The 1153433-nt window shown below is 40.2% G+C and overlaps 2 protein-coding genes and 2 pseudogenes across 6 annotated transcripts; 1 reads left to right on the forward strand and 3 right to left on the reverse strand.

Annotated features, from left to right (window-relative positions):
* Positions 1-102244: 102244 nt before the first annotated feature.
* FGF13 (fibroblast growth factor 13) lies at positions 102245-797614 on the forward strand. 3 transcript variants are annotated; one of them, XM_079765344.1, is made up of 6 exons: positions 102245-102710; positions 510406-510573; positions 691175-691285; positions 698534-698637; positions 794778-794976; positions 796262-797614. In XM_079765344.1, exons 1-6 carry the CDS (start codon positions 102662-102664, stop codon positions 796396-796398), a joined length of 768 nt encoding a protein of 255 aa, XP_079621470.1. In that variant the 5' UTR covers positions 102245-102661; the 3' UTR covers positions 796399-797614. The 3 variants fall into 3 exon arrangements, with proteins under 3 accessions (XP_079621470.1, XP_079621472.1, XP_079621471.1); XM_079765346.1 differs by lacking the exon at positions 510406-510573; XM_079765345.1 differs by lacking the exons at positions 102245-102710; positions 510406-510573 and adding an exon at positions 688334-689285.
* LOC307096278 (choline/ethanolamine transporter FLVCR2-like) lies at positions 220253-223802 on the reverse strand. Its single transcript, XM_079765856.1, is given in 2 exon segments — positions 220253-222083; positions 222087-223802. Coding segments are annotated over 2 exon segments (1257 nt in total). The 5' UTR covers positions 222384-223802; the 3' UTR covers positions 220253-221123.
* Positions 797615-805601: 7987 nt separating the features above from the next.
* On the reverse strand, positions 805602-811302 carry LOC307096044 (nuclear prelamin A recognition factor-like; annotated as a pseudogene). The gene is made up of 2 exons: positions 811228-811302; positions 805602-806823 (listed from the first exon to the last, which is right to left on the reverse strand). The product of its transcript is annotated as a nuclear prelamin A recognition factor-like (transcript).
* Positions 811303-951515: 140213 nt separating this feature from the next.
* On the reverse strand, positions 951516-952502 carry LOC307096399 (putative MAGE domain-containing protein MAGEA13P; annotated as a pseudogene). The gene has a single exon. The product of its transcript is annotated as a putative MAGE domain-containing protein MAGEA13P (transcript).
* Positions 952503-1153433: the final 200931 nt, after the last annotated feature.

Genomic DNA, 1153433 nt, shown 5'->3' on the forward strand with positions numbered 1-1153433 from the left:
TAATAAGACTAGCAGGTTTTGTACTGGCACATTTTCCTTTCAGGAAAGTTGTATGGAAGACATCAACACTAACACCATGTGTCCTTATATGTGACCCAAAGTACTGGGTTTAACTGGGTAAGCAGAGTTGACAGCCTTACAATCCATTAATGGCAATCACCTACATTTAATCTAACTCTGTTTCTATTCACAGACTGATTATACCATCCTTGTTAACTTACTCTAAATGCTATCTGAGTATTAAATCTTTTCTGCATCTAGGATTTGTATCAACAGCTTAATGACATCTAGTTTTCGTTGTCTCACAATCATTTGTATTCTCTTGACCCTGCTTGAGCTTTAGAAAGAATTAAAGAGAAAGCCTTACTTTTAATATTTATAGATGGTTATTAATTCAAGATTTATTGAGTGCCTATACTATGCTTTTTAATCCCTTAACAAACACTATCTCATTTAACACAACAACCCTGCAAGGTTGATGGTATTCTTCCAAATTTCCAGATGAGGAATCATCTCATTAAAGAGATGAAGTCATTTGCCCAAGATCCACAGAGGATAGGTGGTGGAGCTGAGATTCACACACAGGTCTGCTGAGCTGCCAAGCTTCATAGACTCTTTCTAATAATATGCTCAACTACTTCCAGCTGCATTTCTAGCTCATATCCAGATCAGGAGGATCAGTCCTCCTTTATTAGATGTTTACTTTGTTTCTTCCAGTTGAAACATAAAGCGGAGCTGGCCTATCACACAAGGTTGCTTGCTGATTTCCTGTTTGGGGAAGAACAGAATGGCCCTCTTTTTATTTTATCTGCTTCTTTCTCTGGAAATTACCAATTTTGAAGAAATGTAACATCATTAAAATAGTTTTAGAGCTTCCTCCAGTAAGGGCTGAAACTAACAAATGGCCTTGTTGGGCAGAGCTTCCAGTCACAAATGGAGGCTTGTACTACAACAGAACCTTTGTTGATGTTTTAATTTAATCACCAACGAAGTTTTTAAATGGGGACTTCAAGCAGTTTTATCCTAGCCTCAAATCATCATGGATATTGAGTGCTGTCTCCACAGACAGGCATTAATGCCAAGCTCTGTGTATCTGTGAGCCCTGACCACCAAATCCCCCATCACAATTTTGGAGGTCAGAAGACAAGGGAATGGGATAATAGAAGTGTTATTATTCCTAACTCTCATTGTTTAAATGTCCCAAAAGATTTTTTTCTTAAGGCATTCTTCCTGACATGTGTACTCAGAAAACATATATGAAGAGTGGGACATATAGGAAATATGCGCTGAGAATTCAGTGGATTCCAGGATCCTAGTGGAGTGAGCCTGTACATTCCCTAGAGTGATCTTACATCCTAGCTGATGTTGGAAGCCGCCCATTGTCTTCACTAGCAGAGAGGTGTTGACAAGTAACCCAGAAGGCTGGAGACCTTGAGCTCTGAAAGGTCAGAGCTCTGCACCCACTGTTTATTTGAGACAATGGTAGCTGAAGCAACTTCCACCTCTTAGTTTTATGTAAATCCTTGCTGATTGGCTATTATTGAAATTGCCTGGCTAAGGGCTATGGGTGTATCCCAAAACCTGAATAAAAGGGATACCAAGGCCAGAGCAAAGCGGAGTCCTTCCTCTTGAGCTGGGCTCCCACCTGGCCCCCAATTCCCAAATTTATATTTTCTTGTCTAGTCTCTTTCATTTGTGTGCAGCCTCCTCCAGAGCCCGAACCCTGAACCTAAACCCTGAACCACGCGGGACGTGGGGGGAACACTCACAACTGGCACCCCAGATGGGACCTCTGGAGGGGATGATATTTCGCCTAGAGTGAAGAAAGGAAGAATACACCGAAAAGGTGGGGAAGAATTCACCGTATAGGTGAGGGAAATTCACTGCACCCAAAGCTCACGATCAGCTGCAGAAGTCGAGATCTGTAAGTAGGGTGGGAACGTCTTTTTCAGCCAGGCTAATGGGGAAGAATTAGGTTATAAAGTAAACTTTATTATAAACTTTGGTTTGCATGCTTAAGGAATTATATTTGTCAAAAAGTTGGTCAAAACTTGAAAAAAGCTCAACAGCAGGGAAAAAACTTGCCTCCAAACTGTTTCTCCATGGGGAACACAATATTGCATTTGCTAGAGCCTTTTAGAAAGACTGAGGAGGAGTCTCCTCCCCTGACTCCCTCTGCTCCTAGAGAGGAGCAGGAAGAAAAATTGGAGGAATGGCCTTTATGGCCCCCTCCACCTCCATGTCCTAATCCTGAAACATTTAATTCGCCATCAATAGAATCATCTATATAGAGAGCCATCAGAGAAGGAATGAAGGACATGTCGGTGGAAGAAAGGCTTGTTATACAAGTAGCTGACCCACAGCTCCCAAATCAGATAATAAGACACCATGAAAAAAATTGATTTTAAAATGATAAAAGCTTTGCGAGAAAGCATTGTTCAAAACGGTCTGACGGCTCCTTTTACAGGAGAAATTATGAATAATATTTCTGAAGCATTCTTAGCTCCTTATGATTGGTATTTTCTGGCTCATGCAACTCTGGATGGAGGAGATTATTTACTATGGAAGGGAGAATATTTGGAGAAATGTCGAGAGCAAGCCCACGCAAACGGAGGGCCGAATGCTCAAATAACCTATGAAATGCTGGCAGGACTGGGACAGTATATGGATGTACAAAATCAGCTACATTATGTGCAACAGGTGTATGAGCAAATTAGACTTTGTGGAAGGAGAGATTGGTGGGCTTTACCAGCAAAAGGGGACCCTCAGGAAGCTTTTAGTAAATGTATGCATTTACTGATTTTGTGGCTCATCTCACTTGAGCAGTGAGATGAAAGATTCAACATGAGACAGCAGGAGATATTTTAATTCAACAATTAGCTTATGAAAATGCCAATGCTGGTTGTAAGAAATGCCTGATGCCTCTGAAAAAAGATAGTACCATTACAGAAATGATTCGAGCATGTCAGAATGTGGGATCAGGCACTTTTCAAGCAAATTTACTCGTTGCTGCAATAACAGTGGGAAATAAGAGGTGTTATAAGTGTGGGAAACAGGACATTTCCAAAAGGATTGTAGGCAACCGAGAAGGACACAAGGTAGCACTCTAGGGAGAGGCGTGAACACTCCGCCTCTGGATTTAATCTCTCGGTGTCCTAGATGTCAGAAAGGGAACCATTGGGCCAGTCTGTGTAGATCGAAATTTCATAGAAACAGGCAGCTGCTAGATCAAGACATAGGGTATGGTCAACCGCCGGGAAATGGCCAGAGCGGCGCCTCCAGCCCTGTCATCAATAGGGGAAATCTGCCCTGCAAGGCCCACAGTGGATTCCCTCATCCGAGCAACTCCAGGAAGCGCAGGCCTGGATCTTAACAGCACTATAGCAGTCACTTTGACCCTCGATATTGCTCGGCAAGCTATTCCTACAGGAATTTGGGGACCTGTGCCACCGGGAACTTTAGGATTAATCTTAGGGAGAAGTGGAAACACTCTAAAAGGAGTAACTGTTATGCCTGGAGTCATTGATTCAGATTATGAGGGAGAAATTAAAGTTATACTAAAATGTAATAATGTTATGCAAATTACTCCAGGACACATAATTGCTCAAATACTACTTCTACCTTATGTTCAGCAGGGTGAGGCTATAAATAGGAAAAGAGGAATGCAAGGATTTGGAAGCTCGGACATCTATTGGATACATGAAATTAGCAAAACCCATCCTATGGTTAATTTAAGAATAGAGGGAAAACAATTTAGGGGTCTAGTGGACACTGGAGCAGATGTCAGTGTTATAAGCAAAGAATTCTGGCCTCCAAGTTGGTCCACGGCAGAAGCTATGGGCTCAGTTAGGGGGGTGGTAGTGCCTGATAACACACAACATAGTGCTGCAGTGTTAAGGTGTCAAGATGAGGAAGGACAGACAGGATGGTTTCAGGCCTACATCGTCTCTGGAATTGCAGTCAACTTATGGGGCCGGGATGTCTTGGAACAGTGGTTCTCAACCTTCCTAATGCCACAACCCTTTAATACAGTTCCTCATGTTGTGGTGACCCCCAACCATAAAATTATTTTCTTTGCTACTTCATAACTGTAATTTTGCTACTGTTATGAATTGTAATGTAAATATCTGTGTTTTCCGATGGTCTTAGGCAACCCCTGTGAAAGGGTCATTTGACCCTCAAAGGGGTCGCGACCCACAGGTTGAGAACCACTGTCTTAGAAGGTTTACAAGCATGTATTATTACCAGCAAAGGACAGCAGTTAATGACTCAGATGGGATATCAGACTGGTCAAGGCATGGAAAAAATGGTCAGGGAATTAAAGAGCCCATCCAGGCCAAAGGAAACCCAGGAAGATGAGGATTAAGATATCAAGTTTTTTAGGAGCGGTCACTGTTCAGTCTCTTCACCCTCATGCTGATCCTATACAATGTAAAGATGATAGACCTGTATGGGTGGATCAGTGGCCATTAACCAAAGAGAAATTAAGTCATATTCATGAATTAATACAAGAACAAATAGAAGCTGGTCACATAGAGCCTTCCAATAGTCCTTGGAATACACATATATTTACAATCCCTAAGAAGGCGACAAGAAAATGGCGATTGTTACATGATCTTAGAGCAGTTAATGCTACTATGCATACCATGGGAGCTTTACAACCTGGACTACCAGTGCCTTCAGAAATCCCTTTAGATTGGTCTCTTATAGTAGTAGATCTCAAAGATTGTTTTTTCACCATTCCCTTGGTGAAAAACAGAGATTTGCATTTTCAGTGCCATCTATTAATAATATAGAACCCATGAAAAGATATCAATGGAAGGTTTTACCTCAAGGAATGGCCAATAGCCCTACCTTGTGTCAAAAATATGTGACTCAAGCTGTTCAGCCTTTAAGGGACAAATACTCCCAATATTACACTATTCTTTACATGGATGACTTGCTCTTAGCAAGTCCAAAGGAAGAGCAGACTTTGGCCATGTTTTCACAATTAGAAAAGGAGCTCCCTAAATGGGGCTTAAGAATTGCTCCAGAAAAGGTACAGAAAGAAATGCCTTTCCAATATCTGGGAACCATAATTGATAACCAATGCATTAGGCCCCAGAAGGTGGAGATAAGAAAAGATTGTCTTAAAACTTTAAATGACTTTCAGAAATTATTAGGGGACATTAACTGGTTAAGACCTTATCTGAAGATCTCTACAGGAGAAATGACAAATTCATTTAATATACGTAGAGGTGACTCAAATCTTCCCTCACCCTGAACATTAACAGATGAAGCTAGGAATGAGTTGCTAAGAATTGAGCAGGCAATTTCCTCAGCCCAAGTAAAAAAGGTAAAGCCTGAATTACCTTTATTGGGACAAATTAACCCTACTGCAAATAGTCCCACTGGAGTCATCTTTCAAAATAAAAACTCTCCTGCCGACTGAAAAAATGGCGGCAGAATAGATAGACCTGTCCCGGGCCTTGTCCTGTAGCAGAAAGAAAGAACAGCTGAGGGTCACATGGGGAGTGTTTGTTGGCGAGTTAAGAGACAGCTATATTCCAGGAAAAGGTGGGGGACTCTGGACAAGGTTCCCCTGACCAGGCAGCCCCCACTGCTGCTGGGTTCCCTCCCAGAGCCACTGGCTCAGACGCAGAGACCGCGCCATCTTGAAGGGGAAAGTGGATGTTATCGGAAGCCTGAAAATCTACAACTGCAGCACCCACCAAACATCTGCAAACCCCAGAACACCAGTCCCCAATTGGCGCAAACACGCGAATTCGGAGGAGCTCTACACTCCACCACAGAAAGGTCAGATTTCTCCTGGGATAAGGTGAGGTCTCTGGCCCCAGCAGGACAGTGAAACGCGTGCACTGCAGGAGCTGGAGGACCGGGGGAAGTCTGTGCCTAGAAAAATCCTTGGCTGTTGGGGTTGGCGTGATCTGTGAATGTGGAAGGGGTTCCTCAGAGCTGCTAACAGAAGTGATCTCTAAAAAGCAACCCATTTTGATCTGACGCAAAAAGACAGCCTAAAAATTTTAAGTGTGCCGGCTGCTTAGACCCAAGGGGGAGAAAGGGACTGCGTAGACTTGCGCGCAGCCCATTGTTCATACTATTGCGCTTTTTCCTCTTCAAATCCTTGCTTCTGATTACTAAGCCCAATACATAGGATCACCCAGTTGGGGACACCCTGGGAGACTGCAGGGGAAAGTTGTTTTCCTGGAACCTAGGAATCGGAGCAGGGAGTGACCATCGGAGAGCCAGCTCTGGGGCAACCCACTCCCACAAAGAGGTATTGAGAACCACAGGGAAAGCAGGATCTAAGTACAGGCTAGAGAGGACCTATAGACCCGGAAGTCAATCAAGAAACACTGCCACCCAGGGGCTGAATCACACATTGACTATTGTGTAATCACAAATAAAGGAATACAAGAAATTAAGACACTGCCTGCTTAAAAATCAGGACTGGCTTACAACACTGAGGAGCAGTGGAATGCAGGAAACTGCAATACTGTCCTGACTGGGAAACAGGTATGCCAAACAGAACAACAGAGGAAGTGAATGACCTTCACTACTGTACATTTTATTTTTTTATTTTTATTTTTTTCATCTTTTACTTAAGAAACTAATTTTTTTCTTTTTTCCTCACTTGATTTTACCTTTTTAATTATTACATTTTTATTTTCAGTCAGTATTATTACTACTACTATTTTACCTTGTTTTTTAAAAAAGTGTCATTTTATTTTCTCTTTATTTTATTTTGGGATTAGTGTTCTACATTCTATTTTCATCTTTCCTTTAGCATCATTTTACTCTATCTCAACTCTACCTTTATGCCATCACTCTCCTCCTAACTTTCTCCTTTTGGTGTCCTGTTTCTCTTACCCTTTTCCTGCTTTAGATTTTCTCTATTCTTCCTTTTTACCCCCAGTTAAAATTTCACCCTACTTATATATCTAATTTCCAATCCCCTGCTCCAAATCCATATACACCTCTCTCTCCTCTGTCTTAGCTATCCAAAAAATTGTTTTTCTCTCTGTCCTTTTGTTGTTGTTTTCTTGAATGTTGATTATATCGATTTTTTATGCTTTTTTGTGAGATTGTTTTGTTTATTCTTTTGTTTTGTGTTTGTTTTTTTTGCTTTGTTTGTTCTTTGCTTCTGTTTTCCCTCACCTCACTTGATACTAGTTGTTGTTTGTAGTTTGTATTAATCTCCATGTACTTGTTGCTGGCATTTGCTGGGATTAGTGGCTGTTCTATTGGAGTTTTCTCCATATATATATATATATATATATATATATATATATATATATAAAACTCCAATAGAACAGCCACTTAGTTTGTTCCCCTTTTCTTTCTTATTCCCTTTCTTGATTCACTTACTTTTTTTTCCTTTTCCCAATTTCATTTTGGCACTCCTTTTTCCCCCCTCATCTTCTTTCTCTCCTATCCCCTAATTTGCCTTTATCTGGTGGTCACCTTTATTTGGTGTTATTAATATCGTGAATACATTTCTGTTCAGTGCCTTGTGTGTTATACATGGTTGTGTTGTATTTTGTGCCTTTAAATCAACGCAGGAGTGAGAGAACTACATAACCAAACATCCAGAGATGAGAGACCATGTGGAGACAAAGAAAAATCCCACATATAAAAGAAAAGCAGGCATCACCAGAAAATGAAGTAAACGAAATGGAGACAAGCAATCAGTCAGAGAAAAATTCAGAGAAATGGTCATAAGGTGGATGAAAAGAATGGAAGACAAATTCGACAATATAAGTAAGAACCAAGAGGAAATGAAGAATAAACAAGAGACAATGACATTGCTGATGTAAAGAACTAAATATAAAGCATCAAGAGTAGACAAGAAGAAACAGAGGACCACATCAGTGATCTAGAAGACAAGGTGGGAAAAAATACACAAGTAGAGCAGCTTCTAGAAAAAAAATTAAAAAGCAGGAGGAGTGCCTAAGGGAACTTTGGGACAGCAGGAAACAAAACAACATCCACATAATAGGGGTTCCAGAAGGAGAGGAAACTGAGCAAGGAATAGAAAACCTGTGTGAAGAAATAATGACAAAAAACTTCCCTGATATAGACAAGAAAAAAACCCACACAAATCCAAGAAGCTCACAGAGTCCCAAGCAAAATGAACCCCAAAAGACGGACGCCAAGGCACATTATAATTAAATTGGCAGATAGAGGAGAGTGTAGATGTGTGTGGTGTGTGTGTGTGTATGAGATACGGTCAGTTAGATTCTGCAGGTCTTCCAAGGGGCTCCCGAACAGGGCAGCCCTAGACGGCGGAGCCCCGCGCACAAAGCGGACACTTCTCGGCGGCTGGTGCGGACGCAGAAACCACGCCATCTTGAGAAACAGAGCTGCCTGAGACTCGGATCCTGGCTTCTGACACAAACCAGGACCCTGCAGCCACTGGGGACAGAGAACTGCTATCACAGCTTCAGACAAACAAACAACAAGAATCCAGACTTCCCGGCAGATTTCCGTGAGTCAAAGAGCCTATCCCCCTCCTCGCAGGCGCGCTGATAGCGCCATAGTAACTGATAGACCCGCCCCTCCCCCAAACTGCTGAGCGCCCACAGGGGCGCGGAAAGCACCATAGTAACTGATAGACGCGCCCCTCGCCCAAGCTGCTCACAGGCGCGCGCACAGACAGCGCCATAGTAACTGATAGACCCGCCCCTGGCCCAAGCTGCCGAGCTTCGCGCAGGGACGCGCTCCCTCTTAGGGAAATTGGCGCGCGCTCGCGCACGGGACAGAAGCAGCTCCCCGTCGGGGAAATCTGTCAGTGCGCACAGAGGGCTCCCCATCGGGGAATTTGGGGGAATTTGGCTCGCGGGTCACAGCTCCCCCTTCGGAGATTCTTAAGAGCGTGCACAGAGGGGCTTCCCTTTGGGGAATTTGGCGCGCAGGACGGACTCCGCACCCCTTCTGGGACTTTGGGAGAGTGCACTGAGCCGGCTCACCTTCAGGTTTTTAAGAATGTGCGCTCTAGCCGGTTTGGCTCAGTAGAGAGAGCACACACAGGACACAGCTCCACTTCAGAGAATTTGGCACGCCGGACACAGCTGCCTGGGATCCCTGACTCACAGCGCATTCACGCTAAGAGCCAGCGACCCCAATTGTTGGTGCGTGCACACACAGGGACACTGATTCTCAACGAGAAACCGCACAAGGCAACAGAGACTTTGACACTCGAGTCTTGGTGCAGACACAGGGAAACTCTGACTCCTGGCACATGCTAAGAATCTCATTCTCGGCACATACCAACAGTGTGGTGCAGACAGGGCCCCTGATTCTTAGTGTGCACACGAGACCACACGGAACACTGGGGACACTGATCCTGGGCAAGTCTGGTTCCCACCAACCAAAGACAGCCACACGTCAAAAGTGTCAGAGCACTTCAGTGAAACTAGGGTGGAGCGAAGTCCCCACAGCACACGGCCCAGGTCCACGCAAACAGAAGCTTGAGCTTTCTGGTAATAGCCAGAATGGGGAAACGAAATAACTCACAGAGGAAAGAAAATGTGGAGTCGCCAAAAAAGGAAATTAGTGAAAATGAAGCTTGCAACATGACCGAAAAGGAGTTCAGAGTAATGGTCATGGAATTTATACATCGGATGGATGAGAAAATCAACAACTTATGCAAGAATCAGGAAGAAATGAAAAGTGATATAGCTACAATCAAAAACACCATGGAAAGTTTCAACAGTAGACTACAAGAAGCAGAGGACCGAATTAGTGAGTTAGAAGATCAGGTACAGAAACAAGCTCAAGCTGAACAGCAAAAAATTAAAAAGCAGGAGGAAAGCCTAAGGGAGCTTCGGGACAACATGAAACGAAGTAACATGCGTATAATAGGGCTGCCAGAAGGACAAGAAGAGCAGCAGGGATTAGAAAATCTATTTGAAGAAATAATGACAGAAAACTTCCCGGATATGGGAAAGATAAAAGTTACGCAAGTAAAGAGAGTCCCAAGCAGGATCAACCCCAAAAGACCCACACCAAGACATGTCATAATTTCAATGGCAAATATAAATGATAAAGAGAGAATCCTAAAGGCGGCAAGAGAGAGACAGAGAGTTACCTACAAAGGAACACCCATCAGATTGTCAAATGATTACTCATCAGAAACACAACAAGCTAGAAGTGAATGGAAGGAGGTATACAAAGTGTTGCAAAGCAAAGGACTGAATCCAAGAATACTATATCCAGCAAGACTATCAATCAAAATTGAAGGGGAAATCAGGAGCTTTGCAGACAAAAAAAGCCTCAGGGAGTTTATCACCACCAAACCAGCAATGCAAGAATTGCTAAAGGGAATACTGTAAAAAGAAGAAATAAACAGGTAAGAAGGAATACAGACACAAAAATAGATATGACTGCAAACAAATACCTTTCAGTAATAACTTTAAATGTAAACGGACTAAATGCTCCAATCAAAAGACATCGAGTAGCTGAATGGATAAAAAAACACGACCCATATATATGTTGTCTACAAGAGACCCACCTCAGAACAAGAAACTCACAAAGATTGAAAGTGAAGGGATGGAAAAATATCTTTCAGGCAAATGGAAATGAAAAAAAAGCTGCGGTAGCAATACTTATATCTGACAAAATAGACCTCAAAGTAAATGCCATAACAAGAGATAAGGAAGGCCACTTCATAATACTAAAGGGAGAAATGCAACAAGAAGAAATAATTCTGGTAAACATATACGCTCCCAATATAGGAGCACCCAAATACATAAAAAAAAAACTCCTGGAGGATATCAAGGGAGAGATTAATAGCAACACAATCATAGTAGGAGACTTTAATACTCCACTAACACCACTGGACAAATCCTCTAAACAAAAAATCAGCAAAGAAACAGCAATCCTAAATGACTCACTAGACCAGATGGAATTAATTGACATCTTCAGAACATTTCACCCCAAAGCCACAGAATATACATTCTTCTCAAGCGCACATGGGTCATTTTCAAAGATAGACCATATGCTGGGTCACAGGCAAAGTCTCTTCAAATTCAAGAAGATAGAAATTATATCAAGCATCTTCTCAGATCACAGTGGCATAAAACTGGAAATCAACTACAATAAATACAATCCAAAGAAATCAAACACATGGAGACTAAACAGCATGCTATTAAACAAGGACTGGGTCACCAGAGAGATCAAGGAAGAAATAAAAAACATCATGGCAACAAATGACAATGAAAACACAACAATCCAAAATCTATGGGACACAGCGAAAGCAGTCTTGAGAGGGAAGTTCATAGCTCTACAGGCCTATTGCAAAAAACAAGAAACAATGGTAATAAATTACTTAACCCTACAACTCAAAGAGCTAGAAAAAGAGCAGCAAGAAAAGCCCAGTGTAACCAGAAGGAAGGAAATAACAAAGATCAGAGCGGAGATAAATGACATAGAGACCAAAGAAACAATACATAAGATCAACAAAACCAAGAGCTGGTTCTTTGAAAGGATAAACAAGATTGATGGACCTCTAGCCAGACTCACCAAGAAGCAAAGAGAGAGGACCCAAATAAACAAAATCAGAAATGAAAGAGGTGAAATAACAACAGACCCCGCTGAGATACAAAGGATTGTTACAAAATACTACGAACAACTCTATTCCAACAAACTGGACAATCTGGAGGAAATGGACATATTCCTAGAAAAATATAACCTTCCAAAAATCAATCAAGAAGAATCTAAACAGCTCAATAGGCCAATAACTATGGACGAAATTGAAGCAGTCATCAAAAAGCTTCCGGCAAACAAAAGCCGGGGGCCTGATGGCTTCACAGGAGAGTTTTACCAAACATTCAAGGAAGAACTAAAAGCTATCCTCCTCAGACTATTCCAAAAAATTCAAGTGGAAGGAACACTTCCAAGCTCCTTCTATGAAGCCAGCATCACCCTAATACCAAAACCAGATAAAGACAACACAATGAAAGAGAATTACAGACCAATATCCCTCATGAACATAGAAGCCAAAATCCTCAACAAAATACTAGCAAATGGGCTCCAGCAGTACATCAGAAAGATCATACACCATGACCAAGTAGGATTTATCCCAGGAATGCAAGGATGGTACAATATCCGCAAATCAATAAACGTGATACATCACATAAACAAATTGAGAGATAAAAATCACATAGTCATATCAATTGATGCAGAAAAAGCATTTGACAAAATCCAACATCCTTTCTTGATAAAAACTCTCAACAAGGTGGGAATAGATGGCTCATACCTCAACATAATAAAAGCTATATATGATAAACCCACAGCAAACATCATACTCAATGGACAAAAACTAAAAACATTTCCCCTAAGAACAGGAACAAGACAGGGATGCCCACTCTCACCACTCCTGTTTGACATAGTACTGGAAGTATTAGCCATTGCAATTAGACAAGAAGAAGAAATAAAAGGCATCCAAATTGGAAAAGAACAAGTAAAGCTGTCTTTATTTGCAGACGACATGATATTGTACATAAAAAATCCGAAAGACTCCGTCAGAAAACTAATAGACTTAATAAATGAATTCGGCAATGTAGCAGGATACAAAATTAACGCCAAGAAATCTACGGCCTTTCTATACACCAATAGTGAACTTACAGACAAAGAGACTAAAAAGGCAATCCCATTTACCATCGCACCAAAAAAATTAAGATACCTAGGAATAAACTTAACTAAGGAGGTAAAAGACCTATACGCGGAAAACTACAGGACACTGAAAAAAGAGATAGAGGAAGACGTAAACAGATGGAAGAACATACCATGTTCATGGATTGGTAGAATCAACATCATTAAAATGTCCATACTACCCAAAGCAATCTATAGATTCAATGCACTCCCCATTAAAATACCAATGGCATATTTCACAGACCTAGAAAGAACTCTCCAAAAATTCATCTGGAATAAAAAAAGACCCCGAATAGCCACAGCAATCCTGAGAAAGAAGAATAAAGTAGGAGGGATCTCAATACCAGATTTCAAGCTGTATTACAAAGCCACTGTTCTCAAAACAGCCTGGTACTGGCACAAGAACAGACATATAGATCAATGGAACAGAATAGAGAATCCAGATATTGACCCAAACCACTATACTCAATATTTGACAAAGGAGGCATGAACATACAATGGAATAAAGACAGTCTCTTCAATAAATGGTGTTGGGAAAATTGGACAGATACATGCAAAAAAATGAAGCTTGATCACCAACTTACGCCATACACAAAAATAAACTCAAAATGGATACAGGACTTAAACATAAGACGGGAAACCATAAAAATACTAGAGCAATCCACAGGCAGCAAAATCTCAGATATATGCCTAAAGAAATTCTTCACTGACACTGCCCCTAGGGCAATGGAAGCTAAAGAGAAAATTAACAAATGGGACTACATCAAAATAAAAAGCTTTTTCACAGCAAAAGAAACCATCAACAAAACAACAAGAAGGCCCACTGCATGGGAGAACATATTTGCAAATGGCATCACTGATAAAGGTTTAATCTCCAACATCTACAGGCAGCTTATACAACTTAATAAAAGGAAGATAAATGATCCAATAAAAATATGGGCAACAGACCTAAATAGAATCTTTTCAAAAGAAGACAGAAGGAAGGCCAAGAGACACATGAAAACATGCTCAACGTCACTAATTATCCGAGAGATGCAAATCAAAACAACAATGCGGTACCACCTCACACCTGTCAGAATGGCTATCATCAACAAATCAACAAACGACAAGTGTTGGCGAGGATGCGGAGAAAAAGGAACCCTCGTGCACTGCTGGTGGGATTGCAGACTCGTGCAGCCACTGTGGAGAACAGTATGGAGTTTCCTCAAAAAACTGAAAATGGAACTCCCATTTGACCCAGTAATCCCACTCCTGGGAATATATTCGAAGAAACTAGAAATACCAATTAGAAAGGATATATGCACCCCTATGTTCATAGCAGCACAATTCACCATAGCTAAGATTTGGAAACAGCCTAGGTGCCCGTCAGCAGATGACTGGATCAGAAAACTGTGGTACATCTACACAATGGAATACTATGCTGCCATAAAAAAGAAGGAATTCTCATCATTTGCAGCAACCTGGGAGGATTTGGAGAACATTATGTTAAGTGAAATAAGTCAGTCAATGAAAGAAAAATACCACATGATCTCACTCATTTATGGATAATAAAGAACATTATAAACTTGAACAAAAAGATAGATACAGAGACAGTAAAGCATCAAACAGACTGTCAAATTACAAGGGGAAGGTTAGGGAGAGGTGGGGGAGATAAGAGATCAATCAAAGGACTTGTATGCATGCATATAAGCATAACCAATGGATGCAAAACTCTGGGGGGTGGGGGCATATATGGGAGTGGGGTGTGGGGAGGGCAATGGTAAGATATGTACTCATATAATACCTTAATAAAAAAATAGAAAAAAATAAATAAATAAATTGCCAAACACCAATGACAAAGTAAGAATATTAAAAGCGGCCAGAGAGAGAAAGAAAGTTACATACAAAGGAACCCCCATCAGACTAGCAACTGATTTCTCAACAGAAACTCATCAGGCCAGAAGGGAATGGGATGAAATATACAAAGTCATGCAAAGGAAGGGCCTGAATCCAAGAATACTGTACCCAGCAAGGCTATCAATCAAAATTGAAGGTGAAATCAGGAGCTTCACATACAAAAAAGAACTAAGGGAATTTATTACCAACAAACCAGCAATGCAAGAAATGCTAAAGGGTTTGCTGTAAAAAAAAAAAAGAAAAAGAAAAAGAAATAGGAAGCGAAGAAGGAACACAGGGGTAAAGAATAAAAATGGGGACAAATAAGCACCTATCAATAATAACTTTAAATGTAAATGGTTTAAATGCCCCAATCAAAAGACATAGGGTAACGGATTGGATAAGAAAACAAGACCAATATATTTGCTGTCTACAAGAAACCCACCTAAGAAAAAAAGACATACACAGACTGAGGGTAAAGGGATGAAAAAAGGTATTTCAGATGAATGGAAATGAAAAAAAAAAAAAACACAAAAAAAACCTGCGGTAGCAATACTTATATCTGACAAATTAGATCTCAAAGTGAAGGACATAACAAAAGATAAGGAAGGCCACTTCATAATACTAAAGGGAGCATTCTAACAAGAAGAAATTACTCTGGTAAACATATACACACCCAATACAGGAGCACCTAAATACATAAAAAAAAAAAACTCCTGGAGAATATCAAGGGAGAGATTGCCAGCAACACAATCACAGTAGGAGACTTTAATGCCCCACTGTCAACGTTGGACAAATCCTCTAAACAAAAAATTAGCAAAGAAACATCAATCCGAAATGATTCACTAGACCAGATGGAATTAATTGACATCTTCAGAACATTTACCCCAAAGCCACAGAATATACATTCTTCTCAAGTGCACATGGGTCATTTTCAAAGATACACCATATTTTGGGTCATAGGCAAAGTCTCTTCAAATTTAAGAAGATAGAAATCATATCAAGCATCTTCTCAGATCACAGTGGCATAAAACTGGAAATCAACTGCAATAAAAACAATCCAAAAAAATCAAACACATGGAGACTAAACAGCATGCTATTAAATAATGACAGGGTTACCAGAGAGATCAAGGAAGAAATAAAAAACATCCTGGCAACAAATGTCAATGAAAACAAAACGATCCAAAATCTATGGGACACAGAGAAAGCAGTCTTGAGAGGGAAGTTCATAGATCTACAAGCCTACTGAAAAAAACAAGAAAAAATGGTAATAAATTACCTAACCCTACAACTCAAAGAGCTAGAAAGAGAGCAACAACAAAAGCCCAGTTTAAGTAGAAGGAAGGAAATAATAAAGATCAGAGCAGAGATAAATGACATAGAGACCAAAGAAAAAATACAAAAGATCAACAAAACCAAGAGCTGGTTCTTTGAAAGGATAAACAAGATAGATGAACCTCGAGCCAGGCTCACCAAGAAGCAAAGAGAGAGAACCCAAATAAACAAAATCAGAAATGAAAGAGGTGAAATAACAACAGACCCCACCGAAATACAAAGGATTGTTTAAAAATACTATGAACATCTCTATTCCAACAACCTGGACAACCTGGAGGAAATGGACATATTCCTAGAAAAATATCACTTTCCAAAACTCAATCAGGAAGAATCTAAACATCTCAATAGGCCTATAACTATGGAAGAAATTGAAGCAGTCATCAAAAAGCTTCCAGCAAACAAAAGCCCGGTGCCAGACGTCTTCAAAGAGTACTTTTCCCAAACATTGAATAGAGAACTAAAACCTACTCTCCTCAGACTACTCCAAAAAATTCAAGAGGAAGGAACACTTCCAAGCTACTTCTTTGAAGCCAGTATCAACCTAATACCAAAACCAGATAAAGACAATACAATGAAAGAGAATTACAGGCCAATATCCCTCATGAACATAGATGCCAAAATCCTCAATGAAATTCTAGCAAATCAGATCCAGAAGTCCATCAGAAAGATCATACACCATGACCAAGTGGGATTTATCACGGAGATGCAAGGTTGGTACATTATCCACAAATCAATAAACATGATCATCACATAAACAAATTGAGAGATTTAAACCACATAGTCATACCAATTGATGCAGAAAAAGGATTTGACAAAATCCAACACCCTTTCTTGATAAAAACTCTCAACAAGGTGGGAATAGAAGGATCTTACCTCAACATAATAAAAGCTATATATGATAAACCCATAGCTAACATCATACTCAATGTGCAAAAACTTAAACCATTTCCCCTAAGAACAGGAACAAGACAGGGATGCTCACTCTCACCACTCCTGTTGGACATAGCACTGGAAGTATTAGCCATTGCAATTAGACAAGAAAAAGAAATGAAATGTATCCAAATTGGAAAAGAAGAAGTGAAGCTGTCCTTATTTGCAGATGACATGATATTGTACATAAAACCCCGAAAGACTACATAAAAAAACTACTAGACTTAATACATGAATTTGGCAATGTAGCAGGATACAAAATTAATGCCAAGAAATCTATGGCCTTTCTATACACCAATAGTGAACTTACAGAAAGAGAGACTGAAAAAGCAATTCCATTTACCATCGCACCAAAAAAATTAAGATACCTAGGAATCAACTTAACTAAGGAGGTAAAAGACCTATATGCAGAAAACTACAGGACACTGAAAAAAGTGATAGAGGAAGATGTAAACAAATGGAAGAACGTATCATGTTCATGGACTGGTAGAATCAACATCATTAAAATATCCATACTACCCAAAGCAATCTATAGATTCAAAGCACTCCCCATTAAAATATCAACGACATATTTGACTGACCTGGAAAGAACTCTCCAAAAATTCATCTGGAATAAAAAAGACCCTGAAGAGCCACAGGAATCCTGAGAAAGAAGAATAACTTAGGTGGGATCTCAACACCAGATTTCAAGCTGTATTACAATGCCACTGTTCTCAAAACAGCCTGGTGCTGGCACAAGAACAGAAATATAGACCAATGGAATAGAATAGAGAATCCAGATATCAACCCAAACCACTATGCTCAATTAATATTTGACAAAGGATGCATGAACATACAATGGAGTCAAGACAGTCTTCAACAAATGGTGTTGGGAAAATTGCACAGACCCATGCAAAAAAAATGAAACTAGACCACCAACTTACACCATACACAAAAATAAATTTAAAATGCATACAGGACTGAAACATAAGATGGGAAACCATAAAAATACTACAGGTATCCACAGGCAGCAAAATCTCAGACATATGCCGAAAGAACTTCTTCACTGATACTGCTCCTAGGGCAATGGAAGCTAAAGAGAAAATAAACAAATGGGACTACATCAAAATAAAAATCTTTTGCACAGCAAAAGAAACCATCAACAAACAACAAGAAATCCACCTTAATGGGAGAACATATTTGCAAATGTTATCACTAATAAAGGTTTAATCTCCACCATCTACAGTCAACTTATACAACTTAATAAAAGGAAGATAAAAGATCCAATAAAAAAATGGGCAATGGACCTAAATAGAGTCTTTTTGAAAGAAGACAGAAGGAATGCCTAGAGACACATGAAAACATGCTCAAAGTCACTAATTATCCGAGAGATGCAAATCAAAACGACAATGCGGTACGATCTCACACCTGTCAGAATGGCTATCATCAACAAATCAACAAATGACTAGTGTTGGCGAGGATGCAGAGAAAAAGGAACCCTCCTTCACTGCTGGTGGGAATGCAGACTGGTGCAGCCACTGTGTAGAATAGTATGGAGTTCCCTCAAAAAAGTAAAAATGGAACTCCCTTTTGACCCAGTAATCCCACTCCTAGGAATATATTCTAAGAAACTAGAAACACCATTCAGAAAGGATATATGCACCCCTAAGTTCATAGCAGCACAATTTACAATAGCTAAGATTTGGAGAGAGCCTAGGTGCCTGTCACCAGATGACTGAATCAGAAAACTATGGTACATCTACACAATGGAATACTATGCTGCCATAAAAAAGAAGGAATTCTTACCATTTGCAGCAACCTGGGTGGAACTGGAGAGCATTATGCTACGTGAAATAAGCCAGTCAATGAAAGAAAAATACCACATGATCTCACTCATTTGTTGATAATAAAGAACTTTATAAACTGATGAACAAAAAGATAGATACAGAAGCAGTAAAGCATCAAACAGACTGTCAAATTACAGTGGGAAGTTTAGGGCGAGGTGGGGGAGATTAGAGATCAACCGAAGGACTTGTATGCATGCATATAAGCATAACCAATGGACTCAAAACACTGGGTGGTGAGGGCATGTATGGAGTGGGGTGGGGAGGGGGCAATGGTAAGATATGTTCGCATATAATACCTTAATAAAAAAGGGAGAAAAAAACAACTCTCCTGCCATTATTGAATGGGTCCACCTAGGCTTAGGGCATCAATCCTCTAAAACTGCGGTTACATATGTAGAACTATTGGCTCAGTTAATATTTCAAATTAGAAAGCGTTTTAAACAACTTAGAAGTGAAGAGCCCCAGTGTATCTACCTCCCCCTTACTGTGAAGCAATTAGAAATGTTATTTCAGACTTATATAGATTGGCAAATTGGGTTAAGTGGATATTCAGGGGAACTTAGTTGTCACTATTAAAAGATAAGTTACTACAATTTTTATGTAATACCTCCATCATTATACCAAGAAATACTAGGCAGGAACCTATTCCTGCACCTTTAACTGTTTTTTTACTGATGAATCATATAATGGGAAAGCTGCCTATCATACAATGAATCAGACTGAGTCATACTGACCAGTCATACTTCTGTACAAAGAATCAAACTAGAAGCTATTAAGGCTGCATTGCAGGATTTACAAGAGCCTCTTAATATTGTCTCTGATTTTTTTACGCTGCGAACCTAGTGAATAGAATTGAAACTGCCCGGTTGAAATGGCTCAGTGACCAAAGTTTATTTTTACTATTTAAACAAGTTCAGCAGATTGTACAACAGAGACAATATCCTTTTTATATCACTCACATCAGGGTTCATAGTGTATTACCTGGTCCTTTAACAAAAGGAAATGCACATGCTGATCAATTGGTTGCTTTATTAAAAGAAGCCTTAGAATCTCATCAGCTTTTACATTAGCCTGCCAAAATGTTGTCTAAACAATTCTCAGTCACTCGGCAATTGGCAAAACAGATTATGAAGGAATGTCCCACTTGCATGTTACATCTACATCAAGGGCCTAACACAGGAGTCAACCCTATAGGTTTGCTAAGAGACCATATCTGGCAAATGGATGTAACACATTATACTTCCTTTGGACGCCTTGGGGCATTACATGTCTCTGTAGACACCTTTTCAAAAGTAATATGGGCTACTGCATCTACAGAAGAAACAGCAAAACAGGTTATTAATCATTGCCTAGCTGCTTTTGCCATCATGGGAATTCCAAAAATTATTAAAACTGATAATGGGCCTGCTTACACAAGGTGTCATTTCCAGGAATTTTGTAAAAGGTGGAAAATTCAGCACATTTCAGGAATACCATATAATTCCCAAGGACAGGCCATTATTGAATTATAGCATCAGTGGCTAATATCCCAACTTGAAAAACAAAAAGGGGGGATTATGGAGAAATCACCTGCGGGTAGGCTGCACCAAGCCATAATTACTTTAAATTTTTTCACTTGTGATGCTGATGGCAAGACACCTATGGAGTTATACTGGTGTCAGCATAAAACAAAGGAAAATGGTCTAGTTAAATGGAAAGATCCCGAATCTGGTTTATGGAAGGGACCCGATCCATTATTAACCTTTGGCAGAGGGTATGCTTGTATATTTCCAGAGAATTTTTCCAAACCCATGTGGATTCCTGCTAGAAATATTAAACTGCAACATGTATCCAAGAGAGGAACTAGCCAGATTAATAAGGACCTTGCACCTAGAGCCACACCATGCAGCTGCAGACAATAAACTACCTCAGCCACAGAGAGCAGAGACTCCAAGCAATCCACTGAAGATGAGGAGCAGGAGAAGGACGAGCTGGACAACAAACAGCCTGGAGGTCACCTGGGGCATGGTGAAGAAGATGGTACAGAAAGCTGAGTGAATTTTTGAGGAGACCAGAACCCCAAGAACGCCTGAGAATGTCTTTCTTGCCATGCTAGCAGTAATCAGCTGTGAGTCTGCAGATGCGGAATGAAGAGTCTTAAGAGGACTTGAACCCTTCAGTCATCATTCACCATGCAAGATTTACTAAAGAAAAGAAACAGGGGAGATGTTGGAAACCGCCCATTGTCTTCACTAGCAGAGAGGTGTTGACAAGGAACCCAGAAGGCTGAAGACCTTGAGCTCTGAAAGGTCAGAGCTCTTCATCCACTGTTTAGTTGAGACAATGGTAGCTGAAGCAACTTCCACCTTTTAGTTTTATGTAAATCCTTGCTGATTGGCTATTATTGAAATTGCCTGGCTAAGGGCTATGGGTGTATCCCAAAACCTGAATAAAAGGGATACCAAGGCCAGAGCAAAGCAGAGTCCTTCCTCTTGAGCTGGGCTCCTGCCTGGCCCCCAATTCCCAAATTTATATTTTCTTGTCTAGTCTCTTTCATTTGTGTGCGGCCTCCTCCAGAACCCAAACCCTGAACCTGAACCCTGAACCACGCAGGACGTGTGGGGGGGAGGCACTCACAAGCTGACCCAAGATAAATCATCTAATAGTGGGTGAATCTCATATTACAACATCAGAGAGTTCCTGTAACTCTGGTACAAATTGATATTTTTATTCTTGTAAACAAAAATCTTGTACAAATGCTCTCTCATTAAAGAAGTCTTGTGGCAAATCCTTTTGCAAACTGAAGAAACCTTTTGTAATGCAAATAAGCTCCCTTTAATCTATCTGTATTGTTTCTGAGTTTTGTGTGAAGGATTTTCTTAGAGGACATATTAGCAATGTCCCAAATCACAAATATATTGCTTATTTATAAGTTTCTTATTTTGGAACATGGCCCACCTAGAAATTCATATTCTATTGTTTCTCTTTATTGTTTAATGAGTCTTACAAAATACTGACTTTGTTTTAGACTAGCTTGGCTTTGGAAAATTTGAAGGAGATTTTCAAAACTAGCAAGGACAAAATCAAGCAGATCTTGGAATAAAAGAGGAGCCAGGTGTCAAATATCAGGATAATGAAACTAAGATCTTTGTTTTTGCTTGCATTTTTGTTTTCTCCTTTGCAAAATGAAGTAGGTAGCCTTATGCATTCCAAATAAGGCAGAAAGACTTTACTCTTTTTTCAGTTCTTAATGTGGAGTTAGGGTACTCAAGTCATTAAAAAAAGAAAGCAGTCAAAACTTATAAGTTTTGCTTTTAAAAAAACACCTACAAACCTCTGATGGGTGTTGGGGCCTGTTTGTTTCTCAGTTGGCTAATGGGAATTTTGTGCTCCTGTAGTTCCATCTGGATAGCTGAGACATAAACAAGAAGCTGGAGAAGCCCATTGAGATTTAGGGTGTAGTCCTCTGAAAAAGAAAGTACCAATTTTTCTTTTTTTAAAGAAAGTACCAGTTTTTAAATGGGACTGGAAGGATAGTATGTTAGGGCCACAGCATTGGTCACTCCAATTGAATAAAGATCTATTTCATTGATCACCAGCAACAGCAGCATAAGAAGTTTATAATTAAAGAGATGTATTTTACTGAGGAGACATTACAAGTGGGATGGTGATCCCAGTGCTCTTGAACCCTTTCTTAAAGAACATAACTAGAAGTAACAAGACACAAAACAGCAAACTTCAAGAGAACCAGGGAGACCATGCAATGAGAAGCAAGACTTCTAGAAGCAAATTCTTATTTGTATTCAGAACTGGGCCCCAGAAAAGGGAATGGATACCAAGTACATTGTTGTGAGGACACAGTGTCAAATAGTAATTGGTTTTTAAATTTTTGAATTGAGCAAAAGAGTTGTTGCTAGGAAGTACCCCGCTGATTGAGAGAGTATATTCCTCAAGTTGAGGAGTGAAACCTGGAGCCCATAACAATGAGCAAAATTTCCTGAAGGAACCTCCAGCCTCTGTGCCACAGGTGAACATACACACATCACATTTGGTCTTATCTTCCTCACATGTAACTATGTGGTAATTTGAGATGCCAAACTGGGTAGATAATATTCAGTTACATTCCCAATAAATTCAAACACAACTAGAGAGTAAGAGGGAACAAATTTGTTCAAATTTTAAGTAGTCACTGATGACATCTTTGAAATTAAACTTGATGAGAATCCTCAAAGGAGATGATAATAGATGAATTTGTACAATATGAAGTCGATTCACCCTTAATTATGCTCTGCTTTCCTATGTAAGAAAACAACTAATTTTGAAACAAATTGAATTGTGATCCTGCATTTGGTTTATATAATTTTGAATTTCTTTGTTTTTAAAAACTGCCCATTTCTTAATGACATCTGTATCCTCCAATTTCCTACCTGAACAGTTTTTTCTGCCACCCTAGTAATCCAGCCTTGTGCTTTAATTTTTATCTATCCATACAGGGATGAGGAAGGTTGGGAGGCACCTGGAAAGGAAGGTGCCTCTAGAAATAAGGATTAAGATGGGCTACCTGGAGTCTAACAGCATTTTGCTTTGGATAATTTGCTCATTTATTTATTTATATAATTATGTGATTATACTGTTCCCAGAACCACATTTTATATCATAGGGTTGAAAATGGCTATCATTGCTGAGCCCTTCAAAAGTAATTGTAGGAATAAATTGTAGCTAATGCATAACTATTAGCTCTTGGTAAAAGACAAACAACATGAACCCAGAATGAGGACCAAATTAGTGATAAGTGGTAGTTATAATAAAAATAATGCTTTGAGCACCAATCAGTTGGGAGTTACCCAAGAGACCAAGGACCAGATTAACTGTACTAAGGAAAATCCTACTAGGTCACCAGAGTTCTCCTCAACACACGAGTGGGCCTGGGAAAGGGGTAAAGAGATATGGGAAGAACTTGGGATTGGAATTTGCAACTTAATGATAAGCACCTGAAGAATACCTCTTGGCTAAAGGGGCAACTGGGAGGACCAATGCTGAGTCTTCATCCTTATCAATGACCGCTTTGTCTCCAAATCTAATGGATACTTTTCAGTCCTCATCTTACTTGACATCTGTCCCAGCACTTAATTGCTCTCTCCTTGAAGCACTCACTTTTCTGGCTACCATTCTGGCTAGTTCTTTTCCATTTCTTCATTTTATCCTCTACTTGACCTTTCAATGTTATTAATCAAAGTTCTATAGTCAGTCCTCCTTTATGTTCACTTTACACTCGCCCTGGGTGAACTCCTTCACTCCTTGGCTTCAATGATCATCTCTATACTGAACTGACAAAATTCAGATTTGTATCTCCTTTCCTCTGAGCTTCAGACCTATATCCATCAACTGCTCATTGCCATGCATCCAAGGCACCTCAGTTCAACATATTTCAAAATCAGTTCACTGTCCTTCCTACTCTGCCTTCTGTATTTTCCATTCAGTGAACAGTTCCCACCATCCACTCAGCATGCAACCCTGAAAACGGAGTCATCACTCACACCTCCTCTCCCTCACGCTCCACAAACAATTCATCATCAAATTTTTCCAGTTACAACTTTGACATCTCTCTCAGATCAACCCACTTTCTCATTCCCTTTTTATCACTCATACTCCAAGATTTCCCACCATCTCTCACTGAACAATAGCATTCAAACAGGCTTCTACATGCACCCTCTGGTCTGCCTTCCCAGAACCCATTATCTACACAGCAACAAGGCCTTTCGAAAATGGAAGTCAAATCATGTCACTCTCTGGCATGAAATTCATCAATAGCCCCTAAAAGAAAGTCTAAACTCCTTATCATGGACAAAAAGCCCACCACCTCATTTTGTACCATTCTTCCCTTTGCCTATTACTCCTAGACCCACTAGCAATCTCCCAGGTCTTTTAAACTTGACATGTGTTTCTTCCCTAATGTTTCCACTGCCTCTAATAATTTCTCCCATCCAGAACATGGCCTCCTATTGCCTTTGCGTAAATAACTGCATTCTTCAGAGCTCAGATCAAACACTAATTCCTTGGGGGAAACTTCTGTGATCCTCCAAACTTAATCAAGCCCCCATTATTTGCTCTCTTAGCAACCTGTTCCTTTTCTTTCCATCACCTAGACATCAATCAAATGACTACAATAAGAAGTATATAATTACAATTATGCAGTCCCCTTCACTAGATTGTAAGGACCATATGGTCAAGGATAGTGTCTGCTTTTGAGCCACCAGCATATTTCTAACACTGAGAATAGGACTTGGCACAAAATATGTATTCAGTTCATAGAGGTTAAATAAATAAGTGAATAGCTCTAATAACCTTTTTATCATCATGTATTGCCAAAACAACTATCGTTTCTTTCTTTTAAAAAAGGTTTTTATTGATTTCAGAGAAGCAGGGAGAGGGAGAGAGAGAAAGAAACATCAATGATGAGAGAGAATCATTGATCTGCTGCCTCCTGCACATCCCCCCACTGGGGATCAAGCCTGCAACCTGGGCACTTGCACTGACCAGGAATTGAACCATGACTTCCTGGTTCATAGATCAATACTCAACCATTGAACCACACTGGCTGGGCTCAACTATTATTTCTGATCACTAAGGGAAGAGACTGCATGCATCTTGCTTATCACTGTAGTCTCAATGCCTAGCTCAGTGACTGGCAAAAAAGTTAGTCTGGTTCAAAGGTAATCTCTAGCCTCACCTCAGGGGCACTGAGAAAGGCAGCTGTAGGAGCTTGTTACTGAATGCCAAGCCTATGGAAGCACACTTAGTATTTTCAGAAGGAGAAGCCATGGTGTGTAAGAAAGACCTGCCCAGAAGTTGACTCCCAGAGCTAATTCTTCTGGAGCTCAGCTGTCCCAAAGATGTTTCCAGAGCAGGAACACTGAAATAGGCCCTCCATTTTCTAGAGCCCCAGAGAAAGAGACACCTTAGCAGTGTGAGTGTTAGTAGTGAGGGCCTAACCATTATGGGTAATGGGTGTGAGCAATAGGCAACTAGCCAAGCTTTGAAGCAGCAGAGATAAGGGACAGCAGAGAAGATGGCTGTGACAGGTGGGTAGATTTACAGAGAATTTAGGAAAGGCACTTAGAAGCTTCTATGTATTGAATGTTTAGCATGTGCCAAGCACTGTTCTAAGGGGTATACAGGCATTCTCTCATTTAATCGTTGGGAAACTATGAAGTAGATGTTTCTTTATAGATAAGAAAATTGAGGAAAAAAAGACATCAGGTAATTTTGTCAAGGTCATACAGCTAAGAAGGTGACAGATTTATCTTGAACCAGTGTGGAGACTTGCTCTCTGGACATGAAATAAAACAGACTTATACTAATGGGGCCAAGTTATCCCCTTGTGAAAACTGAGGAAGTTGGACAGAATTGCCATCAAGGGCCTTTCTTGGTGTTTCCATCTGGCAGTGACAACTTGTTTTCCTGGGAGAAGTTACTGAGATCCCTTTCTGAGCTCAGCTGTCGCCTTTCCTGGTCTAATTGTGCTGTGCTGTTAGTCTGTACTTAGTATGCCCACCTCAGTGTCTTTCAGGAAAACTTTGCTCCTCTTGTTCTGTGAGGAGAGGGGCTGACTGTTAAAGGCTGCTACAGCACCTTCACATTCAGGGCTCTTTAACATCCCAACACAAGCTGATTTAAACCCCATCTTCCCTTTGCAGGGCACCTTTCCTGCCACCTTCCCTAGTCTCCCAATGGGGCTAACCAGGAAGGTAGTTGAGGCACAGGGGAGCTGGCTCCCTGACAATTGGGTGTCCAGCTTCTCTTTCACACTCTCATGGTATGAATAACTACCATGCATTGGGTGTGTCCTCTGTGCTAGACTCTGTGCTACATGCTATACTTGTATTACCACATGTGATTCTTGCTACAACAAGATAAGGTAGACATAATCATGCCCATTTATGTATGAGCAAAGAAAAGCTCAGGGAGATTACATCAAGGAGCTCACATCTAGAAAATGGCCATAATGGAATTCCAAGGCCAGTCGTTTTTCCCCTACAGTGCTTTCTTGTTACTCACTCTCTGTGGCTTTTTGGCAAGTGACCTACCCTCTCTAGGTCTCAGTTTCCTCATCTGTGAAATGAATATGATAATAGTGCCCATTTCATGAGCTTGCTATAAGGCTCAAAACACAATAATGTGTACACCTAGCACGTAGTAAGTGCTCCATAGATTGTAGTCATAATAGTTGTGGTTGTAGTTGCTGTTGTTATTGTTATGATATTGTTATCACCCTAAGCTACCCCCACTGAGCTCTTCCAATCATCCCTCTTCCTTCCGCCCCCCAACACGCACACAGCCAGGGCTCCAGGGCATAAGAACAAAGTCTCTTTGAGGCTGGGGAAGATGGTGACATTTAAAAAAAATATATTTTATTGATTTTTTACAGAGAGGAAGGGAGAGGGATAGAGAGCTAGAAACATCGATGAGAGAGAAACATCAACCAGCTGCCTCCTACACACCCCCTACTGGGGATGTGCCCAAAACCAAGGTACATGCCCTTGACTGGAATTGAACCTGGGACCCTTCAGTCCACAGGCCGACGCTCTATCCACTGAGCCAAACCAGTTTCGGCAACATTTGGTCTCTCAATAGTCAACTTCCCCTTTTCCATCCTTTCTTCCCTGGGAGAGACAGCTTCTGAGTCATGGCTCTGCCCAGGTGACGATAATTATGAGGTGATCAACATAATAGGCAACTAAGATGTTTATGCCTAATAAAAAAGTTTAAATAAAACTAAACTAGGCTAGTTTAAATAAAACTAAATCAAATGAAAGAAGAGCTCTTCACAATTGTTGAAATCGTTGCTTCTTGCACCTGTGGAAGGGGATCTGCCGCACTCACATGTTCAAATCTAATATGTGGGCTCCTCATTCCTTAGAACTGATTACTTTAATGAATTTTAAAGGGAGAGCTTTAATTAAAACAGGTCTCTGTGGACATAAAGCATGCTATTTTGTGAGCTTTGTAAATATTACCTTTTAAACTAATTAGTTCAGTTACCAGAAATACTACTGTGTATAAACAGTTGGCTTCTTTTCCTTCCTATGCTTTGAAAACATAACTAGATATTGAAGAGAGGCTGGCTGCATTTCAAAGCATGGTATTTGGCTTTCAAAATAATAGCAACAAATTTGCAGGACATTTTCTCCTGTGGAACACAAAGAACTTTCCAGGCATCATCTCACCCTGTCTATAGATATATCCCTATAAAACTGGACTGAGGAAATCAACATTTATTATATGGGCACTGCCAGGCCTTTGTGACTCACCTCAAGACTTTCTTGGTACCCCCATTGCACCCTCTACTTTATTGAGAAGACTGAGGCCAGCCAAAGGAATGCCACAAATTTATTTTTGCTTTCCCCTCACCCAACCAGAACCACTTTCCTCTTGTTCAGAATAAGAATAATACATAATATGAGTACTATTTACAGTAATGCTGATGTTTGTGTGCCAGGCACTGGGCTAATCGTTGACGTATTATTTCATTTAACCCTCAAACAAGCCTGTGAGGTAGGTACTAGTATTGTCCCTAAAGGTTCTTCTATTTCACTCAGAATAACAGCCAAAACTTTTACAATGGCCTGCAAGTCTCTTCTACAAGTCCCTGTTAGCTCTCTGATCTTATTGCCTCCTATATCCCCCTTTGCCTGCTTGGATATCAGAGAGATGGGACAGGCTACAGCAGAAGACCCCACATTTAGAAATTAGCTTTCCAGTATTAAAACACACACACACACACACACACACACACACACACACACACACACACACATGCTCTATTGGGCATCTTCTCTACGCCAAGTTTCATGCCAATCACTTTTACCTAATCTATTTACCCTTCCCAGTAGCTCTGTGAGAAAGGTATCATCATTATACCAATCTTAATGATGAAAAAACCAAAGCTTATAGAGGCTGAGTTGTTCCCCTCCCCCCAAGGCTACAAGGCCACTAAGTGGCAGGCAAAGGGCTTAAAACGGAACTGTCTACTTCCAGAGCCTTCTCTATTTCCACTAAACCCACTGTATCCCGAAGTCTATAAGTAGGTGGTCTGCACACATATGGGAAGTTCTGCAACCTCTCTCGCTGTACATCCCCCATTGATCACATTTGTTTTCACTTCCTCTGTAGGCTGAGAGGCAATATGCATGGTTTATGTCACCTGTCATTCACCTCTAATTATGTGACTCAGCCATTGAGTACTTTAGTGTCAGAAAGCAGATCCTTTCTGTCAGTAGATGTTCTGTTTTCATTCAAGTAACCTCTAATTTGTGGGCTGAATATTCCGTTTGGGTAATTTGGAGGAGGTATTAGTCATGCTGTGGTCAGTTTCAGTATCCCAACTTGTTTTCTGTTTGTCTTTACTTATCTCCAAATTTATTACAATGACTTAGTGGTTTGTATTCCTGATTGAAAATTAAAGAATGGAGGGGCTGACCTTGGAGGATGTGGCAGAGATTCCCTAATACTCACCAATATTTGTGTTCTCTTCTTCTTAGCCACATAGCTCAACTATGATTCACAAGCTCCCCTGCATTAAGGTTGGTCATGTGACTATTCCATTAAAATATGAGTGAAAATGATGTGAACCTTGTGCAGACTTAGCCCATAACAACTCCATGTGATCCTTATTCGCTTTCCTATACATCAGATTGAGGGCAAGAACTCTGCAGATTAGAGGATCCTAGGTCTGGGAAGACAATGAGTGAGCTATGCAACTAGGAAAACTTGCATTGGACTGTGATATGAATGACAACGTTTTTTTCTGCTAAGCCACTAAAGTTTGATTTATGGGAGCTAGCTTTACTTATACTAACTAGTACAGAGGAAAACAATAGTTTCTGGGGGTCCATAATATAGATGGAAATGAAGGAGTTATAACAAGCCAGGAAAAGCAAAATCACTGATTAGGAGGAATCCGATATATAGTGAGTGAATAATCTCTTTTCTCCATTTTCATAAATCCTTTTTATTCTTCTCTTATCCCTCCTGCAAAAGAATCAACAAAACTTAGGACAAGACCATTTCCTGTCTATATATAACTGATTAAAAAGAGTATACACCAATGGGTGAGTGACTTCTGTGTATATGAAAATGGATTGATCAACCCCAATGTCTCTCTAATTCAGTGGTTCTCAACCTTTCTAATGTCGTGACCCTTTAATACAGTTCCTCATGTTGTGGTGACCCCCAACCACAACATTAGAAAGGTTGAGAACCAGTGCTCTAATTGGTGGAATATGTGTGTGTAAGGGGGTATTTTTAAAAAAATAAATCTTTATTGTTCAGTTTATTACAGGTGTTCCTCTTTTTTTCCCATAGCTCCCCTCCACCTGATTCCCCACTCCACCCCATGCCCTTACCCCCCGCCACTGTCTTCATCCATAGGTGTAATATTTCTGTCCAATCTCTTCCCGCACCCCTCACACCCCCTTCCCCCTGAGAATTGTCAGTCCACTCCATTTCTATGTCCCTGATTCTATTATATTCATCAGTCCATTCTGTTCATCAGATTTTTTATTCACTTGATTTTTAGATTCACTTGTTGATAGATATGTACTTGTTGCATTTTATTGTTCATAATTTTTATCTTTACCTTTTTCTTCTTCCTCTTCTTAAAGAATACCCTTCAGCATTTCATATAATCCTGGTTTGGTGGTGCTGAACTCCTTTAGCTTTTTCTTGTCTGTGAAGCTCTTTATCTAACTTTCAATTCTGAATGATAGCTTTGCTGGGTAGAGTAATCTTGGTTGTAGGTCCTTGCTGTTCATCACTTTGAATATTTCTTGCCACTCCCTTCTGGCCTGCATAGTTTCTGTTGAGAAATCAGCTGACAGTCATATGGGTACTCCCTTGTAGGTAACTAACTGTTTTTCTCTTGCTGCTTTCAAGATTCTCTCTTTGTCTTTTGCCCTTGGCATTTTAATTATGATGCATCCTGGTGTGGTCCTCTTTGGATTCCTCTTGTTTGGGGTTCTCTGTGCTTCCTGGACTTGTAAGTCTATTTCTTTCACCAGGTAGGACAAGTTTTCTGTCATTATTTCTTCTAATAGGTTTTCAATATCTTGCTCTCTCTTTTCTTCTGGCACCCCAATAATTCGGATGTTGGTACGCTTAAAGTTGTCCCAGAGGCTCCTTACACTATCTTCATATTTTTGGATTATTTTTTTGTTTTTGTTTTTCTGGTTGGGTGTTTTTTGTTTCCTCATATTTCAGATCTTTGGTTTGATTCTTGGGGTCCTTTGATCTATAGTTGAATTTCTGTATATTCTTTATTTCAGACAGTGTATGCTTAATTTCTGACTGGTCCTTTTCCATTTTTTTGGCATTCTCATTAAGGTCCTTGAAGGTCTCACTAAGCTCCTCGGAGGTTTCATCAAGTTTCTCGGCGGTTTTTAGAAGATTCTTGAGTAACCTTATAAATGTGGTTTTGAACTCTATGTCCAATAGTTTGCTTTCCTCCATTTCTTTCATTCATGACATGTTTCTTTATCTCCACATTTTGCTGCTTCCCTGTGTTGATGGAGTGGTTTTCTGTGGTAGGTGACCTATAGGGCCCAGTGGTTCAGCCTCCCCTATCACCTGAGGTGGACACTCTTGGTGCACCCCTTTGTGGGCTGAGTGCAAAGTCTTGGTGTAGTTAAGCCTTGATTGCTGTTGGTACACTGGGAGGAATTGACCTCCAGGCCAATTGGCTGTGAGGACCTGCTGTGTCTATAATGAAAGAACTGCTGTGCTGGAGACGTACTTATGGGGCAGGTCTTGCTTCAGTGGGGTTTTGGTGTTCACATAGTCTGCCTCTTGAATGTGTCACTTATGGATGTGAGTAGTTGAAATCTGTTGTCATCTCACACTGACCACTAGATACACTAGCTTCTGGATCTCCAATGAGGTGCAGGTCAGCTACTGTCTGAGGCCACCCAGCAGGAGCTACCGTGAGAATTAGTTTTCTCCTCTTTGCTTGGGGTTTGGAGGTTTTGGAGCTGTCTGACCAGAGCTGCAGTATGTTAGGTTAAGCTACGATAGGGCAGGCCATTTATATGCAAAAGCCACTGCATGGAGCTTGAGTGGGTTTGTAGATTGTGCGGGGCAGGGTCTCAGGGAGTCACTAGGCTAGGGTGTGGCAAACAGCGATGGCTGCCAGTCAGCCGTCTCTGCATCTCCGCATTTCCAAGTCCTTGCATCCCACGCCCCAGCTCAGTAAACAATGATTGCTGCGCGCACCTCTGCAATAAACCCTCACTTTCTGACCCGATGGCAGACAGTCCAGCTTCTCCCCATAGAAGTTTGGGTCCCCAGCGTCTCCCCAGAAACTGGAGTTCAGAGTAATCAGGAGCTTGTCTCCCTTTGGGTTGAAAAAAGCAGAGTACCCAGTAGCCCGCTGCCAGCCCGATTCGCACGCCTCCGTACCTCAGCTTTTCAGTGCTTGTGCACGTCTCAATGCTCTTTTCTCTTTCCTTCTAGTTGTAGAACTTCTACTTAGCCAGCTTTCCCATGGTTCTGGGTGATAGACGTTTTGTCTTTTAGTTGTAGTTTTGAAATTGTTGTGCGAGGCAGCAGTTTAGGTGTTTACCTATGCCGCCATCTTGGTTTCTCATAAGGGGGTATTTTTTGAGGAGAGGTCTAATATGTGGATGAGGGGTGTTTCTTCCCCACCACCAGTCTTCATGGGTCTATCTGGAAATCAACCTATCCTCTAGTCTTTCAACAGTGACTCTGACCCATTAGCATAAACATAAGCAAAATCATCCCATTGGGTGAAGGGAGTTATGCATGTCAATACCAGAAACCCTAATGGAGCTTTGAGCAAGAATGCAAAGAATCCTCTATGTTTTTAACAGGTGACACAAAGGCTTATTAGCTTTCACCCACCTGTGAAGTCATTACTCTTAGATTCAGAGGAGGTTTTATATAATTTGTACAGGTGCAGACATGGAGGCCTCAGGGTTGTGGTGGACATCAAATGTTCAACACCCCATAGCTCAGTCAGTGCCAGAGTGAGAACTTAATTAAGGCTGATTGCTTCAGATCCTTTCTAAGAAATCTTGGGTTTAATATTTTCATAAAGATGAGAAGTAATTTTAATGTAATAAATATTTTATAGTGTTCTGAGCTTAGAGGCATATCACCCCCAAACTCAAGGGAAGTTGTGAAAATATATAAATGAGTGAGTAATCTCTTTGTGTATATATTTATTTGAAAATATCAGAATTTTGTAAATTAAATGTTTCTTTTTGAAATATTAATTTAGAGATTTGCCTGAAATCATGCAGTTTTTGCCTCTGTTGTGTTATTTAAAAATTATTTCTTAATGAGCAACTAATAGCTGTGTATCTGTTTATCATTATTCAGTTATTACACATTTACAGAGCAATTAATGGGTAACTATGATAGGCATTGGTAAGAAGAGTGTGTGGATGCGTGGGCCAAAGACAGTGCCTTGCTCTGGGACACAGGCTCTTAAGCTCTTGGGACCCATTGCTTGTATTTCTGCACAGGAGCCTTCCAGAAAGCAAAGCAGTTTTGTCCACAAAGAGAAGTTCAGCCTTTCCTTGGTCAACACTGCTTTGTCCAAGATGTATATTTTCTGCTTTGTGGATTCATGCCCATAGTCTTCCCTGCTACATATCCTCTTATGCTTTAAATTGTCTTCCGTGGTTTTTATTAAGAAACTAGAGGCCCAGTGCACGAAATTCGTGCACGGAGGAGGGGGTGTCCCTCAGCCCAGCCTACACCCTCTCCAATATGGGACCCCTCAAGAGACATCCCTCTCACAATCCAGGACTGCTGGCTCCCAACTGCTCGCCTGCCTGCCTTCCTGATTGCCCCTAAATCGCTTCTGCCTGCCAGCCTGATCACCCCCTAACCACTCCCATGCCAGCCTGATTGATGTCTAACTGCTCCCCTGCCAGCCTGTTTGCCCCCAACTTCCCTCCTCTGCTGGCCTGGTCACCCCTAACTGCCATCCCCTGCAGGATTGATTGCCTCCAACTGCCCTCCCTTGAAGGCCTGGTGCCTCCCAACTGCCCTCCCCTGCTGGCCATCTTGTGGTGGCCATCTTGTGTCTACATGGGAGCAGAATCTTTGACCACATGGTGGCAGCCATATTGTGTGTTGGATTGATGGTCAATCTGCATATTACTCTTTTATTAGATAGGAGGATAGAGGCCTGGTGCACGGGTGGGGGCCAGCTGGTTTGCCTTGAAGGGTTTTCTGGATCAGGGTGGGGTTCCCTTGGGGCATGGAGAGGCCTGAGCAAGGGGCCTGTGGTGGTTTGCAGGCCAGCCAAGCCACTGGTGACCCAAGCAGAGGCCCTGGTATCTGGAATTTATTTACCTTCTACAATTGAAACTTTGTAGCCTGGAGTGGAGCCAAGCCTCCTGCTGGATCCGTGGCTGCCGCTTGGATTTGTTTACCTTCTATAATTGAAGCTTTGTATCCTTGAGTGGAGGCCTGGGCCTGCCAGAGTGTGTGGAAAGCTTAGCTTCTTCTGTTGCCGGGGAAACCCAATGGTAGCCATATTGGCTGGGGTTAATTTGCATACTTGCCCTGATTGGCTGGTGGGTGTGGCTTGGCTGGTGGGCGTGGCTTATGTAGCCGGGTGATGGTTAATTTGCATATTACCCTTTTATTAGAGAGGATAATCATTTTAATTATTCAAAAAAGAAATTTTTGGAAGATTTACAAAATATAGACAAACAAATGGAGAAAATAATTAGTTAACTCCACCAACAATAGGAAACCACTTTTGACATGTAGGGAATGTACCTCCAGTCTTTTCTCATATGCATATAGCATACATATATTTTCAATTTATATACATGGAATTATATTTAACACACTATTTTATAACTTGCCTTTTGGTCAATTTTGGAAAAAATTATAACTACAAATACAAACTTCGTTTTTATTTTTACTGGCTGTAAATCATTTCACTCTAAAGAACTATCATGTACTTAATCACATGTTAAATATTAACTTATTTCCAATATAATGAATAGTATTTCTGTATTCATCCTTATATATACACTGGTGAACTGGTGCACTAAATTCATGCACATTAAAAGGGAATTAATTAGAGGAAATATTTTAATGTTGCTATTTGCCTTTTCTCTATAATAGAAGTGTCAGAGATGAAAGAAAATTAGTAAAATGTATAAGAAAATCTTCCTCCTGTCAGAGTCTGGGGCGCACCATGGGAACCAGAGTCAAGTTCCCACCCAACCATGTGTGCCTCAAAATTGCGCGAGACCCAGACCTGGTAGGCCCCACCCCCATTGGGCTAGATCCAGACCCAGCCGGGCCCACCCCTGTCAAGCCCCAACAGGTGGGGGGCACAGCCTCAGGTCCCCAGGCCTGGGCCATGGCAGGGGGCATGCCTTGAGGTCCCCATCAAGCCCTGCTGGGCGGGGGGCGTGGCCTCAGGTCCCCTGGCCCAGTGTCAGGGAAGGGGGTGTGGCCTAAGGTCCCCCTGCCCAGGCTGGGGAGGGGGACGCCCTTGAGGTCCCCCGTCAAGCCCTGTGGGTAAGGGCATGGCCTGAGGTCCCCCGTCAAGCCCCACAGGTGGGGGGCACAGCCTGAGGTCCCCCTTCCTGGTTCCAGGGCAGGGGGTGTGGCCTGAGGTCCCCCAGCTGGGCACCAGAGTGGGGGGGCATGGCCTGAGATCCCCTGTCAAGCCCCACCGGGCAGGGGATGTGGCCCGAGGTTCCCCCATCAAGCCCTGCCAGGTGGAGGGCACAGCCTGAGGTCCCCTGTCAAGCCATACCAGGTGGAGGTCGCAGCCTCAGGTCCCTGCTGATTGCTTGTTAAGGCTCATTGCGGGAACTCAGCCTCTTTGTGGATGCAGCCATCTTGTGTTGCGGGATCTCCGCCTCTGCTGTGGGCACAGCCATTTTGTTACAGTATGACAGTCAATTTGCATATTCCCTCTTTATTAGATAGGATATTTGCATGTCTATCTTATTATTTCCAAAGAATACATTCTTAAAAACTGAATTTCTACTTATATATACTTTTTCAAGGTTCTTAATATCTATCTGTTTGGCATTTGATGCAGCTTCTCTTGAAAATATTGCCTCCAAAATTGCTCCATATTTGGCTATAGAAACCTCAGACCAAGTGTTGCTCTACCAACCAAGACTTCAGGTCACACACCAGATAGCTATGTCAAGGCTGAAGCTAATACCTCCATTTTCTGATCCAATTGACAAAAACATTTGGGTTGCCACTAAGGGTTAACAAAGGCTGTCAGTGATCTCACCAGCGGTGGTGACCTGGCTGGTGCCTCGAAGGAAGAGAACATTATCTGCAATGCAGCTCTGGCTTATCTTGACATTTTTATTCATGTTCAAATGGAAATCACATTACTTGAATTATAAACATGATTTAACAATTTTTAAAATATGTAGCTGTCTCCATTCTAACTGCCCATTAAGGTGGGAGAATTCCTTTAGAATGATTTGCAAAACAATATACAGATAAATAAGAAGCTGAGAGGGGAGGAGTGAGAGATGGCCTTGTCTAGTAGAGAAAATCAATAGACCACAGTTCTAACACTCATTCTGCCACTAACTCTCCTTGTAACCTTGAGAAATCTTTTTTGCCAAGGTGGGATTCAGTGTCCTATTGTGAGCAAAGAGGATGTTGGACATTTATCTCTATGATTTGTGCCAGTTTTAATGATCTAGTATTAAAAATCAACAAGTTGAGGTTTACCCCTTTTTCCAGGCTCTGAGGTTTATCAAGAAAGAGTGTTTGATATTAGTCCAATAAGAGACCATGGGTCCAGAGTTTGAAGAGAAGAAATAGGATATCAGCTGGTCACCCTTATTAAAATGCTTGAATCAGCTTGCCATGATTTTAATGTGCTGCCAAGCCTCCTGAATAGGATGAGCTCAATGTACCTTATAGAATTTAAGATGTTGCTTTTGTAGAATGTTTTCTTTTCTACCACTAGGAAATTTTAATGCTAAAAAGTAACAATGAAACAGTACTGTCTTATACACCAATTATAACATACATTCCAGTATCTGCAATGTTAAAATTGAAAAAATATATACCTTAGAATCAATGAAATATAGCATGAATATTTTTCCTCATGAAAAGTTAAAGTGCAATGACTAAGTAGAAACAATGATCTTGAGATCATCTAGCCTTCACACCCACAGACCCCTCTATGTTGTACAGAGGAAGAGAGCCCAGAGAAATAATGTGAGTAGCCTAAGTTCGCAGAGACAGTATGGGAATAGAACCAAAAATAAATAGGAAGGATTTACACAATGAGTAAGTTTACAACAGACTCCCTTTAACTAAAAAGTGTTACAAGGAAAAATAATGACACTATTTATTGATAAAAGGGATAATTTATCAAGAAGAGATAAATATATACATAGCTAATAATAGAGCCCCAAAACATATGAAGGAAAAATTGAGATAATTGAATAGATCTACGTAACAGTGGAAATCTCAATACTTCACTTTAAAAAATGAGTAGAAGTAGAGAGAAGATCAATAAAAAATATTGAATTTGAACAATACCAACTACATCTGACAGACACTGTACCCACCAACAATAGAATATACATTTTTCTGAAGTACACATTATCTAGAGAGACAGGCCATAGTGAAGGTCATAAAAGAAGTCTCAGCAAATTAAACAATATTGAAACTATATAAAATACTTTCTCTATCCTAAAAGAAATGAAACTAGAAATCAATACGATGGTAAACCTGGGAAATTAACAACTATGTGAAAATGGAACAACACACTCTTTTTATAAATTTATTTTTTATTGTTGACAATATTACAGATGTACCTCAATTTCCACCCTTTGCCCCTCTCCACCCAGCCCCCACCCCACCCCAGGCCTTTACCGCACTATCGTCTGTGTTCATGGACTATGCATATAAGCATATAAATTCTTTGGTTAATCTCTTCCTGCCCCTCCATCCCCCTTCCCCTCTGAGATGTCAGTCTGTTCCATGCACCCATGCCTCTGGACCTATTTTGTTCATCAGTTTATTTTGTTCATTAGATTCTACATACCAGGTGTACTGATTAATAATGCAGATTTTTTTCACTTGATGGAATTTCACATATGTTGATATATATGCGATTTGATATGTATGCTATTTTGTTGTATTGACAGCAAGCTTCAAAACTTCATATGCCAAATTTTCTGAAGGTGTTAACATCATAGATATTTTTATGCTTAAAAATGTCAAATTTTGTGCCAAAAAAGAGCATTTGCAGCAAGTTTTAATTCATTACTTTATTTTGAAGAAAAAGTTATCGTATACTTCGGGAAGCTTATAGTGAACATGCTCCATCTCAAGATACTTGTGAACGCTGGTTTAAATGCTTTAAAAGTGATGATTTTGATGTGAAAGACAAAGAACATCCAGGTCAACCGAAAAAGTTTAAAGACCAACAATTACAAGCATTATTGTATGAAGATGCATGTCAAACTCAAAAACAACTTGCAGAAAGATTAAACGTTGCTCAGCAAACAATTTCTGATCATTTACAAGCAATGGGAAAGATTTTAAAAAAAGGAAAATGGGTGCCACATCAACTGAACGTAAGATCAATGGAAAACCGAAAAGTCATCAGTAAAATGTTGCTTCAATGGCACGAAAGAGTCTTTTTTGCATCAAATTGTGACTGGCGATGAAAAGTGGATTTATTTTGAGAATTCCAAATGCACAAAATCATGGGTTGATCCAGGTCATCCATCAACATCGACTGCAAAGCCAAATCGCTTCGGAAAGAAGACAATGCTCTGTGTTTGGTAGGATCAGGAAGGTGTGGTGTATTATGAGCTTCTAAAACCAGGTGAAACTGTTAATACTGATTGCTACCGACAACAAATAATCAATTTGAACGATGCTTTGATCGTGAAACAACCAGAATGTTCCAGAAGACACGGCAAAGTAATTTTGCTTCATGATAATGCACCATCACACACTTCAAAACCAGTTAAAGGCACGTTAAAAGATCTTGCCTGGGAAGTATTAACCCAACCACTGTATTCACCAGACCTTGCTCCTTCAGATTACCACTTGTTCCAATTGATGGCACACGCACTTTCTGAGCAGCACTTCAAAACGTATGAAGAAGTGGAAAATTGGGTCTCTGAATGGTTTGCCTCAAAACAAGAAAAGTTCTATTGGGATGGTATCCACAATTACCTTAAAGATGGGGGAAATGTGTAGCTAGTGATGGAAATTACTTTGAATAAAGCACTCTGATGTTTCTCTTGAAATTGTGTTTTCTTTGATAACACATCCGCATTATTAACCGGTACACCTAGTATAAGTAAGATAATATGATATTTGTATTTCTCTGACTGGATTATTTTGCTTAATGTAATAATCTCAAGGTCCATCCATGGTGTCACAGCGGGTAAGAAATCCTTCTTTTTTATTGCTACATAGTATTCCATGGTGTAAATGTACCACAGCTTTTTTATCCACTCACCTACTAATGGGAACTTGGGCTTTTTCCAGAGCTTAGCCATTGTAAATAACACTGCTATGAACATAGGGGTGCATATATTCTTTCTGATTGGTGTTTCTGGGTTCTTGGGATATATTCCCAGAAGTGGGATTTATGTGTCAAAAGGGAGTTCCATTTTTTAATTTTTTTGAGGAAACTCCATACTCATTTCCATAGTGGCTGCACCAGTCTGGATCCCACCAGCAGTGTACTAGTGTTCCTTTTCTCCACATCCTTGCCAGCAGTTGTTTGTTGAATTATTGATGGTAGGCATTCTGACAAGTGTGAGGTGATACCTCATTGTCATTTTAATTTGCATATCTCTGATGATTAGTGAGGTTGAGCATTTTTCCATATGTCTCTTAGCCATTGTTATGTCCATGTTGGAGAAGTGTCTATTTAAGTCATCTGCCCATTTTTTAATTGGCTTGTTTTCCTTTTGTTGATTTGTATGATTACTTTATATATTTTGGATATTAACCCCTTATCGGATGTGTCATTGGTAAATATCATCTCCCATACAGTGGGTTCCCTTTTCATTTTAATGCTGATTTCTTTTGCTGTGTGAAGCTTTTTATTTTGATGTAGTCCCATTTGTTTATTTTTTCCTTTGTTTTTCTTGTGCTAGGTGTTTTATCAGTGAAATTTTTGATACGTTAGGCATCTGATATTTTGCTGCTTATGTTTTCTTTAAAGATTTTTATGGTTTCATAACTTACATTTAAATCTTTTATCCATTTTGAGTTTATTCTTGTGGTGTAAATTAGTGGTCTATTTTCATTTTTAACATGTAGCTGGCCAATTATCCCAACACAATTTATTGAAGAGACTGTCTTGGCTCCATTGTATGCTCTTGCCTCCTTTATTGAAGATTAATTGAGCATAATGGCTTGTGTCAATTTCTGGGTTCTCTGTTCTGTTCTATTAATACATCTGTCTGTTCTTGTGCCAGTACCAGGCTATTTTGATTATAGTGGCTTTATAGTATAGTCTTCAATGGATTTTAAATTGTTATTTAAAAATGTATATCCTGAAAAAAAAAGAAAAAGAAAAAGTACATCATGAACTTCACAGTGAAATCTGAGAAATCAAAGCAACTTGAGAAAAATGTTCTCATTAGATCTTTTAACCATTGGCAGGTAGGAATGATTTATATTATATTAAATGATATATTTTCAATTCACAGTAAAAGAATAGAAAATATGAGAAGTGACACACATATATACCTGCATTCTAAATTAATGTTAACATTTTGCTTTAGTTTTTTCATTTTTTCATTAAAAAGTTATAGAAAATTCCAGTTTTAAGATGGTAAAATAAAATAGTGATTTTCAAGCTCTGGCCAGCTTTTCTCAGTGGATAGAGCATCATCCCACAGACTGAAAGGTCCTGGGTTCGATTACCAGTTAAGGGCACATACCTCGGTTGCAGGCTGGATCCCTGGCCTGTTTGGGGTGCATGCAGGAAACAACCAATTGATGTGTCTCTTTCACATTGATGTTTCCCTCTCTTTGTCTCTCCCCTCCATTCTCTCTAAAAATCAATGGAAAAATATCCTCAGGTGAGGATTAACAACAACAAAAAATAGTGATTTTTGAGTTGGGGGGAATATACCCCTGGGAGTACATAGGCACTCTGTATCCATTTCCGTATCCTTTCCTAATGTATTCTCTCCTGAAATTGATTTGCCTGAGAAAAGATGTCAGGAGGACTTAATAGACTTGCCCACCGAGAGAGATCATTAAATATAATATCTTATGAAATATGACTAAGTGACTTGGGCATATAATTCAGAAGTAGTTCAGGGAATTTAGTGACATTGCTATACTAAACTACTTCTAGTATTTATGTGAATAAAGTTTCTTAGCCCTTATATATACCAAACAAACAAACAAACAAACAAAAAACCCATAAGAGGGATAGAATTGAACCTAGTCTCATTTTGCCAAAAAATAATATTAATGGAGAGATGCACAAATTAATTGAGAACTTATCCTCATCCAATGCATTAAGAGATGAGTAGAATTTTATTTTAGGTGTAGTTCTTTTTATCAAATGTATATTTATATCATTTCAAACTATTGTGTAATAGTGATATTTATAATTCAGTCCTGAAGAAAACATGTAGAGCCTTGGGTTCATAGACAATTTTAAAAATTTTATTTCAATTCATTTATATATTTTTATATAACTTAATTATAGTTACTCAAGTATAAAAATATTATAATGAAAATCTCAGGGTGGGACAGAATGAATGTATGAGGTCAAGAAAAGGAACAGGAATTATGTATACTTAAAGTAAATAATGCTAATAAATAATAATTTAACAGTTTTTATTTTATTCATAATATGTGGGAAATTATATTCCTTGTACCTAGTTATACATATGACAAAAATCAACTTTAAAATGTATAAAGAGGCATATTGTTCTTAAAAATTATTTTGGAGAATGAGAATAAAAATACTCAAATATCACTTAAGTAAAGACTTCACTGCCTCCTTCTCTCAGACATCATCTCAAATCAACCAGTGGGAAAACCTTAAACTTATGTAGTGATGCATGTCCATTATTTCTCAGTAAATCTGAGACAAAGAAAGAATGAAGAGGCATTATGCTCAGCCACCTCCTCCCTTTGTTTTCTTGGGCTGACCCATCAAATTCAGTATTTTTCCTAAGATGCCTTTCTAATGACTTTTTTGACTTCTGAAATTTGATCTCTAAAGTTTTCAAAATGATCTTCTAATCACATTGTTCAAATACAACAAAATTCTACTTGGTTTGGTACCAATTTACTGTTGAAACTGAAATCTAAGGATTGAAATGACTTCTTTTCTATCAAAGGAAGCAAAATATTTTTGGCTGTCAAACTCAGAGGCTATATCTTACAAGGGTATTTGAGGCTTCCCAGGGGAGATTATTGCCTGGAGCTCTGCTAAAGACTGAATGTCCCTCCAAAATTATTATGTTGAAACCAAACCTCCAATGTGATGGCATTTGGAGGTAGGGTCTTTAGAAGGTGATTAAGCTATGAGGTTAGGGCCTCATAAATGGCATTAGTGCCCTGATAAGGGGCTAAAGAGCCCTTCTACCATGTGAGGACACATGGAAATGAGGGCTGTCTCTGAACCAGGAAGTGAGCTATCACTAAACACTGAATCTTCCCATGCCTTGATTTTGGACTTCCCAGACTCCAGAACTGTGAGAAATAAATGTTTCTTGTTAAGCCACCCAGTGTATGGTATTCTTATTACAAAAGATAAGCTCTTTTGTCATGTCCATAGAAAAATTTCCTCGTGAATGTGGATTTTGATGCCTGCCTTTTTCTCTTTGGAGACCACCTTTCAAATAGAGGAAAGCCAAGAACCAAGTTATCTCATCTTTAGCTTGGGCCAAAGCAGATTTTCAATTTATTGTGCTTCTCAGTGAGATTTGCCAGAGAATCAGACCATATATGCTGATTACTCTTATAACAACTAGAAAAATGTAACAAAATAATTCACAAATCATGTAAATACCTGTACTTTAGGTCATGGTGCTTTACTGGTCTTGCTCAGATTTGTATTTGGGCTGGCATGCTGTGTGCTATCCAGGAAAGAATGCATTCCTACTCTTTCAAATCCAGTAACTGACTAGTATGTACTGATTTCCATAATCTTTTAATAGAGAGGGTAGAATAAGTGACTTTTAGAAAAAAATCAGGCAAAAGACTTTGTTGACAATTCAGGATCTGATTTCTGCTCAGGAACATTTTATAGACATGAAATTATAATAATAATTTCAAGATGTAAATTAGTGATTTTCCAATGAAGATAGTACATGTAAACAAAAATTATATTCTTCACTGGTATCTGAATTAAATATATGTATGATGTGAATACTTAAATATTTTAGATGCAAATGGAAATGTGATCATTTAAACTACTGTTTGATTAAAACTAATATTGGAATTAATGATGTGTCATATTAGCACACCAAATACAATAGGGGTAAAATAAAGGAAATTTGAATAGGTGATATTGCATATGAATGTCAAAATATTATTGTATCTCAAAGTATTTCAGGGAAATATGAAATGCAATAGAGATTCTAGAATGTTGAAAATATGAAGGTCAAATTGAACAATCTAAATCTCAATATAGTTACATGATAAGGTTGGAACTAAATTTATCAGGACAGCCAGCCACTGAAATGAAGATGGGAAGGATGAAGAGAAATTTAGGAAAGATGACACATGTATGTCATTCTGTAATATTTTTCTCATATGTATAAGAAATCTGTATACAAATATTTATTATTTTATTCTTTATAGTATCAGCTATACTTATTCATGTATAAAAATGATGAAAATCAGATAAATAGATGAAAAAGTTTAAAACACTCATAATGCTATCACTCAGAGTAATTGTCATTTAAATCTTGATGTTTATTTCAGCTCATTGTTATGCACACATATGTATACATTGATTTAAACAAAAATTTACTGCATATATTGTTTTAAAACTTTTTTAAAAGATAAGATTTAAAACACACTTTGATAGTATCTGATTTCAAGATGGCTGCAGAGTAGATGGAAGCTACAGTCATCTCTTCCTGGCACCAAAATGGATTTAGGGCTCCATTATAGAGCAATCAACCTGAATGACCACCTGAAGGACAGCTGAACAGGTATAGTATCTCTAAGTATTTATAGAAGAAGCTACCTAGAGACTGATAAGAAGGGTGGAGACTCAGAGAGGGCTGGATCTTGTGCCCATATGTGGCAACTGAGAAACTGGAGGGATATTTCAGGGGCAAAAGTCCCACATGAGGAGTGTGGGATCTCAATCCCACTCTTGGACCCCATACCCAGAGCATGAGGACCAAAAATAGGATCCTGCATCTGGCAGTGAAAATCAGTGGTCTCTCTCTCTGCTGGGAAGAGGTGGGAGTCTGCTAGGATGCCAGGTGCTCTCCTAAAGGGCCAATTAAAGGAGCTAGCTCTAGGGCACTCACCTGGGGTTCAAATAGAGGGAAGTTGACTCAGGGTATGTGGAAGTTATGAAGAGCACATCTGGGTGGTGTGGCCCCAAAGAGAGAATGGACCACAAATGTGCCAATAGCATACAAGACTCAACTACAACAGGAGAGGTCACATAACTTACACAAGAAACATTTCTAGAGCACCTTGCTTGGGTGATCTAGAAGATTACACCACTGAGACCTACAAGGCACCTACATCAGAAATCCCTCATTATAAGCTTGGGTATCATAGCAGATCAACCTAATACACAGAATTAAACACACAAAAAAAGAAGACACAATGGGGAGACAAAGAAATGTGTCTCAAATGAAACAAGAGAAGTCCCCAGAAAAAGAAATAAATGAAATGGAATCAGCAGATACCAGATGCATAGTTTAAAACAATGGTTATAAGGATGCTCAAGAACCTTAAAAGAGGATGTATACTCCTGTTGGAATTTAGAGATAGTAAGCATTAAAAAGGACATAGGGACCATAAAAAAGAACCAGTCAGAAATGAAAAATACCATTATCTGAAATGAAAAGTACACTAGATGGAATCAACAGCAGGCTAGTTGAAGCAGAGAATCTAATCAGAAATTTAGAGGACAAGATAACAGTAAGCACCCACACAGAGAAACAATAACAAAAAACAGAATTTAAAAAATGAGGAAAGTCTAAGGGACCTCTGTGACAGCATCAAGCATAGCAATATCTGCATCATAGTGGTACCAGAAGAAGAAGAGAATGAGCAAGTTATTGAGAACCTATTTTGAAGAAATAATGGCCAAAAACTTCCCTAACCTGCTGAAGGAAAAAGTCACAGAGGTTCATGAGCACAGAGAGTCCTTATCAAGACGAACCCAAAGAGGCCCACAGCAAGACACATCATAATTTAAATGAAAAAGGTTAAAGACTAAGAGAGAATCTTAAAAATAGCAAGAGAAAGACATATAGTAACCTACAAGAAAGCTACCATAAGGTTGTCAGCTGGTTTCTCAACAAAACACTTCAGGCCAGAAGGGATTGGCATGAAATATTTAGTTATGAAAAGAAGGGACCTTCAATCAACACTATTCTAAACTGGAAGGCTATCACTTAAAATCGAAGGTGAGCATAACCAATGGACACAGACAAGGGGGCGGGGGGTGAGGGCATGTGATGGGGGGTGGGAGCGGCTGGGGAGTGGTCAATGGGGGAAAGGAGACTTATGTAATACTTTAAACAATAAAGAATTTAAATTACAAAAAAAAGGAAAATTGAAGGTGAAATAAAGAGCTTCCCAGAAAACAAACAAACAAACAAACAAACCCCCCCCTTAAAAAATAAAAAAAAAAAGCTACATGAGTTCATTACCACCAAACCAGTGTTGAAAGAAATGTTAAAGGGCCTTTTTTAAAAAGAAAGAAGAAAAAATAGAGAGAGGAACATAGGTATAAATAATACAATGGCAATAGGTAAGTACCTATCAATAACAACTTTAAATGTGAATGTATTAAATGCTCCAATCAAAAGACATAGGGTAGCTGATTGAATAAGAAAACATGGCCTACATATAGGCTGTCTAGAAGAGACCCACCATAGAACAAAAGATACATGCAGACAAAGTGAAGAGATAGAAAAATATATTTTATGCAAACAAAAAAAGCTGGGATAACAATTCTTACATCAGACAAAATATACTTCAAAACAAAGGCCATAAAAAGAAACAAAGAAGGAGAGAAAAAAGATGGCGACCGGCAGGAAGGTAGGGAGAGAGAGAGAGAGTGTGAGTGAGGAACCATAGAGGAGAGTGTAGACGTGTGTGGTGTGTGTGTGTGTATGAGCTAGGGTCAGTTAGATTCTGCAGGTCTTCCAAGGGGCTGCCTAACTGGGCAGTCCTAGACGGTGGAGCCCCGCGCACAAAGCAGACACTTCTCGGCGGCTGGTGCGGACGCAGAAACCACGCCATCTTGAGAAACAGAGCTGCCTGAGACTCAGATCCTGGCTTCTGACACAAACCAGGACCCTGCAGCCACTGGGGACAGAGAACTGCTATCACAGCTTCAGACCAGCAAACAACAAGAATCCAGACTTCCCAGCAGATTTCCGTGAGTCAAAGAGCCTATCCCCCTCCCCGCAGATGCCCAGATAGTCCCATAGTAACTGATAGTCCCAGCCCTCCCCCAAGCTGCAGAGCTCTCACAGGCATGCGTGCTCGGACAGCACCGTAGCAACTGATAGACCCGCCCCTCGCCCAAGCTGCAGAGCACCCTCAGCCTTGCAATAGCACCAAAGTAACTGATAGATCCACCCCTCGCCCAAGCTGCAGAGCTTTGCGCAGGGACGCGCTCCTCCTTAGGAAATTTGGCGCTCTGGACAGAAGCAGCTCCCATGTGGGGAAATCTGTCAGTGCGCACAGAGGGCTCCCCTTCGGGGAGTTTGGGGGAATTTGGCTTGCGGGTCACAGCTCCCCTTCGGAGAATCTTAGAACATGCACAGAGGGGCTTCCCTTTGGGGAATTTGGCACGCAGGACGGACTCCACCCCCCTTCGGGGAATCTGGGAGAGTGCAAGGAGGCAGCTCACCTTCAGGAAATTGAGAGTGTGCGCCCTAGCCGGTTTGGCTCAGTAGAGAGAGCACACACAGAACGCAGCTCGACTTCAGGGAATTTGGCACGCCAGACACAGCTGCCTGGAATCCCTGACTCACAGCGCATTCACACTAAGAGCCAGCGACCCAATTGTTGGTGCATGCACACACAGGGACCCTGATTCTCAACGAGAAACTGCACAAGGCAACAGAGACTATTACACTCGATTCTTGGTGCAGACACAGGGAAACTCTGACTCATGGCACATGCTAAGGATCTCATTTTCGGCACATACCAACAGTGTGGTGCAGACAGGGCCCCTGAATCTTAGTGTGCACACGAGACCACACAGAACACTGGGGTCACTGACCCTGGGCAAGTCTGGTTCCCACCAACCAAAGGCAGCCACACGTCCTAGTGTCAGAGCACTTCAGTGAAACTCGGTTGGAGAGAAGTCCCCACAGCACACGGCCCAGGTCCATGCAAACGGAAGCTTGAGCTTTCTGGTGATAGCCAGAATGGGGAAACGAAATAACTCACAGAGGAAAGAAAATGTGGAGTCGCCAAGAAAGGAAATTAGTGAAACTGAAGCTTGCCACATGACCGAAAAGGAGTTCAGAGTAATGGTCGTGGAATTTATACATCGGATGGATGAGAAAATCAACAACTTATGCAAGAATCAGGAAGAAATGAAAAGTGATATAGCTACAATCAAAAACACCATGGAAAGTTTCAACAGTAGACTACAAGAAGCAGAGAACCGAATTAGTGAGTTAGAAGATCAGGTACAGAAACAAGCTCAATCTGAACAGCAATTGGAGAAAAAAATTAAAAAGCAGGAGGAAAGCCTAAGGGAGCTTCAGGACAACATGAAACGAAGTAACATGCGTATAATAGGGCTGCCAGAAGGACAAGAAGAGCAGCAGGGATTAGAAAATCTATTCGAAGAAATAATGACAGAAAACTTCCCGGATATGGGAAAGATAAAAGTTACGCAAGTACAGAGAGTCCCAAGCAGGATCAACCCCAAAAGACCCACACCAAGACATGTCATAATTTCAATGGCAAATATAAATGATAAAGAGAGAATCTTAAAGGCGGCAATAGAGAGACAGAGAGTTACCTACAAAGGAACACCCATCAGATTGTCAAATGATTACTCAACAGAAACACAACAAGCTAGAAGGGAATGGAAGGAGGTATACAAAGTGTTGCAAAGCAAAGGACTGAATCCAAGAATACTATATCCAGCAAGACTATCAATCAAAATTGAAGGGGAAATCAGGAGCTTTGCAGACAAAATAAGGCTCAGGGAGTTTATCACTACCAAACCAGCAATGCAAGAAATGCTAAAGGGAATACTGTAAAAAGAAGAAATAAACAGGTAAGAAGGAATACAGACACAACAATAGATATGACTACAAACAAATACCTTTCAGTAATAACTTTAAATGTAAATGGACGAAATGCTCCAATCAAAAGACATCGAGTGGCTGAATGGATAAAAAAACATGACCCATATATATGCTGTCTACAAGAGACCTACCTCAGAACAAGAGACTCACACAGATTGAAAGTGAAGAGATGGAAAAATATCTTTCAGGCAAATGGAAATGAAAGAAAAAGCTGGGGTAGCAATACTTATATCTGACAAAATAGACCTCAAAGTAAATGCCATAACAAGAGATAAGGAAGGCCACTTCATAATACTAAAGGGAGAAATCCAACAAGAAGAAATAATTCTGGTAAACATATACGCTCCCAATATAGGAGCACCCAAATACGTAAAAAAACTCCTGGAGGATATCAAGGGAGAGATTAATAGCAATACAATCATAGTAGGAGACTTTAATACCTCACTATCACCATGGAAAAATCCTCTAAACAAAAAATCAGCAAAGAAACAGCAATCCTAAATGACTCACTAGACCAGATGGAATTAATTGACATCTTCAGAACATTTCACCCCAAAGCCACAGAATATACATTTTTCTCAATTGCACATGGGTCATTTTCAAAGATAGACCATATGCTGGGTCACAGGCAAAGTCTCTTCAAATTCAAGAAGATAGAAATTATATCAAGCATCTTCTCAGATCACAGTGGCATAAAACTGGAAATCAACTGCAATAAATACAATCCAAAGAAATCAAACACATGGAGACTAAACAGCATGCTATTAAACAAGGACTGGGTCACCAGAGAGATCAAGGAAGAAATAAAAAACATCATGGCAACAAATGACAATGAAAACACAACAATTCAAAATCTATGGGACACAGTGAAAGCAGTCTTGAGAGGGAAGTTCATAGCTCTACAAGCCTATTGCAAAAAACAAGAAACAATGGTAATAAATTACCTAACCGTACAACTCAAAGAGCTAGAAAAAGAGGAGCAAGAAAAGCCCAGTGTAACCAGAAGGAAGGAAATAACAAAGATCAGAGCGGAGATAAATGACATAGAGACCAAAGAAACAATACAAAAAATCAACAAAACCAAGAGCTGGTTCTTTGAAAGGATAAACAAGATTGATGGACCTCTAGCCAGGCTCACCAAGAAGCAAAGAGAGAGGACCCAAATAAACAAAATCAGAAATGAAAGAGGTGAAATAACAACAGACCCCGCTGAGATACAAAGGATTGTTACAAAATACTACGAACAACTCTATTCCAACAAACTGGACAACCTGGAGGAAATGGACATATTCCTAGAAAGATATAACCTTCCAAAAATCAATCAGGAAGAATCTAAACAGCTCAATAGGCCAGTAACTATGGAAGAAATTGAAGCAGTCATCAAAAAGATTCCAGCAAACAAAAGCCCGGGGCCTGACGGTTTCACAGGAGATTTTTACCAAACATTCAAGGAAGAATTAAAACCTATCCTCCTCAGACTATTCCAAAAAATTCAAGAGGAAGGAACACTTCCAAGCTCCTTCTATGAAGCCAGCATCACCCTAATACCAAAACCAGATAAAGACAACACAATGAAAGAGAATTACAGACCAATATCCCTCATGAACATAGATGCCAAAATCCTCAACAAAATTCTAGCAAATCGGCTCCAGCAATACATCAGAAAGATCATACACCATGACCAAGTAGGATTTATCCCAGGAATGCAAGGATGGTACAATATTTGCAAATCAATAAACGTGATACATCACATAAACAAATTGAGAGATAAAAATCACATAGTCATATCAATTGATGCAGAAAAAGCATTTGACACAATCCAACACCCTTTCTTGATAAAAACTCTCAACAAGGTGGGAACAGAAGACTCATACCTCAACATAATAAAAGCTATATATGATAAACCCACAGCAAACATCATACTCAATGGACAAAAACTAAAAACATTTCCCCTAAGAACAGGAACAAGACAGGGATGCCCACTCTCACCACTCCTGTTTGACATAGTACTGGAAGTATTAGCCATTGCAATTAGACAAGAAGAAGAAATAAAAGGCATCCAAATTGGAAAAGAACAAGTAAAGCTGTCTTTATTTGCAGACGACATGATATTGTACATAAAAAATCGGAAAGACTCCGTCAAAAAACTAATAGACTTAATAAATGAATTCGGCAATGTAGCAGGATACAAAATTAACGACAAGAAATCTATGGCCTTTCTATACACCAATAGTGAACTTACAGACAAAGAGACTAAAAAGGCAATCCCATTTACCATCGCACCAAAAAAATTAAGATACCTAGGAATAAACTTAACTAAGGAGGTAAAAGACCTATACGCGGAAAACTACAGGACACTGAAAAAAGAGATAGAGGAAGACGTAAACAGATGGAAGAACATACAATGTTCATGGATTGGTAGAATCAACATCATTAAAATGTCCATACTACCCAAAGCAATCTATAGATTCAATGCACTCCCCATTAAAATATCAACGGCATATTTCACAGACCTTGAAAGAACTCTCCAAAAATTCATCTGGAATAAAAAAAGACCCCGAATAGCCACAGCAATCCTGAGAAAGAAGAATAAAGTAGGAGGGATCTCAATACCAGATTTCAAGCTGTATTACAAAGCCATTATTCTCAAAACAGCCTGGTACTGGCACCAGAACAGACATATAGATCAATGGAACAGAATAGAGAATCCAGATATTGACCCAAACCACTATGCTCAATTAATATTTGACAAAGGAGGCATGAACATACAATGGAATAAAGACATTCTCTTCAATAAATGGTGTTGGGAAAATTGGACAGATACATGCAAAAAAATGAAGCTAGATCACCAACTTACGCCATACACAAAAATCAACTCAAAGTGGATACAGGACTTAAACATAAGACGGGAAACCATAAAATTACTAGAGGAATCCACAGGCAGCAAAATCTCAGACATATGCCAAAAGAACTTCTTCACCGATACTGCCCCTAGGGCAATGGAAGCTAAAGAGAAAATAAACAAATGGGACTACATTAAAATAAAAAGCTTTTTTACAGCAAAAGAAACTATCAACAAAACAACAAGAAATCCCACTGCATGGGAGAACATATTTGCAAATGGTATCACTGATAAAGTTTTAATCTCCAACATCTACAGGCAGCTTATACAACTTAATAAAACGAAGATAAATGATCCAATAAAAAAAATGGGCAACGGACCTAAATAGAATCTTTTCCAAAGAAGACAGAAGGAAGGCCAAGAGACACATGAAAACATGCTCAACGTCACTAATTATCCGAGAGATGCAAATCAAAACAACAATGCGGTACCATCTCACACCTGTCAGAATGGCTATCATCAACAAATCAACAAACCACAAGTGTTGGCGAGGATGCAGAGAAAAGGGAACCCTTGTGCACTGCTGGTGGGAATGCAGACTGGTGCAGCCACTGTGGAGAACAGTATGGAGTTTCCTCAAAAAACTGAAATGGAACTCCCATTTGACCCAGTAATCCCACTCCTAGGAATATATCCTAAGAAACTGGGAACACCAATAAGAAAGGATATATGCACCCCTATGTTCATAGCAGCACAATTTACAATAGCTAAGATTTGGAAACAGCCTAGGTGCCCATCAGCAGATGACTGGATCAGAAAACTATGGTACATCTACACAATGGAATATTATGCTGCCATAAAAAAGAAGGAATTCTTACCATTTGCAGCAACCTGGATGGAATTGGAGAACATTATGTTAAGTGAAATAAGCCAGTCAATGAAAGAAAAATACCACATGATCTCACTCATTTATGGATAATAAAGAACATTAAAAACTTGAACAAAAAGGTAGATACAGAGGCAGTAAAGTATCAAACAGTCTGTCAATTTACAGCAGGAAGGTTAGGGAGAGGTGGGGAAGATAAGAGATCAATCAAAGGACTTGTATGCATGCATATAAGCATAACCAATGGACGCAAAACTCTGGGGGGTGAGGGCATATATGGGAGTGGGGTGGGGGGGACAACGGTAAGATATGTACACATATAATACCTTAAAAAAAATTGAAAAAAAAGGAAACAAAGAAGGACATTACATAATATTAGAGGGATCAACCAAATATATATATATATATATATATATATATATATATATATATATATATATACAGAAAATCTTGGTGAACATTAAAGGAGAGATTAGCAGCAGTACAGTCATAGTTGGAGATTTTTACACCCCATTGACATCAACGAATAGATCTTCCAGACAAAAATCAACAAGGCAACAGCAACCATAATTGACACACTGGACTGGATGGCTTTAATTGATATTTACAGAACATTTCCTGCCAAAGCAGCAGAATTTATATTCTTTTCAAGTGCACACAGAATATTCCCTAAGATAGACCACATACTAGGACACAAGATAAGCCTTAATTAACTCAAGAAGTTTGAAATAATATGAAGCATCCTCTCTGACCACAATGGTATGAAACTAGAAATCAATTACAATAAATAAAACTCAAAAACACACAAGCACATGGAGGCTAAATAACATGTTATTAAGCAATGAAAGGGTTAACAATGAGATCACAGAAGAAATCAAAAGTTACCTGGAGACAAATTAAAATGAACACACAAAACCCCAAAATTTATGGGACACAGTGAAGCAGTCCTAAGAAGAAAATTACAGCATTAAATTTACAGGCCTACTTCAAGAAATTTACAGCATTAAATTTACAGGCCTACTTCAAGAAACAAGAAAAATCTCAAATAAACAATCTAACCCTACACTTAAAATAACTGGGAAAAGAAAAAGAAACACAGCCCAGAGTAAGTAAAAAGAGGGTAATAATAAAGATCAGAGTGAAAATAAATGACATAGAGACTAAAAATCTTACAAAAGATCAATGAAACCAAGAGCTGTTTGTTTGAAAAGATAAACAAGATTGGCAAACATTTAGCCAAACTCATCAAGAAAAAAAGCGAGAGGACTCAAATAAATAAAACAGAAATAAAAAAGGCAAAGTAACAACTGACACGACAGAAATACAAAAGATTGTAAGAAAATATTATGAACAATAATATGCCAACAAATTGGACAACCTGGGCAAAATGTATAAATTCCTAAAAACATATAATCTTTGAAAACAGAATCAGGAAGAATCAGGAAATCTGAATAGACCAATTTCAACTAGTGAAATTGAAGCAGTATTTTTTAAAAAACCTCCCAGCAAACAAAAGTCCTGAACCAGATGGTTTCACAGGTCATTTTTAAGAAACATTCAAAGCACTAACACCTATCCTTCTCAAACTATTCCAAAAAATTCAAGAGAAGGAAAGTCTTCAAAGCTCATTTTATGAGGCCAGCATTATCATAATTTCAAAGCCAGATAAAGACACTGCAGAGAAATAAAATTACTATAGGCCAACATCCCTGATGAACATAGATGCAAAAAATCCTCAAAATGTTAAGAAACTGAATTCAGCAACACCTGAAAAGATCATGCACCATGATCAAGTGGAATTTATTCCAGGGATGCAAGTTTAGTTCAAGATTCACAAATCAATGAATGTGACAAATCACATAAACAAAATGAAGAATAAAATCAAATGATTATATCAATAGATGCAGAAAAGGCATTGGATAAAATTCAGCACCCATTTATGATAAAAACTCTCAGCAAAGTCGGAAGAAATGGATTATATCTCAACATAATAAAGGCTATATATGACAAACCCACAGCCAACATCATACTCAATGAGCAAAAAGTAAAAGTATTTTCATTCAGATCAGGAACAAGACAGGAATGTCCTCTTTAACTACTTTTATTCAACATAGTAATGGAAGTTCTAGCCACAGCAATCAGACACGAGGAAGATATAAAAGGCATCCAAATTGAAAAGGAGGAAGTGACACTGTCATTACTTGCAGATGACATGATACTGTATATAGAAAACCCTAAATATTTCACCAAAAACTACTAGAATTGATAAATGAAATTGGTAAGGTAGCAGGATACAAATTAATATTCAGAAATCAGTGGCATTTTATACACCAATAATGAACTATCAGAAAGAGAAATTAAAAAACAACAACAACCCCATTTACTATTGCAACAACAACAAGAAATAAGGTAACTAAGAATATATTTAACCAAGGAGGTAAAAGACCTGTATTCAAAAAATTATAGAACACTAAAGAAAGAAAATGAGGAAGATATAAATAAGTGGAAGCATATACTATATTCATGAATTGCAATAATTAACATCATTAAATGTTCATTCTACCCAATGAAATCTATTTTAACAGAATTCTTATTAAAATACAAATGGCATATTGCATGGATCTAAAAGAAATATTTCAAAAATTTATATGGAACTACAAAAGACCATGAATAGCTTCAGCAATCTTGAAAAGAACAAAGTTGGAGGTATCACACTACCTGACATCAAACTATACCACAAGGCCATAGTAATAAAAAACAGCATGGCATTGGCATAAGAATAGATATATAGGTGAACAGAACAGAATAGAGAGCACAGAAATAAATCTAAGTCTTTATGGTCAATTAATATTTGACGAAGGAGGCAAAAACATACAATGGGGTAAAGACAGACATTTCAATAAATGGTGTTGGGAAAATTGGATAGATACATGCATAAAAATGAAACTAGACCAACTTAAACATTCACAAAAATAAACTCAAAATGAATTAAAGACTTAAGTGTAAGTTATAAAACCATAAAACTCCTAGAAGGAAACAGGCAGTAAAATCTCAGACATTTCTCATAGTATAACTCCTCAAGCAAGGGAAACAGGATAAAATAAACAAATAGGACTACATCAAACTAAAATGCTTTTGCACAGCAAAAGAAACCATCAACAAAATGAAATAACAACATACTGAATGGGAGAACATACAGGGTGTCCCCCCCCAAAAAAAAATGTATACACGCTTTGAATGATTATAAAGTCAGTGTTTATTAACATACAGTTCAGTTTCAAAATTGAAAATAATTTACATAATGAATATTTTTTTGTCAATGCTGTTTTCAAACTGTTGGCTGTTCTGGTCTAGGCACTACTTATAACATGAAACACTGGAAACACAAACATCAAAAATCATTTCATTCGGTATTTGTGTGCCTTTAATTCATCGACTGTTGCTGGTTTTGTACCTTAAACTTGTTTTTTTATGTATCCCCATAAAAAATGTCTAGTGGTACTTTAGAATAAATTTTCTTTCTTTAAAGCTCAGTCTGGCTTCACCCATTATTTCAAATCAGTTAAACCTGAAAAGGAGTTTACATTAAGTGAGATATCAGCTGTTAGAGTGTATATACATTTTTGGGACACCCTATATTTGCCAGTGATACATCTGATAAGGGGATAATTTCCAAAATATATAAAGAACGTATACAACTCAACACCAAAAAAACAAGCAATCCAATTAAAAAATGTACAAAGGATCTTTATAGACACTTATCAAAGAGGAAATACAGATGACCAAGAGACATATGAAAAGGTGTTCAATGACACTGATCATCTGAGAGTTGTGAATTAAAACAACAATGAGGTTAAAGGAACCAAGATGGCGGCAAAGTTAAACAACTAATCTGCTGCCTCGAACAACAATTTCAAAAATACAACTGAAAGACAAAACGTCTACCACCCAGAACCATGGGAAAGCTGGCTGAGTGGTAGATTTACAACTAAGGAGAGAAAGGAGCACAAACACTGAAAAGCTGAGTGAGGTACGGAGGTGTGAATTGGGCTGGTGGCGGGCGACTGGGCATGTGGCTTTTCTTCAACCCGCAGGGAGACAAGCTCCTGCTCACTCTGAAATCCAGTTTTTGGGGACACGCGGGGGACCCAGACACCTACAGGGAGAAGCTGGACTTTCGGCCATCAGGTCAGAAAGTGAGAGTGACTTTTTGCAGAGGTGCGCCCAGCAATCATTGTTTACTGTGCTGGAGCGTGGGACGCGGGGACTTGGAAAAGCGGAAAGGCAGCCATCGCCGTTTGCCACGCCCCAGCCTAGTGACGCCCTGAGGCCCCGCCCCGCACATTCTACAAACCCGCCCAGGCTCCACACAGCGGCTTTTGCATATAAATGGCCTGTTCTGTGACAGCTTAACCAAATTAACTGCAGCTCCAGTCAGACTGCTCCAAAACCACTCAAGCAAAGGAGGAGAAAACTAGTCCTTGCTGTAGCTCCTGCTGGGGGACACACAGTACACAAGGGTACACCAAGAGTGTCCTCCTCAGGTAACTGGGAGGCTGACCCGTTGAAACAATAGGACACCTAGTACACAAAGCTACCCTACCAACTCAGGGAAGCAGCGAAAATGAGGAAGCAAGGAAACAGATCACAAACCAAAGAAATGGAGGAGAACAAGCGACTGGACATAGAGTTCGCAAGGAAACAGATCACAAACCAAAGAAATGGAGGAGAACAAGCGACTGGACATAGAATTCAAAACCACGGTTATAAGGTTTTTCAAGAATTTCATGGAAAAGGCTGATAAATTTAATGAGACCCTTGAGGATATGAAAAAGGACCAACTAGAAATTAAACATACACTGACTGAAATAAAAAATATTATACAGAGACCCAACAGCAGACTAGAGGATCACAAGAATCAACTCAAAGATTTGGAATACAAAGAGGCCAAGGACACTCCTCCAAAGAAGCAAGAAGAGAAGAGAATTCAGAAAGTTGAAGATAGTGTAAGAAGCCTTTGGGACAACTTAAAGCGAACCAACATCAGAATTATGGGGGTACCAGAAGAAGAGAGAGAGCAAGATGCTAAAAACCTATTTGAAGAAATAATGAAAACTTCCCCCACCTGGTGAAAGAAATAGACTTACAAGTCCAGGAAGCACACAGAACCCCAAACAAAAGGAATCCAAAGAGGACCACACCAAGACACATCATAATTAAAATGCCAAGGGCAAAAGACAAAGAGAGAATCTTACAAGCAGCAAGACAAAAACAGTTAGTTACCTACAAGGGAGCACCCATACGATTATCAGCTAATTTCTCAACAGAAACTATGCAGGCCAGACGGGAATGGCAAGAAATATTCAAAGTGATGAATAGCAGGAACCTGCAACCAAGACTACTCTACCCAACAAAGTTATCATTCAGAATTGAAGGGCAGATAAAGAGCTTCACAGATAAGAAAAAGCTAAAGGAGTTCATCACCACCAAACCAGTATTATATGAAATGCTGAAAGGTAGTCTTTAAAAAGAGGAAAAAGAAGAAGAAAGATAAAAATTATGAACAACAAATACATATCTATCAACAAGTGAATCTAAAAGTCAAGAGAATTAAAAATCTGAGGAACAGAATAAACTGGTGAACATAATAGAATCAGAGGCATAGAATGGGAGTGGATTGATAATTCTCAGGGGGAAAGGGGTGTCTGTGTGGGGAGTACGGGAAGAGACTGGACAAAAATCATACACCTATGGATAAGGACAGCGGGGTGGGGGAGGTAAGGGCAGAGGGGGAGTGGGAACCGGGTGGTGGAGAGATATGGGGGGAAAAAAGGAGAAACAATTGTAATCTGAACAATAAAGATTTATTTTTAAAAAAACAATGAGGTATCACCTCACACCTGTCAGAATGGCTACCATCAACAATTCAATAAATGACAAGTGCTGGTGAGGATGTGGAGAAAAAGTAACCCTGCTGGTGGGATGCAGACTGGTGCAGCCATTATGGAAAACAATATGAAGTTTCCTTAAAAAATTAAATATGGAACGGCCATTTGACCCAGTGATCCCACTTCTAAGAATATATCCTAATAGACCCAAAATACCAATCAGAAAGAATGTATATTCATAGCAGCACAATTTACAATAGCTAAGATCTGGAAACAGCTCAATTGCTCATCAGTAGATGAATGGATAAAAATGGTACATTTACACCATGGAATACTATGCAGCAGTAAAAAAGAAGGCTCTTAAACTTTGAGACAGCATGGAGGGACCTGGAGAGTATTATGCTAAGTGAAATAAGCCAGTCAGAGAAATGCAAATACCATATTATCCCACTTATATGTAGAATCTAATGGACAAAATAAACTGGTTTCAAGTTCTCTCTTTGGACCCCAACCCATCTTCATCCTCCCAGAACTGGGTGATATCTGAGCTGCAAGGATCACCAGATGCTCCTGCTGTCAATGAGCCATGGATCCAGCTGGACCCCAGGCTGTCCTCAATGGTAGTGCTGGGCCTGGCCTACCAAGAAATTATACCCAGCCTACCATACTCCATTTCAGTTCCATCTCCACAGCTTTCCAGACACTACCCAATGCCTCCAGGGTCAGTAATCCCTGGGGAGCTGGTGATAGCCTCAGGGGAGGAGCCCACCCATACCTCACTCAATACTCCTTCAAGGGCAACTCCCTGACCCCCCTATGGGTCACCCATGGGAAAATATGTCCTACTCTTACCCCTTTCCTAGGGCTGTGGAGAGTACTGTGGGGTTTTCCTTGTCCCTCCTAATACCCTATATTTATCTGTATAAATAATGAGATTCGAATGGGGAGAAAAGAGAAGATGGGATGGTCTCTGACTCTATACACAATTACTGGTAGCTTCACTTAGTTGCAGCTTTCTCTTATACTGCGCAAGTGCACAAGTGAAAGAGATTTTTTAAATAGAGAAAACAATAAATATTTCCTCATTTATTTTAGAAAAAGTATTTAGTTATAAATTACTTATGGCACCTCAAAATTGTCCTTGGCACACTTGTGTGCCATGCCACCTCAACTGAGAATTGTTTTTCTAGTTCCTTTACACTCTAGGTATGTGTAGTCCATGATGTAGTATGGGCATGGCCTGGGAGCTTACAAGAAATATAGAATCAGAATCAGACCTGGTGAGTCATAATCTGCCTTTTAGTTAAGGACTCCAGGTGATTCATTCTCAGGTTGAAGTTTGAGAACACTCTGGAGGAGTGATTTGCAAAGTGCCAAATCTAGACCAGCAGCATCAGCATAATCTGAGAACATGTGAATAATGGAAATCCTCAGGCTTCACCCCCAATTTAATATATCAGAACCTCTTGGGGCATGGCCCAGCAATGTTTTTTGACACCCTTCTAGTTGAGTTTGATAAATCTAAAGTTTGAGAATAATGCTCTAGAGGATGGTCAGAAATGCATGAGTTTTGTTCTTTCATTCCACTATAAGCAGCTCTTGGCAAGTATTGCTAATAAATCATGACATTCTTTCTGACTGAATCTGGACATGGCCTCAGAGTCTTTCTCAGAACAGTGTTCTAGTCAGTCACTACCAATTTTATGGAGATGACCTAATTGTCATCCCAGCATAAGTGGCCACAGGACTGCCTCTATAGTAACTTGTGTGCATATATATTAACACGGGAGAGGCATTCTTCTGGGCAGGGGCTATAAGAGCCTCTGTGTAACTTATGAAAATGCTAATAGCAAGGATGAGGATTATAGCCTTTATATTTTTAGTCTCATAAAGCACTATCAAGATAAATTATTGTTTTCAGTGTCAGTGTTAAAATTCACTCCTGCCATGCCTTTTCAGTATATGAAGTTCCTCTTCCAGTCCTTAGCCATTGAGCCCATCCTTTGTTCCCTTTGCATGTATTATAGGGTAAGAAAGCTGTGGCTATGAGCTTGCTGATACATAAACTCTGATTGTACCCTGCACTTCCCATTCACAATACTCAATGACCTTCTATTTTTTAAATTAAATTTATTGAGGTGACATTGGTTCATAAAATCGTACAGGGTTCCAGTGTCAACAAAACATCATTTTCCCACTGCATCGTGAGCCCGTCACCCAAAGCAAAATCTCTTTCCAGTCTCATTTATCCTCCCTTTGCTCACTTCCACCTACACCCACTTCCTTTCCCTCTGACTTTCACCACAATGTTGTCTGTGTCTATGTGTTACATGTGTATGTGTGTTTTAATCCTTTCACCTTCTTTTATCCAAGGCTTCTAATTTTTTTAGAATTAATATCTGTCTTGCCCATACCATGAGAGCAGAAATCACATTTATCTTGCTCACTACTTTTATTGGTTTCCTAGGGCTGCCATACAAATTATCAGATTGTATGACTTAAAACAATAGAAATGTATTCTCTCCCAGTTCTAGAGGCCATAAGTCTGAAATCAGTATCACTGGGCCAAAATCAAGGTGTTGGCAAGGCCATACTCCCTCTAGCGGCTGTAAGAGAGAATCCGTTCATTACATCTTTTCAGCTTCTGGTAGCTTCCAGAATTCTTTGGCTTATGGCTGCATCACTCCAACCTTTGCTTTCATTATCACATCTCTTTCTCTGACTCCGACCCCCTCCCCCGCCTTCCTCTTATAAATACCTTTTTAATTAGAATCAGGTTCAAGCATGATTGTATCATTCAAAATGAAACATCAGGAAAGCAGCGAGATAGAGTTGGTGTGTTGGGGAACATGCTCTGTGTGTTTGCATCCTTTCCACCCTTGATCTCAAGTGTAGTAGAATGCATTTCTGATAGCATCAACTCCAGACTCCCTTCAATTCCTAGCCCTGTCCCAGCCTTGGTAATAGCTGAGTTCACCTTGAAAAGCCCTTGGTGACCTGTTGAGATTCCATATTCTACTTTCTCAGTTCCTTGTGTATGTAGAGGGTGAATGGTTCTGTCCTGACCCTCTTTTTAGCCATTGCTAGGAGGCACACACTCAATGCTTAATTAGACACTCCAAGCCTGACTACAATGTGACCAGACTGTGTGCTTCATGCCAACTCATCCTTTTTCCCTCAGGTTATGCAATTTTTTTTCTTAAATTGTCAGGATTTGATTAGAGCTGTGCAGGCTGGTAGCACCCCCTGGGCATTGCTGACCCTGGCCTTGGACTTTTTAGTTTGGGCAACTACAAAAGTACTTTGATGATGAGGAAAACAATGGCAATTATTATGCTAATGAGGAGTACAGATAATTACTTAGCTTTCCATAAGACCCATCTTCTTTTAAAAGTGAGTCCCAGTCACACACATTATGTCTCTAGATCCTCACAACTCTGGGAGGCAGTAAAAGGTAGTGAAAATAACATAGCTGGCCAATCGCAAAGACCTGGGTTTGTGTCCCACTTCCATCATGCATGGACAAGTTATTTTATCCCTTTGAACCTCAGTTTCCTGTCTATAAAATAGAATAATAATAATATTTGTCTTGCAAGTTTACAGGAAAGACTCCATGTGAAAAAACACAAAGTGCCTGATGTAATAGACATTCTAGAATCTTCATTCCTAATCTTACAGATCAGGGGCATTCAGGGTCAGATATTTTAGCTTTAATACTAAATAAAATTACTAAATTTCTCTGTGCCTCAGGTGCCTCATCTTTAGGGGGGGGTATTAATAATGTATTTAACTTGTATGGTCATTAGAATTAGATGTATTTTGATCTTTTAAACATTCAGAAGAGTGCCTTGTCCTGGGTCAGCACTCAATAAATTAAGTTTCAGAATCAGGCAGAGAGGAGTTTGAATGCAGCTTCACTACATACTAGCTGTATGACCTAAGGTTAATTACTGAAGTACTATCAGCCTCATTTGCAAAATAAAGATGATTATAGCATCTTCCCCCTACAATAGTCATGAAGATTAAGTGAGGAAATGCATATATAGCCCCAGCACTGTGTCTGGCACCAATTTTTAACTGATACATGTGCATTCCCCTTTACTCAAAGATACTGACATCATGAAAAAGCCCAATATCCAGGCTTGAAAAAGTTGGGCTTTAGTCACAGAAATAAGACCTGTAGTAAATTAACTGGTCAACCCTAAAAAAATGTTCACGTTCTAATTACCAGAACCTGAGAATGTTATCTTATTTGCATAAAGGGGATTTTGCTGATATGATAAATTAAGCATCTCTAAATTATCCTGAATTATCTGATGGGTCCTAGATCTAGTGAGAAGTGTCCTCCTAAGAGAAAGAAGAAATTTGACACAAAAAGACACAGAGAAGGGGATATGAAGATAACACCAGACTGTACACCTGCAATTAATACAAAATAACTTTGAATATAAACTGTAATTGAAAAATAAAGTAAGGGGAGATAAAAAAGATAGTGGCAGGGATTGGAATGATACACATATGAGCCAATAAATGACAAGCATTGCCAGCAACCTCTAGAAGCTAGGACAGAGGCAGTGAATAGATTCTCCCTCAGGACCTTCAGAAGGAACCATTCCTGCCCACACTTTGATTTCAGAATTCTTGCCTCTAGAATGGTGAAAGAATACATTTCTGGTGATTTTTGCCACCCAATTTGTGGTACTTTGTTATAGGGACCATAGGATACTAATACAGACCCTAGAAATTAATCTAAGAGATTAGTTGGAGTGATGGAGGTATTTTCCCATAGAATGAACACAGCACCTCCAGCCCATGTCATTACCTTGTTAGAATTGGGGATCTGTATGTGGCTAGAGATATCTAGGAGCCCTGTTGTAATACATGTTGAAATCCTTTCAGATAGAAAAGATTTACAAAGGAAAGATAGGCCTCCTGCCCTAAGCAGGGATCACATCTTTATAGGTACTATAAAGGGCTCCAAATAGTTTAAGGGGTTGGCCATAAAAAGATACATGGGAAAATGAGGCCAGGCAGACTAACCAGTGTGATAGAAGAGACCCCCCCTCCCCCCCCAAAAAATTAGACTCCATGGAAACAAAAAAAGATAAATTTAGCCTCTTGGCTATGTTGTCATCTCATTGCTTTTGAAAATTAAATTCCACTTAGGGAAAGGAAAGGGAACTATGAGTTATTGATTGCCAAGACTCTGCAGGGGCTTTACACATAATTTTGCATTTTACTGTCACATCTACCCTGAGAGAAAGATAAGTACTATTGTTACTCTCAGATTACCAATTAGGTAACTGAGGCCCCAAATCTCATGACTAGTGAATGATGGAACTGGATTTTAAATTCACCTCTGAAAAGGTAAAATGTGTGTACAAGTATATATATATATATATATATATATACTAGAGGCCCGGTGCACGAAATTCGTGCACTGGGGAGGGTGTCCCTCAGCCCAGCTTGCACCCTCTCTAATATGGGACCCCTTGGGGGATGTCCAACTGCAGGTTTAGGCCCGATCCCTGTGGAATCGGGCCTAAACCTGCAGTTGGACATCCCTCTCACACGGATCGCCCCAGGCACCCCCAGGGAGCGGCCACGCCCCCATGCCACGCCCCCTGGGGTGCCGATCGCCCCAGGCACCCCCGGGGAGCGGTGGCACGGGCGCGGCCACGCCCCCCCGGGGTGCCGATCTCCCCAGGCAACCCCGGGGAGCAATGGCAGGGGCGTGGCCACGCCCCCCGGGGTGCCGATCGCCCCAGGCACCCCTGGGGAGCGGCCACGCCCCCTTGCCATGCCCCAGGGGGTGCCGATCGCCCCAGGCACCCCTGGGGAGCGGCCACGCCCCTATGCCACGCCCCCCAGGGTGCCGATTGCCCCAGGCACCCCCGGGGAGCGGCAGCATGGGTGCGGCCACGCCCTCCGGGGTGCCGATCACCCCAGGCACCCCCAGGGAGCGGGCACGGGCGCGGCCACGCCCCCCCCCAGGGTGCCGATGGCCCCAGGCACCCCTGGGGAGCAGCGGCACGGGTGCGGCCACACCCCCCCCCGGGGTGCCGATCGCCCAGGCACCCCCGGGGAGCGGCAGCAGGGGCGTGGCCACGCCCCCCGGGGTGCCGATCGCCCCAGGCACCCCCGGGGAGCGGCAGCATGGGCGCGGCTATGCCCCCCGGGGTGCCGATCACCCCAGGCATCCCGAGGGAGCGGGCACGGGCACGGCCACGCCCCCCACGGGGTGCCGATCGCCCCAGGCACCCCCGGGGAGCGGCAGCATGGGCGCGGCCACGCCCCCCGGGGTGACGATCACCCCAGGCACCCCCAGGGAGCTGGCATGGGGGCGGCCACGCCCCCCCGGGGTGCCGATCACCCCAGGCACCCACGGGGAGCGGGCACGGGCGTGGCCACGCCCCCCCAGGGTGCCGATCACCCCAGGCACCCCCGGGGAGCGGCCACGCCCCCATGCCACGGCCCCCCCCGGGGTGCCGATCGCCCCAGGCACCCCGGGGGAGCGGCCACGCCACCATACCACGCCCCCCCGGGGTGCCCATCGCCCCAGGCACCCCCGGGGAGCGGCCACGCCCCCATGCCACGCCCCCCGGCGTGCCGATCACCCCAGGCACCCCCGGGGAGCAGCTGCACGGGCGTGACCACGCCCCCCCCCGGTGCCTATCACCCCAGGCACCCCCCGGGAGTGGGCACGGGCGCGGCCACGCCCCCCCGGGGTGCCGATCGCCCCAGGCACCCACGGGGAGCGGGCACGGGCGTGGTCACGCCCCCCGGGGTGCCTATCACCCCAGGCACCCCCGGGGAGCGGCAGCACGGGCGCGGCCACGCCCCCCCCGGGGTGCCGATCGCCCCAGGCACCCACGGGGAGCGGGCACGGGCGCGGCCACGCCCCCCCAGGGTGCCGATCACCCCAGGCACCCCCGGGGAGCGGCCACGCCCCCATGCCACGGCCCCCGGGGGTGCCCATCGCCCCAGGCACCCCCGGGGAGCGGCCACGCCCCCATACCACGCCCCCCGGGGGTGCCCATCGCCCCAGGCACCCCCGGGGAGCGGCCACGCCCCCATGCCATGCCCCCCGGGGTGCCGATCACCCCAGGCACCCCCGGGGAGCAGCTGCACGGGCGTGGTCACGCCCCCCGGGGTGCCGATCACCCCAGGCACCCCCGGGGAGCAGCTGCACGGGCGTGGCCACGCCCCTCCGGGTGCCTATCACCCCAGGCACCCCCGGGGAGCGGCAGCACGGGCGCGGCCACACCCCCCGGGGTGCCGATCGCCCCAGGCACCCCCGGGGAGCGGGCACGGGCGCGGCCACGCCCCCCCGGGGTGCCGATCACCCTAGGCACCCCGGGGGAGCAGCTGCACGGGCGTGGTCACGCCCCCCAGGGGTGCCTATCACCCCAGGCACCCCCAGGGAGCGGTAACGGGCGCGGCCACGCCCCCCGGGGTGCCGATCACCCCAGGCACCCCCGGGGAGCAGCGGCTCGGGCGCGGCCACTGGGCACCGCCATCTTGATTTTATCAACGGTCGACAGGCCACCCAGAGTCCCGCCCTCAGCCTCAGCTGGCCCAATCATGGGCATAGCGGAGGTGCGGTCAATTTGCATGTTTCTCTATTATAAGGTAAGATATATATATATATATATATATATATATATATATATATGCCTTTATCTAGAGAGAGATACTTTTCATCAACTTTTCCAAGGTTATTATGACCCCAGAAGCTGAAGAACTCTTGCTGGGATCTCCTACTGTTATTTTCTAGTCTCCTCTGAGGTGTTATATCCTTTGGCAAGTCTTTCTTGACACTTGCCTTTAAAAATAATTAAGCAAACAGACTTGGCAAGGTGCCCCTCCTCCATGCTTTTATACCACTATTTTCCATATAAATTCATACTTCTTCCTCCTTTATCACATGTGAGCAAATCAATCGCATGCAGTGTGTTCTCTTCATCTCAGATAACTGGCATCAAACATAGGTCTTGGTGTACGGGAGGATCTTGGCAAATGTCAGATGGATGGGTAGATGGGTGGATGGATGGATGGAAGGGTAGGTGGATGGGTAGATGGATAGATAGGTGAGTTGATGAATGCATAGATGGATGGTTGGATAGATGAGTGGATGGATGGGTAAGTGGATAAATTAATGAATGGATGGTGACAGGAAAGATAGGACTCCCAGGAACCCTATAAAGGGTTCTAAATAGTTTAAGTGGTTGGCCATAAAAAGATACCTGGGAAAATGAGGCCAGGCAGACTAACCAGTGTGATAGAAGAGACTCCCCCCCCCCCAAAAAAAAAAAAGTAGACTCCATGGAAACAAGAAAAGATAAATTTAGCCTCTTGGCTATGTTTCCAAGGTCAATACCCAGACCTCTTTCATTGTTTAAAGTTTGTGATATATTAAGAAAAGAAATAATGCCAAAATAGGGTTACCACAATTCTTCTATGTTTAAAATATTATAAATATAGCCTAGCCGGAGTGGCTCAATGGTTGAGTGTCGACCCATGAACCAATAGGTCACTGGTTCGATTCCCAGTCAGGGCATATGTTTAGGTTGTGGGCTTGATCCCCAGTAGGGAGTATGCAGAAGGCATCTGGTTACTGATTCTCTCTCATCATGGATATTTCTATCCTTCTTTCCCTCTCCCTTTCTAAAAATCAATAAAAACATTTTAAAAAGTTAGAACTAAATTCAAATAGTGGAGAATTTCCTTTAAAAAAGAAAAAAAATATTATATATATATATATTAACAATTTTAACATTAATTTAAAATATCACTGTAATATAGCTTTATTTGAATTAATATGTTATCCTATCTAATAAAAGGGTAATATGCAAATTAACTGCCACTCCATCACAAAGATGGTGGTGCCCATAGCCACAAGATGGCAGCACCCAATTCCCTCAGCCCTGCTGGAGTCCCCCAGTCCTGGGGGGGGGGGCAGCGTGATAGAGGGCAGCGTGAACGGCCTGGTGGAATGCTTGGAATGCTTGCTTCGTTGCTGTGGCAATGAGGCAAGCATTCTGTCCCAGCTGTGGAGGGCCTCTGGGGGACAGGGGGGCTGGCCCGCAGCCTCCAAGGCTGAGCGCAGGCCTGGAGAGGAGATGGTGGGCCCACCTCTCACGGAAGCAGCACGGCTCCCTCCTGGCTCCCTCCTGGCTCCTGTGGGCACCGGCGGCTCGCTTCCACCTCCCGCAGAAGCCATGCAGCTCCCGTGGAAGCAGTGCAGCTCCCAGCTACGCACTGTGGTTCACGCTGGCTCCTGTAGAAGCAGAGGGCAGCCTACTGCGTGTGGTATCGTGTGATGGGCTACTAGTTATTTATAAAGGTCTTGGAACAGGTCCTGGTACATACCAAGTACTATGTGTTCATAGTTGTTGTTATCATTTAAAGATGATGTTAAAAAATTAACTTTAAGGTCCTCTGTGAATATATGGTTTAGGCCCAGGGGCTTCCTTCCCTCGTACATCCCACTCCACATTATCAGCCTTGGTTGGATGAATATTAGTACAACTCTTTTCTTTGAGGAGCCATCATTAATTAATCCCTTTGCCTCATCTCTAAAAGGCCTTATTGTAGATGTATATTGAAAGAAGTTGCTTTAGCTAATAAAGTAGAGATGCTCCTCAACTTACAATAGAGTTATATCCCAATAAAGCCATCATAAGTTGAAAATATCGAAAGTAAAAAGTACATTTAGTACAACTAACCTATTGAACATCGTAGCTCAGCCTAGTCTACCTTAAATGTACTCAGAATACTTACATTAGCCTAGAGCAGTAATGGACAACCTTTTGAGCTTGGTGTGTCAAACTTCTCCAAAAAACTGAGCATAACTCGGGTAGTGTGTCACTTAGAGGAAAAAAACATTATTTTGCAAATGTTTCATCCTCAGGAGCAGCAAATGTTTCATCCTCGGCATATGGCTGCCTCAGTGGCCGCGTGTCATCAGAAATGGCTACGCGTGTCAGTGCTGACAAGCGTGTCATAGGTTTGCGATCACTGGCCTAGAGTTAGGCAAAGTCATCTCACTGCTGCTGCCTAGCATTGAGAGAGTATTATACCACACATTGCTAGCCTGGAAAAAAATTTAAAAATTAAAAATAGGGTTTATATTAAATGGGTATCACTTCCATACCATCATAAAGTAAAAAAAAAAAAAAGTTAAGTTGAATCATCATAAATCAGGGGCCATCTGTATATTACATTTTGTTAAAATGAAAAAGGTTTATAAATAGCTGTGTAGCAATAGAAAGAGCACTGGTCTTTCAGCTCTAATATCTACCCTTGACTCTGTCCCTAAGATACTGTGTGACCTTGAGCCAACTTCTTCCCCTTCTGGGCTCAGTCTCCTTATCTGTAAAATGGAGGAGAGAATTCAATCAATTGACCTTTAAGGCTAAACTTGAGTTTTAGAAATACTACAAATCTCTCAGTCCACTGTTAGATTAGGATGATTAGAATGAGTAGACTAGTAATATCCCCAGATTCTAGGGTAAGGCAGGATATGACTATTTCCATTCTGTCACAAATTAAGAGGGATCAGGTGACCCCAAGGGGTGAAGACAGGCAGAGAGATAGAATGGCTTAACTCTGTTTTCAGGATTTCTGCCTATGGTTCAGTTGATGAGTTTAATAGGTGCTTTTGGAAAAACACTTTCTTTCCATGTCACCTTGGAATATAGAAGGGTAGAACAGAAGAATAAATGGTAATTTTTGAGGGTCTACCATGAACCAGGCAAGATGCTAAGTATTTACAAATACCTTATTACTAATCTACATTTTTAAAATTGATTTCAGAGAGGAAGGGAGAGGGAGAGAGAGATAGAAACATCAATGATGAGAGAGAATCATTGATTGGCTACCTCCTGCATGCCCCATACTGGGGATTGAGCTTACAATCGGGGCATGTGCCCTGACAGGGAATCAAACCATGATATCTTGGTTCATAGGTCAACACTCAACCACTGAGCCATGCCAGCGGAGCACTATTGACATTTTAAAGATAAAAAAACACACACACACAAAAAACAAAACAGAAACAAAAACAAAAACCCTAAAGCTCAGAGAGATGGAGTGACTTCCACAGGCTGAAAGTAGCTTTTTAGTTTCTCCTTTCCACTCTCTCTCACTCCCCATGTAATTGGAAGAGCTAGACTATGGATCATAGTACAGGAGCTCTTTTCTGATATGACTGGGTCCAGGACCTCAGTTGTACAGTATTAATCATGTTAGCTTTTATAATGGTTGAGATTTGTGAGGGAAGCTGAAACAGTGATTTTTCAGTGATTTTAAGGAAACAATCAACAGACAACAAAAAATAAAAAAGCACTTATTTGGACCAAAGTATATGTGTTTTGCTGCTCCTCACATATGACTAGGCTGAGGACTTCCTTTTTTGATTAGCCCAACAGAAGAGCATTTTTATTCATTCTTGTGAATAATTCTGTCACTACTCCAAGCACAAGGCAAAAATCTCTGAAGGCCATCCTAGTGGTTTCAAAAAGTTCCCTTTCTCTCTTCTGACAACACTCCCCATCCTCATCCAATGCAGTTTCATCTTCTCCCTGGGCTCCTTCCCATTGAAGGTTTTTGTGGGTATTATTGTTACTGGTCTGTGTGTCTGATGCTTCAAATGGCCTAAACTCAAAACATCAGAGTTTGGAGCAAGGAAATGTTTATTGATCAAGAAGGCACCAACCAAGAAAATGGGGTGCCTCAAATCCATATAAAGAAAGTACAGAATTCAGGCTTCTTTTACGTGAAGGGAAGGAGGAATGGGTAGGGCAAGAGGTGATTGACAACCGAAGACATATAGGTGCCAGTAAGGGTTTAAGGAAGAGTGTGCTTATTTATGTGAGCCTACAAGGTTCCTGCAAATCTTTGATAAACAGTACATACTTCCTTTATCTCCTCAAGCCACAAGCAGAATTCCTCTAATGATTAGCATATTTATATGCAAGTCTAAGCAGAAATTATTAGCCTGGAGGCCATGGGAACAAAGCAGGCTTGAACAAGATGGGGTCAGAGAGACCCAGCATTTACTCTGTTACATTATTTTCCAGTCTTGTCCTCCAGTGCACTAGACTTGTTGTTTCTTCTAACCTAGCATTCATTTCTCCATCTTCTGATGGTATTTATTTTTAAACTAGAGGCCTGGTGCACGAAATTCGTGCACAGAGGGGGGAGGTGTCGCTCAGCCCAGCCTGTACCCTCTCCAATCTGGGACCCCTCGAGGGATGTCTGACTGGGATCGGGCCCAAACGGGCAGTTGGACATCCCTCTCACAATCCAGGACTGCTGGCTCCCAACTGCTCGCCTGCCTGCCTTCCTGATTGCCCCTAACCGCTTCTGCCTGCCAGCCTGATCACCCCCTAACCACTCCCATGCCAGCCTGATTGATGCCTAACTGCTCCCCTGCCAGCCTGTTTGCCCCCAACTTCCCTCCTCTGCCAGCCCGATCACCCCTAACTGCCCTCCCCTACAGGGTTGATCGCCTCCAACTGCCCTCCCCTGCTGGCCATCTTGTGGTGGCCATCTTGTGGTGGCCATCTTGTGTCCACATGGGGGCAGGATCTTTGACCACATGGGGGCAGCCATATTGTGTGTTGGAGTGATGGTCAATCTGCATATTACTCTTTTATTAGATAGGATAGAGGCCTGGTGCAGGAGTGGGGGCCAGCTGGTTTTCCCTGAAGGGTGTCCCAGATCAGGGTGGGGGTTCCCTTGGGGCGTGGGGTGGCCTGAGCAAGGGGCCTGTGGTGGTTTGCAGGCCGGCCACACCCCCTGGCGACCCAAGCGGAGGCCCTGGTATCTGGAATTTATTTACCTTCTACAATTAAAACTTTGTAGCCTGGAGCGGAGCCAAGCCTCCTGCATGCTCCACGGCCAGCAGCCATTTCTGTTTGGGTTAATTCACCTTCTATAATTGAAACTTTGTAGCCTTAAGCGGAGGCCTGGGCCAGGCCAGGGTGTGCGGAAAGCTTTGCTTTCTCCATTGCCGCGGGCAACCCTGGCCTGGTCTCTCCAGCTCTGTGGCTGCTGCCATTCTGTTTGAATTTGTTTACCTTCTATAATTGAAACTTTGTAGCTTGAGTGGAGGCTTAGGCCTGCAAGGGCATGCGGAAAGCTTGGCTTCCTCTGTTGCCTTGGAAACCTTGCTCTTTGTGGCTGTAGCCATCTTGGTTGGGTTTATTTACATACTTGCCCTGATTGGCTGGTGGGCGTGGCTCGGGCTGGTGGGCATGGCTTGGGCATAGCGAAGGTGCAGTCAATTTTCATATTACCTTTTTATTAGGTAGGATGAGCTACCAGTTGGCCCCTATCTCAGTGCAATGTCCTACTGAAGAATTCCAAGCTCTTAGCCACAGGGACAGTCCAGTTCAATGGGACTCAATTTTGGAATTTTGATTTGAATTATTGGAAAATATGTATCTTTCCACTAGACTAGAACTGCCCTATACCCATTAACCAGCTACAATAATCATCACTCAAAGGCATTCTTATTTAATCTATGTCCCTACCCATTCCCTCCTATCAATCATGTTTTATTTAAAGCCAATTCCAAACATCTTATCACTTCATCTATAAATGCTTCAGTATGTCTCTAAATGGTAAGGTAAGTTTATCACTGTAATTTATCATATCTAAAAAATTAACAATTTTTTAACTATCCAATAGCCAGTCCATATTAAAATTCCCTCTATTGTTTCACAAATGTTTTCTTACATTTTTATGTTTGATTCAGGGTCCAAACAAGGTCAATGCAATGCATTTGGTTAGGTTTCTCAAATGTCTTTCAATCATTATGTTCTCCCTTCTTTTTCATTTCCTTGACATTTCTTTATTGAAGAAACTGGAGGTTATAAACTTGCTCCTTGCTGTTTTCCTGATGCCTAGTGTGGCACCTAGAAAAGAATCAACTCAATCAGTGTCTGTGAATGGATGAGGAAACAAAGGACCACATTTCTTCATGGCCTTTGCTTGTTGTCCATGCTTGGAATGGTCTGTCTTCATTGACCCCCTCAGTCTCCTGGTCTGCAAAGTGGAGCAGCTAATACCTGCCTTCTGTTCCAGTTCCTGGGAAGGTTGTGACAAATATTGAGCTTTTAAAAAGACATATTTTTAACTAAAAAGAAAGTATAAAACAGCTTTGAGCAATTAGTGATATAAATACTAGGGGAAGAGTCCTATTATTAAATGTCCTTTGATCATATAAGCTTCAGGCAGAGTGGTAAAGTTGAGAAGTAGAACCCCTTTTCTTTGTCCTTTGTGCTTCCTTGAGTGTGACAACTAGAACAGTCAGGGCTAGAACATTCAGGGCTAGGAGTATGCCCTGGAGTGGGTAGCTCCAAAGCTCCTTTTAGACAAGTCAGCCCTCTCTGGCTGGGGCAGGCCTGTGATATCCTATTCCATCCTAGCAAATATGGAATAGCCTGGAGACCCAGGAAGACTGAGACAACTGTTCCTGTTTTGAAAAGTGTCAGAAGGATGTAGCTGCAGGTGGGGGTGAATGTCTGCCCCTAAAAGCAAAGCCCAGCCAAGAAGTTGCTGGGCCCCCATGGAGGAGAGCTGAGATTTGGGCTGGACTCCTGACAGCACCTATGACCCCATCTTCTGGTCAAGTCACTGGTGACAATGGACAACTTGTATGGAAAGTCTGCAAGTATTTATGAGTCAATTAGTTTTCATTTCAAACAAAGAGTTCAGAGAAGCTTTGATGAGTGGCCAAGAACTACTACAAAGAAGTAAATAGCCAGTGAGGTCAAGTTTCAGCCTTCCCTGGCTTGGAGAGAATCCTATTCTGAAGCCAGCAGCCACGCAATATTACTCTGATCCAAGCAAGCAGCCAGGGAACAAAAGGGGGCCTTCCCTAGGGGCATTTTTGTACCTAACATGAACTCCAGTAGGGGCTTTGCAGGAGGCTGTATTTAGTATTTTCCTTCCTACCCAGCCCCTGTACCCTATATGCACTTTCCATAAAGTAGCACTTGTTGAGGCCAATACCTAGGGTCTTTAACACACTGGGCATGCACGCTATGGGAATTACAAAAATTACTGAGTGTGTGCTATGAGAATTACAAAAATGACAACAGAACATAGGAGTTTGAAAAATGATCAAATCAGTAGGAATTGTAAAAGAAAGTAATGAGGACCTAAAGTACATAGATGTGAAGTGGGAATCTTTAAAGTTTCAGTTTTTTTTTTTCTAAGCTTTCTGTATGCCCAAAAGAGGAGCTTATTTTGGAAGTGGAAGAAGTATGATTTTTTTTTACTCAACTCAAAAGTTGTTGAACTGATTTAGCTCAAACTATAAAAAGACAAAAATCAAATGCACCCTTGTACAAGATTTCTGTGTAGAATAGAGTGGAAACAGAGGGGTAATACCATGAAAACCTAGTACCTTGAAATCATATTCTTCCAGCTGATTTTTCAGATACCATTTGAGGGTAGGTTTGGGGCATGGGGTTCTGAGTCAAATAGGCAACTAACTCAAATTTAACCATCTTTTAAATCAGGGGTTACTATTTTTATGAATCTGAAATTATTTTTCTAAAAATTCTCATCTTATTTTTTACAAAGCTACCAGCATAGCCAGGATTTTTATATTTGTTTAATGAATGAATTAATTATGCATTGATCAAATAAAGAGGGATGTGGTCCAGAGCTGATAACACAAACTTTGGAGAAAAATAGGCCTAGATTCATACATCAACTCTTCCCCTTATTAGATACTTGAACTTAATACTGAGACTTACTGCTTCTTCTGCAGAATGTGAATAAATTTACCTCAGAAGGTTTTGATAAGTATTACATAAGATGAAAAATATTAAAAACTTAGAATAGTGCCTGATATATAATGAAATCCCCCTAAAGCAGTGATAGTAGTATTACTTGTAAAATTGGGGGTGACCCAAGGGCTTTTCTTTACACTCTTTTCTTCCAAATAGTCGAGATCAGTGCATTTATAGAAAAGTGAAATTTTGTGATGACCAGCAGTAAGAAATACATTTTATGTAGTGATTGAATACACATATACATAGAAGAAACAAAAGTCGGTGCATTTTACACTATTTATTGTATTCTATTCCAACCTATTCTATTTAATTGTATTGTATTCTAGTCTACTTTATTCATTTAATTTCCTTTCATTATTAAATGCTGACCACAGCCCAGTAAACAGATTTCACTACTGTCTAATAGGTCTTGTCCCACAGTTTGTAAAGACATTTAACTAGATGAATATAGGGGAGGCAGTTACCACTCTCAGAATCCCAGAGAACTGTCTTCTTCTGAATTAACAACTCTGGTCAAGGTTTGGAGTAAAAATAAATGTGCCCTGAATTTTTGTCCCCAGTAAAACTACCTCTTAGAACAATAAATGACAGCTGCAAAGTGACTAGACACCAGTTCTCCTTATACTTTCACCCCTGGCCTGGCTCCTGGATGATGACACTTTCTTTTCTAGACCTTTCTAGCAAGTCAGACCAAGATCCGGAGTTGGCTTGCATCAACTAGCATGTGTGTGTATGGTGGGAGGGGGAGGAGAAAGAGAGAGAGAGAGAGAGAGAGAGAGAGAGAGAGAGAGAGAGAGATTGTAGGAATTGGGGAAAGAGGGGAAGGACTGCCAACTTCTTAGTTTTATCCTCTAATGTCACCAACTTATCCAGTTTCTGACAGGTTGGAGGGGAATGCCCTTTCCCTCTGGAGATGGCTGAGACAGTGAAAAAGAGCCAAAGTACCAACAGTTAGCTCATTGCTCCACCTCCCTGGTTTGGTCCCTTCGCCTTGACAGAGCCTTGGTCCAGTAAGATGATATGACCACAGCTGGTCTACACTTAGAACAAGTTGGAAGCAAGAGAACTTGGGTAAGGAATTTGGTTTCACTAAAAATAGCTGCAATATAGACCCTGTGACTTACCACTCCTCAGAACAGTCTTATATGAACCACACAGGGTTCACTGACCCCTGCAATCACTTTGGACTATTTGCTTTTCCTGCCTGGAGCCCGTGAAACCAAGAGGGGCTTAGGGAGTTGGGGGTGCTTTGGTTCAGATCCAGACTCTTGTAAATCTCAGAAACACATGGTGATGATATGACCAAGAAGCTTCCTCCCTCCCCTCGGGAGCGCGTGACTGCTGGCCCATTTAAGATTTTCGTCTATGGTGAGATCTTGCTTGTTTCTCATCACCGGGCCTATTGAATCTCCAATTCTAAGGTAGGTGAAACCAAACTCATTGGGGGAAATGCTACTGGAATTGTGATCCTCTTAGCCCTGGCCCAGTTTTCCTCAGGGACTGGGTCAGGGAGGCAAATATTAGGGTAGATCATAGTTTACAAATGACAGTCTAAGTCCATGCTCCTTATAAGCTGATCAAGCCACAGCAGTGTTTGGGAATTATTGCCTTCCTTGTATCCTCCTATTACAAAGCCAAGGTATTAGCTAGCAAGAAAGCACCTCAAGTATTAAATGTAACCATTTCTCAACTTCTCTGCCTATAGATACTTTATTTTAGGAACCTTGTCCTTCCTGTCCTGCTCCTAACTCTGATAATTTGAATTTGGCTCATAGCACTGGTTATCTGTGTTTATCTTTTCTGATGTACAGCAACAGAGTAATGCAGAGCTGCCTAGCACAGGGATTCTTATAGGTTGGGCAGTCCCTGCAAAAGAGGGAATCCAATCCAGATGTACAAAAGACTTGCTTGGATTCTATTTTCTTCCTGAAATACTGATATCAGGACACATCTCTGTTTTTTAGCCTGTTTATAGCAATGGGCCTTCGGAGGATTTGGAATTGAATGGGAGCTGGAAAGCTCTGGGTTTGAGGTTAGGAGTCTTCTGAGAATAAAAGAAGCTGCCTTGGTTGTTAGAAGGTTAAACACCAACAATTTCTTGCTTAAAGTTAACTTTTGAGCCTTGCACTAAGCAAACTACTATGCCAACATTCTACCTTGCCAAACCAAGATGTTTTCATATAAATGAAGAGACATTTATTAACAGGTATGTTTACTTTAAATGAAAATGACAATCTTAAAATATTACATGGCTGGAGGAAACAAATCTTCAGACTCAGAATCATCTGTGTCTTTTTTAAAAAAATGAACTACTGACTGATGTTTAAACATTATAATCCCTCTTCACTTTGTTTCCTTTTACCCATCTTTAAAGTAGATGACTGTCCAAATAACAAATTTAAAATCTTAATCCTTCAAGAAACAGCTTGGAAGTTATATGGTCTACCTTTTATTTGAATTGGAGCATGAGGTGGAATAAGTGATCATCTGGTCTATACCTTGACTGTTGCCTCAACTTACCCTCTGATTTGAAAATGAATACATGGTGGATATTTCTATTTTGAAGCCATGGCTCTATCAGTATCACATCTTACTAGCACTTACTCCTTTCCAATATTACTTTAAGGTTCATTCATGTTGCTGCAAAACTAGATGAAACTAGCACATTTTCAATTATTTTCCTCATGTTGCATTTGTGCACCCATATGGCATCATTAATACTAGGCAATATTCTTACCACTCAAACATGTTGTCACATTTTATGGAAGTCATATGAGGTTTGCATTGAAATTGGGTATGTGTTTAGAGTCTAGAGAAAGAGATTTGGTAGAGATTGCCTCAAAATATCACACTTGCATAGTACTTTGAATAAATCACTCCACTAATAAAATCTCCATGAACAAACAACTTTTCAGGAATGCATTTGTTAGTAGAGCAATGATTTACTAACTCCATTCATGAACCAATGCCAGGCTTGCTGCCTAGGAATCACCTGGAAAGATTATTTTAAAATATAATTTCTGGGCTGTATCATTGGAAATTCAGATTCAAAAGGTCTGGGAATGGAGCCCCAGAACCTGGAATTTTGGAAGCAATCCTGATAATTCCTATACATGGCCAAATTGGGGAAGCACTGTGAAAGTCAAGGCCCTCATGTTTTTGTTTTGTCCATTTGTGTTAAATCTCTCAGTCAATTAAGTTCAAAATTTTTCACTTGGCATTCCCCAGATCCTCCATGATCTAGCCCTAACCCACCTTTCCAATCTTATTCCTTATTATTCCTCTTCACCATCCTTCAGCCCCAGTAAAATGGAATTGGCCATGTTTTTTATTTTGCTTTCATGCCTGAGCACCCAAATCTGCTTCATCTCATGAGTGTACTTTAGTGTGCATGACTTGGAGGGTATCTTTAAAAAACAAATCCTGGGACTCACTTTTGGGAATTCTGATTCAATACGTCTGGCATTTTTAAGTACATCAGAGGATCTGATGATGACCACACTTTCAGAAACACTGCATCTAGTTCAAATGCCATCAGTTTATAAAACCATTTCTCAAAGTGTTTGTGCTTCCCCACTCCAATTCCCATAGCATTTGGTTTTAGTTCTGGAATTTAACACTTTACTCTCTACTTTGTATTTTAATTATTTCATTCACTCAACAAACATCCATTAAGTACCTAATATAAAAGGTATATATTTTCCTTCATGGATCCAAGCTTCTTGGCAGATGGGTCTGTATCCATTTCTCTCTATAAACACCTTGGGCATGAGTGTGGAGTGTGTCAGTGGGCATGACAAAGTTTAAATCCCTCTGCAATAGATAAGGTTTTATTTTCCATAAAAGATGTGGAGGTGAGGCAAATCCGTTCTTTCTCCATACTCCAAATCTGAGATTTATGCACAAAAGTGGGATCTGAGAAGCCTTTTGTGGTTGGGCAATCTCAGAGCTCAGTGATGACTGGATTCCAGGTAGTCTCATGACTTAGGTAGGATGGAAAAAACACCTGGCATTTCTAAATACAGTTGTTCTGACATAAGGGAGGGATGAGCGTAGTGCCAGGGAGGGCAGAGAAAGTATAGAAGACATTGCGTGATGGGGATTTGCAGGGTTTTCCCTTGGGACAGGCTTCCCTTCTTTGTCTGACCTGGTATAGTAACTGCAATCACTCTGGAATTATCTGTGACTAAAATGCTATGACTCTTTAGTTATTATTATTATTTGTATTGTTAATCCTCACCTGAGGATATTTTTTCCATTGAATTTTTTAGAGAGAGAGAGTGGAAGGGTTGAAGGGAGGGGAAAAGAGAGAGAGAGAGAGATGTGAGAGAGACACATGGATTGGTTGCCTTTCACACACTGGGACTGAACCTGTAACACAGGTATGTGCCCTTGACTGGGAATCGCACCTTACCCTTCAGTGCACAGGCTGACACTCTAACCACTGAGACACATAAGCCAGGGCACTTTAATTATTTTTAATTTACTTATACCCATATAATATATAATTATATAAAATATATAATAACACTTATTACTAGCCTAGTATGTGTCCTCCCATATTTATATTCTTATAATTTTATAAAACGTGCATATGTACACATATATACATGCATATATCTTTTTATTATAGATTATTTTACAGAAATTATATCATGTTACACTTTTCTCTATGTTACCACAAAATTCTTGTCATTTACTAGCTGTATGACCTTCGGGCTTTAGTTTCCTCATCTAGAAAATGAGATTGATAATAATACCTATCTCATAGGGTTGCTGTGAGGATTCAATGAGTTAAAATACATACAACACTTAAAACAGTGTGTGTGTTTTCTGTGTTCATTGTTGCTATCATTCTCATTCAAAGAAACCTTCAGGTTGACTGAAGTTGCTTAGTTTCCATATAACTGCAGCTGAACAGAATTTTGTGATGTAGATGGAGAATGATTTATTCAACCATACAACTTTTAGCTGACATTCACTTTATATCCATTTTTTGTCACTAAAGCAACACTGCAATAAGCACCTTTGTATATATATTTACTTGTTTTTATTACCCTGGGACAGATTCTCAGGGATGCAATGGCTGGGTTGAAGAGTGTGTGTGTGTGTGTGTGTGTGTGAAAAAAAAATATATATATATATACTAGAGGCCCGGTGCATGAAATTCGTGCATGGGGGGCAGCGAGGAGGGTGTCCCTCAGCCTGGCCTGCACCCTCTCCAATCTGGGACCCCTTGTGGGACATCCCTCTCACAATCCAGAACGGCTGGCTCCTAACCGCTCGCCTGCCTGCCTGATTGCCCCTAACTGCTTCTGCCTACCAGCCTGTTGTCCCTAACTGCTCCCCTGCTGGCTTGATTGTCCCTAACCACCTCGGCCTCAGCCCGCACCTGGTACCCAGGATTCCCTCCTCCAGGTGACCACAGGCACCTGGATCCGGGCTTCCCTCCCTCTGGTCAGCCATAGGCGCCCAGGCTGGCTGCAGCCTCAGGGGACGGTGGGCAGGTGGCTTTGCCTGTGCTGCAGCCACAAGTGTTGGCACCCGGGACTGTGGGATGGGCGGCTTCTCCGTCTGCCAGGCTGTAGCCAGCTGCAGGTGCTGGCGCCTGGACTGCAGGCGGGGGGCTTCCCTCAGATGCAGTGGGGGTGACTTCTCCTGCTGGCTGTGGCCTGGGATCACAGGGCAGGCAGCTTCTTCATCTCCAGGGCTGCAGCCAGCCTCAGGCACTGGCACCTGGTTTCTTGTCTCCCTCAGGACGTGGGGTGGGTGGCTTCTCCAGCTGGCTGCAGCCTGGGATCACAGGGCAGGCGGCTTCTTTGTCTCCCAGGTCCCATCCAGCTTCAAGTGCTGGGGCCCTGTTTCTGTCTCCTCCAGGACGTGGGGCAGGCGGACATGAGGTTTCTGCTGCTGCCTGCGGCCTGGGATCACAGGGCAGGCGGCTTCTTCATTTCCCGGGCTGCAGCCAGCCTCAGGTACTGGGGCCAGGTTTCTCCATCTCCCCCAGGACGTGGGGCGGGTGGACTTGGGGCAGGTGGGCATGGGGCGGGCGGCTTCTCAGGCTGGCTGTAGCCTGGGATCACGGGGCAGGCGGCTTCTTCGTCTCCCAGGCCGCAACCAGCCTCAGGCGCTGGGGCCCGGTTTCTCAGTCTCCCCCAGGATGTGGGGCAGGTGGACGTGAGGCTTCTGAGGCTGGCTGCGGCCTGGGATCACGGGGCAGGTGGCTTCTTCGTCTCCCTGGCTGAAGCCAGCCTCAGGCGCTGGCACCTGACTTCTCTGACTCCCACAGGCTGTGAGCAGCTGGGGGGTGGGGCTGACGCCATGGTTTCGGTTTAATTTGCATACTCACTCTGATTGGCTGTTGGGCATAGCGGAGTGATGGTAATTTGCATGTTTCTCTTTTATTAGTGTAGATAGTTTTTTTAATTTTATTTTTTTGTTGTTGACAGTAATACAGATGTCCCCCAATTCCTCCCCTTTGCCCCCTCCACCCAGCCTCTGCCCCATCCCAAGCCTTCATTACCCTATTGTCTGTGCCCATGGGCTATGAATATAAGTTATTTGGTTAATTTCTTCCCACCTTCCCCCACCCCGCTGCTCTCTGAGATCTGTCAGTCTATTCCATGCATCCATGCCTCTGAACCTATTTTGTTCGTCAGTTTATTTTGTTTGTCAGTTTATTTTGTTCGTCAGTTTATTTTGTTCATTATATTCCACATATAAGTGAGATCATCTGATATTTTTCTTTCTCTGACTGGCTTATTTTACTTAGCATAATAATCTCTAGGCCCATCCTATATTGTTTTAATTTCATTAAATGTTGCCACATTACTTTCTAAAAAGCATGTGGCAAATGCACAATTCCACCAGCAATGTATTGGTGTATACTTCTTCTTACAATCTCATCAACAGTTGATCTAACTAACCGCTCTTTTAAAATTTTACCAGTCCTATCAGGTGAAAGTGTCATCTCATTGTTATTTTAACTTGAGTTTCTTTGGCTATTCAGGAGACTGAGCATCTTTTGAAAAAGTTGTTGGCCTTTTGGATTTGCTTTTCTATAAAGTGGTGGGTTTTTGTTTTTTAGTTTTTTATATCCTTCATCTATTTTTTGAATGGGATAGTTTTCCTTGTCAATTTGTAATAGGTCCTTGTACATTATATCTGTAAGCCCCTTATTTGTTCTGTGTGCAGCTAGGTTTTCAATTTCTTTTTTTATTGATTTTAATTATTGTACCTGTGCCAGAATTTTGAAAAATTGTATATAGTCAAATTTTTCTTCTAACTTCTGGGTTTTGAGGATTGGTTAAGAGGGTCACCCTACTCCTAGGTTGTGCATGTAGTTTCCTAGATTAAAGAAAAAAGACTTTTACTGTTTTTATGTTTGACTATGTCTTTATCTAAAAACTATATTGATGTTGGTGTAAAAAGAGGTTCAATTTTATATTCTCTGAATTTAATAGCCAGTTGCATCCATATTATTCATTAACAATCCAACTTTTTTCCCACTGAAATGAAGTACCACCTTTGCCATATGTTTAATAATTATATGGGATTTATGGTAATTCTGCATTCTCTATTTTATTATTCTGAACTAATTGCCTGTTATTTTCATGGTATTATCATGTTTTTACTTAATTATGGTGACTTTAGGGAATATTATGATATTTGGTTAAAATATTTCTCATTCTTATTTTTCAAGGCTATTTAAATTTTTTATTCTTCCATATAGGTATTAAGATTATGTATACAAACGAATCCCCTCTTTTTCCCTCAAAAGATCATGTTGAGAATTTAAATTGGAATTTAAAAAATAATACTGACTTGGTAAATTTGAAATTTTGTAACATGAAGTCCTATGATTATGCCATTCATTCATTTTTTTTTTCAGATTTTGTTTTAGTGTTTTGGTAAGCTATTACAATTTTCTTCATATTGGTTTAATACTTCTCTAGTTAAATATATATACATATATAATGTGTATATATATATATATAATGTATATATATAGTATAATGTATATATATAGTATAATGTGTGTATATATATATATATATTATTTTTTCTTTTCTTTATTTTGTGTTTTTTCAATCACCATTTATCTCCTCTATATCTTCTTCCACCTCCATCCACCCTTCCCCCCATATAGATTTTTTCATTGTTATGAATATAATTTTTACCATTTTTGTTTCTTGTGTTGATTGCTTGAATTGAAAAATACTGTTTCTTTTGTATAGTAACCTTGTATTTTGTTACCATACCAAATTCTCTAAATAAGTCTTACCGATTTTACTAGAGTGCGTTGTTTGTCTAGCTGTACAAATATGCCATTAACAAAGAAATAGATATCTGATGTTTGTATTAGTTCTGTCTTCTTTAATTTTTGGAGATCTTTTTAAAAATAAGCTAGATTCTCCAAGGCAATGTTGAATAATAGCAGGGGTAAGAGGCATTCTTGTCTAGTTTTGAATTTGATTTGAAAAGATCAGTATTTTGCCCTTCGGGATAATATTTGGCATCTGTTTTTGGTAAACTGTACTATTTTAAATAATCTATATATATAAAAGCCTAGGCAACCATTATGACCGAATGACCGGAATGACCAGAACAACCTGTTGAGCAGTCACTATGATGTGTACTGACCACCAGGGGGCAAACACTCAACACAGAAGCTGACCCTGGTGGTCAGTGTGCTCCCACAGCCATCCTCCTGTGGCCCCTCCCCTCAGCTGGCCAACCTCCCGTGGCCCTTCCCCCTGGCTGGCTGGCCCCCCATTGGCTCCAATCAGGGGGTTGGCCAGCCAAACTCTCGTGGTCCCTCCCCCCTGTTGGCTGGCCCCCCATAGGCCTCTATCATTGGCCAGGCTGAGGGACCCCATCTGTGCACGAATTCATGCACTGGGCCTCTAGTCTTCTTATAATCCTATTTAATTTAGATATGTATTAGGAATACAGTTGAATTTTATCAATTGACTTTTAAGTGTTTCTTGATTTGATTATTCATATGGTTCTCCTCTAATTTATAGATGTAATGAGTTATTTTGATAGATGTGCTGATATTGAACCTCTTTTGTATTTTCAAACATAATCCTATATGTCAGTTAGTAATTTATGTGAAACAAATCAGCCAATATCTCAGTGGCTTCAAAAACAACAATGATTTGTTATCCTTCATATTAGTTTGGGGTCTGGAGGATCTGGTCTAGGCTCTGCTGAGTGACTGCTTGTCACTATAGGTCTGTTGAGGCTGCTTTGCTTCAGGTTGTGGTGACTAGAATGCCTCTGCTCCAGATAACTCCTATCCTGTTGTTGGAGAGAGAAGGCTAGTCAGACTAGTTTCTAGGTGACTGCCAGAGTCACAAGACAGAAGGTGAAAATGCATAAGGAGGGCCTTGTCTTGGAAGTGGCACATTTCTATCTCATTTTACTCACCCAAACAAGATATTTAACTGATCCCAAAGTTAAGGGACAAGAAAATGTATACCATACAAATATTTATGGCAGGAACTCCAAAATCACATGGAAAAATTCCTAGATCCAGAGATAGGGAAAGAATTAGGGTCAATAGTATATTCTACCATGCCCTTATGTAGCCAAACTTTAACTTTTTTGAAGGATTGCTGGATTGTATTTGGAGGAATGTTTTATTCAAAATTTCAGCATCTATACTTAAAAAGAGAATATTTGTAGATATCTTTTTTGTAGCCTCCTTTGCAGGTTTGGATATTGAATTTGTGTTGGCTTCATAAAAAGGAATTAAGGGGGTTCCCAGTGACCTGCTTTGCAGAAGACCCCAGCAGCTTTTGCCATTAAAGAAATCAATGGCCAGCAAAGCCATCACACAGTTCCCTGCAGATTTCACCCCACAGGTATTTTTATTCAATGATACCAGCCTTCTGAATTCCTCTCACTTCCCTTCCACTTGCTGCTGCCTGAGCTCCATACTCAGACCCAGACCCAAAGCAATAACCAGCCCAGGCCTCTTTGGCTGCACAAGTACAAGACTAAAACCTAGACCCCCACAGCCACTCTCAGGACTAAACCCTCCAGTTGTGTACTTGCACAACACCAAGCTGACACCAATCACCAGCCTCAAATGCCATGTTCATACATGTTGCAAGATATTAACAGCTATGGAATACACATTGATAGCCAAGATCCCCACAGCTGCTTGTGAGCCTGCATCTCCTTGTCTCCTGTCACTGGCCTACACAACCGAGCTCACCTACAGCTAGCTCCTCCATGCCCTCAGCCTGACTGTCAACAGTTGCCTCCCCTGCCTTGTACATGCCCCTGGGGAGGTCATGCAGCAACAGGAGGGAACATTCCATCCAACAATAGCAGAATGCACATTCTTTCAGATGTACAAATAAAATTCTCCAGGATAGATTATAGATTATATTATAAAACAAGTGTCAACAAATTTAAAAAGGTTGAACTCATACCAAGTATCTTTTCTGACCACAATGGTATGAACCTGGAAATCAATGATAGGCAAATAACTGAAAAAAAATTACAAATATCTGGAAATTAAACAACACATTGCTGAACAACTAATAGGACCAAAGATGAAATTAAAAAAAATATCTTGAAACAAATGTAAGTGGAAAAACAGCATATCAAAACTTATGGGATGCAGTAAAAAGAGTGCTAAGAGGGAAATGTATAGCAATAAATATTTTATATGTATATATGCATAACCCATGGACAATAGCATGGTGAGGGCAAGGGACAGTGCGGGGTGGAGAGGATCAATGGGAAAAAATGGAAAATATGTAATACTTTCAACAATAAAGATGCATTTTTTAAAAATACCTCAAATAAACAATCTATCTTTACACCTCAAGAAACTAGAAAAACAAGAACAAACTAAACCCAAAGTGAGCAGAAGGTTGGAGATAACAAAGATCAAAGCAGAAATAAATGTAATGGATAATAGAAAACAATAGAAAAGACCAATGATAGCTGAGAGTTGGTTTTCTGAAAAGGGAAACAAAATAGACAAACCTTTAGCTAGACTTACTAAGAAAAAAGAGAGAACTAAAAAAATAAACAGCCCTAGCTGGTTTGGCTCAGTGGATAGAGCGTCGGCCTGTGGACTGAAAGGTTCTGGGTTCGATTCCAGTCAAGAGCACATGTCTGGGTTGCTGGCTTAATCCCCAGTAGGGGGCGTGCAGGAGGCAGCCAATCACTGATTCTCTCCATCATCGATGTTTCTCTCTCTCTCTCCCTCTCTCCCTCTCCCTTCCTCTCTGAAATCAATAAAAATACATTGTAAAAATAAAAAATACACATATAAAAGAAAGAGGAAGCATTACAACTGGTATCACAGAAATAAAAGGATCATTGAAGACCACTCTGAGCAATTATATGCCAATAAATTAGACAATCTAGAAGAAATGGATACATTTCTAGAAACATACTACACTCTACCAACTCTGAATCATGGAGAAATAAATAATCTGAACAGATTAGGAATAAGTAAGGTGATTGAATCAATAATCAAAAACCTCCCAGCTGAGGAAAGCTCTGGACCAGATGGCCTTACAGGTAAATTTTAGAAACCATTTAAAGAAAATTTAATGCTGAATCTTTTCAAACTCTTCCAAAACAAAAACAAAAACAAAAAACAAACAAACAAAAACAACAAGAGAATGAAACACTCCCAAAATCATTTTATGAGGCCAGAATACCCTGATATACCAAACCCAGATAAGGATACCACAAGAAACAATAACTACTTCTGATGAATATAGATACAAAAATTTTCAACAAAGTACTAGCAAACTGAGATCAACAGTGCATTAAAAATATCATATACAATGATCAAGTGGGATTTATCCCATGGATGGCTCAACTTCCAAATCTATAAATGTAATTCACCACATTCATAAAATGGAAGACAAAAGTCATATCATCTCGATAGATATAGAAAAGGCAGTTGACAAAATTTAATATCCTTTCATGATTTAAAAAAATTTCTCTCAATAAATGTGTATAGAAGAAATGTACCTCAACTTAATAAAGGTCACATATGATAAACCTATAGCTAACATCATACTCAAAGGTGAAAGGTTGAAAGGTTTTCCTCTAAGATTAGAAACAAGACAAGCGTGTCCACTCTCACCACTTCTATTCAACAGTACTAAAACTCCTAGCCAGAACAATTAGGCAAGAAAAACAAGTAAAAGGCATCCAAATGTGAAAGGAAAAAGTAAAATTGTCTGTTTTCTGATAATCTGATCTTGATATAGAAAATTCCACAGACTACCAAAAAACCCATTAGAATTTAATAAGTGAATTCATAAATTTTCAGGATACAAAATCTACATATAAATATCAATTACATTTCTGTACATAAACAACAAACTATCTGTAAAAGAATAAAACATTGATGAAAGAAACTGAAGAAGACAAAAATAAATAGTAAGACATCCTATATTCATGGATCAGAGGAATTAATATTATTGAAATATCCATGCTTCTTAAATCCATCCATAGATTCAGTACTATTCCTATTAACAGTCCAGTGGTATTTTTCACAGAAATAGGAAAAACAATCCTAAAATTTGTATGGAACCTCAAAAGTCTTTGAATAGCTAAAGCAATCTTGAAGAAAGGTGGAGGCCTCACATTATCTTATTTCATTCCATATTGCAAAGATATAGGATTTGAAACAGTATGGTACTGGCATAAAAACAGACACATAGACCAATGAAACATAATTGACAGGCTACAAACAGGCAAGAATACTCTATCAGGAAAGGATGGTATCTTTAATAAATGGTGCTGGAAAAACTGGATATCCACATGAAAAAGAATGAAATTGGACTTCTATCTTACACCACTCACAAAAATTAAACCAAAATGGTTTAGGGTTTTAACATAAGGCTCAAAACGATTTAACTCCTAGAGGAAGATATAGAGAAAAAACTCCTAGACATTGGTCTTGGCAATGGCTTTTTTGGATATGACACCAAAAGCATAGGAAACAAAAGCAAAAATCAGTAAGTGGGACTATATCAAACTAAAAAGCTTCTGTACAGAAAAAAAAAAAACAAAAACAAAGAAACAAACAAAACAAAAAAAAAACAACTAAAGGCAACCTATGGAATGGGAGAAAATATTTGCAAGCCATATATCTGATAAGTAGTTAATATCCAAAATATATAAAGAACTCATACAATTTAATAGAAAAAAATCCAAACATCTTGATTAAAAATTGGGCAAAGGACCTAAATAAGTATTTTTCCAAAGAAGATATATAAATGTCCATGAAAAGGTACTCAATATAGCTAAATCATCAGGAAAATGCAACTCAAACCTATAATGAGATATCGCCTCACATCTATTACTGTAGGTATAATAATAATAAAAAAAAGGCAAGAGACTACTAGTAAAACAATGCTGGTGAGGATGTGGAGAAAAGGGAACCCTGGTCCACTGCTGTGGGGAGTGTACATTGATATAGCCACTATAAAAAACACAGTATGGTGAGTCCTCAAAAATTAAAAAATAGAACTATCATATGACACAGCAATGCCACTTCTGGCTATATATCCAAAGGAAATAAATCAGTATCTTGAAGCAATATCTGCACTCACATGTTCACTGCAGAATTATTCACAATAGAGAAGACATGAAAGCAACATAAATGTCCATTGATAGGTAAATGAGTAAAGAAGATGTGAGATACATATGTATGTATGTATATGTATATATGTATATATACACTGAGTGGCCAGATTATTATGATCTCTGGATGCATAATAATCTGACCACTCACTGTATATCCAGATAATGAAAGGCTAATATGCAAATTGTCCACTCGACCAGGAGTTCGACCAGCAGGCAGGCAGGCCAACCACCTGTGTCCCCTCCCCCTGGCCAGGCTGGCCGGACCCCACCCATGCACGAATTCATGCACTGGGCCTCTAATATATACATATATATATATATATATATATATATATATATATATATATATATACACACACATATACACACACACACACACACACACATACATATATGTACTGAGTGGCCAGATTATTATGCATTCAGAGATCATAATAATCTGGCCACTCAGTGTACACACACAGTAGGATGTTTTTCAGCCATAAAAGAAGAAAATCCTGCCATTTTTTTGCACTGCAGATGGACCTTGATGTCATTATGCTAAGTGAAGTCAAACACAGAAAGACAAATCATGTCTGATGTCACTAGTATGTGGAATCTGAAAACATTGAACTCATAGAAACAGAGAGACGAATGGTGGTTGCCAGGGCCTAAGGGTGAGAGAAATGGAAATATGTTGGTCAAAGAGTGTAAACTTTCAGTTATAAAATTAATAAGTTCTAGGGATCTAATGTATAGCACAATGATATAGTTAACAAGTATTTTATACTTGAACTAGAGGCCCAGTGCATGATTGAATCATGCACGTGTAGGATCCCTTGCACGCTTTCGCTTTTTGCAGTGGAGCTGGGTGCCTGTCTGCTGGTGCACCAGGCCTTTCAGAAGCCTCTGGCTCAGCGGAGGCTTCTGAAAGGCCTGGTGCCGGCGCAGACAGGCACCCAGCTCCCTCACTTTTGATGGTCCGCGGCCACTGAGGGGGGCTACCCTGCTGTTGAGAGGCGCAGGGGGCTACCGCGGACACCTGGCTACCCTGCCATTGAGAGGAGCAGCTGGGTGTCCGCGGCAGGCCCCCTCAGCTGGGTGTCCGCGGATCTGGCCGTTGAGAGGCGCAGGGGGCAGGAGTCCCGCCCCCTGCGCCTCTCAACAGAAGGGTAGACCCCTCAGTGGCAGCGGATCCGTGCCTCTCAATGGCCGGATAGGCCACCCCAAGTCCCGCCCCCCAGCCTCCCGCTGCCCAATCATGGGCGTAGCGGAGTGATGGTAATTTACATGTTACTCTATTATTAGATAGGATATTGCTATGAGAATAGATGTTTAATATTCTCACTTTTACAACAACACCAAAATGGTCATTATGTGAGATGATGGGAATGTTAACTAACCTTAATTTGGTTATATTATGTATACATGTATCAAATCATCACATTGAACACTTAAAGTTACACAATGTCATGTGCCAACTATATCCCAATAAAACTGGGGGTGGGGAGAATTAAGGGACTTCCCTCCTCTTTTTATGGTATAGGATAGTTTAAATGACATTGAAAGTATTTGTTTTTAAGACTAGTTGAATTAAAACAGATGAACCAATCTTTTATGATGACTTTTTCAGTGGTAACTATTTAATTCACTTTTTCAATCTCTTTTCTGATAATTAACCTATCAAATACTTCTTGTTGGGTTAATTTTGGTTTCTAAAAATATTATTTTTCTCAATGTTTTCAAATTTGCTGTTATAGAGTTTAATATAATATCATTTTATAATTATCCTATCTAATAATAGACAAATATGCAAATTGACCGCACCTCCACCACACCCAAGCCAAGCCACGCCCACCAACCAATCAGGACGAATATGCAAATTATCCCAACAAAGATGGCGGCTAATTTGCATATCAAGACAGCGTAGAAAGAAGCCAAGAGCTGCAGAAGGGAGCAAAGCTGCAGAGAAGCAAGCAAGCGGGGAGGGGGGGAGGAGAAGGGAGGAGCGGAGGCGGGGCCAGGGGAGAAGGAAGTTGATCAGGTGGGGCCAGGGGATAAGGGGCGGGGCCGGGGTAGAAGGGAGGAGCGGAGGCAGGGCTGTGGGTGAAGGGAGGAGCGGAGGCGGGGCCGGGGGAGAAGGAAGGAGAGCAGGCTGGCGGAGAAGTTAGAAAAGCAGGGGGGCTGGCGGAGAACGTGGAGCGGGGGACAAGGGAGGAGAGCAGACAGGGCGGGGTAGAGTGCAGCAGGAAACCCTATTGCAGGATTTTTCCTGCAACGGGAACGCTAGTCCTATATAATAAAAGCCCAGCAACCATAACGGCATAATGACCAGAACGACTGCTTGACCAGTCGCTATGAGGTGCATTGACCACCTCTCAGTCCCTTCCCCCCAGCTCGCAGGCTCCGATTGCCAGAATCTCCCAGGATCTGCAAGTCTCTTACACTTTCCTTCATGATTTCCCTCTCCTGGTATTTTTCACTTGGTGCTCTGTGAATCTTCTTTCACTTTATCTTCAAGGTCACTATTTTGGGTTTTAGCAGTGATCATCCTCTCCTTCAATTCATCTACTAAACTGTTTTGTTGGGGAATCACATTTTGCAGTTCCAGAAAGTCTCCTTTCATGCTGCACTAGAGTTTCTGCATATGTTCTTATTTTGTTGTTATCACTGTTGTTGTTGTTCAAGTTATCATTTGTCTGTCATCCCAGCAGTTTATTCTACCTAATAAAAGAGTAATATGCAAATTGACCCTAACTCCGCTACACCCACAAGCCACGCCCACAAGCCACACACACCAGCCAGTCAGGAGCAGATATGCAAATAAACCCAGCCAAGATGGCTACAGCCACAGAGAGCCAGTTTTCCCAGGCAACAGAGGAAGCCAAGCTTTCTGCCTGCTCTTGCAGGCCTAAGCCTCCACTCAAGCTACAAAGTTTCGATTATAGAAGGTAAACAAATCCAAACAGAAATGGCGGCAGCCACGGAGCTGGAGCAATCAGGCCAGGGTTCCCCCCAGCAATGGAGGAAGCAAAGCTTTCCGCATACCCTGGCCGGCCCAGGCCTCTGCTTAAGGCTACAAAGTTTCAATTATAGAAGGTGAATTAACCCAAACAGAAATGGCTGCTGGCCGTGGAGCATGCAGGAGGCTTGGCTCCACTCCAGGCTACAAAATTTCAATTGTAGAAGGTAAATAAATTCCAGATACCAGGGCCTCCGCTTGGGTCGCCAGGGGGCATGGCCGGCCTGCAAACCACCACAGGCCCCTTGCCCAGGCCGCCCCATGCCCCAAGGGAACCCCCATCCTGATCCGGGACACCCTTCAGGGCAAACCGGCTGGCCCCCACTCCTGCACCAGGCCTCTATCCTATCTAAAAAAAGAGTAATATGCAGATTGACCATCACTCCAACACACAATATGGCTGCCCCCATGTGGTCAAAGATCCTGCCCCCATGTGGACACAAGATGGCCACCTCAAGATGGCCTGCAGGGGAGGGCAGTTGGGAGGCACCCGGCCTGCAAGGGAGGGTAGTTGGAGGCGATCAACCCTGCAGGGGAGGGCAGTTAGGGGTGACCAGGCCAGCAGAGGAGGGAAGTTGGGGGCAAACAGGCTGGCAGGGGAGCAGTTAGACATCAATCAGGCTGGCATGGGAGTGGTTAGGGGGTGATCAGGCTGGCAGGCAGAAGCGGTTAGGGGCAATCAGGAAGGCAGGCAGGAGAGTTGGGAGCCAGCAGTCCTGGATTGTGAGAGGGATGTCCGACTGCCCGTTTAGGCCTGATCCCACCAGTGAGAGGATACAGGCTGGGCTGAGGGACACCCCCCTCAGCCTGGCCTGAACCCTCTCACAATCTGCGACCCCTTGGGGGATGTTGGACTGCCGGATCCCCCGGGATCATGCTGAAACTGGCAGTCCAACATCCCCTGAGGGATGTAGTACTGCATGAAGAAGCAGGCAGCCAGGGAGGAGCCTGAGCCCAGGCCTGGCGCTGCACCACTCCCACTCATCCGGGCCCCACTGCATCTGCTGCCTCTGCTCAGTAAGCTCACTGATCTGTGCTCCTGCTGTGGGAGTGCACTGACCACCAGGGGCAGCTCCTGCATTGAGAGTCTGCCCCCTGGTGGTCAGTGCACGTGATAGTGACTGGTCAAACAGTTAACTGGTCAAACGGTTGACTGGTCGCTTAGGGTTTTACATATTACTAGAAGCCCGGCGCATACACCGGTGGGGTCCCTAGCCTGGCCTCCACCCTCTTGCAATCTGGGATCCCTTGGGGGATGTAGTAGTGCATGAAGTGGCAGGCGGCCAGGTAGGAGCCCGCATTGCTCTGCTCATCCTGGCCCCGCTGCGCCTGCCACCACTGCCGCCGCTTGGTAAGCTCGCTGAGTAGTGCTCCTGCTGTGGGAGTGCACTGACCACCAGGGGGCAGCTCCTGCATTGAGTGTCTGCCCCCTGGTAGTCAGTGCACGTCATAGCGACCAGTCGACCAGTTGTTCTGTCTTCCAGTCATTCTGACGTTCTGTCACTTTGGCTTTTATATATGTAGGTTAAAAATATGTTTTTATTGATTTCAGAGAGGAAGGGCGAGGGAGAGAGAGAAACATCAATGGGCTGCCTCCTGCACACCCCCTACTGGAGTTTGAGCCTACAACCCAGGCATGTGTCTTAACAGGGAATGGAACTGCGTCTTCCTGGTGCATGAGTTGAAGCTCAACCACTGGGCCACACTGGCTGGGCCCGTTTATTTCTTTAAGCATGAACTCCTTAATCAACATTCTGCTGGTTGCTGGACCCACACAGATGGTTATATAGTATTTCTTTGTCAGCCTATCAGGGTCAGCTCATTGTGACAGGAATATCTAAGAGCTTCCCCAAGTGTTAGTAGGCCCTCAAATGGTGGAAATGAAGTACCTGAAGGCAGCTGCCCTCTTCCCAAGTCTCCTCACCTACTCCATCTCTAAATGACCTTTTTTGCTGCTTTAATTCACTCTGCCTTGGCCTCTTGGAGAGCTAGGAGACTGGGTACATTGTCTGATATTGTTTTCCTAACTTCTTGGTCTCCTTGCTCTGTGCCTTTCTGGTGCTGGATCCAGGCTTTTCTCAGTACTCAAAACAAAGCTCGAGAACACTTCTTTATGATGAGATTCCCACAATATCTAGGACTTCACTTACATGCAGCTCTTCTCCATAGACCTTAATAGCTATTTAGCTGAAAATAAGCAAGCAGCCTAGAATTAGGAATGGGAAACAACTCATGCTTAGGTTATCATCTTCCCATAATCTTCTGTCATTTATGAAGAAGAAAAAAGGCCTTAATATGACTGTACCTGACTGGACCTTAATTACATGACTTCCCAGGGAATCTTTATCAGTCTGGGTATATCGTAAAAATAGAGTTTCTAAAATATTGCTATAAAAAGGGTTTTATATATAAACTAGACTCATACAAATTGGGAGGATCTAAGAGAGTGAAGGTACAGAAGGTCCATGCCAGAGGCCCAGACAAATGTCTAATGACTTCAACTGGAAGCATTGGAGGTGAGAAAGCCAGAACTCACAGGAATTTTGAGAAGTCATCAGGTCTCTCTGTAAAAGGTGAAAGAAAGTGGGAGCTTATAGAGATATCAGTGAAGCCACACTGTCTGTCACAGCCTTCTGGGAATTGTGACTTTTGCTTTACTCCCACCTTTCAAGACTTCAGTGCATTTCTCTCAATGAAAAACTCTACCTGAACCTACATAGGGAAGGGTCTTCTGAGTAACCTCATTCCTGGCCTTGGTCAGAAGTGGCAGGGGTATCTGAGATGACAACAGACATTCTATGACTGTAACGCAGCAGGAAGACTAAAGTGCAGCAGTATGGAATTATGGATATTACTAAAGTAGTCTCTGCAGAGAACTTCTACGTCTTGGGTCACAATAGCATTCATCTATTGACTGGCATGGTTTGATTTTGGTCTCAGCAATGCCTTCTCCACTAACACCAAAGCCAGAGCATCATTTATTAGTCATGCATTCTTCCAGAATAATCTGGCCCATGCTAACCCATGCCAAGACTGGTACCTAAGCCTTCTTGACTATGTCAGCATCTGGCAGTACAAAGTGCATAGGCTTTTGCCACAGAAAGGTCTGGGTTCACATCTTGCTATTGCTATTCACTAGCTCTGGGAACCTGAGAAGATAAATTTCTCCTTCTCAGCCCTTTTCTTTATTTATAGATGAAAGGTAACAATATCTAACTTTTTAAAAAGTTACAGGTTTTTTTTTTCAGTTATTTTGTATTGATTTCAGGTGGATAGAATGGTGGTTAGACAATCATATACTTTAAAAATGTTCCCCACAATATTTTCAGTACTCACCTGGCACCATACATACTTATCACAATATTGATTATATTCCCTATGCTATACTTTATATCGTGATTATTCTGTAACTACTAATCTGTACCTCTTACACCCAATTCTCTAACTCCTCTCCCCTCTGGCAACCATCAATCCACTCTGTGTCTATGAGCCTATTTCAGCTTTGTATGTTCATTTATTTTGTTCTTTAGATTCCACATATAACTGAAATCATATGGTGACAATATCTAACTTTTAGGACAGTTACAAGAATAAAATGACAGTTTATATAAAGCACCATATATTAATTGGCTCCCATGTTTTCTTTTAATCCTCACCTGAGGATATGTTTTTATTGATTTTGAGGAAGGGGGGAGGGATCGAACCCACAACCTCTCTTTGGTGTACTAGACAATGCTCCAACTAACTGAGTCAACTGGCCAGGGTACCTCCTGTGTGTGTGTGTGTTTTTGGTTTGTTTGCTTGTTTTTGTTGTTTGTTTTTTTGTCATTAGTTTTGTTGCCAGGACAATGCATCTATCATATACCTACAGAGAATAAATAGGATGCTGTTGTTGTTTTTTTTCTTCCATAGCAACTGGGGACCTTCAAAGAGGCTCCTCTTTTGCTGGCCTGAAGCAACTCTCCTATCACAGATATGAGATGCTCTTTCCAGAAGCAGACAACAGTAAATCCTGACCTTGTAGGCAGGATGATATAGTGAGGAGGGAGGCTTTATGTAACAGAGTGGAATAAATGTGGGTGGGGGAGTAATAGGAACAGTCATGCTAGACCCTAGAAGTGAGAGAGGGGATGAGAACACGAAAAGAGAAAAAGGAAGCTGCACTTGCAGATGTGGAATGGAGAAGAATAAAGAATTGTAGAAGCGGGAAACTGAGTAGGGGATGTTCCTAAGAGAAGACCACAATTAGTCTGGCAAGTACAGTGACACCAACAGTGTGATGGGTATAGTCACTCCGACCATGTGTCAGGTGCATATTCATTCTGTGCCAGGTAAATCACACCATTGGGTTACAAACAATTTCAAGTCAAGAAAAGTGCAGGTACAAAGTCTCATTATTAGAAACTCAGCTTGATATTTCTTGATTATCATCAAGTGACTCCTCTTTTCCTAAAATGCAACAGTCATATCAGTATCGGCAGGTGTAAATCCAGGCCCCAAAGAAGGGTTGAAGCAATTTCCCCAAAACAGGAGAGTCAGCGGCAAAAGTCAAAAATGAAGGTCACTTAAACAACCAGAAGAAGAGGAGGATTCTCAGAATCTCTTTTTACTAAAAGCCTGGACAATAAAACAGAATTGGAGAGAAAAAGTGAGAAGAGTCACTGAAAGTGAGAAGGGATATCTGAAAGCAGAGGGAATTTAAGAGTCAACAACTGTGAAAGAACGGGAGAGGGGGAAGGATTGGGCAGAGGATAAATTAAATTGTGAAGCAGGAACAACAAAGCTTTGACCAACCAGATGGGGGGTGCGGGGCTCTGGAGTGAGTAGTGTCTATCAGAGAGCCTGCCTTAATCCAAAGTGGCCAGACCTTGCTCACTCATTGGATGTGGGCTGCTTTAGGAAGGTGACCTCAGATGAGGTCATGGTTCTACAGCTGATACACACCCTGAAGGAGCTGACAGGTAGAGGCTGCCAACTGACCCCACTCCTCACAGTTGGCAGCAAGCCCTTCCTGGAATGGGAATATGAACAGCACCCATCCATATCTACCACATTGGAGGTCAGATGATGACAGGAAATGAACGAAAGCCCAGTAAGCCCTGATATCTCTGCTCTTGCTCTAAAGCTTGGCTTTATCTTTGGAGACATTTTAGAGGCACTAATTATTCCACAACATCTACAAAATAAGCAATGTCAAATAGTGGAAAAAGCAGGGACTTTGGAAGCAGAAGGTCTACTTGAGTTGTCTCAATCTGGGGTGTTCCTTTTTACTGCAGTCTTGGGTGATTTGTTTCACCTCTCAGGTTTCTTCATCTGGAAAATGGACATAATAATAGTCACTATGTCAAAGGGTTGCTTTGAGTGAAAAATGGCACAATCTGGATAATTATTTAATACAAAGCAAGAAACACAGTAAATTAAATAAATTGTGTTACAGTGATGATACTTGTTACTGTGCCTTTGATGTGCTGGGTGCTACATAAGCCATGGGGTGGCCATGGGGGGGCATTACTCTTAGAAGGGTTTAACCTAGTCCTTGTCATATAGGAGCATACAGTCTCATTGAGAAGTCCACTTTCATATAGGCAAATGAAAGTGTGCAAGCAACTTACTACTATAGCCAAGAATTTTTCAAGAAATAAAATATTTCTGCCTGAAGTTTTTGTTAGCATTGCTAGTTTAACCACGAGAATGGAGCCAAGAGCAGGATTTGAAAATCTTCTGGAAACTGACTGAGGCTATGGTCTTTTGTGTGTTACTTATTTGGAGAGACATTGACTAGGTCTTCTGTTTCTGACGTAGAGAATCAGGACCATGCTGTGAGAAAAAGTTCACATTTGATTACCCATTTCTCTTGACACAGGAGCTTCTGAATGATGTGGACTGATAGGAATTCTGGGTGAGGTGCTGATGCTTCCCAATGATGGTCCTTGTTTCAGAGCAAGGGTAGATCCTTGGAAAAGCTCTGGCTCATTGTTTTCTTCCCGAAAGGCATCCCAACATCACATTACAATGGTCCAAATGTTAAATTTAACAGGAGGCAGAAAATCATATATGTTTATTGTAGATTGGAAAGGTCTTAGTGTTAATATGTTTTTGGATAAATCATTTACATCTCTCTGACTTATCACGTTCCCAACTCTAAAGTCCCATTCTAGTCTATAGAAGATCAAGAAACTGAGACAGCTTAGTCCAAACGTGATTCTAGGATTCTTGTTTCAGTTATCTATTACTGTGTGTAACAAATCACCCAAAAACCGAGTAGCTTAAAAAATCATTTTTTTTCTCACAATTCTGTGAGTTGGGAATTTGGACATGGCATAGAAGGACTGGCTCTTCTCTGCTCCATGAAGTCTAGAGCCTCACAGCTTGAATGGTTGGGAGGTGACTGCAATGGCTTTTCTTGGGTCATATATCTGGAACCTTGGTTTTTACCATCAGCTGGGTTCCTCAGTTCTCCTTCACATTGTCTCTTCATCTAGCCAGCTTGGGCTTCTACATAATACACATCTTAGGTTGTCTACCTTGTTATATAGTGACTGACTGCCCCTAGAGTGAACATGTAGCTGCCAAGTATCTTAAAGTCTAGGCTTGGAACTGGCATAGTATCACTTTGGCCACATTCAATTGGCAAAAACAAGTCACAAGACAAGCCTGGATTCATGAGGCCATGACCTCTAGAAGGTGGAGTGGCATATGCATACCAGATTAGGAGAAATTGATGGTAACTATTCCATTTACTATTTCTGCATAGCATATTAGCCTTAAAATGTAGCAGCTAAAATAGTCCATTTAATTTTGCTCATAATTTTTAAAAAATATATTTTATTTATTTTTTACAGAGAGGAAGGGAGAGGGATAGAGAGTTAGAAACATCGATGAGAGAGAAACATCAATCAGCTGCCTCCTGCACATCCCCTGCTGGGGATGTGCCCACAACCAAGGTACATGCCCTTGACCAGAATCAAACCTGGGACCTTTCAGTCTGCAGGCCGACACTCTACCCACTGAGCCAAACTGGTCAGGGCTTGCTCATGATTTTATGGGTTGGGAATTTGACAACAGGTCCACCAAATAGTTCTCCACTGAGGAGGGGCAGTAGTCATTTAGTGGTTTGACTCTGTTGGACATCCAAAATGGGTCTCTTGCTTGGCTGGCAGTCAATAATGGCTGTTGTCTAGAAGTTCTGCTAGCACTGTCATCTGGAGAGCCTAGATGTGAACTCTCTAGCACAGTTTTGTGAGGGTAGGCACACTTCATGAATGGCAGTTGGCTTTCCGCAAACAAACGTCCCAAGAGGGTCATGAAGAAGCTGCATGGCCTTTTCCAACATAGCTTAAAACTTATAGAGCATCACTTTCACCACACTGTATAACAGTTACAAGCCCACCCAGAATCATGGGAAGAGGTCAGAGTGCCCACATCTCAAACTGCCACAATCACCATCTTTGGAGATTATCTTACTCTTATGTCACAGAAATCCAACAGCTCACCAGAGATTCTGATTGAAAGCAATCTTAAATCATGATGTAGAGCAACACTGTAGGGTTTGAATCAGAAATTAATCCCTTGCAGAGCTCTAGTATTTGGATCTCTAAGTTCACATTGCTGTGACATGAGCTTAAAAAGAAAATGACTTCCAACTTTTAGATATTGGTCCAGTGAGCCTTTCTTGATTTCAAGTACACTGGTTGAAAGTGTAGGTTATGTCAGACCCCTTCTTCTTTGTTTTATTTATTATTTATTGTTATTTTAATTTTTAAGGTATTTTATTGATTTTTTTAAGAACGAGAGGGAGGGATAGAGAGAGAGAGAGAAAAAAAAATAAAACCCTCAATGGGATGTTCAGTGACCGGGAATCAAATTGGCAACCTTTCAACTGAGCCAGGGCCAGGCTGCTTCTTTTTGGACCAGTTTTCTGCTGTGGCTTTTTTCCCAAGTGAAAAATCACATTTGGTCCAGTGAGAAGCAGTCTTGTCATTAAGACATCTAATTTGGTTGTGCCTGATGACAATGGCTCTACATTCAGCTAGTCCAAACCTGCTGGGAAAAAGTGTATCTGTGCTCTGTGTCCCCACTCACCCCAAACTTAACTTCCAGTGCAGACATTGAAACCTCATGGCATCTTGCCCAGAAAAACTGCTCAGAGCTGCTAGAGGATGAGCAAACATAGAATCCAGAAGCTGGTGTTTGGAGGCATTTTGGGGACTGGTATGAAATAGACACAGGGCTAAGAGGATGAAACTCTTGGAACCTTTTCCACTTTCATACCAGACTCAAGCCTCTGCCCTTACTCTATAGAGGCTTGGTCATCTGCCTTTTTTATTGTAGAATATTGATTTAATTACAGGACTAGGTTACTCAACCCCTGCATCCCAAGTTTTACCAGATGTTTGAGTTCTCTCCCACAGCAGAGGCAGAGACAAGATAGATGGTACCATTTTATGATAGTGACAAGGCAGAGAAAATTGAAGTAGTACAAATTGTTAGAGTGAAAAGTGAAGGCACTTTCAACCCAATGGGATGGGGCAGAAAGATCTGGGTAGGAAAGAGGAAGTGCTACAAACTAAGCCAGGGGGTTATTAATGCTTCAAGACTGAGTCCATTTGGTGGTGGGAAAAAGACCACCCTCTAAATGACCCCACACAAATGTCAGATCTTCTTTCTGACCATCCCAAATTACCAAGTTGCTTGGGGGCTGGACATTGTAGCATGCCTTTTTCTGAGCCAATGCCAATATTATTTTCAAATTAAACATCTCACAGAGCTTTGAAGAGGGGAAAGCCCCCTTGTCTTTCCCAAAGGAGGATGCCATGATCTTAGCAGGGTCTTCAGAAGCTTCATTTAGATAAGATTGCTTGTTCTGGCACTTGAATACTGATAATCCTTGGTCTGTGCCAGGAATACCCTTATTACATCATTGATTTGCCCCCATATGGCCACACATCACTATATTGTTCTTTCTTGAAGTATCTATTTTCTTTGTCTTCTGATTATTTTTTGCAGGTGGTAAGTGATTCACTCTTTATTTGACCTTTTGTGTTCATGGACAGACAGACTCCACTAATACTCCTAAGTAGACATCTCTTCAACTCGCCTCAATCACATTAAGTAACCTAGCTTTAGTCATATGTTTACCGTTAATTTCCTTCAAGGAACAGGGTGATATCTGGCTTCCAGTTGAAGTTACACTTTTTGGAGGTGCCATTAGTGATAGTGCTTGGGGTGGGGGACAGTTCTGATCTGTGCAGAGAACTTGCCTGGAAATTTTAATGTGGCAGGAAAGCTGAGACAGGATGGACATAAGTATGATGCTGAAGATCTTCCAAGACAAAGACTGACCCTTTTCCTAAAAGAGGTTCTTGGGGGAAGAGGGATGGAGAGAGAGAGAGAGAGAGAGAGAGAGAGAGAGAGAGAGAGAGAGAGAGAAGATTTTTAATGTTCTGAGTTAAAGGAGTTTGAAAAAGCCTACAAGTTTAGGATTGGCAGACAGGTCCAGTGAAGATGTGCTTTCCCTTCCTTTTAAGAGGCTGATAGGAGTGTTGAGAGACCACATGATTTAACAGAAGAGCACTGTCTAAAAAGAGACTCACCTGTTTTCTATCCTGGCTTTCCTAGTTTTTTATCCAGGCTCTACCACTTACCAGCTGTGTGACCTCCTGGCAAGTTGATTAACCTCTTAGAACCTCAATTTCCTCATTTGTAAAATGGAAATAACAATGTCTCAAAACTTCCTAGTCCAGTGGTCAGCAAACTCTTTAGTCAACAGAGCCAAATATCAACAGTACAACGATTGAAATTTCTTTTGAGAAATTTTTTAAACTTAAACTATATAGGTAGGTACATTGTTATTAACTTAATTAGGGTACGTGGTATTTTGTGGAAGAGCCACACTCAAGGGGCCAAAGAGCCACATGTGGCTCTCGAGCCACAGTTTGCCGACCTAGTCTGTTGTGAAGATGAAATAAGATAATGATGTAAAGTATTTAGCATGCTGCTTGGCACAGGGTAGGCACTAAATCCATTGTAACTGACTATTATTGGGTGTAAACTAAGAACTTTATTTTCTTCCCCTCTACCTTTCCTCTAAAACCATCCAACTCTCCATTCCCTTTGAATTCCAGTCATTTGAAGAGGAATTATTTTTTTCCCGGAGTACTGACATTAATTAATGGTCTAACATTGGATTGGATAATCACATTGTGTCATCAACCTCCAGATTATTAGATATCATTTACAAGAAAAACAGGCCTGGAGTTCCTCCCAGACTTAGGACTGAAGCTGAAAATTGAAATTAGAGGGCTGCCGACCTTTAGACCAAAGCTGGCTGCAAGGGCAGCTCACTCTTCTGGTCTTGAAAGCCACAGCAGGCTCTTGTAATTGGGTTACCGCCTGGGATTCAGTAGGACTAATCCATCTGTATAATTTCTCCGTCTGGTTTAATACCATTAACAAAACTGAATTAAGGAGCGGGTGGGGTTGGGTGGGACAAGGAGAAACGGATTTTCTTCATGGGAGTGGATGCAGAGTCTCCACTGTCAGTCTGGAGCCTATGGTCTGATTAATGGATGGCTCTGAGTCCTGTTAGAGGCCAGCACAGTCCCCTCAGATGAGCATCAGGCTTCAGAAAAGGCCACCGAACAAAGGGGTTTCCCAGGACGCCTCAGGGCTACCCTGTTCCTCCTTCAATTTCCTTGGTTCTTTCTCCTCAGTCTACCCCCTCTTGTACAATTTCTGAGCAGTTTTCCTTTTAGTTCGAATATTCTGGGACCTTACCTATGTTTTGACACTAACCTGTCCCAGGCGACATGTACTTATCCCCGCATTAGCCCCAGCCCCACCTCGCTCCATTTGCCTGGGGTTGGCCATCCTGGGGAGTGGGCACTCTTTACTCCCAGTTTGCCAACCAGAGCGTCCAGCCCTAAGAGGAGGGGCCTTTATGTGGGGGTAGGGGTAGGAGGTGGCAGCCACTCTTGTCAGTTTCACTCTGTGCCCTAGTGACACCCAGATCCTAGCGCGCCCTTCCCACAGAGAGCCCGGCTATCTCAACTTGGGCAGCTGGCCTTTGGAGGCCAGGAGTTGCTGACTCTGGGACTGAGATTCCACAGCTCACTGCAGGCGGTGGCCAACAAAGGAGTTCCCAAAGTGTAGGTGGCAACCAGCAAGGGCCAGGAGAGCGCTGTGAGGACCTGAGGCGCTGGGAGCAAAGTGGGTAACAGGGGCGGGGATGGGGGCGGGGGTAAGGGGGAGGCGCCAGGCTGGATCTCCTGGCCAACAGTACGAGTTCGCTCCCGCAGCGCCCATGGGCCCTGCATGCCTGGGAGGGGCCAGAGTACATCTAGCCAACAGGCTCGCGCAGTCTCCACTGGGCTAGCTGGGGTTTTGACAACCTCTGCTGACGTCCGCGCGCCCCCGCCGAGCTCTCCTTTTACTACAGCTGGCGGGCGGCTGAGTGCCGCCCCGCCCACGCCGGCCCACGCCCCCCGCCCCCGCCCCCGCCCCCCGCGTGCCCACACCTTGCCTTGGCTGTAGAAGACTCCTGGTGTTGAGTCGCGGCTCCGGACCCGAGAGTTCTTTGGAAGAGGAGCGCGAGCAAGGGAGCGGGCGAGCTCTGAGGGGGTGTGGGTGTAGGGAGAGAGAGAGCAGGTAAGGGCCATTGGTTCCTGTTCTGCCCGAGCAACTCGGGCCCCCCTTTTGGCAAAATAATAGGATCCTGAGAATTGATTCAACAGAAAGAAAGATGCAACCCTCCCCTCTAGGTTCTCCGCGGGGAGAAGCTGCGCGGCTATGCGGTGTAACAGGCTCACACGTTGCTCATCACACGTTCAAACATTTCCCTTTCTGAGAGGCTTGTTATTTTTAAATGAATATTTTTGTCTTTGTTTTGATTTTTTAAACCTTCCTTGGGATTCTATTTTGTTTGAGTTGGCGGCTCTCAGCGGCTTGGAAGCGGGGAGCGGGGGTGGGGGGAAAGCAACCCGCCGGCGCGCGGGGCAGCCCACCCAGGCAACTCCCCGCGAGGCCCGCGCCTGCCGGAGAGCGGCCCGCGTGGAGCCCGGGAGGCTGGCGGTAGAACCCGGGTTGCGAGTGCCTCTCTGGGCAGGCGGGCGGGCGGGCAGTTTGGAGGCCGCGAGCGAGAGCGCGGAAGGAGCGCCGCGCCGCTTTGTCTCTCCACTTCTTGAGCCAGGCGAGCGGCTCTTCCTGCGGCCCGCTGCTGGGGCTCCAGGCGGCAGTGGCAGCGGCGGTGGCCAGGGCATTGGTTCCTCCTTCACCCCTTTCCTTTCCTCCCACTCCCTCACAGGCTGTGGCGACGGCGGCGGCAACGGCGGGGGAAAGCAGATCCCTCCCCGAGCCACACCGAGGGGAGCTCGCGGTCGCGACTTGCCGCCTAAACACTCTCCCAAGTCCAGCCCGCTCGGCGAGGACTTCCATCTCCTGGGCGAACCGTGTCAAGCAAGCTGGGATCTATGAGTGGAAAGGTGACCAAGCCCAAAGAAGAGAAAGATGCTTCTAAGGGTAAGCCCGCCCGCCGAGTTCGCCTGCTTTCTTTCCCTTCCTTTCCCTTGCTCCCCTCGAGTCCAGTGCGCTCTGCCCTTCCGCGACTCCTGGCCTCTTTCCAGGAGTGTAAGCTGCCCATGACCTCTGTGAACCCGGGCAAGAAAGGGGAAACGAGGGCCGCTGTGTGTGTGTGTGTGTGTGTGTGTGTGTGTGTGTGTGTGTGTTGGGGGGACCTGGGTTTGCACCACTTTCCCTCCTTTCTCGTGGAACTGTCGCCCTGCGAATGCCTCTAGCCTCTTCTACTCCCCCTCTGGACGCACGGTGGTGGCGCTGCGGGCAGCCAAAGCTGCTGCAACCCGGAGAGCCAGGCACAGCGCTGCCTGCTACCCGCTGTCCGCTTGTATGTGCGAGTGAATGTGTGTGCATGTGTGTTGCGAGGGTGCAACATAGTGACATACTCAGGAATCTGCCCCACTGTCAGAACGCAAGCTTGGATCCACCTTCAGCTCCCCTCTCCCCGCCCCCAATGCAAACAAAGAGCCCGGCCAAGACGCAAAACCCTACCCCCCTACTCCCAAACACACCCCTTTCCTCCTCACAACCCCTACTCCCTAACTCTCTGGCCCTTCCCCAGAAGACAGGAGCTTGTAACCTTCCCCATGCCGCAAGCAAAAGTGAGCATTGCTGGTGCCCAGGCGCCGCCCGCTCTGCGCCTAAGCAGTGCAGCCTCACCAATCCCTGGGAGAACAAAGGCTGTTGTCCCCTTTGCCACTAATGCTCAGTGGGAGCGGGCCTCAGCTGAGGAGAGAGTCTCCTCCCTCTGCTCTCTGGGGTTCAGCCACCTGGCCTTGGGTGCCTGGCTGCTGGTCCCCGGTGTGTGCGCGCCCGTCTCCGCCTGGGGCCTCACATAGGAGGGCTGGGGAGGCGCAGAGGAGCAGGGCTCAAGCTGGGGAGAATTCAGGAAAAGGAAGGGGTGTCCCTGCTGGCCCCCATAGGTCGGTTCTAGCCATTGCCTTGCTGAGGACCCGGCTTAGTTCTGGCAGCAAACTGGAGACAGCATCACACAGAGGCAGGTGTGGTAGACCAGTTGGGGGGAAAGGCAGGTGCCTTAGGTGCAAGTGTCGACAGAGCAGACGCTGGAGTGGGCTGGATCGGCCCGAGCCTCAGCGACCCACGCGAGTTCATGCTACCAAAGTGGAGATGCAACTGGGCGGGAGGGGGGTAGCTTTCCTTCATGGGGCCCCCATTCCTCTCAGCCCTGGTGCCCCCTTCCCTCCCACTCTTTTTCCTGTTCCTTTTTCTCATCTCCTTCTTGCCTCTCCCCATCTCTCAGAGCTTTCTTTCCGGGAGGTTCTAGGGGCAGCCTCAGCCCTCCCCCTCGGAAAGTTGTCAGTCTTCAGCTCAGGGCCTTTATCCATGTTTCTTTCTAAAAGGAGCGGTTATCTTCCAACTAGGCAAAGCATTGTCTATAGGCTAGGGAAGTTTGTGATGGGTTTTAGATATGTGGTTCTAAGGATCAGTGTTGCTACCAACCCCTCGAACCCTCTCATACCCACTGGCTATTTGAGGCTCACAGGTTAATTGAAACAATCACTTGGAAAGTAAAACTGCTACACATTTCCAGAGCTTTCCTAATCGTAGTGTATCTTAATCATAACTTCAGGGTTTTTAAAATGTTTTGTTTTTCCACCGAGGGCCCAGAAAGGTAAATACAATAGAAGATCTAGGCAAGTGATTCCCCTTATGAATCTGGGAGTATTTGAAGTTTGTTTCTGGAACTCTGGTTCCCGATTTCCATCAGGTGGTTAACAAAGCTTTATTTAAAGCTGCCTTTGGGAGGATCTTAAAACTAAATTCATTCACATAAAGTGAATTGCTGTTGTAGGAATATAATTTGCAATTGTCCAGAAATGATTAAGCCTGTAAACATTTCAGCAAGTTTCTGTAGCTCAAATAATGAAAATTTTACTAGGCGTATGTCATAACATTTTCTTATGTTGACTCACCACATTTGAAACAGAGTATCACTTTGTAGGAATTATGTAATTAGCATTTGGAATTATGGTTACAATTAGAATAAAATTAAAGTATTTTTACAAGGTAACTTTTAAGAAGTTTACTTTCCTGAGGAGATGGGAATCTTTTGGCTGCCAAAAGCAGGAGTCCTTTTTCTACCTTTCAGTTGGTTTAATTTAGAGCATTTTCAAAATAATGAATGCCTAATGGTCATTGGTATTTCCCCCTTTAACATGTCATGTTAAAGGTCTTAGTGATTAAATTTTAAACATAACTTTTTATGTTAGAGATGAAAGATACCAGGTCTACTGATATTTTTAATCAGTAAAATTTATTGACCATATTCATGAAGAGGTTTGATTATTTATAAATTTCATATATATATAATAGGTAATTTAAAAATTTAAACTAGGAGACTCATGAGCACACTTCACAACATATAGGATTGAACTTTTAATAGATACTTAAAATATCCACATATCTAATTTTGAACAATGGTGTGACAAATGATTGAATCAAGTCAAATAATTTAGTAACAGTTTGAATAAATTTCATAAGCTGTTTTCAAGATCCTACTGCTTGTTTAAATTCAGCCTCCTACCCTGTCATTTGGGGTTCATGCCAACAGTCTATCATAACTACAGATGATTATCATACAGTACAGTGTTTCTAAAATTTTAAAAGCAAAGGTAGAAGGTAATCAGTAAATTAATTTATGCTGCTTAGTGAAATATGCCTTCAGAGCATATAAATTGCCAATTGTCTTTTTAAATGATGTTTTCTTTAACACCATGGAGGTTAAGGCTAATGATGGACAACAATATTTTGGATAACCTTTTCAATTATGTAGCCAGCCAAGATAGACTACCCTCTTTGGCAGGGTGGAAGGCATCTTGATTTTTGATACTGTTATAATAAGCCTTTGTACATCAAATCATCTTTTGTGTATCTATTTATGATTTGCATAAACTTCTTATATTGATTTTAGAGAGAAAAATCTACTTGATTTGTTATTCCACTTATTTATGCATTCTTGGTTGATTCTTGTATGTGCCCTGACCAAGGATCAGACCTGTAAACTTGGAATAACTGGAGGATGCTCTAACCAACTGGGCTACCAGGTCAGAGCCTAGAGATTGCATAAACATTGGAATTGGTAGATATGTATATACTTTGGGGTACTCAGCTTCTGCACAAGAGGACCTATTTCCATTTCAGGGAAGAACAAAGCATAAAATTTGTTTGTTCAAGCTGATATATTCACTTAGCTTTGACTCACACTTCTCTACCTATCATATTAGATCTTTTCAGCAGTTCTTTGTTGGAAAAGCACTCAGTTAAGGCTGGGCCTGGTTTACTGCAACTGTTTTCCTGTGGCATTCAGGAAATGTGTAATTGCTACAGATAAAACCAAATAATTTCTGGATTGAGTAAAATTGCTAGACAATTATAGATTTCAAAACTATTGTTTGGTTAGTATGTACCTACCTGTTCAGAGTTGGATGTGTTTTTTTGATAATCCTTTCCCTTGTGCTTAGCCAGAGAGGTATCATATTTATGCACCTTTCTAGGTGAGGAGGAATGTGGTTTCTCTAAGGTGGGACTGCTGATACCAGCATCATGCTGGCCTTATGCTTGCTGGCTGCTGGGAAGTGCAGGGCAATTCCTGGCATAGACCAAGAACTCAGGCACTTGCACAGCTGTTGCCACATGAATTTATGGGCACAGCTCATTTTCTGCTCACTTCCTGGCCTTTTCTAATGGCCTCTCTAACCATACCTAAGAAGGACAGGTCATGTGGTCAGCATATCACTACTTGAACATTGAATGCCATTCCAAAAAATCATCTTGGACTTGGGGGTTACTGTAATAGCACCAAGCAAGTGGCTCTCTCAGGCTTGGGGCTGGTAAAGCAGGTGTTTAGAGGTATTTTAACCATAAGAAATCATGACGTTGGTGACCTCTTATTAAAACCTAACAATCATAATTTACCCATTACTCATGCAGGAACTTGTTTTTTCACCTTGTGAATAAATCATCAAGGACCAGTGTTTTTATGGGATTTTATAAGCCCCATATTTTCTTCTGAGCTGAAGACGGTGATTGCAGTCTTAGTGAGAGGTGTGGCCAGGGGGATTTCTAATTAGAAATGTTAAGTGTGTTCTTGGGGATAGGTACATAAGATGTGTGCATAGTGCCCCAAAATCTTCTTCATTGTTATTTCTAGTGGTGTGCAGCTTCTTTATCCAGAGGCTGAAGTGAAAAGGGAGAGCAAGTTGGGACATAGGTTAGGGGTACTGTATCCTCTACCTTACTTAGTACTGCTTCCTCTAAGTCCCTTTCAAATCATGAAAAGGGATTAGGATGCATTCTCAAGATGGAGATATAGGTGAGGTTGGGGTGGGAATGGATGCTGTGTTGTGAATGGATGTTGTGTTGAGGCCTGAGTGAGAAGCAGTAAATGAGCTGTGGGGTGAAGGAAAGGGTTGAGGTTCATGCCTAAGGCAGGGAAATGTATGATGGCCTTGAGAACAGGATCAGAACTGGGTAGAGAATTGGAATCAGGGTTTGGGTGGTAAGCTGGAGGCCTGCTTTGTGAGGCAGTGACTAAGGAGATGAAACTGTTAACATTCCAGGTCTCTTTGCAGCTGTACTGTCTTATGTTCAAATCAATTCCTCATTCTGGGAATTACAATCAACACAGAACAACCAGAATGAGTTGCAGCTCTTCAAATATATACAGTAAAAAGGATTTCTAGTGCCTTTTATTATGAATTTTATATTTGGAGTTGAGAAATTTGAAAGAAATGGGAAATAAATGCCAAGTTTAAACAACTCAAAAAGAAAAAAAAAACACATGAATTAAAGTACAGCAGGTGGAGGGGATATTACATGACCATTACTTTGCTAAGTTTAATATAATATTTGAAATGTGAAGATTAGGCACATAATATGGTTTTAGCAATCAGTGAAGAATACAAACATCTGAATAAATCATTGTCTGCATCACTGATTTACGTTTCCCTAACCAGAAGACATGTCAGCACTGAGATTTTTTCAGCACAGACTAAGGACTAGCTTTCAGGCTCATTGTCCTGTGTAATGTGGTTCATTTTAGTCAGTCTTCATAACTCAATATTTAGCTCATCTATTTGTGATACATCAATTCTACAAACTCACTTGAATCATATTTCTTACATTTTTAAATGTGACTTTATATCACTTTGATGAATGCCATAACTTGTTAAAATTGATTTTAGAGAGAAAGGAAGGAAGTGAGAGAGAGAGAGAAAGGAAAACATGTATGTAAGAGAGAAGCATCTATCAGTTATCTCCCATATGCACCCTGACTGGGGATCAAACCCACAACCCAAGTATGTGCCTTGATGTGGAATCAAACCTGCAACTTTCAGTATACCGGATGATGCTCCAATTAACTGAGTCACACCAGCCAGGGCATGAATGCCATATCTTGAGGAAACATTTCTTAGGGGTGTGGATTTCTGGGTAAATGCACTAATTTCCCAAAGAAAGTGAAATAGTATACAGCAAGTAATCATCATGACCACCATTCCAGCCAGCAGGTCCAATTTCTCCTTCAATTGGATGGCCATTTATTTTTCTCTAAAGTGGTATTTTCCAGGGCATTGACCCTGAAAATGTGGGCTTTATATTAGGAAAGAGAAAAGTTTTTGATTCTTGGGGCACAATGGAAATGTGAAGGACTGTTTTATTAAGGATCTTGGTTTGTGAGAAACATAAAGCCTAGATTACAATTACTGTATGTTATTACTGTAGAACAGTCTGCATACCCTACTCTTGCCTCTGCCCTTTGAAATGACTTTCAGCATAGATTTTCAAATGGAAATGGTATTAGTGTTACTGGCTGATGACCTTTCCTACAGGCAAAGGGCAGAGGTTAATAGGTGTTCTTGCTGATTCATTTTAACTTCTGGCTTCTGCTGGTGTAAGGTTTGGGTTGACATTCTAGGGGGTGCTGTAGGGCTGGGCTGATCTAGGTCGCTTGCTTGTCCTGCCTGCTGTCAGTTTTCTGCAGAGACCTCAGATTTGGTTTGGACAATTACTCTTAGGACCAAAGGCATTTTCAGGTATATTTGTCTATCCTTTGTTCTTGATCCTGTCAGTAGGGCCTGGGATGAAAGAAAAAAAAGAAGATTTTGGTGAAAGGCAAGCCCGGTCAGAGGTCAAATTAGAAAGGAGTTAATTTAAAAAATAGTATAAACCCATTTCCTTTTTTTGCAATTGCAATTATACATAGTAACATGCCCAAATCTTAAGTGTGCATCTCGATTATGAACAAATGTTTATACCCATGTAATGAGCACTAAAATCAAGATACAGATATTTTCATCACCCTAGAAAATTCTCTCATTTCCCTTTCATGTCATTTCTCCTTCAAATAAACTACTATTTTTTATTTCTGTCATATATTAGCCTCTTAGTGAAATTAATATAAATGGAATCATGCAGTATGCACTGTTTGTTTTTGACACATAGCAACCTCTCATTTCATCTTATTTCCTCCCCTAGTTGACACCTCTTCTCCTTGTCTTCTGGTTTGTTTGAAGACCCTCACCTGCCCCATATTAGGACCCTCAACAGGGACTTATACTAGGCAGGTCCATAAGAATTTTTTTTTTGAATAATCTAGTCAGGTAGGAAATTCCTTTAAGCAGGAATATGTTTTATTAATTTGGTAACAATAACAATAATGATCACAGTTATTATAGTCATTGTTATAGTAGCTTCTAAATTTTTGGGCATTTACTATTTACTAGGCATTACTTTTACATATATCTTATTTAATGCTCATGATAGCCAAATGAAGTAGTGGTTAATATTTAGGGACTTTAGAGATGAAGAAGTTGAAGCTTAGATAGATTGTATAGTTTGTATGAGGTCACACAGCTGGTGGGTTGCAAATTACTAGCACAGTGCTTGGCATTGCAGTAGCCAATAAATAATTGTGTAATGTATGTACCACACACATATCAAAACTCATTTGGTCCTATGCTATGTTCATTTCCAGTTTGTTGTCCTACCAGAAGTTGTATGATAGAGAAAGGCTTTGTCAGTGACTCACTGTGAATTAATTTGACATGCCTGGGGATATTTACATTTCAACTAAGGATTGCCAGAGGCAGAGCTTTAAGACCAAGGAATTAATGTCAATGGTTGACTTTCTGATACCTAGATAGGTTGGGAAAGTAATTTCGGTTGGGTTCCTTAAAATAATAGTTTTTCTGAGCACTGACTACATGTCAGGTATTTCATATGAAATATCTTATGAAATCTTCATAACAATCTCCAGAGGACAGATATACATACTATTATTATTCTCATTTGACAGATGCAAAAACTGAATCTCAGAGGTTGAGTCCAGCCAGAAATCACTTGGGTAGCAAGCTGGTAGAGTGAGTGTTTGAGCCAGCTTTCACTGACTTCAAATCCATTTCTTAAGCACTTTGTTATACTGCCTCCTTAGGCAACACAGTTGGTTCTTTTCTTATCTAGGTTTGCACTAACACAAAATTACTTCCCGTTTACCAATGGGAACATGATTAGGAAGAGTGTACCTTTGAATGTATGATTGTTCCAGGGCTGTAGTCTTGGTACAGCTGAACAGGTCTCTCAGCATTTCTTGGGTGACTTTTGCATACCAGGTACTATGCTGGGCCCGAGTGTGCAGAGATGAAAGAAACCCAGTCCTACCTTATGGGTGCCCTTTCCTTCTTCTTTGGCATTGGACATTGACTTTCTTCTTTCCAATGTACATTGTCCCTCACTTGGTCATGACTGTGACTTTTAAGATTTAAGCATCTGTCAGTTTGAAGTTAATAGTTCTTTCTTCCAGAACTGTGTCTAGGAGCTTGTTTCACCTGGTCTCAAGATTACACTTCCTCTTATTTCACTGCTGGGTAAAATTCCCAATTGTTTATTTTTTTCCCATTACATGGCATATGTTTGAGTCTGCCTCTCATCAGAATCATGTCTCATTTCCCTTCTCTTTCTCTCTCAACCTACCCTGTTCTCCCTCTCTCCTTTTCTTGTCAACAGATGTCAGTAGTTTTCTTTAACCAAATGTGGTTCCTTAGGGTATGCTGGGATCATTGGAGGGTTCTCAATGTCTAGATTTTCTCCCTTAATGGCTGTACTAACTTCAGCAAAAGAACCTACCCCATCTATGGAAGAATCCTTTCATTACTTATTATATAACTCACTTTAAATGGAAAAAAGTGTGAGCTTTATATTTTACACTATTTATGCTGCCTTCAGTTAGATAATATTTCCCAAAATATATCTTGTTAACAGAGACACACACTTTGAACGAGGATATTAATTATAGTTCTCAAAGTTAGGAATCATGTAGTTTCTCTGTGCTGCAAAACCTATGTTTAACAGCCATAATTAACAGTGATGGGTCTCTTGAATGGTGACAGGTAAGTTTAATAACAAATGTGAAATCTATTTCTCAAAAAGCCCTCCAAATGATGTAAGTAGCTTTTCTACTCTTCTTGACCTGGGGGCTAGTAAATAGATTGAGTTCTTAAATATTTATATTGCTGTTAAAAGTAGAAGTAAACAGCCCAAAGAAGGCAGGATGAGTGTAGTTCTTGAATATGCCTGTAGATATTTTCAGAATCTTCTTTCAACCATGACTTTGAAGTATTGTGAATTTACCTGCTTATTTTGACTTTGATTCTCTGTGTGTATGCATGCCTCTCCCCTTGGGGGGTTTACTGAACATGAAGGCTTCCAAGAGCTCTTGGATTTGCAAGTGATTTTCAGAGCCCTGGGAACAATGTGAACCATTCCCCGGGAAACTGGGCCAGGCGCTCCTAGCTGCTCTCATTTCTGGGAGCATTTGTTTCCTGACCAGCTGAAAAACCCTGCGGTAAGGGTAACGCTGGCTGACTAGTCTGGTTAACCAGCCTCCTTCAGTTGCTGAGTGTCTGGTAGGCAGGTTTATTACAAATCTCTGTGCTCCTTAGCCTCCTGATGTGGCAGCTGCCTAAAAAAGAAACACGGAAAAGTTGTGTCACCAAAGGTGAAACTTGATGAAAAGCCGCTGGGCACTGGGTAGTGACAAAGCTCCCTTGCAGGCGTTGCGGTGGCTATGATGGCGGGCAGTGGAGGGCTTTAACCACTTGCCAGGGGTGCCACTGCCCGACCCTCTCGCCTGGGGACGCTGCAAAGTGAGCCTTGGCTGGAGTCAGTGGTGCAGGGCGAAGGAAGGGGGGGCGCTGTAGGGGCAGGGGGAGAGGTCCGCACTCACATCTAGACAGTGGCGCTAAGATGGTGGTAGCCAGAGGAAGTGCTCCCGCCCCCACCTTTCCATCCTGTCGTCCTTGCTCTGCATACACTTGACATACCTGCCGGAAGTCTAAAAGTCAGACAAGGAAGGCAGGTTCCATTCAAAGCCTAGAAGTCAGGGCTTGGCCAACACAAGAGCTTTTGGTTCTTCTGCCTTCTGGTCAACGCTAATTTGGTGTTAACAGTTCAAAATCATAGGCTACATCTTGAGCAGAAAGATCAAGCTATTTTGAATTTATTTGTGTGTTTTTATATTGCTTATGTTTCATTGTATTGATTTTTTTTTCAGATTACAAAATAATGCATGTTTACTGGGGACAATTATGAAAATTGTAAAAGCATAAAAAATGAAAGATCACCCAAGAGTTCCACTCCCAGGTTAACTTTTTGAGATTTTCCTTCCAGTCTTTTATTCTCTGACTTTTATAATACACTCATATACAAGAATAATAATCTTTTAAGTGTATGTGTGGGTTCATGCAGTACACACTGTGCTCTATTCTCTTAATGTGTTAGAATGTTTTTCTATGCCATTAAATAATCTTCCCTACCACCATTTTTAGTGTGTGCACTAGGGATGGACTAGGGGATGACAAGGAGAAAAGGTGATTTTTGTGCCTGTGGGTGTGAAAGGTTTTTGTATACCGTGATGACAGTCTGCTCACTGAGTTCTACAAACATAATTTGTATTTTACATATGTACATATACAGATGTGTGCATATATAAAATACGTATATACATGCATAAAACTGTAATTAGCAAAAGAAATGCATGTAATCTATATATGTATCTACATAAATATATATCCATCTACAAAAATAAATGCTTAGAATAAATCCTGAAAAAATAGACACCAAAAGGAATCTCTGAGTGGTTGGCTTATAGAAGATGTATAGTTTTTATTTGTATCTCCTATTTTTTCTACTGTGAATGTATATAATGATGTAATGAGAAGTACACTCCAAACTGTACCAAAATCCTTTAGGATGACAGCAACATTCCATCTGGATTTAATATTGCTAATGTAATTTGGAGTATAATTTCTACTTTACAATGAACTATCTTCTGTGTAAAAGTAGTTACATGGTTAAAAACATGGATTTTAGACATTTGGGTTCATATCTAAGTTCTACTTATTTGCTGTGAGATTTTGGGCAAATAATCTTTCTAAGCTTCTCTACAATGGAGATATTTATATTTATCTCACAAGCTTATTTTAAAGATGGAATGAGATAGTGTATGAGAAATATACTTAGAATTTGGTCAGTGGTGATACTGATATTACTAAAATTGTAGTGATTTTTATATTGATTATTCAAGTTAAAAGGTTCTCTTTAGAGGGCTTGTTGACTATAGACACCAATCTACAGCTCACATATCTGTCTGATAGTCATATTCCAATTTAATGGATTTTAGTTATACTAATTCATGTATTAATTCATCCATTAATTTACTCAATAAATATTTATATGCTAGCCACTGCACCAGACACTGAGGATACAGCAGTGTGCAGAAGAGATAACTATCCCTTGTCTTCATTGAACTGATATTTTGCAAATTTACTTAGAGGAACCAGATTTTTAGGACACAAAGCACTCTGTTGCATGTTAGTCATATGTCAAGCAGTGAGTGAGTGATCTGTTGCCTATCATGGCCAGTGGGGCCCTGCCCAGGCCAAACTACCAAGGAGGCAGCCTAGATGCAGTTGGACATGGATTATTGTTTATCTCTGGCCCAGGGACCACTATAGCTAAGTTTCCTGAACATGCTTGGGCATCAACACATACATCCCCCAGAATTATAATTTGATCATGTAATATGGGTGTGAGGCTTATGGACCCATATTTTAAATAAATATCCTCAAGTGAGTCTAATATTCAGACAATTTAGGTACTTACTGCTCCTGAGCAGTGTTTTTCAAGTTTGCCTGAAGTTAAGTATCATCTGTAAGGTTTGTTAAAAAAAAAAAAAGTTATCCCTCTCCCCCTGACCTGCTAAATCAGAAACTTAGGAAGAGAGTTTGCTAATCTGAATTGTAAACAAGTGTCTGGGTGAGTCTTATGATCAGGCAAGTTGGGGAAATACTGTCCTTGAGACATCAAAGGAACTTTAGAAGTTATGTATAAATGCATATTTTTCTGGTGAATGGTATCTGTAGGTTTCAACAGATTCTCAAATTGTTCAGTATCTCAAAAAAAATGTGAAGTAAGGTAGAGCCCTGAGTTCTCTGCCCACCATTGTTGTCAATGAACTGTGTGCTTTGGGTCCTGAGTTTTCTGGTGGTTTGAAGTAAATAATCTCCAGTGCCCCCAGCCCTCATCTTCCACATGCAAATATTCTGTTTGGTAACTTTCGTTCTCCTTCTTTGCTCTTCTTTTCTCTCTTATTGCCAGTCTTTTCTTCATTCTTCCTCTTGCTGCATTCTCTTCAGGAGAAAATTTGGAAGGAAGGGAATTTCAAAGCCTGAGCCCTTCCAAGGAGGGCAGGGCTTGGAGGGACCTTTGGGGATGCCATCCAGAGCTGAAAATCCAAGAACAGATATTAGAATGGCAGAGGTCAATACTTAAATACTGTGGCCCTTTCTGGTGGATTGAACCTCAATTGATCTTGATATTGTGGGATAAGGTGGTGGGAGTGGAGCATCTATGATATCACTTTGCCAGTTCAGAATAGGTAGGCAAGGGAATTTATCTTCTTGAACACCACTTTCCTGCCTGTATCTGGTAGTGGGGCGTGGGTAGGAATGTGAGGTTTGGAGCAGTTGTGGGTGAAACCCTACCTCTTCTCATTGTCCAGGAACCAAGCAGTGTCCCTGTAATTGGTTCATGACCAATCAAGTGTATTGACCTATTACTGCTAGTTGTTTTAAGTTATAAATGATTTTTATTTCTCCTCTGTAATTGGGGGTTTAGGCTATATAGAATGACCTGATTTGTATCACAAGAGCCTTTGAGACTTGACAGATTTCACCATTGAAAAGACACACAGCTTTCTCCATCCACCACACTGGACATAAAAGCAACCTTTGAATTAATGCAACAAAAAGCATGTCTTTAAAGAGCAGCATGCACAGAGGGGGAAGAAAGAGAAGTAAGACAGTTCATCCTCTTTTCTGAGGCTATTGTGACAAAAATGAATACCTTGAAAAATCTTGTATTGATTTTGAATGCAGAGGCATCTTCCTAAGATCTGAAAAACCTGGTAGAAGAATACACTTGTTCCCCTGCCTTTAAGCCAGAAGTTGAGTTGCTTAGTTTCTACAGCAGGAAAAAATGAGAGTAGTTGCTCTACTGAGAGTGAGATTTTGGCCAGGGTGCATCTCTCTTGACTGTATTGTAGGTAAGACATAGTTTATGAAAGATATATATATATATATATATATATATATATATATATATATATATATATATATATATCTTTCATAAACTATGTCTTACCTACAATATATATATATATATATATATATACTAGAGGCCTGGTGCACTAAATTCGTGCATGGGGGGTGTCTCTCAGCCCAGCCTGCACCCTCTCCAATATGGGACCCCTCGAGGGATGTCCGACTGCCCGTTTAGGCCCGATCCCGGGCCTAAACGGGCAGTCGGACATCCCTCTCACAATCCAGGACTGCTGGCTCCCAACTGCTCACCTGCCTCCCTTCCCGATTGCCCCTAACCGCTTCTGCCTGCCAGCCTGATCCCCCCTAACCACTCTCCTACCAGCCTGATTGATGCCTAACTGATCCCCTGCCAGCCTGATTGCCCCTAATTGCCCTCCCCTGCAGGCCTGGTCATCCCTAACTGCCCTCCCCTGCAGGCTTGATCACCCCAAACTGCCCTCCCTTGCAGGCCTGGTCCCTCCCAACTGCCCTCCCCTGCTGGCCATCTTGTGGTAGCCATCTTTGACCACATGGGGACAGCCATCTTGTGTGTTGGAGTGATGGCCAATTTGCATATTACCCTTTTATTAGATAGGATAGAGGCCTGGTGCACGGGTGGGGTCTGGCTGGTTTACCCTGAAGGGTGTCCCGGATCAGGGTGGAGGTTCCCTTGGGGCGTGGGGCAGCCTGGGCAAGGGGCCTGTGGTGGTTTGCAGGCTGGCCATACCCCCTGACAACCCAAGCGGAGGCCCAGGTACCTGGGATTTATTTATCTTCTATAATTGAAACTTTGTAGCCTTGAGTGGAGGCCAGGGTGGGCCAGAACGGGCGGGAAGCTTGGCTTCCTCCATTGCCAGGGAAACCCAAGCCTCCTGCTTGCTCCATGGCTGCAGCCATCTTGGTTGGGTTAATTTGCATACTCGCTCCTGATTGGCTGGTGGACATGGCTTGTGGGCATAGTGGAGGTACGGTCAATTTGCATGTTTCTCTTTTATTAGTGTAGATATATATATATATATATGACTAAAATATTGAATGGGGGTAATTATAATATTGAGGGACCTATTATTTTATGGAAAGGTTTTCTCTTAATAGCATGGTGTATCTGAACGTTGCTTTGGGAATCAAGGATTACTTGATTAAAAAGAAATAAATAAATGCCAAGCCTAGAGGCCTCTTGTGGAAGCATTTTGGGTTTCCTGCAAATTCTAATTATAAGCTATTGCTCAGAGTGGCTATTTGTGCTCCCCATGTCTGTTTTAAAAATGTTAATTTTATCTTTATTTTTATTGTGGTAAAATATATGGCATAGTATTTACCATTTTAGTGATTTTAACTGTCCAGTTCTGTGGCAATACATACACTCATATTGTTCTGCAACCATCACTATCATACTTCCCAGGTTCTTAATCAGAATTTACAATGGCTAGAAGGGACCATAATAATCATTTGTTCCAACCTTTCCATTGCAAAGAAGAGGGAATCAGGCCCTCAGAGAGGCAGTGAGTTGCCCAAGGTCTTAGAGAAAATTAGTGGCAAAGGTCTAGTCCAGTGCATTCCCAGGTGACAATATGGATAGACTCAGGCAGGTGGCCTCTTTTACTCTACTGATAGCAGAATCAAAGATTGATATAAATATTTAGGATGCTTCTCTGATTTTTTTCCTTTTTATCAAGTATGTTATTAGTCATTGTGATTTAGAACTAGAAAGCCTTTAGACACCATCTAATCCACATTCCTAATTTAAAATATTGTCTCTACTTGCTATTTCTAAATCTTAATTGCACTACAAAAAGATGCTAACATCCTAATTTTTAAAATTTGGCCAAATTTCCCCCCAGCCTTCCTTTCACTGACTCCATGACATTCTGTGATTGAAACCAGGTCCTTTGTTGGTGGCTGTTATTAATATACTTTCCTTGGGATGTTTACAATAACTGCTGTGACTAAATAAGATTGCTTGTATTGTTTTTCCCCATAAAAGCAAGAACATTTCTTTTAAAATGTGTTCATCTCCTCTCATACCATTGTATTTCCCATGACTAAAAGAACTGCTTGAAGCATTGCAGTTTTTCCTATTTAGGTATTAGATGAGGAAACTTCACTAGAAAAAGAATATTCCTATACAAGTTAAACATTTGAGGACTTTGTATACCATAACCACTTTTTCTTGGAGTAGAGGTTCATAAAAATGTATCATGTTATGTATTATGTATTATTATGTTAGGCGCCATGTATCATTATAGCATGATCCTTTAAAATTTTTTTATTCTTTTTCTAACTGTGGTAAAAAATAACATAATTTTCCATATTAATGATTTTTAAGTGTATGGTTCTAGAAGTACTAAGTATATTCATATTGTTGTGCAACCAATCTCCAAGAGTTTTTCATCTTGCAAAACTGAAACTCTGTTTCCACCATTCTACTTTCTGTTTCTATGAGTTTAATTACTTTAGATACCTCATATAAGTGGAATCATAGAGTATTTATGTTTTTGTGCCTGGCTTATTTCACTTAACCTAACGTCCTCAAGGTTTATCCATGTTATAGCATGAATCAGAACTTTCTTCCTTTTAAAGGCTGAATGATATTTTATTGCATGTTGTATTGGGCCTCTTCAGTGAAACATACCATACTTATCTATATCTATATGGATATATATATATATATATATATATATATATATATATATATATATGTTTTAAATAATCAATTTATTTTCTCAGTCTTTAGTCCTAGGTCATCAAATTAACTTGATGAATAAAGTGAAGGAAGAGCCCAAACCTTTAGGGATGGGATTTCTGAGGTGTTAATCCAGTGACTTGCAAGTTTGAGAACCTTGAGAAGAGTGAATAGGACTTTCTTGGTCCTCTTAGGTATATTAATTGTTTATGGTGTTTTTTTGTACAGTGTTTTTTTGGTTTTTTTTTAGAAATAATTTGGTTCCTTGGTGATAGCTTTTAAAACACATTATCTCTGAATTTGGAGTAGATTGTGCCTTCCTGTGCCCTTTGCAATTTATTTCTATTCCCCTATTGCTTTGTATGTCTCTCACACTACTAGTATACTGTAAACTTCCTGACTCTGTCATTCATTTCTGGATTCCCAGTACCTAGGACAGAGCCCATAAAACAAATGCAATGAATGCTTGTTTGAATAGAAATTTGGCTCAGTCTGTCATTTGGAAAATTTTAACTTCCTAGTTAGTCTTGGAACAGTTTGACATTTTTATTTGTTTTTCTCTGCTTCTTTTATGTGTGAGACATGACTTATGTTCAGGAGCACAAATTAGGTTTAAATATGTGGTAATTAAATCCCCCACCCCCTCAATCCTTTGTGGGAGGTAGAAGAAACATTTGCTGAATACTTGGCATCACATAGAGGAAATATCCAGGCCTGGGCTTTAGTTTTGCTTTCTGTAGGTCCCTGTGATCATTCTCTCTGTGCATTCTCCGCTCCCAGCCACTCCTGAAGGTGGTTTGCACAGGTATCATGTTTGGCTTTGGATTGTACAGCTAGAGCTGTGATTGAGATTTGTATTAGGGCACAGATTTCCCATTCTACATATTGGCTCCAAGGTTTGTTTTTAACACCCCTTGCCGTCTTCTGAAACCTCCCTAATATCTTTATATGTTACCAGAAATAGAAATCACCCAAAGTTAACTCTGCTTTTTAATAAAAGTCTTAGCAATGTTTGATATATTTTGTTTCCCATTGGTAAGCAGAAAGCATAGCGATACATTTATATTTTCAGGTGATGGACAACACTTTAGAAACACATGCCTGAGATTCTGGACACCATTCATTCAAAGAGCACTAGCCCTATGGCAGGCTCAGTGCCAGGCACTGGAGAAACACTGATGAGGAAGAGAGTCCCTGATATGGCTCCCATGAAGTTGATGGTGGATGAAATAGACAAGGAATCAGTACCCTGACCTGGGAGGATAGAGATCTAGGGAAGCTCATAGGAAAGGGAACTGACCTAGTTGGATGGTAGTAGTAGTAGGAACATTAACTGGACACCTGAAGGATGAACAAGAGTTGCCAGTTGATGAGACGGAAGAAAAGTGTCCTGGAATGTGGGAACAGTATATGCAAAGGCTTGGAGATGAGTGAGAACATAGCTTATGTAGAGAACTGAAGGAAGTTCAGTATTTCTAGAGTAGTGAGTCGCCTTTGTTACATAAACAGTCCTTGCAGATACTGGATTGTGCCACTCACATTTCAGTGACTATTATCATTAATTCCCCCCCCCTTTTATTTTTTTATTTTATAAAGAAAAGTATTTATTACTCACTTTAATTATACATATTTCTTTTTTTCCCATTTTTTTATTGAGGTATTATATGTGTACATATCTTACCATTCCCCCCCACCCCACACCCATTGTTTATGCTTATATGCATGCATACAAGTCCTTCGTTTGATTTCTTATCTCCCCCACCTCTCCCTAACTTTCCTCCTGTAATTTGAAAGTCTGTTTGTTGCTTTACTGTCTCTGTATCTATCTTTTTGTTCATCAGTTTATAATGTTCTTTATTATCCATAAATGAGTGAACTCATGTGGTATTTTTCTTTCATTGACTGGCTTATTTCACTTAGTATAATATTCTCCAATTCCATCCAGGTTGCTGCAAATGATGAGAATTCCTTCTTTTTTATGGCAGCATAATATTCCATTGTGTAGACGTACCACTGTTTTCTGATCCAGTCATCTGCTGACGGGCACCTAGGCTGTTTCCAAATCTTAGCTATTGTAAATTGTGCTGCTCTGAACATAGGGGTGCATATATCCTTTCTGATTGGTGTTTCTAGTTTCTTCGGATATATTCCCAGGAGTGGGATTACTGGGTCAAATGGGAGTTCCATTTTCAGTTTTTTGAGGAAACTCCATACTGTTCTCCACAGTGTCTGCACCAGTCTTCATTCCCACCAGCAGTGGACGAGGGTTCCTTTTTCTCCGCACCCTCGCCAATACTTCTCATTTGTTGATTTGTTGATGATAGCCATTCTGACAGGTGTGAGATGGTACCTCATTGTTGTTTTGATTTGCATCTCTTGAATAATAAGTGACTTTGAGCATGTTTTCATGTGTCTCTTGGCCTTCCTTCTGTCTTCTTTTGAAAATATTCTGTTTAGGTCCGTTGCCCATTTTTTAATTGGATCATTTATCTTCCTTTTATTAAGTTGCATAAGCTGCCTGTAGATGTTGGAGATTAAACCTTTATCAGTGATGGCATTTGCAAATATGTTCTCCCATGCAGTGGGCTTTCTTGCTGTTTTGTTGATGGTTTCTTTTGCTGTAAAAAAGCTTTTTATTTTGATGTAGTCCCATTTGTTGATTTTCTCTTTAGCTTCCATTGCCCTAGGGGCAGTGTCAGTGAAGAAGTTCTTTTGGCATATGTCTGAGATTTTGTTGCCTGTGGATTCCTCTAGTATTTTTATGGTTTCCCGTCTTATGTTTAAGTCCTGTATCCATTTTGAGTATATTTTTGTGTATGGTGTAAGTTGGTGATCTAGTTTCATTTTTTTTGCATGTGTGTGTCCAATTTTCCCAACACCATTTATTGAAGAGACTGTCTTGACTCCATTGTATGTTCATGCCTCCTTTGTCAAATATTAATTGAGCATAGTGGTTTGGGTTGATATCTGGATTCTCTATTCTGTTCCATTGATCTATATGTCTGTTCTTGTGCCAGTACCAGGCTGTTTTGAGAACAGTGGCTTTGTAATACAGCTTGAAATCTGGTATTGAGATCTCTCCTACTTTATTCTTCTTTCTCAGGATTGCTGTGGCTATTCGGGGTCTTTTTTTATTCCAGATGAATTTTTGGAGAGTTCTTTCTAGGTCTGTGAAATATGCTGTTGGTATTTTGATGGGGAGTGCATTGAATCTGTAGATTGCTTTGGGTAGTATGGACATTTTAATGATGTTGATTCTACCAATCCATGAACATGGTATGTTCTTCCATCTGTTTACGTCTTCCTCTATCTCTTTTTTCAGTGTCCTGTAGTTTTCTGCGTATAGGTCTTTTACCTTCTTAGTTAAGTTTATTCCTAGGTATCTTAATTTTTTTGGTGCGATGGTAAATGGGATTGCTTTTTTAGTCTCTCTGTGTGTAAGTTCACTACTGGTGTATAGACATGCCATAGATTTCTTTGCCTTAATTTTGTATCCCGCTACATTGCTGAATTCATTTATTAATTCTATTAGTTTTTTGATGGAATCTTTTGGGTTTTTTATGTACAATATCATGTCATCTGCAAATAAGGACAGCTTCACTTCTTCTTTTCCAATTTGGATGCCTTTTATTTCTTCTTCTTGCCTAATTGCGATAGCTAATACTTCCAGTACTATGTCAAAAAGGAGTGGTGAGAGTGGGCATCCCTATCTTGTTCCTGTTCTTAGGGGAAATGGTTTTAGTTTTTGCCCATTGAGTATGATGTTTGCTGTGGGTTTATCATATATAGCTTTTATTATGTTGAGGTATGAGCCTTCTATTCCCACCTTGTTGAGAGTTTTTATCAAGAAAGGGTGTTGGATTTTGTCAAATGCTTTTTCTGCATCTATTGATATGACTATGTGATTTTTGTCTCTCAGTTTGTTGATGTGATGTATCACATTTATTGATTTGCGGATATTGTACCATCCTTGCATTCCTGGGATAAATCCTACTTGGTCATGATGTATGATCTTTCTGATGTATTGCTGGAGCCGATTTGCTAGGATTTTGTTGAGGATTTTGGCATCTATGTTCATGAGGGATATTGGCCTGTAATTCTCTTTCATTGTGTTGTCTTTATCTGGTTTTGGTATTAGGGTGATGCTGGCTTCATAGAAGGAGTCTGGAAGTGTTCCTTCCTCTTGAATTTTTTGGAATAGTCTGAGGAGGATAGGTTTTAGTTCTTCCTTGAAAGTTTGGTAAAACTCTCCTGTGAAGCCGTCTGGCCCCGGGCTTTTGTTTGCCGGAAGCTTTTTGATGACTGCTTCAATTTCTTCCATAGTTACTGGCCTGTTGAGCTGTTTAGATTCTTCCTGATTGAGTTTTGGAAGGTTGTATTTGTCTAGGAATATGTCCATTTCCTCCAGGTTGTCCAGTTTGTTGGAATAGAGTTGTTCGTAGTATTTTGTAACAATCCTTTGTATTTCATCGGGGTCTGTTGTTATTTCACCTCTTTCATTTCTGATTTTGTTTATTTGGGTCCTCTCTCTTTGCTTCTTGGTGAGCCTGGCTAGAGGTTCATCAATCTTGTTTATCCTTTCAAAGAACCAGCTCTTGGTTTTGTTGATCTTTTGTATTGTTTCTTTAATCTCTATGTCGTTTATCTCCGCTCTGATCTTTATTATTTCTTTCTTTTTGCTTACACTGGGCTTTTCTTGTTGCTCTCTCTCTAACTCTTTGAGTTTTTGGGTTAGGTAATTTATTACCATTGTTTCTTGTTTTTTGCAGTAGGCTTGTAGAGCTATGAACTTCCCTCCCAGGACTGCTTTCGCTGTGTCCCATAGATTTTGGATTGTTGTGTTTTCATTGTCGTTTGTTGCCATGATGTTTTTTATTTCTTCCTTGATGTCTTTGGTAACCCAGTCATGGTTTAATAGCATGCTGTTTAGTCTCCATGTGTTTGATTTCTTTGGGTTGTTTTTATTGTAGTTGATTTCCAGTTTTATGCCACTGTGATCTGAGAAGATACTTGATATGATCTCTATCTTCTTGAATTTGGAGAGACTTTGCCTATGTCCTAACATATGGTCTATCTTTGAAAATGACCCATGTGCACTTGAGAAGAATGTATATTCTGTGGCTTTGGGGTGAAATGTTCTGAAGATGTCGATTAATTCCATCTGGTCTAGTGAGTCATTTAGGATTGATGTTTCTGTGCTGATTTTTTGTTTGGAGGATTTGTCCAATGGTGATAGTGGGGTATTGAAGTCTCTTACTATGATTGTATTGCTGTCAATCTCTCCTTTGATATCTTCCAGGAGTTTTTTAATGTATTTGGGTGCTCCTGTATTGGGTGCATATATGTTTACCAGAGTAATTTCTTCTTGTTGGATTTCTCCCTTTAGTATTATGAAGTGGCCTTCATTATCTCTTGTAATGTCCTTCACTTTGAGATCTAATTTGTCACACATAAGTATTGCTACCCCAGCTTTTTTTTACATTTCCATTCGCCTGGAAAACCTTTTTCCATCCCTTTACTCTCAGTCTGTATGTGTCCTTTTTTTGAGGTGGGTTTCCTGTAGACAGCAGATATATGGGTTTTGTTTTCTTATCCAATCTGTTACCCTGTGTCTTTTGATTGGGGCATTCAATTCATTTACATTTAAAGTTATTATTGATAGGCACTTATTTGTCGCCATTTTTATTCTATACCCCTGTGTTCCTTCTTTGCTTCCTATTTCTTTCTTTTTTAGTTTTTACAGCAGACCCTTTAGCATTTCTTTCATTGCTGGTTTGGTGGTGATAAACTCCCTTAACCCTTTTTTGTCTGTGAAGCCCCTGATTTCACCTTCAATTTTGATTGATAGCCTTGCTGGGTACAGTATTCTTGGATTGAGACCCTTCCTTTGCATGACTTTGTATATTTCATTCCATTCCCTTCTGGCCTGATGAGTTTCTGTTGAGAAATCAGTTGCTAGTCTGATGGGGGTTCCTTTGTATGTAACTGTCTGTGTCTCTCTGGCCGCTTTTAAGATTCTTACTTTGTCGTTGGTGTTTGCCAACTTAATTATAATGTGCCTTGGTGTCGGTCTTTGGGGTTCATTTTGCTTGGAACTCTGTGAGCTTCTTGGATTTGTGTGGGTTTTTTCTTCCCTATATCAGGGAAGTTTTCTGTTATTATTTCTTCAAACAGGTTTTCTATTCCTTGCTCCGTTTCCTTTCCTTCTGGTACCCCTATTATCCTGATGTTGTTTTGTTTTGTGTTGTCCCGAAGTTCCCTTAGGCTCTCCTCATGCTTTCTAATTTTTGTTTCTAGAAGCTGTTGTAATTGGGTATTTTTTCCCATCTTGTCTTCTAGCTCACTTATGCGGTCCTCTGCTTCTTCTAGTCTACTCTTGATGCTTTCTATTGAGTTCTTTACAGCATTGATGTCATTTTTCATTTCTTCTTGGTTCTTCTTCATTTCCTCTTGGTTCTTACTCATATTGTCGAATTTGTCTTCCATCCTTTTCAGCCACCTTATGACCATTTCTCTGAATTCTTTCTCTGATAGGTTGTTTGCCTCTAATTCGTTTACTTCCTTTTCTGGTGATGCCTGCTTCTCTTTCCTATGGGGGCTGTTTCTTTGTCTCCCCATGGTATCTCTTCTCCAGATGTCTGGTTATATAGTTCTCTCTCTCTGGCGTTGATTTAAAGGTACAAAATACAACACAACCAGGCACAACACACAAGGCCCTGAACAGAATTGTATTCACGATATTAATAACCTCCAATAAAGGTAACCACCAGAGAAAGACAAATTAGGGTATAGGAGTGGAAGAGGGAGTAAAAAGAAAGAACAAACAACAACAACAAAAAAGTGTGAATCTGAACTTGGGAAAAGAGCAGAAAAAAATAGGAAAAGAAAAAAAAAAGTAAGAGAGACAAGAACAATACTAAGAGAGAAAAGGGGAACAAACTATATATGTGGGGAGTAGACTCCACTAGAACAACCACTAATCCCAGCAAATTCCAGCAACATGAGCCTGGAGATTAATACAAACTGCAACTCCAACTAATATCAAGTGAGGCAAGGGAAAACAAAAGTAAAAAACAAACAAAAACAAAGCAAACAAAAGAACCAACCAACCAAACAAAAAGAATAATCAAAACAATCTCATAAAAAAGCATAAAAATTCAATCTAATCAACATTCAAGCAAACAACAACAAAAGGCCAGAAAGAAAAATAATTTTTGGTAGCGTAGAGAGAGGTATGTATGGATTTGGAGCAGGGGGTTGGGAATTAGATATATAAGTAGGGTGAAATTTTAGGAGAGGGTAAACTGAAAAAGTAGGGAAAATCTATAGCCAGAAAGGGTTAAGAAAAACAGGAGACCAAAAGGGGAAAGGTTAGGAGGAGAGTGATGGCAAAATGTTAGCGTTGAGATAGGGTAAGGGAAAGATGCAAATAGAATGTAGGACACTAATCCCAAAATACAAGAAAGGGAAAATCAAATGACATTTAAAGAAAAAGAAAAAAAAAATAAAGTAAAATAATAGTAATAATAATGCTGATTGAAAATAAAAATGTAATAAGTAAAAAGGTGAAAATCGAGTGAGGAAAAAGAAAAAAATTTAGTTTCTTAGGTAAAAGATGCAAAAAATGAAAATAAAAAAATTAGAATAAAAAAATTAAAAAAAAAATTGAAAAAAGAATTAAAAATTTAAAAATAGGAAGACTAAAATGTGCAGTAGCGGCTGTCATTCACTTCCTCTATTATTCTTGTTGTTTCCCAGTCTGGGCGGTATTTCAGTTCAGCTTCGTTCCTCTGCTCCTCAGTGTTGTAGGCCAGTCCTGCTTTTTGAGCAGGCTGTGTCTTAATTTCTGGTATTTATTTTTGATTACACCAGAGACAATTAGCGTTTCAGCCCCTGAGTGGCAGTGTTTCTGAATTGACTTCCAGGCCTCTCTAGCTTTTTTTTTTCCCCCCCCTCTATGGCACTCACTACCGGTTTGTGGAGGTGTGTGCCTCACAGCTGCCTCTCCGATGGTCACACCCAGCTCTGTTCCCAGGTTCCGAAAAAACAACTTCCCCTGCAGTCTTTCAGGGTTTTTCCACCTGGGTTTTCCTATGCGTTGGGCTTAGTAATCAGAGTCGGAAAGAGCCCAAGTGCGCGGACAGTGGGTCTGTGCGCCAGACTAAGAAGCCTGCACTCCTTTGAAAATTCTTAGTCTGATCCTCCTTGTCAGATTAAAATGAGTTGCTTTTAAGAGGTCACTTCAGTTAGCAGCTCAGAGGACCCCCTTCCACATTCACGGCTCATGGCAGCTCCAACTGCCGCCGATTTTTCTAGGCACAGACCTCCTGGTTCCTGCCGGTCCTGTGGTTCGCGTGCTTCCCTCCCACTGCGGGGATTAGAAACCACACCTTATTTCAGGCGAAATCTGACCTTTCTGTGGTGCAGTGAAGGGTTCCTTTGAATCCGAATGTTTGCGCCGATAGGGGACCGGTGTTCTGGTGCTCGCAGCTGTTCAGTGTTTGCAGTTGTCGCGGAAAGTCAGGTTTCCAATACAATCCTCCTTTCCTTGCAAGATGGCAAGGCGCCCGGTGAGCCCGCAGCTCCGGGAGGGGACCCAGCCCCTGTGGGTGCTGCACGGTCAGGGGAACCCTGGCCAGCACTCCCCCTCCTTATCCTGGAGTTTAGCTGTCCCTTGGCTTGCCAACATGAACTTCCCCTGCGAACCTCTGTCGCTCCTACTCTCCGCCCCAGGACCATACTCCAAACACGACTCTATTCCGTCGCCATTTTTTCCTCTCAATCCTTCCCCCCCCCCCTTTTAAAGCAGGAATATCTAAAGTATAATTTCTCTTAATGAGCATGTTCTTAGATTGGAAGTAATATATAATGAGACAAATTACTTAGCATTCAAGTAGGCTCAGTGTTAACTTATGTACATATTTATATGCCGACTGTGAACAAAACCATGGGATACTATCTTTTAAATGAATAAAATTCATTAAATTTTAAGTAGAAACCTGATTTTTTATGTTGTTGTTGTCAATGTTGTTTATTTTTTACTGCTAAAATCAGAGGCCTTGGAAGTTTGTCAGTTGTGTGCTCCATGACCAGAAATCCATATATGTGTTTGTAGTGTGATTTTATTTTAATTGATAACAGGAGTGAGAAATAACCTCTTACTAGTAGCTATTCAGAATATATATTGTTTAGCACTCAGATACTACCAGTCCAGAAAGCAACTTAATCAACTGTATTCATACAAAAGTACATGCTAATGATATGGCTAGTATTTGTAGGTCATGAATTTTTATTGTCAAAAAGATAAATATTTAACAGATAACATCATGCAGGACACAGTTTATTTCTGACTCTATGTCAACTGTATTTATACAAAAGTACATGCTTAGTGATATGGCTAGTATTTGTAGTTCGTGGATTTTTATTGTCAAAAAGATCAATATTTAACAGATAACATCACGCAGGGCACAGTTTATTTCTGACTCTATGTTATATCACTCACGTTGGCTCTCATCTTGGACTTTAGCATTGCCTAAAAATAAATGTGCTTTCACAAATATTGCCCATATATTGCCACATATAAACTTCAGGATAGTTTCATTCATATCATGTTTTCATTTGTTGAACATGTATTGGATGCCAACTCTGTGTCAGGCTTGATTGTAAATGCTGGTGATACAGAGGTGCAAGCTATAGATGGTCCCTGCCCTCATGGGGCTCACAGTCTAGAGGGGAAGACTATCAAATAAATAGTCAATTGGGATAAATGAAGTGTGAGCAATGCCGTAGTAGGAGAAGCCTACTGTGAAAGCCCAGAGGAGGGCAGGTAACTCAGCTTTTGAATGGTCAGGGAAGGCTTCCTGAGGAGAGCTGTTTAACTGGTATCAGAAAAGTGAGGTATGAACTGGCCTGGCAAAGAGGAAAGAAAAGATAATTTTAAACAGAGGGAACAGCACATCTTAAGAAAAAGAAATGGGAGGAATTGAGAGAAGGAAGGGAGAGAGTGAGAGAGAGGGATTGCAAATATAAGTATAAATGTGAATAATTGAATAATACTCAGTATGGCTAGGGGAGGAGAGGCATGAGATGCACCTCGAGAGGTAGTTAGGGAGCAGTACACAAAGGCATTGAGGGTTTTGTCTATGGGGATGAGGGTTTTGAATTTTATTTTAAATGCATTGGGAAGCCTTTGGACGGTTACATGGTGATCTGATGTACAGTTCTGGCAGGGGAAGCAGTGAAAATACTGATGGAACCAAGCTTAGACTAAGCAGGGTAGGAATGAAGATGGGCGATGTCAAAAGATTTGAAAGCACTATTCAGGGGTTGGAAGAATTACGTCTTAATGCTAACAATAACATAAGAGGTACATTGATATTTAATTAAGGGGGATAGAGGAGTCAAGAATGATGAGTCTCATATTTCTGGAATCCAGTTTCATCTCTAGTACTCATAAATGTTGTGATTGGGCATTATTACTTCTTTTGGCATCTTCTCTTCTTCATTTCCTAAGTTTCCCCAGTGTGATTGCAGACCCATTTTTGATGGTGATTGATAATGTCCATAATATCCTTTACTTCTAAGTTATATAACAGACCCTCAATAAATATTGGTCAAATAAATGAACTAACATTAGTCAATCACCCATCATTTCTTGTGCAGGTACATTTCCCAGTTAGGTACATATTAGCATATTGTCTCTCTCTTATTTGGAGCTTAGTGCTGGGAGTATTATTTTCAAATGAAGACTAAATAGTCAAAAGTGGAAATCAAACCTTAGAGTGAGTGTGTTATAATGATCCCCATATTGGACTGAGACTTGAAAACTCAGATTTTATTTCCAACTAGAGGCCCAGTTGCACAGCATTCATGCACTAATGTGGGGGGGTGCTCTCAGCCCGGCCTGTGCCCTTTCACAGTCCGGGAGCCCTTGGGGACGTCTGACTGATGGGAGCAGGTCTAAGCCATCAGTCGGACATCCTCAGCGCTGCCACAGAAGCAGCCCACTGCACTCACCAGCCATCAGCCTGGCTTGTGGCTGAGCAGTGCTCCCCCTGTGGGAGCGCACTGACCACCAGGGGGCAGCTCCTGCATTGAGCGACTGCCCCATGGTGATCAGTGCATGTCATAGCAACCCAGTTGTTCCTCCATTCAGTTGATTTGCATATTACCCTTTTATTATATAGGATTTTCCTGTTGTATTGCATTTATTTAATGCAAGAAAAAATCACTTAAGAGCTTTATGTTAATATTGGAGTCTGTACAGTAGATGATAATGCCAGATCCCAAGTGTTAAGGGGTGCTATTAACAAGATAATAGTGTTTAAGCATTTAGTGTTTACCAGTATAATAGACCATTCTCCTATGAATTTAAGGGTGGTTGTCATTAGATATGGGCTAGGGCAGAGAATAGAAACCACTGAAGAGCATTTTCAGAGAATCCATGTACCCCGAATCTCTGACATACTGACTGCAGTAGGGGCATGTGCTACTGCTATCTGGGGAACCTCTTTTCTTACCTCCAGCTCTGTGTGGTCTTGTGCAACATGGTCTTCTCTTGTTTGAGAAACACCAAATGTAAAAGCCAAAACCACAACTGTTGTGAACCCAACTGTAGTTAAGAGAAAATTTACAGGTACTGGCATTGCTGTTGATGAAGTCTAGAGTCTAAGGTCAACAATATGAAGTCATACTGCTTTGGAATCATTGCATCAAGGGATTGGTGTCTTCAGAATAGTAGAAAGGAAAACTGGTATTATATAATGGTTTGATAGCAATACTTTATTATGCACAAGTATACAAAATAATATGAATTTATAGCCAGCACAATTTTGCAGATTTCATGGAATTTGTGATTTTGCCATAATGAATAAATGTAAATCTTTAAAATGTTCTTATTTTTAGAAAGTAGGTATTGCTAGATTTGTCAGGCACGTGTCACAATATATTCAGCATATCCTTTCCAGTTAGATAGCCCAAGATTGGTCCCTGTGGGATTTATGAATTCTGTACCATTGATTTTAAACTAATGAGTTTGCTCCAGTGCAAAACAAAGATAATGCAGTTACTGACCAGGGCCAATTTTATTGGTGTATGAACTATAACTACTAAGTGGTTCACATTTGAGGCTATAATAGTGAGAGTTGTTCCAAAAATGATCCTGGAATATGGATTTCAGTGTTCTCTCTGAAGAAGACAGTCATGTTAAGTCAGAAATGCATCAGCAAACATGAAGAAATGAAAAAGGTTGTTCATTCTAAAATAAGACTAAAGTTTGTATGGGAAAATTTTATTTCAACTTTGAAAGCAAGGACTTTTCATATAACATTTGTTCAATAATACTTATTGAATATCTACCACGTGTCAGGCACTGATATTGACACAGGTGATGTAGCAGTGAATAAAACCAAGACCCTTGCCCTTTTTATAGTTGTGTGTGAATAAGTATATATAGAAGTGGGGACAAATAATGAGAAAAACATAGGTAAAAATACATGTTATCTGTTGACAAATACTGTAGAGAATAATCTAAAAATGTGTGGTGTTGGTGGCCGTGGTGGGGTGAATGTGTGTAGTTTTATGTATGGTGGTCAGGAATGGACTCACATTTGAGTAAAAACCTAAGAGACAGCCATGCAGATATTTGCGGGAAGAGGACTTCCAATTTTTGCAGGTTGCCTAGGGGAAACAAAGTGCCCAAGAATAAAAATATGTATTACCCAGCATTCAGATAGAGTTGTTTTTACTGAATAGGAGTGAAGTCCTTCTTTCTACATTATTTTATAAATTTGGCAAGGCAGAATTTCCAATGTATATATTTATTTGATTCTTAAAAATGTACAGTTTTTTTTCTATTGTAGTCTCTGAAATTTGTGTATATGCATCCACATAACATTTGCCTGTACTAAACTAGTCTGAACCATGTATACACCTGCTTTGGTGTTGAAAACTACTTGTTGATTTGCAAATGAAAGTATGCCATAATTTTCATTTATGCAAATGAAAGCATAAGCCATTTTTATATCTTGGAAGAATGAGTACCTCCATGGTTTGAAGGTTTGTTACCAAACTAAAGGAGTTTGTTAGCCTGTGTGGATCAAAGCCCCAAAAGACACGAACAGAAATTAGCAGCAAAGGAAGTAATGGTTTATTTAAGGAAATGGCATCAAGCCAGAAGACACAGGTGAACTAGTGATTCAAAGCCTGCCTTCCTGCCTGGGGCAGGGGGGCGGGGGTGAGCTAGAAGGGGTCAATGGGGGGAAAAGGGGTCATATGTAATACTTTCAACAATAAAGATTAAAAACACACACAAAAACCTGGCTTCCTGATGGCCCACATGAGGGCAGATTATATATGGAAACATTATTAATCATGGTGATTAAAGGAATTGGGGTCATGAACTCTAATGATTGGTTGGAGACAGGGAAGGGAGTAGTTGATTATTGTATTAGGTCTGATATCAGCCATGACATCATTCTGTCTAGTTTCCTGCACTTTCATGGGCCTGGAGCTGATACACAACTAAGGTCAAGATGTTATCTTTAAATTGACCAAAACTGTTTCCTTGATCAACAGATCTGAAGCTTTATTCTTGACAGTTTGACACTGACCAGAACCTGATATCCTATGGGCTTAATGATTAAGTGAGTGGACATTCAGTATGTCATGGTGCTATTAGAATGGAACTTGAATTAATGAAAAAAAATTATATTAAAAATGAAGTTTGTATGATGTTACAAGGTTCAGCTTGAGCTACTTTGGATCATTTGACTTCTGAAACTAGGAGAGAGTAACAGCTAGGTGGATCAGCCTCTCCTGAGGACCCAAAAGGTGCAGGTGAGAGCAGTGTTTAACCACTTCATCAAGTAGTAAGTGAGTCACAGTCTTGGAGAAGAGAGGTTCTCCTTTGTGGATTAATGTCGGGACTATTAGATGCATATTATTTATCTCACTTTCAACAGTGCTCTAACTCTTGGCACTTGCAAGTAGATAGGTGGGAAGACCCACTGGGACTGGAAGAGCAGAGTTCTGATCCTGCAGTGGGGAAACCTCAATCCCAGAATGAATAACTATTTCTTGGACAAGATCTAGGCATGTGATATTTGCTTTTTGGTACTACCTGTCTGATGATTGTGTACAAATAGACAGAGTGTTGCAGTGGATCTATGCTAGAACAAGGAGCTATTGTAATTGGGAAATGACTGCAGATTGACCTTCCTTTCATGTCTTCAGTTAAGTGCTCATTTATTATATAAATATTTGAAATGGATGGTGGTAGGAAGGAGGGAACTATGTTCTTGTGGAAGAGGACAGGAACTGGATACCTGTGGGTGAGCCTTTTTGTGTCACTGGGTCTCAATTTTGTGAATGAAGAAAATTACCTTGGAAGAAAATGGTCCTCTATTTAAATGTTGAAATATATTTATGTTGTGAGTTTAAGGAGCCTGCAATTACCTGTAAGTTTTATAGAGCCATCTGCTTTCAGTGATTGTAAATAAACTCTCAAAACATCTTTCAAAGACTCCATACAGAATGTATCAATTGACAGAAAATTTTAATAAATTAGTAATAAGACACATTTTATAAAATGATCTGTTTAAGGGCAATTTCATCAGTTAAAGAACTTGGAAGAGAAAAAATGTGAGCATAGGTTACATCACTTGCAATGAAACAAAACTCAGAGTTTGTGCTCTCTCACACACATACCAAGCTTGTTAGAGAATAAAATGAGATATGATATGTGAAAGCACTTGGTGTAGCACTATACTTGTAAGTATACTTTTATAAATGAACTAGAGGCCTGGTGCACGGCAGGGGGGGTCCCCCTCAGCCCAGCCTGCACCCTCTCCAATCTGGGACCCCTCAGGGGATGTCTGACTGGCTCTCACAATCTGGGACCACTGGCTCCTAACTGCTCACCTGCCTGCCTGCCTGATCACCCCTAACTGCCCGCCCCCGCTGGCCTGGTTGCCCCCAACTGCCCCCCCACTGGCATAGTCACTCGTAACTGCCCCCCCCCGCCAGCCTGGTTGCCCCTTACTGCCCCCCCTGCCAGCCTGGTCTCCCCCAACTGCCCCCCCTCCAGCCTGGTTGCCCCTCACTGCCCCCCTCTGCTAGCCTGGTAGCCCTTCATTGCCCCCCCCCCCCCCCGCCAGCATGGTCGCCCCACACAGCCTGCTGCTCAGTTGTTTGGTTGTCCTTCACTAACCCCCCTGCTGGCCTGGTCACCCCACACAGCCTGTTTGGTCATCCGTTTGGTTGTTTCAGTTGCAACAGTCGCTTAGGCTTTTATATCTATAGATAGACTAGAATGCCTGTAATGGTGAAAGATTGTTCAGCCATTAAAATGACACACAACCCTTTACTAGGAAATTCCCCAAATTTGCATTATTCACGTTTGAAATTATATATTTGGTTCTTAAGCTTTTATCACCAACATTATTTCATTTTGATATCTTCCCCACCCCACCCCACCCCACCCTACCCCAAGGAAACATGTATAATTTATTATTGATATCTAAAGATAATGTACTGTGAAAGGGACAGGCCTGAATCAGTTGGAGGACTTGCATTTCTGTTGCCTTGTTGTCATTCAATGATGGAAATATTATAGAATGTTTAATATTACTAGTATATGAAGGCAAACAATAGTGAATTTTGAAAGAAGCAACCTTATGACACTTTAATTTATCCTATCTAATAAAGAGGGAATATGCAAATTGACCATCACACCATCACAAAGATGGCGGTGCCCATAGCCACAAGTTGGCGGCGCCCAGTCCCTCAGCCCTGCAGGAGTCCCCTAGTCCTTTCAAGCCTGCCAGGGGTGGTGGCAGGCGTGCAGTGCAGCTGGACCCGCTCTCAGCCACCCAGCCACCCAGGGCCGGCCTGAGGCACAGGTAAGCCTTGGATGTGGTCTGCCTATCCAATGCCTGAGGTGAGGAAAGCCTCGGATGGTGGCTGCCCAGCTGCCCAGGGCTGCCTGAGACTCAGGTAACCAGGGCTGGCCAAGGCTTGTGCTGCTGGCAGTGGCAGCAGCAGAGGTGTGATGGGGGCGTCACCTTCCCCTGATTGCTGGGTCGCCTCCTGCCCCTGAGGGCTCCCAGACTGTGAGAGGGGGCAGGCCGGGCTGAGGGACTCCCCCTCCAGTGCATGAATTTTCATGTACCGGGCCTCTAGTTTAACATAAAAGAGTGATGGTCCTATTGAAGTTTAAAATGGAAAACTAGAAGTTTGCTCAGTAAGGACACTTGAAAATATTTAGGATATGCCTTTCAGTGTTCCCTTTGAGGTTTTACCCTTTGATATTCAAGCAAAGGTACACCTGAGACTGTCCACTAAAGTCCCCTTTGCTCTGTGGACTGTCAGCATCTCATGATGAAGAGATTATATGGTATAATGGTTGAACACACAGAGTTTGTGCCTTACCTTTCCCACCTGTATAATGGGAATAACAATAATGTGTATCGCATTGGATTGTTGTGTGGAATAAGTCAGTTAATGTGTGTAACACTTAGAGTAGTGACAGGCACATAGTAAGTACGTTATAAGTGTTTGTTTGCTACTATTATCACATATGTGTGTGCTCACAACTGAGATTATTCACCTAGAGCAGTGATGGCGAACCTATGACACGCGTGTCAGCACTGACACGCATAGCCATTTCTGATGACACGTGGCCACATGCCGAGGATGAAACATTTGCGACTAGAGTCTTGGAGTTAGTTTTTTCCTCAAAGTGACACACTACCCGAGTTATGCTCATTTTTTTGGCGAAGTTTGACACACCAAGCTCAAAAGGTTGCCCATCACTGACCTAGAGGGTCTTTGTCTAAGGCAAAAGTCTGAATAAAGTCTGTGTTCTGTTAGAGAGGGAAAAGGGAGTTGTAAAGGAATCCTGTTCAGTAAATAGCCAACAATATCTGCCACAAATGCTCTTCCCACCTCATTCACTTGGCAAAGCCCTTTAGGACCCTTCAAGGCCTAGTTTAAATATTCATTATCTCTACCTTCCCCACTCCACTCCCTAAACCTAGTGGATAATCTCCAGTATAATCTTTATCTGATAAATTCCTGGATGATATCATAGTGCATTATATTATCTGTTTAAGGGTATGCACCCCCTCATAAGCTGTGGGCTCCTTGAGGGAAGAGACTGGTGTAATTCAAGCACAGTGTCTTGGTACACTATAGGCACTCAATTTTGTTTGCTGAATGGCTGACTATAGCTGGGCAGGAGAATTTTCTTTCAAGGCTGTTCTTTCTTGTGGTCACTGTCTTCCTCATAAGAATAGACAAGAGCCAGCCCCAGATGGCCTCAATTTACTGCCTGGTCAGAGGCCTGCACGCTCTCTGCAGTGGGCAGCTGGAAAACTTAAGGAGTTAGTCATTATGACCAATGTGGGCTATAGCAAATATTAGGGCAGAAGGGGAGAAAAGAGGCAACTAGAATGATGGTACATCTCTATGTTCCTGGGGTGAGTGGTTGGGGTATTCCTCTCTATACCTCACTCCAGCTAGACTGAGTGCCTCGAGGGCAGAGCTGGTAGCTATATGCCTTGCACTTTTTCTTGTGAGGCCTTCCTAAAGGCCCCTGGCAGACCTCACTGCTGCTACTCCTGTGCATTCACTGAAATGTGAATATCTCTCTTAAAGAAGTCATTTTATTGCATAATAAACAATAATACATAAATCATGGCTTGTTTGCTCCTCATTAGACTATCAACCCCAAGAGGGCAAGGACTGTCTTTTTTGGCTCTGTAGAGCAGCCTGGGTTAAATGGTTGTTAAATGAGTAAATGAAATAGGTAATTGGTTTATCCTTTTATTACTACTTTAACAAGCTTCCCAAATCCTATTGAAAAACATATATGATTACTTGTTTCTCAGCCATCTTTTCTGTTTGTTCCAACTTTCAGAAAACTGTGGAACCATTCTCTCTCACTTGGCACCTGGCACACAGGAGGATTCAGTGAATGACTGTTGAATTGAATGGTACCTGAAAGCAGGACAGATGTAGGGTACTTCTACTTCCTGGATGTATTTGGTATCAGGAATACAGATCAGCAACCTATAGCACAGTAGTCACTGTGGGAGAAGGGTCAGTGTGCCAACCACTGAAGTTAGGAAGTGGTGGAGACAGTCACCAACTAATCAGGTGACTCTATTGCACACCACTTTCAACTGCATCTTAAGTTATATGTAAAGTCCATTGTAATACTGATGGCCCCATATGTTTGAGATTTACTTGAGAAGTTAAGGAAGTATATGGTATTTATTAAAGTGAGTTTTCTCGTCCAAAGAGAAACAGAACTAATAAAAAAATAACCCCCAATATTTCAGAAAACTCAATTTTTGAGGATTTTGGATAACAGAATTTTTGCAGTGGCCAACCAAGCTTAGATAAATTAGTGCATGGAAAACCCTTAAGGAACATAAGCTCTAGAAGATCATTTAACTGGGTGTATAGCATGGTGCCAGTCATTGTAAAGAATACAGCAGATTGATAACACCTACTGTTTTTATCCAAAGAGTTTGCATTCTCATTGATCTCAGAAGTTTATATCTGAAATGGTGGTGAGGCAGTTGGGAGGTTATAAGCTATATAGCTAAGCTGTTTATTTTGTGCATGTGGAAGATGTTCAGAGGGACCATACTAAGGGCAGGGTAAATCAATGAGGCTGTCTGGAAGAAGGGGGCTTTGGATGAGATAAGTAAGGTGAGTGGAAAGTGCAGTCCAAGTAGAGGGCTAGGGGGAAACAGGAATGGAAATGAAAATGACCGTAGGGCATTGCTGGTGGGTCCAGCCTGACAGGATCATTCATTCATTTATTAGGTGAAATTTATTTGATCAACTACTTTGAGCCAGGCCTTGTGCTGTATACATAAGACAGGGACCCTGCTGTTGGTACTATAGGAACACACAGGGAGCTCATTTCTTTACTCATCAGTCATTCATGCCTTCATCAAACATATAAGTGTCTCATTTGGGTCTCACTTAGTGCTAGATTCTGGGAATATGGAAATAAACCAGACCAGTCCATGAGACTTTCATATTATAGGTAGATGCAAATATTAAAACATCTATTCACCATTTTCAAAGTGCTTTTTCACATATGAGGCAGGTTTAGTCCTCATAGCAAGCCTGTGAGGTTGTTTCCATTATCCTCCTCATCTCAGATTAGAAAACTGAGGCACAGAGCAATTAATCAATTTGCCTCTGATCACACTGTTAAGAAGCAGCTGAACTGGAACATGATCCCAATTCTTCTGTATGTTTTTCTTTATGTACTGGAATAATAAGACTGCCTGCCTCAGAATTGTATGAGCAGAAGTGAAGGTTGAAAACTGATTGTTGGTGGAAAGAGATGCATCTTTTCCTAAATAAATTAAAAAATGATTTTTCTAAATGGGATAAGTCCACTCAGGGAAAGATATGAAAAGTCTGAAGACATGTAATGGGAAGGTAAAGAAAAGACAAGAATAAGAAGGGACCATGTCTGAGTATGTTGCTTCACTAGTCCATTGGGAGATCTTCAGTGTGGATTAACTATGATCTGTGGTACATTCTGTGCTGTTCTTCCTTGCCTCAGAGCTCAGCTGCAGTTGTGGAATCCTTCCAGACTGACTCCTGAAGATGAAGGCAGTCTTAATATTTGGAGAGAACTTTGATTAAAAATGAGAACTTAACAGACAAGAGCCTTCCATGTCAAAACTATTCCCCTTACACCACATTGGGATTGCTTTGGTCTATTTCTTTCCCAAATAACCAGGCCTAAGCTGCCCCCAGAGGAGTCAATTGGCATTTTGGAATATTAACCATAGAGTTAAATGTTCTGTAAAATAAAACTATTGTTTAAAAGGCACTTGTGGTATCTTATCAAGTGTATTTGTCAATTCTTGACCTTGCTGGCTTATAATTCATAAATATATTTTAAAAAAACTGTTAAGTAGTTGGGTGGTACATGATTTCTCCCTCCCTCTCTGCCTCCTTCCCTTTCTTCCTCCCTTCTTTCTTTTGCTGAGTCAATAATTTTAAGATAAGGAAGGAGATATCAAAAGGATCTAGAACACTGATGTGCAGTTTAATTCCTTATTCTTTCCTGCAATCAGAAGATAAAATAGGGAGATAACTGGAATGTGTTTTGGGCAAAGAATGCAAGGAAGAAATTAACTGTGATTACAGACTTCACACAAAAATTATGATTATAGACCTGATACCCAAATTGTGCAGATTGAGGCCACATGAAACATAGGGTATAATGTTTTTCTAGGCATAGTTCACTTGATCTTTCTTTAAAGTTCTTAGATAGCAATCTGACTGTTGAGAAATTCTCTCTCTGTTAATCACATTCTGGACCCTCCCCCTTAACTTTTTCATGGAGAGTTTCAAACTTTGCAATAGTGTATAAATTCCGTATGCAACATAGTGATGTGGAGAATGGGTTGATGGCTCTAAGTTTGTAATGAGATTGTTGGGGGTGTTAGCATGAAAATACCTGTGTATACTTGACAGCATTCTCTCTGGGGATGTTAGAGTTGAATGGATAGGAATATTGATTGATTTGGAAGTCACCTCTGGCAGTATGGTATAAATGATGTCTCTCATGTTTTTTTTAATTTTTATTTCCACTTCTTCTGTCATCATCTTAAACTCTGTGACCTCAGAGAACTACCCAGCATTCTACAGTTGAACGAACTGAGGCCTGGAGAGGGTAAAGGATTTGCCTAAGGGTTTTTTGTTTGTATAGCAAAATGTAGCTTCTGGAAATGCTTTCCATTAATCATAGTACTTGCTCTTTAAAACAATTCAATGAGGTAGGTTGTTTTGTTCCATTGTATAGATGAGATCCTTGAGAGCCAGAGAAGTAAAATTGCTTGTTCAGGGTCCAAGAGATAGTTGGCTGCATAGCTGGGATTAAGCCCAGATATTCTGATTTCTAATAGGACACCATAATGCCTCTGAATTTATTTTTTAGAACAGACATTCCTGTTGTATTGAGTTTGTCTAACTACCTCCTAAATAATTTTTTTAAAATATATATTTTATTGATTTCAGAGAGGAAGAGAGAGGGAGAGAGAGCTAGAAACATCAATAATGAGAGAGAATAATTGATCAGCTGCCTCCTTCACACCCCCTACATTTTTTTACACTACTCTCCAATGGTACATGCATATTGCTTCAGAATGGTAATTAACTTTTTAAATTGGTAGGTATTTTGCTTCTCTAACTTTCTTAGTCTGTTTGTGCTGCTGTAGCTTATAAACAGCAGATATTTATATCTCACAGTTCTGGAGGCTGGAAGTCCATGATCAGAGTGCCAGCATGGTTGTGTAAGGTCCTTCTTCCAGGTTGTAGACTTCTTGTTGTATTCTGACATGGTGGAATAGGTTAGAGAGTTCTTTGTGGCCACTTTATAAGGGCACGGATCCCATTCATGATAGCTCTTCTTTCATGACCTAATCATTTCATAAAGGCCACACCTAAAACTGTTACCTTGGACATTAATTTTTCAGCATGGGATTTTAAGGTACACAAACATTCAGGCCATAGTGTTAACTATATTATAATCTCTTTGAAGATTTGAGACAGGCAGGTTCTATACAGCTTTTGAATCCCCCTTAGTACCTAGCACATAATATACCATATTTTTCTATGTATAAGATGCCCCCATGTATAAGACACCCCCACTTTTCCAACCTAAAATTAAGAAGTCAATATTTTAAGCATAAAATAGAACACATTTTTATTTAGTAATTACCACAGGTAATGTTTACATACCAGTACTATGATATTATGCAGCATATCACTTTATTCAACCTCTTTTGCATCACTGCTCTCTTCTTAATCCCTATTAGTTCCAGACATATCAATTTCTTCAACTTCTATTGTATCATTTCTATCTTCTGAGTCACTGTCCATATATGTGAGATCATACTCTTAAACTGGTGGCATTTTGAGCCTACTTTGTTCATGTTCTCATGGCCAACCCTTCTCTCCTCATGAAATTGAAGCATCATTTTGCCTTTCCTGTAAAATCAACAATGTTCATTTCGCTTGCAAACATTCTTGCCTGACATTGAATAAGCTTGGTTGAGACACATAAGGCACTCTGGCGCTACTCCATAATCCAAGTCTTAAGCCTCTGCTCCAAATTTGCCCATTTTGCTGGTTTTCCTCTTAAGGCCTTCTTTTTTTGGCATCTTAAGGAGTTGTTCTTTCTGTTTTCTCCACTGTCTGGTCATACACTCTGTGGGAGAAAGTCCAAATTGCCTCTCTGCAGCTCTATTTCCATGATTTTTTGCATAGCTGATTATATTCAGTTTGAATTTTGCAGAGTAAGACAATCACTTACTGGCATTTATCTTTTTATTTTTTGACATCTTTATGGGCTCAGAACGCTCTGGTCCCTGTTGCATCTGCACACTCTCCACCTCCACCTCCAATTATGGCATCAGCTGACATCAGTAACAATAAGGCTCGTGATTGGAGGAAGCCTGTTTGACAAGGTATGGGCAGCTACCCACCCCTGTGGTTCCCTCCTCTGCTGACTTCCGTGTATAAGACACCCCTCGATTTTCAGTCTAACGATTTTAGAAAAAAAATAGCGTCTTATACACGAAAAAATATGGTACTCTTGATGAATTTTGTTGATTGACTGACAGTGGAGATAAACTGGGGGATGGCATATGTCTAATATAAATCTGAAAATTAACGTTAATTTTGGTTCTTGGCTCAGGATAAAAAAATCATAGGTAATACAATTTGCAAGTCTCCTGGCCTAATAAGGTGTTATGTAAAATTTGTACCTTGATTTGAGAAATTCTGTGTCTGCCAGCAGATTCTGACTGTTGGAACATGAATATATGGATTAATTAGTGGTTGCAGAGTTCTGGCATAGGGTTTGTGGAATACTATATAAATTATGCCCAGAGCTTTCTGGTGTCTGCCAATAGTGAGCAAGTTGATCTTTTTTCTCCCTATATGATTTCTATTTTTAGATCTTTATGCAGATGTTCACTGAGTAATGTTCTGCTCCTAAAATCAGGACCTTGAAAAGCATGGGTGGATCAAATACCTGTTTTTTGCAAAGAGCCAAAAAAGTGGAAGCCAGTACAGTCAAGGTAGAAAATGGAGAGGGGCAAGAAGAAGGATGAAATGGAAAATGTTAGAAATGCAATCAGGAATCTGGCATAAGCCTGATGTTTGAGTCAGGAAACAAGGCTCCTATGGGCCTGGCTGATTGTCATTTCCCCATATGACCTGCTGACCAAAAAGAGTTAATGTGTCCATTCACTAAGGCTGGCCTCCTAGTCTGCTGCAGATCTTGCCCAAGAACCAAGAAATTAATCACATAAAACTTGCTACTCAAATTCGATTTGGGTCCTCATATTAAGGAGAAAAAAATAACCATTTCAAAACAATTTCATATGCTTATGAAAGTGTATGGGATTTCTATGGACCTGTAGGGAATTTAATACAAACAAAATAGAAATATACAGTAATATCTGAATTTTATGTTAGAAGCATATTTTGATGAAGCTAGTTTTAAACAACTATATTTATTGAGGACTCATGGGGGGCAAATCACATTCTACATATGCATTTAAGTTTGGTGTTTTCTGTTTTTACAGGAGAGGGAGGGAGGAAGGGAGGGAGGGATAAAGGGAGGAAGGGAGAGAAGAGAGAGAGAGAGAGAGAGAGAGAGAGAGAGAGAGAGAGAGAGAGAGAACCAGTCACATTGAAATGACTTGAATGTTTATAAAGGAAAATAACAGAATAATGCATATTCTTCACTCTTTAAAAGTTTATGAATACTAGGAATTTCAAAGCAATATCATAATCACAATGTAGAGAAGATAATTTATTGTTTTCTTATATAAAGTCATTAGCATTCTAACTTTTTCATTCATTTGGAAATCACACATTGAAAAGAAAACAATTAGCACTGCTCTTTCAAATGACAGTGGTAAGTCATTGGGCCTACTCAAGAAGCTGTTGTGTAATGGGCATGCTATTTTGTTCTTAATGCCTTACATATTTTAGAAAAAGCATAAAATTTGGATATAAAATGGAATTTTTTTCTTTTTACAAAATAAATGTCATTATGAGAGGTGATAAGAAGATAAGCAAGTAGGCAAACAAGGCAGTAAGGCAGAGCATGGACTGGGACACTGTTCATAACCTATTTCTGCTGATGGGAGATTACAGTCTAAGAGTATATATATATAGTAGACTAGGAGCCCAGCGCGTGAAATCGTGAGGCCCCGCCCACCCACCCTCTGCCCTGCCTTGACACCTGAACCTCTCCACGCAGAACTTCAGCACTCCTGGCCTAGCCCCTGACCCCTCTGGCCTTCTCTGGCTGCTTCAAGCCCAGCCCTCAGTCCCTCAAGTCACCTTGGGCTGGTCCTGCTTTCTCTAGGCGCCTCCCCACTTCCGCCCCGTCTCTGGAAAAACGCCCCAAAAGCGCAGGCACAGGCAGCCTCCTGTGATCAGTTGTTGTGTTACAGCGTCCCGACCATTAGCATATTAGCTCTTTATTATTATGACTAGAGGCCCGGTGCACGAAATTTGTGCACGGGGGGGGGGGGGAGGGCAGGTGTGTGTCCTTCAGCCCAGCCTGCACCCTCTCCAATATGGGACCCCTCCAGGGATGTCCAACTGCCCGTTTTGGCCCGATCCCACTGGGATCGGGCCAAAACGGGCAGTCGGACATCCCGCTCACAATCCAGGACTACTGGCTCCCAACTGCTCACCTGCCTGCCTGCCTGATTAACCATAACCACTCCCCTGACAGCCTAATCAACACCTAACTGCTCCCCTGCTGGCCTGATTGCCCCTAACTTCCCTCCCCTGCTGTCCTGGTCACCCCTAACTGCCCTCCCCTGCCAACCTGGTTGCCCCTAACTGCCCTCCCCTGCAGGACTGGTTCCCCCCAACTGTCCTACTCTGCTGGCCTGGTCCCCCCTAACTGCCCTCTGCTGCAGGCCTGATTGCCCCCAACTGCCCTGCCTTGCAGGCCTGGTCCCTCCCAACTGCCCTCCTCTGCTGGCCTGATCACCACAACTGCCCTCCCCTGACGGCCATCTTGTAGTGACCATCTTGTATCCACATGGGGGCAGCCATCTTGTGTGTTGGAATGATGGTCAATTTGCATATTACTCTTTTATTAGATAGGATGGTTAGCTTAGAACCTCAGGTCAGAAGCTCTTCACATACATTCTCTTTTCCCCACTCACTGCACTTGTTTCTTTCACAAGCTTTTTAAATATTCTTTAGGTACTCTGTTGTGCAACCTAAGAGAAATTCAGCATCTAATAATAGTTGTCTTAGGGAGGAGAAAGGAGCACAATCTAGAGTTTGCATTTCACATGTTTCTAATAAGATCCTTCTTTAAAAATAGCTTTGAGAATGGATCCTTATTCTTTCATCAAGCTTGCACGGGCACCCTCTGTCAGCTCTGGAGGCACAAAGATGAATTTGACACACATGTTGCTTGCCAGGTTCTCACAATCTAGTAGGACCTGTGGGGGAGGAAAAATAATTTTCCTTCTACCCTTCAAAATTCTACTGGCTGGTCTAATAATCAAATTGACATTAGACAGACTAACAGGAGAAAATATCTAATTTTATCAAATAAATACATAAGAAGGTTGTGTAAGAACATGGGACCCAAGGACAAATCTGGCAGTTGAGATTTACATTGCATCTTCAGTTAAGGAGAAAGGGGGGTAGTGGTTTGGACTTCAAAGGAAAAGCAAGCAATTCCTCTTTCTTTAAGCATGTTTTTCTTTTTTTAAAATCTTTATTGTTGAGATTATTACAGATGTTCCTCTTTTTCCCCCCATTGCCCCCCTCCACCTGGTTCCTGCCCTGCCCCAGGCCTTCACCACCCTATTGCCTGTGTCCATAGGTAATGCATATATGCATATCACATCTTTGTTTAACCTCTTTCTGCCCCCTCCCCTAACTTCCTACCCTCTGAGAATTATCGGTCTGTTCCATTTCCATGCCTCTGATTCTATTTTATTCACCAGTTTATTCTGTCATTAGATTTCTTATTAATTTATTTTGATTTTAAGATTCAATTGTTGATAGGTATGTATTTGTTGTCACTTTGTTGTTCATATTGTTTATCTTTTCCTTTGTCTTCTTCTTCCTCTTCTTAAAGAATACCCTTCAACATTGCATATAATACTGGTTTAGCTTTTTCTTGTCTGTGAAGCTCTTTATCTGGCCAATTCTAAATGATAGCTTTGCTGGGTAGAGTAATCTTGGTTGTAGATCCTTGCTATTCATCACTTTGAATATTTCTTGCCACTCCCTTCTGGCCTGCATAGTTTCTGTTGAGAAATCCCTGACAATCCCATGGTCATTCCCTTGTAGGTAACTAATTGGTTTTCTCTTGCTGCTTTTAATATTCTCTCTTTGCCTTTAGCCCTTGGCATTTTAATTATGATGTGTTTTCATGTGGTTCTCTTTGGGTTCCTCTGTGCTTCTTGAACTTGTAAGTCTATTTATTTCACCAGGTGGAGCAAATTTTTTGTCATTATTTCTTCAAATGGGTTTTCAATATCTTGCTCTCTTTCTCTTCTTCTGGCACCCCAATAATGCAAATGTTGGTATGCTTGAAGTTGTCCTTTCACTATCTTCATATTTTGGACTCTTACTTCTTTTTGCTCTTCTGGGTGGGTGTTTTTTGCTTCATCATATTTCAAATCGTTGATTTGATTCTCAGAATCCTCTACTCTACTCTTGAATCCCTGCATATTATTCTTTATTTCAGTTAGTGTATGCTTAATTTCTGACTGGTCCTTTTCCATTTTTTTGGAGGTTTCTAGAAGATTCTTGAGTATCCTTAAGACTGTAGATTTGAACTCTATATCCAGTAGTTTGCTTTCTTCCATTACTTTTATTTGTGACATGTTTCTTTGTCTTCGCATTTTGGCTGTCTGTTTCTATGTATTAGGTAGAGCTGCCATGTCTCCTTGAGTTGGTAGAGTGGCCTTGTGTGGTACGAGTTCTGTAGGGCCCAGAGGATCAGCCTTCCCAGTCCCCTGAGCTGTGAGCTCCAGGTGCACCCCTTTGTGGGCTGTGAGCACAGTCTTGTTGTAGTTGAGACTTGATTGCTGTTGGTGTCACGAGGAGGAATTGACCTCCAGGCCAATTGGCTGTGAGGACCAGCTGTGACTGCAGTGGGAGAGCTGCTGTGCAGGAGACACGTCTGTGGCGCAACAGGACTTGTTTCAGTGGGGCTTTGGTGCTCACTGAGTCTGCTGCTTGAGTGTGTCACTTATGGATGTGAAGAGTTGTAATCTGGTATGGTCTGACACTGACCACTGGGAACACTGGCTCTTGGATCTCCAGGTAGGTGCAAAGTGAGCCACTGCCTGAGGCCACCCAGCAGGTGCTACAGAGAGATCTTCAGATTCCTCCTCTTTGCATCCCATTTGGAAGTGCCCAGATGAGGCCCAGCTATGAAACAAGGCAGGCTGGTGCTGGTGCTGGGTCTTGGGCCTTTTATTGATAGGTTGGGGCTCCCTGACCCAGCTGCAGTCTGTTTAAAAGAGTTTACCCTGAGCAAGGAAAAACCATTCATATGCAAAAGCTGCTGCACACAGCTTGTGTGGGATTGTAAATTGGATGAGGTGGCGTCTTAGGGAATCACCAGGGTGGTGCAAACAGAAATGACTGCCAGTCAGCCCTGTGACCAGGGAGATCCCAGCATAGGAACAATGATCACTGGGAATACCTCCATCTGGGAGAAAGCTTCCCCTGAGTTCCTGCCCTGATGCCAGATAATCCAGTTCCTACTCCTGTGTGTCTGTGTCCCCCAAAGCCACTCCCTGGTGCTGGAGCTCAGAGGAAGCAGGGCCTTGTAAGCTCAATTCGTGATGCCGGCCTTTTAAGAGGAACAGTTGGGTCTTCAGCAGCCTCTGTGTCACTGAGCCCCAATCTGAACTGGTTTTTATAGCCCATAGTTCTTATTGCCCGTAGGGACTTCTTTTCCCAGATCTGGGACACTGGGCTGGGGTCTGGTGTGAGGCTGGGACCTCTTCCTCCTCCTGGTGCCCTCTGCAGTGAAGATCTCCCTCCCAATTAAAAAAGTGGCTGGTGCCTGACCAGCCCGTTCCACTCTTCTGCACCTCCTACCAGTCTCAGTGTGCTTTCTTCTTTACTTCTCTAGTTGTAGGACTTCCATTCAACCAGCTTTCCAGTGGTTCTAGATGATGGTTGTTCTGAATTTTATTTGTAATTTTGATGTGGTTGTGGGAGGCGGCGAGTACAGGCATTTTACCTACACTGCCATCTTCAAATCTCTAAGCAGGTTTTTCTATTTGAATTCCTCTAGGCAGGGAAAGGGGAGGTAAAAGGCTCTCCTTGAGTCATTTGTTTCTTAAAAATTACCATATTAAAATAATATCTCCAAAAAGCCATATTTGGGGTAGCAAAACTATTCTCACTCAGTCCCATGAGGTAAGATACAAACACAACATCAAGGCCCTAAGGGAATTAAGGGAAGGAGGAAATTAATTTCTGCTGGGGAACTCCTGGAAGAAGGCAGTTGGAGCTGCTTCTTGATGGATAGGTGGGATCTGGACATACAGAAATGGAGCAAGGCAGAGGGAGCAGTCACTGGGTTGAGAAAGCATGTGGCATGGTGGTTAACAATGAGAAGTAGATTTTTCTTAGAGTATAGAGCTTGTGGAGGGAAATGATGGGAAGTCAGTTTAGTAATGTAAGTTGAGGCTAGATTAGTAAGAACAGCCTTGAATATCAGACTGCTTTATTTTGGAACTTATTCATAGGTAGAGCTAAGGCATATTCAGAGGATTAGCTAGGCATCCTTAGGAATAAATACTTACATCATATTGTGGCAAGAAACACATGGAAATTAGTGCAAAATGTTCAGAAGCACGGAGGAGGGAACCACTGAGAGTCCAAGTATGGAAGGTGGGGAATAGTCAAGAAAGGCTTCATATAAGTGATGGCTTTTAGCTGAGTTTTAAAAGATGGATATGAGTTCTCGGGAATGAGTTGGGCAATAGCCTTCCAGGCAGAAGGAATAGCACCTGCAAAGTCAGACAGGTCTGTGAGAGCATGTCATTCTGGGGAATGGAGATTACTTCGGTATAGAAAATGTTGATATATGGGAAATGGGTATCAAGAGATAAAACTAGGAAGAGGATCACAACAGAAGTGGAAGGCTGGATTAAGCAATTTGGAATTAAAAGGCCATGTGCAGGAAAGAGGCCTGATGGACTGTGGCTGTGATAAGGAGGGTGGTTAACCTAAATGGGAAAAGTTTGGCTTGCTGGGGACCAATATATGTAAATGGTGTTTGGGGTTTAGAGTCTGGGATAGATGTACAGTGTGGACTGAAAGGATTTAGGGGAATGGTTTTTATACTTTTAATTAATACTATAGTTTTAGCAATAGGACTCTTTGTTCCAAGGAAATTTTATACAGACTCTTCCATGAGGCAGGGAAATGGAAACTTGCTGATTTTTGTTTACACAACACTCACCCGGACTTAAAGATTTGGTATTTTGACAATTTCCATGTGTTTCTTGCCACAAGTATGAATGTTTCATGAAAACTAGTTCAGTACACAAATGGTCTTAAATGAAACACCATGCAGCTGTAACATGTGCTCTCACATTTATTCATTTGAGCATGAAATAGTACCCTAGTTTTCATTTTGAATACCAGAGTCTTGTGAAGTCTGATGTCATCTCTTTAAGTGTAATCATATGGTCTTTGAAAGGGTATATATTTGTAGTTTATATTCTGGTAAAGTTGCATTGTTATAGTTTGCAAATCACTAATCCATAGTATATACATATTAATGTTTGAGAGGACACCTATGCTTTTTTTAAAAAAGCAGTTTATGGCATGTACATTTTGACATTGTCCCTCATTTTTGCTAAGTGGAATTTGTCTTACTAGTACTTTGTGGGCTGATGAATGATGCCGTGTTTATCTTCTCGATCAGATGTGTGGCTGGTCAATGCAGGTATCATTTATGGGTTCTGTGATTTTCACCTGGGACTCTAGATTCATTGATAAGAATAGTTATCATTATCACCCATGAGCGATCAGGGACACTTGAGGTTTTGACACCTGGCTGTGTATTTGGTGTATTTTCAGTGTTGATGTAACTTATCTGAGGCACTGTTATTGCCACATCCCTCAGTGAGTTGTCCTCTTTCTTCAGGTGTTGCCAGTATTCATATCTCAGATTGGTAACAGAAAGTTGCTCAGAGTTGAGATGATTGTCATTGAATGAGCCTCTACTTTGCTATAATTAATGCAATGTTGATGTTGGTTTGGGGTGTGTGTGTGTGTGTGTGTGTGTGTGTGTGTGTGTGTGTGTATAAATATAATTGCTGACTTGACTTTTGCTTATCTTCATCTCTGTAATTAGAATATATTTTGTATTGATGTTTATATTAAACCTGCCATTTTCACATAAACATTTTACTATGTGAAAGTTTCTAATCCAAGTACAGGGTGTAGAGAGATTCTTTTACCCTTAAAGAGCTCACAATCCAGTAAGGGAGACAGACAGTATACTTTGGCAGGTTCTCAAATTGAAATTCAGAGGAAATATTACTTGTCAAGGCACAAGATCATGAAAGGGGATGAAAAATTTGGGAAGCACGTGCGGGGTTAAGAGACAGGGTAGACATCCATGCTTTGTTTCTGTTCTTAGGGAAATAGTTTTAGTTTTTCCCATTGAGTATGATATTGGCTGTAGGTTTGTTATGTATTGCTTTTATTATATTGAGGTATGATCCCTCTATTCTCACTTTGCTGAGAGTTTTTATCCAAAAGGGGTGTTGGATTTTGTCAAATGCTTTTTCTGTATCTATTGATATGATCATGTGATTTTTTGTCTTCCAATTTGTTGATATGATGTATCCCACTTATTGATTTGCGAATATTGTACTAGCCTTGCATCCCTGGAATAAATGCCACTTGGTCATGGTGTATGATCTTTTTAACATATTGCTGGATCCGATTTGTTAAAATTTGTTGAGGATTTTAGCATCTATGTTATATTGGCCTGTAATTCTCTTTCTTTGTAGTGTCTTTATCTGGTTTTGGAATTAGGATAATGCTGGCTTCATAAAAAGAGCTTGGAAGTGTTCCTCCCTCTTGGATTTTTTGGAATAGTCTGAGGACGATAGGTGTTAATTCTTCTTTGAATGTTTAGTAAAACTCCCCTGTGTAGCCATCTGGACCAGAGCTTTTGTTTGCTGGGAGTTTTTATTATTATTATTATTATTATTACTGCTTTAATTTCATCAGTAGTTATTGGCCTATTCAGGTTGTTTTTTTTTAATAGATTTTTATTGATTTCAGAGAGGAAGGGAGAGGGAGAGATAGAAACATCAATGATTATAGAGAAACATTGAGTGGCTGCCTCCTGCCTGCCCCCCACTGGGGGTCTTGCCCACAACCCAGGCATGTGCCCTTGACTAGAATTGAACCTGGGACCCTTCAGTCCGCAGGCCAACACTCTATCCACTGAGCCAAACTGGCTAAGGCTATTCAGGGTTTTTTTTATTCTTCCTGATTGTGTTTTGGAAGATTGTACTTTTCAAAGAATATGTCCATTTTGTCCAGGTTGTCCAGCTTGTTCGAATATAGTTGTTCATAGTATTTTTTTAACGAGCCTCTGTATTTCTGTGGGATCAGTTGTTACTTCACCTCTTTCATTTCTGATTTTTAAAAAATATATTTTATTGATCTTTTACAAAGAGGAAGAGAGAGGGATAGAGAGTTAGAAACATCAATCAGCTGCCTCTTGCACACCCCCTACTGGGGATGTGCCCACAACCAAGGTACATGCCCTTGACCGGAATTGAACCTGGGACCCTTCAGTCCACAGGCCAACGCTCTATCCACTGAGCCAAACCGGTTTTGGCCTGATTATTTTTTTTATTTGTGTCCTCTCTGTTTGTTTCTTGATGAGTTTGGCTAAAGTTTCATCAACATTGTTTATCATTTCAAAGAATCAGCTCTTGGTTTTATTGATTTTTTTTAGTCTCTGTGTTATTTATTTCCTCTCTGATTTTTATTATTTCCTTCCTTCTACTTATTCTGGGATTTTCTTATTGTTCTTTTTCTAATTCTTTAAGTTGTAGTGTTAGATATTTTATTAGAAGTTTTTCTTGTTTTTGTTTGTTTCTTTGTTTGTTTGTTTTTAGGTAGGCCTATAATGCTATGAACTTCCCTGTAAGGACTGCATTTACTGTGTCACATAGATTTTAGGCTGTTGTGTGTTCACTTTCATTTGTTTCCAGGAAGTTTTTTATTTCTTCCTTGATATCTTTGGTAACCCAATCATTGCTTAATAACATGCTATTTAGCTTACATGTGTTTGAATGTTTTATAGTACTTTAATTTTAGTTGATTTCTAAATTCATTCCATATAAGATTTCAATCTTCTCGAACTAGTAGAGACTTAGTTTGTATCTTAAATGTGGTTCACTTTCACCACTCTTATTCAACATAATACTGGAAGTCCTAGCTCCAGCAACCAGACAAGAAGAAAAATAAAAGACATGCAAATTGGAAAGGAGGAAGTAAAACTCTCATTCATAAATGACATGATATTGTACATAGAAAACCCTAAAAATTTCACCAAAAAACTACTAGGTTTAATAAACGAATTCGGCAATGTAGCAGGATATAAAATTAACACCCAGAAATCTATGGCATTTTTATATACCAAAAATGAACTCCCAGAAAGAGAAACCAAAAAAACAATCCCATTTACCATTGCAACAAAAAAAAATTAAGATATTTAGGAATAAACTTAACCAAGGAAACAAAAGATCTGTACTAAGAAAACTACGGGATTCTTGGAAAAAAAAAAAAGATATAGAGGAAGTTATAAGCAAGTGGAAGAATATTCCATGTTCATGGATTGGTAGAATCAACATCATTAAAATGTCTATACTAAAATCAATCTATAGATTCCATATAATCCATATTAAAATACCAATGGCATATTTCACAGCTCTAGAGCAAACACTCAATAAATTTATATGGAACCCAAAAGGATCCCGAATAGCCCTTGCGATCTTGAGAAAGAAGAACAAAATTGTAATGATCACAGTACCAAATATCAAGTTATATTACAAAGCCACTGTACTCAAAACAGCCTGGTACTGTCATGAGAACAGGCATATAGATCAATGGAACATAATAGAGAACCCAGAAATAGACCCAAGATATTACACTGAATTAATATTTGACAAAGGAACCAAGAGCATACAATGGGCCAAGTGGGTGGGGGGAGGCTGGGGGAGGTCAATGGGGAAAAAAAAGGAGGCATATGTACTACTATTTGTAATACTTTAAGCAATAAAATAAAATTTAAAAAAGAAAAAAAGAGCATACAATGGAGTAAAGATAGTCTCTTTAATAAATTGTGTTGGGAACATTGGGCAGGTACATGCAAAAAATAAAACTAGAAAACCAACTTGTACCATTCACAAGAATAAACTCAAAATGGATAAAAGACTTAAATGTAAGTTGTGAAAGCATAAAAATCTTATAATAAACCATAGGGAACAAAATCTCAGACATCTCTCATAGCAATATGTTTACCAATACATCTCCTAGGCTAAAGGAAACTAAGGAGAAAATAAATAAATGGGATTACATAAAAAAAAAAGCTTCTTTACAGCAAAAGAAACCATCAACAAAACAACAAGAAAACCCACTACATGGGAGAACCTATTTGCCAATGTTATCTCCGATAAGGGTTTAATCTCCAACATTTACAGATAACTCATACAACTTAACAAAAGGAAGATAAACAATCCAATCAAAAAATGGGCAAAGGACCTAAATAGACAATTTTCGAAATAGGACATACAGAAGGCCAAGAGACATATGAAAACATGCTCAAAGTCACTAATCATCTGAGAGATGCAAATCAAAATGACAATGAGGTACCATCTCACACCTGTCAGAATGGCTATCATCAACAAATCAACAAATGACAAGTGCTGGTGAGGATGCAGAGAAAAAGGAACCCTTGTGCACTGCTGGTGGGAATGCAGATTGGTGCAGCCACTGTGAAAAACAGTATGGAGTTTCCTCAAAAAGTTAAAAATGTAACTCCCATTTGACCCAGTAATCCCACTTCTAGGAATATATCCCAAGAAGTCAAATACACCAATCAGAAAATATATATGCACTCCTTTTTCATAGTAGCACAATTCACAATATCTAAGATTTGTAAACAGTCCAAGTGCCCATCAGCAGATGAATGGATTAAAAACTCGGGTACATCTTCACAATAGAATACTATGTGGCTGTAAAAAAGAAGGAACTCTTACCATTTTCAACAGCATGGAGGGTCCTGGAGCATATTATGCTAAGTGAAATAAGCCATTCAGAGAAATATAAGTATTACATGATCTCACTCATCTGCGGAATCTAATGAACAAAACTAAACTGATGAACAAAGTAGATCCAGAGACATAGAGGCATGGAACAGACTGAGGAATTTCAGAGGGAAGTCAGGGTTGGGCAGGAGGGGCAGGAGCAATTAACAGGGGAATTTATATGCATATATGCATAGCCCATGGACACAGACAATGGTGTGATGAATGCCTGGGAATGGCAGATGCGGGGTGGAGGGGGTCAATGGGAAAAATAAAACAAAGGGAACATCTGTAATACTTTCAATAATAAAGATAAATTTTTAAAAAGAGAGAGAAGGTGAAAATATAGGCATGGGCCAGGTCATAAAGGATCTCATATCTAGATGAGGAGCTTGGATTTGTTGCCTTAGGTAATGGGGAATTGGTGAAGAGATTTAGATGAAGTGCCACATTCCAATAGGGTTTTAGGAAGGGCTGTCTGGTGGCAACTTGGAGGAACTGTAGCTGAGTTCATGGTGGAAGGTGGGGCCCCATTGTGATCCAGTCTAACGCAAAGAGTCTGGAGCCAAGTCAGAAGTACCTGGATTTGAGTCTGTACTCTAGCACTTATTAGCTATGTGACTTTGGGTAAATGATATCACTTTTCTGAGTTACAGTTGCCCATCAATTAAATGGGGTTGATAATTCTTACCTTACGGGACTATTGTGAGGACTTAATAATGTCAAGTACGAAGTGTTTTTCTGAGCCTGATGAGATCGCTTCCAGGAATGTCCTCTGTTTGGCTCAAATAAACTCTAATATAAACTCATAAAAGAATAATGTCGGGGATGTACCAGCTACATCACACGCCTGTTATGTGGTAGATGCTCAGAAAATGCCACTTATCTTCCTATTCCCTTCTCATATTTGCACTACTGCCCTTCAAATATGCCTGGAATAGTCTATTTTGCTCTGAGACTTCCCAAAAGTGTCTCCTTGGGCCTTGTTTTCCTCAGATGGCTTCATGGTGTTTAGTTCATTTAGGTTTTGACTTCTCACTTCAATTTGCCATAAACAACAGCTTAAGCACCTGTTACTTTTTCCTCAATGTCATTTATTATGGCCCATAAAGCTCAAAGGTGTTGGCTTTTTGACTGAAGTGTACCTGTTTTGCCTTTGGTTTTAAGTAGGCTCCTCATGATGATGCACAGTCATATCTGCAGACAGAAAATATGTTTTATGGCTCCATTTACCCTGTGAAATGCTGAATTTAAACAGGAGTTGATGTCCCATTGAATCCAAACCATGCTCAGCCATTTTCCAAAAGTTATAGTGATTTACTTGCTATAAATACCCTCTATGTTTCATTTCATTTCTATATTGAGTACTAGAGGCCCGGTGCATGGATTCGTGCACCGGTGGGGTCCGTAGGCCTGGCCTATGGGGATTAGTGGACCTCTACACCGCCGCAGCATGGCCTTACCAGCCAGGTTGTCAGGATCCAGCCCACTCTCTGCGTTGATCCCACAAAGCACAAAGTAGTGCGAGAAGCTGCAGGCTTCCAGGGAGGAGCCCGAGCCTGGGCTGGGTAGGCGTCACTCCTGCTCATCCCAGCCCAGCTGTGCCAGCCAGGGGCGAGCAAGGGGAGTGTCTGTGGGAGAGGCTCAAGCTAATGCTGCAGCTGTTCTCACCAGCCATCAGCCCAGCATCTGGTGCCCTTCTGTCAGCTGAGCGGTGCTCCCACTGTGGGAGCACACTGACCACCAGGGGGCAGCTCCTGCATTGAGCGTCTGCCCCTGGTGGTCAGTGCACATCATAGCTACCTGCTGGTCATCCCGTCGGCCAGTCATCCAGTCGCTTAGGCTTTCATATATGTAGATAGATAGATAGATAGATAGATAGATAGATAGATAGATAGATAGATGATAGATAGATAGATAGACAGACAGATAGATAGATAGATAGATAGATACATGATAGATAGATAGAGATGTATAGATAATATCCAGGCCTTTGGGCCAAGTGAGGAGTTGAGAGTTGATTCAAACATGTCCTGTGCCTCCCCAGTGCTTGCTTTCTGTAGGGTAGAGAGACATATAAACTGCTATGGGATTGAAAGCAGAATTGAAATAGTGATAAATGAAAGAATAAGTAACCTAGCAAATGATTTTGTAATAGGAAAGCAGAGGAGGGGGACATTCATCAGGAAGGGATCAGAGAAAGACTTCCTAGAGGAAGGTGGTTTTTTACATGAACATTGAGAGAGATCTAAAGGTGGAGATGGCAATGCCATGTGAGCAAAGACATGGCATACATCAGAGGAAGAGCATGTTATCCATTGTGGCTGGAGGATGGTGTATTTGGAGATGAGGTTGAGGGTCACAGAGGACCTTGATTGCTAGGTTTGGCAGCACATTCCTAACATTGGGGAGACCTAGATACTATTTACAGATTATTTTATTTTATTTTTTTATTTCATGCTCATTGTAAGAAACCTGGAAAATATAGAAACATGCAAAAAAGACAGCATAATTCCCCCAAGAGAAAAACCAATTAAGGTTTTGGTGAATTTCTTGTCAGTGTTTAACCTATTTCAGTGGGGATATACATGTTTACAGCTCTACTTATGTTTTTTTCTCCTATCATATTGTGAACATTGTTTGGTGTGATTAAAGAAACACACACATCCTTAACGCATCATTTTTCATGACTGCATAGTGTTCAATCATATGTGTGTAATACATTTTATTGAATTATTCTTCTATTGTTGGCTGTCAAAGAATTTCATAATTATGTATATGAGGGCTATGATGAATGACCTTGTTAATCTTTGTATTGCCAGTGAAGGTTTTTGAGGAAGGGGAGGATCATAATCCCATTTCACTCTTTGGAGGATCATTCTGGGGGTACTATGAAAAATTGATGAAGAGAGATTTGAAGCAGGGAAAAAGGATGGATAGGATAATATTCCATTAGTGCAAATTAGAGAAGATGAGATATACACTAAGCCTGTGGCAATCAGAATGGAGAAGAAGTGATAAAATGAGAAGGACTCTAGGCAGGAAAAAATGAACAAGAATTAGGATTAATTGTTTGGTACAGTGTAGAAACATACCATCACAATTTTGTAGAAAAATGATCAAAAGTCTTGGGCCTCCCACTTTGCTATGCTAGTTGATGAATAAAAACCTCTGGGAGTGGGCCCTGATTTATGATAAGCTCCCTTGACTATTCTTGTGCATACACAATTGGAGAATCACTTACTTAGGCCTGTGGGATGTAGGGTTGAGGGCCTCAGTTTCTTGCTGACTGTTGGCCAGAGGTTATCCACAAGTCCATGCCAAATGACCTTTTCCAATATGACTGTTTGATTCTTTAAAACCAGCAAGTGAAAAAGTCTCTTAGCAAGATGTTTGCTAAATTCTAGTGTAATTTAATCATGTGCACATAATAATGTACATCTCATCACCTTTGCAGTGTCCTCTTGGTTAGAAACAAGTCACCTACTTGTAGATTTCACCTACACTCAAGTGGTGGGCATTGTATAAGGGTATGATACAAGGAGGCTGGGCACATAGGGGCCACCTTAGTCTCTGTCCCCCACAGACTGTGAGGGGAGTGGAGAGATGGTGAATTCAGTTATCCATGTGTTACCTTTAAGGTACTTGTCAGCAGAGGTGGATTTGTCATGTATCTAAAGTTTCAGTCTTAGATACCTGTACTTGAATGGCCCTTTACAAGGCCAGATACCTAATTTTATGTTCCTTAGTCTGTGTCCTATTTCTAGAAAGAGTTGCCTTGAATTGTATAAGCTTTAGGCCTTACACAATGTAAATCTTCCCTGCCGGTTGAGTTCTCAGGTAGACAGTTAGCTTCTTGGGCCTGGAGCTTAGCAGAAAGATCAGTTAGTGTGCAGTGCATGGGTAACCCATGGCAGTAATGGGAAATTTTTCAATTATTACCAAGCAAGTTGATCTCAGAAGCTCTGCTTTGGATTTCATTGCTCTTTTTAGAGAAGTCCCTCCTGCCCAAAGCTCAGCCTGACAAATAGCCCTAGCTGTGGCCTGCATCACCTTGGCCCAACAGCTGATATCAGCATTAGTAGGAGGAATCCCCAGATCATGATCCCAAGAACTTTCTGAAGAGTGGAGAGGACAAGTTCCAAAAGACTGCTTTTGTATCTGGTGCACCATTCTTTAAGAGCTCATCCTAACCTAAGAGGAGAAAATAGGACTCTCAGGCAGACATTTGCATGTTCTTCTCTACCCATCTGTTATCCACTAGGCATCTGCATCTCCAGGCCAAACATGCATCTGAAGAGTGCTGGGTCCAGGCTCCTGTGTTGTGTACAGTAAGAGCCCTTGAACATTTCTGTGTTTCCTTCTGTATCCAGGACCTTACAAATTCCTACCACAGAATGGTGAGTGAGGGAGTCCACAGTTAGCTGAAGTCTGCTGAAGATAACTCAGGGAGGACAATTTAGCAAGTCAAATAAGTTGTAACCCTACACTTCTCATCATCTGAGTGCTGGGGGATATTTTTGCCTAAGTTACTGAGTTGAGAAACTCCTATTAGTATGTTCTTTTTGGCCAGCACTGAACTGGCAGGGACCTCCATAGAGACACAGAGCTAGACTAGGCTTTAAAGTATCTCCAGCATTGGGTCCCAACCTGTGAGTCCTGGACCGTAAGGATGTAGAAGTGTCATCAATGCTTCAGGTGCTATATGTGCGTGCTGATGGTTTTCATGTATGTGCTTACTATTGTGATAGCAGGTTAAGGACATAGGCTCTGGAATTTGACTGCTTGGTTTGAAATTCTCCATCTAGAATGCACAAGCTATGTGATGTGTAATGATGCTGGATAAATTGCTTAACTTCTTTGAGCCTCAGTTTTGTTACCTGTAAAATGGGCATCATAATTTTATCGTAGAGGGTTGTCAGGCTTAAGTTAGTTCCCAAAAAAGTGCTTAGAACATTTCCTGGTACAAAGTAGGTGCTGTGTTAACCTTTATTATTATGGAATATGAATTCACAGAACTACTCAATGCATGCTAGCTGGTTCAGTGTTTTCTCAATCAAAAGATATTGAAAAGGCCCTGGCTGGGTAGCTCATTTGGTTAGAGCCTTGTGCTGACACATCAAATTTGTTAGTTCAATCCCCGGTTGGGGCACATACGGGAGTCAAGCAATAAATGTATAATTAAGTGGAACAACAAATCAACATTTCTCCCTCTCATTTCTTCTCTCTCTGAAATCAATAAATAAAAATTAAATTAAAAAATATTGAAAATACCAGCACTGTTATGAGCAAAGAGTTGAGGATGAAGCCCAGGGCTCTTGACTACAGTTGCCACATCATTTTTGCTACTGCAGACCCCACTTTTTGTCACTTTGCTTATTGAAAATAAATTGAATTTTTTGTTGTTCTTGTTTTTGCTCAGGGCCTATTGTCCCTTAGTAGCTACATTTTGATATTGATGACATTTGATATTAATTAACCAGCAGTAATTGTCTGGGCACTGTCTTCTCAGGTGATATGTCCAGAAGAACCCTTGTTCATAATTGTTTGCTTTAATGGTTATGTTATATATTCATCCAATACTTTCCTTAAACAATGGATATGTTATCCTGGATACCTCTCTGTTGCTGATTTGAGGTTGGTAAATACATTGTTTCATTGATGTTCTTAAAATGGTTGAGTTATTGCAAGCTTTGTGAGCAGCACAAAATGTTCTGAATAGAAAAATTGAATAGTATCTCAAAATAGGGATATTTTTGGCCTCCTCGTTTACTCCTGCACATGAGTTTGCTTGTGGTATAGACAGAACCCTGTTTTACTAGCAGTTGTCGTAGAAAGTCCTCTTACTACTAGGACCCAAGGGCATGCCATTTAGGGATAGTTAATTAATATTAGATCTTAAGTAAAATGAGAACTTTTTTGTTTGTTTTTTTTCTCAAGATGGTACTTGTGTTAGGTTCCTAGGATTGCTATAACAAATTGCCACAAATTTGGTGGCTTGAAACAACAGAAACTCATTGTCTTTACAGTTCTGGAAGTTATAAGTCTAAAATCAAGGTGACAGTGGGGCCATGCTCTCTCTGAAGGCCTCTTCTAGCCTCTGGAGTAGATGGCAAGCCTAGGTGTTCCAATCTTTACTTCCATCTTCCAATAGGCTTTTCGACCCTGTGTATCTATGTGTCTCCTCTTTCTCTGCGTCTAAATTTTCTTCTTATAAGGGTACCAGTCATTGAATCAGGCCCACCCTAATCCAGTATGACCTCATTTATCTTGATTATATCTGCAGAGACTACTTCCAAATAGAGTCATATTCATAGGTACTGAAGTGTCTTAGTCAGTTTAGGCTGCTATAACAGACTACCATAGGCTGGGTGGCATAAACAAACATTTAATTTTCATAGTTCTGGAGACTGGAATTCTGGGAACAGGGTGCCACCATGGTTGGGTTCTTCATAAGGACCCTCTTCCTGGTTTATAGATGGCCATATTCTCTCTGTATCCTTACATGGCAGAGAGAGTGAGCTGGTTCTCTTGATTTCCTTCTAGGGATAATAGTGCCATCATGGGAACTCCACCCTCATGACACTTTTCAAACCTAATTTCTTCCTAAAGGCCCCACCTCCAAATACCATCACATTAGGGATTAAGGCTTCAATGTATGATACTTTAAAATATATTTAGAGAGAGAGTGAAACATTTATCAGCCAACTCCTGCACGCCTCCAATTGGGGATTAAGTCCACAGCCTGGGCATGTGCCCTAACTGGAAATCAAACCAGCAACCCTTTGGCACATGGGACAATGACACCCAACCAACTGAAACACACTGACCAGGGCATCAATGTATGAATTTTAGGGGGACATAAACATTCAGTCCATATCCTGGGGTTTAGGACTTGAGCATATCTTTTTGGGGGATACAATTCAACCCACAATAGCTATTTCCCCTATTTCTTTTTAAAAATATTTTTATTGATTTCAGAAAGGAAAGGTAAGGAAGAGAGAGATAGAAACATCAATGATGAGAGAGAATCATTGATAGGCTGCCTCATGCATGCCCCACACTAGGGATAGAGCCCACAACCCAGGCATGTGCCCTGACCGGGAATCGAACCGCGACCTCCTGGTTCATAGGTTGATGCTCAACCATTGAGCCATGCCATCTGGGCTTTCCTATTTCTTATATTTTAAAGAAAGGAAAACTCCCCAGGCCTCCCCCAAACAACCCAGTGGTGGAATAACCTGATTTATAAATTAGGATGAAAAGTCATAGACTGTAAGATCAGGAGGAAGGAACTAGAAGATATGGCCCATTTTTATTTTGTCAACTGAGGCCTAGTGGAAAGATAATACTTGATCAAGGTCAGAAATCTGGTAAGGGGTAGAGCTGGTCATCACGTTTCTCAAGTTTCCTAACCCCCAGGTCAGTATTTTTTCCCCCAGTTTTCTCTTAATAAAGATATTGGCAGTTGTGCTTAAATAACCAACCTCATGTGACCACAGTACATTGAGGCAAATTCCTGTTAAACAGAAATCACCAGGAAAGTGGAAGCCAAGGTTGGGCCTACCAATATTGGAGTTTTTGGCTGTCTATGGGGGTGAATTGACAGCCCAAAGCCTTTCCAGACTCCAAATCTCTCTTCCATTTATTGCAGCTCAATCTGATCAATAGTTTATTGAGCTATTCACCTGAACTAGACCCTGGAGATCCATTGATCAGAAGAGCAGGTACTATTCCTGCCCTTACAGAGCTCACAGTCCAGTGAAGGTTAAAACAATACTAAACTCAATTGTCTTGCTCATTTTTTTCTGAGGGTTATGAGAAGAGTAGTACATGACAGGGGCACCTGGTTCGACCTGAGGTTGGGGGCTGGGAGTGAGACAAGTCAAGAGACTGAGACCCCAAAGTTGACTAGGAGTTATCCCGGAAAGGAAGAGTGGAGAAGGGTTGCAGGTGCAGTAGTGTACCTTACAAAGGGAAGGCATGCGTGAGGGCTTGGAGGTGAGAAGTACAGCACATTTTGGAAGAAGTGAAAGAAATTCACTTTGGCTGAAACATAAGGTGTGGGAGGAGGTCATTGTGAACATCTTTGCAAACTTTCAGGATTTAATTGTGTGTTTTTTTTTCCTGGAGGCAGTGGGAACGCATTTCAGGGTATCTATGCATAGAATAAACTTTTAGGCTAGACTCAGCTCCCAAATGAGATTGAGCAGTGCTTTATTTTGAATAAAGAAGGCTTCAGGGTATCTCCATTCTGGATAGAGCCACCTTTCCCATCTTTCCCCCTCGCAATACATTGGTTAAGAATTAGGTCCTGCCAACTGGTTTGGCTCAGTGGATAGAGCATTGGCCTACAGACTGAAGGGTGCTGGGTTCAATTCAAGTCAAGGGCACATGCCCCGGTTGCCGGCTCTACCCCAGCAGGGGACGTGCAGGAGGTAGCCAATCAATGATTCTCTCTCATGATTGATGTTTCTATCCTCTCTCTCTTTCTCCCTTCCTCTCTGAAATCAATAAAAAAATATATTTTTAAAAAGCATTAGCTCCAGCATCTGTCTCAGGCCCTGGACCTAGAGAGTTTTCTTCAGAGTATGGTTTGCAGGTTTTAGACTGTGATTAAAGGCGTGCATGCACACACATGCCCCTGTATGTGGGCTCACACTGGCCCACACAGGAGCACTTATAGCCAGTACATACTGACCGTGTTTTTTAACTCAATCACCCTGAAAATACTCCAGGGCCTTCTCCATCTTTTTGTAATAGTTCACTCTGAGCTTAGAATTTCTTTGGATCTGCTTTTACTTTCTTGCACTTAGTTGAGCTATGGTTTCCTCTTGTTGAGCATACCTCATGTGCTTTCCATCTTTAGAGAATTCCTCAAATTTGAGTACACAGAGTACCCTCCTGTTTCCTAACTCTGTTCATGGTGTTGCAATTAGTTCCTATTAAAGTGATGGAGATTAGTTTATCTCAGTGTCTTTCAAGCTTTTTAAATTTTTTTTTTAAAAAGTTTATTGTTTAAGGTATTACAAATAGCAGTAGATATGTCTCTCTTTTCCCCCCCACTGACCTCCCCCCGGCCTCCCCTATCCCCCGGCACTTGCCCTCATCCCCCCGCCCCCAGTGTCTTGTGTCTGCTGGTTGTGCTTATATGCATTCATACAAGTCTTTCAGTTGATCTCTTACCCCCCCAACCCCCACTACCTTCCCACTGTAGTTTGACAGTCTGTTTGATGCTTCTTCGCCTTTGTCTATTTTTGTTCTACAGTTTGTAATGTTCTTTATTATACATAAACTAGAGGCCCGGTGCACGAAATTCGTGCACGTGTGTGTGTGTGTGTGTGTGTGTGTGTGTGTGTGTGTGTGTCTCAGCCCAACCTGCACCCTCTCCAATCTGGGACCCCTTGAGGGATGTCCGACTGCCTGTTTAGGTCCGATCCATAGGATCGGGCCTAAACAGGCAGTCGGACATCCCTTTCACAATCTAGGACTGCTGGCTCCCAACTACTCGCCTGCCTGCCTTCCTGATTGCCCCTAACCACTTCCCTGCCAGCCCCTGATACCCCGGTCACCCCCAAATGCCCTCCCTTGCATATTCCCTCTTTATTAGATAGGGTTTTTTCTTTAGCATATTGGACAGTCCTAACTGTTTTGGCTCAGCGGATGGATGAAGCATTGGCCTGCAGAATCAAGGGTCCCAGGTTCGATTCTGGTCAAGGGCATGTACCTTGGTTGGGGGCACATACCCAGTGGGGTGTGTGCAGAGGGCAGCTGATCAATGTTTCTCTCTCATAGATGTTTCTAGCTTTCTATCCCTTTCCCTTCCTCTCTGTAAAAAATCAATAAAATATATATTATAAAAAAAAGAAACATTTAAGATTCCTCCATATCTGCCTGGCTGGTGTGACTCAATGGTTGGGACCCCAGGCTGCCACCGCTGGCAGGGGATGGGGCCCTGGCCAGGCTGAGACCCCAGCCCAGGCTGCTGCCTCAGTCCAGCCAAGCTGAGACCCCTGCCCAGGCTGCCATCTCAGCCTGGCTGTGGGTAGTCCGGTGGGGGTGTGCTTCTCCAGCCCAGGCTGCCTTCACTGGCCTGAAGATAGCTTGGTGGGGGTGCACCACCCTGCCGTTGCTGCTGGCTGGGTGATCATGCAGTTGGGTGCCCGGCCCTGCAGGAATGAGACCCCAGCCCAGGCAGCCGCCTCGGCCAGGGATCATGCGGCTTGGGTGCCAAGCCCTGGGGGTCTGAGACCCCAGCCCAAGCAGCTCGGCTTGGGGGCGTGGCCCTGGCGGCCTGAGACCCCAGGCCAAGCCTGTGCAGCTTGCCAGCCATCCCCCGCCTTGGGGGCGTGGCCCTAGCAGCCTGAGACCCCAGCCCAAACCAGCGGGGTTAGAGAGCCATCACGCTTGGGGGCCAGGCCCTGGCAGCCTGAGACACCCCCAGCCCAAGCTGGCTCGGCTTGGGGGCGAGGCCTGGTGGCCTGAGACCCCAGCCCAAACCGGCGGGGCTTGAGAGCCATTGCGCGGCTTGGGGGCGAGGCCTGGAGGCCTGAGTTCCCCCAGCCCAAGCCGGTGTGGCTTGCCAGCCATCATGCGGCTTGGGGGCGTGGCTAACGGCCTGAGACCCCAGCCCAAACCGGCCCGGCTTGAGAGCCATTGAGCTTGGGGGCAGGCCCTGGCAGCCTGAGGCACCCCCAGCCCAAGCTGGCTCGGCTTGGGGCCAAGGCCTGGCGGCCTGAGATCCCCCAGCCCAAGCCAGCTCGGCTTGCCAGGGATCACTTGCGAGTCTCCGCTCCCAGCTCCTCCTGCCAGCGCGATTGACACCCCAAGTCCCGCCCCCGCGCCTCCTGCTGGCCCAATCGTGGGCGTAGCGGAGTGATGTATTTGCATACTTGCCTTTTATTATGTAGGATGAGTGAGTTCATGTGGTATTTATCTTTCTCTGACTGGCTTATTTCACATAGCATAATGCTCTCCAGATCATCCATGCTGTTTCAAATGGTAAGAATTCCTTCTTTTTTACAGCATAATAATATTCCATTGTGTAGATGTACCACAGTTTTCTAATCCATTCATCTGCTGATGGGCATTTAGGCTGTCTCCAAATCTTAGCTATTGTAAATTGCGCTGATATGAACATAGGGGTGCATGTATCTTTTCTGATTGGTGTTTCTGTTTTCTTGGGATATATTCCTAGAAGTGGTATTACTGGGTCAAATGGCAGTTCCATTTTTAGTTTTTTCAAGAAAGGCCATACTGTTTTCAACAGTGGCTGCACCAGTCTGCATTCTCACCAGCAGTGAAGGAGGGTTCCTTTTTCTTGGCATCCTCGCCAGCACTTGTCATTTGTTGATTTGTTGATGATAGCCTTTCTGACAGGTGTGAGATGGTACTCATTGTTGTTTTGATTTGCATCTCTCAAATGATTAGTGACTTTGAGCATGTTTTCATATGTCTTGGCTTTCTGAATGTCCTCTTGCAAAAATTGTCTATTTAAGTCCTTTGCCCATTTTTGATTGGATTGTTTATCTTCCTTTTGTTAATTTGTCTGAGTTCCTTGTAAATGTTGAAGATTAAACCCTTATTGGAGATAAGATTGGTAAATATGTTCTCCCATGCAGTGGGCTTTCTAGTTGTTTTGTTGATGGTTTCTTTTGCTGTGCAGAAGCTTTTAATTTTGATGTAGTCCCATTTATTTATTTTATCTTTAGTTTCCATTGCCCTAGGAGATGTATCGGTAAAGATATTGCTAAGACAAATGTCTGCTATTTTGTTGCCTATGCTTCTTCTAAGATTTTTATGGTTTCCCATCTTATGTTTAAATCCTTTGTCCACTTTGAGTTTATTTTTATGTATGGTGTAAGTTGGTGGTCTAGTTTCATTTTTTTTTCAAGTATCTGTCCATTTTTCCCAACACCATTTATTGAAGAGACTGTCTTGTTTCCATTGTATGCTCTTGCCTCCTTTGTCAAATATTAATTGAACATACTGGCTTGTGTCGGTCTCTGGGTTCTCTGTTTTGTTCCACTGGTCTATATGTCTGTTCTTGTGCCAGTACCAGGCAGTTTTGAGAACAGTGGCTTTGTAGTATAGCTTGATATCTGGTATTGTGATTCTTCCAACATTGTTCTTCTTTCTCAAGATTGCTGCGGCTATTCAAGGTCTTTTTTTATTCCACATGAATTTTTGGAGAATTTGTTCTAGGTCTTTCAAGGATGCTGTCGGTGTTTTAATGGGGATTGTGTTGAATTTATAGATTGCATTGGGTAGTATGGACATTTTGATAATGTTGATTCTACCAATCCATGAACATGGTATAGTCTTCCATTTGTTCATGTCTTCCTCTACTTCTTTTTTTAGCATACTGGAATTTTCTGAGTACAGGTCTTTTGTTGCCTTTGTTAAGTTTATTCCTAGGTATCTTAATTTTTTTGTTGCAATAGTAAATGGGATTACTTTTTAAATTTCTCTTTCTGTGAGTTCATTATTGGTGTATAAAAAGCCATAGACTTCTGGGTGTTAATTTTGTATCCTCCTACATTGCCGAATTCATTTATGAATTCTAGTAGTTTTTTGATGGAGTCTTTGGGGGTTTCTGTGTACAATATCATGTCATCTGCGAATAAGGACATTTTTACTTCTTCTTTTCCAATTTGGATGCCTTTTATTTCTTCTTGTCTGATTGCAATGGCTAGTACTTCCAGTACTATATCGAAGAGAAAATAAGTGGTGAGAGTGGGCATACCTGTCTTGTTCCTGTTCTTAGGGGAAATGGTTTTAGTATTTGCCCATTGAGTATGATGTTGGTTGTAGGTTTGTCATATATGGCGTTTATTATGTTGAGGTATGATCCTTCTATTCCCACCTTGCTGAGAGTTTTTATCAAGAAAGGGTGTTGGATTTGTCAAATGCTTTTTCTTCATCAATGGATATGATTATATGGTTTTTATCTCTCAGTTTGTTTCTGTGGTGTATCACATTTATTGATTTGTGGATGTTGTACCATCCTTGCATCCCCGGAATAATTCCCACTTGGTCATGGTGTATGGTCTTTTTAATTTATTTTTTAAAAAATAAATCTTTATTGTTCAGATTATTGCAGTTGTTCCTTTTTTTTTCTCCCCATAGCTCCCCTCCACCCAGTTCCCACCCCACCCCATGCCCTTACCCACAAATGTCCTCGTCTATTGGTGTAAGGTTTTTGTCCAATCTCTTCCTGCACCTCCCACACCCCCTTCCCCCTGAGAATTGTCAGTCCACTTCCTTTCCATGCCCCTGATTCTATTATATTCACCAGTTTATTCTCTTCACCAGATGTTTTATTCACTTGATTTTTAATTCACTTGTTGATAGATATGTATTTGTTGCCACTTTGTTGTTCATAATTTTTATCTTTAGCTTTTTCTTCCTCTTCTTAAAGAATATCCTTCAGCATTTCATATTATACTGGTTTGGTGGTGATGAACTCCTTTAGGTTTCTCTTATCTGTGATGCTCTTTATCTGACCTTCAATTCTAAATGATAGCTTTGCTGGGTAGAGTAATCTTGGTTGTAGGTTCCTGCTAGTCATCACTTTGTATATTTCTTGCCACTCCCATATGGCCTGCATAGTTTCTGTTGAGAAATCCCTGACAATCCCATGGGCATTCCCTGTAGTTAACTAATTGGTTTTCTCTTGCTGCTTTTAAGATTCTCTCTTTGCCTTTAGCCCTTGGCATTTTAATTATGCTGTGTCTTGGTGTGGTCCTCTTTAGATTCCTCTTGTTTGGGGTTCTCTGCGTTTCCTGGACTTGTAAGTCTATTTCTTTCACCAGGTAGGGGAATTTTTCTGTCATTATTTCTTCAAATAGGTTTCCAATATCTTGCTCTCTCTCTTCTTCTGGCACGCCCATAATTCGGATGTTGGTATGCTTGAAGTTGTCCCAGAGGCTCCTTACACTATCTTCATATTTTTGGATTCTTTTTTCTTTTTGCTTTTCTGGTTGGGTGTTTTCTGCTTCTTCATATTTCAAGTCTTTGACTTGATTCTTGGGATCCTGTAGTCTGCTGTTGAATCTCTGTATATTATTCTTTATTTCAGTCAGTGTATGCTTAATTTATGATTGGTCCTTTTTGATATCCTTGAGGGCCTCACTAAATTTCTTGGAGATTTCTAGAAGATTCTTGAGTAACCTTATAACCGTGGTTTTGAACTCTATATCCAGTATTTTGCTTTCCTCCATTACTTTCATTTGTGACTTGTTTCTTGGTCTCCACATTTTTGGCTGCTTTCCTGTGTTTATTTCTAAGTCCTGCATAGCTGCTAAGTCTCCTTGAGTTGATAGAGTGGCCTTGTGTGCTAGGTGTCCTATAGGGCCCAGTGGTTCAGCCTTCCCAGTCACCTGAGGTGGACACTCTTGGTGCACCCCTTTGTGGGCTGTGTGCACAGTCTTATTGCAGTTAACCCTTGATTGCTGTTTGTATCACTGGGAGGAATTGACCTCCAGGCCAAGTGGCTATGATGACCAGCTGAGTGTACACTGGAAGTACTGTTGTGCAGGAGACACCCTTATGGGGCAGGACTTGCTTCAGTGGGGCTTTGGTGCTCACTGAGTCTGCCCTTTGAGTGTGTCTCTTATGGATGTGAAAAGTTGTAATCCGGTATGGTCTCACTCTGACCACTGGGTACACTGTCTCTTGGATCTCCAAGAAGATGCAACATCAGCCACTGCCTAGGGAAGTGATGGTGAACCTATGACACGCGTGTCAGCACTGACACACGTAGCCATTTCTGATGACACACAGCCGCTGAGGCGGCCGCATGCCGAAGATGAAACATTTGTGAAATAATGTTTTTTCCTCAAAGTGACACACTACCCGAGTTATGCTCAGTTTTTTGGCGAAGTTTGACATACCAAGCTCAAAAGGTTGCCTATCACTGGCCTAGGGCCACCTAGCAGGAGTTACAGAGACATCTACAGATTCCTTCCTTTTGTGTGGGGTTTGGAAGTGCTCAGACGATGCCCAGCTGTGAAGCAAGGCCACTGCTGTTGCCGGGCCTTGGGCCTTCTTTTGGAAGCTTTGGGGCTCTCTGACCCAGCTGCAGTTTGACAGGTTTTAGGTGAAAGGACAGGCCATTCATATGCAAAAGCTGATGCCCACAGCTTGGGTGGGGTTGTAAATTGGGTGGGGCAGGTCTCTGGGAATCACCAGGGATGATCAAACAGCAATGGCTACCAGTCAGCCCTGAACCTGAGAAGTCCCCGGTTCTCTGAGTCCCACACCACACGCAGGAACAATGATCGCTGTGAGCACTTCTAAGAGAAAGCCGCCCTGGCATTCCTGTCTCGAAGCCAGACAGTCCAGTTTCTCCCTGTATGTGCGTGGGTCCCCCAGAGTCTCACCTGGAACTGGAGTTCAGAGCAAGCGGGAGCTTGCATCTTCCTCCCGGTTAAAAGAGCAGCACATCCAGGTGCCAGCACTTTCCACGCCTCCGCACCTCTTACCAGTCTCAGTGTGCTTTCTTCACCTCTCTAGTTGTGGAACTTCCACTCAGCCAACATTCCTGTGGTTCTGGGTGGTAATTGTTCTGCAGTTTAGTTGTGGTTTTGATGTGGTTATGAGAGGCAGCAAGCAGAGGTGATTACCTAAGCCGCCATCTTGGTTCTCCCATGGTGTATGATCTTTCTAATGTAATGCTGGATTTGATTTGCTAGAATTTTGTTGAGGATTTTGGCATCTATGTTCATGAGGGATATTGGCCTGTAATTCTCTTTCTTTGTATTGTCTTTATCTGGTTTGGGGATTAGGGTAATGTGAGCTTTGTAGAAAGAGCTTGGAAGTGCTCCTTCCTCTTAATTTTTTTGAATAGTCTGAGGAAGATAGGTTTTATTTCTTCTTTGAATGTTTCATAAAACTCCCCTGTGAAGCCGTCTGGTCCAGGGTTTTGTTTGTTAGAAGTCTTTTTATTACTGCTTCAATTTCCTCCATAGCTATCAGTCTATTCCGAATTTTTAATTTCTCCTGGTTGAGTTTTATAAGGTCGTACTTTTTTGGGAATATGTCCATTTCTGCTAGGTTGACCAGTTTGTTGGAGCAGAGTTGCTCATAGTATTGTTTTAAGATTCTTCGTTTTTCTGTGGGGTCTGTTGTTATTTCACCTCTTTCATTTCTGATTTTGTTAATTTGGGTCCTCTCTCTTTGCTTCTTGGTGAGACTGGCTAGAGGTTCATCAATCTTGCTTATCCTTTTTTTTTTTTTTTGGAATTCAAATATTTTTTTTATTAAGCTATTATATGTGTACATATCTTACCATTGCCCCCCCACTCCCATATATGCCCTCACCCCCCCCCCAGAGTTTTGCGTCCATTGGTTATGCTTATATGCATGCATACAAGTCCTTCGGTTGATCTCTTATCTTCCCCACCTCTCCCTAACCTTCCTGCTGTAATTTGACAGACTGTTTGATGCTTTACTGCCTCTGTATCTATTTGTTCAACAGTTTATAATGTTCTTTATTATCCATAAATGAGTGAGATCATGTGGAATTTTTCTTTCATTGACTGGCTTATTTCACTCAGCATAATGTTCTCCAATTCCATCCAGGTTGCTGCAAATGGTAAGAATTCCTTCTTTTTATGGCAGCATAGTATTCCATTGTGTAGATGTACCATAGTTTTCTGAACCATTCATCAGCTGATGGGCACCTAGGCTGTTTCCATATCTTAGCTATTGTAAATTGTGCTGCTATGAACATAGGGGTGCATATATCCATTCTTATTGGTGTTCCCAGTTTCTTAGGATATATTCCTAGGAGTGGGATTACTGGGTCAAATGGGAGTTCCATTTTCAGTTTTTTGAGGAAACTCCATACTGTTCTCCACAGTGGCTGCACCAGTCTGAATTCCCACCAGCAGTGCACGAGGGTTCCTTTTTCTCTGCATCCTCGCCAACACTTGTCGTTTGTTGATTTGTTGATGATAGCCATTCTGACAGGTGTGAGATGGTACCGCATTGTTGTTTTGATTTGCATCTCTCGGATAATTAGTGACGTTGAGCATGTTTTCATGTGTCTCTTGGCCTTCCTTCTGTCTTCTTTGGAAAAGATTCTATTTAGGTCCATTGTCCATTTTTTTATTGGATCATTTATCTTCCTTTTATTAAGTTGTATAAGCTGCCTGTAGATGTTAGAGATTAAACCTTTATCTGTGATACCATTTGCAAATATGTTCTCCCATACAGTGGGCTTTCTTGTTGTTTTGTTGATAGTTTCTTTTGCTGTAAAAAAGCTTTTTATTTTGATGTAGTCCCATTTGTTTATTTTCTCTTTAGCTTCCATTGCCCTAGGGGCAGTGTCAGCCAAGAAGTTCTTTTGGCATATGTCTGAGATTTTGCTGCCTGTGGATTCCTCTAGTATTTTTATGGTTTCCCGTCTTATGTTTAAGTCCTGTATCCATTTTGAGTTTATTTTTGTGTATGGTGTAAGTTGGTGATCTAGTTTCATTTTTTTGCATGTATCTGTCCAATTTCCCCAATACCATTTATTGAAGAGACTGTCTTGATTCCATTGTATGTTCATGCCTCCTTTGTCAAATATTAATTGAGCATAGTGGTTTGGGTCAATATCTGGATTCTCTATTCTATTCCATTGATCTATATGTCTGTTCTTGTGTTGCTTATCATTTCAAAGAACCAGCTCTTGGTTTAATTGATATTTTGTATTTTTTTTGTGTTTTTTTTTTGGACTGTACGTCATTTATTTCTGCTCTGATCTTTATTATTTCCTTCCTTCTGATCACACTGGGCTTTTCTTGTTGCTCTCGTTCTATTTCTTCAAATTGCAGAATTAGATGATTTATTACCAGTCTTTCTTGTTTTTTGAGGTAGGCCTGTAATGCTATGAAATTCCCTCTCAGGACTGCTTTCACTGTGTCCCAAAGATTTTGGATTGTTGTGTATTCATTGTCATTTGTTTCCAGGATGTGTTTTATTTCTTCTTTGGTCTCTTTGGTAACCCACTCATTGTTTAATAGTGTGCTATTCAGCCTCCAAGTGTTTGCATTTTTGTGATTGGTTTTATTGTAGTTGATTTCTAATTTTATGCCATTGTGATCTGAAAAGATGCTTGATATGATTCCTCTCCTCTTGAATTTGGAGAGACTTTGTCCCAATATGTGGTCCATCTTTGAAAATATCTCATGTGCATTGGAGAAGAATGTATATTCTGTAGTTTTTGGGTGGAATGTTCTAAAGATGTCAATTAAGTCCATCTGATCTAGTGAGCCATTTAAGATTGATATTTCTTTGCTAATTTTTTTGTCTAGAGGATTTATCCAATGTTGTTAACAGGGTATTAAAGTCTCTTATTATGATTGTGTTGCTGTCAATCTCTCCCCTGATATCTTCCAGAAGTTGTTTCATGTATTTGGGTGCTCCTGCTTTGGGTGCATAAATGTTTACCAGAGTTATATCCTCTTGTTGTATCGATCCCTTTAGAATTATGAAGTGGCCATTCTTGGCTCTTGTTATGGTCTTCACTTTGAGGTCTATTTTGACATATATAAGTATTGCTTTTTTTTTCCATTTCTATTTGCCTGATAGATATTTTTCCATCCCTTCACTTTCAGTCTGTGTGAATCCTTTGTTCTGAGGTGGGTCTCCTGTAGACAGTATATATATATGGGTCATGTTTTCTTATCCATTCACTCACTCGATATTTTTTGATTGGAGCATTTAATCCATTTACGTTTAATGTTATTATTGATAGGTACTTGTTTGTAGCCATTTCTGTACTTTATGCCTGTGTTCCTTCCTCCCTTTATGTTTCTTCTTTTTACAGCATTCCCTTTAGCATTTCTTACTTTGCTGGCTTGGTAGTGATAAACTCCCTTAGCCTTTTTTTGTCTGCAAAGCTCCTGATTTCCCCTTCAATTTTGATTGATAGTCTTGCTGGATAGAGTATTCTTGGATTCAGTCCTTTCCTTTGCACCACTTTGTATACCTCCTCCCATTCCCTTCTAACTTGATGTGTTTCTGTTGAGAAATCATTTGATAATCTGATGGAGAATACTTTGTAGGTAACTCTCTGTCTCTCTCTTTTGCAACCTTTAAGATTCTCTCTTTTGTGATTAACATTTGCCATTGTAATTATGAAGTGTCTTGGTGTGGGTCTTTTGGGATTCATCTTGCTTGAGACTCTCTGTACTTGTGTAACTTTTTTATTCACCATATCCGGGAAGTTTTCTTTCATTCTTTCTTCAAATAGGTTTTCTAACCCTTGCTGCTCTTCTTGTCCTTTTGGAAGCCCTATTATATGTATGTTACTTTGTTTTGAGTTGTCCCAAAGCTTCCTTAGGCTCTCCTCCTGCTTTTTAATTTTTTTTCCAGTTGCTGTTCAGATTGAGCTTGTTTCTCTAACTTATTTTCTAACTCACTAATTCAGTCCTCTGTTTTTTCTAGTCTACTGTTGAAATCTTCTACGGTGTTTTTAATTGTAGCTATATCACTTTTGATTTCTTCCTGATTTTTGCATAAGTTGTTGATTTTCTCATCCATCCAGTGTATTAACTATAGAACCGTTACTTTGAATTCTTTTTCTGTCATGCTGCATGCTTCCTTTTCACTTATTTCCTTTCTTGGCAACTCCTCATTTTATTTCCTCTGGGGATTGTGTGGTTGTCTCCCCATTCTGACTATCACCAGAAAGTTGAAACGTCGCGTTACATGGGCCTGGGCAGTATGCAGTGGGAGCTTCGCACCCCCCAAGTGTCACTCAAGAGCTCCAACACCAAGATGTGTGGCTGCTGGGGTTTGGTGGGAGCCACGTTTGCCCAGGATCAGAGTCAACAGTGCTCAGTGTGGCCTCGTGCTCACAACTAGAATCAGGGACCCTGTCTGCACCACGCTGAAACGGAGACCCACCAGTTTGTGCTGAAAATCAGAGTCCTCTTGTGTGTGCCAGGAGTCAGAATTCCCATGTGCCCACATCAAGAATCGAGTATCAGGGTCTCTGTTGCTTGGTGCAGCCTCGCGCCAAGAATCAGAGTCTCTGTGTGTGCATGCGCCAAGAATTGGAGTCACTGGCTCTTAGTGTGAATGCACTGGGAATCAGGGATCCAAGGCACATGCGATGAGAAACATAGTCAAGTCATTGGTGCTCAGTGCTGCCTCTTGTGCAGAGAATCAGGGTTCTTGGTCTGCTTGGGGGACCAGGTTGCACAGTAGCACTGTGTTGGCAGGAGGTCCACTTCTGTGCTGCAGAAAACAGACTTTCGTGTGTGCTTGCCCAGAGTCAATGTCAGGTGGTACTGCCGCCCTGTGTGGGTGTGAGGTTTGGTTGCTAGATTGCGTTCGGGGGATAGATTCCCAGTGTCCCTGTGAGCCCAGGCTCAAATTCCTTTAGCGGAGCTGCGGCCCTGTGTGAGGGGCGAGTCTAACAGTTCCTATGGCACTGCAGAGAGCCTGCAGGGAGGGGGATGGGCTCTCTGACTCACAGAAATCTGCGGCTGGGATGTCTGGCTTCTGGGTGTCTGTGGGTCTGCAGCTGTGGTCACAGGTCTCTTTCCCCAGTGGCTGCAGGGTCCCAGTTTGTGTCTAAGACCAGACTGGGTGTTGCTGAGGCCAGGATCCTAGTTTCAAGCAGCTCTATTTTTCAAGATGGTGTGGTCTCTGTGCCCATGCTGGCTGCCCCCAGAGTGTTCGCAGTGGAAGCAGGGCTCTGCTGTCTAAGACTGCCCGGTTTGGCAGCCCCTTGGAAGACTTACAGTATTTAACTGTTCCTAGCTCATACACACACACACCACACACGTCCACACACTCCTCTACCTCTCCCTCACTCTCTCACACTCTCTCCCTCCCTACCTTCTTGCTGGTCGCCATCTTCAGAATCCTCTCTCAAGCTTTTTTTTTAAATTTCATTATTGCTCCCCTAAAGATCCTTTCTAGACATTTTTTGCTAGTTACTTGCTTATGAAATTTTAATAACAGAGATGTTTTGCATATTAGTTTGTGTGCTGTATGTATGTCTGCTTTAGGTGCAAAACTAAGAAGTATAGGCTCACTTACCCTTTATAATGTGCTGAATTAAGAATGCTGACATTTTAAAGGTAAAAGCAAAACTGAAAATTAAAAAAAAATATTAACAATAAACTTATGTGCTTATTTTTATTTGCTTTGTAATTTACTTAAAATTGCAATGTCTCAAATTACATATGCAAATTTTCAATATTGGAAATATGTAATGGTAATAACTATGTGATCAAATTTTTAAAAATTTACTCCAGTTATTTTCCAGTAAAACATCAAAAATATTATTATTTTTATTAATCCTCATCCAAGGATATTTTTTTCATTATTTTTAGAGAGAGTGGAAGGGGGGGAAGAGACACAGAGAGAGAAACATCAATGTGAGAGAGAGACATTGATTGGTTGCCTCCTGCACAGGGATTGAGCCTGCAACCAATGTACGTGCCTTTGACGGTAATCAAACTTGGGATCCTTTTGTCTGCAGGCCGACGCTCTATCCACTGAGCAAACTGGCCAAGGCAAAACATTGAAAAAAATTAAATTAACTTTTTAAAATATGTTTGTGAACTTAATTTTTAATTATTACTTGATGTGGGAAAATAACTTCTAATTTAGCTGCTGCTGCTAGATATTTATTTTCTTTGCATTTGACATAATTAAACATGAGTTGAATTATGTTTTAGAATTAAACAAAATATAAATTGAGGATAAAATATAAACTATATTCACAAACTATATTAGCCAACAGAAGCTAATAGGCACACCAGGCCATCACTTGCTATATAACATCTAGAATTAACAATCATTCAAGAGAATGCTTTCCAATCACAACTGTGTGTTGATCATAGTCTTGTGGCACTGATCTTGCATGTTTTGTGTATCATCATGAATTCATTGTTAGAGCTTCTCATGTGATATCCAAGAAAACCCTACAGGAGACATGAAATACTAAGCAATAAGATTTTGTTGGGTAAGGTGAACTTTGGAAGGCCACAAATCATTGTAAATGTTTTTTGGCCTCCCTCCCCGCAAAACAACTTTCACCCCCTTGACGTGTATATCACCTCTAAGAGAATTCATGGTTTATTTGATTGTGTCCTCTTAGAAGTCTAATATATAAGGCCAATGAAGTTGAATATTAAAAGGATATAGGGGAGAGCACCAGAAAAGTTTCAGACCATGAACCATTGCCCTGGAGAGCAGCCTGATTGAGGCACTGATACAAGGGGAATTAGCCTCATTTCATCCCAGTAATTATACAATGACCAACTGGTGTTCTATCTGCTATCTAGTCTGTGAGCTGTGTGCAGGAATTGACCATTTTATCTTTTTTTTTCCTTTATTTTTCTTTATTTTTAAATTTATCTTTATTGTTGAAAGTATTACAGATGTATCGCCCCCCACCAAATCTCAAAGGGAAAAGGGGATGGGAAGAGATCAACCAAAGAACTTATATGCATATATGCATAACCCATGGAAACATTATTAATTTTTTAAAACTAACCACTAAAAAAAAAACAAAAAACTCCTTTTGATCCATTAGCCCAGGTGTTCTCAAACTACGGCCCGTGGGCCACATGCGGGTGTTTTTGCTGTTTTGTTTTTTTACTTCAAAATAAAATATGTGCAGTGTGCATAGGAATTTGTTCATAGTTTTTTTTAAACTATAGTCCGGCCCTCCAACGGTCTAAGGGACAGTGAACTGGTCCCCCTGTTTGAGGACCCCTGCATTAGCCTATTACACACTGCTTATTTGCTGCAATGGAAGAGGGGATTTGGGGCAGTTACAGCACCTAATTTGTGATACATTGATTATTTTATCTTGTTCTGTTGCCAATATCTAGTACAGTGCCTGGCACAAAGCAAATATTTGTTCATGGAATAGAGAGAAGGCACTGCAGATGGCCTTGGCCTACTTCATGGTCTAGATGAGGGATGGATCAAATAGGAAAAATAGATGTGCTATTTAATGAGACTACCAAGCCACCATCTCAAAAAAATCCTTCTCGCTCTGACCGGTTTGGCTCAGTGGATAGAGCATCGGCCTGCAGACTGAAAGGTCCCAGGTTCGATTCCAGTCAAGGGCATGTACCTCGGTTGCGGGCACATCCCCAGTAAGAGGTGTGCAGGAGGCAGCTGATCAATGTTTCTCTCTCTCATCGATGTTTCTAACTCTCTATCCCTCTCCCTTCCTCTCTGTAAAAAATCAATACAATATATTTTTAAAAAATCCTTCTCTTCAATACCACCTCTCTTACCTCAGCCCAAGGGAGGAAGTTATTGTGGATAGCTGCGTTTGACCATTTGCCATTTAGATACCAAAATAGTTTTTATTAAATAAATCTTTATTGTTTATATTATTACAGTTGTTCCTCTTCCCCCCCCAATAGCTCCCCTTCACCCAGTTCCCACCCCACCCCACCCCATGCCCTTACCGCCCCCCCTACTGTCCTCGTCCATAGGTGTAAGATTTTTGTCCAATCTCTTCCTGCACCCCCCACCCTCCCTTACCCCCGAGAATTGTCAGTCCACTCCTTTTCTATGCCCCTGATTCTATTATATTCATCAGTTTATTCTGTTCGTCAGATTTTTTATTCACTTGATTTTTAGATTCACTTGTTGATAGATATGTATTTGTTGCCACTTTGTTGTTCATAATTTTTATCTTTAGCCTTTTCTTCTTCTTCCTCTTCTTAAAGAATACCCTTCAGCATTTCATATAATACTGGTTCAGTGGTGATGAACTCCTTTAGGATTTTCTTATCTGTGAAGCTCTTTATCTGACCTTCAATTCTAAATGATAGCTTTGCTGGGTAGAGTAATCTTGGTTGTAGGTTCTTGCTATTTATCACTTTGTATATTTCTTGCCACTCCCATCTGGCATAGTTTCTGTTGAAAAATCAGCTGACAGTCACATGGGTACTCCCTTGTAGGTAACTAACTGTTTTTCTCTTGCTGCTTTGAAGATTCTCTCTTTGTCTTTTGCCCTTGGCATTTTAATTATGATGTGTCTTTTGATTCTTCTTGTTTGGGGTTCTCTGTGCTTCCTGGACTTATAAGTCTATGTCTTTCACCAAGTAGGGGAAGTTTTCTGTCATTATTTCTTCAAATAGGTTTTCAATATATTTCTCTCTCTCTTCTTCTGACACCCCCATAATTCGGATATTGATATGCTTGAAGTTGTCCCAGAGGCTCCTTACACTATCTTCATATTTTTGGATTCTTTTTTCTTTTCTCAGTTCCGGTTGGGTGTTTTTTGCTTCTTTGTATTTCAAATCTTTGACTTGATTCTTGGAATCCTGTAGTCTGCTGTTGAATCCTACCTAATAAAATGGTAATATGTAAATTACCATCACTCTGCTACGCCCACGATTAGGCCAGAGGGAGGCACAGGGGGCGGGACTTGGGGTGGCCACGGTAGCCAATTGGGCAGGCAGGACGCTGAGCTCGCATCCCCAGTGGCGGCGTGAGCTCAGCGTCTGTGCCATTGCTGTGCTGCGGAACAGAAGGGGCCTCTGGGGCAACGAGCTCACATCCCACCGCAGACCATCAAAAGCGGGGGAGCTGGGTGCCTGTCTGCTCAGGCACCAGGCCTTTCAGAAGCCTCCGCCAACCCAGAGGTTTCTGAAAGGCCTGGTGCACCAGCGGACAGGCACCCAACTCCCCCGCGATTAAAAGCAAAATCGTGGGAGCTGGGTGCCTGTCCGCTCCAGCACCAGGCCTTTCGGAAGCCTCCTCCACGCTGGAGGCTTCTGAAAGGCCTGGTGCACCAGCTGACAGGCACCCAGCTCCACCGTGATCGAAAGCGAAAGCTTGTAGGGGACCCTACACATGCATGATTCAATCATGCACTGGGCCTCTAGTCTCTGTATATTATTCTTTATTTCAGTCAGTGTATGCTTAATTTATGATTGGTCCTTTTTTATATCCTTGAGGGTCTCACTAAATTTCTCAGAGGTTTCTAGAAGATTCTTGAGTAACCTTATGACCGTGGTTTTGAACTCTATATCCAGTATTTTGCTTTCCTCCATTACTTTCATTTGTGACTTGTTTCTTTGTCTCCACATTTTGGCTGCTTCCCTGTGTTGATAGAGTGGCCTTTGTGCTAGGTGTCCTATAGGGCCCAGTGGCTCAGCCTCTCCATTCACCTGAGGTGGACACTCTTGGTGCATCCCTTTGTGGGCTATGTGCACAGTCTTGTTATAGTTAACTCTTGATTGCTGTTTGTATCACTGGGAGGAATTGACCTCCAGGCCTAGTGGCTGTGAGGACCAGCTGTGTCTACAATGGAAGAACTGCTGTGCTGGAGACACCCTTATGGGGCAGAACTTGCTTCAGTGGGGCTTTGGTGCTGACTGAGTCTGCTGCTTGAGTGTGTTGCTTATGGATGTGAAGAATTGTAATCTGGTATGGTCTCACACTGACCAATGGGTACACTGGCTCTTGGATCTCCAAGGAGGTGCAAAGTCAGCCACTGCCTGAGGCCACCCAGCAGGAGCTAAAGAGAGATCTGCAGATTCCTCCTCTTTGTATGGGGTTTGGAAGTGCCCAGATGAGACCCAGCTGTGAAGCAAGACAGGCTGCTGCTTCTGGGCCTTGGGCCTTCTTTTGGAGGCTTTGGAGCTCTCTGACCCAGTTGCAGTTTTTTAGGTTTTGGGCTGCAAAAGGGCAGACCATTCATATGCAAAAGCCAATGCGCACAGCTTGGGTGGGGTTGTAAATTGGGTAGGATGTGGTCTCAGGGAATCACCTGGGCAGAGCAAACAGCAATGGCTGCCAGTCAGCCCTGCACCAAAGAGGTCCCCAGGTCTCTGTGTCCAGTGGCCCTGTGCAGGATCAGTGATCACTGCAAGCACCTCTGAGAGAAAGCCGCCCTCGTATTCTGGCTGGATGCCAGACAGTCTAGTTTCTCCCCTTATGAATCTGGGTCCCCAGAGTCTCTCCCGGATCTGGAGTTCAGAGCAATCGGGAGCTTGTATCTCCTTCCCGATTGAAAAAAACAACAGCACACCCAGTTTCCAGACCATTTCTCGCGCTCCTCCGCACCTCCTACGAGTCTCAATGCGCTTTTTTTCTTTCCTTCTAGTTGTAGAACTTCCACTCAGCCAGCTTTCCCATAGTTCTGGATGATATTTGTTTTGTCTTTTAGTTATAGTTTTGCTGTGGTTGTGAGAGGCAGCAAGTACAGGTGTTTACCTATGCCGCCATCTCGGTTGTCTTACCAAATTTGTTTTAATGTGAAAAGTTTGAGTCAATATCTTTCTAAAATATACTAGTCACTACTTTGCTTTTTTTTTTAACCAAATACTGCTGAATGCAATTTACCTTTTACTGGAGACTCAAAATCTTCCTAAGAAGAATCAATTCTTGAGGTATGAGGAGCATTTTATCCTGCACCACATGGTCTGAGACCACTGTAGAATTTTTGGGCTGATGTTTCTGAGTTGGGTCTTTTGTTTATTTTTTGGCCTCCTTTTCTGGCAGGCCAGTAATTGTAACTTTGAGTTGTTGTTGTTGACAGAGTTGGAGCATTTGCTATCCTCCCTCTCATTTGATGGTTCTCAGATATAGAGATAATGATCAGTAGCAAACATTGTAAAAACTTTGTATAAAATAGGAGAAAATAACTTCCAGTGTGAGGAATTGAGGAGCTATCCTATGAATAAAATTTCTAGAACTACGTGTGTGCATATGTGTTGTGTGTCTGTGTACACTTGTGCACCTCAAAGAGACCTGTTCTGCTCCTCTTCCTGTTACCATATAAGTTCTGGATAGATGAAATGTACAAATAAGTTTTGTGCTGGATAAGCAAGTGATTGGTGTAATATTTTCTCAGTAGAGTTTATGGGAAGTATACATAAGAGGAAGTTTAGCTTTGTCTCAATGGACTGTCCAAGATTCCTTTTGTGGGTACTCACTCTTGAATCAGAGGCTGTAGATTTCCAATGCATAGAAAAAGTGACCCATGGGAGATCTAGGTTGTTTTGTACATTATGGCATGTACCTGCTTAAGTAATCTTATCAAGTAGCACTATCCAACAGTGTTTTTAAAAAGTGCTAATTAACATTTGGTTGGGAAAATGTAATTACCTGAATGGGAATTTTGACCCAGATACTCAACTGCTATTCTGAGGATATTTTAAACTTAACCAGACTTTTTTTCACCAAAGATACTAACCAGATATGGTATTAGTGGTCATTATAAGTGTGAACACTTCAAATTTTCAGCATTGGTAAAGTTTGAGTCCTTGTGTATGGACCCTGTGTCAATTTAACAAAATGTTCTCTATGTACCATAGCATGTGGTCCCTCTTTTGATGTCAATTCAATGTTTCCAATTATTTTTTTGGAAATATTTAATATTATGTATTATAGTAGTATGTATTATGTTGATAGGTCTGGAAATGGAAAACCTTTTAAATGGTGAAAATTTATGATGTTAACCTTTTGCACTTGGATGTTGAGTGTGACTCGACATGGGTAGCATCGGTAGCAGCTCGAGAAAAAAGCAAGCGAGTGCAAAGGGTTAAGTATCACAATTTGAAGAAGGCAGTGTAAACATCCTGAAAGACTAGAAGAAGAGTAAAGAATAGAATAAAATCAGAGAGAGAAAAGGAACCCTCAAGGGAAATAATAGGGTTTTTGCAAATACATTGCCAGATCACCAAGATTGATAGCTGAAAAGGTCAAGGCCATTTTAATATCACAGGAGACTAAGTCCAGGTTGCCTTTGAGAAATAATGATGCTTTGAGTAACTACTTAAGATTTGGTATTGAGGACCAAAGGGAATCACACAAGACTCTGAGACTGGCCACCTCATTGGCTGACCAATCTCTGTGTTCTGGGCAGGGGGATCAGGATACTAGCTGGCCTGCCCCCATGCATCTCAAAACACGTCCCAAGCATCCAAACCTCTGCGGGCGTGTGTGTGTGTGTGTGTGTGTGCTTGTTATATATTGACCTGCTTGTTATACATTGACAGCAAAACTGACATTAGGTACAGGCTTATTAGAGCCAACAGCTCAAGTGTAGGTCCCCAAATGTGGGTTTTGTTGAACATTGCTGGCCTTTTAGTGTTCAAGATGGACATACCATATTTATTTGTTTCTATTTTCCAACAAATAATTCATGATGCTTTACCATAATATCTCATAGCTTCTTTTAACTATTGGCCACTGACATAGAAAGTCCAAATACATTACAACATTCTGGATTGTAGCTGATTTGGGAAGACATTTTTAGCGTAATTATATTCTGTCATTCTTTCCCTTTAATTCATTTTATAAAGCTGCTCTTTAGGATTTATTGTGTAAGCTATGTACACCAAACATGTTCTCTCACTGGGAAATTCCATCTCCCTCACTAAGAAATTTTAGCATTATAGTCCTTAAGTTTAAGGAGGTGATTCCTGGACAGCATTTAAAATTCTACTCTGAATAGGCAGGTGTGTGTTCTGTATGGAACTGCCCATGGGGGTGTGGGGTGAGGGGAAAAAAGGAAATATAAGGACCCAGCAGTTGTGGGAGGAATGCAGGAGCTGAGGAGGAAAACAGTTATCATCTACTGCTGTCCTTGATTTCTCTGCTGGTCTCTCTCATTTGATAAGTATGTGTGTAGAAAGTTTAGCAAAAGCCCAGGTACCCTGCTGTCAAGGGAGTATTCTGCAACTATTCTGATTTTTCAGAAGGAAGGGAGGATAATCTGGGTACCTACTATGTACCAGGCACTTTCACACATGCTCTGTGTACTCAGAATGCTAGAATGTGGCCTTATTTGGAAATAGAACCTTTGCAGATGTAATCAAGTTAAGATGAGCTAATACAGAATTAGGGTGGGCCCTAAATTCAATAACTGCTGTCCTTATAAAGAGAAAGAGACTTGGAGACACACAGAGACATACAGGACCATGTGAAGACTGAAGCAGAGATTGGCATTTTACAGCCCCAACCAAGGAACACCAAGGATTGTTGGCAACAACCAGAAGCTAGGAAAAGCTAGAAGAGCCTTTGGAGGGAGCATGACCCTGACTTTAGACTTCTGGCCTCCAGAACTGTGAGAGAATAAATTTCGGTTGTTTTAAGCCAACCAATTTGTGATATGTTGTTATGGTAACCCTAGAAACTAAGACACTCTGTAAATAAGAACTTAGGATAACTAGGACAGATGGATGCTCTCAGGTGCCTGTTATAGATTGAGAAGCAGAGTCTTATTGAGGAAATTCTGACTCACTTACAGCACAGGTATTTTGTGAATATCTGCGATTGGGCCTGACACTTGGAGGATTATATATGGCTAAGTGTGGCCTTCACTCCTTTGAGTATGTTTATGGAGTCCTCTGTATTTATTGTATGTGTGGTGCGAGGCAGGCAATAGAGATGGGTTTTCCCCATAGGCCCTATAACAGGAGGCTTCCTCTCCTGTTTATAGGGTCTATAGGGCTGCTTATAGATTGCTTTGCCCCCACCCCCCGCTTTTTTTGGTGTCTCTCTCTCTCTCTCTCTCTCTCTCTTTTTTTAATTCTTACCTAGGATATTGGTCCATTGATTTTTAGAGAGAGTGGAAGGGAGGGGGGTACACACACAGAGAAACATCTACTTGAGAAAGACACATGGATTGGTGACTAGGGCTGGGGATCGAGTCTGCAACCCAGGTACATGTCCTCAACTAGAATCAAACCCGTGACCCTTCAGTGCATGGGCCAACACTCTATCCAATAAGCAATACTGGCTAGGGCTAGGTGTCTCTTCTTGATTCAAAAAGATTAATAGGGATACACCAATCTGAGGAAATTCAGATGGCAATAAGCCCCCAGCTTCTCTCACCCGATTCTTTCCTGACCCATAAAAGTGAAGGAGACAGTAGCTTAGTATTCCCTGCAGAGGGTGTTGAGATCCATTTGATGTGGATTTTGAGGAATTTCTCCAGTGGGAAAAGGGAGGGAGGCAAAGTGGAGGCATTGTTGGCAAGGCATTTCAGGCTGATGAAGGAGCAGGAGGAGAGGTACAGAGAGATGCTGGGGTTGGGGCTCCCATGTTAATAACACAGAGATGGATTGTGGTTTGTGTGGCTTTATGGGGACAGGAGGAAGAAAGGGAGGTTGAGGCCATGATGAGAGTATTACTCCTCCACCTTTTTCTAGTTTTAATAGCTTTATTGAAACACAAGAGGCCTGGTACACGAATTTGTGCATGGGTGGGGTCCCTTGGCCTGGCCAGCACTCAGGGCTGATGTGGGGGAGTGGTGGCCGGCTCGGGGGAGTGGCTGCAGGAGGTTGGCTGTGGGAGCACACTGACCACCAGGGGGCATCTCCTGTGTTGAGCATCTGTCCCCTGGTGGTCAGTGTGCATCATAGCAACCGGTCGACCGGTTGGTTGTTCAACTGTTTGCTCATTCAGTCGCTTAGGTTTTTATATATATAGATCATTGACATACAACAAATAGCACATATTTCAAATGTACCAGTAGATATAGTTTGATAAGTTTTGATGTATGTATAGTGTGTAACCATCACCACAGTCAAGATCATTAATATATCCATCACTCCCAAGTTTTCTTGTACTCTTTTGTAATCCCTCTCTCCCACTCCTCCTTGACTCCAATGCCATACATTGTTCCTAGGAAGCCACTGATCAAGAAGTAGTTCTTAAAGTGTGGTCCGAGGACCCCCATACACTCCCAAGTTCCTTTGAAAAGGTCTGAGAAGTCCTACCTTTTCTAATTACATATCTGTATTGGGCTGGAGTATGTTTTCATGTATGTCAGGTAAAACAACCTCTCACAACAAAATGAAAGCAGAATGCTGACATGAAAATCCAGGTGTCCTCTAATAAGCTAGATATTAAAGATATTTGTAAAAATGCAAAACAGTGTTGGTCATACCTACATTTGTGGTTGTTTTGAAAAATATGCTTATAAAATGTGGTAATTTTTAATAAAAATATGGTATTCATGTTACCATATAATTATATACTTATATTAACATGTAATAGATTTATTGTTGCTAATTTTACATAAATTAATACCTGAATATTTAAAAATTTCTTCCAGTTTTGATTTCTAATATGAAAAATATTGACAGATGTGACCCATATAATAACTCTTTAGTTTCCACAATTTTTTTTCAAGAAATTGCCCCTTCCCCCCCCCCCCCCCCTGCCACCTCTCAATTATTTTTCAGATGCAGAGATAAAAAAAGTTTTGAGGATTGTTGCTTTGGAGAGCTTTGAATGCTATGCAGAGGTTTGTAGAATTTTTCTCCCCTAGGTAGTGGGGACTTGAAGATATTTCCAGCTGAGGTGTGATAGGACCTGACTTGGTTTTGAAAGGAGGCCACTGGCAACATTAGGATAGCTATAGACTAAGGGAGTCTAGGCATGGAAAAAGGAGGATCTGCCTGAGGGACATGGCTGTGGGGGAGTGGAGAGAAGCTATCTGCCTTGAGGGGTAGTTAGGACAGAGTTACAGTCCTAGGACTTTTCTCAAAAAGGATGTGGAAGTGAACTTCCCCCTTCTCCTCCCCTCCCCGGGGAAAGAAAGACTCTCAGGCAGCTGTTAAGAGGGAAGCAGCTTTTTGTCTCCAGGGTTTCTGGCTGCACTGTGGCAGCTGTTCCAAACTACTGGGGTTATTAACTCGAGCATGGGGCATCAGCCACTTAGATTACCAAATAAATATCCAAAGCATAAATGTGCTTACAGACTCCTGACCTCTTCTAGCCCGTTCCTTCTCCCAGCACATGCCCTCACCCCACTAACCTCTGTGTCCCTTGGTTGTCCTCATATGCATGTATATAAGTCCTTTGGTTGATATTTTACCCCACCAACCTCCCCTGCCTTCCCTCTGTGGTTTGATGGTCTGTTTGATGCTTTTATGTCTCTGTTCACAATCTTCATGGCATGTTTCTGAGTCAAGAAGTTTACCATTGACCTTTTAATCTCATTGGTTCCTTATATTGTTTATTCTACTTATCAGGCTGAGGGAATGCAGTGTGATTATCTTCTACAGTATGTTGTTACATTTTTATTTTGAATGGCCTTAGATGATCCTCCAAATTCCCAGACATTCTTCTTTTCATTAAAGGAAGTCTATCAGGACCTGTATTTGCCAATATCTCTTTAGCCTTTAGCTCATATTACCTTTGGATAATAATAGCCACTGTCACCACAAAGAAGTCACTAACATTTAATGAGTGCTTTATTCTGTCCTCCTCCCTCCATACATTAGTGCATTTAATCCTCATGAAACCTCTAAGGGAGGTATTATTATTTTCTAGTTCATTCCATAAATAAGGAAACCAAGACTCAGAGTAGTAACACTACTTGCCCAAGGTCACATGGCTTGAAAGTATCTAAGGAGTTGAACCAAGCCAGACTGGTGTCCAAGACCTCTGTATTAACCATTAACTATTCCTAAAAGACAAATACAAGTTCTCCCCTCAATCTCTTAAGAATTAGAGAGACTTACTATTTAGCAGCTGATTTTGAAGAACCAAGCACTTAAAATTTTCTTGGAGAGAGTACTTTGTTGTTCTCTGGAAGTTTACACCTTGTCTATTTTTGTCTGTGATGCCATTTATGATGTTTTTATGTGGTGGTATTTTTATTATTCTATTTCTGTTGGCTGTCATTTTTATCTGCAGAACCTAATGCTGATTATCTGTGATATTTTTTCAATAACAACTAAAATATTGACAACAAACATCTTAGTCATTGCTTGTAGCTTAGAAAAATATCAAAACACATTTATCATAACTCTGTTTTGGAAACTCTGCCCTCATATTCAGGTGACAGATGCACTTGTAAAGGACTGATATTTACAGCATCGATTTAGATTTCACAGAAGGTATGAGGTGGTCTATCTTTGCTTGGGGAATCTTCAGGCAGTGCTTGTCCTTTGAATGCTTGAGCCCTGCAAAGTCTTTTTCCAGCCCTCAGACTAATCAGTATGTTGATTCCAGGGTGCACCAAACCCATGATCTTACACTTATAGAAATTAATGTGATTTGAGCTGCATTATCAGGCACTTGCTTTTAGCAGTCATTTAAGGAATATTTACTGAGTACCTACTATGTGCCCCTTAGGCACCAGAGTACTGAATAAGATTGATATGGTCTCCATCTTCATGGTTTATTAGTGGAAACAGAATATTGAAGAGCTAAATATAAATAAGTTTATAAGAAGGCTTTGAAAGAGATGCATAATATTAAATTACTTGTCATAGTCTGTGGGATGGATGTAGAGTGGTTACTATATGAGAAGGGAGTGGTTACTATATGAGAAGGGAGGAAAGCAATGTAGGTGGATGTCTCAGCACATGTGAAGGCCCATCAGGGAAAGAAACAGTAAATACAGAAAAGTCCAGCAGGGCTCGAGCAGAGCTAGTGAGCAGAGGGCAACAGAGTTAATGCTGGATTTGAACCTTTTTGTACAGCAATGGGAAGTCGTTAAATAATTTTAAGCCTGGGGTAACATGATCTAATTTGCATTTTGAAAAGAATACTGCAGTTACTACTCATTCCACAAAGAATTATTGAGCATTTGCTACATTCCAGGCATTGTCTTGCGTTCTGGGAATAAGTCAGGGAATAAAACAGACAAAAAAAAAATCATTGCACTTGTGAAATTTACATTCTAGTATGAGCATGGAGGTAGGGTTAGTGGGGTGGGAGATAGTAAAGAAACCAACAAGTAAATAAAGAAGAGCAACAATGATTCAGGAGTGTGCAGCAGGGAAATGGTGCCAATTTATATAGAATGGTCAGGGAAGACCACACGCAGAAGGTGGGATTTCAGCAAAGGCTGGAAGGAAGTTATAAATAAAAGCTTGAGGGAGAGAGAGTGGTCCAGGCAGAAGAGCAGGTACAAAGGCTCCAAGGAGGACCATTTTGTCCTTATTGCAGAAAGAGCCCCTGGGTTGGGAGAAGGATTAGTGTGGCTAAATCCTGCTGCATTGCTTCTTAGGCTATCCTTTTTTACTTTCACATTAGCTTTCCAAAGGCAGTGAGTGCTGTGGTTAAGACCTTGGGTTTTACAGGTGAACAGAAGTGGGTTTCAATCCAAGCTTTACCACTTATTGGGTGTTTTGGGCTTGAGAAAATTACTTAATCATCCTAAGTCTCAGTTTGTCCATCTGCAGTGTGAGGCTAATAAGAATGTGCACCTTGCCCTAGCCAATGTGGCTCAGTTGATTGAAGCATTGTCCAGTACACTGAAAGGTCATGGGTTCAATTCCTATTCAGGGCACATAACAGGTTGTGGGTTTGATCCCTGATCTGGGTGGGAAAGGAGGGAAGCTGATACATGTTTCGCTTCCTCTCCCTTCCTCTCTCTTTGAAATCAGTAAGAACATATTCTTGGGTGAGAAATATAAATATATGGCTATGAGGCATAAATGAAATGATGCATGTAATGTGCTTGGTAAATAAATGTAGGCTGCTATTGTTATTATTGTTGATAATGATTCCAGTAGGTCCTTTCAACTTTGCATTGATAGAGGACAGTCCCTGGTCAGTCTTGGGAGAGAAGAGCAATGGGATATCTACTTTTAAACCCTTATCTGTGACCTGGTCTTCAAAGATGGTGACTGGACCTGCTCATCTCTGCCTTCCCAGGGCCCATGCTAGTGCACTGGCCAGAGCAGGCACTGAACACAAGGCAGAGCTTGAACTTGATGTGGATAGGTAAAGGTGGCTTCAGAGTGTTTTGAAAGTTTTTCCCTAAACACACACATAGTCCCCACTGAGTAGGCAGTTGTGGAAAAATGGCAAAGGCTTGAGGTCGGGAATAGGCTATAAGATCAAATCCTAGCCTTACCATCTTCCTTGCTGTGACTCTGGGCATGTTGTTTAACCGCTCTCAGCCAGTTTCTCTTAGTCAACAATTAGAATAATAACACTTACATTACAGTTGCTTGTGAAAAGTCGTGGCTCATATAGGTAAATTGCCTGTCTAAATGCCTGGCAGTATTCATTCCTTCTTCATGCATTGCCTGAATGCCTATTGCAACAGGCTCAGTACTGTGCAGAAAAAAGTTAACATGGCAGGTCTGGCTGCTATCTTTGAAAGGCCTCCTGCTTACAAGGTTTGTCCCTGGCTGGCATCCGGGAATTTGGATTTCAGGAGGGTTCCTACCATTCCCTAAATCAGTGATGGCGAGCCTATGACACGCGTGTCAGCACTGACACGCGTAGCCATTTCTGATGACACGCAGCCGCTGAGGCGGCCGCATGCCGAGGATAAAACATTTACGAAATAATGTTTTTTCCTCAAAGTGACACACTACCCGAGTTATGCTCAGTTTTTTGGCGAAGTTTGACACACCAAGCTCAAAAGGTTGCCCATCACTGATTTAGGCAATTATAAAACATGTACTAGATTATTATGCTAAGTAAAATAAACCAGTCAGAAAAAGACAAATATCACATGATTTCACTTATATGTGGAATCTAATGAACACAATAAACTGACGAACAAAACAGAACCAGAGGCATGGATGCATGGAACAGACTGAGAGATTTCACAAGGGAGAGGGGTGGGGAGGACTGGAAGAGATTAGCCAAAGAATATATATGCATAGCCCATGGACAACAAAGTTTAAAAGCATGGGTGGTGGGGGTGGGGGAGCAGGGGCTGGGTGGAGGGAGGCAGAATGGGCAGGGGGAATATGGGGGGGGCATCTGTAATAAGGTCAACAACAATAAAAAGAGAAGTTAGCCCTGGCTGGTGTGACTCAGTTGGGCATTGTCTAGTGTATTTGAAGGTTGAGGGCTGGATCCCCAGTAGGGGCAGTACAGGAGGCAGCTGATGGATGTTTAGCTTTCATATACATCAGTGATGGCGAACCTATGACACGCGTGTCAACACTGACACGCGTAGCCATTTTTGATGACACGCGGCCGCTGAGGCGGCGGCATGCCGAGGATGAAACATTTGCGAAATAATGCTTTTTCCTCAAAGTGACACACTACCCGAGTTATGCTCAGTTTTTTTGGCGAAGTTTGACACACCAAGCTCAAAAGGTTGCCCATCACTGCCCTAAATGATACGATGTCTCACTGTTCCTAAACTGTTTGTATTAACAATGTAGTTTATGCTGAATTCAGGGAGTTAGGGATTTTGATGTGTGCTTGGAAAAGAGTGTCTATGAAACCAGCCCCAAAGAAAAACCCTGGGCACTACGTCTAATGAGCTTCCCTAGTAGACACCATTTCACTTGTGTTGTCATTTGTGTTGTTAGGGGAATTAAGCGTGTTTTGTGTGCCTTCCCTAGAAAGCTTGCTTCTGGTTTCCTCTGGACTTGTACTCATGTACTTTTACTTTTGATTATTTTGCTTTGTAAATTTTATTGTAAATAAATCACAGCTGTGAGTGCAACAATTTGTTGATTCCTGTGAGTCTGAGCAAATCATTGAATCTGGGGGTGGTCTTGGAGACTTGGACACGTGGATTTAGATATAAATGTAAGGGACATTCTTTGCCCTCAGAAATTCACACTTTAGATAAAATGTTTAACATGTTAGTATTCAATTACAATACAGTGAGTTAATTAGGTTAGTGCTGTGGTCGGCAAACTGCGGCTCGTGAGCCACATGCGGCTCTTTGGCCCCTTGAGTGTGGCTCTTCCACAAAATACCACAGCCTGGGCGAGTCTATTTTGAAGAAGTGGCATTAGAAGAAGTTTAAGTTTAAAAAATTTGGCTCTCAAAAGAAATTTCAATCATTGTACTGTTGATATTTGGCTCTGTTGACTAATGAGTTTGCTGACCAATGGGTTAGTGTATGTGTGTGGAGAGGATGGGGTAGCCCTGAGGAGGGGCATTGACTCTATCCATGATGGGCATGGAGAGCTTTTTGCATTTAATCTTGAAGGGTAATTAGAAGTTAGCTATGTGAAGCTGGAGGAAATGATATTAGACACCTTTAAAGCCTAACAGGCTCTTCTAAATCATTTTATATTTGTCACTCTTTTCCTTAAAAATGTTTGTTTAATGGCTTTATGCTCACTCAATCATCAGATGTGGGTTGGAGACTGACTGTTCTAAACTACTTTGTACTGTAATGTGGAGACCCAAGAGTGAACAGGAATGGTTCCTACTTTCAAAGAGGGTCTGGAAGTTTATGAGCTGAGATGTTTGGGTTTTGAGGAAATTATGATGCAATGTGATACTGAGATGATGAGAGCCTGAGGGTGGGGAGTCAGGTAAAGCATTTCCTTAGAGGCAGGGTATAGTCAGGGCAGGTTTCTTATTTTCTTTAATTTTATTTTTCAATTACAGTTTACATTTCGTATTATTTGTATTAGTTTCAGGTGTACAGCATAACAGTTAGACAATCATACACAGTCAAACCTCAGTTCTCAAACATCTCCCATTTTGAACAATTTGGTTCTTGATCAAGTTGTTCCTGGACAAAAATGTTTCGGTTGTCAAATAAAACTTCGGTTCTCAACTTGACCACCCTTTCAAGCTGATACCTGTATCTCTCAGGCGACAATCAAAGGAGAGAATGCACAAATAAGTGTCAATTTACTGCTAAAACTCGGGTTGTTAACATCTCAGAAAATTGTGCTGTGAATGTTTTCAAGTTTTTTGCTTTTGTTGCTACTTATTATTATTAAATACATATACTGTAGTAAGTCATCATGAGAGGGAGAGGCCACTATAACTTCATGATTGTAAAACTCAAAGGAGATGTGACATTTTCTTATAATACAAAGTTTCTCTTCTCCCTCTGCCATCTAAATCTCAGTTTGACTTGCTTTGGCCCTAAGGTATAGCCATACTTTGAAATCTGTAGAACTGTTACAAGTGAATTCTTCTCACTACCTGCTCCCCATATCCTCTGAATTTGTTTTGCCCCATCTTCCCAGTGAAATTTTTTTTCTCATTTTCCTATAAGAACTGTCCCCAGCTTGAATTTACTAAGCCTCCTACTGCAGTATGTTTGTGCTTGCCTGGGGAACCTGCTTCCAAAGGCCAGACAACCCTGCCTTTGGAGAGCTGCTTTTTTATTTGCTAATAGTGTTTCCCAAAGTGTATTGCACAAAAATACTAGTGCTTAGTAGTGGCAGGTTCAGCTTCCATGGTCAAATATTGGAGAACCAATGTCCCTTTCTTAGAGATTCATAATCTACATTAGTATATAAAGATCCTGAGAAATTTTGCAATAGGGGAAACTTTGAGTAAGTTAGCCTTTCCCAGTGTATTTAACCATTGGAGCCCTTTTTTCACTTAATCACCATCAATAGTGGAAGGCTATATATTGGAAAGTGCTGGTCAATTGTCAGAAAAGAAGTATGTGGATTTTTTCCCCTAACCAATGGCATTTGTCTAGGAGGGGTGCATATTGCAACACTGGTATATTTTGATTCTACTATTACCAGTTTATTTTTTTAATTATTCTTCCCCCAATTTTTTTTAAAATTTCTTTATTGATTAAGGTATTACATATGTGTCCTTATTCTCCCATTACCCCCCAAACCCCCCATTCATGTTTCCACTTAACATAAGAATGACAATTCGTCTAAACAAAATATTTCAATGTGCTAATTCTAACCAAATGTAGTAATTGATGGTATTTAAACTGGTACCATAAATACCATCAATTACTACATTTGGTTAGAATTAGCACATTGAAATATTTTGTTTAGACTAACTGTCATTCTTATGTTAAGTGGAAACATTTGGAAATCCACTAACAGCATTTCATTTTCCTTTGGAAGAATTACCATAAGTAAGACTAGAATCTAAAAAAGAAAATGCACATTTTCAGAGTCCTCTTGCTCTTATGTTAATTAAAAATGACAGCATAGAGGAGAAGAGGAAAATGGTGGCAGAGTAGGTAGATGTGTTCCCAGCCTGGTCCTGGAGCAGAAAGAGAGAACAGCTAAGGGTCGCCCTGGGAGTGTTTGTTAGCAAGCTGAGGGACAGGTGAATGCCAGGAGAAGGTGGAGGACTGCTGGACGGGGTCCCCCTGACAGGGCAGCCCCCACGGCGGCTGGGTCCCTTCCCGGAGCTACAGGCATGGACATCGAAATCTCACCATCTTGAAAGGAAAGGTGGACTTTGTCCGAGGCTTGAAAATCAACAACTGTTGTGACTGCCTAACAACTGTTTGCCCCAGAGCACCGATCACAGGAGGCATGAATGCTTGGACTCAAAGGCGCTCTTCACTCCACCATGGTAAGGAGACAGAAAACTACATACCCAGACAGCTGGAGAAGAGAGACCATGGGGAGACAAAGAAACAGCCCGCATAAGAAAGAAAAGCAGGCATCACCAGAAAAGGAAGTAAACGAATTAGAGGCCAGCAACCTAACAGAGAAAGAATTCAGAGAAATGGTCATAAGGTGGCTGAAAAGAATGGAAGACAAATTCGACAATATGAGTAAGAACCAAGAGGAAATGAAGAAGAAACAAGAAGAAATGAAAAATGACATTGCTGCTGTAAAGAACTCAATAGAAAGCATCAAGAATAGAATAGAAGAAGTAGAGGACCGCATCAGTGAGCTAGAAGACAAAATGGAAAAAAATACCCAAGTAGAGCAGCTTCTAGAAAAGAAAATGAAAAAGCAGGAGGAGAGCCTAAGGGAAATTTGGGACAACACAAAACAAAACAACATCCGTGTAATTAGGGTTCCAGAAGGAAAGGAAACGGAGCAAGGAATAGAAAACCTGTTTGAAGAAATAATGATAGAAAACTTCCCCAATATAGGGAAGTAAAAACCCACACAAATTTAAGAAGCTCACAGAGTCCCAAGCAAAATGAACGCCAAAAGACCGACGCCAAGGCACATTATAATTAAATTGGCAAACACCAACGACAAAGTAAGAATCTTAAAAGCGGCCAGAGAGAGACAGAAAGTTACATACAAAGGAACCCCCATCAGACTAGCAACTGATTTCTCAACAGAAACTCATCAGGCCAGAAGGGAATGGAATGAAATATACAAAGTCTTGCAAGGGAATGATCTGAATCCAAGAATACTGTACCCAGCAAGGCTATCAATCAAAATTGAAGGTGAAATCAGAAGCTTCACAGACAAAAAAGGGCTAAGGGAATTCATCACCACCAAACCAGCAATGCAAGAAATGCTAAAGGGTCTGCTGAAAAAAAAAAGAACTAGAAAGCAAAGAAGAAACACAGGAGTATAGAATAAAAATGGTGACAAATAAGTACCTATCAATAATAACTTTAAATGTAAATGGATTAAATGCCCCAATCAAAAGACATAGGGTAACAGATTGGATAAGAAAACAAGATCCATATATCTGCAGTCTGCAAGAAACCCACCTCAGAAAAAAAGATGCACACAGGCTGAGGGTGAAAGGATGGAAAAAGGTTTTCCAGGCGAATGGAAATGAAAAAAAAAAAAAAAAAACCTGGGGTAGCAATACTTATATCTGACAAATTAGATCTCAAAGTGAAGGACATAACAAGAGATAAGGAAGGCCACTTCATAATACTAAAGGGAGCAATCCAACAGGAAGAAATAACTCTGGTAAACATATATGCACCCAATACAGGAGCACCCAAATACATAAAAAAAAAACTCCTGGAGGATATCAAGGGAGAGATTAACAGCAATACAATCATAGTAGGAGATTTTAATACACCATTATCACCACTGGACAAATCCTCCAAACAAAAAATCAGCAAACAAACATCGATCCTAAATGACTCACTAGACCAGATGAAATTAATTGACATCTTCAGAACATTTCACCCCAAAGCCACAGAATATACATTCTTCTCAAGTGCACATGGGTCATTTTCAAAGATAGACCATATGTTAAGACTTTAGAAAAGTCTCTCCAAATTCAAGAAGATAGAGATCATATCAAGCATCTTCTCAGATCACTGTGGCATAAAACTGGAAATCAACTACAATAAAAACAATCCAAAGAAATCAAACACATGGAGACTAAACAGCATGCTATTAAACAATGACTGGGTTACCAGGGACATCAAGGGAGAAATAAAAAACTTCATGGCAACAAATGACAATGAAAACACAACAATCCAAAATCTATGGGACACAGCGAAAGCAGTCTTGAGAGGGAAGTTCATAGCTCTGCAAACCTACTGCAAAAAACAAGAAACAATGGTAATAAATTACCTAACCCTACAACTCAAAGAGCTAGAAAGAGAACAACAAGAAAAGCCCAGTGTAAGCAGAAGGAAGGAAATATAAAGATCAGAGCAGAGATAAACGACATAGAAACCAAAGAAACAATACAAAAGATCAAGAATAAAAAGAGCTGGTTCTTTGAAAGGATAAACAAGATTGATGAACCTTTAGCCAGACTCACCAAGAAACAAAGAGAGAGGACCCAAATAAATAAATCAGAAATGAAAGAGGCGAAATAACAACAGACCCCACTGAAATACAAAGGATTCTTTCAAAATACTATGAACAACTCTATTCCAACAAACTGGACAACCTGGAGGAAATGGACATATTCCTAGAAAAATATAACCTTCCAAAACTCAATCAGGAAGAGTATAAACAGCTCAGTAGCCCAGTAACTATGGAAGAAATTGAAGCAGTCATCAAAAAGCTTCCAGCAAACAAAAGCCCGGGGCCAGACAGCTTCACAGGAGAGTTTTACCAAACATTCAAGGAACAACTAAAACCTATCCTCCTCAGACTATTCCAAAAAATTCAAGAGGAAGGCACACTTCCAAGCTCCTTCTATGAAGCCAGCATCACCGTAATACCAAAACCAGATAAAGACAACACAATGAAAGAGAATTACAGGACAATATCCCTCATGAACATAAATGCCAAAATCCTCAACAAAATTCTAGCAAATCGGCTCCAGCAGTACATCAGAAAGATCATACACCATGACCAAGTGGGATTTATCCCAGGGATGCAAGGATGGTACAATATCCGTAAATTAATAAACATGATAAATCACATCAACAAACTGAGAGACAAAAATCACATAGTCATATCAATTGATGCAGAAAAAGCATTTGACAAAATCCAACACTCTTTCTTGATAAAAACTCTCAAGGTGGGAATAGAAGGATCATACCTCAACATAATAAAAGCTATATATGATAAACCCACAGCAAACATCATACTCAATGGAAAAAAACTAAAACCATTTCCCCTAAGAACAGGAACAAGACAGGGATGCCCACTCTCACCACTCCTGTTTGACATAGTACTGGAAATATTAGCCATTGCGGTCAGACAAGAAGAAGAAATAAAAGGCATCCAAATTGGAAAAGAAGAAGTAAAGCTATCCGTATTTGCAGATGACATGATACCGTATATAAAAAAAAAACAAAAGACAGCATCAAAAAATTAATAGACTTAATAAATGAATTTGGCAATGTAGCAAAATACAAAATTAATCCAAGAAATCTATGGCCTTTCTATACACCAATAGTGAACTTACAGAAAGAGGGACTAAAAAAGGAATCCCATTTACCATCGCACCAAAAAAATTAAGATACCTAGGAATAAACTTAACTAATGAGGTAAAAGACCTATATGTGGAAAACTACAGGACACTAAAAAAAGAGATAGAGGAAGACGTAAACAGATGGAAGAACATACCATGTTCATGGATTTGTAGAATCAACATCATTAAAATGTCCATACTACCCAAAGCAATCTATAGATTCAAAGCACTCCCCATTAAAATACCACTGGCATATTTCACAGACCTAGAACAAACTCTCCAAAAATTCATCTGGAATAAAAAAAAGACCCTGAATAGCCACAGCAATCCTGAGAAAGAAGAATAAAGTAGGAGGGATCTCAATACCAGACCTCAAGCTGTATTACAAAGCCACCCTTCTCAAAACAGCATGGTACTGGCACAAGAACAGACATATAGATCAATGGAATAGAATAGAGAATCCAGATATCAACCCAAACCAATATGCTCAATTAATATTTGACAAAGGAGGCATGAACATACAATGGAGTCAAGACAGTCTCTTCAATAAATGGTGTTGGGAAAATTGGACAGATACATGCAAAAAAATTAAACTAGACCACCAACTTACACCATACACAAAAATAAACTCAAAATGGATACAGAACTTAAACATAAGACAGGAAACCATAAAAATACTAGAGGAATCCACAGGCAGCAAAATCTCAGACATATACCAAAAGAGCTTCTTCACTGATACTGCCCCTAGGGCAATGTAAGCTAAAGAGAAAATAAACAAATGGGACTACATCAAAATAAAAAGCTTTTTTACAGCAAAATAAACTATCAACAAAACAACAAGAAATCCCACTGTATGGGAGAACATATTTGCATTTATTATCACTGATAAAGGTTTAATCTCCAACATCTACAGGCAGCTTATACAACTTAATAAAAGGAAGATAAATGATCCAATAAAAAAAAATGGGCAACGGACCTAAATAGAATCTTTTCCAAAGAAGACATAAGAAAGGCCAAGGAACACATGAAAATATGCTCAAAGTCACTAATTATCCGAGAGATGCAAATCAAAACGACAATGCGGTACCATCTCACACCTGTCAGAATGGCTATCATCAACAAATCAACAAATGACAAGTGTTTGCGAGGATATGGAGAAAAAGGAACACTAGTGCACTGCTGGTGGGAATGTAGACTGGTGCAGCCACTGTGGAGAACAGTATGGAGTTTCCTGAAAAAACTGAAAATGGAACTCCCATTTGACCCAGTAATCCCACTCCTAGGAATATATCCTAAGAAACTGGAAACACCAATAAGAAAGGATATATGCACCCCATGTTCATAGCAGCACAGTTTACAATAGCAAAGATTTGGAAACAGCCTAGGTGCCCGTCAGCAGATGACTGAATCAGAAATCTATGGTACATCTACACAATGGAATACTACGCTGCCATAAATAAGAAGGAATTTCTACCATTTGCAGCAACCTGGATGGAATTGGAGAACATCATGCTAAGTGAAATAAGCCAGTCCATGAAAGAAAAATACCACATGATCTCACTCATCTATGGATAATATAGAAAATTATAAACTGTTGAACAAAAAGATAGTTACAGAGACAGTGAAGCATCAAACAGAAGGTCAAATTACAGTGGGAAGGTTAGGGAGAGGTGGGGGAGATAAGAGATCAACCGAAGGACTTGTATGCAAGCATATATGCATAACCAATGGACACAAAACTCTGGGGGGGGTGAGGGCATGTATGGGAGTGTGGGGGGCAATGGTAAGATATGTACACATATAATACCTTAATTTTAAAAAAAGTAAAAAAAAAAAATCCTAAAAAATAAATAAAGAAAGAACCAAGAATTAGAAAAAAAAAAAAAGAAATAAAAAAGGAACATGACTCTGAGGAACCTGAAGGGCTGCTATGGAGTTGATGCCTGTTATTAGTAGGAGAGTGTCTGTTTTTTCCACTGTGGCCTAACGTCTCCTCTTTTAGACACAATTGTAACAGGCTCGGTTGTGATTTCCCAGTACTCACCCATTTCAGTCCTTCCAGTGCAGGTTTCTTTGTCTGTTTTACTTAACTGGGGTGCCTTTGGGGAACCCCAGTGTGATGGTGAGGGCGGTAGGTACACTTGAAGAGATGAGATGCTCATCCAACCCAGCCATGAACTGCTGTGTGATATTGGCCACGTCACTTCACTCCTTGGGCACCTAGACTGCTGTCTGCAGCAATGGCAATAGGTATTTGTGGAATGAACAAATGTGAGGGTTATTTCAAATAACCTAACTTAATCCTGGAAGGGCGACATTCCTACTTGCTGTAGCCCTTCGTGCTCTAAGGAGTTTAAATGCAGACCTCTTAGAAACTTTATAACCAACTCCTCACACCTCACAGGGTGATAAAGGATGAGAAATATGCTGCCATATTTTCAAAAGTTTATTTCATTTGCAAAAACCTCAAAATTTACAACCCTAAAAACCACCGTTTTCACTGTTGGCTTGGAACATAACCAACCTGCCTGTTTAAACTCATATTTAACTTGCTATTTAAACTAGTGTGAAAACAGCAGGCAACTCAAGAAGGTCAGCCTTCCTCAGACCAACTGACCTTTTTGCTTTTTTGCAATTTTGCAAGAAGGGACCTGGGGTAGGAGCAAGTCACAAACTGTCTGATTTGAGCTTTTCCCTACTAATTAAATTCAAACCATTAAAATAAATAAATAAATAAATAAATAAATAAATAATGACAGCATAAATTTGAAACTAATCACATTATTTACTCTAAATGTAGTTATAAATTTTCTTTACAAATGCATGTGGATCAGTCATAAAAATTAATAACATGCTTAGACTTACCAGGTAGATGAATTGCCTTAGTCACACAGCAAATAAGTGGTAGAGCTAGGATTTGAACTCAGATCTATTTGGCTACTAATGTAAAAACTTCCCTTATGTTATACTTTCTAAAATTATATATAAAAAATTGTTCTCCCTAAATTGTATTAAAATATTGAGTTGATGCTGCTTTACTCAATTCCAAATTTACTTTTTGGAAAAAATATGATTTCAATCCCCAAATTGGGAGGAAAAAAACACAAAAAATTATAGGTCAACTTTACTTATGGATATTCATTATTTAAACAATTATAAATAGAAAATAAGTCCACTTAAAATTTATCTGATCAAGTGAGATTTAGTGCAAGAGCACAGAATAAGACGATAAAATGCAAATTATTGTGATAATTTATCATATTAATATGAAAACATTGTTAAAATAACATTTATCTTAGCAGATATTGAAAAAGCATCTAATAAATGGAACAGTTCTTCTTTGACATTGTGTTTGGCAACCTGAAAAAGTGTATGCTTTTACATATTTAATTATAAGATATAGCACTATCTTTCATAGAGAAGAGAGTTCCCATAAAAATAGGAAAAAATTACAAATGACAAAGATTGGACTACAGTTCTACCATTTTTTAATTATAGTAGAAATCCAAACCATAGTCATTGGTAACGAAAATGAAATGAGGTGAATGCCATCAGCAAAGAAAGCCTTACCTTGCTTCAACCTATAATAGGAAGGCCTACCTACCACTTATTGTATGTGAGACATTGTGATAGGTACTGGGGATATAACCCAGAAAAACTATGCATACTTACAACATACAAGGTCATCATATACTAGTTTGTGTAAATGAGGTTAACAACATCTTGAAATTCAAGGCAAATGAACACAAATAGCCATGTCTCTAGCTGCAAACAACTGAAGAATATAAGAAAGAATATAATTCATTTGCAATGGAGTCAATATATATAAATACTGAGGCATTAATTAAATTTGGGACATGATATTTATTTAAATAATCCTAAAGGAAGGAATCAAAGGCTTTAAATAAATGGAGAGATACCTTGCTCCAGTTGAAGAGATAATATATGGGAAAGATTCCAGTATTCCCTGAGTTAATATAGATTGTCAGTGCATGCTAATTAAAGACTTGGTGGGATACTTTATGAGATGTGATAAATTTCTGGAAAAATCCATCTAGGAAAATAAGCAGGCAGAAATCCTAAGGAGTTTTGAAATTAATCATTTGAACTTATACTTTCTGTCATATATTAGATCAATCCTAAACTAGTCTCTTTTTCTGTATCCATCTACTTCCTAGTACTGTGCCTGACTCATAGATGGTGCTCTATAAATATTAGTTGAAAGAAGACAGAAAGGGATTCTTATTGTGTGGCTTTGAAAATAAGCTAGGGATTGACTAGTCGCTTTCCCCAGGTGTCAGAGAGATGATGAGATGGGATATTAGGGACTAGGCCTTATCTTAAGCAAGCAAAGAAGAAGTGGTCATAATCAGAAAAGACGAGAATGTTCGAGGATCTGATAGTCTGCCTGCTGACATTTTTCTAGAGAAGAGGGACCTGCCTCCTAGCTTTCTGCCTGTGCTGTTTCTTAGCATGTGGAATGCTCAGTCAGTGCCCCTGTGACACTAGCATCAAGGGATACCACTCTATCCCTCAGTACTGACTGTCACAATGTCTCACATATAGTAGGCTCTCAACTATTTATTTTTATTTATTTTTAAATTTTTAAAATATCTTTATTGATTTCAGAGAGGAAGGGAGAGGAATATAGATAGAAACATCAATGATGAGAGAGAAACATCGATTGGCTGCCTCCTGCACGTCCCCTAATGGGGATCAAGCCTGCAACCCAGGCATGTGCCCTTGACCGGAATCGAACCTGGGACCCTTCAGTCCACAGGCTGATGCTCTATCCACTGAGCCAAACCAGCTAGGGCACAACTAGTTAATAAGTACATTATTTTTTATTAATTCTCACAATGACCCTCTAAGATGGGTGTCTTCTTATTTCATAAGTGCGGAAGGTGAAGTAGACTGACCTGATTGAGGTCATATAATTAGTGAGCATTGGAGCTGCAGTTTTTCTTCATGTCTTTGCCATTCCCAAGGCCAAGACCCAAGCAATTATGCCATCCAGCAGAAAGAGCCTCTCCACCACATGAGCTAGGCAGGGGCCAGGCCAGGAAGAACATGTATGCAAATAGTGGACACTCCAAGCAGGATGGCATAGATTTGGGGAGAACAATTAGCAGCAAAGCCTTGGATAAAGTTTAGAGTATGTTATCCAGAGAGTTAGGTGGGCACAGATGATTGGTGACATGCTGTGGCAGTTCATAGTGATTTTGGTCCTTGTGAGGACTGTTATGATGCATTCCAGGCCCTCTGAGATGGGGAAAAAATAAGGCAGGAGCCTGGACCTTGAGGAACTGGGGAACACAGCTTTGTATACAGAGGAACAAGGCAAGAAGCATGTTACTGGGTTTGGGGGGAGATGAGGCAATGTTTCACTCTAAAGAAAGAGGTGTAACTCTGGCAATGAGAGCTAGTGGCCAGGGCCAGGGCAGCACCAGCATTCTTGGTCTTCAGTGTGATCATGCTGCTGATGCTGAGCTTCTTAAACTCCTGCCCTAGGAAGATTGCATTCCCAGCTGAGACTAGGCTGGAACCCAGGTTAGGGTAGGGCATTGCCTGTGAGGCCATGCTGAGGAACTTCAGAGGTAGAAAGAGGTACACTTAGTCCAGATAGCCAGAAGTACCTGCAAAACAGGGTGAGGACCTAAGGTAACATCAAGCCCCAGACCAAAGTGAGAAGGGATCACAACACTGGCAACTTTTTTAACGTCATGGTACACAATTTAGGGTTCTTCTGATATGCTGAGGCTTGGTGAGGAAATAATTAAAGGCACACGCCTAACTCCTAAATTGGGGCGAGGAGGTGGCTGTAGCTGGCTTATTTGCTACTGAAAGGTGGTAAATGTTGCCAACTTCTGTTTGAGCATGGCATCCAAAGGATGTGCTAAAAAAATGAATTATGATGTATTTGACACGTTGCTCCCCTCAGCCCTCATAACTCTGGAGAGTGCTGGACTGGATTGCCTGTGGCGGCTGGCAGACTCAGCATGACATTTGTGACTGGCAATCTGTGTAAGTGCCATGACATGAAAAAGGTTGAGAAACATCACTAAAGCCCTATCTCTTGTTGGTCTTTTCTTTAGCACTACACAGTTGTATCTACTTCCATCTCTACAGCACCAGAATGGTGGCATTCAACATTTTTCTTACCCAGGACCCTTGAGAATCCTTGAGAGACGACATCCCTCCAATGGGTAAAGGTGCTCTGATTCTCAGGAGGGGAAGGCCATGTTCTGGATCTTCCTAGAGCTGGATATGGTTTGAGAAAGCCTCTCAGATGACTCTGAAATATCTCCCTGGGGGAGGGGGGCATGTTCCTAATCCCTGAGATTCACTGTTTCCCAGAGAGAGGAACACTGTCACTCCTATGTTTTCCTAATTTCCTCTGACCTAACAGCATTATCATCTCTAAATTCTAGGTGAGGAAACTGAGGCCTGAACTGCATAAGGTTTTCACAGTTAGAAAGTAAGAGGGCCATTAGTACCACCTGGGTCTTCTGACTCCAACTCCAGTGCTGCTTTCTGCGGCACTGTGCCTCATCCCTGATAATATTAGTACCTAAGAAGAAAAGGACAAGGTTAAAAATCAGGCCCATGGACATGCTGGCAGACCCATATGAAGTAGCACTCAAGATATGGTAGGTGTGGTGCCTCAGGTGAGGGCTAGGCTGGAGCTTGGTGTGGTGAGCTGGAATGAAGGAGGTAAGAAGACCCAATGGACTGATGTGGCTCAGCCCACAGACCCTTGGGTAAGCTGTGCTCAGAGCTGAAAATAGCCTTTAGGATTCTAGTCCTGGTGGGTGAACCTTTTCTGAAAACAACAGGGGCAAATTTTTCTATCCTGCTGATGTTTTTTCAGCCACACTTGTCTGTCGGAGAATAGCTTCCTCAAACAGTCATAATTCTCACTGAAGGGCCATGACTATGACTCCCACAAATGCCATAGTAATTGTTGAGTGGTTGGTGGTATACCTTGTGTCACATTACAATTATACTTTGTGTCGCATTATAAATCCACACCTGTTCATTCCAGCAGGATTTATTTAGTATGATTTTTGGGTCAAGCCCTGTGTACTGGGTGTTCAGAATCTGTATGTGAATGAGCCACAGTCCCAGAGAGGTGACTGTTTTGGGTTTCTGACAGATAATTCCAACTCAGTATGATTAGTGCTTCTTATGAATTGAGTTCAAAATGGAGGTGGGGTGCATGTAAGAGGAAGGTTCCAATTCCCTTGGAGTACTGGCATGGTGAAAAGGTCTGGGAATAATTCCTGGAGGAGATAACTCTTAAACTGAATTTTAAGTGGCAAATAGGAATTATTCATGTAGGAGTAAAAGGGGAGGGCGTTCTAGGGAAAGGATCTGCAAACTTTTTCTGTAAAGGGTCAGATAGTAAATATGTTAGGCTTTACGGGCTATACAGTCTGTGTCCCAACTACTGAACTTTGCCTTTTAGTGAAAAAGCTGCCATGGCTGATTGCCAAAGTATGCCCTGCCATATAAGGTGTTATACCTATTTGAGGTGTGAGAAAATAGAAGGCCATGAGGTAGAGTTGCTCAAGGCTAACCAATTGCTGTGAGTTCAACACCTCATATGAATACACAAGGGCCCAGACACAAGGTGATCCAGGCATTGATAGCTGGAGCCAGGGATACATGTGGGATATGACATGTGGATGAGTTGGAGGAGGTGGACAGGAGCTGGTGCTTGCACTTGGACCTATTGTTACCCTTTATCCTTGTCCTTTATACCTACTGTACTACCTCTTTCCAAGGCCTTGATTCTGCAGCAGCTGTTGGTCTGCTAGCCACACATCTTCATTCAAACCGGCTCCCCTAACATAGAACCTGACACTAAGCAAGTGCCCAGCCCACATTTGCTTCATGATTTTCCTAAGATTCAATTAAGGGCTATGGATCATTTAAAGTGCTAGTTTGTAATACAACTGGAATCAAATTATTTTGCTTTTTTTATTTGTTTTAATTGTAACTTACTGCTCATAAAAACAAAGACATTCAACTCTATGGAACCACATCATAAATATAGGAACTCTTCCAGGTTATATTGGAGTTTTACCAAAGGAAAAAAATAGTTTTCATTCTTAACCAATTATTTTTAAAATGAATGGCAGTTGAAACACTACAGGATCCATAATTTTTCAAGCTGAAAAAACAACTAAGCATCTTTTCTTTCACCAAAAAATTTCAGTAGTGTCAATGACAACCATTTTATATTTTTCTGGACCAGATTGAAGATATTTATGAAATAATCAGTACTAAATATAAATATTCCCCTAGAGAGGCTATTTCTAAGGAGACTTAAAAATGCCCCTGAGCCAAAACCGGTTTGGCTCAGTGGATAGAGCGTCGGCCTGCGGACTCAAGGGTCCCGGGTTCGATTCCGGTTAAGGGCATATACCTTGGTTGCGGGCACATCCCCAGTGGGGGGTGTGCAAGAGGCAGCTGATCATTGTTTCTCTCTCACCGATGTTTCTAACTCTCTATTCCTCTCTGTAAAAAAATCAATAAAGTATATATTTAAAAAAAAGCCCCTGAAGTTAGATGTGTAGCAATTTCTATTTCTGTGACTCCCCTGTCCACACTTCCGTAAAGGACTTCAGTTGGTTTGGTCTGCATTCAATGTCATGACCCCATTGCCTTCTTTATTTTGGAAAAAAAATTAAAAATATTTTTTCTGTCTTATGGATGAAAGTATATATATATATATATATATATATATATATATATATATATACACACACACACATATATATATATATACATATATACACTGAGTGGCCAGATTATTATGATCTCTGAATGCATAATAATCATTAGAGTCCCGTTGCATGAATTCGTGCATGAGTGGGGTCCGGCCAGTCTAGCCAGGAGGAGGGGACATGGGTGGTTGGCTAGCCTGCCTGCTGGTTGAACTCCTGGTCGAGGGGACAATTTGCATATTAGCCTTTTATTATATAGGATATACACGGAGTGGCTAGTGGCTAGATTATTATGCGTTCAGAGATCTTAATAATCTGGCCGCTCATTGTGTGTGTGTGTGTGTGTGTGTGTGTGTGTGTGTGTGTGTGTATGTATATATGAGATCTGAAAGATAATTCCATTTGGAGGCTGGACTGGCTGTGCTCATTGTCATCCCACTCTCAGCATCCCCCTTCACCCACCCCAAGCAGCCCTGGTGTACTCCCCTGTACCATTTGTCTTTTCTGACTTGATCATGGTAATAATAGCAAGTGCTTCATGAGCACCAACTCTGGACCTAGCTTCTTACAAACATGCTCTTGGTGGAGCCTCATGAAAACTTTGTGAGCATCTTGCTGTTATTCCCATTTTTCAGATGAGGAAACTGATACTTCAAGAGATGAGAAGAACTAGCCAGAATGACTCTGAGCAGAAACTTCAGATCTCTGATTAGACCCAATAAATTTAGTCTAACTCCCAGACTTGTGATGTTTTCATTTTGGTGGTCAGCACACTTGTGGAAAGAAGTACCTGTGCTTAGTTGTAAGTCCTGCATTGCAAGGCACATATGATATATGAGTATCCTGAATGGTGTAAGAACATAGAGAGTCTGGGAGTCAAGGCCTGTGAGGGCACTAAAGGGACTGTTTATCCTGGGGAATAAAAAGCTCAGAGAGAAGTAATAGCTAAAATCCTATGTGATGTGCTTTTATCTGTGAATAGATTTCTGTGTTCATTCATACATTGTTTTAATCGCCTCCTATTTAGCTCATTGGTAAGGAAGATTTGTGCCCTAGGTTTATGGGGATAGACCAATATACAACATCTGTCACTGAACAGATGAGATTGACAGCAGTTTATTAGTCACAAAAACTCATAGGCCAGGGAAGTAGGACACCATACTCTATGCAGGTTCACACATTTCCCTCTCAACCCCTTTGCTCCTGACTGGCCCCAGTGCTTCCCCATGTGTTGCATGCCTCCTGCTTCTAGAGGACTGTGAATAATATAATAAATATTTTTTCATGGCAGTTACTTCTGCATCTGCATATCTTACCACGCTTGATTAAAATAAATCCAGGGTACCTGTATTAAAATAAGCCTAGAGTGTGGTAACTGCCTTGCTCATGGTCACACAGGTAGTGATAGAGCCACTTCTGGAATTCAAAAATTCCAAAATATAGACATATGCTCTTTCTTTTACCCATATTGTTGCTTATTTTACAAACACTGCAGATATGTTGCTATCAAGAAAGCACCCTAAACATTTAAAATCCTGTTCAATATTTTCATGGAGGGTGAAAATTAGTAATTAATTCTGTGACAGGCTCTATGGATGAAAAATAGAAGGAAATTCAATAAATTATAGTGATGTAAGAATTGTAACATTAGAATCCTTGAGGGAAAAATAAAAACCACAATAAATGATTATATGCTTCTTCCCATTCTACATACTACTATAAAATGGCACTGTTGCTTGTAAAAAGTCATCCTTACTTGTCAGGAGAGTGCCACCTGAAAGTATTAGTGAGTAAGGTTATAATTGTACATTTGTGGTTTAAAAATGAGTAATACCTTGTCATTTTCCCCTGCCTCCTCTGCCTTCATTAGTCATATGTATTTAAGTAGTGAACCTGGTTGTCAGTTTGGGTCTGACTCTCGTCTGGGATGCTGGAGGCAGGGGCTTAGGTCTTCCGGTTGGCCCACAGCTCACAGCGTCTGCAGGCTGGGAGGCCCAGGCTGTTCAACCACCCTTTGGACACGTTCTGAAGTAGCTGAGGTCAGGGTCCAAGTAGACCTCCTGGAGTACACCTCCTGAAGTCCTGTAGCAAATCAGAAATGCTTGAAAACCAGAAATGCTTTTTTGGGGGGAAGGGTGGCAGAACTTGCTGGTTTTGGTTGGTGGTATATAGTAAAGGCTATAGCTGGGGAGATCCAATAGAGCTCATTTTGCAGTAGGGGCTACAGTGTGGTGGTTAAGAGCATTGACTCTGGAACTAGACTGCTTGGGTTCCAATCCCAGATCCTCTTCTTATTGGCTGTGTGACCTCAGGCAAGTTACTCAACAACTCTGAACCTCAGTTTCCTTATCAGTAAAAATGAAGAGAGATATAAGAAGCAGTGTAATATAGTGACTTGAAGACAGCAAGGGAGCCAGATTGCCTAAATTCAAATCCTAGCTGGATCATCTATTAGTTGTTGGGCCTTGGCAAATTTCCTAACTTCTTTGTGTCTCACTTACCTCATCTGTAAATTTGGAATGGCAGTGATAATATGGCAGGAATAATTGGGCTAACCTATGTCAAGCAATTAAAATGGTTCCTTGCTCAGCAAGTATGGCTCAGTGGTTGCGCATTGACCTATGAACCAGGAGGTCAAGGTTCGATTCCTGGTCAGGGCACATGCCTGGATTGCAGGCTGGATCTCCAGTAGGGGGCGTGCAGGAGGCAGCCAATAGATGTCTCTTTCTCATCATTGATGTCTCTATCTCTCCCTCTTCTTTCTTCTCTCAGAAATCAATATATATATATATATATTCCTGCCACATGGAAGGACTGTTGAAATGTCTGCTATTATTACTATTAGTAGCCAAAAGTAATGTGGACTACAAGAGTAGCGGACCCCATGTGCTTCATAGTTTGGAGGAGCAAGGAATCTTGGAGAACTGTGGGCCCAAGGAAGGTATCACAGAGCAGGTAGGCCCTGGAGATGCATAGTTTGGTGGAGAGCAGCTCTGCTGTGGGGCATATCAGAACTAGATTCGAATCCCTGCTCAGCCACTTGCTAGCTGCGTGACCTTCAGGAACCGATGTCACCTCTCCTTGCCTCTCTTTTTCTCTGACTGCAAAATGGGGATGATAACAGTGCATCCTTGGGAGAATTAAGTAAATAAATAGATTTAAAGTGCCTGGTACATGGTCAGTACTCAGTAAAGTAAGATGTTGCTTAGTAATTACTACTCATACTCATAGATGCAGTGAATGCCAGGTGTAACTCCCATTATTCTCAGGCTGAGAGCTAGCTGCCAGTGTGAAAGATAGGCAAGGACCTGGGTACTCCAAGAGGCAGAAGTTTAAATACTGGCTTAGGCTGAGAGGTGGGAATCTCCCCAGGGAGTCATGGTGACAATGATTTTCTTGGCAGGGTCCTATATTGGGAGATGTGGATTAAGCTAGGGAGTAAAGGGCACTAGATACCAGGTAAGAATTTGGTTTTTATTTCGCTAGGAATGGAGGCTATAAATCATTGAGTAGGGGGTCTATAGGGGTTTCAGGAAGATTCTCTTGTTTTGCCTAAATGTCAGAAGCTCTAAAAGTAGAGTGGGTCTGAAACTCCTTTTCTGTCTCTTTCTTTGTGGATTCTACCCATTTCCCAGTATACATCTGTAAAAGGACAATCTGCTGCTTGCCTTTGGCAAAGCACGATGCCTGCTACCTCCTCCAGGAAGCCTTCTCTGATTCTTCCAACTGCTATATGTACTCCTTTCCTCCTGTGGCCTCTAACAGCACTGTGCAGTCTCCAGAGTCTTATCCCAGATTAGTTAGTGGAAAATTGTTTATGCCCTCCCCATTCCATACAAGACTGGAGGGCCCATAGAGCACCTGGATAGATCGTACCTTGTTTTCCTCTAGATTCTCTTGATCCCCTATTCTCAGCCCCAGCTTAGTGCCTTGTACCAAGATGATATGAAGATAATCAGATGCACGAGGGAGCAGGCGAGGGTATGCTTCATTGAGCAAATGAGTGGGCAGTAATTGTGAGGAAAGGCGGGGCAGGAAGCTCATTTTCTGGGTCCTGAGCAGCAGGGGGGTACCACCTCAGACATCTGTGGGATGTAATGTATGTGGGGGTGGGTGGGAGGTGATTGTCTCCCTTCTGCTTATGGCCGTGCTTCTCATCTAAAAATGATAGGAATTAACTCAGACGGTCATATGCTTTTCTGAACAGTAATGGACTTCTTTGGAAAGGGAGGAAGCACTTGCTTTAGTTTCTGATAATACCTGGAGAATGGAGCAATGGTTTTCACACTTTTTAAAGTAGCAGGACCCTTTATTCAAATGAAAATTTAAACTTTGGCTAATAGAAGATATATAGAAAAATATATAGATGATAGATAGATGAGTGACCTTGGACATGCCACTCTTTCTGGAACTTGATCTCCTCTGTACCATAAGGGGTAGAGCTTAATCTGAATTTCTCAACAATTGACAATTTGGACTGGATAATGCTGTGTGGGACTGTGCTATACATTGGAGAATGTTAAGTGGCATTCCTAGCCTCTACCCACTAGATGCAAGTAGCATCCTTCCTACCCCACCCAAGGTGTAACAACCCAAAACGCCTTCAGACATTGCCAAATGTCCCCAGGGCTCCAAAACCACCCCAAGTGAGAACCAATGGGCTAAATGATCTCTGGCACTCTCCCCTTTTTTATGTTCTAAGTGCTTACTCCTAGCAGGTTCTTAGCACAGTGCCAGGAACATTTTAAGTTCTAAGTTAATGGTAGCAATTCTTATTGTTATATGCTTCCCTTTATTAGTCCTAGCTTAGCTATTCCTCGTCTAATAATGTGGCTTATATTTTTAATGCCCAATTTGGTAGCATATCTCATCTGGGGAAGCAAAATGGTCTGCTTGCTTTCTCATTAGCAGTCCCCAGGGAAGTCTAGCCATCAGTAATCAGGTGGTTGCCATGGCAGAAATGGGAACATGGTCACTTTGTACCATTCTCCCTCCTGCTGTATGCTCTTCAATTTAGCCTTTCCTGTCCTCATTAACACTACCCCTGGTGTGATTTTATTTCTTCCTGGTTAACTAGACAAACTGAAAAATGGAACTTTTTTTCTGTTCCCCCTCTTTTTTTACTAACTGGAAGCAACAAGATTCAACCTCCAGAATAACTTTCTGTATTACTTTGGGCTGCTTCTACTGAAAGACCATTAAAATCAGCTTTTAGGTTTATAGTGAGAAAGGGCATTTGCCATTTTTATATTAACATTCATATTCTGTTTAAAGATTTTAAAAAATGCCAAAATAGTATTCATGGGGAAGAATTCAACTACTAGAATAGAAAAATCTACAATATAATTATTATAGTCTCTCATATATTAATTACCAAAAATAAGCTGGTCTTTTGGGACAAATGAGAAATATTCATTTCTGTGTTCTCTTGATCTAGGAGGAAAAATACCAGAAGTGAGAAAACTATATTAAGGATATTAATCTTAATCCCATTAAATGAGCATCACACTATTTTGGAACTTGTACTTTTTAATGAAAATTATAAGACTCTATGAGTTTTGTTAATTTGCTATCGGTATTGTGAGGTTTTGTATGAACTGCTATGATATAAACATTTGGGAACAATTATCTTTAGTCCCCAGCAGAGGGGCTAACACCTAGTTGATTCCCAATAAACTTTTATTGAACTGTATTAACAGAAGTAATCCTGGAAATTGTGCATTTTTGTTCATTGAATTATAAAGGGCCACTCATTATTTTTTAAAACAGAAATGACATGGTGTACCCACTATATATCATACCATACTTAAGCTACTTTAATAATTTATATAAAATTTTTATTAAGCTCATAGTATGTGTCAGGCACACACTAGGAGATGGTTTGCTAAACAGACACAGTTTCTGTAGCCATAGAGCTGACATTCTAATGGGGACAATAACAACAATAACAACAAAACCACAAAGATATAACTTAAAATATGTTAAGAAATGCTCTGAAATAAATAAAAAATATTTGAACTGAGAACTTACATGTATCAGGAAAGTCATTCACCTCCAATAACAGAAACTTCTCAAAAACAATATCTTAAATATATTTCTGTCACATGAAAGAAATCTGGAGATGATCATTCCAGAGTAGAGGTAGTGTTTCTATGATGTTGTCACTGGACTAAAGGGGTCCATTTGCCTGCATGCATCAAAACCCAAAAAGACATGAGCAGGAGTTTGCAGCAAAGAAAGTAAGGGTTTATTTTTAGATAGTAGCTCAGGCCTGAAGTCATAGGTGAGGTAATACTCAGAGACGTAGCTCCCCAATGGCTTCCAGGGAATGGGTTGTATAGGGGAAAAATCATAAATTATGGTGACTAAGGGAATTAGGGTCATAGTCAGGGTCATGGTCTCTACTGATTGGTCAATGCTAGTTTAGGTGGTAGCTGATCAGTGCATCTGGTCCTAAGGTTAGTCATGGCATCACTTCATCTGTTTTCCCTTTTTCTGTGCCTGGAACTGAAACACAACTGATGCCTAGATATTATCTTTAGTTTGATTGAAACTCTGTCTCTGTGGTCAACAGACCTGATGTTTTGTTTCTAAGATTATTTGATGCTGACCAGGGCCTCATTGTCCTGAGGGCTTAATGATTAAGGGAGTAGACACACAAGGGAGAAGAGGCAGGTGAGTCAGGGTGCTGGGCAAGGCCAGTTTGAATGAAAAGGAAATAAAGGAGAAAAGGTCATATTAAATAAATGAAGTTTCTGTGCAGTTATAATGTCATCAGGACACAGGCACCTCTAGCTTTCTGATATTCCAAGCAGTATTCTGAATTTTTTAAAAAATATATTTTATTGATTTTTTACAGAGAGGAAGAGAGAGGGATAGAGAGCTAGAAACATCGATGAGAGAGAAACATCGATCAGCTGCCTCTTGTACACCCCCTACTGGGGATGTGCCCGCAACCAAGGTACATGCCCTTGACCGTAATCGAACCCGGGACCCTTGAGTCCGCAGGCCGACGCTCTATCCACTGAGCCAAACCGGTTTCGGCAGTATTCTGAATTTTTTAATAACAGCTTTGAAATATAATACACATACCATAACATTAATCCATTTAAAATGTGCAATTTGATTTTTTTTTTTGGTAGTAATTCACAGAATTTGGGCAAGTATCACCACAGCTTAATTTTAAAATACTCTTGTCACATTTAAAAAAATATCTTTACCCTAGGATATGTTTATTGATTTGACAGAGAGAGGGAGGGAGAGAGAGAGAGAAGTTGCTTCTAGTACGTATCCTGACCAGGATTCGAACTCACAGCCTTTTAATGTATAGAACGACACTCCAACCAACTGAGCCACCCAGCCAGAGCCTTAAGGTAACTTCCTGATCTAAGATACTTTCTGGCTTTCCAGTCAGAAAGGAGGAAGAAGGAGATAGAGGAGATGTATTTCCCCGCCTAGTCAATCCCTTTGAAGAGCAATTTGGAAGTCCCACCCAACAACTGTCATTTACATACCAGTTATAAAGGAGGCTGGGAATGCTGTTTTTGAGCTGGACACATGACCACACTGAATAAAATGTGCATTTTGTTAGTAAGGATAACAAGAGAATGGATGCTAGATAGTCAACTTGCAGAATATGGAGTTTGCTAAAAATAGCAAAAGTTTTAAAAAAGCAACCTTCCTTCCTTTCCAATGTAATGAACATTTACTTTAAGTAAAGCACTGTTCTAGGTATTGGTGATATATATTAAGAACAAAACAAAGATCCCTGTTGTCATGTAGGGTATTCTAGTGTGGGTAGACAGAGAATAAATAACATAAAAGTAAGTAGATTATTTAGGTCATACTTTACATAAGATTGATAAAACATCATGGGCACTAATGTTATGGTTTTTATTGTGTTCAGTTTCTCCCAAAATTGCCTTACTGACCTCTCACATCAGTGGTGTGAGGCAGGTTTCATTTTCCCCACTGAACATGTGAGAAAACAGCAGAAGATCAGAGAGTTTGGGTAAGTACCTCCAGGAAAGCTTCTTGTTTAAGTGTGTCTCTCACCCATGAAACAATGAGATCCTCATGGGCAGGGACTGATTGTACTGAGTTTGATAGCCCTGTCCCCTGACCTAGGAAGTGGCATTTAGTCTTACCCAATCAATGTCCAGTGGTTGAACAGAACTGGCTGGAGCTCACATTCCTAGCATTTCAGTGTCAGAGCCAAGCTCATGGCCTTTGGTGGTGTGAACAATTGCCCCCGATTCTCTATTTGTACATCCAGATTTTATTTTATTTTTTTCTGTTCTGCTTTGGAATGTTAATAAAATACCACTGTACATCTAGATTATGGATAATTGTGTTTTTGAAAACAGATCCAGTTCTCTTTCTCTCTTTTTCTTCTTGATTGAGTTTTTGTTTTGTTTTGTTTTGTTTCGTTTTGTTTTTACTGCAAGGTAAAACAATACAGACTCTCTACGGTAAATTATTCTATACAAAGGGCATTCTTTTGGTGTCCATGTATTTTCTCTCATTCCCTTTAGTAAGCCAGTTTCCAGTTATCTGGGCCCTATGGCCTTAGGTGGAGAACTAAGTTCTGTGCTTTTCTGTGAGCAGATCATGATTAAGTCACTTGGATTTACCATTTGAGGCTGTAAAGTGAGTGTTAAGAGAATCTTGAAGTCAGTTTTGCTTTGCCTAGAGACGTCAGAGAATCTGAGAATATTAGGCCCTGAAGGGCCCTTAGTCATCCCTGGTACAGTCTCCCTCATTTCCCAGGAAGAGGAATGGAGAATCAGAGCAGCAAAGGCACTTAGCCAAGGCAAGCAGATAGCAGCCCTGCCATCTGATTCCCACTCCAGTGTTTTTTCTGTTCTATCATGCTGCTACTTATGAAGCACATGAAAGGGATTCTTACCAAGTATAAGGAAATGTGAATGGACTCTTACTCAAGAGATGAGTCATTATAATTTAACCATGTATTTCAAATGATAAGCCAAATACAATCAACCCCAGCCTGGTTTGAATTAGCAACATCTGCTATGGAAAGGTTATATATATAACCTCATATCATAAAATGCTAGAGATCCCTCAGCTCGGCCTGCACCCTCTTGCAGTCCAGGAGCCTGTGGGGAGTGAGCCTAAGCCATCAGTCGGACATCCTTAGCACTGCTGCGGAGGTGGGAGAGGCTCCCACCACAGCTGCTGTACTTGCCAGCTGAGAGCCCAGCTCAGGACACTGACCACCAGGAGGCAGCTCTACGTTGAATGTCTGCCCCCTGATGGTCAGTGTGCATCATAGCAACTGGTCATTCCACCTTTCAATTTGCATATTAGCCTTTAATTATATAGGATATGATATATTTTTATTGATTTTAGAGAGAGTAAGGGAGAGGGATAGAGATATAGAAACATCAATGTTGAGAGAGAAACATCATCCTTGGCTGCATCCTACACACCCTCTACTGGGGATCAAGTTGCAATCTGGGCATGTGCCCTGACCAGGAATCAAACCGGGGACCTCTTGGTTCATGGGTCAACACTCAATCACTGAGACACATTTGTTCAGGCCTGAGATGTTGTATTTTTTAGTAGTTTTCCTAATTTTATGTAACTGCTACCATTGCAGAATGCATGAGGAGGTAAGTATACTTTTTTCTTGATTCCTGAGAAAGAATAGATTTTAATAAGGTAGCAGCATGATGTAGCCCATAGAGCATAGGCTTTGGAATCAGGTGGCCTGGCTTTTAATCAGGGCTTCACAACCCACTAGCTTTGTGAGTCTTTGGTAAGAACCTTCTAAGAGCTATTGGAGAATCTGTAGGCTGGGAGAAAAGGTGGTGAGGAGAAAGGTAATGGCTTGCACTGGAGTTCTAGAATGTGACTGAATTCCATTAGGTCTCTGTGGCTGAAATTAGACAGTGATTATGATAATTTGGAGCAGTGTCCATAAACACAGCCCTTGGATAAACTTGCCTCTAGTTGGTGTTAGATTTCCCCTTTCTTTCATGATGATTTATTACTACTCAAGAAGCCACTTTAATTTTTTTCTGCAATAGCATGTGGTCTAAATGAAAAGATAGATACACACATGTGTGTGCATGCATCTATGCATATGTACACACAACCGCTACATAATTAAGTGCAACAGTTCCTTGAATAAAATAATTTCGATATAACATTTAAAAAACCCACATAAAACGTTCCCAGCTGGAATCAATAGCTGTTGGGTTTGCACATTCTCCCCATGTAGGCTTTCTCTGGGTCCTTCGGTGTCCTCCTACACATCCCAAAAATGTGTACAATAGATGAAGTGACATGTCTACATTGTCCCAGTCTGAGTGAGTGTGAGTCTGTGTGAATAGCTCTATGATGGGAGGGAGTTTTGTCCAGGGTGGGTGTTGCTTTGTTCCTTGAGCTGCCTTGAGAGGCTATGGCACTCTTATACCTGGAACTAGAATAATCAGGTTTGAAAATAAAGATCTGACTGGTTTTTATTCATTTAAAAAATGTTTCTGTAGCTCACATTTATTTTAGTGTTTAATGTTAGAAGAGTTTTGGGGTTTTATTTAGAAGTTTGCCAATGTTTTTTGTGATTAGAAATATGCTGTAGGAACTTAGGTCAATTAGCATATGGTACAGTTCGTTTCATTATATGTTGTTTTCCTTAAAGTTGCAGTTTCCAAGAATCTATCAATGATGATATGGGAGGACTTATGTAATTAGTTCATGTTATATGTATTATGCATGCTACTAGTATGTGCAAGGCACTATTGTAGGCCCTGGGGATGCATTTTATGGAATGATAATGAAAGGGTGAAGTAGGGGAAGAGGAAAATAAGCAGAATGCATGAAAAGGAGGATTGTGATGATGATGACTGCCATTTATCTGGTGCCCACTATGGGCCAGCCATTGGCAGGTGCTATATATGCATTTCTCAGCAGATCTTCACAGTTGGCCTATAGGATTTGCATTATTATTACCTCTCACTTATAGTGAAGAAACTGAGGCACAGTAAGATTGAGAGCAACTTTCTGAGGATCACACAGCTAGCAATACCAATGCTTGGACTTGAACTCAGTTGTCAATGACTCCAGGGCCCAAGGTCTTAGCAATCTTTTATGGGCATTAAAAAGGCAGTATAGTGACTGCTAATGGGTTAAAGGCTTCTTTTGGGTGTGACAAGAATATTTTAAAATTAGACTGTGGTGATACTTGCTCAATTCTGAGAATTACTACAAAAATCAATTTGCATATTTTAAATGGATGAATGTTATGGTTTGTGTATTATATCTCAAAACTGTTATTATATAAAAAGGTAGATAACTAAGCGGTTTATGCTAATTATCAGCTTACTATATATTGTACACTGTGCTAAGATGTTTACAAATATTTTATTATTTAGTCTCATAATAGCCCTGTGAAGTAGATTTATCATAATCCTCATTTTAGAGATGATGAAATCAAGGCTCAAAGAGACTAAGACATATGCCTGAGATTATGCACCTAATAAGCATTGGAACCAGGACTCAATTCCATATCTATTTGATGCTAAATCTTGTATATTTTCTGTCTCCCTAAAACATGATAGAGATTATTTTTCTTTTTAGTATCAAACAAATATGACACCAGTTTTTATTGGTCTTAGAATTTACAATAATTTTTACTGCTAAACACTCATGGAATGAAACATTATAGCTCATATATATTATTACCTGTAAAAGAAGGTGGGGAGGGATTGTATATCTGAAATTTAATGATTAAATTTTAATATGTCAGGTATAAACTAGAGATTGAAAAATGCTTCATGTCTAAGGAATTGAGAGTGCAGAAAATGTATCAGCTGTTTGTTATGCTCATTTTTGGCAGTACTGAAGAATTTTATTTTAAATGTACTGTTCATTTTTGGGTGCTCTGTTTTGTTTCTCTTACGTAAACTTTTTCCATTTATTGCAGCTCATGTGTGTGTTTTTTTTCCTGGAAATAGATAGCATTCATAAAGTGTAACAGTTTCATTGGGGAAATTTTCTGTGGCACTGAGACAAAACTGTCTTGGCAGAAATACTGGAATCCTATAAAATAGAGTTAATAGTGCTATACTTTAATAAAAAATTTCTGTTTAGAAGCAATAAACTTGTTCATTGTTAGGCAGCCTCAGTTCTATCCATATCCTGCCAGCTAGAAACATCTTCCATATTTGGAGTATGACACCATAACTATATATCTCCAAATTTCTTTCCCTAATACTAAAAGAGAACGTGAAAAAAATTTATTGAGGAATAATTGACAAATATAATTGTATCTCTATAATGTGCAATGTAAGATTTGATATACATATACAATATAGAATGATTATCAAGATCAAGATAATTAACACCATCATCACCTCACATAGTGAACATAGGTAACTTTTTTGTGTGGTGAGAATGCTGAAGATCTACTCTTATCAACTTTCAGGTATATAATATCATATTATTAACTACTAGAGGCCCGTTGCATGATATTCATGCAAGAATAGGCCTTCCTTCCCCTGGCTTTGCTCCTGGACTCCTGGGAGCCAGCAAGTCCTCGCTCCCAGCTAGAGCACTGCTCCTGTAGCTCCCTCCGCTGCCCCCTTTCCCCCCTCATAGCTGCCCCCTTTCCACCCCTCCCAGCCGCTCCACGCCTGCATATGCAAATTAACCTGTCATCTTTGTCAGGTTAATTTGTATACTCACTCCTGATTGGCTGTGGGCGTAGCGGAGGTACGGTCAATTTACATGTTTGTCTATTATTAGGTAAGACTAGAGGCCCAGTGCATAAAATTCGTGCACTGGTGGGGGTGTGTGTTCCTCAGCCCAACCTGCACCTTCTCCAATCAGGGACCCCTCGAGGGATGTCCGACTGTCCGTTTAGGCCCGATCCCACCATGATCGGGCCTAAACGGGCAGTTGGACATCACTCTCACAAAGCAGGACTGCTGACTCCCAACCACTCGCCTGCCTGCCTGCCTGAATGCCCCTAACCACTTCTGCCTGCCAACCTGATCACCCCCTAACCACTCCCCTGCCAGCCTGATCAACGCCTAACTGCTAACCTGCTGGCCTGATTGCCCCTAACTGCCCTCCCCTGCTGGCCTGGTCACCCCTAACTGCCCTCCCTTGCCAGCCTGGTTACCCCCAACTGCCCTCCCCTGCAGGCCTGGTCACCCCTAACTGCCCTCCCCTGCAGGCCCGGTTGCCCCCAACTACCCTCCCCTGCTGGCCCAGTCACCCCTAACTTCCCTCCCATGCTGGCCTGGTCATCCTTAACTGCCCTCCCCTGCTGGCCTGGTCGCCCCTAACTACTCTCCCCTGCCGGCCTGGTCACCCCCAACTGCCCTTCCCTGCAGACCTGGTCCCACCCAAATGCCCTCCCCTGCAGGCCTGGTCCCCCCAACTGCCCTCCCCTGCAGGCCTAGTCGCCACCAACTTCCCTCCCCTGCTGGCCTAGTCACCCCTAACTGCCCTCCCCTGCTGGCCTTGTCACCCCTAACTGCCCTCCCCTGCCGGCCTGGTCACACCAACTTCCCTCCCTCCCCTGCAGGCCAGGTCGCCCCCAACTGCCCTCCCTTGCTGGCCTGATCATCCACAACTGCCCTCCCCTGCTGGCCATCCAGTGGTGGCCATCTTGTGACCAAATGGGGAAGGCCTTCTTGTGACCACATGGGGGTATCCATCTTGTGCAAGGGCATGATGGTCAATTTGCATATTACCTCTTTATTATCACCTGCTGTATGTTAGATCCTTAGAATTTATTCTTCTTATATCTCAAACTTTGTACCCTTTGACCTACATCAACCCATTTTCCTCCTTTCTTAGCCTTTGGCAATCACCATTCTAGTCTCTGTTTCTATGAAATAGGCTTTTTAAAAAAGAGGACTCTTGTGGGTTGTAATGGTACTGAGAATCCCCCAGCATTGCCTCTCTGGGATGGTAAAATTGTTCCCAGTTCTCTGGTGTCTAATAATAAGGTCATGGGGTTAATTTTGGAGCATCATTCTCCAGAGAAAACCTTTGTCAGACTAGCTGTGATTGTCTGTTCTGTCAAGAAGCCCCTTCTCATGGTCACCGGACTACTACTACCTCTGCTCTGCACCTTTGTTCTAGCTGTTCCCACTAGTTGGGATGTGTTTCCTCTCTCTCATTCTGCCTCCCGTCTTTTGAGATATTACTCATTTGTAGCAGTCAACATTCATCTGTATTTATCAAAAGCTATTCTTGCTGTTGGAAGAAGGCAGGTATTTTAGTTCTGTTTAATTAGGTACTTAGAAAATGGTTGGAATGGGTGGAAGTGGGACCTGTAGTCTGGGTCTCTAGGAATGACACCCACAATGCCAGTACTGAACTGGCACACCAAATGTAGCCACTTCTGTTTTCACATCCATGGAGGTGGGGAATCAAGAGGTTACTGCTGCAACACTGGCTTTCAGGAATCACAGCTAGGGCTGCAGTCTAGTGGGAGGAGGCCACCACCACAACCACTGAAATTGTCTCTGAACACCCACACAGACAATGACTAGAACACTGCTGTGGAGTATGCCATATATCCACAACTTTGCTTGTCAGGAGTGAAAAATAAAGCAGATGAAGATATAGGAAGATGACTTTTGTCTCATTCTATCTAGTCTTCCAATTACATGCGTATATAAAAATAAATAAAATGAATGTATACGTATAACTTTACTCCAAATATAAATACAAAATATATAAATATGTTCGTGTGTGTGTGTGTGTGTGTGTGTGTGTGTGTGTGTGTATCTAGCTTACTATGTTTCAGGCAGTGTTCTAAGCACTTTGCATGTATTCTCTCAGTATGGGGTAGGTACAATTGCCCCAACTTCTAGATGCATAAACTGAGGCACAAAGGGATTAAATAACTTGAATAGATTGTAAGCATCTTCACCTACAAGTCACATTTTTACCTATGCCCCCCACCATACTCCTAGAATAGTGTTTTTCCCAAATGCTCAATAAATGTTTACTGAATTAATTGAAAATAGATGTATGTCATTGGAAAATATCTTCCCTTCATTGGGTTTTAGTGTTCTCCTTTGAGATGTGAAGGGCTTGAGCACCCTTATCTTGAAATTCTTTTTAGTTTATATGCCTGAGGGTTCCTTGGGTTGAGTTGCATGGCAGCCACAAGAATAATTACCATTATAGTTCTCTGAGTGCCAGGCAGTATTAAAAGCACTTAATATGCATTGTTTCCTTTGAGCATCTCAACAGCCCCATGAGAAAGTTATGGTCTTTGTCCATTCCTACTTGACCACATGTGAGGAAATGGGTAGTCAGAAGGAAGTCATTGATCCATGGTCACACCACTAATGGGTGGCTGAGCTCAGATGCCAACTCGGGTCTACCTGACTCCAAAGCCTATGCTCTTAATAACTGAGAAAGCCTTACTTCTGTCAAAGAGAATGACATCTAAGGAACAGTTTTGTCTTCTGTTCCTCCTTCCCATGTATTCTTTTTTTTTTTTTAAATCCTCCTCATCCAAAAGCACATTAGGTTCCCTGGCCTGTATCTTATGGTTTTTACCCCTTTTCTTAGTATTGACGTAAATAATATTTTTCTTGGTATGGGACACATGTGGCATGTATTGACAGCTGATAAACTTTTTGTTGCTGGTATGGTTGTTAATAAACACTAGTGACCTGGTCCTATCTCCCTGAACAGGGACAAATACCATCAGAACCTAGTTTTGTTTGCTGTCAAGAGAATAAAAACTAAAGAACACCATATTAAACAATTTATTCTTTGCATTGATTACCTAACATGCTTATTTTTTATAAAACTCACTTATTTTTGTAATCCTACCTAATAATAGAGTAATATACAAATTGACTGTACCTTTGCTACACCCACAAGCCACGCCCACCAGGAAACAATCCTGCCAGAGGCTTTCCTGGATCGCAGGCAACTGGTGGTTGGCTCCTGAGATCTGTTGACGGGTTGCTGGGGTGCTGCCGAGCCCAAGGCCGAGCCCAAGGCTAGGAAAGCCTCCGCCGGGGGCTTTTCCAGCCTTGGGCACCAGCGGGGAGCTTGCGACGGATCGCAGGCAACTGGCGGTCAGCTCCTGCGATCCATTGCTCGGACGCTGGGGTGTGGCTGAGCCCAAGACCGGGAAAGCCTCTGCTGGAGGCTTTCCCGGCCTTGGGCACCAGCGGAGAACCTGCAATGGATCACAGGCAACTGGGGGTCCGCTCCTGCGAGGGCGTCTGCTCCTGTAGTGGATTGCAGGGAGCTGGAGTCCCCTGCCCAATGGGCGGTGTCTGCATTCACAGGGAGCTGGAGGTCCCCTTCCCAGGCCTAAAGCTTTGGCCAGAGGCTTCAGGCCTGGGCAGGGCACAGCCGGTGATTGGTGTGAACTATAGAGGAAACACCTTTTCTTACTGCACATTGGCTAAGCTTCCTGTATGCCACTGGTAATATTCTCAGTAACTTGGGTAATAAGAATCCAAAAAGGTGATCTAGGGTTTTTCCACCACACTTCTGGAGAAAAAAACAAAGGTCCGCTGCTGGAGGGCTAAGAAATGTCATATCCTGCCCTAGCCGGTTTGACTCAGTGGATAGAGCCTCGGCCTGCCCACAGCAGGGTCTGGGTTGATTCTGATCAAGGGCATGTACCTAGGTTGCAGGTTCCTCCCTGGACGGGGCCCAGATCAGGGCTCATGCAGGAGGCAACCAATCAAAGTGTTCCTCTCACTTTGATGTTTCTCTCTGTCTTTCCCTTTCTCTTCCACATTCTCTAAAAGTCAATAGAAACATATCCTTAGATGAGGATAAAAAAAAAAAGAAAGAAATGCATATCCTATGAAAGACACATCTTGAAAATGCCTAAAGAAAGTTGTCATTTTTTCTTGGTGAATGGACTGGGGTCGTGTTGATGAAAATACCTTGGTGGCTGTGGTGACTGGCAGTGGCTGCAGCAGCAGGGTGATGGGGCTGGTGCCTTCCCCTGACTAGCCTGGTTGCCTCCCACAAAGGGAGGCCAGACTGCAGCTTAGGCCCGCTTCCTGTGGGGATCGGGTGTAAGCCATCAGTAGGACATCCCCCTGAGGGCTCCCAGTATGTGAGAGGGGGCATGTTGGGCTAAGGGACCCCCCTCCCCTAGTGCTCAAATTTCGTGCACTGGGCCCCTAGTAAGATATATAAAAAACATTCTATATCATTTTAGGCTTAAAGATCCATGTTTATATGCATAGAATGAGATCTGAAAACACATACTAAAATATATTAACCATAGTTATATGTAGGTAGTACAGTTAGGACTTTTTAGATAATTCTATTTTCTTACATGTTTATTCTTATTTTTTTCCTATCGTGAATTTGTATGACTTTTGTAAGAACAGAACACCTTTGTGATCCTGTGAAGACCTTTGTGTTGGCAATGAGAGTTGTGTTGACTGAAGATATGTTCCCTGAGTTGCAATCATCTTTTTCTCTTAGAGGTGCTCTTCAGACACAATGGTGGGTGCTTTGTTGATATTGCTTTCCTCCTCCTCATCCTCCCCCTCTTCCTTCTGGAGTTTATCATCAGGAGTTTCCTTGTTTGCTTTCTGCCTTCTGATATCTGCCTTGATGAATGCAGTGACTGCTGCTCCAAGGGTGAGGAACACACACAGAAAGATGTTCCTGGGCATGGTTCCATAGTGTTCAATAATCTGGCCCTGGGAGATGGTGAAGATGATCCTGAATTCCTGGGCAGATATGTTGAGGAGGCTAGATGACATGCCTTCTGATTCTGGGTACATTAGCTTCACAGAAAACTCAAATCCCAGTGGGAGATAACCAGTCACAAAGAAGCCCATTGTGCCAGCAGTTATGAACACTACCCACAGGTGTCCCAGATTCAAGGTCATTGTGTACACCACCATGCTCAACAGAGTCATGATATAGACCACTAGGATTGTATCCTTATAGATTTTGGACATATCCAGCCAGATGCCTGAGATTACAGCCCCAAACATTCCTGCGATGATGATGGTCAGGCCAATTCTTCCAGCATTTGATTCTTCTCCTGGGTAGTGCAAGATCACCATGCGATTCAGCAGAGTGGACAAGACATAGAAAGCTCCAGCATTCAGACCATAGGTGATGACTAGCAGCACAAAGTTGAGGTTTTTGAAGAGCTGGACAATGGAACTTAAGTATGAAACATCAGGGGATTCCAAAGCATAGTTCAGGAATTGGACCCTGCTGGGGGGATATTTAGGCTTTTCTTTGAATATGATGATGACAAGGATGAAAAAAAGAGTGGAAAAACCTCCTATTATGCAGAACATTATGCTGATGTGATAGTCAAACTTGTCCTGGTCTTCAATATTGGGTACCCAAATGGGAGGTACCAAGAAACCAATTGCAATTCCAAACTGATTGCCTAAGACAGCTATGGAGCAGGCCTTTTAAACCTCATTGGCCCCAAACCAGATGAAAGAGATGCAGGATGGCATGCCCAGGATGAAGACCTGGGCCACAGAGCAGATGACCTGGCTCAGTGCAGTGACTGCGAAGAGATATGGCTTCAGGCTGCCCAACTTCACCCAGGCCCCCAAGCAGTTAAGAGTGGAGCTGGTGAGGGCAATGGTGCACAGGCCAAATTTTTCCAGCACCCATGCCACCAGCAGTAGTAGAAAGATGTAGGTTAGCATGTAGTACATGGACAGCCAGTCAATGGCAAAGGGACTGACCTGGTAAAAGTTCATGAAGACGTTACTGATGGAGCCATACTGGATCCACTGAAAGACATTGCACGTTGAGTAGCAACTAAACAACAGGACCACTGTTCAACTGTGCTTGCTCACCTTGATCATACTGAGGTCCTCAGGGCCTGAGCTACTGGAGTGGGCTGAGCTACTTGAGTGGACCAAACCACCAGGTTGGGCCAAGGAACTAGGGTGGGCTGAACTTCTGGTGTACACAGAGAGGCTGAGAAGGGAAGACATGCTGGGGTGTGCCTGGAGCTCATACTCCTGCTCAGAAGTGCCATTCCTCTCCTCCAGGTTGGGATCTTCATTCACCATGACCAAGGTCTCTCTTAGAGCCCTGGGCTAGTGCTGAGAACTCTGGCAGTCTAAAGTGACAGTACCCTTGGCTGGTCCCCTAAAGGTGACAGGGCACTTGTCCTAGTCTGTCCCAGAAGAAACGGAGACTTAAGCTTGCATAAAAGCCACAAGTTGGTCTCCCAATGCTCACCTCCAAACCTTGGCCCCAACTTTTCTATAGGGACCGTTGTCCCTGACTGCTAACCCTCAGGCCAGCTGCAGACCCTTCAGCTGGGTCCTGGCCCTGAAGATGCCTTCATTACTTCTAAGCATTCTGGCTAGGTACAACCTCTGGTCCAGGAAAGAGTTCTCTCCTTGCTTAGACACTTCACATGACAATTGGTTCCCAGGAGGCTTGGGCCTCGCTCCCTAGGGCCCATGTGACCACCCCGCCCCCATCCCACCAGGAATTCGGGGCCCTCCCCTCCTGTCCTCCTACCTAGCTCCCCTTCACCCCCCTTCTCTGGCCCTCCCAATAACCTTGGGTCCAGCAGCCCAATTGTTTTATCACAGTTTGCCTGGTGCATTCCTCCCCCAACGCCTCCGGCGTCATGGAAACCGCCTGGTTAACCCCCCTGAACTGTCCCTCAAATTCATTTGCCCCCCTCCCAGAGGATACATGAGATAATACCATCAGCCCTTCTGAGATAACTCTCCAAATAGAGTTTACTCCACTCGGTCTACATCTCCTGTGTTATAAATATTTATTTTAAACTCTCCTGAAGATTCACTGGAGATTCAGACTTAGCCCTGGCAGATGGCCTGAGAGGCCAGCTTTCATAACTGGATTCTTCTGATGATCTAAGCCTTTCTGATTAGTTTCCATCTGCATGGACTAGTTTATTTTGTTGCCTTGGCTTTTTGAGACTTTTTTGTATGTGATGTATTCATGACAACCAGTTGCTTTTGTTCGAAGGAAACCCACCTTTGAGGAACAAATGAAAATATGCTTTTCTCACCCCAAAAAACATAATTTTAGATGTGATAAAATAGCATCTACAAACATTACTAAGGGGCCAGGTGCCAAATATAATAGTGTTAGCATATGCCTTTGTTTATCATACTTAGTTGTATTTGCCAGTTTACTTGTCCACACACCCCTCCTCCTCACTCTACTGTGAACTCCTTAAGGGCAGGTCTGTGTTTAAATCACTTTTATACCTCAAGGTTCTAATACATATTAAAAATAGAATAACAATGAAAAATAACATGGTCTCTGCACAAAGGATAATTTACAAGCTTCTGAAGTTTTTGGAGATATCTTGAGGATTGAGTTCCTCATCTGTTCAGTAGGTGCAGTAGTGATTTCAGAGTGGTTGCTTGGAGAGTCTTGCTTTTCTCCCCCAGCTTCTTCTTAGTCTCCTTGTCCTTCAGGGTCATGCTTGCATCAGCAAATCCTGACTCTTTCACACTTGGCAATGAAGAGTTTAAAATCTGTTTATAAAGAATGTCAAAACTTCATTTTAACTCTATGTAGAAGCTTTCACATGTTATCATTTTATTTGGAGTCCTAATTAGATCTTAGAAGTTGCCATCTCTGCTCACATATTCTCTGAGTCTGAAGCCAATGAAATAAATCATTAAAATATTTAATTCAGCTACCAGAAACAATAATGAGGACAAATATCTTGGAGGCCCAAATCGATTATCTGTGCTGCCATTCCATCTGTGACAGCTGGTTCTCCACTTGTCCCTAAATGTTTGTAAGTGCAAGGGCCATAAGACCATAGTAAACGGAATTACAAAACTATGGCTTCTAAAAGTGAAGCCTGACCTTTCCTTTAGAAATTTATGGCATTGGAATTGAACAAATTCATGTTGAAGATATAGAGATAAATAGCACTGGACCTTGACCACCACCTCCGTGGTTGACAAGCTGGATGGCCTGGGTAAGTCTCCAAACTGCTCTGTGGTTCTGTGGAGTCATCTAACAAGTGAGGGTACTCAATCTTGAATGCCTCTGTTGAGTTACCAGACAGCTTAAGGACACCTCTGTGTATGGAATGTGCTCCATAAGTTGGAAGGTGCATGCAAGCAGGAGGAGTTCCTCTTAGGATGGCTACTGGGTCACAGATCTAGCATTAGAGGTCCAAGTTTGCTTCAGATCCAGTTTACAAACATACAAGACTAGCATTCCCATAGTTTGCTGACTCTGACTTACACAATTCTGGTCACTCACATTACTTCTGGAATCCTGCTAGTGTCCAGAGAAGTCAACAGTGCTTCCCCTCAATGTATACCAAGCATGCCATGTTTTTTTACACAATAGAAATGATCTTGAAGCATTGAATGAAAATCACATAGTCATACAACAACTCATATTTACTTGAGGGAAGTTAACTTTTGCAAGAGCCTGTGATGAATTATTTTGTAAAAGAAAAAGCCCTTTGGTAATGGAAATAATCATATTCTATCTTTTAAGTTTAAATACTTAGGTCATTTTTTTCTTAGTCATGCCAGCCTGCAATGTATTCTAAAGTATTGTAATGTAAAATAATCTGTTATACCATATTCTAAAAAGATGATGATGTAATTTAAGTGTTTAATAAATTAAAAGTTAATACTTATTAATTGTGATAGTAACTACACCTGTTTATTGAGGGCTTGTTATATGCCCCACACTGTGCTAACTACTTTATATGCTCTATTTTATTGGACCCTCACTATTTGATACATATAATGAAGGTGGGTTATAGTAGTTTATATTGTATAAATTTTGGAGCCTGAGTCATGGGGCTGGGAGAGAACATAGAGGGTCTCAGGTTCAGAGGAGGATCCTGTGTCCCAGAAATGGAAATAAATTCCTCTTGAGTCACTCAGCAAGTTATTGGAAAGGTTGGGATTAGAAAAGATGCTTTCCAGTTCCCAGCCCAGTGCATGTTTCCCCCATCACCCTATCTCTACTGCACACAACACCTCATGATATATGGATGCCATATCAGTGCAGTTGCAGGTTAAGGAATGAAAGAATCGCCAATAGGTTTTATATTTTAAAGTGCCCAGCAGCCCTGAGTCCAGCACCTTTTGTACCTGAGGCTTGTTTAAGTCTGGTGAGAGTTGATTAGATAAAGAATCCTACTGAAAAACAATGTTAATATTAATAATGGCCTTGGTAAAATATAGTAAAGAAGAATAGAATTTCAAATGGAAAAATGTTGAAGGAAATAGAAAATCATACAGGACACAGTAGTGGGCCCGATATAATTTAAAGAAGGTTTGGGCAAACTTTATCTGTAAAGGGCCAGATAGTAAATATTTGATGCTATGCAATTTATATGGTCTCTGTTGCAATTACTGGACTTTGCCATTGTAATATGAAAGAAGACATGGACTGTACAGAAACACATCATCATGTCTGTATTTCAATAAAACTTAATTTATAAAACAGGTGGCAGGCTGGAATTGGTTTATGAGCCATAGTTTGCTGACTTCTGACTTACACAATCCTGGTTCTATATCAAAGAGTGTGAGTTGGTGTGCTTATGACTGCTTTGGGGTGTGTATTTTCCTTTTGTCAGGCAGACAGGAAATGGATAAGTCCAAGTTAAGGTAGAGCAGTCCAATGTTGCCCAATGTCCCTAGTTACCTGTGAGTGTGCCAAAGTCCCCATTTCTTGGAGGGTATTCCTTACTGATAGACTGGCTATTAAGTTTCACTGTTCTTTTTGGAAACACAGCTTAAGAGGTATTTTGAGCAGTGAAGTCATATCAGCTAATATGTCTCTTAGTGGTAATGAGAAGAAACTCCAACCTTGGACTCCCTAAATACCAGGCCCTCCAAACGGCTCCTCTGAACTTAATGTCCCCATTGTTTTCCCTATTCAGTCAAAAGTATTTATGAATAATGATAATGATGGTCATGGTGGTTAATATTTATTGAGGTCCTTCTATGTACCAGGCAATTTAACTGACATTAATACATTTTCATCATTGGTCTCTACCAACAACTTTATAAGGCAGATACTATCATTTCCTGCATTTTGCACAATTTTGACAATTGAGGCTCAAAGAGGTTTATGACTTCATCGGGGTCAAAGAGCAATTAAGTTGCTGCAGCAGATCTAAAGCCCAGGCTGGGTGATGATAAAGTCTATGGTCTTTACCACTCTACTACACCTCCATCTCTGCTCCAGGTTTTTGAAGACACAGTGAGTCATCTTCCTCTGAATCTGGGTCTGAAAATGTTTTCTCACTTCTTCCTCTCCCATATTACTCCTGTCTGTGCTTGATTCCCAGTCTCTGGCCTGTAGCACTTTATACCCAGACTGCTGTAGTGGCTCCTGACTGGCTTCTATTTAAAACAGCTCTATTGAGCACCTTGTTACTTAAGAACATTTTTATCACTTCAAAAACAAGCCACAAAATCTTTTCATATAAATGGAATTGCAGAATATGTAAACATGTTTTCAAGGTTCATTATGTTTTCAAAGTTTGTCCATGTGGTAGCTTATGTCAATACTTCATTTTTTATGGCCCAATAATATTCCATTGTATGATAGACCATAGTTTTTTATTCTTTCATCTATTGATAGACATTTGGGTTGTTTTCACCTTTTGTATATTCTGAAGTAATTGGCCTCTTAAATGTATTCTGCACAGCACTTTCAGATCAATTTTCCTAAAGTGCAGCTCTTACCATGTCACTCCTCTGATTGAAAAGTAATTTCTATCACATGATCTCATTCATATGTGGAGTCTAATGAACAAAATGAACTGTTGAACAAAATAGATCCAGAGATATAGAATGGTGGAACAGAATTTTGAATCTCAGAGAGAAGATGGGGGTGGGTGGGTGGTGGGTAGGAAGAGATCAACCAAAGAACTTGTATATATCTATGCATAACCCATGGACACAGACAATAGGGTGGTAGAGGCCTGGGGTGAGGGAGGGCTATAAGGTGTCAATGGGAGAAAAAAGATGACATATGTAATATGTTCAACAATAAAGATTTTTTTTTAAAAAGAATGTCATCTCTGATTTCCCATTGCCTCTAGGACATTGTTTAAACTCCAAGTTTGGATGTTATTGTGGGAAAATACCTGAAAAGGAGTGAATGCTTATGCTGGGATAAGAATTTTGAGGGAACTGTTCCTTACTCAGCATGGAGCCTTCTCACATTGATGAACTCTTTCTCACAATGATGGGCCCTTCTCACATTACTGCAGCTTCCTGTGAACTCCCCCTTCCTTTTTATTATTCAGGGCTCTCCCATCTGTATTGCCTATGTGACACTCAGCATGTGCTGCTGCACATTGGTAGAAAGATACATCTCTATGTGTCTCATTTCCTTTTCTGATCTTGGAACCCCTTGAGGTCAGAGATCAAGTATGACTCATAACGATGGTCACAAGTGTAATAATAATACCTATCATTTGTTGGAGGCATTGTTATGTGCCAGGCCCTCAGTTAGGTCCTTTCAGTCCTTAACTAACAAACCAAGCCATCAAGGTAAGTGCTTTTATTTCAATTTCACAGATGAGGAAATAGGTTCTGAGTGTCTAAATAGCCTGTATTTGGTGACTCAGAAGGTAAACGATAGAGCTCAGGAACATCTGACTCCAAATTCATTCCTCCACAATGCTGTGGTGACAAGGACTCATTTTTCTCTTCCTGTCTCTCCTCTTCTTCCTCCTCCTCCTTCGTCATTAGATATCATCACTACCACTTGGCAGATGAGGAAATTAAGGTGCAGACAAGTTAGATGTCTCCTCCAGGGTCACATTCTTAGTGTATGATGACTCGGGGACTTTAAAATTAGAAACTTCTATCTGTAAGCATATTTTTATTTTCCCTGACTGTACTATGGCATTAGTATGTGATGGGGCCTCAGTGAGCTCTTTGATATTTGATAATTGCCATGTTATAAAACAGTAGGGAGGAGAAGATGCACATATATAAACAACAATAGAAACTATAAGATGCTCTATTGTGACAAGGATTATAAATGCTATGCAAATTTGAGAAAAGTTATGAGAGCTTCATAGATGAGGGAATCCTGATGCTAGACCTTGAAGGTGGGATGAGCTTAGTGGGGCAGAGAGGAAAAAGTGAAAGAGACAAAAAGAGGGAGATAGCAGAAGAGATTAAAACCTTCCCCTGGGACCATTCTCCCAGTCCAGTTTTCCACACTGACCCACATTCTCTAACAGTCTTGACCTGTTCTAATTACTATTGGGACAGCTGTTAAGAAACAAATAGTTGCATAATATGGACATGAGCATGTGGTTTTGGATTAACCTTATATTTCTCAAAGGGACAGTCAAGGACATTATACATTTGGATGATGTCTATCAGAATTGCTTTAAGTTCTATTTTAAATAAACTTGTTTTGGTGACTATATCAACACCATTTTAATGACTTTAATTTGTGGGAGATTTCACAAAAGCAGCCACCTATGCATGAAAGTGTGAATCTTGTACAGATGTAGTTACAGCATGCTGTGGCTGCAAGTCAGCACTCTCATAAGGCATTAGCCCTAAGCAAAGGCCATAGCCTACGTCGGTTCTCCTCTTTACTTGTTTGGTTCCGTGTTGTGAAATATGGAAGCAAACAGCACAAGCATAAACTCTTTATTTTTTATTGTTGAAAGTATTATAGATGTCTCCTGTTACCCCCTCCCTGCTTTGCCCCTCTCCACCCAGCCCCCACCCTACCCCAGGCCTAAACCACATTATTGTCTGTGTCTATGGGCTAATGCATATATGTTCTTTGGTTAATCTCTTCCAGTCCCACACTCCCACCCTTTCAATCTCTCTCGCCTCGGAGATCTGTGAGTCTCTTCCAAGCCTAAACTCTTGAATTAATCCAAGTTCAGGATAGCCCAATTTCTTAAGAAAACACAGTCCTATAGAATGCCTTGGCTGCATTTTCCCAGGAAGTCCCCCAAGAGACTACAAGGACTGAAGATAGCACAGACCATGTTAGATGCCTGGGTCTCTACTGAGGGAGCCTGGGTTGGGTTGGAAGCCTACCATTGCTTTAGGCTCTGCTTTGCATTTCTCTCAAAAGCCTTTCTCTTTCCTCAGAACAATCCAGTTGTAAATGCTACTTGAAATTCTAATGGTTTATCATTGTTTATACAATTAACTTGTATTTCCAGAGTACTGTTTTCTTCTCATCTTCTGAAATTGTTCTGTAGTAGTGTCCCAGAGTTGTTTTAGGAGGTGCATCTGGTAGTCTACTGAGATATTAAACTGATTTTTTTAATCTGCATTTATTTTCATTTACTACAGTTTTAAAGTGAGTATATTGGGGCCTGAATGTATTTCTCTTTTATTGCAGAATCCTCTCTAATAAAATGGTAATATGCAAATTAACCATCACTCTGCTACATAAACCACGCCCACCAGCCAAGCCACGCCCACCAGCCAATCAGGGCGAGTATGCAAATTAACCCCAATCCAAGATGGCTACAGCCACAGTGAGCAAGGTTTCCCAGGTAACAGAGCAAGCCAAGCTTTCCATAGCCGTTGCAGGCCTAAGCCTCCACTCAAGCTACAAAGTTTCAATTATAGAAGGTAAACAAATTCAAACAAATGGCAGCAGAATGGAGCTTGAGAGAGCAGGCCAGGGTTGCCGGCGGCAACAGGGGAAGCAAAGCTTTCCGCACACCCTGGCCGGGCTCACCCGCTTAAGGCTACAAAGTTTCAATTGTAGAAGGTGAATTAACTGCCACAGAGATGGCTGCCGCCCTGGAGGGAGCAGCAGGCTTGGCTCCGCTCCAGGCTACAAAGTTTCAATTGTAGAAGGAAAATAAATTTCAGATACCAGGGCCTCCCCTTGGGTTGCCAGGGGGCGTGGCCGGCCTGCAAACCACCACAGGCCCCTCACTCAGGCCGCCCCACACCCCAAGGGAACCCCCACCCTTATCTGTGACACCCTTCAGGGCAAACCAGCTGGCTCCCACCCGTGCACCAGGCCTCTATCCTATCTAATAAAAGAATAATATACAGATTGATCATCACTGCAACACACAATATAGCTGCCCCCATGTGGTTAAAGATCCTGCCCCCATGTGGACACAAGATGGCCACCACAAGATGGCCAGCAGGAGAGGGCAGTTGGGAGGCACCCGGCCTGCAAGGGAGGGCAGTTGAGAGGGACCAGGCTTGCAAGGGAGGGCAGTTGGAGGTGATCAACCCTGCAGGAGAGGGCAGTTAGGCGTGACCAGGCTGGCAGAAGAGGGAAGTTGGGGGCAAACAGGCTGGCAGGGGAGCAGTTAAGCATCAACCAGGCTGACAGCAGAGTGGTTAGGGACAATCAGGAAGGCAGGCAGGCAAGCAGTTGGGAGTCAGCAGTCCTGGATTGTGAGAGGGATGTCCGACTGCCCGTTTAGGCCTGATCCCACCAGGAGTCCCAGATTGGAGAGGGTACAGGCTGGGCTGAGGGACAACCCCCTGCCGTGCACGAATTTCATGCACCGGGCTTCTAGTTATTATATATTTATTCTGAAGATCTTATATTTCCTCAAATTGTATTTACTTCTCTTGAAAGGCAAAGTAACACCCAATCTCCACTGAATATTTTTTCAAAAATTTTAAACTTGTTTCTCACTTAAAAATATGTTATCGTGTTGGATTAAAAACCATAAATAATATAATGATTTCAAAACAAATGCTGTAGTTGGAATATAAGTAAAATAAATTGCACCTGTTGTTAGATATTTACAGCAGACTATTCAATAGCTTTTGGCTTAAAGGTTGATTACAAAGTACATTTATTGATTTCTAAGTAAACCACTCATCTCTGGAGGCATAGTGGACTATTGGCTTCTTGTCAGAATGGCTTTGAGGAGAATATGTCCTTTGGTTCTAATGCCAGCTTCTCAGTAGAGGTGAGAGTTGGTTCTCTGAGTCCAGTGCATTTAGGGTTTAGCAGCAAAGTTTTCCCTACGTTGATAGATTGTTTAATTTGAATGTGCATGAGTCATGTTTGAGGATTGGTCAAACTCAGAGCATGTTGGCCTTACAAAAGATGTTTCCTTTACCAAAACTGGCACCAAGTTACTTGAAAGCCACATGAAAGCTGCTATAACATTAGCATGAACAGAGCTTAGGAGTATACCTACAAGAAAGTTTCAGAGGAAAATTAAATATCGATTGTACAAAATAATTTCAATCTCAAAAATCCAAATTATTTTAGTCATCTGTTACCATGGCAGGACTAAAGGAGATGAATGTCACCCACTTCTTGTTATGAAAGAAAAAAGGCATGGAGTCTGAACGAGAGGAACAGACTTGGAAAAAACCTCTTAGCTTCTTAAGAAGAGTAATCCTAAAATGGTCCTCTTAAGTAAGGATGATAAATGTAAATTAATGGTTTGGACACCACTGATACTAATGTAATATACATTAAATATAATTGATTATGGTATTTGATATAATTACATGTCATATAAAAATAGATTGCTCCTCTTGCTTGATCTTTTCAATGTGTCTTATGAAGATGCTAGCTAAGCCATAGCAACTACTTTTCTTGGCTTGTGGTATTGTGGGAAAAGAGCAGAGGACGGATGGCAGTAAATCCATTTCTTCTACTTGGGCCAAGGAATGTGGGTCATGTATAAAGTTAGCAATGTCCATTTCCCTTTTGTCATACGAGTGATCACATCCCTACATTGAGGATTGGTGTCTGAGCTTTTTCTTTTCAAGAAAGTGGGGATTATCATGAAGTTTTTCACCTTTATTGGCTAGTGGATGAGTCCTATTGTTTGCAGGTACTCATGCCTTTTAAAGGGAAAAAACAAAACAAAACACTCTTCCTCTTCCTTGTATCACAGCTCCCCTGAAGGCTCCTTACCTGGGCCCTTGAAGTGCCAAGTTTCTACATGTTAGTCTGCCTTCCCTGAGTTGGCTATGTTTGGGGGTTTGTTCTTTTGATAAAATTCCTAGTGTTTATTGTCAGTGCTGCTCAGAGTTTCCCACTCTCATTCTTATCTGCCTGTTATCATCCCTCCTCCCTGTCTCTTCTTTTCTTTTGTTGCTTCCTCTCTCTTCTTTCATTTCTTAATTTCTCTCACTTGTAGGTGCGAGCATATCCTGATTGAGGTTGTTGTTTGGTAGCTTTTCCCCACTTCCATAATATCCTGCATGTGTGTCCTTAGTACATGGTCTATTGATCATAGTAAAGCTGTGTTTCAAGCTGAGGCCATCTGCTCTGCAAACCCTGCTCATACGCTGTCCCAATGAAGTTGTTTTGCCTCCCTGGTGGTTTTTTTAGTCTCTCTCTCTCTCTCTCTCTCTCTCTCTCTCTCTCTGTGTGTGTGTGTGTGTGAGTGTGTGTGCCCTCCTTACACTCAAGTCTGCCTCTCAGTTGCTGCCAGTAACTTCAGGTTATTGTTCCAGACTTTTTGGACTTAATTAATCCAGGAGTAAGTTGTCATTTTCATGACCAGAGTTGTCTTCTAACATAGCAGTTTTCACATATTTTTGGTTTATTTGTTTTGCTTTGTATTCGTCTAACAGTAATTCTTATACTCTCTGAAATCTTATGCCAAATCCAATATTTCTGACAGGCCAAATTGGAGCTACTTTGCTTGAACTTTTGGTGGGGAGTTCAGTGCTTGCTTTCTCCTGCTCCCCCCTTAAGGGCCCAATGAGGGATTCATGAAGATTACTGTGTTTCTTCATAGCAGGGTTTGATATACCCCTGGTCTTGTCCCCTCTTTTAATTCATAGGTGGGGGCAGGGGAGAGGACATGGTACAGAAAAGCTCAAGGATAGAAAGTTGAAGTATTGTGCGACTAGGAGCCTAGTCATTGGTCCTGAATGAACCAAAAGCACAAACCTCAAGTCTACATTTGTAACAGTATTCTGACAGCTGTCAGCCCTTCTTGGGGCTTAGGTGTAGTAGAATCATTGTTCTTTTGAGGCAGAAAAGAAACCCCTAACACTATTGCCTTCATCAAAAACCCCAGACAGAATCAGCCATACACAGCAGTTTGGCAGGTTATTATGTCTTTGATGAATATTAGTTAAGTGAGTAAGATTTGTTCTTATCTTATAATGAGGTGGTTGTTTTCAACTGTTATTCCAAGAAGAGAGGTTGGATCAGTCAGACCCAGCAAACATATACTAACTTGATTCACCTGGCTATGTCATTCGAAGGCCAGGGCTAAGATGGGTGTGCTTGTAGGCATTGAGTTGCCATAGGAAGCAAGGCAGGGAGCTAAGAGACCACCATGGTGGGGTGGGGAGGATAAAGAGAGCAGCTCTACTCTTTACTGTTAGGGGGTACAGAGGCAGGCTGTCAGGAAAGGGGCTCTGGGCCAAAGGTTGCTCATATTGGGGAGGCCTTATTGACAGAGTGGTGAGGGGTAGTTCTATCCTCTTTTTAGACTCCTTTTAGTTCTGGAGTTGTGTAGTGGGCTCCCTCTAACAACTCTTAGCTGGTCATCCTCACCATTATTTCCCTGTTTGAAGCCCTCCTCTTTCCAACCTAGACTATCAGGAAAGCACAGCAGTAATCTACATTTGTATCAGTATTCTGACAGCTGTCAGCCCTTCTTGGGGCTTAGGTGTAGTAGAATCATTGTTCTATTGAGACAGAAAAAAACCCTACACTATTCCCTTCATCAAAAACCCCAGACAGAATCAGCCATACACAGCAGTTTGGCCCGGAGCCCCTTTCCTGAGAGCCTGACTCTGTATCTCCTAACAGTAGAGAGTGGAGCTGCTCTCTTTATTCTCCCCAATGCTTTCTGCCTCCATACTTTCTGGTTGTTTAGTTTTTATTTTATTTATATTATTTATTTTATTTTTATTGAATTTATTGACAGAACAGGGACAACAGTATGGCCATAGCCAGGGGGAAAGGAGGTGGGAGGAAGTGATTGTTTTTTAATGTTTATGGTGAAATGTGTATACAGAAGAGTACATATAAGATATTTGTGAAGATTAAAATTAATTATGATGAAAAAATAAAATGAACCCCCATGGGTCTACCATGTAGCCTGGGAAATAGAATAATACTACCTGTACTTTAGAAGCCTGAATTAGACAACCTTGCTAAATACTCTTAATATAATTATAATAATTTATAAGATTTTTTAGCTCTATGTAGTCAATCATATCATCTGCAAATAATGACAGTCTTATATCTTTCTTTCTGGTCCTTAAGCTGACGTTTCCATTGCTTCACCTAACTGCACTGGTTAAGACCTGTTAGTGCAATGTTGAATCAAAGTGGACATTCTTTTTTGTTCCTGATTTTAAATGGAATACTTACAATATTTCACTGCTGAGTTATGATGCTTTCAGATTATTTGGTATGCATAGGTTTTATTAGGTTGGAAAAATAATCACCTATATTAGCTAATAAATTTTATTGTGAGTGGATATAAATTTTTATCAAATATATTTTCTGTATGTTTTGAGATTATAACCTAGCATACTTTTTTTTCTTTTGTTCTCCTTTAGTCCTCTAAAGCATTAGTATACTCATAGAATTTTTAATGTTAAAATAAACTTAAATTCTTGGAATTAACCTAACTTGGTCACAAATTATTTTCATATTTTGCTAGATTGCACTTGCTAATATATTGTTCAGCATTTTTACATTTATGTTCACAAGTTATACTAGTATATAGACCTTTCTCTAATATTCCTGTCTATTTTAAGTGCCAAGGTGGCAGTTTCATAATAAAATGAGTTAGGAAATATTCCTTTCTTCTTTTCTCCCAAAGTGTATGTATAAGATTGGAATTATCTGTTCCTTGAATGTTTAAAAATTTCTTTGGCCTTACATTTGTTTAATGGAATGTTTAAAAATTATTGATGTTTATATAGGACCATTATTGAGTCAATTTAAAAATTATATTTCTCAACTAACTTGGATATTTCATCAAAATTTCCAAATTTATGGGCATAAAGTTTCTCATAGCATTATTTGACATTTAAATACATTAATGCATCTATAGTTATGCCCTGTTTAATTCTTTTTTAAAAGTTCTTTATTGATTAAGGTATTACATATGTGTCCTTGTCCCCCCCATTTCCCCCTATTCCCCCAATCATGCCCTCACCCCACTGTTGTCTGTGTCCAGTGGTTAGGCTTATATGCATGCATACAAGTCCTTTGGTTGATCTCTCCCCCTTACCTCCACCCTCCCCTACCTTCCCTCTGAGGTTTATGGTCTGATCGATGCTTCTCTGTCTCTGGATCTGTTTTTGTTCATCAGTTTATGCTGTTCATTATATTCCATAAATGAGTGAGATAATGTGATATTTATCTTTCTCTGACTGGCTTATTTCACTTAGCATAATGCTCTCCAGTTACATCCATGCTGTTGCAAATGGTAAGAATTCCTTCTTTTTTACCGCAGCATAGTATTCCATTGTGTGGATGTACCACTGTTTTCTAATCCATTCATCTGCTGATGGGCACTTAGGCTGTTTCCAAATCTTAGCTATGGTGAATTTTGCCATTATGAACATAAGGGTGCATATATCATTTTTGATTGGTGTTTCTAGTTTCTTGGGATATATTCCTAGAGGTGGGATCACTGGGTCAAATGGGAGTTCCATTTTTAGTTTTTTTGAGGAAACTCCATAATGTTTTGAACAGTGGCTGCACCAGTCTGCATTTCCACCAGAAGTGCATGAGGGTTCCTTTTTATCAGCATCCTCGCCAGCACTTGACATTTGTTGATTTGTTAATGATAGCCATTCCGAAAGGTGTGAGATGGTACTGCATTGTTGTTTTGATATGCATCTCTCAGATAATTAATGACTTTGATCATGTTTTCATATGTCTCTTGGCCTTCCTTCAGTCTTCTTTTTAAAAGTATCTATTTAGGTCCTTTGCCCATTTTTTTATTGTGTTGTTTATCTTCCTTTTGTTAAGTTGTATGAGTTCCCTGTAAATGTTGGAGATTAAACCCTTATCAGTGATAACATTGGCAAATATGTTCTCTCATGCAGTGGGCTTTCGTGTTGTTTTGTTGATCGTTTCTTTTGCTGTGCAAAAGCTTTTTATTGTGATGTAGTCCAATTTGTTTATTTTCTCTTTAGTTTCCATTGCCTTAGGAGCAGTATTGGTGAAGAAATTGCTTCGGCATATGTCTGAGATTTTTCTGCCTGTGGTTTCCTCTAGTATATTTATGGTTTCCTGTCTTATGTTTAAGTCCTTTATCCATTTTGAGTTTATTTTTGTGTATGGTGTAAGTTGGTGGTCTAGTTTCATTTTTTTTGCATGTATCTGTCCAATTTTCCCAACACCATTTATTGAAGAGACGGTTTTGACTCCATTGTATTTTCATACCTCCTTCGTCATATATTAATTGAGCATAGTGGTTTGGGTCGATTTCTGGGTTCCCTATTATATTCCATTGGTTTATATGTCTGTCCTTGTGCCAGTACCAGGCTGTTTTAAGAACAGTGGCTTTGTAATACAGCTTGATATCTGGTATTGAGATCCCACCTACTTTGTTCTTCTTTCTCAGGATTGCTGTGGCTATTCGGGGTCTTTTTTTATTCCAGATGAATTTTTGGAGAGTTCGTTCTAGGTCTGTGAAATAGGCCAGTGGTATTTTAATGGGGAGTGCTTTGAATCTATAGATTGCTTTGGGTAGTATGGACATTTTAATGATTCTGATTCTACCAATCCATGAACATGGTATGTTCGTTCATCTGTTTATGTCTTCCTCTATCTCTTTTTTCAGTGTCCTGTAGTTTTCCGTGTATAGGTCTTTTACCTCCTTAGTTAAGTTTATTCCTAGGTATCTTAATTTTTTTGGTGCGATGGTAAATGGGATTGCCTTTTTAGTCTCTCTGTCTGTAAGTTCACTATTGGTGTATAGAAAGGCCGTAGATTTCTTGGCGTTAATTTTGTATCCTGCTACATTGCCGAATTCATTTATTAAGTCTATTAGTTTTCTGACGGAGTCTTTCGGATTTTTTATGTACAATATCATGTCGTCTGCAAATAAAGACAGCTTTACTTGTTCTTTTCCAATTTGGATGCCTTTTATTTCTTCTTCTTGTCTAATTGCAATGGCTAATACTTCCAGTACTATGTCAAACAGGAGTGGTGAGAGTGGGCAACCCTGTCTTGTTCCTGTTCTTAGGTGAAATGGTTTTAGTTTTTGCCCATTGAGTATGATGCTGGCTTTGGGTTTTTCATATATGGCTTTTATTATGTTGAGGTATGATCCTTCTATTCCCACCTTGCTGAGAGTTTTTATCAAAAAAGTATGTTGGATTTTGTCAAATGCTTTTTATGCATCAATTGATATGACTATGTGATTTTTATCTCTCAATTTGTTTATGTGATGTATCATGTTTATTGATTTCCAGATATTGTACCAAGCATGCATCCCTGTGATAAATCCTACTTGGTCATGGTGTATGATCTTTCTGATGTACTGCTGGATCTGATTTGCTAGAATTTTGTTGAGAATTTTCTCATCTATATTCATGAGGGATATTGGCCTGTATTTCTCTTTCATTGTGTTGTCTTTATCTGGTTTTGGTATTAGGCTGACACTGGCTTCATAGAAGGAGCTTGGAAGTGTTCCTTCCTCTTGAATTTTTTGGAATAGTCTGAGGAGGATTGGTTTTAGTTCTTCTTTCAATGTTTGGTAAAACTCCCCTTTGAAGCTGTCTGGCCCCGGGCTTTTGTTTGCTCAAAGCTTTTTGATGAGTGCTTCAATTTCTTCCGTAGTTATCGGCCTATTGAGATTTTTAGATTCTTCCTGATTGAGTTTTGGAAGGTTGGATTTTTCTAGGAATATGTCTATTTTTCTATGTCATCTAGTTTGTTGGAATAGAGTTGTTCATAGTATTTTTTAACAATCCTTTGTATTTCCATGGGGTCTGTTGTTATTTCGCCCCTTTCATTTCTGATTTTGTTTATTTGGGTCCTCTCTCTTTGCTTCCTGGTGAGCCTGGTTAGGGGTTCATCAATCTTGCTTATCCTTTCAAAGAACCAGCTCTTGGTTTCATTGAACTTTTGTATTGTTTTTTTGTTTTTTGTTTTTGTTTTTGTTTTGGTCTCTATGTTATTTATTTCTGCTCTGATCTTTATTATCTCCTTCCTTCTGCTCACTCTGTACTTTTCTTGTTGCTCTCTTTCTAATTCTTTCAGTTGTAGAGTTAGATGATTTATTACCATTTTTTCTTGTTTTTTGAGGTAGGCCTGTAGAGCTATAAAATTCCCTCTCAGGACTGCTTTCATTGTGTCCCATAAATTTTGGGTTGGTGTGTTTTCATTGTCATTAGTTTCCAGGATGTTTTTAATTTCTTGTTTGATCTCTTTGGTAACCCAATCATTGTTTAATAGCATGCTATTTAGCTTCCAAGTGTTTGAATTTTTTGGATTGTTTTCATTATAGTTTATCTACACCAATAAAAGAGAAAAATGCTAATTGACCATACCTTCGCTACGCCCACAGCCAATCAGAGCGAGTATGCAAATTAACCCAGCAAAGATGGCGGTTAATTTGCATATGCGGAGGGAAGGAGGAGTGAAGACTGAAGACAGCATAGAAGGAAGAGGGAGGGAAAGCAGAAAGCAAGGCAGCTTCAGGAGGGAAAATGCAGACAGGGAGGGCTGCAGGTGGCGGCGGCGGGCAGTGGTGTGTGGCAGAAAAGTGTGGGGCAGCAGCAGAAGGGAAAGCATGGGTCAGCGGTGGCAGGATGGAAAGCACAGGGGTGGGCGGCGGCTGTGGGAGGGAAAGCGTGGGGTGGGGGGCAGAGACGGCGGGAGGGAAGGGAAAGCACCAGGTGGTGGCGGGAGGGAAAGTGCGGGGCAGCTGTGGCAGTGGGAGGGAAAGCGCAGGGGGGGCGGCGGATGCAGGAGGGAAAGCGCGGAGGGTGGGGGTTGGCAGCAGCAGGAGGAAAAGCATGGGGTGGGGGGTGGGGGGCAGAGTCAGCAGGGAAAGCTCGGGGGGGCGGGAGAGGTGATGGTGGCAGGAGGGAAGCCCGCTGGAAGCCCTGTTCTTGCAGGAATCTTCCTGCAACGGGACTCTTGTTTCTAATATTATGCCATTGTGGTCTAAGAAGATGCTCGATATGATTTCAATCTTCTTGAATTTGAAGAGACTTGGCCTGTGACCCAATATATGGTCTATTTTTGAAAATGTCCTATGTGAACTTGATAAGAACGTATATTCTATGGCTTTGGGATGAAATATTCTGAAGATATCAATTAAGTCCATCTGATCTAGTGAGTCATTTAGGATTGCTGTTTCTATGCTGATTTTTTGTTTAGAGGATTTATCCAGTTGTGTCAGTGGGGTATTAAAGTCTCCTACTATGATTGTATTGCTATCGACCTCTCCCTTGATATCTTCCAGAAGTTTTTTTTTTTTTTTTTATGTATTTGGGTGCTCCTGTATTGGGTGCATATATGTTTATGAGAGTTATATCTTCTTGTTGAATTGCTCCCTTTAGTATTATGTAGTGGCCTTCCTTATGTCTTGTTATGGCCTTTACTTAGAGGTCTATTTTGTCAGATATAAGTATTGCAACCCCAGCTTTTTTCTCATTTCCATTTGCCTGAATTTGTTTTTCATCACATCACTCTCAGTCTGTATCAATCCTTTGTTCTGAGGTGGGTCTCTTGCAGACAGCAAATATATGGGTCATTTTTTCTTATCCATTCAACTCTCCTATGTCTTTATTTGGAGCATTTAATCCATTTACGTTTAATGTTATTATTGATAAGTACTTGATTGTCATCATTTTTTTTCTTAATGTTTGTGTTTCTTCTTGCCTTTCTGTTTCTTCTTTTTACCGCAATCACTTTGCATTTCTTGCATTGCTGGCTTGGTGGTAATAAACTCTTTTAGCCTTTTTTTGTCTGTGAAGCTCCTGATTACACCTTCAATATGAATGATAGCCTTGCTGGGTATAGTATTCTTGGATTCAGTCCCTTGCATTGCATGACTTTGTATATTTCATTCAATTCCCTTCTGGCTTGGTGTGTTTCTGTTGAGAAATCAGTTGATATTCTAATAGGAGATCCCTTGTAGGTAACTTTCTGTCTCTCTCTGACAGCCTTTAAGATTCTTACTTTGTTGTTGGTGTTTGCCAATTAATTATGACATGTCTTGTCAGTCTTGTGGGGTTCATCTTGTTTGGGACTCTATGTGCTTCTTGGACTTGCATAGTTTTTTCTTGCCAATATCAGGGAAGTATTATGTCATTATTTATTCAAACAGGTTTTCTATTCCTTGTTACTTTCCTCTCCTTCTGGTACCCCTATTATGCAAATGTTGTTTCATTTTGTGTTGTCCCAAATCTCCCTTAGCCTCTCCTCTTGCTTTTTAAATTTTCTTTCCATTTGCTGCTGTGTTTGTGTGTTTTTTTCTACCTTGTCTTCTAATTTGCTGATGCAGTCCTCAGCCTCTTCTAGTCTACTGTTTAAGCTTTCCATTGTGTTCTTTATTGCAGCTATGTCATTTTTCATTTCCTCTTGGTTGCTTTTCATGTTGGTGACATTGTCATTCAGCTCCTTATAATTCTCATTGAGTTGTGTGTATTTGTCATTGAGTTGTGTGTATTTGTCATCCAGCCATTTGAACATCCTTATAACCTAATTACTCTGAATTCTTTCTCAGGTATGTTGCTAGCCTCAATTTCATTTAACTCCCTTTCTGGTGATTCCTGTTTTTCTTTCCTTTGGGGATTGCTTTTTTGTCTTCCCATGTTTTGCTGTGACGTTTTAATTTTAGATCCGATTGCTTTGCTATCCAGGTTCTTTTGGGGATGGTGCTACTGGTGTGATCACTCAGGTCTCCTGCGCTTGGTAATCTAGCGTAGTTCCTTACTTGAGCTATTTGCATTTTCTTGATGTAGGCCTGCAAGCTGGAAATTTGCAACTGCGGTGTCTAGAAGTCAGCTGCCATGGAGGGGGGTGTCCCAGTTTTTGCTGTCTTGTGACCTTGGTTGAAATTGTGCATGCCCAACAGGGACTCACAGTGGCACCCAAGATCTGTCTGTTGGGGTGGTGGGGCTCAGGAGGCCTGTGCTATGAAAAGGCGTGACTGTAGTGTCCAGATTTCTGTAGTTGTGGGGTGGGCAGACTCAGCTTTTGCTGCTGCCCCCATGATTGGATACACATGTCCCCAGTGGCGGCTCACAGGGGCACCTGCCGTGCGTTTGCCAGCAGGGTTGACTAACACACTATGAAGGACCCTGGTGCTGAAGCCACGCAATTGCAGTGTCTGTGGGCAGGTATCCCAGAAGAGGGAATTCAGAGTTTCTACAGCCCAGCAGTGTGCCCCTGTTTGTATGAGTGCATGCTCAGCGGAGGCTCATAGTGGCGCCCAATGGCTGCCTGTAGAGCGGTGAGCTTGGGATGCTTGCACACTGGAAAAGCGTGCAACTGTAGTGTCCAGAGTTCTGTCACTGTGGGGTGGGAAGACTCAGTTTTTGCTGCTGCATCTGTGGTTGGATATGCACGTTCCCAGTGATGACTCACAGGGGTACCTGTGGTGTTTTTGCCAGCGTGGTTCACTGAAGCACTCTGAAGGGCCCTGGCACTGAAGCCACACAATCGAGGTGTCTATGGGCAGTTTCCAGGATGAGTGAATTCAGAATTTCTACTGCTGGGGGAGTGCATCCCTGTTTGTCCAAGATTGCACCCAGTGGGTCTCATAGCGGCTCCTAAGAGCGCCCTGTGGATCAATGGGCTCAGAGGGCCTGCTTGCTGGAAATGCGCAACTGTGGCAGTGTGTTTGCTGGTGCAGAGCTGTGACAGACTCTGAGGGGTCCTGGCACTGAAGTTGTGCAGCTGGGGTGTCTGTGGGCAGTTATTCAGGAAGAGGGAATTCAGAATTTCTACTGCAGGGCAGTGCATCCTTGTCTGTACAAAATCACACCCAGTGGGGGCTCACAGTGGCTCCCAAGAGCTGCCTGAGAAGTGGTGTGCACTGGAGGCGTGAGCGCTGTGGTGTCCGGAATTTTGCCGCTGGGGAGGGGGAAGTCGCACTTACTGCTGTGGGAGCGGTGCACCTTTGGAGGTGGAGGTCCCAGGGTCCGTGGATCTGCTGGTGGGGCAGCAGAATTTTGGCTGGAGTGGTTGCTGGGTCGCGGGCAGTGTCCAAGGCCTGTCTGGGTGGTGGTGCTGATGAGTTCCTAGAAGAGGCCGCTCTCCCCTTCAAGATGGCAGGGGCTCCGTGCTCAAGTCCTGCAGTCCGGGGAGTGCCCACAGCTGTGGTAGTCTCTCCTTGTCCAAGAGAGCCTGGTCTGCCAGCCTCTACTGCTCCTGCCAGATTTAACTGTACATCCTCTCCCTCACTTCAGTCCTGCCAGCCGCCATTTTCAGGACTGCCCTGTTTAATTCTTAATAGCATTTATTTGTGCCTCTGCTTCCAGTACTATCCCCTTTTATTTCAAAGTTCACATAATCACCAAAATGGTGTTATTAAAACATGGTACTAGTCATATAGTTACCTTTCACACTTAGAAATCATAGGATGACTTTCCTTCTTTTTTTAATTTTCATGGGTTATGTATATAAGTTCATTAATTAATCTCTTTCTTGTCTTCCCTCCACCCCTCCCTCTGAGATTAATGAGACTATCCCATGTCTCTATGTCTCTGGATCTATTTTGTTGACCACTTTATTTTGTTCCATTAGATTTCACATATGAGTGAGATCATGTGATACTTTTCTTTCTCTGACTGGCTTATTTTGCTTAGCATAATACCCTCATGTCCCTCCATTTTTAAAAGAGTTTTTGGTTTTTTACTCATAACTGATTTTCAGCCACATTAGGTTTTTCTTGATCTGTCTTTGACTTCCCTTAGACAGTACCTTCATTTATGCCCTTCCTAACATTTTGACCATCTTTTTGTATATCTTCATCATTTGAAATACTTGTTTCTCAAGCTCATCTCAAATTCTATTTGTTTCATGAAAGTTCATCTATTTTATCCAAAACCAATAGATATCTTCTTTTCCTGTGTTTCCATCACATAGTGCCCCAAACTTCTCCATAGCAAATATGATGTTCTGTTTTGTATTTAATGAGTTGGTTACATGTCTTCAAAGTCCTATAGGTTGTGACTCTCTTGAAGGCAAGACACTGTCTTACTATTGCCTGCATTCTAAGCACCTGGCAGGGGACAACCCAGAATATGTGAAATTTAATTGAACTGAATTAAACTGAGTGGAACTGCACAGGCATTTATCTCTTGGCAAAGTGTAAAATTGAAAAAGTGAATTGTAGGTCACATGTGCAATCTAGGGTAATGTGAAGATGTCTTTACCTCTAAAATTACTTCTTCATCAACTGGTTGAAGCCTTAAAGTCCACCACTTAAGTTTAATTTATTTTTATTAAAGCATAAATTTCTCCTTGTTAAAAATGCTATCTAGTCTGGGGAAGCATAGGAGACCTCATCACTCATTGACACGCCACCGACCACAATTTTTCATGGTACCTAACAAATGAGTGATTTTTCTAGATTCTTTCCTGAGAGCAGATACATTTATGGGCATGGACAAGGAACATCTCAGCGAGAGCAAGGATACAGAAAAGGATAGCTAGATATACTCCCATTTGCTATCTTTATTTAGTATCTATTATATTGCAAGCATTGTGTTAAATCATATATAATCTTCATACCAACTCAAAGAGGTAGGTAGTGTTATTGTCTCCAGTTTCACAGATGAAAGAACCTGAGATTCAGGGAGGTTAAGCAACTTAGTCAAGGCTACTCACCTAATAAATGGCAAAGCTGAGATTCAAAGTGAAGTCTGGTGGACTATATTCTTCTACAATTCAACTTATCTCTTCTTTATGACTCATCTACAAACCTCTGCTATTTATTGAGTCACTGTTAAGTGTGTATCTCTGCCTGGCTCCCACTATCTCACAGTCATTTTTAGGTATTTTAGTGGCAAAAGTGATCTCTTGTTTGCTGACTGATCTTAGAAACTGCTGGAATGAGTAAGAATATGTACAACTGCTTTGGCTGCTTCCTGTCCCTATAAGATCTCTCTTTACTCCCTGAGTGGGAGTTTCTGGGTTTCAGAAGGATCTGCTTTGTCATGTCATACCTTATCTACAGGCTGTTCCTGAAATCTTAACATATAACATCTGGCTTTTGGAGACAAAAGCTTCTTGATTAAAGGGGAGGGAGACAGCTGTTTCCAAGAAAGCTGGGAAAGAGCCCAGAGGGCCAACTGGAGATCAGGAGTGCTTGGGGACTATGTATATTTGGGGGCAATTGTGATTTACTGTCTACAGGCAGTCCTCTCACTAATCCACCAAGCACGTTAGGGCTGACACATCAATAAATAGTCTTACAGGTTATGCTGTCCAAACCCAATCACTGTATACATGAGGAACTGAAGGCAAGAGAAGGGGCAGTATATCACCCAGAGTCATACAGAGTGATATTCAATGCCTGCATTAAGACCCAGGGCTTTTAATGGAATGACCCAGATTGGGAAACTTTATTTGGTCCTCCATGCAGGCTATCCTTTCTTATCAGTTATTTTTGCAAGGCAGCATGCTCTTTATTTTCCTTTAGGCATTTAGTGCCTTGAAGACAGAAAGCACATTTTGTAATTGGTTTTGGACTCCCTACCATTACTCCCACATAGTTAGCTCTTGGTGGGGGATTGGTGGCTTGATTGAGTTAGCCTTCTATTTTTTATGACCTTTATTCAAGAGGACATCTAGTTTCTGTGTATAGCATTGCCCTTGGCAAGGTGTACTTCTCCACCAGATGCAACTCCTCTTACCGGGAAGTGGCCCCTCAGTGCATTGGACCTCAGCACTTCCACATCCAGTTCCTCCATTAGCATTAGTTCCTCATCCATTAGCCCCACTTTCTTAATGTCCATTTCATATTTTGTTTCTAACCCATGCAGGTATGTTATAAGTGATCTTTCATTGCATGCATATAGTCTCTGAAGTGCTTTTTTAACTTAACTTTCAGAGTTATATAGTAATTCTTCAGCACCATAAAGAAAGGTGTATGATTATGTCTACCATGTACATAAGATGCAGAATAATTTCATTATGAATCTTGGTTTTCTGGGTCTTGCCACATTAAGAAAGGAAGCCTCCCTTGAAATATTAATCTAACTACAAACAAACAAACAGGCACTATAGAGGGCATGTATAAAATACAACATTATTTCTGAATGGTTCATTATGCTGGCTACTTTTTCTGTTTGTTGAAATTCCGATATGAGGCTGAGGTGCTGGCATCCTCTACCAAGCAGAGTGACCTTGGTCTAGTCATTTCATCTTTCCGAGATTCAGTCTCTTCATTTATTGAGAAAGATTAAAATGTTGGGAGGATCTTATGAAGTAATGTTTGTCAAAGCACTTAGACATGGTGTATGCAGCTCCCTGTGCAGTAGCAGTATGATTGTTTATTATTAGAGGACTCAGAAAATAGTAAAATTCAGTTGTAGGAAATATTGGAAGAACAGAGACAATGTTGTGCTCTTGCATAGGTCTCTAAGCCGGTATCCTGAGTACTACCAAGCATGTGCATCTTGGCTCAGTGGACTGGAACCAATAATACCTTTGTAATTCTGAGGGAGTTCATTGGGATCACATCTTCTTTTAACATACAAAATAATAACTTACCAACTGAAGCAGGAATTCCAGAATCCTCTTCAATATCTTCACCAGTCCCCCTTCTCCCTGGCAGAGGTGGGAGATTATCTTTTCCTGTTAGACAGCTCTAGCTGTCAATTGCTTCTCCACTGTCCCTGGCTCTCTTAGCAATAGCAGATGGTTGAAAAGTATACACAAGTATCTCTGAAGACAATTGCAAAAAAAAGAAAAAAGAAGAAGAAGCTGTCTGAAATTTGTGAGCATATACAGGGCAGTAAGTTGGAATTCAGCAAGGGAAAACTCTGAAGGCAAGAAAGCACATGGATGTGTAAACTGTGGTATGATTGTGACAAAATTATCCCCAGCCCACTAGAGCTATACTTTCAACCTGGTGTATTGTAAGGAGCTGACAGGCATATTAATTTTACATCTCTTTTCATGGGGATGACTTTGCTGGTTTTGGTACATAGTTGTCCACAGGTGTTTGTAGCATGCCCCAATGCTCATTCCTGGAAGACTTTATTATTTTTCTCCCTACTGATCACTTCAAGCTCTCTAGATTTCTTGTGGTTGTTCCACTTTTAGTCTTGGTGATAGTTGTGAAACAGATTTTGTTATAGGAAGATTGGAGATGTATTTAGCTTTATTAAGGATTATTGCATTATCTTAAGGTCAGTAACTCATCTTTGGAAAGAAAACAAAATCCTCCAAATTAATTTTCAGCAGCCTTTGTCACTGAATGGTGGGAAGATTGCAAAAATTGCTCTGAGTAGGTCAAACCTATGCTTCTAGGAACATGGTAGATCTTCCTCTGCCCAATGCCTCCCAGCTACTTTTGTAGAGATTCAGTTGGTAAATACTGACATCTGAATGGACATACTTAATTGCCTGCCAAGTAGTTTATTTTGTTAGCTTTAATCCTGGGAGGTAGGTTGCTTGAGGAATGCTATAGCAAAAAGTCCCAGCTAGAACTGATCACCCAGGAAAAATGTGATCACAGAAAATTAAGGACTGCTATCTGGAACTGACTGGCTTCTGTCTGTACATCCCACCCCCAAACTCCTCTCTGAAAAAGGAAATTAGTGAAATATTTTGATGAGGGCATACAATTTGCAATTTGAAGATGTAAAAAGGTGCTAAATTATGCCAGTTTGGCGAAACATAGAACAGAGTAGAGGGACTGAATATTCAGAAGCTGTGTGGTCATGTCCCTTCAGGGAATGAGAATCTCTAAGGAGTAAGGTGTGTATGATCTGTGACTACTTACTGCTGCAGATCACTTAAATGCCACTCAGCAATTAAGTGTGGATCTAGTGGAAGAGAAGGAAAAGTACACTAAGCAGCCACCTGTTTACACTTCCCAAGCCACTGCCCCATTTCAGGGAGGCTGTCCTTACCTCTTGTCTCTGCTGGTGCAACAAACATCCTCCTACCTCTTCTTCACTTTCCTGCATCTCTCCTCTCTGGCCTCTTTTCCCTCCAGCATTTACTGTAATGCAGTGCCAGGCACATCCTTCCAAGATCCAGTCCTAACCAACTTCGCCTTGTACTCAGACTTCAGCAGCTAAGGAACAGTCTATCCTCCACAGCTTTCTGTCCATGGGCTTCCATACCAACTCAACAGCCCTCTGGTCTCTTTCACCTGTATTCATTTCCAGCCAAACTGTACCCCTCTGAATACACCCTGAAGTTTTCTGCCTCTGCTATATCTGTTGACTTAAATGTATTTCTCTTCTCATAATTTTACCTGTCATTTGTCAATATCATCTTTACTAAGCTTTTCTTGACTCCCTGTCTCCAACTGGAAAGCATTTTTCTTCCTCTGAACTCACATAGCCTGGCCATTGAATTTCCTTCTTGGCTTGAATTCATGTTGTTTGTGAATTATCTGTCTCCCTCAGTGGACAGTGAGTTCCTTAAGGGTTAGGGCCTGTTCTGGATTCATTGCCACATTGTCACAGAGTGTCCTAATAATCCTTGGTTAATGTTGGGGTGTCCCCACATGCCACTCTGAAAGGCTTGCAAAACCCTGAGGTTCTGTGTGAGGTGATGAAAATACTACTTCCCTTCTCAGGACTTCAGGTTTCTGCTCTACCAATCAGGGGGATTGGTCAAGGTCTTAGCTAGCTCAACTTCTCTATGACTCAACTTTACAAGAAATGTTTGTGTAGCTGGGTGTTCTAATTAAGGCTCAAATGGTTGCCTTTGCAGCATGGATTTGTGCTACCTTTTGATATCATTGGATAAGGATGGAGACCAAGGGATGGCCTCTGCTTTTTTTTTTTTTTTTTTTTTTGCCTTCTGGATCTCCAAATCTCCAATATTTCTAGTGCCTTTCAGATTTGTGACTCTGGAAACCAAGGCAGTAATATTATAAAGTCATGAAGAATCTGCATAACACAGTTGTAATGCAAATTTAACACTGGGTACAATGCCTACTACATAGTAAGCATATAATGAAGCTTTGCTAATTTCATGATCATTATTAATAGTCATTTTCCAATAAGACAGACCTGGGTGCAGATTTGGGCTTAGTCATTTAGTAGTAATGTAGCCACTTTCCTGATCTATAGGAACCTCTACTGGGTGGGGACTTATCGTGCAGGTGCATTGTTAGTCTTAAGTAAATTACTTCATGTCAAACTGCTTAGTATGGTCATGGTGCTTGAAGATATAGTTATTGTTATGATGATGATGACCAACATTATAGTGTAGGAGCTTAATACATTCATCCAAAAGCCAACATAAAGGGTTTCACTGGTGTGATGTGGGTAAACTTCTGTAGGCTGGGATCCAGATTCAATTCAGACCATTGTCTCCAAATGTATCCAAACTCCTCAGAATGCCAGAGGTTCCTAGCATGTTTTTAAAACCTGCCATTCTGAGTGACTCCAAATGGCTGAATGGAGGGGTTGAAAAACTCCAAATCAGTGACATATGACTTAACAAAATGCCCAGAAGATCTTTGCTGCCTCTGTCATGTCAATGCTTCTTTGATTCCAAATAGATCAGTGACAACCTCACTGTGCAACTATGGAGAGACACATTCAAGAAGTATTCAGTAATGGGCCTCCTAGGAAATTAATCTCTACAAAGTACTGGTAAGGTATAATTTTCTTGGCCATGGATGGAAAGATTTTTTTTGTCCTTCAAATAAATAATCTATCTGGGTTATGGTGTCAGGGCAGTGTGAGAGGTACAGACACGGAAACTGCTGTGTTAATGACAGTGTTTGTGAGACTCAGATGAAACCTACATCTTCAGCTTTCCCAGGGATAAAGTGGTAGGGCCAAGAAGGTGTGGAACATTACTGAGTTAATCCACAACCCATCACCTACTTATCTACCTGAAATAACTGTAATAAACAAGGATGAGTTTGTTAGATTATACTTTCAAAATACAAGTATATCAAAGGATTTTTGGATGCAGAAAGCAAATTCTAGAAAGTGGCACGAGGCAGAGAATTTGATCAAACAATAAATATCTATAATAATAAAACCGTAATATGCTAGTTAGGCTGGACAGCCGTGCCACCTTGGACGTCATTCCAGACATCCTTCCGGATGACCTTCTGGACGAAGCCGAGGTGGTGGGGGCCGCAGTGGGTGGGGGCTGAGGCAGAGGTGGTTAGGGGCAATCAGGCAGGCAGGTAGAGTGGTTAGGGGCGATCAGTCAGGCAGGTAGGCGAGCGGTTAGGAGCCAGCAGTCCCAGATTGCGAGAGGGACGTCTGACTGCGGGATTGGGCCTAAACCGGCAATCAGACATCCCCCGAGGGGTCCCAGATTGCGAGAGGGTTCAGGCCGGGTTGAGGGACCCTGCCGTGCATGAATTTCGTGCACCAGGCCTCTAGTAAGTTTTATAATGTCTAATCACTGTGGTGTTCACCTGAAACTAATGTAATATTGTATGTCAACTGTAATTGAAAAAAATTTAAATCCTTTTAAAAAACAAAAACAAAGAAACAAACAAGATATTATCAAAAATAAAAAAGAGCCCTTGGAAAATAAAAATGATAGTCAATATTAAAAAGTTAATAATTTGGAAGTAAAAAGGCAAAATGATGGAAAATAATAGGGAGCAAATAAGGATAAAAGGCTTAGGGAATAGACTGAATTCAATGTCCAAATAAGAATACAAAGAAGGAGAAAATTATGAAGAAATAATCTATAATAATGAAAGAGTAATATACTAATTAGACTGGACAGCCAAACCACCTTCCGTACGAAGCTGGGGCTGCAAGGGACGAGGCAAGCCACCACAGCTGCGAGGGCCGGGCCCCTTGCATGAATTTTGTGCATCGGGCCTCTAGTTTAAAAATAATATTAAAGAGGACCAAAAAATTAAATGAAGAAAAGAATAGTAGTGGATTATTGTGGAAAGAACATGGGACCATGGACACTTGAATTTTAAATTTGATTTTGTAAATTACTGTGTTTAAGTCTTCTCTAACATCAGTTATCTATTCTGTAAAAGGAGGTGGATGAGCTCTTTTTCAGTTCTAACACCCTATGACTATAATAATGATGATTAATAATATACATCTCCCTGAAACAAAGTGAAAAGGCTTCTTTTAAAAATTTGATCTAGATGTGCAGAGTATTTACATGTTGGACACACAAAACTAAAGAGGCAAATTTTCCACATATGTAATGAAGTTACCTGCACTTGGTGTTCATGGCTTAATTATTTTTATTTTATGGAGGTGAAATTCACACAACATACAATCTAACCATTTAAAAATGTACAAATAGTGGCATTTACAATATTCAGTGTTGTGCAATCATCAGCTCTATCTATTTCTAAAACATTTTCATCAAACCAAAAGGAAATCCCATACTCTTAAGCAGTCATCCTGTATTCCCCTCTCCCCAACAGGATGGCATAATTCCTGCAGCAGGGAAAGCAAGAAATATCCCTGCCTTTGTCTCTCTGACAATAGATTTAGAGGGCAGCAGGTAGGTGTCTGTGTGCTTTCTGGGAGGCTCAGGACTTCCAGAAACCAGCATATCAGCCTTGGAAATGAAGTTTCTACTATTTTGGGAGACTTATGGTTAGGGACCTTATTTGCCATTTTTGTTCATTTGTTTTGAACAAAAAATACAAGTTCATTGTTTTAAAAAATCATTAAAAAAACACACAAGAGTTTGGCTAAATACAAATAAAAAGTGAAATTCACCACAATTTCTATCATGCAGAAAGAATTACCTTTCAGTGTAAAGTTGTTGAAAATTTATCTGTACATTTTAATATATACACTATATATTTGAAAAGTGAGATCATATGATACACTCTCTATTATTTTATTTCCAAGGTAAAATATTTGTAAAAATTCATACCAGATAGATTTATAATGCATAAAATAAAACACCTATTTCTTAACCTTTCTTTTTTCCATTCAACAGTATAGTTTGGCCATATTTTTCTGTCAATAAATATACTTTCAGAGCATCATTTTAATTGTTGCCTAGTAGTCAACTTTATGTATATATTAAAATTTTCTCAGCTAGCCTCTGTTTTTGAACATTTAGGTGGTTTTCAGTTTTCAGCTATTATAATGATGCTACAGCCTGTGCCTAAATCTGTGCTTGCACCTGTGATTAGCTCCTTTAGATAAATGTGAATACTTGCTTTTTGCTCACTTAGTGATGAGGATGAGGATGCACTGTAATGAAAATGAGGCAAAATTTTATTTGCTTACATTGGAATCAGGTATTTTCAAACACACTTTGGGTGATTCTTTTTCTTTTGTGCAACATGCCCACAGACATTATTTCATTTAATACTACCAATAGCAAGTAGCTAATATTTCTGTACACATATGTACCAGACACTGTGCTATGCTGTGAACAAAGGTATCTTATTCATTCTCATTTGTTATATTTTATCATAACCATTTTAGAGATGGTGAGAATCAGGAAGCTCAGAGTGGTTATGCAAATTGTCTAAAGTGTGGTAAGTAGTAGATCCAAAATTTTACTTGGTCTTTTGAATTCTTATTATTCTTTCTGGTGTACCATGCGCCTCTTTGAAATATAAGATATTCCAAGGCTATATGTGAACAAGTGATTTAAATCCATACCAGTTAACTTGAAAAGATTTAAAAATAAGGAAACAACAAAGAGATTGTGTTTTCTCCTTTCCTAGTCCAGGCTCTCTTCATCTGGTGATACCTGCCTCTGGTTGATTTCATGATATGGTCCATAAGAACTGTAAGTGTGGTACCTTCCATGCTGGATCCTTTCCCAAATTTAGACTACAGTGGCCATGCCCAAGGGGTCAGATGTGATTTATGAAAGTTCAGAAGAGGTCAGGAACAAAGATTAGGAGAGGTCTTATTTACATTAAGAGTCATTGTGAAATAGGTTCTGGGGCCAAGTGCTCAAAATAATTCATCATTAAAGAGCCAAAAAAATTATTCAAGGATAAATTGGCTGAACTTCATTGGACTGTTTCATTCTGAGCTGAGGAACAAATTGTAGTTTGTGCTGCTAATTTCTCAGGAAAAAGAAGCTGTAAAATGAGACCTATACATGAGTAGGTCTTAAGGAGCATGTCTTCTTGGGAAGAAAGATAGGAGCTATGGGAAGGCAGCTAAGGCTCCATTAGGGGTCCAAAATAATTTTGGCACTGGGAGACTCTGCCTGTTTTCAAGGACATCTGCTAAAGCTCCAAACTGTGTCCTGGTTGGCCTAAGTGCTTGCTGACACCACTGACCCATATCAGCAAACTAGTAACTGCAAAGGTTATGTATTTACAGACGTCAGTACTGTGAGGGTCCTTGGAGATCACCTAAGATGCTGACTTCCTGCATTGACTGATGAGGCCCAAACAAAGAACAGGACTTGTCCATGGTGCCCAAACTGTTGACTTCCAGTTAGAGTTCAGTAGTCACATTTGCAGTCTTCAGTATGTTATATTCAACGCAGACATATAGAACTAAATTATTTTTCTTCTTCTTTTCTCCCTCCTCCACCTCTTCAACCTTCATCCCCCTCACATCCCCCATTTCCCTTTCTCTTCTTTCATTTTCACCTTCTCCATTTTCATATTCTTAACAACCACTTTGGTGTATTTATCATGCCTGTTATCTAATAACAAGCCCCTCTACATTCATTGTTTCATTTGGTTCTTCATCCATCCTGGCCACAGTGCTCTGAAACTGAGTATCCTACTCATAGACAGAGAGGGAAAGCTAGAGGTCCCTCCCCATTCAAACTGGCTGGCATTCTGAGCATTGTGCAGATGATATATACAAGCCATGTACTTACTCCCTAGAATATTTTCTGTAGGTGTTCATGGGTTGGACTTATCCTGACACAGCCTCGGGTTCAGTGGCAAGGAAGGGAGGAAGTTAAAATGCTTTCTTGTCATTGGATCTTGATCCTAAATAGAACTTTGCTTGGTAAGCATACTTCCCATATTCCCTTTCTGGTCCTGCTCTGTGGTAGGGCCTCACTCATGGGCACTCTTTAGTCAAGATCATATTCTATGCAGGCTTTACATGGCATTCATCACTCACATGGATTCACAAGGTATGCATCCCTGAAGAGCATCACTTTTAAAAATTTTCTTTATTGATTAAGGTATTACATATGTATCCTTATTTCCCCATTACCCCCACCTCCCATTCATGCCCCCACTCCCCTGTTGTCTGTGTCCACTGATTAGGCTTATATGCATGCATATAAATCCTTTGGTTGATCTCTCCCCCTTACCCCCACTGTCCCCTACCTTCCCTGAGGTTTGACGTTCTGATTGATGTTTCTCTGTCCTTGGATCTATTTTTGTTCATCAGTTTATGTTGTTCATTATATTCCACAAATGAGTGAGATCATGTGATATTTATCTTTCTCTGCCTGGCTTATTTCACTTAGCATAATGCTCTCCAAAAACCTAGACTCCTGAGATATTAGATTTCTATTGAAAATATGAGAGATGCAGGGAGAGAAAGAGCTATCTATAAGCATGTAAAAAGGGAATTTCACTGTGAGAAATCAGATTTTTCTTTCCTTCTCACATTTTTGGTTAATTACACATATATTCATTGAGTACCTAATAAGTGCCAGGTATTACTTTTTGCTGCAGGATACATTATCCTCAAGGATTTTATATTCTAATGGGGAGCTAGACAGTAAACAAATAGACCTATATTATAGTATCAGGAAATTGCTATAATGTCATAATACTATACAGAAAAACAGGTGTATTAGTGGTGGAGGGTTGCCCTTAGGAGGTGGGGGATACTTCCTCCACAGTTAACAAGAGAGAAGGCAGATTCTATAGGTACAGATGCTGTTGTAAATGTGGTTGTAGACAGATGTGAAATTGCTCCTAGTTGCATCTTTTTTCTTCTTCACTGAAATCAGATTCTAAGTCCTCAATGGAGAGTGAGGAGGAAGAAAGGAGTTAGAGGTATGAGAAGAGAGGAAACAATTTGAAACAATCTCAAGGAGAGCAGAAAAATGATTGCGTTAGGGGAAGAGAGCAGGATGGCAGACCACACGGAAAGCCCACACTTGAGGTTTGAATCATCAGTTTAAAAGAAAACATACAATATAGTTGTGTGTTTTCCCAACCATGTTAAGCTGCTTATGAGCAGACATGGAGTCATTAAATAGTTGGATTAACTCATGTTGGGGTTTTGTCAAGGGTGCATGATAGAGGGAGAAAGAGGGAATTTAGATTGTATACCTACCTCTTCTTGAATATTTTCCCTCAGCCTCCTTAATGTTTCCACATTAATTTTGTGTGTCCTCTCTCATTTTGTAAGTTGGCAGGTAACACTTGTATACAGGTAGGAAATATGTCCTCTCTAGCTACAGGTAGATGTGGGGGAGAGTATGAGAATATCATAGCTCAAGAAGAAGCACATGAGTGTAAGCAAGAGAGATTGACATTGAATTAGTAGAATATTTACTTTTAAAAAAATTCAGAACAGGTAGTTTGGGAGGAAAAATTTGCTATGATTCTGCTTTTCATGATCTTTATGAAATTGTTGACGGTATTACAGATGTTCTCCAATTTCCCCCCACCTTTTGAGTTAGTAGTGTTTCAATTTTGGTCATTTGTGAATAATGTCAACTAACATTTATTGAGTACTTGCCATGATGAAGGCATTTCACTGAGTGTTTTAGATGCACTGAGAGACTTTTATGCCTCATAACAGTCATAGGAATTAAGTACCATTTCCCATATCTTGAGATGAGAGTAGGTAATTTGTCCAGTATGACATAGCTAGCAAGCTTCAGAGCTAGGTTTTGAAGCCAGAAACTTGTGATTACATAGTACATACCCTAATCAGTCCTGCACTGCTCTTCAGTGCCCAAGAATTTTCATGTTAAAGTCTGTGTGCCCATCTATTTTTCTGTCCATTCACTGTAACTCTCCCAATGCCCACTCTGTTGTAAGTAATTGTGTTAGTTCTTGGGTTGGATGGGGTGAGGGTGTAGGTGGGTATCAGCCCCAGATCCTTCATTCTTTTTGTTCTCAATTAGGGATTCTCAAAAAAGCTAAAGGGGGAGTGGCCTTTCTTCTGGGAAACTTGCTCTGAAAACTTGAATTCTGGGCTCATATTATATATTCTGATAATTAAGCCTGTGAGATGCTACCTCTGCTTCCTTCATTTCTGAGACCTTGTCATCATCTGATTTTGCTGGTTCTGTAGGTATTAGGTTTCCATCTTGTTCTCCATGCTGTCATACTTCCCCCATTCCCTTTTATGAGCTCTTAACTCTTATAGGAGAATCTGAGACCTACTCTGGTCTCCCTCCTACCAGGTTTGGCATGAAAAATTGCCTTCCTATTATACTTAATGCTGGAATATAAAATAGAATATGCTTTCTGCTCACATACTGCTACCATCTTTTATATCCATCTAGATCTGAGAAGGCTATATCATCAACATAAAACCCATAGAAACAATGCATGCTGGGAACCGGTCTTCCATATCAGAGCTGTTCACCATGGATGGGTGAATTCTGTAGATTGCATCTGTATTAACCAGAAAATTAGCTATGCTTGACTTCAGCTACCATATTTTTCCTGTTGCTCTACCCTTCTATGAAATGTATTTGGTAATGTTGCAGAAGAAATACATAAGATTGGTTAGAGTTGGCACAATCTGTGTATACTTCTGTAGTTATTATTTAGTAGCTGCTTCAAAAGACTCAACAAGTACTTTAGCCCTTTGTTCCTCTATAAAATTTCATTCAAATTTTAGTGGGTATATTTATGTGTAAATTGGATCACCTTCCAATGATAGCTCCTTATTGTTACTGTTTTGATGTTCTGTTTGCCTGAGCAGATTGATTTGCCATTATGAAAAAACAAACAAACAAAAACAAAAAAAAGTTTGAACTAAAAAAGTCCTCTGAACTTTGTTCACTAATTTATAAAAGAAAATAGAGCAGAACTTGTAAACAGAAACCTGCAAATTAAATTTACTTTTCCAATTCAAATGTATTTGACCTGCATTCGTTATGAAACTAGGGCAGTAGTTGCTTTTTTATTCTGTAATAACATTAAGGTTTAGACTATTTTACAAAGTCTTTAAAAATTCAAAGGAGAAAAGAATCAGTAATGTTAACTGCAATAACATGTATTTTTTTATATTAGGTTAGTATACTTCAGAGATTGTCATTGTCCTTACAGTCAATTCTATCTATCAGGCCTGATGAGCAACAAGCAATTGTGCCATTTCTGGAAACAGCCAGGCCAATCCTACTATGTGATGACAGTTTGTTTAGGGCAAACCAATAGTGGCAGAAGTGTTAGAACACTTGCAAATATGATTGGCGACCATGAATAGGGTCAATTTCTGCTGCTTGATTCACTGGAATGTTTATTTGGTTATTTCTGGTTATTTCTCACAGCTCTATTTAGATTTTGGAGAACTAGGCTAATGGCCTGAGCTGTTTGCTTCCTTTCTTTATATCTCTCTCACATGCTTTTAATCATTCCTTATTTTACTGTCTCTTAAGTAGGCGTATGAATCAGAACCACCATGGAAACTAAAAAAAAGGAAATACACAAACTTAAGACATAGAGATGTTCAAATAGCTCAAGTAAATGGAAGATAGTAGGAAAGAGGAGGTCACCTAGATTTTACTCTGAATCCTGATTTCATCACTTGCTAGTCATGTGCCCTTGGGCAAATCATTTACCTTCTCCAAATGTTTTCATTTTCTTCATTTTCAAATGGATAAAATGTTAGCACTACATTTATACAGTTGTCATAATGGACAGTGGACAGTACATAGACAAAAATGTACTTAATATTTGAGAGCTTACTATTATTAGCTCTTAAGTGGTGATCACGCTTCTGCATTTAAGAAGTGTACAGGGGAGGGAAAAAGATGGCGACCGGCAGGAAGGTAGGGAGAGAGAGAGTGTGAGTGAGGAACCCATAGAGGAGAGTGTAGATGTGTGTGGTGTGTGTGTGTGTGTGTATGAGATAGGGTCAGTTAGATTCTGCAGGTCTTCCAAGGGGCTCCCGAACAGGGCAGCCCTGGACGGCGGAGCCCCGCGCACAAAGCGGACACTTCTCGGCGGCTGGTGCGGACGCAGAGACCACGCCATCTTGGGAAACAGAGCTGCCCGAGACTCGGATCCTGGCTTCTGACACAAACCAGGACCCTGCAGCCACTGGGGACAGAGAACTGCTATCACAGCTTCAGACAAACAAACAAGAATCCAGACTTCCCGGCAGATTTCCGTGAGTCAAAGAGCCTATCCCCCTCCTCGCAGGAGCTGATAGCGCCATTGTAACTGATAGACCCGCCCCTCCCCCAAGCTGCTGAGCGCCCACAGGCATGCGGAAAGCGCCATAGTAACTGATAGACGCGCCCCTCGCCCAAGCTGCTCACAGGCTCGCACACAGACAGCGCCATAGTAACTGATAGACCCGCCCCTGGCCCAAGCTGCCGAGCTTTGCGCAGGGACGCGCTCCCTCTTAGGGAATTTGGCGCGCGCTCGCGCACGGGACAGAAGCAGCTCCCCGTCGGGGAAATCTGTCAGTGCGCACAGAGGGCTCCCCTTCGGGGAATTTGGGGGAATTTGGCTCGCGGGGCACAGCTCCCCCTTCGGAGATTCTTAAAAGCGTGCACAGAGGGGCTTCCCTTTGGGGAATTTGGCGCGCAGGACGGACTCCGCCCCCCTTCTGGGACTTTGGGAGAGTGCACTGAGCCGGCTCACCTTCAGGTTTTTAAGAATGTGCGCTCTAGCCAGTTTGGCTCAGTAGAGAGAGCACACACAGGACGCAGCCCCACTTCAGGGAATTTGGCACGCCGGACACAGCTGCCTGGGATCCCTGACTCACAGCACATTCACACTAAGAGCCAGCGACCCCAATTGTTGGTGCGTGCACACACAGGGACCCTGATTCTCAACGAGAAACCGCACAAGGCAACAGAGACTTTGACACTCGAGTCTTGGTGCAGACACAGGGAAACTCTGACTCCTGGCACATGCTAAGGATCTCATTCTCGGCACATACCAACAGTGTGGTGCAGACAGGGCCCCTGATTCTAAATGTGCACACGAGACCACACGGAACACTGGGGACACTGATCCTGGGCAAGTTTGGTTCCCACCAACCAAAGACAGTCACACGTCCTAGTGTCAGAGCACTTCAGTGAAACTAGGGTGGAGCGAAGTCCCCACAGCACACGGCCCAGGTCCACGCAAACAGAAGCTTGAGCTTTCTGGTAATAGCCAGAATGGGGAAACGAAATAACTCACAGAGGAAAGAAAATGTGGAGTCGCCAAGAAAGGAAATTAGTGAAAATGAAGCTTGCAACATGACCGAAAAGGAGTTCAGAGTAATGGTCATGGAATTTATACATCGGATGGATGAGAAAATCAACAACTTATGCAAGAATCAGGAAGAAATGAAAAGTGATATAGCTACAATCAAAAACACCATAGAAAGTTTCAACAGTAGATTACAAGAAGCAGAGGACCGAATTAGTGAGTTAGAAGATCAGGTACAGAAACAAGCTCAAGCTGAACAGCAATTGGAGAAAAAAATTAAAAAGCAGGAGGAAAGCCTAAGGGAGCTTCGGGACAACATGAAACGAAGTAACATGCGTATAATAGGGCTGCCAGAAGGACAAGAAGAGCAGCAGGGATTAGAAAATCTATTTGAAGAAATAATGACAGAAAACTTCCCAGATATGGGAAAGATAAAAGTTACGCAAGTAAAGAGAGTCCCAAGCAGGATCAACCCCAAAAGACCCACACCAAGACATGTCATAATTTCAATGGCAAATATAAATGATAAAGAGAGAATCCTAAAGGCGGCAAGAGAGAGACAGAGAGTTACCTACAAAGGAACACCCATCAGATTGTCAAATGATTACTCATCAGAAACACAACAAGCTAGAAGTGAATGGAAGGAGGTATACAAAGTGTTGCAAAGCAAAGGACTGAATCCAAGAATACTATATCCAGCAAGACTATCAATCAAAATTGAAGGGGAAATCAGGAGCTTTGCAGACAAAAAAAGCCTCAGGGAGTTTATCACCACCAAACCAGCAATGCAAGAATTGCTAAAGGGAATACTGTAAAAAGAAGAAATAAACAGGTAAGAAGGAATACAGACACAAAAATAGATATGACTGCAAACAAATACCTTTCAGTAATAACTTTAAATGTAAACGGACTAAATGCTCCAATCAAAAGACATCGAGTAGCTGAATGGATAAAAAAACACGACCCATATATATGCTGTCTACAAGAGACCCACCTCAGAACAAGAGACTCACACAGATTGAAAGTGAAGGGATGGAAAAATATCTTTCAGGCAAATGGAAATGAAAAAAAAGCTGGGGTAGCAATACTTATATCTGACAAAATAGACCTCAAAGTAAATGCCATAACAAGAGATAAGGAAGGCCACTTCATAATACTAAAGGGAGAAATCCAACAAGAAGAAATAATTCTGGTAAACATATATGCTCCCAATATAGGAGCACCCAAATACATAAAAAAACTCCTGGAGGATATCAAGGGAGAGATTAATAGCAACACAATCATAGTAGGAGACTTTAATACCCCACTATCACCACTGGACAAATCCTCTAAACAAAAAATCAGCAAAGAAACAGCAATCCTAAATGACTCACTAGACCAGATGGAATTAATTGACATCTTCAGAACATTTCACCCCAAAGCCACAGAATATACATTCTTCTCAAGTGCACATGGGTCATTTTCAAAGATAGACCATATGCTGGGTCACAGGCAAAGTCTCTTCAAATTCAAGAAGATAGAAATTATATCAAGCATCTTCTCAGATCACAGTGGCATAAAACTGGAAATCAACTACAATAAAAACAATCCAAAGAAATCAAACACATGGAGACTAAACAGCATGTTATTAAACAAGGACTGGGTCACCAGAGAGATCAAGGAAGAAATAAAAAACATCATGGCAACAAATGACAATGAAAACACAACAATCCAAAATCTATGGGACACAGCGAAAGCAGTCTTGAGAGGGAAGTTCATAGCTCTACAGGCCTATTGCAAAAAACAAGAAACAATGGTAATAAATTACTTAACCCTACAACTCAAAGAGCTAGAAAAAGAGCAGCAAGAAAAGCCCAGTGTAACCAGAAGGAAGGAAATAACAAAGATCAGAGCGGAGATAAATGACATAGAGACCAAAGAAACAATACATAAGATCAACAAAACCAAGAGCTGGTTCTTTGAAAGGATAAACAAGATTGATGGACCTCTAGCCAGGCTCACCAAGAAGCAAAGAGAGAGGACCCAAATAAACAAAATCAGAAATGAAAGAGGTGAAATAACAACAGACCCCGCTGAGATACAAAGGATTGTTACAAAATACTACGAACAACTCTATTCCAACAAACTGGACAATCTGGAGGAAATGGACATATTCCTAGAAAAATATAACCTTCCAAAAATCAATCAAGAAGAATCTAAACAGCTCAATAGGCCAATAACTATGGACGAAATTGAAGCAGTCATCAAAAAGCTTCCAGCAAACAAAAGCCCGGGGCCTGATGGCTTCACAGGAGAGTTTCACCAAACATTCAAGGAAGAACTAAAACCTATCCTCCTCAGACTATTCCAAAAAATTCAAGTGGAAGGAACACTTCCAAGCTCCTTCTATGAAGCCAGCATCACCCTAATACCAAAACCAGATAAAGACAACACAATGAAAGAGAATTACAGACCAATATCCCTCATGAACATAGATGCCAAAATCCTCAACAAAATTCTAGCAAATCGGCTCCAGCAGTACATCAGAAAGATCATACACCATGAGCAAGTAGGATTTATCCCAGGAATGCAAGGATGGTACAATATCCGCAAATCAATAAACGTGATACATCACATAAACAAATTGAAAGATAAAAATCACATAGTCATATCAATTGATGCAGAAAAAGCATTTGACAAAATCCAACACCCTTTCTTGATAAAAGCTCTCAACGAGGTGGGAATAGATGGCTCATACCTCAACATAATAAAAGCTATATATGATAAACCCACAGCAAACATCACACTCAATGGACAAAAACTAAAGACATTTCCCCTAAGAACAGGAACAAGACAGGGATGCCCACTCTCACCACTCCTGTTTGACATAGTACTGGAAGTATTAGCCATTGCAATTAGACAAGAAGAAGAAATAAAAGGCATCCAGATTGGAAAAGAACAAGTAAAGCTGTCTTTATTTGCAGACGACATGATATTGTACATAAAAAATCCGAAAGACTCCGTCAAAAAACTCATAGACTTAATAAATGAATTCGGCAATGTAGCAGGATACAAAATTAACGCCAAGAAATCTATGGCCTTTCTATACACCAATAGTGAACTTACAGACAGAGAGACTAAAAAGGCAATCCCATTTACCATCGCACCAAAAAAATTAAGATACCTAGGAATAAACTTAACTAAGGAGGTGAAAGACCTATACACGGAAAACTACAGGACACTGAAAAAAGAGATAGAGGAAGACGTAAACAGATGGAAGAACATACCATGTTCATGGATTGGTAGAATCAACATCATTAAAATGTCCATACTACCCAAAGCAATCTATAGATTCAATGCACTCCCCATTAAAATACCAACGGCATATTTCACAGACCTTGAAAGAACTCTCCAAAAATTCATCTGGAATAAAAAAAGACCCCGAATAGCCACAGCAATCCTGAGAAAGAAGAATAAAGTAGGAGGGATCTCAATACCAGATTTCAAGCTGTATTACAAAGCCACTGTTCTCAAAACAGCCTGGTACTGGCACAAGAACAGACATATAGATCAATGGAACAGAATAGAGAATCCAGATATTGACCCAAACCACTATGCTCAATTAATATTTGACAAAGGAGGCATGAACATACAATGGAATAAAGACAGTCTCTTCAATAAATGGTGTTGGGAAAATTGGACAGATACATGCAAAAAAATGAAGCTTGATCACCAACTTACGCCATACACAAAAATAAACTCAAAATGGATACAGGACTTAAACATAAGACGGGAAACCATAAAAATACTAGAGCAATCCACAGGCAGCAAAATGTCAGACATATGCCAAAAGAAATTCTTCACTGACACTGCCCCTAGGGCAATGGAAGCTAAAGAGAAAATTAACAAATGGGACTACATCAAAATAAAAAGCTTTTTCACAGCAAAAGAAACCATCAACAAAACAACAAGAAGGCCCACTGCATGGGAGAACATATTTGCAAATGGCATCACTGATAAAGGTTTAATCTCCAACATCTACAGGCAGCTTATACAACTTAATAAAAGGAAGATAAATGATCCAATAAAAAAATGGGCAACAGACCTAAATAGAATCTTTTCAAAAGAAGACAGAAGGAAGGCCAAGAGACACATGAAAACATGCTCAACGTCACTAATTATCCGAGAGATGCAAATCAAAACAACAATGCGGTACCATCTCACACCTGTCAGAATGGCTATCATCAACAAATCAACAAACGACAAGTGTTGGCGAGGATGCGGAGAAAAAGGAACCCTCGTGCACTGCTGGTGGGATTGCAGACTGGTGCAGCCACTGTGGAGAACAGTATGGAGTTTCCTCAAAAAACTGAAAATGGAACTCCCATTTGACCCAGTAATCCCACTCCTGGGAATATATCCGAAGAAACTAGAAACACCAATTAGAAAGGATATATGCACCCCTATGTTCATAGCAGCGCAATTCACCATAGCTAAGATTTGGAAACAGCCTAGGTGCCCGTCAGCAGATGACTGGATCAGAAAACTGTGGTACATCTACACAATGGAATACTATGCTGCCATAAAAAAGAAGGAATTCTCATCATTTGCAGCAACCTGGGAGGAATTGGAGAACATTATGTTAAGTGAAATAAGTCAGTCAATGAAAGAAAAATACCACATGATCTCACTCATTTATGGATAATAAAGAACATTATAAACTTGAACAAAAAGATAGATACAGAGACAGTAAAGCATCAAACAGACTGTCAAATTACAAGGGGAAGGTTAGGGAGAGGTGGGGGAGATAAGAGATCAATCAAAGGACTTGTATGCATGCATATAAGCATAACCAATGGATGCAAAACTCTGGGGGGTGGGGGCATATATGGGAGTGGGGTGTGGGGAGGGCAATGGTAAGATATGTACACATATAATACCTTAATAAAAAAATTGAAAAAAAAAAAGTGTACAGGGTATCTAGAGAATCACTACTCCTAAAAACAGCTTCCTCCAAACTGTTCTCAGCAGCTGGTTCAGGTTGCATGCTATGATGCCACTTCATGAATGTATTTGTATATTGGGTGTTTATGCTGTGCCTAACACTGTGAAAGATATTGGGGATACAGAAAACATAACACATGATCCCTACCCCTAAGAATTGAGTCACCTAATACTTCATTCCTATTTGTGATGAAGTGGCACAATATTTCCAAATACCAGGACTGGCCATTCATATGGAAAAGCCTCTGCAAACAAGTTGGTGGGGCTGCAAATTGGATGGGGTAGGGTCTCAGGGAATCACCAGGGTGGAGTGAACAGTGTGGGCCATGCTTATGGAAACTCGGATATGGCTGCCAATCAGCTCTATGACAGGGGGGTTCCCAGCACAGGAACAATGAATCCTGTGAGCACCCCCATCTTGGAGAAAGTGCCCCCTGAGTTCCTGCCCTGATGCCAGACAATACATTTCCTTCCCATATGCCCCATGGATCACCCAAAGCCACTGCCCAGCTCTGGAGCTTAGAGGAAGCAGGACTGTGTAAGTTCCTGTGCACTGGCCCTTTAAGAGGAACTGCCTGGGACTCCAGTAGCCTCCTTGTCACTCAGCCACAATCCCCACTGGTTTTAGAGCCCAAAGCAATGGGCACTTCTCTTCCCAGCTCTAGAACTCAGGGCTGGAGGTTTTGTGTGTCGCTGGGACCAGTTGTTTCTCATGGGAGGCCTCTGCAGCTGAGATATCCCTCCCAATTAAAAAAAACACACAACACGCCACACATGTATGTGGGACAAGCCCTTTCTGTGCCTCTGCCACTCCTACCAGTCTGATGTACTTTCTTCTTTACTTTGTAGTTGTAGGACTTATATTCAGCCAGATTTCAGGCAGTTCTGATTGATGGTTGTTCTGCATTTTAGTAGTAATATGAATGTGGTTGTGATGAGTACCAGCATTTACATACTCTGCTACCTTGGTTCTTCTTCAGTTTTTTTGAGAAGTCTCTTTTAATGTCATGATTAAGCTGGGTTCTCTCAAGTTCTTTTTCCACTGAGTGGCTTAAAATTTTTAAAGGTGAGCTTGATTATTGGAATGATGAAATAATAATTTGTGGTTATCAATAGTGTGCTCCTCAGTAGTATTAGTTTACACGTTCTTCATCTCAAGTAATGCATCTCCATGACCTCTAATTGAACTGTATGTGTGAGATTGTTCAAAGAGTTTATATCTGAATCAAATTGAATACTACAAACAACAACAGAAAAACAATGTGTTTTACATTTTGTTCCTGAAATTTTCTATTAAAGTGTATGCTAAAGTTTCAGAGATGTTTCATGCTCTTTAAATATGGACCACCAAGGGGTCTGGTGAGTGGGCAGCTGCAGCCTACTAGAAAAAAATGCAATCAATGCTGAATCTATGTACTTGGGCTGAGGCTATGCCCTCAGTGTCAGTCAGCATCACACAATCCTGTCTTTTTGCAGAATGAATTGGTCCCAAGTTCAGGTGCAGTGAAACAGGGGGGAAAAAAACAGCCCTGGAGTTCCAAAAACCCTCCTCTTCAAGTCTAGACATTTCAGAGAGAACATTCTCCTCCTTGGTGTCATCAAGTAAACCTATCTGCGCCATGGGCTGTAGTGGGTGGTATAGTGCAATACCTCTTCTGATTCTTCTGGGCAAACCTTGGAGGTACAGTTTGTTACCTGTGCCAAGAGGCCTCACCGTCTTCAAGGCATTTAGTTCTCAGATAGAGCTGCAAAAAGATCAGGAAAAATGAGACTTTTCCTTTTCTCTAATTCCCATAAGAGAATTACATTCCAGCCTTAGTTTAGTGACTCTTCCACTTTTTCTGTATTATTTGTATGTGATCAAAACTCATTAGAAACATTATGATAGCATAGAGTTTATTTTTATTTATATTTCTACTTAATGTTTTTATTTCACTGGCCAAATGATGACAAGGAGAACACATGAGGACATTAACATAAATTTAAAATATATATATATAGCCCACTAATGTTGACTGCTTTAAAGCAAATTTATTTCTGTACCCACAGAAGATGGAGTAGCTTCTCCCTTCCCTTTAGTTTTTCTTTTTAGGTTCTGTTGAACATGAAAAGCAGACATTGTTTCAAGTAAACAGGTATCTAAATGAGTTTAAATTATGCTTCCATACCAGTGCATTTATTCCAGTGATTGCACTAATTGTGTTTGACCATGTGAAAATTATGCCACATTCAGAACACAAATTTCTATTTTTTTACACCTTTGGGTTTTCTATTCCAAAATTACTAATGGCCTAAAGAGTGCTTTGGTTTTAGGTGACCAGAGAAGCCATTTGTATGATGTTTTTGCTAGTGGAGAACTTTAAATGTAGGGAAGGCTATCTCCGCACATTGAGGCTCTAAATGGTCAGAATAGGGCATCAGTATGATCATTGAAAGACACGTTTTTCCATATGAGTAATGGTGGCTGATTATTATAGATTCAAGCTATATAAATGAATGTAATCAGAGAAATGTACACATACACATGCTACTTGCCATTGGTTTAGAATTGGTAATTTAATATACCGTTATCTATAGATTTAACATTATATTATCCATTTCAAACTAATTCTGAAACAGACTGGAATAGAAAGAATTGTGGCCAAATTGAAATCCTTTTCTTTATCCTTCACTAGAAGCCCGGTGCACGAAATTCGTGCACGGCGGGGGATTGTCCCTCAGCCCAGGCTGTACCCTCTCCAATCTGGGACTCCTGGAGGGCAGTCGGACATCCCTCTCACAATCCAGGACTGCTGGCTCCCAACTGCTTGCCTGCCTGCCTTCCTGATTACCCCTAACCGCTTCTGCCTGCCAGCCTGATCACCCCCTAACCACTCCGCTGCCAGCCTGGTTGATGCTTAACTGCTCTCCTGCCAGCCTGTTTGCCCCCCAACTTCCCTCCTCTGCCGGCCTGGTCACCCCTAACTGCCCTCTCCTGCAGGGTTGATCACCTCCAACTGCCCTCCCTTGCAGGCCTGGTGCCTCCCAACTGCCCTCCCTTGCAAGCCTGGTCCCTCTCAACTGCCCTCCCTTGCAGGCCGGGAGCCTCCCAACTGCCATCTCCTGCTGGCCATCTTGTGGTGGCCATCTTGTGTCCACATGGGGACAAGATCTTTAACCACATGGGGGCAGCTATATTGTGTGTTGCAGTGATGATCGATCTGCATATTACTCTTTTCTTAGATAGGATAGAGGCCTGGTGCACGGGTGGGGGCCAGCTGGTTTGCCCTGAAGGGTGTTCCGGATCAGGGTGGGATTCCCTTGGGGCATGGAGCGGCCTGAGCGAGGGGCCAGTGGTGGTTTGCAGGCCGGCCATGCCCCTTAGCAACCCAAGGGGAGGCCCTGGTATCTGGAATTTATTTTCCTTCTACAATTGAAACTTTGTAGCCTGGAGCGGAGCCAAGCCTGCTGCTCCCTCCAGGGCGGCAGCCATCTCTGTGGCAGTTAATTCACCTTCTACAATTGAAACTTTGTAGCCTTAAGCGGGTGAGCCCGGCCAGGGTGTGCGGAAAGCTTTGCTTCCCCTGTTGCCGCCGGCAACCCTGGCCTGTTCTCTCAAGCTCCATTCTGCCGCCATTTGTTTGAATTTGTTTACCTTCTATAATTGAAACTTTGTAGCTTGAGTGGAGGCTTAGGCCTGCAACGGCTATGGAAAGCTTGGCTTGCTCTGTTACCTGGGAAACGTTGCTCACTGTGGCTGTAGCCATCTTGTATTGGGGTTAATTTGCATACTCGCCCTGATTGGCTGGTGGGCGTGGCTTGGCTGGTGGGCGTGGTTTATGTAGCAGAGTGATGGTTAATTTGCATATTACCATTTTATTAGAGAGGATTCTTTCTGATTTCAGTTCTTTCTTCCACTTAATTATTTGAGTACCTAGTCCAATTCTGAGCTAGGTAAGGACTCAAACACGTTGACTCTGAAGGATAGATACGATTATGGGCATTTTGAAAAAAGGCTACACTGATACAGCCATCCTTAATGGGAAGGAACAATATCCTGAGGGTAGCTTTTTAACTATTAGGAGGTCTGCTTCTGCCTATGAAAAAGGCTGTCCTTAGATAAGGAACAGTTGCCAATGAGTGTCTAAGTAGAACTAGGGAAAATCCCACTGATCAACCAATGGCATTAAGCAATGTCTGTTGTGAAGTAGCCACTGAGATGGAAGGTAGGGGACAGGAACAGAGATTTGGAGAAAGGCAGATTGGGAAGGTAGAATCTGGGGAAGAAGGAGTAGGGAAAGGTTGAATGCTTGAGTCTACTACTTATCAAATCATGAATCTACTACTTATTCATTCAACAAATGGCACTAGTGATCCTCTTGAAGCTTACTATCTATACAAGAAAATAGATATTAATCAAATGACTCATGCATTCACTAAAGTGGTATTGAACTTACTATGTAACAAACATGGTAAGTACTATGCAGAAAAAAGTACAGTTTATGAGAGCTCTGACCTTGTCTGGCGCATCAGTGAACTTCACTGGTAGAACCTAAAGACCCAAAGAAGTGAAACTTTAGATATTAAGAATGATTATGAAGAATGAAGAGTTGTTCAGTCAAAGGTATGTAAAGGGAACATTCCTGAAAGTGGGAAGAATGGGGCTAAGAAAATAATATAGTATGTTCTAATGCATTACATGAAGGCAAGCATGTCTGGAACATAGAAAATATGGGAAAAAGTAAAAGCTGAGGCTAAGAAAATGGGAAGGGAATGGAGCCTTCTAGTCTTACCTGTCCATGGTAAAGTGTTTGAACATTTTCATAAAAATAATGGGAAGCGATTGTAATGTTTTATATAAGATGTTTTAATTAAATAACTGGTTATAAGGAGGTGGAGAATAGATTAAAGCAGGAGTCATACTGGAGGCAAGGAGACTGGACAAGGCATGGTATGGCTTAGAGTGTGATGGAAGCAGTAGAAGAGAAAAATGGATGGACTGTGTGACCTTTGGGGAGTTGCTTCACCTCTCTAAGCCTAATCAGGCTTATTATCTTTCATGTTTGGTCTACTGTATCTATTGATTTAAGAGTAGGCTTCACTACTCAGATCATCTGCTATGTTTAACCTCCCTTTAGATATCAAGTAGTCAACAGAAATGTTCTGTCCATATTTGATATGTGAGAGAAAGACAAAGCTAGCTTTGAAGTCTTTTGAATTGTGTTTATTTTAATTTCTTGAGGATGGTGGTCTAAATATATTTTTGTGATAGAAATTGGCTTTAAAATACTAGTAAATGAAGGAACATTGACTTGACACTACACCTGTTATTTCTCTCATCCTAAAGTACTAAAGAAAGGATCTAAAGTAAGTCTACTTGCATTCAGCAATAATTAAATACAACTATACTTAGGAAACTGATAACAGTAAATTAGAGAAATTTATTGCCAGCTACCCATGAAGAGGTGGTCCAGGGACTACCTTTTGATCTTACAGTTACAAAGACTTCCAAATGAAATAAAAAGAAAGTGCCTTTAAGGGTTATAGTGTCTTCCCCAAAACCTTTGAAACTTGGCAAACATTTCTTCCAGCTCATCATGCTAAGGCCTGTAAAATTGCACAATGTCCAAGTAGGCAGCAAATGACTCTGTGAGTAATGATTTTGATTTTAGACAAACCCTGGTAGGCAAACACTGAAACTAAATGCCTAAGCCTTTTAAAAGGTTCAGTTCCACTTGATTGATATTTGTTGTGGTGCAGGTTATCTGGGCAATGCCTTGTGCTAGACATCTTCAGGGAAGGCAAGGTTGGGGATCCAGCAAGCAAACAGTGTTTAAAATATGGAAGTTTTGAAAACCAAAATGGTGAAATGTAGAGAGCCCTGCACCTAATGATTACAAAATAAAAATATTTTCTAACAAGTAGGAAACATGTAAAAAAATCAACCTTTTACAAAACTTTGAGGTAAATCTCTAATATCAGAAAGCTAGTATCAGATAGATTAAGTTATTTGACAAAAATGCAATACCACATGACAGCCACAGCTATAAAATAGATTAAAAGAGAAAAAAAACCTATTGTCATCTCAATAGGTACAGAATTCATTCAATAAACATGTATGATTAATAACAAAAACCCACCTAACAACCTAGAAATATATCCTTCACTTGGTGAAAGCTGTTTATAGAAACTCTATGGCAAACATTATGCTTAACTAAAGGCCCAGTGCACAGATTCATGCACAGGTGGGGTCCCTCAGCCTGGCCTGTGCCCTCTCATAATCCAGGACCCCTTGGGGGATGTAATAGTGCGCCAAGTGGCAGGCGGCCAGGGAGGAGTCCAAGCCTGGGCTGGGCGCCACACTGCTCCCACTCATCCTGGCCCCACTATGCCTGCTGCTGCTGCCACTTGGTAGCACAGCTGCGGAGGCAGGAGAGGCTTGCGCCACCTCAACTGTGCTTGCCAGCCATGAGCCCGGCGTTTGGCTCACATCAGTCAGCGGAGTGGCACTCCTGTTGTGGGAGCACACTGACCACCTGGAGGCAACTCCTGAGTTGAGCGTCTTCCCCCTGGTGGTCAGTGCATGTCATAGCAACTGGTCAAACGGTCAACTGGTCAAATGGTCAACCAGTCGCTCAGGGTTTTATATATATAGACTAAAGGCCCAATGCACAAAATTGTGCAGGGGGTTCTCTCAGCCCGGCCTGCACCCTCTCGCAATCCGGGACCCCTCAGGGGATGTCCGACTGTTGGTTTAGGGCCGAAACTGGCAGTCAGACATCCCTCTTGCAATCCAGAACCGCTGGTTCCTAACTGCTCACCTGCCTGCCTGCCTGATTGCCCCTAACCAATCAGCCTGCCTACCTCATCACCCCTAACCACTAGCCTGCCTGCCTGATTGCCCCTAACTGCCTCTGCCTCAGCCCCCGCTACCGCAGCTTCATCTGGAAGGACATCCAGAAGGTCGTTTGGCTGTATGGTCTATTTAGCATATTACACTTTTATTATAGATGGTAAAATATTAGATGTCCATATGTCTCTTTCACGTCAGAAACAAGACTAATAAGAAAACCTATAATCATCATTTTTATTCAGTACTAGAGGCCCAGTGCATGAATTCATGAATGGGTGGGGTCCCTCGGAGTGGCCTGCGGGGATTGGGCCCCAGCCTGTGCCCCCAGGCTTACAGCCCCATAGCCTTGCCTGGCACCCCGCCGCGGCCTGGTGCCGCCCCCTCACCTGCTCCACCATCCTGCCTGTGAGATTATCGATCAGGGCCAGACTCCCCACTGCTGCCGCTGGTCACTGTCTGCGGGGCAATCAATCGGCGAGGCAATCTGGCCCCCGCTCACACCTGCCTTGGCCTGGCACTGCCTGCTCACCTGCTCCACCATCCCGCCATGGTCCTGCTCTTGTCAGGGCCCATTGGGGCCAGCAGTGCCTCCACTGCCACCCTCTGCTAGCGCCATGTCGCTGATGCCCACCATGTTCTGAACCCCCCCCTGGTGGTCAGTGCACATCATAGCGAGCAGTCAAATTCCCGGTCGAACAATTTGCATATTAGGCTTTTATTATATTGGATTGTAAGTGAGGGTCTAACTAGTTCATTGGGATAAGAAAAATATAAGGATTGAAAATATATTGTTTTCACAGATGGCAGAATTATCTACATGGGTAATGTAACAGAACATGTAGACAAACTAATAGAACTAATACAGAGTTCAACAAGTTTTCTGAGAATAGGATCAATGCATAAAAAATCAATAGTGCTCCTCTTCAACAGTAAGAATCAAGGATAAATTATTATAAAAGACGAATTCTAAAAGCTAACATGACACCCAAAATTGTACATTGGTATATTTTTCCCCCTTTCTTTCAGGTCTTAAGTTATTTTTGCAAGATTTGCCCCTATTCCCCCAGTATTCTTGGGACATTACATTTGTTTTCCCCTTTTTCCAAGCCCTTTAAAGAGAAATTAACCAATTTAAAACAAAGAACAAATGAGGAAACAGGATCATGGGAAGAACAGAGAGACTATTCCTTTGTAAAGCTTCCACTTCCAAGTCCGTAGTGACTTTGATTTAGCTACTACTATGGATATTGAAAACCAAAGTGATATCACCGATTCTTCTGGTACTAGCTTATTCAAAATTCAATTCACTCCTATCTCACCTAAATATAGTCAACACCCCATTAGAGTATGTGTGCCCTCACTTGACTGTATTTAAGCAAGAAGTTTATCAAGTTACATTCCTTTTTAAAATATATATATATTTTATTGATTTTTACAGAGAGGAAGAGAGAGGGATAGAGAGTTACAAACATTGATGAGAGAGAAACATCTATCAGCTGCCTCCCATACCTCCCCCCTGCCACTGGGGATGTGCCCGCAACCAAGGTACATGCCCTTGACTGGAATCAAACCTGGAACCTTTCAGTCCACAAGCCAATGCTCTATCCACTGAGTCAAACTGGCCAGAGCAAGTTACTTTCCTTTTAATCAACCCCATTGGTTTTAAAAAGTTATTTTGAAAAACATTAAGGAAAGAAGTATTTAAAAAGGAAAGGAAAAACCAAAAGGAAATATAAATAATTATGACTTTCACCAATAAATAAGAAACTATTTAAAAATGAAAGCCCTGGTTCCTGTAGTTTCATTCATAGAATAGAAGGAAACCATTCCTCTGGAAAAAAAAATTTAACCTTTGAGCAAATCATTGCAAGAAGATTTTAAAAGTGCATTGAAAAACCAAAGTATGATATCACCTCAAGGAATCCTTGAAACTTGTGAAGGTTGGTGAAGATTTAGTAAAAGAAGATTTAGGTGATTATAGATATGAATATTTAGATGGTTATGGATCCATTTCACCTATTATTGAGCCCATTACAGAGGATACACATTATGTTAAATATGCAGATGAATGTAATACCAAGTTGGTAGGAGATAATGCTTTCATAATAAGTGCTGAATTTCTAAAAAATAGGAACCTAGGTCTAAGATAAGAGGAAAATGGTAAAACAAACAAACAAACAAAAAACACACAAAACAAAACAAAACAAAAAACCCTGCTTTGTCTATAAAGAAAACAAAGACATTTTTGTCTTCAAAGATGAAAAAGGTTAATTGTTAAAGCAAGGACAGGATTACTAGAAGAGGAGAACGGTTAGGAAGGAATTTAAGTGCAGAACAAAGGAAACAATATCAAGAAAAAATACTTTATATATTTAAAAAAAACAGATGAAGTGTATTTGCATGTGTGTGTGTGTGTGTGCGTGTGTGTGTCTGTCTGTGTGAGTGTGTACATATATCCTCTAAACCAAAAATCTTCTAAGGAGAAAAAACATGACTTTAAATAAGTATATACATTAAATGCAAATAAAGAACCAACACATATTCTAAAGAATAAGAAGAAAAAACTTTGCATGTAGAACTAACGCAATGGAGTGAGTTCCATGTAGGAAAAATATAAGCTTTTATAGGAAAGTGTTTTTTTTTTTAATTTGTTTATTGATGAAGGTATCACATATTTGTCCTCGTCCCCCCATTCCCATCCCACTCCCTCCCCACACATGCCCCCACCCCCCTGTTGTCCTTAACCGCTGGTTAGGCTCATATGCCTGCACGCAAGTCCTTTGGTTGGTCTCCCCCTTTACCCCCACCCTTCCCTACCCTCCCCCTGAGGCCCGACAGTCTGATCCATGCCTCCTTGTTTCTGGGTCTGTTCTTGTTCATCAGTCTATAGAAACAATGTAATATAGACTACTAACTAAAAAGCAATCTCCAAACATCATTGGAATTGTCCTATTTTGTTTAGTGAAAGGTCAAATTTTATTCTAATTTGGTGAGCTCTGGATGTCAGCTACTTTCAAACACATAAGGTCTTCTTTCCATCACTATTTATGAAATTTGTGAATATATACTACAATTAGAGTTTACTTGCAAGATAAATTGCTAAATTTGAAAGGGAGAAAATCCCATTCACTTAGTAGCACAACCCATAATAAATATAATGATACACCTAACAAAAAATATGTCTTTTAAGGAAATATTATGAAATTTTGTTGAATAATATAATGACCTAATATAAATAATAAAATAAATAGAACATTTTAATGGTTTAGAAAAATCAGTATCATAAATAATTTAATTCTTCACAATTTAATTGTAGTTTGATACAATTCCAATAAAGCCCCACAGATTGTTTTCATGGAACTTGACAAATATCCTAAAGTTTGTATGGAAAAAGAAAGGGCAACAACTAGCTAAGATTTTTTTTTTTGAGAAGAAAAATAAGATGAAGAGACTAGCCTCTATCAGGCATTAAGAATTGTTTATTAAGCCATATTAATAAAAAGCATATATGGGTACAGGAATATACAAATATACCAATAGAACTAAATTGAAATTCTGGAAACAACTCATGAGAGAAAGTAAAATTCCCTTCCCCAGTCTATACAGAAATGTAAATTCAAGATAAATTAAAGACCTAAATGTTAAAAGCAAAAATTATTTGCTTATGAAAATTTTGAAGAGTATCTTAATGATACCAAAGTAGGAAAGGATTTCTTAAAAGTATAGAATGGAAACCATAAAAGGAAAACATTGATACATTTGACTTCATTAAAAATAAAAATTCTGATGAAATATACCACAAAGAAAATCCTATATAATAAAAGGGTAATATGCAAATAGACCGAACGGCACAATGACCAGAATGCCTGTGGCCCCTCACCCTGGCTGGCCCTGCCCATGGTCCCTCGCCCCAGCTGGCCCACTCCCAATGGCCCCCATCTGGAGCGGGCCAGCTGAACCCCACCAGTGCATGAATTTGTGCACCGGGCCTCTAGTTTAAAATAACAAGACACTGGCTCATATAAGTTATTTTAGTTCTTATAAATAAGGAAGTATTAATATCCAGAAGCTAAAAAGAACTGTGTCATTATGAAAAAGACAAACAGTTCAATTAGAAAAATGTGCAAAGGATATGACTGGGCAACTTATCGAAGGGAAAACCTGATTCATCTATAAACATCTGAAAAAAGGTACTCACCCTCACTAGTACTGAGGAGAATTTAAATTAAATTCAAAATAAGACAGTCGTTTACAACCATCAAATTGACAAACAGTAAAATGCATGATAATATCATGCAGTCATACCAAGGGAAGATGTAGGGAACTAGGAGTTCTGGTGGGAGTATAAATGTATACACCTGCTCTGGAGAGCACTGTGGCAATGTCTAGTAAAGTCAATGATGTGCATATCTTATTAAGATCCCAATGTTCCTCTTTTAGTATCTTACTATGGAGTAATCCTTGCACATGCAAGAAGACATAAATCAGAATGTTTATTGCCATATAAAAATTCATGCCCAGCAACATGGGAGTGTATTAATATTATAAGTAGTAACATATTTAAAGACTGGGATGCTATATGGCACATAAATATGTGAACTATCTCCATATGTATTAATACAGATGTATTTGGAAAATATTGTTGGGTGTACAAAGCAATTTGGAAAAAGATACGTGCAGTAAAAGAGAAAAATAAATAGTTGGCCCATGTCAAGAGTATCTTTTGGAGCTTAGTTTTTTGTTTTTTTTTCATGAGCAAAGAAATGTTAAATATGGATACATGTAAATAATCATTGTTTTCATAAAACAGCATTAATAGGAATGTCTAATTTTGAGAATAAAATAAGATTGAAATAAAATTTGAAATATGAAAATACAAAGGAACTTTTGGGTCATTGTGTAGTGGGCCACACATACCACATAAAGTTCCTCTGAGGGGACCATTGAAAAAGTTTAGTCCCATATCCTTGTGCCTTACAAACCTGAAGCAGTGAAGCAGGGAGACCCTCCTGTACATATTTACTTAGAAAATATTCTTCTCTTTACCCTTGAAGAAAAGCCTGGTGTAACACCATCTATTATTTTAGCAGTCACTCGGGTACATTGTGTGATGGCTCTCTGCCTAGGAGAGTTCAGGGGTCAAATGACTCAGAGTTGTATTTTCTTTAATAAATATGTTTTTATTGATTTTTAGAGAGAGATGAAAGGAGAGGCAGAGATAGAAACATCAATGAGAGAGAAACATTGATTAGCTGACTCTTGCACGCCCCCTACTGGGGATTGAGCCTGCAACTTGGGCATTGACCTGTTGCATAGGTGGATGCTCAATCAACTAAGCCACACTGGCAGGGCATGACTCAGTATTTTAGATTAAAAGGCCAAGTCTACAAGCTGAAACAGAGGAACATAAATTGTGGTGTTTTCTTTTTTATGAAAATTTTTTGAAAGAAACAGGGCCAGTGGTTCTCTTTTCTCTTTATAAAATTAAATCTTTATTGTTGAAAGTATTACATGTCCCCCTTTCCCCCCCATTTACCCCTTGTAGCCAGCCTCCGTGCCCCGCTCCAGGCCTTCATCAAACTATTGTCTGTGTCCATGGGTCATGCATATATGTATACAAGTTCTTTGGTTGCTCTCTTCACACCCACACCCCCACCCCCACTTTTCCTCTGAGGTTTGACAGTCTGCTCCTTGTTTCTATGTTTCTGGATCTATTTTGTTCAACAGTTTACTGTGTTTATTAGATTCCACATATGAGTGAGATCATGTGATACTTGTATTTTTCTGACTGGCTTATTTCATTTAGCATAATAGTCTCCAGGTTCCTCTATGCCCGTGGTCGGCAAACTGCGGCTCGCGAGCCACATGCGGCTCTTTGGCCCCTTGAGTTTGGCTCTTCCACAAAATACCACGGCCTGGGCGAGTCTATTTTGAAGAAGTGGCGTTAGAAGAAGTTTAAGTTTAAAAAATTTGGCTCTCAAAAGAAATTTCAATCGTTGTACTGTTGATATTTGGCTCTGTTGACTAATGAGTTTGCCGACCACTGCTCTATGCTGTCTCAAAGGGTAAGAGATCCTTCTTTTTTACTGCTGCATAGTATTCCATGGTGTAAATGTACCACAGCTTTTTTAATCCACTCTTCTACTGATGGGCATGTGGGCTGTTTTCTTCAATCAGTTAACTTTTAGATGGCTTTTGTTAAAAATTAAAAAGTTATTTCTCAAAAAGTCAGAAATTTCAGGCTTTTGGTCATATTAATAGTGAAAGTGCTGCTCAAATTTTTCTCTCTCTCCCCACATTCCTCCTATTATCCTATTTAAATCTCCAAGCATGAAAAATGAAGGCAGTTTTGAAGGCTGTTTGGTTGGTTAATCCCCTTGAACTCAGTGTAACTTTCAAAAAGAAAACAGGAGGCCACTTCAGATCAAATCAGGATTTCATCTCATGTGGCCACCCAGGCTTCTGTCACCATATTTAAGGTGGTAGGTTTCATGGGTCCTGATGTTTGATCTGAAATCATTTTGCACATATGAAAGAGCATGATTGAATTATGTATTCATTTGAAACTTGTTCTGTTCATCCTGGGAGCCTGCAATTATTATATACATTTATTGATGTGCAGCTTTATGCTAATTATAGAAGCTATTGTGATATAATTATTGATTTATGGTCTTCACCTCTTTATGGTACATTTTTCTCACTTGATTATGTTGAGAATCAGTGTATGTGAACACTTTTTCAATGGCACTGAATGAATTGTCAAATCAGCAAGTAATATAGGAAATTGGACCCAGTCCACTGTCTAGAAACATAATTTTAGGCATTTTAATGACTAGATCTATGGCTGTGGAAATTTAAAAGTCTCTATAAGAATCAAAATGATTTTTGATCTTAGATGCGGTTTTAGAATGCTCAATCACCTTGGTGAGGTTCTTTGGTAAACCCCATGAGTGTATGGGTTTGTCTCTCTTATTTACTGTGGTAAGGCTTAGCACAATCCAGGCACATGGTAGGACCTCAGCATTTTGAAATGAATGGGTAGGTGGAAAAATGAAAGGAAGAAAGGGAGAAAAGAGAGAGGGTGGGAGAAATCTGCTCTGAGAAAGGCTTCCATGAGGAAGGTATTTATTTTCTCAGGAACATTGTCTTTTATATTTAAAATGTCTGCCCTCTTACTTTGGATACCAAGGGTGCCAGCCACAGGACAGTTGCTATTTCTGATCTTTAAAATGTGTGAAGCCCATTGCAGGAACTAAGAGAAGACAACCATATCAAAGCTGCACTGCTTTTCTGCTTTTGACCTCAAACATAGCATTCAAGGTGATGCAAGTATTTGATTGTATAGAATTAATAATCCACCAGAAGGTAAAAATAGCTGAATTGTAAATAGCCTCTTTAAATTTTTTTTAGTAAACTACTTTAGATGAATCACATTAATACAGAAAAATACACAAATCCTACAGGTACAGCTCATTAAATGTTTATAAATTGAATAAACCATGGTAAATAACCCCATAATAATAGAGGTAACATTACCAGCACTCCAGAAGCCCCTTTTCTGCCCTCATCCAGAACTTATTCCTCACCACAAGGATAACCACTAGAATTCTGAACACCATAGATTGGCTTTTCCTATTTGAGTTGTTTTATATAAATGGTATTACATTATATGTAGCTTTTGTGACTGGTTTCTTTCACTTAGCATCATGTTTTCTTGGTTCATTATGTTGTAGCATCTATCAGTACTCATTTGTTCTTATTGCCAAATAATATTGCATTGTATGGATATAGTCCCAATAGAGATTTGAGTTGTGTCCACTTTTTGGCTATTATGAATAATGTTGATATAAACATTTATGTACAAGTTTTTGCATGGACATGTTTTCAATTCTCTTGGCAATGGAATTGCTGGGCTGTATGTTGTTTTGTTTAATTTTTTTACTGTCAAACTTTTTTCCAAATTGGCTACACCATTGTACATTTTTATCAGTAGCTTATAAGAGTTCTCTAGTTTTTCTGCCTCCTTGTCAATACTTGGTATGGTTTGTGTTTTTAATTTTAGCCATTCTGGTAGGAAAACCATGTTTTTTTCTATATAGATTTTTATATCTTCTTGTGAGACTCAGAAAGTAACTCTAAAGCTAACTTCTTTAAATTAATTAATCTTAGATCATTTCTTATCTAGAGCCTTAATTGGAGCAACTAGTATTTTTCTGTCTTTTCTGAAAATGTGGAGACAGCCTTCAAGATTTAGCTGAGATGCTACTTCTACTGAAAAACCTCCTTGACTCTTCTTTACCTAGTCTGCATGTGATGGCTTCCCTTTGAAGATTTCTTTCTTTTATGTGTTGTTCAGCATAGGTCTGACATGAAGTAGGTGCCCACATGCACCTTCGATGAGTGACTAGATTTTCCTGTGTAGTCCCTATTTTATACCAGATTATGTAAAACAAAAATCTGCACTCTAGTTCTGGAAGGGCTTAGAAGTAATCTACCCAATCCCATAATTTTATTTATGGGAAAGTTGAAACTCATAGAGGGGAATAGTATAGCCAGACAACCTGGGCCTAGTGGGCAGGCCCCATGATTCCTATTCCAGGGTTTTTTCTACCTACCCAGGCAATTTCTATCATGCATCTTTGCTTCCCTTCTGCTGCTAATTTACAGAGATTGAAGCTAATATTGCGGGAGGTAGGTGGGGGATCTGTATATTTAGGGTTTAAATAGAAGGTCAAAGAAACATCTCTCCTTTCATTGAAAGTTGCATGCTCCAGCACTGAGAGCCACCATCATCTAAGTCACAGAAAGTGACTTTTCAGCAAATACAGTTTTTAATGGTATACATAAAATATCTGGTTTTGTTTTGTACTCTGATAATGATTAAGAATTTTCAATAGCTCAGGGAGAATTAAGATGATTTACACCCACATTATTACTCATCACCACTTAGAGCAAAGAAAGAAATCTTTTAAAAAGATGTTTATTGCTTTCAAACCAAATGAGAATCTGAATTAAAATGATTCCCTGCACAATTGTTTGAGTTGAAAGTACATTTAGCCATTTTCAAAATCCCTTGTAATAACAACCATGCTCAATAATTTCATGGAGTTTGTATTTTTCAAAGGAGATGAGGGGAAATTCTGTAAACATGAACTTCCTAATTCTCATTGTGTAGTGACTGCCCTGGGTCAATTGTGTTACGCTTGCTCCTCAGATGAACACTAAATCTCTGACTGGCTGTCTAGGCTTAGATTGAACGTTTGGCCACTTGCTTCACTGTGAATTTACTTCAAATGGAAGAACCTTAGTTCTTCAGTAATTATCTGACCCTCAGTTCCTAGGTTGTAAAATATAATGATCACATATCCATTTCAGATAAATAATTTGTAAAGCAACTACTGCTTAGTAGGTCTTCCTTGTATGGCAGTGACTGTTGATTTCCACTGGAGAAGTCTCTGGACTACAAAAGAAGGTTTTGCTGATTCCCTCAAATCCACCCCCAAATATCCCAAACACACCATTCATTCATTCATTCATTCATTTATTGAGAATAGATTGATTGCTTCATAATCATGTAGTGGAGGAGGTGTGATGTAACAAAAAGTTTTCACATTCAAGCATGTCACATTCTAGTTATTATCTTTATTTTGCAATTTCAGTTTACATTCAGTATTATTCCACACCACCATCTTGATTGGAATTTCTAGTTTTTATTATTTTAACTTATGAGTTTTATAAATAATCATTACTCCAAGTGCTAACGTCTAGCATCCTAAAACAAGGCTCATAAAGAATATTTCAGTAGAAAACAACTATATCACATATCATATCCTATATAATAAAAGCCTAATATGCTAAGTGTCCAGTCATCTGGTCCTCCATTCAACCAATCAAAGCATAATAGCTAATGATATGCTAAGGCCGCTCAACCACTCGCTATGACATGCACAGACACTCCAACTGGTAGGTTAGCTTGCTGCTGGGGTCCTGCTGATCAGGCCTGAGTGAGATGGGCTGGACATGCTCTGGAGCCCTCCTGCGGTCCCTCCCCAGCCCCGATTGTGCACCGGTGGGGTCTCTTGCCCTGGCTTGAACACTCTTGCAATCCAGGACCCCTTGAGGGGTGTCAGAGAGCTGATTTTGGCCCGATCCTGCAGGCCAGGCTGAGGGACCCTACTGGTGCACGAAATCGTGCACTTGGCCTCTAGTAATGATATAATGGACAGACAAGGTAAATGACTCCTCTTATCTAAGTAAATATTAGAAAGAAAGCTTTAGGGACTTGTAAATTTGTGCTAACTCTTGGACCTTGGATATAATATTGTTAAATTAATGCCCTAAAACAGGCAAAAATATAGTTTTCTTTTTCTTTTTTTGTTTTTGTTTTTTCTTTTTTTTCCAGGAGGACTTTCAGAATATGGCTGAAATCAGTCATAAACTAACATGGAATTCTCAGAAACCAGTGCCCTTTCTTTCTTTCTCTTTCTTTCTTTCTTTCTTTCTTTCTTTCTTTCTTTCTTTCTTTCTTTCTTTCTTTCTTTCTTTCTTTCTTTTTCCTTTCTCCGTTTTTTGTCCTCACCTGAGGAATTTTTTTTCCATTGATATTAGAGACAGAGATGAAAGGCAGAGAGAGAAACTTCAATGTGATAGAAACATCAATTGGTTGCCTCATGTATGCACCTGTAGGGAGCGGTTATAGGGTTAAGCCTCTGACTGACCTGTGGCAGGGTCACAAACAAGTTCGTTTGGAAGGCAGACCCCTCCCAGCATAATTAAGCCTGATCCTGTAACTGATCCCTAGATCCTTCCTGGGTAGCTAGTGGGCTGTGGGAGGGGCAGCAAGTGCTGCCAAAACAAGTGAAACTTACAAGAACATTGTTAATTGCCTTGTTTGTCCCTGATTATAAATAAAGCCTCAGCTTTGCAGTTTGGATCTGTTCTGTGGCCTCAGCCAGGCACAGAAAGATCCACCCAGCCCCAGCTTTCAAATCTATCTCTGTGTCTCCTCTCTTTATTTCTAATATTTCTCAATCCCTGCCCGCCTCCACTTAGAACCGGTTCGTTCATCTCTCTTTCTGCGCGGAACGCAGAAAAGGGAGATCCCCGCCATGTCTGGCCCCCGCATGCACCCCAACCAGGAATCAAACCCATAACCTTTTGATATATCAGACGATGCTCCAATAAATTGACCCACCTGGTCAAGGCACTAACTCCTATTTTCTAGAGCAAATACAGAGCAGAAGAAACTGCAAGGAAGACTTCTAGGGTTGGAAAGATGCTCTTTGAGTTGGAGTTGGGAGGCTTGGTTCTTAGTTCCAGATCAGTCACTGCTTTATAGTGTGATCCAGAGCAAGCCACTTTTATAATAGAAAAAAAATATATATGGCTCAGCAATTCCACTACTACTATCTACTCAGGCATATTGAAAGCATACATCCATGCAAAAACTTGTACATAAATATTCATAGCAACATTATTTATAATAACCTATAACAGGCTTTAGTTTCCTCATCTGAAAACTAACAATCTAGTCAAAACTATAATCTGCATTCTATAGATTCATAGGGTTCCACAGAGGTTTCTCAGAGATCACTGAAGGAGGCACTCTGACACTTCAACCCCCATCTCTAATGCAAGTAGTTCCATTTTCTGCTGGTTTGTACATGGGGGCTCTTCTCCAGGTTTCATTTGAATAAAGGGATCCAAGGCCTAAGTAAAATTGTAAACCATGAGGCCAAGTGATCTTCAAGATTCTTCAGGTTTTAATGTTCTATGATATCTGAATAACCATAGTGGGCATCTTTGCCATTTTTCAGTTACTGATATGTTAGCCAGGCCTTAGGCTGGAATGATGATGGAAATAGGTATAACCACTCTGCTACCTAGGTGCTTCTTACACCTGGATTATTGGATTCAACAGAATGTCTGAATCATCAAAGAAAGGTTGCATTTGACTTAATTTTGTTTTACTATTGCACATTTCTATCTATGTATTGTATATTTAGTGGGGCTCTAAGTATATTTGGTGAGTATCCAATAAGTAAAATGCTTCATTAACCCATATATATCATTGCTGAGCAGTGCCAGATAGCAGGAAGTTTATTGAATCAGACAATGAACAATTTAAAGTGCTTTTCACATTTATGCACAGGATATCATGAAGAAGAGCATGTTCATGAGAGTTGGTCAGTTTTTTATATCCATATAGTAGAGGCTGATTTATTTGAGGCATAGAATTTTTCAGGCAATCTGAATTAACTATGTCTGGAAATGGTTCTTCTGAGCTATTACATTTCCAGGTGACTGAAAAAACATGCACAAAAGTAGAAATATAATTTTTTTTCAGGATATACACACCATCTCCAAGAATGTAAACTGGAAGTATATTACTCAATTACATTTTAAAATGTAATGGCCTCCCTCTGAGGAAGAGTGGTGCTATTAATGTCATTTTACATGGGGGGAGAGAACTTTGTGACACTAGGGATTCTTTTATGTGCATTTCTCCATTTATTTTCAGCCTGTTTATCTAGTTAACCATTCTTTTCTTTTGGCTTTGCCCCTCTCCTCTGTAGGCTCTAATACTTTTGATATTTTATGGCATTCACACAATCCAAAACATAAGATGCCTATTGATACAGAGCAAGATTCTGAGATAGGCACTGCTGGGGATAGTGATGATGAGCTTCTCTTTTAGCATGTTACTGCATTTTGAAAGTTAGTGTTTTGACGCATTATCACTCTAGGTGAGGTTCTTGTTTAAGTCTAGTGAAAGAAAGTCAGATATTGTATTCAAGATGGAAGCTGAGGCAGGCAGATTGGAAGGACATGGGTCCTGTATGTTCTTCTCTTATCACACTTTATCTCGTATCACATTGATTTGTTAACATATGTCTGTTCCTTACTAGAGTGATTGCCGCGAGAGCATGTTTTCTACTTATGTGGGATTCCCAGAGTCTAACACATTGCCTATAGAATTGGCTATGCATATCATATTCAATGAATGAGAGAAAGGGAGTCTGAGCTATTATTTGAGAGAGACTGTTCTAGAAAAGTAAAATGTGGTAAAGATATGTTGCTATGCATTGTTTGACACATTTGTTGACATCTAAGATGAGGAAGATTTTAATAGATTGGGCTTTGAACTATGACAGGTGAATATTTAGATCTCTCCCAAATGTTCATGCCAGTCTTATGTAAAAAATAGCCCAAATTGTTCTCCTGACTGCCCATTGTGCAAATATACTGATCCCAGAAATCAGAAGGCATGCAATGGGATTCTAAATCTTATTGCCTTTTGTGACATGTATAGCTGGATTATGAGACTCCATTCAACCAGTAAGATAGAAATAACATCTGCGTAGGCAGACAATAAATTCAGACCAGCTTTCCCTCTGAAGCCCAGCTGCCATTGTGACTCGGGCAAAGCTCCCTGCCTTAAAAAGCCAAGAACTACAGAGTAGAGGCACTCAACTAAGGGTGGAAACTTGAAAGGGCAGGGGCAGTACACAAACCGGTTTTCTTTTGACACTCCTGAACCAAACAGGTTCCCATTAATTAATTCATTTTCATGGATTCAGATTGGCAGTTGGGCAGAGAAGATGGGAGAGGTACAGGAAATGAGTGACAAACACTTTATTAAGTTAGGTTTATTACAGGAATGCAAGGTTGGTTCGACAATTGAAAATCTATCATTGTGATAGATTTAAAGCATAAAGGCCGTATCAACAGTAGATAGAGAAAAATAGAAAGTACTTGATAGAGTTTTAAAAATAAGGAAAGAATGCTCAATTTTAATTACAAGTTGGAATAGAAAGCTATCTCTTAAACATGATGAAGCATATTTACTATAGACCAATAGGAAACATCATAATAAATTGAGAAATACAAATGGCATTTTCATTGAAACTAAGAACAAGACAGGGATTCCCCAATAATCACTGTCATTCAACATTGTTTTGGAGGTAATCATTAATGTTAAATGTGAAGGAAAATAAATTTGTCTTATAAACAGAAAATATGGCAAAAGTATCATTATTTGAATACAATATCTATAAAAACAAAAAGATGCAACTATAAATTCTTTTATTTAATACTAGAGGCACAGTCCCTCAGCCCGGCTTTCACAGTCCTGGACCCCTCAGGGGATGTCTGCCTGTCCCTCTTGCAGTCTGGGGCTGTCACAGTCTGGGACCCCTTCCTCCTTACTGCCCACCTGCAGCAGAGGCAGGAGATGCTCCTGCCACAGCTGCTGCGCTCACCAGCTGTGAGCCCAGCTTCTGGCTGAGCAATGCTCCCCCTGTGGGAGTGCACTGATCACCAGGAGGCAGCTCCTGTGTTGAGCATCTGCCCTCTGGTGGTCAGTGTGCATCATAGCGACCACTATTCAGTCAATTTGCATATTATGCTTTTATTATATAGTATTTTTATTGATTTTTAGAGACAGAAAGAAAGGGAGAGGGTTAGAGAAAAACATCAATGTGAGCATGAAATATCGATTGGCTGCCTCTTGCATGCTTTCCTCCTGGGATGGAGCCTGAAAACTGGGCATGTACTCTGACTAGGAATTGAACTAGCAACCTTTCAGTGCACGGAATGACACCCAGCTAATCAAGCCACACCAGCCAGGGCTCAACTATAAATTCTTTTTTTTAAATAAATCTTTATTGTTCAGATTATTACAATTGTTTCTCTTTTTTTCCCCCCATATCTCCCCGCCACCTGGTTCCACCCCCACTCTGCCCTTACCTCCCCCCACATTGTCCTTATCCATAGGTGTATGATTTTTGTCCAGTCTCTTCCCGCACCCCCCACACAGACACCCCTTTCCCCCTGAGAATTATCAATACACTCCCATTCTATGCCTCTGATTCTATTATGTTCACCAGTTTTTTCTGTTCCTCAGATTTTTAATTCACTTGATTTTTAGGATCACTTGTTGATAGATATGTATTTGTTCATAATTTTTATCTTTACTTTTTTCTTCTTTTTCCTCTTTTTAAAGAATACCTTTTAGCATTTCATATAATACTGGTTTGGTGGTGATGAACTCCTTTAGCTTTTTCTTATCTGTGAAGCTCATTATCTGCCCTTCAATTCTGAATGTTAACTTTGCTGGGTAGAGTAGTCTTGGTTGTAGGTTCTTGCTATTCATCACTTTGAATATTTCTTGCCATTCCCGTCTGGCCTGCATAGTTTCTGTTGAGAAATCAGCTGACAGTCGTATGGGTGCTCCCTTGTAGGTAACTAACTGTTTTTCTCTTGCTGCTTGTAAGATTCTCTCTTTGTCTTTTGCCCTTGGCATTTTAATTATGATGTGTCTTGGTGTGGTCCTCTTTGGATTCCTCTTGTTTGGGGTTCTGTGCGCTTCCTGAACTTGTAAGTCTATTTCTTTCACCAGGTGGGGGAAGTTTTCATTCATTATTTCTTCAAATAGGTTTTCAATATCTTGCTCTCTCTCTTCTTCTGGCACCCCAAAAATTCAGATATTGGTATGCTTAAAGCCATCCCAGAGGCTCCTTACGCTATCCTCACACTTTTGGATTCTTCTTTCTTTCCGCCTCTCTGGTTGGGTGTTTTTTCTTCCTCATATTCCAGATCTTTGGTTTGACTCTTCGGGTACGGTGGTCTACAGTTGAGTGTCTGTATATTCTTTATCTCAGACAGTGTATGCATAATTTCTGACTGGTCCTTTTCCATTTTTATTTTTATTTTTGGTATTCTCATTAAGGTCCTTGAAGGTCTCTTCAAGTTTCTCAGCGGTTTTTAGAAGATTCTTGAGTAACCTTATAAATGTGGTTCTGAACACTGTGTCGTCCATTAGTTTGCTTTCCTCCATCTCTCCTACTTGTGACATACTTTGGTGTCTCCGCATTTTGGCTGCCTCCCTGTGTTGATGGAGTGGCTTTGTGTGGTCAGTGACCTATAGGGGCCAGTAGCTCAGCTTCCCCAGCACTCTAGGTGGTCACTCTTGGTACACCCCTTTGTGGGCTGAGTGGAAAGTCTTGTTGTAGTTAAAAGCCTTGATTGCTGTTGGTACGCTGGGAGGAATTGACCTCCAGGCCAATTGGCTGTGAGGACCTGCTGTGTCTATAACGGAAGAATTGCTGTGCTGGAGACACAGTAGGGCTTTTGTGCTCACTGAGTCTGCCTCTTGAATGTGTCCCTTATGAGAGTGGTTGAAATCTGGTGTCATCCACACTGACCACTAGATACCCTAGTGTCTGGATCTCCAATGGGGTGAAGGTCTGAGGCCTCCCAGCAGGAGCTACAGCAAAAGCTACAGTTTTCTCCTCTTTGCTTGGGCAGTTTTGGAGCAGTCTGACTGGAGCTGCAGTTAATTTGGTTGAGCTGCCACAGAACAGGCCATTTATATGTAAAAGTCGCTGTGTGGAGCCTGGGCGGGTTTTTAGAATGTGCGGGGTGGGGTCTCAGGGAGGGGTGGGATCTCAGAGCATCACTAGGCTGGGGCATGGCCAATGGCCATGGCTGCCTTCAGCTGTCTCTGCCTTTCTGCGTTTCCAAGTCCCCGTGACCCGTGCTCCAGTGCAGCAAACCCTGATTGCTGGGCGCACCTCTGCAGAAAAGTCACTCTCACTCTCCCACCGATGGCCGAGAGTCCAGCTTCTCCCCGTAGGCGTCTGGGTCCCCCGCATGTCCCCAGAAACTGGAGTTCAGAGTGATCGGGAGTTTGTCTCCCTTCGGTTTGAAGAAAAGCCACGCGCCCATCGACTATAAATTCTTTAGAGTGAATAAGAATTTAATAAGGTGTCTTGATGTAAAATAAACATAAAAATAAATTGATTTTATTTATAATATCACTAACCAGTTAGAAAAAGAACAAAATCTCATTCATAATAAGGTTTAACAAATAAAGTCACCCAGGAGTAAAATTAATTAGGAAGACACAATCTATGTTAAAAAATAACATTTTAATGTAATGACAGAAAACAAGACTTGTTCAAAGCCAGAGTCATATCATACCCCTGCATGGCAAGATTATTATCTTAAACACTGAGATTGTGATATGGAAGAATAAATATGCTAGCATCTCTTGCTAACAAAGAAATAAAATAAGTAAAGAAATCTTGGCAAAGAAGAAGAATGAGGGAAAAGTTTCCCAGTCAGATATTAAATTGACTATAAAGGAATGAGTGAGATATTGATCCAGCTATCAACAACAACAAAAATGAATAGATCAGAATTGAGAATATAGATCCAAGTATATATTGGATCCTGCTATATGATAAAGGAATTATTGAAATCGGTAGGGAAAGAGTGGCTTTTTCAATATATGGTGTTAAAAGAATATAAAAACAGAACCTCTTCTTTACAACATATACAAAGACAAATTCTAGATACATTGAAGGGGAAATGTAAAAAGAAAACTATCAAAGCATTAGAAAGCAGTGTAAGAGAATATGTGTATGACTTTAGGGGGATGTTCCTTAAGCAAGACATGGATCTATATTATTTAAAGAAAACACTTTGCAGATTTTTTACACAAAAGTGATCAATCAGAGTAAAATATTTGCATACATTTGACAGTATAAAAGTTGATATTGCTAATACACAAAATAGTCCTACAAATTTATATGACAAAGGAACCACCCAATGGATATATGAACAAATGATTTGAACAGGGAATTTAAAAGAGAAAGTACAAATTTGTTGAAGCATTTATTTGGAATATTAAAAAAAAAACCACTGAGGAGTCTGAATAGCCATATGTAGGGAAATAGTTGAATAAATTGTGGTAATTCCCTGTTTGGGATTAACACATGGCTAGAAAAAAAGTTGCTATAGATCTATCTAGCTGTCTACAAATTTGGAAGACTCTCCACTATATATGATTAAATAAAATGAGCAAGCTTTACAATTGAGTGAAAAGTATGATCACATTTTGTTAAAAAGCAAGCCTAAATATCGGCATATATTTTTTGTTTGTTTATATGGAAAGATAAACACAAAATGTTGATGGTGGTTACATCCAGGGCTGTTATTGGATGAGGGAGGGGAATGCTATTACTTTTACTTTAGTTACTTGTGTATTGTCTGAAAGGTTACAATGAGCCATAAAATTGAATATCAGTATAATTTTCCTTAAAGCTTAAAAAGCCATTGATATGCAAATAAAGCGCATTCAAGGGAAGAGCAAAAAGACCCACTTACAGAGAGAGTAAACTAACTGCCAGTATGCATCCAGTGTGTGCTAGGTACTATGCAAACATCTTTGAATTCATTTGCTCATTTAAGCCTCCAACTAACCTTAGTGGTAAGTAATGCATTATCTCCATTTTACAGGTGAGGAATTTGAGGCTCACGGAGCTTGACTAACTTTTCTGAGATCATGCAGCCCATAAGTATGAGAGCCAGCATTTGAATTCAGTTCTATGGTCTCTACAATCAGTGTTAAAACCTATACTGTTCAGAATCTGAGAAGATGTGTGAGATGGTGACATGGATTCTTAGTTCATTAAGAAAATAAACCCAGATATTGTTGGTATAGTTATGATGTGCTTTATAGTTAAAGGAAGACTTTGAGTAGTTAAGGAATTAATTCTATTGATTCTGTCCTAGCTACTAACTCACAGGGCAACCCTGGGCATGCCTTTTAGATCCCATGAGGTGGATACCTGAGCAGCTTGAATGACTGAACTAAGAGAATACTGAATGAAGTCTTTGTGTCTACATTTCCCTGTATCTAGAGAGCAGACAAGTTGTTTTATTTGTTGATGTATTCTCTGAACAAATGCTCAGCCTTCCTTGGTAGAGCCTGGAGGATGGGCTGTAGTGGAGGGGGGGTCTATAGGCCCATCTCTATCATTAACTCTCTGCCATTTAAACTTGCAATCATTAAATTGAATGAAGCCACAGTAGCCATGCTTGTCAGGTTTTTCAATTTTGTTGATGGGGCTGGGGTATCCCAATAAACAGCATTTCATTCTTTCATTTTCAAAAGTTGAGAAATAAAATTTAAAAGACAAACAAATGGAGACATAATGCTAACATTATTATGCATAAAGCTGATGGGAGAATTAGGCTTTAGCTCTGTAATGAGAACTGTCTGCTAACAGTTGCACTATACTCCATCGTCTAAGTGCCTTCAAGTTCATTGTTTATCCATTCATCTGCTGATGGATATTGGGTTGTTTCCACTTTTGGCTATTTTGAATAGTGCTGCTATGAATTTTTGTATTCAAGTATTTTTTGAATACTTGTTTTCATTTCTTTTGGTTAGATATCTAGGAGTACAATATCTTGGTATATAGTAATTTTGTTTAACTTCTTGAGAAACCATCAAACTGTTTTCTCTACTTGTTACCTTCTAATTATAGATTAGCTCTCCCAATTATAGCCCAATGAATGTGCTCCACCAGTCAGATAACCTCTTCCTCCTCCTTGTAGTAGGGTAAGTCATAGTTGGTTAAGCAGCCAGGACTATTACTCTAGCTGAAGTTCCTTCACATGTACTCATAGGACTGGGAAATGGAGCACCCTCCCTTCCCCAACAGATAACACACAAATGACATCCATGTATTAAACACAAACTTATTGAGGACCTATAAATGTACCAAAGAGTGTGACAAGCATTATGGATACAGAAGCAAGGAACATTTTCTGTCCTCTGTAGGTTCAGATTCCAAAATATGAACACAGATTTTAAAAAATGAAGTATTGCACTAATCAGGACCCATGATACATTTAAAAATCAAATTCTCAGAAATATAAATTTAATATTATACGGTGATGTCTTTCAATGATAAGTGAATTCAGACTCACATTTTTTCAGTTCATAAAATATTTAAAGGGCCATGTCCAAAAAAATTACACATAATTCAGTTGAGATGAGCACTGCATAAAATTGAATAAATTATAGTGGATCATCTGTCTTTTAAAAATAATATTTAAATTAAGAAACCAAAAGGAATCATAAGCTGTACTTTATTATTAAAATTAAATATTTTTACATAAATGGATGTTAATTGGTAGGCACTGTAAACTGCTGTCATTATATCTGTCAGTTTTGTTCTACAACTGAGAGAATTTACCATCATCATGTAATACATGACTCTGTCCCTAAACTCCTAAGTGCAGGCATTACCAATGAGCTGTTTATAGCTTTACCTACTGTACTAAGCCATTGCCAGGCACTGCCTGGATTATTATACTACTGAAGCACTCCTTTCTCAGTGTGACTACTGGTCCAAATGACTCATTTCTTATGGCTCTACCTCCACATACTCCAAACCCATGTTGCATGTTTGAGTACCATATTAAAATGGGCCACAGTGCTGTAGCTGGATTGGCTCAGTGGATAGAGCATCGGCCTGGGGACTGAAAGGTCCTGGGTTTGATTCCAGTCTAGGGCACATGCCCAGGTTGTGGGCTCAATCCCCAGTAGGGGGTGTGCAAGAGACAGCCAATCACTGATTCTCTCTCATCATTGATGTTTCTATCTCTCCCTCTCCCTCTCTGAAATCAATAAAAAAAAGAAAGAAATAGGCCACAGAGAAAACCCATCTCTTGCTAAGAATAACAGCAGTATTCTATAGATAAAGCACAGCTCAGGCTTTGCAAATGGAAATAGACACAGGTAACAATGTTTTATTTATTGATCTGTGTAAATTTCATTTAAACTTTTAGGTAATGTAGACATACAAATTCTTCTACTTAATGGCTAAATGCTCAGTATTGTCAAATACCATGAGGGAATAGTGTCAAATACCATGAGGTCAGCAGTTTTACTCAAGTGATTGAATGTTCAGGATATTTCCTGTCTATGCTGGGTTACTAAACACAGCAAACAATTTTTTAGTGTTTTTGACAAAGAATTGACATTATTTTTTTTTTCTAGAGAGTAAATGCCTTTGTGGTTTGTTATTTAAAATTTGGACAAATTCTACTATTCCACTTTGGATGTTGTTCATTCACCCACATTCAGTAAGTGTTGCATTGCTTTGTTCAAACGCTTAATTTTACATGAAATTAAATTCAAAGTTGGTGTGGTTAATGTAATTCAAAAAGACCATTAGGGGTATCTGGAGAAAGTTAGGAACCATGATTACAACTAGAACACAGAGTTAACGTTATCCAAGCAATTGAATTCTATTCAAGTTCTGGGGTTTATGTGGAAGAGAAAAGCTGAGATGAGGCCAAGCACAGTGCTGAAAATAGAAAGTGCTTAGTAAATGTCAGTTAAGTAAATTTATGCATGTAATTAATAAAAAAGGAAAGTTATCTAGAATAGAATTTTAGGTATCAGTGGGAGAAATCCATCCTTTAGAAGAGACTCAGATTAAAATGCTTGTTCTGGACTACTGTCTTTTGCTTCCCCTGCTTCAGCCTAGTGGTCCTGAACTATACCTGGGAATCACCCTCCAATCTCTTCATGCAATTTCTGCTAATTCCCAAGCCAACCTTTACCCAATTCCAGAGAGGCTTGAGGAAAGCTGTTCACCACCTCAGCTTTCTGCCACATGACGAACTAAGCTGGTTACTAGGTTCCAGATAGAGTCTCAATACCCAGGTTAGGCCACAGGCTCCTCCTTCTCCTTCAGCCAGCACCATCCTTCCACCCAATTCTCTGAAGGTAAAGTGCTCAGGCCTAAATTAGTAAACAAGCATGTGGGGTGCCCAGGGCTAGGTCAAAAGTTAAATTCTCCAGAAACCATGCTATCTTGAAGGGGAGACTAGCTGTGACTAAGAGCCCAGCCTCACAACCACCCACAGTGGCCTCAGACAACACCCAGGACTCTATAGCCACTCTGGCCAAAGACCTGCCACTGCAGCTGCAGACCCACAGACACTGGGACTCCAGCCTCCCTGGACACAAGCTCCTGTGAGTTCCAGAGTGTGCTCCCCTCCCCTGCTGACTTGCTGCTTTGGCCCAGAGCCCTGTGCTGGGCTCTCCTGTGACTCTCAGGGTGCACAATGCTCTCGCCAACCCGCTGCCACAGCACAGGCCCCGCAAGTTCAGGCTCTTGGGCTCTACCATGACTCTTGGGGTGACTCTCTGACCTGCCACCATGGACACAGGCCCCATGCATCCAGTGCCTGGGCACTCCTGTCTCTGGGCACACTTGGGGCACACAATGCTCCTACCGACCCGCCTCTATTGACAGAGGCCTTCTGCATCCTAGCACCTAGGCTTTCCAGTGACTCTCAGGGTACACAACTCTCCTGAAAAGCCCTCTGCTTCAGCCACTGGCCCCATACAACTAGGCACCCAGACCCTTCAATGATAGCAAAAATGGGGAGACAAAGAAACAACCCTCAAAGGAAAGAAAAGGAGGAATTGCCAGAAAAGGACTCGCTGGAAAAGAAATAAATGAAAATGAGGCATGCAATATGTCAGAAAAAATTTCAAGTAATGGTCATACAGTTGATTAATCAGATGTCTGAGAAAATCAACAACATATAAGAATAAAGAGGAAATTAAGAATAATGTGGCTACAATAAAAAAAAACGATGAAAGGTTTCAACAGTAGACTAGAATTGGAGAACTGAGTTGGTGAGTTAGAAGATAGGGCAGGGAAATGTCCAATCTGAACAGCAATTGGAGAAAATAATTAGAAAGCAAGAGGAGAGCCTAAGGGAGCTTTGGGACAATATGAAACAAAGTAACATATGTATAATAGGGGTGTAAGAAGGACAAGAAGAGGAGCAAGGATTAGAAAACCTATTTGAAGAAATGATAACAGAAAACTTCCCTGATTTGGGGGAAGATAGAGTCACGTAAGCACAGAGAGTCCCAAACAAGAAGAACCCAAAAAGACCTACACCAAGACACGTCATAATCACAATGGCAAATGTTAATGACAAAGAGAGAATCTTAAAGGCTGCAAGAGAGAAACAGAGAGTTACCTACAAAGGATCTCCCATTAGATTATCAAATGATTTATCAACAGAAACATATCAGGCCAGAAGGGAATGGAATGAAGTATACAAGGTGATGCAAAGCAAGGGATTGAATCCAAGAATATACTATCCAGCAAGGCTATCATTTAAAATAAGGGGAAATTGGGAGCTTTGCAGACAAAACAAACAAACAAACAAAAACACACAAAAAACCAAGGGAGTTTATCACTACAAAGCCAGAAATACAAGAAATGCTAAAGGGACTGCTGTAAAAAGAAGAAATAGAAAGGGAAGAAGGAACACTGGCATAAAGAATAAAAATGGCTATAAACAAGTACCTATCAATAATAATCTTAAATGTAAATGGACTAAATTCTCCAATCAAAAGACATAGAGTGGCTGAATGGATAAGAATACATGACCCATATAAATGCTGTCCACAAGAGACCCACTTCAGAACAAGGGATTCACATAGACTGAAAGTGAAAGGATGGAAAAATATTTTCCAGGAAAATGGAAATGAAAAAAAGGCTGGGGTAGAAATACTTATATCTGACAAAATAGACCTCAAAGTTAAGGCCATAACAAGAGATGAGGAAAGGCACTTCATAATACTAAAGGGATCAATATAAAAAGAGGATATAACTCTGGTAAACATATAGGCAGCCAATGCAGGGACACCCAAATACGTACAAAAACTTTTGGAAATTAAAAAACAACTTCTAGAGAGAAGTGCACAGCAATACAATCATAGTAGGGGACTTTAATACCCCATTGACATCACTAGATAAATCCTCTAAACAAACAAACAAAAAAATCAGCAATCCTAAACGACTCACTAGATAGATGGACTTAATAGACATCTCCAGAACATTTCACCCCAAAGCCACAAAATATACATTGTTCTCAATTGCACATGGGACATTTTCAAAGATAGACTACATATTGGCACACAGAAAGTCTCTCCAAATTCAAGAAAATCAAAATCATATCAAGCTTCTTCTCAGATCACAATGACATAATATTAGAAATAAACTACAATAAAAACAATCACAAAAATTCAAACACTTGGAGGCTAAATACTAGTACCATGTTATTAAACAATGTTTGGGTTACCAAAGAGATCAAAGAAGAAATAAAAAACATTCTGGAAACAAGTGACAATGAGAATAGAACAGTCCAAAATCTATTGGACACGGTGAAAGGAGTACTGAGATGGAAGTTCATAGCATTACATGCCTACCTCAAAAAAAAAAAAAAAAAAAAAAAAAAAAGAAAGAAAGAAAAGAAAAAATGGTGATAAATTATCTAACTCTACAACTTAAAGAATTAGGAAGAGAGCAACAAGAAAAGCCCAGAGTGAGCAGAAGGAAGGAAATATTAAAAATCAGAACATAAATAAATGACATATAGGCCAAAAAAATAATAATATAAAAGATCGATGAGACCAAGAGCTGGTTCTTTGAAAGGATAAACAAGATTGATGAACCTCTAGCCAAGCTCACCAAAAAGCAAAGAGAGGAGCCATATAAAAAGAATCAGATATGAAAGAGGCAAAATAACAACAGACCTCACAGAAATACAAAGGATTGTAAAAAAAAAATACTATATGCAACTCTATTCCAACAAACTGGTCAACCTAGAAGAAATGGACATTTTCCTAGAAAAATATGACCTTCCAAAACTCAATCAAGAAGAATAAAAAAAATCTGCATAGGCTGATATCTATGGAGGAAATTGAAGCAGTAATCAAAAAACTTATAGCAAACAAAATCCCTGGATCAAATGGCTTCACAGGGAGTTTTACCAAACATTCAAAGAAGATCTAAAACCTATCTTCCTCAGACTATTCCAAAAAATTCAAGAGGAAGGAACACTTCCAAGCTCTTTCTATGATACCAGCATTACCCTAATCCCAAAACCAGATAAAGACACTATAAAGAATGAGAATTACAGGCCAATATCTCTGATGAACATATATGCTAAAATCCTTGACAAAACCCTAGCAAATTGGATCCAGCAGTACATTAGAAAGATCATACACTATGACCAAGTAGGATTTATTCCAGGGATGCAAGCTTGGTACAATATCTGCAAATCAATAAATGTGATACATCACACAAATGAATTGAGAGACAAAAATCACATAATCATATCAATTGAAAAAAGCATTTGACCAAATCCAATACCTTTTCTTGATAAGAACTCTCAGCAAAGTGGGAATAGAGGGATCATACCTCGACATAATAAAAAGCTTATATGACAAACTTACAGCCAACATCATACTCAACTGGCAAAAAGTAAAACCATTTCCCCTAAGAACAGGAACAAGACAGGGATGCCCACTCTCACCACTTCTGTTCAACATAGGACTGGAAGTGCTAGCTATAGCGATCAGACAATAAGAAGAAATAAAAGGTATCCAAATTGGAAAAGAAGAAGTAAAACTGTCATTATTTGCAGATGACATGATATTGTATATAGAAAACCCAAAAGACTCCATAAAAAATGAGTAGATTTAATAAATTAATTCGGCAAAGTAGCAGGATATAAAATTAACACCCAGAAATCTGTGGCATTTTTATATACCAATAATAAACTCACAGAAAGAGAAACAAACAAACAAATAAAACAACCCCATTTACCATTGCACCAAAAAAATTAAGATACCTAGGAATAAATTTAACTAAAGAGGTAAAAGTCCTGTATTCAGAAAACTGTAGGATGTTGAAAAAAGAGATAGAGGAAGACATAAACAAATGGAAGAATACACCATGCTCATTGATTGGTAGAATCAATATCATTAAAATGTTTTTACTATCCAAAGTAATCTATTGATAGATTTAATGCAATCCCAATTAAAATACCAACAGCATATTTCAGACCTAGAACAAACTCTCCAAAAATTCATATGAAATAAAAAAAGACCCTGAAAAGCCACATCAATCTTGAGAAAGGAGAACAAAGTTGGATGGATCACAATACCAGATATCAAGCTATATTACAAAGACACTGTTCTCAAAACTGCCTGGTACTGGCACAGGAACAGACATGTAGACCAATGGAATCAAACAGAGAACTCAGAAATAGAACCAAGCCATTATGCTCAATTAATATTTGACAAAGGAGGCAAGAGCATACAATGGAGTCAAGACAGTCTCTTCAATAAATGGTGGTGGGAAAATTGGACAGATACATGCAAAATAATGAAACTAGACCACCAATTAACACCATACAGAAAATTAAACTCAAAATGGATAAAGGATTTAAATGTAAGATGGGAAACCATATAAATCTTAGAAGAATCCACAAGCAGCAAAATATCAGACATATGTTGTATCAATATCTTTACTGATACTGCTCCTAGGGCAATGGAAACTAAGGAGAAAATAAACAAATGGGACTACATCAAATTTAAAGCTTCTGCACAGCAAAAGAAACCATCAACAAAACAACAAGAAAGCCCACTGCATAAGAGAACATATTTGCCAATGTTATATCAGATAAGGGCCTAATCTCCAAAATTTATAGGGAATTCCTACATCTTAACAAAAAGAAGGTAAATAATATAATAAAAAATGAGCAAAGGACTTTAATAGATACTTTTTGAAAGTGGACATACAGAAGGCCAAGAGACATATGAAAACTTGCTCAAAGTCACTAATCATCTGAGAGATGCATATCAAAAGGATGAGATACCATCTCACACCTGTCAGAATGCCTATCATCAACAAATGACAAGTGCTGGTGAGAATGTGGAGACAAAGGGACCCTAGTGCACTGCTGGTGGGAATGCAGACTGGTCCAGCCACTGTGGAAAACAGTATGGTGTTTCCTCAAAAAGTTAAAAATGGAACTCCCATTTGACCCAGTGATCCCACTTCTAGGAATATATCCCAAGAAAGTCAGAAACACCAGTTAGAAAGGACATATCCACCCTTATGTTCATAACAGCACAATTTATAATAGCTAAGATTTGGAAACAGCCTAAGTGCCCATCAGTAGATGAATGAATTAAAAACCAGTGGTACATCTACACAATGGAATACTATGCTACTGTATAAAGGAAAGAACTCTTACCATTCGTGACAGCATGGATGGATATGGAGAGCATTATGCTAAGTGTAATAAACCAGTAAGAGAACGATAAATATCACATCATCTCACTCATTTGTAGAATATAATGAACAACATAACCTGATGAACAAAAATAGATACAGAGACAGAGAAGCATTGAACAGACCACAGGGGTGGGTGTGGGGGGGGATAAAAGATCAACCAAAGGACTTGTATGTATGCATATAAGCATATCCAGTGGACACAGACACTAGGTTGTGAGGGAATGTCCTGGTGGGGGAGGATGGGTGGCTGGGGAGGGGTCGTTGGGGGTAAAAGGAGACATATAAAATACTATATGTAATACTTTAAACAGTAAAGCATTAAAAATAAGTAAGTAAGTAAGTAAGTAAATAAAATTCTTGTTCTTACAAGTTCACCATACAGGAGCATCAGTGCTTTTATATGCACATTATATTTCTAGCTAATCCTCTCAAAAGTGATATCACATTCATTTAAATGTGTTATCATAGAAAATAGATCTGCCCATTATATTCCACATAATAGGAGGTTAATTTTTGTGTGTCATCATAAATATTATATTGGCCTACTCAAGTTCATTTGAGCTTCTGTTTTCTTAGACAAGTCTTGACTCTCCCCTCCCCCCACTCTGTTGTCTCCTAATATATTGGTTCTTAGTTTCCTTTGATGTTACCAGTCTACTCTACATTTTATTCCTAGATGCATAGCATTTCTGTAAACTCCCTTCCCCTCACAAAAGTGATACTTCAATGAAACTGAATTTATTATTCTGTGAGTCTCTTACTTGACCCCCATGGCTGGAGAGTGCTTCCAACTTCCTTGGCAGGTTTAGTAACTATACTGGTTAGATGGGACTACAATGTAGCCTTGGCATTGGAGTCATACCTGGACAAGGTACTCAACTTCTCTGTGCCTCATTTTCCTCACTGGTGAAAATAGAATAATGATGATACTTATCTTATAGGGCTATCATGAAGATTAAATGCAATGAAGTACTTGAAACACTTAGTGAAATACATGTACACAGTAAATGCTCAACTGATATTTCAAAAGATGATGGTGAACACTAGGGTTCTTCATAGAAAACTCTCCGAAGCCACCCTGTTAAACAAACTACTCTGGGAAAGTATTCCATTGATCTCATTTAATTGGTTGAAAATATAAAAAAATCAAACATTTTGAAAATCATTTGCCTATCCCTAGTCTTCTGACATATCTCACATTCTTTACCTTTCTTCAAGTTATAAAGGGCCACTCAGAAATTTAATCTGCAGGTTCTCTCTTTGCTTGTGATATCATCTAAAAAGGCCAGGAGACTTGAATATTCATTCATAAAATGCTGAGAGAGAGTCTGTTAAGTGACAGTTGCTGTTCTAGGGTGAACAAAACAATATCCCTCCTTCTATCCCAGTGAAGTTAAAATCAATTAGGATTTCCAGTCTTCTCTCTTCCAAACTACTTTAGTTTTGCCTCTTCCAATTGTTGGCTCATTACCTTTGATGGCGAGTATGGGAACAAATTAGTTGAAAATCTATGCTTTCCCTCTCCTCTGGTTATAACATGCTGTTGTTCCCAAGAATAAGCCTAGCCTTTCCTCTGTCATCCTGTCTGGGAAATTATAGAATAAGTAATTTCTAGATAACCCTTACCTTATGCTAGGCTTCAATGCTTCTGACACTGTTTTATGGCCTCTAGTACTTTCTGACACAAAGGAAAGGTCTTTGGAGTCAGACCTCACTGGACTCAAATCTCAAAATCACTGCTTTCTAACTGTGTGAGTTCCAGCAAGTTACTTCACCTCTATGACCCTTAGTTTCCTCATTGTTAATTAATGATAATGATCACCACTTTGTAGGGTTGTTGTAAGCATTAAAATGAGATAATGTTTATAAACACTTAGTACAGGCCTGGAATAAAGTGAGTGTTGAATAAACATTAGCTTTTTTAAGCAAGAGCCTTGGAGTAAAGAATGCCCATTTTCAAATCTTAGTTCCAAGCTTATTAACTGCTTAACTTTCATCAAATTACTTACTTTCACTAAGGATTTTCTTTATTTTCTGTAAAATGAAATTTTATATCTACTTATTTACATGATTGTTCTAAGGATTAGATGAGACAAACATGTAATGACATTGTACAGAACATGTCCTTTCACTCTTCTTTTTATATAGTCCTTTCAGTCTTATGTCTGTTGTTACTAACAAATATTTTTAAGGTCTTGTGATCAGCCCTGGAGGTACAGGGGAAAACAAGATAGACCTGACCTCTTGCTCTCTTGGAGTCATATGAATTAATTAAATAGGCACAGATGGCGAAAAATTTATGAGAGAAACAAGCATTGCTACTATAGAGAATAATAGTTGTTTAAATTGAAGCATCAGGAAAGGCATATTTTAAGAGATAAGATCTAAAACGAGCTCTAAATGAGGAGGAACTAGCAATGGAAAAAGCATTTCAGCCAGAGGGAAGAGCATCTAGAAAGGTCTTGATGGAAAGAGTTTGGACTGTTCAAAGAGCTAAAAAAAGTCTGAAGGTTTGATTATTTTGAAAGAATATACTCCATCCTTTATTTAGAAAAGTAAGGAAAATCTGTTTGCATTATCAAATATTCTAGAGAGGTCAAAGGAGTGAAGACAGGCAAGAAGGTTTTAATAAGGTAGCCATAGTAAGCCTTTCAAAAGTAATTTTGGTATTTTTATCACTTAGTTTCCTAGCAGGAAACAGGTGTACACCCAAAGGAGTAACTAGAGCAGTGATGGGCAACCTTTTGAGCTTGGTGTGTCAAACTTCGCCAAAAAACTGAGCATAACTCGGGTAGTGTGTCACTTTGAAGAAAAAACATTATTTCGCAAATGTTTCATCCTCGGCATACGGCCGCCTCAGCGGCTGCATTTCATCAGAAATGGCTACGCGTGTCAGTGCTGACACGCGTGTCATAGGTTAGCCATCACTGAAATAGAGGATAATTTAATGAAGGTACTATTTATAAAGCTGTGGTCAGGGATTGGGGTCAGTGGTTAAAGGATACAAACAAGTGGGGGGAAAGCATTCCAGGGCTAGCAAAGCCAGGGAGTTCTTATCATCCCCTCCCATGATACAGCTGGGGTAGGAGGCTCTTATGGAGCCTGGAGAGCTGTTTGGAGAAGGCCTGATGTCAGTCCAGTGCCCTTTGGTAAAAGAACACAGGTAGTACTTAACATTCAGCAAATGTTAAGTAGCCCAACACCAAGGAATATGGTGGTTGGGCCACATATCCTACCCTTCCTTCACTCTCTTGACAGCCTCATATGGGCCAAACCCAAATGGAAGCCATAGGGGAAGGAAATCAGGTTGATGTAGTCCATAGATATTAGCCTTCTAGAGCACAGAGCAGGATGAAGAGGGATGGGGTGTAGATCTGGAGAGACAAGTGAAGGCTAGCCAGTGCAGTATCTAATATATAACTGCAGTAGACTGAATAGTGACCTCTAAACATGTACAGCACCTAACCCTGGAAAATATGAATATGTTACTTTGCATGGTAAAAAAGAATTCACAGGTGTGATTAAGTTAAGGATTTTGAGATGGGGAGATTTTCCTGGATTATCTGGGTGGCCCCACTGCAATCAGAAGGGTCTTTATAAGGAAACTAGAGGCCCAGTGCACAAAATTCATGCACAGGTAGGGTCCCTAGGCCTGGCTGGCGATCGGGGCCAATCAGGGCCAATCAGGTTCCCTGCCTCCCTGCCTCCTCCTTCCCTCGCTCCCTTAGCGCCCTGCTGCCGCCAGCTACCACTGGCCGCCTGCTATGTTCTACATCGCCCCTTGGTGGTCAGCGCACATCATAGCAAGCAATCAAACTCCCTTTCTCCTGGTCGAACTCCTGAGGGGACACTTTGCATATTAACCTTTTATACATATAGATAAGGGAGGAAGGAGAGTCAGTGAAAGAGATGTGAAAACTGAAGCAGTGGTCAGAGTGATGTGCAGCCATGTGCAAAGGAATTTGGGTAGCCTCTAGAAACTGCAAAAGTTAAGAAAGTAAGTGGATTCTCCTCTAGAACTTCCAGAAGGAACACAGACCTGCTGACACCTTGCTTTCAGCCCCAGAAAACCTATTTTGGAATTTTGACCTCTAGAAGTATAAGAGAATAAATTTGTCTTGTTTTAAACACTAGTAAGTTTGTAGTCAATTTTTTATAGCAGGAGTGGGAAACTAATCCAATAAACCTCTATTTCTATAGTGTTTAATTTCTATAAGCAGGTTCATGAACATTACTTCCTTTAAAAAGCAAGTCCATGAGGAAGAGATTCTTTTCTTCATTGTATAGAGAGGGAAAATGAGGAACAGATTTTAAAAGGCTTACCCTCAGCAAGTAAAGGAGACAGCTCAGGATGGGACCCATCTCTCCTTACTCCAAGGTCAGTGTGCTTGTCACTTGACACCACATACTGTAGAGATGTGACCGAAGGAAGCCATGTTGCAGGAAGTTATAGGACAAGTAGATGGTGAAGATTAAAGTTGCAAAGCTGTCCAAAGATGGTAGAAGAGCTGTCTTTATTGGAGCTAAGAGAATCTGCCACTTGATCTGAGCCTACCTTCAAATTCAGGACTTCAACCCTCATGGTTAACCTGTGCTTGCTGCAAGGCAGTGGTTTCAAGCTGAGCACCCTACAGACTTAGGCCTTTGACAGGGACAAGATGATGGGGTTCCTGCAAAGAAAATATTTGGTTTCTAGGTCAAATTACACTTTTAAAAAAGGATGCTAGGGCTAGAAAGACATTTGAAAATACTGGAAGACATTCCTCAAATTGCCACAGTAGGAGATAAGAAGAAACAGAAGTCCTGGGGTGATGGCTAATCAAACTCCATGGGACTCAGAGAAAGGGGAATGAAGAGTAGACTTTGTAGAGACCCCCAGAGGCCTGGACTTCCAGGTTCCAAGTAGAGGCTGGCTTTGAGAAGCAGCAGAATGTCATGCATGACAGCATGTGGGCTGTTATTTGATTTTGCAAGTGGATTGTAAAATTGGAGTTCTATCACCTATGAGGCTTAAACACATTTGTGATACCAGGGTGTTTCTGTTGCATTGGTCAAGGTAAAAATCAATAGAATTCTCAAATATTCCCCTATTTCATAGGTCGTGTGCTATTATTCTATAGATCACTAGTGAATTTCTCTGTGATCCTTAAATATTTGCTTGACATAAAAATGACTTTTTATGTTTACATACTAGTCCCTTGGCAAACAAAGAACATTTTATATCATCTGAAATTACTGCACATGGCACCTGACTGCTAAGAAATGTGCTGGAGTTTCAGAAGGTTCTCCTTTGCATGCAGTGGGTACAAAACTATATTTTTCTATCTGCTCCTCTAGAAATGCTCTTTGTGAATGTAGTGAGCACATCATAGAGCACTATCCCTGTAATGCATCTTAAACCTCCTAAGGTCATCTGCTCTGAAATGTACTTTAGCACTAGGCATCAGGCTTCCAATAGAGAACCCTACCAGAACTATTCATCAGAGACCTGTCATTGTGTTCATGGTAGGGATGGTGTTAGGAGCATTATCAGTATATCCCATTCAATACACTTTAGAAGAACCTATGGGATGGAAGTTATCAGAGTCCTCATTGCCTAGAATAGCTCTGTTTCTCATGAGCAAAGAAAGTGTTTTCTAACTTAGGGGCATTTGGAATTCTGTTATTCAGTGGCCAGAACCACTGAATAACAGAATTATAGCTGCATATTAGAAATATTAACTAAGGCATGGCCCCACTTTCAAGATTTAATTTTTCTAGCATATAATTTTTCCAATGCTCTTATTCCTTTCTCTAGTGATTCTAATCAGCAGCCAAAGCTGAGGATCACTGTTACTACTGATTGAGTCCCTTTGATTTGGCCACTGGAATGCTCAAAATCCTGTGGGATGGGGCCTAAACTGGCAGTCGGATATCCCCTGAGGGGTCCTGGATTGTGAGAGGGTACAGGGGGCTGAGGGACGCCCCCCCCCAGCCCCGTGCACGAATTTTGTGCACCAGACTTTTAGTCTACCTATAAACTAGAAGGTCATGGTTTGATTCCTGGTCAGGGCCCATGCCTGGGTCAGGGTGAATGCCTGGGCACAATCCCCAGTATGGGGTGTGTAGGAAGGAGATAGCCATTGGATAATTCCCTCTCATCATTGATGTTTCTGTCTCTCTTCTTCTTCTTCTTTCCTCTCTGAAATCAATAAAAATATATTTTGAAAAAGACTAGCTGTTACCATTATTATAAGCTGTGACTATAAATATATTTCTATTTATTTATTTATTTATTGTCTAAAGTTTTACATATGTCTCCTTTTTCTCCAATTGACCCCCCCCCCCGCAGCCATTCCCACCCCGGCAAGCCCCCACCACCACAGTGTCTGTGTCCATTGGTTATGCTAATATGCATGCATGCATAAAAGTCCTTTGGTTTCTCTCTAAACCTCCTCTCCCCTGCCATTTGTCTTTGGATCTATTCTTGTTCATCAAATTATGTTGATTATTATATCCCACATATGAGTGAGATCATATGATATTTATCTTTCTCTGACTGGCTTATTTTGCTTAACATAATGCTCTCCAGTTCCATCCATGCTGCTGCAAATGGTAAGAATTCTTTCTTTTTTATAGTGGCATAGTATTCCATTGTGTAGATGTACCAGAGTTTTCTAATCCACTCATCTGCTGATGGACACTTAGGTTGTTTCCAAATCTTAGCTATTGTAAATTGTGCTGCTATGAACATAGGGGTGCATATATCCTTTCTGATGGGTGTTTCTGTTTTCTTGGGATATAGTCCTAGAAGTGGGATTACTGGGTCAAATGGGAGTTCCATTTTTAACTTTTTGAGGAAACTTCATACTGTCTTCCAACAGTGGCTGTACCAGTCTGCAATCCCATCAGCAGTGCAGGAGGGTTCCTTTTTCTCCACATCCAACCCAGCACTTGTAGGTTATTGATTTGTTGATGATAGCCATTCTGACAGGTGTGAGATGATATCTCATTGTTGTTTTGATTTGCATCTCTCCGATGATTAGTGACTTTGAGCATGTTTTCATATGTCTCTCTTGGCCTTCTGTATGTCCTCTTTCAAAAAGTGTTTATTTAGGTCCTTTGCCCATTTTTTAATTGGATCGTTTATCTTCCTTTTGTTAAGTTGTATGAGTTCTCTGTAAATTTTGGAGATTAAACCCTTATCTGAAATATCATTGGCAAATATGTTTTCCCATGCAGTGTGATTTCTTGTTGTTTTGTTGATGGTTTCTTTTGCTGGATCACCAACTTACACCATACACAAAAACAAACTCAAAATAGATAAAGGACTTAAGTGTTTGAAGGGAAACCATAAAAATCCTACAAGACTCCATAGGTAGCAAAATAGCAGACATATGTTGTAGCAATATCTTTACCGACACAGCTCTTAGGGCAATGGAGACTAAGGAGAAAATAAACAAATGGGACTACATCAAAATAAAAAGCTTATTCACAGTAAAAAAATATTTCTTACCTGTTTACTTTCTAAGAGCAAGTTGGCTGATCACTGAGCGTTGATTTCCTCATCTCTAAAATGGGGACAGTAATGTAAGCCTTGTGACCATCTGGTGGAAATTATCTCATACCTAAGTAGGTGATTGATAAAGGTTTGTTAAATTGAAATGCATATATATATATATATATATATATATATATATATATATATCCCATTAGAATAAGTGTGACCATTCTGGCTTTCTCCTTTCTCAGAGTTTGTGGATATATTTAAACATTTTATTATTATTATTATTATTATTATTATTAGCATTGGTTATTTACACAGTACCCCTCTGCAACAAAAATATATAGACAAAGAATGTAATGTAACTTACCTTTACAAATAAAAATTGATTTGTTTAATAAAGCAATACCTGATAGAAATTCTAATTTTGCTCTGCTTTGATGTAATCTAAATGCAAGCTGGGAGTTTCCCTACAGCGCAGTGGTGAAATAGAAGGCCCACAAATCTCTCCAAATTAGCCCCTGAATTTTTAGCAGCATTTATTTTTTAGTATAATCATATGCTCTGACTCTGGTATTTTAATTATTTCACCAGGCCAAAAAAAAAAAAAAAGGTGAGCTGACTAGCCTGATTCTTCCTGGGTACCACAATTTGAAAGAATAACAGAAAGTCCCTAGAAGTTCTCTGTTCTTTTGAAATGTGTGTGATCTGCCTCCAGAGACTGCAAGGTTATTAACTTAAAGCAGGAAGGTGATAGAGAAATGAGTAAAGAAACATCCTTCCATCTCAGTTGTCATGGTTCCTCTGTAATTCAGACCTCAATTGAGCAGGATGCAGTGAGCTGCAAAACACAAAGATGAGCTCCCTTCCACTTGCTGCTACTGATGTATCAAAACTCCTTAAGTTACTCACTAACGTGGCTGATGCTTTCCTTCCTGTGTGCTTCCCAATGTCCAAACTAAGTCCTCCTGTGTCTATGGAACTGAGGATTCTTTCTCCTTCTTTACTTATCAATTATCAGTCCCTAACAACTGTGTGCAACCTAGCTGGGAACAAATTATATGCTCATTTGATATGTAGGTACAGTATAGATGCTCCTCGACTTACAAAGGAGTTACATTCCAATAAAGCCATCATAAGCTGAGAATGTCATAAGCTTAAAATTCATTTATACACGTAATTTACTGTACATCATAGTTTAGTCTAGTTTACCTTAAATGTGCTCAGAACACAATAGGCACAAAATACTGACAACACTGTATACACTGCAGAGTATAGGTTGTTTATGGCATGGATGGCTGAGTGGGACTTGTGGCTCACTGCTGCTGCTCAGCATCATGAGAGAGAATGATATTACATATCACTAGCACAGGAAATTATCAAAATTGAAAATTTGAAGTATGGTTTCTACTGAATGTGTATTGCTTTCATAGCATTGTAAAGTCTGGACATAGAACTATAGAGCAGTATAGAAGTAAATGGGCTCTCAGAGACAATCCTAACAACTATATTTGGTGGTTTTCAAATTGTGTTCCCCAGACCCTACAGGTATACTCTGGAGAGGTATCAAGAGCTTCATAGGGAGTAAGTTGAAAAGAAAAGCTGAATGGAAAAGGCTGTCTCTGGTCAACCTATCATTCCTTCGACTAGAATTCTATATTTATCTACAACATAAATTTGGCTTCACCCTGAGATTTTTTTTTAAGAAATGATTCTTTGGCGAGTACAATTAGTGGAGAAAACATTTCCTCCAGCCCTGTTACATATCCATAGAGGAGTAGGAACCTGTTCATTGTGAATTATATTATTGTGTACCTGCTCTGGTTGCATAGATGCATATTTTCTTTCTCAAGGTAGAGTGTGAACTCTTGAGAATCAGGGTTTGTATTTGCTGACTGTGTTTATGAATAGACACTTTGTCAGCTCCCAGTGAGTGTAGCTCTGTGATCTTCATAGTTTGGTTCCTCATAAAAGTTTTGAGTCATCTTTTATTTGAGAATCTGATCAAAGTTGTAGACCTATTGCCATGAAAAATGCTTGTAAGTAGTACAATTTGTATATTCTTTTAAGGATTATGGTACTATTGAAACTCAGCCATTTACTCTGAGATTAAGATTCCCTTTTGAAAGGCTTTTCTTGATTGACCACACAAGTTATTGAGCATGTTATTTTTTTCTTTTTGGTTATTAGAACTGTGCAATATTGGAAAGTCTAGATTATTTGGCTACAGAATGGAATATATCATGAGAGACTGAATACTTGATAACTTCACATGTATACATGCTAGCTGGTCAGAGGGACAGGTTGGCAAAACACACACACACACACACACACACACACACACACACACACACACAAAAACAAAAACAAAAACAAACAAACAAAAAAAAAACACTTGACATCAGCCAGAACAGGCTTTAAATCCAATTGCTACCAATTCTTACATATCTTTCCTTGGACTTAACTCAGTTTCCTTATCTGTAAAATGAGAATAATGATATTGCCTATTTTAAATGGTTGTTGTGAGTAGTTAATGTATTTATCATGGTATAAAATAGTTGGTCAAAATGCCAATTTTCTAAAACTTATTGAGGAAAGGGCACCTACCTTGGGAAATTTAATTTTGATGCTCTGCAGTCTCTTTTAATTCTGAGATTCCTTGTTGGTTTATCCTTTCTGTGATATTTTATTGAATAATCCAGAAACTGTTACATTCTTGCCTTGATTTACCCTAATCCACAGATAGGTTTGTGACTAGAATCTTGGGCCATGATTGCTTATCATCTCAAAGGTCAGCTTTGAAATATATCCTAAAAATATATTCCGCTTCTTTGAAGAGATTATACATCTTTGTTGTAAAGTGTTTCTTTGAGGAGACTTTGTCCTAAACTTTTTATATATTCCATTCTGTAGCAAAATGATCAAGGGAAATATACACATATGAGTAGATAGTGTAAGCTTAGAGTTTGTGATCTAATTTGGCCTCAGGTTTTTAAGTAAGTCAACCATTTGATGTTCCAAGAACTTGATCTTCAAAATGGATATCTTTAGACATGCCTATAGTATCTATACTCCAAAGATAGCACCCAAATCAAGCCATGCTTTCTTGTATTAGGCCCTCCTTTTGAACCTGAGCTGGCTTTCAACCAAGGGAATGTGGTAGAAGTGACACTGCATGGCTGCATTATATTATTGTGTACCTGCTCTGACTCTGGTATTTTCTAGGCTAGATCATAGGAAGTTTTGCAACAGCAGTCTGAGTTTCTTGGAATGCTCCTTATGGGAGAAGCTAGGTACCAGGTAATAAGTTTAACTACCCTAGCTTGAGGAAGCTCAAATGTTAAGAGACAACGTGGAGAGAAAGAGTGATGTCTCACCATTCACCCCAGTTGCTCCAGCCATCCTAGCTGACATGTGAGTGAAATAGCCATCTTGGCCATCTAGCCTAGGTGAGTCTTTGCAGGACTCCAGCTGACATCTGACCGCAACTGCAGGAGAAACACCAAATAAGGACTCTTAGCTTAGTCCAGTTAATCCACAAAAGTGTGAAATTATATAGTGTACTAGTGGCCCGGGGCATGAATTCATGCACATTGAAAGGAAATTAATTAGAAGAAATATTTTAATATCGCTATTCACCCTTTCTCTATAATAGAAGTGTCAACCAAATTCACCATTGACAATGACAGATGGAAACACACGCATGCAATTGACCCCAGCGAGAGCTTTATATGTATCACGCATGCATGAGTCAACTTAGCCTTTTATATATATATATATATATATATATATATATATATATATATATGTAGCCCTGCTCACAAACCCATGGACCAGTAGGTCGCTGCTGCCCTCCTGTAGCTCTCCACCCACTACCCCATCCTCCTGTAGCTTCCCGCACCCCCCTCTCATAGCTTGCTGCCCTGCTCCCTCCTGTAGCTTGGCTCCGCTCCAGGCTACAAAGTTTCAATTGTAGAAGGAAAATAAATTCCAGATACCAGGGACTCCTCTTGGGTTGCCAGGGGGCGTGGCCGGCCTGCAAACCACCACAGGCCCCTCGCTCAGGCTGCCCCACACCCCAAGGGAACCCCCACCCTTATCTGTGACACCCTTCAGGGCAAACCAGCTGGCCCCCACCAGTGCACCAGGCCTCTATCCTATCTAATAAAAGAGTAATATACAGATTGATCATCACTGTAATACACAATATAGCTGCCCCCATGTGGTCAAAGATCCTGCCCCCATGTGGACACAAGATGGTCAGCAGGAGAGGGCAGTTGGGAGGCACCCGGCCTGCAAGGGAGGGCAGTTGGAGGTGATCAACCCTGCAGGAGAGGGCAGTTAGGGGTGACCAGGCTGGCAGAGGAGGGAAGTTGGGGGCAAACAGGCTGGCAGGGGAGCAGTTAAGCATCAACCAGGCTGGCAGCAGAGTGGTTAGGGGGTGATCAGGCTGGCAGGCAGAAGCGGTTAGGGGCAATCAGGAAGGCAGGCAGGCAAGCAGTTGGGAGCCAGCAGTCCTGGATTGTGAGAGGGATGTCCGACTGCCCGTTTAGGCCCGATCCCACCAGGAGTCCCAGATTGGAGAGGGTACAGGCTGGGCTGAGGGACAACCCCCTGCCGTGCACGAATTTCGTGCACCGGGCTTCTAGTATATATATAAAGGCTAATATATATATATATATATATATATATATATATATATATATATATATATATATATATATATATATATATATATATATAGATTGTTCTTTGTACCTATTAGTTTGGGGTAGTTTTTGTTTGTTTGTTTTTTCCAGCAACATATAACTGAAAAGGATGCCTGAATCACACATGGGAGTGGGCAGGCACATACAGACACAAACAAAGATGAATTGTATGCAGCTGCCAGCAGAGTATCTGGTAGGATTGTTGGAGGATATGTGACTTCCTACCAAGAGGGGCTAAGTTGGTTGCCATTGACTCAAGTCGATGGGCCTTAACCCTCAAATCAAAACAAAAACAAAATCACCTATGATTGGGTTAAAACCACTGGGGAAAGAATACAGCTTATATCTATCCCACTGAACTCCTTGGTACCTAAGTTTATACCTTCTTTCTCATTACAAGGTTTGGCAGAACTCACCACAAAGATCCACCAAGTTTTATAGAGGATTTTGCATGAGGTTTTCCCCCCAAATTGCTTGCCAGGCTGATTTCATGCAACTGTCAAAACTAGGTTTGGCAAAGTAGAGCCAGCAGGCAGACAGCCCATTTTTGTAAGTAAAGTTTTATTGGAACTTGCCCATTTGTTTACATATGGCATGTCACTGATTTCACACTACAGTGGCAGAGTTGAATCGTTTTTGACAAATGGTATGGTGCACAAGGCCAAAAATATTTACCATCTCAAATATACAGAAAAAAGTTTGCCAAGAAGTCATCTAAATCATTGAGGTAACTGTTTGATGATATTTTAGATTATGTGCATTATTATACTTAGACTGAATCTGAGAAGTTAACTTTATGATGGTGTTCTTGTAATTTCATTTTCTGGGGACCACTAAGCAGATAAATTCAGCTTCAGCTAACATATATTAAATACCTACTGTGTACCTAGTACCTAATGCTTGGATATATGTTTTCTTGTGTATTATTCATTACTGTATCTAATAATCCTGTGAGGTGTATATTTTGTCTCTACTTTATAGATAAGAAAATTCGAAACTCCAGGAGAAAATATGATTTTATTAATGTCATATAGTTGCTGACATGATTGAGCTAATGATGCAAACCCATTCCATAGGCTCCAAGTACTAAATTTTCAGAATTTAGTTTAATTTAATTTTATGTATGTATGTATGTATGCATTTAAGTGTTTGGCAGAAGAACCTTCTTTTACTCAAAAAATGCTACCCATGAGCCCATTGTACATAAAACAAATTAAAGCACAACTTCTTTGATGGAAGTGTCCTATGATTACACCTCTCCTCATTGCAACTTGTACCTCCTCTCTCTCTCTCTCTCTCTCTCTCTCTCTCTCTCTCTCTCTCTCTCTCTCTTACACACACACACACACACACACACACACACACTTCATAAATATAGTGTGGACCATCTCAGGACCTATAACAAAGGTGGGATAACATGAGGTTTGGGACATCATCATTTGGCTTTTGTTTTTCATAGAGCTCAGATGTCTGATTGCTATTTTGTCTCAATGCCAGTGATTCCCAAATCATTCCATAAAATTACAAAAAAGGCTGTTACCACTCCTAAGCTTCAGATTTTCCTATCCAAATCTAAAGTAATCTGAATACTATTGTTCTTTTTTAAATTGTATTTTTAATTTAGTACGTCCATACAATGGAGATTTATATATAAAGATTAAAAAATGTAAAGGTATTTAGTGATATGAGAAACTACTTACAGTGTACCATAATGCTGATAAAAAAAGAGTTCTAAATACACTGTGATCTTAGCTTTGCATGATGTCTCTTGGGTGGAGATTTGTACATTAACTCACTTACTGCTAGGTAAATAAAATTAGAGACCTGTGATTAAATGTTGACAGTCATGTCTGGGTCAAAAATTTCTGTGTGATTTTTATTGTTTGCCTTGGATCTTTGTGTATTGTCCTTTCTTTTAAAAGCACATGGAAACAGTTTGCCTAAAATAAGTATCTATATGTACTGTATTTTGACACTTTCTGATATTGTTTGAAAAATGTGAGATGAAATGGCTAGCCTAGAAGAACAGATGAATGTTTGTTCCTGAAGTCTTCCTCTCAGAGTCTCACATTGTCCTTTCATTCCTTGTCTGCCTGCATTTTTATGCCTCTTTATTTACAGTGACATTAAAGGGTACAAAAGGCCCATGGGTTTTTATATAGCATACTTAAAGATATATCTCCATTTATGGCCTATCACTATTGAGTGAAAACTTGACATGAAATAAAACTGTATTTTGAACAAAAGAAGTACAGATGTTAATTGATATTTTATGTTTTGAATGTCACCATCAGTGTGTTACTTTGGACAGAAGCTGAATCCATGCAGTAACTGTAAAGTATGAATGAGATTATATTTAGTTAGATAAATGATTTGAAAAATTGAAAGAGTTACAAATGAGTTTTAGGATATATGAAAGGTAAAGTATGATGTGTTTTATTGCTTTGGACAAAAACTTTCCCACATCATAAAAGTGTATTGACTGTATAAATAAGTTTTTAAACATTTATATTTTTAAGAATATGTGAGAAAAAACCTGTATTCTGTTGGAGAAAATGGTTATATATCAATGCCCCTGTTGAATTAAAAAAGATCAGTGTCACATTTTGTAAAACTCTCTGTATCAGTAAGATTGTAAGTGACAGTACATTTTATAATGTCTAAGGAAGTTTATATAAGAACAAATATTTTCCCAATACAATCAAATGCCACTTTGAATAAGGGGCATAGTAGAAGAGATGCAATGGATATGTATAATGTGTGCTAAATTTGTGATTGCCTTGAGCGCTATTAATGCTACACTGGGTAATTTCACTTGACAACCAAAAAGAGGAGCTAAAGAAATCTGGCAGTTTCACCTCCTGTGTCTATTTACAAACTCCTATGGTGACCTCATTAATCTTGGGGAGGAGAAGCACTCAAAGACTGGCTGCACAATGCCAAAATGACTGCTTGCAAAAATCAAGATCTAGTCCATTTGCCAATGTTTTTATTGCTGGTATTTGGCAGCTTTATAAAGGGGTATGCCAAGGTGCCTTGGGTCACAGATGAAGGAGGAGAATGTTGCCTCAACACTGGTTAGAGCAGCAGCAAATGTTTCTCAGGCCTGCTATGTCTTCTGGCCAGCCTCACAAGTTTAGGCTCCAGCTCACCCACCTCCTTGCTGCCACTGGTTCTTATCATGCTGCTGGCAGGAATGGTGGAGAGAAGAATGGAGGCTGGTGCTGGGCCTCTCACCAGAGACAATGGAATACTATGCCATCATTTGCATATGTCAAGGGATACTATTAACCTTTGGCTTTAATATGAGTACACCAGAGGATTTGTTGGACTAATAATGATTTACTTGCCTTGACTCACTTGGTATTTTTCCAGCTGACCAATTGTTTAATAGCCAAGGAGATTCAATGACTTTAGATTTAGATTCAGCAAACATTTATTATGCATTTGCTTTTTGCCAGGCACTGTACTGGTCAGTCTGGTACCTTTATATCATTTAATCATAATATTTTGAGGTTAATGTTACTATTCCCATTTTTAATTATTAAACTAAGGCTCTTTTTACTAATCCATGCTATCGCTTTCTATACGTTAGGAGGAAATAGATTAATATTTTCATAAATAAAATTGTATCATATATGTGGCATAAAATGATGAGGCCATCATGTTTTAAAATATATATACCATTGCTATTTCCAAATCTTAGCTATTGTAAATTGTGCTGCTATGAACATAGGGGTGCATATATACTTTCTGATTCGTGTTTCTGGTTTCTTGGGATAGAGTCCTAGAAGTGGGTCAAATGGGAGTTCCATTTTTAGTTTTTTGAGGAAACTCCATACTATTCTCTACAGTGGCTGCACCAGTCTGCATTCCTACCAGCAGTGCACGAGGGTTCCTTTTTCTCAGCATCCTTGCCAGCACTTGTCATTTGTTGATTTGTTGATGATAGCCATTCTGACAGGTGTGAGATGATATCTCATTGTTGTTTTGATTTGCATCTCTCAGATGATTAGTGACTTTGCACATGTTTTCATATGTCTCTTGGCCTTTCTTATGTCTCTTTTGAAAAGTATCTATTTAGATCCATTGCCCATTTTTTGATTGGGTTATCTTCCTTTTGTTAAGTTGTATGAGTTCCCAGCAGATGAGTGGATTAAAAAAACTGTGGTACATCTAAACAGTGGAATACTATGCTGTGTTATAAAAGAACGGATTTTTACCATTTGCAACAGCATGGATGGAACTGGAGAGCATTATGCTAAGTGAAATAAGCCAGTCAGAGAAAGATAAATATCACATGATCTCACTCATTTGTGGAATATAATGAACAACATAAACTGATGAATAAAAACAGATCCAGAGACAGAGAAGCAATGATCAGACCATCAAACCTCAGAGGGAAGGTAAGGGAGGGTGGGGGTAAAAGGGAGTGATCAACCAAAGGTCTTGTTTGCATGCATATAAGCCTAACCAATGGACACAGACACAGGGTTGTGAGGGCATGAGTGGGGGGCAATGGAGGGATAAGGACACATATGTAATACCTTAATCAATAAAGAAAAAAATAAATAAAACAAAACAAAAATAAAAAATATATATGCCATTGCTAAAAATCTTAATTAGGTATTGGACATTATACCAAAGACATTTCACTGGTAAGTTGTATGAAGGCAGGGAAGTTGGGAATCCTATATAATAAAAGAGTAATATGCAGATTGATCATCACTGCAACACACAATATAACTGCCCCCATGTGGTAAAGATCCTGCCCCCATGTGGACACAAGATGGCCATCACAAGATGGCCAGCAGGGGAGGGCAGTTGGGAGGCACCCGGCCTGCAAGGGAGGGCAATTGAGAAGGACCAGGCCTGCAAGGGAGGGCAGTTGGAGGTGATCAACCCTGCAGGAGAGGGCAGTTAGGGGTGACCAGGCTGGCAGAGGAGGGAAATTGGGGGCAAACAGGCTGGCAGCAGAGTGGTTAGAGGGTGATCAGGCTGGCAGGCAGAAGTGGTTAGGGGCAATCAGGAAGGCAGGCAGGCAAGCAGTTGGGAGCCAGCAGTCCTGGATTATGAGAGCAATGTCTGACTGCCCGTTTAGGCCCGATCCCACTGGGGTCCCATATTGGAGAGGGTACAGGCTGGGCTGAGGGACAACCCCCCGCCGTGCACGAATTTCATGCACCGGGCCTCTAGTGGGAATATAATAAGTAACATTGAGTCTACACATGTCAAGGACATTTCTGAATCCTGTGGCAAGCATTACAAGAGAGGCAATAGTCAGATGGGTTCAAGTAGAACAAGGAGAATGCATCGTCATGGATGCTAAATGAGGAGGAAGTTTTGAGATGGATCAAGGGCTGAACATTGTGTGATATAGAAGAGAGGTCCAGAATGATAAAGATTGAAAAGAGCCACAGTATTTTGCATTTTGGAGTTTAATGCTGATCTCTACCAAGAGTCCTTTTTATTAAGTGGAAAGAGCAAGGAGTAGTATTGTAGAATGAGTGTTGTATAAGGAGTGAAGGAGAAGAAGACTGTGAGGGATTAATCTAGTGCTCCCAATGATTTTGCTGGGGCAGGGAGAGGAGAAAGGTGTGGTTTCTAGGTAACAGGTCCTTAAGGGTGGGGTATTTTTTAAATCAGGCAGTGAATAGACTGACCAAATTACAGTTTGAAAGGAAAGGGTCTATATGGAGAGAATGATTTGAGGTATAGGAAAGGACTTGAGGGCCAATATCCAAGAGGTGAAAGGAGAAGATGTGGGTCATGAACTGGATGAGGGACATCTCAATCCTCATTCTTGAGTGGAGAAAATAAGTAAGGGTGTGATTTTTAAAGTTTTATGTTGGAGATGTAGGAAGTTAAGGAAATCATAGATGAAATCCTCAATTGTGTTCATGAAGCATGAGGACAAGCCAGATATTGAAAATGGAATGGGCAGGGTTGTGTGAGAGGCTTTTGAGCAAGGTAGTAAAGGCTTAACAAGATCATTGGACAGAATGAAGAATGGACTGATGAAAAGTATAAAGGGGAGTTGCTGAAACTCCAGCAAAGGTTGGGGATTGTGAATTTGTAATGATGCTAAACTGACTGGTTTGCATGACTTTCTCTTGCTGGGTAGAGCAAAAGGGTAGATTTCAGTATTTGACCAAGGCTTGGGATTTGGGGTTGTGGTAGAAGGGCAGTGGTGGAAAGATACAGAGGATATAGAGAGCTTAGGCTTCAGATCACACAGAGTAGGGATGGAAATGAAGACAGAAGTTTGGTAGATTGGAAGATAATATAGAGATCAATGGACTAAAGGACTCTCAGAGGGTGATGTTAGGACTTTGGGTGCAGAAGGATGTGGCAAACCATGATTGAAAATCATCCCAAATAGGTAATTAGGAGGCATAGGAAGGCATATAGCTGGGATGCAAACATTTCAAGAGACCAGAGGTTTTTACATAAGGATTCAGGCGTAATGACTTATGGTGTTGGTTATTAGAATAGGGCTATATCCCCAATATTTTAATATTGAGAGATGAAGTGTAGGTGGAAATTAACCAGGTTAGCGCCTGAGGTTAGTAGGGAAGTTTATGGCAGCCCTATAAGTTGTAGGTAAGTGAGTAATGAGTGAGAACTCTTGGAGTCCAAAGCTTGAGTGTAGATAAGGACCCCAAACTTCAGGGCATAGTATTATGTCAGTATTTATTACCAGATGGACAACTTGCTTGGATACAGCTTCATCTGTGGCAAGTGATATCTTGAGGACATTGAATTTCTTAATACTCTTTATTCTGGTTGTTTTTTATATCTTTTATTAATTTATTTGTTCCCCTGCCTATTTCAAGGAAGATTTAAGGCAGGTATTCAGTATTGTGAGATTCCTGGTATGAAGCAGCAATAAAATTGAGTGAGAATGTATGGATAGTTAATTTGGGAAAGCTTTTGAGGAGGTTGATCTAGCCTTTATCCCACCAAGTTTTTAGATATTCTGTGACCTTCAAATACCCTCATAGTAGTATAAACTGAATGTAATATTGAAATTGTTTACTTTGCAATCGTCTTTAAAAATGGCTCCCTAGGAAACTTCTGCTCAAAGTGATGTTTGGGGAAATATTTGTGCATTTAATTGCTTACTGTTTAGTTGCATGATGTATGTACCTGCTGGTCTTCTATGGGTTCACTGAACAGAAGAACCAGCCATCAGGGAAAAATGTGTTTTTCTTTTCATGTACCTATGCCAAAAATATTTTAAAAGAAGGAGAAACTTTTTAGAAACTCTTCAGAAGTGTCATAGCATTCCATGATTGGGGTGAAGGCAGGTAGAAGGTTTTACCTGATTTTAGGAAAGTAAGATGTAATCATTATAAAAAAAATATTAAAAACAAAAAATATAGACAAAGAAAATCACTTTCAATCTTACCAACTAGAGATAGTCATTGTTAACATTTTGATGCATATTATTTAATGATTTGTATGTCTATATTCTTTTAGAAAAAATGAGATTACATTTAACATTTTTAATTTTTTGCCTGATTGTCTTATGAACATGATCAAATATCATTAATACTCTTTCACAAAATGATGTTCAATTTAGTACTCCATTGATTTACTGTATTTATTTAACCAATCTCCTCATGCTAGTTATTGTTTGTTTGTTTTTTTCATCTTTTTGGAAATATAAATCATACTGGTATAAACATCCTTGAGAAGGAATTAATCTTGCACACATTCATGATTATTTACATAAATTTTTAGAAATATAAAGCTGGATCAAAGTGTTCTCCCCTCCTGCCTCCCCCCATCTCTTCTCACCCCTGCACCCCTTTCTTTTCTTTCTCTTTCCTCCTGCCTACCTGTTGGTCTTTCTTTCTACTTTTTTTTGTTATAATTTACACTTCAAATCAAATATGTCTTTGTAATTATGCTGCTGTGGATTTGTTATCAGATATGTTCCTGATAACACCAGGGGTTATCAAGTTTCAGCCCATGAGCCAAATTCAATCTGCACCTGGTTTAGTATGGCCTATAAGATAAAAATACTTTTTAAAAGAATGATATTCTGTGTTATGTGAAAATTTTATGAAATTTAAATTTCATTGTTCATTAATAAAACTTTAAGTACAGTCATGCCTATTGTTTATATGTTGCCCATGGTGTCTTTAATACTTCTATGGCTGAATTGAGTACTTGAAACAGAGATTACACAGCTTGCAATACCTAAATGTCTAGCTCTTTAGAGAAAAAGATTAATGATCTCTGATTTAGTCCAGAGAATTTCAGCTAATACATCAATTCTTTATTTTGACTTCAGAATATTCTGCTTTTATGCTCTAGTCTATCTATATTTTAAATCTGTGTCCCCATTTCTTCATCTGTAGAGGATAATAATGACAATCTCACATGGTTTTTATGAAGAGTGGATGATTCATTATGATGAAGTGTTTGGAATAGTGCCTGGTTTAGAACTGATAAGCACTGTCACTTGAGAGCATACAGCTACTAGCAGATAGTTCCATTGGGAGGGTTTGACATTTATTTCAAAGGCAGGAAGCCCTAGCTTCATATATGTTAGACACTTAATCTGCGTTCTAAAACCATTGCAGATGCTCCCTCATGTGGCTGGGGTGGGAATTATTATTCCTGATCAGGTAGCATCTTTGGGTTGGGGACTTGGTAGATATATTTTGGGTGTTCCTGGTAGTTGAATGTGATACAATATGTTTCACTTCTGCTACAAAGTCACCATTATCAGTACATGGATTGCAAATGCTCATACAATCAATAATTTTTAGAAAATGAAGAAAGTGAAGGAAATGATAAGAACTGGGTTAGGTAAAGAGAAGAGGAACTTGACAGCAGAGGGAGGCAGACAAAAGGGAAAACATTGGAATATGATGACTTTTTAAAAACTTTAACTGGATTTTGGAGTCATTTGAAAAATGGCTAGGTATTGTATGTCCAAAAGAGAATACAGGGAAAACATATACAGAAAACATAGGCTTTTTTAAAAGCTGGTTAAATAAAATAACAAATGTGTTTATTAAAAGGGCTTATAATATGCATGCTACATTTAATTAAAATATTAAATTTAATTGTTTTTATTTAAGAAAAGGAAAAAATAACATAGATAGGCTTTTACATACATTACTGGAAATAACTTCAGAAACCACAGATTGGTTTTTGCCCTTTTAAAATAACTTAAGTCCTCTCTGTGTTTCTTTACATATCTATCATTTTTTGCCTTCTCTCCCATCTTAGAAGAAAATAGTCCCTTCCTTCCTATCAAGACTAATTCATTACTCTTGCTTCCCCTTCTTCCTTTTGCTCCTATTTCATCCCTGTCTGGTTAATCGCCCATCTTCTTAATAATTATTCTTCTACTAGGGGCCCAGTGTACAAATTCATGCACCTTGAAAGGAACTGTGGGCCACGAGGCTGCAGTGGGCACAGGGGCGAGTCTTGGCCCATCCTCCCCACCCCCACCTGGTTTCTTCCACCATGGCCCCCAGTCCCCTGTCTGCCAGCAGCCATGCTCCCACAGGCTGATGGCTCTGGCCCCGCTCACACCCGCTGACGGCCAGGAGCTATTTGGGCTGGCGCCAGCAGTGGGTGCAAGCAGGGCCGGCACCATTAGCAGGTGCGAGTGGTGGCTGCTGCCCTGATTGCTCCTCAGAAGCAGGGGGAGGTGGAGAAACCATCAGGGGCAATCGGGGCCAGCAGCTGCCACTCACACCTGCTGATCACGCTGAGCAATCGGGACCCGTGCCGGGCACCAGCTGCGGGTGCGAGCGGGGCCAATGCTGGCAGTGGGTGCAAGCGGCGGCTCTGTCACTGGCAGCGGGTGCGAGCAGGGCCAATGCCAGCAGTAGGTGTGAGCGCTGGGTGAGACCACATCGTGCGGTAGCAAAGAATTTTCAGTAACCACCAGAGGCTCTCCCTGATGACAGCGACCAGCGCCCTGCCTTGGTCTGATACCCCTGGTCACCTGCTCCACTATCCTGCTGTGGCCGACACCCACCATGTTCCGTGCATGCCCCCTGGTGGTCAGCGCACGTCATAGCAACCAGTTGTTTGTCGTTCGGTTGTTCCGCTGTTTGGTCTATTTGCATATTAGGGTTTTATATATATATACTAGGGGCCCGGTGCACGAAATTCGTGCACTGGGGTGTGGTCCCTCAGCCCAGCCTGCCCCCTCTCACATACTGGAACCCCTCGGGGGTTGTCCTACTGGCGGCTTAGGCCTGCTCCCCATAAGGAGCGGGCCTAAGCTGCAGTCTGGCCTCCCTTTGTGAGAGACAACCAGGCTGATCAGGGAAAGGCACCAGCCCCATCACCCCGCTGCTGGAGCCACTGAAAGTCACCGCAGCCACCAAGGTGTTTTCATCAACACGGACTCCAGTCCCTTCACCAAGAAAAAATGACAACTTTCTTTAGGCATTTTTAAGATGTGTCTTTCATAGAATATGACATTTCTTTTTTTCTTTTTTTTTTTTTATCCTCACCTGAGTATATGTTTCCATTGACTTTTAGAGAATGTGAAAGAGAAAGGGAAAGACAGAGAGAAACATCAAAGTGAGAGGAATACTTAGATTGCTTGCCTCCTTCATGAGCCCTGACCTGGGCCCCAGCCAGGGAGGAGCCTGAAACTTAGGTACATGCCCTTGATCAGAATCTAACCTGGACTCTGCGGTTGGCAAACCTAGGCATTATCCACTGAGCCAAACCGTATAGGGCAGTTTATGACATTTCTTAGCCCTCCAGCAGCGGACCTTCATTTTTTTCTCCAGGAGTGTGGTGGAAAAGCCCTTGATCACCTTTTTGGATTCTTATACCCAAGTTACTAGGAATATTACCAGTGGCATACAGGGAGCTTAGCCAATGAGCGGTCAGAAAAGGTATTTCCTCTGTAGTTCACACCTATCTCCTGTGATCTCCGGCTCCGCCCCTGCCAAGGCCTAAAGCCTCCAGCCCTTGGCAGGGGACCCCCAGCTGGCTCGATCGCCAGGCTCCGCCCCTGGCCAAGGCCTCAAGCCTCTGTTTGAGGCTCGGGCCCTGGGCAGGGACCCCCAGCTGGCTCCAATCCCCTGCAGGGACCCCCAGCTGGCTCTGCTCGTGGGCTCCACCCCCAGCCAAGGCCTAAAGCCTCTGGCAGAGGCTTGGGCTCTGGGCAGGGACCCCCAGCTGGCTCTATTGCCTGGCTCCATCCAAGGCCAAGGCTTGGGCTCTGGGCAGGGACTCCCAGGTGGCTCCGATCGCCAGGCTCCGCCCCAAAGGCCAAGGCTGCAAGCCTCTGGCCAAGGCTTGGGCTCTGGGCAGGACCCCCAGCTGGCTCTGATCGCCCCGCTCCGCCCCCAGCCAATGCCACAAGCCTCTGTTTGAGGCTCCGGCCCTGGGCAGGGACCCCCAGCTGGCTCTGATCACCTGTGGGGGACCCCCCCGCTGGCTCCGATCTTCCCCTCTCATCTTTGGCTCCAATATCCCAGTTCCAACAACCGCCCCTCTCCGAGGCTGCAGCCATCTTCGTTAGGTGTATTTGCATATTTGCTTTCTGATTGGCTGGTGGGCATGGCTGGTGGGCGTGGCTTGTGAGTGTAGCAGAGTGATGATTTGCATATTACTGTTTTATTAGATAGGATACCAGTAGATGTCCCTTAATCTTCAAACATTCCAAGTAATATGTTCTACAGAAACTTTATTACAGGGTCCTCTTCGTTGTGTGTGGAAGAAAACAAAGCAGGGCATATAATATGGATGAAAGAGACTAGTTACTGATGTCTTCTAGCACAGTCCAGTTCTCAGTTATCCAGATCGATCGAATGTCAAGTTTATATAGCAGGTATTTTTAAAGTTTTCACCTATTAAGTGCTTACTCGATTCAAAATATTTTAAATCCTTTTACAATATTTTTTTGACTGATGAATTACTTAGATTACTATTTCAGTTTCCAAAAATATCTCTCTTTTCCTCTTTCCCTTTCTCCCCCTCCCCTTTCTTACCATTTGTTACTGGATCTTGAAATTTTGGAATTTATGTCTTTTAAAAAGCATTTCTTTGGAATTTTTTAGAGTTCCTTTATGGCCAGTAAGTAATCAGAGTTCCTTAATGTCTTACATGTGAAAGGAATGTGTATTCTCTAATCATTAGGTACAAGGGTTCATTGTAGTTCAATTAGATCAAGCTTGTTAATTATGTAGTTCAAATTTCCTATGCCTGTAGTAAGTTTTTGCCTGGTTGATTTGTTACTTTCTGAAAGACATTTATTAAAACTCTTCTGCTATAATTATGTATTTATTGATTTTTCCCTGTAAATATGCCATTTTGTGTCACTTACTTTTAGATGATACTGCTACATTACAGATATATTTACATGTAATCATCATATAATAAACCTTTTTATTTCTAATAAAATTAATAATATATATATATATTTTTTTTTATTATTGAATTTTTACAGAGAGGAAGGGAGAGGGATAGAGAGTTAGAAACATCGATGAGAGAGAGACATCGATCAGCTGTCTCCTGCACACTCCCCACTGGGGATGTGCCCGCAACCAAGGTACATGCCCTTGACCGGAATTGAACCTGGGACCCTTCAGTCCGCAGGCCGATGCTCTATCCACTGAGCCAAACCAGTTAGGGCAATATATTAAACCTTAAAGAAGAATTTAACTTTTAGAAGTATTATAATATTTAGGAGATGGAGGCCTAATATTTACCTCCTGAAGTATATCATAATTTTTTAAACTTATAAATGTAATATCTGGTCATTGTGGAAATTAGAATTATTGATTTATTTTAGCTATCCTTTAAATCACAATTCCATCACCCAGTCATTATTACTGCCAACATAGTTCTATGCATATTTTTTCTAGTTGAGATCATATATAAAATATAATATTATAGCTTGATTTGTTTTAACTTCACTGTAACATAGATATTTTCTCATGTTCTTACATGCTCTTTTTGGACATCATACTTCTGTACCCCTAACCACCAAAGGAATTAAAATGGAATTTGGGATACAATAAATAGACTTAAAATAGTAAAAAGAACAATCAAATTGTCAATTATAGTAATTAAAGAATATGACCTAAACCTCAATCACATTATTTATACCACACTTTAGAAATTTTGAATTAGAGAATTTCAATGATAGTTGCAGCCCTTGGGGAAAATTTCATAGCAAAGGTGGAATTTTGAGGTTACATAACATTGTCTTCCTTAATGCTAAGCCAACACCATTTAACAAAGGTACTAGGAAGGGCGTGAACCAAACCCCATAGTATAGAATGGGTGATGGAGGATAGATCAGATGTCAATAATGTAAAGAAAGACCCATTAGCTTCACTCTGGAGAGGGGAGTGATAAGATTCACTAAACAGGATGGAAGCAAGTTCTGGAGGACCTACACTGTCAAGACAGTTGCTACTCTCTGTGCAAAAGACAGATGTTTGCAACTATGTTGTTGCCACATTGAAAAGAGAAGAAGGAAGAAATTCTTATGTCTTCTTAGGTAATGCTGTCTCAACCACAAATCTTTGTTAAGAAAAGGGTAGAACAAAACCACTTTAAGAAAGGAAAGTGAAAACCATTAAGCTGATTCTACTAGTGAATTTGTAGTTCAAAGTAACTAAAACCATTATATTTTATTCTTTTTACAAAGCTTTGAATTTTTTTTTTTAATTATCCTGCTATGAAATAGAAAGGAACCATGCTTTAAGGAGGTTGAGTGATTTCATATGACCACGTTACTTGCCAGGCCTTAGGCACCTAGTTTGATGGTTTTTCCATTACTCCATACTGTTTCTCCAGGCTAAAAATGATAGTCTTTAATGATGTAATAATGCTTGCTAGTCATTTTATTCCACAACGTTTTGGCCAGTAAGGTGTTAACAAATTAAAAAATTCTGCAGTACTAAATATCAGAAGGGAAAAAGCCAAACATCCCTGGAGAAGGCCAGCCTGATAGTTGTTTTATAATTGACCTGGTTTGTCTAGACTGTATTCTTATAGAATTTTACACAGACATACAAGTGTGTACTTGTGCATGTGTGCACACACCCTATGTTTATCTAGGTGTAGATCTGTTTTCACTGGTTTTGCCTAGAATTTGAGGAACCCATTTTACCAATATGCTCAGCTTTATCTTCAACTTAGGAAAGTTATCTTGAGTTATACTAGTATTTGAAGTTACTGTTTGACTTCTAGTTATTCTGGTTTCTTTCTTAGGAATTCCTGTGATGCCTAAGTTAGTTCTGTCCTTCATATCTCTTTTTTTGTTATTGTTAATACTCACCCTAGGATATTTTCCCATTGATTTTTAGAGAGAGTTGGAGGGAAGGGGAGAGACCGAGAGAGAGAAACATTGATGTGAGAGAGACATTGATTGGTTGCCTCCAGCACACGCCCTGACCAGGGCTGGGGATCGAGCCTGCAACCTAGGTACATGCCCTTGACTGGAATTGAACCTGGGACCCTTTGGTCCGAGGGTCGATGCTCTATCCACTGAGCCAAACTAGCTAGGGCATGCCCTTCGTATCTCTTACCCTCTCTATCTCTTTGCCATATTTAAGGTGACCAGACGTCCCGCTTTTGGCGGGACAGTCCCGATTTTTGACCATTTGTCCCGCATCCCGCGGCGTTTTAAAAAAGTCCCGATTTTTGGAAAGAATGCACGACAAGCTAGGGAATGGCAGGAGAACGGAATATACAATTTTCAGCGGCCATGTGGCTATTTAGCCAGGATATGAGTTTTATATTATTTTTGTTAATTTTATAATGTTAAACTTTAATAATAACAAATAATTGTTGAGAACTGATTATCGAGAACTGCTTATCAAAGTTCGCATTGTTGATCAGTTGTTAGAATTCGACCACCATTGTTTGGACTTTATGAACAATGCCATTTTTTTGGGATTGGCAACAACGAAAACATTTTATAACTGTCTCTCAGACGATACACATCGCACTGTGTGCTAGTAAGCTAGTTAAACAAGTGATGTCATTACAAATCAGCTATTCAGATAATTTAGGTAAGTAATTTATTTATTTCATAAATACATAAATTTTCTTGAATTTAGCAGACAGTACTTGTATTATTTATATTTTATAGTGGTGGCAAAAAGTCTAGGGCCGGCCTTGAAAGTGACACTTACGACTTACATTATGGCAAATTCAGAGGAAAAATAATACAAGTTAGTATTGTTATTATTTAGAAAGAAATATGGGATTAAAATTAAAATAATTTTTAAAATATAGTTACTTTATAACAATCAAATTAATTTAATTTATAAACTAACAATAAAATATGTTCATGTAATTATGTACCTACTTACTGTGTTTTTAAGCAATATGTATATAATAATTTATAATATAATTTTAAATTATTTTTTTAGATTTTTAACATAATGAGTAAGAAAAGAGGATGCAAATTCAACGATGATCTAAGAAGTGAATTTCCTTTTATTAAAAAAACCAAAAGCGATTACAATATAGACCAAATTTTTAATCAAGAACCCTCCCCCCCGCCCCCCGGTCAATGGTGTCCTGCTTTACCAATGTTAAAATCTGGTCACCTTAGCCATGTTTCAATCTTTGACTGTTGTACTCTGGAGCTCTTCATAATGTGAATATTTTGTTTTTATTTTCTCTGGTGTTATTTTGGTTCTTTCCTTAATGTGTAACTCTTAACCAATCTTTCTCTCCACTTTTTACCCATTTCAGTAAATGGAACCTTCATCCACCCACTTGTTCACCCCAGGTGATTTCTGTCTCTGAATATCTATACACAAACCTTCACCAAGTCTTTTCTATCAAACATTCAAAGTATGTGTTGAATCATTCCATTTCACAAAGCAAATTAGTGGCTAAATTAGGGCTAGAATCCAGGTCTTCTTGAAAATTTACAATGAAAAGATAAAAATAGTATTCATTGACTTTAGATCCAAGCACACCCTGGTTTGTTTCCTGGCTTCACCACTGTCCACCTGTGTGATGCGGGGCAAATTATGAAATGTTTTGAGCTCTGATTTCTTTATAAGATGTTAAAATAGCTACATTTCAGAGTTACATATTTTTGACAATTATTGTATGATTTCATTTATATGAAGTGTCCAGAATAGGCAAATCTACAGAGACACAAACTATATAGTGTTTGCTCAGGGATGGGAGGATGTGTGTGGGGAAATGGGGAGTAGGATCAACTGCTAAAGAGTATGAAGTTTCTTTTTGGAGTGATGAAAAAGTTCCAAAATTGATCATAATGAGGCTTGGACAATTCATTGAATATAATAAAATCATTGAATTGTCTACTTTAAAGGGTGAGTTATATAGTATGTGAATTATATCTCAACAAAACTGTTTAAAATGTTTTTAAAATAGTAAATAAAGGATGGGGAAGTTCCTGTGGTGATGGGCAATGGAGTTCCTTGGGCCTCAAAGCTCAGTCCAATCTTTTGGTCTACTCAAAATTGGCCATCCAGCTAATGAATTTTATCCACTTGTGTTCACTGCAAATTTCTTTGGATTGGTAGTGCTGGTAATTCTAATGCTGAGTTACTTGAGACATATGATAGTGTTGAGGGAATACCTTTTAAGGAGTTTGATTTACTATTCATCTCCACTGAGAAAGATCTTTCAAAGTGGATTTGATGCATCTTTACTAGAGATATTTGATACAGTCTGGAAGATTTAAAAGTTGACGACACACCTTAGGCCTCTATTTGTAAGGGGTTCATCCACTGGTTTCCACAGAAAACATGGTCTGGGAGTTTGAAAAGAAATGACTCATCCTGGCCCTTGATTTATAAGGAGATTAATCTAATTGTCTGTAATTCAAACCACCCTGAATTAACATAGCCCAAAAGGAAGTCACCTGATACAGAATTACTGAAAACAACCCCTGTGATTGGGGGTTGGGTGGGGGGAACTGAGGTGTGAAAATGTTCAGTAGGTATGAGAGACCAGTTCAGCATCACCTTGTCCCATTTAAATGGTTACTTCTAAGGTTATATAATGATAGCAACTAACATGATAGACTATGAATGAATGCTACTTTCTTCTTCCCTACATCTGGGCCCATATTAGTGCCTTTATTCATACAACCAAAGGGCTATTTATTGTGTGTGTGTATGTATATGTATAGTACATATATAGTATGTGTTTATATGTACATCCTACCTAATAATAGACAAATATGCAAATTGACCGTACCTTCACTATGCCCACAATTGGCCAGGAGGTGCGGGGGGGCGGGACTTGGGGTGGCCGGGGTGGCCGATTGGGCCGGCGGGACGCTGAGCTGCGTCGCCAGCGTCTGCACCATGGCTGTGCTGTGGCACAGAAGGGGCCTCTGGGGCAACGAGCTCACGTCCCGCCACGTGGACCATCAAAAGCGGGGGAGCTGGGTGCCTGTCCGCTCAGGCAGCAGGCCTTTCAGAAGCCTCCTCCACGCTGGAGGCTTTTGAAAGGCCTGGTGCACCAGTGGACAGGCACCCAGCTCCCCGCGATCGAAAGCAAAAGTGTGGGAGCTGGGTGCCTGTCCACTCAGGCACCAGGCCTTTCAGAAGCCTCTGCCACACCTGAGGCTTCTGAAATGCCTGGTGCACCAGCGATCTAAAGCGAAAGCGTGGGAGGTGGGTGCCTGTCCACCCAGGCACCAGGCCTTTCAGAAGCCTCCGCCACGCCGGAGGCTTCTGAAAGGCCTGGTGCACCAGCGGACAGGCACCCAGCTCCCCCGTGATCAAAAGCGAAAGCATGTAGGGGACCCTACACGTGCATGATTTAATCATGCACTGGGCCTCTAGTATATACATAATATCATTTCTCTATATTTCTATCTCTATTTATTATCTATATTAAATGTATTTAATTTACATTAAGTCATTTCAAAGAATGCTGACTTATTTACCATAAAGGTCAATGTTTAGTATTTGATATAAAGGAAGGAAATGCATATTTTGAAAATATATATAATAAAATGTGACTTTGAAAGGAATCAGTACATTTACATCTTTCTTAAAAACACAAAAACTAAAATTAAGAAATGAGCATATTTGTATAGTGTGGGAGAATGTAACTGTCCCTTGAGTGGCACATTTCTTTTAGGATATCCATAAAAAAAGCAAACTGGGGACACGCTGCAACCACAGAGAATGGAACAAGCTAGATAGGACGTCCGTAAGGAAGCCATGTGATTGGCCCTGAGGCACCTCACAGACTGTCATCTCAAGTACTGTTATGGAGCCAAATGCTGAAACAAAATATGTTCTAGTTATGCTTGGGAGACCTCCCAAGCCCAGCTGCCTTACTTTCCTTCTCCCTTTGCTTTTTTTGCCAAGATAATGCTAGAAGGAAGAGATGAGATAAGAGGAGAGGGCTGGGCCAACTTCATCACTGAATTATACTATAGCATATGTTACATTTTCATTTGCATTTGAAATGTATTAGATTATTTATATATCCCATGTTTATTTACCAACTTTAGGATGAGAAGGGACTCGGAAGAATGTTGGAAGTCTTTATCTTTCACTGACCTTGGGAAAATTGCTTTGACTCTCTGAACAGCAATTTCTTTATTTATAAAAATAGAGATAGGGATAATGATGCCTTTCCTACCCTTTTCACATATTGCTTGTTATCAAAATATAAAGCACCAAACTTATTTATCATCACTTAGATGATATTTTTAAAACCTCCTCACAAGTTCAAATAATTGACATTTGAAATGAGACCAAAATGTTTAGCTCAACTAAAAGAAAAATGTGAACACAAGTGAAATATTTCCTACATATTAAAATAGTAGAGATTAAAAATGCGATGAAGTATGTTGATAAGGTACAGGGAAGTGGGCACTTTCTTAGTCTATTATGAGAGTTGAAATAATGTGTCCTTTTAGGACAACTTGGCAGTATGTATCAAAACCTTAAAAAGTTGTGAAGACTTTTATCCAGCAACTCCACTTTTAGGAAATTCATTCAAATTAAAACATAAAAGATATGCATAAAGCCATTTTTTCAAGGAACTTTGTTGTCGGTTATTCCTCATAGCAAAAATGTTAGATAAAGCCTCTTGTCCAATAATAGGAAGTTAAGAAAAAGTAACACATGATGAAATATAGTGCAGTTGTTAAAAAATTTTTGGGACAAAATATTTATTGATACAAGGAAATGTTTTCAAAGGTGGAGATCCTCATTTATGCATCTTTCAATATAGTATAACATTGTTCATAAGAATGATGGTCAATTACTGGGTCAAATGGGAGTTCTATTTTTAACTTTTTGAGGAAACTCCATACTGTCTTCCACAGTGGCTGCACCAGTCTGCATTCCCACCAGCAGTGCACCTAGGTTCCTTTTTCTCCGAATCCTGTCCAGCACTTGTCATTTGTTGATTTGTTGATGATAGCCATTCTGACAGGTGTGAGATGATATCTCATTGTTGTTTTGATTTGCATCTCTCTGATGATTAGTGACTTTGAGCATGTTTTCATATGTCTCTCATGGCCTTCTGTATGTCCTCTTTCAAAAAGTGTCTATTTAGATCCTTTGACCATTTTTTTCATTGGATTGTTTATCTTTCTTTTGTTAAGTTGTATGAGTTCTCTGTAAATTTTGGAGATTAAACCCTTATCTGAAATATCATTGGCAAATATGTTCCCTCATGCAGTGGGCTTTCTTGTTGTTTTATTGATGGTTTCTTTTGCTGTGCAGAAGCTTTTTATTTTGATGTAGTCCCATTTGTTTATTTTCTCCTTAGTCTCCATTGCCCTAGGAGCTGTGTCTGTAAAGATATTGCTATGACATATGTCTGCTATTTTGCTGCCTATGGAGTGTTGTAGGATTTTTATGGATTGCCATCTTACATTCAAGTCCTTTAGCCATTTTGAGTTTGTTTTTGTGTATGGTGTAAGTTGGTGATCTAGTTTCATTTTTTTGCATGTATCTGTCCAAATTTCCCAGCACCATTTATTAAAGAGACTGTTTAGACTCCATTGTATGCTCTTGCCTCCTTTGTCAAATATTAATTGAGCATAATGGCTTGGGTTGATTTCTGGGTTCTCTGTTCTGTTCCATTGATCTATATGTCTGTTTTTCTGCCAGTACGAGGCAATTTTGAGAAACGTGGCTTTGTAATACAGCTTGATATCTGGTATTGTGACCCCTCCAACTTTGGTCTTCTTTCTCAGGATTGCTGTGGCTATTTGGGGTCTTTTTTTATTCCACTTGAATTTTTGGAGAGTTTGTTCTAGGTCTGTGAAATATGAAATTGGTATTTTAATGTGGATTGCATTGAATCTATAAATTGCTTTGGGTAGTATGGATATTTTAATGATGTTGATTCTATCATTCCATGAACACGGTATGCTCTTCCATTTGTTTATGTCTTATGCTATCTCTTTTTTCAATGTCCTATAGTTTTCAGAGTACAAATCTTTTGCCTCCTTAGTTATGTTTATTCCTAGGAATCTTAATTTTTTTGTTGCAATGGTAAAAGGGATTTTTTTAAGCTTCTCTTTCTGTGAGTTCATTATTGGTGTATAAAAAAAGCCACTGATTTCTGGATGTTAATTTTGTATCCTGATACATTGCCGAATTCATGTATTAAATCTAGTAGTTTTTTGATGCAGTCTTTGGGGTTTTCTATGTACAATGTCATGTCATCTGCGAATAATGACAGTTTTACTTCTTTTTTTTTCAATTTGGATGCCTTTTATTCCTTCTTCTTGTCTGATCGCTATGGCTAGCACTTCCAGTATTATACCAAACAGAAATGGTGAAAATGGGCATCCCTGTCTTCTTCTTGTTCTTAGGGAAAATGAATTTAGTTTTTGCCCATTTTGTATGATGTTGGCTGTACGTTTTTCATATATGGCTTTTATTATTTTGAGGTATGATTCCTCTATTCTCACTTTGCTGAGAGTTTTTGTCAAGAAAGGGTATTGGATTTTGTCAAGTGCTTTTTCTGCATCGATTGATATGATTATGTGATTTTGTCTCCCAATTTGTTTATGTGATGTATTACATTTATTGATTTGCAGATATTGTACCATCCTTGCATCCCTGGAATAAATCCCACTTGGTCCTGGTGCATGATCTTTCTAATGTCTGCTGGATCCAATTTGCTAGAATTTTGTTAAGGATTTTAGCATCTATGTTCATCAAGGATATTGGTCTGTAGTTCTCTTTTTTTGTGGTGTCTTTATCTGGTTTTGAGATTAGCGTGATGCTGGCTTCATAGAAAGAGCTTGGAAATGTGCCTTCCTCTTGAATTTTTTGGAATAGTCTGAGGAGGATAGGTTTTAGTTCTTCTTTGAATGTTTGGTAGAACTCCCCTGTAAAACCATCTAAACCAGGGCTTTTTTTTGCTGGAAGATTTTTTATCGCTGCTTCAATTTCTTTGGTAGTTATCAGTCTATTCAGCTTTTGATTCTTCCTGATTGAGTTTGGGAGCTTGTATTTTTGCATTTTTCTCAGAATATGTCTATTTTGTCTAGGTTGTCCAGTTTGTTGGAATAGAGTTGTTCATAGTATTTTTTCATAATCCTTTGTATTTCTGTGGGGTCGGTTGTTACTTCACCTCTTTCATTTCTGATTTTGTTTATTTGGGTCCTCTCTCTTTGCTTCTTGGTGAGCCTGGCTAGAGGTTCATCAATCTTGTTTATTTTTTTCAAAGAACAAGCTCTTGGTTTCATTGATCTTATGTATTGTTTCTTTGGTCTCTATGTCGTTTAGCTCCGCTCTGATCTTTATTATTTCCTTCCTTCTGCATACTCTGTGCTTTTCTTGTTACTCTCTAATTCTTTGAGTTGTAAGGTTAGATAATTTATTACCATTTTTCTTGTTTTATGAGGTAGGCTTGTAAAGGTATGAACTTCCTATGAAGACTGCTTTCACTGTGTCACATCGATTTTGGATTGTGTTTTCATTGTCATTTGTTACCAGGATGCTTTTTATTTCTTCTTTGATCTTTTTGGTAACCCAATTATCCTCTCTAATAAAATGGTAATATGCAAATTAACCATCACTCTGCTACATGAGCCACACCCACCAGCCAATCAGGGCGAGTATGCAAATTAACCCCAATCCAAGATGGCTACAGCCACAGAGAGCAAGGTTTCCCAGGTAACAGAGTAAGCCAAGCTTTCCATAGCCGTTGCAGGCCTAAGCCTCCACTCAAGCTACAAAGTTTCAATTATAGAAGGTAAACAAATTCAAACAAATGGCGGCAGAATGGAGCTTGAGAGAGCAGGCCAGGGTTGCCGCAGGCAACAGGGGAAGCAAAGCTTTCCGCATACCCTGGCCGGGCTCACCCACTTAAGGCTACAAAGTTTCAATTGTAGAAGGTGAATTAACTGCTATAGAAATGGCTGCCGGAGCCCCAGGCTTGGCTCCGCTCCAGGCTACAAAGTTTCAATTGTAGAAGTAAAATAAATTCCAGATACCAGGGCCTCCCCTTGGGTTGCCAGGGGGCGTGGCCGGCCTGCAAACCACCACATGCCCCTCGCTCAGGCCGCCCCACACCCCAAGGGAACCCCCACCCTTATCTGTGACACTCTTCAGGGCAAACCAGCTGGCCCCCACCCCTGTACCAGGCCTCTATCCTATCTAATAAAAGAGTAATATACAGATTGATCATCACTGCAACACACAATATAGCTGCCCCCACGTGGTCAAAGATCCTGCCCCCATGTGGACACAAGATGGCCACCACAAGATGGCCAGCAGGAGAGGGCAGTTGGGAGGCACCCGCCCTGCAAGGGAGGGCAGTTTTGAGGGACCAGGCCTGCAAGGGAGGGCAGTTGAGAGGGACCAGGCTTGCAAGGGAGGGCAGTTGGAGGTGATCAACCCTGCAGGAGAGGGCAATTAGGGGTGACCAGGCTGGCAGAGGAGGGAAGTTGGGGGCAAACAGGTTGGCAGGGGAGCAGTTAAGCATCAACCAGGCTGGCAGCAGAGTGGTTAGGGGGTGATCAGGCTGGCAGGCAGAAGCGGTTGGGGGCAATCAGGAAGGCAGGCAGGCAAGCAGTTGGGAGCCAGCAGTCCTGGATTGTGAGAGGGATGTCCGACTGCCCGTCTAAATGGGCAGTTGGACATCCCTCCAGGAGTCCCAGATTGGAGAGGGTACAGGCTGGGCTGAGGGATAACCCCCCACCATGCACGAATTTCGTGCACCAGGCTTCTAGTTGTTTAATAAAATGCTATTAAGCCTCCACGTGTTTGATTTTTTTTTCATTGTTGATTTCTAATTTTATGCCATTGTGGTCTGAGAAGATGCTTGATATGGTTTCTATCTTTTTTAATTTGAAGAGAATTTGCCTGTGTCCCAATATGTGGTCTATCTTTGAAAATGACCCATGTGCACTTGAGAAGAATGTATATTCTGTAGCTTTGTGGTGAAATTTTCTGAAGATGTCAATTAAGTCCATCTGATTTAGTGAGTCATTTTGGACTGATGTTTCTTTGCTGACTTTTTGTTGAGAGGATTTATCAAGTGGTGTCAGTGGGGTATTAAAGTCCCCTATCATGACTGTGTTGCTGTCGATCTCTCCCTTGATGTCTTCCAGAAGTTTTGTTGTTGTTGTTGTTGTTGTTGTTGTTGTTGTTTTTATGTATTTGGATGCTCCTGTATTGGGTGCATATATGTTTACCAGAGTTATATCCTTTTGTTGAATTCTTCCCTTTAGTATTATGAAGTGGCCTTCCTTATCTCTTATTATGGTCTTCACTTCGAGGTCTAATTTGTCAGATATAAATATTGGTACACCAGCTTTTTCTTCAATTCCATTCGCCTGAAATTATTTTTTCCATCCCTTCACTATCAATCTGTGTGAGTACTTTGTTCTGAGGTGGGTCTCTTGTAGACAGCAGATATATGGGTCATATTTTCTTATCCATTCAGCTACCCTATGTCTTTTGATTGGGGCATTTAATCTATTTACTTTTAAGGTTATTATTGATAATGTTTGTCGCCATTTTTATTCTTTACACCTGTGTTCCTTCTTCTCTTCCTATTTCTTCTTTTTACAGCAGTCCCTTTAGCATTTCTTGCATTGCTGGTTTGGTGGTAATAAACTCCCTTAGCCCTTTTTTTTTTTCTGTGAAGCTCCTGATTTCATCTTCAATTTTGAATGATAGCCTTGCTGGGTATAGTAATCTTGGATTCAGTCCCTTGCTTTGCATCACTTTGTACTAGTATATTTTATTCCATTCCCTCTGGCCTGATTGTTTTTGTTGAGAAATCAGTTGATAGTCTAATGGGAGATCCCTTGTAGGTAACTTTCTGTCTTTCTCTGGCTGCCTCTAAGATTCTTACTTTGTTGTTCGTGTTTGTCAATTTAATTATGATGTGTCTTGGTGTTGGTCTTTTTTGGTTCATCTTATTTGAGACTGTGAGCTTCTTGGACTTGTGTGGGTTTCTTTTTCCCAGTTTCAGGGAAGTTTTCTGTCATTTTTTCAAACAGGTTTTCCATTCCTTGCTCTGTTTCCTCTCCTTCTGGCACCCCTATGATGCTTATGTTGTTTCGTTTTTTTGTTGTCCCAAAGCTCCCTTAAGCTCTCCTCCTGATTTTTACGTTTTATTTTTTCCATTTGCTGCTCTGCTTGGGTGTTTTTTCCTATTGTCTTTTCTATCTCACTGATAGAAAAGACACTTGCTCTAGCCTACTGTTTATGCATTCTATTGTGTTCTTTATTGCAGCTATGTCATTCTTCATTTCTTCTTGGTTCTTCTTCATTTCCTCTTGATTCTTACACACATTGTTGAATTTGTCTTCCATCCTTTTCAGCATCTTTATGACTATTGCTCTCAATTCTTTCTCTGAAAAATTGCTTTCCTCCATTTCATTAACTTCTTTTTCCAGTGATTCCTCCTTTTCTTTCGTATTGGGGCTGTTTCGTTGTCTTTCCATTTTCACTCCTCTCAGGGTGTCTGGTTATATGCCTCACTCTCTACCACATTGACCAAAAGGCATAAAATACAACTCAACAAGACATGACACTGAAGGAACAAAACATGAGTGTATTCATGACACCGATAAACAACAAACACCCAGAAAAAAAGGAGGGCATCTGAATCTGAAGAGGCAGAGCTTATTTCCAGAAGGTAAAGTAAAGAAATTGAATGAATGGGGGAATGGCCACAATTCAGAATACCAGAGGTAGAAATAGAATGAGTGTATACTAAGAAAAGTAAAAAACAAAATACTCAATAATAAAAAAATTTTCCTTTTCTTTAATCTATCATCTATCTATCTATCTATTTATTCATCTATTTTTGGAAAAGGAGAATAGAGCATGGTGCAGATAGGCCTGAGTTTGGTGAGTGAAACTAACTAACTAAGCCATTAGTAGAAGAAGAGAACAAGCTAGCAGAGGAAAAACAAAAGCATAAAATAAAAAGCAAAAAGTAAAACAAACTAACAATCAAACAATAACAACAAGAAAAAATTGGCTAGCAAAGAAAGAGAAAAGAGAAGGGTACATGGATTTGGGGTAGAGGAAAGAAAATTAGATATATGAGTAAGCCAACAGAGACTACTAAAATAATAATGCATCAATAGAGCAGATAAATAAGATCAATTTTAACAAGGAGTAAAAAGAAAGGAGAGAGAAAAACTAAAGTAGGGACAGAGAGAAGCAGGATGAAAAAGGGGCCAGTGAGGAAGAAAGTGTTGGCATAAAGGAAAAAATGAGATAGAGTAAAATAAAATAATGATAAAAATAATAAAAATAATAATAAAATAAACATAGAATGTATAACACTAATCAATAAAAAATAAATAATAATCTGTATAAAAGCCTAAGCAACCAGCCAACCAGTTGACTATCCAGTAGCTATGATGCACACCAACCACCAAGGGCCAGATGCTCAACACAAGAGCTGCCCAGCGACAGCAACTTTGCAGAGTGCCCTCTCACACTCTGGGACACCTTGGGGGATGTTGGACTTCTGGTCTTGGCCTGATTCCCACAGGCCAGGCTGAGGGATGCAACTAGTAAATGAATCCGTGCACCGGGCTTCTAGTAATAATAATAATAACAGATACATAAAAGTATATATATATATATATATCCTATCTAATAAAATGGTTATATGCAAATTAACCATCACTCTATCACAAAGATGGCGACACCAATAGTGGCCAGGGTGCTGGGTGCTGGACGCTGGAGGCGTTGCCCCGGGGACAAGCTCCAGCGTCCTGTGCACCCTGGCCCGCGGAGGGAGGGTGGGTGGGCCTCTGGCCAGAGGTCAGCCGGGGCACGGAATGCTGGCATCATTGCAAGCCAGGCTGAGGGGACCCTCTGCCATGCACAAATTTCATGCACCAGGCCTCCAGTGTGTGTGTGTGTGTATACTGAGTGGCCAGATTATTATGATCTTTGAACGCATAATAATCTGGCCACTCAGTGTATGTATATATATATTAGAGGCCTGGTGCATGAATTCGTGCATGGGTGGGGTCCGGCCAGCCTGCCCAGGGGGAGGGGACATGGGCGGTTGCTCGGCCTGCCTGCTAGTCGAACTCCTGGTTGAGGGGACAATTTGCATATTAGCCTTTTATTATATAGGATATATACTGAGTGGCCAGATTATTATGCGTTCAGAGATCATAATAATCTGCCCACTCAGTATACACATATATATATACACATACATACTAGAGGCCCGGTGCACAAAATTCATGCACTGGGGGGGGAGTACCCCTCAGCCCAGTCTGCACCCTCTCCAATCTGGGACCCCTCAGGGAATGCCCAACTTCCAGCAGTCGGACATCCCTCTCACAATCCGAAACCGCTGGCTCCTAACCACTCACCTGCCTGCCTGCCTGATTGCCCCTAACCCCTCTGCCTGCTGGCCTGATCGCCCCTATCTTGCTCCCCTGCCATCCTGATCACCCCCAACTGCCCTCCCCTGTTGGCCCGATAGCCCCCAACTGCCCTCCCCTATCGGCCTGATCACCCCAAACTGCCTGTGCCTTGGCCCCCAGTCTGGCCTCCCTCTGGGGGCACCACCCCCATTATCCCGCTGTTGCTGCCACTGCTGGCCTGAGCCTCAGCCCTTCACAGCTGCCCATGGCTGCCTGAGCCTCAGCCCTTGCAGCTGCTGCAGCTTTGTCTGGAAGGATGTCCAGAAGACAAACACTCTAATTAGCATATTACCCTTTTATTAGTATAGATTTAGGGACCATTACAACCATGCAGAACTTAAAAAAAAACACATGGCCCTGGCCAGTTTGGCTTAATAGAGAGAGCATCGGCCTGTGGACTGAAGGGTCCCAGGTTTGATTCTGGTCAGGGGCACATGCCTGGGTTGCAGGCTTAATCCCCAGTAGGGCACCTGTGGGAGGCAGCTGATCAGTGATTCTTATCATTGATGTTTCTCTATCTCTCTCCCTCTCCCTTTCTATCTGAAATAAAATTATTTTTTTTTAAAGAAAACACATGATCTTCACTTTGGGCTTTGTTATTTTACAATATTCTTTGTGCAGTATTTTAACTTCCCTCAACTTTCCTTTACCGACCCTTAAAATGCAATCTATTTTGGGGAAGATGATCAGGAAAGTGATTCTAGTGGGTAGAACTTTTTTTTTTGGAGGGGATGGGGTCATGAAGATATTTAAAAATTGAGGACGGTGTTGGTTGTACCACTCTGAATTTACTTTAAAAAACCAGTTCATTGTACACTTTAGGTGACATGTACAGTATATGAATTAGATCTCAACAAAGCTGTTCTTTTATTTATTTTTAAATAAAGACCAGTCTTATAATCAATTGCAGATGTTTTCAGAGCCCCCCCACCCCCACCAAGATTTGCTTACCATGTCCCAAATTATGGCTGTGACTCCCAGTTGCCTCCAGTCCTGGTGGATCTGGATGGTGTGCTTTGCAAAGGAGAAGGTGGCAAGAGGCTTATGGAATTTCTGCAACCTCATTCCCCCAGTCTCCTCATAGGGCACCAGGACCATTCCCACTGTGCCATCTCTCTGCTTCCTTTAACCTGTTGGGCAAAAGAATCCTGCATGCTCTGGCCAGAAAGTTCATTCTCTCTTATGTGGCCTGAATGCTTTTTTTATGGTCGTTTTATGGATTCAAAGAATAAACAGAGTTGTGGAAAGCTTTTATCAAAATCCTTTTAAATGGTTCTTCCAGTCTCATGGGAAGTGAGATGTGGCTCTGAATTCATCCCAAAGGGTGTCTTTGGGCAAAAGAACCCAGAATGGTACAACTCCTTCAGGATGCTCTACACACTTCCCTATTAGGACTCAGGGGGACTTGAGGGTGAGCAAGGCAGTGGTGCCAGCACAGGACCCGGGAGAAGGTAATGCTTTTTACACTACCCAGGCCATGTGGACTGCAGCTGTACCTGCCCAGGTGGGCAGGGTGTTTCTGCTGTTTTGTTTTGGTCTGGCCTCCACCCCATCAGCTACAGACCTGTGTCTGCACTGAGACTGAAAGGTTTGATGGTCCTACTTTTTGGTGGACAGTGGATGCACTCCCACCTCCCAGAGACTGGCAGTTAGACTCTGGCGGCTTCTGAGTCCCTCGCGGGGGAGAGCCCGGCCCTAGGTCAAGAACAGACTCAGGTGTCCTCAGCCAGGAGGCCTCCTCGGGCTAGGGACTGCCACAGTTTGAAGGCTGGCCATGACCCCAATCCTGGCAGGAAATCCAGGAAATTATAAAGACAGAACAAGGCAGGGGTCTCCTCTGGGGCACTGGCCAGGCTGGGCTAGGGTCACTGGTGGTTTGGAGGCCGGCCATGCCTCCCAATCCTGGCAGGGGTCTCCTCTGGGGTGCTGGCCAGCCTGGGCTAATGGCCGCCCGCAGTTTGGAGACCGGCCACGACCCCCAATCCTGGTGGAGGTCTCCTCTGGGGCACTGGCCAGCCTGGGCTAATGGCCGCCCACAGTTTGGAGGCCAGCTACAACCCCCAATCCTGGCGGGGGTCTCCTCTGGGGCTTTGGCAGGCCTGGGCTAGGGCTACGGGTGGTTTGGAGGCCAGTCATGCCCCCGATCCTGGCGGGGGTCTCCTCTGGGGTGCTGGCCAGCCTGGGCTAATGGCCTCCCACAGTTTGGAAGCTGGCCACACCCCCGATCCTGGCGGGGGGTCTCCTCTGGGGCGCTGGCCAGCCTGGGCTAGGGCCGCTGGCAGTTTGGAGACTGGCCATGCTTCCCGATCCTGGCAGGGGTCTCCTCTGGAGTGCTGGCAGGCCTGGGCTAGGGCTGTGGGAGGTTTGGAGGCTGGCCACAACCCCCGATCCTGGCTGGGGTCTCCTCTGGGGTGCTGGCCAGCCCAGGCTCTGGGCACCGCAAAGGGAGGGGTTCCTGAACCCGCTTCCTGCACACCTAGGCTAGGATACATCTCATAGGAGGCGGCTGCAGTGCAGGGGGGCGGTGGCCAGGTCCTCCAGCACCTAGCCTCCTGGGCTGCAGTCCCACATCTCCCAGCCCCCCAGCCTTGGACGTGCCCCTGCAGTTGCCCGCACCAACAGTCGCCTCAGCACAGGCCCCCGCAGCCGAAAGCCTGCCTCCCAGCAGCCGGGCCACCACACACACTACCGCTGGTAGCTCTCCGCTGCTCGCTCACTGCTGAGCCCTGTCCACTGGGGTGAGGGCGAGCTCCGAGCCGCTCCCACCCCTGGCGTGTGCCCACTGCCCAGAGGCCCTTCTTCCCTCAGCAGCCCGGCTTGGGAAGCTGGCCTCGTTGCCAGGGCTACGATGCCAGCGTCCTGCCCTAGCCATTATGGGCACTGCCATATTTGTAGCAGAGTGACGGTTAATTTGCATATTACCCTTTTATTAGAAAAGAAAAATTGGTTTCCTAAGTAAAAGATAAGAAAAAAAGTGAAGTAGTGAAGTCTGTTCACTTCACCTGAGTATTCAATGTCCCATGAGGGCTGGTCTAAGACCCCTCTCCCCTGTTCTGTCTGCCATATCTCAGCTTCCTGCTAGATAGTCAGCACCATGTTGAAGCTCCCAACGATCCACTGCTCCTCTGTGTCAGATGCCACAGCCTTGGTTTCAGGCAGGTGGGACCACTCTGTCTGCCTGCCTTCAGCCATATTTAAACAAGCGTCTATTTCTGACATAGCCTCTAGGTGACGGTGTTTCTGTATTAGTTTCCGGGATGAAATGGCCCCTCAACCAAGTCCCTGAGGGCTCCCTGGGGGTATTCCGAATCTTAGTTTCCCTACTGAGCTCAAGGCTGGGTGCAGCTGCGTTGCTAGAAGGGACTGGCTCTTCAGGAGAAAAATGTCTGTTCAGGGTTGGAGGGATCGGACTATCCCAGAGCTGGCTTTCTGGTAGCCTCTCCCTATTTTGCTACCCAGCTTCCACAAAACCACCTTCCACTGCACTGAAGCCTAGGTGAGTGTTTGTGATTGAAAGATCCTGGGTTTAGTGGGTAAAAGCAAGGAAATTATAAAGACAGAACAACCATGCTGCTGCACCTCTTTCTCCCCTTGGAACTGCATGGCCAGTGCAGAGCTTTAGGCTGCCTTTCTGGATGCAGCCTCCCATGGCTGTGGGTTTAGATCTAGATTTCCCTGCTGCCAGCAGCCCTGTGGACACCCCCTTCCACAGTTGAGCGCTACATGTGTCCCCAATGTCACACACTTGGTGCAGTGCAGTCTCCCTCTGACACTCTAGTCCCAGCTGCACACCTTTCTCCCTCCAGCTCAGATCCCTGATCCCACCAGTTTCCCGGCTACCTCTGACCATATCACAAAAGGCCAATATACCTAATATATAAAGTATTTGTAAATTGAAGTCCAAATGACTAAAAACCTTACAGAAAAGTGGGAAAAAGATGTGAAAAGACAACACACACACACACACACACACACACACACACACACACACACACAGAGTAAAAATGTTCTGGCTCATTCATAATTAGAGAAATTCAAATTAAAGCAACATTAAGATGTCATTTCCAACCTATTAAAATGTTGAAAATTTAAGAATATGTCAACATATTGTGTTGTTGAGGTGTGTGGAAACGGGTACTCTCAAACATTGCTGATGGGAATGCAAATTGGTCTTATATAAAAAAGAACTTTTAAAAGTACTTAGTATGGGGGCCACATCTCTAATACTTTTAACATTAAATATAAATTAAGAAAAAGAAGAAGTAACATTAATACTTGAAAAAAAACTACCTAGTACAGAGGGATATAAGGAAAAATGTGTTTCTTTTCTAGTGATATTTGGAAGAAGGCTGGTTTACAATGCTCCTGTCTCTCTCTCTCTCTCTCAAAAAAAAGGAGCTATAGTAATAAAGGTCAGAGCTGATAGTCATTACAGACAATGTAGCCCATTCCCGAATGATTTGGAGGAGGAAATTAGACCCACAGAGGTTCAGTGACTTGCCCAGGGTCACACAGTGAGCCAAGCCTGGAAGACAAGGATCCTAACTGGAATGCTCCACAATTTCTTGCAAGGGACATGTAAAATATCAGACACATAGTAGGCATACAATCTGTGAGAGCAATAATAACCGATTCAGTTTCATTCCATGAGTGGAACTTGTCTTCTACATATCAAACTTGAGGGAAAGTGTTTATTTTTGTTATGGTAAGAATCCTCCCAGGATCCTTAGGTAGCAGCAATCCATTAGCAATTACAGGCACAACATCATGGAAAGGCACCAACAGGTAAGTATGTGTGGACTACTAAATTCTGGGCCAGTCCCACTATTCTTTCCTACTGACTCTGAGGTTTAGTATCTGTGGGCCTGCACTTTTAAACTGCCAGTTTAAAGGAGGCTTGCAGTTTCCCCAATGCACAAAGACACCTAGGTAGCAAGCTGGAGGCAGAGGGGCTGCAATTTAACCTATGCTGTGCTAAAAAAAATCATGAGCCCTGGCTGGTAACTACCTCCTCCCAAGGAAGGGACACTGTTTACTCATAGGCTCAGTCTATATATGCCTAAAGGGTTGTGCCTTCATTGAGCTTTTCTAATTCATAGAGGTGCCATGTAGGCTAGTAGAGGCCCTGGTGAAAATTCAAAATCAAGTCTGTCTGAGTCTAAAGCAGGCGTCCTCAAACTACGGCCGGCGGGCCACATGCGGGTGTTTTTGCCGTTTTGTTTTTTTACTTCAAAATAAGATATGTGCAGTGTGCATAGGATTTTGTTCATAGTTTTTTTTTATTTTTTAAATTACTTTATTGATTAAGGTATCACATATTTGTCATCAACCTCACCCCATTCAATTCCCAAACCCCCCCACACGCCTGCCCCCTTCCCCTTGTTGTCCATGATTACTGGTTAGGCTCATATGCAAGCACACAAGTCCTTTGGTTGATCTATCTCCCTTGTCCCCACCCTCTCCTACCTTACCTCTGAGGTCTGACAGTCTGATCAATGCTGTTCTTGTTCTTCAGTCTATGTTGTTCATCTTTTCCCCTAGATGAGTGAGCTCATGTGATACTAGGAATACACTTATAGGAACCAAAAATGAGACAAGCAATAATAGTTATGCTGAGATGCAAATGAATCCGTCTATAGTGAGTTTCTTTCTGAACCAACAGTTCTTTTGAGTCCCAGTTTCTATGTCCAACAGTTGTTTATGTGTTCATAACAGCAATGATATTTCAGTTCTGGATGGTGGACAAATGGTGGTAATGCAGGTCCAACCCTCTCTGGTTTGGTCCTAGGCAATCTGCAGTGATGCACATCTGCTGACTGCTAGTATGGCAAGGCATGGTCAGCATCTTCCATCTCTGGACTGTTTCTCTTCCGACTTCATGGCTGGAGCACTCCTGTCAATTCCTCTCTGTTGCAAGAATCCACATGGTCTTGAAGTTGTTTTCTGAAAATATACAAACATATTCTCGACCAAAAGTTAATAAAGGAATATTTTCTATAAATTTGACTTGCGATCCTTTTTCATTTTTTTGCCCAAACGATTTTCCTTTGGCTTGTTTTGACACCATGTATGTTTTACCTGGGTGTCTTGCTGTTAGCATTACAAATGAAAGTTAATTTTCTAAAGTAAAAATTTTCTAGATGTAATTTATTTACAGGATATTTTTCCTTACATGATATTCTTCTACTATCCCCCCTTTTTTGGTTTAAATATTGGGAGGCATTTGGAAATTTTATGCTGTAATCTTGATAGCTTTTAAATTTTACTTTTTTGCACTAAAATGTGACTGCTTTAGGTTCATTATATGTTATGGAATTTTACCATGAGATGAACTACCAATAAAAATTTTAGTTAACACTTTAGGAACAGCCTTTTTGTCCACTACAATTGATTTTTCTACAGTATTTGCTTATTTTGATTGGCCAATTTAAATTAATCTGAAAACTTGACTACTATTTTACTGTCAAATTTAATACTCTAACAACCATCTTGTTTTATCCTGTAATTATTAGTGGAGAGGATTATTTGCCTTCTTGAGTAGGCCCTGAGCATTCCTGGTGCTAGGCTGGATTTAGATATCATAGACCCCAGTTCCCCGGATCATGGGTGCAAGACATCTCCATCAAGTCTTGTTGCAGTGAGAGGGCATTTACTGTTGGCCAAGTCTCTGTTACCTGGGTCCCGATTTGAGCTGGGAATGTGAAGCTGAGCAGCCATGGGGGCAGGAGATCTCCTTCAGCAGGGGTGAGGGTTCAGGCCCCTGCAAACTTGGGGGGGTGAAGGTCTGTGCCCCACCTCTGTTGATCCCCAAGTTCTCTCCTGATGGCCCCTATGCGACTGTGCCTGTCTTAGGTTGTTCCTTCCCTGAGGAATCTTACCCGTCTCTGGCTAACCAGCCATCCTCCGGGGCCAAGCAGGGTGATGTGAGGTTTAGTTCTGTCTCCTTGGTCGCCTATGCCCCCATGGCCTCCACGCCCAGCACCTGCCTTTGGATCCCCTCGCCTGCTGGCAGGGTCCCAGCACTGATCACATATCTTGTGGAACCCAGGTTTCTTCTCTAAGGAGGCCCAGCTCACCCCACTGGGCGAGAGACAGATCCATGGTACCAGCCATCATGAGGTTTCAACCTTGGCATGAACAGAAGCTCAGGCAACAGCTGTGGACAATTGGATTGTGAGAAGCGGGTCCCTCTTGGCCAAAAGGGCAAGAGGGGCCAATTTAGAATGCTCAGGTGCCTTCCCAGGGGGCCCTCTACACAGTGGAAGGGATTAAACCCTTTCATGTCCCTTTTAAATTGCTGCCAGACATTCAAAGAATTAGTTTGTAAGTTTGTTTTGGGTAATTGTATAATATGCTGTTGTAATTCTAAAATATCTAGAGATGTGTTACGTTTGTCTCCAAGCACCAAACAGATGATTTTTTTTTATCCCCACGGGTGTGAGGAATTATTATAAGTAATGGGGGTGATCCAAATCTGGGAAAAATTTTAATGACAGTGTAGAATAATATCATGTAAGGATATTCTTTGTTCTAGTCCATGGCAATTCCCTTTCAAACTGGCTATTCATTTCTTTTAATATAGACAAGGTCTTAGTTACATTTTCTGCACCTCTACTGGGGTCAAGTAGTGATAGTAGTGACACCCTTTCTTTGGTGTCCACACAAGCCAGAAACCTCTCTTTAATTGTACACACAAAGAGGCATTGTTTTGATTTTGTGTCATGCAAAAGGGAAGCTGGGTGGAGACCCCTGGGTATTTATACTTTCTTGCCCCACCCATGGGCCTCCTGGATGACCAAGGTGTTTGGTATAATTGGTAACTACATTAGTCAGGGGATCAGCCCCCGTAAGGGGTCTTACCCATGAAGGGTCAGGAACATAAGACCAAAATACTTACCCTCTTATCCCAGGTAAAATTACCATACATATGATGATTGCTAGCATGGCTAGAAAGGCGTTCTCAGGCATTCTGGGGTTTCTGGTTACCTGACAATTTCTTCCCTGAGATTTGACGTTCTGATTGATGTTTCTCTGTTTCTGGATCTATTTTTTCCCCATCAGTTTATGTTGTTCATTATATTCCACAAATGAGTGAGATCATGTGATATTTATCTTTCTCTGCCTGGCTTATTTCACTAAGCATAATGTTCTCCATCTCCATCCATATTGTTGCAAATGGTAAGAGCTCCTTCTTTTTTACCACAGCGTAGTATTCCATTGTGTAGATGTGCCACAGTTTTTTAATCCACTCATCTGCTGATGGGCACTTAGGCTGTTTCCAAATCTTAGCTATGGTGAATTGTGCTGCTATGAACATAGGGGTGCATATATCCTTTCTGATTGATGTTTCCAGTTTCTTGGGATATATTCCTAGAAGTGGGATCACTGGATCAAATGGGAGTTCTATTTTTAGTTTTTTAAGGAAACTCCATACTGTTCTCCACAGTGGCTGCACCAGTCTGCATTCCCACCAGCAGTGCACGAGGGTTCCTTTTTCTCCACATCCTCTCCAGCACTTGTCATTTGTTGACTTGTTGATAATGGCCATTCTGACAGGTGTGAGATGGTACCGCATTGTTGTTTTGATTTGCATCTCTCTAATGATTAGTGATTTAGAGCAGGTTTTCATATGTCTCTTGGCCTTCCTTCTGTCTTCTTTCGAAAAGTGTCTATTCAGATCATTTGCCCATTTTTTGATTTGGTTGTTTATCTTCTTTTTGTTAAGCTGCATGAGTTCCCTGTAAATGTTGGAGATTAAACCCTTATCGTTGACATCACTGGCAAATATGTTCTCCCATGCAGTGGGCTTTCTTGTTGTTTTATTGATGGTTTCCGTTGCTGTGCAAAAGCTTTTTATTTTGATGTAGTCCCACTTGTTTATTTTCTCTTTAGCTTCCATTGCCCTCGGAGCAGTATCAGTGAAGAAGTTCTTTCGGCATATGTCAGAGATTTTTCTGCCTGTAGATTTCTCTAGTATTTTTATGGTTTCCTGTCTTATGTTTAAGTCCTTGATCCATTTTGAGTTTATTTTTGTGTATGGTGTAAGTTGGTGGTGTAGTTTCATTTTTTTGAATGTATCTGTCCAATTTTCCCAACACCATTTATTGAAGAGACTGTCTTGACTCCATTGTATGTTCATGCCTCCTTTGTCAAATATTAATTGAGCATAGTGATTTGGATCGATTTCTGGGTTCTCTACTCTATTCCATTGATCTATGTCTGTTCTTGTGCCAATACCAGGCAGTTTTGAGAACAGTGGCTTTGTAATATAGCTTGAAATCTGGTATTGAGATCCCTCCTACTTTGTTCTTCTTTCTCAGGATTGCTGTAGCTATTCGGGGTCTTATTCATCTTTGGAAGATGAATTTTTGTAAAGTTCCTTCTAGGTCTGTGAAGTATGCCATTGGTATTTTAATGGGAAGTGCATTGAAATTATAGATTGCTTTGGGTAGTATGGACATTTTAATGATGTTGATTCTACCAATCCATGAACATGGTATGTTCTTCCATCTGTTTAAATCTTCCTCTATCTCTTTTTTCAGTATTGTGTAGTTTTCCACGTATAGGTCTTTTACCTCCTTAGTTAAGTTTATTCCTAGGTATCTTAATTTTTTTGGTGTGATGGTAAATGGAATTGCTTTTTTAGTCTCTCTTTCTGTAAATTCATTATTGGTGTATAGAAATGCCATAGATTTCTTAGCATTTATTTTGTATCCTGCTACTCTGCCGAATGCATTTATTAAGTCTAACTAGAGGCCCGGTGCACGAAATTCGTGCACGGGGGAGGGGGGGCAACGGGGAGTGTGTCCCTCAGCCTGGCCTGCACCCTCTCCAATCTGGGACCCCTCATGGGATAACCAGCAGTTGGACATCCCTCTCACAATTCAGAACTGCTGGCTCCTAACCGCTCACCTGCCTGCCTGATTGCCCCTAACTGCTTCTGCCTACCAGCCTGATTTTCCCTAACTGCTCCCCTGCTGGCTTGATTGCCCCTAACTACCTCTGCCTCGGCCCACACCTGGTACCCAGGATTCCCTCCTCCAGCTGACCACAGGCACCCAGGATCCGGGCTTCTCTCCCTCTGGTCAGCCATAGGCGCCCAGGCTGGCTGCAGCCTTAGGGGATGGTGGACAGGGGGCTTCGCCTGTGCTGCAGCTGCAAGTGCTGGTGCCCAGGACTGCAGGGTGGGCGGCTTCTTTGTCTCCCAGGCCACAGCCAGCCACAGGTGCTGGTGCCCGGGACTGCAGGGTTGGCGGATTCTCCATCTACCATGCTGTAGCCAGCTGCAGGTGCTGGCACCTGGACCACAGGGTGAGCGGCTTCTCTGTCTCCCAGGCCACAGCCAGCCACAGTTACTGGTGCCCAGGTCCGCAGGGTGGGTGGCTTCTCTGTCTCCCAGGCCGCAGCCAGCCGCAGGTGCTGGTGCCCAGGACCACAGGGTGGGTGGCTTCTCTGTCTCCCAGGCCACAGCCAGCCGCAGGTGCTGGTGCCCGGGACTGCAGGGTGGGCAGCTTCTCTGTCTCCCAGGCCACAGCCAGCCGCAGTTACTGATGCCCAGGACCGCAGGGTGGGCGGCTTCTCTGTCTCCCAGGCCACAGCCAGCCACAGGTACTGGAGCCCAGGACCGCAGGGTGGGTGGTTTCTCTGTCTCCCAGGCCACAGCCAGCCACAGGTACTGGTGCCCAGGACTGCAGGGTGGGCGGCTTCTCCATCTCCCGGGCTGCAGCCAGCCACAGGTACTGGTGCCCAGGACCGCAGGGTGGGCGGCTTCTCCATCTCCTGGGCTGCAGCCAGCCTCAGGTACTGGTGCCCGGTTTCTCCGTCTCCCCAGGACATGGGGCGGGCGGACCTGAGGCTTCTGAGGCTGGCTGCAGCCTGGGATCATGAGACGGGCAGCTTCTTCGTCTCCGGGCCGCACCCAGCCTCAGGCGCAGGGCCCGGTTTCTCTGCCTTCCCAGGACGTGGGGCAGGTGGATGTGAGGCAGGCGGACCTAAGGCTTCTGAGGCTGGCTAAGGCCTGGGATCATGGGGCAGGTGGCTTCTTGGTCTCCGTGGCTGCAGCCAGCCTCAGGCGCTGGAGCCCAGTTTGTCCGTCTCCCCAGGACGTTGGGCAGGCGGACCTGAGGCTTCTGAGGCTGGCTGCAGCCTGGGATCATGGGACGGACAGCTTCTTGGTCTCTGTGGCTGCCGCCAGCCTCAGGCGCTGGAGCCCAGTTTCTTCGTCTCCCCAGGACATTGGGCAGGCGGACCTGAGGCGGCTTCTTGGTCTCTGTGACTGCAGCCAGCCTCAGGCGCTGACACCTGACTTCTCCAACTCCCAGAGACCTGGAGAGGCTGGGGGGTGGGGCTGCCGCCATGTTTTCAGTTTAATTGCATACTCACTCAGATTGAATGGTGGGCGTGGCTGGGGCGTGGCTGGTGGGCGTGGCTTGTGAGTGTAGCGGAGTGATGATTTGCATACTACTCTATTATTAGATAGATAATTTTTTTATGGAGTCTTTAGGGTTTTCTATGTACAGTATCATGTCATCTGCAAATAAGGACAGTTTTACTTCTTTTCCAATTTGGATGCCTTTTATTTCTTCTTGTCTGATTGCAATGGCTAGTATTTCCAACACTGTGTTGAACAGCAGTGGTGAGAGTGGGCATCCCTGTCTTGTTCCTGTTCTTAGGGGAAATGGTTTTAGTTTTTGTCCTTTGACTATGATGTTGGCTGTGGGTTTGTCATATATGGCTTTTATTATGTTGAGGTATGATCCTTCTATTCCCAGCTTGCTGAGAGTTTTTATCAAGAAAGGGTGTTGGATTTTGTCAAATGCTTTTTCTGCATCAATTGATATGACTATATGGTTTTTATCTCTTAATTTATTTATGTGATGTATCACGTTTATTGATTTGCGAATATTGTACCATCCTTGCATCCCAGGGATAAATCCTACTTGGTTGTGGTGTATGATCTTTCTGATGTACTGCTGGATTTGATTAGCTAGAATTTTGTTGAGGATTTTTGTCATCTATGTTCATGAGGGATATTGGCCTGTAATTCTCTTTCATTGTGTTATCTTTATCTGGTTTTGGTATTAGGGTGATGCTGGCTTCATAGAAGGAGCTTGGAAGTGTTCCTTCTTCTTGAATTTTCTGGAATAGTCTGAGGAGGATAGGTTTTAGCTCTTCCTTGAATGTTTGGTAAAACTCCCCTGTGAAGCCGTCTGACCCCGGGCTTTTGTTTCCTGGAAGCTTTTTGATGACTGCTTCAATTTCTTCCAGAGTTATCATCCTATTGAGATTTTTAGTCTCTTCCTGAGTAAGTTTTGGAAGGTTGTATTTTCTAGGAATGTGTCCATTTCCTCCAGGTTGTCCAGTTTGTTGGAATAGAGTTGTTCATAGTATTTTTTTTACAATCCTTTGTATTTCTGTGGGGTCTGTTGTTATTTCACCTCTTTCATTTCTGATTTTGTTTATTTGGGTCCTCTCTCTCTGCTTCTTGGTGAGCCTGGCTAGAGGTTCATCCATCTTGTTTATCCTTTCAAAGAACCAGCTCTCGGTTTTGTTGATCTTGTGTATTGTTTTTTTCGTCTCTATGTCATTCATTTCTGCTCTGATCTTTATTATTTCCTTTCTTCTGCTCACTGTGGGCTTTTCTTGTTGCTCCCTTTCTAATTCTTTGAGTTGTTGAGTTAGATGATCTATTACCATTTTTTCTTGTTTTTTTGAGGTAGGCCTGTAGAGCTATACACTTCCCTCTCAGGACTGCTTTCATTGTGTCCCATAGGATTTGCAATGTTGTGTTTTTATTGTCAATAGTCTCCAGGATGTTTTTAATTTCTTCTTTGATCTCATTGATAACCCAATCATTGTTTAGTAGCATGCTATTCAGTTTCCAAGTGTTTGGATGTTTTGGAATGATTTTATTGTAGTTTATTTCTAATATTATGCGATTGTGGTCTGAGAAAATGCTTGATATGATTTTAATCTTTTTGAATTTGGGGATACTTTGCTTGTTACTCAATATGTGGTCTATTTTTGAGAATGTCCCATGTGCACTTGAGAAGAACATATATTCCATGGCTTTGGGGTGAAATACTCTGAAGATGTCAATTAGGTCCATCTGATCTAGTGTGTCATTTAAAATTGCTGTTTCTTTGCTGATTTTTTGTCCAGAGGATTTATCCATTGATGTCAGTGGTGTATTAAAGTCCCCTACTATGATTGTATTGATGTCGATCTCTCCCTTGATATCTTCCAGGAGATGTTTTATGTATTTGGGTGCTTCTGCATTGGGTGCATATATGTTTACCAGAGTTATATCTTCTTGCTGGATTGCTCCCTTTAGTATTATGTAGTGTCCTTCCTTATCTCTTATTATGGCCTTTACTTTGAGGTCTATTTTATCTGATATAAGTATCGCAACCCCAGCTTTTTTCTCATTTCCATTTGTCTGAAAAATATTTTTCCATCCCTTCACTCTCAGTCTGTGTGGATCCTTTGCTCTAAGGTGGGTCTCTTATAGACAGAAAATATATGGGTCATGTTTTCTTATCCATTCAGCTACCCTATGTCTTTTGATTGGTGCATTTAATCCATTTACGTTTAATGTTATTATTGATAAGTACCTGTTTGTTGTCATATTTTTTCTTAGTGTTCATTTTTCTTCTTGCCTTTCTCTTTCTTCTTTTTACAGCAGTCTCTTTAGCATTTCTTGCATTGCTGGCTTGGTAGTGATGAACTCTCTTAGCCCTTTTTTATCTGTGAAGCTTCTGATTCCACCTTCAATTTTGAATGATAGCCTTGCTGGGTATAGTGTTCTTGGATTAAGTCCCTTGTTTTTCATCACTTTGTATATTTCATTCCATTCCCTTCTGGTCTGGTGTGTTTCTGTTGAGAAATCAGTTGATATTCTGATAGGAGATCCCTTGTAGGTAACTTTCTGTTTCTCTCTGTCAGCCTTTAAGATTCTTGCTTTGTCGTTGGTGTTCGTCAATTTAATTATGATGTGTCTTGGTGTCGGTCTTTTGGGGTTCAACTTGTTTGGGACTCTGTGTACTTCTTGGACTTGGATAGTTTTTTTCTTGCCAATGTCATGGAAGTTTTCTGTCATTATTTCTTCTAACATGTTTTCTATTCCTTGCTTCTCTTCCTCTCCTTCTTTTATCCCTATTATTCGAAGGTTGTTTCGTTTTGTGTTGTCCTGAAGCTCCCTTAGGCTCTCCTCTTGCTTTTTAAGTCTTCTTTCCAGTTGCTGCTGTGTTTGTGTGTTTTTTCCTACCTTGTCTTCTAATTCGCTGATGCGGTCCTCAGCCTCTTCTACTCTACTCTTTAAGCCTTCCATTGTGTTCTTTATTGCAGCTATGTCGTTCTTCATCTCCTCTTGGTTTCTTTTCATGTTGGTGACGTTTTCATTCAGCTCCTTATAGTTCTCATTGAGTTGTGTGTATTTGTCATCCATCAGTTTAAACAAACGAATACTCTGAATTCTTTCTCTGTTAAGCTGCTAGCCTCAAGTTCATTTAACTCCCTTTCTGGTGATTCCTCTATTTCCTCCCTTTGAGAATTTCCTTTTTTTCTCCTCATGTTTTCCTGTAATGTTTTAATTGTAGATCCACTTGCTTTGCTACCCAGGTTCTTTTGGGGATGGTGCTACTGGTGTAATCTCTTAGTTCTCCTGGGCTTGGTAATCTATTGTAGCTCCCTACTTGAACTACTTGGGTTCTCTTGATGTAGGCCTACAAGCTTGAGAGGCACAACTGTGGTGTCTAGAAGTCAGCAGCTATGGAGTGGAGTGTCCCAGTTTTTGCTGTCTTGCACCCTTAATTGTAATCACACATGCCCAGCAGGGACTCACAGTGGCCCCCAGGTACTGTCTGTTGGGGTGTTGGAGCTCAGGGGATCTGGTCTTTGAAAGGCATGGCTGTGGTGCCCTGAGATCTGCAGTCGTGGGGTGGGCAGACCCAGCTTTTTCTGTTGCACCTGTGGTGGATAGGTGCTTACTCCCAGCAGTGTTTGACAGGAGCACCTTCGGTAATTTTGCCAGTGAGGCACACTGAAGGGCTCTGAAGGGCCCTGTCAGTGTAGCCGGGTAATTGGGGTGCCTGTGGGCCAGTATCCACAGTAAGTGAATTCAAAGCTTCTACTGCTGGAGGGGCGTGCGCCCCCTGCTTGTTCAAGATCACACCCAAGGGGGGCTCACAGTGGCTCCCACTAGCGCCCTGTGGTTTGTTGGGCTCAGTGTGTTAATATCTGTGAAGGTGTGCTCTCTGGTCGCAGAGCTCTGATGCACTTCAAGGGGTCCTGGCACTTCGGTTGAGTAGCTGGGGTTTATGTGGGCAACCCTCCAGGAAGAGGGAATTCAGAATTTCCACTAAGGGGCAGCGTGCCCCGTCTGCACAGAATCACACCCTTGGGTGCAAACCCTGAGCAAAGTGACCTTGGGCTGAGAACGCGCAAGTGCGTGCACAGCTGGGGTTAATGTCTGCAACCCTCCAGGAAGAGGGAATTCAGAATTTCCACTGCGGGGCCGCGGGCCCCCGTGTGCACAGAATCTCACCCTTGGGTGCAAACCCGGAGTGGAGTGTCCTGGGGATGAGAGAGCGCGAGTGCTAACGCACGCAGCTGGGGGCAGCTGGGGTTAATGTGGGCAGCCCTCCGGGATGGGGGAGTTTGGAATTTCCACTAAGCGCGCCCCCTTCTGCGCAGAATCACAACCTCGGGTGCAAACCCGAAGTAAAGTGACCTGTGGCTGAGAATGCGCAAGTGCGTGCGCAGCTGGGGTTAGTGTCGGCAACCCTCCAGGAAGAAGGAAGAAGGAATTTCCACTGCGGGGCCGCGGGCCCCGTCTGCACAGAATCTCACCCTTGGGTGTAAACCCGGAGTGAAGTGTCCTGGGGATGAGACCACAGGAGTGTGTGTCCATGCGCGAGGGCGGGAACCAGGGGTTCTGCTGTTCTGGAGGGGGAGTTGCACTTACAGCTGCGGAAAGCTGTGTCTTTGGAGGTGGAGGTCCCAGGTTCCGTGAGTCTGCAGCTGGGGTAGCAGGATATTGGCTGGAGTGGGTGCTGGGTCGTGGGGCAGTTCCAAGGCCTGTCTTGGTGGTGTTGATGAGTTTCTACCTCAGGCTGTTCTCTGCTCAAGATGGCGTGGGCTCCCTCTGTGCTAGGTTCCCGCCGTCCCGGGAGTGCCCGCAGGGGTGGTAGTCTCTCTTTGTCAAGGAGAGGCTTTCTGCCAGCCCCTGCTGCTCCTGCGAGATTTAACTTTCCCTCACTCACTCTCACACACCCCACACACAACCACACACTCTCCTTTTATACCCTCACTCACTCACTTCCTCTCTCTCCACTCCGTCCTGCTAGCTGCCATCTTCCTCTCCCCTCATAGTTTTTTTTAAACTATAGTCTGGCCCTCCAATTGTCTGAGGGACAGTAAACTGGCGCCCTGTTTAAAAAGTCTGAGGACCCCTGGTCTAAAGCCTGTGTTTTTCAATCTTTACTCAGAAAGCTGAAAGAAAGTTGAAATAATATCTAATTCAAACATTGACATATAGAGAAAGATAAGAATTTAGGCTCTCAAAGGTTAAGAGACCTGCACGTGGTCACACAGTACAGATTCAAGCCTAGAATCCAGAACTAATACTCAATCCAGGGCTGCTTGTATCTTCAAAACAGCTCACTTTGAAGGTATCATACAGTTCATTTCTGGGGGAAAAAGGAAACCTGTAATTTCACAAATTAAGATGTCTCCTGGCCTAAACACACACTGTCTAGACAGGTTCTTTTACAAAGCTGAAAATATATTCCCAGCATTAATTTAGTTTTACAAAGTTCATTTACAAACTCTGCTAGAAATCTATGGTAAGTCTTCCTTTAATTCAAGGCTGGTGAATGTTGTAGCTTATTCTCAGATTCCAACATTGAATTTGTGGGTGATAATGTGATATAGGGGCATGAACATGGGTTAAAGTTGGATGAATGTTGGTTCTAGGTATTCCCCATGGTAGTTTTATAACCCTAGGTAGGACATTTAACCCCACTGAAATGTGTAACCCTCCTCCCACTTAACAGTAAATCATGAATATTTTCCCATGTCATTATTCTTTTACATCATTATTTTTATGTCTGCATAATACTAATTTTGTGACTCAACCATCCCGTTTAATTAGTCTCCTATTATGGCTAGATGTCTGGACTGTTTCCCATATTTGTGATACTTACCTCTATCTCTCTGAGACCCATAATTTTGAATGTTATTTTCAAATAGCATATTCCCATTCCAAATATCATTGGATTAGAAGTTTCCAAATATGAAAAATAAAAATAATACTTACTATTTATTGAATATTTCCATGTGCAAGTTCCTTTCTAAGGAAATACTTTGGGTTAGGAAATTTTCAAGGTAGGTATCACCAGTGGTCCACCCCAACTAGAGAAAAATCCAATGAGGCTCTTGTGGGAACTGTGGCTGTGATCAGCATAACCTCTCAGTGTCCTGTACAGGACAACTTCACAGTAAAATAAAATCCCAGCAAATCAATTGACTTGTCAAATGAATGTCTTCCATGTTGGCATACTGACATCTAGAGAGCAGAGTTTTCATTTTGTTATAATTTATGATGCGTCCTTCTAGATCATCTCATTGTTCTTCTTGGCATTATTCCTAGTTGGGGATATTAAAAAAATATCATTAACACAAAGGAAGAAACTTATTTTCCACCTTCCATGGCAGGACAGAAGAGGTTTGATTCATTTATAAGTGGTGGCAGACAGCCAAAGACAAAAGTTAAAGTAAAGAGTGTCAAAGCCGTAGTCCTTACTTTGCTTCTCAAACTACTACTTAAGTTGTTATTAATTTCTCTTCTCAGAAATCTCCAGAATATTTGTATATAGTTCCTAGTGGCCAGAAAATGAAATAACAGAAATTCACTCTGAGACCAGCTACCATAGGGAAGATGCCAGCAAACATGCTCAGAATGAAGTACCTGTACAATTTCCTCTTTTGCCCCTTACATAAATCTCAAAACTCTGTTTATGTCCATTCTAGCTCATGCTTTCTGTGATTGTATTTTTAAATGATGCAACTACATGGGTTGGCTGTCCCATTCACCTGAGTTTCTGGCTTTAAAAAGATTGTGGTAACACTTAACATGAAATTTACCCTCTTAACAAATTTTGAAGTGTACAGTATGGTATTGTTAACTACAGGCACTATGTTGTATGCCAGATCTCTAGAATTTATTCATCTTTTATAAAATCAAGTTATTGGTTCCAAACTAGAGGAAGTTTGGCCTCCATATGTCATGTACACGTTGCAGTCATATATGTAATGTTTGCATATCCTTTCAAGCACACACCTTCTGCATACCAATAACAGCAGAGCTATTTTATTTTATTTTTAAATGATTTTTATTGATTTCATAGAGGAATGGAGAGGGAGAGAGATAGAAACAACAATGATGAGAAAGAATCATTGATTGGCTGCCTCCTGCATGGCCCACACTGAGGATTGAGCTTGGAACCCAGGTATGTGCCCTGACTGGGACTCGAACCATGACCTCTCTATCATAGGTCAACACTCAACCACTGAGCCACAACAGCTGGCCAGCAGAGTAATTTTAAATGACAGGATTTACCTGGAGTCTTTTTGAACACTACTAAAAAATTTTGGTACATTTCCAACTTGGGCTTCCCTGTACTTCTTATACAATAAGATTTGGAGATGCCAGCTGAGGAACCTATGATAATAACTCATCATTTTAGAATATAGATCTATTCAATTATTCATTTGTTCATTCAGAAAATATTTCTGCAGCACCTGGTATGTCCCAATTCACCTGTAATCAGAATTAGAAATTTAATTTGCTGAATTAATTGGCAAGTTAGTCAGCTACAAAAAATAAGACCATTTAATACTTGTTAACATATGGAGAGTTGAAGCCAGAGAGGAGATGATACTCACAGCAATAGAATGCCAAGGGAGAAGAGATAGGGGTTAATGAAGGAGATTTGGAAACACCTAAATTTAAGCAAGTGGTGTATATGTAAATAGAAACTCTGGAGCACACACAGTGAGTTAGGGGGGAAAATGATTTTGCTTGTTGTTCCTAACTATGGAACAAGTGAAAACCTGACAGAGTAGCGATCAGGCTTTATAAACTAAACTATTATTTTTATCTGTGACAATAAAACTGAGCTATTTTTAATCTTATAATGAGAAAATTCTTTCCTATCTTCAAAGATATTTTTAGTTACTAATGAAATAATATATGTTTGTGTTTCTTCATCAACAATAACATTGAACTCACAAATGAATAGCATATATTCATATATACTTAGTTGATCATCAAAATGTTGGGCATGTATTTCAGAGCCAAAATCTGAATAATAGATATTAAGAAAATAAATTTCAACCTCAACCACCATTCCTGAGATATTTTCTATATGATTTTAAGAATTCCCTTATCTGGATCCTATTACTGCCTGCTAATTTGCTAATGTTCATATTTTTATACATCATTTGGATCTTATCTAAGCCAAAAAGAAGTAATTTTGGTCATTGTTGGGATAGCTGACAGTTACCCAATTTTGAATTTCAGAAGTCTATGGAATGGATTTAAATCATGTGGTCATCTGCAGAGCTGTACATCTGGAGTTATTTGCAGGATTTGCACCTTGCATTTTGCTGCTGATTCTGGTTCCAGCTGGAGTGGCAGGGTATTTAGAAGAACCTAGAGGTCTATTTGTAGATTAGGAACAGAGTCTAGGAGCTAACTCTAGGATAAGAGGAGGGATGGGTCAGAGGTTACAGTGACCCTCAGGAGACATGAATATTTAACATAATTACATCCATAGAAAAACAGAAGATGCTTATTCTTACTCCTACCGAAACTGCTGTTGCCTTTGTGGATGTCACAACATTCATGCTGTACCTCAGAGGAATCTTATCCATCTTTTATGGTATCTTGTCCCTTATCTTCAGGTCCTTAATGATTAGGGGTCAAATCTGAAGTGTGTCTGGGCTATTGAAGACCTCCAAAGGGACACAGACATTTAATAAGCTGTATACAAATATTCTGGAGATTGCAGTTTTATTTTCTTTCTTCATGTTTTTTTTTTTGTAGTTTTGTTCATTTAAAAGATTTGTTGCACAAGTAACATTAAAACAGTATTAAATATTTAGCTTGAAGAGATGGCAGGATAATGGGTGGTTAAAAAATAGTTCATCTGTTTCTATTAATTTTCTGTTTCTTTGCTGTGAATAGCTTGATATACTTTTCAGAATATCATGTGATAAGCAATAAATTGTAACATATTCCTATTTTTAAATGGATTCAATGGGAAAATTGGATTACTTCATAGAGATTAACACTAGAGCCTATTTAGTTGATATGACAACCTTTTCTTTAAAAATATTTTTATGATATGGGAAAATGTGCCCTTCCCTCTTTCTATGTGGGGCAGTACATACTCCTGATCATGCAGTGATTAACTGGGTTTGCTAGTCTGGTAGAAGAAACATTCAGCTTCAAGTGCACTGTGTCATGGAAGAAATTCAGGGTGGGGTCATGACATGTAGTTTCAATTTCTTGCTCTGCCATTTACTTATTGTTTGATCTTGGACTTGGCTCGAGTCCCAGTTTCCTCTTGAGTAAAATGAGAGAAATTATGCTAGATGAGCTCAAAATGATATTTTGGTTCTAATTACCATGCTCAGTCATGGAGCTGGGCTCTATTGCTCTTATATAGCAAAAACATTAGAAATAGATAATCCTACCATTGGTAAATTTCCATGTACATAGGCATAAACAAATAGTGGTTAAGAGCACAGGCTCTGGAGCTAGCCTGTTTGGGTTTGAATCTTATCTCAAGGCATGTAATTGTCAGTGAGTTCCTCAGCATCTCTATGCCTCTTTTTCTCACCTGTCAACTGGGTATAATAAGGTACCTAGTTGTCTGGTTGTTTTAAGGATAAAATAAGTAAATGTATATAAAGCCTGCAGATTCAAGAATTGATTATAAAAAAGTGATAATTTTTTAAGTAGTCAAGTTATATGGTATCTATACAGACCACATAATGCAGCAGTCTTTTTTTTATTATCTCTGAAGACACCTTGTAGAAAAAAGGCTATATTTAATTTTTTGACCAGAGGACTTTTATTCATCAGAAAAATAATACACTCTCCTTATAAGATTATTCTAATGCTAATCATTTTATTGAGGAAATTGTATTCTAATTTACTACTTATTTATTTTTAAACAATAATAGTTTGGGTAATAATTATTTCATTTCTTTAAGACCAGGTTTGATAAATTGGCAACCACATTCAGTTATCACTTATATTTTTAGAAAAAAAACATTTTCCTAGGTTTTGGGGAGAGATTTGATTGTTTTCCCCCAGAGACTTGACTGTTTTTCTTCTCATGGACTCTCTGCTGGAAGTAGGCACACTTGGGTCAATGCAGGTTCTGCTCCACTTGGGTCAATGCAGGTTCTGCTCAGAGTCCCCACTTGTCCAGAGTAATCTTTGGCAAAATCTTGAGACACTTTCAAACTCTTTTAGCCTGTTTGGGTACCAACATTTCTCATGTAATTGTACTCAGAAAACAGGATAATAGGGAACTTCCATGAAGGGTTATTTAAAAAAAATATCTTTATTGTTGAAAGTATTACAGATGTCTTCCTTTTTTCTCATTGACCCCCAGTCATCCCACACCATTGATATCGATCCATCCCTCATCATTGACCCCTGTCCACCTTGCAACAAGTACTGATGGGCACTTTGGTTGTTTCCAGATCTTGGCTATTGTAAATTATGCTGCTATGAACATAGGGGTGCATATATTATTTCTGATTGGTGTTTCAGGTTTCTTAGGATATATTCCTAGAAGTGGGATCACTGGGTCAAATAGCAGTTCCATTTTTAATTTTTTGAGAAAACTCCATACTGTTTTCCATAATGGCTGCACAAGTCTGCATTTCCACTAGCAGTGTATTAGGGTTCCTTTTCTCCACATCCTCTCCAAACCTTGTAATTTGTTAATTTGTTGATGATAGCCATTTTGACAGGTGTGAGGTAATACCTCATTGTCATTTTAACTTGCATCTCTCTGGTGATTAGTGACTTTGAGCATGTTTTCATATGTCTCTTGCCCATCTTTATGTCCACTTTGGAGAAGTGTCTATTTAGGTTCTTTGCCCATTTTTAAATTGGATTGTTTGTCTTTCTTTTGTTAAGTTGTATGAGTTCCCTATATATTTTGGATATAAACCCCTTATCAGATGTATCATTGGAAAATATGTTCTTACATACAGTGGGCTCCCTTTTCATTTTGTTGATAGTTTCTTTTACTGTGCAGAAGCTATATTAGGTAGATCTGCTATGACTCCCAGTCTCTGGTGCAGCACAATGTTAGACACTGTTTGTGACTGCCCCTGAATACCCTCATTGGAGCTATTAGCAATCCACAGCTTGTGGCTCCCTCTGCATGTGTGATTATTCCAAGCTGTGGTCTTAGTGTAGTTGAATAGGTCTCTCAGCATTTCTTGGGTAACTTTTGCATACCAGGTACTGTGCTGGGCCTGGGTGTACAGAGATGAAAAAAAAACCCAGTCCTACCTTAGGCATGCCCTTTTCTTCTGATTTTGCATTGGACATTGACTTTTTTCTTTCCAATGTACATTGCCCCTCACTTGGCAATGGCTGTGACTTTTAAGATTTATGCATATTTCAGTTTGAAAATAATAGTACTTTCTTCCAGAACTGTGTCTAGGAGCTTGTTTCATCTGTTCTCAAGATTACACTTCCTCTTGTTTCACTGCTTATTTTCCAGTACCCAATGTGTACCATACATAGTTACTACAATATTTTTTACTATATTTCATATGATGTACTTTACATCCCCATGATTATTTTATAACTACAGATCTGTCATTCTTAATTCCTTCTTCCTTTGTTGTTTAGTACTCAGAGGACTTTAGTCCTCAAGACTGCTCCATGATAAAATTCAGGATGCTCAAGGAATCTATCTCTTTTGTCAAAAGGGAAAAGGCCCATTGTGGAAATGGAGGTAGAAAAGGAGAATCTACAAATGATGGGCAAATATGCTAGTCTCCTTACCCTCTGGAAAGTCAGATATGTACTCAAACTTGTAAATCTCTAGTCTGGTGTACTCCTGTCTCATTTTACTGATGAGCCCACTAAGACCTAGAAAGAAGCCTGGACTCATCCAATGTGGCAATGCTTGTTGACCAGTGGTAGAGCCAATAGTGGAATATAGGCATTTTGGTTTCCCAGCTAGTGTACTTCCAGCCCTGTGATGTCTCATCAATCCACCCTACATTTAAGTTACTATAGTCTTTTTAGGCAGCCACCAGGGTGGTTTCTCATAGAAGATAAGATGTCTCGCCTTGACATTTCATCACAGGGAGGGATTTGTATACAGAAAACTGAAGAATGGTAGATGTTTGTGTCTGCTCTGGCATTACTTTCAGGTCAAGCGGGTAAGATTACCACTTAACAAGCTTTTGTCCAAAAACCTGTAATTTGCCCTGGCCGGGTAGTTCAATTGGTTAGAGTGCCATCCTGACACTCCAAGGTTGCAGGTTCCCTAGTCATGGCATATGCAAGGATCAACAATGAATACATAAATAAGTGGAACAACAAATCGACGTTTCTAAAATCAGTCAATAAATATATTTTTAAAAAGTAGCTGAAAACACTGTGCCCAAAAGCCTGTAATTTAGCAAGCCTGTCCCATGCTAGTTGGAAAAGGCACTCTACCGAGGGGTCAAAATCTCTTAGTGTTTATCAATTTTTTAATAGTTTACTATTTACCTTATTTTATTAGTCTCCTAGTCTCCTGGATTAAATTGTTAGGTCTCAAAGTACATAAAATCCATCTTTTATTTCTTTATTTCATAGTCCTCTGAAACATTCAGTAGTATGGTATATAAATATCTCTGGAGTCAAACTGCCTAGATTCAAATATTGGGTCTGCTGCCTGCCAGCAGTGTGATTTGAACAAAATACCAACCTCTCAATACTTTAGTTTCCCCTTCTGTAAAATGGGTTGTAAGGATTGAGTATGTGATATAAGTCAAGTATAACTGGTATAATTATAGTAGGTACTCAATAAATGTTAGCTATTATTGTCATTACTATTGATGGAAACCATCAAGCAATCTCTAACCATAAGAGAATCAGGAAGTGAGACCATGGAGAGTAAACAGGTTCAAAAGTACATTAAATTCACCCAGAGGCAAGCTCTGGGGGAGAGAGGGCTGAACAGTGTTATGGAAATCTCATCAAGTCACCTATGAAGTAATGGTTTAGGATGCTGTACAATGTAAACTTCTATGATGACAGAAATGTTCTATTTCTTCACCATATAATATAATAGATACTAGTCACATATGGCTCTTGAGCACTTGAAATGTGGCTAATCCTAATGAGAAATTGACATCATTGTATTTAATATTAATTAACTCACAGTTAATTTAAATAACCACATGTTGCTACTGGCAACCATTTTGGCCAGTACAGTTTCAAAACATGCTTTATTTTTGTCAGAACTTAAGTCTTTGAGTTGTAAGCCAGCTTCAATTGCAGTGAAGTTAAACCTTACTCAAGGATAGTGAGTGCCATGTGGTTAGTAGCAGTGACTTAGAATTAGGGGCCATTCCCAAGTGAGACTTCATATGTTACCACCTTCATTTCTCTCTGTGTCTATGCTGCTCTTTCTTGTTTTTCCTCTGTATTCCCCTCCATCATTCTTCCTTGCTTCCCTATGGTCAGCGAAATATATTTTGAGTGAATGTGTAGTTAACTCCTTTCCAATTAAGTCCCAACTAAGGTCAATAAGATATTGATGAGGAAATGTACTAAAATACCTATGGTGCAAAGAAACCTTTTCCCACACTATTTTAATATGAAGAGTTACTCTATATCAATTTAAGATTGATTCAATTTGTCTATTAAGTAGTAGATCATGAGCAAGATCATTGAAGAGTTTGTGCACTGTCAGCAAATGTTTCCACCATTTACCAGAGCTAGATTCAGATGATATTTCAATACTTTCTTCATCTTATAAAACATTATATTTTGAAAGCTTAACTATTCCTTTAAGGAAAAGAGAAACTAAATTTAAGTCAAGAAAATGAATTGTGGTTATTGTATTTGGAAGGTGAAGAGAGGAACTAGCCAGACCACATGAACTGAGAATGGTGCATATAGTTATTCATGCATTGTTTTGCGCCAGTATTCACCATGTGAACAAAGTTACATACCTTCTAAAACAACCCCTTCTGCATTTCAAATATCCAGGTTAAAAGAGTTCATTGTGAGTATTTTGAGCATTTGAAATGTGTACTGAGTCATAGTTGTTAATATCTGAAATGGCTTGAAAATTTGCTATTGTAAAGAAGCTATTTTGTAGAGTGTTGTAAAACCTCTTTTTATCTGTGGAACCCATCCATATTAAAATTATAACTTTAGCAACTTTCTCTGGAGAAAATTGTGACTCTGACCTTTTATCCCAATTGACTATGGAGAAGAGGACCATAGTTTTAACAAATCCCTAATGTGTTTATTTCCCTAATTGATTTTTAGAAAGAGAGGAAGGGAGAGGGAGAGAGAGAAGCATTGATGTGAGAGCAAACCATCAATCAGCTACCTCCCGCACACCTCTACCTGGGATCAAGTCCACAACCAGGACATAGGGCCTGACCAGGAATCTAACTGCCAAACTTTCCATGCATGGGACAACCACCTGAGCCACACCAACCAGGGCAGTGATCATTTTCTTTATGCAAAATGTCATTCTGTCTGATTCCTAATAGCCCACCTTAATCCATTTTCAATGGCCTTTTTTAAAGGAAATTCTCAGAAATAATTTTTATTTTCTTGAAAACAGAGGTAACTGTTGTAAATTCTCACACATGTTCCTAGAGTGAATGTATTTATTAAAGCTAATTCCCTTGGGAAATCATGGGAAAGTGGGTCTTGCTTTGGAGTGAAACCCAGGGTCCAGGAGCTTTCCTGAGTCCTGTGCCTAATATAGGTCATACAGAGTTGAAGGGCCATACTAAAAACAACAGTTGCCAGTGAATGGCCATGAATGCAAGGCCAGGTTTTTTGTTTGTTTGTTTGTTTGTTTGTTTTTGTGTGTGTTTTTTTCCTACACAGAGAGAGCTAGAAGTATCCGATGAACAGTGGCCCAAAAATCTAATACAGCAGGTCCTAGACTGCTCACTCAAATCCTGTTTTCCTATACTGTAGGTCCTTCAATAACACTTTTTCTCTATATATCATTTTATTTTAGCACTAGAGGACCGGGGTGGGGGTGTCCCTCAGCCTGGCCTGCACCCTCTCCAATCTGGGACCCCTTGGGGGATGGGGCCTAAACCCGCAGTTGGACATCCCTCTCGCAATCCAGAACCGCTGGCTTCTAACTGCTTGCCTGCCCGCTGGCCTGATCACTGCCTACCCACTCCCCTGCTGGCCTGGTGGCCCCCAACTTCCCTCCCCTGCTGGCCTGATGGCCCCTAACTGCCCTCCCCTGCTGGCCTGATCGCCCCTAACCGCCTCTGCCTTGGCCTCCACCACCATGGCTTTGTCTGGAAGGAAGTCATATGTCTGGAAGATGTCCAGTCACCCGATCTAGTTTGCATATTACCCTTTTATTAGTATAAATTGAGGTTATGCCATAGGAATTTATCTCTTTATATAAATTCACAACAATTAGCCTATGGTAAAAATTGGTTTTGTTATATTTCATTTAGCTTAAAATTGCAGAACCTATCAATGACAAGTGAGGACTTACTATCTAGGCCAAACTGCTGCCTTCCCAGTATGCATAGTGATCTTTCCCTTTGTTGTTCTCAAACTTCTCTACTTCCCTGAGTGTCTCACAGCCTAAAAGTCAAGTCTTTTATGAGTTTGCTCTTTCCCTCATTCCCAGCCTTTCTTCTCACTATTCTGCCCTCCTGAACCACTTTCAGTTCTTTGTCATCCACCATGCTTTTTTGCCATTTCCACTTGTTCACATCATTCTTTCTCCAAGGTTCACTGTCTCTTCTGGTTCTGGAGGGCAAAGAAATATCCATTCTTCTAATCCCAGTTTGAATCCTACATCTGCCAAGGAAACTTCTCAGAGTCACAGACACATTAAAGGGCTTTTTCTCTCTAGTCCTCTGGAACTTTGACACCATAGTATAGTAGAAGAGCTGGGGATCAGAGACCCTGGATTTCAATCCCAGTTCTGCCATTTGCTAGGTGTGTGATTTTGCACAAGACATTTAACCTCCATTTCTGAGTTTGTGCCTTCATCTGGAACATGGAGATAATAATGCCTTCCCTGCACATGTCACAGGTTTGCTGTGAACCTCAATGGATATAATCATGTGACCGTTCTCAATATACAAGGAAATGCCATGAACACAGGCAGTTTGTTCCTTTTATTATTGTTCTTCAATTGGAAAATCAGCCAAGGTTGCTTTGAAGTAATCATTGCAAAAGGTATAGAGGTAAGAAGTTTGTTCATCCAGTCCCTGGGCACAACTATCAGAGTGTCCCAGAAACTGCAGCCTTTAGCCTTCAAACTCTACTTTCCAGACTTCCTCTGGAACTGGAAGAGGCATGTAAATCTTTAGTCACACTACATGTTCTGATTTAGGGTTTGAAAGTCAGGATGGCTGTAGTCATAGCACTTGCTCACACTAGATAGTGAGTTCCATGAGGGCAGGGATTGGAACTGACTTATCTTTGTGTCTTCCATAGTGCTTAGCACCATGCTGATGCTGGTACATAGAATGTGCTCATTCTCACCGTCTCATTTAGTGAGCTATGTGATGAATGCCAAAAACCTCTAATACATGTAAGCTGAAATCCAAGCTATTAGAGTCCATAACCCACATGTGCCAATCTACATATTGTTAGACTGCCATCTTTCCTTAGCATTCCTACAGAGTTGAGGGGTTCTACTAACCTTTATTAAATATTTAAGAGTTGAAGAGTTAGAAGGAAAGGAGATAATAACTCAGTGAAAATTGTGTTGAGAGGTGAGAATGGGTCTTGGAGTAGAGACTTGGCAGAACTATAGAGACCTGGCTTCTGAAGGGTGGCAGACTTGCTTGAGCCCTTGTTCTCAGGGTCAGAGGATCCTAATCAGCTTGTATTATAAAATGAACTGAATGACACCAGCTAGATTTATTATCTATTATACTCAGACTCTTTTTAACAAACTCGTCATGTACATAGCAATTAACAGTAAAGAGACATTGGCAGTCCGGTTCTGTTAACACCATAGTCTTTTCAGCTTATATTTTCCCCAACTTTGCTCTATTCTATCTTCTCCAATTCTGTATTCACCCAACTCCTGGCCTCTTACCCATATTACTTTTTCTAGCTCTGAAATCACCTATTGATGTGGCTTCAACACTCAGGGGAAAATAGTAGGCTCATTCTTCAGTTTTTTTCTCTGGATCAATCCAATTCATGGTGCTTCAGCACTCAACTCCAGCACTGGCCCATGTCACAAGCTCTTCTGCACTTCCTCCCCCACTGAGGCCAAGGAAACGCCTGTAAGGAAAGTAGCAACTACTAGATCTAATGACCATTTGGGGCTCTATATCCTAGAAGAAATAAATTATCTAGTTGCCTTATCCTTTTCCCTTTCAGATGGGTTCATGATCTCACATGCTATTGTAGGATCTGAGGTAGGGTACCTCTGGCCCACTGTGCTAGCTTGTGACCAGGAATTGCTATCTGAATGAGCTCTTTGGTTATATAAAACCCCCATGTTTTAACTCTGGTCGTTTCTTCTACTTCCTACATGAACCTTTCATTCAGTTATGACATTCAGGAATAAACATTTACTGAATATATACCATTCAGGTGGTATAATCCTTTATGTCTCATGGATTTGTCTATCTGTACAGCCAAAATACAAGCTTTTGAAGGGAACATCCTCTTGAAGTAAAAAAAAAAGTAAATAAAAGTTTTGCAGGCATTATACAAGTTAATCACTGATTCATGTGATTTTGTTAATGTGCTCAAGATAATATAGGGGTGAATAAATGTAGCTTTACAGTTGTGAATACATGAAAGTTTATTCTTGAATTATTATGTATTAATTATTGTGTTACGTTCCATTTGTACAACTGTAAACCTACTTTTGTCCATCTTCTGTATTCAAAACACTCAGCATTTAATGAGCACTTACTATGCAATAGACTGAGTTAAGTGCTTTACATGTAACATTTTATTTAATTCCAACACTCTCCCTATGAGGTAGGTACTATTATTCCCACTTTACAGTGAGGAAACTGAGGTCTTGAAACCACACAGTTAATGAGTACTGGATCCAGGAATTAAATATATCTCTGTTTAACTTCAGGCCCTTGGCAATACCCTGTCCTACGTGTTACCTGGAAACACTGGTGTGGTGGGTCTTTGTCGTCATTTCTGCCAAACCTTGCATATACTGTGTTGCACTATATAGAAATGTTCCAGTTTTGAAGTGTAGGATAATAAGTGCACCATGAACCTAATGGAATTTGTTAATAGCTGAAGCAAGGTTGTTGACTTTTACTCTTAATATTATGTGATCATTACTTAAGCATCTAAATGTAGTATTTATCTAAAATTTCTCAACTGTAGTACCTAAAATATTTGATTCATTGCCATATTTGAAAATAAGATTTGATTGCTGCAAAAAGTGTGGATAATAGGTGGGAACTTGGAGGAATCTGAAAGGCTGGGTGAAAACTCAAGTAGGTAAGTGTCAGTTTAGAAGTGATCTGTCAATTCCCAAGTGCACTGCTCACTAGCAAATATTGTGGGCCAAGTTGGTGATTTGTGGGAACAGAACTTTCCCCTGGAGGTGTATTGGTAGGAATAGAAATACTTTTTAAAACGTTGTATGTCTGTTTTACTTACAATTATGTTATGAACACATTTTTGTGTTAACTAAAATGTAGATAATTATTTTAACAGCTACAAGTATTCCATCAGTTTAATGGACCATCATTTCACTGCTCCTCTATTTTACTTATTAATATTTATTTATTTATTTATTTATTTATTGTTTTCAATTACAGTTTACATCCAATATTATTCTATTAATCTTGGGTGTATAGCATAGTAACACACTGGAAACACTCTTGAACTAGAAGCATTGTGGCAAACTCTGTGTCAAAGGCTTTCAGGGAAGCCTGTAGGAACATCTGAAATGTCACTGTTTCTATAGCCTACCAAGCCCTAGACAGAGGAACACATTGTTCCTCTTCTCCCCCACCTATTTCATTGAGAGGAACAGTATAGGAGAATAGACATAGCATTGTCTATGGCAGGGAGAACATACAAATCCCAGCTGCCTGACTCACTGTAAAAGGGGGTTTTGAGGCCTACCCTCCTTCCCTCTTTCCATTAAATAAAAAAAAATACTTATTGAGTTAAAACCATATGCGAAGCACTGTGCTGGAAACTATGGATATAATGATGAATAAAACACTCATCTTTCCCTCATGAAATTGAAAATTTAACAGATTGTACCAATCTTCCAGTCAGTTAAGCTTGCTGTGAAGATTAAATGAGAGTGGTAGGTGTAAATTGGCCAAAGCATAATTAGTGCTCAAAGGTGTAGATTTCCTTTCCTTCTCTTCATTTTGGCATTATGGCATGAGATATCCTTGACTCTGGCACACACACATGCACATGAACTCAGATCTGTGAGACTTTCATTTATTTTAGTCCAACATTGTTGCCATTCACATGCACAGCCACTATGGCTGATGAATCAGCCAGTCAAAAAATGGGCTTGATTGATTTGATTGAGTGACTTGCCTGCCAAAAAAGCATAATGCGTGTATGAATATAGTCACTGAGTCAGGTGGCTTTTGGGTTTTCCACTGGTGTTAGAATTTCAAATTTAGTTTTCTGCTTCTGGTTATACATGAGAGCAATGACAAGCTATCAGCTCTCCAGTGTGTTGTAGCAATGTGCTAATTAAAAGGCATCCCTAATACATTGAATTTTGGGTTCAGAAGCCAGTGCTCTTATAGGAAAATGATACTAGCAATGAAAAACACATTGTGCTATCTTATCACAAATTTCACAAACTCATTTTATTTTGCAGGCATTATACAAGTTATATTGCTATGTTGAGATTGTATGTCCTAATTGATCATTCTCCTCCTCATATGGCTCTGCCTCATGTATTTCACATCTTTGTGACACCACCAAACAAATCAGAAATCTGAAAGTCAGCCTAGCTGTTTCTCTGTCACCCGCCTTCCCCCAATTCTGTTCCTTTGCAAAGTTCTATTGAGTTTGCTCCTTAGATCTCCTCTCCATTCCCACCACCACTACCTTAGTTCATGCTCTCATTATCTCAATCATAGATGATGGCAATAACCAAAAAGGCCTCATTACCTCCAGTCAACTCTCCTCCTCCACCTTTTCTACTCCCAGCACCCTTACTTTAGAATACATTTTTTAACACACAGTTAGTTGACCATATCACTTTTCTTTTCAGAGTCTTTCAATGGCTCCCTGTTGCCTATACAACTTCTTAGAATGATATACAAAACTATGCTCAGTTTGTTTTCTCTCTATCCAGTTTCAGCTCTCATCATTCTTGTTTTTACTCAGTCATACCAAAATGCTTATAATTCCAGAATATAGCATTCATCCATTCAGTGGATGTTTTTGTATAGAAACTATACTGCAGTGAACAAAAGAGACAAGAGTGACTTTCTTAATAGATTTATATTCTTAGTGGGCAAACAAACAATAAACACATACATTATTTCTACAACTTGTTTATATGTCCATATAACCTTTCCTCTGTCTGAAGATACTTAATGGACCTCTGTTTAGATATTCCCTACTCCCCTTTCAGGAACCAGCTTTTAAGCATTATGTCTTAGGTAGATTTCAGCCTGCTTTCCTTTTTTTTCTGTACTTTTGCTTACTTTCAGTACTGTGTCTGCTTTGCTATTGTTTCTCATTATTTGCATGTCATAGCCAGCCTCATGATCTTCTCTGCTTAATGGAACCATATCTTTTTCTGCTTTGTCTTCACTGTACCCTGAACAGTGGCAGCACTTAGTAGTAATCAGGACTCAAAGAAGGTATTTTAGTCCATGAAAGAATGAAAGAAAGGAGGGAGGGAGGAGAGGGGAAGAAGGAAGGGGAAAAAACACAGAAATGAATAAGGGAAGAAAAGGAGAAAGGAAATCAATTTATTTTCACTTTATCTTGGCTTGTAAGTTTTAATAATTTTGAATTATTAACCAGTAGGATTGCATAGTGAAGAAAATGCCCCTGAATTTTACAACAGATGATATTTCCTAAAAAGTGTATAAGAAATGAATATTCCCCTTGTAATTTGGTTTATAAGTTATTGTCTTAGAAACTTTTTGTTAAGTTAATAAATTAAGTGATATCTTCCTTATACACAATTAATTTTTGCCTTTATATCCTATTGCTGTGTAATAGTAGTAAGAACTTACAAGAAGTAGAAAGGCAGAAATCACAAAGAAAATGATTGATAAACTTGACACATCAAAATTTATTTAAAAAAAAAACTCTTCCATTTATCAAAATACCAAAAATAAGAACAGCTCTTCATTTTTAAAATTTCTGTTTTGTAAAGAACTTTACATTTTATTTTTCAATTACAATTTACATTCAGTATTATTTTGTGTTAGTTTCAGGTGTACAATATAGTGGCTAGACAATCATATACTTTACAAAATATTTCCCTGATATTTCCAGTAGCCACATGGTACCATACATAGTTATTACAATATTACTGACATTATGTGACTGTTTTGTAACTACCAATTTGTGCTTCTTAATGTCTTCATCTTTTTCACCCAGCCCCTCAACCCCCATCCCCTCCGGCAACCATCAGTCTGTTCTCTGAGTCCATGCATCTATTTAATTTTTGCTTGTTCATTTATTTTGTTCTTTAGGTTCCCCGTGTAAATGAAATCATATAATATTTGTCTTTCTCTGATTGATTTATTTTACTTAGCATAATATCCTTTTGGTCCATCCATGCTAAAACAACTCTTCTTTAGTGTATTCTTTAGTTAGCTATGAACATAAAAGAGACTTCTGGTATCTAAGAATCTCTTCAGGGCTGGCTTTATGGTTGTATGATCTGTGCTTGGTTTATTGCTATTCTGTAACCATCTTGAAATTCTTAATTTTAGAGCCAGCAACACACTGCTTTTTCATTTTGCACTGGGCCCCACAAATTATGTACCCAGTCCTGAGTTTTCTTAAATCATTCTAGAACCTCCCTGCTCCCAGTGATACTTCATACATTAGGTCCATTTGTATGATGCTTGGTGAAAAAATGTAGGAAACTATCTTTTTAATAAAATTGGGCTTCAAGGTGAATGTAGTGGGTGACTACCTGTTCCATATCTTGACTGTACACAATGTATCCTAGCATTCATTAATTTGTTCCTTCGTTAATTTAACAAACATTTTCTGAGTGCATCCTTTGTACAAAGCACTGTGCTATGCACTGGGGATAGAGTGGTTAGTAAATGAATGCTGCTGCTGCTCTAAAGGAGATGTAGATACAAGTGAGTAGAGCACATAGATGGTAACAGGAAGCATGGAGCAGAGGCCCCTAATACAGCCTGAAAGAGGAGTTAAGGAAGTCTTCTGAAGAAAACTAACATCCAAATGATGACCTGGATGAACAAAAGAGGTAGAGGTGAGAGACATGGCCTGGGAAGGACATTCAGGTCAAAGAAACAGCATGCTCTCTAGCAGTTCTTTCTTCAATAGGACAAACAACTTGGCTTATAGTGAGAATTCCTCAGTTTAGGGTCAGGTATTTATGGAAAAGCAGGCCTCTACTCTGGAGGTTTAGTCCCATCACAAGCTGTATATTATTGTTCTTACCTCCTTAGATGGGTGGAACTACATATTGTTTGATGGCTGATATGTTCTATGGCAGAAGAAAGTAGAAATATCCACTGCATCCCTTATCTCTAAGGCATCGATCAGTCCTCTGGATATTTAGAAACTCCCAGTTTCAAATAGACTCAGATTTTACTAAAATGTATGGGCCCTTGAAGAGCTAGGTATTATGCTTACCTTGCAGGTCATAGATAAAAATGTGGTGGGCCAGATTTGGTCCCTGGAGCATCATTAGCTGATTTCTGATCTGGAATTAAACTTGTTCAGACCCCATATCCTTTGTTTGCATTTGCTATTTGCCTGCCTAGAAAACTCTCTCTCAACCCCACTTCTGCTGTAGGTATGTCCTCATCCTCAATGAAGCCTTCTTGCTCTACAGATTATATTAGAATTGCATTCACTACTGCTACATGTTTCTTTAGCATTCTTGCGACTTCCCTATCAAGTAATACATCATCCTTGGTGGACATTATTTACTTAATTTTTAAGTATCCTTATATACTAGACATTTAAGATATCTATAGTTGTGTTTATTTAAATTTATCAGTTAAATCCAAGATCCCAGCCTGGTTGAGAGTAGTTGCTCAACAAGTATTTACTAAAAATATGTATGAGTGAGTGGAGTATCACCACCCCCATTTTACAGATGATGAAATTGAGGCATACCTGGTTGATCCTGACCAAATTCAAAGACCTATAACAACTTTCCAGTTAATCACATTCCTTTTTAAAACACTTTAAACATCCATCAGAAATGAATGGATATGAAAGAAATAAGACAAGTTAAATAGGACTTTGTATAAGCAAAACACCAACTATGAAGATTCTATTTGGTTTGTTTTCTCCTTATTCCCATGGGGTATGCAGTGTAATAAGGGAGGTCAGATACTACATAGAAAATAAGTCCAACAATCCAAGTTAGTATGCAGCAAGTACCAAGGGGTTTTGTGTAGGTGAGCACTGCTGTGGTGAGGTGGGGATGCAGAAAAGGCCAGAGGCATGCACTAGGCCAGGCCATGGGAGTCACCTCAGCTACATGTCTCCAGGGAGGCATGTATGTGGGGATTGGCTAGACATTGCAAGGCAACAATAACCTCTAAGGCATATGTGTAGGGACACTCATGAACTCTTTCCAAGGCAATTTGTTCCTTAAACTGCTGAGAGCTGTTCAGCAATGGAAGTGGTCAGAGCCACTTGTCAAGAGTGGGGTTCTAAAAAAAAAAAAAAAAGAGTGGGGTTCTAGCGGATGCACAGAATTTCAGAGTAGGTATTTTATGACTCATGACAAAGGAGTCTGGGGGCCGGAAAGAGTTTAATGTTCCCACCAGTGTCTGATTTGGAACATTATCTGAACCATCAGGACATATTTATTGAGTTCTTACTATGTGCCAAGAAAGTCAAATGGGGATTCTATTTCTGGCGGCTGAACTTTTAACTCCCATCTGTTTTCTTTGTCTTGAGTTGAAGATAAATCTAATCTGGAGGTGAAAAATAAGTCTATTTCTGTGCCTGCTCATTCTTCATCTACCTTTCTGCTAAATAGTACCCAGTAGCTGTGCCAAGTCTTTTTGAATGCCATGAAATCATCTGTGCAGTTTGATACTGTATTATGGAAATATTAATTGTTTCTCTTCACTTCAAAGCTTTATAATTAGCTTGAATAATGCTTCCAGTCTTCTCTTTGAAGAGACTCTGTGTCTTATAATGATTTCCCTAATTCTGATGTGGTAAATTATATGGGAACTGATCTCTCTCTTGCTATCCTTTCCTTTTTATTATTTTATAAAATTGAGTATAGTTGACATACAGTATTATTAGTTGTATAACATAGTTATTCAATATTAATATTATTTACAAAGTTTTTGTAATAAGTCTAGTAATCATCAGTCACTATACAGAGTTATTGCAATATTATTGACTATATTCCCTATGCTGTACATTCCATCCTCATGACTTATTTTATAAATAGAACTTTGAACCTCTTAATCCCCTTCACCTATTTTTCCCATCCCTCACCCACCCTCCCCTTTGGCAACAGTTTGTTCTCTGTACCTATGAGTCTATTTCTGTTTGTGTGTGTGTGTGAGTGGAGGGGGGTGCTTGTTTTGTTTTAGATTCCTCATATAAGTGGAATCATATGGCATTTGTCTTTCTCTGTCTGACTTATTTCACTTAGAAGAATACCTTTCTTCTAGGTCCATCTATGATGTTGCAAATAGGAAGATTTCATTCTTTTTACAGCTGATTAATATCCCATTGTATATATACCACATATTCTTTATCTATTAATCTGTTGATGAATACTTACATTGTTTTCATATCATGGCTATTATAAACAATACTTCAGTGAACATAGAAGTGCATATGTCTTCAAATTAGTGAGTTTTATTTTGTTTGATAAATACACAGAAGTGGGATTGCTGGATAGTATGGTAGTTCTGTTTTTAAATTTTTGAGCTTTCATACTGTTTTCCATAGTGACTACACCAATTTACATTCCCACCAACAGTGCACAAAGGTTCCATTTGCTCTACATCCTTGGCAACCCTTCTTATTTGTTGTCTTTTTGACAATAGCCATTCTGACAGGTGTGAGATGCTATCTCATTGGGGTTTTGATTTGCATTTTCCTGATGATTAGTGATGTTGAGCATCTTTTCATGTCTCTTTTGGCTATCTATACATCTTCTTTGGAAAAAGGTCTCTACTAATTTCTTATCAGATTATTCATTTCTTTTATATTGAACTAGGGGCCCAGTGCATGAATTCGTGCACCTTGAAAGGAACTGTGGGCTGCAAGGCTGCAGTGGGCACAGGGGTGGGTCTCGGCCCATCCTCTACGCACCTGCCCAGCCCCTCCCACTGCAGCCTGAGTCCCCTGTCTGCCGGCAGCATGGCTCCCGCAGCTGCCATTCCCACACACTGATGGTGCTGGCCCCATTTGTACCTGCTGATGGCGCAGAGCAATTTGGGCCTGCACCAGCAGCTGGTGTGAGTGGCGGCTGCTGCCCCAATCACCCCTCAGGAGCAGGGGGAGATAGAGAAGCCCTCAGGGGTGATCAGGACTGGCAGCCACCACTCGCACCCATTGCCAGCACTGAATGATAGGGACCTGATCCAGGTGCTGGCAGTGGGTGTGAGTGGTGGCTCCAGCACCGGCTATGGGTGCAAGCAGGGCCATCACCGGCAGCAGGTGCAAGTGGCAGCTCCAGCCCCAGCAGTGGGTGTGAGTGGGGCTGGCGCTGGCAGCAGGTGCAAGTGCCAGGTGAGACTGCGGCAAGCGGGAGCAAAGAATTTTCAGTAACCACCAGAGGCTCACCCCAATGACAGCAACCAGCGTCCCACCTTGGTCTGGCACCCCACTCACCTGCTCCACCATCCTGCTGTGGTTGACGCCCACCATGTCCCGCGCTCTACTGCCTGCTGCTGACACCTGCCATGTTCTGTGCACTCCACTTGGTGGTCATTGCACGTCATAGAGACCGGTTGTTTGGTTATTCAGTTGTTCAGTCTGTTTGCATATTAGCCTTTTATTATATAGGATTACATGAGTTTTTATATATTTCAGATAACAACTTCTTATCAGATATATAATGTGCAAATATTTTCTCCAATCTTCAGTAGAATGTCTTTTTGTTTTCCTGATGGTTTCTTTTGTTGCACAAAAGCTTTTCAATTTGATGTTGTCCCATTTGTTTATTTTTGTTTATGTTGCCCTTTCCTGAGGAGACACATCCCAAAAAATATTTCTAAAATCACTGTCAAAAGGTTTACCAATTACCTTTTCTTCTAGGAGTTTTATGGTTTCAGGTTTTATATGTAAGTCTTTAATCTATTTTTAGTTTTTTTATATATATACTAGAGGCCCGGTGCATGAAATTTGTGCACTGGAGGGAGCTGTCCTTCAGCCCAGCCTGCACCCTCTCCAATCTGGTACACCTCGGGGGATGTCCGACTGTCTGTTTAGGCCAGATCCTAAACCGGGAGTCGGACATCCCTCTCACAATCCGGGACAGCTGGCTCCCAACCGCTCGCCTGCCTGCCTGCCTGCCAGCCTGCACCCTGTAACCACTCCCCTGCCAGCCTGATTGACGACTACTCCTCCCCTGCTGACCCAATCACGCCCAACTGCCCTCCCCTGTCAGCCTGATCGCCCCCAATTGCCCTCTCCTGTGGGCCCAGTAACCCCCATTTGCCCTCCCTGCCAGCCCAATTGCCCCCAACTGCCTTCCCTTGCTGGCCTGGTCACACCTAACTGCCCTCCCCTACCAGCATGGTCGCCTGCAGGCCTGGTCCAGACATCCCTCTCACATCTTGTGGTGGCCATTTTTGACCACATGGGGGAGGCCATCTTTGACCACGTGGGGTAGCCATCTTGTGTGAGGGTGTGAGGGTCAATTTGCATATTACCTCTTTATTAAAAAGGATACTAAGAAATTATTACTTGTCAACATATTATTACTTGCCCTCCCCTGCTGGCCTGGTCTCCCCTAACTGCCCTACCCTGCTGGCTTGGTCGCCCCTAACTACCCTCCCCTGCAGTCCTGGTCACCCCCAACTGCCCTCCCCTACAGGCCTGATCCCCCCCAACTGCTCTCCCCTGTAGGCCTGATCCCACCCAACTGCCCTCCCCTGCAGTCCCGGTCGCCCACAACTTCCCTCCCCTGCCGTCAAGGTCACCCCTAAGTGCCCTCCCCTGCAGGCCTTGTCCCCCCCCCCCCAACTGCCCTTCCCTGCTGGCCCAGTTGCCTCTAGCTGCCCTCCCCTGCCGGCCTGGTCACCACTAACTGCCCTCCCCTCACGGGCTGGTCGCACCTAACTGCCCTCCCCTGCCAGCAAAGAAATGACTAGCACAAGGTTGTGCATTCAGTCAGTGGCAGAGCTGAGAGTGAAACCCATGTCCCTGACCTCTAAGGAAGAGACTAAGGCATTTCTCTTTGTCTTCTAATTGTAATTCTCCTACCACCCATACCACATTAGCTTCACAAAGAACCTGGAAAGACACAGTTTAAACCCACAATTTCATATAATCACCACAATTTCAGTAGCAGGTAATGGAAATAAAGCTGACTTGTGTGTTGTACTTCTATTAATGCCATTTTCATTTTGTCTCATTTCTGCTGGTTCCTTTGTCTGCATCCATTTTATAGCTTGTACTCTATTAGAATACATATAATATTCAAAAGCATTCTCTTTATCCTCAATAAAATGCCATACTGTTGGCTTTTCACAAACAATCTGCTATAATTTTTAAAGAAGCAGCATCTGGCCATGCCCCTGGCATGATACCTGCTTGGCTGCAGGCCTCTAGCTAGAAAACCTAGGCTATTACGGACTGTTCTCCACCCCAATCTTCCAACCTAACTTTGTCACTGTCAAGAAACCTGACTGAGTCCCAGGTGCAGTCTCTAGAATTACGGACATGACTATGGGTAAGCTGAGCTAAATCTGTTCTGGTCTCCCTTTGCTGTATGTTGGTCCAAGATGAAGAACACTCCTTCTGTGTACCAGAGTGGAGAGAGAAACAACAAACAAACTCAAGAAAGCAAAAAGGCAGTTCACATACAAGCTGGTTTAGATACAAACTGGTCTCTATACTTCCTCAGTTAAAGATCAATATTTCTTTGTGTGGAACTTCTCTGTACATCAGAAGCAAAGATAGCTCATCTTCCAGGCCAGAGATCCACTTATACATAGCTTTAGCCTATCCAGGGTATTGAAAATCAGAAAGTAGTGAAAGATTGCCAGTCCAAAGTTCCAAACCAGGATAGTGCCATGGTATAGTGGTTAAGAGTACACACTTTGGGCCCACTGGCATGGTTTAGTGGTTGAGTATCAACCTATGAACCAGGAGGTCATGGTTCGATTACTGGTCATGGCATATGCCCAGGGTTGCAGGCTTAGTCCCCATTGTGGTGTGTGCATGAGACAGCTGATCAATGATTCTCTCTTATCATTGATGTTTATATCTCTCTCTTCCTCTCCCTCTCTGAAATCAATAAAAATATATACTTTTAAAAAGAGAGTATACACTTTGGATGCATTCATATGTGACTTGAATCATGGCTCTTCCACTTACTATCTTGGTGGTCTTGGACAGGTTAACTTGTCTTTGTTGGGCCTCCATTACCTCATCTATCAAAATGGAGAAAACAATGTCCAGATTAGAAGACTGTTTTGAGGAGTAAAAGAAAGACAGAGCACCAGCCATTTGCTTTCTTTGATATCTTCCTTAGAACTCTAAAATAGACTTTGTATTCTGAATGTTGTATTTACCACCAGCCATCTATATCCTTATTGCATGGAGAGAACATGGGAAATGTGGAAGGACATGGGTATGAGAGCAAAAGTTTAACCACTAACTATTGTGTGAATCATGATTTAGTTCCCTCTTCTCTGTTTGATCTCAGTTTCTCCATTAAGGAGGGAGAAGTTTGCCCTTGAACAGTTGTTCTGTATATTGGTCTAGGCATTGAGTATATCAAAATCATCTTAAAGATTCATTTTTTCCTTTTTTAAAAGTACAGATGTCCCTCTGAGACAGTTTGATTGAGGAGATCTACAGTATGGTCACAGATCTATAGTATATTTCAAGTTCCTCAGGTGATTTTAATATATAGTCTGGTGTAGGAACTGATTGAGGAGCGTTTAAAGAACCTCCCTTCCCTGACGTCTTCAGTCTCAGAACTTATTACTGTCTCCTTATTAAAGAGGCCCACCACTCAAACATGGTGATTATCACACAGAAAATTACAGAGTATTTACATTTTATCTAGAGAACCCCAAAGATGAGATTATTCCCCATGGGTAATTCCTTTTGTTCCTGCTTTAGTGGCTTGATGACCAATTCCAGGATACATAATACTAGAACAGGGTGAACTTTGAGGGATCTGCTTCATATTGGCTTCCCCAGATGATCACTCAGATCATTAAAAAATGCATTTTCTCTTTCATGACTGCAGCTGAAGTAATGAAGTTTAACAATTAATGTAATGGAGTAGAAATAATTATCTCAGGGTAGATCATAATAATAGCTACTGAGAACCTTCTAAATGTCAGTTGCTACCTATATTTCCATAATTCTTATGGTAATCCTCGAGATAGGCATTAATATATTTCCCAATTTTAAAACAAAGATAAAGCTCAGAGAGGTAAAGTGAATTACCTAAGGCCACACCACTGATAAGTGATCATTTATTGAACAGGGATGAGCATGATCTTTTGAGAATGCAAATTGGATCACCTTATTCCCTTTATGAAAATTCTTCAGTGACTTCTTTTTTAAAAAATATATGTTTTTATTGGTTTCAGAGAGGAAAGGAGAGGGAGAGAGAGAGAGCTAGAAACAATGATGAGAGAGAATCATTAATCAGCTGCCTCCTTCACGTCCCCTACTGGGGATCAAGCCTGCAACTCGGGCATGTGCCCTTGACCTGAATCAAACCCAGGACTCTTGAGTCCGCAGGCCAGCACTATATCCACTGAGCCAAACCAGCTAGGGCCAGTGACTTATTCTTTACCTGTAGCAAAGTAGCCAAACAACTTTGTGAGTGCAGTGTCTTTTGTTTATTTTAGTCACTGTTGATCCCCAGCAAAGAGAACAGTACCTGACAAACAACAGAGGCTCAATGAATAAATACTTGTGGTATATGTTATAGAATGGGACCTGGATTCAACTCAAGTTTGTCTGATTTTAAAGCTCACTTTTCAGTAATCCTTACACACACACACACACACACACACACACACACACACACACACACACACATCTTTGACTTAAGTTAAATTTATATACAATGTACCAATATTCAGTGTACAATTTTATGACAAATGGTTATACCTGTGTAACCTAAAACCTCATGAAGATATAGAAAATTTCCATCACCCTAGAACAGTGATGGCGAACCTATGACATGCATGTCAGCACTGACACGCGTAGCCATTTCTGATGACACGCGGCCGCTGAGGCGGCCGCATGCCGAGGATGAAACATTTGCTGCTCCTGAGGATGAAACATTTGCGACTAGTCTTGGAGCCTATTAGACACTCTGTGCCGGAGGTCTGTAGGCCAAAACAACAGAAGTCCGGCACAGAGCATCTAGCTCTGGGACTTCCGGTTAAGCCGGGATCTTTGCCCTCACTTCCCCCCAGCAGAGCAGGGAGCAGCGGAACCCAGCGGGGGACACATCTCTGGGGGCCCTTCCATTACCAGTAACCAAATAACAGTTAACCACAGCAACCATTATCTACTGTTCTGGGGTGTCATGGATTTCTAATCCATCATTACTGAGATAAGTGAGGGGGGGGGCTGGGAGAGGCGAGGGTTTGTGGCGTGCTATGGGTGCCATTTCCCGCCATTAGAAATAGCGGCAGCCATTTTAATTCAAATAAGGAACACCATCTTGCTCCATAGTGCAGACTCCATTTCACCACTATTACTGTTGTGCATCCTTATTAACCCCTATTTCTGCTTATTAACCCTGCCCTTTCCTAAAATACAGTTATATGCACCATTTTGTGGTTAGTTAGGCTAGTTAACCCCTAATTGCCTGCAGGCCTAATAAGCTATCTATAATTCTATCTTCTGTCACTGCCCCCCTGATGGAGAACCCAAAAAATAGAAAACTAAGATTAAGTAAAGGAAGTGGTAGTAGCAGTGGCCGACCTTTTCAAGAGACATGGACCGAGATGTATGGCTTTATAGAAAAAAAATGGCAGATCATTTTGTGTTCTATGTACTGAAATGGTAGTAAGCAGAACGTGGAATATAAATAGACATTTTGAAACTAATCATTCCCAGCTCTTGGAAAAAAGTGAGGATGAAAGGAAGGAATACATTTCCAGGCAGCTACACCTTTATAAGAGCCAATCTAATTCCATCCTTAAATTTATGAAAGGCTCTATAAATTTAATATCTGCAAGTTTGAGCATTGTTCACTCTATAGCTCAGCATGGAAAAGTGCTCAGTGAGGGAGAATTTATTAAAGAAACTCTCCTAAGATGTGCACCAGTTCTATTTCACGATATGCAGAATAAAGATGCAATTATTAAGAGAATATCTGAGTTACCACTCAGTAGAAATATCATAAAAGACCAAATAATGAGACTGAACACAAACATACAACATCAATTAAAGAGAGACATAAGGAAGTGTAAATATTTTTCGATCTCTCTTGATGAAACTACTGATGTCACATCACATGCTCAGTTGGCCATTATTGGTCGATATTCTGATGGTCTCACAATGAGAAGAGAGTTGATAAAGTTAGTATCAGTGTCAACAAGTAAATAAGGAAGCGAAATATGTAAGGTTGTTATACAAACATTTTGTGACCTAAGCATTGATATCTCTAAAGTTGTGTCAGTAATGACAGATGGGGCACCAAATATGGTGGGGGAAAAAGTCGGATTTGTCAAATTGTTTACAGAAGCTATTGGACATCCGATTGTGCCTTTTCATTGTATTATCCATCAGGAGGCTTTATGTGCCAAGGCAGGATTCACCGACTTAAATGACTTAATGTCAGTTGTTACAAAAATAGTTAATTTAATAGCTGCTCGCCCCCTTCACAAGGGAGAATTTTCAGCACTTTTACTGGAGGTTGATTCCACCTACAGTGGACTGCTTATGTACAACAATGTAAGATGGCTGAGCCGAGGCAAAGTTCTTGAGCGCTTTGTGGAGTGCTTTGAAGAAATTAAGGTATTTCTTGACGATAAGGATCTGGGAAACTTTCCTCAGCTTAATGATGATAAGTGGGTCAACACCCTGATGTTTCTTACAGATCTCTCTGTTCATATTAATTAACTGAGCTTAAAGTTACAAGGTTTTGGCAAAAGTATTGACGTTATGTTTGGATACATAAAAGCTTTTGAAAGTAAAGTTAAAATTTTCAAGCGAGATGTAGAAACTAAAACTTATATGTATTTTCCTCAAGTAACAAAGTATTTTGAGAAGGCCAGTGCAGCTGTACAAAATGAAATGTAACTCTTGCATATGAAGTACCAGCATGTTTTAGACTCATTACTTGACCAGTTTAGTGATAGATTTAGTCAATTTAGAAGTCTAGAACAGACCATGAAAATAATTAAGTATCCTGATGTAGTAGTCTACAGTAGTTTGGAATTAAATGGTTTCCAATGGATGCAAATTGATGATTTGGAGATGCAACTTGCAGAATTTCAAGACAGTATCTGGGCTCAGGTGTTTGTCGACTTGAGGTCAAAGCTTGAGAATCTGGAAAGGTGCCGCTTGGACAATCAAGAGGAGTGCCACTACGAACAGGAAATTTGGAGTGCCTGGAACTGACTACCAGACACTTTTAGCACCCTGAAAAATATAGCAATGGCTTTACTCACAATTTTTTCCTCTACATACTTTTGTGAGGCCTTATTCTCAGCGTTAAATAATATCAAAACCAACAAAAGAAACAGATTGACAGATGAAGTTAGTAGCGCTTGCTTGGGCCTGAAGTGTACAAAATACCAACCTTCAATTGAAGATTTAGCCAATGAAATTCAGCAACAAAAAAGTCACTAATAGGCAGGTTAGTTAAAGAATTCCCCCTCCCCCTCACTTATCTTAGTTCATGGCACCCCACACAAGCTAAATAATATGAAGACCAACAAAAGAAACCTACTGATGGATGAACAAAGAAGTCACTAAGCAGGTAAGTTAAATATTTAGTTTTTGGTTTATTAAATACAATTATATATAACAATAATACATTTATGTTATTTAAACTATAAATATCGCAAAATAATGTTTTTTTCCTCAAAGTGACAAACTACCCGAGTTATGCTCAGTTTTTTGGCGAAGTTTGACACACCAAGCTCAAAAGGTTGCCCATCACTGTCCTAGAATGTCCCCTTTTGTTCATTACCAGTCAACTTCTCCATCCACTGTGGAGACAAAGGCCTTTCTGTTTTTATTTTCATCATAGGTTAGTTTTATTTTTTTAGAATTTAATATAAATGGAATTACACCTTATGAAGTTCCCTGTATCTAATTTTTACCCCAATCAGCATGAGTCCATGTTGTTATGTGTGCCAATAGTTTCCTTTTAGTCATTAACTAGCATTCCAATGTGTGCATATAGCAGTTTGTTCACCATTTTTCTGTTGATGGACATTGAGGTGGATTTTAGTTTTGGGCTATTACAGATAAAGTTGCCATGAACATTTGTGTTCAAGTCTTTTTGTAGACATATGTTTTAATTTCTCTTTGATACTTATCAAGATATGGATTTCCTAGGTGATATGGAAATAGTATGTTTAATAGATCAAGAAAGTGCCCAACATATTTTCAAATAGACTTCCCCCAAGAATGTATGAGAGTTGTGGGTGCTCCACATCTTTTTCAGCACTTTGATATTTGAAGGCTTTTAAACGTTAGTCATTCTAACAGGTGTGTTGTGGTATCATTATGGTTTCAATGTGTATTTCCCTGACCATGTCTCTGGTGAACATTTTTTCATGTCTTTTTTAGCCATTCATTTATTATCCTTATGAAGTGCCTGTAAAAGTATTTTGCCTAATTTTTATTTGCTTGTTTATATTCTTACTATTTAGTTGTAAGAGTTATTTATAAATCTTATATCCAGATATAAGTTCTGTATCAGATATATGTTTTGTGAATATTTTCCCAAGATTGTGGCTTGCTTACTTTTTCTCTGCTCTTTTGATATACAGGATCTTTTAGATTGATGAAGTCTAATTTATTGATTTTCTTCTTTTATCATTCACACTTCCTATGTTCTAATAAATATTTGCCAACCACAAAGCCATGAAGATATTCTCCTGTGGTATCTTTTAAATCCTCCATTATAACCACTATAACATGCACCCTTTCTTGATCTTATTTTTTATAGTGAAAGTATTAGTTCATCCAATAATTTTTATCAGAATGACGTGATGGGAGGCCATATAATGCAGAATTCAACAGGGTGACTTTGAGGTTCAACAGACCTGAATTCATATCCTGGCTCCAATACCATCCAGCAAGTTACATGATCTTTCTGTGGGTCACTGCTTTCATTTGTATAAAGGGGATAATACCTCCTGCTTTGTCATAGGGTAATTATGAGCATTAATTAAATAATTGTATGATTACTTCTTAGCACAGGGTATAACATATAGGCCTCCACAAATGGTATGAGCTGTAGATAAAATAATTTTTACGTTATGTTATACCAATCTCACCGAGAGCTCTTTTTATGCTAGAGGCAAATAAAAGAATTGCTTTTTTTTCCTTACCAGACTTCAAACAGAGTCATTGAACACAGAGATGACCCACCAAGAAGACACAGGTTACAGTTACGGACACAGATCTTTATATGTAATTCTAAATCATATCTTTATAGTTTTGATTAATGCTAATAACAGAATCTCCCAGCACAGACATGATATATTTGATTATATAACTCCCTGGCATAGAGGATAATTTTATTGAAAACTGAAATTGTATGATAGAATACATGTAATGATTTTCCAGAAATTCAACATGTTGGTTAATAGTGGTTAAATGCAGATGTGTGGATTTATAACTCAGTGTCGTACAGTGAAAAAAAGCAGGGACTTTGAGATGAAACAAATATGGAACTAGAATTCTTGGACATATTACTTCATTATTGTAAGCTTCATTTATGTCATGCGTAAAGTGGAGTTTAAGTAAGTACTGGAAAATATTTTGTGGGTGTCACATTCCAGTGCCAGGTACTAGAATGTAAGTACACAATCTGGCACATAGTATGCCCTCAGAAATGGTAGTTACTGATTACCCTCATATTTTTAGTGGCTTGTATTATTACTTTTTTATTGTTTAAAGTATTACAAATAGTAGTACATATGCTTCCTTTTTCCCCCCCAATTGACCTTTCCCCAGCCTCCCGTACCCCCGGCACATGCCCTCACCACCCTCCCAGTGTCTTGCGTCCATTGGTTATGCTTATATGCATGCATACAAGTCCTTCGGTTGATCTCTTACCTCCACCCCAACCCTTCCCAGCCTTCCCACTGTCGTTTGACAGTTTGTTTGATACTTCTCTGCCTCTGTATCTATTTTTGTTCATCAGTTTATAATGTTCTTTATTATCCATAAATAAGAGAGATCATGTGGTATTTTTCTTTCACTAACTGGCTTATTTCACTTAGCATAATGCTCTCCAGTTCCATTCATGCTATTGCAAATGGTAAGAATTCCTTCTTTTTTATAGAAGCTTAGTATTCCATTGTGTAGATGTACCACATTTTTCTAATCCACTCATCTGCTGATGGGCATTTAGGCTGTTTCCAAATCTTTGCTATTGTAAATTGTGCTGCTATGAACGTAGGGGTGCATATATCTTTTCTGATTGGTGTTTCTGTTTTCTTGGGATATATACCTAGAAGTGGTATTACTGGGTCAAATGGCAGTTCCATTTTTAATTTTTTGAGGAAACGCCATACTGATTTCCACAGTGGCTGCACCAGTCTGCATTCCCACCAGTGAAGGAGGGATGTGAAGGAGGGTTCCTTTTTCTCCGCATCCTCTCCAGCACTTGTCGTTTGTTGATTTGTGGATGATAGCCATTCTGACAGGTGTGAGGTGGTACCTCATTGTTGTTTTGATTTGCATCTCTCAAATGATTAGTGACTTTGAGCATGTTTTCATATGTCTCTTGGCTTTCTGAATGTCCTCTTTCAAAAAGTGTCTATTTAGGTTATTTGCCCATTTTTTTTATTAGGTTGTTAGTCTTCCTTTTGTTAAGTTGTATGAGTTCCCTGTAAATGTTAGAGATTAAACCCTTATCAGAGATAACATTGGCAAATATGTTCTCCCATGAAGTGGGCTTTCTTGCTGTTTTGTTAATGGTTTCTTTAGCTGTGCAGAAGCTTTTTATTTTAATGTAGTCCCATTTGTTTATTTTCTCCTTAGTTCCCATTGCCTTAGGAGCTATATCGTTAAATATATTGATACGACAAATGTCTGCTATTTTGCTACCTATGGCTTCTTCTAAGATTTTTATTGTGTCCCGTCTTATGTTTAAGTCCTTTACCCATTTTGAGTTTATTTTTGTGTATGGTGTAAGTTGGTGATCTAGTTTTATTTTTTTGTAAGTATCTGTCCATTTTTCCCAATACCATTTATTGAAGAGACTGTCTTGACTCCATTGTATGGTCTTGCCTCCTTTGTCAAATATTAATTGCACATAATGCCTTGTGACGATTTCTGGGTTCTCTGTTCTGTTCCACTGCTCTATATATGTCTGTTCGTTTGCCAGTACCAGGCAGTTTTGAGAACAATGGCTTTGTAGTATAGCTTGATATCTGGTATTGTGATCCCTCCAACGTTCTTCTTCTTTCTCAAGATTGCTGCAGCTATTCGGGGTCTTTTTTTATTCCACATGAATTTTTTAGATAATTTATTCAAGGTCTTTGAAGTATGCCGTTGGTATTTTAATGGGGATTGCATTGAATTTATAGATTGCTTTGGGTAGTATGGACATTTTGATGATGTTGATTCTACCAATCCATGAACATGGTATATTCTTCCATTTGTTCATGTTTTCCTCTATCTCTTTTTTCAGGGTTCTGAAATTTTCTGAGTATAGGTCCTTTATCTCCTTGGTTAAGTTTATTCCTAGGCATCTTAATTGTTATTTGTTGCAATAGTAAATGGGATTTCTTTTTTCATTTCTCTTTCTGTGTGTTCATTATTGGTGTATAGAAAAGCCATAGACTTCTGGGTGTTAATTTTGTATCCTGATACATTGCCAAATTCATTTATTAAGTCTCATGGTTTTTGGCGGAGTCTTTGGGGTTTTCTGTGTACAATATTTTATCATCTGCGAATAAGGATAGTTTTACATCTTCTTTTCCAATTTGGATGCCTTTTATTTCTTCTTCTTGTCTGAATGCAATGGCTAGTACTTCCAGTACTATGTCGAAGAGGAGTGGTGAGAGTGGGCATCCCTGTCTTGTTCCTGTTCTTATAGGAAATGGTATTAGTTTTTGCCCATTGAGTATGATGTTGGCTGTGGGTTTGTCATATATGGCTTTTATTATGTTGAAGTATGATCCTTCTATTCCCACCTTGCTGAGGGTTTTTATCAGAAAAAGGGTGCTGGATTTTGTCAAATGCTTTTTCTGTATCAATGGATATGATTATATATATATATATATATATATATATATATATATATTAATCTCAGTTTGTTTATATGGTGTATCACATTTATTGATTTGTAGATATTGTACCATCCTTGCATCCCCAGAATAAATCCCACTTGGTCATGGTGTATGATATTTCTATTGTATTGCTGGATTTGATTTGCTAGAATTTTGTTGAGGATTTTGGTATCTATGTTCATGAGGGATATTGGCCTGTAATTCTCTTTCTTTGTATTTTCTTTATCTGGTTTTGAGATTAGGGAACACTGGCTTTGTAGAAAAAGCTTGGAAGTGCTCCTTCCTCTTGAATTTTTTGGAATAGTCTGAGGAGGGTAGGTTTTATTTCTTCTTTGAATGTTTTATAAAACTCCTCTGTGAAGCCTTCTGGTCCAGGGCTTTTATTTGTTGGAAGATTTTTGATTACTGCTTCATTTTCTTCCATCATTATCGGCCTATTCAGATTTTTTGATTCCTTCTAGTTGAGTTTTGGAAGGTCGTAATTTTGGGGGAATATGTCCATTTCTTCTAGGTTGATCAGTTTATAGGAGTAGAGTTGCTCATAGTATTTTTTTATAGTTCTTATTTCTATGGGGTCTGTTGTTATTTCACCTCTTTCATTTCTGATTTTGTTTATTTGGGTCCTCTCTCATTGCATCTTGGTGAGCCTGGCTAGAGGTTCATCAATCTTGTTTATTCTTTCAAAGAACCAGCTCTTGGTTTCATTGATCTTTTGTATTGTGTTTGTTTGTTTGTTTTTGGTCTCTATGTCATTTATTTTTGCTCTGATCTTTATTATTTCCTTCCTTCTGCTCACTCTGGGATTTTCTTGTTGCTCTCTTTCTAATTCTTCAAGTTGCAGAGTTAGATGGTTTATTACCAGTTTTTCTTATTTTTTGAGGTAGGCCTGTAATGCTATAAACTTATTCTCAATACTGCTTTCATTGTGTCCCAAAATTTTTGAATTGTTGTGTTTTCATTGCCTTTTGTTTCCAGGATGTATTTTATTTCTTCTTTGATCTCTTTGGTAACCCACTCATTGTTTAATAGTGTGCTATTCAGCCTCCAAGTGTTTGAATTTTTGTGATTGTTTTTACTGTAGTTGATTTCTAATTTTATGCCATTGTGATCTGAGAAGATGGTTTGATATGATTTCCATCCTCTTGAATTTGGAGAATCTTTGCCTGTGTCCCAATATGTCGTCTATCTTTGACAATGTCCCATGTGTGCTTGAGAAGAATGTATATTCCGTAGTTTTGGGGTGGGATATTCTAAAGATGTCAATTAAGTCCATCTGATCTAGTGAGTTGTTTAGGATTGAAGTTTCTTTTCTGATTTTTTTGTCTAGGGGATTTATCCAGTGATGTTAATGGGGTATCAAAGTCTCCTACTATGATTCTGTTGCTGCCAATCTCACCCCTGATGTCTTCCAGAAGTTTTTTGTTTGTTTGTTTGGATTCTCCTGCATTGGGTGCATAAATGTTTACCAGAGTTATATCATCTTATTGTATCGATCCCTTTAGAATTATGAAGTGTCCTTTCTTGTCTCTTGTTATGGTCTTAACTTTGAGGTCTATTTTGTCAGATAAAGTATTGCTACCCCAGCTTTTTTTTTTCTTTTCCATTTGCCTGATAGATAATTTTCCATCCCTTCCCTTTTAGTCTGTGTGAGTCCCTTATTATGAGGTGGGTCTCCTGTAGACAGCATATATATGGGTCATGTTTTCCTCTCCATTCATTCACTCAATGTCTTTTGATTGGAGCATTTAATCTGTTTATGTTTAATGTTATTATTGATAGGTACTTATTTGTAGCCATTTCTGTACTTTATGCCTGTGTTCCTTCCTCCCTTTCTATTTCTTCTTTTTACAGCATTCCCTTTAGCATTTCTTGCATTGCTGGCTTGGTAGTGATAACCTCCCTTAGGCTTTTATTTTTTTATTATTTTTTTTTTGTCTGCGATGCTCCTGATTTCCCCTTCAATTTTTTAAAAAAAAATATTTTTATTGATTTCAGAGAGAAAGGTAGAGGGAGAGATAGAAACATCAATGATGAGAGAGAATCACTGATTGGCTTCCTCCTGCATGCCCCACACTGGGGATTGAGCCTGCAACCGCAGCATGTGCCCTTGACTGGAATCGAACCCAGGACCATTCAGTCCTCAGGCCGACGCTCTTTCCACAGAGCCAAACCAGCTAGGGCTCCCCTTCAATTTTGATTGATAGTCTTGCTGGATAGAGTATTCTTGGATTTAGTCCTTTGCTTTGGACCACTTTGTATACATCCTTCCATTCCCTTCTAGCTTGATTTGTTTCTGTTGATAAATCATTTGATAATCTGATGGAGGATCCTTTATAGGTAACTCTCTGTCTCTCTCTTGTAGCCTTTAAGATTATCTCTTTGTTGTTAACATTTGCCATTGTAATTATGACGTGTCTTGGTGTAGGTTTTTTGGGATTCATCTTCCTTGGGACTCTCTGTACTTGTGTAACTTTTTTTCTTCCACATATCAGGGAATTTTTCTCTCATTATTTCTTCAAATAGATTTTCTAATCCTTGCTGCTATTCTTGTCCTTCTGGCAGCCCTATTATACGTATGTTACTTCATTTCGTGTTGTCCCAAAACTCCCTTAGGCTCTCCTCCTGCTTTTTAATTTTTTCTCCAGTTGCTGTTCAGATTGAGCTTGTTTCTGTACCTTAACTTTAACTCACTAATTCGGTCCTGTGCTTCTTCTAGTCTACTGTTGAAACCTTCCATGGTGTTTTTTATTGTAACTATATCACTTTTGATTTCTTCCTGATTTTTGCATAGGTTGTTGATTTTCTCGTCCATCCAGTTTATGAACTATACGACCATTACTCTGAATTCTTTTTCTGTCAAGTTGCATGCTTCCTTTTCACTTATTTTCTTTCTTGGCAATTCCTCAGGGGATTGTTTCTTGTCACCCTATTCTAACTATCACCAGAAGGTTCAAATGTCGAGTTTTGGGGGCCTGGGCTGTGTGCAGTGGGAGCTTCACACCCCCCAAGTGTCACTGAAGAGCTCCAACACCAAGATGTGTGGCTGCTGTGGATTGGTGGGAGCCACGCTCGCCCAGGATCAGAGTCACAGGCGCTCAGTGTGTACTTGTGTGTGCACCTAGAATCAGGGACCTCGCCTGCACTATGCTGAAACAGAAACCCCTCTGGTGTGTGCCGAAAATTAGAGTCCCCTAGTGCGTGTCAGGAGTCAGAGACACCCTGTGCCCATGCCGAGAAACAAGTATCAGAGTCTTTGTTGCTTGGTGCAGCCTAACACCGAGACTCAGGGTCCCTATGTGCACATGCGCCAAGAATTGGAGTCACTGGCTCTTAGTGTGAATGCACTGGGAATCAGAATCCCAGGCGCGTGTGATGAGAAACAGAGTCAAGTCTCTGGTGCTCAGTGCTGCCTCTTGCATGGAGAATCAGAGTCCCCAGTCTGCTTGGGGGACTGGTTGCACAGTCGCACTGTGTAGGCAGGAGGTCCACTCCTGCTCTGCAGGAAACAGCCTTCAGTTTGCGCCTGCCCTGAATCAACGTCAGGTGGCACTGCAGTCCTATGTGGGTGTGGGGTCTGGTCACGTGGGTGTGCACTGCGGGGAAACAAACTCCCTGTGTCCCTGCACCCAGGCTCAAATTCAGTGCAGCCTCCCTGTGTGGGCCTGGGGTCTGGTCGCAGGAAACAAACTCCCCAAGATCGCCTTCCCATGCTCAAATTCAGCGCAGCCTCCCTGTGTGGGTGCAGGGTCTGGTCGCAGGAAGCAAACTTCCTTTGTCCGCACACCCAGGCTCAAATTCAGGTAGAGCCCCTGCTGCTGTTTGTGGGCAGGAGGCCTGTTTGTGCGGAGAGGGTCTTGCAGTTCCTATACCACTGCCGCGGGGCTGACAGGGAGGGGGATTGGCTCTGTGACTCACAGAAATCTGCGGCTGAGGTGCCTGGGGCCTTGGTGTCTGTGGGTCTGCAGCTGTGGCTGCAGGTCCTTTACCCGAGTGGCTGTAGGGTCCCTGTTTGCGACTGAGACCAGATTGGGTAGTGGCAAGTCTAAGATCCTAGTCTCAAGCAGTTCTGTTCTTCAAGATGGCATGGTCTCTGTGCCCGTGCTGGCCACCCCCAGAGTGTTTGCGGTGACAGCAGGGTTTTGCCGTCTAAGACTGCCTGGTTTGGCAGTCCCTTGGAAGACCTGCAGGATCTAACTATCCCTAGCTCTCACTCACACACACCACACACGTCCACACACTCCTCTATGGCTCCCTCACTCTCTCACATTCTCTCCCTCCCTACCTTCCTGCTGGTTGCCATCTTGGGTCCTGTATTATTACTTTTGTATGTAATCACAAACGAAGTTGAGATATAAAATTTCAAATGTGTTACATCCTAAAAGAGGAAAATGATTTGTTGATGGATTTCTCCTCTGTGTTAGGGAATTATATTCACAAAATTTATCTGTTTGATGTCTGAGGCCCTTTGCAAATCACTCAATGCATTCCTGAATAGTAGAGAAATATTTCTGAGTTTTTGTCATGTCTGAATGATGGAAATACACATTCTGTTGATTCCATGTAATGGAAAAGAATGTGGCATTTCCTCCATACATTTCTCCTTTTAACACCTTCTATTTTAACATCTTCCCATTGTGGTGGGTAGTGGAAATAGAGGGTTGTGCTTATAAATTGCTTTCTGCTACTGCTTCAGAGTGAATACAGGGACCAATGCATTAAAGACCATTAGCTAAACATTCTTTCTGCCTTTGGACAACATGAAAGGTTTTAATTAAGCCTTTGGAGTACATCTGTTGAAGTTCTCCCCATGATATTCACTCTAGGATCTTTATGCTCTGATCTCAACCTACCTTTACAGCCTTACCTCTTTTCTTGCTGGTATAAATCATTTATGTTCTCCACATAATTCCCATATTTTCCTGTTTCTGAATACTTGCTCCTGCTGTCCCCCACCCCACACTGCACACTTGAGAAGCCTTTCTTCCCATATATGTCTGCTAAAAGTGTATCCATTTGTATTGAGTTGAATAGATTTCCTCAAAATTCATATCCACCCAGAACTTTAGAATGTAACCTTATTTGGAAATAAGTTCTTTGTAGATATAATTAGTAAAGATTAGGTCATATTGGATTAAGGTGAGCCCTAATCTAATGACTTGTGTCCTTATAAGAAGTCACTGACAACACACACAGTGTTACGGACAGAGAAAAATGCCATGTGAAGACAGATTGCAGTTACATAGCTATAAGCCAAGAAACACCAAGGATTGTTGGCAACCACAAGAAGCTAGGAAAACACAAGGAAGGATGCTTCCCTAGAGCCTTCAGAGGGAGAATAGCCCTGCTAACACCTTGATTTTGGACTTCTCCAGAAATGTGTGAGAATAAATTTCTATTGTTTTAAGTGACTCAGCTTGTGATGACTAATAAATAACAATGACAGCCCTAGAAAACTAATGCACCATTTTTCAAGGTCAAGCTCAAATATTACATCTTCCAAGGTCTCTTCAACTAGATATAATTTCTCACTTTTCTTGATCTCTGTAGCAATGCTGGTGTAAAAAGATCATAAATTTTGGTGCCAAAGAAATCATGGCTCTAATTCTTGCCTGCTACTGATTTGATTTTATCATCTATACAATGGGAATAATACCTAATTAATAGGGCTATTGTGTACACATAAATGACTCTCCCTACCCCTATAAATTGTCAGTCATTCTGCCTCATATAGCATTAATTTTGTATTGAGAGCAGTCATTCTGTTGTTACTAGTTCAGGTGTTGGAGGGGCAATGGATAGGTCTGCAATTAATTTTGTATATTCTAAGTCAGAATGCAGTACCTACCAATGGTAGAGACAAACAATGTTCAGTTCAGTTTGTCACAAAACATTGGCTTGCAGTACCAAAAATGGTATGTTTATATGTATTATTTTCATGCAGTTTTGTTCCCAAACTCCAAAAGTGGTCAGAAATTATACAGGAAAAGTCAGGAGCATAAACTTTTCTGTACATTTCCTATGATTGCAACATATATTGTGATACTATTTTTACCAGTGAATAGTTCAGTTCCTAATGAATTATTTGCAAAGGAATGGGTGTTGGTAGTTCAGATGGCAGATAAAATATACTAGTATTTCAAAGGATTGGAAGGGCAGTTGAAAATGATGATGATGGTGATAATACAATGCTTCCTATGTTTGAATTATTTACAGTTTACATGGACCTACAAATTTAATGCAATATGAGGCAGAATGACTGACAATTTATAGGGGTAGGGAGAGTCATTTATATGTACACAATAGCCCTATTAATTAGGTATTATTCCCATCTATATTTCATTTGATTCTCAAAAAGCATATTGAAGTTACCAGTCAGGGATTGTTATATCTACCTTCCATATGTAGAAATTGAGGTTCAAAGAGATTAAATGGAGGCAGAGCAAACTCCCAAGTCTTTTGATCACTCCTGACTCTCTTAGTAAATTCCTCTTTATAATTCCAACACATGGAGTTCATTCACTTTTAACTGTTGAACATTTTGTCTTTTTGGAAAAAAAATATATAAGTAAAATTGGAGCCATAAGTAATTGCTTACTAGTTTCCAATGTCCAATGGATGCCAATGAAGATACAGTGACTTTTTTCTCCCTAGGCTATGTGAAGAACAGCTGGTGAATTCAGTCCATATCGCAGTCTTCCATCTAATGCTTTCTTCTTCTTGTTAATAATTCATAACAAATAGCTACTATTTGTTGAATATTAGCCATGTTTCAAGTGCTGTCTTTGCATTATTTCTAATCCTCACAAGAACTCTGCAAGAGAGATATCATACCCACCTTACAAATGGGTAAACTTAGGCTTGGAGCTGTTAAGTAATTTTCCCATGGTTACACAGAGAGTAAGTGGCAGAGCTATAACTTAAAGTCATTTAAATTAATGCCAGATCATTGCTTTTAATTGCTATACCTCTTTATTTTGGAAGGAGTTTCTTCTGAGGAAATAAATTGATTGAAATTAAATAAGAAACATAGAAAAATACATTGGAATATGTACCTGGGATATGAAATTGTCAATTTATCTACATCATCTATTTAACTAATACTCTCTACAGTCAGATAAAAAGCTTACAATATAAGCCAAGCTTCTGTGGAGGTAACCCAGTCACTGTGAGTGCACAGAGATAACTTCTTTACTTATTCCTGATACAAAACTATTTCAGACTTCCTATATCTCTAAACCACTGAATCTTGTTTCCATATACCTATTATTTTAGTTCATGCATAGTCACTTAATTGAAAGCATACTCACCAATATAAGTCTCAGTTCCTGAATGCTCTTCTGTTGGTAAGTGATGTCAATAAACATAATAATAAAGATCCCTGGGTAGGTAGCTCCTTTTTTCCCCAATTTTTTATTAAGGTATTATATGTGTACATATCTTACCATTGCCCCCCCACCCCACTCCTATACATGCCCTCACCCCCCAGTGTTTTGCGTCCATTGGTTATGCTTATATGCATGCATACAAGTCCTTCAGTTGATCTCTTATCTCCCGTACCTCTCCATAACATTCCCGCTGTAATTTGACAGTCTGTTTGATGTTTTACTGCCTCTGAATCTATCTTTTTGTTCATCAGTTTATAATTTTCTTTATTATCCATAAATGAGTGACATCATGTAGTATTTTTCTTTCATTGACTGGCTTATTTCACTTAGCATAATGTTCTCCATTTCCATCCATGTTGCTGCAAATGGTAAGAATTCCTTCTTTTTTATGGCAGCATAGTATTCCATTGTGTAGATGTACCATAGTTTTCTGATCCAATCATCTGCTGACAGGAACCCAGGCTGTTTCCAAATCTTAGCTATTGTAAATTGTGCTGCTCTGAACATAGGGGTGCACATATCCTTTCTCATTGGTGTTTACAGTTTCTTAGGATATATTCCTAGGAGTTGTATTACTGGGTCAAATGGGAGTTCCATTTTTAGTTTTTGGAGGAAACTCCATACTGTTCTCCACAGTGGCTGCACCAGTCTGCATTCCCACCAGCAGTGAAGGAGGGTTTCTTTTTCTCCGCATCCTCGCCAGCACTTGTCATTTGTTGATTTGTTGATAATAGCCATTCTGACAGGTGTGAGATGGTACCGCATTGACGTTTTGATTTGCATCTCTCGGATAATTAGTGACTTTGAGCATGTTTCCATGTGTCTCTTGGCCTTCCATCTGTCTTCTTTTGAAAAGATTCTATTTAGGTCCGATACCCATTTTTTTATTGAATCATTTATCTTCCTTTTATTAGGTTTATAAGTTTCCTGTAAATGTTTGAGATTAAGCTTTTATCAGTGATAACATTTGAAAATATGTTCTCCCATACAGTGGCCTTTCTTGTTGTTTTGTTGATGGATTCTTTTGCTGTGAAAAAGCTTTTTATTTTGATGTAGTCCCATTTGTTTATTTTCTCTTTAGCTTCCATTGCCCTAGGAGCAGTATCAGTGAAGAAGTTCTTTCGGCATATGTCTGAGATTTTGCTGCCTGTGGATTCCTGTAGTATTTTATGGTTTCCCATCTTATGTTTAAGTCCTTGATCCATTTTGAGTTTATTTTTGTGTATGGTGTAAGTTGGTGATCTAGTTTCATTTTTTTGCATGTATCTGTCCAATTTTCCCAACACCATTTATTGAAGAGACTGTCTTCACTCCATTGTATGTTCATGCCTCCTTTGCCAAATATTAATTGAGCATAGTGGTTTGGGTTGATATCTGGATTCTCTATTCTATTCCATTGGTCTATATATCTATCCTTGTGCCAGTAACAGGCTGTTTTGAGAACAGTGGCTTTGTAATACAGCTTGAAATCTGGTATTAAGATCCTTCCTACTTTATTCTTCTTTCTCAGGATTGCTGTGGCTATTCGGGGTCTTTTTTTTTATTCCAGATGAATTTTTAGAGAGTTCTTTCTAGGTCTGTGAAATATGCCGTTGGTATTTTAATGGGGAGTGCACTGAATCTACAGATTGCTTTGGGTAGTATGGACATTTTAATGAGGTTAATTCTACCAATCCATGATCATGGTATGTTCTTCCATCTGTTTACGTCCTCCTCTATCTCTTTTTACAGTGTCCTGTAGTTTTCCATATATAGGTCTTTTACCTTCTTAGTTAAGTTTATTCCTAGGTATCTTAATTTTTTTGGTGTGATGGTAAATGGGGTTGCTTTTTTAGACTCTCTTTCTGTAAGTTCACTATTGGTGTATAGAAATGCCATAGATTTCTTGGCCTTAATATTATATCCTGCTACATTGCTAAATTCATTTATTAAGTCTGTTAGTTTTTTGATGGAGTCTTTCGGGGTTTTTATGTACAATATCATGTCACCTGCAAATAAGGACAGCTTTACTTCTTCTTTTCCAATTTGGATGCTTTTTATTTCTTCTTCTTGTCTAATTGCAATGGCTAATAGTTCCAGTACTATATCAAACAGGAGTGGTGAGAGAGGGCATCCTTGTCTTGTTCCTGTTCTTAGGGGAAATGGTTTTAGATTTTGCCCATTGAGTATGATGTTAGCTGTGGGTTTATCATATATAGCTTTTATTATGTTGAGGTATGATCCTTCTATTCCCAGCTTGTTGAGAGTTTTTATATAGAAAGGGTGTTGGATTTTGTCAAATGCTTTTTCTGCATCAATTGATTTGACTATGTGATTTTTATCTCTCAATTTGTTTATGTGATGTATCACATTTATTGATTTGTAGATATTGTACCACCCTTGCATTCCTGGGATAAATCTTACTTGGTCATGGTGTATAATATTTCTGATGTACTGCTGGAGCCGATTTGCTAGAATTTTGTTGAGGATTTTGGCATCTATGTTCATGAGGGATATAGGTCTGTAATTCTCTTTCATTGTGTTGTCTTTATCTAGTTTTGGTATTAGGGTGATGCTGGCTTCATAGAAGGAGCTTGGAAGTATTCCTTCCTCTTGAATTTTTTGGAATAGTCCGAGGAGGATAGGTTTAGTTCTTCTTGAATGTTTGGTAAAAATCCCCTGTGAAGCCCTCTGGCGCCATGCTTTTGTATGCCAGAAGCTTTTTGATTGCGGCTTCAATTTCTTCCATAGTTATTGGCATATTGAGCTGTTTAGATTCTTCCTGATTGAGTTTTGGAAGGTTATATTTTTCTAGGAATATGTCCATTTCCTCCAGGTTGTCCAGGTTGTTGGAATAAAGTTGTTCGTGGTATTTTTTAACAGTCCTTTGTATATCTGTGGAGCCTGTTGTTATTTCACCTCTTTCATTTCTGATTTTGTTTATTTGGGTCCTCTCTCTTTGCTATTTGGTGAGCTTGGCTAGTGGTTCATCAATCTTGTTTATCCTTTCAAAGAACCAGCTCTTGGTTTTGTTGATCTTTTGTATTGTTTCTTTGGTCTCTATGTCGTTTATCTCTACTGTGATTTTATTATTTCCTTCCTTCTGCTTATACTGGGCTTTTCTTGTTGCTCTCTCTCTAACTCTTTGAGTTTTTGGGTTAGGTAATTTATTACCATTGTTTCTTGTTTTTTTGTAGTAGGCTAGTAGAGCTATGAACTTCCCTCTCAAGACTGCTTCCGCTGTGTCCCATAGATTTTGGATTGTTGTGTTTTCATTGTCATTTGTTGTCATGATGTTTTTTATTTCTTCCTTGATCTCTCTGGTAACCGAGTCATGGTTTAATAGCATGCTGTTTAGTCTACATGTGTTTGATTTTTTTTTATTGTTTTTATTGTAGTTGATTTCCAGGTTTATGCCACTGTGATCTGAGAAGATGCTTGGTATGATTTCTATCTTCTTGAATTTGAAGAGACTTTGCCTATGTCCCAGCATATGGTCTATCTTTGAAAATGACCCATGTGCACTTGAGAAGAATTTATATTCTGTGGCTTTGGGGTGAAATGTTCTGAAGTTGTCAATTAATTCCATCTGGTCTAATGAGTCATTTAGGATTGATGTTTCTTTGCTGATTTTTTGTTTAGAGGATTTGTCCAATGGTGATAGTGGGGTATTAAAGTCTCATACTATGATTGTGTTGCTGTTAATCTCTCCCTTGATATCCTCCAGGAGATTTTTTATGTATTTGGGCACTCCTGTATTGGGTGTGTATATGTTTACCAGAGTTATTTCTTCTTGTTGGATTGCTCCCTTTTGTATTATGAAGTGGCCTTCCTTATCTCTTGTTATGGCATTCACTTTGAGATCTAATATGTCAGATATAAGTATTGCTACCCCAGCTTTTTTTTCATTTCCATTTGCCTAGAAAACCTTTTTCCATCCCTTCACCCTCAGTCTGTGTGCGTCTTTTTTTCTGAGGTGGGTTTCTTGTAGACAGCAGATATATGGGTCTTGTTTTCTTATCCAATCCGTTACCCTATGTCTTTTGATTGGGGCATTTAGTCCATTTACATTTAAAGTTATTATTGATAGGTACTTATTTGTTGCCATTTTTATTCTTTACCCCTGTGTTCCTTCTTCGCTTCCTATATATATATATTTTTACAGCAGACCCTTTACCATTTCTTGCATTGCTGCGTTGGTGGTGATAAATTTCCTTAATCTTTTTTTGTCTGTAAAGCTCCAGATTTCACCTTCAATTTTGATTGATAGCCTTGCTGGGTATAGTATTATTGGATTCAGACCCTTCCTTTTCATGACTTTGTATATTTCATTTCATTCCCTTCTGGCCTGATGAGTTTCTATTGAGAAATCAGTTGCTAGTTTGATGGGGGTTCCTTTGTATGTAACTTTCTGTCTCTCTCTGGCCGCTTTTAAGATTCTTACTTTGTCATTGGTGTTTGCCAATTTAATTATAATGTGCCTTGGTGTCAGTCTTTTGGGGTTCATTTTGCTTGGGACTCTGTGAGCTTCTTGGATTTGTGTGGGTTTTTCTTCCCTATATCAGGGAAGTTTTCATTTTTGTAAATTTATTTTTATTGATTTCAGAGAGGAAGGAAGAGGGAGAGAGAGATAGAAATATCAATGATAAGAGAGAATCGTTGATCGGCTGCCTCCTGCATGCCCCCCACTGGGGATCAAGTCCGCCACCCAGGCATGTGCCCTTGACCGGAATCAAACCTGGGACCCTTCAGTCTGCAGGCCGACGCTCTATCCACCGAGCCAAACCGGCCAGGGCTATATCAAGGAAATTTTCTGTCATTATTTCTTCAAACAGGTTTTCTATACCTTGCTCAGTTTCCTCTCCTTCTGAAACCTCTGTTATGCGGGTTTTTGTTTTGTTTCCTGTTGTCCCAAATTTCCCTTAGGCTTTCCTCCTGCTTTTTAATTTTTTTTTTCTAGAAGTTTCTCTAATTGGGTATTTTTTCCCGCCTTGTCTTCTAGCTCACTGATGCAGTCCTCTGCTTCTTCTATTCTACTCTTGATGCTTTCTATTGAGTTCTTTACAGCAGCGAAGTCATTTTTCATTTCTTCTTGGTTCTTCTTCATTTCCTCTTGGTTCTTACTCATATTGTTGAATTTGTCTTCCATTCTTTTCAGCCACCTTATGACCATTTCTCTGAATTTTTTCTCTGACATGTTTCTTGCCTCTATTTCGTTTACTTCCTTTTCTGGTGATGCCTGCTTTTCTTTCATATGCAGGCTGTTTCTTTGTCTCCCCATGGTCTCTCCTCCCCGGATGTCTGGTTATGTAATTCTCTCTCTCCTGCATTGATTTAAAGGCACAAAATACAACACAATCATGTACAAAACACAAGGCACTGAACAGAAATGTATTCACGATATTAACCTTTTGCACTCGGATGTCGAGTGTGACTCGACATGGTTAGCATCAGTAGCAGCTCGAGAAAAAAGCAAGCGAGTGCAAAGGGTTAATAACCCCCAATAAAGGTGATCACCAGAGAAAGGCAAATTAGTGGATAGGAGAGAATGAATAAGAGGAAAAAGAAAAAAAAAGGAGTGCCAAAATGTAATTGGGAAAAGGAAAAAAAAAGTAAGAAAGAAAAGAAAGAGACTAAGAAAGAAAAGGGGAACAAACTATATATGTGAGGAGAAAACTCCAAGAGAACAGCCACTAATCCCAGCAATTACCAGCAACAAGTACTTGGAGATTACTACAGACTACAAACAACAACTAATATCAAGTGAGGCAAAGGAAAACAGAAGCAAAAAAAAAAAAAAAAAAAAAAAACAAAGCAAAAAAAAAAAGAATAAGCAAAACAATCTCATAAAAAAGCATAAAGAATCGATATAGTCAACATTCAAGCAAACAACAACATAAGGACAGAGAGAAAAACAATTTTTTGGATAGTTAAGACAGAGAAGAGAGAGGTGTGTATGGATTTGGTGCAGGGGATTGGAAACTAGGTATATACGTAGGGTGAAATTTTAATAGGGGGTAAACAGAAAGAATAGGGAAAATCTAAAGCAGGAAAAGGGTAAGAGAAACAGGACACCAAAAGGGGAAAAGTTAGGAAGAGAGTAATGGCATAAATGTAGAGTTGAGATAGAGTAAAACGATGCTAAAGGAAAGATTAAAATAGAATGTAGATCATTAATCCCAAAGGAAAATAAAGAGAAAATAAAATGACATTAAAAAAAGGTAAAATAGTAGTAGTAATAATACTGATTGAAAATAAACATGTAATAATTTAAAAAGGAAAATCAAGTGCGGAAAAAAGAAAAAAAATAGTTTCTTAAGTAAAAGATAAAAAAAATAATAAAAAGTAAAAAAATAAAATGTGCAGTAGTGAAGGTCATTCACTTCCTCTATTGTTCTGTTTGGTATGCCTGTTTGCCAGTCAGGACAGTGTTGCAGATCCCTGTGTTCCACTGCTCTTCAGTGTTGTAAGCCAGTCCTGACTTTTAAGCAGGCTGTGTCTTAATTTCTCGTATTCCTTTATTTTTGATTACACAAGAGTCAATTTGTGATTCAGCCCCTGGTTGCAGTGTTTCTGGATTGACTTCCGGTTCTATATGGCCTCTCTAGCCTGTTTTTAGATCCTTCTTTCCCTGTGGCACTCAATACAGGTTTGTGGGAGTGGGCTGCCTCAGAGCTGGCTCTCTGATGGTCACTCCCCGTTCCGATCCCCAGGTTCCAGAAAAGCAACTTTCCCTTGCAGTCTCCCAGGGTGTCCCCAACTGGATGATCCTATGTATTGGGCTTAGTAATCAAAAGCGAGGATTTGAAGAGGAAAAAGCCCAAGTGTGCAAACAATGGGGCTGCAGGCAAGTCTGCACAGTCCTCCTTTCCCACTTGGGTCTAAGCAGCTGGCACACTTTTAAGATTTTTAGGCTGTCCTTTTACGTCAGAACAAAATGGGTTGCTTTTTAGAGATCCCTTCTGTTAGCAGCTCTGAGGACCCCCTTCCACATTCATGGATCACGCCAGCCCCAACAGCCATGGATTTTTTTTTCAATTTTTTTTATTAAGGTATTATATGTGTACATATCTTACCATTGCCCCCCCACCCCACTCCCATATATGCTCTCACCCCCCAGAGTTTTGTGTCCATTGGTTATGTATATATGCATGCATACAAGTCCTTTGGTTGGTCTCTTATCTTCCCCACCTCTCCCTAACCTTCCTGCTGTAATTTGACAGACTGTTTGATTCTTTACTGCCTCTGTATCTATCTTTTTGTTCAAGTTTATAATGTTCTTTATTATCTCTAAATGAGTGAGATCATGTGGTATTTTTCTTTCATTGACTGGCTTATTTCACTCAGCATAATGTTCTCCAATTCCATCCAGGTTGCTGCAAATGGTAAGAATTCCTTCTTTTTATGGCAGCATAATATTCCATTGTGTAGATGTACCATAGTTTTCTGATCCAGTCATCTGCTGATGGGCACCTAGGCTGTTTCCAGATCTTAGCTATGGTAAATTGTGCTGCTATGAACATAGGGGTGCATATATCCTTTCTTATTGGTGTTCCCAGTTTCTTAGGATATATTCCTAGGAGTGGGATTACTGGGTCAAATGGGAGTTCCATTTTCAGTTTTTTGAGGAAACTCCATACTGTTCTCCACAGTGGCTGCACCAGTCTGCATTCCCACCAGCAGTGCATGAGGCTTCCTTTTTCTCCGCATACTCGCCGACACTTGTTTGTTGATTTGTTGATGATAGCCATTCTGACAGGAGTGAGATGGTACTGCATTGTTGTTTTGATTTGCATCTCTCGGATAATTAGTGACGCTGAGCATGTTTTCATGTGTCTCTTGGCCTTCCTTCTGTCTTCTTTCGAAAAGTTTCTATTTAGGTCCGTTGCCCATTTTTTTTATTGGATCATTTATCTTCCTTTTATTAAGTTGTATAAGCTGCCTGTAGATGTTGGAGATTAAACCTTTATCAGTGATACCATTTGCAAATATGTTCTCCCATGCAGTGGGCTTTCTTGTTGTTTTGTTGATAGTTATTTTGCGAATCAGGGTCCCTGTGTGTGCATGCACCAACAATTGGGGACACTGGCTCTTAGTGTGAATGCGTTGTGAGTCATGGATCCCAGGCAGCTGTGTCCGGAGTGCCAAATTCCCTGAAGTGGAGCTGCGTCCTGTGTGTGCTCTCTCTACTGAGCCAAACCGGCTAGGGCTTTGCACATTCTCTAATTCCTGAAGTTGAGCTGCCTCCGTGCACTCTCCCAGATTCCCCGAAGCGGGGCGGAGTCCGTCCTGCGCGCCAAATTCCCCAAAGGGGAGCCCCTCTGTGCGCGCTCTAAGATTCCCTGAAGGGGAACTGTGATCCGCAAGCCAAATTCCCCCAAATTCCCCAAAGGGGAGCCCTCTGTGCGCACTGTCAGATTTCCCCAAAGGGGAGCTGTTTCTGTCCCGCGCGCCAAATTCCCTAAGGGGGAGCGAGTCTCTGCGCAAAGCTCTGCAGCTTGGGTGAGGGGCGGGTCTATCAGTTACTAAGGCGCTATCAGCGTGCCTGTGGGGAGGGGAATAGGCTCTTTGACTCACAGAAATCTGCTGGGAAGTCTGGATTCTTGTTGTTTGTTGGACTGAAGCTGTGATAGCAATTCTCTGTCCCCAGTGGCTGCAGGGTCCTGGTTTGTGTCAGAAGCCAGGATCTGAGTCTCAGGCAGCTCTGTTTCTCAAGATGACGTGGTCTCCGCATCCGCACCAGCCACCAAGAAGTGTCCGCTTTGTGCGCGGGGCTCTGCCGTCTAGGACTGCCCGGTTAGGCAGCCCCTTGGAAGACCTGCAGAATCTAACTGACCCTAGCTCATAAACACACACACACCACACACATCTACACTCTCCTCTATGGGTTACTCACTCACACTCTCTCTCTCCCTACCTTCCTGCCGGTTGCCATCTTTCACGTAGGTCGCCATGGATTTTTCTAGGCACAGACTTTCCCCAGTCCTCCAGTTCCCACAGTGCACACGTTTCTCTCTCCCACCAGGACCAGAGACCTCACCTTATCCCAGGCGAAATCTGACCTTTCCGTGGTTGAGTGTAGAGCTCCTCTGAGGTAGCTCCTTTTTTACTAGAGATAGTCCCCTCAATTCATGGAGCTGTCAAGGAAAAGTGAACAAAACTGCCTCCTTCATACTCCACTACCTGAATGATCGCTAGACTAGACATCCAACAGCATTTTCTGTTGCTAGCTATGATTTACTCTCATTATGCATGATGGTAGAGTTCAATATCTGTGCTAGAGGGACAGAGAAGCAGTCCTTACAGAAATCATCCTAATCATTCCCCATGTTTTTAAGACTTTACCTACAAAGAGGCTTAGTGCATGTCCCATGGACTATTCTGTACAACAGTGAAAAACACCATTTTGGATATATACACTGAGTGGCCAGATTATTATGATCTCTGAACACATAATAATCTGGCCACTAGAGGCCTGGTGCATGAATTCATGCATGGGTGGGTCCAGCTAGCCTGCCCAGGGGGAGGGGACATGGGCAGTTGCCCGGCCTACCTGCTGGTCAAACTCCTGGTCGAGGGGACAATTTGCATATTAGCCTTTTATTATATAGGATATACACTGAGTGGCCAGATTATTATGCATTCAGAGATCATAATAATCTGGCCACTCAGTGTAGATGTAGGAAATGAAAGTCCAAGCCTTACATTCCACTACAGGCCTGTTGTCATAAGAAACATTCAAACTTTGAATAATTTTTTTGTGAGTTTATTTGAGCCAAACTGTCAACAATTGCTGAGAAGCAGAATCTCAACAGATTGAGATAATGCTCTAGAGCATGGCAGTCTTGCATCTTATTTTATACATTATAATCAAAAGATGAGACAGCACAGCTGGTGTGGCTCAGTGGTTGACCATCAACTTATGAACCAGGAGGTCAGGGCACATGCCCAGGTTGCAGGCTCAATCTCCAGTGCAGGGCATGCAGGAGGCAGCTGATCAATGATTCTCTCATCATTGATGTTTCTATCAATCTCCCCTTCTCCCTTCCTTTCTCTGAAATCAGTAAAAACATATCCTATATAATAAAAGGGTAATATGCAAATTGACCATAATGGTGGAATGGCTGGGAACAACCAGTCGCTATGACACACACTGACCACCATGAGGCAGATGCTCAACGCAGGAACTGGCCCCTGGTGATCAGTACGCTCCCACAGGGGGAGCTCCACTCAGCCACAAGCCGGGCTGATGGCTGCAAGCACAGCATTGGTGGTGGGAGCCTCTCCCACCACCTCTGCAGCACTAAGAATGTCCAACTGCAGTGGGGAGCAGGCCTAAGCCATCAGTCAGACATCCCCCCGAGGGCTCCTGGGCTTCCAGAGGGATGTCTGACTGCCAGTTTAAGTCCAATGCCCTTGGCAGCAGGCCTAAGCTGGCAGGTGGACATCCCCCAATGGTCCCGGACTGCAAGAGGGCTCAGGCTGGGCTGAGGGACCCTCCCTGAGTGCATGAATTTTTGTGCACCGGGCCTCTAGTTTTTTTTAAAAAAAAGAGGAGATATAAGTGGGTTACATGAAATCCATTGGTGATAGATTAGGAAAGTGTTCAAAACAAAGTGGGGAAACCTCCAGGATTGGATAAAAAGTCAAATGATAGGCACATATTTTTTTTTTATTTAGGTGATTGCAGGACAGTTAACAGTCAACAGTTAACTCAGTAACAATGAGGGGATTTGTAGTCTCCACAGAGCAGTGCCTGGGCTTTGAGGCACCTGGAAAAAGGAAAATTACTTTGACATTTCAATGATATGTTATCTTAGATGCAAAAAAAATAGACAGGCTCAGTTAAGGTAAAGATTGACCTTTGTCAGGGAAGATACCAGCCTAGGATATGACTATCCACCATAAACTGTTTTTAGTTAAAATTTTCATTTCAGACCATCCTTTGTGGTTACTTTAGCTCTCTGAGTTTGCAAGACCACCATGCAAGCCTTCCCTGAGCTTGTCAGGTTAGCATGTGGTCCCTTTTCCTTCACAGGTCCATCATGGGACTCTGATTTTCTGAGTATGGCAGCTACCTTTTCCTAGCTATTCCTTGAAGGTGCACTCTAACTTCTTTTCAGTGTGGGCTGCCTCTGTACACTTGCTTACTACCTCATCTCAGCCCACCCATCACCAGCATTAACAGAATCCTTAGTGAAATGGTGACCAACAGCTTTTATTGGAGGTAAACTGGGGAAAATAAAACTGTGTATGGGATAAATAGTAGGTAATTCAATACATAGGACCAGAAGATAGAATAGAAGGATAGATGGATTTCCAAAATTAAAATGATTTTATTAATCCCATGGTGGTGGTGGAGTGGTGGGGAATGTTTATTATTAAAATTTTAGATTACCTCTTTCCTGAATGAAAAAAAATATACTAATGAGAAAATTGCCACTGCTTCTCAGCCACTAAAATAATTAGTATCTAACATATTTGAGGAGCAGCAATATAGAAGCTGAATTTTAATCTTTCATCCTGAAATTAGCCTACCTGGCTCTTAGATGCAGCCTATGATCTGTAGGCAGCACAAGAGTGCTTTAGAGGATATTTGAGCTGGAAGGGCCCTTGGAGATGATCCAGTCTGGAGATTCCAAAATTTTCATCACGAAGGGCACCTTTAATTAATTTATCCTTGCATTTCCTGTTTGGAAATATCTGGCCTACTAAACAAATTACATTTATCACATTATAATTTCTTTTCCCATTCTTTTTTTTTGCTCAGTCATTGATAACTGCCCATGAGAGCATCTGGTCAGCATGAAATAACCAATGTGACCACAGTAAACTGATACAAAGGGAAGGCACTTGATGGTTGAGATAGTCAGGGGTCTGCTAGATCTCAGGGATCTTTACAATCTATTTTAGGCTTACTGATTCTCATCACGACTTTCATGTAATCTTGTGGAGAACATTTATCTTCTCTTCCTATAAGGACTGATGAGGAGACTAAGATTTAATAACCAAAGTGACTGATTGGCCCAGGGTCACAAAGCACCTTACTGAGTAGGAGGACCAGAACTCATGTCTGAGTCTCAATTACCTTTTTCCCACAGTCTCAATTTTAATGTGCTCTAAGTCTAAGAGCTCCATTTTGGCTTGTATTCTTTGTTGACAAGTACTTTTTGATGAGCAGATGAGAAGGAGAAGATGGCGAATTATATTTGGGGAACTTTGAGGATGACAGTGTTTGGTACAGATCTTGTGGATAACAGAGGGCAGCATGGAAACTGGAATGAAAGTATAGTTTTGTGGAAAGGGCACAATCTTAGGAGTAAATGATACGTGAGTTCAATGTATGGTTCCCCACTTGGTGGTTCTGTGACCCTGGGTCAGTTCCCTGTTACTTTTAACTTATGTGTTTGATACATGTAGGCATTCCATAGACATTTGCTGAATTGGTAGAATAGGAACAATGATGCTTACCTCATGGGATTGTGTGTTGATTGAGTTGATGTAAATGGAGTTCCTGTAATATGCCTAACACATAGGAGGTGCCAAAAATAAAAATGCACTGTGGATTCATTAAATAACCTATAAAATAATACTAATAGGAAACTCTCAGTTCTGAATTTGTACCAAGCCAGCCTCCTTTCCATAAATTATTTCAGGCACCCCCTTATAGAATATCTTAGGTGCTATTGTTTTTGAAAAGGCTCACTTAGGCAGCCAAATAGTGTCCATGTTATCCTCTTACACTTTTTTTCCTGAGGGCTGAAAAGGCAGGGAATTACTCTCAGCAGTGAAGTTCAGCCTTCAACTTTTTTACAGTGATGATCTTTGCTAAAATGATTAAAATTTGAATAAGAATACCCCAGGATAGCTCATTCCCAGTCATTCTAGATAGAGTCATAGTGAGGAACCACTAAGCTTTTGGGGTTTTCCTTCTTTTAGCCTGTTCAGATGTCTTGCCATTAACCATGTGGGACACATCTGTTGGCCATTATTAGCTAATTATATTTTTGACATATTTTCCCAGTAGGTGAGATGATAAAATTCAGTGGTACATACTTGGTGTTATTTTCATTGGAAACCATACTTGGGAGCCCTGGCTAATAACATGTTGAGACACAGGCTTAATTGTAGGGCTTTGGTTGTCATGTACTGTCCTATATGTAGTGTGCCATTCACATTGACCAGAATGAGTTATGCACAGACTACAAGACCAGATGGCCAGCTCCTACTTGACATTCCACATTGGAGCTCACAGGAAGCCTCTGCAGACCCTCATCACTGGCCATGGGCTGTGGGAGTGATCCAGTAACCTACTCATGCACAGCTCTGGAACCCACTTTGATCCCCAGGAGAGGAATAGGTTGCCCAGTATTTGATTAGCAGTCCCCTATCCTGGCCCCTGTGGTGCAATACACACACACACACACACACACACACACACACACACACACACACACACATTATGATTCTTATGCAAGGTTTAGAGTTAATAGGAAAGAAGAAATGAGTTTTTCTTTCCCCCTCGGAATTTTAGGTAGAGTTGATATAAATTTCATGAGCAAAGTAGAATATTGGCTGATTTAATGCTTGCAAAAACTAACTGTTCATCAGGCTAGATAAAAATTTCAATCTTGTAAGTGGTCAGAACAATGTCGAAGATGAAAAGTTATATGTTGAATGTCAAAACAAACAAAAAATTTGAAGAGTGCAACAAGCCAATATAATGAGAACTTCCCCGGTTTTGTTTTTCTTTCAATATTGAGGGTTGTTGTTTTTTTTTTTTCCTTTTGAACTCAGGAGATGAAAAATACCTTTGAGTCTAGTTAATAATTCTTAATTAACTGTCTAGAGATGTTGTGTGAGGTAAAATTCTGAGAAGGGTTCTTTCTATGGACAGGGAGAATTAGCTCGGTAGCTAGCCAACAAAGGGGTGCATTTCTTCTTACTTGTTTTTCTTAGGAATCGAGAAGAGGAGAAAAGCACAGAAGAGGACATTATCTCATTGCTCAAATAACCTGGGTCAAGGCTTGTAGGCCACCTCCAAGATGTCCCTTTCTTTGCAAATTTGTTATGTAGATGTGTGTATGTGTTTAAAAACATACTCCCTCCTCTGGAATAAAATGCCTTGACTATTTGGGAGGCATTTTACTCCCGAGGAGGGAATGTGCAGTAGTGGGACCATGGACTCTGGGAGTCTAAGCTCCGACATTTATTACATATATGCCCTTGGGCAAATTGCTTACTTTTTTGAGCCTCAGTTTGCTTGCCTAAGAAATGGAGAGAATAGTAATACCAAATTCCAAGGCTTGTTTCATAAATAAAATAATCAAATGAGATATCCCATGTAAAAACCCTTCTCACCATGCCAGGTATATAGTAAGTAGTAGCTCAAAAAAAGATAGATGACAATGACAGTGTTTTGCAGGATAAGAAGTGTCTGGGCTTGTAGACTATTTCTTTGAACATGATTCTAATGATAAACCCTCATCTGAGCTAGTGATTCTTACCAAGGAATAAATATGACACAGGCCTATAGACTGCAGATTTAAGCTCTGTCTGGTGTTCTTTTAGATCAGGCGTCCTCAAACTACGGCCTGCGGGCCACATGCGGATGTTTTTGCCATTTTGTTTTTTTACTTCAAAATAAAATATGTGCAGTGTGCATAGGAATTTGTTCATAGTTTTTTTTTAAACTATAGTCCGGCCCTCCAACGGTCTGAGGGACAGTGAACTGGCCCCCTGTTTAAGAAGTTTGAGGACCGCCGAAACTGGTTTGGCTCAGTGGATAGAGCGTCGGCCTGCGAACTGAAAGGTCCCAGGTTCGATTCCAGTCAAGGGCATGTACCTTGGTTGCGGGCACGTCCCCAGTGGGGGGTGTGCAGGAGGCAGCTGATCGATGTTTCTAGCTCTCTATCCCTCTACCTTCCTCTCTGTAAAAAATGAATAATATATATATATATATATATATATATATATATATATATATATATATATATATATAAAAGACTAGACTACCTAGGTTTCTTTTTTTTTTTTTATAAATTTTATTGATTTTTTACAGAGAGGAAGAGAGAGGGATAGAGAGCTAGAAACATCGATGAGAGAGAAACATCGATCAGCTGCCTCTTGCACACCCCCAACTGGGGATGTGCCCACAACCAAGGTACATGCCCTTGACCAGAATCGAACCTGGGACCCTTGAGTCCGCAGGCCGACGCTCTATCCACTGAGCCAAACCAGTCTCCGCAAGACTACCTAGGTTTCTTAAAAAAAAAAAAAAGAAGTTTGAGGACCCCTGTTTTAGATCAAAGCTTTGGTTTCCAGGGACTCCCAGTTAAAGATGGCTTGAATATAAAGACACAGTAGTGAATAGAGGGTTTTAGACACCTGTAGATAGTAGCAATGCTACTTTTTCAGAGAAATAAGAGGCCTTGAGTACAACCAAATCTGGCCTCAAATTTTGGAGCAGGGACCTCTCACTTGTATACCATTGTATGAGGTTCAAGGACTTTCTGTACAAAACTGGGTATTTCCAATTTGTGAAATATGAAACATCTGTGATTTCTTGCTTTTAGCAAATGAATACAGGGAGAGATAATTTAACTTAGGTCATGGCCTGGGCCAGTTGACCTGTGGCTTGGTTTCCATTTTCACTAGCAGCTTTCACAATGTCAACAGAAGGTCAGGCTAGATCCAGAGTCATTATTTCCTGGCACTGTGTCAACCAAGCCTGACAATCTTGGGGCAATTCAGTTTTTTTTTGTTTTGTTTTGTTTTGGGAAATGGCTTTAAATAACAGCTTTTCTTCCCAAAGCCCTTTAAAAGCAAAGTAAAATTAAAATTACACTTAAACCCAACCACTACAAGACAGAGAAACCTCAGCAAATGCCTCTGAAAACCTAATGTAGAAGCTTCTCATCAGAGCTTTATCTGGCCTTCATCTTACACCTTACACACAGGAGGAGCTGGGTAGAAAAAACTGCATTGTGTTCTACATGAGAAACTTACCTAAGCATCTAGGTTTAGTGCCTCATTTGTAATTATATGGTTTCTTGGAAGTACATCAAGCTCAGCCTCAAATCAGAACATCTCTTGGGGAGAAATCTGTATTTAAATGTTTCATTTAAAAATTCATCATTGAATAGCACAGTATTTTGTTGCAACTCCTACTTTATGCAGTCCAAATTCTCTCTAATCCTTTTTTTTATTACAATGATTTAATTAATAATGGATGGAAAAGAGAGGGTGAGAATGTGCCAGAGGCTCAGCAGCAAATAAGGCAGCACAGGCAGATAAATCACAACTCTTTGGGACTGCAGAATCCTGTGCATCTCAGATCAAGAGCTTGACACCCTGCCTCCCTTTTCTGGATGCCTGTTATTTGCATCCTAGAACTGCTCTGATTTGGCCAGGAAAAATGTCTTTATAAGTAGTGAGCAGGAAATGTACTACTAAAAAGTTATTTGGCAAGGAGATTAAGTTTCCCGGAAAGTTGGGAAAAGGACTTACTTTTTGTGTCTGTACTGACAGCCTATATCTCCTCTTCTCCCATTCTTCTGTGTTTTTTTTTTCATTCCAGTCATCCTTCCACTGATACTACACTTTTCAAAGTCACCAGTGACCTCCTATATTGCTCAATAAAATGGTCTCTTTCCATATATCATTTGATCTCTTAGTAGCATCCACTAGTAGACTGCCCTCTTTTCTTGGTTTACTTGATCATTCTCCTGCTTCTCCTTCCTCCCTGGATAATCCTTCTAAATCTCCTTTATAGGCTTGTCCCCCTCTAACCAATCTCTAAATGATAGGGTTACCTAGAGCTTGCTTCTGGGCTTTCTTCTCCTCTCCATCTATACCACTGCCCCAGTTATCTCATCTACTCTTAGTGCTTTAATGTTTTATGCATGTGACTTCCATATTTCTTTTTTCACTCCAAAATTTTTCCCCTAATGCATTGTACAAAATGTTTTCTCTAATGCAGAATACTGAAATGTAGGTAACTGTGAAAGAACACTGATTGTTTAATAGCTTTCTCTTTTTCTCCCTGGCCTTTGATTTCTCATTTCTAGATCATTCACCTAGAGTTACTTATTCAGCAAATATTAACAGACTATCTACACTATGTCAGACACAGTGCTAGCTGCTATAGAGATTGGGGGTTAGGGGATAAAAATTAGAGTACACTGTGATATGTGATTGCATAGGCTGGCAGAGAAATGTGTGTCCATTCACGCAATCATTGATGTGTACATAGCTGTATACAAATAGTCATTCAGCAGATATTAACTGGGAATGTACAATGTACCAAGTACTATGTCACACACTAGGGATACTGTGAGGACCAGGGAATAGCTCCTGCTCACATGTCACCTGTACTTTTATTTAGATAGTCAGAAGGCAATCATAAAGGCAATGTTAAGTGTCCCACAGAGATGGTTCAGTTGCAAAGATAAGTCTAGATGAAGGTCTCACATCCAACTTGTGTGTGGTTTGTGTGTGTGTGTGTGTGTGTGTGTGTGTGTGTGTGTGTGTGTTATTATAAGTTTTGTTGGAAATATTGGTATTTTTCAAGTTCCTGCTAGCTTCTAACTTGCTCAATGATAATACACACAGGAACAATTTCTGGGTCTATGGTTCCCAGCATGAATGTATAACCGTAGCCCCAGTGCACTGAGCTAAGCTTCCAAGGCCAGAAAGGCTCATTTTGTCTAAAGTTTGTTTCTCTGGGTTTCTGCTAGGCTCTCTAAAGAAGGGAATAGAGATGTGCTGGAGGGAAAGGAGGACACCTCTATTCAAGCAAAAGGGGACCCTTGAACTGTTGCTGTCATAATAGTCATCTTAATATATTTAAAGAGCTAGGTGCTGTCACGACTGAACGGGTGACCAGTCACCATGAAATGCATGGAGCACCTCTCAGTCCCCTCCCTCCCCCGGCTGCTGAGCCACTCACCATGACGGGGCGGGGGAGGAGGGGGCTGGTGGTGAAGCAGGACTGGGGACTGTTGAGCAGAGGTGGCGGGCTGCTTCATGGGGTGGCCATGAGCTTAGTGGAGCAGTCACCTTGGTGGCAGTGAGTTTTGTGAAGCAGTCGTGGGGTGGGGTTAGCCTCGCGGATCAGTCAAGGGGCTGCGAGCATCGCGGAGCATCCGGGGTTGGGGAGTTACAGGTAGTGTCGCAGGGCGGCAGAGGCTATGCGTTGGAGGCCAGGCTAGGCCTAGGGACCCTAACCGCACATGATTTCATGCGTGCTGGGCCTCTAGTATAATAGAAATGCCCTGACTATGCAGAAAGGTATTCTCTCAAGCAGAGATAAAGAAAGCCAGTCACACTCATCCTTACCTCTACCTTCAACCTTTTCCTCACCAAAGTGTAAACTGTCCCCTATAGTATTATGACCCTCTCTTGACCCAGGGCCTTGCCATTTTTTACTTTCACTCCTTGAGGGCTCCAGTGAAGAGAGGTGATGGAGAATGGTGAAACATTGGAGCTCCTTGTGGAAGCCAGCATATGTGGGTTTTCATGGAAATATTCCCATAGAAGGTGTGCTTCCATAGATAGGAGCACATATGAGGTGCTCAGTTTGTTGAATGAATGAATGTGTTATAGTGTGAGCAGGAGTTAGGTGAATCTATGCTGTCCATCCATGGCACTAGATATGTAGAGATGAATGACACCAGGTCCCTGCCATCAAGGACCTCAGTTCACAGTCTAATGCAAGAGATTGAAATGTTAACAACCAAATGTCATCTGGTGTTGTAGTTATTATAATAACAATGGATGCTTATTGAGCCCTTACTATATCCAGGTAATGCTTCGTGTAAATTATCTCATTTAATCTTTACAATAACCACATGAGATCTTTTATTAGTCCCCACTCTTCAGATGAAGAAACTTTCATAATGAGTGAAAAGAGGAAAAGAAGCGTGACAAAGCCATGATTCAAACCAGGCAGATGGACTCCAAAACTTGGGCTCATAAGTGCTATTGACATTGCCTTTTGGTCTGGGTTGAAGCTTGAGAACATCTTGGCATGTATCAGTAAGATCACTCAGGGGGAGTTCTTTTTGTGCAGAGAGAGGCAGCCCAGAGCTGGAGTTTTATGGAGAGGCAGTAGAATGTAGTAGGCTAGTTGGTCCATTGTAGCACACCCGGTGTAGACTAGGGGCCTTCATTCCAAAAGATGGTTGAATCTTACTGAGAATTTTGAGATTACTCATCTTAGTTCAGGTGCATCTTGGAGACCTTGGAATCACCTAGTATGCCCTGTCCCTGTCTGTGGCTCTAAGGAAGCATAAGGGAGCCAGGAGAATCAGTGTGGAGGTTAAGTCATCACAAGGATTTCTTGAATCCTCAGCCCAGCCAGGCAGTGCCCTTAATTACTCGCATTTGGAAGCAGCAGGGTCTGCAAGTGTGTCTTATGGACATCAAAATGAAACATACCTCACAGATTAAGTTTTTCTCATTTATATGGCATTCTTAAAAAGACAAAGTGATAATGATGTAGAACAAAGAAGGCATCAGGTGTTAAGGGTAGAGGGGGAAGGTGTGACTAAAAAAGGGTAGCATGAGGAAATATTTTGGAGTGATCAATTGTGGCAGTGGTTCCACAGACCTATACACTTGTTAAAACTCAGTGAACTGTCCACCAATAGAAGTCCATTTTACTGTCTGTTAATTTTAAAAAACAAAATTTAAGAAAGAACCAAGCACCCCACATAGGTTTTATTTTTTGCTTCTTAGTTCCTGCACAAAAATGCTGGGACTTAAAGCCTTTGATGGTTTGGCAGGGTTAGAAGAAGGGTAATGAGAATAATTGGTTGAACTTGACTCCTGATTCTTTTCAAGTCATGAGAAACTAATTTATCCTCCCATGTGCCATCTCTGCTATTGAGCTACTGAATGCCCTGCTTTGAAAAATGCCATATGGGCTATGTGGGATTATGTATGGTGATAGTGCAAGTTCCAGGGAAGTCATGTGAAGCTGGGTGAAAGAGCATTTTTGCCCATGTTCGAGCCCACAGTCCTCAAATGCTCTACTTGCCAGCATTCTCTCAGTGTTTGACATGACTTCAGTGCTTATTTGTACTTGTAGTGCAGAGCAGGCAGACCTTGACTTAGATAGGCCTTGACCCATTTAACGCCATAAAGTTTTCTGCAAGAACTAAAGACTAGAGACTTCAGTTCTAGTGCCATAGGGCAGTAAGACCACTCATATATGCCAAATTGGGGAGTTTTCCTTTTCCCCTCTCTCTCTTCTAGGTCCTCTTCCTAAAGTCTAGGTTTTGCTATAGTCCAGGGTACAGGAAGGAAATAGTGGGAAAAGTTTGTCACAAAATATATTCCAGCTAGACTAGCTTTGGGAATATGCATAGTCTTTTCCCAAATCCTTCCCCTTACTGGTTATGGGACCTTTGGCAAGGCCCTTAAACTTCTTTGATTATTTCCTTATCTGATACACACAGATAACAATTCCTGCCTTGCTTAACTCACCTAAAGACTCTTTGGGTCAGGTGTCAAAGTGGTGAGCACATTTGTATCATGATAAAGGTGAGTTGAATATAATTTATGAGAGATTAGCTTGGACAACTACTGTATCTTCCCACAGAATCCAATGTTTTGATTTCTAACCTATTAAGCCTCCAAATTACAGATGCATTTTTGCAACCTATAGCACATTTCATCCAGCTTATTTTCAAAGTTGTGAACAAAGAGTCATGTTCCATGAGCAAAACACTTTTGAAATAAAATACAAGTTCCCATCAAAGTATTTTCATATGTTAGACAAGATGCCAAATTGTTAGTGAGCTATGTGTTAATTAAAAAAAGCAGTTTTTATTATGACTGCAATTCATCTGTGCTTACCCACGATCAAACTGAGCATTATTGAGACATAGTCATATGGGTGAAGAATGTTCTTGCTCCTTTATCCATATCAGCTTTATGAGGAGAAGGTGTCCTCTCCTGCTTATTGGTTATGAGCCTGCTCCCTCTGCTGACTCCCATGACATTCTGCTGGGACCACTTTTACAGCTTTTGCCATATTGTGCCTATGGCATCATTGTTGCATCCTTAATTAGTATAGAAACCCCTCCAGAACACCCAGGTCTTACTCAAGACACTATGCATAATGCCTTATGCATTGCTGGTATCTGGGATTTAGCTCTTGAGTTCAAAGTTCAAAGCAAAAGAGGTTACATTCCATTCTAAGAAAGCAGACTGTTGTTTTTTTAGAAAAGCAAAACTAAATCTATTGATTATAGACAATTTTGAAATATTGATAAGCAAAACAGAAAGTTATGGTAATATAATATGTAACCCACCACTTAGGTAAAAACTTTTATTACCAATCTGGCTTAATTTGTATAGTTACTATGGTTGATGCTGTGAATCTAAAGATGATCATGGCATGATCAATGCCTTCATAACTTTACAGCCTAGTGGGAAAGGCAGATCACGAACTTAGTTCTGTAGGGGATAGGGAGCCAGTACAAGTTGTGAACAGGAGATTGAAAAGACAAAAATATTTAAGGAATATTTATCTGACAGCAGTATGCAGGATAGTGTAAATAAAGTGAGGCCTGACACATAGAGACCAATTAGGCATTGCTAAGAGTCCACATATTTTACTATTTGGCCTTAATATAAAGACAATGTAATTCAACAAGAGTGACCCTCTTCCCAAGTTACTCACCCTAGGGACATCCAAGAATGAGACTTGGAGGGTAGTGTTGCCCTCTTCACATTCCTTGGAACAACAAGGGACTCAGAGAGACCCTCAGTGTAAGGGTGGCAGTCAATACTTTATCTCTCTCTGAGTGACTGATCTCTTGGGCCACACTGCAGAACCTGAGTGCTAGGGATCATAGCTTTAACCTGCAAGTCAGCCACTGGGTATCCTCAGTCTATCTCTGTTACCCTTTAATCAAGAAATTTTGATTAAAGATCTGGATGCTCCTGGTCAGAAAGGTGTAGAACCAAAGACTTATTTCAAGCTAGAAAAGACATGGATAATTATCATTTGATAGATGAGAAAAGGAAACCTGGAAAGGTCATACTTACCCTAGGTCTCATATAGTCAGTAAGTGGCAGAGATGGGCTTCATATTAAGCTTCCCACTCTTTCCAATACATGTAGGTTGTTTTCAGGCTGGACGAAATTGCTGAGCCTCTGTGCACAAAGGCAGGTAAAGCTGGAGAACTTGTAGTGAAGCCCAGATTAAATGGATTCCTGTTGGTTCTTGCAAGTACAGTATGGCAATTTATAAACAACTAAGAAGCAAACAAACTAAAAACTTAAAAAGAAACTGACATTATACTCATGACATACTTTTTATCTTCTGTTTTTTGCTGTAGTTATTCTTCAGTTTATTTCAGGGAAGGGGATTTGTTTTGATGGCTCCGTAAACTATGATTTGTTGTGGAAAGATGGGATCAGTGGGCTGTTTTTCTGTGAAAAGTCCTAAGCTCTTCTGAATTTACACTGTGTACCTCTTATCTTCATGGCGATATTTAGGTTTAAAAGGGGATACTGTTGGGAGTCACAAGTACACCATTGGGACCAATCTCAGGAACAGTGAGTGGCAATGGCCTCCTTTAGAGATGATGCCACATTGTCGAAAACTTGCCTTAAGGAGGGATGACCATCCCTAAACTCCACAGAAGAGTGACTTCTATAATGGCAGGGTGTGGTGGGTGGTTTGCTGTTGACTTTCATTCTGAATGGCCTCCTGAGCTGTTGGGAAATGAACATGGGAAAATACTATCTACAGATTCAAAGCCCATTTCTTAAAAACTGAGCTGTGATCATACTTTCCTATTTTTATACTTGTTTTTATTTGAGCACATAAGCCTATTTTTGAATGCTGTCATTCATCCTGCATTAGGTTCTTCTTACTAGATTCATATGTGTTTAGGGTACATCTGAGTCGAGTACACATGAGTTTTTAGAAACAGTAAATTCTCTCATCTTCATATCCTTGGCTAAAACTAGAAATATGCAGGCTTTTGTGTATCAATTGATAGAAGATGATTACTCTATTCATATATGTATAGCTGTTAGGTATGTTGAAGACCTGAGGCAATTTGGCCACACAGAGTTGTTTTTAGGTTTGAAAGAAAACTCAGCCCCAAAACTAGATATTGTGACATGTTCTATTTTCAATGGATGTATTTTCCTGTTTCAGCTTAGAGATGCTGGTTCATCATTTTGATTCTTGACAAAAGCATTCTGCTTAGAATTTCAGCTCCCTGGTGGTTTGGAGTTTCACAAAAACATCTGCTAAGCAAAGGGGATTCATACTGTCCTAGACAGTGTTCTCTAGAAGGTTCCCCATAAACATCTGTAGCTAGAAGATTCCCTGTCAGTCTGTACTCCCCAGTTGTCCACGGGCCTGCAGCCCTCACTGATGGCTAGGGAAAACTTGACAGTTACTAAAAACGAGTATGCCTTTCTATCTAGTAACAACTAAGTCTGCTCTGGCATATGTACTGTATCTAGTTTCTTCTAGTATCTACTATTGCACATACTCACTATTTCTAAGCATTGTGGATAGCTGTGGTGTAAATGGCCCCAAAGATTGGCCTTGACTAAAAAAACAAACAAGACAACAACAAAAAACATGACTGGAATTCTGATTATGGTAGAAAATCCTTTTCAATGTACATTTCATAAGAAATTTACTTCAGAAGAGAATTGATGTTAGAGGATCCCCTCATTTCTACTGTCCTTTCTTTTCTTATTTTCTGCAGACAACCAATTATTTAATACTAGTAGCCCATTGCGTGATATTGCGCAGTAGGCTGGGAACCGCAGCGTACCACCAGGAGTCGTGCTGCTTCTACAGGAGCCATGTGGCTTCCATGGAGGCGGAAGCAAGCGTGGGCTCTGGGAGGGAGCTCCGCTGCTTCCGTGGGAGGTGGGCCCACGGTCTCCTCTCCAGGCCTGCGCTCAGCTGCAGAGGCTGCAGGCCAGCCCTCCTGTCCCCCAGAAGCCCTCCGTGGCCGGGGCGTTGCTGCGGTGATGAAGCAAGTGTCCTGCCCTGGCTGCTCCAGGCCCGCAGCAATGAAGCAAGCATTCCTCCAGGTGGCTCAAGCTGCCCGCTCTCAGTGGCAGCCCCCCCCCCCCCCCAAGGACTGGAGGACTCCGACCAGGCTGAGGGGACTGGGCGCTGCCATCTTGTGGCTATGAGCACCACCATCTTTGTGACAGAGTGACAGTTAATTTGCTTATTACCCTTTTATTAGATAGGATAGGATATGTGTGTGCCTCAGTGACCAAAGTTGCTAGGGATAAATCAAATGGTTCAGCCCAGAGCAGCTCAGGGAGATTTGAGATATCTCCACAGCCCTTGATTTTCAACTTCAATTATAAATCCATTTGGTCAAGTTGTGGTTTAGGTCCCTGTGACAGGGTTTTGGTAAACAGTTGCAGTACAGAGGCAGCTTGGCCTTATTTGTTATCATATCTACTAAGCTGCTGAGATAACTGCATGGGGAGGATGATTTAGTAAGTGAAAGCGGGTGGAGTTTGACAGTGTAGGTTCTTAGGTTCATGAAGAAAAATTATGCTTTGTGAAGGACTATTTTTGACTTAAAAATTAAAATACTTTCAGATTTGTCCTCCTAAATAACATCAGGATGTTTGTTCACATATCTTCATTTCTGCCTATTTTCTGGTTTTGAAAAAGTCTTTTGTGGAGAGAAGTTTGTCTCATCTAGAAAGCAGTAGATCACATTTTCCATTCCATGTGCATTTTACTATCCATCTACCTTGTTTCTGTGAATATTAAAATAAATAAAACCCTACAACCCAAATTTGAATTTTACTAAATAAATAAATAAACACAATAGTTAGTTGAACTCAAACAGCTTTAAAATAGAAACATTATTCTATTATGGCATAAACACAGCAGAAAAAACAAAACAAAAAACAATTGGACATCCTAGCATAGCACTTTTTTTCACTGGGAGATTGATTTATATGTTGGCCTCAAAGTAAACATGCTATATTCTCTCAGATTTAATGAAGCTCATTAACTCTTTCAGGCCACTTGCTGCTAGGCACCCAGTATCCTGCTGGCTTAAGTCCGTGGCTTTGAAATCTATCAGTTTCTTACCAAAGACTGGCTGAGGGACTGAAAAAGGTGAATTTAGAATGTATGCTGCATTTGTTAGACAAGTATTTATTCTGCACTCCTCCAGCCAAAAACAGTGTTAGGGACTGTGAGTGGAAGACACTGTAGCTGTTGAGAAGATTCACACACACACACACACACACACACACACACACACACACACAGAGTAAGGCAGGGAAATAACAGTTCATGACAGTGTATGACTGAGGACCAGGGTGATTAATGTGGACCACAGTTGCTGTAGAGTAGTTTAGGAAAAGGGGAAAAGGAAGTCGTCACTATCGACTCATGGGACCAGGGAAGGGGCTCTGGCAAAATGGAGCTTAAACTGGACTAAGGAGATCTTGGAGAATATTGTAAGCACAGAGGAGAGGAAGTCATGATATTGTCCAACTAAGGCAAGTGGTTGTTTAGGACATCATGGGTGTGTGTTTTTTAAGTTTTATTTCATTTTTCAATTACGGTGTACATTCAATATTATTTTGTATTAGATTCAGGTGTACAGCATAGTGGTTAGACAATCATATACTTTACAAAGTGTTCCACCTGACATTTACAGTACCACATGGCACCGTACATAGTTATTACAATATTATTGACTATATCTCCTATGCTATAGTTTATGTCCCCATGACTATTCTGTAACTACGAATTTATACTTCTTAATCTCCTCACTTTTTTCACTCAGTCCCTCAACTACCCTTTTCTCTGTCAACCATCAGTTTGATTGTTGAGGACTTCTTATTTGCTAAATGCTGGGGACAAGTGAAGAATAAGTCTGGCATTGTCTGGGCTGTCTTGGAACGTATTCTTTACTATTAAAACTATTTTTAATTATATATTCTGTTATTGCGTGTTATTACAAATGTGCAAAGTGCTGCACATAAGTTGAGAATCCTTGTAAACTGCTTAAATAAAGGAGGCAAAGAGATTGGAGGGGTTTGTGAGTACAGCCTGCCCTAGATCCTGTGGCAGGATCTAAGAACTAGAAGGTCAAAAACTAAAATTAATTATTCCATCATCTTGGGTCATATAGACATTTATTGCTATTTCTAAAACTGCTTTAAGTTTATTTCTTCTCTCCTCTTCCACACACAACACACACTTTTTTTTCTACTTTCACAGACTTATGGTCTCATCAGCCTCAACTTTAAATTCACTTCCTGGTTCAAATAACCAACAGAAATTTACCAGAATTCCTGTGTCCCAATGCCCAAGTGGCCTCCTTTGGCTCAATTGTCCATTTATGATTTATTTAGCTATGCCTTGTGGTGCAAGTCATGTGTCTTTGAGATGAGAGCAAGAGAAATGACTGTCATTTCAGGTACAGTCACTGCTAAGAAAGAAAGCAAAAACCCATGCAGAGGCTTTATATCTGACCCAAACATGCTGTGCTTGATAATGTGGAGAATGGTATTACTGAAAAAAACAGACTTGCCATGGTGAGAAGTGGTAAGAATGTAGACTAGAAAGATAGGTAGAGTGGGCCTGTGGTTTAGTAGGTTGTTTTAAGTGTAGAAGAGAAAGTCTGTGTGTCTTATTGGTAGTGAGGTGTAGGAAGCGGTTATAGGGTTAAGCCTCTGACTGACTTGTGGCAGGGTCACAAACAAGTTCATTTGGAGGGCAGACCCCTCCCAGCATAATTAAGCCTAATCCTGTAACTGATCCCTAGATCCTTCCTGGGTAGCTAGTGGGCTGTGGGAGGGGCAGCAAGTGCTGCCAAAACAAGTGAAACTTACAAGAACATTGTTAATTGCCTTATTTGTCCCTGATTATAAATAAAGCCTCAGCTTTGCAGTCTGGATCTGTTCTGTGGCCTCAGCCAGGCACAGAAAGATCCACCCAGCTCCCAGCTTTATGAATGTATTTCTGCGTATTGTTTTCTTTATTTCTAATATTTCTCAATCCCTGGCCGCCTCCATTTAGAACCAGTTCGTTCATCTCTCTTTCTGCCCGGGACGCGGAAAAGGGAGATCCCAGCCATGTCTGGCCCCCGCTGCATCAGGCCCCTGCAATGAGGCATATACTGACAGCCAATCTCTTAGGGAAACTGTAGAGAAAATTCCTGCCCTGGATGGGGAGTTGTGGGACTGGAGTAAGAATTTTCTGGGATTGCTTCCCAGCATTTGGGTCTTTGATTTGAAGCTTCTGCAGATTCCTCTCTGAGAGGAACTCTGGTGATTTCCCTCTCCCCATGCAGAGGGTGCTGCCCACTGGGGATCAGGAGACTTGTGGTAGGTGAGGCCTTCTACTTCCTGAGAGCACTATGCTAATACCTTCCCACAAGAGGACTGTGTCCTTCAAAGACAGAAATGGAAGAGATTAAAAAATCTACTCTGACTTCTGCTGTTTAGACATACCCCTTTCTTAAAGAATCCCCCCAAAATAGGGTCAAATTTTTGTATCATACCTAATATTCATCTTAGAATATTTGAGTTATTTATTTTATTGTTAAATTTACAAATTATGCATTTATAAACATTTAATATAGAAATGAGAATATTTGTTCACTGTGGAAGATTCAGGAAAGTACCCAAGACACTAAACATCCAAAGAAGATCAAGTTGGCATTTTGTTCAATATTTTTTTAAATATATTTTATTGATTTTTTTTACAGAGAGTAAGGGAGAGGGATAGAGAGTTAGAAACATCGATGAGAGAGAAACATTGATCAACTGCCTCCTGCACACTCCCCACTGGGTATGTGCCCGCAAGGTACATGCCCTTGACTGGAATTGAACCTGGACCCTTGAGTTCACAGGCCAATGCTCTATCCACTGAGCCAAACCGGTTAGGGCTCTTTTCAATATTTTAACATGTGTCTTATTTAAAATAAAATTATACTAATGCACTACACACAGTTTTGTATCTATTTTTGTCTTAGTATATAGTGAACATTTTTCCATTTCATTAAATATTCCTGGTGGCTACATAGTTATACAGAAATATATTTACTTATTTGGGAAAATTTAATTGTCAGCTTCCTCCCTCCAAAACAATCTATATATATAAAAGCCTAAGCGATGGTCACTATGATGATGCACTGACCACCAGGGGGCAGATGCTCCACACAGGAGCTGCCCCCTGGTGGTCAGTGTGCTCCCACAGCCAATCTCCCATGGCCCAGCAACCTCCCACGGTCCCTCCCCCTGCCAGCTGGTCCTGATTGGCCCTGATCAGCCCGATTGCCAGCCAGGCCGAGGGACCCCACAAATGCATGAATTTGTACACTGGGCCTCTATTAATGTATATAAATATCTTGTGTGTAAACATTTGACCACATCTCTATTTTCTTAGTCTGGCTTTCAACAATTGAAATTACTAGGGGGAAAAAATGTGATATTTTAAGGTCTTGTTACATAGTTCCAAATTACTTGCTAGAAAGAGTGTACCAATGTGTACTTCTAGCAGCAGTACATGAGAGTGGCTGTCTACCCCATCCTTTCTGGTGCTAAGTGATAGCAGCGCTTGTAATCTCTATCAGCTGAATAGCTGGAAAGCTTTTTCAGAGTAGGGACCATCACATTAACTTTTTTAATGGTGTTCAATACATATCAGGCACAATATGCACATTTGTTGAATAAATCATAGTAAAAAGTGAAGTTGTAAGGTTTATTACTATTACATGTTATTTGCTCCAGGTCTGTGTGGAAGGCAAGAGGAACTTAATTTAAGTATGTGTAGAAGGGAGTAGTGGAAATATGAGATTGAGAAGTGAAGAACTTGTGAGTAATGATGTTGTTAAATGCATTAGAAGTTAATATAAGCAAGTAGGGCCAGGGAGAGAAACTTGTTCTCTAGATATATTATGGGCTAAACTTGTTCTATAGATAGATATATTATGGGCTAGCTCATGCGGCAACACATAAGTAGACTATAGATTATTTCATTATAAAAATCAGGAGATTGAAACTTGGACCCCAGTCAAATAAGTCTGAGGATCCCCAGGGCCTAGAATTAAGTGAGAATGACAATAATAAAATAATTTTATATTCATTCATTCATTCAACACATAATTATTGAGTTGGTACTATTTTCATAGTGGTGATGGAGTTTTGAACATGACATTGGAGCTCCTGTTCTGGTAGTTTGTTCAAATGCATTAGGTAAGGAAGCTGGTACAAGGTTTGTACTCTGGGCCTAAAGAATTGTCTTGGCTTTCTAAGAGGCTGACTGAATAAGACACACTCACTCTTCTCTGGCCAGATATGCCTCCTTATTGCTCTTCAAATACACTAGACATGCTCCCATTTTAATTAGGGTCTTTCTACTGACTGCTCCTTCAGTGTGGAATGGGCTTTTCTCAAATACCCATTGGACCAAACCCTTCATCTCATTCAAGTCTTGCTCATATCTTACAATATCAATGAGGCTTACATTGACCCCCCCCATTCAATACCACAGCCTATTTAAACACCCATAGATCAGGCACTCCTGCTCTGCCTTATTCTGCTCACATTTTCCTTTTTTTGTCAAATTATATTTACCTTTTTATTATACCGCATAATATACTTATTTATTATGCTGATCACTTAATGTCAGTTCCCCTTACTTCTTCATGAAAGCAAGGATCTTTGTTTTGGTCATTCTGTATTCCTGTAGCCTAAAATAGTGTCTTGCACACAGTAGGGGAGCATTATATCTTTGTAGAATGAATAACAGATCACATGATTAGCAGGTGACAGTGAAGAGCATATTTGGAAGAGCAAAGGAGAAAATCCTCCATCCACTGGGCTGTGAGCTGTGGACTCTAGAGCAAAGTCTGAAAAAACACTCTCCTCCATTTCTTGGGGTAGGTGGTGAGAGCAAGAGAGATAGAACAAAATTACGGGGAGAATTTGAGTTTAGGATGTCCTGGGAATCTTTGTTATGGTAACAATAATGCAAGCCAGCATCTCAGTGGTCTTTATGTGAAGGACCTCATCTAAACATGGAGACAAGATCTCTATAGCTGCTGCTGATGCCACTGTTATTAATAATCTGAGCCCTTACTTGACCACCTCCCCTCTCATCAGTGGTCTCAAAAGCAGATGCTCACTGCCACTTATCATTTGCATGACATGTCCCATAGACAAACAGCCCTGCCATTAATACCAGGACAAGAAAGGATTATAAAAAGAAGATTCACTAGAAGGAGACTCTTTGGGAAGTGGTACAAGAGCCTCAGTATGGGAAATTGAGGGGACAGGGAATGTGGGGGCTATCTGAACAAGAATTCTTTAGTGAGTCTTGGGGTTGTTACTCATCTTTTATGGGGTGTGTATAATGGGGTTCAGGGAGAACCACAGCTGGTTTGTGCTGAGTCATACACTTGTATTTGTACTTTGCCTTGCATGGAGAAATCCAAAGTTGATTTACAATGACTTGGTTAAAATTAGCACTGTCAGAGAGCTCCTTAGAGTCTTGTGAAAAGTCTTCCAAAATAAATCAGCATGAGGTTTAGTCATCCCTCTTGCTTTTTTCTTCAACTATAAATGATTTTAATAGGAAAGTGAGCCATTAAAATATTGGTAGTTGCCAGTTTTGAAAATAAATGTTATTATAAAGTAAGAGGTTAAGGTAGAAAGAGTCAGATGGTGGTAGAGGGTCAGATGCTGGTTGTGACCCTAACTTGCTGTGTGACCTTGCATGAGTTCCATAACTTCCCCAGTTTTCATGTCTCACAAATGAAAAGTGGGGCTAACAATACCTACTTTCTCAAGAGGCACTGGATTAGTAATTAAGTGGGATAATGTATAGGAAGCATGCTTCTGGGCATATATAAGTCCCCCACAAGTAAGAACAGAAATGGCAATGTTAGCTGCTTTCACTATACCCTTCATATAAAAATGTTCCAGACTGAGCTCATCATTCCCTTTTCTACTGTTCTCATTGAGAACTGCTGCTCCTTGACTTCCCAGATACTCTCAGATGCCTTTTTGTCACCATACCAATACTCTAGGTCAGTGGTCGGCAAACTCATTAGTCAACAGAGCTAAATACCAACAGTACAACGATTTAAATTTCTTTTGAGAGCCAAATATTTTAAACTTAAACTTCTTCTAATGCCACTTCTTCAAAATAGACTCTCCCAGGCCGTGGTATTTTGTGGAAGAGCCACACTCAAGGGGCCAAAGAGCAGCATGTGGCTCGCGAGCCACAGTTTGCCAACCATGGCTCTAGGTCAACCCCTCATCACTTCATACTTTGACTAGTTTAAAAATATTTTCCTTGACATCTCCTTACCTCAATCACTTACTAGGGAAATTCACCTATTAGGGTGGTTCATAGCCCTTGGTTAGGATGTCCATTATGATTTCCACCCTATTCTGCTTACTGGTGTTTGAGTTATTTAGGCATATTATAGTAGTGTGTGTCATTCAAGGACAGGGACTTGGTTATTCAATTCTGCTCTGCAACCTTTGGGCACAGGTGGGCACAGAGTAGGTGCTCTGTAAAGGCTGGCTAGAATGAAAATATATGGGAATATGTGGCCAAGGTGTCCTGAGTGGTGTTCAGTATCAGTCACGACATGAAATGATTTCTATTTATTATTTTTGCACACATATGTATGTCCTTACTACATGCATTATTGCCTTTTTTTACTCCTGTATCATGTCAGACAGAGGTAGATGCCCAAACAGATCATCATTCCCCACGTCATGCCTGCGAGAGAGCAGGGAGCATGTCTTTATTATTATTCATTGCTATGTCCCCAGCACAGAGCCTGGTGCTTCTGGTGATCATCTTTTCCAAATGTGAGAAAACCCCTGCCTGAAAATGAAAGCAACAGAGAGAAAAGCAAAGCTGAGAGATGAAGAAGAAAGGCAGAGTACTGGTGACATTGTTCAAACTCTGAGATCTTGTCATGCCTGAAGCCAACACACCCCCTTGGACATCCCATTTGTGAGCCAATAAAGTCCCATTGTTACCAAAGCTAATTTGAGTGAGGTTTCTGCCATTTGCAATCAAAAGAAGACTGACTAATACATCCTCTCATCTCTACTTCATAAAGCTTCAGGAAAATCAAAAGGAAGTTTTCGTCAGCAAAAAGGTTATAAATCCTGGTATTAAAGTTTCCACATGGTTACCTTTTCCTGCCTTGATCAATTCAGAAATGCAGAGATAATGATGCCACTGGAGACAGAGTGCCCTGGTTATAGTCTAAAGAGCATGTGAGGTGGTGGTGAGGGTTGCTGCTTTAGATAGAGAAAGTGGCATTTGCACTAACATATGAATGATGAGAAGCAGGTAGACAAGTGCTTTTCTAGAGGAAGAGAATCCAGGTAGATGAATCAGCAAATACAAAGGCCTACAAATGGGAAAGAGCTCATTGTTTGTTTAAGAACTCTCCAGAACAGGGGTCCTCAAACTTTTTAAACAGGGGGCCAGTTCACTGTCCCTCAGATGGTTGGAGGGCCGGACTATAGTTTAAAAAAAAAACTATGAACAAATTCCTATGCACACTGCACATATCTTATTTTGAAGTAAAAAAACCAAACGGCATAAACACCTGCATGTGGCCTGCAGGCTGTAGTTTGAGGACGCCTGCTCCAGAAGGTCCATGTGGCTAGAGCTTTGTGAAAAAGGAGAAGGATGGATGTAGAGCAGTAGCCAAGGGTCACCTACATCTTTCAGGAGAAGGCATAGCTTGGGGAATGATGAGTAGTCTGAGCATCTACTTTTGTCTTACATGTTACAGGAGAAAAATTGGCACTGACAAAGTGGTAAGGAAGGCCTGCATTAAATTTAGTAACATCACAGAGTAGCTTGTCTGGCTGGCATTTGGTGTAATTTGGTGTAGCTGTACAAGATGATGTTTGCAAGGTTGTAGGAGCAGATCAATTGCTGTACTACCAATCTAGAAAAGTCAGTGAATCAGCTTTCTGTTTTGATCATATAGTTACATATATTCTATTTATCTTTTAGTTATCTAGCAGAGCTGGGAATAAATTAGAATATATGGAAATAAAGGTAAAACAAATTAACCTCTCACATTCACCAGGGCTTAATTTAGTGATCACCTCTCCATTGCCCTATATGGGCCAGTAGTACACTCTATCTCAATGGTAGCACCTTACTCTCAGAAATCTGCTTGGTTTCCAAAAGGCAATACCATAAAACATGAAATCATAACTTTAATAAATTGATATTATAGCCAAAACCGGTTTGGCTCAGTGGATAGAGCATCAGCCTGCGGACTGAAAGGTCCCAGGTTCGATTCCAGTCAAGGGCATGTACCTTGGTCGCGGGCACATCCCCAGTGGGGGGTGTGCAGGAGGCAGCTGATCGATGTTTCTCTCTCATCGATGTTTCTAACTCTCTATCCCTCTCCCTTCCTCTCTGTAAAAAATCAATAAAATATATTTTAAAAATAAATAAATAAAATAAATTGATATTATAAAGCTTATCATACTTTAAGTATGCTGGTGACTTGATAGAATGTGAATAAAACACAAGTGTATTTTTCTTTTTTAAGTTTTGGGACATTATGCTTGCAAAATACCATGAAATCATATCTATTCTCTGGCACTGAAAGCATCCCTAAATTATGAATGTGCACATGTACTGAATAAGGAAACTGTCATTTAAGATTTGGTAATGCAAATTAATTCATCTCAATTCAACAAACTTATATAAAGTGTTTGGTATGGATTTTCAGTGTAGAAAGAAGACTCTGCTCCCTTTATGGAGAGTGATTGGATGGAGCAAGAGATGAAGCAGGGAGGTCTATTATGAAACATTGCTGCTACTACTCAGGGGAAGAGAAAATATTAGCCTGAGCTATGAAAGTGACAGTGGAGATAATAAGTGGACAGCTAAAGATATTTAAGGGCTAATCTACAAGGACTTTGTGATGATTTAGATGTGGGAAAATAGGGAGAAATAGGAAAGGAGTCAAATGTGTGTATGTGGAGTTAATAGACTGCATGGTCGACTGACTGGGAAAATGACAGTGCTTTAAATAAACTAGGGTATTCCTGAGAAAATCTGGTTTGGAAAGATGCTTCCTACTGGACACGTGGAAGCCATGTTTAGATCTGAGCATAAAATTATATCCTGAAGATGTAGCTTTAGAGATTATACCCACCCCCACTCCCACCCCCACTCCCAACCCCACCCCCAAGAAGATTGCTGAAGCCATGGAAATATATGAGCTCATCCAGTAAGAAAATGGAGAGAGAGAGAATAGAATTACAATAGATTGAGGCTCACATAGTCCTATGCAGGCCAGTCTGCAGTAACCCACCATGCTTTTCCTCATGAGGTGTTTAGAATCATTGGGTCCATCTTGAGTTGGGATTCAAGACTCATAGTAAGGAGCGGGGGGATTCAAATTCTGCCACTGGAAGCATGTTTGATGCTGGATAATGGAGCTCAAACATTGAGAATAAATATTGCTTTTATTTATTCTCAGTTATGGATCCCAAATCTAATATGTAAACATTTAAGGTGCTCAGAAATGGGAAGTCATTTCTTGGAGAGGTTTATTTGGGGGCATCAACAAAAATAAAATCAGCCTTTGACTCCTGAACTGTAGACCAAGATGAGCAATAATATCACAAAGGTCTTGGGTCTTTTTAAAATCCCATGATAAGGACCTTATTGACTGATTGCTATGGTTGTTTCATGTGTGTTAATTTTATCTCCCCAATAAATTTTCTGTCCTTATGAAGCTAGTGTTCTACCTCATAATTTTTGAATCTCCCCACAACTCCTACCATAGTGCAGAACTAGTATAACATACATTCAAATATCTCTTGTGGAAAAAACTGTATCACAATAAATAGATTTATGAGGCTAGATAGATAATTGAAATACACTCAAGTCTGTTCACAGCCTATGTATAGGATTGCAATCAAGCTGTCCCATAAATATTGACTTTCATCTTATAAATCACAAGATATGTTTCTTAGGCTAAAGCAAAAAAAAAATAATCATGTGGAGAAACCATAACTTCAAGAGCTCTCTATAGCTGGAAGTCAGAAACACCAAGGGAATCAACAATAATAGAGAAGGGAAAGGATAATTTTAAGACTAACCCAAAGCAACTTGGTAGTAGCATTTCTCAAAATACACATCCCATCAACATTTTCACTAAAAAAGGCAGGGCCACTTTGGATTAATATAATATAACTAGAGGCCCGGTGCATGCTGTGCACCGGTGGGGTCCCTTGACCTGACCTGCGGGGATTGGGCCAAAACAAGCCTGGTGCATGGATTCATCCAGGGCGTGTCTGGCCCATCTTGCCCAGTCCCGATTGGCCAAACCACAGCAGCAAGCTAACCTACTGGTTGGAGCGTCTGCACCCTGGTGGTCAGTGCACATTATAGTGCCTGGTTGAATGGTCGAATGGATGGTCAGACACTTAGCATAGTAGGCTTTTATTATATAGGATTAATACCATATAATGAAATACTAAATTTGCAAAGAACTTGATAAATATCCATAGCCTCATCACCCAAATTCACAGTAAAATGAGTTCTTAACATACTTAGGAGTTTATATTCCACTATTTCTACCTGGTAGGAATGATGAATGGATGTATATTCTAACCCAATTCATTTTTATGTACTCTTCGTTCCCTTCTGGAACTTCTCAGACATGATGCAGTGATCAGTAGAGTTTGCTTTTGATATGAGTAATACTTAATGGTTGGATATATTAATATTAGCTAATTCTTAAGTGCTTACTACCTGCTGGCACCATATTAAGTGTTCTATACAATTTCATTTAATCTTTGAAATAACCTTATGACATAGATTTTATCATTTGTATATTTATAGATAAGAAATTGAAGCTCATAGGGGTAAAGTAATTGGTCTGAGGGCATACACAAGTGGCAGAGCCTTGTTAAATCTAAGATCCATGCTCTTAAGAGCTTTGTTTGCAGGATATATTAACTACATTAAAATCAGTGCCCATTATTTTGTACATAATTGGACAGAGGTATGTATGAATTCATGGAGTGTTTCCATGAACTGTTGAATCCTTTGTCTGTAGATATGAGGTAGAGAGTACACAAGATCAAGAGAACTTGGAACATTTTTCCCTGCAGTTATTCTCACCATGCTCCTTGAGTCCTAACCTTCTCTGTGGTTAAATCACTGAAAAATAGTCATACAACTCTGTGGAATGAGTGGGGAGGGGTTGGGGGATTAGTGGGGGGATGAGAACACATATATAATACCTTAATCAATAAAGAAATTAAAGATTGAAAAAAATAAAAACTTGGAAATGTCGAAAAAAAGAAAAAGAAAACCACCAGAGGTAGACTTGTCCATGTAAGAATGCCTCCATGGGTTATTTGAATAATCTTGGCTTACTTTGTGGGGACATGTGTAATTAATTTCAGCCACGACTATATAAAAAGGAACAATATTATCATCATCATTATCACCCTTTTATACCAACCATTAATCATATTTGTACTATTTGTCAGGCACGTTATATCCATTATTTTAATTAATTTTACAAAAACAAATCTCTTTAAGGCAGGGATATCAGATATCTTAAAAGAAGAATGCCTGAAATGAAAAAAAGGGAAATATTGGCCTGGCTGTTGTGACTCAGTGGTTGAGCATTGACCTATGAACCAGGAGGTCACAGTTCGATTCTTGCCTGGGTTGCAGGCTCAATCCCCAGTAGGGGGCGTGCAGGAGGCAGCTGATCAATGATTCTCTCTCATCATTGATGTTTCTATATCTCTCTCCCTCTCCCTTCCTTTGTGAAATCAATAAAAATACATATTTTTTAAAATGGGAAATATTAACATAAGTAGCCACAGGAGCTGAATCTGAGGGTAACCAGTCCATTGGATTCCAAAAAGTTGTTGGAGTACCACTCATTGATTACATTGAAGCTAAGATGTTGATGCTCTTGGTGGTTTTGCCATTCCCTCTACCCCTCCTTAATATCTTGCAACTAACCTAATTTTCATAGTTATAATTATGTGTTACATAAATGATATGTAAAATGAACCATATAGTCTGTAGCCTTTTGAGATTGTTTCCCCCCCACTAATCCTATATAATAAAAGCCTAATATGCTAAGTATCCCATCATCCAGTCTTCTGTTCAACCAATCAAAGTGTAATATGCTAATGATATGCTAAAGTCACTCAACCACTCACCATGATGTGCACTGACCACCAGGGGGCAGATAGTTGACCAGTTGACTAGTCACTATGATGTGCACTGACCACCAGGAGGCAGACAGTCGACTGGTCGACCAGTTGCTATGATATGCACTGACCACCAGGGGGCAGATGCTCCAACCGCTAGGTTAGCTTGCTGCTGGGGTCTGACTGATCAGGACTGAGCAAAATGCCCTGGAGCCCTCCCACGGTTCCTCTCCTACTGGCCAACCTCCTGTGTCTCTCCCTGGCCCTGATTGTGCACCAATGAGGTCCCTCAGCCTGGCCTGCACCCTCTCACAATCTGGGACCCCTCAGGGAATGTCGGAGAGCCAGTTTCGGCCAGATCCCACAGGCCAGGCCAAGGGTCCCCACTGGTGCACGAATTCATGCACCGGGCCTCTAGTTCACAATAATTTCCTTGAGGTTTGTCCAAGTTGTGTGTAGCATGTTGTGGTATGGATGCACCACAGTTTAACCAGTTATCCATTGAAGGACATTTGGATAATTTATAATTTTTGAAAATTAGTCTTCGTTTCTCTGGGATAAATACCTGACAGTGCACATGCTGGGATGTATGGTCTGGTCTGGTTTTAGTTTTAAAGGTCACTGACAAACTATTTTCCAGAGTGGCTATACCTTTTTCTTCTTGTTGATTCACATTCTCAAGATTATACTTGAGGTGAAACATCTTTTTATACATTCCTTTACCTTACTTTATTTTCCTTGAAATTTCTATTCATGTAATTTGCCCAATTTTTCAAATAGCTTTTTGGCCCTCACTGACATTTTTGCAGTTCTTTATTTATTGTTACTGGCAATCCTATTTTTTTGTAACACATATTACAAATCTTTTTCAGTCTGTGACATTTTAAGTTGTTCATAGTATATTTTTAATGTAAACATTTTAAATTTTAATGTAGCCATATTTATCATTATTTTCCATTGTGGTTTATGGATTTTGTGGTCTTGAATAAGAAATACTTTTGCACTTTATTCATAGGTAAACTGCTTAGAGTATCAAATAGTCTATTTGCTCTTAATTTGTACACAGTACTAATATTCCTGCTGATCTGATTTTGAAGCACCTCATACATTAGAGGCAGTACATTGGAAGGGGTAAGGGAAATTCTAAAGACAGATACTTTGATGAGAGCATATAATGATTATATTTGACTTATCTCAATTAATTATACTATCTGCCAGCCAGTCATTCACTTGTAGTAATCCTTCAGGACTCAATATCTACTTCTCTGGGAAGATTTCCTTGACACTTTTCAAGTCTAATTCCAAGTTCCTCCTCTGTGCTACACTCATTATAGCACCTCTCATACTGCATGTAACTGTACATTACTCGCCTACGTGTCTCACATGGTTTTGGCTCCATAAGAAAAGAGATTGTGCCTGTTTGACTGTTATATCCCTTAGTGCAGTGCCTGGTCTCATGGTAAGTGATCAGTGACTTTTATTGAGTATGAAGATGAGGGAGATTCATTTAAAATAAGCAGATATTAGACCTCATGAAGTACAGTGGCTTAGTATATGTAGTGCAGAGGCAAATTCTCTTGTGATCCAGGATTTCCTTCCACCTGGGAGAAGCAGGCAGATCAGAACTCTGTGGGCTGAGCTACTTGGAGAATAGGGTCAGAATGCCACAGGATAATAGTACAGTGGAGAGTTTTATGCGTAAGGCAGTTAGGGGCTTTTGGTAGTTGAAGGGGTAGATTAAGCCAAACAGAGTGAAGGTCCAGTTCTTAGAGAGAGCAAATATGAACAGCAAGCCCTAGTGTCAATAGCCAAGAGCTACATGAAAATACTATTGAAGCACAAGTGGACTGGGAGACATATTTTTGTCTTTTATTTAAGGAGACAGAGAAGTGTTTTTGAATTTTTTGGAAAGGTTTTGCTCCAAGATGGTTAAACTATCTGGTGGTATGGCTCCCCTCCCTTGTCAGATATGGACACAGAGATAGTCACATGTCCTATCCAAGAAAGATGGGTCAGACCTGAGAAAATTCCTCACAGCTCCTTATTTCACATGAAATGATCATGAACTTTCCTTCCAGACTCATCGTAACTCATGAAAATTGTTCCACTAGCCTCTTTTCTGGTAGCTCCTGCTGCTCTTGAGGTTTGACTGTCATTGTGAAATGAAGAGGTTCTTTTTAATTAGAGAGCTGAAAGCCTAATCATATGTCATGGCAACCTATCGCTGAAGAAATATATACTCCTGGATGCTGCCAGGAGCCAAAGATGCTCATAGCAAGGCAACTTAAAAGTAAAAACAGCCTTGGCTCAGTGTTGCTCAGTGGTTAGAGTGTCAGAACTCTGTGGGGTCGCAGAGTTCAATTCCTGGTCAAGGGCACCTGGGTTGCAGGTTCAATTCCTGGCCCAGGTCAAGGTGTATGCTGGAGGCAACCAATTGATGTGTCTCTCTCACATTTCTCCTCTCTCTCTCTCTCTCTCTCTCTCTCTCTCTCTCTCTCTCCCTCCCTTCCACTCTCTATAAAAATTAATGGAAAAAATATCCTTGGATGGTATTAACAGCAACAGCAACAAAAATGTAAAAAAAAATAAATGAAGAATAAACTTTAGGAAAGCATGAGAACATGGGGCACAGTTTGGTTATCTTTAATCTTTACATAATTGGAAGCACTTGTCCAGGAGTGAACTATCATTTAGGATTTGTGGTATATTATAGGAAAGGAAATTCACTTAGGGGAGACTTGCTACTCACAAAGTAAAGTGAAGGATGGGGAAAGAGGCTCAAAACTAAATGTGTATTTTCTTAAATCTTAGACTGTATAGTTATTCAATATAATGCTGATCCTTTTTTTCTTTATTTATCTTTATTCTTATACTAGAGGCCCGATGCATGAAATTCGTGCAAGAGTAGGCCTTCCTTTCCCCGGCTGCCAGCACCAGCTTCCCTCTGCCACCCGGGACCCAGGCTTTCCTCCAGCCACCGGCAGGCACCTTGGACTCAGGCTTCCCTTGCAGCCCCGGCTTTGTCCAGAAGGTCGTCCAGAAGGACGTCTGGTCTAATTAGCATATTATGCTTTTATTATTATAGATTATTATAGATAATTAGTAGTGCTCTTTGGGGCACTACATAACTATAGTCAGGGTCAGCTTCAAAAAAATATTTCATATTATGTACTATCTTTCTCCTTCATCATTGTTCTTTTTTTAAAATCTGGTATAGTAAAAAGAACTTTGGTCCAAAATCCTGAATATCTTGGCTGTGGTCATGATCTTGCCACTGATTCACTATGTGAACTTGGGCAAATTCATTTTCCTTTGTAGAAATCAGTATTCCAATCTATGCAAAGAGTGAGTGGCTTGGATGACTTGATCTCTAAACTTCTTCCTGCTTCTGGCTCATATGACCATTACTAGATTGGATATTGATGTTATGCCTGAACTTAAGGCAATAATATGATCATGCTCTCAACTAAAATAGTTTTTTAAAGCAATCATTTTGTCAAAAAGGAGTTATTGTGTTCTGCCTGCTTCATATAAATATTTCTATCTTTGTCAACACCAGAAATTGGAATTTATAATCACTACAATATACCAAAAGCTAGCCCTTCTCTGAGTCATTGCTACCTACTTCTGATGGTAACCTACCAGAAGTGGAATCTTTCTATGCATCATAATCCAAGCACCCATGCAAGCTTTCCCACATTATAAAGTCTGTTTCTTCTGTGATCTAGCTTACCTGGATCAGATATTACAAATGGATCCATTTTACTTGCCAACTCCAATCATTTGGTGAACGACATCAGGAATCTGTATTTAGAAGCATTGTGAGGACTGTTTGGCCACTATGGACTTAGAATTGTCAAAGTGGCTAATATGTTAGGAATTTGTCATCCAAGACCTGTCGTGAAAATTTCAAGTCTTCTCCTGCTGTTTTATAATCGACTCACTGGGAATTATGAACAGATGTTTCTCTATGATCCTTCCAAATCTCTGGAGGCACCTTTGTGTGACACCAGCAGGACCAATTGAGGGAAATTGCTCAAACATCACAGAACTAATTGCTGTTCACATTTTGGAGCTTTTTATGATCCAGGACAAACATATATTTACAAAATCATTTGCTATGAAATGGGTAAGAAGTAAATGTGATTGGTGAGAGTACTGGGACCAGGAAGAAATTGAAGAAACCAAGACAGTTCACCATGTAAATTGATCTACCATTTGTTTTATGCATACTATATGTCAGGCACTTTACTTCATATCTAATCCTCACAACAATAAGATGATGGAGGTGTGGAAGGTTTAAGTAGTTTTCTAAAGTTCACGTGGCAAATACTGAATCTTTACCCCTCTGAAGTGTGTGTATGGAAATTGAGGACAGTAATGAACTCTTGAATATTTGGGTCTCTTTTAACAGTGGAAGGTAACAATATACAAGCTCCTGTTGAGGCTTTAGTGGATCAATAAATAGGACTCCTTCATCCTCCATCTGAGTCCTGAACAAAATGAGACATAGTAGTGAGGTAGATGAATATAAACATATCACTTTGATATCTGATAAAGCTATTTAGAGATCATCACTTGGGTCTGTGGCCAAACCGACTAGAACATGTTCCTTCAAGCAAGCAGATTCCAAAAGAAAGGAAGCATCTGAGATGAATATGCCCATTTCACTCTTCCAAACATAAAATAGACTGGTTACTCCTTCTCTGGGGTGGGGTAAGTGTGGTAGTGGGAAAATGCCAAAAGTTTTATACTTCAGGCAGTCCCTCCACATAGAATCATGAAGATGGCAGAAGAAATTTTCCCTAATAGTTATAGAGTGCACATTTGAATAACATGGGTCAATCACAAGAAAGACCAGATCCAAGAAGTATATTCCTTAGTTTTAGAATCTTATAGAGTGGCCAGTCTGGTGAGATAAGCAAGAAGTCTTAGCATATAACTCCTAATGAATGACTCTGCATAGCAATTTTAAGATGACACCTTTTAGTGAGTGTCTCTGGCCAGCTCACCAAGTTTCCCTCCTCATCATAGACAGTAAAATCCTAGTGACATCTCAGAAATGTCCTAGGTCCCTCCCCCAGGACTGAGACAGGTATTGCTAGCCTTAATCTTTTGCACTCGGATGTCGAGTGTGACTCGACACGGTTAGCATTAGAATAAAGGAATCGAGAAAAAAGCAAGCGAGTGCAAAGGGTTAAACTACTGCTATTGTGCATATAAACTGCACATATGAACAGTCCTTGGAAAGAGAGCTAGCATTCACCTAAGGGCAAGAAGGCTGCTGTCTACAACACTGTTCCCCGACCTTTTGGGTTTCAAGCAGAGATGGTCATGTGGCAATGACATCAGAAGTTGGGGAGAGTCAGTCATGGGACTGGGGATGATAATGATAAGGGTCTTATGTCAGCTTCTCCCTGAAGTAGAACCTGAGACAGGATTTGAGTTCAAGTGGTTTATTTGCGAGGTAATTTCAGGAAGCACCATTACTGGAGTAGTTTAATGAACAGGGAAGTAAGGAATGTAAAAGTCAATACAGAGTCCATTATTTAGCAGGTTCCCACTGTGGGCAGCTGGGATTCACTCATCCTGGAGATGATAGGAGCTGTGCAAAATATGCCTCAGAGTTGAAAAAATAAGCATTTATTCACCAACTCCTATCTATTAAGACCTATTCCTGTAAACATTGACTCCCTGGGATTACTAATGTTCCAGCCTACCCCATGCCCAAACTGAGTGAGTTTCCCCAGCCAAAGAGTGCACTCTGGCAGACAGAAATTGAAGGTACTTATAGTAGAAAACTGTTTGTGTGTACAGGAACAGGGAGCACCACACCAAAGGGATATGGATAGGATATACACTGCTATGAGACCTGAAAGGACCTGACCCTGGATTTTCTAAAAAGATTAAATAAGCCTTTGCTTGGAGCAGTTTTCCTACCACTTCCTGTCCTCTCCAAGAAATTCTTACCCAGGACTCTCCCAACCTAAGCATGTCTTTTTTTCCTTTGGTCCAAACAAGAAATGATAATGATAAGGGTCTTATGTCAGCTTCTCCCTGAAGTAGAACCTGAGACAGGATTTGAGTTCAAGTGGTTTATTTGCGAGGTAATTTCAGGAAGCACCATTACTGGAGTAGTTTAATGAAAGACTATTTTTCTTTCATTTTTTTCTGGTTTTTAAGGCAAGAAAGGTCCAAGAGAAGTTCAGAAATGTTAGCAAAGTTTTGGCTTTACAGAAGATTTGGAAGCCATTAGTTGTCTTGGAAATTTTCAGACAGATTGCTTTTAAAGAAAAAGGGCAGTAGCAATAAATGTATTCTGGGCCATGGATGTCCCAACCCTGCTGTCTAGGGAACTGAGAAGGAAAGCAGCATGAGGGGCTAGGCTTTAATTTGGGGAATGGAAAAACAGGCAGAAGCCAGAAGGTTGGCCTAAATTACCATGTAGCAATATAGTGGTGGGAGAGGATCCAAAGAACTGGAGTGGACTTCAAATGTCTAGAAGCAGATTTGTGTGGAAGGCAATGGCTGCTCAGGGGGAAGCAGTGGGTCAAACCATCTGGTCCAGTACCCCTTTGCCTGGATCTCAATACTTTTTTGGCCATTAGCTGCTTGCTGTCTAGGGAAGCTATAGTAGGGAGTTGGGAGCACTCTTAGGAGGAACCCTAAGAGACATCTGAGATCTCTGAGAGAACTGATGATTGATTTATAATTAGTGAATGAAGTTTGCCAAAGGCTCATGTAAATTTTTCATGGATTTTTTGTATTTTCTTTATTTTTAAGGCCCAGAAGAGAATGACATGACATAAATGCATGGGCTTAAATATAGTGGCACAACAGAATCACATGGAAGCCTATTAAAACACAGGATTGCCAAAATGTTGATACAGTGGGTGTGAGGTGGGGTCTGGGAGTCTGTATTTTTTAATCTGCTCCTTTGCTTGGCCAATTTTTGTCAATTTGTGTCAATCCCTTACTCCAAATCAATAAAATAATGCTATGTTGATAGAAGAGGTTTCTAACTCAAATTCAGTTCCATTTTTCTTCATTTCCTTTGTATGGACAGCTGATTTGCTGATTAAATATGCCTTCGGAGCCCAAATCTCTGAAGTCAGTGTTCTGATCTAAGATCTGCCTCTGATTTGAAGAATGACCTTTAACATACTCTGGTTGAGTCATTCCCTGTCTTCTACATGGACTTAACCACTCTTGTTTAGTATGCTAAATGCAAAGGGAGAATGATTGTGAAAAGCTCAAAATGTAGCCCAGTGAACAACGTAGTGTCAGTAAAACTTTTAACTCAGTACATGAAGGGGAAGACTTCAGGGAGATGAAACTATCCATTCATCAACATTGGATTAATGAATCCCTGCTTGTCATCTTTGAGTGATTTAAAAGGAATTTAGATTTCTGGACTGAATTTGCCTAGATTACTATATTATATGTCAGTCCTAAACATTTGTATAAAATGTGCTATGCTGCTACTGAGATACACACAAAGACTAATCTACAAGAGAGTAGGAAGCTGTTTGCTTAGGGACTTAGGATGCTCACTTCCTTTTTTTCCTTTTCTCAGAAAACGGAAGTAGATGTTCAGTCAGGATCTGTTTTGGGCATTTATATATCGACTCAAGTCATGGAATTGTTCCTGCGTACCTTCTGAGGACAGGGATCTTTTTCTAGTTGTTTATAATTCTGAATGTTTCAAGTCATATACACTGAGTGGCCAGATTATTATGATCTCTGAACGCATAATAATCTGGCCACTCAGTGTGTGTGTGTGTGTGTGTGTGTGTGTGTGTGTGTGTGTGTGTGTATTAGAGGCCCGGTGCATGAATTCGTGCATGGGTGAAGTCTGGCCAGCCTGGCCAGGGGGAGGGGACTTGGGTGGTTGGCCGGCCTGCCTGCTGGTCAGACTCCTGGTTGAGGGGACAATTTGCATATTAGCCTTTTATTATATAGGACTAGATGCCCGGTGCACAAAATTTGTGCACGGGGTGGCGGGGGGAATCCCCCTCAGCCCAGGCTGCACCCTCTCCAATCCAGGACCCCTTGGGGGAGGTCCAACTGCCAGTTTAGGCCCCATTCACAGGGAAGCAACAGTTAGACATCCCTCTCGCAATCCGGGACTGCTGGCTCCTAACTGCTTGCCTGCCTGCTGGCCTAATCACTAACTGCTCCCCTGATGGCCCCCAACTGTCCTGCCCTGCTGGCCTGATGGCCCCCAACTGCCCTCCCCTGCCCACCTGATTGCCCCTAACCACCTCTGCCTCAGCCCCCACCACCGTGGCTTTGTCTGGAAGGAAGTTGGATGTCCAGAAGATGTCCGGTCACCTAGTGTAATTAGCATATTACACTTTTATTAGTATGGATGGTTACTGAGCAGTCCATTCTGGGGAACATGGGGAAGCGGCCTTGTGACTCAGAACCAGGGACTCGACAGGAAGCTGGGAGGTCTGGTCTCACTCAACAGAGGATGGGCCTGGGATCATGGGTGAGGCCTGGACTGTGTTTAGCTCCAAGGAGCCTTCCTTCTCCAGGCACCACTTGCTCAGTGGCCTCCCACACACACCCCGACATGGGTTCAAACATGCAGTCTTTCAATGTACAGGATGAAGCTCCAACCAATGAAGCCACCTGGCCAGGGCAGTTATTCTTAGCTTTTATTTTATTTTTATTTTTTACTCTTTTTTATTAAATCTTTATTGTTGAAAGGTTTACATAGGTCCCCTTTCCCCCCATTAATCTTTTCCAGCCTACAACCCCCTCTAGGCCCTCACCACCCCATTGTCTGTGTCCAGGGATGATGCATATATGTACACAGACCATTGGTTGATCTCTTCCCACCCACCCACCCTCCCCCGCCTTCCCTCTGAGGTTCCACAGTCTATTCATGCATCTGTGTCTCTTTTTGTTCATCAGTGTATTTGGCTCATTAGGTGTTAAAAGTGCTCTGGTTGTGATCACTTGGGTTTTCTAAAGATGCAGTCATATCATGTACAAATGTTTTTTCTTTTACCAAATTTACTTGTGGACACATTGGGAATATAGATACCAGAAACAGAAGTCTGTGAATAAGTTGGGAATAGGATGCTTTTTCTTTCGTTACTTTCCAAATTTACTTGTGGACACATTGGGAATATAGATACCAGAAACAGAAGTCTGTGAGTAAGTTGGGAATAGAATGCTTTTTCTTTCTTTACATTGTGTATGTGATCCTGTGCTCCCGCTGTGTTGAGAACACTGAGTACTCTGGCTGCAGGGAAGCTCTCATTTGGCAACTCATCCACATAGAGCCATAGCCTCCCTCTCCATCAGCCGTAGCTCCCAGGACAGATGCATGCACCCCTCAGCAGAGGTGGGGGCAGGTGGCCACCTCCCGCAGGCTTGCCCCCTATCATCACCCGGTGGGGCCCACCTTCTGCATATCACCCTCTTGTTCCTACTCCCAGGCCATTCCATGTACTTCCTCTCAACCAGCCCCCTCTCTCCTCCCATCATGTCCGGAGCCCCAGGTGCTGTCCCTGCGAGGTCTGTGACACTCCCTACCAAACCATTTCATCTCATTATTTCATGGTGTCCAGTGTTTTTTCTGCCTTGTTAACTTGGTTTGAATCTGAACGGAAATGGCTCCATCTTCTATTCCATTTGTGTCCTTTCCACCCCTAAGTTAATGCCGTGTCCTTAGTATGTGGCTATGAGATGTCTCTATGACTGAGCTAGGAAACCTTTTATGTTTCTCTTTCCTTTTCTTTCATCTCAGGATAACTGAGCTCTGTGGTTTGTGTGGGACCAAAGGCTCTGGGAATACAATGCTGAGCCCTCTGAACTCATTTTATTCTTTGTTGTATTATTTAATTCCTGGGGTTGAATTAAACATGAAAATAGAAGAAAATATACCCTAAGATATACAATCTGAGTTATTACCCGGAGATTTCTGTGGGAGCTGACACTGAGTTATGAGACCCATGTGTTTATTGGTCAGTTTCCTCACCTATGGAACGAAGGTTGAACCTGCCCCTCGGATCCTTGGAGGTTGGATATGATGCATCCAGAGGGATTAACTGGCAGCTCAGAAAGTAAGATCAGAAGTCAACAGACACTTGTTTCCTTTACCTGGGCAGAGTTAGAAAAACACAACTCTATATCCTAACACCTGGAAGGGCTATGCCTGTGGGAGGAGGTGCAGGGAACCGGGGCTTCCCCCTTGCTCCTGCCCCGCCCTCCCTCCCTCCATCCCTGCACTGGCCCAGCCACTATCAGGGAACCTCCCATCTCTCAGGAAGGAGCATGCAGTTTCTTGCAGACACTGAAGCAGCTGGGGAGTAGGGAGGTGGTGGTTTTTCCCCCCTGAGGAGACGCTGAATTCCTTGTTGAAGTCTCTGCTCTGGAGCCTCTCACAGCTGTGAGTCCTCGTCCAGGAAGGCTGTGCAGTGGAGGCTCCACGTGCCTTTCAGAAGAATGTCAGCTGGGGGAGGGAGCAGGAGGTCTGCCTTGCGCCCGCTCGCCAATCCCCAGTCCCGCTTCGCTGCCACCCAGACTGGTTCCCTATGGCTCTCCATTGGCCATCCAGCCTGATGGGATCCTGTGAGCCAGGGGTGGGGGAAGTGGAGGGGAGGGACCAAGAGGTGCTCCATGCACTTCCTGGTTACTGGTAGGCCTTTCTGGTCATGATGACCCTAGGCTTTTGGCCTGGAGCCCGCGCGGACAGCCGGCTACCTGCCTCCGATGGCAGGGGAGCCCGGTGTCCGTGGCAGCCCCCCTCAGGGGCTGCGGATCCGGCCGTTGAGAGGTGCGGGGGGGGGCAGGACTCCCCCCCCCCACGCCTCTCAACCCAGATAGGCCTCCCCGAGTCCCGCCCCCCAGCCTCCCGCCGCCCAATTGTGGGCATAGCGGAGTGATGGTTATTTGCATATTACTCTATTATTAGACAGGATATACACTGAGTGGCCAGATTATTATGTGTTCAGAGATCATAATAATCTGGCCACTCAGTGTAGATATGAGGAATATGCCATCTTGCTTTGAAGGTTTACAGTAATGGTTGAGAAATTTGAGGAAGATGTAAGTTATTAGTTGTCTGTGATACAGGATAAAATATTTGCTATGGAGTTCCAGAGCACCAAAGGGTCTCAGGATGTTGGGAGAATGAACAAAGAATTCATGGTGGGAAATGAGAGTTAAGATGGACTTTGAAAAATAGTCAGGATCTGACAGACAAAGGCATTGTCACTATAGAAAACAGGTAGAGCCCTGTCCTGTGTGGCTCAGTTGATTGAGCATCATCCTGTGCACTGAAGGGTCACCAGTTTGATTCCCGGTCAGGGCACATACCCAGATTGTGAGTTTAATCCCCAGTATGGGAGTGTACAGGAGACAACTGATCAATGTTTTTCTTTCTCCATCTCTCTTCCTCTCTCTCTAAAATCAATAAAAACATATTTTAAAAAGAAAAGGAAAATAGCTAGAGCAATGGTCCAATGGTGGCTCAGGTACTACATATTTGAAATTGTCTTCAAATTCTACTGAAAGATTTTTAGGCTATCCTGGAAATAGGGTAATTTCCCCTTTCTTGGGATTGTTTGGCATCAGACATCTCAACAGCTGCCTTAGTATAAAAAATGCCTTGTGAGCTGTGGGAATGAATGAACAGCAGTATCCTTACAGTCATGGGGGGGGCAGTTGTTGCATACTGGTAGGAATCCAGCACTGGGAGACTTTACTGAAAGATACCTAGATGGTTAGGATAGCAAAGAAGCCTGCCTCTCTCGCAGTGTAAATGAAAAAGCTTGGGATTTGCTATCAGACCAATTGGATTTCAATTCTGGTTCTGCCACTTACTAGTGTTATCCTAGAAAATCATCCTCTCTAATAAAATGGTAATATGCAAATTAACCATCACTCTGCTACATGAGCCACACCCACCAGCCAAGCCACGCCCACCAGCCAATCAGGGCACATATGCAAATTAACCCCAATCCAAGATGGCTACAGCCACAGAGAGCAAGGTTTCCCAGGTAACAGAGGAAGCCAAGCTTTCCATAGCCATTGCAGGCCTAAGCCTCCACTCAAGCTACAAAGTTTCAATTACAGAAGGTAAACAAATTCAAACAAATGGCAGCAGAATGGAGCTTGAGAGAGCAGGCCAGGGTTGCCGGTGGCAACAGGGGAAGCAAAGCTTTCTGCACACCCTGGCCGGGCTCACCCACTTAAGGCTACAAAGTTTCAATTGTAGAAGGTGAATTAACTGCCACAGAAATGGCTGCAGCCCCGGAGGGAACAGCAGGCTTGGCTCCACTCCAGGCTACAAAGTTTCAATTGTAGAAGGAAAATAAATTCCAGATACCAGGGCCTCCTCTTGGGTCGCCAGGGTGCGTGGCTGGCCTGCAAACCACCACAGGCCCCTCGCTCAGGCTGCCCCACACCCCAAGGGAACCCCACCCTGATCTGGGACATCCTTCAGGGCAAACCAGCTGGCCCCCACCCCTGTACCAGGCCTCTATCCTATCTAATAAAAGAGTAATATACAGATTGATCATCACTGCAACACACAATATAGCTGCTTCCATGTGGTCAAAGATCCTGCCCCCATGTGGACACAAGATGGCCACTGCAAGATGGCCAGCAGGAGAGGGCAGTTGGGATGCACCCGGCCTGCAAGGGAGGGCAGTTGTGAGGGACCAGGCCTGCAAGGGAGGTCAGTTGAGAGGGACCAGGCTTGCAAGGGAGGGCAGTTGGAGGTGATCAACCCTGCAGGAGAGGGCAGTTAGGGGTGACCAGGCTGGCAGAGGAGGGAAGTTGAGGGCAAACAGGCTGGCAGGGGAGCAGTTAAGCATCAACCAGGCTGGCAGCGGAGTGGTTAGGGGGTGATCAGGCTGGCAGGCAGAAGCAGTTAGGGGCAATCAGGAAGGCAGGCAGGCAAGCAGTTGGGAGCCAGCAGTCCTGGATTGTGAGAGGGATCGGGCCTAAACGGGCAGTCGGACATCCCTCCAGGAGTCCCAGATTGGAGAGGGTACAGGCTGGGCTGAGGGACAACCCCCCGCCGTGCATAAATTTCGTGCACCGGGCTTCTAGTCTATATATATAAAACCTTAATATGCAAATAGACCGAATGGCAGAACAACTGAACAACTGGTTGCTATGACATGCACTGACCACCAGGGGGCACACGTGGAACTTGGTGAGCGTCGGCAACAGGCAGTAGAGCGCAGAATATGGCAGACGTCAGCCACGGCAAGATGGTGGAGCAGGTGAGCGGGAGCGCAGGACCAAGGTTGGGTGCCAGTCGCTGTCATCGGGGTGAGCCTCTGGTGGTTACTGAAAATTATTTGCTCCCGCACACCGCAGTCCCACCTGGCACTTGCACCCACATACTGGTCCCTCCCAACTGCCCTCCCCTGCTGGCCATATTGTGGTGGCCATCTTGTGTCCACATAGGGGCAGGATCTTTGACCACATGGGGGCAGCCATATTGTGTGTTGGAATGATGGTCAATCTGCATATTATGCTTTTACTAGATAGGATAGAGGCCTAGTGCACAGGGTGGGGGTTCCCTTGAGGCGTGAGGCGGCCTGAGTGAGGGGCCTGTGGTGGTTTGCAGGCCAGCCACACCACCTGGCAACCCAAGCGGAGGCCCTGGTATCTGGAATTTATTTACCTTCTACAATTGAAACTTTGTAGCCTGGAGCAGAGCCAAGCCTTCTGCTTGCTCCTTGGCTGCAGCAATTTCTGTTGGAATTTATTTTATCTTCTATAATTGAAACTTTGTAGCCTGGAGGGGAGGCCTGGGCCAGCCAGGGTGTGCAGAAAGCTTTGCTTCCTCCATTGCCATGGGCAACGTTAGCCTCCAGCTCTTTCTAGCTCTGTGGCTGCCACCATTTCTGTTTGGATTTGTTTACCTTCTATAATTGAAACTTTGTAGCCTTGAGTGGAGGCTTAGGCCAGCAAGGGCAGGCGGAAAGCTTGGATTCCTCCATTGCCTGGGAAACCCAAGCCTCCCTCCTGCTCTCTGTGGCTGTAGCCATCTTGGTTGGGTTTATTTGCATACTCACTCTGATTGGCTGGTGGGCTTGGCTGGTGGGTATAGCAGAGTGATGGTTAATTTGCATATTACTCTTTTATTAGGTAGGACAGTGTAGTTGTTACAGCTGATACATTGTAAATGTTCAATAAATTAACTGCTTGAGTCATGTGTATAGAGGCCAAGTTTCAAAGAGCCTTTGTAGATGCTCACCTAGGTTTCCATAGAACCACAGCTTATTTCTCTTGCTGTTTTATGAGATATTATGTCTCCTTCACATTTCAGAGAGACTCTGCCTCTTCTTTTATAGATGAGAAAGATAAAGACCCAAAGAAGGGACTGTACCTGTTTCTAAAGTGACACAAATAATAAATGATAAAAATGGGATTCTAACACCGATCATTTATATGATGTTAGTGTTCTGATTTGATATGCTTATTAGATAATATTTGAAAAATATGGAAAATGATGAAGGAAAAAACCACCTATGATCCCATTTCACAGACAAATCCACTACTATTTGAGTGTAACATTATCTTCCTTTCTGTCTGCTCTCAATATTAAAATCCCGGGCTTTGGACCTCACACTCAATGCTTTCTCTAGCCCCAGGACATTATGACAGCTCTGTCCACTCTCCTATGGCTGAATTACTAGAACTCCAGCTGCAGCCTGCATTTTAACTCCCTGTTCTGTTACCAACCACAGTCTTGTTATCAGTCTATTAGGAAAAGAGGATAGGAGCTAGTGGAGAGGTGACTGTGGGGGACTGAGACAGTTCATAATTTCCTTCTAGTATATTCTACCTTAATGGAAGTAATGCTATAGCATCCTATGCACTGGGAGAGAGTAGAAGGCCCTTTGCTCTCACTTCCCTTGTTAAGCTGAGCTAAGAAGTTCCCCCAAAGCTTTTCCTAACAAAGGTATCCACATCTGTGTACTTCACTGTCTGGACACAGTTCCTTGGGGAGGCAGAAGCTAACACTATTGTCCTAATTGACTTGAATCATAGGAAATAAGTAGGATGGAAAGCCATGTAGCCTCTTTGTTACACAGCAGTTTACAGAAGCAGCCATTTATTTTTAGAATGGGGAAGCAAAACGCAGCAGCTTACTCTTTAGGGATCAGCAGGTGGAATAATAATCTGCAAAATTTAATATTAAAGTTTTTATAGCTGGGCTACAAATGAGACTTTTTTTGCCTGCCTCAATATGATGTTGTCAGCATCATTGCATATTCCTGCGCATCAAAAATATGAATGCTGCAAAAAGGAGACATAGGACTGAAGGCCAAGGGAGCCTGCTAGACCAATTGCCTGAGCAATTGAATTAGAAAAAATATATATAGGTGGCCTAGTCACCAGGAACATTAAAACCTCAAGTCTCTGCTTAAATGTCACCCTTAGTGAGGTCTTACCTGGCACTTGTGCAAAGTAGCCCCTTTATTCTGTATTATTGTTCTTCCATGCACACATTACTACCTGACAATATGCTTTTAACTGTTTATTGATTCTTTGTTGTCCATATCACCCACTAGAAGGTAAGGCCCAAGAGAACAGGGACTTGCTTTTATTAAATTCTGTCCCCAGGGCCTAGAACAGTAACTAGCATATGGCAGATTCTCAGGAAATATATGTTAAATAAGTCAGTGAATTGTGTGAATGAATGAATCGAGTATTAGCAAGACCAGTGAGTATACCAATGACAGAGACAACAATACCAGTTGGTATTTATTGAAGGCTGTATATTAACCCATTTAGTTCCCACAGCAACTCTGTGAGGGTCATTCTGTCTTTATCCCCATTTTGCAGTTAAGGAAAATTAGACATGGGTGACCTTGAGACACAACATGATCACAGGCCTGGGTATATTCATTCCAGATATACCAGACTGAGCATTCATTTGATAGTATTTTGAATTGGGTTATTTGGAATTTATTCCATGATTCTTACTCAACTCTGTAAAACTCTTTCAGTAAAATGATCACATGAGCTGGATAAACTTCATTTGTATCTGTATCTCTATGACATCCATGAACTTATCAAAAATCCAAACTGGCAGAGCAGAATATTCTTCATTGCTCTGTGGCAGAAAGAGCAACATTCTTTGGCCTATTTGGGGCTCAGTTGTGAAGCCATACCTGATAGATAATGGTAGTTTCTTTCCTTGAAGTTTTGGAGTAAAGATGAATGAACATTTTGGCATACTCTAATGTTGACTTTCTCCTGTTTGAGACATTATCTAGACAACTCTATTTATGGAGTTAAAGTGTTCTACAAAGCCAGTCTGTTAGGGCCTCTTAGTCACTTTCAAGTAATTTTTTTCATGAAATTACAATTTATATGTACTCTTCCTTCCCATATAAAATGCAACAAAAATATATTAGACCAAAAATGCACACTAAACAGCAGTCCACTGAGTTCCCCAAGGGCAGTGTACTAATATATTTATGTGTATATCCAAAAGTTCTCCAGGAACTTTATATATTTTTTAATATATATTTTTATTGATTTCAGAGAGGAGGGGAGAGGGTGAGAGAGATAGAAACAGCAATGATGAGAGAGAATCATTGATCAGCTGCCTCCTGCTTACCCCCTACTGGAGATCGAGCCCACAACCTGGGCATGTGCCCTCGACCAGAATCAAGCCTGGGATCCTTTAGTCAGCAGGCCAGGCCGACACTCTATCCACTGAGCCAAACCCACTAGGGCTAAGCTGTTTATAAACTTATAGAGACTGGAAACTCACTGGGAACTAGATTTTTTTCAACTTTTCCTTTTTACTATTTCTAGAAAAAATAGCAGATCGAAGCTTCTATGAAATTGAACTTTAAACCCATTCTTCCTATAACAAATAATGAAAAGTTGATTCATTGTCTAATCCAGTTCTCTGGATTTGAATATTAATCATCAGGTGCTCCTCTTGTCTACATAAGATATAGCTATTTTTTGGTCTGCTAATTCTTTTGATATTTAATTAAATGTGTTTCCTTAAATTAGGAGTGTTTTGTCAAATATGGGGTCCCTCAGGGGCACCTGTAACTGATGTTATGTTCTTATGTAAGCATTTAGGTGATGCTACATACATTTTGTGTTTTGCTTGACATATAGAGCCCATTCACAAATACATCCAGAATGCCTTCATAGATTACAAAAGCTATTGCCTGGAAATATGTATGTATGGTATTTAAATATTTCTACCAAGATGTTTCTTATGCAGGGTTTTAATCACTGAATGATTTTCTATTCTTCCTAATTTTTCCTGCCTGTTTATTTGCTAGTTGCATGGATAGAAAGATGGGTAAGAAATAGATATTCCTTTTAGACATTTTATTCCTTCTCCAAAAAAACAGTTAAAAAGTTAGCAGATAGAAGTTTCAAATGACTACTAAAAATATGATTGTGAGAGTATACGTGGAAAAGAAGTTTCAGGAATGATTGAATCCTGTTAGGAAAGGAGGATGGTTTCATTCAGAGAAATAGGAGCAGATCAGATGAAAATGAGATTGAATCACCTACCATAATAAGGGAAACATTCCCTCAGTTTGTTTTTCAGCCAATGCGCCATATGAAGAACCTTTGTGTGTGTGACATAAAACAGGTGATGCATATATACCTTGGTATAATCATCAATTAATGTTGAGTGCCATACTCTAGGGCAAACATGTCAAACTTGCAGCCTATAACAAATACTTTTGCAGCCCAACCAATATAATTGTATGTAAGAAATGTTTTAATAAAAATTTCATAACTTAATTTTTACAATATCCTGTAATACATAACTAGAGGCCTGGTTCATGAATTCGTGTACCAGTGGGGACCCTCAGCCTGGCCTGAGGGATCGGGCTGAAACCAGCTCTCTGACATCCCCTGAGGGGTCCCGGATTGCAAGAGGGCATAGGCCAGGCCAAGGGACACCACCGGTGCACAATCAGGGCCAGGGAGAGACACGGGAGATTGGCCAGCCGAGGAAGGATTGTGGGAGGGCTCCAGGGCATGCCCAGCCCATCTAGCTCAGTCCCAATAGCCAGACCCCAGCAGTAAGCTAACTTACCGGTCAGAGGGTCTGCCCACTGGTGGTCAGTGCACATCATAGCGAGCAGTTGAGTGGCCTTAGCATATCATTAGCATATTACACTTTGATTGGTTGAACAGCCGACCAGTCAACCGGACACTTAGCATATTAGGCTTTTATTATATAGGATTATTAATAACAAACTACAATGTTTGCTAATGACTGATTACTATAATCGTGTTGTATTCATTTTCCTTATGCACCTTACGCTCAGGTGCACCATTTCTCTCCACTAATACTAGCGGTGAATATTTTAGCAGCCGATTGCCACGTCATTAGTCTTGGACTGACTTGTTTAGTGTGCGCAACAGGAAATATTTTGCTTTTGGAAAACAAGAAAAATAGGTTTATTTGTGTTATGCTTATTAATTTGTGAAGTTATTCAGTGTCTGGTAAGTTAATGTTCAAGAAAAAATATTAATTTTTATTAAAGTGTTCTATTATTTTATGTTAATGATTACTCATTTATTTCAGCCCTTTGTATTCAGCATGTCTCTACCGAAATAAACCTTTGTTTCTATAAAAATTAAAGTTTTTATTTTTTTGCAGCCCATATAAACTTAAACCTTATTTATTTGGCAGGTGTTAGCCTTTGAGTTTGACATGCTTGCTCTAGGGGCTCTAACAGAAATACCTGACATCATTAAATCTACATCTCAGCAGGGTAAGAGGTTTGGATGGTATCAAAACATCAGAGAAAGTAGATTTTAGAGTCACTAGTTCAATGCTTACAAAGGAGGGGAAAAACCCTTCCCTTAGTGTTTCATTCTATAATTTTACTGGTTTTTTTTCTTTAAAGTTAAGAGGTATGACTGATTAGCTTAACAAATCTAAAGCTATTCAGTTTCTTGACTCTACACCCAAGAATTGTAAGGAATTGTAAGTCTATGGTTTTAACTTTGATATTTCAATTTCCATGTATCAAATTATTGTCTACCAGTATTTAGTTCACCTTGTTTTCACATTCCCTCCATTGGCCATCATTTTATTTTCTTATTTACAGTTAGTATTTATTTAGATTCAGCAGCAACTGCATTGCTTGCCATTTTCTCTTACATTCTCCTTTTACTTGGATATAGTTGCCTTTTTTTCAAATTATCCTTTTAGTGATGTTCTCTAAGCAATAAACTAAGATTTTATTTGGCTGAAGATGTTGACATTTCACTTTTATTTGTCTAATGATAGGTTAACTGGATAGAGATGTCTTAGTCCCCACTGCCAACATTAGACTTGTTGCTGTTGTCAATAGGATTATTTTTTATAAGCAATGTTTTGTTTTTCTTCAGTCACTTTAAATATTTTTTTGTTCAAGGCCCTACAGTTTCACTGCAATGTCTCTAAGTATGGATTTGATATTATTTATCCTTTCTCAAACTTAGTGTCTTTTATGCATTTTCAGTATATTCTTGTATGTGGTGTAATTGATGGGCTAGTTTCATATTTTTTTGCACATACCTGTCTAATTTTTCCAACACCATTTATTACGGAGACTGCCTTTACTCCATGGTATGCTCTTGCCTCCTTTGTCAAATATTAATTGACCCTAAAGATGAGGATTTATTTTTTTCCTCAATTCTTGAGAACTATTGTCATTATATATTAAAATTATTCTGGTATCCCTTTCTAAAAATCCTGTTAGACTTTGGTTGACATTCCTCATTTTGCCTTTTTGTCTGTTATCCTTGCTTTCTTAATTTCCATCTGTTTTATCTCTCCAAAATGCAGTCTTAGTCCCCTCTCCCCCAGAAAGCTTTCAGTTTACTGATTCTTCAGATCTGCATGGATTAAAAATAGCAAGGGATTAATCATTTAAATTTCATGACACCTCACACCTTCAAACTAACTTGAAATTCAACTGGAGAAAAGAATGCAAACATGAGGTGCCCATCAGCAATTGTGGAGTGTGTTATGGTGAAAAGGGCACTGGCCTTGGAATTTTTCCTGATAGCAAGTGCTCAATAAATATCTAATGAATGAGTCGGTGAATGCATTCCCCTATGTAAATGTGAAAAACCCAGTAACTGACATCATGTTGCTTACACTTTAGAAGGGAAGCCATCACATTGCTTTGTAATTGTTAACTTACATGTACAAGGTATACTTTGAGGCAGTGGAAGAAATGGGAGTTAGGGAAATATTTGTAGAGGCAGCAATGCTTGTACTGGATTTTGAAGAATCATAAGGAGTTTGCCAGGGGGATAAGGCATGGAAGAAAGAAAGGAAAAAACAACAACATTGTGTATACAGATTCACAAGAGCCTGGAACTCGTGGATATGTGCATATTGATGGGTGCTAACAAAGGGAATGCTATGGAAAATAAAGGAAACATGTTAAAGGGGGCATATGTAAATCTCTGCCCTGACCCCTCTACAGATAGCTCTACCCTCAGCACTCTGAGCTCCCCAGTCTCTTGCAAAGGTTTCCTGGTGATGAATGACAGAGAGCAGTTTTGTATTGCCACTGGGCTTATGGCCTGTGGCAGAACTATCAGGATGGTAAAATTCCAGCAAACAGTCCCACCCTCTGTGTCATAATATAATCAACTGTATCAGTCTAGATGCTAAATACTGCAACTGGGAAATAAAGAGGAATTAAAAATTTAAAAAAGAAGCAGATTTAATATGCCTTTCAGCACATACTCACTCATTATGTGCCAGACATTATGCTGGAGATACAGCAATGCACAAGACAGACCAGGTCCCTATTCACACAAAGATTACGTGCTAAAGTGAGGAGATTTGTAATAAATGTTAACACAATACTGAACTAATGTAATAAAGTCCTAAATGCTCTGAAGAAAATCCAGCAGCGTGAACAAGCAGAGACTAATTAGAGGAATGTTTCTATAGCTTATGGGTAGGTCTAAGGTGGTATTAAGAGTAAGACCTAAATGATGTGAAGTGGTTTGCCAAGAAAAGAGGCAGAGGGAAGAGGAAGTGCAAAGCTTCTAATGTAGAAACAGGTGGATTATGTCCAAAGGACAGAAAATACCAGTGAGCTCAGGGGAGAGTCAGGAGATGAAGCCAGGAAGGTGGGGAGGGGCCACACCATCTAAGGCCTTGCAGGCCATGTGAAAGTATTTGGACCTTTTTTTAAGCAGCAGGAAAAGCCATTAGACAGTATTAAGCTAGAGGCAACACAATAGGATTTGGGTTTTTAGAGGGTTGCCTGGTGGTTTTGTGAATAATTAAGTGGAAAAAGACAAAAAATGCCAAGAGGGGAGATAAATTAGGACCCTACTGGAAGAGATCAGCAGAGGAGTGGAGGTAACTTGGACTGTGGTGTTAGAGTGCAAATGAGTGATCAGATCTGGGACCTATTTTTGAGGTGGAATTTGTAATACCTACTGATGGATTGGAATTATGGGTGTAGGAAAGATGGAAACCCAGGTTCTGTACTGAGTTTCCAGATGGTAACTTGTACCAAAACGGAATATCAAAGGAGGAACAGAGGTAAATATCAAGAGTTCCAGCATGGACAAATCAAGGGGTAGAGTATAAGAATGGAGATGTGCATAAGGACATGTTGTGAAGGGTTAGGATGTGATCCTGTGTAGAACCCTGAGTTAGTGCAGGTTTGGCCACTAGTAATGTGATCAGCTTGTTAAATTTAGAATGCAGTGGGGCCTCCAGTAGCAGCCTCAAAGTGTTGACCAATATAGAGTAAAAATGATTTTGACTCATGAGCAAAAAGAGTCTTACTGACTTCCTGGCCTGATTGGACCTCTGGTTTTATACAACTTAAGTTCTTATTCTTTTCCTTATCTCTCATTTTCTCTCTCTAAAACTTAGTTCTTTTCATGATTATAAATCAGGGAATGTGCACATTTACTCACACACATGAGGACACACACACACACACACACACACAATCGTGTTATTTACAATTTTCATATTGAAAGTGAATGACCTGGACACAGGGGCGCGTGGCCTCACCCGGGCCCGGGACCCAACCTCATCCGGACCCAGGGGTGCGTGGCCTCTCCCGGACTCAGGGGCGTGGTCTCACCCGGACCTGGGACCCAGCCTCGCCTGGATCCAGGGGCGCACGGCCTCACCCGGACCCAAGGGGGCGGCCTCACCCGGACCCAGGACCCAGCCTCACCCGGATCCAGGGGCGCACGGCCTCACCCAGACCCGGGATCCAGCTTCACCCGGACCCAGGGGCACGTGGCCTCACCCAGACCCGGGGATGTGCGGCCTCACCCGGACCCGGGACCCGGCCTCACCCGGGCCCAGGGGCACACAGCCTCACCCGGACCCGGGACCCAGCCTCACCCGGGCCCAGGGGCGCACGGCCTCACCCGGACCCGGGACCTGGCCTCACCCGGGCCCAGGGGCGCACGGCCTCACCCGGACCCGGGATCCAGCTACACCCAGACCCAGGGGCGCGTGGCCTCACCTGGACCCAGGGGCGCGTGGCCTCTCCCAGATCCAGGGGCACATGGCCTCACCCAGACCCGGGACCCAGCCTCACCCGGATCCAGGGCACACGGCCTCACCCGGACCTGGGATCCAACTACACCCGGACCCAGGGGCGCGTGGCCTCACCCGGACCCGGGATACAGCTTCACCTGGAACCAGGGGCACGCGGCCTCACCTGGACCCAAGTTCCGAGTGAGGCTGGGTCCCGGGTACAGGTGAGGCCACGCGCCCCTGGGTCCGGGCGAGACCAAACCAGAGGGAGTTGGACCTGCATTACCACCATTTGTCCACCATCCAGAGCTGAAAAGTCAGTGCCGACATGTACACATAAGGAACTGGTGGACATTGAAATTGGGTCTCAAAAGAACTGTTGGTCCAGAAAGAAACTCACTACAGACTGATTCATTTGCCTATCAGCATAACTATTATTGCTCGTCTCACATTCGGTTCTTATAAGTATATTTCTAGTAACACATGATCTCACTCATCTAGGGGAAATGATGAACAACATAGACTGATGAACAAGAACAGACCCAGAAACAAGGAGGCATCGATCAGACTGTTGGGCCTCAGAGGGAGAGTAAGGGAAGGTGGGGGTAGGGGGGAGAGATCAACCAAAGGACTTGTGTGCATACATACGAGCCTAACCAATGGTTAAGGACAACAGGGGGGTGGGGGCATCCGTGGGGAGGGGTGTGGGATGGGAATGGGGGGATGAGGACAAATATGTGACACCTTAATCAATAAAGAAATTTAAAAAAAAAAAACATTTACCTCCCAAGGAGTACAAGAATGAAAGAAAAAAAAAAGAAAGTGAATGACCTCACTTAGGGAGCTGGCCTAGCACTCTGCTTTCACTGCAGGCAGTTTCATGGGAATATGAGAACTGGTTACTCATTTACCAGCTAAAAATAAGTCTTTTGGGAATAAAATACACTCCATGGGGATTTCTTCTTTGGAGAAATCCAAGATAGAGTATAGCCAACTCATTCTTGACTTGGCCTACCATGTATATATAGTTATGAATATTCATTCTATGTCTAGCTACTTTCTGGTTCAAGATCCAGAAGGCTTCTCTGGGTATGTGTCACTTGGGCCCCAAACCTCAGTTTCTCTTGAAACCTCATCAAACTTTCCGAGAATGACAACTTTGGCAATTGTTGCTCCAGAATTGTGAATTGTGCTGATGTGACTAGATTTTTATACCAAGGAGTAGGCTAAAAAGATGGTGTTCCCCTGAAAAGCTGTTCTGTAGGGTGTTGAGTGCAGTGAACAGTTTGCGTAGTGTTCTATGCTGCACATGGCAAGTGGATTGTAATCAGCTTAACAATCATGACATTGAAAGTGGTGTTTAAATGTAGGCTTCAATTTCCCTGTTTTCCTACTCACACATATCAACCCCGACCCACAGCCAGCAAGTGCTGAGTTTCTTTTTTAACTTCTCTAAGCTCTTCCAATCTATAGTAATGACTGGCTGTGCCATGAATAAAGAACTGGATAAAGGTTAGAGAATCTGAGTGAACAAGAGAGAGCATTGAATCTGGGTTCTAATTCAGTGAACCTGACTGTTGGAATTGTGATGGATCAGGGAAAAGAGACTGAACCCTCCAGCATGTAGGCAAATGCCAGAAAGTTCTTTCCTGGTGAAACAAAATGTTCCAACAATTTCAGTGTCCCTATAAACCCTTGGAGTGAGCCTGAGAGAACAGGAGTGAAGAGAAGGGTGACAACAATAAATCATCAAACAGTGTCGCTGAATATTTCTTTCACAAACTGCCAATTGAATACAGAAGGCCAATCATGCAGATTTTCTCCTTTCCAGCTATACCATTGCTCTGATATTTTCTTTTTCTTTTTTTATTTTTTATTGATTTTTTACAGAGAGGAAGAGAGAGGGATAGAGAGTTAGAAACATCAATGAGAGAGAAACATCGATCAGCTGCCTCTTGCACACCCCCCACTGGGGAAGTGCCCGCAACCAAGGTACATGCCCTTGACCGGAATCGAACCTGGGACCCTTGAGTCCACAGGCTGACGCTCTATCCACTGAGCCAAACCGGTTTCGGCGCTCTGATATTTTCTGAAGATGGTAAAATAAATTATTCTCTTTTTTATTCTCTCCCTCTCATGAAGCTCCACGTACCCAACAAACTTGGGACATTTAATAATCTCTCAGTATACTTTGAACCTTCTATTAAGAAAAGGAATGAAAAAAAAAAAGAAAAGGAATGAACACCTGTAATACTTTCAACAATAAAGATACTTTTTTTTTTAAAAAAAAAGGAATGAATGCTTTAAAATTGTAAGAGAACACAGAGGAAAAAGCGAGTCTTGACATGCTGAATGAAGGCAAACAAATCCATGTGCTTCTCCCTCAAAGAACTGAGGTATAAAGTGTGTCCTGGGCCCTCCAGCGTCCTTGCACTTAATGATCTGCCTCAGTAGAAGGAAGCATGACAAATCCGTCAATTTTATTCACCCCACATATACCAGGCACCTACTTAGTGTCTAGTCAAGTGCCTGAGCTCTAGTGGATGTTTAAGAAATATCATGGACCAGCTGCTCTTAGCTTTGACCCTGTACTAATCACTGATGACAGAGGTGAATAACATAAGTAGCACTTGCCCTCAAACAGCTTACAGATTTTAGGTAGTTAAAAGGTATGCAATGGAATAAACTAGTGCTCTTACATCCTCTCTTTTGCCATTTGTCTCCAGCTCCACTAGGAAATCTCAATTTTTGTTGTTATTGTCAATGTCAGAGGAAACATTTTAAAACAGAAGAGCAAATGTGCCTCTTTAGCTGATGAAAGATCCTATGGAATTTATTTAGGCAACTGAAATTTAACTTCAGAGGTAGCTGATGCTATGGCTAAGTTTTGTACATGTGGAACAATTTGTCAGCAGTTCTGCTAAAAGCTTGAGAGGATATTCTCTCATCAAGTTGGTGTTAGAGAGAGTCCTGTGAATGTTTGGGCTCATGAAGAATAAAACAAAATCATGAGCTTTTGGGTTCCTTTATCACAGAGTGCATAATCCTAGTTCAGATCTGAATTTAGACCAGTGTCTGGACCCTAAAATACATTCATATGACAAATTGTTATGGCTGACCATATAGGCCATAGCTATGGTGTGAGGGCTGAGACACATCAATTCTGTAGGAGTTTGGTGGATCAAGCTCTTTGGTCATGTGCCCATGCCTCTGACGTACCCAGGTTAAATAGCAAGTATGCCTAGCCTTAGGTGGCTTCCTAAAAGTCTTCTGGAAGTAGCACAGTAGAAATATGCTGGCTTAACAGAGAGGTGTGGCAGTAGTGAAGCATTTGCTGTGGCTCGCTGTGCTGCTCTGAGGTTTCATTGGTGAGTTTCCCTTGTAGATTTATAGCAACTGTGCCTAATGTCATGTGGTTTTAGGGATGATAGTAGTTAGGGTTCAATGGGGTATGATCCATTCCAAGCCTAGGATCCATATTCACTTAGCCAAGCAAGGCTGAGTTGAGTGCCCCTGGAACTTTTGATTGGATCAGGGATTTATATGCTTGTCATGCTCTATATTATCTTGTTACTTTTCCATCCAATCTGCTGCTGAAGCGCTGGTTTTAGGATATGTAGGAGCTAATCTGATGGAGATAGCAGAGGAAGTGTTGGGGAACTATTTCAGGCAGGGGGAGTAACATGTAAAAGTCCCAGATGTGGGAGAGCAATTGTTTTCTCAAATTACTAATTAGGTCACTGAGGCTTAGAGGAGTTATACATTCTGCTTCACTTTATAAACCTAGTGAGCAGCAGAGCCTAGATTTTGTCTAACTTCAAAGCCTGTGCATTTGCACATGAGCCTCCTCATGAAGGCCAGGGTAAGGGTTTGGACATACCTTGTAAGAAGTGGGGAGCCATTAAAAGTTTAGGGAGAAGGCATACATGAAGAAAGCAGTGTTTTAAGATGACTAATTTGTTGGTCATATGGAGGCTGGATTAGCAAAGTGAGAGTCTAGAAGTAGAGACCAGTTGGAGGATACTGCAAAAGCCTAGACACAATGGTTTAGGGTTACTGTGTGCTAAGTTATTGATATTACTTCCTCTATCATAATATTTATCACTCTTCAATTTTGTAATGTTGGTTTTCATTCAATCGTCTATAAGCTTGAGGAGAATAGAGAGTATGTCTGTCTTATTCACTGTTTTATCCTTGGTGCCTAGCACACTTTAATCATTTAGTAAATACACAATGAATACACAAATGAATGAATGTGAATGAAGGACAACAAAGAGGATTTGAAATGGTTTGGTAAGATAAAGTACATAACCATTTAAAACATTACAGTACAGATAATAGCTACCATTATATGAGTGCTTATTGTGAGCTCCACAAGTGCCTTAACTTCATTTTTTCAATTCATCTTCATGGCCACCATGGAAAGTAGGTCCTGTTATCATCCATGATTTATAGCTGAGGAAATTCCCTTGAAGGAAGGGTAAAGTTAAGCATGGTGACTATAGTAAACAATACTGTATTATCTACTTGAAAATTGGTAAGAGAGTAGATCTCAAATGTTCTTATCACACAATACAAAGGTAATAGGGGTGTTAACTAACCTTACTGTGGTAATTACTAGTATTACAATATATACATGTATTAAATCATCATGTTGTATACCTTAAACTTATACAATGCTATTTGTCAATGCTTTCATAATAAAGCTGGAAATAAAGAGGGGGTAGAATAGTTGGTCACATTGCCAGTATTAGGCTGAGCCAGAACCCAGGTCTGATTAATTCCAAAGACTGTATTTATAAGCACACTGTTGAGGGCCTGGGAGAATTTGGGGTTGCAGATTAAAGCTGGAAAGTAAGAGGGGGAGAATATGCTCTCTGAGCCCCCTTTTGACTTATTGGTCTGTGGTTTTGAGGATTACGGTTTTAGACCTATTTTGAGGTAGCAGCAGGACAGCCCAGTACAGATCAAATGCTCAGTAAACAGCTGATGATACAGGAATGAGGCTTAGATGATAAGTTAGGTTGGGGTGAAAATTTAACAGCCACCAGCCTGGGGGCAATAGATGATACCCAGACAGTCTTTTCAAGACAAAGAATGTAGAGTGTGAAAGGCACAGGTCCAAAGCCTTCACCTGGGTTGATATCTGTACTCAGAAAACTAGAGGAGGAAGGGGAGCTAACAAGGGAGCACCTTACCTAAGGATAGGCACCTAGACTAGTGTAGACAGACAACCCAGAGCAGTAGGAATAGAACCTGGAGAATAGATGCTCATCCTTTCCCCTGCTGTGTGTTGGTTGCCTGTGCTGGATCAGAGACCTCAGGTTCTTCTTTCCTAATAGTTCTGGGAAGAAATGTGAAACCAAAGGTTTCTTTTTAATCTCCTTATTCTGAAGGAGATCTCTTTGGTAGAGTCACTAACACACTTTTTAAACAGGTTGTCATGTAAGGGAGGCCCAGGGGAAGCATTGAGCATACATACAGAGCCAAATGGGGTGTTCAGTATTCTAGTCAAATGTATAAACATATTGGGGCCATTTAATAGGCAAGACAGAGTGCAGCCTTGGGAACTGAGTGAGGGGGAGTTGGAAGAAGGAACAAGGGATTATTAGTGTTTTATGCTGCCAAGAGGTCATATGGCCAATAAGTATACTGAAAATGTTCTGGACAGACGGACTCAATTATTCTAGTAGGTATGTATGAATGTCCTTATGGTATTGCTGCCCAGATAATTACTGAGTTACTGTTACTTGGGGATCTTATCTTTGGAGCGCTCAAAAATGATCTTGCAGTCATCTCCTGGATGCTGTGGCCTCCTACTTGGCCATCTGTCAGAGGGCAGAAATGCCTATCTTTACAGAGATTGCCTATATTGTATGGCCCTGCTTGCTCACTTTCAGCTCCACCACACATTTCCTGCTTTGCATTTTCAGCGGTCCCAGGATCCTGATAATGTTATTAACTGGAAGGCATCCCTAGAAGAGTCACTTATTCAGCCTTTCTCCTCCAACCCACTTAGGACAAAAAATAAAATGAATCCAAGACGCTGACAGTCATGGTAGCTGGGACATTTTATTCCATAGACTGAGGCAAAAATATATTCTTTCTACTTACTAACAGCTTACCAACTACTAATGCAGCTGTTTTCATGGTGAGTCTCCCTCACTGAGGCTACACTGCCCAGAAGAATTAGAAAGAAGTTCCAGGGCTCATCAAAACTTTCAGTGACCAAAAATATTAGTGCACTTTTCCACAAATTACCCTCTGTCTGACACGAGCTGGCTTACAATATACCCTTTGCCTCACTCTGCCTTTCTCTGCCTTTGTGTGGTGTGCATTCCAAGGGAACATTCATTCACCTTTGCCTCCAATGCCCACAGCAATCAGGTTGCCTAAAATCAGAATTAGCCTAGACATAAGATGGCAGCTTTGGCAAAGAGTAGCAAGATCTTTATTATCTGAGAGGCATATGAGTAATCATTGTTTAATGTAAACCATTGTTTAGCTTTCAAACTATTTATTGTTTTCCTATTGTGCTTAAAAAGGATACTGATTCATTGAGGCCAAAAGAAAGACAGCCGTATGTTCTATGTTCCCTAGATTCCCTTCTGCTCTACTTCTACCATCTTGGTGTGTGTAGCAAATGTCATCATCTTCTCTGGGGAATAGCAAGTAGATCTGGGGTTATTAAAAAGAAACAACATGATATTGGGCTAAATGTGTGTGTGTGTGTGTGTGTGTGTGTGTGTGTGTGTGTGTGTGTTCTGAAATACTGAGCCAAAGGTACTCTAGCATTGTTTCACACCCAGAGGTAATCTTGCATTCCCATGGGGAATTTGACATAGTTGTAGGAGTGTTTTTGGATTGTCACACTCATTGAAGACAACTACTGGCATTTTGTGGGCAGACACCAGTGTTGTTAAATACTGTGCCTTGAGTGGGATATTCTGCCCAACAAGGAATTATCCAGGCCCAAATGCCATAGTGCTACCCCTACAGGGAAACATTGAGGAGAAAACTGGTAAGGGGAAGCACAGGAGAGTTCTTATGAGATTTCCAGGATTACCAAAGATCAACGATGAGTGGCTAAAGCTATGTTCTCAAAGAGTGGTCTCTAGTTTACCTATATCAAAATTGCCTGGAATGCTTGCTAAAATACACTTTCTGTGTTTACCCAAGAAGTGCTGAATCAGAAACTCTGGGAGAGGAATCAAGGAATCTGCATTTTAACAAGCACTCCAAATGATTTTTTATGTGCATTAAAGCTTGGGAACCATTGACTTAAAGGATTTTTCTTCTAATCAAGGGAGGCTGAGGGCTAACCTAATTAAGATCTTTATACGTATAAAGGCATAGAGAAAGCCATATATTTCCATTGAGGAAAGCACAATCAGAAGTAGGTTTGGACAGTGGATAAAAGCATTTAGGATGAAGTTAGAAATATAGAAGGAAGTGTTATTTATTTTCCTTTGAAAATATTTAGAATCTTGTTTTAAAAATGACACCAGTCTCAAAGGGCTTAAAGAAATCTACAAAGAACCAATAAATCTATGAGAAAATGTTTAACTTTCTTTTCTAATAATCAAGAAAATTAAAATTAATAAAATATCTATTTTACATTTATCATATTGGCAAAAGGTTGTTTCATAAATTTGTATTTTAATGATAATATCCATTGTTAAAGAGCACTAAGTTGAGACACTGTTAGAAATGTATATTCAAACAATCCTTTGGAAAATCACATTGACCAGATGTATATATGATACTTTAAAATGCATATATCCTGTGAATGTTGTAATTCTACATCTAGACAAAAACTAAATAATTTCATTGTCATTTGTCTGCATTTGATTTGCAAATCTGATTTAGATGTTCATTGTTGCTTTATTCTTATAACAAAAATGGAAAAAACCTAATTGTTCAACATTAAGGGATTATTTGATAGCATATTATGTGATCATTTAAAATTTAAGTGCATGAAAAATTTTAATAACATGGACAATACCTATTATATAATGTTATATGAATAGATTGAGTTATAAAAGTTTAGCTTTAATTGTATGGGAGAAAAAACTAACAATATGTAGAAAAGAAGAATGTGAAAGAATATCATGCCAAGATGTCAACAGAGGATTATCTCTAGTTAGTGGGTTTGGGTGTAGTTGTTAGCTTCTTTATTCTTTTCCTAATCTCCAAATTTTCCTGTGCAATGGGTATAAGTAGAAATAAGTTAATTTAAATAAATAAATATATATATATATATATATATATATATATATATATATATATATATGGCACAGACTAGAAGCAGGTAAGGATGCAAAGTCCTTTCCAAATACGTTTCAATAATTTGAGGTGGGATGGGATCATTGACTTTATTTAACATAATATGATCAATTCTGTGCCTCTAGCTCAGATCAATATAGCATTATCTAAAAAGGAAATTTGTTAGTGCTTACTTTCCCCTCTTGGGTACATTCTATTACTGGCCTCTTATTTATATAATGCATGTCATTCCCAATGGAAAGCTTGTTGGAATGGTGTAGATACTTGGGTGGTAGTGGAAAATTGGGTTTTATTTATTTTAACTTATATTTCATGAATATCAAATAATTTTTTTAAATTTCTTTATTGATTAAGGTATTACATATGTGTCCTTGTACTCCCATTGTCCCCCCAACCTCCCCACTCATGCCCTCACACCCCTGTTGTCTGTGTGCATTGATTGACCAGAAATTTTCAATAAGGCATCAGGAACCTTTGAAAACGAATTCTACTCTTTTGTTTATTTTTTTTTCCTCAAAATTCCATTTGCATTCTAATTCCTTAGTTATTTATTATTTGCATTCCTCATTAGAATTTCTGAATTAAACCTCTCCTAGTGCTATTTATGAGTATAGTACAGATGCATTCATATACTTATGAGGTCATTTTTGCTGGAAGAACTTGGTTTTCCATAAATAAGAAGCAACTAAAAGTCTTCATTAAATTCAAATTTACTAGGACCATACTAATCCAATTTGTAAACTGTGCATGTAAGGGTGAATCATCATTACAGGTTACATTTAAAGGACATTGATTGCACATGTATGCAGTGCGACTTACAAGATTCTTAGGAAAATTTGAATGAGTTACTGCAAATAATAAGAATTGATGCAATATAGTGTTAGTAAAGAAAACAGGTTGTGAATAGTGTGTCACAACATGCACTTTTCTCACTTCTTTTGATAAATGGAGTTAGATTCAAATTATTTGTGAAACTGTTACTACATCCTTGGTAATAACAACTTGATCTTCATAATCAGATACCTCTTTGACTCTGTGCTGTAAACATGGAGCTAAGTAGAGTGCAATCGCTTAGGAACTATTTTCTTCTTGTTCCTTTTCAAACGAAATACTGACTCTTGGGATTAGTCAAAAGGCCCTAGAAGAAAATTCTTCTGAATCAAATATGTGAAATTACTAACATGCTTCTATGCCACAGGAAATAGCATTTAGAGATTGGCTTGACTGCAAGGGAGTTGACCTCAGACACATATCCAGCCCCTGCTTCTGATAGAAAATTTACAATAGCCACTGGATCCTTTGCATGGGGAAATGAAATACACAGTCCAGGATATACCGACTGGATCACTGTCACAGAATCACTGTCTAACCAGCCTCCCAAGTGGATTGAACTGATAATCTTTTATTTTTGAGTAATTTGACAGCCATTGCCACTACTTAGATTTTTGCTGTTATAAAATACAAACTCAGCCATAGGTGCAATTTCTAATTATTTGATGATAATAACTTTGATTTTCACAGAGCCTTCCTTTTTTTTCATACGAACCCCTAGTATATTCACACTACTTAAAATTTTCTCCTCAGAAAGGTAAGGTAACCAGGGAAGGTAGTGCATTTCCTCAGTCTTCTCTCCAAAACCTCTGGGAACCAGGGTTTTATGGGATACAGAACTGTTTGGGAATGAGAATGGTAATAACAAATATTATGATACTAGAGGCCCGGTGCACGAGATTCGTGCATGGAGGGGGGTTGTCCCTCAGCCCAGCCTGTACCCTCTCCAATATGGGACCCCTTGAGGGATGCCCGACTGCCCATTTAGGCCCGATCCCAATCCAGGACTGCTGGCTCCCAACTGCTTGCCTGCCTGCCTTCCTGATTGCCCCTAACCGCTTCTGCCTGCCAGCCTGATCACCCCCTAAACCACTCTGCTGCTAGCCTGTTTGCCCCCAACTTCCCTCCTCTTCCAGCCTGGTCACCCCTAACTGCCCTCTCCTGCAGGGTTGATCACCTCCAACTGCCCTCCCTTGCAGGCCAGGTGCCTCCCAACTGCCCTCTCCTGCTGGCCATCTTGTGGTGGCCATCTTGTGTCCACATGGGGGCAGGATCTTTGACCACATGGGGGCAGCTATGTTGTGTGTTGCAGTGATGATCAATCTGCATATTACTCTTTTATTAGATAGGATAGAGGCCTGGTACAGGGGTGGGGGACAGCTGGTTTGCCCTGAAGAGTGTCCCAGATCAGGTGGGGTTTCCCTTGGGGTGTGGGGCGGCCTGAGCGAGGGGCCTGTGGTGGTTTGCAGGCTGGCCACGCCCCCTGGTGACCCAAGCGGAGGCCCTGGTATCTGGAATTTATTTTTCTTCTACAATTGAAACTTTGTAGCCTGGAGCAGAGCCAAGCCTGGGGCTCCCTCCGAGGCTGGCTGGCAGCCATTTGTGTTGGGGTTATAATTGAAACTTTGTTGCCTTAAGGGGGTGGGCCTGGCCAGGGTGTGCGAAAAGTTTTGCTTCCCCTGTTGCCGGCGGCAACCCTGGCCTGCTCTCTCAAGCTCCATTCTGCCGCCATTTGTTTGAATTTGTTTACCTTCTATAATTGAAACTTTGTCGCTTGAGTGGAGGCTTAGGCCTGGCTAGGGCAGGCAGAAAGCTTGGCTTCCTCTGTTACCTAGGAAACCTTGCTCTCTGTGGCTGTAGCCATCTTGGTTTGGGTTAATTTGCATACTCGCTCTGATTGGATGATGGGCGTAGCTTATGGGCGTGCCTTGTGGGTGTGTCGGAGGTATGGTCAATTTGCATATCTGTCTATTATTAGAGAGGATAGAAGCTATTTCTGATAACTTGACCCCATGGTCACTCCTTGTGGGCTTCTTCTAATTCCCACACTCAGGACTCTATAACAGCTCAGATTGTCCCCTGGTCTGAAGTGCCTTTTCTTCTCTACTTCACTTATTCTTAAGCATCCTTTAGCTCTACCTCCTCCAGAAAGCCTTCTCTAACACCTTCTGTTTATACTAATCCTTGTTGTGCTGACCTCCTATAGCACTTGTCCTCAGTATCTCTGATTCCCTACTTAATTATTCTGTGTCTCATGTGATATACATTTATCTTTCACTAGTATGCATTGTCTGCTTTTGGTCAAGCATTGTACTTACTATTTTATATTGATCATATCACTTAATCCCTACCATTTAAGAATTGTAATTTTGCCCATTTTATTAAGTTTAAAGAGTTTAAGTAACTTGCCCATGGCCACATAATTCATCAGTGGTGAAACTGGAATTTAAACACAGTTCTCATATGAATTCAGAACATAAACATTTAACTAGTGCATTATTTTGTATTAATCTATGTCATTAAAAGAGCTTACACTATAGCTGGGAAGATAAGAGTTTGACATCATGTATCTTCTTGTTATGGACTGAATGTTTGTGTCCCCCTCAAATTCATATGTTAAAGCCCTAAGCCCCAATGTAATGATATTAGGAGATAGAAAGTTTGGGAGGTAATTAACTTTACATAAGGTCAACATCATTAATAATCAGGGTAATTATTGATCATAGCATTTCTTCATTTGGAACATAGGAACAATAACAATAGTGAATTCCCAGGAAAGTTGTAGGAATTCAGCGGGAAGACCTTCTAAAGCAGTGGTTCTCAACCTTTCTAATGCCGTGACCTTTAATACAGTTCCTCATGTTGTTGTGACCCCCAACCATAAAATTATTTTCGTTGCTACTTCATAACTGTAATTTTGCTACTGGTATGAATCGTAATGTAAATATCTGTGTTTTCCGATGGTCTTAGGCTCTACAGCAGCAGTTCTCAACCTGTGGGTCACGACCCACTGTAAGGGATCTAGCTCATGAACTTTATAGTAGCAGGTAGAATTTTGCTTTTGCTATCACCCTGTCATATGATCAGGTAGAAGGATGGGTAGAAGGGAAAATGGTAGTGGCTTGGGAAGCAAACAAGGATTACCTCTCTTCCAGCTTCCCACTTCCTTCCCCTTCCCACCACCCTTACTAGGCCAAAAGTAGTGCTAAATTATAGCCATCAACTTTAAAGAGTCTGAGAAGCACCACTCCAAATGAGGGCCTGCTGAGCTTGGATCTTAGAGGATCAGAATAGTAGAGCACTGAGTCATGTTCCCAGCAAGCTGGAAAAATGGGAGCTTGTGGGCTCAAATGCTAGAGAGAGAGGAAGTGACTAGGGTTCAAGGACATGAAAGTTCCATTGTTATCATAATAAGATAGATGGGTACCCACAAAGATTGAGCTTGAGGCTGGCTTTCACATTTTCAGTATCTGAGAATGTGTTACAATATATTTTTCCTATTAAATAATAGGGTGTGGTTTCATTCTGCCACAACATGCATGGCTAGGGTTCAGGATCTGAAGGAGGGGCCAATGCACAAAGGAAAATACTATACAAGAAATATGAATTTAGAAGGTATGGGGGTCCAGGTAGAGACCTCTCTCTTGGAGAAGCACACTGAAACCTGGCCTTATCCTCTTTTTATTCAGTTTTAGTACTCATCTTGTCCCCAGTAAAGCATGGCAAACAGGTAGCAGACAGACCATCTCTAAGGTCAATAAAGATCAGTAAAGATCAGTAAGGTCCAGTAAACATTTACTTTGAGGCTATTAGGTCAGGAAATTGCTTCAAGCCACCGCTATTTCAAAATGAACAATGGTGCTTGGTGTTAGCCCTGCTAACACCCAAGGTCCATTGGCCTTCCACGTTCCTTGGTGCACTCTCATGATAGTATCTGCAGTGGGTGGCTTCCCACATCTCCCCCTTTTAGTTTTCTTAATAAATCTTGAAAAGTGTATGCCATCTGTAGGGCTTGAGTCCTTTTAAGACCCTTCATTCCGCATCTGCAGACTAGAAATAAACATATAAGAACAAAATGAGACAGACAATAGTGGTTATGCTAAGAGGCAAATGTAAGGAGATCCAGTGAAAGGGATTAAACGCTTTCATGTCCTTTTTAAATTGCTGCCAGGCATCTAAAGAACTAGTTTGTAAGTTTGCCTTGGATAATTGTACAATATGCTGTTGTAATTCTAAAATGTCAAGGGTTGTATCACCTTTACCCCAAGCACCAAGAAGGTGATCTTTTATTGATTTCCAAGGGCGTAAGGTACTGTTATAGGGAACAGGGGTAACACTAATCTGGGGAAAATTATAATGACACTGTAAGGACATTCTTTGCTCTAAGCTGTGGATTTTATCACCCATCCATAAAACTGTAGATTTTAGTGCCAATAATTATATCTCAAAGTGGCTGTCAATTCTTTTTTTGTATAGACAAGGTCTTAGTTACATTTTCCTTAACTTGTTGTACAAACTGAGAAGTTTGAAAAGTTTGTACCATGGATGAAGCAGCAATTCCCACAGAAGTAAGTAACAATACTAGAGCCAAGAGTCCTGCAATTAACATTCCAATAAATCTTTTTTGTTGTTTTAAGATTTTTACCAGGTCATGTAACAGTCGGTAGGTTTGATGAGATTCTCAAGGCTGGGTTAGGTTAGTAGGAACTCAAGCGAAAGCAGGTTGTTTTAAAATCATGAGGGAATCTTTTTGGAATGTAGAATTAATACAATGGGATATTGTGCAGCCTGTGCATGACACCTCATACAAATGGATTGTTGCATTAAGGAGCATCTGGATGGGGCCTGAGAGGAGTACAAAAGGATCAAATACACAAGCGGTGGCAAATACTGTCTTATTGGGAATTCCCCTTAAGGTACGAATGGAATTATTTAAACTATAGTTAAAACTATACCATTTTATAGGTGCAAGTACAGCAGCTAATTTCCATTGTGTGTTTTGTAGGGGCCAATTATCGTGTTGTAATTGAGATCCAACAAATCCTCCTCCATACCATGAGATGGAGTGATTAGCTTCAACATATAGTTAGGATGTGGTTCCCTTCCATTTTAAGGTGCAATTGTTACTATATGCAGATCTGTAGGGGCTCCAATCCACAAAGGAAAAACTGTTATTAAGTTTGCTTCTGGTGGGTTGGTCACTATAACAGTCTTGCCAATTAATTTATTCCTCGGTGGGTGCCATTACATAATGGCTTAGCGGTGGGATGTCTTAGTAATGTTATATGTTCTGTACCTCTCCCAGGAGCAAGAAGTGATAGTAGATGTATTTGGGCTTTTGCTTCCCTCTCCTTTGGTGTCCATGCTAGTCATAAACCTCTCTTTAATTCTACACACAAAGGAGCAGTAGTTGGATTCTGTATCATACAAAAAGGAAGCTGGGTGGTGACACCTGTGTAATTATATTTTTCCCAGATACTTCCTTGTCCCACCTGTGGTCCCCCTGGATGACCAAGGTTCTTGGTATTATTGGTGACTACACTAGGTGGGGGACCAGCCCAAGTAAGGGGTCTTACCCATGGAGGGTCAGGAACATAAGTCCAATATACTTCCCCATTTGCCCCTGGTAGTATTGCTGCACAACTGATGGCTGCTAGCATGTCAAGGAAAACGTTCTCAGGTGTTCTTGGGATTTTGGTCTCCTCACAAATTCTCTCAGCTTTCTGGACGTTTTCTTCACCATCCCACAGGTCATCTACAGATTGTTTGTCACCTGTCTCTTTCTCCTCTCACTCCTTATCTTCAGTGTGTTGCTTGGGGCTACTGCTATCTGTGGATGGAGTAGTCAATTGTCTTCAGCTGCAGGTACAGGATGAGGCTGAGGTGCAAGGTTCTCATTAGTCTGATCAGTTCCTCTCTCAGATCCATGTTGAAATTTAATATTCCTTGCATGAATCCACATGGGCTTGGAGGAATTTTCTGGAAATACACAAGCATAACCTTGACCAAAGGTTAACAAAGGGACCCTTCCATAAACCAGACTCAGGATCTTTCCATTTAACCAAACCATTTTCCTTTGGTTTATTCTGACACCAGTGTAATTCCATAGGTGTCTTGCCATCAGCATTACAATTGAAAAAATTTAAAGTAATTAAGGCTTGATGTAGTTTACCTACAAGAGATTTCTCCAGTATCACTATTCCCCCTTTTTATTTTTCAAGTTGGGATTTTAGCTGCTGATGTTGGCGTTCTATAATTGCCTGTCCTTGGGGATTGTATGGTATTCCTGAATGTGCTGAATTTTCCACTTTTTACAAAATTGCTGGAAATGATAGCTTGTGTATACAGGTCCATTATCAGTTTTAATAATTTCTGGAATTCCCATTATGGTAAAAGCAGCTAGGCAATGATTAATGACCTGTTTTGCCATTTTCCCTATAGATGTATTGGCCCATAGGACCTTTGAAAAAGTGTAGACATGCAATGCCCCAAGGCATCCAAAAGGAGTATAGTGTATTACATCCATTTGCCAGATATGGTGTCTTATCAATCCCCAAGGGTTAATTCCTGTATTAGGCCCTTGAGGCAGATGTAACATGCAAGTGGGACATTCCTTGATAATCTGTTTTGCCTGCTGTCAAGTGATTGAGAATTGTTTAGACAACATTTTGGCATTCTGATGTAAAAGCTGATGAGATTCTGTGGCCTGTTTTAATAAGGCAACCAATTGATCAGCATGTGCATTTACTTTTGTTAAAGAACCATGCAGGGTGGTATGATCCCTGATATGAATAATATAAAAGGAGTATTGTCTTTGCTGTACAATTTGCTATACCTGTTTGAGTAGTATAAATAGACTTTGGTCACTGAGCCATTTTAATTGAGCAGTTTCAATTCTATTTACTAGGCCAGCAGCATAGGCAGAACAGAAATGATATTAAGAGGCTCTTGTAAATCCTGCAATGCAGCCTTGATAGCTTCTAATTCAATTCTTTGCACGGAAGTGTATGACTGGTCTGGAAGACTCCGTCTGAATTCATTGCATGATAAGCAGCTTTACCATTAGATGAATCATCTGTAAAAACAGTTAATGCTCCAGGAATAGGTTCCTGCCTAGTATTTTTTTGTATAATAATAGGGGTGTAATATAAAAATTGTAGTAATTTGTTTTTTAGTAGGTGACAACTAAGTTCCCCTGAATATCCATTTAATCCAATTTGCCAATTCAAATCAGTCTGAAATAACATTTCTAATTGCTTCCCAGTGAGGGGAAGATAGGTGCATTGGGGTTCTTCTCCTCTAAGCTGCCTGCAGCAATTTCTGAGTTGAGATATTAATTGAGCCATGAGTTATATATGTGTAACTACAGTTTTAGAGTACTGATGCCCTAGGTGGACCCACTCAATAATAGTAGGGAAGTTTTTATTTTGGAAGATGATTCCAGTGGGACTATTTGCAGTAGGATTAATCTGTTCTAATAAAGGCAATTCAGGCTGTACCAATGCTACTTGGACTGAGGAGATTGCCTGCTCAATTCTTAGTAACTCCTTCCTAGCTTCATCTGTTAATGTTCAGGGCAAGGAAAAATTAGAGTCACCCCTAAGTATATTGAATAAATTTGTCATTTCTCCCATAGAGATTTTTAGATAAGGTCTTAACCAATTAATGTCCCCTAATAATTTTTGAAAGTAATTTAATGTTTTAAGGCAATCCTTTCGTATTTCCACCTTTTGAGGCCTAATACATTGGTTTTTAATTATGGTTCCTAGATATTTGAAGGGCATTTCTTTCTGTACCTTTTTTTGAGCAATTTTTAAGACCCATTTAGGGATTTTCTTTTCTAATTGGATAAACATTGCTAAAGTCTGCTTTTCCTGTGGGCTTGCCATTAATCACTAGATTAAAGACTTTTACTTTCTTTTAAACAGAGCAACAACTTACTTGCCTTTCAGAAAAACAGGTAGGAGAAAAAAAATGCTGGCCAATGCTTCAATGCATACATCTCAAGTAAAAGTAACTTTCTTTTTACTTATGGTGTCTCATTAGTGGTGAGATTTAAAGCTTGAATAATAACTTTTAGTTTACTTTGTAAATAGTGGCAGAAGATATTTAAAAATTTCTCCTTTTTATTAAGCTTAAAATTTACTTTTAAACAGCATTCTTTTTGGCCAGTGTTCATTTGCATATGTATGTAAATTTTACTTTGGACTTTGTTAGAACCAATTGCTCATAAAATATTGGCTTCTCATATAAATGAGTTTATATGAGACCTTGATTATTTTGTGAAAAGCTAACTTACTAAGTAATTAAAATAGGCATCTTTATTGAAAAAGCAAAGTAAGCAAACTTATACATTTGACCTATGAAGTACAGATGCTGCCCCACCCCCCAGCCAATCTGAAGAGCAGGCTGGGTGGGGGTCTGAGGCATTATGTATGCTCCTGTTTTTAAATTCCATTGCTGAATATTCTGGTTTTGCTTAAGAAGTATTCAGCAACCTTGTCCTGCCCTCCCTTTCTGTATTAACCATTTACTCTGTCCTTGGCAGGGGAGATAAGGGTAGTGGTCTAGCCTCTGTTTAAATTTCCCTGAGATTTTATGACCCTTTTACAACTTTTGCAAATAGTTAACTTTAGAACTTATTTCTTTCTTTCAACATTTCTTTTTTCCTTCTCATTACATGTGCAACCTTCACAAATTTCACACTTTTAAATTAGCCTTCATACCTTCTTTCCATGTCCTAAAATGTATAACCATGCCTTTGACCTTCCATTAAGTATTTCCACTCTAATATTCTTTCTTTCTGTCATCAACTTATATAGACCTTTTCCTTCTTTTTTTAAATGTATTAGAATTCTTCACTCTTAGGAACCTTAATTTTTCAATGAAAACCAAAAAGTAAACAGCCAGCATTTCTTAGATTGACATTTATCAACACACTTTTTGTAATTATTCTAAAAGACATCAATTAAATTTCAACTGGTTTTAATATTAAAATTTTGGTTCAGACCATAGAATCAATCCTCTTTTTTAATCAGGCCAATAAAATATTATATCCGAGGTTGAAATTTTACCACATGTAGTACACATAAGGACTACAATATATTTTGAACTACTAATTTCTCCAGGAAAAATAAAAGAATTATTTTTCTCAAAAATGAATATCTATACTTTATGCATTTTGTTATCACAACTATATAATCTCTCACAATTTAGTTTGAACGTTTAACTCTTAGAAACCTCAAATTTTAGGTGGCAAGTTAAATATTTAGCATTTCTCAGATTAGTAATATATTTATATTTTAAGGATATGTTTCAAATAAAATATAAGACATTCAATTTATAGATTCAAATATATCCTCTAGATTTTTCATATGAGGCAAACTTGGATTAATATTTCAGTATTTTGTTATTTCAAAATACCTAGATATTTAATAATTTTTATTATTTAATTTAGCAAACTCCAAAGTTTTATGTCACCAAAGACTTTGGAAAACTATGTTTAGTCATATATAATTGCCACTGAAAAAGATTTACCATATACCTTTCATTTTAGTTATGTATATTTTGCCTTAACAACTTTGAGATTTTAAAGTCAATTATTATTATCCAAGGCATTTTCCTTGGCAAATTCTGTAACAGAGATAACTCACTGGCTTTCATTGGCTTTAATGTTAAAGTATTATTTTATTTTCCTTTATAAAAACAGGAGTGCCCCCAGGACCTGTGATGCAACCTTAGAATGCGGTCCATTATTATTCAAGAACTACCCATTATTATGAAAACACATCTTGTTGCCCAGACCCAGCCTGCATATTTTCCTTGTGTCGTTTTTGCCATCTTTTAAAGAAAAACAATATTGGGCTTATTCCATAACATCCGTGAAGAGATGGGGCTTAGACCAAGAGGCCATCCAAAATCGGGCTGGGTGCACCTTTTCTTAAGCTAGCCTTTTTCTCTTCATGGGTATAGAAATCCCAGACACATCCCTAAGTTGTGAGAAATGTCTCATCTATCCAAATTTCAAATGATAGACTGGGAAATAAAAACATGGTGAAAATGAGACTTTTAATAACACTCCTGAAAGTGGGCGTCCATTTTACAGGATCATCAAAAGACCTAGTAATTAATGGGCCGGGACCTTTTTTAGTTACCTCTAATTTGTCTAGGGAATTTTCCTAGAACCTGTGTTATCAGCCACATGTACCACTCATATTCTCTCTCCCCACCCCCACATTCTGTTTGCTCTGGGGAAATTTAGTAATGACCTGGTCATCTACTGTTTCTTTTGTATTAAATTAAATTAAATTAAATTAAAGGCATACAAATTAAACCAAACAAAAAAGATAGATAGATAAAACAACAATCAACAAACACTCATATATACAAGCGCGCAAAACACATAGACAAGACTTAATAAATCAGAGTTCTTTTCATGGATTTTTCAGATGTTTTACATTGCCTGGGACTTACAGCCAGATGTGGCCCAGATCTCAGCCTGTTGTTTGCAGATTTTATCATATTCTGCTCTCCATAGCACTGACTGGCGTCTAAAGTTGTTTTAGCTAAAATCTGCCAGTCCCAAGGTGTCATATGATAATTTTCAGACAAAGCATTAAAGAGTCCTTTTGTAAAAGGATTGTTAGCCTCTTTTTCTCTAGTGGATGAGCCTTCCCACACTAGAGGTGGAGGACCCAGGGCCTTAGGTTTTACAGACTTTTGATCCCCAATACAAAGTGGGCATAATGCAGTTCGAACAAGAGCCCACATAGTTAAAGATGACAAGGGTACTCATCTTCCTTGAGCTTGATTTAAGAGAGTACCTTTTGACATCTTAATTCCTTTATCCTTGAGCATGCAAGCTAAACATTTACAATGATGTTTTTGCCTTTTACTCAAATTCTGCCCCATTATAACCTGGCTGAATCAAAACATTTCTCGTCCACTTACGGTTGTGACTCCAAAGCTGGCATGGGCTTTGTGTGAGGTGAACTTTCCACCTTTCTGGTGAATTTCCACTTTTTCTTTTTCACTTCGTTTTTTGCTCAGGTGAAACTTCTCCTCCAGAATCTTATTTGTGATGCCAGAATGCTGCAACCTGCATGGCTAGGGTTCAGTATCTGAAGGAGGGGCCAATGCACAAAGGAAAATACTATACAAGAAATGTGAATTTAGAAGGCATGGGGGGCAGGTAGAGACCTCTCTCTTGGAGAAGCACACTGAAACCTGGCCTTATCCTCTTTTTATTCAGTTTTAGATACTCATCTTGTCCCCAGTAAAGCATGGCAAACAGGTAGCAGACAGACCATCTCTAAGGTCAATAAAGATCAGTAAAGATCAGTAAGGTCCAGTAAACATTTACTTTGAGGATATTAGGTCAGGAAATTGCTTTGAGCCACTGCTATCTCAAAACAAACAATGGTGCTTGGTGTTAGCCCTGCTAACACCCAAGGTCCATCGGCCATCTGTGTTCCTTGGTGAACTCTCATGATAGTATTGGCAGTGGGTGGTTTCTTGCATCATTCCATTCCTAATAGCATTGGAATGGAATGATACCACACAATGGCAATACTCTTTAATAACCAGAGGGTTATGCAAAAGGGTGAGGCAGAAAGGATGATCATTTCCAATGTTTCAACTGCTTCTCATTTATTCATTTACTCAAAAATTCACTCATTGATACAAGATACACTTTTATTTTATTTTAAAAAAATCTTTATTGTTGAAAATATTACATACCTGTATTTCCCCTTTTTTTCCTCTTTGACCCCATCTAGCACACTCCCCCCCACCCCACCCCCTGCCCCAGGCCTTCACCACACTATTTTCTGTGTCCATGATTATGCATATATGCATATAAGTTCTTTGGTTGATCTCTTCCCACTCACCCATTTACCCCTGCCTTCCTTCTGGAGTTTGACAGTCTGTTCCATCTTCTATGTCTCTGGATCTATTTTGTTCATTAGATTGCACATATGAGTGAGATAATGTGATATGTATCTTTCTCTTAGTGGCTTATTTCCCTTAGCTTAATACTTTCCAGGTCCCCTGCATTACCACCATTTGTCCACCATCCAGAACTGAAATATCATTGCTGACATGTGCACATAAGGAACTGTTTGACATTGAAATTGGGTCACAAAAGAACTGTTGGCCCAGAAAGAAACTCACTACAGACTGATTCATTTGCCTTTCAGCATAACCATTATTGCTTGTCTCATTTTTGGTTCTTATAAGTGTATTTCTAGTAACACATGATCTCACTCATCTAGGGGAAACGATTAACAACATAGACTGATGAACAAGAACAGACCCAGAAACAAGGAGGAATGGATCAGACTGTCGGGCCTCAGAGGGAGGGTAGAGGAGGGTGGGGATATAGGGGAGAGATCAACCAAAGGACTTGTGTGCATGCATATGAGCCTAACCAGTGGTTAAGGACAACAGGAGGGATGGGGGCATACATGGGGAGGGGTGTGGGATGGGAATGGGGGGAAGAGGACAAATATGTGATACCTTAATCAATAAAGAAATAAAAAAAAAATACTTTCCACGTCCCTCCATGCAGTCTCAAGGGTTAAAGATCCTTCATTTTTACTGCTGCATAGTATTCCATGGTATAAATGTACCACAGCTTTTTTATCCACTCATCTACTGATGGGCACTAGGGCTGTTTACAGATCTTAGCTATTATAAATAACTGCAGGCTCAGTGCATGAAATTCGTGCATGGGAGGGGTGTCCCTCAGCCTGGCCTGCACCCTCTCCAATCTGGGACCCCTTGTGGGATCAGGCCTAAACCGGCAGTCGAACATCCCTCTCACAATCTGAGACTGGTGGCTCCTAACCACTCACCTGGCTGCCTGCCTGATTGCCCCTAACCGCTTCTGCCTGCCAGCCTGATTGCCCCCTAACCACTCCCCTGCTTGCCTGATTTACACCTAACTGCTCCCCTGCTGACCTGATCACCCCTAACTGCCCTCCCCTGCCAGCCTGATCGCCCCCAACTGCCCTCCCCTGCTGGCCTGATCGCTCACAACTGCCCTCCCCTGCCGGCCATCTTGTGGTGACCATCTTTTGGTGGCCATCTTGTGATGACGTGAGGGTGGCCATCTTGTGATGATGTTGCAGCAGCCATCTTGTGATGATGTCACGCAATGCCACCTAGGCTTTTGTTATATAGGATGCTGCTATGACATAGGGGTGCATATATTCTTTCTGATTGGTGTTTTGGGTTTCTTAGGATATATTCCCAGTGGGATCATTGGGTCAAATGACAGTTCCATATTTAATTTTTTGAGGAATCTTAATACTATTTTCCATAATAGCTGCACCAGTCTGCATTTCCACCAGCCTTATACTGGAGTTCCCTTTTCTCCACATCCTCACCAGCACTTATCATTTGTTGATTTATGGATGGTAGCCATTCTGACAGGTGTGAGGTGATACTTATTGTCATTTTAACTTGCATTTCTATGATGATTAGTGACTTTGAGCATTTTTTCATATTTCTCTTGGCCATCTGTATGTCCCCTTTGGAGAATTGTCTATTTAGGTCCTTTGCCCATTTTTTAATTGGATTGTTTGTCTTCCTTTTGTTAAATTGTATGAGTTCCTTATGTATTTTGGATATTAACCCTTTATCAGATGCATCATTGGCAAATATGTTTTCCCATACAGTGGGCTCCCTTTTCATTTTGTTGATGGTTTCTTTTTTTCTGGGCAGAAGCTTTTTATTTTTAATAAATTAATTTGGCAATGTAGTAGGATACAAAATTAGCACCTAGAAATCGATGGAATTTTTTATACATCAATAGTGAATTTTCAGAAAAAGAAATGTAAAAAATCAATCCTATTTACCACTGCAACAAAAAATTAAGATACTTAGGAATAAACTTAACCTAGGTGATAAAAAATGAGTACTCTGAAAACTATAGGATGTTGAAAAAAGAGATAGAGGAAGATATAATCAAGTGGAAGAATATACTGTGCTCATGGATTGGTAGAATTAACATCAATAAAATGTCCATATTACTCAAATCAATATATGGATTCAATGCAATCCCTATTTAAATACCAACAGCATATTTCATAGGTCTAGAACAAACACCTCAAAATATATATATGGAACCAGAACAAAGACAAAAACAACTGAATGGCTTCAGCAATCTTGATAAAAAAGAACAAAGTTGGAGGGGTCATAATATCAGATATCAAGTTATACTACAAAGCCACTGTAATCAAAACAGCCTGGTACTGGCACAAGAACAGACATAAAGATCAATGGAACAGAACAGAGAACTCAGAAATCAACCCATCCATTATGCTCAATTAATACTTGACAAAAGAGGCAAGAGTAAAGACAGTCTCTGCAATAAATGGTGTTGGGAAAATTGGACAGATACATGCAAAAAAAATGAAACTAGACTACCAACTTACATCATACTTAAGAATAAACTCAAAATGGATAAAATACTTAAATGTAAGTCATAAAACCACAAAAATGCAAGAAGAAAATGTAGGCAGTAAAATCTTAGACATTTCTTGTAGCAATATGTTCACTGATACATCCCCTAGGGCAGGGGAAGCAAAATGATCACTTTTAATAAGCTGTTCATGTAGACGAACAATTGACTAAGGAACTAGAAATATAGTAGTGGAAAGATAGACATGGGCCCTGCCCTGGTAATATTGACTGCCTAACAATAAAAATGAATCACCATATAAATATACTGTAATTTTATTTCTTGAAGGACATATAGGAAGAGCTATAATAACAGAAAGAGCTATAAAGAGTCAGAGAAAGGGCCTTCTGAGCTGAGAATACATGGATGAGTCAGTATTAACTTGAAGGGAGTAGAAGGAGGAAGGAAATAATGAGACCTTTTAGTAGATACAGGGAACCAGCATAAAAAGGCATTCACAATTGAATAGGATAAGTGCTAGGTCAGGGGAAGGAGAGGATGCTCTAAGCTAAGCCTAGTCTCCAAATAACCTTGAAAGATTAGCAGTGCAACTATTACTATCCCTTTGAATGCAAAAGGAAACTGAGGCTCAGATATATTCAAGTCTTTGATTCATTTAATGAGTCATTGTCAAGTACCTACTAGGATTAAATCACTGTGCTAGGGACAGATGAACAGGTTTTGATATGGTCCTTGCCCTCCAGGAGCTTATTTTCTAGTAGAGAAGTAGAGTGAGTTAGCCTAGATCACAGTGCTGGTAAGAGGCAGGGCTGAAATTTGAAGTCTTCTGACTCCAAGTCCAATGTTCTTTCCAAGTTGTCACATTGTGCCTCAATAAGGAATAGGACCTGTCAGTTACATGCACAATGATTTGGTCAGATGAGACAGTTTAACTTTTGTTCTAGCAGCTGGAGAGGGCTTCCTTGACATTCATTGAGCACATTGGGAATCTGGGACTATAAAAGGTAAATTCTAAACAAAAACAAAAATTGGGCACAGCTCATTGATATGACAATAACAGCTGTCCCTTTTTAAATTATTTCTGTCGTCTGGGCATTTTACACACATCATATATCTAATCCTAACATCAATCCTATGAGTTAAGTGCATACTCATACTCATTTACCTGTTTTACTTATAAGGATGCCTAGACTCAGTGAGGCTATGCAGCATTGTAAAGCTTGCTCAGTTAGTAATTCTGGGTTATAGAATGCAAACCCATGTTGTCTAACTCCATAGCCTATGCTCTGAATCACCATGCTATGTTGCATCTATCTACCATACTGGAATGAAGTAGATGACACTAGCCCCAAAACAGAAGGGTAGCCTGGGACAAAGGCAGGACTCCCAGTCATAGTTATTTAACAGGTGAAAAAAACACAAGATTGGACATAGAGAGCAGATTGACCACATCTGCTAATTTCAGATGTCAAGTGATTATTGTATTCTGGTTTTCTACCATTGTGCCATAACTTATGAGGCCTTTATATCCTCCTAGTGTTTTATTGTGTGTTTTTTTCCAAGTAATTTAAGTTATGGAACATATACAAGCTGAATTTTAGAGGCCTGATGGGAGGCCAGCTTTACCTCAAACCTTATTGTATATCATGCTTTACAAAGTCCTTTTACATTCATGTTCTCATGGGATCCTCACAACAACCCCAATAAGGTTCTTCCCATTTTATAGTTGATGAAATGTAAGACACAGAGAGCCCAAGGTCTTGGAGCTAGTAAAGGTTTAGATGCCATTTCTTGGCACCTGTGCTGTTGGACATGGGTGAAAGCATACCCACACTTTGGGAAGCTTATAACAATTTGCAATTCTGTTTTTGTGTCAACCATTGAAATGACTCAGTGAGTAAAACATTTGAATTTTCAAACTGTGTACTGTGTATGCAGGTGTACAGTGGTGCACTAAGATTTCTTTTTTTATGCCAGATAAAAAAAAACTTAATAAGTATTGATTGTGTTCATAAACATTGTATCAGTCCAGCTAGTGTGGCTCAGTGGTTGAGCATTGACCTATGAATCAGGAGGTCATGGTTCGATTCCCAGTCAGGGCACATGACCGGGTTGTAGGCTCAATCCCCAGTGTGGGGTGTGCAGGAGGCAGCCAGTCAATGATTCTCTCTCATTATCAATGTTTCTCTCTTCCTTTCCCTTCCTTTCTGAAATCAATAAAAAATATACATAAGCACTATATCATATATTATTGAAGGAATATAAAAAGAAGCATGTATTATTTTCTAGGTTTCCTAAAATAAGTAGCATATATGAATAGTTTCATTTGATAGAAGCTACTGAATTTCTGTTCAAATATAGCTTATTGGGGTGAGGGCGGAGGTTTTGATCCCTTTTAGAAGGTACAACACACCTTCACTGTTTTTGGATTTTATTTGTCTACTAGGGAAGTGTCAGATTTTTTTCTTGCAGTGTCTTGTCCCTAATGACTGGCAGGATGGGTAGCTTTAAACATTTTCACTTTCAAAACAAATATGACTCATAACCCATTCAGATTCAATGACTGTGATTGGTTTGGTGAACATTTGGAACTATGACGTGGGAATAAATAAGACCATCACTGTGTTTTTTTGTTTGTTTGTTTACTTTTAAAAAAATTTTAATCCTCACTCAAGGATATGTTTTTATTGACTTTTAGAGAGAGAGAGGAGAGACTGAGAAAGAGAAAGAAAGAGAGAGAGAGGTGAGAGAAACATTGATTGCTTGCCTCCTATACATGCCCTGACTGGAAATCGAACCTGAAACCTAGGTTGGTGCCCTGACTGAGAATCGAACCTGAAACCTCCTTTTTGTGTACAGAATGATGCTCCACCCAACTGAGCCACCTGTCCAGGGCTGTAAGTGGGATTTTTTGTTGTTGTTTGTTTGTTTGTTTGTTTAAGTGAGCCTAATATATTGGAAATGGCATAGATGAAATAGAGGGGAAATATATGAACATTGGGAATATAGTCCAGTTGTCTAAAGCTTAGGTGAGAACATTAAAATTAAGGAGTTATTTATTCACTTATTCAATGAATATTTAATGAGCCAGGCATTGTTATAGGCACTAAAGGTGCAGCAGTAAAGAAAAAAGATATGCCTTGTTGGAACTGACATTCCTGAGGGGAAGAAGAGGCAATAAACATAAATAAATTATTTTTTATGTAAGATGTTGATAAGTAGTGTGGAGAAAGATAAAGCAAGAAAGAGAGATGGGGGTGCTGGAGTGTGTGTCTGTGGGTGTGGGTATGGCTAGAGAAAGCTAAATTGTAAAGATGACATCTGAATAATGACCTGAGGGTTTAAGGGAGGAGGTAATACAGATTATCTGCACAGAGCTCTAGGCAAGGGGAAACAGCAAGTGGCTAAACTGAGGCATCTGAAAGGAGCCCTCCTGTGAATTCACTTGCCAATGAAAAAAAAAAAAAAACACATCAATCACTATAAAACAATACCATCAAGACCCTAGTATAAAAGGATCAGATTTAGAAAGATTGTCACTGGTGTCAACAGTGGAACCTCTAGTGCCATCTGGCTAGCAAATATATTTCCTGGCACCTTAAGGCAAGGGAAGGTAGTAGAGATGGACATAAATGGTCTTTCTCACCAGCTGGGGTGCCTGGGTCAGTGAAATATAATCCAAAATCAACCTTTACAAAGAAAATAGAGCATATTAGTTTTCTAAAGTTGTGTTGCTGAAAGCTGGTTGTCTTAGGCTCTGCTCCCTAGGAGCAGGAGAGGGCAGGGAAAGGAGCTAACCAAGCAAGGTGGTGGGCTCAGCTGAAGTCTAGCTTTAACCTGATTCCATGTATTCAAGCCCCTTTTCCCTGTTCTCTCTTCCCCCAACATATTCACCTAGAATAGTCCTAATGGTGTGAGTTGCCCACATCTTAATACTGAAGTAGAGGAGTGCAATTGACCCCATTTTGCTGATAAAGCAATACAGATTCAGATACTTAACTGACTCACCCAAGATCATAAAGCTAGTAAGGGACAGTCAGAGATAGTTCCCAGTTTTATCTGCTGTGCCCTTACAGAGAAATGTGTTATGAAAGGCAAATACTTATTTTTTTTCATTGTGCTTATTAATGTGCTTGAGTCCCTCCTGGTATGGGGATGCCAATACATCTCCACTTATCCAAGCCAAATCTTTGTTTTCTCCAAGGACAGTAGTCCCCCCTTATCTGCGGTTTCACTTTCCATGGTTTAAGTTACCCATGGTTCAACAATTTTAAATGAAAAATTCTAGGTATTTTGAAAAAGAAAGACCACATTGACATAACTTTAATTACAGTATGTTGTTATAATTGTTCTACTTTATTATTAATTATTATTAATCTCTTACTGTGCCTAATTTACAAATTAAACTTTTATCATAGATATATATGTATAGGGTAAAAAAACTGATAGATAGGGTTTGATACTATCCACAGTTTCAGGCAACCACCAGGGATGTTGGAATGCATCTCCCACAGAAAACAGAGGACTACTATAGTTTGCCTAGGTAGTGCTCTTCTCATTAAAGCCTACTAGTGGCTGGCTGTGCTTGCCACCAAGTAATTCTGTAAGACTTGAGCTTCTGGATTGTGGCTGTATTGTTCCTGGGCCTCATTTTACATTCATTTTCATCACTTGCATAGCCACCTGTGTCCTTATCTATCTCTATCATATGGTAGCATATTTTCTACTGCTGCTTATTGCCTTGGCTCTTGATTGGTTAGTATTGAGAAATGTTATCAATTAATGCCATGCTTTGTTTTGTAGGATGCTGATCCAGACAGTCTTGAGAACTAGTGTTAGTGCTGCCTGTGCCTTTATACCTAAGCTCCAGTTTACTTCCCCAGCAAAAAAGCAAATAGACAAACAAACCACCAACCCACCTCAATGCATTTGGATCATCTTGCTTCTAGTTCAACTGGATGATTGAATTGGATGGTGATATATGGTGTTTAGAAAATGCATGGACAAAGTCTTGGTGTCCTATAGGAGAAGCTGGCAACTGTGACTTTTATTTTCTCTTTTGTAGAGGAAAATAGAAATCTGTCAATGATTCAGGGCATCAAAGATGGCAGGAACCTCTCTTGCCATTATAACAAAGGGAAGCAATTCAATTACAAATACTGACTGAAGCCCTCTTCTGTTTCTCCTAGAAAGCTTTCTGGGGTTCTTGCTCAGCAGAACCTTAATGGGATGTCTTTGTGGCTGGTCACACTAAAATACGGGAATTCTCTGGAATTTGATACCTTGGGTATTTGATAGACTTTTTCAGATGCTGTATGGCCTATGTTTCCAGTAGTGGGACTAGCTAACATAGTCATCTCCACTCTATCAGTTCATTCTTCTTATGCCCAAAGGTAATCATTGGTGATAGGCCTGAAACTTTCATCTTAAATTTATTCATGCTGTGTATGAAGTGGCTAAACTGAGTTACCACAAACCCTGTGGTAAAGCTGGGTGTGTGAGAGAATTCTATCACACCCCTATGTAAATGCCATGACATGTGTTAGGAAGGCACTATGCCCATCCTGTAGAGAGTAAGCTTGGCCTGGTCAAATACCCTTTGTAAAGCAACCACCTACACTTGAGCAGCTCCTGTAGGGCACCTGGCTAAAGAAGGCTTATGTCACCTCCTCCCAACCCAAATGCTGAGTAATGTATATACTTGTAAATGACAGCATTCACACATTGGGCTTACATACAAATGCTTGTATTTAGATTTAAGCTAAACCCAGGTGGCACAGCTACTTATAATTTTCTCTTTTCTTAGTGTTTTTTATCTTCACTGTTGAAAGTATTACATATGTCCCCTTTTCCCCCCATTGACCCGTCCCATCCTGACCCTGTCCCCTACCCCCCCACCCCAGGCCTTTACCACCCTATTATCTGTGTTCCTGGGTTATGCATATAGGCATGCAAGTTACTTATAATTTTCTTGCCAAAACATGGGGAAAATTAGAGCTTTGTTACCTTTTCATTCAGTGAAAAAAAAAACCTACCATCTTCTCCAGCAGTTTTGTATATGGAGGTGCTGATTATATCTTTGTGTTTTCCTCTGGAAGTATAGTTCCGTAGCCTATTTAGGGGGACCCCTTCAATTCTTTTTGTTTCTACTGCTGCTGTATTTAAATTCAAAAAAGAAAAGAAAAAGAGTTGTCTGGAGTAATTTGCTCTGAAGAGGCAATGTTGACAGTCCTTAATTGAATAACCCTTGTCTAATGATGTTTTCTTTCCCAGGGTTGTTTCTAACTCTGCCACTAACACTATTTTGCCTAGTTCAAAAGGTTTTCAGGTTGTAAATGGTGTCTAGTATGGTGCTCCATAGAAGAAAAGTCTATATTATCACATTAAGATACCCTCCACAGATAATCCTTCTCTCTCTGAAGAACAGTATAGGATAAGACTAGAAGAAGGCAAGACTGATTCATTCATATATTAACTTCATGTACATGTTTATTGGTTTTCTCATTTCTATAGGCCCCAGAAAGAGTCTAGCATAGATCTGGTACATAGTAGGTACTGAATATATATGCTAATGAGTTTATTAAACCTAAGACATATATTTGTGTTAGATACTGAGTTTAGAAACAAAGACCTGGTTTTGTTTCTAATTCTGTCATGTATTTTCTGTTTAAGTCTAAGCACATAACTCTTAGAGCCTCAGCTTCCCTCACTGTAACAAACAGGTAATGCTTGCATTTTGTATTTCATGTAGTTGTTAGGAAGATCAAAATTAATTCAAAATGAGGAACTATATAGGAAAGCATTTCTTGAACTGAAATGCTAAATACATTGGCTTGGTTACTATTCTACTGTCTTTGGGTTTGGATCTCTTCTGTATCTGTTGTTATGAGTGAATGATAATATTTAGTGTTTTTTCACTACTGCATAAAAACCTTTTGATGGCATTCAATAGAAATGACACTGATTATTGAAAATTATCATTTAGGATCATCACCTCAGGGCAAAGAGAGCATAGAATTACATTTAAGTATTGATTTTAATCAATGTGAGAAAGGTTGGAGTATATCTAGTCTACACTAGGACATTCACCCAGTTTAATGCTTGTTTTTCAGGCTCTATTCCTATAAATTGTGAGAGAAGTCCTTTACTCTCCCAACTGTCTCATTTCACAGAGACAGAAACTGGGAGCCAGACAGGAACTAACCTGCTCTAGGTCCCACAACAAAGGACAGGCAGATGCAGAACCAGAATTTGGAGCTCACTGCCTCATGCAACTTCTTCTTATCATTGAATGTCCCCTCAGGCTCTTCTATCACCATCAGAGATATGGACATTTTGCATCCTGGTGTGTTATGAGACTCAACATCAGAGGATTCTCTGAATTTTGTGTTTCTCATAACCTCATATTCCTCTGAATGCTATGGGCATTTTCATTTTAGAACAGTGGCTGGATCTGAATGCTATGGGCATTTTCACTTTACAACAGTGGCTGGCTCTTCAAGGCTTTTCAATAAAAATTGTGGAATGAATGGACAGTTTCTGCTTTTCCATTCCCCACAGCTGAGCTCATTGTTTTCCTTTAATCAGCCTTTTGGTGATAATGACTTGTGAGCCCAGGTCCCTTGTGGTATGCCTTCTGTCCCCTTGAATAGATTGATCTTCCTTCCGTTAGCTGTGTTTGCTCTTCTAAGTGCAGGCCTTGGTATTGCTGTTGGGAGATGAGCTTACCTTATGGTCATGAATAAAACCTTTCTTTTATGAGGTGGAATCACATGTACTGCTCTCTGTCCCTCCACCCATCCTCCCCGCCCCCATGCATGCATTGGCTGAAGGTGTGGCTAAATACAAATTCTTGCTGATAGAGATGAAGTTGGCTTTATTTTCAAACCACATGGGATTACTTTTTCAGTCTCTTTTGTGTTAAAGAGAAAATGTTTGTACTAGGTTGATTTTATTTGCTTGGTGCACAGATGAGTGAAAGTGTGGTGAGTGCTGATACTGTAGTAGAAAACCCCTTTGTTGAATCCCAAAGCCATTCTTGGACAGCTGATGCTGAAGATGACAACACTGCAATTTGCTTGGGCTGTGTCTTGACAGAGCCATATGTCCAAGTTTTTTCTTCACATCACATCTGCTCTGTGCCAGACTTGGAACTCCAGTTACAAGTGGTGGCTGCCACTATCCTAGAGAATAGAAATGTCTGGAGCAGGCCTCTACATTGTTTCTGCCAGTCTCAAAACCTGTGATCAAGGGCAGTGGTTTTTAAACCTCCTGGCATGAGGAGAGCAATTTTAGGGTGGGAAGGGGAAAAGGAAAGCCCGAAGGACTCCTTCTGTACCCACTCTTAAAACTAGTTTATGTGCAGACATATTTCATTTTATTGCACTTCGCATTATTGCACTTCACAGGTATTACATTTTTAAAGTTTTCTTGTTACCCCTCACCCGAGGCTTTTTTTTCCATTGAATTTTAGAGAGAGTGGAAGGGAGGAGGGGGAGAAGGAGAGAGAGAGATCAATGTGAGAGAGACACATTGATTTGTTGCCTCCTTCACACACCCTGAGCAGGGCCAGGGGTCAAGCCTGTAACCCAGGTAGGTGTCCTTGACCGGAATTGAACCAGAACACAGATGTTGCAATTTTAAAAATGGAAGGTAAAACCATTCACAAAGTAAAATGATTATGACCCACTTCATTATAGTGATCTGGAACTGAACCTGAAGTATCTCTGAGCGTATGCCTCTACTTGCTTTATTGCAGTGGTCTGGAACCAAATTCTCTGAGCTATGCCTGTATTTGGTTTCCATGAAATAGTTGATTTGACAAAAAGGGTTATGCCACTAAAGGAAGTTTGAAAATTACATGGGGTTTGAGACACTAATTTCAGGCCTAGGTATCAGATGTCCTCTGTTCTGAAACTAGCCCCATTCCTGTGTCCTACAAATTGAGACCTGAGACTAACCCCCAGATGACATTGTGCAGCTTAATTTTTCTGAGCTATAAAATTAAATCATGCTTCCCTTGATATAACACATTATTTAGTGGGGAGCTAAAGGTTTTGCTGGTTGTCTATGAAGACTTTGGAGCTCCTTTAAGGATAGGTGAGGAAGAAGAGTTAGTTTTTTAGAAAGTAATTTGATTTTAACATGAAACTCATTTGATGTTAAACTTGTCCTCTCAAAATGATTATTGTCTAGAATAACACTATACACCAACTAGAACTAATAGGCATATATAGAAACATTCAGCACCAACAACAGGATACACATTTTTCCCCAAGTGCACATGGAATATTCTCCAGGTAGATCATATGTTAGGTTACAAAACAAGTCTTAATATTTTGTAAAGATTGGAATAACCCAAAGTATCCTCTGTGACCACAATGGAATGAAAGTAGAAGTCAATAATAGAAGGAAAGCTGGAAAATTCACAAATATGTAGAAATCAAGTAACCCATCTTAACAGCCAATAGTCACATAAGAAATCACAAGAGAAATTAGAAAATTCTTAGAGAATAATGAAAATAGAAACACAATATACCAAAATGGAGTGCAGAATAAGTAGTGCTCAAATGGAAATTAATAAAAGTAAATACCTACATTAAAAAAAGAGCTCAAATCAGTAATCTAATTTTGCACCTTGAGAAAGTAGAGAAATATGGAAAAATTAAACCCAAAGCTAGCAGATGGAAAGAAATAATAAAGATTTGGGTGGATTTTTAGATTTTATTATATTATTTATTTATTTACTTATTTATTTGTTAATCCTCACCCAAGAATATTTTTCCATTGATTTTTAGGGAGAGTGGAGATAGAAGGAAAGACAGAAAAAACATTGATGTGAGAGAAACACATCGATTGGTTGCCTCCTGCATGTGCTGATAAATGATTCTCTCTCATCATTGATGTTTCTATCACTCTCTCCTTCTCCCTTCCCCTCTGAAATCAATAAAAATGTATTTTTTAAATGAACATGGGGACATTACTTACAGAAATAAAAAGGCCTAAAATGGGACCTTATAGAATGAAAATGACTATCAATAATTGTATGCCAACAAATTGGATAGCCCAGATGAAACAAACCAATTTCTAGAGACACACAACCTATCAACAGTAAATAATGAAGAAATAGAAAATATGAACAGACCTACAACTAGTAAGGAGATTGAATCATTATTTAAAGACTTTTCAATAAAGAAAAGTCAAGGACTAGAGGGTTCTACTAGTTAATTCTACTAAACATTTAAAGGACAATTCACAACAATCCTTCACAAACTCTTCCATAAAACAGAAGAGAGAACATTTCATAAGTCACTCTAGGAGGCCTGTATTTCCCTGGTATGAAAGACAGATGAAGATGTTACAATAAAATAATTTAAAGACCTATATCTCTTATGAATACAAGAGGCAAAAATCTTAAATAAAACATTAGCAAACCAATTTGAGCAGCCTAATAAAAGGATTACAAATCATGACCAAGTGGTATTTATACCAGTAATACAAAGTTGGCTCAACATAATAAAATCAGTCTATAAAATGCATCACATTAATAGAATAAAGGGAAAAAACATGCTCTTTCTAATTGATAAATAAAAGGCATTTGACAGAATTCAGCACCCTTTAATGATTAAAAAAAAAAAAAAACACCTCAGAAAACTCAGAATAGAAGGTAATTTCCTCAACATGATAGAAGGCATGCATGAAAAACCTACAGCTAAAATCATATTCAGTGGTGAAAAACTTAAAGCTTTCCTCTTAATATCAGGAACAAAACAAAGATACTCACTTTCACCACTGCTATTCCATATTGTACTGCACATTCTAGCCAGAGAAAAATAAATAGGCAAGAAAAAAGAGATAAAAGGCATCCAAGTTGGAAAGGAAGACCTAAACTATCTCTTCATATGTTTCATGATATTATATATAGGAAATCCCAAAGAATCCATAGAAAACTACTAGAGCTAATAAACTAAATGAGGAACATTTCAGAGTACAAGATCAATATGCAAAATCAGTTGTGTTTCTTTTTTTTTATTGAGGTATTATATGTGTACATATCTTACCATTACCCCCCCACCCCACACCCATACATGCCCTCACCCCCCAGAGTTTTGCGTCCATTGTTTATGCTTATATGCATGCATACAAGTCCTTCGTTTGATTTCTTATCTCCCCCACCTCTCCCTAACTTTCCCCCTGTAATTTGAAAGTCTGTTTGTTGCTTTACTGTCTCTGTATCTATCCTTTTGTTCATCAGTTTATAATGTTCTTTATTATCCATAAATGAGTGAGATCATGTGGTATTTTTCTTTCATTGACTGGCTTATTTCACTTAGTATAATATTCTCCAATTCCATCCAGGTTGCTGCAAATGATGAGAATTCCTTCTTTTTTATGGCAGCATAGTATTCCATTGTGTAGATGTACCACAGTTTTCTGATCCAGTCATCTGCTGACGGGCACCTAGGCTGTTTCCAAATATTAGCTATTGTAAATTGTGCTGCTATGAACATAGGGGTGCATATATCCTTTCTGATTGGTGTTTCTAGTTTCTTCGGATATATTCCCAGCAGTGGGATTACTGGGTCAAATGGGAGTTCCATTTTCAGTTTTTTGAGGAAACTCCATACTGTTCTCCACAGTGGCTGCACCAGTCTGCATTCCCACCAGCAGTGCACGAGGGTTCCTTTTTCTCCGCATCCTCGCCAACACTTGTCGTTTGTTGATTTGTTGATGATAGCCATTCTGACAGGTGTGAGATGGTACCTCATTGTTGTTTTAATTTGCATCTCTCGGATAATAAGTGACTTTGAGCATGTTTTCATGTGTCTCTTGGCCTTCCTTCTGTCTTCTTTTGAAAATATTCTGTTTAGGTCCGTTGCCCATTTTTTAATTGGATCATTTATCTTCCTTTTATTAAGTTGCATAAGCTGCCTGTAGATGTTGGAGATTAAACCTTTATCAGTGATAGCATTTGCAAATATGTTCTCCCATACAGTGGGCTTTCTTGCTGTTTTGTTGATGGTTTCTTTAGCTGTAGAAAAGCTTTTTACTTTGATGTAGTCCCATTTGTTAATTTTCTCTTTAGCTTTCATAGTTGTGTTTCTATATACCATTAATGGACTATCTGAAAAGAAAATTAAGACATTTACATTAAAATCTGAAAGAAGAAAATACCTAGGAATAAGTTTAATCAAGGAGGTAAAAGACATGTACACTGAAAACTATAAAACATTGCTGAGAGAAATTAAGGTAGACCTAAGTGAATGGAAAGGAATCAGGTGTTCATGGATAGAAAAACTTAATAGTTAAGATACCTGTACTATCCAATGTGATCTACAGATTAAATGAAATTTGTCTTGAAATCCAACAGCCTTTTTGCAGAAATGGAAAAACCAGTATTCAAATTCATATAGAATTATAAGATGCCCCAATATAGACAAAATCATTGTGAAAATGAAGAACAAAGTTGGAGAACCCATGCTTCTTTATTTTATTTATTTATTTATTTTTCAGTTATAGTTGACATTCAATATTATTTTAGTTTAGATTCAGGTGTACAGCACAATGGTTACACATTTATATAACTTATGAAGTGATCCCCCTGATAAGTCTAGTACCCACCTGGCACCATACATAGTTATTACAATATTATTGACTATATTCCCTATGCTGTGCTTTACACCCTGTGACTATTTTGTAACTACTAATTTGTACTTCTTAATCCCTTCACTTTTTTCACCCAGCCCCCAACCATCTTCCTGTTTGATAGCTATCAGTTTGTTCTCTGTATTTATGAATCTGTTTTGTTTGTTCATGCTTCTTTATTTTAAAACGTACTACAAAGCTACAGTAATCAAAGTAGTGTGGAATGGGTATAAGGTGAGACATATAAAGCAATGCAATAGAATTGATCATCCAGAGATAAACTAATACATTTATGGCCAATTGATTTTTGATAAGGGTTACATGTCCATTCAATCGAGAAACAGTTGTCTCTTCAACAACTGGGACAACTGAATTTTCACATGCAAAAAGAATCAAGTTGGACCCCTATGTCACAGCATATGTAAACATTAACTCAAATGGATTAACAAACTAAATATAAGTGCTAAAACCATAAAAGCCTTCGAAGAAAATATAGGGGTAGTTCATGATTTGGATTTGGCAGCAGATTCTTAAATATGACACCAAAAACATGATCAACAGAAGAAAAACTAGATGAATTGGACTTCATCCAAGTTAAAAACTTTTATGCAAAGACATTATCAAGAAGTTGGAAAGACAGCCTACACAATTGGAAAAGTATTTCCAAATCATATATCTGATGCAGGTTTAATATCTAGAATACAGTTGGTCCCCAGCTTACGATGGTTCAACTTATACTATTGTAATTTTATGATGATGCAAAAGTGATACACATTCAATAGAAACCATAGTTTGAAGTTTGAATTTTAACATTTTCCTGGACAAAAAAAATATGCATTATGATACTCTAACATAATGCTTGGTAGCAATAGTGAGCCACTAGTCCCATTAAGACAGGCAATCATGAGGGAAATAACTGATACTTGATGGTCTACTGTGTTGCCACCATTTTTTGCTTTTTTTTTTTTGGACACTGTTCTGAGCATGTTTAAGGTAAGTTAGGTTAAACTGTGATGTTCAGTGAGTTAGGTGTATTAAATGCATTTTCAACTTATGATGGGTTGATTTATCAGACTGTAACTCCATCATAAATTGAGGAGCAGCTATATATAAACAAAGGAGAAAATAAACAAATTGGACTACATCAAAATAAAAGGCTTCTGCACAGCAAAATAATCCATCAACAAAATAAAAAGGGAGGCAACTGTATGGGAGAACATATTTGCCAATGATATAGCTGATAAGGGGTTAATTTCCAAAATACATAAGGAACTCATACAACTTAACAAAAGGAAGACAATCCAATTAAAAATGGGCAAATGACCTAAATAGACACTTCTCCAAAGAGGACGTACAGATGGCCAAGAGACATATGAAAAAATGCTCAAAGTCATTAATAATCAGAGAGATACAAGTTAAAACGACAATGAAGTATCACCTCACACCTGTCACAATGGCTGTCATCAACAAATCAAATCAGAAACACCAATCAGAAAGAATATATGCATCTCTATGTTCATAGCAGCACAATTTACAATAGCTAAGATCTGTAAACAGCCCAAGTGCCCATCAGTATATGAGTGAATAAAAAGTGGTGGTACCTTTACACCATGGAATATTATGCAGCAGTAGAAAACAAGGATATCTTACCCTTTGGAGACAGCATGGAGGGTCCTGGAAAGTATTATGCTAAGTGAAATAAGCCAGTCAGAGAAAGACAAGTATCACATGATCTTGCTCATATGTGGAATCTAATGAACAAAATAAACTGATGAACAAAATAGATCTAGAGACATAGAAACATGGAATAGACTGTCAAATCGCAGAGGGAAGGCAGGGGTGGGTGGGAAGAGATTAACCAAAGAATTTATATGCATATATGCATAACCCAGACACAGACAATAGTGTCATGAAGGCCTAAGGATGGGGGGAGCAAGTAAGGGGTAGAGTGGATAAATGGGGAAAAATGGGACATCTATAATACTTTCAACAATAAAGATAAATTTTTTAAAAAGCACTCTTAAAACTCAACAACAAAAATAGAAAAAAATGGGCACAGGACTTGAATAGATGTTTCTCCAAAGAAGAATAAGTACATGACAAGCTGCTTAACATCTTTAGTCATTAGATAAATGCAAATCAAATCAATAATTAGATATCACTTCATATCCATTAAGATGGCTATAATTTTATTTTTCCATTACATTTTACATTCAATATTATTTTGTATTCATTTCAGGTGTACAACATAGAGGTTAGGAAATCATATAGTTTACAAAGTCATCTCCCAAATATTTCCAGTACCCACCTAGCACCGTACATAGTTATTACAATATTATTGACTATATTTCCTAGGCTGTACTTTACATCCTCATGACTCTTTCGTGACTACCAATTTGTACTTCTTCATCCTTTTACCTTTTCTTCCACTCACCAGCCCCCCTCTCCTCTAGCAACCAATAGTTTGATATCTGTAAATCTGAGTCTGTTTCTATTTTGTTTGCTCATTTGTTTTGCTCTTTAGATTCCACATATAAGTGAAATCCTATGGTATTTGTCTTTCTCTGACTGACTTATTTCACTGAGCATAATACCCTCTAGGTCCATCCATTCCATCACAAGTGATAAATTCCATTCTTCCTTATGGCCAAGTAATATTCCTTTGTATATAACTTTTTAAATCCACTAGTTTATTTGTAGGCACTTGGGTTGCTACCACAGTTTGGATATTTTAAATAATGCTACATTGAACATACAGGTACATATATTCTTTTGAATGAGTGTTTTGAATTTTTTTGAATACATACCCAGAAGTGGAAGCACTGGGTTATAAGGCAGTTCCATTTTTAATTTTTTCAGGACCCTCTATACTGTTTTCCATAGTGCCTGCACCAACCTACATTCCTACCAATTGTGCACTAGGGTTCCCTTTTCTCCAAATCCTCGTCAACAGTTGGTTGTTGATTTATTGATGATAGCCATTCTGATAGGTATGAGGTGATTTCTCTTTGTTTTAATTTGCATTTTTCTGATTATTAGTGATATTGAACATCTTTTCATATGTCTATTGATAGTGTTGGCAATGAGGTAGAGAAATTAGAATCCTCACACAAGGCTGATGGGAATGTAAAATGGCATGGCCACTGTGGATTGGATAATAGTTTAAGAGTTATTCAAAGGAATAGACTTACCATATGACCCAACAATTACACTCCCAGTTATATATCCAAAAGATCTGCAAACCAGGACACAAAGAGATACTTGTCTGCCCATATTTTTTGCAGCATTTTTCACAATACCCAAACATTGGAAACAAACCAAGTGTCCATCAACAGACAAATGAATAAACAAAATGTGGTATAATACAAACAATGTAAATTCTAATACAAGCTATAACATGGATGAACTTTGAAAACATTATGTTAAGTGAATAATCCAGACACCAAAATATATATATTGTGTGATTCCATTTATTTAGGCAAATTCATAGATGGAAAGTAGATTAGAGGTTACCAGGACATGGGCGAAGAGGAGACTGTGGAGTTATCACTTAAAAGTTAAAGAGTTTCTGTTTATGGTGATGAATTTTTAGAAAGATAGATAGTGGTCATTTTTGCATAACACAGTGAATATAATTAATGCCATTGAATTACACATTTTAAAAATGGTTAAAATGACAAGTTTTATCTTACACATTTTACCACAAAAACTATTGTGAAGAATGCCTGGCCAGTGTGCCTCTGTGGTTGAGCATCAACCTATAAACTAGGAGGTAAGGATTCAATACCTGGCCAGTGCACATGCCAGGGTTGCCGGCTCCATCTCTAGGAGGGGGGGGGGGCATGCAGGAGGCAGCCAATCAATGATTCTCTCTCATCATTGATGTTTCATTTCTCTCTCTCCCTCTCCCTTCCTCTCTGAAATCAATAAAAATATATTTTAAAAATTTGTGAAGAGAGAAAAGATTTTTCTTCAAAAGTAGTTAAATTATTTAAAATGACTGTTTTCAAATAATCTTTTTCTCTGAAACAGAAAATAAAGATGACCACAAATGAGTAGAAAACTACTCATCTAAAGGAGGATTTTATATTTCATATTTAGAATGACTTTATTTCAAATGGAAGAAATATTACTGACACTTCAGTCTACTCAGGTTCTATTTAGAAATTTTCTTTTGTTATAACCTTTCTTTTTTTTCTTTTTTAAATAAATCTTTATTGTTCAGATCAGGTGTCCTCAAACTACGCCCTGCGGGCCACATGTGGGTGTTTTTGCCGTTTTATTTTTTTTACTTCAAAATAAGATATGTGCAGTGTGCATAGGAATTTGTTCATAGTTTTTTTTTAACTATAGTCCGGCCCTCCAACGGTCTGAGGGACAGTGAACTGGCCCCCTGTTTAAAAAGTTTGAGGACCCCTGGTTCATATTATTACAATTGTTTTTCTTTTTTCCCCCCATAGCTCCCCTCCACCTGGTTCCCACCCCACCCTCTGCCCTTACCCCCCCCCCCCACGGTCCTCATCCATAGGTGTACGATTTTTGTCCAGTTTCTTCCTGCACCCCACACCCTTTTCCCCCCGAGAATTGTCAGTCCACTCCCTTTCTATGCCCCTGATTCTATTATATTCACCAGTTTATTCTGTTCATCAGATTTTTTATTCACTTGATTTTTAGATTCACTTGTTGATAGATATGTATTTGTTGTTCATAATTTTTATCTTTACCTTTTTCTTCTTCCTCTTCTTAAAGAAAACCTTTCAGCATTTCATATAATACTGGCTTGGTGGTGATGAACTCCTTTAGCTTTTTCTTATCTGTGAAGCTCTTTATCTGACCTTCAATTCTGAATGATAGCTTTGCTGGGTAGAGTAATCTTGGTTGTAGATTCTTGCTATTCATCACTTTGAATATTTCTTGCCACTCCCTTCTGGCCTGGATAGTTTCTGTTGAAAAATCAGCTGACAATCGTAAGGACGCTCCCTTGTAGGTAATTGTTTTTCTCTTGCTGCTTTTAATATTCTCTCTTTGTCTTTTGCTCTTGGCTTTTTAATTATGATGTGTCTTTGTGTGGTCCTCTTTGGATTCCTTTTGTTTGGGGTTCTGTGCACTTCCTGGACTTGTAAGTCTATTTCTTTCACCAGGTGGGGGAAGTTTTCTGTCATTATTTCTTCAAATAGGTTTCAGTATCTTACTCTCTCTCTTCTTCTTCTGGCACCCCCATAATTCAGATGTTGGTACCCTTGAAGTTGTCGCAGAGGCTCCTTACACTATCTTCATATTTTTGGATTCTTTTTTCTTTTTGCTTTTCCAGTTAGGTGTTTTTTTGCTTCTTCGTATTTCAAATCTTTGACTTGATTCTTGCGATCCTCTAGTCTGCTGTTGGATCTCTGTATATTATTTTTTATTTCAGTCAGTGTATGCTTAATTTCTAGTTGGTCCTTTTTCATATCCTCGAGTGTCTTGCTAAATTTATCGGCCTTTTCTAGAAAATTCTTGAAAAACCTTATAACTGTGCTTTTGAACTCTATATCCAGTAGTTTGCTTTCCTCCATTTCTTTCATTTGTGACCTGTTTCTTTGTCTCCACATTTTGGCTGCTTCCCTGAGTTGATAGAGTGGCTTTGTGTGCTAGGTGTCCTAGAGGGCCCAGTGGCTCAGCCTCTCCAGTTACCTGAGGTAGACACTCTTGGTGCACCCCTTTGTGGGCTGTGTGCACAGTCTTGTTGTAGTTAAGCCTTGATTGTTGTTGATATCACTGGGAGGAATTGACCTCCAGGCCAATTGGCTGTGAGGATCAGCTGTGTCTACAATGGGAGAACTTCTGTGCTGGAGACACCCTTATGAGACAAGACTTGCTTCAGTGGGGCTTTGGTGCTCACTGAGTCTGCCCCCTGAGTGTATCCCTTATGGATCTAAGGAGTTGTAGTTTGGTATGGTTTCACACTGACCACTGGGTACACTGACTCTTGGATCTCCAAGGATGTGCAAATTTAGCCTCTGCTTGAGGCCACCCAGCAGGAGCTATGGAGAGATCTGCAGATTCCTCTTCTTTGTTTGGGTTTTGGAGGTGCCCAGATGAGGCCCAGCTGTGAAGCAATGCAAGCTTCTGTGGGGCCTTGGGCCTTCTTTTGGATGTTCTGGGTCTCACTGACTCAGCTGCAGTTTGTTAGGTAGGTTTAGAACTCAAAGGACCCATTCATATGCAAAAGCCTCTGTGCTCAGCTTGGATGGGGCAGAGTCTCAGGGCGGAGTCTCAGGGCAGAGCAACCAGCAATGGCTTCATGGGGTGGGATCTCAGGGCAGAGCAAACAGCTATGGCTTCCCATCAGCCCTGCCCTAAGATGCCCCCTGGGTCTCAGTGTCCCACGGTAATCGCTGCAAGCACCTCTGAGAGAAAGCTGCCCTCGAGTTTTGCCCCCTGCCAGACAGTCCAGTTTCTCCCCATATGAGTCTGGGTCCCCAGAGTCTTGCCCGGAACTGGAGTTCAGAGAGGTCAAGAGGTTTTGTCTCCCTCCTGATTGAGAAAGCCAGCCACGTACTCAGTTGCCAGCCCTCTTGGCATGTGCACCTAGGTACCTCTGCTTTCTGCAGCTCCTGTGAGTCTCAGTGTGCTTTTCTCTTTCCTTCTAGTTGTAGAATTTCCACTCAGCCAGCCTTCCTGTGGTTCTGGATGATGTCTGTTTTTGTCTTTTAGCTGTAGTTTTGAAATTGTTGTGCGAGGCAGCAGTTTAGGTGTTTACCTATGCTGCCATTTTGTTTTTCTCCTTGTTATAACCTTTCTGAGGACACTAATGCTAAATTTGAAAAAATTGTTTTCCTTTATCATGGTAATCTTTATATAATACAGAGAGGAATTAATCCTAATTACTCTGGTTCATCACCACAGCCTGCTTCATTAATTTAAGAATCAAAGCCTCAAAGTAACAGCACATTTGTGGTTAATAAAGTCCTTGCCAATAAATGTTTGGAGGTCATGGTATAGCTGGATCCCATGTAAAGGATGTTACAAGGCCGTAATCAAGATGTTGGCTGGGCTGTATTCCTTTGTAGACATCAGGATCTTCTAAGCTCATGTGATTTTTGACAGAGTTCACTTGTTTGTGGCTGTAGGATCAACGTCCCAATTTTCTTGCTGGCTGTCAGCTGGGAGCCAATTTCAGCTTCTAGAGACTGCCCAATATTCCTTGGCACATGGCCCTCACCCAGGAATTCTCACAGGGCAGCATATTGCTTCAAGTCCAGTAGGTGAATCTTTCTTTTTTAATGCTTTCACCTCATTAAGTCAGGCCCACCCAGATTAATCTTCTTTTTATTAACTTAAATGAAACTGGACCTTACATCTGGAAATGACTTACATAATTATGCAAGCTAGCAAGTCTTAAGATCTGCAGGGTGGGTCAACAGACTGAACAACCAGGAGAGCTAATAACTTAGTTCCAGTCCAAGTCTTAAGATCTGAGAACCAGGAGAACTGATGGCATAGTTATAGTCCAAAGGCAAACAGGCTTAAGACCCAAGGAGAACCACTGTTTCGATTTGAGTACACAGTTAGAAAAAAGCTGAAGATTCAGTTCAAAGGCCATCAGGCAGAAGGAGAGTCCCCTTGCTTATGGGAAGGTCAGCTTTTTTGTTCTATTCAGTCCTTCAATTGATTGGGTGAGGCCCATTCACATTAGGGAGGGCAATCTGTTTAATTCAGTATATATATTGAAATGTTTGACCAAATATTTGGGCACCCTATGGCCCAGTCAAGTTCATATGTAAAATAATCATTATAGTGTTCTTCAGAAATTATACACATAACACCCTTTTCCCTGACAAGTGGGGCTAATCCAATTATGACTCATCCAGTTCCTGCTTTTCCTGTGAACCTGAGTTGGGGGTGAGAGGCTTTTGTCTGGCCGTTTCCTACAGCTATTGCAGGACACATTACAAGTCTGGTTACAACATTTTAGGCTGTGTGCCTCCATGGAACTTCAGGGAGAAGAGAAGTAAGCTGCACTTGCTCCCTGACAAGGAATTAAAGCTGAAGCCAGGAGCAAAGGCAGGAGGCCTTCTATTGCTGGTGAATCCCAGCTAGGCATGCCTTCCGCCTCTTCTACTTGCTTTCACCACTTCCTCCATTCATTGCAACCACCTTAAATTTGGATATAAAAAATAACATTGTGTGCTTTTTTTTCACCAGAAGTCTGGTAAGGGACTTCCAAAGTCCCCTGCAGACCAGAAGGAATTATACAGAATTAGTCTGCAGAAAAAGGTTGGCAACTCCAAAGTGGGTCAGGCCATGATCATTGCAGCTTCCTAAATCTGATTGTCACTCACCCTGATCTCAACCCAAAACATTTTGCCAATGTCCCATAGCTTAACCTGAGGATCTTTTTGCCAACCAGGGACAGACTCAAGGGTGATATCTGAACCATCTGAGAATATCTCACATACATTAACCTTGTTTCTGAGAAGTTATCAGTTAAACAAATGTTACACAAAAGCATTGGGAAAGGAGAGGGGAAGGAACTGCTCTATAATACTCTAAAAGATTACTGACGGCGATCCTTCTGCATAGGAACTTTAAAGGTATCTTGTCTACCACTCAGTAATTAAATGCCTAATTTGGAGAGCACTTACTTAGAATATTTTGCCATGACTTTCTTGTGAGCAATCTTGAACTCCATTTAACTCTCCATTAAGGAGAAAGAAAAGAGCCATCTTTAATATGAGAACTGGGAAAGGACTCCACTTCCTCAATTTATAAGAGTGGCAGTTTCCAATAGGCACTCCTCAAATGACCAGGTTTCTTGACTTGAGTTTAATTAATGCAAATTGGAGGTCTGTCAGAGGGTATCAACTTGCAGGGACTATCAGAAAACAACAGGGAGATCATATTTTGGAATTGTATGCTGCCTCCTGGTATGGACACTTTGCTTCAGTGCAATCCAAGAAGGATTCACATCTGCTTGTCCCCATCACATTAATATTTTTGACCCCATGTGTGACCTGCCTTATTCTCCTCCATCCCCTTATTGTTGTTTTGAAATCGGACTTCCTACTGAGATTCCTGTGGGATTACAAGAACATGATCAATAGATGATGATTTCCAGGGCAGCAGAAGGTTTTTAAATGAATGTGTCAGCCCACTCCTTCCATCTGTGAAAGAACAAACCAGCACTCATGTCTCCCTTCCCTTTATGTCTTCTTTTCCTCATTACTCCCTCTTATTTATCCTGGCCTCTGATCTTGGCCATGGAAAATAACTGCTTATTTCTCTAGTATCCTCCATGAACCAAATAGGCCAGCAGAGCTTGACAGTCTATAGAGGTTTTAGGACTTTTCCAATTCTCCCAAGCCATGATTCTGAGCACTCATGAATATTAATGAGAATATTGGTGGGGGAACAATACTCCCTTTCTCTCTCTGTCCAAGTTGTGAACAAATAAGAAGCCTAAATAGACAGGTGTATGAGCAACAAAATATCACCTTTATTCTTTTAAAAAATATTTATTGTTGAAAGTATTACATATGCCCTCTTTTTTCCCCATTGACCTCCTCCAGCACACCCCAGACCTTCACCACCCTATTATCTATGTCCATGAGTTATATATATATGCATACAAGGTTTTTGGTTGATTATTTCCCACCCACCCACCCTCCCCCATCTCACCTTTATTCTTAATAAAGCTAATACTAAGATATGAGACTTTTATCTGTGAAAAGATGGATATTCTAATAATGAACCCTGTAATTAGACAGATGTATCCACTCAGTCATAAGCATCTCTGGAACTCTCCTATCCTGCCCTTGCACAAGGACTCTACCTGCAAAACTTAAGGCGTAGAGGAGCAGAGTGGAATGCATGCTTTTTGTGGTAAGCTGGCCCCCAAGGAAAAAGAGAAAAGGAAGAGGCTAGGCTATGAATGCTAGTTTCTCTTTTGAAAGCTCGCCAGTACCCCATCCAGAAAATAATGAATGTTGGGGCAAAGAGAAGACAGCAGTATTATGCTAGTGATCTTTATAGTGAAGAAAATATAAAGGTGAAGGAAGGACCCCCACTCTCCTCTACAAATTAAGCATTGGAAAAGACTTGATATCATCTAGTCAACTCCATTTTTTAGGAATCTGGGCTCACTATAAGGGCAAGGGCTTTTGTTTACATTTTTCCCATCCATTATATAATGTATGCATTTACACATATATTTATGAGTAGGCTCTTAGGCTGGGCTATGAGTCCAGGCACCTCACTTTTAATGTTTCTCCTTCATTCCTCTCTCCTAGCACATGAAGTGTTAAATTTGTTTGGTGGTCTCTTTGACATAATGATAGAGGAAAATTAGACCTATTGAATGGAAACAAGGCTGAGGAGAGTCAATTTCTCAAGAGTGTTTGTTGTTTTGCAAACTTCCTATCACCTACATCACTGCCATTAATATTCTCATGCAGTATTAATGTTTGCTGGGTACCTACCTAATCATATTCTATATAGACATATTTAGTATAATGAGACTGCAAGGGTGAGCTTAGTGTGAGATTTCTTTCCTCCTATGCCTAAAGAGTAGAATTAGCTAACCCACAGGAAATATTTTCCCTCTGAGAAGTGTATGTTTCATGGAATTACCATTATCAAAGGTGATCTATATTAAATAGATGCTGCATACTGTTAGACATAACCTCTGTTCATAAAAGTCTATATCCCTAAAGTATGTACCCAAAATCCAGCCACTTTTTTGGCACCTATACCACTAACTACTATCATCTCTTGTCAGGATTATAGCAGTAGCTTCCTTACCAGTTTCTCTGCTTCTACCCTTGTGCCCTGAAGTCTGTTCATAGCAGCAAGTGTGAGCTTCTGATCACATAAGCCAGATCATGTCACTCTTTTGCCTGAAACCATTCAATGGCTCCCTGCTACTTAGAATTAAAGCCAGAGTTATTTCAGTGGCCTACATGAGCAGGCTTCCCATTACATTTCTTAACTCACCTCCTACCACATTTCCTTTCAGTCTCTCAGTTCCAGCCACATTGGCTTCCTTCATTTAAAAAAAAATCAAGTCATATACTCCTACCTCTGGATCTTTGCATTTTTTATTTCTCTACTGGGACCACTCTTCTAGATACCTCCATGTTTCACTCCATTGTGCTTGCTTTTTTTAAAAAAAAAATCAGGCTTCTGCTCTAACATCACCTTCTCACTGAGGCTTTCTGTTATATTTAAATTAGGCTAGGTTATTCTGCAGTAACAGAAGGCTCACTGACATGTCAGGAGCTTAACTTGTAAAGGTTTTATTTTTTTCCCCCTGTATGGGTCTATCAGCCATTCAGAGGAGCTCCCTTCCCATCAGTGACTCAGATACCCTTGGAGGTCTCAACTTACTGTTTGTTTACTACTTGCTTACTTCCCCCCTTTCCCACCCCATATGTGTAAAACACCATAAGGGCTAGGATTTTTGTTGACATTTTTCACATCTGCTATATAATGTATGCATTGAAAAATGATTGGCATATAGTAGATTCCCAATAAGTATTTGTTGAAAGAATATTGAAAATGCTTGTATTGTGACAGGGAATGGAAAATAAAAAGGCCAAAGGAAGCATCTTTGTGCATGTGTTTTCTTCTCAGGAGGAAGTTTGTGAAGATATGTCAGTTTCACATATAATTGATTATTGTTATGGACAATAGAGAGCTTATGGACTTTAGAACCTAGTAAGGTTTTCAGCATTGAGATTTGGATATTGTGTAAGTTTTCTATTGCTGTCATAACAGATTGTCACAAACTTAGTGGCTTAAGCAACACAAATTATTATCTTACTGTTCTGTAGATGAGAAGTCAGGCACACATCTCACCAGGACAAATCAAAGGTTTTGGCATGGCTACATTCTTTTTTGGAGGCTCTAGAGGAGGATCCATTCGTTCCCTTGCTCATTTTGGTCATTAGCAGAATTCAGTTCCTAGTAGGATGGAGATCCTTGTTTCCTTGCTAGCCACCAACTGAGGCTGTTTTCAGCTTTTAGAGGCTATGTATATTTGTTAGCTCATGGCTTCTTTCCTCTATCTTCAAAGCCAGCCACAGCAAGTTGAGTCCTCTCACACTATTAATTGGCCCTGCCTTTTCTTCCTTTTCATCTCTCTGACCCACTCTTATGCCTCCTTTTAATTTTAAGAGCTCACGATTGCCTTGGACTTACCTGGCTAATACAGGGCAACATCCTTTAGCTGAAGGTCAGCTGACTAGCAACCTTAATTATTACAATTGTAATCTTAAGGTAACATATTTACAGGTTTCAGTGATTAGGATGTGGATATCTTTGAGGGGGCTTATTCTGCCTACCACAGATATATAGACTATGAAATATGGTATAGTGAGCAAGAATATAGGTTCTGAAGGCATGAACGCCTAGCTTTGAACCTCAGCTCTGCATCTTGGGGGCTGGGGTACTGTGTACATTTTCCTTAATCTCTTCAACATTCAGTTTCCTGTGTGACAAATAGGAACAATAATGATACATGCCTCATGGGGTTCTTGTGAATACCGGAAATTATGTGCAAGTGGGTAATACACACTAGGCACTTGATTTTACTCCTTTTAAAAATATTCTTTGAGTATTCCTTGTGTTCTAAGTGTGAGCACCAAACCCAGCTTAGAGTCCACCTCAGAAGACCTCACCTTTAAAAGGATAAAGGAGTGCTCATTTGCTAAAACCCCACTTGACCAGTTGGGTTTGCAAGGAATGAGGGGGAATTTTAATTTAAGTATTCATGATTCATGTACACTTAAATCACTAAGTGCTATTTTAAGGACATTTGATGGCTTGAGGCTTTTAAAAATAATCCTAATGCCCTTTTTTCTGACACAGACATACTACCAAGAGTAAACAGTTTTGAATATAATTTGCTTAGAAATTCTTCTCAAATTTAGAATAGGTTCTAACATGGCACAATGTATTCTTACATCTGAAATCTCTGCAGGGACACCCCTCCTCCTCAGACCCACCTCCCAGAAGAAACACCAACTCCTGTTTTTACTGAATGAGGAGTTGGAAACTGTAGCAGGTATATGGGCAAATAAAACACTCGTTCAATTGAAATCTTTCTTCTTTAGAATGAATTTTTAGAATTCAGCTATTGTAACTGGGAATTTTGTTCTAATGCTTCCCCTTAGCTAAAACGAAGCCTCTTTTAACTTTAAAAGGGGGACATGTTCTTCCACAGCACATAGGTAAGAACTGCATTTCCTGGAGGTGTTAAGGACCATTTGTTTGAGATTGCAAAATGATGAGTATGATATTGCTCAAATTGAAGTAACTGCCTTTTGATGAGCTCAAGTGCAGCCTGTGACTAATCAGGAAGAGAAGGATTTAACCAGTGTGCATTGTAAATGAAGTAAGATGTGAAAAGACTCACTTCCTGATCAAAGTGAAGAGCCTTCTCCTATCTCTTTTCTCTTTTTACTGCTTCTGGAAACACTGGCTCCACCATATTACATGGAATGCCAGGAGCACAAAACCACAATGACATACATATACTTTATTGTTTTTGAGAAGTGGTTTTTATAGATCAGCCCATGTATTGGTATGAGCTTTATGATTCCTGCCAAAGGGTTAGTCAAGATAGACTGCTAATGTCGTTGAGTGAACTTTTATCCATGTCACTGTGGGTGGAAGGAGGCACCAATAGGTGCTAGAGGCCCATATGATCACAGAACACTAGCAGGCAGGAAAAATAAAGGAAGACAGCTTGCTTAAAAGTAAAGGTAGTATTTCCTGACTAATAAAATAAAATTAGTTTGCTAATTAGATACCTTTTTAGGGGGGATATAGGGAGGGAGAGAGAATGATGGCATTTATCACTCTCCCAATCATATAATTTTAAAGCAACATTACAATGTAATTTCTCAGTCACTATAAACTAGGACCGAACAATTTCTGTCAACAGAGCCTTGAGGTTGGGTTTCCTGAGCTCTCATAACATCCCAGGGACTTAGGGAAATCATGAGATTTGGATCAGAGATTAGCTTTTGAAACATGAAATAACAATATGAAGGTAATAGTGACAATGAATCATGCAGGACTCTTTTAGCATGGCTTATGAAGGTGTATGGTGTCAATGAGCACATTTTCCAGGAAGACATGGCTGTAATGCTTGAAAATGCCCACTATAGTATATTGGCAAGGATACTTAAGTCTTCTGAAATTGAATGCTCCAAAAACGGAAAAGACTTATAGAAGAAAATAGACTTTCTATATTAATTTAGCCTGTGACATAGCCCAAGTAAGGTCTTAAGACCAAAGGCTGAGAAGATTTCAGGCAAGAAAGTTTCTGCGAGTAGCTAAGACATCATTGTGTGAGCCTAACCAGAGTGTCTGTACTAACAGTTTCTAATTATGCATGGAGGAAGAGGCAAAATTTGGTGCAATGGCAACAGCTAGAATCAGTCTGTAAGTACTCTGTAATGGCTGCCTAGATATTTCAGTTCCTAGGACACAGTAGCCAGAAGCACTTTGCATTAAAACAAAATGAGTGAAAATAAAAATTTTCATGATTAAACATTTTCAAGAAATTACAGATGGCATTCTGGAAGCAATGCCAATTGTCAGCCAATATATTACTCCATGAGCAATATAGCCATATTTTTTTTCCACCATGGGTCATTCCTCCTACTTTAATAAGCCACAGAGGATTTCCCAGCCTCTCTTTTTTTCTCATCACCACATGAGCCAAGTCTCTGATTGGCTGGGCCCCACCTGAATAGCAGATGCCTAGAGGTACTTACCTAGTATCTAGCACTGCTATTGGTGCTGTCCAATGTCATCACTTACTGGAAAAAGCCTTTGCCCTAGGCTTAGGAAAGACCCCACTGATGTGTAGTAGTAGTACTTTACATCTTGCCAGTCAGAAGCTTTCTGTGACCTGGATGGTTATCATGCTTACTAGTGCATTTTTCTCTTTCTGATCTGGGCTGCAGGGGTAAAACTCCCCTGAATGGACTAGCTAAGCCCTTGCAGAATGCTTAGCATCTTTGATGGGCCCAGCACACTTCCACTGCACCACTCTGCTACGGTGAATGCTTAGCATCTTTGAGAGTCACAAAGGGACTTCCAGGATTGGTACTACTTCTGTAAAAGGGGCTTGAGGACGAGGTGAGCTTTACCCATCATCAAGTCCAGTGATTCTCAACTAAGGCACTTTTGCCCTCATCCCACTGTGGGGGATATTTGGCAAAATCTGGAGACATGTTTGGTTGTCACAAATTGGAGGGGTACTAATGTAATCTACTTGGTAGGGGTCATGGATACTATTAAAAATCATGCAGTACAAAAAACAATCTTTTAAAACAAGGAAGTATCTAGCGCCAAATAAAGTAGCAATGCTCAGAAACCCTAGCGTAGTCCAATCACTTAATTTTTGAAATGAGAAAACTGAGGATAAAAAATGTGACATGGCATTCCAAAGGACACCAGAAAGTAAGCAGCAACTCAGGGTAGAGATTCTGGTTTCCTAGCCACCAGACTGCATTTTTCAACAGTTTTATCTCTGTTGTGGACAGCATTTCCTCCACATCAGATGTCAGGCAATGTGCTGAACTCTTCCCATTTAGTCCCCCTAAATGGCTTGCCCTAGAAGGGACTGATTTCATGCCTGTAAAACTACCAGGTGCAAAGAATTGTAGACCATTGGGAAAACAAAATTAATACCCAAAGAGATATGGTTCTCATCTATCAGGAACTTATATTCAAGTTGCAGAGAAAAGAGATATATATGAAAATAATTATGTTTAACTTTTCAATAAAAGGCTGTGATAATAGCCAAAAAGATGTCCCAAGACAAAACAAGATAAATTTCATAAAATGTTCTATGAAAATTAAGAGTTAGAGTGAGCTCTTTACCTTACCTTTGAGAGAAGGTTAGATAAACAGGAAGGAGGGCATCCTTCATTTGATTAATGATAATTTTTGAGTGTGTATTTTGAGTGAGGCACTGTGCTGGACCCACATATTAAATGGTAATGGGACAAATAATGTTTATGTTTCACAGAGCTTGTATTTTTGTGGGGAGAATCAGATAAGAGACAAGTACATACATGCATGGATGCACACATACTATATACATACATACATACATACAATAATTAGATGGTGACAAGTGCAAACGTACCTAAGGTGCCTGAAAAGACATCTTTGAGGAAGTGGCATTTAAGTAGAGCCCAGAAGGAAATAAAGGGGGAATCACAATGAACAGCAAATGCAAGGCTTTATGGCAAGAAAAAGCCTGGCATAGTCTACACATTAATTAAAAGCTAGTGTGAGCAAGAAGAAGAGAGTCCTACAATGGAATTGAGGAGGTGGGGGACTGCTATAGTATGGTGTTTGAATTTCATTATACCATGAAAACAGCAAAACAGTGTGAACAAACAGAATTTGGAGGAAGATCTAATAGTTCTTGGGGAACTAAATGGAGATGGGGAGGAATACAAATAAGAAGTTAACACATTTCTAGAAATGTTTTTTTTAAGTCATTTCTATTTTCGCCAAATGAAATGATCATTAGTATTGATCTGTTTCATTCCGTGAATTGTTTACTTGTTACTAATTTACATTTAAACCTGCCATCTTGATAATGTCCACTGGTGGCAGTAAAGCTTGAATATCAAAAGCAGATGGATAGTTAGCTGTGAAGCAGAGTGGAGATCTTGAGCTAACTCATCCTATGTTTGAATGTACTTTTCAGCATGACAGGTGCTCAGGGACATGGAAGAGTATCACTCTAATTACTCTGTTTTCTTCTCACTTTCTCATTATGTCAGGTCATTTGATAATCTTTATATTTGTCATACTTTCTGTTTCATAGGTGGTTTTATTTGCTTGTTGTCGTAAATAATAACTTTGATTGGGAATCCCATGGCTGTATGTGATTTCCATAGCTCTAGTGATCTCAGATTTGCTTTGATTTAAAATCATATATCATTAAATATGTTGAGTAAACTTTGTAATGAGTAAATTTAAAAGAAAAAAACAGCATCACAAACTAATTGATGAATTGTTAACTGTTTCCAGCTTGAAGTCAGCATACCTTACAAATTAGACTGTCCTGGTGAGGAGCAAGTGCCTTTGTAGCATTGTCTAAACAGTTTCCTAGAAACTTGCTTTTTTGTCTTTGAATGAAGAAAGAAAAACTCATTGGAGACCATAATAATCTTGGAAGCTAAAAATTACTAAAGAACCCTGATTCCTGTTTAATATATCAATGTTTGTACAAAGCAGTTTTACTTTAGACTTGATGGCAAACACACTAGAATCATGGATGGGCTTTTACAATAATTGTTCCAATAAAAGTTACTTCTTCTCCCTGAGTACATTGTAGTGTTTGTAGTACTACTAAATATTTGGATAGCTATTTTATGTATCATATATACATTTAAAAGGTCCATTACATTGGAATTATTTGGTTTATCAGTGATCTTTTTTGCTATAGATTGGGTCTTTATTTATGTCTAATTTGAAATGGGTGTACTACATTTCTGTGAACATGAGTAGCTTAAGCCAAGTCGTCAGGCTTAGACTTAAACTCTCCTCCCTTACCATGACTGCCTCCCATTTCTCATCTTGATCTTGGTGATTGCTGAGAAGCCTGGAGGAGAGTGGAGATGATTTAATGCCAGTCTAGTGCTGCTATTGGGAAACCAGTTCTAGATGCAGGCTTGTCCACCTAATGGATAGTCAATGGTATGTATACCTTTTATACCAGGAAGTAATTCTTTCACAAATTCTGGTCGTAACTATCATCCTGCAAACAAAAGTCACTTATTTTTGGCACCTCCTTGTCTGAATATGCCAGCCTTTAGTGTTTGTGTGTCTGTGGATGTGTGGATATGCAGGTGTCCACTTGTCCCCTCCAACTCTCTACCACTCTTGTGGGACTTTGGAATCCCAAGTAGGTGGGCTGTGTGATCATGGGCTGTGTGATCAAGGCCAAGGGAACTGGCTATAAGGTCACAATTTTCTGGCGAAAGCCTACTCCTTGGCAGCTGTTGTAATGAGGCTCAGCAGCCTTTCTCAAAGCATGGGGCCATACAGTTTAGAAACCACCCATGAGCTACTCTTACCTGCCTTGAAGCATTAAGTTGAACCTCTGAAACTGGAGAAGGCTTTGTGTAAATCTATTGTCTACCTAATCACTGGAGTCCTTGGTCTACCTCCAAGATTGGATAAGCTTATTATTGGGAAGGACAGCAGGAGTCATTGAATAAATGTGGACAAATTGTTGAAATGAACAGAGGGAGGAGTGGTTTTCAGATAGCAGAGATTGTGTGCAAGAAGGGAATGCACTAGAAGGGGGAAGTGGTAGAAAATATTGGACTAAGTCAAGGAAATAAAGAATTCCTGTTTTGATGGGCTGACTTCTTTGCAGGTTTACTCTCCATTTTCTAGAGCTAATACCCCTTGGAAGCACTGCATCCTTACCCCTTTTTTAAGGAAGTAGAATTAAGGTACCTACCTGCCTTAGAGCTGGGGTACTGTAGGAAGTCCCCTGTTACTCCTGCTGTTGTCAATTGCATATACAGCCACTGTCTTACTTGAGGGAGTCCTGGGAATAAATGGATTTGATATAATAGTTTTAATTTTTTCTTATAAAATATTCTCAAGTTCAGAGATTTTACAGATCTGAGTGAGATATTGCCTATACAATGTTACTTCTGGTTAAAAAGTCCAAAATGTTTCTGGCTCTTGTGTCACATGACATCAAGCCACTGTTTTGCCTGAATTGACTGATGTTTAGGACATTGACTAGAGACAGCCTGAGACCCAACCTGAGCCATTAACTTCCAGATGCTCACGAATTCCAGAGAAATGTTCTGTGCCTATGGTTATTACTGAGATGGCTCCTTAAATGCTCTCATCTTGGCACCTTTTGCACTTGCTAAATTCAATTTGAAGAAAGAACAGGAGAGAGAGCATTTTGTAGAAAGTAATTATCCTGCACTTTTGTGACCTTCATGTTTTCCCCATTATGATGAATTTTTGGGCTGGTTCTTGTATCAGTCAGCATGTCCTGCTCACTTGAATTTTGTTTCATGTTACAGATAACTAGTTGTATCTAATTAAAGAATAATGATGGCACTGTGAGGCCTTTTTCTGGGAATTAATGACCAGCTGGGAAAAGCTGATGGATGGAGAGTCAGCCAAAGGCTATTAGCTTCAGTCTGCTATTAATCTCCAGATATGCTAATTTGTGATGTCATTGTTGGTATTGAAAAATAAAAATTGGAGACAGTTTACTTATGTTTATCATGTACTTCTGAATAGCAAGTTCCCTATGTATTATAAAAAGTTATTTTTCATTCTCTAATTGTTCTTTAATCTAAAAATATGATTCTTATATACAGTGCATGAAAATAGAATTTCTCAGATGGGTGTTCCTTTCTTTTAAAAAAAGTTCCAAGTTTGGGAAGTTTCCTTTAAATAATTTGGATGGTAAAACCAGAATTTTTCTTCAGCTGTGATGCTGGAATTTGATAAGTGTCTATATTATCATAAGTATCTGCTCATGGCAGGAAATGGTTGCAAGTGTTTATGAATAGCAGCTGTTGCTATCAAAGATGTGCATTCAATGCAATTCTAAGAAGTTATAGTCACATTCCTAGTAGATGAAGGGGACTCTCTGCCAAGAAAAGCTGTAGTGGTGTATCTGTATGAAATTTTTTTTATTACTGCTGCTGAATGCTAGAGGAAAATAGAAAGAGAAATGACTAAAATATTCATCACCTTCTTGCATAATTTAATGACTTACAAAGGAAGACAACAATTTCATATACAGGCTATCTATCTAAAACTTAATCCAAACTCATAATACTAATTTAAAAGTTATGTTGGTTTTTATACCATTTTTACCCCAAAATGAAAGAAAGCTCTTAAAGCCCATTAAGATTCCAGCCAATGGGCTGGGAATGTTACACTAAACACAGAAGCTTCAGATCTCATCTGATTTAAGTCATAAGCTGTTTATATTCTCCAAACACCACAGCATTATTCTCCCCATAAGAAGTTTGTTGATGGTACCAGTCTTCTTAAATGCATATTAAGTGTATGCATTTGGGGGAATAGAATGAATCAGCAAGTCACTAATCACAGCTCTTGGAGGCACTGACTCACTCCTGGCAAAATTGAATGTCTTCATTGGGAAGGGTGTAAAAGAGAGAAAATTCATCCCGGTGTCAGTTCCCTGTTTCTACAAATGCAGATCAAATTTGCACCTCCTTTGTTGGTTGGTTATCAGGCTAAAGAATGTTGTGCAATGGACACTATAAAACCAGACATCTGTACTTGCAGGGGAAAGTTACTAGAAATTCATAATAATGCTTAGGAAATTGACAAAGGGCCTAGAAAGAAAATGTGGGCTGATAGGGGCTTGGTGTATTTCTATGACCAAAAGTAGTGAACCAGGCCCTGCTCTTCCACAATTCAACAAGGTTGGTCTTTGATCCAGTGTTGATTACTAGGCTCTCAATTGGGATTTCTTATTTTCATTAAGGGGTTTTCAATATCTGAGGAATATTTGCAACAGCCCTAGTTTTCTTTGGAAATAAAAGAGTGAGAGCAGCACCCTTAAATTTTCTGTCAGACTCGGTATATACTGCATGGATGTCATATTCTTGCCAGCAGCAGACCAAGGAAAGAAAAATAAACTGATAATTGGTGGACAATGGCCAGTGTCACCTGTAAATTCAGGGGTGGGCAAAAGTAGGTTTACAATTGTGGGTATGCAAAACAAGAGTTTATTCTTATTTATTATTGTATTGTTTACATATGAATAACTTTTGCCCACCCCTATATTTATGCTGTATCTCAAATTGAGACATGTGAGCTCTGCATGGTGTTTATTTAGATACAATATGGTTAATGGTATTAAAATATTTTATTTCACTCCAGGCATAGTTTAACACTGTTACATTTTCATTGTACTGGCAGTAGAGGTATCTGTAGTTGAGTAAGCTATTCCCAAACCTTTAGTATTTTAAACAAAGCCCCTAAAAATAAAATGGACAAGCTATTAAATCCTTTTCTTTGGAATTTTTTTGGGGAATATTGTTTCTTTAGTCTTTCCTGGGAGTAGGTTTGATTTAAGACGTTCGCTGCTTTCATGAAGCCCTAACTTGAGTTCATTTTGTTATGTGGTGACCACAGTTCTGGATGACGCCCCTCCTGGCACACAGGAATACATTATGTTACGGCAAGATTCCATCCAATCTGCGGAATTAAAGAAAAAAGAGTCCCCCTTTCGTGCTAAGTGTCACGAAATCTTCTGCTGCCCGCTGAAGCAAGTACACCACAAAGAAAACACAGAGCCCGAAGGTTTGTGCGCAACAGACGCGTGTTTTGCTTGTTTTCTCTTATTCTTTCTTTCTCTTTCTTTTTGACTGTGCATTGCCCCCTAGTGTGCTGTTAGGCTCCTGAAATAGTTAGGAGGCCTCCTGGTTTGTTGGTGAATGTGTTATGCAGTCTCAGATGGGACACTGTATAATGCAGTCATCTCTGGCACAGCACACACCGTCCTCCTGCTTCTCATAGCTGAAAGGTTTTCAGCTGGTGTCAATACACTGTCCCGTTTTGGCTGCTAAAGTTGCTGGCACCTGTAGCCAAAGACTGACCCAGTCTGTTTCCATCACCTGGCATTCCTGAAGCAGCAGTCGGCTGAGGAATGGCACTTCAAAAATGAAATAATACTCTCTTCCACTCCATAAAGCTTTTGCATTGCGCTCGAAGAATGCTCGTGATCTACTTAGTTTGCTGAAGCAGGCCCAGACTTGCCATGTAATGCACGCCCAGTTATACTTTGCCATAGTGAAATGCATGCCTCAAGGAAACAATGAGTAGTTTGTTTTTCTTTTCAGCTCAACCACAGGTTTGGAAAACTCTACCTGCTATTATTTAAACTGAGGTCACGGTATTCCTTGCAATCCATGCTATAAATCTGTCTCTAAAGTACCTCGTCTCCCCAGAAAGAGTATTTATTATTTTTTTCCAACTTTTCTGCCTATGTCAAACAGGAACATTTTTTACATCACAAAATGTGGTAATTTTTTTTGCCAGCTGTGTATATTTCAATTTCCAAAATGACATTTGAGATGTATACTATATATGCTAATTAAATGCTTCTTGGAAAACAGCCTGCCCCCCCACCCCACCCCGCCACCCATATAAAATACTATTGAAGCAGTTTACCAATGAATAACACTGGAAGTGACTAATTTCACTTGTCCTATGGCAGTCTGTGTAGTCTTTTGCATAAATGGTTGTGATCCAATTTTTAAAAGCGACCTTGTTCCCATTTCAAGTTGCCCTTTTGTAACATTATGGGTTTCTTCAGTACAACTGTCTTTTTGACTTGGAAAAGACTACCATGTGATGATGTTCAAAGTTTGGTGTGTAAGAAAATTACTCCAAATCAACTCTATTCCATAGTTTTGGAAGCACATTTTTATATCTCAAAGTCTCCCCTTCTCCTTCATTCCAAATAGAATTTTAAATGTTTATTGGCAGAAAATGAGAAGTGTATATTTCTCATTTTTTTATTTTATTTCAGCAATAGAACATGCCTATTTTATTTTATCCATATTTTGATATTCAAGCTATCCACTTTGGGTATGAGTTCTCATGTCAACACTTACTTATCTGGAGCTGTAAATGGAGATCCTTTACAGTGAGTAAAAGAAATCTTTTGGTGATTTAGTAGAGAAAATACTAACTTGCATTTATGCTCTTATGGAACAAAAAAATTAACCAGTGACATTTACTTTACTATATATAATGCATTCCAATTTGTTCTGCTTTCCTTTCTCTAAAATTATGTGTGTATATTTGCAAGTACAAAACAATATCTGTATTATAGATATATACTGCTTATTATATAATTATGTAACAGATACTATATAGTTAGAACATCAGCCTGAAAAACAAAATTTGGTTTGACTAAGAAAAATAAGTCACTTAAGAAGCAGCTGGTTAAATTCAGTCAAACAATCGGTTAGAAATTTCAAATTGTTTTAACAATACTCAGATTCTAAAGAGAACAGTTGAATGACTAAATTTCAATCCCCATCCCTTTTCTTATTGCATATCATTTAGAAAGGATCTATTAATTTACAAAATATTATCTTGAGTGTATTGCGAATACTGTTAGGAATGTTTTCAGATCCAAAAAATTACTTTGAGAATAGGTAGCAGTTAAACTCTCTTATACAAAGTTTGGAGAGTTTTTAGTCTGTTGTTCCATCCACAAGTTGAGTGGCTGCCATCCTTTCACATTTAATACTTTGATGATGGGCATTGTCTTTTTTCAGACTGAAGATTTTCCTTAGTCTTGCTCTCCTGCCAGGTCCATTGGAATAGCAAAGCTAACTCCTTATTCCTCATTATGAGTTATTTGTAAATAGTATTAGAGGTTTTCTAGGATGACATTTAGAATTTTACTGTAACCCCTTCAAACAAAGGCACGGAAGCTAACGGTGAACCCAGACCTTAAAATGAAACCACTTGATCTCTGTACAAATTATCAAGACCCAGAAGACCTTAGATGGGGGCAAAAGAAAATTTGCTGGGGAAGAGATGTCAGATAAATAAGGAAATGTTGCTAAGAAATTAACATGCTTACTTCATGTAGGGTACCAAAGCTCATCATTACCAGGAAGTGAAGTTAACTATGGGTTTCAAAGGGTTCAGTGGTCATTCTGGTGACCTGGAAGATTTTTGCAAGATTAGTTTTTAAATACTATAAGGTACAGTCTTCAGTTCTCTCTTACAGTTGCTGTAATGTTTTATTATAATTGGCATAAATGGTTATGATACAATTTCAAGTACAAGTGAATATAATCTTAGTTCTAAACTATGCCCGTACCTTGACACATTTTATTCTCATGTTAAGCATTTAAAGAGAGAGTTCCTCTCATTGTCTCTGTGCCCAAGGATGAGACCTTAATTGACCTTGTCTATGGATGTTCACCGATTTTACTGCAAGTGAAGGCAATGGATGGGATGGTGAATCCACCCATTGCTTGAGGTGTGCATGCCAAACTGTCAGTATGACCTCTTCTAACGAGGTTATGTTTATACAGGCCTCATGTGAAAAATGAAAAATATATTTAAATTTGGGAGGAAAAGACTCTTTTGAGTTGGATGATTAAATTAGGTAAAAGAGGTTTGTGTGTACTCTGATAAGGCTGGAATTAATTTTCTTCTTACTGAATTGACAAATCTACCAACTTCTTTTGCATTATTGTAGATGAAATATTGATGTTTATTTTGGTTGGTGATATTTTTTGTAAGGGCCAGGTAATTTCCATAGTTTATGACCACCTGAGATTTAGTACAGACAACTTATTTAAAATTGTTCACAGTTATCTGTCTTTTTAAAGACATTTTTGTATTATGTTCAGGGCCCTCAGAATTCATGTAAAATATTACATAGAATGAGTGATATATCTTCCTTTTCAGGATACACTAAGGCCAAATTACATTTTGCTAGAAACAGGTTTCTATTTCTGAGCACCCAATTCTAAAATAAGTTCTTCAATCTGTTCCAAATGCTTGTGATTTTCAGTGTTATGATTGTTGTCATAAAAATCACTTATGATGTAATCTTATGTGAGTACTGGAATTTGGCTGAAGAAGCACATACAAATATCTGAGATTCTAATTTGGCCCAGTACCAACCAGCAGCTGTCTTTGTTATGAGAAAGCCACATGGAGAGTGGAAATCATTACTAAAATCGTTTTTCTTACTGTTCCAGGAACCATTTGGCAAGAGAAACTATAATCATCATAGCTGTATTCTTTTATTTATTTTTTCCTTTCATTGTCATGTGTGCCAAAAGGAAATCAATGATTAGAGTAACTTCTCAAAGCCAATCTATTAGCAGCATAGTTGCTAATAATAAACACCTGTCATTGGGCTTTTACTGATGTTTGAAAATTGTGCAAAAGAATCACACTGAGATATACATGCTTGCATGTGATTACTGTTGAAAATCTATGGAGAAAACTAAACCATGGATTCCTAGCATTTGCTTTTGAATTGAATACCTGATTATAATAGTAAATTTGTAGGAGTTAACATAATATAGGAAAATATTACAGAGCTCAGGGATTTGTCACCATCTTTTAATCAAGCCTTTGGCTTCTTTTGTACAGTCTTGTTTTCATGTGATTTAAAACACACACACACACACACACACACACACACACACACACACACACACACACTCTATCTCCCTCAGGACATCCATAACCTTTTTTATTAAAAGATGCATCCAACCATAGTGACTTTGGTTGGAGAAGAGCATTTGTGCTCCAGACTGGTGATGAAGTATATCAGCTTTTCAACCAAAATAAAGCAAATTTTTGTGCCAAATGTAAAGGGGACATATTTGTAATTAGCACGATGTCTATTATTTTATTAATGCCATGGTTTCTTTATCCCAGAAAGAGAATATATCACCATGTATATCAGTCTTATCTAAATGGTAGGAGAGGAAGAAGGTAGAAGAATATGAAGGAATATGCTGAGGAAAATGTTTTTATTTTCATCTTTACCTTATATTTCAACTGTCATTTCTTGTCATGTGTCTATTTCATTTTAGTACTAATTTACCTTTTGAGAAAATGGATTTAATTCTATTTGAATGAATAGCTGGTTCAGTACAATGAAGCAACCTCTAATACTTGATACCTGAAAATGTCTTGACTTTCAGAAAAGATATAACTGGTTTTATTTCTAATTTATTAGGAGGACATAAGGCCATATGTTTGGGTAACTCTGAATAGACCAAATACTTTATTCTTAACCTTTTAATTTAAAAATAACTATTGCCGAAGCCAGTTTGGCTCAGTGGCTAGAGCGTCGGCCTGCGGACTGAAAGGTCCCAGGTTTGATTCCGGTCAAGGGCATGTACCTTGGTTGCGGGCACATTCCCGGTGGGGGGTGTGCAGGAGGCAGCTGGTCGATGTTTCTCTCTCATCAATGTTTCTAGCTCTCTATCCTTCTCCCTTCCTCTCTGTAAGAAATCAATAAAATATATTTTTTAAAAAATAAATAAAAATAACTATTAATTTAAAATAACTATTAATATAAAAATAATCTGAGAGGAACCAAGATGGCGGCATAGGTAAACACATGTACTTGCTGCCTCGCACAACCACATCAAAACTACAACTAAAGAACAAATTGGATATCATCCAGAACCACGGGAAGGCTGGCTGAGTGGAAGTTCTACAACTAGAAGGAAAGAGAAACACACATTGAGACTAGTAGGAGGTGCGAAGGTGCGGAGGCGCGCGAAATGGGCTGGCAATAGGGTGCACTGTTGTTGTTTTCAATAGGGGGGGAGATACAAATTCCCGATTGCTCTGAACTCCAGTTCCAAGGGAGACTCTAGGGACCCAGACTCATACAGGGAGAAACTGGACTATCTGGCATCGGGACAGGAAAGTGAGGGCAGCTTTCTCTCAGAAGTGCTTGCAGTGATCATTGTTCATGCCTGGGGGCATGGGTTGCAGAGATGGCTGACTGGTAGCCATTGCTGTTTGCTCTGCCATGGTGATTCCCTGAGACCCCGCCCCACCGAATTTACAACCCCACCCAAGCGGTGTGCATCAGCTTTTGCATATGAATGGCCTGTCCTTTTACAATCTAAAACCTAACAAACTGCAGCTGGGTCAGAGAACTCCAAAGCTTCCAAAAGAAGGCCTAAGTCCTGGCAGCACAGCCTGCATTGCTTCACAGCTGGGCCTCATGTGGGCACTTCAAAACCCCAAACAAAGAGGAGGAATCTGCAGATCTCTCTGTAGATACTGCTTGGTGGCCTCAGGCAGTGGCTGACTTTGCACCTCCTTGGAGATCCAATAGCCAGTGTACCCAGTGGTCAGTGTTAGACCATACCAAATTACAACTCTTCACATCCATAAGCAACACACTCAAGGGGCAGACTCAGTGAGCACCAAAGCCCCACTGAAGCAAGTCCTGCCCCATTAGGGTATCTTCAGCATAGCAGTTTTTCCATTGTAGACACAGCTGGTCCTCACAGCCAATTGGCCTGGAGGTTAATTACTCCCAGTGATACCAACAACAATCAAGGCTTAACAACAAGACTGTGCACACAGCCCACAAAGGGGTGGACCAAGAGTGTCCACCTCAGGTAATTGGGGAGGCTGAATCACTGGGCCCTATAAGACACCTAGCCTACAAGGCCACTCTATCAACACAGGGAAGCAGCCAAAATGTGGAGACAAAGAAACAGGTCACAAATGAAAGAAATGGAGGAAAGCAAACTACTGGATATAGAGTTCAAAACCACGGTTATAAGGTTACTCAAGAATCTTCTAGAAACCTCCGAGAAATTTAGTGAGACCCTCAAGGATATGAAAAAGGACCAATTAGAAATTAAGCATATACTGACTGAAATAAAGAATAATATCCAGAGATCCAACAGCAGACTAGAGGATCCCAAGAATCCAGTCAAAGATTTGAAATACAAAGAAGCAAAAAACACCTAACCAGAAAAGCAAAAAGAATCCAAAAATATGAAGATAGTGTAAGGAGCCTCTGGGACAACTTCAAGCGTACCAACATCCGAATTATGGGGGTGCCAGAAGAAGAGAGAGAGCAAGATATTGAAAACCTATTTGAAGAAATAATGACAGAAAACTTCCCCTATCTAGTGAAAGAAATAGTCTTACTAGTCCAGGAAGTGCAGAGAACTCCAAACAAGAGGAATCCAAAGAGGACCACACTAAGACACATCATAAATAAAATGCCAAGGGCTAAAGACAAAGAGAAAATCTTAAAAGCAGCAAGAGAAAAACAGTTGGTTACCTACAAGGAGTACCCATACGACTCTCAGCTGATTTCTCAACAGAAACTATGCAGGCCAGAAGGGAGTGGCAAGAAATATTCAAAGTGATGAGTAGCAAGAACCTATAACCATGATTACTCTATCCAGCAAAGCTATCATCTAGAATTGAATGTCAGATAAAGAGCTTCACAGACAAGAAAAAGCTAAAGGAGTTCATCACCACCAAGCCAGTATTATATGAAATGCTGAAGGGTATTCTTTAAGAAGAGGAAGAAGAAGAAAAAAGTAAAAATAAAAATTATGAACAAAGTGACAACAAATACATATCTATCAACAAGTGAATCTAAAAATCAAGTGAATAAAAAATTTTATGAACAGAATAAACTGGTGAATATAATAGAATCAGGGGCATAGAAAGGGAGTGGACTGACAATTCTTGGGGGAAGGGGGTGTGGGGGTGCAGGAAGAGATTGGACAAAAATCATACACCTAAGGACGAGGACAGTGGGGGTGGGGATAAGGGCATGGGGTGGGGTGGGAACAAGGTGGAGGGGAGCTAAGGGGGGGAAAGAAGAACAACTGTAATAATCTGAACAATAAAGATTTATTAAAAAAATAATAAATAAATAAATAAAAATAATCCTTAGGGTCTCACTGACTTTGATTTATGACCTGAAGGGTAATGAAAATGGCACCAGAAAATTTTATTTGCTCATTGAAACAAAGGGAAGCATGATTGTGGAGTCACACAAAAAAAGATTTTAAAAAATGGTCCATATCAAAATCGAACTAAAACCAGAAATCTGAAGGGCTTGGTGATTAGCAATGAGTAAACATCATTCTTTCCCAACAGAGTGGTTGAATGTGTTTCTCTTGGTTGCATGTCAGCTACTGCTTAGAAGACAACTTGTTATGAACCCAATAACAATAGCAAAGTAGTAATGACACTGAAGCACATTCTCTCTTCTATTTCTTCACCTTATCGTAGCAAATTCAAAATTAAATCATATTTTGGGGCTATATTTCTACTCCCTGGGAAACTAATAATTTGATCAAAGAAGTATAATTAACTAGCCAATAATTCACTTTCAGGCCAGCATGGGCATTTGTTATTCTCTCTCTCTCTTTTTTTTTGTTTGTTTGTTTTGTTATTCTCTTATTAGATACTAGAGGGTCCCTCAGCCTGGCCTGTGGGGATCGGGCCAAAACCAGCTCTCCAACATCCCCCTAGGGTCCCGGGTTGCGAGAGGGTAGTTCGAACTGCAGCTGCCAAGTCACTGCAGCTCAGCAGCTCCTGTGTTGAGCGTCTGCCCCCTGGTGGTCAGTGCACATCATAGCTACTGGTCAGAGCATCTGACCCCTGATGGTCATTGCTTGTCATAGCTACCGGCTGGTAGGTTTTTTAGGCTTTTATATATATAGATATACATCTCAACTGCATCTCTAGGCTGGCTTTTACAGTAGAAACTAACAACTATTCATACTTCCATGACTCACTTTTTAAAGCAACAGGTCTCCCTTCTCCCTTGATCCTAGGTGTCCCTGTTGAGTTGGTGGGGTAGTTGCCCTGAGAAGTTGTCTCTTCTTTACAACCCTCGTAACTGAGGTTTCCCTTAGTTAATATTGGAAGCAGATATTTCTTTCTGTGTGAAGCCAATACTGATACTTGGATGGCTGATGAAGTTATGGTGGTGATTTTGATTTTTTTAAATATATTTTATTAATTTTTTACAGAGATGAAGGGAGAGGGATAGAGATTTAGAAACATCAATGAGAGAGAAACATTGATCAGCTGCCTCCTGCACACCCCCTACTGGTGATGTGCCCGCAACCAAGGTACATGCCCTTGACCAGAATTGAACCTGGGACCCTTCAGTCCGCAGCCGACGCTCTATCCACTGAGCCAAACCAGTTAGGGGTGATTTTTTTTAATGTCAAAATCTAAGTGCTAATACTTGAAAAAATCTGGAAATTACCTCTCTATATGAGTTCTGCCCCATCAAATTTGTTACTTCAGGGTGCTTTGCCAAGATGCTTTTGAGAGTCTTGTAGCTCAGTGATTTCTCTTATGTTTTTTTCTCTTCACAGCCAGTTGATAAAATCACTTAAATTAAAAAAAAATAGATGGAAATCTGCCTTTCAGACCCAATTTGCTATGATCCATGTAGACTATGTTCCATGTCCAAAAAGGCAGAGCCTGAGTGACTTTTAGCTGTTTCCTCAAACCAAGCCCAACACTAATGTGTAGAGGTAAGCCTGGTTAAGAAGATGCACCAGAATGTGCTACTGTCTCAGCTCCAATTTTCACTCTGCCTTTTGTTTTAAATAACTCACTTGCCTGGAGGAAGACAATACAGAAATCAATTCTATTCTCTTTCACGTGTTCTTAAATAATTATCAGACTAATATTTTCCAAATTATGTTTCATGAAACACTGATCATGTATTTGTGAAAAAGACAGATTCTGTGGTCAAATGCATGTTTCCCAAATTCCACACCAGTCTTACTGAGTCACAGTGCATAAGACTATATTAAAGGTTTTGAGGAGTCTTACAGATTAGGAATCTCTCCTACTTTGGGCACTTCAGTGACAAACATCTTCCAGCTATTGGACCCATTTTATTCTAAACACTTTTTAACACCCCACAAGTTTGATTTGGGAAATGCCATGCTGACTCCACTGAACAGTGTATTTGGATCAAAGCTGGGCTTTGACAATTAACACAGTCTTGAAAATGAATGCAGCTCCCTTTCCCTCTAACCCTCACCTACTATCTTTAGGGCAGTGCTACTCAAAGTGTGGTCCATGGATGAGTGCTGGGTCTGAAATTGTTTGTTACCAGTCCACAATGAGATAGGAGCTTGTGCCAGAATGTAAATCAATGCACTGCTTCCTTCATCAATGAAATATTGCTATTGCCCTGACCCAGTGGCTCAGTTGATTGGAGCATTCTCTCATACACCAAAAGTTGAGGGGCTCAATTCCTGGTCAGGGCACAAACCCAGGTTCCATGTTCCCCGGTCAGGATGTGTGCAGAAGGCAACCTATCTCTCTCCCTCCTTTTTTCTCTTAAAATCAATTTAAAAAGTACTGCTATCTTGCTGTGAAAAATAATGTCAGCTGAACTGAATAAAAATGTACTTAGATACAGATCACAGGCCAGCACTAAGTCTGTGGACCATACTTTGAATGACAATGCTTTAGAATATTTAGATGATTCTCAACCATGACTAAATGTCAGAATCACTTGAGGACCTTTTCAATAATATTGATGCCTGAGCACAACATCAGTCCAAAACCAACCAATTCACCTAATTCTCCAAACAAAACCCTGCAAAATCTCTTGTGGCAGAGGCTCAACAGGGCTTATTTTTAAAAAAGGAAAAAAAAAAAGCTTCCAAGGTAATTCTGAAGTGCTAACAGGGTAGAAAAATATCATCTTGGCATACAGTCTGTTGTGTGATGTCAGCTGTCAATTCAGAATTCTTATCATGCTGATTTCATGGCCTTCTTTAGGAGGTGCCTTGTGATTAAGAGGCATTGCTGGACAGGCAGCACTTATATGACCTTTAGAACTTGTGGCCTTGTAAGGTATCCATCTTTCCCACCACATACACACACACACACACACACACACACACACACACACACACACACACACCTACTATTATTACTATTGGAAGAAAGGGTAATTTAGCCTTTTTGAAGCCCCCTTGCCTCTTTGCCTCTCTTTGCTTTTAGAAAATAATAATAATAATCAGGCTTCTCCATAAGAGCGTGATAATCTGCCACCTTTTGACCAACATTCTTTCTTGCAATTAATTGTTGCAACACTTGTTCTGCTCTCAAACTATGACTCAGCTTGCAATGTGGGTGAAAGAGTGTCTAAGGACCATGTCTGAATGTATTTAAATAAGAAGATGGAGGAGAAGAGAGTATTCATATGCCATAAAAGTACTATTATATCTTTATTTGATTGCTACTGCTCTAGGGTGAGATTGCAAAAGTTGACTCAAGCTGCTCGTGATTTGGGTGTTTATCCCCAAGTTATACTATCATATAAACATCACCAGTTCCTGCAGCATAAAATTCTTACAGCAGCATGGATGTGAAAACTGACATTGACATAATTCAGATACTTTAAATGCTATCCATGTTTGTAAATCATTCCCAGCATTGCAAATTACATTGATTCCGGTTTTCATGTTATACGCTACAGCATTTGTTAGTCTGCTTAAGAATATGCAGCTTGAATAATGCCCTCAGGAAAGTGTGGAATGAGATATAACATCCTCCAGTTTATCAACACTTACCCTTGTCTTGCTTCACAGCCAATATCCACACTCACTCCAACACATCAAAATCACATGTCCACTTCCACCCATGTGCTAGCATATTTCTACTTATGAGCCCCAGCTATTTTAAGATATATATTCTCAGAACAGCTCCAGATTCTCAGAACAGCATGTCCAGTTTGGAAGCAACAAGTGTACATTGGCTAGAAGACCAGATCTACATAAAGGAAGGAAAAGAGAGCATATTTCCACTGAGCTACTTCTACATACGATGAGAACACTCTGCAGAGCCCCTTAGAGGCATGATCACAAAAACAATGTCAGGTAGGAGATGCTTCCAACATTTCACACACTGTTACAAAAGGTTAAAACACTTTCTTGATAAATGAAAGGACTCAATTTGAAACTTTTTCTGGCCTCCATGACTTCTCCATATACTCTTGCCCTATATGTGAGATTGTTGTCCAAAAGCAATTTTAGGCCCTAGCCAGCATTGCTTTGTTGTTAGAGTGCTGGCCTGTGCACCAAAGGGTCCTGGGTACCATACCCAGTCAAGGGCACATACCAGGGTTGCAGGTTGTTTACCCACCCCAGTCAGGGAACGTGCTGGAGGCAAAACCAATCAATGTGTCTCTCTCACATAGATGTTTCTCTCTCTCTCTCTCTCTCTCTCTCTCTCTCTCTCTCTCTCTCTCTCTCTCCCCTCCCCTTTCTTCCACTCTTCCACTCTCTAAAAATAAATGGGGAAAATATCCTCGGTTGAGTAATAAAAACAAACAAAAAGCAATTTTAGTGAAGAAAAGATGTCTTAGGTTTAAATAAATAAAATGGTGTCCACAAATCCATTCTCAGCTTTTTTATGACAAGGAGCTGTCATAAGCAAAAAGATCTCAGGAGGTACTTGCTAATTCTGTGTGCCTATACTTAGGTGGAGTATAGCACTTATATGAAGTAAATTAAATCACCCTTACCTTGAAGGAGGTGATTACTTTCTCTAGGATACACAAAGAAAGAGTATAATGGTTAGTGAATAGCTAAATTCAATTTGGATATAATAGAACCGTCCTTAGATAAAAATAAAAACATGTACACAGGTCACTTGCCTAACCGCCTTTCTTTAAGCCAGGGGATGTCCTTCACCTATAATGGTAGAAATGAGGAAATATCATCTCTAATTATTAAGAAGCTGATTCTCTTGGTCCATTCTTCTCTTCTCAATCAAGTTACAACATTGATAGGAATGTTAAGACTTGCTCTGAGCTCAGCCAGTGTGCCTCAGTGGTTGAGTGTCAATTCAAGAACCAGGAAGTCACTGGTTCAATTCCCTGTCAGGGCAAGTGCCCAGGTTGTGGGCTCAATCTCCAGTAAGGGTTGTGCAGGAGGCAGCTGATTGATGATGTTTCTCTCTCATTGATGTTTCTATCTCTCTATCCCTCTCGCTTCCTCTATCTCTAAAAAAATCAATAAAAACATTTTTTAAAATAATTGCTCTGAGTACATCCAGTTTCATAGGATTAGGTGTTACCTACAGGTCTGGATATTCTGTATATTAGCAATGAATTATCTTTAATAACTTGTTGGAACCCTACTCTCTAGCTTGAGGTAAATAATGCAAACAATAATTGGCAATTATCCAGAATTTAGTATGTGCCAAGTATTTTACCTAACATTATCTTAATTCTCACAACAACCTTGGAGGTAGGTAGATATTTTCTCTCTCTCTACATTTTATTGATGAGGAAACCCAGACTCAGAGAAGTGAAATAACTTGTTCAAGGTCATGTGACTGTGAAATGGAGCCAGTACTCAAATGCAGCCTGCCTCCCTCCAAATTCCATGGTCTCTCAATTACAAGAGACTGTAATAACAAGGTTTACCCTACAGAGAGCCAGTTATTCCAGTGTCATCTTATTGAGAGACATAACCAGGTATACTAAGTAAACAGAGGTAGAGGGACCTTATACCTGCTGTCAGGAAAAAAATCCACACCACAATAGCTTAAAAAGGTGACTTGTTCTTCACTGAAAAGAGAAACAGCCAGCTTTAACTTTAATATGATTACAGGACAAATTTAATTTGGTCAAAATGCTTTATAATCTGCAGTGTCAGAATTGGATTTATTCACTCTGCTGGTATACATTTATTCAGCTCCAGGCCTGTTCATAATCACCTCAGGCCAACTGACCTTCTACTTCAAAACCTGGTCTCACAAAATATCTGCTGACTGAAGTCCCTGAATGACAAAAGTCCCTTTGCATAGTGAGAACTAACTTAAGACATGTGAAGAGAATATCCTGCCAAATTGGGTTGGGTCATTGTCAAGATCGCCTTCTGTGTTATTTTCACAAGCAGTGAGACTGCATGAAATAGTTCATTTCCCTCCAGAAGTATGAAGAAGGAGGTCTTAGGAATTGGTGTGATGTATTCTGTGCAGTATTACTCTGTATACTGTGCTTTGGTTGGATGCTTAACTATCAGGGTTTTGTGGCTTGTTTGTTTGTTTGCATCTTTTAATATGCCAGGCACTTCAGGTTTATTTTTGCTAATCTTCCCAACCCATGAGGTAGGTGTCATCAATCTTGAATGACACAATGGGGAAACTGGAGTGTAGAGATGTGAAATAACTTGTTCAAAGTCACACAGCTAATAAGTGACTTGATTGGGATTTGAAGCCAAATATCCCAAGGCGACCTCTTCCACTGTGCTGCTTCACCTCATCCTATACCCTGACCCCTGACTCCCCTCTTCAGGAGCAAGATAGAAGAAAAAGCTCAGCACCATCTTATCCACCACTGTTGAGAGATAACTTTACCTCTCTGCAAAGTTCACTTAACTCAGTACATTTTCTTCTGGGTTTTTTTCTTGTTTCTCCACATCCTGGTTTGAATGTTGACATAAGCAGTAGGCAAAGGGTTAAACAAAGCAACATGTCATTTGTCACACGTTCTCCTTTGTTCCTTACATGAACATCTACTAAGTGCAGGTCTTTTTTTTTTTTTTTTCTTGTAGTGCCTCCTTAAATGGAGTAATGCTTCAAACCCATAGTTTTCCTCATGGAACCACTAGACCTTAAAATAGCCTTAACTGGTTTTGCCATGAATTGCCTCCCCAAGGTAAGGGAAGAGTTCCAGGAGTGCAATGTTTCTGAGTTGGGTTCCCATAGATAGAGAAAGCTTGTTTTTACAGCATCCAGATTTTGTCCCTCTCAGTGAAAACTCAGAGGCTCCATTCTTGCTCTCAATTTTTGTGCCCACCTGGGAGTGGAGCAATCTTGTACACAATCTTTTAGGGTAGTCTCTCTGAAATGCAGGCATATTAAAGGGACAAATATATCCATATTGGGTTTGTTTGCTCCTTCTGTTCCTCTCTCTTGGTGTGACTTCCCCTTGATTATGTGTAGGCCCTCCACTAAGGACCTCATTGGGGCAGGAGCTGTCTCAGTATAGCTCTACCAGAGATGTTACATTGCCCCCATAGTGACACTGTTGATGTTGCCCCTTTGTAAAATGCAAAACACTGGGGAAAATGAAATGTGGTATTTAATTGGCATGCAAAGAAAGTGTGAACATACACACATGTACAAACACACATACATCACTAGTTAAAATAGTTTATTGAGGAAAAACACTTAGAAGCAGAGAAGTAGTAGAGATCACATGGTCACTCTACTAGTGCCCTTTCACAACAGCAACACCAGCCTAATCATAGCACACTCTAAGATAATGTGGGCTCATGCAGGCCATTCATACAGTGAGGACATTTGTCTAACAGCCTGCCTTAACCTGTGTACAAAATCTACCTCTTTTCACACAACAAGGAAAGAACAAAGGACATTTCAAAAAGTAGGGTTTAGAGCTGCTGCAAACCAGTAACTTTTTTTGTTCCTTCTTCAGCCATTTTTGCTCTGTAATCACTTTATTTTCCTCTGATAAAATAGCATTTTGGATCCATGTTAGAAGATTCATGAACTGATTTAGTAAATTTCTAATTGGCATGCATAGTTAGCTGTTCACTTAGAGCATAATTAGTTCAATATACCCAGAGTATTTACTGTGGGAAGAAAAAAATCCCCAAAGAAAATCAGAATAGTTCAGGAGAGTTTTATTCTAGTGCAGCTTTTTCTTTGGGAGCAGTAACTGGTGTCTTAAAAGAGATCTAGCTCCTTTCTAAATGAGAACTCTATTTAAACATACATTCTTTATTTCATCCCTACTGAATAGAGCTTTATTAAATAAATACCAGAGGCATAGCACAGTCTTTCAACAATAAATACTCAATAAATATTTATCATTACAATTAGCTTCTTCAAATAACAAATTTTGATATTCTGAGTTCAACTGGCCATTTGCCCTAATTCTAGGCAGCAAGTGACTGACGGTGCTTTTAATCACCATTAACAGAATTAATGTATTTGTCAATAGATACTCATTGACTTGTACAAACCAACCATTATTCTGGTTATTAGACACAGCAGTGACAAGAGGCACCATCCCTACACTGAAGAAGAAAGACTGGCAGGAAAAGCAGTCAGAACTAGTCCATCAGTTAGCTCTTGTTGTCTTTTAAGTCACCCTAAAACAAAATGGCTTAAACCAAGAACAAATTTATTTTTTCTCATAGTCTATAGGTGGTATAGGTCTGATATAGATAGTCTATGATTAGCAGACATTTGGTCCTGTCCAAAATGTCCACAGAGACATTCGGTCCATACCAAAAGATCCTTGATATTTGGTCCTATTCCAAAACATCCATGGAGGCATTTTTCTATGCTGAAAGGTTCTTAAAGTGTGAAAAGGTGAACAGCAGAACCATGAACAAGTAATCCATGTTCTTGGTGGTCACACTCAAATACAGCCACCAACCTTACAAAAAAGAAAGAATCAAATCCACATTATTAAAATTGTTCACAGATAGAACAAATAATAACCAGGTCAATATTTTGTTGTTGACTTTAGAGTAAACCTGCTGATCTTATTGATGAGGAAGAAAATAATCAATGTGAAATTCAAGATTCCTCATGAATTACAAGAATAATAACATTTATACAGTTTGAACAGGGTTAAATGTTTGTCTTTTCTAATGAACCATGAACCAAATGTCTCCGTGGATATTTTGGACAGGACCAAATATCAAGGACCTTTTGTCGTGAACCAAATATCTTCATGGACATTTTTGACAGGACCAAATATTCTGCAGCAATGGACTATAGGTTCTACTGATTTAGACTGGGCATTACTGATCTTGCCTGAGCTCACTCATACATTTGTGGCCAGTTGATTAGCCATGGTGGTTCCAACTGTTCTATGATGGGCTTGTCTAGACAACTTAGCTCCCTTCCACAGTTCTCCCACTGAACTCCCATGAATCCAGTTTTATATTTCATTCATGTATTCATTTAGCACTTATGAAGTATGACTATTTGTCAGACACTACATGGCCTAGCCTTCAAATTGCTCAGGAATGAGTTATAGGCTGGTGTCAGATATTTAACACTTTTCAGCCTATCGAGGAACCATGAGAGCCTAAGGAGAAAGAGTGGGTAGAAAAGTGAGTCCTGAGGCACAAAATATTTTAAGGTGGTATAGGGAAGGGACTCCTCAGGAGTGAAAAAAGAAAAACCAGGAGAATGTGGTGCTCAGGAAGCCAAGGAAGAACTGACTGTAGAAAGTAGGGATAGATCAGTATAGCAGAATGCAGTGAGGAGTTACTAATTTAATGCAAGCCTCTCATATACAAGGTATGGCAAAAATAGGTTTACAGTTCTTTGTATGGAAAATAATACAATAATTAATAAATAATAATATAAGAATACAAGTTTGCATACTCACAACTATACACATACCTTTGCCTACCCATTTCTTTTAATATCTAGACTTTGTAGCCCTATTTATTTCAATAGTCTGTGCTGCATAACATTTCCATCAACAACGTAATGCATATATAATGGTATTCTCATAAGATTATATTAAAATTCCTATGGTCTAGTAATGTAACCATCCTAGAATCATAGCACAACACATTACTCATGTGTTTGTGGTCATACTGGTGTAAACAAACCTACTGAGTTACTAGTCATATAAAAGTACAGCACATATAATTATGTACGGTACATAATATTTGATCATCATAATAAACAACTATGTTACTAGTTTATGTATTTACTATACATTTTATTGTTATTTTAAATGTTACTCTTTCTACTTATTAAGAAGTTTGCTATAAAATAGTATGTCATGTTACACCAGCAGCAGCCTCATATATCTTGTGTTTACCACATCTCTTAATTGCACCATGTTCTCTTGTACTTGATTTGATCTCGGTTTGTTTTGTACATTAAAACACTTTACAGGCTTGCAGCCTAGAAGCAATAGGCTATAATATATAACCTATGCGTGTAGTAGGTTATATATACCACCTAGGTTTGTGTAAGTGGATTCTATGATGTTTGCATGATGATGAAATGGCCTAATGACACATTTCTCATAACCTATCTCCGTCATTAAACAGCACATTACTGTATAGAGCATATGCCTCTCCACTTCCCACACCCTTGTAAATAGCTGGCATAAATCTTTGAATTGGGTTTGGTTGATAGATGGAGTGATGAGGAATCACATATTGCCTGTTATTTCTTTAGCAGTAGGTCTTTGTTGAAGATGTTATTGATTTTTGTTTTCCATAATGCATCTAGTGTTTAAGTCTTTGCCAAGAATAAATTATTATTTTGTTATTTGTCTTTTTTAATTTGGTTAAGCTTGCTCAATATTTTCTATATTTCTAAAAATATTGGACCACTGGGAATTCAAATTACATGTAAAGTGTCTCTTGAGTTCAGGATTGTAGAACTAACATTCTTTGGAGTTGTATTAATATACTATGATCAAGGAATACATGACGTGGGTTTCCAGTAAAACAAATTTTCTGCCAACTCTATAAACATGTACACTCTTACTAGACTATGGAAATTGATTCCTTGTCTAGTAATGAATTTCTTGCTGAATCAAAGAACTAGTATTTCAAAAGAACAAATACATGGTTTTGTGGTGAAAAACTGTTGAGTTGACAATATGGTATAGAATCTATGTAACTAAGCTAAGTATTCATTAGTATTTACAAATTGGCTCCCATGGAAATGTTAGTTTCTCATACAAAATTGGGTGAAAGTTTTCTGAATGAGGTGTCCCCTTGTCTAAGGTAAAATAACTCTTCCTTAATGGCCTCAAGAGAGGAAAGAAGCTTTGTGTTTTCAGGGTGAGAATATAAAAATTAAATTAATTAACTTTTTTCATAATGTAAGTTGGTCCAGAGGGTTTTGGAAGATGTTAGTTTTGAATAAAGCCTTGTGCTTGGATCAGCCCTTAAGATTGCTTTAGGTTGCTATACATTTCTAAGACCATAGCTACAGCTGCTAGACCCTTCTTGCTCTGTACCCTTTTTATCAAGACAGGAAAATGACAGAAACACTGCATTCATGCACCTATCCCTAATAACATTTAATTTGTTCTTAGCCTATACAATGCTACTTTTCCCCTTGATTGTGTTTTAATTAAATCTGTGCTTAGAGAGTATCTTGTACCTTAAAATGTAATTTGGGTTCTCAATAGTGGAAAATGGTAGCTAACCAAGGAAACTACATATTCCTTTAGCTTGTGAAACCATTTGATAACCTGTCATCCTTTTCTCATCTCTTTGCTGGCCATGAGAAAGGGCTTTGAAGAGGAGAAATATCTCTGTAAGTAGGGAGAATACGTTTAGATTTAACAAAGTCTAAATATTTTATCCTTTCCTGCTCACAGCAGAAAGTGGACACTTGGAAAATTAGAAATGAACCTCTGCCCCTTAGAGTGTTCCAAGTGGTAGTATTTATCATCTCTGTGCGTTGTTGCCTAATTTTTTTCCAAATAGAAGATCTAAACAAATAAACAAACACATTCCAATACTTGATAACAAATAACATTGGATTAAAAGTAATACCAAATTAATATTGGAAACACAAGGGAGAACTAAAACCCAGTGGGCATATTTGTTAATTCTTCTTTCTTGCTCTAAAAATTAGTTGACATAACTATTTTTTCCTTCAATTAATTCTAGGCCCTGTGATGAACTACACCAAGATTTCTTAATCTTGGCACTATTTACCTTTGGGGTCAGATAATTCTTTGTTCTCTGGGGCCATCCTGTACATTGTGAGATGTTGAGCAGGATCCCTGGACTCTCTATATACCCCTGCCCACTCCCAATTTAGGACTACAAAAATAATGTCTTCAGACATTGCCACATGTCCAATGAAGAGAGAAATTGCATTATTAAGAAACACTTGACTGTATAATAACTATGCAAATAAGAAAGATATGGTCTGAAAATTACCCCTTTTTTTTCAAGAGCCAGTCAAAATGCTTCTGTTTAATCACAACCAATGTCTACCTTCCTTGGGTACTAATAGTTTCAACTTAATTCAAATTCTTCATTATGCTTCCAATCCTTCCTTCACCCCTCCAAAAGCTTTTTAAATTATCTGAACTATAAAACTTTCCAGTGGAACTCAGTGCTGTGATTTGTTATAAGAAAACTGAGGCCTCTGTTAAAATAGTCATTCCATAGTCATTTAATGAGTACCTACTTTGTTTTTCCTTGTGTCTAATATAGGAGATATGGAGCAGTATAACAGAACTCCTGCCTTCTAGGAGCTTAAAAGTCAAGCCTCTCATATATGATAGGTAATGTAAGTTTGTGTCAAGGACCCAGGATCAAGTATAACCTTATGTAGGAAGGTATTTTCATTGCAGTCTTTTCAGAAAGCTTCTGCTCAATCCACTCTATATTTTCATCAGAGTTGATGAGGAGCAAAGGTGAAAGCTTTCCATAGTATTTGCTTTGGCATATTATACTATCTAATTCAAAATTCAAGAGCTTAGAACATTAAATCCAACCATTGAGACTCAACTAACATTGACTGCACTTGGCTAGTTGCTTTCCTCTGAGTCCTTCAAACAACCCTAAAAACATACCATAATTTTTCCCTATCCTCTTGGTTCCTTTACAACAAAAAGTACACAAGACCAGGAAAAAGGGAATTTGTGAAGCCTTGCATAATATATTAGGTGACATACAAAAATTAAACTCATTAAAATTCAGAGAAAGTAATATTCTAAAGGATTATCAAAGAGTAGAGTGAAATTTGCCTCTCAGCTAATTTAATATATTTTGGGTTATTTTTTTCAAAAGTAATTGCAGTTTATCTTGTTTTTGTTTTTTAGCTTGCTTTTATTTCCTTATCATAGTAATGTATTCTCAGTGAGTTATTTAACTTTGGACAAAGTCCATTCCTTCCTTGGGTCTGTACAGTTAAAAAAATTGATTGAATGGGTACTGAATTCTCTTCTTATTTTGAACCATTCTCTATCTCAGAATGGTTTAAAATAACATTCAAATTTTGTTGCTAGGTTTCCTAACAACTTTATGGACAGTTTGAATGGAAATTGGACTAATAGATATTGATGAAGCCTAATTTCATAATTTTCAAGTTTTTGCTGCTTTCACCTGGGCTGTTTAATGTTCAAAAGCTAGAGGGGCTTCATGGTCATATGGTGATGACCACAGGCTTCTCCTTTTTCAGGCTCTTGCTGAAACTGATGGACTTGATTCTGGGCTGGCTTTGAGAAGAATAAAGCTTAGGCATGGGCTGATGTGGAGATGTGGATAAGAAAACATTTTCTGAGTACTCAACTGTCATCATTTATGATCAAATTAGCCAGGGCCAAATATGTCAAGCTTCTGTAATCTCTATGTAAATTCATTAATTTAGCTATTTTATTCCCATTTTATATCTCAGGTAACTGAGAATATAGGTTAGGCAGAACTTGGCAATCCAGTCGGTATTTTTAAATATTTTATTTGAATTTTGAACTGTAAGTGATTTAAACCAATCTTTTGATATATTTACTCTTCATCTGGGGTATCACCTAAGTTGGTAAATTGAACTCTTGCTTAAAATGTGACTAAATTTCAATTTATATTTTTATTTACAAAATAATTTATTCTAGCCCTGGCTGGTGTGGCTCAGTTGGTTGGAGTATCATCCCATGCACTGGAAGGTCACAGGTTTGATTCGCTGTCAGGGCACATACCTAGGTTTCAGGTTTGATCCTTGTTTGAAGTTCATGTGGGAAGCAACCAATAGATGTGTCTCTCTCATCTCTCTCTCTCTCTCTCTCTCTCTCTCTCTCTCTCTCTCTCTCTCTTTTCCTTCCTCCCTCTATAGATCATTAAAAAATAAAAATAATTATTCTAGCATAATAGGTATACTAGACACATAAGACACTGCTGTGGTAATTCTCTTGTTGGTTGTACAATTGTAGTGGCATAAATATGCATTGAAATCTGTTTTTCTACAAATAGAAGACCTGATTTATTGAGTATATTCATTTTCTGGGCCTTTAAAAAACACTTGGGGTCTTTTCCCTTTTCTTTTACTATGGACAATGCAGGTCATCCCTGTAAATGCAAAGTTGGTCAAGTGCAAAACTCTTAAAAACCTTGCTCAAATGCAACCTCAGCTTTTGTCTTCCCAAATCTATTTTCAACACTTCTACCCTGAGACCCTCTTGGAAGCAGTTTACCCTTGTCCGCTTGTCAATTTTTCAGCACTGAACTCCTCCATTTTAGGTCTTTTCACTGCTTACCTAAGATTAAAAGGTTTTGTCTCCCCATAGAGCGCAAAACCCATGTCTTCTTCCTGGCACATAGTAGGTATCCAATACAAGCTTATCCATTGAAAATTGCAATGCTGCTGCTTTAGAAATGAAGTATAGTGACATATTAAGTAATTAGAGCCACCCAGTATCTCTTAATTCACAAAAGAATACTTCTCAGAATTGGAAAATACTGTGTATTACACATCTCTGTGAAGGGCATGTTTGTCTTACTAGTAAATGGCTTTCAGAGAATGTGTTGCACAATAAGGTCTATCTCTTGAGTGCTGTTTTACCATAATGGAAATTTTAAAATGTTGAGTGAGCAATAGATTCATTATTTTATCAAGGCAATTACCTCCACATAAAATTTGCTTGCAAGCTACTTCAGGTTAAGAACATTTCAGTTGCTAATTGTATTTTTCTGTACTTTAAGTGCTGAGCTGTGAGAATCCATTCATATATATTATTTTCTCTTGGTGTCTTCTGCTGGATGTAATTAACTACAGTATAACATGGTATTCTATAGATCCTTCAGAATTTGTCTTCACTGATGCATTCGTGAGAGACAGCTGTAGTGTAATGGAAAGAATACTGAACTCATTGTGAAACAAACCTGGATTTCAACCCCACTTCTAACACATGCTGGGTTATTGGGACAAATGAGAGTAAAATAGAGAGAATAATAGGATAAAAATTACAGGGCTGTCTTTGAGAGTGATTGACCATAGTGCCTGAAACATAGCAAGGGACAATGAAGCTGATCTTTATTATTATCATTAATAATGAAGATGAAGATTGAGCTCTGGGTGAGTCTTTTAACTCACGAGGTCATCTTTAAGCCTATTCAGCCATTGTCATGTACAGTTTTCAGCCAGTGTTCCAAACTACGTAATGCGACCCATCTTGCACTGGCTTTCATACTGGCTCCTGAGTGTCACATTAAGCTCTATCCACGGAGCTTAATAAGTGCTACTTATTCTCGTTGTTAAAATTGTCTTTAGAGCAGCATTTCCAAATATGTTACTCATATTAAATGTTGCCATAGGAAAGGTCCTGAGATTAAAACTGAGAAACAGCTGCTTGCCATCCACTGCCCTGGAGGTTTGCACTGCAGGTTAGAATATCAAAGACTCTGAGGAGCCCTATCTCATCCTTATTTTAGGCAGATAAAAGTGTTCTTGCAATTGCAAAGTACCTCCCCCCTATGAAAACTCATCTGTTTTTGCTATCATTCTTTCACTGCACCCACTTCAGGAGAGTTCTTTAATAGACAAAGGCTATCAAGTTGCAGTCATTGTGATCAGGCCACCAGGACCATAGAACATACTAATCTGTCATTAGAAGTTTCCAGGTGGTTGGTAGTCAGTGACAGCGTGTATACAAGTTTTTCCAGCATCACAACATGCTTCAGCAGACTTTTCCTTTGATATCAACTGAATTTTAAGGTATAGCCAATGGAATAGGGAGTGTAATCTCATATAGAGGAGTCTATTTGACATATATGCCCCTCCATTCTACAATTACATGTGTAAAAAGCTTTATGGCTTGTCTTTCAGTTTATTGTACATTAATATTCCAGTGTACCAGTTTAGTGCAATAATGCACATCTTGGAATAAAAGTTACATACAGTATTTAGCTACTGTTCTAGGGTCACTTAGGTCATATGTAAATCCCACTTTAAGTTTTACTATTTGAGCATTTTAATGTATAAAATATGTAAATGGAATTCATTATTAATTTTACTCATGGATTCACTGCAACATTGCTTTGTAAGGCCTTTCCAAACTAGAATTTTTATTTTTTTCTATTTTTTTTAATTAAGGTATTATATGTGTACATATCTTACCATTGTCCCCCCCACCCCACTCCCATATATGCCCTCACCCCCCAGAGTTTTGTGTCCATTGGTTATGTTTATATGCATGCATACAAGTCCTCTAATAGATCTCTTATCTTCCCCACCTCTCCCTAACCTTCCTGCTGTAATTTGACAGACTGTTTGATGCTTTACTGCCTCTGTATCTATCTTTTTGTTCAAGTTTATAATGTTCTTTATTATCCATAAATGAGTGAGATCATGTGGTATTTTTCTTTCATTGACTGGCTTATTTCACTTAACATAATGTTCTCCAATTCCATCCAGGTTACTGCAAATGGTAAGAATTCCTTCTTTTTTATGGCAGCATAATATTCCATTGTGTAGATGTACCACAGTTTTCTGATCCAGTCATCTGTTGACGGGCACCTAGGCTGTTTCCAGATCTTAGCTATTGTAAATTGTGCTGCTATGAACATAGGGGTGCATATATCCTTTCTTATTGGTGTTCCCAGTTTCTTAGGATATATTCCTAGGAGTGGGATTACTGGGTCAAATGGGAGTTCCATTTTCAGTTTTTTGAGGAAACTCCATACTGTTCTCCACAGTGGCTGCACCAGTCTGCATTCCCACCAGCAGTGCATGAGGCTTCCTTTTTCTCCGCATCCTTGCCAACACTTGTCGTTTGTTGATTTGTTGATGATAGCCATTCTGACAGGTGTGAGATGGTACCGCATTGTTGTTTTGATTTGCATCTCTCGGATAATTAGTGACGTTGAGCATGTTTTCATGTGTCTCTTGGCCTTCCTTCTGTCTTCTTTGGAAAAGATTCTATTTAGGTCCGTTGCCCATTTTTTTATTGGATCATTTATCTTCCTTTTATTAAGTTGTATAAGCTGCCTGTAGATGTTGGAGATTAAACCTTTATCAGTGATGCCATTTGCAAATATGTTCTCCCATGCAGTGGGCTTTCTTGTTGTTTTGTTGATGGTTACTTTTGCTGTAAAAAAGCTTTTTATTTTGATGTAGTCCCATTTGTTTATTTTCTCTTTAGCTTCCATTGCCCTAGGGGCAGTATCGGTGAAGAAATTCTTTTGGCATATGTCTGAGATTTTGCTGCCTGTGGATTCCTCTCGTATTTTTATGGTTAAGATACCTAGGAATAAACTTAACTAAGGAGGTAGACCTATACACGGAAAACTACAGGACAGTGAAAAAAGAGATAGAGGAAGACGTAAACAGATGGAAGAACATACCATGTTCATGGATTGGTAGAATAAATATCATTAAAATGTCCATACTACCCAAAGCAATCTATAGATTCAATGCACTCCCCATTAAAATACCAATGGTATATTTCACAGACCTAGAAAGAACTCACCAAAAATTCATCTGGAATAAAAAAAGACCCCGAATAGCCACAGCAATCCTGAGAAAGAAGAATAAAGTAGGAGGGATCTCAATACCAGATTTCAAGCTGTATTACAAAGCCACTATTCTCAAAACAGCCTGGTACTGGCACAAGAACAGACATATAGATCAATGGAACAGAATAGAGAATCCAGATATCGACCCAAACCACTATGCTCAATTAATATTTGACAAAGGAGGCATGAACATACAATGGAATAAAGACAGTCTCTTCAATAAATGGTGTTGGGAAAATTGGACAGATACATGCAAAAAAATGAAGCTAGATCACCAACTTACGCCATACACAAAAATAAACTCAAAATGGATACAGGACTTAAACCAAACTAGAATTTTTAAATAAGCATTGATTTATATGCAACTTTCTAAGATAAAACCATTTTATTAGATAGTCGGGGATAGCATCCTTGGGTTAGGTTGTTTGATTTCTTCCCTTAACAGCATTATTTAATCTGATTTTTTGTTTCTATACAGTGTGCAGATCATGAAAAGGCCTTTATGACCAGAATATTTTTTGAAATATTACCATTCAGGTCTTTTATTTTACCACTTGAGAAATTTGTACTTTAGAGTTATGTTTCTATATTTTATATTCTGTGGAAAAGTCATCATTTTTCAGTTTTGTTTTGGATAGATTTTTGTTGCACTATGAAAGACTTGTAGGGAAATGAGTTAAGCATTTAAGGGGTGTGCCAACTTTTAGACCACCTGGATGTCATTAGTACATTGCAGTCATATGTTGTCTAATGGTATTCATTTAGCCTAAAAATGATAAGAGGTTTTCAGAAATAGCAAACTCATTCCTGAGAGCACCTAATGCATTAGGTGAATTATTCTGAAACTGAACAATTATAATACTAAGGTCCTATGGGAAATTTCACACCAAATATTTCAGAAAGGACAATTATAATGATCTTCTAGTAGAAAGGATTGTTATAAATCAGAAAGCAAACTGATGGGGACTGAGAGGATAGATTTATTTTCTCAGGGAAAGCTTTTGGTTAGATGCTATTTCCTAAATGCCCTTACCTGAACTATGAGAACCACTATTGGGGAGGGGTTACATTTTCTAGAAGCCCAGTGGAGTTGAGCTATTTTTTTATTCCCCAAGGAGTTATAAAGTCCCTGTTTAAGAAGCCAAACAACCATAGTGGTGTGAGTGTGGCTGCCACCATGGACTCAAGTATAGTATAGAGCAGTGGTCGGCAAACTACAGCTCGTGAGCCACATGCGGCTCTTTGGCCCCTTGAGTGGGGCCAAAAATACCACATGCGGGTGCGCACGTACAGTGCAAATGAAACTTCGTGGCCCATGTGCAGAAGTCAGTTTTCGGCTTTCAAAAGAAATTTCAATCGTTGTACTGTTGATATTTGGCTCTGTTGACTAGTGAGTTTGCCGACCACTGGTATAGAGCTTTGGGCAATATTGTTGGGAAACCTAGAATTCCATTTTTGTCAGACTGCCTCTGGAAAATGTTATCTTCAGCTAACTGTCAGCCTACTCAATTGTATCAATTGCTGCCAAGTGTGAGCATACTCAATAGTATCAATTGCTGTCCAGCCAATGTGGCTCAGTGGTCAAGCGTTGACCTATGAACCAGGAGGTCACAATTCAATTCCAGGCTAGGGAATCTGCCCTGGTTGTGGGATCAATCCCCAGTGTGGGGTGTGAGGGAGGCAGTCGATCAATGATTCTCATCATTGATGTTTCTATCTCTCTCTCCCTCTCCCTTTCTCTCTGAAACCAATAAAAATATATTTAAAAAAGTATCAATTGCCCACATTTTTAGTGTTTACTATATGCCAATCACTGTGTTTTACATACATGATTTCATTTAATTCCTGTTTTGCAGATGAGAAAACTAGGGCTTAGAAAGGTAACTTGCCTGATTTCACATAGCTTATAAGTAGCAAAAAAAGGACTCAAATGTGGGCAATCAGAGTCCAGAGGTCAAGTTCTTCAAAACAGCAGTCCATTTTGAAAGGGTTTTCATGCTTACCATGAGGGCCTGAAAAGGCAAAGGATGAGTTAGGTTTCTCTTTGAAGCAAAGGCAAAAGGAAGTGCTGACTTATTTTTATTTAACTGCAATTTATGGAGTACTATTATGTGCCAGGTTCCAGGTGGAGGCTTTACATGTATTATTTTTTGTAATCCTCCCAACAATATTGTAAGTTTGATTTTATTATTTGCCCCCAATTTTGAGATGAGAAAATAGAAACCTGGAATATTAATTAGAATTCACTTCCCCAAGATCAAATAGGCAGTAAATTGTGGTGTTGAGATTTGAACCCAGATCTGTGTGACTACAAAGACTATGGTCCTTAATTACTATGTATACTGTATATATATACACTGAGTGGCCAGATTATTATGCATTCAGAGATCATAATAATCTGGCCACTCAGTGTATATTGCCCCAATGAACAACTCAGAAGGCATTTTGGCCACCACATTTATCACTCACACCAGAAATGCTGCAGTGATGGATAAGAGACAAGAGAATGAGTGAAATGACAGCCCAGTCCAATCTTCTCATGGTCTTTTCAATGGGTCTAGAATCATCCTCATTAAAGGAATGCTTAGCTCAGCTTATTGGGCTAATGATCTTGTCTGCATAAGAAATGGATTGTTATCTACCTGTGTGATGGAGGAAATGCCAAAAGGAGAAAATGTTTGAACAGGAATATCATTATTAAGCACAAATTGAGTAGGACATATAATTACTTTGCAGCAAGATGTAATACAGTAGGTCCTCAGGTTACGTCGGAGATCCATCCTACGGTGCAACGTAACTCCATTTTCGCCATAAATTGGAACCCACCTACATAAGCACCTATGTCACTCACATAGAGCACATACACAGCAGTAATGAAGTGAAACAGTAAAAAAAATTTAAAAGAAAGATAATTCCTGACCTTTACTTGTGGTAAATAAATAATAAAAAACATGAAGCACATATGTACATACATCGAAATGACAGAACTTTTATTTATTTATTTATTGATTGATTGATTAAGGTATTACATATGTGTCCTCATCCCCCCATTAACCCCCCAACTCCCCCTACTCATGCCCTCACCCCCCTGTTGTCTGTGTCCATTGGTTAGGCTTATATGCATGCATACGGGCTAAATTAAATAAGCCAGTCAGAGAAAGATAAATACCACATGATCTTACTCATTTATGGAATATAATGAACAACATAAACTGATAAACAAAAACAGATCCAGAGACAGAGAAGCATTGATCAGACTGTCAAACCAAAGGACTTGTATGCATGCATATAAGAACGTTTTTATATATAAATAAATGGGAGATGATGACATAACCGCGAAATGAGGTACATCGAGTCTGACATAACCCGAGGACTGCCTGTAGTCTGCTCATTGAAGCAGAAAAACCACATTCTTTTTCCTTAGGGGTTGTGAAACTATGGTATTAATGAAGGAAGGCATGTGAATTAGAGGCTTTTTAACATAGAAAAATCCTAACCACTTCTGATTCCTTCTCTTTAAAGACCAAATGTTATTATATTATGGTCTCTTTGAATATGCTTAGACAGAATATTGGCAGAATTTCATGAAACTTGGCCTGTATTTATGGCCAAGACCTTTGACACAGCTCCACTTTTAATATGTACTTTGTATCACTAAGAATAAGACATTACTATTATGCATCTTCAGTTATCACTTCATTTGACCTTCATTAAGTCAGTTTTTACAAAAAGTATTATACTTGGCTTTATTCTAATGTTTTTAGCTTATTTATACTCTGGAACATAAGAAAATAATAATTTCACATGTTGTTCCTTTACACTGGAAAGTGCACATAGTATATACAGCCTTGCCACTAAGTCACCAGGTCTGTCATGTATCCTATTGTCTCCCTTTTCCATCTCCCACAGCAGATGTCCTAAACTTTCTGCCACTTGGCTCAAGCCTTTGCTCTATCTGAAGCCTACTGTTTTACTTGGGATGCTCCAGAGAAACAGAACTAGGAGAGAGAGAGAGAGAGAGAGAGAGAGAGAGAGAGAGAGAGAGAGAGATTTTATAGGAATAATTAGGTTATGGAGGCCAAGAAATCCCACAGTCTGCCATCCACAGGCTGGATTACCAGAGGAGCTGATGGTGTAATTCAGTCCAAGTAAGAAGGCCTAAGAACCATGGGAGTTGAGAACCAAGAGTGCAAATATAAGAGGGCAGGAGAAGATGGATAGCCAGCCAAACAGAGAACAAATTGACTCTTCCTCTGCCTTTTTGCTCTATTTAGACCCACAATAATTTGGATGATTCCCACCAACATTGGTGTGTGATATTCTTATTCAGTCTTTTAATTCTAATACTAATCTCTTCTGGAAATATCCTCAGAGACATATTCAGAAATAATGTTTTACCAGCAATCTGGGAATCCCTTAGCCCAATCAAGTTGACATATAAAATTAATCACCACAACTACTCAGCAGGTGAACTCCTAATGTTACAGAAAAAAAGTCCAGGTGAACTTTCTTATTTTATTTATTTTGCACCTTTAGACTCACCAGCATTTGCACTCACCCTCTGTTCCATTTCCCATATCACAGGATATGTCTCTCTTCCTTCTCAAAATTAATCCTCCAGTGCCTAGGATCTCAGTAAAAGCCTAATGATTATGATAATGATCAACTGCTACGGCCACATGACACTGCCCACCAGGTTAGGAACTGCTGGCCTCTTTAGACAAATTTTATATCACACTAGAAGTAGAAGCCCAGTGCACAACATTCATGCACTGGGGGAGTGGGGGTGTTCCCTCAGCCCTACCTGCGTCCTTTAGCAGTCCTGGAGCCCTCAGGGGATGTCCAACTGATGGTTTAGGCCTACGCTGCAGTTAGACATCCTTAGCGCTGCTGTGGAGGTGCAAGAGGCTCCCGCCACCGCTGCTGCACTTGCCAGCCATCAGTCTGGCTTGTGGCTGAGCAACGCTCCCACTATGGGAGCACACTGACCACCAGGGGGCAGCTCCTGCATTGAGCATCTGCCCCCCTGGTGGTCAGTGTGCATCATAGCCACCCGCCATTCCACCGATAGGTCTATTTGCATATTACCCTTTTATTATATAGGATTATTGGAGATTCTTCTTTCACTTTTAAAGCGATTAAATAACAATGTTCCTTTCTTAAGCATTATTAAGATTGGAATTAATACAATATTTAGCTCCCTCCTTTCTGTTCCAATTGATGCTAAGAAATCAAACCTTTTAGTTTCTTGATTATAATCAGGAGGTAGCCTCTTAAAAATAATTGATTTTTAAGCATAATCCATTCTCAGCCACTCTTCTCTCACCTCTCTGTGAGGGTGTGAGTTATTTTAGTGATATCTCATCAATTTGAAAATACTATGCATTCTTTCCTGTTCAATGTGTATGAGGCCATTTAGCAAACTTATCATCAATTTACTCTTTCATTCAAGATGCAAAACATGGTTTCCACATTTATCAAAGAGTTGCAGACAAGAAAAGAACCCTATTGGCTCAGTTTCTACCTCATTGACAGGGTCAGGAGTATGATGCTGCTAGGCAGGAAATTGATTGAGGTGTGAAGAAATATTCCAGGCTTCCATGGCCAAAGGACTAGATTGCTGCTTACTTTTGAGGCTGGCAACCTTGTTTTAGTTACCTAATAGTTTGTTTACATCTTAGTCACTGGCTACAGATATCCTAAAGACCTCACTTGCCTTTTCCTGCAAGGAGATCAGAACTTTACTTCCAAAATTGGATTTTCTACTTAGTTCTCCATTTGTTGGCAACCTCAGGTAAAAGTGACCTAAAGTGTCAATTTATCCAAATGTCTTTTTTTCATTCTTGCTTGAATAATTTCATTACTGCCCATACCTCCAACTTATACACTGACCAGGTAATTGACCTTAAGCATGGTATTTAACTTCTCTGAGGATTAGTTTTCATATATTTAACATGATCATAATATTAGTACCTACCTACTGGGATCATTGTGAATATTCAGTGGAGAGGAAAGAGGGAAAGTGACTTTTATTGTTATGAGTTAATTTTACTTTTTCCTTCCACCTCCCATCCCCTGCTGCAGGACCCTGTAGATATGTGAAAACATTAATGTCCTCAAGAGTCTTAGTAAAGAAGTTTCATCTGTGACCATTACCTGAAATTGGACACTCTAACTTTTAAGAATTTGAATGTCATTATTCAATCAAGAGAAAGTAGGGTGAATGATATTGTTCATTGTTATCAGTTATCTGAAAATTCTCATATATAAGTAAACTTAATCAGTGAGCATTCTGACAGACTAAGGCCTGGCTTCAAAATAGTCACCTGGACATTCTAAGAAAGTAACTTTAATTTCAGGGCCTACTTTTATTTCATGTTTCAGAAAAAAAAAATCTCAGATAAAATATATTTGCTATTAGAAGGCCAAAATATCAGTTTTTAAAAGATTCTTAGGTTTTGGCATACCAAATCTCTGACTTATTTATCTTCTTTTTTCAAATTCTCACTTTGTTAAATCACCTATAACACTTGCTTTTAAAACAAGGTTTCTATACATTACTGACGTTTTGGGCCAGATAACTTTATGGGGGATTGTCCTTTTTATTGTAGAATATATAATAGCATCTCTGCTCTTTTACCCTTGACATACAAGAAGCACACCAGTCGTGCTCTCAAATTATGACAAATAAAAATGTCTCTAGAATGCCAAATGTGCCCTGAAGGGTGTCAAAATCACTCCCAATAGATTTAAAGCATTTTATCCATTTTGAAACCTCAGTGTCAGAACATGAGAAGAATTCTCTATTTTAGAAAGGAGAACAGAAGAAAATCATGGCCGAGGCAGATTTATCTCCAAGGAATGATATGGATCAATCCAACTCAATTTCCAGATATTTTTATAGTGTTTAACTAGTGTAAGGAATTGTGTGCTTTACTTTTATTCCTATTAATTGATTTCCTCATCACCTGGACATAAGTTATGCCTATGTTTTAATTTCTACTGTAGATTCTTAGACTACACAACTGGGCTGAATAATGAATTTTGAAGGAAGATATAACCCATTTGTCCCTCTACATTATTCTGTACCTTTTGGGTGACCTGCTCTGGCCATAGGGTATGGGCTGAATGAATCACCTAGAGTCCCTTGCCCTCTGGCTTCAAGTTGGTTCACATTACAGCATGCTAATGTGGAGCGCTGGCAAGAGATTAGAGGAAAGGAGGAGATAAAGGCTGGGATTCTTATACCTTTGGCCACAGTTATGTTCAGGTGGCCGTTCTTCTAAGTCTGCAGCTTTCTCTGGCTTCCAATAACAACTGCCTCCCAGTTTTAAGTGGGATATCAAATTCTTTTTTTTAAATTTTTTATTGAGGTATTATATGTGTACATATCTTACCATTACCCCCCCACCCCAAATCCCACACTTGCCCTCACCTCCCAGAGTTTTGCGACCATTGTTTATGCTTATATGCATGCATACAAGTCCTTCATTTGATTTCTTATCTCCCCCCCCTCTCCCTAACTTTCCCCCTGTAATTTGAAAGTCTGTTTGTTGCTTTACTGTCTCTGTATCTATCTTTTGGTTCATCAGTTTATAATGTTCTTTATTATCCATAAATGAGTGAGATCATGTGGTATTTTTCTTTCATTGACTGGCTTATTTCACTTAGTATAATATTCTCCAATTCCATCCAGGTTGCTGCAAATGATGAGAATTCCTTCTTTTTTATGGCAGCATAGTATTCCATTGTGTAGATGTACCACGGTTTTCTGATCCAGTCATCTGCTGACGGGCACCTAGGCTGTTTCCAAATCTTAGCTATTGTAAATTGTGCTGCTATGAACATAGGGGTGCATATATCCTTTCTGATTGGTGTTTCTAGTTTCTTCGGATATATTCCCAGGAGTGGGATTACTGGGTCAAATGGGAGTTCCATTTTCAGTTTTTTGAGGAAACGCCATACTGTTCTCCACAGTGGCTTCACCAGTCTGCATTCCCACCAGCAGTGCACGAGGGTTCCTTTTTCTCCGCATCCTCGCCAACACTTGTCGTTTATTGATTTGTTGATGATAGCCATTCTGACAGGTGTGAGATGGTACCTCATTGTTGTTTTGATTTGCATCTCTCGGATAATAAGTGACTTTGAGCATGTTTTCATGTGTCTCTTGGCCTTCCTTCTGTCTTCTTTTGAAAATATTCTGTTTAGATCCGTTGCCCATTTTTTTATTGGATCATTTATCTTCCTTTTATTAAGTTGCATAAGCTGCCTGTAGATGTTGGAGATTAAACCTTTATCAGTGCTAGCATTTGCAAATATGTTCTCCCATGCAGTGGGCTTTCTTGTTGTTTTGTTGATGGTTACTTTTGATGTAAAAAAGCTTTTTATTTTGATGTAGTCCCATTTGTTAATTTTCTCTTTAGCTTCCATTGCCCTAGGGGCAGTGTCAGTGAAGAAGTTCTTTTGGCATATGTCTGAGATTTTGTTGCCTGTGGATTCCTCTAGTATTTTTATGGTTTCCCATCTTATGTTTAAGTCCTGTATCCATTTTGAGTTTATTTTTGTGTATGGTGTAAGTTGGTGATCAAGTTTCATTTTTTTGCATGTGTGTGTCCAATTTTCCCAACACCATTTATTGAAGAGACTGTCTTGATTCCATTGTATGTTCATGCCTCCTTTGTCAAATATTAATTGAGCATAGTGGTTTGGGTCGATATCTGGATTCTCTATTCTGTTCCATTGATCTATATGTCTGTTCTTGTGCCAGTACCAGGCTGTTTTGAGAACAGTGGCTTTGTAATACAGCTTGAAATCTGGTATTGAGATCCCTCCTACTTTATTCTTCTTTCTCAGGATTGCTGTGGCTATTCGGGGTCTTTTTTATTCCAGATGAATTTTTGGAGAGTTTTTTCTAGGTCTGTGAAATATGCCGATGGTATTTTGATGGGGAGTGCATTGAATCTGTAGATTGCTTTGGGTAGTATGGACATTTTAATGATGTTGATTCTACCAATCCATGAACATGGTATGTTCTTCCATCTGTTTGCGTCTTCCTCTATCTCTTTTTTCAGTGTCCTGTAGTTTTCCGCGTATAGGTCTTTTACCTCCTTAGTTAAGTTTATTCCTAGGTATCTGAATTTTTTTGGTGCGATGGTAAATGGGATTGCTTTTTTAGTCTCTCTTTCTGTAAGTTCACTATTGGTGTATAGAAATACCATAGATTTCTTGGCGTTAATTTTGTATCCCGCTACATTGCCGAATTCATTTATTAAGTCTATTAGTTTTTTGATGGAATCTTTTGGGGTTTTTATGTACAATATCATGTCATCTGCAAATAAGGACAGCTTCACTTCTTCTTTTCCAATTTGGATGCCTCTTATTTCTTCTTCTTGCCTAATTGCGGTAGCTAATACTTCCAGTACTATGTCAAACAGGAGTGGTGAGAGTGGGCATCCCTGTTTTGTTCCTGTTCTTAGGGGAAATGGTTTTAGTTTTTGCCCATTGAGTATGATATTAGCTGTGGGTTTATCATATATAGCTTTTATTATGTTGAGGTATGATCCTTCTATTCCCACCTTGTTGAGAGTTTTTATCAAGAAAGGGTGTTGGATTTTGTCAAATGCTTTTTCTGCATCAATTGATATGACTATATGATTTTTATCTCTCAATTTGTTTATGTGATGTATCACATTTATTGATTTGCGGATATTGTACCATCCTTGCATTCCTGGGATAAATCCTACTTGGTCATGATGTATGATCTTTCTGATGTATTGCTGGAGCCGATTTGCTAGGATTTTGTTGAGGATTTTGGCATCTATGTTCATGAGGGATATTGGTCTGTAATTCTCTTTCATTGTGTTGTCTTTATCTGGTTTTGGTATTAGGGTGATGCTGGCTTCATAGAAGGAGCCTGGAAGTGTTCCTTCCTCTTGAATTTTTTGGAATAGTCTGAGGAGGATAGGTTTTAGTTCTTCCTTGAAAGTTTGGTAAAACTCTCCTGTGAAGCCGTCTGGCCCCGGGCTTTTGTTTGCCGGAAGCTTTTTGATGACTGCTTCAATTTCTTCCATAGTTACTGGCCTGTTGAGCTGTTTAGATTCTTCCTGATTGAGTTTTGGAAGGTTCTATTTGTCTAGGAATATGTCCATTTCCTCCAAGTTGTCCAGTTTGTTGGAATAGAGTTGTTTGTAGTATTTTGTAACAATCCTTTGTATTTCATCAGGGTCTGTTGTTATTTCACCTCTTTCATTTCTGATTTTGTTTATTTGGGTCCTCTCTCTTTGCTTCTTGGTGAGCCTGGCTAGAGGTTCATCAATCTTGTTTATCCTTTCAAAGAACCAGCTCTTGGTTTTGTTTATCTTTTGTATTGTTTCTTTGGTCTCTATGTCGTTTATCTCCGCTCTGATCTTTATTATTTCTTTCCTTCTGCTTACACTGGGCTTTTCTTGTTGCTCTCTCTCTAACTCTTTGAGTTGTTGGGTTAGGTAATTTATTACCATAGTTTCTTGTTTTTTGCAGTAGGCTTGTAGAGCTATGAACTTCCCTCTCAGGACTGCTTTCTCTGTGTCCCATAGATTTTGGATTGTTGTGTTTTCATTGTCATTTGTTGCCATGATGTTTTTTATTTCTTCCTTGATGTCTTTGGTAACCCAGTCATGGTTTAATAGCATGCTGTTTAGTCTCCATGTGTTTGATTTCTTTGGGTTGTTTTTATTGTAGTTGATTTCCAGTTTTATGCCACTGTGATCTGAGAAGAAACTTGATATGATTTCTATCTTCTTGAATTTGGAGAGACTTTGCCTATGTCCTAACATATGGTCTATCTTTGAAAATGTCCCATGTGCACTTGAGAAGAATGTATATTCTGTGGCTTTGGGGTGAAATGTTCTGAAGATGTCGATTAATTCCATCTGGTCTAGTGAGTCATTTAGGATTGATGTTTCTTTGCTGATTTTTTGTTTAGAGGATTTGTCCAATGGTGATAGTGGGGTATTGAAGTCTCCTACTATAATTGTATTGCTGTCAATCTCTCCTTTGATATCTTCCAGGAGTTTTTTAATGTATCTTGGTGCTCCTGTGTTGGGTGCATATATGTTTACCAGAGTTATTTCTTCTTGTTGGATTTCTCCCTTTAGTATTATGAAGTGGCCTTCATTATCTCTTGTTATGTCCTTCACTTTCAGATCTAATTTGTCAGCTATAAGTATTGCTACCCCAGCTTTTTTTCATTTCCATTCGCCTGGAATACCTTTTTCCATCCCTTTACTCTCAGTCTGTATGCGTCCTTTTTTTTTTGAGGTGGGTTTCCTGTAGACAGCAGATATATGGGTTTTGTTTTCTTATCCAATCTGTTACCCTATGTCTTTTGATTGGGGCATTCAATCCATTTACATTTAAAGTTATTATTGATAGGCACTTATTTGTCGCCATTTTTATTCTATACCCCTCTGTTCCTTCTTTGCTTCCTATTTCTTTCTTTTTTTTTTTACAGCAGACCCTTTAGCATTTCTTTCATTGCTGGTTTGGTGGTGATAAACTCCCTTAGCCCTTTTTTGTCTGTGAAGCTCCTGATTTCACCTTCAATTTTGATTGATAGCCTTGCTGGGTACAGTATTCTTGGATTGAGACCCTTCCTTTGCATGACTTTGTATATTTCATTCCATTCCCTTCTGGCTTGATGAGTTTCTGTTGAGAAATCAGTTGCTAGTCTGATGGGGGTTCCTTTGTATGTAACTGTCTGTCTCTCTCTGGCCGCTTTTAAGATTCTTACTTTGTCGTTGGTGTTTGCCAACTTAATTATAATGTGCCTTGGCGTCGGTCTTTTGGGGTTCATTTTGCTTGGAACTCTGTGAGCTTCTTGGATTTGTGTGGGTTTTTTCTTCCCTATATCAGGGAAGTTTTCTGTTATTATTTCTTCTAACAGGTTTTCTATTCCTTGCTCCGTTTCCTTTCCTTCTGGTACCCCTATTATCCTGATGTTGTTTTGTTTTGTGTTGTCCCGAAGTTCCCTTAGGCTCTCCTCATGCTTTCTAATTTTTGTTTCTAGAAGCTGTTGTAATTGGGTATTTTTTTCCATCTTGTCTTCTAGCTCACTTATGCGGTCCTCTGCTTCTTCTAGTCTACTCTTGATGCTTTCTATTGAGTTCTTTACAGCAGCGATGTCATTTTTCATTTCTTCTTGGTTCTTCTTCATTTCCTCTTGGTTCTTACTCATATTGTCGAATTTGTCTTCCATCCTTTTCAGCCACCTTATGACCATTTCTCTGAATTCTTTCTCTGATAGGTTGTTTGCCTCTAGTTCGTTTACTTCCTTTTCTGGTGTTGCCTGCTTCTCTTTCCTGTGGGGGCTATTTTTTTGTCTCCCCATGGTCTCTCTTCTCTGGATGTCTGGTTATATAGTTCTATCTCTCCGGCGTTGATTTAAAGGTACAAAATACAACACAACCAGGCACAACACACAAGGCACTGAACAGAATTGTATTCACGATATTAATAACCTCCAATAAAGGTAACCACCAGAGAAAGACAAATTAGGGAATAGGAGTGGAAGAGGGAGAGTAAAAAGAAAGAACAACAACAACAAAAAAAAGAGTGTGAGTCTGAACTTGGGAGAAGAGCAGAAAAAAAAAAGAAAAGAAAAATAAGTAATTGAGACAAGAACAATACTAAGAGAGAAAAGGGGAACAAACTATATATATGGGGAGTAGACTCCACTAGAACAACCACTAATCCCAGCAAATTCCAGCAACACGAGCCTGGAGATTAATACAAACTGCAACACCAACTAATATCAAGTGAGGCAAGGGAAAACAAAAGTAAAAAACAAACAAAAACAAAGCAAACAATAGAACCAACCAAACAAACAAAAAGAATAATCAAAACAGTCTCATAAAAAAGCATAAAAATTCAATCTAATCAACATTCAAGCAAACAACAACAAAAGGCCAGAGAGAAAAATAATTTTTTTTTTTTTAGGTAGCGTAGAGAGAGGTATGTATGGATTTGGAGCAGGGGGTTGGGAATTAGATATATAAGTAGGGTGAAATTTTAGCAGAGGGTAAACTGAAAAAGTAGGGAAAATCTAAAGCCAGAAAGAGTTAAGATAAGCAGAAGACCAAAAGGGGAAAGGTTAGGAGGAGAGTGATGGCAAAATGTTAGCGTTGAGATAGGGTAAGGGAAAGATGCAAATAGAATGTAGGACACTAATCCCAAAATAAAAGAAAAAGTCTAATGACAATTTAAAAAAAAAAGTAAAATAATAGTAATAATAATGCTGATTGAAAATAAAAATGTAATAATTAAAAAGGTGATAATCGAGTGAGGAAAAAGAAAAAAATTTTGTTTCTTAAGTAAAAGATGCAAAAAATGAAAATAAAAAATTAGAATAAAAAAATTGAAAAAAGAATTAAAAATTAAAAAATAGGAAGACTAAAATGTGCAGTAGCGGCTGTCATTCACTTCCTCTATTATTCTTGTTTCCCAGTCTGGGTGGTATTTCAGTTCAGCTTCGTTCCTCTGCTCCTCAGTGTTGTAGGCCAGTCCTGCTTTTTGAGCAGGCCGTGTCTTAATTTCTGGTATTTATTTTTGATTACACCAGAGACAATTAGCGTTTCAGCCCCTGAGTGGCAGTGTTTCTGAATTGACTTGCGGGTCTCTAGCTTTTTTTTTTTTTCCCCCCCCTCTATGGCACTCACTACTGGTTTGTGGAGGTGTGAGCCCTCAGAGCTGCCTCTGGGATGGTCACACCCAGCTCTGTTCCCAGGTTCCGAAAAAACAACTTCCCCCCTGCAGTCTTTCAGGGTTTTTCCACCTGGGTTTTCCTATGCGTTGGGCTTAGTAATCAGAGTCGGAAAGAGCCCAAGTGCGCGGACAGTGGGTCTGTGCGCCAGACTAAGAAGCCTGCACTCCTTTGAAAATTCTTAGTCTGATCCTCCTCGTCAGATTAAAATGAGTTGCTTTTAAGAGGTCACTTCAGTTAGCAGCTCAGAGGACCCACTTCCACATTCACGGCTCACGGCAGCTCCAACTGCCGCCGATTTTTCTAGGCACAGACCTCCCGGTTCCCGCCGGTCCCACGGCTCGCGCGCTTCCCTCCCACCATGGGGATTAGAAACCACACCTTATTTCAGGCGAAATCTGACCTTTCCGTGGTTCAGTGAAGGGTTCCTTTGAATCCGAATGTTTGCGCCGATAGGGGACCGGTGTTCTGGTGCTCGCAGCTGTTCAGTGTTTTGGGGATAGGCTCTTTGTCTCACGGAAATCTGCCGGGAAGTCTGGATTCTTGTTGTTTGTTGGTCAGAAGCTGTGATAGCAGTTCTCTGTCCCCAGTGGCTGCAGGGTCCTGGTTTGTGTCAGAAGCCAGGATTCGAGTCTCAGGCAGCTCTGTTTCTCAAGATGGCGTGGTCTCCGCGTCCGCACCAGCCGCCGAGAAGTGTCCACTTTGTGCGCGGGGCTCCGCCGTCTAGGACTCGGGATATCAAATTCTTACTCTTCCTCATCCCTGGGAGCTTCACCATTCCATAAGGGTTCCCTGAATGCTGCCTATCCTATCTAATAATAGACAAATATGCAAATTGACCATACCTCTGACACGCCCACAAACCACGCCCACCATCCAATCAGAGTGAGTATGCAAATTAACCCAAACCAAGATGGCTACAGCCACAGAGAGCAAGGTTCCCTAGGTAACAGAGGAAGCCAAGCTTTCCTCCTGCCCTTGCCAGGCCTAAGCCTCCACTCAAGCTATAAAGTTTCAATTATAGAAGGTAAACAAATTCAAACAAATGGCAGCAGAATGGAGCTTGAGAGAGCAGGCCAGGGTTGCCGCTGGCAACAAGGGAAGCAAAGCTTTCCATACACCCTGGCCGGGCCCACCCGCTTAAGGCAACAAAGTTTCAATTATAACCCCAACACAAATGGCTGCCAGCCTCGGAGGGAGCCCCAGGCTTGGCTCCGCTCCAGGTTACAAAGTTTCAATTGTAGAAGGAAAATAAATTCCAGATACCAGGGCCTCCCCTTGGGTTGCCAGGGGGCGTGGCCGGCCTGCAAACCCCCACAGGCCCCTCGCTCAGTCCGCCCCACACCCCAAGGGAACCCACACCTGATCCAGGACGCCCTTCAGGGCAAACCAGCTGGCCCCCACCCCTGTACCAGGCCTCTATCCTATCTAATAAAAGAGTAATATGCAGATTGATCATCACTGCAACACACAATATAGCTGCCCCCATTTGGTCAAAGATCCTGCCCCCATGTGGACACAAGATGGCCACCACAAGATGGCCAGCAGGAGAGGGCAGTCGGGAGGCACCCTGCCTGCAAGGGAGGGCAGTTGAGAGGGACCAAGCCTGCAAGGGAGGGCAGTTGGAGGTGATCAACCCTGCAGGAGAGGGCAGTTAGGGGTGACCAGGCCGGCAGAGGAGGGAATTTGGGGGCAAACAGGCTAGCAGTAGAGTGGTTAGGGGGTGATCAGGCTGGCAGGCAGAAGTGGTTAGGGGCAAGCAGGAAGGCAGGCAGGCAAGCAGTTGGGAGCCAGTAGTCCCGGGATTGGGCCTAAACGGGCAGTCGGACATCCCTCAAGGGGTCTCATATTGGAGAGGGTACAGGCTGGGCTGAGGGACAACCCCCCTCCGTGCACGAATTTCGTGCACCGGGCCTCTAGTGTTTCTATAAATGGTCCCTTTGTTAAACACTATTCAATTACTCCCTGGAATGTGCCATCTGTTTCCTTTCAGGAAGCTGTCCATATGAGATGATCCTTCTCTCAATGAACCCAGGCAGTTTTGGTAACTTGCTTCCATTAGGGTATTGCCTGCCCCTGAGGTGTCTTGTAAATTTCTCATCCCTCTATCATTAACTCTGGTCCAGGAAAGTTGTAGACCTTAGTATTACTATGTATAACAAAGTGAAGGTAAGGAATTGTTTTGACTCCTTTAATATGAACAATATGGTGGTTATACTGTCCTCATTTCTGCAAGAAGAGATAAAGGAGGCTGTGTCTTTGCTTTAGAATGGTTATAACCAAGCACAGAAATCCTAGACAGAGCAACTATCATATTCTTGTCTTGATCTGACCTTGAGTTTCGACATGTGTTCATGAACATGTCATCTTTATCATCAATAATAGTCAAGAGATATTTGTGCCTCTCATATATGATGAACTGAACTATGTGCTAGGTAGGGGGTGCAGAAGGTATGAGCCTTGGCCCTTTTACTCAGATTGATAAACTAGACTGGGTACATGGAATATAGGAAAATAATTATTGTTTTCTTTTTGAAAGCATTGAAATTATCTTTCTTTTAAATATATTTTTATTGATTTTAGAGAGGAAGGAAGAGGGATAGAGAGATAGAAACATCAATGATGAGAGAGAATCATTGATTGGCTGCCTCCTACACACCCCCTACTGGGGACTGAGCCCAAAACCCTGGCATGTGCCCTTGACTGGAATCTAAACTTGGACCCTTTAATCTGCAGGCCGACACTGTATCCACTGAGCCAAACTGGCTGGGGCTGAAATTATCTTTCTTTTATACTCTTCCTCATATCATTCAGTCTGATCACCATCAATCCCATGACTCTGCTCCATATAGTCACCAAATCATAAAAATCCCCCCTCTAAAGTAGCACTGTCCAATAGCAACATAATGTGAGCCACATGTATAATTTTGTATTTTCTAGTAGCCACATTAAAAGGAAACAGGTAAACTTAATTTTAATAATACATTTTATTTAATCCAATACATCCAAAATATTGTCATTTCAATATTTAATCAATATAAAATTTTAGTGAAATAGTGTATTTTTTAAATACGAAGTTCTTAAAATCTGTATATTTTATCCTTACAGCACATCTCAAAGTATATACCAAATATTCACTGGAAATATTTAATCTATATTTTGATTTAATCATATTTACTATTGAAAAAGTAGATGTGCTCTGGCTCAGTTGATTGAGCATTGTCCTGTGCACTGAAGGGTCACTGGTTTGATTCCCAGTTGGGGCACGTGCCCAGGTTGTGGGTTCAATCCCTGGTCAGGATATGGACGTGAGCCAACCAATAGATGTTTCTTTCTCCCTCTCCCTTCCTCTCTCTCTAAAATCAATAAAAACATATTTTAAAAATAAATATGTTTTTATTGATTTCAGAGAGGAAGGGAAAGGAAGAGAGAGATAGAAACATCGATGATGAGAGGGAATCATTGATCAGCTGCCTCCTGCATGTCCCCCACTGGGGACTGAGTCCACAACCCGAGCTTATGCCCTTGACTGGGATCGAACCCGGGACCCTTGAGTCTGCAGGCTGACTCTCTATCCACTGAACCAAGCCAGCCAGGGCAAAAACAAACAAACATATATTTAAAGAAAAGAAAAAGTAGATGTATATTGCCCAAGTTGTTCCAAACATACTTGAAAATTTTGTAATAACTGCATTGATACCACGTGGCCAGTTAGCTCAGTTGGTTAAAGTGTGGAGCTACTAACTGCATTGAATACTAGTTTTTACATTTAAATTTAAATTCATAAAAAAATTAGGTAAATCATGCTTAGTTCATCTCCACATGTCAAGTAGTAGTGGATACTATATTGGACCACACAGATCTAAATTATCTCCAGAATGCATCTCTTCTCACCTCACTAATAAAACCTTAGATAAAAGCTTTGCAAAAGAGGTTCTATCTAAGCTCTTTATCTTTAACTAAAGGCCTGGTGCACAAATTTGTGCACATTGAAAGGAAATTAATTAGAAGAAATATCTTAGAGGCCTGGGAGGGACCGTGGGATGGCTCCAGGGTGTGTCTGGCCCATCTTGCCCAGTCCTGATCTGCTGAGCCCCAGCAGCAAGCTAACCTACCAGTTGGAGCTTCTGCCTCCTGGTGGTCAGTGAGTGTCATAGCAACTGGTAGAATGAACGGTCGGACACTTAGGATATTAGGCTTTTACTATATAGGATCTCCCCCTCACCTAAGCATTGTCCTCACTGATTCTTAAGCTGCTGAGGTCAAATGTCTTATCCAAAGTAACCATTTAGGCCAAAGATCATGAGAAGAATCCTCAAGCAGTGAAATGATATGATAAGATATGGGTTACACAGGTAACCACCTGTGTAACCCATATCTTATCATATCATTTCACTGCTTGAGGATTCTTCAGTGCCCACTGTTGACTGAAGGATAAAGCCCAATTTTTTTTTTTTTAATATGACCTGCTAAGCTCTCCCTGACCTGGTCCCTGTCAACTTCCCTGTCCTCCTTTGCCTGTCCTCCTCTGTTTCAAACACACTGGGCTATTCCACATTCTCAAAGAGCATCATGTACAAACAACTCTCCACAAATTCACATGCATTAAATTCGCTCAGATTCTACTCTTCCAGGGCTTAAGTTGAATGCCATTTCCTATAGGAAGCCTACCACTCATCCTGCTGCAAGGCAACATTAATGTTCCCATTTATATATCAAATAATACACTTTTTCATTTTATTACCTACAGATGTGAGTTGATCTGGCTCATGAACACATTTGGAAGCTCAGAGCAGGGTTCAGCAGACTATAGACCCCAAGCCAAATTATGTGTCTTACTAAATAAAATCTCACTGGAAGACACACTCATTCATCTGCATTTTGTTTATTGCTCTGTTTATGCTCCAGTAGCAGAGATGAATGGTTGCAACAGAGACTGAATAATCCACAAAGGCTAAAATACTTATTATCTTGCCTTTTATAGGAAAGGTTTGCCTACTTCTGTCCTAGGGGATGGGGATTTTATCTTATTCATCTGCAGCGCCTAGCACAACACCAGGCATATGGCAAGTTGTTTCTAAATGTTTGTGAACTTTAACAATATAGATGAAATTGGATTGATGAGTTGAATGAAAGTTGATGCTTTTGTCTTTCATTAATAATATTTTGAAGACAGAAAATTCTCTTTACTCTTTAGAATTCTTTATAATATCTTATTGCCACTTGATAACTGCTTGAATTAAACTATTTTTTTTACCATCTTCATTCTTTTTTGATACTATGTACCACCTACCATTTGTACTTTATTTCTATTTTATTTTACTTGTTTCCCAAGGACACATTGATTAATTCCTGAAAACTTGAGTGACTCCAACACAGAGAAGTGGCAAGAGCTATGAATTCAAGTCCTGGCTCGATCTTTGGCCTAAATGGTTACTTTGGATAAGACATTTGACCTAACTTGTTAGTGTTATTTTCTGGTTCTTTAGGGCAGATTACAATATCCCAACTTCAAATTATTGCTTTAAATGTGTGTGAATACAATATGTAGTTCTGTAATGAATCTTATTAAGATAGCATAGCTTTTCCTAAAATAAAAGCAGGGGTTATTCCTCCAGAGAATGGAGATAAAGAAGTATAGGCACAAGTTTTAAATATTGCTTAAAGTTAGCCTCCATTAGTACAAGTTTTCTGTTTGGGGATGAAGTTGTTGGTCCTCAACAATCCTATCATAATTGAGTACTAACAGCAGAGAGCACTTGGTGATCTCTTCTAATGTGTTTTAAAACTAGAATTCTGAAAGCCAAAGTTGGAGATGGCATCCACACTTGAGTCATACCTTTATGAATGAAGAACTTGAAGGATGAGAGGCTAAAGATCATGTAGAGAGGTCTGGAAGCTTCATGGTATGAGTTAAAAGGTGAAAGGGCTGCCAGTGGGAATGTCCATTCCTAGGAGGACTTTCTTTTTGATAGTAGCTACAGGCATTCATTAACCACACCCACACCCACACCAAGTCTTACAGTTGCAGTTTCTAGCTTATTTTTCCCCCTCAGAATTCTTATGTTAATGATGTTTATACTTATTGAACACTACTATGGACCATTTATATATCTTGTTTATAAAATATATCTCTTGTCCTTACAATAACTCTGTGATGCGGTACTATTAACTTCAATTTGTAGGCAAGGAAACTGAACCTTAAAAAGACTAAATGACCTGTACCCAGTTCACATAACAAGTAAGTGGCAAATCTGGGATTTGAACCCAAGTCTCAGGAGCCCATGGTCTTAACCACTATAGAAGCTGTATTATTTTCTGAGATAAAAGAAATTAGGCTTGGCAGGGGGTGGGATGGGGCAGAGGGAAAGTATCCATACTGTGCTTTGAAATATTCTACCATTTTCATTTGAAGGATTGAATCCTAGAGCTAGAAGGGGCCAGAAAAATCACCTAATTTAACCCTAAGAAGTTGAGCAACTTCAGTTCCTTGACTCCTATTCCAGTGCTCCTTATATTATATACCATACAAATTTCTGGTTGAATGTAAACACGTATACACCCATTTTATTTTAAGATTCATTTTAAGAAAATTATTTTTGCTGAAAGAAGAGGAGAGGAAATGAAACAGTGCTCCAGAAGTAAACCAAAGATGATTTGTTTGTACCAAATATATGGGGAAACTAGGTAGAGATGCCAGCATACACCAAATTGCCTACTTCTGAGTTCTGCTGTTGACAGTCTGGGCTCTGTGAGCAACTCTCTAGATCTTCCTGAGCCTTCATTTCTTTTTTTTCTTTATTGATTAAGGTATTACATATGTGTCCTTATCCCCCATTGCCCCCCACCCCACTAATTACTTATCTGTAAAAAGAGGAACCTGAAGTAAGTGAAATCTATGGTCCTTTCTGGCTGATTTCTTTCAGCATTTTTAAGATTTTAGGAGTGTGATTAGGAGGTGCAAAGGAAAGGAGACATATTTTGGCTCAATATAAGAAATTCAAATGACACGGCCTTCCTAAAGTGAATTGGGATACCTAAGAGCTGGAGAATTTCTATTCAAGCAGAAATGGACAGCAATTAGTGGGAATATTGTAGAAGTTATTCAGATATTAATAATTGGATCACAATGTTAACATAAAAAAAAATAATTCAGACCTGTAAAGAATTTATTTGAGCCAAACTGTTGACATATGCCGGGAAGCAGAACCTCAATGAATTGAGATAATGCTCCAGAGAATGGAGGGTTACATCTGTATTTGTACATAGCAATCAAAGGAAAGGGATGTAGGTGAGTTACATGAAATTCATTGGTGATAGATTAAGGAGATAGGATAAAGCAAAGTGGGGAAACCTCTGGGATAGGGTAAAAAGTGAAATGATGGACATGTGCTTCTTTTACATAGATGGATACAGGATACTTTAACGTAATTAACAGTTGACTATTAACTTGATAACAATAACAATGAGGGAATGTCCCCCCCCACCCGTGCCATTTGTTGTGCCCTAAAGGGTCCAGGGTAAAAAGGAAGTTACAAGTTACCCAGACATCTCACAGATAGGTTATCTTAGAGGCAAAAAGGCAAATGGGTTCAGTAAAGATCTAAGTTGATCTTTGTCAGGGAAAATATCGGCCTAGGATATGACTATCCACTATAATCTGTTTGTAGTTAAATATTTAATCTTCAGACCATCTTTTGTGGTTATTTTAGGTCTCTGAGTTTGCAAGACTGCTACACAGGCCTCCCCTGAGCTTGTCAGGTTAGCATGTGGCTCCTTTCGTCCACAACAATTAAGATTATTTTGCCCTAGCCAGTTTGACTCAGTGGATAGAGCATTGGCCTGCAGACCAAAGGGTCCAGGGTTTGATTCTGGTCAAGGGAACATACCTCAGGTGCAAGATCCTCCCTGGCCTGGGACCTGGTATGGGCTCCTGCAGGAGGCAACCAATCAATGTGTTTCTCTCACTCGATATTTTTCTCTTTCCATCTCTCTTATACTCTTTCTAAAAATCAATGGAAAAATATCCTCGGGTGAGGATTTAAAAAAAAAAGATTGTTTCTATACTTCACACTGTAAGAAATAAGATATGTTGAGATTTCCAGGCATAACCACACAATCGGACCAGTGGTTAAAGATGTACTCATTCAACAACTGGTAATTGAGTATCTTTGAAGATTCCAGGTACTGTGCTAGAACTGGGGACATTAAAGTGTAGGACATGTCTCATAGCAATATGTTTACTGATACATCTCCTAGTGCAAAGGAAACTAAAGAGAAAATAAACAAATGGGACTACATCAAAATAGAAAAGCTTCTGCACAGCAAAAGAAACCAACAACAAAATTAAAAGCGAGCCAAGTGTATGAGAGAACATATTTGCCAATGATACATCTGTAAGGGCTTAATGTCCAAAATATATAAAGTACTCATACAACTCAACAATAGGAAGACAATCCAATCAAAAAATGGGCAGAGGACCAAAATAGACACTTCTCCAAAGAGGACATACAAATGGTGAAGAGACATGAAAAAAAATGCTCAATATAACTAATCATCAGAGAGATGCACATTAAAACAATAATTAAGTACTACCTCACAACTGTCAGAATGGCTGAAATCAACAAATCAACAAAGGACAAGTGTTGGGAAGGATGTGGAGAAAAGGGAACCCTAGTACACTGCTGGTGGGAATGCAGACTGGTATAGCCACTATAGAAAACAATATGGAGTTTCCCCAAAAAATTAAAATGGAGCTCCCATTTGACCCAGTGATCCCACTTCCAGGAATATATCCTAAGAAACCTGAAACACCAATCAGAAAGAATATATGCACACCTATGTTCATAGCAGTGCAATTTACAATAGCTAATATTTGGAAACAGCCCAAGTGCCCATTATCCGATGAGTGGATAAAAAAGCAGTATACATTTACACAATGGAATACTACATGGCTGTAAAAAAAGAAGGAATTTTTACCATTTGCAACAGCATAGAAGGACCTAGAGAGTATTAGACTAAGCCAAATAAGCCAGTGAGAGAAAGATAAGTATCACATGATCTCACTTATATGTGGAATCTAATGAAAAAAATAAACTGATGAAAAAAATAGATCCAGAAACATAGAAGCATGGAACAAACAGGAATTTCAGAGGAAAGGTAGGGGTGGGGGTTGGAGGGGAGAGATTAACAGAGGAACTTATATGCATATATGCATAGCCCATGGACACAGACAATAGTGTGGTGAAGGCCTGGGAAGGACTGGTGCAAGGTGGAAGAGGTCAAGGGAAAAGAAAAACAAATGGGACTCTGTAATACTTTCAACAATAAAGATAACTGAAAAAGAAAAAAAAACTTAGGACATGGCTTCTGCTCTGAATGTCATAGACAAGGGGTCAGTAAATTATAGACCTCAGCTTAAATCCCACCCATGATCTCTGTCTAGATAAAATGTTATGGGAATATAGCCACACCCATTCACTTTCATGTTGTCTATGGATAATCTTACATTACTACAGCAGAATTGAGTGGTTGCATCAGAGACCATGTGGCCCTCAAAGCCTAAAATATATATGGTTTGATTTTTTTATAGAAAAAGTTTTCCAACCCTTGCTGTAGACAAACATGTACATCTTTAACTTCACTAGAGTAGCCTACGTACAAGACTGGAGGAGGCACCAAAGCATCACATAAAATTACTTCTTCTTGAAGAAGGATCAAAAATTTTTCAGAGAAATTAAAGCATATAATCATGCCATCTTTGAGTGGGGAGAGACCTTAGCAGTTAAAACTGTCTTAATTTCTCATCTATTCCTCTATATTGTTTCTACAGCATCCTTGATACACTGGTATTTCTTTATAATGAAAAGCATACATGCTTCCTATAGAGAAGTGACAAAATTTTATAAAATTTAGCCTGCCAATTTATCCAGAACAAGTGTGAGAGATCCATAGGTGTCCTTTGCATTTTAAAAGGGATTAAGAACCACTAATCTTCATGTTACTGTTAGAATTTAAAATGAAGCAAGTTCTGACTCTATCTAGCCATAATGATGACATTGATCCATAGAAGACCTGAGAAACTGAAGGCTTGGGGCCTGTTATCCTTCCCACACAGAAGAATAAAAGTCTATTGTCTGCAGCCACACTTTTACCACCCTAGAATATGCCTAAATCCAGAAAACAGAACAAAAAGGAACTGGATAACTAATTTTAGGGAGACAAGGAAGAATAAGCAGAACCACCTTTACTCTAAGGACCCCCTGGGGGTACTCTCCACACAGTAGGAATTCTCAAGCTAAATGTGTTGACTGATTAACTGACTTCTTTCTAGAATTTACTGTCAGTCTAGAGAACACTACAACAATGTGATTAATGACTTGTTGAATATTTTGTTCACTAATTGATTCTCTAATTATTTTTAAAATATGGTGTGAGATGGATACAATGACAGTATCCAGAGAGGAAAATTCTGATGAATTCATGAAGGTATCCTTAGAGGAAAAAAAAAAAAAAAATATATATATATATATATATATATATATATATATATATATATATATATATATATTTTACTTTTAATTTTGATATGATTTCAGACTTCCAGGAAAGTCACAAAGACAATACATTATAGTACACACTGTTCCTATGTTTTTTGTAATTCTAATGCTGGAATAAATAGCCTTATGCTTGTATTTTTTCATATTGTTGGATATACATGTTCAGGGTAAATCCTGATAAGTAGTATTGCTCAGACAAAAGGTAAGTACATACATAATATGCTTAATATTGCCAAAATCCCTTCAGAAGTATTCTGCCAGTTTGTATATATAAGAGTGCCTAGTACCTATATCTCCAAAGCCTCACCTGCACGGTATTAGTTACACTTTAAAATTATTGCCAATCTTATAAGTAAAATATGGATTCATAATGTAGTTTCAACTTGCAGATCTTTTATTATGAGTGAGGTGCTTTTTTATAAGCTTAAAGGACATTTTAATATTTTTGTGAGTTATCTATTAATATTTTTGGCCATTTTCTACCTAGAATTTGTTGTTTCCTTCAATTTTAAAAATTATTTATATATTAGAGATAGCCATTTATCTGCCATACATGTTGTGGATATTTGTCCTAGATTGTTAATTATCTTTTTGTTTATGATATTTATTGCCATGCATTATTTTTTAAATTATTGTTATGTAGTGATATTTAACAATATATTTATTGTATCTTAATTTAGAGTTCAAGTTAGAAGACTCCTTACTATACCCAGCTTAAAGAAGAATTCACCTGTATTTTATTCTAGTGCATGTATAGTGGTTTCATTTTACATTTAGATACTTGATCCATTTGGAACTTTTTTCTTATGTATAATGTGAACTGAAGATCTAATTTATCTATTTCCAAATGGCTAACCATTGTCTTAGCACCATCTATCAAAAATGTCTATCTTTGCTTTAGTTATTCAAGATATCATCTTTATTATACACTAAAGTTCCGCATATTTACTTGGGTCTATTTGTGCACTTTCTGTCCGTTTTCACTGGTTTCTATTGATGTTCTTGTATCATACTTATTCAATTATACAGGCTTTATAGGGTATTTTATTGTCTAATAGGGCTAGGATCTATTCACAGTTTTTCATTTTTATGTTCCCATGGCTAATCATTTTTCCCCACATGAGGTTCAGTGACAATTTGTCTAACTATTAAATTTTGTTGGCATTTTTATTGGAATTCTATACATTTATAAATTATCCTCATTAATTAAATTTATAAATTAACTTTATAAATAAATTAAATTTATAAATTAAGAGACCTCTTTATATTATTGATTCATCCTATTAAAAAACAAGGAATGTCTTTCCATTTCTTCAAGTTTACTTCTGTCTTTTATGAGTGGAAAAACTTTAAATTAGGAAAATTAGTGTGTTTTTTTTTGTTTTTGGACTATTGAAGTTATTCAGAACATGAGAAATACATTTAATGCTCATTTCATTTACATATATAACAATTAGAAAGTATTTTTCTGACCCTGTTCCAATTATGCTCCAAGATTGAAATGTCCTAGTTCACATTTACTCACTCATTCATTCAGTCTCATCATGGACTTCACTGAAGGCAGAGATCAGGTTATCAAAACCAAAGAGAATAGTTGGAAGGGATGCCTGACAGGACTGATGATAATCAAGATAAAAAATACTTTAATAGTTTAGAATTATCATCACAAACTCAACAAGTGGATAAAAGTATATACTGAAATTCAAAAGTAGAATTGCATAGGTAAAAGTCAGGAAAAACTGCTTTAGCTGCAGTGCTTTTGGTATTTGGAGGAGGTGTCTAGATTGGTCCATACACTTAACAGGAACCCATACTTTTCTATTTAGTAGCTGTTAAAATAATATATTCACCCAAGATTAATTAAAACAAATGTGGTAGCCAGATCAAGGCAAGCAGTTCACTACTTTGTTTAGAACAATTTTTAGGTAGCACTCTCTTCATCTGTGATGAAGCATCATAAATTTAAGGAAAACATGGACAAATAAGGGAGAATATGGAGAAGAGCACCCAGAGATGTCAAGGGGTCATGAAAGCATCTGCTGTGAGGAATGGTTTAAAGTGCTGGAGATATTGAAAAAAAGAAGAGAAAACTTGGAGCTCTTATCTTTGATAAATAGGTCTCAGGATCTCAGCAATGCTGAGCAAGAAGTAACAGGAAAGTGTCAAGGGGACAGACCTCAGTTCTTCTTCAATTTTCTAGTAAAGTTTCAGTTGACCAAAGAGTTTGTGTGTGAGAGAGAAGAGGTGGAGCAAGGGGTTATGGAGGGAGAGAATGAGAATTAGAAAATGGACTATAATGGAGCAACATCACAAGCAGAGGGCTCAGTTAGGAGGATGTTGGCATGGTATAGGCAGAAGACAATGGTGATTTGTTCTAGACAAGTGGTTCCCAATGTAGGGCACATGTCCCACAGGGGGGCTATTTGATTTTTTAAGGGGGGGCAATTTGAGAATGAGTTATTAACAGTGAATTTTTTGCATTTCTTGTGGTTCTAGGGGCCTCATATATAGTATATAAGTATATATTGTGACATATTTATGCATTTCAGTTCTTTATTATATATTTTTGAAACTTTATTTGCTATTTTTTCATATCACTTCATATTATTTTTTTTAACAATTTCTTAGTGATTATATAGTGATTTTTTTTCTCAGCAACTGTCATTTCGTTCTTTTATATTTTTCTTTAATGGAGGCCATGTTCATTGGAAGCTTGTTTAAACCAAGTTAATGGCCTTTTGGGCTTTCTCCACGTGAATAGGAGTTCACTTTTTGAATAATAAGAATTATTATTTGGGGGGGGGGGCATCATTATTTTAGAGATGCTTAGGTGGGGATTGGCCAAAAAAAGGTTGGGAACCACTGTTCTAGAATCTAGAGCAAGCATGTCAAACTCAAAGGCTAACACGGGCCAAATAAATAAGGTTTAAGATTATGTGGGCCACAAAAAAATAAAAGCTTCACTTTTCATAGAAACATAGGTTTATTTTGATAGAGACATGTGAATATAAAAGGGCTGAAATAAATGAGTAATCGTTAACATAAAATAATAGAACATTTTAATAAAAATTAGTATTTTTTTAAATTTCTTTATTGATTGAGGTATCACATATTTGTACTCATGCCCCCATTCCCATCCCACACCCCTCCCCACACATGCCCCCACCCCCCTGTTGTCCCCAACCGCTGGTTAGGCGCATATGCTTGCACCCAAGTCCTTTGGTTGATCTCTCCCCTTTACCCCCACCCTACCCTACCCTCCCTCTGAGGCCCGACAGTCTGATCCGTGCCTCCTTGTTTCTGGGTCTGTTCTTGTTCATCAGTCTATGTTGTTCATTATTTCCACTAGATGAGTGAGATCATGTGCTATTAGAAATACACTTATAAGAACCGAAAATGAGACAAGCAATAATGGTTATGGTGACAGGAAATGAATCAGTCTGTAGTGAGTTTCTTTCTGGGCCAACAGTTCTTTTGAGACCCAATTTCAATGTCCAACAGTTCCTTATGTGTACATGTCAGCACTGACATTACAGTTCTGGATGGTGGACAAATGGTGATAATGCAGGTCCGACTCTCTCTGGTTTGGTCCTGGGCAACCTGCAGTGATGCACAGCTGCTAACTGCTAGTATGGGAAGACCAAGCCAGCATCTTCCATCTCTGGACTGCTTCTCTTCTGTCTTCATGGCTGGAGTAGTCCTGTCAATTCCTCTCTGTTGCTGGAATCCACATGGTCTCAAAGTTGTTTTCTGTAAATATACAAACATATTCTCAACCAAAACTTAATAAAGGAATATTTTATATAAATTTGACTTGGGATCCTATTTCATTTTTTGCCCAAATGATTTTCCTCTGGCTTGTTTTGACACCTTGTGTGTTTTTCATGGGTGTCTTGCTTTTAGCCTTACAATTAATTTTCTAAAGTATTAATTTTCTAGATGTAATTTACTTACAGGTTATTTTTCCTTACATGATATTCTTCTACTATACCCTCCTTTTTTTATTTAAATGTTAGGAGGCTTTTGAAAATTTTATAATGTAGTCTTGATGGCTTTTACATTTTAATTTTTTGCTCTATAGTATTACTGTTTTAGATTCATTACATGGTGCACAATTTTATCATGAGATGAAGTACCAATAAAAATTTTAGTTAACACTTTAGGAACACCTTTTTGTCCAGTACAATTAATTTTTCTAGAATATTCGCTTGTTTCAACTAGCCAATTTAAATTTGCGTGAAAACTTGACTACTATTTTACTGTCAAATTTGTTACTCTAACAACAATCTTATTTTACCCTGTAAATATTAGTTGAAGGGATTATTTGCCTTCTTGAGTAGGTCCTGAGCATTCCTGGTGGTAGGCTGGATTTAGATATGGTAAACCCACTTCCCCACACCATGAGTATAAGACAACTCAAACAATTCTTGTTGGAGTAAGAGGGCAGCTGTTGTCGGCCAAGTCTCTGTCAGTCACCTGGGTCCTGATCTGAGCTGGGCATGGGAAGCACGAAGCAGCCATGGGGGTAGGAGACCTCCCTCAGAAGGGGATAGGGTTCAAGCCCCTGCAATGTTGGGGGGTGAGAGTCTGTGCCCCACCTCTGTTGATCCCCAAATTCTCTCCTGATGGCCCCTCTGCGACTGTGCCTGTCTTAGGTTGTTCCTTCCTTGAGGAATCTTACCCGTCTCTGGCTAACCAGCCATCCTCCGGGGCCAAGCAGGGTGACGTGAGGTTCAGTTTTGTCTCCTTGGTAGCCTATGCCCCGTGGCCTCCATGCCCAGCACTTGCCTTGGGATCCCCTCGCCTGCTGGAGGGGCCCCAGCACTGATCACATATCTTGTGGAACCCGGGTTTCTTCTCCAGGGAGGGCTCAGTTCGCCCCACTGGGTGAGAGACAGATCCATGGCACCAGTCATCACGAGACTTCAACCTCGACAAAAACAGAGAGCTCACACAACAGCTGTGAGCAATTGAATTGTGAGGAGAGGGTCTCTCTTGGCCTAAAGGGTAAGAGGGACCAATATAGAATGCTCAGGTGCCTTCCCAGGAGGCCCTCTACACAATGAAAAGGATTAAATCCTTAGATGTCCTTTTTAACTTGCTGCCAGACATTCAAAGCATTAGTAAGTTTGCTTGGGATAATTGTATATTATGCTGTTGTAATTCTAAAGTATCAAGAGGTGTGTTAAGTTTGTCTCCAAGCACCAAACAGATGGTTTTTGTTTGTTTGTTTTTTTATCCTCAAGGGTGCGAGGAACTATTATAAGTACTGAGGGTGATCCAAATCTGGGAAAAATTTTAATGACAGTGTAGAATAATATCATGTAAGGATATTCTTTGTTCTAGTCCATGGTAATTCCCTTTCAAACTGGCTGTTCATTTATTTTTATATAGACAAGGTCTTAGTTACATTTTCTGCACCTCTACTGGGGGCAAGTAGTGATAGTAGTGACACCCTTTCTTTGGTGTCCACACAAGCCAGAAACCTCTCTTTAATTGTACACACAAAGGGGCATTATTTTGATTTTGTGTCATGCAAAAGGGAAGCTGGGTGGAGACCCCTCTGTATTTATACGTTCTTGCCCCACCCATGGGCCTCCTGGATGACCAAGGTGTTTGGTATTATTGGTAACTACATTAGTCAGGGGATCAGCCCCCGTAAGGGGTCTTACCCATGAAGGGTCAGTAGCATAAGACCAAAATACTTACCCTTTTGTCCCAGGTAAAATTACCATACATCTGATGATTGCTAGTGTGGCTAGAAAGGCGTTCTCAGGCATTCTTGGGTTTCTGGTTACCTCACAATTTCTTCCCTGAGGTTAGACGTTCTGATTGATGTTTCTCTGTTTCTGGATCAAATTTTTCCCCATCAGTTTATGTTGTTCATTATATTCCACAAATGAGTGAGATCATGTGATATTTTTCTTTCTCTGCCTGGCTTATTTCACTAAGCATAATGTTCTCCATCTCCATCCATATTGTTGCAAATGGTAAGAGATCCTTCTTTTTTACCACAGCATAGTATTCCATTGTGTAGATGTACCACAGTTTTTTAATCCACTCATCTGCTGATGGGCACTTAGGCTGTTTCCAAATCATAGCTATGGTAAATTATGCTGCTATGAACATAGGGGTGCATATATCCTTTCTGATTGATGTTTCCAGTTTCTTGGGATATATTCCTAGAAGTGGGATCACTGGGTCAAATGGGAGTTCTATTTTTAGTTTTTTAAGGAAACACAATATTGTTCTCCACAGTGGCTGCACAAGTCTGCATTCCCACCAGCAGTGCACGAGGGTTCCTTTTTCTCCACATCCTCTCCAGCACTTGTCATTTGTTGACTTGTTGATAATGGCCATTCTGACAGGTGTGAGATGGTACCGCATTGTTGTTTTGATTTGCATCTCTCTAATGATTAGTGATTTAGAGCAGGTTTTCATATGTTTCTTGGCCTTCCTTCTGTCTTCTTTCAAAAAGTGTCTATTTACATCAGTTGCCCATTTTTTGATTGGGTTGTTTAACTTCTTTTTGTTAAGCTGCATGAGTTCCCTATAAATGTTGGAGATTAAACCCTTATCGTTGACATCATTGGCAAATATGTTCTCCCATGCAGTGGGCTTTCTTGTTGTTATATTGATGGTTTCCGTTGCTGTGCAAAAGCTTTTTATTTTGATGTAGTCCCACTTGTTTATTTTCTCTTTAGCTTCCATTGCCCTAGGAGCAGTATCAGCGAAGAAGTTCTTTTGGCATATGTCAGAGATTTTTCTGCCTGTAGATTCCTCTAGTATTTTTATGGTTTCCTGTCTTATGTTTAAGTCCTTGATCCATTTTGAGTTTATTTTTGTGTATGGTGTAAGTTGGTGGTCTAGTTTCATTTTTTGCATGTATCTGTCCAATTTTCCCAACACCATTTATTGAAGAGACTGTCTTGACTCCATTGTATGTTCATGCCTCCTTTGTCAAATATTAATTGAGCATAGTGATTTGGATCGATTTCTGGGTTCTCTATTCTATTCCATTGATCTATATGTCTGTTCTTGTGCCAATACCAGGCAGTTTTGAGAACAGTGGCTTTGTAATATAGCTTGAAATCTGGTATTGAGATCCCTCCTACTTTGTTCTTCTTTCTCAGGATTTCTGTAGCTATTCAGGGTCTTTTTTTATTCCAGATGAATTTTTGGAAAGTTTGTTCTAGGTCTGTGAAGTATGCCATTGGTATTTTAATGGGAAGTGCATTGAAATTATAGATTGCTTTGGGTAGTATGGACATTTTGATGATGTTGATTCTACTAATCCATGAACATGGTATGTTCTTCCCTATGTTTATGTCTTCCACTGTCTCTTTTTTCAGTGTTGTATAGTTTTCCGCGTATAGGTCTTTTACCTCCTTAGTTAAGTTTATTCCTAGGTATCTTAATTTTTTTGGCGTGATGGTAAATGGGATTGCTTTTTTGTCTGTCTTTCTGTAAGTTCATTATTGGTGTATAGAAATGCCATAGATTTCTTAGCATTTATTTTGTATCCTGCTACTCTGCCGAATTCATTTATTAAGTCTAATAATTTTTTGATGGAGTCTTTAGGGTATTCTATGTACAGTATCATGTCATCTGCTAATAAGGACAGTTTTACTTCTTCTTTTCCAATTTCATGCCTTTCATTTCTTCTTCTTGTCTGGTTTCAATGGCTAGTATTTCCAACACTATGTTGAACAGGAGTGGTGAGAGTGGGCATCCCTGTCTTGTTCCTATTCTTAGGGGAAATGGTTTTAGTTTTTGCCCATTGAGTATGATGTTGGCTGTGGGTTTGTCATATATGGCTTTTATTATGTTGAGGTATGATCCTTCTATTCCCAGCTTGCTGAGAGTTTTTATCAAGAAAGGTTGTTGGATTTTGTCAAATGCTTTTTCTGCATCAATTGATATGATTATATAGTTTTTCTCTCTTAATTTGTTTATGTGATGTATCACATTTATTGATTTGCGAATATTGTACCATCCTTGCATCCCAGGGATAAATCCTACTTGTTCGTGGTGTATGATCTTTCTGATGTACTGCTGGATTCGATTTGCCAGAATTTTGTTGAGGATTTTGGCATCTATGTTCATGAGGGATATTGGCCTGTAATTCTCTTTCATTGTTTTATCTTTATCTGGTTTTGGTATTAGGGTGATGCTGGCTTCAAAGAAGGAGCTTGGAAGTGTTCCTTCTTCTTGAATTTTCTGGAATAGTCTGAGGAGGATAGGTTTTAGCTCTTCCTTGAATATTTTGTAAAACTCCCCATTGAAGCCATCTGGCCCCGGGCTTTTGTTTGCTGGAAGCTTTTTGATGACTGCTTCAATTTCTTCCATAGTTATCAGCCGATTGAGATTTTTAGTATCTTCCTGAGTAAGTTTTGGAAGATTGTGTTTTTCTAGGAATGTGTCCATTTCCTCCAGGTTGTCTAGTTTGTTGGAATAGAATTGTTCATAGTATTTTTTGACAATCCTTTGGATTTCTGTGGGGTCTGTTGTTATTTCACCTCTTTCATTTCTGATTTTGTTTATTTGGGTCCTCTCTCTTTGCTTCTTGGTGAGCCTGGCTAGAGGTTCATCAATCTTGTTTATCCTTTCAAAGAACCAGCTCTTGGTTTTGTTGATCTTGTGTATTGTTTTTTTGGTCTCTATGTCATTCATTTCTGCTCTGATCTTTATTATTTCCTTTCTTCTACTCACTGTGGGATTTTCTTGTTGCTCCCTTTCTAATTCTTTGAGTTGTTGAGTTAGATGATCTATTACCATTTTTTCTTGTTTTTTGAGGTAGGCCTGTAGAGCTATACACTTCCCTCTCAAGACTGCTTTCATTGTGTCCCGTAGGATTTGCAATGTTGTGTTTTTATTGTCATTAGTCTCCAGGATGTTTTTAATTTCTTCTTTGATCTCATTGATAACCCAATCATTGTTTAGTAGCATGCTATTCAGTTTCCAAGTGTTTGAATTTTTTGGAGTGTTTTTATTGTAGTTTATTTCTAATATTATGCCATTGTGGTCTGAGAAAATGCTTGATATGATTTCAATATTTTTGAATTTAGGGAGACTTTGCTTGTTACCCAAAATGTGGTCTATTTTTGAGAATGTTCCATGTGCACTTGAGAAGAATGTATATTCCCTGGCTTTGGGGTGAAATACTCTGAAGATGTCAATTAGGTCCATTTGATCTATTGTGTCATTTAAAATTGTTGTTTCTTTGCTAATTTTTTTGTCCAGAGGATTTATCCATTGATGTCAGTGGTGTATTAAAGTCCCCTACTATGATTGTATTGATGTCGATCTCTCCCTTGATATCTTCCAGGAGATGTTTTATGTATTTGGGCGCTCCTGCATTGGGTGCATAAACGTTTACTAGAGTTATATCTTCTTGTTGAATTGCTCCCTTTAGTATTATGTAGTGGCCTTCCTTATCTCTTATTATGGCCTTTACTTTGAGGTCTATTTTATCTGATATAAGTATCGCAACCTCAGCTTTTTTCTCATTTCCATTTGCCTAAAAAATGTTTTTCCATCCCTTCACTCTCAGTCTGTGTGAATCCTTTGCTCTAAGGTGGGTCTCTTGTAGACAGCAAATATATGGGTCATGCTTTCTTATCCATTCAGCTACCCTATGTCTTTTGATTGGTGCATTTAATCCATTTATGTTTAATGTTATTATTGATAGGTACCTGTTTGTTGTCATATTTTTTCTTAGTGTTTGTTTTTCTTCTTGCCTTTCTCTCTCTTCTTTTTACAGCAGTCCCTTTAGCATTTCTTGCATTGCTGGCTTGGTAGTGATGAACTCTCTTAGCCCTTTTTTATCTGTGAAGCTTCTGATTCCACCTTCAATTTTGAATGATAGCCTTGCTGGGTATAGTATTCTTGGATTCAGTCCCTTGTTTTGCATCACTTTGTATATTTCATTCCATTCCCTTCTGGCCTGGTGTGTTTCTGTTGAGAAATCAGTTGATATTCTAATAGGAGATCCCTTATATGTTACTTTCTGTCTCTCTCTTGCAGCTTTTAAGATTCTTGCTTTGTCGTTGGTGTTCGTCAATTTAATTATGATGTGTCTTGGTGTCGGTCTTTTGGGGTTCAACTTGTTTGGGACTCTGTGTACTTCTTGGACTTGGATAGTTTTTTTCTTGCCAATATCAGGAAAGTTTTCTTTCATTATTTCTTCAAACAGGTTTTCTATTCCTTGTTTCTCTTCCTCTCCTTCTTTTATCCCTATTATTCGAAGGTTGTTTCGTTTTGTGTTGTCCCGAAGCTCCCTTAGGCTCTCCTCTTGCTTTTTAAGTCTTCTTTCCAATTGCTGCTGTGTTTGTGTGTGTTTTCCTACCTGGTCTTCTAATTCGCTGATGCGGTCCTCAGCCTCTTCTACTCAACTCTTTAGGCCTTCCATTGTGTTCTTTATTGCAGCTATGCCATTCTTCATCTCCTTTTGGTTTCTTTTCATGTTGGTGACATTTTCATTCAGCTCCTTATAGTTCTCATTGAGTTGTGTGTATTTGTCATCCATCCGTTTAAACATCCTTATAACGAATACTCTGAATTCTTTCTCTGTTAGGCTGCTAGCCTCAAGTTCATTTAACTCCCTTTCTCTTGATTCTTCTTTTTCTTTCCTTTGGGGATTTCTTTTTTGTCTCCACATGTTTTCCTGTACTGTTTTAATTGTAGATCCACTTGCTTTGCTGCCCAGGTTCTTTTGGGGATGGTGCTACTGGATTAATCTCAGTTTTCCTTGGTTTGTTAATCTAGTGTAGCTCCTACTCGAGCTATTTGGGTTCTCTTGATGTAGACCTGCGAGCTTGAGAGGCACAACTGTGGTGTCTAGATGTCAGCAGCTGTGGGTGGGAGTGTCTCAATTTTTGCTGTCTTGCACCCTTAATTGTAATCACACCTGCCCAGCAGGGACTCACAGTGGCCCCCAGGTACCTTCTGTTGGGGTGTTGGGGCTCAGGGGATCTGGTCTTTGAAAGGCGTTGCTGTGGTGCCCTGAGATCTGCAGTCGTGGGGTGAGCAGACCCAGCTTTTTCTGTTGCACCTGTGGTGGATAGGTTCTTACTCCCAGCGGTGTTTTACAGGAGCACCCTCGGTACTTTTGCCAGTGAGACACACTGAAGGGCTCTGAAGGGCCCTGGCAGTGTAGCCGGGTAATTGGAGTTCCTATGGGCTGGTATCCACGGTAAGTGAGTTCAAAGCTTCTACTGCTGGAGGGGCATGCGCCCCCTGCTTGTTCAAGATCGCACCCAACGAGAGCTCACAGTGGCTCCCACTAGCGCCCTGTGGTTGGTTGGGCTCAGTGTGTTAGTATCTGTGGAGGCGCACTCTCTGGTCGCAGATCTCTGATGCACTCCGAGGGGTCCTGGCACTTTGGTTGAGTAGCTGGGGTTAATGTGGGAAACCCTCCAGGAAGAGGGAATTCAGAATTTCCACTGCGGGGCCGCGCGCCTCAGTCTGTGCAGAATCACACCCTTGGGTGCAAGCCCTGAGCAAAGTGACCTGGGGCTGAGAACACGCAAGTGCGTGCACAGCTGGGGTTAATGTGGGCAACCCTCCAGGAAGAGGGAAGAAGGAATTTCCACTGCGGGGCCACGGGACCCCGTCTGCACAGAATCTCACCCTCGGGTGCAAACCCAGAGTAAAGTGGCCTGGGAATGAGAGCGCGCGAGTGCGTACACAGCTGGGAGCAGCTGGGTTAATGTGGGCAGCCCTCCAGGATGGGGGAGTTTGGAATTTCCACTGAGCGTGCCCCCCGTCTGCGTAGACTCACACCCTGGGGTTCAAACCCAAAGTAAAGTGACCTGGGGCTGAGGACTCACAAGTGCATGCGCAGCTGAGGTTAATGTCGGCAACCCTCCAGGAAGAAGGAAGAAGGAATTTCCACTGCGGGGCCCCGGGCCCCCTTCTGCACAGAATCTCACCCTTGGGTGTAAACCCGGAGTGAAGTGTCCTGGGGATGAGACCACACGAGTGTGTGTCCGTGCGTGCGCGAGCGGGAACCAGGGGTTCTGCTGTTGGGGAGGGGGAGTTGCACTTACAGCTGCGGAAAGCTGTGTCTTTGGAGGTGGAGGTCCCAGGTTCCGTGAGTCTGCAGCTGGGGTAGCAGGATATTGGCTGGAGTGGGTGCTGGGTCGTGGGGCAGTTCCAAGGCCTGTCTTGTTGGTGGTGTTGATGAGTTTCTACCTAAGGCCGTTCTCAGCTCAAGATGGCTTGGGTTCCCTCTGTGCTAGGGTCCGGCCGTCCCGGGAGTGCCCGCAGCGGTGGTAGTCTCTCTTTGTCAAGGAGAGGCTTTCTGCCAGCCCCTGCTGCTCCTGCGAGATTTAACTTTCCCTCACTCACTCTCACACACCCCATGCACAACCACACACTCTCCTTTTATATCCTCACTCACTCACTTCCTCTCTCTCCACTCCGTCCTGCCAGCCGCCATCTTCCTGTTCTCTTGCCTTCTTTTGGATTAATATTTTTTCTTGAACATTAACTTACCAGACACTGAATAACTGCACAAATTAATAAGCGTAACACAAATAAACCTATTTTTCTTGTTCTCCGAAAGCAAAATATTTCCTGTTGCACACACCAAACAAGTCAGTCCAAGACTAATGATGTGGCAATTGGCTGCTAAAATATTGGCTGCTAGTATTAGTGGAGAGAAATGGTGCAGCTGCATGTAAGGTGCATAAGGGAAATGAATGCAACATGATTATAGTAATCAGTCATTAGGAAATGTTGTAGTTTGTTATTAATAACTAGAGGCCCGGTGCATGAAATTAGTGCACTCGGCAGCGGGGGGATCCCTCAGCCTTGCCTTGCCCTCTCACAGTCCAGGAGCCCTCATGGCATGTCAGACTGACAGCTTAGGCCCGCTCCCCTAAGCCATCAGTGGGACATCCTTAGTGCTGCCGCAGAGGTGGGAGAGGCTCCCACCACCGCCGCTGAACTAGCCAGCCATAAGCCTGGCTCAGGGCTTCTGGCTGAGCAGCGCTCCCCCTGTGGGAGCATACTGCCCACCAGGGAGTAGTTCCTGCATTAAGTGTCTGCCCCCTGGTGGTCAGTATGCATCATAGCGACCAGTCGTTCTGCCATTCGGTTGATTTGCATATTAACCTTTTATTATATAAGATTATGTATAAAAGGATATTATAAAAATTAAGTTATGAAATTTTTATTAAATCATTTCTTACATACCATTATATTGGCTGGGCCACAAAAATATTCCTTGTGGGCTGCACGCATGCTCTAGAGTGATAGTGGGGATAATGAAAAGTGGTTAGATTTAAAATATATTTTATAGGTATAATTAATGAGATTTTTGATAGATTGGAGGTAGGAGATGATGGAGAGCAAACAATGAAAGATAAACTGTAGGTTTTGGGCTTAAACAACTCGAAAAATGGTGGTACCATTTACTGAGATAGGGAATATTGGGGGGAATCAGGAAGGACTAGTGGTGGGATTGAAAATCTAGAGTCCTTTTATGATCATGTCAATTTTGAAAACTTTGAAGTGAAGATATTGTGGTATGCAGTTCGCTTTGTGAATGTGGAATTAAAGACAAGTCAATATTGAAGCTAGTAATAGTTCACAGCTCTCACCTATGTGATTTTTAGTAGCTTGACCTAGAGCTAAGTGTTTCATTACTATGTATTATACGTTATCTGTACTAAAAGTGTCTAGTCTGATTTGGGAAGATAGAAAACCATTTTAGAATAACTCAAGAAGAAAAAGTAAGCAATTAAAATGAGATGTGATAGAAATGATAAGCACAAATGAAGGCCTGAAAAGACAGGGATCATTGAAAGCTGTAGTAAAGAAGGCTTCCTGCAAGAGGTAACGTTTGTTCTGGGCCTTGAACACTATGCTCAGGGAGAGAAGAAGGGATTGAACATTCAAAACTCTGAAAAAATATTGTGTGGCCTTAGCTCTTTGTGAGAGTCTTCTTTGATATGGCTTAACCTGATGACTTTGACATTTCCTGAGAGTGCCTTGGGTGCTGTGCTCCACTTTGCTTTGAGGTGGAAATGCCCTAATTTTGCTATAGTGTTTGCACATGGTTAAGGGATATGGATATTGGAGTGCTGCAGAGCACATGTCTTTCAAGGAATCTCAAACATTTGTGCCCTGTATGGTCTATCTCTAGCACCAGAGATAATTACCTCCTTTTGGGACTACACTCTCAACTTGGACCAGGATGCAGAGTCGTTTCCTCAGAGTAGTACTAACACAGTTTCTCAGGTGGCAAAACTAAGGAAGGAAATACAGATATGCAGGTGGGAGGGTACATGGGGAGAAAAGCACTTCCTTCACTTGGAAGTGTTAACAGTGCAGTCTGAATATAGATAGCAGGTTGTGTGTTTCTGCTAAGGCAGCTGCTACCAACAGGAGTACAGGCTGTGCTATTCTAGGAAGCCACCAAATCTGATTGTAGCTCTTGCTCATTTTACCATGTGATACATTTTTTTAAGTCCATTCATGTTGTCCAGCGCCAAATTCATGTCCTCATGTCCCCATCCTGAGATAGAACCCGGCTTCCCTTCTCTGGCCTTCCTGAAGGGCATTTCCTAGAGCAGTAGTTTTCAAACTGCTTTTGGGAACCATAGGGTTTCTGAGTTGTGGAGTACTAGGAGAGAGATGATGAAGTTAGAGGACAGATATATTCAGGGATAGACTAAAAGCCACCTCCCTATGCAAATCAGCTCTGCTTTTAATTGTGTGTTTTTAAATTTTTAATTCTATATATGGATGCATTTACATAAAGTTTGAGATTGATTGTTCTAAAACTATACATAATAGATTCAAACTCCCAATTTTACTAGATTCTTTTGTTAAATTTGGGTTTTTTTAGAATTTTTTACTTACTACTGATCAACATAACATGTTTATTGTAATTATTGGGTAGATGATTTAGCAAGAAAACCATGAGTTTTAAGGGGATTTAAAGTCTTCAGCAAAACAACAAAAGTGACTAGAGTAAGATGGGCATGGAGAAGTATACATACAATTTTTGCTATAGAATTAAATAATTAAAAAAGTATTCTGGGAAAGTGTCGGTATTTAAGGATCTTATTTCATTAATCTATTCATTTATTAACAGCTATTTATTGAGTACCTACTACATTCCATCCTGGAGCCTCAATGATGGACAGAGTTTATAGACTTTTTATTAAGCTAATCAGCCACTCTAGATTTTTTAAAATTGATTTTACAGAGAGGAAGGGAGAGAGAGAGAGGTGAGAAAGAAACATTGATCAACAAGGGTTCAAACTCACAACCTGGATATGTGCCCTGAACAGGAATGGATCTGCCACATTTTGGTGTACAGGATGGCAATGCCAACCAACTGAGCCACACCAGCCAAGGCACATCCCAGATTTTTTATAGTGCCCCAAGATTCCCCTTTCCCTCTAGGATTAAAACTGGTTAAGGCCTCACATTTATAGTATTCAACTGGCTCTATACATTTTTGAATCATGAAATTTTAATTGGTTTTTCATTCCAGCCACTTAGCAGAGGATTCATTAGATTGCAAGGCCTAAAAAATTTCTCCACTCCCACCCCCCCATTTTAGATTGCTGGAGCACAGGTCCAATCAAATATTGCATTTCAAAAATACAGTCCATCCAATCAATTTAATAAGAGCATCAGCCATTTTAATATTTAGATTCCTTCCTCAATGTATGTGTGTATGTTTAGTACATATTTTATGCCATTATTTAAATTTACTTTATTTCAGGTGTAATGTATCAAGTATCTGAAAATATAGCAGAGGATTTTCAAAGATTTTTAAGACAGGAAAGAAAGAGGTTTCTTCAGACACTAATATCTAAAAATAGCTTGGCATTTGATATTGTCTTCTATATTTATTTCCCCAAAGTTATCATATATATATATATTTTTTTTCTGTTATTTATATCCAAGTGTATTTGTTTAAAATTGAATGTATAGGAGGTGCTACATATATTAATTTCTATTTATATAACTTATATAAACCCATGTCAATTTATATCTGACATTAATTTTGAAATATCTGCCCATTCCGTTTGATTGGTATCAATAAAATTTGTTATGAGTCTTTCTTTTTAATCTCAAATGAATCATGATGACATTAGGTAGTATTATTGTTAACCTTTGCCCACTATTACATTGATGTTTCACTATTTCTTCAAAAGTAATGTGAGGTATTTTAAATCCCATTGTCTGAAATGAGGTTATAAGAGTGCAGATAATCTGTTTTCAGGGATAAAATTGATTGAATGTAGTTCAGTGAGAGGAAAGACAGTATAAAAAATTGAATACTCATCTGTTTCAAAACTTACCACAATATAACAGAAAGCAATAATGAATTGAATGTTTTCTTCTGATATACTTACACAAGGTAGAGTTGAATTACAAAGAAGCCTTTTAAAAATAGGATGTGTGTATACGAAAAGAATCATAGTCAAATTGATAATGCAGAAAATAACAAAGTGTATAGATTGTGATATATCATGTCAATGATTCTTCTTTTATGAACCATGAAGATCTTGATAATGTATGTGGTCTCATGTGTGTGTGTGTGTATGTGTGTGCACATCTCACAGGCACATAAATAATTTTGAACTAATTAGTGACCAAGAATCATGGTAAAAAGCATCACTGGGCAAGTGTTATTGGCTCTAAGTAATGATTGTGCATATAGGTGCATACTGAAAATCAGTATCTGAGTTTATGTGTGATACTTTCAGGTCTACAATCTATTTCACCAGTCTGGCACAGGTGACATATAACAGGTAATGATGTTGGTAGGAGGAGCTGTGACAGTGAGATAGAAAGCTTTTTGAGAAAATATAATGCCATAATTGAAGAATCTATCTGTCCATGACAGTAAAGTGGATAGTTCTAATAAACCAATGAACAAGGTTTGAGAGGATGAATAAGAAGCATAGTGTTTGCAGTTTAGCTTAAATTCTTTCTCCTTGTTAGGGAGCTAAGGATTTTTTAAGTGAGTGAAGAGGAAATTTTAAATTCTGTGGGAGCAAAATGTATCAGGTTTTATAAAGCACATTAAGTCTAAATGTGGTAAGATATGCCTATCTTCAGAGGGTCACCTGGAGAACTGACTCCTTTCTGGAACTCAGGCAGAAATGATGGCACTGACTGCACCAAATGTGGGCACAGTTTTTCAGAGTATAGCTTTTGTTTCCTTCATTTGCTTCTCAGTCCCAAACTAGACTCCGTGCTGTCACTCCATCTGGCATCAAATCAAAAGACCAACCCTGCTACACGGGAAGCAAATGTAGCTTCAAAATTGTGCTTTTGTGAAAACTCTACTGTTGCTAGTTTTCTGAAACACTGGAATTGTGAGGATGAGAGGAAGGCTTCACCAGTACTATAGACCAAAATATCATTAACCAATCTGAGAGGATATGCAAATAGTTGACTATAGTGGCCAGGAGATTTCCAACAGTGACATCTTTAGATAACTGAGGCACTATCTTACCAGTTTCATAAACTCAGCCTAAAAATCACATTCTGGGGATCAAGTACCATGCATAAAGTTGTCCTCCAAACAAGATCCTACAGGTATTGCTCATTTGGGTCTCACTCAGGAGGCTGTGTGGGTAGAAATCCTGAAGGTTCAGTTTGAACTGCCAAGACCCCCCAACAAGAATGTTCGAGACTAGCCCAGGTTAGAGATTAACAAAATGGGCCCCAGTGAATGTGAGGCAACTCCTGTCCCAGCAGTCTGGATGCTCATTTTCCAGGCCCCTATTTCCTACCTGCCCTGCTAGTTATTTGGAGGGATTGTAGAGATTTCTACTCAAATTCTTTACCTAGTACTTGGATGGTCTCTGAATCACTAGACATCCTCATCCAGCAAGAGCAATTATGCTGCTAAGATAGGTGATGCCTTGACATTCAAGTAGAGGAAAGTTAAAATCCTTGTGATTTTTTTTTATTGTTAACATTATCATAGATGTCCCCATCACCCCGCTTTGCCACCTCCACTCAGCCCCTGCCCCCTCTTCATCTGGCTATCACCACACTGTTGTCTGTGTCCATGGGTTATGCAATAAGTTCTTTGGTTAATCTTTTCCCACCCAACCAACCTGTCTTCCCTCTGAGATTCATCAGTCTGTTCCATGTTTCTATGTTTCTGGATCTATTTTGTTCATCAGTTTTTTGTTCATTAGATTCCACACATGAGTGAGATCATGTGATTCTTGTCTTTCTCTGACTGGCTTATTTTACTTAGCATAGTAATCTCCATTCCACTCATACTGTCTCAAAGGGTAAGAAACCCTTCTTTTTTTACAGCTGCATAGTACTCCATTGTGCAAATGTACCACTGCTTTTTTTATCCACTCATCTACTGATGGGCATTTGGCTCTTATAAATAGCACTGCTGTGAACATAAGTGTGCATATATTTTTTCTGATTGGTGTTTCAGGTTCCTTAGGATATATTCCCAGAAGTGGGATAGCTAAGTCAAAAAGCAGTTCCATTTTTAATTTTTTGAGGAAACTCCATATTGCTTTCTACAGTGGTTGCACCAGTCTGAATTCCCACCAACAGTGCACAAGGGTTCTCTTTTTTCCTCACCAGCACTTGTTTGTTGATTTATTGATGGTAGCCATTCTGGCAGGTGTGAGGTGATATCTCACTATGGTTTTAATTTGCATTCTCACCAACAGTGCAGGAGGGTTTCCTTTTCTCCATATCCTCACCAACACTTGTTTGTTGGTTTGTTGGTAATAGCCATTCTGACAGTTGTGAGGTGATAATTCTTTATGGTTGAAAGTATTACATATGTCCCCTTTTTCCCCCATTGACCCCCTCTGGCCTGCCCCAATCCCCTGCCCCAGGCCTTCACCACCCTATTCTCTGTGCCCATGGGTTATGCATATATGCATACAAGGTCTTTGATTGATTACCTCCCACCCACTCACCCTCCCCCACCTTCATTGCAGTTTTAATTTGCATTTCTCTGATAATTAAGGATGCTGAGCATCTTTTCATATTTCTATTGGCCATCTATATAACCTCTTTGGAGAAGTGTCTATTCAGGTCCTTTGCCCATGTTTAAATTGGATTGTTTGCCTTTTTGGTGTTGAGTTGTATACATTCTTTATATATTTTGGAAATTAACCCCTTATCAGATGGGTCATTGGCAAATATAGCCACCTATACAATAGGTTCCCTTTTCATTTTCTTGGTGATTTCTTTTGCTGCACAGAAGCTTTTTACTTCGATGTAGTTCCATTTGTATATTTTTTTCCTTTGTTTCCCTTGCCCTAAGAAATATATAAACATATTGCTACCAGAGATGTCTGAGATTTTACTGCCTATGTTTTCTTCTAGGATTATTTGGTTTTGTGACTTACATTTAAATCTTATATCCATTTTGATTTTATTCTCGTGTATGGTGTAAGTTTGTGGTCTAGTTCCATTTTTTTTTGTATGTATGTTTTCAATTTCCTCAACACCATTTACTGAAGAGACTGTTTTTACTCCATTGTAAATTAATTGGCCATAGAGACATAGGTTGAATTAGGAAGCTAGAAATGAAGACTGAAAGGCTAATTAGCAGATAGATATACTATCGCAAGAAAATGATGGTGGGCCTGCACCAAGCTGATTGCCATTAGAGTTGGACAAATATAGGAGTGATTGAGTAAAATAGCCCAGGAGAACTTGGTGTTGTCCACTATGTGTCCTAGAGAAAGGGAAGAAAAAAAAAAGATGAGCTGGAGTTTCAAGCTTTGGTTCATTGGCAAATAGAGGTGCCCTTCACAAAAATAAATCAGAAGTAAGAGTTTGTTTAAGATGAGTTCTGTATCAAATATTATGAGTGAGGTGCAGATGGAACATTGCATTGTAGAATTGATGCTTTGGAAGGAGGCCAAAGTTTGAGAATTGTGTGGGTAGTACACAGGAGTAGAAGAGACCACTAAGGAAACACATGTAGAAAATTAAGGCACTGAGTCAAGAAAAAGGCAAAAATAAACTAGTTAAAGGGGTCATGCAGCAGTTGTCAGAAAAGTCAGAACAGCCAGGGCAGCACAATGTCATGGAAACCAAGGTAAGAAGGGTTTGCCAATAATATGAGATATTTCAAAAGATCCAGGAAGGTGGAGCTGAGAGAAAGCCATTGAATTTGGTGATTGGAACTCTGTTCTTTCCCTTTATTAGAACACAAGTTAATTTAGACCATCACCACCACCAAGTCCTTAATAATGGTATACCAACCCCAGCGATCAGTGACTGAAAGACATTGGAAAAATAAAGCAATACAATTTTTACTCTATTATTTTATTCATTCAACAAACCTTTATTGAACTTTACTATTTGCCAGGCATTGTGTAAGATGTTATCTTCTTGTTGCCAGTATGAGTTATATAACAGTGTCCTCTCCTGCCTTATAGCTAGGTCTTGATGTAATTATTAATAGTTCTTTGTTTCATCCTAAAAATGTCTTGATTTTGACAGTAAATTATATTTATTACATATGGCCACTTCTCTAGACTCATCTGGCCTAACCCAGTCCTATAATTCTGTTTGCCTGTGCAAGGGCTTTCTGAACTCGACTGGAATGAAACCATTATGTGTCCCATGTTGTCAATGAAAGGAATTATTTCTGAAATCATTGTCTTCATAACATGGGTTGTGTGTTTCCAAACTTGTGTCTTACAGCACATGTAACATATTTTACAATACAGAAGCTCCAAAGTTAACCTGCCCAGACTTGCTATTTATGTGTTGTCTATCAATCCATGAAGGCCATTCAATGTGGATTGATCTTGATGAATCAGAGTATGTCTGTCACTTACTCATAGGAATTACTCACGATAGAACCTAGCCTAGATTTACTGTCTGTATTTTAGGACCATAGGCATATTTGCCAAATCATATCATGTGAAGAATTAAGTGAGGATAGCAGAACTGACTTGGCTAAACCAAAATTTCTCCAGTGTAGAAGTGAGGATCTGAATATTTTAAACTGGTCAATAAAGGGTTACATGTGTTAGCTAGAGGCACTTGGAAATACAAGCTGTGCTTATTTCTTAGATTTATAAATAACTTAAACCTATGTAAGAGTTAATTAATTTGGCTCCATTCCACCTACAGTTTAGCTTCTTGAGGGAGTAACTTGACCCTTATTATACCCAATGTTTGTAGTTGTAAAGAGAACTCCCAATAGAATGAATAAAACCTTGCTTGGATTGTCTGAGTTTGACTTCTTGTGTACTTCTGTGGAGAAACTCTAAGATGTCAGGCACAGCACAAAACGTCAAAATAAGTCTTCAGTTAAGGACAAATGTATGCATTGTATTATTCATGGCTGCAGTTATTTATAATTCTGGTTTATTTTTCTCTTTTAAATGACTGGCATTCTAAAGCAGGAGTTAACTTGTGACTTAGGAACAGTAATAGAGACTATAAAAAATACACTGAATTTTATTCACTTCACCCTTTCCCTGGAGAATATCTTCAAGTAGAATGGTTGCCTTTGGGACAGTAGGTCAGTTTCTTCACGCCTGATATTATCTATGATTACATAAGAAGTTACATGAGTTTTCTCAGTTGTCAGAATCCCAGAGTGCAAGAACACTGAACAGTAGGAATAAAAAAGACTACTTGTCATGCTGACAGATCTTACTTGTAACACTTCTGAAAGGATCTGACAGATTAGACTGCAGGTAAAGCCTGTGAACTGAGCATAGAAGATGAAAATGAATTAAGTCATTTGATATCACAATGCAAATGAAGTGTGACTTCATAGAAAGTACTCATTCCAAACGCCATGTCCCTTGTGTCATCTAATCTTTCCAGCCACTCAAGTGGATACCATCACTGAATATCATGACAGGATCTAGCCCATTAGCTGTGATAGCAGCTTGTATTGTTTTGTTGACTTCATTTAAAAACATTAATCCCCATGAGTCATTTATTTCATAAGTGTACTAAATTTTATCTTAAGTTACAAAAAATAATGGTTGGAAATAGTCACATCATTCATCCAAGCAATTTTGCTGTAAGAGCTAAGGAACAATTAGCAGACAAAGTGAGAAGTCATCACCTCTCTTCAGAGCTATGAAATCCATGGTATTTAACCACTGTCCTATTTTGGGAAGTATGTCCATGAAGGAGAGGAGGCTATTGCTCTGAGCTGTCTTCCCCTTAGGTTACAGCATTGGGCATGAGAATAGAGCCTGTCCCTGACTCCTGAACCAACTCAAGGAAAAGATGACAATAATAGAGCTGCAGTCTGAGGTCTCATGGGTGGACAGAACAACTGCCATTTAGTGAGCTCTTATTTTGTGATATTACGTGTAAACATGTAATATTTAATCCTGACATCTCAATGAGATAGTTCTTGCCATTGTCTCAATTCTGCATATAAGGAGACTGAGAAACTTTCTAGTCATGTCAGCTCAATGACCATGTAACCCTGAACAGAGCGAGAATTCAAATTCAAGGTTTTTAGACTAAAGTCCATGCCATTTCTCCACTTTGTGCGGCTTCAGATGATGTTAAAGGCAGGGTAAATTGTCCTAATTGAAGCCTAGCTGAAGTCCTCAGGTTTATAGGCTAATGCATCTGGTATGGTCTTGATTCCTAGTCAGAATTCTTATGTTCATGCCTACCAGTGTTTCCCTGTTGCATGTATTAGCCCAGGTGTTTCCAACCACAGGCCCTTTGCTAGGCCCTGACTGCCATCCACTTACTCCTCATGTCTTACAGTCCAAGAACTTTGGCTTGCATTTTAAGCATCTTGGATTCCCTGGTTGCGGATTTGTAATGATCAAACTATTCAGCTCTAGAGGTAGACAGAACTCTTCTTTTGTGTGTATACTAATATAGGTACCTCAAACCATACTCAGAGTATGTATTAGTTTCTGTGGCATCCATGATAAATTACCACACACTTGATGGCTTAAAACAATAATATTTTATTCTCTCACCTATCTGGAGGCCAGGAATCCAAAATCAAGTTGTTGGCATGGCTTTACTCCCTCCAGAGGTTCTAGGGCAGAATCTGTTCCTTACCTCTTTTGGTGGATCCAAGCATTCCTTGGTGTTCCTTGGCTTGTAAGTGCATCATTTTAATCAGTGCCTCTGTCTTCGTATGACCTCCTCTTCTGTATCTTCTCCTCTTCTGTCTGTCTCAAGTATCCCTTTACCTTTCTTTTATAAAGACATTTGTAATTAGATTTAAGGCCCAACCAGATAATTCAGGAAGATCTCATTCTAAGACCCTTAATTTAATCACATATGCAAAGTCCCTTTCCCCAAACATTCTGGAGGTTAGGATGTGGACACATATTTGGGGGGAATCACCATTTCAACCACTACCACATTCCCCAATGATTCTCTGAACCACATGGAATCAAGCTGTTTAGGGCAAAAATGAATTACTATGAATATGGAGATAGTATTATGGCTGCCCTCCACTGGCACTTTTTAAAACATCACCCCTCACCCATGATGCCCCCAAGTCCCCAAATTCTCCTGACACCCCTTGAAATCAGTCTCAGGTCAACCTAGATTCATTAGTTCATGGAAACAGCATAGTTTAAGAGAGAGAACATGAACTTAGGAGTCTGACAACTGTGTTACAACTTACTCCAATACTTCCTGGTGATATGACCTTGGATAAGTTACTTTAACCTCTCTAGGACTCAGTTTACTGACCTGCAAAACAGAAAGAGATGAAGAAATCAATTTTGGTCAGAGGCTCCTCTAAGAAATAAAAATACCTTGCCTTTGGAGCCATCAAGACATGGCTTATCTGCTGGCTCTGCCACCCACCAACCATATAATTTGGGCAAGACTCTACATTTCAGTTTCCTCATCCACAGACTAAGGATAATCCCTCTTACCTTGCAGTGATGTTAGGATTTCATAATAAAATGTACAGAAAATGTAGTTGATGTCAATGCATGTTTTTAAAATGTATTATTATTGTTGTTTTTATCATTAGCTTCAAGTTAGAGTGTGCCAAGTCTATGGCAGACATTCTACCAAGTGCTATGGAGCAATGCAGACACATCTGGATCCTCCAATAGAGAAAGTTGAGCTTAGAAGGGGAAAGATGATATTGTTGTGAGAAACTAGAAACAGCACACAACTTATACCCCTGAAAATAAATTCCTTGGGATACAGTTAAGTCATCTTCACTCTTGGGTGAAATTGTATAAATCAGAGTTAAGGAAGTAATGAAGAAACTGGCGGGGGGGAGGGGGCGCGGGATTCAGTTTTAACAAATGAACATTTTTTTTAATTTCTTTATTGACTAAGGTATCACATATTTGTCCTCATCCCCCCATTCCCATCCCAAACTCCTCCCCACGCATGCCCCCACCCCCCTGTTGTCCGTGACCACTGGTTAGACTCATATGGATGCACACAGGTCCTTTGATTGATCTGTCCCCCTTATCCCCACCCTCCCCTACCTTCCCTCTGAGGTCTGACAGTCTGATCTATGCTTCCTTGTCTCCTGGTCTGTTCTTGTTCATCAGTCTATATTGTTCATCATTTTCCTTAGATGAGTGAGATCATATGCTACTAGAAATCCTCTCTAATAAAATGGTAATAACCATCACTCCACTACATAAGCCATGCCCACCAGCCAAGCCACGCCCACCAGCCAATCAGGGCGAGTATGCAAATTAACCCCAATCCAAGATGGCTACAGCCACAGAGAGCAAGGTTTCCCAGGTAACAGAGCAAGCCAAGCTTTCCATAGCTGTTTCAGGCCTAAGCCTCCACTCAAGCTACAAAGTTTCAATTATAGAAGGTAAACAAATTCAAACAAATGGCGGCAGAATGGAGCTTGAGAGAGCAGGCCGGGGTTGCCAGTGGCAACAGGGGAAGCAAAGCTTTCCGCACACCCTGACCGGGCTCACCCGCTTAAGGCTACAAAGTTTCAATTGTAGAAGGTGAATTAACTGCCCCAGAAATGGCTGCCGCCCCAGGCTACAAAGTTTCAATTGTAGAAGGAAAATAAATTCCAGATACCAGGGCCTCCCCTTGGGTTGCCAGGGGGCGTGGCCGGCCTGCAAACCACCACAGGCCCCTCGCTCAGGCCGCCCCACACCCCAAGGGAAACCCCACCCTTATCTGTGACACCCTTCAGGGCAAACCAGCTGGCCCCCACCTGTGCACCAGGCCTCCTATCTAATGAAAGAGTAATATACAGATTGATCATCACTGCAACACACACTATAGCTGCCCCCATGTGGTCAAAGATCCTGCCCCCATGTGGACACAAGATGGCCACTACAAGATGGCCAGCAGGAGAGGGCAGTTGGGAGGCACCCGGCCTGCAAGGGAGGGCAGTTGGGAGGCACCCGGCCTGCAAGGGAGGGCAGTTGAGAGGGACCAGGCTTGCAAGGGAGGACAGTTGGAGGTGATCAACCCTACAGGAGAGGGCAGTTAGGGGTGACCAGGCTGGCAGAGGAGGGAAGTTGGGGGCAAACAGGCTGGCAGGGGAGCAGTTAAGCATCAACCAGGCTGGCAGCGGAGTGTTTAGGGGGTGATCAGGCTGGCAGGCAGAAGCGGTTAGGGGCCATCAGGAAGGCAGGCAGGCAAGCAGTTGGGAGCCAGCAGTCCTGGATTGTGAGAGGGATGTCCGACTGCCCGTTTAGGCCCGATCCCACCAGGATCGGGCCTAAACGGGCAGTCGGACATCCCTCCAGGAGTCCCAGATTGGAGAGGGTACAGGCTGGGCTGAGGGACAACCCCCCGCCGTGCACGAATTTCGTGCACTGGGCTTCTAGTACACTTATAAGAACCGAAAATGAGACAAGCAATAATGGTTATGCTGAAAGGCAAATGAATCAGTCTGTAGTGAGTTTCTTTCTGGGCCAACAGTTCTTTTGAGTCCCAATTTCAATGTCAAACAGTTCCTTATGTGTACATGTCAGCAATGATATTTCAGTTCTGGATGGTGGACAAATGGTGGTAATGCAGGTCCGACCCTCTCTGGTTTGGTCCTGGGCAACCTGCAGTGATGCACACCTGCTGACTGCTAGTATGGCAAGGCATCGTCAGCGTCTTCCATCTCTGGACTGCTTCTCTTCTGTCTTCATGGCTGGAGTAGTCCTGTCAATTCCTCTCTGTTGCAGGAATCCACATGGTCTCGGAGTTGTTTTCTGAAAATATACAAAGATATTCTTGACCAAAAGTTAATAAAGGAATCTTTTCTATAAATTTGACTTGTGATCCTTTTTCATTTTTTGCCCAAACGATTTTCCTTTGGCTTGTTTTGACCCCATGTATGTTTTACATGGGTGTCTTGCTGTTAGCATTACAAATGAAAGTTAATTTTCTAGATGTAATTTACTTACAGGATATTTTTCCTTACATGATATTCTTCTATTATCCCCCCTTTTTTGATTTAAATATTAGGAGGCTTTTGAAAATTTTATAATGTAGTCTTGATAGCTTTTAAATTTTAATTTTTGCACTATAATATGACTGCTTTAGGTTCATTACATGTTATGCAATTTTACCATGAGATGAACTAACAATAAAAATTTTAGTTAACACTTTAGGAACAGCTTTTTGTCCAGTACAATTAATTTTTCTAGAATATTCGCTTATTTCAATTAGCCAATTTAAATTAGCCTGAAAACTTGACTACTATTTTACTGTCAAATTTAATACTCTAACAACAATCTTATTTTACCCTGTAAATATTAGTGGAAAGGATTATTTGCCTTCTTGAGTAGGCCTTGAACATTCCTGGAACAAATGAACATTTTAGCTATGGTGAACATTTTGTTATCAAGACCACAGATCAAAGTTAATATCTCTTATGTCAAAATTCATAAATTTTAAAAATGTCCTGGGGATAAGTTGAGAAATTTAGACAACTACAAATGAACCATTTTTAATTGCATTTCACTTTTCTAGCTGAATGCTCATGGAGTTTTCATTCTTGTTTTACTGGCGAATTCCAATTAGGGTCATTAGAGTGACAAAACCAGCTTGACTGTTCATAAATATCTTGCATTGTACAGAAATTAAAGTGTTGCCGCAGACATCAAGATATTACAATTCCGACTGCTGAGGGAGCCTTCTAGGACAATTATTGAGGAGTTCACATTAGCCTTGTTATTTCCTCCTTCAATTGCAGTTTAATACAAATCAACAGTTCAGTTCTCCAACATCAGTTCAAGTGCAATAGCAGAAAGGATTGTAAAAGAAAAGGACTTCCCTAAATAAAGCACCTAATTAACATTTTAACATACAAAAGGCACACCTTGCCATCATACTAGGCATTGGGTCAAGGAAGTACAATTTTGTTTCCTGAATGGGAAAATCCAAATTCTGAGGAGCCATTCTTGTGCTAATTTATTGAATTGACAGTGACTAAGTACTTTGAAAATGCACCAACCTTGTGCCAGGTACTGGCAATACAAAGATAAAGAAGACTCAGATTCAGCTTTAACCTGTAAACTTTAAAAGTTAGTGTAATATACTGTTGTGCAGTTTGGGAAAGGCTCTAGACAGAGTCCTGGAAGAGTGTAGGGATGGAAAAAGAGCTATGCCTTATGGAGTTGGGGCTGGGGTGCTTCCCAAAGGATGGCCCACTTCAGCTACATTTGAAAGGATGAATGAGAATAAAGTCTGGAGGCAGAAATTTTACTAAAGGCAGAGGACAAAGGCATAGAGTGTGAAAACACAAAAGACATAAGGTAGGTGAAAGATGAAACAGAAGGCTGGAGACCATGGGATACCAGGATACAGGCTTTATTGGAGATCACCCTGCCCGCTGCCTTCCAGAGGGAAAAGAAGAGGGTGTGCCAGGGTGTAAGCGCCTTTTGAGGGGAGGAAAGGAGGGGGCAGGGCTTAGGGCACTCAGCACACGCTGATTGGTAGTTTTGAAAGGGCAGAGCAGGACAGCACAAAATGTACTGTACCCTCCATCCCGTGTAACTATGTATATGACTCCTTTTTCTTAGAAAACCGCGAGAATGTAACAGTTGCATAAACCTGCCAATAGGAATATAGAAAAGTAGACTCAGTCCAAATTAGGCAATCTCTGTAACCCACGTCACTTCCCTAAGCCCACCCAAATGACCAACCCTTTATAAACTACCGCTCCCCCCCGGGGATCGCTCTCTGGCCCCACTGCTGCGTCAGGAGGAGGTTGGGAGCCAAACCCGGGTTTGAATAAAGACTCTTTGCTTTTGCATCGGAGAAAAGGCTCCCTGGTGGTTGATTATTGGGGACCCTGAACTCTGGGCATAACAGTTTCATGTAAGGTACATGATTAGGGACCTAGGGACTTAGGAATCGGGGGCTTAAGGTATTTGGCAGGTGCTAATTGGTGGTTCAATGTACAGTCCATATAAGGTGTTCAGGAATGTCCGGCTGCAGGTGGAGTTTATGTCATACTCCGTCCATCAGTTGGGGGAAGGGAGGATCTATCAGTAGGTACAATTGAAGAGAGAAAGGGTTGGCCATGTGGGCTTGGTCTTATCTGGGAAATGTTTCTGAGGTAGATTCACCAGGAGCAGGTGAATGGATAGGGTGAAGGGGAGGACAGAGTGTATGAAGGCAGGATGGCTGGGAGGCCTCAGGCTTGGGCACTGGGTGAGCAGTTTGGGTTTGCCCAGCCCACTTCCTCTGTGCAGCCCAATCTGGGTTTCCAGAGCCAGTACTTCCCTGAGCTTCTGCAGCCCCATCTGGCTGATTAACGACTAATTCAAATATCAACTCATGGTCTTTCATTTAATTTCTTTAAAAAAGATTTTCACACTGTAGAGAATGAGGAAAAATCTTCTCCTTTGAAAAGTCAAGTAAGACCTAGGTATCACTTTAAAGAATTTAGTCTAAAACTGTTCCAAATTGTAAGCTATTAAGTGAGCAGATATTGGTAATTTGATTCAGGAGTTTAAAATTTCTCTGCCTCACAAAGAAGAAATCAGAGCTTTAGTTAACCATAAAGGTTTTCCAAGAAATAAATGGAAATGTCCAATGTATTTTTATTTGTTTCCTCTCTTTGCCCTGGTACTAGTAGAATTGGTAATGTGTTATGACTTGAGAACTAGCAGTTGATAATGGAATATTAGTGTTAATAGTGATGATTTCGACAACATTAAGGCTCATAGGTGTTATGTGGTATGTGCAGGGTTGCACAGCTCATTAGTGGCAGATTGAGCTGAACCACAAGACAGAAGGCCAAGGTTTCATTGCCTTTCTTTTGGTAATGAATGATGGCTGCATTTGGCTAGGTGGTGAGAAAGACAGTAGGAGGTGAGGTAAATAGATGGGCAGGGAAATTCTAACAAGCTGTTGGAGGCAGGATGTTATTTGGGCAGCAGTCCCCCAGGGAAGACCCAGATTGGCAGATAGATAGATCCATGCTTGGGAAAGAAATATCAAGGGATTTTAATTTCCTGGAAATAAAACAGTCTCCTCCTCAGGGGCAGACACAGAGTGGGTATTTATATGTTAGTTCCCTTGCTTTCTCCCCCAGTTTTTTTGTTTTTTTTTTGTTTTTTGTTTGTTTTTTTATGGAAAGTGAAGACTAAAATACCTCTGTCTTTTCTCAAATGACTAGTTGAAAAAATAGGTAGGAAAAGGAGTTTGGATTTTATTCTATGTCTGGTGGGTATTCCCTGGAAGATTTTAAGAAATAAATGAATGATTTTATTTATTCTTTTATAAGATGAATCTTAGTGGAGAATGGATGGTAGGGAGTTACAGAAGCTAATAAAAACATCAGAAGCAATTGCTTTATGTTAAATAAGTATGGTGGATCATATCAAGAATGGCAATAGCAGTGATGGATAGAAGTAGACAGACTCAGGATACATTTTTAGAGGTAGCATAGGAATGATTTGTGGAAGAATTGAACATGAGGTGACAAAAAATGGAATAAATCTCAAAATTTTTTATGTAAGTAACTGGAAATGACTTGGGGAGAAGATTTTTGCAGGAAGAATCTTGAATTTGGATCCAACCATGTTAGTTTGGAGGTAACTATTAGACATTCAAGTGAATATGTCAAGTAGGCAGCTGGATGTATGAGTGGAAATGTAAGTTTGGGATTCATCCGCACATAGTATTTAAAGCTATAGGACTGAATGAGGTCACTTAGGATGAGAAGAAAAAGAGGCTGAAAAACAGATTGAGGATAGGCCAGTGAGATAGAAATAAAACCAGGAGAGTGCAGTGTCTTGGAAGGCCAGGGAAGAACAGATTTTAAAATGGAAGGACCAGTCAGCTGTTTCAAGTCCTGCTGGTAAATTAAGAGCAGAGAAGAGACCACCAACTTTGATTATAAGCAGGTCATTGATAACTTTGGCAAAAGCAGTGTCTATAGAGTGGTGGAGATGGAAACTGTATTAGAGTGATTTGAGTAAAAAAAATGGTTAAGAGTTGGAATGATGACTATAGAATATTTATAAGAGATTTTGTTGTGAAGAGGAACAGAGAAATGAGGTGGCAACTGGAATGAAGGTGTGGGATCAAAGGATTTTTTAAAAAAAGCTATAACTGATGAGGATGATCAGATTGAGAGGGAGAAATTTAAAAAGCAAGAAAGAGAATAACAAGAGGAAGGAAACCCAAGAAGGCTAATGGAAATGGGACAGATACCGAACACATGTGGAGGAGTTAGCCACGAAGAGAAAGAGAAACAGTTCACTATAGTTCCTGCTTTGCCAGTTGAGGCAAGGATGTCATTTGTGAGTGAAAGGTCAAATGTTGGATGTGTTTGTAGATTTCAAAAGGGAGAAAAAGCTGTGAAATAGTTGTTTTGGAGAGTGAGAATGTGAGCATTAAAGCAAGTGTGGTAGGATCTTCAGACAATTATAAAGGGCTTGTTTGAAATTTGTGACCATGATTTTAAAATTAAACCTGTCAACACAGCTGTGTGTTTTTTCAGACGATATTCAGCTGTTAAAATACAGGGATGAAGTAGGCCGACAGTGGAGTTGACTAAAGTTGGGACTTTGCAAGGCAGATGTGATAGAGGGAGAGAGAATTTAGTGGGTTAAGTTTATTTGCAGGACTATGAATAGAATGATGTATTATTGAACCTAACATCTGGATAGAATGAAGTGAACACATAAGGTAGATTATAAACTGTGAGGTCAGTACTCTGAAGATCTTCATGAAGTTAATTACTAGAATAAGGTTACTATGATAGCTTGACTGGAAGGGAAATAAATAGGCTGATAAAGAAAGAGGAGCATAAAAGTGAGATCAAGGAGTGGTCTGTGAAATAGGAGGGGGGAAGAGTGTTTCCAGAAGGAAGAAGTAGTCAACATGTTGAGACATCAACGTAGAGGTAGAGCCCAGCTGGCATGGCTTAGTGATTGAGCATCAAACTATGAACTAGGAGGTCACAGTTAAATTTCCAGTCAGGGCACATGGCCTGGGTTTTGGGCTCCACCACCAGTAGGGGATGTGCATGAGGTAGCCAATCAATGATTCTATCATCATTGATGGTTCTATCTCTCACTCCCTCTCCCTTCCTCTTTGAAATCAATAAAATTATAGTTAAACAAAAGATTTAGGTAGAAATGTGAACAGTGGATAGAATGACAAGGTCATTATTGACCTTGACAAGAACCATTTCAATGGAATGATAGGATCCATTGTGGTGGGTTAGGAATTGATTAGGTAATGAGGAAGTTGGGACAGAGAACTAAAAGTTGGCTGTGAAGGAAAACAAAAATAAAATAGGTGGTAGCTAGAGAGGAATATGAAGCCTTAAGTGAAACCTTTTTAAAATTGAGCAACGATTAATTGTGTTTTTAATTGAAATTATTATTGAGATAATTGTAAATTCATATGCAGTTGCAAGAAGTAACACAAAGAAATTTTTGCACAACCTGTGCAGCTTCCCCCAATGGTAACATGCTACAATAACACAGTACAATATCCCAACCAGGACATTAACACTGATATAAAAAACATCAGTCCTACCCAGTACCACCTGCATTTGTATGTGTAGATATGTTAAATTCTGTGTAATTTTGTCACTTGTGCAAGTTGTGTACACATCGCCACTGTCAAGACACTGCACAATTCCAACACAGGAATCCTTCATGTCACCCTTTTATAACCACACTCACCACCCTCGTAAGTCCCTAACCATTTGCAGCTACTAAGCTAGTCTCCATTTCTATAATTTTGCAATTTCATTATTGCCATATAAGTGGAATCATATAGTATGTAACCTTTTAGAATTGGCTTTTTTCATTCAGCATAATTTCCTGGATATTCATCCAAATATTCTATGTATCAATAATTTATTCATTTTTATTGCTGAGTTCCATGATATGGATACACCAGAGTTTCTTTAAGCCATTGAAGGACATCTGAGCTATTATCAGTTTTTATTATTATAAATAATCTGCTACTAACATTTGTGTACAGATTTTTATGTGCATATAGGTTTTCATTTTTCTGGGGTAAATGCCCAGGAGTACATTTATTGAATCACTTGATAGTTATTTGCATGTTTAATTTTTAAAAGAAGCTACTAGACCATTTTCTAGAGTAGCTGCACCATTTTACATTTCTACCAACAATATATGAATGATCCAGTTTCTTAACATCATCACTAGAATGTTGTGTTCTTATAATGTTTTATTTTAACCATTCTTGTGGGTATATAGTGGTTTCTTATTGTGGCTTTAATTTGCATTCCCCTGATAGCTAATGATTTTGAATGTCTTTTTATGGACTTATTTGTCATCTGTATATTCTCTTCCATGAAATGAAATGTCTATTCATACCTTTTGCCCATCTTTTAATTGGATTATTTGATTTTTACTGTTGAGTTCTGGCAGTTCTCTATACATTGATACTCTAGAAGGTTTTTGTCATATATGTGGTTTGCAAATACAGGGGTGGACAAATGTTGGTTTATAGTTGTTCATATGGAAAAAGGCATGCAAGTTATGATTATTATAATAGATTTATTAATTCAAAAGGTTGTCACAATGCCATAGTAAACCTACTTTGCTCACCCCTGTATGTTTTCTCAGTCTATAGCTTGTATGCATTTTCTTATGGCTCTTCTCAGAGAAAATAATCTTTCAGTACTTAAAAAATACTGTGCTAATCCCTCTTGGTCTCCATGGTTTCAGATTAGAAATCTGCTGTCATTCAAATTGGTGATCCTGTATTGGTAATGTGTTTTCTCTTTCTCTGCTTTCAAGAATTATTCTTTGTCTTCCTTTGTCAGAATTTTCATTATGATGTGTATTGGCTTGCATTTCATTTTAGCCTATTTGAAGTTCGCTTAGCTTCTTGAATCTGTAGGTCTGCATCTTTCACCAAACATGGGAAGTTTTAGCCCTTATTTCTTTACAAATTTTTAGCTCCACTTTCTTTTTTAAAAAATTTCTTTATTGATTAAGGTATTACATATGTGTCCTTATTCTCCCATTACCCGCACCCCCCATTCATGCCATTACCCCCCTGTTGTCTGTGTCCATTGATTAGGCTTATATGCATGCATATAAGTCCTTTGGTTGATCTCTCCCCTTTACCCCCACCGTCCACTTTCTTTCTCTTCTCCTGGGATTCCCATGATATAATTTGCTGGATCTCTTATTTTTGTTCCACGTGTTGCTGAGGTTCTGTTCATATTTTTTCCAGTCTAATCTTTGTTGTTCATATTATGTGAATTCTATTGATCCATTCTCAATTTCACTGAGTCTGTCCTCTGTCATCTCTACTCTACCATTGATTCCTTTATTTATATAATTTCCATTTTATTCTTTTATAAATTCTATTTCTCTTCTGTTTTTTTTCTTTTTTTTCATTTATTTCAAGAAAATTTATAATTGCTGTTTAAACATTTTATGATGGCTGCTTTATTTTTTTAATATTTATTTATTAAATGAATTGGGGTGACATTGGTCAACATGAATATATAGGTTTCAGATATGGGTTTATATGCTACAAGATTTATATATTGCAACATGTGCCTATTATCTTATATTAGGATCCCTTCTCTCCCCATCCCCTTCCTGCTGTCAATCACCATACTTCTGTTTCAAGGCATCATGGTCAGAGAATATGCTTGGTATAATTTCAATTTTCTTGAATTTGTTTATGCTAGTTTTGTGACCCAACATATGGTCTATCCTTAAGAATGTTCCATGTGCACTGGGGAAGAATGTTTAATCTGATGTTCTGTTATTGTGAATTATGTCCATTTGGTCTAGTGTTTCATTTAAGGCCTATATTTCTTTATTTATTTTTTGTTTAGTTGATCTGTCTAGAGCTGTCAATAGAGTATTGAGATCTCCATCTTTGATTGTGTTTTGATCTCTTTCTCCCTTTAGTTCTGTGAGTAGTTGTTTTATATATTTAGGTGCCCCCTAGTTGGGTGCATATAAAGAAGTGCTATGTTTTCTTGATATAGTGTTCCCTTTATCATTATAAAGTGTTGATGGCTGCTTTAAAATCCTTGTTAGATAATTCTAACATTTAAGTCATCTCAGTATTGGTATTAGTTGTGTGGTTTTTTTTCCACTAAAGTAAAATCCTTGGTCAAAATTTGCCAAACTCAGCCCAATCCTGTTCTTTGGTAGAGAAGGTCAAGATGAGGGTAGACATAGGCTTGTGGCACCAGTTTGGATAGGAATAGTCAGGATCGAGTAACTCAGTAAGAGGGACTCTTAAGATGTAATTGGAACATCTACTTCCCTGGGAAACTTTTGGTGAGTGTTAGGGCCCACTGAGCTCCCCTGGCCTCGGTGCACTGCTTGCCTACAGTGTTATATGAAACTTCCTGCCCTACCTTTCCTTAATTCTGAGTGCTCCTTTAGAGTAGGGACAAACAATTAAGAGAAGGTACTCATGCCTCCACGTCACAACATGCCCTCAATGTTACAATATGTACCCTCTCCCAAAGTAACTTTTGCAAGTCCCTGAGGGAAAAAAACAAAACATCATTTTAAAGTGTCTCATATGAAATCTATTCATATAAGCAGTCAACTACATCAATTGTGAAACATGTCATGGTTATATTTGTTCTGGGACTGCTGAAATACCATAGGGTCTTTCATCATGATGGAAAAGGAATACAAAGAAGAATTAGGAGTGCCATCTTGTGGCGAGATCTATCATTACCACTTAAGAGTCCCAAAAGCCACCAATGGGCACTGAGTATATATTTTCTTTGTATCCTCAAAGCCCAGTCTGGAAGAAACTCTTGAGAACTATTTGTTGAATAAATAAATGAATGAGAGCAGGGGATAGGAGTGGAATGGAGACTTGCTTTGGAAAGTTGATCTGGATGTCACCTTGATAAAATGTCTGATATGCACTGCCCATTGTTGGTTTGGAGACATTTTAAAATAGTGTTGTACCCCTAGCTGGTTTGGCTCAGTGGATAGAGAATTGGCCTGTGGACCAAAGGGTCACAGGTTCGACTCTAGCCAAGGACACATGCCTGGGTTGCAGGCTTGATCCGCCCCTCCCCAGTAGGGGGCGGACAGGAGGCAGCCGATCAATGATTCTCTCTCATCATTGATGTTTCTATCTCTCTATCCCCTTCCCTTCCTCTCTGAAATCAATAAAAATATTTTTTTAATGGTGTTGTAGATAACCCATTATTATGTACCTGCCACATAGGGAAATGAGAAATAAAATAGATGCATGAAGAAATCAAGAACTATCAACTTCCCCATGTCTTGGCCTTGTCAATAGTAGGTTATAATACTATCTGATGATATTATTCTCTTCCTGTAAGTATCAATGTGCTAAAAATTAATAAAGCCTTTAAATAGCATGAAGAATATGGTTAGCTTCAGATCTTGAGTATTTTGTCCATATTCTAGCAAGTTGAACTAAAGGAAATTGACAATAAACTTTTTTGACTTATAATAATGTCAATTTCATATGGACCAACCTACTATTTCAAATCAGTTCTCTTAAAAATATTTATTTTGGACATATGCTATGTTTAGATAATGTGAAAACCATGAGGATACAGAGACAATAAGACATGGGCCTTGACTCCAATTATCTCACCATTCAATGTGGGAAATAAGCACTTAGATAGCATGCCCTTTTTTCTAGTCATTTTTTTAAAGTGTTGACAGTGTTAGGATAAGCCAAAATCTGGTAGGTGTAAAGAGAGGTCTAGGAAGACATGACAATTTGGCATGGTGGATAAGAGCATAGGTTCTTGCACCAAAGTCTGGATTTGAATCCTAATTTTGCTACTTGCCATCTAGATGACTTTGGGTAAGGTACTAACTTCTCTATACCTCAGTTTCCTTGTCTATAAACTGGGAAAATATAGTGCCTACTTTATATGATTGAAGTGAGTATTAAATGAGTTAATATGTACAAAGCACTTAAACTAGCTCCTAGCACATAGTAAGTACTATTTAGCTATCAGCAGCAGCAGCAGCATTATCAGCATCATCGTCTCTCTATTACTGTAGAAGCATTTGAGGCATGTTTGTAAGAGGAGTTAAATGTCAGTATTCATTCTTTCATTTTTTACTTAACAAGAATTAACTTACTGAGGTACTACCTTTTCCAGTTCCTGTGAGGAATGCATAGGGCCACCATGACCTACTCTTTTTAAATATATCATCACCTCCTTCAAAGTCATCATCATCTTCTTTAAATCTTCCCCTGACTCAGAAGCTAGAACAAAGGAATGCAAAAATGAAAGGACAGAGGACAGTAGTACTGGTATCACTGGAATGCATGGTACATGGGAGCTTGTGTCAAGCAATGTGGAAGGGTAAGCCAATGCCTAGATTATTGGAATCTACTCATGTACACACTTATGAAGGTAAAATCTATTTTGGGTTGGCTTTAACAAAATCAACTGAAATAGCTGGAAAGAAGCTAAACAAAATAAAGGCAAGTGTATGTCTTATTGCTGGCATATAGTACCTTAAGTGTGCTCTGTAGACATTAGATGAATGCTGAATGCTCTGTGTTCTCAAGTTGTGAAATTACCCTTCCAAAAACTATATTTTCAATTAAATTGCTTAAACCTAAATTAATTTTTGTACCATAGCAAACATATTGACAGCTAAGAAGTAAGATTACAAAAGTTAACTGCTATGGAATATGAACAGTCAAAATTTTATTTTGGTTGTAATGCCTTAGCCACCTAACAATATATTGTAGCATTGCTTTACAAAAAGTGGATAATGTTCATCATTTGATTATTCGGTATTTCAAAGTTCTTAGGCTAGTAGGTAGTTTTTATTGGTATTTACTATTTTATAAAATGTCCAAGTGGAAACAGTGACATGTTGGCACTTCCCCTACCAACTTTATCACTGAAATGTGGGATTCCCATTAACTTTACCAATTGTTAAGTCCACTTTTGATCTTATATCCTCTAGGGACCCAATGAGATCAGGATTTCTCTGGAAGGCCCTCATGTGACTCCACTGGAAGGAGCAACACTGTGCATCATGACTGATTCCCAGGCACATTGCATTCTATGGAGAGCACAGACCATATGGGTAGACTAATTAATTTCATGGTTCTATTTGAATTAACTTGGCTTCTGGAATCCTGAACTCTTTTCATTTCATGTGATAACTATCATTTGCTTGTACTGAGTCTGAACCGATCACCAATCACCTCTATCAGTTTTCACTGAGGCCATTTTTTTTTTTACTAAATATAAATCAGCCATCAACTTGAACTTAAAATGACATGGCTGCCGAAACCGGTTTGGCTCAGTGGATAGAGCGTCGGCCTGCGGACTCAAGGGTCCCGGGTTCGATTCCGGTCAAGGGCATGTACCTTGGTTGCGGGCACATCCCCAGTAGGGGGTGTGCAAGAGGCAGCTGATCGATGTTTCTCTCTCATCGATGTTTCTAGCTCTCTATCCCTCTCTCTTCCTCTCTGTAAAAAATTCAATAAAATATATTTAAAAAATAAATAAATAAAATGACATGGCAGGTAGTCCAGTCAGTGGCAAAGAAATAGTCTTCTATGCTGCTATGATTTGGGCCCACTATATATACATTCATAACTAGCTCTAACAGCAAGACTCAATGAATGATACTTATGATACTTTGTCTGGATTACTATTAGGAACTAATAATGTGAGAGGCAATACCAGCTCAACACAAGATCTATTTGTAACTGGAGTACTGCATGGATTTTTAAAAGGCTTTCAAACTAATGATCTATTAATAGGTCACAGAGGTCAAAGGAAATGTGGGTTGGTCAGAACCATGGTGTATCACTTTGTGGTAGAACTGGAGTTTCTAATTTATGATCTGGCTATCAGAACATGTTGCCCATCTTTCCATCTTTGCAACTCACTAACAATACTAATGAAGTTTTCCCAACTACAATGTTAAACATGGTTGAAAACAGCATGAAGTTAAAGAACTGACACATGTAATAAAAAATAATTAAAAATAAACAGCATCAAAAATCTTGTCTGGGTAAAGCTTTTACTATTGTTATGAGTGCCATAATTTGAGATACAAATACAGTCCTTGAGGGTGAAATGTGAGGTATAGAAACCCCCTTTCCTTCCCCATTCCCAAACAGTTACTCCTGTGTTGTAGCCCCTCTTGTTATATGCTGGAAGAAAGAAAGCGCATAGTAGATTGCTCCAGATTTAGAAAGAATACCAACAATAGAATGATGAAAATATCAGCAGCTTCAATTTCTGGAACTTTTACTCTGTTTAGATGCTTAAAATATGTTATCACATTTAATTCTTGCTAGAGCTCTGAGACATAGATATTTTTATTCTCCTCATTGTAATATTCTAAAAACGTCCTTCTAATTTTTTTGTTAATCCTCACCCAAGGATATTATTTTCATTGATTTTTAGAGAGAGTGGAAGAAGGGGGGAGGAGAGAGAGAAAGAGAGAGACACATAGATTGGTTGCCTCCTACACGCAGGGATGGGAGGAGGGATGGAACCTGAAATCCAGGTACGTGCCCTTGACAAACCCTTGACCCTTTGGTGCACAGGCTGACACGCTAACCACTGAGAAACACTGGCAAGGCCTAAAAACATAATTTTAAAGAAATAACAACTTTTTATTTTCTCTAAAAGCAGAGAGAGCAAAACCTAACAAATCAACAGCAAAAATGAAGGTGCTCTCTACTTTCCATTAATTACTGCCCCCAAAGCCCAGTACCTTTCCCTGGAGGTGCAATACCAGGGAAATCTGACTATCCTGTTTTAGCTGTTAATACACAAAGGCATCACAGGTAGGGTTGCCACATTTAGCAAACCAAAATAGAGGATACTTAGTGAAATTTAAATTTCAGAGAAACAACAAATTTTTTAGTATAATTATGTCCCAAATACTGCATGGGACATAGTTACACTAAAAAAAGAAATAATTATTGTTAACTGAAATTCAAATTTAACTGAACATTCTATATTTTATCTGGCAATCCTAAGAGCTATTTATAATTTTCAAATTACATAAATAAAATAAAACAATAAGGCCAATCTTAACTTGTTTTATTATAATGGGAATCCTACAGAATGAGCTTCACTTCTTTAGAGACAAATGAGCAGCAGATGTCTAATTTGGTTAATGTGTCATCAGCTGAGTACAATCAACATATATATAGTAATTTAAATAAGAGAAAGGAAACATGCTAAAAATGCAGGCTTGTATAGAAATGTCTCTTTAGTTTACTTATTTTAGACTTATAGTGTTTCAGCTCTGAAAAGGCTGTGGAGGTCAATCTCTGTAATGTTTTCTCCAAAATCCCCAACCCCGGCCTGGAATCTCATTCTTTAATTCTGTGATTGCTGACAAAAAGATCCCAAAGGGGTCGTTGAGACTGAAGGTTAATCCATTCTCTGACTCCCATGCCTTGCACCTAGAGAAAAGAGCCCCTCCCTCCATACTCGTAGATGCCTTGCACTTGCCAAAAGATGCACTCTGTATACTGTATAAACATTATCTCCCAGCCTGAGCCTGCTAAGAGCAGGTGCCATTTTAAAATGATTTGCATAAAAGCACAAGACTGTTGGCCTGACTCACATAGGCATTTAACACTTAACAGGCATACCTCAGAGATATTGCGGGTTCAGTTCCAGACCACTGCACAAAATGAGTATCGCAATAAAGCAAATCGTTATCTATTTGCTGGTGGAGGGTCTGCCTTCATTGTAAAAAAAAAAAAAATGTGACATTTGTGAAGCACAATAAATCAAAGCGCAATAAAATTAGGTATGCTTGTATTTGAAAAGTCACTACTGAGAGCCAAGGACCATATTATTGCAGAGATGGATGGGGCATGGTCCCTTCCTTCTAGGAATGCAGAGACTGGTGGAAGACAGACAAGTAAAGCGATCATTACAAAATATGGCTTGATATAGGGTGTGCAGTGGACACGATGGGAGCAAAGAGGAGGGAAGTTATTTCAGCCTGGTGACATGAACTAAAAGACATTCTCGGATAAGCTTGAGCAGAATCCAGATGGAAGGATGGGGTTAGTTAGGCAGCAAGGGGTTGAGGGGAGAAAAGGCATTCCATGCCCAAGGTGAAGTGGTACAAGCAGATTCACAGAGGTGTGAAACTGAATGTCATGCTTTGGAAACCTCTGGATACTCATTTTAGCTGTAGTGAGTGTGGAAGACAAAGGGGTGCCAAATTAATGAAGATTCTTTAGCGAAAGAGTTCATTTGGGAAACACTGGATTAAACAGTGCACTGTGGGATAATTATGTTTCCTGCTCATTCTCTCCCCCCGTCATGCCAAGAATAGTGACAGCCAAATAGCAGACACTCAATACATATTTTATTAAATAAATGAATGAATGAATGAATGGATTAGTGATTGAATTAATGGCACTTTTTGTCAGAGTCCAGACCTCAAGAGAGATATAGTATACAGAATTTCTATATAATTTGACCACATAATTTTTTTTTATTTCACTGAATAATACATTTTCAAACACTATTATTTTTCAAAATATCTTTGGGGAAATCATGACTTAAGAAGGCATTAAAATTAATATATACATGAATGATATAAAGTGAGAGAAATCCAGAATAAGGGTTTACACTTAGGTAAAAGGATGCACAACTTTCTCTGTTGATTCTTCCTGGAACTGAATGATTGATTGCAGGTGAGCAGCATGGGAGGCCAGACACAACGTGAGCTTGCCCCAATCCCAGGGGGCTTTGCAAGAAAGGCCTTTTCAGGGACAGTACTTTATAGTCACATTTTTCTTTCCTTCATTTACAAGCCCAAATTACACTGAAGCTAATCAGGAAATACCCAGCTTCCTATGGGTCAACTGTTTTCACACCAATGCTAACCATTCATACAGTGGTCTTAAGATAACAGCATTAATCAAGTAATAACTTTACAAAAAGTATTTTGTACATTTCATCTCATAGATTTTACATGACAGTCACAGGTATGATAATACTATAATAATAATTACTGGGCTAAGTATACTGTATAAACATTATCTCTTTTAATCTCGTAACAACCGAATCCATTGATAACAAACTGAGAGGTTAAGTAACTAGTGCAAGGTCTCATAGCTAGGAAGCCAAGTGGCAGAGCAAGGACTTGAATCTGGATCTGACACAAAAGTCCACATGCTTAACTGCCCCACCATGATACTGTTAGTTCTACTATAAAGCATTTGTAGTGTATAACCAAATAGAAGTTGAATATAACTCCTTAGTATGTTCACACAAATGTATCTTCGAGAAAACAATACTAACCTCAATGACTATCATGAAATAGGATCCATTTGTGACTACTTTTGAAGTAGTCATGTATCAAGTATGTATTATTGCTCTGTATATTATAGATAAAACTTTTTGACAGTGTTATTGGATTAGAAAGGGCAGCTGAATCATGTTCAATGCTGATTCATAACTGACAGCTGATGCTGGATGTTGGCTTCTGCAGCAAAACACAATTAGATATCACCTGGGACAAAACCAAAATAAACAAGTCAGGACTATTTTGTACTGGACCCCAAACTGCTCAGTCTTTACTACTCACCCCACAGGAGTTCTAGGTTTCCATGAATCTGCTTCATGCATCTTTTCACACATAGACCCAAATAAAAGGAAGTATGCTGATCATGAAAATTAGTAGGACATCACCTTCTGGGCTGTTGCACAGAGACTGGCCCTTGTGAAATTATATATATTACTATACTACTTACTTTTGCTTTTTAAATATTAAAACATTTATTCACAACATGGCATAGTCTTTATTGATGAGTAATGTGATTGGGCTATTTTAAAATTTGTAGTAAAGTATAACATATACAGAGGAGTACTCATATAATTAATGATTATTGTTTACAAATGGAGCATGCCTAAATAATGAGCACCCAGATAAAGAAACAGGACATTACCTGCACCCCAAGAAGAGCCACTCTGGTCACTAGCCCCTAAGGCTAACATCTATTCTGACTTTTTAAAGCATAGAAGCTAAAAGAATTACAACAGTGGCCTATCTACAAAATGTCACACAGGAAATTTGAACCATCTGACTCTGGAGCTAATACAATAGATAATGCATGCCTAAAACTGCAAAACTCCAAATTCCATACAGAGAAGAATTTTCTATTTTTTTCCAAGTCTTTGATTGTATCTGGAGATGAAATGGTAGGTGCCTAAATAGCAGGCCTGAAGGAATAGCCATGGCAATATGGAGGGAAGTCTGAGATTATCCCAGGCTTCCATGATGCTGTGTCTGGTGGGGTTGATAGCAATAGTGATCTCAAAAGGGTAAGAGCCAAGTCCGGAAACTCTTTAGCTTTGCAGTTTCCCCAGAGGCCCCTCTGAGCAGGTATTTCCACAGAGGAAATTGCCCATGGGGAAGCTTAGTTGGCCAGCTAGTGTTGGTTTTAAATGCAGCAGGTTTTATGGGGCCAAGATGACCTTTAGCTGTGCTGTTACAATCACTGCCAGGCTCTGCATTCTGGTCTCTAATCCTCCAAACTCGCCTCTGCAATTGTTGGCCCTTTTCACAGATGAAAAAACTGATGCTCAGGACAGTTAAATGCCCTGGCCAAGGTCCTCACGTAGTAACTGGCTGGGGCAGGAAATCCATGTCTTTTTTTTTTTTTACTAGAGTCTCTGCTTATAATCATTATATGCCAAGATTGAAACACCTCTTAGCTTCCCAGAGAAGGCTCTATATCAGTGGTCAACAAACTCATTAGTCATCAGAGCCAAATATCAACAGTACAACGATTGAAATTTCTTTTGAGAGCCAAATTTTTTAAACTTAAACTTTTTCTAACGCCACTTCTTCAAAATAGACTCGCCCAGGCCGTGGTATTTTGTGGAAGAGCCACGCTCAAGGGGCCAAAGAGCCGCATGTGGCTCGCGAGCCACAGTTTGCCGACCACGGCTCGATTGGAGAATTTTCTCTTTTTTCTTTTTTGAGAATTCTTGACTGTGGCCCCAGAGTTTCAAATTGATATCTTCTCTTTTGCAATGGTTCAGAAGGAATTTGCAGAGCCTCAAAATGATCGCTGATCATATCAGTTACCACTTATGAGACCAGAGAACCCATCGGGACTCACTTCTCAAAGTGTGTTCCATGGACCAGCAGCATGAAATGTAGGATCTCAGACCCCACCCCAGAAATCCTGAGTGAGAATTTGCATTTTAATGAGAACCCAAGGAGATGTGTACACACATTAAGTTTAAGAAACATAGTTGAATGCCAGAGAACTTAATTTAGTGTACTCTGCTCAAAATGGAGCTTCTCTCTATCTTGGGAAAAAGACATGGACAATATGAGTGAAAATATTGATCTCGTTTCAAGAGGAAGAAAAAGAAGCTGTCTCCTTGTCACTGAGGCAATGGGAGGTTGTGAGAAGATTATAATAGCAACAGCCTCCCTCATTCACTTTGCTCTCTTTGCAGGCACATGCTGTCATTAGCATTGATTGGAGTTACAGGATTCACATACCTGCTGGGGAAAATAGATGCCTTGTTTTGCTGCACTGTAAGGAAACATCGGTCAGCTCAGCTATGCCTTTGTTGATGTTAATAAATTATGTGCAATACCAAAAAATATTTAAACAGCCTACATAGGGACTGCATTATTTGGCTTCTAATAGCATTCTCACTAGCAACAGCAAAGAGAAATAGGTTTTTGCTGAAATTAAGTCAGCAGGGAGGTTGGAACTGTTACTCTGAAAAGGTTCTTCCTGCTCTTCAAATCATTTTGTCATCAGTGAACTGACCACTGTGCAGATGTTAACATTCTGGAACTTTTAACCCTGTGAGATAATACGGTTGGTGTCCTGTAAGGAACCTGAAATCACAGACTCATTTATTCATTTTTACAATATGTATTAATATTTATTGATACTCTATTATGTAGCAGGCACAGTTTTAGGTGCTAGAGATATAATGGTGACTAGATCCAGTCCTTGATCTCATGGGCAAGACAGACACTTAACAAGTAGTATTTAATCTCCACTTTTAAAAATGGAAGTATTGATGTCAAATGCTATTACACAGAGATACAGGGTGCAATGGGGATCAGTAAGGAGGAATCAAACCAGTTGTGTGAACATGAGGATAGGGTTAGGAAGAATCTTCTTGGATAAATGGCATTCAAACTGAGATCTTAAAGATGAATGACTGTTAACTAGATGAAGTGCACAAAAGTTGAGTGGGAGTAGAAGGTTCATTCCTGGCCCATGCAAAGTCCTTTTGGTGGGAAAAATCATGGAACATTCAAGGATCTGGACCAAGTCCAATAAGGCTTGAGTAAAGAGAGAGAGAGGAAGAATTGTATATGAACCAGAACCTACAGAGCCTTGACAGTTGTGTAAGGGATAGTAATGCCATCTCTGGGATAATGATGACACCTCAAAAGGTTTTTAGTATTCTCAAAGATACTAGTATGAGTATGATTTCTTCCAGGCCTCACAGCTATAAAGGACAGAGTGGGGATTCAAACCCAAGGGCATCTGACTGCTTAGCCAGCTTTCTTAATCATGACAACATAGCACTTGTTCATTTTTATGTGGCTATATATTTTTTTCTAAAATCTCCTCCAGACCATCTGTAATTCAAATTATATACCTTGATTTGTTTTGAAATATGTCTGGGGTGCTTTCTACTATGTGACAAATGGGCATTAGGGCAGAGTGCCTGGCATGGTAGCAGTGAGATAAAGTGGTCTAGCTTTCCATGACAAATAAGATGATGGAGTATGTAATAGAGGACAGGATCACAAAATCCTACCTGGAGAAAAGCAATATGTGTAATTAGTTTCTATAAGAGGAATCCATTCTTAATAGGTATGGTATTTTTGAAGGGGCTGACCAAGCAAGTCAATAAGGGAGAGATAATACATGTAATAATAATCATACCAATATGCAATAAATTTTTATTTTTGCATTTAAAAAGTACTTTTAGCTAATTACTTATCTCACTGAGTGGCTGAGAACTAAATGGGGTGAAATATTATTAACCCATTTTACAGATAAGGAAAGAGGCTCAAAGAGGCCACAAGACTTCTCTAAGTTACATATTAAACAAATGGTAGGGCCAATATCCAAATTAAGGTCCCTTCAACTCGAGTTCTTAACCAATTTTTTGCCACTCAGAGGCTTAGTACACATTTACTGAGTTGAAAGGCCCTTGCCATTATCATGAATGAACTGACTGAAGAAAAATAACAGACATCTCTCAGAAGATTGCAGATTTCTTCCTGCTTCCGTGTTGTCTTTCAAATTCCCAAGAAGGCACATTTATACAAATCATTTAGTTTGATTCCTACGAAAGTCTTAATGTAAAGGAAACAGTTAATACAAGCATTTTATAAAAGAAGCTATTGGAACACTAAGAAAGTGGTTGACATATTTTTAAAATTTTTGGGGGGAGAAACATGAATTTGTTGTTCCACTTATTGGTGCATTTATTGGTTGATTCTTCTATGTGCCCTGACCAGGGATCAAATCCATAACCTTGGCATATCAGGACGACACTAACCAACTGAGCTACCTGGCCAGTGCCAATTTTTTTTATTAAAGGGTTAATATAGTAGATATTGCCCTACCTGGCTTGGCTCAGTGGATAGAGCGTCAGCCTGCGGACCGAAGGGACCCAGGTTCGATTCCAGCCGAGGGCACATGCCTGGGTTGTGGGCTTGATCCCCAGTAGGGGGTGTGCAGCAGGCAGCCCATCAATGATTCTCTCTCATTATTGATGTTTATATCGCTCTCTCCTTCTCCCTTCCTCTCTGAAATCAATAAAGAAATACCTTACCTTATAATAGAGAAACATGCAAATTGACCGCACCTCCGCTATGCCCATGATTGGGCCGGCAGGAGGCTGGGGGCGGGACTCCGAGTGGCATATCCGCCGTTGAGAAGTTCAAGATGGCGGTGCCAAGTGGCCGGGCCCATGCCGCCGCTCCCGGGGGGTGCCTGGGGCGATCGGCACCCCGGGGGACGTGGCCAGGCCCATGCCACCGTTCCCGGGGGTGCCTGGGGCGATCGGCACCCCGGGGGGGCGTGGCCGGGCCCATGCCGCCGCTCCCCGGGGTGCCTGGGGCGATCGGCACCCCGGGGGACGTGGCCAGGCCCATGCCACCGTTCCCGGGGGGTGCCTGGGGCGATCGGCACCCCGGGGGACGTGGCCAGGCCCATGCCACCGTTCCCGGGGGTGCCTGGGGCCATCGGCACCCTGGGGGGCGTGGCCGGGCCCATGCCGCCACTCCCCGGGGTGCCTGGGGCGATCGGCACCCCAGGGGGCGTGGCCGGACCCATGCCGCAGCTCCCGGGGGGTGCCTGGGGCGATTGGCCACCTAGGAGGGCGTGTCTGGGCCCCTCCCGCCCCTCCCGCCCCTCCCGGGGGTCCCGGGGTTGATCGTCCACCTGGGAGGGCGTGGCCCTGCCCCTCCCGCCCCTCCCGGGGGACGATCGGCCACCCGGGGGGGCGTGTCCGGGCCCCTCCTGCCCCTCCCGGGGGTCCCGGGGTTGATCGGCCACCTGGGGGGGCGTGGCCCGGCCCCTCCCGCCCCTCCCGGGGGTCCCAGGGGCCGAGGCTTTCAGGGCCTTGGGCACCAGCGGGGAGCCTGCACCGATGGCAGGAAACCACTGGGGGTTGGCTCCTGCGATCCCTAGCAGGGATGATGGGTGCGGCGAGCCCAAGGCCAGGAAAGCCTGGGGCAGAGGCTTTCCCGGCCTTGGGCACCAGTGGGCAGCCTGCACGGATCACAGGAAACCACTGGGGGTCGGCTCCTGCGATCCTTAGCAAGGATGTTGGGTGCAGCCGAGCCCAAGGCCACCGCCCGGGGCCAAGCCCCGACGCAGAAGGCGGTGGCCACAGCCAAGGCCTGGGTCCCTGGTGCCGGCAGAAAACTGGTGCAGGCAGCCAGGTGAATGAAGGTCTATTGCACGAATCTTCGTGCAAACGGGCTACTAGTATTATATATATATCTATATATAGATCTATCTATATATCTATATATATATAGATATAGATATATAGATAGATCTATATATATATATGTATATATATATATATATATATATATATATATATATATATATATATAGAGAGAGAGAGAGAGAGAGATAGATAGATATAGTAGATATTTTAGGCTTTGCAGTCTCTGTTCCAACTTTGCCACTGTAGTTAGAAAATAACCACAGACAATACAGAAACACATGGACATGGCTGTGTTCCAATATAATTTTGCTTATGGACCCTGACATTTGCATTTCATATAATTTCCATGTATCATGAAATATTCTTCTTTAGATTTTTCAACCATTTAAAAATGTAAAAAAAATCATTCTTAACTTTGGCTATGCAAAAATAGGTGGCAGTGTGCTGGCTTTGACCTTTGGACCATAGTTTGCAAAGCTCATCATTAAGAAGTTAAGGTGCATGCATATGGGTGTTCACCTAGTAACTGTTGTACTATTTGTAAAAAAAAAAAAAAATGTTGGGTGTTTATAATCAGCAGAGTTAGAGGTTTGCCCTATACCCAATTTTTTTTTATTGAGGTATTATATGTGTACATATCTTACCTTTGCCCCCCCACCCCACACCCATACATGCCCTCACCCCCCAGAGTTTTGCGTCCATTGGTTATGCTTATATGCACGCATACAAGTCCTTCATTTGATTTATCTCCCCCACCTCTCCCTAACTTTCCCCCTGTAATTTGAAAGTCTATTTGTTGCTTTACTTTCTCTGTATCTATCTTTTTGTTCATCAGTTTATAATGTTCTTTATTATCCATAAATGAGTGAGATCATGTGGTATTTTTCTTTCATTGACTGGTTTATTTCACTTAGCATAATGTTCTCCAATTCCATCCAGGTTGCTGCAAATGATGAGAATTCCTTCTTTTTTATGGCAGCATAGTATTCCATTGTGTAGATGTACCACAGTTTTCTGATCCAGTCATCTGCTGACGGGCACCTAGGCTGTTTCCAAATCTTAGCTATTGTAAATTGTGCTGCTATGAACATAGGGGTGCATATATCCTTTCTGATTGGTGTTTCTAGTTTCTTCGGATATATTCCCAGGAGTGGGATTACTGGGTCAAATGGGAGTTCCATTTTCAGTTTTTTGAGGAAACTTCATACTGTTCTCCACAGTGGCTGCACCAGTCTGCATTCCCACCAGCAGTGCATGAGGCTTCCTTTTTCTCCACATCCTTGCCAGCACTTGTCATTTGTTGATTTGTTGATGATAGCCATTCTGACAAGTGTGAGATGGTACCTCATTGTTGTTTTGATTTGCATCTCTCGGATAATAAGTGACTTTGAGCATGTTTTCATGTGTCCCTTGGCCTTCCTTCTGTCTTCTTTTGAAAATATTCTGTTTAGGTCCGTTGCCCATTTTTTTATTGGATCATTTATCTTCCTTTTATTAAGTTGCATAAGCTGCCTGTAGATGTTGGAGATTAAACCTTTATCAGTGATGGCATTTGCAAATATGTTCTCCCATGCAGTGGGCTTTCTTGTTGTTTTGTTGATGGTTACTTTTGATGTAAAAAAGCTTTTTATTTTGATGTAGTCCCATTTGTTAATTTTCTCTTTAGCTTCCATTGCCCTAGGGGCAGTGTCAGTGAAGAAGTTCTTTTGGCATATGTCTGAGATTTTGTTGCCTGTGGATTCCTCTAGTATTTTTATGGTTTCCCATCTTATGTTTAAGTCCTGTATCCATTTTGAGTTTATTTTTGTGTATGGTGTAAGTTGGTGATCTAGTTTCATTTTTTTGCATGTGTGTGTCCAATTTTCCCAACACCACTTATTGAAGAGACTGTCTTGACTCCATTGTATGTTCATGCCTCCTTTGTCAAATATTAATTGAGCATAGTGGTTTGGGTCAATATCTGGATTCTCTATTCTGTTCCATTGGTCTATATGTCTGTTCTTGTGCCAGTACCAGGCTGTTTTGAGAACAGTGGCTTTGTAATACAGCTTGAAATCTGGTATTGAGATCCCTCCTACTTTATTCTTCTTTCTCAGGATTGCTGTGGCTATTCGGGGTCTTTTTTTATTCCAGATGAATTTTTGGAGAGTTCTTTCTAGGTCTGTGAAATATGCTGTTGGTATTTTAATGGGGAGTGCATTGAATCTGTAGATTGCTTTGGGTAGTATGGACATTTTAATGATGTTGATTCTACCAATCCATGAACATGGTATGTTCTTCCATCTGTTTACCTCTTCCTCTATCTCTTTTTTCAGTGTCCTGTAGTTTTCCGCGTATAGGTCTTTTACCTCCCTAGTTAAGTTTATTCCTAGGTATCTTAATTTTTTTGGTGCGATGGTAAATGGGATTGCTTTTTTAGTCTCTATTTCTGTAAGTTCACTATTGGTGTATAGAAATGCCATAGATTTCTTGGCGTTAATTTTGTATCCCGCTACATTGCCGAATTCATTTATTAAGTCTATTAGTTTTTTGATGGAATCTTTTGGGTTTTTTATGTACAATATCATGTCATCTGCAAATAAGGACAGCTTCACTTCTTCTTTTCCAATTTGGATGCCTCTTATTTCTTCTTCTTGCCTAATTGCGGTAGCTAATACTTCCAGTACTATGTCAAACAGGAGTGGTGAGAGTGGGCATCCCTGTCTTGTTCCTGTTCTTAGGGAAAATGGTTTTAGTTTTTGCCCATTGAGTATGATGTTTGCTGTGGGTTTATCATATATAGCTTTTATTATATTGAGGTATGATCCTTCTATTCCCACCTTGTTGAGAGTTTTTATCAAGAAAGGGTGTTGGATTTTGTCAAATGATTTTTCTGCATCTATTGATATGATTATGTGATTTTTATCTCTCAATTTGTTTATGTGATGTATCACATTTATTGATTTGCAGATATTGTACCATCCTTGCATTCCTGGGATAAATCCTACTTGATCATGATGTATGATCTTTCTGATGTATTGCTGGAGCTGATTTGCTAGGATTTTGTTGAGGATTTTGGCATCTATGTTCATGAGGGATATTTGTCTGTAATTCTCTTTCATTGTGTTGTCTTTATCTGGTTTTGGTATTAGGGTTATGCTGGCTTCATAGAAGGAGCCTGGAAGTGTTCCTTCCTCTTGAATTTTTTGGAATAGTCTGAGAAGGATAGGTTTTAGTTCTTCCTTGAAAGTTTGGTAAAACTCTCCTGTGAAGCCGACTGGACCCGGGCTTTAGTTTGCCAGAAGCTTTTTGATGACTGCTTCAATTTCTTCCATTGTTACTGGCCTGTTGAGCTGTTTAGATTCTTCCTGATTGAGTTTTGGAAGGTTGTATTTGTCTAGGAATATGTCCATTTCCTCCAGGTTGTCCAGTTTGTTGGAATAGAGTTGTTCGTAGTATTTTGTAACAATCCTTTGTATTTCGTCAGGGTCTGTTGTTATTTCACCTCTTTCATTTCTGATTTTGTTTATTTGGGTCCTCTCTCTTTGCTTCTTGGTAAGCCTGGCTAGAGGTTCATCAATCTTGTTTATCCTTTCAAAGAACCAGCTCTTGGTTTTGTTGATCTTTTATATTGTTTCTTTGGTCTCTATGTCGTTTATCTCCGCTCTGATCTTTATTATTTCTTTCCTTCTGCTTACACTGGGCTTTTCTTGTTGCACTCTCTCTAACTCTTTGAGTTGTTGGGTTAGGTAATTTATTACCATAGTTTCTTGTTTTTTGCAGTAGGCTTGTAGAGCTATGAACTTCCCTCTCAGGACTGCTTTCGCTGTGTCCCATAGACTTTGGATTGTTGTGTTTTCATTGTCATTTGTTGCCATGATGTTTTTTATTTCTTCCTTGATGTCTTTGGTAACCCAGTCATGGTTTAATAGCATGCTGTTTAGTCTCCATGTGTTTGATTTCTTTGGGTTGTTTTTATTGTAGTTGATTTCCAATTTTATGCCACTGTGATCTGAGAAGATACTTGATATGATTTCTATCTTCTTGAATTTGGAGAGACTTTGCCTATGTCCTAACATATGGTCTATCTTTGAAAATGACCCATGTGCACTTGAGAAGAATGTATATTCTGTGGCTTTGGGGTGAAATGTTCTGAAGATGTCAATTAATTCCATCTGGTCTAGTGAGTCATTTAGGATTAATGTTTCTTTGCTGATTTTTTGTTTAGAGGATTTGTCCAATGGTGATAGTAGGGTATTGAAGTCTCCTACTATGATTGTATTGCTGTCAATCTCTCCTTTGATATCTTCCCGGAGTTTTTTTAATGTATCTTGGTGCTCCTGTATTGGGTGCATATATGTTTACCAGAGTGTTTTCTTCTTGTTGGATTGCTCCCTTTAGTATTATGAAGTGGCCTTCATTATCTCTTGTTATGTCCTTCACTTTGAGATCTAATTTGTCAGATATAAGTATTGCTACCCCAGCTTTTTTTTCATTTCCATTTGCCTGGAAAACCTTTTTCCATCCCTTTACTCTCAGTCTGTATGCGTCCTTTTTTTTGAGATGGGTTTCCTGTAGACAGCAGATATATGGGTTTTGTTTTCTTATCCAATCTGTTACCCTGTGTCTTTTGATTGGGGCATTCAATCCATTTACATTTAAAGTTATCATTGATAGGTACTTATTTGTCGCCATTTTTATTCTATACCCCTGTGTTCCTTCTTTGCTTCCTATTTCTTTCTTTCTTTATTTTTTTTACAGCAGACCCTTTAGCATTTCTTTCATTGCTGGTTTGGTGGTGATAAACTCACTTAGCCCTTTTTTGTCTGTGAAGCTCCTGATTTCACCTTCAATAATGATTGATAGCCTTGCTGGGTACAGTATTCTTGGATTGAGACCCTTCCTTTGCATGACTTTGTATATTTCATTCCATTCCCTTCTGGCCTGATGAGTTTCTGTTGAGAAATCAGTTGCTAGTCTGATGGGGGTTCCTTTGTATGTAACTGTCTGTCTCTCTCTGGCCGCTTTTAAGATTCTTACTTTGTCGTTGGTGTTTGCCAACTTAATTATAATGTGCCTTGGCGTCGGTCTTTTGGGGTTCATTTTGCTTGGAACTCTGTGAGCTTCTTGGATTTGTGTGGGTTTTTCTTCCCTATATCAGGGAAGTTTTCTGTTATTATTTCTTCAAACACGTTTTCTATTCCTTGCTCCGTTTCCTTTCCTTCTGGTACCCCTATTATCCTGATGTTGTTGTTTTTTTCTGTTGTCCCGAAGTTCCCTTAGGCTCTCCTCATGCTTTCTAATTTTTGTTTCTAGAAGCTGTTGTAATTGGGTATTTTTTTCCATCTTGTCTTCTAGCTCACTTATGTGGTCCTCTGCTTCTTCTAGTCTACTCTTGATGCTTTCTATTGAGTTCTTTACAGCATCGATGTCATTTTTTCATTTCTTCTTGGTTCTTCTTCATTTCCTCTTGGTTCTTACTCATATTGTCGAATTTGTCTGCCATCCTTTTCAGCCACCTTATGACCATTTCTCTGAATTCTTTCTCTGATAGGTTGTTTGCCTCTAATTCGTTTACTTCCTTTTCTGGTGATGCCTGCTTCTCTTTCCTATGGGGGCTATTTCTTTGTCTCCCCATGGTCTCTCTTCTCTGGATGTCTGGTTATGTAGTTCTCTCTCTCCGGCGTTGATTTATAGGTACAAAATACAACACAACTAGGCACAACACACAAGGCACTGAACAGAATTGTATTCACGATATTAATAACCTCCAATAAAGGTAACCACCAGAGAAAGACAAATTAGGGAATAGGAGTGGAAGAGGGAGAGTAAAAAGGAAGAACAACAACAACAAAAAAAAGAGTGTGAATCTGAACTTGGGAAAAGAGCAGAAAAAAAAAGAAAAGAAAAAAAAGTAAGAGAGACAAGAACAATACTAAGAGAGAAAAGGGAAACAGACTATATATATGGGGAGTAAACTCCACTAGAACAACCACTAATCCCAGCAAATTCCAGCAACACGAGCCTGGAGATTAATACAAACTGCAACACCAACTAATATCAAGTGAGGCAAGGGAAAACAAAAGTAAAAAACAGACAAAAACAAAGCAAACAAAAGAACGAACCAAACAAACAAAAAGAATAATCAAAACAATCTCATAAAAAAGCATAAAAATTCAATCTAATCAACATTCAAGCAAACAACAACAAAAGGCCAGAGAGAAAAATAATTTTTTTAAGGTAGCGTAGATAGAGGTATGTATGGATTTGGAGCAGGGGGTTGGGAATTAGATATATAAGTAGGGTGAAATTTTAGCAGAGGGTAAACTGAAATAGTAGGGAAAATCTAAAGCCAGAAAGGGTTAAGATAAACAGGAGAACAAAAAGGGAAAGGTTAGGAGGAGAGTGATGGCATAATGTTAGCATTGAGATAGGGTAAGGGAAAGATGCAAATAGAATGTAGGACACTAATCCCAAAATAAAAGAAAGAGAAAATCAAATGACATTTAATAGTAATAATAATGCTGATTGAAAATAAAAATGTAATAATTAAAAAGGTGAAAATCGAGTGAGGAAAAAGAAAAAAATTAGTTTCTTTAAGTAAAAGATGCAAAAAATGAAAATAAAAAAATAGAATAAAAAAATTTAAAAAAATGAAAAAAGAATTTAAAATTAAAAAATAGGAAGACTAAAATGTGCAGTAGCGGCTGTCATTCACTTCCTCTATTATTCTGTTTGGTATGCCTGTTTCCCAGTCTGGGCAGTATTTCAGCTCAGCTTCATTCCACTGCTCCTCAGTGTTGTAAGCCAGTCCTGCTTTTTAAGCCGGCGCTGTCTTAATTTCTCATATTTATTTTTGATTGCACCAGAGACAATTAGCGTTTCAGCCCCTGGGTGGCAGTGTTTCTGAATTGACTTCCAGGCCTCTCTAGCTTTTTTTTTTTCCCCTCTATGGCACTCACTACCAGTTTGTGGAGGTGTGCGCCTCAGAGCTGCCTCTCCAATGGTCACACCCAGCTCTGCTCCCCAGGTTCCAAAAAAACAACTTCCCCCTGCAGTCTTTCAGGGTTTTTCCACCTGGGTTTTCCTATGTATTGGGCTTAGTAATCAGAGTCGGAAAGAGCCCAAGTGTGCGGACAGTGGGTCTGTGCGCCAGACTAAGTAGCCTGCACTCCTTTGAAAATTCTTAGTCTGACCCTCCTTGTCAGATTAAAATGAGTTGCTTTTAAGAGGTCACTTCTGTTAGCAGCTCAGAGGACCCCCTTCCACATTCATGGATCACGGCAGCTCCAACTGCTGCCGATTTTTCTAGGCACAGACCTCCTGGTTCCTGCCGGTCCTGCGGCTCGCACGCTTCCCTCCCACCGCGGGGATTAGAAACCACAACTTATTTCAGGCGAAATCTGACCTTTCCGTGGTGCAGTGAAGAGTTCCTTTGAATCCGAATGTTTGCGCCGATAGGGGACCTGTGTTCTGGTGCTCGCAGCTATTCAGTGTTTGCAGTTGTCGCGGAAAGTCAGGTTTCCAATAAAATCTTCCTTTCCTTGCAAGATGGCGAGGCGCCCAGTGAGCTCGCAGCTCCGGGAAGGGACCCAGCCCCTGTGGGTGCTGCACGGTCAGGGGAACCCTGCCCAGCACTCCCCCGCCTTCTCCTGGAGTTTAACTGTCCCTTGGCTTGCCAACATACACTCCCCCTGCGAACCTCTGCTGCTCCTACTCTCCGCCCCAGGACCAGACTCCAAACACGACTCTATTCTGTTGCCATTTTTTCTCCTCCACTATACCCAAATTTTAATTTTGGCAGAACAACTGAATTTGATTTAGTATTCCACTAGAGCAGTGGTTCTCAACCTTTCTAATGCCACGACCCTTTAATACAGTTCATCATGTTGTGGTGACCCCCCAACCATAAAATTATTTTTGTTGCTACTTCATAACTGTAATTTTGCTACTGTTAATGAATCGTAATGTAAATATCTGTGTTTTCCGATGGTCTTAGGCTCTACAGCAGCAGTTCTCAACCTGTGGGTCGCAACCCACAGGTTGAGAACCGCTAGCAGGGTCGCCTAAGACCATTGAAAAACACAGATACTTACATTATGATTCATAACAGTAGCAAAATTACAGTTATGAAGTAGCAATGAAAATAATTTTATGGTTGGGGGCCACCACAACATGAGGAACTGTATTAAAGGGTCGCAGCATTAGAAAGGTTGAGAACCACTGCACTAGAGTATTAAAGGGTTAACTACAAATGCTTTCATCTGAAAAAGCTGCCAAGAGTTCATTGGAATATAATGAACAACATAAACTGATGAACAAAAATAGATGCAGAGACAGAGAAATATTGATCAGACCATTAAACCTCAGAGGGAAGGTAGGGGAAGGTGGGGGTAAGGGGGAGAGATCAACCAAAGGACTTATATGCATGCATATAAGCCTAGCCAATGGACACAGACAACAGGGGGGTGAGGGCATGAAGAGAGGGGTTAGGGAGGTAATGGGGGAATAAGGACACATATGTAACACCGTAATCAATAAAGAAAATTTTTTTAAAAAGAATTCATTGGCCCAGGTTCAGGGTTGACATGCTGCCTAATCATAGTTTATTCCTATGCTACTGGCCTGTTCTCACAGAGCCGTGGATCTGAGGCTCCCTGGGAAGGGAAGGGAAGGGGGCTTCTTAGCTCAGGGTATAGACTAGAAACACAACAAACACTACTCATGCAGGGGGAAGAGAGGCTGGTTTTGGAACTACTGGACGAATTGACAGTGTCTTCCTCCCTATTGTGCTGCAGGCACAGGTTAGAAAACAAGGTATCTGGCTGATAACCACTTACTTCTTCCTAAAGAGCAGCCAGCTGATAGTGTGAGCTCTTATTGTACTTATGCTGCCCCAATTCAGCTACTTCCCCAGCTCTGTTTTCTCTCTGCCCAATAAATAAATGCAAGAGTGGCAGTACTGTCCTATTACTGAGGATATATTCTTAGCACTAAATGTAGCACATAACTACAACTTACCATGTGGAAAAAAAATTAAGACTTGTTTTACAGCTGGTAATTTAAGACAGGGAGGGGGTGGTACACAAAGGGAAGAATGCCAACTCTTTAGTATCTGTCAAAGAAGTCCCTCATGTTAAGGTTCATGATTTAGGATAAAGGATAATGTTATGAATGAAGATGCTAATTAACTGTTACTAGAATATTCAATCTAAAAACAAATGTTGACTTTAAGGTCTTATCTTTCAATTATCTTGCTTGTTGTACAAGGGAGACAGTGCCTTTGCAGATACAAACAGCCACACTTTTGTGCACAGGCAAATGTAGTGGATGTGACACGGAAGGACTGCAAATACTTTTGGAGTGAGCTATGTGTCTGTCCCCAAACCAACAAGGATACACATGATTTCCCAGCTAGAGTTGTAGGTATTAAGGACCAACTGAAATAGGGGAAACTCCTCCATATATGTAGGATATGTTTTTGTATTATATTATATGGCATATATAATATATTGTATATTTATATTATACTAGAAGCCCGGTGCACGAAATTCGTGCACGGCGGGGGGTTGTCCCTCAGCCCAGCCTGTACCCTCTCCAATCTGGGACATCCCTCTCACAATCCAAGACTGCTGGCTCCCAACTGCTTGCCTGCCTCCCTTCCTGATTGCCCCTAACCGCTTCTGCCTGCCAGCCTGATCACCCCCTAACCACTCCGCTGCCAGCCTGTTTGCCCCCAACTTCCCTCCTCTGTCGGCCTGGTCACCCCTAACTGCCCTCTCCTGCAGGGTTGATCACCTCCAACTGCCCTCCCTTGCAAGCCTGGTCCCTCTCAACTGCCCTCCCTTGCAGGCCGGATGCCTCCCAACTGCCCTCTCCTGCTGGCCATCTTGTGGTGGCCATCTTGTGTCCACATAGGGGCAGGATCTTTGACCACATGGGGGCAGCTATATTGTGTGTTGCAGTGATGATCAATCTGTATATTACTCTTTTATTAGATAGGATAGAGGCCTGGTGCACGGGTGGGGGCCAGCTGGTTTGCCCTGAAGGGTGTCACAGATAAGGGTGGGGGTTCCCTTGGGGTGTGGGGCGGCCTGAGCGAGGGGCCTGTGGTGGTTTGCAGGCCGGCCACGCCCCCTGGCAACCCAAGGGGAGGCCCTGGTATCTGGAATTTATTTTCCTTCTAAAATTGAAACTTTGTAGCCTGGAGCGGAGCCAAGCCTGGGGCTCCAGCAGCCATCTCTGTGGCAGTTAATTCACCTTCTAGAATTGAAACTTTGTAGCCTTAAGCGGGTGAGCCCGGCCAGGGTGTGCAGAAATCTTTGCTTCCCCTGTTGCGGCCGACAACCCTGGCCTGCTCTCTCAAGCTCCATTCTGCTCCCATTTGTTTGAATTTGTTTACCTTCTATAATTGAAACTTTGTAGCTTGAGTGGAGGCTTAGGCCTGCAACGGCTATGGAAAGCTTGGCTTACTCTGTTACCTGGGAAACCTTGCTCTCTGTGGCTGTAGCCATCTTGGATTGGGGTTAATTTGCATACTCGCCCTGATTGGCTGGTGGGCGTGGCTTGGCTGGTGGGTGTGGCTTATGTAGCGGAGTGATGGTTAATTTGCATATTACCATTTTATTAGAGAGGATATCTAGATAGATAGATAGATAGATAGATAGATAGATAGATAGATAGACATAACTAGAGACAATGAAGTCCTCTGCTCAGCTCATAGCAAGCTTGGAAAATAGATTTATGTATATGTATACATATTATATAAAATGTATTGCATTTTATATTATACACTGAGTGGCCAGATTATTATGATCTCTGAACACATAATAATCTGGCCACTCAGCATATATCCTATATAATAAAATGCTAATATGCAAATAGTCCCCTCGACCAGGAATTCGACCAGCAGGCAGGCTGGCCAACCGCCCATGACCCCTCCCCCTGGCCAGGCTAGCCGGACCCCACCCATGCACGAATTTATGCACCAAGCCTCTAATACATACACACACACACACACACATACACACACTGAGTAGCCAGATAATTATGCGTTCAGAGATCATAATAATCTGGCCACTCAGTGTATATACTAACTAGAGGCCCAGTGCACAAAATTCGTGCATGGGGGTGGGTTTGTGTCCCTCAGCCCAGTCTGCACCCTCTCCAATCTGGAACCCCTCGAGGAATGTCCAACTTACTGTTTAGGCCTGATCCCAGGGGATCAGGCCTAAACAGTCAGTCAGACATCCCTCTCATAATCCAGGACTGCTAGCTCCCAATGCTTGCCTGCCTGCCAGCCTGATCACTCCCTAACCACTCCCCTGCCAGCCTGATTGACACCTAACTGCTCCCCTGCTGTGCCAATTGCCCCTAACTGCCCTCCCCTGCTGGCCTGGTCACCCCTAACTGCCCTCCCCTGCTGGCCCAGTCACCCCTAACTGCCCTCCCTTGCCAGCCTGGTCGCCCCTAACTGCCCTCCCCTGCTGGCCTGATCGCCCACAACTGCCCTCCCCTGCAGGCCATCTGTGGCAGCCATCTTGTGTGTTGGAGCGATGGTCAATTTGCATATTACCTCTTTATTATATGGGATAAAAAGGTAATATGCTAATTAGACCAGAAGACCTTCCAGACAAAGCCATGGTGGTGGGGCCGAGGCAAAGGTGGTTAGGGGTGGGGGTGATCAGGCTGGTGGGGGGGCAGTTAGGGGTGAGCATGCCAGCAAGGGGGGGCAGTTGGGGCAAGCAGGCCAGCAGGGGAGGCAGTTGGGGCAATCAGGCTGGCAGGGGGGGCAGTCGGGGGTGAGCAGGCTGGCAGGGGGAAGTTGGGGGTGAGAAGGCTGGCAGGCAGAGTGGTTAGGGGCGATCAGGCAGGCAGGCAGGCAGGCGAGCGGTTAGGAGCCAGCAGTCCCAGATTGTGAGAGGGATGTCCTCGAAGGGTCCCAGATTGGAGAGGGTGCAGGCTGGGCTGAGGGACACCCCCCATGCACGAATTTCATGCACCAGGCCACTAGTATATACATATTTTTCCAAGATTTCTGTGAGATAAGCAGGGGGTTCCATTGTCTCATGTTATAGTGAGATATGATAAAAACCTCAGCAATTTTGGGAATGTCTCTTTATAAATTTGGGGGCAACTGTCTCCAGAACATCTTCCAAAAATTTGTAGTTGACTATTGTAGTCAGCAATCCTACAAGGCTTGAAAAGCCAGGGGCTGAGATTATTTCAGAATTGAGTGTATGGGACTATGCTGAGTAGACAGTTCTGCTACTTAAGGTTTCTAGGATTTGGGGACCACCTTAAGGGGTCCTCATTTTGGACCTGAGATCCAGAGTTCCTAGACTTTCTATTGCAGAACATGTCTAAGTCAGATTTAATGAACTCAAGAAGCTTATGATCCAGGTCAATATTATCTATTATTTTTACCATTACTAGAGGCCTGGCACACAAAATTTGTGCACAGATACAATCCCTAGGCCTGGCCTGTGATCAGGGCCATCTTCCCCAGCTGCCCGCAGTTGGCCCCGCCCCTGCTGCCACCCACCCCCAGTTCCCCGTTTGCCATAGGGTGATCGGTGCCTGAGAACCGGAGGAAGGGATCAAGAGGTGGTGAGTGCACCTCATAGTGACTGGTCCAGTGATTGTTCTGGTTGTTCTGCCATTAGGGTCATTTTGAATATTACTCTTTTATTATATAGAATTATATGCCAGACATTGCACTAAGTGCAATGTTATATACTATCTTACTTTTTCTTCACAATAACCAAGTACTATTATTATACACTAGAGGCTTGGTGCATGAAATTCGTGCAAGGAGGTGGGGTTCCCTCAGCCCATCCTGCACCCACTCCAATTGGGGACCCCTCAGGGGATGTCCGACCCCTGAGGATCGGGCCTAAACCGGCGGTCGGACACCCCTCTCACAATCTGGGACTGCTGGCTCCTAACCACTCACCTGCCTGCCTGCCTGATTGCCCCTAACCTCTCTGCATGCCTGCCTGATTGCCCCTAACCTCTCTGCCTGCCTGCATGATCGTCCCTAACTGCCTCTGTCTGCCTGACTGATTGCCCCTAACTGCCCTCCCCTGCTGGCCTGATCGAGCCCCCAACTGCCCTCCCCTGCTATCCTGATCTCACCCCCAACTGCCCTCCCCTGCCAGCCTGGTTGTCCCCAACTGCCCTCCCTTGCCAATCTGATATCACCCCCAATGGCCCTCCCCTACTGGCCTGATCTCACCCCCAACTGCCTCACCCTACCTGATCGCCCCTAACTGCCCTCCCCTGCCGGTCTGATCTCGCCCCCAACTGTCCTCCCCTGCTGGCCTGATCTCGCCCCTAACTGCTTTCCCCTGCTGGCCTGATCACCCCTAACTGCCTTTACCTGCCTGATCACCCCTAACTGCCCTCCCATGCTGTCCTGATCTCGCCCACAACTGCCCTCCTCTGCCAGCCAATTTGGTTCTGATTGGTCAGTTTCTATGCCAGTCAGCATCAAAAGCTCCGCCTCCTAGGCATCCATTGGCTCCTCACAGTTGACCCAGATTTGGTTCTGATTGGTCAGTTTCTATGTCATTCAGCGTCAAAAGCTCTGCCTCCTAGGCAGCCATTGGCTCCTTACATTCACCCAGATTTGGTTCTGATTGGTCAGTTTCTATGCCAGTCAGCGTCTCTGGGCCTATCAACGGGGCCTGATCAGAAAGGCGGGGCTGATCAGCAGCCCTGGTGGAGGCCTGGAGAGAAATGGGGAGGGTGCCTCAGGCCCAGTGGGACTGATGGAAGTGAGGGGCTGGCATGGAGGTGGTGCCTGCACTTCTGATCACTTGCACACTGTGTTTTATACCACAGCATGTGGCAGCAGCTGTGAAGGGCACCAGGGCAACCCAGCACTGACTGCAGGACTGACTTCCAGTTGGTCAGCCTTCAGTCATGATTGGTCGTTACAACCCTGGGCTTTTATTATTAGGATACTTTATAATGAAGAAATTGAGAGGTTAAGTAACTTGCCTACATCTTGTAAGTGGTAGAGCCAGGGTTCATACAGTCTAAATGCAGATACCAAGATCTTAACCCCAACACTATGCTGCCTCCCCTGAAGACAGAATCTAAGCTTTTCAGATTGTAATTGTGGTGAAGCAATATAATACATTTGGAGAGGAGCATAAGTTCTATTTTTCAACAACCAGACAATTAAATTTTTTTTGGTCTGGATAGTATTGCTCTCAGTTAAAACTCTAGTTCTCTTAACCTTTTGCACTCGGATGTCGAGTGTGACTCGACATGGTTAGCATCGGTAGCAGCTCTTTTTATACTCTTTGAATGTATCAATAATTTGAAATATAAAAAAATCCAAATAAATAAGTTTGTATGAAAAGAAACTCCAGTTTTTTATTCTACTGCCGCACTTTGTAAAATCTGGGGTATTTAAAAAATTAAATCCCGAGTAGAATAAAGGAATCAAGAAAAAAGCAAGAGAGTGCAAAAGGTTAAGAATGGATGAAATTAAAATTAATCCACTGTCTTTTGTTCATGTTCGCATTTAATAAGTATTTATTGTATGTGTTGGACCTATACATATAAATTTTATCAGAGGTAGCATTTATGAAATTGGACCTTCTACATATAGTTGGTTATCAAGTAAAAGGATATTGAGAAATCATAAACATGGAGTTGCCACCAAAAGCCATGCAAAGAAATGACTGCTATATGCAAAGGTCTACACCAGGCATCCTCAAACTACGGCCCACGGGCCACATGCGGATATTTTTGCCGTTTTGTTTTTTTACTTCAAAATAAGATATGTGCAGTGTGCATAGGAATTTGTTCATAGTTTTTTTTAAACTATAGTCCGGCCCTCCAACGGTCTGAGGGACAGTGAACTGGCCCCTGTTTAAAAAGATTGAGGACCCCTGGTCTACACTATCCAATAAGATAGGAACTAGCCACAAGTGGCTACTTAATTTAAATGAATTGTAATTAAAAATCCACTTCTTCATTCAGACTGGCTACACTTAATTGCTCAATGACCAGATGTAACTTGTGGCTACAATATTGGACAGTAAAGGTACAGAAATTTTCCACCATTGTAGAAAGTTCTACTGTACAGCACTGATCCAGAGAGAAAGGAAGAAGAATTAAGAGAGGTGCTGACAGAACCTTGGGTACCACCTATAATTAGGAGTCAGGAAGTAGAAAATGGGGCAGTAAAGGAGAAGCTAAAACAATGACCAGGATAATGTGGGGTCAGGAAAGCCAAGAATGGGGAATATCAAAATGCAAAGTGTGGTTCTCAATGTCAATTGCTGTACATATATTTTGAAGAGTTGAAAAATATCCTATGGATTTGATAAATAGGACACGTGGTACCACCTTAGTAGACATTGATGATAGGGCTGCTTTATGACAGACACTGCTGGACAGTGGATGTTCCCAGCCTCAGCTCCTCCTCTCAGGCCCAATGGGGCAGACATCACACAAAGGTACACTATCAATTTCCTTTTTGAGAGTCTGACTTACCACTGGCTATAACAGTATGGGTGGCAGCATGTCTCCTTCCCAACTTGATGCTGCCTCAGTGGCTCTTTCAAAGCTTTTGGCTTTGAATATTCCCAAAGCAGTTCCAGGAGTGGTAAAGTGCTCAGAGCTCTGGGAGAGCATTACTATTCAATTCATAGGTGATGCTTGAGTTTGGTAATGAGAGTAAAAAATTGAGTCTGTGACTTTTGTCAAATTTATAAGTAATCAATAAGAACTGGATGGCAAGTGAAGGAAGATGAGGCAGCATCATAGAGAATATTAAATCTCAAGGGCCATTAAAAGCATTGGGAAGGGCCCTTTTTGTTGATTTACAGTAACCCCCTGGGGTTCTTTTAGGCACACTTAACATGGTAATTCTGCTCTGATCCAGAGCCAGAGAGCAACATAAATCTGCACGTTCGGAATTTTGACCTAGTGCTTGTGGTAATGTAAAATATGTCCATACACATGTTCCTAGAAGCTGCAGAAAGTTTAGCTTTCATTTTTACCTGTCCTTGTTCATTTGTTCCAGGTTTTCTTGTAGCATTTAAGGCACCACTATGATGGAGTGTTAAAGGGTCTGGGCTAGCATGGTTTAGATGCAGATTCTAATTCAGTTCAACTGTTGACTCAGTGACCTGTCGATAAAGTCCCTATGCTATATTAGTTTACAAGAAGAAAACTGGAGGCCTTGATAGTGAGTTGAAGTGGAATCTTGGATCAGGTGGGATGGTATGGACAAGGGTAAGCCTTGTAACTTTCAGTCTTCTAATCTGCAATAAATTATCTGTTAAAATCTTCCTTTGTTTTGGACATGCACCCAATACCCTATCCCACTCACAATGGAGTTTCTGAAATCTCAATTCTCCAAAGGGGCTCCAACTTTGCAATGTGAAGCTAACACAAAGTCAGGCTTGCATCAGTTGCCTGATCTTCTTTCCAAGAATCAAAACAGGAATTCAAAGAACAGTGGGAGGTTAATGTAAATAAACCACAAGTAAGGGGCTTTCTCCCCCTTGCCTTTCTCTTTGGCACTTATGTGCACACACATGCACACACAGAGACATGCAAACTACACAGCAGCATCTTTCTGCCTATTCAGTTTAGGATGAACCCAAGGAATTGTTGAAGGATGGAAAATGTGTTAGGTGAACTACACTGTAAATAACCTTGTTCTGGCCCAGTTGGCATGGCTCAGTGGTTGAGCATGGACCTATAAACCAGGATATAATGGTTTGATTTCCACACAGGGCATATGCCCGGGCTGTAGGCTTGATCTCCAGCGTGGGACGTGCAAGAGGCAGACAATAAATGATTCTCTCTCATCATTGATCTCTCTCTCTCTCTCTCTCTCTCTCTCTCTCTCTCTCTCTCTCTCTCTTTCCCTTAATCTATGAAATCAATAAAAACAAATTTTAAAAATAACCTTGATCTGGATTAACTATGCCTTGTTGAGGGACTGATGTGAGTGAGCATCTCCAAGATTAATAATGGTTGCTGAAATTGGCAGAAGTTTGGGAACCAGATTATTCCTTCAGTTACAACCATCATCTCCCCACTTGTTCCCACCCACCCTCACATGCTCTAACAAGGCATGCATAGCATCTAGCATAGTTCTTGGTCCATAGCAAGGACTCATAAAATGCCACTTTTATTCATGAAGTAACTGTGCTAATCATTGTTAGTAATAGAGAAGAGGTAAAATAAAGGGTTCTGACTTTCAGTATTAGCAGTAACAATTGCCATTTGTTGAAGGCCTATCATGTGTCCCTTTCTTTACTTGAATTATCTTTTCTTAGCCCCAGGACAACCCTGAACAGCCCAATTTATAAGTGAAGGATTGAAATTCAGAGAGGTTAAATAATTGCCAAAGGTCATATGGTTCCTAAATTGCAGAATCAATCCAGGTCTTTGACTCTGAAGGATATATATCCTTTCCACATTTCCACACTTAATTCAAGAAGCAGGACAAAGGAGACAATGAAGAGCCAAGGGTTAGGTCAGAGTGAGGCAGGCTGGACTACACTAAGCAGGGTTAAAGGTCACCCTATATCCATTGTAACCCAGGGCCTGGGATCAGCAAGCTGAGCCTTTATACCTATTCCGGGCATTTTCTTTCTCCTCAACCTGTATTAGAACTTAGTTCTTCCCTTGTTTGTTTGTCCAGAGAAACAGGTTGTAAGAGAAAGCACACTTGAGGTTTCTGCTGGAGCTATGTCCTGCTTTGCTTACTATAAATAGCTTCCTCTCAGCCAATTGCCATCAATGGCATTTTACATGGAAGGTGGCCAGTTAGAAATAAGCCCTAGGGAAATGTCAGGACACCAATATTCTCTTGGTATATGCAGTGTTCCCAAACTATTGCAAAAAGTTAGATATGTTGAGATCTTGAAGCAAAAGTGGTTTCATCACATTCACAATGTCATTCTAAGCCTTTGGTCTGGGATCTAAAGATCACCATACATTTGCTTCTTTACTTATGAACCAAAAGCCAACAATGATTCAGAGCAATCTGCAATAGAAACTGAGTGTAGCTGTGTACAGTACTAGTAAACATTTTTATCTTCTCAATTCCCATTCATTACAATAGGCTGCAATTTGCTCTTTGTTACCCAGTTGGCTTTAAAGAGCTAGGTAAAGTAAGGGATCTCTATGCTCTTAAAGCAGATCTGGAGTGTGAACACATCTGTAAGAAGTATGTGCAGACCATTCCAGATAATTAAAAAGGGAGGGGGGCATGAATTTATTTACCAGGCCACTTTCATTATTTTCCATTAGGAAATAGCCAAATAATTGATTGTGGATTTAGTACTAAATTAGCATAAATGAAAGGAATGCTATATAAGATAGAATGCACATATTGATTTTGGCTTCATCCTTTAGCAGGGATAGATGATTTTACTTTTGAGAGTTTTTGTAATGAAAACTTGCCCAAAGCAGAAAGAACTGTAGGACCAGAATGCTTCAGGGCAGGAAACAGGAGCTGGGCAGTTTAAGGAGGGGGCATAGGGTGTGCCAAGGGACTTGCATTTCCTGTGTGAGAGGAGGCAAGGCAGATTCATCTTAACCTTTAGATGGTGGTAACTGAGAAGATAGTTGAGAGTCTGGATATCAGTCACTAGGACCCAGGAGCTTTCTGTGTTTCCCCTGGTCTGTTCAGTGGCTGTTGGTTCCTCTTAGCTGTGTCTGAAAAAGACTGTTCATAAAAGCTCTGGCCTTTGTTTGAAGGTCATATGAACCCAGGGCAGGCCTCTTTCCTCTTGCGAGGATACATCCTCCCAATTTCTACATTGAGTGGGGAGGACTAGCTTGCACATGCCCTACAAACTCTGATGTTGAGGAGGAAGTACTGTAATGGTGACATTTAGTGATTGCTTACCTGCTCCTACATTTGCTTCTCCCCTCCCACCTTGACTTGGAGGAGCAGACACAGCTTCCTCATTCCTATCAAGAAAATACCCAGTCACTAAGAAATCAGAGCCAAAACATTATGTGACGATGTTGATTAGTACTGCATATGCCACTTTTGCACAGTGGTGAGCAGTACAGTACAGCCCTCAGAGTGCAACTGGCCTGGCTTCAGATCTTGCCCCTACTTACTTTTTAGGTATGCAGCTTTGGAAAAGTCAATTAACTTTGCTTTTTGTCGTGTCAGAGATAGGTGTACCCTGGCTGGTGTGACTCCGTTGGTTGACCATTTTCACTTGCACCAAAAGGTTGCTGGTTCAATTCTTGGTCAGGGCACATGCCTGGGTTGCAGGCTTGATCCCTGGTAGGGGGTATGCTGGAGGCAGCCTGATCCATGTTTCCCTATCACATTGATGTTTCTCTCCCTCTCCTTTCCCTTCTCTAAAAATCAAACTGTTCTTGAAAAAACAGAAATGGGTGTAATAACAGTATTAAATTTCCAGGGTTGCTAAAGCAATTGAATTAGATAATACTAGTACATGTAAAGTAATAATCACAGAACCTGGCATAGAGTGTGTTCTCAATAAACATTCCTCACTCCCACCTCCTCTCTATCCTAGCTGCTTCCAATCTCTTTGCCCACCCCTAATAGTAGCACTCAGTTTATTGTCTTTCCCATTAATCTGAGCATTTCAATGTCAGGGATCCTGTGTTAGGCATTTTTTTGTTTCATTCATCATCTGCTCCTTCGCCACATCTGGTAACCTCCAACTCACTATCAACTCACACACATTTCTAGGCACAAAGCAGTTCAAAGAGAGCAGCTAGCTCTTCCTTCAAGCACCATATTGACATTTTAATTATGACAGAAAACAATCACAAGGTAGTTAATTTTAGGTTTTCTCCAAAATTCACTGAGGTGCCACGCTGGATTTATATTCACCTCTACATGTATATGCAATACCTACTAGGTTCAGGTAAAACACAAATGATGGGGGGTGGGGGTTTTGGGGAGGGGCACTGAGGTAGCAGTGATTAGCATACATAAAATGTAAAGTGACCCAAGGGTCAAACTGTGATGACACACAGGTTCCTAGGACAGCATGTGATTAGGTGCCAAGCCAGGAAGTGTCACACTAGGTGTACTGATAGGGATGTTTCTCCTCTCTTCTATCACCTGTCCCATCAAAACCCTGCTCCCATTTGGGCTTCTGAAGCTTCTTATATACAGCTCCATTATATGACTGTCATAACACTGTATTACTGTGATTCTGGGATAGACACCTGACTATAGGTTGTGATGCCCACAGAAGCCTTCATGGATAACAGGGGCTTAGTTCAGCCTAATATAGGTAAAGGATTGGAACTAGAAAGAGGGAAGGAGGGTATTCAGTTGGAGTATACACAAGCCTAGAGCCAGAAATATACATGGTACATTGCCTCTGGGTGTTGAGAGGTGGTGACAGGAAGGGGATGGAAGGACTGTGAGTTCACCAGGATGACTAGAATTGGAGTCTGCAACTCATAATGAGTGATGCAATTGTCTAATTGTTCCCCAGGCAGCCTGGCATTTATGGAGGCTCTGTTAAAGGGCTGGGGTGGCAGGTGGGGGGGTGTTGAAATTAGACAAGAGAAAGACATTATTTCTATAAGCCTCACTAGGGCTCCCCACCCTAGTTAGAAACATATGGCCCTGGCAAGGGTTTTTGTTTTATTTGGGCCCATTGCTTATCCTCTCCTGTTGCAAATTGTTAGGGAGAAAGCAAAACAGCAGCTGTACTGCCTGAAGTAGTAATCATTAGCTAATGCTGCCATCTCCAGGAACCTGCCTGCTAATAACCAGCATACAGGAGGCCTGCTTCAAACTGGCTGCCCTGGCAGGCTCCACCCTAAATCCACTCCAGCACCCACTGGCTGGCTTGGTTTCTCCATTCTGAAATTTCACTGGGAAGGGAAAAACTGCCAAGGCCTCCTAGAATCTTTGACTACCAGCTGCCTTTTCTTTTCTCTGGTCTGATAGGGATGTGTAACAAACACTGTTATCTGAAGGATAAGAAACACCTTGTATTAGTGTGCTACAGTTGCCATAACAGAATACCACAGACTGGGTGACTGAAACAACAGAAATTAATTTTCTCACATTTCTGGAGACTAGTAGTCTAAGATCAAGGTGTCAGCAGGTTTGGTTTCTTCTGAGGTCTCTTTCATTGGCTTGCAGATGGTCACGTTCTCACTGTGTCCTTAAGTGGACTTTCCTCTGTGTGTGCCCATGCCTGATTATCTTTGTGTGTCCACTTTTCCTCTTCTTATGTGGACACCTTTCTTTTGGGATTATGGCCCACCCTAATGGCTTCCTTATAACTTAATCATCTCTTTAAAGGCCCTGTGTCCAAATACAATCACATTCTGAGGTTTTGGGGTTTAGGACTTCAACACATGAATCTGGGGGGACACAAGTCAGTCTATAACACACCTCATACAGTGAAGAGGGTATCCTGATTCCTTGAGACTTTGGGTAAGCTCTTTCCCTGTCTGGATTCTTCACTACTATGATAAAGTAGATATTTCCTCATCAATTTGATAAATGGGTTGGAGCTAGAAGCTTAGAAATTTTGTTCAAAAGCAAGCGATTCTATAAAGTAGAGAGATATATACTATTTTCAGAAAAGAAATTTTTTAAATTCTCACTAAGGATATTTTTCCCATTAATTTCTAGAGAGAGTGGAAGGGAGAGAGGAGAGAGGGAAGGAGAGAAAGAGAGAGAGAGAGAGAGAGAGAGAGAGAGAGAGAGAGAGAGAGAGAAACTTTGACGTGAGAGAGACACATAGATTGGTTGCCTCCTGCCCCCGCCCCCATGGGGGTAGAGAATCTATAACTGAGGTACGTCCCCTTGACCACAAATCGAACCCGAGACCATTCAGTCTGAGGGCTGGTGCTCTAATCATTGATCAAAACCAGCCAGAGCAATAAATGCAAATTTTAATGACTTGCCACTGATGAATTTTTATAGTATAGACTGATTTCTTATTCTGTGAGCAAACTAATGTAGCAATTTAATTATAGATTTCAAACTTGATCTATGTCTTCATTAATGTGTTTATTAAATAACCATATTTTAGTGTCTTATATATACCAGATACTATGTTAAATGCAAGAGATAAAAACTGATTATTTAGATCACATTTTCTAATTAGCTCTTATAATTTTAGACATGTATTCCACCAGAAATTTTGAACCCTGAGGTAAAAATCAGAACCAATATTGAGTTGAATCATTCCTCTACCTTTAACAATGAGTTTGTAAATGTAATCTCAAGGCTTTAAGTGTCCATACATAGTTCCCTAGTTTATATATTCTTTCATTCATCTGTGCATTCTGTAAATATTTCAAATGTCCACATTGTGCCAGGCACTGTGCTAGGTGCTAAGGATACTGTGGTGAATGAAATCAGCAAGGCCATTGCCCTCATGGAGCTTACAGTCTAAGGTGGATTTGAGGCTATTTTATTTCATGAAATGTGATGACTATATACTAGAAGATATATCAGGAGTTGCCAAAACCACCTCCACGTTTGGTGATTCATTAGAATGATTTACAGGACTCAGCACCTAGTCATGCTCATAGCTACAATTTATTATAGCAAAAATATGTAGAGCAAAATCAACAACATGGTGCATGGGGAAGAGTCTGGAGGAAACCAAGTGCAAGCTTCCAAGAATCCTTTCCCAGTGGAGGCACACAGGACTTTTATTTCCCCCAGCAACAAGTGTGACAACAAATGTGAAACGTTGTCTACCAAGGAAGCTCATTAGAGACCCTGTGTCCAGGGTTTTTATTGAAGGCTGGCCACATAGGCACCATTTGTCTAGTATATACCAAAATTCCAGATGTCCCACAAGAAAAACAGGTAGGTATTCAGCATAAAACCACATTGTACAAAATTGTTTAAATGCAGTGAGCCACTTTTATCATTTAGTGAAAGTTTCATATCAGTATAGGGAACTGTATACCAGCCAAGTTACCAGGCATCAGACAAGGCCCAACTGTGCAAGCAGGCCTTTCTAAGGACAGCAGTCTCAGGGCAGTTAAATTGGTGAAGTAATGAGTTAAAAGCTAGACTCAAATATTGCCCAGATTTGGCCATACAACTAGAGAAGTCAGGATGGTTATATGATTCCTATTCTTATATCAAAGGTTTTGTGAATCTTATAGTTTGACATTGTTTATTTTCAACTATAAAAAATCATCATCAATAAAAATGAGTAATGGAATGTGCTGATTCAAACATAGATACTTCTGATTTTTTTCTGACAATGAGAAATAGCCTCAGAGGATAAATGCCTGGAAAATAAATTGTTCACAAAACTATATTTTAAATTAAATCCATGGTTTGTACATTGGACCAAACAATGCAAAGGATTTTTGTACTTCATAGTGGTGTAAAATAGAGAAGCTCAGGAGCATGGGCTTGGGGACAGTTGGTCCTATGCAATTAGTCTAGAAGTTTAGGGCTAGTGAGGTCTTGATCACCACTATGTCTATACCAGTCTCCTACAATCTTTTTGATAACACATCTCTATCTGAGTATGAATACTTATTTGTATACAAATTAGGTATATGTGTATATCTACTAATAGAGTTTATATTTTAATTATTTATATCATAAAATATACACAAGCATAGAAAAAAAATGATAGAAAAATAAATATAATTGAAGGTACAATATGTTTTTGCCACATCCAATTGTCTTACCCATTCCGGAGACTCATGCATTCTACTTGGAAGAACACTTTTCTAGTGTATGGTCCATCATAAGTAGTCAATTAATAATCATATTTATTGTATTATTGAATGTCTTGAAGTCTAAGTTCAGCTACTGACTATGTGAACTTGAGCAGGCTATACTATCTGTAATCTGAGCCTTTGTTTTATCATTCATAAAATAGGATTAAATAGTCATATCTGCATTGGAGGATTGTTGTGAAGAGTAAATTAAACAATCTAGTAAATAATAATTGTGATGATGATGATGATAATGGCAAACAGGGTTAATTCCCTACTTCTTATATGAAACTAGTGGCCCGATGCACAAAATTCATGCACGGGGGTGGGTGGTGTCCCTCAGCCCAGCCTGCACCCTTTCCAATACAGGACTGCTGGCTCCCAACTGCTCGCCTGCCTGCCTTCCTGATTGCCCCTAACCGCTTCTACCTGCCAGCCTGATCACCCCCTAACCTCTCCTCTACCAGCCTGATTGATGCCTAACTTCTCCCCTGCCAGCCTGTTTGCCCCTAACTTCCCTCCCCTGCAGGCCTGGTCCCCCCCAACTGCTCTCCCCTGCAGGCCTGGTCAATCCCAACTGCCCTTCCCTGTGGCCTGGTCACCCCTAACTGCCCTCCCCTGCAGGCTTGATCACCCCCAAATGCTCTCCCTTGAAGGCCTGGTCCCTCCCAACTGCCCTCCCTTGCAGGCCTGGTCCCTCCCAACTGCCCTCCCCTGCTGGCCATCTTGTGGTGGCCATCTTGTGTCCACATGGGGGCAGGATCTTTGACCACATAGGGGCAGCCATCTTGTGTGTTGGAGTGATGGTCAGTTTGCATATTACTCTTCTATCAGATAGGATAGAGGCCCGGTGCATGGGTGCGGGCTGGCTGGTTTTCCCTGAAGGGTGTCCCAGATCAGGGTGGCGGTTCCCTTGGGGCGTGGGGCAGCCTGGGCAAGGGGCCTGTGGTGGTTTGCATGCCGGCCATGCCCCCCGGCAACCCAAGCAGAGGCCCTGGTATATGGGATTTATTTATCTTCTAGAACTGAAACTTTGTAGCCTTGATCAGAGCCAAGCCTCCTGCTTGCTCCGTGGCTGCAGCCATTTTTGTTGGGATTTATTTATCTCTTATAATTGAAACTTTGTAGCCTCGAGCATAGGCCAAGGCAGGCCAGGACTTCAGAAGCTTGGCTTCCTCCATCGCCAGGGGCAACTCAAGCCTCCTGCTCTCTCCAGTTCCGTGGCTGCTGCCATTTTTGTTGGGATTTATTTATCTTCTATAATTGAAACTTTGTAGCCTTGAGTGGAGGCCTGGGGCAGCTACGGTGTGCTGAAAGCTTGGCTTCCTCCATTGCTGGGGAAACCCAAGCATCCTGCTCTCTCTGTGGCCACAGCCATCTTGGTTGGGTTAATTTGCATACTCACTCCTGATTGGCTGGTGGGCATGGCTTGTGAGTGTAGCAGAGTGATGGTTAATTTGCATATTACTCTTTTTTTAGATAGGATTATATTAGACTCTGCCCTCATCACACCATTACTTTTTACTGTGGATACCCCTCATACTACTTAAAATGATGCATTCCATATGTAAGATCTGTTCTTACTGGAAATTCCATTACAGCTTGTGAACAGAATTTACTGCTAATGGACATGGAGAAAAGGAAAAGATTATTACTTTTTTTAAGCACATTTCCAAAACTTCTGCCTTTCAACAGTATAGGTTACTAAAAATGTGAAGAAAAGATACTAATAGAAATGGTTTGAAAGTAAGAATAAAAGACACTGAGTAGTTGAAATGTGGCATCTTTTTATGAACTAACTCCCCCAAATTAATCAACTCTGAAACATAGAGGGACTCTCTGAATCACTTCCCCATCCCTGTCAGAACCTGCCTGTGCCTCTGATCATGGACTCTGTTGAACTAAGGCAGAAATAAAGCCAGGAAAAATTCATGGGGACTCACTTTTTTCTTCTGCCAGAATCTACTGGTCTGTAGAATAGTGTATGAATATACTGTGTACAGAGAATAGGAGAGAGAAATAACTTCTTCACCTCCCTTTCTTTCCTCAATACACTGCCCCTACAACTTTCTCCAAGGTTGCTACAGGCCTTCTGATTACAAAATCCAGTGGACACATACAATCCTAAACTAACTTGACTTCTCAAGAGCATCTTACTGGCACTCTCAGGAGGCACTTCTTCCTCCCTGAACCTCTCTTCTCCTTTGGTTTTTGTGACACCACTATTTCCTAGTTTGTCTTCACCTTTTTGTCTAGTCCTCCATAGTCTATTTTACTGCATTCTTTCCTCTTCTATAAATGTTGGTGTTTCTCCAGGTTTCATCATCAGAGTCCTTCTCATCTCTCCCTGTGCATCTACCCCACCTCTGATGACTGCCATTACCATCTCTTTGCTCCTCACTCCAGAATCTTTATCCCTCCAGCTCCCTCCTCCTTCATATTCCAGATCTATAATTCTAGATTATCTCCACTGCCATGTCCCCAACAGGTATATCCAAAACTGAATTTGTGCATGTGTTTGTGAACACAAAACAATTAGTTCACAAAGAATCAGAAATATTGCTTTGTAGTGTCAGCTATCATTCATTTTTAGAATGATGGTAGACAAATTTAGTTTCCTCACCTGTAAAAATAGAATGTTGTTAAAATTAATTCCAAGGCACCCCATCTTAATGAATGACAATCACCCAACCATCCGGAAACCCTAGAGCAGTGGTCAGCAAACTCATTAGTCAACAGAGCCAAATATCAACAGTACAACGATTGAAATTTCTTTTGAGAGCCCAATTTTTTAAACTTAAACTTCTTCTAACACCACTTCTTCAAAATAGACTAGCCCAGGCCGTGGTATTTTGTGGAAGAGCCACACTCAAGGGGCCAAAGAGCCACATGTGGCTCGTGAGCCGCAGTTTGCCGACCACAGCCCTAGAGGATTCCTTGATACCTACATACCTGGTCCTTATCTTCCATCTCCAGTCCAAAATCAAGATCTATCAATTCTGTATTTACACTGGCTCTGAAATATGTTGACATTTTCTCTAGTCACAGTGTCATTGCCTTAATTTAGGATATCAACATTTTTCTCTTGCCAGTTGACATCCTCTTAAAAGGTCTCTTTGGCTTTATTCTTGCAGCCACTGAGATCTCTCTAAAATGCCAATTGATCGGGTCTCTCCCTTGCTCAAAACCTTTGTATATTTCCTCCCTGTGGCATACAGGATTGTGTCAAATTCGTTTCTGTGATCCATGAGGCACCACATGATCTGGCCCCTGGCAACTTTCACAATTTCATGTCTCATCCCAACCCTGTAAATCTGTGATCCAAGGGTTCCAAACTGCCTGCATTCCTCAACTATGTCAGACTGTCTCAAGCCTATGTCTTTGTAGTTTTTTACTCTACCTTGAATTATCTTAGCCCCACACTTTTTCTCACCTGCTTCTAAATGACTTGACTAATGACTACTGGCCTTAAACCTCAGCTCCCATCACCTGCTCTGAGAAAGGCATCTCTGGCCAACCCAGAGCCTAGGCTTTGTAGGTGCTCCTGTCTGTGCTTTTAGAATGCCTTGTGCCACACCTGTCATTACACTTACCATCTTTTAAGGTAACTAGAGGCCCAGTGCACAAAATTAGTGCATGGGCCGGGGTCCCTCAGCCCGGCCTGCACCCTCTCCAATCAGGGACCCCTCGGGGGATGTCCAACTGCTGGTTTAGGCCCGATCCCACAGGCAGAGTGGTTAGGTCCGATATCCGGCAGTCGGACATCCCTTTCGCTATCTGGGACTGCTGGCTCCTAACTGCTCACCTGCCTGCCTGCCTGCCTGATCGCCCCTAACCCCTCTGCCTGCCTGATCACCCCTAACCACCCTCCCCTGCCAGCCTGATTGCCCTCAACTGCCCTCCCCTGCCGGCCTGATGGCCCCTAACTGCTCCCCTGCTGGCCTGATCTCCCCTAACTGCCTCTGCCTCGGCTCCCACCACTGTGGCTTTGTCCAGAAGGAGAACCGCACGACCAGAAGATGTCTGGTCTATCTGGTCTAATTAGCATATTGCCCTTTTATTAGTATAGATTATTTGTGTGTTGGTCTCTCTTCTGGGAGCTAAGGGCTTACTTAGGGAAGAGGCTTTGTATGATTCCTGTGGGCTCTGCCAGTTTCTAGAGTAGTTAATCTCTTCACCTGGTTGCCTCTTGCTTTTCCTTCAAGTCTCAGCTTAATATCACCTCTTCTGGGATGCCTTCCCTGATTCTAACTTCCCAAACCATGACCAATGTTTTAGATGCCCCTCCTCTGTAACATAGAACTTTGCTTTCTCAATATCTATTTGCTTGTCTGTATCCTCCACTAAATGCTGAATTCCTTAAAGGAAGGGAGTAGATTTTATTCAACATTATGTTGCCCACCCCAGCCTCTTATAGCCAAGCACAGAGCCAGATACATATTAGGTCATCATTAGATTGATTTTGCTTTTTTATTTGGAGATTGTGATTTTGCTTCATTTCTATTTCATTAAAATTGCATTCCTGTTTTTAAACTGCTCCTGATTGCATCAACTTTTCCAAGCATTATATAGTTTTGCAAGTTTGGATTGCTGTTTTATCCTCAAGATGGGGTTGTTTAGAAAATAAATAGCAAAGTTATATATGGTTTAGAAATAAATAGATATAATATTAGTCTGTTAGGACTGCCATAACAAAAGATCACGGACTGGTTGGTGTAAACAGCAGAAATTTATTTTCTTGTAGTTCTAGAGGTTAGAAATTAAAGATTAAGGTGCTGGCTTGTAGATGGCTACCTTCTCACTGTGTCGTCACATAATCTTTCCTCTGTGTACATGTAGAGAGAGGAAAGGAAAGAGAGAGGGAGGATGGATAGAGTGGGACAGGGGGACAGGGACATGGGGCATGAGTACTCTCATTCTTTTTTTATAAGGACACCAATTTTATTGTATTAGGCCTCACCCTTGTGATCTTATTTAAACTTAATTATCTCTCTAAAAAACTTATCTCCAAATTGAGAGCTAGTCCTTCAAAATATGAATTATGGGGAATGCACATCTCAGTCTATAACAGGTAAACATCCCAAAGTTATCAAAGTTTTGTGTAATTTAGTGAAACTTTAAGTTGTCTTAGAACCGATGTAGCAGGATTGGTTGTAACCCTAACCTATGATCAAAGTTTCTGAGTTTCCATTACCTCATGTGTGAAAGGAGGGAGCTTATAAGGACAAGTAGAAGCCTCAGAGAACACTTGGGCTGGAGAAAGTATATTTCAATTCTTCCCCTTTCTATCCTTTGATTACCTCAGAAACTTAGAATCACTGTGGCAGGCCCCAAAGCTCCATTGTCTCTAGGTCAAGAACTGCTTTCTTCAAGGACTTCACTTTTAACATTTTCTCGGTACCAGGGATTCAAAACTTCCCTGAGGGAGCCCTAGTCTAGAAATCAGATATATCAGAACCAATCGAGTTGGCCCTGTCCAAGGCACTTTCTGACCCCATCCGTCTGTGGCCATCTGACACATGAGTTGAGAATATAGAACCAACCTGTGATTAGGACCCTAAGGGGGGCCTCTCTGAGTGATTCTGTTTGTCAGTCCTGGCTAAAGATGCCCATGCTTAGGAGGCATTAGCCCAGCATGTCCTCAGAGTATTTTTCACTAAATGGTAATATTAAGAAACATGCATAGTTATGGTGACAAATAAAGAATTCTGGGGCAAATTAGTATGTTTAAACCATCATTTCTCACATTAATAGAGTTATTCACTGTATGCTTTATTAGAACCTTCAGCAAGCCAAATGTAAAATAGGAATCTCCAGGAGTAGGGCCTAGTGAACAGATCTTCCCAAACTTATTTATCACAGGATATTTTCAGTCAGAGAATTTTGGTCGTACTAGTGTTCACCACAACTCACTTAGAAATGCTAACTCTGGGAGAATCATATAAAACGCTACTTCATGAGGTACAGCTTAACTCAAGGAATTCCTCTAGGCTTAGCCCTGCTGTCTCCCTCCCTGCACCCATCTACCTATTTGCTCCCAGTAATGCCAACTCCACTTGGCCTCGCTTCTTGGTTGGGTCTTTTCCTGTTCACCTATCTCTTTATTGGAGAAACTAGAAATACCATAATATTCTGTTGCCAGCCTTATTTCCAAGCTCTATGCTTTACAGTGAGAGTTGGCAGGTATGCAAACCAGACTCTCTGGACCATGAGAACCTGGCTTGTTCTCAACTGTATCTGCAGAGCTTAGACACTGTCCTAGTTAGGAGGGAAACACAATGTGGAAATCACTAGATACCTTTCAAATAGGGGTTTTCCTTAGCCCAAGGCAGAGTACACTAGAGAGGTACTAAGAGACATGTGTACTAGCCATCTTACAAAAGACTAATTTGCATATGGGAACACTGAAGGAAGAGGAAGATAAAATAAACTACCTTTTATCACTGGCTTACTATGTGCCAGGAACAACAGTAAGTACTTTACATATATCACTTAATTGAGTTCTTACAACCACCCTACATGATAGATACAATTATCACATCCATTTTTCACACGAGGAAACTGAGGCTCAAGGAAGCACAGCTTATAATGAGTAGCATAGCCAGGATTCAAGTCTATGTTTATGTGGCTCTGGAGCCCATGTTTTTACTACATTGCTCTGTTGCTCCCTGGTGTATCTTCAGATGGGATGGAGCCTATCCACATTGTGTTGACCAAATCAAAGAGTCGCTTAGATGACTATTTGAAATAATCACTGCCTGTTCCCTCCCCCAACTCCAGTCTATTTTTTTGTAGTCAATAGAACTAGTTTGATGCTTGTTTTATAGACAGTGATCCAGGTTTTGGTGGGGTCTTCATAGGGAACCTACAACTCCAGTTACCATCCTCACAGTAAAGTACTAACTTATATCTTCATCATCTCTCTGATGTCACTTAGCAGAGCTCCCTATCACAAACCTTCCCCCTTCCCCTCATATTCTCCATGCTGTAGCCCAAGTTTCCTTTCTGAAAGTAGTTTTAATCCTTTCTGCTGTAAAACCCAATTACCTTTAAGATAAAATCTTAACTCTTTAAACTTGCTTTCTAAATATACCCTGTCTACTTCTTCAGCTTATCCCTTCAAATTCTTCTGTGTGCCAAATGACTTCCAGTTTCCGGTGTGTCCCATCTGGTTTCAGGTTGTTTCACACCCCTAAGTTTTTCCCTCTCTATTTTTACTAATTGAAATACTTTATCTCCTTCATCAACCCCATCTGCCTTGGGAACAATAGTTCAACTGATCATGCTCGGGTCAACTGTCACCTACTTGGTGAAATCTTTCTGGTTCCTGCTCAGCTTCTTTGAGTTTTGCTCCCAGCCTTGTACTTTTGAACATTGCCTCCCAATGGTACCTCTCAGCTTTGGACAAGCTCCTCCCCAGCAGGGACCTGAGATTGTTTATTCCTGTGTCTCAAGCACCCAGAATAGGCCTAGCACATAATAGTCATGCAGGAAATGTTTGCTGACTAAAAGAATTAAAAGGAAGTTTTCCTAAAATAGGCAAGTATTTGACATTAATTTGAAAATCAGTCAAGAGGGGGGCTGGGTTGAGGTGGGCAAAGGGGGTGAAAATGGGGGACATCTGCAATAGTGTCAATAATTAACATTTTAAATTAAAAAAAATCATCCAAGAGAATCTTCAGAATAAGTGGACAGAGGACTATAGTTGGATTATCTTCTTATTGTTATGAGATATGAATCTAAATTCTGAATATTTAATTTCTTGCTCCATAAAACTGTCCAGAAGAAAATAAAAATTGCTGGGGGTGGGAGGGTTAACATGCAGTAGAAATATGCTGGCATTCCACCAGGGGGTGCTATGAACACAAAAAGAAGCCATTCTCCCTTAATGTTCTTCCTCAGAAAGAAACTGCAGAAACCAAATAGCTTTTCTCTTTTCCCTGCATTGCATACAATTTTAGCAAGAAATGAATAACTCTTCCAGCATGCTTGAAAATTATATATGTCTGGAACATGTCTTTCTGCTAATAAGATGGGCATGTATGTGCATGTGCACATGAATTCACACAGCACCCCTTCCGGCATCTTTAAAAGATCCAAACATTAAATTTAAAGACGCATGATTTATGGTATATTCAGAATTTGTTCATCAAAAAATTTAGGTGTAATTTACTATGATGTCATAACCAGAATAGAAGCATGTGCTATCTTGCTTTTAACCCTGACATAAAATAGACTATTATAGAAAACCTGTCCAAGTATCAGAGGTGGGTTATCTGTTAGCTCTTGTTACTAAGAGCCCACAGACACAGTGGTATTACCTCATATGCACTAGTTCAGTTTTGATTCTACAAGATCATAATGGGGCAACACACATAACACAGTCAATATTTGGGGAGTTGTAATTTGTATAACCAGTGACTTAGTTAAATAGAATCTTGTTTTTAACATCTTATCTTCAGTTTCTGCCTTCAGCATATAACTTATGGCCTTGGATTTGGAGTGATATTTTTTTAACTGTATTCATGTTTATCTCCCCTTTGGACTCTGAGCTCTGTGGGAATGTGTGTGTTTTCTATTTGTATCTCTTGCATATGGCGGAGGTACATTATGCAAAGGTACATTGTTAGGACTGTTATTGTTCATGGATTGCTTGCTTAGTGATCAGTTTCCACAAAAAATACTGCCAAAACTGTCAAGGAGGATAATGATGAGATTACAGGGGATACAAGAAAATGATCAAGAGGGGACCAAGGGGAAGAGAAGAAGAATAACTTTTATTGAGCAGTGTGCCAGGCATTGACCAGACAATTTATAGGAATTTCTCATTTAATTTTTATAATAGTGCAATGAAGAAATGATCACCACCCCAATCCCACCTAATTAGGTGTCATTGCTGGGAGTGTCCAAGGCTTAGCCTGTGCCTCTGTACTAAGGGCCTTGGTGATGCTAACTGGGAATTGAGTTGTGGGCAGAGTAACCAATGGGCTGTTATTGAAGCTGGGTCCTGTGTTCACAGGGAGGAGGAAGAGGGATCCCCCTCGCTGCCTCTCTGCCCCTGCTACCCTCAGAGAAAATGAGAGAGAGGTGCAGCTCGTGGTAGTTGACAGCAGCAGTTCCCATCATCCACTTGGAGTGAAGGGCTTCCTGTGCAGCATTTCCTTTCCTACCTGGAACTCGTTGGTATTGTAGAATATGAGTGATATGGGCAGTGATGATGGACTTAAAGCAATTGGATTCACTGGAGAATGCTTTATGGAGCAGGGGGTCACAGAATCATGAAGATTATGGGTTATGAGAAACCAAAGAGTATCCAGTGTAACCACCAAGCAAGCTTTTGAAACTTTTGACAGTATTCCAGTCAGTTGCCAGCTATGTGATCTTGAGCAAGAAATTTCACCTGTTAGTCGGAGTCTCCTCACCTGCAAAAACAAAAAGCAAAGAAAACCTTATGGGATTGTCATGAGGATTCAATGAGGAAACATGTACTCTTGGAATATATTAGGTACCCATTTGCTGTTTATTAAATAGACTTTTTTTTCAGAGCAGTTTTAGTGTTGCAGAATTTACCAGGCAGCCGAAAATACACAATGAGTACTCAGAGATTCAGGAAAAATCCTTTATTTAAAACAGCCTTGCTGGCTCAGCAGATTCAAAGATCCAAAGCCTGAAAAGCTAATACAATGAGATCACCCCTTATATATTCCTAAGTTTCTTTGTTTTCTATCTGTTTCCTAACTACTGGGCTTTTGTGGGGAGCTTTCACAGCCCATCCTGAGTCAGTTAGAATGGGGAAGTTAGATTGTCTAAATGCCTGGCTTGGGTGGCACCAGCAACCCCCACTCCAGCTAAGCTGCCAAATTCCGGGCCCATGGCCCCTGCAAACTGGGAGCACCCAGGAAAACAGACTATTGCCTAAGTAAGGGGCAGTGACTTAATTATAGGCTAACAAGAATGTGCACTAGGACACTGGTCACTGGCACAGATTCAGATTGCTAGCCCCCCCACCCAGGTTACCCCCTATATTCCTCCTCATTCTCCCCTCTTGATCCTCAAGCTGATTTTCAGCCTTGGGGATTCAATAAAAGACTCAAAGCTAGGGGTAGGGTGTTCAGTAGCTTGAGTCTTTTTCATCTTCATCACCCAAGGGATTGTAATTGCAGTCCAGAGATCTGGTCTGGAGTAACATCTGGGGCTTCAGGGCTTACTGATTCTATCTCTATTGGCTGTTCTAAAACCTGTTGGCTTTCTTAGAGGAAGGGAGAGGGAGTTTACACAGGTTTCTTCATTTCTGGCTTCTGAGCAGTTGGAGTGGTGAGAAGCACATCTCAGGGTCCCATCTACACTGAGTGGCCAGATTATTATGATCTCTGAACACATAATCATCTGGCCACTCAGTGTATATATATTAGAGGCCCGGTGCATGAATTCGTGCATGGGTGGGGTCAGGCCAGCCTGGCTAGGGGGAGGGGACATGGGCGGTTGGCCAGCCTGCCTGCTGGTTGAACTCCTGGTCAAGGGGATAATTTGCATATTAGCCTTTTATTATATAGGATATACACTGAGTGGCCAGATTATTATGCGTTCAGAGATCCTCCAGTTGGCCCATCGTCCTTGCTCTGCTCATGTCTGTCCAACTGCCTAACACATCCCCTCAAGGATCTTGGCTCTGAATTATTTCAGGGAAAGTGGGTGTCGGTGGGCTACTCTAACTATTTCCATGCTGAGGAGGGGAAATTTTTCTTTCAGAGCCAAGAGATCCTTGCTCTCTGTCAGAGGGACGATGAGGCCTGGGCACAGAAGGAGGTGGGCTTATGACCTGGCAGAGACAAACTGTATTATAAAATTTAGTATTATTGATCAATTAGAATAGCAAGAGTTACAACAAATGGTCTGGTGGAAGGGAAAAAAAACACATTTCAGTTCTAATAATTTCCTATTGAAATAGAATTTTTCTCCTTAAAATCACCCTTATTTTTATTAAAAAGCCAAATTAAGACCAATTTATCTATTGCATTTAATTTTGCCTGATTGTTTGCATAAACCCAACAAGAATGGTAACTGACCGCCTTTGCTGGAATTTCATGATTGAGTCTCAATGTGCCCCTCAGGGCAGAGAAGCCAAGCCATCCAGCTACCATCAGGCCTGCCTGCAATATCTGATGGGTTAGGTGAATTCCTCACAACGATCTGTACCTACACTGGCTCCACCCAGGCCCACACTCTAGGCTTCAAGGCCCATCGCAGCAGCCCTCCTACTCATCACCACCTAGAGTGTGTGTGGGTTCCTCAGGGATGCAGAGGTGCCCTCATTGCTCCCCTTCCACTCCAACCACCAACGATGGCAAGGTATGGGCCTGATGCTCCAGCGCCATCCATTTTCAGGGCCACCAAGGAAGATACCAGGCTTTCTCCATGGCACTCTTATTGGCTTCAAGTCTTCAGAGTCCAGACATGACTCTTTAAAACATGACACTCCAGTCAAAGTTTTCACTCAATAAAACCACCATTGGAAACTGGGCTTATTGAATTTATGCACAGAAATACATTGCCATGATTCATTCATTAAGAATTGCCAAATTTCAGAGGGATAATATAGGGAGAAAAATACACTAACTCGCTTTAAGATCTTATGATTTTCCTTGCCAGTCCTTTCCATGGACTCTTCAGAAGATGTAATATTTTTTACAAGTTTTACAAGTGCATTGTAACAAAACAAATGACAAGAAGAAATTTACAATGACATGGTTATGAATTTCATTATAATGCAGATGACATGGAATGTTGTCCTTTCTGTAAAACCCAACTTTCTATGATATTATAACCAATAACCATTAGTTATAACTGTATTTGACAAAGGTTCCTATGTATCTTCAGTATAAAATTTTCCTTCATGAGAAAGAACACAAACATTTGAGGCTTTTCAGAGCCTATTAGGATGATGTAAAGCCAATTCTAGATCAAGAGAAAGTTTTTTAAAATTCAAAAAGATGGTCTTTCTTTTTTTAAATTAAATACCTGATTAATATGACATAATTATTTTACTAGAAAAGAACTAACCAAAATAAGGCTTATCTTCTAACTTCATTTGTCCTTTGGTGTGGACAACAAATGACACTAATTGGATTTCTGCTATCAGTCTCTTGACATAAGCTATTTACCCTCTGTTTAGGGAGGCAAAATGCAAAACATTTACTCTTAAGTATCCTTTGTTTAGGGAAGATAGCATTTTCTAGATAGTTGCAAACTGCTATTTTGCTATCTCAATTTCCCTGTTTTGCTTGTCCTGGCTTACTGGCCTGTGTCATTTAGTCAATTTCCTTTCAGCATTTCTTTCTACAAACTTTCTATAACTTTCACAGACATTCTTACAACTATCAGAAATAACCAGCTTTAGAAACCACCTTCTTTTTCCTTCAAAATGCATAACAATGCCTCAGACCTTCCATTAAATAGTTCTACTCTAATATTCTTTCTTTCTGTCATACGTTCAGCAACTTGTACAGATCTTTTTTTCTTTAAAATGTATTAGAATTCTTCACTCATAGAAACCTTAATTTTTCAATGATTACCAAAAAGTAAACAGCCAGCATTTACATTTATGAACACACTTTTAAACACACTCTTACTTTCAAGAAAATATACATTCAACAAAGTACAAGAGACCTTCTTTAATAAAAACTAAGCAGGCGAATTAAAATGTGTCTAGCAGTTAATGTTTCATTATTTTATGTTATTTAAAAATATTTAGATGTTTATCATTTAACCCAGCAATGCTCTAAAGCCTTTAAGTTATAAAATACTTTGGGAAATTATGTATAGGCCTAGGAGGCTGGAGAAAAGGGCGCAGGGAGAAGGGAACAAACTCCGAAGCCTATTTCCAAACCTCTAGCTGCTTGGATTCAAAACTGCCAATTTTTCCCTTAGAGATAAGGCTTTGGTTTGGAAACAAACTGGGCCACTTGTTCTACAGTTGTGAACATTATGTTAGCTTTCTGTTTCCATCTTTCTTATCTTTATGTACATAGACCTTCTGAGACTTTCTTAATAGCTCTTCTGCACTTCTATCCTTCCAGTTCTCTAACTTTGCAGTTTTCTTGAGATTCCAGGCCAACTATTGGTGACAAAATGTAATTTTCAATATGTCTTGGCCCAACAGGTCCTCAGGGTCTGGCCCAGAGTACTTTCTCATTTGATCTTTTAGTCTTGGTAAAATTCAGAAGGCCCTTCTTCTTTGCCTTGCTGAATATTGAAGGCTTTATGTAGGTTCTGAGACCAGGGAACTGCTTCCCTAATCCCTTTAATTATTAGTTCCCTGAGAGATCTCTCATATGTCCCCTATGGGTCTTGTTGTTAAGGTCCCACTGGGGCTCCCAGGTTTGAAAAGTTTACATATGCTGGAAGCACACCAGGGCCAGCCAGGTGCTCCCTTTCCCAGATGGCTATAGCCAATCTTCAAATCATTCCACCTTCTTTTCCTGAGAATAGTATCCCCAAGATAGACATTAACTTGGGTGTACGTATACACCTGTGGGCCCAAAAATGTGTCTAGCTAGTCAGCTAAGCCATGTGGATCTTCCAGCAGAGGTTTTGACTCTTTTTTTATTTTCTGCTCCAACTCTTTTCGAAGCCTAGAAAAGCTGGTTTCTGATGGTGCAGTGGCCTCAGGATAGCTCTCCTCCCGAGGGGGAGGCTGGGATTGTAAATTACCATCTTGGCTGTTCCCTCAGATTGTCCCCTGGTCACATAGGGAGGGGAAGGAAGGACAAGAGATCTCATTTCTCTGTCTGCCCTTGTTCCTCTCCCTCTCCCTCTCCCTCTCCCTCTCCCTCTTTTAGGCTTCTCTGCCTTTGCAAGGAGAAGGATGACTGGCCCTTTCCTCCAACAGAGAGCATAGTCAATCTCCTCTTGAGTGACTGGACTTTTATTATTAGCATATTTATAATTATTACTGAAAAGCTTAATCACAAATCCTTCATTTTAGTTAATCTATTTATTATACCTTAACAATTTTGAGATTTTAAAGCCAAGTATTACCTAAAGCATTTTCTTGACCAATTTTGTAATGGATAACTCAATGTGTAAGTACCATTTTATTTTATTTTCCTTTATAAAAACAGGAGTGACCCTGCTTCACAGCTAGAGGATACTTCTACAGATCTGTTCCTTCCAGTGTTATGGGGGAAAACAGAACATTGGGGACTAGTTATAGTTATGGGAAATATTAATTATGCTGTTAACCATGATTGCCCTTTTTGTTCAAAGAAAGGTCATACTAATCTGCCTGGGAGTCATATGCCCCTGGGACCTGGGAGTCACCCTTGGAATGCAATCCACCCTTATTCAAGAACTGCTCATTATCATGGAAGCATTAACCTTGTTGCCCAACCCAGCCTGCATAGCTTACTTCCTTATGTAATTTCAAGTATATTGTATTGGTCTAATTTAGTTCAAAAATATTTCTTTTTAGGGAGAGTAGATCTTTGTGTCACCTCAGGGCCCTTGAGATGTCACAACGTTATCTCTCAGTTAAATACCCAATTTAAAGATTATCAAAGCTTAAACTGGTTTTAACTTTACAGATTTGGTCTTGACCACAGAATTAATCCTTTTCAATCTGGCTAATAAATTGTTATATTCAATTACTGCCACAGAAGTACAGAATATACTTTGAATGTTATAGAGAAAATGCTGAGAAGACATGCCTACTGCCCGCCCATTCCCTTCCTGCAGAAGCAGCAAAACTGTGACTGCCCCATAGCCAGCCTCAGTTCCACTTTGGCCAGCCTGCACAGGTTTGTGATGTTGTAGGCAGGCATGAAAGTAGCTATTTGTCTGGCCTTTGTTAAACTTCCCTGGTTAACATATGTGCAACCTTCACAAATTTTACACTTTCAAATTAGTCTTAGAATCTTAAATTTTTAACCCAGCACAGCAAAATGACCTTTGTTTCTGAGTGGCACAAAGCCTACACAGAGAGTGTCCTATAATCATAAACCATGGGAGAGCAAACTAAAGTCCCTAAAAGTTAGAAAGCCAAAATTACATTGTGGACATACAGACAGAGATCTCACTAGCTAAGTTTCTGGTGGCTGAAGTAACTGAGAGGGAGAGCAGAAAGAGTCCCCATGAATAAGGATTCATGGCAGCTGCTGGGACATCCTGCAATCTCTGTCATGTGTCCAACCTCACCACACACAACTGGGCTTCCCCAAAGCGGGACTTGCCCCATCTTTAAATTAAACAAACAACAAAGAGACATAAAACACCAACAGAAAAACTCTTATATAGGCACACACAACACACTAAAAGCTTATACCACAGAATCCCCTGCATTAAGAACCACTAAAGCAGAGCAGTGTCTTCTGTTCCTGGTTTGAGAACTGCCCCTCCCCAGAATCTCAGCATTCTCCCCAATGGACTACTAGTATTTGGGGAGAATGTATTTCCTAGGCCTGGAATTTCTGTTTCCCATCCTCGGCCATAAGCTGGAAGCCCCTGATTTCACAGAGAGACATCTGCATTGCAGGCAGTGGTCTGGGCCCTTCTTAAAATTCTTTAGCATACATTCTAAGACAGTGGGTTTAAAGGAGCTACTTCCCATGTTTGTAGTTAAACCGCGTAATCCCTCCCAGTTAACAGAGACACAGGACAACACAAGGTAACTTTCACTTCACACAAACTCTTATGTTCATATTCACACAACAGTCAGTCTGAGCTTTGACTTCCACCCATGGAAAGTCCCTGAACTGAAGCAAATATTTTGTCTAAGTGGTGATCAGCCACTTCTTCTGTCCCGAAAGACAGGCCTGAATTCAAGACTGGTCCCCTGGGGGAAAACTCACTGGTCAGACGTCTGGTTCCAGAAAGGGCTTTCCTGTCCTCCTTGGAGTCCACTGAGGTATGAGTGGAGGCCTCGGTCGTCCAGGCCCTATGAGTACTAGGACCAGTAAATCATTGGAGGCATGATTCCTCATCATTGGGCTCAGTGGAGTGGTCCTATCTGCCTGCTCTTGTGCAGCTCTGCCTCAAAGGGGCAACTTGGCTGCATGTTTCCTGATCAGGAAACCAAATTATGTTGCAGAATTTATCAGGTGACCAGAAAATACACAACGAGTACTCGGAGATTCAGGAAAAAACCCTTTATTTAAAGCAGCGCTGCTGACTCAGCAGATTCAAAGATCCAAAGCCTGAACAGCTAATACAATGAGATCACCCCTTATATATTCCTAACTTTCTTTGTTTCCTAACTACCGGGCTTTTGTGGTGGGCTTTCACAGCCCCTCCTGAGTCAGTTAGAATGGGGAAGTTAGATTGTATCTAAATGCCTGGCCCGGGTGGCACCAGTGATCCCCCCTCTGGCCAAGCTGCCAAATTCCCGGCCCGTGGCCCCTGCAGACTGGGAGCACCTAGGAAAACAGACTATTGCCTAAGGAAGGGGCAGTGACTTCATTATAGGCTAACAAGAATGTGCACTAGGACACTGGTCACTGGCACAGATTCAGATTGCTAGCCTCCCCCCCCCCCCGCCCCCGCCCAGTTGCCTTCTATATTCCTCCTCATTAGATTTGCAGCAAAATTGAGTGGCAGATACAGAGATTTCCCCATGTACTTCCTGTCCCCACACATGCACAGCCTCCCCCTTATCAACATCCCCTATCAGTATAGGACATTTGTTATAATTTATGAATATACTCTGGCACCCAAAATCCAGTTTACATTATAGTTCATTCTTGGTGTAGTACATTCTATGGATTTGGACAAATGTATAATGACATATATGTATTATTATGGTATCATGTGGAGTATTTTCATTGGCTTAAAAATCGTCTCTGCTCTGCCTATTCATTCATCTCTCCCTCCACCTCCCCCTAATTCCTAGCAACCACTTTACTGTCTCAATAATTTTGCTTTTCCCAGAATGTCATACAGCTGTAATCACATAGTATGTAGCCTTCTCAGATTGGCTTATTTCACCTAGTAATATGCATTGAGGTTTTCTGCATGTCATTTCATAGCTCATTTCTGTTTAGTTCAGAATAATATTCCATAGTCTGTATGTGCCACAGTTTATTTATGCATTCACCTACTGAAGGACATCTCGGTTGCTTCCAGGTTTTTAGGATTATGAATAAAGCTGCTATAAACATCTGAGTGCAGAATTTTGCATGGGCTTAAAATTTTAACTCATTGGTTATTTTAAGTGAAAAACATACCTGTCCTCACCCCCATAAATTCTTCCCAAAGTGGGAGATCACTGCAGCCAAGATGCCTGATTTGCTGCTAAATGCTCTTCATTAATTAGCCAAGAGATCATGGTGGCACAACAAGTAAAAAATGTACTACAAATCTGTTTACATCAGTTTCTGCAGACATTTTAAAAACAAACTGTCAAGGGGGCCTGGAGACAGAGTTTTGCATCTTAATGGGAAATTATTAAATATCAGGCATTATTGCTTTTGATGTGTCTGGGCTCTAAGAGGAGGGCAGGATATTGATTGGGGCCTCCAGGAAGGGAGGAAGCTTACTTGGGCCGCTTGACCACAGTGCAATGAAAGCTTTGAGATCTGTAATATCTTGGGCTGAGATTAAAGGCCACTCACCAGAGAGTTAACTAGATTTGTCAATTTCTGTTTAGTTAGACTTTGCCTGTAGGGGAAGATGATAGATTTTGACTTCAGAGGGGTTCTATTGGTAAATGGGCAGAGAGAGAGCATTGGGTGCTAATGGCATTTATTGGAAGGGGGTGAGTGACACAGCACTGAGCACTGACCCCAGTATTGATTAGATCTGGATTAAAATCATCACAAGGGATGTGAAGGCTGCTTATGCAGCCCCTGCCTACATGGACTAATGCAAAACTATACCCTACAACCTGCAAATGTTTATGTGTCACAATTATGGCAGCCACACAGGCTCAGCCTTCCAGTGCATTTAGGATACACTATTCTCTATTGAGTTCATTCATTCACAGGAGCTTGTCAGTTTGCATGTGGTCCTTGCCTTCTAGCCATTTATAGTCCAGTAAATGAGGGATCATGTAAACATTGTAAAGCAATCCAGTGTAATAGTTCAATGATAAATGTTTGTGTTAGGGACAATGAAAGGATCAAGGAGGACATGGTCAAATTGAGAGGCATGAAAAGGCTGGCTGAAAAGTCTTCCTAGAAGATTTTCTATTTGAAAGTAGGCAGACAAAGGGAAAAGGGCATCCCAAGCTGGGGGACTATCATGTGGAGATTAAAAAAAAAAAAAAAAAAAAGAGCCTGCGACATTTAGAGAACTGAAACGGTCTGGTGTGTGTGTTTCAGAGTTTCCCATGAGCCATTGGGCTGGATCAGCACAAACCTATATCCCTAAGGTTAATTGAACAGGTGAGCACTACCATTGTCTGTGCCTATCATTTAAAATCCTTCCATTTGTCCCACTACCCAGGAGGATGCCAATCAGAGAACAAGGTGCTTTTTCTTTTTTTTTTTTCCCAAATGAAAACACCTTTGTGAAAGCTGTCATTTATTTAAAAATTCATGTCAATTAGTTTAATCCGGATTTCTTGCCTTCATAACACCTGACCAAGATCAGCCACATTGAGAACTAGGTGAATACGGAGAATGGGAATGTAAGAGAAGATAGAAGCATGGGGTCCTGAGGAGGCTGCCAAGCCCAACAGGTGGATAACTCCTACAGTGTAGGTACAACAGTTAGAGAGCAGCACAAAGGCCCTAAGTAGCAGGAAGGCCCTGAGTGGCTGAGAATTAGTCTGAGGGAAAGGAGAAAAACGGTAGCAGCAATACATTTTACCTGTCTTGCAATTTGGCTCCATATCAGCCCTCACTTTGTTTATTTCTGTGCAGTCTAGACATCAATGATTGAGTTTCTCTCGTCCCAGGGGATCTCCTTCCCCACTGCACTGACCAGTGCAGCCCCTGCAGGGTCACAAGAAGCTATGGCACAGCTAAAAGAAAGTCTGTGTCTCGACTAGAACTAGGACCACTCATTGAGATGACTTAATTTTGTCCCTTGGGAAATGCCTTTTTTAAAGAGCTCTTATATTGGCCAAGACAGACCGCCTCCATATTAGGGTTTGCTATTTTTGTTTGAAGGAAGTTGGCATCTCTCCTGTATAAGGAGTTTACTGAAGCCTAAATTCTTCCATTAGCCATTTTGGTTTGCAAACAGGAATCTAAGTATTTGCAACTGTGTGCCTGGTGGACTGAGCACTAGCTCAGTTTCCCAGTCACAGGACCCTGGGGAAGAGCTCTGGCCACATTCTGAAGCACATCATCTGCCCTTCTAAGCATGGCTGACTGGTAACAAATGTTTTTTAAAGGGACAGGACTGGCTGCATAATTTGCAGGGCCCAGTGCAAAACAAAATGTTTAAAAATCTTGTCCTTTGTTCAAAATTTTTAAAGAATTTTAAAATGGTGACAGCAAAGCCTGAAACCAAGTACAGGGCCCTTCTCAGAGCAGGGTCCTGGGTGACTGCACAGGACACACTTCCATAAAGCTGTCCCTGCTGAAGAACAGCTCTTTAGCCCATTTGGGTTCTGAGGGCTCCTGATGTTCAGGCCCTTGGATTGTAGGCTACTGGTGGAGGATGGGGGAGGATGTTTGATTTCAGGGCAGAACAGATTTTCTCCATCCTCTGCCTGCTGCTGAAATCTGGTCCTAAAGCTTTACCAAATTCACGTGAGGCTGGATCCCTTTGAGAAGGACTAATGTTTGCAGCTGTCTGTTAACTTTTCATTTAGGATGGAAATGAGGAGGCAGAGAGAACAAAGCAATTTTGATTACTCAGAGAAGCTTAAGAAAAAAAATATGTAAGTTTATGGAATGCTTTTGGATATACACAATCTTCCTTTCCATATAGCACTGAGTATGGGTGGTGGGACTCAATAAATATAGCTCCTTGTGGGTGTCAGTAAATCTTCAATATTCATTGATAGTGACAATATTCAGACTTTGAGACAGATTTCCTTTTGCTCTGACTCAAGGGAAGTTTTCCCAGAGCCACACAGAAGGAGAATCCAATCTGTTCAATAGGAAAGACTCATTTGCTCCCAGAATAACTTAATTTCCATTTGAATCTTTAACAAAAAGAGTGGATCTTTCATAAGGAAAATAAAAAGAATGACAAGTTTGTTTGGAGTTTCACTTTTTCTAAAAAAAAATTTATTCCTATATTAACATTGTTAAGTGTGCTTCAGTAACATATAAGATATAATGCTAAAATAGTCTATGTTTCTTGTTTTATTGTTATAATTAGCTGAAAGCCTAGACATAGGCTTCTAGCAGAGTCTCTAAATTTTTAACAAAGAACTTCAATATGAAAATGTATTTTTTGGCAAGAAACTCAAAATTCAGGTAGAATTTTAACATTTTGCAAGTAATTGTTACAGAGGATTGAGCAACTGTAGCACTTGTCTATTTTGCTTGTAGCATTTTCTGCTCATCAATAATTTAATTTCAAAATAAAAGACACATTTTCTACATCCCAAAAGCTATCGGGGAGCCTTTCAGACTATGAGATTCCTGACAGTGGGAGAAGCGCCTACCAAAGAAGGCAGCTAGCTTCAAAAGTGCCTCTAATGTGCTGAGGGATCTTGTTACAAAGTATTTTTCGTAATTCTAGAAGGCAAAATAAAATTTTCTGCTTGGAAATAATAAGTTTAAGCAAATGGTATGGGCGAAGCTTATATCTGAGTCCAAGCATTGGTCTGATTATTGCCAGAACAATACCGCTACATGATGAATCATTAATGATCTGTGAGAGTCATAATGGTCTGTCACTAATGCCCATTAATGATCTCTCTATACCGCGAGTTATGGGCTTGATGCTTCTGGCCAGTACCTTGGAGAATACTTTAGATATGCCTTAAACTTTCTCTGATCTCCTCTCTCTGTGTCTGCTCCAAATGTAGACAGCCGTTGTCTGGGTAGGACCAGCTTTTAAAGAAGCATGGCTTTGTTAAGGAAGTCATATTCAGGTAAGATTTATTTAAGTAATGTTTTTGAAGGATATGGATTTGAAAGCTTATCTTGGACATTATTGCCTTTATAAAAAATAACAAAATTATGCTGGGTATCTTTCTGTTGAGATCATTTCTTTCCGGATAGGACAGGGGCTCTTGAGTTTCCTTGTACCCATGATATATGGTTGTTGAGCATAGACTCTTGAAAAATGCTTCCTTTGTTGTTTTCCTTTCTCAGAGGAATTTTAGATATTAATTGTTATAGAAGAGCGAATTGTATTTCTGTCTATTTAAAGCCCTATTTGTGTTTAGAGAACCATGCCACTGGCTGATTCAAGAGATATTTCCTCCCTCCAGATTTGCATTTACTCTATGCATACAGCACAAAACATTCATTTGCATTTTAAAGGGAGAAAATAGAATAAATTATTATAATTGGTTTTAAATGTATTTTGCTTTAAGCTCAGCAAAAGGAAAGTCAGAGAAGGCAAGAAAGCTAAGGCAAGGTGGACACAATTACACATTAATTCTGAGAATCTTATTAGGTGTATCTACAGGGAAATCACAGAAGCTAGGCACTCCAGAATGTCTGAGCAAAACTAGGAGAGGATGGGTTCCTCCATGGCGGCAACGGAGATGCTGCAGATAGCTAATGGGACCAACGCCCAAGATCCTCTGGCTCATGGAGAAAAACAAGATGAGAGAAGGTTGCCGGAGCAGCCACTTTCAAGCCTCTGAAAATAGCAATACAAGCATTCTTTTGGAGGGTCAAAATCATTCCGGGGACTACTTTTTCATGAGAAATTGTACCAATAACTAAATGGAAAGTGAGATACTTTCGTAGGAAACTTTTTGCCAGTCTGCATATTATGTGAACGAAGTAGCCTCATCAAGCTAAGTGAAACCCTTTGCACTTTAACATTGAACTCAAAAGGGTCCTAGTCAATGCTGATCCTTCTGAATGTTTTATTTTGCTAGGACATTTTGTCCAAGTGAGTGACTACTCTTAGCAAGTTTTGTTTCTTCAAAATCCTCCCCCTTGTCCTGAAATTGTTACATAGTATTTGTTTATTCATGGAATTAACTGAGACTAATAGGCTTTCCCCATCTGAGTACTTGGCAGGATCTCTTAGACTACTTGGAGTGGTCCTGGAGCTTCTGCAAACAAAAGCTCCAATTGATCTGTTATGTTGTTCGGGTATTGTTTATTTGGTTATTTTCAATTGTTCAACCCATGAAAAGGAGGAAAAAACAACAACAACCTCATTTCAGTGGTTAAAAATTAGTGATGCAAATCATTATAGAATTTCTGAGGTGGATTCAACATTTCAATTTTTTAATTTTCACAATTCATGCCTCTAAGAAACCCACTAAAGTTTCCGAAAACCTGACAGTTGGGAGACAGCTTATAATCATCTTTTTTTAAGCAACAGACTACAGCTTCTATGCCACTTATCTCAGGTGATATACGCCTAGCAGAAACATTTAAACTCATCGCTCTGCTTATAGAGTATTTAAATGAAACATGTACATTAATTCTTTGTAGGGTAAAGTCTATGACACAGGTAATACTCACCAAAAAAATACTGCATTAACATGTACATACATTAATTGGGAATGATCATATTGCCATTTAAGCTCCTTGGTTAAATTCAAGCACCAACCAACTTTTTGTTTACAAAAGACTTCTAGATTGAGTGATGAAATGTTATAAATAGACATGTCTGTTTTAAGTAGATGTATGATCATGGCAAACTGAGACGCTTTGTAAAAATGAATGCAAAATATGGGGCAGATTGACAGTGACTGGAGTTTCTTTTTGAATGTTAAAAGTACCTGATGCAATATTGTATAAGCTCTGAATCCATGGTAGCACAGTGCAAATGAGACCAGAGGAAAGGATTATGCAATCAAAGAAGGACGACCCAAGAAAGGTCAGGTAGTTTATCTCTTTGCCCTTAGACAGGAAAACACTTCACCCCTGGTATACAGATGAGATTGTCCCAGACACTGCACCCAGAAGTTCTCTAAAGAATTCATTTCAACAGCTCTCAAAGAAGGAGCATTCACCCTAAATTCCCCATCCTCCAGTCAAGTCTGGTGCCTCTTCTTTGGTCTTCACGGAGGCAAAAGTACAGACAATAGCTGTGCTCTGTGTAACATCTGACAGCCTTGAAGCCCTCATAATCATGCTTATTTAAATTAAAGAATTCAGATTTATTTAGTTTATTATTTTAGTCTTGTTTCTAACCAACCTGTTTTCACTCACCCACTTACTTCTCTAAGTGTTTTTGTCCTTGCTGTGCTGCTTTCTGTTTGCCCTGACTACTTCAGCTTTTCAAGGTCCCATTATGTTTTTCTTGTTTCTGGCTAGTTATGGGCCTTCTATTCAGTGGCCTGCCTGATTGTTCATATATCATACTGACTTAGAGTTTTCAAAATGTAGAACACATGAGGTAAGATTTCCCTCTTTGGGAACTACAGGAAATAACATTTGGTAATTTTCTTATTGATAGATACTTAGAAAATGATATATTTATTAATTGTTTGGTTTATCAATAATCACTTAGTTCATTTTCAGAGGATAAAGATGTGTACTTTTGGCTGTTCCATAAATCACTCATTCTAAACACTGAGGCCATTGTCACCTGGGCAATGCCTCCTCATAATACCAGTTTTGACTGCCTGGACCTGGGCCTGGGGTTTAGTAGATATTTAGCGTTTGTTGAGTAAATTAATATCTTGACAATGGCTGCATAGAACACACAAAACTATTTCAATATATTTCCTTTGTATATGATTAAAAAATCTATACTGATCTTATAAAACTGACCAGAAGGACTCTTTCCAAATTGTGTCTTTAGAATGTGTACTGGAATTCTATATAGGTCTTTTGCCATTTGCTTTCAAAATTGGAGACTTTGGATTTGTGAATACTACTGGAAGGGTAAAGGTCTTGGACAGTAAGACAATTCATCACAACTAAGTTCTTGAGAAGGTAGAAGGATATCCAACAGGAAACAAGTGTCTCCAGGGTAGAAGAGGTTTTGTAATTTTCCCTAGGGATACCAAGTCCATGAGAGAAAGATGAATATGCCATAACTTTTCTTTTCATTCCAACAGTGCAACTGGGCATAGACTAAAAGTGTAAGCAATCCACAGAACAACTATGTCTTTATACAATTAAATTGTTTCCAGAAAGTTATATGTAAATTGAGTCACATTTAAAATTTGCTTTGGGTATGTAGTAAGGAACCTTCTTGTATTTTTATAAAACAAAGAACTTGATTATAATATACATATTTAAAGGATTACCTTCTAATCTATCCATTTGAAAGTCTGAATTTTTTATGGCAGATATAAACATTATATCTACATTCTCTTTAGAAAGAATTGTTTCACCAGGGCTTGGTAGAGAATCTCTCTATATATATAAAAGGCTAAATGACCGACCATCCATTATCCAACTGACCAACTGGCCAGCCAGTACATGTGATGCTCATTGGCAATTTAAAAATAAACGTTCACTAGCGCATGCACGATACATATAAAGCTCTTGCTGGTGCCAATTGCATGCATGTGTTTCAATCTGTCATTGTGGATCGTGAATTTGGTTGTTTTTGTTGACATTCTGAAGCTGAAAGGAAGTGGCATCGTCGACAGTATATTTCTGAAGACCAACTGTTGGCACAACTGTCCCTGTCTGACACTGGCCTCCCATTTGAATTAATTTGAAGACAGTTTCCGTGATGCCAGCATTTGTGATGACTATTAATAAATCACAAGGCAAAAACCGGTTTGGCTCAGTGGATAGAGCGTCGGCCTGCGGACTGAAAGGTCCCAGGTTCGATTCCGGTCAAGGGCATGTACCTTGGTTGCGGGCACATCCCCAGTAGGGGGTGTGCAAGAGGCAGCTGATCGATGTTTCTCTCTCATGGATGTTTCTAACTCTCTATCCCTCTCTCTTCCTCTCTGTAAAAAATCAATAAAATATATTAAAAAATAAATAAATAAATAAATAAATCACAAGGACAAACTCTAGACAGAGTAGGAATATTCCTACCTGAACCCATTTTCAGACATGGTCAGTTATATGTTACTTTCTCTTGAGTTCGAAGAGCGTGTGACATTAAAGTTAAAGTTGTAAGTAATTCATCACAAGGGAAATTAGTCAAGCACTCTGAAAGTGTTTTTACTCTTAATGTGATATACAGGGAGATATTAGAATAAGTTTAATCAATTTATTAGTCATTGTTTTTATCGATGTTGTTTTTATATCATGTTTTTGTCATTTTTACATCAATTTTTTATTGTTTTTATATCATGTTTTTATTGTTTTTATTTCATGTCTTTGTTGGTGTTATATCATGTTGTTATTGTTTATTTATTAATCAATTTATATATTATTTTCATATACATTTTACTAATTTTCTTTCATCTCTGGCACTTCTATTATAGAGAAAGGGTGAATAGCAATATTAAAATACTTCTAATTAATTTCCTTTCAATATGCATGAATCTGTGCACTTGACTACTAGTGTTTTAATATAATAGTACCTCATTTGTAGGAATGTTAAAAATGGTTACATTTAAATCTGCTTACTTTGTTTTGCAAGTTTCTGAATAAGTTATTAGTGTTTCTTAAAATTTAGCAGCTATTATCTAATATGGCATACTATTAACTTCTAAAATACAATTTTTAATTTTTAATCCTCATCCGAGGATATGTTTTTATTAATTTTAGAGAGGAAGGAAGGGAGAGAGAGAAACATCGATGTGAGAGATAAACATCGATTAGTTGCCTCCTGTACAAGCCCTGACCATGGATCAAACCTGCAACCTAGGTATGTGCTCTGAGCAGGAATTGAACCCACAACCCTCTGGTGTATGGGATGATGCTCCAATCAACTGAGCCCCCTGGCCAAGGCTAAAATAGAATTAAAAAAAAAAACCTACTCAAAGGAAGTTGTAAATAACAGGCATGGTCATTAACATATTAAAGAAGGCTTATACATGTCTCCTGGACCCAATGTCTAGTTCAACGTGGACCTGCAATGTCCAAATAATGACTCTTTTCTAACTCTCCTTTACTATGTTCTTAGACGACTAAGTTATGATTCAGGAGCCTTTCCTTGCATGACAATATGAGTATTATTTAGGCATATACTGGGGCTCCAGAGGTGTCAGAGTTGCAGATGTTTACTAGGGCTCTTTCTTTGGTTGTTTACATGCATGCATCTATGTAAAGACCAAATACTCCAGCATTCTTTGTAATATTCATTGTTCCATTCAGACCTAACTGCATAGTTGAGTAAGAAGATATTTTTTTCAGCTGTAACACTAATAGAATAGAATATGATAAGGTCTCCAAATGCCATTCATCATGTTCCTTCCCTATATAAAAAGTGAGATGAACTGGATTCACGGAATGCCAACCAGTTGGGGGCAGGGGTGGTTAACTTTAAGCAAAGCCTACAACAGTCTGTCTCAACATACCTTTCCAGTCCTTTCTCCTTCCTTCCCTAAGAGAACTGCTTCAGTCAATCCAGTTGCCTCCATTGCACCTAGAAGAATTTTTCCAATTCATTAGTGTGTAATGTATGCATTTCCCTCTCTGTGATGTGCTACACATTGAGGAAGGTGCCAAGATGAAAGAGCCATAGGCCCTGCCTTCCAAGAAGGCACAATCTGGTTGCCCATTTAGCTAATACCAGGCATACTGTGATGAGTGCTGTAATGGAACTACAAAAAGCCACAGGGGAACAGGATTAGAAGAGATGCCTTCTGCTGGCTGGATCTGGGATGGCCTCATTGAAGAGGTGTAATTTAACCAGGAACTTAATATGTATCAAACTGGTTCAAATCCTCTGAGATGCCTGTCTTCTCCCCTCCCCCAACCAAATAAGATTTCATCACCCCTAGAACTCTCCTAGTACTTACTAGTTAAACCAATCATATGATACTCATTCTAAACTTCCTCATATTATATTGGACTTTGTGCTCATTTACTAGATTATAAGTTCCTAGGAGGCAATGCCATATTCAATACTTCTATTTATCTACCCAATCAATAGCACAGGACTAATAACAATATTAACTTAAAATGTCATTTATGTGGGGCCGGGGGACTATTGATTGAGTCCTGAGGACTCCATGACTACTTAGTCAACCACTGCTTTACGGTAGTATGCCGAAATAGTCAGAGAACAAAACTAGTCAAGTTCATGATTACTGAGCTAGACTGGATTAAATCCAAGCTATGAAGATTATTTTTTCCCTCTTTCATTCACTTAATAAATATGCACTGAGAACCTACTATATTGCAGGCATGTATCCTATATAATAAAAGCCTAATATGCTAAGTGTCCAACAATTCGTTTGACCATTTGACCAGTCGCTATGACACACACTGACCACCAGGGGGCAGATGCTCCAACCAGTAGGTTAGCTTGCTGCTGGAGTCCAGCTGATCGGGACTGGGTGAGACAGGCCAGACATGCCCTGGAGCCAACCTTCCTTGGTCCCTCCCCAGCCTCTAAAATATTTCTTCTATATCATTTCTTTCCATGTGCATGAATCCGTGCACTGGGCCTCTAGTAGTACTTAATAAAACATAGTCTATATGGGGGGAAAAAAGAGGAACACCTGTAATAATCTGAACAATAAAGGTTTATTTAAAAAAAAACACATAGACTATATAGTCTAGAAGCAACTCAAGCAGACTTTTTGTCCTGTTTCCTCTAAATCACAACATAACTTTGATCTATAGATCTTAACATTCCAAAGATAAGGAAAGGTGAACCCAAAGATAAGAAGTCAAGTTCCTTTTTTTTTTTTTTTTTTGCAATATTTCATTCTCTAAGTATGTTATCTATTTGATCCTTTTTCTTGGCCAACAGTTTCTTTGATCCTTCTCATTGAGAAAAAGAAGCTTAATCAATCACTTTAATGGTTAGACTCTGTGACTAAAGCTAACATTTGTGAAGCATCAACTTTGGGCCAGTCCCCAGTATAAATATTTTAGTGGTAGAACTCAAATGTTTTACAACAATCCTGCAAAGTAGGTGAATATTTTCCTCATTTTACTACTGAGGGAACTGAGGCTCAGAGCAGTTAAATAATGACACAGAGTTCCCCCGTTAATGAACACTGGAGCCAGTCTTTAAAATAGGTCCATGATACTATCCAAGATATAATAGATTTTGAGCAAATATTGGTTCATCGATTGGATGTTACCATTTTGATCACAAGATCTTTATATATTTAAAAATCCAATTCAAGAAGTTGGTAGTCTTTGGTTACTATCAGTCACAGGCAGGTGTCTTTATGTTCCAACAGCAATTCTACAAATGTGTTATGCTTAATGAAAGCAAAACTATTGTTTTACACATTATAGCTCACTTTTCTTAAACATTTTTACATGCATACATATTGACAATTTATCTAACTAATTTAGTTCAATATAGACTCTCCTTTAGGAAAATTTAGAACCTCAGTTAAGGTTATAGTTTCTGTCAGATGCTAAGTTTCAAACATCCAACTAAAAATTACAATGTCAAGTCATCTCAAGGAAATAAAATAATCTGATTTTATAGGCTTATGAAAGCTGACTCATAACATTTATAACTCATGAAAATATCCAAAATCACATTTTAAGCATTAGCTTCAGTGTTGTTTAAATACACTATTCCTATATGGAAAAATTCTGTGTTCTGGGCTGAAAATTTTTTAACCCAACTGTTCCCAGTATTTAGTGTGTGACATTGCTATTCAATGTGAAACTGGTTAAAGTTGGAAATTCCCAGCTGATTTGGTTGGAACCCAAGAATATACATTTTAACAAATACTCTATGTGATTCTGGAACAGGAAGACTACACACATCTCCCTTAGAGAAATCTTCCTGGAAATATTCTCTACTAATTTCTCTCTTTCCAATTTTCATTATTGTCCTTCCCTAACTAGCTTCCCATATCCACAGAATTTGAGTTTATATTACTTTTAAAGTTTTTGCTATTTGATTATAATTTACATACATTAAAGTGCTCAGTTCTTAAGTAGACAGTGACCAGTTTAGAAAAATGCGTACATTTATATAACCATATGTATGATATAGGTAATTTCTATCACCCCAGAAAGTTCCCTATGCCCTTTCCTAGTCAACATCCCTCTACTGTCAGAAGCAACCACTTAACATAGGTTAGTTTTCCCTATTTTAGAACTTCATATAAATGGAAACATGAAAACATCACTGTATGTGCTTTTATTGTGTGTCTTACTTATTTTGCCAAGAATAATGTTTTTGAAATTCACCCATATATCTGTGTACATCAGTAAGTCATCACATTTTATTGCTGAGTAGTTTCCATTGCATGAATATGCCAGTTGTTTACCTGTTCTTTCATTTCGGGGATATCTGAACCGTTTCCAGGGCTACAATGAATAAAGCGTCTATAAACAATATTTATAAAATTGTTGTGCATATACGTTTTAATTTTGGAGGGGCACAAATACCTAGCAGTGAAATTGTTGGGTCATAAGGTTTATATAAGTTTAACTTTTAAACCACTGCTGAAAAATTTCCCATCATATTACACTTCACCAATGAGAATTCTGAGGGCTCCATATAATCACCAACATTTTTGGGGTTGTCAGTTATTTTCATTCTACCTATTCTTGTGTGTTTATAGTGACATTACAGTTTGGTTTTAATTTGAATATGCCTGATGAGTAATGATCTTGAATACTTTTTCATGTGTTTAGGTGGCTATTTGTGTAGCTTCTTTATTGAAGCATCTGTCCAAGTGTTTCACTGATATTTTACTAGGTCTTTTTGTCTTACTTTTGAGTTGTTCAATATAGACTCTCCTTTATCCTTTTAATGTCTATAACATTTCTAGTGATGTTCTCATTTTCATTTATGTTAATACTTTGCATTTTTTCATCTGTCTTGCTAGTGGCTTACATTTTATTAATCTTTTTAAAGAATCAGCTTCCAGCCTTGGTGACTATCTCTATCTGTGTCTTTTGTTGTTATTTGTTTGTTTATATAAACATTTTTTGTTATTGATTTTATATAGAAAGAAAGGGAGGAGAGAGAGAAAAAACCCATTAATGTGAGAGAGAAATATTGATTGGTTGTCTACTGCATGCGCCCATGACTGGGTATCGAGCCTGCAACGTGGTCATGTCCCTGACTGGGTATCTAATCTGCGGCCTTTGGGTGCGCCCTGAACCAACTGAGCCACACTGGCCAGGGCTCTGTTTTTTTATGCCATTGATTACTGTTCTCATTTTTATTATGTTCATCCTCCTACTTGTTTGGGATTTAGTTAGTTCCTTTTCTAGTTTCTTAAAGTGGGAATATAAATCATTTATTTTATAACTGTCTTCTTTTTGAGTAAAGGCATATAAAGTTATAAATTTACCTATAAGAGCTGCTGCAGATTCATTTCATTTTTTGGCATAGTGTACTTTCATTATCATTGAATTAAAAGTGTTTTATAACTTTTCTTTTAGATTTTTCTTTTTTCCATGACTTATTTAAATGCATGATATTTAATTTCCAAATTGGGGTGGATGGTCTATTTATATTGTTGATATTGATTTCAAATTGGATATTTTTACAGTCAGATAATGCATGCTGTTTGATTTTAACCCTTAGAAATGTATTTAAAGTTGTGGTATGGCTGAACTAATAGTCTACTTGGTGAATGTGTTCCATGTGCACTTGAGAAGAATGTGGTTCCTGTTACTGGTTCCTAAATTTATATCAGGTCAAATTGATTATTAGTGTTGCTCAATTCTTATTCTGATTTTTCCTCTAAATACTCTATCAATTCCTTAGAGACTAATATTAAAACCTTCAACCATGATTATGAATTTTTCTATATTTCCTTTTATTGCTGCCAATTTTTGCTTCAAGTATCTAGTATCTTTGTTAGTAGCTGTAAACACATATAGAAATGTATAGTCTTGATAAATTACCATTTTATAATTATGAAATTTCCTTTTTTTATCTTCGGTAGTGTTCATCACCTTGAGGTCTACCTTTTCTGATAGTAATACAGCCACATCATCTTTGATAGTCTATGTAATATATATATATTTTTCACATTTTCCATTTTTTGATGTCAATTTTGTATCTTTATGTTGAAAGCATGTTTCTTGTAAATAATATAAAATTTAGTCTTTATTTTTTTTCCAGTCCCAAAATTCTGCCTTTTATTTAAGGTGTTTAGACTATTTAGGTTTATCATAATTATTGATAGGTTTAGGTTTAAATATTCATTTTGGTGCTTGATTTCTGTTTGCCCAATCTTCTCTGCATCCCCCTATTCCTCTTTTTTGGCATTTTTGGGGTGAATCAAATTTTTTTTCATATTATGTTCTTTGTATTATTTTTAGCACTTTCACAAGATTACAATATGCATCTTTATCTCTGCAATTTTCAATATACATTCTATTACTTATAAACAGAGTAAGAAATTTGCAGCATTGTTCTTCCAATTATACCATTCACAATCTTTGATTGTTTTCTCATATATTTTATTCTTTGTGCTATAAACCCCCTTGTTATAGTATTATTTTTACTATAAACAGTTAATGGACTTTGATGTGATTCCTACACACATAAACAGGTACATACCACTTATTAAAATAATGACCTTTGCCCAGCTAGTGTTGCTCAGTAGATTGAGCATCATCCTATGCACCAAGAGGTCACTGGTTTAATTCCCAGCTAGGACACATACCCAGGTTGTGGGCTCAATCCCCAGTAGGGGGCATGCAGGAGGCAGCCAATGGATGTTTCTCTCTCATTGGTATTTCTATCTCTCTCTTACTCTCTCTCTAAAATCAATAATAACATACTAAAACAATGACCCTGTGTATTTACCAATATATTAATCCTTCTGGTGTTTTTTAATTTCTTACTCCTCAATTATATTTCTATGTAGTATAATTTTACTTTGCTAAAAAGAACTTTTTTGAGCATTTCTTGTAGTATATATCTGGTGGATAAAAATTCTTTAATCTTTTTTTTCCCCTGAAAATTTATTTAATTCACTTTCATCTTTGAAGAATAATTTTTGCTGGACACATAATTCAGGTTTGATAGCTTTTGTTTTTCTTTCAGCAGGTGAGATGATACTCCATTGTTTTCTGTCCCTTGTTTCTGATGAGAAGTTATATATTACTAGAGACCCAGTGCATGAATTCGTGCACAGGTGGGGTCCCTCGGCCTGGCTGGTGATTGGGAGCCTGCTGGCCGGAGGGAGGGAAAGTGGGAGGTGGGCCAGGCCACAGGAGGTTGGCTGTGGGAGCACACTGACCACCAAGGGGAAGCTCCTGCATTGAGTGTCTGCCCCCTGGTGGTTAGTGCGCGTCATAGCGACCAATCGACCGTTTTCATTGACCGGTCGTAATGGTCGCTTAGGCTTTTATATATATACTAGTGTTCCCGTTGCAGGAAAAATCCTGCAATAGGGTTTCCTGCTGCACTCTACCCCACCCTGCCTGCTCTCCTCCCTTGTCCCCCGCCCCGTGATCTCCGCCAGCCCCCCTGCTTTTCTAACTTCTCCGTCAGCCCGCTCTCCTTCCTTCTTCCCTGGCCCCACCTCCGCTCCTCCCTTCTCCCCCGGCCCCGCCTTCTTTGCCAGCCCGCCTGCTTTTCCCTTTTCCCCCGGCCCCGCCTCCGCTCTTCCCTTCTCCCCCGGCCCCGCCTCCGCTCCTCCCTTCTCCCCCGCCCCGCCTTCTCCGCCAGCCCCCCTGCTTTTCTAACTTCTCTGCCAGCCCGCTCTCCTCCCTTCTCCCCTGGCCCCGCCTCCGCTCCTCCCTTCTCCCCCGGCCCCGCCTCCGCTCCTCCCTTCTCCCCTGGCCCCGCCCCTTCTCCCCCGACCCCGCCTGCTCAACTTCCTTCTCCCCTGGCCCCGCCTCCGCTCCTCCCTTCTCCTCCCCCCGGCTTGCTTGCTTCTCTGCAGCTTTGCTCCCTTCTGCAGCTCTTGGCTTCTTTCTACGCTGTCGTGATATGCAAATTAGCCGCCATATTTGTTTGGATAATTTGCACATTCGTCCTGATTGGTTGGTGGGCGTGACTTGGCTGGTGGGCGTGGCTTGGGTGTAGCGAAGGTGCGGTCAATTTGCATATTTGTCTATTATTATTTATATATATATATATATATATTCTTATCATTGTTCCACTGTATGTAGTGTTTCTTTTTTCTCTAGATGCTTTCAAGATTATCTCTTTATTTTTGTTTTTCAGTACTTTGACTATGATATGCCTGGTTGTTGTTTGCTTCATTAATCCCATTTGGTATTCTATGAGCTTTTTTAAAAAATATATTTCTAATTGATTTCAGAGAGAGAAGAAGGGAGAGGGAAGGAGACCCACATGTCTGGTATGTGCCCTGACTGGGAATCAAACTGGTGCATGGGACGATGCTCAACCAGCTAAGCTACACCAGCCAGTGCTCTATGAGCTTCTTGAACATTTCAGATCTTGTCTTTCAAAATTTTTGAAAAATTGTTGGCCATCATCCCCTTAGATATTTTTTCTGCTCATTTCTCTCTTCTCCAGGGACTCCAATTATTCATGTCAGATGGTTTGCCATTGTCACAGATATCAGACACTCTGTTCCAGTTTTTTACTTTTCTATTTCTTTGTTTGTATATATATTTTTATTCCCATGATTTCAAGTCACAAATTCCATTGTCTGCTATATCCAGTCAACTGATAATCCCTTAAAACTTCATTATTTCTGGTATTCCTCATTTCTAGTGTTTTCATATTTCTCTATTTATAGCTTTCATCTTGGTGCTGAAATTCTATATCCATTCCTTCACCTAGGCCATCTCTAGGACTTGTTCTATTGATGTTTTAGCTCTTGAGAATATTTCCTATTTTATTTCTTTTTCTAAGTCTTTTGTTTGTTTATGTAATTTCTATTTGAATACAAGTCACTATGTGTAAAATTACAGAAATTGAGGTAAATCATATCACTATCCAAAAATAGAAATACCTTTTCTTCTACTAGGCCATTAGTGTTTGGTTTGGGATCAATTTAATGTTAGATTGATCTGGATCTGAGCTTTGTTGTTGTTGTTTTAGTTATATTCAATTCACCATAGGTTTCACCTTATTTAAGAGCAGGATCACAACTCTTTAGCAGAACTTTCAATCTGAGTACCTGGATAGTTTGTCTCTGTTCTCCTTCCTTAACCCCATATTTCAGCAGACTGTTACTGGAAACTTGGCAGGAGGAATGTTCTCTTTCTTATCTCTTGCCCATCACAACAGTACAGAGCCAATGGGGGTACTCAGTGTATTCAAGGTTCTCAGTGCCTGTGGGGTTTCAGTAATTATTCCGGCCCTCCCTGTACTACGCTCCTGGAACTGAGTAGAGGTGGGTGTCTCTCTCAGTTTTCCTGTCCCTCGTCCAGTGGCAGATAACCAGTGTCTTCTAGTCATTATAAATCCAGAAGTGTGGAGGAATTCTAATTCATACGTTCTGAGTTTTATTTACCATCACATCTTAGACTTGTGCTTGAGTACCATTATTGCAGCAGTAATAGTACTCAATATAATGTAAGTAAAATATCCACCAACCACATAATATTCCAAAACTAGAGGCCCGGTGCACGAAATTCATGCACGGAGGGGGGTTGTCCCTCAGCCCAGCCTGTACCCTCTCCAATCTGGGACCCCTCAAGGGATGTCCGACTGCCCGTTTAGGCCTGATCCCTGGGATCGGGCCTAAACGGGCAGTCGGACATCCCTCTCACAATCCAGGACTGCTGGCTCCCAACTGCTTGCCTGCCTGCCTTCCTGATTGCCCCTAACCACTTCTGCCTGCCAGCCTGATCACCCCCTAACCACTCTGCTGCCAGCCTGTTTGCCCCCAACTTCCCTCCTCTGCCGGCCTGGTTACCCCTAACTGCCCTCTCCTGCAGGGTTGATCACCTCCAACTGCCCTCCCTTGCAGGCCTGGTCCCTCTCAACTGCCCTCCCTTGCAGGCCGGTGCCTCCCAACTGCCCTCTCCTGCTGGCCATCTTGTAGTGGCCATCTTGTGTCCACATGGGGGCAGGATCTTTGACCACATGGGGGCAGCTATATTGTGTGTTGCAGTGATGATCAATCTGCATAGTACTCTTTTATTAGATAGGATAGAGGCCTGGTACAGGGGTGGGGGCCAGCTGGTTTGCCCGGAAGGGTGTCCCTGATCAGGGTGGGGTTCCCTTGGGGCGTGGGGCGGCCAGAGCGAGGGGCCTGTGGTGGTTTGCAGGCTGGCCACGTCCCCTGGCAATGCAAGCGGAGGCCCTTGTATCTGGAATTTATTTTCCTTCTACAATTGAAACTTTGTAGCCTGGAGCAGAGCCAAGCCTGGGGCTCCCTCCGAGGCTGGCCCACAGCCATTTGTGTTGGGGTTATAATTGAAACTTTGTTGCCTTAAGTGGGTGGGCCTGGCCAGGGTGTGTGGAAAGCTTTGCTTCCCCTGTTGCCGGCGGCAACCCTGGCCTGCTCTCTCAAGCTCCATTCTGCCGCCATTTGTTTGAATTTGTTTACCTTCTATAATTGAAACTTTGTAGCTTGAGTGGAGGCTTAGGCCTGCAATGGCTGGCAGAAAGCTTGGCTTCCTCTGTTACCTAGGAAACCTTGCTCTCTGTGGCTGTAGCCATCTTGGTTTGGGTTAATTTGCATACTCGCTCTGATTGGATGGTGGGTGTGGCTGGTGGGCGTGGCTGGTGGGTGTGTCGGAGGTATGGTCAATTTGCATATTTGTCTATATTTGATAGGATTCTCTGCATACTTGAATAAGCAATAATTTCACATATGACATAGTTAAACTCAGTCTTCAACCTGGAGGTCAGAGTTTGCTTATGGTAAATTTTCAATGAAATGTCTTTAAAGAGTCAAGGGTTATGGCTCCAAGGATGGAATATTTGGGAATGGAAAAAGGAAAAATACTTTTCTCTGTCTACTCACATTTAAATGCTACATGATAGATTGAATCCCCTATGAAACTTTGGAGAACCTGGAGTTATAACCCATAGAGACAAAACAGGAAAACGATATAAATTGTATCAGCTTAGAGAGAAGTATAAGCAAATAAGCCATTGCATTCTAGATTATGATTCATAAAATGCTTTGATTTAATATAAATAGGTTCATATAAGGATACTAAACAGAGTATGAATTTGCACATTTTTCTTCAGGTTTTGCTGACAATGGTTTAGAAAAGATAACATGATATTAAAATACCGGGCAAGTGAAAGTCATTGTTATATTTAAAATATAAGTTTTCTTGTCTGTCTTCTCTTTTATATTTAGTCTTAGGAACTTGTTGAATTGGGGATACATTTTATATACAAAATTGAAATAAGGGATTATATGCAAGTAATATCCAGTGGGAAAAGCATAAAAAAATCACAGAACTTATATATTTTTCTAACCCTTTGTTGTTCACTGTGATGCCATTTAGAATGTGTTTTGTGGGCTATACTTCCAAAAATCTAAGGAGAAAGACATATTCATTATTAGCTTTGTTTTACATTTTACTAGGTATATTTTCTTAGTATATCACAAAAAATGTATTGGCCTCATTGACATCTTAGTACTTCTAGGGTAGATCTAGAGGAACTCTCTACCATAGAATTAAATAGGGTGAATTTGTTCCACAGTTATTTTTTCAAAGCATCTCATTGTATTTCATCACATAAAAAGTGATGTGATTATGGGCTTTAGTCAGAATGTTATTTTGTTCACTTAAGATTCATTCTTATAAAGGTTGAACAAATTTGAATTTCATATGAAAACTTACTTTATGTGCTTTAGTAACTCTTTTCCTTTATATAAAAGAAAATCTTCTTGTTCTAGAGATCTACAGCTCTTCCCAGTGCCTTTGGGGCTTGGACTAGCATCAGGGGGCTTTCACTGAAGTCTGTTCTGTTGTCCCTGTGCCTTGTTAATGGGAGGTAGAGTGGACATGACACAGGTTGTAGAGACAGGCTTTAGCATTCCCTAGCTCTCTAATGTTGGGCAAGTTACTTAGTCTTTCTGAGCCTCACTTTCCACATCTGTAAAAATTGAGATAAGCATAATGTCTACCTTGTAGGATTACCTAAGGATTAGAGATAAGGTTTGTAATGTGTGTGGCACTTAATGAACACAGTCTATTATGACAGGAAAGCATAGTGTTAAAAGCAGGGACTCTGAAACCAGACTGTTTGGGTCCAAATCCTGCCTCTGATATATACTGGCTGCCACTTGGGCAAGTTTCTTAACTTCCCTATGCCTCAGTTTTTCATCCAAAAACTAGGGATAATAATGGTATCCACCTCATTGGCAGGCTTACATTAATTAATACATGTAAAGGACCAGTGTTTGATACATAGAATATTTGCTATTATTCTTTTTATATTCCAGACAGCCAAGGCCCAGGCTGGCTCAGGAGATGGGAAACCATTGGAGGTCTCAACTAAATATCAATCACTTATCATTAGTCTACAGTAGATGGGATGTTCTGGCTATTTTTGTCCAGATATGTATGCAGAAAAAGTTGGCTTTAATAAGATATATCAAAAAAAGAATAACAGAAATAGCAACTACAGTTTATTGTGTGTGTACTATATACCAACTACATGCTAGGTTCATTCCAAATATTAACCCAGTTAGTTCTCACAATTACCCTGAGATCGGTACTGTCATTATTTTCATCTCAGAGTTGAGGAACATAAAGGTTAATTGGCATGCTAAGGTCACACATTTAACATGCTATGGAAACAAGATTCACACCTATGTTTTTAGTTGTAGAACCCATTGTCTTAGTCACTCTGCCACGTGGCCCAATATCATCTACATTATGTAGATAGCCTGCCCTGGGGCTTCTGGCTTCCTGTATTTCATGACTTTTTCAATCTGATGGAGCAACTGAATATAATGGACAAATAATTCTATGGCTTTGTGATAAACTCCCATTGTCATTGTCTTCTGATTTGTAGTGGATTAATTAAATTCAAAGAGGTTTCATGTACATGGATCTCTTATGTAATAGACAAGGAAATAGAAGCCCAGAGTGTAAGAAAGAGTTTTCCTAAAGCATCAAGACTCAAACTAAGACTCAAACCGAGGATTCTTGTTTTCATCATTCCATCAAACCTGTAGTTTGAAAAGTGGAAATGAAAGTTTATCTTGGACACAACTAAATACTGTTTCTAATTATTACGTATAAACCAATAACACATGTTGACTTGTTGCAATTCCTAGTCCTTATTTTGCAAAGGCAAAGCCATGTTTTGTCCATTACCAATTATACCAATATTTTTGCAGGGTGGAGAAAAGGAGCTTCAAGTCCCTGGGAAAGTAAAAGTAAATACCACTGGAAGTACATGCCAAATATCCTTAGTTAGAAAATAAGCCATTATATTATCAATACTCTTTCCCCTAAATGGCATTTCCTCTGCTGCAATCATAAACACCATCTACAGCCAGCTCCTCTAAAAGGTAAAGACTTTAAATTCATAATGTCTGGTGCTGGCAGTCCTAATGCTGAGAAACCTCACAGTACAGCTTACGAAGAACAAGAGTGCTGTTTCTGATTAAATGAGACATAAAGGAGCTATTCTTGACCTGTGTTGACCTCTTCTGCTGTGGTTTTTAGATTCAGGTAGCTGTATCCCCTAGTAAATAACCATAGCATGAGTTTCATGTTGCTTTTCTATTAGCAGTGATGGTGAGTGTCCATACTTCTCCCTACAGACTGAGCAGCTGTTTTCTCACCACCCTGTTGGTGCAGTATCATTTGTGTAGTCAAGGTGGCCTGGTCCACTTAACTCAGGAAATTATAAAATTGGGGGATGAAAACAACAATGAGTGAAAAATAGGTCTTATTTCAGATACATTCATTCCAACCCATTTAAATCCCATTACTTCTTTTCCCATAGTTCAGGTTAAATAGACACTCTATTCAGACTAGATGGACCCTGCCTTCTAATACATTTGTTGAAATTAAGAAACCAATACTGGTACATAACTATCAACTAAACCCTAGATTTTATTTGGACTTTACCAGTTTTTTTTTTATATATATTAATGCCATTGTTCTGTTTCAGGGTCCCACCAGGATAACACATTGCATTTATTTTTTTTTATATAATGTAGTCTTTTTTTATTAAGGTATTATATGTGTACATATCTTACCATTGCCCCCCCACCCCACTCCCATATATGCCCTCACCCCCAGAGTTTTGCGTCCATTGGTTATGTTTATATGCATGCATACATGTCCTTTGGTTGATCTCTTATCTTCCCCACCTCTCCCTAACCTTCCTGCTGTAATTTGACAGACTGTTTGATGCTTTACTGCCTCTGTAACACATTGCATTTAATAGTAATGTTTTAGTCTCCTGTTGTCTGTAACAGTTTCTTTGTGATTTTTTATTTCTAGCTTAGGCTTTTTAAAAAAATTATCTCTATTGTTGAAAGTATTACAGATGTCCCCCCTTTTTTCCCCATTGACCCTCTTCACCTAGCACCTGCCCCTCCCAGGCCTTCACCACACTATTGTCTGTGTCCATGGGTTATGCATATATGCATATAAGTTCTTTTGTTAACCTCTCCCCACCTACCTACCCAACCCCACCTTCCCTCTGAGATTTGTCAGTCTATTCCATGCTTCTGTGTCTCTGGATCTATTTTGTTTAAATGCTCAAAGTCACTAATCATCAGAGAGATCAAATTAAAATGACACTTGTAAGAATGGCTATCATCAACATATTTGCCAATGATACGTCTGATAAGGAGTTAATTTCCAAAATATGTAAGGAACTCATGCAACTTAACTAAAGGAACAATCCAATTAAAAAATGGGCAAAGGACCTAAATCATGGTTCCCAACCTTTTTTTTTTTTTTTTTTTTTTTGGCCATGCCCCACCTAAGCATCTCTAAAATCCTGGTGCCCTCTCTGTGACATATAATTCTTATTATTCAAAAAGTGAACTCCTATTCATGCGAAGGAAGCCTAAAAGACTACTAAATTGGTCTCAACAAGCTTTCAAAAAACATGGTGTCCATGAAAGAGAAAAATAAAAGAACAAAAGGACAGTTGAAGTTCTGAGGAAGAAATCACTAAGAAATTGTTAAAATAATAATAATATGAATAGAAAAGTAATAATATCAAGTGATATGAATAAATAGCATAAAGTTTCAAAACATATAATAGAGAACTGGAATGCATAAATATGTCACAATATATGTTTATATGCTGTATATGAGGCCCCTAGAACCATAAGAAATGCAAAAAATTCACTGTTAATAACTCATTCTCCAATTGCCCCCCTTAAAAATCAATTTTCCCCCCTGTGGGGCATGTTTCCCATGTTGGGAACCACTGACCTAAATAGACACTTCTCCAAAGGGGATATACAGATGGTCAAGAGACAAATGAAAAAATTATAAAAGTCACTAATCATGAGAGATGCAAATCAAAACAACAATGAGGTACCATCTCACACCTGTCAGAATGGCTATCATCAACAAATCAACAAATGACAAGTGCTGGTGAGGATGTGGAGAAAAGGGAATACTAGTACACTGCTGGTGGGAATGCAGACTGGTGCAGCCATTATGGAAGACAGTATGAAGTTTCCTCAAAAAATTAAAATGGAACTCCCATTTGACCCAGTGATCCCAATTCTAGAAATACATCCTAAGAATCCCAAAACACACCATTCAGAAAGATATATGCACCTCTACAAATAGCACAATTTATAATAGTGAAGATCTGGAAATAGCCAAAGTGACCATCAGAAGATGAGTGGATAAAAAAGCAGTGGTACATTTATACTATGGAATATTATGCAGCTGTGAAAAAGAAGCATCTATTACCCTTTGAGACAGCATGGAAAGACCTGGAGAGTATTATGCTAAGCAAAATAAGCCAGTCAGAGAAAGATAAGTATCACATGATCTCACTCATATGTGGAATATAATGAACAAAATAAGCTTGGACTCTTTTAAGAGTAACTCCATATTGCTCATGTATACCAAGGATAAGACTATTCATTGACTATTCCAGCAACTCACCTAGTTTACAAATTTTGACCTGAATTTGTAAGGACCATACTTATAAAATTCTTCCCTAAAACCACCTAATGACCAACCTCAGCCCCTAAAACCCTGTAAGTACTATTCTCTAACTCTCCCCTTTTTAGCCACCACTGAGAACTCTGTCAAGGGAGTACTTTCTCTTATTCAGCATGTTTCACATGACCAGCTTTTTATGACCAGTGGGTTTCTCTGGTGGTATTTGTATTGGAGCTTTGACAAATGGGTCCATGATGATTCATTAATTCACTAAATTCAAGAATCCCTTCTGTAACATCTGATAAGGGTTTAGCGGGTCTGCGTGAATTCTGCAGCCCCCATGTGAACACTTCCAGTGACAAGGTACTGATTACTTCTCAAGATAATTCATTATGTGTATTTTTGGACAGCCCCTGTTGTTAGAAATGGCTTCATAAAAGTGAACCCTAATCTGCTTCCTTGCACCTTCTCGTTATTGGCCTTCTTTCTGTTCTCTAGAGAATCATGATATTGAATAGAAAGTAAACTCCACCTACAGTCCCACTCTAGTGGTATGGAAGGAGTCAAACACACTTGGCTGGTCCATCTTTGTTCAAACAGTGTCACTTGATAGCTATATGGATTTGAGCAATGTGACTCAAACTCTCCTCTCCAGGCCTGATATGATTATTGTGAAAATGGAATGAAATAATACATACGGAAGCACCTAGCACACTACCAGGCACAGAGAAGACTCTTAGTTAATCAAGATGATCAACTTGTGAATATCCAGAATGAAATGTATATATTATATTTATTATATTATATTATATTATATTATATTATATTATATTATATTATATTATATTATATAGGGGTGGGCAAAAGTAGGTTTACAGTGATGAGTTTATTCTTGTATTATTTATTAATTAATTTTGTATTATTTATTTATAGTATTGCCATATGAACAACTGTGAACCTACTTTTGCCAACCTCTGTATTATTATATTCTTAGCTCTTTCTACTTTCCCTTCTCATTAACTAATTTCCTAAAAGACGATTTTATTTTTCTGTTGACCTTTTTTTTTTGAGGTTTAATTAAGCTGTTACCGAACAGAACTGAAGTGTTAAATAACCCGAGAAATCAGTTCTTAATATTCATGAATCCCATATATCACCAACACATGAGATTAGTCATGGCAGTGGATGGGAGAATTTGACAGGGATTAGGAAGTACCAGTACTAATCAACAAAATATGCAAATCAGGTCCTGCTAGTAGCATTGACCTAAATTCCCATGGCAACACCAGTGTTAGTTGTATACATGTGAATAAGTGATTTCCAAGCTGCAAAATATGACAGAAATCACTGAAGTGAGCATTAAGGGAAAAAACTGAGAAGTATTCATACTTCTTGAAGAAATTCATATACCTTTCAATAAGTTTAGTAATATTATTACTTATCTGGGACCTAACTCCTGGAATGTTAATTTAGCAATGATACAAATAACAACAAAACAAAAAAGCAAGAGGAAGTAAAAAAAAGTCCGAATCAATCCACAAAATATATAACCCATCTATATGAGTAAATAACTATAAATTGAGATTATATTAGGATTATTTGCATATCTGTGTATAACAAGATTGTCTGGGTTATTATTCCAGTTCCAGCACTTGTTAGTGTATGAACCTAGGCAACTTTTTTAACCTCACCATTTCAAATCTCGTTTTCCACATGTATATCATGGACATAATAATAGTTCCTCCCTCATAGGGTTAATGTGAGAATTAAATAAGTTAACATATGTAACGTATTTGGAACAGTACCTGATTAATTGTAAATGCTCTAAAAAATAGCTGCTATTATTGTTGCTCTCATGTCATTATCATTCCTGCTATTTGGTTATGATGCTAGAATATAGACTGCCTTTCAATTTTATACCCTTGTGAAGAAAGTACAGGGCTAGAAAGGTTATATTTTCCATTTTCTAATTTTGTTTGTGCTAGTAAAGAGACTAGGAAATGTCAGCACCAGAAAGCTTTTATAGGTATTATCATTTTCAATTTCTGTAAAACACTTAGGAAAATGGTAACTGTGATTCTGGTTCAGTTCACAGGATCCATGTAAAGCCACATTATTGTTTAAATTCTCAACAAAATCTAGGAGCAGGTGGATGTGTGTTAAATGCGTTGTGGTCAAAACTGAATTCGCTTACCTCTAAACCGAGTTACCTTTTGGTCTAATTCATGTTCCAGTATATATGTAGCTCTATAAAACAAACCCGGGCCCCTGCACCCTCATGGACCAATTTTCTTTGTGGTCTCAGCTCATTTCACCTTGCCTCTTTCTGTTGGTTGATTAGGTTCCTAATCCAAGCAGGATAATTGCAGTAATTTAAGTTTGGATTTAATTTTCAGTGCTTACAGTTGATGGGAGATTATTCTAATAGATACTGGGCTACTTGCTTTATGAGGTCAAAATTGTTGCTTTGTGTGTGTGTGGGGGGGGGGTGTTTAAAATTATTTATTTATTTATTTATTTATTTATTATAATTTTTTATTGTTCAGATTATTATAATTGTTCCTCTTTTTTCCCCCCATAGTTCCCCTCCACCCAATTCCCACCCCACCCTCTGCCCTTACCTCCCCAATGTCCTCATCCATAGGTGTACAATTTTTGTCCAGTCTCTTCCCACACCCCTCACACACCCCCACACCCCTGTCCCCCTGAGAAATGTCAGTCCACTCCTTTTCTATGCCCCTGATTCTATTATATTCACCAGTTTATTCTGTTCATCAGATTTTTTATTCACTTGATTTTTAGATTCACTTGTTGATAGATATGTATTTGTTGTTCATAATTTTTATCTTTACCTTTTTCTTCTTCCTCTTCTTAACCCTTTGCACTCGCTTGCTTTTTTCTCGATTCCTTTATTCTACTCGGGATTTAATTTTTTAAATACCCTAGATTTTACAAAGCATGGCAGTAGAATAAAAAACTGGAGTTTCTTTTCATACAAACTTATTTATTTGGATTTTTTTACATTTCAAATTATTGATACATTCAAAAGAGTAATTTGCACTCAACATCCGAGTGCAAAAGGTTAAAGAACACCTTTCAGCATTGCATATAATACTGGTTTGGTGGTGATGAACTCCTTTAGCGTTTTCTTATCTGTGAAGCTCTTTATCTGACCTTCAATTCTGAATGATAGCTTTGCTGGGTAGAGTAATCTTGGTTGTAAGTTCTTGCTATACATCACTTTGAATATTTCTTCCTACTCCTGTCTGGACTGCATAGTTTCTGTTGAGAAATCAGCTGACAATAGTATGGGTGCTCCCTTGTAGGTAACTAACTGTTTTTCTCTTGCTGCTTTTAATATTCTCTCTTTGTCTTTTGCTCTTGGCATTTTAATTATGATGTGTCTTGGTGTGGTCCTCTTTGGATTCCTTTTGTTTGGGGTTCTGTGTGCTTCCTGGACTTGTAAGTCTATTTCTTTTACCAGATGGGGGAAGTTTTCTGTCATTATTTCTTCAAATAGGTTTTCAGTATCTTGCTCTCTCTCTTCTTCTGGCACCCCCATAATTCGGATGTTGGTACGCTTGAAGTAGTCCCAAAGGCTCCTTACACTATCTTTATATTTTTGGGTTCTTTTTGCTTTTCTTTTCTTTTTTTAAATATATTTTATTAATTTTTTACAGAGAGGAAGAGAGAGGGATAGGGAGCTAGAAACATCGATGAGAGAGAAACATCGATCAGCTGCCTCCTGCACACCTCCCACTGGGGACGTGCCCGCAACCAAGGTACGTGCCCTTGACCAGAATCGAACTTGGGACCCTTGAGTCCGCAGGCCGACGCTCTATCCACTGAGCCAAACCGGTTTCGGCATCTTTTTGCTTTTCTGGTTGGGTGTTTTTTGCTTCTTTGTATTTCAAATCTTTGACTTGATTCTTGTGGTCCTCTAGTCTGCTGTTGGATCTCTGTATATTATTTTTTATTTCAGTCAGTGTATGCTTAATTTCTAGTTGGTCCTTTTTCATATCCTCGAGGGTCTTGCTAAATTTATTGGCCTTTTCTAGAAAATTCTTGAAAAACCTTATAACTGTGGTTTTGAACTCTATATCCAGTCGTTTGCTTTCCTCCATTTCTTTCATTTGTGACCTGTTTCTTTGTTTCTGCATTTTGGCTGCTTCCCTGAGTTGATAGAGTGGCTTTGTGTGCTAGGTGTCCTATAGGGCCCAGTGGCTCAGCCTTCCCAGTTACCTGAGGTGGACACTCTTGGTGCACCCCTTTGTGGGCTGTGTGCACAGTCTTGTTGTAGTTAAGGCTTGATTGTTGTTGGTATCACTGGGAGGAATTGACCTCCAGGCCAATTGCCTGTGAGGATCAGCTGTGTCTATGATGGGATAACTTCTGTGCTGGAGACACCCTTATGAGACAAGACTTGCAAAAGCTTCTGTGCTCAGCTTGGATGGGGCGGAGTCTCAGTGCGGAGCAGACCGCAATGGTTTCCTGTCAGCCCTGCCCTAAGATGCCCCTGGGTCTCAGTGTCCCGTGGTAATCGCTGCAAGCACCTCTGAGAGAAAGCCGCCCTCGAGTTTCGCCCGCTGCCAGACAGTCCAGTTTCTCCCCGAATGAATCTGGGTCCCCAGAGTCTCGCCCGGAACTTGAGTTCAAAGCAGTCAGGAGCTTTTGTCTCCCTCCCGATTGAGAAAGCCAGACGTGTACTCAGTTGCCAGCCCTCTCCACAAGCGTTCCTCTGTACATCTGCCTTCTGCAGCTCCTCTGAGTCTCAGTATGCTTTTCTCTTTCCTTCTAGTTGTAGAATTTCCACTCAGCCTGCCTTCCTGTGGTTCTGGATGATGTCCATTTTGTCTTTTAGTTGTAGTTTTGAAATTGTTGTGCTAGGCAACAGTTTAGGTGTTTACCTATGCCACCATCTTGGTTTCTCCTTTTTTTTTTTTTTTTAATGGAAACAAAACTCCTGCTGATCACTATCCAGTGGGTCACACTCTTTTAGAGGCAGTCTAATGAGGCTGAAAGGGAATCAGATCAGGATTCAGAAACCTTGAGTTTGAAGCCCTACTAGCCTCTTCTAGTGGCTGACTCCTCTTCCTTTACCCCAATGTTTTTTTCTTTGTTTTAAATCTTATTTTCCTGTACACTTTTTTGTTTTTTGTAAGCAACTGCAATTCCTCTTGGGGATGTGGTAGGGCCTAAACTGATTAATAAATCTGTTGTTTAATGGTGACAAACAGTTTTCTGTTTTGTAAAATGGAGCTAATTGAATTCTACTCTGGCTACCTCAATAATTTTCATGCAGATCAAATAAGATGATGGTTGTAAAAGGGCTCTGTCAAATCTTAAAGTGTTTTATACTTGTAAATAATTATTTTAATATCAGAATATGGCTAAAATATGGACTAATCTAATTACTAAGCTGATTTTACTTTGCCTTTCACAAAGAGGCAATAGTCTCTGACTTATAGTTCAATGCCTGAACTATAGTTCTTCTGTTTGTAGTTAAGACATGGCCACACTTTAATATGAATTGTACAAGAACCTATTCTTATCCTGTCCTATATTTCATTGCTCTAGATGTATACTGTCTGCTTTCTAAACATAGAGAGGGAGAATTAGCTATTTTATTTAGCCAAGAAAATATAATTTATTGATCCTTTATCTGTCCAAAATTGGGGATCCAGATACAAATTCCTAGTCCCTGCCTTAGGGAGTTCACTGTAGGCCTGACAGAGAATTTGACAGAAATTAATATTATAAATGCTATAGTAACTATATGTACAGGGTGATGTGGAACAGAAAAGAGGAAACTGTGTCTTTACATGGGGATTGTCAGGGGAAGTTTCCCAGAGGAGATAGTGCCTGAGATATATCTTGAAAAGTTTTCTGACTATGAAGGAATAGAATTTTTAAAGTTATAGCAGTTGGAGTAGCTAAAGGGCAGGAGGGGTTATTTGAGGGAAGGTTAGTACTTTGACACACCTGAAATACAGTGTGTGACAGTGCAGAGTGACAAGAATGTCTGGGACAAGATAATGGAGGGCTTGTAAGTGGACAGCAACTGAGACATGTTACAGGGCATGACATGATCGAATTTGTCTATTCAAATTATAACAATGAGTAGAGCAATTTGATCATAGGTCAGAGAGGAGGCTATGGTGAAATTCAGGCAAGAAATGAAATAGAAATATGTAAAAGTTTAACAATAGGAATTTAGAAATTATACTAAGAAGGTAGAACCTGCAGTGCTTGGTCATTCCTTGGATATGGGTGGGAGAGGGAAGAATTCAGGATAATGCCCAAGTTTCTGCCTTGATTCAGATAATGGATGGATCCAAAAAGAAGTAAGATAAAAGAAATAATCTTTTTTAAAATATATTTTATTGATTTTTCACAGAGAGGAAGGGAGAGGGATAGAGAGCTAGAAACATCGATGAGAGAGAGACATCGACCAGCTGCCTCCTGCACACCCCCCACCGGGGGATGTGCCCGCAACCAAGGTACATGCCCTTGACCGATATCGAACCTGGGACCTTCCAGTCTGCAGACCGACGCTCCATCCACTGAGCCAAACCGGCTTCTGCAAAAGAAATAATCTTAATAGCCTCATGGAATAAGAGAAGAAGAACCAGTTTGGGAGATGAGTTCAATTTTGGATTTTTGTTTGAGGTCCTGAGTATTTGAGGCATTTGAATAGAACTATACATATCTAGAGCTCAGAGGAGCTATCTGAGCTGAGGAAAGTGCAGGGGAGGAAAATTTTTTTCTCAACCTTCTTAGGGTGCTTGGCTGGGTCTGAAAATTAAACAGACAAAGAAAAATTAACAACAGAAATAAAAGTATTTAATATAAGTTTCATGTGACATGAAGGAGAAGAATTGGGAAAACCTGGATCCTAAAGTCTTCTCTGTCAGAGCAGATTCCTGTGGGGCCTCATAAAGGACAGTGGGCATCTGGATTGAAGTGCTGGCTTTACAGCATTGCCAAAGGCCAGCCTAGAGTATTTATACACACACACATAGTTACACATATTATGTTATTCATATAGTGAAATAGAGCACTGTTGTTTCCCTTAGTAATTTTGTTAAGTTTTTTTCCCCCACAACACAGAATATAAGATTCTGACAAAGTAGGCACTGGAATTTTAGGGGCAGGAAGAGGAATTCAGTAAGTAGGAAGATTTTAAAAAATGTTTTCAACATATTAAAATACCACCCAAGTCCTAGTTGTCCCCATTCAATAAGGATACTGAAGTCTACATAGAAAATTACCAGTATTTTCTGGCTTAGTGATTTTCCCATATTCTTTAATTCATTTGTTAGCTTAAAGTTTTATCATGCATCCCTCAGGGCATAGCTCAGTACATGCCAAATAGTTCTCAGTAAATCTTGACTGATTGACTGACTGAATGAATGAGTGAGTGAACAAGTTGACTCAGGGCAAATTTATTCAACTACTCTTATCTCATACCTCTCCTCTAGAATGAGATTGTTAATTGAGCATCAAGACCCCTGTTAGGAAATCAAGTTCTAAAAATTGCTTGAGGTATTCAGTGGTTGCAGAAGTTATAAAATGATTTCAATCTGTTGATTATACTTTTAGCTGTTTATCAGAGGGGGAAAGTTAGAGCAAATTAGTTAGAATGAATACAGAAAAAAATTCCTGATTGCAAAAGGATAGTCATGTGCTCTAAGAGTGGTAGCTCATACACTGTGTGTAATATTTTTCTCTCTTTTGGCTGAACTCAAATTTCTTATAGCTGAAAGCAAATGGCACAAAAAAGATTACAATGTGGAAGGCCACTTTTCCCTGTATGTAAAGAATTGAGAGAATTGGGAGTGCTTTAACTTCTTAGCTCTGTGAAGTAGTGATGAAGATAAAGGCCAGAAAGTATCTCTTGGGTCTTAGCATTCTAAAGCTCTAGATTACCTGAGTTGGAGAAGGTACTGGTGTCCAAGTACTCTCTGAGCTGAGAAACCCAAAATGACATTAAGCAGTGATTTATAATCATTTCATTTAGTGCAAAATGTAGCAGTTTACTTTAAATATCACTCTAAGAAGTTATTATAAGTATAAGAATTATGCTGACAACTAAACATAGGCCATATCTATTCCTGTTTGTTTCATAATTCACCTTTGTTAAGAAAAAGAAAGAAAAAACTTAACTTAATTGAAATCATTCTATATTCCCCATCTTTGCCTGTTATCCAAGCCAAGAGATAGCCATAACAGGCACCACACTGTTCAGCAACCAAAATTCCAGAAGCAGTGCCAAAGAGGAAAAAGTCATATTTAAAGGCTGGTGTTGTACACATATATTGTATTGGCTGAATACCCTTGGCTTAAACACTGGCACTACCACCTGTGTACAGACCAGGAAATAATAGATATATCACTTAATCTTTCTAGACTTTACTTTCCTAATCTGTAAAATGTCAATAGTGATAATATCTACCTTAGAGGTTGTTGTAAGGATTAAAGAAAAATAGTTACAGTACTGAACAGGTTGCTTGTCCAATTATAACCACAGAATTTATTGAGTGTTATCACCATTTGAAACACAAGTTTTGGCCCCAAAAATTGAAAGTAGAGTGGAGAGTTTAAAAACCATCTAGGTGAATCAATAAAATAAAGGTGGTGTGTGTGTGTGTGTGTGTGTGTGTGTGTGTGTGTGTGTGTGATATATTATGCAATGGAATATTATGCAACAATAAAAAAGAATGAAATCTTGCCATTTGCTACAACATGGATGGATCTAGAGGGTATTATGCTAAAGTGAAATAATTTGGGCAGAGAAAGACAAATACTTTATGGTTTCATATATATGTGTAACCTAAAAAAAATCCAACAAAATAAAACAGACTCAGAGAAACAGAGACCAAAGGAATGGTTACCAGAAGGGAGGGGTGAGGGCATGGGTGAAAAAGTGAAGGGGAATATAGTCAGTAATATCGTGATAAGTTTTCACAGTGACAGATGATTACTAGAATTAGTAGCGTGATCATATAGTAAGGGATAAAAATGTTGAATCACTATATTATACATCTGAAACTAAGATAACCAATATAAAAGTGCATACCAGTTATATTTAAGTTAGCTTTTTAAATATAGGGTATCTGCACAATTCTCAGGTGGATCATGGACCTCTCCTTTGTCTCCTTAGAATCTGGAGGATATCATTCCTCTGAATTCAGCAGGTGCTACTGCCCAAATCCTGGTTGGTGTCCAAAACAAGATATCAAGATTCTTAATACTGAGGGAACACAGAACTATTTTCTCATTATCTCTCTGCTTCTTTAAAAAATGACAACTTTTGCTCTGGCTGGTTTGGCTCAGTGGATAGAGCGTCGGCCTATGGACTGAAGGGTCCCGGGTTCAATTCCAGTCAAGGGCACATGCCTGGGTTGTGGGCTCGATCCCCAGTTGGGGGTGTGCAGGAGGCAGCTGATCAATGATTCTTTCTCATCATTGATGTTTCTATCTCTCTCTCTCCTTCTCCCTTCCTCTCTGAAATCAATAAAAATATTTTTTTAAAAAAATGACAACTCTTGATAGGAAATTGGTGGAATCAGTGTCATTAGCAAATAGGTAATCAATACAGAGTTCTTTCTTCTGTCTTAGAAGCCCACCCCCATATGCTAAGTGATAATGTACCATCGTTTACAAGCACTGCATTCCCATCTTCAAATTCTGAGTTTAGGTCACCTTTTTCCAGAAATCTTATTTCCTGAAAAAATGTAGATCCAGGAAAATTACTGATTGTTTGCTTTTGTCCTAAATCCTCCATCATTTTTTCCCCTAGGTTTTCATTTATATTACTTAGTTCACTGGGCAAGAAATGAACCCAGCGTTACAGATATTTTGCCTCTGAGTCTTGCACATTTTGAATCTGCCATAAATGTCTCATCATAGAAACAGCTCATTTATGCTTGTTAGCCACTAATCAGTTCATAAAATAGCAACTTCTCTTTCAATATATTCAAATATCCTATCTAATAAAAGAGTAATATGCAAATTGACCATACCTACACTACACCCATAAACCACGCCCACCAGCCAATCAGGAGTGAATATGCAAATTATCCCAACCAAGATGGCTGCGGCCATGGAGCAAGCAGGAGGCGTGGGTTACCCCCGGCAATGGAGGAAGCCAAGCTTTCCGCCTGCGCTGGTGGGCCCAGGCCTCCGCTCAAGGCTACAAAGTTTCAATTATAGAAGATAAATAAATCCCAACAAAAATGGCTGCAGCCACAGAGCGAGCAGGATGCTTGGCTCTGCTCAAGGCTACAAAGTTTCAATTATAAAAGATAAATAAATCCCAGATACCAGGGCCTCCACTTGGGTCTCTGGGGGATGTGGCCGGCCTGCAAACCACCATAGGCCCCTCGCCCAGGCCGTCCCATGCCCCAAGGGAACCCCCACCCTGATCCGGGACACCCTTCAGGGCAAACCAGCCAGCCCCCACCCATGCACCAGGCCTCTATGCTATCTAATAAAAGAGTAATATGCAAATTGACCATCACTCCAACACACAAGATGTCTGCCCCCATGTGGTCAAAGATGACTGTCCTTATGTGGACACAAGATGGCCACCACAAGATGGCCAGCAGGGGAGGCAGTTGGGAGGGATCAGGTCTGCAAGGGAGGGCAGTTATGGGTGATCAGGCCAGCAGGGGAGGGCAGTTGGGAGGGACCAGGCCTGTAAGGGAGGGCAGTTTGGGGTGATCAAGCCTGCAGGGGAGGGCAGTTAGGGGTGACCAGGCCTGCAGGGGAGGGGAGTTAGGGGGGACCAGGCCTGCAGGGGAGGGAAGTTAGGGGCAAACAGGCTGGCAGGGGAGTGGTTAGGGGGTGATCAGGCTGGTAGGCAGAAGTGATTAGGAGCAATCAGGAAGGCAGGCAGGCGAGCAGTTGGGAGCCAGCAGTCCTGGATCAGGCCTAAACGGGCAGTCGGACATCCCTCGAGGGGTCCCAGATTGGAGAGGGTGCAGGCTGGGCTGAGAGACATACCCCCCTCCCCATGCATGAATTTCATGCACTGGGCCTCTAGTTATTGAATAAAATTGAATCATCCTTACTTAGAGAAGCTGGGGCTTTTATTGGCTCTGTCACCAATGAGGCAACCAACTTGGTTAAGAATAAATTTATTGTATCTAGAAAGTATTTCCCAAACGTTGGCCAAGAGAAACTTTAGAAAATGGGTTTAACTGCTTTGACCCACATGCTCCAAGTTCACCCAATATGGATTTCCAAAATCAATGGCACTAGCTATCTCCATGCCCCATAGAGACAAGACCTTAAGCTTTCTTAGCAATGATGTTGCTTCCCCTCTCCCTGTGACCAATTCTTGGTTGCAGGCTCTGGGTAATATAAATAGTACATAGTATAGTTTTTATAATAGAATGAGAGCCTTCAGGGAAATCAACTCACATACCCACCAAGATAGATAAAATTTCTGTTCTATTCATAAAAAGTTACTATAGGAAAATCAGCAATCATGGCATTTTAACAACCTCTACTGAAAATATTGTTTTCCTTGTACAAAACTTAAATCTCCACAAATTGTAGTTTAGATTCATTTCCTTGTGTTCTTTCCTTATGATCAAGAAATAAAACTTGACACCAACTATCCAATATTTCTCTCCAGGTTTTCTTGATTAAATGACCAAGCAGATAATCCACAGCCTTAAACTCTTAATGTTGCAGCTGCTATGACTAATTAAATGGCAAAGATCTGAATTCATTGATATGATTAATACCATCAGGGTGCTTTATGGTTTTACTCTTTGTAAATTATGACTGAATAATGAATTTTCATTATTAATGAAAATTATTAATACATTTTTATTATTAATCCTATGTGGGTTATAGGATTTTTCTTCTTAAAGGATCAGAATTAATCAGTATGTTCACAATTGATTTTAAATACAAACTAGAGGTGGCTTTAGTAAATTCTACAGCTTAAGTATTTAGAGAATGATCTCAAAAATGGGACATAATGAAGACGAAGCCATCATCCTAGTGCAATGCAAGCCTAGGATTCCTTGGCTTTTCATCAGGAATGCAAGTCAGGAGAGCCAATCAATTGCTAAAAAATTGGTTCTGGAGACCTTTGTTCTGAAGTATAGTTCCCCCAAATGATCTGACTATGAGAAATTCATTGCCAGCTAATAAATATGTCAGGTTATATTATAAAATACAGTCATCACTCTTCTGTCCCTGGAATTCCAGTGCCACATTGACAAGAGTCCCTTAAATTGCATTTTCAGTTTTGCTTGAAGTTAGGTGTCAAATGCTTTTTCTAATGGTTTTTCTCTAATCTCCTAATTTGTATATCTATCCAGTCATTTCTCTTGGCTTTGGATGTACTTAGATAGACCACAAAAGGTGGTACTTGTTGTGCAGTCTCTTAAATACCCCCTTTGCTGCCCTACTCAGTTAAGGTGGGATCCCAATGTTGCTTGACTTTGGTACTCTTGATTCTGCCTCCCTTTCCTCACTTTGAGCTCATTATTGTCCTTGACCTGGTAATTGCTCACTCAGATGTTCTGATGGATGGGCAATGAAGATAGCAATCTGGCAAGTGGCTCCATTTAAACTTATCTTCATGAAGAAAGGGTGTTTGAAATCTCTCATTTTCAGAATTTCAGAAAGACAGCCAATTCCTTCCTGCTCAAATGACTTGGAGGCTGCTCCTACTTAGGCTGTCTGAATTCCCTCATTTTTACTCATCACAGTCACATCTGTTTGGATTTCTGTCTTTTTCCTGGAGATTAATCTTAAGAGTAGGTCCCCTTAGCTTCTTTACAGCTCATCTGAGCCCTGCCAAAAGAGATTGGCAGAGAATGATTAGCATTCTATGCTCTGATAAATTACATAACTCTCTCTGAAAAGAATGCTAACGCCTGGTTCTCAAGTGAATCCACGAGGAATAGAGCCAAGGAGACTTAATGTGTTTTTCATTGGAATCCAGTTTAGAGTTCATGTTCTGGTGGGGTGGAAAGGGGAGGACAAAAGTATGAGGAGGGGAAGATAAACAGTTTGGAGGAATAGGGGCATGTAAAAAATAAAATAAAATCATAGACTCCCAGAACCAAAATTACTTTAAGGAACATTTCATCCAGAGATTTTCAAACATTTTGTATTTAACAATATAATCCTTTTTTCATAAGAAATCATACAATAAGCCCCAGTATATAAAATAAATGAAAGCAGAGATGCTGTTATGAACCATGGGTGAGGAAACTTATATCCCCTCCATGTACTCTTAGTGTCTGTAGAATACAATGTGAAAGTCATTAATTGAATGTACGGGGTTACTTTAATGATGAGAAAACTGAGGCCCCAACAGGAGAAATGGCATCCTCAAGGTCACACAGCCCATTAGCAACCCTATTTCTCCTATCACTCAGGCTAGAACTCTTTGTGAGTTGAATTGGAGAAAGGAGCTATATATGCTTCCTTCTTTAACATGATCAAGGAGAGCTAGGTGGATAGTGTAGTGAGGGGAGGAGGTCTAGGAGGAGCAAAGGAGAGTGGACCCACCCATCATAGGAAGTTGGAAGCCCTGGGAATTGAAACTCTATGAATCTGGAGGAGACTCAGGAAGTTCCATAGCAAGGGTGCAGTGAAAACTGGCAAGCACAGAACAAGACAGTAGAACAAGGTACTTTGGAAATAATTGTCAATAGAAAGTTATTTCTTCTTCTTCCCATGAAGATGGCATACTACTGGGGTAGCATTAAAACACAAAGGAAAGACAATATATGCTTTTCTAGGGTGGAGTGCAGTCTTTCTTTTATATGCTTTCTAACAATGACTAGAATTTGGGCACAGTTCTCCTTTGAAGACTTGAGAGTTATATTCACATTCTTATCTGAATTTTAAAGTACCTAAGAAATACACACAAGAGTTAGGAAAGGATAAAAATATATATTTAATTAATGGTTAAGCTGCAGGCATACTGTGATTTTAACCCAAAGTCCAAATGGCCTTCTTCTACTTTTCCCCTGGGTGATCCTCCAATCTAGTTACAGGCCTCTGTGAGTTCCTTTAGAGGAGGAGAAAGGAGAATGCATGTGGTCTATAGGTAGACAGAACACAGATAGTTAGAGTCTCCTATCTTCACTCTTACCAATCATGAGTTACTTCTCAACTATAGAGAGAGAATAATAATGGGGGGGGGGCTATAAAAAGGCAGAAGTACCTTTTATGGATTGATGGGAACATGTGGCAGTAAGAGCTTTTGGCCCCCCTATACATTCTCATTTTTTAAGATTATAAAATTTAAGAAAGGTATCCATAAACACATATAGAATCTTATTAGCTTTGGCCCAGTGGTTCGATGAGCTCATGGCATAGAGGTTAGTAAAACTTAAATATTTACATGTTTCTGTTTGTGACTTTGTCATGATGTTCTCTCCCCATTGTATATTCCTGAAGTCTTCCCCATGCCCTTTTACCTCTAATACTGACCTCCGAGTGGCCATACTAGTAATTCTCCAGGCATCCTGAAAATACCTTATGAATGGTGTTTGCACAAGCCAACAGTGAGTGCTCTTCTAGTGGAAAGTGGAGGTAAAACCCTCATTTTCTCAGTACCATTTCCTCATTCCCACTTTTTCTACGTTCTAGTCCTTGCCTGAATCAGAACTTTGTCCTTCTTTAGTTTTTTCATGCCTGCTTTGGTTTGGGGCCTTAAGAGAGAAGCAAGAAAAAAGAAAGAAAGAAAGAAAGAAAGAAAGAAAGAAAGAAAGAAAGAAAGAAAGAAAGAAAGAAAGAAAGAAAGAAAGACCTTTGGGATTGGGGATCCTCAGAAGATAGAAACATGCAGAGAGTGAGTAGGAGTATCTTAACTGCCCCTTCCACACCCCAAATATTTAGCTTTTGTCTGACCCTCCTTTTAGTGAGATTATGTCCCTTCATAATACTTGGAAGTTGAATCGCATACATTCTGAGCCAGGAAACATCCTCCCATCCTTCAGAATCAATATAAACCAGTCATCATCAATTATTTCCAATAAACTTTTATTGAGCATAAACTCTGTGACAGGAACTGTGCCAGGAGATAGGAATATGGTGGTGACCAAGACCTAGTCCTGAGTTTCAAGGTGTTCAAAGTCCAGTTGGAGCAGACTAGGAATTTCCCCCAAGAATCAAAGTCTGAAGAAGTGGATACTTGAATTGACTTGTCATTCTACCATGTCCTCCATTTTGTTGTGGGAAAGCCAAAAGCGCAAAGATGTAGGCTATTCTGCAGGGAATCTCAGACCATTTGGTATCACCCTCCTATAACTGTCTTATCTTGCCCCTGCAACCTTCACCCCAGCCTGTTTCTGCAGGCACAAAGTAGTGCTTCTGTTGAGGCAAGAGACATTCAAAATTGGGGAGAAGTGTGTGTGTGTGTGGGTGTCAGAAGCTCCCAGTGGACCACTGGAATCTACAGAAGGGTAAGGTGATTCAACTCTGATGGGCTAAGAAGCCTGAGTTTCCTAGTTGGGAGTTCAGGCAAGAAAAGAAGGGCTGGAGTCTGGGCATTTGGTTTTGCATCTACATCTATTCTGAAAAGATCTGAAGGAGGTGGAAGTCCAGTAAAGTTAGTGTAGTGGCAGCTCCAAGATAGAGCAGCCCTATTGGAGGCATCGTTTTTGGCATCAGAAATCATGTAAAATAGTAAAACAGTCGCTTCTGTTTGAAGGTAGGGATGTGGATATGTACCATTCTCTGTAATATTCTTGACCTCAACATTCCTTATTTTTCTACTGCAGATTAAAATACAGAACATGGTAAGTACAGAACTTGTGAATAGAGTGAGGTGAGCAAAAGGCCGGACTTGATTCCTGAAATGGAGGGAGAGAGGCTGCCTGAGCTTGAGGAGCAAGGGGGCAGGGGGGGGGGGGGGAAGAAGAAAGAAGTTAGGAGATTGGAGATGGGCTAGGATTTAAATAATGAGGATAGGCTGGGCTCTGCATTTCCCCAATACTGCTTATGGCGAACAATTCAAGCTCTCTGCTGGGATCCCAACCCCAACGTAATGGATAAGGGGGCATACAGGAAAAGCGGGGTTCTGATGTTGCCAACTGGCTAGAAATGAAAAATCAGCAAAAACCACTGGGTGGCAGCGTGGTGTGCTGAAGCAGCTCTGCAGTGCCACTGCTACTGCTGCTGTCATGGGGGTGGGGGTGGGGGTAGGGGGACTGAATCTGGGAGCTTGGGTATTTCTCCAGAATGGCTACAAGTGTTGCCAGGCGAAATACCTCACTGGTGTGTGTGTGTGGTGAGTCCGAGCTCAGAGCAAGTAACTGAGGAACTTCCTGGGGACTCCAGCTGGGGCATTCATTACCTGGTCACCTGAGAGTTATATACTAAGAAACACCCCATCCTGCTGTCCCCCATCTTCAAGCACCACCCCCTTCACCCCCACCCCCGCTCCTCCAATGCAACTAGCTCATCCTGGTACCTCCTCCATCACTGTTTGTTCCCGAAGCTCCTTTCGGGAAGAGGAAGGGAGAAGGATTTAGTGATGGGGCACTGCTTAAGCCCCTACAGGTGTTAGCACCAGCGGCCAGCTGGGGACTTGGGGGGTGGGGGGCGGGTGGGAGAGGCCCGGGCCGCCAGGGGAGGGGCCTCTGGGAGGCTGTCGAGCTTGAGGAGCAGGAAAAAAGCTCTTCCTGAGGTTGCTTGCAGCGACGGAATTCTGGTGCTCAGACTTCGTGCCGCGCCCTGCCCAGAGCAGCAGCAGCAGCGACAACCACCGCGAAGATGGGAGGCCATTACCTGTTTGATCCCCGTCGGAAAGCTGGCACCGGCCAACTTTTCCCGATCGTCACCCCAAGAAGTTGCAAGGACTAGTCGAAGGGTCCGAGGGGCCGGGGTGAGGACGCGCTCCCCCGAGCGTTTCCCCCTTCCCCCTTCCTCCGCCGCCTGCACTCCCAGCCTCTCTCCCGCCCGCGCACTCCCTCCGCCCGCCTCGCCTCCCTCCTTCAACCCCCTCCGCGAGGCACAGGGCCGGGGGAGGGGGGGTGCCGCCAAACTCCGACCAGAGCCGCCTGGACTTGCACAGTGTCCTCGGGGCGCAGGGGCCAAGCGCACGCAGTCGCGCAGCTCTGCCTCTGTCCGCCAGTCTCGCCCGCGATCCCGGCCCGGGGCTGTGGCGTAGGCTTGACCCAGGCAGCCTGCTGCTCGAATCCCACAGCCCGCGCGGGAGCGGGACCACTGCCAGAGGAGCTCAGACGGCATGCTGAGCCCCCTCCTGGGCTGAAGCCCTTGAGCAGAGAAGTCCCGGCGAGCTCAGGCTAAAGAGCTAAAGGCGGCAAAGGCGCAAGACAGCAGACCAGCGGCGGAGGAGAAGGCGGAGGAGGCAAAGCCAGAAAGGGGCAGCAAAAGAAGTGGTGGTGGTGGGCGTCGTGGCCATGGCGGCGGCTATCGCCAGCTCCCTGATCCGGCAGAAGAGACAAGCTCGAGAGCGCGAGAAATCCAACGCCTGCAAGTGTGTCAGCAGCCCCAGCAAAGGCAAGACCAGCTGCGACAAAAACAAGTTAAACGTATTTTCCCGGGTCAAACTCTTCGGCTCCAAAAAGAGGCGCAGAAGGAGACCAGGTCCGAAGGGGCTTTTGGTTGGTTTTGTTTTGTTGTTGTTTGCTTCATACTTTACGAATTTGGAGGAGCTAGAGGGCGTGTAGGTAAGCGTAGGTGAGTTTGTCGGTGGCCCATCTTGTATGGATGTGGCCACCTAGCCAATGTGCATGTTGAGGGAAGTGATTGCTTTCTCCTCTCCTTCAGAACAGCACCGGGCTTGCTGCATTGCCACTGCCATGGGACAGGCGCAGAGCATAGGGCCATACCCTGCTCTGGCGGCGCGCCCCTAGCTTCAGGCGTGCCACATGTGTGCATGCCCCTGGGCAGGCGCGATACAGAAATGGCCACGATGTGTGTGTGTGTGTGTGTGTGTGTGTGTGTGTGTGTGTATAAATTGCAGACGCGGAGCTGGGCAGACACCACTCTCCCTCCCCCCAACCAAGGATAACCTAGGGAATTCCTCCCTGCCTTTTATTCTTGCAAGTCTGACCCTTCCCTTCCAACTTCTCTGGGTTTCCGTTGTCTAGGCATTCTGTTTCTTTGAACACTTTTAAGCTGATCGGACAGACTTGACTTGTGGTGCAGCTTTGAAATTTTTTTGCTGGAAAGAGGGGAGTGGATTCCTAGAACCTTTTATCAAAGAGCTTAGTGATCTGGTTAAAATAGTAAAACTGCCTACTTGCTACTAAAATGCAGTAGAGAGGATCTAAATTCATAACCAGAGTGTAGGTCCTTTTGAACCTATTTAGTGATCAGCTTAACACCATGTTCCTGTGCCAGGGGAAATTCACACAGCTGTAGGTGTCAGGTTGTGTCAAGGTAGACATTCAGCCTAACCTGCAGCTTATTTGGGGATTCGTAACCAAATGAATCAGTTCAGCTTTTTTTCTTTTAACTAGGTAAGTATTGCAAAATTTCAGACTTGTCAATCTGTTATTTCTCTATTTATGTGTTTTACACACCCTGGAATGGAAATGCAGACATACATTTTCTGTTGGCTTGAAGTTTTTCAAGGTATTAGCTGTAAAGCTTAAGTGGTTACAAAGCATGATTATGAGGCTCGAATAATCACGTAAATATTATTTCAGTGCAGGTGTATTCAACATAAGCAACTTTTGGATAACATAGCTGTTATTGGTAAATTAGTACTTTATTAATCTATGGTGAGTCATAATTGAAAATCATTTTAATTGAGAACATATTTAGGATAATCATATTTCTCACATTAAACTCAAAAATAAGCATGAACTATTTTTCTTTCCTTCCACCAACAAAAACCCTGGTCTTTTTGCACCCACTTTTCCTAAGGATAATAAATGTGCTAGGGTATGATAATGGCTGCTTTATTCTCCCCTCTGCCTTTTTTTGTATCACAGCTCAACTTTCTATATATAAGTCCCTTGATGGGGTTGTGGATTATTTATGTATTTCAACTTTCTTAGAATGGAGGGGATTGTTTATTCAAATTGCCATAATTCGGAGGGAAATGTTTACTAGTGTGTTTTCGGTTGCTGTTTGGCAAATCATTCTAAATTACAGTTATACTTCTTTTCCTTCCATGTGAAAAGTAGCACATTGCTAAAAGGCAGAATTTGCCATTTGCCAACCCATTCCGAATACTCAATTGGATAGAGGACCAGGCTAGAAGGCAAAGAACAAGCTATCAGAAGCTGTAGCTGCTGTCAGCTTTAGAGCTTTATCAGTGTTATGAAGTAGAAATCGAGTGTTTTCTTCAGTTGGAGATTTATTCTAAAACGAAGTTTGTTTTCTTTCTTTCAGAGGACTATTTAAAATATAGCTTGACCTTTTCCACTAAAAGTTGTAAATAAAGTTATAAGTTTGAATTCTGAATCTTTTCAACTACTTATACACAACTTAACATGTGATCCAAACCCTGGTTCTCTTTACAGAGCCTCAACTTAAGGGTATAGTTACCAAACTATACAGCCGACAAGGCTTTCACTTGCAGCTGCAGGCAGATGGAACCATTGATGGCACAAAAGACGAGGATAGCACTTACAGTAAGTGAATGCAAAATAAATAAGTATATCTCAGCATGTTGTTGACATTGTTTTCTTTCCTTATTTTTTAAATAAACAACCCTTACTAAACGCTGAAGACAATGCAAAATGTAGTCAATACTATTCTGTTTATGAAAGTTAACCTAAAGGAAGTTGAACCTGAAAATATCTAAAATAGTGAACTAAAGAAAATAATGTTGACACCTTCTGAAGAACAATCCAAATGTCATCTCCATGTTAATCTGGATGGATTTATGACTGTCCATTACTTTTTTTCCCCACAGAAAATTTACTCACCCACAAACTGATCCTGAAATAGCATGTTATTTCTACTCTTAAGAATTGACCTGTCCCAAGAGAAAGAAGTGGTTTCATGTCATAAGAATTCAACATTATAAGCTTTTATTTCTGTCCCCCCTCCACATACACTGATAATTCCGACACTAATTGGGATTTTAACATTGAGATACCTCCACAGGTGGGTAAAGAGGTTTCTTTTAGTACTTTATTTTTAACTATGGATTAAGTAAAGGCCAAATTGGAGACCATAATGATGAACCTGAAAAGTAAACATATCAAAAATAAAGTCAATTTTGTATATAATTATTGAAGTAAGATGATTCTAAGTTTTTACATAATCTCTTATTATATATGCTTTCTTTATTTGGAATAATAGAAACAAACACACAAATAGTGAAGCCCTATCTTCAGTGATAATAATTGGTGTTTTCTTACAAATTACAGATTCCTGCACACCTATGAAAAGTTTCATGAGGCTGAAACATCTAGTTTGACAATTGATTCTCCATTTTCCTAATATATATTGCATTTCCCTCAGACTTTGATAATTTCCCAAAAATATTCCCATTTTCAGCTAAACTCTGCCAAGGAAAGCCAGTCTGAATACTAATGAGTCTTATGCTACATTTGTAGAGATTCTTGGCTATAGACAGCAAAGCCATAGACTAGGGTCCCAAGTTAAGGGTTAAAGTTTCACACCTATTCAGAATGCTTCCTGGGCTGATGGCTAAGCTATGACCTCAAGAGGAAGTCACCTTTAATTACTTGTGAGGAAATATCTTTTGGTACCTAGGATGAAAAATATTCATACTGAATGGTTCTTCACTGTTTTGCAAAATGACATGTTACTGTTGTGATATTAAAGTATCCTAGACATTCTTTTATGTATGTTCTTCTTTTGAAAAAATTAGTCAAGTGTAACTACAGACATTAGTATATGATGATCAGTAATAAAACATTCCAATATGTACAAATCGGTATGTGGAGAAGAAATTAGGGGATGTAAGCTGCTGTTTTCCAAAGTACCACAGCACAGTGGATCCTTTGGGTGTTATTGAAAGGAAATTTATGATTATGGTAGCTGCTAATGAGCCTCAAACAGTCAACTTTTCCCCCATTTATTTTTTTAATATTTTTATTGATTTTTTACAGAGAGGAAGGGAGAAGGATAGAGAGTTAGAAACATCAATGAGAGAGAAACATCGATCAGCTGCCTCCTGCACACTCCCTACTGGGTATATGCCCGCAACCAAGGTACATGCCCTTGACTGGAATCGAACCTGGTACCCTTGAGTCTGCAGGCTGACGCTCTATACACTGAGCCAAACCAGTCAGGGCTCCCCCATTTATTTTTAACCTTGAAATCAGATAAAAATTTGTTTTGGGTCTAGTGTTCACATGTATTTTCTGAAAAGGAAAAAAAAGAATAAGTGATTCATTTGTGGTGCCTTATAAACAGAGATGTACCAAATACATAAAGATTACACTGTATATAGTCATTTTAGGCTATATATGCATATATATTCATATATATACACATATATACATGCACACATACACATATATGTATGTAAAACAAGGCTCTGTTCCTTACTATGTAGCTTTAAATCACATAGTAGGTTTTACTCTTCAATTCCTCCACATGCATAGCTTCTGTCTTTGGTTGTCTTATAATTGTGACTGATATGCATGGCATTTTTGTATGCTAACAATATTGTAAGACCTTTCAAGAGCATAGATTAATAACCAGAATCTGTGTTTAGGCAAATTGAAATAATGAGAGGTAAGTCAATCAATGGTAAGTATTACCATAACATGAAGGATACAAATGAGAAGTATCTCAAAACAAATAGCAAGTCTGTGGGGCTCAACTCTACCTTTGATAATAAGTGTGACCAGAGGCAAGGGAGCTAGCTTATCTTCCCAGTTGAGGATATTATAGGGTATAAGTAATAATAAAACAAGAATGTTTAATGATTAAAAGGATCATTAAAATGGAAGTCTAACCATGTATAATTTTCCCCCTAAAGCCAAGCAATTTTCTTGGCATTCATTACTTAATTACTTTAAATGAGTAGAACAAGGGAAAAGTTGTTTTTTTCAACGCTTTTTCAATTATATAGTATTTCCTTAATATGTATTACTGGATTTCCTTACCATGTATTTCTAGTATTATGTTTATACTAGAGGCCCAGTGCACAAATTTGTGCATGGGTGGGGTCCGACCAGCTCAGCCCCAATCTGGAGGAGGAGATGGCGGGAAGTTGGCCAGTGGGCCCGCCCTGATTGGGGCTGGATCAGGGTCAGGCCGGCTTCGGGGAGGGGCCTTGGGCGATTGGCTGGTGAGCCCCACCCCCAATTGAGATGTGGGGCTTATTAGGGGTGGGGCCAGCTGTGGGGAGGGGCTGTGGGTGGTGGGCCAGCTAGTCCCACCCCCAAATGGGGCCAGGGTAGGGGCCATGGGAGGTTGGCTGGTCAGCCCCACCCCCAATTGGTGTGGGGGGTAGATCAGGGGCCAGTGGTGGTTGGCCAGCCCTGCCCCTGATCGGGGTGGTAGGGGTCCATCGAGGGTGGGGCTGGCTGGAAGGAGGAGCTGCAGGAGGTTGGTCAGCAGGCCCTGCCCTCTATTGGGGTAGGGAGGGCGATCAGGGGCAACGCCAGCCTGGGGGAGGGGCCATGGGGGGTTGGCCAGTGCCCCATCCCCAATTAGGGTAGGAGAGGCCAATCGGGCAGGGCCGGCCTGGGGGAGGGGCCACGGGAGGTTGGCCTGCCGGACACACCCCTCCTCCATCAGCGGGTTCGCTGGCCGCAGTGGGCATCATAGCGACCTGTCGTTCTGGTCATTACAGCATTCTGGTCACTGGCTTTTTATATATATAGATTTTTCTAATTTTTAGTATTTTTAATCATACTTTTCTCATTTAGTTTAATTTGATTGGTCTTATATTTAATTCTGAGGTGGTAAGCAAGATGATGATAAAACGGATCAGTTCACGGTTACCCAGATACATTTATTTCTAAAAACATGTGTTTGGTATTATGCATTTAAGATGACCTCAGATAGATTTATTTTAATGATAAATGTCCATCCAATAAAATCTCATCATGAGCAAATCAGCCATTGTAAATTATGTATTTCTCCCTGAAAAGGAAAAAAATGATAGACATTTCATGGCAGCAGTTTTATTATATCTGCCTTGGGTGCAGTGAGAGCTATATTAATAGAATAGGCAACTTTTTCTTCAAATGTACAGTAGTATTACCAGTTTAATGTGTCAGGTTTTTCCAACCTTCACTAGGGTATATTTTTATTAACTACTCCCTTTGAGAAATTGACCTTAGCCAAACTGAAAGGATGACCTCATTGTTGATTTCAAAAACCCTGAGTGCCAATGGTGTGCACATCTCTGAGAAAATGGTCCCTGCAAGATACAAGGAGTTTAATTTTTGTTATGTAGACACAACAGGGGACAAAAAAAAAAAATGAAGAAGTAATCCAGATTTAAAGAAATAGAGAAAAATATTGATTCTGTCCAAGCTCACTCCTAATAAAATTGCTTTGCATTTTTTATCAGGAAAGACTGGCCCTTTAGACAGATTTTAAACCAACCCAATTTATGATCTATCTTGAATGCCTAAAGAAAAGATTGGAGTAGTATGACCAGCCATTCTCTGCTTTTGCTACTGTCTTCAATTTTTTTCTTTGAGTATCATTTTTGTTTTTGAATTAGGCTTCATATAAATTTATGATACCTAGTGAGAAATTCATATTTACTATATTGTTAAGAACATTATTCAAGATACAATTATTGTTCTTTGCTTCTCTTCTACTATCTGATGTTTGGAATTTAAGCGTTCTACTGCTCATTAGAAAGAACCCACACCAGAAATTGGCTGGGGTACACAGTGAAAATCAAATCAATCTCTCTCTACTTTTTATAAGCTGCATTAAGAGAACTAAGGAGGTTCAGAATATTGTAAAAAGTGAAGTTCTAGAAACAATTGTGGATTTTATTTATCATACTCTGTTATCATTTAGTATGACTAAACTAGGATTCATACTTATGTTGGTGGTGTAGTTGTCTAGTAGTATGGCTTTTAAACTAAACCCATATGGAGGTTTTGGTTTGGTTTAGTTTTTTTTTATTTTATTATAATATCAGAATTTGTAAACTATGAACTTTTATATGATGAGATTGTGATTTATTACTTTCCAGAAATATAATAACCTGTTTCACCATACAAATTGCTATCAATCCACAAATGGGTGTCGAGCGCCTACTCTGAGCAAGGCGTTCTCAATAGAAAGATATATACATGACATGCTCAAAGATCTCAGACTTCTTTCCTGTTCATTGCATTGTCAAATATAGCATGAAATCCTGGCTTGCAATCTGTGCAATTACTTTCCTTTACCTCACATAACAGAAGAGCACAGCTTTAATATGATGAGTATTAAATGAAATACCATCAGTGACATGTGGTAGGAACACTTGTATTTTGAACTGTACAATATGTCCTAGCTCCTCTTTGGTAGCACTCTGATTTTAAGGGAAAGATACATTGTAAGCTCACTGAGAAATGTTTAGTTGTGCCTTAATATTTCTCATCCATATGACCCCATCTACTAGAGCAGAACCTATATGCAGCAAGATAAGAGATTAAAAAAATGTTCTTACCCATGGTATGACTTCTTTATATATTCTTATTCACAGAAATGATAGCAGACTGATTTATCATCTTCCCCAAGACAAAAATCATCAACATTGGTCTAGGTTTCTTGAGAGAAAGGTGCATAGACTATTTTCAAAAGATGTGTGTGGCAAGGACTACACTTTAAAATTGTACTGTTTTATTTTTATTCAGGGTGTAGGAGGGAGTAGACAGCTGGTAGGGGGAGGACACCCACTGGTTTTCTCCAGTGAGTGGTATGTGATTGTGAGGAGAGCATGGGTGTAACTTTCACGCAGTCAAACCTTAAAATGGAGAAATGAAGGCCTCATTGGCATCAGCTGGCTGCCCACTTACAACTATTTTGCAAAAAGTAATTAATTAATTAAAAATAAGTAAACCTATCAAATTCATTATTTTTATTCCTATAAGCTTTGCTCCTAGAGACTAAAAGCTAGGACCCCTCTAAAACCTATCTTGGAAAATGCTTGTTCTTTAAGAAATACTACTTTGGGAACACAGGAGTAAAAATGCATTTTTTTCAAAGCCTGGATTTATTTTTGGGTTGTTGCAAGGGAAATAATACAGATAATTTAGATGAGGGAATTGGACTCTTGTCATTTCTAAGATTCTAGGAATTTGTCCCCAAGTGGTAGATTGTAAATGCCTCTGAATTTCAGCAGTTGTCTAAGGAGCAGATTAAAATGTTAGTCTGTTGAGGATAAAGCTATTTAATGTATAGACCAATTCCTGTAATGGAATCACTCCAGAAGATTTAAGATTCCCCACCTTCAACACTATACAAACTATTGAATTATCTTCCATTTTTACAGTGTGTTTGAATATATGTAGTTATAGTCCCAGTTATGTGACTGTAACCATGAGTCAAGTATCCTAAAGAGTAGAAGAGGCCCTATATATTTGTATGTGTATAAATATACTAGAAGCCCGGTGCACAAAATTCGTGCACGGCGGGGGGTTGTCCCTCAACCCAGCCTGTACCCTCTCCAATCTGGGACTCCTGTTGGGATCGGGCCTAAACGGGCAGTCGGACATCCCTCTCACAATCCAGGACTGCTGGCTCCCAACTGCTTGCCTGCCTGCCTTCCTGATTGCCCCTAACCGCTTCTGCCTGCCAGCCTGATCACCCCCTAACCACTCCGCTGCCAGCCTGGTTGATGCTTAACTGCTCCCCTGCCAGCCTGTTTGCCCCCAACTTCCCTCCTCTGCCAGCCTGGTCACCCCTAACTGCCCTCTCCTGCAGGGTTGATCACCTCCAACTGCCCTCCTCTGCCGGCCTGGTCACCCCTAACTGCCCTCTCCTGCAGGGTTGATCACCTCCAACTGCCCTCCCTTGCAAGCCTGGTCCCTCCCAACTGCCCTCCCCTGCTGGCCATCTTGTAGTGGCCATCTTGTGTCCACATGGGGGCAGGATCTTTGACCACATAGGGGCAGCTATATTGTGTGTTGCAGTGATGATCAATCTGTATATTACTCTTTTATTAGATAAGATAGAGGCCTGGTGCATGGGTGGGGGCCAGCTGGTTTGTCCTGAAGGGTGTCCTGGATCAGGGTGGGGTTCCCTTGGGGCGTGGGGCGGCCTGAGCGAGGGGCCTGTGGTGGTTTGCAGGCCGGCCATGCCCCCTGGCAACCCAAGCAGAGGCCCTGGTATCTGGGATTTATTTTCCTTCTACAATTGAAACTTTGTAGCCTGGAGCGGAGCCAAGCCTGCTGTTCCCTCTGGGGCGGCAGCCATTTCTGTGGCAGTTAATTCACCTTCTACAATTGAAACTTTGTAGCCTTAAGCGGGTGGGCCTGGCCAGGGTGTGTGGAAAGCTTTGCTTCCCCTGTTGCCGCCGGCAACCCTGGCCTGCTCTCTCAAGCTCCATTCTGCCGCCATTTGTTTGAATTTGTTTACCTTCTATAATTGAAACTTTGTAGCTTGAGTGGAGGCTTAGGCCTTCAACGGCTATGGAAAGCTTGGCTTGCTCTGTTACCTGGGAAACCTTGCTCTCTGTGGCTGTAGCCATCTTGGATTGGGGTTAATTTGCATACTCGCCCTGATTGGCTGGTGGGCGTGGCTTGACTGGTGGGTGTGGCTTATGTAGCAGAGTGATGGTTAATTTGCATATTACCATTTTATTAGAGAAGATACAGTATCTGTATTTTCTTACCAAGCACACATCTCTTTTTGCTGAACCAGATAGTGCTTTTGGAAACTTTGAAACCTCTGGAATTCAGAATATAACATAGTTTTTACATTTTTTTACATTTCAGCTCTGTTTAACCTCATCCCCGTGGGACTTCGAGTGGTGGCTATTCAAGGAGTTCAAACAAAGCTGTATTTGGCAATGAACAGCGAGGGATACCTGTACACTTCGGTAAGCCTTTCACTTACCCGTGCTTTGATTATTACAGTTTTTATCTGATATGAAATAAAATATTATGCATATGTGTTATAGCAGATTTCTGTGATGCAAGAAAGAATGTTCTTGGTGGAAATATCTCATTTGAAAGGAGAACTTAACTTCCAGTGAAAATTACATTTATTACTAATTAATCATTTGAAGCTAACATTTTTGGTGTAATATCAAAGATCCACTGAACATTTTTGCATACAATGGAATTGGTTTATTATTTTATGTAGCTATCCTGCTTTGCAACCTGGGGAAAAGCCATTTCTATAGCTCAGTTCAACATATATTTATCCATGTTTATTTCTCAAGAAGCTGATGAGACTTCTTCCTCAGGTCAGGTCTAGGACATAAAAAACAGTTCTAGATGTGCTTTTGTTTCTTATCTTTAGTCCAATTACTTCATGTTTTCTGTGTCTACTTTAAATACTATTATTTCATCAAGCACAGTTCAACCTCTTTGTACAAAAAAATTTTGTGCTTACCTTTTTCTTGCAAATTTTTAATGAACACAGTAAAAAATGGAACTTTTTCCAAGAAATTTATAAACATTGTAGACAACAATTCAGTACTGGCAACATGGGGCCAAATTAAGATTTAAGGTTTTTTTTTTTTTAATATTTAAGTATAGACAGAAATGGTACAATACCAGGTTTAGGATTTCATTCTTATCAGTAGATCTAGTTACAAATTATAGGAGGCCACTTAATATATGAATATTTTAAATCTTTGTTTTGAATTTCATATATTTTAAGAAAAGGGTAGTATGTTAAAAATGGAGAAAACTCCTTATAAAACTTTGACTAGATAGCCTTGAAGGAGGCTATTACCAGGAGTTTAGAAATCTATTTCTCCAAATGCAAAAGTGGTTTCCTTTAACTACTCTTGCTCTCTCATGTGTCCACAATTTATTTCAAAGCCAGGTATATAGAGACTGTGAGATGGGAAAGAAAGGTTGGAGAAGAGTAAGACCACAAATGTCCCATTCATTAAGTAAACCGGGTAGTCCATTTTATATTACTATGATAAAAGATTAATTATCGCATAATCCTCAAAGCCTGGTCACTATCAATATTCCTATCAGGCCATTCTAACTATATTGTTTAGTAAATGCAGGGGTTTTATTCTTTCTACAAATGAAAGATATTTTGATTTATTGCAAAGTTCATGAAATCTGTCACTTTATTAATACATTGCTATTAATATAAACAATAGGAAAGGGATTTGCTTTTCAGATTTGTGCATCAAGGTAAGATAATTTAATAATGAAGGATTTTAATTAACCTCATTCAGATCAATAGACTACCTCAACAGGACCAGATGCAAAGGTAGGTTTTTAATAAAATAAATGACTGCTTTCTGAAACTCGTATTTTGGCATGGGAAGTAAATGGAATATACTGGACATACTTTTGAGAAGATAAATACCAGATGGCATAGGAAATAAGGAAATAATTTTTACTAAGTTGTGGTCACCATTATAGTGCCATGAAGAGAAAGGTTGACATTTTAAAATCTTGCAACAATACAGTTTTTTAAAATGGAAATAATATTTAAGTTAGAATGAAAAAAAATGTAATTTAAATTAGGTAGTATGTCAGGTTTCCCCATTCAAGAAAATTAGGGTATTCAGTATTACCTTGAGAGAACTATGTTAAAAATGTATAATCTACCTTTCTCTCACTGACTTTTTTTCACTTAGCGTAACAAGTAATATTTCACTCATATGTTGAATTTAATGAACAAACTGAAGTACCAAGCAAAATAGAGACAGACTCATAGATAGAAAGCAGGCAGACAGCTCTGGGTTGAGGGGTGGGGGGGTTGAGCAATAAAGAAAAAAAAAGAGAGATAACTCATGGACATGGACAACACTGTGGGGAGGACAGGATTGGAGGAGGGGTTGTGGAAGGTGGAAGAGGACATAGAGGGGCTAAATGGTGATGGAAAAAATAAAAAAAATAAAAAATGTATATCCTACCATTCAAATTGACCATTATTCCAACAAACTGGTAAATGTCAGTATGAGTTCATTTCTAAGGCTTCCCAGGGGAATCAACATTGTAGATTGATGGGATTCCTTTCCATGTTGGGCAGGCCAATAGAGAGCATATGTGGGATGCTGTGTGAATTTTCTATTAAGAAAAAGGAATCTTAAGCAATTGCTATTAAGGAACGTGAACTATGTTTTTGTAAAGGAAGAAAGATGTATGATTGATAATACTGGAGTTTACATAGGGGAAAATTATCCAAATTAGTCTGCTCCAGGAAAGAATCAGTCTTCTTTTCAGCATACATTTTTCAGTTCTTTTCACACCTCCTATTGATCTTGATTATTTGGACTCCCTTCACCATGTTGATCACTATCCTCAATGGGTGCTCCATTTCTTTATATTATTTGAAGTGTGGTGCCCAGACTCTCTTAGGATATAGTCTGTTTTAATGACTTCAGCGACTTGTGTCCCTGTGACCAAAAAGCTAAATGAATGTCATGCTTCATTTGGAAGAGGAAGGATCATTATTCCCTTACATAAAACCACAGTATCTGCTACTGAAATGTATATAGTTTTGTTAGCTGCCACTTGGCAAAGAGAAAACAGAATTGGATGATGACCTAAGGAGGAAACAAAGTAAGAAAATGAAGTAGGAGCTACTGATGTGGACAAGTTAAAAAAAATGTTAGAAAGTTTTTGAAAAATAATCTTGGTGAGGGATGATAAAAGTCTACTTAAAGCATTTGCAGTAGCAAAAGCTTAATGAAGATGGATTCAGAAGATATTTTAGAGGTAGAATCATCATCAGAATTTAGTGACTTATTGGATTTGGAGGGAAAACAGGACTACCATGGATGGTTGAATATGTATGGTTGCCACTCACCACACATGTGGAAATAAAATATCTTCAGGGAAAGATTTTTTTTTTAATTTGCACAATAATAGGTTGCTAGGGGCCCTGAGGGAGAGGGAGAATTTCACCTTTGGCAATTGGGTTGATGGTGAAGTTATTAATCAAGATGAAGACCAAAGGAAAAAGGGCAGAAATTGGGAAAGAAGATACCTGAGTACAACCCATAGCTAGAGAAAGAGATGTGAAGTAGAGATAAAAAGTGGGAGTTATCACATGTAGGTTGTGGCTGGTGCCATGAGAAAAGTTCAGAGAATATGTACCATAAGAAGAAAAGAGAATTTATAATATTAGCAAATAACAGCATGGAAGTGGCAAGCAGCAGCAAAACTAATTGTGGTAGATAGCATGATATTGCAAAAGCTAAATAGAGTTTTCAAAACAGTCAGCAATGCCAACTGCTTTAGAGAAAACAAGTAAAATGAGAACTAAGACTATACCATATGAAGGTCTTCAGTGATCTTGACAAGAGCACTTTCAGTGGAGACAGAAGCCAGATTAGTGGCTTGTGGAGTGAATGGGAAGAGAGAAGATAGAGGCAGTGTGTGTAGAATTTCTAGGGCAAGGGGAGTTATGGGTGAGTGTGTAGAGGAAGACACAGGATTGTGGAAGGCTTTGGTGGTTCTTTGCTTAAGACACTTGAATATATTTTTAGTGGAAGGGAAAGAACCAGTAGAGAGGGAGAAATTAAAGACATAGGAAATGGGATTCTTTATGGAGTGGGGTTCCAAAGGAGTCCAGAAGAGTGATGGAATTGAGTACAAGTGAAAGGATTAGATTCACTTTGAAAAGAAGGCTTACTGCTACAACAGGAGGCAAAGATATAAGGACGGATGTAGATGTAGGTGTAGTTAAGTCTACAGGTGATGGATGAGGAAGTTGAAGGATTTCCAGCCAAATTATCTGTATTTTCCCGTTGAAATAGAATGAGAGGCCATCTGCTGAAAATCAGAAACATAGGGTGGCATAGGTGAATGTTTGGAATACTTGTTTTGAGAAAAACAAGAAGAAATAGTCTAGTAAACTATGGCCCATGGGCCAAATCGGGCCTATTGTTTATTTTGTAAATAAAGATTTATCGGAACACATTCACCCCATTAATTTACATATTGTATATGGCTGCTTTTGCACTATAACAGCAGAGTTTAATAGTTGTAACAGAGACTCTGTGGCCCACAAGCCTAGGTTATTTACTATCCTGCCCTTTTCCAAAAAGTGTTTGTTGATCCCTAATGAAACAATGGTTCTCAACCATACTTACCTATTAGAATCACCTGGGGACCTTTAAAAAGAATTCCAGTGTACTACACCCAAACCAGTTCTATCAGAATATCTGAGGGTTGGGTCTGTGCATGAATATTTCCTAAAGCTACTCAGCTGATGCTAATATGTAGCCTGGGTTAGAAACTACTGGTCTAGGGCTAAGAAAAATGATTGCTGAATAGCATTCAAGCATTCAGAACTCTTGCAATGAAATCATAAGCCATGAATTTATAGGTACTTTATCCTTTATTAGAAATTTCTGATGCAGTTCTTATTTTTCTGCTCTTGTAAAAAAAAATTGCCTTTACATTCTGAAGGACTATTTTTTGAAATGTAAGAAAATGTTGATCCATGGAAGAGCTTTCTTATTTTATTCCATTTTTTTCTACTCTTTTCATTTATGCTTCTATACCCTTAATTTCTTTTAAATTTTTAAATTCAATTTTACATTTTTACCACATCTTCCCCCCTTTTGTTCATTAAATGAAGAAATAATACCTCCATGTTGTTATTGCTACAGAGATAGCAATTTACTCCCCATGGTTAATCTTAGGTTATTGCACTCCACCTTTCCCCTCCTATTTTTCCTTGTTTCCATGGGGGACAGACTTGATGTAGGCTCAAGTGGCAGTAAGAAACCATCTGTGGCACAGAGAATCATAATTAGCCATTATTTCATAACACATTTACTTTTGTCCATGATATAACTAAGTCTTTCTGGAACTAAAAGGATATTACTATTCATTGTGCATAGAGAACTTTGTTTCTACCTTTTGGTTTTCTTTACCAATAATAATGAGTTGTACACATGCTTTTGAGAGTTCCTCAAAGTTTAATAGTATAAATATTTACTAGTATAATGCTATTTATAATACATATTTCAAAATTGCTTTAAATAAATAAACATTAACTATAGAAAATCGAGTCTTAAATGTGAAAATATTATTAATGTCCTAGGATCTATTTTAATAGAGTAATAATAATAATAATAGATATTAGAAATCCTAATATATAAAAACCCAGGGTCTTAACATCCAAAACAACCAAAGGCTCAACTGACAAGAAGTCAGTGCTGGGTTGCCGTGGTGACCCAGCACTGACTGCCCACTGCTGCAGGTGCCACGACCCAGCACTGACTGCCAAGCGGGCTGTGGATCAGGCCCGAAGAGAGGCCCGGGGAGAGAGAAGCAGGGTCTGATCCATAGCCTCTGTGGCAGCTGTTGAACAGCCCTTGCCTCTCTCTTTCTCTCGGGGCCTGGCCAGCAACTGTGTCTCTCTTTCTCTCAGGCCTCTGCTGGGGCTCCTGATCAGCCCCACCTCTCTGATCAGGCCCAGGCCCGTTGTCAAGCCCAGAGATGCTGACTGGCATAGAAACTGATCAATCAGAACCAAATCTGGGTGAAGTGTGAGGAGCCAATGGCTGCCTAGGAGGCGGAGCTTTTGACACTGACTGGCATAGAAACTGACCAATCAGAACCTAATCTGGGTGAACTGCGAAGGCAGAACCTAAGGTGAGGGCTGAGAAGGGGTTTTAAGGGCAACAGCTGTTTGGTGTAAGGTGTAAGAAAGTGGTTCAGTTTTTTAACAACTGGTTTGGCAGTGTAGTGCACATGGCTGGCTATCAGTCCAGATACAGGGATTATGTATTTTTGTCTGCCAAGAGCATCTCCTCCAGATGAAAAAGGCTCTCCCCCAGATTTAAGCAATCCTATCCTATATAATCTATCTATACTACTAAAATGATAATATGCTAATTAGACTGGGTTGCCCAGCCATCTTCCAGACGTCCAACTTCTTTCTGGACAAAATCATGGTGGTGGGGGCCAAGGCAGAGGCCATTAGGGGTGATCAGGCTGACAAGGGAGGGCAGTTGGGGGCAACCAGGCCAGCAGGGGAGGGCAGTTGGGGGCGAGACCAGGCTGGCAGAGGGGGGCAGTTAGGGGCAATCAGGCCGGCAGGCAGAGGCAGTTAGGGGTGATCAGTCAGGCAGGCAGAGAATTTAGGGGCGATCAGGCAGGCAGGCAGGCAGGCAGCCAGATGCAGTTAGGGGCAATCAGGCAGGCAGGCAGGTGAGCAGTTAGGAGCCAGTGGACATCCTCCAAGAGGTTCCCGATTGGAGAAGGTGCAGGCTGGGCTGAGGGAAACCCCCCCCCCCATGCACGAATTTTGTGCACTGGGCCACTAATAAGATAATAAAAATTCAAAGTTAAACCTGACACATTTTTTCTTGATTTTGAAATGTTCCACAATGCAGTAGTATTTTTATCTGCCTAATTACTTACCTTTCATCTACACTAGTTTTCTATTTTCAGAGTCCACAGTGTTACTTGGGTTGTTGTTGAGGTTGGTGTGGCTAAATTGTGTGAACAAGTAGAAATTCTTTGACAAGTAAACCTTTTCTATTCTAGAAAGGATTTAATAGGAGTGATTTTACTGCCTTGTTTTATGGTCCTGAGACCATGACAGCAAACTAGATGCAAGAACAGAAAGCAGGTCTCTCTAAGAGTCAGCTTGTTGCCATGGAAATGAGACAGTTTGTGTTACAGGGAACCCAGTAAGACTTATAACCTGAACAAAGAAACGTGGTTTCCTTCTTTACTGGATTATTACCACATACCTTAACTTACCAGGTTTCTTCTCTCATCAAATGTTAATTTTGATGATCCAATCAAGATATTGTCTGATTTTCCAATATGCACATCTTGCTTTTTTCTCTTTTGCAACTAGTAAATGATCCATTGAGAAACACTTTGAATAAATATCCTGCTCCTAAGAGCCCCATTTTTAAACATATTTCCTGGAATCCCAACCTATTTTAAAAAGTAAAATAATTTGTCAATAAATTGAGAAATGACCAATAGCTAAATTGAGGAAGTGAAAAGTTAACATGTTTTTTTTTTACCACAGTGAAAAAGAATCATAAAAAGAGTATCCAGCAGCAAAGAATTTTCTGGATTCAGCATTCTAGTCATTGTGCTTAAATACCATTATTTAATGGAAGGTTAGTTTATATTGTCTAGGTCCGTGGTCGGCAAACTGTGGCTCGCGAGCCACATGCAGCACTTTGGCCCCTTGAGTGTGGCTCTTCCAAAAAATACCACGGCCTGGGCAAGTCTATTTTGAAGAAGTGGCATTAGAAGAAGTTTAAGTTTAAAAAATTTGGCTCTCAAAAGAAATTTCAGTTGTTGTACTGCTGATATTTGGCTCTGTTGACTAATGAGTTTGCTGACCACTGGTCTAGGTGAATTAAATTTTGGTTCTGATTTATGTTTTCATTTCATACTGAGGGTGGAAGATTGGTTTATTTTAAGATGCCTCAGATGTTCAGTACATTTAGCTATCAATTGCAAGCTTACTTTTGCAAAATTGATTAGTCTGATTTTAGTATTGACAACTTAAGACCTAATTTTCAGTGATATGACTTCACAGCTATAGCCTATATTCTAATATAGAAAGGATGTTAAAGTTTAGATGAACTCATCAATCAATTCAGAGTGACGAATGTATTCCTAGCAAACATTTGTAGCATTCAAAATGTTATGTCAGATCTGTATATCAGGAAGTTCATATAATTTAACTTCTAGGGTTTTTATAATAGAGGCTTATGTAGTTAATAGAATTAAATGGAGGGTTCTGGTTTAAATATCACAGTTCTTTAGGGAAGTGGGTTTGGGTCAATTATAAAAGGAAATAGATTTAAAATGAAAATGAGCACTATCGTATTTAATATAGAAGAAAATGATCTTTATAAAATATAAATGATTTCATGGATGGATTCTGCATGTAGCTAGTTGCCATCACATATAACATCCCCTACTAAACAAGTAGACACAAATAAATTTCAAATTCTGCTTGCAACTTTAGCTTATTTGAATATTCAGTTAATTCAAAAATTTTTGAATTTGATTTATTTAAAATAAAATTAGAAAAGTGTTGACTATGAAAACTTAAGTTCCCAATTTTGGTGCCTACATCTAACAAACTTTTTTGTTTTCAGTGGCTGTTGGATAAAAATTTTTTAAAAAATCTTTATTGTTCAGATTATTACAGATGTTCCTCTTTTTCCCCCCATAGCTCCATTCCACCCGGTTCCCACCCCACCCCATGCCCTCACCCCCACCACTATCCTCATCCATAGGTGTAAAATTTTTGTCCAATATCTTCCCGCGCCCCCCACACCCCCTTTACCCGAGAATTGTCAGTCTGCTCCCTTTCCATTCCCCTGATTCTATTACATTCACCAGTTTATTCTGTTCATCAGATTTTTTATTCACTTGATTTTTTAAAATTTAATAAATATTTATTGTTCAGATTATTACAGTTGTTCCTCTTTTTCCCCCCCAATAGCTCCCCTCCACCTGGTTCCCATCCCACCCTCTTCCCTTACCTCCCCCCCACTGTCCTCATCCATAGGTGTACAATTTTTGTCCAGTTTCTTCCCGCACCCCCCACACCCCTTTACCCCTGAGAGTTGTCAGTCCACTCCCTTTCTATGCTCCTGATTTTATTATATTCACCAGTTTATTCTGTGTACATCAGATTTTTAATTCACTTGATTTTTAGATTCACTTGTTGATAGATATGTATTTGTTGTTCATAATTTTTATTTTTACCTTTTTCTTCTTCTTCCTCTTCTTAGAGAATACCTTTCAGCATTTCATATAATACTGGTTTGGTGGTGATGAACTCCTTTAGCTTTTTCTTATCTGTGAAGCTCTTTAGCTGACCTTCAATTCTGAATGTCAGCTTGGCTGGGTAGAGTACCCTTGGTTGTAGGTTCTTGCTATTCATCACTTTGACTATTTCTTTCCACTCCCGTCTGGCCTGCATAGTTTCTGTTGAGAAATCAGCTGACAATCGTATGGGTGCTCCCTTGTAGGTAATTAACTGTTTTTCTCTTGCTGCTTTTAATATTCTCTCTTTGTCTTTTGCTCTTGGCATTTTAATTATGATGTGTCTTGGTGTGGTCCTCTTTGGATTCCTTTTGTTTGGGGTTCTCTGTGCTTCTTGGACTTGTAAGTCTATTTCTTTCACCAGGTAGGGGAAGTTTTCAGTCATTATTTCTTCAAATAGGTTTTCAGTATCTTGCTCTCTCTCTTCTGGCACCCCCATAATTCTGATGTTGGTACACTTGAAGTTGTCCCAGAGGCTTCTTACACTATCTTCAAATTTTTGGATTATTTTTTCTTTTAGCTTTTCCAGTTGAGTGATTTTTGCTTCTTTGTATTTCAAATCTTTGACTTGATTCTTGCATTCCTCTAGTTTGCTGTTGGGTGTCTGTATAGTATTTTTTATTTCAGTCAGTGTATGTTTAATTTCTAGTTGGTCCTTTTCTAGATCCTCGAGGGTCTCGCTAAATTTATCGGCCTTTTCTAGGAAATTCTTGAAAAACCTTATAACTGGTTTTGAACTCTATCTCCAGTCGTTTGTTTTCCTCCATTTCTTTGGTTTGTGATCTGTTTGTCTCTGCATTTTCACTGCTTCCCTGAGTTGGTAGGGTAGCTTTGTATGCTAGTTGTCCTATATGGGCCAGTGGCTCAGCCTCCCCGGTTACCTGAGGTGGACACTCTTGGAGCACCCCTTTGTGGACTGTGTGTACAGCCTTGTTGTAGTTAAGTCTTGATTGTTGTTGGTATCAGTGGGAGGAGTTGACCTCCAGGCCAACTGGCTGTGAGGATTAGCTGTGTCTATGCCGGGAGACAGACTTATTCGACTAGACTTGCAAAATTGTAAAAGCCTCTGTGCTCAGCTTGGATGGGGCGGAGTTTCAGGGTGGAGCCTACAGCCTTGGCTTCCCATCAGCCCCGCCCTATGATGTTCCTGGGTCTCAGTGTCCCTCGGTACTCGCAGCAAGCACCTCTGAGAGAAAGGTGCCCTCGAGTTTTGCCCACTGCCAAACAATCTAGTCTCTCCCTCAATGAATCTGGATTCCCAGATTCTCGCCCAGAACTAGGGTTCAGTGCAGTCGGAACTGGGGTTCAGCACAGTCCGGAGCTTTTGTCTCCTTCCCGCTAGGGCAATTCAGTGGAACAGTCAACAGTCTGTCCTCTGCATGCATTCACGTGCGTGCCTCCGGAACTCTGCCTTTTGCCGCTCCCCTGAGGTTCCGCCTTACAGCCCAGATTCCCCCAGTATGAGCCTGGGTCCCCAGGGTCTCGCCCAGAACTGGGGTTCAGTGCAGTAGGAATCAGGGTTCAGCGCAGTCCGGAGCTTTTATCTCCTTCCCACTAGAGAACGCCAGCCAGGCACTCAGCTTCCCCGTCCTCTCTGGCTCCGTCCTCTCCGCATGTGAGCGTCTGTGTCTCCATACCTCAGGCTTTTACAGCTCCTCTGATTTTCCTTGTGGTTTTCTCTTTTCTTCTAGTTGTAGAATTTCCAGTCAGCCAGCTTTCTTGTGGTTCTGGATGATGTCTGTTTTGTCTTTTAGTTGTATTTTTGAAATTGTTGTGCGAGGCTGCAGTTTAGGTGTTTAACTATGCCGCCACCTTGGTTTCTCTCTCTTCACTTGATTTTTAGATTCACTTGTTGATAGATATGTATTTGTTGTCACTTTGTTGTTCATAATTTTTTATCTTTACCTTTTTCTTCTTCTTCCTCTTCTTAAAGAATACCCTTCAGCATTTCATATAATACTGGTTTGGTGGTGATGAACTCCTTTAGCTTTTTCTTTTCTGTGAAGCTCTTTATCTGACCTTCAATTTTAAATGATAGCTTTGCTGGGTAGAATAATCTTGGTTGTAGGTTCCTGCTATTCATCACTTTGTTTATTTCTTGCTACTCCCTTCTGGCCTGCATAGTTTCTGTTGAGAAATCAGCTGACAGTCATATGGGTACTCCCTTGTAGGTAACTGTTTTTCTCTTGCTGCTTTTAATATTCTCTCTTTGTCTTTTGCTCTTGGCATTTTAATTATGATGTGTCTTGGTGTGGTCCTCTTTGGATTCCTCTTGTTTGGGGTTCTCTGCATTCCCTGAACTTGTAAGTCTATTTCTTTCACCAGGTAGGGGAAGTTTTCTGTCATTATTTCTTCAAATAGGTTTTCAATATCTTGCTTTCTCTTCTTTTGGCACCTCCATAATTCGGATGTTGGTATGCTTGAAGTTGTCCCAGAGGCTCCTTACACTATCTTCATATTTTTTATTCATTTTTCATTTTGCTCTTCTGGTTTGGTGTGTTGCTTCCTTGTATTTCAAATCTTTGACTTGATTCTTGGGATCCTCTAGTCTACTGTCTTATCTCTGTATATTATTCTTTATTTCAATCAGTGTATACTTAATTTCTGACTGGTCCTTTTCCATTTCTTTGGCATTCTCACTAAGATTCTTGAAGGTCTCACTAAATTTCTCAGAGGTTTCTAGAAGAGTCTTGAGTAATCTTATAACTGTGGTTTTGAACACTATATCCAGTATTTTTCTTTCTTCCATTTCTTTCATTTGTGACATGTTTCGTTGTCTCTGCATTTTGGCTCATTCCCTGTGTTGATAGAGTGGCCTTGTGTGGTAGGTGTCCTATAGGGCCCAGTGACTCAGCTTCCCCAATTACCTGAGGTGGACACTCTTGGTGCAGCCCTTTGTGGGCTGTGTGTACAGTCTTGTTGTAGTTAAGCCTTGTTTGCTGTTGGTATCACTGGGAGGACTTGACCTCCAGGCCAATTGGCCATGAGGACCAGCTGTGTCTACAATGGAAAAACTGCTATGAAGGAGACACCCTTATGGGGCAGGACTTGCTTCAGTGGGGCTTTGGTGCTCACTGAGTCTGCCCCTTGAGTGTGTTGCTTATGGATGTGAAGAGTTGTAATCTGGTATGGTCTCACACTGACCACTGGGTACACTGGCCCTTGGATCTCCAAGGAAGTGCAAAGTCAGCCACTGCCTGGGACCACCTAGCAGGAGCTACAGAGAGATCTGCAGATTCCTCCTCTTTGTATCAAGTTTGGAAGTGCCCAGATGAGGCTTAGCTGTGAAATAAGGCAGGCTGCTGCTGGTGCCGGCTTTGGGCCTTCTTTTGGAAGCTTTGGGGCTCCCTGACCCAGCTGCTGCCTGTTTGACAGGTTTTAGGCTGAGAAAGGACAGATCATTCATATGCAAAAGCCACTGCACACAGCTTGGGTGAGGTTGTAAATTGGGTGGGGCGAGGTCTCAGGGAATCACCAGGGTGGAGCAAACAGCAATGGCTGCCTGTCAGCCCTGCACCAGAGAGGTCCTGGCACAGTAACAATGACTGCTACGAGCACCTCCTCTGAAAGAAAGCCACCCTCGTGTTCCAGCCCGATGCCAGTCAGTCCAGTTTCTCTGGTATGGGTCCACAGAGTCTCTCCTAGAACTGGAGTTCAGAGCAATTGGGAGCTTGTATCACCCTCCTGATGGAAAAAAAAAAAAAAAAAGCAGTGCACCAGGTTGCCAGCCTGGTCTGTGTGTGCCTCCACACCTCTGTACCTCCTACCAATCTCAATGCGCTTTTTTCTTTACTCCTTGTTGTAGAACTTCCACTCAGTCAGCTTTCCCGTGGTTCTGGATGATAGTTGTTCTGTCTTTTAGTTGTAATTTTGATGTGGTTGTGAGAAGCAGCAAGTACAGGTGTTTACCTATGTCACCATCTTGGTTCTCCTCTGGATAAACATTTTTGATGAGCATTTTCAGTTCAGACTAATGGGTTATAAGGGAAGTTATACACTTATATACATATTTCTGAGTGGTATCAGTAAACATGTACAAAGAAGAAAATGAACTTATTTCACAGGAAGAAATGCAGAGAAAATAAGCACATTTTATATGCTTATGTATGGTTCTGCTAGCTCAAAAAGCTAAATTTAATTTTTAAAGAGGCTTTCAGTTATTGTGCTGGTCCTACTGAGTTATAAGTCATTAAAATTATTGTAGTGAAAAATATACTGAAGTAGCTGTGTTCGTCGTAGATAATCATTCAGAATACCAATGAATCAGCATAATTTTCAAACCTGAAATACATTTCTAAAGTCACAGACTATTTCACATACTTAGTTCTTTTTGCAATTAATGGAAGTTTCCTTCAAATGTGGAAAACAATCTAGCTTGGCATTATTTGAATATGAAATCAGATAAATCTGTTTGGTTGTACCTTCAGAGTCAAGTGCCTTCTCTTCATGGTCTCTGTAAAAAAATAACCCAAACTGGTAAATTATTCAGGATGAAGGTCTAGTTTCATAGGGGGAAGAATGACTAAGGATGGTGCTTTCTCAGAAATCAAGGACACAGTAGTAGTTGTAGCTAAATAGTGTAAGATTGGCTCCATATAATGTTTTTGAGGCCAAGCTGAAAAATAATCCAAATGAGAGGTCATGGGACACCTATTTAATAGAGTGTCTTACAGCTTTAACTTAGAAGTGAAATTCATATTTGTACGAAAAAAAGCCAGTCTCTTAGAGCTAAAGAATAAAATAATTGGCAAGAACAATGAAGGAGAAATTAAGCAAGTAAAGACAGATATAAAAAGGTAATGTGTAATGCACACACACACACACATAGACACATATACAACACACATACATGAAAGACAAATGGAAAAAACCAATCTTGTATTTATTGCTCTGTTGCTATTATGGTAAGAGTTATTTTGGCATTCCTAAAATAATTGTTTTAAATATATATCCTACACTGAACATGAAATACATTTGCAGATTGTTCTATAGACATATTTGGTAATGCTTAATAGCTATATATAACAGAGAAATTAAACTTTTGGCTATATTTTATGTAATTATCCAATGAATCTCATGTCTTGGTGCAAACATTGTTTTTAGTTCCTCCCTTCTTGTTTGCATAATTATATTTTTGTTTTATTAATATCTTTATTTACAATGCTGCAGCATAATTTTTATTGAAATTTATTAGGGTGACATTGGTTAATAAAATTATATAGGTTTCAGGTGTACAATTATACATCATCTGTATATTGTACTCTGTGTTTACCACCCAAAGTCATCTCATTTCATTGCCATTTATCTTCCCTTTACCCTCTCCTACCTCCCTTAGTCCCCCTTTCCCTCTGGTAATCACCATACTGTTGTCTGTCTATGAGATTGTGGGTTGTTTTTGTTTGTTTTGCTTAATCCCTTCACCTTTTTCACCCAGCCCTCCTCCAACCCCCTCCCCTCTGACAACTGTCAGTCTTTTCTCTGTATCTATGAGTCTGTTTTAAACAAATGCTATAGTAAGAGAAAAAAAGGACACTACATAATGATAAAGGGAGAAATCCAACAAGAAGATACAACTCATGTAACATTTATGCACCCAAGATAGGAGCACCTAAATATCTAAAGCATATCTTGATGGACATAAAGGGAGAGATCAACAGTAATACAGTCATAGTAGGGGATTTTAATACCCCATTGACATTAATAGATAGAATCTCTAGACAGAAAACAAAGGAAACAGCAACCTTAAATGTTTATATAATATTAATCCACAGAAACTATTAAGACCTTATTTCTTATTGCCTTTCTTTCTATTAAAGTTGTGTTATAAAAAGGTTTATCTAACAAATCCTATACTCATTAAGTAGTAACTAATTTGAGTTTTCTTCACCTCCCCTTAGTCATAGAATAATGCCCAGTAAAAAATACCTTGTTAATACATAATTAATACAGATGTATATAATAAACAATGAAAGCAAATTATATTATTTCTGCCAGGCCTTTTGAATATTTAAAATAAGCTAATAGGCCCAATTATAACCTTTCATGGATCCTCTCAAGTGTTAACATTTTAGGATTATGTAAGAAAGTAAATTTCTGAGACACAAGAAAAATAAATGAAGGCAACAGCACTGGTTTCAGTGGTTATACTGCTTAAAGGGAACTGTGACTGCTGAACAGGGAAACTTTAAATGAAGGCATCACTTTGATCATTATAATAGTTGGAACCAAGGTTAATAATTGGCAAAACCCTGACTAATACATTTAATATGTTTTGACCAAGTTGAATGTGTGAATAGATAACAAGTCTGTGTTAAAATTTTGATTAAGTTATTCATCAGATACTCTTATGCTAACTGCTTTTGGCAGTCCTGGAATTGGAACTACTGGGAAAGCCTAAATTGATTTCTTAGATAGATATACCCAGTAGCTATAATATATAACATTGTCTTCCTTATGGGTCTCAGGTATGTATAGGAATTCTGGCTCAGCATTAACACGAGTAGCCAGAATTAGAGATGATGTACATTTTTACCCGAGAAAAAAATGATTATAGAGAATTGGAAAAGTCAAGTGTAAATAACCAACTCCAAGGTGTTAGAATGCAGGATGCTATAATACAGAGGATGAAAAATGCTTACCAGAGGGAGAGTATGAATCATTCCATAATACTTTCATAATTGGCAATTAAATACCAGAAAATGACAGTGACAGCTTTCAGAAATGAGATTCCAACAGGTAAAACTTGATTGTATATAGCAAATATTGTAACAAAACGCCTGTTCATAACAAATCTATTGCTATAAGCTGCCACAAAATCAGCAAGGCTACAATAACAAAAGTGTTTTGTTGCTTGTCTGATTAAAAAAGTCTCACAAATATTGTAAAAAATATTCCCTGGTCCCTGCCCACATCATAATTATGATTCATTGTAAAATAAATGTTAATGAAAGAGCCTCTTTGTAGGCTATTTGCCCAGAAGCCTAGGGGAGAACTGAAGCGGAGTGCTTCCATACTGTATTATAACCCTTAAAGGAAAGATTTCCTAAAAACTCTCTTCTTTCCTCTAGTCTCAGGAAGCCCAGTCTCAGGAACTCCCAGAGAAACTGGGGCATAAAAGGGTTCAGGAGTTTTATCAACCAATCAATTACCAGAAATATGTAGAACATCCACAAGGTGACTAGGCACCCCAAACAGTAGTCACCATGATCTGTACTGAGACTCATCTTATGTTCAGTCCTAATTGTTAATAGTTGATCTACTATAGCAGGGGTGGGGAACGTCTCACCCAAGGTCTCTATAAGGCCCTTGAAATCATTTGGTCTGGCTCTGTCAAGACATTAGGGGTGAGTTAATTAAATAAATGTTTGACCAAATATAGCAGGCTAATTTTTAAGTTGATAATTTTGTATGGCCAATGATGTTATAAATATCCAAATGGCCCTTGACAGAAAAAAGGTTCCCCACCCCTATACTACAGGAAGGATAGGCATAAACTGTTTCTCCCTGACTTCTGCAGCCATGCAATGCTATTTTTAGTCCAGAACTCACTGCTAGAAAACTCCACATAGGAAAATAATTTGAACGCCCTTCTGTTTGATAGTGTGTGAGGATGCATCATTATGGAAATGTACCGGTTTTATTGAACAATATATATCGGATGTTTAGAACCACAATCTTCATCAGATTACATTAAGACCATGTTTATATGTCATAGGAAGGTAAAATGGAATACAGTGGATAAGCAGGTTTAAATTATATCAAGAAATGATGTAAGTTGAAGTCCTTTAAAAGTTTTATAAATAAGTGACTCTAAAAAAGTCTCCCACTTGTGTAACACAGGTGGCTTAGAGTGGATTCAACCAACCAAAGCTTTAAGTATATGAGTCTACCTCACATATTTGGACAGTGACACAGGGAAATCTTATTCTTCATTTTTCTATGATTATGTGCTGCAGCAGTAGGCACAGCAAAGAGAAGCAATGCTGACCCATTGATACAACTTCTTGGAGCTATAACATGCAAGATATATTAACAACTGATATTTGAGGAATACCAAGTGTTCATTTCTCCAGAATGGAATTACCATTTTCTATCAGTGACTTTGCATGACTGTTAAAGAAATGGAGCAAGGTTTTGACCTTTATCATCTCTTACTCTGAGATCCCTGTTAGACACATACCACTTCTCTCTGATTAGAAGGGTTTTTGGATGAGTGGTTAAAACTAGGGACAGTAAGTGGATAAAAAACATTTTTAATAAAGTTGTTTATTACATTTGCATTCCTAATATCCTGACCAATAGTGGAAGTAACTTAGCCAAATCATTGTGTTTCTTTGTACTCCTCTATTCCTAAATAGAGTTATTTCTTCAAACAAACAAGTTTTGTTTTCAGTAGGATTATCAATAAACCAAAGCACTTGTATATCACAAGGATATTTGAATCTAACAATTCTTAAACTTCACATAAGATAATAGGCTTGGGAAACACTTTAACTGCTAGTGAGTGTCTTTGACCTAGGCATGAGACTGTATTCAACCCAGTAATTAACTTTGAGACTAGAGGTCAACAGAACCATGATGGGTGGTTTTGCTTAGTGCTTTTCTTTGCTCTGGACTTCTGCCTGATTTCTGTCCACATCCAAGACACACAGTGCAGCATTTTATTTTATGTGATTTGAAAGATTTTTTGGTATTCCTTCTTTCCAGATTTTGAGGTGGAGGCTTTTTTTCCTTTCCATCATTTTATCCTTTTATTCACTATCCTCATGAACTGCTGTCTCAAACCTCTGAAGCCTTGGTGAGACTACTGGAGTTTCAGCATCAGGGGAGATGTTTTGTTTTGTTGTTTTTCAATATCTATAACACGTTCTGGTGATTTTCACCTGTTGCTTTTCATTCTTGCTGTCAGTAGGTAAGGGCTCTGCCTCTCGGGGCTTGCACCTGGACGTGGACAAAGAGTGGCAGTTGTTTTGCTACAACTGTCTGTATAGTAATCGTAGTTATTTTTGTAAATAAACACCTTCAAAACATTCAAAAGATGCAAGCAAGTAGGCAAGGAACAATAATAGTAAAGAAATATAAGAACTCCAGATGTTTTTGAAACAATTTTGGACTAGATTTATTTCAGACCCAGTTACCTTTCTTTTTGACAGTTGGGACACCTCAGTCAGGGCAGGGCAGTTGTGGAGAGCCAAAATGGAAATGAAGTGCAATTGCTTCCACAAGGTTACTAGTACTCTCTGAAATTTTGATTAGCCTCTAAGTGCTAAGATCTATAGTTGAGGTTCAACAGTGCAGGATCACTTGGTTCAGGTACCTAATAATCCCTGTTCTCACTTTAGTAGTAAACATCTTACCTTATAATAGAGAAACATGCAAATTGACCGCACCTCCGCTATGCCCACGATTGGGCCGGCAGGGGGCTGGGGGCGGGACTCCGGGTGGCATATCCGCCGTTGAGAAGATCAAGATGCCGGTGCCCAGTGGCCGGGCCCATGCCTCCGCTCCCGGGGGTGCCTGGGGCAATCGGCACCCCGGGGGGGCGTGGCCGGGCCCATGCCGCCGCTCCCGGGGGTGCCTGGGGCCATCAGCACCCCAGGGGGCATGGCCGGGCCCATGCTGCCACTCCCTGGGCTGCCTGGGGCGATCAGCACCCCGGGGGGGCGTGGCCGGGCATCGACACCCTGGGGGGGCGTGGCCGGACCCATGCCGCCGCTCCCCGGGGTGCCTGGAGCGATCAGCACCCCAGGGGGGCGTGGCCGGGCGATCGGCACCCCGGGAGGGCGTGGCCGGACCCATGCCGCCACTCCCCGGGGTGCCTGGGGCGATTAGCACCCGGGGGGGGCGTGGCCGGGCCCATGCCGCCACTCCCGGGGGTTCCAGGGGTCCATCGGCCACCTGGGGGGCGTGGCCTGGCCCCTCCCGCCCCTCCCGGGGGTCCGGGGGTCGATCGGCCACTTGGGGGGCGTGGCCGGCCCCTCCCTCCCCTCCCGGGGGTCCTGGGTGTCGATGGGACACCTGGGGGGCGTGGCCGGCCCCTCCCGCCCCTCCCAGTGGTGGGGGGGCGATCGGCCACCTGGGGGGCGTGGCCAGGCCCATCCCGCCCCTCCCGCCGCTCACGGGGGTCCCGGGGGTCGATTGGCCACCCGGGGGGGCGTGGCCCGGCCCCTCCCGCCCCTCCCGGGGGTTCCGGGTCGATTGGCCACCTGGGGGGGCTTGGCCGTGCCCATCCCGCCCCTCCCGCCGCTCCCGGGGGTCCCAGGGGCCGAGGCTTTCCGGGCCTTGGGCACCAGCGGGGAGCCTGCACTGATCGCAGGAAACCACTGGGGGTCGGCTCCTGCGATCCTTAGCAAGGATGTTGGGTGCCGCGGAGCCCAAGGCCACCGCCCGGGGCCAAGCCCCGACCCTGAAAAAGGCAGAAGGCGGTGGCCACAGCCAAGGCCTGGGTCCCTGGTGCTGGCAGAAAACTGGTGCAGGCAGCCAGGTGAATGAAGGTCTATTGCACGAATCTTCGTGCAAACGGGCTACTAGTATCCCATAAAATGGCAGAAATTCACGGAGCTAGTATAGGAGGTTAAATGATGGCAGATATTTTCAAGTTTGCCATCATTGCTTTTTTCCTCCAATTGTGCTACTATTCATACAAGTAGCTATGCAAACAGGATTTAAATTGTTTGATTACATACCTAAATGGTCGGGTTTACCTGTTGTTTTATTAAGCATTTTTGTTAGAATATTTTACAGTTTTTATGATAAACAGAGAAGCATTTATATAGTGGTCTTTTTGTATGGTCAGTCTTCCATTTGAGGGGGGTAGTATTTGCCATTTTTGTCAAAATAATTGTGAATTACTTTAGTTTAAAAATTGGAACCATAATGAGATTTGATTGGTGCTGTGGTAGGTTATTGTACTGGCTAAATGCTGATATTAAAAAAAAAGCATGCTGAAAGAAGAGTGATAATTAGTTGGTTTGGAGTTTTATTTTCTTTTAACCACCCATGCCTTATTGAGTGTCTTTTATTATTTCCTGAAGTATTGTTATGCATCGTTGGATGGTGACTTAAGTCAATCTTTGAGAGGCTTTATAAACATGCAGTCTAGCCCTTTTTTCTATGTATAACTAATCTTCAATACAGGTGCCATTTGCACAACTTCTTTCAGTTGTTTAATATGATATAATTTTCTTAGCTGGCATTATATAGATTTCATTAAATCCAAAATTCAGGAATCCAAGAAATTATACCAAGATATCAATGCCATTTGTATAGAGGTAAAAGCATATTAAGTTCTCTATATATGAACTGTATCATAAGAGTATGAGATATCAACCCATTGGTTTACTGAATAAATAGCAACTATTAGTAATTAAATGTTGCTTTTTGTATGGCTCATTGCTCTTTAACCTGAGAGATCTCAAACTTCATATAGTGTTTTTAAGTCAGGGGAAATGAATATAGTGCCCATTGTGAAAAAACCTGGAAAGTATTTTCAGCAAGTTGTTAGTTTTTGGCACATTCCTTAATGATTTCACAAATTGTTCAACATGTTCCTATTTCACTTTTAAAAGCACCATAACACTTTCTTTTTCTGAATGGTAACAATTAGTTTCTTAATGAATCAATAACTGTTTTATTGGTTATAAGTTGGCATATGGGTTCACCCAACCAAGTGGCTACACTGCATTTTCAAATATTTGTTGGAGCATTAGGGAAAAATTGAAGCAAACCAATATCCTTTGCATAAATAATGTATTCACTCTTCGAATTTAGAATTAAATTTTGTTCTTAAAAGTTAGCAGCAAGATGTTTAAAAAATCATGTTTTACATGGGGAGTTTTATCTAAGTACAGCAGTAATGGAAAAAATTGTCTTTTTTTATGAGATCTTATTAAATCTTGATTTGCTGTTATTGTTGCCACCCAACCCTATTGCCATTTCATCATGAACCAGTGTTTTATTTAATATATTGATGAAATTAATATTTCAGGAAGCCACATGCAGAGCTGCTATACCAGAATCCATAATGGGTCAAAAGTTCATGGGTACACCTTAAAGTAAATGTATTTCTCTGTATATAAGGATCCCATGTGAGATAGTTTAGTTTATGTGATGCAAAGAAACTTTGCTATAAAAAGAGTTTCCATTCTAAGTTTGCCCTGTCTCTAGGACTCCAAGGGTAGAATTATAGAATAGCCCAGTGTAATAATAATATCAAAATACATAATATTATATACTAGAGGCCCGGTGCACAAAATTCATGCACTTGGGGGAGGGGGGATCTCTCAGCCCGGCTTGCACCCTCTCACAGTCCGGGACCCCTCGGGGGATGTCGGACTGACAGGGAGCAGGCCTAAGCCAGCAGTCAGACATCCTTAGTGCTGCCGCGGAGGTGGGAGAGGCTCCCGCCACTGCTGCTACGCTCGCCAGCCATGAGCCCCACTTCTGACTGAGCACTCTCCCCCTGTGGAAGCGCACTGACTACCAGGGGGCAGCTCCTGCATTGAGCATCTGCACCCTGGTGATCAGTGCATGTCATAGCAAGCAGTTTAGCAGCCTTAGCATATCATTAGTATATTACGTTTTGATTGGTTGAACTGCCGACTGGACACTTAGCATATTAGGCTTTTATTATATAGGATGGTGATTTATTCTTTCATAGCCCTATTGCCTACATCACCTTATATCATAGTATGTGTACTTGATAAGTGGTCAAGTAAAACTGTATTTAGATTACTATTTTGTACTGCTGAATTAAATGAAAAGTCACAATAGGTATATTTTGTAACAACAACAAAAATAGTAGGTTGAAATTCATCATTTTGTCCATTTAAATTTTTTATTATGTCCTAGAGTCACACTGAAAGGGTTCTACATTATTCTGGAAGTTGTAGGTATGTACATAACCTTTATATGTGAGGCAGTGCTGCCAAAAAACATTAAGTGGCTTTCTTGCAAGATATATGAACTTTTGTTTAGTTGTTTCTTGAGTCTCAGTCTTCTGCAGAATTCTAGAATCACTGCCTCTGATATGCTCTTGTGGCACATTCATATAGTTTCCAAAGGTCTTATAAAGATTTTCTTGCTGTTATGATATCAATGGTAGTCCCTTGTAATTATATGCTTTCAAATGGTCATCCCACCTAATTTAAGGGAAAATTGTTCCTCACCATTTAATTGAATTTCCTTGTAGTTGCTAAAAGAAACTTCTTTACCAACTTGGTTTTAATTGAAATTTTCTTTTATAAGAATACCTAGTATTTGTCTACCTTAACCAATAGAGAAATTAAAATAAAATAAAAAACAAAAAGAATACCTAGTAGTTTGTTTTCCCTTCAGGTGTGACATTCTGAATTCAAACGAGATAAAATTTCTTGTTTGTTTTTATGTTGTTTGTTTTGTCTACAATAATTACCTTCTCTCCTGAATTGCTCATGAAAGGACTCACTGCCTTCACATTTTTATTTAGCAAAAGTCCCTTCATAGAAGATGAATTACACATCCTGGAGGCCATAATTCTGTTTGGCTTTGTTGAGTCAATTGTAAACATATAGTTTAAAGAAGTATCTGATAATATCAGAGTATTTTCTTGTAATGTTCCAACCTTATAAAAGCTTATATAAGTATCACAGTGCCTCACTTTGTGCTCTCAGAACACAATGTGTGTACTATTTTTATGTACTTCTTTTATTCTCCAGATGTTTCTTGTGTGTACATCTGGTGTCCCAAAACCATATTTAAGTTATTTGTGTGTAAGAATGGTACTCTCTTTTATATTTCCCACCAGACAAAATTCATTACTAAATATCCAGAAGGCACTATACTAATATTTAGTATATAGATGATAGGAGGAAATTTTACTATGTAAGAAGCCAAAGATTAAAAAAAAATATACAATTTAGTAGTAACCATTTAGGGGTCCAAGTTACATGTGTGTTTCCATGTGTGTATGTGCACATGTCTCTTTCCCTCTTCATCATTGAGGTTTATGTGTATACCAAGTCTTTGTCACCATTCCAAAATAGTGGTGAATAAAATGCTATTTGATTATGTCTTTTTTTAATACATGAGAAACACTGGTCAAACAAATAATAATATCACAATTTCACTGGTGGATACATTGAACTGGAAATCTGGGAATGCAGCTTCTAAACCCTGTTCAAATTAATGAATGCATGTGGGCAGCTCCTTTCTTTTGTCAAAATCTGAATTACTTCAAATATTAAATAAGAGTATTAAATTTTATTCCTGTGGCCCATGGAAATTGAATCTATTTTGAAGAACATAAATACCTCAACTTTCCATTCAACATTAAATGTTTAATGAAATCCACAGCAATGGGTTTAAGTAGTGTGCAGGTTGAATGAGTGATCCTTAGTACTCTTTGGCCAGTTGATAGTCTTTGAAATAGATAGGTTATACCTGAGGAAAGGAATAATTATTTTCCACTCGTAATCAGGATCGCTTACCCTTTGCAACAGCATGGATGGAACTGGAGACCATTATGCTAAGTGAAATAACCCAGTCAGAGAAAGACAAATATCACATGATTTCACTTATATGTGGAATCTAATGAACAAAATATACTCATGAACAAAATAGGTCCAGAGGCATGGATGCATGGAACAGACTGATAGATCTCAGAGAAAAGAGGAGTGGGGGACAGAAAGAGATTAACCAAAGAATTTACATGCATATATGCATAGCCCAAGGACACAGACAAGAGTGTGGTGAAGACCTGTGGTGGAGTGGAGGCTGGGTGGAGGGGGGAAGCAGGGATAATAGAGGACATCTGTAATACTGTCAATAATAAAAAATAAACTTAAAAAACAGCAGACTTGGATTTCTAATTAATTTTTCATGAAAATGTTATTTTCTATTTCTCTGCCTTTTATTATCTGGTATATTTATATAAAACTAACATTAGGATTCTACTGGGAGCATAATTGGGCTTGACCAATAAAGGATGACTGTTTGTGTCTTCTAATTGCCTCTAGTTAATAACCCTTCTGTTCAACCCACTGAATTATGGAAAATGTCACATTTCCATGGTCTATGGCTCATATAATAAATGAATGTGTAAACAGTGTCAAAATATGGCAATTTTCTGTAAGTAAAGGGAGGGAGTCAGTTTTTGAAAATGGTAAGGTACATGCATAGATATTTCTAAACTGAAAAAATTCTCATTTGGGTTTAGAAATAAATTTTTATGGTGCACTTAGTTATTATATCATCTAAGGTAGGGTTCACTTGCCTCCTCTGTTTCCTTGACCCACTGGTATTGCCCCAGGAAACATATCAAGTGGAATTCAAGCTCAAATCTTATTATGCCAAACAATGAGATAAAAAATACATGATTTCCTTCCTCTATTAATATCTGTGTGTGTGTGTGTGTGTGTGTGTGTGTGTGTGTGTGTGTACGTGTACGTGTGTACTGGTTTGTTTAGTTTCCTCCATAGTGCAGGCTTCCAAACATTTGTTATTTCTGTTTTTGTGCAATTTGAATTAATGTGGGTAATTGTGGTAGTTAGAAGCTTTACTTTCTCAGATAGTAATTACCCATTCTATAGTTTCATTCCAAATCCAGTAAAACAGTATTAAAATACTGTTGATATTTATCAGAAGGGATCTCTGAGGAACTGAATATGCAAGATTTTACAAATATATAATCATAGGTCAAATTAAAACAAATTTACTTCCAAAGTTACCCTAGTTATGTACTATGCTAACAGGTTTTATTAGTGTTACTACAAAATATCAGCAAGCTTCTGATATATTTATGAGTTTTCTCTCTTTTATGAATTTATCAAGTTATGATTCCCTAGAATATATATTACTTGTTCTGGCAAGAAAACATGCTTGAGATTCCTTTGGAGGAATTGTTAGTAGATAAAAGATCCAAGCTTTGGTGGTCTGAAGGGAGAAGAAAGGCTAATGTAATAGGTTTGATTTAGCTTCATTTATCTATTCCTTTATATTTAATTTTATCAAAAATAAAAAAATGTTGGCATTTGAGATTTCTTAAAATTAAACCCAAGGGTTTCTGTCCTATTCCTTCATAAATGAGCCAAGAAAATCTGTTTCATAGTTTATAGTCTCCTTTCATCTCTAAATGGTAGTGAAATTAAAGATAACTTTTAGAGGACATAGAATCTTTCATAAAATTCTTAGTTATGCACAAATTACTTCATTTTAGAGAAACATAGTAAGTTCAGTGTTCTGAGTTTTCTCCTTCAAAATATATTTCAAGTAAGAGATGTGTATAATTCTGTCAAGAACAGTGAGGATTCTGAGTACATTTAACTTGTAGGACAATGCTGGCGAATTTATGATATAGCTTTCTACTGTTGACAGTTTTTTCCTGTCTTAGGGAGACAGACCATCTCAGTGGTACAACTATTAGGGGCACTATAAATATTCCTGAGACATGGCAATGAAGGAAATTTTCTGTCTCATAATATATTTATAGAAATGTGGGGGAAGGAATTACGGTAGTAGCCACAAATAGCATTATTTTCCCTGTTCACAGAGTTACAGAATATAGGGGAAATAGTTAACTCCACATCTGAAACTTAATATAGGCATCATAAACATATATCCTCCATTATCACCTGCCAGTGGTTTTGCCTTGGACAAATTACATTTTTTACCTTAAGACCCCTCATGAAATGTGGGGTATTTTATATTCCTAGGGCCCAATAAGATTACTTATGTCAATTGTCTGGAACATATAGGTGTTCAATAAATGTTTGTATCCTCATTGCTGTGGTTGAATGAATATTGGACTAAGGCAGACTTCTATGTAACAAAAATTTTGGAAACGTTTCTTGAGGGTAATGCAATTGTGGAGTTTAAAATTTAATTTTTGTTTACAAGTATGGCTTGTGGAAAAGCAGTCAGTTTTTAAGAGTTTGTTATGAAATATTTTTATAAAGAAAAACATTTCTTGTGGGTGCTTTGTTATCCTGTTTTCCTTGGTTGAGCGTACTTCTTTGTACATTATAGGCTGGAAGCTTTTCTAAATTAAATGAACTGAGGGCTATCAGTTGGAAAAAAAACCCAACAAAACACCACTACACTCACGAAAGTTCATGTTATATAAGTCTAGGATAATTTCAGAGCTAAGACTTTCCATGACTCACCTATCTTGCATTAAAAACATATGGTCCTGTCACAAATGTGCACAAGTTGGGCATTGTGACAGTCTCACAGTCATAGATTTTTTTTATTTCTTAGCTTTGTTGTGGACCAGAGATGTGTGTGAATGGTTTATGTCATATATCAGAAAGGAGCAAAGAACGCATGGAAGCTACTAAAAGAAAAAATGAGATGATGGAATCTAACAGCTTAGTTATCCATTTCAAGGGATAAATTATTTGGAATGCTACTTTATTTCCTAAGATATCACTCCATAGTTCATCACCAACCTGCTATTCTGTTTTGCAGAGATATTCTTTCAGCGCATGGCTATAACAGGCAGTGTATCTCATTGTGAAAAATGAAAAGCTCTGGGAAAGGATCAACTAAATTTGAAAGAAGACCTCGTTTTAAATATTAATTATATTCTCAACCTTTTCAATTTCTGATTGGTCGATGGATGGGAAATAATTTATAACTTTGTGAAATCCTTATAAGGAACTCTCAACAGTCTCCACCAGAATGATCTACTTTTTTTTTTTTTTTTTTTTCTAGATTGGGAGACTGGGGCCCAGATAAGGTTTTTTGAATTCAGTGAGATGTCTGGTGAAGAAAACATGTATTTATGGAAATAAAATATTAATAAACATTTAAATGGGTTTTCCAAGAGTATTAATCCCATCCATGTTTTAACATGCCTTTCACCCCAGAAAGGCCCCATAAATTAGCCTAGACCTAGTTCCAGTTGACCTTGTTTTCTTAGGCTGCTGGGCTAACAGATCTTATAGGGACCAACCAGGTAGCTGCAGGTTCACTGAAGTATGGGTTTTTCAACTTTTTCTTGTTTATATCTTTTTCTGTTCAGTCTAATCTTTGGTCACCACCACATAGTAGCTCTATATGAAGCCATTTTACTGCAGATTGAAGATATTTCTATTCTTTCAAAGCAAATATATCTCCTCTAAAGCAAAACCTTTAATAATAATGATGTCTTAGCAACTAGCATATATTTTCTCCATGATGTAACAGGAACCTGAATTACTACAAAATGCAAAGACTATGAAGGTGTAACAACAGAATATCTTGGAGGACTCAGGCCCAATTTCTTGGCTCTCCTTCTTTATAAAAATGATGCATACTGCAAAATATTTAAAGTGGTTATTATTGCATGATAGTATTTTTATGCCTTTTCAAAGTTTCTAAAATTAGTTTTATTGCTTTATATTTATAAATGATTAAAAAGCAAAACAATGGGCGCTTTAGACAGTGTTGAAGCTACCTCAGTTTTCCATTCCCCTTTGTGTAGATGTTGGTTTAATATGTGACATTGTCATTAATATGCATATTAGATTATCAGAATTGCCTCATTGTGAAAAAGGGAGTAAATTAATGATGATGATAATAAAATAAATATAAAAATCACAAGAATGTTTCTTTCACGGAATTATTGTTGCAATGCGGTATACAATATAGTTAAAAATATAGCAGATGACTATTATGATTCCTTAAAATTTTCATAACAAAGGGATTGCAAAGTACAAATTGGTAGTTAAAAAATAGTCATGAGGATGTACAGTGCAGCATGGGGAATATAGTTAGTAATATTGTAATCACTATGTATGGTGCCAGGTGGGTACTGGACTTATCGTGGGAGAATCACTTCATATATTATTTGGATGTCTGACCACTACACTGTACACTTGAAACTAATACAGAATAATATTGAATGTCAACTGTAATTGAAAAATTAAAAAATAAATACAATAAAATTTTTCATAACAAAATTATAAATAGTTTAAATTTAAGAAAAATTTAGATTTAATTTATCCTTTGTCTTGGAATTGAGAAAATACTGTTTCTTGGATTAGGTGATCAGGAATTTAAAAATGTATGTACGTATATCTAATTAACATTTGTTTGTAGCTATTTACAACACTTGAGCTCTGCTTTTGCACCATATAAAGTTTCACTTCTTTCCTTGGGGAAAAGGGCATGAGAGTAACCAAAGAATTAACAAATTTGAACAGCAAGAGTTAGCAAGTAGTAAATTGATAGGAACAGTGAATTGATTACTTGGGAAAGTGGCAAGAATTAGGGGTAACATCAGAACTATAATCATGAGAATTCCCAAATGTTTTTTCTTTCCTATTAGTTTACCTTGTGCTACACACCATTTAGTTATCCATTATTACTCTCTCCAACACCACTATCCATTACCCCATGACAATTTTAACCTCCTAGTTCATTGTCACACCCTCCAACATTACTCTTGCTCTAAATCTTGTTGATTTTAGTATCCATGTAGATGATTCTCAAGTGCTCTGATCACAGTTCCTTGAATTTTCTCCTCCAATGATCTTGTCCATCCGATCTCAACTACTCTTATGGAAAACTTTAGACTGTAACCTTGGACCTCCCCCTAACTCAGTTCCAAGCATCCCACTCTTTGACCTTCTTCCTTTACAGTTTGTTTCTTGTAGTCCCCAGATTAACAATTTATTGATCCCATTAGGAGAACTATGTTTACTTTAAACTGATGAACAAAAATAGAACCAGAGTCATAGAAGCATCGAACAGACTGTCCAACCTATGAGGGAAGGTGAGGGGGTGTGGAGGTGAGGGGGTAAGAGATCTACCAAAGGACTTGTATGCATGCATATGAGCATAACCAATGGACACAGACAGGGGGAGGGAGGTGAGGGCATGTACTGGGGGGGTGATGGGGGCAGGTGGGGAGAGTCAAGGGGGAAAAAAGGAGACTTATGTAATACTTTAAACAATAAAGAATTTAAATTAATAAACTTTTCACAATTTCTTAATCCCACCCTCTTCCATTTCCTTGCTATCTCCTTCCCCAGTTTAGGTGACACAATTCATTATGATAATCACTTCTTCATACATGAAAAAGTGATTATCATAATCACTCAGAAAATGAGTTTAATTCCATTTTCTTTCTCTCCCCCAATTTTAATTGATAGGCAACACCCCAATCCTAGTTAAATTCACATCTATGCCAACTTAACATGTCTACTAATGCTGCTGGCAGAAAACACAATCTTGCTGACTGGTTTTGCTTTAAATTCATCTCCATTGGTGGACCATTGAGCAGGGACCATCCCTGCTCAATAAGCCTACTGCATAGATGAGTTGCTGACTGTACTTTATTTTCTTATATTATAGGGATAATAGAAAACTTTGTAATAGAGTTGATTTAAATTTGTGAGCACATATAAAGCCCATAAAACACTGCCTGGGACTAGTAAGTGCTTAATTTCTCCTTTTCTCCCACCCTTCTTCTTCCTTCCCCTCCTTCTCCTTATTAGTATTAGTATTGTTAGAATTTCCTTATTTGAATTACTTTTATACCAACCTTGTTGATTATTTCATACCTTCTTCCCCTGAAATTCTGTGTTTGTCTCATCTCTCTCCTCAGGCTAAGATTCTTGTTTCACAAAGAAGATAGAAAGTCAGAACAAAATTTCCTTGTACTTCTACCACCATTTCTACTTACCCCCTTAGATCCGTGACCATACACTCTGTCTTTTTTTTCTGTTATCATGGATCACTTTTCCTTGCTCCTATATAAAGCCAGCCCTTGCAGTTTTGCACTGGATTCTATCCCTTACTCTTACTCAAGATTATCACTCCAGAAATCGTCCCTCCTCCCTTCATTATAATCAAATTTCCCTCTCTAATATGTAATTCCAATCAGCACACACACATGCTATTATTTTTCCCATTTAAATAAGAAAAATCTCCATTTATTATACATCCCTTACCAGCTACCAATTCATTTATTAGTTTCCTTAAATAATTGTGTACTCATCATCTCATCACCTCCCATTCTCTCTCAAATCTATTCCAATCAGGCTTTTACCCCCCCCCCTACCACCACCACCCCCCATTATTCCACCCAAGTACTCTTCTCAAAGTAACCAATTTCCTCCTTATTTCCAAATTTAATGTCCAGTGCTCAGTCTTCCTTGTATTTGACCTAACAGTGGTGATTGATGCAGTTCACTACTCTTTCCTGAAAACACTTTATTCAGTTGGCTTCCAGGATACCACACTCTCTTGGTTTTTCCTCCTCTATCACTGGCTCATCCTTCTAAGTCTCCTTTGCTGGTTCTTTCTTATTTTCCTCACCTTTAGATTTTTGTGGGTTCTAGGGCTCAGTTCTTGGATCTGTTCTGTTCTGTTCTCTATATTTACTCTCTTGATGTACCACTCTCATGACTTGAAATATTCCCCAAAATCTCCAGCCAGGGCCTCTTACCTAAAATCAATTACTTCCTTGATATTTACAATTGGAGGCCTAATTACCATTTTTTATTTAACTTGTCCAAATAAAAAGTCATTTCCCTTCCCCAAATTTGCTCTTACCCAGAGTCTTCTCCATCTCAATAAATGGCAACTTCATCCTTCCCGTTGCTTAGGTCAACATCCTTGGAGTTGCCTTGCCTCTTTTCTTTATCTAACAATAGTACTAATAATAGTACATACCCAATGCATCAGCAAATCTTGTTTTTTCCTTCAAATATATTCACCAGAGAATCAAACCAGTTCATCTCTGCCGGGGTTCTTTTTCCCAGCTTTACAAAGGGTTCAGCATTCTGAAGAAAGGGCTGCGGGTAGATGATTAAGAAGGAGTCCATGGACAAAAGATATTTTTGAAAGGCATTGGGGGTCAGAGGAGCTTCCAGCTGAAGGAGCTAGAAGACTCTACCTTTGACCAAGGACCCATGCTTTTATTAAACACAATTTGTCCCAAGGCAAGGTGGAAATATACACTTCAAAGGGTATGGTATCAAAGGGTATACAGAAACATTGTCAGTTTCTGGAATAGCCTACAGCTGTTCAGGTGTTTGGCCAACAGGAGGCAATAAAATGCCTTGAGCTGTCTGGCAGGTAACAATCATCCTATTCAGGTTTGGGGGAGATGCCTTTTAGCCATTTCCAACAGGTAAACTACATGTGACTCAACCCTGTTGAGCTCCCCAAGCTTCACCAACCTTTTGGTAAAACTCTTGTTAATTATTACATGCTGGAATTGGCACATCCCCTTCATTTATAGCAATTAGCTCCACACTGTCATACCTAGATTCTGGCAATAGCCTCCTAATTAGTCTTCCTTCTTTCATCCTATGCCTCTTCACATTGTTTTGCACATAGTCATCCTTTTCAGATCCTATAATAACTCCTCTGTTCAGAGTCCTCTAGTGACTTCCTCAAGTGAATTCCAAAATTCTTAGTAAGACCCTCGGTGACTTGATCCCCCAACTATCTGTCTGACTGCACCCTCCTAATATTTATTAGCTTCTCTCTCACCACTTACTATGCTCAAGTCACTTTGGTTTTCATGCTGCTCCCTTCACATCATGACACACTCTTTACACTGGCTGTTCCTTATGCCTGGGCTCCTCTTCCCAAGATATCACCATTGTTCACTCTCTCATTACCTTCAGGTCTCTGTTCAAATATCACCTTATCAAAAATTCTTCCCTGACTTATTTATTTATTGTTTAATATTTTATTGATGTTTTTTTTTCATAGAGAGGAAGGGAGAGGGATAGAGAGTTAGAAACGTCAATGAGAGAGAAACATCGATCAGCTGCCTCCTGCACATCTCCTACTGGGGATGTGCCCGCAACCAAGGTACATGCTCTTGACCGGAATCAAACCTGGGACCTTTCAGTCCACAGGCCAATGCTCTATCCACTGAGCCAAACCAGTTAGGGCTTGACTAATTTAAAATAGCACTTTTCATCCCTCATTTTTCATCTCCTAATGTCCATTATTTCTATAGCACATATAAGTAGGTGAAGTCGTGATAAATATGTTAAATGTATATCTGTTGAATAAAATGTTTATTTGTATATTGTTTGTATCAATATACTAGAATATGTTACTTATAGGCAGGAATTTTGTTCATGGTTTCTGTTGAAAGAATGAATATGTACATGTTTGTTTATTGTGTTCCTCTACTAGAATGTCAGTGTCTTGAGGGCTGGTTCTTTATTTTTTTCAGTGATCTATCCCTAATGCATGGAATAGTGCCTACCATATAGTAGGTGCTCAATAAATGTAGTTGAAAATTTTAATTAATGGATTATTAGTTCATGCTTGAAACAATTTTCAAGAATAATGCTCAAATTCAAATGTCCAAGTGCTATATGAGAAAAAAACATTGACTGTGTTTTTAAGATTTATACTTTTATTCTACTCCTTGATGTGGAAATGCTTATTTATTTTTTAAAAACTGGTACATATAAATATGAAAAACAGAGGTTTTTCTTGCAGGAAGCAGAGATGGTGTTCAGCTTAATTTATCTTGAACTCCTATAGTATGTTCATTGATTTGTTTCTTACTTGTTTATATTTGTTGCTAGGGAAAGCCATGAGTATTTTTTAATAATTAAAACAATTTTTAAATTTTATTTCTTTACTGATTTTTGAGAAAGAGGAAGAGAGAGAGAGAGAGAGAAACATCAATATGAGAGAGAAACATGGATTGGGTTGCCTCTTATACGTGCCCCAACTGGGATCAAACCCTCAACCTTTTGGTGTAAGGGACAACGCTCTAACCAACTGAGCCATGCCATCCTGGGCCACTATGAGTATTATAATTATACATTTGTCCCCTAAGAGTTACATAATCACATTTAATGTCTTTTTAATATCCTTTATGATGAGGTAGGTTATTAATGGAGATGATGACGATGATGATGGTGATGGTGGTGATATGGGTGTGCCTCAGCTAAAGAACAACTTTGGGACTTGCTATTTAGTTCATACATACACATACACATAACTCACTCACTACTAAAAAGAATTACAAGGTGGTCAGTCTTATAAAGTATTTTTTTAAAGGTGCAATTATACCTATTCCCTATATTAACTCAAGTTATGCTAATTCATTTTTTAGTAAGGGCCTTGAGGTAACTGGATTTAAAGAAATGATGCATAATTCATATTTCAGTTGTTTACATGTGAATTTAAGTTATTTGAGGACTGCATAAAAGCTTGTTCCCCAGTATTTTTTAATTCTAGTTTTTATTTTATATGAAAATGTAAAGAAGTTTAAACATCACCCCCTATTTACCAACCAGAGATTTTGGTGTCTGTCAGCCATATGCCTCGATGTGTATATATACCTATATATATACTTGATTGTACCTAAATGTTGTAATTCAATATGTGCTGTTCTGTAACTTGCTTTTTTCACTTACATCTCATGCATGTATTTCAATATCAATAAATGTCCACCCATATCATTTAAAAAATGTTATTAATACTCTATTATATGTATGTAGCATAATTTGCATAGCCAATCCTATTGATGAATGTTTAGATTGTTTAATTTTTTATTGTTGTTATAAAACAATACAGTGCTGAACATCTTTACACATGCAGTTTTTCTCATTTGATTTACAGGTATTTTTAAAATTTCTTCAGTGTCATTATTTTGTACGCTGTGAATAATGGATTGATAAACAATATAAGTTTCTCCCCTATTCTCTTTTTAAATTACTCTATATTTCAAAGTAGTGAAATTTGAATAAATTACTGTGTACTTTGCCCTAGAACCCTCTCTTAAAGTACAGTCAAAGGGAATGAAAGGTTTTATTAACAGGTAGAGCTATTTAAGTTAAAGATCAAATCTGTTGAACATTTTCACTTAAAATATACCAACCTAACCTTCTTGACATTTTTTGTTATATTTTATGCTGACAATAAAACTTTGCAATAAGCTATAACTTCTAAACCCATGCATATCAGGTCTGAAGACTGAAAGAAAAATATGACAGGTTTACATGTAGCAACTTTCCACTGACACATTTCTTTTCCTATCTGATTCTGACACTTCAGCCTTTGAAGCAGTTCCCATGAGCAATACTGAGAATCAGACTACTTAGATCTAAAGGGGGGGAAAACTCCACAAGATCTTCTACTGCTTGTACCTAGCACTTGGAAGCCTCTTTTTTATTGAATTTATTGGGGTTACATTGGTTTATAATATTATATAGGTCTCAGGTGTAGAATTTTATAATACATCATCTGTATATTGTATTGTGTATACAACACCCAAATTCACATCTCACTTGATTGTACTAAGTCTCTTTGAAGAAGTGCTGAAATGTACATCATGCTATTTGTTATGAACACAGGAGAAATCCTAAATGTATTTTAGGGGAAGCAGGAGGGGTAATCTAGAGATAATAATGACATCATGGAGACTGGGATGAAGGAGGGAGCCCCAATTCATATTATTGAAGTAACATAGTTTTAATATATTCTTGTCAACTTACATGTAGATTGCATGCCATTTTCATGCAAAGGTATCACATTTAATTCTCACCTTTTAGAAGAAGCCAGGTAAGACAGAAAAAGAGAGCAAGCTTTTGTTGAAAAAAAAAGTCTAGGTTTAGCATCAGATATAAGGGTTATTTGTAGTTGTCTGAAGTAGCATTACTTTCTTCTGTGCCATGTAGAGTCATAGGAGTACATTTCCTTCTTATTATCCAAAACTCACTATAATTTATATCAGACTTTTTTGTCCTTTGTTAAAGAATATTAATATTTTAAGAGCATTACAGGTCATGTAAAAGAAAGCCTCTTCCTTTTTGGGCTAAGCCCTCTTAATCTTTCCCTTGATTGCATCCTTTTCTAAAGACATGTGGACTAGATTCATCAATTATCCTTTTCCCCACACTTTATCTCCTTGACTATTGGCTTTTTCTTTTTAGCATACAGATCATTTCAGGACTGCCCATCATAAAAAGGGCCTCGTGGAATTGTTTTCCATTCAAACTACCTGTCTCTTTCCTTTGATAGCCAAGAGCCAAATTAATCTGTCTTTGCTTTCTCATCTACTTCTTAATTTCTCAACCCTTTTCATTCTGTCTTCTGCCTTCACTATCATCCTTAAACATCTGTTGCTAAGGTCACTAGAACCATGAATATAATTTGTTGTTTACTTGAGTTCTTATTTCTCCTTTCTGTAGCAGTGAACTGTGTTGGTCTCCTCCTCCTCATTGAAACTAACTTTTTGCTTTGGCTTTCACAACACTGTTTTCTCTGTTCCATACCACCACTATTTTTCTTTTGATTCATCCCTTTTTTACATCTTTTAAAATGTTGATGTATTCTCTACCCCAGGTTCCAGCCTCAGTGGCTGTCTTCTATTTTGCAGATATTCTCTGAATTGTTTAATGTATTCTTATAGCTTTGGGCACCATCCATATGCAAACAACTTCACTCTTGGGAACCAGACTTGTATATCCAACTGGCTACCCCACATCTCCAATTTTCTTATCACTTAATGGCTCTTCAAACTCAAAATAGCCAACACTATGTCTGTCTCCAAAATAGAACAGAATAATCTACTTCTAACCCTGTGGTAATAGCCTTTTGATGTCTTAGGTTTAAACAGGCACCAACATCATTAATAAATGATACTTAATATTTGCCTTCAAGATGCTTGCAGTAGTTAAGAGGGAGGGCTCTGCCAGACTAAATGGATTTGAAACACAGATCAACTGCTTATACAGTTTATGACTCCTGGGTAAAGGGTAAGGAATTAATCCTACTGTTCTTTAGTTTTCCCATTTATAAAATTGAGGTAATCATAAGATAGACCTCCCTAAGAAGATTAAATAAGATGACACATGCACAGCATTTTAGAGAGTTAAGCACAGAGTCAATAAATGTTTAGTCTTCTTATTTGCTATTACAGTCCACATAGTGACGTGCTGACTTCAGGCCAATATGGCAGCAGTTTATAATTCTTGGAAAATTATGAGGATTTTATCTTTATATTGTCATATTTTGCCTTTTTTTCTAAGACTGAATTAATAAGATTTATAAAAATTCCCAAAGTACAGTTATTTACAGGGGACAACTGATCCACAAGGCCACCGTACTCATCAATGCAGCAGAATAATTCAAAAGGAAAAGGTAACTCAACGAGCCATCCATTCCCCACATAACATCAGAAGTGAAGAGAGGAAATCTGAAATGGAATGTTGAATCAGCTGCTGTTGGGAGACCCTGGTCTGCACTCTATCTGTATGCTTACTAAAGGGAGCGCAGGGCAGGGTTTCCCATACAGAGGGCACAGGCTACCACCGTGTGGCAAAATTTGATCAGAACTCAGTTTCAAAGCCATTTCACCTGGAATCTACCCCACTAGCCCAGTGCTTCATGAAAATTCAACTGGTCTACTCATAAGAAGCTCAACCTTGATAAGTCTCTGCAGTAGTTTGTTGTTGTTTTTTAAAAATTGAGGTAGTTTTGGTTCATTGTAACTGCCTTATAGTCTTAGATTGAAGAAGAATTTTAACTGTTAATTGAGTTTCTCTCTCTTCCTCTATCCTTCTCCTTCTCCCTCCCTGTCTTTAAGGAATACTGATATACTGATTTGTACAGCCTTATTTTCTGTTCATGAATGTAATGTATATTTTCTGTAGAAAAAAATGGAAAATATAAAAACTACCCATAAAAATATCCCCTAATGAGCCAACCATTGTTAACATTTAGTTAACATTACTTATACTGGCTCTCTCTCTTTCTCTCAACATATAGATAGATAGATAGATAGATATAGATATAGATATAGATATAGATAGATATAGATATGTATAGAGATATAGATAGAGATCGATATATAGATAGATGTATTTAGATATAGATATAGATATAGATATATAGATATAAATATAAAATCACTATACGTACCATGTTTAAAATCTCATTATCATTAATATCCTCATATTAAAACATTCTTCCTTATCATTTTAATGGTTGAATAATAATAGTGTTTTTAAGTTGTTTATGTTTCTTTGGCTTTGTTTTTGTGAATAGGGAACTGTTCACACCTAAATGTATATGACCATCATATCTAGGTCAGGGCACTTGAATCCTACTCATATATAATAGTAATTGATATATATATCTAACCATTTAAAATGTACAGTGTTTTCACATTCATTTCTTCATTTGATCCTTGCAATCACCATGTGAGATCGGGCAGGATTATTATTATATCTTCTTACATGAGGAAACTGACATTCAGAGAGATGAAATGATTTGAAAAAGAGCACATATAATAAATAGGTACAAGAATTGGAATTTGAACTCACCTCTTCTAATTCCAAACCAATCCTCTTTCCAGTATCAAAATCTCCACATTATTTAAATGTTTCTTACTTGAATAATCTCTTATACACATTTTTTTTTTGGTCATAACTTAGGAGAATTTAGCTTTCTCACCAATTTCCTCATTAGCAGAAAACTGAATTTTAAAAGTAAAAACACATCACATTTTTTCTTTCAGAAATGCAAATGTACTGTGTATTATACCCGGAAAAAAACTCTTAGATGTTGGATCCTTATTGATGACTAGAGACCCGGTACATGAATTCGTGCATGGGTGGGGTCCCTAAAGGGGTTGGGTGGGGGGCCAGGACCTGATCGGCCTTCCAGGTGGGCGGTGGGATGCCCTTGCCCGGAATCTGGATCCATCCTGCTGACATTCCTGTGGGTTGTTGGGAGCCACCTGGTGGCCGCTTTTATATCCTTTTATCTTTGAGGAGAGCCTAGGGAGGGGGAGTGGCCATGGTGCCTGAGGCCAACTTCCAGGAGGCTGGTGGTGCTGTGGGAATCGTGCCAGTGGCACTGGTTCCTTGGTGCCTGGCCCATTCTCTGGAGATTGGACCTGTAAGACTATTGAGAGAGTGAGTGGCTGCCACTGGGCTGGTGGGCCCCCAGGACCGGTCAGTCAGCTGAGTAGACTCACCACCAGAGGGCAGCTCCTGTGTTGAGCATCTGCCCCCTGGTGGTCAGTACCCATCATAGCAACTAGTCAACCAATCGTTCTGGTTGTTCTGGTCATTCGGTCACTTAGGCTTTTATATATGTACTAGAGGCCCGGTGCACGAAATTCGTGCACAGAGGGGGGTTGTCCCTCAGCCCAGCCTGTACCCTCGCCAATATGGGACCCCTTGAGGGATGTCCGACTGCCCGTATAGGCCCGATCCCGGTGGGCAGTCGGATCCCTAAACAGGCACTCGGACATCCCTCTCACAATTCAGGACTGCAGGCTCCCAACTGCTTGCCTGCCTGCCTTCCTGATTGCCCCTAACTGCTTCTGCCTGCCAGCCTGATCACCCCCTAACCACTCTGCTGCCAGCCTGTTTGCCCCCAACTTCCCTCCTCTGCCAGCCTGGTCACCCCTAACTGCCCTCTCCTGCAGGGTTGATCACCTCCAACTGCCCTCCCTTGCAAGCCTGGTCCCTCTCAACTGCCCTCCCTTGCAGGCCTGGTCCTTCTCAACTGCCCTCCCTTGCAGGCCGGGTGCCTCCCAACTGCCCTCTCCTGCTGGCCATCTTGTGGTGGCCATCTTGTGTCCACATGGGGGCAGGATCTTTGACCACATGGGGGCAGACATATTGTGTGTTGCAGTGATGATCAATCTGCATATTACTCTTTTATTAGATAGGATAGAGGCCTGGTGCATGGGTGGGGGCCAGCTGGTTTGCCCTGAAGGGTGTCCTGGATCAGGGTGGGGTTCCCTTGGGGTGTGGGGCGGCCTGAGCGAGGGGCCTGTGGTGGTTTGCAGGCCGGCCACGCCCCCTGGCAACCCAAGCAGAGGCCCTGGTATCTGGAATTTATTTTCCTTCTACAATTGAAACTTTGTAGCCTGGAGCAGAGCCAAGCCTGGGGCTCCTTGCGAGGCCTGCAGCCATTTCTGTTGGGGTTATAATTGAAACTTTGTAGCCTTAAGCGGGTGGGCCCGGACAGGGTGTGTGGAAAGCTTTGCTTCCCCTGTTGCCGGCGACAACCCTGGCCTGCTCTCTCAAGCTCCATTCTGCTCCCATTTGTTTGAATTTGTTTACCTTCTATAATTGAAACTTTGTAGCTTGAGTGGAGGCTTAGGCCTGGCAAGGGCCAGCGGAAAGCTTGGCTTCCTCTGTTACCTAGGAAACCTTGCTCTCTGTGGCTGTAGCCATCTTGGTTTGGGTTAATTTGCATGCTCGCTCTGATTGGCTTGTGGGCGTGGCTTGTGGGCGTGTTGGAGGTATGATCAATTTGCATATTTGTCTATTATTAGATAGGATTTTGGGGGGGATCTCCAGAGTTCTTTCATAGTGGTTGTACCAGTTCACATTCCCACCAGTAGTGAATGAGGGTTCTCTTTATTCCACAACCTCTCCAACACTTGTTATTGCTTATCTTGTTGATAATGGCCACTTTAACAGGTGTGAGGTGGTATCTCATTGTAGTGTTTTTTATTTGCATTGCCCTAATTGCCAGTGCAGTTCAACATATTTTCATATACCTATTGTCTGTTCATATGTCTTCTTGGAGGAGGTGTATTTTCAGGTCCTCTGCCCCCTTTTTATTGAGTTATTTGTTTTGTATTGAGTTTTATGAGTTCTTTATAGATTTTGGAAATTAAACGTTTGTCAGAGCTACTGTTGCAACTATCATCTCCCATCTGATTGGTTGCCTCTTTGTTTTGTTGTCTATTTCTTTTGCTGTGCAGAAGCGTTTTAGTTTGATATAGTCCAATTCATTTATTTTTGCCTTTAATTCCCTTGCCTTTGGGGTCAAGTTTATAAAATGTTCTCCATGACCAAGGTCCATAAGTTTGATACCTATAGTTTCTTCTATGTAATTTATTGTTTTGGGTCCTACATTTAGGTCTTTGATCCATTTTGAATTAATATTTGTACATGGATACAAAATTACGGTTTCATTCGTTTGCATGTGGCTTTCCAGTTTTCCCAGCATCATTTGTTGAATAGACTATTTTTACTGCATTGTGTATTTCCGGCTCTTTTGTCAAAAATTATCTGTCCATATATGTACATGTGGTTTTATAGCTGGGCTCTCTATTCTGTTACATTGATTTGTGCGTCTGTTTCTCTGCCAATAACTGTTTTGATTATCATAGCTCTGTAGTATAATTTGAAGTCAAGTAGCAGGATACCTCCAGCTTCCTTCTTTTTTTCTCAGGATTTCCTTGACTATTCAGGGTATTTTGTGGTTCCATACAAATCGGATGACTTCTCATTCTATTTCTTAAAAAAATGGCATTGGACCCTAGCCAGTTTGGCTCAGTGGATAGAGCATCAGCCTGTGGACTGAAGGGTCCCAGGTTCGATTTCGGTCAAGGGCACATGCCCAGGTTGTGGGCTCAATCTCCTGTAAGGGGCGTGCAGGAGGCAGCCAACCAATGATTCTCTCTCATCATTGATGTTTCTATCTCTCTCTCCCTCTCCCTTCCTCTCTGAAATCATTAAAAATATATTTTTTAAAAATGGCATTGGGGTTTTGATGGCGATTGTATTGAATCTGTATATTGCTTTGGGTAATATGGCCATTTTAACTATATTGATTCTTCCAAACCATGAACTTAAGATATTTTTGTTGTGTCTTTATCAATCTCTGTTAATAATGCTTTGTAATTTTCAGTATATAGGTCTTTCATGTTCTTTGTTAAGTTTATTCCTAGGTATTTTATTTTTTTGGTTGTAATTGCAAAAGGAATTGTTTGTGTATTTTTTTCATGTCTTTTATGAAGTTTTGTTGTTTATAGTATATAAGATGGCAATGGATTTTTGCACATTGATTTTGTATCCTGCAGCTTGATTATATTTGTTTATGTTTCTAATAGTTTTTTGTGTGGAGTTTTTAGGGTTTTTTTATATACAGAATCATGTCATCCGCAAAAAATGACAGTTTGACTTCTTCCTTCCCTATTTGTATGCCTTTTATTTCTTTCTCTTGCCTTATTGCTCTGGTTAGGACTTCCAGCACTATGTTGAATAAGAGTGGTGAGAGTGGACATTCATGTCTTGCTCTTGTCTTAGAGGAAAAGCTTTCAGTTTTTCGCTATTGAGTATATTAGCTGAGAGTTTATTATAGATGGCCTTTGTTATGTTGAGGTACTTAACTTATATTCCTATTTTATTGAGTGTTTTAATCATAAATGGATGTTGTATCTTATCAAATGCTTTTTCTGTATTATTGATAAGATCATATGATTTTTATCCTTTCTTTTATTAATGTGCATTATGTTGATTGATTTGCATATGTTGAGCCATCCTTATGTTCCTGGAATGAACCCCACTTGATCGTGATGTATTATTTTTTGGATGTACTATTGTATTTGATTTGCTAGTATTTTGTTTAGGATTTTTGCATCTGTATTCATCAGAAATATTGATCTGTAGTTTTCTTTGTTAGTGTTATTTTTGCCAGGTTTTGGTATCAGGATCATATTGGCTCCATAGAACATGTTAAGACATATTGCCTCTCCTTCATTTTTTTAGAAGAGTTTGAGAAGGATAGGTTTTTAACCTTCTTTGAATGTTTGGTAGAATTCACTGGTAAAGCCATCTGCTCCTGGACATTTGTTTTGGGAGGTTTTTTATGGTTGTTTCAATTTCCTCACTGCTGATCAATCTATTTACATTTTCCAATTCTAAATGAATAAGCCTAAGAACTTTATATATTTCTAGGAGCTTATCCATTTCTTCTAGGTTATTGAATTTGGTGGCCTATTGTCTTTCATAATATTTTAGTATGATCCTTTGTATATCTGTGATGTCTGTGGTGAATTCTCTCTCATTTCTGATTTGTTCATATGGGTCTTTTCCCTTTTTGCCTTAGTGAATCTAGCCAAGAGTTTGTCAATTTTATTAATTTTTTTTAAAGAAACATCCCTTTCTTTTATTGATTTTTGTATAGTCTTTTTGTTCTCTATTTCATTTAATTCTGCTCTAATTTTTATTATATCCTTTCTTCTGCTGACTTTGGGTTGCATTTATTCTTCTTTTTCTAGTACTTTAAGATGGGATGTTAGGTTTTTTTACTTGGGATTTCTCTTTATTCTTGAGACAGGCCTGTAATGATATAAACTTCCCTCCTATTACTGCTTTCACTGCATCCCAGAAGTTTTGATGTGTTGTATTATCATTCTCATTTGTCTCTATATATCTTTTGATCTCATCTTTTATTTCTTCTTTGACCCAGTCATTGTTTAGTAGAATGTTGTTTAATCTCCGTGTATTTCTTTACTCTCTTTTTGCAGTTGATTTCTAATTTTAAGGCATCATGGTCAGAGAACATGCTTGGAATAATTTCAATCTTCTTGAATTTGTTGATGCTAGTTTTATCACCTAACATATGGTCTACCCTTGAAAATATTCCATGTGCACTGGAGAAGAATGTATAATCTATGTTCTGGGATGAAAGGTTCTGTAAATGTCGATTATGTCCGTTTGGTCTAGTGCCGTGGTCGGCAAACTACGGCTTGCGAGCCACATGTGGCTATTTGGCCCCTTGAGTGTGGCTCTTCCACAAAATACCACAGCCTAGGCGAGTCTATTTTGAAGAAGTGGCGTTAGAAGAAGTTTACGTTTAAAAAATTTGGCTCTCAAAAGAAATTTCAATCGTTGTACTGTTGATATTTGGCTCTGTTGACTAATGAGTTTGCCAACCACTGGTCTAGTGTTTCATTTAAGACCAATATTTCTTTTTTGATTTTCTGTTTGATTGATCTGTCTAGATCTGTCAATGAAGTATTAAGGTCCTGAACTATGATTGTGTTTTGATCTGTTTCTCTCTTTAGTTTTGTGAGTAGCTTTATATATTTGGTGCTTCCTGATTGGTTGGGTATATTTAAAGATGTGTTATGTTTTCTTGATGTAGTGTTCCCTTTATTATTATAATGTGTCTCTTGTTATCTTGAAATTTATTTTTTCAGATATAAGTATGGCTATTCCTGCTTTTCTGTGGATGTTATTTGCTTGGAGAATAATTTTCCACCCTTTTATTTTGAATCTAACTTTGTCTTTGCAGCTTAGATATATCTCTTCAGGTAGTATACGGTTGGGTTTTATTTTTTCATCCACTCTGCTGTTCTGTGCCTCTTTATTAGTTCATTCAAACCATTCATGTTTAGGGTAATAGTTGATGTATAAAGATTTCTTACTGCCATTTTATTTTCTGTTTTCTGGTAGCTCTATGCCTCCATTAGTTCTTTTTCTTTATGTTTCTGTCTGTTGTTTTTGTTTGGTGGTATTTCATACATCTTTCCTCTGTTTCCTCCTTTTTAAAGCCATGTGTCCTGGTTTGGGGATTTTTATGTATGGTTACCATTAGGTGTACAAAATGAAGTTGCACATATACTTTTTTTTTTCTTTTCAGTGCATCTGATTTTAATCTTCCTTTGCCAGTTCAGACCTTTCACATTTCCCCTTTTATGTTTTTGTTGTCACAAATTATCCCTCTTTATAATGTAAATTTTTTGGTGATCTTACTCATGGTGCTGTGACCTTATGATCTTTGTTTCAGGTAGAATAACTCCTTTAAGTATTTCTTGCAATGGAGGTTTTCTGGTGATAAAACCCCACAGCTTCTGTATGTCATGGAATGTCTTTATTTCTCCTTCATATTTAAAGGATACTTTTGCTGGATATATTATTCATGGCTGGTAATTTCTCTCTTTCAGATGTTTGAATATTTGGTTCCACTCTTTCCTGGCTTGTAGAGTTCCTGCTGAGCAATTGGATGAAATTCTGATGTGTTTTCCTTTGTAGGTCACTTCCTTCTTTTCCCTGGATGCTGTGAGAATTTTTTTGTCATTAATATTTTACAGCTTCAGTACAAAGTGCCTTGGAAAGGGCCTCTTTGGATTAAGGTAATTAGGTGTTCTGTTTGCTTCTTGGATTCAAGGATCTAGCTCTTTCCATAGATTTATGAAGTTCTCATGAGTTTAAACATCTTGATTCCAAAATGTGGGTAGCTCAATTAAAAAATTTAGTGTAAGTGACAGGGAATTAAACCATAGGACAAAATTTTCCTATCAAAACTCCTTAGAGATCGCTTACATGTTAAAATAAAAGCACACTGCCTAAGAGTGCCAATGAGAATAGCCCACCCTACCACCAGCCTTTAATATCTTGTATATCATCGAGTCTTTTCAGTAGCTGAGCAGGACTGAGGGGAGTGTGTGTGTGTGTGTGTGTGTGTGTGTGTGTGTGTGAGAGAGAGAGAGAGAGAGAGAGAGAGAGAGAGAGAGAGAGATCCAGAGAGAAAGAGATCTAGAGAGAAAGAGACTAAATGTGCCTATACCTGGAATGGAGTCCTTTCTCACATGATGACAGTGTGCTGATGACCATGTGTCTCCCTAATTCAGTTTATGGCATTATTGGTCCTTGGTTTTTTTCCTTCATAGCAGATTGCTGTTCTTTTTTATTTCAACATAGCACCTTTTGAAGATCTGTTTTATCCTGGCATCTATTACAAAAGTGGTCAGGCACCCACTTTTTCTGCCTGTTTTATATGAGGGTACAGACATGGCTTTTCTCTCAATAATTAAGTGTTATTACATCTCAGCTAAACTGCCTGCATTTAATGAGCGCTTACAGAATACTGAAACCATCTAGCACAAAATAATCTGCATATTCATCATAAGCAGGAATGAAATGCTTTTAATAGTATCCCTTTGCTCAGATTAATGTTTGGGCATTAAATACAGTATGCTAGGTGCTTAAGATAAATTTCCAAAGGCCCAGCCATAAGGGCAGTGCATTGTAGATACACGGATTCTCAGAGTTTATGGAATATTTCAAAATTATTTTTCCTGTGTCTTCCTAAAAGCCACAGGTATTGGCTCAGCCACTGTCCCCTCAAACCAAGCAGGAAAAAATAGCAGTAAGTACAATTGCTCTTCTGTGCATAGGGTGAAACTATCTTAAGTACATAGTCAGATCAAGAATAACTTGAAACCGCAGCAGGTTTGACTTGAACTGAACCCCAGATTCAACATTAATATAATATTTGAATAACTGACACTGCTTCCCAGGCCCCACAGAACCAAGGAGAGGCACACCGCTTAGCTTTATCCCTTCAAACTCATTATTTTTTAAAATATATATTTTTATTTATTTCAGAGAGGAAGGGAGAGAAAGATAGAAACATCAATGATGAGAGAAAATAATGCTCCCTGCATGCCCTCTACTGGGGATTAAGCCTGCAACCCGGGCATGTGCCCTTACTGGGAATTGAACAGTGACTTCCTGATTCATAGGTTGATGCTCAACCACTGACCCACACAGGGCTCAAATTTATTATTAATGAAGGAAGTTTAGGCTTTAGTTATGCCTCGATCTTGCCTTGAGGTGAACTCTGAAAACTGAGTTATAGAATACTCTCCAGATTATGGGACTAAAGCAAACTCCAAGGCACTGAGAACCCCTGTAGTACAGAGACACAGGCTTTTTTCCTCATTTCAAGGGAGCTTGTTGGATTCATCATGTCCTTGAGTGTTGACAGCTGAATTTAAAAACAATGTAGGACTGAAACTGAATGGGGCAGTGGTGAGGAAGGTAGAAAGGGGTGAGAAGGGAATATCTTTCTTATACTTTTGTTTCTTTGGTTTCTCAGAGCCAACTAGTTACTATATGTTGCCTGTTTCTTGGAGATAGATCATTGTTGGATATTTGTGTAGAGAGAAATTCAATTTCTTCACCTCTTTTTTTTTTTTCCTGTTTCTTGGTCCTTCTACCGCTGCTGCTGCTGCTGCTTCTTCTTCTTCTTCTTCTTCTTCTTCTTCTTCTTCTTCTTCTTCTTTTTTTGCTTCTTTTAAAAAGACGTAAAATAAATTTCTTGCACATATGCGGGAAACCTTCTTGGCATTTTCAAACTGCCAAGTGTTCTATAACCAGCCATATGTGGAAATTGTTTTATGTATTTAACATACACTTTTTATTGTTCCATCCCCCCCCATACAGTTTATATTTTGATCATGTTCCAAAGGATTTTATCCAGATACTTCATGAATGTACAACAGAAAAAAATATGTAAATACAAACATAATTGAAAATAATATTTTTCTTAAATTATTTTTATTATTTATTCTCTCTCTCTCTCTCTCTCTCTCTCTCTCTCTCTCTCTCTCTGTCTCTTTCTCTCATACATATACAACCACAGACTAGTTTTTAAGGATTGATTAATTAATGACTGATCTCTCTTATAACAACCTCCTGTTTTTCAGTTGAACTTTATTGCTTATTTTTCTGAATATTTTGTCCTAAAATAGCTTAAAACAAGTTGATTTCACTAGATAAAGGAATGATGTGTCATTTCAGAGCATGAACAGTTATTGAATATAACATTTCAAAACTCACTAATAATTTGGAATAATTTGGAATAGCTTCATGAGTCCCTGTTCCCTTACCTACCCCCCTCCCCCAAATCACATTATTGTCCAGAAGATATTGTGTTAGCCAAAGTTTTCACCCAATCTGGATAGGAAGCTTCATGTCATAACAATTTTCAGACTTCACTGCATCAATCAAACAGATTGTTCTTGTAGTGGTTACTTCCTGGGGAATTCGCCAACTTGGAGTTTGTACCAATGAGCCAACATAGGCCAATGGAACGGCCATACTCTTTATGTATTCATTTATAGAGCTATTTCAGAAGATGTTCTTGCAGCAGCTGCCTGTTTGTAAAGGAAGTCTTGGGGGCATGCTAAAAGAGGCCTAAATGAAACTAGTAGATGATCAAATGATAAAAAAATAGCAAAAGACAGGTAAATCACAATAGAAGATGCTGTGGGACTTTCTGTAGGGCTTCACCACCATGACTCTGAAATAACTGAAGTTTTAACTACAACAATTTGAATGAACTATAAAGCATTAAAAATACAAACCATAGTGTTTGCATCTTTCCCATCCCTATGTGAGCATGTATGTGCATATACTCACTCTCTCACATACACGCATAAATATACATATTAGCTCTAACTTATTTCTGATATAAATATGGATTTTAGATAGCTGACCAGTTTGCTTTTTATTTCTTTATTATGTTTTCATTATTTTTTTATTGTTTAAAGTATTACAAATAGTAGTACATGTATCTCCTTTTTTTTCCCAATTGACCTTCCCCCAGCTTCCCCTACCCCCCGGCACATGCCCTCACCCCCCTCCCAGTGTCTTGCGTCCATTGGTTATGCTTATATGCATACATATAAGTCCTTCGGTTGATCTCTTACCCGCCCCGAACCCCGCAACCCTTCCCAGCCTTCCCGCTGTCATTTAACAGTTTGTTCGATGTTTCTCTGCCTCTGTATCTATTTTTGTTCATCAGTTTATAATGTTCTTTATTATCCATAAACTAGAGGCCCAGTGCATGAAATTCATGCACTGGGGGCGGTGTCCCTCAGCCCAGCCTGTACCCTGTCCAATCTGGGATCCCTCGGGGGATGTCCAACTGCTGGTTTAGGCCCAATCCCACAGGGCCTAAACCGGCATTCGGACATCCCTCTCACAATCTGGGACTGCTGGCTCCAAACTGCTCACCTACCTGCCAGCCTGATAACCCCCTAACCACTCCCCTGCCAGCCTGATCGATGCCTAACTGCTCCCCTGCCGGCCCAATTGCCCCCAACTCCCCTCCACTGCCAGCCCGATCACCCCCAACTGCCCTCCCCTGCCAGCTCGATCACCCCCAACTGGCCTCCCCTGCTGGCCCAGTCACCCCTAACTACCCTCCCCTGCCAGCCTGGTCGCCTCCAACTACCCTCCCCTGCTGGCCATCTTGTGGCGACCATCTTTGAACACATGGGGGTGGCCATCTTGTGTGAGGGCGTGAGGGTCAATTTGCATATTACCTCTTTATTATATAGGATGAGTGAGATCATGTGATATTTTTCTTTCATTGACTGGCTTATTTCACTTAGCATAATGCTCTCCAGTTCCATCCATGCTGTTGCAAAAGGTAAGAATTCCTTCCTTTTTGTAGCAGTATAGTATTCCATTGTGCAGATGTAACACAGATTTCTAATCCACTGGTGGGCATTTAGGCTGTTTCCAAATCTTAGCTATTATAAATTGTGCTGCTATGAACATAGGGGTGCATATATCCTTTCTGATTGGTGTTTCTGTTTTCTTGGGATATATTCCTATAAGTGGGATTACTGGGTCAAATGGGAGTTCCATTTTTAGTTTTTTGAGGAAACTTCCTACTGTTCTCCACAGTGGCTGCACCAGTCTGCATTCCCACCAGCAGTGAAGAAGGGTTCCTTTTTCTCCACATCCTCTCCAGCACTTGTCATTTGTTGATTTGTTGATGATAGCCATTCTGACAGGTGGTACCTCATTGTTTTGATTTGCATCTCTCAGATGGTTAATGACTTTGAGCATGTTTTCATATGTCTCTTGGCTTTCTGAATGTCCTCTTTCGAAAAGTGTCTATTTAGGTCATTTGCCCATTTTTTGATTGGGTTGTTTATCTTCCTTTTGTTAAGTTGTATGAGTTCCCTGTAAATGTTGGAGATTAAACTCTTACCGGAGATATCATTGGCTAATATGTTCTCCTATGCAGTGGGCTTTCTTGTTGTTTCGTTGATGGTTTCTTTTGCTGTGCAGAAGCTTTTTATTTTAATGTAGTCCCATTTGTTTATTTTCTCCTTAGTTTCCATTGCCCTAGGAGCTGTATTGTTAAATATATTGCTATGACAAATGTCTGCTATTTTGCTGCCTATAGCTTATTCTAAGATTTTTATGGTTTCCCATCTTATGTTTAAGTTCTTTATACATTTTGAGTTTATTTTTGTGTATAGTGTAAGTTAGTGCTCTAGTTTCATTTTTTTGCATGTATCTGTCCAGTTTTTCCAACACCATTTATTGAAGAGACTGTCTTGACTCCATAGTATGGTCTTGCCTCCTTTGTCAAATATTAATTGTGCATAATGGACCAGTTTGCTTTTTAATAAATGAAATGTGCCTATTTATTTAAATGTCTGTGCCTAAGGTTGCCCACGATCATATGTCCATTTATTTACTATATGCTTGCATTTTGTTTTGTTTTTTGTTTTTTTTTAAATATGTTTTGATTGTTTACAGAGAGGAAGAGAGAGGGATAGAGAGTTAGAAACATCGATGAGAGAGAAACATCGATCAGCTGCCTCCTGCACACCTCCTACTGGGGATGTGCCCACAACCAAGGTACATGCCCTTGACCGGAATTGAACCTGGGACCTTCAGTCCACAGGCCGATGCTCTATCCACTGAGCCAAACCGGTTAGGGCTATATGCTTGCATTTTGTAGAAGGGAGAATAGTTGAGGATGACTCATTGGGATTAGATACAGAATGCAGATATAACTCAAATATTACCATTCTAAAGGTTTTAATAGATGTCTGTACACGAGACATGAGCTTAGATGTGACTATCCTAGTTTCTAGTGCAGAGTTAATGTGCACTTTCATGAATGGTATCAGTTGTTTTGTAGATTTTATTCCTTAAGTCTCATTAGTCAAGTTTTAACTATCTGTGAACAAATAATGCAGGTAATGTTAACTACTGTATGGATTTTGTTGAGCAATCTGGCTCAGAATTGATTAGAAGCAATTAGCACATGGAAAATTATGATTTGGATATGTAGAAAAATTTAAATCCAGGCTGTATCAGCTTTAACTCACTTTCTGATTTTCCTATCTAAGGAGGCTCAGAAAATGCAGTCATTTTTATATTCATCTAAGCAAAATATAGTTAGGAAGATCAAATTCTGCCCTGAATACCATGTTGTATAATTCCGAACTCCAAGGGGAACACTTTTTAGGTAATCTGTTCTCTTGGATAATTTACTCTGATTTTGTCCCTTTCTATTAATCTAGAATCTAGCTTTGGGCAGTTGGGAGGAACTAGTCTTGTCCAAGCTGAAGCTCTTTAAAAAGCACAGGTTAGCATAATGGTCTCCAGTGCCATCCATGCTGTTGCAAATGGTAAGAATTCCTTCTTTTTTATAGCAGTGTAGTATTCCATTGTGTAGATGTACCACAGTTTTCTAATCCACTCATCTGCGGTTGGGGACTTACGTTGTTTTCATATCTTAGCTATTGTAAATTGTGCTGCTATGAACATAGGGGTGCATATATCCTTTCTGATTGGTGTTTTTGTTTTCTTGGGATGTATTCCTAGAAGTGGGATTACTGCATCAAATGGAAGTTCCATTTTTAATTTTTTGAGGAAACTCCATACTGTTCTCCACAGTGGCTGCACCAGTCTGCATTCCTACCAGCAGTGCAAGAGGGTTCCTTTCTCTCTGCATCTTTGCCAACACTTGTGGTTTGTTGATTTGTTGATGATAGCCATTCTGACAGGTGTGAGAAGGTACCTCATTGTTTTGATTTGCATCTCTCAGATGATTAGTGACTTTGAGCATGTTTTCATATGTCTCTTGGCCTTCTGTATGTCCTCTTTCAAAAAGTGTCTATTTAGGTCCTTTGCCCATTTTTTGATTGGATTGTTTATCTTCCTTTGGTTAAATTTTATGAATTCCCTATAAGTTTTGGAGATTAAACCCTCATCAGAGGTAACATTGGCAAATATGTTCTCCCATGCAGTGGGCTTTCTTGTTGTTTTGTTTTGCTGTGAAAAAGCTTTTTATTTTTATGTAGTCCCTTTTGTTTATTTTCTCCTTAGTTTCCATTGTCCTAGGAGCTGTATCAATAAAGATATTGCTATGACAAATGTCTGCTATTTTGCTGCCTATAGCTTCTTCTAAGGTTTTTATGGTTTCCTGTCTTATGTTTAAGTCCTTTATCCATTTTGAGTTTATTTTTGTGTATGGTGTAAATTGGGTGTCTAGTTTCATTTTTTTTTGCATCTGTCTTTCCAATTTTCCCAACAACACTTATTGAAAAGATTGTTTTGACTTCATTTTATGCTCTTGCCTCCTTTGTCAAATATTAAAATAAGCCAGTCAAAGAAAGATAAATATCATATGATCTCACTCATTTGTGGAATATAATGAACAACATAAACTGATGAACAAAAATAGAACCAGAGTCATAGAAGCATGGAACAGACTGTCCTACCTATGTGGGAAGGTGGGGGTGAGGGGGTAAGTGATCAGAAAAGGACTTGTATGCGTGCATATAAGCATAACCAATGGACACAGACAGTAGGGGCGTGAGGACATGTGCTGGGGAGTGGGGGCAGTTGGGGAGAGGTCAATGGGGGAAAAAGGAGACTTATGTAATACTTTAAACAATAAAGAATTAAAATGCCTATGTAAAAAAAAAAAAAAAAAAAAACAGGTTAGAAGCCCTGAATAAGGCTTTGGAGAAGATGATTTAAAAAAAGGAAATGTGAAAGCTGAGAGCCTTCCGGAGCAAAGGGCCACTTCAGCTATCATGTCTGTCAGCTGGCTGGTGATAGCATCCAGCAGCTACTCAGTAGGCATCAGAGCTTGCTAAGGACAGCTGATGTGTTCTCTGGACCTGGAGAGACTTGGGAGCTAGCTGAAAGCCATTCCCTTCTTCTTAATGATTATCCATTAGTGCAGTGTGTTTTTTTATTGCAGAGTAGATTAAAAACAATTAGCAAGTGGAAAATGGAAGAGGCCCTTGCTGCTTTTAGTGTATAGAAGCAACTTTTGAATGTAATCAAATACTCTTTTCAATCAGATGTTCCATTTTACCTGAATTACATTTTATTCCTCTATCATGGATACATGCTCTATTCCAGTGGTTGGCAAACTCATTAGTCAACAGAGCCAAATATCAACAGTAAAACGATTGAAATTTCTTTTGAGAGCCAAATTTTTTAAACTTAAACTTCTTCTAACACCACTTCTTCAAAATAGACTTGCCCAGGCTGTGGTATTTTGTGGAAGAGCCACACTCAAGGGGCCAAAGAGCCGCATGTGGCTCGTGAGCCACAATTTGCCAACCACAGCTCTATTCCATGTAAACATGGAAATTTTCTGGACATGGATTCAGTATATGTATTGCTGCTTACTGCATCTACTTTTTAATGCTTTTTAGAAAACATTATTTGGTTAAGTTAATTTTCTCATACTGAACAAGATACACACACACACACACACACACACACACACACACACACACACACATACTGAGTGGCCAGAATATTATGATCTCTGAACACATAATAATCTGGCCACTCAGTGTGTGTGTGTGTATGTGTGTGTGTGTATATATATATATATACTAGAGGCCCAGTGCATGATTTAATCATGCACGTGTAGGCTGTCTGTCCGCTGGTCGGGACCCGGTGTGGCCAGCAGCTCCGAAGTCCCTGGGCCCCTAGGGCAAGGCGGGGCGGGGGCGTGGTCCTCCTGCGGCCAGAGCCCAGGCCAGGGTCTTGCCTTCTCCTCCCGCCCAGGAAGGCTGGGGCTGCCGCCGCCTCCTCTGCCTTTGTGGAAACCCGCGTCCTCTGCGGACACTGGGACACCAGGACACTGGACACCGCCGCGCGCTCCTGCGGCCCAACTGCTGCCAGACTCCTCCCCCGGGAGCCGCGCTGCCCGCCCACCCGCGCCGCCTCCAAACCTCCAAAACGCCGGCTGGCTGCCCCAGAGGCCCGTCTGTGCTGCAGCACAGCCATGGCGCAGATGCTGAGCTTGCGTCCCCACTGGCAACGCGAGCTCAGCGTCCTGCCGGCCCAATCACCACCCCAGCCACCCCAAGTCCCGCCCCCTGTTTCTCCCGCTGGCCCAATCGTGGGCGTAGCGGAGTGATGGTAATTTACATATTACCTTTTTATTATGTAGGATTAGAGGTCCGGTGCATGAATTCGTGCATGGGTGGGGTCTGGCCAGCCTGGCCAGGGGAAGGGGACATGGGTGGTTGTCGTGCCTGCCTGCTGGTCAAACTCCTGGTCGAGGGGACAATTTGCATATTAGCCTTTTATTATATAGGATATACACTGAATGGCCAGATTATTATGCGTTTAGAGATCATAATAATCTGGCCACTCAGTGTATATATATGACGGTTAAAGCATATTCCAAAGGCATCTTTTAACTCACATTGTAAGACTACAGAACCATATTGACTGCTATTGAGACAGTTTAATCATTCATTTTTAAACTATGAACATATTTTACTATACTTGTCATTACCTATTACTATACTCTTATGTAAAAGGAAACTATTTTATAGGGAAAATAATAACAATTAAAGGAACAATAGATCTGATTTTGTCAATGTTCAGGAAGTGAATCATTCAATGCCAAGCCTATAGAAATCAGGGACTGCATAAATTTCAACATCACTATGTGGAATTTTTTATATTTTTCACATAGACTTGGATGAGACTTTGTGTAAATGAAAATTCCCTCATACAGTGAAGCTTGAGGGCGGGGGGATGCATTTTAATTCTATCTTCTCCAAAAAGAATCAAAAGTTAGACAATTTTTATTGAGGATTGTGTTATATTTTTCCCAAAGACTAAGGTGATAAAGAAGGTTAGAACTACATGGTGAAAATTATTTTTTCTTTATTTATTAAGGTATTACATATGCCACCTGGTGAAATTTACATCACATTTAAAGAAACAGTTCTTAGTGTGTGAGATTTTTGTCATTAACATTTGCACAGCTTGATTCTATTTCTCATTATATCCCAATTATTGAATCGAGTAAAACGAAATCATTCCTGTAGAGTGAAACACATGAAAATAGCAAACTACCCGTGAAAATTAACAAAGAAATATTGATCTTCAACTATTCCTATACCTTTATTTCTCACTTAATCTAGCAACTCTTTCCATTTATTTTACTAAATCAGATAAGTTAAATGATTGTCTAGTATTATTGGTGAAAACAGAAGGTTATGTAAGAAACGAGGAAAACCTCAGAACAGAATCATGGTGCCTCCTGGACTTCTTAGTATGAAAAGTATCTAATATAATCAAGCAATGCAGCAGCAGTAACATCATAAGAAATTCACAGTGAAGTATTTTCATTCATCACAACTGAAGCTCCAAAGCACCAAGTAAAATCAGTGTCAGAGCTTAGACAACTAGAATCTTTGGTTGTAACTTTCTCTGTAAAGAGAGTAAATCATAGTTTAGATTTATCAGAGGTACAAAGCAAACTATTACTCTGTGTCCACAAATGCCAATTGTATAGGAGCACCAAACATCTGAGAGGGTAATGTTTGAGGGTTCTACTGCTTCTAATAAACATTACCAAGCTCTTATTTGGCATGCAACGAAAGGTGAGGGCCTAGTAAGGCAGCCATGATAGGGATTGGGTAAAGAAGGCAAAATGACATAGAAATATCCTACTAAAGTAACCATGTGGTTTGGGTAATTTGTTATCTATTTACTTGCCCTAACTCCTCCAGTGAATGAGGAATAGTGGTAATAGACTTTTGGAAAGACAACACATTGTATATTATCTGAAGGAGCAGAACTCCTCCAATGTGTTTCTGTTGGACCTTTGGACTATACAAGTTGGTGTTTGGGGCAGAAATTATTCTTCATACTTATATTTTTCTTGGGTGAATACTAAAGTGAGTGTGTATTCTCTGTGTAACTCCAAAAAATAGAATAAATTTCAAATCATTTTCGTCAAAAAGTGGGAAATATATTATGTTGATAGAGCAACATTCAAATAAAATGTATGCCATAGAGTACTTTTAGGAAGGCTCTCCAAGTCATTGGTTTGCCTTACTAGACAAGGTCTAAATTGTTTAAACAAAATATACAGGTGGGTTTTTTTTAAAGATTATGAGGCTGCTGTCACTTATTTGCAACCCACAAGATTTTCAGGGAAGGCTATAGCATTTTATTTTAAATGGAATGGGTTCTAACAGTGGTTTTCTTTTACAAATTAAATTGGAGAACTAATTAAATTTCATTCCCCCTGATCAATGTTGTGTTAATAACCTATGTGATAGCTATCTTTAGCTATGAATACTCCAAGCAGGCATCAAATTAGTAAAAGCACATGGCTTATGACAAGAAGAAGAATGGTCAAGTTTATAATGTCCATTTTACACTTAATTTTTTTTAAAAAAATCACTTTATGAAACATTTTGCCCCATTGTTTTAGAAGGTGTTAATGTGATAGTGAAACTCTGTGATTCATTTTTTTTAAAGCCATTGCTTGTTTCCTTCACATTTCAGGAGGATTGGAACTATAAAAAGACCAATTTCTAGGATTATATGTTTCATAGAAAAAGCAAGCTGGTATTTCACCATCAGCTAGCGTTAAGATCCTATATTGTGACTTAACATCATTGAGGTGTGATGTGAGCCAATTTCTTTCAATTCCATGTGTTTGCTAGAATATGCAGAAGATGATGTTTACTCACTTTGAAAAGTAACTTCCTCTTTAAAGACAATTTTGAGAAAAAATAAAGCTGTAATTATGTGGCCTTGCAAAACTAATATTTATCATTCCTTAACTAGTAAATGAGCAAGATCATATCATTCTTTCCATTATATACATTATGAAACCCAAGGTTCAAATATTTGCCAGACTTTAGTAAAGGGTCTTAGTTAAATCGGTGACAGAGCCAAAAGTCCCTCCCCACTAGAACTCTTTGATCTAAAAGAATGTAACTGAACTTGTATAAGCTACTCCAGACAGATGAATGCTCATTTTTCAGGCAAAATGAAAAGTTCTTTCCTGTAACATTTCATAACGATGATTATTCTTCTATACTGTAAATTAAATTCAAATTTGTCATATTTATAACCTTTGAATTATCTACTTAGCCAACATAAATCAAAATATAATTTTAAAAGCACAATTAGAATAATTGGATTAGCTGTTTGCTTTCATTTAAGTATCTATACAAAAGGAAACAAGGTTTTAAAGATTAATTTCGTGGATGTGCTGAGCAGCCTAGCTGATAACTGTGGTAGTGATGGAAATTTCTGTTAGTAAATGCTGGTAGTATTTGCTCACACCTTTCTTTAAAAAAATTTGTCTGTTTCAACAGGCTCACTTTTTTTTTTTCTCATTCTGAAAATTACTTGAGTGCAGGACATTTATTTTTTCTCCTCTCTTAGGAAAAATATTCCTTCCTCCTGAACACAAATATTATAGTCCTGGTGAAATCTAACTGCTCAGCTTATGACTAGTTGGCTTTGTCTCAGTGAGATTTTGAGTAGTTAAAAATGGGATCCTATTTCACAGTCTCCACTTTTACAACTGATTCTCAAGAAAAGAAAACCAGTTGGGCATAATATATGTTTTGCTATCAGCACTTGCATGGTCACTTTAAAACTGAAGCATTCAATAAAGCAAGATCTTCATTAGAATTTTCTGCTCTTTTATACAGTATAGTAGTCAAAAAAGAAATAGAATTAATCAAATACCTATATTAATCAAATATTTCAAGTTATGATTTGTGGCATCTGTGTAGTAATCACGTTGGGGGTTGGTTGTTTCTTCCAGCAGGCAAAATAGTGGGAAATAAATTTCTATTGTGGATTCCCAGAATAAATGTTCATAAAGCCTAGTCATCGGATTGGTTTCTTTAAACATATAGCCACAACCATAAAGTGAAAAATTTAGATAATAAAAACTAGGTAATGTTATTCCAGGATCGCATGCAATATCATTGTATAATATGGAGTCAGATTTTTTTAATATTTCAAATAGATTATGCATACATATGTGACTTGAGGCAAAAGCTCCTAATACTAGCTTTTTAGGGGTAAAGTCAGTGATTGCTGGAAATATATCTGTGTTTGATTCTAACTAGATAATTGAAGAACATGGAGTGATTAATGTTATTTTCATAGTAGGTGCAGTCACATGGACACCTCATCTGTGAGTTAGTGACTTTAATGGGTTGTGTTTATTTATGATAAATGAGACCCTATGGGATAAAAATTAAAACTAAAGATTCAACTAAATCTTTTTTATTAATTTCCAAGAATCTAGTACAGTACCCTGCCCATAAGTAATCAATTAACATATGCTAGTTAATTAGCTTGGTTTTGCTAAGATTGATTTCCTGTAATTCCTACAGAACAAGACTTCATCCAAGAAGAACAATATGAAGGAGTCATTTTACCAATAATTGGGAGTTGAGCTCAGTATACAGGGGTAATCTTTGAAATGCCATAGTTTCTGAAAGGCTTCAGTAGGGGTCATTAAATACAAGGGATTATTCCATTCAACACTATCAATCAAATTGAGGAAGGTAGGCATTAACAATGCCTGTACTGGCACTTTTATTCCCTTCTATATATGGCATTTCCATGGTTAAGATGACTCACAATGTACTCAAATTAGGATTTTCCAGCCAACTGTTTCCCTGCACATTTTATCTATTTTCCAAGATTCAGAGAAGTATCTGCCTGTCACTTGTTTTACAGTTTAGTAGTGTTTACATAAAGGATTGAAAAGGAGGCTGTGTTTTACCCCCCACCATTTTTAACCATTTTTTTAACCCTCCAGCATTAAGCTAGTGACCTATTAGCATCTGCCAGAAAATTTGCTAGTGTTAGTTAGACCCATATGCTTCTGGTGACTGGCAATTTGGAATAGCTATTTTCATTCACTGGCTGTCATATAACCCCCAAAAGGCTATGCTCTTTTCTTCCAACAAGTGCAGTTGAACTCCTGGCAACCAAGAGAGAGTATCACAAGATGGTTCTTGTTTTCTGTTCCTATCAGCTCTCATAAGCCACTACCTTCTAGAGAAAGCCTTCTTAGAAACCTTCCCAGGGAAACTCTGCAATTTTCCCTACCACATCTATTGGATTTACATATTATATTTCATTCCATTCCATATAATAAGTTATGTCAAGCCCTGTGCACATTACTGACATACTGCAAGTGTCTAATAAATGTCAACCATTTCTATTATCAAATATCTATTATTATGATTGAGCCTCTCTAGTGGCCCTCAGGATAAAATAGCTGTTAAACCTGGGTCTAGGATGCTTTTACCAAGAAACAGCTTCTTCCCTGACTAGATAGCTATGTGTTCTCAAAGACTCCATAGCACACTATAATTACTGCTACTTCCATACTCATTTTGCCAAACAGTACTTGTACACTTATCTTTCATGTTTCTTTAACCAGAATGTAAACTCTGAAGAAGATAGCTATGTATCAACTCCTGCTGTATCCCTAATGCTTAGCATAGTGTCTGAACTGAGCTTTTCATACATGTAGGAGATGTTCAGTAATGTTTGCTGGTTAAAATGTCCTATTATCATAGGTACTGAATGACTCCCAGAGTGATCCCTCAGAAAGGTGTGCATTCTTCAGTTATATCCCCAAACAGAGTTAGCCTAATCAAAATATGTGCTATGAATGGATGTGAAGCATTAATATTGGCAGTTATGCCCCAAATATTGTCCTCAGGTTGGATGCAACATAAAAATCACACTTAGATATTAATTACAAATCCTTAGATTGAGTGGTAGATAATTACCCTTTCATCATCATATGCATATCATACTTACTGATTGGCTAAAATGTGCTTAGAGTAGCAGCCTCTAAGAGGCACTTTCCCTCTCAAGTAACTGTCACCTACACACATCAACCCTTAGCACATCTTAACCCTCTCTTACTGTCATTTCTTCCACCTGCTATTGATAGTTTCACCAAATTATACATCTAATCTCAGCTTCTCCTGTTTTTCTTTAACTAGTTATAAGATACTAAATATATCCTATCTAATAATAGACAAATATGCAAATTGACCATACCTCCAACATACCCACAAGCCACACCCACCATCTAATCAGAGCGACTATGCAAATTAACCCAAACCAAGATGGCTGCAGCCACAGAGAGCAAGGTTTCCTAGGTAACAGAGGAAGCCAAGCTTTCCGCTGGCCCTTGCCAGGCCTAAGCCTCCACTCAAGCTACAAAGTTTCAATTACAGAAGGTAAACAAATTCAAACAAATGGTGGCAGAATGGAGCTTGAGAGAGCAGGCCAGGGTTGCCGCCGGCAACAGGGGAAGCAAAGCTTTCCGCACACCCTGGCCGGGCCCTCCCGCTTAAGGCAACAAAGTTTCAATTATAACCCCAACACAAATGGCTGCCGGGCCTCAGAGGGAGCCCCAGGCTTGGCTCCACTCCAGGCTACAAAGTTTCAATTGTAGAAGGAAAATAAATTCCAGATACCAGGGCCTCTGCTTGGGTTGCCAGGGTGCATGGCCGGCCTGCAAACCACCACAGGCCCCTCGCTCAGGCCGCCCCACACCCCAAGGGAACCTCCACCTGATCCGGGACGCCCTTCAGGGCAAACCAACTGGCCCCCACCCCTGTACCAGGCCTCCATCCTATCTAATAAAAGAGTAATATGCAGATTGACCATCACTCCAACACACAATATAGCTGCCCCCATGTGGTCAAAGATCCTGCCCCCATGTGGACACAAGATGGCCACCACAAGATGGCCAGCAGGAAAGGGCAGTTGGGAGGCACCCAGCCTGCAAGAGAGGACAGTTGGGGGAGACCTAGACCTGCAGGGGAGGGCAGTTGGGGTGGACCAGGCCTGCAGGGAGGGCAGTTGGGGGTGACCAGGCTGGCAAGGGAAGGAAGTTGGGGGCAAACAGGCTGGCAGAAGAGTGGTTAGGGAGTGATCAGGCTGGCAGGCAGAAGCGGTTAGGGGTAATCAGGAAGGCAGGCAGGAAAGCAGTTGGGAGCTAGAAGTCCTGGATTGTGAGAGGGATGTCCGACTGCCCGTTTAGGCCCTATCCCCCGAGGGGTCCCATTTTGGAGAGGGTACAGGCAGGGCTGTGGGACAACCCCCCTCCGTGCATGAATTTCGTGCACCGGGCCTCTAGTATATATATACTAGAGGCCCGGTGCACGAAATTCGTGCATGGGTAGGGTCTCTAGGCCTGGCTGGTGATCAGGTCTGATATGTGGGGTCACTGGCGGGGCAATCGGGGGCCCCCCGCTGGCACCTGTCTTGGCTGGCCTGGGGCCTGCGGGCTGGGAGCAGCTCCTGTGTTGAGCATCTGCCCCCTGGTGGTCAGTGCGCATCATAGCAACCAGTCATTCTGCTGTTTGGTTTATTTGCATATTAGGCTTTTGTTATATAGGATATCCTATATAATAAAGAGGTAATATGCAAATTGACCATCACTCCAACACATAAGATGGTCACCCCCATGTGGTCAAAGATGGCCACCCCCATGTAGACACAAGATGGCTGCCACAAGATGGCCAGCAGGGGAGGGCAGTTGGGAGGGACCAGGACTGCAAGGGAGGGCAGTTAGGGGCGATCAGGCCTGCAGGGGAGGACAGTTGGGGGAGACCAGGCTGGCAAGGGAGGGCAGTTAGGAGTGACTGGGCCAGCAGGGCCAGGCAGTTGGAGGCGACCAGGCCTGCAGGGAGGACAGTTGGGGTGATCAGGCTGGCAGGGGAGGGCAGTTAGGGGCAATCAGGCTGGCAGGGGAGCAGTTAGGCATTGATCAGGCTTGCAGGGGAGTGGTTAGGGGGCGATCAGGTTGGCAGGCAGAAGCGGTTAGGGGCAATCAGGCAGGCAGGCAGGCGAGCGGTTGGGAGCCAGCAGTCCTGGATTGTGAGAGGGATGTCTGACTGCCCTCGAGGGGTCCCAGATTGGAGAGGGTGCAGGGTTGGCTGGGGGACACCCCCCCATGCACGAATTTCGTGCATCAGGCCTCTAGTGTGTGTGTATATATATATATATATATATATATATATATATATATATATATATATATGTATATATATTCCCATCCATGCATCCATCTATCCATGCATCCAGCTATACTTGGCAAACACAGCCCCTGCTTTCTCTGAGCTTATAGTCAAATGGAAGAAACAGACTTTGAACTGATAATTATAATCAAGTACCTACTCAAGATCCCCTTTTCACTATGTCTGGCCACTGCTGGATGAAGATGACCATGAACAGATTACTTTTACAGAGCAGCACTGTAACAGTATTTTCAGATGCCAGTATTAACTAAGAACAAGAAAGACCTAGGAATAATTAGATGGGATGTAGACAAGAAGGAAGTGCATTATTAAAATGGGATGCATTTTTAGGAGTCAGTATCCAAAGTTAAGCTCTTGCCATTCATTGCCTGGCAACAAGAGAAGCAGCTTCACCCTGCAAAAGCTGAGAATGTGCAGAGGACTGGAGAGCAGCTGTGGAGAACTCCCCCCAGGGATTTCTTAGTCAGATGTTTATAAACTATTTTCTAATTCTTGAAAGTGGATGATCTTAACCTGTGCTCTAAGGAGAGCTGATTAAGAACAGAAGAAAAGCAAAACCTGACTTTACCCCAATGAGTTCATAGAATTTCAATACCCACCACCACCCCATTTTAAGAACCAAATGCCTAAGTCTATGGTTGGCAGACTGCGGCTCGCGAGCCACATGCGGCTCTTTGGCCCCTTGAGTGTGGCTCTTCCACAAAATACCACAGCCTGGGTGAGTCTATTTTGAAGAAGTGGCATTAGAAGAAGTTTAAGTTTAAAAAATTTGGCTCTCAAAAGAAATTTCAATCGTTTTACTGTTGATATTTGGCTCTGTTGACTAATGAGTTTGCCGACCACTGGCCTAAGTCATCCACCCTGAAGCAGATTTGATGCTGACTATAAGCACTAATTGATTGTCAGTTCTGCTCTGGTTTATACATGGGAGTGATATGACTGTTAGCAGCCATCATTGCACCAATCTTTTATTCACGCAGAAAGTAATTGTGCTTTGTATGAATGCAAATTTCCCACAATATTGCCATTTGTTCCTAAAGTTAAAACATCTGCTTTAGAAAATTATATTCCTTCATATGGGCTAGGCAGCCCTTTACAAATCTTAACCTATTTAATCCTCGCAACAACCCTATGAAGAAAGTAGTATTGTTTTCCTCATTTTAAAGATGCAGAAACTAAGACCAGAGATTACAGTACTTTCCCAAAGTTACCCAGTGAGACAGACTTGGGTTCTAATTATTGCTCTGCCATTTTGTGATTTGAATCTGTTCTCTCAACTGGTATGCAAAGTTGCCTTAATATAGAGCAAATGAAGAAAAAAGGATTCTATAGTACAACAGTCCTGAGCAGCTATTTGCCACTAGTCTTTAATTAGGTTTGTTTATCTACTTTTCCTTTTCCCAGTAGGCCAAAATCAACAAGCCAAGACATTTGATTGAAGTCAGCATATCTTGAAAATCACTTACTGCAAAAAGAGCCACTAGAGGCCTAATATACTTGTCACCTTACTCTATTTTATAAGGGTCCAGTATCTAATCCATTAGTTTATATCCAGAAGAGACTATCTTGCAAGGAATACAGCCTAACTTCTTTGTTACATCTATATCAAGGCCCTGCAACTCTGCTACTTGCTAAACTATCCCAGGCATTTGTTTAGAAATAGGTAATTCTGACACTTATTAGCAAGGCACATTGTAGTGGAGTCCTGATATACTCACCTGCCTCACGTAGTCATGGTCATCCAGTGAGTGTAATAGAGGTACAGTTTGCATTTTTTGCTGTTGACAAAGTTAAATACATTTATTTATGTAAGTTTTAATTTATAATTTAAACCATTCTTTTTTCTTTCTCCTTAATTATTCTTCCTTTCTAATTATTCCTTTCTCTAAACAACATCTGAAGTATGGCACTGATTTTTTAAAAACTCCATTGTACTTAAATAAATAGCAAGTTATACTTTATAAATATGCTTTTTAAAAAATACTTTTCATTGTTGATAGTATTACATATATCTCCCATTTTACCCGCCTTTACCCTCCTCCTCACAGCTTTTATCCTCCTACTCCCAGGTCTTCACTACCCTATTGCTCGTGTCCATGAGCTATGTATATAAGTATATGAGTTCTTTGGTTTATCTCTTCTCATCCTCTCAAACCCACATAAATATGCTTTTTATTGATTTTAGAAGAGAAGAAGGGAGAGAGGAAGAAAAAAAAAAGATTTTAGGGAGAAACATTGATCCTTTGCCTCCTATACACAACCAAAGACTGAACTGGCAACCTTTTGGTGCACAGGATGATGCTCAACCAACTGAGCCACACCAGCTAGAGCTTGGCATATAATTTTTACTTAGCATCCCTCGTTCTAAAAAATCCTTACCTTTTTCTTTGGTAAACTGATGACAAAATGTGGTCATGACAAAGAAATGAGATGTGAATCATTCTCTACTATGTATATTTATCCTGGGATCCCTGTGTTTTACACAGAGCAATTTCAGCACAAGTCATATCAGATTTTAACCCCCCATTAAAGACACATCAGAGTTAAGCACTAGTTTCCTGATTTAAACTCTTCTTGATATTTTAGTGTTTTATTTAATATATTTTAATTCATTCATTAAATAATTGCATGTTCTTTGGAAAGATGTATTTTTCATTTATTCTTTTGTTCAATACAATAAACTGACATTTCTAATATGTTGAGAAGATTGCACTTTCATATATTGCTGAGATTAGCCCTTGAAATTCACTAGCCATCAGGATTTGCTGCTTTCAGTGATTAATTATCTGTTGGCACACTTTTCAAAGGTATTCTCTTTAGCTCTTTCCTTTCATCTTGACCTACCATTGTTATGAAGTCTTTTATGAATAATTCAAAAGTATATTAATAAAGGTTTATTTTGTTTCATTGGGTACAGATGCTGGCTTGTAATTATAATGCAGTTTATAACCATAGTGAAATGAAAGCCCTGATAGCTGTACCTCAGTTGAACCCTAAATATCATTTTATGACAAATAATTATTAAATATTTCGGTAAAGATCTTAGGAATCTGGAATAATTTGTCCCTTCAATCTGTCAGTCCACCAGGATTCATATCTATTCAGCAAATTTCTATGACATGAATTCAAAGATTGAAGCACTGTTCCAAATGCTGGATATACAGCAATAAACAAAACATAATACCTGTCCTCATGGAGCTTATCTTCTAGAGGGTGTAGACAGACAGTAGATAAACAAATTAATATACAATGTGTTTTGGAGAATAAACCAGCAGGGTTAAGGAGATAGGCCATGCTGGGAGATATAGGACATTTTCATATAGGGTAGTCAGGGAAAGCCTCTGTGTTAAGGTGGCATTTGATGGACAACAGGGAAGGGTTCAGGTAAGTATCTGGAGGAAAAACATTCCAGGCAGAGGTATCCGCACATTCAAATGTCCTGAGATGATAATATGCTTGACATGTTCAAGGGACGAGCTAGTAAACCAGTGTGACATAAAGTGAAAAAGAGATCACATGATTGATGAGAGTAGAGAAGTAGCCAGGATCAGATTATGTATGATCTTGTCCAAGGCAAGGACTTTGGTTTTAACTTGGAAAAGGAAAGCCATTGGAGGGGGTTGAGTAGAGGAGCTACATGATCTGCCTCATATTATAAATTAGTGTTTTACTACAAATATGACTTTTATGGCACCAATGTCCAGATAATGCAGTCAATTAGAGAATGCTATCAAGGAGTCCACAACCTCGCTCATCCTTCATTAACTTTACTTTGTTCCACAGCTACAGAATGAGCCTTAATCTTTAAACAAACATTATGGGCAAATGCTTTGTGGGTTACAGTGGAATTGGTAAGAATGTGTAATTCACTTGGGCCATCCTATCCAAACTGCAAGGAGACAAAAACAAGTATATTCATTTACCTCAGCCATCAGCAGTGCAAGAAAAACAAATCTCACTGAAGTGAGTCAGTAGAATCTTCGTAAACCAAAGCAAGCATATTATGCCTTAAATGATGGCTCAGTGGCCTCAAGGAAGTAATGCACCTTCCTTAGCTACTAATTTACTACCAGGCCATGACTCAGGCTTAGGGAAAATCAAACCTATTATTGCTTACTCAAAATACAGTAAGCAATTGTAGGTAAACATTGGGACTGTTTAGAAGAATATAAAGGTAATGTTGCTAAGAGGACAAATATGTAATCTGTAGCAGTTCTCACACTAGCTTTGTGTGTATATCCATCCTCCAATGACTGGTGGCTGTTTGCACAGCCATCCCTTTGCTTCCTCATTGGAGTTGCACATGTAATTTGATGTGTTTGCCCGAAGTTAAACACTGCAGTTCTAATGGTTTCACCTCTGTTTAACATGTCACCTTGTTTCTTCCTAATGCTAGAAAATTAGCAAAGTCACTGACTACTGGGCGTGGCCTGTAGAGCCACCCCTAAAGCTATGAGGTTTGAAACTCTGTACTCAAAATATTCGTACTGTCCTTTATTCTGGTCACTTAGCCTACAGCCCCTGTTTATTCCTTTCACAATAATTTTCAGCCAGTATCAGTCTACTGTAAATATTCTCTCCATAGATAGGTATCGCAGAAAGTATAACTTCAGTGACACTTAAATATCAAAGTGTGTTTAAAGTATATTTCTGGTGATTTACTAGTAATCTCACCATGCAAGAAGGTGACTTAAAAATGGAACCTTATTATCTTATCTTGGTGTATAATGTAAGGTATCATTTATAGTTAACTCTGATTAAATTGACTTGTGTTTGGCTAGTCCTAGAATGTATGAATTATGTTTTTTTGGTATTATAACAGTGGCAAATTTGGTTATTCTGGTGGTGTGATTCTGACTGATCTATTTTTAGGTTTCATCATACACTTTTTGAATTCTAAGCTATACCTTGACCTAGAATAGTCACACATTTTCTGAGATTAGTAAATGCTTATCTCTTGCTGATTATAAAATAGAGCACTTAAATGTAGGAGATGATAATACCAAATACATAATTTTCAAATGGAATGAAGGCCTAACTAGGTTATACTAGTAGGAAGATACTCACCCACAGTAGGTCTGTATCTTGCTTGGACACTGTAAACTATACAATTCAGTTTTTTCTGTTGTCTCTCACTGCAAGAACACATTTTGGGGCATGGCATGGGTTCTGGTTGCAGCTCAAGAAGTGCTTTCTAGACAACTGTCTGGGGAAGGCAACTAATATTTTCAAAATGCTAAGCACCATGAGTGCCAGCATCTCATTTAACAAAAACAGGGATTATGATAGGCATGAGAATCCCCATAAAATGGTACCCTATCTAACAAAGAGGGAATATGCTAATTGACCCTCACACCCTTGCAAAGATGATGGCGCCCACAGCCAATAAGGAGAGAATATGCTAATTGACTGCCCCACCCTCAAGATGGCGGCACCCTCAGCCCCCCAGCCACCCAAGGCTGGCCCAAGGCACAGGCAAGCTTCAGATGGCAGCTGCCCAGCCACCCAGGGCTGACCAAGGCTCAGATAACCAGGGCCAGCCAAGGCTTGCACTGCCGGCAGTGGCAGCAGTAGAGGTATTTTGGGGCATCACCTTCCTCTGATCGCTGGGTCACCTCCTGCCCCTGAGGGCTCCCGGACTGTGAGAGGGGGCAAGCCGGGCTGAGGGACGCCCCCCTCCAGTGAATGAATTTTCATACAGTGGGCCTCTAGTATAAAATAATCAGCTTCCATAAGTCAGCCAGAGATGATACTGCACATTCTGTAAAACAATAAACATTATATATAAGATGTTGTTCAGAGAAGCTCTGACTCACTAAGCAAATCATGCATCATGATTCTCTACACAAACCAATTCCTTTGTAGGGCCAGAAGATTTAGCTGCTTTACCTAGGGACAGTATAGGATAGCTAGACAATTCTGAAAATGTTATGCTTTATATGATCCAGCACATATAATTGAATATATTCTCTCCTTTCCTGAATAATTGGCATTTGAGGGTCAACCAAAGAACAAGTCCATGTCTCATCTTTCCAATAGGGGGTTACAGAACAAAGAGAAAATGGATCCTTGACAGGGTGGGGGAAGGAAGAATTGGATGTTGAACCCATACAACTCTTTCCCTGGAGACATAACTTGGGCAGAAAAGGAAAAGGATATACATCTGGTCTGCCGTATCATCACCTTTGCATCAACTGACTGTTTATTTTTGTTGGAAGTCAGCATTTAACCAGTTCTGCCTGAAGCTAAGTGAGGGAGTTTAATTCTGAGAACTGAGATCTCCCTGAAGAGTCATATCCTTCTCTTTCTTTTGGGGAAGGAGTGTTCACACCCTCCTGATGCTCAGGAATACAGTAGGCATCATCAAATGGCAACATCCCAAATTCATTCTCTGAGAATTTAAAAAAAGAGAAGCAATCCAGCTGCTGATATGATTCATGAATAGATGATGCACTTACAATGACTTGGCGGTCCAATTTGTCATATACCAATCACATGCACTTAAAAGAGCCTTTATGTGGAATCAATATGAGCCATAAGACTTAAATACAAAAATATTGTGAACATTTAAAGTTTTAGCCCCTATGCTTACCTTTAAAGTAATAATCCTATCTAATAAAACAGTACTATGCAAATCATCACTCCGCTACACTCACAAGCCATGCCCACCAGCCACACCCACCAGCCAATCAGAAAGCAAATATGCAAATACACCTAACCAAGATGGCTGCAGCCTCGGAGATCGTTGGTTGTTGGAACAGGGCTATTGGAGCCGAAGATCAGAGGGGAAGATCGGAGCCAGCGGGAGTCCCCCACAGGTGATCAGAGCCAGCTGGGGTCCCCTACAGGCAATCAGAGCCACCTGGGGGTCCCTGCCCAGGGCCCGAGCCTCAGCCAGAGGCTTGCAGCCTTGGCTGGGGGTGGATCCCCCCCCATGGGAGCCAGCTGGGGGTCCCTGCCCAGGGCCCGAGCCTCAAACAGAGGCTTGCGGCATTGGCTGGGGGCATAGTGGGACGATCAGAGCCAGCTGGGGGTCCTGCCCAGAGCCCAAGCCTTGGTCAGAGATTTGCAGCCTTGGCCATTGGGGCGGAGCCTGGCGATCGGAGCCAGCTGGGGCCCCCTAAGGGTGATCGGAGCCAGCTGGGGGTCCCTGCCCAGAGCCCAAGCCTCGACCAGAGGCTTGCGGCCTTGGCCTTGGATGGAGCTGGGCAATAGAGCCAGCTGGGGGTCCCTGCCCAGAGCCCAAGCCTCGACTAGAGGCTTGTGGCCTTGGCCTTGGATGGAGCTGGGCGATCGGAGCCAGCTGGGGGTCCCTGCTCAGAGCCCAAGCCTCTGCCAGAGGCTTTAGGCCTTGGCGGTGGGTGGAGCCCGTGAGCGGAGCCAGCTAGGGGTCCCTGCAGGCGATTGGAGCCAGCTGGGGGTCCCTGCCCAGGGCCCAAGCCTCAGCCAGAGGCTTGCAGCCTTGGCTGGGGGTGGAGCCGGACGATTGAGCCAGCTGGGGTCCCCTGCGGGAGATCGGAGCCAGCTGGGGGTCCCTGCCCAGAGCCCAAGCCTCTGCCAGAGGCTTGCAGCCTTGGCTGGGGGTGGAGCCAGCTGGGGGTCCCTGCCCAGGGCCCGAGCCTCAAACAGAGGCTTGAGGCCTTGGCCAGGGGCAGAGCCTGGCAATCGAGCCAGCTGGGGGTCCCCTGCCAAGGGCTGGAGGCTTTAGGCCTTGGCAGGGGCGGAGCCGGAGATCACAGGAGATAGGTGTGAACTACAGAGGAAATACCTTTTCTGACCGCTCATTGGGTAAGCTCCCTGTATGCCACTGGTAATATTCTTAGTAACTTGGGTATAAGAATCCAAAAAGGTGATCTAGGGCTTTTCCACCACACTCCTGGAGAAACAAACGAAGGTCTGCTGCTGGAGGGCTAAGAAATGTCATATCCTGCCCTAGCCGGTTTGGCTCAGTGGATAATGCCTAGGTTTGCCAATCGTGGAGTCCAGGTTAGATTCTGATCAAGGGCATGTACCTAAGTTGCAGGCTCCTCCCTGGCTGGGGCCCAGGTCAGGGCTCATGAAGGAGGCAAGCAATCTAAGTATTCCTCTCACTTTGATGTTTCTCTCTGTCTTTCCCTTTCTCTTTCACATGCTCTAAAAGTCAAAGTCAACATATACTCAGGTGAGGATAAAAAAAAAAAAAAGAAAGAAATGTCATATTCTATGAAAGACACATCTTGAAAATGCCTAAAGAAAGTTGTCATTTTTTCTTGGTGAAGGGACTGGAGTCCGTGTTGATGAAAACACCTTGGTGGCTGCAGTGGCTCCAGCAGCGGGGTGATGGGGCTGGTGCCTTTCCCTGATCAGCCCGGTTGTCTCTCACAAAGGGAGGCCAGACTGCGGCTTAGGCCCGCTCCTTATGAGGAGCGGGCCTAAGCCGTCAGTAGGACATCCCCTGAGGGCTCCCAATATGTGAGAGGGGGCAGGCTGGGCTGAGGAGACAACCCCCCCAGTGCACGAATTTCGTGCACCGGGCCCCTAGTGTGGCATATTTAGCAGTATAGATTTGTCATCACCAGCCATCTGCAAAAAAAAAAATTAGTATGAGATAAATAATTTAGCTTTCTTCTGTTCAAATACAATTTCATTACCCTCTTCCTTGATGCTGTGTAAGTCTTCAGAAATAATTAATTGTAAAGTGCTTTTGCATCCAGCCAAAGCGGAGCCAGGAGGTTTCTGACATGCTGACATTTGATTCTTTTTCCTCTGTGTGCTGTGAAAAGAAGAGGTGCTGATTATTAGCAAGTGACCTCAGAGAATAGCATAGCTGGTGGCGGCTCCTGCACAAACATACTGTCTGCTAAATCACAGTATGTGAACCATGACACGAGGCAGCTTAGACGTTTAAAAAGTACAGGTCAGCTCTAGCTGGTTTTGCTCAATGGTTAGAACATTGGCCTGTTGACTGAAAGGTCCTGGGTTCAATTCTGGTCAAGGGCACGTACCTATGTTGTAGGCTCAATCCCTGATCAGGGCGTGAGCGGGAGGCAACCAATCGATGTGTCTCTCTCACATAGATATTTTTCTCTCTCTCCCTCCCTTCCATTCTCACTAAAAAATACATGGAAAAATATCCTCAGATGAGGATTAACAAAAATAAATAAATAAATAAATAAATAAATAAATAAATAAATAAATAAAAAGTTCAGGTCATTTTTTTTAATTTAAAAAATGTAGAGCACAAGAAAGAAATTTAGGAGAGATTTGTTACAAATTCCCTGGGACCTAGTGCTTCTCTCTAATTACAGTAATAGCTCAGCCTCTGAAGCACAGGAATTGGATCAGAGGAGGTATATTTCCATTCATAAGAAAAATCTCTACTCCTTTTGTTCCTGGTTTTATTTCTCCAATCTGGCTTGAGTTGAGAAATCTTCTGGTAGAGTTGTAGACAACACGTGCAAGATTGTGGAGGGCCCTGAACACCAGGCCAGGGAGTTTGGATTTCATTCAGTAGGCAGCAGGGAGCCATTAAAAGATTTTGAACAGGAGGAGTGTAAAAAAAAAAAGGATTTGATTTGGATACATGTTTAGTATAAAAGTGCAATGATAAGATATATTAAGGGAGTATTATGGTTTTGTTCACAGCATTAACATAACTGGAGAATTCATCTCTACTAGCTGTCTAGTTCAGCTTTTACAGCATGCAAATTTTCAGGGCCAGCTGCAAGAGCTTGCTGATAAAAGAACTAAGACTTGATCATGTGAATGTAACTATATAGAGAGGAATTTTAGTGATCAAGATCACTGGTAACACAGAATAATAATCATTTTAAAGGGTGACTGTAGAGTTTTTGCTATTTTGTTTGAGTTCTTTGAAACCATTTCTGTGCTATATAATTACCTTAAATTTTTAAGTGTTCCCTGTGGGAATAATTTATGCATTTTGCATTCTTATGCAAATGCTTTAACTGTCTACGCTGTTGAAAATGAAAATGAAAGCTGAAAATTATTCCAACTAGGTTGTGGTTTTGTGCAAAGCTTATGAAGTATTCATCTTTTTTTATATATTCTTAGAGTTGGTATTATATTCTGGCATTGTGTTTTCAACTACAGTAATACATAGGTAACAAATATTTGAAATTTGAAATTGCATATCTGGATAAAGAACTGTAATTTGCCTATTTCAAAATTTAATATCATCAAACTCTTTCTTAAAAAATTAATATAAAGTGTTTCAGTATTTTAAGAATTACAGAACAAACAAAATTTAATTAAAACTAAGCTACTGAAAGCTCATTTATGAATTATAGTTGGGTGCTTAGTCTGAACACTTCTGTGAAGCACTGAAGTTTTGTAAGTCAGGCTTCACTGCAGTGGTTTCTACATAACCATAATATAAGGTGATAGGAATAATAAACGTCATTACAGGTGGTGGTGGCTTGTCATAAATAGGGAATCGTTGCCTTGTTTACCGAGACATAGCTATAGTTCTAAGCATTACATTTCTTTTACGAAAATATAATTCACTTTGTAATAGTGACATTCATATTTCAAAGTCTTGTTTTAATTAATTTTTTCAGGACTTTGCACTAATCCTGAGTTTCTTGAGACCTAGATTTCCTTCCTTCCCCACCCAGCCCCCAGAGATGGATGTGCATTACACATAGGAAAATCTCCAGGAAGAAATAAATGGGTTTACTCCTCTATCAGGTTCCTCTATAAATCTACCGATACTAAGTTTAAGGAAGAACACAACCTGCCCTGGGTGGCCTTTCAAATTTTACCCTGCGCTCAGAGCACAACTGGGAGTTTGGAGAGGAAACAGAAATTCTCTCCAGCACAGCAGACACTTTTCTACCTTCCCCATTAAACCTTTGGAGTGGGTGTGGGAGTGGTGGGTATGGGAGACCTTTCTTAATGGCCACAGAATTATGGAATTGGGAAAAACAAATCATCACATTTACTTTCTCTGTTTTCACTTCTTGTCATCTTTCTGTCTCTTTGTCCCCACCCCGCCTCTATCTTGCTCTCTCTGCCTCCTCCCCTTCTGCCTTGTAAGCATGGGCTCTCACCTACATGCTTGAGTCTGACTAAATTGGTTTATATTTCTCCTTATCTATTACCCACATCTTCACCTAGTTTCAGTAAATGTGACCCAGGGTCATGCCCTAGAGACTTTTAGTTTAGAGAGGTCACTGGTAAGAAAAAAAATGGAAATGTGCCTAATTCAGTTGCAATCATTTTGCAATAGGAGAATGAACTTTTCATGGCATGATCTAGGACCGTGGTTGGCAAACTGCGGCTCGTGAGCAACATGCGGCTCTTTGGCCCCTTGAGTGTGGCTCTTCCACAAAATACCACGGCCTGGGCGAGTCTATTTTGAAGAAGTGGTGTTAGAAGAAGTTTAAGTTTAAAAAATTTGGCTCTCAAAAGAAATTTCAATTGTTGTACTGTTGATATTTGGCTCTGTTGACTAATGAGTTTGCCGATCACTGATCTAGGAGAATGTTAAATGCACACATTTACATAAGAGAAAAAAATCTTTGTTTTGGAGAAAGCAGTGGACTGGGAGACAGCTGGCGGGCTTGGCTAATGCTCTGTGTTAAATCTCTTCCTTCTGCAACAGGACCAGTGAGGGCTGCTAGGTCCTCACTGTTTTGCATCCCTGGAAACATCTTAGAGATCAGGTTGCCTTAAAATAAAGGACTCTCACATGTCATCAACAACTACCTTATATAGATTCCAGCTTCATCTAAAAGTAGCTACTTCCCTGCCTGGATTCATTCTCTAAAAGAAAATGTGAAAGCCAGATTTCATTATAATTAGCGTCTCTGGTTCGATTTCTTCAACTGTAAAAAAAGATCTTTAGAGAGAAAACAAAGGTCTACCAAAACCCATTATAATCATTACCTTTATTGTCATTATCATTATTACATTTTCTCTTATCTGTCACTTGAATGCCATAACTATTTAAGCAGTTGTAGCAAACTTTAAAAATAGGCACTGCTTAAACCTAAGGAAGATACTATTAGATTTTTATTATTGTTGTTATTAGTAACCTACATTATGAAAGTAGAACTAGTAAAAGAGCATTTAGGACAGAAGAAGTCAGACAATATTGTACCTTTTGTAGCGTAAGTTAAAATGAAACATGTAAATGTAATTTGGCCCATTCATTCTGGGTTACGTATTTCACAGATCTTTTTAATATCAGTTGTTGTTTTTTTTTTTTCTTTCCAGTAACCTCTCTAAACCAGAAGTTTCTAGGGCATGACCCTGGGTCACATTTAATGATACTAGGTAATATTCCATAAATGTTCTAGTAATTCAGATTTTAGGATATTAGGCTATTTTAAGCCCCAAATTAAAAACTCATGTATTGTTACCCTTGAAAAGGAATCAGTACTGAATGCAGTTATACATACAGTTAACATGTAACAGGAACCTGTCTCAGAAATGGAAATGTGCTTCTCTGTTTGCTTTCACTAACCACCAGTAATTTCCATACCGGTTTCAAGTTGGGAGTGGGGTGGAAATGCTGCATTTTCTTTTATATCACATGAACTGAAAATTAAGGCAAGGGGAGGGATCCCACCATCATTGAGTGTTACACATAAGCTAGCTGCTTTCCATGGCCTCTGCAATCCTTCCTGTGTTGCACCTGGTGGTATTTTATAGATGCAGGAACAGAGCACAGGTGAATTGCCCAAATTCAGAAATCTGGAAAGTGGAAGAGGCAGGTTTGCATAGAGATCTTCAGTGTACAAAGAGACAGGGCGCACAAATAGGAGGAAGGGCTGAAACTTCAGCAAATGTTGAAATGTACATTTAGAAGAAAATTGATATTGCAGCTATTGCCTACATAGTGACTATTAAGGTAACTATGACACTTGCAATTGTGTTTACTAGTATAAAGAAATGAATTAAGGATTTATTTTCTTTGGTTTCTTCATTTGTGAGGTGGGAGAATTCCTCTCTCTCAGGCCATAGGGATGTAGATCCACTCGTTACTATAGAGAACTGCTGTCAAGATTAAATCAGATCATTACATATGCAAAGGAGCCTCCCACAGTGCTTGGCACACAGTAGGCTCTCATTAAGTAGTAGTTTAGAATGTATTCTTCCATTTGAGGCTTAATTTAATTCATTGACTTCCCTCATTCATATTCATGGTAAATGTCTATCACCAGCATTCTCTCATTAGCTCCTTTCAATGCACTCTCTTCATAGAGAGATTACTCTCTTTTGGACTTCCTATCCTCAGAAGTAATTTGCAGGTGTAATGTGATGTGGCAGTCCAATAGCCCTCTGTGACACCTTTTTCATCATTCATTTATAGATGAGGCCTTTGCATCTTGTCCTATGAGACTCTGGGTTTTATGGTTTGCAGAAGAAAGCACACATTAATGACTTCTATTTGAGCAGTCACTGTTGTCTGCCATTGCTTTCCTACTTGTGCAGGAGAAAAGATAAGAAGTCTCTTTTTAAAATTTTTGAAGAAGTGAACTTCTGGTCATTGTAAGTGATTCTCTTCTACAGAGACAGACCCTATCAAATTTAACACAATCACTATCCAACACAAATCAAAATTCCAATCCTCAATATTTCCTGAAGTACCAGAAAATCCTATGTGCCCACCTTGCTATGATTTTCTTAATTTAAATTCTTTATTGTTTAAAATATTACATGTCTCCTTTTTCCCCCATTGACCTCTCCCTGGCTGCTCCCACCCCCTAGCACACGCCCTCACCCCCTACTGTCTGTGTCCATTGGTTATGATCATATGCATGCATACAAGTTCTTTGGTGGATCTCTTACCTCCCACCCCCGACTTCCCTCATAGGTTGGACCATCTGTTCCATACTTCTGGCTCTATTTTTGTTCATCAGTTTATGTTGTTCATTATATTCCACAAATAAGTGAGATCATGTGATATTTATATTTCTCTGACTGGCTTATTTTGCTTAGCATAATGCTCCCCAGGTCAATTCCATGCTGTTGCAAATGGTAAGAGTTCTTTTTTTTTATTTTTTTTTTTTTTACTGTAGTTTAGTATTCCATTGTGTAGATGTACCACAGTTTTCTAATCCACTCATCTGCTGATGCACAATTAGGCTGTTTCCAAATCTTAGCTATTGTAAATTGTGCTGCTGTGAACATACGGGTGCATAGATCCTTTTTGATTGGTGTTTCTATTTTCTTGGGATATATTCCTAGAAGTGGGATTACTGGGTCAAATGGGAGTTCCATTTTTAAGTTTTTGAGGAAAATCCATACTGTTTTCAACAGTGGCTGCACCGGTCTGCATTCCCACCAGCAGTGCACCACAAGGGTTCCTTTTTCTCCACATCCTCGCCAGCACTTGTCCTTTGTTGATCTGTTGATGATAGCCATTCTGACAGGTATGAATGGTACCTCATTGTCGTTTTGATTTTCATCTCTCAGATGATTAGTGACTTTGAGCATGTTTTTATGTCTCTTGGCCTTCTGTATGTCCTCTTTAGAAACGTGTCTATTTAAGTCCTTTGCCCATTTTTTGATTGGATTGTTTATCTTCCTTTGGTTAAATTGTATGAGTTTCCAATAAATTTTGGAGATTAAACCCTTATTGGAGATTGTTAGGTTGCCGAAGGAGGAATGCATAAGGCCAGAGTGGTGAGGGATTATGAATTTATTCCATCATCCGCACACCAGGTGGCTGAGCCTGGATGGCTCCAGTACCCAGTGAGAGGAGTCAGAGGCTTTTAAAGGACTTTTGGCAGGATTTTTCTAGGCGGAGACTTCTTTATACATACCCTGAGGGAAGAGAATGGAATGTGGTCACCACAAGTGAAAAGAGATCTTCAGCAAAGGGAATGTCCATAGTGAAATGACCTGAAAAGCCAGTTCCCAGAGGAAGGGTATCCACTCAATTGCTTGATCAAACCTAATAGAGATAACATTGGCAAATATGATAGCCATTCTGACAGGTATGAGATGGTACCTCATTGTCATTTTGATTTTCATCTCTTAGAAGATTAGTGACTTTGAGCATGTTTTCATGTCTCTTGGCCTTCTGTATGTCCTCTTTTGAAAAGTGTCTATTTCGGTCTTTTGCCCATTTTTTGGATGGATTGTTTATCTTAATTTTGTTAAGTTGTATGAGTTCTCTGTAAATTTTGGAGATTAAAACCTTATCTGAAATAGCATTGGCGAATATTTTCTCCCATGCACTGGACTTTCTTGTTGTTTTGTTGATGGTTTTTTGTTTGTTTGTTTGTTTTTTTGCTGTGCAGTAGCTTTTTATTTGATGTAGTCCCATTTTCATATTTTCTCCTTAGTCTCCATAGCTCTAGTAGCTGTGTCAGTAAAGATATTGCTATGACATATGTCTGATATTTTGCTACCTTGTAGGATTCTTGTAGGATTTTTATGGTTTTCCATCTTACATTTAAGTCCTTTAGCCATTTTGAGTTTGTTTTTGTGTATGGTGATCTAGTTTGATTTTTTTTTGTGTATGTATCTGACCAAATTTTCCAGCATCATTTATTGAAGAGACTGTCTTGATTCCTTCCTGTTCTTGTCTCCTTTGTCAAATACTAATTGAGCATAATGGCGTGGGTCGATTTCTGGGTTCTCCATTCTGTTCCATTGGTCTATATGTCTGTGTTTGTGCCAGTACCAGGCAGTTTTGAGAACCGTGGCTTGGTAATATAGCTTGATATCTGGTATTGTGATCCCTCCAACTTTGTTCATCTTTCTAAAAATTGCTGCAGCTATTCAGGGTCTTTTTTTTATTCCAGATGAATTTTTGGAGAATTTGTTCTGGATCTTTGAAATATGCCGTTGGTATTTTAATGAGGATTGCATTGAATCTGTAGATTGCTTTGGGTAGTATGGACATTTTAATGATGTTGATTCTACCAATTCATGAACACTGTATGCTCTTCCATTTGTTTATGTCTTTCTCTATCTCTTTTTTTAATGTCCTATAGTTTTCCGAGTACAGGTTTTTACCTCCTTAGTTAAGTTTATTCCTAGGTTATCTTAATTTTTTGGTGCAATGGTAAATGGGATTGTTTTTTTAGTTTCTCTTTATTTGAGTTCATTATTGGTGAATAAAAAGGTCATAGATTTCTGGGTGTTAATTTTGTATCCTGCTACATTGCCATATTCATTTATTAGGTCTAGTAGTTTTTTTGATGGAGTCCTTGGTTTTTCTATGTACAGTATCATGTCATCTGCAAATAAGGACAGTTTTACTTCTTCTTTTCCCATTTGGGTGCATTTTATTTCTTCTTCTTGTCTGATCGCTATGGCTAACACTTCCAGTACTATATCGAACAGGAGTGGTGAAAGTGGGCATCCCTGTCTTGTTCCTCTTCTTACAAGAAATGGATTAAGTCTTTGCCCATTGAGTATGATGTTGGCTGTACGTTTGTCATATAAGGCTTTTATTATGTTGATGAATGATCCCTCTCTTCCCACTTTGCCTAGAGTTTTTATCAAGAAAGGGTGTTGGATTTTGTCACATGCTTTTTCTGCATCAATTGATATGACTATGTGATTTTTGTCTCTCAATATGTTTGTGCTCTGTATCACATTTATTGATTTGTGGATATTGTACCATCCTTGCATCCCCAGAATAAATCCCACTTCCTCATGGTTTATGATATTTCCTATTTAATGCTGTATCCGATTTTCTAGAATTTTGTTGAGAATTTTAGCATCTATGTTCATCAAGGATATTGGCCTGTAGTTCTCTTTTTTGTTGGTGTCTTTATCTGCTTTTGGAATTAGGGTAATGCTAGCTTCATAGAAAGAGCTTGTAAGTGTGCCTTACTCTTGAATTTTTTGAAATAGTCTAAGGAGGATAGGTTTTAGTTCTTCTTTGAATGTTTGGTAGAACTCCCCTGTAAAGCCAGAGCTTTTGTTTCCTTAAAGACTTGATTTCTGCTTCAATTTCTTTGGTAGTTATTGGCCTATTTAGGTGTTTTGATTCTTCCTGATTGAGTTTTGGGAGCTTGTATTTTTCTAAGAATATGTGCATTTCGACTATGTTGTTCATTTCGTTGGAATCGAGTTGTTCATAGTATTTTTTCATACTCCATTGTATTTTTGTGGGATTGGTTATTACTTCACCTCATTCATTTCTGATGTTTTTTATTTGTGTCCTCTCTCTCTCTGCTACTTGGTGAGCCTGGCTAGAGGTTCATCAACCTTGTTTATGCATTCAAAGAACCAGCTCTTGGTTTTGTTGATCTTTTGTATTGTGTTTTTAGTTTTTTGTCTCGATGTCATTTATTTCTGCTCTGATCTTTATTATTTCATTCCTTCTGCTTACCCTGGGCTTTTCTTGTTGCTCTCTTTCTAACTCTTTGAGTTGTAGGGTTAGATATTTTATTACCATTTTTCCTTGTTTTTTGAGGTAGGCATGTAGAGCTATGAAATTCCTTCTCAAGACTGCTTTCACTGTGTCCCATAGATTTTGGATTGTTATGTTTTCATTGTCGTTTGTTGCCAGGACGCTTTCTATTTTTTCTTTGATTTCTTTGGTAATCCAATCATTGTTTAATAGCATGCTATTTAGCCTCCAAGTGCTTGATATTTTTTTCATTGTTTTTGTTATAGTTGATTCCTACTTTTATGCCATTGTGATCTGAGAAGATTCTTGATATGATTTCTATCTTCTTGAATTTGAAGATACTTTGCCTGTGTCTCAATATGTGGTCTATCTTTGAAAATGATCCTGAGTGAGTCATTTTGTGCATGTGAGAAGAATGTATATTTTGTAACTTTGGTGTGAAATGTTCTGAAGATGTCAAATAATTCCATCTGATCTAGTGAGTCATTTAGGATTGATGTTTCTTTGCTGATTCTTTGTTTAGAGGATTTATCCAGTGATGTCAGTGGTGTATTAAAGTCCCCTACTATGATTGTATTGTTGTCGATCTCTCCCATGATATCTTCCAGGAGTTTTTTTTTTTTTTTTTTAATGTATTTGGGTGCTCCTGCATTGGGTGTATATATGTTTATCAGGGTTATATCCTCTTGTTGTATTGATCCCTTTAGTATTATGAAGTGGCCTTCATTATCTCTTGTTATAGCCTTCACTGTGAGGTCTAATTTGTCAGATATAAGTATTGCTACCCCAGCTTTTTTTTCGTTTCAATTTGCCTGAAAATGTTTTTTCCATCTTTTCACCATCAGTCTGTGTGAGTCCTTTGTTCTGAGGTGGGTCTCCTGTAGACAGCAGATATATGGGTCATGTTTTCTTATCCATTCAGCTACCCTATGTCTATTGATTGGGACATTTAATCCATTTACATTTAAAGTTATTATTGAGAGATACTTGTTTGTCGCCACTTTTATTCTTTATGAATGTGTTCCTTCCTACCTTCCTATTTCTTCTTTTTACAGCAGTCCCTTTAGCATTCCTTGCATTGTTGATTTGGTTGTTATAAACTCCCTTAGTCCATTTTTGTCTGTGAAGCTCCTGATTTCACCTTCAATTTTGAATTATAGTCTTGTTGGGTATAGTATTCTTGGATTCAGAACCTTGCTTTGCATGACTTTTTATATTTCATTCCATTCCCTTCTGGCCTTATGTGTTTTTTGTTGAGAAATCATTTGATAGTCTGATGGGAGATCCCTTGTAGGTAACTTCCTTTCTCTCTCTGGCAGTCTTTATCTTTACAACTCTTACTTTGTTGTTGGGATTTGCTGATTTAATTATAATATGTCTTGGTGTCAGTCTTTTTGGGTTCATCTTGTTTGGGAGTCTGAGCTTCTTGGACTTGTGTGAGTTTTTCCTTCTCAATATCAGGGAAGTTTTCTGTCATTATTTCTTCAAATAGGTTTTCTATTCCTCGCTCAGTTTCCTCTCCTTCTGGCACCCCTATAATATGGATGTTGTTTTGTTCCGTATTGTCCCAAAGCTCCCTTAGGCTCTCCTCATGTTTTTCAAGTTTTGTTTTTTTTCCCAGTTGCTGCTCTGCTTGGGTATTTTCCCTACCTTGTCTTCTAGCTCACTGATACAGTACTCCACTTCTTCTAGTCCACTGTTGATGCTTTCTATTGTGTTTTTTAATGCAGCTATGTCATTCTTGATTTCTTCTTGGTTCTTCTTCATTTCCTCTTGGTCCTTAGACATGTTGAATTTGTCTTCCATCCTTTTCAGCGTCCTTATGACCATTGCTGTGAATTCTTTATCTGACAAATTGCCTGCCTCCATTTTGTTTACTTCATTTTCCAGTGATTCCTCCTTTTCTTTCATATGGGGGCTGTTTCTTTGTCTCCCCATTTTTGCTCCTCTCAGGGTGTCTGGTAATGTAGCTCAGTCTCTAACGCATTGACTTAAAGGCACAAAATACAACATGACAAGACACAACACAGAGGGCACCATACACAAATGTATTCATGATACCAATAACCCCAAATAATGGTGACCACCAGAGAAAAGAGTATTAGGGGAGACAAAAGAGTGCATAAATGATATTGGGAAAAGGAAAAAAAGGTAAGAGAGAAAAGAAAGAGAAGAAAAAAGAAGAAGGAAAAATATATGTATATGGGAAAAAACTCCAAAAAACCACCAACTAATATAAAAATGCACACAACAAACACCCAGAAAAGAAGGATGGAGGCTGAATCTGAAGAAGGAGAGCTTATTTCCAGAAGGTAAGGTCAAGGAATTGAATGAATGGGGAAATGGCCACAATTCAGTATAGAGGAGGTAGAAAGAGAATGAGTGTATAAGAAGAAAAGTAAAAAACAAAATAATAAAATAATAATAATAATAAATAAAAAATAATAATTGGAAAATATATATATTAAAAATATATATTAAAGAAACATAATTTTTCCTTTTTTTAATCTATCCATCTATGTATTCATCTATTTTTAGAAAAGGAGAATAAAGAGCAGATAGGCCTTTGTTGGTGATTGAAACTAATTAAGCTATTAGTAGAAAAAGAGGACAAGTGAGGAGAGGAAAAACAGAAGCATCCTATCTAATAAAAGAGTAATATGCAAATTGACCATCACTCCAACACACAAGATGGCTGCCCCCATGTGGACACAAGATGGCCGCCACAAGATGGCCAGAAGTGGAGGGCAGTTGGGAGGGACCAGGCCTGCAAGGGAGGGCAGTTGTGGGCAATCAGGCCAGCAGGGAAGGGCAGTTGGGGGTAATCAAGTCTGCAGGGAAGGGTAGTTAGGGGTGACCAGGCTGGCAGAAGAGGGAAGTTGGGGGCGACCGGGCCTGCAGGAAAGGGCAGTTGAGGGGGACCCAGGCCTGCAGGGGAGAGCAGTTAGGGGGGACCAGGCCTGCAAGGGAGGGCAGTTGGGGGTGATCAAGCCTGCAGGAGAGGGCAGTTAGGAGCAAACAGGCTGGCAGGGGAGCAGTTAGGCATCAATCAGACTGGCAGGGGAGTGGTTAGGGGGTGATCAGGCTGGCAGGCAGAAGTGGTTAGGGAGTGATCAGGCTGGCAGGTTAGGGGCAATCAGGAAGGCAGGCAGGCGAGCAGTTGGGAGCCAGCAGTCCTGGATTATGAGAGGGATGTCCGACTGCCGGTTTAGGCCCGATCCCAGCCGGCAGTCGGACATCCCTTGAGGGGTCCCAGATTGGAGAGGGTGCAGGCTGGGCTGAGGGACACACTCTCCCGCCCCCCCCCCCCGTGCACGAATTTCATGCACCGGGCCTCTAGTAAAAAAATAAAAGAACAAAAACAAAAAAAATCTAACAAAAAATCAAGAAGAAAGAAAGAAAGGTATAAATTTGGCTAGTGAAGAAAGAAAAGAGAAGTGTGCATGGACTTGGAGCAGAGGAGAGGAAATTAGATATATGAGTATGATCTATTTTTAACAGGGAGTAAAAAGAAAGGATAGAGAAAAACTAAAGTAGGAACAGGGGAAGAGAAACGGTGAAAAAGGGGAAAAGTGAGGAAGAAAGTGTTGGCATAAAGAAAAAATTGAGATGGAGTAACATAATGATAAAAAATTAAAATAAAAATAGAATGTAGAACACTAATCCAAAATAAAATAAAATAAAATAAAACTTAAAAATGGTAAGATCCTATCTAATAAAAGAGTAATATGCAAATTGACTGTATCTTCGCTACACCCACAGCCAATCAGAGCGAACAAGATGGTGGTTAATTTGCATACGCCAAGGGAGGGAGGATTGAAGAAAGCAGAAAGCAAGGCGGCTGCGCGGGCGGGCGGCAGCGTGGCTGTGGAGCACGCGGAAATGGTGGCCTCTGAGGCGGTGGTGGCAGTGGACAGGGCATGGCGGGTGGTGTGCGCGGCCGCAGTGGCCTTGGAGGCGGTGGCAGGCAGTGTGCGCAGCGGTGACTGCGCACCGCCGCAGTGGTGGCGGCGGCGGCAGAGGCGGTGGGCAGGGCGCGCAGCGGAGGCGGCAGGTGGGTCATGGTGGGCAGTGTGCGTGGCCGCGGTGGCCTCGGAGGTGATGGTGGCTGCGGGCAGGGCATGGTAGGGCGGGTGAGCAGGGTGGGGCGCGCAGCAGCAGTGCGCGTGGCTGAGGAGGCGGCAGCAGTGTGCGCAGCGCGTCAGGGTGCTCAGAGGTGACGGCAGCGCGTGGACACAGAGGCAGCTGCGTCAGCGGGCAAGGAGGGTCGGGAGTGTGGGGCGAGGCTTACAGCGGCAGCGGCTGTGTCCCCCGCGTGGCTGCGGAGGCGGAGGTGGCTGCGGGCTGGGTTGGGTGGCGGGAGGGGCAGGGGGCGCCCCGCCCATTCTGCCCGCCCCACCGTGCCCCGCCCCGCCCGCCACAGCGGGAGAGGTGGGGGGGCGGGAGAGGTGGCCGTGGCGGGAGGGAAGCCCACCAGAAGTCTTGCAGGAATATTCCTGCAACGGGTCCCTAGTGATAGTAATAATAATGTAACAAATAAAAAGATAATAAAAAAAAGTAAAATAAAGTGAGAAAAAATTTTCATTTCTTAAGTAAAAGATAAAAAATAAAAAATGAAGTAGTGAAGTTCGTTCACTTCAGCAGAGCTTCAATGACCCATGGGGGCTGGTTTAAGACCCCTCTCTACTGTTCTGCCTGTCACATCTATTTCCTGTCAGGTAGTCAGCACAGTGTTGAAGTTCCCAGAGATACACCACTCCTCTGTGTCATAAGCTACAACCTTGCTTTCAAGTAGGCGGGATCACTCTGCTCACTTTGTTTCTCTGCCTGCCTTCAGTTGTATTTACACAAGCGTCTATTTCTGACACAGCCCCTGAGTGGCAGTGTTTCTGTATTAGTTTCTCGGACCAAATGGCTCCTCAGACCAGTCTCCCAGGGCTCCCAGGGGGTGTTTAGACTCTTCCTTCCCCTGCCACACTCAAGACTGGGTTGGAGGGACAAACTGTCCCAGAGCTGGTGCCCTGCTCATCTCTCCTTATTCTGCTCCCCAGTTTCTACAAAAATCATCTTCCCCTGCAGTCTCTGTGAGTGTTTTTAATTGAAATATCCTATGCATTGGGTTTAGCAAGTAAAAGCAAGGAAGTTATAAAGACAAAGCAACCATTTTGCCTAGTGTCTTTCTCCCCCTGGCACTGTGCGGCCGGTATAGCACTTCAGGCTGCCTTTCTGGGCACAGTCTGCCAGGTCTGTGGGCTTAGATCTAGAGTCCCCCACTGCCAGCAGCCCTGTGGACCCCTTTCCACATTCGAGGACTACACTGACCCCAAGGGCCGTGGGTTTGGTGCAGTCTCCTTCTGAGATTCTAGTCCTGGCTGCGCGCATTTCTCCCTTCAGCCTGGATCCCAGATTCCACCTCTCTCCAGGCAATCTCTGACCTTTCCGTCTATCGATTGCATCACCAGCTGTGTTTAATTCACCAATTCCAGGTGGATGTTATTCAATTCAGCTGTTTCTTCTATCTCCTCTGTGAAAAGGCCTGTTCACGTATTCAGCTGCCACTTTGTCTCACCCCTGGACAAACTTTAGGTGCCTGCAGCTGGGGATGCTGGAGTCTCAGTGTCCATGGGTTCACAGCTGAGGCAGCTGGTCCTTGGGCATTGTGGATGTAGGGTCCTGGAAGGTATCCGAGGTCTTCCCCAGGTGAAGGTAAGACTGGGCTTCCGATCACAACCGCTCACCCCTTCAAGATGGCACGGTCTCTGTGGCAGAGCCAGCCACTCTGGGAGAAATTTCAGTGGTAATATAGGCTGCCCAGTCAGGGGAGCCTGGTCTGCCAGTCCCCGACAGTCCTATGGAATATAACTTTCCCTAACTCACAAATAGACACACTGCCCGCATGTCCACACACTCCCATTTTGCTCTCTCACTCATTCACACTACCTTGCTGACTGCCATCCCATTGGCCACCATCTTGGATCTCTGTAATTTTTTTTTAATAGTCCACCTCATTCCCAGGTTTTTTTCAATTGATCTACAAGGAAAGACTCTCCTTTTCATGTCAGTTTCTTGGATCTCTTGGAAATGTTTTCAGAGTTCCCAGGCTTTGAATATTCAGATAGGAGCTTGCAATGACTATTTAAAAAGATAGAACCACCAGCCAGTATGGCTCAGTTGGTTGAGCACTGTCCCATGCACCAAGAGGTGGCCAGTTTGATTCTTTGTCAGGGCACATGGCCAGATTTTGGTCTTGATCCCCAGCAGGGGATGTGCATGAGGCAGCTGATTGGTGGATGCTTCTATCTCATTCTCCCTCCCCCTTCCTCTCTCTGAAATCAAATAAAAAACATATTTTTAAAAAGTAAAAAAAAAAAAAAAAGGTAGAACCTACTTAAGCTTATTCTCTTTCTGAGTACAAATACTTCCAAAATCATTAAAATCATTCCCTTGCAGGTGGATTGACCCCACTCTGAAGTTATTACACAAGTTAAAAAGGATCATAATAATGGAGAACATTTATCCACTGGGCACACATTAATTTCATTAACTAGCCAACAGACAGGAAAGTTTATTTTTAGGAAATAATTTCTGATATTTGACTCCTCTTTAAAACATATAAGTCAGCCTTGCTATAAGAAAAGTCAACATCCAGCCCTGGCCATTGTATTCAGTGGTTAGTGTTGAAGATTTGATTCCTGGTCAAGAAAACGTACCTGGGTTGCAGGTTTAATCAGGCCCTGGTTAGGGCATTTGCAGAAGGCAGCCAATTGATGTATGTCTCTCTCTTCATTGATGTTTTTTGTCTCACTCTCTTTCCTCCCCCCTCCCTTGCACTCTCTCTAAAAAAAAAATCATTGGGTGAGAATTAACAACAAGAAAAAAAAAACAATGTCTAGAGTTAATACACACAATAGACCAAAAAAGTTTTAGAGAGTTATTCACTTTAGAAAAGTGTTCTTCACTTGCAAAAGAGACTTTCCCACAGGGAGAGTCCCTAGTAAGATTTTGCAAATAACATGATGGTTATATAGTCCCTCTACAACATGTGTTATGTAAAATGAAGTACATCTTCTGCCACCTAATGGCAGTGCCTGATCAATTTGTATTCTTCTACATGGTTTGGGTCATACTAATACTGTCTTAGGCCAGTTACACAACCTTGGAGACATGTGGCCTGACCCTCCCCATTGTTGCAAATATCAGCAAGTTACTTCCATTGCAAACTGTATTTGCTGACCAGGTTTGGAATTGAGTGAGAATTTTTGATCATATAATTTTTATATCAAGGCAAAAATAACCCCTCTTAGGCTCTGTAAGGGATGTATTATTTTTGTTTTGTTTCCTGCTTTATTTTTCTCGCTTATTTCAGTGTGTTTTATAAAACAAATTGCTTTGTAAAATTTGACAGCCTGAGTAATATATTGCATGAGACTGCTTTATAGAAATATACGAAAATCCAGAACAAGCCAATATGAAGGACTAAATGAACTCCACAGCTAAAATATGTCCATGTCTGCATTCTAATTCTGTTTTAAACAGGCCATTGGTTAACAGACTCCTTAATATTGTTTTCATCTTTGTTTGCAAAGAATTAAGGAGAAAAAGCAATACTGTGCTGGTATATTTTGTGGGGTCAACATAAGGTAAATTAAAATTTCTATGAAATACCTTAAAATATGAAATTACTACCAAGAAGTTTCATTATAACCATATGAGGAAAAATAGACCCATGTGCGTATTCTTAATTATAATTTGCATTTTTAAACAAATGGTTACTAATTAACATGTGTACATTTAAGTCATTTTGTTGCATGGAATTTCATGAAGTCCATTTTAAAGAACTCTGTTTCTTTAGTGCTGTGGTTTGAAGCACTGCAGCCTCTCAGCCCACTGCAGGCAGAAATGAAAAATGGAAGGAGACAAAACAGTTTTCTGGGAACCAAGCTTGTAGGAGAACACTAAACACACAGTGTAATTCATGAACAGTCCTAATATTTGGCAGAATTTCTATTCTTCCATGTTAATAAAACATACATAGGCAGACCCTTTCTTTATAAATTGATTCCATAGTGAAAAAAGGACCTTGACAAGAAGAGAATTTATTTATTTATTTTGTCCTGGTTTACTGGGCATGTATTATCAGAAGGAATCCCACATTTCATGTTTCTAGAGCTTTACAATGTTCAGTGCTTCTTTCACAGGCATCATCTAATTGGATCCTCATACAAGAAATCCAGTAAGGTAGTAAGCTGGTAGGTCTCCCCTCCCCATTTAAAAATAAATCAAGGTAATTAATTTAACTGAAATGTTTAGCTATTTGCAGACCCAAAGACCAACAGTATAAGCATAATGCCTTATACTTGGTTAAAAGGAAATCTCTTTATTCTTGTAGCTTAAACACTGATTTGTCTTTATCATCCCCTCTTCTCTTCCTCCCTCCCCTCTCTCACCCTCTTTCCTTCCCTCACACCCTCCTTTTCTCCTTTCTCTCTCCCTCCCTCTCCAGTTTCTTAAATTGAATTTATCTGTAGGCAGTTTTCCTCCTTTTATCACCTATTCTTTCTACCCTCCCAGGCAAGTTTTAACTTGTCAGTCTCTACTGTAAAACAGCCCTCTATTCATATAGTGTCACATTTAAAAGGGAGCTTTCAAGTGCACTTTTTATGATATTTAATTCTTTCATTTATTTCATCACATGTGTATTGATCATTGGCTATAAGTAAGCCTTACTCTAGGAGTTGCCCTCAAGTATCGCATGGTCCAGAGGATATCTGTGTGAACAAACCATCCTGTTTACCATGAATTAATAATTTTGCTTAGCTGCAGTGCACTGGATGAGGGTTGATCCCTCTTCCCCAATGTCTCCCCTCCCATGCTTTGATCTTGCAATAATAAAACCCATGCACATCAAATATATCCTGGGAGCAAACATCAAAGTCCTGAATATAATAATTAATCCTGGATTTTGCAATCACTGATAAAGGAGAAGCCTATATAGAGAATATAGGTAGTTACAGTGTCACCCCCATGGGTATGACTTATATTTTACAGTTCTATTCTTTTTTAACAGAATTTTAATCTACATATTATTTTCATTAGGCTGGGGAGTAATTGATGTGTACAAGTCAGACCTGCTTAAATAACCTGCTAACGTTAAATCTAGAAAATTGTCATCAGAACACAGCTAAGAATTAGAAGAGTGGCCCTTGCTATTGGCACTAATCTATCTATCTATTTATGTATATAAAAAGGCAGCTACCGCAACAGCCATAAAGACCTAACAACTGGTCGCTATGACGCCCACTGTGGCCAGCGAATCAGCCCAATCAGGGGGTGGTGCCTGCAGCCAACCTCACGGCCCCTCCCCCCAGCCAGCCTGTCCCTTATCAGACTCTCCCACCCAGATCAAGGATCAAAATCGAGGCCTGCCGGCCTAACACCCCTTCCTGATCGGCCCACAGCTCCTCCCCCTGGCTAGCACTGCCCCTGATCACCACCCCACCTCAATAGGGGGCAGGGCTGGCCTGCCAACCTCCTTCCTGAAGCCCCGTCCCCCAGGTGGCCACACCCCCGATGGGCCCCCACCATCCTGATTGGCCCACAGCCCCTCCCCTGGCCGGCCCCATCCCTGATCCCCCCAACCCCAATAGGGGGTGGGGCTGGCCAGCCAATCTCCTGTAACCCCTTCCCCTGTCCGGCCCCACCCCAGATTGGGCCCCCCACCCTGATCAGGGGCAGGGCCAGCTGGCCAACCATCCATGGCCACTCTCCCAGGCTGCTGACCCCTGATCAGCATGCCCACCCACCCCTTTAGGGGGCAAGGTCCGCCGGCCAATCACCCATGGCCCTTTCCCCCAGCCAGCCTGGCCCTGATTGGGTTCCAATCTGGGTGGGCAGGCCAGCCAACCTCCCGCCATCTCCTCCTCCCCACAGGCCCAACCCCAATCCACCCTGATTGGGGCCAAGCTAGCTGAACCCCACCCGTGCACAAATTCATGCTCTGGGCCTCTAGTTGTTAAATTAATTGGATTGTCAGGTTACTAAAAATGTGACTGGAAGACAGGAAGAGAAGGAGGAGAGAGACTTAAAGCGGTAGATAGACTAATTGTAATATGTTTATAGAACCTGCTGAAAAGAGGAAACCATGTTTTACTAGGTTTATTTTTTTAAGTTTATTTAAATGTCCACTCATAAACTTTTTTGTTTCTTCTGTTATGCCTGCTTTACAAAATGTTACATCTGAATAAAACAAAATGTGTTGAGAAACATTATACCAGGATGTGTGCACTTGGCATAGCATAAACATGTGAAAGATTATACTTACTATGTAATACTGTTATCTCAGTCTTTGTTCAACATCTAGGGACATAGTACTGCTGCATTTTGTATGGACAACCTCAGTAGACTCTGTTACTCTCTCAAGATTCAAGGAAATCAGTGCAGCCCATCCTCTCTAATAAAATGGTAATATGCAAATTAACCATCACTCCGCTACATAAGCCACGCCCACCAGCCAATCAGGGCGAGTATGCAAATTGACCCCGATCCAAGATGGCTACAGCCACAGTGAGCAAGGTTTCCCAGGTAACAGAGGAAGCCAAGCTTTCCATAGCCGTTGCAAGCCTAAGCCTCCACTCAAGCTACAAAGTTTCAATTATAGAAGGTAAACAAATTCAAACAAATGGTGGCAGAATGGAGCTTGAGAGAGCAGGCCAGGGTTGCCGGCGGCAACAGGGGAAGCAAAGCTTTCCGCACACCCTGGCCGGGCTCACCCGCTTAAGGCTACAAAGTTTCAATTGTAGAAGGTGAATTAACTGCCACAGAGATGGCTGCTGCCCCGGAGAGAGCAGCAGGCTTGGCTCCGCTCCAGGCTACAAAGTTTCAATTGTAGAAGGAAAATAAATTCCAGATACCAGGGCCTCCCCTTGGGTTGCCAAGGGGCGTGGCTGGCCTGCAAACCACCACAGGCCCCTCGCTCAGGCCGCTCCACGCCCCAAGGGAACCCCACCCTGATCCCGGACGCCCTTCAGGGCAAACCAGCTGGCCCCCACCCCTGTACCAGGCCTCTATCCTATCTAATAAAACAATAATATACAGATTGGTCATCACTGCAACACACAATATAGCTGCCCCCATGTGGTCAAAGATCCTGCCCCCATGTGGACACAAGATGGCCACCACAAGATGGCCAGCAGGAGAGGGCAGTTGGGAGGCACCCGGCCTGCAAGGGAGGGCAGTTGAGAGGGACCAGGCTTGCAAGGGAGGGCAGTTGGAGGTGATCAACCCTGCAGGAGAGGGCAGTTAGGGGTTACCAGGCCGGCAGAGGAGGGAAGTTGGGGGCAAACAGGCCAGCAGGGGAGCAGTTAAGCATCAACCAGGCTGGCAGTGGAGTGGTAAGGGGGTGATCAGGCTGGCAGTCAGAAGCGGTTAGGGGCAATCAGGAAGGCAGTCAGGCAAGCAGTTGGGAGCCAGCAGTCCTGGATTGTGAGAGGGATGTCCGACTGCCCGTTTAGGCCCGATCCCACCTGCCTAAACGGGCAGTCGGACATCCCTCTAGGAGTCCCAGATTGGAGAGGGTACAGGCTGGGCTGAGGGACAACCCCCAGCCGTGCACGAATTTCGTGCACCGGGCTTCTAGTGTAAAAATATTTCTTTTGAGAAAAATACATTAAAAGGAAACATTTATAATATACATGGCAATCCTTAAAGCTTGACATTCTACTGAGATACAGACTCAAATGAAACACTGCCACTCTATCAGTTGAACCATAGCTGAAAATACAAAGCAGGAAGAAGAAGTATGAAAAATTTCCTATTGAGGGCTCTGTTTGCCAAATTACTTCTCTTAATCAGGAAGGCATTTAGTCATGGTGTGTGTCTTTTGATATTATAGATGTGTTTAGGGCACTGAGATGACATAAATGAGATATGGGTATTTGTTAGTCCTCACCTTTTTAGTTATGGCTACTAAGAATGCAGCTACACATTGCCTGCTGAGTGACATGGCCTTTATTTGGCTCCTTTAAGGGAAGCCACCAACATAGTCTTTGCTCCTTGTGACCTGGCTCTAGTTCTCAAGGCCAAAAAGGTGTTGCACCCCTCTCTATTTTTCCCTCAGTGCTAGAAGCAACCCAGGGCACTATTGCTTCTTCTGACCCTAACAAAGAATAGCAATTTACACAGGTCTAAAGCCTTCTGTTCTGGGACAAAGATGTTTTCTGGCACTACCATTAGATCTGGTGGTTATTTGCAAATAACATTACTGATTGTGTTAATACTTTCTTCATGTGACTCTCAAAGTCTGTGTGGAGGTCTAAGATGTCCTGAAAAGGGCAGCTGACTATTAGCATTTGTGTCTGTAAGTATTCTCTAATATGTCATATTGACCTGATATTGAGGGTTTCAAATGTTTTCTTCTTGCTGGTGATATTTCAACCTCCAAATAACTATCTCCCCTTAATAGTAAAAATAAATTGGTAAAAAAGAAGTGTCAGATTTTGCTACTGGATATGCTCATCCTGGAAATATAGATTATTGATTCTTTACCCAAAATATGATCATTGGAACTGGCTGGTATGGGTTCCTTAGAAAAATGGTTCAATATTCATGACCTGGAGAGTATTATGCTAAGTGAATAAGCCAGTCAGAGAAACACAAGTATCATGTTTCACTTATGTGGAATTTAATGAACAAAATAAACTGATGAACAAAATAGATTCAGAGTCATAGAAGCATTGCATAGACCAGTGATGGGCAACCTTTTGAGCCTGGTGTGTCAAACTTCGCCAAAAAACTGAGCATAACTTGGGTAGTGTGTCACTTTGAGGAAAAAACATTATTTCGCAAATGTTTCATCCTCAGGAGCAGCAAATGTTTCATCCTCGGCATGTGGCCGCCTCAGCGGCCGCGTGTCATCAGAAATGGCCACGTGTGTCAGTGCTGACACGCGTGTCATAGGTTCGCCATCACTGGCATAGACTGTTGAAACTTAGAGGGAAAATGGGGGTGGGTGTGTAGGTGGGAAGAAATCAACCAAAGAACTTGTATGCATATATGCATAATCCATGGACACAGACAATAGGGTGGTGAAGGATTGAGGTTGGGTGTGCTGGGGTAGGCTAGAAGAGGTCAATGGGTGGGGGAAAGGGGACATATGTAATATTTTCAATAATAAAGATTTTTTAAAAATCAAAATGGACTCATAGATACAGAGAACAGACTGACAGTTGTTGGGGATGGGGTGGGGATTGTGAGGCTGGATGATTAAATCGAAGGGATTAAGAAAAAAAAAAAAGCCCTCATAAACAGACAACAGTATGGTGATAACTATAGGGAAAGGGGGTAGGGGAAGGTAGGAGAGGGTAAAGGGCAGATAAATGGTGATGGAAGGAGACTTGACTTGGGCTGGTGAATATACAATTACAGTACCCAGATAATGTGTTATAGAATTGTACACCTGAAACCTATATACTTTTATTAACCAATGTCACCCCAATAAATTCAATTTAAAGTAGTAGAAATTATTTGTTTAATAAATAACCCGGGGGGGGGGGAAACTTTGAACAGAACACACACAAAGGTTCACTAGTCACTAAGAAAGAACTAACCTTAAACTTTAACGGAAATAGAAATAATGATACAGAGGAGAGACAGATTGATTATTTCATGAGCTAAAAAGGTGTAATTTCTCTGAAAAAATATAGATATGTAAGAGATAAACAACTTTTAAGAGAAATCAATGCATAAAAAGTTTTAAGATATAAAACACCTTTCCTCTGTACTCATGCCAAGTAATTTCTTAGTGGCTCTTCAGGGAATGCTTGGCATACTTTTAATTTATTCATTCATTTATTATGATAGATATTTACTGCATAGTAAATACAGAGCACAGTGATTGCCACCTTTAATTAGTGCTTAGTATGTGTCAAGGCCACTATGGCACCTTCTTTAAGAGCACTAATACTGGTAATCATCTCCAGATTGATCAAAGGAGGTTGATTCCTTGCTATATGTACCTGGTATCCTCAGAAAAAGGCCTCCCTGATTAGGGTCAAATCCAATTTGTTATATCTCTGAATCACTGCTGAGACGTAGACAAATACAACTGCACCCTTTTTCTTTGTGTCCACTTCTTATATTGGGTGGGATGTTCATTTTTCCACATTTCATAGAAATCAAGCCTCTTCTGCCTACTCATTCCAACACTGGATAAAATGACAGTGTCATGCACAGAGAACAGAATACTCCTTTGGTTGTTTCTATAGTCTTTTTTTGCCTCATTTCCCTACCTTTCTACTGAGTTTTTTAGCCTAAATTTAGTGGTGATGACTAAGAAATTGCCGGGATGTGACAGAACATTTAATTCATTGAGTCCTTCCTTGCCATTTCCTAATAGTTGTAACAATTGCCAAGTTTTTCCCCCTAATGTTGTAGGAATCTGTTATTTGTAACATATACTAATTCATGCATGCAGGATCTGTCAGTACCAGTTCCTTTTACATACAGCTGATTTCATTATATGATTTAGGGAAATTCCCTACAGACTTTTTACTAGTTATTTCAGAATCCTGGAATTTGCAATGCAAATTTGCAATCTCTGAAATTCAAATCCCATACAATAATCGGGTGGTCTGCTCTGTGCTAGGCAACATGACTAGTCATTAATGAAGATGGAAGTTGGATTCAGAAATAAGACAAGTCCTCTGCCATTTGGAGCCAATCTAGCATGTTCCTGAGTCACAGGGCCAAGCTAGAGATCTAGCTAGAGTTTGTGAAGGCACAAAAACAAGTTCCCTGAATGAGAGAGATCAAATATGATTCCAGAGGCAGTTATATTTGAGTAAGACCTTGAGGGATGAGGGGAAAGCCAATAGGTGGAGAGATTGAAGAATGACATTCTAAGCAAAGGAAATGAATGGCATCTGTAAATGCACAAAGACACACGATTCTGTGATAGAGGATGAGACTGAAGGCATGGTTGTGATTGAATTGTGGAGAATTTTCAATGAAACATCAAGTTATCATCCTTACTAGAGGCATGGTGATACCATCAAAATTTCCTGAAGAATTGCCCAGCCAGTGTGGCTCAGTGGTTAAATGTTGACCCATGAACCAGAAGATCACAGTTAGATTCTCAATCAGGGCACATGCCTTGGTTTCAAGCTCAATCCCCAGTAGGGGGCATGCAGGAGGCAACTGATCAATGATGTTTCTCTCATCAATTTTTCTATCTCTCTCCCTTCATCTCTCCAAAATCAATAAATGTATAATTAAAAAATAATTTTTAAAATAGTTCCTGATGAATTGAACTTTGTGTTAGTAAGGAAATATTTTAGCAGAAAAGAACAGTTAGGAGATTATTACAGCAGGCCAGTGAAAAGGTAATAAGGGCACAAACTAGAGCAGTGACAATGGGAATGGAAGGTCAAGATCATAGACTGAAGAGCAGGTGGAAGAACATTAAGGTACCCTGAAATTTTAAGTTTTAGCAGTTGCCAGGATGGTGGACTGTAATTTACAGAGATAGGAGACACAGAAGTGGAGTTTAGTAGCTTTGTGCTTCAAATATTCTTCTTTTTCTGTTTTGAATTCCTACCCATCCTTCAAGGCTCAGCTACAGTAATACTGTCTCTGTAAAGTACACCATTCCCCAGTCCCCCAATCAGAACTGAGTCAGGCTTCCTCTCTTTTCATGCAATAACTTCTTTATTCATCCTTTTCTGCACTTCATGGCAGCAAACCCTGTGTCCAGGTTATTTGGTTATATTTCTGACTCCTGAAACGACATGGTAAGCTTTTGGAGGCCACATGCTATTTACCTATGCATTTTTAGTACCACTCAAGCATATAATGGATTGCCAGAAAATTCATATAAATAAATGAATAAATGGATTGATGCTGCGATCACACAAGACATTAAATGCAGCCCTTTTTTGGGACCTGCCTTAGAGCACACAATGATCTCACCTCATCATTTTGTAGTCAGTCACATAGTATCTTGATATTGCTACAAAGAATCACTTGTCTGAATGATATGTGTTATTCACCATATTTACTTTTAAATGATTTCTGACTCTTTAGGAAACTAAAATCCACTCTCCAATGATAAGATTACCATCCCCCAAATGGTGATTTAATTCCCAATGACTTTTAGCAGCTGTGCAATTGTCCTCATCACTGGAAGGAATGTAGAGACTTTGAGTCAAATTTCTTTGTAGGCATTTCTTGGCTTTCCCTATGTTGAGAATTCTACAAAGAGGAGTTTTTGTAGCCCATCATTAGAGCACTTTGTTTCCTATCACATGATAGTTTCTCTGGATGTAATGTTTATTCTTAGGTAGGTTGAATTTGTGTGAATTTTTTGAGGATCTATCAAGTGTGCCCCAGGCAGAAATAAACCGAAAATATTATTTCAGTCTATGAACTCTGCAGGACAGGTGGGAATCAATGAGATTGCTGAGATTTTTGTGGATTCCCAGAAAAAAAAAAAGGAAAAAAAATGTTCAATTGTTTAATTGTCAGAGAAAGGCAGCCTCAACTTGAGGAATCTGCCCCCTTTTTGCTTAAGTGACTCTCTGAGAGTGCTTTAGATCTTGTTGTTGAGGTAGTGTGCATTGCTTACAATGATATCTCATATGAAAGTGAAGGAAGGTAGGACCATGGAGGCATTGTTAAGAAAAGACTGGTGTCCAGAAAGCTTGCAGTATTTTTACAAGGTAGTTTATTTTAAGTTTTTTATTAAAAGTTATTCCTGATAACATCTCAGCAAAAGAGCAAAAATCTAATGGTTTCCTTGGTGCCCCTGTTACATGTAGCTCAGTTAACGTTTTCTTCATTATCTTACACTCCAAGTGGAACCCTTGCTTCTTATGGATTACTTTGGGATTAAAATTTGCTGTTCATTTTATTTTGCTTACAAATGGCTATTTTAATATATTTTATTGATTTTTTACAGAGAGGAAGAGAGAGGGGATAGAGAGTTAGAAACATCGATGAGAGAGAAACATTGATCAGCTGCCTCTTGCACACCCCCTACTGGGGATGTGCCTGCAACCAAGGTACATGCCCTTGACCGGAATCGAACCTGGGACCTTTCAGTCTGCAGGCCGACGCTCCATCCACTGAGCCAAACTGGTTTCGGCACAAATGGCTATTTTAATAGATGTTTATTGCATGCACACACATACACAAAACTTGAAAGAAGGTTTTCTGTTTCTGTTTTTGTTTCTGAAACAGTTGGATCAAGGAACCCTTCATTTGTATGGACAACTCTAAAGAAAACATGGTCAAGCATGTGGCAGAATATCACATTCCAGGATTGAGAGTCCCTTGGGCTGTTCTCTCATGTCTACTTATAGAATTACTGTAAATTCCTTGCTTCTATATTGATTTGCTTGTAAACTTTACTGTAAGGCAAGGGTGAGCAGGAATTTTTTTTTTAACTCAAGGTCTAATGACCTAAAGAATAATCAATTTAATAATCAATTTGGTTTACCTAAAAGTAAAAGGGAGTCTTTCGTTATAGCATCCCTTTAGAAATATAGGCAGCCAGCATTGTAACACAGATTTCCATCTTGGGCAATTGAAAATTATAGTTTATAGTAATTGGAGAATCTATGAAAAGTAAGTATAAGGACTGAATATTTATTTTCTCATATTTAATCCCAAAGTAAACAAACCTCCATATGACAGCTTTATGCTTATCCTACCTAATAAAATGGTAATATGTAAATTACCATCACTCCGCTACGCCCATGATTGGGCCAGAGGGAGGCGCAGGGGGCGGGACTCGGGGTGACCGGGATAGCCGATTGGGCCGGCCTGACGCTGAGCTCGCGTCATCAGTGGCGGCGCGAGCTCAGCGTCTGTGCCATGGCTGTGCTGCAGAACAGAAGGGGCCTCTGGGGCAGCGAGCTCATGTCCCGCCGCGGATCATCAAAAGCGGGGGAGCTGGGTGCGATCGAAAGTGAAAGTGTGCACTGGGCCTCTAGTTTTTTATATTTGGCTCTTGTATTTGTCTGATGTATTACACTTATGTGGCTGGTTCTAATTTTTCCATTACCTTACTACAAAGAGAGCTAATCATTGATCAATGGTATTTGCACTTCGTGCTTTTTCTAAATTATCACACAAAATACTATATATAGTCTTGTTTTCCAATGATAATAGTTTATGCTATTAAAATAGAGCACTAGTCACACAAGATTTAACAAATAATGTCCTTAACTTCCAAAGGGCAATACCACATGGTTCTCCATGAAATCCATAGCTGCAAATATTGAGCTTTAGTTTATTTACTTTTCTTGTAGGAACATTTCACACCTGAGTGTAAATTCAAAGAATCCGTGTTTGAAAATTATTACGTGACATATTCATCGATGATATACCGCCAGCAGCAGTCAGGCAGAGGGTGGTATCTGGGTCTGAATAAAGAAGGAGAGATCATGAAAGGAAACCATGTGAAAAAGAACAAGCCTGCAGCCCACTTTCTGCCCAAACCACTGAAAGGTAAGCTCAATGTTATAGGAGCTGGGATTAAATGAGTATGTATTTAAATCATTCCTTTTTCACACTTTTGAAAATGGAACATAATTCTTCTATATTCAGGCTTTTATATAAAAATTTAGTAACAGTTTAAACACTTAAAAACATTAAACTGCAACAATAGCATCTAATCTTTTGATTTTAATTTTTCCATTATATATCTAGATATAGTAACACCTTACTTATATGGAACTAGTTTAATTGATAGCTCAGGACAGCCAAGAATCTCAAATTATGCAAGATTGATCCCTGGGCAGAAAAACAGATGCTTAAATGTGTGTATACTTAACATTTATCAGAAAACTCCTTGGACATTCCCTAAGGGCCCAACAATATTGTCTCAACAATTTTCTTTCATAGTTTTATTTTTCAGTCATTATTAGCAGATTAGTAGCAAATTAGAAAAGGTGGAGGATAGGAATGGACTGCAGAGAATAGGGATGTTAAAAGTAGTGAGACATGGTGGAGAAGGACTAGAAAATGCAGACAAAGCAGAGCAAGACCTCCAAGAGGTTACTGGCCTAGGGTTCAACTCTGGGTTTCAAGTAGGGCAGACTGCCCGGTCAATCAGCATAGCATTGCTTCACAGCACATTTTTCTGGAACCAGTCTACTTGGATGCAAAACCCAGCTTTACCCTTTACTAACCTAAGATTATTGCCACGTGTGTGCCTCAAGCTCCACGTCTGTAAAATATGGATAAGAGTAGTATGTCAGAAGATTCTTACACAGATTACAAGAGTTAATGAATACGAAGCACTCAAAACAGTATCTAGTACATTGTAAGTATTCCATTAACACAAGCTAGTACTATTATTTACAGCATAACAATAATCATATTTATCATTTTTTGCATTAAGAATTGTGCTAATATTTAGACTCCTTGGGAGTTTCATTTTAAATCATGATAAAAATCAGCATTTTAAAATGTTTTTAATATTTAGCTTGCACAACATGCTCTAGATCATGTTTAAACTTATAAGAGCTTTATTAAATGCATTTTTCATTAATCCTCTCATATATATATAACCATAAGTGATGGAAATTAGGCATTAGAATTCTTTACATACTACTTCACTAAGATTAGATTTTGCTTAGTCTGATCCAGTTCACTTCTGACTGAGTCCTTGAAGGCAGCATTTTTCATGTTTGGCCTAAATTGTGGAAGCCTAGTAACTAGAAGAAAAGTTGAGGGCCAGTGTGGTGTGCCTATTTAAAGACCTTTGACACCCTCTTTCTGTGCTTTTCAGTGGCCATGTACAAGGAGCCGTCACTGCATGATCTCACGGAGTTCTCCAGATCTGGAAGTGGGACCCCAACCAAGAGCAGAAGTGTCTCGGGAGTGCTGAATGGAGGCAAATCCATGAGCCACAATGAATCAACGTAGCCAGTGAGGGCAAAACAAGGGCTCTGTAACAGAACCTTACTCCAGGTGCTGTTGAATTCTTCTAGCAGTCCTTCACCCAAAAGTTCAAATTTGTCAGTGACATTTACCAGACAAATGGGCAGAGTTCACTATTCTATCTGCCATTAAACTTTATCATCCATACTAAAGCCCCATAATTTAGATTGAGCTTGTGCAAAAGAATGCTAAGCATTATCAGTGAACTAAATCCAGGAGAAGGACTGCTCAATTTTCTCATGATCTCACTTTAAGTTTTGGGATGACAAACCACAATCATTTCACAGCACTAATGCTGATAAAAATTTGCCCTCCAAGAAAGAAAATTTAAAAGACCACAATTGCTCTTCAAAAATAAAACAAAATTAACTGCTTAAATGTTTTGTAGAGGCAAACAAAATTATGTGGACTGTGTTGTTTTCTTGGCTTAATGTTTTCTATCTATGCTTGATTCAACTGTATTCTTTACTTTGGAATTGTGCAACTTTCTGATTTCTGAAATTCAGTGGTTCTATTGACTCTGTGTCACTTAATCCAAATCAACCAAATTCAGGGTTGGATCTGAATTGGCATCTCAGGCTCAAGGTAACAGTGTTCTTGTAATTTTACCAATTTTTTTTTTCGATTTGTAGTACTCTGGTAAAGTTCTTGTGCTGTACTTTGTGCATAGAAATTGAATTGTATTGTCAACCCCAGTCAATAAATATTACTTAAACAACAAAAAAAGATTATCCTCAAGTTTAGATTTCTCTTAATTCCATTTGTGTTATCATGTTAAACTATTGTTGTGGCTTCTTATGTAAACACAGGAATTGTGGAACTGTGATATTGTCTTTTGTGTTGTTAAAATAAGAAATGTCTTACCTCTATGTGTATGAGTCCTCTTGTCACTGTATTTGGCACGTGAATATTATGTACAAGGAAATATTAAGACTGGTTACCCCTAAACAACATATACTTATACTTGCTTCTGGAAAAGTGTTTAAGACTTAGCTAGGTTTCCATTTAGATCTTCATATCTGTTGCATGGAAGAAAGTTGGAATCTTGGCATAGAGTTGCATGATATGTAAGATTTTGTGCATTAACAATTGTTAAAATCTGTGTTCCAAAAATGGACATAGCATGTACAGGCAGTTTTCTGTCCTGTGCACAAAAATGTTTAAAAAAGTTGTTTAATATTTGTTGTTGTATACCCAAATACGCACTGAATAAACTCTTTATATTCATTCAAAGAAAAATTCTTCAACATGTCTTTATTGAATGTCTATTACTTACCATTAACTGTTGTAGAAACTGGAGTTAAATCTTGAATTATACATAAGGTCACTGCCCTCAGACAATCTACAGTCTAAATATTCATGTTAACATGAATACTCTTTAAAGAATGATTATTGTACTAGTTATTTTACTTGGACTTCAAATTGGAACAAAAATTCTCACTCCCATTCAGTGATGGAATTGCACAAATGAGACCTATGTTCTAGTATTCTCTCTGCCATCCACACTATTTTCCCTTTTGTTGCTCGTTTTGTAGGTAGAGGGAAGACAGATAAATAAACATCTAAAGTCCTTTCCACCTCTGAGAGGTGAAGGAAAATGTAAACCTTTTTAATGTTGTTGACTATTCACTAGCTCCCCAAAGTTGCCATTGCCTGGAAATGCATGCTTCAGGAGTAGTCATTATATGAAGGTAAAAGTAGAGGAATAGGTAAAACATAATTGAATGGTTCTTTTCAGCGCATCCATAAAATAGTTACTGGGGCCCCAATCAGCATGTTTTTGTACAGAGGGGAAGCTGCCCAATGCTAAGGTGTTGCAGCAGGAGCTCCTAGCCCAACCCAGTTCAGTCACCTTGTGATTCCATCTTAAGCCCTCATTCTGCCTGAGTTTTAAAGTCTACCTGCGTCCATTGGTTAGGCTTATATGCATGCATACAAGTCCTTTGGTTGATCTCTCCCCTTACTCCCGCCCTCCCCTACCTTCCCTCTGAGGTTTGACAGTCTGATCAATGCTTCTCTGTCTCTGGATCTGTTTTTGTTCATCAGTTTATGTTGTTCATTATATTCCATAAATGCGTGAGATGATGTGATATTTATCTGTCACTGACTGGCTTATTTCACTTAGCATAATGCTCTCCAGTTCCATCCATGCTGTTGCAAACGGTAAGAATTCCTTCTTTTTTACCGCAGCATAGTATTCCATTGTGTAGATGTACCACAGTTTTTTAATCCATTCATCTGCTGATGGGCACTTAGGCTGTTTCCAAATCTTAGCTATGATGAATTGTGCTGCTATGAACATATATGAACATAGGGGTGAATATGTCCTTTCTGCTTGGTGTATCTAGCTTCTTGGGATATATTCCTAGAAGTGGGATCACTGGGTCAAATGGGAGTTCCATTTTTAGTTTTTTGAGGAAACTCCATACTGTTCTCCACAGTGGCTGCACCAGTCTGCATTCCCACCAGCAGTGAAGAAGGGTTCCTTTTTCTCCCCATCCTCGCCAACACTTGTTGTTTGTTGATTTGATGATAGCCATTCTGACAGGTGTGAGATGGTACCGCATTGTTGTTTTGATTTGCATCTCTCAGATAATTAGTGACTTTGAGCATGTTTTCATATATCTCTTGGTCTTCCTTCTGTCTTCTTTCGAAAAGTATCTATTTAGATCCATTGCCCGTTTTTTGATTGGGTTGTTTATCTTCCTTTTTTTTTTTTTTAATATATTTTATTGATTTTTTACAGAGAGGAAGAGAGAGGGATAGAGAGTTAGAAACATCGATGATAGAGAGACATCGATCAGCTGCCTCTTGCACAACCCCTACTGGGGATGTGCCCGCAACCAAGGTACATGCCCCTGACCGGAATCGAACCTGGGACCCTTGAGTCCGCAGGCCGACGCTCTATCCACTGAGCCAAACCAGTTTCGGCCCTTTTGTTAATTTGTATGAGTTCCCTATAAATTTTGGAGATTAAACCCTTATCAGAGATAACATTGGCAAATATGTTCTCCCATGCAGTGGGCTTTCTTGTTGTTTTGTTGATGATTTCTTTTGCTGTGCAGAAGCTTTTTATTTTGATGTAGTCCCATTTGTTTATTTTCTCTTTAGTTTCCATTGCCCTAGGAGCAGTATCAGTGAAGAAATTGCTTCGGCATATGTCTGATATTTTGCTGCCTGTGGATTCCTCTAGTGTTTTTATTGTTTACAGTCTTATGCTTAAGTCCTTTATCCATTTTGAGTTTATTTTTGTGTATGGTGTAAGTTGGTGGTTTAGTTTCATTTTTCTGCATGTATCTGTCCAATTTTCCCAACACCATTTATTGAAGAGACTGTCTTGACTCCATTGTATGTTCATGCCTCCTTTGTCAAATATTAATTGGGCATAGTGGTTTGGATCGATTTCTGGGTTCTCTGTTCTATTCCATTGATCTATATGTCTGAGGGCATGAGTGGGGGGGGTGGAGAGGGTAATGGAGGGATAAGGACACATATGTAATACCTTAATCAATAAATAATTTTTTTTAAAAAGCAATGGGAAAAAAAGAAGGAACTTTTACCATTTGCAACAGCATGGATGAAACTGGAGAGCATTATGCTAAGTGAAATAAGCCAGTCGGAGAAAGATAAATATCACATGATCTCACTCATATGTGGGATACAATGATCAACATAATTTGATGAACAAGAATAGATCCAGAGACAAGTGGCAGGGAAGGGGGGGTTAGAGAGCAACCAAAGGACTTATATGCATGCACATTAGCATAACCAATGGACACAGGCACTGGGGCGGTGGTGGCTTGCCTGGGGTGGGAATGGCTGGGACAGGTGGGGGGGTCAATTGGGGAAAAAGAAGACTTATGTAAAACTTTAGACAATTAATAAAAAGTCTACCTGCATGAAGTGTGGACTCAGGTGTCTTTATACCATATATCAGAAGTAGACTCATTCATCCCTGCCCCCTATTAAGTTTGCTAATTTTCATTCAGTAAAGAAAACAATGCATTCTCTTTCTCTTTGTCCAAGGACTTTAAGGTTTGGTTTATTGACTATTTTGGTTGCTGCTTTGGCTTTGTCATTGTTCACTAAGAGCATAGGCCGCTAGTGATAAACAAATCAGTACATTGGTGTCTCAGGGAAGCTTCTGGCATAAATAAGAGGTGGTCAAAATACTCTGGAAGAATCCTTTACTGTCAGCATTCTCCTTGAGCTGTGTCAAGTTTTGTTTGTTTGTTTTTAACAGAAGGGGGTGTTTATATAAAACAACAATCAAGTAGTTGCAAAAAAAATCTCTGTACAAGTGCTGATGCTTTCACACATCTTCATTGCACACACTTCAGTAACATTTCTTACGGCAGAATATATTACCCCTGCCACATGTTTGATAAAAGAGTAGTTTGGGAAAACACTGCAAAGACTATTGGCTCTCAAGCTGTTTGTAACACCAGAAACACCTGGAGGGCTTATAAGAAAGACTCAGATGGCTCAATCCCATCTCCAGAGGTTTTGATTGAGCAGGTCTGAGATGGGCTTAAGACTGGATTTCTAACAAGTTCCCAGAGGATACTGAGGCTGCTGGACCTGGGGAACCACACTTTGAGAACCACTGGCATATACTAATTCCTGCTTTGGGGTTCAAAATGTGTTAGTATAATAAATTCTAAAAAGGCCTGTGTTATAGAGAGCAACCAAAGGACTTGTATGCATGCATATTAGCATAATCAATTGACACAGACACTGGGCAGTGGTGGCTTTCCCAGGGTGGGAATGGCTGCAGGGGGTATCAATTGGGGAAAAAGGAGACATATGTAAAACTTTAGACAATAAAAAAAAAGTGTCCTGTGTTAAAGTAGCCTGCTTAACTTTGAGAAATTCTGAGATAAGTTATTGGCCATGAAGCCATAGTTGCACAGAGCACATATTAACACTGCAATAGACTAGTGGTGGCTCAAGCCTTTTATGGGTACCAGAATCACCTGTGGCATTTAGTTTGATTCCATGGTTTTAGGCTAGACCTGAGAATCTTCCGAATCTGATACCCACCACAGCTTTGAGAACCACTGCTCTGTGGCATAGCACTCCATCTCATGTTGTTACCACTATCTGTGAATGTATATCCAATCCTTGCATTGTGTTGAGCATGAGGGACAATGGGGAGGACCCAACCACTTTCTTCAAGTTTCTTATCCTATCTAATAAAAGAGTAATATGCAAATTGAACGTACCTCCCCTACATCCACAAGCCACGCCCACCAGCCAATCAGGAGTGAGTATGCAAATTAACCCAATCAAGATGGCTGCAGCCATGGAGCCAGCAGGAGGCTTGGGTTTCCCTGGCAATGGAGGAAGCCAAGCTTCCCACACAACTTGGCTGGCCCTGGACTCCACTCAAGGCTACAAAGTTTCAATTATAGAAGATAAATAAATCCCAACAAAAATGGCAGTGGCCACGGAGCAAGTAAGAGGCTTGGGTTTCCCTGGTGATGGAAGAAGCCAAGCTTTCCACCTGCCCTGGCCTGCCCTGGGCTCCACTCAAAGCTACAAAGTTTCAATTATAGAAGATAAATAAATCCCAGATACCAGGGCCTCCACTTGGGTCGATGTGGGGCGTGGCTGGCCTGCAAACCACCACAGGCCCCTCGCCCAGGTTGCCCCATGCACCAAGGGAACCCCCACCCTGATCCAGGACACCCTTCAGGGCAAACCAGCTGGCCCCCACCCATGCACCAGGCCTCTATCCTATCTAATAAAAGAATAATATGCAAATTGACCATGACTCCAAAACACAAGATGGCTGCCCCCATGTGGTCAAAGATGGCCAGCAGGGGAGGGCAGTTGGGAGGGATCAGGTCTGCAAGGGAGGGAAGTTGGGGGCGACCAGGCCTACAGGAGAGGGCAGTTGTGGGGGACCCAGGCCTGCACGGGAGAGCAGTTGGTGGGGACCAGGCCTGTAGGGGAGGGCAGTTAGGGGTGACCATACCTACAGGAGAGGGCAGTTAGGGGCAATCAGGCTGGCAGGGGAGCAGTTAGGCATAATCAGGCTGGCAGGGGAGTGGTTATGGGGTAATAAGGCTGGCAGGCAGAAGTGGTTAGGGGCAATCAGGAAGGCAGGCAGGCGAGCAGTTGGGAGCCAGCAGTCCTGGATTGTGAGAGGGATGTCCGACTGCCTGTTTAGGCCCGATCCTACCTTGATCAGGCCTAAACGGGCAGTCAGACATCCCTTGAGGAGTCCCAGATTGGAGAGGATGCAGGCTGGGCTGAGGGACACACCCCCCATGCACGAATTTCATGCACCGGGCCTCTAGTAATTATTTAACAGCAAAACAAATGCCAGCTTTTTCCTCCAGAAGTTGTTTGTACCTGGAGAGAAACATACTTATTGCCATGGAATCCCTAAAGGATTGAGAGGGGAAGTGATCTGTTGCACTCCTTCTCACCTTCCTTGCCCCATTCCTAAGGCAGTCAAGCTCACTGAAGGATGTTTCAAAGACCCCAGCTACATGTTTCCAAAATTTTCCAAGCATCCATTTTCTATGTGAACACTTGGGGGGAAAATTAATATCTAATAGGACCATTTATCCATCAGCACCATCTGATTATATCCATTCTGTAATAAAATCAGAACTGATAACTATTTTGAATATATATCGTGCAAATGTGCCTTAAAGCCTCATTTAGCTGAAATGTGTCCTCACTAGCACATTGATATTTCTGCCAACAGGCTTTTCAGGGCAATCTAGGCTTTTTCTATCATGCTTCCCCAAATTCTTGCAACCTCTACTCAAAGGCATTTCCACATTTTAGGTATTGATTATAGCAACACCCACATGTCAGTAACAAAATCTGTACAGGGATATGGCATTGGCATAATAGATGACCACTTCCACTCACCAAAATAAGAGGTACTCCAAATTATTAACCATATTTACAGTGACAACTTTTCATCACTCACTATGCAAAGATGTAGTCTCATGGTTTGGCTTGATGCAGTGAGCTATCCCGGGATGAAAACACCAGTTAGCCATGCTAGCTTTTTTTGTCATCTTGGGTATACTTTTTCCCACTAAGGATTGAGAAGGCTTTAGTGCACTCAACAGGATATATCTCTAATTCTGGGCTGCTTTTAGCTTTAAATGAAAAAAGAAAGGAGAAAAGTCTTAACTTAGTGAATCAGTATTTGGGTCTTTCATAGATAATCACCCAGGACCTTTTTGATCTCTTAACATTATGCTGCTTTTTAGAGGTCAGCTTGAATTTGTTGCATAGAGAACAATTGTATATTCCAAATCAATCAGCCCTTTTGTTAATATCACATGAGTACCAAGTGTCTGATATTTATTTCACCACATTTACTCTGATAAAAAAAAAAGTACATGGCATCACTTTCAGAATGTTCCAATTTCTATGTGGACATTCTTGAAGAGATTTGTAACAGCTGAAATTTTGTCATATTGGAGGAAGTCTTTCTAGAACACATAGCAGGGATTGTTTTCAGTATTAGAATTCTAAAACAGGAAAATATCAATCTAATTTCTCTGTTTCTATTAATGCTTTTTCAAACACTATGCCTCTCTATCTCTCATACAATCACTTTACAGGTGCACACACACAGAGAGAAGCACCCACTAAAGGTGTCAGAAATGCTCTATTCTTCTGGGAGGATGAACATGTCTGTTCAGTAGGAAGACTTGGACAGTCATGTTAGAAGGCCAGGGCTCTCTGTCTTCTGATGCTATATTGCCAGATATGACACTTCTGTACATTAATGAGTATTTCCCACGTTTGTCCCACATGTCAGCACGTCTGTGCATTTTTTACTTTAAATAATTGTGTGCACTCTTAAAATAATTTGTTTCCAATTCTGTAGAGTTAACAATTAGAGTAAGAAATGTACACAGGTGATGATTGAGTAAAGCTCAGCTCCTGTGAGTCAATTGCTCTGCTTTTGGCTCAGTGGATATTTATTACCTTACTAGAGGCCCAGTGCATGAAATGTGTGCACTGGGTGGGGGGGTCCCTCAGCCCAGCCTGTACCCTCTCGCAGTACAGGACCCCTCAGGGGATGTCCTAAGCCGACAGTTGGAAATCCCTCTAGCAGTCCAGGACCTCTTGCCTTACCGCCCGCATGCTCACTGCTCCTTACCACTCAGCTCGCTGCTCCTTAGTGCTGTCATGGAGGCAGGAGAGGCTCCCACCACTGCCACTGTGCTCACCAGCCATGAGCCCTATCTTTCTGTGTGGTTGTTTGTGGGCCAACTGCTATCTTCCTTCTCACTTAGGGAGAGCAGCATGTGAGGGCAGAGTGCACTGTCATGGAATGCAGAGGGCTGCCCAGAGCTGAGGGGAGTGGCTGGGCCCATGGGGTGAGAGGTGGACACAGAGGAAGCTATATCACCCAATTGTGGGGTGGGCTGGCTGGCCTTCATCTGCCTGACTCCACCCAGGGAGGGACCAAGCAGGGTGTCCGCCTTTCCACTCTCCATCCTTCCATCTGTGACACCTGTCACCCTTGCCAGGCCTCCCCCAAAGTGAGTTCAGTTCAACCCCTGAATGTAAAAGGGCACGGGGGGTGGGGGCCTTCACTCCAGTGCCCCCTGATTCCCAGCGACAGGACCTGGTCGACAGGACCTGATCTCAGGACGGTGGCCACAGCTGCAGAACATAGATCTGTTTCAAGAAAAGTTGGGAATTCAGACTTTCATATGAGCCCCTATTCCAAAAGGTGGCAGTTTATTCACATTGTGGCAAAGACACCTTCAAGAGTAACATAAGTGGGTAAAGTCAGGGCCAAACCAGGCCATTTTGTCATCCAATCTCTCTGAGGCATGTGGACAGAACCAAGTCTCAGCTCTTCGCAGGACACTTCGGGGGTTTTCTTAAGCCTAAAAGACAGTAGTCTGTCTCCATTCTTGTTCTTTGGGATTTTTTCATCATCGGATAAGAGAATACGTACATCAGGGCAATCCTCTTGAGATACAATATTCCAGTTTCACCCATGTGACAATGATAGCACCCCTCAGAGGGAAGGAGCCGACTGATGGGGAGCAGGGAATTCTGAAAATGAAAGCAATGACAGAGATGCTAAGCCTTTCCTTCACTTGTCTGACACCCCTCTTCAGGCAGCCTGCAGGTCGGGAATCTGCTGGACCTTTACCACTTGATGTCCTGGCAGGCTGCCCTGGGCCCTACTAGGCAGTGTGCAGGGCCGCCTGGGCCTGGGGGGAGTCACCTCCCTGCCCCAGCCACTCCTGGTACAGCTCCGCACATGGGTTCTTGTCTCTAGGGGCCACACTGGGATGGTAGCGTAGATGCCTTCCATCTGATGCAGCAGTGCCCTTTCTGCACACCCGTTGTCCGCCTGGGCCTGGCCCCTGCCGCTTAGGCATTCCCGGCACAGGCCAGGACCTCCACGAAGTGGCAAAGGAACTTGCCTCTACATCTTCAGGACTACTTCTGGATGTTCCTAAATCCGTAAGCAGCCTCAAAGCGTAGCAGAACCTCTCTGTCCCTTTCAAGGGTGACCTCCTGGAAGTCTTTGTTCCTCAGGGTGCGGTAGGTGAGCACTCCCACGTCCTCGTTGAACAGCTCCTTGGCCATGTGCCTGAAGATGTGTGCCAGGCACCCGTCGGAGCTGGCACCCTCGTGGAGCCTCACCTCCTGCTCCTTCATGTCCACGGCAGCGTCATTCGAGGCGAGGTCACTTTGCTCCATTATCTGGACAATTTCACCCGAGGTTAACACGCAGTCAGCACCCTGGGAACTATGTAAAGCTGTGGGAACATCTTCTCAAAGGGCCTTCAGTTTCTTGTCATAACCCGGGGCCACAATGATGTGGAAAATCTTGTCTGGGGACAGGTTCTGCTGCCTGGTGAAATAATCCTTCACCAGAGAGCCCATGATCTGCTGGGGAGACTTGGCCATGCAGAGGTGGGGGTGATGGGGTGACCCAACACACGCTCTGCATATTGGACCCAGCCAGGACAGGAGGAGGTCAGCATGGGTAGCTGGGGCTCTTCCTCATGGTGCTGGCAGTACCGACACACAAATTCCTTCTGACTCTCCAGGATGCTGAAGTCCGCAGCTATCTTCATGTCAAAGACAGTGTGCCCCAAGGCTTTTGAGAAAACCACAGAGCCTTCTGGATGCATCAGTGACACTGAGGCTGAATTTAGCAGCAAAATAAGGCAGAGACTAAGGACACATGGACACTGCCAGCACCGTGTGCTGTGAGGTATCACATTTCTTATTAAGGTACAGAGTACAGAAGAAGTCCTTGGTGTTCTACTGAGAAACTTGGACTGCTTCCTCTGCGGTCACACAACTGTCACACGCCAGGCAGTCACTCAGAAATATCTTGGCATCGGCCAACTTATGGAATTCTCCCTTCTCTCCGTTCTCCTGAGCCGGACTCTGGACATTGACTGCGGCATTCTCTTTGTCATAGGTTTTTGTTTCTTACTACATTCCTTCCATGTGCAGTGATCACACTTCATCTGGAGCAGGGTGGGAGGGGGCCAGGCTGGCTTAGGTGACCTGGGGGAAGCACAGGGAGAGCAGCCAGTCACTGCTGGTCACCCCTGGTGCTGCTGGCAGTATCCTTTCTTCCTTGTGGAGCGGCTATGGAGGGAAAGTGGCCGCAGTGCCTGAGTTCCAGGAGGCTGGCAGCGCTGTCGGGATTGTGCCAGAGACGCTAGTCCATTGGTGCCTGGCCTGTCCTCTGGAGATTGAACCTATAGGACTACTAAGGAAGCCAGTCCCCAGTTCTCCCCAGCCTCCACCACTGATTGATTGGAGTCTGAGGGCCAGGAGGAGGGACCAAGAAGCCTGCCTTCCAGCTGATCACCAGTCCTTGCACCACTCACTCCGGTTCCTTGTTAACCATCCCCTGATCAATGGGAACCTGTGGGCCAGGGGAAGGAGCAAGCGGTCTGCCTCCCACCTGCTCACCAGTCGCTGCTGCCATGGATTCATTGGAGCCTGAGGGACCCCGGTTCCCTCGTTAGCCATCCCCTGATCAATGGAGCCTGAGGGCCAGGTGATGGACCAGTCGTCCATTCGGTAGTTATGGACCCTGGCTCTTTATATATATAGATAAGCTGTCAATGCTGCACAGCATGTACTGAGGCCTGCATAAAGCATTCACATAAGGATGAATGGATTGAGACTGAGTCAATCTTGCAAAAAAAAAAAAAAAAGAGAGAGAGAGAGATAGTCTAGGGCAGTGGTCGGCAAACTGCGGCTCGCAAGCCACATGCGGCTCTTTGGCCCCTTGAGTGTGGCTCTTCCACAAAATACCACGGCCTGAGCAAGTCTATTTTGAAGAAGTGGCGTTAGAAGAAGTTTAAGTTTAAAAAATTTGGCTCTCAAAAGAAATTTCAATCGTTGTACTGTTGATTTTTGGCTCTGTTGACTAATGAGTTTGCTGACCACTGGTCTAGGGTTTAACAACAGGGAAATTTTCCTTACTGGGATTAATAAAGTGGAGTGCCAATTGGAAATAACTATTCAGTTTTACATTCTTCACTATGTAAATCTCTCCATCACTAATACCCCTATACAAATTGGATGATTGCACCCAATTGTTATTTTCTTCTTTTAAAATTGCAAAACTAAAATGGATTAGTTCTAAAAGGCTGGCTGCACTACAGTTTTCCCTTTAATGTAAACCAGATGAGCAAAACAGCTTGAAAATGTTTGCATTTCATGGATCTTAGGGACATTTCAAAATATGTCACCATTACATTCACCAACATATTGAATGTCAACTACACAGAAAACAAAGGTGTGTGTGTGTGTGTGTGTGTGTGTGTGTGTGTGTGTGTGTGTGTTGTGGACCAGCAGGACACTAAATAAAGAGTCCTGTTTCCTACTCTCAGGGAGGTTTCAGGAAAGATAGTTTCAAATGCCCTTGGTCACAGGAATTACATACAAGGTGGGGCAAAATATGTTTGGAGCTGTTTGTGTGGAAAATAACCCAATAATTAGTAAATAATAATACAAGAATAAGCTCTGTGTTTCACGTATTCACAACTTGAAACCTACTTTTACCCCACCTTTATAATATGGTGACTAAACTTTGCTAGTACCCAAATACACAGGTTTTATTTCCTAGAAACTCTCAGTTTCTATCATCAAATTTAGTCAGATTATGATAAATGCTATAATACAATCAAATTACCAGAGGGAAAATATTGATTAGGGAAATTTCATAAGTTTCAAAGATGAGTTCATTTGAGTTGAGTCTCAAAAGATGAGTAGGACTTTAATAGTTAGAAAGGTAGTAGATGACTCTAAGCAAAAACAAACAAAACAAATCCAAACACAAAAATCCACATTATAAGCCAAGGGAAAGAGTCATGACATACCACTGAGTGTCCAAAAATCCACATTATAAGCCAAGGGACAGAGTCATGACATAGCACTGAGTGCCCAGAAAACATTATTTAGCCTAGTGTAACTGGACAATAGGAGTCAAAGTCCATGGTATGCAAGAGATGTTTAGGAAAAGAATGATCTATCTGAAATGCTTCATTCATTTATGTCTCATGACCTGAAAGAGACTGTGAGTCACCTAGGTCTATATTATTGGGATGTCTCTGAAACCTAGTTGTTCTATGTGTTTTGCAGAAACCCAATAAGCAAACTATTCTCTTCAGTAGGTGAAAACCAAAGAAAATGATCTATGAGCAAAGTATGATTCACAGCCTTGATTATTACACTGGAGTGGATCAGCCTTACTAAATTCTCCCTTTTCTATTGAACAATCTCTTCTCTGCCTGCTCTAGAAATAATTTGTCAAGCAATAAGGGTTGTTAGACCAGTACAATCTTATAGAAAAAGAAAAAACAGCAAGATGATGAAAAGAAAATATTTTAACATGAAGTTTATTTGGAATGTTTATGTCTCCAAAATTACTTTAAATAGTCTTTCTCTCCCTCCCTCTTCTCCTCCCCACCTCTTCCTTCTCTCCTCCCCCCCACCCCCCCGCTCTCTCACATACACACATACCAACACACAATATTTGTATACTTCTTTGGGAGGGGGGGCTAAATTTTTATATAATATAATATACAAACCTCTTAAGTGTATCAATTGATTTGTTTTGACAAAATCACACACCATGAAACCCAGACACTTATCAACGTATAGAATATTTTATCACCACTGAAAGCTCCATAATATAAATATATCACAGTTTATTTACCTATTTTCTAATTGACAACACCTGGGCTGGTTCCAAATTTGAGCTATGTTGAATAGAGCATGGTTTTTGTGGAAATATACTCTCATTTCCCTTAGGTAAATGCCAAGGAGTGGATTTTCTGTGTCCTAGAGTTGATTGGAGTCTGAGGGCCAGGATCTCCCAGTACATCCCTCAGACCAGGTTCCAGATGATTCCAACTCATTGTTTCATGAAGAAATTTATATCATTGTAGAAAAGCTTAGTGAAATTTTAATTTTATTAGAATTTGGGAAATATGCACTCTAGTTCTAGCCCTCTCACTTGCCTGATAACCTTTAAGATAAGTCACTTCTCCTCTCTCAGTATTTTTCATTTGTAAAATGAGTGCTTTGGAATCAATGGTGTTTAAGGATATCCAAGTTATCCTAATGTAAGATTATACTGAGGGCTGATAAAGTCTGAATGTTTGTGTCTCCCACCCCAAATTCATATGCTGAAATCCTAACCCACAATGTGATGTTATTAGGAGGCTAGGCCTTTAGGAAGCTCTGGTCATGAGGGTGAAGCCTTCATGAATAGGATTAGTGTTTTATAAAAAGACCCCACAGAGATCCATCATTTATTCCTCCATGTGAAGACACAACAAGAAGGCTGGACCCTGGAAGCAGTCCTTAGCATAATGGTGCAGGTACCTTGATCTCAGACTTCCAGCCTCCCAAACTAGGAGAAATAAATTTCTGTTGTTTATAAGCCCCCTAGTCTGTAGTATGTGTTATAGAAGCCAGAATGGACTGAGACAAGGACCTTTTAGGTACCTGATGGCAGAAAGATATTTGAGCGAAATCCTTCCCTCAAAACACTGTACCAAGTAATTCCCAGTCCATTTACATATTAACTTGTCCCTGGTTCTAGAACTATTCCAGCACTATGCCATATTTGGATATCAAACTCCGAAAGTAAAACCTCTCATAAAAAAACACACAACAACAACAAAAAACGGTAAAGAGGGTGAAATATGCTATTCTTATTATCCAGGCTAAGAACCAAAAAGTAAACATTTTTCAAGAATGATGACCTCATCTGCCACACTCAGTCATACATTTATCACACATTTATTGGGTTCTTACTAAAGTCCACATCTTATATAGGCACTGAGAATATAAGGATGAAATAAATATGCCCCTCAATCTGTAAAATAATATGGTCAAATGAGAAAGACATGATGGCTACAGATAAATTACCCTATTGACCAGAATGCAATCTAATATTTACAAAGTGTTACAGAACCATATTTTGATAAATTAGCAACTCATAGCAAATACTAAGGTTTATGCCACCAATTATGTAACTTGAGTCAGTTCAGTCCCTTGGGCTGTAGGGAAAATTCATCTGTCCTTTCTAACCTGGCATTACTAGCATGAGAACACATCAAAGATTTTACATTTTCTCAGAACCAGGATTGTTCTCACAGAATAAAATAGAAATACAGTGGGAAAATGCCCTATATCTAAAACTACCCTTTAGTGAGGTTGAAAGATTATCATTCTGAAATTCACTACTAAACATTTACATAGTAAAATTTTAACAGAGACATATACACAAATAAGCAAACCTGTATTCCCACAACTTACCCTCTTTATTGCATCATCATTGTTCTTTACTCTATGATACCAGAAGTAGTGTTTGTGAACCTTTATTTGTGCCATGGTATTAACTCAAATTTATCTACCGAGGTTTCTTTCAATTCCTGATGACTAGATTTTACTCTTTCTCACCTCTTCTCTCCACATGAAGAAAGCTATAAGAATGGAGATGAGAGCAATGTTACAACTGTAGGAATAGTCACAAGTCTACTCTGATTGAGTTCTTTATATTTTTATCTTGAAATAATTATAGATTCACGGAAGATGCAAAGAGTACAAAGAAGTCCATGTGCTCTTTACCTAGTTCCCCCAATGTTAACAACTTATATACAACTATTGTGCAATATCAAAACAAGGAAATTGATATCTGGTACAATTAACAGGCCATATTTAAATTCCATGAATTTTACAATACACTTAATGTGTGTTTACGTGAGTGTGTGTGTGTGTGTGTGTGTGTGTGTGTGTGTGGTTTCATGCAAGGTTATCACATGTATAGATACATGTAATTACCAATGGTCATGATATGAAACCTTTCATCACCACAAGATCCCTTGTACTGTTTGCTATTTTGTTTTTGTGATTTTGCGTTTCTAAATTTTATTCCATGGCATAGCATTCCTGGCACTTTTGAAGTTAGACATAAAAGAAAACTGCATCCGCCGAAACCGGTTTGGCTCAGTGGATAGAGTGTCGGTCTGCGGACTGGAAGGTTCCGGGTTCGATTCCGGTCGAGGGCATGTACATTGGTTGTGGGCACATCCCTGGTAGGGGGCGTGCAGGAGGCGGCTGGTCGATATTTCTCTCTCATCGATGTTTCTAGCTCTCTATCCCTCTCCCTTCCTCTCTGTGAAAAACCAATAAAATATATTGAAAAAAAGAAAGAAAACTGCATCCTAAAAATTACAAGGTAGATTAGGAAATAACTTTTTAACTATTGCAAATAATCTTTATAAAATTGAGTGGACATTTTAATTGGGGGCCATGTTGTATATACAGTATACTTGTATACTTTTCCACCTAATATTCAGTGGAAAGGTATATGGCTATTTGAATTTTGAAAATATGTTTTAATGATTTTTTTAGAGAAATAGGAAGAGAGAAGGAGAAAGAGAAACATTGATTTTTTTCCCAACCTTGTTAGGGGGAAAAACCTGCAACTTTGGTATGTGCCCTCACCAGGTATCAAACCCAGTGACCATTCAGTGCACAGATGACGTTCAACCAATTGAGCCACACCAGACAGGGCTTGAATTTTATTTTTTAAAAGATTTATTTTTAATTTTTAATTACAGTTTACATTCAATATTATTTTATGTTTGTTTCAGGTATACAGCATAGTGGTTAGATAATATTATACTTTACAAAGTGTTCCTCCAGATATTTTCAGTATTCACCTAACACAATATATAGTTATTACAATATCATTGACTATATTCCCTATGCTGTACTTTACATCACTGTGACTATTTTATAACTACTAATTAGTACTTCTTAATCTTTCTTAATCCTTCTTAACCCTTCACCTTTTTCACCACAACCCCTCTCTCCTCTGGCAACCATTAGTCTGTTCTGTGTATCAATGAGTCTGTTTCAATTTTTTGATTTCATTTATTTTGTTCTTTAGATTCCAGATATAAGTGAGATTATATGATATTTGTCTTTCTCTGACTTACTTATTTCACTTAGTATAATACCTTCTAGGTCCATCCATGCTGTCACAAATGGCAAGATTTCCTTTTTTTTTTTTTTTACAACCAAGTAATATTCCATTGTATATGTACCACTTCTTCCTTATCCACTGGTCTATTGATGGGCACTGGGTTGCTTCCATATTTTGGCTATTGTAAGTAATGCTGCAGTGAATATGGGGGTGCATATATTCTACCAAATTAATGTGTTGCTCTCTTTGGATATATACCCTGAAGTAGAATTGCTGGGTCATAAAACAGTTACAGTTTTATTTTTTTGAGGACTCTCTATACCACTTTCCATAGTGGCAGCAATACTCTGCATTCCCACCAACAATGTACAAATATTTCTTTTTTAAAGCATCCTCATCAATACTTGTTGTTTGTTTTTTTTTTTTTTTCAATTTTTTATTAAGAAATTATATGTGTACATATCTTACCATTGCCCTCCCCACACCCCACTCCCATATATGCCCCCACCCCCCAGAGTTTTGCATCCATTGGTTATGCTTATATGCATGCATACAAGTCCTTCGGTTGATCTCTTATCTCCCCCCCCTCTCCCTAACCTTCCCCTTGTAATTTGACAGTCTGTTTGATGCTTTACTGTCTCTGTATCTATCTTTTTGTTCAAGTTTATAATTTCTTTATTATCCATAAATGAGTGAGATCATGTGGTATTTTTCTTTCATTGACTGACTTATTTCACTTAACATAATGTTCTCCAATTCCTCCCAGGTTGCTGCAAATGATGAGAATTCCTTCTTTTTTATGGCAGCATAGTATTCCATTGTGTAGATGTACCACAGTTTTCTGATCCAGTCATCTGCTGACGGGCACCTAGGCTGTTTCCAAATCTTAGCTATGGTGAATTGTGCTGCTATGAACATAGGGGTGCATATATCCTTTCTAATTGGTGTTTCTAGTTTCTTCGGATATATTCCCAGGAGTGGGATTACTGGGTCAAATGGGAGTTCCATTTTCAGTTTTTTGAGGAAACTCCATACTGTTCTCCACAGTGGCTGCACCAGTCTGCAATCCCACCAGCAGTGCACGAGGGTTCCTTTTTCTCCGCATCCTCGCCAACACTTGTCGTTTGTTGATTTGTTGATGATAGCCATTCTGACAGGTGTGAGATGGTACTGCATTGTTGTTTTGATTTGCATCTCTCGGATAATTAGTGACGTTGAGCATGTTTTCATGTGTCTCTTGGCCTTCCTTCTGTCTTCTTTTGAAAAGATTCTATTTAGGTCTGTTGCCCATTTTTTTATTGGATCATTTATCTTCCTTTTATTAAGTTGTATAAGCTGCCTGTAGATGTTGGAGATTAAACCTTTATCAGTGATGCCATTTGCAAATATGTTCTCCCATGCAGTGGGCCTTCTTGTTGTTTTGTTGATGGTTTCTTTTGCTGTGAAAAAGCTTTTTATTTTGATGTAGTCCCATTTGTTAATTTTCTCTTTAGCTTCCATTGCCCTAGGGGCAGTGTCAGTGAAGAATTTCTTTTGGCATATGTCTGACATTTTGCTGCCTGTGGATTGCTCTAGTATTTTTATGGTTTCCCGTCTTATGTTTAAGTCCTGTATCCATTTTGAGTTTATTTTTGTGTATGGCGTAAGTTGGTGATCAAGCTTCATTTTTTTGCATGTATCTGTCCAATTTTCCCAACACCATTTATTGAAGAGACTGTCTTTATTCCATTGTATGTTCATGCCTCCTTTGTCAAATATTAATTGAGCATAGTGGTTTGGGTCAATATCTGGATTCTCTATTCTGTTCCATTGATCTATATGTCTGTTCTTGTGCCAGTACCAGGCTGTTTTGAGAACAGTGGCTTTGTAATACAGCTTGAAATCTGGTATTGAGATCCCTCCTACTTTATTCTTCTTTCTCAGGATTGCTGTGGCTATTCGGGGTCTTTTTTTATTCCAGATGAATTTTTGGAGAGTTCTTTCAAGGTCTGTGAAATATGCCGTTGGTATTTTAATGGGGAGTGCATTGAATCTATAGATTGCTTTGGGTAGTATGGACATTTTAATGATGTTGATTCTACCAATCCATGAACATGGTATGTTCTTCCATCTGTTTACGTCTTCCTCTATCTCTTTTTTCAGTGTCCTGTAGTTTTCCGTGTATAGGTCTTTTACCTCCTTAGTTAAGTTTATTCCTAGGTATCTTAATTTTTTTGGTGCGATGGTAAATGGGATTGCCTTTTTAGTCTCTCTGTCTGTAAGTTCACTATTGGTGTATAGAAAGGCCATAGATTTCTTGGCGTTAATTTTGTATCCTGCTACATTGCCGAATTCATTTATTAAGTCTATGAGTTTTTTGACGGAGTCTTTCGGATTTTTTATGTACAATATCATGTCGTCTGCAAATAAAGACAGCTTTACTTGTTCTTTTCCAATCTGGATGCCTTTTATTTCTTCTTCTTGTCTAATTGCAATGGCTAATACTTCCAGTACTATGTCAAACAGGAGTGGTGAGAGTGGGCATCCCTGTCTTGTTCCTGTTCTTAGGGGAAATGTCTTTAGTTTTTGTCCATTGAGTATGATGTTTGCTGTGGGTTTATCATATATAGCTTTTATTATGTTGAGGTATGAGCCATCTATTCCCACCTTGTTGAGAGCTTTTATCAAGAAAGGGTGTTGGATTTTGTCAAATGCTTTTTCTGCATCAATTGATATGACTATGTGATTTTTATCTTTCAATTTGTTTATGTGATGTATCACGTTTATTGATTTGCGGATATTGTACCATCCTTGCATTCCTGGGATAAATCCTACTTGGTCATGGTATATGATCTTTCTGATGTACTGCTGGAGCCGATTTGCTAGAATTTTGTTGAGGATTTTGGCATCTATGTTCATGAGGGATATTGGTCTGTAATTCTCTTTCATTGTGTTGTCTTTATCTGGTTTTGGTATTAGGGTGATGCTGGCTTCATAGAAGGAGCTTGGAAGTGTTCCTTCCACTTGAATTTTTTGGAATAGTCTGAGGAGGATAGGTTTTAGTTCTTCCTTGAATGTTTGGTAAAACTCTCCTGTGAAGCCATCTGGCCCCGGGCTTTTGTTTGCCGGAAGCTTTTTGATGACTGCTTCAATTTCGTCCATAGTTATTGGCCTATTGAGCTGTTTAGATTCTTCTTGATTGATTTTTGGAAGGTTATATTTTTCTAGGAATATGTCCATTTCCTCCAGATTGTCCAGTTTGTTGGAATAGAGTTGTTCGTAGTATTTTGTAACAATCCTTTGTATCTCAGCGGGGTCTGTTGTTATTTCACCTCTTTCATTTCTGATTTTGTTTATTTGGGTCCTCTCTCTTTGCTTCTTGGTGAGCCTGGCTAGAGGTCCATCAATCTTGTTTATCCTTTCAAAGAACCAGCTCTTGGTTTTGTTGATCTTATGTATTGTTTCTTTGGTCTCTATGTCATTTATCTCCGCTCTGATCTTTGTTATTTCCTTCCTTCTGGTTACACTGGGCTTTTCTTGCTGCTCTTTTTCTAGCTCTTTGAGTTGTAGGGTTAAGTAATTTATTACCATTGTTTCTTGTTTTTTGCAATAGGCCTGTAGAGCTATGAACTTCCCTCTCAAGACTGCTTTCGCTGTGTCCCATAGATTTTGGATTGTTGTGTTTTCATTGTCATTTGTTGCCATGATGTTTTTTATTTCTTCCTTGATCTCTCTGGTGACCCAGTCCTTGTTTAATAGCATGCTGTTTAGTCTCCATGTGTTTGATTTCTTTGGATTGTTTTTATTGTAGTTGATTTCCAGTTTTATGCCACTGTGATCTGAGAAGATGCTTGATATAATTTCTATCTTCTTGAATTTGAAGAGACTTTGCCTGTGACCCAGCATATGGTCTATCTTTGAAAATGACCCATGTGCACTTGAGAAGAATGTATATTCTGTGGCTTTGGGGTGAAATGTTCTGAAGATGTCAATTAATTCCATCTGGTCTAGTGAGTCATTTAGGATTGCTGTTTCTTTGCTGATTTTTTGTTTAGAGGATTTGTCCAATGGTGATAGTGGGGTATTAAAGTCTCCTACTATGATTGTGTTGCTATTAATCTCTCCCTTGATATCCTCCAGGAGTTTTTTTATGTATTTGGGTGCTCCTATATTGGGAGCGTATATGTTTACCAGAATTATTTCTTCTTGTTGGATTTCTCCCTTTAGTATTATGAAGTGGCCTTCCTTATCTCTTGTTATGGCATTTACTTTGAGGTCTATTTTGTCAGATATAAGTATTGCTACCCCAGCTTTTTTTTCATTTCCATTTGCCTGGAAGATATTTTTCCATCCCTTCACTTTCAATCTGTGTGAGTCTCTTGTTCTGAGGTCGGTCTCTTGTAGACAGCATATATATGGGTCGTGTTTTTTTATCCATTCAGCTACTCGATGTCTTTTGATTGGAGCATTTAGTCCGTTTACATTTAAAGTTATTACTGAAAGGTATTTGTTTGCAGTCATATCTATTTTTGTGTCTGTATTCCTTCTTACCTGTTTATTTCTTCTTTTTACAGTATTCCCTTTAGCAATTCTTGCATTGCTGGTTTGGTGGTGATAAACTCCCTGAGGCTTTTTTTGTCTGCAAAGCTCCTGATTTCCCCTTCAATTTTGATTGATAGTCTTGCTGGATATAGTATTCTTGGATTCAGTCCTTTGCTTTGCAACACTTTGTATACCTCCTTCCATTCACTTCTAGCTTGTTATGTTTCTGATGAGTAATCATTTGACAATCTGATGGGTGTTCCTTTGTAGGTAACTCTCTGTCTCTCTCTTGCCGCCTTTAGGATTCTCTCTTTATCATTTATATTTGCCATTGAAATTATGACATGTCTTGGTGTGGGTCTTTTGGGGTTGATCCTGCTTGGGACTCTCTTTACTTGCGTAACTTTTATCTTTCCCATATCCGGGAAGTTTTCTGTCATTATTTCTTCAAATAGATTTTCTAATCCCTGCTGCTCTTCTTGTCCTTCTGGCAGCCCTATTATACGCATGTTACTTCGTTTCATGTTGTCCCGAAGCTCCCTTAGGCTTTCCTCCTGCTTTTTAATTTTTTTCTCCAATTGCTGTTCAGCTTGAGCTTGTTTCTGTACCTGATCTTCTAACTCACTAATTCGGTCCTCTGCTTCTTGTAGTCTACTGTTGAAACTTTCCATGGTGTTTTTGATTGTAGCTATATCACTTTTCATTTCTTCCTGATTCTTGCATAAGTTGTTGATTTTCTCATCCATCTGATGTATAAATTCCATGACCATTACTCTGAACTCCTTTTCGGTCATGTTGCAAGTTTCATTTTCACTAATTTCCTTTCTTGGCGACTCCACATTTTCTTTCCTCTGTGAGTTATTTCGTTTCCCCATTCTGGCTATTACCAGAAAGCTCAAGCTTCTGTTTGCGTGGACCTGGGTCGTGTGCTGTGGGGACTTCGCTCCACCCTAGTTTCACTGAAGTGCTCTGACACTAGGACGTGTGACTGTCTTTGGTTGGTGGGAACCAAACTTGCCCAGGATCAGTGTCCCCAGTGTTCCGTGTGGTCTCGTGTGCACATTTAGAATCAGGGGCCCTGTCTGCACCACACTGTTGGTATGTGCCGAGAATGAGATCCTTAGCATGTGCCAGGATTCAGAGTTTCCCTGTGTCTGCCCCAAGACTCGAGTGTCAAAGTCTCTGTTGCCTTGTGCGGTTTCTCGTTGAGAATCAGGGTCCCTGTGTGTGCACGCACCAACAATTGGGGTCGCTGGCTCTTAGTGTGAATGCGCTGTGAGTCAGGGATCCCAGGCAGCTGTGTCCGGCGTGCCAAATTCCCTGAAGTGGGGCTGCGTCCTGTGTGTGCTCTCTCTACTGAGCCAAACCGGCTAGAGCGCACATTCTTAAAAACCTGAAGGTGAGCCGGCTCAGTGCACTCTCCCAAAGTCCCAGAAGGGGGGCGGAGTCCGTCCTGCGCGCCAAATTCCCCAAAGGGAAGCCCCTCTGTGCACGCTTTTAAGAATCTCCGAAGGGGGAGCTGTGCCCTGCGAGCCAAATTCCCCCAAATTCCCCGAAGGGGAGCCCTCTGTGCGCACTGACAGATTTCCCCGACGGGGAGCTGCTTCTGTCCCGTGCGCGAGCGCGCGCCAAGTTCCCTAAGAGGGAGCGCGTCCCTGCACAAAGCTCGGCAGCTTGGGCCAGGGGCGGGTCTATCAGTTACTATGACGCTGTCTGTGCGCGCGCCTGTGAGCAGCTTGGGCGAGGGGCGCGTCTACCAGTTACTATGGCGCTTTCCGCATGCCTGTGGGCGCTCAGCAGCTTGGGGGAGGGGCGGGTCTATCAGTTACTATGGCGCTATCAGCGCCTGCGAGGAGGGGGGTAGGCTCTTTGACTCACGGAAATCTGCCGGGAAGTCTGGATTCTTGTTTGTTTGTCTGAAGCTGTGATAGCAGTTCTCTGTCCCCAGTGGCTGCAGGGTCCTGGTTTGTGTCAGAAGCCAGGATCCGAGTCTCGGGCAGCTCTGTTTCCCAAGATGGCGTGGTCTCTGCGTCCGCACCAGCCGCCGAGAAGTGTCCGCTTTGTGCGCGGGGCTCCGCCGTCTAGGGCTGCCCTGTTCGGGAGCCCCTTGGAAGACCTGCAGAATCTAACTGACCCTATCTCATACACACACACACACACCACACACCTCTACACTCTCCTCTATGGGTTCCTCACTCACACACTCTCTCTCCCTACCTTCCTGCCGGTCGCCATCTTTTTTTCCATCGCCTCTGTTGTTTGTTGATTTATTAATGATAGCCATTCTAATATGTGTGAGGTGATATTTCATTGTGGTTTTAATTTGCATTTCTCTGGCAATTAGTGTTGTTGAGATCTTTTCATATGTCTATTGGCCATCTGCATGTCCTCTTTGGAGAAGCGTCTACTCAGGTCCTCTGCTCTTTTTCTAATTAAATTGTTTGTTTGGCTGTTGAATTATACGAATTCTTTATAAATTTTGGATATTAACCCCTTACCAGACATATCATTGGAAAATATATTCTCCCATTCAGTAGGTTGTCTTTCCATTTTGTTGATGGTTTCCTTTGCTGTGCAAAAAAATTTAAGTTTGATGTATTTCCATTTGTTTATTTTTTCTTTTGCTTCCTTTGCTGGAGGATGTATATCAGAAAATATAAATATATTTCTATGAGAAATGTCTGAAATATTACTGCTTATATATTCTTCTAGGAGTTTTATGTTTTTGAGTCTTACATTTAGGTATTTAATCCATTTTGAGTTCATTCTTATATATGGTGTAAGAAGGTGATCTAGCTTGTTGTGTTTTTTTGGCATGTTTCTGTTCAATTTTCCCAACAGCACGTATTGTTCATTTATAGTCACACCCAATTCCCTTTCATTCTCCCTGTTCATAAAAACTGGCACCCACTAATTTGCTTTCCATCTCTATTGTTTTATTTCAAAACTGTTATATACAGTAGAACCCCCTTATCTGCATGGGATATGTTCCAAGATGCCCAGTGAATGTCTGAAAACTTGCATAATACCTAACCTATATATACTATGTTTTTTTCCTATAAAGACATACTTATTATAATGTTTAATTTATGAGTTAGGGAATTTCATGAGAAGATTCATTCTTACTGTAAATTTTAACAACCTTAGCGTATGATTGTGTTTTTTTTTTTTCCATGTTAAGAACATTCACCTTTTCACTTAAAAGAAGCACATTAGAGCTTCTTTTTGGCATATCCAAATTGTCAGCATCACTACTATTGTACTTTGGAGACATTATTAAGTAAAGTTATAGTTACTTGAACAAAGCACTGTGGTACTATGACAGTAGATTTGAAAACCCAGGTGACTACTAAATGACAAGGGAGTGGAGAGTATCTGCAGTGTAGATGTGCTGGACAAAGGGATGAGTCACTTCCCGGTTGGGACAGAGCAGGGCAGTATAAGATTTTATCACTCTATTCAGAATTACATATAATTTTAAACTTATGAATTACTTATTAAACTTTTTATTTCTAAAAATTTCCATTTAATATTTTCAGACCACAGTTGACCACAGTTAACTAGAATTGCAGAAAATGAAACCACAGATAAAGGGGTGGTTACCATAAATGCCATGATATGGTTTATAACACTTTCAGTTTGGTTTTTCTTGAGTTCCATCCAAGTTGTTACATGTATCAATAGTGCATTCTTTTCATTGCTGCATACTATTCCTACATATGGATATGCCATGGTTTGTTTAATCCTCCACCTGTTGAACAACAATCATATTGTTTCCAGATTTTGACTATTACAATGATATTGAGGTCCTCCAAGGATATAGAGGAAGAAGTTAAAAAGATAACTGTAATAAGGGAAGGAATGGTAGGTGTGAGGAATGATGCAAATGCAAGCAGTTCATGCTCTTGCACAATGAAGCAGAAAAAATTGTGAAACAAAAATAAATAAGATCCAATAAGGAAAATACTTCTGAAGGAGGAAAGAAAAATTAATACAAATATGTGAAAATTTCATAGCAAAACTTCTTATTTTTATGATCAAGAAAGCACGCATGCAGGAAAATAAAGTGAATATGAAGAGGAAGAAAATCGGCTTATAGAAGACTAGAGGCCCGATGCATGAAATTTGTGCAAGAGTAGGCCTTCCGTCCCCCAGCTGCCATCACCGGCTTCCCTCTGGCACCCGGGACCCAGGCTTCCCTCGCAGCCCCAGCTTCTTCAGGAAGGATGAAAGAACGCCTGGTCTAATTAGCATATTATGCTTTTATCATTATAGACTAGAGGCCCGGTACATGAAATTCGTGCATGGGGTGTGTGTCCCTCAGTCCAGCCTGCACCTTCTCCAATCTGGGACCCCTCGAGGGATGTCCAACTGCCCGTTTAGGCCCAATCCCAGGGATGTCCAACTGCCCATTTAGGCCTGATCCCAGTAGGATATCCCTAAACGGGCAGTCGGACATCCTTCTCACAATCCAGGACTGCTGGCTCCAAACTGCTTGCCTGCCTGCCTTCCTGATTGCCCTTAACTGCTTCTGCCTGCCAGCCTGATCACCCCCTAACCACTCCCCTGCCAGCCTGATTGATGCCTTACTGCTCCCCTGCCAGTCCGATTGCCCCTAACTGCCCTCCCCTGCCAGCTTGGTCACCCCTAACTGCCCTCCCCTGCCAGCCTAGTCACCCCTAACTGCCCTCCCCTGCCGGCCTGGACCCCCCAACTGCCCTCCCCTGCACGCCTGGTACCGCCCAACTGCCCTCCCTTGCTGACCCGGTCACCCCTAACTGCCCTCCCCTGCCAGCCTCATCGCCCCTAACTGCTCTCCCCTGCTGGTCTGGTTCCCCCCCAATTGCCCTCTCCTGCAGGCCCGGTCTCCCCCAACTTCCCTCCTCTGCCAGCATGGTCACCCCTAACTGCCCTCCCCTGCAGGCTTGATTGCCCCCAACTGCCCTCCCTTGCAGGCCTGGTCCCCCCCAACTGCTCTCCCCTACCAGCTTGGGTACCCCCCAGCTGCCCTCCCCTGCAGGCGTGGGACCCCCAACTGCTCTCCCCTGCAGGCCTGGGTCCCCCCAACTGCCCTTCCCTGAAGGCCCAGTCACCCCCAACTTCCCTCCCCTGCTGGCCTGGTCACCTTTAACTGTCCTACCCTGCAGGCTTGATTGCCCCCAACTGAGCTCCCTTGAAGGCCTATTCCCTCCCAACTGCCCTCCCCTGCTGGCCTGATCAGCCACAACTGCTCTCCCTTGCAGGCCTGGTCCCTCCCAACTGCCCTCCCCTGCTGGCCATCTTGTGGTAGCCATCTTGTGTCCACATGGGGGCAGCCATCTTTGACCACATGGGGGCAGCCATCTTATGTGTTGGAGTGACAGTCAATTTGCATATTACTCTTTTATTAGATAGGATAGAGGCCTGGTGCATGGGTAGGGGCCGGCTTGTTTGCCCTGAAGGGTGTCCTGGATCAGGGTGGGGGTTCCCTTGGGGCGTGGGGTGGCCTGAGTGAGGGGCCTGTGGTGGTTTGCAGGCCAGCCACACCCCCTGGTGACCCAAGCATAGGCCAGGACTGGCTGGAAGCAAGTATCTGGGATTTATTTATCTTCTATAATTGAAACTTTGTAACCTTGAGCAGAGGCCAGGGCTCACCAGGGCAGGCAGGAAGCTTGGCTTCCTCCATCGCCAGGGGCAACCCAAGCCTCCTGCTCACTCTAGCTCTGTGGCGGCCGCCATCTTAGTTGGGATAATTTGCATACTCGCTCTGATTGGCTGGTGGGCGTAGTGGAGTGATGGTCAATTTGCATGTTTCTCTTTTATTAGTGTAGATAGTGGAGCAAGGTTGCAATAAAATTTTCCACAGTATTTTTTGCTTCAGTAATTTCTAAAAAATTCTCCATCAGAAAAATGGTTTTGGTTTTTGTTTGATCAAAAAGTTTATGGAATGCTGCAGGCATTTCCCTGTTTTGATGGGTTGATAAAGCACATTTAATATATTTTAAAATCCTGAGCATTTGTGTGGCAAAGAAATCACTCAAATCTTATTTTTAAATCTAAAGCAATGCAAATTTATTTGACCATAGAACCACTTTTTTATGTAATAATGATTGGTATTCTACATTGACAGAAAGTTGTTTTTGGAAATGTTAGACATAGTATTGAGGGAAATGTTTTGAGCCAAATATCATCTACCCAGGTAAGTTATTACTATAGATGTATTTTCTGAGCTTTTTCACAAATGAGAAATGACCAACATATATCTTTATATCCTTTATGATTTTATATCTGATTATCCTATATAATAAAAGCCTAATATGATGTGCACTGACCACCAGGGGGCAGACACTCAATGCAGGAGCTGTCCCATGGTGGTCAGTGCACTCCCACAGGGGGAGCGCTGCTCAGCCAGAAGCCGGGCTCTTGGCTGGCACCTGGCGAGTGCAGCGGCAGTAGCGAGAGGCTCTCCCGCCTTAGTGGCAGCACTAAGGAGCAGCAAACTGAGCAGTAAGGAGCAGAGAGAAGATGGGCAGTAAGGAGCAAGGGGTCCTGGACTGTGAGAGGGCACAGGCCAGGTTGAGGGACCCCCTCCCCCATCCCAGTGCACAAATTTCGTACACCGGGCTTCTAGTATATATATAGTTAACTAGAATTGCAGAAAATGATGTATATGATGTAAGCAGGTGATTCAGTTTTATTTATTTTTTTGCATGTATATATTCAATTTTCCCAACACCATGTACTGTTCTTATATAGTCACACCCAATTCCCTTTCATTCTCCCCAGTTGATCATATATATATATGGGTCTATTTCTGGACTTTCTAGTTTTTTGCAATGGTCTGTATGTTTATATCCTTATGACAATACCACTCTCTTGATTACTATAGCTTTATATTGCCTGAAAATCAGACCAAGTAGTTTCTCTAACTTTGTGTTTATTGAAAACTAGAGGCTTGGTGCATGAAATTCATGCATGGGAGGGGGAGTCCCCTCAGCCCAGCCTGCACCCTCTCCAATCCGGGACCCCTTGGGGGCTGTCCGACTGATGGTTTAGGGAATTGGACCTAAACTGGCAGTCAGACAGCCCTCTCACAATCCTGGACTGCTGGCTCCTAATTGCTCACCTGCCTGCCATCCTGGTCGCCCCTAACTGCCCCCCCCCCCTGCTGGCCTGGTTTCCCCTAACTGAGCCCCCTACCAGCCTGGTTGCCCCTCACGCCCTCCCCCCCACCCCCACTGGCCTGGTTGCCCTACGCAGACTGCTTGTTCAGTCATTTGGTCATCCCTCACTAACCCCCCCCCCCCTTTGGCCTGGTTGCCTCACACAGCCTGCTTGTTTAGTCATTTGGTCATCCCTCACTAACCCCCCTGCCAGCCTGGTTGCCCCACGCAGCCTGCATGTTCAGTTGTTTGGTCATCCCTCACTAACCCCCTGCTGGCCTGGTCATAGGCATCCATCTTGTGAGGGTATGAGGGTTAATTTGGATACTATCTCTTTATTATATAGGATTGTTTTAGTTATTCTAGATCCTTTGAATTTCCATATACATTTTTAAGTAATCTTGTCAATATTTACCCTAAAAAGTCCCAAATTGTTTTTTTTTTTTATCTTCACTCTAGGATATGTTTATTGATTTGGGAGAGAGAGAGAGAGAGAGAGAGAGAGAGAGAGAGAGAGAAATAGATGTGGGAGAGAAACATAGATTGATTTATTCCCGTATAAACTCTGACCAGGGTTCGCACCTGCAACCTAGGTATGTGCCCTGACCAGGAATCAAACCACAACCTTTTTCCATATGGAAATGCTTCAGTCAACTGAGCCACCTGGTCAGTTGAACAAGCAGGTTGCGTGGGGCGACCAAGCTGGCAGGGGGGTTAGTGAGGGATGATGCTCCAGTCAACTGAGCCACCTGGTCAGGAAACCCCAAATTGGTTTTTAAAACAATTTTGGTATTTATTCCTAATAAAAATTCTTACTAACTTAGACATAGCTCATTTTCTTATATGTCCGTAGTATGATTGTATCTATTTATCTATCTTTCTATCACATAATATATTTCTATTTATATGTCAACAGCCAGTATCATACTGAATGCATAAATGTAAGATGTATTTCAAAGCCAATAATGATAGCTACTAACAGCACTAATAACACTACTTTGGCAAAATGGCATAGTGTTTAAGAACACAAGATTTGACTTCTAACTTCCTAGGTTCAAGTCCATAGCCAAGACTTACAATCTATGAAATATTAACCATGTAACATAATTTATCTGGCCGTCAGATTTGCATCTGGAGAATGGGAGTAATAATTTTACTTACATCTAAGATTAGTATGAGAACTAAATTGTATAATTCATGTAAAGTGCTTAACACATGCCTAATACTCAGTACTTAATGGATTTTAAATGTTAATTTTATCAATATTGGAATCTCTAGACAATAAAAAATAAGCAGTATAAATTTTAGACAATAAAAGCCAATCCCTCTTTCTCAAAATTCTCTTTTGTGTTGGCTCCTGTGACACAACTTGTTCTTGGTTGTCTTTCTATCTAATGGGCCACTCCTTTTACTTTTCATTGCTAGGTCTTCCTCATTTTCATGACATATATAGATTAGAGTGCCCCAGGGCTCAAACTTTGAGGCCTTGCCTTCATATACAAACTGTATAATGGCTTTAAATTATATCTACAAATAGATGAATCCCAAACTTACATCTCTCTAGTCCAGATTTGCCCCTGAACTCATTATTTGTATTTTGATCTTTCTACATGACATCTTCACTTGGATGTTTACTTGGAAGCTCAAACTTAACCCTTTCACTCGCTTGCTTTTTTCTCAATTCCTTTATTCTACTTGGGATTTAATTTTTTAAATACCCCAGATTTTACAAAGCGTGGCAGTAGAATAAAAAACTGGAGTTTCTTTTCATACAAACTTATTTATTTGGATTTTTTTATATTTCAAATTATTGATACATTCAATACAATTCAACATACGAGCTGCTACCGATGCTAACCGTGTCGAGTCACACTCGACATCCGAGTGCAAAAGGTTAATGTGTATAAGGCAGAACTCTTGATTCCTTCCTTACCTCAAAATTGATCCTTTTGCAGACTTCCCCATCTGCTTAAAGACTAGGCCATTATCTATTTTTGTTCAGGTCAAAAATAGAATTAAACTTCACTCTACTCCTGATCTTCTTTTTCTCATAATTTATATCCAGCCGGTAATTACTATCAGTTCTACCTTCAAAATATACTCCCAATCTAAACACTTCCTAGCACTTCTGCCACTACCACCCTAGGCATAACCAATATCATCACAGCTATAGCCTTTTCTCTACTAGCTTCCAGGTTTTCATCCTTCCCTATCAGTCTATTCTTTACCCAGTAGCCACAGAAATTATTATTAAATTTAAGTCAGATCATGTCACATTTTTCATTAAAATTATTTAATGGGTTCCCATCTCACTCAGAGTAAAAGTCAAAATTATACAAAGTTGTACACATTCTTCCACTCTCACTACGCCTCTCACTCACCCCCTCTCCTAACTCTCTCTCTCTTTCTCTCTCTCTCTCCCTCCACACCAAATACACTGCCCCCCTTACTATTCATTGAAAATATGAGACACATTTCTGATATAGGGCAGCACTTTTCATAAGCTTTTCTATCTGGAACATTGTTTATCTAGATCAAGATCTTTGCATGGCTTACTCCCTAATTTCTTCTAAGTCTCTTCTGAAATATCACTTTATCAGAGCAACCTTCCTGAACCACCATACTTAAAATTGTAACCTATCTCTGCTATCATCACTCAATATCCTCTTCTCTGCTGGATTTTTCTTTTTAACACTTATCGACACCTGATATATTGTAGGTTTTGTTTGATACTTTTGTATGGTTTTTTCCTGTTGTGAGGGTAGAATCATAATAGTTCTGTAGCTGGGGACATATCCCCAATGTGAGAAACAATGTCTGACATAGAGTAGGTACAGGATAAATATGTGTTGAATGAAGAAATGAGTGAATCATTATTTTCAAGTGGCATTATAATAAAAAAGGAAATAAAAGAGAATAAACTTAAAAATTGTTAATAAAAATGAAAGTATCTATTATACAAGTGACAGAGGAAAAATGAGATAGAACTTGAAATAAGTGTCAGTTAATGAAAAAAAGGTGAATGAGGTAGAAAAAGAGAACAGTAATAGTGATAAAATATTAAAAAGGAAAGGAACTACATTGGGCAAAGCATTGGTGAGAGTATATAGTGACCTTACTTTTTCAAGATAAGAATGTGAGCTTTATATTTTGGTCAGGATTGGTAGCTACAGACTTTGAGGGGCTCAGAAAAGAGCTGAGAGGGTCCTAAGCTCTCACTTTTGGTTGAACGTAAGGCTTTTCATAAGCAGGAAGTAAGGACTAGAGAAGAGTTGTAAACTACCTGCTTGAGTGTGGACTGCATGAACATTAAGGCAGAGACCTTTGACTGACACTGAGAGCATTTCCAAGCATTTAGGAAATCTTTACTCACACATTAGTTGACCAATAATCTAACTGTACAGAAACTTCAGTGGCTGCACACAACAAAGAATTTACTTATAATTAATGCAGACTTTAAATAAATAATTCAAGGAAGTGACTAAACAAAGAAACAGCACCAAAGAACAAAAATAACACACCCCAGAGAGGAGCAGGAATCTTATTTCTAGGATTGACATCTTATGTGATATAAAAAATGCCAAAATTTCAACCAAGAATTATGAGACATGCAAAGGAACAAGAAGATGTATTCCATAAACAGGAAGAAAAGTAATCAGTAGATACTGTCCCTGAAGAAAAGTAGATGTTGCATTTTAGTAGATTTTTAAATAAACTATTTTAAATTTGCTCAAGATATAAAGAAAAGTCTCAATAAAGAACCAAAGGAAACCAGAAGAGAACCAAAGTATCACCAAATAGAGAATATCAATAAAGCGACCGAAATTAGCCATTTACAACTATACATTTACCTCTAAGAACTGCTTTAGGTTCATCTCACAAGTTTTGGTATGGTATACCCAAATGCTTAGTGGTACAATTGGTGAGTACGGGTTGAGTTTGGGATATAACTCAACTCCAGGAGAGTTGGGACTGCAGTCCCTGATGAGAGAACCAGAACTAGAGCCACCAACTAAGTTCCTGATCTACATGAGCTGTGAAAAAATCCATATTGTTTTTACATGCTAAGTTTGGGGGAACTTGTTACACCTGGTAATAGCGGGTGGAAGAGTGGAGAGGGTGATTGTGCAGTCTAGGAAGGATTTCTTTTTTTATTGGTAGATTTTATATAGGGTTTGTTTTCCATGTTTCTCATAGGTCATTCTCATCAGAATACAATGATGTTATGAAGAGAGGTACTAATTGTAATCCTTGTGTAGGGATCCTGAACTAAGGTGGGTGGGTTGCTGTTAGATAGGGATACAAATGATGAGGTAGTGTGTTTGTGTAAATGAAGTTGGTTAACAGTTTTGGTTGTGGGAGGATGTGTAAATTTTCTTCTGATTACTTGGTTTTCTCAGTAAAAGAAGGGAGGTCGCCACCTAAAATGAGGAGACACAATGAAACTCAATTAATGATATGTACTTTTTATCCATTCAGCTACCCTATGTCTTTTGATTGGTGCATTTAATCCATTTACGTTTACTGTTATTATTGATAAGTACCTGTTTGTTGACATATTTTTCCTTAGTGTTTGTGTTTCTTCTTGCCTTTCTCTTTCTTCTTTTTACAGCAGCCCCTTTAGCATTTCTTGCATTGCTGGTTTGGTAGTGATGAACTCTCTTAGCCCTTTTTTGTCTGTGAAGCTTCTGATTCCACCTTCAATTTTGAATGATAGCCTTGCTGGGTATAGTATTCTTGGATTCAGTCCCTTGTTTTGCATCACTTTGTATATTTCATTCCATTCCCTTCTGGCCTGGTGTGTTTCTGTTGAGAAATCAGTTGAGATTCTGATAGGAGATCCCTTGTAGGTAACTTTCTGTTTCTCTCTGGCAGCCTTTAAGATTCTTGCTTTGTCGTTGGTGTTCGTCAATTTAATTATGATGTGTCTTGGTGTCAGTCTTTTGGGGTTCAACTTGTTTGGGACTCTGTGTACTTCTTGGACTTGGATAGTTTTTTTCTTGCCAATATCAGGGAAGTTTTCTGTCATTATTTCTTCTAACAGGTTTTCTATTCCTTGCTTCTCTTCCTCTCCTTTTATCCCTATTATTCGAAGATTGTTTTGTTTTGCGTTGTCCCGAAGCTCCCTTAGGCTCTCCTCTTGCTTTTTAAGTCTTCTTTCCAGTTGCTGCTGTGTTTGTGTGTTTTTTCCTACCTTGTCTTCTAATTCGCTGATGGGGTCCTCAGCCTCTTCTACTCTACTCTTTAAGCCTTCCATTGTGTTATTTATTGCAGCTATGTCGTTCTTCATCTCCTCTTGGTTTCTTTTCATGTTGGTGACATTTTCATTCAGCTCCTTATAGTTCTCATTGAGTTGTGTATTTGTCATCCATCCGTTTAAACATCCTTATAACGAATACTCTGAATTCTTTCTCTGTTAAGCTGCTAGCCTCAAGTTCATTTAACTCCCTTTCTGGTGATTCTTCTTTTTCCTCCCTTTGGGAATTTCCTTTTTTTCTCCCCATGTTTTCCTGTAATGTTTTAATTGTAGATCCGCTTGCTTTGCTACCCAGGATCTTTTGGGGATGGTGCTACTGGTGTAATCTCTCAGTTCTCCTGGGCTTGGTAATCTAGTGTAGCTCCCTACTTGAGCTACTTGGGTTCTCTTTTTTTTAAAATATATTTTATTGATTTTTTACAGAGAGGAAGAGAGAGGGATAGAGAGTTAGAAACATCGATGAGAGAGAAACATCGATCAGCTGCCTCCTGCACACCCCCTACTGGGGATGTGCCCGCAACCAAGGTACATGCCCTTGACCGGAATCGAACCTGGGACCCTTGAGTTCGCAGGCCGATGCTCTATCCACTGAGCCAAACCGGTTTAGGCTACTTGGGTTCTCTTGATGTAGGCCTGGAAGCTTGAGAGGCACAACTGTGGTGTCTAAAAGTCAGCAGCTATGGAGTGGAGTGTCCCATTTTTTTGCTGTCTTGCACCCTTAGTTGAAATCGCGCGTGTCCAGTGGGAACTCACAGTGGCACCCAGGAACCGTCTGTTGGGAGAGTTCCCAGTGGCTCCCACTAGCACCCTGTGTGTAGATGGGCTCAGGGTGCCTGCCTGTTGTAAATTCCCTTCTGTGGAGGTGTGTTTGCAGGCGGACAGCTCTGATGCACTTTGAGGGACTCTGGCACTGAAGTTAAACAGCTAGGGTGTATGTGGGAAGTTATTCAGGAGAAAGGAGTTCAGAGTTTCTGCTGTGGGGCAGCGCGTCCTTGGCTGTACAGAATCACACCCAGCAGGGGCTCAAGCAGCTCCCCAGAGGACCCTGTGGATATATGGGCTCAGGGCGCCTTCCCTTGCTGTGGCTGTGAGTTTGCCTGCTCTGGAGTGTGCGTGAACTGGTGGTGCGCCCACCTGCGCAAAACTCTGACACACCCTGGCACTGAAGTTGCACTGCAGGGGTGTCCCTGGGCAGTTATTTAGGAAGAGGCAGTTCAGAGATTCTACTGTAGGGCTGCGCACCCTTGACTGTGCAGAATCACCCCCTCAGGGGCTCTCAGTGGTTCCCAAGCACTGCCTGGGTAGTGGAGTGCCCGGGTGCCTATGGGCTGGGGACGCGGTGTCCTGAGTTCCGGCGCTGGGGAGGGGGAGGTTGTACTTACTGCTTTCAGCTGTGCACTTTTGGAGATGGAGGTCTCAGGGTTCACGCATCTGCAGCTGGGGTGGCAGGTCTTCTACCAGAGTGGCTGTAGTGACCAGGTTTGCTTCTGAGACCAGACTGGGTGGTGGTAAGGTTAGGATTCTAGTCTCTAGCAGTTCCTTTCTTAAAGATGGCGGGGTAATGATATGTACTTTTTTTAAAAAATATTTTATTGATTTTTTACAGAGAGGAAGGGAGAGGGATAGAAAGCTAGAAACATCGATGCATCGACCAGCTGCCTCCTGCACACCCCCAACAGGGGATGTGCCCACAACCAAGGTACATGCCCTTGACCGGAATCGAACCTGGGACCTTTCAGCCCACAGGCCGATGCTCTATCCACTGAGCCAAACCGGTTTTGGCGATATGTACTTTTTAAATAAAAATTAACCTGCAGTGTAAAGACAGCTCATAAAATTTGAGAAAAATAAAACTGTATCCAGTATAAAGTAACTATGATTTTCTTAGCTGTTGTCAAAATACCTCTTTAAGCTTTTAGAGCCCCCATCCCTCTCCTTAAATTACATAAAGGTCTAATAAGTACAAACTTTACCACAGCCAATATAATGACTGTGGAAATTCCAGAGAAGTTTTGTTTGTTTGTTTGTTGCATATATCTGTGAGGACCATGTACACAGTCACACAGTACCAAGAAGAATATGCATTTGAAGGTGGCATTTGAAAATATGCATTTGAGGAATTTGGGCATTTAGAACTCACACAATAGAGGCAAATAGTGAGTCTTGAACTGGGATTCCTTCATCCATGAAGTATGGATTCACTCATGTCTAATCAGCATAATTTGAACTAAGTAAAGTGACCTCAATCAGAACTGGAGACAGGAATTGGCTGCGTAGTCAGCTAACAATTATCAAGGGTTACAAAATAATGAAATAATTAGAAATTCACAAATACCAAAGCAAAGCCATCTAAGAAGCTACACATATAATGAAGCTTGGAATTGACATTCTAATAGCCCCATCACTGATAAATGAATCAATGAAACATGTCTTAATTCAAATCTACTGAGAGGTTCTCAGAGCATAATTAAAAGAAATTGAATAGTATTTCAGACAACTTGTACTGCAAATATAAAGCTTCAAAGTATAATCAGTTATGATATCCAATTTCTAACTACCATCCCTGAAAATTTTACTATGAATTCACTTTCACTTTGCCAGTGTTGGTGGAACTCATTTAACATATAATTCTGCATAGTTGGAAGAAAGTTTAGAATAGATGGAAACTTCAGAATAATCACAACAACAACAGTTGAAATGACTTGCATACATGAATCAAACATTTATTCTCTCTCCTAAGCTAAATAATAGATAAAGCCAAATGACTGATGGATCTTCAAACTTCATCTTACATTTATTTTTGGCTTTTTTATGCAGTGCACCTGAAGTATTTTTGTGCTTATATATAACACTAGAGGCCTGGTGCATGAAATTCATGCATGTGGGGGGGAGGGGTGTCCCTCAGCCCAGCCTGCACCTTCTCCTATCTGGGATACCTCTCACAATCTAGGACTGTTGGCTCCCAACTGCTCACCTGCTTGCCTTCCTGATTGCCCCTAACCACTTCTGCCTGCCAGCCTGATCACCCCCTAACCACTCCCCTGCCAGCCTGATTGATGCCTAACTGCTCCTCTGCAAGCCTGTTTGACCCCAACTGCCCTCCCTTGCAGGCCTGGTCCCTCCCAACTGCCCTCCTCTGCTGGCCATCTTGTTGTGGCCATCTTGTGTCCACATGGGGGCAGGATCTTTGACCACATGGGGGCAGCCATCTTGTGTGTTGGAGTGATGGTCAATCTGCACATTACTGTTTTATTAGATAGGATAGAGGCCTGGTGCATGGGTGGTGGCCAGCTGGTTTGCCCTGAAGGGTGTCCCGGATCAAGGTGGGGGTTCCCTTGGGGCATGGGGCGGCCTGTGCGAGGGGTCTGTGGTGGTTTGCAGGCCAGCCACGCCCCCTGGCGACCCAAGAGGAGGCCCTGGTATCTGGGATTTATTTATGTTCTACAATTGAAACTTTGTAGCCTGGAGCGGAGCCAAGCCTTCTGCTTGCTCCGTGGCGACAGCCATTTCTGTTGGGATTTATTTATCTTCTATAATTGAAACTTTGTAGCCTTAAGCAGAGGCCTGGGCAGGCCAGGGTGTGTGGAAAGCTTGGCTTCCTCCATTGCCGGGGAAACCTAAGCCTCCCTCCTTCTCTCTCCATGGCCGCAGCCATCTTGGTTGGGTTAATTTGCATACTCGCTCCTGATTGGCTGGTGGGCATGGATTGTGGGCATGGCTTGTGGGTGTAGCGGAATGGTGGTTAATTTGCATATCACTCTTTTATTAGATAGTACAAGATATCTGAAGTCCATATCTAGATAATGGACATCATCCCCAAGAAGATTAATTTGGTCCCACAAATGGAGAGTAAAAGGGGTACTGTTATGGAAGGAAATTGTATACTGTTAGACCACCATGGGCACATAGATCTCTTCCTTTTCTAAATCCCCACAATACTGGTATTTTATTTCATATCTCTTTTGGCATTTGTTATATTCTGCCTCTTTTGTAGGTTTTTGTGGGTATGAGTCATAAACTTAGAGTCCCTTGAAGGTATATATTGTCTCAGATTCATTGTCAAATATGGTAGTCATTATAGCTACTCACCAAACATTTTTTATTCTCTAACCTGAGGGTGACACTTCCCTGTCTTCTCAAAGTCTACCTCCTCACTTGTTGGTTAATTAAAATGTGAGTGGAAAGAATGCTTGTCACATCTGAGTGAAAGCTTTAGAACTAAGATATGATCCACCACATTTTCTTTTTCTGGCTCAGTGATTATGAAAGCACAGAGGTGGAGCTTCCCTCAACACGGGCCTGTGAGTGAGGAAGATATGTAGAAAATTCCTCTCAGTCAACATGTGATGTACATGTAGGATGAGTGGAAAATACATTTTGTTGTTTTAATATTCTCATATTTTGGGATAGTTGGTTCAGCATAACTAAGCCTATTCTGACTAATATATTATAAAGCCCCTAGCACTGAACATAGTACCTCATAAATAATGTTCAATTACAAAGGGACTTTCAGATCTGAGGGTTAGTTTCATTCTCTGAGGAGCCTTTTAGCTCAGTGGCATGGATTGCTGTCTCTGTGGAAGCCTACATACAAATGGGGCTAAAGTATGTTTACAGTTGTGAGTACACAAAACACAGTTTAAACATTTATTATTACATTAATTATTGTATTATTTTCCATACAAACAACTATAAACCCACTTTTGCTCCAACCTGTATTTCTTTCCCAGCTTACTATGAGGAACATGATATTTGCATAAAGAGGATGCTATTGATCTTTTATCCAGCTTACCCTGCCACTAAGCAATAATTAAATCAAGATGACTTAAATACCTGCTCTTCATCAGTATAGCCACAAAATCCTAGGACATTAGATTTGGAAGATACTACAGGGAACTTATACACAGCTCTTTCATTATATAGATGACCATGAGAATAATCATTATACAAATGACACATGATCAGAGAAGGAAAGGCTGAAGGCTGTAATCAGTGGCAGAAGGAGTAAATGTAAGTAACTGAGGTACTTATAACCTAGTTAGGTAGGTAAGAGAAGCATATAAGAGCATAAATAATGAATAAACTGATATAGACTAATAATGCAATGGAAGGCCATGTAAGGAAGGGCTAGATCTATCTATCTATCTATCTATCTATCTATCTATCTATCTATCTATCTATATCTATCTATCATCTATCTATCTATCTATCTATCTATCTATCATCTATCTATCTATCTATCATCTATCTATCATCTATCTATTTCTTCTATACATACACATTAATAACATCATATAAATTTGTCCCATGGCACTCAGGTGAAGCTAATAGCACATTCCTTTATTAAAAAAAATCAAATTAGCCTGGCTGGCATGGCTCAGTGGTTGAGTGTCAACCTATGAACCAGGGAGTCACAGTTCGATTCCCAGTCAGGGCACATGTGTGGGTTGCGGGCTCAATCCCCAGTGTGGGGCACGCAGGAAGCAGCAGATCAATGATTCTCTCTCATTGTTGATGTTTCTATCTCTTTCTCCCTCTCCCTTCCTCTCTCTGAAATCAATGCAAACGTATTTTTAAAAAATCAAATTAAACTTAGATTAGCCCTTGCCATCAAGATTAGTGGTAAATTAAATTTCAGGCATTATTGTGAGGCTCCACAAAATCATTTTGTTTGAAAAACTGCTGAAACTCACATAATCATTTTGTTTGAAAAACTGCTGAAACTCACATAATCCAAGAAACTTGGGGAAGGCTGCATGGTTTTTAATTCCATTAAGTCATTATGAAAATAATTAAGCCATATGATACATTCAAATACAGTCAGTTCTCCTGCTCACAGCCTATACTCTTTCTGACATAAATTTGGACATCAAGATACCTTCTGCCCATTGGAAAAGTGATACTTAGGGATCAGTCCATTGGCTCCACACAAGAACTCCTGTGGGAAAAAAGCCTGACAACTCCACACTTTGTATGTGAGAATGCTACATAGTCCCAACATTCAGGGTCCATGAACTTTCAATCCCTCCAGCATTGGGAAATTTAGCTCTTAAACACTTCCCTTTATCAAACAGTCTAGGCTTGTATCTATGTTAATGTAGAGACATCTGAAACCAATAAAAATAAAATGTAAAGCCTTGAAATCAGCAGTGGAAAAATGCATGAAGAGAATTAGATCTATCCATTGGATACACAGTAGGAGAAACATTCACTAATAAATAAAATTTTAAATTCTACACAAGTTGAATCCATTTCTGGAAAAATATAAAATGCCAAAATTGTCACAAAAATTAGAAAACTTGATTAAGCAAATCACATTGAAGAAATGAAATGGTAATCAAAAAGTTTCTCTTCAAATGAACATCAGGCCCAAATGATTTTATATCGGCTGTATCAACTTTCTATGACTAAGTAACCCTTATCTTACACAAATTTTTACATAGAAACTCATGTTATAGGGCTCTCATAGCTTGATATCAAAACCAGTTAGGTATTTTAGATGAAAAACACTTAAATTAAAAAGACTCGTTGGTGGGCACACAGTGCAATATACAAACTTTGTAGCATAGAAATCCAAACCTGAAATCTATATGTTCATTTTAACCAGTGTCACCCCAATAAATTTAATAAAAAGGAAACAAAACAAAAAAACTATTGATATAAAAAATCTTAACACAATATTAACCAGCTGAACTCAAGTGTACAAAGGAAAATGACACATCATGACCAGACAGGGTCTACCCCAGATCTAGGCTACAAAATAATAGTTTAGTGCCAGAAAAATCTGTCATTGTAATTTTCCAATTTAATAGACCAAAGGAGAATCTCTTTTGGTAAAAGACTTAGGTATGCTGTACTAAAAACCTATCTCAGTATACTAGTAAGTCCACAGTTTCAATATTACAAAAGTAGTGCCCACTTGGACTGCCATAATATATATTTAGTATCTTGAATGGGGGAGAAGATGTGTCACTCTTTACACTTGTCCGATCACTCCAGAGGACTTCATTCTTCTCTGGGTGCTACCTTAAAGATGAGCAGAGGCTACAAGCAAGGGACCAGGATGGTGATGAGACATGAAACCATGCAGGATTTTAGAACATATAACTTCAAGAACATGAGACATATAGGTACTCAATAACTTTTTCAAATGTTTGCAGTGTTGTTACATGGAAGACTGAGCAATTTTTGGGTGTTTAGAACTTAGAAGAAAGATTAGTTCAGTTTCCTATAGCCCTATCTTCAACTATTAGGATGAATGGCTGAGGAAGATAGATTTTGGGTCAGCATAACGTTGAAATTTCTAGTCCGGCCAGCATGGCTCAGTGGTTGAGCATTGACCTATGAACCAGGAGGTTACAGTTCGATTCCCTTGCCCGTGTTGCAGGCTCCATACCAAGTGGGGAATGTGCAGGAGTCAGCTGATCAATGATTCTCATTGTTAATGTTTCTATCTCTCTCTTCCTCTCCCTCTCTGAAATCAATCCTACATAATAAAATGGTAATATGTAAATTACCATCACTCCGCTACGCCCACGATTGGGCCAGCAGGAGGCGCAGGGGGCGGGACTCAGGGTGGCCGGGGTAGCTGATTGGGCCAGAAGGACGCTGAGCTCGGGGCGCCTCTGGCGCCGCGAGCTCAGCGTCTGTACCATGGCTGCCGGAGGCAACCAGACAGGTCCCCCGCGATCAAAGGCCAAAGCGGGGGACCTGGCCGCCTGTCTGCTCCGGCGCAAGGCCTTTCGAAAGCCTCCGCAGCGCCGGAGGCTTTCGGAAGGCCTGGGGCGCCTGCGGACAGCCAGCCGGACAGGTCCCCCGCGATCAAAGGCCAAAGCGGGGGACCTGGCCGCCTGTCTGCTCCGGCGCAAGGCCTTTCGAAAGCCTCCGCAGCGCCGGAGGCTTTCGGAAGGCCTGGGTCGCCGGCGGACAGCCAGCCGGACAGGTCCCCCGCGATCAAAGGCCAAAGCGGGGGACCTGGCCGCCTGTCTGCTCCGGCGCAAGGCCTTTCGAAAGCCTCCGCAGCGCCGGAGGCTTTCGGAAGGCCTGGGGCACCGGCGGACAGCCGGACAGGTCCCCTGCGATCAAAGGCCAAAGCGGGGGACCTGGCCGCCTGTCTGCTCCGGCGCAAGGCCTTTCGAAAGCCTCCGCAGGCTGCGGAAGGCCTGGGGCACCGGCGGACAGCCCGCTGGTGCACCAGGTGCATGATTAAATCATGCACTGGGCCTCTAGTTATATATATTTAAAGTTGAAATTTCTAATAAAACTGTTCAGAGAAGCACTGGACTGAATCATGAGATAGTGAGGTGGCTATTATTTAAAGTGTTCAAGGAGAGAGAAACAATTATTTGACACTGATATGATAATGAAAACTTAAAGGCTGGATAGAGGATTCTAAGATGTAAATAGAGATAGTTTCTAATGTTCTTTTCAACCTTGAAAAGGTCTGTGAGTCATTAATAGTCCAAATTACCCTTATTCCCAAATTCAGCTTAAGCTTATGTGGTTTTATATACCAAATTTCATCTTCTATATAAAAAAAGAGAAAACAACAACAAAGCAGTGTTTCATAATTAACATTATTTTTTTGTAAATCTTCTGGGCTTTCCTTCTCAGTATTAGTTCAAAGGGAAGGTAGATTTTGTGTTAGGTTGTATCAGATAGAAATCTACTGCCAGATACCAGTCTCTGTGTCCTCTTGACAGGCACTGCTGGTTATTAACTATCCAACATCCATGCTCTCCTGCTACCTTGCTAACAGAACCCTGATTTTGTTCAGGATAGGCAGCAGTGGGCTCAGAAAAGATAGTACCTCTACAATATAAACCAACCATAGTAACCCCATTGCTCTCTTGCCATTGGATCGGTTTAGGGGTGAAAATGTGACCCAGCTTCATGAAAAAAATGAAAGAGGAATTCTTCCAGGGGAAGGAATGCTTCTGTGAAAAGTTTCCTCCATGATGAATAGCAGATAATGGAAGTCCCTTTTTCATACTTGTTGAGTCCTCTGACAATTTGATGTGTTGATCTGTGGCAGCTACCTTGTAACCATTAAGGGAAACTCAGACTAATTGCAGAGAAACCAACTTAGAGTTCTGCCATTATAGAGCTCAGAAAAAGGCTCACTATGGAGTTCTAGGTGAGATAATAAATCACTAATGTTTTAAGTAATCTTAGTCAGGTATTCTGTTATTTGCCACCTTAATATCCTAGCAAGTAGAGTCTCAGAAGAATTCAGATTGAGTGATCCACAAAAACTATGTGACAAATTCATAATCAGTTGAGATACTTTTAGTTTTATTCCCTGCATTGTCTCACCCATCCACCTGCTATGCACAATCTTCAACCACCTGTCAGTACATGACCACTATTTTACAGGTGAGGAATCAATGACGCTGAGTAAGGATCCAAGGTCACATGGCCAAAAAGTGGTGAGGACAGTAATTGATAAGATCAAACCTTACACAATCTGCATCCTAAATCTATATTTTGAACAAGTACCCTGTACTGTTTCCCCATATTGAAAGATAGCATGCTAAATGTGAGGAAAATATGACTAATACCTAAGAGAAAAAGCTTGACTATGCTAAAAGGGAATGGTAACCTTATTAACTGCCTGCTGTCATTTTTAAAAGGTGAACTTTTGATCAGAAAATAATGGACTGTTTTCTACCATTTTATATATTACATAGCACCTTGTGACTTCTTGCCTTTTCCATTCAGAATTCCAAGTATCTCAGCAGTTATTTTGTAGTAACACAGTTTTTATTAACTCTTTTAAACACTTTAGAAATGCTCATTTAGTTGTGGCATGGTAAAGTTCATTTAAGTAATGTTGTTAAATTCATTAGTGCAAATTACAAAATATCAATTTCAATGATGACAATTTGCCTAAAAAGTGAACATTTCAGCTGCATGTCAAAGAAAAGTTATTTAGGTAGGAATCAAGGTACACACAAGTGCTAGTCTCTACTACAAGACTTACTACATGAGTAAGATGGAGAAAATCATTCCACTCATCTGAGCCTCAGTTTCCTCACATGTAATGAGGGTACTAATACTTGTGCTATGAACATCATAGTGCTGTTTTGAGGATGGAATAAATTAATGGATTTTAAATTCTTCTGGAAGCATAAAGGCACTTCATGCACAAAAATGTTTTGTTACTTTTCATCTAAAACATTCAGAAATATCAAAATTTTATTAATCCAAACTGGCCCCTTATCTATTTCTAGTTTGCAAATATGTATTCACTATTAAATCATATGGAACTACATATTGGTTTGAAGTCATTGTTGCATTTTTAGGTTGAAAGATAGGGGAGGAGATGGGGGTGGCAGTGCTTATAGAATTGGGGACAATAAAAGCATTCTGAAAAGCAGAGATTATATAAAAAATGAGTCATCATCAGACAACCAATTCCTAGGGAAATCTATTAGTAACTATTCTCTTAAAGCCCCAAAAGAAACAGCTGGAGGAGTTCATATCATAATGACCATAATATATTTGCATAATTCTGTAGGAAATCATAATTGTGTTAGAAATCAATAGTCTTTTTCTTTAATTTCATCTCCATTAGAGGTATAGCAAAAAAAAAATCATGAAGCTGAGGTTTATTTGCTGCTTAGAAACCTAACAGACACTAAATGCCAGAAGGATTTTTTGAAAGAATTATGAAATCGTTTTTAGTTTCTTCTAGCTACAGTCAAAGCTTAGGTAGTACAGGCCTTAGGGAATTTGAAGGATTGACAGGTCTATAGAGGTAGTACAGGGGATGAGGGGGTCTGTTTCATTACAAACTGGCTCATTAGTAAAAGCACCACTACTTTTACATTACATCAGCACTTACATTAGCTGATATTGTTGCTCATGGTCAGCCCATTATCCTTGATTAGAATAAATTAATCTCAATAAAAATTTGCTTGAGTATAGAGTGACTCATCCCTAATGGTTGTGATTTTACACAATTACCAAAGAAGCTTTTGAAAAAATTCTGAGCTAAATGTTTAGCTAAGAGATAGCAGAAAGGAGTTGATGCTTTGATCCGCTCGTCCCATAAAAAAAGTAGTTGCTCCACAAATGAGTACAAGATTTTGTTATTATAGGGCAACCACAATGGTGTTCTCTGCAGGTTACATATTGTACATTTAATTATTTCATAAAAGGCTGTAAAGAGTGATTTTAAAACTGTGCTGTATGAACCTAGGTTATATATTTAATCTTAGTGAATCTTAGTTTTCTCTTCTATAAAATAATTAGGTTCAGATTATCTACAAATTTTCTTCAAGCTAAAAAAAAAATCTGATACTGGTTTTCAGTATTTTTCACATTTGTTAATTTGGGTGAGGACAATTCAAAAAATACACACAGAACTGAATCACAACCCCTCCCTAGAACAGCATCATTTTGAATGATAATTTTTGCATTTATAAATTTGCTCTATATACAACATAAACCTGTATAACTTATTGATGTATCTACAGAGAGCACATAAAAGATATTGGAATTAAAAGAAAATATGGAGAGAAGTTTTATTTTGAGGTGTCAAAGCAAATTATATTAGAAAATTACAGTGACCTAAAAAGCCTCACTTCCCAATCTCTATAAAATTTACATGTGAACTAGATGTACCTGTCCATCAATGTTAATACAACTTTAACAGAAAAATGTAGAGTGATTTTAACACATAATATATTAGAAGTAAAATCTATACAGTTATTTTCCTTGTGGTGACCTTAACTTCTGGGTGTAATTAAAATGTCAGTGTGATTTTACCAAAAGCACATTAACACCTAACAAGTTATGTGAAGTTCCTACAAACAAAGAGGGCAGAACTGATTCCAGGGTCTTCTATTTGAGCTCTTAATAATGTTCCTTTTCCAAAAGGACCCATGAGTCACAATTCAGGAAACGAGAACCAAAGTGGTCTTTATTCCTGGAGGTGATCTTTCGGAAATTAAAAAAAAAAAAATCTTGCTCCCAGAACCCAGTCCCTGCCTGTCACATTCTTTCCTTCTGTATCTGGAGGTAGGTGACATCTCCTCTGTTTCAGAGATCTGGGTTAAATGCAAAAATAAAACCCCCCAAAAAACAACACAAACAAACAAAAAAAAACCCACGAAACAAACAAACAAACAAACAAACAAAAACAAACACACACACGCACACAATTTTCTCTAATATGTCAGGAATCCATGCCAAGCTTTCAAGAGTGACAAAGAAGGAGTCTTTAGGGTTTTCTATGTATAATATCATGTCACCTGCAAATAATGACAGTTTTACTTATTCTTCTCCAATTTGGATTCCTTTTATTTCTTCTTCTTGTCTGATCACTATGGCTAGCACTTCCAGTACTATGTTGAACAGGAGTGGTGAAAGTGGGCATCCCTGACTTGTTCCTGTTCTTAGGGGAAATGGTTTTAGTTTTTGCCCATTGAGTATGATGTTGGCTGTAGGTTTGTCATATAAGGCTCTTATTATGTTGAGGTATAATGCCTCTACTCTCACTTTGCTGAGGGATTTTATCAAGAAAGGGTGTTGAGTTTTGTCAAATATCAACATGGATAATTTTTTTTCTGTATGTTCAGTTTTAAAAGGACTTCAGGAAAGCATCACTACTACAGTCGCAAATAATTTCCCCCCTAAAATTCTAACAGAGGCCAATAAAGATATGAAAATTCAGCAGCAGTGTAAAGTAAGACTGAGAGAAAACCTAGTAGCAGACTCTTGAAGGAATTTCTACTAATTATAAGACTGAACACTGAAAAAAATTATCAGTACCCCATCAAGGCTCCCTCTGATGCAACAAAACAGCCTGGTCTGCTGTAATCAGGCTTGCCATACTTCGTTACAATTGCCATAGCATCCTGATATTGCTGCTGCATATTTCTGGGACTACCCTCAAAAGACGACAGAATTATTATCATTTTACCAATTGGCACATTGTTATTTTCAGATCTAGATGTGAGATAATCCATCAAACCACTATATTTTTCAACTCTCAACTTAGATTGGTTTGCTTTAATGAAATTTATCCGATTGGCTTCCATTTTCTAATATGAATCAACAATATACTGTTGAGTTAATTTTCCTGCATTTAAATTAGGATTGAACGTGTCCTGGATGGAGAGATGAAATTCATAATACTGCATTTGTGTGACTCGTGTCCTTACATTTCGTCTAGTATTATTGTCGATTACACTGTCGTCTCTGAGTCTTAATGCAATATCCATTCCCCAGCCTTTTTCACCATGTGGAAAAAGAATAGGATACATCATTGCATCTAATGTAGGAAGCAGGATACTGATTTATTTCATTTTAGTGGCATTCAGATTATTGGGATCTGGTTTACAATGAATGAGCAAGTCCCTTTCAAAAGAAGGTTCTCCATCTTCATTTCTGAATATAACAGCAACTTCAGTTACACGGGGATAATTATATCTACCCAGATCACTATTACCATCATATTTAATTGCCATTGTTACTTCCGTGGGAGCAATAACTTTCGCTGCTGCTTCGGATTCGGCTTGCTTTTCTACCTCATGTAGCATCTTGTATAATTTTTTAATTCGTTTATTTCATTCACGAGGTTGCTGATATTGATCATGAGTCTTTCTGAGCAAGCTTGGTTTCTGGCATTGCTAATCTTTTATTCATCGTTTTGGCTGTATCTAAAATATAGAGTTGAGCAAATTTCCAAGAAACACCATCCGAAGGATGTAAAGTTCCAGTACGGTGATAAACTTGACCGTGTATTCTAAAACAGTATGGCCCATATACTGATGGTGATGCAATATTTGTGCCCACTGAAGCAAAAGCAAAAGAACTATTTATTGAATGAATATTTTTCATGAAATTTTTACTGTCAGAATCTTCATTTATCATTAATTGTTTTAAATATGCTGGTTATTCTGGAAAACATATCATTTGGAGAAACTTTGCCTTTGCTACAACATCAAGTAAATTTTCCATCAGATGGTTTTTCATCAGAGAAACTTAGGGATAGGAAAATTGACATGTAACAGTCATTCCACCACAACTGTGTTCGATAATTGCATCCTCATTTACCTCATTTTCGCTATGAAGGCAGTTCCTACCAGTATTGGTAGTACTTGTCACTAACTGTTCTACAGATATATTGTCAACAACATCGCTTTCTTTCAGCTTCAGAGGTACATTGTGGCAATAGTTGGCCTTCAGACATATTCTGTAGACAATTTTGGCTTTAGAAAGTCAACAAAAATGTGACGTTTCTGGGCTGGGCTGGGCTGTGGGCCGCATTTTGCACCATAGCCGCATCGGCTATGATTTGGTGGGCTGTTGCTCCAGGGTGGTGGCGGGGCCTGTGTCCCACTTGGGGGAAGCCAAGTGTAGCTTTGTGCCTCCAGGTCCGCAGTGCTCTTTCTCTGTGCACATCATGGCAACTGCTGCATTTAGCATTTCCCCCTGGTGGTCAGTGTGTGTCATACTGACTGGTTGGAAAGTGGGAAGGATACTTAGCATATTAGGCTTTTATATATACTAGAGGACCAGCAGTCGGACATCCCTCTCACAATCCAGGACCACTGGCTCCTATCTGCTCACCTGCCTGCCTGTCTGATCACCCCTAACTGCCCCCCTGCCAGCCTGGTTGCCCCTAATTTCCCCCCCCACCAGCCTGGTCACCCCTTACTTCCCCCCATGCCAGCCTGGTTACCCCCAACAGCCCCCCCAACAGTCAGGTCACCCCTTACTGCCCGCCTCTGCCATCCTGGTCACCCCCAACTGCCCCCCCTGTGGGCCTGGTCACCCCACGCAGCCTGCTGTTTGGTCATTTGGTCACCACTCACTAACCCCCCTGCCAGTCTTGTCGCCCCACGCAGCCTGTTCGGTTGTCCATTCTGTTGCGATGGTTGCTTAGGCTTTTTTATATATACATATATATAATATACACTGAGTGGCCAGATTATTATGACCACCCCATCAGTACTTCGTTGGGCCATCTTTTGCCTTCAATACTGTGGCGATTCTTCTTGGCACTGACTCCACGAGATGTTGAAAGGTGATGCGAGAAATCTGACACCATGCCTGTTGAATAGCACTGTCCAGTTCTGTGAGATTTGATGGTTGTGGAACCAGCTGCCTGATGGCTCTTTTAACTTTGTCCCACAAATGCTCAATTGGATTGAGATCTGGTGATTGTGGGGGCCACCTAAGAAAGGTAAAGTCTCCCTCGTGTTCTTGAAACCACTCCTGCACAATATGAGCACCATGGCATGGCACATTGTCTTGTTGGAAGAAGCCATCTCCATAGGGATACGCCATCAACATGATAGGGTGAACTTGATCAGCAACCATACTTAGGTATGTTGTGCTATTCAGACATTGTTCAACACGAATTAAAGGGCCCAAATATTGCCAGGAAAACATGCCCCAAACCATAACACTGCCCCCACCAGCTTGAAGGGTTATACTCATGCATGTGGGGTGCATGCTTTCATGCTGTTTACGTGAAATTCTCACTCTGCCATCTGCATGATGCAACTGGAAACATGATTCATCAGACCACATGAGTTTTTTCCAATGCTCGACTGTCCAATCCTTGTGTTCCTGTGCGAATTGGAGACGTTTTATCTTGGTAACTGCAAACAGCAAAGGTGTTCGAACAGGCTTTCAGCTTCCATATCCCATATGATGCAGTGTACGGCTAATTTGCCTACAAACATCAGGTGGTCATAATATTCTGGCCACTCAGTATATATTTTATTCCATTATTCTATTGTATTCATGTACCATATATATTTTTAACCAGTTTTCTATTGTTGGGCATTAGGGTTGTTTACTGTTTTTCTCTATTGACAATAATATTCTGTTGAACATATGTGTGGCTTTAATATATATCCATGTTTATTAGGATAAAGTTTTTAGATGTAGAATTGCTGGGTCAAAAGAAATGCTTACTTTTTAATTTTTAAGAAATATTCAAATACATTAAACAAAATTCTTAAAGAATCATAAAATATTTAAAATTCATCGGCTTTAAGGTATATGTTGCTCCTAATTTTTGCATATAACTGAACATACAAATCTGCTAACACTTGCTGAATCAAATCCACTGTGAATTCTAATACTTTCACTTTTCCTTGCAAATTTTTCTTTGCTTCTTCTAACATTATTGTGTTTCTTCTTGAGAATGGCTAATGAAAACATCATCAATCTGATGAGGTATCATTAAGCAGTCAGTCATCTGAAGATGATGTCATAAGCATCTTCTAAATGTTGGAGTTGTTTCTTTTATTTCTTTATCTTTGTTGTTTTACTTTAAGTCTGTGCAAATTTGTTATCTCTTGTTGATTTTCTAAAGTAACAGTCAGCAGGCACCAGGGTACTAGTGTTACCCACTTTGTGGACTTGTGAGGATTGTGATAATCTAGGTAAAGTGTCAGCATGATGGCTAAAGTCAGACAATGAGACCTTTGATTTTTCACACCCCAAGAGCAATGCTTTGGTCTTGAGGACCTCAGACTCCCCAGGGGCATTCTCAACAAGGTTATAAGTGGTTCAAAGCCCACCGAGAGTCCCAGCACAAGCACCCTGCCTTGGCCATCTGGGACCCTCACTTGAGGTACTGGGGCCCCATACTGGCCTCAGAGATTTATACCTTCAGCTAATTCCCTATAGGCCAACTCCAACCTTATGCCTAAGCACCCAGCATACCAAGTGCTCCATTCAACCAGCAATGCTTATTTTTAATTCCTTTGAGACATAATACACAAAAACTTGATTTTAGACTTGTGAAAACCCCAATCAAAGAATTCCACCTGAATTTCTGACAGAACTGTATGCTTAATAATTGGTTGTTGATTTAAGTAACTCAATTTGTAGTAATTTGTTACGCAACGATAGAAAAATAATGAACGAAGAGCTGAGAAATTGGAACAATCTGTAATCAACTATAATATAGCTATACTTACTGTACTTAAAGAAATAAAGGAAAACTTTAAAAGATCAGCAGGAAACAAGAAACCATGAAATTTATAACAGTCATCCACAATAGAGTAATAAAGATCACATTTACTCTCCTGGCTTAGTCAATTAGAAAACTGGATACAATACATAAATCAATTCTTTTCAGGCTGGACAACAGGCTTCTCAGGACAATTATCTCAATGGGAAAATTAAAAAAATGAGGTGATCCCTCCAATTTCCCAAACTTATTACAGAAACTTGTTTCCAAGTTACAGTGCAGAGAGATGGGGAACCAAAGCATACCCTGGTAGTATTACTGAATTGAAGAGTCAAAGATCAAAATTCAAGGAAGCTGCCCTAGCTAGTTTGTCTCAGTGGTTAGAGTGTTGGCCTGGGGACCGAAGGGTCTTGGGTTCGATTCAGGTCAAGGGCATGTACCTCGGTTTCATGCTCCATCCCTGGCCCTGGTCAGGGCATGTACTGGAGGCAACCAGTCAGTGTTTCTCTCTGTGTGTCTCTCTCCCTCTTTTCCATTATCTCTAAAAAAATCAATGGAAAAAAATATCCTCCAGTGAGGATTAACAAAAAAATAAAAATAAGATAAAATAAAATAAAATAAAATAAAATAAATCAAGAAGGCCAGTGTAGCTGGTAATCAATCATGGGGCAGAGTACCTGAGAGGAGAAAGCAGCATAGAGAAAACTCTAGAGATCTGCAAATGTGTTCTCTTGAGTTTTTGACTTATTACTCCTGTGCATGCATGAGAGGAAACTACTAGCACAAGAAATAGAATCACCGTAAAGCACTAAGCTGAACAATTTCCAAAGGTCCCATAGGGCTGAGAATATTTTGTATTCTAACCAGCCAAAGTGAGAAAACTTTATGACATACAGGGTAGAGTTGTCAGAAGGATAGCACAATAGTAGGGGAGATATAGTAGATCTTGTGTAAATGATAGTACAGAAATGCTTTTTGGATTTACACAAGCACATATTCAAAAGAGCTGTAGGCCCAACTCCAATATTATTACTTTCATTTTTAGATTACTCCTGTGTAGCAGGCAAAGAACTAGCTGGGTCATTCTGTTTTGAAAAATAGTAAAAATCAAAGAGAGTAGGTAACCAATTAGTGGGGAGTCAAGAGGAAAGCAATGTAGGGACTGTCTAGTACTCTGTTATAACTCTGACTTCTTGTTTATAGTTTTTATTAATTTTGAGAGAAAAAGAAAATGAAAGAGAGAGTGGAGAGAGAGAGAGAGAGAGAGAGAGAGAGAGAGAGACCATGGCACAGGCATGTGCCTTTGCCTGGAAATCTAACTGGCAACCTCCTGATACATGGGATGACTCCCAAACACTGGCCAGAGTATAACTCTGACTTCTTATCTTTATAACACTCTTTTTTTCTCTCTATGAGTTTTAGCAAGGTATGGTTTTCAGAGCCAGTGGCCCAAGCATCCAGCAATCTCATCAGAACCAGGTCCAGCAGCACTCTGGGGAAGCACACCTATACATCTGGTATATATGGAAGAAGATATATGCAGGTATTTGTGAAGAGTGTGCTAGGCACTGTGCTAAACTGCAGGGTACAGGCATAAATTGGCTTAATCCCTGTGAAAACCCAAAGATGGAGGAACTCTTTTTATTCTCATTTACAGGTGAGGAAACTGATGCTCAGAGGGAATAAATGAATGTCCAAGATCATGTGGCAATGAGTCATGAATTGTTATCTTCAATCCAGTCTATCAAATTCGGTTGCTCAGGTTATCTGGACAGTCTTTTACCAGCCCTCTATGAAAAGGCCAAGAGGCAGCAAAGTTTGGCCTTTGAGACTATGGTGAACAAGTGAAAACCTCAAATGTTGACAATTACAAAGGAGGGTGAATGATTACTGTTCATAAAAGTTAATCTAAGATTTTTACATGTTATGTTACACCTGTTTTTTAACTTAGTACAATTCATGAAAGTGTTTATAATAATTGAACTTTCTTTCTGAGAATGAAATTGATAATTACATTTACAATGGAATACATTAACAAGTAAGTCCATTCACTAATATTTAATAACTATTAAGAACTGCTTGAATTGCATGTCTTAGGCCAGAGAGTAGCTTATATATAACATTCCTATTTATGTGTGCATGAGAGGAGAAAAGGGTGTATTCCTCAAGAAGAATCACAGTACTATCTAGCTAATAACCCCTACTTTAAGTCCTTTTATGGAATGAGGGCATAAATAAATAATAAATGAAATTAATATAATCATAATTTCTCTTTTGTATACTTGTTCAAAATTTCCTCCATCACTTTTCAGTATTCACATAAAAATCTCTGCCCCATTAAATTCATGCTAATCACAATGCATCCTTCTTCACCCCAGCCCCATTGCTGTCACCCTCTGACCTTTAGGCATTCCCTATCACAAATGAAGACTCTTTACCTCATTCATTGTCTGCAGCCACACTCAAGTACTACCATCATAATGGGAACTCAACATATCTAGGAGCCCCCCATCCCCTGCCAGCCAACTTTCTGACCCTTTCACAAGGCCATACATCTTCAGAGCCAATGAGGAAGTTCTCCCACTCCTAACCAGGTTCTCCCACCAGGGCCACTCCCCACACTGTTGCCTCTGTCCCTCTGAAATCACTGATTCAAGCAACTCAATCTGACCATACCCTCTATCCCTTCAACTCTCTATGGAATTTCTTATCTTGGATGTCTCACAGACAACTTCAATGTAATGTGAATGAAATTGAGAAGAGCCAGAAGCAGTCCAATAGATTTAAATGATTTAATATCATGTGCAGGTGTTAGCAGCACAGGCCTCTTTCTGTGAGAGATTTTGGAAATAGATGAAGATGCGTGGACTCCCTCCAGTCTCTGGGATACAGGCATCAACAGTTCTTGCTGGATTAGAACTCTTCATCCACCAGAGAATTGGTGTCATCCTTGAAGTGGTGGCTGAGCTCTGGATTGTTGTCCACTGCCCTCTGGACCCTGCAGTTGTTGTGGGCCTTGTTGCTCACCAGTTGTAGAATGTTGGTCGTCATGTATTTGATAATGACAGGGAGGAAAACCTGAGTTGACAAGCTCAGGTGCTGGACAGGGTGGTTTTCCTGCAGGAGGCCATCCACATGGCTGGCGGGTGATTGCAGCTTGGCTTTTGTGGTGCTGGAGAATGTCTGCTTCTTAACCTTACAGGATTTATGACAGCTTCTTTTTCCAGACATGATGTTTCACTCAAGTTGGCCTAGCTTGATTGTCCAGCTGGCCTGAGCCTCTCAAGATACCAGACACCAGTGCTCATTCACATCTACTCTGTCCCCACACTCCAGACACTCATTGCCAGGGAGCAACCTTTGTGACATCATAGACATTGTGATGTCACTGATGTCCACTAGGCCTCAGCCTAGAAGCATGTATTTTAGAAAGTTGGTCATGCTAATGACTGGACCATAATGTGAAACACATATACCTATTAGAATAGCTGATTACACCTAATGTGGATGAGGATGTAGAGCAACTAGAACTCTCATACATTGTTGATAGAGTGGGAAAAGTTTAAAACCATTTTTGGAAAAGTCTGATAGTTTCTAAACATACACCTTTCTATGACCTAGGCATTCTTCTTCTGGGTATTTATTCAGTAAAAATAAAAGTATATCTACACACAATGTGCACCAGAATGTTTATATCACTTTTATTAATAATAAAGAAAACTGGAAATAGCTCAGGTAGTTCATCAACAACAACAACAAAAAAACACAAAAAACAAAAACTGGATAAACCATAACTTATTCATACATTCAGAAATAAACAAAATAAACTACTGATGCACATAATAATATGGATGGATTTCACGGGTCCTATGCTGAATGAAGAAGTCAGATACAAAAGAGTACATCCTATATAATAAAAGCTTAATATGCTAAGTGTCTGGTCGACCAGTCGGCTGTTCAACCAATCAAGCGTAATATGCTAATGATATGCTAAGGATGCTCAACTGCTCACTATGATGTGCACTGACTACCAGGGGCAGACGCTACAACAGGTAGGTTAGCTTGCTGCTGGGGTCCAGCCCATCAGGACTGAGTGAGATGGGCTGGACATGCCCTGGAACCAGGGGACCTCAGCCCATTCCCCTCGCCCAGGGCTTGACGGGGGACCTCAAGGTGCACCCCCCCTACCCCAGCACTTGGCTGGGGGACCTGAGAGTGCTCTGGGGGACCTGAGGCTGCTCCCCCCACCTGACGGGGCTTGACAGGGCTGGGGCCTGCCGGGTCTGGATCTCACCCAATGGAGGTGGGGCCGGCGGGGTCTGGGTATCGTGCAATTTTGAGGCACGCACTGGTGGGCAGGGAATTGACTCTGGGTCCTGCAGTGTGCCACAGACTCTGATAGGAGGAAGATTTTCATATACATTTTACTAATTTTCTTTCATCTCTGACACTTCTATTATAGAGAAAGGGCAAATAGCCATATTAAAATATTTCCTCTAATTAATCCCCTTTTAATGTGCATGAATTTTGTGCACCGGGCCACTAGTACTGTATATAAATGTGTATGTGGAGTGTATGTGTATATGTGTACAAAGTTCTAGAAGAGTTAGAATCATGGTTGCTTCCAAGGTGTAGGAGTAGCAGGATAGATTGAGAAGAAAATTTTCTGGATATTGGTGTGAATTACATGGATGTACCCATTTTTTTAAATTGTGCAATTGAAATGTTTGCATTTTCACATATGACATTTTTACCTATAAAGGTACAAAGGTAATAATCAAGTAGCTTGGGAAAGTCGGGAGATATAAGTGAAACAGGAATGGGAGAATGTTGATAGCTATTGAAGTAGGTGATAGGTACCTGTAGTTTCATTAGAATATTTTGCTTCTTTTATTTTATGTTTGAAATGTTCTATAATAAATGAGGAGAAAGAAAGAAAGGATACAAGAATGAAAGAAAAAGGCAGCCATTATTAATCCATCAAAGTATCCTTGTCTGAGAATTCCCTTCAGTCCATTATAATCTCTAATAATCAATTACAAAGACATCTGTAATAATGCCTATTTTTCAATCCTGGACCTGTAGCATATACTCTTGAGTTTATTAAAATAACACACACAGAAATAACTAAAATTATTTACTCCAATATATTAAAGTGCTTAGCTTAATGTGGTAGAATTATGAGTGGCTTTTACTGTCCCTTTATTTTTCTACATTTTCCAAATGTATAATTATGAATATGCATTTGTTTTATTTTATTATTTTTAATTTTATTTTATTGTTTAAAGTATTACACATAGTAGTCCATATATCTCCTTCTTTTTCCCCATTGACCTTCCCCCAGCCTCCCCTACCTCCTATCACATGCCTTCATCCCACGCCCCCCCCCCCCGTGTCTTGTGTCCATTGGTTGTGCTTATATGCATGCACACAAGTGTTTCTGTTTATCTCTTTCCCCCACTTCCCAACATTCCCCAGCCTTCACACTGTAATTTGACAGTCTGTTCGATGCTTTACTGCCTCTGTATCTATCTTTTTGTTCATCAGGTTATAATGTTCATTTTCCATAAATGAGTGAGATCATGTGGTATTTTTCTTTCATTGCCTGGCTTATTTCACTTAGCATAATGCTCTCCAGTTCCAACCATGCTGCTGCAAATGGTAAGAATTACTTCTTTTTTATAGCAGCATAGTATTCCATTGTGTAGAAGTACCATAGTTTTCTAATCCACTCATCTGCTGATGGGCATTTAGGCTGTTTCCAAATCTTAGCTATGGTGAATTGTGCTGCTATGAACATAGGGGTGCATATATCCTTTCTGATTGGTGTTTCTAGTCTCTTGGGATATATTCTTAGAATTGGAATTACTGAGTCAAATGGGAGTTCCATTTTCAGTTTTTTGAGGAAACTCCATACTGTTCTCCACAGTGGCTACACCAGTCTGCATTCCCACCAGCAGTGCACGAGGCTTCCTTTTTCTCCACATCCTCGCCCGCACTTGTCGTTTGTTGATTTGTTGATGATAGCCATTCTGACAGGTGTGAGATGGTACCGCATTGTAATTTTGATTTGCATCTCTCGGATAATTAGTGACTTTGAGCATGTTTTCATGTGTCTCTTGGCCTTCCTTCTGTCTTCTTTTGAAAAGATTCTATTTAGGTCCGTTGCCCATTTTTTTATTGGATCATTTCTCTTCCTTTTTATTGAGTTGTATGAGTTCCCTGTAAATGTTGGAGATTAAACCTTTATCAGTGATAACATTTGCAAATATGTTCTCCCATACAGTAGGCTTTCTTGTTGTTTTGTTGATGGATCCTTTGGCTGTGCAAAAGCTCTTTATTTTGATGTAGTCCCATTTGTTTATTTTCTCTTTAATTTCCATTGCCCAAGGAGCGGTATCGGTGAAGAAATTGCTTCGGCATATGTCTGAGATTTTGCTGCCTGTGGATTCCTCTAGTATTTTTATGGTTTCCCGTCTTATGTTTAAGTCCTTTATCCATTTAGAGTTTATTTTTGTGTATGGTATAAGTTGATGGTCTAGTTTTATTTTTTTGCATGTATCTGTCCAGTTTTCCCAACACCATTTATTGTAGAGACTGTCTTGACTCCATTGTATGTTCATGCCTCCTTTGTCAAATTAATTGAGCATAGTGGTTAGGGTCGATATCTGGGTTCTCTATTCTATTCCATTGGTTTATATATCTGAGACTGTGCCAGTACCAGGCTGTTTTGAGAACAGTGGCTTTATAATACAGCTTGAAATTTGGTATTGAGATCCCACCTACTTTGTTATTCTTTCTCAGGAATGCTGTGGCTATTCGGGGTCTTTTTTTATTCCAGAAGAATTTTTGGAGAGTTCTTTCTAGGTCTGTGAAATCCACCGTTGGTATTTTAATGGGGAGTGCATTGAATCTATAGATTGCTTTGGGTAGTATGGACATTTTAATGATGTTGATTCTACCAATCCATGAACATGGTATGTTCTTCCATCTGTTTATGTCTTCCTCCATCTCTTTTTTCAGTGTCCTGTAGTTTTCCGCGTATAGGTCTTTTACCTCCTTGGTTAAGTTTATTCCTAGGTATCTTAAATTTTTTGGTGCGATGGTAAATGGGATGCTTTTTTAGTCTCTCTTTCTATAAGTTCACTATTGATGTATAGAAATGCCATAGATTTCTTGGCATTAATTTAGTATCCTGTTACATTGCCAAATTCATTTATTAAGTCGAATAGTTTTTTGGTGGAGTCTTTAGGGTTTTTTATATACAATATCATGTCATCTGGGAATAGAGACAGTTTTACTTCTTCTTTTCCAATTTGGATGCCTTTTATTTCTTCTTCTTGTCTAATCGCAAATGGCTAATACTTCCAGTACTATGTCAAAAAGGAGTGGTGAGATTGGGCATCCCTGTCTTATTCCTGTTCTTAGGGGAAATGGTTTTATTTTTTGCCCATTGAGTATGATGTTGGCTGTGGGTTTGTCATATATGGCTTTTATTATGTTGAGGTATGATCCTTCTATTTCGAACTTGCTGAGAGTTTTTATCAAAAATGGGTGTTGGATTTTGTCAAATGCTTTTTCTGCATCAATTGATATGACTGTGGTTTTTATCTCTCAATTTGTTTATGTGATGTATCGTGTTTATTGATTTGCGTATATTGTACCATCTTTGCATGCCTGCAATAAATCCTACTTGGTCATGGTGTATAATCTTTCTGATATACTGCTGGATCCAATTTGCTAGAATTTTGTTGAGGATTTTGGCATCTATGTTCATGAGAGATATTGGCCTGTAATTCCTTTCATTGTATTGTCTTTATCTGGTTTTGGTATTAAGGTGATGCTGGCTTCATAGAATGAGCTTGAAAGTGTTCCTTCCTCTTGAATTTTTTGGAATAGTCTGAGGAGGATAGGTTTTAGTTCTTCCTTGAATATTTGGTAAAACTCCCCTGTGAAGCCGTCGGGCCCCAGGCTTTTGTTTGCTGGAAGCTTTTTGATGACTGCTTCAATTTCTTCCATAGTTATTGGCCTATTGAGCTGTTTACATTCTTCTTGATTGAATTTTGGAAGGTTGTATTTTTCTAGGAATATGTTCATTTCCTCCAGGTTGTCCAGTTTGTTGGAATTGAGCTGTTCATAGTATTTTTTAACAATCCTTTGTATTTCTGTGGGGTCCATTGTTATTTCTCCTCCTTCATTTCTGATTTTGTTTATTTGGGTCCTCTCTCTTTGATTCTTGGTGAGCCTGACTAGAGGTACATCAGTCTTGTTTATCCTTTCAAAGAACCAGCTTTTGGTTTGGTTGATCTTTTGTAATGTTTTTTTGGTCTCTATGTTGTTTATCTCTGCTCTGATCTTTATTATTTTTTTCCTTCTGCTTACACTGGGCTTTTCTTGCTGCTCTTTTTGTAACTCTTTGAGTTGTAGGGTTAGGTAATTTATTACCATTGTTTCTTGTTTTTTGCAGTAGGCTTGTAGAGCTATGAACTTTCGTCTAAGACTGCTTTCGATGTGTCCCATAAATTTTGGATTGTTGTGTTTCCATTGTCATTTGTTGCCATGATGTTTTTTATTTCTTCTTGGATCTCTCTGGTAATCCAATCATTGTGTAATAAATAGCATGCTAGTTAATCTCCAGGTGTTTGATTTTTTGGATTGTTTTTATTGTAGTTGATTTCCAGTTTTATTTCATTGTGATCTTATAAGATGCTTGATATGATTACTATCTTCTTGAATTTGAAGAGACTTTACCTGTGACCCAATATATTGTCTATCTTTGAAAATGATCCATGTGCACTTGAGAAGCATGTATATTCTGTGGCTTTGGGGTGAAATGTTCTGAAGATGGTAGTTAATTCCATCTGATCTAGTGAATCATTTATGATTGATGTTTCTTTGCTGATTTTTTGTTTAGAGGATTTGTCCAATGGTGATAGTGGGGTATTAACGTCCTCTACTATGATTGTATTGCTGTCAATCACCACCTTGATATCCTCCAGAAGTTTTTTTTTTATATATTTGGGTGCTCCTGTATTAGGTGCGTATATGTTTACCAGAGTTATTTCTTCTTTTTGGATTGTTCCCTTTAGTATTATGAAGTGGCCTTCCTTATCTCTTCTTATGTTCTTCACTTTGAGATCTAATTTGTCAGATATAAGTATTTCTACCCCATCTTTTTTTTCATTTCCATTCGCCTGAAAAACTTTTTCCATCCCTTTACCATCAGTCTGTGTGCGTCTTTTTTTCTGAGGTGGGTTTCCTGTAGACAGCAGATATATGGGTCATGTTTTCTTATCCACTCAGTTACCCTATGTCTTTTGAATGGGACATTTAATCCATTTATATTTAAAGTTATTATTGATAGGTACTTGTTTGTCGCCATTTTTATTCTTTACCCCTGTGTTCCTTCTTTGCTTCCTATTTCTTCTTTTTACAGCAGACCCTTTAGCATTTCTTGCATTGCTGATTTGTTGGTAATAAAATCCCTTAGTCCTTTTTTGTCTGTGAAGCTCCTGATTTCACCCTCAATTTTGATTGATAGCCTTGATGGTTACAGTATTCTTGGATTCAGACCCTTCCTTTGTATGACTTTGCATATTTCATTCCATTCCCTTCTTGCCTGATGTGTATCTGTTGAGAAATCAGTCACTAGTCTGATAGGGGATCCTTTGTAGGTAACTTTCTGTCTCTCTCTGGCCGCTTTTAAGATTCTTACTTTGTTGTTGGTGTTTGCCAATTTAATTATAATGTGCCTTGGCGTCGATCTTTTGGGGTTCATTTTGTTTGGGACTCTGTGAGCTTCTTGGATTTGTGTGAGTTTTTTCTTCCGTATATCAGGGAAGTTTTCTGTCATTATTTCTTCAAACAGGTTTTCTATTCCTTGCTCAGTTTCCTCTCCTTCTTGGACCCCTATTATGCGGATGTTGTTTCGTTTTGTGTTGTCCCAAAGTTCTCTTAGGCTCTCTTCCTGCTTTTTAATTTTATTTTCTAGAAGCTGCTCTGCTTGGGTATTTTTTTCTACCTTGTTTTCTAGCTCACTCATGAAGTCCTCTGCTTCTTCTAATCTACTGTTGATGCTTTCTATTGAGTTATTTATAGCAGGGATGTCATTTTTCATTTCTTCTTGGTTCTTCTTCATTTCCTCTTGGTTCTTACTCATATTGTTGAATTTGTCTTACATTCTTTTCAGCCACCTTATGACCATTTCTCTGAATTCTTTCTCTGACAGGTTGCTTGCCTCCATTTAATTTACTTCCTTTTCTGGTGATGCCTGCTTTTCTTTCATATGCAGGCTGTTTCTTTGTCTCCCCATGATCTCTCTTCTCCGGGTGTCTGGTTATGTAGTTCTCTCTCTCTTGTGTTGATTTAAAGGCACAAAATACAACACAACAAGGCACAATGGACAAGGCACTGAACACAAATATATTCCCGATACTAATAACCCCTAATAAAGGTGACTACCAGAGAAAAGAGAATTAGGGGATAAGAAAGAAAGAAGAGAAGAAGAAACAAAAAGAGAGAGCCAGAGAGAAAAGCAGTGCAAAATAAAATTGGGAAAAGTAAAGTTAGAAAAGAAAGAGAATAAAAAAGAAGAGGGGGAAAAACTATTTATATGGGGAGAAAACTCCAATAGAACAGCCACTAATCCCAACAAATGCCAGCAACAAATACCTAGAGATGAATGCAAACTACAAACAACAACTAATATCAAGCGAGGCCAGGGACAGCAGAAACAAAAACAAACAAAAACAAAACAAAAAGAAAAAGCAAAACAATCTCACAAACAAGCATAAAAGAACCAATATAATCAACAATTAATCAAACAACAACAAAAGGACAGAGAGAAAAAAATTGGATAGTGAAGAAAGAGAAGAGAGAGGTGTGTATGGACTTAGTGCAGGGGATTGGAAGTTAGATATATAAGTAGGGTGAAGTTTTAACAGGGGGTAAAAAGAAGGAATAGGGAAAATCTAAAGCAGGAATAGGGTAAGAGAGACAGGACAACAAAAGGGGAAAAGTGAGGGAGAGAGTGTTGGCATAAAGATAAAGTTGAGATAGAGTAAAATGATGCTAAAGGAAAGATGAAAATAGAATGTAGAACACTAATCCCAAAATAAAATAAAGAGAAAATAAAATGACACTTTAAAAAAAGGAAAAATAGTAGTAGTAATAATACTGATTAAAAATAAAAATGTAATAATTAAAAAGGTAAAATCAAGTGAGGAAAAAAATTAGTTTCTTAAGTGAAAGATGAAAAAAAAAAGTGCAGTAGTGAAAGTCATTCACTTCCTCTACTGTTCTGTTTGGCATGCCTGTTTCCCAGTCAGGACAGTATTGAAGTTCCCTGCATTCTACTGCTCCTCAGTGTTGTAGGCCACAGTCCTAATTTTCAAGCAGGCAGTACTTCTCTGTTTTTTATACTCCTTTATTTGTGTTTCCACAAGAGTCAATTTGTGATTCAACCCCTGGGTGGCAGTGTTTCTGGATTGACCTCCGAGTCTATAAGTCCTCTCTAGCTAGTGTTTAGATATTGTTTTCCCTGTGGCACTTAATACGGATTTGGGGGAATGGGCTGCCCCACAGCTGGTTCTCTGATCGTTATTCCCTGCTCTTATCCCCAGGTTCCACAAAAACAACTTTCCCCTGCAGTCTCTTAGAGTGTCCCCAGTTGGGTGATCCTATTTATTGGGCTTAGTAATCAAAAGCACAGATTTAAAGAGGAAAAAAAAAAGAGAGAGAGAAAAAAAGAACCAGAGTAAGTTCGTGAACTCTGGTGCTGCGGGGCAAATCTGTGCAGTCTTTTTTCCCCTTGGGTCTAAGCAGCCGGCATACTTTTAAAATATTTTTTAGGCTGCCCTTTTTGCACCCAGTTCAGCTATGGGTTGCTTTTTAGAGTTCCCTTCTGTTAGCAGCCCTGTGGATCCCCTTCCACAATAACGGATCACGCCAGCCCCAATGACCGCGGCCTTTTCTGGGTGCAGACTTCCCTGGATCCTCCAGCTCCCGCATGCACATTTCTCTCTCCTGCCTGGACCACAGACTTCATCTTATCCCAGGCAATATCTGACCTTTCTGTGAGGAGGTGCAGAGCTCCTCCGAATCCATGTGCTCACATCACTTGGGGACCCATGTTCCCGGGTTTGCAGCTGTTCACTGGGTGCCTTTGTTTTAGATTCCCAGGATTTTCAGGCTTCTGACAACCTCCACTCTCCCCTTCAAGATGGCGTGGTCTCCGCGTCAGAGCTGGTTGCTCAGGGAGGGAACCCAGCAGCAGTGGAGGCTGCCTGGTCAGGGGAACCCCGTCTGACAATCCCCTACAGTCCCCTGGAGTATAGCTGTCCCTCAACTCAGAAACAAACACCCCCTGTGCGACCACACACTCTCCCTTTGTTCTCTCACTCATGCACTATCTTGCAGTCTGCTTTCCCTTTGGCAGCCATCTTCCTTTCTCAATATGCATTTGTTTTATAATCACAAAGATAAACCATACAAAATTTTTAAATATCATTTTCATTGAGTTTCTCCTGTATTGTTACTATAGTTTCAAAAATTCAACACATAATCACTCTCAGGAAAAGCAACGCTGCTAATTGTATTATTTGTTAGCAAAACAGGTTTTGCCAAGGTATGAGCCTTCAGGGTACATGTTTTTTGTAAAGATAAAAATGCAATACTGCAAAGGAGATCTGCTTATTAGACATTGGGCACACTATCTGTAGAACCAAAATAGCTCTTCAGAAATTTCCTGCCAAATTCACAGCTAAACTGTTTTGCAAATGTAACTACATCTAAATTAAAAGTGCTGAAATGATACAGCCAACAGACATGGAAGTGTAATTGCTTTTCTTGGTGTAAGCAATAAGGTTGGGATGTTTTAAAGTAGACAAAATGTATCACACTTTATTTTGTTTCCTGTTTGGTTAGAGGTTTATAGTATACAGCAAAGAGAAAATGATAAATGAACATAAATAGAGTGAGGAAGAACAGAAAGGATAGGATTAAGTGTTTGAGGTAAGGATATCTAAGCCCTCACAAAACAAAACAAAAACAAATGGACATAAACTTAATTTCAGGTGGATTCTGTAAGTTTTAGAAATATACATAAAAAGGGATGATAGCCTTTATATTACATGTGCAAAGTCTCTTCATTTAACTTTCTGGTGTTTATGTCTTGCCTCCCCAACTCAGTTTTAAAATAGCTAGCTCCCTAGAGTAGAGAAACTATCTTTTACTTCTTGCTACTTGTCATTTGGCTATAAGTTCAAAGAGGGCACACTTTATCTGCCCCAAAGTTATACCCTGAAAATCTAGTTCAGTGTCTAAGACAAAGGAGGCACTCAAGTATTTGTTGAATAAATCAATATTACCTGATGTCTTGCCCATAGTAAAAATCCAGCAGAAGTTTATTGAAGTAATGATTCATTAATCCATTTATTCATGCCATTAATATTATTGAGTGTTTGCTATGTGCCAAGCACTCTCTAGGCGCTGGGAACATAGCATTGAGCAAAGTAACATCCATGCTCGCATGGTACTTACACTCTAATTAAAAAATTACCATTTGGTCAAATTAACAGAATATAATATTTAGTTATCATTGACACAAATGACAACTTTCCCCCATTTTTGTTGTTACAATACTAATCAACTCCTGGGTGCATTGGGTCAACATTTCATTTCTATAGCACTTTCTGTTAGTAGGCAAATGTAATTAAAAGTGGTTTAAGATGCCCTGCCGGCATAGCTCAGTGGTTGAGCATTGACCCAGGAACCATAAGTCATTGGTTCAATTCCTGGTCAGGGCACATGCCCGGGTTGTGGGGGCTCAATCCCTGGTGTGGGGTGTGCAAGGAGGCAGCCGATCAATGATTCTCTCTCATCACTGATGTTCCTATCTTTCTATCCTCCTCCCTTCCTCTCCCTCTAAATAATCAATAAAAACATTTTTTTAGAAAGTGGTTTAAGGCAGCAATTATAAGCACACATAATTATTTTGATTGAAGGACTTTTCAAGACAACACATAAAAATTGCTACAGAATATACAGTTCTTGGAGACTGTATTCTATAAGCCATGAGAGAGATGGTTTCCAACAGAAACATAGTTTCCTCTATTGACAAAGATGAATTGTTCCACTGTGACTCTCTTCTTTCTAATTTCTTGGCTAGTTGATATCAATCAATACTCCTTAGACAGTGTCCATTTAAGGTTCTGACAAGTGTTATTTTTTAGAGGCCATTATTTAAGCTTCTCATTAATGAGAAACAGTACTGTAGCATCTATTGCCACTTTTGCTCTGTTTCCTGGCCTTGCTCCATCTGGTCCTGATATTACAAACAGCTGAAATCAGTACATTGTGATATTATGCAAATATGCTCTGGCAGATTGAACTAAGAATAGTGTGCATTGGGCTATTTCACTTTATTTGGTGTATAGATGAATTTGGCATTTTTAAATTAAAGAACTTTATAGACATTTAAAAATATCTCTGTATTAGAAATATCTTTCCTTATGATGGTTTACAAAACACCAGTCTGTGGAAACAACTTTAAACTTGTTGAGTTTAAAACTAGGAATTCAGGGAGGAAAAAAGAGGGCAATCAGAAAGCAGATAGTGGTGTTTTTCATGATGTCCCATTGGATTACATACAGAAGCATGGGATGATGCCCAGTAGAGCTTGGATAATTTAGCCCTGGTCAAATTACTATAGCCAAAAGGTGCTGATTTTGGCTCATTGCAATCTTGGAAGGAACATTCTAGTGTCATACTGCAGAGTGGAAATTTGAGCTTGTCCTGTTCAACAATTTTTAATGACTCAGAGGGGGACATTCATAATCCTATCTAATAAAGAATGAGTATGCTAATTAACCCTCATGCCGTTGCAAACATGGCGCCGCACACAGCCAATAAGGAGGAAATATGTTAATTGACTGTCCTGCCTTCAAAGATGGTGGAGCCCACAGCCAATAAGGAGGAAATATGCTAATTGACTGCCCTGCCCTCAAAGGTGGCGGCACCCATAGCCACAAAATGGCGGTGCCCAGTCCAATCAGCCCCACTGGGGCGACAGGTGCACAGAAAGGCCATGTCCACCCCCAGGCGGGTCCAGCCTTGCCACACCTGCCTCCAGAGTCCCTCAGTCCCCTCAGACCCCCATCTTCCCAGGGCCAGCCTGAGGTGCAGGCAAGCCTCAGATAGTGGCTGCCCAGCTGCCCAGGGCTGCCTGAGGTTCAGGTAACCAGGGCTGGCCGAGGCTTGTGCTGCCGGCAGTGGCAGCAGCAGAGGTGTGATGGGGGCGTCACCTTCCCCTGATCGCCGGGTCGCCTCCCACCCCTGAGTGCTCCTGGACTGTGAGAGGGGGGAAGCCTGGCTGAGGGACCCCCCTCATTTTCATGCACTGGGCCTCTAGTATATATATAAAATCTACTCATCACAATAATTTAATAGGGACAATGAATGTATTATTATGACATAAGCAGGCGCTTAAAGTTCTCTCCAAGCTACATTCTTTGTCTGAATCTAAAAGATGAAACTTTACTGATATAAATAAATACAAAGTTTTATATTTATGTTTAAAACAGCCAGTTCTTGGGTCCCGGGTCTGGGTGAGGCCATGCGCTCCTGGATCCGGGTGTGGCTGGATCCCGGGTCCGGGTGAGGCTGTGCGCCCCTGGATCCGGGTGATGCTGGGTCCCAGGTCCGGGTGAGGCCACGCGCCCCTGGGTCTGGGTGAGGCCACGCGCCCCTGGGTCGGGGTGTAGCTGGATCCTGGGTCCGGGTGAGGCCGTGTGCCCCTGGATCCAGGTGAAGCTGGGTCCCGGGTCCGGGCGAGGCCGTGCACCCCTGGGTAGGGGAGAGGCCACGCGCCCCAGGGTCCGAGTGAAGCCACATGCCCCTGGGTCCGGGTGAGGCTGGGTCCCGGGTCCGGGTGAGGCCGTGCACCCCTGGATCCAGGTGAGGCTGGGTCCCAGGTCCGGGTGAGGCTGTGCACCCCTGGATCTGGGTGAGGCTGGGTCCCGGATCCAGGAGAGGCCACGTGCCCCTGGGTCCGGGTGAGGACACATGCCCCTGGGCCTGGGTGATGCTGGGTCCCAGGTCCGGGAGAGGCCACGCGCCCTTGGGTCCGGGTGAGGCCACGTGCCCCTGGGTCCGGGTGTAGCTGAATCCCGAGTCCGGGTGAGGCCGTGCGCCCCTGGATCCGGGTGAGGCTGGGTCCCAGATCCGGGTGAGGCCGTGGGCCCCTGGATCCGGGTGAGGCTGGGTCCCGGGTCTGGATGAGGCCACGCACCCCTGGGTCCAGGTGAGGCCATGCACCCCTGGGTCCGGGTGTAGCTGGATCCCGGGTCCGAGTGAGGCCATGCGCCCCTGGATCCAGGTGAGGCTGGGTCCCGGGTCTGGGTGAGGCTGCGCCCCTGGGTCCGGGTGAGGCCACGCACCCCTGGACCTGGGTGATGCTGGGTCCCAGGTCCGGGTGAGGCCGCGCACCCCTGAGTCCGGGTGAAGTCGCGCCCCTGGGTCCGGGCAAGACCAAACCAGAGGGAGTCGGACCTGCATTACCACCATTTGTCCACCATCCAGAGCTGAAAAGTCAGTGCCGACATGTACACATAAGGAACTGGTGGACATTGAAATTGGGTCTCAAAAGAACTGTTGGTCCAGAAAGAAACTTACTATAGACTGATTCATTTGCCTGTCAGCATAACTATTATTGCTCGTCTCACATTCGGTTCCTATAAGTATATTTCTAGTAACACATGATCTCACTCATCTAGGGGAAATGATGAACAACATAGACTGATGAACAAGAATAGACCCAGAAAAAAGAAGGCATCGATTGGACTGTTGGGCCTCAGACGGAGGGTAGGGGAGGGTGGGGGTAGGGGGGAGAGATCAACCAAAGGACTTGTGTGCATGCATACAAGCCTAACCAATGGTTAAGGACAACAGGGGGGTGGGGGCATCCGTTGGGAGGGGTGGGGCATGGGAATGGGGGGACGAGGACAAATATGTGACACCTTAATCAATAAAGAAATTTAAAAATTAAAAATAAATAAAAATAAAAAAAATAAAAAATAAAAAAAAATAAAACAGCCAGTTCTTATTTTAGGGGAATTCTTAATCAAAGAACAAGGAATGCCCCTGCTTCCCTGGTACTAAATTGATTAATTAGTTATTTTCATAAGGCAGCAATGAACTATTTTTAACTCAAAAGGAAGCTAAAAGAGTTTTTTAAAGAAAACAAAAATATAATATTAAAGAACAATTAGTTTTTACCTATAATGTTTTTCAAGCCTTTGCTGGTAACATTTCTTTCTTTTAAAAAAGTCTGAAAGTGTAAACCTTACCCCTCTCCCCCTTCTCAAAAGAAACAAGCTTTTGGGGCATCACCTGTCTGTTGTGTCTTAGGGGAAAGTACACCTCACTCCTATAACCCAGATGATTGATAGTTTTCATGTATAATTACAAGTTATACTTTCTCATTTGGGACACAGAGAAGTGGGTTTCCTCTGTACTTAAAAAAATTACAAAGTAACCAATAGACAGATGGTCTCAGGACAGAAAGCAATATATAATATTTTTTCAGACCATCTCATGTTTTGTTCACTTTCCTTGTAAAGAATGCAATGTATAAATTATCACTTAGGAATAAAATGGCCAAGTACCAGTAAAAATACCACTCTAGGAATTCTGAATGAGAGTTTATTAAGCCTATTTTTTAAAATAAAAGATTGCACATGGAAAATGGCAAAAAGCTCCTGGCTTGCAAGGACAGGATTTTTCAATGGTCTTCTGGTACAGTACTAAAAAGAGCATACTTGGAAAAAAAACAATGTCTTAATGACAAAGGAGGAATAGAATCATTCTCTGAACTCCACAGATAAAAATAGAACAGAGGAGTTGAAGCTTCATGGAGGCAAAGTTTGGCTTAATTCAGGAGAGATCCATGTAGCAGAACTCTCCAAAACAGAAATGAACTATCATAGGAGATAGAAATGCCCCTATTACTGAAGGTGCTCAAGCACCTCAGAAGTGTCTTTGAAGAATGAATCTGAGCAATAGATGGGGTTGAAGCACATAAGTCTTATGGTCTCTTCTAGCCCTAATACCTTAAACTTTGCCAATAACATAAAAACCTAGTTTTGAACATCAAAATAATTTTCTATTCTTACCTTTCACCCCATATCTAATCAGTTAACAAGTCTACTTGGCTCATCATTCTTTATACTGGGTCTTGCCTCATTCTTGTATTATTATTATTCTACAGTGGCCTGGAAATTACAATATTATCCTAGTTGGAAAGATTTGTAAAAATAAAATTTGAACATTCTTTGTAGAAGATTGTTTACAAAGATAGTTAAATGTTCTCTTCCATCTCTGTATACACACATCTGCAATGTAACTCTGTTGCAACTTCCATCAAGAGTTGGCTTATCCTCTCACTCCATAATCTGAGATGCTATGGATTTTCTTTGGCCAATACAATGTGGCAGAATTAACATTGTGTGACTTCCAAGTCTAGGCTTTAAGAAGCTTTTCAACATCTGTTCTCACTTGCTTGTATCATTACAAATTTGTGAATAAACCTGGGCTAACCTCCTTAAGGATGAGTCACCACAGGGAGAGAGAAATCACTTGGTGAGAAAGAGAAGCTTAGCTATTCCAGGTATAGCAACCCTTAGAGCTGGAGCCACTGACACAGAGAGAGGACATCCAGGACCAGCCAACCTCTCAGACAATCCACCAACAGACTGAAAATTCATGTGAGTCCAATTGGTGTCATATGAAGTAGAAATGAGCCATGCCACCTGAGTCCTGCCCATACTGCCAACCCACAAAATCATGAATGAACAAATGGTTGTGGCTTATAGGACAGTTTGTTATTCTACAATAGAAATCAATATGGCCCTGCCAGTGTGGCTAAGTGATTGAGCATCAACCCATGAACCAAGAGGTCCCCAGTTCTATTCCATGTCAGGGCACATGCCTGGGTTGTGGGCTCAACATCCAGTAGGGGGCATGCAGGAGGCAGCCAATCGATGTATCTCTCTCATCAATGTTCCTATCTCTCTATCCCTCTCCCTTTCTCTCTCTCTAATACCAATAATAATAAAATAACACCAATATGTCCTTTTATCCAGCAAAGTTGCTTCTAAAAATAACCCTGTGCAATACATATATACACATATGGCCACTACCCTGTTTCCAATAAAGATCAAAATACAAAATAAAGAGAACTGGTTAAACAATGATGTTCTATTCATATAATGGAATACTCAGTAGCACTTAAAAAATATCAGGTGGTTCTCTATTTACACATGTGGAAATATGTCTAAGGTATATTCTTTTAAAAAAAGCTACTTCAGAATTAGCTTGTGAATAGTTAATAACATTTATGCAAATAGTCTAGTATAGGGATATATGTATATGTTTTATACACATATAAACTATCTAAAAGGATGCACAAAAACTTATTAATAGTAGTTAGCTAAGGAATTGGGAGAGGGGAGAAAGAGGACTTTGTATCCTTTGCTCCTTTACATATTTTATTTTGAGTGTAAATTACTTAAATATACTAATTTAAAAATAAAAACAAACACAACTTCTGACTATTCCCCTTGCCTGCAATTACTACTCCTTGCAACATATTCAGTATACTATCACACACTGATATAACTGATATAATCAGATATATAACTGATATAACTGATATATCAGTCCTCTACTCCACTGCCTAGCAATGGTCTTCAAAGTGAGGTATGTTTTATTTACATATTTTAGCTCAAATAATAAGAGAAAAAGAAAAGCTCTATTGTTGTTAAATACCTGGATATATCCTGGCACAGTGTCCTAAGGAAAAAGCTAGAGTTCCACCACACAGAAGGGTCTATGGTGGTACCCTGGCTCATCCTTTTACTCTCTCCTAATTACAACTAATTATACTTTCTGTGAGCCTAGGTATATTGACTTGGGGATTTTCAAAAAATCTCTCTTAAAATAAATAAATCTTTTTTAAAAAATGACAAGTAACTTAAAAATATTCCTTCAATGAAACTCAGCTTTGAGGCTAATACAGATAACATAAGCACAAATTAATGACAGGTAAATGGCAAATCTGACAGATTTCCTACTCTTGGTACAAGCTATATTACAAGGTAAAAACAGTTACTATCTAATAGACCTGACAAAGAGTTAGCAGAAAGAAAAAATAAAAGAAGAAAGTTAACTCCAGAGTTTCAAATGTATAAAATCATGTGATTTCAATACTTTACCCAAGTTCATTGAACAGTGATGAAAATTTTAAAGCCTCTGCTAAAGATTTTCACTTATTAACAAACTACAAACTTTCATACCCCTCTTAGAATAAACATGTTCATTTGTCCTGAAAATGACTGAAATGATATCTGGAAAATGTGAGAATAAAACAGAAATGTGCACATGACATGATAATGTCATCTACTAGAATTGATAAATGAATTCACTAAAGTAGCAGGATAGAAAATAAATATTCAGAAATCAGTTTCATTGTTGTACACCAATAATGAACTATCATAAAGGGAAATTAAGAAAACAATCCTATTTACAATTGCATCAAAAACAAAGAAACCTAGAAATACATTTTAATCAAGGTGGTAAAAGACCTTCACTCTTAAATTATAAGACACTGAAGAAACAAATTGAAGAAGATACAAATAAATGTAAGCTTCTGCACTGCTCATTAATACGAACTGACATAATTAAAATGTCCATACTATCCAAAGTAATCTATAGATGCAACACAATGTCTATCAAGATATCAATGGTGTATTTCACAGAACTAGAACAAATATTCCGAAAATGTATATGAAACCACAAAAGACCCAGAATGGCCACAGTAATCTTGAGAAAAAAGAGCAAAGTTAGAGGAATAATGCTACCTAATATCAAATTATACTACCAGGCATAGTAATTAAAACAGCATGGTATGGTACTGGCATAAAAAGAGACAGACAGATCAGTGGAACAGAATAGAGAGCCCAGAAATAAACCCATGCCTTTAGGATCAAATATTTATGTGTGAGAAATAGTCAGAAGAGTCTTTGTATGAAAGGTATGCAGAGATGCATCACTCCTAACATGAAATACTAAGGAACTGACAAGAAATATTCATATATCTTTATCTGGGAATTAGTTCAACTTGTTAACAAATACTCTCTGTTTATTAACTCTAGGCACCAAAGTTAAAGTCACTATTAATACAACAATGAAATTAAGAAAATAACAAGTTGATACAATTAATTTCATTTATATATCAAGTGATTTCTTTGAGTGTTATTTCTAAATTTTTCCAACTTTTGAAAAATTTGATTTTATGATGCTGGGTTTATTTTTCATTTTTTCCACACATCATGTGATTTTCCCATCCATCTTTTTGCATACTATTTATGATTCAACTTAAAAAATAAATTCTTTCCTGATTTTAATCTTTTTAAAAATTGACTGGAATTCATTTTTATAACAAAAGCTTACATTATTAATCTCTTCTTGATTACCACATTCCTTAAGAACCCAGCTATTGATTTAAATTAAATGGATGGAATGGGGCCTTAAAAATGTTCATCTAATTTTGTTGGTAGTAAGTTAGATTGCTCTTCTACCCTTAGATGATCTGTCACTGAATTTCTGAAAAGTTCAAGCTTACAGCATTAATTTTAACTAATTGAGTTTCAGAAATTAGCAGCATGTTTCTTATTTCCTTACTTCATTTCTACAGAGGAGGAATTTGAGACTCTGATACTTTACAGTAGAGCAATAGTCAACTTAACCTATGTTGCCATGGTTACTCTTGGTCAACTTGAAAAATATCTAGAAATCACAATTTGTGTCAACGAATAACATTATCACGAACAGAATCAACACTTCCTTTCTGTACCTAGTAAGCATTAAATAGTTATGGAATGGTACAGACAGTTATGAAAACCAATTCTTTGGGTTAAAGTGATACACTTACTCATATAATAATAGATTACAAAGCCTTGAATCTGAAGATGAATTCATAGATCATTTAGTCTGAATTTTCTAATTTTAAAACTGAGAAAATGACTCACAAGGGTAGAAAAGGATGTTTAAAATCACATAGACTGTAAGTGATCAGAATACATCAACATAGTTCTTTCTCATATAACAAAATGAGGTTTATATTTTTTTATTTTTCAGAAAAGCTGTATTTTCAGTAAATACACGGAAAAAAGCTAAGATCTTCTTTATCACTAATTTTATTGACTATCTCTGGGATTTATGACAGGGAACTCTAGGAGCTCTATGGTGACATTTAGAGAAAGAGAGACAAATAAGTCATATCTGAGTAACTGTAAATGTTGGCCTACAATAAAATCTAATTAGTTTGGCTGTCTTACTGATGGAAATAGATTAAAGTTGTGTATATGATTTAATACTAACAAAGATATAAGTCCTTTGCGGTCAGATACTATGTCATCTATTCAATATAAATGTGTACATATGAAAAGGAATAAGATACTGTTTTGTTTTCAGGGAGAATTTTGTAACCCTCACCTCTATTCCTTCTCCCCAAATGATTATTGTGGTTTACAATTTGATGGGACTGTACTGCAGATTTGGATCTTCACCTGCCTATAGAAAAATATGCCACTGATCATATATTCATATAGTATCTTAGAGTTTACATGGTTTTCTTTTATGTGTTAAGACAAGAGAGACTGTCAGCAATCCCCAGGATAAGGACACCAGTGGTTCTAGTGGCCTTTTCAAGCAAATGGTTTCAAGGCAGTGGTTTCAGAAAGTAAATTTAGGAGGTAAAGCAGTACACCTCTCTGAGTTTCAGTATCCCCATGATGGAATGTGATGAAAACAGTAATTTTCAAAAGTTTTTAAAAGAGCAGAACCTTTTGATTTTCAAACAAAATTTTATATTAAAAAGCTCTGTAGTTACACAAAACAGATAAAAGTAGAAGTGCTCTATATGAATCAGAAGTGTGTGAGGCTTGAGGCCTCACCAGCTAGGCTTAGTTTTTCCTTCTCTTTTTTCAATGAAGAAAGAGAATTCCAGACAAGTGAAAATGAAATTACCCTAAAATTCATTGTTAATAAATGATATAGCCAAGACTGGATTCTAGATATCTTTCTACTCTACTATATTGTCTCAAGAATATGAAATTTACTAGAGATCTATGCTGTTATAGATACATTGGAAGGTAAAAAAGAAGTTAAAGATACAAAGTCTTCCTTGAAAAAGTTAACAATCATAACATGAAAATGAAACAAATTTGTATTTATTCCTGAGAATGTTTTCTGAACATTTTCTACATTTGATTCATTAAGAATTTAAAGGCTAATAAGACCAGAGGCCTTAAGAAGTTCACAGGACTAATGGAGAGTGTGGTAGGCTGAAAAATAGCCCCCAAAGATATCCCAGTCCTAATCCCTGGAGCCTGTGAATGTTACCTTATATTGTAACAGGAGCTTTGCAGACATGATTAAATTAAGGGTTTTGAGATGGGGAGATCACCCTGGATTATCTAGGTGGGCCCTAAATGTAATTACAAGTGCCCTCATAAGAGGGAGGCAGTGGCAGATTCTACTACAGAAGAAATAAGACTATGTGACAACCTTAGCAGAGAGAGATTTGAAGTTGTTAAGGCTTTGAACATGGAGGAAGGGGTCATGAGTCAATGAATGCAAGGAATTCAGAAGGCATCTAGAAGTTGGAAAAGGAAAGGAAACAGATTCTCTCCTAGAGCCGTCAGAGGGAGCTTGGTCCTGATGACACCTTGGTTTTCAGAAGTGAAACTGATTTTAGACTTCTGGCCTTCAGAATTTACAGTTCACAGAATACAGTTGTGTTGTTTTAAGCCCTCAAGATTGTGGTAATTTGTTATAGAAGCAAGAGGAAATTATTACAGGGAGATACATTACCAGATAATAAAGTACTAGTAAAGTATGAGTGCTTGCTTTGTCAGCACATATACTAAACCTGGAATGATAAAGAGAAGAATAGCATGAAACAGATATATAAAGTGTTTCATAGTGGAGAAAGGTTAACAGTCCAATAATTTGTTCTGGAAAAATTGGCTATACCCATTTAACAATAAAGTAAATGTGAATTTCTCCTTCACACTACACACAAAAATTAACTCTAGGTAGCTTAAAAGTCAAAAGTGAAAAATAAAACTTTTATTAGTTTTCTAGAAGAAAATTCAGGGAAAATATAACTTTAGAGTAGAGAAATTGTTCTTTAAGAAGACAGAGAAAACATACATTGTAAAAGGAATAACTTGATAAGTAGAACCACTGTAATTTTAAAAATTCATACTAGTACAAACTTTTAAGTAAAATGATATACCACACATTGGGAGAAAATATTTGCAATGCACATAAGCAAAAAAGATATCCAGAATATGTAAAGAACTCCTTAAATTCAGTAAGGAAAAGTTCACTTCAATAGAAATTATGAAGGTATGATTCTAACTCATGATGTGGTGATTCCACAGAGAGGGAAGTGAAAGAATGAAAATTCTGCACTCCATTTGATTTCCTCCTGATGCTCCCTATGTAAACCAAATAGAGCCCTGGCTGGTTTGGCTCAGTGGATACAGCATTGACTTGGGGACTGAAGGGTCCTGGATTTGATTCTGGTCAAGGACATGTACCCTGGTTGCAGGCTCCTCCCTGGCCCAGGTCCTAGTTGGGGCTTGTGCAGGAGACAACCAATCCATGTGTTTCTCTCACATCAATATTTCTCTCTGTCTTTCCCTCTCTTTTCCACTCTCTCTAAAAATCAATGGAAAAATAACCTTGGGTGAGAATTAAAAACAACAACAACAAAACAAATAGAAGTCAAATGCAAGGAAACCCTTTACATTTAAAATCATGGACCACATAGCAGGATAGGAAAGAATGAAGTGTGGATCTGGAGTGACACAAGATTCATGAGATTTTGAAAGTTTAACCATACTATATGTTGGAAAGTATGTAGACCAAGGGCAAATCCCATGCAATTATGATGGGAATCTAAATTCCTACAACTGCATTGGAGATAAATTTAGTAATATTTGCTAAAGCTTAACTCATACATACTTTATGACCCAATAATTCCATTTTATGTATATGTTCTACATGTGCAGCAAAAGCAAGTATATGAAAGTTCATAACATAATTATATTAAAACATTTTTTAAAAAGTCTATCAATTAGAAGGATTGATGACTATATTGTAGTATACTCAAAACTGAGTGCTATACTATACTCAAGGATCCAACATGGAGGAATCTCACAAAAACATTGGATAAAAGTGTATATCACATAAGGATACTTCCAGTATAATCTATCTTACCTAATAATAGAGAAACATGTAAATTGACCATACCTCTGCTATGCCCACAGCCAATCAGAGTGAGTATGCAAATTAACCCAACAAAGATGGTGGTTAATTTGCATACATACCTGGGTCCAGGGAATGTCCTCGGCACCCAGGTCACTCCCAGCCAGCCATCAGGCAGAGGCTTTAGGCTTGGGAAGGGGCCATGCCTGCAATCGGAGGTGCGGGGGTCCCCTTCCCAAGCCTAAAGCCTGGGGCGGAGGCTTTAGGCATGGGAAGGGGCCAAGCCTACGATCAGAGGTGCTGGGGGGAAACCCCTTTCCAAGCCTAAACCTGGGGCGAAGGCTTTAGGCTTAGGAAGGGGCCAAGCCTGCGATCGGAGGTGGGGGGAGACCCCTTCCCAAGCCTAAACCTGGGGCGGAGACTTTTGGCTTGGGAAGGGGCTGAGCCTGGGATCAGAGGGAAGGGGAAAATATCAATGGAAACATATCCTCAGGTGAGGATAAAAAGAAAAATAAAGAAAGAAATGTCATATCCTATGAAAGACACATCTTGAAAATGCTTAAAGAAAATTGTAATTTTTTCATGGTGAAGGGACTGCAGTCCATGTTGATGAAAATACCTTGGTGGCTGCAGTGACTGGCAGTGGCTGCAGCAGTGGGGTGATAGGGCTGGTGCCTTCCCCTGATCAGCCTGGTCGCCTCCTGCATAGGGAGGCCAGACTGCGGCTTAGGTCCACTCCCAACAGGGAGCGGGCCTAAGCCATCAGTAGGATATCCCCTGAAGGCTCCCAGTATGTGAGAGGGGGCAGGCTGGGCTGAGGGACCCCCTCCCCAGTGCATGAATTTTGTGCACTGGGCCCCTAGTATATATATATATATATATATATATATATATATATATATATATATATATATATATAAAGAGGTAATATGCAAATTAACCATTATGCCATAACAGTCACGACTGGTCAGAAGGAAGCTGAGCATGCAGGTGAGGCCCAGAGCAGAGACAGAGACAGGGGGGCTGCCAGAGCAGACACAGGCAGGGGGGCCTGGGGCTGCCCAAGCCTCCACGCCAGCTCAGCCACCCCATGAGCAGACACAGGTAGAGGGGCCTGGGGCTGCTCCAGCCATGGCACACCAGCAGTCCTGTCTCTGCACGTGAGTTGCAGAGGAAACACCTTTTCTGATCACTCATTGGCTAAGCTCCCAGTACACCACTCGCAGTGTTCTTGGTAACTTGGGTAATAAGAATCCAAGAAGGTGATTTAGGGTTTTTCCACCTCACTCCTGGAGGAAAAAATGAAGGTCTGCTGCTGGAGGGGCTAAGAAATGTCATATCCTGCCCTAGCTGATTTGGCTCAGTGGTAGAGCCTCGCCCTACAGACCACAGGTTCCGGGTTGAATTCTGACCAAGGGCATGGACCTAGGTTGCAGGCTCCTCCCTGGCCAGGGCCCAGGTCAGAGCTCATACAGGAGGCAACCAATTGAAGTGTCCCTCTCACATTGATGTTTCTCTCTGTCTTTCCCTCTCTCTTCCATGCTCTCTAAAAATCAATGGAAAAATATCCTCAGGTGAGGATAAAAATATAAAGAAAGAAATGTCATATTCTATGAAAGAGACATCTTGAAAATGCCTAAAGAAAGTTGTCATTTTTTCATGATGAAGGGACAGGAGTCTGTGTTGATGAAAACACCTTAGTGGCTGCGTCAGCTGGCAGTGGCAGCAGCAGCAGGGTGATGGGGGTGACGCCTTCCCCTGATCAGCTGGTTGCCTCCTGCAGAGGAAGGCCAGACTGCGGCTTAGGCCTGCTGGGCCTAAGCTGTCAGTAGGACATCCCCTGAGGGCTCCCAGACTGTGAAAGTGGACAGGCTGGGCTGAGGGAGCCCCCTCCAGTGCACGAATTTTGTGCACCAGGCCTCCAGATCCATATAAAGTAATAAAACATACCAAATAATACTATATTCTATATAATAAAAGTCTAAGCGACCATTAGGGTGGAACGACCAGAACGACCGGTTGCTATGATGGGCACTGACCACCGGGGGAAAGCACTCAACACAGGAGCTGCCCCCTGGTTGTCATTGCACTCACACAAGGGGAGCAGCTGCTCAGCCAGAAGCCGGGCTCACAGCTGGCTAGCACAGTGGTGGTGGCAGGAGCCTCTCCTGCCTCTGTGGCAGCGCTAAGGAGTAATGAGCTGAGTGGTAAGGAGCCTACTGCTAAGGAGCAGCGAGCCATGCAGTAAGGAGCGAGGAATCTCGGACTGTGAGAGGGATGTCTGCCTGCCGGCTTAGGCCTGAGCCCCTGCTGGGCCTAAGCCGGCAGGTGGACATCCCCTAAGAACTCCTGGACTGCGAGAGGACACAGGCTGGGCTGAGGGACACCCCCCCCCCCCCAGTGCACAAATTTCATGCACCAGGCCTCCAGTATGGTATATAGTTCTATATGTATGTGTAGTTAAATAATATAGAATTACATGGAATAATGGACATCAATTCAAGATTAGAGAAATGGGTGCCCAGGAGGCTTCAATATACTGATAACACCATTATTTCTTAACTTGGTAGTGAATAAATAAGTGACCTAAATATAATTTTATTCAAATTTATGTCAGATATATCTTGTAATTCTCTTTAAAACATGAAGTGCAATAGGTGCTAGAAAAGAAGCATGCTCAAGGGTCTCTGAGAGCATTGAGAAAGGTCCCATAACCTAGACCTTTTGGGGGTGGTCAGGGAAGGATGGCAAGACCAGCTAGAGTTAATCAAATTGCTTAAACTATCATAAAATTTCTGCAAGTTCAGTATAGAAATCAGTGTGCTATGGATACATCCTTGAGGTACTAGACATTAAATGGGCCTGAAAGAATGGGGAGGAATTGCATGGAGACAGGAGTATTTGGGAATAAGGTAGATATTTCTGAGAAAGAGGGCAGAGGCACATTTCTAGAGAGAGCTGGACAATGTTTCTATGCAAGAAACATGTTTTAGCCAGTAAGGCTTTAAGTTTATTTAGAAACTAAAATACCCCCAGGAAAATTTATTCTCAATCCACAAGAAACAGCTCAAGGTAGGGGAATTTGTTTGTTTATGGTATTGCTATCTATCATCCCTTCAATGTGTATTGTGTTCTACTGCTTGCAAAACTTGTAAATCCTCACAGCCCTGAGAGATATGAGGGCAGGCAACATTGTCACCATTTTATAGGGGACAAATAAAAGCTTTATAGAGGTACTTGCCCAAGGCTACCTGACTAATAAGTGATGGGGTCACTTAGAACCAGTTCTTCCAATTGCAAGTTCAAAATTTACTAGCCTATTTCACATTTTCACAGGTAAAGTCAGATCAACATTTAGAACACATTCTCTTACATAAGCACAAATCAACTGAAGAGCCTTTTAGCAAATTTGAATGGAATGTTCACAGACACATTTCTAATAATTTATTCATATAAAGTAATGATTTATTGCAGTGAGGTAAACTGCCCAATCCCTTGGGAAGGGTGGGTTGCTAAGTAATTTGGATATTCCAGTATGTATAACCTTTTTCAAAGTACACAACCTGATTAGAAGTGTAATAAATGGTTCAGAGGTTACATCTCTTCTATTAGACCAGAAATTTTATAAATAAAATCAATGAAATAAAGCTGAGTTCTGTTAATAAAGCAGTCATAAAAATTGTCCCTCAGCCTCTAGGCTATACAATTTATTTATTTATTTATTTATTTATTTATTTATTTATTTATTATTTCTTTATTGATTAAGGTATTACATATGTGTCCTCATCCCCCCATTACCTTTCCAACCGCCCCCCACTCATGCCCTCACCCCCCTGGTGTCTGTGTCCATTGGTTAAGCTTATATGCATGCATATAAGTCCTTTGGTTGATGTCTCCCTAGGCCCGTGGTCTGCAAACTGTGGCTCGCGAGCCACATGCGGCTCTTTGGCCCCTTGAGTGTGGCTCTTTCACAAAATACCACGGCCTGAGCGAGTCTATTTGAAGAAGTGACATTAGAAGAAGTTTAAGTTTAAAAAATTTGGCTCTCAAAAGAAATTTCAATCATTGTACTATTGATATTTGGCTCTGTTGACTAATGAGTTTGCAGACCACTGCCCTAGGCTATACAATTTTTAATGGAGACTGGAAAAACTGTTAGAAATGTGTCTAATCTACACTTCTTTTTTTTCTCCCATCTGCAGATCAGTAAGCCTATCTAAGAGCCCACAGAGAGTACAATGCATGATCTCAGTGCAATTGTAGATGACCAATTGAGTTAAAAATATTAATTTTATTGGGTTTTATACTCATGGAGAACCACAAGCACAAATGTAGCCAGTGCATTGAAGGAGAAATGGTGCAGAAACATATTAATCAGTTTACCTTTGGAAACCCACTCTGATCCTAACTATTTGCTTGATATTTTGGGAGCAAATAAAGGCATGATATAAATTTTCTGCCTTCAAGAAATTTACAGTTACATTTGAGAATGATAAAACACTGCAACAGTAAATAATGAGGTATATATGACAAGCATTGTTTGGAAGACACTAATTGTAATGCCTATCAGATCATTATTACTCAATAAAAATAGATAAAGTGGCATCTTGGGAAACTGTGAAAGTGTTTGGTTTCTTTCTAAAATATTTCAGGAATATGGTGAATACATGTTTTTCTTATATAATTTGAGTCCCACACTCTGTGAAAGGCAGGAAACTGCAGAATGTCTCCTGGACTGATTATCCAATCAACAAAGTAGCTTGCTTCCAAAGCCATTGATTTGAAAAGAAGATGCAATTTACTTTAAATTGCATATACTTTGAACTGATAATAGTTTAAACAGATAAAAATGGTTTGTTAAAAATTTTTCAAAACGATACTTTATAACTTGCATTATTCCCCAAGTAAGAGATGACACTTTATCCAATCTTCCAATACATGCAAAAAATACTAAGTATTTATACTAAGTATTTAACCATGATTTCAAATACAACTGGAAATACTTTATAATTAGGAAAAATCTTATTTAAAAAAACCACTAAAGGTGGTGTTTAGGGCTAAGAAACAAAAGCAGTACACAGTAATTGGATGAGCTCAAAGAAAAAGAACAAAGTATAAGCATCACATATTAAATTATTATTAATTTGAAAAACCAAGATGTTCCTTCAGGCAGAAATCAGTAATTAGAATGTGGTGACACTCATTATCATCCTCTGAGTTGGAAATAAAAAGTGGATTAATCTTCTCCCTACTCTAGTTTCTTTCAGTCAACATTTAGATAATTCTTCTGGTGAGATGAAGCAATGCAAATGTGATGGAACAGATAAGAGTTCCTCCACCAGGTACTAGCACAGCCAAACACTAAACATCAAGAATTGCCGTGGAGAAAGATTGGCTATTTTATTATGAATGGCACAGCCAAGGAGAATGGGAAACTAATGCTCAAAAGCCCAAGCTCTCTGATGGTGTGTAGGTTACAGATTGGTACATAGAGCAAAATCACAAGACATCATGATTTATAGAGCTGGGGTTTTAAAATATTTTGTATTGATTTTTAGAGAGAGAGGAAAGGAGAGGGAGGAACATTGATGTGAAATCAAACACGGATAAGCTGCCTTAGGCACACCCCCTACCAGGGGTTGAGCCCTCAATCCCAGCATGTGCCCTGATCAATCAGGAATCCAACTGGCAACCTTCTGGTGCATGGCATTGAAACGAATTTTTGGACTGGAACCCAGATTCTTTGTCCACCACAGTCAAAGAATGAATCCACGGACAGAAGATAGTATCACAAAGGTGGAGATTTATTGAAGAACAAGTACAGACTCCCACATGGGGAGGGAGAAAGAGTCACACAGAACAGACTCCCACTTGGGGAGGGAGAAAGGGTCCCAGACTTCCTGTTTCCATGGTTTATAAAGGCTGAAGTTCCTATGCTCTGATATCCCCTCTGATTGGTCAATATTCCCTTTCAAATAGGTTACTATAGTAACTCCTGACGCCCTCCTCCCTCATTGTCCTCCAATTTCTTCTGGGCTTTCTTCCTCCTTTATTTTGTAAATATAGACCTCTTGGCTACTTCCAGTTCCCTTATCTTATGTAGCTGTTGCCTCTCCCTAGTGTTATGGAGATGTAACCACACCTAGCTTCCTTGTGTTATGGAAATGTACCTTCTCCCAGTCTATAGCCCTGTGTTTTTTCCATGGACCACAATTATAAAAATTCCCTAAGCCTGCCTATATTCCCCTAAAATTCCTGTTTCAGTATGATGCCCAAGCAAGTCACCCTGGCCAGGGCTAGAGCTAGGAATTTAAAGCTAAATTTAATCAAAATTATAAAACCCCTTGTTTCAAGGGGGGTCAAATTTTTCTTCTTTAGAAATAGAGTACACCTGTAGGCTTCTGATGTCTTGTCTTCCATCAACACCTATGAACTCAGGGCCACCTGCACACAGCAGGAAGTATGAAGCAAGGCAGAGAGTAACCTGGCTTAGGAATAGGCTTCAAGTCTTGCAGATCTTGATTTCTGCTAATTAAAACACTGACTAGACTTATGCCTTACACCACTCTACCTTAGCTGATCTCTCTACCTCCACCACCTTTTGTTGCAGAGTTTACCAGTCAACCAGAAAATACACAACGAGTACTGGAGATTCAGTAAATACCCTTTATTTAAAGCAGTGCTGCTGACTCAGGGTATTCAAAGATCCAAAACCTGAACCTCCTTATTGTAAGGTTTGAGGCGCAGGGAACTGGAGACCACCAAGACATACTAAAGGAAGGTTTATTCTGCAGTAACGTGTGAGATTCATTATGGAGGTAGAGAAATCAGGATTAGAGGAGGGAGAGGAGAAGGGACCCAACCAGGTCGCCTCCACAGACAGAGAAACGGAAATGGAGAGCAACACACATGGCCAGGTGGAGGATCCTTTTAAGGGAAGGGAACAGGAAGGGGTTGGGTCCAGGGCGGAACTGGAGGGGTGGGCCCCAGGGTACTCGGCATGCGCTGATTGGTGGTTCAATGTCTTGGGGATGTCTTGGCAGCAGATGCAGATAGCGTCATAACTCTGCCCACCAGTTGGGGGGAGGGAGGATCTCACATTCCAGGCTTTTTCTGATATTATATAAAAAAATTGAGAGTCCGGGCAAGGTCAGGGGCTGCAGATCCATCTTCCGTAGCTACTTCCAGCTGAGAGGGGGCGTCATTAGGGGCGTCTACCCGGAGTCTCAAGGATTCTGATTCTAGGTTCTCTCCCACCTTCTGGTTGGTGAATGCCTACATTCTGTTCTGCAAAAGACTAGTGACACAGCACATGAGAAAGGGGGTAAAGAGCAAAATTAAGGAATAGATACCAGTTGGCCTAATGATAAGGTGACCAGATTTTAACATTGGTAAAGCGGGACACCATTGACGGTGTGTGTGTGTGTCTGTGTGTGTGTGTGTGTGTGTGTGTGTGTGTTCTTGATTAAAATTTGGTCTATATGGAGCAACAAAAATTTTCATAGAATGCAAAAATAGTATTGTAATATATTTTTAAAAATTTCAACGTAAGTACAATTTACAAATATAATAAATAAAAAATTATGTATAGTATTATTTTTTTCTTTGGCATATTTCTCATTTGAGTGAATTTTTTTTTAGTGGATTCCTGTCGTTGTTTAAAAGGTCATGAATTTGCCGTAATGTAAGTCGTGTCACTTTCAAGGCCGGCGCTAGACTTTTTGCCGCCACTATAAAATATAAATAATACGAGTACCGTCTGCTAAATTCAAGAAAATTTATGTATTTATGAAATAAATAAATAAATAAATTACTTACCTAAATTATCTGAATAGCTGATTTATAATGACATCACTTGTTTAACTAGCTTACTAGCACGCAGTACGATGTGTATCGTCTGAGAGATAGTTACAAAATGTTTTCGTTGTTGCCAATCCCAAAAAATGCCATTGTTCATTAAGTCCAAACAATGGTGGTTGAATTCTAACAACTGATCAACAATGCGAACTTTGATAAGCAGTTCTTGATAATCAGTTCTCAACAATTATTTGTTATTATTAAAGTTTAACATTATAAAATTAACAAAAATAATATAAAACTTATATCCTGGCTAAATAGCCACATGGCCTCCGAAAACCGTATATTCCCTTCCCGTTCTCCCGCCATTCCCTAGCTTGTGGTCCATTCTTTCCAAAAATCGGGACTTTTTTAAAACGCCGCGGGACGCAGGACAAATTGTTAAAAATCGGGACTGTCCCGCCAAAAGCGGGACGTCTGGTTACCTTACCTAATGACGGGAGGCTGGATGAGGAGTGCAGCAGCATAATTTCCCCAAGGAACTGGTTGGTGAAGTCTCGAGTGCGCTCCTGTTGAGTCACTTGGGAGGTAAAGGCTGGTCCTGAGGCTGCCACAGCATAAGTTGTCTGGTTTTGCTGCTTTTCTGGGCCTGGAGCTGAAATATAACCTGGGGGGTTAGGTTCTTGAGGAGGAAATGAGTGGTGTAGCCTGGATTCCGGTCAGGGCCATGGGCAGAAGGTCCAGCCAGGAGCTGCGAATTTCTAGATAGAGTTTAGTTAGATGGTCTTTAAGGAGGCCATTATTCCTCTGGATCTTACCCAATGAATGTGGGTGCTAGGGTATGTGCAGTTTCCAGGAGATGCCAAGAGATTATGTGTGTTATCAAGGTCTCAGCCACAACATCAGCAGTTTCCTTGCAGGTAGGGAAGGCCTCTACCCACCCTGTCAGGGTGTCTACCATGGTAAGCAGATATTTGGTCTTGTGGGGAGGCATATGGGTGAAGTCTACCTGCCAGTCCTTCCCTAGGAGGTGTCCCCTCGTTTGATGGGTTGGGGCACATTTCTCCCTGGGGTGAGGCAGCTGCACATGTGGAGCAGGAGGAGCAGGCACTCTTGACTGCCTCTCGAAGTGTGGGCGAGGTGAAGAGAGATGAAGGCCGTCTCCAGGGTCATCTTGAGTGTTACTATCGCCGTAGGAGGCTTTCTGACGTCCCTGGGGGTCTAGGCACAAGCTTCCATCCACAAACAGAGTTAAGTCAGGATTAGAGAGAGGAAGATCTGAGAGTCCCGCCTGAGGTTGAGTGAAGGCCTCGACAACCTCGGGGCAGGAGTGCATTGCCGCAGGTTGGGTGGAGGCAGTGGGAAGGAGAGTGGCTGGGTTCAGGGCTGGGGACTGGGTCAGGGAGATGTCAGGATTCTCAAGGAACAGGAGATGGAGTTCCTGCATGCCAGAGGGGGCAAGGGGAGATAAGGATCAGTGTGACAGAAGATCCTGTAGTCTATGGGCGGAGAAGACCTGTAAGGGTTGCTGGAGGCAAATCTTCTGGGCCTCCTTGATGAGAACAGCAGCTGCAGCCAGAGCCCAGAGGCAGGGCTGCCATCCCCGAACCGTGTGATCAGGCTGTCTGGACAGGTAGGCTACAGGGGTGAAGGCTGGCCCTAGGGGCTGGGTAAGGACCCCCATAGCTATTCACTGTCTTTCATCAGTAAATAGTTGGAAAGGCTTAGAGATGTCCAGAAGAGAGAGAGAGAGAGAGAGAGAGAGAGAGAGAGAGAGAGAGAGACCAGAAGGGTATCCTGGAGTTAGAAAACGCTTGGCGAATGAGGGAGGGTGAGGAGACCTGGTATAAGGGCTTAGCTAGGAGAGCAAAATTTGGGACCCAATGGTGGAAGAATCATACCAGCAGAGGCCAGCTGTATGCCTCTGAGATGTGTCCAGGGAGGGGCTGCAGAGAAGGAGATCATCTACATACTGGAGAAGAGTGCTGGGTTCTAATGAGCATTGTTGGAGATCTCTGGGTAAGGCCTGGCCAAACAGATGAGGACTGTCTTTGAACCCTTGGGACAGGACTGTCCAGGTGAGTGGGTCCTTCTAAAATTCTTGTCAACAGTTAACTTTAGAACTTCTTTCTTCTTTTCTTCTATTATTGTATGCTATTTAAAATATTTAGAAAAGGCGGGGGGAGGAGGGAACAGGCCTCTAACTGCTTGAGTTCAAAACTGAGTTTCTGATAAGCCTGTGCCAGCAAGCAAGTTGTTCTCTAGGGAGGGTGGAGAGGGGGAGAGGGCGGGGTGAGAAGGCACTGAGGCCAGAGCATTTTTGCCATCAATACCCATGACCAAGATCGTGGAAGGGACAATGGCCCGGAAAAGGAGGGCAGGACAGAGAAGGTAGCCCCGTATCGATCAGGAAGGAGATCTGCTTACCCGCTACCTTGAGCATTTACCTTGGGCTCGGTGAGGGTGATGGGGGTTATCGAGTCCTGGCATCTTCAGTCTTCAGCCAGTTCCAGCATGGCCAGCAGCGAGTCATGACCTGGAAGGACGGTCCCTCTATGCTGAGAGGCAGAGGGCCCGTCACTTTTCCAGGGGCAGTTTTGACCGCACGCCGGGCAGGGCTTGGTTGGAGCCCGAGGTTGAGGGCACTGTGGCCTTCGTTTCCGCACTTGAAGCATTCTCCAGGTGGCGTTCGTCCTCTCGTAGCACCCCCACCATGCACAGTCCCTCTTGGACCATGCATGGCTGCCGTCGGCCTCAAGGCTGCTACCAAGGCTTTAGTTTGCAGACTCATCTCCTGTCGAAGGTGGGCTTACTCTGCCTGCTCATCATGGGCATTAAAACCTTAAATGCCGTGTACAGATCTCGGACCTGGGTCTGAGAAAGCGTCAGGGGAGGGGTCTGGTGGAGGAGACAGGCCATGGGCCAGAGGAGGAGGAGCGTGGCAGCGGGTGGCCACACCAGGCCGGGCCTGCGGAGGCGGGACTTACTGGTTCAAAATGGCGGCCACCACGGCAGCCCATATGGTCAGAGAGGGGCGGGGCTTGTCACGCCAAGATGGTGGCGGCCCCATGGGAACCGGAGTCCATGTGGTCAGAGAGGGGTGGGACTTGCCATGCCAAGATGGCGGCGGCCCCCACGCGGCCAACATAGTGGCAGGCTGCTCACGATACACAAGGGAAGAGCAACCCAAAACAGAAATCACACTTAGCTGTTTGGAGCGGATGGTGGGATGGCGGCTCTCGTGCTGTGCGGCGGCCTGAGGTGGCGATGGTGGCACCCACAGTGGCGGCAGCCGCGGGCGGGCAAGGGGCAGCCAGGAAAGCAGCCGCAGCGGGGAAGAAAGGGAACAGAAAGTGGGAGGTGGGAGCCTCGGCGAAGAAGAAGGAAGGGAGGGAGCAGAAAGCAGGCAGCAGGAGAGAGAGGGGTGGAAATGAGAGAGTGGCTGGGTCCAAAGAGTCAGAGAGAACAGAAGGACCAGAGGGAGGGGCAGGAGCCTGGCCATATGGAACCCTGGGCCACTTCCCGGCTTGCCGGCGGAAATTACTGAGGTCGGCGAGGATGTTTAAGTCCCACTTTTGGGTCAGCAGGACCCACTGAGGCCATGCCACGTTACTGGGGTCGGGTAGCAAAAGGTCAAAGACCAGCGTCCCAATTCTTGATCCAATGCTACAACGGGTGACCCCAGGGACAGTAGGGGATGTCTCCCCTACTCCCTGGGGTCCGGAGTGAGGCCAAAAGGCCAGAGAACCGAGGGGAGCAGGAACGTCTTCACTGCATCCCCAGGTTCAGAACCTTTCCCAGAAAGGTCCAGAGAGCTATGCATGGAAGGCAATCTCTGACGCGGGCTGCGGTTTAAAGACAGAGAGACCGGAAGAAATTTGCCAGGAATCAGCAAAGGTTGGGACTCACCACAGACGTTGCCGATCCAGGGAGGAGCCTGAGTTTCCCGAGCCACGAAGAAAGAAGAATGGGGGGTATCCCAGACCATGAAAGGTCAAACAGGGCACTCGCCCCACCTGGGTTTCGGCACCAGATGTAAGGTTTGAGGCACAGGAAACTGGAGTTGGAGACCACCAAGACATATTAAAGGAAGGTTTATTCTGCAGTAACTTGCGAGATTCATTACGGAGGTAGAGAAATCAGGATTAGAGGAGGAGGGAGAGGAGAAGGGACCCAACCAGGTTGCCTCCACAGACCGAGAAACAGAAATGGAGAGCAACACACATGGGCAGGTGGAGGATCCTTTTAAGGGAAGGGAACAGGAAGGGAAGGGGTGGGCCCCAGGGCACTCGGCACGTGCTGATTAGTGGTTCAATGTCTTGGGGATGTCTTGGCCGCAGATGCCGGTAGTGTCATAACTCCGCCCACCAGTTGGGGGGAGGGAGGATCTCACACTTATACAATGAGATTACCCCTTATATATATTCCTAAGTTTTTTGTTTCCTATCTGTTTCCTAACTACTGGGCTTTTGTGGTGGGCTTTCACAGCCCCTCCTGAGTCAGTTAGAATAGGGAAGTTAGATTGTATCTAAATACCTGGCCTGGGTGGTGCCAGAGACCCCCACTCTGACCAAGCTGCCAAATTCCTGGCCCTGTAAACTGCGAACACCCAGGAAAACAGACTATTGCCTAAGGAAGGGGCAGTGACCTAATTATAGGCTAACAAGAATGTGCACTAGCACACCAGTCACTGGCACAGATTCAGATTGCTAGCCACCCCTCCCCCCAGGTTGCCCCCTATATTCCTCCTCACTTTCAAGCCTTGATTAACTAACCTACAAGATCCATTATCACTTGTGCCTCTAAGGTTACAAGATTCTATGGGTCCTCACTCTAGGCCCACAGCTCTGGATTCCCTGATTCAATATGAAAATATGTCCCACATACCAAGAAGCAGGCTCTAGATTTGTGTTTCTCAAAATGTGGTTCATAGACAACCAGAATCAGAAATGCCTTGGAGGGGGCATGAAACTTGCTAAAATGCAGATCTGGGGGCTCAACTCAGATATATAGAAATGAAAAGGAAAATGGGGGGAGCTTACAACCTAATTCAGTATCTGGTTAAAACTGTAGTATTACTTCCCCACTCTGACTGACTTGGGCGGAGCTGTGGAGCATGCCCCTAAGGCCCCGCCAAGACTGACTTGGGTGGAGCTGTGGGGACACTCAGGGGTTTGCCACAGGAGGAAATATATAGGTCAGAGCCTCCCCAGGAGTTCAGTTCAGGCTTTGGATCCAGAATTCCCCTGGACTAGCAGTTCTGCAAAATAAAGGTTAAACTTTCCTCCCTCAAAGTGCTGGCTGATCATTCTTCCATGTATTATGCCACAAAAGAACCAGAATATTGGGGTTGGAGCTCAGAAATTGTCATTTAAATCAGTACTCTGGGAGATTTTAAAGTATATGAGTATTTAAGAACCAATTCTTGTTGCTCTTTGTTCCTTCCCTTGGAAGTCTCTTTCCCCAAACCCATATATAGCTTACATTACTCAACATTCAGGTCTCAATTCATGTCACCCCCTCATAGAAGCTTTCCTAGGCCACTCTAGGACAGATGCCCTGCCTGCACTTTAAGGCAGTATCACATAATCCTTTTTTATTTTCTTCACAGTAATTAACACTATCTAAAGTTATCTTATTATGTATACTAGAAGCCCAGTGCACAAATTCCTGCACAGGTGGGGTCCTTCTGGGTGGCCTGCAGAGATTGGGCTGAAACCCACAGTCCAATGCCGCCTGCAGCTTCTACCTGCCACTCCTGCTCATCCCTACCCCACTGTGCCTGCTCACGCCCAATTAGTCCTGATAGGGAGAGTCTCATGCTGCCACAGCAGCACTCACCAGCCATGATCCCTGCATCTGGTGCCCTCCCAAGGATAGTGGCCTGTGGGATCGGGCTGAAACTGGCTCTTCAACATCTCCCAAGGGGTCCTGGATTGCAAGAGGTCGCAGGCCAGATTAAGGAACCCAACCAGTGCACGATCAGGCCAGGGAGGGACTGCGAGAGGGCTCCAGAGTGTGTATGGCCCATCTCACTCCATCTCGATCGGCTGGACCCCAGCAGCAAGCTAACCTACCGGTTGGAGCATCTGCCCCCTGGTGGTCAGTGCACGTCATAGCGACTGGTCCACCTGTTGATTGCCCCCTGGTGGTCAGTGCATGTCATAGCGAGCTGTTGAGCAGCCTTAGCATATCATTAGCATACTAGAAGCCTGGTGCAAGAAATTCATGCATGGAGGGGTGTGTCCCTCAGCCCAGCCTGCACCCTCTCCAATCTGGGATCCCTCTCACAGTCCAGGACTGCTGACTCCCAACTGCTCGCCTGCTTACCTGTCTGATTGCCCCTAACCGCTTCTACCTGCAAGCCTGATCACACCCTAACCACTCCCCTGACAGCCTGATCGACGCCTAACTGCTCCCCTGCTGGCCCGATTGCCCCTAACTGCCCTCCCCTGCTGGCCTTGTCACCCCTAACTGCCCTCCCCTGCTGGCCTGGTTCCCCCCAACTGCTCTCCCCTGCAGGCCTGGTCCCCCCAACTGCACACCCCTGCAGGCCTGCTCCCCCCCAATTGCCCTCCTCTGCAGGCCTGGTCCCCCCAACTATCCTCCCCTGAAGGCCTGATTGCCCCCAACTACCCTCCTCTGCAGGCCTGATCACCCCTAACTGCCCTCCCCTGCAGGCCTGGTCCCCCCAACTGTCCTCCCCTGCAGGGCTGATCGCCCCCAACTGCCCTCCCTTGCAGGCCTGGTCCTTCCCAACTGCTTGCCCCTGCTGGCCTGATCGCCGACAATTACCCTCCCCTGCCAGCCATCTTGTGGCAGCTATCTTGTGTCCACATGGGGGCGGCCATCTTGTGTGTTGGAGTGACGGTCAATTTGCATATTACGCTTTTATTAGATAGGATTACACTTTAATTGTTTGGTTGTTAAGCTGTTCAGTCTATTTGCATATTACCCTTTTATTATATAGGATGTTTGCCTGTGTATATCTATCTTCCTCAGTGAGAATGCAAACTGCACACAAGCAAGAACTTGATCTTTTTTTCACAGCATTTCTTTACTGTGCCAATGGTAGTGTCTGATATATAATTGGTAGATTCTCAATAAATGTGCTGAATTAATCCAACACAGATCTAATGAAAATACACAGATTCCTGGGAATATCCTATATAATAAAGAGGTAATATGCAAATTAACCATCACACCCTAGCATAAGATGGAGGCCCCCATGTGGTCACAAGATGGCCACGCCCATGTCATCACAAGATGGCCACTCCCATGTCATCACAAGATGGCCGGCAAGGGAGGGCAGTTGGGGACAAGCAGGCCAGCAGGGGAGGGCAGCTGGGGGCAATTAGGCCAGCAGGGGTGGGCAGTTGGGGGCAACCAGGCTAGCAGGGGAGGGCAGTTGGGGTGGACCAGGCCTGCAGGGGAGGGAAGTTAGGGGCAAAACAGGCTGGCAGGGGCATGGTTAGGGGGCGATCAGACTGGCAGGCAGAAGCAGTTAGAGGCAATCAGGCAGGCAGGCAGGTGAGTGGTTGGGAGCCAGCAGTCCCGGATTGTGATAGGGATGTCTGACTGCAGGTTTAGGCCCGGTCCCACAGGACATCCCCTGAGAGGTCCCAGATTGGAGAAGGTGCAGGCTGTGCTGAGGAACACCCCCCCAGTGCACGAATTTTGTGATCCAGGCCTCTAGTCACTATATATTAGATCAATGAAAATGTAGAAAAGCTGTTTGCCTTCTCCTACCTATAATGACTTTTCTTCCTGTTTGTATAAAGCCAAGTGTGGAAATATGTAAAATTAAAATTGAACCAGATTATGTATGGGAATTTTTAATACACCACTTTCTGGCAGTTGAATAAGCCTTATAAAACTGAAATCTTTGGAGAAGCAGTTGTTTTGATAGATAATCTTTCTAGGTAAATGTAGATTAACCATTTAGTGTCAGAAAAGTATCAATAGTTTTATGGCATTCTTTCTTTAATTTTAAAGTACTTGCAATACTATGATTTTTAGCAGATGACTAAATTATATTTCTCATATATATTTGATCTTCCTCCATGGTCCTGGTTCACAGCTTTCAATACCCTTGGAATTTTCTAAGTACTTAAAGTTGCCTTTTGTTGTGTTAATCAGGTGAACTTTGGAAAGCCCCTAAGGATGTGGGCTGGTTGCCAGTGGAGCCAACAATGTTATTAAAGGGTTGGAACTTTGAGTTGCACCCAGGACTTCAGGGGGAGGGACTGGAAATTGAGGTCAATCACTAATGGCCTATGATTTAGTCATTCATGTCCATGTAATGAAGCCATAAAAATCAATAAGGACTGGGTTTGGAGTGAAGTACCAGGATTGGGCATGGAAGCTCCATGTCCTTACCCCATACCTTGACCTATGGGGATGTCTGACTGCAGGTAATAATCTCTTCCATTTAGCTGTTACTGAGTTGTATATATCCTTTTATAATAAACTGGTGATGTGGTAAATTCAATGTTTTTTGAATTCTGTTTGCCACTCTAGTAAATTAATCAAATCCAAGGAGGGGGTCTTGGGAACCTCTGATTTATAGCCATTCAGGCAGAGGTACAGGTAACAACTGTGGGGCAGAGTGCGCAGTTTTTTGTAGGACTCAATGCTTAACCTGTGAAATCTGATGCTATCTCTGGGCATATAGTGTCAGAATTGAGTTGACACCCTGCTGGTGTCAAGAATTCTTTGTTGGTGTGAGGGGAACTCCCAGCCCCCAGCACAGGGGAAATAGATTTTCAGAATACCAAAAGAGTACTTCTTGGCTTTAATAAAATGTAGTAAGGGCAGGAAACTTGGCATATTGAAGTATGATAGTTTTTATCTTAACTTAATCTGCTATTTGGCTTCTGTATTCATTTGCTTGCTAAAATAATAGAAGAGTTATTTTGATTTTCTGAACTTATGTATGATTGAATACTCCTTTGATGGAGGTTTGAATATCCCATTGATTGTGATCTCATTGGTCATTGAAGCACATTCCTCTGGGACCCAAGACAGTTCAATTATCCTAAATTGTCTCAGTAACTACAGATAACTGAGTTTCGGTTGACTCAGTGGTCCCGGAATCAGAAGAGCACAAATTATCCAAAATTGCTTCAGTAGCTACAGATAGTGCATTCTTGTTGACTCAGTGATCCCAGAATCTGGACAGCACAATTATTCTAAATTGTCCAGGTGGTCCCAGATAATGTGTTTCTGTTGATTCAGTGATTCATAGATAACTAAGTTGCTCAAATTCTGCTTTTGTAAAAATGCTTTTTCGCAAAACAGGTTCCTCATTCCAGACCCAAAGATGTAATCGATACTTTTGTGATATTCTGCCAATATAAGCCAGGCGTGGCAAGCTGTTCAGGGCTGCAAGGTCTGGAATGCTTTTGCCCCTCGTCAGCCGCTGGCTTTTTAATAAATGACTCCATAATTTGACTTTTTTTGAAGCGTCCTTTTTGAGATTCGGGGTACATCACAACAATATGACTGAGCAAAGATTTCCATGCATTCAGACACTGAGTTCATTAAAGATGAACACAATCACCATTATCAGCATGTGTAGGATGCAGTAGTCACTTGAGTCAATAAATTTATTCTGGTAGTTTATCATGTTTTCCTAAACATGTGGCCTCCTATAGTGGGTCTTTCAAAGAAATGTACCTGTTTTCTTGAAATCCAGCAATTCAAATAATCTTCAATCAATTTCATTTATCATTACATTTACTTATGTGTCCTTATCCCTCCATTGTCCCCCCACCCATCCACTCATGCCCTCACCCCCCTGGTGTCTGTGTTCATTGGTTAGGCTTATATGCATGCATACAAGTCCTTTGATTGATCTTTCCCCTTACTCCCGCCCTCCCTTACCTTCCCTCTGAGGTTTGACAGTATGATCAATGCTTCTATGTCTCTGGATATGTTTTGGTTCATCAGTTTATGTTGTTCATTATATTCCACAAATGAGTGAGATCATGTGATATTGATCTTTCTCTGACTGGCTTATTTCACTTAGTATAATGCTCTCCAGTTCCATCCATACTGTTGCAGATGGTAAGAATTCCTTCTTTTTACCGCAGCATAGTATTCCACAGTGTAGATGTACCACTGTTTTCTAATACACTCATCTGCTGATGGGCACTTAGGCTGTTTCCAAATCTTAGCTATGGTAAATTGTGCTGCTATGAACATAAGGGTGCATATTTCCTTTCTGATTGGTGTTTCTAGTTTCTTGGGATATATTCCTAGAAGTGGGATCACTGGGTCAAATGAGAGTTCCATTTTTAGTGTTTTGAGGCAACTCCATACTGTTCTCCACAGTGGCTGCACCAGTCTGCATTCCCACCAGCAGTGTACGAGGGTTCCTTTTTCTCCACATCCTCGCCAGCACTTGTCATTTGTTGATTTATTGATGGTACCGTATTGTCGTTTTGATTTGCACCTCTCGGATGATTAGTGACTTTGAGCATGTTTTCATATGTCTCTTGGCCTTCTGTATGTCCTCTTTTGAAAAGTATTTATTTAGGTCAGTTGCCCATTTTTTGATTGGGTTGTTTATCTTCCTTTTGTTAAGTTTTATGAGTTCCCTGTAAAGGTTGGAGATTAAACCCTTATCAGAGATAATATTGGCAAATATGTTCTCCCATGCAGTGGGTTTTCATGTTGTTTTGTTGATGGCTTATTTTGCTGTGCAGAAACTTTTTTTTTAATGTAGTCTCATTGGTTTATTTTATCCTTAGTTTCCATTGCCCTAGGAGCTGTATTGGTAAAGATATTACTATGACATATGTCTGATATTTTGCTACCTGTGGATTCTTCTAATATTTTTATGGTTTCCTGTCTTACATTTAAGTCCTTTATCCATTTTGAGTTTATTTTTGTGTATGTTCTAAGTTGGTGGTCTAGTTTCATTTTTTTTTTGCATGTATCTGTCCAATTTTCCCAACACCATTTATTGAAGAGACTGTCTTGATTCCATTGTATGTTTTTGCCACCTTTGTCAAATATTATTTGAGCATAGTGATTTGGGTCGATTTCTGGGTTCTCTGTTCCATTCCATTGGTCTATATGTCTGTGATTGTGCCTGTACCAGGCAGTTTTGTGAACAGTGGCTTTGTAATACAGCTTGATATCTGATATTCAGATACCTCCTATTTGTTCTTCTTTCTCAGGACTACTGCAGCTATTTGGGGTTTTGATTTATTCCATATGCATTTTTGGAGAATTCTTTCTAGGTCTGTGAAATATGCCATTGGTATTTTAATGGGGAGTGCATTGAATCTCGATTGCTTTGGGTAGTATGGACATTTTAATGATGGTGATTCTACCAATCCATGGACACAGTATGTTCTTCCATTTGTTTATGTCTTCCTCTATCTCTTTTTCAACGTCCTGTAGTTTTCTGAGTAGAGGTCTCTTACCTCCTTAGTTAAGTTTTTTCCTAGGTATCTTAATTTTTTTGGTGTGATGGTAAATAGGATTGCTTTTTTAGTCTCTCTTTCTGTAAGTTCACTATTGGTGATTAAAAATGCCATAGATTTCTTGGCGTTAATTTTGTATCCTGCTACATTGCCAAATTCATTTATTAAGTCTAATAATATTTTGATGGAGTCTTTAGGGTTTTCTATGTACAGTATCATGTCATCTGCGAATAATGACAGTTTTTTGTCTTCTTTTTCAATTTGGATACCTTTTATATCTTCTTCTTGTCTAATTGCTGTGGCTAGCACTTCCAGTACTATGTTGAACAGGAGTGGTGAAAGTGGACATCCCTGTCTTGTTCCTGTTCTTAGGTAAAATGGTCTTAGTTTTTGTCCATTGAGTATGATGTTGGCTGTAGGTTTGTCATACAAGGCTTTTATTATATTGAGGTATGATTTCTTTTTTTTTCTTTATTGATTAAGGTGTCACAAATTTGTCCTCATCCCCCCATTCCCATTCCACACCCCTCCCCACGGATGCCCCAACCCCCTGTTGAACATAACCATTGGTTAGGCTCATATGCATGCACACAAGACCTTTGGTTGATCTCTCCCCCCTCCCCTCACCCTCCCCTATCCTCCCTCTGAGGCCCGATAGTCCGATCGATGCCTCCTTGTTTCTGGTTATGTTGTTGTTCATCAGTCTATGTTGTTCATCATTTCCCCTAGATGAGCGAAATCATGTGTCACTAGAGATATACTTATAAGAACTGAATGTGAGACGAGCAATAATAGTTACGCTGACAGGCAAATGAATCAGTCTGTAGTGAGTTTCTTTCTGGACCAATAGTTCTTTTGAGACCCAATATCAATGTCCACCAGTTCCTTGTGAGTACATGTCGGCACTGACCCCTCAGCTCTGGATGGTGGACAAATGGTGGTAATGCAGGTCCGACTCCCTCTGGTTTGGTCTCGCCCAGACCCAGGGGCATGGCTTCACCCGGACCCAGGGGCATGTGGCCTCACCCGGACCCAGGGGCACATGGCCTCTCCCGGGCCTGGGACCCAGCCTCACCCGGATCCAGGGGCACACGGCCTTGCCCGGACCCGGGATCTAGCTTCCCCTGGACCCAGGGGCACGTGGCCTCACCCGGACCCAGGGGCGTGGGGCCTCTCCCAGACCCAGGGTCACGTGGCCTCACCCGGATCCAGGGGCCCACGGCCTCACCCGGACCCAGGACCCAGCCTCACCCGGATCCAGGGGCACACGGCCTCACCCAGACCCAGGATTCAGCTTCACCTGGACCCAGGGGCGCATGGCCTCACTCAGACCCAGGGGCGCATGGCCTCTCCCGGGCTTGGGACCCAGCCTCACCTGTATCCAGGGGCACACGGCCTCGCCCAGACCCAGGATTCAGCTTCACCTGGACCCAGGGGCGCATGGCCTCACCCGGACCCAGGGGCGCATGGCCTCTCCCGGGCCTGGGACCCAGCCTCACCCGGATCCAGGGGCACACGGCCTCGCCCAGACCCGGGATCTAGCTTCCCCTGGACCCAGGGGCACGTGGCCTCACCCGGACCCAGGGGCGCGGGGCCTCTCCCAGAGCCAGGGTCGCGTGGCCTCACCCGGATCCAGGGGCCCACGGCCTCACCCGGACCCAGGACCCAGCCTCACCCGGATCCAGGGGCACACGGCCTCGCCCAGACCCAGGATTCAGCTTCACCTGGACCCAGGGGCGCATGGCCTCACCCAGACCTAGGGGCACGTGGCCTCACCCGGACCCAGGGGTGCGTGGCCTCTCCCAGACCCAGGGTCGCGTGGCCTCACCCGGATCCAGGGGCCCACGGCCTCACCCGGACCCAGGACCCAGCCTCACCCGTATCCAGGGGCACACGGCCTCGCCCGGTCCCAGGATCTAGCTCCCCCGGACCCAGGGGCACGTGGCCTCACCCGGACCCAGGGGCGCGTGGCCTCTCCCAGACCCAGGGGCGCATGGCCTCACCCGGACCCAGGGGTGCATGGCCTCTCCCGGGCCTGGGACCCAGCCTCACCCGGATCCAAGGGCACACGGCCTCGCCCAGTCCCGGGATCTAGCCTCACCCAGATCCAGGGGCACACGGCCTCACCCCGACCCAGGATTCAGCTTCACCTGGACCCAGGGGCGCATGGCCTCACCCGGACCCAGGGGCGCATGGCCTCTCCCGGGCCTGGGACCCAGCCTCACCAGGATCCAAGGGCACACGGCTTTGCCCAGTCCCGGGATCTAGCTCCCCCGGACCCAGGGGCACGTGGCCTCACCCGGACCCAGGGGCGCGTGGCCTCTCCCAGACCCAGGGTCGCGTGGCCTCACCCAGATCCAGGGGCCCACGGCCTCACCCGGACCCAGGACCCAGCCTCACCTGGATCCAGGGGCACACGGCCTCGCCCAGACCCAGGATTCAGCTTCACCTGGACCCAGGGGTGCATGGCCTCACCCGGACCCAGGGGCGCATGGCCTCTCCCGGGCCTTGGACCCAGCCTCACCCATTTCCTGGGGCACACGGCCTTTCCTGGACCCAGGATCTAGCTTCCCCCAGACCCAGGGGCACGTGGCCTCACCCGAACCCAGGGGCGCGTGGCCTCTCCCAGACCCAGGGGCACGTGGCCTCCCCCGGGCCCAGGACCCAGCCTCACCCAGATCCAGGGGCACACAGCCTCACCCGGACCCGGGATCCAGCTTCCCCCGGACCCAGGGGCGTGTGGCCTCACCCGGACCTAGGGGCATGTGGCCTCACTCGGACCCAAGTGTGCGAGGCCTCACCCAGACCTGGGACACAGCCTCTCCCGGATCCAGGGGCATACGGCCTCATCCGGACCCAGGATACAGCTTCACCCAGACCCACGGGCGCGTAGCCTCTCCCAGACCCAGGGTCGCGTGGCCTCATCCGGGTCCAGGGTAGCACAGCCTCACCCGGACCCAGGTAGAAGCCTCACCCGGACCTAGGGGCGCATAGCCTCACCCGGACCCAGGGGGGCGGCCCCACCTGGTCCCGGGACCCAGCCTCACCCGGACCCATGGGCGTGCGGCCTTACCCGAATCCAGGGGCATGTGGCCTCACCCTGGACCCAGCCTCACCCTGACCCAGTTCCCAGCCTCACCCGGACCCAGGGGTGCGCAGCTTCACCCGGATCCGGGACCCAGCGGGGTTTCGTCTTCTTGATCCCAATTCCTGTTGGTCAATTCCCTCTCAGCAATTCCTTCGGCCATTTTCTCAGAGCTCCAGGGCAGCCACCGCAGAACTCGTTGGGCGGCGGGCTCGGCGAAGCTCCGGTGTGCCCGGTGCGTGGCGGCGGGCTGGTCCGGGGTGGCTGCGTCGGCCCTTGGGTCTGCAGCGGTGGCCGGTCGCCGAGCGTGCGCACCTGGCCGCTTCCGGGGCGTTGAGATTCTTGAAGGACTCGGAGGTCAGCAAGCGCGGAGTTTCCTACCCCATGTCTCCCAGGGGCTCGTCTGTTCGTGCTCGGCAGCGAGTGGAGTCTTCCCCTCAGCCGGAGACCGCTGGGGGAACTGCGCCGAGCACGTTCCAGGCCGCCATTGTGTCGCCTGAGCCGTAGTTCTTAAAATGTGCTCTTTGGGTCACCGGCATCAGCTTCATCCCGCGTACCCGTCTCTATTATTCTAGTTGTAGAGGATCTGCTCAGTCAGCCCTCCGGTGGTTCTAGATGGTGTCTGCTCTGCTCTCCCATCGTAGTCTCAAAATTGTTGTGGTAGGCAACAATCAGGCTTCTGCCCTATGCCTCCATCTTGGTCCTTCTTTGTATAGTTAAGTCTTGATTGTTGTTGGTGTCACTGGGAGGAATTGTCCTCCAGGCCACTTGGCTGTGCGGACCCTCTGTGTCTATAAAGGAAGAGTTGCTGTGCGGGAGACACGTTCATGGGCCGGGTCTTGGTGCAGCAAGGCTTTGGCGCTCACTGAGTCTGCCTCTTGAATGTGTCCCTTATGCTAGTGGTTGAAATCTGGTGTCATCTCACACCGACCACTAGATGCCCTCGTTTCTGGGTCTCCAATGGAGTGTAGGTCAGCTACTGCCTGAGGCCACTCAGCAGGAATTACAGCATCCCTTATATTCGTGACCTGTTTCGGTGTCTTCCCCTTTTGGCTGCCTCCCTATCGCTCAGCTTCCCCAATCTCCCTAGGTGGTCGCTCTTGATATCCCCCTTTGTGGGCTGAGTGCAAAGTCTTGGTGTTGTTAAGCCTTTATTGCTGTTGGTACACTGGGAGGATGTGACCTCCAGTCCAATTGGCTGTGAGGATCAGCTGTGTCTATGCCGGGAGACAGCCCCATTCAACTAGACTTGCAAAATTGTAAAAACCTCTGTGCTCAGCTTGGATGGGGCGGAGTTACAGGGCGGAGCCTACAGCCTTGGCTTCCTGTCAGCCCCGCCCTATGAGGTTCCTGTGTCTCAGTGTCCCTCTGTACTCCCAGCAAACACCTCTGAGAGAAAAGCGCCCTGGAGTTTCGCCGGCTGCCAAACAGTCTAGTCTCTCCCCCAATGAATCTGGATTCCCAGATTCTCGCCCGGAACTGGGTTTCCGTGTAGTCAGAACTGGGGCTCACCGCAGTCTGGCACTTTTGTCTCCTTCCCACCAGGGCAATCCAGCGGCACAGTCAACAGACCATCCTCTATGCACAATCCCGTGTGCGCCTCCGGTGCTCTGCCCTTCGCCGCTTCTCTGCACTTCTGCCCCACAGCCCAGCTTTCCCCAGTATGAGCCTGGCTTCCCCGGGTCTTTCCCAGAACTGGTGTTCAGTGCAGTTGGAACTGGGGTTCAGCACAGTCCGGAGCTTTTGTCTCCTTCCCGCTAGGGCAATCCAGCGGCACAGGCAACAGTCCCTCCTCTGCGCACATTCCCGTGCGCGGCTCCGGCGCAACTCCTCTGTGCCTCCGCCCCACAGCCCAGACTCCCCCAGCATGAGCCCGGCTTCCCAGGGTTTCGCCCGGAACTGGGGTTCAGTGCAGTCGGAGCTGGGGTTCAGCGCAATCTGGAGCTTTTATCTCCTTCCCGCCAGAGAATGCCAGGCAGGCCATCAGCCGCCCCTTCCTCTCCGGCTCCTTCCTCCCCGCACGTGCGCGGGCTCGTGTCTCTGCCCGTGTCTCCATACCTCAGGCTTTTACGGCTTCTCTGATTTTCCTTGTGGTTTTATCTTTCCTTCTAGTTGTGGGCATTTCAGTCAGCCAGCTTTCCTGTGGTTCTGGATGATGTCCGTTTTGACTTTTAGTTGTATTTTTGAAATTGTTGTGCCCGGCTGTAGGTTAGGTGTTTAACCTATGCCGCCATCTTGGTTTTCTTGAGGTATGATTTCTTTATTCCCATTTTGCTGATGGTTTTTATCAAGAAAGGGTGTTGGATTTTGTCAAATGCTTTTTCTGCATCAAGTGATATGACTGTGATTTTTATATCATAATTTTTTATGTGATGTATCACATTTATTGATTTGAGGATATTGTACCATCCTTGCATCCCCAGGATAAATCCTACTTAGTCATGGTGTATGATCTCTCTGATGTAATGCTGGATCCAATTTGCTAGAATTTTGTTGAGTATTTTAGCATGTATGTTCATGATGGATATTGGCCTGTAATTCTCTTTCATTGTTTTGTCTTTATCTGGTTTTGGTATTAGGGTAATGCTGGCTTCATAGAATGCGCTTGGAAGTGTTCCTTCCTCTTGAATTTTTTGGAATATTCTGAGGAGGATAGGTTTTAGTTCTTCTTTGAATGTTTGGTAACACTCTCCTGTGAAGCCATCTGACTCTGGGCTTTGGTTTGCTGGAAGCTTTTTGATGACTGATTTAATTTCCTCCATAGTTATTGGCCTATTGAAATTTTTAGATTCTTCCTGATTGAGTTTTGGAAGGTTGTAATTTTCTAGGAATATGTCCATTTCCTCTAGGTCAGTGATGGTGAACCTATGACACGCGTGTCAGCACTGACACGCATAGCCATTTCTGATGACACGCGGCCGCTGTGGCGGCCACATGCCAAGGATGAAACATTTGCTGCTCCTGAGGATGAAACATTTGCGAAATAATGTTTTTTTCTCAAAGTGACACACTACCCGAGTTATGCTCAGTTTTTTGGCGAAGTTTGACACACCAAGCTCAAAAGGTTGCCCATCACTGCTCTAGGTTGTCTCGTTTTTTCTGTTTTTTGTTTTTTGTTTTTTTGGAATAGAGTTGTTCACAGTATTTTTTAACAGTGCTTTGTATTTCTGTGGGGTCTTGTTATTTTGCATCTTTCATTTCTGATTTTCTTTATTTGGGTCCTCTCTCTTTGCTTCTTGGTGAGCCTGGCTAGAGGTACATCAATCTTGTTTATCCTTTCAAAGAACCAGCTCTTGGTTTCATTGATCTTTTGTATTTTTTTTTTTTTGGTATCTATGTCATTTCTTTCTGCTCTGATCTTTATTATCTCTTGCCTTCTGCTCACTCTGGGCATTTCTTGTTGCTCTGATTCCTTAAGTAGTAGAGTTAGATGATTTATTACCATTTTTTTGTGTGGTAGGCTTGTAAAGCTATGAACTTCCCTCTCAGGACTGCCCTTAGATTTTGGATTGTTGTGTTTTCATTGTCATTTGGTACCAGGATGTTTTTAATTTCTTTTTTGAACTCTTTGGTAACCCAACCATTGTTTAATAGCATGCTATTCAGCTTCTAAGTATTTGAAGTTTTTTTATTGTTTTTATTGTAGTTTATTTCTAATATTATGGCATTATGATCTGAGAAGATGCTTGGTACGAGTTCAATCTTCTTGAAGTTGGAGAGACTTTGCCTGTGACCCAATATGTGGTCTATCTTTGAATATGTCCCATGTGCACTTGAGAAGAACGTAGATTCTGTGGCTTTAGGGTGAAATGTTCTGAAGGTATCAATTAAGTCCATCTGATCTAATGAGTCATTTAGGATTGCTGTTTCTTTGCTGATTTTTTATCTAGAGGATTTATCCAATGATGTCAGTGGGGTATTAAATTCCCCTACCATGATTGTATTGTTGTCGATCTCTCCCTTGATAACTTCCAGGAGTTTTTTTTATTGTATTTGGGTGCTCCGGCATTGGGTGCATATATGTCTACCAGGGTTATATCCTCTTGTTGTATTGATCCCTTTAGTATTATGAAGTGGCCTTCCTTATCTCTTATTATGGCCTTAACTTTGAGGTCTATTTTGTCAGATATAAGTATTGCTACATCAGCTTTTTTTTTTCTTTTTTCATTTCCATTTGCCTGAATGATATTTTTCCATCCCTTCACGTTCAGTCTGTGTGAGTCCCTTGTTCTGACATGGATCTCTTGTAGACAGCATATATATGGATCATGTTTTTTCTTTTTATCCATTCAGCCACTCGATGTCTTTTGATTGAAAAATTTAGTCCATTTACATTTAAAGTTATTAAAATAAAAAAAAATAAATAAAAATACCTATAAAACACTATCGATAGGTAGTGTTTTGTAGGCATTTTTATTTATTTTTTGCCTGTGTTCCTTCTTCTCTTTTTATTTCTTCTTTTTACACCAGTCCCTTTAGCATTTCTTGCATTGCTGGCTTGGTAGTGATAAACTCCCTTAGCCTTTTTTTTTTTTTTTTGTCTGTGAAGCTTCTTATTTCCCCTTCAATTTTGAATCATAGACTTGCTGGATAGAGTATTCTTGGATTCAGTCCCTTGCTTTGCATCACTTTGTAAATTTCCTTCCATTCCTTTCTGGCCTGATCTGTGTCTGTTGAGAAATCATTTGATAATCTAATGAAAGATCCCTGGTACGTAACTTTTTTTTCTCTCTCTTGTAGCCTTTTAGATTCTTTCATTGTCCTGAACGTTTGCCATTGTAATTATGATGTGTGTTGGTGTGGGTCTTTTCAGGTTCATCTTGTTTGGGACTCTCTGTGCTTGTATGATTTTTTTCTTCCCCACTTCAGGGAAGTTTTCTGACATTATTTCTTCAAATATGTTTTCTAACCCTTGTTCCTCTTCCTGTCATTCTGGCATCCCTATTATTCATATGTCGCTTTGTTTCATGTTGTCTCAAAGCTCCCTTAGGCTCTCCTCCTGTCTTTTAATTTTTTCCTCCAATTGCAGTTCAGTTTGGTCATGTTTTGCTTCCCTGACTTCTAATTTGCTAATTCGGTCCTCTTCTTCTCAGAGTCTACTTTTGAAACTTTCTATGGTGTTTTTTTATTGCAGCTATATCACTATTTCTTCTTGATTCTTACATAAGTTGTTGATTTTTTCATCCATCCGGTTTATGAATTGTATGACCCTTATTCTGAATTCTTTTTCAGACTTATTGCATGTCTCTGTTTCGTTTAGCTGCTTTTCTGGCGATTCCTCCTTTTCTTTCCTTTGGGGGTTTCTTTGTATCCCCATTTTTGCTCTCACCAAAGGATCTAGGTGTTGAGTTATGCAGGGGCTGCTCCTTGGGTGGCATTGGCTTCTTGGGCAGTGGCTGTTCCCCAGTTGGCAGCAGCTCCTCTGGAGGGCACTGCTCGCAGCAGTGGTGGCTCTTCTGGCTGGCGGAGGCAAGCTGCTCGTGCAGTTGCTACTCCTCGGACTGGGTCAGGCTGCTCACAAGGCTACTGCTCCTTGGATGGGGGTGAGCTGTGCATGGCTGCTGCTCCTTGGACGGGGGTGGGGTGTTCTTTTTTATTACTAAGTTTTTCATTGTATAACTATAAAATATATGTTACATAAATGTCATCTCAAATTAATCTTTGTTTATGATGTTGTTACAAGAGAGGGGCCTGCCTGGAGCAGGTCTGCCTCAGGCTGGCTTGTAATGTGTGGGTCCTTGATTTTGTGTAGGAAAGATTTCACAACTCGAATCCAGATGGGTTTGAGAGTATGTTTATTAATGCTGGGGACAGTGAAACAAAGGAAGCAATTAGGGTAGAAGACACATCAGGAGAGAGCCTAGGCAGTGCTCTGCTTTGGCTCCATAGAAATGTTATAGGAAAGAAGTGAGCCCAGGTGGGGCTGCTGCAAGCTCACTGGGAAGTTGGAGAAAAGGGGACCTTGGAGACAGGATCTGGGGTGAGCCTAGGTCAAGCTGCCCCCTGCTCCCCTGGCTATAAGTCTTTTGGGGAACCTTAAAAATGAAAAGCCCATACCCCAGAATGGGCATGTTAGTGCTCTAGCGCAAGCTTACACTGAGTCTTTGTCCTGAGAGCTTTTTACCCTTTTTTCTTTTTTTCTGCAGGCAAGAATTTTAGGGGAGGGTTTCAGTAGAATATTCATCAGCTTCCCAGGTGCATTTTTAATATGTTGATGCATTAAATAAGTGTATACGGGAGTTTTAGATTACTTTTTTATCTGTTTTACTTCAGGTCTGTCTGGTGTTAATGGGCTTTTTGTTATTTATTCCCCAACTTTATCTGTCCTTGGGTTTAGCTGGCACAAATGGCATTAATTGATTCTTTGTTCTCTATTTTCCCAGGCCAGGGTGATTTAAACTATGTATTTGTTGCTTAAGGAGGAGGGTATTAACCATTTGCTCTCAAGTGTCCTTGATTCGGAAAGATAAGGTCTTGCAATTCATAAGCTGGCTGTAAGCTGCCCAAAGTGTTTGACCTTGTTTAATTTTCTTGTCTCAGTTTCTCCATTCCAGTTTCTCAGGGATTTTCCTAGCTTCTTACTATCCTGCTACAATGTGAGGCAGGGATGGTGTTTCCTTATTTTTCCATGTGAATAGCCAGTTTTTCCTCTGCCATTGTCTTTTTCAACATTGGATTGCTTTAGTGATGTTTTCAAAAACTAACTAACTGTTATATGTATGGGTATTTTTCTGAACCTGGTCCATTATTCTTTAGGTCAGTACTATACTGTCTTGAGTAACATAACTTTACATAATTCTTGAAATAAGGTAGTGTATTTCTCCAAATTTGTTGCACTTTTTTCCTATTTTCACTGTTCTAGTGTTGCAGAATTTACCAGGTGACTGGAAAATACACAAGTACCCAGAGATTCAGGAAAAACCCTTTATTTAAAGCAGCACAGCTGGCTCAGGGGCTTCAAAGATACAAAGCCTGAACAACTTATGCAATGAGATTACTCCTTATATATATTTCTAAATTCTTTGTTTCCTTACTTTTGGACTTTTGCAGCCCTACCTAAGTTAGTTAGAATGGGGAAGTAAGATTACAACTACAGGCCTGGCCTGGGTAGTGCTAGTGACCTCCCCTCTGGCTAAGCTAATAAATTCTTGGTTTGTGGCCCTTGTAAACTGGGAGTATTTAGGAAAACAGATTATTGCCTAAGGAAGGGGAAGTTACTTAATTATAGGCTAACAAGAATGTGCACTAGGACACCGGTCACTGGCACAGATTCAGATTGCTAGCCCCCAACTCAGGTTGCCCCCTATATTCCTCCTCACTAGATCCTCTCAATGCTATATACATTTAGGGAATTAGTTTGTCAGCATGGTAGGATTATGTTTCATATTGCATTGAATCTGTAGATCAATTTAGGGTAACTGATATCTTTAAAATATCAAATTTTCCAATTCATGAACATAGCAAGTATCTTGATTCATTTAGGAGTTGTTGTGGAGTGAACGCGAGTAAAGACCAATTAAAATTTAGGGAACCTTTATTGCCGGCCGGCGGCTGATCTGCCTTCCAGATAGGTAGGTCAGAGAGCAGCAGCGACCCTTTGTGTAGGACCACTTTTAAGTACATTAACCACATCCAGTTTTTGCAGAACAAGTAATCCTAAGACAAAACAGTTTTTCCCAAGTAACATCAAGATTATGCCAATGACGACCATGTTACTCACAGGGTCATCCTGTTCTTCAGAAAGCTGACAGTGTTCTACCTAGCAAGGCTATTTTGTGAGGTGCAAGGGGAAGGGGCCAGAAGCCATATCTCAAGGCCTGGCCTGGTGTCAACACTGGAAACTCTATCTGGGGTATAGTCCTCGGCCTCTCCGGGGTGCTCAAAAATTCCCACTCTCCAACAGTGTTAATTTATCTCAGCTATTGTTTATAATTTTCATTGTAGAGGTGTTGCACATCTATTGTTATATTTACTCCTAGGACTATGATATTTTTATTGATGTTGTAAATTGCATTGGTTGCAAGTATTAATAGTTTATATATTAACATAATGTCTCTAAGAGTCAGTTTCCCAGGATCATAAAATATCAGAGCTGGAAGAGATTTTAAAAATCATTCAGCCCAGCTCTAGCCAAGTGACTGAGTTGGTTGGAGTGCCTTTCCATGCACCAAAAGATTGCAGATTCAATTCCCGGTCAGGTCACATAACTAGGTTGCAGGTCCGATCTCCTGTCGGTCAGGATGCATATGGAGGCAACTGATGTTCCTCTCACATCGGTGTTTCTCTCTCTCTCTCTCTCTCTCTCTCTCTCTCTCTCTCTCTCTCTTTCATTTTCTCTCTCTAAAAATCAACAAAAACATATCATTGGCTGAGGATTTTAAAAAAACCATCCAGCCCAGTGTTTCCCCAGAGGGCCACTATTGCCATTTTGAGGGAGATGATTCCTGATTATGCAGGATTATCATGCACATTGTAGGGCTTTTAGTATCATTGGCACCTGCCTACTAAGTTCCAAAAATTGCCAGCATATATTTCCAAAGTCACAACTGGTGTTATTCTATAGCCCTCTGTTAAGAACCATTGTTATTAAATCATTGTCCAGATTGAGAAACTGAAATTCAAAGAGGATAGGTAACTTGCGTAAGGTGAAACACCATCTTTTTTGAAACTGTGACTAAACCCTGGCTCTCATTTCAGTTCTCTTTTAAATGTACTATGCTCTATCTGAGATTGGTCATAAAACTATTCTAACTATAAATAAAACATAAAAAACTATAAGGTTTTATTTTTTATTTCTTGTTTTCTAAATTAATATCATCTGTTGGAAAAATCACCCTGAAGAAGTTAAGAAGTGAGGGTCCTGAATATGATTCTTGTATAAATTTCATGGACCTTCTGTAGTGATTTAACCATTGCATGATAATTGCATTTCCTGTTATTATCTTTGCTAGACTGATTTAGCCATGTTTGTAAAATACTCCATACAAAATCTTTACAGGAAAAAGGCCCAATATAATGTCAGTAGAATAATTAATGCTTTATCTGGGTTCTGTATAAATATGTGTACATTTATATTTTTAAATTCTGAAAAACTAGGTTCTTAGTTTTTTTTTCTAGAGTTTAGAGAGCATGAAGACAATCTAATGCTGCTTACTATCATAAGTATAACTACTCAAATGGCTCTTAAAGGAACTTGAAAACTAGTTCTCATAATTGTACTGCCCACATGCAACTCAGTTGTTCACACATTCCCAGTATGAGGCAAGTGTTTAACTCAGTCTATACAAGATCTGAAACTATTTGAGCTCAGCATTGTGGTGAGCAAGGCAGGTGGCCTGGCTGTAGGAAAAACCACTGGGGAGATAAAGCTGTGCTTCAGAATGACTGGGCAAAGAAATAGCACAAAGTCTTGATCAGGAAATGGCTAAATATGTGGTAGACACTGGGATTATGCTTCTTCCTTTGAGAGCTTGTTTGGAGGTTCTAACAGGGGAGCACAGCTGCTCCTATACCCTTGACCAAAGACTGGTTCTCTCCTCTAGGGGAAGGTCGTCCTTTTCGAAGAAGCACACAGCTTGCAGCTTCTGGAGGGATGCACATGGATTGGTGAGGAAGGAGGGGGACACCCGCCTAGCCAGCCAGATCAGCAGAATCAACCCTGGTGATCAATGGGGTAACAGATGTCACAGCCAGATCGCCCTCACATCCATGCTTCTTCCTTTGGACAAAAAAAAAAAAAAAAAAAAAAAAAAAAAAGGTTAGATAGAACTGAAAACAAAGCCACAAGGCAAATGCATGAATAGAAACATTTAGGGAATGGATGGAGCAGAAAGGGTTCTGAGTGGGTGTTGGCAGAGACTGTCATAGTTCCTGGATTCTAGCCGAACAGATTGATACTGCTTAAGTATGTCAGACTTTTTTGGTTAGCATTTGTTAATAATTAATAGGAAGTATTTTCACTAGGGTATTTCATCACTGGGTTGCATTAGATTATTTACTCATTTTTTCACATAACAAATATTTATTGAGTTCCTACTATAAGTCTGGCATTGTTTTCAAATGCTATAGTAAGAAATAGAAATACCATATAATCTTACTTATATGTGGAATCTAAAAAAATAACCTCAGAGATACAGATTGGTGGTTGACAGAGGTAGGGGGCTGGAGAGTGGGCAAAATAGGTGAAGGGCATAAAAAGTTACAGAATTTCAGTTACAAAATAAATGTCATGGGGATATCATATACAGCATGGTGACTATAGTTAATATTATTGTATTGCATATTTGAAAGTTGCTAAGAGAGTATATCTTAAAAGTTTTCATCACACGCAAAAAAAAAGTCTAACTATGTGTGGTGAAGGATATTAACTGTGGCGATCATCTTGCAAAATATGCAAATATCAGATCATTATGTTGTACACCTGAAACCAATATAATGTTATATTTGAGGTATACATCAATTTAAAAATGCTGGGGGTATATAGACAACAGGAATGATAGTAAGTACAGGTGGGGAATGTTATGTAAGTCTTCTCTGATCAAATATTGTCTGAGAAGAGACATGAAGGAAATGAAAGATAAAGTGATGATGATACCTGGAAAAAAGATGGGTGCAGGCAGAAGCAGCAGCAGCAGCACAAAGTATAAATCCCTAAGGCTGGGGCAAGTCTAGTATATTCCAGAAAAGCAAAGAGACAATGTGGCTGGAAGGGAATAAGGGAGGGGAGAGTGTTAAGAGATGAGGAACTCTACTGTTATCATAGCCTCGTGTCTAATTAGAAATATATGATGAGATTGATTTTGTGATTTTGCAAGAGGACAGAAGTAGCTATAGATAAAACTTGTTCTCAATATTTAGATCATCTTATGTGTCCCTTTATATTCCAGAACTGAACATCTCTTCCCTTTATCCCTGCTTTTATATACATCTCTCTGTTCATCCTTTTTCTTCTGCTAGAGAATTGAATTTAGCAGACATAGCTCAATAAATCCAGGAGCTAGAGCTGATCTTTGTAAAAACAATGCCATTTCTGAGTATAAGCTTTTAAGATGTCCAAGTTGCATTCAAAGACAGTTTCAAGGTTGCTATAAGAGTCATGGATGCAAGCCCACTTATCACAGGAAAATGAACCCAGGCTTCTAAGCTCCCGAATCCTACCTCATATAGTCTGTATTATACTCCTATATAAACTGTGACTTTAGGCTGTTCCACAGTGAGATGCGTGTCATTCACAATAGTCTACTTAAAAATGAACATCTCTCTTCTACAGTACCAGTAACTGACTTCTGGTCGTGATCCCCTGATTTTACTCCCCCCCCCCCCCCCGCCAGTGGCTTGGGAACTGCTGAGTTGAGCAACTCCTAAGGCACCATCAACATTATAATCTATGTCTGCTGTGTGCAAAGTAAATTATAGTAGTCCAGGTGAAGTGGGATGATGGCTTAGAGTAGAGGGAAAGCTGTAGAAAGGGAGAAATATGGACAGATTTGAGAAATATTAAGCTGGTGATATTGACAGGACTTGGGGGATAGATTAGATACAAATGTTGAGGGAAAAGATGTTAGAACTGACTCCCAGGTTTCTGACTTACCAAACTAAATAGAAAGTGAAACTATTCATTGAAGCATGGCATATTGGAAGAGGAGCCAGCTGGTGAAGGAAGATTATGAGGAAAAACTGAGTTTGAAATGTCTTTGAAAAATTGAATATCAAGTAGATAGAGAAACGGAAGGGTTTCTGGAGGTCAGAGAAGAGATTTATCTTGGAAATATAAAATTTTGAAGTCATCAACACTTAGAAATTAAATTAATCATGGATATCAAGGAAAAAAGAATATAGAAAGAGAAGAGGTGTCCCTATAATTGAATCCCAAAATGCTTCATTATTTTGAAGTCAAGATGTGGAAGAAAGGCCAATAAAGGAGACTTACTGGGGCCCTGACTGGTTTGGCTCAGTGGATGTAGCATTGGACTGGGGACTGAAGGATCCCGGGTTTGATTCCAGTCAAGGGCATGTACCTTGGTTGCAGGCACATCCCCAGAAGGGGGTGTGCAGGAGGCAGCTGATCGATGTTTCTCTCTCATTGATGTTTCTCTCTCATCGATGTTTCTAACTCTCTATCCATCTCCCTTCCTCTCTGTAAAAAATCAATAAAATATACTTAAAAAATAAAATAAAGGACACTTACTGGGATGGAAAGAAAACCAGGAAATTATGTGGTCACTCTCAGTCCTTTACTTTCTGACTTGCCTTTTTGAATGAGAGGAAAAGCAATGAGGTTATGACTAGTACAGTGGACTTTCTCAGAGGAGTGGGTAAGCATATTCATGCTTTCCATTCCATGTGCCATGGGAGAATCAAGATAAGAATTGCTGCATTGAATCATGCTATCTTTCCAGTTATAGGAGCTAGATAAATATGAAGTCTTTCTTCTTTTTAAAATTCTTTTAACTACAGCCAGAAAATTTCAAAAATATTGAAAGAATGTTTCCCAAGTTAAAGATGAGTAACTTTGGAAAATTAGTTGATGGTGGGAGGGATTATGGGATTTAAAAGGATGGACTATATAGTATTTAAATGAAGTTGGTGAAATAAAAACTGTTTTAAAACAATTTATTCTTTAAACTCTTAATTACTGGAAATATTCTGAAGTTTAATCTCAACCATAACTGGTCAACTATGTGTCATGGCAGAGTCTGCATGTAACAGCTTGTAGGTAGGACAATACTATGGAGGCAAAATGTAGTAGTGAGGGTGGAGGCCATAAAGATGCTTTTGTAGCTCGCATTTAGTAGGAAATAATGGGCTAATCTCATAAAAAAATGTCGGGGATGCATTTATTTTGTGCTTTTGGCTGCTAATCAGCTGGGGGCAGACAATGGTCTTTGATATATAGCCACTCTGATTTCTCTGGTAGCTGTGACTAGAGATACTTTAAAATGAAGAAAGCTATCTTGTTGCTAATGACAAAAAAGTGCCAAAGATGGAAGTTTTGTTTTGTATCCAAGAAAGGAGGGTGGAATTTGGGGTGAAGAGGGGAGGGAGAAAGATTGGTTTCCTGGTGCATGGCCAAGAAATAGTACACTCTTGACATGAGTATCATGTACAGAAATTATCTAAGATAATATCTGGCTCCCACTGAATGCTTAATAAATGTTTGTTGAAGTTGATTTTTCTTTATTTTTGTCACATGGAATAATTGTAATTAACTCATTCTGATCATCATCTGGCATACTGATATTAGATCATTAAACAAAATAAGCAACAACTGAAGAAGTCAAATATTAACATTTAAAGTCCAGTATTCTGCATTACATGTGTATTTGTGGTTTATCTTACACAAGTAACCTAATTCCTCACAAGTGTTCTGACAATTGTTCAATATTTCTTAGTAAGCAATTAAAAAAATGTTCTTCAAGTATAGGAATATTGACTTCGTGGTGCTGAGCAGCTGTTTATCTTTACTGAGACAAAGACAAGAGAAAATCGATTTCTATTGAATAAAATAAACACCTCCTGAGATATCAGATAAAACTTATCTTTATAAATTATTTGAAAGTGACATAATACAGCCAGATTAACATCCCAGAAGCATAGCTCTGATATTAGAATTCCATACTGGAAAACTTTCTTTCTTTTTTTTTCAATTTTTTTATTAAGGTATTATATGTGTACATATCTTACCATTACCCCCCACACCCCACTCCCATATATGCCCCCACCCCCCAGAGTTTTGCATCCATTGGTTATGCTTATATGCATGCATACAAGTCCTTTGATTGATCTCTTATCTCCCCACCTCTCCCTAACCTTCCCCTTGTAATTTGACAGTCTGTTTGATGCTTTACTGTCTCTGTATCTATCTTTTTGTTCAAGTTTATAATGTTCTTTATTATCCATAAATGAGTGAGATCATGTGGTATTTTTCTTTCATTGACTGACTTATTTCACTTAACATAATGTTCTCCAATTCCTCCCAGGTTGCTGCAAATGATGAGAATTCCTTCTTTTTTATGGCAGCATAGTATTCCATTGTGTAGATGTACCACAGTTTTCTGATCCAGTCATCTGCTGAAGGGCACCTAGGCTGTTTCCAAATCTTAGCTATGGTGAATTGTGCTGCTATGAATATAGGGGTGCATATATCCTTTCTAATTGGTGTTTCTAGTTTCTTCGGATATATTCCCAGGAGTGGGATTACTGGGTCAAATGGGAGTTCCATTTTCAGTTTTTTGAGGAAACTCTATACTGTTCTCCACAGTGGCTGCACCAGTCTGCATTCCCACCAGCAGTGCACGAGGGTTCCTTTTTCTCCGCATCCTCGCCAACACATGTCGTTTGTTGATTTGTTGATGATAGCCATTCTGACAGGTGTGAGATGGTACCGCATTGTTGTTTTGATTTGCATCTCTCAGATAATTAGTGACGTTGAGCATGTTTTCATGTGTCTCTTGGCCTCCCTTCTGTCTTCTTTTGAAAAGATTTTATTTAGGTCTGTTGCCCATTTTTTAATTGGATCATTTATCTTCCTTTTATTAAGTTGTATAAGCTGCCTGTAGATATTGGAGATTAAACCTTTATCAGTGATGCCATTTGCAAATATGTTCTCCCATGCAGTGGGCCTTCTTGTTGTTTTGTTGATGGTTTCTTTTGCTGTGAAAAAGCTTTTTATTTTTATGTAGTCCCATTTGTTAATTTTCTCTTTAGCTTCCATTGCCCTAGGGGCAGTGTCAGTGAAGAATTTCTTTTGGCATATGTCTGAGATTTTGCGGCCTGTGGATTGCTCTAGTATTTTTATGGTTTCCCGTCTTATGTTTAAGTCCTGTATCCATTTTGAGTTTATTTTTGTGTATGGCGCAAAATGGTGATCAAGCTTCATTTTTTTGCATGTATCTGCCCAATTTTCCCAACACCATTTATTGAAGAGACTGTCTTTATTCCATTGTATGTTCATGCTTCCTTTGTCAAATATTAATTGAGCATAGTGGTTTGGGTCAATATCTGGATTCTCTATTCTGTTCCATTGATCTATATGTCTGTTCTTGTGCCAGTACCAGGCTGTTTTGAGAACAGTGGCTTTGTAATACAGCTTGAAATCTGGTATTGAGATCCCTCCTACTTTATTCTTCTTTCTCAGGATTGCTGTGGCTATTCGGGGTCTTTTTTTATTCCAGATGAATTTTTGGAGAGTTCTTTCAAGGTCTGTGAAATATGCCGTTGGTATTTTAATGGGGAGTGCATTGAATCTATAGATTGCTTTGGGTAGTATGGACATTTTAATGATGTTGATTCTACCAATCCATGAACATGGTATGTTCTTCCATCTGTTTACGTCTTCCTCTATCTCTTTTTTCAGTGTCCTGTAGTTTTCCGTGTATAGGTCTTTTACCTCCTTAGTTAAGTTTATTCCTAGGTATCTTAATTTTTTTGGTGCGATGGTAAATGGGATTGCCTTTTTAGTCTCTCTGTCTGTAAGTTCACTATTGGTGTATAGAAAGGCCATAGATTTCTTGGTGTTAATTTTGTATCCTGCTACATTGCCGAATTCATTTATTAAGTCTATTAGTTTTTTGACGGAGTCTTTCAGATTTTTTATGTACAATATCATGTTGTCTGCAAATAAAGACAGCTTTACTTGTTCTTTTCCAATTTGGATGCCTTTTATTTCTTCTTCTTGTCTAATTGCAATGGCTAATACTTCCAGTACTATGTCAAACAGGAGTGGTGAGAGTGGGCATCCCTGTCTTGTTCCTGTTCTTAGGGGAAATGTTTTTAGTTTTTGTCCATTGAGTATGATGTTTGCTGTGGGTTTATCATATATAGCTTTTATTATGTTGAGGTATGAGCCATCTATTCCCACCTTGTTGAGAGTTTTTATCAAGAAAGGGTGTTGTATTTTGTCAAATGCTTTTTCTGCATCAATTGATATGACTATGTGATTTTTATCTTTCAATTTGTTTATGTGATGTATCACGTTTATTGATTTGCGGATATTGTACCATCCTTGCATTCCTGGGATAAATCTTACTTGGTCATGGTGTATGATCTTTCTGATGTACTGCTGGAGCCTATTTGCTAGAATTTTGTTGAGGATTTTGGCATCTATGTTCATGAGGGATATTGGTCTGTAATTCTCTTTCATTGTGTTGTCTTTATCTGGTTTTGGTATTAGGGTGATGCTGGCTTCATAGAAGGAGCTTGGAAGTGTTCCTTCCACTTGAATTTTTTGGAATAGTCTGAGGAGGATAGGTGTTAGTTCTTCCTTGAATGTTTGGTAAAACTCTCCTGTGAAGCCATCAGGCCCCGGGCTTTTGTTTGCCGGAAGCTTTTTGATGACTGCTTCAATTTCGTCCATAGTTATTGGCCTATTGAGCTGTTTAGATTCTTCTTGATTGATTTTTGGAAGGTTATATTTTTCTAGGAATATGTCCATTTCCTCCAGGTTGTCCAGTTTGTTGGAATAGAGTTGTTCGTAGTATTTTGTAACAACCCTTTGTATCTCAGCGGGGTCTGTTGTTATTTCACCTCTTTCATTTCTGATTTTGTTTATTTGGGTCCTCTCTCTTTGCTTCTTGGTGAGCCTGGCTAGAGGTCCATCAATCTTGTTTATCCTTTCAAAGAACCAGCTCTTGGTTTTGTTGATCTTATGTATTGTTTCTTTGGTCTCTATGTCATTTATCTCCACTCTGATCTTTGTTATTTCCTTCCTTCTGGTTACACTGGGCTTTTCCTGCTGCTCTTTTTCTAGCTCTTTGAGTAGTAGGGTTAGGTAATTTGTTACCATTGTTTCTTGTTTTTTGCAATAGGCTTGTAGAGCTATGAACTTCCCTCTCAAGACTGCTTTCGCTGTGTCCCATAGATTTTGGATTGTTGTGTTTTCATTGTCATTTGTTGCCATGATGTTTTTTATTTCTTCCTTGATCTCTCTGGTGACCCAGTCCTTGTTTAATATCATGCTGTTCAGTCTCCATGTGTTTGATTTCTTTGGATTGTATTTATTGTAGTTGATTTCCAGTTTTATGCCACTGTGATCTGAGAAGATGCTTGATATAATTTCTATCTTCTTGAATTTGAAGAGACTTTGCCTGTGACCCAGCATATGGTCTATCTTTGAAAATGACCCATGTGCACTTGAGAAGAATGTATATTCTGTGGCTTTAGGGTGAAATGTTCTGAAGATGTCAATTAATTCCATCTGGTCTAGTGAGTCATTTAGGATTGCTGTTTCTTTGCTGATTTTTTGTTTAGAGGATTTGTCCAGTGGTGATAGTGGGGTATTAAAGTCTCCTACTATGATTGTGTTGCTATTAATCTCTCCCTTGATATCCTCCAGGAGTTTTTTTATGTATTTGGGTGCTCCTATATTGGGAGCGTATATGTTTACCAGAATTATTTCTTCTTGTTGGATTTCTCCCTTTAGTATTATGAAGTGGCCTTCCTTATCTCTTGTTATGGCATTTACTTTGAGGTCTATTTTGTCAGATATAAGTATTGCTACCCCAGCTTTTTTTTCATTTCCATTTGCCTGAAAGATATTTTTCCATCCCTTCACTTTCAATCTGTGTGAGTCTCTTGTTCTGAGGTGGGTCTCTTGTAGACAGCATATATATGGGTCGTGTTTTTTTATCCATTCAGCTACTCGATGTCTTTTGATTGGAGCATTTAGTCCGTTTACATTTAAAGTTATTACTGAAAGGTATTTGTTTGTAGTCATATCTATTTTTGTGTCTGTATTCCTTCTTACCTGTTTATTTCTTCTTTTTACAGTATTCCCTTTAGCAATTCTTGCATTGCTGGTTTGGTGGTGATAAACTCCCTGAGGCTTTTTTTGTCTGCAAAGCTCCTGATTTCCCCTTCAATTTTGATTGATAGTCTTGCTGGATATAGTCTTCTTGGATTCAGTCCTTTGCTTTGCAACACTTTGTATACCTCCTTCCATTCTCTTCTAGCTTGTTGTGTTTCTGTTGAGTAATCATTTGACAATCTGATGGGTGTTCCTTTGTAGGTAACTCTCTGTCTCTCTCTTGCCGCCTTTAGGATTCTCTCTTTATCATTTATATTTGCCATTGAAATTATGACATGTCTTGGTGTGGGTCTTTTGGGGTTGATCCTGCTTGGGACTCTCTGTACTTGCGTAACTTTTATCTTTCCCATATCCGGGAAGTTTTCTGTCATTATTTCTTCGAATAGATTTTCTAATCCCTGCTGCTCTTCTTGTCCTTCTGGCAGCCCTATTATACGCATGTTACTTCGTTTCAGGTTGTCCCGAAGCTCCCTTAGGCTTTCCTCCTGCTTTTTAATTTTTTTCTCCAATTGCTGTTCAGATTGAGCTTGTTTCTGTACCTGATCTTCTAACTCACTAATTCGGTCCTCTGCTTCTTGTAGTCTACTGTTGAAACTTTCCATGGTGTTTTTGATTGTAGCTATATCACTTTTCATTTCTTCCTGATTCTTGCATAAGTTGTTGATTTTCTCATCCATCCGATGTATAAATTCCATGACCATTACTCTGAACTCCTTTTCGGTCATGTTGCAAGCTTCAGTTTCACTAATTTCCTTTCTTGGCGACTCCACATTTTCTTTCCTCTGTGAGTTATTTCTTTTCCCCTTTCTGGCTATTACCAGAAAGCTCAAGCTTCCGTTTGCATGGACCTGGGCCGTGTGCTGTGGGGACTTCGCTCCACCCTAGTTTCACTGAAGTTCTCTGACACTAGGACGTGTGGCTGCCTTTGGTTGGTGGGAACCAGACTTGCCCAGGATCAGTGTCCCCAGTGTTCTGTGTGGTCTCGTGTGCACATTTAGAATCAGGGGCCCTATCTGCACCACACTGTTGGTATGTGCCGAAAATGAGATCCTTAGCATGTGCCAGGAGTCATATTTTCCCTGTGTCTGCACCAAGACTCGAGTGTCAAAGTCTCTGTTGCCTTGTGCGGTTTCTCGTTGAGAATCAGGGTCCCTGTGTGTGCACGCACCAAAAATTTGGGTCGCTGGCTCTTAGTGTGAATGCGCTGTGAGTCAGGGATCCCAGGCAGCTGTGTCCGGCCTGCCAAATTCCCTAAGTGGAGCTGCGTCCTGTGTGTGCTCTCTCTACTGAGCCAAACCGGCTAGAGCACACATTCTTAAAATCCTGAAGGTGAGCTGGCTCAGTGCACTCTCCCAGAGTCCCGGAAGGGGGGCGGAGTCCGTCCTGCGCGCCAAATTCCCCAAAGGGAAGCCCCTCTGTGCACGCTCTAAGAATCCCCGAAGTGGGAGCTGTGACCCGCGAGCCAAATTCCCCCAAATTCCCCGATGGGGAGCCCTCTGTGCGCACTGACAGATTTCCCAGACGAGGAGCTGCTTCTGTCCCGCCCGCGCGCTCACGTGCGCGCGAGCACGCCAAATTCCCTAAGGGGGAGCGAGTCCCTGCTCAAAGCTCGGCAGCTTGGGTGAGGGGCGGGTCTCGCAAAGCTCGGCAGCTTGGGTGAGGGGCGGGTCTATCAGTTACTATGGCGCTTTCTGTGCGCCTGTGGGCGCTCAGCAGCTTGGGGGAGGGGCGGGTCTATCAGTTACTATGGCACTATCCGCGCACCTGCGAGGAGGGGGATAGGCTCTTTGACTCACGGAAATCTGCGGGGAAGTCTGGATTCTTGTTGTTTGTTGGTCTGAAGCTGTGATAGCAGTTCTCTCTCCCCAGTGGCTGCAGGGTCCTGGTTTGTGTCAGAAGCCAGGATCCGAGTCTCAGGCAGCTCTGTTTCTCAAGATGGCGTGGTCTCCGCGTCCGCACCAGCCGCGAGAAGTATCTGCTTTGTGCGCTGGGCTCCGCCGTCTAGGGCTGCCCTGCTAGGGAGCCCCTTGGAAGACCTGCAGAATCTAACTGACCCTATCTCATACACACACACACACCACACACATCTACACTCTCCTCTATGGGTTCCTCACTCACACTCTCTCTCTCTACCTTCCTGCCGGTCGCCATCTTTTTCCTCATACTGGAAAACTTTCAATGGCTCCCCATTGGATGAAGAATAAAATTAATAATTTAATCTGGCTCTCTATGATTTGTTCTCCTTTCAAGGCTATATTTTGCTCTTTCCCTACACAATCCCTAAAACTTGATCTAAGCTATTCTTCAAGTATTTTTGTTTTTCCATCCAGCAATTTTCCTCATGCTATGCCTTCTAGTGTGCATGTCCTTCCTCACATTGAGGTCCATTCAAATTCTATCCATCCTTTATATTAGACTGGGTTCAAATGTTACCTTCTTCAGTCAGGTTTTTTTTTTTTAAATCCCTTTAGAATAATCAATTTTCCTTTCTTCAAAAACTTTCATGAGTTTTTATGGTACTAACACAGATAGGCAGACTATCTCTTTCTTGCAATTCTCAAATCCCCAAAGCTCTGATATATAAAAAATTTCAAAATTTATTTAGAAAAATCAGAACTCACTTGACCTTATTTAGTAGTAATATCTGACCTAAAGTGATTTGAGACTTTCTCTAGTCTTTATAGTAGTCCCTCTTGTCTATGGGTGATACATTCCAAGACCCCAAGTGGATGCCTGAAACCACTAATATACCAAATCCTACATATGCTATACTTTTCTTCTCCATGTATACCTATGATAAAGTTTAATTTTTAAGTTAGGCATGGTAATAGATTAACAATAATAACTACTAATAAAATAAAACAACTCAAACATTATACTGTAATATAAAAGTTATGTGAATGTAATATTTCTTTATCAAAATATCTTATTATACTGTACTCACCTCTCACTTAAAGGAAGCATTTTACAGCTTCTCTTTAGCATATGCAAATTGCCAGCATCATCATTTTTGTGCTTCATGCCATTATTAAGTACAAGCATACCTCGTTTTTATTGCACTTTGCTTTATTATGCTTCACAGATATTGTGTTTTCATCAACATTGGGCCAAAACCTTCCACCAGCAAAAAGATTATGACTTGCTGAAGACTCAGATGAAGGTTAATATTTTTTCAGCAATAAATTATTTTTAAATTAAGGTATGCACATTATTTTTATACATAATGCTATTGTACACTTAATAACTTTTATATACACTAGGAAACAAAAAAATGTCTTACTCTCTTTATTGGGATATTTACTCTGAGATATGCCTGTAAAATAAGGGTTACTTGAACATAAGAACTGAAGTACCACAACAGTCAATCTAATAACCTAGATGGCCATTAAGTTAGCAAGAAGGTAGTGTATATAGCCTGGATACACTAGACAAAAGGATGATTCATGTTCCGGGTGGGACATGATGGAATGGAGCAGGACAGGGTGAGGGGTAAGATTTCATCATGCTACTCATAAAGGAGTGCAATTTAAAACATATGAATTGTTTATCTCTAGAATTTTCCATTTAATGTTTCTGGACAACTGTATCTCAGTTGAGTGTTAATAACCATATCTTTCAGTTCTGAAATATAAGTGTGTTTGATAATGAAATATTGCCTCAAATCTCACTCGGTGTGTTATTTAAAATATAGTATATAGATCTTATGTCTGAAAATTTATAAATTTTGAAATATTGGAATAGGAATTATAAACTTGATTATATTCATATACAGTTGTCATTTTGGGGGCTACCTAATATCTAAACAACCATTCTATTCTGATAGAATCTGCTATCTGTGAATCTTGATGGGAATTAAGGTTCCATTGCCACCATGGATTTTGAAGTGGTGAGGTACTTTAAGCTCTTTCTCCCTAGCACGTGGTCATGGATGTATACCTTAGGCTTTACCAATTGAATACTCCCTTCTAGGACTTTGAATTCTGAGGGAGCCATGCAAAGAAACTGAGAAAACTAGAGGTTGTTCACTGAGATGGTAGAGTCAAGTGGCCAGTAGCAGTGTTGCCAACGCCAGCTATTCCTGTGGAATGGCTTTGGCTGTAATTCTCACTGACTAGTTTCTTTTGGTTCTTGACTGTTTCTGAACCTACTTTGCCAGAATTCCTGCTGGTTCAGTCTTCTATCCAATATCCTTTTATTTATTTATTTTTTATTGATTAAGGTATTACATATGTGTCCATATCCTCCCATTAACCCCCACCCCACTCCCCTACATGTCCTCACCCCCCTGCTGTCTCTGTCCATTGGTTATGCTTATATGCATGCATACAAGTCCTTTGGTTGATCTCTCTCCCTTACCCCCATCCTCTGAGGTTTGAGCATCTGATCAATGCTTCTCTGTCTCTGGATCTGTTTTTGTTCATCAGTTTATGTTGTTCATTATAATCCGCAAATGAGTGAGATCATGTGATATTGATCTTTCTCTGACTGACTTATTTCACTTAGCATAATGCTCTCCAGCTCCATCCATGCTGTTGCTAATGATAGGAGTTCTTTCCTTTTTACAGCAGCATAGTATTCCATTGTGTAGATGTACCACAGTTTTCTAATCCACTCATCTGCTGATGGGCACTTAGGCTATTTAAAAATATTAGCTATTATAAATTGTGCTGCTATGAACATAGGGGTGCATACATCCTTTTTGATTGGTGTTTCTAGTTTCCTGGGATATATTCCTAGAAGTGGGATCACTGTGTCAAATGGGAGTTCCATTTTTAGTTTTTTGAGGAAACTCCATACTGTTCTCCACAGTGGCTGCACCAGTCTGCATTCCCACCAGCAGTGTACGAGGGTTCCTTTTTCTCCGCATCCTCACCAGCTCTTGTCATTTGTTGATTTATTGATGGTACCGCATTATCGTTTTGATTTGCACCTCTCGGATGATTAGTGACATTGAGCATGTTTTCATATGTCTCTTGGCCTTCTGTATATCCTCTTTTGAAAAGTATTTATTTAGGTCAGTTGCCCATTTTTTGATTGGGTTGTTTATCTTCCTTTTGTTAAGTTGTATGAGTTCCCTGTAAATGTTGGAGATTAAACCCTTATCAGAGATAACATTGGCAAATATGTTCTCCCATGCAGTGGGCTTTCTTGTTGTTTTGTTGTTGGTTTCTTTTGCTGTGCAGAAGCTTTTTATTTTGATGTAGTCCCATTTGTTTATTTTCTCTTTAGTTTCTATTGCCCTAGGAGCTGTATAGGTGAAGATATTGCTTCGGCATATGTCTGATATTTTGCTGCCTGTGGATTCCTCCAATATTTTTATGGTTTCCTGTCTTACATTTAAGTCCTTTGTCCATTTTCAGTTTATTTTTGTGTATGTTGTAAGTTGGTGGTATAGTTTCATTTTTTTGCATATATCTGTTCAATTTTCCCAACACCATTTACTGAAGAGACTGTCTTGACTCCATTGCATGTCCGTGCCTCCTTTGTCAAATATTAATTGAGCATAGTGGTTTGGGTCGATATCTGGGTTCTCTATTCTATTCCATTGGTCTATGTGTCTGTTCTTGTGCCAGTACCAGGCAGTTTTAAGAACAGTGGCTGTATAATTCAGCTTTATATCTGGTATTGAGATCCCTCCTACTTTGTTCTTCTTTTTCAGGATTGCTGCAGCTATTCGAGGTCTTTTTTTTTATTCCAGATGAATTTTTGGAGAGTTCATTCTACGTCTGGGAAATATGCCGTTGGTATTTTAATGGGGAGTGCATTGAATCTATAGATTGCTTTGGGTAGTATGGACATTTTAATGATGTTGATTCTACCAATCCATGAACACGGTATGCTCTTCCATCTATTTATATCTTCCTCCATCTCTTTTTTCAATGTCCTGTAGTTTTCTGAGTAGAGGTCTTTTACCTCCTTAGTTAAGTTTATTCCTAGGTATCTTATTTTTTTGTGTGTGATGGTAAATGAGATTGTTTTCTTAGTCTCTCTTTCTGTAAGTTCACTATTGGTGATTAAAAATGCCATAGATTTTTTTGGTGTTAATTTTGTATCCTGCTACATTTCCAAATTCATTTATTAAGTCTAATAATTTTTTGATGGAGTCTTTAGGGTTTTCTATGTACAGTATCATGTCATCTGAAAATAATGAAAAAGCTTCCAGCAAACAAAAGCCCTGGACCAGATGGCTTCACAGGGGAGTTTTATTGAACATTCAAAGAAGTAAAACCAATCCTTCTCAGACTATTCCAATAAAATCCAGAGGAAGGCACACTTCCAAACTCTTTCTATGAAGCCAGCATTGCCCTAATACCAAAACCAGATAAAGACAACTCAAAGAAAGAGAATTACAGGCCAATAGCCCTGATGAACATAGATGCTAAAATCCTCAACAAAATTGTAGCAAACCGGATCCAGCATTACATGAGAAAGATCAGACACCATGACCAAGTGGGATTTATTCCAGGAATGCAAGGCTGGTACAATTTCCTCAAATCAATAAATGTGATACATCACATAAACAAAGTGAGAGACAAAAATCACATAATCATATCAATTGATGCAGAAAAGGCATTTGACAAAATCCAACACCCTTTTCTGATAAATACGCTCAGCAAAGTGGGAATAGAGGGATCATACCTCAACATAATAAAAGCCTTATATGAGAAACCTACAGCTAACATCATACTCAATGGGCAAAAACTAAAACCATTTCCACTAAGAACAGGAATAAGAGAGGGATGCCCGCTTTCACCACTACTGTTCAACATAGTACTGGAAGTGCTAGCCACAGCAATCAGACGAGAAGAAGAAATAAAGGGCACTCAAATTGGAAAAGAAGAAGTAAAATTGTCATTATTCACAATATCCTTTTAATAAACATTTTCCCCTTAAATTAGCCAGAGTTTGTTTCTGTTGTTTGTATCCAAAAACCTTAACTGATTAAAGGCATATATATATATATATATATATATATATATATATATATATATATATTGAATTCTGTATTTTTTTCATCTTCATCTGTCTTAGTCAGATTGAGTAGTTTATAAACACAACATAAATGTATCTCTCACAGTTCTGGAGACTGGAAGTTTTACCTCAGGGTGCCCCCATGTTTAGGTTCCAATGAGGACTCTTCCAGTTTGTAGACTACTGACTTCCCATTGTATTCTCACATGCCAGAAAGAGAGCTAGTAGTAACCTGACTTCTTCTTATAAGGGCTCTAATCCCATTGATAAGGGCTTCACACTCATGACCTAATTACTTCCCAAAGGCCTCACCTGCTATTACCATCACACTGGAATTAGGGTTTCAACATAGGAATTTGGGGGACACAAACATTCAGTCCATAAAACTTCTCTCATCTAAATTTGAAACTCCTGCCCTAGCTGGTTTAGCTCAGTGGTTAGATCATTGGCCTTTGGACTGAAGGGTTGAGGTTTCAATTCCAGTCAAAGGCACATACCTTGGTTGCAGGGTCCCTCCCCATCCACAGTCTGAATGTGTGTGAAATGCAACCAGTTGATGTGTCTCTCTCACATCTCTGTTTTTCCCCCTCTCTTCCACTCTCTCTCTAAAAAAATTTTGAAGCTCCTTAAAAATAAAAATCACATATTTTTGTCTCTAGTGTACTCAGAGCACATAATAATAAAATATAATTGGTTACTTTTAAATATGACAATCAGAAGATTAGACTAGTATTGTAGAAAAATCACTTTCTTTGATATATAGAAAATGGTGTAGAAGAGAAAAGATTGGGAGTACTCTGGTTGGGAGGGGATAGTGTCATGATTAATGTAATGAAAATAGAGATGGAAAGAAATTTTATAAACTTGAGAGATGTTTAAGAAAATAGAAAGTCAAGGATTTGGTGATTGATTGATCATGCTAGATAATAGATAAGAAGGAGGAGAAGTGATTCCCAGGTATTTGTCTTGAATCACCGGTTGGATAGTGGTGCTATTCAAAGACCTAGGGAACATAGGAGCAATAACAGTTTTGGGTGGTAAGGGAGATTATTTGGTTAGCTGGAAATATGTTGAGTTCCAGGAGCAGAGGAAAGGTCCTATAGACAATGAGTAATAGGTCTAATACTTAAAGTCAGAGATTAGAATATAAGTATAATATAGATGATACCTAAATTCATGGGAGTAGATGAAATCTCCTAGGAGGAGAGTATAGATTGAGAAGAGAATAGGAGGTGAGGCTGGGTCCCGGGCCCGGGAGAGGCCACGCGCCCCTGGGTCCGGGTGAGGCCACGCGCCACTGGGTCCAGGGGAAGCTAGATCCCGGGTCCGGGTGAGGCCGTGTGCCCCTGGATCCGGGTGAGGCTGGGTCCCGGGTCCGGGTGAGGCTGTGGGCCCCTGGATCTGGGTGAGGCCACGCAACCCTGGGTCTGGGAGAGGCCATGCGCCCCTGGGTCCGGAGAAGCTAGATCCCGGGTCCAGGCGAGGCCATGTGCCCCTGGATCCGAGTGAGGCTGGGTCCCGGGCCCGGGAGAGACCACGCGCCCCTTGGTCCGGGTGAGGCCGTGCACCCCTGGGTCCAGGGGAAGCTGAATTCTGGGTATGGGCGAGGCCGTGTGCCCCTGGATTCGGGTGAGGCTGGGTCCCGGGTCCGGGTGAGGCCGTGGGCCCCTGGATCCGGGTGAGGCCACGGGACCCTGGGTCTGGGAGAGGCCACGCGCCCCTCGGTCCGGGTGAGGCCACGCGCCCCTGGGTCCGGGGGAAGCTAGATCCCGGGTCCGGGTGAGGCCGTGTGCCCCTGGATCCGGGTGAGCCTGGGTCCCGGGCCCGGGTGAGGCCACATGCCCCTGGGTCCGGGGGAAGCTGAATCCTGGGTCTGGGCGAGGCCGTGTGCCCCTGGATCCGGGTGAGGCTGGGTCCCGGGTCTGGGTGAGGCCGTGGGCCCCTGGACCCGGGTGAGGCCACGCGCCCCTGGGTCTGGGAGAGGCCACATGCCCCTGGGTCCGGGTGAAGCTAGATCCCGAGTCCGGGTGAGGCCATGTGCCCCTGGATCCGGGTGAGGCCACACGCCCCTGGGTCTGGGAGAGGCCACGCGCCCCTGGGTCCAGGTGAGGCCATGCGCCCCTGGGTCCGGGTGAAGCTGGATCCTGGGTCCAGGTGAGGCCATGTGCCCCTGGGCTGGGGCCCAGGTCCGGGGGAAGCCGCGCGCACCTGGGTCCAGGTGAGGCCACGCACCCCCTGGGTCCGGGTGAGGCCACGTGCCCCTGGGTCCAGATGAAGCCGTGCCCCTGGGTCCGGCCGAGACCCAACCAGAGGGAATCGAACCTGCATTACCACCATTTATCCACCATCCAGAGCAGAGGGGCCAGTGCCGACATGTACACATAAGGAACTGGTGGACATTGATATTGGGTCTCAAAAGAACTGTTGGTCCAGAAAGAAACTCACTACAGACTGATTCATTTGCTTGTCAGCATAACTATTATTGCTCATCTCACATTCAGTTCATATAAGTATATCTCTAGTGACACATGATCTCGCTCATCTAGGGGAAATGATGAACAACATAGACTGATGAACAAGAACAGAACCAGAAACAAGGAGGCATCGATCGGACTATCGGGCCTCAGAGGGAGGATAGGGGAGGGTGGGGGGAGGGGGGAGAGATCAACCAAAGGACTTGTGTGCATGCATATGAGCCTAGCCAATGGCTGAGTTCAACAGGGGGTTGGGGCATCCGTGGGGAGGGGTGTGGGATGGGAGTGGGGGGATGAGGACAAATATGTGACACCTTAATCAATAAAGAAATTAAAAAAAGAGAGAGAGAAGAGAATAGGAGAATAGGACCTAGGAAAGAGCATTGAAGAACATGGAAGTGAACAGCTAAAGCTGAGGAACCTTCAAAGGTGGAACAAGAGAAGCAAGAGCATTTTGCTATGTATTGTGATTGTAACAAATCCTCCTATATAATAAAAGCCTAATATGCAAATTTCCCCCTTGACCAGGAGTTTGACCGGGAGTTCAACCGGGGGGTGAGGTGGCTGGCCAACTGCCCACAGTCCCTCCCCCCATCCAGCCTTGCCCCCAATCGGCCCCCACACCCCGATCGGGGGCAGGGCCCACCGGCCAACCTCCGCATCTCCTCCCCTTGACTGGCCCAGCCTAATCGGCCCTGATCAGGGTGGGCCAGCTGGATCCCACCCGTGCACCAATTCATGCACTGGGCCTCTAATGATAACATATGATCTTTGTCTTCAAAAATTGGGTGAAGGGGAGAGACAAGCATATTAATGCAACACAATGTGAAGTGTTACATCAGGGGTATGTTAGTGTAGGAGAGAGAGCACAAGGAGAGTCATAGTAATAAATGGGACACATCCATTATTTTGAAGTCTAGTTGAACAATTATCTGTATGACGTAGTATACTCACAGATGTGTGTATAATGTCAAATGACCATGACACAAGACCACATATTTAATATTAAAGTTTATCTGAAAAAAAAAATAAAGTTTATCTGATTGGATTTCCTGTCAGCATCTCTTATGCCTATTGAACAATATTTTCTGTCTTTATTATATCCTTTAAACTGCTTTGCAGTGCTCATTGTTTTTGGTCATTAGAAATTTTCTTTTCTTTTTTGCCAGTATAATGAAATCCGTGGTTTAGTTAAAAATAGTCAAATATCTTATAATTTATTTAAAATATATTGATTAAATATTTTGAATATTATTATTAATACAGTCTGAAGAGAAATATTTTTATTTTAAATCTGGAAGTGGCTGAAAGTGGCAGAGTATGAAGTGAATTGACCATCTTTATTTTATGGGCTTGCTCCTGGACCTTGATTTTCCTTTTAGGAGGAAATATTTTAAAGCACAAAGAACTCAGGAGGGAAAATAGGCATCCTGGTTTCTAATTCTACTTCTGTCACTAGTTAAATTTGAAACCTTAGAAAAGTTACTTTTGCTACATCTTTTCAAAGGCACTGCTGTGGGCCCCAGAGACCTCACAGAATTTTTGTGTGTGTCAATCAAAAAGAAATAGACGCAAAATTGTTTGGATAACAACAGTGCTTGTGGAAGACACTAGCGCTCTCACAATATTGTATATGCTCACTTTTAGAGCCCAGTATCTTTTTAGTTTTGTTGAGACCATGTGAGTACTCTGGTTAATGAGCTATAAGAAAGTATGACACATGTCACTGCTAAGTCAAAGCATTAAAAGTTCAGATGCCATCTCTGAACTTTCTTTGCCTCTTCCTTAGTAAACATGGAGATGATACATTGAAATAGTGGTGAAAAATAGAAGGACCATCTATCTTTGAGACAGATGGAGGGAAACCCCACTTCTCACATGTCCTCCAGTTGACTTTGCATGAGTGAGAAATAATTTTTTTGTCTTAAGAGTCTGAGATATTAGAACTGTATGCTATTGAAACATATCTAAACCTCTTCTGGTTAAACCAGCATTACAAGAATAAAGCTTTGTCATTTGAGACTTCTGTGGAAGTCAGTGGGAAACTAGAGATATGGAACTCTAAAAAAAAGCTTTTGGTAGTGGTCCCAGCAAGAGAAATTAGAGGCTTTATTGTTTCTTTAGCAAAGATGATTCATTTATCAATGTCTTTCCAAAATATCTTAAAATTTATAGATCTTATTTTGATGCTAAGGTTAAGAGTTCCCCTCGGCTGTTGCTTCCTGCCTTTCAGATTGGAATGGGGTGTGCGGGAAGAGATTGGACAAAAATCTTACACCTATGGACGAGGACAGTGGCAGGGGTGTAAGGGCATGGGGTGGGGTGGGAACCGAGTGGAGGGGAGCCATGGGGGGGGGGGGGAAAGAGGAACATCTGTAATAATCTGAACAATAAAGATTTATTTAAAAAAAAGAATAGAGGCCCAGTAGAACAAAGGTAGGCTGGGACAAGATTGGAAGATATCACTCTTTTAAGGTTATTTTCACATAGAAAACCCCTCTACTTCTTCTTTGATTGTTTTCTCCTTTTCTTGTCTGCTTTCTATTACTTTGCCTTCTATTTATTTTTTTCTCATATACCTTTATTAATTTTTTGAGTGGCCACTCTGTGCTCAGGGATGTAAGAAATACAGAGCAGTTTCAGGTATGTATGCCTTTAAATTTATAATATATTGGGGAAATGAAATTTACAACAGCAATGAGGACTAATGTAAAACTAAGTAACAGTGCTAAATTTAGAGACATAAGTTATAAATGCTGTAGGAGATAGCAGACAGGGTAAGCAAAGGTGATTATTTGGATGAGGAAGAACTTGGAACCTGTGGGCTTGGCTAAGAGGCTGTTGCAGTAATCCAAGGGCGAAGTGATAAATATTTGGAAATGAGCATAGAGATGAGAAACAATGTGGATGAAAATGACAGTCATTTATAAAGAAAATGGATAGGAACTCTGACTAATGAAATGAGAGCTATGTGAGTAGAAATTGCCAAAGGTAATTCAAAGTTTTAAACCTTATATAGCTTAAGAAAATAAAAGTGTTCTTTTTTCAAAAAATGATTTTTAGAGAAAAGGAAGGGAGAGGGAGAGAGAAACATCAGTTTGAGAGAGAAACTTCAATGTGAGCGTGAAATGAGGATAAAGCCTGAAACCCAGGCATGCACCCTGACAGGAATTGAACCAGCAACCTTTCAATGCGTGGAACGATGCCCAACCAACTGAGCCACATAAGCCAGGATAAAAGTGCTTTTAACAGGAAAAACATTATTTGAAACTAGAGACTTGGTGCATGAATTCGTGCACAGGTGGGGTCCCTCGGCCTGGCCAGTGATCGAGGTGATCGGGGCTGGCTGGCTGGGGAGAAGGACAGCAGGAAGTTTGTTGGCTGCGGGAAGTTGGCTGTGGGGGTGCACTAACCACCAGGGGGAAGCTCCTGCATTAAGTGTCTTCCCCTGGTGGTCAGTGCATGTCATAGCTACCAGCCGGTCATCCAGTTGTCCAATTGTCCAGTCATAAAGGTCACTAAGGCTTATATATATATAGATAGACCTGATTTTGATTGGAGGAGGTAGCTATGGGAAAAGGAGTTCACTTATGGATATAATTGGTTTTTGGGGTAAAGAACTCACAAGTCAAGAATTCATGTCTATTATCCAGGCAGATCTATTAGCACTGGGACTCAAATGAAAGGATCAAATTGGAAATGTGTATGACATGTGAAGCCATAGTATGATGTATTGGTTAATACTCCCAACTTGGGAGGATGGGATGGAAGCCAAAGAGAGACTGGTAAAAAGCAATTGGGGATGTTCATTCACTCTCTCATTCATTCATTCAGCAAATACTTACTTGACACAAAGTATGGGTTATGTATTTGTTAAAGCATATTGCCTTGGCTGGGTGATTCAGTTGGTGGTAGCATTGTCCTGTACATCAAAAAGGTTGGGGGTTTGATCCCTACTCATGGCGCATACCTGAGGCCACTGATAGATGTTTCTTTTTATTTTTTTCAAATTTATTTTATTGATTAAGGTATTACAAATGTGTCCTTATTCCCCCATTGTCCCCCCACTCCCCCAGTCCTGCCCTCACACTGATGTTTTTCTCTCTCTCTCTCTCTCTCTCTCTCTCTCTCTCTCTCCCTCTCTCTCTCTCAAATCAACAAAAACATACAGTATTCTCAGATGAGGATTTAAAAATCATATTAGTTACTCAATACATGGGTAATTGGGATTTGGGTTAATTTTACTATCTCAGCATTTCCAAGATGGAAAGCAGACTCAAAAGTAAAATTGATACACATATTTGAAAAGTTGTTTTACAGTCATACTTTCTATTTAGAGCCTACATAATAAAAGAAAACCAATACAAAAATGCTTTCATTGGAACCATGAGACACTGTTTTGAATGAAGTAGCTTGATGCATCTATAGTTATGTCTTTAATATTGTTATATTAATGCAGAAATAAGAGTTAGTGTGTTGCACATTATTATCACTGTATTTAATACCATTGAACTGTACATTTTTAAGATGGTCCTGGCCACGTAACTCAGTTGGTTATAGTGTCATCCCCAAACACCAAGGTTGCGGGTATCCCAGGTCAGGGCACATACAAGAAGCAACCAATGAATGCATAAATGAGTGGAACAAGAAATCAAGGTTTTCCTCCCTTTCCCTTCCTCTCTAAAATCAATACATAAAAATATTAAGATGATAAATTTTATGTGTATTTTATCACAGTAAAAAAATAGAAAAAAAGAGTTAGTGTGCCACTTATATTCTTAGTGTTTATGAACATTAAACAGCAGTCTGATATTAGACATTTTCAACATTTTTTCTTTATCATCAACAAAGAGGGAAGGCCATTTTAGTTGTCCAATAAAAGTTATAGAACATAGACATAAAGATTAAGTTTAATTTTCTATTCCATTTAAATACCTTACAGATATGTAAGATCTTTTGAAAAAAAAACAGGTATGCAATTTGATGTTAAAATATATATTAGCAGAGAACTGAAAATATATTTCCAATCAAATGATCACCAAACTCACTTTATTTCATTGAAGGAGAAGTATTCTATTAATAAAAGCCTTAGTTTTTAAAGAATTTTAAAAAATTAAAAGGAGTTTAATACTACTTAATCACTAAATTGAGGAGTTTCGACTACTTAATCACTAAATCAGTTCTTGCTCTGACTTTCTGTAAATATGGAGATGAGTCTAGAATCATGGAATATCTTGAAGTTATAAAACATTGCTGCTCCCACGTAGCTTTTAGTGATGGCCATTTTAAAAAGACCATTCAATATTTTAATTATTATGACCACAGATTTGAGGTAGGTTTTAGCTAAAAATTATGAGATCATTTTAGAAATCAACAAAATGACTCTGTAAGGGAGATAAAGCTTACTTGCCGCATAATAGTAACAGACTATAGGGGACAGAAGAGTGTAGAGGGTATCAACAGAAATAAAGAGAAAGGAATGATTTTCATAAACCAAGTTCTCACCATACCCTCAAAGATTATGGAAGGAAAACCTGGCCTAGTAAATTACCATGTTTAGCTATAGGTTGAGATAGAGCATTTTGCAAAATTTTCCATCGCAGAATTTTTTACAACCACCCTCATGGTCCAATTGCAAGATTTTTTAGATCACAAGTCCTTTTGTTCTTGGTTTTCAAGACAATATGTGGCTTCTGTGTTACAGAAAAATAAGTTTCCTAGAGTGGAGTGCCCTTGAAGTTGCTTCTTCAAGAGCCTGTGTGGAAATACACTGGTTCTTTCACTTCTGCCCAATGGCTGCATCACAGTTCAACTAGAGAGGGTTAAGTAGAATGTTTAATTAAACCAGAAGCCTTAGCTTGCTTAGTAAAATTCTTAACCAATCAAATCAGCTGGCCATAGATCAAATACAGATTGTTTGTCTGGAAGATGAAATCTTTTCTTTGAAATCTGCTAAGTGTCAGATATTTTCTATATATTTAAGGATCACTTTATAGATAAGGATGGAGGCAAGATATTTGCCAGATTGAATTCATTGTACCAGTGAGTGTTTGTGATGAGATAAATAAAATATTATGCTATTTACCATTGATTAAAGCTTAGCTCCTTTAGTTAATAGTGCTTTATTGATTTTATGGTTATTTTGAAACAGTATGTGTTTAATACCAGTATTTAATTTATTTCTACAAAATGCAAAGTTTACATACAGAAGAAATTTTAACATGTTTGGATGTTAGCTTAAAACTAACACAAACCAAGTATCCCTGTACTGAGAAAATAACTCTAGGACGAATGGAAAGCTTTGTGCTTCAGCCAGTAAATCCTGCTTCTTAAGCTATAGTGTGCATTAGACTTCCCACACATCTCCCGTTGCTACGGAAACCTCTTTCAGTGTCTGAGCTCTAAACAGCTGACTCATTTCAAAGTCTGGCTCTGAAACCTCTCAGCTCACAGTTTAGGGAGACAAATGGAAACAAAGAAAAACATAGAGACAATGAAATAGCAATATATACAATTTATTTTAAAAGTTAATAAACTATGTTTCTTGATATATAAGGAAAAGGTAAGGTAATGCAAATCCCCAGTTGCTACAGACTGCAGTGAAGATATAGAAACGCTGAGTCCACAGTCTGTAAAAAGAGATTTCTATCCTCTGGACTTAGTGACACAGAATAAAACTGAAGCTTAAAGACAAATCCTCAGTAACTTCCTCCTATGAAAACAGTTCAAGCAGATATATATGTAAATACAAGTAAAGAGCCTGATCAGCAAAGCAGTAATGTGTGGGAGTGGGGAAGAGAAGGGGTGGGGATAGAGGTAATTTAGAATACCCCAAAGCAGTCTTAGAAATTGTGCTAACACAGCTCTGCCAAGAATGTCCTAAAGGGGCCTTTCTGCTTTAGTCTCCTCTATTAAGTCAGCATATCCAATGAACACACTGAGGCATGTTTATTAAATGGGTCAGTAACATGACTAGGAGCTAGAGTTTAGGCCAGAAGACCTCTAACATTTCTTCAGAATCTCAGACTGAGGAAGTGAATGTCCCAGTATTGTAATTATTGTCAACTTGCCCATGAGATTATATATGTATATATATAATTATACATATAATTTACATTTAGAACTAGTAATTTTCACAAGTATTAATGGAACTTTGAATATGAACTCCTGAAAAAGTGATTTTCTTAATATCTTGAGAATCAACTTTAATTTGGTCATGAGAAACTTCCTTTTAAAGATACAGTATGGTAGGGATTAGGAAAAAAATTCAGTTTTCTGGATATGCCAGGATATGCCTTCACTATTCAATGCAGAAAAAATATATACATGTTACCGAAGAATCAAATCAAACTTCTCCATTGCTCGTGGGAGTGAGGATCTTGGGGTTTCACTGTAATGAGCCGTTTCAGAAGCCCCTTGGGAGAATGAGATGTGGTAGAAGACTTTATTTGTGGGGAGTTACACTCCTTGGTTGTACAGTCCCAAGCCCCTTAACCCAGTCCTGAAAAAGGTACAGCGGAGAGTCCAGCAGAACCAAATGGAGGGTCGGTGTCCAGAGCTTCGGTTCCATGTTGCAGCCGGTTGCAGTTCAGCATTCAAGCTAATTGAAGTCCATTAGTTCATTGTGTGGAGTCCAGAGGGCCATGGGCCACAAGGGTGAATGCAAGGGAGCATGCTCCCTGCAACCTCAGTGCAGGCAAGCAAGAGAGGCAAGAGCCAAGAGAGTAAAATCCTAGAGGGCATACTCCTTTGTTCAGAAGTTTAAATATTCAGAATTAGGGCCCTAGCAGTGGCCATGCCTATTCTGGTAACTGACTCACTCCCAGGTGTGACTGACAGACAGGTAAGCACCTTCCCACTTTACTCAGACCTTACTGGACATGCATCCAAACTGCCTTTGTCCAGTCCCTTCCCCCATCAATCTGAGAAGAACAGACTTGGAGAATGTTCAAATAGCAAAGTTGTATAAATGCCATGCTTATATTATCTAGTCTTCCATTTACTATTTGTTAAATAATAACCAGATTATTATGACAGAATCATTTATATATGTGAGCTGTTTTAGGAAATTAGTTGAACCGAAGGAGACGATTGTGGAAAGCCGATTTATAGCCAGTCATTTGGAAGTCCATGTAACAACCTGGACTTGCATCTGGTGTCTGAAGTTGCCAGGGTTCTTGTTCCAGCATTAAGAAGGATTCATCAATCTGGAGAAAGGCTGTGTGTAATTTAAGTAAGAGTCCAGAGATGAAAGATAATTTTGACAGACATTGGGGGTAAGAGGAGCCTAACTAAAGAAACGAAGTTCTCCTTGTCTCAGGACCCCTTGCTTTTTATTAACACAAATTGTCCTAAGGCAAGGTGGAGATATACACTTCAAAGGGTAGGGTTTTGTCTATAGACTCCATTGTCAGAATGGGGAATCAGGCTATGGCTGTTCAGGTGTTTGGCCAGTAGGAGGCAATAACATGTAGATCAAGATGCCCTGAGCTGTCTGGCAGCAAGCAATCAATTTAATGCATCTTTTCCAGGTTTGGGGAAATGCCTTCAGCCATTCCCAACAGGTGATAACATATGTGACTCTGCCCTTGTTGAGTCCCCAAGTTCCATCAACCTTTCAATGAAACTCTTGCAATTATGACATGCTGGAACTGGCTTCCAGCATGAAGTATGTGTGTATCTTAGGAGGGTGTGCTTATAGGATTGAACCCTTTACCCGTAGAATCTGATGCTATTTCTGGGTTGATATAATGTCAAAATTGAGTTGAAGTCTTGGACACCCTTCTGGTGTAGAGGAACCTCTCCCCACTATGTTGGACTTGGGTTCAGGAATTATGTATATAACTCTTTTGTATATTAAATTAATTTCAAAAAATATTTATATTTTCTCTTATCTGGGATCTGAAAATACAGGTTGTAATATAGCTCAAATGAATATTTAAGCATCAGTTTGTTCTATTTACTAATAAAAATATTATTGATTTTACTGTGAGGAAATACAAATAAATAATACATACCATCAAAATAATATGTTGGTGAAAAATGTGCAAAAAGCATTAATAAATGTATATGGAGTCTGTGAAATATCCCAAGCATTATTCTAAAACAAGCAAGATTGTGAATATCCATAACCAAGGATTATTTTAATAAAAGTTATAACTCTAGAGAAATCACTTGGTGTGTGTCCAGATATTGGTGCTGGGTAATTGGCATGTCCAGTTCATTGTGGTACATTCCACAATGAATTGCAGCTAGATTAATTGATTCAGTTGATGGTCCTTGAAAGGCTAACTAGGCCTGTAAATCAGGGAATGGTGTTGAACCAATATGTGTGGAACTCAGCAAAAAATGCTGTGGTAGGCTGAATAATGATCAAATATGTTTGCATCCTAAACCCTAGAATCTGTGAATATGTTAATTTACATTGCAAAAGGTACTTTGCAGATGTGATTAAATTAATGAAAGTCTTGAGGTGGGGAGATTAATGTGAAAATATCCAGGTGGGCCCAATGTAATCAATCTTATAAAAGGAAAGCAGTAGAATTAAGGTCAGACAGAGAGTGGCTATGATGAGAGAAGCAGAGGTTGGAATGATGGTTTAAAGACTGATGACAGGATTACTAGGCAAAGAATACCAGCACTCTTTGAAAGCTGGAAAAGGCAAGGAGATATATTCTCCTTTCGAGTCTCTAAATAATTCAGCCTTGAAAATAACTTTGTTTTAACCAAGTCAAGACCACTTCAGACCTTCACAATTTTAAGATAATGAATTTGTGTTATTTTAAGCCTCTTGAGTTTGCAGCAATTTGTTACAGCAGCAACACTAACACAGATACTCATTAAATTCAGGAAAGAACTTAATTATCCTAATATATAAAAGCCCAGGGTTGTAAAGACCGATCACGATCAAAGGCTGACCAACCCGGAAGTCCTTCAGTCAGCATTGGGTTGCCATGGTGACCCAGCACTGACTGCCCAGGGGGCTGAGACCCAGAGAGAGAGAGGCAGGGTCTGATCCATAGCTTCAGTGGCAGCTGTTGATCAGTACTTGCCTATCTCTTTCTCTCTTTCTCTTCCAGCCTCAGCTGGGGGCTGCTGTTCAGCCCCGCCTCTCTGATCAGGCCCTGAGATAGGCCTGGTGATGCTGACTGGCATAGGAACTGACCAAACAGAACCAAATGTGGGTGCTGTGAAGAACCAATGGCCATCTAGGAAGTGGAGCTTTTGACGCTGACTGGCATAGGAACTGACCACTCAGAACTAAATGTGGGTGCTGTGAAGAACCAATGGCTGTCTAGGAGGCAGAGCTTTTGACACTCACTGGCATAGGAACTGTCCAATCAGAACCAAATGTGGGTGTTGTGAAGAACCAATGGCTGTCTAGGAGGCAGAGCTTTTGATGTTGACTGGCATAGAAACCGACCAATCAAAACAAATCTGGGTGCTGTGGGGAGCCGATGGCTGCCTAGCTGGCGGAGTTTTGACACTGACTGGCATTGAAACCAACCAATCAGAACCAACTCTGGGTGCTGTGAAGAACCAATGGCTGCCTAGGAGGCAGAGCTTCTAACACTGACAGGCATAGAAACTGACCAATCAGAACCAAATCTGGGTGCTCTGGGGAGCCAATGGCTGCCTAGGAGGTGGAGCTTTTGATTCTGGCTGGCATAGAAACTGACTACTCAGGACCAAATCTGGGTGCCGTGGGGAGCCAATGGCTACCTAGCAGGCGGAGTTTTGACACTGACTGGCATTGAAACCAACCAATCAGAACCAACTCTGGGTGCTGTGGGGAGCCAATGGCTGCCTAGGAGGTGGAGCTTTTGACGCTGACTGGCATAGGAACTGACCACTCAGAACTAAATGTGGGTGCTGTGAAGAACCAATGGCTGTCTAGGAGACAGAGCTTTTGATGTTGACTGGCATAGAAACTGACCAATCAAAACAAATCTGGGTGCTGTGGGGAGCCAATGGCTGCCTAGGAGGTGGAGCTTTTGATGCTGACTGGCATAGGAACCGATCAATCAGAACCAAAATGGCCAGCAGAGGAAGGAAGTTGGGGGCGAGATCAAGTCTGCAGGGGAGGGCAGTTGGGGGCAACCAGGCCAGGAGTGGAGGGCAGTTGGGGGCAAACCAGGCCGGCAGGGGAGGGCAGTTAGGGGTGATCAGGCAGGCAGGCAGAGGCAGTTAGGAACCAGAGGTCCCAGATTGCGAGAGGGATGTCCAACTGCCGGTTTAGGCCTGATCAATGTGGACCGGCAGTCCGACATCCCCCAAGGGGTCTCCAATTGGAGAGGGTGCAGGCTGGGCTGAGGGAATCCACCCCCCTCCATGCATGAATTTCATGCACTAGGCCTCTAGTAACCTTATAAGCTAGATAATAGGATAGGTAAATGGCATCACATCTGATGAAAATGTACATACATATTTTTTTACTTTTTATTTTTTGTTAATCTTCACCTGAGGATATTTTTTTCCATTGATTTTCAGGGAGAGTATAAAAGAGGAAGGGGGAGGAAGAGAGAGAGAAACATTGATGTGAGAGTCACATTGATTAGTTGCCTCTTGCAGGTGCTTCACCTGGGGTCAGGGACGTGCCCTTGACCTGGAATCAAATCTGCAACTCTTCAGCGTGCTGGCCAGTGCTCTAACCACTTAGCAACACTTACCAGGGAAGTATACACAAATATGATTGCTCATTGCTAGTGTATAAAATTGCAACTGAATTTTGTTTGTTGATCTTATATTCTGCAATTTTGCTGAATTTCTTTTATAACACTCATTTTTTATGTGTAGATTCTTTAGAATTTTCCATAAAAAAGATATTGTCTACAAAGACAGATTGACTTCCTTTTTTTACATTCTATATTATTTTGTATTAATTTCAGGTTATAACATAATGATTAGACAATCATATACTTTTCAAAGTATTCCCCTCAGTATTTGAAGTACCCACCTGGCACCATACATAGTTATTACAATATTATTGAATATATTCCCTATGCTATACTTTAATTCTTGTGACTATTTTGTAACTACCAATTTTTACTTTTTTTAAAAAAATTCTTTATTATTGAAAGTTTTACATGTCTCCTTTCCCCCCATTGACCTCTCCCCACCTGCTCTCACCCCCAACACATGCCCCCACCCCCTACTGTGTGTGTCCATTAATCATGCTCATAATCATGGATACAAGCCCTTTGGTTGATCTCTTACCTTCCACCCCAACCCTCCCCTGCCTTCCCTCTGAGGTTTGACGGTCTGTTTGATGCTTCTAAGTCTCTGGATCTATTTTTGTTCATCAGTTTATATTGTTCATTATATTCCACAAATGAGTGAGATCATGAGATATTTATCTTTCTCCAGCTGGCTTTTTTTCACTTAGCATAATGCTCTCCAGGTCCATCTATGCTGTTGCAAATGGTAAGAATTCTTTCTTTTTACAGCAGCTTAGTATTCCATTGTGTAGATGTCCCCCAAAACCCCTCTTCTCTGGCAACCATGAGTCTGTCCTCTGTATCTATGAGTTAATTGATTTACTTTTGACTGTACATTTCTGAGGTGTTTCTCTCTCTCTCTCTCGAATTTCTAGTGTGCAAGTTAGGTTCACCTCATTCATGGATTAGTTTAAAAGATAAATTATATTAGGATTGAAAACAGCACAGATCAGCATAATTTTGTTCTATCCCTCCACCCCCAGTATTAACAGTAAAGCATTCTTCCTAATACATTAGTAAAAAACAAAAAAATTATAAAAGAAAGTGATTTTCTACCTTTACAGTACTCTTCGAAGTTATAAGTCATAAAAAATATTCCTAGTTTCCTAAAATGTAAGTGCAGTGAAAAGTGGGGCCAAATTAAAGTTAGTATTATGGTGGAGTCAGAAGAAAAAAAATACAAAGTGATTTGAATAAACATTTTTTCCAAAGAAGACATATTGATGGATAACAGGTATATGAAAAGATGTTCAACATCAGGAAAATGCAAATCAGAACTACAATGAGGTATCACCACACACTTGATAGGATGGCTATTATTAAAAAGACAAATCATAAATGTTGGCAAGGTATAGAAAAGAGGGAAACCTTGTGCACTGTTGGTGGGAATGTAAATGGTACAGTCAATATGGAAAACAATATGGAGATTCCTCAAAAAATTAAAAACTATCATATGATCTCGCAATTCCAATTTTGGGTATTGATCCCAAGAAAACAAAAGCACTACTTTGAAAAGATATATGCCTCCTCATGTTCATTGTTGCATTATTCATAATAGCCAAGATATATAAACAACCGAATTGTTCATCGATGGATGAATAAGAAAAAAAGTCGCATGCATACACAAGCACATACACACTTACACACACAATGGAATATTATTCAGCCATAAAAAAGAACAAAATCTGGCCATTTGCAACATGGATGGAGCTGTTAATCCTTAAAAGACAGATTAAGCACCTACCACAGCTTCTGATCAATGAAATTGATGACCTTTTCTCCTCCTAGTCACTGGAGATATTTGAGCAGAGATTAAAAACCATATGTCAAGATGTCAAAGAGGAATTCCTACACAGAAAGGGCAGTTAGATATGACATACTTTAAAAGTTTTCAACACTGAGATTCTATCGCTCAACCATAGGAAGGTAAATTGACGTATGTTAAAGCAATATTTTGGTTATTTAATTTCATAACTGTTCAGAGAGAGAGGAATCATTTGAAGGTTTATGATGTGAACTGTGAATCAAGCGGTAAAATTAGAAATGGTTACTTTGACAGTGATAAAAAGTAAATAGGCTATACAGTTTTAGAAATATACTAGAGGCCTGGTGCACGAATTCATGCACCAGTGGGGTCCCTCAGCCTGGCCTGCGGGTCGGGCCAAAACCGGCTCTCCAACATCCCTCGAGAGGTCCTGGATTGCGAGAGGGCGCTGGCCAGGTATACAATCAGGGCTGGGGAGGGATGCAGGAGGTTGGCCAGCAGGGGAGGGACCACAGGAGGGCTCCAGGGCATGTCCAGCCCATCTCACTCAGTCCCGATCAGCCAGACCCCAGCAGCAAGCTAACCTACCAGTCAGAGCGTCTGCCCCCTGGTGGTCAGTGCACGTCATAGTGAGCAGTTGAGCAGCCTTAGCATATCATTAGCATATTATGCTTTGATTGGTTGAATGGCCCACTGGACCACCTGACACTTAGCATATTAGGCTTTTATTATATAGGATGTATGTGTATGTTATATATATAAACAGATGTGTGTATATGTATACATTTGTGTATGTATATGTGATATTAAATGTAGGCTTTGGAAATTGTGAACGCTAGATAAATGATGAGCAATGTTTCTGAGTTTCAATTTCTTCAATGATAGAATGGGAATAACCATATACTAGTTCATAGGACTTCTTTGAAAATTATGAGATAACACATAAATTGTTTAATTCTATGCTTTGAATAATCCACCTATATGTTTATTGTTGTACATATGTTAGAACCTTGATAGGCAATGAAAGATTCAGTTATATTTAACACAAAAAGTTCTTTCTATCCAAGTTAAACTGTTTTTCATATGAATGTAACCTTTTCACCTACATTAGCCTACACATTGGCATGAATTGAACAAGCTCCTTTACTACATAAAGTTACAGCCAATATTACAAAGTAGAAGTTTTAAACTGGATTAAAGGCCAGACATTCCCTTTTATAATGCCTACATTGGCCCAGATAAGTAATCTTGTTGCTCATGTTAGGTCATACCTTGCAATGAGAATGATTTATGCATTCAACAAAAGTATCGTTAGGTTTTTCTCCAAGTTGGCTTATTCCTAGCTTCAATTTCTCACATTATATCGAGGTATATTAAATATGAGATTATTCCAAAAATTAGATAAATAGGAACTCCACCACATGGTTTTCAATAAATACAGTGCCCTGCCATAATTGTTTATTTATTGTATTGAATCTTTTTGTGTTAATCCTCATCCAAATATGTTGATTTTTAGAGATATTAGAAGGGAGAGAGGGGAGAAAGAGAGAAAGAAGGAGAGGAGAGAGAAAGAAACATCAATGTCAGACAGACACATCACACATTGATTGGTTGCCTCCCACACAAGCCTTGACCAAGGCCTGGGATCAAACCTGCAGCCCAGGTACATGCCCATGCCCTTGACCAGGAATTGAACCCGGTGCATAGGTCGTCGGTCTAACCACTTAGCAACACTGGCCAGAGCTGTATTGAATCTTCTGATGGTATATTTATGAGCCAAGATTAGAACTAGAAGAACTGCCATGAATAACAATTTTTCTTCAAGAAGATTTTAAATTCCATGAACCGCAAGAATGAGTGTTCTTAATTGGTTCTCTGACTTTTATAGTTTTAACTCTATACTGGTGATTCCCAAATCTATATTGTCAGAATGCTCCCTTGATACTCTCGGGTCATTTGTGTTTTGTCCACTAGCACTACCAGCTCATTATGCCTCCCCGCAAAAAAACTTGTCATCTTCCCTAAAAATATCACCCTTTCTCCTATATTTCCCATGCCGTATATCCAAACACTAAGATAGAATCTCTGAATTATCCTACACTCCCTTTCTCTCTCATCAGTCCATTTAGCCAACAACCCAAACTTCTGGATTTTACTCCTAAAAGTTTCTTCCATCACCTTATTTCCATCTCTCTCAACTACTGCACTAGTTTAAGCTACCATCATTCTCTCCTGGATTATCCTAACATTAGTGTGTTTTAATAATTTCCATGTCCCTAGTCTTACTTATTTCCATGTATGCTCCATGTGTTGTCAGAATAAACCATCTAAAAAGAGAAGTTTCGTTGTATTATTTTTCTGCTAAAATATTTTCAATGCTCACTACTGTTCTTAAAATTAAGTACAAGCTGTCTGACTTGGCAACTTAATTTTTCACGATCTAACATCTGCTTACCTTTTCAGTTCCATCTCTCACAACCGCTGACTTGCACTTGACATTCCAACAACACAGAAATGCATTCAGTTCTCCACATAAAGAGTTGCCAGATTTAGAAAAAAATATATAGGACACCTAGTTAAATTTGAGTTTCAAATAAACAATGAATATTTTTTAGTGTAAGTGTCCCAGGTAACACACTGTTTCTTACCTTTGCTTTAGTTCATGCTCTCACATCTCCCTGGAATGCACTGGCCAAATTTAAGATTCAACTCAAATACTGTCTCTTGTAGGGCACCCATCCTCCACACTCCTTCCCAACGATCATCACATACTGTAATTGTTATTTTTTGTGTCTTCTATCAGCAAGATTCCTTATTTTTCTCTGTATTTCCATTGTCTAGCATAGTTCCAGGTACATAATAGAAACTTAGTAAATATTTGATTAATATGTGATTCTCCTGATACATATGTTTATATTTTCTCCTTATACCCAATGGAAAGAATATTTTATCACTTCACAAAAGAAAATTAGAGGAAGACCCTTCCTAAAATAGAGCTCCATCCTCAAAGTTGAAAGAACAGTGTATTTTCCCCTAGAGATTGAAAACTTAAAGTAAATTTAATGGGAAAAATTTCCTTCTTTAATTTTAAACCTCATAAAACCTATTTGATTTCATAAAATTTCAGCAGTTTCTTTGACCTCAAAACAATATGATGTACTGGTTCATATTGTTTGTTTTTTTACTTATGCTCCCATACATTTTTTTTTTATTGAGGTACTAGAGGCCCAGTGCATGATTGAATCATGCACGTGTAGGGTCCCCTACACGCTTTCGCTTTTCACGGTGGAGCTGGGTGCCTGTCCACTCGTGCACCAGGCCTTTCAGAAGCCTCCGGCTCAGCAGAGGCTTCTGAAAGGCCTGGTGCCGGAGCAGACAGGCACCCAGGTCCCCCACTTTTGTTTTTTTGTTTTTGTTTTTGTTTTTGCTGTGAAAGAGCTCATTTATTGGGGTGGTGGACTCAGTGGATCCAAAGTGGAGAGCTGGTGAAGGGATCGGTGGCTTCCAGTTTCAAGCGCTGGTTCTCAGTCCTGCGGCACCTGTTTATGGATCGCTTTGGCGAGGCTGGGCCACGTCAGGGCCGCACGCACTTTGGCATCCAGGCCAGGGATGCTCTCCAGGCCCCACAGGGTGAAGCGGCTGAAACTGGTGGAGGCACGAATAAAGTGGTCGAAGTCCCACTCCAGCGCCTCCGGGGGTTCCACCAGCTCCTGCTCATCCTTGTTGGATCCCGCTGAAAAGTCCTGCTTCCCCACCGACTGCTCTTCATCACCATCACGTATCCCAGCAGGCCAGGCGGCACCTCCACCTCCTCACCCCTAAGACTGCGGCCCCGAAAGGACACTTCGAGTCCATCGGGACCCTGATGGATGGCCTGGGTGAAAAAGTGCCCCACAGGGGCGGCTGGTTAACCCGGACTTCACAGGGCAGGAGATGCAGCGTGTGCGCAGAGTGACGGGGCGTAGGTGGATGTGGTGCTTCTCCACGTCTTCCTCGTCGCTGCTCTCCATCCTCTGCCGGGTTTCCGTGGCTCGCTGACTGAGGCCAGAGCTCGCTCCCCCACTTTTGATGATCCCCGGCCGCTGAAGGGGTCTCCCCTGCTGTTGAGAGGCGCAGAGGGTGGGACCCCCTCAGCGGCCCGGATCTGGCCGTTGAGAGGCACACTGGGCGGGAGTCCCGCCCCCTGCACCTCTCAACAGCAGGATAGCCCCGCTCAGTGGCAGCAGATCCGTGCCTCTCAATGGCCGGATAGGCCACCCAAGTCCCGCCCCCCAGCCTCCGCCGCCCAATCGTGGGCGTAGCGGAGTGATGGTAATTTACATGGTACGCTATTATTAGATAGGATTATATGTGTACATATCTTACCATTACCCCCCCACCCCACACCCATACATGCCCTCACCCCCCAGAGTTTTGCGTCCATTGTTTATGCTTATATGCATGCATACAAGTCCTTCGTTTGATTTCTTATCCCCCCCCTCTCCCTAACTTTCCCCCTGTAATTTGAAAGTCTGTTTGTTGCTTTACTGTCTCTGTATCTATCTTTTTGTTCATCAGTTTATAATGTTGTTTATTATCCATAAATGAGTGAGATCATGTGGTATTTTTCTTTCATTGACTGGCTTATTTCACTTAGTATAATATTCTCCAATTCCATCCAGGTTGCTGCAAATGATGAGAATTCCTTCTTTTTTATGGCAGCATAGTATTCCATTGTGTAGATGTACCACGGTTTTCTGATCCAGTCATCTGCTGACGGGCACCTAGGCTGTTTCCAAATCTTAGCTATTGTAAATTGTGCTGCTATGAACATAGGGGTGCATATATCCTTTCTGATTGGTGTTTCTAGTTTCTTCGGATATATTCCCAGGAGTGGGATTACTGGGTCAAATGGGAGTTCCATTTTCAGTTTTTTGAGGAAACTCCATACTGTTCTCCACAGTGGCTGCACCAGTCTGCATTCCCACCAGCAGTGCACGAGGGTTCCTTTTTCTCCGCATCCTCGCCAACACTTGTCATTTGTTGATTTGTTGATGATAGCCATTCTGACAGGTGTGAGATGGTACTGCATTGTTGTTTTGATTTGCATCTCTCGGATAATAAGTGACTTTGAGCATGTTTTCATGTGTCTCTTGGTCTTCCTTCTGTCTTCTTTTGAAAATATTCTGTTTAGGTCCGTTGCCCATTTTTTAATTGGATCATTTATCTTCCTTTTATTAAGTTGCATAAGCTGCCTGTAGATGTTGGAGATTAAACCTTTATCAGTGCTAGCATTTGCAAATATGTTCTCCCATGCAGTGGGCTTTCTTGTTGTTTTGTTGATAGTTTCTTTTGCTGTAAAAAAGCTTTTTATTTTGATGTAGTCCCATTTGTTAATTTTCTCTTTGGCTTCCATTGCCCTAGGGGCAGTGTCAGTGAAGAAGTTCTTTTGGCATATGTCTGAGATTTTGTTGCCTGTGGATTCCTCTAGTATTTTTATGGTTTCCCGTCTTATGTTTAAGTCCTGTATCCATTTTGAGTTTATTTTTGTGTATGGTGTAAGTTGGTGATCTAGTTTCATTTTTTTGCATGTGTGTGTCCAATTTTCCCAACACCATTTATTGAAGAGACTGTCTTGATTCCATTGTATGTTCATGCCTCCTTTGTCAAATATTAATTGAGCATAGTGGTTTGGGTCAATATCTGGATTCTCTATTCTGTTCCATTGATCTATATGTCTGTTCTTGTGCCAGTACCAGGCTGTTTTGAGAACAGTGGCTTTGTAATACAGCTTGAAATCTGGTATTGAGATCCCTCCTACTTTATTCTTCTTTCTCAGGATTGCTGCGGCTATTCGGGGTCTTGCAAGGATGGTACAATATCCGCAAATCAATAAATGTGATACATCACATAAACAAATTGAGAAATAAAAATCACATAGTCATATCAATTGATGCAGAAAAAGCATTTGACAAAATCCAACACCCTTTCTTGATAAAAACTCTCAACAAGGTGGGAATAGAAGGATCATACCTCAACATAATAAAAGCTATATATAATAAACGCACAGCAAACATCATACTCAATGGGCAAAAACTAAAACCATTTCCCCTAAGAACAGGAACAAGACAGGGATGCCCACTCTCACCACTCCTGTTTGACATAGTACTGGAAGTATTAGCTACCGCAATTAGGCAAGAAGAAGAAATAAGAGGCATCCAAATTGGAAAAGAAGAAGTTCAGCTGTCCTTATTTGCAGATGACATGATATTGTACATAAAAAACCCAAAAGATTCCATCAAAAAACTAATAGACTTAATAAATGAATTCGGCAATGTAGCGGGATACAAAATTAACGCCAAGAAATCTATGGCATTTCTATACACCAATAGTGAACTTACAGAAAGAGAGACTAAAAAAGCAATCCCATTTACCATCGCACCAAAAAAATTCGGATACCTAGGAATATACTTAACTAAGGAGGTAAAAGACCTATACGCGGAAAACTACAGGACACTGAAAAAAGAGATAGAGGAAGACGTAAACAGATGGAAGAACATACCATGTTCATGGATTGGTAGAATCAACATCATTAAAATGTCCATACTACCCAAAGCAATCTACAGATTCAATTCACTCCCCATCAAAATACCAACAGCATATTTCACAGACCATACATATTTTTTAACATTCATATTTATAGTTGACACTATTACAGATGTCCTAATTCCCCCCATGTCCCATACATCTTTAAATGAATATATTTCCATATTTCAAAGATCTATGGGCATAGGAAACTGATATAAGTCCCAGTTAACAACCTTAAAAAGAACTCACACTAACTGTTTAGTAGGTACAAATTTATTTGCTCATTGCCTACATTTTATTTCACTATGATAGATTTTTACTTAGCACCAGAAAAAGAGTGTGTTTGGATATCCATTATAAAGTGATTCAGCTGCAAATTTGACATTCAACTCTATGCTCATGCAGAGGACAGGTAAACACATTAATCAGTGAGTAAACAAAGGTTAGTCATATGGATAATCTGAACATGGAATTAAATATCTGCTACCAGCCTTTCCTGTTTTCAAAGCACACTCTTCAGTAGTTCATTAAATTACACATTAATTCTTAAAATGTAATGTTATCTTGTCTTAATCATAGTAGTTTTAACAAAACTTGCTTTATACTGTACTCAAGGCATCTTGTCACTAGGTCTGACTGCTGAACAAATATTTGAAAGTGGAAGTATCCTGGGTTTCATAGATTTATTAAAAACAAACAAACACACAAAGAGATAGGACTTGAAGATGAATTAGGGCTGCCAAAACAAAGTTCTATAAATTGGGTAGCTTAAAACAACAGAAATGTATTGTTTCACAATTCTGGAGACCATAAGTCTGAAATCAAGGTTTCAGCATTATTGGTTCTTTCTGAATATTCTGACAGCTTTCATTATCTGGTGTTCCCTGGGTTACAGGTGCATCACTCCAATTTCTGTATTCATCTTCACATGACATTCTCCCTGTGCATCTGTGTCTTCATATTATTTTCCTTCTTTTCATAAGGCCACCAATCTTATTAGGTTAGGGCCCACCATAATATTGTAATTACATCTGGAAAGACTATTTCCAAATGAGGTTACATTAACAGGTACTGGAGGGTAGGATTTCATCATATCATTTTGGAGGACACAATAAACCCATAATAGAGATGAATCTATCAACCCTCTGAAATTATGGAAAAAAATATGAGCTTTATGTAAATACTAGAGGCCTGTGCACGAAATTTGTGCATGGGGGCATCCTCAGCCCAGCCTGCACCCTCTCCAATCTGGGACCCCTCAAGGGATGTTCGACTGCCAGTCAGACATCTCTCTCACAATCCAGGACTGCTGGCTCCCAACCACTTGCCTGCCTGCCTGCCTGATTGCCCCTAACCGCTTCTGCCTGCGAGCCTGAACCCCCTAACCACTCCCTTGTCAGCTTGATCGATGCCTAACTGCTCCCCTGCTGGCTTACTTGCCCCTAACTGCCCTCCCTTGCTGGTCTGGTCATCCCTAACTGTTCCCCTGCTGGCCCGATTACCCCTAACTGCCCTCCCCTGCTGGCCTGGTCCCCCCCCAACTGCCCCCCCTTTCAGGCCTGGTCCCTCCCAACTGCCCTCCCCTGCTGGCCTGATCACCCACCACTGCCCTCCCCTACTGACCATCTTGTGGCAGCCATCTTGTGTCCACATGGGGGCAGACATCTTTGACTACATGGGGGAGGCCACCATCTTGTGTGTTAGAGTGATGGTCAATTTGCATATTACTCTTTTATTAGATAGGATGAGAAATTTTTTTTTGCAAAGTTCCCTTCCTTCTACTTTCATTAGGTTCTGAAAGGGATTCATACCCCAAAACATTAAGAGCCACAGTCTCAATGAAAGCCACATTGAAGGGAATGGCAAAAAGGGTCTTGATAAAGTTTGGAGTGTTCTTTGAAAGCTGCTATGTGACTTCAGGATGAGTGTTGTATAGCTAATTCACTTTTTAAGAGTCTCTGCTGACTGTGAAGAGACATGTAAGACAAAGTGAAAGCCCTAGCAGATCCTTTTACTGCAGAGCATGGCTTCATAAGCTTTGCTCTTTTCCCATTAATGGCAAGCAATTATTCTTATTTCCTTATATATATTTAAGAGAACGTTCCAACTTCCTGCCTGTATAATATGAATGTGTGATATTTACCTGAATTGAAAAAATAACAAAAATCTTTAAGATTGAAGAATCTTTGCTGAATAGAATATAATGTTGTTGTTTTTTATGAGCCCAGCCCAACTTAATCTTGTTTACCTTTTAGGTCATAAACCTTGGGTGACAATTGTTCTGCTTCCACAGTATGTGTAGGTTCCAAGAGATTTGTTGAAATATTTTTTTTTTATTTAAAAGAGTATGAAACCTTGTAAAAATATATTAGCAACTAGACTTCTAGGTATATGATTTAGAATAACTAGGCAGATTTATAAGATTCTGATTTCATACTAATTATGTCTCACAGAAATTACATTTTAGGTTCTAAGTAGCAAAATATCAATTACTTATAGTTTGAAATACATGTATTAAATTCAAATATCTATCCCACTAACAACAATTTTAGTTGAATATGAGCAATTTGACTGGCTTGTCCATAATAATGTTTAAACCAGTCATTCATATAGATAGTTAAAGTGTGTACTAATTAGGCTTGCAGGTGACATTAACTAGTACATTTGCTAGTACATTTAAATTCAAAGTGACCTGAATATTTAGGTAAATGGTCTTTCAGAAACAGAGACAAAAATCAATAAATGTATATGCATATGCCATACTTGACTAGAATGAATAGTTTGTTCATAGCTACCTACCTACCTTCTGCCTCTGATCCATTCAACTTCTTAATAGTGTATTTTCTCAAACATAGCTCTGATCATGTCAGTATACTTCACGAAAATCCTCAATGGCTCCTCATTGCTAAATACATTAGGCTCAAACTCCTCACTCTAGCATTTAAAACATTTATTTTATATCAACAAGGTCCCAATATATTTGGAAATTAAACAATATATTTTTTACTAACCCATGTTTCAAAAGAAGTTATTAAAGGAAATTAGAAAATATTTTGAACTGGATGAAAATCTAAATACAACATATCAGAATTTAAGAAACTCAGCCAAAGCAGTGCTAAGTGGGAAATTTGTCATTAAATGATTATATTAGAAAAGAAAGAAAAGACTTAACTCAGTAATATCAGCTTTACTTTCAAAACCGGAAAAAGAAAAGTAAAACCCTTAAACCCCAGGCAAACAGAATAATAGTAGTAATACAGATAAGAGCAGAAATCAATAAAATTGAAATTAGAAAAACAAAAAGTTTCTTTGAAAAGATCAGGAAATCTGAAATATCTGAAAAAAAAAATTTTAAAGAATGCTACAAAGCAATGGCTTTGGACACGGTCTTAGTTTAGACAACTTAGGTTCCTATAACAAAATACCATAAACTGGGTGACTTGTCAGCAACAGAATTTTATATCTCACAGTTCTGAAGGCTAGAAGTATGAGATAATGGTGCCAACATTGTTGGGTTCTGGTGAGAATCCTCTTTCAGATTGCAGACTACTGACGTCTCTGTATTCTTACATGGCAGAAAGAGAACTAGCTAGCTCATTTATGAGGGCTCCACCTTCATGACCTAATTACCTCCTACAGGCTCCCCCTACAAACACATGAATTTTGGGAAGACACAATTATCTAGTCCATTGCAGTTAAAGATTAAAGCATATGAAACTCTTCATGTAGAGAAAAGGATATATAATACAGGAGTTTGCAGAAAGGGTAAAAATGACAAGACAATTAATAAGCATATAAATGAATAAATGTCTTATAATGTAGTAGTATTTTGTCATTGTTTAATAGTGTGCAGTAGTCCTCAAATTTGTATATCTACAACAAATGCATATAAAGGAAACAAGGTGATAATGTAGGAAAATAAAGTTTTAATTTTGCAAGGGGAAAATGCTACTAAATATAAAATGGTGTTGGAAAAAAGTGGTATTGGCAATGATACTGGTGCTTATTAATTCATTTGCATCTTGTTTCGGAGAATGTGAACCTATATTTTAAAAAGGGAAATGTAAGGTGTTGTCCCCATACACCAAGGTTTTGTGTTTGATCCCTGGTCAGGTCACATAAAAGAATCAACTAGTGAATGCATAAATAAGTGGAACAACAAGTTGATGTTTCTCTCTCTCTCTCTCAAAAATTCAATATTTTTTTAAAAAAAGGGAAAAATAAAAGTATTATAAGATGATTCCATTGCAAAGAAATAAATAATGTGCATATATTTTACACCTGAAAGTCTGTAGAAACACATTTATATCAAAAGCATGTGGTAAAACTGAGGGACTGATTATTTTCAGAAATATGGCTATAGTCTAAAAAATAAACACAGAATGCTCACAGGAGGAAAGAGTCTGTGGGACAGGAGAGGAGAGGAGAGAGAGAGAGAGAGAGAGAGAGAGAGAGAGGGAAAGAGAAAGAGAGAGAGAGAGAAGAAGAAGAAGAAGAAGAAGAAGAAGAAGAAGAAGAAGAAGGAGGAGGAGGAGGAGGAGGAGGAGGAGGAGGAGGAGGAGGAGGAGGAAGAAGAAGGAAGAAGACAGAAGGAAGGAGAGAAGAAAAAGGGAGTGATGAGAAAATCCTAAGGCACACAAATAAAATGTAGTGATATCAATGACTATTAATGGTTTTGTTAGGGCAGTGTGTTAATTACACCATTAAAATGGTATAATTGTTGAGTGTGTAAAATAACTATGTGAGATATAGCTAACAACAAAGCACATAGCATATACAGTAGAGAAGCATTATCAAAATTATGAATCATGGCACTTTCTACAGTTTGGTTTGTGAAAGATAATTGTGGATTATACTGTTGACAATATTCTATGAAAGGAAATTATAAATATTCTCATTAAAATGTTGCATCAATAACAGACAAGTAAAAGTGACTTTTCAGGTACAACTTGGAATTAATGCAGTGATAACTGGAGAACATATTTTTAAATAATATGATTTATTTAGTAAGAGCTTTGACAACAGACATAAATACTCGTAATAGTGAATGTGATAATTATAATTACTTCTCCACAAATTGCCTGTATATTGTCCTTCATATAAATATTAGCTCTAATTATATCCTAGAGAATATGATTTAGATAAAAATATAAGTTTTTTTTTAATATAAGATAATACTCTTTCTGGAGAGAGGGCTTTAAAAAGAAGATAGATTCTTATCTGTGTAGCATTATCTTTGTAAGTGTAAGGGAAGTTGGATTTCTACATATAGCTTACTAATTGGATTGTAAATTTTTTCCTTTCTAGTCAAACAAGCATTAGTCACAGCAGAGGCTGGTTAGAATCCGGCAAGAGATTGATCAATATGGCAAGCAAATCATCTAGAGAATACATATTTTTTTTGGTAGTCGAAATCACATTTAAAATATATATATTTTTTCCTCACCTGATAATATGTTTATTAATTTGAGAGAGAGAGCGAGAGCGAGAGAGAGATATGAAAGAACCATTGATCAGTTGCCTCCAGTACACAACCCAACTGGGGATCAAACCAAAACCTAGGTATGTGCCCTGACTGGAAATTGAACTGGCAATCTTTTTTGGTATAAGGGATGGTGCTCCAATCATCTGAGCCACCCAACCAGGGCTATAAAAGTATTTATATTTTACAATTATAAAGATAATTCATATGTGTTTCAGAAATGTTGGAAAACTTTAAAACCATAAATAAGAAAATAAACCACTTACATTTCCACTAGTAGAGAAAATTGTTGATATTTTGCTGTTTATTTTCCCAGTTGTGTATGTCTATATTAATATAAATGTGTCTCACAGACTTTCAATCCTGATTTTAATTTAAATAAGATTAAAATTTTTGGGACATTTATCATTTCTAGACAAGTTTAGATTTTAAATTTGGATTACAGGACTTCTGCTTCTGGCCAAGATGGTGTAATAGGAAATTAGCTCCTACATGATATACCTTAAAATTCAGATGAAATATATGAAAAAACAACTTTCAATTTATTGGACATCAAGCCATAAAGGACAGTGATCTCTAAGAAATGGAAAACAAATAAGTCCTACGATAACCCAGTTTATTGCCTAGGAAGATAATGCAGACCACAGTGCACAGAGGGAGAGGCTGGACAGTCTCCTTGAGTTGAGGAGTTGGAGCTAGTAGTCCAGGAAGGCTAGAATACACAGGACAGAATAATGGAGAGAAAATTGCTGCATCAAAAGAGAACTCTGGAACTCACATGGGTACAGAAAGAGTACTTTTTTCCATTACTCAGATTGGAAATCCTCATAATTCATGAGTCATTGGAGTACTTGGAAGGTTTTTGCCTTCATAGTGGAACATGGTTGAAAAGTTAGAAGGCCCTCCATGTTTTATGGTACTCAGAAGTTACCAGGTAAAGCACTAGCAGAAAACAGTTGGGGACAAGGCTAGGAATGAAGGAAGAGACAAGGATTGTTGTCATCAGGAAGGAAGTTCCAGTGAAAAATCCTAACAAAATTTCAAGGGGGATAGTGGGTTGCAGGGAAGGCAGCTAGTCTCATTCTGATAATAGAAATTAGATGAGTGGGTAGGACAGTATGTAACTGTGTGTGTCTAGGTCAGTGGTGGGGTAATGAATTGGGGAACAAGAAACAGGATGATAAGGTATGCTGGGTATGTAAATGTTGTGGGCTCACAAGTTGTTGGCAGTGCTGGAAAGCCAGGCAACAAAACTGGGATTCAGCACATTGGGCAGAATGGAGTCTACAAAGATGGATGTCTGTGCAGGGGCCTGACGAAGTCCATGGCCAAGGAAGGGTCCTCTATCATAGAACTTTCCCAGCAGTGCTCAGAGAGATCCCTAGAATTCTGTGGTTAGGTGCCAGGGCCACTGTCCCTGAGGGAGAAGAAAGGGTACTAAGTGAACATGACTCCGGGATTATAATCTTTACTTCAACCAGATTGCTCTGTCTTACTTGTGTTCATGGATTCAGTTTCTTCGAAAGCTTCTGTTGGAACATGGGATCCACATCTAAAATTATAAATTTTCAAGTGCCAACTTTTTCAAGTGCCTACTATGTGATAGGTACTTTCAAATACAGGATCTCATCTTGTTTTCAAAGAATTCTGTAAATTTTAGCAGGGATTCCTGCACTGTCCTTTGCAATAACCTCTATAATCTCAATAGCCTGAGAATCTTTTCCTCCCTTGTGATGTATAGTCAAAATGGTAACTGGTGAGTCTCTGCTACCTTCCATATGATGGAACATTCCCCAACAACTGTATAGATACCATCAGGCATACTGCAAACCAGTATATTCTTATGGGGCAGATATACTTACAAGAGGCAGTGGAAAGATGGTAATTCTTTTTTTCTTTTTAAATTAAAGTGGATATGCCCACCAAGAAACCTTTGTTCATCTCCTAGGAGGATTCCAGAGCTTTAGGGATTCAGCCCCTGTAGATGTCTGCTTATACTGTGATTTCTATTGTGTTTCCTCATTTACCACTTATAAAGAAGGCTTTGGTTTCTGACCATATAGGTAAGCTCATTCATATGTTGATGTGATCAGTGGTCTGTTTCAAATAAGACATCTTATTAGAATCCTACTGCAAATATCTGGTTTCAAAAACCCTTACTAACTTCAGAGTTATATCTCAAGAACCAGTAGATCATATGAAAACTAGACTCTATTCACCAGCCTATTTGAAAAACAACTTGAGAATTGTTTAAGATGCTAGGAGGGATACCCAGGTATCTAAATATCCTCCAGGTGCACTTTTTACTGTGGCTCCAGAAAGAGGGATGCAACAGCCAGGAGGCTTCTGCAGGTAGTAGGATGTTCAATGTCGGGGGTAAGTAGGTAATCTTGGGCTGTTTCTCTGGGAGCAGGGCATACAGTCTTCAGAGGAAGAGGAAATGATAAGCTGGTCAGCAGGCCAGGTTCCATAGTTGTACAGGAGAACACATGGAAAAAAAACAGGGGAAGGGTGCCATAATACAGGAAAGTGCTGGGACTGGATAAAAATGCCAGCACCTGGGCAGGGTCAGCTCTCAAGAAGCCTTAGGGCTCAGGAAGGACTGTAGGTAAATAAAGCCCACAAATAACCCCCAAATTGTGTTTGCTTCCCCTTGTCACCTTCCTTCTTTAGGCCTGCTTCTAGTACCTTAGCCACAGGGCCCCTCTTTTTGTTGCCTGAAAAACATGGAATACTGGGAAGAGATATGAAGAAAGAAATGAAAGGTCTGTCTCAGGCTGGGAGGGGTAGGAACAGCCTAGGCCTAGGTGAATTGAGAACTGAGATCTAGTCCTAGTCCTGTCACTTATTAGGCATTATGGTCTTGTGCAAATTGCCAAGTGCTAGGGGTTTTAGGCTCTTCATCTGAGAAGTGGGTTTGATAAGCCCTGACTTGAAGGACTGCTGGAATGTATGTAATGTAAGTAAAGCATCTGGACAAAGCCTCACATTGGTTAGATCTTTAATAAAAAGCAGAAATTTCTAATATGATTTTGACTCCAGACTCTATCACTTGCTTCTCTGTGATTGTGTGTGTGTGTGTTCCATGACATCTCAGAGAATATGCATCATTCTAGGACAAAAGATATCAACTGAGTCAAACATTGTACATCAAGGATGGGGAATCTTTTTTCTGCCAAGGGCTATTTGGATATTTATAACATCATTCTCAGGCCATACAAAATTATCAACTTAAAAATTAGCCTGCTATGTTTGGGCATACATTTAATTAACCCTTAATTTCTTGGCAGGGCCAGACCAAACGATTCTGCAGGTCTTATATGGCTCGCGGGCCAGATGTTTTCCATCCCTGTTGTAAATATAACTCAGTACATTTTCCTTGTTTGTGGCTATATTAATTTGGAAATGAGGAAATCTTCCTCAGCTGAATGCAACACAAAACTCCTAGAATTTTGTCAGCCATGGGAGACCCCAAGTAGGGCTGTTAGAGGCATCCTCCTCCAACAGATCCCTCATTTGATTTGCTTGATGGAGTGGCTTTGATGGCAGTGGAGGAGGAGCAGGCTCTCTGGGAATTCTGGGGAACACTTGGTGTTCCAGCAGCAAGCACAACCTCTGCGGATTAAAGGGTCCCAGGTTCAATTCCAGTCAAGGGCATATGCCTGGGTTGTGGGCTTGATCCCCAGTAGGGGGTGTGCAGGAGGCAACTGATCAATGATTCTCTCTCATCATTGATGTTTCTAGCTCCTTCTCCCTTCCTCTCTGAAATCAATAAAAATATATTTTAAAAAGAATAAATGAACCATTGAGCTGGGGCTAACATTTATTAATATTTAATTTTGCATACATTATTTAATTATCCAAACAAATCCAGGTATATAACTTTAAATTTACAAAACATCAGACTAAATGGAATATAGGAATCCTAGGATAACAATCTTGTACATTTTCCCTCTATTTCTTGAACTCATCTATTTCATTGCTGAGCACTTTTACATTTCTAATTCCAATTCCAGATCACAAAGTAAGATGGAAAGTTCCCCAGTTTGTTTTGTAGAACAGCAAAATTATTATCCTTAAACCTGTTAAATAGCACTAAATACATAACCAATGCCATTCATGAACCTAGACTCTGAAGCTAATAATTCTTTTAAGAGGCAGAACATTTGAAACATACCAAAAAGAAAAAAAAGAGAAAAATCTGCAATTCATCCATTGACTAGATAGAACCTTGATTTCCCTCTTTAAACTCCAAGTTGAGAATTTTCCTCAGACTTCACTCAAGATAAGAGAAGCTACTGGATATGACACTGGAACTTTTACTGACTATCACTGGTGGCAGCTTTGGCCTCAACTCTCTCTCTCTCTCATCTTTCAATGCATCCTCATAACAGCGTGGGAGAGCAGTGGGTTCATTACCAGTGACCCTGGTGAAAAATTTCAGGACTTTCATCTTGGTGGTTTCAGCATGGGCTCTTGGACCCCACAGGAACTCATAGCATGGAGGATCACTATTGGGCACCTGCTGGTATTCCAGGTACTTTTCCTGCACTAGATCTTCAGTGATGAGCTTCCTAGGCTCCCCATAGATGAAATTATTCTTTACAGCATGCACCCCAATCATATTTAGCACTTCCCAAATTCCTCCTCTGAGGCACGGTTTCCGTGCATGAAGATTATGCCCAAGATAAAATATCAGTAGGCCAGTCTTGGGCATGCCCTGGTCATCACTCAGCATCCCATCATAGGTGAGGTCTAGTAATTTGACAAGCACATAAGAATGGCTGGTGGGGTCCACTTCCTTCACTTCAATGCCAAAGACAATCTCCATTCACTCACAGGCTTTCTTGAAGACCACAGGGACGTGATCCTTGTGCTCTCTGATGACACTCTAGCATTTCTGCCTTTGTGATGGGCTCCTTTGTTACATACTTGATACTCAGGAAGTGAACCAATTCAGACACCTTATTTTGTGGCACTTCAGTGAACAAGGACTCAGGATTTGGTGGAGCCTGTAAGGTGGTTGGACCTTTTTCTTGGCTGCTGGAGCCCTCATTTGATTTGCTTGATGGAGTGGCTTTGATGGCAGTGGAGAAGGAGCAGGCTCTCTGGAAATTCTGGGGAACATTTGGTGTTCCAGCAGCAAACACAACCTCTGCGGTGCCCTGAATCAAAGGAGAAAGAGAGGTGGAGGCAGCTACCTCCTCAGTTAGAGGAACTTGTGCAGCCATGAGGCTTGGAGCCTCTGTTTGGGCCTGAAGGCTTTGTTTAGGCTTGGGGCACTGACTCTTTTTACTGTGAGGCATGATGACTTGTGTTGGGGGCAGCAGCAGGAGTGTGTGAAGTAGGTTGGGTGATGGGGACTAATGGCCTGAGGGAGAAAGGAAGAGTGTGGGAAACACAATCTTATAAGCTCTGACAAGGGCTGCCTTAACAAGTCTTCCCTTAGATAGTGCTATAGGAGCCTCCTGATTGGCCTGTTCCCTAAGAACCTTTAGGAGGATCTGAGCAAGCTCTTCAGGGTGTAGCCAGCTTGTAGAGCCTATAGATTCCAGGTAAGACAGTAGGTTATGTGTGGTCAGGCACTGTGGTATCCCCTATGTTCTGGTGTGAGTGGAGCCCTTGGTAGATATTCTGAATCCTGACTTTGAATGACTCTGGGCACTGCCTAGGCTTCTTCTGTTCTTCTGACTTGAGGACACATGATTCAGACCAAATCCCTCACCAACCTTCCCCCTGCTGGGGATTACTTGAGCCCCTGTAAGGGGAGATGAGTGGACATTTCATACTGTAGACTGTAATCACAATCTTTACCCTTCTCCAGTGCTGACAGGAGTGGGGGAAAGACTTTTAGATATCCCCACTATTCTGAGGTGGAAGGTACCCTCAGTGTTCACTCAAGGTTCTCATCTTTCTCTTGTAAAAGCCTGGACCCCACCCTTCTACTAGCCTGAAACAAAACTCTCAGAACAGGAGCTCACATTCCTCAGATCTATAGGACGAAGCAAGGGGCATCACACTTGGCCACACTTACCCAGCAACCCCCACCACCCCGGTTTTACAGTAAAGGCTGGATGAACTTGTGGGGATCCCTAGAATAGAAGGATCATTTTGGTCCTTACCTTGATGCCTGGAAGGTCCTGGGATTCCTCCCTCTGTTGACGTGTGGTCACCCTTCTTAAACCAAGGTTTCACTTCCATGAAACAGAAGAGGAAGTGAGGGGGTTTCAGATTTAATCACCATGCCATAGGTCCTATCATAGCTGACCGGAGGGACTTGGCCCTATCTGTTTTTGAGCAGAAAGTCCACCCCACTCTATAACCTCAAATTAATTCCTGGAGAGCTTTAGACATCCCTCTGCTGAAAAGTGTCCTACCCTTGAGACCACCAGGTGAGAGTGACATCACACCTCATCTGGACACTGTGCATCAGGAAAGAAGCAAGGCAGGGAAGGGGCCTTATATCTCCAAGCACTGGGGAGGGGTGACCCTGAATCCTTATTCAGTGTCTTCACATTAACTCCAGGAAGAGCCTTAGGCTGATATAAAATGACCTGGTCAGACCTAATTCTTCACTACCCTGAGACCAATGACAAAATTGATAAGAGACCACATCGATTCACCCCTACTTAATATCTCACAGACCTGACAACAGGGGCTGAATTCAGTATGTTCTGGTACAGTAGGTACACTTAGTCATCCCTTAGGTATTCAACTCAATCCCCAGTAGGGGCTGAGGCTCCTCCCTCTGGTTACTTGAGTCAGCCTTTATCAGACAAAGATCTTCACCACCATGAGACTTCCTCCATCCAATGCTAGCTGAAAATGAGGGGAGACTCAGACAGACTGACCTGCCTGGGGACTACCAGGGCTGACAACAGGAGTGGGGCAGGTTTCTGTGGGGACCTCTTTGTTTGAAGTGGGAGTTACCCTTAGGCATTCAGAAGGTATTCGTATTGCATTCTTTCCATTCTGCTGAATTGAGGATGCATCCTTCAGGCCAAGGATCTGTATCCCAGAGACACCAGACAATGAAGTGAGGGGAGGGCAGGAGGTTGGAGGAGCATGCCTCTAACAGCCCTACTTGGGGTCTCCCATGGCTGACAGCAGGAGCAGGATAGGGCTAGTGATTCCTCTATCTACAGCTGAAGGTACTTAGTACTATCTCAGATCCTCACTTTGACTCCGGGCAGGGGTGGGGCTCCTCCTTTTGTTGGCCAAGGGTTGCAACTCTCAGTCCAAGACAGTCATCTCATTAACACCACCAAGAAGAGAGTAAGGCTGGGCCTGAGCCTGACAGGCCTGCCTGGGGTCTAACAGAACTAACAGCAGGAGCAGTGTGGTATCTGCACAACTCCCTATGTGTTCTGCCTTGATGGTTATCCTCAGTCCTCTTCAAGGTATTTATTCCTGACATGACCTAAAATTGTTCCTTTTTGCTGCTTGAGGATGCTTCCCTCAGGCAAAGGCCCCCAACTCCCAAAGATGCCAGGCAAGGAAGTAAGGAGTGGAGAGGGGATATCTGTGCCTGACAGCCCTGCCTGGGACCTCTCAGAGCTCTGAGAAAGGGCAGGTTTCTGTAGGGTCCTCTCAGCCCAACATAAAGGGCTTGGAGCTCCTCCCTTTGAGCCCCAGAAATTGAGCCATTTAGACCAAGGCCTACTGTAGGAATCCCTTTCCACGTCCCGCATGCTTCAGGGTTCCAGTTCAGGGTTTGAGTTCTGGAGAAGGGCCGCACACAAATGAAAGGAGACTTGAAGAAATTCAATTTGATGATATGGGGGGCCAGGCAGTAGTCCACCTCTAGTGGGAGAACTAACTGACTGCTCTGGCCCTGCCATCCCTTTTATTGAGGCTTTGGGGAAAACATCTTAGGCAAGATAAACAGAAATTTACATGTAGCCCTTAGGCAGGAGATAAACAGAAACTTACATATAGCCCTTAGGCAGGAAATAACAGAAACTTACATGGGACAAACAAAGGTGGAGGCTGCTTCAGCTAACAATGTAAACAACTAAAGGGTGAGTGGTTAGAGCAATTAGGTTGTTGACCAGCCTTCCTGCCTTCCTGTCAACATCTCTCTTTTAGTGAAACTGATTTGTTTCCGGCAGCCTACAACTCCCTGAGATCCCCGATTTGTAAATGGGGTAGAAATGAGAGATTCAACCTGACAGCATTTTCCGGGGTCCCCAGGGCTGCCGATGGAATCCAAATGAATTTCTGTCTAGATTCCTCTAGGTTCTGTGGTATACCCACATTCCTTCCAAGGAATTTGTATTTATTCCTGAAATGGCAGGCACCCTATCCCTTCTGCAGACCCAAGATTATGGCCCTTAGGCCAAAGCTCCTATGTGCTCATAACCCACCCACAAGGAAGTATAGAGCATTGCATTGTGGGAGGCACTCTGTCTAAACGCCCTGGGCCTCTAAAAGCTGAGAGTAAGGATGTATGTCTGTGTGCTCTTTTCTGTATGATAGGAGGTTCCCTCAGCCCTCCATAAAGTTCCTCTCCCTATCACCTAGCAGAGCCTGGGACACTTCCCTCTGAGGAGTCCTCACCCCTCAGAAAAAAAGTCTCACTTTCCTCAGACTCTCAAGATGGTGCCTGGATACAAAACATCCTTGGTCCTGCCTGGGAATTTCCAGGGCAGACAACAAGGACAAGGCAGGGTCTGGGGAATAAGGGAGTTGTGGGGGGCTCCTTCTCTTTGCAGAGAGAGCTCCCTTCAGGTTTTTTCCTCAGAATTCTCACCTAGCAGGTCCACACACTCCTCCCCCTGAGATCTGAGTCCAGCAGGAAGCTGCTTCTCCCTCTGACTCCCAAGGCGGAAGTCCATACTCATCGCTTCCGGAACTCTGCCTGAGAATTATAAAGATGAATGCAGGAACAGAACCTGACTGAATGAGGACCCCTTCTATATACGGTGGGAGGCTTCCTCAATCCTCCTTTTGGAGCCTCCCCTTGAAACCTGACAGGACCTGAGACTCCTTCCTCTGATGAACTGAGTGGAGCCCTCTCAGAGGAAATCTCGTCTCCCTCAGAGTCCCAAGGCAAAAGTTATAACACAAAACATCCTGGTACTCTGCCTTGCATTTCCCAGGGCTCACAGTAGGAGCTGAGGGGGATGGGTCCTGCTCTATTTTGGATGTAGTATTTGGATTATTCATTACTTGCCTTGATTTCTACTGCCTGAACCTCCTTCCTCTGTCAACCTAAAGCCTCACCCCTCACATAAAGACTCTTACCTCACCAAGACCGCCAAGACAGGAGTGAGGCAGGGCCTCAGCATGACAGGTTTACATGGAGTCTACCAGACTGTCAGCAAGGACAAGGTCGGTTTCTAGGTGGCTCCCTATGTATTGCGGGTTTCCCTTAGTCTTCCACAAGGTATTCATATTTTCTCCTGACAGGGCCTGCACCCACTGCCTTCACAAGTCCCCTATCTCCCTGAGATGCACATCACAGAAATATAGAGGGTGTGGATGGAGGCGCCTGCCTGGGGCCTCCCAGGGCTTAAAGCAGGGCTGCATTTCTATGAGGCCCCTCTGGCATGGGTAGATAAATCATCCCTCTATAAAGGTTCTCACTTTGATGTCTGGCAGAGCATGGGATTACTCCATCTGCTGACCTGTGTCTTGCCCCATCATATCAAAGCCATCATCTCCCTGAAAATGTACCCCATCTCCTGGTAGAAGTCAGAATCTGCCACATCTGGCCCTCATACCCCATGGTCTCCCAAGCTAACAGCTGGGGTAGGATGGGCCTGGGACCAGTCTCATCTGTAATCTGAGTTCTTAGTCCTCCCTCAGGAACATCACCTTGCCTTGACTCCTGACACTGAGTTGTCCTCCTCCCCCTGTGTACCTGAGTCCATCCACCTCAAAGCAAGAGTGCAAGACAGTAGCCCAAACTTTTCATCATGGAGAGAGAGAGAAAGAGAGAGAAAGAAACAGCAATACCAGAGAGACATATCAATTGGTTGCCTACTGCAAAGCCCAACATGGGTGGGGGAGTGAACCTGCAACCCAGGTACATGCCCTTGACTGGAAATTGCACCCACATCCTTTTGGTGTGCAGGCCAATACTCTAACCACTGAGCAACACTGGCCAGTGCTAATTCAGTTATTTTTAACAAATTTTAGTTAATAACTAATATGTTGAAAAAAACATTGTAGTAATTTTGCCTTCATAAATAACTGTTATAGATCTACAAGTATAGTCTACATATTTAAATCCAAGAGTCACTGCTCATGAACAATGTTCAGCAAATGATTAGAATGGGAATCACACCACATTGTGTGGTAAATGGTTCTGCTGTAGGGTGCTAGGACTTTATGCATCATTTTTTTTGGGGGGGGGGCTTAATCCTATTTATTTATTTATTTATTTATTTATTTATTTATTTATTTAAACCATTATTTTTCTATTACAGTTGACATACAATATTATATTCCTTTCAGGTGTACACCCAGTGATTAGACATTATTTAACTTATTAAGTGATCATCCCCAAAAATATAATTCTCATCTTACATAGTTACTAGAATATTATTGACTATATTCCCTATGTTGTACTTTACACCCACATGACTACACTATAACTACTAATTTGTACTTTTACCAGTAAATCCCTTCACCTTTTTCACCCATCCTGCCATATCCCCTCCCATCAGGCAACTGTCAAAATGTTCTCTGTACCTATGAGTCTGTTTCTGTTCTGCTTATTTGTTTATTTTGATTATTAGATACAATCCTATCTAATAAAAGAGTAATATACAAATTGAATGTCACTCCAAGACACAAGATGGCTGCCCCCATGTGGTCAAAGATGGCTGCCCCCCATGTGGACACAAGATGGCCGCCACAAGATGGCCTGCATGGGAGGGCAGTTGGGGGCAGTTGGGGGGGGCAGGCCTGCAGAGGAGGGCAGTTGGGGGAGACCAGGCCTGCAGGGGAGGACAGTTGGGGGAGGACCAGGCCTGCAATAGAGGGCAGTTGGGGTGGACAGGCCTACAGTGGAGGACAGTTGGGGGGAACACAGGCCTGTAGGGGAGGGCAGTTGGGGGGGATCAGGCCTGCAAGGGAGGGCAGTTGTGGGCAATCAGGCCAGCCGGGAGGGCAGTTAGGGATGACCAGGCCGGCAGGGGAGGGCAGTTAGGGGCATTCGGGCCGGCTGGGGAGCAGTTAGGTGTCAATCAGGCTGGCAGTGCAGTGTTAAGGGGATGATCAGGCTGTCAGGCAGAAGTGGTTGTGGGCAATCAGGCAGAGGCAGGCAAGTGATTGGGAGCCAGCAGTCCTGGATTGTGTGAGGGATGTCCAACTGGGGGTCCTAGATTGGAGAGGGTGCAGGCTGGGCTGAGGGACAACCCCCCCCCCCCCCCGTGAACGAATTTCATACACTGGGCCTCTAGTTGTTAATATATATGTATTTATTGCCATTTTATTATTCATATTCTAATCTTTTTGTTGTTCTTCTTAAAGACAGTTTGGTGGTGATGAACGCCTTTAGCTTTTTCTTGTCTGGGAAAATCTTTATTTGAGCTTCAATTCTAAATGATTGCTTTGCTGGGGAGAGTAATGTTGTTTGTTGATTCTTGCTTTTCAACACTTAATATTTCTTGCCACTCCTTTCTGGCCTGCAAAGTTTCTGTTGAGAAATTAATTGTCAGTTGTATAGGTGCTCCCTTGTAAGTAACTAATTGCTTTTCTCTTGCTACTTTTATGATTCCCTCTTTGTCTTTAACCCTTGACATTTTAATTATGTATGTCTTGGTGTGGGCCTCTTTGAGTTCCTCTTGTTTGGGATACTCTGTGCTTCCTTGTCTTGTAAGTATATTTCTCTCACCATGTAGGGGAAGTTTTCTGTCATTATTTCTTCAAATCAGTTTTCAATATCTTGCTCTCTCTCTTCTCCTTCTGGCACCCCCATAATGTGAATGTTGGTATGCTAGAAGTTGTCCCAGAGGCTCCTTACACTATTTTCATATTTTAGGATTACTCTTTCTTTTTGTTCTTCTGATTGGGTGCTTTTTAGCTTCCTCATATTCCAAATCATTGGTTTAATTCTCTGAATACTCTACTGTTGAATCTGTACATTATTCTTTATTTCAGTCAGTGTTTGCTTAATTTCTGACTGTTCCTTTTTCATGTCTTTGAAATTCTCACTAAGATCCTTGAAAGTCACACTAAGTACCTTGAAGCTATCATTAAGTCCCTTGAGCATCCTTATGGCTGTAACTCTGTATCTAGTAGTTTTCTTGCTTCCATTTTATTTAGTTCCTTTTCTGGAGATTTCTTCTGTTCTTTCATTGTGACCTGTTTCTTTGTCTCCACATTTTAGCTGCTTCCTTGTGTTTGTTTCTATGTATTAGGTAGATCTGCTATGTCTCCTGGAACTGGTAGAGTGGCCTTGTGCAATAGGTATCCTGTAAGCCCAAATGACTCAGCTTCCCCAGTCACCTGACCTGGGCGCTTTAGGTATGCCTCTGTGTGTGCTGTGTGCAGTCTTGCTGTAGTTCACTGAGAGGAGTTGACCACCAGGACAATCGATTGCAAGGATCGATTGTGACTACAGTGGAAGAGCTGCTGTACAGGAGCTGACACTATGGAATAGGAATTGCTTCAGTGGGGCATTGGTATTCCCTGAGACTGCCCCTTCAGTGTGTCACTCGTGGAAGTGGTAGGGTTGTAACCTGGCATGTCAAAACTTACCACTGGTGCACTGGCTCTGGGGCCTCCCAGGAGGTACAAAGTCAGCCTCTGCCTTTGCCCTGCCCAGAGCCACCCAACATGAGCCACAAAGCAATCTTCAGATGGCTGCTACTTGTGTTGAGCTTGGAGGTACCCAGGAGAGAAAAACCTATGAACCAAGGCGGGGTTACCATCAGTTCTGGGCCTGGGGTCACTTATTGATAGGTATGGGGCTCACTGATGCCAGCTTTTGCTTGTTTGATAGATTTTAGGAAAGTCTGAAACATGAGGCAAGAGAGGCCACTTATATGGAAAAGCCACTGGAAATTGTGTGGATGAACCTGCAAGTAGGGAGGGGCAGTGATCTCAGGGAATCACCAGGGCAGGCAAAAAGTGTGAGCTGGGTTGATGAAAATTCAGATATGGCACCTGTCTCTTGGCTCTGTGGAGAGGTGGGTTTAGCCATAGAATTCTGGCCTCTGCCAGCACTTCTGCCTGGGAGAAAGCTGCTCCTCCAGCTCTCACTCTGATTCCAGACAAGTTAGTTCCTCCCTGAATGTCCCATGTTCCATTCCAGGTGTGGCCCCCCACACTGGAGCTTAGAGGGCATGAGTCCAAGTACATCCATGCATGGGTCCTTTAGGAGGAAATGCCTGGAACTCCCACAGCCTCTGTGTCACACAATCACAATTCCCACTGCTTTTATGCCAGAAGTTGTGGGGACTTCTCTTCCTGGCACTGGAACCCTGGGCTGGGGAGCCTGATGTGGGGCAGGGACCCTCTGTTCTTCAGGCAATCCTTCACAGCCAAGATATCCCTCCCAATTTTAAACCACCACAGGTGGGTGTGGGCCCAGCCAGATTGCAATTCAATTCCACCCCTCTTCTCAGTACCTCTTACCAGTCTTGATGTGTTTCATCTTTAATTCCCTAGTTGTAGGACTTCTATTCAGCTAGATATCAGGTGGTTCTGAATGAAGGTTGTTCTGTATTTTAGTTGTAAATTTTGATGTGGTTGTGGGAGGTGGCGAGTACCACATTTACCTATGCTGTCATCTTCAATGCAGTAATGTGGGCCAGCCATGTTCAGACGTGTGCTAAGGCATGCCTCAGCCATATACATTTGTTTACTCAAGGTGACAGATGAATGCATGCATTTACTAGACCTATTCAATATAAATTTAAAATTATAGTAATAGATATAGAAAACTTTTCTCTGAAATTCAACTTTTCATAAATACTTAAATTTAAATACACAAACTTGTCTACATAAGTAAACACAGATAAACTAACTAATTTGTCAATTTTTTAACATATGCATTCAGAATACCTGCTTTGTTATATAAAGGAATTTTGACTTTAATGGACACCCCCTCACCAGAATTAGTCAGTTATATCGAGGTTTTACTGTATATTATAGAGTATGTTTAACCATCATCACCATGCTGTACATTAGAACCCCAGAACTTATTCATCCCACATAACTGAACTTTTTTACTCTTTGCCCACCGTCTCCCCATTTCCTCCACACCTCAGCCCCTGGCAACTATCATCCCACTCTGCTTTTATGAATTTGACTTTTTTGGTGTTATTGTTAAACCTCACTTGAGGATATTTTTCCATTGATCTTTAGGGAGATGGTGGAATGGAAGGGGAGAGACAAAGAGAGAGAGAGACATTGATGTGAGAGAGACAAATTAATTGGTTGCCTCCCACACACCCTGACCAAGGCCAGTGATTGAGCCTGCAACTGAGGTATGTGTCCTTGACTGGAATTGAACCCTGGACCCTTCTGTCCGTGGGCCAACACTATCCAATGAGCCAAACTGGCTTGGGAAAATTTGACATTTTTAGGTTCAACATATATGAGATTATACAATACATATTTTTCCTTTTCTGTCTGATTTATTTCACATAGAATAATGAACTCCAGGTTCATCAATGTTGACACAAATGGGATTCTTTCTTTCTTTTTAAAAAGAGTGATATATTTGCCCCCTTTCTCTCCAGGGTGAGGCAAAAGTGGGTTTATATTTGTTTTTATGGAAAATAATACAGTAATTATTAAATGACTAGAGGCCCAGTGCACAAAATTCGTGCATGGCGGGGGGTCTCTCAGCCCAGCCTGCACCTTCTCCAATCTGGGTCCCCTCTCACAATCCAGGACTGCTGGCTCTCAACTGCTCAATGCCTGCCTGCCTGATTGCCCCTAACTGCTTCTGCCTGCCAGCCTGATCACCCCCTAACCACTCCCCTGCCAACCTGATCGACGCTTAACTGCTCCCCTGCCGGCCCGGTCACCCCTAACTGCCCTCCTCTGCAGGCCTGGTTGCCCCTAACTGTCCTCCCATGCAGGCCCGGTCACCCCTAACTTCCCTCCCTTGCCAGCCTGGTCGCTCCTAACTGCCTACCTCAGCCAGCCCAATTGCCCCTAACTGCCTAGTCACCCCTAATTGCCCTCCCCTGCTGGCCTGGTCACCCCCAACTGTCCTCCTCTGTAGGCCTGGTCACCCCCAACTTGCCTACCCTGCAGGCCTGGTCACCCCTAACTGCCCTCCCCTGCTGGCCTGGTCGTCCCCAACTGCCCTCCTCTGCCATCCCGGTCACCCCTAACTGCCCTCCCCTGCAGGCCTTGTCCCTCCCAACTGTCCTCCCCTGCAGGCCTGATCACCCACAACTGCCCTCCCCTGCCAGCCATCTTGTGGCAGCCATCTTGTGTCTACATGGGGGCAGCCATCTTGTGTGTTGGAGTGATGGTCAATTTGCATATTACTCTTTTATTAGATAGGATAATACAAGAATAAACTCTCTGTTTCACATACAACTGCAAACCTACTTTGCTCCACTATGTCTGTGTGTGTGTGTGTGTGTGTGTGTATGTGTGTGTGTAATTTTCTTTATTCATCTATCAACTGACAGGTGATTTTTAAATATTGGGTATTATGAATCATGTTGCAATGTGCATGGGAGTGCAGATACCTCTTTCAGATAGTAACTTCATTTCCTTTGGCTATATACCCTGAAGTGGGAGTGCTGGATCATATTGTAGTTGTAATTTTTAATTTTTTGAGAAACCTACATACTGTCTTCCATTGTGGCTGTACCAATTTACATTCCAACTGACAGTGTACAAAGGTACCTTTTTCCTTACATCCTTGCAAACATTCGTTATCTTTTGTCATTTTGATAATCGTCATCTTCACATGTGTGAGGTGAAATCTCATTGTGGTTTTGAATTTCATTTCTCTTATCAGTGATGCTGAGCATTTTTTTTTCATATACCTGTTGGCCATTTGTATGTCTTTTGAGAAATATCTATTCTGGTCCTTAGCCCATTTCTTATTCATGTTATTTGTTTTTGTTTGTTGTTTTTTGTTTTTGCTATTAAGTCGTCTGAGTTACTTATATATTTTTAACATTAACCATAAATAATATTTATGGTTTATACATATTTTTCTCATTTCACAAATTGCCTTCTCACTCTATTAATTGTTTCTTTTGCTATGTTGAAAGCCTTTTAGCTTGTTGCAACCCCACTTTCTACTTTTGCTTTTACTTGTTCTTTTGATATCACATTCAGTAAATCATTGCCAAGATCAATGTCTGTGTTTGTTTTCTTCTATTAGTTTTAAAGGTTTTAGTCTTACATTTAAGTCTTTAATTGACTCAGAGTTGATTTTTGTATATTGTGTGAGATATGGGTCTAATTTCAGTATTCGGCATGTGGATATTGAGTGTTCTGAATCATTTATTGAAGAGATTATAATTTCCCTGTTGTATGTTCTTGGCACTCTTGTCCAAGATCAGTCAACTCATATGTATGGACTTATTTCTGAGCTCTTTATTCTGTTTCACTGATCCATGTGTCTGTTTTTATCACAGTACCACAGTGTTTGATTACTATAACTTTTTAATATATTTTGAAATCACGAAGGATGATACTTCCAACTTTGTTCTTCTTTTTTAAAAAAATATTTTTTATTGATTTTTAGAGAGAGAGGAAGGGAGAGGGATAAAGAGATAGAAATATCAATGAGACAGGAACATTATTGGTTGCCTGACACACTGGGATCAAGCTCGCAACCGGGGCATGTGCCCTGACTGGGAATTAAACTGGCAATATCTTGGTTCCTGGGTCGATGCTCAACTGCTGAGCAACACTGGCCAGGCCAGCTTTGTTCCTCTTGCTTAAGTTTTCATTGTCTATTCAGGATCTTTTTTTTGGTTCCATGTGAACTTTAGGACTGCTTTTTTTTTTTTTCCTATTTCTGTAAAGAACATCATTGGAATTTAAAAATATATATACATTTTATTGATTTTTTACAGAGAGGAAGGGTGAGTGATAGAGAGTTAGAAACATCAATGCGAGAGAAACATCGATCAGCTGCCTCTTGCACACCTCCTACTGGGGATGTGCCCACAACCAAGCTATATGCCCTTGACCAGAATCAAACCTGGGACCCTTCAGTCCACAGGCCTATGCTCTATCCACTGAGCCAAGCCAGTTAGGGCATAGTCATTGAAATTTTAATTGAATTGAATTCATAGATTACTCTGGGTAGTAAGGACATTTTAACATTAATTCTTCCCATATATGAACACAGAAGTCTTTCCATTTATTTGTGTATTTTTAAGTTACCTTCTTGATGCTTTATAGTTTTCAGTATATAAGTCTTTCACCTCTTTGGTTACATTTATTCTTAAGTATTTTAATCTTTTGTTACTATTGTAAATGGGATTGTTTTCTTAATTTCCTTTTCAATTGTTCATTATGAATAGAAATACCACTAATTTTCTATGTTGATTTTGTATCCTGCAACTTTACTGTATTTCCAACAGTATTTTATGTTGAGTTTCTAGGGTTCTCTATCTATATGATCATGTTTTTTGTTTTTGTGAGGTTTTTTTTTTTTTTTTTTCAATTCAAAGAACTCCCTTTAGCATTTCTTGTAAGGCCTAGTGATGATGAAGTCTAGTGATGATGAACTCCTTCAGCTTTGTTTTTTGTTTTTTTGTGTGTGTTTTTTTCTTTTTTCTGAGAAAGTCTTTATTGTGATTTCATTTTTTTTTTCTTTTTAAATTTCTTTACTGATTAAGGTGTTACATATGTGTCCTTATTCCCCCGGTAACCCCCCCCCCCCCATTTTCCCCACTCATGCCCTCACCCACCTGGTATCTGTGTCCATTGGTTAGGCTTATATGCATGCATACAAGTCCTTTGGTTGATATCTCTCCCTTACCCCACCCCTATCTTCCCTCTGAGGTTTGATGGTCTGATTGATGTTTCTTTGTCTCTGGATCTGTTTTTGTTCATCAGTTTATGTTGTTCATTATATTCCATAAATGAGTGAGATCATGTGATATTTATCTTTCTCTGACTGGCTTATTTCACTTAGCATAATACTCTCCAGCTACATCCATGCTGTTGCAAATGGTAAGAACTCCTTTTTTACCACAGCATAGTATTCCATTGTGTAGATGTACCACAGTTTTTTAATCCACTCATCTGATGATGGGCACTTAGGCTATTTCCAAATCTTAGCTATGGTGAATTGTGCTGCTTTGAACATAGGGGTGCATATATCCTTTCTAATTGGTGTTTCTAGTTTCTTGGGATATATTCCTAGAAGTGGGATCACTGTGTCAAATGGGAGTTCCATTTTTAGTTTTTTGAGGAAACTCCATACTATTCTCCACAGTGGCTGCACCAGTCTGCATTCCCACCAGCAGGGCACGAGGGTTCCTTTTTCTCCACAGCCTTTGCCAGGTGTAGTATTCATGTTCATGTACAATAGAACCTTGGTTCTCAAACTTAATTCTTTCCAGAAGGCTGTTCAAGAAGTATTTGTTTGAAAACAGTTATTTTTTTCCCATTAGAAATAATGTAAATTGAATTAATTCATTCTAGACTCCCAAATGAGTCCCTGTTTTAACCTTTCTTATATGAAATACATGTCTAATGTGCTGTCTAATCTATAAAGAAATACTTCTTTTCTTAAATGAGTCACTTTCAGCACTTGTTCCAGGGGTGTCTTTCAGGAGGTCAATATGTGGTATCTTTACTTTTTCATATATCATTGCCTCCAAAATGCTGTCACTGGTTAAAACTGCTTTTCATTTATCCAAAACAACAGTTATTCTACCTCTTCAATGGCCTGTGATCATTGCTTCTTTCACACCCTTAGAAACATTAGCACTCTTCATGGCCTCTTTATGTTTTAAAATTGTGCTAATCATCCATTTCACCAGCAACAAAAACAAAACAAACAAACAAAACCCCTCAAAAATATTCATAGCACAATTTCCTAAGATGTTAACAAGGCAAGGTTTAGATGTAAACTGATTCAAAATGGTGTATTCTATCCTTTATTTGTGGATTGAGAGACACTTTTTGTCTAGCTGATACATCATGAAAGGGTTGTTAGGTCAACAACAGAAGTAAACAGAGACATATTTTTTGTGAACAACTTGGTGGAGTACTGAATTGTTCAAGATGGGAGATGTTTGAGAAATAAGGTTTGACTGTATTTCATTATTAGTCTCTTTATATCCATGGAATTAGTAGTGATGATCTCTAGTTCATTGTGATATTGTTAATTCTATCTTTTTTATTCTTGGTTAATATGACTAGAAGTTTATAATTTTATTGATCATGCCAAAGAACCAGCTTTGGGTTTTATTGATTTTCTCTATTATTTTTCTGTTTTCAATTTCATAGATTTTTACTCTAATTTACTTTCCTTAAAATTTTATTGTTTTACATTTCCTATATAATAAAAGACTAATATGCTAAGTGTTTGGTCATCCTGTAGGCCGTTCAACCAATCAAAGTGTAATATGCTAATGATATACTAAGGATGCTCAACTGCTCACTCTGATGTGCACTGACCACCAGGGGTCAGACACTCAAAGCAAGAGCTGTCCCCTGGTGTTAGTGCGCTCCCATAGGGGGAGCACTGCTCAGCCAGAAGCTGGGCTCACAGCTGGCGAGCACAGCAGAAGTGTTGGGAGCCTCTCCTGCTTCTGCTGCAGAGCTAAGGATGTCCGGGAGAGGGCCTAAGCAATCAGTCAGACATCCCTCAAGGGCTCCCAGACTGCGAGAGGGTGCAGGCAGTGCTGAGGGACCCCCCTCCAGTGCACGAATTCTGTGCACCAGGCCTCTAGTGTATATATATATATATATATATATATATATATATATATATATATATATATAATTTTAAATGCCTTGTTTTTAAAACAGCAGTTCTGTTGAGAGAGCTGGAGTCCCAGTTATAATAAGTCCCTATACTCTAGCACTGTTGCTTGGCCCATGAACCTACAAATAAGACACATCAGATTCAAAGGCAGTGCTTTCAAAAATATATTTTTAATCAATTTGGGTTTTTTCTTTGTCTCATGAATTTTTTAGAAGTATGTTATATAATTTCCAAATATTTGGGGGATACTATAACTACTTTCTTGTTATTTATTTTCAGATTAATTCCTTTATACAGTAGTTTGTGAATATACTGTGTATGATTTCTGTTCTCTTAAATTTGTTAAAGTGTGTTTGATGGCTCTGAATTTGTCCTATCTTGATAAATGTTTTATGTCACTTCAGAATAATATGCATTCTGTTGTTGTTGGATGGAGTATTTTATAAATGTCAAGTAGATCAAATTGATCAATAATGTTGTTGAAGTCACCTGTATCCCTACTGATTTTCTGCCTTTCTGACCTATCAATTACTGAAAGAGTGATATTGAAGTCTCCAATACCACTATAATAATGAATTTTTTTATATTTCTCTTTTTATCTCTGATTTTGTTTTACATATTCTGTCACTTTGTTTTTAGTTGTATATCCATTTAATATTGCTGTATATTCTTGGAGAACTGATTCCTTTTTTTATTATGTACTGCCTCTCTGCATCTCTCATGATTACCCTTGTTTTAAAGTCTGCTTCTATAAAATTAATATAGCTATAGCAGTTTTTTGTTATTATGGTTAATATGGTATGATTTTTTCCATTCCTTTATTTTTAGCCTATCTGAATCTTTATGCTTAAAATAAATTCATTGCAGACAAAATATGATTGGAGATTTCTATCACTTTCATTATATGTCTTTTAACTTGTGCATCTGAACCATTCACATTTAAAGTGATTGTTGATATAGTTAGATTAATATTTATTGTATTTATAACTTTTTAAAATTTGATTAATTTGTTCTACATTTCTTTCCCCCATTTTTCTGCTTTCTCTGATTTTAATTGAATATTTAATATAATTTCATTCATCTCCTCTTAATTAATCAGCCTCAGTATATCAAATATACTTTTTTCCAGACTTATTGAGATATAATTGCTATATAGCATCATGTAAGTTTAAGGTATACAATGTAATAATTTGATGTGCATATATATTTCAAAATTACCTCAATAAGGTTAGTTTAACACATCTGTCCCCTCATATAAATGCAATTTCTGTTTTGTGGTGAGAACTTTTAAAATCTACTCTCAGCAACTTTCAATAATACAATGTATTATTTACTATAGTTACTATGCTGTGTATTACATCTCCAGAATGTAGTCTCTTATAATTACCGTAGATGTTGGTATCCCACCCTAGACAATCACCAAACTTTTCTGTATTTTTTTTAGTTCAGTTTTTTTTTTATTCCACATGTAAGTATTTGTCTTTCTCTGTCTGACTTATCAAATGTACTTCTTTTAAACAATGAATAGTTTCCTTACTTTACAATATACATTTTAATTCATGCAAGTCTAACTTCAAACAACTCAAAATAGCTTCACATATGTCATATGTATTTTATTAAAAATGATTTCCAATTCCTTCTACCCATGCTTGTGACATTGCTATTATTCTTTTTTTTCTTATGCATTGCTACAATCACCCATTGCATTGTTAGTAGGCTATTTTCAATTAGATCAATTAAGAATAAGTTAAATAAATCATTGTATTTCTTCTTCACTTTTTCCTTCTTTAATATCCTTATTTTATGTAGATCCAAAGTTTTTACCTATATATTCTCCCTTCTGTCTAAAGAACTTCTTTTGAACATTTTTTTTGCAAGGTACTTTTATGGACAATGAATTCTCTCTCTCTCCTTTTTTTGTTTGTTTGCATGAGAAATGCTTTAGTTTCACTTTCCATTTGAAGAACAATTTTGTTGAGTTAGAATTCTAGGTGGTTGGATTTTTTTCTTTCAATGCTTTAAATATTTCACTTCACACTATGTTTTCTGCATAGTTTTTGGTGAGATGTTCACTGTAATTCTTATATATGTGTTTTAGTTTCCTAGGGTTCTTATGACAACTTATCATAAACTGGTGCCTTCAAATATAAATTTATCCTTTCATAATTCTGGAGACCTGGTGAAATGTGGAAGAGAACAGAATGAACCACTGAGTGGGGTGGTTGTGGTGAAAGGCTTGAAGAAAATACCCTCTCTCTACTATGCAATCTGTCAGAATTGACCAAGAGGAATGCTGAAAGGTAAAAGGTTATTTTGAGAAGGTTCTGAAGGGAGTGCTAAAAAAAATGCTCTCTTTCTCCAAATAGAGAATTTTGTCACCACTGTGAACAATTTGTGTATATTATGTCTGAGGATTTTTATTATGTCTACTAGATGCCTGGTGCACAAAATTTGTGCACGGGGAGTATCCCTCAACTCAGCCTGCACCCTCTCCAATCCGGAACCCCTCAGGGGATGTCTGACTGCCTGTTTAAGTCCAATCCCAGGGACATCCCTCTCACAATCTGGGACCACTGGCTCCTAACTGCTTACCTGCCTGCCTGCCTGATTGCCCCTAACTGCCCCCCTGCCAGCCTGATTACCCCTAACTGCCTCCCCTGCCAGCCTGGTCACCCCCAGCTTCCCCCCTCTGCTGGCCTGGTTGCCCCCAACTGCCCTCCCCTGCTAACCTGGTCGCCCCCTACTGCCTCCTGCCAGCCTGGTCGCCCCCAACTTCCCCCCCCCTACCAGGTTGGTTGCCCCCAACTGACCCCCCCTCCTGGCCTGGTCGCCTCATGCAGCCTGCTGTTCAGTCATTTGGTCATCCCTCACTAAGCCCCCTGCTGGCCTGGTTGCCCCACACAGCCTACTGTTCAGTCTGGTCGTCTCTCACTAACCCCCTGCTGGCCTGATCGCCCCATGCAGCCTTCTGTTCAGTCATTTGGTCATCCCTCACTAAGCCCCCTGCTGGCCTGGTTGCCCCACACAGCCTGCTGTTCAGTCTGGTTGTCCCTCACTAACCCCCTGCCAGTCTGGTCGCCCCATGCAGCCTGCTGTTCAGTCGTTTGGTCATCCCTCACTAACCCCCCTGCCAGCCTTGTTGCCCCATGCAGCCTGCCAGCCTGCCATTCGGTCGTTTCTGTTACTGTGACGGAGTCCCAGACAATTTGCATATTCCTCTATTATTAGTATAGATGCTAACATTTATATGAAAAAATAAATTATGATACCTTGTTAGACTTATTGCTTTCCATCTTGCTCTTTTCATTTAACTAGATCTTGGGCAGTTTTCCATGTTAATGTATATCTATCTCTTTATTTTCAATGACTGAATAATATAGGCCTTTGGTATTTTTCCAGTTTCTAATATACAAACAATATGCCGATAGAAATCCTTCCATCATAGTGTACTTATGTGACAGTTTTTAGCTAAATCCTCATGAATGGAATTGCTCAATCAAAAATGTATGCACACTGCCCTAGCTGGTTTGGCTCAGTGGATAGAGCATTGGCCCACAGACTAAAGTGTCCTGGGTTTGATTCCAGTCAAGGGCATGTACCTAGGTTGTAAGCTCAATCCCTGGCCCTGGTCAGGGTATGTGCGGGAGGCAACCAATCAATGTGTCTGTCTCACATCAATGTTTCTCTGTCTCTCCCCTTCCCTTCCACTCTCTCTAGAAATCAATGGAAAAATATCCTCAGGTAAGGATTAACAACAAGGAAGGAAGGAAGGAAGGAAGGAAGGAAGGAAGGAAGGAAGGAAGGAAGGAAGGAAGGAAGGAAAAGTTTAAAAAATGTGTGCACTCTTTATAATGTGTTAGTTACTGTAATGTCTTCTACAGAATTGTGCCAATTTATACTCTCACTGTATTAAAAAACACTTGTTTCTCTTACATTCTTGCCAACACATTTTAATCTTTGCCAATATTACTGGAGAAGTGAAAAATTAGAGTTTTAATTTGTCTTTTACTACTGTAAGTAAATACTGTTTAAAATACATATTGGAAAGTTTTATTTCTTCTGAATTCCTTTTCATTTGCTACTTATTTTCTATTAGATTGTTTGTTTCTTTCCTTTATGGACCTGTAGTTTTTAATATAAGAACATTTTTAGAGCACCTAACTATATGCCAGGGATATATTAAGCACTTTATATTTATTATTTTATTTATTCTTCACAAGAACCCAAAGGGGAAAATAATACATTATCTATATTTGTCTGACAACAAACTGAAGTACAGAATGGTGAAGTAATTTTCCCAAGGGTGCATTGGAGTTTGAAACCTGAGAGCTTGTATCCACAACTTACTTTACTAATTGGAATTACATAGAATTTATAGATTAATTTGGTAAGAATTGATATATTTTTAAAATTCAAAAAAGATCCTGCTCTTTGAAAGAGTTCTGCAAACAAAGTCACCTAAATTCAGCAGCAAAGTATAGGGCTATTTATTTTGAGTAAGAAATTTCACCTAGTAGCTACATTCTAAATGCCTCCCAAGAAGTTTTCAGGATTTGGAAATTGTATGGAATAAATTAATGTCATTGAATCTTTTACCTTAAACACAAGAATAAAATTGTATTAGGAAATTCATTTCTTCTCATCCTCACTTTTAAAAATAGCTGAAGAAGTATTTAAAGAATATTGACTTGATTGCATGCCAAATTATTAGATATCCTGGGAGTAACACTTTTTATCATTTTGGCTTTGAATATAGGGGAATAATGAGAAATAAGGATTTAGAGATCAGCAGGGTACAAATAACCAGCAAGCCACATAAGTAACATAAATGTGAAATTTATCCTATGTGTTATTGGGATTTACAGAAAAGATTTAGCTAAGGGATTGGTGTAATCCCATTTACATTTTCAGACAAATTGCTGCTAGCCATGAAGGAGATAGCCTGAGCAGAGAGAGGAGGAAGTACAATTAAAGGCAAGAAAACCACTTAGGAAGCTGCTGATATAGTCTAGGTATGAAATGATGAGGTACTAAACTAATCAATGCTTGCAGGCATGAAGATGACATCTGAGATTCATAAAAGGCAGATGCCACAAGACTTAAGGACGGATTGGGTGAGGGATGAAGTGCTGGTATGAATCCAGAAGACTTACTCAATCCAAAAATATATTAATCTATTTTTGTGCCAGAAACTCCAAGAGCCCAGAAATACAAATATAAGTAAATACAATCCCTGTCTTCAGGTAAAAGAAGTAGAAATGCATATAAATAATTAAAAGATAGCATGATGGCACTAGAGTTAAATTATGTACAAGGTGCAGTAGGGAATAAAGAGGGGGAAGTAAATTACACTACCTGGGAAATATGAGGAAGGCTTCAGAGATTTACAAGGTAACTCTTTAGTTGAGTCATGAAGAATATGTAAGAGTTGGTTGGATGATCGTGGATCATCCTGGTAAAATCATTCTTGGAGGAGGGAGCTCTGTGTGCAAAAGCTCATAAGTTTAAAACAACATACCCTTATTTGTGTAATGAAGCTTCAAGTTGTTCCTCCTGAACAGTGTGGGTGAATGAAGGGATGAGGGAGAGAGAGACCACAATTAATAAAAGGTAAGGATGAAGAGCTAGAATGGCTAACTCATAAAGTGCTTTGGAAAACCCCATGCTGATGAATTTAGCCTTGACCTAAGAGACAAGAAGTGAAGGCTTTAAAACAGAGAAGTGACATGGTCTGCATTGTGTTTTAGAAAATATCCTGCTCTTTGAAACAGAGTTCTACAAAATAGATCATGCTTTTTTATGTGTGTTTTTAATATTATATCACCTATCACACGAGTCAGACTGAAAGGGTTTGAATCCTGGATCCGTTAGCCACTTACCATTGGACTTTGGGCAAGTCATTTACCATTGATTCTTTTTCCTCTTCTGTCATATGGAGATATTAATAGTGCCACTTACATTGGGTCCTGGTGGGGATTAATAGAGATAATGTATACAAAATATTTGTAACAGTGCCTTAAAAACCATAAGCACAAAACAAATAACAATATTATTTTTGTGTGTTTCTAAGACAATCTACCCTACCAGATTTTGACCTTTCTAAGGGTAAGAATTATGCCTAGTTTTGTGTTTCCAACCCCTAGCATAGTGCATATGTATGATGGACAAAATTATATGCCAATGGGATCCCCCTTTGGTGAAGCATTAGCTGACCCAGATGTTGGGAGTACTGTCAGCAGGCAGCCTTCATTCAGGGATCACCTCAGCTACACAGAACTGCCTTGCTCAAGGTCATATCACTTCCCAAAGTGGCTCAGACACAATGAGAATTGATATACAAATACATATAAGTCTTGGTAATACCCACCCATAGGGAGGGCAACCATAGCTGCAGAGATCCCTATGGGATTGGACAAGTCTATCAATGGACTGCATTATAACTTTACTTTCCCACTGCCCACTCCTCTTTCCTTTCCTCTCCCTTCTATAGATGTTTATCTCAAGGGCATTCCTTAGAAAACGTCCTACACGTTGAAGTAATAGTATATCCTAAAACTGGCTTCCTATGGAATCCAACCCACAATTGTAGCATATAGTAGATAGTCAAAAGGTTTGTCAAATTAATGAATGAATGCTCAACTTATTTCTGTTGCTGAATGTGAAAATCATGTGCTTTATGTGTTATCTAACTTTTCTCTCCTTCATATTTATGGGGATATAGTAAATAATGTGCTGTAAAAGGAGAATATTGTGAAAACGGGAATAACTTATACTCTGGAAGAGTGCAAAATTTCTGTGCCAAAAGTATTTTTGTTGGCTTCTCTCCTTGTAATTAAATCATATTCATCCTTGCCGAAACCGGTTTGGCTCAGTGGATAGAGCGTCGGCCTGCGGACTCAAGGGACCCAGGTTCGATTCCGGTCAAGGGCATGTACCTTGGTTGCGGGCACATCCCCAGTAGGGGGTGTGCAAGAGGCAGCTGATCAATGTTTCTAACTCTCTATCCCTCTCTCTTCCTCTCTGTAAAAAATCAATAAAATATAAAAAAAATAAAAAATATCATATTCATCCTTGAGTATGTCTTAAAAAGAAATTCTTGGATTTTAAGATAATACTAATACAATATGAAAGGAGGCTGTATTGATAATGTTTTTCTTAAGAGATATTTAATGCAAGAAACTTTAAAAATGTTATATAAAGTAAAACATCTCAGTATGCCATATCAAAATGCAGTATGTTGTTTCTTAGTAAGAAAAGACCTTTATTTTCTTTACTTTATTCATTTTGTCATACACACACACACACACACACACACACACACACACACACACACACACATTATCTGGCTGTCACAGAGAACTCATTTCTGCTGTCGTGTAGTGAGAGAGAGGTTCAGGCTGCTGAAAGTTTGAAAAGTTTTCTTTGCATCTCATCACAATTTTGAAGGCATCGACTTAACAACATTAAGTATGCTTATAGCTATTCTAATTAGAATTTCTTCCTCTAAGAAAGTATGGATGAAGTCAGAGTTGTGGATAGGGACTGACATGTAGGTACACATCATAAAGTTATGCACATAAATGAAAGTTATGGACTGTGCTGATAGGAAGGCAATGATTTCAATAAAATGTGGATGGACATCAAAATTTTAGTTTCCAAGGGAAGAAAGGAAATTATGCAAATATGATACATTTGGAAAATAAAATGTAGTTTAAGCAGGAGCAATGAAATAAATCACTTAATAATTTATATTATTGGGCATACAAGAAACAAAAAAAACTTAAAAATGGTCAGGCAGATGGACTTTCTAATTTAACAAATATATATTAAGTTCCTACTGTGTATAGTCATTACTAGATTATAGAGGCAGGAATAATGCTGGATGTGGCCCAGAGCTTCTACACTGGAGAGTACTAAGATTTAGTCTGGTTTCTTCTCAGCAACTAATCTAACATGCTCACGGCATGATGAGCAGCATAGCATGGGACTCTAGGATCTGCACATTCCAACCATAACCTACAGTATCATTGTAGATAAGAGTTTCATCCCTGCCAAGAGAGGAGTGTTGAGTCCTAAATTCCTTCAGGAGGATGAAAAAATTCTTCTGACATTTTATATAATAAGGAAGACATGTTACATAAGAGAAATATATGCCATATTCAAGAGTTGTATATTGAATGTGTGCTTTATGTAGTATAGTAGCTCCATATGCCAATGGGAAAACCAGTTTCTAAGTATTTGTTTATGGAGTTCAGGAAAAGGACTTGAAGCTACTTTTATCCCAATAAACACTGTGGAGGAAGAAATTATTGAGATTAGTTTTGAATTTCATAAAACTCAAATTCAACAGCTTGAAGTGAAGAAATTAGAGAAAAAGTTGGGTGCCAATTTTTAGAACTTATAAGAGACTTTTCCTGATAAGTTCTACAGTACTTTTTTTTTTTTTACAAATCACATTTTTTAAAAAATTTCTTTATTGATTAAGGTATCACATATTTGTCCTCAACCCCCCATTCCCATCCCACACCCCTCCCCACACATGCCCCCACCCCCCTGTTGTCCTTAACCGCTGGTTAGACTCGTATGCTTGCACACAAGTCCTTTGGTTGATATCTCCCCTTTACCCCCACCCTCCCCTACCCTCCCTCTGAGGCCCGACAGTCTGATCCATGCCTCCTTGTTTCTGGGTCTGTTCTTGTTCATCCGTCTATGTTGTTCATTATTTCCCCTAGATGAGTGAGATCATGTGCTATTAGAAATACACTTATAAGAACGGAAAATGAGACAAGCAATAATGGTTATGGTGACAGGCAAATGAATCAGTCTGTAGTGAGTTTCTTTCTGGGCCAACAGTTCTTTTGAGACCCAATTTCAATGTCCAACAGTTCCTTATGTGTACATGTCAGCACTGACATTACAGTTCTGGCTGGTGGACAAATGGTGGTAATGCAGGTCCGACTCTCTCTGGTTTGGTCCTGGGCAACCTGCAGTGATGCACAGCTGCTAACTACTAGTATGGGAAGGCCACATCAGCGTCTTCCATCTCTGGACTGCTTCTCTTCTGTCTTCATGGCTGGAGTAGTCCTGTTGATTCCTCTCTGTTGCTGGAATCCACATGGTCTTGGAGTTGTTTTCTGAAAATATACAAACATATTCTCGACCAGAAGTTAATAAAGGAATATTTTATATAAATTTGACTTGGGATCCTATTTCATTTTTTGCCCAAATGATTTTCCTCTGGATGCTTGTTTTGACACCTTGTGTGTTTTTCATGGTGTCTTGCTTTTAGCCTTACAATTAATTTTCTAAAGTATTAATTTTCTAGATGTAATTTACTTACAGGATATTTTTCCTTACATGGTATTAAGGTATTATATGTGTACATATCTTACCATTGCCCCCCCACCCCACTCCCATATATGCCCTCAACCCCCAGAGTTTTGCGTCCATTGGTTATGCTTATATTCATGCATGCAAGTCCTTCGGTTGATCTCTTATCTTCCCCACCTCTCCCTAAACTTCCTGCTGTAATTTGACAGACTGTTTGATGCTTTACTGCCTCTGTATCTATCTTTTTGTTCAACAGTTTATAATGTTGTTTATTATCCATAAATGAGTGAGATCATGTGGTATTTTTCTTTCATTGACTGGCTTATTTCACTCAGCATAATGTTCTCCAATTCCATCCAGGTTGCTGCAAATGGTAAGAATTCCTTCTTTTTTATGGCAGCATAGTATTCCATGGTGTAGATGTACCATAGTTTTCTGATCCAGTCATCTGCTGATGGGCACCTAGGCTGTTTCCAGATCTTAGCTATTGTAAATTGTGCTGCTATGAACATAGGGGTGCATATATCCTTTCTTATTGGTGTTCCCAGTTTCTTAGGATATATTCCTAGGAGTGGGATTACTGGCTCAAATGGGAGTTCCATTTTCAGTTTTTTGAAGAAACTCCATACTGTTCTCCACAGTGGCTGTACCAGTCTGTATTCCCACCAGCAGTGCATGAGGGTTCCTTTTTCTCTGCATCCTCGCCAACACTTGTCGTTTGTTGATTTGTTGATGATAGCCATTCTGACAGGTGTGAGATGGTACCGCATTGTTGTTTTGATTTGCATCTCTCGGATAATTAGTGACGTTGAGCATGTTTTCATGTGTCTCTTGGCCTTCCTTCTGTAAAAAAAGACCCCGAATAGCCACAGCAATCCTGAGAAAGAAGAATAAAGTAGGAGGGATCTCAATACTAGATTTCAAGCTGTATTACAAAGCCACTATTCTCAAAACAGACTGGTACTGGCACAAGAACAGACATATAGATCAATGGAATAGAATAGAGAATCCACATATTGACCCAAACCACTATGCTCAATTAATATTTGACAAAGGAGGCATGAACATACAATGGAGTCATGACAGTCTTTTCAATAAATGGTGTTGGGAAAATTGGACAGATACATGCAAAAAAAATGAAGCTAGATCACCAACTTATACCATACACAAAAATAAACTCAATATGGATACAGGACTTAAACATAAGATGGGAAACCATAAAAATACTAGAGGAATCCACACGCAGCAAAATCTCAGACATATGCTAAAAGAACTTCTTCACCGATACTGCCCCTAGGGCAATGGAAGCTAAAGAAAAAATAAATAAATGGGACTACATCAAAATAAAAAGCTTTTTTACAGCAAAAGAAACTATCAACAAAACAATAAGAAAGTCCACTGTATGGGAGAACATATTTGCAAATGCTATCACTGATAAAGGTTTAATCTCCAACATCTACAGGCAGCTCATACAACTTAATAAAAGGAAGATAAATGATCCAATAAAAAATTGGGCAACGGACCTAAATAGAATCTTTTCAAAAGAAGTCCTACAGTACTTTTAATGTGAATATGAAGCCAGGAGTTCAAATACATAGCAAAAAGTTCCTTTTAGTAAGTTGAAAGTAGAAAATGAATCTCTGTCTTGGTCCAAACACAGGAGATTTCCAAAATTTACTAGAAAAGCAAATAAGAACTAAAGAACAAATGCAAAAAGCCAAGAAGTGAAGTAAACGTTGCCTTGGTTTGGATGGGATGGGGGAACATAATATCTCAAATTGATCTTGGAGTTAATAATTTCTACTGTATCCTCTGAATGTGTTTATAGTCATTCTCAGAGTAAGGGCTGTCCCAATTTTTAGCTTCCCCATTAGTTCTCCCTTGTAAATATATAGCCATTAAATAAAGTAAACATTAATTAAAAAGAAATATAAATAGGATCTCAACTCATTTTATAATATTTAAGATTAAAATCATGGTTATTAAGCATTCAAATTGCTTCTCCAGAGGGATTAGCTGTGAAGTTACATAGGCATTCAGCAAAAATGTTAACAGCTTTATTGAGATATTATTGACACATAAAAATTGCATATATTTAAGGTATATGACTTGATGTTTTGATATATATGTGCATCATGAAAGTATTGCCAAAATCCAACTGGTTAACATATCTATTACCTCTACATAGTTAATGTGTATGTGTGTGTGTGTATGTGTGTGTGTGTGTGTGTGTAGAAAATTTAGATATAGCACCTTAGCAAATTTTAAGTATACATTAAAGTAGTATTAATTATAATTACCATGTTGTACATTATATCTCCAGAACTTTTTCATCTTGCATAAGTGAAAGTTAGTATGCTTTGGCCAGCATAACTTCATTTCCCCTTGCTTCCAGGCCCTGACAGCCACCATCCTACTCTCTGCTTCTATCAGTTTGACTATTTTAGATTCCATATATTAATGAGATCACGCAGCATTTATCTTTTTATGTTTGGCCTACTTCACTTAGCATAATGTCCTCCAGGTTCATCCATGTTGTTGCACATAGCAAGATTTACTTCTTTTTGTTTGTTTGTTTGTTTGTTAATCCTCACCCAAGGATATTTTTTCATTGATTTTTAGAGAGAGAGAAAAGAAGGGGGAGAGACAGAGAGAAAAACATTGATGCTCGAGAGATACATTGATTGGTTGCTTCCAGCATGTGCCGTGACCAGGGCCAGGTATCGAGCCTGCAAGCAAGGTATGTGCCCTTGACCAGAATGGAACCTGAGACCCTTCAGTCATGGGCAGACACTCAATCCACTGAGCCAAACTGGCTAGAGCAAGATTTACTTCTTTTTAGAATAATATCCCATTGTGTGTGTGTGTCTGTGTTAAATTTTCTTTTTAAAAAGTATTTTTATTGATTTCAGAGAGAAAGGGAGAGGGCGAGACAGAAACATCAATCATATGATGCGAATCATCATGCATGCCCCCTACTGGGAAAAAAGCCTGCCTAGGCATGCACTCTGATCTGGGATTGGACTACGACCTACTGGTTCATAGGTTGATGCTCAACTGCTGAGCCACATAAGCCAGGCTTAAATATTCTTTATCCATTAATCTGTCAAATGACAGGTTGTTTCCATATCTTGACTATTATGAATAATGCTGCAATGAACATGGAAGTGCGGATATTTCTTGAAATCCTATTTTCAATTATTTTGAATCTATACCCAGAAGTGGGAATCCCACATCATTCTAATTTTAATTTTCTCCATGCTGTTTTCCAAAAGAGTGGTATGAATTTACATTCCAGCTAACAGTATACAAGGGTTCCCATTTCTTCACATTCTTGCCAATACTTATCTCTTGTCTTTTTGACAATATCCATCCTAATAGAAGTGAAATGATATCTCATTGTGGTTTTGATTTTTATTTCCCTGATGATTAGAGATATTGAGCACCTTTTCATGCACCATTGACCATTCAGATTTATTATTTTGAGTGGTATTAATGTAGGTCCTTTGCATATTTTCAATCAGGGTATTCATATTTTTAGTATAGTTATAATAATTATTTATATATTTTTATATTAACCCCTTATTGGATATATGGTTTGCAAATATTTTTTTTCCATTTCATAGGTTGCCTTTGAATTTTGTTGATTGTTTTCTTTGCTGTGCAGAAGCTTTTTAGTTTGGTGTAATCTCCTTTGTCCACTTTTGTATTTATTGCCTGTGCTTTTAGAGTTATATACAAAAAGTTACTGACAAGACCAATGTTAGGAAGGCTTCTCTTTATATTTTATTTTTGTTTAAGTCTTTATTTCATTTTATTTTTGTATATTGTATGAGATAGGGATCCAGTTTCATTCTTTTGCATGTAGACATCCAGTTTTCCAAACATCATTTGTTAAAGAAACTATTCTTTTCCTACTGTGTATTTTTGGCACCCCCTTTGAATATCGATTGTCTATAAATGCATGGGTTTATTTCTGGGTTCTCTATTCTGTTCCAATGATCTATGTATGTTTGTTTGTTTTTATGTCAGTACCACACTAATTTGATTACAATTGCTTTATAATATAACTAGAGGGAGGCCTGGTGCACGAAATTCATGCATGAGGGGGGTCATCCCCTCAGCCCAGCCTGCACCCTCTTCAATCCGGGACCCTTCGGGGGAATGTCTGACTGCTGATTTAGGCCTGATCCTGGGGATTGGGCCTAAACCGGCAGTCGGACATACCTCTCACAATCCAGGACTGCTGGCTCCTAACTGCTCACCTGCCTGCTTGCCTGATCGCCCCTAACTGGCCCCCCTGACAGCCTGACCACCCCTAACAGCCTCTGCCTGCTGACTGGTGGCCCCTAATTGTCCCCCGCCAGCATGGTTGCCCCTCACTGCCCCCTTCTGCCAGCCTGGTCGCTCCTAACTGCCCCCCTGATAGCCTGGTTGCCCCAACTGCCCCCCCCTGCTGGCCTGGTCATCCCTCACTGACCCCCTCTGCTGGCCTGGTCACCCCTCACTGCCCCCCTGACAGCCTGGTTGCCCCACGCAGCCTGCTGTTTGGTCGTTTGGTCACCCCTCACTGCCCCCCCTGCCGGCCTGGTCGCCCCACACAGCCTGCTGTTCAGTGAGTTGGTCGTCCCTCATTAACCCCCCTGTTGGCCTGCTTGCCCCACACAGCCTGCTGCTAAGTCATTTGGTTATCCCTCACTAACACCCTTGCTGGCCTTGTCACCCCATGCAGCCTGTTCGGTCATCCATTTGGTTGTTTCGGATGTGACAGCCCCTGGCTCTTTATATATATATATATATATTGGAAGTTGCATTTAACATAATTTTATAGCATATGTAGTTAAATGGAAAACTTATACAGAAGTTGTATCATTCCACCCAAAGATGAATAAGACTATCTTTGCATTCATAGAACTCATAGTCATTGTGACATAGTAAAGTAAACAGAATACTACAACCCAGTATAGGAGGAACTATGAGGGAAGCTTGAAGTGAGAACAAGAGGCTTTGGTTGCCCACAGAATATACACCTAATTAAGAATGGAGTAGGGCCCTAACCGGTTTGGCTCAGTGGATAGAACGTTGGCCTGCGGACTGAAGGGTCCCAGGTTTGATTCCGGTCAAGGGCATGTACCTTGGTTGCAGGCACATCCCCAGTGGGAGGTGTGCAAGAGGCAGCTGATTGATGTTTCTAACTCTCTATCCCTCTCCCTTCCTCTCTGTAAAAAATCAATAACAATATATTTTAAAAAAAGAATGGAGTAAGTAAAAATGTACAAGCATAGGTAGCTAATGCAGAAGAAGGTGATACCCAAGCCAAGTCTTGCATAACCATTAAAAATAAATCAAGCCACAAAACTACAGGACATTGAAAAAGAGATAGAGGAAGATATAAACAAGTGGAGGAATATAACATGTTCATGGATTGGTAGAATTAACATCATTCCAATGTCCATACTACCCAAAGAAATATATAGATTTAATGCAATCCCCATTAAAATACAATGGCATATTTCACAGATCTAGAAAAAATACTCCAAAAATTTATATGGAACCAAATAAGACCCAGAATAGCTACAGCAATCTTGAGAAAGAAGATCAAAGTTGGAGGGAATACAATACCAGATATTAAGTTATACTACAAAGTTACTGTAATCAAAACAGCCTGGTACTGGCACAAGAACAGGCATATAGATTAATGGAACAGAACAGAGTCCTCAGAAATCAACACAAGCCATTAAGCTCAATTAATATTTGAAAAAGGAGGCAAGAACATACAATGGAGTAAAGACAGTCTTTTCAATAAATGGTGTTGGGAAAATTGGACAGGTACATGCAAAAAAATGAAACTAGACCACCAACTTACATCATACACAAGAATAAACTCAAAATGGATAAAAGACTTAAATGTAAGTCGTGAAACTATAAAAAAAACCTAGAAGAAACTATAGACAGCAAATTCTCAGACATCTCTTGTTGCAATATGTTTACCGATTCATCTCCTAGGACAAAGGAAACTAAGGAAGAAAAAAAGAAAACAAACCAGGGGACTACATCAAAATAAAAAGCTTCTGCACAGCAAAAGAAACCATCAATAAAATGAAAAAGGAGTCCACTGTATGGGAGAACATCTTTACCAATGATAAATCTGATAAGAGCTTAATGTCCAAAATATAGAAAGAATTTATTCAACTTAAGAAAAGGAAAATAATCCAATTAAAAAATGGGCAAAGGACCTAAATAGATAATTCTCCAAAGTAGACATACAGATGGCCAAGAAATGTATGAAAAAAATGTTCATCAGAGAGATACAAATTAAAATGACAATGAGGTATCATCTCACATCTGTCAGAATGGCTACCACCAACAAATCAACACATGACAAGTGCTGGCAAGGATGTAGAGAAAAGGGAACCCTAGTACACTGCTGGTGGGAATGCAAACTGGTGCAGCCATTATGGAAAACAGTATGGAGTTTTCTAAAAAATTTAAATATGAAATTGCCACTTGACCAAGTGATCCCACTTCTAGACATATTTCCTTAGATATCTGAAACACCAATCAGAAAGAATGTATGCACCACTCATAAAGAATAGCAGCACAATTTACAATAGCTAAGATATGGAAACAGTCTAAGTCCCCATCACTAGATGAGTGGATAAAAATGCTGTGATATAATTATACCATGGAATACTATGCAGCTGTAAAAAGAAGGATCTCTTACTCTTTGCGACAGCATGGAGGGTCCTGGAGAGTATTATGCTAAGCAAAATGAGCCAGTCATAGAAAGATCACATGATCTCAGTCATATGTGTAATCTAAAGAACAAAATAAACTGATGAAAAAAAATAGATCCAGAGACATAGAAGCATGGAACAGACTGTTGAATCTCTGAAAGGAAGATGGAGGTGGGTGGGTGAGTGGGACAAGATTTACCAAAGAACTTATATGCATATATGCAGAGCCCATGGACACAGATAGTAGTGTGGTGAAGGCCTGGGGAAGGCTAGAAGGGGCCAATGGGGGAAAAAAGAGACATCTTTAATACGATACCATATTTTCCGGCATATAAGACGACTTTTTAACCCAGGAAAATCTTGTATACGCCCAGTCGTCTTATACGTGGGAAAATATGGTAGTTTTTTTTTTTTTTAAAGAGTAAATCAAGCAAGGCCCTGGACAGGTAGCTTTGTTGGTTAGAGCGCTGTACTGGTATGCCAAGGTTTTTATTTTGATCTCCCCCTGTCAGGGAACATACTACATGCAACCAATGAATGCATAAATAAGTGGAACAACAAATCAGTGATCTCTCTCTCTCTCTCTCTCTCTCTCTCTCTCTCTCTCTCTCTCCTCTCTCTTTATCCCTCAAATCAATTTTTAAACAAAGAAGTAAATCAAGCAGAAAGACAGGGCAATGGCATTTCAGGAAGAGGGCTCAGTATATTCAAAACACTAAAACACTGAGCTAAGACTGAGAGTCGGGATGGAAATTATGGAAGTAACAAAATAAACAAAAATTTCAATAGGATAGAAAAGTTAACTTTTAGTCCTAATATGATATCTTACCACCTCATTAAACAATTAATTTCAGAAATTACCACTATATAAATTGTATATTTCTTTCACTTTGTAGTTCATACATTTCCCAGAAGAATTTGTGATTCCTGAATGTTTAGTCTCAATTTCATCTGTTTGAGAAATTAATTTCAAATGGTTCAGATTTTACAGACATCTCTATATGGTAATTAATATAGTACAAGAGGCTTAGTACTGAAATTGGTCCAACTTTGGGCTTTTCAAACTATCTTACCTGCCACACTGGGGCCAGCATGCCATAATAGTGGAAACGTGCAGCTTTCTGTATAATAGCGTATGGCAGCACCGCTTAGGTAAGCATAGAGATCCTATAATTTTAAACTCATCACTCTTCCTCTAAAACACCTTCTATGGCAGACCACTGTCTTCAAAAATAAAGCCCAATTTCCTACAAAACAACAACAACATTCAAACATGGTACAGACTTACCCCAAAATGCTATTTTGATCTCCTTACCCTGCGCTTTCCATCAGCCAGGTCAGAATTCCTTACCATTCATTGCCTAAATATGATCTGTAGAGTTTTAGCTTTACTCATGTATACTTCTACATGGAATTACCTTCCTCACTGCTCCCCACAATGTCATGGCTCCCTTCCTTTATATTTAATACTAGAGGCCCGGTGCACAAAATTTGTGCACGGGGGTGTGTATCCCTCAGCCCAGCCTGCACCCTCTCCAATCTGGGACCCCTCGAGGGATGTCCGACTGCCCGTTTAGGCCCAATCCCAGACTGCTGCCTCCCAACTGCTTGCCTGCCTGCCTTCCTGATTGCCCCTAACCACTCCCCTGCCAGCCTGATGGATGCCTAACTGCTCCCCTGCCAGCCTGATTGCCCCTAACTGCCCTCCCTTGCAGGCCTGGTCCCCACTCCCCCAACTGCTCTCCCCTGCAGGCCTCGGTCTCCTCCAACTGCCCTTTCCTGCAGGCCTGGTCGCCCCCAACTTCCCTCCTCTGCCGGCCTGGTCCCTCCCAACTGCCCTCCCCTGCTGGCCATCTTGTGGTGGCCATCTTGTGTTAACATGGGGGCAGGATCTTTTGATCACATAGGGGCAGCCATCTTGTGTGTTGGAGTGATGGTCAAGTTGCATATTACTCTTTTATTAGATAGGATAGAGGCCTGGTACACAGATGGGGTTCAGCTGGTTTGCCCTGAAGGGTGTCCCGGATCAGGGTGGGGGTTCCCTTGGGACATGGAGCAGCCTGGGTGAGGGGCCTGTGGTGGTTTGCAGGCCGGCCACGCCCCCTGGTGACCCAAGCAGAGGCCCTGGTATCTGGGATTTATTTATCTTCTATAATTGAAACTTTGTAGCCTTGAGTGGAGGCCTAGGCTGGCCAGGGTGTGCGGAAAGCTTGGCTTCCTCCATTACCGGGGAAACCCAAGCCTCCTGCTCGCTCTGTGGCCACAGCCATCTTGGTTGGGTTAATTTGCATACTCGTTCCTGATTTGCTGATGGGCATGGCTTGTGGGTGTAGCAGAGGTATGGTCAATTTGCATATTACTCTTTTATTAGATAGGATTTATTTTTCTCAGTATCAACTCCAAATGTATATACAATTTTTTCCTATAGGCTTCAATCCAGTACAATAATTAATCATTTTGTTGTTTAAATTGTTTCTGCTTTATCCATCGGGAACTCTTCTAGGTTGATATCTCTGCTTTTTGGATGTGCCTGCTTCCTTGAACACTTTCTTAATTTTTGGCAGTGCACAATATCAGAATAATTTTGCATTTTTTTCTGTCTCACTCCTAGAATGGACCACTTTTCTAAGTAACTCTGTTTTTTTATCCACTGGAAAATGGTTTCTAGAAACCAATATATAAGCATAAGTAGTATTCATTGCTACTAGGATGCCACTGCTTCTAGGCCTTCTCCATATGCAGAGCTTGGAAAGATATGTATGTATAATCACTCCATGCACGAGTTAATTAACCATTTTAAGCCTTTCTGCCATCATCTGTAAAATGGGAATAATGGTAATAGTCTTGTCATAGGGTGTGGTGAGAATTGAATGGCATAATTACATAAAATATTTAACACTAGAGGCCCGGTGCACAACATTTGTGCACTGGGGGGGGGGGGGGAGAGGGGCGGGTTGTCTCAGCCTGGCCTGCACTCTTTCACAGTCTGGGAGCTCTTGGGGGATGTCTAACTGACAGCTTAGGCCCACTCCTTAGTGCTTCTGTGGAGGCAGGAGAGGCTCCTGCCACCGCCACTGCGCTCGCTGGCCATGAGCCTGGCTTGTGGCTGAGCGGTACTCCCCCTGTGGGAGCGCACTGACCACTAAGGGGCCGATCCAGCATTGAGCATCTGCCCCCTGGTGGTCAGTGCGCATCATAGCGACCGGTCGTTCCACCATTCGGTTAATTTTCATATTACCCTTTTATTATATAGGATAGTGCCTAGCATATAGTAAGCACTATGTTAATTCCTTCATTAACATTTTTCTGTGTGTCTTTCTCTATTGTTAGACCTTCCAAAACCATGTCTGGATATAAACATGTGAACAACACTTATTAAGGGCCTTGTAAATAATGAAGACCCAATAAATAATTGTTCAAATGAGTTGATTCAAAAGGAGATAGGGTCAGTTTCCTAGTGGATCAAAAGACTTGTGACTGGACAAGGACTTGTTCTTACCTAAACATAAATGTAACTATAACCAAAATTTATGATTCTCTTAGGTTTCATCACATACTATAGACATGATTTTATCTGGGTGTCATGTAACTTCTTATGTGGTTTCAGATTATGAAATATTGTTAGGTTTTTTATTAAGAGAAGATTTGTAGGAAATTTCAAATTTATATAAGTTGGTTCATGTTATTTTTTATGTTTTCTATATTTACTAGTGGAGCTCACTGAGTGAAATAATATGTTAGTCACTGTCAAATGAAAACCCGTAGTCAAACTACAAATTAGAGTAAAATACTAGCTTCTTGATATATTTTTTGAAATGCAATTTCCCTATGCTCCCATTTTAATTTACTAAATATGTACAATCTAATTACATGTCAAATATTTTTTTTTCTTTTTGTAACACACTGAGATATTTTCCTACCATTTAGTGATTATTTGGAACCTTGCCAACTAGGAATGGTACCAACTGCTGAACATCACACTCAGAGTCTCCTCATCACTAGAGGCTTTGTGAGTGTTGAAACATACATCCATTAGGGATGGATAACAATCAGAGCGAGCAATGTACAAATGAGTAACAGATGCTTAGAGCACAGTTTCAAAAGAACAAAATCATTTGTTTTAACTATATTAGTTGTGATATTCAAAAGCATTATTTACCAAAGGACTTGTGTGCAAGCATATGAGCCTAACCAGCGGTTAAGGACAACAGGGGGGTGGGGGCATGTGTGGGGAGGGGTGTGGGATGGGAATGGGGGGATGAGGACAAATATGTGATACCTTAATCAATAAAGAAATTTAAAAAATTAAATTAAATTAAATGACAAAAAAACCCACAAACAAACAAACAAACAAACAAAAAAACAAAACAAAACACGAAAGCATTATTTAGATAAGTGTCTGTAGTTCAGTGCATACTGTGTAGGTTAGCCCTGTATTAGAAATGTATGTTTTTACTTAAATTGCAGAAAATAATATATTTGCTTTTGTTCTAAGATTTTTTCAGTAGACACTGACTCTAACATATAGGTGGTATATTTTTTATTTTTCCAATTACAATTCATATTCAATATTATTTTGTATTAGTTTCAGGTGTACAGCATAGTGGTTAAACAATCATATACTTTACAAATTCATTATTGATGTATAAAAATGCCATTGATTTCTGGGTGTTAATTTTGTATCCTGCTACATTGCCAGAAACTTATATTAAATCTAGTAGTTTTTTGATGGAGTCTTTAGGGTTTTCTATGTACAACAGGCATGTCAAACTCACGGCTCAAAGGCCACATGCAATCCACAACAAATATTTTTGCAGCCCAGCCAATATAACGGTATGTAAGAAATGTTTTAATAAAAATGTTATAACTTAATTTTTACAATATCCTGTTATATAATTACTAACAACAAACTACAACTAAAGACTGATTACTATAATCATGTTGCATTAATTTCCCTTACGCGCAGGTGCACTATTTCTCTCCACTAATACAGCAGGAAATATTTTAGTAGCCAATGGCCACGTCATTAGTCTTGTACTGACTTGTTTGGTGTGCACAACAGGAAATACTTAGCTTTTGGAGAAAAGACAAATAGGTTTATTTGCATTACACTTATTAATTTGTGCAGTTATTCAGTGTCTGGTAAGTTAATGTTCAAGAAAAAATATTAATTTTTATTAAAATGTTGTGTTATTTTATGTTAACAATTACTCATTTATTTCAGCCCTTTGTATTCAGCATGTCTCTATTGAAATAAACCTATGTTTCTATGAAAATTGAAGCTTTTGTTTTTTTGTGACCCACATAAACTTAAACCTTGTTTATTTGGCCTGTGTTAGCCTTTGAATTTGACATGTTTGATGTACAATATCATGTCATCTGCAAATAATGACAGTTTTACTTCCTCCTTTCCAATTTGTATGCCTTTTATTTCTTCTTGTCTGATCTCTGTGGCTAGGACTTCCAGTACTATGTGGAATAAAAGTGAAAGCAGACATACCTGTCTTAGGGGAAATGGTTTTAGTTTTTGCCCATTGAGTATGATGTTGGCTGTAGGCTTGACATATATGGCCTTTATTATTGTGAAGTATGTTCCCTCTATTTCCACATTGCTGAGAGTTTTTATCAAAAAAAGGTATTGGATTATGTCAAATGCTCTTTCTGCGTCAATTGATATGATCATGTGATTTTTGTTTTTTAATTCGTTTGTGTGATGTATCATATTTATTAATTTGCAGATATTGTACCAGCCTTGCATCTCCCAAATAAATGCTACTTGGTCATGGTGTATGATCATTTTAATATATTGCTGGATCTGATTTACCAATATTTTATTGAGAGTTTTAGCATCTAAGTTCATCAGGGATATTGGCCTGTAATTCTCTTTCTTTGTAATGTCTTTATCTAGTTTTGTAATTAGGCTAATACTGGCTTCATAAAAAGAGCTTGGAAGTGTTCCTTCCTCTTGGATTTTTTTTGTAATAATTTGAGGAGGATAGGCATTAGTCCTTTTTGAATATTTGGTAAAACTCCCCTGTGAAGTATTCCAGATCAAGGCTTTTGTTTGCTGTATTTTTTTTAATTGCTTCAATTTGATCAGTATTTATCAGCCTATTCAGGTCTTCCAATTCTTCCTGGTTGAGTTTTGGAAGATTGTATTTTTCTAGGAAGGTGTCCATTTTGTCCAGGTTGTCCAGCTTGTTGGAATATAGTTGTTTATAGTATTTTCTTAAAATCCTTTGTATTTCTATGGTGTCAGTTGTTACTTCATCTTTTTTGTTTCTGATTTTATTTGGGTCCTCTCTCTTGGTTTATTGATGAGTCTGGCTAAAGGTTCATCAATCTTGTTTATCTTTTCAAAGAACCAGCTCTTGTTTTCATTGATCTTTTGTATTGCTTGTTTAGTCTCTCTGGTTGCCACTCTGATATTTATTATTTCCTTTCTTCTACCTACTTTGGGCTTTTCTTGTTGTTCCATTCTAATTCTTTAAGTTGTAGGGTTAGATAACTTATTAAAAGTTTTTCTTGCTTTTTTGAGGTAGGCGTGTGATGGTATGAGCTTCCCTCTCAGGATTGCTTTCACTGTGTCCCATAGATTTGGAGTAGTTGTGTGTACATTGTCATCCATTTCCAAGATGTTTTTTATTTCTTCTTTGATCTCTTTGATAACCCATTCATTGTTTAATAGCATACTATTTAGCCTCTATGTGTTTGAGTGTTTTTATTGTAGTTGATTTCTAATTTCATGCCCTTGTGATCTGAGAAGATGCTTTATATTATTTCAATCATCTTGAACTGAACTTGTAGAAACTTAGTTTGTGTCCTATCTTTGAAAATGTGGTCTATATTTGAAAATGTCACACGTGCACTTGAGAACAATGTATATTATGTAGCTTTGGGGTGAAATGTTCTGAAAATATCAATTAATTCCAACTGATGTAGTGTGTCATTTAGACTATTCTTAATTCACTGTTTTCTTGTCGATTTTTTTTTGTCTAGAAGATCTATCCAGTGATTTCAATGGAATGTTAAAGTCCCCTACTATGATTGTATTAATGTTGATCTCTCCCTTAAAATTCTCCAGAAGTTTTGTTTGTTTGTTTGTTTGTTTTCATATATTTTTAATGCTCCTGTATTGGGTACATATATGCTTTCCAGAGTTCTATTCTCTTGTTGTATCAATTCTTTTAGTATTATGAACTGGCCTTCATTATCTCTTTCTATGGTCTTCACTTTGAAGTCTATTTTGTCAGATCTGAGTATTGCTACCATAGCTTTTATTTCATTTCCATGTGCCTGGAAAATTTTTTCCCATCCCTTCACTTTCATCCTGTGTGAATCTTCTGTTCTGAGGTAGGTCTCTTGCAGGCAACATATATACGGGTCATGTTTTCTTTTGCATTCAGCTACTCTATGTCTTTTGATTTGAGCATTTAAGCCATTTACATTTAAAGTTATTATTTATAGGTACTTATTCATTGCCATTATTATTATTTATGCTTGTTTTCTTCTCTTTCTCTCTATTTCTTTTTCTTACAACAGTCCCTTTGGCATTTCTTACAGTGCTGGTTTGGTGGTAATAAACTCTTTTAGATGTTTTTTTCTGCAAAGCTCTTTATTTCACCTTTTATTTTGAATGATAGCATTGCTGGATAGAGTAGTCTTGGGTTCAGTCCCTTGGTTTTCATTACTTTATATACCTCATTCCATTCCCTTCTGGCCTGAAATGTTTCTATTGAGAAGTCAGATGACAGTCTAATGGGCATTCCCTTGTAGGTGATGTTCTTTCCCTCTCTTGCAGTCTTTAAGATTCTTTCTTTGTTTTTAATTCTTGCCATTATAATTAATATGTGCTTAGGTGTGGGTCTTTTGGGGTTCATGTTGATTGAGACTCTATGTGTTTCCGGAACTTGAATGACTTTTTCCTTCACCAGGTTAGGGAGATTTTCTGCCATTATTTTTTTCAAACAGGTTCTCTATTCCTTCCTCAGATTCTGCTCCTTCTGGTACTCCTATAATGAGAATATTGTTACATTTCATGTTTTCCCCAAACTGTTAGACACTCCTCCTGCATTTTAATATATATATTTTACCATTTGTTGCTCTAAGTGGGTGTGTTTTTTTTTTTCCTACCTTGTTTTCTGATTCACTGATTCAATCCTCAGCTTCTTCTAGTCTACCTTTGAATCCTTCCAGGGTGTTATTTATTTCAGCTATGTAATTTCCAATTGATTCTTATTTATTGTTTCAAGCCCTCTTTTCATGTTGGTATAATTCTCCTTAAGTTGCTTGTAGTTCTCAATGAATTGTTTGAGCACCTTTTTACCATTACTCTGAAATCTTTATGTGACAAATTGTTTACCGCCAATGCATTTAGTTCACTTTCTGGGAATTCCTTCTGGGAGTTGTTTCTTTGTCTCCCCATTTTTATTGTCCCTTTGTTTTTGTTTCTATACATTAGATCACACTGCCATGCCGCCTAGATTTTGTGGGATGGTCTCATGTACTAGGTGATTTTTGGGACCCAGTGGTACATTCTCTTAGATCTCCTGAGCTGGGTGCTCTAGGAAAGCCCCAAACTGATTATTTTGGGTTCTCCTCTTATAGTATGGTCTTGAATATTATTGTTCCATTCATGGATGGAGTCTCCTCTCAGGCTGGCTGACTATGTGGCTCACCCCCAACCAAGTCATCCAAGCTATTATAGAGGTGCTGACTGAGCAGCACAAAATAAAACACAACCAAACATGAAAAAGAAAAAAAAGTACAAAAGCAACCACGAGAGAAGAGATAATTAGGAAAGAGAAAAGAGAACAAGAATGATAGAAAAAGGGAGAAAAAAATACAAGGTGAAAACAAAACAAACAAAAGCACAAACTAAAAAAAACAAGAAATAGGGGCACACAATATGTAGATGCTGGGCTGAAATAAGAAAATAAGAATTAGAGGAATAGGGGAAGGAAAATGGTTAAGAATAAAGGAGGGAGAAACAAAATAAAAAGACCAAAAAAATTTGAAAAGGAAAATGGAGGAGAAAGCAGATAAACCTAAAATAAGAAAAAGAAAAAAAAATGAGAAAGGAGAAAAATAAAAGAGAGAAAGAAAAGAGGAAAAAAGTGAGTAATGAAAAAAAGGAACCTTTGGAAAAGATGGCTACGGGCAGGAAGGTAGGGAGAGAGAGAGTGTGAGTGAGGAACCCATAGAGGAGAATGTAGACGTCTGTGGTGTGTGTGTATGTATGAGCTAGGGTCAGTTAGATTCTGCAGGTCTTCCAAGGGGCTGCCTAACCGGGCAGTCCTAGACAGTGGAGCCCCGCGCACAAAGCGGACACTTCTCGGCGGCTGGTGTGGACGCGGAGACCACACCATCTTGAGAAACAGAGCTGCCTGATACTCGGATCCTGGCTTCAGACACAAACCAGGACCCTGCAGCCACTGGGCAAAGGGAACTGCTATCACAGCTTCAGACCAACAGACAACAGGAATCCAGACTTCCCGGCAGCAGATTTCCGTGAGTCAAAGAGCCTATCCCCCTCCCCGCAGGCTCGTGGATAGCACCATAGTAACTGATAGACCCACCCCTCGCCCAAGCTGCAGAACGCCTGCGCACGGACACGCTCCCCTTTAGGGAATTTGGCCTGCGGGACAGACGCTGCTCCCCTTAGGGGAAATCTGACAGCACGCACAGAGGGCTAACCTTCGGGGAAACTGGGAGAATTTGGCTTGCGGGACACAGCTCCCCTTCAGGGAATGTTAGAGTGCGCACAGAGGGTCTCCCCTTTGGGGAATTTGGCGTGCAGGACGGACTCCGCCCCCCCCTTCAGGGAATCTGAGAGAGTGCACGGAGGCAGCTCCCCTTTAGGAATTTGAGAGTGTGCAAAGCCCTAGCTGGTTTGGCTCAGTAGAGAGAGCACACACAGGATGCAGCTCCACTTCAGGGAATTTGGCACGCTGTACACAGCTGCCTGGGATCCCTGACTCACAGCGCATGCACACTAAGAGCCAGTGACTCCAATTGTTGGTGCAGGCACACACAGGGACCCTGATTCTCAACGAGAAACCGCACAAGGCAACAGAGACTCTGACACTCGATTCTTGGTGCAGACACAGGGAAACTCTGACTCCTGGAACATGCTAAGGATCTCATTTTCGGCACATACCAACAGTGTGGTGCAGACAGGGCCCCTGATTCTAAGTGTGCACACGAGACCACACGGAACACTGGGGTCACTGACCCTGGGCAAGCCTGGTTTCCACCAACCAAAGGCAGCCACACGTCCTAGTGTCAGAGCACTTCAGTGAAACTCTGGTGGAGCGAAGTCCCCACAGCACATGGCCCAGGTCCACACAAACTGAAGCTTGAGCTTTCTGGTGATAGTCAGAATGGGGAGACGAAATAATTCACAGAGGAAAGAAAATGAGGAGTCGCCAAGAAAGGAAATTAGTGAAACTGAAGCTTGCAACATAACCAAAAAAGAGTTCAGAGTAATGGTTGTGGAATTTATACATCGGATGGATGAGAAAATCAACAACTTATGCAAGAATCAGGAAGAAATGAAAAGTGATATAGCTGCAATCAAAAACACCATGGAAAGTTTTAACAGTAGACTAGAAGAAGCAGACGACCGAATTAGTGAGTTAGAAGATCAGGTACAGAAACAAGCTCAATCTGAACAGCAATTGGAGAAAAAAAATTAAAAAGCAAGAGGAAAGCCTAAGGGAGCTCTGGGACAACATGAAACGAAGTAACATGCGTATAATAGGGCTGCCAGAAGGACAAGAAGAGCAGCAGGGATTAGAAAATCTATTTGAAGAAATAATGACAGAAAACTTACTGGATATGGGAAAGATAAAAGTTACGCAAGTACAGAGAGTCCCAAGCAGGATCAACCCCAAAAGACCCACACCAAGACATGTCATAATTTCAATGGCAAATATAAATGATAAAGAGAGAATCTTAAAGGCAGCAAGAGAGAGACAGAGAGTTACCTACAAAGGAACACCCATCAGATTGTCAAATGATTACTCAACAGAAACACAACAAGCTAGAAGAGAATAGAAGGAGGTATACAAAGTGTTGCAAAGCAAAGGACTGAATCCAAGAATACTATATACAGCAAGGCTATCAATCAAAATTGAAGGGGAAATCAGGTGCTTCGAAGAAAAAAAAAGGCTCAGGGAGTTTATAACCACCAAACCATTAATGCAATAAATGCTAAAGGGAATACTGTAAAAAGACATAAACAGGTAAGAAGGAACCCAGACACAAAAATAGATATGACTACAAACAAATACATTTCAGTAATAACTTTAAATGTAAATGGACTAAATGCTCCAATCAAAAGACATCGAGTGGCTGAATGGATAAAAAAAACATGACCCATATATATGCTGTCTACAAGAGACCCACCTCAGAACAAGAGACTCACACAGATTGGAAGTGAAGGGCTGGAAAAATATCTTTCAGGCAAGTGGAAATGAAAAAAGCTGGGGTAGCAATACTTATATCTGACAAAATAGACCTCAAAGTAAATGCCATAACAAGAGATAAGGAAGGCCACTTCATAATACTAAAGGGAGAAATCCAACAAGAAGAAATAATTCTGGTAAACATATACACACCCAATATAGGAGCACCCAAATATATAAAAAAAAACTCCTGGAGGATATCAAGGGAGAGATTAATAGCAATCCAATCATAGTAGGGGACTTTAATACCCACTATCACTATTGGACAAATCCTCTAAACAAAAAATCAGCAAAGAAACATCAATCCTAAATGACTCACTAGACCAGATGGAATTAATTGACATCTTCAGAACATTTTACCCCAAAGCCACAGAATATACATTCTTCTCAAGTGCACATGGGTCATTTTCAAAGATAGACCATATGCTGGGTCACAGGCAAAGTCTCTTCAAATTCAAGAAGATAGAAATTATATCAAGTATCTTCTCAGATCACAGTGGCATAAAACTGGAAATCAACTACAATAAATACAATGCAAAGAAATCAAACACATGGAGACTAAACAGCATGCTATTAAACAAGGACTGGGTCACCAGAGAGATCAAGGAAGAAATAAAAAACATCATGACAACAAATGACAATGAAAACACAACAATCCAAAATCCATGGGACACAGCGAAAGCAGTCTTGAGAGGGAAATGCATAGCTCTACAAGCCTATTGCAAAAAACAAGAAACAATGGTAATAAATTACCTAACCCTACAACTCAAAGTGTTAGAAAAAGAGAAGCAAGAAAAGCCCAGTGTAACCAGAAGGAAGGAAATAACAACGATCAGAGTGGAGATAAATGACATAGAAATCAAAGAAACAATACAAAAGATCAACAAAACCAAGAGCTGGTTCTTTGAAAGGATAAACAAGACTGATGAACCTCTAGCCAGGCTCACCAAGAAGCAAAGAGAGAGGACCCAAATAAACAAAATCAGAAATGAAAGAGGTGAAATAACAACAGACTCCGCTGAGATACAAAGGATTGTTACAAAATACTACGAACAACTCTATTCCAACAAACTGGACAACCTGGAGGAAATGGACATATTCCTAGAAAAATATGACCTTCCAAAAATCAATCAGGAAGAATCTAAATAGCTCAATAGGCCAGTAACTATGGAAGAAATTGAAGCAGTCATCAAAAAGCTTCCGGCAAACAAAAGCCCGGGGCCTGACAGCTTCATAGGAGAGTTTTACCAAACATTCAAGGAAGAAATAAAACCTATCCTCCTCAGACTATTCCAGAAAATTCAAGAGGAAGGAACACTTCCAAGCTCCTTCTATGAAGCCAGCATCACCCTAATACCAAAACCAGATAAAGACAACACAATGAAAGAGAATTACAGACCAATATCCCTCATGAACATAGATGCCAAAATCCTCAACAAAATTCTGGCAAATCGGCTCCAACAGTACATCAGAAAGATCATACACCATGAGCAAGTAGGATTTATCCCAGGAATGCAAGGATGGTACAATATCCGCAAATAAATAAACGTGATACATCACATAAACAAATTGAGAGATAAAAATAACAGTCATATCAATTGATGCAGAAAAAGCATTTGACAAAATCCAACACCATTTTTTAATAAAAACTCTCAACAAGGTGGGAATAGAAGGCTCATACCTCAACATAATAAAAGCTATATATGATAAACCCATAGCAATCATCATACTCAATGGACAAAAACTAAAACCATTTCCCCTAAGAACAGGAACAAGACAGGGATGCCCACTTGCACCACTCCTGTTTGACATAGTACTGGAAGTATTAGCCATTGCAATTAGACAAGAATAAGAAATAAAAGGCATCCTAATTGGAAAAGAACAAGTAAAGCTGTCTTTATTTGCAGACGACATGATATTGTAAATAAAAAACCCTAAAGACTCCTTCAAAAAACTAATAGACTTAATAAATGAATTTGGCAATGTAGCAGGATACAAAATTAATGCCAAGAAATCTATGGCCTTTCTATACACCAATAGTGAACTTACAGAAAGAGAGACTAAAAAGGCAATCCCATTTACCATCACACCAAAAAAATTAAGATACCTAGGAATAAACTTAACTAAGGAGGTAAAAGACCTATACATGGAAAACTACAGGACAGTGAAAAAAAGAGATAGAGGAAGACTTAAACAGATGGAAGAACATACCATGTTCATGGATTGGTAGAATCAACATCATTAAAATGTCCATACTACCCAAAGCAATCTATAGATTCAATGTACTTCCCATTAAAATACCAATGGCATATTTCACAGACCTAGAAAGAACTCTCCAAAAATTCACCTGGAATAAAAAAAGACCCCGAATAGCCACAGCAATCCTCAGAAAGAAGAATGAAGTAGGAGAGTTCTCAGTACCAGATTTCAAGCTGTATTACAAAGCCACTATTCTCAAAACAGCCTGGTACTGGCACAAGAACAGACATATAGATCAATGGAATAGAATAGAGAATCCAGATATCCACCCAAACCACTATGCTCAATTAATATTTGACAAAGGAGGCATGAACATACAATGGAATCAAGATAGTCTCTTCAATGAATGGTGTTGGGAAAATTGGACAAGTACGTGCAAAAAAATGAAGCTAGATCACCAGCTTACACCATACACAAAAATAAACTCAAAATGGATACAGGACTTAAACATAAGACGGGAAACCATAAAAATACTAGAGGAATCCACAGGCAGCAAAATATCAGACATATGCCAAAAGAACTTCTTCACCGATACTGCCCCTAGGGCAATGGAAGCTAAAGAGAAAATTAACAAATGGGACTACATCAAAATAAAAAGCTTTTTTTACAGCAAAAGAAACTATCAACAAAACAACAAGAAAGCCCACTCTATGGGAGAACATATTTGCAAATGCTATCACTGATAAAGGTTTAATCTCCAACATCTACAGGCAGCTTATACAACTTAATAAAAGGAAGATAAATGATCCAATAAAAAAATGGGCAATGGATCTAAATAGAATCTTTTCAAAAGAAGACAGAAGGAAGGCCAAGAGACACATTAGAACATGCTCAACGTCACTAAATATCCGAGAGATGCAAATCAAAAAGACAATGCGGTACCATCTCACACCTGTCAGAATGGCTATCATCAACAAATCAACAAACGACAAGTGTTGGCGAGGATGCAGAGAAAAAGGAACCCTCGTGCACTGCTGGTGGGAATGCAGACTGGTACAGCCACTGTGGAGAACAGTATGGAGTTTCCTCAAAAAACTGAAAATGGAACTCCCATTTGAGCCAGTAATCCCACTCCTAGGAATATATCCTAAGAAATTGGGAACACCAATAAGAAAGGATATATGCACCCCTATGTTCATAGCAGCACAATTTACAATAGCTAAGATTTGGAAACAGCCTAGGTGCCCGTCAGCAGATGACTGGATCAGAAAACCGTGGTACATCTACACAATGGAATACTATGCTGCCATAAAAAAGAAGGAATTCTTACCATTTGCAGCAACCTGGATGGAATTGGAGAACATTATGCTAAGTGAAATAAGCCAGTCAATGAAAGAAAAATACCACATGATCTCACTCATTTATGGATAATTAAGAACATTATAAACTGTTGAGCAAAAAGATAGATACAGAGGCAGTAAAGCATCAAACAGTCTGTCAAATTACAGGGGGAAGGTTAGGGAGAGGTGGGGGAGATAAGAGATCAACCGAAGGACTTGTATGCATGCATATAAGCATAACCAATGGACACAAAACTCTGGGGGGTGAGGGCATATATGGGAGTGGGGTGGGGGGGGGCAATGGTAAGATATGTACACATATAATACCTTAATAAAAAATATTGAAAAAAAGGAAAAAACGAGAAAAATTGAGTAGGAAAACGGAAGAGAAAAATAAGCTATATGGATAAAACAACAGAAACTAGAATAATAACAAATCAAGGAAACATATAGATAAAAATATATTTTAAAAGGGAAAAGAAAGAGAAAAGAAAAAAAGGAGGAAAAAATAAAATAAAATAAAAATCAAGTGGCATTGTTTGTTTCAGCTGAGCCATGGGGATTCACTTTGGATTCCATTCTTCCATTCTGTCTGCCAATTTTGGGCTTCCTGTTAGGTACTTAGGTGCTAACCACTGTCAGGAACTGTCTTCGACTTTCATCAACCTGCTTGGAGCTCCAAGTGATCCACTGATCTACCATTTGTATCTGTCTCCACAGACCTTGACTGCAAGCTGAGGGGGGTGAGCAATCTGCCCTATAAAGTAGGTTTGTTAGCAGCATGGGGACCAGGGCTGGTTCAGCACACATCTCCTGGTTACCCAGGCTCCACCCTACCTCTTTTCGCAGATGGATGTTACTTGGGCCTCAGTTCTGGGCTCTGGTGCTCCAGCATGTGGAGCCTGTTCTGGGGTCCTGGCCTCTAACTTCTAAGCGAACAGACCCTCCGGTAGCCCAGCACTTTCTTATCACTCTCGGCCTACAGGCCTGCCACCCCTGGGAGCTGAGTCAGCTCAACTCTAGATCTAGCCCTTCCTACCGGTCTCCAGGTGTTTTCTGTCCTTCTTTGATAAAGTCTCCTCCTCAGATGGACCTCATTTGGTAATTCCAGGTGAATGTTCTCCACTTTAGTTGAATTTCCAGTTTGTCCCTGGGACAGGGTGGGCAACAGATCTGCCTATTCAGCTGCCATTTTTTCTCTCTCAATAATTTGTACTTAGAATTAATAAAATTCTTAGGTATTTTCTTTCTTCCCCACCATCACTGTATAATTCTCCTATTCAATACAAATTTTATTTAGTGGTCTTATTCTATCAGTGACTCCCCTGGCTTACCAAGCATCTTTCACCAAAATAGAAAATGGACAGATATATAGGAGAATTAAAAAGGAGGGAAAAACACTAAGATAAATGGATATCCAAAGAAAATGTGATTGTACTTTAGTGCTTTAGAGAGGATGCTTGATGAAACTTTGACTCATTGATTCAATAAAGTAATTGATTCTCAGGGTTTGGTGTAATAGATTATTAGTTCCTATCTCCCGGCAGTGGTTATTATAAGCCTGACATTTCACTTCGATGAGGAAACCTCCCTTCAGCAGCTTGAAAAGCCATTTGGGCTGAGCTGAGAATAGTGATGGTACCACTCACTGTGAAAGTATTAGTGGAAAATAATCATGGTTTTCATCAGATGTATCATCCTCATTAATGAACTTGTGATCCTAGTGAATTTGTACAGCAATATTTGTATTTGAGTGTGTTCATGTGTTTATTTACTTATTTTAATTTTAATTATTTTTATCAATTTCAGAGAGGAAGGGACAAGAAGGGAGAGATATAGAAACATCAATGATGAGAGAGAATCATTGATTGGTAGCCTCTTGCCTGCCCCATTCCTGTAATAAAATAATAACCTCCTGGTTCATGGGTTGACCCTCAACTGCTGAGCCACACTGGCTGGGATCCATGTGGTTTTCTTAAATGTAATTTTATTTCTATTTTGAATTTTTTGGGTGACATTGGTTAATAAAATTATATAGGCTTCAGATGTACAATTCCATAACACATCATCTGTATATTGTATTGTGTGTTCACCACCTCAAATCAAGTCTCCTTCCATCATCATTTATTCCCCCATACCTTCTACTTCCCTCCTCCCCCATTTACCTCTGGTGATTACCACACTGTTGTCTATGTCCATGACGTGGGTTTTTGGTTTTTTTTTTTGCTTAATTTATTCACCATTTTCACCCATCCCTCCACCCCTCTCCCGTCTGACAGCTGTCCATATGTTATCTGTTTCTCTGTGTCTGTTTCTATTTTGTTTGTTAGTTTATTTTGTTCAGTAGATTTCACATATAAGTGAAATTATATGGTAATTGTCTTCCTCTGACTGGTTTACTTCACTTAGCATAATACTCTCCATCCAGGTCCATCCATACTGTCACAAGGGATAAGATTTCCTTCTTTTTTATGGCTGGGTAGCATTCCATTGTATAAATGTACCACAGCTTTTACCCACTCATCTACTGTTAGACACTTGGCTGGTTCCAAATCTTGGCTATTGTAAATAACACTGCAATGAACATAAAGATGCATATATTCTTTTGAATTAGTGTTTTGGGGTTATTTGGATATATTCCTAGCATGTGTTTTAAGGATGAAAAGAAAAACAAAGCAATATGGACAGTTTTGAGTTATACTAATTTAATTTTAACAAAAAATCCCTTTAAATATATTTTAAATCATTTTTAATTTTTATTCCAGTTGACATATAATATTATATTAGTTTCAGGTATGCAGCCTAGTGATTAGATATTATATAACTTACTAAGTGATCATCCTGGTAAATCTCGTATCCATCTGACACCATACATAGTTATTAAAATATTATTGACTATATTCCCTATACTGTACTTTACATCTCTATGTCTATTCTGTAACTACAAATTTGTACTTCTTTTATTTTAATCTTCACTCAATATGTTTTATTGACTTTTGAGAGAGAGGAAAGGGGAGAGAGAGATAGAAATGCCAATGGGAGAAAAAATATTGATTGGTTGCCTCTCATACACACTCTGACTGTGGATTAGACACACAACTGAGGTATGTGCCCTGACCAGGACTCAAACCCGCAACATTATGGTGCATGGGATTACACTCTAACCAACTGAGACACCTAGCCAGGGCCCAATTTGCACTTCTTACTCTCTTTATGTGTTTTACACATCCACCCAACTTCTCCTATCTGACAACTGTCAAATTATTCTCTGCATGTATGAGTCTGTTTCTGTTCTACCTGTTCATTTATTTTTTGTTTTTGTTTTTTTTTACTTTTTTAAAAATATATTTTTATTGATTTCAGAGAGGAAGGGAAAGGGAGAGAGATAGAATTATCAATGATGAGAGAGAATCATTGATCGGCTGCCTCCTGCATGCCCCCTACTGGGGATCAAGCCCGCAACCCAGGCATGTGCCCTTGACTGGAATTGAACCTGGGACCCTTCAGTCCACAGGCTGACACTCTATCCACTGAGCCAAACCAGCTAGAGGTATTTTTTTTAGATTCACTTGTTGGTAGATATGTATTTATTGCTATTTTATTGTTCATATTTCTTATTGAATTTTTTGCTTTTTTTTTCTTATAGAAGACCCTTTAACATTTCATATAATACATGTTTGGTGATGATAAACTCTTAGCTTTTGATTGTCTGGAAGGTCTTTATCTGTCCTTTGTTTCTAAATTATAACTTTGCTGGGTAGAGTAATCTTGGTTGTAGTTCCTTGCTTTTCATCACTTTTAATATTTCTTGCCACTCCTTTCTGGCCTGCAAAATTTCTATTGAGAAATCAGCTGACAATTGTATGGGTGCTCCTTTGTAGGTAATAGTTGCTTTCCTCTTGCTGCTTTTAAGATTCTCTCTTTTTCTTCACCCTTGGCATTTTAATAAGGATGCGTCTTGGTGTGGGCCTCTTTGGGTTCATCATGTTTGGGACTCTGTGATCCATTTATGTCTATTCCTTTCACCAGGTTAGGTAAGTTTTCCATCATTTTTTCAAACAGATATTCAATCTTGCTCGTTTTTTTCCCCAGCAACCCCATGATGTGAATGTTTTTATACTTGAAGTTGTCCCAGAGGTCCCTTACACTATCCTCATTTTTTTTTTTGGATTATTTTATCTTTTTGCTGTTCTGATTTGGATGTGTTTTACTTCCTTATATTTCAAATCACTGATTTGATTCTCGGCTTCATCTACTCTACTGCTGATTCCCTGTAAATTATTCTTCATTTTAGTTAGTATATTCTTTAGTTCTTTTTTTTCACTTTTTTTTATTTAGGTATTATATGTGTACATATCTTACCATTGTCCCCCCCCCACACACACACCCATACATGCCCTCACCCCCCAGAGTTTTGTGTCCATTGGTTATGCTTATATGCATGCATACAAGTCCTTCGGTTGATCTCTTATCTCCCCCACCTCTCCCTAACCTTCCCCCTGTAATTTGACAGTCTGTTTGATGCTTTACTGTCTCTGTATCTATCTTTTTGTTCATCAGTTTATAATGTTCTTTATTATCCATAAATGAGTGAGATCATGTGGTATTTTTCTTTCATTGACTGGCTTATTTCACTTAGCATAATGTTCTCCAATTCCATCCAGGTTGCTGCAAATGGTAAGAATTCCTTCTTTTTTATGGCAGCATAGTATTCCATGGTGTAGATGTACCACAGTTTTCTGATCCAGTCATCTGCTGACGGGCACCTAGGTTGTTTCCAAATCTTAGCTATTGTAAATTGTGCTGCTATGAACATAGGGGTGCATATATCCTTCCTGATTGGTGTTTCTAGTTTCTTCGGATATATTCCCAGGAGTGGGATTACTGGGTCAAATGGGAGTTCCATTTTCAGTTTTTTGAGGAAACTCCATACTGTTCTCCACAGTGGCTGCACCAGTCTGCATTCCCCCCAGCAGTGCACGAGGGTTCCTTTTTCTCTGCATCCTCGCCAACACTTGTCGTTTGTTGATTTGTTGATGATAGCCATTCTGACAGGTGTGAGATGGTACTGCATTGTTGTTTTGATTTGCATCTCTCGGATAATTAGTGACTTTGAACATGTTTTCATGTGTCTCTTGGCCTTCCTTCTGTCTTCTTTTGAAAATATTCTATTTAGGTCCGTTGCCCATTTTTTAATTGGATCATTTATCTTCCTTTTAGTAAGTTGCATAAGCTGCCTGTAGATGTTGGAGATTAAACCTTTATCAGTGATAGCATTTGCAAATATGTTCTCCCATAGAGTGGGCTTTCTTGTTGTTTTGTTGATGGTTTCTTTTGCTGTAAAAAAGCTTTTTATTTTGATGTAGTCCCATTTGTGAATTTTCTCTTTAGCTTCCATTGCCCTAGGGGCAGTGTCAGTGAAGAACTTCTTTTGGCATATGTCTGAGATTTTGTTGCCTGTGGATTCCTCTAGTATTTTTATGGTTTCCCGTCTTATGTTTAAGTCCTGTATCCATTTTGAGTTTATTTTTGTGTACGGTGTAAGTTGGTGATCTAGTTTCATTTTTTTGCATGTGTGTGTCCAATTTTCCCAACACCATTTATTGAAAAGACTGTCATGACTCCATTGTATGTTCATGCCTCCTTTGTCAAATATTAATTGAGCATAGTGGTTTGGGTGGATATCTGGATTCTCTATTCTATTCCATTGATCTATATGTCTGTTCTTGTGCCAGTACCAGGCTGTTTTGAGAATAGTGGCTTTGTAATACAGCTTGAAATCTGGTATTGAGAACTCTCCTACTGCATTCTTCTTTCTGAGGATTGCTGTTGCTATTCGGGGTCTTTTTTTATTCCAGATGAATTTTTGGAGAGTTCTTTCTAGGTCTGTGAAATATGCTGTTGGTATTTTGATGGGGAGTGCATTGAATCTGTATATTGCTTTGGGTAGTATGGACATTTTAATAATGTTGGATTGCTCCCTTTAGTATTATGAAATGGCCTTCATTATCTCTTGTTATCTCCTTCACTTTGAGATCTAATTTGTCGGATATAAGTATTGCTACCCCAGCTTTTTTTTCATTTCCATTTGCCTAGAAAACCTTTTTCCATCCTTTCATTCTCAGTCTGTATGCGTCTTTTTTTCTGAGGTGGGTTTCCTGTAGACAGCAGATATATGGGTTTTGTTTTCTTATCCAATCCCTTACCCTGTGTCTTTTGATTGGAGCATTCAACCCATTTACATTTAAAGATATTATTGACAGGTACTTATTTGTCGTCATTTTTATTCTATACCCCTGTGTTCCTTCTTTGCTTCCTTTTTTTTTTTTTTTTTTACAGCAGATCCTTTAGCATTTCTTGCATTGTTGGTTTGGTGTTGATAAACTCTCCCTTAGTCCTTTTTTGTCTGTGAAGCTCCTGATTTGTGCTGGGCTCCGAGGTGCCCAGGAGAGGCTAAGCTGCAAACAAAGGCCGGTTGCTGCTAGTGCCAGATCTTGGGCCACTTTTTGAGAGGTATGGGGCATGCTGAGGCCAGATGCTGCTTGTTTGAATTATTTTAGGAAAGTCTGAAGCATGAGTCAAGACAGGCCATTTGTATGGAAAAGCCACTGGAAACAGCTGCTGGCTCTGTCAGTTGAGGGCTCAGAAAATGAATAGTAGCATATGCCAGCACTTCTGTCTGGGAGAAAGCTACCCCTTCAGCTCTTGTGCTGATGCCAGATAGTTCAGTTCCTCCCCATATGTCCCTGGTGCCTTTTGAGCTGCTTTCCCAGTGCTGCATCTTAGAGGGAATTAGTCCTTGTAAGTCTCTGTGTGGGCCCTTTAAGAGGAACTGCCTGGGACTCCAGAAGCTCTCTGTCTCCTTCAGTCTCAAACCTCCCCTAGTTTTCATAGCCAAAAATTATGAGGACTTCTCTTTCTGGCACTGGGACTTTGTGCTGGGGGGCCTGGTGTGGGGCTGGGACCCCTCACTTCTCATGGGGTACCTCCACAGCCAAGAAGTCCCTCCCAATTTTTATCAGCAACACGTGGGTGTGGAGCCAGCCTGTTCTGTGTCTCTACACCTCCTGCAAGTTTTGATGAGGTTTCTTTATATCCTTAGTTGTAGGACTTCTGTTATGCTAGATTTCAGGTGGTTCTGAATGATAGTTGTTCTGTAGTTTGGTTGTGATTTTGACATGGCTGTGGGAGAATGTGCACTTTTTGACCAAATGCTGAGAAAAGAATTCTTAAAGCAGCTTTTCAAGCCAAGACAATAAACCCTGTAATCCTTTTATTGTATATTTTTGCTCTTTGTCATATGCAATTTAGCACTCTATTATATCCTTCCTTTTCTTTTTGGGGTATTGGTGTTTTGAGAATGTGAGTCCTGTCTTCCCATAAAGTTGTAAAAGTAATGAAGGTATATACACAGAGAAACACTACATGACACTATAAGGTTGAACTCCCTATAAAAATGCTTTAATGTATTTGGGCTAAAATACTGCCAATATTTGACTAGTTCTTCCGTTTGCTATATCTTAAGTGAGTGTTTATGTTTGCATTTAGATTACATCTTGTCTGTTGTATGAGGGCTAATGAAAGAGGAGACATAGAAAGTTTAAGATATTATTGCAACAATACAGGGGAGACTCAATAAGAGCCAGGATTAGGTAGGCCAGTGGCAGTAGGCATGGAGAAAATGTGACAGATTTGAGGCCTGCTTAAGGTAGCAAAATATGCAAGATTTGTTTGGTTGGAAGATGCAGTCCAAAATAATTCCTACTGTTGATTTGAATTCAAGAAATTTAGGTTTGAATTTTAGAAACTTTTTATTAGTGTGATTTGGGCCACTTGCAAATTTATTTACATGGCTTTTGGTTTTCTTTCACAATTTGCAATATTGAGGATAATAATACCCACCACATAAGGTTATTGTGTGTTTAAATTGAATATATAAGAACTAGAGGCCCAGGGCATGAAATTCGTGCACAGGGGTGTGTGTCCCTCAGCCCAGCCTGCACCCTCTCCAATCTGGGAACCCTTAAGGGATGTCCGACTGCCCGTTTAGGCCCGATCCCAGTAGTATTGGGCCTAAACAGGCAGTCGGACATCCCTCTCACAATCCAGGACTGCTGGCTCCCAACTGCTCGCCTTCCTGCCTTCCTGATTTCCCCTAACCACTTCTGCCTGCCAGCCTGATCATCCCCTAACCACTCCCCTGCCAGCATGATTGATGCCTAACTGCTCCCTGCCAGCCTGTTTGCCCCTAACTGTCTTCCCCTGCAGGCCTGGTCACCCCTAACTGCCTTCCCCTGCAGGCCTGGTCCCCCCCAATTGCTCTCCCCTGCAGGCCTGAGTCCCCCCAATTGCCCTTCCCTGTAGGCCTGGTTGCCCCCAACTTCCCTCCTCTGCCAGCCTGGTCACCCCTAACTGCCTTCCCCTGCAGGCTTAATTGCCCCCAACTGCCCTCCCTTGCAGGCCTGGTCCCTCACAACTGCCCTCACCTGCTGGCCATCTTGTGGCGGCCATCTTGTGTCCACATGGGGGCAGCCATCTTTGACCACATGGGGGCAGCCATCTTGTGTGTTGGAGTGATGGTCAAGTTGCATATTACTCTTTTATTAGATAAGATAGAGGCCTGGTGCACGGGTGGGGGCCAGCTGGTTTGCCCTGAAAGGTGTCCTGGATCAGGGTAGGGGTTCCCTAGGGGTGTGGGGTGGCCTGGGTGAGGGGCCTGTGGTGGTTTTCAGGCCAACCACGCCCCATGGCGACTCAAGAAGAGGCCCTGGTATCTGGGATTTATTTATCTTCTATAATTAAAACTTTGTATCATTGAGCGGAGCCAAGCCTCCTGCTTGCTCCTTGGCCACAGCCATTTTTGTTGGGATTTATTTATCTTCTATAATTGAAACTTTGTAGCCTTGAGTGGAGGCCAGGGTGTGCAGAAAGCTTGGCTTCTTCCATTACCATGGAAACCCAAGCCTCCTGCTTGCTCTGTGGCCGCAGCCATTTTGGTTGGGTTAATTTGCATACTCGCTCCTGATTGGCTGATGGGTATGGTTTGTGGGTGTAGCGGAGTGATGGTTAATTTGAATTACTCTTTTATTAGATAGGATGCTTTGTCAATTCTAAAGCACTTCATAAAATTGGACATTATTTACTTAATCAAAAGTACTATATTTCAAGGGAATCCCATCTACAAAAAAAAAATCAACCAATGATATCTGTATTTGTTTTCTTTGGTGTGGGAAGGTATCTTACAGTGGAAAATGATGAAGTATTTTTCTGTATCATATAATTTGTTTCCCTTGTTGCCAATGAAGATACTAGGGTATAATAATAATGATAAAAGAACTAGAATGCAATCCTTATTCCTTTAGACCTAGCTCAAATTCTTGATCCTCCATATGTTGGTAGTAGAATCAAATTCTATCCCTTGGCCTTGTTTTCTCTATCTGTAAATTAGGGAATTAGACAAGCTTCTTATTTCCAATAAGAAGTAAGTATATCTCAAATTCCAACATTTCTATTAATCCACTTCAACAGGAGTTCTTGAACTAGTTTAAATCCTTGCCAACTTAATAGAAATGATAATTTTCTAGTTCAAGAAAGTAATTCTTATTTTTCTGCAACCTCATTAGGAAATATTGAGTGGTATAATTTTTTTCTTGTCCTTCTTCTCCAAAGGATAACCAAGGCCTTATATCTTGGAGACAGATTTGTCCTAAGTCTGTGATTAGGTATTGGTATTTTTTCTAATGTGACCTTCCTGTTTTCCTCCATGGTAAATATTTCCTCTTCTTATTCTCCATTCCATTATTGAAGGTAAGTCTTTCCATTGCTCAAGGCTCACCTAAACTACTAGCATCACTGAAATTTTCCCTCTTCCCCAGGTTTTGCTGTTTGTTTTTTATTGTTGAAAACTTATATAGTATTGTTTAGTGACTAGCCCAAACTGTTTTTGCAAAGATTGTATTCCTTGTCATGTATGGTCACTGAAATATATGTTCTTTAGCTTGCACTCAGCTAGTGTTTTGAAAGGGTTTTCCTTGACCTCCAGGAGCTAAAAGAAAGACAAACAAATGACACCTCTCTTAGTCTTTGCAGATGAGGTCTGTGCCAAAGCAATCCTTCAGTGATTACTCTGAACCTAGTTACCAGCCCAAGATGAAAGCTTGCAGGGATGGGAACCCTTTTTTTCTGGAAAGGTCCATTTGGATATTAATGAGCCATAAAAAATTATCCACTTAAAAATTACCCTGATATATTTGGGCAAACACTTAATTAACTCACCCCTAATGCCTTGGCAGACCAAAAGATTTTGTGGGCCTTATATGGCCCGCTACCTGGATGTTCTCCACCCCTGTTTTAGAGTATTATTAGGTCTTTTGTTAGCATAAGTCTTAATGTAGACACACACATGACTTTCTAAATGATCACAAATGTAAGGTGGCTTTTGAACATCCTAGTTTCACAAAGAAACCTTACCAGGATTTGATCCCATGCATTAGGTGGTTTATTGTATGTTTTGACTACAACTTTTTGCTCCCAGTACTCCCAGTATCTGAGGGTTGTTAGTCCCTAAGATACTGGGAGCTAAGTCTACCTACCACATTTGAGTGTTTTTGAACAAAGTCTACCACTTTTCTAGATGAATAATTCAAGTTTGGCAAAACAGGTAAGTCCTTGTGTCAGTATTTCAGGTTACTAAAATAGGTTACAATAGTCATACACAACAGTTTTCAAGTAAGGTCTGCTCTGCTTTCTTCAGAACCAGTGATCATGGCTCCAGCCTTGGGAACATAGGTTGCCACCGCTTAGAGACCAAGACCATTGCCACACTCAGGCAAGGGCAGGTAAAAACACCACAGAACTTTCCTACTATTTTTAAGTTGCCTTCTCTTCTCTTCTCTTCTCTTCTCTTCTCTTCTCTTCTCTTCTCTTCTCTTCTCTTCTCTTCTCTTCTCTTCTCTTCTCTTCTCTTCTCTTCTCTTCTCTTCTCTTCTCCTCTCCTCTCCTCTCCTCTCCTCTCCTCTCCTCTCCTCTCCTCTCCTCTCCTCTCCTCTCCTTTTTCTTCTCTTCTCTTCTCTTCTCTTCTCTTCTCTTCTCTTCTCTTCTCTTCTCTTCTCTTCTCTTCTCTTCTCTTCTCTTCTCTTCTCTTCTCTTCTCTTCTCTTCTCCTCTCCTCTCCTCTCCTCTCCTCTCCTCTCCTCTCCTCTCCTCTCCTCTCCTCTCCTCTCCTCTCCTCTCCTCTCCTCTTCTCTTTTTTTTATTCTTTATTGATTAAAGTATTACATATGTCTCCTTTTCCCCCATAGACATCTCCCCCGGCCACTCCCACCCCCCAGCACAAGCCCTCATCCCCCTCCTCAGTGTCTGTATCCATTGGTTATGCTTATATGCATGCATACAAATCCTTTGGTTGATCATTTACCCTCAACCTCACCCTCCCTTGCCTTCCCTCTGAGGTTTGACAGTCTCTCTGATGCTTCTCTGTCTCTGGATCAATTTTTGTTCCTCAGTTTATGTTGTTGATTATATTCCACAAATGAGTGAGATCATGTGATATTTATCTTTCTCTGACTGGCTTATTTCGCTTAGCATAATGCTCTCCATGTCCATCCATGCTGTTGTGAAAGGCAAGAGTTCTTTTTTACAGCAGTGCAGTACTGTGTTGTATAGATGTACCACAGTTTTTTAATCCACTCATCTGCTGATGGGCATGTAGGCTGTTTCCAAATCGAAGCTATTGTAAATTGTGCTGCTATGAACATAGGGGTGCATATATCCTTTCTGATTGGTATTTCTGATTTTTTGGGATATATTCTTAGAAGTGGTATTACTGGGTCAAATGGGAGTTCCATTTTTAAGTTTTTGAGGAAACTCCATGTTGTTTTCCACAGTGGTTGCATCAGTCTGCATTCCTACCAGCAGTGAAGGAGGGTTCCTTTTTCTTCGTGTCCTCACCAGCACTTGTCATTTGTTGATTTATTGATGACAGCCATTCTGACAGGTATGAGATGGTCACTCATTGTCATTTTGATTTGCATTTCTCAGATGATTAATGGCTTTGAGCATGTTTTCACATCTCTTGGCCTTTTGTATGTCCACTTTCAAAAAGTGTCTATTTAGGTCCTTTGCCCATTTTTTGATTGGATTGTTTATCTTCCTTTTGATAAGATGTATGAGTTCCCTGTGAACTTTAGAGATTTGACCCTTATCAGATATAACATTGGCAAATATTGTCTCCCATGCAGTTGGCTTTCTTATTGTTTTGTTGATGGTTTCTTTTGCTGTGCAAAAGCTTATTTTGATGTAGTCCCATTTGTTTTTCTCCTTAGTTTCCATTTTCCTAGGAGATGTATCGGTAACGATTTTGGTATGACAAATGTCTGATATTTTGCTGCCTGTGGATTCTTCTGAGATTTTTATAGTTTCCCATCTTAAGTCCTGTATCCATTTTGAGTTTATTTTTGTGTATGGTGTAAGTTGGTGGTCTACTTTCATGTTCTTTGCAAGTATCTGTCTAATTTTCCCAACACCATTTATTGATAAGACTGTCTTGACTCCATTGTATGCTCTTGACTCCTTTGTTAAATATTAATTGAGCATAATGTCTTGGGTCTATTTCTGTGTTCCCTGTTCAGTTCCACTGGTCTATATGTCTCTTTTTGTGCCAATTCCAGGCATTTTTGAGAACATTGGCTTTGTAATATAGCTTGATATCTGGTATTGTGTCACTCCCACATTGTTCTTCTTTCTCAGGATTGCTGCAGCTATTTGGGGTCTTTATTCCATATGAATTTTTTGAGTTTGTTCTAGGTCTGTGAAATAAGCTGTTGGTATTTTAATAGGGATTGCATTTAATTTATATATTGTTTTTGGGTAGTATGGACATTTTAATGATGTTGATCCTACCAATCTATGAACACAGTATATTCTTCCATTTGTTTATGTCTTCCTCTCTCTTTTTTTCAATGTCCTATATTTTTCTGAGTAGTTTTGCAATTTTCTGTAGTTTTGCAATTTTGTTTTTTGTTGCAATGGTAAATGTGATTTTTTTAAGTTTCTCTTTCTGTGAGTCCATTATTGGTGTATAAAAAAGCCATAGATTTCTAGGTGTTAATTTTGTATCCTGCTACATTGCCAAATTCACTTATAAGTCTAGAAGTTTTCTGATGTAGTCTTTAGGGTTTTCTATGTGCAATATCATGTCATCTACGAATAATCATGTCATCTACGAATAATGACAGTGTTAATTCTTCTTTTCCAAATCCAATGCCTTTTATTTCTTTTTATCTGATCTCTCTGGCTAGCACTTCCAGTACTATGTCGAGCAGGAGTGGTGAAAGTGGGCATCCCTATCTTGTTCCTATTCTTAGGAGAAATAGTTTTAATGTTTTGCCCATTGAGTAAGATGTTGGCTGTAGGTGTGTCATATAAGATTTTTATTATGTTGAAGTATCATCTCTCTATTCCCACCTTGCTGAGAGTTTTTATCAAGAAAGGGTTTTGGGCTTTGTCAAATGCCTTTTCTGCATCAATTGATATGATTATGTGATTTTTGTCTCTCAATATTTGAATGTGATGTATCACATTTTTTGATTTGTGGATATTGTACTGTACTTGCATTCCCAGAATAAATCCCACTTTGTCATGGTGTATGATCTTTCTAATGTAATGCTGGATCCAATTTGCTAGGATTTTGTTGAGGATTTTACCATCTATGTTCATCAGAGATATTGGCCTGTAATTCTCTTTCTTTGTAGTGTCTTTAACTGGTTTTGGGATTAGGGTAATGTTTGCTTCATAGAAAAAGCTTGGAAGTGTTCCTTCCTCTTGAATATTTTGGAATATTGTGATGAAGGTAGGCTTTAGTTCTTCTTTGAATGTTTGGTAAAACTTCCCTGTGAAGCCATCTGGCCCAGGGCTTTTATTTGCTGCAAGTTATTATTATTATTATTATTATTATTATTATTATTATTATTACTGCTTCAATTTTCTCTATAGTTATTGGCCTATTCAATTTTTTTTAATTCTTTCTGAATGAGTTTTGGTAAGTTATATTTTTCTAGGAATATGTCCATTTCTTCTGGGTTGACCAGTTTGTTGGAATAGATTTTTTATAGCATTTTTTTTACAATCCTTTGTAATTTTCATCTTTCATTTCTGATTTTGTTTATTTAGGTCCTCTCTCTTTGCTTCTTGGTGAGCCTGCCTAGAGGTTCATCACTCTTGTTTATCCTTTCAAAGAACTAGCTCTTGGTTTAATTGAATTTTGTATTGTTTTTTTTTATCTCTATGTCTTTTATTTCTGGTCTGATCTTTATTATTTCCTTCTTTCTGCTCACTCTGGGCTTTTCTTGTTGCTCTTTTTCTAATTCTTTAAGTTGAAGAGTTAGATAACTTATTACCAGTTTTTCTTATTTTTTGAGGTAGGCCTGTAATTCTATGAACTTCCCTCTCAGGACTGCTTTCACTGTGTCCCATAGGTTTTGGATTATTGTGTTTTCATTGCCATTTGTTTCCAGAATGTTTTCTTTTTATTTTGTCTTTTATCTCTCTGGTAACTCAATAATTGTTTAATAACATGATATTTAGTATTAAGTATTTGAATGTTTTTATTGTTTTTATTGTAGTTGATTTCTAATTTCATGCCATTGTGATTGGAGAAGATGCTTGATATGATTTCAATCTTCTTGAATTTGGGGAGGCTTTGCCTGTGTCCCTATATGTGGTCTATCTTTGAAAATGTCCCATGTGCATTTGAGAAGAGCATATATTCCATGTCTTTGGGCTTTGGGATGAAATGTTCTGAAGATGTAAATGAAGTCCATCTGATCTAATGAATCATTTAGGATTGCTGTTTCTTTGCTGATTTATTTATTTATTTATTTATTTTGTCTAGAGGATTTATCCAGTGATGTCAACTATGATTGTATTGCTGTCGATCTCTCCTTTGATATCTTCCAGTAGTTTATTTAAATGTATTCCAGTGCTCCTGCATTGGGTGCATATATGGTTTCCAGAGTTATATCCTCTTGTTGTTTTGATACCTTTAGTATTATGAAGTGGACTTCCTTATCTCTTGTTATGGCCTTCACTTTGAGGTTTATTTTGTCAGATATAAGTATTGCTACCCCAGGTTTTTTTTTTTCATTTCCATTTGCCTGACAAATATTTTTCCATCCATTCACTTTCAGTCCGTGTGAGTCTCTTGTTCTGAGGTGGGTCTCTTGTAGACAGCATATATATGGGTCATGTTGTGTTATGCATTCAGCCACTTAATGACTTTTTTATTGTAGCATTTAGTCCATTTACATTTAAAGTTATTATTGATAGGTACTTGTTTGTAGCCATTTTTATTATTTATGCTTATGTTCCTTCTTCCTTTTCTATTTCTTCTTTTTACAACAGTCCCTTTTGTGTTTATTGCATTGCTGGCTTGGTAGTGATAAATTCCCTTAGCCTTTTTTTTTTTCTGTGAAGATCCTGATTCCCCCTTCAATTTTGAATGATAGCCTTGGTGGATAGAATATTCTTGGATTCAGCCCCTTGCTTTGCATCACTTTGTGTACTTCATTCCATTCCTTTCTGGCTTGATGTTTTTCTTTTGAGAAATTATTTGATAATCTAATGGGAGATCCCTTGTAGATCTCTCTCTCTCTCTCTCTCTCTCTCTCTCTCTCAACCTTTAAGGTTCTTTCTTTTTTGTTAAGGTTTGCCATTTTAATTATGATGTGTCTTGGTGTGGTGTTTGGGACTCCCTGTGTTTGTGTGACTTTTTCTTCCCCATATCAAGGAAGTTTCCTGTCATTATTTCTTCAAATAGGTTTTCTTATCCTTGATCCTCTTCTTGTCCAGCTGGCACCCCTATTATACATATGTTACTTTGTTTCATGTTATCCCAAAACTCCCGCAGGCTCTCCTCCTGCTTTCTAATTTTTTTCTCCAATTGCTATTCAGATTGGGTATGTTTTTCTGCCCTGTCTCCTAACTCGCTAATTCGGTCCTCCACTTCTTCTAGTCTGCTGTTGAAACCTTCCATTGTGTTTTTTATTGTAGCTATATCATTCTTGATTATTTTTTAGGCTTTTAAAGTTACATTTATTATTTTAAAGTTAACATGTGCATATATAGGAAACTGAAAAACACAAGCAAAGAACAAAGCTATCCATAATTACAAGCAGTTTACAGTCTGACGTGTCCTTCTTAGTCCTGTGTATCTATACAACTAAGCTTTCATTTTTATGTAATTAAGATGGTACAATTATGTATCATGCTTTCTCACACATCATGAATATTTACCATTTCAAAGTTCCAAAGCTATGAGTATTTTGATAACCAAGAATACTCTACATCAACTCAATCTGGAAGAAAATGTAATCCTGCCTTACTTGGTGACAAAAATTTCATAAAGGACAAAAATAGCAACAGACCTCTAGATAAAAGATATTCACAAAGTTACAATTAAAATACTGTGTTCCCTTAATGTCCCATTAAAAGTGAGACCCAGCGGAAACCGGTTTGGCTCAGTGGATAGAACGTCGGCCTGCGGACTCAAGGGTCCCAGGTTCAATTCCGGTCAAGGGCATGTACCTTGGTTGCGGGCACATCCCCAGTAGGGGGTGTGCAAGAGGCAGCTGATCGATGTTTCTCTCTCATCGATGTTTCTAACTCTCTATCCCTCTCTCTTCCTCTCTGTAAAACATCAATTAAAAAAAAAAGTGAGACCCAAAGCAAGAGTATACAAAGTATAATGCTTCTAATAGAATTATGATTTATATTTTAAATATTAGCAAGGTGGCAAGTTTTGACTGAAGTACTTAACATAGTCCTATAGCACAGTCTAAAGAGATGCACGCACATCAGTGATTATCACCACAATGTGAATATGAACACATCCACACACACCCCTTGCATGAACAAGTCCTGATGTCCATTTCTCAGATGGCTCAACAACTCCATGCCCAAGATGCCTCTTTTCTAACAATTGTAACAAAAATATATTTACAAATTGGTTAATTCACTAGCTCTACTTTTTATCAGACATTGTCACCTCAGGACATCTTAAAAACTCCAATGTTGCAAAATAAAGAACATTGTCCACAATAAACACAGGAACTTTACAAAAATGCATATAGACCTATAGTTATAACCAAAACTTTCTTCTACGTATGGAGATATTAGCAAAGAGCCCTTCCCTTCACCCTTCCTCTTCTCCATCCTCCACCACGTCAGTGACTAAATACAGAATACCTGGCACCAAGAGGTGGATTAACAAAGACACTCTCAGACGACAGACCTTCCTAAAAACTAACAAGAGGGCTTTTATAAAGGGATTATTTTACTACCTCTACTTTTAATATACTTCAGGCATTATCCTTGAATACACAGCAATATTAACTAATATGCACATATGTAATAATGGTTAGATAATTTTAATTTCTTTAAAGACTCATGGGCACAGAACCATTTTTTTTTCTGTACTTCCTTCCCTCCCCCTTCCCTTGTGAACAGTCAGCATACTCTCCAAGATATCAAATTTAACAGTTCCATTCCTCAAATACCACCATTACTTCCTATAAATTAACAGAAAAAAATACTTAAGGGTGTAATTTTAACTCTTTTAACATATGTTTGCACTTTCAAACATCTAGAAAGACTAGCCATCTCAAGTAAGTATTGGTTTGATTAAACTGCACATAGAGGCTATAATCTGAAAGTGTCTTCTGAATAGGAAGGAACTTTCTGGCCTAAAACCCTTCCCCTTTTCATCTCTATCAACACAGTGGACAGTACAGTAAGCATCTGTAATGCTTAGAGAGGATTTTAACAATTTTACTTCTCATGTTTTCAGAACAGTTCTTTTTAGGAATCTAACACATACTGTACACCATGTATTTGTTTACTAACTACTTCTGTCATACACTGGCAACCTCTGTAACATCTAGAAAGGCTAGATGTTGTAAATTAGAACAGTTTGTCCTTGACATACAATATATACACAGCTAAGTAAAACACAATGCACAGGCACAAGGGAAGATGGTTAATTTTGCCAAACTATAAACATACTAGTACAAAGTCCTTTGCACTTTCTTCTCCCTCCTCCCTGAACCAGTACAAATATAATAATGTGTACTGCTCAGAGACGTGGTTTGATCATCCCATTTCCAAATCATAGTATTTGAAATGGATTTTAACAAAAGGATATATACAAAATGTGTTATTTTACTACCCTACTCTTTTTTTTAAATATATTTTATTGATTTTTTACAGAGAGGAAGAGAGAGGGATAGAGAGTTAGAAACATCGATGAGAGAGAAACATCGATCAGCTGCCTCTTGCACACCCCCTACTGGGGATGTGCCCACAACCAAGGTACATGCCCTTGACCGGAATCGAACCTGGGACCCTTGAGTCCGCAGGCCGACACTCTATCCACTGAGCCAAACCGGTTTCGGCACTACCTCTACTCTTAACATACTTATGCACTTCTAAACATCTAGAAAGACCAGATGTTTCAAATAAGGACTTAAGTTTGTCCACTATATACACAGTAGTGTTGAATAAACTACACACATGTAACAATGGTTATATATGAAAGTGTCTTCCATATAGGAACATTCTAGTCTGGAACTCTTCATTTCCTCCTGACCACCATCAACTCAATGGGTTGAGTAGGCACATGTATCACTTACAGGTAGATTTCACAATTTTATTTCCAAAGTCCTTTTCAGAAGACAGCTTTTTGATGAATTTTAACACAAAGTGTACAAAATGTGCTAGTTTGCTAATTCTACTTTTGTCATACATTGACAACCTCTTTAATATCTAGAGACTAGATATTATCAAGTTAGGACCTATTTGTCCAGTATATTCACAATATATACAGTAAAGTTAAATGAAATGCATGTAACATATAGGGCAACAAAGGATAAGCTAACATTTTCTATTACACACTAGCAAAACATATTTTTTTTCAATTTCTTCCCTCCCACCTCCTTCAACCTAGTAGTGAACAAGTACATAGAGTACACTATTCAGAAAGGTGGTTTAACAATTCCATTTCTAAAGACTATTTTCTATCAGGTTTTAAAAGCTATTTATATGAAGCATTATTCTACTACTTCTACTTTTAAGTACGTCAAGCACTTCTAAATGTCTAGAAAGACTAGATATTTCATATAAGAACTTACTTGCCCACTCTGTGCATAACACTGTTAAAATTGCACATACTAACAATAGTTATAATCTGAGGTGTCTACTAAATATGACCATTTTGGACTGAACCATTCCCTCTCACTTCCTTCTCTTCACCACTAATCCAGTGGACAAGTGCAGGTGTGTGTAATATTTAGAGGTGGTTGAACAAATTCATATCCATAATCATTTACACAAGACAAGCTTTCCTATGAATTTCAACACAAAGTGTACAAAATATGATAATTTTACTACTTTGTCATATACTGGCAATTGTTGATTTTCTCATCCAGCCGGTTTAGGAACTGTATGACCCTTACTCTGAATTATATTTCTAACATATTTCTTGCCTCCATTTCATTTAGTTTCTTTTCTTGTGATTCCTCCCTTTCTTTCCTTTGAGGGTTGTTTCTTTGTCTCCCCATTTTTGCTCTCACTGAAGGGCCCAGGTGCCAGGTACCACAGGGCCTGTGGCTGAAGCAATGGGCTTGGCAGGAGGGTCACACACTCCGAGATTTACCAGAGGGCCCAGACACTGGTTAGTGTGGGGCCTGTGGTTAAATCGGGGGGCTTGGCAAGATGGTCGCACACTCTTGAGTCTCAATGGCCGGCCCAGGAGCTGGGTAGTGCGATACATCTGTTTGCCTTTTTCTTGATACAATGTTTGTTCGATTGCTATAAACTTTTGACTGTTTTCCACAGTTCTGACAAATTTGATTGTGACAGTTTCTGCTTGTTTTTTTGTTAATTCTTTGGAGTCCAGGGTAGACCCACCATTTTGCTGATGTTACTTATCTATACTATCTATAATAATAAAAGCATAATATGCTGGTTAGACTGGACATCCTTCCAGACATTCTTCTTTCCAGACAGAGCCGCAGCAGGCAGGGGCCAAGGCAGAGGCAGCAGTGGCCCCTGGCTGCAGCAGTGGCGGTGGGCAGGGACCAAGGCAGAGGTGGCAGAGGCCCCCAGCTGCAACAACAGTGGGCAGAGTTTGGGGCCAAGGCCCTTGCACAAATTTCATGCATCGGGCCTCTAGTTATTTATAATCACATAATTACCTTAACGTGTGTGTGTGTGTGTGTGTGTGTGTGTGTGTGTGTGTGTGATTACTTTCTTTTCTTTTTCCTTGTAAGGCAGGTCTGCCAGCAGTAAATTCTCTATTTTTGTTTATGTGGAAGTGCCTTTATTTTTAAATATAATTTTACTAGCTATAGGACTATTTTTTTGTCAGTTTTTCTCTGAACATTTTGAATATATTATCAGATTCTTTTGACCTCCAATGTCTCTGATGAGAAGTCAGCTATTGATCTTATTGGGGCTCCCTTATAAATGACAAGTCATTCTTCTCTTATTGCTTTCAAGATTGTCCCTTTTTCTTTGTCTTTTAGCACTTTTAATATGTGTCTATTTTGGGGTCTCAGATTTTATTCTATTTGGAGTTCATTGAGAGTCTTGGATGTGTAGATTAATGTTTTTACAGAAATTTTGATCCATTATTTCTTTAAATATATCTTCTTCTCCTTTCTTTTCTCTCCTTCTGTCACTCCCATTATGCATATGCTGGTGCACTTAATAGTATCCCATGTTTCCCTGACGATGTCTTCATTTTTCTTTTTTCTACTCTCTTGTCTTCAGATTGTATAATCTCTATTGATCTATTTTCAGTTTCACTAATTCACTATACTGTTTAGTTCCCCTAGTGAAACTTTCAATTTAGTTATTGTGTTTTTCAGCACTAGAATTTCCATTTGGTACTTTTTAATAGTTTCTACCTCTTTATAAATAGTTTCTACTTGATGGGACCTTGTCATCATAACTCCTTTATTTCTTAAGTATCTTTTTTTTTTTACTTTTATGAACACACTTTTAATGACCACTTTGAAAATTTTGTAAAACCTGACATGTTTTCCATTTTACAGGTTGTTTTCTGATAGTTTGCCCCCTTATGTGTGTCAGTTTTTCATCTTTTTTTTTCACATCTTTCATACATTATTTTGGAAACAGAACATTTTAGATAATACATTGTAGCAGCTCTGGGTACTGGCCCCACTCTGACCATCTGGGCTTGATATTGTTGTTGGAGTACTTCAGCGAAATCTATTTTTTTCCTGTAGTGTGAGGCTCTGATGTTGCTCATTAGAAAGTATAGCCTGGGTATGCACACAGTTAACCTGGGTATGAATACAGTCACCCTGGGATGACAGTGGTTTTAGTAGGGCTCTCTTTGACTGTCTCTTTCGCTGACTGCATTCAGATAATGATAAACTGAACTGCTTGCAGGCTCATTGCTATATTGTTTTAATTTTTAAAATTAAAAACTTCAACTTTACCTTATTTTTCCAGAATATTATAACTCCTGGAGAAAGAAGGCAAGGTACTCCAGAAACCATGGTGGCATTAGGTCTTGGAAGAATTAAGACACAAGACTAAAAATCTTGGGGGTTAATAGATATGTCTTTAAGAGGGTGACAATTGAATGGCATAATAGTTGTGGTGATATGTCCTTTATTAAGAGCCACAATTCATGATGTGGGGCCCTTCTCCTATGGCTACAGCTCTCACTGAGTTCTAGTAACAGCAATTCCTTCCTCTGGCTCCTTCAGTCCTAAGTGTGTTAGCAGCTTCCCTCTGCTCTTTGTCCCCAGACATTTTACCTTTTTTGTTGATTTCTCTTACACTGCCTACCACCTTGTAAAAATGGCCCCTATTGTAAACATTTCTTACTTATAATATTTGATTATGTCATCTATGTTCTGCTGGATTTCTGACTGATATAACAATGTTTAAGAAATGCAAGTAAATATTTGGCTTATTTTGAAATTTCTTTTGATGTTATAGACTGTTTTTGGTCAGGATACAAATTCAGGTGTAAACACAGAATAAAGATCTTATTAGCATATTACTATAGGATAATTTTAGCCTCTTATGTAAAGTTCTATAACTCTAACTAGGAAAGGGGAATAAGAAATGAATTATGTTTCAGCCAGGATTTTGAGGTAATATTGGATAAATTTAGAAAAGGAATATATTTCATCCTTATTGCTCTATCTGTAGGCTTCATGATTTTAGACATGTAATTTGATTTCCTAATGGCTTTGACTTGTCTTAATGAAGTCAGCTAAGGCTGTCCTTTAATTTTAATAGAAACTAATTTGATTTCCTTTTTGCTTTTCTAAATTATAATTTCTTCTCTATTACCAAAGACCTATAGCTGACACATGTGAACTGTCTGGGTCCCTAGAATCATTTTTAAAAAATATGTTATTATTTATTTTAGAGAGAGAGAAGAAAGGAGAGGGAGAGAAAGAAACATTAACTTCAATGTGCTGCCTCATGCATGCCCCCTACTGGTGATCAAGCCTGCAACCAGGCATGTGCCCTGACCAGGAATTGAACCAGTGACCTCTTGGTGACTGAGATGATGCTCAACCAACTGAGCCATACCAGCCAGGGCTAGAGTCACTTTTTAATAGGTTTAACATTAGTATATAGCTACAGAACATAATACTTACTACAAGAGCTTCTGTTACACATAACAACTTTGTGGCCATGTTTGATTCCAGAAAATTAAGGAGCTACATTCATAATTTCAGGCCCTTAAGCAACTTTGTCAGCTGTTCCTGGTAATTGGTTGTTAGTGCAGGATTACCAATGAGAAAGCAGTTGAACAAGTAGAAAGAGTTATGTCCAGCTCATGCTTGCTTTCCTTGACTTTTCATGAATCATCACTTCTTTCCATCTTTGTGCAGGACTTTTACTTAATAGCTATGTTCATGAAAAGTTGCATATGGAGACAAGCCATTCTAAAATATATTGAAGGAAATCCTGGTGTGAGTCTTTTTATAAGGAAATAGTTTCTAAGTTATCTTCAAGCAAATTCAACATAGGAAATTCCAATTTTACATATAATATATTGCACATGTATAACATGTTTGATTTTTTCCCAAAATTTCTCAAAGTACCTGCAGAGACTAGCTAGGGAAACAACTTGGCTCTGATAAGCATTTGTCACTCTCAGCTATTTTCTGAACTAGATTCTTTATAATGACTGGCTTTAGGCCACTACTCCATTAGGCTTGTCTGAGAGAAAACTTTGTGGCTGATCTTAGACAAGGTAAGTAGGGCAGCCTGCTTGGCAATACAACTGCTTGCAACCTTCTTTCTTGGTCTTCCTCTTCTCTACTCTCAAAAAAAAAAAAAAAAAAAAAAAAAAGGCTGTGCTGTCCAGAAAGATTTTAACTGTACTCTTCAATTCTCAGACTTCTCTGATCAGTCAATATGAGATCTTCATATATGGGGAAAATTATCAAGCATTTGGGGCAAAGCTGGAGGACTGATGAGTTTCCCACAGAATACCCTACCCTGACAAGCCGAAATCCTATGAAGCTCATCTGGCCGAAGTCTTCAGAGCAAAGATACACAAGGCATGCATATGAGCCTAACTAGTGGTCACGGACAACAGGGGGGTGGGGGCATGCCTGGGGAGGGGTTTGGGATGGGAATGGGGGGATGAGGACAAATATGTGATACCTTAATCAATAAAGAAATTTATTAATTAAAAAAATAGATACACAAGGCAGACCAAGGAGCCTGGAGAAGTCAAGTTTTCCTTCCTGCCTCTTATACTAGTGAATTAAATGTTCTGGTTTAATGAATTGTTTATTTTAACATCCATTCTACATGACCCAGATTATTATAGAAGAGTTTTTTTGAGTCCACAAGGCAGGAATTGTTTTATCTTTAGCTAGACTCTGGACAAAAGTATCTGTGACTTAAGCCCATGTACTCCAAGAAGCCAAGAAAAAAATGAGAGCAAAGTAGAATAATAATAAATAACCATTTATTGGGCACCTTATACAAGGAGTTTGTATACAATATTTAGTTAATCCTTATTAAACTTTAGTAAATAGTTGCTATTATTAGTCTCACTTGACAAAAGATTAAACTGAGACCATGTTGATTTAAGTCATAAGGCACACATTCAATGGCTCATGTGGGGTCTAAACCAAGGTATACCCAGCTCCATAATCTATGTAATTTTTATCATACCATGATACAATCCACTTTGTAAGGAACTCATCTCTCTGAGTTTCTTGGACATGTTGAGCCAAGTTTTTTATGGCTGGACAGTGTCTCTGACAGCATTATATCAAACTGAAAAGGATGTTTAGCTATTTCAGCCCATCTCTCTGCCTCTTGGTAGAGCTGCACCTACACTATGAGGTGACATGCAAGAATCATGAACTTCAAAGATCCTCCTGTACTTGCTTATAAGAATGGAGTTAATCTTCTATTTTAGAATCTGAATGTTTACATTTTAGTGCTACTTTTCTCATACTTACAGCCTCTTTCACACCCCTCATTCTGAGCAGGTGAATTACTGGTATTGGCATTGTTCTGTGGTGATTCTCTTCCACACCCAGTAACCACAAGCTGGACTGAAAAGACTGCAGGATACTAGTTATAGCCATGTGACTAGAGATACTAACTGCTTCCAGATATCAAGGAACCAGGTAATATGTGGGTCTTATCCTAGGGTTTGTAAAACTTAGTGATGCCACTGCTAATCACTTTGTCCTATTGTTGCTTAAGCTGCTCCACCTACTACAGGTGCTATTTGGGGGAACCTACCTAGAGCATGTCCCTGATGCTAGTTGACATTTCCTAGATTTCTTTTGTCTGTATGGCTTTTAAAGTAGCCAGAGGTCCTGGGGTCTCCTGATTTTGGTGGAGATGAGCAGCAATGAGAACTCCCTTCAACCAGCAATATGTTAAAACAGAGATGATGATGAGAGGATTAGTAGGCTCCTCCTAGGACTCCCAAAGCATCTGCTATCTATTTGTTCTATTAATTTGTATTTACCCCTTCCCCAAATCTTCCCTAACTTATTAATTTTGTTAGTCCTTAAATAGTTGGCAGCATTGGGCTGTCAATGTAAAATAGGGAAGTTTGACCCTGGCTGGAGTTTCTCAGTGGTTAAAGCATCGCCAGGGAAATGAAGGGTCTTGGGTTCAATTCCCAGTTAAGGGAGCATACCGGGGTTGCAGGTTTTTTCTTCTTTATTGATTAAGCTGTGGTTGGCAAACTGAGGCTCGCAAGCCACATGCGGCTCTTTGGACCCTTGAGTGTGGCTCTTCCACAAAATACCACGGCCTGGGCGAGTCTATTTTGAAGAAGTGGCATTAGAAGAAGTTTAAGTTTAAAAAATTTGACTCTCAAAAGAAATTTCAATCGTTGTACTGTTGATATTTGGCTCTGTTGACTAATGAGTTTGCCGACCACTGGATTAAGGTATTACATATGTGTCCTTATCCCCCCATTATGGGTTGCAGGTCTGATCCCTGGCTCTGGTTGGGACATGTGTGGGAGGCAACCAATCAATGTGTCTCTCTCACATTGATGTTTCTCTATCTCTCTTCATCTTCTTCCCTCCCTTCCACTTTCTGTAGAGATTGATGGAAAAAAAAATATACTCAGGTGAGGATTAACAAAATAAATAAATAATAGGGAAGTATGCTCCATGTGAACTCCAAAGAGACCTTTCTATCCATGAACAGTGGATCTCAGGCTAAATTATGAAAGGAAATTCTGTTTCCAAAATCTGTCTAAGAAGTACTATAGCCTAATTGGGCACTGGCCAATTAGAACAGATGCAAACAATAGGTAGGGCTGTATAGGAATATGCTAGCTAAATGTCAGCCATGTTGGGAGTAATTATTATTTTACTGACAGGGATGTGTGATGAAGAAATATTAGAGACATGCTTTAGCAGTCGTCTAGTTAACCCTTTGCTTTTCATTATTAGGCAAAAACTTGAATATTCATTTTTCTCAAGGCTCTTCTAAAAACTGTCTTAGAGAAACTTTTCATGAGTATGAGCAGAATACTTAACAGAAGAAGATGGAGCTTTTGGTTGCTTCTCTAAAGGCCTTTCTCTCTTATCAATCCCTTGTTCTCTTGAGAAGCTGTAATCTGACCACTGATTCCATTCAAAGTCCTTGGTCCCTGGTTCTTTTCCATAAAGTCCTTAGCTGGTTTTCTGGCTTAGAACCAGTGAAATGTTGATACAAGTGTCAGTGATGAAGGTTTACATGTCTTTCAGTCAGTTCTCCTGCTGCCAAACTTTAAAGTACATGTAACAGTGCTTTGTCACTTTTCATTATATTTTCCCATATCATTCAGAGCAAGGCCCCCATAGATCCCTGAGAAGAAAAGAAAAAGATACTCAATGCTTCCTGTCCTTCTGTCCTCCTTTGTCTGACTCTTCAATATGTCAATATATTTTCTACGGCCAGTAAGAGGGAATAGCAGGGCAATGCACTTCACAGCCAAAATCTCTGATTCCCCCAGATTTTTATTGCCTCTCTCTACCCCTCAAAGACTTCTTGCTGACTTTTTGCTCTCAGTGAACAAAGCAAACTGAGGAAAAATTTAAATAAAGGTAAAGGAAACCAGGTCTAAAGAAGGCAGACACAGGAGCAGTGCAGGGGGAAAGGGCAGGTGGCCAGAAAAGTGGGACTTTTCCTTCTTATTCCAGAAGAGTGCCTGTGATTAGTATTGAAAACTTAAGAGATTTCTGTGACAGTAATTCAAGATTCCTAGTTTTATTCCTGCCTCTGGGCCCGATGCTTTATCAGTGTGAAACCTTGTCAGAGCTCTGCTCCTTTGTATGATTCATCATCTACTCTGTCAGCTGTAAGGTCTTGAAGAGCCACACAGTTAATATCATTCTTTAGTGACTTTGAGTCACTAAAATTGAGACCAAAAACCAAAAATAGGCTACCTCATTAATACATATATACAATTGTTTTCCTAGTCCATTTAAAAAGAGTTCACAGCAGATGCAGTTCAGGAAAGATTAACCATAACTACTTTAATCTTACCTAATAATAGACAAACATGTAAATTGACCATACCTCCACTACACCCACAGCCAATCAGAGTGAGTATGAATATTAGAAGGCCAAAGATTGCAGCTGCCCAGCTGCTTCAGGTGCGGAGTGGCCAGGCAGGGCAGGACGCCTGCTATGACAGGGAGGGCAGGGGGTGAAGGGATCTACAGGAGCGGAGTGCTGCAGCGAAGACAAGACTGCAGACTCCGGAGTCTGCAGTGAAGATGAAGATGACAGACTCTGGCCGGAGTCAGCAGCAAAGACGAAGTCAGTAGACTCCGGCTGGAGTCTGCAGCAAAGCAGCGAAGATGAACCAGCCTGAGTCTGTAGCAAAGATGAAGAAGGCAGACTCTGGCCAGAGTGAAGGCCTGGGTCCTAAGTGCCGGAGGAAAACCGGTGCTGGAAGCCAAGAAAAGGAAGGCCTATTGTACGAATCTCTTCGTGCAACGGGCCTCTAGTAAGAATATAAGTAGGGCACATGATATTATAATTTAAAACTTTAATATAATGAACTATCGAGCTTGAGACTTCCTTTGGTATTTACCAATATTGATCATTGCTATGGAATGAGAATGAATAAAAATAGTCAAAGAAAAAGGCATGTTATTATAGGAAAGGGCCAATAGATTGTCAAGACTCCAACTTCAGTAAATCAGTGACCTAGCATTATCTAATGACTATTTACAAATATCGATAGTTGTAAAGGAGACCTTTGTGTGTGTTTATTTTAATTGAAAAGCATGTTTTAAAGGGATAACAATTTTTTCTCTTTACCCTTTCCAACATGTTCAGTTAATTTAATACTATAGCTATAACTGCTTTGTATCATAACCTTTTGAACTGCATATGCTGTTCAGTAATTCAACATCCAAATTGTAGATACATTGATTACATAAACCTTCTATCTAGATAGTAATAGGTTTTCAATGAATATTCAGATAATTTCAAATATTCCGCCTTTCTCTAATTCCATATCTAGATAAGGAAATGAGGTAGTGGTCACTTAGTGGCAGAGTCAGAAGTAGAGGTCAGATTTCCCAATTCCCAGGCAAGCAGTTTTCCCAATGTGCAATCTTCCTTATCAAAGAGGCTCCAAGAAATAATATAAATATTCAGTCTTCCCTGCAAGGGACCTATTTGACATTTGTTGACAGCTACCAAAGAGCTTCATATTTCATCAGAGATTAGTTATCATGCCCTCAGTGAGGTCTTTTAAATTGGAGCTTAAAGAAAGTCAGATTAAATTTAATAAAAATAGATTTATGGATGTTAATTAAGCAACATCAATGACATAAAATGGAGAACAATATTTTTGATTGTAGAAAATATTTATTTTAACAATATGCACAATAAAATTCCTATTTGTAAAAATATATTAAAATAATATACTTTCACCAAATGGTAACAGCAGTAATATCTGAGTAGTAGTATTTCAGGTGAATTTCATTTTCCTTTTGTGCTTATGTACTTTCCAAATGACTTACAATTACAACAAATTGTTCTAGTGACTAGAAAAAAAATTAATTGCTTTTATACTTGAGACAAATATATATCATATAAAGGACTGGTAGCCACTGTTCTATGTGCTCACCAGTAAGTGATTTTCCCATAGAGTGACTATTCTAATTTTTATGTCATACAAATAAGGCATATTCATGTAGTAATACTTCAACTTTAAAGTTATATAATTTATTTTTACTGTTCTAGCACACATTTGGTGTGGCATCAGTCCATCTCTCCTGTCACTTGTGTTTAGATCATTCAAAGGAGTTAGTTCAACTACATTGACCTAGTAAGTATACACATATTGACTGTTTTTAGGAACTGCCTGGTTAGATGAATGTCCTTATAAGAAACTACTCAATCATTTTATTTTTCATACATCTATTAAGCTGGTACAATGGTTCAAATGGAAACCATTTTCTATACTTCAGTGTTATCTGGTTTTAATGAGTTTCTAGAGGTCTCTGGATGGATTTTACTGCCAAATATGATTTAGCCTAACACTGCAAGTGAAGCATTGAACTCAGGTCATTCTGTCTGCCAATAGATTTCTACTTGGAGTAGCATCCTATATATTTGGAAGATTCTTAAATGACAAATTCCTAATACTTTACCACAAGACCATTCAGATGAATTCAATGTGATGGTCTTGATTCTAAGAAGTTGCATCTAATTATCTTCACATAACTGTGGTGCTATATGAATATTCCATACCTATCTTTAATAAGTGAATTGAGTCAATGGATTCTATCTTTAGTTCACAGCTAGTTAGTGTATGTGTGTACTGTATACCTATTAAGCAGTATTTCTGTATTATTTGTTTGGAGAATAATGGGGGATTGGTACTATAATATTTGCCTTCAAGTTACAGCCCCCTCCCCAAATTTTTTATATGTGTACAGAGAAAGTAAGAGAGTGCATTATACATGGGAGTGACTGGAACAAAAGAGGGCCATTCTTCATACTGTCACTACATAAAAGAATGAGGGAAATCAGTTAAGTTTTTGCAATGGTCCATTTCTGAAGTGATAAGGACCTGGATTAGGGTATTGAAAGTAGAAAATGGAGACATAAAATTTCCAGAGCATTATAATGAAGAATAAACAACTGGTTTAGTGATTAATTGATCATGGGGAGGAGTTGAAGGTATCAGAGATGTTTAATTTTCAATCCTGGGTGACCTAAAGAAGAAAGGGCCTCTTTGTCAGAAACAGGGAAATCAAGAGGCAGATCTGTTCTACGGGTAATGTGATATGATATTATGTTGAATTTTATCAGAGTGACAGATCAAGGGTGCTCTGTGAAAATTATGTAATTGGATTTATATATGGCACTTTATAAAGCCTTTCCTATGGATATATTTGGACCAGACAATTGTGATTATGCATATTGGGTTCTTTTATCTTTATTCTAATTAATAGATCAATATTATGGGTCCCTATCTTATGCCTTGTCACATTAATCATTTATATTAATGAATTGAGCTAGAACCGTGGTCAGCAAACTGTGGCTCGTGAGCCACATGCGGTTCTTTGGCCCCTTGAGTGTGGCTCTTCCACAAAATCCATGGCCTGGGCGAGTCTATTTTGAAGAAGTGGCATTAGAAGAAGTTTAAGTTTAAAAAATTGGCTCTCAAAATAAATTTCAATCGTTGTACTGTTGATATTTGGCTCTGTTGACTAATGAGTTTGCCAACCACTGTGCTAGAACATTGTGGACATGCATAGCCAAACCTTATTAGAGACAATGGCACTAAAGATAACTATTTTCATTGGAAAACAGATTTTGCCTATTTTTTAGCCTCTTGATATTAAGTTTTGGATTCTGATTTTAACAAGATGAAATTTAATAGTGACACATTTTAATGTCCTGCTTTTGTTTATAAAACAAGTTGTATAAGTACAGTAGTACAATTTTGGGGTATTGTGCCTTTAAAAAGTGAGGGACATGTAAATAAATTTTGTTGTCTTACTTACTAGATTCCATGAGCATTATGAAGCTGTATTATTAGATGTTCTGTATCTAAAAAAGGTGATAGACCTGCTTCATTTTGCACAGGCCAACAGATACCTGGTAATTTTACCCTGTTCTTTGTTTGGCATTTTGAGGGACCTGCACTGAGACATGCCCAGAGGAGAAGGACCAGGATGGTGAACAGATTCTAAACATAACATCCTCTGACATTTAAAGCAACTGGAGTTGTTTAATGTCAAGAAAGATCAGAGAGGAAACATGAAAAATATTGCAAAATGTCTCACTCAGTATTCATTCCAATCCTCTTCTACTATACTTTCCTCTACAAAAAATCTTGAAACCACGAAACTGCATTTCCCAGATTCCCTTGTATTTAAGCTTGTGCCCATGATCTAGGCTTCACTAGTCAGATCCACTTGCCTGTTATATTTGAGAGGGAGGCAGGCTCTGAATAAAGAGTGAATCTTCCAGGGAAACTATGGCAGAGGTTCTACAATTTGTTGTCTAAAGTCATAGGTGCTGAGTGATAGGCAGTGGTGTTAGTGGAATTTCTGCTAGAGAAGCCCCATGATGTGGTTGGGCTTTCCACTTGGTTGTATTGTTATTGGCTGTGCAATATCTAAGGTTGGGTCCCTCACCCTCCAAGACATTCTGTAAGTTATTTTGCAATCTATAAACAATCCCTTGCCACTTACACTACCTAGAGTGGATTCTATTACCTATAACTAAGAACTCTGACTGATATAGGTATAGGTCCCAGACCAAGGAATAAGTGCTGCAAGGATAATGATTTCATCAAAGATGACCAATGATGGGATGGGATAAGGTGAGCAAAGTCTTGGTGGGGACAGAAGCAAAGGAGGTACTTCAATGAGACAATTTTAAGTCTCCTTCCAATTACCTGAGATTGTGTTGGTATACATAGAAAGTTCTCCATTACCCGATCAAGATTATTCTCTCTTTGATATGAATGGGATAGACATAATCATCTACTGAGATGTATAAAAAGAACTATTTAGCCCAGACAGTGCTACTCAGTGGTTGAGCATTAACCTATGAACCAGGAGGTAATGGTTCAATTCTTGGTCAGGAGGGGTGTGCAGGAGGCAGCCCATCAATGATTCTCTCTCATCATTGGTGTTTCTTTCTCTCACTCCCTTTCCCTTCCTCTCTCTGAAATCAATAAAAAAAAACATTTTAAAACAGAATTATCCTAATATATAAAAACCCAGGGTCCGTAACGACCAAAGGCTCGACCGAACACCGGAAGTCAGTCTTGCAGTCACTGCTGTGGGTGCGGTGACCCAGCCCTTACTGCCGAGGGGGCTGCAGATCAGGCCCAGAGAGAGACCTGGAGAGAGAGGCAGGGTCTGATCCGCAGCCTCTGTGGCAGCTGTTGATCAGCCCTTGCCTCTCTCTTTCTCTCCGGGCTTCACTAGCAGCTGTGCCTCTGTTTTTCTCCGGGCCCCCCGCAGGGGCTGCTGATCAGCCCCACCTCTCTGATCAGGTCCAGAGATAGGCCTAGAGATGCTGACGGGCATAGAAACCAACCAATCAGAACAAAATCTGGGTGAACTGAGAGGAGCCAATGGCTGCCTAGGAGGTGGAGCTTTTGACACTCACTGGCATAGAAACCGACCAATCAGAACCTAATCTGGGTGAACTGTGAAGGCTGAACTTAAGGTGGGGGCTGAGGAGGGGTTTTAAGGGCAACAGATGTTTGGTGTAAGGTGTAAGAAAGTGGTTCAATTTTTTAATGACCAGTTTGGCAGTATAGTGCATATGGCTGGCTATCAGTCCAGATATAGGGATTATGTATTTTTGTCTGCCAAGAGCATCTCCTCCTGCTGAGAAAAGCTCCCCCCTCCCATTTAAGCAATCCAATCTTATATAATCTATCTATACTAATAAAAGGGTAATATGCTAATTAGACCGAGTTGAGCGGCCATCTTCCGCATGTCTAACTTCCTTCTGGACAAAGCCATGGTGGTGGGGGCCGAGTAAGAGGCAGTTGACGGTGAGAGCAAGCTGGCAGGGGAAGGCAGTTGGGGGCGAGATCAGGCCAGCATGGGAGGGCAGTTAGGGCTGATCAGGCAGGCAGAGGCAGTTAGGGGCGATCAGGCTGGCAGGGGAGAGCAGTTAGGGGAGAGATCAAGCCAGCATGGGAGGGCCGTTTGGGGCGAGATCAGGCCAGATTGCTCTCCATAATGTGGGTGCGCCTCATGCTATCATTTGAAGGTCTCAATACTACAAAAAGATCAGTATCACTGAGGAAGGGGGAATTCTCCAGTAGACTGCTTTTGGACTGGAACTGGAGAATTGGCTCTCCTGGTCTTCAAACTGCTGTCCCACACTGCAGATTTAGATTTGCCAGCTCTCATAATTACAAAAGCCAATTCCTTAAAATAAATTTATTTACACACACACAGGGTTCTGTTTCTCTAGAGAACTATGACTAATAAAGTGGGCATTTAACTTATTTGTTCTGCTCATTTCATTGCTGGTTAAATTTAATAACTGGGATTTAATTCATTTGTCTCAGGATTTCTTGTTTTCTTGAAAAAACAAAAACAAAAAACAAACAAACAAAAACAAAACATCAACAACAACAAAATGAGAATGTCCCTAGAGGAGCAAATACCTGAAGCCTTATTAGACTTTCTACTTTTGCAAATGACTTTCAAATCTTTCCCTCAGAACAGATTTCAATAAGAGAAGACAAATGAAGGAGAAACAAGATTGAGAAAGAGTGAACCTCCAAGCCTTGGCAAACTTTGTTAAATGTATTTGATGAATTATTGGCTATAAGTTGATTTAATGTACAAAAAAGATTACATATATATACTTGGGTCCTCTCTCTTTGCTTCTTGGTGAGCCTGGCTAGAGGTCCATCAATCTTGTTTATCCTTTCAAAGAACCAGCTCTTGGTTTTGTTGATCTTTTGTATTGTTTCTTTGGTTTCTATGTCGTTTATCTCCGCTCTAATCTTTGTTATTTCCTTCCTTCTGGTTACACTGGGCTTTTCTTGCTGCTCTTTTTCTAGCTCTTTGAGTTGTAGGGTTAGGTAATTTATTACCATTGTTTCTTGTTTTTTGCAATAGGCTTGTAGAGCTATGAACTTCCCTCTCAAGACTGCTTTCGCTGTGTCCCATAGATTTTGGATTGTTGTGTTTTCATTGTCATTTGTTGCCATGATGTTTTTTATTTCTTCCTTGATCTCTCTGGTGACCCAGTCCTTGTTTAATAGCATGCTGTTTAGACTCCATATGTTTGATTTCTTTGCATTGTATTTATTGTAGTTGATTTCCAGTTTTATGCCACTGTGATCTGAGAAGATGCTTGATATAATTTCTATCTTCTTGAATTTGAAGAGACTTTGCCTGTGACCCAGCATATGGTCTATCTTTGAAAATGACCCATGTGCACTTGAGAAGAATGTATATTCTGTGGCTTTGGGGTGAAATGTTCTGAAGATGTCAATTAATTCCATCTGGTCTAGTGAGTCATTTAGGATTGATGTTTCTTTGCTGATTTTTTATTTAGAGGATTTGTCCAGTGGTGATAGTGGGGTATTAAAGTCTCCTACTATGATTGTATTGCTATTAATCTCTCCCTTGATATCCTCCAGGAGTTTTTTTATGTATTTGGGTGCTCCTATATTGGGAGCGTATATGTTTACCAGAATTATTTCTTCTTGTTGGATTTCTCCCTTTAGTATTATGAAGTGGCCTTCCTTATCTCTTGTTATGGCATTTACTTTGAGGTCTATTTTGTCAGATGTAAGTATTGCTACCCCAGCTTTTTTTTCATTTCCATTTGCCTGAAAGATATTTCTCCATCCCTTCACTTTCAATCTGTGTGAGTCTCTTGTTCTGAGGTGGGTCTCTTGTAGACAGCATATATATGGGTCATATTTTTTTTATCCATTCAGCCACTCGATGTCTTTTGATTGGAGCTTTTAGTCCGTTTACATTTAAAGTTATTACTGAAAGGTATTTCTTTGTAGTCATATCTATTTTTGTGTCTGTATTCCTTCTTACCTGTTTATTCATTCTTTTTACAGTATTCCCTTTAGCAATTCTTGCATTGCTGGTTTGGTGGTGATAAACTCCCTGAGCCTTTTTTTTTGTCTGCGAAGCACCTGATTACCCCTTCAATTTTGATTGATAGTCTTGCTGGATATAGTATTCTTGGATTCAGTCCTTTGCTTTGCAACACTTTGTATACCTCCTTCCATTCACTTCTAGCTTGTTGTGTTTCTGTTGAGTAATCATTTGACAATCTGATGGGTGTTCCTTTGTAGGTAACTCTCTGTCTCTCTCTTGCCACCTTTAAGATTCTCTCTTTATCATTTACATTTGCCATTGAAATTATGACATGTCTTGGTGCGGGTCTTTTGGGGTTGATCCTGCTTGGGACTCTCTGTACTTGCGTAACTTTTATCTTTCCCATATCCGGGAAGTTTTCTGTCATTATTTCTTCAAATATATTTTCTAATCCCTGCTGCTCTTCTTGTCCTTCTGGCAGCCCTATTATACGCATGTTACTTCGTTCCATCTTGTCCCGAAGCTCCCTTAGGCTTTCCTCCTGCTTTTTAATTTTTTTCTCCAATTGCTGTTCAGCTTGAGCTTGTTTCTGTACCTGATCTTCTAACTCACTAATTCGGTCCTCTGCTTCTTGTAGTCTACTGTTGAAACTTTCCATGGTGTTTTTGATTGTAGCTATATCAATTTTCATTTCTTCCTGATTCTTGCATAAGTTGATGATTTTCTCATCCATCTGATGTATAAATTCCACGACCATTACTCTGAACTCCTTTTCGATCATGTTGCAAGCTTCAGTTTCACTAATTTCCTTTCTTTTTATTTATTTTTATTTTTTAATAAATCTTTATTGTTCAGATTATTACAATTGTTTCTCCTTTTTTCCCCCCATATCTCCCCATCACCCGGTTCCCTCCCCCCTGTTGTCCTTATCCATAGGTGTATGATTTTTGTCCAGTCTCTTCCCATACCCCCCACACAGACACCCCTTTCCCCCTGAGAATTATCAATCCACTCCCATTCTATGCCTCTGATGCTATTATGTTCACCAGTTAATTCTGTTCCTCAGATTTTTAATGCACTTGATTTTTAGAATCACTTGTTGATAGATATGTATTTGTTGTTCATAATTTTTATCTTTACTTTTTTCTTCTTTTTCCTCTTTTTAAAGAATACCTTTCAGCATTTCATATAATACTGGTTTGGTGGTGATGAACTCCTTTAGCTTTTTCTTATCTGTGAAGCTCTTTATCTGCCCTTCAATTCTGAATTATAACTTTGCTGGGTAGAGTAGTCTTGGTTGTAGGATCTTGCTATTCATCACTTTGAATATTTCTTGCCATTCCCGTCTGGCCTGCATAGTTTCTGTTGAGAAATCAACTGACAGTCGTATGGGTGCTCCCTTTTAGGTAACTAACTGTTTTTCTCTTGCTGCTTGTAAGATTCTCTCTTTGTCTTTTGCCCTTGGCATTTTAATTATGATGTGTCTTGGTGTGGTCCTCTTTGGGTTCCTCTTGTTTGGTGTTCTGTGCGCTTCCTGAACTTGTAAGTCTATTTCTTTCACTAGGTGGGGGAAGTTTTCTGTCATTATTTCTTCAAATAGGTTTTCAGTATCTTGCTCTCTTTCTTCTGGCACCCCAAAAATTCGGATATTGGTACACTTAAAGCCATCCCAGAGGCTCCTTATGCTATCCTCACACTTTTGTATTCTTCTTTCTTTCCGCCTCTCTGGTTGGGTGTTTTTTTCTTCCTCGTATTCCTGATCTTTGGTTTGACTCTTCGGGTGCGGTGGTCTACTCTGTATATTCTTTATTTCAGACAGTGTATGCATAATTTCTGACTGGTCCTTTTCCATTTTTTTGATATTCTCATTAAGGTCCTTGAAGTTCTCTTCAAGTTTCTCAGCAGTTTTTAGAAGATTCTTGAGTAACCTTATAAATATGGTTCTGACCACTGTGTCGTTCATTAGTTTGCTTTCATCTATCTCTCCTACTTGTGACATACTTCGATGTCTCCACATTTTGGCTGCCTCCCTGTGTTGATGGAGTGGCTTTGTGTGGTCAGTGACCTATAGGGGCCGGTAGCTCAGCTTCCCCAATCACCCTAGGTGGTCGCTCTTGGTACTCCCCTTTGTGGGCTGAGTGGAAAGTCTTGGTGTAGTTAAAAGCCCTGATTGCTGTTGGTATACTGGGAGGAATTGACCTCCGGTCCAATTGGTTGTGAGGGCCTGCTGTGTCTATAACAGAAGAATTGCTGTGCTGGAGACACAGTAGGTTTGGTGCTCACTGAGTCTGCCTCTTGAATGTGTCCCTTATGAGAGTGGTTGAAATCTGGTGTCGTCCACACTGACAGAAAAGTCACTCTCACTCTCCGACCAATGGCCGAGAGTCCCGTAGGCTTCTGGGTCCCCCGCGTTTCCCCAGAAACTGGAGTTCAGAGTGGTTGGGATTGTTGGTATCACTGGCGGGAATTGATCTCCAAGCCAGTTGCCTGTGAGGATTAGCAATGTCTCCGCTGGGAGAGCTTCTGTGCTCAGCTTGGATGGGGCGGAGTCTCAGGGTGGCACAGACAAGCTTTGGTTTCCTGTCTGCTCCGCCCTAAGAGGGGCTGTTTCTCCATGCCTGAATTAATGGCTGCGCGCCTCTGAGAGAAGGCAGCTTTCGAGCCTCTCCCTCTGCCTAACAGACCAGTTTCTCCCCAGCTGGGGCTGGATTTCAGTGCAGACCGGAGGTTTTGTTTTTCTCCCGAACGAGAAATCCAGTCACTGGGAGGGATGTGCTCAGCTTGGATGGGGTGGAGTCTCAGAATGGAGCAGACAAACTTGGTTTCTGTCCACACCGCCCTAAGAGGGTCGGTTTCTCCGTGCCCTAATGGATGGCTGCGTGCCTCTGAGAGAAGGCAGCTTTCGAGCCTCGCCCACTGCCAAACAGACCAGTTTCTCCCCGACCGCAGCTGGATTTCAGTGCAGTCGGGAAGTTTTGTTTTTCTCCCAAACGAGAAAGCTAGCCACGCAGCGTCTGCTGCCCTCCCTCTCCGCACGCTGCGAGCAAGCCTGCCATGTATTCAGCCACCCGCCCTTTCCGCGCTCACGGATCTCTGCACCTCCACAGCTCCTGAGGCTCAGCGTCCCCCTCTGTTTTTCTCTAGTTGTAGGTTTTCCACTCTGCCAGCTTTCCGGTGGTTCTGGACGGTGTGCGCTCTGTTTTGCAGTTGTAGTTTCAAAATTGTTGTGATAGGCAACAGTTAGGTGTTTACCTTATGCCACCATCTTGGTTTCTCTAATTTCCTTTCTTGGCGACTCCACTATTTCTTTCCTCTGTGAGTTATTTCATTTCTCCATTCTGGCTATCACCAGAAAGCTCAAGCTTCCATTTGTGTGGACCTGGGCCATGTGCTGTGGGGACTTCGCTCCACCAGAGTTTCACTGAAGTGCTCTGACACTAGGACGTGTGGCTGCCTTGGTTGGTGGGAACCTGACTTGCCCAGGGTCAGTGTCCCCTGTGTTCCGTGTGGTCTCATGTGCACACTTAGAATCAGGGGCCCTATCTGCACCACACTGTTGGTATGTGCCGAAAATGAGATCCTTAGCATGTGCCAGGAGTCATATTTTCCCTGTGTCTGCACCAAGACTCGAGTGTCAAAGTCTCTGTTGCCTTGTGCGGTTTCTCGTTGAGAATCAGGGTCCCTGTGTGTGCACGCACCAACAATTTGGGTCGCTGGCTCTTAGTGTGAATGCGCTGTGAGTCAGGGATCCCAGGCAGCTGTGTCCGGCCTGCCAAATTCCCTAAGTGGAGCTGCGTCCTGTGTGTGCTCTCTCTACTGAGCCAAACCGGCTAGGGCACACACACTCAAATTCCTGAAGGTGAGCTGGCTCCGTGCACTCTCCCAGATTCCCCGAAGGGGGGCGGAGTCTGTCCTGCACGCCAAATTCCCCAAAGGGAAGCCCCTCTGTGCACGCTCTATTATTCCCCGAAGGGGAGTTGTGACCTGCAAGCCAAATTCCCCCAAATTCCCTGATGGGGAGCCCTCTGTGCGCACTGACAGATTTCCCCGACGGGGAGCTGCTTCTGTCCCGCACGCCAACTTCCGTAAGGGGGAGTGCGTCCTTGCACAAAGCTCTGCAGCTTGGGCGAGGGGCGGGTCTATCAGTTACTTTGGCGCTATCACGAGGCTGAGGGCACTCTGCAGCTTGGGCGATGGGCGGTTCTATCAGTTACTATGGCGCTATCCGCATGCCTGCGGGGAGGGGGATAGGCTCTTTGACTCACGGAAATCTGCCGGGAAGTCTGGATTCTTGTTGTTTGTTGGACTGAAGCTGTGATAGCAGTTCTCTGTCCCCAGTGGCTGCAGGGTCCTGGTTTGTATCAGAAGCCAGGATCCGAGTCTCAGGCAGCTCTCTTTCTCAAGATGGCGTGTTCTCCACGTCCACACCAGCCACCGAGAAGTGTCCGCTTTGTGCGTGGGGCACTGCCGTCTCTGGATACTGGTTACAATTATAATTCAGGGACAATTGATTTATCCTTATTTCTAGGGACCAACTTCTTTTTGGTAGCCCTTAGACTGTGATTTTCATGAAAGAAGGTTCAGGCTTCTTTATCTCTATTCTTTGAACCTTTTTAATTAAATCCTCACCCAAGGATATTTTTCCATTGATTTTTAGAAGGCGTGAAAGCTATATATATATATTTCTTCCACTGAGGCTTAGTACCTAATATCCAAAATACTCAAAACTACAATTTCATCAGGTGGGCCTAGTCATACCTAATACTTATACTAATTGACCAAACCATTACTGTTATAACTTCCCAGAATAATGTAGTCTTCACATCCCCAGAGAAAGGTCTAAGGACATCCAAGAAGAAGGAAGAAGCCTTAGGTCATTAGGTTGATTGAACATTTCTCAGGCTTTGATGCACAGGAGACATATGCTTTGCTTATACACAACCCTATTTGAAAGGGAAATGTCAGAAATCTGCTAAATCACTCTCTACAAAAGAAACAAAAGAAAAATGAAGTTCAGTTGACTGAATTCCATAAGGCTTGTCAATTTCAGGGGAGTGAGTTAGTTGGGAGTATAAAGGGGAAACCATGTTTATGAGCATTAACACTTATATTCTGTTTATCATCTTAGAAGCCACATAAAGTCTACCTGTCTTACTCTATAGGAGCTAAATTGGTATCCTATTATTATATAATACTAAATATCTGCTCCCCCAAATCTATAGACCTTCTTCTGACTAAAGCCCTTAACTATGGCAACCTACATAGAGGATACTAATCAGAGCTCCATATTCCAAAATCTCTCTCTCTTTCTCTCTCTCTCTCTCTCTCTCTCTCTCTCTCTCTCTGTTTTTCTCTTTCTCTCTCTCCTTGTCCCTCCCTCTCACATGCCCCTCCTTTTCTTCCTTCCCCACTTTCTCATCCTCTCTCTGTCTCCTTCACCTTTCTTCACATTTCCTTCCTCTTCCCCTTCCCACAATTAAAATATTCACTTCCTCACTGTGAGAATCAGAACTAGATTTTTATGTGCTGCTACTTAACCACCTAAGTTATATAGTTCTGATGAATATCAATAAGTCGAATAATAAATAAATAAGTTAAAGGAGGTGGAAATAATTATCCAACAACAATTCCCTAAATATAATTATTCTTTACAAAATATAGAACACTATGCACATCTTAGAGATTGTTACTTGGGTTTATCATTGGATTAATGTATTAACCTTTATGTTGTTTACATTTTAAAAGAATTTGCCAATCCAAATGGGTGAGAAATAACTCTGTGGTACATTTACCCAATGGAATACTATGCAGCTATAAAAAATGAAAGGACTCTTATCATTTGCAACAGCATGGATGGACCTGGAGAGTATTATGCTAAGCATAATAAGCCAGTCAGAGAAAGATAAGTATCACATGATCTCACTCATATGTGGAATCTAATGAACAAAATAAACTGATGAAAAAAAATATATCCAGAGACATAGAAGCATAGAACAGACTGTCCAACCTCAGAGGGAAGGCAGGGAAGAGTGAATGAGAAGAGATCAACCAATGACCTTGTATATGTATATGCATAACCCATGGATGCAGACAATAGAGTGGTGAAGGCCTGCGGTGGAGGGTTGGCTAGGGAATGCAAATTGAAACCTCTGTGAGATAGTATTACATACCCACTTGAATGGCTAAAATTGAAGTAGCCAACAACACACAGTATTGGTAGGGATGTGGAGTAATTGGAACTCTCATATTTTGTATGTGGATGTGTAAAGTGACACAACTATTTTGGAATATAGTGTGGTAGTTTCTTATAAAGTTCAATATACATCTACCCTATGATTCAGAGATTCCATTTCTGGGTATTTATCCAAGAGAAGCAAAAACATGTTCACACTAAGACTTCTACATAAATGTTTATAAGAATTTTACTCATAAGAGTTTAAAACTTGAAACAACATAAATGTTCATCAAAGAGATAATAGATAAACAAGTTGTATTATACTCATACAATAGAATACTAGGCAGAAATTTTAAAAAATGAAACAGATATATGCAACAATTTGAATGAATCTCACTGTACATTGTGTTAAAGAACCAGACAAATTTAAAAAGTAAACACTTCATGATTCCATTTATATGAAGTACAAAAACAGGCAAAATAAATCTATGATAATAAAAATCCAAATATGGTGGTATTATATTGGGTTGAAATTGACTGGAAAGGCAGACAAGGGTATTTTATGAGTTGATGGAAATATTCTATATTCAAATCTAATCAATGATACACTTAAGATATGTGCATTCCCTGTATGTACATTTTACAATAGCAAAAAAAGGAGAAAAGTAAATGAGAGGAATTAAAAAAAATTTTTTATTGATTTCAGAGAGGAAGGGAGAGATAGAAACACCAATGATGAGAGAGAATCATTGATCGGTTGCCTTCTGCACACCCCACACCGGTGATCGAGCCCACAACCTGGGTATGTGCCCTGACCAGGAATTGAACCATGATCTTCTGGTTTATAGATATATGCTCAATCACTGAGCCATGTTGGGCAGGCAATGAGAGGAATTATTAATGAGTATTGTCTCCCAGCACTCAAATGATAACTCAAGCACCCTTTTTTTTTTTCATGATACTTACTATGTCATTCCACACAGGACTATGAAAAAAAAATAATAAAGTTAAGCAACTTCATGTAGGGCTTACCTCCATCCTCTATCTTAACGAAATTCTCATTTCATCAAAGCCTCCATTACAAATGGTTCTTGTGGAGGAATATAACTGTATTTAAGGTAATGTACAAGAGTTTTTCCACATCCTGAATTATGGCATAATTGTATTTGCATTGAGTGTAACAAACTAGCTAGGTAATATCAGGCAAGTTACTTTACCTCCCTGAACCTTGGTTTACTCATGTGTAGAATGAAGAGGTCTAGTGATGATATTCTATATTCCTACAAAATCAATTAAATATTTCACCAAAGCTTTAGCAGAGAGGTACAAAGGAGCACATATACCTGTAACACCAGACAGGGAAACCACTAAAGGCAGTTTTTGCCAATCCTAACCTGGAGGAATCCTGAAAGGGGAGAAAGAAGAAAAATACTGCATTGTCATTGGACACCAATTCTTTTTGCTTCACATGGGTTGCTAAAGAGATGAGGTAATTGAAGTTAACTTTTGTAAACTACCTCCTTTATTTTAACATTGTTAATATTTTAATATTAGGAGGAGATTCAACTTGGACATTAACCAGGCCCACCCCATTTTCTACAATTGTTTGGGGTCAGTAATACACAGAAACTTAGTTAGGTTGCTTTAAGCTATAACTGAGTTCTATGCTCTTACTACCATTTACTTCCCATATACACAAATGAAGATACAAAGGGGAACAAACTAAATCAGAAGTGAACAAGAATAATAAGCACATTAAGTGAACAATAAAAATAAGTACAGCATCACCCCCTATATGCTTTCCTTTCTTTAACTCTTCTTCAGATAATGGGAAAGAAGAAAGAAGTAGGGGCGCATATTAGGAGTGTGTAGGAGGGGGTGTTCAAGCTTTTTATTGGACACAATCCAATACTGACATTTTATGGACTGTTTGTATTCATGTTTACCTCCAATTATGGTTTCCATAGTGTTTATCATTTTAAGGGCTCTAGTATACATTTTAGATTAAATTTAATTTTATAGAATGCATTAAAAGTTATTTAATCAATTCTACAATTTAATTCTAATTAACAGTATCTTCATATCTTGTGATTTTCAGATAATCAGTCTGTAATTTACCAAAAATCTACTCAGAGCCCACAGTATTAAGCTGGCTCTTTAAGGTTCACAATCAAAGTTAATGAGGTCTTCAGCCTTAAAGAACTCACAGCTAGAATCAAGAAGTAGGTCTGTGACTATATGGAAGGAAATTTAAATTTCACTATCAATCCAGCATATAAACCAAGTCGACATTTTCACATGAACTTGAGAAAACTGGTTACAAATATCAGCATTGGTATCTGCAATGTGTGTGTGTGTGTGTGTGTGTGTGTGTGTGTGTGTGCGCGCGTGTGTGTAATAGCACACACACATGGCTATTACTAGGGACTATTGGCACTCAGGTTTATAGTGATAGTAATTTGGAAAACTAGGGAAAGTAGCTTAAAACATTGATCCTAAAATACATCTGTCTAGAACATCTAGACATATGAATGAATAAAAAGTGGATTTATTTTAATTATTTTGATAAAAGTTTTCAGTTGATCACAAATAGCCACAGAACTTAAATCAATATTAATAAAGATCCTCCAAGGAATTTTGAGGAGGAAAAGAAACTTATTCCAGTTTATGGTGTAAAATTACATTAGCATTTCTGATTTCAAAATTTTGAGCAAATCAAAGTAAAACTCTAGCTCCCAACTCTATCAAGGAAAAGACTGACTGAGGAAAAATGTGTCAAGGCATAACCATCTGTGACAATTTGATGATGATTTCAGGCTTGTACCAAAAACACAATAAGAAATTAAGAGCTAAAGGGCAGACAATTTCAAAGGGATTTGAATACTGAAGAAAATATCTGTGTATATAGATACAACTAACTGATGGTTTGGTTTTAATTTTCTTGGAACAGGATGTCATCTCTGGAATTGGGGATACGTAAGAAGAGAAAACAAACTGCCTTAAGGTTATTGTTTGTTCTTAATTGGCACAATTAAAAATTATTTCTCTACCTCTGTTTTGACATCTTAGTCACATATGGTAAAAACAAATAGAGAGCCAACTGAAAAAAACAGGGAGTGCTACACATTTTTAACTCAGTTATAGCAAATCATTTGCTGAAACAATTTTTAGCACATTGCTCTATGAATCAAAATGTTGCTGTTCTCACAATTTCAGAAGTATGGATACATTTTGTGAGGTGGGACTTTCTCTGAGTTAGGTGCACACAATACCCAGTGGTCTGTGGAGAGGAGTAGTCAGGGACCCTAAGAACTCTGTCTTCAGTGTTATGGTCCTGTCCTACTTATGGAAGTTTACAAACCTAAATATAATACAAAAGAGGGCATGAGTGGCTGGTAATTAACAAATAATTATTTTTCCACTGTCAACTAAAGTGAATTAAATAGCAATTGTATGAATCAGAAACGAGATAGAATCTTTCCTTAGTCCTCTGTCAAATTAATCAAAATAATTTTCCTGAGTTACTCCACAAGTAACATCAATAATAATACTGAGGTGCATGCTTCTGCAAGACATATACTAAAACTAGAGGCCCAGTGCACGAATCCTGGCCTGAGGGGATCAGACGAAACTAGCTCTCAGACAACCCCTGAGGGGTCCTGGATTGCGAGAGGGCGGTTATCGGGTGATGCACCCCAGAATCGGGCTCCTTCCTCTCTGGTTCTGGGTGCGTCACCGGAGAACCACAGCTTGGCAGCTCCTGCATTGAGTGTCTGCCCCCTGGTGGTCATCATGCGTCATAGCTACCAATCGGACGGTCAAACGGTCGGACGGTCACTTAGGCTTATATATAGAGATTGGAATGATACAGAAATCAGCATGGCTCTTGCACAAGGATGACACTCAAATTCATGAAGCATGCCATATTAAAAAATAACAATAATACTGAGGTCAAGAAGCCTAACATAGAGATCTGTTTATTGAGCTTAATTTATTTAATATGTACAACAAGTGATAAGTATAATAAAATAAAAATTAATATTCTGATTTTGCTAGGTGTTGTTAATTGGGGAAACTTTCAAACTTTATTTGTGCTCAGTCTCCTTTCCTAGGAGCATGATTATTTTTTAAGTCAATGCTATATTTCAGAGGAAGTAGATCACATCCCCCTTTCTCAGCCAAAATTTTCTGATAATGCATTGATATCAGTTTTTTAATAATTTAACTGAATATTGTCCCAGTTTGGGAAGTTACTTTTGTATTTTACTTTATTAAGTGAAAAGGGAATGTCTGTTTATATCATGAATCATATCTGTGGTATCCTAGCTACAGTACAATAGACAGGGAATTGTTAGAGCTTAACATTGAGATTCCACAAAGACAACTATAGGCCACTTACCATACCACAATGATGAAAAATGCATATGTTGTAATAGTAAGGTATTTACACCATCCTTTTTGTTTTCTAGAAGTTTGTTTGGAAATTCTAATATGAGAGGGTAGAAACTTGCATTCTCATGACCAAATCAGCCTCTTTGTCAAGTATGACTTGAGTAGTGAGGGAAAAGGATAATACCCATCCAGCCAGACTGACCAAACATCCATCCTGCCTATCAATAAGGTGAAAATGTTGCAATAACATTGCTCTCACACTCTCCCATAAATGGCTGTTAGAGGGGACAGTTGGTTAGTTAGTTCTTAGATGTATAAAGTTGCATGCAAAATTCATGCTGCCTCTGTAGTATTTGGGTAGCCATAAATAAGTAATTTCTAATTACCAAGGAAAGTTGGGGAAAAGCAATCATTGAAGTAAAAGGCAGACATTTCAGTAATTAAATCCACCTCTATCCAAATATGAACTGCCTTGATGCTTAATATTTCTGCTCTATTGCACAACAGTGGGTTTGACTGTACCAGATTAATCTTTCAACTGAAATTATTTTGGTTTAGGAATCCCTTAGTGAATAAAATATAGTAAAGGTCCATGAATACAGGTGTAGAGTTAAAATAAAATCTAAGTCTCAATTGTTTGATAAAATGATCAAATTAAAGAAACTTCTCATTAGCAGCAGCATTGCTCAATGATTTAAAGCCCAAAAGTGAAATCAGCCAATTAGAATGACTGCTCTGTACATCACAGTACTGTGTTACCCTTCTCCACTTTAGGTGCAAAGTGTCCTAAATATGCAAAGTGTCCCCTCAGGAGTTTGACCAACAGGGAGTTCAATCACTTGTTATGACATGCGCTGTCCACCAGGGGGTGGCGTGGAATGAATGAAGGCCCCAGCCAGCAGCCTGCAGCCGCTAGGGATCCTACCCGTGCACGAATATCATGCACGGGGCCTCTAGTCTATAATAATAAAAGCGTAATATGCTCATTAGACTGGACATCCTTCTGGATGTCCTTCCGGACGAAGCCGAGGCTGTGAGGGAAGCCTCATACTATGAAATCAATGGTATTTCATAGATTTCATGTAGTAGATTCAGCTTGTTTGGGTAAATATCTGAACAACAGTGTTTACCTCATATGATATGATATTAAATATCATAATATAACTTATGATATTAAATAAGTTATATATAATGATTAGAATAGTGTCTGGAGCAAATTAAACATAGAAAATTCATTGTTATCATCATCACTGCTATTAATATTATTTAATCCATTCAAAATTATTTTTGTGACTGATGTGTTTGACCAAAATAATGTCAAAGAGTAGAAACTGTGCAAGTTCTGAGCTCAGGCCTTAAAAATCTTTGTGGTTGTTCTTTATGCTCTTGGGAACTCTGTAACCACCTTTAGGTGAGTGAGCCCAAGAAAACCTGCTGGAGGAAGAGAGGCCACTTTGAGGATGTCTTAGGTCCTGATCCCCAGGGGACAGATTCTGAAATGGAGATTTTCAAGTAGGAATTTTACTGGGGAGTGCTGTCGGCAACAAATGTGAGGCCGTAATGAATGTAGGATTGGTCATAGGTAAAAGTTGGCTGCAGCACAAATGTATCAGCTGATTCCTTGGAGAGCTCTGGACCCTTCCAAGTTGTTTCAAGTTAAAGCAAAGGAACAAGGCATTTTAATGTCTGCATCAACCAGTCATTGGATGAGGGCTGCTCTTGAGGAGGGAGTACGATCTTGCGCTAGGCAGATCTTTTGGTAATCTTCACCTTCTTCTTCTTCTTCTTCTTCTTCTTCTTCTTCTTCTTCTTCTTCTTCTTCTTCTGGTGCTGCTGCTGCTGATTTTAACATTCTCTTGTTGTATTTAACCTTTGGCATTTCATTTATGATGTGTCTTTGTGTGGGCCTCTTTTGCTTCCTCTTGTTGGAGACTCTCTGTGCTTCCTGGACTTGTAAGTTTATTTCTTTCACCAGGTAGGGGAAGTTTTCTGTCATTATTTCTTCAATTAGGTTTTCAATATCTTGCTCTCTCTCTTCTTCTTTTGGCACCCCCATAATGTGAATGTTTTTGGTATGCTTGAAGTTGTCCCAGAGACTCCTTTCACTATCTTCATATTTTTGGATTCTTTTTTCTTTTTGCTCTTCTGATTGGGTGTTTTTTGCTTAGTCATATTCCAAATTATTACATTGATTCTTAAAATCCTCTACTCTACTATTGAATCCCTGTACATTATTCTTTATTTCAGTTAGTTTATGCTTAATTTCTGACTGTTTCTTTTCATATCTTTGAAATTCTCACTAAGATCCTTCAAAGTTCCTTGAAGCTCTCATTAAGATCCTTGGACATCTTTCTAAGCATTATTTTAAACTCTGTATCTAGTAGTTTGCTTGATTCCATTTCACTTGTTTCTTTTTCTGGAGACTTCTGTTCTTTCATTTGTGATATGTTTCTTTGTCTCCACATAATGGCTGCTTCCCTGTGTTTGATTCTGTGTATTAGGTAGAGCTGTCTCCTGGAATTGGTAGAGTGGCCTTGTATAGTAGGTGTCTTGTATGGCCCAGTGGCACAGCCTCCCCAGTCACCTGAGCTGGGCACTCTAGTTGTACCCCTGTGTGGGCTGTGTGCACAATTTTGTTGAAGTTGAGCCTTGATTGCTGTTGGGATCACTGGGAGGAGTTTACTGCCAGACCAATTGGCTGTGATGACCAGCTGCAACTAGAGTGGAAGAGCTGCTGTGCAGGAGACAGCTTCCGTGGGGCTTTGGTGCTTACTGAGTCTGCCCCTTGAGGGTGTTGCTTGTGGAAGTATAAAGTTCTCATCTTATATGGTCTGAAAGCTGTCCACCAGGTGCATTGGCTCTGTGGCCTCCTTGGAGGTACAAAGTCAGCCACTGCCTGGGGCTACCTGGCAGGAGCTACAGAGAGATCTGCAGGTGGCTGCTACTTGTGTTGGGCTTGGAAGTGCCCAGGTGAGGCCAATCAGTCTTGGGCCTCTTATCAATAGGTATGGGGCACTCTGACACCAGGTGCTGCTTGTTTGAGAGATTTTAGGGAAGTTTGAAGTCTGAGCCAGGACAGACTCTTCATATGGAAAAGCCACTGCAAACTGCTTGGGTGGGGCTTCAAATTGGATGGGGTAGGGTCTAAGGGAATCATCAAGACAGAGCATACAGTGTGATCCAGGCTGATGGAAACTCAGATATGGCTGCCAGTCAGCTCTCTGATGGGGGAAGTCTCAGCATAGGAACAATGATTCCTGAGAGCACCCCTGTCTGGGAGAAAGCCACCCCTGAGTTCTTGCCCTAATGCCAGACAATACAGTTCCTCCCCATATGTCCCTGGTGCCACCCCTCTTCCCCCCAAGCTGTTGCCCCAGCACTGGAGCTCAGAGTGAGTCTGTGTAAATTCATGTTCCAGCCCTTTAAGAGGAACTGCCTGGGCCCAGCTGGTGTGGCCCAGTGATTGAGTGTCAACCTATGAACCAGGAGGTTATGGTTCAATTCCCAGTCAGGGCACATGCCTGAGTTGTGGACTTGATATCCAGTGTAGGGCATGCAGGAAGGAGCTGATCAATGATCCTCTCTCATTATTGTTGTTTCTATCTCTCTTTCCCTTCTTCTCTGAAATCAATATGTATATATGAAACTGCCTGGGTCTCCAGCAGCCTCTGTGTCACTCAGCCATAATCCCTGCTAGTTTTTACAGCCTGAAGTTACAGGGTCTTCTCTTCCCATCTCTGGATCCCTGGGTTGGGGGTTTGGTTTGGGGTTGGGACCTCTTGTTCCTCACAGGAGGTCTCCACAGCCGAGATATCCTTCCCAATTAAAAATAATGCCACACATGGTTGTCGGAACAGCCAGGTCCATGTCTCTGCCCTGCCCCCCACCAGTCTCTGTATGCTTTCTTCTTTACCTCTCTAGTTGTGTGACTTCCATTCAGCCATGTTTCAGGTTCTAAATGATGGTTGTTCTGTATTTTAGTTGTAATTTTGATAACTTTGTCAGAGGCAGTGAGTACTGGCATATATCTACACCACCATCTTGGTTCCAAGAGTGATTACACTTTAGGTACCCTTTCCTTTTTGTTGTTTTTTGTTTTTAATATATATTTTCTTTTTAACTTTTTTTCAATTACAGTTTATATTCAATATTATTTTGTATTAGATTCAGGTGTACAGCACAGTGGTTAGATAATCATATACTTTACAAAGTGTTCTCCTTGATATTTACAGTACCTATCTGGCACCATACATAATTAATACAATATTATTGACTATATTCCCTACGCTGTACTTTACATCCCCATGACTATTTTTCAACTACCAGTTTGTACTTCTTAATCCCTTCACGTCTTCATTCAGTCTCCCAATCCTCCTCCCCTCTAGCAACCAGAAGTCTGCTCTGTCTATGAGTCTGTTTCAATTTTGTTTATTCATTTATTTTCTTCTTTAGATTCCACATTTAAATGAAATCTTATGGTATTTATGTTTCTTAAATGGTAAGATTTCATTATTCCTTGTGGCGAAATAAATAGACACTGGAATTGCTGGGTCATAAGACAGTTCCATTTTTAATTTTTTGAGGAACCTCATACTATTTTCTATTGTGGCAGCACCACTCTGCATTCCCACCAACAGTGCATGAGAGTCCTATTTTCTCCATATCCTCGCCAACACTTGTTATTTATGGATGTATTGATGCTAGCCATTCTGATAGGTGTGAGGTGAAATATTGTGATTTTAATTTGCATTTATCTGATATTAGTGACATTGAACATCTTTTCTTATATCTATTGGCCATCTGTATATCCTCTTTGGAGAATTGTTTTAGAGACCTTTTCTGAGAGAAGTACAAAAGGATGCATTTCAGAAAGAAGGAAAATGAACTAAAAAAGAGTGGGATACAAAGGTTAAAAAAAGGAAATGAGGGCCCTCACCTGTTTGGCTCAGTGGATAGAGCATCAGCCCGCAGACTGAAGGGTTCTGGGTTCAATTCAGGTCAAGGGCACATGACCGCAATGCGGGCTTGATCTCCATAGGGGGCATGTAGGAGGCAGCCAATCAATGATTCTCTCTCATCATTGATGTTTCTATATCTCTCTCCCTCTCCCTTCCTCTCTGAAATCAATACAAATATATTTCTTTTAAAAAGGGAAAGGAGGGATTGTGAACAAAGGTGAGCTGACTGTATAACCCAGGATTTAACAAACTTGCCTGTGGGACAAATACAACCCACTGCCTATTTTTGTATATATAGTTTTATTGAACATAGTCACTCTCATTTATTTATTTACTAGAGGCCTGGTGCATGGATTCGTGCACCAGTGGGGTCCCTCGGTGTGGCCTATGGGGATCGGGCCGAAACCGGCATCCAACATCCCCCGAGGGATGTAGTAGTGCGCAAAGTGGAATGCAGCCCAGGAGGAGCCACTCCCGCTCATCCTGACCCTGTTCATCCTGGTCAGCTGAGCATCTGCCCCCATCTTCCACTGCCTGCCCCTCGCATCTCCTGGTCTGCCGCACCCAGATATGAAGAAGTGGGTTCCTAGGGCGGAGCTCCAGTGGCCTCACTAGGGGTGAAGAATGAGGCTCGAAGAAGTGGGGTGAGTGCCCGAGGGGTACCCGGGGTGGATCAGGGAGTCATGGTAGTTGTGCGGCGAGGCCGCCCACTTCGCGTGCTGTCCTACAAGTCCTGGGGTGACTCTGGTCTGATAGGAGGAGGCAGGCACTAGGAACAAGTTTGTGGTCTCTTTTTTCCCCTCTCTCTGTCCCTCGGTCCCATTGCCTGGGGAGGATGCAGCCTGAGGGGTTGATGGGGTTTGGGGACACCATGCCTCCAGAGCGGTGTCTGGGGAGTGGCAGAATTTGAGCCAATGTCCTGGCCTCCCAATGTTAACTGCAGCTCAGCTCCACCTGCTTGTGATCTTTCATAGACTCAATCGCCTGTTTCTCTTTTCATCTGTCCAAGTTGACTGCCCCCTGGTGGTCAGTGTGCATCATAGTGACCGGTCGACTGGTTGCTTAAGCTTTTATATATATAGATTGTCTGAGGGCACTTTCAGGCTACATCAGCAGAATTAAGTAGTTGTGACAGAGACCATATGGCCTGCAAAGCCCAAAATATTTACTATTTCATTTTCACAGAACAAGTTTACTAACTTCATATTAATGACTAATCACACTATTGACTAATTTTGGTGCAATCATAAATTAATGACTAATTTTGGGTGATTTGATAAAAAAAATAAGGTTGGATTATAATACTATAAAACAACATGGGAGATGGGAGGAGTGATATGAATTATTTGTGTGATACTTTTATTGTTTGGAAAGATTTAGAGATTTTGCCATATTTATATTTTAAAAATGCATATGATTTCTAAATATACTATAGTGTAGCAGGTTTAGATTTCATATTGAAAGCTTAATATAATTTCAAGTGACCATTCATGTTGATGATGTAATGATTTTTTCTCCCACACTACTAGCAACCTTGAGGATTCACTTAGATGGCAGGTAAAGCCAGTGGACTGGCAAGCACATATTCTGAAAGTGGCATAATTGTTCTCCAGCAAACCTCACATAATTCTAAGTGACAAAACCTTATGTGAGGATAAATATCTCCCATAAGAAACTTAACTATTGGTGATACATGTAAAATAATTCCAAAAATAATGATTCTTAGCTATAAAAGAGAAATTTTTAGAGGGAGATTATTTGTAATCATAAAATTTATGAACTTTGGAACTTGAAAATAATATGTCCTGTGTAAGTGCAAACAAACTGCTTTATGTAACTATAAAAAATTATGTACCTAACTAATTCAACTCCCTATTGAACATAAATGTACTAAGCCAAGCTTTCCGCCTGCCCTTGCCGGCCCAGGCCTCTACTCAATGCTACAAAGTTTCAATGATAGAAAATAAATTCCAACAAAAATGGCAGCAGCCACGGAGCTGGAGAGAGTAGGAGGCTAGGGTTGCCCCCGGCGATGGAGAAAGCCAAGCTTTCCATCTGCCCTGGCCTGCCTTGGCCTCCGCTTAAGGCTACAAAGTTTCAATTATAGAAGGTAAATAAACCCCAACAGAAATGGCTGCCACCACGAAGTGAGCAAAAGGCTTGGCTCCACTCCAGGCTACAAAGTTTCAATTGTAGAAGATAAATAAACCCCAGATACCAGGGTCTCCGCTTGGGTCACGGGGGGGGGCGTGGCTGGCCTGCAATCCACCACAGGCCCCTCACCCAGGCCACCCCACACTCCAAGGGAACCCCCACTCTGATCTGGTACACCTTTCAGGGCAAACCAGCAAGCCCCCACCCATGAAGCAGGCCTCTATCCTATCTAATAAAAGAGTAATATACAGATTTACCATCACTCCAACACACAAGATGGCTGCCCCCATGTGGTCAAAGATCCTGCCCCCATGTGGACACAAGATGGCCGCCACAAGATGGCCAGCAGGGGAGGGCAGTTGGGAGGGACCAGGCCTGCAAGAGAGGGCAGTTGGGGGCAATCAAGCCTTCAGGGGAGGGCAGTTAGGGGTGACCAGGCTGGCAGAGGAGGGAAGTTGGGGGTGACCAGACCTGCAGAGAAAGGCAGTTGGGGGTGACCAGGCCTGCAGAGGGGGACAGTTAGGGGCAAACAGGGTGGCAGGGGAGCAGTTAGGCATCGATCAGGCTGGCAGGGGAGTGGTTAGGGGGTGATCAGGCTCGGAGGCAGAAGCAATCAGGAAGGCAGGCAGGTGGGCAGTTGGGAGCCAGCAGTCCTGGATTGTGAGAGGGATGTCCGACTGCCCGTTTAGGCCCGATCTGGTAGGGGTCCCAGATTGGAGAGGGTGCAGGCTGGGCTAAGGGACACTCCCCCCGACAACCCCATGCATGAATTTTGTGCACCAGGCCTCTAGTTAGGTAGATAAAAAATAGTTAACCAAATCTTACACTTTTCAACCAGTGATTTTGATATTATACAAACAATCTAATGTCATAATTTAAATTTAATCCAAGGAAAATATTTGAGGCAACTTAATGTAATTAATTTATAGCAATCATAATTATATTGTGAGTGATTTTTGAACTTCAGCTCTTAAATTATTTTTACTCAGTAAAATCAATTGTTTAAACTTCATCTAACTGACAATTCTGAGTCTATAAATGTACATTGTTCATTCTTTCCACAGAATTTTCTATTATTTTTACCCTAAACCAGTAATATGTCTTTCAGAAGGTTGAGGATTCAATTTTTATTTTTTAATTATCTGATGCAAACATTTTTAAAACTTGCGATTTACAGCTCCACTGAATCATGAGCTACTCCAGGGAAGGAGCCATGTCTTATTCATCTTTTCACCCCCATCAACTGGCACATAGTGGGCACTTATTAAATGTTTATTGTGTTTATTGAGTGTACTAGTTGGCAACATCTCATAATCCCCAAGTTTTCCAGAACAAGTTATGCTTCTCTTCACAGTGCTCATTTTTGCTCCATTCTTACTTTATTGTAAAAATGTATTTATTTTCTCTGTCTTCTCTTGGTACATCTCAATTACAGAACCAAAAACTTGATCTATATATTTCCAGTCACTAGCAATAGTATCAGTTTCTGACATATAGTAATAGGTACTCAGCAAAAGTTTTTTAGCTAATGCATCTTTGGAAGTTATAGCCTCTTCAGAAGGATGGGTTTCAGACTGAGAAGAGATAGGAAGGTTCATCCCTTGAGATATTGTCTCTCCCTTTTGATTCCTCTCAATAGACTATGGGATCCTTGAAGGCAGGGTAAGATGCCTAGCCATCTCTCTCTCCCCAGTACCCAGCACCTGTATGGCACACAGTGCTCAAATGTTAAACTGAATTGAGCTTCTACCTGTAATCTTAGGTTGGACTTTCTTATAGATTAGTCTAGCCCAACCATTACAGTCAAATAGCTTTCTGACTTGATTCAATAAATGCAATCAAATTCAAATCTTGAATGTCTGCAGTAAATCTTAGATTTTAAAGTGACTGATTAGACTATTCTTCCTTAATTAGTTTAGCTTTACATGGCCCATTAATTTAAATTAAATAAGCAATTCAAAGCCTGTGGACAATAAATTAGATAAATGTAAATGTCAAGGATTGCAATCCTCTGGCTACCTTTTAAAGATAGTAAATATGTAAGACATCAGAACCAAATATTCCTTTTGGTGATGATGAGATGTTCCAGATCGAGAGTAAAACAGAAACTTATTTTTAAAACCCACAGGCACTAGAAACATCCTGGCAATAAATTATCTCTATTTCTGTGCATGGAAGTTGTCCTAGTTCAAATGCAATTTTAGAAGTTATCACCAAATTTTGTCATTGTTGTGCTATTTTTATTTTTTATTTTTTTTAATATATTTTATTGATTTTTTACAGAGAGGAAAGGAGAGGGACAGAGAGCTAGAAACATCGATGAGAGAGAAATATCGACCAGCTGCCTCTTGCACACCCCCTACCGGAGATGTGCCCACAACCAATGTACATGCCCTTGACCGGAATCGAACCTGGGACCTTTCAGTCCACAGACCGACGTTCTATCCACTGAGCCAAACCAGTTTCGGCTGTTGTGCTATTTTTAAAGAACCGGGTTGTGATGATGCTTTAGGAATCTTTTTGTCATTCCAAAATAGATGCTTTGTTTCTGGTGATCATTTGTAGATGTTCATTACAAAGTTAACTATATTGCTTTCATCCATCTGCTTAGAGTTTGTCAGAACTTACCTCTGCTACTGAAAACCAGACCAACTAGTAATTTGCCCAAAGGTGTCAATTTAGTGGACAGTAAAATGCAAGAGTTATTTGAAGCAGTTGAGAGTTTGTTTCATGGAGCCAGTAGTAAATACATAAAAAAGAACTGATGCAGTTTTCTAACACCAAACAAGCATGTTTTTTGTTGACATATTTGCTCGTGCTTTCTCTGTATTATGTGCTCGGAATTAGGACTTCAGCAAGACTACTCAGTGTTACGATAGCTCTGCAGAATCGTACTCTTCAAGTGTTCATGCTCACTTGAGTTATTCTATGGGCTTACTTACTTATATAGGCTTTGCTCTGACATATGGATAATTGTTTCCAGTAGCTCTCTGATTTTAGCCTGAGCTGCAGGTGCTAACCTGCAACAGAGTAACCAATTCTCAGAAGGTTCTCATTTTAAATGTAGGGGGAAATATAGTCAAGGGAAAGCCAATTTATGTTGAGAGTTTGTGGTAATGTTAGTACTTAAAATAACAGCTATTTTCCCATTAACAAATATTCTTTGCATTAGAATTCATTATCCATTTTCTTTTCTTTCTTTCAATTACATAAATACTCTAGAGAAGGCACTGTGTCAAGTTACAAAAATGGTTTCTAAGATTCAAGGTCATCATAATTTAGGAGTACAGTGAACTTAGCGCATTATCAACTGCTTAAAGCTGAAAATTGTAAAAAAATTAGATCCAGCTGATAAATATACCCCATGTTTGTGAAATGTGTTATGAGTCTTGTCATTAAACTAATGCAACTACATTTTAAGTACCAACAACTCCATAGCTCCTTTGGGATTAAAGGGTTACATCCTTAACTACTAAGCACACCTGACAGAGATAATCATGTAAATGACTTTGTGACTGGTAAGTGACATTTGGGGGACAGTGAGAGTGAGGATACCTCAATGAATATGTGATGGTTATTAGAAAATCAGGAGCTTGCATGAGAAGATTATCGGGAATGGATACAAGGAAACTAAAATAACATTAGGGGCTTTATAAGTCAGGGTCCAAGCAGGAAACAGATGGCACACACATCTTGGCTACTTTGAAGAGAAATTAACACTGGGACTATTTACAAAAGTGTGAATAGAGTTTAGGGAAAACCATAAGGAATTGTGAAGCAGCCCAGGGATAACAACAGCACCTGTTACTAAATCTGGTATTGAAGGAACAACAGGGGAAATGATTATTGGAACTCAGAGAGGATAGTTATATGTAGAGGACCACATGACAGGAGCTGTAGCCTTTAGCAGAGGACCATTGCCATCCATTATTGGCCAGCAGGAAGGGAGGCAAGCGAATACATTCTCCAATCTTGCTTTCACTTTTTTTTTCTGGTATGCCAGTGCCTTCCACTGGCCAAACCCAACGGGAAGCTGTAGGCAAGGGAGATGGTTGTTGTAAGTCTGCACAAGATAACCTCCCAGGGCAAAGAGCAAGGAATAAAAAAAAGCTGAGATTTACACTGTAAGGATTTTGGTGGTGGGGGAGGGAGTTACCTCATGTCTACATGTCTTTGAAGGTGGATATGGTTATTAATAGGCTTATTGTGAAGAAGTGAATGAATTCATTTTAATTAATTGATACAATTGAAGATTACCATAGGGCAATTTAAGTACAATTACAATTTCATGGCATAATTTGCTCTGTAAATGTGTTGTAAAGTTTGGTAAAGCATGTGGTATAGTAGAGAGCAAAGAATTTAGTATTAGAAGATCTAGATTTCGGTCCTGGCTCTGCAAGTTACATTACTTCTCTGAGCTTATATATGGGTAAAATGGAAAATAATACATGTTATATTTCTTCATACCTCAAAGAGTGGTTATACAGATCAGATGAAAATATATTAAAAACACTTTATAAAACAAAATGTCTCTTCAACACAACTATCTACTCTTCCATCATTGCAAAGTGGAGTTTAAAGATATATGTTAGGCTTGTAGAGAAATAAGCTGACTTTTTCTTTTTTCGCAGTGACAGATCTGTCTCTTTCTACCCAGATGGGACTTTGCCAGTTTCCCACTAGACTTAATTAAGTTTCAAATGAGATTCAGGAAGACATAATAGCTTATTCTGATTGTTCTTTTTATATCATACAGTCTCTAAATATTCATTGTGCTCATATGATTAAGCTGTAAATCAATAGAAAAAGCCAGTGGGCTTTTTGGATTTTTGTCGTTTGCCCCATATATTTGGCTGTACCAGTCATTTTAACTTCATATCAATTTTTACTCCTTTTACATTGTCCTTTGTCTGAAGAGCTCATAATCATATTTCAAGACCCAAAGTAAATATCCCTCCTCAATAAAGTCCCCCTTTCTCCCACCTAAGTAGATGCTACATATAGTGCTTGGAACATAGCTCTATTGTCGCAAGTATCACTCTGCACTGTATTAGAATTATTTGCTTCTATTTCTGTATTTCCCAGTATATCCTGAGGGTCTTTAATGTAAGGGCATGCCCTATCTGGGTTTCTATCTCCATCAACTAGCAAAGTGCTTGGCACTTTGTGTGAGCTCAGTTAATTGGAATTAAAGTTATGGAAATCAGTGTAGATATAAAATAAAAAGAAATTCAGAAGGCCTACTTTAATAGAAGTGTCATTGCTACTCCTCAAATTAATCAGCTTCAAACTGCTAATATTTGGGACAAGATACTATTTTTTTCTTTTATTTATTAAATTTATTGGGATGACAGTGGTCCACATGAATATATATATATATATGTTTCAGGTGTGGGTTTCTATGTTACAAGACCTGTATATTGCACCCTGTGCTCACCAACAAAAGTCAAATCTCCTGTCACCATATATTAGGACCCGCTTCTCCCCTTACTCCCTTCCCACTGGCAGTCACCACACTGCTGTTTGTGTTCACAATTTTCAGTTTTATATCCCACATGTGACTGAATCATATGTTTCTTAGGTTTTTCTGATTGACTTATTTGACTTAGCATAATGGTCTCGAGGTCCATCCATGTTGTTGCAAATGGCGCTATTTCATCCTTTCTTATGGCTGAGTAGTATTCCATTTTGTATATATACCACGTCTTCTTTATCCAGTCCTCTATCGCAGGACACTTTGGTTGTTTCTGTGTCTTGGCCACTGTGAATAATGCTGTAATGAATATAGGGGTGCATATATCTTTGCAAATACATGATTTCGAGTTTTTTCAGGTATATACCCAGGAGAGGGATTGCTGGGTCATATAGTAGCGATAGTCTTAACTTTTGGAGGAATCACCAGACTGCTTTCCATGGTAGTTGTAATAGTCTACATTTTCCTACCAGCAATAGATGAGGGTTCCCTTTTTTCCACAACCTCTCCAACACTTGTTATTGTTTGTCTTGTTGATAATGGCCACTCTAATAGGTGTGAGGTGGTATCTCATTGTAGTTTTGATTTGCATTTCCCTAATTGTCAGTGACATTAAACATCTTTTCACATATCTATTAGTTGTTCCTATGTCTTCTTGGGGGAGGTGTATTTTCAGGTCCTCTGTCCACTTTTTGATTGTGTTGTTTGCTTATTTGGTGTTGAGTTTTATTAGTTCTTTATATATTTTGGAAATTAAAATTTGTTGGAGCTAATTTTTGCAAATATCATTTCCCATCAGGTTGACTGCCTCTTTGTTTTGTTGTCAGTTTCTTTTGCTGTGCAGAAGCTTTTTAGTTTGAAATAGTCCCATTCATTTACTTTTGCATTTACTTCCCTTGCCTTTGGGGTCAGGTTCATAAAATGTTCTCCATGACCAAGGTCCATAAATTGGGTACCTATATTTTCTTCTATGTAACTTGTTGTTTCGGATTTTATGTTTAGGTCTTTGATCCATTTTGAATTTATTTTTGCACATGGAGACAAACTGTAACCCAGTTTCATTTGTTTGCATGTTGTTTTCCAGTTTTCCCAGCACCATTTATTGAAGAGACTCTCTTTACTCCATTGTGTATTTCTGGCTCCTTTGTCAAAAATTATCTGTCCATTTACATGTGGTTTTATAGCTGGGTTCTCTATTCTGTTCCATTGATATGTGTGTTTATTTCTCTGCCAATATCATGCTGTTTTGATTATTGTAGCTCTGTAGCATAACTTGAAATCAGATAGCAGGATACCTCCATCGTCGTTCCTTTTTCTCATGATTGCTTTGGCTATTCAGGGTCTTTTGTGGTTCCATTCAAATCTGATGATTTCTTGTTCTATTTCTTAAAAAAATGACATTGGGATTTTGATGGGAATTGCATTAAATCTGTATATTGCTTTGAGTATTATGGCCATTTTCCCTTTGTTGATTATTCCAATCCATGAACACGGGATATGTGTCTATTTTGTTGTGTCTTCTTCAATCTCTTTTAATAATGCTTTGTAATTTTCAGTATATAGGTCTTTCACATTCTTTGTTAAGTATATTCTTAAGTATTTTATTCTTTTGGTTGCAATTGCAAAGGGAATTGTTGTTGTTGTTTTTTTCCATTTCTTTTTCTGAAGTTTTATTGTCAGTATACAGGAAGGCCATGGGTTTTAGCACACTGATTTTTGTATCCTGCAACTTTACTGTATTTGTTTATTGTGTCTAATAGTTTTTTGGTGGAGTCTTTAGGGTTTTTTATGTACAGAATCAGGTCACCTGCAAAAAGTGACAGTTTGACTTCTACATTCCCTATTTGGATGCCTTTTATTTCTTTCTTTTGCCTTATTGCTCTGGCTAGGACTTCCAGCACTATGCTAAATAAGAGTGGTGAGAGTGGACATCATGTCTTGTTCCTGATCTTAGACGAAAAGCTTTCAGTTTTTCACCATTGAGTATGATATTAGCTGAAGGTTTATCATAGATGGCCTTTATTCTATTGAGGTACTTTCCTTCTATTCTTATTTTATTGAGTCCTTTAATCATAAAATGTATGTTGCATCTTATCAAATGCTTTTTCTATATTTATTAATAAGATCGTATGATTTTTATCCTTTCTCTTGTTAATGTTGTGTATTACATTGATTGATTTGCATATGTTAAACCATCTTTGTGCCCTTGGAATGAACCCACTTGATCATTATGTTTTATTTTTATATTATTGTTGTATTAGATTTCCTAGTATTTTGTTTAGGCTTATGTATTCATCAGAGATATTGGTCTATGGATTGTATTATCTTTTTTGTATTATCTTTGCCAGGTTTTAGTAACAGGGTTATTTTGGCCTCATAGAATATTTTAGGAAGTATTGCCTCTTCTTCAAGTTTTTGGAAGAGTTTGAGAAGGACAGGTTTTAAATCTTCTTTGAACATTTGGTAGAATTCACTGGTGAAGCCATCTGGTCCTGAACTTTTGTTTCTTGGGAGGTTTTGGATGATTCTTTCAATTTCTTCCATGCTGATTGGTCTATTTAGATTTTCCCATTCTTCATGATTTAATCTAGAAAGGTTATGTATTTCTAGGAACTTATCCATTTCTTCTAGGTTATTGAATTTGGTGGCATATAGTTTTTCATAATACTCTAATATGATCCTTTGCATATCTGTGATATCTGTGATGAATTCTCTTCTCTCATTTCTGATTTATTGATATGCGTCTTTTCCCTTTTTGCTTTAGTGAGTCTAGCCAGGGGTTTGTTGATTTTATTAATCTTTTCAAAGAAACAGCTCTTTTTTATTAATTTGTTGTATAGTTTTTTTGTTCTCTATTTCATTTAATTCTGCTCTAATTTTTATTATCTCATTTCTTCTGCTGACTTTGGGTTCCTTTTGTTCTTCTTTTTCTAGTTCTTTAAGATATGATGTTAGGCTATTTACTTGGGATTTCTTCTGTTTCTTGAGATAGGCCTGTAATTATATAAACCTCCCTCTTATTACTCCTTTCACTGCATCCCAGAGGTTTTACTATATTTTATTGTTATTCTCATTTGTCTCTATATTTCTTTTGATCTCATATTTTATTTCTTCTTTGACCCAGTCACTTTTTAGTAGTATGTTGTTTACTCTCCATGATTTCGTGGGTTTATTTACTTCTTTTTTTGCAGTTGATTTGTAATTTCAAGGCATTATGGTAAGAAAATATGCTGATATAATTTAAATCTTGAATTTGTTGGTGCTAGTTTTGTGACACAACATATGGTATATCTTTTAGAATGTTCCATGTGCACTGTAGAAGAATGTATAATCTGATGTTCTGGGATAAACAATTCTGTAAATGTCAATTATGTCCATTTGGTCTAGTGTTTCATTTAAGGCTGATATTTCTTTATTGATTTTTGGTTTGGTTGATCTGTCTAGGGCTGTCAATGGAGTATTAACGCCTGACCTATTATTGTGTTTTGATCTGTTTCTCCCTTTAGCTCTGTGAGTAGTTGTTTTATATATTTTGGTGCTCCCTGGTTGGGTGCATATATATTAAGAAGTGTTATGTTTTCTTTATGTAGTGGTCCCTTTATCATTATAAAGTATCATCTTTGTCCCTTGTTATCTTGAAATCTATTTTGTCATATACAATAAGGCTATACTTGCTTTTCTGACTTACTATTTTCTTTGAGAACAAAGCTTCAGCAGAAGATACACATTGATTTAGATTTTCAACCTTTTTCATCTCATGGCACACATAAAGTAATTGCTAAAATTCTGTGGCACACCAAAAATATATATTTTGCTGATCTGATAAAAGAGTATAATTTTGATTTATTCACACAGGACGGTTATTTTTTGGCTGGCTGTTTTCATTTTTTAAAATTTGACAATCTAAGGGAAAAGAGGTTAGTGCCCCTGACTAAATAATTTTTGTGTGTTTTAAAAATTATTGGGACACACATGTGTGCCACTTGTGGCACACCAGTTGAAAATCACAGTCTTATATGAAAGTCCTCATAAATGCATATGTTAAGAAAAAACTTGCCTGAAAAATAAACTTGAAAAGTTTTACCAAATATTTCAAAGCTACACTAATTTTACAGCTTTTTTTTTAAATCCTCACTTGATGATATTTTTCCATTGCTTTCCAGAGAGAGTAGAAGAAGTGGGGAGAGAGGGAGTGGGGAGAAAGAAATAAACATTCATGTGAGAGAGAAAAATCTACTGTTGCCTCCTGCACATGCCCCATTGACAGCTTTTTTATTAGCATGTTTTTTTTCCTGTTAGTATCTGTTTTTCATTTGCTCTTTCATTTTTGTTATCTATGAGTATTCACTAGTAGACATAGTAGCAAGAGCAAGAAGTTTGAGAAAAAATATATTTATAATAAAAATGGGAAGATATAATAAAAATGGAAACAAATTATAACTACCCCCCCACACACACAAAGACAGATAATTTAATGGTAAAGACACATTATCATTAGTGTTTTGTGACACCTAGTTTTTTATGTTGGCCTTTTTCTTAGCCAGAATTTCTAAGGTATAAAGATAAAAGCAGTGGCTCAAAGGATGATTGCTACACCTCTGCCTCAATGAGCTAGATGAACTGATAGACAGTAGAGTATGCGTGGAATGTTCTACTTGTGATTATCTGATCTTAGGGGTTGGGTTTAAGAATGATGAAGCAGATTTTATACTCTGTGTTCTCTTGTTTTTGTAACAAATAAAAGCCAAACTGAAGTTTAAATTTTAACTATTATGTTTTTATGTCCTTTCAAAATACCACAATATTTGAAAGATAGCTTTATACTAGTCTGCATTACTCAGTTAAGGAATATTTTGTGTTTTAAAATTTTCTCTTTAAAGAAGATAATGTAGCTGAGCCTACTGCTAGGCCTCCATCTCCTTTGCCTGTAGTTTAGGGAGCAATAAATTAATGAGTCAGTCGTAAGTGTCTCTTCCCACATCTAGAGTTCCAGGCTTGGGAGAGAAAGACCAGTGAGAATCTGGTTCTACTCTGATAGGCAGGAATTGTAAATGGGACCACAAACATCCATGCCTCTTAGGATGATGCCCTGAAAGCCAACTCTACTAACCACTAGAACTCCTTAGCATGGGGAAAAGGGTGATATGATTTATTAGGGTATTCTTACAGCTAAGCGGTGGTCCAATAGGAGCTATTAACATTGCCCACCATAAATAACATCTATCACTGAGATAAAGCATGCTAAACCCATGAGAGGTGGAAATACTGAGTGGTGTATTTTGTCTACCCTTTTAACAAATAAGCTTATTTTTAGTGCCAATGTCGAAGGGTGCTTAATTTCATTGAACCATGTAGTTGTTTAGGGAATGCACAATAGAAGGTAAATTATTGAAACTTTCTCACAGAAATCATTACAGAAGACATACATCTTCTCTTTATTTTACATTTTGATTTGGGGAAATAAAGCTAGCAGATCTGGTTTTCAAAACATAAATGTTTATAATATGATAATCTGCTATAACACCCACTCAGCTAGGTCCTTTCTATGCAATCTTAATTTCTTCTAAAGTCATGACCCCCCCTTTTATTACATTAAGCACAATACAGCAATTTATTTAGATACTTAAAAAATAAATACAAAGGGAAATAAAGATCACAAAATTATACATACTACAGCAGTGTGTCATATATTAAATGGTATAAATGAATACAGGAGGTGGTGTTTAAAGATAAAACTAAATATCCAAAATGCAGCACTCATTGGTTTGCTGCTTCAACACAACACACTTTCATACAGATCTAAAAGGTGTCAAAATTAGTAGCTGCAAAGTCAATTCTTGCATGTGATTTTAGCTTGAAAGATTTCAGAAAACAGATCTGAAATACCAGTTTTTTTCTTTGTCAGCTATAATGCCAAGGATATCATCATCGATAGTGTATAATTGAAGAGTCCTGAACTAGGAAAGGGTTAGGCCTTTAATCACTCTATGATAGTATAAGCAAGAGGCTAAAATTAAAGCAAGGACTGACTCTTTCATTTTCCCCTATGGAAGCATGCACCAGTTGGGTCAGGTCATCAGTGTAAATGTGAGGGCTATCTCAATGTTGGGGGAATATGGAACAAAAGGCGCGAGCATTTTTAAGAAATATGAGGTGAGGGGGAGCGGGATGAGGGAGGAGGGCTCTGAGTAGAAAAGTACTGTGTACTAAGTCAGAGTAGGGAAGTGTCCAAGGTTTTCCACGATCAATAGGAGTCCTTGGCAGAGACCCCTAAAAATACCTCTGTCTAAGGATTCAGATAAAGATACCTAGGAATGAAGCTAGCAATGCAAATATGTGAAGACGGTGACCAGCCAGAGGGATCTGAGTCCTTGACTGCAACTCCCCTCAGAGACTCTAGTGCTCTGACTGTGCACCAAGTCTAGTCTGGGGACAATAGCCTTTCCCCATGATGCCTGCCACGAAAAGCTTTTGTAATTGCCTAAGGTTGGACCTGAAAAACACACACAGGTTTGTTTGTTTTTTAATTTGTGCCTTTCTTTCCTGCCCCATTACTCTTTCTATCTAAGGCTACTCAACTCTAAGGCTAAGTTTATCTTATTTACTTAAAGCCTGTAGATCAGTTCAGTCTGTAGTCCTCTGAAGCCTCATACTACTTATTTTGCATAATTCCTTTGAGAAGTACTGACAAATACTATCTTAGACACAGATATAAATTATGTACTTTCTATTTCATGTCTTCCCACCTCAAATGTCACTATCTTTAGGCAAAGAGTTATTTATACATTACACATGTCTGTAATCTCTAGCAGAATTATGTATGTAGTAATCACTTAATACAGTTGTAGGAGGGATGGCCTGTAGTGTATAATTTGAAAAGCATATGCACTAAAATCTCCCCTGAATAGTTCTTGAAGTGATTATTATTTAAAGAAAGTTAATATGTCTACTACCTACTAGAGTAGCACAGCATAAGTGATTGATTTTTCCATTATCCATTGGCACTCATCTAAAGGAAATATTTATTCTGTATGTGAGTGAGGAGTTAAAAGAAGAGTAACATTTATTGAATGACCACCATGTGCCAGAAACCATACAGACATGTTCCAATACTTATTGATTCCTTACAGTAGTCCTGAAGCAGGCATTTTCTCCATTTTAAAGAATAAGATATTGGGACACATAAAAATGATTAAAGTTTCCTGTGGTTACACAGTTAAGTGACAGAGCTGGTTTTAAACTCAAGTCCATTTGAATATCAAGTTTATTATATATATTTTAAAAAGGCCTAAAACATGAGACAATATGGATGCCAGAAAGAGGTATTACAATATAGTAGGAGATCGATGACTCTCAAAGACAATCCCATAAAAATTTCCATCCTACAAAATTAGGTTGTTAAAAATTTTAAAGTTGAGAGAAATTAACGGAGAGCTAAATAAGTGGAAAGACATTTTGTGTTCATGAATCGAAGACAATATTTTTAAGATGGTAATAATCTCCAAATTGATCTACAGATTAACACAATCCCTATCAAAGTCCCAGCTGGTTTTTTTTTCCCCCAGTGATTAACAAGTGGCCTTAAATTCATATGGAAATTTAAGTGGCCCAGAATGGGCAAAACAATCTGGAAAAACTTACTACAAAGCTACAGGAATTAAGATAGTGTGATACTGGCCTAAAGGTAGACACATAGATCAATGGAATATAATTGAGAATCCAAAAATAAACTCATACATCTATGAGCAATTGATTTTTGACAATGGTGCCAAGATCATTTAATGGGAAAAGAATATTCTTATAAATAAATGGTGCTGGGACAACTGGACACTCACATGCGAGGGAATCTAGTTGGACACATACCTTATACCAGATACAAAAATGAACTAAAAATGGATCAATAACCAAAATGTAACAGCTAAAACTATAGAACCCTTAGAAGAAAACATAGAAATAAATATTAATATGATCTTGGATCAGGCAACAGTTTCTTACATAAGATGCCAAAAACATAGGCAACAAAATAAAAAAATAATTTTGGACCCTGTCAAAAATTTTTAAATTGTGTGTCAAGGGTTATCATTAAGAAAGTGAAAAATAACCCACAAATTGTAATAAAATATTTGCAAATTATATATGTAATACGAGGCTTATTTTCAGAATCTATAAAGAACTTATAACTCAACAATAGAATGACAAATAACCCAATTAAAAATTGGTCAAAGAGTCTAATAGAAATTTCTCCAAAGAAGATACACAAATGGCTAATGAGCACATGAAAAGATGTTCAATATCATAATTCATCAGAGAAATACAAATAAAAAACAGAAGATACCACTTCACACTCATTAGGATACCTACAATAAAAAGGACAGATCATAGCACGGGGTAAGAATGTGGAGAAATTAGAAAACTGCACTGCTCATGGGAATGTAAAATAGTGCAATGGTGCAGCTGCTTTGGAAAAACAGTTTGACATTATCCTCAAAAAGTTAAACATATGGGTATAATATGACCCAGGAATTCCACTTCTAGGTATGTGTCTAAGTGAAATGAAAAAAAACATGGCCAACAAAAACTTGTGCATGTATGCTCATAGCAGCATTATTAATAAGAGCCTAAAAGTGGAAACAACTCAAATGTCCATCACATGATGAGTGATAAATAAAACTTGGTATACCCATATAATTAAATATTATTAGGCAACAAAATGGAATAATGTACTAATATATGGATGAACCTTGAAAACTTTATGCTAATGAAATGAGCCAGACACAAAAGGCCACACATATTGTATGATTTCATTTTTATGAAATGTCCAGAATAGGCAAATTATAGAGATAGTAAGTAGAATAGTGGTTCCCAGGGATTGGAGGTGGGGAGGGGAGAATGGGGATTGACAGATTAATGAATACAGGTTTTCTCTTTGGGTTGATGAAATGGTCCTAAGATTGAATAATGATGATAGTTGCACAACACTGTGAATATACGAAAATCCATCGAATTCTCTATATTAATAAATTTTGTAAGAATTATATTTTTAAAAAACTGTTTAAAAATTGAGTCATTTTTATTAGTCTTGCTTTAATAAGGAGATAGCAATTTTCCAGTCAGTTTTGTTTTACCATTCTGTTTTTTACTTTTCCCAAAAAAACTCATCTGTACATTTAATAGTTCTGTATTAGCTTCTGGTTCTTAATATAGCCTAAAATGAAAGAGGTCAGTTTCTCCAATTACATTGCTTCTGAGGGAAGACTTGGGTCACCGATTGACAGGCATCTGTGTGCCTATCTAAATAAGCTTAGTCATTCCCATTTTCCTTACACATAGCTGCACAGTTTTGAAAGACAGGATAAAGTCCTAGCCACCACACTTCTAATCTAAAATAAGATAGCTACAATTCTTTAAACCAAGGGACACAGCTGGATTTTCTACTCACTGAAAACTACTTGAGTATATTACTTATATTACAATAAAAAAGAACATTTCATCATTTTGGAAAATACATTTTTTATAGTAAGTGTATTGCTTTTCTCCTGAAATGTGATGACAATGATCAATACTTTCTCTACTATTTTGAAAAGTCCCATGTGTGTAGTGAACGGTAGCTAATTATACTGACTAGTAAACAACAAAATATTTTAAAAATTTACATACCTAAAACTCAAAAATATCTATAACCTTCATCTCTCTCTGTCTCTTACTTTATGTAATAGGATTAGAAGGGATAAAAAGAGGATTTAAAACTTAAGATAATGCTTTAAACTTATATTATCTGGGCATTTATTGATCTTCCTGTTTTATAGGTGAAAAAAACTGAGGTACAGAAAGACAAAAGGATTTATTTTTTAATTTATTTTGTGTGTGATAGTATTACAGATGTCCCCCATTCTCTTGCCCCATTTGCCTACCTCCATCTTGCCCCCATGTCCCACCTAACCCAAGGCCTTCACCACACTATTGTCTGTGTCCATAGGCTATGCATATATGCATATAAATTCTTCCCTCGGAGACCTGTCAGTCTGTTTCATGCATCAATATCTCTGAACCTATTGTTTGTCAGTTTATTTTTTATTAGATTCCACATATAAGTGAGATCATGTGATATTTGTTTTTCTCTTACTGACTTATTTCCTTTAGCATAATAATCTTCAGAGAGATGAAAATTAACACTGCAATGAGGTACCATCTCACACCTTCCAGAATGGCTAGCATCAATAAACAAACAAGTGCTGCTGAGGATGTGGAAAAAGGGGAACCTTAGTATATTGTTGGTGGGAATGCAGATTGGTGCAGCCACTGTAAAAAACAGTATGGAGTTTCCTCCAAGAATTAAAAAGACAACTGACTTTTGACCCAGCAATCCCACTTCTGAGAATACATCAATCAAAAAGAATATATGCACCCTTGTGTTCATAGCAGGGTTATTTACAACTAGAGGCCCGGTGCACGAAATTCGTGCACAGAGGGGGGTTGTCCCTCAGCCCAGCCTGTACCCTCTCCAATATGGGACCCCTCAAGGGATGTCCGACTGCCCGTTTAGGCCCGATCCCAGGGCCTAAACGGGCAGTCGGACATCCCTCTCACAATCCAGGACTGCTGGCTCCCAACTGCTTGCCTGCCTGCCTTCCTAATTGCCCCTAACCGCTTCTGCCTGCCTCTCACAATCCAGGACTGCTGGCTCCCAACTGCTTACCTGCCTGCCTTCCTGATTGCCCCTAACCGCTTCTGCCTGCCAGCCTGATCACCCCCTAACCACTCTGCTGCCAGCCTGTTTGCCCCCAACTTCCCTTCTCTGCCGGCCTGGTCACCCCTAACTGCCCTCTCCTGCAGGGTTGATCACCTCTAACTGCCCTCTCTTGCAGGCTTGGTCCCTCTCAACTGCCCTCCCTTGCAGGCCAGGTGCCTCCCAACTGCCCTCTCCTGCTGGCCATCTTGTGGTGGCCATCCTGTGTCCACATGGGGGCAGGATCTTTGACCACATGGGGGCAGCTATATTGTGTGTTGCAGTGATTATCAATCTGCATAATACTCTTTTATTAGATAGGATAGAGGCCTGGTACAGGGGTGGGGGCCAGCTGGTTTGCCCTGAAGGGTGTCCCGGATCAGGGTGGGGTACCCTTGGGGCGTGGGGCGGCCTGAGCAAGGGGCCTGTGGTGGTTTGCAGGCTGGCCACGCCCCCTGGCAACGCAAGCGGAGGCCCTGGTATCTGGAATTTATTTTCCTTTTACACTTGAAACTTTGTAGCCTGGAGCGGAGCCAAGCCTGGGGCTCCCTCCGAGGCCCGAAGCCATTTGTGTTGGGGTTATAATTGAAACTTTGTTGCCTTAAGTGGGTGGGCCTGGCCAGGGTGTGTGGAAAGCTTTGCTTCTCCTGTTGCCGGTGGCAACCCTGGCCTGCTCTCTCAAGCTCCATTCTGCCGCCATTTGTTTGAATTTATTTACCTTCTATAATTGAAACTTTGTAGCTTGAGTGGAGGCTTAGGCCTGGCAAGGGCAGGCGGAAAGGTTGGCTTCCTCTGTTACCTAGGAAATCTTGCTCTCTGTGGCTGTAGCCATCTTGGTTTGGGTTAATTTGCATAGTTGCTCTGATTGGATGGTGGACGTGGCTTGTGGGTGTGTCGGAGGTATGGTCAATTTGCATATTTGTCTATTATTAGATAGGATAGCCAAGAGCTGGAAAAGCCAAAGTGACCATCAGTAGATGAGTGGATAAAAAAGCTGTGGTACATATACACAATGGAATACTATCTATACTAATAAAAAGGTAATATGCAAATTGGTCACGATGCCCTCACAGTAACAACCAAACAGCAGGCTGCATGGGGCGACAAGGCCAGCAGGGGTGTTAGGGAGGGATGACCAAGTGACTGACCAGCAGGCTTTGTGGGGCGATTAGGCCAGCAGGGGGGTTAGTGAGGGATGACCAAATGACTGACCAGCAGACTGCGTGGGGCAACCAGGCCAGCAGGGGGCTTAGCGAGGGACGACCAAACAACTGACCAGCAGGCTGCGTGGGGTGACCAGGCCGGCAGGGGGGGGCAGTGAAGGGCAACCAGGCCGGCAGACGGGGGCAGTGAGGGGTGAACAGGCCACCAGGTGGGGGCAGTGAGGGGTGACTAGGCCAGCAGAGCGGGGCAGTGAGGGGCAACCAAGCCAGCAGGGGGGCAGTTGGGGGCAACCAGGCTGGTGGGGGGGCAGTTTGGGGCGATCAGGCAGGCAGGAAGGAGAACAGTTTGGAGCCAGTGGTCCCTGGGATGGGGCCAAAACTGACAGTCGGACATCCCTTGAGGTGTCCCGGATTGGAGAGGGTCCAGGGTGGTCTGAGGGGACCCCCCCATGCACAAATTTCATACACCAGGCCTCTAGTCTAATTATAAAAGGCCTGTGGCCCTAATGCCGTAAGTACCAAAGACCAGTGTGGGTGGGTGGGGCTGTGAGTGGGCGAGGGCATGTGGGTGGGCAGGGCCACACGATTTAGGGTGCTGGGCTTCTAGTGAGACTATAAAAAAGAAGGTCTCTTACCCTTTGCAACAGCATGGATGGACCTGGAGATTATTATGCTAATGATTTATTTTTTAATTTTATTTTTCAAGTACAGTTTATATTCAATATCAGTATCATTGTATATATGGGTACTTTTAAATTATTTTGTAGTTTCAGGTGTACAGCATAGTGGTTAGACAATCAATTACTTTACAAAGTATTCTACCCAATATTTCCATAACCCACCTGATACCATACATGGTTATTACAATATTATTGACTACACTAGTAGCCCATTTGCAGGAAGAATCCTGCAAGCAGCCGTTGGGGCCATGTGCGCTGCCGCCTTTGCAGCCGGCGCGCCTGCACCCGCTCGCCACTGCCACCCGCCCCGCTCCGCCCCGCTCCGCCCTGTTCTGCCCCGCTCCGCCCCGCCCGGGCTTTCCCTCTGGCAGCCACCTTGCTTTCCGCTTTTCCTCCCTCTTCCTTCTAAGTTGTCTTCAGTCTTCACTCCTTCCTCCCTCAGCGTATGCAAATTAGCCGCCATCTTTGTTGAGTAATTTTCATACTCTCCCTGATTGGCTGGTGGGCATGGCTTTGGCTGGTGGGCGTGGTTTTGGTGTAGCGAAGGTGCGGTCAATTTGCATATTACTATTTTATTAGGTAGGATTCCCTATGCTGTACTTTACATCCTGTGACAATTTTGTACTACCAATTAGTAGTTAACCCTTTCACCCATTTTACCCAGTCTCCTGTTCCTCTGGCAACCATCAGTGAGTTCTTTATATCTATATCTGTTTCTATTGACAAAGGGATTTCTTAAAGTTTATATATGACAGATATAGATTCTGATTCTATGTCTTCCTAATTCCAATGTGTCTTTTTATCCACTGTAATAATGTTAGGCACATTCTCTACCTTTCCCCTGTGCTCCATTATGCCCCACCTGGGGTCTTGCCCTCCCGGCAGTTTTCCTATTATTCTCATTCAAGAGATGATTAAAAGTTTTCAGTACCTAGTAAACCACTTCACCCAGCCTCCTGCCCACGGTGACTCTGACCTTCACAGGAGACATATATATCCCACTTACCCTGCTCTGTCCTGCTGGTGCCATTTTGGGACTCAGCTCATCTGGTTTCCAGATGACCTTACAAATTTATAAATCTTTATCACTTTCAGCATCATCCATTCCTCCTTTGGTGACCCTAACAAAAGCACTACAGTTAAGTCTCCCAATTAAGTAAAGTTAATTTCATAATCAGAAAGCTAATCACACATTTTTATTAATAAATTACAGGTATACCTATATAATAGAAAGACTAAATATTTATTTTGTCACTGGGTTTGAAAGCATAAGGAAAAAAACCATTTTATAACTCTGGTTAGAATGCCATGAATTTCAGAAAAAATTCAAATGTTATCACCATGGTAATCTTCAAAGACTCAGCTGGCTGATTCTTGCTATTACAAAGACCAGAGTTCACTTGTCCATAGCATGCTAACAGGAAGATATTATTCCTTGCCCATTAAAAAGTAAACCTAATAACCGGCTGGTAGGGCCCAGTGGTTGAGTGTCGACCTATGAGGTCACGGTTCAATTCCTGGTCAGGCCACATGCCAAGGTTGCAGGCTTGATTCCCAGTGTGGGGCTAGCAGGAGGCAGCCAATCAATGGTTCTCTCTCATCACTGATGTTCCTGTCTCACTCTCCCTGTCCCTACCACTCTGAAATCAATAAAAACATATTAAAATAAATAAATCAAATAGCCCAGCCAGCATGCCTCAGTGGTTGAGCATCGACATATGAATCAGGCGATCACAGGTCAATTCCCCATCAGCGCATATGCCCAGGTGGTGGGCTCATTCCCCAGTGTGTGGCAAGCAGAAGGCAGCAGATCAATGATTCTCTCTCATCATTGATGTTTCTAAATCTCTTTCCCTCTTCCTCTCTGAAATCAATAAAAATATTTTAAAATAAAATAAACCAAATAAATGAAAAAGAAAAGAAAAAAATAATCCAAATGAATTGAGGTACAGAGAGATTAAATTAACAAATGGAAGAGATGTGATGTGAACCAAAGTAGTTTGTCTCCAAAGATTTTTGCAGAGAATGAATCTTAACCATACAGAGATTTATATCTGAAAAGGCTAATTTGATATTTTTTTGAAATTAAATTTTTATTGTTGACAGTATTACATATGTCCCATCTTTTGCCCCATTGACCCCTTCTAGCCAACCCCCCACCCCAGGCCTTCACCACCCTATTGCCTGTGTCAATGGTTATGCATACATGTATACAAGTTCTTTGGTTTATCTCTTCCCACCCACCCACCCTTCCCCACCTTCCTTCTAAGATTCTCCAGTCTGTCCTATATTTCTACTAGAGGCCTGGTGCATGAAATTTGTGCATGGGCGGGTCCCCTAAGCCCAGCCTGCACCCTCTCAAATCTGGGACCCATTGGGGGATGTCTGACTGCTGGTTTAGGCCCAATCCCATATAATAATTACCTCTTTATTATATGGGATGGCTCTGAAACTATAGTATTCATAAGTTTATTTTGTTCATTAGATTCTACATATGAGTGAGATTCTGTGATACTTATCTTTTCTCACTGGCTTATTTCACTTAGCATAATAGTCCCCGGGTTCATCCGTGCTATCTCAAAGCATAAGTGATCCTCCTTTTCTACTGCTGCTTAGTATTTCATGGTGTAAATGTACCACAGCTTTTTTATCCACTCATCTACTAATGGGTACTTACTTGGACTATTTCCAGATCTTAGCTATTGTAAATTTTGCTGCTATGAACATAGAGGTGCATACTTTCTTTCTGATTGGTGTTTTGGATTTCTAAGGATATATTCCTGGAAGTGGGATCGCTGGGTCAAGTGACATTTCCATATTTAATTTTTTTCAGAAAACTCCATACTGTATTCCATAATGGTTGCAGCAGTCTGCATTCCCACCAGCAGTGTACTAAGGTTCCCTTTTTTTTTCCACATCCTCATCAGTACTTGTCATTTATTGATATGTTGATGATAGCCATTCTTACAGGTTTGAGGTGATGCCTTATTGTCATTTTAATTTGCATCTCTCTGGTGATCAGTATTTTGAGTATTTTTTTTTTTCATATGTCTCTTGGCCATCTGTAGGTCCATTTTGGAGAAGTTTCTATTTAAGTCTTTTGCCCATTTTTTAATTGGATTGTTTGTTTCCCCTTTTGTTAAGTTGTATGAATTCCTTATATATTTTGGATATTAGCCCTTTATCATATGTATCATTGCTAAATATGTTCTCCCATACAGTCAGCTCCCTATTCATTTTGTTGATTATTTATTTTTATGTGCAGAAGCTTTTATTTTGATGTAGTCCTACTTGTTTATCTTCTCCTTAGTTTCCTTTACTGTAGGAAATGTATCGGTAAACATATTGCTACAATACAAGTCTGAGATTTTGCTAACTATTTTCTTCTAGGATTTTTATGATTTCGTGACTTACATTTAAGTCTTTTATCCTTCTTGAGTTTATTCTTGTGTACCGTGTAAGTTGATGGTCTAGTTTCATTTTTTTGCATGTATCTGTCCAATTTCCCCAACACCATTTATTGAAGAGACTGTCTTGACTCCATTGCATGTTCTTCCCTCCTTTGTCAAATATTAATTGAGCATAATGACTTGTTCAATTTCTGGAGTCTCTGTCCTTTTCCATTGATCTATATGCCTGTTCTTGTGCCAGTACCAGGCTGTTTTGATTACAATGGCCTTGTAGTATAACTTGATATCTGGTATTGTGATCCCTCTAACTTTGTTCTTTTTCTCAAGATTGCTGTGGCTATTATGGGTCTTTTTTGATTCCATATAGATTTTTGGAGTACTTGTTCTAGATCAGTGAAATATGCCATTGTTATTTTAATAGGGATTGTATTGAATCTGTATATTGCTTTGGATAGTATGAACATTTAAATGATGTTAATTCTACCAATCCATGAACACATTATATTCATCCACATGTTTATATCTTCCTCTAGCTCTTTTCAACACCCTGTAGTTTTCTGAGTAAAATTATTTAACCTCATTGGTTCAGTTTATTCCTAAGTATCTTAAATTTTTTGCTGCAATTGTAAATGGGATTATTTTTTTAGTTTCTCTCTTTGAGAATTCATTATTAGTGTATAAAAATGCCACCAATTTCAGGATGCTAATTTTGTATCCTGCTATATTGCCAAATTGATTTATTAGATCTAGTAGTTTTTTGGTGGAGTGTTTAGGGCTTTCTATGTGCAATACTATGTAATTTGAAAATAATAACAGTTTTACTTCCTCCTTTCCAATTTGGATGACTTTTATGTTTTATTCTTCTCTGATCACTGTGGCTAGGAGTTCCAATACTATTCCATATAATAAAAGCGTAATATGCAAACTGACCAAACAGCAGAACCACCAGCCACTCTGATACAAACTGATCACCAGGGGGCAGATGCTCAAGGCAGGAGCTGCCCCCTGATGGTCAGTGGGCTCGCACAGGGGGAATGCCACTTAGCCAGAAGCCAGGCTCACCACTGGCGAGCGCAGTGGTGGTGGCAAGAGCCTCTCCTGCCTCCGTTGCAGGCAGGTGGTAAGGAGCAAGAAGTCCCAGACTGTAAGAGCCCCGGACTGTGAGAGGGATGTCTGACTGCCAGCTTAAGCTTGATTGCTGCGGGAATCTGACCTAAGCCAGCAAGTGGACATCCCAACGAGGGGTCCAGGACTGCTAGAGGGCACAGGATGGACTGAGGGACCCCCACCCCAGTGCATGATTCCTGTGCACTGGGCCTCTAGTGTTGAATAAGAGTGGTAAAAGTGGGGCTCCAAGATGGTGGCTGATGGGACAACAGGCTGCAAGATAGTGTGTGAGTGAGAGAGCAAAAAGAGCATGCATGGACATCTGGGGAGTGTCTGTATTTGTGAGTGAGGGACAGCTATATTCCACAGGACTGTTGGGGAATGGCAGACCAGGATCCACAGGCCAGGCAGCCTCTACTACTGCTTAAATCTCTCCTGGAGGGGCTGGATCTGATGAAGAGACCACACCATCTTGAAGGGGAGAGCAGCTGTGATCAGAAGCCCAGCCTTACCTTCAACCATGGAGACCACAGATAACTCCCAGGACACAACTACCACAATGCCCAGGGACAAACTGTATCAGCAATGAACCCATGAACACCAAGACTCCAGCCTCCCTGGCCACATGCGCCTAAGAAGTTTGTCCAGGGGGAGACAAAGTGGCTCCAAATACGCGGATGGGACCTGTGCCTTCTCTTGGAGCAGATAGAAGAAACAGCTGAATGAATAATATCTACATGGAATTAGCTAATTAAACACAGCTGGTGAGGTAATCTGTGGATGGAAAGGTCAGAGATCGCCATAGAGAGAGATCGGCCTCCTCAGATTCAGCTGGGTGTTTGTTGTTTGCTTTTTTTTTTATTAGTTGCTTATTGTTTGCATTCATCTCTGAGTGTTTGTTCTTTGCATTTTTTGGATTACGGGCGGTCGGACATCCCTATCACAATCCAGGATGGCTGACTCCCAACCACTTGCTTGCCTCTGCCTGATTGCCCCTAACCGCTTCTACCTGCCAGTCTGATCACCTCCTAACCACTCCCCTGTCAGCCTGATCAATGCTTAACTGCTCCCCGGCCAGCCAGATTGCCTCTAACTGCCCTCCCCTGCTGGCCTGGTCACCCCTAACTTCCCTCCCCTGCCAGTCTGGTCGCCCGTAACTGTTCTCCCCTGCAGGCCTGGTCACCCCCAACTGCCCTCACTTGCTGGCCCAGTCAGCCCTATCTGCCCTCCCGTGCTGGCCTGGTCACCCCCAACTGCCCTCCTCTGCTGGTCTGGGTCACCCCAACTGCCCTCCTTTGCCAGTCTGTGACCCCCCAACTGCCCTCCCTTGCTGGCCTGGTCACCCCCAACTTCCTTCCTCTGCTGGCCTGGTCACCCCTAACTGCCCACAACTGCCCTCCCCTGCAGGCCATCTTGTGGCAACCATCTTGTGTCCACATGGGGCAGTCGTCTTTGACCACATGGGAGCGGCCATCTTGTGGCTTGGAGTGACGGTCAATTTGCATATTACTCTTTTATTAGGTAGGATTGGCAAACACCAACGACAAAGTAAGAATCGTACAGGCTGCCAAAGAGAGGCAGAAAGTTAATTACAAGGGCTCTCCCATCAGACTATTATTGACTGATTTCTCAACAGAAACATATTAGGCCAGAAGGAAATGCAATGAAATATACAAAGTCATGCAAAGCAAGGGTCTGAATACAAGAATACTGTACCCAGAAAGGCTATCAATCAAAGTTGAAGGTGAAATCAGGAGCTTCACAGACAAAAAAGGATTAAGGGAGTTTATTACCACCAAACCACCAATGCAAGAAATGCTAAAGGGACTTCTGTAAAAAGAAGAAATAGGAAGGAAAGAAGAAACACAGGCATAAAGAATAAAAATGGTGACAAACAAGTACCTATCAATAATAACTTTAAATGTAAATGGATTAAATGCCCCAATAAAAAGACATAGGGTAGCTGAGCTGAGTGGATAAGAAAACATGATCCATATATCTGCTCTCTATAGGAGACCTACATCAGAAGAAAGGACTCACATAGACTGATGGTGAAAGTATTGAAAAAGTTTTTTCAGGCAAATGGTTATGAAAAAAAAGCTGGGGTAGCAATACTTATATATGACAAATTAGACCTCAAAGTGAAGGCCATAACTAGAGATAAGGAAGGCCACTTCATAATACTAAAGGGAGCAATTCAAAAAGAAGATATAACTCTGGTAAACATATATGCACCCAATACAGGAGCACCCAAATACATTAAAAAACTACTGGAGGATATCATGGGAGAAATTGATAGCAATACAGTCATAGTAGGGGATTTTAATACCCCACTATCACCATTGGACAAATCCTCTAAAGAAAAAATCAGGAAAGAAACATCAATCCTAATTGAGTCACTAGATGAAATGGAATTAATTGACATCTTCAGAACATTTCTGAAAGATGCAGAATATACATTCTTCTCAAGTGCACATGGGTCATTTTCAAAGATAGACCACATATTGGAAAACAGGCAAATTATCTTCAAATTCAAGAAGATAGATATCATATCAAACATCTTCTCATATCACAATGGCATAAAATTAGAAATCAACTGCAATAAAAACAATAAAAAAAAATCAAACACATGGAGGCTAAATAGCATGCTATTAAACAATAATTGTGTTACCAAAGAGGTCAAAGAAGAAATAAAAAGCATCATGGCAACAAATTACAGTGAAAATACAACAATCCACAATCTATGGCACACAGTGAAAGCAATCTTGAGAGGGAAGTTTATAGTTCTACATGCCTACACCAAAAAACAAGAAAAAATGGTAATAAATTATCTAACCATGCAACTCAAGGAATTAGAAAGAGAGCAACAATAAAAGCCCAGAGTAAGCAAAAGGAAGGAAATAAAAAAGATCAAAGTGGAAATAAACAACATAGAGACCAAAACAACAACAACAACAAAACAACAATACAAAAGATCAACAAAACCAAGAGCTGGTTCCTTGAAAGGATAAACAAGATTGATGAATCTCTAGCCAGGCTCACCCAGAAGCAAAGAGAGGACCCAAATAAACAAAACCAGAAATGAAAGAGGTGAAGTAACAACCAATCCCTCAGAAATACAAAGGATTATGAAAAACTCAATTTCAAGAATAGGCTGATAGCTATCAAAGAAATTGAAGCAGTGATAAAAAATCTTCCAGGAAACAAAAGCCCTGGTCCAGATGACTTTACAGGGGAGTTCTACCAAGCATTCAAAGAAAAACTAAAACCTATCCTCCTCAGACTATTCCAAAAAATTCAAGAGGAAGGAACACTTCCAAGTTCTTTCTATGAAGACAGCTTCATGCTAATTCCAAAACCAGATAAAGACACCACCAAAAAAGAGAACATAGATCCTTGATGAAAATAGATCCTAAAATGCTCAAAAAATTTCTAGCAAATAGGATAGAGCATTACATTAGAAAGATCATACACCATGAGGAAGTGGGATTTATTCCGGGGATGCAAGAATGGCACAATATCCATAAATCAATAAAGATGATACATCACATAAACAAATTGAGAGACAAAAATCATATAATCATATCAATTGATGCAGAAAAAGCATTTGACAAAGTTCAACACCCTTTCTTGATAAAATCTCTCAACAAAGTGGGAATAGAGGGATCATACCTCAACATAATAAAAGCCTTTTATGACAAACATACATCATACTCAATGGGCAAAAACTAAGCTCATTTTCCTTAAGAACAGGAAAAAAACAAGGATGCCCACTTTCACCACTCCTGTTCGATATAGTACTGGAATTGCTACCCATAGCAATTAGACAAGAAGAAGAAATAAAGGCATCCAAATTGGAAAAGAAGTAAAACTGTCCTTATCTGCAGATGACATGATACTATACATAGAAAACCCCATAGACTCTATAAAAATACTACTAGACTTAATAAATGAATTCGCCAATGTAGCAGGATACAAAATTAACACCCAGAAATCTATGGCCTTTTTATATACCAACTAGAGGCACAGTGCACGAAATTCGTGCATGGGTAGGGTCCCTAGCAGCTGCTGGCTAGGGCCTCCCTTCCCCGGCTGCCGGGGCCTTCCTTCATTCCACGCTGCCCCCTGGTGGTCAGCGCATGTTATAGCAAGTGATCGAACTCACAAGGGGACACTTTGCATATTAGGTTTTTATATATATAGATAATGAACTCACAGAAAGAGAAACATATAAAAAAATCCCATTTACCATTGCACCAAAAAATTAAGATACCTAGGAATAAACTTAGAACTAAGGAGGTAAATGACCTATACACAGAAAACTATAGGATGTTTTAAAAAGAGATAGAGGAAGACATAAACAAATGGAAGAACATTCTATGTTCATGGATTGATAGAATCAACATCATTGAAATGTCCATACTACCCAAAGCAATGTACAGGTTTAATGCAATCTCCATTAAAATACTAGCAGCATATTTCAAAGATCTAGAACAAACTCTCCAAAAATTCATCTGGAATAAAAAAGACACTGACTAGCCACAGCAATCCTGAGAAAGAAGAACAAGGTTGGAGGGATCACAATGCCATATAACAAGCTATATTACCAAGCCATGGTTCTCAAAACTGCCTGGTACTGGCACAAGAACAGACATACAGACCAATGGAACAGAACAGAGATCAACTGAAGCCATTATGCTCAATTAATATTTTACAAAGGAGGAAAGAGCATACAATGGAGTCAAGACAGTCTCTTCAATAAATGGTGCTGGGAAATTTGGTCAGATACATGCAAAAAAATGAAACTTGATCACCAAAAAGGACTTAAATATAAGACAGGAAATCATAAAATCCTAGAAGACTCAATAGGCAGCAAACTATCAGACATATGTGGTAGCAATATCTTTACCAACACAGCTCCTAGAGCAATGGAGACTAAGGAGAAAATAAACAAATGGTACTACATCAAAATAAAAATCTTCTGAACAACAAAATAAACCTTCAACAAAACAACAAGAAAGTGCACTGCATGGGAGAACATATTTGTGAATGATATTTCAGATAAGGTTTTATCTCCAAAATTGACAGAGAACTCATACACCTTAACAAAAGGAAGATAAACGATCCAATCAAAAAATGGGCAAAGGACCTAAATAGACACTTTTCATAAGAGGACATGCAGAAGGCCCAGAGAAATATGAAAACATGCTCAAAGTCACCAATCATCCTAGAGATGCAAATCAGAACAACGAGATACCATCTCACATCTGTCAGAATGGCTATCATCAACAAATCAACAGATGTTAAGTGCTGGCAAGGATGTGGAGAAAAAGTAACCCTATTGCACTGCTGCATGGAATGAAGACTGGTGCAGCCACTGTGGAAGACAGTATGGAGTTTCCTCAAAAATTAAAAATGGAATTCCCATTTGACCCAGTAATCCCACTTCTAGGACTCTATCCCAAGAAACCAGAAACACGAATCAGAAAGGATATATGCACCCCTATGTTCATAGCAGAACAATTTACAATAGCTAAGATTTAGAAACAACCTAAGTGCCCATCAGCAGATGAGTGGATTAAAAAACTGTGGTAGATCTACACAATGGAATACTATGCTGTCGTGAAAGAGAAGGAACTCTTAGCATTTGCAATAGCATGGATGGAACTGGAGATCATTATGCTTAGCATAATAAGCCAGTTGGAGAAAGGTAAATATCACATGATCTTACTCATATTTGGGATTTAATGATCAACATAATTTGATGAACAAGAATAGATCCAGAGACAAATGGCAGGGGAGGGGGTTTTGAGAGCAACCAAAGTAATTGTATGCATGCAGATTAGCATAACCAATAGACACAGACACTGGGGCGGTGGCGGCTTGCCCAGTGTGGGAATGGCTGGGGAGGTGTCAAGTGGGAAAAAAAGGAGATATATGTAAAACTATAGACAATAAGAAAAGAGTGGTAAAAGTGGACATCCTGTCTTTTGCCTGTTCTTAGAGAAATGGTTTTAGTTTTTGCCCATTGAGTATGAGGTTGGCTGTAGGTTTGTCATATATGACTTTTATTATGTTGAGGTATGATCCATCTATTTTCACATTGCTGAGTGTTTTTAGCAAAAAAGGAATTAGATTATGTCAAATGCCCTTTCTCTGTCAATTCATATGATCATGTGATTTTTGCTTTTGAATTTGTTTGTGTGATGTATCATATTTATTGATTTCCAGATATTGTACCAGCCTTGCATCCCCCAAATAAATGCTACTTGGTCATGGTGCATGATCATTTGAATGTATTGCTGGATCTGATTTGCCAATATTTTATTGAGGATTTTAGCATATATGTTCATCAGGAATATTGGCCTGTAATTCTCTTTCTTTGTAGTGTTTTTATCTGGGTTTGGAATCAGCATAAAGCTGGCTTCATAAAAAGAACTTGGAAGTGTTCCTTCTTCTTGTATTTTTTGCTATAATTAGAGGAGTATAGGTGCTAGTTTTACTTTGAATGTTTCATAAAACTCCCCTGTAAGGCCATCCGGACCAGGACTTTTGTTTGCTGAGAGTTGTGTTTTTCTGTTGTTTTTGTTTTTGTTTTTGTTTTTAATCACTTCTATTTCATCAGTTGTTATTGACCTCTTCAGGTTTTCTAATTCTTCCTGATTCAGTTTGGAAACTTGTATTTTTCTAGGAATTTGTCCATTTCATCCATATTTTCAGCTTCTTGGCATATACTAGTTATTCATAGTATTTTCTTACAATCCTTTGTATTTCTGTGGTGTCAGTTGTTACTTGTCTGCTTTTATTTTTTATTTTGTTGATTCTTTGTTCCTTGATGAGTCTGGCTAACAGTTTATCAATATGGTTTATCTTCTCAAAGAAACACCTCTAGGTTTCATTGATTTTTTCTTTTTTAGATGGTATGTCATTTATTTCTGTTCTAATTTTTATTATTTCTTTTCTTGTACTTACTCTGGGCTTTTTTTTTGTTGTTCTCTTTCCAATTCTTTAAGTTGTAGGGTTAAATAGTTTCTTATTAATGTTTCTTGTTTTTTGTTTTGTTTTATTTTGTTTTTGGTTAGGCCTGTAATGCTATGATCTTCTCTCTCAGGACTTCTTTTGCTTTGTACTGTAGTTGATTTCTAATTTCAGTCCACTGTGATATGATAAGATGCTTGATATGATTTCTATCTTCTTGAACTTGTAGAGACTTGTTTCATGTCCTATCATGTGGTCTATCTTTGATAATGACCCATGTGCACTTGAAAAGAATGTATATTCTTCAACTTTGGGGTGAAATGTTCTATAAATGACAATTAAATCCATCTGACCCAGTGTGTCATTTACAGTCACTGTTTCCTTATTAATTTTTTGTCTGGATGATCTACCCAGTGAAGTCAGTGTGATATTAAAGTCCCCTACCATGACTCTATTACTGTCTATCTCTCCCTTAAAGTGGTCTATAATTCTTTTTTATATATTTAGTTGCTCCTATATTGGGTGCCTATATGTTTACCAGAATTTTAATTTCTTTAGGGATGTATCCCTTTCATATTATGTTGTTACTTTTGTTGTCTGTTGTGATTGACTTCATTTTGAAGTCTATTTTGTCATATATGAGTATTGCTATCCCAGCTTTTTTTGTTATTGTTGTTTCCATTTGCATGGAAAATTATTTTCCATCCCTTTATGCTCATCCTGTGTGAGTCTTTTGTTCTGAGATGGGTCTCTTTTAGACAACATATAATTGGTATGTTTTTGTGTCCAAACAGCTACCCTATGTATTTTGATTGGAGCATTTAATCCATCTACACTTAAGGTTTTTATTGATAGGTACTTATTTATTGTCATTTTAATTCTCTAGGCCTATGTTTCTTTCTCTCCTTTTTTTCCCTTCTCATTACAGCAGTCCTTTAAGCTTTTCTTGCAGTGCTTGTTTGTTGGTGAGAAACTCCTGTAGCATTTTTGTTCAGGAATCTCTTTATTTCACCATCTATTTTGAATTATAGCCTTGCATGATATAGTAATCTTGTTCTCAGACCTTTGCTATTCATTACCTTGAATACTTCATGCCATTCCCTTCTGGCATGTAGAGTTTCTGATGAGACATCATATGACAGCCTTATGGTAGCTCTTTTGAAGGTAACAAATTGCTTTTCTCTTGCTGCCTCTAAGATTCTCTCTTTGTCTTTAATATTTGGCATTTTAATTATGATGTGTCTGGGCATGAGCCTGTTTGGGTTCTTCTTGTTTGGGACTCTCCATGCCTCCTGGACTTGTGTGACTTTTTTCTTTACCATATTAGTGAAGTTTTCTGCCATTATTTCTTTAAACACATTTTCCATCCCTTGCTAACTTTCTTCTCCTTCTGGCACTCCAATTATGTGAGTGTTGTTTCCTTTCATGTTGTCCCACAGCTCCCTTAATCTGTCCTCCTGTTTTTTAAATTTTTTTGTTCTCTGATTGAGTAATTTTTTTCTACCCTGTCTTCTAATTCACTGATCTAATCCTCAGCTTCACCTAATCTGCTGTGTATTCTTTCCAATGTGTTATTTATTAGTGGTATGTCATTCTTCATTTCCAACTGTTCTTTTTTCATAGTTACTATATCTTTTCTAATGCTGTTGAGTATCCTTGTAATAATTATTATGAACTCAATATCTGATAAATTTCTTATCTCCACTTCATTTAGCTCTTCTTCTGGAGAATTCTCTCATTCTTTCATTTGGGGCTTGTTTTTTTGTCTCCCCATTTTAGCTGCCTATTTGGGTTTGTGTGTATGTGTTAAGTACATCTGCTATGACTCCAAATCTCTACTGCAGGACAATGTCAGATGCTGTTTCTGACTGGCCCTGAGTACCCTGTGTGGGGCTAACATCAATCCACAGCTTGTTGTTCCCTCTCCTGAGACTGGGTGCCTTTGGAAAGGACCAAGATGTGCACCAAGGCCTGCTTTTTCTAGCTCCAAGCCTAGAAGGAGATCAGGCAAAGACTCAAAGCCTCCAGAAATCTGCTTCTTTCTGCAGTCCAACTGACACTCAGTTTTGATTAGCCGCAGGCTGCACATTGTGGGGTGAGAGGTCTTCCAACAGGGTAGGGAAACTCCCTTTCCCTCAGACAAAAACCTCCTAGATAGCAAAGATCCATGGAGAAAGATGCCCTCTACAGCTTGAGGTAATGACTCAACACAGGAAACTGGAGTGGCTGCTTTCTGATCTCCCACCCCAGAGACCCCAACCCTGGTCTCTACTCACATAGCTCCAATCCACTCTACTCTCCCTCTTCTGGAACCCAAAGTGAATGACTGCACACAAAATTTTGTGTATTGGCCCTTTAAAGGGGTGCCTGTATTTTCAGCTGTCTCTGGCTGGCAGACAGCAACCCCACTGCTTTTCACAGCCAGATGTTCTTTGGGCACTTTTCTCAGTTCTGATTCTCTGGGCTGGGCAGCCCAGTTTAAGGTTCACACCCCAGAGTTCATGGGATCCCCTCCACAGCTGAGATATCCCTCAGGACTGTCAACTGCTGTCTATGGGAGCCCAGACACCCCTTTTGTGTCTCTGTACTTCCTAGCTGTCTCTATGTGGTCTCAACTTTCCATCCTTGGTTATAAGGGTTCTTTCCAGATAGTCTTCAGTTGATTATTCATGATGGTTTTTCTGCATTTTAGTTATAATTCCAGTTTGGTCCTGGAAGAGTGTCAGTGTGGCTCCCATTTACTCCACTGCCATTTTTAATCCTCCTCTTAATGCATTCTTTATTTTTATACTTTGATCTTTTGATTAAGCTCTCACTCACAGTGTTTCTGTTCACAAACACATAGACTAGTCTTGTTTTTTTACATTGAAAATTTGAAATTAAAATAGATAAGGAATAGGAATTCATTTTATTCCTTCCTCTGTTACCTCCTACTCCAAAGACAAAGAAATGATCAGTCATATTTTTTTCGCTAATGTGAAATATTTGCTATTGATCTAGTGCAGCTTTTATGTTTAATGTATTGAAAACCTGGATGCCCAAAGATAAAAATTCAGAGAAACAAGAGAAACAAATAGATTATAGCTGAGAATATAATCCTACCATCTTCCCAAGCATTTGGATATTCTGCATTCATTTCCTCTTCATTTTTTAAAACCCACTTTTTGTTCTCCTAAAGCTCAAATTTCCCATCTCCTTTAAAATGAAGTTTAAATAGATGAATCTCATGTGTACTAAATATAGCACCATGAAATGTCCATCACTAGCACTTCACCAATTAGCAGTTATTTTTAAGATTGGTTACTTAGTTGTTATTCAATATGCCTTCCATTTCCCTGCACATTAATGAGCTCAGTCATTACCACGTGGGTTTTTCATTTTGGGGTTAATTTTGAGCAGTTTACTGCAGGAAAGAGGAAAACAAAGAAAAGTTAAAGCAGGTATTTTAATAATCTCTTCTTTCTCTTCATAAACATGATTGAACTGCTTATTTTGGAATACAATTACAGAAAAAGTCATTAGAATGCCCAGATATTAGATAAACAAGATCATTGCTTATAAGAAAGATTTGAAACTTCCTATTCAAGCACATGAAAGTACCCCTTTGGCTTTTCTCTCTTTGATCAGGTCTAGGAGTTTTATAACTCTATAGTAACCACCCTTCAATTTCTTTCCACCAGGCTTTCCTCTTCTTCCCTGTCCTATTTTTTCCATGTTTATAGGTCAGCATTTAACCCGTCAAATAGAACTGTCCCAACCATTAGCCTTCAGTAAAGAGGGACTAGGTTTTTATGTGTTTTCTCTCAATTCCTTCTATTTCACCATACATTTTGGGAAGCCAACTATAGTATCCTCAATTGTGGATTAATCATAAGAAGTATTATATATTGAATGAATGGCTTTATTATTTTTCCTACACAGAGAAGGGAGCAATAAAATGGTATTTCATTTTTCCAATCATTTTACTAAAGTGACTGCATATTTATAAGGTTTGATAAAAAAAACTTTTTAAAACTTAATTTATATTTGTGTCTAAAATGTTATTTCTGAAAAAAAAATTATGTTGTGTTATCAATGTAGCAAGAATTATGGGGACTATCTTTGTAGATGCTAAACAAATACCCAATAAGATTTTTTGAATAACACTCAGTTTGAGCATGGTTTGATGGAAAAATAAGATGTAAAGTAAAAATCAGATTAATGGGTCATTGATAACAGATCAGTGAGAAAGGTATTAATATTTCCCTACTTTTCAGTTTCAAGATGTTATAATAAATGTTCTCAGAACTTAGCATTGTGTTAGTAAATTATTTACTTGTCTGTCTTCCTCACTGGACAGTGATTTTTTTGAAGGACTGCATTTAATCTCTGTATCCACAGTCTAAAATAAAGTGTGTATGTGTGTTTATGTGTGTGCACATCATATAATAAAGATTCAATAAATATTAATTTATCAAAAAATGATAAAGCTCATTAATGTGAAAGGAAATGGGAAGCATAATGAATAACAAGTAATCAATATTAAAAATAAATCAACAAACAACAAGTGTTGACAAAGATGTAGAGAAAAAAGGAACCCTTGTGCACTATTGGTGGGATTGCAAATTGGTGCAGCTACTATGGAAAACAGTATGGCAGTTCCTCAAAAATTTAAAAATGAAATTTCCTTAGGACTCAGCAATTCCACTTCTGGGTATATAACTGAAGAGACCCAAAACACTAATTCAAAAGAATATATGCACCCCTATGTTCATTACAGCATTATTTATGATAGTCAAGCTATGGAAGCAACCTTAAGTGCCCAGCAGTAGACCAGTGGATAAAGAAGAAATGGCACATGCCCTAGCCAGGTGGATCAGTTGGTTGTAGTTTCTTGCCATTCACCAAAAGAGCTATGGGTTGATTCCTGGTTGAGGCATCTAGGTTGAGGATTCAATCCCTAGTTTTGATGCATACGGGAGGCCACTGATATTTTCCCCCACCTGACACTATACTTGACTAATTTTCTGAAAAAAGTGGAGAGAAATCCACAACTATGTAATTACAGTTGAAATTCAATTTAAAAACAGATTTATGTAGAATAAAAACAATTAAACTCAAAATATGGAGTGACTATTTTACACCAATCACATACTGTTACAATGCATCTTTGCTTGAATACATGACCACTGTGCTTGGTAGTTAGGTCTTATTATCTCTTTTTTATTTAAATTCTTTATTGTTTAAAGTATTATATATGTCTAATTTTTCCCCCATTGACCTCTCCCTGGCCACTCCCACTCCCAGCACATGCCCTCACCCACCTAGTGTGTGTGACCATTGGTTATGCTTATATGCATTCATACAAGTCCTTTGGTTGATCTCTTACCCTCCCCCCCGCCCACACACACACACCCTCCCTTGCCTTCCCTCAGAGGTTTGATGATCTGTTCCATGCTTTTATGTTTCTGGATCTATTTTTTTTATCAGTTTATATTGTTCATTATATTCCACAAATGAGTGAGATCATGTGATATTTATCTTTCTCCAACTGGCTTATTTTGCTTAGCATAATGCTCTCCAGGTCCATTCATGCAGTTTCTAATGGTAAGAGTTCTTTCTTTTTTACAGCAGCATAGTAGTCCATTGTGTAGATGTACCACAGTTTTCTAATCCATTCATCTGCTGATGGGCACTTAGGCTGTTTCCAAATCTTAGCTATTGTAAATTGTGCTGCTGTTAACATAGGGGTGCATATATCCTTTCTGATTCGTGTTTCTAGTTTCTTGGGATATAGTCCTAGAAGTGAGATTACTGGGTCAAATGAGAATTCCATTTTTAACTTTTTGAGGAAACTCCATACTGTTCTCCACAGTGGCTGCACCAGTCTGTATTACCACTAGCAGTGCACAAGAGTTACTTTTTCTCCACAGCCTCACCAGAACTTGTGGTTTGTTGTTATCTCTTTGTTATTTGAGACCACACAATGTTCCCTGCTCAGTCTCAGAAAGTAAAACAGTGCTGGTGGTTAAGTGGCATGGATAGAAAGACATAAACCTAAAAAAGCAGCTCAGGGAAACTCACAGACATCTGATCCTCAAACTGGTGCTCGGTGTAGGCTGGTAGTTAAGAGCATGGGATATAGTATCATGCAGACTTGGTGTGACTGTCTCTTCCAATTACTAGCTGAGTCATCTGCTGGCACTTTCCTTACCCATTGTCAGAGTAAGTTCTTCTTTGATCCTGTCAACTATGCCAACTGTTGGAGTATATAGGTTCTTCTCTGCCAGGGGCTGTACCCGCTGTGGATGCCAGGTATTAGATGGAGAAGATATAAGTAGTCATAGGTGTATAGGAGAGTCTTTATTATAGAGCAAGTAGCCATTGCTAACAAGGGGCCATCAGACAATATAGTTCTTCAAAGTAGCTTACAAAGCAGTAGCTGCACAAAGTGGTTATAGCAGACATTGTACACACAGCAGCCTAGTGCAGGTCCGACCTTCTCTGGTTTGGTCCTGGGCAACCTGCAGTGATGCACAGCTGTTGACTGCTAGTATGGCAAGGCGTCTTCACCATCTTCATTTCTGGATTGTTTCTCCTCTGTCTTGGGGGCTACTGCTTATTTCTGTGGTTGGAGCAGTCTGGTCAGTTCCTCTCTGGGATCCGTTGTTGCAGGAATCCACATGGGCTTGGAGGAGTTTTCTGGAAATATACAAACATATTCTCGACCAAAGGTTAATAAAGGAATCTTTTCTATAAATTAGACTTGGGATCCTGTCATTTTTGTCCAAACGATTTTCCTTTGGCTTATTTTGACACCATGTGTGTTTTCATGGGTGTCTTGCTATCAACATTACAAATGAAAAATAATTTTCAAAGTAAAAATTTAAAGCAATTAAGACTTGATGGGGAAAAAAAGATGGCGACCGGCAGGAAGGTAGGGAGAGAGAGAGTGTGAGTGAGGAACCCAGAGAGGAGAGTGTAGATGTGTGGGGTGTGTGTGTGTATGAGATAGGGTCAGTTAGATTCTGCAGGTCTTCCAAGGGGCTCCCTAACAGGGCAGCCCTAGACAGCGCAGCCCCGTGCACAAAGCGGACACTTCTCGGCGGCTGGTGCGGACGCGGAGACCATGCCATCTTGAGAAACAGAGCTGCCTGAGACTCGGATCCTGGCTTCTGACACAAACCAGGACCCTGCAGCCACTGGGGACAGAGAACTGCTATCACAGCTTCAGACCAACAAACAACAAGAATCCAAACTTCCCTGCAGATTTCCGTGAGTCAAAGAGCCTATCCCCCTCCCTGCAGGCGCGCGGATAGCGCCATAGTAACTGATAGACCCGCCCCTCCCCCAAGCCGCTGAGCTCCCACAGGCGCGCGGAAAGCGCCATAGTAACTGATAGACCCGCCCCTCGCCCAAGCTGCCAAGCTTTGAGCAGGGACTCGCTCCCCCTTAGGGAATTTGGCGTGTGCGCGCGCGAGCGCGGGCGGGACAGAAGCAGCTCCCCGTCTGGGAAATCTGTCAGTGCGCACAGAGGGCTCCCCTTCGGGGAATTTGGGGGAATTTGGCTCGCGGGTCACAGCTCCCCCTTCGGGGATTCTTAGAGCGTGCACAGAGGGGCTTCCCTTTGGGGAATTTGGCGCGCAGGATGGACTCCGCCCCCCTTCCGGGACTCGGGGATAGTGCACTGAGCCAGCTCACCTTCAGGATTTTAAGAATGTGCGCTCTAGCCGGTTTGGCTCAGTAGAGAGAGCACTCACAGGACGCAGCTCCACTTCAGGGAATTTGGCACGCCGGACACAGCTGCCTGGGATCCCTGACTCACAGCGCATTCACAGTAAGAGCCAGCGACCCCAATTGTTGGTGCGTGCACACACAGGGACCCTGATTCTCAACGAGAAACCGCACAAGGCAACAGAGACTTTGACACTCGAGTCTTGGTGCAGACACAGGGAAACTCTAACTCCTGGCACATGCTAAGGATCTCATTTTCAGCACATACCAACAGTGTGTTGCAGACAGGGCCCCTGATTCTAAATGTGCACACAGACCACACGGAACACTGGGGACACTGATCCTGGGCAAGTCTGGTTCCCACCAACCAAAGGCAGCCACACGTCCTAGTGTCAGAGCACTTCAGTGAAACTAGGGTGGAGCGAAGTCCCCACAGCACACGGCCCAGGTCCACGCAAACGAAAGCTTGAGCTTTCTGGTAATAGCCAGAATGGGGAAGCAAAATGACTCACAGAGGAAAGAAAATGTGGAGTCGCCAAGAAAGGAAATTAGTGAAACTGAAGCTTGCAACATGACCGAAAAGGAGTTCAGAGTAATGGTCATGGAATTTATACATCGGATGGATGAGAAAATCAACAACTTATGCAAGAATCAGGAAGAAATGAAAAGTGATATAGCTACAATCAAAAACACCATGGAAAGTTTCAACAGTAGACTACAAGAAGCAGAGGACCGAATTAGTGAGTTAGAAGATCAGGTACAGAAACAAGCTCAAGCTGAACAGCAACTGGAGAAAAAAATTAAAAAGCAGGAGGAGAACCTAAGGGAGCTTTGGGACAACATAAAACGAAGTAACATGCGTATAATAGGGCTGCCAGAAGGACAAGAAGAGCAGCAGGGATTAGAAAATCTATTCGAAGAAATAATGACAGAAAACGTCCCGGATATGGGAAAGATAAAAATTACGCAAGTACAGAGAGTCCCAAGTAGGATCAACCCCAAAAGACCCACACCAAGACATGTCATAATTTCAATGGCAAATATAAATGATAAAGAAAGAATCCTAAAGGCTGCAAGAGAGAGACAGAGAGTTACCTACAAAGGAACACCCATCAGATTGTCAAATGATTACTCAACAGAAACACAACAAGCTAGAAGTGAATGGAAGGAGGTATACAAAGTGTTGCAAAGCAAAGGACTGAATCCAAGAATACTATATCCAGCAAGACTATCAATCAAAATTGAAGGGGAAATCAGGAGCTTTGCAGACAAAAAAAGGCTCAGGGAGTTTATCACCACCAAACCAGCAATGCAAGAATTGCTAAAGGGAATACTGTAAAAAGAAGAAATAAACAGGTAAGAAGGAATACAGACACAAAAATAGATATGACTACAAACAAATACCTTTCAGTAATAACTTTAAATGTAAACGGACTAAATGCTCCAATCAAAAGACATCGAGTAGCTGAATGGATAAAAAAACACGACCCATATATGTGCTGTCTACAAGAGACCCACCTCAGAACAAGAGACTCACACAGATTGAAAGTGAAGGGATGGAAAAATATCTTTCAGGCAAATGGAAATAAAAAAAAGCTGGGGTAGCAATACTTATATCTGACAAAATAGACCTCAAAGTAAATGCCATAACAAGAGATAAGGAAGGCCACTTCATAATACTAAAGGGAGAAATCCAACAAGAAGAAATAATTCTGGTAAACATATACGCTCCCAATATAGGAGCACCCAAATACATAAAAAAACTCCTGGAGGATATCAAGGGAGAGATTAATAGCAATACAATCATAGTAGGAGACTTTAATACCCCACTATCACCACTGGACAAATCCTCTAAACAAAAAATCAGCACAGAAACAGCAATCCTAAATGACTCACTAGACCAGATGGAATTAATTGACATCTTCAGAACATTTCACCCCAAAGCCACAGAATATACATTCTTCTCAAGTGCACATGGGTCATTTTCAAAGATAGACCATATGCTGGGTCACAGGCAAAGTCTCTTCAAATTCAAGAAGATAGAAATTATATCAAGCATCTTCTCAGATCACAGTGGCATAAAACTGGAAATCAACTACAATAAATACAATCCAAAGAAATCAAACACATGGAGACTAAACAGCATGCTATTAAACAAGGACTGGGTCACCAGAGAGATCAAGGAAGAAATAAAAAACATCATGGCAACAAATGACAATGAAAACACAACAATCCAAAATCTATGGGACACAGCGAAAGCAGTCTTGAGAGGGAAGTTCATAGCTCTACAAGCCTATTGCAAAAAACAAGAAACAATTGTAATAAATTACTTAACCCTACAACTCAAAGAGCTAGAAAAAGAGCAGCAAGAAAAGCCCAGTGTAACCAGAAGGAAGGAAATAACAAAGATCAGAGCGGAGATAAACGACATAGAAACCAAAGAAACAATACATAAGATCAACAAAACCAAGAGCTGGTTCTTTGAAAGGATAAACAAGATTGATGGACCTCTAGCCAGGCTCACCAAGAAGCAAAGAGAGAGGACCCAAATAAACAAAATCAGAAATGAAAGAGGTGAAATAACAACAGACCCCGCTGAGATACAAAGGGTTGTTACAAAATACTACGAACAACTCTATTCCAACAAACTGGACAACCTGGAGGAAATGGACATATGCCTAGAAAAATATAACCTTCCAAAAATCAATCAAGAAGAATCTAAACAGCTCAATAGGCCAATAACTATGGACGAAATTGAAGCAGTCATCAAAAAGCTTCCGGCAAACAAAAGCCCGGGGCCTGATGGCTTCACAGGAGAGTTTTACCAAACATTCAAGGAAGAACTAAAACCTATCCTCCTCAGACTATTCCAAAAAATTCAAGTGGAAGGAACACTTCCAAGCTCCTTCTATGAAGCCAACATCACCCTAATACGAAAACCAGATAAAGACAACACAATGAAAGAGAATTACAGACCAATATCCCTCATGAACATAGATGCCAAAATCCTCAACAAAATTCTAGCAAATCGGCTCCAGCAGTACATCAGAAAGATCATACACCATGAGCAAGTAAGATTTATCCCAGGAATGCAAGGATGGTACAATATCCGCAAATCAATAAACGTGATACATCACATAAACAAATTGAAAGATAAAAATCACATAGTCATATCAATTGATGCAGAAAAAGCATTTGACAAAATCCAACACCCTTTCTTGATAAAAACTCTCAACAAGGTGGGAAAAGATGGCTCATACCTCAACATAATAAAAGCTTTATATGATAAACCCACAGCAAACATCATACTCAATGGACAAAAACTAAAAACATTTCCCCTAAGAACAGGAATGAGACAGGGATGCCCACTCTCACCACTCCTGTTTGACATAGTACTGGAAGTATTAGCCATTGCAATTAGACAAGAAGAAGAAATAAAAGGCATCCAAATTGGAAAAGAACAAGTAAAGCTGTCTTTATTTGCAGACGACATGATATTGTACATAAAAAACCCGAAAGACTCCGTCAAAAAACTAATAGACTTAATAAATGAATTCGGCAATGTAGCAGGATACAAAATTAACGCCAAGAAATCTATGGCCTTTCTATACACCAATAGTGAACTTACAGACAGAGAGACTAAAAAGGCAATCACATTTACCATCGCACCAAAAAAATTAAAATACCTAGGAATAAACTTAACTAAGGAGGTAAAAGACCTATACACGGAAAACTACAGGACACTGAAAAAAGAGATAGAGGAAGACGTAAACAGATGGAAGAACATACCATGTTCATGGATTGGTAGAATCAACATCATTAAAATGTCCATACTACCCAAAGCAATCTATAGATTCAATGCACTCCCCATTAAAATACCAACGGCATATTTCACAGACCTTGAAAGAACTCTCCAAAAATTCATGTGGAATAAAAAAAGACCCCGAATAGCCACAGCAATCCTCAGAAAGAAGAATAAAGTAGGAGGGATCTCAATACCAGATTTCAAGCTGTATTACAAAGCCACTGTTCTCAAAACAGCCTGGTACTGGCACAAGAACAGACATATAGATCAATGGAACAGAATAGAGAATCCAGATATTGACCCAAACCACTATGCTCAATTAATATTTGACAAAGGAGGCATGAACATACAATGGAATAAAGACAGTCTCTTCAATAAATGGTGTTGGGAAAATTGGTCAGATAGATGCAAAAAAATGAAGCTTGATCACCAACTTACGCCATACACAAAAATAAACTCAAAATGGATACAGGACTTAAACATAAGACGGGAAACCATAAAAATACTAGAGCAATCCACAGGCAGCAAAACGTCAGACATATGCCAAAAGAAATTCTTCACTGACACTGCCCCTAGGGCAATGGAAGCTAAAAGAAAATTAACAAATGGGACTACATCAAAATAAAAAGCTTTTTCACAGCAAAAGAAACCATCAACAAAACAACAAGAAGGCCCACTGCATGGGAGAACTTATTTGCAAATGGCATCACTGATAAAGGTTTAATATCCAACATCTACAGGCAGCTTATACAACTTAATAAAAGGAAGATAAATGATCCAATAAAAAAATGGGCAACAGACCTAAATAGAATCTTTTCAAAAGAAGACAGAAGGAAGGCCAAGAGAAACATGAAAACATGCTCAACGTCACTAATTATCCAAGAGATGAAAATCAAAACAACAATGCGGTACCATCTCACACCTGTCAGAATGGCTATCATCAATAAATCAACAAACGACAAGTGTTGGAGAGGTTGCGGAGAAAAAGGAACCCTAGTGCACTGCTGGTGGGAATGCAGACTGGTGCAGCCACTGTGGAGAACAGTATGGAGTTTCCTCAAAAAACTGAAAATGGAACTCCCATTTGACCCAGTAATCCCACTCCTGGGAATATATCCGAAGAAACTAGAAACACCAATTAGATAGGATATATGCACCCCTATGTTCATAGCAGCACAATTCACCATAGCTAAGATTTGGAAACAGCCTAGGTGCCCGTCAGCAGATGACTGGATCAGAAAACTGTGGTACATCTACACAATGGAATACTATGCTGCCATAAAAAAGAAGGAATTCTCATCATTTGCAGCAACCTGGGAGGAATTGGAGAACATTATGTTAAGTGAAATAAGTCAGTCAATGAAAGAAAAATACCACATGATCTCACTCATTTATGGATAATAAAGAACATTATAAACTTGAACAAAAAGATAGATACAGAGGCAGTAAAGCATCAAACAGACTGTCAAATTACAAGGGGAAGGTTAGGGAGAGGTGGGGGAGATAAGAGATCAATCAAAGGACTTGCATGCATGCATATAAGCATAACCAATGGATGCAAAACTCTGGGGGGTGGGGGCATATATGGGAGTGGGGTGCGGGGGGGGGGGGGGCAATGGTAAGATATGTACACATATAATACCTTAATAAAAAAAAGTGAAAAAAAAATAAAAAAATAAAAATAAAGCAATTAAGACTTGATGTAAATTTCTTACAGGATATTTTTCCACTATCCCCCATTTTTTGATTAAATAATATTAAGAGGCTTTTGGAAATCTTACAATGCAGTCTTGATAACTTTTAATTGTAATTTTCTGTATATAAATATGATTGCTTTGGATTCATTGCATGTTAAGCAATTTTACTATGAGATGAACCGTCAGTAAAAAAATTTAGTTAATGCTTTAAGAACAGTTTCCTGCCCAGTACAATAAAGTTTTCTTGAATATTCACTTATTTCAATTAGTCAATTTAAATCAGTCTGAAATAAAGTTTATTTTTTTAACTTTACTTGTCCTAGATTATGGACAGTAAAGGACATTAATTAAATTCCTGCTATTAGTCTTTAAGTAACTTTACATTAGCTATATTCAGGGAGGCAAAAACACAAGTTATTTACTTTTGTTTTTGAGGCCAAATATATCTACTTTTAATTATAGTTTTCCAGACATTTGAAGGAAACCTCTCTTTATTTCCTTCCAGCATAATTTCCAGGCCATCTTTTAGAGTTTCTCTTAAAAGTTTTGGTCTTTCTTTTTTACACAAACAACCTCCAGGGCTGCTGCTGAATACTGAGTCATGCAGCCGAATAGCTATATTACAATGACTCTCCTTACTTTATGTTGACTACTATTTATTGTCAGATTAGTATGTTAACAACAATCTTTAATTTACCCTGTAAATATTAGTGGAAGAGATTTCAAAATTTTAAAATTTCTCCTTTTTATTAAGCTTAGAATTATATTTTTAAAGAGCATCCCCTTAGGCTTATTTGCATATACAGAAAAAGCAAAGCCAGTAAATTTAGTAAACCTATACATCTGATTCATAAGGCACAAATGTTGCCCCACTTCCAGCCTATTTAAAATGCAGGCGGCTAGAGGCTTTTGTTATTAAAATTCCATCTTAAAATCCTGCTGTTGGATTTTAAGAAATATTTTGTTACTTTATTTTGCCCTCCTTAGAGGCTAAAACCTTCATAACATTTAAAATATATGTATATAAGTAAAATATATTGATTAATTTCTATTTGATAAAGCTTTCCATGTGATTTCAAGTATATTAGATTGGCTAAATTTAAAATATTTCCTTCAAGAAGAGAGAACAAATTTTTTGAATCACTCCGGGCCCTTGGAGTTTTCAAAAAATCATCCCTCGGTTATAGCCTTGAAATTTAACTTGGAAAAACCATCAAATATACATATATATATATATATATATATATATATATATATATGATTTAAAGATTATATACTTTTTATAATTATCTTAAGATATAAATTAAATTGAAAACTGGTTTTAGTATTAAAAATTTGGTTCAGATCACAGAATTAATCCTTCTTATTTAATTAGACCAATAAGTAACATATTTTGAATTCTTAATTATTTCAGAGAAAACACAAAAATTATTTTTGAAAAAATAAATTTCTATACTTTAGGCAGTTACCACAACTACATAATTTCTTCCAATTTAATTTGAACCTTAAACTTTTAGAGCTGGCAAGTCAAATATTTAGATTATTTATTTAATTTAGCAAACTCCCAAAGTTTTAAGCTGCCAAAAGAGTTTGGAAGAAGTTTGTAGCCATTCAAATGCAAAATTGTCACATTCTGTTTGCTGGTTGTTGCCTGGGGGGGGGGGGGGGGGGGGGAGGGGGGAGGGAGCCTGATTTCAAAAGTTACCTTTTTTCTTTAAGAGTTCCTCACAGCAGGAAAAACTGTTTTTTGGCTAGCAAGGGCCTAGCCTCTTGACTTCTGGGGAAGGGTGACCATCCTTCTTAATTAACAAAGGGCATAGCCAGTCTTCACATGGGCTACTTAGATATTTATAATTAATATATTATTTATCTATGTTTCAACAATTTTTGAGATTTAAATCCAATTATAATTATTTAATGCATTTTCTTTGGCAAGTTTTTGTAACAGAGACAGTTTACTGATTTTCTTGGCGGCCTTAAAGTTAACTTTTGAACGTGGTTCATTAGAATTTTAAAAACTATTCTTTATTATGGAAATACCAATCTTGTTGCTTGAACCTAGCCTATATTTTTTCCTGGGTCAAATCTGCCATCTTTCTGAGGAAAAAAACAGTCCTGGGGTTTTATTCTGTACTATGGCAAAGAGAGTCAAGTTTTGCTCAGAACTCTATCTAAATGTCCAAAAATCGGACAGTTGCATGCATTTGTTTTAAGATGGCTTTTCTCTTTAAGAGCACAGAAATCTCAGATGCATTTCTAAATTTTGTAAAACTTTTCATGGTGAGAAGAAGACTTTAAATTAGCATACTCAAGGAGTGGGCATCCATATTACAGAGTCACCACGTGTCTCCCTTCCCCCACATCCTGCTTGCTTTGATTCAGCTGTATTTCTTTTCCCAATTAAAGGCATGCTTAATAGAAAAAGACAGATTTTTAAATTTTTTCTTAATTCTCTTTCTAAAGTAATAACTAGCACTTAAGGTGATTTTCGCCAAATTTTGGTTTTCTCAAGGCGTTCTTCTATAGTTCTTAAAAAAAAAGCATTAGGGAATATTTTTGCAGCAGAGCTGATAGCTCCACCCTCTCCAGACACTTTTGAATCTCTCCGCACCAGAGGCGGGTTCAGCAGCAGGATTTTATTTCTTATTACAGATTTTCAATTCCAAATATGAATTAGAATTTTAATTTGAACAAGAAACCACATTTTTTAAAAAGTACCTTTTGATATTCCAATTTGTTTATAATTTTGCCTTTTAGCCCAATTCTTCCCCATTATAATCTGACTTAAACAAAAAGTTTTACCCACGCACTTGCAGATTCGTGGGCTTCCAAAGCTGACATGGGTTCTACGCACAGTTAATCTTACCGCCATTACTGGAGCTGTTTTATCTGCTCAGGCAAATACTTCTTTTACAGATTTCCATCCTTGTCTCAAGTGCCATTTAATGCCAGATGTTGGGTGCCATTTAATGCCAGTAGATCTTGATCTGGCATCTAGAAGGGTTCAGCAATCTGGAGAAGGGGCTGTGCATAAATTAATAAAGAGTCCAGAGACGAAACATAATTTTGAAATTCATTGGGGGGGGGGGGGGCAGAGGAGCCTGGCTAAAGAAACCAAGTTCTCCTTGTCTTAGGACCCCTTGCTTTTTATTAATAAAATTTTTCCTAAGGCAAGGTGGAGATATACACATCAAAGGGTAGGGTTTTATACAGAATCCATTGTCAGAATGGGGAATTGCCTTTGGCTGTTCAGGTGTTTGGCCAACAGAAGGAGGCAGTAACATGTAGATTATGATGCCCTGAGCTGTCTGGCAGTGAGCAATTAATTTAATGCATCCTTTTTAGATTTGGGGAAATGCCTTTAGCCATTCCCAACAGGAGATAACATATGTGACTCAGCCCTTATTGAGTCCCCAAGTTCCATCAACCTTTCGATGAAACTCTTGCAATTATAACATGCTGGAATTGGCTTCAAGCAGCCCAGCCCTCCATAAAAAAGCAGTCTTTGTGAATACAGTAGCAAATACAGGAGGCTTACCAAGCAGTGGCACACTGGTTGGTCAACAACACATCTTTATACCAAGTTAGACAAAAGAGGATTCTTGCCAAGTAGTCACATCAATATTTGGCTTACAGACAGGCACACCTGCTCATTGTGACAGTACAATCACTGTCCTTGCTTTTGTTCCTGCGTATGACAAATTGGCCTTTAGAATCCAGCATACTCTGGACAGGGCCCCCACACTCAAATTGGCCTTAAACATCCAGCATACTCTGATCAGGTTTCCCACACTCACTATAAATCTTCCTTTTCTTGTTTGTAAAATAGTGGTAATAATAACACTTTTCACTTACAGTTATTTTGCGTTTTATTTTTTAAAATATTTTTATTGATTTCAGAGAAGAAAAGGGAGGGAGAGAGAGAGAGACATCAATGATGAGAGAGAATTATGGATTGGCCACCTCCTGCACCCCCCACTGGGGATGGAGTCCACAACCCAGGCATGTGCCATGACTTGGAATTGAACCAGTGACCTCCTGGTTCAAAGGTCGATGCTCAACCACTGAGCCACACCAGCCGGGCTATTTTGAGTTTTAAATGAAATGCGTCACTTTGTCTGAGAAGTCTTCTCTAACACACAGTCAGCTATAAGTTCCCTTGTTATTTCCCCTTTATTGTACACAATTATTCTTTAGAGCACTTATCTCCTCTCAATTTGTATGTATTCATTCATATATTTATAGATTAATTTGCTTAATATTTGCCTATCCTATTATACTGTTAAATTGATGAGTACAGGGACCATATCTATTTTGTTCATCACTTTATATGTACACTGAGCAAAGTATCTGCTGCATTATAGTTGCTCAATAAATATTTGTAGAATGAACAAACAAAATATTTATTACAGTATTATGTTCAAAATAATCCAGTAGCTTACTCAAGAACCAAAAGGAATACCAAATAAAGAATGGTCATTTCTTTTCTAACTTACTTGACATAGGTGGCCTTGAACTTCTGCCTCAGCCAATTTTTGGTCAATTTAAGCACTCTAAGTCTCAGCAGGGTTCAGTGTCAGGCTTTATTTTATTGCTCATTCATTTGCTAAGAGCTTCTTTTTACTATTATTTCCCCTGTTTGACACTTACCTATCATTGGGAAAATCAAAGCATTAGGTCTATGCAGCTAATCTCCCTTAAAGTACAGGATTGGCCCTTGCATAAACCCAGTATTATTCTGTTTTTCCTGGCTCCTTTGTTACTTTTATATACTGAAAGGCTGTCTGCCATAAAGTGCTTCTGACTGATTCCTTTCTGAGTATAGAATTCTTTTCTGAAGAAAACGTCAGACTACATTGAAATATGTTCAATCCAGTTAATCCATGACACAAGTTAAACATAGAACACTCAGTTTTTATTTTCTATCCCCCATTACTACCCACCACAGCCTCATCCAATACAAACCTCTGTGTAACAAAGATTATAAAGCCCAGATTCCAGCCCAGGCATTCTAAGCAATATTAAGTGCATTCAAATTTTGTACAAGAAAAGGATGTGGCCAGTTTCCTAGAGGGCATTGTAACAGCATTGATCAGCACCAACTTGATTTTAGCCAATGATCCAGAGAGAATGGTCGCTTTATGCAGGTAGCAATTTCCTATAGCATGAATAGATGTCTCACTTTATTTACTTTACAATAGCATCTCAGTGTCAAATTAATATCAGTATCTTTCTCATGCTTTCTAAATCTAGTACCTGATTTTAGATATGAGGAAAACAAATCAATGAAAATGACACTAAATTTCCCTCAACATATTTGATGTTTCCCATATGTTATTTCATTGCATCTTATCCTTTTGTGAATCAGACTAGACTTTGAAAATGCTACATCACTGTGTTGTCTCTAATGATCTATATATATATATATAAAAGCCTAAGCCACCCTTACAACTGGTCAACCGAACGACTGGTTGACCAGCTGCTATGATGTGCACTGACCACCAGGGGGCAGACACTCAACTCAGGAGCTGCGCCCTGGTGGTCAGTGTGCTCCCACAGCCAACCTCCTGTGGCTGGCCAACCTCCTGCGGTTCCTCCCCCGCCCCAGCCGGCCAGTCCCCATCAGCCGGATTGCTGGCCAGGCCAAGGGACCCCACCCATGCACTAATTCATGCACTGGGCCTCTAGTATAGTTTTTAAAGGAAAATAGAGTTGATTGGTATGGCCATTATGCATAGCAAAATATATGCTTGTTAATATTAATTATTATATTTTATAAACTCATACTTCAAATATTTTAATTTTTATTTTCCTCAAATTCCTCACATATAAAATTTTACATATTCATACCTTGTAAAATGGAAGCAAACAAGAAGTTCAACATATAATCTTAGTATCTGCTTGTGGACTCACTTTCTCAAGGGACCTGTGAAAGTTGTTAATGCACAATGACTGAAATATGAGCAGACAACCAAACCATTATTTTTGCACTTATTTTTCAAATTTCTCTGCAAAGATATCTTTTGTTTGGTTTATATATTTCAAGTATATTCTTTTTTTAGTGTTTTAGCTATAGAAAGAATTCCCAGGCTCTGAGTAATGAATAGCTGTGTGGTTTGTCAGACAATGTCACTTTAGAAACTATGATTTCCACCTGACAATATGTAGCTTATACCTGGATTTCTGACAGTCATTTCTTTTTGGCATTATTTTTCAGTGAAAGGAAACCTTTACAAGGAAGAGTGACTACTGCAAAACCTGATGCATACATGAAGATAAGCTCTAACAGCAAATGCCTTGAAGCCTGGCTGTAACACCGATCACAGGTTAGCACGATCTCACGCGTGAACTATGGCTGCCAAACTAGTTCCCTTGACTTTAGCCTGATACCAATATGTCTTTCTTAAATATTTTATTATTCTTGTATATTAACATTCTCAAAAAAATTCAAAAGTAATGAGTCACCATATTTTAGGGTCTCAAAACACTGCAAGGGAACAATTATGACATCTATTTTATTTTTATGCAAATAATACGGCATTAATTAACAGTGATTCTGTTAAAACATATCATATAATATCTACTCCTCTGCTCAACCCCCTTCAATGACTTTCCTTCTCATCTAGAATAAAGACCAAAGTCCTTTCTATAATGTTTACATGATCCAATCCCCATCATTTCTCAGACCTCATCTCCTATACCTTCACCTTTTGGTAAGGGCTTCCATGCCATCCATCCTCCACAACATGTCATAACTTCTTCCCTGATTTATGTTATATCCTCAGCACTATCACTCTTTAAAATGCAAATTATTTTATAGGTTAATCTTATGTATTGCCTGTCTTCCCCCACTAGAATTTCAGCATCAATAGAAAAGAGATTTTTATGTTTTTGTTAAAATATATTACCAGCATCCAGAATATGGAAGGCATTTACTAAATATTTGCTAAATAAAGTAATATTCATTCCTTTATATTTTAAAATTATGAACTATATTATCTAACCAAAGATCCTATATATTGACAGGTTCAGTTTAAAGACTGCTAAAGCCCAGCTGTTGTGGCTCAGTGGTTGAGCGGTGATGACCCATGAACCAGGCGGTCACAGTTTGATTCCTGGTCAGATATGCCTGGCTGGTGGCTTGATCCCCAATAGGGGACATGCAGGAGGCAGCCAATCAATGATTCTCTCTCATCATTGATGTTTCCATCTCTCTCCCGCTCCCTTCTCAGTTTGAAATCAATTAAAAACACTAAAAAAAAAAAAAAAAAGACTACTAAGAAAATTACCAGTACCTTGGATATACCCAGTGTGCTCCACTTCTATAACAGCCACCTTCATTTTCCCAGATTTGCTTTTCTAAATTTTGTTTAGAGTAGTCAGTTGTTTTTTGTACAGTTGATCACACCTGTGTATCTCTTAATACTAGTATATTATATAGTTTTACCTGTTTTGACCTTAATATAAATAAGCATATATACATTATATATATATATATATATATATATTAATATATGTATACTAGAGGCCCAATACATGAAATTCGTGGAAGTGTAGGCCTTCCTTCCCCTGGCTGCCAGCACCGGCTTCCCTCTGGCACCTGGGACCCGGGCTTCCCTCGCAGCCCCAGCTTTGCCCGGAAGGTCGTCTGAAAGGACATCTGGAAGGATGTCCAGTCTAATTAGCATATTACCCTTTTATTTTATATATATATATATATATATATATATATATATATATATATCCTCTCTAATAAAATGGTAATATGCAAATTAACCATCACTCCGCTACATAAACCACGCCCACCAGCCAAGCCACACCCATCAGCCAATCAGGGCGAGTATGCAAATTAACCCCAATCCAAGATGGCTACAGCCACAGAGAGCAAGGTTTCCCAGGTAACAGAGGAAGCCAAGCTTTCCATAGCCGTTGCAGGCCTAAGCCTCCACTCAAGCTACAAAGTTTCAATTATAGAAGGTAAACAAACTCAAACAAATGGCGGCAGAATGGAGAGAGAAGGCCAGGGTTGCCGGCGGCAACAGGGGAAGCAAAGCTTTCCGCACACCCTGGCCGGGCTCACCTGCTTAAGGCTACAAAGTTTCAATTGTAGAAGGTGAATTAACTGCCACAGAAATGGCTGCCGCCCCGGAGGGAACAGCAGGCTTGGCTCCACTCCAGGCTACAAAGTTTCAATTGTAGAAGGAAAATAAATTCCAGATACCAGGGCCTCCTCTTGGGTCGCCAGGGTGCGTGGCTGGCCTGCAAACCACCACAGGCCCCTCGCTCAGGCCACCCCACACCCCAAGGGAACCCCACCCTGATCCGGGACATCCTTCAGGGCAAACCAGCTGGCCCCCACCCCTGTACCAGGCCTCTATCCTATCTAATAAAAGAGTAATATACAGATTGATCATCACTGCAACACACAATATAGCTGCCTCCATGTGGTCAAAGATCCTGCCCCCATGTGGACACAAGATGGCCACCACAAGATGGCCAGCAGGAGAGGGCAGTTGGGAGGCACCCGGCCTGCAAGGGTGGGCAGTTGTGAGGGACCAGGCCTGCAAGGGAGGGCAGTTGAGAGGGACCAGGTTTGCAAGGGAGGGCAGTTGGAGGTGATCAACCCTGCAGGAGAGGGCAGTTAAGGGTGACCAGGCTGGCAGAGGAGGGAAGTTGGGGGCAAACAGGCTGGCAGGGGAGCAGTTAAGCATCAACCAGGCTGGCAGCGGAGTGGTTAGGGGGTGATCAGGCTGGCAGGCAGAAGCGGTTAGGGGCAATCAGGAAGACAGGCAGGCAAGCAGTTGGGAGCCAGCAGTCCTGGATTGTGAGAGGGATGTCCGACTGCCCGTTTAGGCCCGATCCCACCAGGATCGGGCCTAAACGGGCAGTCGGACATCCCTCCAGGAGTCCCAGATTGGAGAGGGTACAGGCTGGGCTGAGGGACAACCCCCCGCCGTGCACGAATTTCGTGCACCGGGCTTCTAGTATATATATATATATTCTTCTGTAATTTACGTTTTCAACATTTGTCATCCATCGATGAACATTTAGGATGTTTCCATGTCTTGGCTATTGTAAATAATGCTTCAATGAACATAAGTGTGCAAATACTTTTACAAGATAATGATTTCATATCTTTAGTATATATACACACAAGTGGAATTGCTTGATCATATGGTAGTTATATTTTTAATTTTGTGAGAAACCTCCATACTATTTTCCATAGTGACTGTACCATTTTACATTCTCACCAACAGTACACTAGGGTTCCATTTTCTCCATATTCTCATCAGCATTTTTTATCTCTTGTCTGTACTAATAGACATTTTAACAAGTGTGAGGTGATATTTCAATATGGTGTTGATTTGCATTTCCTTGATGATTAGTGATGTTGAGTAACTTTTTATGCACCTGTTGGCCATCTGTGTGTCTTCTTTAGAGAAATGTCTATTCAGATCCTCAGCCCATTTTTAAAAATCAGATTGTTTGGCTTCTTGCTTCTTGCTGTATAAAGAACACTTATTTTTAAAAAAATTATCTTTATTGTTGAAAGTATTACAGATGCCATGTTTTTCCCCCCATTGACCCCTTCTAGCCTGTGCCAGCCCTCCACCACAGGCCTTCACCACACTATTGTCTATGTCCATGGGCTATGCATATATGCATATAAATTATTTGGTTAATCTCTTTCCACCCACCCACCTCCAACTTCCTTTAACACCTCTTTTTCCTAAGGCACCATTTAATCCAGAATCATAATGATAACTAGAGGACTTGACTAGCAAAAAGAGATTTCAACAAATTCCTTGAAGATGTTCTAGAGTGCATGGGAGAGTAGTTAATGATGAATGAAATAGAAGAAGCTGTAGTCCACAACTGTGGAAGAGATAAATTTGACTTGTGCAATCATTGAAAAACTGTAAAGAGAAATGTGATCTCCAAAAACTGAAGTTTATATCCATGGGGAGAGGAAGAGAGGGGAAGGAGGTCAATCTACACTAATAAAAGAGAAACATGCAAATTAACCATCACTCCTCTATTCCCATAAGCCACACCCACCAGCCAATCAGGAGAGAGTATGCAAATTAACCCAAACAAGATTGGTGGCCAGCCATGGAGCTGGAGCCAGCAGGAGGCTTGGGTTGCCCTGGCAATGGAGGAAGCCAAGCTTCCCACCTGCCCTGGCCGGCCCTGGCCTCCGCTCAAGGCTACAAAGTTTCAATTATAGAAGATAAATAAATCCTAGATACTTGCTTCCAGCCGGCCCTGGCCTCCCCTCAAGGAGGTGCTGAAAAAAAAAAAAAAAAAGAAAAAGAAAAAAAGGAGGGGTTAGGACCTTGGGTCGCTGGGGGGTGATCAGGCCAGGATGGAATGGCAGGGGTCATTTGGGGTAAGCAGACCAGCAGGGGGGCCAGTTGGGGGTGAGCAGGCCGTCAGTGGGGGTCAATTGGAAGTGATCAGGACAGCGGGGGGGGGGGCAGTTCAGAATGAGCAGGCCAGCAGGGGGCAGTTGGGGGTGAGCAGGCCAGTGGGGAGGGAAGGTAGGGGTGAGCAGGCCAGCAGGAGGGGCAGTTGGGGTTGAGCAGGCTGGCACAGGGGGCAATTGGGGGTGATCAGGCTGGCAGGGGGGCATTTGGGGGTGAGCAGGCCGGTGGCGGGGGGCAGTTGGGGGCAAGCAGGCTGGCAGGCAGAGTGGTTAGGAGCAATCAGGCAAGCAGGCAGGCAGGTGAGCGGCTGGAGCCAGCAGTCCAGGATTTTGAGACGGATGTCCGACTGCCAGTTTAGGCCTGATCCCTGTAAACCGGCAGTAGGACATCCTTCAAAGGGTCCCAGATTGGAGAGGGTGCAGGCCGGGCTGAGGAACACCCCCCACCCCATGCATGAATTTTGTGCTCCAGGCCACTAGTGGGGAAATAAAAGGGGATATATGTAATACTTTAAACAATAAAAATACAATTAGAAAAGAAAAAAAACTGAAGCTTATATACATTTCATCACCAACCACCAGGTATTTATCATCCAGGGAAATAAACAAGCAAACAAAATTATAAGGGCCTTTCCCAAAGAAGTTAATTATGTGTATTTGGGATAATAACTAGGGCAGCTAGTGTAGCAATTAGCACCTCCAAGATGATTTTGGCTTCTGTGAGTAACTTTATAAAATAGTTTTTTCTTCTCAAATCAAAATTTGTGAGTGAACAAGCTTCTTGCATATGTAAAAATTCTGGCTACCTTTTCTATTGCTAAATCTTAAAATATGATGGACAAATAATAAGTAGATATTTGAAGACAGTCAGCAACATGAAAAAGCAGACCCAGAAAAAACAAAAATAATCAAAGAACTAAAAAGTGCTCTTAGAAAATGTTAGAAAAAAACATAGAGATTTCACACAATTTAGAACAAGCAGACAAATATATGAGAGAAGTAAAAAATGAAGCATTAATCCAAGAGATCTATTATGTGACTGTTTGAAGTTTTAAAAAGGTATTGGAAAATTATAGAGAAGAAACACTGGATGCTAGAAGACACAATAATGTGATGCCTTAAAAATTCTAAGGGAAAATAATTTTCATCTTAGAATTCTATACACAAAATATCAATCACATTTGAGGAAAGAACAAAGACTTTTTCAAATATTCAAATTCCTGAATATTCTCTCACTCGTTCTTCCTTAAGGAATTATTTATGTGATGGAGCAGAATGAGGTAATACCCTAAGAAAGAAGAATATAGAGTCTAAAGCATTTTGAAAGAACACTCAATGATGATATATTCATTGTTCAGTGTTCATTATGTTCAATTACAGGATGTTCAATGTTGAGCAATATATGCATAGAGGCACAAATTGCTGGTGAAACGTTTGATGCCAATTTGATTCCTGTTCCTTTATAGTATAACTTTTTTCTTGCTTTTTCTTTTACAAGTTCTGGGTTCTTTGATGTTTGTATTCTCACATTTTTATTATGCATTTGGATGAGTTTTGTTGTTGTTGTTATGGTTGTTCATTACAGGGCATCTGACAACTCACTTCCTATGTGTGAATTCATATAAGTGTGAAACTGAAAGCAAGAATAGGGAGCATTAAACAGTTCTACAAGAGAAGGAATGAGATAAGGCAGAAGAAAAGAGTAAGGGACAGATAATCTAGAACCTTGTTAACTAGATTAAGTACAGACTTTATCCCAAGGCACTAAGGAGATATTGAGGAGTTTTTAGCAGATTGATCCAATTTGTCTTCCAAATATGGTCCAAAGTCTGACAGCAAAAGCATCATTTTTGAGCTGTTAGAAGTACAAATTCTCAGGCCTGACCCCATACATTCCCTATAGAGCCTCTGAGAATCTGTTTTAACAAGCCCCTCAGGCAATTTTGATGCACACTTAATTTTGAAAACCATTCATATATGATTCTGACTGCAATAAAAAAATAGTTTGTTGGAGGTGGGAGTGGACAAGACTGGATATGGGGAGGACAATTAAGAAGCTATTATGATAATTCAGTTCAGAGATGATGTGGGTGCTGAAAATTCCACTTCTGAAACTCAGGTCATCCTTAATAAACTTTGTAGGGTTTTTTTGTTTGTTTTGTTTTTTATTTGATTCTGGAACTTTCACTGGTCCCAACCCAATTTTCTGGTTTTGCTTTCTCTTTTCTTGTAATTTTGTCCTAAAACACCAAAACTACAACTGAAAAGAACACACATTGGACTTAATCCTGTAGGCCTAGTGTTTTTGAAAATCCTTTGCATGATATAAAGGGCTTTCACAATCTGAACTCAAAACCTACTCCTCTTTGCTAACTCTTTTTTAATGATGCATTATCTTTGCTTGAATGTTGTATTAGGCTGATTGGGATGCCATACAAAATATAATAGACTGGGTTACTTAAAAAACATAAATTTATTTCTCATAGTTCTATAGGCTGGAATTTTGAGATCAATGTGTTAGCATGTTTGGGTTCTAGTGAGGAATTCCTACCTGTCTTGCAAACAACCACTTTCTCGTGTGGGAGAAAGAGAATGCTTTGTACTCTTTCTTATAAGAGTACAAGTTCTATTCAATCAAGGTTCCATCCACATGACCTTATTTCACCTTAATCGCCTCCTTAACAACCCTATATCCAGTACCGTCTCATGGGGGTTAGGATGTCAATATATGAATTTGGGAAAAACACAATTCAGTGCATAGCATATGTCCTTTCTCCATTTCTCAATTGACAAACTTCTATACCTCCTTCAAAATTCAGCACACATCGCTTCTGTTTCTATACTGTTGCTTGGTGTCATTCCCTTGATGGCAGGAAAGGATTAGCCTTCACTTCTTGGGAAACATTGCTAATGAAAACAACTGATGCCCTAAAATTTTGATATGTAACCAAGTTCATGCTGTAGTAGTTCTTTATTAAGGACCTTTATTGAATCTTGAAAACTTGATTCTTAAAAATAGATTACTAGTGCCTCTATCTATCTATCTATCTATCTATCTATCTATCTATCATCTATCTATCTGCCTAAGCAACTCTTTGACCATTCAACTGATGGCTATAATGCGCACTGACCACCAGGGGGCAGATGCTCAACACACAGGCATGGAATCATGGAACAGACTGATGAATCTCAGAGGGAAGGGAGGAGGGAGGAGGACGGGAAGAGATTAACCAAAGATCTTATATGCATACTAGAGGCCCGGTGCATGGATTCTTGCACCGGTGGGGTCCCTAGGCCTGGCCTTTGGGGATTGGGCCAATACTGGCAGTCCAACATTCCCTGAGGGATCTCAGATTGCGAGAGAGCACAGGCCAGGCCGAGGGACCCCATTGGTGCACGAATCTATGCACCAGGCCTCTAGTTTTTAAATAAAAGAGCAATCCTAATAGAGGTTAGTAATCGACAAGGAACTTTAATTCATGGTGAAAACTTAAGATATACCCAAGAGTGAACTTTAATGTAAATCATGGACTTTGGGTGATAATGACTTGTCAATTTAAGTTCATCAATTGTAACAAATGTACCATGCTGGTGTAGGATGTTGATAATGGGGGAGGTTGTGCTTGTGTGCAGGTAGGAGTATGTATGAACTTCCTGTACCTTCCATTCAAATTTGAATCTAAATGTCTCTATAAAGTAAAATTTATTAATTAACAAAAATTCAAGTCAATAAGTTAAAAAAGAACACTTGTTTTTCTCAGTAAATTGTAACTAAATATATATATATATATATATATATATATATATATATATATAATATAAGAATGAATCAGCTATTAACATCTTACCCAATGATTTTCTCAAAAGTGGTAAATGGCTTTGACACTGAAGAGACTGATAAATTGGTATCAGGCTTTGAACATGTTGATAGAGGTAGTATAAAAAGGGTTCTGTGGTGACATAAGTATGGAAGCACTGGGCTTAAACAAGCCTAACACATTTCTTATAGTATTCTTTTCAAAGTTCTCAATACATTATAATACAGAATGAATGCCCAGTGGGGATATTTTAAGAAGCACTTCTCAAACTTATTTGAAAATGGAAGCCAAGAGTACATTTTTGGAAACACAGCTGAGGTTATAAAAAACCACTGGAAATGGTTTTCATTAAATAGTGCATAATCATATATTCAAACAATGTAAAGGAAGAGCTCTAGGTAAACCAAAACTAGGGCAAGGGGACAATCTAATAAGTTACTACACAAGCCCAGATGAGAAGAGATGGGGGTCCTGCTTAGAGCAGGAAAGTGAAATTAGAGTGAAAGGATGAACTGTTCTCCCATGGAACTGAATCCAGACAGGGTTTTCCTGAACCCCACTTAGGTTTGGTTACTTAGTATATTTGCTATAATACAGTCCCCAAATGGAACTTTAGGAATATTTCAAGGATTGTGTTCTGTGTATTAAAATGGGTATTTCTCTGTGGCATGAGTTGGCATAATTATGCTCTGAATCATCTTCACATAGAAGTTTTTGGGGTGCTTAGGTCATGTCGTCCACTTCTATAAGCTATCCTTATTGTGTTTCTATGGTAACAACATCTCTGCAGCTGCTGCTATTTCAATGTAATTGATTGAGACACTACATTGTAATTGCAGGGCTCCTGAAAGCCATCCTACACTTGTTCCATAAAGCTGATTGCTGCATCCATTCTAGATTTAAAGAATCTTAGGGTAACCATTTCTTAATAAAATAAATGCAAGTGACTTGGTTTCCTGAGGGCAGAGGGAGTGGTTTAAAGAGTTTTAAAAGAGCCTGGTTTTCTGTCAATTATCTGACTTAGCTGCAAATAGTCACTCCAGCAAATATTCTTAACTTCAATTCTGTGGTACCAGTTTCTTACTGAACTGGACTCTGCTAAAAATTTGTGTCCTTTCGCATTGAATTTATGGCCTAATGGATTACTTTACAATTAAACTGATTTTAAAACTTATACAAATAAATACATACACAATCAATCATTTGTGCACTCTTTAATGTCTTTGAAAGGTGCAGGCCAAATTGGGTGCTACAACAACCTCATCCCACATGGCCCATAGTAAGATATCTCAAAACTCCAACCAATAAGAATAATAATACTGATAGCAAAATTAGAGACAGTGTGATAAAGGAGCTCTTTTCCTTTCTTCTTGACCAACTTATTGTATCACTTTGGACAATGTACTTTATCCCTCTGAGTATATTTTTCCATCTGTAAAGTGGGTATGCAGATAATAATTTTTGCATTAGAATATTTTGAAATAATTTTGAATAAGGTTTTATATTTACATTACACTTTGACAATTATTACCTAATTAATTAATGTGCTCATTCTTTCTTCAAATATCATTGAGAACCTACTGGGTGCTTGGCTTTATGCTGGGTTCTGGGGTTCCAATAGGTCTGACCCTCAAGAAACTGCTACTTTAGTTAAAAAGATAGGTAAGTAAAAAAAATTTGAAGTACAATGTAACAAATGCTATGAGAGGCACAAGTGTAGGATGCTGTGAAATCCTTGCAGTGGCTCTGTGAGACAAGCAAAGAAGCAGTGATCATACCAGTTTTACAGATGAGAATCTGAGATTCAACAAATGACATGATTTGCCAAGATCACATAGCTAGTTCATGGTAGCTTGAGAACTTGAACTCAGTTCCCCTGGAGTAATCTGTTTTCTAGTGCAGAACTATATCTCGAGTGTTTTCCAAAACAATCAAATTGAATTATGTGTATTGATAGTGCATAGTCCATATAGCACACAATCTTGTAGGACTTACAAAAGAACTAGTGGGATAGAAGCATGAGTAGAAAATATGTATATACTTCAAATAAATTGCAGAATCATATGGTAAAATATCACTTGGTGATATCTTATGACTGTAGCACTATGAGCTCCAAAATAAGTAGGAATGCTCATACATTTGGGTTTCTGGGCTAGACTGAAAATAAAATTAAAAAAAAAACAACAACAATATGGTCCCTGCTCCACTTGGGGATTAGGGGCCTTTATCAAAGGAATATATTTTGGACTTTACATACATATGTATTTTGGGGAATGAGAAGCAAAAGGAAGTGGTAGGAAAAGAGAAAGATGTTGGTGAGAGAATGAACTACGCCCCCTCCTCCTTTCATTGCAAGGAGAAGTGGGAGGTGCTTGAAAGTAGGAAAGAGGGAGAAAAAAGAAAATAGGAAAGGGAATGGCTTGGCAAAATAAGGGAAGATGCTTGTCTCCAGGTAGAAAGAATGACTCTGAGATGAATGGGAATTTTAATGACAAATCACTGGTAATTGTAGCTGAGAGGGTTAAAGGAGGTAGACAGGGGAGAGTAGCATCCTAAATTATTTTCCTAAACAAGGCAGTGAGGCCTAGGCATAATCACAGTTTTTAAAATGTACACTGAAATTCTCCTTCTTCTATAGCCTATGGCCATTTGCACTTTTGTCATTATCATCATCCTCCTAATATTTTAGGGCTCTAATAATTTACAAAGCACTTTCTAATGAATGCTTTCATATCATACAACAATGTTGTCAGGTAGTTATGAGCCTTTACCATATTTCAGATGAACATAGTGAGTCTCAGAGAAGTAAAAAAAAAAATTACCCAATGTCACTCAGCAAGTAAGTGTACGACTCCAGCTCTTATTGACTACTAATCTAATTAACAATTCTGAGATCACAGCAGATCGTAAATGCATGACATTTTGATTGGCATCTTCCTGAGGAAATTTTAGGGACTTGCTTTCATTTCATTTTCAAGTAATCTGTTAGGGTTGGTTGCTTCTGAAAAGATTTTCACAGGTGGCTAACCCCATCTATTTTGTTTTCAATTCTTATTATCCCAATAAGAGTGATACTGCCTGACCTTGTCACCCAATTCTGAATACCAATCCTCTAAGGAGGCTTGTAGCCTTCTATCCCTGACTAACTTGCCTACAAATTATAAGGTAGTGAAATTATTTTAATGATGAATTTTGAGAATACCCTCTGTTTCACCTTTTGTTACATGCTGTATTCATTAGTGATACAACTAACCTGATGCTGGAAAAATACAATTTAAGCTCTGTAATCTTTCTTGTCCCACTGACCACACTGAATAATTTTCATCTCTTCCTTTTATGGTTTCTCCTCAGATATTTAGAGACAAATATCCTGCACAGTTACCAACTTTCTTCTCAGCTGCACAGGTCAAATTATAGTTCTGGCAGGGACCAAATGTCCTAAAAATGACCAATTACATCCTGATGATAGGAATGATATCTTGCATTGCATGAGCTCAGCCCATATAACTTTTATAGATGTTTATGATGTTTGTAGTATTTATAGTCAGCTTATAGGATGCTCAATGCTGTGCTAGCCAGAGTCTGACCTAAAGGCTTATTCTTAAAGATTAATCTCTATCAGCCTTCCTGGGTAGAGGACTAGATGAAGAGGAATCTGAAATGCCTGCTAGAGCTCTGTATTTTTTAGATGCGTGCTGCTCAGAAGTCAAACAACAATTCAAACTAATCATTGCATTCTAATCTGGTTATCCAAGTGATGATAAATTCCCATATGTGGGGATTGTTTTTGTCTTAGGATTCTGACTGATGAAGAGTGAATCCTCAGACCCCCAACCCCCATTTATCATTTTATTGAAAAAAAAGTTTATAATACTTGATCAGGAAGCAGCATGGCTACCTAGGACAAACACAAGAGACTTCATTTTATTTACTAGAACAAACTGTGGGAAAACTGTGTATTGTTAAGAAAGCCACAGTATTGTCTGAAAAGAGGGCAATAAATACAAGCAGGTGGTTGATTTTGGAGGCTTTTGCAGCTGGCAACAATTTGAAATATATATGGAGCCATTTTGAGGAGACCTATAAACATGTGAAAGGCTAAAAGGAAAGGTTGCAGACCAGGAGGCATGAGAACTAAATGAAGAAAGGTTTGCTAACTGTTTTCACATTTGGGATGGAGTATAGCAGCACCAGGTATTTGCTGTAGATTAGATAAGAACTAGAAACCACAAGAGGAGAAGCTTGGGGAATTCAGTGTTCGGAGCCTTTGAGAAACATTCATACAAGTGTCATTCTTGAGCTCTGTTGTGTATTGGTTTGTTATGATTTCAAATCCTTTGTTTATGACTTAAGTAAAGTTGTTTTGATCTAAAAGTGAATTTGTTTACATTGAGGAAGCTGTGCCAGGATGTTGTCATATACATCTGTTGTTGTCTAAAGCATTCAGTAGCTCAGCTGTTGATGAGCACCACTGGGGACTTATGGATAAGAACATATGGAAAAGTGGCTATGATGTAATGGTCATTTAAACTTTAAATACCAAAAGTCAATGAGGACTTACTGAGAGTGTTTGGACTGGGCAAAACTAATCTTTGCTGATCTAAATAGCTCTCTGAAGATCTCGAGACACTTGCTCCTACATGGCCAGGCTCTTGGTCAGCAATGGTGTTAAACCATGCAGTACTTACAGGAAGAAAATGAATATCTGTTCCTGCCTTGGTGAGGCTACTCCTCATAGGCAGTTGCACAAGCCGTGTAAAGGTCCCTGGAGTAATAACCTTTGGAGCACCTCATCATGCCTGCCAACACCAGTCCCATCGCCTGCTAGCTACGTTTCCTACTAGTGAGGGACCTAAGTCAGCAGCTGATATTCAGATTTTAGTTGGAAGAACTGACTCCTCCAAGAAGCAACTTTTAGAACAGGACACCTCAACTAAATTTTGACTTTATTTCTTTCATCTTCCCTTTGCCTGGAACAGTAGTGTAATTAGTCTATCATTGGTTTGGAATATGGTACATTATTTTTATTAGCTTATTAAGAAACATTATCCTGTGTACTATTGGCTTATGAAATTATTATAAATTACAATTCCTGAGTGAATCTGTGTGAAATAAATTATTGGCAAAGACAATCTCAGTCTCTGAGCAAAATTTTGCTGTCAACAAAACAAGCACTACTATGAGTCAAACATTCCATTAGTGGCTTTATATCCATAATCCCATTAAAATCACTTATCTGGATGGCACTATTATTAACACCATTTACATATGGAAAAAACAGCTTTGGAGAGGTAAATAATTTGTTCAAGACAATATAGCAAGAAAGAGGTCCAGAGAATTCCAACTCAAGTATGACTGACTCCTTAGCAATCTGAGCAGCTGCTCTAGAAAGGTTTCACATTGCCCCCAAAATCACTGTGTATCTTTCTCTTCTGGACATTGAAAGATCAGAGTAGCTGTGGCCTAAGTGCAGCTTTTTCTAGCTCTTTAGTACCTGGGCAGAGACCAAAAACATCCTGGTCCAGTTTCATACAGTTTTGCCTTCAGGAGCTTTAGGCTTTATATCAAGTGGCCTGGATTGATGGTTTTTACCAAAGACAAAAATGTATGAGAATCAGAGATTTTCTAAAATTCTTCCACCTACTTGCTTTTTCTCCCAGAATAATGTAAACCAATAATGAAAATAAATTTCAGAAATACTGAGATATAAGAGATATTACCTTAAAGTGTTAAATTGCTCAGCCAAACATTCTCACTGGCTGATCAGCCTTACGTTAAAATCTATACCCCTCTCTTGCTCCTGGATGGAGTGAAATTGTTTTGGGTATCAGTGACAACTTCCAAGACAGAAGAAGTTTCTGAGGGCCCCATATTCAGGAAAGCTATACAGACTGCTTAAAAACACTATTTAAAAACAACAACAAAACATTTCCAACCTGGGAGGCCATGATTCTGGAAGCATTCTCACTGTATCAGACATTCTATCGGCTCACCAATTTAACAACACCTCTTCTTCTTTGGCTGCAGCAATTCTGTCCTCAAATTGGTCTACAGCTGTGTTAGATGATACCCAAACAAAAATGATGAACTCTTCATAAATAACTCTGGATCCAAGTTTCCTGTGGCTTCATATGGGCTTGTGTGGGACTGAAATGATGGATTCATCTTCTTTTTTAACTTTATTTTTATTGTTGACATTATAGAGATCCTCTTTCTGCCTCTTTTGCCCACCTCCACCCAGCCTCCGTCACCCCTTCCCTCTAGCCATCACTAACTGTTGTCTATGTCTATGGGTTATGCATGTATATTTTTTGGCTAATCCCTTCACTTTCTTTCATGCAGTCCCCCCTCCCCACTGACATTTGTCAGTGTGTTCCATGTATCCATGCCTCTGTTTCTGTTTTGTTTGTCAGTTCATTTTATTTATTAGATTCCACATCTAAGTGAGATTTTCTTTGACTTGCTTATTTCACTTAGCATAATAATCTCCAGGTCTCTCCATGGTGTCACAAAGGATAAAATTTACTTCTTTTGTGTGTCTGCATAGTATTCTGCTGTGTAATTGTACCACAGCTTTTTTATCAACTCATCCACTGATGTGCACTTGGACTGTTTCCGGATCTTCGCTATACTATCTAATAATAGACAAATATGCAAATTGACCATACCTCTGACACACCCACAAGCCACGCTCAGAGCGAGTATGCAAATTAACCCAAACCAAGATGGCTACAGCCACAGAGAGCAAGGTTTCCTAGGTAACAGAGGAAGCCAAGCTTTCTGCCAGCCGTTGCAGGCCTAAGCCTCCACTCAAGCTACAAAGTTTCAATTATAGAAGGTAAACAAATTGAAACAAATGGCGGCAGAATGGAGCTTGAGAGAGCAGGCCAGGGTTGCTGCCAGCAACAGGGGAAGCAAAGCTTTCCACACACCCTGGCCAGGCCCACCCGCTTAAGGCAACAAAGTTTCAATTATAACCCCAACACAAATGGCTGCGGGCCTCAGAGGGAGCCCCAGGCTTGGCTCTGCTCCAGGCTGCAAAGTTTCAATTGTAGAAGGAAAATAAATTCCAGATACCAGGTCCTCCGCTTGCATTGCCAGGGGGCGTGGCCCACCTGCAAACCACCACAGGCCCCTCGCTCAGGCTGCCCCACGCCCCAAGGGAACCCCACCCTGATCAGGGACACCCTTCAGGGCAAACCAGCTGGCCCCCACCCCTGTACCAGGCCTCTATCCTATCTAATAAAAGAGTACTATGCAGATTGATCATCACTGAAACACACAATATAGCTGCCCCCATGTGGTCAAAGATCCTGCCCCCATGTGGACACAGGGTGGCCACCACAAGATGGCCAGCAGGAGAGGGCAGTTGGGAGGCACCCGGACTGCAAGGGAGGTCAGTTGAGAGGGACCAAGCCTGCAAGGGAGGGCAGTTGGAGGTGATCAACCCTGCAGGAGAGGGCAGTTAGAGGTGACCAGGCCGGCAGAGGAGGGAAGTTGGGGGCAAACAGGCTGGCAGCAGAGTGGTTAGGGGGTGATCAGGCTGGCAGGCAAAAGCGGTTAGGGGCAATCAGGAAGGCAGGCAGGCAAGTAGTTGGGAGCCAGCAGTCCTGGATTGTGAGAGGGATGTCCGACTGCCCTTCTAAACGGCAGTCGGACATCCCTTGAGGGGTCCCATATTGGCGAGGGTACAGGCTGGGCTGAGGGACAACCCCCCTCCGTGCACAAATTTCATGCACCGGGCCTCTAGTTATAAATAATGCTGCTATGAACATAGGGGTTCTTCTTTTATTAGTAAGAAAAATCTTTTCTCATTACTCTTCTAATTCATTTGACAGGCTTTTATCATGGGAATACTATGTGTCTGGCACTGTGTTCAGCACTAGGAACACAAAGGTACCAATATGACAACATTTCTGTCTTCAAGGGCTTACAATCTAATTGGACAACATGGACACACCCAGACGAGTATAATAGCATGTTACAGGGAATGTTAAAATGACACAAGAATCAAACTAAAATAGCTCCTATGTCTAACACTTGAAAAATTGGGCAACAAAATAAAGTGTGATAGTATCAGACTATAATCCAGAGTATAAAATAAATACCCATCAATTTATATGGACATAAATAAATAACTGATAAATAAATTAGGAGAAGGGACAAATGTTCTGTTATTATTTTTTTTTTGTTTACATGCAATAAACATTAATACTTCAAGAAAAATGAGATAAGGACACATATGTAATACCTTAATCAATAAAAATTAATTAATTAATTTAAAAAAAAATAAAAGGCAAAAAAGAAAAACTATTTTGAATATAATAATGTTACATGCAATAAACATTAATATTTCAAGAAAAATATTTCAAATATAATAAAAATAGTAAAAATGTACAAACATAGTATAATATCACAAAAGTTGTAGGAATTATTGAAAATATGCAAATAACAGGATTACTTCTATTATATTCTAAAATATTTTTCCCCCTGGCTCAATTTTTGTTCATTAGTTTATATTGTTCATTAAATTCTACATACGAGTGAGATCATGTGATATTGATCGTTCTCCAACTGGCTTATTTCACTTAGCATAATGCTCTCCACGTCCATCCATGCTGTTGCAAATGCTAAGAGTTCCTTCTCTTTCACAGCAGCATAGTATTCCCTTGTTAGGATGTACCACAATTTTCTAATCCACTCATCTACTGATGAACACTTAAGCTGTTTCCAAATCTTAGCTATTGTAGATTGTGCTGCTATGAACATAGGAGTGCATATGTCTTTCTGATTGTTGTTTCTGATTACTTGGGATATAGTCCTAGAAGTGGGATTACTGGATCAAATGGGAGCTCCATTTTTAATTTTTTGAGGAAACTCTATATCGTTCTCCACAGTGGCTACACCAGGCTCCATTCCCACAAACAGTGCAAGAGGGTTCCTTTATTTCCACATCCTCGCCAGCACTTGTCGTTTGTTGATTTGTTGATGATAGCCACTCTGACAGGTGTGAGATGGTACCTCTGTCATTTTGATTTGCATCTCTTGGATTATTAGTGACTTTGAGAATGTTTTCATATGTCTCTTGGCCTTCTGTATGTCCTCTTTTGTTAAGTGTAGGTCATTTGTCCATTTTTTGATTGGGTTGTTTATCTTCCTTTTGTTAAGTTGTATGTGTTCCCTACAAATTTTGAAGATTAAATCCTTATCAAAGATAACATTGGGAAATATGTTCTCCTATGCAGTGGGCTTTCTTGTTGTTTTGTTGATTGTTTCTTTTGCTGTGCAGAAGCTTTTTATTTTTATGTAGTCCTATTTGTTTATTTTCTCCTTAGTTTCCATTGCCTTAGGAGCTGTATCAGTGAATAAATTGCTACGACATATGTCTGATATTTTACTGCCTATGGATTCTTCCAGGATTTTTATGGTTTCCCATCTTACATTTAAATCCTTATCCATTTTGAGTTTATTTTTTGTGTATGGAGTAAGTTGGTGGTCTAGTTTCATTTTTTTTTTTTGCATGTATATGCCCAATTTTCCCAGCACCATTTATTGAAGAGACTGTCTTGACTCCATTGTATGCTCTTGTTTCCTTTGTCAAATATTAATTGAGGATAATGGCTTGGGTTGATCTCTGGGTTCTTTGTTTGGTTCCTTGGTCTATATATCTGTTCTTGCGCCAGAATCAGGCAGTTTTGAGAACAGTGGCTTTGTAATACAGCTTGATATCTGGTATTGCGATCCCTCCAACATTGTTCTTCTTTTTTAGGATTGCTGCAACTATTCAGGGTCTTTTTTTATGCCATGTGAATTTTTGGAGAGTTTGTTCTAGGTCTGTGAAATATTCTGTTCGTATCTTAATGGGATTGCCTTGAATCTATACTTGCATTGATTGCATACTTTGGATAGTATGGACATTTTAATGATGTTGATTCTACTAATTCATGAACATAGTATATTCTTCCGTTTGATTACGTCTTCCTCTATCTCTTTTTGCAACGTTCTGTAGTTTTCTGAGTACAGAACTTTTACCTTCTTAGTTAAGTTTATTCCTAGGTATCTTAATTTTTTTGTTGCAATGGTAAATGGGATTGTCTTTTTAGTTTCTATTTCTGTGAGTTCATTATTGGTGTATAAAAAAGCCATTGATTTCTGGATGTTAATTTTTTATCCTGCTAAATTGCCGAATTCATTTATTAAGTCTAGTATTTTTCCGATGGTCGTTAGGGTTTTCTATGTACAATATCATGTCACCTGAGAATAATAATAGTTTTACTTCTTCTCTTCTAAATTGGATGCCATTTATTTCTTCTTCTTGTCTGATCATTATGGCTAGCACTTCCAGTACTATGTCGAACAGGAGTGGCAAAAGTGGGCATCCCTTTCCTATTCCTGTTCTTAGGTGAAATGGTTTTATTTTTTGCCCATGAGTATGATGTTGGTTATAGTTTTGTCATATAAGACTTTTATTATGTTGAAGTATGTTTCCTCTATTCCCATTTTGCTGTGAGTTTTTATCAGGAAAGGGTGTTGGATTTTGTCAAATGCCTTTTCTGCATCAATTGATATTATTACGTGATTTTTGTCTCTCTGTTTATGTGATGTATCACATTTATTGATTTGTGGATATTGTACCAGCTTTGCATCCCTAGAATAAATCCCACTTTGTCACAATGTATGATCTTTCTAATGTAATGCTGGGTCTGATTTGCTAGAATTTTGTGGAGGATTTTAGCATCTATGTTCATCAGAGATATTGGTCTGTAATTCTCTTTCTTTGTAGTGTCTTTAACTGGTTTTGGGATTAGGGTAATGCTGGCTTTGTTGAAAGAGCTTGGAAGTGCTCCTTCCTCTTGAATTTTTTTGAAATAGTCTGAGAATGATAGGTTTTAGTTCTTCTTTGAATGTTTGGTAAAACTCCCCTGGGGAGTCATCCAGTTCAGTTATTTTATTTGCTGGAAATTTTTTGATTACAGTTTCAATTTCATCAATAGTTATTGGCCTATTCAGGTATTTTGATTCTTACTGAATGAGTTTTGGAAGATTGTATTTTTCTAGGAATATGTCCATTTCATCGAGATTGTCCAGTTTGTTGGAGTAGAGTTGTTCCTAGTAATATTTTTTTATAATCCTTTGGATGTCTGTTAGCTCAGTTTTTACTTCACCTCTTTCATTTCTGATTTTGTTTATTTGGGTCCTCTCTCTTTGTTTCTTGGTGAGCCTGGCTAGAGTTTCATCAATCTTGTTTATCCTTTCAAAGAACCAGCTCTTGTTTTCATTGATATTTTGTATTTTTTTGTGTGGGTCTATGTTGTTTATTTCTGCTCTGATCTTTATTATTTTCTTCCTCTGCTTATGCTGGGCTTTTCTTGTTGCTCACTTTCTAACTCTTTGAGTTGTATGGTTAGATAATTTATTACCATTCTGCTTGTTTTATGAGATAGGCCTGTAATGCTATGAACTTCCTTCTCAGGACTGCTTTCACTGTGTCCCATAGATTTTGGATTGTTGTGTTTTCATTATCATTTGTTTCCAGGATGCTTTTTATTTCTTCTTTGATCTCTTTAGTAAACTAATCATTGTTTAACCTTTTGCACTCGGATGTTGAGTGTGACTCGACACGGTTAGCATTAGAATAAAGGAATCGAGAAAAAAGCAAGCGAGTGAAAAGGGTTAATAGCATGCTATTTAGCCTCTATGTGTTTGATATTTTTTCATTGTTTTAATTGTAGTTGATTTCTAATTTTATGCATTGTGATCTGAGAAAATGCTTGATATGATTTCTATCTTCTTGAATTTGAAGAGGCTTTGCCTGTGTCTTAATATGTGTTGTATCTTTGAAAATGCCCTGTGTGCACTTAAGAAGAATGTATATTCTGTAGCTTTGGAGTGAAATGTTCTGATCTAGTGAGTCATCCAAGATTGCTCTTGCTTTGCTAATTTTTTGGTTAGAGGATTTATCCAGTAGTGTCAATTTTGTATTAATGTTTCATACTATGACTGTATTGCTGTCAATATCTCCCTTGATATCTTCCAGAAGATTTTTAAAAAATGTATTTGGATGCTCCTGTATTGGGTGCATATATGTTTAACAGAGTTATAGCCTCTTGTTGAATTGCTCCCTTTAGTATTATAAAGTGGCCTTCCTTATCTCTTGTTATGGTCTTCATTTTGAGGTCTAATTTGTCAGATATAAGTATTGCTACTCCAGGTTTTTTCTCGTTTCCTTTTGCCTGAATTTTTTTTTTCTATTTCTTCACTATCAGTCTGTGTGAGTCCTTTGTTCTGAGGTGGGTCTCTTTCTAGACAGCAAATATATGGGTCATATTTTCTTATCCATTCAGCTACTGTATATCTTTTGATTGGAGCATTTATTACATTTACATTTAAGGTTATTATTGATAGGTACTTGCTAGTCACCACTTTTCTCCTTTATACCTGTGTTCCTTCTTCCCTTCATATTTCTTCTTTTTACAGCAGTCCCTGGAGCATTTCTTTTTTTAAGCTTTACTTTTATTTATTTATTTGTTTAATTTAATAAATCTTTATTGTTCAGATTATTACAATTGTTCCTCTTTCCCCCCACATAGCTCCCCTCCACCCGGTTCCCACCCCACCCTCTGCCCTTACCTCCCCCCCACTGTCCTCATCCATAGGTGTATGATTTTTGTCCAGTTTCTTCCCGCACCCCCCAAACCCCTTTCCCCTTGAGAATTTTCATTCCACTCCCTTTCTTTGCCCCTGATTCTATTATATTCACCAGTTTATTCTGTTCATCCGATTTTTAATTCACTTGATTTTTAGATTCACTTGTTGATAGATATGTATTAGTTGTTCATAATTTTTATCTTTACCTTTTTCTTCTTCTTCCTCTTCTTAAAGAATACCTTTCAGCATTTCATATAATACTGGTTTGGTGTTGATGAACTCCTTTAGCTTTTTCTTATCTGTGAAGCTCTTTATCTGACCTTCAATTCTGAATGATAGCTTTGCTGGGTAGAGTAATCTTGGTTGTAGGTTCTTGCTATTCATCACTTTGAATATTTCTTGCCACTCCCGTCTGGCCTGCATAGTTTCTGTTGAGAAATCAGCTGACAATTGTATGGGTGTTCCCTTGTAGGTAACTGACTGTTTTTCTCTTGCTGCTTTTAATATTCTCTCTTTGTCTTTTGCTCTTGGCATTTTAATTATGATGTGTCTTGGTGTGGTCCTCTTTGGATTCCTTTTGTTTGGGGTTCTGTGTGCTTCCTGGACTTGTAAGTCTATTTCTTTCACCAGGTGGGGGAAGTTTTCTGTCATTATTTCTTCAAATAGGTTTTCAGTATCTTGCTCTCTCTCTTCTTCTGGCACCCCCATAATTCTGATGTTGGTACACTTGAAGTTGTCCCAGAGGCTTCTTACACTATCTTCAAATTTTTGGATTCTTTTTTCTTTTCCGGTTGAGTGTTTTTTGCTTCTTTGTATTTCAAATATTTAACTTGATTCTTGCATTCTTCTAGTCTGCTGTTGGGTCTCTGTATAATATTTTTTATTTCAGTCAGTGTACGTTTAATTTCTAATTGGTCCTTTTTCATATCCTCGAGGGTCTCACTAAATTTATCCGCCTTTTCTAGGAAATTCTTGAAAAACCTTATAACCGTGGTTTTGAACTCTGTATCCAGTCATTTGGTTTCCTCCATTTCTTTCATTTGTGATCTGTTTCTTTGTCTCCACATTTTCGCTGCTTCCCTGAGTTGGTAGGGTAGCTTAGTGTGCTAGGTGTCCTGTATGACCCAGTGGCTCAGTCTCCCCAGTTACCTGAGGTGGATGCTCTTGTTGAAACCTTTTGTGGACTGTGTGTACAGCCTTGTTGTAGTTAAGTCTTGATTGTTGTTGGTATCACTGGGAGGAATTGACCTCCAGGCCAATTGGCTGTGAGGATCAGCTGTGTCTACACTGGGAGAACTTCTGTGCTGGAGACAGCCTTATGAGAAAAGACTTGCAAAATTGCAAAAGCCTCTGTGCTCAGCTTGGATGGGGCAGAGTCTCAGGGCTGAGCAAACAGTCTTGGCTTCCCGTCAGCCCTGCCCTAAGAGGCCCCTGGGTCTCAGTGTGCCTCGGTAATAGCTGCAAGCACCTCTAAGAGTAAGCCACCCTTGAATTTCGCCCACTGCCAGACAGTCCAGTCTCTCCCCCAATGAATCTGGATTCCCAGATTCTCACCCAGAACTGTAGTTCAGTGCAGTGGGGAGCTTCCTTTTCCCACCAGCTAGAGAAAGCCAGCAGCACACTCAGCATTTAGTCCTCTCTTCATGCACTTGCGTGCACCTCCAGACCTCTGCCTTTTGCGGCTCCCCTGAGTTCCCACCTGACAGTCCAGATTCCCCCCATATAAGCCTGGGTCCCCAGGGTCTCACCTGAAACTGGGATTCAGTGCAGTCGGAACTGGGGTTCAGCGCAGTCGGGAGCTTTTTTCTCCTTCCCACTAGAGAAAGCCAGCCAGGCACTCAGCCACCTCCACACGTGTCTCTGTACCTCAGCCTTTTGCAGCTCCTCTGATTCTCTGTGTGCTTTTCTCTTTCCTTCTAGTTGTTGAATTTCCACTCAGCCAGCTTTCCTGTGGTTCTGGATGATGTTCTTTTTATCTTTTAGTTGTAGTTTTGAAATTGTTGTGCGAGGCAGCAGTTTAGGTTTTTACCTATGCTGCCATCTTGGTTTCTCTCTCCTTTTAGCATTTCTTGCATTGCTGTCTTGGTGGTAATAAACTCCATTAGCCCTTTTTTGTCTGTGAAGCTCCTGATTACCCCTTCAATTTTGATCCATAGCCTTTCTGGGTATAGTATTCTTGGATTCAGTCCCTTGCTTTGCATCACTTTGTATATTTCATTCCATTCCATTCTGACCTGATGTGTTTCTGTTGAGCTATCAGTTGATATTCTAATGGGATATCCAATGTAGGTAACTTCTTGTCTCTCTCCAGCAGCCTTTAAAACTCTTAGTTTGTTGTTGATGTTTGCCAATTTAATTAGTATGTGTCTTGGTGTCGGTCTTTTTGGGTTCATATTGTTTGGGACTCTTTGAGCTTCTTGGACTTGTGTGGCTTTTTTCTTCCCAACATCAGGGAAATTTTCTGTCATTATTTCTTCAAACAGCTTTTCTATTCCTTGCTCTGCTTTCTCTCCTTCTGGCTCCCCTATTATGTGGATGTTGTTTCTATTCATTTAATCTCAAAACTCCTTTAAGCTCTCCTCCTGTATCTAAGTTTTCTTTCCCATTGCTGCTGTGTTTGTGTGGTTTTTCTACCTTGTCTTATAACTCGCTGACACAGTCCTCAGCTTCTTCTAGTCTACTGTTGACACCTTCCATTGTTTTCTTTTTTGAAGGTATGTCATTCTTCATTTCCTCTTGATTTCTTTTCATGTTGGTGGCATTCTCATTCAGCTCCTTATAATAGTCATTGAGTTCTGTGCATTTTTCATACTGACATTTGAGCATCCTTATAACCTTTCCTCTGAATTCTTTCTCTGACAAGTTACTTGCCTCCATTTCATTTCATTTCATTTCTTTTCTGGTGATTCCTCTTTTTCTTTTTTGGGGGGATTGTTTTTTTGTCTCCACATTTTTTGCTGTAACATTTTCATTGTTTCTGTGTCTTAGATCCAACTGCTTTGCTACCCAGGTTCTTTTGGGGCTGGTGCTATGTAGTTGGTAATTTTTGGGACCCAGTGGTGCAGTCTCACAAATCCCCTGGGCTTGGTGATCTATTGGAGCCCCCTACTTGAGCTATTTGTGTTCTCCTGATGTTGGGTCTTGAATGTTAGTTTCTCATTCATGGATAAAGTCTCACCGCAGATTGTCTGCCAATGTGACTAACCTCCATCTTCGTTGTGCAAGCTGTTGTGAATGTGATCATGGTTCCGGCTCTTGTGAAAAAGGTTTCCTGAGGTCTCACTGGTATGTGCTCACAGTGAGTTCCTGGAGTCAACGGCCTGGGAGGAATGGGTCTCGGGGCCTGAGGCTCAGTACTGTGACTTTGGCCAATTTTGTGTGACTCTTGTTTGGGTAGTGTCACTCTGCAACTCACTATGAGGGTCCTGGAACCTGTGACAGTGGGGGGCTGCTGTCCTATAGTCTGTGGTTGAGGCAGAGGGACTCTGGCCAAAGTTATTTCCCTCTGCAAATCACAAGAGGGTTCAGGAGCCAGCAGCTGGGGTTATGGGAGTCTCAGAGTCTGTGGATGAGACAGTGTGACCTTGCTCAGGAAAGCGAGTTCTCAGTAACTCACCAAGGTGTCCAGAAGCAGGCAGCCAGGAGTGGGAAGTTGTGGATACTGCTGAGGAAGCTGCGTGCCCTTGGTTAGAGAGACATGCACCCAATGGCAGCTCACAGAAGGGCTCAGGAACTGTCTGCCAGGCATGTCTACTCATGGAGCCCACAGGCTGGAGCAGCTGGACCACAGAGACCAGTTTCTGGCAGCCGGGGAGGTGCAAGACCCAGCTTCTGCTGCAGGAGCCATGCACCCTTGGTTGGGTACGCTCGTGCCTTGCAGCAACTCACAGAGGCACCTGGGAGCTGCCTGCCAGGGCAGCAGGCTAGAGGGCCTGCATGCTGGAGGGGCCTGTGTGTTGGAGCAACATGAACATGATGTCCAGAGGTCAGCCACCGGGGAGGGGGAGGTCCCAGTTTCTGTTGCAGGAGCCATGGTCCTTGGTTGGAAACACATGTGCCCAGTGGCGGCTCACAGAAGTGCCCTGGAACTGCTTTCTGGAGTGCCAGACTCTCAGGGGACCTACATACTGGAGCAGCTCAACTACAGCATCTGTGGGCTGGCAGCCAGGAAGAGGAAAGTCTGAGTTTCTGTTGCAGGGGCTGAAAGCCCTTGGTTGGGTATGTGCATACTCAGCAGCAGCTCACAGAGGCGTCGGGGGTTACCTGTTGGGGGTAGTTGGCTCTTGGGGGCACCACACACTGGATAGGTGTGACCGCAGTGTCTGTGGGCAGGCAGCCGGGAAAGGGGAAGTCTGAGTTTCTGCTGCAAGAGCCATGCACCCTTGGTTAGATACCCGTGTGCCCAGTGGTGGCTTACAGAGATGCCAGGGAGCCGCGTGCCAGGTTGGCTAGCTTGGGGGGCCCGCATGTTGGATTGGCACAATTGCAGTGTCTAGAGGTCAGCAGCTGGGGAGGAGGAATTCCCAGTTTCTGCTGTGGGAGCCATGTGCCCTTGGAGGTGGATGTCCTAGGGTCTGCAGATCTGTGGGCGAGGCAGGAGGACTTTTGCTGGTGTAGCTGCAGGGTCCAGGGCAGTGTCCACGGCCAGTCTGGGTGATGGTGATATTGAGTTCCTAGAGGAGGCTGCTCTCCCCTTCAAGATGGCGTGGGCTCTGTGCCCAATTTTTGCAGTACGGGAGTGCCCACAGTGGTGTCTGGGGCTCCCTGTCCAAGAGAGCCTGGTCTGCCAGCCCCTGCTACTCCTGCAAGGTCTTACTGTCCCTCAATCACTCACACACACACACACACACACACACACACACACACACACCACATCCACATACTCCCCTTTCACCCTTTCACTCCCTCACACCCTCTCCCTCACCTCTGTCCTGCCAGCCACCATCTTCTTCTCTTCCACATTCTATTATTTTAATGTAAAAATCTTATGGAGATTCAGGAGTTATTGTTGCTACTAGTGTGTGCAGCTCCATTGTTTCATTCTATATTGCATACATAGTGAATCCAGGGAGGAGGGCTTGAAATCATTAGATCATAGAAACATTCAAAGGAATTCACAACAAATGTACTTTCCTGATGTAGAGAAAAAGCTAGACGAATCATGGTAACTTAAAAAAAAAAATCTTCCACTGGCCCTAACAAATTTGGCACAATGGATAGGGCGTCGTCAGCCTGTGGAGCAAAGACTCCCAGGTTCAATTCTAACCAAGGGCATGTGCCTTGGTTGCAGGCTTCTTCCTGGCTCTGGGCCCTGGTCAGGGATCAAGTAGGAGGCAACCAATAAATGTGCCTCTCTCACATCAATTTTTCTCTCTGTCTTTCCCTCTCTCTAAAATTCAATGGAAAAATATCCTCGGGTGAGGATTAAAAAAAACACAAAACAAAACAAACAAAAAAACAACACCTTTCACTGATTTACAAAGGATAGGGTTATATAACTGTGTATTCTATTGCCACTCTAGCTAGAATATCATAGTATCTCAAATTCAGCATGTACAAAATGAACCTGTCATCATTTTCTTCAAACCTTAAACCCCTATTCTTTACTTCATCTCAGCAAATTAAATCTGTTTACCCAGGGCCTCAACTAGCAAACTGACTGCCATCCTAGGCTCTTTCTCCCTCCCATTCACATCAAATTCATGACCAATTCTTCTGCCTCCAAATTATCTCTAGATTACAATCACTTATCTTTATCTTCACCACCACTTTCCTAGTACAAGCTAGCATCATATCTTGCTTAAACCACAGTATTTTTCTGTTACTAGTTCTCCATGCTCTACCCTCCCAATTAAGTTTCTACTTTGTAGTCAGAATTATTCTAAAGTGAAAATTTTGTCTCTTAATCGCTCTTTATTTCCTTGAGGATAAAGTCCTCAGTTCCTTGCTTAACTTATAAGATCCTCACAGATTTGGACTCGATTTGTCTCTGTAGTTTCAACTTGTAAAACCTCCCTCTTCACATTGGTTGTGCACTCTAGGCATACTCAACTGTTTGACAACTGTGATGATTAATTTTATGTGTCACTGGCTTGACTACGGTACACAGATATTTGTTCAAACATTATTCTAGATTTTTCTTCAAGGTATTTTAAAGATTAAATTAACATTTAATTAGTAGACTTTGAGTAATGCAGATTATCCTCTATAATGTGGGTGAGCCTCATCCAATCAGTTGAAGGTCTTACTAGAAAAGACTGACACTGAATAAGAAAGAATTTTGCTAGTATATTACCTTCAGATTTAAACTGTAGCATCAACTCTTCAATGCATCTACCCTGAAGGTTTGGATTTGCCAGTCTCCACAGTTGTATGAGCCATCTTTTAAAAAAATCTCCTTTTCCTTTCCGTTCCCTTCCCTTTACTTCCTTTCCCTTCTATTTTCTTTTCCTCTATTTTCTTGTCCTAACTCTCATTCTCAAGAACTCACCACCAAACTGTGAGGATGGCCAGGCTACAGAGTTGTATTCTGGTTGGGCATCTAAGCTTGGCTGTTAACTTAGAGCCAGCATCAACCACCATAGATGTGGGTGAGAGATCAAGGCTTCAGATAATTCTAGTCACCAGTCTTCAAGTCTTCTAGTTTTCCAGCTGAAGCTCCAGGCATTGTGGAGCCTCAACAATGATAGATACTGAATTATAGCACAGTGTCTCTCCAGAAGGGTAAAGCCTTGGTGATTGGAGCAGACTAAATTTCAGCTCCCATTTTCCCCCTCAGTTAGACACCCTCATTCAGTGAACAACCTGAACAACCATATGTAGCCACCTTTACTGTCCTCATCTAAGCCCATGAGATCACACTTATATTATGACAATAGCTTTTCAGTATGTTACCTGATCCTGCCTCCACTTTCTACTACCCTTCAATTTACCGTGCATGCTTCTGCCAAAATACAAATCTGATCATGGTACTCTGCTGCCGGGAACCAATTCCAGCATGTAATAATTACAAGAATTCCGTCAAAAGGTTGATGGGACTCGGTGGACTCAACAATGGCTGAGCCACATATGTAGTTTACCTGTTGGAAACGGCTAAATGGCACTCTCCCCAAACATGAATAGGATTGTTAACTGCCAGACAACTCAGGGCATTCTATTGCCTCCTGTTGGCCAAACACCTGAACAGCTGTAGGCTATTCCCCAATCTGACAATACCCTTTGATACCTTACCTTTTGAAGTGTATTATTTCCACCTTGCCTTAGGACAAATTGTGTTGAATAAAAGCACGGGTCCTTGGTCAAGGTAAGAGTCTTTAGCTCCTTTACCTGAAGATCCTCTGACCCCCAATGCCTTTCAAAATTATCTTTCATCTCCGGACTCTTTAATCATCTATGCACAGCCCCTTTCTCCAGAATGCTGAACCCTTTGTAAGGCTGGGACAAGAACCCTGACACTCTGGTACCTGAAATTCTGTGATGATGACTCCATTTTGTAGAAGATACATTCCAGATTCTTTAGCTTGATGCAAGGATCCTCCATGAGCTGAGGATCCTCTAGCCTTATCTCTATGCCTAACACTCCAAGTTCTTGTAACATCAAAACTTAAAGTTCTCCATATGCTTCCTGCTGTTTTATGCTTCTCAGCCTTTGTTCCTTCTGATTCCTCTGCATAGAATGTCTCATAGTCCCATACATCTCCTCTCCTTTAACTAAATTCTATTTATATTTAAGTTTCAGTTTGGTGTTACCTCCCCCAGAAATATTCTCCTTGACAATCCAGATTGTGTTAAGGAAGGCATGAAGGTGGGGTGCTCCTTTGTTGTGCTCCCTTAGTTCTCAATGCATTTCTCTAGCTTTCCACCACCATTATGGGACAGACCAGATGGAATGTCAATGTTCTACTTATGTCTCTCTCTCTTCCCAACTAAATGGTCAGTAAAGATAAGGGTTTTTTCTTAATACTTTTCAAAAATATGTTTTTATTGGTTTTTTTTTTTTAGAGAGAGAAGAAGAGGGAAAGAGAGAGGGAAACATTGATATGAGAGAGAAATATCAATCAGCTGCCTCCTGCACACTCCCTACTGGGGATCAAGCCAGCAACCTGGACATGTGCCTGAAAGGTTTGCAATGCAGGAAATAAGACACAGAGTCCAGGCCATGGAAAGGGGGGGAGGTTTTAATCTTGTGCTCCCGGGCGAAACTCACCGGTCCCGAGAGTGGGCCAGGGAAATTCGCGCCAAAACGGGGGCTTAGGTACTTCCTTTATACAGCTGTTTAGTGAGGGGAGGGTGGAGGGCATGAGAGGTGTGGAATTCCTGCCTTGGGCAGGGGTCTGGGAAGGCTGGCAAGGGTCTGGGAAGGTGCCAGTTATCTTTGTCACCATCTACCTTGTGATGCTTGCATGGCTGTGGACTTCCCCCCCTGCCTGGACCTAACAGTGCCCTGATCAGGAATAAAACCCGTGACCTCTCAGTTCATGAGAAAATGCTCAACCAACTGAGCCACACCAGCCAGGGCAGCGGTTACCAGAGTGCCTGCCACATATTATGGGCTTAAGATGTGTTTATTGAATGAAGTAAAGAATAAATGAATGGAGAATCTTAGAATGCTAGCACCAAAAGGGATTTAATAAATCATCCAGTCTAATTTCCTTATTAAGCCCATGAGAAAACAGGACCAGACATGGTAAATAACTAATGAAAGTTACATAGCTAGTTAAAAATTAATCCAGGTTTAGGATCACAATTTCTTCTCTCCCTGTCTTTCCATTTTCTATACCAGCCTTAAGCTTATTATCTGTTAAATATACAACCAAATAGACAGGTACTTTTCTTAAGAGAATTTTCAATTTATGAATCTCAGTTCAAATGCTTTTCTTCCCAATTTTCTGATAAATACCATCTGTCAACTGATATTTTATGTGAATGAAATAACAGAAGTTTTGTGCTCTTCATAAAGTGTTGGAAGTTAATACTTCCCACTGTGATCCATATTTGGTTGCTTAAAGAGAAAGAGTCTTTTTCAGCATGAATAAGAAAAAATCTACTTAAAGATTAACTAATGCTTTTACAAACTGGTTATATTCTAGGTTGTTTTGATCCATATGAAACTTTTTTGGAAGTACGACATTTTTTTTTTAAATAACTGCATCCCCCAAAAGATATCAGAAAAAGATTGACAATATTATCTTTGAAGCTATTGACAAATTTGCAAGGGATAAATGGATGATATACCAGTAGACACCATAAAAAGTAAACTTCTATATACACATAAAATTGTTAAAATAATAAGGCAAAAACAGACAAGAAAAAATTACTAGTAAACATGACAAAGGGTTAATATCTATATAATCCAAGAAGCACATAAATTTCTAAGAAAACCATAAAGACATTCCATAGATAAGTGGGCAATTAAGATTAGCAATTTATAAAAGGAAGTGCTATTATTCAATAAGCATATGGTAAAATATTAAAAACCTCTAGCAATCTATATATATAAAAGGCTAATATGCTAAGTGTCTGTCTGGGTAATGACGTCACATAGCAATGCCCGGCTTCCTCTTTCTAGTGACTAGCCTTCTTGCAGTTTCTTAAGCCCAGGAACATGACTTGCTTTAGAGCCAGGGGGAAACATTTCACACTGTAACCAAATGTCTGTGAAGCATTTTTTCCATGCCTCATCTCATTTGATCCTCACAGAAGTCCTGGAGAAGGTAGATAGGAGACTCGGTGGAATCCTATTTTCTTTTGATTAGCCGGAAAATGGAGATTTAGAAAGCTTAGAAACTTTGACCAGACTGAAAAGAAGTAAGAAATGGTGGAACTTGAAAACGACTTCAGGTTTTCTCACTGCGAAGAATATAGTCAAACACTGCAGCAGTTAAATATTTTACCCTTTGTTCTCCCTGCGTGTTTTATAATAATAATCTGCTTCATGTTGATATTTACTGCTGTGTTGCTGACAATTACCTGAAAGAGAAGTTAGGTGCTACACTGGGCTGGAAAAAGTTTAGATAAATCAGAAAGCAGGTCTAATTAAGCAAGTTTAATATATATATATATATATATATATATATATATATATATACACACACATATATATAAAAGGCTAAGTTGACTCACGCATGCATGATACATATAAAGCTTTTGCTGGCACCAGTCATATGCATGTGTTCCCATCTGTCATTGTCGATCATGAATTTGGTTGACACTTCTATTATAGAAAAAGGGCAAATATCGATATTAAAATATTTCTTCTAATTAATTTCCTTTCAATGTGCATGAATTCATGCACTGGGCCACTAGTTAAAGAAATAAAAAAGAGAATGTTAATGAGGTGTTTTTTATAGCTGTGAAATTAGGCAAAACCAAAATGTTATTGATCATCTATGATGTTCACAAGGTTGCGGAAAAACTGGCACATGTTTATGTCACTGGTGGCAGTATAGGTTCGAATAAACATTTTGGGTTTGGATATGTATGACATATGGCTTGCTAAACTTACTTCTTAGAATTCAACCTCAGGAAATAATTCAAAAAGAGAAAATAAGGTATAACCATAAAAATGTCCATTTAAGTTTCATCTGAGATAGAAAAGTAAGAAACCACTTACTTTAATAAAGTAAATTATCTGGTAAAGTAGTAATTATCTAAATGATAAGGAATTATACAATTATTACAATTATGATTTGGAAGACAATGTAAATGACACAGAAAATATTTATGACATAAATAGTGAAATAAAGTATAAAGTAAGAATGTATATAACTATAGGATAATCATGGCTCCTCATATTCCCATGAAAGAGCTTTTGCTCCACTCCCCAGGAGGAAGTAGTATCAGAGAGAAATTTTAGGCCTTCTTTTTATCTCGTACTTTTTCCCTCTCCTAGGGAGGATTTATATAATTAATAAGATATGTTTATTACTTATTCTATTGTGGGGCACTTGTTTTTCTCTCTACTCCTGCTTCAACCTGTGATAAGGATATCTGGATCAAAGCTCAAGACCTAGTTTCTCCAGCAAGCCAGCAAGTCTCCTGTTTTTTTGTCCCTCTGATTCCTGCTCACTCAGGGGGTATACCTTCTGTATAGCTAACTGGGTAAATGCCTGGTCTACAGACCCAACTCTCCAAATATGTAAGTCCAATGATATTAACTTGAGAGGAAGTAATCTGGAACCTCCACTTTGGCAACCAGTCCAAACCACTTCTTCTAATCTATCTTTACACTATAAGCAAATAATTAATTTTTATAAGGTTCCTATGTCTACTTCCAGACTACTTTTAAAAATAAGAGAGAAAAAGGCTGAGTAATGAGCTCCCTTCAACCCCAAAATGGGAGCCTGTGGGGAATCCAGAAAAAATAAACCCATTTGATTTTTTTAGAAATACAAATATGATTTTTAATTCTTTCCTTTTCCTTCATTTGGTTTTCCATTAATCTTGTTTCAGATATGAATAGCTCCAAACTCTAGGCAGGTAGTAGCTACTTCTCCTGAACTTAGTGGGTATACCCCTGTGTGGGCTGTGTGTACTGTCTTATTGTAGTTGAGCCTTGATTGCTGTTGGCATCAATGGGAGGAATTGACCTCCAGGACAATTGGCTGTGAAGACCAGCTGTGACTACAGTGGAAGATCTGCTGTGCAGGAGACACCACTATGGAGCAGCACTTGCTTCAGTGGAGCTTTGGTGCTCACTAAGTCTGCCTTTTGAGTGTGTTGCTGGTGGGTATGGTAGAGTTGTAATCTGGTATGGTCTGAAGCTGTCCACCAGGTGCACTGGCTCTGGGGCCACCCAGTAGATTCAAAGTTAGCCACTGCCTGTGCCCTGTCTGGGGCTACCTGCATGAGCTACAGAGATATCTGCAGATGGCTGCTGCTTGTGTTTGGCGTGGAGATGACCATGAGAGGCCAAGATGTGAACCTGAGCAAGCTGCTGCTAGTGCCAGGCCAAAGGACACTTATGGAGGGGTATGGGGCACACTGAGTCCAGCTGCTACTTTCTTGAGAGATTTTAGGAGACTCTGAAGTCTGAGCCAGGACAGGTCATTCATATGTAAAAACTGCTGCAAACAGTTTGGGTGGTGCTGCAAACTGTGTGGAGCAGGATCTCAGGGAATCACCAGGAGATGCAATGTGGCTGACATAAACCCAGAAGCCACTGTTCTAGGTCTCTGCAAGCTTTGTGAAGGCATGGATAGCCATATTCCCCAGAGGTAGCTCTCAAGGGACCATTTATTTATATAAAAGTGGTAACTTTACCCAAGCTAATTTGAGAGAATAAAAATGATGTAGAAACTGATTGGTAATGGAGAAAAAGAGTATAATTAGGGGATGATGAAATTCCTGGGTCTAGTCATTGTTCACAACCAGCAATACACCTGCTTTTCTACTTGGTAACTTAAACCAATAAATTCTCATCTTTGCATAAGTTGGCTTGATTTGGAATCTAGCCAGAGTGTGACAACTGCAGATGGAAACTGTGTCTGTGAAATTGTATCCCATTAAGGGGTGCTTTTGTGGCAGTAATGAAGCTGCCCTGATTCTCATCCCAGTCTACTTAGGAAAATTATATCAAATCCTATCATTAAACTTAATCTCTATCAGACAAAGACTATTCTGCATACAATCCATAAGAAGTCATATTTTAAATATCAACACCAATTTTTTTTCCAGAAGATTAAGTCAAAATTGTTCAAAATCATCCACTGTTGTATTTCATCAATTCTGTTAGAATCACAGCAGGTATAAATGAGTAGCAAATTCATGAATTGTGCATTAGTTTATATCTTTTCCTCAAGGCTAATTGTTTGCTTTATTTTTTCTTCTATTAAAGCTGTCAGTGCATAGTGATATAAGGTGAGCCTCAAATCTTGATGAGAAACAAGAACATTTTAAATATGGATATAATTATACAATGCCATAAAGTTTGTTTCTTTTTCCTCCTCACTAGCTCTCCTTAAGAGTTTTCAAAAATTAACACAACCAGCTAAGGGAACAAATATCTCAACAAACATAGTTTATGCATCTACTGACTGCTCTCTTCATGAAGAATATTATCCATAGCTGGCCTTTAGCTATTAATTGGTACAAATATTAAATTATGTGTGTGTGTGGGGGGGGGGCGTGAAATCTACACTGCAGGTTGTTTTTTAATCTGAGAGCTCCCTTTCCTGACCTACATGGCTGTGGGTGATGATTTTAGACTCTGCACCTGGAGAATGAATTTGTTTTTCCTCAGCACACTGGAGATTCTTTGCTTTTACAAAGACTGCTAGATAAACCCTTCAGATGGCAGTCAATATTTACTTTGCCTCAGGTAAAATTCTGTTTCTCTTTTACTTTAAGTATCATTTGAGAATACCAAGAATATTGACCATGACCAGAACCTCCATATAATACTGTCAGGCATTTATTGGCATAAACTACTCCTCCATACCCATTTTATAAATGAATGGAATTAGGTTCTAAATAATATCTTAAATATGTTGGAATGAAAAAAATTGACAATCACAGGTCTATTCCTCAAGGTCTTTTTGTAAGTTTCATTCCAATACAAGTTTTATTTCCCTTTCCTTTCCATGATTATGTCATTAAGAAAAGGAGAAATCCAGATATATTTTGTTCTCTAATCTGATGCACCTTTTCCATAACTATGGCACTGACATCAAACTAATCTCCAGAATTTTGACTCATGCTCTTATTTTCCTCACAGATCTTACATGCTTCTAGTGAAGACTGAAGAGAAAGTGTAATCTCTCTAGGGTGTATATGTGTCAGGGGATATAGGCTGATGGGAAAGTTATATACATACTCTCAGATTCTGGCTATTAGTGAACAAAGGCATCCACAATGTCAATAAGCATGTGGCAAAAGGTTTGTTTTTCATGTTAGGAGGTCACTGACTCATTCAAGAATGCCATGTGCTCAAAATACAGATGAGGGTTATCAATAAAAATATTAATGAACATTTGTAAGGTGTGGATACATAGAAATGTGTAAAGAGGAATTCCTAGTTATGAGTATTAGGAAGTGATATTTGTATATAATCATTTTACATAAATGTAACAGTTTGCAAAGCACCTTCATTGTAATCAGGTAAGATCAACAATGTTACATCATTTCTCTGCTCCTATTCATAGCAAAATTTCTAAAAATTATTGCCTTCCTTCACTGTCTCTTCGTTGACAGGCCAGTAGAGGACATTTGGCTCAAGAGGACTAGAAAGTCCTGAATGAAAAAGTGGCCCCAGCCTCATTTCCTGGAACAGCCACTGGTTACCCTATCCAGCACAACAGGAGGCAGCTGCACTGGAGGGCCAGACAGCAGGCTAACAATAACAATGGCCACCTACAACCCATAGCCTCAATGGACAACACTAATCCGTCTGAAGGACAAAGAACTCCATCTAATCAGACTAGAACACTTACATCCCCTAGCCCAGTGGTCGGCAAACCGCGGCTCGCGAGCCACATACAGCTCTTTGGCCCCTTGAGTGTGGCTCTTCCACAAAATACCACGTGTGGGCAAGCACGTACAGTGCGATTGAAACTTCGTGGCCCATGCGCAGAAGTCGGTTTTCGGCCTGGGCGAGTCTATTTTGAAGAAGTGGTTCTAACGCGGAGCCACACTCAAGGGGCGAAAGAGCCACATGTGGCTCTCCAGCCGCGGTTTGCCGACCACTGCCCTAGCCTCTGCCCCTTGCGGTTTTTGCGCATAAAATTCAACCCCAAGGACAGCGGAGGCTGAGTCCTAACCTTCCCTGGTTGTGGCTCCATCCCCCATTCCCTCTAATAAACTCCCCTCTTGCTAGCTGTGTCAGCCTATTTCCTTGAGCAACTCCAATCTTACAGTCTTTACCTTTCATTGTCTCCTCAAACAACTCTGACAGGCTTTTATCACACATTCTTCATCAACCACCTTTATTATATTTCTCAGTTAACTCCACATGACTATGTCTGTTGCTCAATTCTCAGTTCTTATTTTACTTAATCTCTCAGCAAAATTTGTTATTTTATCACTTCTCTCCCACCTTGAAACACTTCTTTCTGAAGCACTACTCTCTCTTCTCCTCTAGGCTCACTAGCCCTTAATTCTCAGTTTCTTTTGTTGATTTCACCTAATCTACTTAAATATTTTAATGTAGGAGTGACCCAGATTAGATCCTTGGACTTCTTCCCTTCTTCAACTACACTTTCTTTTTAGGAGGTGATTTTCCTCTTTCATGGCTTCAAAAACCATCTATACACTGAAAATTTCCAAATCCACCTCTCTATATCTAAGCACTCCCTAAGTTCCAAAGACATTTTTTTCAACTGCTGAGTACACATTTCCACTTAAATAGCTAATAAGAATGTTGAACTTTCCATGTCTGCAAGAATTTACTATTCTCCCCTCAAAACAAACAAACAAACAAACAAACAAAAAACTATGACCTCTCAGTCTTCCCTATCTCAATTGATGTCAATTTGAACCTTTAGCTTGATCAGATCTAAAGCCTCAGAATCATTTTTGGCACTCCTCTTTCCCTCACACACCATATATAATCCATCAAGAAATCGTGTTGGCTCTGCCTCCAAAATATGTCCCAAATTTGACTGTGTGTGTATATGTGTGTTTGTGTGTGTGTGTGTGTGTGTTTACCTAGAATGTCCTCTATGATTGTGCCATATTTTCCACTGCTTTTGATTTTCTTTTTTTAATGGTATAAATGCTTAATCTGTTTTTCCAGATTAATTAAATGAAAACATTTAAATATTTAATTTCCTGGAACATGTCTATGTTGGTTTCTTTCAGGTTATCTTTTTACAGTTTGATTTTTTAATTACAGTTTACATTCCATATTATTTTGTATTAGTTTCAGGTGTACATATAATAGGTAGACAATTGTACAAAGTGATTCCCCCCAATATTTCAAGTACCCACCTGGCACCATACATAGCTATTACTATATTATTGACTATATTCCCTATGCTGTACTTTACATCCTTGTGACTATTCTACCACTACCAATTTGTACTTCTTAATCCCTTTATCTCTTTCACCCAGTCCTACACACCTGCCCCCCTCTGGCAACCATCAGTCTGTTCTCTGTGTCTATGAGTCTGTTTCAATTTTTATTTTGTTCTTTAGATTCCACATACAAATTAAATTATTGGTCTTTCTCTGACTGACTTGTTTCAGTTAGCATAATGTGCTCTATATTCACCCATGCTGTTGCAAATGGTGAAAGTTCATTTCTTTTTATGGCTGAGTAATATTCCACTGTATCTGTAACACTACTTTTTATCCACTTGTCGATTTATGGGCACTTGGGTTGCATTCAAAACTCTTTGATATTGTGAATAATGCTACAACGAACATAGGGGTGCATATATTCTTTTGAATTAGTGCTTTGTGTTTCTTCAGATATATATCCAGAAGTGTAATCACCAGGTCATAAGACAGTTCCAGTTTTAATTTTTTTATGAACCTTCATACTGTTTTCCATAGTGGTACACCTATCTGCATTCCCACCAACAGTACACAAGGGTTCCCTTTTCTCCACATCCTCACCAATATTTGTTGTTAGTTGATTTATTGATGATAGCTTTTTTTAATAGGTGTGAGGTGATATCTCATTATGATTTTAATTTGTATTTCTCTGATGATTAGTGACATTGAACATCTTTCCATATATATGTTGGCCATCTGTATGTTCTTGCCTGAACTTCCAACATATTAGGCACATTCACCTTAGAGTCTTTGTGCTATCTCCCTCTGCATGGAAAGCTCTTCCCTTAAATCTTTGAATGACTGAATTCCTTATTACATTTTCATCTCTGCTCCAAAGTCCTCTTCTCGAGGAAGCTTTCATGGAACATTCTATCAAAAAGATAGATCATCCATTCTATCTGTCCCTCTCTATTCCTTTATTCTGCTTTGTTTTTTCATAGACCATACTACTTTCTGAAATTACATATTATAGTTTTGTTTCTATATTTATGGGCCACCTCTCCACTTAGACTAAAAGTGACATGAAGTCAAGGGCTTTGTTTTGTTCACCATGACAACCTTAGTGCTGAGCATATAATAGGTATCACAAAATACCTGTGGAATGAATAAATCAAACATCCTAATTTACATAAGAGAAAACTAAGGCATGGGAGATTAACTTGCCCAACATCACAGGGACAGAGCTTTACTTGAAGTCATACTTCCATGGTATTTACTCTGGTTGAAATTACCCATACATACACAAAATGCTTGAATAGAAAACCTCTGAGGTAAGGCCATAGCACAAAGCTCTTTCATTATATACTAGTATATCAACAACATACTGCATAACACAAGGCAAAACCTAGCAGACTAGCATGCAGTAAATTTCTAATGCACACACCAATAGATGAGATTTAATACATAGATTTCTAAAGACAAGCCTATCACTGAACTAAAACTTCAACTTATGATACTTATATTTATCCTTAAACATGTTCTTTTTTTAAATGAATGAGTTGATTACAAATAACTCATCTTTTAAGACTGTTCATTATTTAGCAAAAAAAAAAAAAATGGAGAGATGAAGCCAACATCCTTCTCTGCCTTCTGCAAATGGAAATGAGGCTCAGATATCCAGGACTTCACATTAATTTGATTTTTTAAAAATAGGTACTGACAACTTTAATAATTCAAGGCATAGATGTCTCTATCTTTGACATTAACTTTTTAATCTTTGGAGACTAAGATAGAAATACTTTCTTTTGTACAAAGTATAATAAAGTTTTCTTTAATTGTAGTATTTTGCAGATAACTCTGCTTCATGGTGCATTAATTCAAAACAGGTTTTTTTTCCTGAGAAAAAGAATGTTCTGTAGTCCTAGATCTGCACTATTGTCCATAAAATGCCTTTCAATTTATATAAAATTCTAACATCTCTGATTCATTTCTTTGTATTTCTTAGATCTTAGTCTTCAATGAGTTCTCCCTTTCAATGCAAATATACTAGGACAGAGTCCCCTTCTTCCTCAAGCAGCCTTACACTTTAAAGGATCTGTGAAATCCAAAGGGATCTGTTCTATCCATGGTGCTTTTATGGTACGAGTGTTGGCAAAGAATTACTTGTATCTATAAGTGGTATCCATATAGGCAAGTTCTTCAACTCCTGATTAAAACTGATTTTTTCTGAGTCAGAAGTTTGACATTGGTATGATTCTTCCTGGATTGACTCTATTTTTAGGACAGAGCCAAACATTGTATTGAGGGAAGGGGAAATGTGAGTTTTTGTGCAGAGAAAGCACCAGGCTCTACTTTGGAAGGGGAACTACCAACCAGAAACCATAAAGTCAAATTTTACATCTTTGAAAAACTATAGAATTATTTGAAAATACTTTCATGAAATGAGTGATCCTTGGAACCCACCTTCAGTCTGTCTTCTACTTTAGAACAGCATAGTTAATAGTTTTAGAGTCAAGAGAGCTGGGTTTGAACCCCAAGTTATTGGTTATTTGACCTTATGCAGGTTACAGAACTTTTGTGTCTCCATTTGCTTACCTGTAAAATGGGGATAATATTAGCCCCAGCCTCATAGAGTTTGTGATGTTAAAGGAACTGATGCCTGTGAAATGCTTAGCATGGTTACTGACACATAATGCAATTCAGTAAATGGAAACTATTGCTGTTGGTGGTATTGCCTTCATTAAGTGGAATTTTGTTCTATCTTTGGCACTTACCAGTTGTGTGACTTTAAGCAAGTCAATTCACATCTCTGAATCTGAATTTCCTCATTTTTAAGTAGGGATACTAACAGTCTACCTGAAATGGTTGTTGCAATAATTACATAGGATAATCACTGTAAAGCACATAGCAAAATACCTGTATAAATAAACAAATAAATATTGATATTTTTGTTGCTTCCCTCTCTTCTTGACAACCCACATCTTTCCCTGGAATAAGAAATCTCTTAACAAGGAGGGGAAATGAAAGTATGGGCTCGGCTGGTGTGGCTCAGTGGTTGAACATCAACCCATGAACCAAGAGGTCTCAAGCTTGATCCCTGGTCAGGGCACATGCCCAGGTTGCAGACTCGATTCCAAGTAGGAAATGCACCCAATTGATTTCTCTCTCTCATTGATGTTTCCATCTCTCTATCCTTTTCCCTTTCTCTATCTCTAAAATCAATAAAAACATTAAAAATATAGAAGTATGGGAGGCAGGAATCTGACTGTGTTACAGGAATATCTGTATAAAGAGGAAGGTGAGGAACTGATGAAACATAAGATATCATGACACAACTACATAATCCTATCTAATAAAAGGGTAATATGCAAATTGACCATCACTCTAACACACAAAATGGCCGCCCCCATGTGGTCAAAGATGGTCACCCCTATGTGGACACAATATGGCCACCACAAGATGGCCAGCAGGGGAAGGCAGTTGTGGGCGATCAGGCCTGCAGGGGAGGGCAGTTGGGAGGGATCAGGCCTGCAAGAGCGGGCAGTTGTGGGGCACCAGGCCTGTAAGGGAGGGCAGTTAGGAGTGACCAGGCTGGCAGAGGAGGGCAGTTGTAGGTGAACAGTCCAGCAGGGGATAGCAGTTGGGAGGGACTAGGCCTGCAATGGAGGGCAGTTGGGGGCAGGGAAGGGCAGTTATGGGTGACCGGGCTGCCAGAGGAGGGCAGATGGGGGTGACCAGGCCTTCAGGGGAGGACAGTTGAGGGGGACCATGCCTGCAGGGGAGGGCAGTTGAGTGGGACCAGGCCTGCAGGGGGGACAGTTGGGGGCAATCGGGCCTGCAGAAGAGCAGTTAGGCATTGATCAGGCTGGCAGGGGAGTGGTTAGGGGATGATCAGGCTGGCAGGCAGAAGCAGTTAGGGGCAATCAGGCAGGCAGGCAGGCGAGAGGTTGGGAGCCAGCAGTCCTGAATTGTGAGAGGTATGTCTGACTGCCCATCTGGGCCCGATCCCAGGCATTCAGGCATCCCTTAAGGGGTCCCAGATTGGAGACTGTGCAGGCTGGGCTGAGGGACACCCCATCCCCACCCCCATGCATGTATTTCATGCACCGGGCCTCTAGTCCTATATAATAAAGAGTTAATATGCTAATTAGACCAAACAGCAGAACGACCATCTGGATGACCTTCTGGATGACCATCCAGATGACCTTCCAGATGAAGCCAGGGCTGCGAGGGCCCAGCCCCTTGCATGAATTTCGTGCATCAGACCTCTAGTTTATACATAAGAAAATAATTTAAATTCAATTAAAATATTGAAATACATTTTTAATTTTATGTTGTAGGAAAGGACAACATAATGCATCAAATTTGATTAAGAATGAAATTGAGATTAGAAATAATTCCACAAAGTGATGAAACTGGAAGATTTCTTAGGGGAGATTATAATAATTAAATTAATCCCCTAGCTCTTTTTATGAATTAAAACCCTTGCCCACTTTGAAGTTATTGGAAAGGAGTACTTGATCTCATGTGACCATTGGCACAGCATAATTCTTCTGTATCATCTTATTACATAATCTTCATATGTAAGAGTTTTGAATGCTGTTCATAGATCAATTTCCCCCAAACTAGGTACTCAGTGTAGACATATGAAGTGTTTGCTGTTTGTGCAATATATGAAAAAAATTAATAAAAAGGCCTTATCCTATATAATAAAAAGCTAATATGCAAATTGTCCCCTCAGGAGTTTGACCAACTGGGATTTTGACCACTTGCTATGAAGTGCACTGACCACCAGGGGGCAGTGCAGAATGAAGGAAGGCCCTTGCCGGCAGCTGGCAGCCAGGGGAAGGAAGGCCCCAATTGACCCTGATTGCCAGCCCAGCCTAGGGATCCTACCCATGCAGGAATTTTGTGCACTGGGCCTCTAGTATAAAATATTCAAATGTGCATAATCGGAACTTCCAACCTCATGACTTTTATAGAATATATTTTTAGAAATTGAAATCTGGTAATGTTTAGGTATGTGTCAGATATCAATGCTCTAAATGTCCTTTAATTGTTTTTAAATAACTTTTAGAACCTGTATAACAAATGCTTCAGACATTCTATGTGCTAATTCTAATCAGTAGCCTAAGTATCTAAATAATATAGAATATATTTCCAAATGCTTAAATGGCTTAGTTCCATGGATGGTGGGTTTTTAGAAAACTTGTATAACATAGCTCATGGTTTAAAATAGCATTTTCCTAGAGTGTCAGAAAGTGCTTAAATTGTTACTTAAACTATTATTCTAAAAACTCGTATTCCAAATACTCACTTATGACTGCTCAGATGTACATATTTATGGTATTGATTTTTACCAAGAATAGTTTTATAGGAAATTTGTGACCCAACAGATTCCAATTTTTTAATAATTTTGCTTCTGCTGTTATTAGGTTTTGATGCCTAGACTGGTTAGAAATAAAAAATCAAAAATAAAACTGAACCAATTCAGGTAATTTGTGTGAAAAATAATTGGACAATAACACAAGTCACAGGTCATGACTTAGCAGATGCTCAAAACAATCTTGGGGATAACCAGAAGGGTTTGATTTTAAGTGGTTATTTTTCAGTAGTAACAATCAGTTTGTAAGATGCTATTTATCTGTATTCAACTCTTTGATTTATTTATTTTTTCTAAATTGCTTTTTACATAGAAACAGAGGCTCTTACATTGAGGAGTCTCAAAGTAATTTTAAATTAATTTTCACTATATTTGGGAAGGATGTGAATGTTTTACCAGAAAACAAGTGATTAGTGAAGGGGATGTGTATGGATTCCCAGAGTTGCTATACATTCACTAGTGGTATTAAAATGTGGCTTCTAACTTTGATATTTTTTTTGGGGGGGTGATGATTATTAATTAAAAGGAAACATCACACTTTATTTAATGTATGCTTTTTACTGGTTACCACTAATGTAACCATTTAGAAATAAGGACAAAAATATTTGTTACATATTTTTATTTACACATTACTTTTTTATTGTTAAATGATACATGGTACAGAGAATACATAATGGATGTAATACTGCCACCTCTTGGTTATGTAAATAAGTTGCTCTGCAGTCATAATTATCCCTATTCAAATAGTAAAATGCAAGTGCTTACAAGTCAACCAAGTCTTTACTATTGTGGTTTAGCAAAAGCAGTTGTAAATAAATATATATGCATTTGTGAATGCTTTAAGAGCCTCTAAAAGGTACATTATTTATGCACTAAAATATACCTGTGCTTATGAAATGACAGTGACATTTTGTGCTGCAGCATTCCAGAAAGCAATGTTCGGAGTTGGAATAACTTTACAGTTGTTCAGAGTATCCTTTATTTAGTCAAGATCAAGTTAATCCAACCTATGCTTAAGCATAGAAATCCAATTCTTTTTATTTCTCTTTCTTTCTTTCTTTCTTTCTTTCTTTCTTTCTTTCTTTCTTTCTTTCTTTCTTTCTTTCTTCTTTCTTTCTTTCTTTCTTTCTTTCTTTCTTTCTTTCTTTCTTTCTTTCTTTCTTTCTTTCTTTCTTTCTTTCTCTTTCTTTCTTTCTTTCTTTCTTTCTTTCTTTCTTTCTTTCTTTCTTTCTTTCTTTCTTTCTTTCTTCTTTCTTTCTTTCTTTCTTTTACTTATTTTTATTTATATTTATTGTTGATAGTATTACAGATGTCCCCCATTTCCCTCACCTTTGCCCCCTCCACCCAGTACCTTTTTCTTTCTTTTAAAAATGCATGTGCTCATTTTAATCACTTTAGCAAAGTGTTTGATAACCAGAGTACACACCAGAAAAGCTGGCATTTTCTTATTAAAGAAGGTCTAAAACCTTGACTGAATTAAGTGTCCCAGGAACAAAAAGTCGATATGACTATTCTTTTTTCCTTCACTGAAGTAGGGAGTAGTTTATAAAGAAAACAAGCAGGGTAATATTCCTGTGGATGGGTGGATACTAAGATAAAATACTTATTTCTACAAAAATGGAAAGAACTAACCACAGTGTTACATCAGTAGTGCCATTTGGATAAATATTTTACTACTAGAGGCCCGGTGCACAGAATCTGTGCACTGGGGCGGGGGGGAGGGTCCCTCAGCCCAGTCTGCACCCTCTTGCAGTCCGGGAGCCCACAGGGGATGTCCAACTGCCGGCTTAGGCCCACTCCATGCAGGAAGTGGGCCTAAGCCAGCAGTTGGACATTCTTAGCGCTACTGTGGAGGCAGGAAAGGCTCCTGTCACCGCAGCTGCTCTCGCCAGCCCTGAGCCCGGCTTCTGGCTGCCCCTTTGAGACCACACTGACCACCAGGAGTCAACTCCTGCATTGAGCATTGGCCCCCTAGTGGTCAGGACAGTATCATAGTGACTGGTCGTTCCTCCATTCAGTCAATTTGCATATTAGCCTTTTATTATATAGGATTTTAATAACAGCTCTTATTTCTACTATAATTTATATTTTACACAGCCCCTCCACATTTATGATCAGATAAACAGTTTCCTTTACAGTGGGAGCACACAATGCAGTCATAAAGGATCCATTGCCATTTTGTCTGTCAGATAGTCAGTGGTGCTCTTATTCAAGTCAAGCAATAGTATAAATATGGTGTTGTACAGACACAACGGTGACTGGTGACACTGTCAGCAGAAAGGATACACACTTGGTGACTGGTGAGGGCAGTAAGGATGGTCATACATATCTGTTTTCTTGTTTCACTTGGCAACCAAACACTGGACCATGATTGGGGACATCATGTGTAACTCTTAAATAGGTTATATTATATGCAAAAGTTTTAAGGAGGAAAGAACAAATATCAAAACCCAGGAGAGACCTTCAAGACTATCTAGTCCAACTGTCTTTAAAAATGGAAAAACAATGGTCCTTCAGTCCTTAGAAGGCATATGAATGGCTCACCCAGCATATGGGTGGCAAAGCAGAACCAGAAGCCTGTTCCCTAACCACAGGCTAGTCCCCTTCCACCCCAATGTGGTATCTCTGGGCTCTTTAGTCCTGGTTTCAACCTTCAGATGTCTTCAATTGTAGGAATTAATATCTGTTTTCTTCAGAGTGGCTTTCTAGTTATAAGTGCTAAGGGCTTTTAAGCCACAATCCCTTATTCAATGCCCCAATCAGTGAATCCTATTGATTTTAGGAAATTATTACAAGTATAGGGGGAACACCTAGGTCAGGTGTACTTTTAAAATCCAGGACATAACCTCTTATAATTTTAGAAATAAGTGGGTACACCTCAAATGATAATTTCAGACAACTCACCAAAGAGGAAGTTAAAAAAACAGGCCTATAAGCTTTAACAGACAATGGAAAACCTGCTACCCAGAAAGAAGTGGAGAAGTGTCTTGAATAAGTTCTCACAGCAGGATTGCGGTCTAGTGATGGCTGGTACTTTTTCTGCAGCACATTAATATGTGTATTATTGCTCTAGTACATCAACTGACAAGGCATTGGGAGGAAGAGTTTTTAAACAGTAAAAGAAAATTTGACACTAGCGGGTGCCCCATAGAGGTTCATTGACCCTGAAGGGATTGTGTAAAGTAATAGCTGGAAGAAGGGATACTCATTTTCTTAAATTGAATTTCCATCAAATGCAGTCTTCTTTCTGTTTCCCACTGTTCTCATTGACTGGCCTGAGACCTGAACTAGTGTTGAGGAGAATTTAAGATATCCAAATAAGTTAGAGACCCAGCTATGCTATGTTTTACTGACCCAACAATTAGTATCTGTACCTCAAACTATGGAATAAAATAATATGTTTGTTAGAACAACTTGGTTTACATAGGCCACAGAAGCAACAAAGAGGCTCAGGCAAGGGACAATAATTCACTCACACTTCATGTTGTAATTTTGCATTGACCTCTGAAGCAGCAACTATTGCAGTGATTGGGATCCAGGAAGGGACTCTTTCTGTCATGTGGCAGTCATACAGAGTTGTAAAGAGAAGAGCTTTGTACTTCAGTTAATGAAGGTTTCTCTCAGTCAGTTAATGTGAGACATTCTCAACCGAATGACTTGTATGCATGCATATAAGAGACATTCTCATTTGCTTGGCAACCAGCTGGATAGGGGCCATGCAAGGCCAGCCAGAGCACATCGCTTCCATTAAGAGAGGCAAGGCACATAGTTCTGTGGAGGAAGTGGCCTTTGGGGGCTGAGCCACTATCCTAAAACTGCATGTTGTAAATATTATTGCATTTAATTACTGGAACAATCTAGATCGAGAAAGTATATGTGAAATTGTATTTTGAATGATGCATGGAAATGTGATATTGTGGGCCTGCATGTGCTACGTGTCTGTGGATATACTTTGTGCTTTGCGTAAAGCATTGTGAAGGGATGGGCACTCTAGGGTATGTGTGATGTGTATGTTGAGGGCAACAGGGGTGCATTCCATTCACCAATAGCTCAGCTAGGTGAAGAGGATAGTGATCTAGTATTGAGATCACTGAGGGGCAATGAGGAAACTGATATTTTGAAATTTCTGGGACTTTAGGACCAGACATCACCTTAATCAGAAATTATGGACCTCTGTTAGCTTTCAGACCATGGCTAAAAATAATAGTTACAATTTATTGAGCATCTACCGTGTACCAGGTACTGTGCTAAACTCTTTCCATGTAGGAGTTCATTTCTTTTCTTTTTTTTTGATTTGAGGTTATATCTCTACTTTCTTTTTGTTTTAATTTTTTATTAAGATACTAGAGGCCGATTGCAGGAAGATTCCTGCAAGAATAAGGCTTCCTTGGGCCTATTCCTGCAAGAATAGGACTTCCTGCGGCCTGAGCAAAGCAGAGAAGGGAGCAAAGCCTGCCGCCGCCCTGCTTTCCCTGCCTCTTCCTTCTATGCTGTCTTCAGTCTTCACTCCAAATTAACTGCCATCTTTGTTGGGTTAATTTGCATACTTGCTCTGATTGGCTGGTGGGCATAGCAGAGTGATGGTCAATTTGCATGTTTCTCTTTTATTAATGTAGATTATATATGTAAATATCTTACCATTGCCCTCCCAACCCACTCCCATACATGCCCTCACCCCCCAGCATTTTGCGTCCATTGGTTATGCTTATATGCATGCATATAAGTCCTTCAGTTGATCTCTTATCTCCCCCACCTCTCCCTAACCTTCCTGCTGTAATTTGACAGTCTGTTTGATGCTTTACTGTTTTTGTTCATTGGTTTATAATGTTCTTTATTATCCCTAAATGAGTGAGATCATGTGGTATTTTTCTTTCCTTGACTGGCTTATTTCACTTAGCATAATGTTCTCCAATTCCATCCAGGTTCCTGCAAATGGAAAGAATTCCTTTTTATGGCAGCATAGTATTCCATTGTGTAGATGTACCAAAGTTTTCTAATCCAGCCATCTGCTGACGGGCACCAAGGCTGTTTATAGATCTTAGCTATTGTAAATTGTGCTGCTATGAACATAGGGGGGCATATATCCTTTCTTATTGGTGTTGCTAGTTTCTTAGGATATATTCCTAGGACTGGGGTTACTGGGTCAAATGGGAGTTCCATTTTCAGTTTTTTGAGGAAACGCCACACTGTTCTCCACAGTGGCTGCACCAGTCTGCATTCCCACCAGCAGTGCACGAGTGTTCCTTTTCTCCGCATCCTCACCAACACTTGTCATTTGTTGATTTGTTAATGATAGCCATTCTGACAGGTGTGAGATGGTACCGCATTGTCTTTTTGATTTGCATCTCTTGGATAATTAGTGACTTTGATCATGTTTTCATGTGTCTCTTGCCTTCCTTCTGTCTTCTTTCGAAAAGATTCTATTTAGGTCAGTTGTCCATTTTTTTATCGGATCATTTATCTTCCTTTTATTAAGTTGTATAAGTTCCCTGTAGATGTTGGAGATTAAACCTTTATCAGTGATAACATTTGCAAATATGTTCTCCCATAGAGTGGGCTTTCTTGTTGTTTTGTTGATGGTTTCTTTTGTTGTAAAAAAGCTTTTTATTTTGATGTAGTCCCATTTTTTTATTTTCTCTTTAGCTTCCATTGCTTTAGGGGCAGTATCAGTGAAGAAGTTCTTTCGGCATATGTCTGAAATTTTGCTGCCTGTGGATTCTTCTATTATATTTTATGGTTTCCCGTCTTATGTTTAAGTCCTGTATCCATTTTGAGTTTACTTTTGTGTATGGTGTAAGTTGGTGATCTAGCTTCATTTTTTGCATGTATCTGTCCAATTTTCCCTACAACATTTATTGAAGAGACTGTCTTGAATCCATTGTATATTCATGCCTCCTTTGTCAAATATTAATTGAGCATAGTGGTTTGAATCAATATCTGGATTCTCTAACCTATTCCATTGATCTATATGTCTGTTCTAGTAACAGTACCAGGCTGTTTTGAGAACAGTTGCTTTGTAATACAGCTTGAAAACTGGTATTGAGATCCTTCCTATTTTATTCTTCTTTCTCAGGATTTCTGTGGCTATTCAGGGTCTTTTTTTATTCCAGATGAATTTTTGGAGAGTTCTTTCTAGGTCTGTGAAATATGCCATTGGTAATTTAATGGGGAGTGCATTGAATCTATAGATTGCGTTGGGTAGTATGGACATTTTAATGATGTTGATTCTACCAATCCATGAACATGGTATGTTCTTCCATCTGTTTACGTCTTCCTCTATCTCTTTTTTCAGCCAAACCAGTCTCGGCTCTTTTTTCCGTGTCCTGTAGTTTTCCACATATAGGTCTTTTACCTCCTTAGTTAAGTTTATTCCTAGATATCTTAATTTTTTTGGTGAGATGGTAAATGGTATTGCTTTTTTAGTCTCTCTTTCTGTAAGTTCACTATTGGTGTATAGAAAGGCCATAGATTTCTTGGCATTAATTTTGTATCCTGCTACATTGCCAAATTCATTTATTAAGTCTATTAGTTTTTTGATGGAGTATTTCGGGTTTTTATGTACAATATCATGTCATCTGCAAATAAGGACAACTTGACTTCCTCTTTTCCAATTTGGATGCCTTTTATTTCTTCTTCTTGTCTAATTGCAATGGCTAATACTTCCAGTACTATGTCAAACAGGAGTGTTGAGAGTAGGCATCTCTGTCTTGTTTCTGTTCTTAGGGGAAATGTTTTAGTTTTTGCCCATTGAGTATGATGTTTGCTGTGGGTTTATCATATATAGCTTTTATTATGTTCAGGTATGTATGATCCTTCTACTCCCACCGTGTTGAGACTTTTTATCCAGAAAGGGTGTTGGATTTTGTCAAATGCTATTTCTGCATCAATTTTTATGACTATGTGATTTTTATCTCTCAATTTGTTTATGTGCTGTATCACATTTATTGATTTGCGGATATTGTACCATCCTTGCATTCCTGGGATAAATCCTACTTGGTCATAGTGTATGATCTTTTGATGTACTGCTGGAGCTGGTTTGCTAGAACTTTGTTGAGGATTTTCGCATCTATGTTCATGGAGGATATTGGCCTGTAATTCTCTTTCATTGTGTTGTCTTTATCTGGTTTTGGTATTAGGGTGATGCTGGCTTCATAAAAGGAGCTTGGAAGTGTTCCTTCCTCTTGAATTTTTTGGAATAGTCTGAGGAGGATAGGTTTTAGTTCTTCCTTGAATATTTGGTAAAACTCTCCTGTGAAGCTGTCTGGTCCTGGCTTTTGTTTGCTGGAAGCATTTTGATGACTGCTTCAATTTCTGCCATAGATTACTGGCCTATTGAGCTGTTTATATTCTTCCTGATTGAGTTTTGGAAGGTTATATTTTTCTAGGAATATGTCCATTTCCTCCAGGTTGTCCAGTTTCTTGGAATAGAGTTGTTTGTAGTATTTTTTTAATAATCCTTTGTATTTTGGTGGGGTCTGTTGTTATTTCACCTCTTTCATTTTTTATTTTGTTTCTTTGGGTACTCTCTCTTTGTTTCTTGTTGAGCCTGGCTAGAGGTTCATCAATCTTGTTTATCCTTTCAAAGAACCAACTCTTGGTTTTATCTTTTGTATTGTTTTTTGGTCTCTATATCGTTTATCTCAGCTCTGATCTTTATTATTTACTTCCTTCTGCTTACACTGGGCTTTTCTTGTTGCTATTTTTCTAACTCTTTGAGTTGTAGGGTTAGGTAATTTATTACCATTGTTTCTTGTTTTTTTGCAGTAGGCTTCTAGAGCTATGAACTTCCCTCTCAAGACTGCTTTCACTGTGTCCCATAGATATTGGATTGTTGTGTTTTCATTGTCATTTTTGCAATGATGTTTTTTTAATTCTTCCTTGATCTCTCTGGTAACCCAGTCATTGTTTAATAGCATGCTGTTTAGTCTCCATGTGTTTGATTTTTTTGGATTGTTTTTATTGTAGTTGACTTCCAGTTTTATGCCACTGTGATCTGAGAAGATGCTTGATATGATTTCTATCTTCTTGAATTTGAACAGACTTTACCTATGTCCCAACATATGGTCTATCTTTGAAAATGAGCCATGTGCACTTGAGAAGAATATATATTGTGTGGCTTTGGGGTGAAATCTCCTGAAGATGTCAATTAATTCCATATGGTCTAGTGAGTAATTTAGGAATCATGTTTCTTTGCTGATTTTTTGTTTAAAGGATTTGTCCAATGGTAATAGTGGGGTACTAAAGTCTCTTACTATGATTGTATTGCTGTTAATCCCTTGATATCCTTCAGGAGTTTTTTTTTTTATGTATTTGGGTGCTCCTGTATTGGATGCATATATGTTTACCAGAGTTGGATTATTCCCTTTCGTATTATGAAGTGGCCTTCCTTATCTCTTCTTATGTCCTTCACTTTTAGATCTAATTTGTCAGATATAAGTACTACTAACCCAGCTTTTTTTTCATTTCCATTCACCTGAAAAACCTTTTTCCATCCCTTCACCCTTAGTCTGTGTGCGTCTTTTTTTCTGAGGTGGGTTTCTTATAGACAGCAGATTTATGAGTGCTGTTTTCTTATCCAATCCGTTACCCTATGTCTTTTGTTTGGGACATTTAATCCATTTACATTTAAAGTTATTATTGATAGGTACTTATTTGTCGCCATTTTTATTCTTTACCCCTGTGTTCCTTCTTCGCTTCTTATTTCATTTTTTTTTTTTACAACACACCCTTTAGCATTTCTTGCATTGCTGGTAAGGTGGTGATAAATTCCCTTAGTCCTTTTTTGTCTGTGAAGCTCCTGATTTCACCTTCAATTTTGATTGATAGCTTTGTTGGGTACAGTATTCTTGGATTCAGACCCTTCCTTTGCATGACTTTGTATATTTCATTCCATTCCCTTCTGGCCTGATGAGTTTCTTTTGAGAAATCATTTGCTAGTCTGATGGGGGCTTCTTTGTATATATCTTTCTGTCTCTCTCTGGCCGCTTTTAAGATTCTTACTTTGTCCTTGGTGTTTGCCAATTTAATTATTATGTGCCTTAGGGTCGGTCTTTTGAGGTTCATTTTGCTTGGGACTCTGTGAGCTTCTTGGATTTGTGTGGGTTTTTTCTTCCCTATATCAGGGAAGTTTTCTGTCATTATTTTTTCAAACAGGTTTTCTATTTCTTGCTCAGTTTCCTTTCCTTCTGGGACCCCTATTATGTGGATGTTGTTTTGTTTTTTGTTGTCCCAAAATTCCCTTAGGCTCTCCTCCTGCTTCTTAATTTTTTTTTTTCCAGAAGCTGCTCTACTTTGGTATTTTTTTCCATCTTGTCTTCTAGCTCACTGATGTGGTCTTCTGCTTCTTCTAGTCTACTCTTGATGCTTTCTATTGAGTTCTTTACAGCAGCAATGTCATTTTTTATTTCTTCTTGGTTCTTCTTCATTTCCTCTTGGTTCTTTCTCATATTGTCGAATTTGTCTTCCATTGTTTTCAGCCATCTTATGACTATTTCTCTGATTTCTTTCTCTGATAGGTTGCTTGCCTCTATTTCGTTTGCTTCCTTTTCTGGTGATGCCTGCTTTTCTTTCATATGCAGGCTGTTTCTTTGTCTCCCCATGGCCTCTCTTCTCAGGATGTCTGGTTATGTAGTTCTCTCTCTCCTACCACTACATTTAACTCCTTCAGAACTGGTTCCTCCTCAGAACTGAAACTTTCAATAAAAAAGAAACAACACTTAAATTGTGTTCTGCGTGTTATTCATGTCCACATCCACTTTATAGAGTTAAGTCCCATAGGGAGTTAGAATAGAGGGACAGAGAGGCTGGAGCAGAGGCCAAGACAGAGGGGAACCAGGCCCATTTCATTCTTATAACAATGCTGTGATGTAGGCAATATTATTACCCAGTTTCTGTGGATGAGGAAACTAATACACAGGGTGTTAAAGTAATTTGCCCAAAGTGACTCAACTAGTAAATTAAAGAGCCAGTATTTGAATCCAGGCAACCTGGCTACCTAGCCCATGCTTTTCTATCACTGTTCTCTACAGTCTTTTATCTCTCACCTCCTTATAAAAATCCAGTTATTACGAGGAATCCAACCTTTTCCTTATACAAATAAGGAAATGGAAGCCAGGAGGGAAGGAGCAGCTTGCATTGGGCCCAAGTGGCCATTGGTAGAGCCCACTCTGCACATACACCCTGTTCTTTCTTTGATATTGGTCAACCAGCTCCCAGGCGGGGTTGGGGGGCACCTACTCCATGAGCAGCAGACACAATTCTGGTCCTAGTGTTATCAGCATTCTTCATTTCAAGGAGTTGAGCACAGTTGTTCAGGAAAATAATTATTTTTTCTGGTTTGAAAGCAAAAGGAATAATTCCATTTTGTCTCCCTTTGTCATTAATGTTGTGAATTGGATATATTTTATTCAAGGCTGCATGCATATGCACCTTTCAAAGTACTCCAGTCTATTAGGATTTAAATGCTTGGGGGAATGATTGACAAATCTAGTGAAACACACCAGAGGGCACTAATCCAGGAGAGGAACATTGATGTGAGAGAGAAACATCCATCAGGTGCCTTCTATATGCATGCTGACCAGGGATTGAACCCGGGACATTTCAGTGTATAGGATGATGCTCCAACCAAGTGATCTACACCAACCAGGGTCTTTCTTTAATAGTTAAAGTACTAAGGAAGGATCTGTGCTAAGACTGGAGGCTAAGCCATAGGAATATGAAGATTCACTTATGAATGGCTCTTGGTGATATAACAAAATGAAATGAAGTATATGGAATTGCAAAATATCTTTTAACTTTAAACTTTATGCCATATATGTGTGATAAGAAAAAAAAGACTACAAATGATTGCTCAATGTTTCTGACCATCTTAATAGCCAAATTATATGGACTGCTTAGATGCTAGAATCATTTATGCATGAATTAAGTAAGGCTGCCTACCTAAAAATGAGCTGCCTACAGATGAAGTAGCCCTAGCAGTGGTTGTGAGATATTTCCTCCCTAAATTTTTAGAGCAGCATATGGCACATCTAGTCGTCTACTAATTTGGAAATATGGTGTTTTTAACCAAGAAGCAAGTTCTAGACTTGGAAGAAATAGAAACAAAGCTCAGCTTGTAAATCAGGAATGCATAATATGCAATTTACTCTGAAAATGTGGCAAATGAGCCCCAAAATGAACTCACTGTGTAAATCAGTGGATGAAATAACTTTCCATAAAAGTGTCAGAACAGCTATAGAGAATAAGAGGAAACTTATGTAAGAGTTCAACCTTCAAAAGTGGTTAGACTCCTTACCTTGAACCAGGTAACAGAACAGAAGACTGCCACTTCTGGAGGGTACAGGCTCCTCTGGTTAAAAAAAATCAATACAAGTTAAACCATATGGTTCTGAACTTCTTTATTTCACTTATATGTGAAATATAAAATTGAAAGTAGCAAATGAATAGACAAGACAAACAAATAAATCTCATAGACACAGAGGATGTTGGAAGATGATGACTGGCAGGAAGGTAGGGAGGAGAGAGTGTGAGAGAGTGAAGGAGCGATAGAGGAGTGTGTGGACATGTGTCGTGTGTGTGTGTATGAGCTAGAGAAAGATCCTGAAGGTCTTCCAAGGGGCTGCCAATCTAGGCTGTCTTACACGGCAGAGCCCTGCCGCCACTGCGGACATACCGGGGCAGCCAGCGCAGGCACAGAGACCATGCCATCTTGAAAAACAGAGCTGCTTGAGACTAGGATCCTGGCCTCAGCACCACCCAGTCTGGTTTCAGACGCAAACCAGGACCATGCAGCCACTGGGGACAGCGACCTGTGACCACAGCTGCAGACCCACAGACACCAAGAATCCAGACATCTGGGTTGCAGATTTCTGTGAGTCACAGAGTCCATCCCCCTCCCCACAGGCTCATGGCAGTGCCAAAGGAACTGCTAGACCTGCCCCTCCCACAGGCCTCACCACAGATGAAGGAATTTGAACCTGGGAGCACACAGACACTGGGAATCTGTTCCCCACAACACAATCAGGCGACACCTGA

The sequence above is a fragment of the Cnephaeus nilssonii genome (genome assembly GCF_951640355.1).
Source record: "Cnephaeus nilssonii genome assembly, chromosome: X".
In the NCBI taxonomy this organism is placed as follows: domain Eukaryota; kingdom Metazoa; phylum Chordata; class Mammalia; order Chiroptera; family Vespertilionidae; genus Cnephaeus; species Cnephaeus nilssonii.

Coding starts and splice junctions, on each gene's coding strand:
- FGF13 (XM_079765344.1), top strand. CDS start 102,662: ATGAGTGGAAAGGTGACCAAGCCCAAAGAAGAGAAAGATGCTTCTAAG. Junction 510,574..691,174: donor AGAAAACACAGAGCCCGAAG/GTTTGTGCGCAA, acceptor TTCTCTTTACAG/AGCCTCAACTTAAGGGTATA. Junction 794,977..796,261: donor TCTGCCCAAACCACTGAAAG/GTAAGCTCAATG, acceptor TGTGCTTTTCAG/TGGCCATGTACAAGGAGCCG.